We start from the raw sequence: 1126618 nt of genomic DNA on the forward strand, positions 1-1126618 counted from the left end.
ATGTAAGGGGCCAGTGATTCTCCATCATCACATCCTTGTACAGATCCCTGTGTCGCTCTACATACTCCCACTCCTCCATGGAGAGATAGACAGTGATATCCTGACACCTTATAGGAACCTGACACAGACAGTGATACAGTCATCACCCAGACACATCCCCCGTGTTACTGTATAAATGTCTCATTCCCAGCAGTCACCTCTCCGATCACATCCCCCGGTGTTACTGTATAATGTCCCATTCCCAGCAGTCAACTCTCCGGTCACATCCCCCGGTGTTACTGTATAATGTCCCATTCCCAGCAGTCACCTCTCCGGTCACATCCCGCGGTGTTACTGTATAATGCCCCATTCCCAGCAGTCACCTCTCCGGTCACATCCCCTGGTGTTACTGTATAATGCCCCATTCCCAGAAGTCACCTCTCCGGTCACATCCCCCCGGTGTTACTGTATAATGTCCTATTCCCAGCAGACACCTCTTCGGTCACATCCCCCGGTGTTAATGTATAATGTCCCATTCCCAGCAGTCACCTCTCAGGTCACATCCCCCAGTGTTACTGTATAATGTCCCATTCCCAGCAGTCACCTCTCCGGTCACATCCCCCAGTGTTACTGTATAATGCCCCATTCCCAGCAGTCACCTCTCCGGTCACATCCCCTGGTGTTACTGTATAATGTCCCATTCCCAGCAGACACCTCTCCGGTCACCTCCCCCGGTGTTACTGTATAATGCCCTATTCCCAGCAGTCACCTCTCCGGTCACATCCCCCCCCGGTGTTACTGTATAATGTCTCATTCCCAGCAGTCACCTCTCCGATCACATCCCCCGGTGTTACTGTATAATGTCCCATTCCCAGCAGTCACCTCTCCGGTCACATCCCCCGGTGTTACTGTATAATGTCCCATTCCCAGCAGTCACCTCTCCGGTCACATCCCCCGGTGTTACTGTATAATGTCCCATTCCCAGCAGTCACCTCTCCGGTCACATCCCGCGGTGTTACTGTATAATGCCCCATTCCCAGCAGTCACCTCTCCGGTCACATCCCCTGGTGTTACTGTATAATGCCCCATTCCCAGAAGTCACCTCTCCGGTCACATCCCCCCGGTGTTACTGTATAATGTCCTATTCCCAGCAGACACCTCTTCGGTCACATCCCCCGGTGTTAATGTATAATGTCCCATTCCCAGCAGTCACCTCTCAGGTCACATCCCCCAGTGTTACTGTATAATGTCCCATTCCCAGCAGTCACCTCTCCGGTCACATCCCCCAGTGTTACTGTATAATGCCCCATTCCCAGCAGTCACCTCTCCGGTCACATCCCCTGGTGTTACTGTATAATGTCCCATTCCCAGCAGACACCTCTCCGGTCACCTCCCCCGGTGTTACTGTATAATGCCCTATTCCCAGCAGTCACCTCTCCGATCACATCCCCCGGTGTTACTTTATAATGCCCCATTCCCAGCAGTCACCTCTCCGGTCACATCCCCCCCCGGTGTTACTGTATAATGTCCCATTCCCAGCAGTCACCTCTCCGGTCACCTCCCCCGGTGTTACTGTATAATGCCCCATTCCCAGCAGTCACCTCTCCGGTCACATCCCCTGGTATTACTGTATAATGTCCCATTCCCAGCAGTCACCTTTCCGGTCACATCCCCCCGGTGTTACTGTATAATGTCCCATTCCCAGCAGACACCTCTCCGATTACATCCCCCGGTGTTACTTTATAATATCCCATTCCCAGCAGTTACATTCCTCGGTCACATCCCCCAGTGTTTCTGTATAATGTCCCATTCCCAGCAGTCACCTCTCCGGTCACATCCCCCGGTGTTACTGTATAATGCCCCATTCCCAGCAGTCACCTCTCCGGTCACATCCCCTGGTATTACTGTATAATGTCCCATTCCCAGCAGTCACCTTTCCGGTCACATCCCCCCGGTGTTACTGTATAATGTCCCATTCCCAGCAGACACCTCTCCGATTACATCCCCCGGTGTTACTTTATAATATCCCATTCCCAGCAGTTACATTCCTCGGTCACATCCCCCAGTGTTTCTGTATAATGTCCCATTCCCAGCAGTCACCTCTCCGGTCACATCCCCCAGTGTTACTGTATAATGCCCCATTCCCAGCAGTCACCTCTCCTGTCAGCAGCTGGATGATCTTGTTGGCGAGTTCTCGGATCTTCTGCTCATTGTCTCTCCCATGTTTCTGTGAGTGAGGTGGAGGCACTGTGATGGGGCTCTGGGTCCAGCTCAGTCTTTCTAACCCAAGGAGACAGCAATTGGGTGTCTCATGCTCTCTGGATTTCTTCATTACTGTATAATCCTGTGTATTGGAAAACACACTTGCTATGCAAATACTATCAGATCCCCTCACCTCCCCAGTCATGTCCCTGTATTATTACTATAGATATAAGTGATGTCACAGTGACACTCCCAGATCCCCTCACCTCCCCAGTCACGTCCCTGTATTATTACTATAGATATAAGTGATGTCACAGTGACGCTCCCAGATCCCCTCACCTCCCCAGTCACGTCTCTGTATTATTACTATAGATATAAGTGGTCACAGTGACGCTCCCAGATCCCCTCACCTCCCCAGTCACGTCCCTGTATTATTACTATAGATATAAGTGACATCACAGTGACGCTCCCAGATCCCCTCACCTCCCCAGTCACGTCCCTGTATTATTACTATAGATATAAGTGACATCACAGTGACGCTCCCAGATCCCCTCACCTCCCCAGTCATGTCCCTGTATTATTACTATAGATATAAGTGATGTCACAGTGACGCTCCCAGATCCCCTCACCTCCCCAGTCATGTCCCTGTATTATTACTATAGATATAAGTGATGTCACAGTGATGCTCCCAGATCCCCTCCCCAGTCACGTCCCTGTATTATTACTATAGATATATGTGATGTCACAGTGACACTCCCAGATCCCCTCACCTCCCCAGTCAGCAGGTAGATGATCTCCAGGGTGAGATTTAGTATCCTCTCAGTCATGTGACTCTGGTCCTTGTCCAACCTCAGGGAATCAGTGACGCATCTCATCCTCACGTGATGTCTGGTAAACACTCTGTTTTACTCACTGCTCTGTAGTCTAGGAGTAAATATAATAATTACAATAAACACCACAGGCCGCTCCCCCTGTAGAATACTGATAAGTTATAACAGGACACCACAGGCCGCTCTCACTGTAGAATACTAATAACAGGATACCACAAGCCACTCCTCCTGTAGAATACTACTAATAGGACACAACAGGCTGCTCCCCCTGTATAAAACTCATAACCTGACACCACAGGCCACTCCCCCTGTATAATACTGATAACGGGACACTACAGGCTGCTCCCCCTGTGTATAATAGATAGTAGGACACCTCAGGCTGCTCCCCCTGTATAATACTTTTAATAGGACACCACAGGCCACTCCACCTCTGATAACAGGACACCACAGGCCGCTCCCCCTGTTTAATATTGATAACAGTACATCACAGGCTGCTCCCCCTGTAGAATACTGATAACAGGACACCACAACCTGCTCCCCATGTAGAATACTAATAATAAGACACCACAGGCTGCTCCTCCTGTAGAATACGAATCACAGGGCACCACAGGGTGCTACTTTCTCCCTGTGAGCTGCTGCCGCGTGACCTGTGGACTCACCTCGGGCAGTTACTTACAGCCTGCTCTCTGTCGACGGAGGACATTTACAGTGCACAACCAGCTTCCGGTCTGCATGGTAAAGCTCTACGTTTCCTGTATGGTCTTCCGATGTGTGCGTTCCAGGCGCGGTCCATATGCCGGAAGTTGTATGTGTAACTGTGTAGAATTCCAAATTTTTATGGGTTATTTATATACTGGGGTGAGGTCGGTGCCTACGACGCTGCTAGGCAGCAGCAAGTAATGCTGCTTTCAGACCGCATAACTGGCTTTGACCCTGTATTTGGAAACGTTTCCAAAAATGGGTCTGCCAGATAAAACCCCTTTCACACCGCAGCACTTAAACGGTATATTACCGTTTAAGTGCCGATTTTTGCGCTAAAATACCGGTTCAGAAACGGGTAGGACCCTGCATTTTAACCGGTTAGAAAAAACGGCATTTTCTAACCGGTTAAGTGGGACTGGACCTTTCAGACCGCACACATTACCGTTTTAAAAGGGTAAAAAAACGGCAATTTACCGTTTTAAAAGTGCGGTCTGAAAGGGGCATAAGATATACTGTTGGTTTTATTGTCACTGGGCGGTGGAGCACGCTTCGGGAAAAAAAAAATCCTGTTGTTTTTATTATTATTATTATACAGGGGAGCAGAATGTAGTGTCCTATCATTATTATGCAGGGAGAGCAGACTTTGGTGTCTTATTATTATGCAGGGGAGCAGACTGATGTCTAACTATTATACAGGGGGAGCAGACTGTGGTGTCTTATCATTATTATATACGGGGAGCAGACTGGTGTCTAACTATTATACAGGGGGAGCAGACAGTGGTGTCTTATCATTGTTATACAGGGGGAGCAGACTGTGGTGTCCTATCATTATTATACAAGGGGAGCAGACTGGTGTCTTATTATTATAGAGGTAGATGAGACTGTGGTGTCTTATTATTATTATATGAGGGAGCAGAATGTGGTGTCCTGTTAATATTATTATACAGGGGGAGCAGCCTGTGATGTCCTGTTATTAGTATACAGGGGGAGCAGCCTGTGGTGTCCTATTATTAGTATACAGGAGGAACAGCCTGTGGTGTCTTGTTATTATTATTATTATTATTATTATACGGGGGAGCAGAATGTGGTGTCCTGATATTATTATTATTATTATACAGGGGGAGCAGCCTGTGATGTCCTGTTATTAGTATACAGGGGGAGCAGCCTGTAGTGTCCTATTATTAGTATACAGGAGGAACAGCCTGTGGTGTCTTGTTATTATTATTATAGTGGGGGAGCAGACTGTGGTGTCCTGTTATTAGTATACAGGGGGAGCAGCCTGTGGTGTCCTGTTATTAGTATACAGGGGGAGCAGCCTGTGGTGTCCTGTTATTATTATACAGGGGGAGCAGACTGTGGTGTCCTATTATTAGTATACAGGAGGAACAGCCTGTGGTGTCTTGTTATTATTATTATAGTGGGGGAGCAGACTATGGTGTCATGTTATTAGTATACAGGGGGAGCAGCCTGTGGTGTCCTGTTATTAGTATACAGGGGGAGCAGACTGTGGTGTCCTATTATTAGTATACAGGAGGAACAGCCTGTGGTGTCTTGTTATTATTATTATTATTATAGTGGGGGAGCAGACTGTGGTGTCCTGTTATTAGTATACAGGGGGAGCAGCCTGTGGTGTCCTGTTATTAGTATACAGATGGAGCAGCCTGTGGTGTCATATTATTAGTATACAGGAGGAACAGCCTGTGGTGTCTTGTTATTATTATTATTATTATACGGGGGAGCAGAATGTGGTGTCCTGTTATTATTATTATACAGGGGGAGCAGACTGTGGTGTCCTGTTATTAGTATACAGGGGGAGCAGCCTGTGATGTCCTGTTATTAGTATACAGGGGGAGCAGCCTGTGGTGTCCTATTATTAGTATACAGGAGGAACAGCCTGTGGTGTCTTGTTATTATTATTATTATTATTATTATACGGGGGAGCAGAATGTGGTGTCCTGTTATTATTATTATACAGGGGGAGCAGCCTGTGATGTCCTGTTATTAGTATACAGGGGGAGCAGCCTGTAGTGTCCTATTATTAGTATACAGGAGGAACAGCCTGTGGTGTCTTGTTATTATTATTATAGTGGGGGAGCAGACTGTGGTGTCCTGTTATTAGTATACAGGGGGAGCAGCCTGTGGTGTCCTGTTATTAGTATACAGGGGGAGCAGCCTGTGGTGTCCTGTTATTATTATACAGGGGGAGCAGACTGTGGTGTCCTATTATTAGTATACAGGAGGAACAGCCTGTGGTGTCTTGTTATTATTATTATAGTGGGGGAGCAGACTATGGTGTCATGTTATTAGTATACAGGGGGAGCAGCCTGTGGTGTCCTGTTATTAGTATACAGGGGGAGCAGACTGTGGTGTCCTATTATTAGTATACAGGAGGAACAGCCTGTGGTGTCTTGTTATTATTATTATTATTATTATAGTGGGGGAGCAGACTGTGGTGTCCTGTTATTAGTATACAGGGGGAGCAGCCTGTGGTGTCCTGTTATTAGTATACAGATGGAGCAGCCTGTGGTGTCATATTATTAGTATACAGGAGGAACAGCCTGTGGTGTCTTGTTATTATTATTATAGTGGGGGAGCAGACTGTGGTGTCCTATTATTATTATTATTATTATACAGGAGGAACAGCCTGTGGTGTCTTGTTATTATTATTATAGTGGGGGAGCAGACTGTGGTGTCCTGTTATTAGTATACAGGGGGAGCAGCCTGTGGTGTCCTGTTATTAGTATACAGGGGGAGCAGCCTGTGGTGTCCTGTTATTATTATACAGGGGGAGCAGACTGTGGTGTCCTATTATTAGTATACAGGAGGAACATTATACGGGGGAGCAGAATGTGGTGTCCTGTTATTATTATTATACAGGGGGAGCAGCCTGTGATGTCCTGTTATTAGTATACAGGGGGAGCAGCCTGTAGTGTCCTATTATTAGTATACAGGAGGAACAGCCTGTGGTGTCTTGTTGTTATTATTATTATAGTGGGGGAGCAGACTGTGGTGTCCTGTTATTAGTATACAGGGGGAGCAGCCTGTGGTGTCCTGTTATTAGTATACAGGGGGAGCAGCCTGTGGTGTCCTGTTATTATTATACAGGGGGAGCAGGCTGTGGTGTCCTATTATTAGTATACAGGAGGAACAGCCTGTGGTGTCTTGTTATTATTATTATAGTGGGGGAGCAGACTATGGTGTCATGTTATTAGTATACAGGGGGAGCAGCCTGTGGTGTCCTGTTATTAGTATACAGGGGGAGCAGACTGTGGTGTTCTATTATTAGTATACAGGAGGAACAGACTGTGGTGTCCTGTTATTAGTATACAGGGGGAGCAGCCTGTGGTGTCCTGTTATTAGTATACAGATGGAGCAGCCTGTGGTGTCATATTATTAGTATACAGGAGGAACAGCCTGTGGTGTCTTGTTATTATTATTATAGTGGGGGAGCAGACTGTGGTGTCCTATTATTATTATTATTATTATACAGGAGGAACAGCCTGTGGTGTCTTGTTATTATTATTATTATTATAGTGGGGGAGCAGACTGTGGTGTCCTGTTATTAGTATACAGGGGGAGCAGCCTGTGGTGTCCTGTTATTAGTATACAGGGGGAGCAGCCTGTGGTGTCCTGTTATTATTATACAGGGGGAGCAGACTGTGGTGTCCTATTATTAGTATACAGGAGGAACAGCCTGTGGTGTCTTGTTATTATTATTATAGTGGGGGAGCAGACTGTGGTGTCCTGTTATTAGTATACAGGGGGAGCAGCCTGTGGTGTCCTGTTATTAGTATACAGGGGGAGCAGCCTGTGGTGTCATATTATTAGTATACAGGAGGAGCAGAATGTGGTGTCCTGTTATTATTATTATACAGGGGGAGCAGCCTGTGATGTCCTGTTATTAGTATACAGGGGGAGCAGCCTGTAGTGTCCTATTATTAGTATACAGGAGGAACAGCCTGTGGTGTCTTGTTATTATTATTATAGTGGGGGAGCAGACTGTGGTGTCCTGTTATTAGTATACAGGGGGAGCAGCCTGTGGTGTCCTGTTATTAGTATACAGGGGGAGCAGCCTGTGGTGTCCTGTTATTATTATACAGGGGGAGCAGACTGTGGTGTCCTATTATTAGTATACAGGAGGAACAGCCTGTGGTGTCTTGTTATTATTATTATAGTGGGGGAGCAGACTATGGTGTCATGTTATTAGTATACAGGGGGAGCAGCCTGTGGTGTCCTGTTATTAGTATTGAAAGATTCCGGAATGTGACCTTTCTCTAGAGCACGCAGTTATCTCAGAGCCTTGGAAATGACTGTCCGACAGGGTCTCTTTCAAACAGGTTTATTCACACAAACTCCTTAGCTCGTTGGTCATATACTTATACCATGAAACACAAATGATTCCTCCCCCTTATGGGAGGGGATATTACCAAATACATACATGTTCACATGCTACACTCCCCTAGTGTGGAGTTACAAAGTCTATAACTGGTTTGAGTAATTTTACTATGCCATCTCCGATGACATGGAAGAGTGTATTTCCCCATATGGGTATCATTAGCAACTTTGACTTATTTACAGAACCTGAAACTCAGAAGGAATATATTTTAACCCATTCAGCTTCCTGTACACAAGATAATTATAATGCTAGTACATATGGGTCTTTATAATACTCTGTACTGACAAGACTTATGCTATGGTATAAGTAATATAATGTTGAGTAAGATAAACTCTATCATTTACTCCCTCCTTTTTATAATAATTAAACATTACAATTGAGGTTACATTGTTTACATACAGTAGTAAACAAAGTCAAAAATACAAAAATTATTATAAATATAAGAAAACTCATAGTGGTCGGACATCTTACAATTCAAACTGCCTAACTATGCAAAGTATTAGTCACATCAGATGGTTCTAGTGGGTTATGGCCCTGAGAACAAGGTAGCTTCTCCCCGTCGTCAGAGAGCAATTGGCTGTTCGCTCACATCCATCGGAATAGACTGATTCTCTGCTTTCTGTGTCCTTCCAGATATGAGTTTTTTGAACTTGGTTGTAGTTGCAGCGGACTGACACTGTTTCATACAAATAGAGAAAACACACATCAATACCTTGAAAGCAATATAAGCAAGTATACATAGTCCTATAATTTTTAGGCCAAACATGAGAATTCCCATAACCCATCCACCGATTCCTGAAAACCATGTAGATGGATTTAGAAAAGACAGCCAGCCCCAATCACCTCCTAGAGTGTCAGGTGTATTATGCTTAGTGGCATAGATCTTTTTTTCTTCTTCTATCTCTCGTACATGTTTTTCTATTGTCTCTTGTGCATTGTCAGTCTCATTAGTAATGAATGTACAACACAATATTCCTGTCTGAGTATATAATGTCATACAATAACCTCCTGTCTGTGCCGTTAAGTGATCCAGAACTAATCTGTGTTGTAACTGTTCTTTTTTTACCTCTTGAATTTCTCTACCTACATATCTAAAGGTGTTATCATATATCTCAGTAATGTTATCTAATAACATTGCAAGTGATTCAACTCTATAATATGATTTTGAACCAAATAAATCTAAAAATCCCATTCTCTCATGCCAGGGTGTGTAGATTAGCTTTCTTGCCTTTTTTCCTGCTTCCTTTATTTCCCTTCTGTCCCTGTGTATGGGATTATACTTCCTTACTTGGCCTTCTTGGCCTTTTATTATATTTTTTAGATCTTCATGATTTATCACTTGTGCTGCAGGTACTATGCGTCCTAGGGTGCAATTCCCATAGTCGCCATAAACAAGCCACTTGTAGGCGTATTTCCCACATAAATAATATAGATTCTTTGGGAGAATTGGAGGTATGTTGTCCCACATTCTCCTTAAGGTATCCAATCCTCTTTCTGTTGTTAGACTATCAATTACAAACTCGTTGGAATTGCTTCCTGTATCATTCAAAAAGTCAGGGAATCCTGGCCCTGGCCATACTCCAACATTTATCATTTTCCTTTGCACAGGGTCCCTCTGAGTTGGTGCTGAAAATACTTGAAATGGAGGTACTCCTGGTGTGGGATTATAAGGGATAGAACCAACTCGGAAAGGAGCCTTTGTGCAAGGGTAAAATGATCCCAGGTAGGTGTTTGATGGGAGATATGTTTCACCATGATCAGTTATGGTTTCACTTTTTCTTTTCTTAAAATCAATGCAAAAAGATACATTTGGGGTAACTAGGTGTGCTAGCAACTTAGGTGGTGTCTTGCGTAAGTATTGGTTTACTGATGCTTTGAATGGGACATCATCTGTACGGTTATCATAAAATTCTGTCCATTCATCAAATGTGATGGGGACGAATGTCCACTCTCCTCCCCCTCCTGAAGTAGGACCATGTGAACAGATCCAACAATTCGTAGTATTAAGGGCATTCCCTACCAAATTATGCAATTGCAACAACATGTTTTGGTTTTCTCCAGTAGGGGCCTTTCATCATTCTATGCATGTTTCCTCAGGTGGCTGTCCACAATACTCACAAATACACCTTGTGATGAGTGGTGAATTCCTACATTCATGGTTAGGGTTTACTACTTCCCTTTTTCTCACATAATGTGGTTTGGGATAGACTATAGAGGTAACTTGTACTGTACTGTTGTTATTAACATAATCTGGTGCCTCTAGTATTGTACATAACCATATTATTGCAACTATTGTGGTTGCCAAACACAGAATGCATCCCCATAAACTTTTATCGGGTTTGGGCCCCAATAACATCTCAGCAAACTGCATCTTCAAACTTAACTTGTAATCGTTTACAATGGGAGGCATGAATCCATGTGTCCCTCCCCTGTAGCTTTACTGATGTTGGTGTAGTCAGTAGGACCTGAAATGGACCATCATATCTGGGCTCAAGCGATTTTCGTACGTGTCTTTTGAGATACACCCAATCTCCTGGCTGGAGATGATGCGGATTGTTTTCTGCTGTAGAATCTGGAAGTGAAGCATAAGCTGCAACATGAAGTTCAGTTAGTCTTTTAGTTAGTTCTTTTACATAACAGGTTAGATCTGCATGTTTATGCACAAGTTCTTGTGGGTAGTAACATCCTATCCTAGGTATGCTACCAAATAGGACCTCATATGGAGAGTATCCTGACTTTTTATGAGGAATGGTCCTCATACTAAAAAGTGCTAGAGGTAAACATTCTACCCATGTTTTACCTGTGTCCTTCATTGCCTTCATAATCTTGGACTTCAAAGTATAATTCGTTCTCTCCACCAAGCCAGAGGCCTCAGGCCTGTGAGCCGAGTGGAAAGCCTGTTGTATACCCAAATCCTGCATTATGTGTCTCATTACTTCACCTGTAAAGTGTGTCCCCCTATCTGACTCAATGACATCTGGGACACCATATCTACAGACAATTTCTGAGAGGATTTTCTTAGCTGTATTCCTTGCTGTGGCCTTTGCTACAGCGAAAGCCTCAACCCATTTTGATAGAATGTCCACTATTACAAGTGCATATTCATACACTCCACACTTGGGCATCTGAATGTAGTCAATCTGCAGTCTCTGAAAAGGAGCTGTTGCTTTTGGTATTGCCCCTTGTGGAGTTTTTACTCTTATCCCTGGATTGCTTGTTCCACAGATCCAGCATGCTTGTGTATGAAGTGTTGCTGCTGATTGGAATCCTGGAGCAATCCATCTCTCTTTAGTAATGGCAGTCATTTGATCTTTCCCAAGGTGGGTCTGTCCATGAGTGACTTGGCACATGGCTGGGTATAGTACTCTGGGTAGACATAACAGTTCATCTTTTTTCCAGAGCTCTGTTTCTTCATCTTTTGCTGCACCTTTCCTTTGCCATTCTGCTTTTTCCACTGGACCTGCTTGGTCTTGGAACTTCTTTAATTGCTGCATATCTGCCATGTGTTGTGGTTCTTCCGTTTCCGTCACGACCATGTAGTGTCTTCCTTCTACTGGCTGGGCTTTTGCTGCTCTCTTAGCTTCTGCATCTGCAAGATTGTTTCCTCTTGTTTCTTTTGTTTGATTCTTTGTGTGTGCTTGAATCTTGATGATGGCAACTTTGTGTGGCTTCATTAATGCTTGAAAAAGTTTTTTAATGAGGTCAGCGTGCTGTATCTGTTTACCTGTAACTGTTTTAAAGTCTCTGTTTTTTTTTTCAGATCAAACCATAGTCCATTGTCACTCCCCAGCTGTATCTGGAATCTGTATAAATGTTCGCTGTTGTATGCTCTGCGTGCTCCAATGCTTTAGTAAGGGCCACAAGTTCAGCTGCTTGTGCTGATAAGTGTGCTGGTAGGGCTCCAGAAGTTACTACTTCAGTGTCAGTAGTGACGGCATATCCAGTGTAGGGCTTGCCATCTTCATAGTATCTGGACCCATCAACATATAGTTCATAATGAGCATTGGGTATGGGCATATCTTGGACGTGTGGCAATGTCTGGGTTTCTTGTTCCATCAAAGCAAGACAGTCATGGGAAAATTTTTAAGTATTAGTATTTTCCTTTTTTTTTTGTCCTCACTTTCAGCTTTTGTATCGACTTCCATTCTCTGGGCTGTGTTAGATGATACTGTGCTGACAGAAGGCGCTTGTCCCCCTCATTCTCCCTCCTTTTGAACATTGATGTTCATACTCCTTTTGTTCCGGCAACAGAGCTGGTAAGAGTGTCAGGACTGAGGGTAGTGCACCTCTTGATTGTCACGTTGGTTGCACACAATAGGGACACTTCGTACTTGGTGAGTCTAGCCGCTGAAAGTTGTTTGGTTCTTGCTTGTCGTAGGATTTCTGTAACAGCTTGTGGTACTTGTATAGTTAGTTCATGATTACGAACAATGTCTATGCACTTGTACTTCAATACAGCAGCCGCTGCTACAGCTTTAATACATGTAGGTGATCCTTGGCTGATATTGTCAAGCCTGCTGGAATAGTAAGCAAGAGGTCTTTGTCTTGTTCCGTGGATCTGTGTTAACACTCCCAAAGCATGTCCTCTTTCCTCATGACAATATAAGGTGAAAAGTTTAGAATAGTCTGGCAGGCCTAAGGCAGGTGAAGAAGCACTGGCCAACTTTAGTTGCTGAATTGCTTGAGCGATGTCTTCATCTGTTGGATGTGGACCCTCTGTTTTGATGGCCTTGCATAATGTTTGCATGTAAACTGATGCAAGAGGTATACAGTCTCTGCAATAGCCCACCAGGCTCAGGAATGACCTGACTTGTTACACAGTCTTTGGTACTTTGGCTTGCAGTATTAGCTGCTTTCTGTCTTCTGTCAGGTGTTTGATGCCTTGAGAGATACAATGTCCAAGATAGATGATTTTTTGCTTACAGAGCTGTAGTTTTTCTTTTGAAGCTCTGCAGTCTTGTTCTTCCACGAACTTGAGTAGAGACACTGTTTCCTGTTGGCATTTGGCTTGAGTTGTAGTAGTTAACAAGAGGTCATCGACATACTGGATAAGCTGAGTTTCTTCTGAGAAAAAAAAGGGTCTCCAAGCCTGGAGAACCAGTGACATGGCTTCAGAGTAGTTATTGGGACTATTAGCAGCCCCCTGGGGTAATCGTGTCCAGCAATATTGTTTGCCATCATGTGTAAAAGATAACAGTTCTTGAGAGTCTTTAGTGATGGGCACATCATTTGCCAGATCGATCACCGTAAACCAGGCCCCTGATGGTGGGATCTGATTCAGCAAGGTGTGTGGATTAGGCACAATGGGACAATTAATTAACAGTCTCTTGTTGACCTCTCTAAGGTCATGAATCATTCATGAAACAAAGACGTCGACCATGGAGATCTACTTTGAACAAGGATGCCGGACTGTAGATAAGCTTGTAGTTGCTTGGTGATGGCGACTCTTTGATCAGGATTCAGTGGATATTGCTTTACGGATACTGGCACTGCTCCTGGCTTTAGTTGCAGTTGGACAGGTTGTACGTTCAGCTTGCCAGTGTCCATCTTCCCCTTAGACCACAGCTTGTCTGGTACTTGGGATGTGATCCAATCTGGGAGGATAACTTCAGCAAAATCTGTAATAGATGACGGGGAGAGAAACTGCCTATACCCACAAATGACACAAAACAGACTATAAAATCCACTAATGAGCACACATGCTACACCTGTGCAGCCTAACAGAACACTCAAGCTATAGATCCATAGGAGTAGCTGTGCCCACAAATACAAGAACAAGTGAATAAGGCAAAACCCCAAAAGCTAATGCAAAACCTGGAAAACTAATCCAGAGAGACCATACAAACTAAACACAAAACAGAAAATTTCTAACGAAATACCCAAAACAGGAATGAGCCACTCTGTGGCTTGTAACAATGTTTCAGTAAAGTATCATTTTTCATATTAGGCTATGAAAGATAACATAGTCACATATGAACAACAATAGGAACTGTGTTTATTTTAGCACTGCATTTTTAACGTAAAACTAAATTTCCAAATAATTTCATAGTAAAGAAGTATAACGTTCCCTTCAAATACTAAGTTCTTATTAAATGCACACATATGTGTTTGAGTATGTGTGTATATATCCACATATTTTCTTACTTTAAGGAAAAATTCAAGTAGTAATACCCAATGAAAATTAAGAAATATCTGATATGCAAAAAATACACTTCATTGTACTGAAAAGTTTGCTATGATTCTATAAAAAGAGAACAGAAAATAGCAGTCAGCTCGTATCTTTAACTAAGGAGACAAAAAAACAAATGTTACTGTCACATAATTGTTTTAAAAAAAACAACAAATTAAACATACAACTTAAATACTGATCAAATTTCTAAAAGAAAAATAAAAAAACAATTTTAAAGTCAGCGCTATAATCCTAAAAGAATGATTCTTGTAGCTAGCTTACTGCAATAGCAGATGTTGTGACGTCACATGCATTGAACATAAAGAGACATTCACTGTTACACACACTGTGTTAAGCATAGAGCAGCTACGTGATCTTTCGTGACCTTTAGCTGTCATGCAGTCAGTTAAAATCCTTAACATGCTCAAATGTTAAATACTGAATGTTTAAATACACTTTAGTATTAAAATTCACCAAATGCAAAGATCATAATTGCATACATATGAATTAGACATGCACATTAAACATTACAAATGATTACACACATGTAATGACACAAATTTGATGATTTTAGTTCATTACTTTGAACACAAAACTGTACATTTGATTCTGCGCATTGGTAATATGAGGAAAATTAAGATATTAATTTACAGTATTTTCCTGGCCAGGATACATTTTCCAAAATCACCAATTTGCAGACTTTCAAACAAAGTTTTTTTTATTTTCTCAGATCAGTTGTTTGATCTGGGCACATATTTTTTTATTCCTATGATTTTTAAATAAAAACAAAACTTTAATTTCTTTTTATAGTTACTTTGGATGTCATTATTTTTATCTGGATTTTTATACTGTCTGTCTTTGTTTAAGATACTCATTTTTATTCTTAATTGCTTGCGTGTCCTAGCCTCAGATAACCCATCTTTGGGTGGACTTTCAAATGGCACCTCTTTTTCCCCGTATTTTTTATCTTGTAATTCCTGTAACACTGTAAGCCATATATTAACTGTATCTATATAACCTTTTTTCCTGTAGCCAATGTGCGTTCGTCACTTGGAATTGCTTCCATGCGACAGGATCTAAACTTCTATCCTTATGAAAATTAGCCCTTCTTAAAATCGAAACGATCGATTTGATCGATTTCTAACCTTCCCTTTCTGCTACAACCTCTAGGGGGGGGGGAGGAGCGCTCCATTAACCTTCCACTGTTCACTCCCATAGGATTAATTACTTCCTGTGGGTGTGGCCATTATCCACGTGCGTAAAGCAGCGTGTAACGTTGTGCAAAAAGGTAAAACAACTGTGCTTCTATTGGCTAAAGTTTAATATAGATGCTGCTTTCAGTTCCTTGTTTTCAATCTAAGTCAAAATATCATAACCACTTATCAGGACAATAATATGATACCACTTTTATAACCTGGGCAGACATCCTGTTCTGAGCACTTTAAAAATGTATTACTGCAAGCAATTCTGTTATATGCACCTTACGCTTGTTGCTGTTTAAATGACAATTAGACAGACAATCCGTCACTCACACCCCAACATGTACGTAAACACTTCTAGTTTTATAAGGGCTGTATCCTAATTGGTTCAAAATGGCTTCCAGGGGCATTCTTTGAAATAAGGCAGGTCCAGCCTATCACAGCATATTCCAATGAAAGTCTTAGAAGCTTTTTTGAACTTTATTCACACCTTATAACTTATTTGTGTTTACAAGACAAACAACAAAAACGCTTTTAGAGCACTTTGTCCGGCGTTAACCAGAAGTAATACCGGACTCAGATCGCTCCACTTACAAGCCTCGTTAAGATGGCCAATTCATACAACATGAAACATGTGCAATACAAAATTCTGACAAACAAACAAAAACTCCAAAAAAATAAAAATAAAAATAAATAAATAAATAAAAATAAATAAAAAAATAAATAAATAAAAAAAAAATAATAATAAATAAATAAAAAACAAACACAACTTATGCAGTCATATCCAAAGCTGTGCGATATCCAAATGCTCTATATATGGGTTTTTTATATGAAGTTTGCAAGAGAAACGTAAGTGTACATTTATGCTCTGCCTTTTAAAACAGGGATTCTGAGAGAGTAAAATATATACATATATTTATATATATATATTTTTTTAAAGAGATTCCACTCACCTCAGATCCCTCTGTAAATAGCAGACACAAATGTACGCATTCTTTCTTGCTTCTTGTCATCCGAGGACGGGCCACCACTGAAAGCTTTCGGAATGTGACCTTTCTCTAGAGCACGCAGTTATCTCAGAGCCTTGGAAATGACTGTCCGACAGGGTCTCTTTCAAACAGGTTTATTCACACAAACTCCTTAGCTCGTTGGTCATGTACTTATACTATGTAACACAAATGATTCCTCCCTCTTATGGGAGGGGATATTACCAAATACATACATGTTTACATGCGACACTCCCCTAGTGTGGAGTTACAAAGTCTATAACTGGTTTGACGTAATTTTACTATGCCATCTCCGATGACATGGAAGAGTGTATTTCCCCATATGGGTATCATTAGCAACTTTGACTTATTTACAGAACCTGAAACTCAGAAGGAATATATTTTAACCCATTCAGCTTCCTGTACACAAGATAATTATAATGCTAGTACATATGGGTCTTTATAATACTCTGTACTGACAAGACTTATGCTATGGTATAAGTAATATAATGTTGAGTAAGATAAACTCTATCAGTATACAGGGGGAGCAGACTGTGGTGTCCTATTATTAGTATACAGGAGGAACAGCCTGTGGTGTCTTGTTATTATTATTATTATTATTATAGTGGGGGAGCAGACTGTGGTGTCCTGTTATTAGTATACAGGGGGAGCAGCCTGTGGTGTCCTGTTATTAGTATACAGATGGAGCAGCCTGTGGTGTCATATTATTAGTATACAGGAGGAACAGCCTGTGGTGTCTTGTTATTATTATTATTATAGTGGGGGAGCAGACTGTGGTGTCCTATTATTATTATTATTATACAGGAGGAACAGCCTGTGGTGTCTTGTTATTATTATTATAGTGGGGGAGCAGACTGTGGTGTCCTGTTATTAGTATACAGGGGGAGCAGCCTGTGGTGTCCTGTTATTAGTATACAGGGGGAGCAGCCTGTGGTGTCCTGTTATTATTATACAGATGGAGCAGCCTGTGGTGTCATATTATTAGTATACAGGAGGAACAGCCTGTGGTGTCCTGTTATTATTAATATAGTGGGGGAGCAGACTGTGGTGTCCTATTATTATTAGTATACAGGAGGAACAGCCTGTGGTGTCTTGTTATTATTATAATAGTGGGGGAGCAGACTGTGGTGTCCTGTTATTAGTATACAGGGGGAGCAGCCTGTGGTGTCCTGTTATTAGTATACAGGGGGAGCAGCCTGTGGTGTCCTGTTATTATTATACAGGGGGAGCAGACTGTGGTGTCCTATTATTAGTATACAGGAGGAACAGCCTGTGGTGTCTTGTTATTATTATTATAGTGGGGGAGCAGACTGTGGTGTCCTGTTATTAGTATACAGGGGGAGCAGCCTGTGGTGTCCTGTTATTAGTATACAGGGGGAGCAGCCTGTGATGTCCTGTTATTATTATACAGGGGGAGCAGACTGTGGAGTCCTATTATTAGTATACAGGAGGAACAGCCTGTGGTGTCTTGTTATTATTATTATAGTGGGGGAGCAGACTGTGGTGTCCTGTTATTAGTATACAGGGGGAGCAGCCTGTGGTGTCCTGTTATTAGTATACAGGGGGAGCAGCCTGTGGTGTCCTGTTATTATTATACAGGGGGAGCAGACTGTGGTGTCCTATTATTAGTATACAGGAGGAACAGCCTGTGGTGTCTTGTTATTATTATTATACTGGGGGTAGCAGACTGTGGTGTCCTGTTATTATTATACAATGGTAGCAGACTGTGGTGTCCTGTTATTAGTATACAGGGGGAGCAGCCTGTGGTGTCATATTATTAGTATACAGGAGGAACAGCCTGTGGTGTCCTGTTATTATTATTATACTGGGGGTAGCAGACCGTGGTGTCCTGTTATTAGTATACAGGGGGAGCAGCCTGTGGTGTCCTATTATTAGTATACAGGAGGAACAGCCTGTGGTGTCCTGTTATTATTATTATACTGGGGGTAGCAGACCGTGGTGTCCTGTTATTAGTATACAGGAGGAACAGCCTGTGGTGTCCTGTTATTATTATTATACTGGGGGTAGCAGACCGTGGTGTCCTGTTATTAGTATACAGGGGGAGCAGCCTGTGGTGTCATATTATTAGTATACAGGAGGAACAGACTGTGGTGTCCTATTATTATTATACTGGGGGTAGAAGACCGTGGTGTCCTGTTATTATTATTATACAATGGTAGCAGACTGTAGTGTCCTGTTATTAGTATACAGGGGGAGCAGCCTGTGGTGTCCTGTTATTAGTATACAGGGGGAGCAGCCTGTGGTGTCCTGTTATTATTATTATACTGGGGGTAGCAGACCGTGGTGTCCTGTTATTATTATTATACAATGGTAGCAGACTGTGGTGTCCTGTTATTAGTATACAGGGGGAGCAGCCTGTGGTGTCCTGTTATTAGTATACAGGGGGAGCAGCCTGTGGTGTCCTGTTATTATTATTATACTGGGGGTAGCAGACCGTGGTGTCCTGTTATTATTATTATACAATGGTAGCAGACTGTGGTGTCCTGTTATTAGTATACAGGGGGAGCAGCCTGTGGTGTCCTCTTATTAAGCTTGCAAGCAGGACCCTCATACCTTTTATCATACCAGTTTGTTTTATCAGTTTTTCCTACTGTAAAGCACAATGGAATATGCTGCACTATATATAAGGAACTGTTAATAAATAAATATTAGTTTACAGGGGGAGCAGCCTGTGGTGTCCTGTTGTTTCTATTATTATACAAGACCCATTCCAGCAGGGACACAATGCTCGGCTCCTGGGCTTTCCTGTCTGTTTATGAGTGCCATCACCTGTGTTACGTCAGTAGTTCCCAAACTGTGGGGGTTATTCTGGTTGATTTAGAAGACTGCAAATTCGCAGCCTTTCGATTCTACCAGACGCTGCCCACCCCTCCTCCCCTCGCATGCCATGTATGCTCATCCAGTCGCAGGCTGTGGGGTTACACTCTGTGTTGGGTGCATGAGCCCGGAGAACACTCTGTTCTCCGTAGGCGCACGCACCCTGCACCTGCTCATGACCAGACGTACGCCACTGGTCTGAATGGGGGATGCGAACGGACCTGAATACCTGTGTGGCGGAGATCTTGCTGGTAATACCAGCAGATGATTGGCTTTCCCAGCAATGATGCGGGAGCGTGCAGTAGCTCATCACCAGGGCATACTGTATACTCTTGGTCTCTCGACTACGTGTAATCTTCTTTGATGTGAATTTGAGTGTGTTGCTCCCCACCAGCCACTAGATGGCATCTGACAGATCAAGTGAAGTGTTTGCTAGTTACTTACAGAATGGAACACTTCCGGTGTACCGCCAGCCTCTACCATTACAGGATGAGATGTTTTCTTGTAATATGTAAAGTTCCATTCGGGCCTAGATCCATTAATAGAAAGGCCATTCTTGGGTCTGACCCCTATTTTGGTCCTGGTCGCTTAGTCTGAGCAGTTTTCCACCAAGACGTTGGTGGCTTCTGTCATGTGTGTTGTCTAAATAAACGTGAGCACTGGGGCAACCTTAAAGCTGTGGTTAGCAGGGCCTTATTCTGCTTGGGGCCAGGCTAAAGCATAGCTATTTGCAGACCCAGGTGGACCTGGAAGCTGAATTAGCCCTTCTAGAATGACAGATTAAATCCCGCCTGTCCCGATCCCTTACCCAGGGGCTTAATGAGGTGCGCCACCATTTGCAATATTTTTTTCATACCCAAATGTAGTCTGCTTTACCTGACCATAGGTTTTATGAATCTGGTAACAGGGCTGATAGATTACTTGTTCTCATGTTTCATGGCCGACAGGCGAGAAATAGGATTCAATGTTTGTATGGTAAAGAACTGGTCATCCCTCCTGATAATGTATTGGCCAGCAGCCTTCTTAGCTGTACTCTATGACCTCCTGGAGGACCCCTCTCATCTTATACCTCTAGTCATGTAACTTACGGCTCAGATGCAGTTCTTCATTCCGCTTATACTTTCACCTTTAATTATTTGTATTTTACAATTAAAAAATTATCAAACATATTTAATTAGCTTGTAGTTAAATAAAAATTCCAGTCATTTATTTCATTTCTGACCGATGGAAGCACAAGCAAGAATACCACTGAGGGAGATGTGATTTTTGGGCTTGATTCTGGTTCACTTGCAAAAGCAAATTTTCCCTCTAATGGACAAAACCATGTGCACTGCAGGTGGGGCAGATGTTACTTTTGCAAGAGATTTAGATTTGGGTGGGGTTTTACTTCAAACTGATATCTATATTGCAGTGTAAAAATAAAGCAGTCAGTATTTACCCTGCACAGAAACAAAATAACTCACCCAAATCTAACACTCTCTGCACATGTTACATCAGCCCCACCTGCTGTGCACATGGTTTTTGAACATTAGAGAGTGAATTTGCAGCTTCCGGTGTCGATGGGGACGGCAGGCTCACAGACTACTGCACAGGACACGCTCCCAGCATCTGTGTGACGGACATGCCGCAATCCCCCCTCACGCAGCCAGAACATTCCGTGTGCCATGCTGTTCCCATATAGGCTGCGTGTGGTCATTGATGGTGAAAACAAGGTTTTTTTTCTACTCCCAGGCAGTTGACCACATGGCTGGACACTCACAGGCTGACGGGCCAAATTGGTCGACCCCGACGAGTAACCCTATTTGTTTTTCTATGCCTTGTTACTGTTCTACACCTCTTCCCTCGAGCTGGGACTAATTGTTGGGTTGATGAGTGGCTCAGTTACTTCTGTCCGTTCTCACAGCCGCAATGGACTTGGTTATCGTATTAGCATTGTTTGGGTCGTGCAGTGCTTGATTGGGCGGAGAGTCTGCTCTTCTGTCCTGTTGCCGGGAGCTAGTATGTAGTCAGCTCAGGGGAGTCTGTGTTCTAACTGCAAAACAATCAGGCGCGATATCAATCTCAAGGCTCCACTTTTCCATACGCACACTGTAAGAGCGTGCGTTGAATAGACACAATGGGCCTTATTCTAGTTCACTCTTTCTGACAATATCCTTCTTAGATGGACAAAACCATGTGCACTGCAGGGGGGCAGATGTAAAATGTGCAGAGAGAATTAGATTTGAGTGAGTTATTTTGTTTCTGTGCAGGGTAAATACCGGCTGCTTTATTTTTACACTGCAATATAGATCTCACTTTGAAGTAAAACCCCACCCAAATCTAACTCTCTCTGCACAAGTAACATCTGCCCCACCTGCAGTGCACATGGTTTTGTCCATCTAAGAAGGATTTTGTCAGAAAGAGTGAACTAGAATAAGACCCAACGGGTGGGCTTCTCCCAACAGGAATTCTGGAAAAATTGCTGTTTAGGACAGAAATGGAATTCACATTAAACGACTAAACAATAAAATTTATACACGTATACCAATAACTGCATGTAGGTGTAAAAGAGAGCGCCACACATCTGGAGAATTTATGAATAAAAATAAATAGATATATTTATTAGTTCGCTACAATTCAGTCTAAAAAAAAAAAACAATATACATAAAAACTGAATAGTAAGATAAAATTAGTTGGGCAACATATCAGTTCCTTAATAAATTGATAGGAATTGATATTCTTATGCTGCATTAGCTCCGGAGTGGTACCACCTTTTTAATTAATGAGTGAATAAAGTCTCTGAATACTCAAAGGGAATAGTGTTATGTGGGGTACACACCAGGACAATATGGCCCAAAACGAGCCAATTTAGATACAATCTCGACCAATTGTATGTAAATCGGCCATGTTTTGGGCCATTTCGCTGTACTTTTGATGCAATCAAATAGGGAATAGGGAGATAAATGAACAGCGGTAATACCTCTAAAGGGCCCCACACACAGCACAATATTCAGGCATTTTCTGAGCGATTTTAACAAATCGCTCAGAAAATGCCTGAAAATGCATGTAAATCGCTGTGTATATAGCCCACACAGCGATTTACATGCGCGCCCCCGCCGTTCTGAATCTGCACAAGATTCAGAACGGACCTGTCTGTCAATTCAGAGCAGTCGCTGAGATGCTCCTGCTCATCTCCCGCATGTGTGGCGCGGGGATGAGCAGGGCCATCTGAGCGACCGTCACTGAAGACGCCGCCAACAAGAAGCCCCGCTGTCACTCACCGCCCCACTGAAGCCGCTGCCGCTCGGAAGCATTCCTGCGTCAGTCCAAGCAAGTATTGGCTTCTCTCACTGCACTCACAGCTCCCTGCAACGCACCCCCGGGTCTGACACCCAGCACACAGCAGTGTCATATAGCTTACTCCCGCTATAGGCTGTCCTTGTATCTATTACTTCCGCTGACGCTGCCGCAGCACTAATGACAGGCACCCCTGCTGCCGAGGTGATTACAGGGTCCACTGTCACTGACATTAATGTAGGGAGTCGGGACCCGCGGCAGCCGGCGCTAATGGCTGGACCCGCTGCCATCGCCATTTGTGACAGGCACCCACTTCAGCCGGTGCTTATTACAGGTATCCTAATGGCGGGACCTGGTGGCTTGGGGGAGCTGGCAGTGTCTGCGGGGAGCACCGCCGCCGGGAAGCTGCTGCTATGATAGACGGGAGCAGCCTGCCCTGCCCCATCACAGACATAAGCCAGCATAGCCACAGGGCTCCTTCCCTGGGTCAGTAGAGTGCCCTGGAGATTCAGCCCGGCCCCTACCTACAGCACCTCACATGGCAACACAGCAAGAGGGCTCAGCCAATCCCTGCTCAGCTCAGAGGGGCATACAGGGCTGCCGTGCATGAGAGAAGTTCTGTTATTGGCTGCCATTGCAAGCCTTGTTGGTTTGTTGGCTTGTAAATACCAGGGAGTAAATACTCCTCCACAGGATAACTGGGGGCCACATCCAAGGCATCATGGAAGAGATGGAGAGAAGGTCTAGACGCCTACCGGGGTCTAGACGCCTATGTTTAGGGATGGGGACCCCTATACCACATTATATATATATATATATATATATATATACATATATATATATATACACACACATACATACATACACAGTGCAGTTTGATGGCATGTACGGCTGTGACAGTCGTGACAGATTTGAAATCTCCCGTGCTGAATCTCCCAATTTGAATCTCTGACACAAATCTCTCTGTATGTGGCTCATTGTCTGAAATGAGCCACAAGAGTGAAATCTCTTGTGCTGAATCTCCCGTTATGTATCTCTGGCACACATCTCTGCGTATGTAGGGCCCTTTACTGAATGAATCCAATCCTCATGGCAGCCAAGAGATGGTAAACACGAGGGTCAGGTGCTGCTCAAGCTATACCCGCACAGCGGTCGGCATAAAGCCGCCTGGCCGCTGTAGATGTTTGAGCAGGAAGCGAGCGGCACGAACCTGTGATGGAATGCAGGGACACTGAACGGCTCCAGAGGTTGTTGGAATGGATAGTAGGTAACGGCAGAGTTCGGCAGTTGGGAAGAGGTACCGGCTGTTGTTTAGAAGGGACAGGCAGTCCGGGTAGGAGATATACAGGAGATATGTGCTGGAAAACAGTCCTTGACGCGTTTCTCTGCTGTAGAGGGATAGCGGTTTCTTCAGAAGGCAGTATCTGTTCTAGTCTGTAAAACGACCCCGCTTAGGGCAGGCCAGGTACAAATTGACCCGTGGAGGGGTATGGATTTTTGCTATGTACTAGTCACTCTGTCTTTGTTGATTCTTGCTGTATTTATACCTCCACCATACTCCAACGATATTCCTAAAAATTGGCAGGCTTCCTTGCCCTTTTTCCAGGTACCCCTGCCCTGTGCCTGAACTAGACAGGTTGAATAGTTCATTTGTGGGCCATAGACGTACTGTGGGCCACTTCTCTGCCTTAATGGAGGAGATGGGCCTGGTTGATGTGTGGAGACTGAAAAACCCTCACACCAAACAATATTCGTGTTTCCTCTGCTTTCTCTAGGATAGACTCTGCCCTCATTTCCTGTGGATGGATTCCGAGAACTCGGTCTGTAGCATAGGAGACTATAGGCAATTTCAGACCAGTCCCCACCATCGCTGCAGCTAGCCATAGGGGGATCAGAGAGGCCAACCCTTCTGGAAATGGAATCCTTTCTGGCTCAGGGTTCGGGCTGGAATGTGCTCACTATAGGACATTTATATCAGGATGGGCTCTCGAAGACACATTTTTGCTCGGCTCAATTTAGCACTGACCCTCCAGGACTCCCCTCTTGAAAAGCTCCTGCTCTCCCTGACCCCTAGACACTCAATATCAGTGGTGTACTCATCGCTACTCCGTTCGTTCCATGATAATACCATATATCTTAAGTCACAATGGGAAATGGATACGGACCCTCTTTCAGAGGAGATATGGGAAGATTTGGGGTCTCTACGACCACTATGCCTTATCCATAGATTCAGCTGTACTACAAAGGGTGTACATTACCCCTATCCGTCAGATGAGAAGGGGGGGAAGTGGAGTAAAAGTGACCGAAGTGTTGTTCTACGGATGGCACATTCTGGCACTTACTGTGGTCTTGCCCTGTACTTGCCTCATTCTGGACTGACATTATACATGGAATAATTTCCACCAGAGTCCTGATGCAGGCATTTACCACCAGGTGTGTTTAATATGTTGTCTTCAAAAGCAGCCAATAGACAACTGTGCACAGAGATATAGGGTTGTGGTTTGTGGTGTTGTGTACACTCCTTACATCTAATGCCTGCATTCCTAGTTCTATTTGTGTACTTTGTTTTAGGTGCAATGTTAATTTTACTGTATTCTTGTATATTGATTTGACGATGTGTGAGCAGCAGGCAAGACTCAGGACACAGGCACGCGGATAGGATCTTATTCCCTGTATTAGTGTATAAGCTACACTTACACTTTTCTAGGTAGACAGTAATAATATAGCGAACAGGTTACGTTTTGTATTGTTTTCGGTTTTTATATGCATTAAATCCAATCACAACTATTGAATTAAAAAAAATAAAATAAAAAATAAAAAAGGAAGTAAGCAATCCGAATTAATGGCAACATTTGGAACATCTCAGTAACTTACTGCCTACATACATTATCAGTACTTACGGTACTTGTGAATTATCCGGGGGCCCGATGTTGAATTTGTATTACAGTACATTAAGAATACGATGCGACGCAATTTCCCTTGAAATTTCCTTGAAGACAAAATCGCGTCGCATTGTATGGTATACAATGCGACGCACCGCGATTTTAACCCATCCCGCCCAATTGTAATCCCGCCCTCTGCCACATCTGGCAGAATTTCACTCCGAGGAAGTTTTGTCAGGAGATAACAAGTGGTTTGCTGTGGTGCTGTGTATGAGACTTTTCCTGAGGTGATTTTTCAGGAATTTTCATTCAATTTCTTTGGATATTGGCCCATTTTGCCCCTTTCATCCTATTTGACGGTATGGCTTTGCCGGGCAGTATCTTCAGCCTCCCCAAGACGGAAGAGGATACTGTGAAGTTCATGCAGGACAATGGGCTTCTTCCAGCGACAGCTACCTGTCCAAACGGACACCCAATGCGCCTGTCCGTGAAGGAGCGGAAATGGCGCTGCTATATAAAATGCTGTGGCAAAAAGCAAAGTCTGCGGGCCTCACTATTTTACCCTGGATGCAGACTTCCATTTATGACAATCCTCAGATTTATTTTCTGCTGGTGTCCATAGACTTCTGTGACAAACATTTGAATATCTGCAATAAGACGGCTATCTTCTACAACGCCTTGATGCGGGAGGCGTGTCAATGCGACCTCATGTCCCAGCCTCAACGCCGGATTGGTGGAGCAGGCAAAATTGTGGAGATAGATGAGTCGCTGTTCGCAAAGAGACAAGCGAATGTCGGCAGAGTTCTCCCACAGCAGTGGGTCTTTGGAGGAGTGTGTCGCGAAACAGGGGAATGTTTCATGTTGCCTGTGGAAAAGAGAGATGCGACGACCCTGATGACCGCAATTGCAGAGCACATCGAGGCTGGCACTACAATTGTAAGTGATTGCTGGCGTGCCTACAATACCGCAGAACTTGAGCGTGCTGGATACAATCATTTGAGGGTGAATCATAAATATAACTTTGTGGACCCGGACACTGGAGCACACACACAAAATATAGAAAGACTATGGGGGTGTGCAAAGTGGCGTAACAAACGCCAGCGGGGCACAGCCTGCCATCACCTTGACTCTTACATGCAAGAATTTGTGTGGCGAAAGTGCCTGGCGAGTGACAGCCCATTTACACGCATTCTACATGCACTAAGTTTGTTAGTGAAGTAATTACGCCTATTAATGATTGTATGCTATGTGTTCTTGTTGTTCTAATTTATTGCTGATATATGATAATTACAGTTATTCCTTAAATTCTGTTGTCCTTAATGTGTCAGATATGAATGATATTGATGAATGATATTGGATGTTCACAACCAGGCCACTATCAACGCAAACCCGAAGCGTGGCGAGCCCCGCGAGGGGACGCGAACACCTGTGAAGCCCGTGAGGGGACGCGGATAGCTGTGAAGGTGTCGGCGTGCGCTCGCCACGCTTCGGGCTCGGTGGCTCGCTGCGCTCGCCACACTTTATATTCTCGACTCCACGCCGACGTGGACAGTGGGGGTATGAAAAGGTCGGAGGACGCGTACCGCCGCCGCTCGCCACGCTTCGGGTTGGCGTCATTAGTGAGGTGGCGTTAACAATGGGGGTGGGATTTCACTTTTTTGGGGGTTTTGGGCATTTTTACATTGAAATAAATGTAAAATTGGGTCTCAGGGACCATTTTACACTGATTCCAATGTTAAAATCGGGTCCACTGCTAAAACCGGGTCCTTCTCTCGTCGCATCGCATGTCATTTGGTTAACACACGATGCGATTTTTCGGACCCGATCGGGCGCCCGGATAATTCACAAGTACCGTACATACAGAGCAGTATCACACTCATTCCTATATCAGATTGCTGGGACTAAGGGGACCAAGAGTTATAACCTGGTACCAGCTCCCAAAGTGCTGTATATATATATATATATATATGCATGGGACCGCGCATCAGACCCAACTGCATGTCAGGGAGAGGCGTATTAGTCCGATTTAACAGGCCGATTGGTCGCAATCGGCCCAAATCGCCTCAGTGTATGGGCACCTTGACACATCATACAATAGGGCCCAGAGTATAAAAGAGAAACAATGTAATTGTTAGGGGCCACACTCATTGTTGTATAAAGATGGTTATATTATAGGTTCTCATTAAGTACAATCTCTTGTGCAAAACAGATTAAAGCAGATGCTAAAAAGGACGGTTCTAGTACAACATGTATATTACAGAGTAATAATAAGGAATAGGCAATATAACAGCTCATACCTAGAAGACTGCATACACATGGTTCTACCCCTATCTCTGCTCTGTATCATGGTCTGTAGGAGAGGTCCACAAATGACAATGGCCGTACGTAAGTTGATTGACAGGCGCCGGGCATCTGGGAAAACGCTGGTGGCTCCCAGCCGTTGGGAGGGAGGGATGCTGACCATTGATCATCAGTGGTCCCGATCTCCCCACAGCCATCGCACTGCCGACAAAGTCTCATTATGCGGCGCGGCACATGGGGGATTAATTCCATGGTCTAGCTCATTTTCTCTTTATACAGCTGCGATCACATTTGCAGCCGTGCACATAGGCAAGCTCTTACTTGTGCAGGGCGGCACTTACCTGATCACTGGGCTCAGACAACTCACAGCAAATCAATTAGGTCTGAATTGGGCCCCAAGTACATGGAAATGGTTGCTCACCTGTGTGAATTCTCACATGTCTAATGAGATTTGATTTGCGGGTAAAGCATTTCCCACACTCAGAACATGGATACGGCTTCTCACCTGTGTGAGTTTTCTCATGTATAGCAAGATTTGATTTTTGAGTAAAACATTTCCCACACTCAGAACATGGAAACGGCTTCTCGGCAGTGTGAGTTCTCTTATGTGAAGCAAGAGCTGATTGGTTAGTAAAGCATTTCCCACACCCAGAACATGGAAATGGTTTCTCACCTGTGTGAATTCTCACATGTTTAATGAGATTCGATTTGTGGGTAAAACATTTCCCACACTCAGAACATGGAAACGGCTTCTCACCTGTGTGAGTTCTTTCATGCATAACAAGATCTGATTTCTGAATAAAACATTTCCCACACTCAGAACATGGAAACAACTTCTCACCTGTGTGATTTCTCAAATGTTTAACGAGACTTGATTTCTCGGTAAAAGATTTCCCACATTCTGTACAAGGAAATGGTTTCTCACCTGTGTGAATTCTCTGATGATTAATAAGATCTGATCTCTGGGTAAAATATTTTCCACATTCTGTACATGGAAACTGCTTCTCTCCTGTGTGAGTAATCTCATGTGTAACAAGATGTGATTTCTGAGTAAAACATTTCCCACACTGAGAACATAGAAATGGCTTCTCACCTGTGTGAGTTCTCTTATGTGAAGCAAGAGCTGATTGGTTAGTAAAACATTTCCCACACCAGGAACATGGAAATGGTTTCTCACCTGTGTGAATTCTGATATGGTTAACAAGATCTGATTTATAGGTAAAACATTTCCCACACTCAAAACATGGAAATGGCTTTGTAACCGAGTGAGTTCTCTGATGTCTAATAAAAACCGACTGATTTATAAAACATTTATCACATTCAGAACAGGTAAATAGGTCAGCACCTGTATGAGCTGTTCTATGTGTAGCAGTATCTGAGTTACCAGGATAACAGTCCTCAGGATTAGAGGTATCAGGTGATGTATCTGCACTGTGAGGCACTGGCTGTATATTTAGGGTAATGGAGGCGTCTTCTGGAGAATCCTGTGTGATGTTATCTTCTGTTTTATAATCTGGAGACAGAATAAGACGTCCCTCCGAGGTATTCCTGCTTCTGTGTCCATTTGCTGGAAATAACATACAGATATAGAGATATCGCTCTTCCCCTTTCCCCTCACCCATTTCATACTATTAGTGAGAACAAGTTATTCCGTTATAAATACTTTCCTACAGTTCTAAATATCATGCAGCAAATAATGGGATTTATGTAGATGAGGTAACCCTGATTATATTAGTGCATTGGGAGACACTGAGGTATTGGCAGCCGGGCATTTTGAGAACATATTTGTACTGCGATCAGATCTGAATGAGGGCCATTATGCGAGTCCCTGGTAGCCCATTAGCCTACATAGTAGCCAACCCTGTTGCCCAGCCAGCATTACAGGACTGGAAGCCTCTCTCTTGTCTGTTTCATTGTTACACTGCAAATCTGTATTCACGGATCTACCAAATTATGGTTATATTTATACATACTGTAACCGGGGATATTATATTTGTATGATGACCGCCCAGCAGCACAGAATCTGTGGCACCCTATACATACTGTAACCATGGATATTATATCTGTATGATGACCGCCCAGCGGCACAGAATCTGTGGCACCCTATACATACTGTAACTAGGGATATTATATCTGTATGATGACCGCCCAGCAGCACAGAATCTGTGGTACCCTATACATACTGTAACCGGGGATATTATATCTGTATGATGACCGCCCAGGAGCACAGAATCTGTGGCACCCTATACATACTGTAACCAGGGATATTATAACTGTATGATGACCGCCCAGGAGCACAGAATCTGTGGCACCCTATACATACTGTAACCAGGGATATTATATCTGTATGATGCCCGCCCAGCAGCACAGGATCTGTGTCCACCTTTACATACTGTAACCAGGGATATTATATCTGTATGATGACCGCCCAGCGGCACAGAATCTGTGGCACCCTATACATACTGTCACCGGGGATATTATATCTATATGATGACTGCCCAGCAGCACAGAATCTGTGTCCACCTATACATACTGTAACCGGGGATATTATATCTGTATGATGACCGCCCGGCAGCACAGAATCTGTGGCACCCTATACATACTGTAACCAGGGATATTATATCTGTATGATGACTGCCCAGCAGCACAGGATCTGTGGCACCCTATACATACTGTAACCAGGGATATTATATCTGTATGATGACCGCCCAGCAGCACAGGATCTGTGGCACCCTATACATACTGTAACCAGGGATATTATATCTCTATGATGACCGCCCAGCAGCACAGAATCTGTGGCACCCTATACATACTGTAACCAGGGATATTATATCTGTATGATGACCGCCCAGCAGCACAGAATCTGTGGCACCCTATACATACTGTAACCAGGGATATTATATCTGTATGATGACCGCCCAGCAGCACAGAATCTGTGGCACCATATACATACTGTAACCAGGGATATTATATCTGTATGATGACCGCCCGGCAGCACAGAATCTGTGGCACCCTATACATACTGTAACCAGGGATATTATATCTGTATGATGACCGCCCAGAAGCACAGAATCTGTGGCCCCCTATACATACTGTAACCAGGGATATTATATCTGTATGATGACTGCACAGCAGCACAGAATCTGTGGCACCATATACATACTGTAACCAGGGATATTATATCTGTATGATGACCGCCCAGAAGCACAGAATCTGTGGCCCCTATACATACTGTAACCAGGGATATTATATCTGTATGATGACTGCACAGCAGCACAGAATCTGTGGCACCCTATACATACTGTAACCAGGGATATTATACCTGTATGATGACCGCCCAGCAGCACAGAATCTGTGGCACCCTATACATACTGTAACCAGGGATATTATACCTGTTTGATGACCGCCCAGCAGCACAGAATCTGTGGCACCCTATACATACTGTAACCAGGGATATTATATCTGTATGATGACCGCCCAGCAGCACAGAATCTGCGGCACCCTATACATACTGTAACCAGGGATATTATATCTGTATGATGACCGCCCAGCAGCACAGAATCTGTGGCCCCCTATACATACTGTAACCAGGGATATTATATCTGTAGGATGACCGCCCAGCAGCACAGAATCTGTGGCCCCCTATACATACTGTAACCAGGGATATTATATCTGTATGATGACCTCCCAGCAGCACAGAATCTGTGGCACCCTATACATACTGTAACCAGGGATATTATATCTATAGGATGACCGCCCAGCAGCACAGAATCTGTGGCCCCCTATACATACTGTAACCAGGGATATTATATCTGTATGATGACCGCCCAGCAGCACAGAATCTGTGGCCCCCTATACATACTGTAACCAGGGATATTATACCTGTATGATGACTGCCCGGCAGCACAGAATCTGTGGCTCCCTATACATACTGTAACCAGGGATATTATATCTGTATGATGACCGCCCAGCAGCACAGAATCTGTGGCACCCTATACATAGACAATGATGATTATGGTAAGAGGACAGAGATTGGAGGGAGCTATTGTGTAACGCAGATCTCTGGGCTGGTAGCAGACAATGAACTAATGTGCGGAAGAGAAGGACAATAACAGGGGCTGATGGCTCACTCCCCCACTGGGCAGATACATTCCCCTCATTAGTCTGTACTGACAGAGGAGGGTCTGTGACTCTCTAATCAGTGATTATTCCTCACCTGTGCTGATATCTGTAGGGATTTCCTCTTCCTTACACTGCTGGTCACCCCACACATCCATCTCTTCTTCTCCTTCTGCATCTTCTACCTTAACTGCAGTCACATCCGTCTCTTCTCCTTCTGTATCTTCTGCCTTAATTTCAGTCACAATCGTCTCTTCTCCCTCTGTATCTTCTATCTTAATATCAGTCAGGCCTCCACCCTAAATAAGAACAGTAATATATTAGTGTATGAGACACACACAGCTTCTCTACAGATAATGTAGTGAGAACTCACTATGGTATATACCACTTACCTGATCCTCCTGTGGGGTCCTGGGAGTCTCCTCTGTACAGTGCTGGGAATACAGAGGATGGGGACATCTCTCTGGGGTATCTCTGTTAATGGGCCCATCTGTAGGAGACACGCAGTGACTGAGGACATGGTATATATGTGATTATCCTGGGAATACAGAGGACGGGGACATCTCTCTGGGGTATCTCTGTTACTGGGCCCATGTGTAGGAGACACGCAGTGACTGAGGACACGGTATATATGTGATTATCCTGGGAATACAGAGGACGGGGACATCTCTCTGGGGTATCTCTGTTACTGGGCCCATCTGTAGGAGACACACAGTGACTGAGGACATGGTATATATGTGATTATCCTGGGAATACAGAGGACGGGGACATCTCTCTGGGGTATCTCTGTTACTGGGCCCATCTGTAGGAGACACGCAGTGACTGAGGACATTGTATATATGTGATTATCCTGGGAATACAGAGGACGGGGACATCTCTCTGGGGTATCTGTTACTGGCCCCATCTGTAGGAGACATGCAGTGACTGAGGACATGGTATATATGTGATTATCCTGGGAATACAGAGGACGGAGACAACTATCTGGGGGATGTCTGTTACTGAGCCCATCTGTAGGAGACACACAGTGACTGAGGACATGGTATATATGTGATTATCCTGGGAATACAGAGGACGGGGACATCTCTCTGGGGTATCTCTGTTACTGGGCCCATGTGTAGGAGACACGCAGTGACTGAGGACACGGTATATATGTGATTATCCTGGGAATACAGAGGACGGGGACATCTCTCTGGGGTATCTCTGTTACTGGGCCCATCTGTAGGAGACACACAGTGACTGAGGACATGGTATATATGTGATTATCCTGGGAATACAGAGGACGGGGACATCTCTCTGGGGTATCTCTGTTACTGGGCCCATCTGTAGGAGACACGCAGTGACTGAGGACATTGTATATATGTGATTATCCTGGGAATACAGAGGACGGGGACATCTCTCTGGGGTATCTGTTACTGGCCCCATCTGTAGGAGACATGCAGTGACTGAGGACATGGTATATATGTGATTATCCTGGGAATACAGAGGACGGAGACAACTATCTGGGGGATGTCTGTTACTGAGCCCATCTGTAGGAGACACACAGTGACTGAGGACATTGTATATATGTGATTATCCTGGGAATACAGAGGACGGGGACATCTCTCTGGGGTATCCCTGTTACTGAGCCCATCTGTAGGAGACACGCAGTGACTGAGGACATGGTATATATGTGATTATCCTGGGAATACAGAGGACAGGGACATCTCTCTGGGGTATCTCTGTTACTGGGCCCATCTATAGGAGACACACAGTGACTGAGGACATGGTATATATGTGATTATCCTGGGAATACAGAGGACGGGGACATCTCTCTGGGGTATCTCTGTTACTGGGCCCATCTGTAGGAGACACACAGTGACTGAGGACATGGTATATATGTTATTATCCTGGGAATACAGAGGACGGGGACATCTCTCTGGGGTATCTCTGTTACTGGGCCCATCTGTAGGAGACACACAGTGACTGAGGACATTGTATATATGTGATTATCCTGGGAATACAGAGGACGGGGACATCTCTCTGGGGTATCTCTGTTGCTGGGCCCATCTGTAGGAGACACACAGTGACTGAGGACATGGTATATATGTGATTATCCTGGAAATACAGAGGACGGGGACATCTCTCTGGGGTATCTCTGTTACTGGGCCCATCTGTAGGAGACACACAGTGACTGAGGACATGGTATATATGTTATTATCCTGGGAATACAGAGGACGGGGACATCTCTCTGGGGTATCTCTGTTGCTGGGCCCATCTGTAGGAGACACGCAGTGACTGAGGACATGGTATATATGTGATTATCCTGGGAATACAGAGGACGGGGACATCTCTCTGGGGTATCTCTGTTACTGGGCCCATCTGTAGGAGACACGCAGTGACTGAGGACATGGTATATATGTTATTATCCTGGGAATACAGAGGACGGGGACATCTCTCTGGGGTATCTCTGTTGCTGGGCCCATCTGTAGGAGACACAGAGTGTCTAAATATGCGCTACATGTGTACATATCAGATTATCTCCAGTAAAATGGTCATGAATCCCGTAGTCTACAAGGTGACATTACCAACATTTCTATGTATCTCTTTCCATATATCTTGCTGAGACCACTGATCCTGAATGGTTTCCAATCAACTCTTTCCAGAGATCCCAAAGTTCAAACGCAAAAAAAAAAAAAAGCCTTGGCCTACGGGAATAATTATACTACATACTAGTAGCTAGTTAATTAGGACAATGAACACATAGAAGCCAATTTTACACAATGATTTAGATGTGCCAATAACAAGAAATGTGCCTATAGGAGCAGCAGGAACACAAGGGATATGGTAATGTAAACAGACATCTCTAGGTTGTGCAGACCCGAATATATATATATATATATATATATATATATATATATATATATGTGTAAGTGATTATTACTCACCTGTGCTGGTGTCTATAGGGATTTCCTCCTCCTTACACTGCTGATCCATCTCTTCTTCTCCCTCTATATTCTCTACCGTAATATCACACAGATCTTCCCCCTAATAAAACAATAAATAAAATCACACACATCTTAATATTACTTTTTCTAAAATGTAATCTCTCACCTTCGGCTTCTATTCCTTGGTGTTTTTTCTCAAATATAAATCACATCGACCTTCTCCTAGAAATTTACAAACCCTTTAATTGTGCAGTGTGGAATGCAGACCCTGTAACAAACCAGCCTCCGTCTAGGTTTTCTTTCTCTTAAACAACCTCACCCCTCTGGCTATAGCAGAAACATGGCTCACACTAACTTCCGCTCTTGGACAGTCCCTATGGACTGACTATTAAAGGGATTTTTGTAAGAACTTACCGTTCGAATCCCTTTCTCTGATATGGTCCTGGTGACACAGCTCAACACTGGGATGTAGGAGGGTCCGAAGGAGCCAGGCACCTATCCTAAAGCTTTAGAGGGTAGGCTCCTCCCCTACTGCATCCCGGACTCTTCAGTTCAATCATTCAAAGCCACTGGAATACATTAACTCAGTACAAACGCCTGCACATATTATATGCACATTTTATAACAGTAACTGTTAACTTTTAACCATTTTAACATGAACATCATGAAACTTCTGGCATACTTACTGAGCGTAAGGGAGGGATCGCTGTGTCACCAGGACCATATCAGAGAAAGGGATTCGAACAGTAAGTTCTTACAAAAATCCCTTTTTCTCTTTCAATGGTCCTGGTGACACAGCTCAACACTGGGACGTTCCAGAGCCGGTCCTTTGGGTGGGTACGCTCAGGTCTGCAGCTCTCAGCACTTCTCGCCCAAATGATGCGTCGTCCGACGCGAACTCGTGGAATCTATAGAATTTGGCAAAGGTATGAACAGATGACCAAGTGGCAGCCCTGCAAACCTGCTCAGCTGTGGCCCCATGTCAAACCGCCCAAGAGGTGGCAACTGTCCTGGTGGTATGCGCATTTATTCTGGCCGGTACAGGCCTTCCCACTTTGGTGTATGCAAAAGCTATCACAGATCGCAACCACCTAGCAATAGTCTGCTTAGATGCAGGCCAACCAATTTTGTGTATGTCATACAACACCAACAAGGTGTCAGTCATTCTGACCCCCTTAACTCTGTCCACATAAATGCGTAAAGCACGCACAACATCCAAATTCCTCAACTTATCCCTTTTCTTAGAACCCTCTGGGGGTTGAAACACAGGTAGAATTATCTCCTGATTTAGATGGAAGGCAGAGACTACCTTCGGCAAAAACTGAGGCACTGTCCGAAGAACTGCCCTGTCGTCATGAAAAATTAAGAAAGGAGATTTGCATGACAAAGCTCCTAACTCTGACACCCTCTTAGCTGATGCCACTGCCAACAAGAACACCAGCTTCCATGTGAGAAACTTAAGGTCCTCAAAGGTTCAAAGGGTGCCTTCTGAAGGCATTCCAAGACCAGTGACAAATCCCAAGGCGCCACTGGTTGTTTGTATGGAGGTTTCAACCTAGATACCCCCTGTAAAAAAGTCTGAATTTCTGGTAAAATAGCTATCCTTTTCTGGAAATAGATGGACAAGGCCGAAATCTGCACCTTCAATGACTGAAGGCTTAGGCCCGATGAAAAACCATCCTGTAAGAATTCCATCATTCTTGATAGCTTAAAATGAGATGTGTGAGCCTTTCTTCTCTCACACCATCGAATGTAAGTCTTCCAGACTCTATAATAATTTGCCGAAGATACAGCTTTTCTGGCTTTTATCATAGTCTGTACTACTGCCTCAGAAAACCCTTTCCTTTTCAAAATGGCGGTTTCAATAGCCAGGCCGTCAAAATCAATCGATCGGAATCCAGGTGATTGAATGGGCCCTGTCTTAGAAGGTCTGGCCTCAGAGGTAGACGCCATGAGTCCACAGACAACCTCTGAAGCCTCGAGTACCAAGACCTCCTTGGCCAATCTGGGGCCACTAAGATCACCGGAACCTTCTGCCCCTGTATTTTCTTCAAAAGTCTCGCTAACATTGGTACTGGTGGAAATGCATAGAGGAAATCTCCCTGCCAGTGAATAGTCATGGCATCCACTGCCTCCGCTAGTGGATCCCTCGTTCTGGCATAGAACCTGGGCACCTGATGGTTGAACCTGGATGCCATCAGGTCCACATCCGGAGTTCCCCACATCAAAGTGATCTGGTGAAACACCTGAGGGTGTAAGCTCCATTCCCCTTCCTTGAGCTCCTCCCTGCTCAGGAAGTCGGCTTCTATATTCTCTACTCCTGGAATGAATATAGCCGATACAGCTGGAACATTCTGTTCCGCCCATAGGAAGATTCTGGACACCTCCCACATGGCTAATTTGCTGCGTGTACCTCCCTGGTGATTCAGATACGCCACAGCTGTGGCATTGTCGGTCTGAATCCTCAAAGGGAGGTTCAGTAACCTGTCTCCCGCCAAGGAAATCACTTTCCAGACAGCTCTCAGCTCCAAGATGTTGTTTGGCAACACTGATTCCTCCGCCGTCCACAGGCCCTGCAGCCTGAGATCCAGGACTACTGCACCCCAGCCCCTGAGGCTGGCGTCGGTAGTTACTACCAACCAGTCCCAGGTCTGTAATGACGACCCCACTGAAGGGAATCTACTTCTGTTTCAAGGAGTCTCGAGTGTCCGAAGACAGCACTATCATCTCCGACTTTATGGTCAGAGTGTTTCCTGACCAGGCTGACAAAATGTTCCATTGGAACACCCGAGAGTGGAACCTGGCAAATTGAAGCGTCTCGAATGACGCCACCATTTTCCCCAGGAGCTTGAGGCACCTCCATACTGAAATGCTCCGAGCTCTGAGAATCTCCTGGACTAAGGTGAACAGATCCCTGGCCTTTGCCTCCGGGAGAAATACCCGATGGAGATGGGTATCCAGTATGACTCCCAAGAATTGGAGCCTCTGTGATGGTACCAACTGAGATTTTTGTAAATTTAAAATCCAGCCGTGAGCCTGCAAAAAACTGATGGCCTCTGCCAAGTGACTCTGAAGCATGGCTGCTGACTCTGCTTTGAACAGGAGATCGTTCAAATAGGGTATTACTGTGATTCCCCTGAGCCTCAGCACCGCCGCCATCACTGACATTATCTTTGTGAATACCCTTGGCGCGGTTGCTAGCCCAAAGGGTAACGCCCGGAATTGTAAATGCAGGTCTCCTATAGCAAACCTCAACAAGGTCTGATGCTCCGGGTGTATAGGGACGTGCAGATATGCGTCCTGGACATCCATGGACGCCAAAAATTCTCCCTGGTCCAGACTCAAGAGTACTGACCGTAGGGACTCCATTTTGAAATGGTCTACCCATAAGTGAACATTTAGGGTCTTCAAATTTAGTATTGGTCTGAAGGATCCGTCTGGTTTGGGCACCAGAAACAGAGTGGAGTAAAAGCCTTTCTTCCACTCTGTCCTGGGAACCGGGGTAACCACCCCTTTCTCCAAAAGTGAGTGAGCTGCTCTCACAAGAGCTGTACGCAGCAGCGCTTCCTTTGGTAAGGATGTGGGGATGAACCTTTTCGGAGGTGGACCTCTGAAAGGGATTTTGTAGCCCTGGGTTATAATATCTAACACCCAGGAATCCTGGTCTAGAGAAGCCCATGCGTCCCTGAAGTGTGTGAGACGCCCCCCCACCTTTATCACTGTCGGGCAAAACCCCTGACAGTCATGCGGAGGGTTTGTCCTCTCCTTTGGAGGCAGGCTTCTTGTTAAAGGAACCAAACTTGGATTTTTGTGTCTTGCCCCTAGAGGACTGAAACTTTCCCCTGAAAGACTGTCCTTGAAAGGACGCACCACCTCTAGGGGAGGGCCGAAAGGACGGCCTAAAAGCAGAAAATCTGGATGTCTGCTTAGCCGAGGGGGCCGGCAGAAATGTACTTTTGCCGCCCGTGGCCTGTTTAATAATTTCCTCTAGTTCAGTTCCAAATAGTAACTTCCCCTTGAAAGCTAAAGTTTCTAGGGCCTTTTTGGACTCATTGTCCGCTTCCCAGGCCTTAAGCCAGAGCACTCTCCTGGCATTAATAGAGACTGTGGACACTCTGGTCGCCATTTTAAGAGCTTCCTCCTCTGCTTCCACCACATACTCTGCAGCTGCCTTAATTTTCTCTGCCAGCAGCAATGCACCAGGGTCAGCCTGCAGCATGGTGCATAATTCACCAGCCCACTCAATCATGGCCTTAGAGACCCAGGCTGAAGCAATAAGGGGGCGTAGGGTGAATCCCACCCCTTCAAACATAGCCTTGAGGTTACCCTCCAGCTTTTTATCCACAGAATCTTTAAAAGCTGCACCGCCCTGTACTGGCAATACAGTAGCTTTGGACAAACGTGCCACTGAAGCATCCACAACTGGGACCTTTTCCCAGAGCTCCGCATGAGACTCTGGCATGGGGTACAGACTAAGGAATCTCTTAGGCATCTGTAGCCTCTTATCAGGAGTTTTCCAAGCCCCTTCCAACAATTCCTGTAACCCCTCATCTGAAGGAAAAGTAACAGCCTCCTTCCGCTGTCGCTTAAAAACACCTTTAACAGGAGTCTTATCCTCCACAGACAGTTTTAAAGCCTGTTTCACAGCTACAATAAGATCCTCTATACCAGCAGAAGAGGTCTCTTCAAAATCATCACCCTGATCCCAGGGGATGTCAGTATACGCTCCCTCCTCCTCATCTGCCAAAGTAGGCATAGCATAAGACCTTTTAGGGGTCCCTGCAACATCAACATCCATTTTGTCTAGTATTTCACTAAACCTGTTGATCCCCTTAGCAGTATCCTGCATCACCTGAATAAGAGCAGGATCTGCCTGGGTAAGAGGCAACGAGCCAGAAGACTGCTGAGATGATGGCATAGGTCTCTGTGATTCTACCAACACATCACTCTGCCTGTCCAAAAGCTGCACCAAAGCGTTCACAGACCTGCCTAGGGCACTGGCCCACGCGGGTTCAATCTGCTCTGCCCTATGGGGTTCACTCCCCATGGGTCTCACAGCAGCGCAAGTAATACATAAGCCCCCCTTGGCCATCTGCTCTGGGACAAATTTCTGTGTGCATGCATTGCACGCGCTCAGTGCAATAAGGGCTCCCTCCCCCAAAACCACAGCCTGATGCTCAGACATGATGCAAGTGAAAATATATATATATATATATATACAGTGCAAACAATGTACCAGCGTTTATACAGAGTCAATGCACCCAGTCACTTAGCTGTCTGTTGGTTTCAGATGCGGGGAAACGATGCCCAGGAAATCCAAATCACTCTGCCAGGATCAGTAAGCCAGCTCAGCTCCGCTGCAAGCGTTCTGAAAGGCGCCAAACACAGAGTGAGGGAAGAGACCAAAAGTCCCTGCTGCTGCGGGGTCCGTGACTTTTGGCGCCAACCACCCCCAGTCAGCTGCTCCCTAGGTAGGATTTCCTAGTTCCAGTATCTCCCCCTCGACTGGGGACCACTTGGAACATGCCTGTCACAACGCTGCTGTCCTCTCATATAGGAGCTCAGCGTGTAAGCTCCGCATAAAATGGCCGCCGCCATCACGGAGCGCCTGTCCCCCATGATCCCCACCTAAACGTGGAGCCGGTTTCAGGGTACTCCGGAGCCCAGGCAGCTTCTTAATAGAAGCTGTAAGCACTGCACAGGGAGGCCAGACAGCGTCTCCCCTGTGCACAGTGAGCTGACAGGACGCGATTCTGTCAGCTCCTGCTGCGCTAGCAGTGTGAGGATTCACTATGAGAATCCTCACACTGTGCCTACCTAGCTAGGGTGAAAGTTAATAAAACAATAAAATTCCCTAACTACTCTAATTCTTCGGCTGCTCCTGCAGCCCTTTAGAATAGCACCCACTCCAGTGGGCACCTAACACGAACTGAAGAGTCCGGGATGCAGTAGGGGAGGAGCCTACCCTCTAAAGCTTTAGGATAGGTGCCTGGCTCCTTCGGACCGTCCTACATCCCAGTGTTGAGCTGTGTCACCAGGACCATTGAAAGAGAAATAGACATTGGGGTGGTCACTGCCTGTTTCTTTAGACTAGGGCTTATTTCTGATCTCTAGAACAGACTTGTCTCACTTGCAGATCAGCACCTTATCACCTGCCAGGTCTCCTCCATTACTAGAACCTCTCTGCTGAAGAACCCTCATATCAGCAGAATTCTGTGCGATTACACAACAACGTTCCCACCTCTCTGCCAAAGCTTCCCGGGTGATTGTGCACATCCTGCTCTTGTGATATATCAGTGCCGCAGCTTCACCAAACCCCAGCAACAGCCTCTCATCATGTGGTTCCCATTATTCTCCCCACTACTCACTGGTGTTAGTATAATAAGCCATGGCTGCCCATTAAAGCAGCACAATGCCTCATAGAAACATAGAATTTGACGGCAGATAAGAACCACTTGGCCCATCTAGTCTGCCCCTTTTTTAAACATGTTACCTCAAACCATATTTGATCCTTATTTTTTTGTAAGGATATCAATATGCCTATCCCAAGCATGTTTAAATTGTACTACTGTATTTGCCTCTACCACCTCTGATGGGAGGCTATTCCACTTATCTACTACTCTTTCTGTGAAGTAATTCTTCCTCAAATTTCCCCTGAATCTTCCTCCCTCTAGTTTCAGTGCATGTCCTCGGGTTCTGCTGCTCCTCTTCCTGTGAAGAATGTCTCCCACCTGTACCTTGTTAAAACCCTTGATATATTTGAAAGTTTCTATCATGTCCCCCCTTTCCCTTCTCTGCTCTAAAGTATACATATTAAGATCTTTTAGTCTTTCCTGGTACGTTTTGTGATGTAGGCCATGCACCATTTTAGTTGCCCTTCTTTGTACAGTCTCTAATGTATTTATATCCTTCTGGAGATATGGCCTCCAGAACTGAACACAGTACTCTAGATGAGGTCGTACCAATGACCTATACAGTGGCATTATTACTTTTTTATTTCTACTGCTGATACCTCTCCCTATGCAACCAAGCATCTGACGTGCCTTCTTCATTGCTTTGTTACATTGCCTACCTGCCTTTAAGTCCCCTGACTAGATCCCTCTCTTCCTCAGTAGTTTCCATTATAGTGCCATTTATACTATATTTAGTCTTTGGATTTTTGCAACCCAAGTGCATGATTTTGCATTTTTTGGCATTAAACTGTAGTTGCCATGCTCTTGACCATTCCTCTAATCTACCTAGATCATCAATCATTTGTTTTACCCCTCCTGGTGTGTCTACCCTGTTGCATACCTTTGTGTCATCTGCAAAAAGGCACATTTTACCCTCAATTCCATTTGCAATATCACCAATAAAGATATTAAAAAGCACTGGTCCAAGTACAGATCCCTGGGGTACTCCACTTGTAACCTTTCCCTCCTTTGACTGTACTCCGTTTACTACAACTCTGTTTTCTGTCCTGCAACCACGCTCTTATCCATTCAACTATCTTAGAATCCAATCCCAAGCTTTCAAGTTTATTTAACAGTCTGCGATGTGGGACAGTGTCAAAAGCCTTACTAAAGTCTAGATAAGCTACATCTACAGCCCCACCTTGATCTATTACTTTAGTCACCCAGTCAAAAAAGTCAATAAGATTTGGGTACTCTTTACCTAGAACGGCGCCCGTCGTGCTGATCGCGGGTACATTTATGTGCGTCCGCGACGCGACCGACGCGATGCCCGCGATTTCCCATTGAAACCAATGTTAAACTTTGAAATCGTGTCGGTCGCGTCGCGGCCGCACATAAATGTACCCGCGATGCCCGCGACGCGATGCTCACGATTTCCCATAGGAATCAATGTTAAAAGGCGCGATGGACCCGATTTTACTGTTAAATGGCTCAATCCACCCGATTTGGCCATAGGAATCAATGTTAAATGGGCCACAGAGCCCATTAACCCTTAAATGCCCCCCCCAATTTTTAACGCCACCCCACGATCCACGCCAACCCGAAGCGTGGCGAGGGGCGGCGGTACGCGTCCTCCGACCTTTTCATGCCCTACTATCCACTAGGGCGTGGTGTGAGAATATAATAGTGTGGCGAGCGCAGCGAGCCACCGAGCCCGAAGCGTGGCGAGCGCAGCGAGCCCCGCGAGGGGACGCGGATACCTTCACAGTTATGCGCGTCCCCTCGCGGGCTTCACAGGTGTCCGTGGAGACGCGGACACCTGTGAAGCCCACGAGGGGACGCGTCTACCTGTGAAGGTATCCGGCTGCGCTCGCCACGCTTCGGGCTCGGTGGCTCGCTGCGCTCGCCACACTATTATATTCTCACACCACGCCCTAGTGGATAGTAGGGCATGAAAAGGTCGGAGGACGCGTACCGCCGCCGCTCGCCACGCTTCGGGTTGGCGTGGATCGTGGGGTGGCGTTAAAAATTGGGGGGGACATTTAACGGTTAATTGGCCCTATTTGGGCTGTGTGGCCCATTTTACATTGATTTCTATGCCCAAATCGGGTCCATTGAGGCATTTAAGTGTAAAATCGCGGTCAATCAGGCTTTTTAACATTGTTCCCTATGGGAAAATCGCGGTAATCGCGGTCATCGCGGCCATCCCGATTTACCCGCGATTACCGCGATTTTTACCCATGACGACCGCGATTTCAATCGCTGGCGCCGTTCTAGGTAAAGAGTACCAAGATTTGTTTGACATGATCTTCCCCCAGTAAACCCATGCTGTTTTGGATCCTGTAAATTGCTGCCTCCTTAGGTGTACGCAAGATAGACCATCATTGGCGGCCATCTTGTACTCCTGACTTCCTTACATACACTGCCATTTACCACTGCTACCGATAAGCCCCTGACACCACAAAGTAACACACTTCCATCTCTCAGCCCTCCCACATCACCCCCCTACTAACATCAGTGCCTACTTCCTACTGTGCTACCTGTCCTCTCCATCCTGCACCCTCACATATCAGTCCATCCCTGTCTCCTGTGCACATCCCAGCCTTACCTATGGCCTCTCTATGCTGCAATAATCCCATCACTATGGGAGCGCGCAGTGATTACTCCTATACTGAGAACACACAAATCTGGTCCCAGCGCTCACAAGTTACTGCCCCATCTCTCACCTGATTTGCCCCCAGTGGTCTACACGTGGGCCATATGCAAGTAACCCCCTCTCTGTTGATTTTAGGCATGAAAGCTGTTGCACGAGACTCGTTAACCCTTGTAAAACTGAATGTCCTGAATAAGAAGCTGGAGCTTGAATAAGAAGCCTTGATATATAAGAGGAATAATACTGTGCCATAGGGGCCACACACTGCTGGTAACAAGCCTATGGCAGAGGGTGGGACCGGTACCCCAGTCACTGTATCGGGATATACAGCTACTAGATCCCCCCCTCAGCCCACGGGAGTCACATAAATACTGACTGACTGTGTATCCCGCTCCACCCCATCTCTTCTCCCACCACCGTCAGCCGGCACCTGCTCTCACCCGGACACAACAGTTACAGCAGGTTACACACGCCGCATTTCCGGGTAACGGGCTCCTCCATACGGCCGGAGTAAGCGTCCCCACGAGCTTCCGGGCTCAGCATTGCACGCTGCTTCCAGTATCCGCGTCTGGGCTCTGTGCCCCACTGTACTTCACGGCTCTGCGTTCCACCTTCTTCCGGGTTATGCGGTCCACTCTACTTCCGGATTGTGCGTTCCACATTCTTAGGAGGCCGCAGGGAGGACCCAGTGTTGTGTCCGGCAGCGTCAGGTAATTGTATCTAGTATTATTATTACATTATATTCTACTACTGTTATATAGGTGGCGCAGACTGTGGTGCTCCGTGGTTGTGATGCAGGCGGATCAGACTCTGGTGTCCTGAGTGTTATATAATATATATATGTACATCAGACTCTTGTGCCCTGTGACTGTAATACCAGACCCACATACAGGACCCTTCCCACAGGGACAGAAAAAAATACATACACAACATAAAAACGTACAACATACAACAGAATAATGCAAAGTGCATAATATATACGTACGTTCAGAACCGTGTGTATATTATGCACTTTGCATTATTCTGTTGTATGTTGTACGTTTTTCTGTTGTATATGTATTTTTTCCTGTGAGAGCCTGAAGGGGGACTGGTGGGCGCACCAGTGCATGCAGTGAGCCTGCATGGTAGCACCATAACTGTCCCTGGGCTTACGTTTTTCTTATCTGTTTTTTTTCATGTTTATATATCTTTTTGCATGTATTATGTTTTTACAGGCAAACCCATCCGCCAGCCAGCAGGGGCTGCTGTTCTGCTGAGGAGGTCAGACCAGCAGGACAGGTAGAACGCAGGAAGAACCAGCCGGAACGCACCAGCGTAGTTTCTGGCTTAGGTGAGCCGCGTACCCGGAAGTGCGGATGATAAGCGTGAACCCGCGACGGTGGGGGAGCCTGGAGGGACCCACTGGGGGTATTTAGTTGGGTAAGTGACTGTGATCTGTGCTTTTCTCTTGTGTGATTTGTGCCCTGAGGACGGGGTGACTCCCGAAAGCGCTTGGTGCGCAATACACAGTCTATTTTTTACCACAGTGGCTTCTTGGTTTATTTGAGTGCCTCCCACCTATTGGATTTGATATATATATCGCAGTCCAGCAATGCTTTAAGGTTCTTTAGTGAGCAATACAGTGTAACAGGAACAGCAATGTTTAAACACCGTAGTGTCGTCATCAGGCTTAACAAACAAGTGTGACAGAAACCCCTTTTGTCCCCCCCACACGCTTACCAGCCAGCGAAAAAGCCTCCCGCCGCGGCCGGTATTCTGATCCCGGTGACGTCATCATTCAGTGACATGTAATCGTCACTGTGTAAACAAGCGGGTTGCCGAAGGAACGCCGCACGCCAGCTCCCAGCCACTCGCCGTGCGCACGCTAGCTGTGTAACCACGGCAACCCAGCCATCAGCAAACAAACATTGAAAGTATCAAAACTTAAGAAGGTGCATCTCAACATTATTACAGTATGACAAAAAGTGTTGTAATCAAATATAGGTCACTACATCAGCCACCGTTATGCTAGTTACATGTACGCTATATTAACACAAATAAGCAGCAGCATGGTGACTCGTAGCTCCCGGTGATCCAGACGGTTTAATGTTCTCAGATGAGTAAATCTACTCCGATCATACTAATGTGGGGTACACACCAGGACGACATGGCCCAAAACTAGCCGATTTAGATACAATCTCGACCGATTCTATGGCCATGTTTTGGGCCATTTCGCTGTCCTTTTGATGCGATCCCGATCCGATGCGCGGTGGGTCTTTTCTGAGATCTGTGGTGTTTCTAGCACATGTCTGGTTTTCTTATCAGTGCTGATATACAGACCACATTGCTAGAAGCACTACTGCAGACAGCGACACCCCAGGCAGGGAAGAGGAACTGCATGGGTCTTCAAAGTTAGCGAGTGCTAGAATGAACACTAATACATAAAGGGGGGGGGGGGGTTCTCACATGTAATAGTCACACAAAGGGAAAGAATAAAAAGTCAAACATGGCACAAGTCAGTAACGTTCAGTAGCACACGCAGGGGGGGTTTCTGAGTACCCAGAACCCCCCCCAGGAATCTAACGGTGCTAGTCTGAAAGCTGAGGGTCCCCTCTTTCCATGGGTACACGAATTTTAAAAATCGGCCCTGGGGAACCGGAGATATCTGACTTCAAAGGAGTGGTCCCCATCCTAGCCTGTTAATTGCTCTTCCCAGTCAGATATTCAGGTATATTCCAAAAGCTGGGACTTTGAGGGACAATAGTAGCTTGTCTCTACTGTGCCCAGAACCAGAGATATCAGCCTTCCAGCAGCTGTTTACTGCTCCAGCTCCACACACCTGGTATGTAGTATTATATACTCGTTGGCAGATTGCTCTGCCTCCTGAACTCTCATCCCCTAGTCCCCAGTACCGTTTGGTAGGTGGGATTCTCTAGTTTTTAATTCCATTAACAGCTAAGAAATCTAGTTACAGGAACTGGAAATATCTGCAGTCAAGCAAGCTGTCCTCCCACCAGAAAATTCTGAATAATAAGCACACTCCACTATACACCCCTCCTCTGCATATTAAATATCCTCTACCACCCTGGAAGTTATGTATCAGGGCCCCTTCATTCAGCCCAATGCCCCCTTCTCCCACCCCATCTCCCACCATCTGTGCAGTAAAGGGGTAATTAGTGGAAATTACTGATCCAGGCCCTACATGCTGAGCGGTTGATATAATACCCCCTACCACCTGCGGGACATTAAAGCTTCCGCTCATAGCACCCCCTACCCCTACCACTGAAGGATCGGTTGGGGCCCCAATACATTGCTATGCCCAGGGGTCTACACTGCTGTTAAATATAAATATATATATATATATATTATTTATATACATTTGGTCTATCTATAATACTTTAACTGACTCGGCATATATAAGTGTCCATCTCTGTGCTTTGCTCCGCCCCTCTCTGGAAACCCCCTTCTGAAAATCCTGCGTTTGCCCCTGACGTTATGTAAACAGTAACTAACACTATACAGAGGATGGCACAGAATAAATAAAGGATCACAAATCAATATTTTTTCTTCATCCACCAGGTGTCACTGGAGTTACACTGGGGAATAGAAGGCGACCACAGGGAGCTTGGGCACTTTAAATAAAAGATTAGAGTGGCTGGCTCCTCCCCTTCTACTTCCCCTCTCAGGCCAGTCTTAGTTGTGCCCGCAAGGGAGCGGACACACTTTTGCTCACTCTGAGCAATACATTTATTTTTAAACAAGAAAACTTTTTTCTGCGCAGATGGACAGGCAGATAGTTGCTGCTCTTATCTGCCTGCTACATGGGAGCCTGGCGGAGGGAGCTGGCTGCTGCTGCTATGGTTTGCGCCCGGCTCCCTGGCTGAAGAGACCACCATCTCTGGAGCTGCAACGGGCGCCGCTCAACTGTCTTTTTTCTTCCAGAGGTACAGACCTTTTTCCAGGGGGTGTTATGGTTACAACCGCCCATACGTCCTCCTACGGCTTCCTGGGACCTGGATGTGGTCCTCCAGTATTTGCAAACCTCAGTGTTTGAGCCCTTGGAGGAGGTGGACCTTCGTTACCTCACGTGGTCGGTCGTACTTTTACTGACATTGGCATCTGCCAGGCGGGTATTAGAACTGGGGGCTCTTTCTTGTCGCTCCCCTTTTCTTCAGCTCCATGTTGACAGAGCAGAGCTCCGTACTACTCTGTCCTTTCTTCCAAAGGTGGTGTCTGCCTTCCACTTGAACCAGCCTATCGTGGTTCCAGCTTTTGCGGAGGACTCGCCAGAAGCAAGATCTCTGGATGTAGTTCGGGCTTTGTGAATCTATGTATCTCGCACAGCCTCCATTAGGAAGTCTGACTCTCTTTTTGTCACCTACGACCCTTCAAAGCAAACTCTTTCCAGGTGGATTCGGCTGACCATCCGTCAGGCCTACGTCACCTCTTCTCGGACTCCTCCTGCTTGTATCATGGCACACTCAACCAGATCGGTGGGTCCTTCTTGGGCGGCTGCTCGAGGAGTCTCCCTCCAGCAACTCTGCCGAGCTGCTACCTGGTTGGGCAGTAGAACCTTTGTGAGGTTCTACAGGTTTGATACCTTTGCGGCTCCAGCTTCAGTGTTCGGCCGCAGGGTATTAAGGGGATCTCAGTGCTCACCCACCCGGGTAGAAATCTCTGGGACGTCCCCAGTGTAACTCCAGTGACACCTGGTGGATAAGGGAGAAAGCGGGATTTTGCACTTACCGTAAATCCTTTTCTCCGAGTCCACAGGTGTCACTGGACGCCCGCCTCAGCGCTGTTCCTTTCTGTTGCCTTAGGGCATGTTCCTGCAGTGATCGTTCCCTTGGAGTTTCCCTGTTAGGGTTGCAACTGTTAAGTTATAATATTACGTTGTCTGTTGACTCTGTATGTTTGGATTTTCATTGTTTTTTACTCACTGTTTCTTCTTTACTTCTTGTATTGAATGATGTATGTGGTGTTAACCTACTCTTCGGAAGTGTGTTTTTATCTTCCCGCTCCCTTCCGGGCACAACCTTTACGACTGGCCTGAGAGGGGAAGTAGAAGGGGAGGAGTTAGCCACTCTAATCTTTTATTTAAAGTGCCCAAGCTCCCTGTGGTCGCCTTCTATTCCCCAGTGTAACTCCAGTGACACCTGTGGACTCGGAGAAAAGGATTTACGGTAAGTACAAAATCCCTCTATCTCCTATATATTTGGCTACATCTGTCACTCAAAGTGGGTGTCTGTGTCTATAACGCTCTGTTCCTGGACTTTCCTCTTAATGTGTGATTGCCTTCATCTGTGCTGAACACCTTTCTGAGAAATTAACCTGTTTAAAACAGGTGATGGCAATCATACATTAAGGGGAAGTCTAGAAACAGAGCATTGTGTCCCTCCTGGAGAGGGTCATGTTGGGAGGTATGTGACAGAGAACCAGCCCAGTGAGCCCACAGACAGTGCCAGACACCCACTGCCTTCCCATGTTGCCCAGCACTGCTACTCCACAGCCACCAGGTGAGCGCCCCCCCTCCCGCGATTTGCGGCAAAACCTCCCCCCCCGCGCGCCCCCCCCCTCCCGCGATTCGCGGCAAAAACACCCGCGACCCCCCCTACCGCGATTCGCTGCAAAAAGACCCCCCCCCCACGACCCCTCCTGCAATTCGCGGCATAACCACCACCCCGCGACCCCCCCCTCCCGCGAATCGCGGCAAACCCTCCCCCGTGACACACACCCCCCCCCCCCCCCCCCGATTCGCGTAAAAAACACCCCCCCGCGACCTCCCTCCCGCGATTCGCGGCAAAAAGAACCCCCCCGCGACCCCCCCTTGCACGATTGGTGGCACCCCCCCTGCGACCCCCCTCCCGCGATTCGCGGCACCCCCCCCCCGCAATTCGCAGCAGCCCCAGGATTAAATGGCACATGCAAAACACTGACATGGCTATGGTCGACAATGAAAAAGGTTGACATGAGTTTTTGAAGATTTATTTTTAATTTTTTCATATTCATTGTCATGTGTCGACATGGACACCAATGAAGTGGCACACTTATGTCAACATTTACATGTGTTGACCTTTCTGTGTTGATTTTTTCTTGTGGCGATTCGCGTCACACCCCCCCGCAACCCCCCCTCCCGCGATTCGCGGCACCCCCCGTGACCCCCCACCTCCCGCAATTCGCGGCAACCCCCCACCGGAACCCCTGTGAACCCCGCCCTCCCGCGATTCGCGGCACCCACCCCCGCGACCCCCCCTCCCGCAATTCGCGGCACCCCCCAGTGAATTCGCGGCAGCTCCAGAATTAAATTGCACATGGAAAACACTGACATGGCTATGGTCGACAATGAAAAAGGTTGACATGAGTTTTTGAAGTTTTTTTTTTCATTTTTTGAATATTTTCAATATGTGTCGACATGGACACCAATGAAGTGCCACACTTATGTCAACATTTATATGTGTTGACCTTTCTGTGTTGATTTTTTTCTTGTGGCGATTCGCGTCACACCCCCCGCAACCCCCCCTCCGGCGATTCGCGGCACCCCGGCACCCCCCCGCGACCCCCCCCCTCCCGCAATTTGCGGCAACCCCCCACCGGAACCCCCATGAACCCCGCTCTCCCGCGATTCGCGGCACCCACCCCCCGCAACCCCCCCTTCCGCAAATCGCGGCACCCCCCGCAATTCGCGGCATAACCACCACCCCGCGACCCCCCCCTCCCGCGAATCACGGCAAACCCTCCCCCGTGACCCCCCCGATTCGCGGAAAAAACACCCCCCGCGACCTCCCTCCCGCGATTCGCGGCACACCCCCCCCCCCCCCCGCAATTCGCAGCAGCCCCAGGATTAAATGGCACATGCAAAACACTGACATGGCTATGGTCGACAATGAAAAAGGTTGACATGAGTTTTTGAAGATTTATTTTTAATTTTTTAATTTTTTCATATTCATTGTCATGTGTCGACATGGACACCAATGAAGTGGCACACTTATGTCAACATTTACATGTGTTGACCTTTCTGTGTTGATTTTTTCTTGTGGCGATTCGCGTCACACCCCCCCGCAACCCCCCCTCCCGCGATTCGCGGCACCCCCCGTGACCCCCCACCTCCCGCAATTCGCGGCAACCCCCCACCGGAACCCCTGTGAACCCCGCCCTCCCGCGATTCGCGGCACCCACCCCCGCGACCCCCCTCCCGCAATTCGCGGCACCCCCCAGTGAATTCGCGGCAGCTCCAGAATTAAATTGCACATGTAAAACACTGACATGGCTATGGTCGACAATGAAAAAGGTTGACATGAGTTTTTGAAGATTTATTTTTAATTTTTTAAATTTTTTCATTGTCATGTGTCGACATGGACACCAATGAAGTGGCACACTTATGTCAACATTTACATGTGTTGACCTTTCTGTGTTGATTTTTTCTTGTGGCGATTCGCGTCACACCCCCCCGCAACCCCCCCTCCCGCGATTCGCGGCACCCCCCGTGACCCCCCACCTCCCGCAATTCGCGGCAACCCCCCACCGGAACCCCCATGAACCCCGCTCTCCCGCGATTCGCGGCACCCACCCCCTGCAACCCCCCCCCCCTCCCGCAAATCGCGGCACCCCCCGCGATTCGCGGCAGCCCCAGGATTAAATGGCACATGCAAAACACTGGCACGGCTATGGTCGACAATGAAAAAGGTTGACATGAGTTTTTGAAGATTTATTTCATTTTTTTAATGTTTTCATATTCATTGTCATGTGTCAACATGGACACCGATGAAGTGGCACACTTATGTCAACATTTACATGTGTTGACCTTTCTGTGTTGATTTTTTCTTGTGGCGATTTGCGTCACACCCCCCCCCCCACTCCCGCGATTCACGGCACACACACACACACCTCCCCCGCGATTCTCGGGCACCCCACCCCGTGACCCCCCCTCCCGTGATTCACGGCACACCCCCGCGACCCCCCCCTCCCATGATTCGCCGCAACCCCCGCCCCGTAACCCCCCCTCCCGCGATTCGCGGCACCCACCCCCGCGACCCCCCCTCCCGCAATTCGCGGCACCCCCCGCGATTCGCGGCAGCTCCAGAATTAAATTGCACATGAAAAACACTGACATGGCTATGGTCGACAATGAAAAAGGTTGACATGAGTTTTTGAAGTTTTTTTTTTCATTTTTTGAATGTTTTCATATTCATTCTCATGTGTCGACATGGACACCAATGAAGTGCCACACTTATGTCAACATTTACATGTGTTGACCTTTCTGTGTTGATTTTTTCTTGTGGCGATTCGCGTCACACCCCCCTCACCCCCCCCCCCGCAACCCCCACTCCCGCGATTCACGGCACACACACCCCCCCCCCCCCGCGATTCTCGGCACCCCACCCCGTGGCCCCCTCCTCCCGTGATTCACGGCACACCCCCCGTGACCCCCCCTACCATGATTCGCCGCAACCCCCGCCCCCGTAACCCCCCTCCCGCGATTTGCGGCAACCCACCCCGCGACCCCCCTCCCGCGATTCTCTGCAATCCCTCCCCTCCCGCGATTCGCAGCATCCACCCCCCCACAACCCCCCCTCCTGCAATTCGCGGCGACCCCCCCTCCTGCAATTCGCGGCACCCTCCGCGACCCCCCCTCCCGCGATTCGCGGACACCTAAGTTGCAATACAGGGCATCTTTCATACAATTCTAACCATATTTCTCATATACAAACGTTCACAAATTACGACGGTGTGAAGAGCGCCCGTAGGGCGCGATGAATCACCTAGTATAGCTATATAATATCAAGAAAACAAAATCAATAAAGCTGCATGAGGTATTTGGGGCAAAATTTCAATAACGCTATATAAAGAGGATTTACACAAAGCAGTTGGTCCAAAATCAATAAATCTAGTTATATATATATATATATGTCGCAGAAAGGTCAACACATGTAAATGTTGACATAAGTGTGGCACTTCATTGGTGTCCATGTCGACACATGAGAATGAATATGAAAACATTCTTAAAATGAAAAATAAATCTTCAAAAACTCATGTCAACCTTTTTCATCGTCGACCATAGCCGTGTCAGTGTTTTGCATGTGCCATTTGATCCTGGGGTTGTGCCATGAATTGGGGGAGGGGGGGGTCGCGGGGGTGGGTGCTGCGAATTGCGGGAGGGGTGGGCGCGGGGTTGCAGCGAATCGCGGGAGGGGGGGGGGGTCACGGGGCCGGGGGGTTTGCCGCGAATCACAGGAGGGGGAGGTCAGGGGGGTTGCCGCGAATCACGGGAGGGTCGCAGGGGGTGCAGGGCGCGGGGGGGTTGCAGTGAATCGCAGAAGGGGGGGTCGTGGGGGCTGGGGTTGCCGCAAATCGCGGGGGGGGGCTCGAATTGCGGTAGGGGGGGTTCGCGGGAGCACGCGAATCGTGGGAGGGGCCCCGCGAATCGCGGGAGGGGGGGGGGGGCGGGGGGCGCTCACCTGGTGTGTCTGGTGAGTAGCTGTGTCTTTGCTGGGTAACATGGGGAGGCAGAGGGTGTCTGGCACTGTGCATACCTCCCAACATGACCTATGCCAGGAGGGACACAATGCTCTGCCGCTGGACTTTCTTCCTAATGTATGATTACCTCCATCTGTGTTGAACAGGTTAATTGATAGGAAAGGTGCTTCAACACAGGTGATGGCAATCATACATTAAAAGGAAAGTGCAGGAGCAGAGCAATGTGTCCCTCCTATGACTGTGGGCTCACTGGGCTGGTTCTCTGTCATGTGAGTCAGAGGCTCCACCCAGCGTTAGAGGGTCAGACACACTTTGAGTGACAGATGTAGCCAAATATATAAGAGATATATATATATATATATATATATATGGGTTCCTTAGGTAGCACTCCTGGATAATGTGCTGTACTGGGCTGTGAGTAGAGCCCCGAACAATGGCTGGTGCCTTCCAGATAGGGGGTGCAGATGCGTCTCCTATATAGATATGGGGACGGGGGGCGGCGGCACTCGGCGAATGAAGACACAGCAAGACAGGGTTTTGAAAACCGACGTTTCAAGGTCCTTAGACCTTTTTATCAAGGTGCTGGTGAGATCTCACCAGCACCTTGATAAAAAGGTCTAAGGACCTTGAAACGTTGGTTTTCAAAACCCTGTCTTGCTGTCTCATCATTCGCCGAGTGCCGCCGCCCCCCGTCCCCATATCTATATATATATTATATTTTGTAGTGTTCATTCTATAACTCTGCACCTTTTCAAAACCCGTGCAGTTCCTCTTTCCTGCCTGGGGGTCGCTGTGTTGTTTTTATCACAGCAGACAGGGACAAAAGAATTACAATTTCATGTAGGGTGGGGGGGGGGGGGGGTTGGAGGAGTGGGCTGGACTTGGAAACAAATCACCATCTAATAGACGACGATGCAAGACATTTACATTTGAAAAATAAAGTGGTTGTAAGGTATGTGTCATTTCATTTTTTTTGTTAGGGGGAAGATCTGTGTGATATTATGTGGGAAGATACAGAGGGGGAAGAGTCGGATATCAGGAGTGACCAGCAGTGTAAGGAGGAGGAAATCCCTACAGATATCAGCGCAGGTGAGTAATAATCACTTATTACAGAGTCACATTCTCCTTGTTCTGTCCCTACAGCAGCCTCTTATCCTGCACCCTCCTCTGTCACTACAGCAGCCTCTTATCCCGCACCCTCCTCTGTCACTACAGCGGCCTCTTATCCCGCACCCTCCTCTGTCACTACAGCAGCCTCTTATCCTGCACCCTCCTCTGTCACTTCAGCGGCCTCTTATCCCTCACCCTCCTCTGTCACTACAGCGGCCTCTTATCCCGCACCCTCCTCTGTCACTACAGAAGCCTCTTATCCTGCACCCTCCTCTGTCACTTCAGCGGCCTCTTATCCCTCACCCTCCTCTGTCACTACAGCGGCCTCTTATCCCGCACCCTCCTCTGTCACTACAGCAGCCTCTTATCCTGCACCCTCCTCTGTCACTACAGCAGCCTCTTATCCCGCACCCTCCTCTGTCACTACAGCGGCCTCTTATCCCGCACCCCCCTCTGTCACTACAGCGGCCTCTTATCCCGCACCCTCCTCTGTCACTACAGCGGCCTCTTATCCTGCACCCTCCTCTGTCACTACAGCGGCCTCTTATCCTGCACCCTCCTCTGTCACTACAGCAGCCTCTTATCCTGCACCCTCCTCTGTCACTACAGCGGCCTCTTATCCCGCACCCCCCTCTGTCACTACAGCGGCCTCTTATCCCGCACCCTCCTCTGTCACTACAGCGGCCTCTTATCCTGCACCCTCCTCTGTCACTACAGCGGCCTCTTATCCTGCACCCTCCTCTGTCCATACAGCAGCCTCTTATCCCGCACCCTCCTCTGTCACTACAGCAGCCTCTTATCCCGCACCCTCCTCTGTCACTACAGCAGCATCTTATCCCGCACCCTCCTCTGTCACTACAGCGGCCTCTTATCCCGCACCCTCCTCTGTCACTACAGCGGCCTCTTATCCCGCACCCTCCTCTGTCACTACAGCGGCCTCTTATCCTGCACCCTCCTCTGTCACTACAGCGGCCTCTCATCCCGCACCCTCCTCTGTCACTACAGCGGCCTCTTATCCCGCGCCCTCCTCTGTCACTACAGCGGCCTCTTATCCCGCACCCTCCTCTGTCACTACAGCGGCCTCTCATCCCGCACCCTCCTCTGTCACTACAGCGGCCTCTTATCCCGCGCCCTCCTCTGTCACTACAGCGGCCTCTTATCCCGCACCCTCCTCTGTCACTACAGCGGCCTCTTATCCCGCACCCTCCTCTGTCACTACAGCGGCCTCTTATCCTGCACCCTCTGTCACTACAGCGGCCTCTTATCCCGCACCCTCCTCTGTCACTACAGCGGCCTCTTATCCTGCACCCTCCTCTGTCACTACAGCAGCCTCTTATCCTGCACCCTCCTCTGTCACTACAGCAGCCTCTTATCCCGCACCCTCCTCTGTCACTACAGCGGCCTCTTATCCCGCACCCTCCTCTGTCACTACAGCGGCCTCTTATCCTGCACCCTCCTCTGTCACTACAGCAGCCTCTTATCCCGCACCCTCCTCTGTCACTACAGCAGCCTATTATCCTGCACCCTCCTCTGTCACTTCAGCGGCCTCTTATCCTGCACCCTCCTCTGTCACTACAGCAGCCTCTTATCCCGCACCCTCCTCTGTCACTACAGCGGCCTCTTATCCCGCACCCTCCTCTGTCACTACAGCAGCCTCTTATCCCGCACCCTCCTCTGTCACTACAGCAGCCTCTTATCCCGCACCCTCCTCTGTCACTACAGCAGCCTCTTATCCTGCACCCTCCTCTGTCACCACAGCAGCCTCTTATCCCGCACCCTCCTCTGTCACTACAGCAGCCTATTATCCTGCACCCTCCTCTGTCACTACAGCGGCCTCTTATCCTGCACCCTCCTCTGTCCATACAGCAGCCTCTTATCCCGCACCCTCCTCTGTCACTACAGCAGCCTCTTATCCCGCACCCTCCTCTGTCACTACAGCAGCCTCTTATCCCGCACCCTCCTCTGTCACTACAGCGGCCTCTTATCCCGCACCCTCCTCTATCACTACAGCGGCCTCTTATCCCGCACCCTCCTCTGTCAGTACAGCGGCCTCTTATCCCGCACCCTCCTCTGTCACTACAGCGGCCTCTTATCCCGCACCTTCCTCTGTCACTACAGCAGCCTCTTATCCCGCACCTTCCTCTGTCACTACAGCAGCCTCTTATCCCGCACCCTCCTCTGTCACTACAGCGGCCTCTTATCCTGCACCCTCCTCTGTCACTACAGCGGCCTCTTATCCTGCACCCTCCTCTGTCACTACAGCGGCCTCTTATCCCGCACCCTCCTCTGTCACTACAGCGGCCTCTTACCCCGCACCCTCCTCTGTCACTACAGCGGCCTCTTATCCCGCACCCTCCTCTGTCATTACAGCGGCCTCTTATCCTGCACCCTCCTCTGTCACTACAGCGGCCTCTTATCCCGCACCCTCCTCTGTCACTACAGCGGCCTCTTATCCCGCACCCTCCTCTGTCACTACAGCGGCCTCTTATCCTGCACCCTCCTCTGTCACTACAGCGGCCTCTTATCCCGCACCCCCCTCTGTCACTACAGCGGCCTCTTATCCCGCACCCTCCTCTGTCACTACAGCGGCCTCTTATCCCGCACCCTCCTCTGTCACTACAGCGGCCTCTTATCCCGCACCCTCCTCTGTCACTACAGCGGCCTCTTATCCCGCACCCTCCTCTGTCACTACAGCGGCCTCTTATCCCGCACCCTCCTCTGTCACTACAGCGGCCTCTTATCCCGCACCCTCCTCTGTCACTACAGCGGCCTCTTATCCCGCACCCTCCTCTGTCACTACAGCGGCCTCTTATCCCGCACCCTCCTCTGTCACTACAGCGGCCTCTTATCCCGCACCCTCCTCTGTCACTACAGCGGCCTCTTACCCCGCACCCTCCTCTGTCACTACAGCGGCCTCTTATCCCGCACCCTCCTCTGTCACTACAGTGGCCTCTTATCCTGCACCCTCCTCTGTCACTACAGCGGCCTCTTATCCCGCACCCTCCTCTGTCACTACAGCGGCCTCTTATCCTGCACCCTCCTCTGTCACTACAGCGGCCTCTTATCCCGCACCCTCCTCTGTCACTACAGCGGCCTCTTATCCTGCACCCTCCTCTGTCACTACAGCGGCCTCTTATCCCGCACCCTCCTCTGTCACTACAGCGGCCTCTTATCCCGCACCCTCCTCTGTCACTACAGCGGCCTCTTATCCTGCACCCTCCTCTGTCACTACAGCGGCTTCTTATCCTGCACCCTCCTCTGTCACTACAGCGGCCTCTTATCCCGCACCCTCCTCTGTCACTACAGCGGCCTCTTATCCCGCACCCTCCTCTGTCACTACAGCGGCCTCTTATCCCGCACCCTCCTCTGTCACTACAGCGGCCTCTTATCCCGCACCCTCCTCTGTCACTACAGCGGCCTCTAATCCTGCACCCTCCTCTGTCACTACAGCGGCCTCTTATCCTGCACCCTCCTCTGTCACTACAGCGGCCTCTTATCCCGCACCCTCCTCTGTCACTACAGCGGCCTCTTATCCTGCACCCTCCTCTGTCACTACAGCGGCCTCTTATCCCGCACCCTCCTCTGTCACTACAGCGGCCTCTAATCCTGCACCCTCCTCTGTCACTACAGCGGCCTCTTATCCCGCACCCTCCTCTGTCACTACAGCGGCCTCTAATCCTGCACCCTCCTCTGTCACTACAGCGGCCTCTTATCCCGCACCCTCCTCTGTCACTACAGCGGCCTCTTATCCTGCACCCACCTCTGTCACCTGGGAACATGCTGGCGTCCCAGCGATAATCGCCAGCCTTTATAGTAGGTCTCCTCAGTGGCAGTGTGGGAATAATGCTAGCAGGAATGCAGGTACAGTATGCTCCGCGGGTCAGTATGTCACAGATGGAGCAGTCATTACTGTGCTAATACAGAGCTAGTTACCTGGGAGTGTAATCACATTGGTCACCAATGTACCAGGCGGCTCGTCAGCAAGTTTTGCAGGGAAGACGGTTAATTTGTAGCCTGCCGTCCTCTAAGCCAATCACACGATTCCCAGTAAGCTATCAAACCGGGAGAGTGTGATGATTGGTTGCAGTGGTGAGTGGACAGGATATCCCAAGTGGCTGCACCCTTCAGGTTGTCCCGGGCCTGCAGGGAGAGGATGACCATAGGAGACCGCACTGCGGAAGTAACATTGACACGTTTCATCTCCTAGACAACTGGAGACTTTATCATGACGGACAGCCTGGCCAATCAGTGCCGTATTTATTGTCCTGCATAGTCCCGCCTATTTATGTTGCAGTCATGTGTAACAGACTAAGGGGGTATGTTTGGGGTGTGTCAGGGAAACCTGGGACAGGCGTGCCCAGGTGTTGCTGGGGAAGTTGTCAGCTCAATCCATATATATCACTATATGGGCCAATGTGAGCACATCAGGTGAAATCCGAGCTTCTACACACACATAGGCATAGGTGTGCATATATATCTAGATATACATACATGCCCCCATGGCTAAGCCAATCAGGGGAGCACTGCATAGGAGTTATTCCCTGATTGGGTCCGGTGACAGTAGTCACATGGGGACCCAAGAGTCGGGGGAAGGGAGCCCATGTGAATACATGGGTTCCCTTCAGTTCATGTAGACCATTTTGTTTTTATTTAACCCCTGTATATCTACATGGACCAAAGAGGACCGGTCTACACTGAATTTGGGGGAGTTTTTTAACACATCTCCTAATGGATTCTACTGCACAATGGATCGAATGGGCTTGTTTTAACATAGGTGTGTGTGTGTATATATATATATGTTTATTAAAGTTATACTTTCACAGCATGTTTTGTTTGTATCTTTATTTTAATAGTTGTTTGGCTGTGGTGCTACTTATATGCCCATAGTAGTGCAAATTAAAGCCAGCAGTAATGCCAATTACAGATAATGCGCACAGAAGCAGTAACAGAAGAGAGAGAAATAAAAAGTGAAGTGGAAGAAGGGCGAAGGTTCAGAGAACTTTCTATGGGGGATCCTATGGTAACAGAGGAACGAAGACTTTTTATTTTAAAGTCAATTCAGTTTAGTCTTCAACATTATTATTTTATTTTTGATACACAACATTTTTTACATGCACGAGGGACCGCCATGGGGACCAGGTTCGCCCCGAGTTTTGCTGACCTCTTCAGGGGCCGCTTTGAGGAGCAGTATGCCAGGTGTCACGATCTCAGGGACAGCCTGGTCCTCTATGGCAGGTATAACGACTATTTAATTTTGTCACTGTGTGTCTCCTACAGATGGGCCCAGTAACAGAGATACCCCAGAGAGATGTCCCCGTCCTCTGTATTCCCAGGATAATCACATATATACAATGTCCTCAGTCACTGCGTGTCTCCTACAGATGGGCCCAGTAACAGAGATACCCCAGAGAGATGTCCCCGTCCTCTGTATTCCCAGGATAATCACATATATACAATGTCCTCAGTCACTGCGTGTCTCCTACAGATGGGCCCAGTAACAGAGATACCCCAGAGAGATGTCCCCGTCCTCTGTATTCCCAGCACTGTAAAGAGGAGAATCACAGGACCCCAAAGGAGGATCAGGTAGGTGGGATGTACCATAGTGAGTTCTCACTACATAATCTGTAGAGAAGCTGTGTGTGTCTCCTATACTAATATATTATTGTTCTTATTTAGGGTGGAGGCCTGACTGATATTAAGGTAGAAGATACAGAAGGAGGAGAAGAGACGGATGTGACTGATATTAAGGTAGAATATACAGAGGGAGAAGAGATGTATATGAGGAGTGACCAGCAGTTCAAGGAGGAGATAATCCCCACAGATACCAGCACAGGTCAGTAAATACCACTTATTACAGAGAGTCACATATTCTCCTTGTTCTGTCACTTCAGCAGCCGCTTATCCTGCACCCTCCTCTGTCACTACAGCAGCCTCTTATCCTGCACCCTCCTCTGTCACTACAGCAGCCTCTTATCCTGCACCCTCCTCTGTCACTACAGCAGCCTCTTATCCTGCACCCTCCTCTGTCACTACAGCGGCCTCTTATCCTGCACCCTCCTCTGTCACTACAGCAGCCTCTTATCCCGCACCCTCCTCTGTCACTACAGCGGCCTCTTATCCCGCACCCTCCTCTTTCAGACTAATGAGGGGAATGTATCTGCCCAGTGGTGGAGTCCAGGGGTATCAGCCCCTATTATTGTCCTCGTCTCCTCCACACATTAGATCATTGTCTGCTTCCAGCCCAGAGATCTGACTAATCTCCCCATTTTCCCCAGTGACTCCCCTACATCATCAGTAGAAGGGATAGGAATAATAGCAGCGTACAGGATACAATGGTATGGAAGGTCATGTGGCATTACCCATGGTTCTCTCTCATAAAGATATAATATCCCTGGTTACAGTATGTATAGGTTGCCACAGATTCTGTGCTGCCGGTCGGTCATCATACAGAAATAATATCCCTGGTTACAGTATGTATAGGGTGCCACAGACTCTGTGCTGCTGGGCGGTAATCATACAGATATAATATCCCTGGTTAAAGTATGTATAGGGTGCCACAGATTCTGTGCTGCTGGGCGGTCATCATACAGATATAATATCCCAGGTTACAGTATGTATAGGGTGCCACAGATTCTGTGCTGCTGGGAGGTCATCATACAGATATAATATCCCTGGTTACAGTATGTATAGGGTGCCACAGATCCTGTGCTGCTGGGCGGTCATCATACAGATATAATATCCCCGGTTACAGTATGTATAGGGTGCCACAGATTCTGTGCTGCTGGGCTGTCATCATACAGATATAATATCCCTGGTTACAGTATGTATAGGGTGTCACAGATTCTGTGCTGCTGGGCTGTCATCATACAGATATAATATCCCTGGTTACAGTATGTATAGGGGGCCACAGAGTCTGTGCTGCTGGGCGGTCATCATACAGGTATAATAGCCCTGGTTACAGTATGTATAGGGTGCCACAGATTCTGTGCTGCCGGGCGGTCATCATACAGATATAATATCCCTGGTTATAGTATGTATAGGGTGCCACAGATTCTGTGCTGCTGGGCGGTCATCATACAGATATAATATCCCCGGTTACAGTATGTATAGGATGCCACAGATTCTGTGCTGCCGGGCGGTCATCATACAGATATAATATCCCTGGTTACAGTATGTATAGGGAGCCACAGATCCTGTGCTGCTGGGCGGTCATCATACAGATATAATATCCCCGGTTACAGTATGTATAGGATGCCACAGATTCTGTGCTGCCGGGCGGTCATCATACAGATATAATATCCCTGGTTACAGTATGTATAGGGGGCCGCAGATCATGTGCTGCTGGGCGGTCATCATACAGATATAATATCCCCGGTTACAGTATGTATAGGGTGCCACAGATCCTGTGCCGCTGGGCGGTCATCATACAGATATAATATCCCCGGTTACAGTATGTATAGGGTGCCGCTGGGCGGTCATCATACAGATATAATATCCCCGGTTACAGTATGTATAGGGTGCCACAGATTCTGTGCTGCTGGGCGGTCATCATACAGATATAATATCCCTGGTTACAGTATGTATAGGGGGACACAGATTCTGTGCCGCTGGGCGGTCACCATACAGATATAATATCCCCGGTTACAGTATGTATAGGGTGCCACAGATTCTGTGCTGCTGGGCGGTCATCATACAGATATAATATACCTGGTTACAGTATGTATAGGGTGCCACAGATCCTGTGCTGCTGGGCGGTCATCATACAGATACAATATCCCTGGTTACAGTATGTATAGGGTGCCACAGATTCTGTGCTGCTGGGCAGTCCTCATACAGATGTAATATCCCTGGTTACAGTATGTATAGGGTGCCACAGATTCTGTGCCGCTGGGCGGTCACCATACAGATATAATATCCCTGGTTACAGTATGTATAGGGTGCCACAGATTCTGTGCTGCTGGGCGGTCATCATACAGATATAATATCCCTGGTTACAGTATGTATAGGGTGCCGCAGATTCTGTGCTGCTGGGCGGTCATCATACAGATATAATATCCCTGGGTACAGTATGTATAGGGTGCCACAGATCCTGTGCTGCCGGGCGGTCATCATACAGATATAATATTCCTGGTTACAGTGTATATATAGGGTGCCACAGATCCTGTGCTGCCGGGCGGTCATCATACAGATGTAATATCCCTGGTTACAGTATGTATAGGGGGCCACAGATCCTGTGCTGCTGGGCGGTCATCATACAGATATAATATCCCCGGTTACAGTATGTATAGGGTGCCACAGATTCTGTGCTGCTGGGCGGTCATCATACAGATATAATATCCCTGGTTATAGTATGTATAGGGTGCCACAGATTCTGTGCTGCTGGGCGGTCATCATACAGATATAATATCCCTGGTTACAGTGTGTATAGGGTGCCACAGATTCTGTGCTGCTGGGCGGTCATCATACAGATGTAATATCCCTGGTTACAGTATGTATAGGGTGCCACAGATTCTGTGCTGCTGGGCGGTCATCATACAGATATATAATATCCCTGGTTACAGTATGTATAGGGTGCCACAGATTCTGTGCTGCTGGGCGGTCATCATACAGATATAATATCCCTGGTTACAGTATGTATAGGGTGCCACAGATTCTGTGGTAGCACAGATCCTGTGCTGCTGGGTGGTCATCATACAGATATAATATCCCAGGTTACAGTATGTATAGGGGGCCACAGATTCTGTGCTGCCGGGCGGTCATCATACAGATATAATATCCCTGGTTACAGTATGTATAGGGTGCCACAGATTCTGTGCCGCTGGGTGGTCATCATACAGATATAATATCCCTGGTTACAGTATGTATAGGGTACCACAGATTCTGTGCTGCCGGGCGGTCATCATACAGATATAATATCCCCGGTTACAGTATGTATAGGGTGACACAGATTCTGTGCTGCTGGGCGGTCATCATACAGATATAATATCCCTGGTTACAGTATGTATAGGGGGCCACAGATTCTGTGCTGCTGGGCGGTCATCATACAGATATAATATCCCTGGTTACAGTATGTATAGGGGGACACAGATCCTGTGCCGCTGGGCGGTCATCATACAGATATAATATCCCTGGTTACAGTATGTATAGGGTGCCGCAGATTCTGTGCTGCTGGGCGGTCATCATACAGATATAATATCCCTGGTTACAGTATGTATAGGGTGCCACAGATTCTGTGCTGCTGGGCGGTCATCATACAGATATAATATCCCTGGTTACAGTATGTATAGGGGGCCACAGATTCTGTGCTGCCGGGCGGTCATCATACAGATATAATATCCCCGGGTTACAGTATGTATAGGGTGCCACAGATTCTGTGCTGCTGGGCGGTCATACAGATATAATATCCCCGGTTACAGTATGTATAGGGGGCCACAGATTCTGTGCTGCTGGGCGGTCATCATACAGATATAATATCCCTGGATACAATAAGTATAAATATAACTATAATTTAGCAGATACGTGAGTACAGATTTGCAGTGTAACAATGTAACAGATAAGAGAGAGGCTTCCAGTCCTGTGATGCTGGCAGGACAATGTGGTTTGGCTACTATGTAGGCTAATGGACTGTTGGTCTTTACCAGGGACTCACACAACGGGGGGTATGGGCTTCTAACAACCCAATGTGGAAGACACAGATCTCTGACTGTGGTCCAAGGTACGGGTACAAGGATATGAAGGAATTGTGGGCACACAGAGACTGGTTGTGGGGCATATTATAGTGTAGGTAATGGGATTGGGTCAGAACCAGACAGTATAATACTGGGGACAGACAGAATCAGGTCAGAGAAAAGCCAGCCACCTATACTGGCACCAGGATGGGGAAGCACTGGTCATCACCATGGGCACTGGGCACATGGGAGACAGAAGGATGAGATGGTTGCCATGCTCAGACTGGCACCTGTCATATACAGTACCGCAGGCGCCCAGGGAGAACCAGCACCACCAGGCCCAGTAACAAGGAGTTGGGCCTCAGCTTGCTGACTTAGTAACCAGAAGTGGTCAGGGCTTTGTGGATCTATGTACAGAAGACCCAGGATTTGCACTGGATGGATGACCTGCTGGGTCTGCATGATAACAGCAGGAGAGGCTGGTTAGCCTGTGATCAGCATTATCAGGTGGATCACTGTTAAGGGGTGTACACACGGAGCAAATTTGTGCTATTTTCTAAGCAATCTAACTAGATTGCTTAGAAAGTAAGCACATATCTCTCTGTGTGTATGCTTCGAGAGATTAAATATCTCTTGCTAACTAAGTCAGTGCATGCAGTCCCAATCTAGTTAGATTGCTTAGCACATGACTGCAAATCTCTCTGTGTGTACAGAATGAGAGATACTGATCGCAATCTCTCATTCTGAACAACTACCCGGCCTTTTTTTGCTTAAGCAAAATTGCTAAGAAAAATTGATTAGCAAAATTGTTTAGCACAAATCAATGCGTGTGTATGTGCTCTGCATGGGAGATCTTGACACCAGCTATATTGTTTAGCAAAATTGCTTAGCACAGATCTCTACGTGTGTATGCCCTTTTACCAGGATTACCTTGTAGCAAGTCTGCCTGTTCCTGATCCTGTTGGGGCAGCAAGAGACTGGTGTGTGCAGCTAGGATGGTGTGGCACGGAGCCTCTGCTAAGCTGGGGTGCTGGGCTGTCACCTGCTCCTCAGTGCAGCTCTTACCCAATGTTACCAGTCTGGGTACCCCAGAGATGCCAGCTTGCCCTTAGGACCAGCTTTGGGGCATCCCTTATGCCTTCCCTTTATGCTCTTTGTTTCTGTTCTGTTATGTTACTGTTCTCCTTGTTAGGATTGTTGTTCTCATTCCTGAATAGTGTTTATCCCCTCTCCCCTGTTCTTTACTCCTATTCTGTCTTTAGGGGCTTTGTTAGGCAGAATAGTGACACCCAGTCTTGAAGTTCCCTTACACTGCCGGCTCCCAATACCTCAGTGTCTCCCAATGCACTAATATAATAAGGGTTACCTTATCTACATAAATCCCATTATTAGCTGCATGATATTTTTTTTAAACTGTAAATTTTTTATTAGAATTTTTTCTTTTACATAGAAAAATAATGTAAAATAAAAGAGAGAACATATACACATTTCAGCAAGTTGTTCCATTACAGATACTTGTAACATCAGATACAATTTATATAAAAAACATTTGAAGGAAGAAATACAGATAATTAACGATAGCATAGAATATATTTACCAGAGTCCAGGGATGGGGGAGGAGTTGAGGGAATACCAGGGGGACCATATCTTGTGGAAGGTAGAGACAGAATCATTTTGTAGACAGGTGATGTATTCCATTGAGGCTACAAAATTGACACGGGAATGGAGAGCTGTTTTAGACGGCATCACAGCACATTTCCAATGTCTGGCAATCAAAGTTTTAGCGGCATTACAAATGTGGACAATGAGCCTGTCCTGAAATTTATTGACATTTGGGGATGGGGCGTTCAGTAATGCAACTGTGGCTGATGGTGAGAGGGGCGTGCCGATTAGTTGCGCTATCAGTGACCATACTGTCGTCCAGAAGGTCTTGATTATTGGGCAGTCCCACCAAATGTGAGGGAATGTGCCCACTTGGCCACAGTTCCTCCAGCATAAATCAGATGTCGAGGGAAAAATTGCATGCAAACAAGACGGGACCAGGTACCATCGTGTGAAGACCTTGTAGCATGTCTCTTTAATAGCTACACTAATGGAGGCCTTAGCGGTTCTAGTTCGGATGACAGGCCAGTCGTCTTCAGCTATTGAGTTTGGAAAGTCCCTTTCCCATGCTATTTCGTGTGGTTCTCGGTTTTTTTTTTTTGTTGTACAAAAAAGAGATGTTGCCCCGTCGGCCCACGGAGTTAGAGCAAAGGAGTTCAAACGAAGTCAGTGTGCGCTTTCTGCTAGATGGATATTGAGAGTTAACAAAGCTTAGAATCTGTGCACTCTGGAAGTGTGTCCTAGCGGGGGCCGAAGTTGAGGATCGTAATTGAGTAAAAGGTGGAAGTGGGCGACTCATTGTTGACATGTTTAAATCTAGTGATCTGCAATTCACGCCAGGGCGTGGCTGTCATTTCTTCACATCCCGGAGGAAAAAGGGGGTGGTTCCATATAGCGGACATAGGTGAGGGGTGTGGGGCTAGTTTTGTCTGAGATTGTATTTTGTCCCACAGTGTCAGCGTAAATCGGATGGTTGTGGCCTCGTAGGCCGAGTCTGGTCTCAGTGATCTTGGGAGCCATACTATCTCATCAACCCGTCCGCCCTGGAGCAGGGCGTTCTCAAGGTCAACCCATTTTCTATATCCGGGTTCAGAGTGCCATAAAATTATCTGGTTTATTTGGGCCGCATGGTAATACATTCGGAAATTTGGAAGGCCAAGACCGCCATCTGAGGCGGGTCTTGCTAGAGTGGTTTTGCGAATACAGGGTTTGCCATTTGCCCAGATGAATTGGTTACATAAGGTTTGTAAGGAGTTTAAGGCTGCGTATGGCACAGATATTGGCAGGGTCTGAAAGAGGTAGAGTAGACTTGGAAGGACGTTCATTTTAATCATATTGATCCTTTCGATCCAAGAGATATAAAGTGGTTGCCAACGAGCAATGTCCGCGGTCAGAGTGCGGATTATGGGGGAATAGTTAGCCTGATATAGAAGGGAATAGGATTTAGTAATGTGTATGCCTAAATATTTGATCGCCTGGGGGCGCCATGTAAAGGGAAAGGATGATTTTAGTGTAGATAAAAGTTGGGGATGGACACATAGAGCCATTGCCTCAGATTTTGTGCTATTATTTTTATATCCCGAGAGGGAACCGTAAGCGTTGAGCTCTGACTGCAGGCTAGGGAGGGAGACCAGGGGGTTAGACAGAGTGAGGCGTATATCGTCAGCAAAAAGTGACAGTTTGTACTGATGTCCCCCGACCTCAACGCCCCGTATATCAGGGTTGGCTCTGATTCTAGCCGCCAATGGTTCTATACATAAGGCAAAGAGGAGAGGGGACAGGGGGCAGCCCTGTCTCGTCCCATTTCCGAGAGCAAATCTTGGAGATTGGAGGCCATTGGTCATGACGGTAGATGTCGGGCATGAATATAGGGATTTTATTGCCTGAAGAAAGTTTCCAGTAATGCCTGCAAATTTCAAAGTCGTGAACATAAAAGGCCATAAGATGCGATCAAATGCCTTTTCGGCATCAAGCGCTAATACAATCGATGGGATCTTATGTGTATTGGAATGGTGGATCAGGTTAATGGTGCGTCTAGTGTTATCGGAGGCCTGTCGGTGAGGGATGAAGCCTACTTGGTCTGGATGTATTAATGAGGGTAGAAGTCCATTCAGTCGGGTAGCTAAAATCTTTGCGAATAGTTTAAGATCGGTATTAATCAAGGAAATGGGGCGGTAACTGGCGCAGAGGGAGGGGTCTTTACCTGGCTTGGGAATTACAATTATTTTGGATGTAGCGGAATCAGGGTGGAATGGGGCACCATGCAGGATTGCGTTAAATATTCTGATCAGCTGGGGGGAAAGGTGCTGTGCAAATGTTTTATAATAAGCCATTGTGAAGCCGTCAGGGCCAGGGGCCTTCGACGACTTTTGTGATTTGAGGGCCACAGCAAGTTCCTCCTCAGTGATGTCCACCCCCAATGACCGTGCCGCGGATTCGGAGATAGTAGGGAGGCTACAGAAGTCTAAATATTTTTGAGTGTCAAGGGTGTGAGAGGAGACGTCAGACGGAGCGTCCAGGTTATATAGGGCTCTATAGTAATTAGCAAATACCTCGTTGATGTCTTTGGGGTTATATAGTGTGGTGCCCGACGGGTCCTTAATTGAGGCGATGGTCTGAGATGCCTGTTTGGACCGCAGTCGACGGGCTAGGAGAGATTGGGCCTTATTACTCTTGTCGTAGAATTTTTGGTTCGACCATCTAAGGCTTCTCTCAACCCTCTCAGCTAGTAGGACTTGCAGTTCGGCTCGTTTTTTGGAAAGTCGGGATAGTGTGTGTCTAGACAGTGTTCTCTTATGTTCCCTGTCTAGTGCTGCAATTTCAATGTTCAATGAAGCAATCAAAGCTTCCTGGGATTTTTTACGACGGGAGGCGAATTGGATCATGTGTCCTCTAACTACCGATTTGTGTGCCTCCCACATTGTGGGGACTGGCACATCGTCAGTAGAATTGAGACGGAAGTATTCTTGGAGGTGGCCAGCAATCGTTTCGCGAAATTGGGGAAGCTTCAAGAGCATTTCGTTCAGTCTCCAGGAGGGTCTGCCTGAGGTGGCCTCCAAGAGACCAAAGGATGCTTCAAGGATAGAGTGATCTGACCAAGAGTTGAGTGAGTTGCTACTTGGGATAGGGAGGCGCATCCTAGAAACATGTCGATGCGTGAGTAGGAAGCATGAGGGTTGGAATAAAAAGTATAATCCCTGGTTGTAGGGTTAAGGGATCTCCATATATCGAAAAGACCAGCCTCGGCCATATGTTTTCGATGGGCTGTTGAGCCTGGGATTTGTGTGGAGTCATTTAATTGACCTGATTTGTCTAGGGATGGATGTATGACTGTGTTAAAGTCTCCGCCTACCAATGTTTTACCTGACCGAAAGTCAGAGAGGATTCTAAAGAATTTATTATAAAACCTTGCTTGGCCTGTGTTAGGGGCATAAATATTTGCCATGGTGACCATCTCGTGGCCTAGTTTTCCCTTCAGAATCAGGTATCGCCCCTCAGGGTCAATTTTACATTCTGATAATATAAATGGGAAGGATGAGTGGAGCAGTATGGCCACTCCATTACGCTTAGAGGGATTATTCGAGTAGTATACATTCGGGTATCTTTTAGTAGCTAGGGAGGGATGGTGGTCTGTCCAGAGGTGAGTTTCCTGTAAGAATATGCAATCCCCATGAAGGCTCCGGAGAGATTGAAACAGATGGGTGCGTTTCTGAGGGGTGTTCAGGCCTTTGGCATTAATAGAGAGACACTTAAAAGGCATGGCACCTTTCGGTGTTGGTGGTAGAGGGTGGGGGAAATAGGGATTGGACTCTGCAACAAACACGAAAAAGCTAACAATAACAAGACAAATTGACATGTGGGGAAAGTAGCAGGAGGCGCCACTAGGGATGGCGAACTGCTACTATACCTGAGCTCCAACTAGGATAGGGAGCTCTAAGTTGGGATACACCAGTCGGGTAAATAAACCCAAGGTACAGAGTTAATTATGCAATATTAGAGGCAATAATCCCTGGAGGTGGGGGTAGTGAGGCCTGGCAAGGGGCCAGCAATCTCCACCCAGAACATAAATGTAACATAACATAAATAGCAAGTGGATAAAAATATTTCTAAAATATAATTCTAAAGTCCTTGCCCTAATAGCCAAGCAGAGATATGGAGAAGTGTCATTATGACAGAGCTACAATTAGGGCTAAGGTTAAACAAGTTAGAGTAAGTAACGACTAGACATAGTACTATAAAACAAGAAAAAAACATTAGTAAGAGGTTATATACGACCAATCAGAGGATTTTTCAGGGAGGAGAGTCTCGTAGATCAGGTCCGGATGGATCAGCGGCAGATTGTAATTTAAGTGTGCGAAGAAGTTCCTTTCCCTCTTCAATCGATCGTATCGAGTAGGGTTTGCCCCTGACATCTACCGTGAGGCGAAAGGGGAATCCCCATTTATATTTGTAGCCCTGGTCTCTCAGGAGCGTCGTCACGGGGCGAAGGTCCCTTCGTTTGGCAATAGTTGACGGAGCTAAGTCCTGAAAGATCTGAAGCTTTGATCCCTCAAATAGTATAAAAGAGGAGGATCTGCTGGCCGTTGTGATCATGTTTTTTGTCTTGAAGGAAAGGGTTTGGTGATAATGTCCCTAGGAGGTTCAGCATCCTTTGGTTTAGGCCGTAGGGCTCAGTGAGCCCTCTCAATTTGGAACATGGAGGGGGCTTCCGAGGGGAGAAGGTGGGCAAAAAGGACGTTCCGAATACGTAGGTTGTTTCTTCTTTCCCTGTTCTCCAGATCTTCATTCTTTTCCCGCAGAAGGTCGAGTTCGTTGTAGAAGTAATTTAGGTCTTTAGATAAATTTTCTTGTTCTGCCTGTACTTTAGCTACGTTGGTTTCTAGCGAGGTGGTGCGAGAGGACAGGTCGGTCAGGTCGGCCTTGAGCTCGCCAACGGCCTTCTGGAGAGCAGTGGTGAATGAGTCCTTGAAGTCTACAATGAGGTCCTGCAAGTTCTTTATATCTCCCCTAGTAGCAGGTGATGAGGCTTGATCCATCTTGGGGGAGCAAGAAGATCCTTTAGGGAGTGGGGGTGAGGAATGATTTTCCTGATGGAGGAAGTGATGAGATATTTCTTGCAGGACTTTCTTTTTTGGTTTTCGATGTAGATCGGCTCATAGTATCATAGATCAAGGGATATAGTCAGTCGTTACAGGCAGTAAAGGATATTTATACAGGCATCCACTGCTCTGATTGTAGGTTCTTGGGCGGAAAACGCTGTGTTTAGTGAAGCATGTATGGGTAGGGGACGATGGAGTAGGGAATTAGTTTTGGTATGGGCACTTTATGTGATAGTAATGTGCACCAGAGGGAGATTCAAGCACTCAGTCAGCAGACCTGGTGCTAAGAGGGTCCCCTGTTGTTGGTATACTATCTTGCAGGAGCTAGGTCCATAGGATGTCCCTGCTTGGAGTCCACCACGGGGTCACAGCGGGTCCAGGGGGACCAATTGGGGAACAATAGGGCTTGGGGGTCAGGGCACCAGTGAAGTAATGGTGTCAGAGAGTTTTGCCCTCTGTGGCCACAATATTCTGTAGGTATCCTGCTCAGGTGACCCCAGTAGACAGCAGTAGAGGTATTTACAGCAGGTTGGCAGTTCGCCCACAACCAAGATGGCCGCCGGAGGGAGGCTGGTATTCCTGGGGATCTTTCAAAGGCCCTGCTGTTTGCCTGTGCGTGTCAGGGAGGACACATAGGGCGGGTGTGCGTCCCGGGGAAGCGTCAGGGAGGACACACAGGGGCGGAGGACACACAGGGCGGGCGTCCCGGGGAAGTGCCGGGGGAGGTGCCGTTTGCGGCCGAGATCGACGGGTGTCCGCCACGGCCGGGCTCCAAAATCGAGGTCCCGGCTTCAGCCGGCGAGTAGGCCCCGATCCGTGGTGATCGCTGGGAGCAGCTCCGGCGCGGTTACAGGTACTCCTGGCTGATCGGTGGTAAGCGGAGGAGAGGGGAGACAGTGAGATCTCCCCCACTGTGGAGAAATTGGGCCCTAGAACCCCTGGAGGTTTCGGAGCTCACCAAGGTGCGTCTGGCACGGATGACTGCCAGGCTGCGCCCCCCTATGGAGGTCTTTTTAATATGGCCGCTGCTGTAGTGTATGGGCTGTATATAACGCCGGCGGGCTCCTCTCGCCCAGGGGCCACAGGGAGTCACCAGCGCCTCTTCCTGTTGGTAAGGACTTCCTCTGCTCCCCCCGCTCCCCTCCGGTGTGATTTGTAGGGCCGTGTGGCGTGTAGGAGCCCGGCGTCTGCTGGATGCCCAGAACAAAGATGGCGGCAGCGGCGTCTATGCACAGGGGGATCGCTCGCTCCCCGCTCAATTCCTGCACCTCTCACCTTGCTCCAGGGCGCCCGGGGAGGTAGGGGGATGCTACCCGCTCGTCTGGCTACTGGTGGGGTGCCACTGGGAGGTTCAGGTGTCCGCCGTCCGCACCGTCTCGGTCCCGGAGACCAGCCGCCGGGTGTAGCAGGCTACCACAGTCCGCAGCTTCAGGAGAGGTGAGGGCCGCAACCTGCAAGTTGGGATTACTCCCTCCTCCGGCTCCGCGGGAGCCTCAGTGTGTGAGGTGTCAGCAAGGTACGGGGAGCCTGTCGCAGGCTATTGCCGGGCAGGTAGGTGCTATTTAAGGGGTTTTGTGAAGAAAGCAGTGGGAGCTCAAGAAAAACGTGTCCTGCTCCTTTCCCGGCCAGGCCACGCTCCCCTAGCTGCATGATATTTAGTGCTGTAGGAAAGTATTTATAACGGAATAACTTGTACTCAGTAATAGTATGAAATGGGTGAGGGGAAAGGGGAAGAGCGATATCTCTATATATGTATGTTATTTCCAGCAGATGGACACAGAAGCAGGAATACCTCGGAGGGACGTCTTATTCTGTCTCCAGACTATAAAACAGAAGAGAACATCACACAGGATTCTCCAGAAGAAACCTCCATTACCCTAAATATACAGCCAGTGCTTCACAGTGCAGATAAATCACCTGATACCTCTAATCCTGAGGACTGTTCTCCTGGTAACTCAGATACCGCTACACATAGAACAGCTCATACAGGTGCTGACATATTTACCTGTTCTGAGTGTGATACATGTTTTATTAGACATCAGAAAACTCACACAGGTGAGAAGCCATTTCCATGTTCTGAGTGTGGAAAATCTTATACCCAGAAATCAGCTCTTGCTACACATGTAAGAATTCACACAGGTGAGAATCTGTTTCCATGTACAGAATGTGGGAAATATTTTCCCTACAAATCAGATCTTGTTAGACATGAGAGAACTCACACAGGTGAGAAGCCATTTCCATGTTCTGAGTGTGGGAAATCTTTTAACCGGAAATCAGCTCTTGTTATACATGAGAGAAGTCACACAGGTGAGAAGCCATTTTCATGTTCTGAGTGTGGGAAATGTTTTAACCAGAACTCAGATCTTGTTAGACATGAGAGAAGTCACACAGGTGAGAAGCCATTTCCATGTTCTGAGTGTGGGACATCTTTTAACCAGAAATCAGCTCTTGTTAGACATGTGCGAATTCACACAGGGGAGAGGCCATTTCCGTGTTCTGAGTGTGGGAAATGTTTTATCAAGAAATCAGCTCTTGTTAGACATGAGAGAAGTCACACAGGTGAGAAGCCATTTCCATGTTCTGACTGTGGGAAATGTTTTACTAGCAAATCAAATCTTGTCCGACATGAGAGAACTCACACAGGTGAGAAGCTATTTCCATGCATTTAGTTTGAAAAATGTTTTTATTTTATCAAAATAAAGGCCCTTTTTCTGGACTGAAATCTTTGCAAGGGCTTTGATGGTGGGCATATGCGCAGGGTCATATCTGTGCATGTGCCTACGCCGGGTGTTTGCCGGGCACACACACCCAAGTGTGCGGGTGGGGGGTGGAGAGGGGCGGCAGGCTGGCTCATTTGCATATGGGAATGCCCAGCGGTTTTTGGGGTTTCCTATGAGAATGCTGGACATTATCATGCTGATGGGACGGGCAGCTGACATCACCGGATGTCAGCTGGCCGCCCACTTCCTCCTGAGTATCCACACATATATAAGTGACTTGAGGGTAACTTTAATTTGCGTGTGCCTTTGCCCTCATTCGATGCTCGTCGACCATCGAATGATGTGGGAGGGTACCATCCATTCACAGGCCCCGCAAGCTAATCGCCCTCACAAATTGGTGGTAGCCGGGCCACCAGTCACAAGGCGGGGTTTGGTGGACTCTCAAGGCTGCAAATTCGCAGCCTTGCTAATCATCCAGAATAACCATCGTAGTCTTGTTAGAGATCAGAGGACTCACAAAGGTGAAACCATAATAATTTGCACGTTCTGAGTGTGTGGAATGGTTATTACACAAATGAGCTTCTTTTACAAGGAAATCTCTCTCTGTATGCGCACAACCCTGAATAGCCCCAATTCATCCTGCCCTCCCACAGTACTTTACACCCGCTCTGCAGCAAGAGGAGATCTGTCCGGCTGCTAACAGCATATAACAGCTCAGCGTTGTGTATACCGACACATGCACAGCTGCCGAGCATCATGGGATATGTGCGACTCTGAAGCAGGGCCAGAGTGTACAACAAGGATTGTTAGCGTCACTGATGTCACTGAGTCATTGGAAGCACCAGTAACACAGTGTAGTAACATGTTATACTGTCATTTCCCACCGCAGACATAGGTGTAATGTGCGTTATTACCATAGGACTGGATCATGTCTGTCATTTGTGGAACTCTCCTACAGGCCGTGATATAGAGCAGAGGAAGAAAGCACATGCAGGGAATCCAATGTGCCAAGTGCAATTCTCCTATTCATATATTGTTGCTCAGCGTCTTCAATTCAATAAACGGATTTTATTATTTGCCTTGTGTTTATTCATTGAAATATAAAAAGTCCTATCTCCCTCCTTTATTATTGCAATTCAGTGGCCAATGTAGGAAACACAAGAAGATATGGGTTCTCTAATGAAGATCATCATTCAAACTCTCTGTTAATAATGTATTTATTTACAGTTCCTTATATAGCGCAGCATATTCCATTGCGCTTTGCAATGGGAGACAACAGTGATTAAACAAACTGGGTAGAAACAAACAGACATGGAGGTAGGAGGGCCCTGCTCGCAAGCTTACAATCTATAGGGATAATAGGAGGGATATATAGGGATAGAATTCCATACATAGCATGGCAGTCCTGATGTGATGTAATTAGATATGATTGCTACGGGAGGTTGTGTGGGGGTTCCGGAATATGATAAGTTTGGCTGAAGAGGTGAGTTTTCAGGGAACACTTGAAAGTTAGGAGGCTAGTAGTGTGCGTGGTAGGGCATTCCATATGGTGGGTGCTGCCTGACAATCCTGCAAGTGTAAGTGGGAGCGAGTACTGAGTGTGGATGAGAGACGCAGAGCGGAGAGGTCGGGTGGGGGATACATTTTGAGATAAGTGAAGAGATATAAGTCGCTGTCGTCAGAGTAATGGCTTTGTATGTAAGTAGAAGTATTTTTTATTGAATGCAGTAATATACAGTCAACCAATGGAGGGACTGACAGAGCGGATCAGCAGACGGCTAGCCAGGAAGATCAGCAGCGCTGCAGCATTCAAAATGGATTGTAGTGGCGAGAGTCTGATCTTGGGAAGACCGGTAAGGAGACTATCCCAATAATCAATGCGTGATATAATGAGTGCATGAATTAGTTTTTGAAGTGTCTTGTGTAAGGTACGGACTAATTTTGGATATGTTTTTTTTAGATGCATGTAACATGATTTAGAGAGATTGATTGTGAGGAATGGAGGACAGTTCAGAGGCGAGGATGGCCCCCTAGGCAGCGAGCTTGTGGAGTAGGATTGATTGTTGTGTTCTCAACAGTGATAGAGATATCAGGTTGGTGACTACTCTTGGTTGGTGGGAATATAATTCTGTTTTGGAAATGTTGAGTGAGATGACATGCAAGATGAAATGTCAGAAAGACATTCAGAGACACGAAGCAAGACAGTTCCATGGAGGAAAAATAGAATTGAGTATCATCAGCATACAGATGAGTCTCTCGATCATTGCCAAATTCCTGTTTTTTTTCATCTTCAAACTTTTGGACTGATCCGAAATAGCCCTAGTTCCTCTACCCTTCATCCACCCAGCACAGGAGTCTTGTTCAACAAGCCCTAACACCGCCAGCTATCCTCCATTGGTGGACTGGACCCCTCCTGCACCAGCAAAACCACCTGCCCATTAGGCTAACATCAATGCGGGACTGTGCAACTATCCATGGTGGACGGTAACCAATAACCATCTTAATTTATTTGGAAAATCTCAAAGGGCAAACTAGGAACGGACAGTAAACCTCTGTATACCAGGAATGATGCATATTGTTTTATATTAGTCTAGTGCACTAGCATACGTTCACTTTTAACTTTTTTTCGAGAAACAATTCTTATGTTTATGTATATTTTATTCACTTATAATTATATATAATGCACATAAATTTCCCTTAACGTTGGTCACACCTATGTCTCATAAATTGATTTCATTTGTAAAATCGTTCCAGTTGGGTTTTAGACTTATCCACACGTCCACCTTCCTTTCACATCACACACGGGGCGTTCTACTTGGTCACAAGGGTTACTCATCTGGTACCTTACATTGTACTTGTCTAGAACATCTTCTCCCCTTGGCCTCTTTTTGAGAGCTATTCGATTAATGCTTCTGTTATCACTCCATTGTGCATGAGTGGATAGCATTTCTCTTGAGTTTCAAAGCTGCTCCAAGAATTCAGTTCTAAGCATTAGCTTCAAAAGATGAATGTCCTTGTGTATAAGGGTTTTCTTTTACCGGGCCTTTTGGCCCAAATGTCTTCTCTTCCAAGAGCATTAGTTGGCCTTTAAAAGGGTTCCAACATCACTATGAGATATCATTTTCACATAAACCGGATCCCTCATCTACAAGCTGGTCCTAAAGATGGAGGACTTCTCATTCAATGCTGGTGCTCGCCAGAATGTCCCAGTTGGCTGAGAGGGACTCGATTAGATTGGGATGCATGTCCCAGTCATTCGGCGGCGAGACCCTGCCCGTCTCTGCTTTAGGGAGATCGGTCTGGTTAGGGGGGGGGGGGGAGACAGCGGGGGGTCGACAGGGAGCTCTGTCAGAATGGGATGCACGAGCGTCTCGTGCGTGTGTGTCCCCTTCCGACCCGCAATCAAGAGGCCGGTTCCATCTGTATATCCTCAAGGATTTACCTCCTGTGCTGGTTGTAGAACACAATCTGTCAACTCTGGTCCAAACAAGAAAACTCAGGATTCTGGTCTGATCACCAATGTCCTGGACCTAGGAGTAATTAAATACATTGGGTCAGGCCACTTCTCTTTTTTACATAAGGCCAGCTAAAGAAAGAAAAAAGTGGAACTTCGTACAATAGGGCGCAATATATACTTATAATCGACACGTGGATATAGTCCTTTATGGTGACGTGGTCTCTCCTGGTGATGTTAGTGTCCAATTGTGATCCTCAGTTTCACGTGAAGGTAGTTTAATCATGTGGAGGAAACAATAATAATAAAATCATTAGAACCTGTTGAGTGTTTTCTTTGAACAAAGTTCTCTTTTAAGTTATGAGAAGAATATCGATCTAGCGTACCCAACTCACGTCAAGTTGATACAAATCCTATAATGGTATCTTTGTGATTTCTGATCTAAATTTTTAGGATGTGGTCGAATCCATCCTTCATGAGCTAAGAAATACATATCGTGTGTAGATTCAGTGATGTGAGATGTGTTATTGGTGTGTGAGGTGCTGAAAAAGATTTTAAACAGCGTACCTCACCAAGAACGCAAGGTGAAATAAGTATATAAAGGTATCTTTATAATGTGGGCGTACCCCTACTCACGATGTTTTTGTGATGTTCAAACCAATAAAGGTTTCTTTTTTATTCTTGTTCTCTTTTAAGGTACCACAACCTTTTTCCACTCTGTCGTATGTGCTCAAATATGTAAAAGGAAAAAATATATATAATGTGTAAAACAATAAAACTTGATTATAGGGGGGGAGGTGTCTACCAAATTATGTGGCACACCTCACTCACCCTCAATAGTGAATAAACTTTAAGGTGCAAAAGTTGAAAAGGGCGTACCCCAACTCACACTTGAGTGTTTGGTAGTCCACGTATCTGGGTTTCTTTTACCGGGTGTGGCGTCATAGGACCATATACCACAATTCGATCATTCGTAGTACATGAAAAGAAAGATAAGCCCAATGTGTAGATCTTTCCAAGGTGAATTTCTGTTTTTCTGGAAAACTAGTAAGCCAGAATGAAGGGCATACCTTACTCACCCTTGTGGTGATAGAGTGAAAACTCTTAATGGTTTCTTCGGTTTCTCAATGTTGTTTCTACCCGTGGTTTCCCCGAAAAATTATTTTGTTGCCAATGGTTAAAAAGTTTCAGTTTTTAATCCAGACAGATAAAAAAAAGTACAGGGGTCCCACTGGGGAAAAACCTCAAAGCAATTTGAAGTCCAACAAAAAATAAAAATATATAAAAATTTAAAAAGAAGTCCCATACATACATCCAAGAATAAATGGCTGCTCACACTCCTCTGGCATTATCAACGCGTTTCGGTCATTGGACCTTTATCAAGATGTGCCGGAGTAGTGTGGGAAGCCGATATTTAACTGGTGAACAGCCAATCAACCGTTTACAGGAAGTGAAGTCAATTCATTACATATGCAAATTTTGGTTTCATACTCATATTCTGTATGAATTATCCACTTAACAGAGATTTATAATGATAATAAAAAATGTCCGCAAAGAACCATTATTCTAAAACCATGAAAATCCAGTTATCACAGCAGTTATATCAATTGTGTGTTATCCATTGTTATGGGAACGCTCTCTACTTCCGGTTTTCGGATGTTAGAAGCAGCGATATAGGTCCAAATTTGTAGATCAAAAGTAAAAGGAAGATTTGTAAATGTCCCCATAGGTGTAGATGCTTTTGTGGGGACATAAGGAGTATGTTTGTTATAACCCCGAATCACATGGCGTGGGTAAACGGATATTTCCGGGAAGGGGCTTAGTTGCACTCACCATGCTGTCTGGTTCTGGCCAGTTGGGATCCCGACGTCGGGATAATGACTGTCGGGATCCCGACTGTCGGACCCCTATACAACACCCCTTAAATGGCAATCATGTTCCTGATTTAGTTGTTTAGGAATCATGCAGCATGAAAAAAAGGGGAAAAAATATTCACTGAGATTCTGAGGAAGCCGCTGACCCTTCGTAAGGAGAGGCGGGGAAACGCGTCAATCATTTCCGAACATCGGCCAGTTACACACCCTGCTGCCCATGGTTCTACACCAGAAAAGGCTGCATCTCTGGAAAGCACCAGTGGCCGGGAGGGAACCCATGGACGCTGATCACAGTGACGGACATCCTCCTCTAAAAAGTGGAGCTCCACTCACAAGTATTTTAAAACTCTTATTTTGTCCCCTTCTTTTCATGTTGCATGATTTCTAAACAACTAAATCAGGAACATGATTGCCATTTAAGAATATTGGGAGACCTGTTGATATCATTAATTAATATATATATATATATATATATATATATATATATATATATATATATATATATATATATATATATATATATATATATATATATATATATATATATATATATATATATATATGTGTCCATATAAAAATATGGAAAACTAACATCCAGAACGGTGAGAGAGTTCATTAAAGGGAATATATCATCCATTTCTGTTGCCCACCAAGGCTACAGATATATCCAAGACTCTGAAATTATGCCATGTTTTGTATTCTAATTCATTACTAACCATTATTAATCTGATTACATATTATTTCAAGCTGTGAGAGGGCTCGTTACTATACTATGTTATATTATATGTTGTGGTTTTAAAATTATACTAACACCGGCCGGTATTATGAATTTATTGCCTAAAACTGTTTAAAATTGTTATTTTAATAAATTGCACACAATTATTTTTATAATCTTCATTTTTCAAATAAATAGTTACTTTCAAAAGCACTGCTTTCCTTTGGTTTTTTGATTACCGTTACATATAGGGGCTGAGTTCCCCTAATTTAGCAGCTGCATGTTTGGAAGCAACAGTGAATCTGCGCTTTGTCTATTTCTTCGTTTTTTTTCTTCTCAGAACAGCCCTATCGTCATGAAAAACCTGAAATGGGGACTTGCAAGACAAGGCCCCCAATTACGAATCCCGCCTAGCCGAGGCTATAGCTAATAGAAAGGTAAGTTTCCAAGAAAGATATTTAAGATCAGCCAAACTTAAAGGCTCAAATGGAGGTTTTTGTAGAACCCACAACACCAGAGACAGGCCCCAAGGTTCCACCGGCTGTCTATATGGAGGTACTTCAACAGAGCCACTCTTTTCTGAAAGAATATGGACAAAGCGGACAACTGCATTTTTAAAAACAGCAAGCTCATCCCTGCCGAAAAACCATCCTGAAGAAACTCCTAGGGTCTAGTAACCTTAAACCTAGAGGTGTGTACCTTCTGACGTTCACATCACCGGATATATATTTTCCAAACCCTATGATAATTTGCTGCTGATACAGGCTTCCGAGCCCTGAGCATGGTTTGGCTAACAGCATCTGAGAAACCTTTATTCTTCAATAAGGAGGTTTCAAAAGCCAGGCTGTCAAATTGAGACAAGCTAGGTCCTGGTGTAGGAAGGGTCCTTGCCTGAGTAGATCTGGCCGAAGAGGAAGACACCATGATTCCGTCGATAACCTCAGTATGTCTGAATATCAAGACCTCCTGGGCCAATCCAGAGCAAACAAGATCATTTGCACCCCCTGTGTCCTCACTCTCTTGAGGACTTGAGCAATCATGGGAAATGGAGGAAATATATCCGCGAGGCTGAAGCACCAAGGAACAGTCATGGCATCCACTGCCCATGCCATAGGATCCCTGGTCCATGAGCAGAACTTGGGAACCTCACAATTGTGTCTGGACGCCATCAGGTCCACCTCTGGGAGCCCCCAAAGTGCTACTATGTCCTGAAAAACTTTCTGATGCAATGCCCAGTCTCCTTCCTCAAAATCTGCTCTGCTGAGGAAGTCCGCCTCCACATTCCGGATCCCCGGAATGAACACCACTGATAGAGCTGGAATGTTCACTTCTGCCCACTGAAAAATCAAGAGACTTCTTGCATGGCCATCTTGCTGCGAGTACCCCCCTGATGGTTGAGGTAAGCCACAACCATGGCATTGCCCAATTGTATGTAGATGGGCGACCCCTTCAGAAGTTCTTCCGCCTGTAGAAGTGTCATCCAAACTGCCCGGAGCTCCAGGATGTTGATTAGCAGTTTTGATTCCGATCTGGACCACAGACCTTGCAATCTGAGGTGTAGGGCCACTGCCCCCCAGCCCCTGAGACTGGCGTCTGTTGTGACAACCAACCAATCCCACAAACGAAGGAAATGGCCCAATTGAAGAGACTCCAAATCTGTCCACCAGATCAACGAGTCCCTTGTCTCCTGAAACAGTAGCAGTGTTTCCTGTTTCATTGATTTCGGGTTCCCGGACCAACTGGACAGAATGTTCCATCGGAAAGGCCTTGAGTGAAACCCCGCATACTGCAGGGTCTCAAATGTTGCCACCATTTTGCCCAACAGCTTCAAACTGCCATATAGAGGGATTTGGCGACTGGAGAATTGCCATCACCAACCAGCAAATGTCCACTGCCTTGGACTCTGGAAGGAAAACACGATGTTGATGTGTGTCCAAAATCACACCCAAAAACTGGAGTTTCTGAGCGGGCGTTAAATGAGACTTTGGCAGATTTAACATCCACCCGTGGTCTCGAAGAAACTGCGTTGCAATCGTCAGATGTTCCTGCAACTTCTCTGCCGTTTCCGCCCTTAACAAGAGGTCATCCAAGTACGGAATAATCACAATCCCTTTTAACCTGAGAGCCGCTGCCATGACAGCTATCACCTTTGTGAAAACTCTCTGCGCTGTGGCCAGTCGGAAGGGTAGAGGCGTTTTGCAATAGGAACAACTCATCTGCAGTTTCAGGCTGAAACGGCAGATGAGTTGTTCCTATTGCAAAACACAGCAAAGATTGATGTTCCCTGCATATCGGCACGTGTAGATAAGCATCCTGGATGTCCACTGAGGCTAAAAATTCTCCAGGTTCTATGCTTAAAAGCACTGACCGAAGAGATTCCATCCTGAAGTGATCCACCCACAGATGTAGGTTTAAAGACTTCAGGTTTAGAATGGGTCAGAAGGAACCGTCCGGTTTGGGGACTAAGAAAAGAATGGAATAAAATCCCATCTTTCTTTCCTCCTGAGGTACCGGGATCACAACTCCGTTGCCACCCCCAAGAGGGCTTTCCGCAAGCGAGCTTCTCGTGGCAAGGGTGTTGGGAGAAAACTCTTTGGAGGGACTCCCCTGAGATTGATCCTGTAACCCAGCAAAATTAAACCCAAAGGTCCGGGGTGGAGAGAGACCACACATCCCGATGCTGCAGGAGGCAACCCCCCCCCCACACACACTCCGATCCCAGAACAGGGAGTCTCCGCCTTGTCATGCTGAGGACTTATCCTCACTTTATGAAGAATGTTTCTTTGCAAAGGCCCCAAAGTGGGATCTGGGCAACCTTCCTTTGCCACAGGGAAACTTTCCTCTGCCTGGTTGTCCTCTACGGGACACACCACCTCGAAAGGAAGACCTGAATGCCCCAAACCTTGATACTGAGTGCTTCGTAGATGTGGTGGGGAGGAAAGTGCTCTTAAACCCCCCCCCCCCCGTGGCTTGTTTAATAAGTGAATCCAGTTGAGCCCCGAAAAGAAATCTCCTTTGAAAGCCAATGCCTCTAGAGACTTCTTAGACTCGCTATCAGCTTACCAAGCCTTAAGCCAGAGAACTCTCCTAACTGTCACAGAAATGGCTGACACCTTTGACTCCATCTTGGCGCTTTCTTCACCAGCCTCACTAACATATTCCACTGCACACTTTAGCTTTTCTGCCAAAGCAAAAGCTTCTGTGTCTGGCTGAAGCTGAGCACGCCAAGCATCAGCCCACTTCATCATGGCCTTGGATACCCAAGCTGATGCAATGACCGGACGTAAAGTAAAGCCATCCCCTTCAAACACAGCTTTCAGACAGCCTTCGATCTTTTTATCCACGGGGTCTTTGAAGGCAGGACCCCCTTGTACAGGCAAAGCAGTGGTCTTAGACAACCTAGCAACAGCTGCATCCACCAGAGGGACCTTTTCCCACACTTTCACATGCTTCTCCGGCATGGGGTACATGTTGGCAAATCTCTTAAGCATGAGAAGCCTTTTATGAGGTGTCTTCCATGCATCCCCAAGTAGTGCTTTCATGCCCTCATCCGAAGGGAAGGTAACTGCATCCCTGCACTGTTTCTAAAATACACCCTGAACTGGCACTTTATCCTCCATCTGAGAGGTTTAAGGTTTGTTTAACTGCCAATATTAAATCTTCAATACCAGGGACAGAAGACTCAAACTCTTCCCTCTGGTCCCAAAACATATCTTCAGTACATTCACCTTCATCTTCGGACTCTAAATTAAGAAGGGGAGGTGTGGATAAAGGGTGCCTGGGTGAAGTTACCTCAGGAGCCTTGGAAAGCTGCTCCATAAAAGTATTCATTTTATGGACAATCTGTGCTGTGTCCTGCATTACTTGCAGTAGAGCAGAGTCCCCCTGAGATGGGGTAATAGAGCCGACAGACGGTTGAGAGGAGGATAAAGGCCTAGGAGATTTAACAAGCTCATCTCTCTGCCTATTTAAAGCCTGTACTAAGGCATTCATAGATCTCCCTAATGCAGCCACCCACGCAGGTTCAGGCTGCTCAGACCTCTGGGCTTGAGCCCCATTGGGCACAGACTGACATGCAGGGCACAAGTCCCCCTGATCCATCTGTTCAATAGTTAATTTAATTCCACAAAACCTGCAGTTAATTAACATGGCAGACGCTCCCTCCCCAAGAGCAGCAGCACTACACCTTTCTGTCATGATAACACACACACAGTGCACAATATTAGGCTTTTGTACAGAATAATAGGTACTTGTTTCCTAGCACGGCCACAATCGGGGACATCGTGTACCTTAAAGTTAAGATACACGATGCCCGCGATGGACCCGATTTCCTTTGAAATCAGGTCCATTTTGCCGGCAAAGACAAAATCGCGGGCATCGCGTCAGTCGCGGCAATTAACATTGCCCCCGACGCGACCGACGCGATGCCCGCGATTTTGCCATAGGCTTCAATGTTAAAATATTTTTTAACATTGAAATCGGGAGCATCGCGTCGGTCTTGTGCCATTATAATGGCACAAGATGAGATGGACTTGATTAAGTCCATCTCACATAGGAAACAATGTGAAATGGGCCAATATGACCCATTTCACATTGTATATGGCCCCGTCGTCACCCCACGATTGACGCTAACCCAAAGCATGGCGAGCGCAGCGAGCCCGCGTCCTCCGATCTTTTCATACCCCTACTATCCACGTCGGCGTGGAATTGAGAATATAAAGTGTGGCGAGCCCGAAGCGTGGCGAGGGGACGCGTATACCTGTGAAGATATACGCGTGCGCTCGCCACGCTTCGGGCTCGGTGGCCGGCTGCTCTCGCCACACTTTATATTCTCAAGGCCACACTTTATATTCTCAACTCCACGCCGACGTGGATAGTAGGGGTATGAAAAGGTCGGAGGACGCGCACCGCCGCCGCTCGCCACGCTTCGGGTTGACGTCAATCGTGGGGTGGCGTTGAGGGGGTCAAATTGGGGGTCTGGGGAATATTTTACATTGAAGGCAATGTAAAATAGGGTCCCAGGGACCCTATTCACATTTGATTCAATGTAAAAATCGCGTCGACGCGATTTTTCCGACGTGACCACCCCAATGCAAATCGGTGTGGCCGTGCTAGGAAACAAGTACCGAATAATATACCCAAGTACTTCTGTCTGCGCTGCTGCAATGGACCCTCAGCGGTCACCAGGGAAAGCGCTGCCCAGGAGAAACTTTCCACTCAGTTCTGTAGTGTAAAATCCTCCTCCAGCTCCGCACAGTGTGGAGAGAAATGGCGCCAGAACAGAGTGTAGGAAGATACCAAGTCTCTGCTTCAGTGGGGAGGGAAGCTTTTTGGCACCCTCCCCCTATCAGCCGCTCCTACCAAGTGTTTCTCCTTACTTCCAGTATCTCCCCTCAGGCTGGGACAACTTGGAAGCATCCAGCTCATGATGTGAGGGGAGAGCAGGAGTATAATAGGGACTGATGGCACCTGATATATGAGATACACCAGAGAGTGTGGGGAGGAGACTGGTCAGATCTCTGGGCTGGTAAAGGCCCCCATACATTATGCGATTTTGGGCCGATTTTACCCGATTTTGGCACTTTGGGCCGATAAATCGGGTGAAATCGGTCCAAAATCGCATGTTTGTGACATCTGATCCAATCTGATGCGCGTTCCCGTGCTCATCAGATTGGATCAGGTGGTCGGACCTGCAGAACATAAGATATATCGGGATCTGACCCATCACAGGCACATCGTGGGTGCTTTTTAGCACCCACGATGTTTCAGATCCGATATATCTATATGAAGAACTCCGGGTACCTTCTTCAAGTGCGCGGACATCCTCCAACCCCCGGTCAGTGTATCAGCAGCAGCCGGAGCACGTCACCGGCGTGACGGGAGGGAGAGGATTACAGAGGGCAGAGGGCGGCAGTGATAAAACTGTTCCGTGCTGCTGAATGTGAGCGTGGCCAGCAGAGCAGAGCCCGGACCCCCTCTTCCCTGCTGAATGTGAGTGCGGGCAGCAGAGCACGGACCCCCACCTGCTGAATGTCAAAACTGGCAGCAGAGCCCGGACGTATGCAAGAAGCTCGTGTGTCACAGCAAGGACACATATTTCATGTGTCCAACATTTGTATGCATTACGGGGAATGAAACCTGGAAATTTAATTTTAAAGCTCTATGTACAGTATTAGGAATCTATACATATTTTCTGTAATCTGCAAATGTGCGCATGTAGCAGCGCATATGCGCATCCCCTTAAACCAGGGGTGGGGAACCTTTAGCACTCCAGCTGTTGTTGAACTACACATCCCAGCATGCCCTGCAACAGTTTTAGCATAGTTCAATGGCTAAACTGTAGCAGGGCATGCTGGGATGTGTAGTTTAGCAACAGCTGGAGGACTGAAGGTTCCCCATCCCTGCCTTAAACTGAGGTCACATTCATAAAAATGTGATTGCAGCCTAAGGGTCGTTGATCGCATCGCGATCGCATCTTGAGAAGAGACCCGGCGTGCAGGACGGTCTTGCCCTGTGCTGGGCAGCCCTCCGCCTGCTACTGCTGGAAGTTGTCATTTTGCGATTACTTGCAAAACTACAACTCAAGCTGAAATAGGCCCAGAGTGAGGCACAAGGCCAATGAGGATAACAGGGATGGGATCGTCGCTATGCTCATTGCATATGTAATGAGCAACGTAAAGGGTAGCTCTCCCAATTAGAGCTACCCGTCCCTTTGTGATTCCCATCGCTGCATGGACTTCTGGAAGCTAGAAAACGGTTATTAAAACCGATACGTTGCCCCCTGACCACTGTGTCTGTGCATTAATTGGTACATGTCCCGTCACTAATCCACTGCTAGCTATATATATATCCCTATATATCCATCCATCCATGGTGCTTCACTCCGATAAAGGGAGCAAAATGTTAGTAACAAAAAAAAACAGTTCCCTCCAGAACTATGTCACTATGTATAGTTTGAGGGGGTAGTGGCGGCACTGTACAAAAAGACACCAGGCATGGAGTATAAGCCAACGTTTCGGAGTCAAGTGGACCCTTTTTCAAGGTGCAGAGAGAATCAAACCTCTCTTATATAAATACCAGAGTGACTTGTTTGTGTCGTGCTGCGGCACCATGCCTGGTGTCTTTTTGTACGAATGACGACCCCCCCAGCTATATATACATATAGCGCCATTCTCCTTTTCTCAGAACAGTAATACCTGCAAGGTATAGCACTGTTCAGGCCACTCCCTAGGGCCATCCCATCAGATAAATCTCATGGCACATCCAATTTGTGTCAGATAAATCACGTGATTAATCACACGTGATTAATCACATGTGATTTATCTGACGCAAATAGGATGTTAAAAATGGCACGTCAAGTGTCAAATTGTATTTAGGCCCCCAGGGAAGCTGCCAGGGAAGTTCAAGGGAAATCAGATGCAATTTTACAGGTCAGATAAATCTCATAGTGTATGGGGGCCTTAACACACAGTGACATGATGTGAGGGGGAGAGCAGGAGTATAATAGGGACTGATGGCTCCTGATATATGAGATACACCAGAGAGTGTGGGGAGGAGACTGGTCAGATCTCTGGGCTGGTAACACACAGTGACATGATGTGAGGGGGAGCAGGAATATAATAGGGGCTGATGGCTCCTGATGTATGAGATACACCAGAGAGTGTGGGGAGGAGACTGGTCAGATCTCTGGGCTGGTAACACACAGTGACATGATGTGAGGGGGAGAGCAGGAGTATAATAGGGGCTAATGGCTCCTGATGTATGATATACACCAGAGTGTGTGGGGAGGAGACTGGTCAGATCTCTGGGCTGGTAACACACAGTGACATGATGTGAGGGGGAGAGCAGGAGTATAATAGGGGCTGATGGCTGCTGATGTATGAGATACACCAGAGAGTGCGGGGAGGAGACTGGTCAGATCTCTGGGCTGGTAACACACAGTGACATGATGTGAGGAGGAGAGCAGGAGTATAATGGGGGCTGATGGCTCGGTGGTCCACCATTGATCCTGCTATTATTGGTGTTCCAACATCGATCCTGCCTCCATATATGTTCTGCCATAAATCCTGCTAACCATCAGTGTCTCACCACCGATCCTGCTCATCAGTTACCCATCATTGCACCATCTGGTCAGTAACATCTAGCCACCTTATGAGTCTTCATGCTGGCTTCTATCTGCATCCTTGGGACTTCATCACTGTTCTAACCCTGCACCATCTGTGAGAGTTTAGCATTGATACTATTATCATCAGCATTCATACTGACTCCCTGTGCCATTGAGGACTGTTACTACTTACCAGTGTGCTTTCATTGGGTGCACCAGACTCCTGCATTAAGTCTTATTACCATCTGCCGCTGTGTGTTGTCATATCTATTGCGTGCTTTAATAAAAAAGACTTATTTTATTCATACCTAAAGACTTCATTTTTGGTCATGCCTTCAGGCGGCCAATGCTCAGAAGCCCTCACTAAGTCTAGTCCTCCCAGGTTTATACACACACGTCAGCCCCTATGCCTGAGTCCTCACCAGGTCAGCTCCAGACCTCAGGCATGACAGGTATTCTGTAGTGACAGAGGAGGGTGCAGGATAAGAGGCCGCTGTAGTGACAGAGGAGGGTGCAGGATAAGAGGCCGCTGTAGTGACTGAGGAGGGTGCGGGATAAGAGGCTGCTGTAGTGACAGAGGAGGGTGCGGGATAAGAGGCCGCTGTAGTGACAGAGGAGGGTGCGGGATAAGAGGCCGCTGTAGTGACAGAGGAGGGTGCGGGATAAGAGGCCGCTGTAGTGACAGAGGAGGGTGCGGGATAAGAGGCTGCTGTAGTGACAAAGGAGGGTGTGGGATAAGTGTCTTCTGTAGTGACAGAGGAGGGTGCAGGATAAGAGGCCGCTGTAGTGACAGAGGAGGGTGCGGGATAAGAGGCCGCTGTAGTGACAGAGGAGGGTGCGGGATAAGAGGCCGCTGTAGTGACAGAGGAGGGTGCTGGATAAGAGGCCGCTGTAGTGACAGAGGAGGGTGCAGGATAAGAGGCCGCTGTAGTGACTGAGGAGGGTGCGGGATAAGAGGCCGCTGTAGTGACAGAGGAGGGTGCGGGATAAGAGGCCGCTGTAGTGACAGAGGAGGGTGCGGGATAAGAGGCCGCTGTAGTGACAGAGGAGGGTGAGGGATAAGAGGCTGCAGTAGTGACAAAGGAGGGTGTGGGATAAGTGTCTTCTGTAGTGACAGAGGAGGGTGTGGGATAAGAGGCCGCTGTAGTGACAGAGGAGGGTGCAGGATAAGAGGCTGCTGTAGTGACAGAGGAGGGTGCGGGATAAGAGGCCGCTGTAGTGACAGAGGAGGGTGCAGGATAAGAGGCCGCTGTAGTGACTGAGGAGGGTGCGGGATAAGAGGCCGCTGTAGTGACAGAGGAGGGTGCAGGATAAGAGGCCGTTGTAGTGACAGAGGAGGGTGCGGGATAAGAGGCCGCTGTAGTGACAGAGGAGGGTGCAGGATAAGAGGCCGCTGTAGTGACTGAGGAGGGTGCGGGATAAGAGGCCGCTGTAGTGACAGAGGAGGGTGCAGGATAAGAGGCCGTTGTAGTGACAGAGGAGGGTGCAGGATAAGAGGCCGTTGTAGTGACAGAGGAGGGTGCGGGATAAGAGGCCGCTGTAGTGACAGAGGAGGGTGCGGGATAAGGGGCCGCTGTAGTGACAGAGGAGGGTGCGGGATAAGAGGCCGCTGTAGTGACTGAGGAGGGTGCGGGATAAGAGGCCGCTGTAGTGACAGAGGAAGGTGCGGGATAAGAGGCTGCTGTAGTGACAGAGGAGGGTGCGGGATAAGAGGCCGCTGTAGTGACAGAGGAGGGTGCGGGATATGAGGCCGCTGTAGTGACAGAGGAGGGTGTAGGATAAGAGGCCGCTGAAGTGACAGAGGAGGGTGCGGGATAAGAGGCCGCTGTAGTGACAGAGGGGGGTGCGGGATAAGAGGCCGCTGTACTGACAGAGGAGGGTGTAGGATAAGAGGCCGCTGTAGTGACAGAGGAGGGTGTAGGATAAGAGGCCGCTGTAGTGACAGAGGAGGGTGTAGGATAAGAGGCCGCTGTAGGGACAGAGGAGGGTGCAGGATAAGAGGCCGCTGTAGTGACAGAGGAGGGTGCGGGATAAGAGGCTACTGTATTGACAGAGGAGGGTGCAGGATAAGAGGCTGCTGTAGTGACAGAGGAGGGTGCGGGATAAGAGGCCGCTGTAGTGACAGAGGAGGGTGCGGGATAAGAGGCCGCTGTAGTGACAGAGGAGGGTGCGGGATAAGAGGCTGCTGTAGTGACAGAGGAGGGTGCAGGATAAGAGGCTGCTGTAGTGACAGAGGAGGGTGCAGGATAAGAGGCTGCTGTAGTGACAGAGGAGGGTGCGGGATAAGAGGCTGCTGTAATGACAGAACAAGGAGAATATGTGACTCTCTGTAATAAGTGATTATTCCTCACCTGTGCTGGTATCTGTAGGGATTTCTTCCTCCTTACACTGCTGGTCACCCCTCATATCCATCTCTTCCCCCTCTGTATCTTCCCCCATAATATCACACAGATCTTCTCCCTAATTGATAAAATATATAAAATCACAGATATCTTACAATCACATTATTTTTTATTTAAATTAATTGCGTCTTTGGCATCTATTAGTTGATTTACCTCTAAGTTGTTCCCCCCCCCCCTTCAATGAAAAACTAATTCAGAATACTACAGGAATCCAGAAAACATAAAACACATCACCCTTCTCTAATAGCGTTAAAGATAGTGTTACAGATCCTTTCATTGTGCAGGATGGAATGCAGACAAACTGGCCTCATCTATGTTTTCTTTCTTTTAAACAACCTCACCCCTCTGGCAATAACAGAAACATGGTGCACACTAGACAGTCACTGCCTCATCTGAGGCCCTCTCACACAGTGCACTCCACATCACTGAGCATTTGTTGGTGTGGTCGCCCCAGTTTCATCACCTTTCAAATAGCTACGATATATATTAGGTTTTTAGACATCATATGGACTGAGTTTGTAAACAGTAAAGTGCTGAGTGATCCAGTAGCGGAGTCACATGACCAGAAGGATGGGGAGGGAAGTGTTACACTAAGGGGGTGTCACGTGCGCAAGTGTCAACATTCACACAAAAAATCATGAAAAACTCATTCCGCCTTTTAATGTGTCAACTTTTTACATGTTGATCCTTTGCTTGTGTTGACCTTTCTGGGCCAGATTAGACACTGTTGGCCCCATGATACACATCCTTATTAACACAAGTGCACGACTACAACCCTACATTACCATACGTTACCAAAAATGACCATACATTACTGTGGAGCCCAGGAGTTGGGAACTGTGTCTGATATCCATATATAATACACCAGTCTGCTCCACCTGCATTATCATCACGGAGCACCACAGTCTGCGCCACCTATTTAACATTATATTAGAATGTAACAATAATACTAGATGCAATTACCTGCCGCTGCTGCCGGACTCAACACTGGGTCCTCCCTGCTGCCTCCTCCGCAACCCGCAACTTGTCTTGTTATGGACAATTGAAACATTCCTGGACCCTGGAACTCAGAGCGAGGGCGGAGTACGGTGGAACGCACAATCCGGAAGTACAGTGGTACGCACAATCCGGAAGTGCGGCGTGTGTAACCTGCTGTTGTGTCTGGGAGAGAGCAGTCCTCGGGTGAGTGTCCCCATAAACAGGGGTGAGAGGGTATGGGTAGCGGGTGACCCCCGGGAGCTGCTGCTGGGGAGACGGCGCCTTCCGGCCTTACACGTGTGCTGTGGGGCTGTGGCTGAGGGGGGATATAATAGCTGTATATCCCGATACAGTGACTGGGGCCCTGTCCCACCCTCTGCCATAGGCTTGTTACCAGCAGTGTGTGGCCCCTGTGGCACAGTATTATTCCTTTTATATAGCAGGTATTATGGTGTAGATGGGCATCATCACTAGCCTATTGTGCTGATAAATATGTGTATAATCAGCCTTGTATATAATTGGTGATATGTGTACTACACCAGTGTGAGAATATAAGAGGGATATACCCACAGTAGTGTACATATGGCTGTATACAGTGTATGTGGTGCTCCGTAATAGAGAGATCCTGATTGCTAGGAGTCCGTGGGCTGAACAAGCTGCAGCCGTGTACAGGGAAATCCCCCTCTGTATATGTGACACCGCCGTACATGTATTTGTGTGCAGCAATTCCACATAAGGCACATTGTGTGATATTTACTATCAGTAATCCTGAGATAGGCAGGTGCTACTGTCATACCATTATCCTCAGTCTGTGTAACACTTGGGGATACTAAGTAGTACGGGACATACTAAAAGGAATGACAGTGGAATGACAGTCTGGTCTGCTGATAAGGAATGCCAATTCAGTATAATGGGAGACAATGTCATTTATATGTATATTGTATCTAATATATGAGAAGCCTAATTACTATATATTGCAGCAAATTGTTACTATGGGGCTGATTCAGATCTGATCGCAGGGTTGTGAATTTGCAGCGGCCACAGTTCAGGTAAGACTCCGGCCCGCTAGAGTGATATCCCGCCTTGTGCATAAATGTGTGCGGTGTGTGAAGCTATGCGCAGGTGTGCAAATATGTCCAAATCCCGTCGTAAGCCGTTCACCATCGGATTATTGTTACACTGGTCCAGTCATATCCAGCCCAGTGCTTATATCACCCACCCTCCCCTAATACAGGCATATCCGGCCTGCTGCTGACATCACACACCCTCCCCTAATACAGGCGTATCCGGCCTGGTGCTGACGTCACACACCCTCCCCTAATACAGGCGTATCCGGCCTGGTGCTGACGTCACACACCCTCCCCTAATACAGGCGTATCCGGCCTGGTGCTCACATCACACACCCTCCCCTAATACAGGCGTATCTGGCCTGGTGCTGACGTCACACACCCTCCCCTAATACAGGCGTATCCGGCCTGGTGCTGACGTCACACACCCTCCCCTAATACAGGCGTATCCGGCCTGGTGCTGACGTCACACACCCTCCCCTAACACGCTCAGGTACACCTAGCTTATTTCCAGGCACCCATGTGTTTTTCATAGCACTCCCTTAGTTTCAAACCTCAATGTCTACTTCCTGTCAATCGCCTTGCGAACGTACTCATGCTCAGTTCATCGATATTCAGCTGAATGCAAATTGGTGGTTGTGCGATCAGGTCTGAATGAACCCTTATGTGCAGAGGGTAATATCGCTCACATAGAATATAACAGCAGCATAATAAGTATATAGTACACTGATTTACAGATAGTACACAGTTATACGGCACATCATCTCTTACACAGATACACAGACTTACAGATAGTACACAGTAATACGGCACATCATCTCTTACACAGATACACCGACTTACAGATGGTACGCAGTAATACGGCACATCATCTCTTACACAGATACACCGACTTACAGATAGTACGCAGTAATACGGCACATCATCTCTTACACAGATACACCGACTTACAGATAGTACGCAGTAATACGGCACATCATCTCTAAAGGTGGGCATACATCTAGCCGATTTGGTCCGATTTCGGCCGATTGCGATCAATCGGCTCGTTAAGTCGGACCAAATAGTTTCTTCATGACATGGTGTCGGGTCCGATGCGCGGTCCCGTGCGTATCGGACCCGACCCCAGGGGTCGGACCGGTGGGACATAAGATCCATTGCAATCGGTGGGGCGGGCGGTGGTGGCCAGAATGATCATTAGTGTCCGCTGTGTCCAGCGCCGTAGCGGGCGGGCAGCAGCCGCAGCAATTACAACTTTAAAATAACATGTCAAATGACTATCCGGCTTTTGATTGGCTGAGAGCACTTTCAGCCAATCTCAGCCAATCAAAAGCCGGAGAGTCATTTGACACATTATTTTAAAGATGTAATAGCCGCCGCTGCCTGCCCGCTACGGCGCTGGACAGTGGAGACTGCTGGTCACCGCCCCCCGACTGATCTGATAATGCTGCTGCCCCACTGCTACCTCCCCAGCCGGCCACTCATTTCAGAGCCGCCGCTACCCGTCCCCACTGCTCCTCACCGCCCTGCAGCTCCCTGTTATTTTTTTTACATGTGATAAATCGCATGCGATTTATCACATGTAAAAAATGGCACATCTAGTCCTAAATCGTATGTGAGCCTCCCGGGGAGCTGCCGGGCGGCTCGGAGGAGAATTGGGTCCGACTTGTCCTAAGGACAAGTCGGCTCTATGTATGGGGGCCTTTACACAGATACACTGACTTACAGATGGTACACAGTAATACGGCACATCATCTCTTACACAGATACACTGACTTACAGATGGTACACAGTAATACGGCACATCATCTCTTACACAGATACACCGACTTACAGATGGTACGCAGTAATACGGCACATCATCTCTTACACAGATACACTGACTTACAGATGGTACACAGTAATACGGCACATCATCTCTTACACAGATACACTGACTTACAGATGGTACACAGTAATACGGCACATCATCTCTTACACAGATACACTGACTTACAGATGGTACACAGTAATACGGCACATCATCTCTTACACAGATACACTGACTTACAGATAGTACACAGTAATACGGCACATCATCTCTTACACAGATACACTGACTTACAGATGGTACGCAGTAATATGGCAGATCCTCTCTTACACAGATACACTGACTTGCAGATGGTACGCAGTAATACGGCACATCATCTCTTACACAGATACACCGACTTACAGATAGTACACAGTAATACGGCACATCATCTCTTACACAGATACACTGACTTGCAGATGGTACGCAGTAATACGGCACATCATCTCTTACACAGATACACTGACTTACAGATGGTACGCAGTAATACTGCACATCATCTCTTACACAGATGCACTGACTTACAGATGGTACGCAGTAACACGGCACATCATCTCTTACACAGATACACCGACTTACAGATGGTACGCAGTAATACTGCACATCATCTCTTACACAGATGCACTGACTTACAGATGGTACGCAGTAATACGGCACATCATCTCTTACACAGATGCACTGACTTACAGATGGTACGCAGTAATACGGCACATCATCTCTTACACAGATGCACTGACTTACAGATGGTACGCAGTAACACGGCACATCATCTCTAAAGGCCCCCATACACTATGTGATTTTGAGCCGATTTCACCCGATTTCGGCTCTTTGGGCAGATAAATCTGGTGAAATCGGCCCAAAATCAGAAGTTTGTGACATCTGATCTGATGCGCGTTCCCGCGCGCATCGAATCGGATCAGGGTGTCGGACCTGCTGAACATAAGATATATCGGAATCTGACCCATCTTGGGCACATCGTGGGTACCTTGTGTGGCCGTGGGCGCTAGCCTGACCCCCCACCCCCCTCTCGGGGACCAGTCCGGGGGAGCGGCAGGAGCAGGCTGGGAGCGGCAGGAGATGTAACGGCAGACGGGGACCGCAGATGCAGAGCAGAGACCGGGGGCGCGGCGGGAGAATAGGAAGAAATCCTATTCAAAAGACTGGGCGGCCGCTGATTGGCTGAGCTCTCAGCCATTCAGCGGCCGCCCAGTCTTTTAAATAGGATTTCTTCCTATTCTCCCCCCTCGCCCCCGGTCTCTGATTTGCGTCTGTGGTCCCCCCCTGAAGCTCCCCCGGACCGGACCCCTCTCTCAGCCTGTCGCTGCCAATCCCTCGGACCGGACCCTGCTCTCCGATCCCCGCCTGCCTGTACAACTCTCCTGGACCCTCCTCTGCTGTCGCTTCCCCAGGTTTTTTTTTTGCATGTGATAAATCGCATCCGATTTATCACATGTAATAATGGCACATCAAGTGCCAAATCTGATCAAGCTCCCCTGGGGAGCTCAGGGGGAAATCGGGGGCGACTTGTCCTTAGGACAAGTCGGCATAATGTATGGGGGCCTTTACATAGATACACTGACTTACAGATGGTACACAGTAATACGGCACATCATCTCTTACACAGATACACTGACTTACAGATAGTACACAGTAAGGTACTTGTGGAGTATCACGGCTCCCACGACCTTGATCGTGTGTAAGGTGTGATTGCGACCAGCGATTCAGGAACAAATATGCTGATCGTATGCTAAAAAATCGCATCGCATACGATCAAATCGCATGCGATGCGATCGCACCTGATTTTGCACTGAAATGCATCAAAATGCATTGAAATGTGTAGTGAACTTGTGAAATGCCCCCAAATGCCATTTTTCATAGTGTACCACCCCCACTATCAACGTCAACCCGAAGCGTGGCGAGCGCAGCGGTACGCGTCCTACGACCTTTTCATACCCCCACTATCCACGTCGGCATGGAGTTGAGAATAGAAAGTGTGGCGAGCCACCGAGCCCGAAGCGTGGCGAGCGCAGTGAGGGGACGCGGATACCTTCACAGCTATACGCGTCCCCTCGCGGGCTTCACAGGTATCCGGCTGCGCTCGCCACGCTTCGGGCTCGCTGCGCTCGCCACACTTTCTATTCTCAACTCCACGCCGACGTGGATAGTGGGGGTATGAAAAGGTCGTAGGACGCGTACCGCCGCCCCTCGCCACGCTTCGGGTTGGCGTTGATATTGGGGGTGGTACACAGTGAAAAATGACATTTGGGGGCCAATTAACATGTTTCATAATAATTTAAATGCATTTGGATGCATTTAAGATTAAAAACGTATGCCATCGCATCGTATGGCATCCGATGCGATCGCATACGATTTTTGACCAAAAATGCTCAAAAATCAGTGAAAATCGCATCGCATCGTATGCCACTACATATGGCATACGATGGGAGCCGTGATACTCCACAAGTACCCACAGTAATACGGCACATCATCTCTTACACAGATACACTGACTTACAGATGGTACGCAGTAATACGGCACATCATCTCTTACACAGATACACTGACTTACAGATGGTACGCAGTAATACGGCACATCATCTCTTACACAGATACACTGACTTACAGATGGTACGCAGTGATACGGCACATCATCTCTTACACAGATACACTGACTTACAGATGGTACGCAGTAATACGGCACATCATCTCTTACACAGATACACTGACTTACAGATGGTACGCAGTAATACGGCACATCATCTCTTACACAGATACACTGACTTACAGATGGTACGCAGTAATACGGCACATCATCTCTTACACAGATACACTGACTTACAGATAGTACGCAGTAATACGGCACATCATCTCTTACACAGATACACCGACTTACAGATGGTACGCAGTAATACGGCACATCATCTCTTACACAGATACACCGACTTACAGATGGTACGCAGTAATACGGCACATCATCTCTTACACAGATACACCGACTTACAGATGGTACGCAGTAATACGGCACATCATCTCTTACACAGATACACCGACTTACAGATGGTACGCAGTAATACGGCACATCATCTCTTACACAGATACACAGACTTACAGATAGTGCGCAGTAATACGGCACATCATCTCTTACACAGATAAACCGACTTACAGATAGTACGCAGTAATACGGCACATCATCTCTTACACAGATACACCGACTTACAGATGGTATGCAGTAATACGGCTCATCATCTCTTACACAGATACACCGACTTACAGATGGTACGCAGTAATACGGCAGATCATCTCTTACACAGATACACTGACTTACAGATGGTACACAGTAATACGGCACATCATCTCTTACACAGATACACTGACTTACAGATGGTACACAGTAATACGGCACATCATCTCTTACACAGATACACTGACTTACAGATGGTACGCAGTAATACGGCACATCATCTCTTACACAGATACACCGACTTACAGATAGTACGCAGTAATATGGGACTAATACGGCACATCATCTCTTACACAGATACACCGACTTACAGATAGTACGCAGTAATACGGCACATCATCTCTTACACAGATACACTGACTTACAGATGGTACGCAGTAATACGGCACATCATCTCTTACACAGATACACTGACTTACTGATGGTACGCAGTAATACGGCACATCATCTCTTACACAGATACACTGACTTACAGATGGTACGCAGTAATACGGCACATCATCTCTTACACAGATACACTGACTTACAGATGGTACGCAGTAATACGGCACATCATCTCTTACACAGATACACCGACTTACAGATGGTACGCAGTAATACGGCGCATCATCTCTTACACAGATACACCGACTTACAGATGGTACGCAGTAATACGGCAGATCATCTCTTACACAGATACACTGACTTACAGATAGTACACAGTAATACGGCACATCATCTCTTACACAGATACACTGACTTACAGATAGTACGCAGTAATATGGGACTAATATGGCACATCATCTCTTACACAGATACACTGACTTACAGATGGTACGCAGTAATACGGCACATCATCTCTTACACAGATACACCGACTTACAGATAGTACGCAGTAATACGGCAGATCATCTCTTACACAGATACACTGATTTACAGATGGTACGCCGTAATACGGCACATAATCTCTTACACAGATACACTGATTTACAGTTGGTACGCAGTAATACGGCACAACATCTCTTACACAGATACACTGACTTACAGATGGTACGCAGTAATACGGCACATCATCTCTTGCACAGATACACTGACTTACAGATGGTACGCAGTAATACGGCACATCATCTCTTACACAGATACACTGACTTACAGATAGTACGCAGTAATATGGGACTAATATGGCACATCATCTCTTACACAGATACACTGACTTACAGATGGTACGCAGTAATACGGCACATCATCTCTTACACAAATACACCGACTTACAGATAGTACGCAGTAATACGGCAGATCATCTCTTACACAGATACACTGATTTACAGATGGTACGCCGTAATACGGCACATCATCTCTTACACAGATACACTGATTTACAGTTGGTACGCAGTAATACGGCACATCATCTCTTACACAGATACACTGACATACAGTTGGTACGCAGTAATACGGCACATCATCTCTTACACAGATACACTGACTTACAGATAGTACACAGTAATACGACACATCATCTCTTACACAGATACACCGACTTACAGATGGTACGCAGTAATACGGCACATCATCTCTTACACAGATACACTGACTTACAGATGGTATGCAGTAATACGGCACATCATCTCTTACACAGATACACCGACTTACAGATGGTACGCAGTAATACGGCACATCATCTCTTACACAGATACACTGACTTACAGATGGTACGCAGTAATACGGCACATCATCTCTTACACAGATACACTGACTTACAGATGGTACGCAGTAATACGGCACATCATCTCTTACACAGATACACTGACTTACAGATGGTACGCAGTAATACGGCACATCATCTCTTACACAGATACACTGACTTACAGATGGTACGCAGTAATACGGCACATCATCTCTTACACAGATACACTGACTTACAGATAGTACGCAGTAATACGGCACATCATCTCTTACACAGATACACCGACTTACAGATGGTACGCAGTAATACGGCACATCATCTCTTACACAGATACACCGACTTACAGATGGTACGCAGTAATACGGCACATCATCTCTTACACAGATACACCGACTTACAGATGGTACGCAGTAATACGGCACATCATCTCTTACACAGATACACCGACTTACAGATGGTACGCAGTAATACGGCACATCATCTCTTACACAGATACACCGACTTACAGATAGTGCGCAGTAATACGGCACATCATCTCTTACACAGATAAACCGACTTACAGATAGTACGCAGTAATACGGCACATCATCTCTTACACAGATACACCGACTTACAGATGGTATGCAGTAATACGGCTCATCATCTCTTACACAGATACACCGACTTACAGATGGTACGCAGTAATACGGCAGATCATCTCTTACACAGATACACTGACTTACAGATGGTACACAGTAATACGGCACATCATCTCTTACACAGATACACTGACTTACAGATGGTACACAGTAATACGGCACATCATCTTACACAGATACACTGACTTACAGATGGTACGCAGTAATACGGCACATCATCTCTTACACAGATACACCGACTTACAGATAGTACGCAGTAATATGGGACTAATACGGCACATCATCTCTTACACAGATACACCGACTTACAGATAGTACGCAGTAATACGGCACATCATCTCTTACACAGATACACTGACTTACAGATGGTACGCAGTAATACGGCACATCATCTCTTACACAGATACACTGACTTACTGATGGTACGCAGTAATACGGCACATCATCTCTTACACAGATACACTGACTTACAGATGGTACGCAGTAATACGGCACATCATCTCTTACACAGATACACTGACTTACAGATGGTACGCAGTAATACGGCACATCATCTCTTACACAGATACACCGACTTACAGATGGTACGCAGTAATACGGCGCATCATCTCTTACACAGATACACCGACTTACAGATGGTACGCAGTAATACGGCAGATCATCTCTTACACAGATACACTGACTTACAGATAGTACACAGTAATACGGCACATCATCTCTTACACAGATACACTGACTTACAGATAGTACGCAGTAATATGGGACTAATATGGCACATCATCTCTTACACAGATACACTGACTTACAGATGGTACGCAGTAATACGGCACATCATCTCTTACACAGATACACCGACTTACAGATAGTACGCAGTAATACGGCAGATCATCTCTTACACAGATACACTGATTTACAGATGGTACGCCGTAATACGGCACATCATCTCTTACACAGATACACTGATTTACAGTTGGTACGCAGTAATACGGCACAACATCTCTTACACAGATACACTGACTTACAGATGGTACGCAGTAATACGGCACATCATCTCTTGCACAGATACACTGACTTACAGATGGTACGCAGTAATACGGCACATCATCTCTTACACAGATACACTGACTTACAGATAGTACGCAGTAATATGGGACTAATATGGCACATCATCTCTTACACAGATACACTGACTTACAGATGGTACGCAGTAATACGGCACATCATCTCTTACACAAATACACCGACTTACAGATAGTACGCAGTAATACGGCAGATCATCTCTTACACAGATACACTGATTTACAGATGGTACGCCGTAATACGGCACATCATCTCTTACACAGATACACTGATTTACAGTTGGTACGCAGTAATACGGCACATCATCTCTTACACAGATACACTGACATACAGTTGGTACGCAGTAATACGGCACATCATCTCTTACACAGATACACTGACTTACAGATAGTACACAGTAATACGACACATCATCTCTTACACAGATACACCGACTTACAGATGGTACGCAGTAATACGGCACATCATCTCTTACACAGATACACTGACTTACAGATGGTACGCAGTAATACGGCACATCATCTCTTACACAGATACACTGACTTACAGATGGTACGCAGTAATACGGCACATCATCTCTTACACAGATACACTGACGTACAGATGGTACGCAGTAATACGGCACATCATCTCTTACACAGATACACTGACTTACAGATGGTACGCAGTAATACGGCACATCATCTCTTACACAGATACACTGACGTACAGATGGTACGCAGTAATACGGCACATCATCTCTTACACAGATACACTGACGTACAGATGGTACGCAGTAATACGGCACATCATCTCTTACACAGATACACTGACTTACAGATGGTACGCAGTAATACGGCACATCATCTCTTACACAGATACACTGACGTACAGATGGTACGCAGTAATACGGCACATCATCTCTTACACAGATACACTGACTTACAGGTGGTACGCAGTAATACGGCACATCATCTCTTACACAGATACACTGACTTACAGATGGTACGCAGTAATACGGCACATCATCTCTTACACAGATACACCGACTTACAGATGGTACGCAGTAATACGGCACATCATCTCTTACACAGATACACCGACTTACAGATGGTACGCAGTAATACGGCATATCATCTCTTACACAGATACACTGACTTACAGATAGTACGCAGTAATACGACACATCATCTCTTACACAGATACACCGACTTACAGATAGTACGCAGTCATACGGCACATCATCTCTTACACAGATACACCGACTTACAGATGGTATGCAGTAATACGGCTCATCATCTCTTACACAGATACACTGACTTACAGATAGTACGCAGTAATACGGCACATCATCTCTTACACAGATACACTGACTTACAGATGGTACGCAGTAATACGGCACATCATCTCTTACACAGATACACTGACTTAAGGCCCCCATACACTATGAGGTTTATCTGACCTCTAAAATTGCATCTTATTTCACTTCAACTTCCCCAGGAGGCCTACATACAATTTGACACTTGATGTGCCATTTTTTACATCCAATTTGCGTCACAGATAAATCACGTGATTTATCTGATGCAGACTGAATGTAATAAATATATATATATATCAGAAAGAAACGGTGTCACTCTAGGGGGCTTGGTAGAAATAGTAGACTTTTATATACGAAATATCATATGAGTAACATGTCAATTCAGTGGTCGACGTTTCAATGCTATGGCAGCATTTTCATCAAGACATGACATGCGATACAACAAGAAACGAGTGAAAACAGCAAAGATATAAATACACTTACCAGGCTGGTCCGTCCGGTGGCCGGGTGCACGCCGTCCCTCCCCTATGACAGGGCCGTAACAGAGTAGCCTGGGAGACCTGTGTAGTTGACGCCCCCAGCCACCGGACGTCATCCTGTGTAACCAAGCAACCAATATAAACAACAACGTGCGTATAGAAAAAACAGACCGCTCAATGGGCCTTATTTTGGTTCACTCTTTCTGACAAAATACTTCTTAGATGGACAAAACCATGTGCACTGCAGGGGGGCAGATGTAACATGTACAGAGAGAATTAGATTTGGGTGAGTAATTTTGTTTCTGTGCAGGGAAAATACTGACTGCTTTATTTTTACACTTCAATATAGATCTCACTTTGAAGTAAAACCCCACCCAAATCTAATTCTCTCTGTACAAGTTACATCTGCCCCCCTGCAGTGCACATAGTATTGTCCATCTAAGAAGGATTTTGTCAGAAAGAGTGAACCAAAATAAGGCCCAATGGGAGCTGTGCTGAACACACTGAGAGTAATAACATGCTAAGCGAAGCGGTGTCAGCAGAACGCTGCTGCAGGGATATAACACATAACAAGACCTGTGCAGACTGATAATGTCAATAAAGGACACTCCAATTGAAGCGTTCATTCAAACCATTAGGTTTGCTGGTTTGTAACCTATGGATCCATCTGGATTCCAATTTGAGGAGGGCTCCATCTCTATCGCCTCCACGGCGAAAAGGGGGAACATGATCTATTAAAATGAATTTTAAATCGGTGATCCGATGACCCGCCTCCAAGAAATGACGGGCCACAGGTTGGTCGGCCGATTTACTCTGGATAGCGTTCTTGATTGCCGATCGGTGCAGGGCCATTCTGTCACGGATTGTACGGATGGTCTTACCAACATAATGTAATTGGCATGGACAGAATAATAAGTACACGACATGTGTCGTTAAACACGTGAGGATGTGTTTGATGGGAAGGCTCTTTGGCCGATAATCAAAACGGACAGCTCTCTACCTGGATTACAAAACAAAAGGCCTATGGCTTGTTATACCAGGGGCCGCAACATTAAAGATCGTGTTGTACATGCAGATATCACTGGCTTTGATATACCACCACCACCACCATCCAATTTTCTCACTAAATTGCCGGGTTGTTACAAATGCCTCAGTTGCACTACCTGCAAAAATTTAATAGCATGTAAGACATTTAAACATCCGATCAATCAATCCATCATTCCCACCACCCCTCCAGCGATTCACTGGGCCCCTCCCACGATTCGCGCGCTCCCCCGTCCCCGTTACCCCCCTGCTCCCGCGTCCCCCCTTCTGCGATTCGCTGCAACCCCCCGCGCCATCCCCCCTGCACCCCCCACGTCCCCCCTGCAATTCCCGGCACCCCCCCCCCCTCCCGTGATTCGCGGCAAAACTCCGGCCCCGTTCCCCCCCTCCCGCGATTCGCTGCAACCCCCGCACCCCCCCTCCCGCAATTCGCAGCACCCACCCCCCTCCCGCAATTCATGGCACACCCCCCCAGCCGCCGCGATTCACAGCAACCCCAGGATCAAATGGCACATGTAAAACACTGACACGGCTATGGTCGACGATGAAAAAGGTTGACATAAGTTTTTGAAGATTTATTTTTCATTTTAAGATTGTTTTTATATTCATTCTCATGTGTCGACATGGTCACCAATGGAGTGCCACACTTATGTCAACATTAAATGTGTTGACCTTTCTGTGTTGATTTTTTCTTGTGGCGATTCCCGGCACCCCCCGCAATTCGCAGAACACTCCAAGCAATTTGCGTCACCGCCCGCAACTCCCACGATTCGTGGCCCCACCCCGTGACACCCCCCTCCTGCGATTCGCGGCACCCCCTCCCACGATTCGCGCCAGCCCCCCCTCCCACGATTCGCGCCAGCCCCCCCTCCCGTGGTTTGCGGTGCCCCCCACCCCCCGCAACCCACCCTCCCACGATTCACTGCAACCCCCCGCGCTCCCACGATTCGCGGCACCCACACCCCCTCGCGACCCCATCCTGCAATTCACGGCATCCACCCACGACCCCTCCTCCCATGATTCGTGGACACCCCTAACCTCCTCCCTCACCCCCCCGCGCGATTCACGGCAACCCCAGGATTAAATGGCACATGCAAAACACTGACACGGCTATGGTCGACAATGAAAAAGGTTGAGATGAGTTTTTAAAGATTTATTATTCTTTTTTTGAATGTTTTCATATTCATTCTCATGTGTCGACATGGACACCAATGAGGTGCCACACTTATGTCAACATTTACATGTGTAAAAAATTTTCCAGTGACAACTATGTGCACGTCAACCTAGACATCATCAACCAATTCTTTGTATTATATATAACACCTGTTCTGTTTTACTGTAGGTGCTTTAAGTCAGATCTTTTACTGCTACTATTACTGTTTATGTAAATGCATTCTGAATGACAGCAACATCCTACCATTCTGCTACAAGAATATATAACCAACTAGGTGATTCATCGCGCCCCGTGCCCCCCCTCCCGCAATTCGCTGACCCCCCGTGCACCCCCCCTTCTGCAATTCACGCCCCCCTCCCACGATTCACGTCACCCCCCCGCGCACCCCCCCTCCCGCAATTCGCAACCCCCTCGTGCGATTCACGCACCCTCCCACGCTTTGCGGACCCCCGCCCTCTCCTACGATTCGTGGACACCTGTGCCCCCTCCCTCCCTTGATTCGCGGCACCCCCCGCGCACCTCCCGCAATTCACGGCACCCCTAAGCCCCTCTTTAGTCCCCCGTATACTCTCACACCCCTATCACTACCCAGCTTCCTGCTCTCCTGAACCGTAACTTCCACCACTGGGGTGTCGCTGACGCTGTTTTGCCCACATGCCCCTATCATGCCTCATAGCCCAGCCTCCTGCTCTCATGCACCCTAACTCCCACCCAGTAGGAGAAGACACTGGCTCAGGGCCACCATCCTGTACTCCTGTACTGCCACGCTGGACCCTCACCCACTGGCAGAAGCTGCACAGTGTCTCCCACCCTCCTCTTTAGTCCCCCTTATGCCCACACACCCCTATCACTACCCAGCCTCTTGTTTTCCTGTGTCGTGACCTCCGCCAGTGGGGAGACGCTGACTCAAAAACACCCTACTATACTATTGCCCTGATTGGCTGAGCTATGCGTCTCCATGGAGACACATAAGCCGGAGACGCTCTCAGCCAGTGTCGCGCTGGGACAGCGCGACAGAAGCTGTTAGCTGCATCGGAGAAAGCCGGTCAGCCCGCTGTCAGTGCGGGCTGTCCGGCTCTGCTGCAGAGAGACCAGCGCTGGATCCTGGATCGGTATGTATAGCGGTGTAAAAGTGAGGTGTGTGTGTAATAAAGTTTTACTTCTCTGTGTGTGTGTTTTATTTTAACATTCTTTTTACAGGTGGACTACAAGTCCCAGCGGGCCCATTAATGCCCTGCATGCTGGGACTTGTGGTTCTCCAAGTCCCAGCATGCGGGGGAGGTCTGCTGGCACTTGTAGTTCTCCTGTATTAAGCAATGTTAGGAATGTGAATTTAACCATATCAGGCCGGCGTCCAATGGCCAGGGACGCCGGTGACAGCCCCGGGCTTCAGCCCTGGACGGGTGAAGCCTGGGGGGGGGGCCTTTATTGGGGGGGTCCCCACTCCTCCAGGTACCCCGTCCAAGGCTGACCAGCCATGGTGCTCATGGTACGGCCGGGGGACCTTGTGTAAAAAGTGTCCCCCGGCTGTGGCATGACACTGCGGGCTGTTGGAGCCCGGTGCTGGTTTCAAAATACGGGGGACCCCCAGATTTTTTGTCCCCCGTATTTTTGGAACTAGGACCGGTCCAAGAGCCCGGGGCTGGTTATGTACAGGAGGGGGGACATCACGCCAATTTTTATTTCTTTTTTATCACAAAATCGCACATTTTAAAAAAATCGCCCTTTTCATCCCGAAAATCGCCCTACATCGCACTTTCTCGCACTTTTCATGCCGGAATACACACCTCATTAAATATTCGATTTCTGGAAAAAAAAGCGATTTTACAAAACGGCGATACAGGGCGATTTGAGCAAAAATCGCATTTTCGGAAAAACGGTCAACACAATAAATCTCGCCCACTGTCTGGTTTTTATCACCGGCCAATCATTAGGAGCTGATTGGCCAGTGATAAAAACCAGACACTTTGGGGGGAATTTACTAAAGGAAATTTGTAAAAAATAGGTGTAAAAATAGGTGTATTTGTATCCAGAAATACACTTATTTTTGACATTTACTATCCCGAAAATACGGCAATTCGTATTGATGTTCTGTCAATACGAATAGCCGTATTTTCGGGATAGTAAATGTCAAAAATAAGTGTATTTCTGGATACAAATACACCTATTTTTTTTACAAATTTCCTTTAGTAAATTTCCCCCTTTATCACTTCACCGAGCTTAATAAATCTACCCCTCAGTGAGAATTCAAATGGAGAATGCTGAACCACTGCTAGTAGGGAGCTAAAGGGGTTACAGCAGTCTCTCAGGTGTCTAATTAGGGAGAGCTGACCATAATTTCACACACACAATGATTGCAGGCTGAATAAATCCAGGCAGAACACACTGAAGGACCATGCAGAATCAGGGGAACAGAAGAACAAACTCCCAGCTTCCTGACCATGGCATTCATATGTAATTGCATCCCATCAGAACTGTCTTGTAACCTGGTGGGACTGCCATGCTATGGAATCCTATTGTTATGTATCCCTCCTATTATCCCGAAAGATTGTAAGCTTGTGAGCAGGGCCCTCCTACCTCCATGTCCGTTTGTTTCTACCCAGCTTTTTTTATCACAGTTTTTTTCAATTGTAAAGCGCAACAGAATATGCTGCGCTTTATAAGACACTGCAAATAAATAATAATAAAATATCTACAATAATATCAACAATCTACATTACTTACTGGGATCCATTGAGATTTAGAACTTCCTGTTCCTGTTGGCTGAGATCCTGATCCCATATGATTTGTCACTTATTTGTACTGCATAATGTTGTGTCGCTGTGTGACCTGATATTAGCCGTACAGGAGTCTTAGTGCTGTACAACCTGCACTGTATAGTATAAGGGTTAGTTATATATATTTATACTAATGGGCATTAATTAGGCTGTTTTGATGGGGTTTTTTTTCACATCCAGTCACAGTTAAAACACACACAATACATTACAGCACACTTAGTAGATTAATTTAAATATCACTCCTTTAATTGTGTGTAAGTTATCAAAGTGTGATAAAGCTGAGCGAAACGCGCGTCTGCAACTACAGTGCAGACCGCCATCCCCTCCATTACAGTGCTCAGTAGGCAGCATCTGTAAGTGTTGTATACTCCAGATTGAGCACATGGCTAAGGATGTCCCATACTCTACATTGGTCTACAGTGAATGTTGAACAATGTTAATGTTCTTATTTTAAAAGTGTCTCATCATTGGATCTACCAGCGCTAGGGCTGTTGAGCCTGACTAGATGTTGGACTTGAAAGGGTTAAAATAACCTTATGTAATAAACTCATGAGATTGATGGTTCTATGCAGTCCATTTCTATTTGGTGCTGAGCAAGTATTTTGATCAACTTCCAACCTCCAGTTATACAGGATCCATCAGTTGACACTTAAATACATGGGTAATTTATGCCATTTTATGGGATCCCAGTGGTCAGAATCCCAGCGGTCACCATTGTGATGGTCACGTTACCGGCTCATTAGCGTTATGTGGGAAGGGATGGATGGAGTTAGGCTACCAAAAGGGATGGCTTGGGTTAAGCTGTAGAAGGGGTTTTTGGGATTTTGAATGGTGGTATTGTCACCATCTCTTTATCATACCTGCCCATCGTTACTAATGTCCTGGTCTCCCGCCTGTTGCTGCTCCTCTCTTGTCCTCCCCCGCCTGTCGCTGCTCCTCTCCTGTCCTCCCCCGCCTGTCGCTGCTCCTCTCCTACCCTCCCCCCGCCTGTCGCTGCTCCTCTCCTGCCCTCCCCCCGCCTGTCGCTGCTGCTCTCCTGTCCTCCCCCGCCTGTCGCTGCTCCTCCTGCCCTCCCCCCGCCTGTCGCTGCGCCTCTCCTGCCCTCCCCCGCCTGTCGCTGCTCCTCTCCTGCCCTCCCCCGCCTGTCGCTGCTCCTCTCCTGCCCTCCCTCTGCCTGTCGCTGCTCCTCTCCTGCCCTCCCCCGCCTGTCGCTGCTCCTCCTGCCCTCCCCCCACCTGTCGCTGCTCCTCTCCTGCCCTCCTCCCGCCCATCGCTGCTCCTCTCCTGCCCTCCCTCTGCCTGTCGCTGCTCCTCTCCTGCCCTCCCCCGCCTGTCGCTGCTCCTCCTGCCCTCCCCCACCTGTCGCTGCTCCTCTCCTGCCCTCCCCCCGCCCATCGCTGCTCCTCTCCTGCCCTCCCTCTGCCTGTCGCTGCTCCTCTCCTGCCCTCCCCCGCCTGTCGCTGCTCCTCTCCTGCCCTCCCCCGCCTGTCGCTGCACCTCTTCTGCCCTCCCCTCGACCTGTCGCTGCGTTTCTTCTGCCCTCCCCCAGACCTGTTGCTGCTCTTCTTCTGCCCTCCCCCCGCCTGTCGCTGCTCTTCTTCTGCCCTCCCCCCGCCTGTCGCTTCTCTTCTCCTGCCCTCCCCCCCACCTGTCGCTGATCTTCTCCTGCCCCCCCCCCCTGCCGTCGCTGCTTCTCGTCTGAACCCCCCCGGCCCATCGCTGCTCCTCTTACCTGAGTAAGTGCAGTCTCTGTGGAGTGTTGGGCAGGAAAGCCAGGATGATGAGGATCCAGGACGATGTGTGAGTGTTAAAGAAATGGAGATAACGATGGGGCAGTAACTTGTGAGAGCTTGGATCAGATTTGTGTTTCTCAGTATAGGAGTAATCACTGCGCGCTCCCATAGTGATGGGATTATAGCAGCATAGAGAGACCATAGGTAAGGCTGGGATGTGCACAGGAGACAGGGATGGACTGATATGTGAGGGTACAGGATGGAGAGGACAGGGAGCACAGTAGGAAGTAGGCACTGATGTTAGTAGGGGGATTGTGGGAGGGCTGAGAGATGCCTGAGCTGAGAGATGGCAGTGTGTTACTTTGTGGTGTCCGGGGCTTATCGGTAGCAGTGGTGGATGGCAGTGTATGTAAGGAGGTCAGGAGTACAAGATGGCTGCCAATTATTGTCTATATTGCGTACACCTAAGGAGGCATTGTGCTGCTTTAGTGGGCAGTCATGGCTTATACTCACATCAGTGAGGAGTGGGAAGAATAATGGGAACCACATGATGAGAGGCTGTTGCTGGGGTTTGGTGAAGCTGCGGCACTGATATATCAGCTTAGCGGGATGTGCACATTCACCGGAGGCAGAAGGATGAGACTGTTGCCATACTAGAAGACTGGCACCTGTCATTCACAGTACCGCAGGCACCCAGGGAGAACCAGCACCACCAGACCCGATAACAAGGAGTTGGCCTTCATTTTGCTTTGTGGATCTCTGCACGTAAGACCCAGGATTTGCACTGGATGGATGACCTGCTGGTTCTGCATGATAATAGCAGGAGAGCCTGGTTAGCTTTGGCAGAGAGGTGGGAACGTTGTTGCGTAATCACACAGAATTCTGCTGATATGAGGGTTCTTCAGCAGAGAGGTTCTAGTAATGGAGGAGACCTTGCAGGTGATAAGGTGCTGATCTGGGGGTGAGAAAAGTCTGTTCTAGAGATCAGAAATAAGTCATAGTCTAAAGAAACAGCCAGTGGCCACCCCAATGTCTAGAAGAGTCAGTCCATAGGGACTGTCCAAGAGCAGAGGTTATGTGCAATCACCCATTGTAAAGAACTATTCCAACCCCACCTCCTTGTCTGCTTCCAAACCTGGAGGTGTGAGTGAGGTGGAGAGAACTGTGTGAGTGGGCTTCAGATGAGGCAGTGTCTGATTAGTTTGAGCCACGTTTTTGCTATTGCCAGAGGGGTGAGGTCGTTTAAGAGAAAGAAAACCTAGATGGAGGCTGGTTTGTTACAGGGTCTGCATTCCACCCTGCACAACTAAAGATTTTTTAAAGTTATAGGAGAAGGGTGATGTGATATTTGTTTGCTGGGTTCCTGTAGTATTCTGAATTAGATTTTCATCTAAGGAGAGGAGGAGGGGAACCTGGACTTGGAGATAAATTCCCAACCAATAGAAGCTGAAGGTGAGAGAGATTTACATGTAAAAATAAAGTGATAGTAAGATGTGTGATTTATTTAATTAGGGTGAAGATCTGTGTGATATGACAGTGGAGGATATAGAGGGAGAAGAAGAGATGGATCAGCAGTGTAAGGAGGAGGAAATCCCTACAGACACCAGCACAGGTGAGTTATAATCACATACACATTTATATATACACACCTGGTGACCCCTCGGGTCTGCACAACCTAGAGATGTCTGTGTACATTACCATATCCCTCATGTTCCTGCCTCTCCTATAGCACAGAAGCAATGGCACATTTATCAATGATGACAATGATGGTTCATTTTGTAGAATTGGACGGTATCTTTACGTGTTCTAATTAACTAGCTACTAGATGTAGTATAATCATTCCCGTAGGCCAAGGCTTTTTTATTTTTTTGCGTTTGAACTATTGGAGCTCTGGAAAGAGTTGATTGGAAGCCATTCAGGATCAGTGGTCTCAGCAAGATATATGGAAAGAGATACATAGAAATGTTAGTAATGTCACCTTGTAGGCTACGGGATTCATGACTATTTTACTGGAGATAATCTGATATGTACATATGTAGCGTGTATTTAACCACTCTGTATCCCCTACAGATAGAGCCAGTAACAGAGATACCCCAGAGAGATGTCCCCGTCCTTCGTATTCCCAGCACTTTACAGAGGAGACTCACAGGACCCCACTGGAGGATCAAGTGAGTTTTCACTACATGATCTGTAGAGAAGCTGTGTGTGTCTCATACACTAATATTTTACTGTTCTTATTTAGGGTGGAGGCCTGATTGATATTAAGGTAGAAGATACAGAAGGAGAAGAAGATACGTATGTGATTGATATTAAGGCGGAAGATACAGAGGGAGAAGAAGATACGTATGTGACTGACATTAAGGTAGAAGATACAGAAGGAGAAGTTTCATATGTGACTGATATTAAGGTAGAAGATACAGAAGGAGAAGAAGAGACGGATGTGACTGACATTAAGGTTGAAGATACAGAAGGAGAAGAAGAGACGGATGTGACTGATATGAAGGTAGAAGATACAGAAGGAGAAGAGACGGATGTGACTGATATTAAGGCAGAAGATACAGACAGAGAAGAGACGGATGTGACTGACATTAAGGGAGAAGATACAGAAGGAAAAGAGATGGATGTGAGGGGTGATCAGCAGTGTAAGGAGGAGGAAATCCCCACAGATACCAGCACAGGTGAGGAATAATTGCTTATTACAGAGAGTCACATATTCTCCTTGTTCTGTCACTACAGCAGCCTCCTATCCTACACCAGACATGTCCAAACTATGGCCCTCTAGCTGTTGTGAAAATACACAATCCAGCATGCCTTGCAATAGTTTTAGCATTCCCTAAAAAGCAAAACTGTGGCAAGGCATGATGGGATTTGTAGTTTTGTAACGGCTAGAGGGCCATGGTTTGGACATGTCACTCCTGCACCCTCCTCTGTCAGTACAGACTAATGAGGGGAATGTATCTGCCCAGTGGGAGAGGGGGATGGCAGGGGAGGGAGACACGAGCCGTCAGCCCCTATTATTATCCTCTTCTTTTCCTGCGCATTCGATCATTGTCTGTTACCAGAACAGAGATCTGACCAATCCCCCCCCCCCCCCATGTTCTCCAGTGACTCGCCTACATCATCAGTAGAAGGGACGGGAATAATAGCAGTATACAGGGTACAATGGTATGGAAGGTCATGTGGCATTACCTATAGTTCTCTCTGTTGTGTTACCCATGACCCTCTCTGTGCACCACTACATGGGGTATTACCCTACTATGTAGCCTAATGGGCTCACACAACAGGGTTTTGATGTGCAAGTCACGGATCTCTGACTGTGATCCAAGGTACGGGTAAGTGGGTATGAAGGAATTGTGGGCAGAGACTGGTTGTGGGGCATTTTATAGCGTAGGTAATGGGATTAGGTCAGAACCAGATGGGCCGTACAATACTAGGGGACAGCCAGAATCAGGTCAGAGAACAGCCAGAGGTCACACCGAGAAGTCACTGAGAGTAGTATCATAGGAGTAAGCAAAGACTTGTCAGATGGACCAGAGCAGAACACAGGGACTAACAGCGGGACTATTACAGAATGGATGCCGTAGTACAGGAGGTAAGCCTAAACCTCTGCCACTGGCTAGTGCCTACAGATGTCCTACTGTGGAAGAGGTACTAATGTGGCACCAACATGAAGATACATGTTTGGCACCTGTCCCTATAAATCTTTCACAGAGCACCACACACCTCCCTGCTGCCACCAGGGAAGGAGCCAGAGCCGCCTATACTGGCACCAGAAAGGGGAGGCACTGGGCAGATGGGAGACAGAAGGATGAAATGGTCATCCACAGTACCGCAATTTCCCTGGGAGAACCTGCACCACCAGACCCTGTATCAGGGAGTTGGGCTTCAGCTTGCTGGCTTAGACCACTTTTGGTTGCTATGTACATAAGACCCAGGATTTGCACTGGATGGATGACCTGCTGGTTCTGCATGATAACAGCAGGAGAGGCTGGTTAGCCTGTGATCAGCATTATCAAGTGGATAACTGTTACCAGGATTACCTTGTATCAAGCCTACCTGTTCCTAATCCTGTTGGGGCACCAAGAGACAGGTGTGTGCAGCTAGGATGGTGTGGTACGGAACCTCTGCTAAGCTGGGGTGCTGGGCTGTCACCTGCTCTTCAGTGCAGCTCTTACCAAATGTTACCAGTTTGGCTAAACCAGAGATGCCAGCTTGCCGTTAGGATCAGTTTTGGGGCATCCCTTATGCCTTTCCTTTAAGCACTGTTGTTCTCATTCCTGAATATTGTTTTATTCCCTCTCCCCTGTTCTTTATGTAACGTGCGTAGGTGAATGCAATCAGCGGTGGTGGGCAGAGCCCTCAGCCGGAAACGCTGTTTCGGACGGCCACGGCAGAACCCTACACTCACTCAGTTGGCCTTCTCGGGCAGGTGACCGTAGATTGCAATGTGCTAGGCTTCTCCTTTAGTCGCCGCGTTCTAAGGAGTGAGTGATGCCCGCTCCGACCCCGATGTAACCAGGTTTTAGGATGGTACAAATCTATGGCGACCGTCAAAGACAGGACCAAGAGGATGATCTAACTAACAGGGCCTAGTTGAACTGAACACCCTGGCTAACGGCACCAGGCCAAGGACGGGGAGTGTGACCAAGTCACATGCACCGGACCAACTAATAACGGGGTGCCACCACCCGTAGAAGTAAAGCGATAAGGAACCAGGCTCCACTGGAGCACTTACGTGACCTGGACCGAACCCTCCCGCAGCACAGGATGGTAATGTGCACACCGGGAGAGACTTGGCAGGACTGGATGGAAATACACTGACCAAGACGGAACCGGATAAAGACTGGACCAGGACAGGACCAAGACTGGACTGAGACCGGACAGGACTGGACGCAGGCAGCAGCAAGATGACGGCTGGACAAATGACTGGACCACGGCTGGACAGGACTTCACAGCACCAGGACACTGCAGGACCGGGACAACAGTGTGCTGCAGACACACTGTAATGAACAATATCACCAGTGGGGCTGAGCTAGGCCTGATCCCTTAAAATTGCTAATTCGTATCAGGAGGCCGAGCGCGCGCCGCCCGGCACCCCCTGGTTGCTATGCAACCTCCGGGCGACGCAGCCTGATGTTTGACAGCGTCCCCCGGCCGGGCGGAGATAATGCGGCCGGGTGGACATGGTGCTGCCTGCCCGGACACCGCCCGGTGGAAGTGCACGGGCCACCCTTCTAAGGGTGCCAGGACTCTGCTGCGTGGCTGACAGTACCCCCCCCCCCCCCTTGAGGAGAGGTTTGGAAACCTCTACCCCCAGGCTTATGAGGGAATTCCTGAAAGAACCTTTTCTTGAGGCTGTGAGCATGAACATCTCTGTTCGGAGCCCACGATCTCTCTTTTGGCCCGAACCCCTTCCTATGGACCAAAAACTGAAGGGAACCACAAACAAATTTGGAGTCCAGAATTTTCTCCACAAGAAACTCCTGTTGTCCCTGCACATCCACAGAAGGGATTCCTCTGATAACCTTAGGAGGGAACTTGTGGGAGAAGAAGACTGGCTTCAAAAGAGAAGCATGAAAGGTGTTTGCAATCCTGAGGGACTTGGGGAGCAACAGAATGCAACTGGAATAACCCTCTTAATGATCTTCTACGGGCCTATAAACCTTGGCCCAAACCTTTCCGATGGTTGATGCAATTTGATATTCCGGGTCGATAACCAGACCAAATCACCAACCTTGAATGGACAAGGACGTCTAGACTTATCCGCAAACACCTTTTCTTTGAAGGCTGTCTCCTTCAGAGCATCATGTATCTTTCTCCATGTAGCCTTAAAACAAAAGGCCCTAGATGGAGCAGAGGAAGAAGCTTATAGAAAAGAATTAGCCTGGGGATGGTAACCATAAACTGCGAAAAAGGGTGACACTTTGGAGGCCGAATGCACCGCATTGTTATATGCAAATTCCGCCATGGGAAGACAATCCACCCAATCGTTCTGCAACGTGGAGATATTGCTTCAGAGACTGATTCAGCTGCTCAGTTTGCCCATTAGACTTGAGGGTGAAAGGCTGAAGTCAGACTCAGTTTGATTTTAAGCGAAGCACAGAACGATCTCCAAAATTGTGGACCCCTGTCAGAGGGCAATCCATGCAACCTAAAGACATGCCGCAGAAACAAATAGGCCAATTCTTTGGCTGAAGGCAATTGCTTCAGTGCCACAAAAGGCGCCATTTTGGAAAACCTTTCAACGATCACCCAAATGGTTTGACAGCCGGCTGAAACTGGAAAACCTACCACAAAGTCCATGGCAATGTGTGACCATGGCCTTGACAGGATGGCCAAGGGCATCAGTTCTACAAAAGGCCTAGACCGAGGAACCTTATGCTTGGGACAAGCAGGGCATGATTGAACAAAATATTTGATGTCCTGGACATTCCTGGCCACCACACAACCCGGGCTAACAAGTCCATGGTCTTATGGACTCCAGGATGCCTTGCTGTCAAGGAACTCCATAAGGACTTTCCGCCTAAGCGTCTTTGGCACAAATAAACTACCATTATGGGTCTGGGCTGGAGCCTGGCGAATGAGCCCCTCCAGGGTCAAACTGAGACCAGCCTGTATACAAGAGGCAGGAATGATAGGGGCAGCAGTTTCCTGACCTGCATGCTGTGGAATAAAGCATTGGGACAGAGCATCTGCTCAAACATTCTTGGGACCAGGCCTGTATGTAATCACAAAATTGAAGCAAGTAAAGAACAAAGGCCAGCGGGCATACTGGGCATTGTGCCTTTTAGCAGCTTCAATATATTGCAGGTTCTTGTGGTCGGTAAGAACCAACAGCTGATGATTGGCTCCTTCTAGACAATGCCTCCATTCATCGAAGGCCCATTTGATTGCTAATAATTATCTGTCACCAACATCATAGATGGTTTGAGCCTCAGAGAATTTCCTCGACATATATGCGCAAGGATGAAGGACCTGGGTTTTGGGGTTGCTTTGCGACAGCACTGCTCCTGCTCCCACTTCGGAAGAGTCCATCCCCACCACAAAAGGACGATCCACGTCAGGATGCCTGAGGATGCCCCCCTTCCCCTCAAATCAATTTTAGAAAACACGGCGGACCTCAACTGATCGAAATGGACAGAGATCAGAGGGAGAGTGTACGCATTCTTCACCGTAATCTTGTTTAAAGCCCGAAAGTCAATACATGGGCGCATGGACCCATCCTACTTGACCACAGAGAAGAACCCTACACTAAGTGGCGACTTTGACGGGCGAATGAACCCCTTCTTCAAACTTTCTTGGATGTACTCATTTATGGCCTTAGTCTCAGGAATAGACAGAGTAAAGCCTACCCTTAGGTGATGGAGCATCGGGGTTAAGCTGGATAGCACAATTGTATGGACGATGGGGCGGGAGCTTGTCTGATTTACCTTTGGAAAACACATCTGCATATTCCGAGTAGGTTGCTGGGATAGCAGACAATGAGACCGAGGCCTGGAGGAAGGAGGTATCAATACAAGAACCAAAACAACTGGATTTCCACTGAACGATATCCCCAGCTTTCCAATTAATCTGTGGGTTATGTTGGACCAACCAGGGATGGCCCAAGACCAGCGGGAAAAAAGAAAATAAATCTCTTCCTTGTGAAGAGAACCAACAGTAAGCCGCAAGTTAGGGGTTGGAAAAGAAATCTCCCCATTGGGCAATGAGCTACCATCTAATCCTCTCATGATGATACATTGCCTTAAAGGAATAGCGGGGATGCCGAGTCTCTCGGCTAAAGCGGCGTCCAAAATATTGCAGGCTGGGCCGCTATCGACAAGAGCGGCACAATCAAAACTAACCTCCCCATAAGTGAGGGTAGTAGGAATCAGTAGAGAGTTATGGGAGGAGAATAATTTCAGGCCCAAGTGAATCTCCTCCTCACCCACTTGGCCTGATCTTTTACTGATTTGCTAGGGCAAGAACGGTATTGATGACCCTTACGGCCACAATACAGGCAAAGACCAGCGCTGTTCCTCCGAGCCCTTTCCTCTGGCGTGATCCGAATGGACCCCAAGTTCATGCGCTCTTCGCTATCATCCGAGGTATTCATAACAAATGGTATGGGGCGAGAGAGTGACGGAGCCGATGGTCTATTTTAATAGACAACTCCATAAGTTTATCTAATGAGCCAGGCACCAGATGTTGGATTAAACAGTCTGTGATGGTAATAGACAACCCATACCGGAACTGGCTACGCAAAGCCGGATCGTTCCAACCACAGTCATTCGCCCACCGGCGAAACTCCGTACAGTACACTTCTACTGGATCCCTTCCCTGTCTCAGGGCCTGTAAATGGGACTCCGCAGAAGCTTCCCTATCAGGGTCATCATAAAGCAAACCCAAAGACTTAAAGAAGTTATCCACTGAGGCTAACACAGGGCTATCAGAGGGCAAGCCAAAAGCCCACGTCTGTGGGTCCCCCTGTAACCACGAAATCACCAAACTCACTCTTTGCGCCTCTGACCCTGAGGACTTAGGTCGCAGATGAAAGTGTAATTTACAACTCTCCCTAAAATTGTAAAAATCTTTTCTACTACCCGAAAACTGGTTGGGCAGATTCATCTTTGGTTCAGGTGCCACTACCGAAGGAGCTCTCTCCTCGTTGGTATCCCAGAGGGACAAATCCTGAACCATTTGTGTTAGACCCATAACCTGGGCGTCTAACGTAGGGGCAGTGGGATTCATGATGAGGATATCCCACGACCACCAGGACCCGCGGACTAAACAGGTATATTATATATAATCTGTTTGGGCCGGTGATAATGTAACGTGCGCTGGTGCGTGCAAGCAGTGGTGGTGGGCAGAGCCCTCAGCCGGGACCGCTGTTTAGGATGGCCATTGCTAAACCCTACACTCACTCTATTGGCCTTCTCAAGCATGTGACCGTAGATTGAGATTTAGTCGCTGTGTTCGAAGGAGCGAGTTAGGACCGCTCCGACCTCGATGCAACCAGGTTTAATGATGGTACAAATCTACGGCAGCCGTCAGAGACAGGACCAAGAGGATGATCTTACTAACAGGGCCTATCTGAACTGAACACCCTGGCTAATGGCACCAGGCCAAGGACGGGGAGTGTGACCAAGTCACAGGCACCGGACCAACTAATAACGGGGTGCTACCAAACGAGACGCACGCCAACATAAAACTGTACACTTAAAGTAACGGTACCCCTAAACAGGCATAAACCCACAGCTGTGGGCCTCTCCGAATCACGGAGAGCTGGACTAGGACAATAATAAAAATAATTGAGGATAAAGGGCAGCTTGCCCGTAGAAATAAAAAGAGAAGGAACCAGGGTCCACTTGAGCACTTACGTGACCGGGACCGAACCCTCCGGCAGCTCAGGATGGTAATGTGCACACCGGTAGAGACTTGGCAGGACTGGATGGAAATATGCTGACCAAGACGGAACCGGATAAAGACTGGACCAGGACGGAATATACTGGACCAGGACAAGACCGTGACTGGACGCAGACAGCATTAAGATGACGGCTGGACAAATGACTGGGCCACGGCTGCATAGGATTACACAGCATTACACAGCACCAAGACACTGCAGGACCGGGACAACAGCGTGCTGCAGACACACTGTAATGAACAATATCACCGGCGGGGCTGAGCTGGGCCAGATCCCTTAAAAAGGATCTTGCAGCCAATCAGCCGCCGCCAGACCAGCCACCAATAATTGCTATTTTGTTTCAGGAGGCTGAGCGCGCGCCGCCCGGAATCCCCTGGTTGCTATACAACCTCCAGGCGATGCGGGCTGATGTTTGACAGCGTCCTTGGCCGGGTGGAAGTGATGTGCCTCAGGAGGACGTGACGCTGCCTGCCCGGGCCACCCTTCTAAGGCCGCCGGGACTCTGTTGTGGTGGTGCCGCAGCAGCACAACAGTCAGCGCGGCTGACACTTTACTCCTATTCTGTCTTTAGGGGCTTTGTTAGGCAGAATAGTGACACCCAGTCTTACAGTTCCCTTACACTGCCGGCTCCCAATACCTCAGTGTCTCCCAATGCACTAATATAATAAGGGTTACCTCGTCTACATAAATCCCATTATTTGCTGCATGATATTTAGTACTGTAGGAAAGTATTTATAATGGAATAACTTGTACTCACTAATAGTATGAAATGGGTGAGGGGAAAGGGGAAGAGCGATATCTCTATATCTGTATGTTATTTCCAGCAGATGGACACAGAAGCAGGAATACCTCGGAGGGACGTCTTATTCTGTCTCCAGATTATAAAACAGAAGATAACAACACACAGGATTCTCCAGAAGACACCTCCATTACCCTAAATATACAGCCAGTGCCTCACAGTGCAGATACATCACCTGATACTTCTGATTCTGAGGACTATTCTCCTGGTAACTCAGATACTGCTACACATAGAGCAGCTCATACAGGTGCTGACATATTTACCTGTTCTGAGTGTGATACATGTTTTATAAATCAGTCTGTTTTTATTAGACATCAGAAAACTCACAATTGTGAGAAACTATTTCCATGTTCTTATACCGAGAAATCAGCTCTTGCTACACATGTAAGAATTCACACAGGTGAGAATCTGTTTCCATGTTCTGAGTGTTGGAAATCTTTTAACCAGAAATCAGATCTTGTTAGACATCAGAGAACTCACACAAGGGAGAAGCCATTTCCATGTTCTGAGTGTTGGAAATCTTTTACCTTTAAATCAGCTCTTGTTATACATGAGAGAACTCACACAGGGGAGAAGCCATTTCCATGTTCTGAGTGTGGGAAATCTTTTAACCAGAAATCAGATCTTGTTAGACATCAGAGAACTCACACAAGGGAGAAGCCATTTCCATGTTCTGAGTGTGGGAAATCTTTTACCTTTAAATCAGCTCTTGGTAGACATCAGAGAACTCACACAGGTGAGAAGCCATTTCCATGTTCTGAATGTGGGAAATCTTTTACCTTTAAATCAGCTCTTGTTATACATGAGAGAACTCACACAGGGGAGAAGCTATTTCCATGTTCTGAGTGTGGGAAATCTTTTTCTCGGAAGTCAAATTTTGTCCAACATGAGAGAATTCACACAGGAGAAAAACCATTTACATGTTCTGAGTGTGGGAAATCATTTACCTTTAAATCAGCTCTTGTTATACATGAGCGAAGTCACACAGGTGAGAAGCCATTTCCGTGTTCTGAGTGTGGGAAATCTTTTACCTTTAAATCAGCTCTTGTTATACATGAGCGAAGTCACACAGGTGAGAAGCCATTTCCGTTTTCTGAGTGTGAGAAATCTTTTAACCGGAAATCAGCTCTTGTTATATATGAGCGAACTCACACATGTTCTGATTGTGGGAAATCATTTACCCATAAGTCAAATCTTGTCCGACATGAGAGAACTCACACAGGGGAGAAGCCATTTCCATGCATTTAGTTTGAAAAATGTATTTTTTATCAAAACAAAGGCTTTTGATCTGGACCGAAATCTTTGCAAGGGCTTTGATGGTGGGTGTATACGCAGGGTCATATCTGTGCATGTGCCTAAGCCGGGTGTTAGCCGGTCACACACACCCAAGTGTGCGGGTGGGGGGTGGAGAGGGGCGGCAGGCTGGCTCATTTGCATATGGGAATGCCCATATGCATGATCATGTCCAGAATGCTGGACATTATCATGCTGATGGGACGGGCAGCTGACATCACCGGTTGTCAGCTGGCCGCCCACTTTCTCCTGAGTGTCCACGCATATATAAGTGACTTGAGGGTAACTTTAATTTGCGTGTGCCTTTGCCCTCATTCGAGGCTCGTCGACCATCGAATGATGTGGGAGGGTCCCCCGAGGTCGCGAATGAATGTTACTGTGTACCATCCATTCGCAGGCCCCGCGAGCGAATCGCCCTCACAAATGGGTGGTAGCCGGGCCACCAGTCACAAGGCGGGGGTTTGGTGGACTCTCAAGGCTGCAAATTCGCAGCCTTGCTAATCATCCAGAATAACCCTCGTAGTCTTGTTAGAGATCAGAGGACTCACAAAGGTGAAACCATAATAATTTGCACATTCTGAGTGTGTGGAACGTTTATTACACTAATGAGCTTCTTTTACAAGGAAATCTCTCTCTGTATGCGCACAACCCTGAATAGCCCCAATTCATCCTGCCCTCCCACAGTACTTTACACCCGCTCTGCAGCAAGAGGAGATCTGTCCGGCTGCTAACAGCATATAACAGCTCAGCGTTGTGTATACCGACACATGCACAGCTGCCGAGCATCATGGGATCTGTGCAATTCCGAAGCAGGGCCAGAGTGTACAACAAGGATTGTTAGCGTCACTGATGGTAGGGAGAGTCATTGGAAGCACCAGTCACACAGTGTAGTAACATGTTCTGTCATTTCCCACCGCAGACATAGGTGTAATGTGCGCCATTGCCATAGGACGGGATCATGTCTGTCATTTGTGGAACTCTCCTACAGGCCGTGATATTGCGCATAGGAAGAAAGCACATGCAGGGAATCCAATGTGCCAAGTGCAATTCTCCTATTCATATATTGTTGCTCAGCGTCTTCAATTCAATAAACGGATTTTATTATTTGCCTTGTGTTTATTCATTGAAATATAAAAAGTCCTATCTCCCTCCTTTATTATTGCAATTCAGTGGCCAATGTAGGAAACGAGAAGATATGGGTTCTCTAATGAAGATCATCATTCAAACTCTCTGTTAATAATGTATTTTGTTTATTTGCAGTGTCTTATATAGCGCAGCATATTCCATTGAGCTTTGCAATTGGAGACAACAGTGATTAAACAAACTGGGTAGAAACAAACAGACATGGAGGCAGGAGAGCCCTGCTCGCAAGCTTACAATCTATAGGGATAATAGGAGGGATACATAAGGCTGGGATTCCATAGCATGGCAGTCTCACCAGATTACAGGACAGTCCTGATGGGATGTAATTAGATATGATTGCTACGGGAGGTTGTGTGGGGGTTCCGGAATATGATAAGCTTGGCTGAAGAGGGGAGTTTTCATGGAACACTAGAAAGTTAGGAGGCTAGTGGAGAGTTTTAATGTGCGTGGTAGGGCATTCCATAGGGTGGGTGCTGCCTGACAAACATCCGGCAAGTGTAAGTGGGAGCAAGTACTGAGTGTGGATGAGAGACGCAGATCTTGTGCAGAGCGGAGAGGTCGGGTGGGGGATATATTTTGAGATAAGTGAAGAGATATAGGTCGATGTCGTCAGAGTAATGGCTTTGTATGTAAGTAGAAGTATTTTATATTGAATGCAGTAATATACAGGCAACCAATGGAGGGACTGACAGAGCGGATCAGCAGACGGCTAGCCAGGAAGATCAGTCTCGCAGCAGCATTCAAAATGGATTGTAGCGGTGTGAGTCTGTTCTTGGGAAGACCGGTAAGGAGGCTATCCCAATAATGAATGCGTGATATAATGAGTGCATGAATTAGTTTTTGAAGTGTCTTGTGTAAGGTACGGACTAATTTTGGATGTTTTTTTTAGATGCATGTAACATGATTTAGAGAGATTGATTGTGAGGAATGGAGGACAGTTCAGAGGCGAGGATGGCCCCCTAGGCAGCGAGCTTGTGGAGTAGGATTGATTGTTGTGTTCTCAACAGTGATAGAGATATCAGGTTGGTAACTACTCTTGGTTGGTGGGAATATAATTCTGTTTTGGAAATGTTGAGTGAGATGACATGCAAGATGAAATGTCAGATAGACATTCAGAGACATGAAGCAATACTGATGGTGACAGTTCCGTGGAGGAAAAATAGAATTGAGTATCAACAGCATACAGATGAGTCTCTCGATCATTGCCAAATTCCTGTTTTTTTCATCTTCAAAATTTTGGACTGATCCGAACTAGCCCTAGTTCCTCTACCCTTCATCCACCCAGCACAGGAGTCTTGTTCAACAAGCCCTAACACCGCCAGCTATCCTCCATTGGTGGACTGGACCCCTCCTGCACCAGCAAAACCACCTGCCCAGTAGGCAAACATCAATGCGGGACTGTGCAACTATCCATGGTGGACGGTAACTAATAACCATCTTAATTTATTTGGAAAATCTCAAAGGGTAAAATAGGAACGGACAGTAAACCTCTGTATACCAGGAATGATGCATTATTGTTTTATATTAGTCTAGTGCACTAGCATACGTTCACTTTTAACTTTTTTTCGAGAAACAATTCTTATGTTTATGTATATTTTATTCACTTATAATTAGATATAATGCACATAAATTTCCCTTAACGTTGGTCACACCTATGTCTCATAAATTGATTTCATTTGTAAAATCGTTCCAGTTGGGTTTTAGACTTATCCACACGTCCACCTTCCTTTCACATCACACACGGGGCGTTCTACTTGGTCACAAGGGTTACTCATCTGGTACCTTACATTGTACTTGTCTAGAACATCTTCTCCCCTTGGCCTCTTTTTGAGAGCTATTCGATTAATGCTTCTGTTATCACACCATTGTGCATGAGTGGATAGCATTTCTCTTGAGTTTCAAAGCTGCTCCAAGAATTCAGTTCTAAGCATTAGCTTCAAAAGATGAATGTCCTTGTGTATAAGGGTTTTCTTTTACCGGGCCTTTTGGCCCAAATGTCTTCTCTTCCAAGAGCATTAGTTGGCCTTTAAAAGGGTTTCAACATCACTATGAGATATTATTTTCACATAAACCGGATCCCTCAACTACAAGCTGGTCCTAAAGATGGAGGACTTCTCATTCAATGCTGGTGCTCGCCAGAATGTCCCAGTTGGCTGAGAGGGACTCGATTAGATTGAGATGCATGTCCCAGTCATTCGGCGGCGAGACCCTGCCCGTCTCTGCTTTAGGGAGATCGGTCTGGTTAGGGGGGGGGGGGGAGACAGCGGGGGGTCGACAGGGAGCTCTGTCAGAATGGGATGCACGAGCGTCTCGTGCGTGTGTGTCCCCTTCCGACCCGCAATCAAGAGGCCGGTTCCATCTGTATATCCTCAAGGATTTACCTCCTGTGCTGGTTGTAGAACACAATCTGTCAACTCTGGTCCAAACAAGAAAACTCAGGATTCTGGTCTGATCACCAATGTCCTGGACCTAGGAGTAATTAAATACATTGGGTCAGGCCACTTCTCTTTTTTACATAAGGCCAGCTAAAGAAAGAAAAAAGTGGAACTTCGTACAATAGGGCGCAATATATACTTATAATCGACACGTGGATATAGTCCTTTATGGTGACGTGGTCTCTCCTGGTGATGTTAGTGTCCAATTGTGATCCTCAGTTTCACGTGAAGGTAGTTTAATCATGTGGAGGAAACAATAATAATAAAATCATTAGAACCTGTTGAGTGTTTTCTTTGAACAAAGTTCTCTTTTAAGTTATGAGAAGAATATCGATCTAGCGTACCCAACTCACGTCAAGTTGATACAAATCCTATAATGGTATCTTTGTGATTTCTGATCTAAATTTTTAGGATGTGGTCGAATCCATCCTTCATGAGCTAAGAAATACATATCGTGTGTAGATTCAGTGATGTGAGATGTGTTATTGGTGTGTGAGGTGCTGAAAAAGATTTTAAACAGCGTACCTCACCAAGAACGCAAGGTGAAATAAGTATATAAAGGTATCTTTATAATGTGGGCGTACCCCTACTCACGATGTTTTTGTGATGTTCAAACCAATAAAGGTTTCTTTTTTATTCTTGTTCTCTTTTAAGGTACCACAACCTTTTTCCACTCTGTCGTATGTGCTCAAATATGTAAAAGGAAAAAATATATATAATGTGTAAAACAATAAAACTTGATTATAGGGGGGGAGGTGTCTACCAAATTATGTGGCACACCTCACTCACCCTCAATAGTGAATAAACTTTAAGGTGCAAAAGTTGAAAAGGGCGTACCCTAACTCACACTTGAGTGTTTGGTAGTCCACGTATCTGGGTTTCTTTTACCGGGTGTGGCGTCATAGGACCATATACCACAATTCGATCATTCGTAGTACATGAAAAGAAAGATAAGCCCAATGTGTAGATCTTTCCAAGGTGAATTTCTGTTTTTCTGGAAAACTAGTAAGCCAGAATGAAGGGCATACCTTACTCACCCTTGTGGTGATAGAGTGAAAACTCTTAATGGTTTCTTCGGTTTCTCAATGTTGTTTCTACCCGTGGTTTCCCCGAAAAATTATTTTGTTGCCAATGGTTAAAAAGTTTCAGTTTTTAATCCAGACAGATAAAAAAAAGTACAGGGGTCCCACTGGGGAAAAACCTCAAAGCAATTTGAAGTCCAACAAAAAATAAAAATATATAAAAATTTAAAAAGAAGTCCCATACATACATCCAAGAATAAATGGCTGCTCACACTCCTCTGGCATTATCAACGCGTTTCGGTCATTGGACCTTTATCAAGATGTGCCGGAGTAGTGTGGGAAGCCGATATTTAACTGGTGAACAGCCAATCAACCGTTTACAGGAAGTGAAGTCAATTCATTACATATGCAAATTTTGGTTTCATACTCATATTCTGTATGAATTATCCACTTAACAGAGATTTATAATGATAATAAAAAATGTCCGCAAAGAACCATTATTCTAAAACCATGAAAATCCAGTTATCACAGCAGTTATATCAATTGTGTGTTATCCATTGTTATGGGAACGCTCTCTACTTCCGGTTTTCGGATGTTAGAAGCAGCGATATAGGTCCAAATTTGTAGATCAAAAGTAAAAGGAAGATTTGTAAATGTCCCCATAGGTGTAGATGCTTTTGTGGGGACATAAGGAGTATGTTTGTTATAACCCCGAATCACATGGCGTGGGTAAACGGATATTTCCGGGAAGGGGCTTAGTTGCACTCACCATGCTGTCTGGTTCTGGCCAGTTGGGATCCCGACGTCGGGATAATGACTGTCGGGATCCCGACTGTCGGACCCCTATACAACACCCCTTAAATGGCAATCATGTTCCTGATTTAGTTGTTTAGGAATCATGCAGCATGAAAAAAAGGGGAAAAAATATTCACTGAGATTCTGAGGAAGCCGCTGACCCTTCGTAAGGAGAGGCGGGGAAACGCGTCAATCATTTCCGAACATCGGCCAGTTACACACCCTGCTGCCCATGGTTCTACACCAGAAAAGGCTGCATCTCTGGAAAGCACCAGTGGCCGGGAGGGAACCCATGGACGCTGATCACAGTGACGGACATCCTCCTCTAAAAAGTGGAGCTCCACTCACAAGTATTTTAAAACTCTTATTTTGTCCCCTTCTTTTCATGTTGCATGATTTCTAAACAACTAAATCAGGAACATGATTGCCATTTAAGAACTATTGGGAGACCTGTTGATATCATTAATATATATATATATATATATATATATATATATATATATATATATATATATATATATATATATATATATATATATATATATATATATATATGTGTCCATATAAAAATATGGAAAACTAACATCCAGAACGGTGAGAGAGTTCATTAAAGGGAATATATCATCCATTTCTGTTGCCCACCAAGCCTACAGATATATCCAAGACTCTGAAATTATGCCATGTTTTGTATTCTAATTCATTACTAACCATTATTAATCTGATTACATATTATTTCAAGCTGTGAGAGGGCTCGTTACTATACTATGTTATATTATATGTTGTGGTTTTAAAATTATACTAACACCGGCCGGTATTATGAATTTATTGCCTAAAACTGTTTAAAATTGTTATTTTAATAAATTGCACACAATTATTTTTATAATCTTCATTTTTCAAATAAATAGTTACTTTCAAAAGCACTGCTTTCCTTTGGTTTTTTGATTACCGTTACATATAGGGGCTGAGTTCCCCTAATTTAGCAGCTGCATGTTTGGAAGCAACAGTGAATCTGCGCTTTGTCTATTTCTTCGTTTTTTTTCTTCTCAGAACAGCCCTATCGTCATGAAAAACCTGAAATGGGGACTTGCAAGACAAGGCCCCCAATTACGAATCCCGCCTAGCCGAGGCTATAGCTAATAGAAAGGTAAGTTTCCAAGAAAGATATTTAAGATCAGCCAAACTTAAAGGCTCAAATGGAGGTTTTTGTAGAACCCACAACACCAGAGACAGGCCCCAAGGTTCCACCGGCTGTCTATATGGAGGTACTTCAACAGAGCCACTCTTTTCTGAAAGAATATGGACAAAGCGGACAACTGCATTTTTAAAAACAGCAAGCTCATCCCTGCCGAAAAACCATCCTGAAGAAACTCCTAGGGTCTAGTAACCTTAAACCTAGAGGTGTGTACCTTCTGACGTTCACATCACCGGATATATATTTTCCAAACCCTATGATAATTTGCTGCTGATACAGGCTTCCGAGCCCTGAGCATGGTTTGGCTAACAGCATCTGAGAAACCTTTATTCTTCAATAAGGAGGTTTCAAAAGCCAGGCTGTCAAATTGAGACAAGCTAGGTCCTGGTGTAGGAAGGGTCCTTGCCTGAGTAGATCTGGCCGAAGAGGAAGACACCATGATTCCGTCGATAACCTCAGTATGTCTGAATATCAAGACCTCCTGGGCCAATCCAGAGCAAACAAGATGATTTGCACCCCCTGTGTCCTCACTCTCTTGAGGACTTGAGCAATCATGGGAAATGGAGGAAATATATCCGCGAGGCTGAAGCACCAAGGAACAGTCATGGCATCCACTGCCCATGCCATAGGATCCCTGGTCCATGAGCAGAACTTGGGAACCTCACAATTGTGTCTGGACGCCATCAGGTCCACCTCTGGGAGCCCCCAAAGTGCTACTATGTCCTGAAAAACTTTCTGATGCAATGCCCAGTCTCCTTCCTCAAAATCTGCTCTGCTGAGGAAGTCCGCCTCCACATTCCGGATCCCCGGAATGAACACCACTGATAGAGCTGGAATGTTCACTTCTGCCCACTGAAAAATCAAGAGACTTCTTGCATGGCCATCTTGCTGCGAGTACCCCCCTGATGGTTGAGGTAAGCCACAACCATGGCATTGCCCAATTGTATGTAGATGGGCGACCCCTTCAGAAGTTCTTCCGCCTGTAGAAGTGTCATCCAAACTGCCCGGAGCTCCAGGATGTTGATTAGCAGTTTTGATTCCGATCTGGACCACAGACCTTGCAATCTGAGGTGTAGGGCCACTGCCCCCCAGCCCCTGAGACTGGCGTCTGTTGTGACAACCAACCAATCCCACAAACGAAGGAAATGGCCCAATTGAAGAGACTCCAAATCTGTCCACCAGATCAACGAGTCCCTTGTCTCCTGAAACAGTAGCAGTGTTTCCTGTTTCATTGATTTCGGGTTCCCGGACCAACTGGACAGAATGTTCCATCGGAAAGGCCTTGAGTGAAACCCCGCATACTGCAGGGTCTCAAATGTTGCCACCATTTTGCCCAACAGCTTCAAACTGCCATATAGAGGGATTTGGCGACTGGAGAATTGCCATCACCAACCAGCAAATGTCCACTGCCTTGGACTCTGGAAGGAAAACACGATGTTGATGTGTGTCCAAAATCACACCCAAAAACTGGAGTTTCTGAGCGGGCGTTAAATGAGACTTTGGCAGATTTAACATCCACCCGTGGTCTCGAAGAAACTGCGTTGCAATCGTCAGATGTTCCTGCAACTTCTCTGCCGTTTCCGCCCTTAACAAGAGGTCATCCAAGTACGGAATAATCACAATCCCTTTTAACCTAAGAGCCGCTGCCATGACAGCTATCACCTTTGTGAAAACTCTCGGCGCTGTGGCCAGTCGGAAGGGTAGAGGCGTTTTGCAATAGGAACAACTCATCTGCAGTTTCAGGCTGAAACGGCAGATGAGTTGTTCCTATTGCAAAACACAGCAAAGATTGATGTTCCCTGCATATCGGCACGTGTAGATAAGCATCCTGGATGTCCACTGAGGCTAAAAATTCTCCAGGTTCTATGCTTAAAAGCACTGACCGAAGAGATTCCATCCTGAAGTGATCCACCCACAGATGTAGGTTTAAAGACTTCAGGTTTAGAATGGGTCAGAAGGAACCGTCCGGTTTGGGGACTAAGAAAAGAATGGAATAAAATCCCATCTTTCTTTCCTCCTGAGGTACCGGGATCACAACTCCGTTGCCACCCCCAAGAGGGCTTTCCGCAAGCGAGCTTCTCGTGGCAAGGGTGTTGGGAGAAAACTCTTTGGAGGGACTCCCCTGAGATTGATCCTGTAACCCAGCAAAATTATAGAGTGAACCCAAAGGTCCGGGGTGGAGAGAGACCACACATCCCGATGCTGCAGGAGGCAACCCCCCCCCCACACACACTCCGATCCCAGAACAGGGAGTCTCCGCCTTGTCATGCTGAGGACTTATCCTCACTTTATGAAGAATGTTTCTTTGCAAAGGCCCCAAAGTGGGATCTGGGCAACCTTCCTTTGCCACAGGGAAACTTTCCTCTGCCTGGTTGTCCTCTACGGGACACACCACCTCGAAAGGAAGACCTGAATGCCCCAAACCTTGATACTGAGTGCTTCGTAGATGTGGTGGGGAGGAAAGTGCTCTTAACCCCCCCCCCCCCCCCCGTGGCTTGTTTAATAAGTGAATCCAGTTGAGCCCCGAAAAGAAATCTCCTTTGAAAGCCAATGCCTCTAGAGACTTTTTAGACTCGCTATCAGCTTACCAAGCCTTAAGCCAGAGAACTCTCCTAACTGTCACAGAAATGGCTGACACCTTTGACTCCATCTTGGCGCTTTCTTCACCAGCCTCACTAACATATTCCACTGCACACTTTAGCTTTTCTGCCAAAGCAAAAGCTTCTGTGTCTGGCTGAAGCTGAGCACGCCAAGCATCAGCCCACTTCATCATGGCCTTGGATACCCAAGCTGATGCAATGACCGGACGTAAAGTAAAGCCATCCCCTTCAAACACAGCTTTCAGACAGCCTTCGATCTTTTTATCCACGGGGTCTTTGAAGGCAGGACCCCCTTGTACAGGCAAAGCAGTGGTCTTAGACAACCTAGCAACAGCTGCATCCACCAGAGGGACCTTTTCCCACACTTTCACATGCTTCTCCGGCATGGGGTACATGTTGGCAAATCTCTTAAGCATGAGAAGCCTTTTATGAGGTGTCTTCCATGCATCCCCAAGTAGTGCTTTCATGCCCTCATCCGAAGGGAAGGTAACTGCATCCCTGCACTGTTTCTAAAATACACCCTGAACTGGCACTTTATCCTCCATCTGAGAGGTTTAAGGTTTGTTTAACTGCCAATATTAAATCTTCAATACCAGGGACAGAAGACTCAAACTCTTCCCTCTGGTCCCAAAACATATCTTCAGTACATTCACCTTCATCTTCGGACTCTAAATTAAGAAGGGGAGGTGTGGATAAAGGGTGCCTGGGTGAAGTTACCTCAGGAGCCTTGGAAAGCTGCTCCATAAAAGTATTCATTTTATGGACAATCTGTGCTGTGTCCTGCATTACTTGCAGTAGAGCAGAGTCCCCCTGAGATGGGGTAATAGAGCCGACAGACGGTTGAGAGGAGGATAAAGGCCTAGGAGATTTAACAAGCTCATCTCTCTGCCTATTTAAAGCCTGTACTAAGGCATTCATAGATCTCCCTAATGCAGCCACCCACGCAGGTTCAGGCTGCTCAGACCTCTGGGCTTGAGCCCCATTGGGCACAGACTGACATGCAGGGCACAAGTCCCCCTGATCCATCTGTTCAATAGTTAATTTAATTCCACAAAACCTGCAGTTAATTAACATGGCAGACGCTCCCTCCCCAAGAGCAGCAGCACTACACCTTTCTGTCATGATAACACACACACAGTGCACAATATTAGGCTTTTGTACAGAATAATAGGTACTTGTTTCCTAGCACGGCCACAATCGGGGACATCGTGTACCTTAAAGTTAAGATACACGATGCCCGCGATGGACCCGATTTCCTTTGAAATCAGGTCCATTTTGCCGGCAAAGACAAAATCGCGGGCATCGCGTCAGTCGCGGCAATTAACATTGCCCCCGACGCGACCGACGCGATGCCCGCGATTTTGCCATAGGCTTCAATGTTAAAATATTTTTTAACATTGAAATCGGGAGCATCGCGTCGGTCTTGTGCCATTATAATGGCACAAGATGAGATGGACTTGATTAAGTCCATCTCACATAGGAAACAATGTGAAATGGGCCAATATGACCCATTTCACATTGTATATGGCCCCGTCGTCACCACACGATTGACGCTAACCCAAAGCATGGCGAGCGCAGCGAGCCCGCGTCCTCCGATCTTTTCATACCCCTACTATCCACGTCGGCGTGGAATTGAGAATATAAAGTGTGGCGAGCCCGAAGCGTGGCGAGGGGACGCGTATACCTGTGAAGATATACGCGTGCGCTCGCCACGCTTCGGGCTCGGTGGCCGGCTGCTCTCGCCACACTTTATATTCTCAAGGCCACACTTTATATTCTCAACTCCACGCCGACGTGGATAGTAGGGGTATGAAAAGGTCGGAGGACGCGCACCGCCGCCGCTCGCCACGCTTCGGGTTGACGTCAATCGTGGGGTGGCGTTGAGGGGGTCAAATTGGGGGTCTGGGGAATATTTTACATTGAAGGCAATGTAAAATAGGGTCCCAGGGACCCTATTCACATTTGATTCAATGTAAAAATCGCGTCGACGCGATTTTTCCGACGTGACCACCCCAATGCAAATCGGTGTGGCCGTGCTAGGAAACAAGTACCGAATAATATACCCAAGTACTTCTGTCTGCGCTGCTGCAATGGACCCTCAGCGGTCACCAGGGAAAGCGCTGCCCAGGAGAAACTTTCCACTCAGTTCTGTAGTGTAAAATCCTCCTCCAGCTCCGCACAGTGTGGAGAGAAATGGCGCCAGAACAGAGTGTAGGAAGATACCAAGTCTCTGCTTCAGTGGGGAGGGAAGCTTTTTGGCACCCTCCCCCTATCAGCCGCTCCTACCAAGTGTTTCTCCTTACTTCCAGTATCTCCCCTCAGGCTGGGACAACTTGGAAGCATCCAGCTCATGATGTGAGGGGAGAGCAGGAGTATAATAGGGACTGATGGCACCTGATATATGAGATACACCAGAGAGTGTGGGGAGGAGACTGGTCAGATCTCTGGGCTGGTAAAGGCCCCCATACATTATGCGATTTTGGGCCGATTTTACCCGATTTTGGCACTTTGGGCCGATAAATCGGGTGAAATCGGTCCAAAATCGCATGTTTGTGACATCTGATCCAATCTGATGCGCGTTCCCGTGCTCATCAGATTGGATCAGGTGGTCGGACCTGCAGAACATAAGATATATCGGGATCTGACCCATCACAGGCACATCGTGGGTGCTTTTTAGCACCCACGATGTTTCAGATCCGATATATCTATATGAAGAACTCCGGGTACCTTCTTCAAGTGCGCGGACATCCTCCAACCCCCGGTCAGTGTATCAGCAGCAGCCGGAGCACGTCACAGGCGTGACGGGAGGGAGAGGATTACAGAGGGCAGAGGGCGGCAGTGATAAAACTGTTCCGTGCTGCTGAATGTGAGCGTGGCCAGCAGAGCAGAGCCCGGACCCCCTCTTCCCTGCTGAATGTGAGTGCGGGCAGCAGAGCACGGACCCCCACCTGCTGAATGTCAAAACTGGCAGCAGAGCCCGGACGTATGCAAGAAGCTCGTGTGTCACAGCAAGGACACATATTTCATGTGTCCAACATTTGTATGCATTACGGGGAATGAAACCTGGAAATTTAATTTTAAAGCTCTATGTACAGTATTAGGAATCTATACATATTTTCTGTAATCTGCAAATGTGCGCATGTAGCAGCGCATATGCGCATCCCCTTAAACCAGGGGTGGGGAACCTTTAGCACTCCAGCTGTTGTTGAACTACACATCCCAGCATGCCCTGCAACAGTTTTAGCATAGTTCAATGGCTAAACTGTAGCAGGGCATGCTGGGATGTGTAGTTTAGCAACAGCTGGAGGACTGAAGGTTCCCCATCCCTGCCTTAAACTGAGGTCACATTCATAAAAATGTGATTGCAGCCTAAGGGTCATTGATCGCATCGCGATCGCATCTTGAGAAGAGACCCGGCGTGCAGGACGGTCTTGCCCTGTGCTGGGCAGCCCTCCGCCTGCTACTGCTGGAAGTTGTCATTTTGCGATTACTTGCAAAACTACAACTCAAGCTGAAATAGGCCCAGAGTGAGGCACAAGGCCAATGAGGATAACAGGGATGGGATCGTCGCTATGCTCATTGCATATGTAATGAGCAACGTAAAGGGTAGCTCTCCCAATTAGAGCTACCCGTCCCTTTGTGATTCCCATCGCTGCATGGACTTCTGGAAGCTAGAAAACGGTTATTAAAACCGATACGTTGCCCCCTGACCACTGTGTCTGTGCATTAATTGGTACATGTCCCGTCACTAATCCACTGCTAGCTATATATATATCCCTATATATCCATCCATCCATGGTGCTTCACTCCGATAAAGGGAGCAAAATGTTAGTAACAAAAAAAAACAGTTCCCTCCAGAACTATGTCACTATGTATAGTTTGAGGGGGTAGTGGCGGCACTGTACAAAAAGACACCAGGCATGGAGTATAAGCCAACGTTTCGGAGTCAAGTGGACCCTTTTTCAAGGTGCAGAGAGAATCAAACCTCTCTTATATAAATACCAGAGTGACTTGTTTGTGTCGTGCTGCGGCACCATGCCTGGTGTCTTTTTGTACGAATGACGACCCCCCCAGCTATATATACATATAGCGCCATTCTCCTTTTCTCAGAACAGTAATACCTGCAAGGTATAGCACTGTTCAGGCCACTCCCTAGGGCCATCCCATCAGATAAATCTCATGGCACATCCAATTTGTGTCAGATAAATCACGTGATTAATCACACGTGATTAATCACATGTGATTTATCTGACGCAAATAGGATGTTAAAAATGGCACGTCAAGTGTCAAATTGTATTTAGGCCCCCAGGGAAGCTGCCAGGGAAGTTCAAGGGAAATCAGATGCAATTTTACAGGTCAGATAAATCTCATAGTGTATGGGGGCCTTAACACACAGTGACATGATGTGAGGGGGAGAGCAGGAGTATAATAGGGACTGATGGCTCCTGATATATGAGATACACCAGAGAGTGTGGGGAGGAGACTGGTCAGATCTCTGGGCTGGTAACACACAGTGACATGATGTGAGGGGGAGCAGGAATATAATAGGGGCTGATGGCTCCTGATGTATGAGATACACCAGAGAGTGTGGGGAGGAGACTGGTCAGATCTCTGGGCTGGTAACACACAGTGACATGATGTGAGGGGGAGAGCAGGAGTATAATAGGGGCTAATGGCTCCTGATGTATGATATACACCAGAGTGTGTGGGGAGGAGACTGGTCAGATCTCTGGGCTGGTAACACACAGTGACATGATGTGAGGGGGAGAGCAGGAGTATAATAGGGGCTGATGGCTGCTGATGTATGAGATACACCAGAGAGTGCGGGGAGGAGACTGGTCAGATCTCTGGGCTGGTAACACACAGTGACATGATGTGAGGAGGAGAGCAGGAGTATAATAGGTGCTGATGGCTCCTGATGTACGAGATACACCAGAGAGTGTGGGGAGGAGACTGGTCAGATCTCTGGGCTGGTAACACACAGTGACATGATGTGAGGAGGAGAGCAGGAGTATAATGGGGGCTGATGGCTCGGTGGTCCACCATTGATCCTGCTATTATTGATGTTCCAACATCGATCCTGCCTCCATATATGTTCTGCCATCAATCCTGCTAACCATCAGTGTCTCACCACCGATCCTGCTCATCAGTTACCCATCATTGCACCATCTGGTCAGTAACATCTAGCCACCTTATGAGTCTTCATGCTGGCTTCTATCTGCATCCTTGGGACTTCATCACTGTTCTAACCCTGCACCATCTGTGAGAGTTTAGCATTGATACTATTATCATCAGCATTCATACTGACTCCCTGTGCCATTGAGGACTGTTACTACTTACCAGTGTGCTTTCATTGGGTGCACCCGACTCCTGCATTAAGTCTTATTACCATCTGCCGCTGTGTGTTGTCATATCTATTGCGTGCTTTAATAAAAAAGACTTATTTTATTCATACCTAAAGACTTCATTTTTGGTCATGCCTTCAGGCGGCCAATGCTCAGAAGCCCTCACTAAGTCTAGTCCTCCCAGGTTTATACACACACGTCAGCCCCTATGCCTGAGTCCTCACCAGGTCAGCTCCAGACCTCAGGCATGACAGGTATTCTGTAGTGACAGAGGAGGGTGCAGGATAAGAGGCCGCTGTAGTGACAGAGGAGGGTGCAGGATAAGAGGCCGCTGTAGTGACTGAGGAGGGTGTGGGATAAGAGGCTGCTGTAGTGACAGAGGAGGGTGTAGGATAAGAGGCCGCTGTAGTGACAGAGGAGGGTGCGGGATAAGAGGCCGCTGTAGTGACTGAGGAGGGTGCGGGATAAGAGGCCGCTGTAGTGACAGAGGAGGGTGCGGGATAAGAGGCCGCTGTAGTGACAGAGGAGGGTGCGGGATAAGAGGCTGCTGTAGTGACAAAGGAGGGTGTGGGATAAGTGTCTTCTGTAGTGACAGAGGAGGGTGCAGGATAAGAGGCCGCTGTAGTGACAGAGGAGGGTGCAGGATAAGAGGCCGCTGTAGTGACTGAGGAGGGTGCGGGATAAGAGGCCGCTGTAGTGACAGAGGAGGGTGCGGGATAAGAGGCCGCTGTAGTGACAGAGGAGGGTGCGGGATAAGAGGCTGCTGTAGTGACAAAGGAGGGTGTGGGATAAGTGTCTTCTGTAGTGACAGAGGAGGCCGCTGTAGTGACAGAGGAGGGTGCAGGATAAGAGGCTGCTGTAGTGACAGAGGAGGGTGCGGGATAAGAGGCCGCTGTAGTGACAGAGGAGGGTGCAGGATAAGAGGCCGCTGTAGTGACTGAGGAGGGTGCGGGATAAGAGGCCGCTGTAGTGACAGAGGAGGGTGCAGGATAAGAGGCCGTTGTAGTGACAGAGGAGGGTGCGGGATAAGAGGCCGCTGTAGTGACAGAGGAGGGTGCAGGATAAGAGGCCGCTGTAGTGACTGAGGAGGGTGCGGGATAAGAGGCCGCTGTAGTGACAGAGGAGGGTGCAGGATAAGAGGCCGTTGTAGTGACAGAGGAGGGTGCAGGATAAGAGGCCGTTGTAGTGACAGAGGAGGGTGCGGGATAAGAGGCTGCTGTAGTGACAGAGGAGGGTGCGGGATAAGGGGCCGCTGTAGTGACAGAGGAGGGTGCGGGATAAGAGGCCGCTGTAGTGACTGAGGAGGGTGCGGGATAAGAGGCCGCTGTAGTGACAGAGGAAGGTGCGGGATAAGAGGCTGCTGTAGTGACAGAGGAGGGTGCGGGATAAGAGGCCGCTGTAGTGACAGAGGAGGGTGCGGGATATGAGGCCGCTGTAGTGACAGAGGAGGGTGTAGGATAAGAGGCCGCTGAAGTGACAGAGGAGGGTGCGGGATAAGAGGCCGCTGTAGTGACAGAGGGGGGTGCGGGATAAGAGGCCGCTGTACTGACAGAGGAGGGTGTAGGATAAGAGGCCGCTGTAGTGACAGAGGAGGGTGTAGGATAAGAGGCCGCTGTAGTGACAGAGGAGGGTGTAGGATAAGAGGCCGCTGTAGGGACAGAGGAGGGTGCAGGATAAGAGGCCGCTGTAGTGACAGAGGAGGGTGCGGGATAAGAGGCTACTGTATTGACAGAGGAGGGTGCAGGATAAGAGGCTGCTGTAGTGACAGAGGAGGGTGCGGGATAAGAGGCCGCTGTAGTGACAGAGGAGGGTGCGGGATAAGAGGCCGCTGTAGTGACAGAGGAGGGTGCGGGATAAGAGGCTGCTGTAGTGACAGAGGAGGGTGCAGGATAAGAGGCTGCTGTAGTGACAGAGGAGGGTGCAGGATAAGAGGCTGCTGTAGTGACAGAGGAGGGTGCGGGATAAGAGGCTGCTGTAATGACAGAACAAGGAGAATATGTGACTCTCTGTAATAAGTGATTATTCCTCACCTGTGCTGGTATCTGTAGGGATTTCTTCCTCCTTACACTGCTGGTCACCCCTCATATCCATCTCTTCCCCCTCTGTATCTTCCCCCATAATATCACACAGATCTTCTCCCTAATTGATAAAATATATAAAATCACAGATATCTTACAATCACATTATTTTTTATTTAAATTAATTGCGTCTTTGGCATCTATTAGTTGATTTACCTCTAAGTTGTTCCCCCCCCCCCTTCAATGAAAAACTAATTCAGAATACTACAGGAATCCAGAAAACATAACACACATCACCCTTCTCTAATAGCGTTAAAGATAGTGTTACAGATCCTTTCATTGTGCAGGATGGAATGCAGACAAACTGGCCTCATCTATGTTTTCTTTCTTTTAAACAACCTCACCCCTCTGGCAATAACAGAAACATGGTGCACACTAGACAGTCACTGCCTCATCTGAGGCCCTCTCACACAGTGCACTCCACATCACTGAGCATTTGTTGGTGTGGTCGCCCCAGTTTCATCACCTTTCAAATAGCTACGATATATATTAGGTTTTTAGACATCATATGGACTGAGTTTGTAAACAGTAAAGTGCTGAGTGATCCAGTAGCGGAGTCACATGACCAGAAGGATGGGGAGGGAAGTGTTACACTAAGGGGGTGTCACGTGCGCAAGTGTCAACATTCACACAAAAAATCATGAAAAACTCATTCCGCCTTTTAATGTGTCAACTTTTTACATGTTGATCCTTTGCTTGTGTTGACCTTTCTGGGCCAGATTAGACACTGTTGGCCCCATGATACACATCCTTATTAACACAAGTGCACGACTGCAACCCTACATTACCATACGTTACCAAAAATGACCATACATTACTGTGGAGCCCAGGAGTTGGGAACTGTGTCTGATATCCATATATAATACACCAGTCTGCTCCACCTGCATTATCATCACGGAGCACCACAGTCTGCGCCACCTATTTAACATTATATTAGAATGTAACAATAATACTAGATGCAATTACCTGCCGCTGCTGCCGGACTCAACACTGGGTCCTCCCTGCTGCCTCCTCCGCAACCCGCAACTTGTCTTGTTATGGACAATTGAAACATTCCTGGACCCTGGAACTCAGAGCGAGGGCGGAGTACGGTGGAACGCACAATCCGGAAGTACAGTGGTACGCACAATCCGGAAGTGCGGCGTGTGTAACCTGCTGTTGTGTCTGGGAGAGAGCAGTCCTCGGGTGAGTGTCCCCATAAACAGGGGTGAGAGGGTATGGGTAGCGGGTGACCCCCGGGAGCTGCTGCTGGGGAGACGGCGCCTTCCGGCCTTACACGTGTGCTGTGGGGCTGTGGCTGAGGGGGGATATAATAGCTGTATATACCGATACAGTGACTGGGGCCCTGTCCCACCCTCTGCCATAGGCTTGTTACCAGCAGTGTGTGGCCCCTGTGGCACAGTATTATTCCTTTTATATAGCAGGTATTATGGTGTAGATGGGCATCATCACTAGCCTATTGTGCTGATAAATATGTGTATAATCAGCCTTGTATATAATTGGTGATATGTGTACTACACCAGTGTGAGAATATAAGAGGGATATACCCACAGTAGTGTACATATGGCTGTATACAGTGTATGTGGTGCTCCGTAATAGAGAGATCCTGATTGCTAGGAGTCCGTGGGCTGAACAAGCTGCAGCCGTGTACAGGGAAATCCCCCTCTGTATATGTGACACCGCCGTACATGTATTTGTGTGCAGCAATTCCACATAAGGCACATTGTGTGATATTTACTATCAGTAATCCTGAGATAGGCAGGTGCTACTGTCATACCATTATCCTCAGTCTGTGTAACACTTGGGGATACTAAGTAGTACGGGACATACTAAAAGGAATGACAGTGGAATGACAGTCTGGTCTGCTGATAAGGAATGCCAATTCAGTATAATGGGAGACAATGTCATTTATATGTATATTGTATCTAATATATGAGAAGCCTAATTACTATATATTGCAGCAAATTGTTACTATGGGGCTGATTCAGATCTGATCGCAGGGTTGTGAATTTGCAGCGGCCACAGTTCAGGTAAGACTCCGGCCCGCTAGAGTGATATCCCGCCTTGTGCATAAATGTGTGCGGTGTGTGAAGCTATGCGCAGGTGTGCAAATATGTCCAAATCCCGTCGTAAGCCGTTCACCATCGGATTATTGTTACACTGGTCCAGTCATATCCAGCCCAGTGCTTATATCACCCACCCTCCCCTAATACAGGCATATCCGGCCTGCTGCTGACATCACACACCCTCCCCTAATACAGGCGTATCCGGCCTGGTGCTGACGTCACACACCCTCCCCTAATACAGGCGTATCCGGCCTGGTGCTCACATCACACACCCTCCCCTAATACAGGTGTATCTGGCCTGGTGCTGACGTCACACACCCTCCCCTAATACAGGCGTATCCGGCCTGGTGCTGACGTCACACACCCTCCCCTAATACAGGCGTATCCGGCCTGGTGCTGACGTCACACACCCTCCCCTAATACAGGCGTATCCGGCCTGGTGCTGACGTCACACACCCTCCCCTAACACGCTCAGGTACACCTAGCTTATTTCCAGGCACCCATGTGTTTTTCATAGCACTCCCTTAGTTTCAAACCTCAATGTCTACTTCCTGTCAATCGCCTTGCGAACGTACTCATGCTCAGTTCATCGATATTCAGCTGAATGCAAATTGGTGGTTGTGCGATCAGGTCTGAATGAACCCTTATGTGCAGAGGGTAATATCGTTCACATAGAATATAACAGCAGCATAATAAGTATATAGTACACTGATTTACAGATAGTACACAGTTATACGGCACATCATCTCTTACACAGATACACAGACTTACAGATAGTACACAGTAATACGGCACATCATCTCTTACACAGATACACCGACTTACAGATGGTACGCAGTAATACGGCACATCATCTCTTACACAGATACACCGACTTACAGATAGTACGCAGTAATACGGCACATCATCTCTTACACAGATACACCGACTTACAGATAGTACGCAGTAATACGGCACATCATCTCTAAAGGTGGGCATACATCTAGCCGATTTGGTCCGATTTCGGCCGATTGCGATCAATCGGCTCGTTAAGTCGGACCAAATAGTTTCTTCATGACATGGTGTCGGGTCCGATGCGCGGTCCCGTGCGTATCGGACCCGACCCCAGGGGTCGGACCGGTGGGACATAAGATCCATTGCAATCGGTGGGGCGGGCGGTGGTGGCCAGAATGATCATTAGTGTCCGCTGTGTCCAGCGCCGTAGCGGGCGGGCAGCAGCCGCAGCAATTACAACTTTAAAATAACATGTCAAATGACTATCCGGCTTTTGATTGGCTGAGAGCACTTTCAGCCAATCTCAGCCAATCAAAAGCCGGAGAGTCATTTGACACATTATTTTAAAGATGTAATAGCCGCCGCTGCCTGCCCGCTACGGCGCTGGACAGTGGAGACTGCTGGTCACCGCCCCCCGACTGATCTGATAATGCTGCTGCCCCACTGCTACCTCCCCAGCCGGCCACTCATTTCAGAGCCGCCGCTACCCGCCCCCACTGCTCCTCACCGCCCTGCAGCTCCCTGTTATTTTTTTTACATGTGATAAATCGCATGCGATTTATCACATGTAAAAAATGGCACATCTAGTCCTAAATCGTATGTGAGCCTCCCGGGGAGCTGCCGGGCGGCTCGGAGGAGAATTGGGTCCGACTTGTCCTAAGGACAAGTCGGCTCTATGTATGGGGGCCTTTACACAGATACACTGACTTACAGATGGTACACAGTAATACGGCACATCATCTCTTACACAGATACACTGACTTACAGATGGTACACAGTAATACGGCACATCATCTCTTACACAGATACACCGACTTACAGATGGTACGCAGTAATACGGCACATCATCTCTTACACAGATACACTGACTTACAGATGGTACACAGTAATACGGCACATCATCTCTTACACAGATACACTGACTTACAGATGGTACACAGTAATACGGCACATCATCTCTTACACAGATACACTGACTTACAGATGGTACACAGTAATACGGCACATCATCTCTTACACAGATACACTGACTTACAGATAGTACACAGTAATACGGCACATCATCTCTTACACAGATACACTGACTTACAGATGGTACGCAGTAATATGGCAGATCCTCTCTTACACAGATACACTGACTTGCAGATGGTACGCAGTAATACGGCACATCATCTCTTACACAGATACACCGACTTACAGATAGTACACAGTAATACGGCACATCATCTCTTACACAGATACACTGACTTGCAGATGGTACGCAGTAATACGGCACATCATCTCTTACACAGATACACTGACTTACAGATGGTACGCAGTAATACTGCACATCATCTCTTACACAGATGCACTGACTTACAGATGGTACGCAGTAACACGGCACATCATCTCTTACACAGATACACCGACTTACAGATGGTACGCAGTAATACTGCACATCATCTCTTACACAGATGCACTGACTTACAGATGGTACGCAGTAATACTGCACATCATCTCTTACACAGATACACTGACTTACAGATGGTACGCAGTAATACGGCACATCATCTCTTACACAGATGCACTGACTTACAGATGGTACGCAGTAACACGGCACATCATCTCTAAAGGCCCCCATACACTATGTGATTTTGAGCCGATTTCACCCGATTTCGGCTCTTTGGGCAGATAAATCTGGTGAAATCGGCCCAAAATCAGAAGTTTGTGACATCTGATCTGATGCGCGTTCCCGCGCGCATCGAATCGGATCAGGGTGTCGGACCTGCTAAACATAAGATATATCGGAATCTGACCCATCTTGGGCACATCGTGGGTCCCCACGATGTTTCAGATCCGATATATCTATGGGTACCTTGTGTGGCCGTGGGCGCTAGCCTGACCCCCCACCCCCCTCTCGGGGACCAGTCCGGGGGAGCGGCAGGAGCAGGCTGGGAGCGGCAGGAGATGTAACGGCAGACGGGGACCGCAGATGCAGAGCAGAGACCGGGGGCGCGGCGGGAGAATAGGAAGAAATCCTATTCAAAAGACTGGGCGGCCGCTGATTGGCTGAGCTCTCAGCCAATCAGCGGCCGCCCAGTCTTTTAAATAGGATTTCTTCCTATTCTCCCCCCTCGCCCCCGGTCTCTGATTTGCGTCTGTGGTCCCCCCCTGAAGCTCCCCCGGACCGGACCCCTCTCTCAGCCTGTCGCTGCCAATCCCTCGGACCGGACCCTGCTCTCCGATCCCCGCCTGCCTGTACAACTCTCCTGGACCCTCCTCTGCTGTCGCTTCCCCAGGTTTTTTTTTTGCATGTGATAAATCGCATCCGATTTATCACATGTAATAATGGCACATCAAGTGCCAAATCTGATCAAGCTCCCCTGGGGAGCTCAGGGGGAAATCGGGGGCGACTTGTCCTTAGGACAAGTCGGCATAATGTATGGGGGCCTTTACATAGATACACTGACTTACAGATGGTACACAGTAATACGGCACATCATCTCTTACACAGATACACTGACTTACAGAGAGTACACAGTAAGGTACTTGTGGAGTATCACGGCTCCCACGACCTTGATCGTGTGTAAGGTGTGATTGCGACCAGCGATTCAGGAACAAATATGCTGATCGTATGCTAAAAAATCGCATCGCATACGATCAAATCGCATGCGATGCGATCGCACCTGATTTTGCACTGAAATGCATCAAAATGCATTGAAATGTGTAGTGAACTTGTGAAATGCCCCCAAATGCCATTTTTCATAGTGTACCACCCCCACTATCAACGTCAACCCGAAGCGTGGCGAGCGCAGCGGTACGCGTCCTACGACCTTTTCATACCCCCACTATCCACGTCGGCATGGAGTTGAGAATAGAAAGTGTGGCGAGCCACCGAGCCCGAAGCGTGGCGAGCGCAGTGAGGGGACGCGGATACCTTCACAGCTATACGCGTCCCCTCGCGGGCTTCACAGGTATCCGGCTGCGCTCGCCACGCTTCGGGCTCGCTGCGCTCGCCACACTTTCTATTCTCAACTCCACGCCGACGTGGATAGTGGGGGTATGAAAAGGTCGTAGGACGCGTACCGCCGCCCCTCGCCACGCTTCGGGTTGGCGTTGATATTGGGGGTGGTACACAGTGAAAAATGACATTTGGGGGCCAATTAACATGTTTCATAATAATTTAAATGCATTTGGATGCATTTAAGATTAAAAACGTATGCCATCGCATCGTATGGCATCCGATGCGATCGCATACGATTTTTGACCAAAAATGCTCAAAAATCAGTGAAAATCGCATCGCATCGTATGCCACTACATATGGCATACGATGGGAGCCGTGATACTCCACAAGTACCCACAGTAATACGGCACATCATCTCTTACACAGATACACTGACTTACAGATAGTACACAGTAATACAGCACATCATCTCTTACACAGATACACTGACTAACAGATAGTACGCAGTAATACGGCACATCATCTCTTACACAGATACACTGACTTACAGATGGTACGCAGTAATACGGCACATCATCTCTTACACAGATACACTGACTTACAGATGGTACGCAGTAATACGGCACATCATCTCTTACACAGATACACTGACTTACAGATAGTACGCAGTAATACGGCACATCATCTCTTACACAGATACACTGACTTACAGATGGTACGCAGTAATACGGCACATCATCTCTTACACAGATACACTGACTTACAGATGGTACGCAGTAATACGGCACATCATCTCTTACACAGATACACTGACTTACAGATGGTACGCAGTAATACGGCACATCATCTCTTACACAGATACACTGACTTACAGATAGTACGCAGTAATACGGCACATCATCTCTTACACAGATACACCGACTTACAGATGGTACGCAGTAATACGGCACATCATCTCTTACACAGATACACCGACTTACAGATGGTACGCAGTAATACGGCACATCATCTCTTACACAGATACACCGACTTACAGATGGTACGCAGTAATACGGCACATCATCTCTTACACAGATACACCGACTTACAGATAGTGCGCAGTAATACGGCACATCATCTCTTACACAGATAAACCGACTTACAGATAGTACGCAGTAATACGGCACATCATCTCTTACACAGATACACCGACTTACAGATGGTATGCAGTAATACGGCTCATCATCTCTTACACAGATACACCGACTTACAGATGGTACGCAGTAATACGGCAGATCATCTCTTACACAGATACACTGACTTACAGATGGTACACAGTAATACGGCACATCATCTCTTACACAGATACACTGACTTACAGATGGTACACAGTAATACGGCACATCATCTCTTACACAGATACACTGACTTACAGATGGTACGCAGTAATACGGCACATCATCTCTTACACAGATACACCGACTTACAGATAGTACGCAGTAATATGGGACTAATACGGCACATCATCTCTTACACAGATACACCGACTTACAGATAGTACGCAGTAATACGGCACATCATCTCTTACACAGATACACTGACTTACAGATGGTACGCAGTAATACGGCACATCATCTCTTACACAGATACACTGACTTACAGATGTTACGCAGTAATACGGCACATCATCTCTTACACAGATACACTGACTTACTGATGGTACGCAGTAATACGGCACATCATCTCTTACACAGATACACTGACTTACAGATGGTACGCAGTAATACGGCACATCATCTGTTACACAGATACACTGACTTACAGATGGTACGCAGTAATACGGCACATCATCTCTTACACAGATACACCGACTTACAGATGGTACGCAGTAATACGGCGCATCATCTCTTACACAGATACACCGACTTACAGATGGTACGCAGTAATACGGCAGATCATCTCTTACACAGATACACTGACTTACAGATAGTACACAGTAATACGGCACATCATCTCTTACACAGATACACTGACTTACAGATAGTACGCAGTAATATGGGACTAATATGGCACATCATCTCTTACACAGATACACTGACTTACAGATGGTACGCAGTAATACGGCACATCATCTCTTACACAGATACACCGACTTACAGATAGTACGCAGTAATACGGCAGATCATCTCTTACACAGATACACTGATTTACAGATGGTACGCCGTAATACGGCACATAATCTCTTACACAGATACACCGACTTACAGATGGTACGCAGTAATACGGCACAACATCTCTTACACAGATACACTGACTTACAGATGGTACGCAGTAATACGGCACATCATCTCTTACACAGATACACTGACTTACAGATGGTACGCAGTAATACGGCACATCATCTCTTACATAGATACACTGACTTACAGATAGTACGCAGTAATATGGGACTAATATGGCACATCATCTCTTACACAGATACACTGACTTACAGATGGTACGCAGTAATACGGCACATCATCTCTTACACAAATACACCGACTTACAGATAGTACGCAGTAATACGGCAGATCATCTCTTACACAGATACACTTATTTACAGATGGTACGCAGTAATACGGCACATCATCTCTTACACAGATACACTGACATACAGTTGGTACGCAGTAATACGGCACATCATCTCTTACACAGATACACTGACTTACAGATAGTACACAGTAATACGACACATCATCTCTTACACAGATACACCGACTTACAGATGGTACGCAGTAATACGGCACATCATCTCTTACACAGATACACTGACTTACAGATGGTACGCAGTAATACGGCACATCATCTCTTACACAGATACACCGACTTACAGATAGTACGCAGTAATACGGCACATCATCTCTTACACAGATACACTGACGTACAGATGGTACGCAGTAATACGGCACATCATCTCTTACACAGATACACTGACTTACAGATGGTACGCAGTAATACGGCACATCATCTCTTACACAGATACACCGACTTACAGATAGTACACAGTAATACGGCACATCATCTCTTACACAGATACACTGACGTACAGATGGTACGCAGTAATACGGCACATCATCTCTTACACAGATACACTGACTTACAGATGGTACGCAGTAATACGGCACATCATCTCTTACACAGATACACCGACTTACAGATAGTACGCAGTAATACGGCACATCATCTATTACACAGATACACCGACTTACAGATAGTACACAGTAATACGGCACATCATCTCTTACACAGATACACTGACTTACAGATGGTACGCAGTAATACGGCACATCATCTCTTACACAGATACACTGACTTACAGATGGTACGCAGTAATACGGCACATCATCTCTTACACAGATACACTGACTTACAGATGGTACGCAGTAATACTGCACATCATCTCTTACACAGATACACCGACTTACAGATGGTACGCAGTAATACTGCACATCATCTCTTACACAGATACACCGACTTACAGATGGTACGCAGTAATACGGCACATCATCTCTTACACAGATACACTGACTTAAGGCCCCCATACACTATGAGGTTTATCTGACCTCTAAAATTGCATCTTATTTCACTTCAACTTCCCCAGGAGGCCTACATACAATTTGACACTTGATGTGCCATTTTTTACATCCAATTTGCGTCACAGATAAATCACGTGATTTATCTGATGCAGACTGAATGTAATAAATATATATATATATATCAGAAAGAAACGGTGTCACTCCAGGGGGCTTGGTAGAAATAGTAGACTTTTATATACAAAATATCATATGAGTAACATGTCAATTCAGTGGTCGACGTTTCAATGCTATGGCAGCATTTTCATCAAGACATGACATGCGATACAACAAGAAACGAGTGAAAACAGCAAAGATATAAATACACTTACCAGGCTGGTCCGTCCGGTGGCCGGGTGCACGCCGTCCCTCCCCTATGACAGGGCCGTAACAGAGTAGCCTGGGAGACCTGTGTAGTTGACGCCCCCAGCCACCGGACGTCATCCTGTGTAACCAAGCAACCAATATAAACAACAACGTGCGTATAGAAAAAACAGACCGCTCAATAGGAGCTGTGCTGAACACACTGAGAGTAATAACATGCTAAGCGAAGCGGTGTCAGCAGAACGCTGCTGCAGGGATATAACACATAACAAGACCTGTGCAGACTGATAATGTCAATAAAGGACACTCCAATTGAAGCATTCATTCAAACCATTAGGTTTGCTGGTTTGTAACCTATGGATCCATCTGGATTCCAATTTGAGGAGGGCTCCATCTCTATCGCCTCCACGGCGAAAAGGGGAAACATCTATTAAAATGAATTTTAAATCGGTGATCCGATGACCCGCCTCCAAGAAATGACGGGCCACAGGTTGGTCGGCCAATTTACTCTGGATAGTGTTCTTGATTGCCGATCGGTGCAGGGCCATTCTGTCACGGATTGTACGGATGGTCTTACCAACATAATGTAATTGGCATGGACAGAATAATAAGTACACGACATGTGTCGTTAAACACGTGAGGATGTGTTTGATGGGAAGGCTCTTTGGCCGATAATCAAAACGGACAGCTCTCTACCTGGATTACAAAACAAAAGGCCTATGGCTTGTTATACCAGGGGCCGCAACATTAAAGATCGTGTTGTACATGCAGATATCACTGGCTTTGATATACCACCACCACCACCATCCAATTTTCTCACTAAATTGCCGGGTTGTTACAAATGCCTCAGTTGCACTACCTGCAAAAATTTAATAGCATGTAAGACATTTAAACATCCGATCAATCAATCCATCATTCCCATCAAACACATCCTCACGTGTTTAACGACACATGTCGTGTACTTATTATTCTGTCCATGCCAATTACATTATGTTGGTAAGACCATCCGTACAATCCGTGACAGAATGGCCCTGCACCGATCGGCAATCAAGAACACTATCCAGAGTAAATCGGCCGACCAACCTGTGGCCCGTCATTTCTTGGAGGCGGGTCATCGGATCACCGATTTAAAATTAATTTTAATAGATGTTTCCCCTTTTCGCCGTGGAGGCGATAGAGATGGAGCCCTCCTCAAATTGGAATCCAGATGGATCCATAGGTTACAAACCAGCAAACCTAATGGTTTGAATGAATGCTTCAATTGGAGTGTCCTTTATTGACATTATCAGTCTGCACAGGTCTTGTTATGTGTTATATCCCTGCAGCAGCGTTCTGCTGACACCGCTTCGCTTAGCATGTTATTATTCTCAGTGTGTTCAGCACAGCTCCTATTGAGCGGTCTGTTTTTTCTATACGCACGTTGTTGTTTATATTGGTTGCTTGGTTACACAGGATGACGTCCGGTGGCTGGGGGCGTCAACTACACAGGTCTCCCAGGCTACTCTGTTACGGCCCTGTCATAGGGGAGGGACGGCGTGCACCCGGCCACCGGACGGACCAGCCTGGTAAGTGTATTTATATCTTTGCTGTTTTCACTCGTTTCTTGTTGTATCGCATGTCATGTCTTGATGAAAATGCTGCCATAGCATTGAAACGTCGACTACTGAATTGACATGTTACTCATATGATATTTTGTATATAAAAGTCTACTATTTCTACCAAGCCCCCTAGAGTGACACCATTTCTTTCTGCTTTACTAATACGTTGGAAGGCACCCGGGGCACTTATCCCTTTATTCTGGGAGTGCCGGCTCGCACAGCTACATATATATATATATATATATGAAAGAGTTCAGTGTGAACGGCGCTGACTAGTAATATAATCCAATTTTGCTCCAGTACAAACACCCTTGATCAGGGGGATATTACCAAAGTCCAATATAAGACTGCAGCTCCCTTTTCCAACAATACACGGCATCCAGGGTCAAGGATGATCAAATCTGAGAAAAACAGAAGAAAAGAGGGGCGCTCCATGGTGCACATAAACGACAGTTTTATTTTAGGAGACAAGTAAGTCCAATTAAAAGTATAAGCGAATGCTCGTACCATTAAAACAAACTCTGTGGACTGGCTACCACATGACCTAAAACAATACCCGGGGCACACTGCTCCAAATGTGCTCCACCAGAAGCTGATTAGGGGAAGACCTCAGGCGCTGGATTGCGCTCGGGGAAACTCCAACCTCGGAAGCCGTGGAGGACACCGGTCAACACAAATTTAATAATAATTCAGATAATCCATTGGTTCAATATAATAATGCTTTGTTCACCGTTGTAAGATGTCGAAAACACATGTGGCCCAACGCGTTTCGTCACACACGTGACTTCATAAGGGGCAATATGGTCAGTAGACCCCTTTCATTTTCTCAAAAATGTTAATATTCCATGGGGTCCTTAGACCGACTTCAGAATCTAGGAATGGTCTGAATTTGAAAAAGTCGCCACCAATGTATAAGATCCTCTATTTCTGATTTATTAAGTATGAGTCACAACACAGACTCTAGCCTTAGTAGGGTGAAGTGTGCTGTGTGAGATCCAAATCAGGAAACTCACACAGCACAAGGTTGGGAAGATTATCCTTTATTTTTCTTGTTTTAACACACACCCACACACTATCTCCTATATATTTGGCTACATCTGTCACTCAAAGTGGGTGTCTGTGTCTATAACGCTCTGTTCCTGGACTTTCCTCTTAATGTGTGATTGCCTTCATCTGTGCTGAACACCTTTCTGAGAAATTAACCTGTTTAAAACAGGTGATGGCAATCATACATTAAGGGGAAGTCTAGAAACAGAGCATTGTGTCCCTCCTGGAGAGGGTCATGTTGGGAGGTATGTGACAGAGAACCAGCCCAGTGAGCCCACAGACAGTGCCAGACACCCACTGCCTTCCCATGTTGCCCAGCACTGCTACTCAGCCACCAGGTGAGCGCCCCCCCTCCCGCGATTTGCGGCAAACCCCCCCCCCCTCCCGCTATTCGCGGCAAAAACACCCGCTTCCCCGCGACCCCCCCTCCCACGATTCGCTGCAAAAAGAACCCCCCCACGACCCCTCCCGCAATTCGCGGCATAACCACCACCCCGCGACCCCCCCTCCCGCGAATCGCGGCAAACCCTCCCCCGTGACCCCCCCCCCCCCCCGATTCGCGGAAAAAACACACCCCCCCGCGACCTCCCTCCCGCGATTCGCGGCAAAAAGAAACCCCCCCCCCGCGACCCCCCCCTTGCACGATTGGCGGCACCCCCCCTGCGAACCCCCTCCCGCGATTCGCGGCACACCCCCCCCCACCCGCAATTCGCAGCAGCCCCAGGATTAAATGGCACATGCAAAACACTGACATGGCTATGGTCGACAATGAAAAAGGTTGACATGAGTTTTTGAAGATTTATTTTTAATTTTTTTAATTTTTTCATATTCATTGTCATGTGTCGACATGGACACCAATGAAGTGGCACACTTATGTCAACATTTACATGTGTTGACCTTTCTGTGTTGATTTTTTCTTGTGGCGATTCGCGGCACCCCCCGTGACCCCCCACCTCCCGCAATTCGCGGCAACCCCCCACCGGAACCCCTGTGAACCCCGCCCTCCCGCGATTCGCGGCACCCACCCCCGCGACCCCCCCTCCCGCAATTCGCGGCACCCCCCCGTGATTCGCGGCAGCTCCAGAATTAAATTGCATATGGAAAACACTGACATGGCTATGGTCGACAATGAAAAAGGTTGACATGAGTTTTTGAAGTTTTTTTGTCATTTTTTGAATATTTTCATATTCATTCTCATGTGTCGACATGGACACCAATGAAGTGCCACACTTATGTCAACATTTACATGTGTTGACCTTTCTGTGTTGATTTTTTTCTTGTGGCGATTCGCGTCACACCCCCCGCAACCCCCCCTTAGTCGATTCGCGGCACCCCCCCGTGACCGCCCCCCCCCCCCCCCCGCAATTCGCGGCAACCCCCCGCCGGAACCCCCATGAACCCCGCTCTCCCGCGATTCGTGGCACCCATCCCCCGCAACCCCCCCCTCCCGCAAATCGCGGCACCCCCCGTGATTCGCGGCAGCCCCAGGATTAAATGGCACATGCAAAACACTGGCACGGCTATGGTCGACAATGAAAAAGGTTGACATGAGTTTTTGAAGTTTTTTTTTTCATTTTTTGAATATTTTCATATTCATTCTCATGTGTCGACATGGACACCAATGAAGTGCCACACTTATGTCAACATTTACATGTGTTGACCTTTCTGTGTTGATTTTTTCTTGTGGCGATTTGGGGCCCCCCCCCCCCCCACAACCCCCACTCCCGCGATTCACGGCACACACACCTCCCCCGCGATTCTCGGCACCCCACCCCGTGACCCCCCCCTCCCGTGATTCACGGCACACCCCCGCGACCCCCCCTCCCATGATTCGCCGCAACCCCCGCCCCGTAACCCCCCCTCCCGCGATTCGCGGCAGCTCCAGAATTAAATTGCACATGGAAAACACTGACAATGAAAAAGGTTGACATGAGTTTTTGAATTTTTTTTTTTCATTTTTTTAATGTTTTCATATTCATTCTCATGTGTCGACATGGACACCAATGAAGTGCCACACTTATGTCAACATTTACATGTGTTGACCTTTCTGTGTTGATTTTTTCTTGTGGCGATTCGCGTCACACCCCCCCACCCCCCCCCGCAACCCCCACTCCCGCGATTCACGGCACCCCACCCCGTGACCCCCCCTCCCGTGATTCACGGCACACCCCCTGCGACCCCCCCTACCATGATTCGCCGCAACCCCCGCCCCCGTAACCCCCTCCTGCGATTTGCGGCAACCCACCCCGCGACCCCCCTCCCGCGATTCTCTGCAATCCCTCCCCTCCCGCGATTCGCAGCATTCACCCCCCCACAACCCCCCCCTCCTGCAATTCGCGGCACCCCCCGCGACCCCCCCTCCTGCAATTCGCGGCACCCTCCGCGACCCCCCCTCCCGCGATTCGCGGACACCTAAGGGCATCTTTCATACAATTCTAACCATATTTCTCATATACAAACGTTCACAAATTAAGGGGGCGCAGCCCCTTACGACGGTGTGAAGAGCGCCCGTAGGGCGCGATGAATCCCCTAGTATATATATATATATATATATATATATATATATATATATATATATATATATATATCTCATATATTTGGCTACATCTGTCACTCAAAGTGTGTCTGACTCTCTAACACTGGGTGGAGCCTCTGACTCACATGACAGACTCACATGACAGAGAACCAGCCCAGTGAGACACCCTCTGCCTCCCCATGTTACCCAACAAAGACACAGCTACTCACCAGACACACCAGGTGAGTGCCCCCCGCCGCCCCCCTCCCGCGATTCGCAGGACCCCGCGATCGCGGCAAAAAACCCTCCCCCCGCAATTCACGCCCCCCCCCCCCCCGCGACCACCCCTCCAGCGATTCACTGGGCCCCTCCCACGATTCGCGCGCTCCCCCGTCCCCGTTACCCCCCTGCTCCCGTGTCCCCCCTTCTGCGATTCGCTGCAACCCCCCGCGCCGTCCCCCCTGCACCCCCCACGTCCCCCCTGCAATTCCCGGCACCCCCACCCCCCTCCCGTGATTCGCGGCAAAACTCCGGCCCCGTTCCCACCCCCTCCCGCGATTCGCTGCAACACCCGCACCCCCCCTCCCGCAATTCGCAGCACCCACCCCCCTCCCGCAATTCATGGCACACCCCCCCAGCCGCCGCGATTCACAGCAACCCCAGGATCAAATGGCACATGTAAAACACTGACACGGCTATGGTCGACGATGAAAAAGGTTGACATAAGTTTTTGAAGATTTATTTTTCATTTTAAGATTGTTTTTATATTCATTCTCATGTGTCGACATGGTCACCAATGGAGTGCCACACTTATGTCAACATTAAATGTGTTGACCTTTCTGTGTTGATTTTTTCTTGTGGCGATTCCCGGCACCCCCCGCAATTCGCAGAACACTCCACGCAATTTGCGTCACCGCCCGCAACTCCCACGATTCGTGGCCCCACCCCGTGACACCCCCCTCCTGCGATTCGCGGCACCCCCTCCCACGATTCGCGCCAGCCCCCCTCCCACGATTCGCGCCAGCCCCCCCTCCCGTTGTTTGCGTTGCCCCCCACCCCCGTGACCCCCCCTACCGCGATTTCCCGCCCTGACCCCCCCTCCTGTCATTGCGGCAACCCCCCGCCCCCTCAACCCACCCTCCCACGATTCACTGCAACCCCCCGCGCTCCCACGATTCGCGGCACCCACACCCCCTCGCGACCCCATCCTGCAATTCACGGCATCCACCCACGACCCCTCCTCCCATGATTCGTGGACACCCCTAACCTCCTCCCTCACCCCCCCGCGCGATTCACGGCAACCCCAGGATTAAATGGCACATGCAAAACACTGACACGGCTATGGTCGACAATGAAAAAGGTTGAGATGAGTTTTTAAAGATTTATTATTCTTTTTTTGAATGTTTTCATATTCATTCTCATGTGTCGACATGGACACCAATGAGGTGCCACACTTATGTCAACATTTACATGTGTAAATTTTTTTCCAGTGACAACTATGTGCACGTCAACCTAGACATCATCAACCAATTCTTTGTATAATATATAACACCTGTTCTGTTTTACTGTAGGTGCTTTAAGTCAGATCTTTTACTGCTACTATTATTGTTTATGTAAATGCATTCTGAATGACAGCAACATCCTACCATTCTGCTACAAGAATATATAACCAACTAGGTGATTCATCGCGCCCCGTGCCCCCCCTCCCGCAATTCGCTGACCCCCCGTGCACCCCCCCTTCTGCAATTCACGCCCCCCTCCCACGATTCACGTCACCCCCCCCGCGCACCCCCCCTCCCGCAATTCGCAACCCCCTCGCGCGATTCACGCACCCTCCCACGCTTTGCGGACCCCCGCCCTCTCCCACGATTCGTGGACACCTGTGCCCCCTCCCTCCCTTGATTTGCGGCACCCCCCGCGCACCTCCCGCAATTCACGGCACCCCTAAGCCCCTCTTTAGTCCCCCGTATACTCACACACCCCTATCACTACCCAGCTTCCTGCTCTCCTGAACCGTAACTTCCACCACTGGGGTGTCGCTGACGCTGTTTTGCCCACATGCCCCTATCATGCCTCATAGCCCAGCCTCCTGCTCTCATGCACCCTAACTCCCACCCAGTAGGAGAAGACACTGGCTCAGGGCCACCATCCTGTACTCCTGTACTGCCACGCTGGACCCTCACCCACTGGCAGAAGCTGCACAGTGTCTCCCACCCTCCTCTTTAGTCCCCCTTATGCCCACACACCCCTATCACTACCCAGCCTCTTGTTTTCCTGTGTCGTGACCTCCGCCAGTGGGGAGACGCTGACTCAAAAACACCCTACTATACTATTGCCCTGATTGGCTGAGCTATGCGTCTCCATGGAGACACATAAGCCGGAGACGCTCTCAGCCAGTGTCGCGCTGGGACAGCGCGACAGAAGCTGTTAGCTGCATCGGAGAAAGCCGGTCAGCCCGCTGTCAGTGCGGGCTGTCCGGCTCTGCTGCAGAGAGACCAGCGCTGGATCCTGGATCGGTATGTATAGCGGTGTAAAAGTGAGGTGTGTGTGTAATAAAGTTTTACTTCTCTGTGTGTGTGTTTTATTTTAACATTCTTTTTACAGGTGGACTACAAGTCCCAGCGGGCCCATTAATGCCCCGCATGCTGGGACTTGTGGTTCTCCAAGTCCCAGCATGCGGGGGAGGTCTGCTGGCACTTGTAGTTCTCCTGTATTAAGCAATGTTAGGAATGTGAATTTAACCATATCAGGCCGGCGTCCAATGGCCAGGGACGCCGGTGACAGCCCCGGGCTTCAGCCCTGGACGGGTGAAGCCTGGGGGGGACCCCTTTATTGGGGGGGTCCCCACTCCTCCAGGTACCCCGTCCAAGGCTGACCAGCCATGGTGCTCATGGTACGGCCGGGGGACCTTGTGTAAAAAGTGTCCCCCGGCTGTGGCATGACACTGCGGGCTGTTGGAGCCCGGTGCTGGTTTCAAATTACGGGGACCCCCAGATTTTTTGTTCCCCGTATTTTTGGAACCAGGACCGGTCCAAGAGCCCGGGGCTGGTTATGTACAGGAGGGGGGACATCACGCCAATTTTTATTTTATTTTTTATCACAAAATCGCACATTTTAAAAAAATCGCACTTTTCATCCCGAAAATCGCCCTACATCGCACTTTCTCGCACTTTTCATGCCGGAATACACACCTCATTAAATATTCGATTTCTGGAAAAAAAAGCGATTTTACAAAACGGCGATACAGGGCGATTTGAGCAAAAATCGCATTTTCGGAAAAACGGTCAACACAATAAATCTCGCCCACTGTCTGGTTTTTATCACCGGCCAATCATTAGGAGCTGATTGGCCAGTGATAAAAACCAGACACTTTGGGGGGAATTTACTAAAGGAAATTTGTAAAAAATAGGTGTAAAAATAGGTGTATTTGTATCCAGAAATACACTTATTTTTGACATTTTCTATCCCAAAAATACGGCAATTCGTATTGATGTGCTATCAATACGAATTGACGTATTTTCGGGATAAAAAATGTCAAAAATAAGTGTATTTCTGGATACAAATACACCTATTTTTACACCTATTTTTTACACATTTCCTTTAGTAAATTTCCCCCTTACTATCCCGAAAATACGGCAATTCGTATTGATGTTCTGTCAATACGAATAGCCGTATTTTCGGGATAGTAAATGTCAAAAATAAGTGTATTTCTGGATACAAATACACCTATTTTTTTTACAAATTTCCTTTAGTAAATTTCCCCCTTTATCACTTCACCGAGCTTAATAAATCTACCCCTCAGTGAGAATTCAAATGGAGAATGCTGAACCACTGCTAGTAGGGAGCTAAAGGGGTTACAGCAGTCTCTCAGGTGTCTAATTAGGGAGAGCTGACCATAATTTCACACACACAATGATTGCAGGCAGAACACACTGAAGGACCATGCAGAATCAGGGGAACAGAAGAACAAACTCCCAGGTTCCTGACCATGGCATTCATATGTAATTGCATCCCATCAGAACTGTCTTGTAACCTGGTGGGACCGCCATGCTATGAAATCCTATTGTTATGTATCCCTCCTATTATCCCGGAAGATTGTAAGCTTGTGAGCAGGGCCCCCCTACCTCCATGTCCGTTTGTTTCTACCCAGTTTTTTTATCACTGTTTTTTCCAATTGTAAAGCGCAACAGAATATGCTGCGATATATAAGACACTGCAAATAAATAATAATAAAATATCTACAATAATGACTAAGATTCACAGTTGCACCATAAGGTGGGTTCCATCATACATCTATACAGCCATCCTTATACAGAGGCTTAGAGGGTGGGGTAGGGTTACTTACTGGGATCCATTGAGATTTAGAACTTCCTGTTCCTGTTGGCTGAGATCCTGATCCCATATGATTTGTCACTTATTTGTACTGCATAATGTTGTGTCGCTGTGTGACCTGATATTAGCCGTACAGGAGACTTAGTGCTGTACAACCTGCACTGTATAGTATAAGGGTAAGTTATATATATTTATACTAATGGGCATTAATTAGGCTGTTTTGATGGGGGTTTTTTCACATCCAGTCACAGTTAAAACACACACAATACATTACAGCACACTTAGTAGATTAATTTAAATATCACTCCTTGAATTGTGTGTAAGTTATCAATGTGTGATGAAGCTGAGCGAAACGCGCGTCTGCAACTACAGTGCAGACCGCCATCCCCTCCATTACAGTGCTCAGTAGGCAGCATCTGTAAGTGTTGTATACTCCAGATTGAGCACAGGGCTAAGGATGTCCCATACTCTACATTGGTCTACAGTGAATGTTGAACAATGTTAATGTTCTTATTTTAAAAGTGTCTCATCATTGGATCTACCAGCGCTAGGGCTGTTGAGCCTGACTAGATGTTGGACTTGAAAGGGTTAAAATAACCTTATGTAATGAACTCATGAGATTGATGGTTCTATGCCGTCCATTTCTATTTGGTGCTGACCAAGTATTTTGATCAACTTCCAACCTCCAGTTATACAGGATCCATCAGTTGACAATTAAATACATGGGTAATTTATGCCATTTTATAGGATCCCAGTGGTCAGAATCCCAGCGGTCACCATTGTGATGGTCACGTTACCGGCTCATTAGCGTTATGTGGGAAGGGATGGATGGAGTTAGGCTACCAAAAGGGATGGCTTGGGTTAAGCTGTAGAAGGGGTTTTTGGGATTTTGAATGGTGGTATTGTCACCATCTCTTTATCATACCTGCCCATCGTTACTAATGTCCTGGTCTCCCGCCTGTTGCTGCTCCTCTCTTGTCCTCCCCCACCTGTCGCTGCTCCTCTCCTGTCCTCCCCCGCCTGTCGCTGCTCCTCCTGCCCTCCCCCCGCCTGTCGCTGCGCCTCTCCTGCCCTCCCCCGCCTGTCGCTGCTCCTCTCCTGCCCTCCCCCGCCTGTCGCTGCTCCTCTCCTGCCCTCCCTCTGCCTGTCGCTGCTCCTCTCCTGCCCTCCCCCGCCTGTCACTGCTCCTCCTGCCCTCCCCCCACCTGTCGCTGCTCCTCTCCTGCCCTCCTCCCGCCCATCGCTGCTCCTCTCCTGCCCTCCCTCTGCCTGTCGCTGCTCCTCTCCTGCCCTCCCCCGCCTGTCGCTGCTCCTCCTGCCCTCCCCCCGCCTGTCGCTGCTCCTCTCCTGCCCTCCCCCCGCCCATCGCTGCTCCTCTCCTGCCCTCCCTCTGCCTGTCGCTGCTCCTCTCCTGCCCTCCCCCGCCTGTCGCTGCACCTCTTCTGCCCTCCCCCGCCTGTCGCTGCACCTCTTCTGCCCTCCCCTCGACCTGTCGCTGCCTTTCTTCTGCCCTCCCCCTGACCTGTCGTTGCCCTTCTTCTGCCCTCCCCCAGACCTGTTGCTGCTCTTCTTCTGCCCTCCCCCGCCTGTCGCTGCTCTTCTTCTGCCCTCCCCCGCCTGTCGCTTCTCTTCTCCTGCCCTCCCCCCCACCTGTCGCTGATCTTCTCCTGCGCCCCCCCCCGGCCCATCGCTGCTCCTCTTACCTGAGTAAGTGCAGTCTCTGTGGAGTGTTGGGCAGGAAAGCCAGGATGATGAGGATCCAGGACGATGTGTGAGTGTTAAAGAAATGGAGATAACGATGGGGCAAATCAGGTGAGAGATGGGGCAGTAACTTGTGAGAGCTTGGATCAGATTTGTGTGTTCTCAGTATAGGAGTAATCACTGCGCGCTCCCATAGTGATGGGATTATAGCAGCATAGAGAGACCATATGTGAGGCTGGGATGTGCACAGGAGACAGGGATGGACTCATATGTGAGGGTACAGGATGGAGAGGACAGGGAGCACAGTAGGAAGTAGGCACTGATGTTAGTAGGGGGATTGTGGGAGGGCTGAGAGATGCCTGAGCTGAGAGATGGCAGTGTGTTACTTTGTGGTGTCCGGGGCTTATCGGTAGCAGTGGTAGATGGCAGTTTATGTAAGGAGTACAAGATGGCCGCTAATGATTGTCTATCTTGCGTACACCTAAGGAGGCGTTGTGCTGCTTTAGTGGGCAGCCATGGCTTATACTCACACCAGTGAGGAGTGGGAAGAATAATGGGAACCACATGATGAGAGGCTGTTGCTGGGGTTTGGTGAAGCTGCGGCACTGATATATCAGCTTAGCGGGATGTGCACATTCAGCGGAGGCAGAAGGATGAGACTGTTGCCATACTAGAAGACTGGCACCTGTCATTCACAGTACCGCAGGCACCCAGGGAGAACCAGCACCACCAGACCCGATAACAAGGAGTTGGGCTTCAGTTTGCTTTGTGGATCTCTGCACGTAAGACCCAGGATTTGCACTGGATGGATGACCTGCTGGTTCTGCATGATAATAGCAGGAGAGCCTGGTTAGCTTTGGCAGAGAGGTGGGAACGTTGTTGCGTAATCACACAGAATTCTGCTGATATGAGGGTTCTTCAGCAGAGAGGTTCTAGTAATGGAGGAGACCTGGCAGGTGATAAGGTGCTGATCTGGGGGTGAGAAAAGTCTGTTCTAGAGATCAGAAAAGTCCTAGTCTACAGAAACAGCCAGTGGCCACCCCAATGTCTATAAGAGTCAGTCCATAGGGACTGTCCAAGAGCAGAGGTTATGTGCAATCACCCATTGTGAAGAACTATTCCAACCCCACCTCCTTGTCTGCTTCCAAACCTGGAGGTGTGAGTGAGGTGGAGAGAACTGTGTGAGTGGGCTTCAGATGAGGCAGTGTCTGATTAGTTTGAGCCACGTTTTTGCTATTGCCAGAGGGGTGAGGTTGTTTAAGAGAAAGAAAACCTAGATGGAGGCTGATTTGTTACAGGGTCTGCATTCCACCCTGCACAACTAAAGAGTTTTTAAAGTTATATTAGACGGGTGATGTGATATTTGTTTGCTGGGTTCCTGTAGTATTCTGAATTAGATTTTCATCTAAGGAGAGGAGGAGGGGAACCTGGACTTGGAGATAAATTCCCAACCAATAGAAGCTGAAGGTGAGAGAGATTTACATGTAAAAATAAAGTGATAGTAAGATGTGTGATTTATTTAATTAGGGGGAAGATCTGTGTGATATTACAGTGGAGGATATAGAGGGAGAAGAAGAGATGGATCAGCAGTGTAAGGAGGAGGAAATCCCTACAGACACCAGCACAGGTGAGTAATAATCACTTACATATATATATATATATATATATATATATATATATATACACACACCAGGTGATCCCTCGGGTCTGCACAACCTAGAGATGTCTGTGTACATTACCATATCCCTCATGTTCCTGCCTCTCCTATAGCACAGAAGCAATGGCACATTTATCAATGATGACAATGATGGTTCATTTTGTAGAATTGGACGGTATCTTTACGTGTTCTAATTAACTAGCTACTAGATGTAGTATAATTATTCCCGTAGGCCAAGGCTTTTTTATTTTTTTGCGTTTGAACTATTGGAGCTCTGGAAAGAGTTGATTGGAAGCCATTCAGGATCAGTGGTCTCAGCAAGATATATGGAAAGAGATACATAGAAATGTTAGTAATGTCACCTTGTAGGCTACGGGATTCATGACTATTTTACTGGAGATAATCTGATATGTACATATGTAGCGTGTATTTAACCACTCTGTATCCCCTGCAGATAGAGCCAGTAACAGAGATACCCCAGAGAGATGTCCCCGTCCTTCGTATTCCCAGCACTTTACAGAGGAGACTCACAGGACCCCACAGGAGGATCAGGTAGGTGGGATACACCAAAGTGAGTTTTCACTACATGATCTGTAGAGAAGCTGTGTGTGTGTCTCATACACTAATATTTTACTGTTCTTATTTAGGGTGGAGGCCTGATTGATATTAAGGTAGAAGATACAGAAGGAGAAGAAGATACGTATGTGATTGATATTAAGGCGGAAGATACAGAGGGAGAAGAAGATACGTATGTGACTGACATTAAGGTAGAAGATACAGAAGGAGAAGTTTCATATGTGACTGATATTAAGGTAGAAGATACAGAGGGAGAAGAAGATACGTATGTGACTGACATTAAGGTAGAAGATACAGAAGGAGAAGTTTCATATGTGACTGATATTAAGGTAGAAGATACAGAAGGAGAAGAAGAGACGGATGTGACTGACGTTAAGGGAGAAGATACAGTGGGAGAAGAGATGGATGTGAGGGGTGATCAGCAGTGTAAGGAGGAGGAAATCCCCACAGATACCAGCACAGGTGAGGAATAATTGCTTATTACAGAGAGTCACATATTCTCATTGTTTTATCACTACAGCAGCCTCCTATCCTACACCAGACATGTCCAAACTATGGCCCTCCAGCTGTTGTGAAAATACACAATCCAGCATGCCTTGCAATAGTTTTAGCATTCCCTAAAAAGCAAAACTGTGGCAAGGCATGATGGGATTTGTAGTTTTGTAACGGCTAGAGGGCCATGGTTTGGACATGCCACTCCTGCACCCTCCTCTGTCAGTACAGACTAATGAGGGGAATGTATCTGCCCAGTGGGAGAGGGGGATGGCAGGGGAGGGAGACACGAGCCATCAGCCCCTATTATTATCCTCTTCTTTTCCTGCGCATTCGATCATTGTCTGTTACCAGAACAGAGATCTGACCAATCCCCCCCCATGTTCTCCAGTGACTCGCCTACATCATCAGTAGAAGGGACGGGAATAATAGCAGTATACAGGGTACAATGGTATGGAAGGTCATGTGGCATTACCTATAGTTCTCTCTGTTGTGTTACCCATGACCCTCTCTGTGCATCACTACATGGGGTATTACCCTACTATGTAGCCTAATGGGCTCACACAACAGGGTTTTGGCTTTAGGTAACCCGATGTGCAAGTCACGGATCTCTGACTGTGGTCCAAGGTACGGGTAAGTGGGTATGAAGGAATTGTGGGCAGAGACTGGTTGTGGGGCATTTTATAGCATAGGTAATGGGATTAGGTCAGAACCAGATGGGCAGTGCAATACTAGGGGACAGCCAGAATCGGGTCAGAGAACAGCCAGAGGTCACACCGAGAAGTCACTGAGAGTAGTATCATAGGAGTAAGCAAAGACTTGTCGGATGGACCAGAGCAGAACACAGGGACTAACAGCGGGACTATTACAGAATGGACGTCGTAGTACAGGAGGCAAGCCTAAACCTCTGCCACTGGGTAGTGCCTACAGATGTCCTACTGTGGAAGAGGTACTAATGTGGCACCAACATGAAGATACATGTTTGGCACCTGTCCCTATAAATCTTTCACGGAGCACCACACACCTCCCTGCTGCCACCAGGGAAGGAGCCAGAGCCGCCTATACTGGCACCAGAAAGGGGAGGCACTGGGCAGATGGGAGACAGAAGGATGAAATGGTTGCCATACTCGGACTGGCACCTGTCATCCACAGTACCGCAATTTCCCTGGGAGAACCAGCACCACCAGACCCTGTATCAGGGAGTTGGGCTTCAGCTTGCTGGCTTAGACCACTTTTGGTTGCTATGTACATAAGACCCAGGATTTGCACTGGATGGATGACCTGCTGGTTCTGCATGATAACAGCAGGAGAGGCTGGTTAGCCTGTGATCAGCATTATCAAGTGGATAACTGTTACCAGGATTACCTTGTATCAAGCCTACCTGTTCCTAATCCTGTTGGGGCACCAAGAGACTGGTGTGTGCAGCTAGGATGGTGTGGTACGGAACCTCTGCTAAGCTGGGGTGCTGGGCTGTCACCTGCTCTTCAGTGCAGCTCTTACCAAATGTTACCAGTTTGGCTAAACCAGAGATGCCAGCTTGCCGTTAGGATCAGTTTTGGGGCATCCCTTATGCCTTTCCTTTAAGCACTGTTGTTCTCATTCCTGAATATTGTTTTATTCCCTCTCCCCTGTTCTTTATGTAACGTGCGTAGGTGAATGCAATCAGCGGTGGTGGGCAGAGCCCTCAGCCGGAACCGCTGTTTCGGACGGCCACGGCAGAACCCTACACTCACTCAATTGGCCTTCTCGGGCAGGTGACCGTAGATTGCAATGTGCTAGGCTTCTCCTTTAGTCGCCGCGTTCGAAGGAGTGAGTGATGCCCGCTCCGACCCCGATGTAACCAGGTTTTAGGATGGTACAAATCTATGGCGACCGTCAAAGACAGAACCAAGAGGATGATCTAACTAACAGGGCCTAGTTGAACTGAACACCCTGGCTAACGGCACCAGGCCAAGGACGGGGAGTGTGACCAAGTCACATGCACCGGACCAACTAATAACGGGGTGCCACCACCCGTAGAAGTAAAGCGATAAGGAACCAGGCTCCACTGGAGCACTTACGTGACTTGGACCGAACCCTCCCGCAGCACAGGATGGTAATGTGCACACCGGGAGAGACTTGGCAGGACTGGATGGAAATACACTGACCAAGACGGAACCGGATAAAGACTGGACCAGGACAGGACCAAGACTGGACTGAGACCGGACAGGACTGGACGCAGGCAGCAGCAAGATGACGGCTGGACAAATGACTGGACCACGGCTGGACAGGACTTCACAGCACCAGGACACTGCAGGACCGGGACAACAGTGTGCTGCAGACACACTGTAATGAACAATATCACCAGTGGGGCTGAGCTGGGCCTGATCCCTTAAAATTGCTAATTCGTATCAGGAGGCCGAGCGCGCGCCGCCCGGCACCCCCTGGTTGCTATGCAACCTCCGGGCGACGCAGCCTGATGTTTGACAGCGTCCCCCGACCGGGCGGAGATAATGCGGCCGGGTGGACGTGGTGCTGCCTGCCCGGACACCGCCCGGTGGAAGTGCCCGGGCCACCCTTCTAAGGGTGCCAGGACTCTGCTGCGTGGCTGACAGTACCCCCCCCTTGAGGAGAGGTTTGGAAACCTCTACCCCAGGCTTATGAGGGAATTCCTGAAAGAACCTTTTTTTGAGGCTGTGAGCATGAACATCTCTGTCCGGAGCCCACGATCTCTCTTTTGGCCCGAACCCCTTCCTATGGACCAAAAACTGAAGGGAACCACAAACAAATTTGGAGTCCAGAATTTTCTCCACAAGAAACTCCTGTTCTCCCTGCACATCCACAGAAGGGATTCCTCTGATAACCTTAGGAGGGAACTTGTGGGAGAAGAAGACTGGCTTCAAAAGAGAAGCATGAAAGGTGTTTGCAATCCTGAGGGACTTGGGGAGCAACAGACAGAATGCAACTGCAACAGAATGCAACTGGATTAACCCTCTTAATGATCTTCTACGGGCCTATAAACCTTGGCCCAAACCTTTCCGATGGTTGATGCAATTTGATATTCCGGGACGATAACCAGACCAAATCACCAACCTTGAATGGACAAGGACGTCTAGACTTATCTGCAAACACCTTTTCTTTGAAGGCTGCCTCCTTTAGAGCATCATGTATCTTTCTCCATGTAGCCTTAAAACAAAAGGCCCTAGACGGAGCAGAGGAAGAAGCTTATAGAAAAGAATTAGCCTGGGGATGGTAACCATAAACTGCGAAAAAGGGTGACACTTTGGAGGCCGAATGCACCGCATTGTTATATGCAAATTCCGCCATGGGAAGACAATCCACCCAATCATTCTGCAACGTGGAGATATTGCTTCAGAGACTGATTCAGCTGCTCAGTTTGCCCATTAGACTTGAGGGTGAAAGGCTGAAATCAGACTCAGTTTGATTTTAAGCGAAGCACAGAACGATCTCCAAAATTGTGGACCCCTGTCAGAGGGCAATCCATGCAACCTAAAGGCATGCCGCAGAAACAAATAGGCCAATTCTTTGGCTGAAGGCAATTGCTTCAGTGCCACAAAAGGCGCCATTTTGGAAAACCTTTCAACGATCACCCAAATGGTTTGACAGCCGGCTGAAACTGGAAAACCTACCACAAAGTCCATGGCAATGTGCGACCATGGCCTTGACAGGATGGCCAAGGGCATTAGTTCTACAAAAGGCCTAGACCGAGGAACCTTTTGCTTGGGACAAGCAGGACATGATTGAACAAAATATTTGATGTCCTGGACATTCCTGGCCACCACACAACCCGGGCTAACAAGTCCATGGTCTTATGGACTCCAGGATGCCTTGCTGTCAAGGAACTCAATAAGGACTTTCCGCCTAAGCGTCTTTGGCACAAATAAACTACCATTATGGGTCTGGGCTGGAGCCTGGCGAATGAGCCCCTCCAGGGTCAAACTGAGACCAGCCTGTATACAAGAGGCAGGAATGATAGGGGCAGCAGTTTCCTGACCTGCATGCTGTGGAATAAAGCATTGGGACAGAGCATCTGCTCAAACATTCTTGGGACCAGGCCTGTATGTAATCACAAAATTGAAGCAAGTAAAGAACAAAGGCCAGCGGGCATACTGGGCATTGTGCCTTTTAGCAGCTTCAATATATTGCAGGTTCTTGTGGTCGGTAAGAACCAACACCTGATGATTGGCTCCTTCTAGACAATGCCTCCATTCATCGAAGGCCCATTTGATTGCTAATAATTCTCTGTCACCAACATCATAGATGGTTTGAGCCTCAGAGAATTTCCTCGACATATATGCGCAAGGATGAAGGACCTGGGTTTTGGGGTTGCTTTGCGACAGCACTGCTCCTGCTCCCACTTCGGAAGAGTCCATCCCCACCACAAAAGGACGATCCACGTCAGGATGCCTGAGGATGCCCCCTCCCCCTCAAATCAATTTTAGAAAACACGGCGGACCTCAACTGATCGAAATGGACAGAGATCAGAGGGAGAGTGTACGCATTCTTCACCGTAATCTTGTGTAAAGCCCGAAAGTCAATACATGGGCGCAGGGACCCATCCTACTTGACCACAAAGAAGAACCCTACACTAAGTGGCGACTTTGACTGGCGAATGAACCCCTTCTTCAAACTTTCTTGGATGTACTCATTTATGGCCTTAGTCTCAGGAATAGACAGAGTAAAGCCTACCCTTAGGTGATGGAGCATCGGGATTAAGCTGGATAGCACAATTGTATGGACGATGGGGCGGGAGCTTATCTGATTTACCTTTGGAAAACACATCTGCATATTCCGAGTAGGTTGCTGGGATAGCAGACAATGAGACCGAGGCCTGGAGGAAGGAGGTATCAATACAAGAACCAAAACAACTGGATTTCCACTGAACGATATCCCCAGCTTTCCAATTAATCTGTGGGTTATGTTGGACCAACCAGGGATGGCCCAAGACCAGCGGGAAAAAAATAAATAAATCTCTTCCTTGTGAAGAGAACCAACAGTAAGCCGCAAGTTAGGGGTTTGAAAAGAAATCTTCCCATTGGGCAATGAGCTACCATCTAATCCTCTCATGATGATACATTGCCTTAAAGGAATAGCGGGGATGCCGAGTCTCTCGGCTAAAGCGGCGTCCAAAATATTGCCGGCTGGGCCGCTATCGACAAGAGTGGCACAATCAAAACTAACCTCCCCATAAGTGAGGGTAGTAGGAATCAGTAGAGTGTTATGGGAGAAGAATAATTTAAGGCCCAAGTGAATCTCCTCCTCACCCACTTGGCCTGATCTTTTACTGATTTGCTAGGGCAAGAACGGTATTGATGACCCTTACGGCCACAATACAGGCAAAGACCAGCGCTGTTCCTCCGAGCCCTTTCCTCTGGCGTGATCCGAATGGACCCCAAGTTCATGCGCTCTTCGGTATCATCCGAGGTATTCATAACAAATGGTATGGGGCGAGAGAGTGACGGAGCCGATGGTCTATTTTAATAGACAACTCCATAAGTTTATCTAATGAGCCAGGCACCAGATGTTGGATTAAACAGTCTGTGATGGTAATAGACAACCCATACCGGAACTGGCTACGCAGAGCCGGATCGTTCCAACCACAGTCATTCGCCCACCGGCGAAACTCCGTACAGTACACTTCTACTGGATCCCTTCCCTGTCTCAGGGCCTGTAAATGGGACTCCGCAGAAGCTTCCCTATCAGGGTCATCATAAAGCAAACCCAAAGACTTAAAGAAGTTATCCACTGAGGCTAACACAGGGCTATCAGAGGGCAAGCCAAAAGCCCACGTCTGTGGGTCCCCCTGTAACCACGAAATCACCAAACTCACTCTTTGCGCCTCTGACCCTGAGGACTTAGGTCGCAGATGAAAGTATAATTTACAACTCTCCCTAAAATTGTAAAAATCTTTTCTACTACCCGAAAACTGGTTGGGCAGATTCATCTTTGGTTCAGGTGCCACTACCGAAGGAGCTCTCTCCTCAGAGGGACAAATCCTGAACCATTTGTGTTAGACCCATAACCTGGGCGTCTAACGTAGGGGCAGTGGGATTCATGATGAGGATATCCCACGACCACCAGCACCAGCGGACTAAACAGGTATATTATATATAATCTGTTTGGGCCGGTGATAATGTAACGTGCGCTGGTGCGTGCAAGCAGTGGTGGTGGGCAGAGCCCTCAGCCGGGACCGCTGTTTAGAACGGCCATGGCAAAACCCTACACTCACTCTATTGGCCTTCTCAGGCAGGTGACCGTAGATTGAGATTTAGTCGCTGTGTTCGACCTCGATGCAACCAGGTTTAATGATGGTACAAATCTACGGCAGCCGTCAGAGACAGGACCAAGAGGATGATCTTACTAACAGGGCCTATCTGAACTGAACACCCTGGCTAATGGCACCAGGCCAAGGACGGGGAGTGTGACCACGTCACAGGCACCGGACCAACTAATAACGGGGTGCTACCAAACGAGACGCACGCCAACATAAAACTGTACACTTAAAGTAACGGTACCCCTAAACAGGCATAAACCCACAGCCGTGGGTCTCTCCGAATCACGGAGAGCTGGACTAGGACAATAATAAAAATAATTGAGGATAAAGGGCAGCTTGCCCGTAGAAATAAAGAGAGAAGGAACCAGGCTCCACTGGAGCACTTACGTGACCTGGACCGAACCCTCCGGCAGCTCAGGATGGTAATGTGCACACCGGTAGAGACTTGGCAGGACTGGATGGAAATACGCTGACCAAGACGGAACCGGATAAAGACTGGACCAGGACGGAATATACTGGACAAGGACAAGACCGTGACTGGACTGAGACTGGACCAGGACTGGACGCAGACAGCATTAAGATGACGGCTGGACAAATGACTGGACCACGGCTGGATAGGATTACACAGCACCAAGACACTGCAGGACCGGGACAACAGCGTGCTGCAGACACACTGTAATGAACAATATCACCGGCGGGGCTGAGCTGGGCCAGATCTCTTAAAAAGGATCTTGCAGCCAATCAGCCGCCGCCAGACCAGCCACCAATAATTGCTATTTTGTTTCAGGAGGCTGAGCGCGCGCCGCCCGGCGTCCCCTGGTTGCTATACAACCTCCAGGCGATGCAGGCTGATGTTTGACAGCGTCCTTGGCCGGGCGGAAGTGATGTGCCTCAGGAGGACGTGACGCTGCCTGCCCGGACACCACCAGGCGGAAGTGCCCGGGCCACCCTTCTAAGGCCGCCGGGACTCTGTTGTGGCGGTGCCGCAGCAGCACAAGTCAGCGCAGCTGACACTTTACTCCTATTCTGTCTTTAGGGGCTTTGTTAGGCAGAATAGTGACACCCAGTCTTACAGTTCCCTTACACTGCCCGGCTCCCAATACCTCAGTGTCTCCCAATGCACTAATATAATAAGGGTTACCTTATCTACATAAATCCCATTATTAGCTGCATGATATTTAGAACTGTAGGAAAGTATTTATAACGGAATAACTTGTACTCACTAATAGTATGAAATGGGTGAGGGGAAAGGGGAAGAGCGATATATCTATATCTGTATGTTATTTCCAGCAGATGGACACAGAAGCAGGAATACCTCGGAGGGACATCTTCTTCTGTCTCCAGATTATAAAACAGAAGATAACATCACACAGGATTCTCCAGAAGACACCTCCATTACCCTAAATATACAGCCAGTGCCTCACAGTGCAGATACATCACCTGATACCTCTAATCCTGAGGACTGTTCTCCTGGTAACTCAGATACTGCTACACATAGAACAGCTCATACAGGGGCTGACATATTTACCTGTTCCGAATGTGATATGTTTTTTATTAATCTGTCAGTTTTTACTAAACATCAGAGAACTCACTCAGTTAAGCAGCCATTTCCATGTTCTGAGTGTGAGAAATCTTTTATCAAGAAATCATATCTCATTAGACATCAGAGAATTCACACAGGTGAGAAGCCATTTCCATGTTCTGAGTGTAGGAAATCTTTTTCTCGGAAATTAAGGCTTGTTTCACATCAGAGAACTCACACAGGTGAGAAGCCATTTCCATGTTCTGAGTGTGGGAAATCATTTCCCCACAAATCAACGCTTACTTCACATCAGAGAACTCACACAGGTGAGAAGCTATTTCCATGTTCTGAGTGTGGGAAATCATTTTCTCGGAAGTCAAATTTTGTCCAACATGAGAGAATTCACACAGGAGAAAAACCATTTACATGTTCTGAGTGTGGGAAATCATTTACCCAGAAGTTCTATCTTGTCCAACATGAGAGAACTCACACAGGTGAGAAGCCATTTCCATGTTCTGAGTGTGGGAAATCTTTTCAGCAGAGATCATCTCTTTCTATACATCAGAGAACTCACACAGTTGAGAAGCCATTTCCATGTTCTGAGTGTGGGAAACCTTTTACCCGGAAATCAACGCTTGCTTCACATCAGAGAACTCACACAGGTGAGAAGCCATTTCCATGTTCTGAATGTGGGAAATCATTTACCCAGAAGTTATATCTTGTCCAGCATGAGAGAACTCACACAGGTGAGAAATTTCCATGTTCTGAGTGTGGGAAAACTTTTATCCGGAAATCAACGCTTGCTTCACATCAGAGAACTCACACAGGTGAGAATCCATTTCCATGTTCTGAGTGTGGGAAATCATTTACCTATAAATCAACGCTTGCTTCACATCAGAGAACTCACACAGGTGAGAAGCTATTTCCATGTTCTGAGTGCGGTATATCTTTTACCCATAGATCATCTCTTGCTATACATCAGAGACGTCACACAGGTGATAAGCCATTTCAATGTTCTGAATGTGGGAAATCTTTTATCCAGAAGTGTCATCTTGTCCTACATCAGAGAACTCACACAGGTGAGAAGCCATTTCCATGTTCTGAGTGTGGGAAACCTTTTAGGAGGAAAGCAGATCTTGTTAAACATGAGAGAACTCACACAGGTGAGAAGCCATTTCCATGTTCATAGTGAATGCTTCAGACCTGATCTCTGGGCTGTGAGTTTGGAGCCCAGCGATTTAGGTAAATGTCACCCTGCTCACATACAATCCCACCCATGTGTATGGCTGTAAATGCAATCGCAGCTGTGCGAAGAGGGGAGAGTTAACTCAACCATCAAATGAATCCCCCCCACCACCCCATGTGTAGCTCTGCATAAACTGAGACATACTCGGCAGTGCAATGGTTGTGAGGAGATCGGGACCACTGATGTCAGCTTCCCTCCCAATGGCCAGGAGCCGCCTGTGTTTTCTGGAGCGCTCCCGTAAAATGCTGACATTACGCCCCCAAACGCCCGGCGCCTGTCAATCAACTTGCATACATTTCTCTTTAGTCCATCCTGGTGACACAGCTTGACCTAGGGATGTAGGAGGGTCCGCAGGAGCAAGGCACCTATGCTGACTTTTTGAGAGTAGGCTCCTCCCTTCTGCATCCCATAGTTCCCCAGTAAGTTTTAGGTGCCCATTACAGTGGGTGCTGTGCTGATAGGCTGCTGTCCGCAACCATTTTTGTAGAGATAGCTAGGTTTTTTTTATTATATTAATTTTAGGTACTTATATGTTATCTGTGCTCCCATGTTAAATGCACCCCATTTTTTCATACCCCTACTATCCAACTACGCATGGAGTTGATTTTATATAGTGTGCCGAGCGCAGCGAGCCACCGTGCCCGAAGCGTGGTAAGCGCAGCGAGCCCCGCGAGGGGACGCGGTCTCATAAGAAAAACGGGAGCCCAGATAATACATAGGTACCTAATTTTACACTAGTTAGATAGGCTTTGCCAGTGTGTTACTTCTAGCAGAAGTTCACACACACTGAGAGCGCAGGCTGATAGAAGCGCATCCTGTCCGCTCTCTGTGTACAGATTGTGTGGAGTTTGTTCCCTCTGCAGAGCGCTTAACCTCTTGCTTACAGAAGAGGTGTCCTGAACCGGCTTCCTGCTAGAGGGGGATCGTGGGGGAGGGACCCCACACAATGGCGGCCGCCATCTTGCAGGGGCTTCGGGGCGGAAATCCATGATGGAGGTGCAGCCCAGCACAGGACGCTTCCAAGTGATCCCAGAAGGAGGGCAGGCACTGGAGGTGAGGAGAAACACACATGGGAGCAGCTGAAGGGGGAAAAGGTGCCAATAGGCTTCCTTCCCCGCTGAAGCAGAGACTTGGTCTCTTCCTGCTCTGTGTACTGGCGCCCTTTTCTCTCCATGCTGGAGCTGAAACAAGGATCCTTTTACAGTGCAGAGTGAAAAGTTTTTCTCCTGGGCAGCGATTTCCCCGCGGATCGCTGAGGATCATTGAGCAGCAGACAGACCGCTAAGTACACTGCTACATTGCTTTGTGCATTTGCCTGACATTGTGCACTGTGGTTATTTCATGACTGAAGGGTGTAGTGTTGCTGCTCCGGGGGAGGGAGCGCAGGCCATGTTAACTAACTGCAGATTTTGTGGTGAAAAATTATCTAGTGAACAGATGGATCAGGGGGATTTGTGCCCCTCATGTGAATTTGTGCCCAGTGGGGCTCAAGCCCAGAGGTCAGAGCAGCCTGAACCTGCGTGGGTGGCTGCTCTGGGGAGGTCTATGAATGCTTTGATTAAGGCTTGAAAAAGACAGACCATGTCATCTACATGGTCAAATCTCCTGGTCTCTTTTCCCCCTCTCAACCATCTCTGGGCTCCATTACCCCATCTCAGGGGGACCCAGCATTGTTGCAGGTCATGCAGGACACTGCTCGAGGTGTTCATGAAATTAATGTGTTTATGGAACAGCTTATTGAAGTTTCTTCTACTAGACATCCCTTATCTACACCTCCCCTGTTGAATGTAGATTCTGATGAGGTGATGAAGAGGGTGTATGTGCAGAAGATGTCTTTTGGGACCAAAAAGAGGATGTTGGATCCTCTGTCCCAGGTGTTGAAGATTTAATTGTTGCAGTTAAGCAGACTTTAAACCTGTCTGAGGAAGATAAAGTACCTGCGCATTGTGTTTTTAAGAAGGTTCGCAGAGATGCGGTGACCTTTCCCTCAGACGAGGGTTTGGTTTTTCTTCTAGGAGAGGCATGGAAAGCACCTGACCAGAAGCTTCTCATGCCAAAGAGGTTTGCAAACAGTAAACCAATGCCAGAGGAACATGTACAGATTTGGGAAAGAATCCCTTTAGTGGACGTACCAGTGGCCAGGTTTTCTAAAGCCACGGCCTTACCGATTCAGGGGGGTGCGGCATTTAAAGACTCATTAGATAAGAAACTTGAAGGATGTCTTAAGGAGGTTATTGAAGCGGTGGGCTATATATACCCTACGCCCTATTATTGCCTCGGCTTTGGTCTCCAAGGCTAGGTTTAAGTGGGCTGAGGCTTTCAGAAACCAGCTACAGCCTGATTCTGAGGCCTTCACACTGGCCGAAAAGCTTAGGTGTGCGGCGGAGTATGTATGTGAGGCTAGGGAAGAAGGCGCAAAGATGGCGTCAAAAGTGTCAGCCATATCTGTGACTGCAAGGAGAGCTCTCTGGCTTAAAGCCTGGGAAGCGGACAGTGAATCTAAAGAGTCTCTTAGCTTTTAAAGGTGAGCAGCTTTTTGGGACAGAATTGGAGTCCATTATAAAGCAAGCCATGGGGGGGGGGGGGGGGGGAGAGCACTTTCCTCCCTACCACATCCAAACATTCTGTATCCAAATTCGGAGCTTTTAAGCCATCATTTCGCTCCTCCTTTCAAGGGGTTGTGTCTAACAGAGGACAGGCAGGAAAAGGAAAGTGTCCAGCCGGTAAGGGAAAGGCACCCAGATCTCGTTTTGGGGCCTTTCTGAAAAAGCACACGTCCAAGAGCGAGGATAAATCCTCCACATGACGGGGCGGAGACCCCCCATTCTGTGTCCAGAGTGGGGGGTCACCTCCTGAAGTTTCAAGACCAGTGAAACATGTCCACCACGGGCCCTTGGGTTCTGTCCATTCACAAAAGTGATGTCTGTCATGGCAGCAGCCCTAAGGAAAAAAGGGATAGTAATTATCCTGTACCTGGACGATCTCCTTTTCAAGCCAGAGTTGGCGGAGAAGTTACAGGAAGATCTGGCCATTGCAACACGTTTCTTCCAAGACCCTGGGTGGTTGTTAAATCTCCCAAAGTCTCATCTGACACCGACACAGAGACTTCAGTTTCTGGGGCTGATTTTGAACATGCACCTACATTCGGGGATTCTGCCGGAATCCAAAGCAGCAGATATTCGTCAATTGGTCCTGATGATACTGCAATCTCCAAAGCCAACAGTTTGGCAGGAAGTGAAACTGTTAGGCAAGATGGTGGCAACCTTCGAGACCCTGCAGTTTGCAAGGTTTCACTCCAGAACTTTTCAGTGGAACATTCTCTCTTGTTGGTCGGGAAATCCAAAGACCATGTAAAAGAAAAGTCTGTCATTGTCTCTAGAGACGAGGGAGTTCTTGGCTTGGTGGACAGATCTGGAGTTGCTGCAGCTGGGACGTTCACTCAGCTCCCAGGAATGGTTGGTTGTCACAATCGAAGCCAGCCTCAGGGGCTGGGGGTAGTAGTTCAGCACCAAAGGTTGCAGGGCCTGTGGTCCCAGGAAGAATCAGGGTTACCGATCAATATCGTGAAGCTCCAGGCAGTTTGGAACACCCTTCGGAAGGCGGAGGATCTCCTGTTCGCAGTTCTTCTTCAGGTTGCCCTGAACCTTTGCAATACACACCAGGCGATATCTGCCGGCTACCACAGTGACAAATACACCCACCAATCACTGTGTGGGTCTGTCATTAAAACCTATACGCTACACAGTGAGATCACTAGGATTGCAACCTATATTGCAACAATGTATGATACTAGCCTCTCTCTCTTGCACTAAATGACACAACGTGACACAGTTTCATGAGGAGTAAAGAATTTATTTAAGCCTGTTGTTTGTACGGACATGAGACAGGAAATATATGAACATTACTGAGAACTGGGATATATTTGACAGGTTGTTAGTGAACACAAGCCACCATAACAGACAAGAAAATATTGAATGAATAAATTTATTCATAAAAATTGTGTCTATAGCGTCCCCCAAGTAAAAGCACAGGCCAAACCGCCGGCACTGTGGGAGAGAGACGCAGAAATCACAATTGAATTAACCAATTAGGAAGTAAAGCTAAGGGACGCCGCATAAGCCCTAATTTTAATTTGCACTTGTTTCACTGTCCATGTTACATGTGTGATGTAGTTTGTCATATCTCGCAGAGCCTTTTTTAATTAACCTAATACAAGGTATATGTTAAGTCTCCAAATTATTTCTTGGTGCACCACTACAGAGACAGATCTTTCTTTCTCTGTAACTCTTAAAAAAAGGACCATTCTGCACCTGGACCTAGCTCGTCTAAATTTGACTGCTTGGCTTTTGAAACCTCCATACTAAGGAAGAAGGGGTTTTCGGAAGCAGTTATCCAGACCATGCTCAGAGCTTGCAAGCCTGTTTCAGCTGCAAATTATCATCGTGTCTGGAAAATCTATACCGGGTGGTGTGAGCGTCAAAGGGTACACACCTCTAGGTGCAAGGTGTCTAGGCTGTTAGAATTTCTCCAGGATGGATTTTCTGCAGGGCTTAGTGTGCAGTCTTTAAGAAAAGGTTACCCCTGTTACCGGAAGTTGAGACCTTTTTACAGGGAGTCATGAGACTAAAACCCCATATAGCAGCCGGTGGCGCCTTGGGACCTGTCGTTGGTTTTGTCAGTGTTACAAAAGCCTTCTTTTGAGCCTTTAAGGTCGGCTGATCTTATATTTCTATCTTGGAAGCTTACCTTTTTGTTGGCTATAGCTTCGGCTAGGCGAGTTTCAGAATTTGGGGCCTTATCGTGCAAGTCTCCATTCTTGATTTTTCATGAAGACAGGGCTGTGCTTCGAACAGTACCTAAGTTCCTACCAAAAGTAGTGTCTTCTTTTCATTTAAACCAGGAGAATTGTGCTCCCGGTGTTTTCCCCTCCTGAAGGGACAAAAAATAGGGACAAGTTAAAAAAAAATTGGACGTTGTTCGCGCCTTGCGAATATACATGGAAAGAGTAAAGGATATCCGCAAAACTGATATGCTTTTGGTTCTATATGATGTGCAAATGAGATGGTGGCCTGCTTCTAAGCAGACCACTGACAGATGGTTTAGATCAGTGATTGCCTTTGCCTACACCAGGGTTGGTAGACCTGTTCCTTCAAGGATAAATGCCCGTACCACCAGGTCGGTTGCTTCCTCTTGGGCTGTTCATCATGGGGCTACAGCGGAACAGTTGTGCAGGGCCGCCACCTGGTCCTCTGTTCACACCTTCACCAAATTTTATAGGTTCCATGAGTTCGCGTCAGTGGACGCTTCATTTGGGCAAGCAGTGATGAGAACTGTAAGCCTGAGCGTACCCTCCCAAAGGACCGGCTCTTGAACGTCCCAAGGTCAAACTGTGTCACCAGGATGGACAAAAGATAAAAATGGATGTCTCTCAGTCCATCCTGGTGACACAGCGATCCCTCCCTTACGCGCAGTAAGTTATACCATTCATGTATTGTCATGTTTTTGGTTATGTTGATTGTGCATATTAAGTGTGCATTAGACGTTGAACTGAGGAACTACGGGATGCAGAAGGGAGGAGCCTACTCTCAAAAGAAGTCAGCATAGGTGCCTTGCTCCTGCGTAATCTCCTCCATCCCAAGGTCAAGCTGTGTCACCAGGATGGACGAAAGAGAAAAGGGGAAAAGAGAAAGGGATTCGAACGGTTCTTACAAAAATCCCTTTGTTGTACTAGAACCATCCTTTAATAGGTTTTGCACAATATATTGTACTTCATTAAATCCTAAAATATAACCATCTGTATTCAGTAATGAGTAAAGAATTGCATAGTTTCCCTTTTATACTCTGGGCCCTATTGTATGATGTGTGAGAGTGATTGTGGTTACCTGGAGATACTATATACAGCAGGTCATTGCCCTTTGGGACCTGGTACCAAATTATAATACTTGGTCCCCTTAGTCCCAGCAATCTGATATGTAGGAATTAATGTGATACTGCTCTGTATGTACTGATAATGTATGTAGTGTTAAAACAGAAATCAACGCATCAGTATTCCTATGCTTTTATTACACTATGTTTTTCTTAAATACTGTTGTTATTGCTGCAGATGGCCTTAGCTTGTTGCACAAGGTACTAGCCACGGGGTATGAGGCCTACCTAAAGCCAATACTACACCGATTTATATCTCTTCGCTTATCTCAAAATATATCCCCACCCGACCTCTCCGCTCTGCACAAGATCTGCGTCTCTCATCCACACTCAGTACTCGCTCCCACTTACACTTGCAGGATTTTTGTCAGCCAGCACCCACCATATGGAATGCCCTTCCACACACGTTAAGACTCTCCACTAGCCTCCGATCTTTCAAGCGTTCCCTGAAAACTCCCCTCTTCAGGCAAGCCTATCATATTCCGGAACCCCCACACAACCTCCCGTAGCAATCATATCTAATTACATCACATCAGGACTGTCCTGTAATCTGGTGGGACTGCCATGCTATGGAATTCTGTCCATATATATTCCTCCTATTATCCCTATAGATTGTAATCTAGCAAGTAGGGCCCTCCTATCATTGTTGGTTTTGTTTCTACCCAGCTTGTGTAATCACTGTTGTTTCCAATTGTAAAGCGCAACGTAATATGCTGCGCTATATAAGAAACTATAAATAAATACCCTTTGCGCTAAGCAGCAGGTGTTTGCCAGAAGCAGCAACCATTTTTGTCAACTATGACTTGCATAAAAACATTACAAAATGGCTGAAGATTTAGGACAGTGCTGGAAAAGTGATTTCTTGTAGAAAATTGTTTTGATTTTATAAGTTTAAGAATGCAATGTTGACAGTACAGAGAGTGAGGACAGACAGCTAGTCTTCACGTTCTTGTCACCAACATGGGAACTACCCGATAACAGGGCCACAAATCCACCGAATCTTTCCCTAGTAACAAAGAAGATGGGTGATGGGTGAATTATGACAGTATGATTGAAAGCAAAGCTGGCCAATAAGACTCAAGGCTTATGAATAATTAATTAAAGTAAGTAAAGTATAAATATCAGAGTTAGAGAAGGAAGGAGCAGGCAGTTGAGGAAGAACAGGCCAGCACGGGGGCTGGAGGTAACTATGAATGAGGTTTAATGGCTGATCACTGCCCTTGATAGGTTTCCATCTTGATTTGATCTAGAATTATTGTATAAGTATAAGCCAATCAATTATATGTTTATTGTGTTAATCTGCATTTGCAAATACCTGTAATCAAGATACCTTCCAAGTAAAGCATTGTCATTCATTTTTTTACAAGTTTGTGTTGGTGTGGAATTATTTCAGCATTTGCCTTTTTTTTTATGCAATCAATTTTTATTGAGTATAAAGCAGAGTTACAGAAGGTAGTCAATGTAAGACCAAATAATGCACTTACAACAAGATAGGAAGCCTCGGACTTCCGGTTGCGGCATGGAGGAGTGAGCAGCATCTCCTCAGCACTCCGCCGTCAACCAAGCCCAGACCCGATTCAACCCTGATGACCAAGCCCAGAACTCGCTCCCGTTCTCCACGGGGACCGGAGGCAACTATGGACCGCTTCTTAGAGCCGCAGACCCCCGCTCCACAGCCACAACGCCAGGATAAAAGACGCGTTGAGCAGAATATGGCGGCGGCTGGAGACAACGCCCAGGGGACTCCTGTATCGAAAAGGCCTATAACGGAGACTTCAATCAAACACCCAGGTACCCCAGACATTGCGGGCATAACGGGGACCAGTGCTTTTAGCCAAGGGGACTTAGTCTCTGTAATACAGGCGTCCATGGCTCCGCTATTACAACAAGCCGTGTCAGATATATCAGAGCAGATTAACCGCTTATCTGCCACGCTGACTGAAGCTGAGGAGCAAATAGGGGTAAATATGGACGATATTCAAGGGCTAAAGAATTCTGTAAAGACACTCACATCAGAAAATAAACAGATGGGGGAAAGATTGGAGTCGTTAGAAAACAGAACAAGACGGAATAACATCCGTATCACTGGTATTCCTGAAAGTGTAAAAGGCCCGCAGCTAGAAGCCTTCTTCCGCACTACTATATTAAAGCTACTCCAACTTGAGGCAATTACAGCCGAAGTGATAGTGGAAAGGATCCATAGAATGGGAGCAATTAGTACGTTAACACCTGCGAGACCGAGAGTGGTAATTTTAAGGATCCTAAACTATGTGCATAAGCAAACAATATGGGCTGCCTCCAGAAAGATAAATCCTGTGAACTGGGAGGGCCATGTTATCAGGATCTTTCAAGACTTTACTAGTGATGTGACCAAAGCCAGGAGAGCATTTACTCCGCTATGCTCAGCTATGATAAAGTCTAACTGTCGCTAACATGCTCTTCCCAGCGAAACTTAGGATCATGACTGATAATGGGCACCAAGATTTTACTGATGCAGATTCTGCTAAATTATTCCTTTTGAAACATCGTTTAATTGATCGCCAAGAGGACATCTCGGATCCACCTACAAAGAAACCAGGTTGAGCAGTTACTTTTGAAAGGAGCAATGAGGACTAAGTTGGACTGTTCAGCGGGATCATCTTAGGGTATTTAATAGTAGAATACCAATTTCATCTGAGTTTTTTGCCTTGCACTAGATGGATGGTGTGAGCTAGGTTATTTAGAGCGGTGGTAAATTAGGAAATATGTCGTCAGAGGTTTTGATGATAATCTTAAAGTAATTGTAACCCAGGGCTGGGAGGCGGCTAGGCCTAGCCGTTAATTCTTTTGTTTTTTCTTCTTATTTTTTCTATTTCTTTTCATTTTTATTTTTATTTGTATTTCTTCGCGTATACTTTAGTAATATATATATCTTTTTACTTCCCCTTTGAGGAAGAAAAGGATATATATATATATATATATAATCTTGTTTACTCATTTGTACTTTTGTGGAGCAACTGGTAGATTGCATCATAAAAGTAAACGGAAGTCCTAGCTGAGGTTTAGGTCACAGGTTGGCTGCATTTAGTTTATTTAGGATGTTTAGATGTGTAGATGTATTTGTCCGTGTCTTTTCATGTTGTAAGTTTTCCCTAATGTGTCTTTCCCTCTTACCTCTTGCTTGCAAGACAGTGACATACTTTGTATTGGGGCCAAATGTCAGTTAACATTGGATGGTTGAATATTCGAGGCATACATACACCAGTAAAAAGATGTAAGTTACTGACTTACTTAAATAAACAAGGTGTGGATATAATATGTTTGCAGGAGACGCATTTGTTAGCAGATGAAGTTAAAAAACTCCAGATGTTGAATTGGGTAGTTCTAGGGTTATATTATAATACGAAATCTAGAGGAGTTGTTACATTAGCAAAGCGAACTTTAGGGGTGCAAGTAGAAACGTCTATTCCAGACAAAGATGGACGCTTTATAATAAATAAAATAGAACTGGAAGGAAATATATTTCATATATGTAATATTTATGCCCCCGCCCAGTACAACAAAAAAATTTTCATGGACCTATTAGCTATCCTACACACAATTGACCCAACTACTTTAATTATATGTGGAGATTTCAACCAGCTAGCTTCTCCACTTTTGGATAGGACGCCTCCACCTAAAAAGCTGATAAATCTCCCAAAAATTGGTATACCATATTTTGTAAAATCTTTGAATGTAGTAGATACATGGCGCTCATTGCATCCAACTGAGAGGGAATATTCGTGTATGTCGCTTACTCATAAAACCTGGTCTAGAATAGACTTTATATTTGTAGCGGAACCCCTTTTTCCATACGTAAAAATGGCAAAAATTCTCACACCGGTCCTATCTGACCATGGACTGGTTTTAATTAGTTTTGAACCCCCTAAATTTAGACGTACTAATCAGAATTGGAGGTTCCCTTCGCATATGGCACAGAATGAAGGGTTGAGAGAGAAGCTGAAGACTGCATGGCGTAGGTTTGAATCTGAAAATAATATTGAGGGAACAATACCCCCTAATCCGGATATAATATGGCAATCAGCTAAAGTGGTGATGAGGGGAGAGTTGATAGTGTATGTGGCGGGGATTAGAAGACAGCAGAAGTCTAAATATTTAGTTACAGGGCAAACTGACGGACACTTTTCAGGAGTTCAAGTTACTACCCAATGGGGAAAATAGACAGAAATTTCAGATGGCTAAATCCCAATTTGAAGATTATTTGAAGATTCAGGGTGATAGGTATCTTTTCAATGTACAATCCAAATTTTATAGATATGGGAATAAGGTGGGCTCAATGTTAACCAATTTGCTTCAGGGATCTAGGCAGAAAACAACGGTTCGACCGTTGGTAGGGGAGGGCGGTGCACTGTCCACAACAGATGAGCAAACGGCGGAGATTCTAAAAACTTTTTATAGTCAACTGTACTCAGTCCCGATGGGTCCCTTGGGTGAGCCGGTAGGGGCAGCACAGGGAGTTACATCCAACACCACAAGAAGGGAATTCTGGGATTCTCTTCCATATCCAAAAGTCTCAGTAAGGGCTGGATCTATACTAGAAGCACCAATTAGCACAGAGGAGGTCTCATCGGTTATTAAGAAACTAAAGTTAGCTAAGGCCCCCGGGCCCGATGGCTATGCTAATGAGTTTTATAAAATAATGGAACCGTTTATTGAAAAACCGTTAACAGACTGTTTTAACCATTTGTGGACCCAGAAGGTCTTACCATTATATTTCTCTGACGCGATCATCAAAGTTCTACCTAAAGCAGACAGGGATCTAAGTTTAGCAGGTTAATACCGCCCAATCTCTCTGCTAAATGCGGATTATAAAATCTTCACGAAAGTTTTAGCAGAGAGATTGAAGCTGGTTATCCCTTCTGTGATACATAAAGATCAGACGGGGTTCATAACGGGCCGTCATTCTAATACGAATGTTAGACGTGTCCTAGCAGCTATTCAACACGCCAATAGACGGGTGGACCGGTCTGGAACGCCGCAAATGGTTTTAACAGTTGATGCGGAAAAGGCCTTTGATTTGGTCTTATGGCCACACCTGTTTGCCACTATGGCACATATGGGCTTTCCAACTAAATTTATATCAATAATTGAAACAATATACATGGCCCCCAAATCTGCAATTTTTTGTAATGGTCTACTATCAAAGTATTTCCAACTGGGACGCGGCACACGACAGGGGTGTCCGCTATCGCCGTTACTTTTTGCCATTGCAATAGAGCCAATGGCAATTGCTATCAGATTATCCCCCCTTATACATGGTATAAGGATAAATTCTGAAGAATTAAAAGTGGCATTGTTCGCTGATGACACCCTGATCTTTATTTCAAAACCATCTCAATCCATACCGGCTTTGCTGCACCTGATTGGCTCGTTTGGGGAGACCTCGGGGTACAAAATTAATCTGACTAAACCGGAGATAATGCTGTTGGGAGGCTGTGCTCCGTCCTCTCTCCAAGGGTTGAATATTCCCTTTACTTTCACTGAATCCCATTTTAAGTATTTGGGTATTCAAATAAGTGCAGATTTGTCTAAACTTTATAAATTAAATTTTTCACAGGTTATTAATACTATTGAAACGAAGCTAACTGCTTGGCGTGAACTGCCTATTTCCCTTATTGGTATTTTGGCAGTTGTTAAATCAGTAGTTTTCCCCAAAATACTATACCCTATGCAATTGCTTCCTATTAAATTGTCATTGGGAGATATTACTCGACTTGAATCTATATTTTTAAAATTTGTATGGCAGGGGAAGCGCCCTAGAATTGCTAAGAATTGCAATCTCCCAAAGAAGAGGGAGGATTTGGACTTCCCAACCTAAAGGCCTACTCAATGTCCATCTTTTTTCGTTATGTGTCCGATTGGTTGCTCAACAAAGCCACATATACAGACCCTGACTTGGATTCTGCTGTCTTCTGTCCCTTCGCCCCAGGTGCATTAATTCAATCAAAACCCTCGTTGATCCCACAGCACATTAAAACTAATATTCTTTTTCAAGATACTTACGCCCATGTGGTTGACAGCAAATAAGAGGTGCTCTAGAAACCCATATACCTCACGATTCTTGCCGTTGTGGGGGAACCCCTCTTTTGTGCCCTCTATAACAAGTAATGTGGGAAATATATGGAAAAGTAGGGGTTTAGATTCATCATCTAAAGTCTTTGACCCTGGCGGACAAATGTACACTTTTACATATTTATCACAGGAATATAATCTTCCTCGCTCACATTTATTTTTCTACCTACAAGTGCGCCATTTTCTCAAGTCAACAAAGGCTCCTAACTTAAAACCGTCGACCCCAGTGCCTTTGTCGCAAGTTACCTCTATAGATTTATTATTAGAATATACAATAAAGAAGGATTTTAAACTCAAAAATCTGTATGGAATATTGACTAAAGGCAAGAATGTCCACATGACACAATGGCAGGGGCTACTAAATAAATGGGAACGAGATATCCCATGTATTACTCAATTAGAAGATATTACAGGTTTACAGATACAGTCACTTAAGGCCTTAAAATCAGCTTATCTACAGGAGGTATACATGCGAACGGTTTACAGGGCTTACATAACCCCACACCGACGTAAGTTTATGGTAAAGGAAGAGCTAGGAAATTGTATCAAGTGTGGAGTAGGTAATCCAACTTTGAACATTGGGTACTTGTGTATTTTGGCGGCGCCCACGATGAGGATCGCGTCCATCGTGTGTGAAAAATCGGGTCCATCGCGTCCATCGCGTCGCGTCGTGTGCATTAACATGGCACACGACGTGATCGACGCGATGGACCCGATTATTCCATAGGCTTCAATGTTAAAATATTTTAACATTGAAATCGTGTCGGTCGCGTCGGTCTTGTGCCATTATAATGGCACAAGATAAGATGGACTTGATAAAGTCCATTTTACATGGAATAAAATCGGAAATGGGCCAATATGGCCCATTTTTCATTGTATATGTCCCCGTCATGTCCAAATATAACTGCCCCCCCATTGTGAGCGGCACCCCAGTATTGACGTCAACCCGAAGCGTGGCGAGCGCAGCGAGCCCACGAGGGGCGGCGGTGCGCGTCCTCCGACCTTTTCATACCCCTACTATCCACGTCGGCGTGGAGTTGAGAATAGAATAGTGTGGCGAGCGCAGCGAGCCACCGAGCCCGAAGCGTGGCGAGCGGACGCGGATACCTTCACAGGTAAACGCGTCCCTTCGCGGACTTCACAGGTGTCCGCGTGGCCACGGACACCTGTGAAGCCCGCGTGGGGATGCGGATACCTGTGAAGGTATCCGCATCCGCTCGCCACGCTTCGGGCTCGGTGGCTCGCTGCGCTCGCCACACTATTCTATTCTCAACTCCACGCCGACGTGGATAGTAGGGGTATGAAAAGGTCGTAGGACGCGTACCGCCGCCCCTCGCGGGCTCGCTACGCTTCGGGTTGGCGTCAATACTGGGGTGCCGCTGACAATGGGGGGCATTTATATTTGGACATGACGGGGCCATATACAATGAGAAATGGGCCATATTGGCCCGTTCCCATTGTTTTCTATGTTAGATGGATTTTAACAACTACATTTGATCTTGTGCCATTATAATGGCACAAGTCCGACGCGACCGACAGTATTTCAATGTTAAAAATATTTTAACATTGAAGCCTATGGAGAAATCGTGTCGGTCGCGTCGTGTGCCTTAACTTTAAGGCACAGGACGCGACGCGATGGACCCGATTTCTCCATCGGGTTCAATGTTAAAAATATTTTAACATTGAAGCCTATGGAGAAATCGGGTCCATCGCGTCGCGTCCTGTGCCTTAAAGTTAAGGCACACGATGCCCACGACGGGCGCCGCCAAAATACACAAGTACCGAACATTGTATGTGGTCATGCGGTAAAGTTAAAATTTTTTGGTGGAAAGTGCTAAATTTTTTATTTGAAATTAAAGTTAAATTCACTATGGATCCTCTGGCTTGGATGGGCCTTTCATTTAAAAATTGGTCAATTGCCAATCTAGATAAATATAAATTGTCACTGCTAATTGTTATTTTGGCAACTGCAAAAAAATGTATATTAATCTGTTGGACTAAAAAGGGGGCCCCACGCTTGGAATCCCTGAAATTGAAACTCACGCAAATCCTATATTCTGAAAAAAGATTTGCCAAATTAGACTCACCTAATGGTTATGTTAATTTTTTGAAAAAATGGTCAACATACATCAATTCCATGGAAGTGGATAACAGAACGCATGTTATGTCAATGTTTGAAATGGGATGAGTAAAGAGTTCGGGTAATGATTGGATATAATAATGGATTGTAAACATATATATAATTAAAAAAAAAAAAGGAAGCCCCATATTTGCTCTAGAGAGTGAAACAGACCCCCTCTTAAAATTTGTGGATGGTACTAAAAAGTTGATTGAGACTTTGAGAATGGTCGTACATTATATCATGTGGTATGAAACAGTCGTCTTAATACTATGCTAATTAATTAATGTGGATTGTAAAGCAAGAAATGTAAGAGATACTATTCCCTTCCCCCCCTTTCTCTTTCCCTCCCCTTCTTACCGTGTCCTCCCCATTTGTCTTTGTCTTAGTCTGATGTTTAGGTAGATGTGTGTTGATGTTTAAGTTTTTGTCTTTATTAAACAATGAGTATTCTCGGGAATATTATTATAAGCGGATGAGTTCTCCTAAAGGTTTCCCGTCAAGGATTATTAACCATATTCCAACGACAATTAATCTATTGTTTGACACAATGGAGAAAGGACAGAAGACTACGAAGTATTTAAACAAATGATTGTATTACATGTCTTTATTCATCTTGCGACGGAATGTGGTTGTTATATTACTTGGGAACACTCTTAAATATGTAATACTTGAATGCTCATTTCCTGATATACTATTGTAAAATATTATTTGTATAACTTTTTGTTCTGCATTTGAAAGAAAAATGTTTGAATAAAAAAGATTTAAAAAAAAAAAAAAAGATAGGAAGCCTCATAGGCGAAACACGTGTCCAGCTCAAGCCCAGCCTCACTCCTCTGGCTCCCAAGCAATACGTGAACGGCGACCAGCGGGTTCTACACGCTGCCACCAACACGCTTACCAGCAAGCTCCGGCAACGGTACTAAGCGGGTCTGACCTCCCGCCCCCCGTACACCACGTCTGTCAGCTCAAAGCACTTGGCGGGTCCAGCTCTCCCTTCCCACAGCGGCGACCAAGCCCCACTACGGAACGGTACTGTCAACTGGACCATCCACGTCAGCCGCTAACTTAGGCAGCGGCAGAAGGTAGACCAGCGCTCCCTCACTGCTAGCTGCAGCTGGGAGACGCTCCACTATTCACTGTTTGCTCTTGTCCTTCAGCCCCTCTGTTATTTCTGCGGCACGATACATTGTATAACAAATGATATCAGGGTCTCAATACAAAATTACTTTTGGCAAATTGGCAAATAAGAATATGTGCAACTGTGTGTGTGATATATGCTAATGTTTGGAACATTAAGAATCACTATTTCTATAAACCCCTAACAACTGGGATGATTCCTTTTGGGGCATCAGATACATAGCAAACAGGACACTATATATAGTTACCTCGGTCAGAGGAACATTAATCTCAGTGTGTCTGCAACATGGGACAGCATTATAGCAATTAACACCTCATAAAAATTGTAACCAACTATGATGTGACATCAATATATTTATTTATATATTATTACTGCTATATATATATATATATATTTTTTTGATATTTTTTTGAAAAACTTGTCTTGCCTGATTATCAGACCTCACCGTTGAGGATCAGAGAACCACAAAACATCCTCATTTGTTGTTTGTTTTGTGTGCACTATACCACTCTGACTGCCTGGTACCAGAGACTGGGAAACCAGCAAGTATCGCCTGTGTCCCCATTCCCATTTAAAAGCCCAATATTCCATCCACTAAACCGTGAGACCCACCCGCTGCGCCATTTCTACTTGCAGCCCAACAGATTAATTGTTTGAGATACTAAACCCTGACATATTGCCACCATACCCCGCTGGTTTGCCCAAACCCTCTCCGAACTTGGAAGCCTTCTATCTTGTTATACACTGGGGATTTTTCTGTCAGAAAAGAGGCTGACAGAGAAAGAAAAAAACGCTTTTTGGGCGCACTCTTTTGTTGATGAATTTATTAAATAATTTAAGACATAACTTTTATTAAGGACTTTTTGCTAAAAAAAAGTTGCCACATTTGGATATTTCCCATGGCATGGCATCGCACTCTATAAAATCACATGCGATTTTGTGGTAGATACAATGCAATGCAATCCTAGTCTAGGGCCAACAGAGCAGAGAATAATGTACATAAAAAAATCGCATTGCATGGCACTATAATGGCCCATGAGATGCAATGCGATTTTGCTACAGTAGCGTTCGTAAAGGTGCCCATACACGTTACAATTATTGTATACAATATTGTGTACAATATCGCATCTTGGTTTTGCGATGAGATCTAGTACAAAAAGAATGTGCAGCACATACTTTTTGTACTAGATCTCATCTCATCGCAAAACTGAGATGCGATGAGATGCGATATTGTATACAATAATTGTAATGTGTATGGGCACCTTAAGAAAACTGGGCGCCCTGCTAGGAAACAAGTACTGATAAATAACTGGGTTTATTTTTTTTCAAGGTTATTGATGTCACAAAGATCTGATGGTTCCACTTGCTCGGGAAATATGAAAGATAAAAAATGGCCCCAATGTGTAGTTCTGTACATTCAACAATTGAGGAAATGGTAAGCCATCTAATGTTGGTGTACCTTACTCACCCCTCATAGTGGCGGACATAAGCCTGTAGCAGTTTCTTTATCTCTTTGACATGAGGTTAAACTTTAAAATGGAGTTCCACAACCAAAGGACTTTTTCAAGGGCCCAATTTAGTTGAAACGGTTTTTAATCCACAAGATAAAAAATGACACGTGTTCCACAAAAGACAAAAAGGGACTTCTAACGTCTAAAAAGAGATACAATCTGGACAAGAACAAAACAAACAAAAATTAATTGAAAAAATGATATAAAAACAAAGTTCAACATTACACGCGTCCGGAATGGTGTGGCTGTTCACTCTCCTCTGACAGGATCTACGCGTTTCGGTCAGGTAGACCTTTATCAAGATGTGTCAGAGTGGAGTGAGAAGCCAGTTTTATATGATGAACAGCCAATAATCAGTGACAGGAAGTGAGGTCACATCCTTCTGCATGTAAATTAATAGTAAAAATATAGTTTTAGTGTCCAAAACATTAATATATAGGATTAGTATTTTTTGTTTTAAACAGTCCATTATAATGTCCTAGCAAAACATACAGATTTTACAAAGAATCATATATTAATTAAAGAGTCCGACATTTGTGTATCAGTTGTTGCCATGGGAACCCTTTGTCACTTCCGGGTTTCGATTTATTTAGTGAATAAATCACTAATCTAATAAATAGTCCTGGATTATAAACTCAATCTGTGGGGCAGTGCCGAACGGACCCTCGGATCCATATGATGCACCCACACTGATGGTCTCCGGTTCCGCTTGGCGGCGACGGTGGAGTGCATACCTCTGACGTTCCATGGGTAGCGCTCATGTGACCTCCAGCTAGGCGGAAGTTTTCAATGTTCCATTGCGTAGACGCAAGGAAGTGGAGCAGAAGTTTGCTTCTGGCATTCTGATAGGGCGCCTGTGAGGTGCATTTCTTTAGAGGTGATTGGGGATATTTCCCATGGCAACCGGATATGTAATCTAAAAAAATGAATTCAAAACCACATGATTAGACTCCAATTAGACCTTTTGTGTTCTTTAGGGTTTAACAATGCTGGTTTTGTTCAAATAAAATGTTACAATACGTGTAAAGTGAATAAATATAATGCTGCAAGCAACGATCACAAAAACAGGAGGTACTTTCGCTTCACGGCTGGATGCTCAACCTACAGAAGTCACGACTCCATCCCTCACAGTATCTGCTGTTTTAGGGAATGGTTCTGGACACTGTCCAGCTAAAGGTCTTCCTGCTAGCAGACATGGCGGCTTCGCTTCAGGACTTGGTTCAAGCAGTGCTCCAACACCGCCGGGTCTCGGTACACCTTTGCACATGCCTTCTGGGATAAATGGTGGCAGCATTTTAAGCGATCCAATATGGTCGATTTTGCTCCAGACCATTCCAGCTATGCCTTCTTAATCAGTGGTCGGGCTCATACCTCACCCTCCATCACCAGATTTGTCTCTCACCGCGGGCCTGGGTTTCCCTCTCTTGGTGGCTCAACACCTCAAACCTCCCAAAGGGCAAGAGGTTCATCGTCTGGTCCTGGACTCTGCTCACGACGGACGCCAGCTTCACAGGTTTGGGTGCGGTCATGAGGGGTCACCATTTCCAGGGTCTTTGGACACCGTAAGAGGTGCTGCTTCCCATCAACATTCTAGAACTACGGGCAATATACAACGGTGAACCTTCTTTGGGGCCATCCCGTCAGAGTGCAATCCAACAACGCTTGACCGCGGCGTACATCAACAAACAGGGAAGAACTCGAAGCCGGGCCGCAATGAGAGAGGTCAGTCGGATTCTCCTCTGGGTGCAAGACCACCTCCAGGTAATCTCAGCTGTCTTCATACCGGGGGTAGAAAATTGGGAAGCCGACCACCTTAGTCATCACAAGATGCATTAGGGGGAATGGATGCTTCATCCTCAAGTCTTTCAGAGTCTGATCTGTTGGTGGGGGTTGCCCTCAGATAGACTTGATGGTGTCTCAACTCAACCACCAGTTACCTCTGTACTGTGCTTGGACTCGGGACCTGGCAGCATTCGGAGGGGATGCGCTCACTCTCCCCTGGTGTTATCAATTAGTTTACCTCTTCCCTCCCCTTCTGCTGTTACCTCGGATCCTTCAGAAAATTTGCAGGAAGAATCGCACCAGACTGGCCATTCAGGTCCTGGTACACCAGCCTACCCTCTCTACTCATGGATAAACTATGGCCCCTGCCATTACGAGAAGATGGTCTTGGGGTCCCTTCCTCCATCTGGACTTAAATCAACTCCATTTAATGGCTTGGCTACTTATAGGGCCATCTTAAGGAGGGCGGGCATTCCCTCAGCAGTCATCCCCACCATGCTATGGGCCAGGAAGGAGGTCACTTGGGTACATTACTACCGCATTTGGCGAGCATATGTCTCCCTAGGATTAAGTTAGCATGCATGTTGCTTTTTCTTCGGGCGGGTCTTTCTGCAGGGTTGTGATTGGGCTCCTTGAAGGTCGAAGTCTCCGCTCTTTCTATTTTCTTCCAGAAGAAATTGGCCTTGTTGCTGCAGATACAGATAGTCTTATGCCTCCAACCTCTTTTCTACAATCTCCGTTGTTTGAACCTTTGGAGTCCGTAGATGTAAAATACCTTATCTGAAAAACAGTGCTTCTTTTGGCATTGGCTTCAGCCAGAAGGGTATCTGAGTTGAGCGCATTGTCTTGTCACCCTCCATTTCTAATTTTTCACGAGGATAGGGAAAAATAACGTACCAGCGCATCTTTTCTTCTAAAGGTGGTATCCTCCTTTCACATCAATCAATCGATTGTTGTGCCAGCCTTCACAGATGATTCTGCACGGTCTCAATCACTGTACGTCATTCATGCCCTTAGGATCTATGTCTCCAGAAAATTGGATGCCCTTTTTGTTTTACACGATTCTGCTAAAACGGGTTGGCCAACATCCAAACAAACTTTTGCATGATGGTTACGGCTAATCATTCGTCAGGCCTATGTAGCTGCTTCACAGCCTCCTCCTGCTGCTTTTCTTACAGCTCACTCTACGAGATCGGTGGGCTGTTGCCCGGAGAGTTTCTATACAGCAGCTTTGTCGGGCTGCTACCTGGTCTGAACAGAGGACTTTTTTTTGCAAATAAGATTTTATTGAGTTTTCAAAAGATACGTAGCAGATCATAGACAATATGTGCAGAACAAGCATTTTAATATAACTTCACATAGTCTGATATACATCAAATCTCTCAGATATTTCAGGCAATTACATAAAGGCAAACTGTTACCTGAGAGTCTGGAGCAGATACAGATCTTTTTTTTTTGATCAGATAAGGAAAATAAAGAAAGATGAGAAAAAAACAGAGAAAATACAAAGGAAAGGGGGGAGAAGAGGGTGCTGCGAGCCCCAAGCCATCAATCACACTCATGAAAATTCTGTCTATAAAAAGAAATTATTATTATAATTTTATTTATAAGGCGCCACAAGTGTTTCGCAGCGCCGTACACTGGAACAGTACAGGGAGACAAAACAGTATTACATTGAATACATAACAAAAATAGAGTACAAATAAAGAGCGCCACAGTTCAATACACATTACAGCTTAAATGTAAGTAGTGAGGACTCAATCAACATACAACTAGAGGCCAATGATGGAGATGAGTATGCAGACGAAGATGGTCACTGAGTGTTGGAGTATAGGAGAGCTGTGAGTGAAATGTGAAGAGAAGTGGGCTTTGACAACAGGAGGGAAGAGGGCCCTGCTCGGAGGAGCAGGGCAAGGGGTCGGAGAACCAGCTGGTGTATGAAGGGTACGCTTTGATGAATAGGTGAGTTTTCAGTGCCCGTTTGAAGCTTTGTAAGGTCGGGGAGAGTCTAATGGAGCGAGGGAGTGCGTTCCACTGAAGGGGTGCAGCACGGGCAAAGTCCTGTACTCTAGCATGGGAAGCAGTGATCAGGGAGGAGGAGAGATTCTGGGTATAATTCTAGCACAGGACTTGGCTGCAAACTGTTCGTTACAGACAATAGTAAGTTACAGATCTCCTTATCACATTAGGGGGAGATTACCACCAATGTTATATGAGCTTCATACCCCCCGGCGCTACACTCACCAACCCAACGGACTTGGTCGGCTGTTCTGTTCTGGCTGAATAAGAAGAATCCAGGCATCTAGCCCAAATATCAAAATACTATATTTCCGCTTTTCTAGCTAAATAGACAAATCTCTCATGTGCATTTACTAGAGGAGTCCAAGCCTTTGTGGATGGCTGTAGAAGCCCCGGTATTAATCAGGCAATAAAACCTTAGCTAGTCCATGCATGCTAATAACATAATGCCTAGTAGATACTAGAGATGGCTAGTGAATAGTTGTCTTGACTCAGTGACTCGAATCATTAAGCTGAAAGCGTGATTCCATTCACTCACTGTTGCAAGAGCCAAGACAGCAGCAGCATTATAGCATAGCAGGCTCAGCCCCTCCTCTCTGAGTCGTCAGGCTCAGCAGGAGGAGAGTGCAGTAACAGCTGAGTCAAGTCTGTGCTGCGAGCCATGCACTGTCTCTCTGTGCCTGCAATTCCATATGAGTCATGAGCCAAGACAATGTCTTACTTCCTGGTCTGCCAGCAAACACCGAGGGACTGAGACTCTGCAACTCCCTAAGTGTGCTGTGAGCCGTGTCCCTCTCTGCCTGCAATTCCAAATGAGTAGTGGCTCATGAGCCAAGACACTGACTCGACACACTTCATTTCACTGAGCCTTGTGTCTCATCTCAATTCAATGAATCGCTTTGCCCATGACTATTAGATACATCTAGGACCTATTTTTTTGTGTATAACAACTTTAGGGGAAAAGGAGGGGGGATGCGGGAGACAAGACAATGATCACCGACAAGGGGAGGTCTGAATGAGTCGAGTGAACTGTATTGGGGGTTGTAATTGAACAAGTAGGCATAACAGGTGACCATTGGAAGGCTGGTACATGTCATATATTGCAGAGATCAAGGTGAGCCAGCTGCAAGGGAAATCTGATGTAATAAGAACCATGTTGTGTTTTCAAATATCTTTTTGTATTGATGTTTGTATAGAAAGGTCTAGGGATTGTATATATAAATCCCACTTGGCACAGCAATGGGCTACCCCTTTTTCTATGTCGTTCAAAGCAGCTTGGTGTTCAAAGAATAATATATATTGAAGACTGAGCTTTTCAGTTCCATCAACGGAGGGGGTGTATTGATTATCCAAAGGGTTAGGATAAGTTTCTTGGCTAGAAGGAAAATCAATGTAAGTAGTGGTATAATCTGTAATTTATTGGGGTGTAATTCCCAATCACAAAAGTAAAGAAACAAACAGGGCAGAGGGCTGTATGACAATTGGAGGGAGAATAAGGTGTTTAAAAAAAACCAAGCAATTTCCTCCAGAAGGTTTTTATCCACCGATAGTCGCAGAAGTTATGGTGTAGGGTAGCACGTCTTATCTGGCATTTAGGGCAGAGGCCTAGGTCTTCTTAGATAAAGTGGCTTCTCTGTTGTTAGGACACATACACTCTATTGAAAAACTTGAGGTGGGTTTCCTGAAGTGAAGAAGACTGTAAATATTTTAACATGGATGGAAGTTTATTTAGTAGTGTGTGTATTGAGGGGAAAGTCGGGATATCAGATTTCCATGTAAACTCTAATATAATTTGTCTCTTGGCATCACCACCAGTTGTTGGTGTAGGTTTTTAATTCTATATCCTAGAACAGGGGTTCCCAAAGTTTTTGAATCAAGGCACCCCAAAGCGCCAGAAATGTTTTCGCGGCACCTCTAGGCTAAAGTTTTCTCATTGAGAAAGTCAGAAACAAATATAAGTTAAATAAATTGTGCTTATATCTCATCCTTAGGATCAGTTATGTGGTAACAGGATTCGGTACAGTCTGTCCCCAATTTGACTATTATAATGGACATAAATAATTTGAATTGGTCCTGGACCATCAACCCAGGGCACCCCTGCATATCCCACAAGGCACCCCAGGGTGCCACGGCACACCGTTTGGGAACCACTGTCCTAGAATGTTATGCGTAGCCAGTGCACCTCAGTGTTGAGGTGTGAAATGGGTGATATGGGCGAGGGGTCATGTGGTTGGACTTGCCTCCAAATCTATGGTATTTACTTGGTGTATGGAAATATATGTGTTTCTCTATTGGTTAGCAGGTTGTCAAACAGAGTTTTGCATTGGTTAAAAGCACGTTTATGTGTTGTGGTGGGAGGAGTTTTATATCTCTGGTATGCTGCCGTGAGGTTAGAATGGGCTTCTAGGTATAATTTCGATCATTCCTTATGAATGTGTGATAATTGCATGCCATGTTTTGGAGTAGCTCTTGTAGATCACAATGATGTCTCCAGCTAGAATAATCATAGTGTCTAAATACAGGGTAAGTAGGGTAACAATGGTTCAGAAAAAAACAGTTAAAAAAAACATTAGGTGCGTATACAATGCAAAGAGTATACCTGGATGAATGTATGGTGGCATCTATGTGGCAATATCTGCCTTCAGGGTCAGATATGGACGTGTGTACAGTAACAGGATTTATTTCCTGGCTAGTATAACAACCCCTCTGGATTTTGAATGATAGGGGACCGATGCCAGCACCGTCCACCCTAAGGTGTTTAATTAAAGGATTTCAGGGGGTTTGAGGTGTGATTCCTGCCATTAGGGTCATCTCGGGCTGGGCCCAGCCTGTGGGCTCTTTCTATGATCATACCGTGTATAGGGTGATATTTTTAACTATTTTTTGGACGCCATTTTGTCATGTATAACCTCCATTTTGTATCTGTATAACTTCATTGCTATATAAATGTACTTTTCATTAGGATTAGTGTTTTTACAGACATATACGCACCAGTTAGAAATATAGTTCCATTCTAAATGCCAGCTGTTTTTTATCCTTGACCTGGTGTGGAAGATATAGTGTGTGGGAAGGGTAGCCAGTGTTTAGGCAAACTGATTATAATAAATATATGTTCCTGCTATCAGTATGTCTGATGGAAGCTGTCTAGTAAGCTGTATGGGCTATTGTGTCCATAACTATGTGAACGGGAAACTTGTCATTTTGGATAATTTATATCATGTGCACAGACTGCTACATCCAGCTTCACAGAATGGGTATAAAGTCTAGAGACTTTTTTTTGGTACTCTTTACTTATCACGGCGCCCACGATTCTGATCGCGGTCATCGCGGGTAAAAAATCGCGGGCATCGCATGCACTAAAAAAACGGGTGCGATGCGACCGACGCGATGCCCGCGATTTGCCATAGGGAACAATGTTAAAAGTCTCAATTGACCCGTTTTTACTGTTCACTGCCTCAATGGTCCCGATTTTTGCATTGGAAACAATGTTAAATGGGCCACAGAGCCCAAATAGGCACCCTGAAGTGTGAAATGGCCCCCACAATTGTTAACGCCACCCCACGATCAACGTGAACCCGAAGCGTGGCGAGCGCAGCGAGCCCGCGAGGGGCGGTGGTACGCATCCTCCGACCTTTTCATACCCCCACTATCCACGTCGGCTTGGAGTTGAGAATAGAATAGTGTGGCGAGCGCAGCGAGCCCGAAGCGTGGCGAGGGGACGCGGATACCTGTGAAGCCCGCAAAGGGACGCGTTTACCTGTGAAGGTATCCGCGTCCCCTCGCGGGGCTCGCTGCGCTCGCCACGCTTCGGGCTCGGTGGCTCGCTGCGCTCGCCACACTATTCTATTCTCAACTCCACGCCGACGTGGATAGTGGGGGTATGAAAAGGTCGGAGGATGCGTACCACTGCCCCTCACGGGCTCGCTGTGCTCGCCACGCTTCGGGTTGACGTTGATCGTGGGGTGGCGTTAACAATTCGGGTGGCCATTATACACTTCAGGGTGCCTATTTGGCCTCTGTGGGCCATTTAACATTGTTTCCTATGGCAAAATCGCGTCCATTGAGGCATTGAACAGGAAAATCGGGTCAATTGAGACATTTAACATTGTTCCCTATGGGAAATCGCGGGCATCGCGTCGGTCGCATCGCACCCGTTTTTTTAGTGCATGCGATGGGCGCCGTGATAAGTAAAGAGTACCCTTTTTTTTTTTTTACTTATGTAGTATTTATTGTTATTTTATTTTTTTTATAAACAGAAAACATTTACACATCAACAAAATACACATTGAAAAATACATATAATATCCATCATAACTATAATGGCCCGGCTTGGTATCTTATCCGATTAAAATAGAGGGATCGTCCCTATCTCTTATTATTTACACCATTTTACTACTGTTTACCTTACTCTCTCCTCCCTCCCTTCTCCCCTCTCCCCCTGTGCTTTTAGGTGATTTGTTATGTGGGCATTCTTATGTGAGTCTATTTTCGTATTGCTTGTACTACTTCTATGTGAATCTGTTTGTGTACTTCTTGTGAGGTATGAAAAAGAGAAAAAAAAATAAAATAAAATGTGTATATCGTGTCCAGTGTATGAGGTTTCTAAACTAACCTTTCTATGTGTTTATTATGTAAATAAGTGTCGTTAATTTAGTGATCTACTATCGTGCTTTTATCTAAGAATTATTTGTAAAAAATCTATATATAGAGTTACTCTAGTTCAAGTGATGAGTGTATTGTGCTTGTATGTGAGAAAGGGAAAAAAAATAATTTGTTTTACATACACACACACATATATATATATATATATATATATATATATATATATATATATATATATATATATAAATTCAAGAGTGGGGGGGGGTATGAGGAGATAGGGAGGATTCTACCTTGGTTGGGTAACCAGAAAATTCTTATGTAAATCGGGATGATAGTTAGTTATTTTCTTTTTCATTCCCCTCTTCCTCTTAGTCCTATATCCCTCTATTTGTCTCGGACAACCAATACCATCCCCGCACATTATTACAACCTAAAAAAATAGAAAACGAAACAAAACAGAAAAATAGGTACAATAATTATTAGAAACATTATGCTGTCTATATACATCTGTAGTCACCTATATCTTTAATTATTCTCTTTTTTCAGAGATATGTCATTTTACTGTCTGAATATATATTTACACATTCCTTCAATCAGTTTTTCAAAATCATATATTCATAACCACTTATATATCATAATACTTTTCATATATTATCCGAAATAAGAGGGCAAAATAAGCAGTAGAGGTTAAAAAAATATATATATATATATATATATATATATATTGTAAAGGGCATGGACCTGTGCGCCAAGTGTGATCTCAGAATAGTCCACCAGTAAACAATACCCCTGTATAACAACAAGGGGAGGGGGCACCAAAGTCACTTATGGACCTGCAGCTGCTTCACTCTCAGGGAGGGACTCTGGAATCCACAGAGTAAGGCAAATCTAGAAAAGGGCAGAGAGAAGGCGCTTCATGGTGCAGTATAGCTTTAAAAACATTTATTGGACAAGTAACAAATCCAGGCACAGGCAAATGGAGACTCGTACCACAAATAAAAGCACTGTGGACTGGGTACCACACGGTTTAAAACAATAGCCACAGGCTAAGCTGCTCACACGTCTGCGCAGGACCAGGATCCACCATAAACACCGCTAAGCTGGCTTGCAGGGAGGTATGCAGGGGGTATCCAAGGACCAAGACAGCTGATGTGAGGACAAAGGAGCGTCGTAGGCCACGCCCTGACGCGTTTCGTCACATAGACTTCGTCAGAGGGCGTGGCTACTACGAACGCTCATCAGGTTTAAATAGGGATGAAGTAATTAATCAATAAACCCATCCATTAGCGGCATTGGATGCCGTTCTATGATGGGCGCGCACACGCAATGCGTAGTGCACGTCCCTCCAATGACGGGGAACCAGGTGTAAAGCCAATGGGAGGGGAGACGCGTCATATGACGCGCCCGGCCGTGAATGGACGGCTATGGTGTAATCCGGAAGACGTGCATGTACCGCGTCAGATGACGCGCACTGCACGCGAACGCCGGAGGGACCTCCCGACGTCACGTCAGGTGACGCGCATCGCGTCAAATGACGTGAAAAACATCAGGTGCCGTCTACCAGGGCGCATGGGATGTGAGCGTCACATGACTAGGAGGGAGGCCGGGACGGACATGCGTATGAAGCGTCAAATGACGCGCACTACACACTGCCATCGGATAAACATATAAGGCGTCAGGTGACGCGCATCACGTCAAATGACGTGAGAAAACGTAAGGTGCCGCATCAAAGGGCATAACCCGTATCCCAGGACGCCTGTATACCTAGGTGACCGGAATTAAAGGGGAACAACATTTTTAGAAAAATATATAAATAAATATAAATTTATGGGGCCGAAATATGTATGGGCATCTAAGCCTACATAACACGTGGCCTGAAGGGGCCAAGATTTTATAAAATGAAAAAGAATTCAACACAATAATAACCTACATAGGGGAAAAAAAACATGTGTAGTTTAAAACATATGAAAATGGAAATACTTTAAGGGATTAAACCACCTGATAGTGTGGATGGCTGAAACAGAGAAAAATGTTATATTATATTTTATCTCAGACTAGCAAGCAGCTGAAAAAACCTATGTAAAAAACGCTGCATGTGAGCAATTTAGCCCGGACTTTACAAATAGAACATGAATGATAGATATACTAAAACATGCACAAAAATAAACTAAGAGACATTATATAAAATCAACTAGTCAAAATACTCTAACAAAAAGATCAATGATGAATAAAATATGCTTACTTAAAAGAAGACAATAAAGTAAGCCCTATCTAAAAAGTGACATTAAGGGTACGACCGGCAAAATTTGGGGTTCTCTATTAGTTAATAAAGGGAATTATCTCATAACCCTCGTTAAGACCCATAGGTGCCAAGGTGTTTAATTTGAGAATCCATGTGGTTTCACGTTTTAGCAGCAATTTCTCATGATCACCTCCTCTCTTACTAATATGAACCAATTCAATACCTTTGAACTTAAGAGACCTTGGATCACAATTGTGGGCTTCCTTAAAGTGCCTCGGAACGCTATGATTAAGCACTCCGTGCTTGATGTTACGGAGGTGCTCAAGAATTCTAATCTTGAGACACCTCTTGGTCTTGCCCACATATTTTAAGCCGCAGCCACAAGTTAAAAGATAAATTACAGATGTTGAATTACAATTAATAAATTCATTAACTTTAAGGTCTGTGCCATCAATAAGAGGGCCCTTCTTCATGTATTGACAAACCTTACAATGAGCACATGGAAAGCAACCCTTGATAGTAAGAAATGTGTCAGAAGGGGCTCTTTCATCAATTTTCTCTAGCTGACTCTTAGAAACAAGTGTTTTGATGGTATTGGCTCTACGGAAGACCATCTTTGGTGCATCAGAGATGTGGCCTTTGAGAATGGGATCCAATTGGAGTACACCCCAATGTTTCCTAAAAATACCCCTAAGTTCTTTCTCATGGGTGTTAAATTTGGTGATAAACATAGCATCATTAGTATTATTAGAAGAAGATGCTGGTTCACCACTTTTTGGCTGGAAAAGCTGTTCTCTATTGAGGTTACGTGCCCTCTGAAGTGCACCATGAATAATCCTAAGAGGATACCCTTTCTCCGTGAACCTCTTTACATAAATGAGTGCTTGTTCCTCAAAAACTGTGGCATTAGAACAATTCCTGCGCAACCGCAGGAATTGAGAATAAGGAATATTATCCTTCCAGGCTCCCAAGTGGCAACTGGAATATTCCAAATAGCTGTTAGCATCCACAGCCTTAAAAAATGTGGAGGTCTGGATTTTCCTCTCACGAGGGAAATCATTTACATCCAGTATTATATCTAGAAATTCAATTTTGGTTTTATTGAAGGATGAAGTGAACTTAAGGTTGTAATTATTCACATTCAATTCAGCAACAAATGTCTCAAAACGGGCCTGGTCACCATTCCAAATGATGACAATGTCATCAATATATCTTTTTATTAGAATGACATTGTCCATCAGGGTACCTGTAAGGGTGTTGGTCTCCCATTCTGCCATGTAAAGATTGACTAGGCTAGGCGCACATATAGTGCCCATAGCCGTGCCACACGTTTGCAGGAACCAATCACCAAGGAATTCAAAATAATTAAATTGTAACACAAACCTCAGACATTCGCAAATGAAGTCCCTTCTAACCTTAGTGATGTTAGGGTCAAGACTTAGACGCTTCTCCACAGCTGCAATGCCCTTATCATGGGGAATGCTGGTATAAAGGGCCTGTACATAAATAGTTGCTAGACCAAAACCCTCTTTCCATTCCACACCATCAAGAAGTTGTAGAAGATGAGATGAGTCACGTACATAGGTACCTATACATGGCACATATTTTTTAATAAAGGTATCAACATATTCAGAGATACGACAGGTGAGTGAGCCCACCCCGGCGACAATGGAACGTCCAGGGGGGGGCACCACCCCTTTGTGTATCTTTGGAAGGTGGTAAAACGTTGCCAGATTTGGGGTGGTGTTTAGCAGATATTTAAATTCACTATTACAGATAACTTTTTCGTTAAATCCCTTTCTTAGGAGAACCTCTAATTTTACCAGAAACTCTGCAGTGGGATCACCGGCCAGTTTTGTATAAGATTCAACATCTAAGAGTAATTTATAGGCTTCTGCAATATACACATCCCTATCCAACAGCACCACACCACCGCCTTTATCGGCGTTCTTTATAACGATGGTTTTATCCATCTGTAAGTTTTTTAAGGCAACACTTTCATTATGGCTCATGTTAGATTTCACAGTACCCCTTTCATTTAGTTTTGAAAAGTCCTTTTTCACCAATTCTGTAAATAGATCAATGTACGGTCCCCGTGACTCCACTGGATAAAATGTACTTTTTAGTTTAAGATTGGAGTTTAAAGGATTAGTCTCTTGGGTGACCCCTTGATCTACCACAGGTCTGCGTAAAAAGTGACGCTTAAGGGTAAGTTTACGTGCAAACAAATTTAAGTCAATTTGGAGGTCGACTTTATTAGCGCCTCGGGTGGGTGCAAAAGATAACCCTTTCTGTAACACAGCTATTTCATGTGTATTAAGGGGCCGTTTGGAAAAGTTGAATATACCCCTATTTTGAACTGAATGAGAGTCTAGGGACGGTTCCCCATTATTTGTATTGTGGGGGGTACCTATTGAACCATCCTCTGTTTCGGCTCTCTTCTTGGATACTCCTTTTCCTCGGTGTCCACGAGTCGTCTTTTTACGCGAAGGGGCGTTCTGTTTGGAGTCGACATTATGAGATTGTCGCTCTGGCCTACCCCTAAAAAATCAACATTATTAGGACGGATGACATCAAATCTGTTTTTATGGGACCATCTATCAGACTGATTGTTGGTAAACACTGGTTCACCCCAACGACGTTTAGGGTCATGGTTTCTGTAGTTAGATTTCTTATTTCTATAGGGCACCTGTTGCCACTCCTCATTGTTCCTTACCTGTGGTCTTGAGCCACGTCTATCCCGGAACTGAGGTTGAGTATGGGTCACAGGTGTTACAACTCTTGTAAAACCATGACTCTGATTACGTCTTTGTTTTTTGTGGGAATATTGGGGATCAGGCCTCCGAGGGGCCACTGGATCCCTCACTTGAAAAGTTTGCCAGGATCTAACTTTGTCATTTACATAATCTGTACGATCACGGGCAAACTTTTTTTGTTTATTTTCAATAATTTTTGTTTCTATGGTAGAAACTTTTTTGTCTATCTCCAATTTTGCCGATGCAAGTGCTTCTTTGGAGCAGGCAGATTCTAACGTAGGAACCAGTACCGAAATTTGTTGTTCAATCTCTTTAAGCGTTTTCTTTTTCTCCACAATGAGTAATCATATGAGAGATAAGGAACATTGATCGAGAATGAGATTCCATTCTTTCATAAACGCTTCATTATCTTTACTCACAGTGGGATTTTTTAACAATCTCAAACCCCTGGGTATTCTACCACATTTCTCATAACTATCGAGACTTTTAATGTCCCACCATGCTTTGGCCTCTTTTATGAGAAGGTGTTCGAGGTCATTCAAACTTCCACCATTGGTATTAACAACAGTATTATTTTCAGATACAAGTACATTGTCATCAAAAATCCTATTACACTCTTGTGAGCGTTTAAGATTAAGCTCACTGCCTCTAAACATCTTTATACAGAGTGCAGTAACAATACACTTAATGACAGTAGGCCAGAGAGACACACAAGGCAGCAACAGGACACAATAGGATTCAAGAAGACACACAACAAATTGTAAAGGGCATGGACCTGTGCGCCAAGTGTGATCTCAGAATAGTCCACCAGTAAACAATACCCCTGTATAACAACAAGGGGAGGGGGCACCAAAGTCACTTATGGACCTGCAGCTGCTTCACTCTCAGGGAGGGACTCTGGAATCCACAGAGTAAGGCAAATCTAGAAAAGGGCAGAGAGAAGGCGCTTCATGGTGCAGTATAGCTTTAAAAACATTTATTGGACAAGTAACAAATCCAGGCACAGGCAAATGGAGACTCGTACCACAAATAAAAGCACTGTGGACTGGGTACCACACGGTTTAAAACAATAGCCACAGGCTAAGCTGCTCACACGTCTGCGCAGGACCAGGATCCACCATAAACACCGCTAAGCTGGCTTGCAGGGAGGTATGCAGGGGGTATCCAAGGACCAAGACAGCTGATGTGAGGACAAAGGAGCGTCGTAGGCCACGCGTTTCGTCACATAGACTTCGTCAGAGGGCGTGGCTACTACGAACGCTCATCAGGTTTAAATAGGGATGAAGTAATTAATCAATAAACCCATCCATTAGCGGCATTGGATGCCGTTCTATGATGGGCGCGCACACGCAATGCGTAGTGCACGTCCCTCCAATGACGGGGAACCAGGTGTAAAGCCAATGGGAGGGGAGACGCGTCATATGACGCGCCCGGCCGTGAATGGACGGCTATGGTGTAATCCGGACGACGTGCATGTACCGCGTCAGATGACGCGCACTGCACGCGAACGCCGGAGGGACCTCCCGACGTCACGTCAGGTGACGCGCATCGCGTCAAATGACGTGAAAAACATCAGGTGCCGTCTACCAGGGCGCATGGGATGTGAGCGTCACATGACTAGGAGGGATTACACCATAGCCGTCCATTCACGGCCGGGCGCGTCATATGACGCGTCTCCCCTCCCATTGGCTTTACACCTGGTTCCCCGTCATTGGAGGGACGTGCACTACGCATTGCGTGTGCGCGCCCATCATAGAACGGCATCCAATGCCGCTAATGGATGGGTTTATTGATTAATTACTTCATCCCTATTTAAACCTGATGAGCGTTCGTAGTAGCCACGCCCTCTGACGAAGTCTATGTGACGAAACGCGTCAGGGCGTGGCCTACGACGCTCCTTTGTCCTCACATCAGCTGTCTTGGTCCTTGGATACCCCCTGCATACCTCCCTGCAAGCCAGCTTAGCGGTGTTTATGGTGGATCCTGGTCCTGCGCAGACGTGTGAGCAGCTTAGCCTGTGGCTATTGTTTTAAACCGTGTGGTACCCAGTCCACAGTGCTTTTATTTGTGGTACGAGTCTCCATTTGCCTGTGCCTGGATTTGTTACTTGTCCAATAAATGTTTTTAAAGCTATACTGCACCATGAAGCGCCTTCTCTCTGCCCTTTTCTAGATTTGCCTTACTCTGTGGATTCCAGAGTCCCTCCCTGAGAGTGAAGCAGCTGCAGGTCCATAAGTGACTTTGGTGCCCCCTCCCCTTGTTGTTATACAGGGGTATTGTTTACTGGTGGACTATTCTGAGATCACACTTGGCGCACAGGTCCATGCCCTTTACAATTTGTTGTGTGTCTTCTTGAATCCTATTGTGTCCTGTTGCTGCCTTGTGTGTCTCTCTGGCCTACTGTCATTAAGTGTATTGTTACTGCACTCTGTATAAAGATGTTTAGAGGCAGTGAGCTTAATCTTAAACGCTCACAAGAGTGTAATAGGATTTTTGATGACAATGTACTTGTATCTGAAAATAATACTGTTGTTAATACCAATGGTGGAAGTTTGAATGACCTCGAACACCTTCTCATAAAAGAGGCCAAAGCATGGTGGGACATTAAAAGTCTCGATAGTTATGAGAAATGTGGTAGAATACCCAGGGGTTTGAGATTGTTAAAAAATCCCACTGTGAGTAAAGATAATGAAGCGTTTATGAAAGAATGGAATCTCATTCTCGATCAATGTTCCTTATCTCTCATATGATTACTCATTGTGGAGAAAAAGAAAACGCTTAAAGAGATTGAACAACAAATTTCGGTACTGGTTCCTACGTTAGAATCTGCCTGCTCCAAAGAAGCCCTTGCATCGGCAAAATTGGAGATAGACAAAAAAGTTTCTACCATAGAAACAAAAATTATTGAAAATAAACAAAAAAAGTTTGCCCGTGATCGTACAGATTATGTAAATGACAAAGTTAGATCCTGGCAAACTTTTCAAGTGAGGGATCCAGTGGCCCCTCGGAGGCCTGATCCCCAATATTCCCACAAAAAACAAAGACGTAATCAGAGTCATGGTTTTACAAGAGTTGTAACACCTGTGACCCATACTCAACCTCAGTTCCGGGATAGACGTGGCTCAAGACCACAGGTAAGGAACAATGAGGAGTGGCAACAGGTGCCCTATAGAAATAAGAAATCTAACTACAGAAACCATGACCCTAAACGTCGTTGGGGTGAACCAGTGTTTACCAACAATCAGTCTGATAGATGGTCCCATAAAAACAGATTTGATGTCATCCGTCCTAATAATGTTGATTTTTTAGGGGTAGGCCAGAGCGACAATCTCATAATGTCGACTCCAAACAGAACGCCCCTTCGCGTAAAAAGACGACTCGTGGACACCGAGGAAAAGGAGTATCCAAGAAGAGAGCCGAAACAGAGGATGGTTCAATAGGTACCCCCCACAATACAAATAATGGGGAACCGTCCCTAGACTCTCATTCAGTTCAAAATAGGGGTATATTCAACTTTTCCAAACGGCCCCTTAATACACATGAAATAGCTGTGTTACAGAAAGGGTTATCTTTTGCACCCACCCGAGGCGCTAATAAAGTCGACCTCCAAATTGACTTAAATTTGTTTGCACGTAAACTTACCCTTAAGCGTCACTTTTTACGCAGACCTGTGGTAGATCAAGGGGTCACCCAAGAGACTAATCCTTTAAACTCCAATCTTAAACTAAAAAGTACATTTTATCCAGTGGAGTCACGGGGACCGTACATTGATCTATTTACAGAATTGGTGAAAAAGGACTTTTCAAAACTAAATGAAAGGGGTACTGTGAAATCTAACATGAGCCATAATGAAAGTGTTGCCTTAAAAAACTTACAGATGGATAAAACCATCGTTATAAAGAACGCCGATAAAGGCGGTGGTGTGGTGCTGTTGGATAGGGATGTGTATATTGCAGAAGCCTATAAATTACTCTTAGATGTTGAATCTTATACAAAACTGGCCGGTGATCCCACTGCAGAGTTTCTGGTAAAATTAGAGGTTCTCCTAAGAAAGGGATTTAACGAAAAAGTTATCTGTAATAGTGAATTTAAATATCTGCTAAACACCACCCCAAATCTGGCAACGTTTTACCACCTTCCAAAGATACACAAAGGGGTGGTGCCCCCCCCTGGACGTCCCATTGTCGCCGGGGTGGGCTCACTCACCTGTCGTATCTCTGAATATGTTGATACCTTTATTAAAAAATATGTGCCATGTATAGGTACCTATGTACGTGACTCATCTCATCTTCTACAACTTCTTGATGGTGTGGAATGGAAAGAGGGTTTTGGTCTAGCAACTATTGATGTACAGGCCCTTTATACCAGCATTCCCCATGATAAGGGCATTGCAGCTGTGGAGAAGCGTCTAAGTCTTGACCCTAACATCACTAAGGTTAGAAGGGACTTCATTTGCGAATGTCTGAGGTTTGTGTTACAATTTAATTATTTTGAATTCCTTGGTGATTGGTTCCTGCAAACGTGTGGCACGGCTATGGGCACTATATGTGCGCCTAGCCTAGCCAATCTTTACATGGCAGAATGGGAGACCAACACCCTTACAGGTACCCTGATGGACAATGTCATTCTAATAAAAAGATATATTGATGACATTGTCATCATTTGGAATGGTGACCAGGCCCGTTTTGAGACATTTGTTGCTGAATTGAATGTGAATAATTACAACCTTAAGTTCACTTCATCCTTCAATAAAACCAAAATTGAATTTCTAGATATAATACTGGATGTAAATGATTTCCCTCGTGAGAGGAAAATCCAGACCTCCACATTTTTTAAGGCTGTGGATGCTAACAGCTATTTGGAATATTCCAGTTGCCACTTGGGAGCCTGGAAGGATAATATTCCTTATTCTCAATTCCTGCGGTTGCGCAGGAATTGTTCTAATGCCACAGTTTTTGAGGAACAAGCACTCATTTATGTAAAGAGGTTCACGGAGAAAGGGTATCCTCTTAGGATTATTCATGGTGCACTTCAGAGGGCACGTAACCTCAATAGAGAACAGCTTTTCCAGCCAAAAAGTGGTGAACCAGCATCTTCTTCTAATAATCCTAATGATGCTATGTTTATCACCAAATTTAACACCCATGAGAAAGAACTTAGGGGTATTTTTAGGAAACATTGGGGTGTACTCCAATTGGATCCCATTCTCAAAGGCCACATCTCTGATGCACCAAAGATGGTCTTCCGTAGAGCCAATACCATCAAAACACTTGTTTCTAAGAGTCAGCTAGAGAAAATTGATGAAAGAGCCCCTTCTGACACATTTCTTACTATCAAGGGTTGCTTTCCATGTGCTCATTGTAAGGTTTGTCAATACATGAAGAAGGGCCCTCTTATTGATGGCACAGACCTTAAAGTTAATGAATTTATTAATTGTAATTCAACATCTGTAATTTATCTTTTAACTTGTGGCTGCGGCTTAAAATATGTGGGCAAGACCAAGAGGTGTCTCAAGATTAGAATTCTTGAGCACCTCCGTAACATCAAGCACGGAGTGCTTAATCATAGCGTTCCGAGGCACTTTAAGGAAGCCCACAATTGTGATCCAAGGTCTCTTAAGTTCAAAGGTATTGAATTGGTTCATATTAGTAAGAGAGGAGGTGATCATGAGAAATTGCTGCTAAAACGTGAAACCACATGGATTCTCAAATTAAACACCTTGGCACCTATGGGTCTTAACGAGGGTTATGAGATAATTCCCTTTATTAACTAATAGAGAACCCCAAATTTTGCCGGTCGTACCCTTAATGTCACTTTTTAGATAGGGCTTACTTTATTGTCTTCTTTTAAGTAAGCATATTTTATTCATCATTGATCTTTTTGTTAGAGTATTTTGACTAGTTGATTTTATATAATGTCTCTTAGTTTATTTTTGTGCATGTTTTAGTATATCTATCATTCATGTTCTATTTGTAAAGTCCGGGCTAAATTGCTCACATGCAGCGTTTTTTACATAGGTTTTTTCAGCTGCTTGCTAGTCTGAGATAAAATATAATATAACATTTTTCTCTGTTTCAGCCATCCACACTATCAGGTGGTTTAATCCCTTAAAGTATTTCCATTTTCATATGTTTTAAACTACACATGTTTTTTTTCCCCTATGTAGGTTATTATTGTGTTGAATTCTTTTTCATTTTATAAAATCTTGGCCCCTTCAGGCCACGTGTTATGTAGGCTTAGATGCCCATACATATTTCGGCCCCATAAATTTATATTTATTTATATATTTTTCTAAAAATGTTGTTCCCCTTTAATTCCGGTCACCTAGGTATACAGGCGTCCTGGGATACGGGTTATGCCCTTTGATGCGGCACCTTACGTTTTCTCACGTCATTTGACGTGATGCGCGTCACCTGACGCCTTATATGTTTATCCGATGGCAGTGTGTAGTGCGCGTCATTTGACGCTTCATACGCATGTCCGTCCCGGCCTCCCTCCTAGTCATGTGACGCTCACATCCCATGCGCCCTGGTAGACGGCACCTGATGTTTTTCACGTCATTTGACGCGATGCGCGTCACCTGGCGTGACGTCGGGAGGTCCCTCCGGCGTTCGCGTGCAGTGCGCGTCATCTGACGCGGTACATGCACGTCGTCCGGATTACACCATAGCCGTCCATTCACGGCCGGGCGCGTCATATGACGCGTCTCCCCTCCCATTGGCTTTACACCTGGTTCCCCGTCATTGGAGGGACGTGCACTACGCATTGCGTGTGCGCGCCCATCATAGAACGGCATCCAATGCCGCTAATGGATGGGTTTATTGATTAATTACTTCATCCCTATTTAAACCTGATGAGCGTTCGTAGTAGCCACGCCCTCTGACGAAGTCTATGTGACGAAACGCGTCAGGGCGTGGCCTACGACGCTCTTTTGTCCTCACATCAGCTGTCTTGGTCCTTGGATACCCCCTGCATACCTCCCTGCAAGCCAGCTTAGCGGTGTTTATGGTGGATCCTGGTCCTGCGCAGACGTGTGAGCAGCTTAGCCTGTGGCTATTGTTTTAAACCGTGTGGTACCCAGTCCACAGTGCTTTTATTTGTGGTACGAGTCTCCATTTGCCTGTGCCTGGATTTGTTACTTGTCCAATAAATGTTTTTAAAGCTATACTGCACCATGAAGCGCCTTCTCTCTGCCCTTTTCTATATATATATATATATATATATATATATATATATATATATATATATACCCAAACTATTTGACATCAGATTCCAGGGTACATCGGACTATAGATACCAAAGTCTTTACCTATACTATCTCATTCTCTCTGCACAATCTAGAGGTACACCACCTATCCCATTTTTCTGAGAATTTGAGAATGGCCCCTCTAGTTTTAAACATATGTCTTTCATAACGTATCACCTCATTTACCCACGCCCTCCACTTATATATATTTGGGGTGTCCGATGATAGCCACACCCCCTGCTATAATTACCTTAGCCAATGTACTAAGGCATAGAACGTATCTATACATGCTTTTCGAATATACTTCTTCCAGATCGATACAAAATAGACACGTCATTGGATTAATCTCAGGGAGTGTTGGAGCAGTCAACCGTACATCCCTCCAAACAGCCCCCCAGAAACGATAAATAATAGGGCATTCCCATAACATATGCCAAAATCCGGCATTGTCCCCTTGACACCTTGGACATTTAGAATCTCCTCTAAGACCTGCCTTCTGGATCGTTGCCAGTGTCCAATACACCCTATGCAGGATATAAAATATTATTTGTCGAAATCTTATACATGGGGTGGTGTATTTCAGTGATCTCAGGATCTGATTCCACCATTCATCCCTAAGTATCCCCATATCTGCTTCCCATTTTAACCTAAGATTGACAATTTGAACTGGTACGCATTTATCATTCATAACTGCATATATTACAGACATTTTCTTTTTCTGCCCTAGATTAAGTAACATTTTCTTTACTGGGGAATCTGAGATTACTGGGGAATCTGAGATTACCGGTGGGCCCAGAGGGAACTGGGCTGCTACTGCATGACGTAGCTGAAAATAGCGAAATAGGGCAGTGTTTGAAACTCCAAAATTATCTTTCAATTATTGAAAGGATCTAACTGCTCCCTCACTATATATCTGGCCTATTTCCAATAGGCCCTGCGTAATCCAAATATTATCCTCTGATAATTTCCATATTTCTGGATACAGTCTATTAAACCAAAGTGGAGTGTTTTTATCCTGATCAGGCCAGTCATATTGTGTATGAGCAAACCGCCAGACCATTAAAGCTTACTGAAATATATGCGGCAGCTTACTAGTTGATAGACCTGAAAGCAAAAAGTGGAGAAAGAAAATATTGAGGAGCATTCCACCTGCTCACCTAGAAAATTAACTATTGTTAAATCAGCCATGCCCTTTACCCATTCGGACAAATGCGCCAATTGTGAAGCAACATAGTACAGTCGCAAATTGGGTAGTCCCAGACCACCTGATGACCGCTCCTTGTATAAGGTTTTTATTGAGACTCTAGCTACACCATTATTCCAAATAAAAGACAAGAATACATTTTCAAATTTAAATTTTTATTGAATGTCACAAATTCAAATATACAATAAAACATTTCAAGCGTGTCTCATGACATTGAATTTTTCTATTTTTTGGGGATGTGGTACAGAACAAAGATAGGGGGGGGGAGGGGCAGGGGGGGGTACGGTTACAATTCCATAGTGTAATAATATAGTGCAGAAGTACAGTGATACAGCATATTAGAATGGTCGGAGTTAATAGGTACATACATTGTTCAATCTTTAATTGCTAGTTCTAATTTATATTCCACCCAGGTCTGCCATAGCCTAGTTGCAGAAGTTGCTGGCGTTGAGTTATAGGATGTGCCAGCTGTTTCAAATTCAAAGTGTGATTGTACTGCCTCTTCTATCTCTTTAAGGCTAGGTATGTTAGTTGTCCTCCAGTTGCGGGCTAGGAGACGTTTGGTTGAGGCCAATATATGGCCGACGACGTATTTATCAGAGTGTGAGGCTATGTCTGGGAGGATATGAAACAGTGCAACTTTCGGCTGTGGGTCGATAGTATGATGCAGTATATTAGAGGTTAATCTGAATATTCTCCTCCAGAGGTCAGCCACTAGGGGACAAGCCCAAAATATGTGGTATATTGATCCCACCCCGCCACAGTTGCGCCAGCAGGATCTTGGGTTTGTAGTGCTTATTTTGTGGAGGAGGGCGGGGGTCATATACAGCCTATGTAAGAGTTTAAAAAATTGTTCTATATGGGATATGCACTTAGACATTTTAAAGCACATCTGAAACACGGATTGCCATTCCTCTTCTGACATAGGCAGGCCCATATCTGTTTCCCATTTGACTTGAGAGGGAAGTTTTGAGTATTGTTGAGGTGTGACTAGAGTATTGTACCACCTAGATATTGCCCCTTTATTGTTTGTCTTTTGGAGTAATGCCAATAGTGTATTGGGTATTGGCTTCAGGGCCCGGGGGGGGGGGGGGGGGAAACAGTTTGTAGCCAGTGTCGCACCTGTAAATATTTATAGAACTCATTCCAGGGTATGGAGTACTTTTCTTGGATTTGGGTGAAGGAAAATATTGTTCCTGATTCTGTCAAATCTTTCAATGTGATAATATTGTTTGCTATCCATAGGTCGAGGGACAGGTCTGGGATCAGGCGTGCTAGTCCCCTCAATGATAATTCTAGTGTGGGTTGTGGCCCTCCCAGCATACGGGTCCTTAGTATGTTCCATGTTTTACATACCGCCTGAAACACTATAGAGGGATGGACAATTTGTTTTACCTCCGATGGAGGTAGCCATAGTAGGTCCACGAGGGGAAATTGAGATACTAGACCTCTTTCCACTATGACCCATGGTTTGGGTTCATCCGTGTTCATCCATGCCCCTATAGAGGCTAGCAACGAGGCCCTTTGGTACGCTCGGAGGTCTGGATACGCCAGGCCTCCATAGGCTTTGGGTTGAGCCATAATCTTTTTTGCCAGCCTTGGCTTTTTGCCTTTCCATAGTATGCTATAAATAATTTGTCGAATTTTGCGAGTAGGGAGTCCGGTAGCAATATGGGTATTGTTCTAAATAAATACAACAGTTTTGGAAGCAGCACCATTTTTAGAGCCGCTATTCGACCCATCCATGACACGTGTTGCATCATCCATTCCTGTGTTAATTTTTTAAGATTAGCTAATAGTGGGAGGTAGTTATATGAAAGAATATTTTGGGTCTTTGCCGGGACATGTATGCCCAGGTATTTGATGCTATTATCCTGCCATGCGTATGAGTATTTAGATTTAAGTTGATCTAGCAGGGTGGGGGTGAAGTGAATCGGGAGGGCTTCCGTTTTGGAGCAATTTAATTTATAAAAGGATACTGATGAATATACCTGTAGAATCTTGTGTAGGCTCCGCAAGGAGGTGTTGGGGTTTGTAATAGCCAACAACACATCATCCGCAAATAAGCATATTTTCTGCGAGTGATCAAACAGTGAGGGGCCTGTTATTGTAGTTGTAGTCCTGATAGTTTCGGCCAGTGGCTCAATTGCTAGGACGAACATCAGGGGGGATAGGGGGCAGCCCTGGCGCGTGCCATTGGATATAGCAAAGGCAACTGATAGCATTCCATTTATGAAGACTTTTGCCGATGAGTTTGAGTATAGGGCTAATATTGATGATAGGGCCCTATCTTTAATACCAAATTTAATCAGCACTTCCCGCAAATACCCCCAGTGCAGGCGATCAAACGCCTTCTCCGCATCCAGCGAGAGCAGAAGCAGCGGCTCAGGGGACACGGAGAAGGCATCCAAGACATCAACCAGTCTCCTAGTGTTATCCGATGCTTGGCGGCCGCTCACAAACCCCACCTGGTCGTGACAGATGAGGGATGGGAGCAGCGGCGCAAGTCTATTGGCAATGAGCTTTGCGTAAATTTTCACATCAGTGTTTAGAAGTGCAATGGGACGAAAATTGGCAAGACTAGAGGGATTCTTCCCCGGTTTGGGGAATGCGACTATTCGTGCTTCTAACATTTCTGTTGGAAAGGACCCTTTTTGCGGAAGCCTCCTCATATACTTGTTGCATTGGGCGGGATAGTGAGTTTTTGAAGGTTTTGTAAAATTTATTAGTGTAGCCGTCGGGGCCTGGTGCTTTTTCTAGTGGCAGGTCAGATATGGCCTTCTCAATCTCATCAATCGACCAAGGGCTCTCCAAAGTAGCAAGAGCGGTCGGGTCCAGGGAGGGTAGAGAGATATTTTCTAAAAATGAGGTTATGCCTTCTGTAGTGGGTTGGGGGGTCTCAGGGTCGTCTTTTAAATTATACAGTGAGGAATAATATTCGGCGAAGGCATTCGCAATCTCGGACGGATCCGTAACTTTCGTGCCTTTCAGATTTACCACCCCCTTTACGCTCTCCTGTGCCACTTTGCCCCTAAGTTTCCGTGCTAATAGCTTACCGGCTTTATCACCATGGACATAAAATTTTTGTTTCAATTTAGACAAGAATACATTTTCAATCCTATTAAATACTTGCTTTGGTACATATATTGGAGAGTTCTGCAACACATATATAAATTGAGGCTGTATCGCCATTTTAAATAAATTAATACGTCCCAGAACTGATAATGGCAATTTTCTCCAGGCATGAGCCCTCTCGCTAAACTTTAAAATAATAGGTTCTATATTTTGAGCCACATACTCAATAGCCTTAGGTGTAATCCAAACCCCAAGGTATTTGAACTGTGTTGTCCATTTTGGTTGGGTTGATATATGCATTCTTCTTCTGGGATCTGACCTGATCTAGGCATTATATGCGATTTTCTCCCAGTTAATTTCTAGTCCACAGAATATGCCAAATCTTTCTATTATCTGAGATGCTGTTCTAAGGGAGCTTTCCGCATCATGTAAAAAGAGAAGCGCATCATGTAAAAAGAGAAGCGCATCATCTGCATACAGAGCCACTACATCCACTATTTTTCCAATTCTAATCCCTGTGTGTCGTAATAAACATGCCAGGGGTTCAATAGCGATTGCAAACAATGTAGGAGAAAGGGGACATCCCTGCCTGGTCCCCCTTTCTAGACGAAATGCATCTGACGTATGACCATTTATCGTCACTCTCGCCCTTGGGGTAGAATATAATAACTGTACTAGCCGGATAAATTGTGGACCAAAGGCAAACTTACGAAGAACCCCCCAAAGGTATTTCCATTCGACAGAGTCAAAGGCCTTGGCGGCATCAAGTGACACCACCACTGCCCCCGACTCTGCCGAATCCCCTCTTTGAAGGTGACAGAACAGCCTCTGTAAATTATGGGTGGTAGATTTACCCGGCATAAAGCCGGTTTGGTCCGGGTGAATTATCGATCTGGTGACTGCATTCAATCTAACTGCTAGTACCTTTGCTAATGTTTTTATATCTGTAGATAACAAAGAAATAGGACGGTAAGATTCAGGAAGAATGGGGTCCTTCCCTGGCTTTAACAATGCAATAATATTTGCTTCAGCCATAGATGGTGGAAGAGACCCCCACTCACAAAGAGATTTAAATAAACTTAGTAAATATGGAGCAAAAAACGTCCTAAATTTTTTATAAACCTCCGCTGGGAGCCCATCGCACCCCAGAAATTTTGAGACAGGAAGTGATATTATAGCCGCCTCTATTTCCTTTATCGTAAATGGAGCATCCAGAGCCTCAGCCTCCGTGCTAGACAACTGCGGAAGTTCCACTGTTTCCAAATACCTCTCCAGTTGCTCATCCGAGTATGTAACTCTAGATGAGTACAAGGAGGAATAGAAATCACAAAATACTCCTGTCATCTCTACCCCCGAGTAGCATATTTCTCCGTCAGGCTTTCTTATGCCTTGAATTATATTGCTATTAGCTAGATCAGCCCGAGCCAAATAGCTACCATTCATTTCAGCATGCAGGTATTTCTCATGCCCGGAGAAAAGAAGCCGTCACCTAGACTTTTCATACAGATAATCTACCCATTCCCGCTGTTTATCCTGCCATAATATCTTGTCTACCTCTAATTGTGAAGCAACATATTGAGACTCAAGCGGTCTGCACCCAGCTTCTAGCCTCTCCTCTTCTTTCCTAAAATTTGTGATATGCGTTTGATAAATGAACCCCTTATGTATGCCTTAAAGGCATCATGGCGAATGGTGGGATCTGTACAGGTTGAATTATCTATTTGAAAGCCCTCCCAGGATGAGACCAGATCCAGGCCCTCCCCCATAAGAGTCAACTAAAAAGGATTCAATTTCCATAGTTTCATACCTTGGTCTGGTCTTGCTCTCATAACAAGGGAGACCGGGTAATGATCTGAGATTCCTCTTGCTAAATAATCTACCGCAAATACATCCGGCATTAGATCTGGGGTGAGTAGAGCCAGATCTATACGGGACAGTGTATGAAACGTTGCGGAATAGCAGGAGAATTTACTAACATCTACATTTCGCTGTCTCCATACATCAACCAGACCCATTTCTGTAACAAGCCGCGCAAATGGAGCGGGAGAGGACATCTGTACATTATTTAATGTTGTTGCTCGGCATCTATCCATTCCTACATCCATAATATTATTAAAATCGCCCATACATATTATAGGGGTCGTAGGTGAATTAGCAACAAATTTCATTGCTTGCCGTAGGACTTCGTTAGTATATGGGGGGGGGGGGAACATACACAGCCAGAATATGTATTAATTTATGGTTAATAAATGCACGTAGAAAAACATATCTCCAATAATCCGGGGGGAACCAAAAACTGCAGGCCAAAGAAACAAATAAATAAATAAATAATAATAAAAACAAATATATACATAGTCATCAATGACCTTCTTTATAGTGCAATAATCCCATAATTCATTATTAATGTTTATATACAATTGTGGTTTACGTAAACTTTGATAACAGTTTCTCATCTGATCTCTTACTTCTAAATACTTTTCTCTCAAAAAGAGACTTTTAGACACACATATCCAAAAAAAAATAATTATACCATATATAGAAAAATAAATAAAAAACAACCCTACCCTTACCCTCCCTGTATAACCTTGAAATCTTAAGGTATACCCATATCCTGTACCACAAAAAAAAAAAGAAGAAATACAATACATACACAATACCAATAATAAAAAAAATCCAAGAAACACATTCTGGATTGGCGGATAGGGGTATATTAATATAACCCCTACGCTATCTTCGGTAGGATCTCCTCTACTTTACCATCAGTATGTTGAACCCTGACTCTCACTACAACGAAAAATACCAAAAAAAAAAAAGAAGGTGGGCAGATGTATATAAGAGGGGAAAGACAGGGACCTCCACCCCAACCCTCTCTCCAAGCCCACCCACACAAGAAAAAAGATACATTTTTAATTAGAATGCGGCCTCATATCTCCTCAGCATTCAGTTAATATTACGTCCTTCAAGTTATTCAATGATTAGCCCTTGGCTAACCAGTTCTCGGCTTCTTTAGGAGAGGTAAAGAAATATGTAGCTTTTTCTTTACTTGTATGAATTGTGAACGATTCTTCTGCACTTCTTGAGCATAGTCCGGGAACACCAGAACATTTTGTCCTTCCAACTGTAATGGACCTTTTGTGCGTGCCAACTGAAGAATAGTGTCCCGATCTTTATAATGTAGGCAACGTGCAATAATAGTCCTAGCAGGTGCCCCTGGTGGTGAAGGACGAGTTGGGAGTCTGTGGGCTCTTTCTATAGAGAATTGGGGAGTGAATGCTGCCTTTCCAAAGAACTGTATGAGACAATTTTCCAGAAAGGTTTCAGGGGTAACACCCTCTGCCTTTTCAGGAAGCCCAATAAATCGAATATTGTTGCGTCTCAAACGCCCCTCGATATCGGCCATTTTGGTTTGCATATTATTTATCTGGGTGGACATTTCTGTCATTTTTTTTGCATAGGAGATGTAGTATCTTCAAGCGTTGATATACGATGCTCAGTCTCTCTTACCCTGTCTCTTATTTTTTGCAAGTCCTGTCTCAGCAGGGAAACATCCGCCTGCACCTGCCCAATTTTTTCTGTAACTCTTTGTTCAGAGGTAGATATGGCCTGCAAAATCTGTTGTGTAGACTGTTCTGTATCCTTGGTTTTAGAGGTATCCCCCTCCAGGTTGATAAACTGGTATCGCCATGTTTTACAGAGCGGGTATAGTTCTCTAGTTTTGCTGCTGCTGCTGCACCTTTCACCATTATTAAATTATCAAGAAAAGAGGGGCGTGGCCAGCGACTGGACTGAGCAGACGCCATTGAACAGAGCTCCGGGACAAAAGCCAAGAAAAAGCCCGATTAACACCGGGGAAAGTCCCACAGAAGGAGCACCTGTAGCCAGTCCAGCAGAGGAGAGACGGAGAAGCAGTCCGTCACCCGTCACAGCCGCGCCGGAGCTCCGTGACGCGAGCGCAGGACCGCGGCCTACGCAGAAGACGGAGCCGCGGCCTCGAGTACAGAGGCATCGGAGACGCCGCCCGTCACGACGTGCGCCCCGGACAGGAGGGGGACACACAGACACCTCCCCAGCCCCCCGAGAGGGGAGCAGACAGGAGGGGGGACCCAGGCACAGCCGCGCCAGAGCCCAGAAAAGTGAGCGCCGAGCCGCGGCCTACACACAGGCCAAGACCGCGGCCTCAAGTTTGGTGGTGGCCGGAGACGCTGGTGACGTCACAGGCCACACAGTACAAGACAGAAAGAAACCAGGGCACCCTGATACCGCCGCAATACCCCCCATAACAAGGTGAGCAGCCAGGGAGGAGAGGCTGCAGAAGCTAGCCCTAGAGCCAGAGACCAAGCAGCAGCCAGGGCACGGGGAAGAGGGCAGGGACTGTGCCCCAACCCAGAAGAAACCTGCACAATACACAGGGCAAAGATCTGGAAAGTGCGCATTAGGGGCTATATATGTACAAAGAAGGGACAAAACCCTCCTGCTGAAACACAGATAGAGGGGCCTGATTCAGCTCACCATAATAAAAGGCTACAAGACCATCCACAGCAGCTGTAATACTCCCTTTCTTTGCCCCCCTCCATCCCATTTCACTCCATTTCACCCTACCTCATCTCATCTTGTCCAAAAGCATACCAGTTGGACCCATCCCACTCCAACTTGACTTCTGAACTCTAAACTCTGAACTCTAAACTCTGAATCCTGAACCCTGAATTCTAAACCCTGAACTCCAAAGCTCGAACCTAGAACTCAGATCTGAATTAGTGCTGACATAATACAAAACTCTGCTACTATAGTGCAGTGTAAAGGATCACCCACATTGCTTACTGCCGCTGGCCGGAGGAGCTGCAGGGAACCCTAACACCTAGCACCAAGATATAGCCAGCACACACGCATTGTCGATGCTCACCACCATGGATAAATTTGTGGCCAAGCCACAAAGGGCGCAAAAGAGCAGCCAACAGAGTAAGGGACGAGGAAAGGTGGCAGCCCCTAGATCCACCCCAAACTCCCCTATGTCAACACAAGAGGAAGACCCAGATACAGACCATGACCCAGCCTTGCCGAAGCAAATGTCGACTCAAGACATCACAACCATTCTGGCAACACTCTTAGACCAAAAACTGGCCCCAATCAAAGAATCGATTGACTCCACCCTAACCCAGCTGACGCAACATACCCAGAGGCTGTCAGAAGCAGAGCAGAGAATCTCGGACCTAGAGGATGAGCTAGAGAAATCGAAAGCAACGATAACCCAACAGGAGAAGCTAGTAACCACCATCCACGACAAACTCGAAGATCTGGAGAACAGAAACAGAAGAAACAACGTGCGCATCATAGGTCTGCCAGAATCGGTAAAGAATTCAGAACTTATGCAGCTGGTGGCAGAGTGGCTACCCAGCGAACTGGGCCTCACCACACAGGGAGTCCCCCTAATGATAGAGAGAGTCCATCGTATAGGGCCAGACAGACAGACCAATAGAGACAGACCAAGACCGGTCATAATGCGCATACTCAATTATGCAGACAAAGTCCGACTCCTAGACGCATACAGGAAATGCAAGGGTTTGCAATATCAAGGAGCCAAATTGCTGTTGTTCCAGGACTTTTCTTTTCTAGTTGCAGCACAAAGAAGAGAATTTGCACCGGCTTGCAAGCAGCTGTTCGAAATGGGCTGCAAATTCGCGCTACTCTACCCGGCAAGGCTCCGAGTAACACATGAGGGTCGCTCCTACTTTCTAGACACTCCACAGGCAGCGAAAAATTTCATAGATTCTCTCAAAGACGAATCTGCCTCCCACATGTCAGACGCAGACTGACACTCTAAAATAGAAAAGGACTGTCGGCACCATATCCTTTTATGTGTTACGTATGTTCAGGTTATTATCTAGAATAAGTCATCATATGTTTCAATTACTTTTATATTACAGTTTTTTGTTATGTAGCAATATGCTATACGCGGTAGGCCTGGCACAATCATGTGCGGGCACGCGATTGCAGAGTTCAGAGTTATGTTACTATAAGTGGCGACATATAGGGTCGCAGTATAGGTTCCGAAAAATACTTAAAAAAGTTTGTTCACTATTTCATTGTATTGTATATGAGAACTATTATAACCCCATAGGCACAATAGGTCATTGTACAATTATCATCAGGTCCTCCAGTCCGCTCGCTGGGACGGATGGGACGGCCAAAAATAGAAATAGCTACAGAATGGTTAAACCTAAAACAGGTATAGGATAGAAACAAATGCTACAACAGATAGTATCACTAGAGTGCAGAGATCACTAAAGTTTGTATCGTGGAACGTAGAAGGGCTTAACACCCCAATCAAAAGGCGTAAGATTATGACCCACTTGAAGAGACTTAAGCCAGACATAGTGTTTCTTCAAGAGACCCACTGGAAAATAGAAGATGCTAATGTTTTGAGAGACAACTGGGTGGGGGAATTCAAAGCCGCATCATACACCTCGAAGCGTAGAGGGGTGGTTACATTGTTCCGTAAACACCTACCCTACACCATAAAAGATGTGTGGGCAGACCCAGAAGGGCACTTTATCTTCATAAAGATAACAATGTTTGGCTTGATATACACTCTAATTAATGTATATGCCCCTGTCAGTCAACACAAATTATTTTACACCTCGATCTACTCCAAGCTAGTACAGTGGGCTGAGGGAGAACTGATTATGGGAGGAGATTTTAATTGTGTACAGTCCCTGGGCCTAGATAGGTCCACGGGAATGGGAGGGGATGAGGGGAGAGATGAAGCCGCCCATACCAATATACTAACCAATAATCTCAACCTATGTGACCCGTGGAGATGTCGATACCCAGTGTCTAGAGAATATTCATTCTACTCACACCCACATCACTCCTCATCCAGAATAGACTACTGGCTATTGTCTAAACCATTACTACATAGGGTTGTTGATGCTGGGATCAATCTTATAACGCTGTCTGATCATGCCCCAGTGTGGTTCACAATGTCCCTCACAGATCCGATAACAACCACATATAACTGGAGGTTCCCCTCCTACCTGGTTAATTCCTCCGATTTCCACACACACCTGAAACATGCAATCACCATGTATCAGAAAGACAATACGGAGCATGAAAAAGATATCAACTTGTTTTGGGCAGCAGCCAAGCCGGTGATCAGGGGCCAAATTATAGAATATGTGGCCAGGAAGCGTAAAAAACTGAGAAGCGCCATAGAAGTATGTAGTACCAAGCTGTCGGAAACCTATAATGCTATGCTACTAAGTGACATAGAAGAGAATCAGGTATCATATCGAACGGCCAAACAAGCTTACGATGCCCTATGTACCGAAAGAGCACAGTTTACACATAATGCACAACGAAATAGATATTTCCGAGGCTGCAACAAGGCAGGGAAACTATTAGCAAACCTAATCCGCACACATACAACCCCATCCCAGATTTTACAAATACAGTCCTCCAGGGGACCCCTCGTAGACAACCCACAGGAAATACTAGGCACTTTCCAGGACTACTATAAACAGCTGTACTCTGCACCACCTGACAACCACACAGAAGGACTGGACTTCCTTAGATTGGCCGAATCACCTACACTCACCCCAGAGGAAAGGGAATCCTTGATGTCCCCTGTCACAGAATTAGAAATGTCACCCCTTATCAAATCCTTGACAAAAGGCAAATCCCCAGGTCCCGATGGATTAGGGGCTGAGTTCTACCAAATGGCCCACGATCAGATACTAACACACATCACCTCCCTTTTTAACTCCATGCTATTAGGCAACCCTCCACCAGACAGATTCACAGAAGCTAGAATTGTAGTATTCCCCAAACCGGGGAAAGACCCCCTAAAGGTGCAATCATACAGACCCATATCCCTGCTTAATCAAGACCTCAAACTTTTCACCAAGCTGCTAGCCCAGAGATTACAACCTATACTGTCAAGGATTCTCCACCCGGCCCAAAACGGGTTTGTGAGAGGGCGAACTTCCGTACATAATGTAAGAACACTAATTGCCGCCATGCATAAGTCGAACCAACTCTCCTCCAAAGACACTATTATAGTCAGCTGTGATGCCGACAAGGCGTTCGATAGGGTTTCCTGGCCGCATATTCTAAGAGTCCTACAAGCTCAACAGTTTGGGGAGGGATTCATGAACGTATTCCGTATGCTATACGCAGGCCCCACAGCACACATAATGGTAAATGGCCTCAATTCTACAAACTTTACACTATCAAGGGGAACACGCCAAGGCTGCCCGCTCTCACCGTTATTTTTCAACTTAGCCCTAGACCCACTAATTAGGGTCTTCATGAAAGACGAGACCTGGAAGGGGATCCAAATCGGGGGGTTGGACATAAAGGTGTCAGCATTTGCTGATGACTTACTACTGTACATAAGTAATCCAAAAGAGGCCATACCGAACTTACAACAGATCATGACAGACTTCCACAGGGTGTCTGGATTCCTAGTCAATTTTGACAAAACAGAGGCCCTAGCATTGTGTCCTGAAGCTATGCAGGGATGGCCATACGAATTCCCATTTCGATGGGCGCGGGAATGTTTGACATACTTAGGTCTGAAATTCCCCAGACAGGTATCGGACATATACTCCACCAACTACTCACACTCCATCGCCCAATTAAAAACAGATTTTGCAAGGTGGCAACACCTACCCCTCTCGTACCTGGGACGATGCCAACTATACAGAATGGTTTCGTTTCCTCGCCTCCTGTACCCGGTCCAGATGCTGCCTTACCTTATAAATAAACATGATACCATGCAAATCAACAGAGCACTCACTAAATTTATATGGGCAGGCAAACGCCCGAGAATTGCGCTATTCAAACTACAGCAACCCCTGTCTCTTGGAGGTATTAACCTCCCTAATATTCAGGACTATGCACTAGCATCCAACGTGAGATATGCTCTGGACTGGATACAGGGGACCAACCACTTTGTGGATTGGACGACAGACCAAGCATCCCTACCTAACTCCACACTAGTGGCGCACCTACACTCCCCAATAGGAACTGTAGATACGATCACAAAAACTAACCCCTTACTATATACGCCATACATAGCTTGGCGATCATGGAGACAACGATCTAAACTATGCGCCACTCGGACTCTGTTCTCAACCCTAACTGATAATAAAGATTTTCAAGAGGGCACCCCAGATCAGATATATGAAAGATGGCGCAATCAGGGCCTCCACATGGTATACCAATTTCTCAGCTCAGATCATACCACCATACTTACGCTATCAAATTTAAAAGAAAAGTTCCCAAACATACACATCCCAATATTCGCATACTTCCAAGTCAGAAGTTATATCACCAAATTACTACCCACCCTACCAAAGGCCGAATTCACTAACACCCTCAACAACTTAATAATTACAAGCGAGGGAAGGTCAATTTCGACATCAATACTATATGAATTCATCAGGAAGAAAATAGACCTAACCACTAATACTACGGGCCTCTCCAAATGGCAGGACACATCGGCAGGACTGAATACCCTAGATGTAATAAGACTCACGGTCAAACTAAACAAGCAAATGGTGTCGGCATCGTACGCAGAAATGCAATACAAAATTCTACACAGGGCCTATTTCACCCCAAAGCTCAGACACATTACAGGAGTAGCAGATAATTCAAATTGCTTTAAATGCTCCTCACCGGATGCAGAAATCACACACTGCCTTTGGTCCTGCACAGTAGTACAGACCTTTTGGGCCAAGATACAGGAATACATTACTGACACACTGCACATCACATTCACGATAAGTATGAACTGGGCGCTATGGAACTACTATCCTCCCTCACTAAACCCAAAACTTGCACAGGGCACAAAATTGTTGCTAGCTAGAATAGCGACTGCGGCAAAAAAAACCATACTCTCCAAGTGGATACATCCAGAAGACATACCTTTATCGCTATGTATGCCTAGATTGATTTATATGTACCAGATGGACTGGGTTGAATGTATGGGAGATGTAGAGACCAGATCGGAAAAATTTTTTGATATATGGCTACCTTATGTGGTAACACTATCAGCAAGCGAAAGGGACACTATAAGGAAAATTGTCCATCTATCCACTTGGTACAACATGGCTGCCTTAGCGGCGGGCAAACCACCCTTCTAGGATAGGTCTTGGCTAAACGAGTATGCCCACAACGCACTCAAGAAGATGCACTCTAGAGAATCCTATATCTGTGCTCACTCATGATACGCTACTGTACAATGTACCTATGCCGATGAAAATGTATGCACAACTACAATGCAATGTATGTTATTTATTTCTGTTCAATTGTGAATAAAAATATTTAAAAAAAAAAAAATTATCAAGAAAAAGAGTAGCTCTTATCTCGGCGCCAAAGACAGACCCTGTTTTATATATTTTTAAGGGAATATTCAGCATGTGCAGAGTATTCAGAGCCTTTTATTTAAGGATGTAAGGGGAGGAAATCAATCCCCAAGGAGAGAAAAAATAAATAAGTACAAATTAAGGAAACAGTCTCACCTCCTGGATTTTCCGGCAGGCAGGCAGGCAGGCTTGGATATCTCTTAACTATTTGGCTACATCTGTCACTCATAGTGTGTCTGACCCTCTAACGCTGGGTGGAGCCTCTGACTCACATGACAGAGAACCAGCCCAGTGAGCCCACAGTCATAGGAGGGACACATTGCTCTGCTCCTGCACTTTTCTTTTAATGTATGATTGCCATCACCTGTGTTGAAGCACCTTTCCTATCAATTAACCTGTTCAACACAGATGGAGGTAATCATACATTATGAAGAAAGTCCAGCGGCAGAGCATTGTGTCCCTCCTGGCAGGGGTCATGTTGGGAGGTATGCACAGTGCCAGACACCCTCTGCCTCCCCATGTTACCCAGCAAAGACACAGCTACTCACCAGACACACCAGGTGAGCGCCCCCCGCCGCCCCCCCTCCCGCGATTCGCGGGGCCCCTCCCACAATTTGCGCGCGCCCCTGCGAACCCCCCCCATGATTTGCAGCAACCCCAGCCCCCACGACCCCCCCTCCGGCGATTCGGGGCCCCCCGCATCCCCCCCTTCTGAGATTCACTGCAACCCCCCGCACCCATACCCCCCTGCACCCCCCGTGATCCTCCCGTGATTTGCGGCACCCCCCCGACCCCCCCCCTCCCGTGATTCGCGGCAAACCCCCAGGCCCCGTGACCCCCCCTCCCGTGATTCATTGCAACCCCCGTGCCCACCCCTCCCGCAATTCGCAGCACCCACCACCACGACCCCCCCTCCCCCAATTCATGGCACACCCCCGCCACCCCCCTCCCGTGGACACCCCCCACCACCCCCCCCCCAGCCGACGCGATTCACAGCAACCCCAGGATCAAATGGCACATGCAAAACACTGACATGGCTATGGTCGACGATGAAAAAGGTTGACATGAGTTTTTGAAGATTTATTTTTTATTTTAAGAATGTTTTCATATTAATTCTCATGTGTCGACATGGTCACCAATGAAGTGCCACACTTATGTCAACATTTAATGTGTTGACCTTTCTGTGTTGATTTTTTCTTGTGGCGATTTGCGGCACCCCAGCGACCCCCTCCCGTGATTCGTGGTACCCCCCCACGCGACCCCCCTCCCGCGATTCGCGGCACCCAGCCCCCACGACCCCCCTTCCCGCAATTCTCGGCACCCCCCGCGACCCCCCCGTGCAATTCGCGTTGACATGAGTTTTTGAAGATTTATTTTTCTTTTTTTGAATGTTTTCATATTCATTCTCATGTGTCGACATGGACACCAATGAGGTGTCACACTTATGTCAACATTTACATGTGTTGACCTTTCTGTGTTAATTTTTTCTTGTGCCAATTTTTTTCCAGTGACAACTATGTGCACGTCAACCTAGACATCATCAACCAATTCTTTGTATAATACATACCCTTCCACTACATAAACCAGATGGTTCTCTGACCCCTTGCCTGTTTACATCCTGCTATCTAACCACCACCCACTTGCTTGCACCTCTTGTAATCTGTCTGTCTCCCCTTCCTACTAGATTGTAAGCTCCTCCGAGTAGGGCCCTCTTCCCTCCTGTTGTCAAAGCCCTCTTCTCTGTTAAAACAGAAATAACGCATCAATAATTCTATACTTTTGTTATACTCTGTATTCTCAAATATTGTTATTTATTGCTGCAGGTGGCGTTAGCTTGTTGCACAAGGTACTAGCCACGGCGTATGAGGCCTACCCTTTGCGCTAAGCAGCAGGCGTTTGTTAGAAGCAGCAGCCATTTTGTTAGGCATGACTTGCATAATAACATTATAAAATGGCTGATCATTCAGAACAGTGCTGTAAAAGTGATTTCTTATAGAGAATTGTTTTTGGTTGTAGAAGCTTAAGAATGTGATGTTGCCAGTATAATGGAGCAAGGACAGACACCTAGACTCCACAAACATCAACTATATGGGAACAAGGCCACACATGCGTAGACCCACAAGGCCACTGAAGTTGGGTGTTGGGTTAATTATGACATCATGATTGAAAGCAGAGCTTGCCAATAAGACTCAATGCTTATGAGTAATTAATTAATTAATGTGATTAAGGTTTAAATATCAGAGTTAGAGAAGGAGGAGGAAGGCAGTTGAGGAAGAACCAGCAAGCACGGGGGGCTGGAGGTAACTATGAAGGAGGTTTAATCATGGCTGATCACTGTCCTTGAAAGGTGTCCATTTTGATTTGATTTAGAATTACTGTTTAAGTATTAGCTAATCAATTTTATGTTTCTTGTGTTAGTCTGCAATTGCAAATACCTGTAATGAAGCTATTCTTTAAGTAAAGCATTGTCATACATTTTATAACAAGGTTGTGTGGGTGTGCAATCATTTCAGCGTTGCCGTTATATTTAAAGATAATAAAGTAAATATATACAGGTTTGGGTTATCAATCATATCTAATCTTAGCAATCAAATCTCTGCGTTATCAGTTGGAGGCCCCAGCGAGATTCACTGATGTTGGTGTCCACATTTTATCAGTAATTGAGAAAATCAAAGTTTGAAAGAAAAAAAAATTAGCTATTTAAAAAAAAAAAAAAAATAATGTGTAGAAAAATTGTAAAGTCGGTGAGTTTTTACCTCTTATCTATTTAACAATGTCTGTTAAAGTGTGGTAATCCATATTACTTGAAACAACTTCGCTCTTTAATTATAAAACAAATAGATCGTAATTTAACATATGGAAAGACAACGCTGCATTTTGCAGACTGTCAGCTTGCTAAACCCCCCTGCATCGCCCATTTCTTCTCTGTGTCAGAGAAAAGATAAGGAGCGCTAGAAACTTGGCAAGAAGTTTTAAACAACCTTGTTTGAATTAGGAAGAATGTTTCTTTCGTTTATTTGCAAAGCGTGCAGACTATAGCAAGCATATTGATTTAAAGGTTATGCTGGCAATGATTTTCTACTTTTTTTAAAAAAAAGAAAAAAATCTTTAAATAACAGTATTTTTTGTTTGTTTTTATTTTTTGACCGCGGTTGGATTGTTTGGTGTATATTGTCTGCTGAGGATATTGCTGAAGTAACTAATCTGTAGCGGTTGTTTTGATAATTAGAGTTCTTTGTTTGTCCAATCTATAAATTTTAAAGAAGTTGCATATATTTATTGTAGGTTTTCCCGTGCTTATAATTTGGTGATTAGAGATAGGAGGTTGTGCGTTTACATTTCTTCCTGGTTGACTGGCCAGCAACATGTGGAAGAAATGGAATGCATGATTTATCCATAATCTGTATTGTTTGGAAACCCCTGGATTGTCTACTGTATATGGTTTATATAAGAAAATGTTAATAAATAATTAAATATACGTTGCATTGTTAGAGCTAGCAAGCAGTCTGATTTCAATAACAGTTTGAGCTAATTTCTTTATATCCATAGACAGAGGTCCGTTAAAATACAGAGTTTAAAGGAGTAGACGCTAATATTGTAAGCCAAGTAACAGTTCATTTTTACCACCAGAATAAATAAAGTTAATTGGAATATTGTTTATAACAAAGAAAATAAGATCGAGTTTATCTCATTGTAAAGTTTTTTTGGTCTCCTGTCTTGCGGAGATGAAGTCCGTAATGTAGGACTGATGTTTTTCTGCTATGGGTTTTTGATTTAATTTTTTTTGGTTTATTAAACAAAGCAGCTGTGAGTTGGAAACTCTAAAGTGATGGATTCAGTTGATGTAATGCGAGATAAGGAGTTGTCCATGTTAGGTGAAGAAACAGGAAATGATCATGTGAATTCAATGTTTTTTTCAGTTAATGAGTAATACATTTTGAATAAGAAAAGTGATATATATATCGATGAGATATAAGTCCAATATAACATCTATTCTTAAAGGTTCATATTGATATATTAGACCATGTTTTCTGTTGGCAATTTCTGTTGCCTATTTGCTTAATCTGGATACATATATTGAATCAGATATACCTTGAGTAATGCGCAGATAAATCCTGGGTTTATTTTTATTCTTATGAATGGAAGGTAATCAGTGATAACTGACTCAAGGCTGTGGGGTTTTCTTTAAGCCAATTTTTGTTTTGTTTTTGATTTGTGTTAATTTAATTTTGTTTGTTTTGAAAGGGGGAGGGTACTAAATTGATAGAGTATCTTAAGGGGTTAATACTGTGGCCACAGTTAGCTAGATAACCAGGGGAGATAGTGATCTAATCGTGTAATGATCACTTAGACAATGTGCAGATATGGTAACAAAGAATGACATATTGCATATAATTTTTTTCTGATTTGATGAGTTGATTTTTTCCTGTGAAGAGTGCTGAGATTCACAGGGGGTATCTGCCACCTACGTACAAGGTAGAATATATGGGGAAAAATAATAAAAGAAGACAGGGTGGGGGTGGGACACGTGGGATGCGTAGGTATGATAACATTTGGGTGACATATAACGCAGCGTAGGTATGATAACATTTGGGTGACATATAACGCAAGGTTCGGTTTTTTGGGGACATTTTTCATTTATTTTATTTACATTTTTGTCTTTGAAAGAGGTAACACCGTTTTAAGCATTTGTATGGGATCACAGAAAGTACTCTGAGTATGTGACTAGTGTGAGCAAGTGAGAAGGTATAGAAAATACTATGCTGGTCATAGTTAGTTGGAATTGGCGATGATGATGCACCTGTGAGATAATGATTATTTGATGAGTGAACGCGCAATGGTCTGGTGACAGGTGGTGAAAGCTTCAAGAATTGAGATAGTGTATCCCACTAACCCACATATGTTTGGAAAGATTGTACTGTCCCACTGAGGGGTTAATTCTGTTCAGTGAGAAGTGAGGAGAGGTGATATGTCTTTTAGAGCCTTAGGGAGAAAAAGAAAAAATGGGGGAAAAAAAGAATAACTTTGAAATTTTTTGTTTATTTTTGAAAAAGCAGAAGGGAATAAGTTTTTTTCAGTGATGAGGTGAGAGTAACATCAGAAATAACTCTGTAGGAGATTAAAGGCAGGAAATGGTTAATGATATTGATAAGAGAGTAAAGTTTTATTCCTAAATGATGTGAAATATCCAAGGAGTGTTACAGAACTGTTTTCCATAACAAGGACATGAAAGATTTTAGAATTGAAGATATTGTTTACCCTTTTGAAAAAGCACAATGAATAGATTAAAGTTATTGCAATGTTCTGTATGGGACAGTGATCAGCCATACCCAAGGATGACCTCCAGCCCCCTCCCCATTGCTTCCCTCAAGTGATAATGTTGTTTTGTCAACATCTGTTTAAAAACTGCCATTTTTTTTTCCAAATGACAAATGCTAATATGATGTCTGAGCTTAATAATGCTATTGCTTTTGCTTGTTTTATTTAAATAAAAATCCCAGCCAATAGAGGTGTGACTATTCCAGAGAAAAGATTAATTTACAAATTGATGCATTTCATTTTGCACAGAAAAAGCAAGTGTTTTAAAAAAATTATTATTATTATTATTACTATCAGATATATCAGATTTATCAAAGCCCTTATTGAAAAATACAGATTTATCACAGATAAATACAGATTTTATAGGGATTATTATAAGATGCATATTGAGTTGCATTTTTATGCTTACTGATTTATCTGATTGCATGTTGCCACTTTACTAGATCCATTGGTCATGCATATGAGCCCACAAATAAGGAATGGAGGTCACAATTAGGTGCAGCACTACTGGGTTCTGCTACTAGTAAATCGCATTTGCTGCACGACTAATCATGATATTCTCTCAAATATTTGTAATGATTTAATGATTATTTTTTTCTCAGAGTGGTTTGGAAGAAATTGTGTATTATTAACAGGAATCCATGAGAGACTGCTGTCAGAAGGCACTAACCGATATGAGGACCCTCACGGGGTTAGAGTATTTTGATGAGTTTTTCATTACTAATCATGTCACAAGTTTCTAAACATCTATGGACCACAAGAAATAGTTTTTTTTCCAGATTTTACAACAACGCATACTATTTAATACCCATAGTATTTGCAACACTCTGTTATTGCAGGTTATCTGCCCACTGTGATTATTACAGTCATCTAATCATTGATTTATGATCTGCACAGTTCTTAAAGCAGATAGTCAGGACTTACTACATTTATTTACAGCACAGTCCAATATACGTGGACTTAATTAAGCCAAAGTTTTATGGACAGCCCCACTATGTCCCACAATGAGTTGCATGATTGCTACCACAATGCTGATTCAATATGTTTATGATATAATGATGTGTTTAAATTCTTTACAGGATTCTCTTACTGACACCTTTTCTATTACTACTACTAAATCTAACTGACACAGAGCTGACAAAGTACAATATACTGACATCATTGCTTCATTTGAGGCTCTGATACACGCACTGACAGAAACCACAGCACTGGATATATCAGATTTATCATATACCTGTCTTTACTGTAATGAACAACAAGCAGCGGCCTTGGGAGTTTGAACACATATACATGGGGGTTCACATAGACCCATCAGGTGCTACAGTTGCACATTTGACCGAGTGGCATCTGCTTTACCAACATGTTTAAGGACTGTGGCGGCTGCTGCAGCCTTTGTATAGAAATTACAGAACACCGCACACTATGTGTCTCTAATGCTACATCTTTTCTAATGAACTCTTCACGGACAAGACACATTTCCAATGCATGGTTCTCTCGTTGGGAACTTTTCTCCCAGCGCCACATGACCTGACTATTGTCAGGTGTGGTACGCTAAATCCTGCTACTCTGCTACCTGGTGGGACCCGGGAGTCCCAGAGGATGGATGAGAGGCAGGATTTAGAACATGATTGTGAGGAATATTTAAAGCAAAATTTCTCCAATTAGACCTGATATCTCTGACACGCCACTACCATCTACAAAGATTGTAGTTGTCACCAACAAGGAGACACAGGATGGCCATATACGGGATATGCGGTAGTATTGGATTTAGAGATCCTCATTTTCCATCGTGAATTTGCTATGATATAATATGCTAATATCACAGCAAGTAAAGGAGCTCATTGAGGCTGTGCAACTCCCTGCAAAGGCAGTAGTTGTTAAGTGTCAAGCTCACATGTTATAAAGTGATCTTGTTGCACTTGGTAACAAAAATAAGATGGCCACTGTTGTGAATCACACCACTATACAATTTAATGTTTTTACAATTGACCAGCAGAATCTTATAAAACATCAAGAGTTGTGTATTTAAAAGGAATGTGCCAATGGATGATGAATGGATGCAGTTAAAAGGCTAATGGCCTATGTAAAGATGGTGGGGGCAGACCAGTAGCTCTCAAAACCCCTCCTCCTGGCATATGCGGAAGCTGCCCATGGGATGACCCATGTAAGGAGAGAGAGGGCATGTATGTTGATTTCATCTTATGCAGAGGCCCAAACTCATCTGCAGAAGAATGAACTCAGGAAAATTATTCCTATAGAACCATCAAACATTTCTCCTACCACTGGTCCATTCCTAAGGTTAAAATTATTTTTTTGGGAATTTACATGCATTTAAAATTGTCATTATATTTAAATGGTATCTGATATGTTATCTTGATTATAAGGAACATCCCAGCTGTCCCATGTACAGCATCCTTTACAGCAAAGAAATGTTTTGAGAAATTTGTGTTCAGATATGTTATCCCATGAGGTATATGGTATTAAAAAAAAAAACTATAGAGGTATTTGACAGGAAAGGTATTCTAAGGAATAAATCAATGTATGGTTATTGAAGGTTGGTTGCACTCACCATTCACTAAAAGGTTTTAGTCAAAATTGAACATGTTAACAAATGCATATTGAGAACACATAATTTAGGGTGGGTGTGGAAATTACCATGAGTTGACTTGAAGTTTTGTCTTCGGTTTTGTATGACATTCACACTACTCCTCAGCAGCCACTGAACCTGTCCCCTTATAAGATCATTATTTTAATTGATATATACATTTTTTTGGGAGACCATCAATCCCTATTCAACATCCAGCAGCAGACTTGTCACTCTAATTCTCACATCATCTAAATACTTTACCAGAAAAGCAAACAAGCTTATGAAGGGATGTTGTTATAAGGTCCAGCCTGGAGACTATGCAATGGTGAGAAAATTCTTACAATTAAATGTCTCGTAGATCAAAGGCAAGACCCATCCCTGTGAAACAAACCAATTGAATTAATGCGTCTCACTGCAAGAAGGTTTCCGACCTGGTGGTGATATCAGTTGAAGGAAAAAGATACTGATGCAGATAAATATTGTGACTTTGATTCTAATTTAATAAACTTATTTGATGATAGGCCTGTCCAGGGCCCCCCAAAGACCAAGACAAGGTCCACGGAATCGGGGGATACCCTTAGTGGTGTCCCTGCGGGTTGTGGACAAGGTGTAAAACAATGATCCCCATGAGTGACCAAGTTTCCCATACACTCACTAACTGAAGAAGTCATTTTTTTTTTTTTTTTTTTTAAGTTTTCATCTTTTTATAGTGAATGAGGGTTACCAGGGATTGGTTGCTGGCAAGGACAGTGTGTATAGTTATCAAAGAGGTATTACTAGAGTCATGGTGGTGTATTCTACTTCTGCTTTTAATTTTAATCCCACAAGTATAGTAATAATCATAACAAACACACATATACATCATACTACTGATGCTCCCAGGTTTCGGTATGCATCAGAGGATGGTAATAAAAAACTGATAGCCAATATGTTAAACTAATTAGAAGGTGTAAAATAAATATATGAGTAATAACATAAAAGTAACTAAGAACATCCACACCAGAACCATTGATAGAATACATCTAGTAAGGTATCAGTAAAGAAGAGGCATTCTAAGTAAGGATGGTAACAATGGTGCAAACATAATATCTATATGCAAACTGACATTTCTTCTTTAAGACGCTCATCATGAGCTGATAAAAAGAACAATAAGGTAAACTGATTGTTGGTTAGATTGTCATCTACGGTATCACTCCGGTAATGTTGGGTTAATGGCTACTTATATTTGCAGTCAAATCAAACAACACTTCATTTTCTATGTAGGATTTACACAAGTGAATCTTATAAGGTTACTGACTCTCCCTAGGTTTAAAATTGGTAAAGAGTGTAATAACAGGAGATATTTTGGAGTACAACAAAACATGTAGTTATGTGACAGAGTTGGGTGAGCTAGTGGAAAATCTTGATAAAAAAAGGGTACTCATTGAATTGTTTCTTATGATGTTTTCTCAAACATACTGTCTCTTAAGATATGGACATTACCACAAGGATTATATTATATTTACAAACTTAAGGTTTCTAAATGGTTACAAACAAGATCTATTGTAATAAATTGTACTTTTACTAATTAATACAGTGGTGATTCAACATGAAGATTTGAAAGTAACACATGGTATATTAAAGAAACACACTTATTTACATTATCCCAAGTTTATAAAATTGTATTTGAATTTGTGAATATAATTAAAATATGGTACAAGCATCACAAATACTAAACTGATGGTGACGTTAAAAGGAAAATTGAATTAAATTATTTGGGTTGAAAAAATTTCTTTAGTTTATTGAACAGGTGTGAGTGATGTGATTCCCTACAGTTGGTTTATTTGGTTGAACCACAATAACAGGTTCGCATAAGTCAATGTTATATATGCTTTAAGAAGTTTAATGTTTTTGCCAAGATAATATTATTGATTTTTCTGTATACTAGTGAAATGCTTCAAGAAGGTTTTCCGATGTATTAAGAGAAAAACAAATGATGCGTTTTGCAAGAGATATGAACTTTCTTTGGAGATTTCAAAGTTCAGAGGATGGACTGTTAAAACAGAAATAACGCATCAATAATTCTATACTTTTGTTATACTCTGTATTCTCAAATATTGTTATTTATTGCTGCAGGTGGCGTTAGCTTGTTGCACAAGGTACTAGCCACGGCGTATGAGGCCTACCCTTTGCGCTAAGCAGCAGGCGTTTGTTAGAAGCAGCAGCCATTTTGTTAGGCATGACTTGCATAATAACATTATAAAATGGCTGATCATTCAGAACAGTGCTGTAAAAGTGATTTCTTATAGAGAATTGTTTTTGGTTGTAGAAGCTTAAGAATGTGATGTTGCCAGTATAATGGAGCAAGGACAGACACCTAGACTCCACAAACATCAACTATATGGGAACAAGGCCACACATGCGTAGACCCACAAGGCCACTGAAGTTGGGTGTTGGGTTAATTATGACATCATGATTGAAAGCAGAGCTTGCCAATAAGACTCAATGCTTATGAGTAATTAATTAATTAATGTGATTAAGGTTTAAATATCAGAGTTAGAGAAGGAGGAGGAAGGCAGTTGAGGAAGAACCAGCAAGCACGGGGGGCTGGAGGTAACTATGAATGAGGTTTAATCATGGCTGATCACTGTCCTTGAAAGGTGTCCATTTTGATTTGATTTAGAATTACTGTTTAAGTATTAGCTAATCAATTTTATGTTTCTTGTGTTAGTCTGCATTTGCAAATACCTGTAATGAAGCTATTCTTTAAGTAAAGCATTGTCATACATTTTATAACAAGGTTGTGTGGGTGTGTAATCATTTCAGCGTTGCCGTTATATTTAAAGATAATAAAGTAAATATATACAGGTTTGGGTTATCAATCATATCTAATCTTATCAATCAAATCTCTGCATTATCAACATGTCACTCACAGCTCTCCTATACTCCAACACTCAGTGACCATCTTCGTCCGCATACTCATCTCCATCATTGGCATCTAGCCTCTAGTTGTATGTTGATTGAGTCCTCACTACTTATATCCAAGCTGTAATGTGTATTATTTATTTATTTATTAACAGTTTCTTATATAGCGCATACAAATTCCGCAGCGCTGTACAGAGCATAGTTATGAGCAAACACAAAACAAAATTACATTACAAGACAGTTTAGGACAAGTACATGGTTAATACAGATAGTTACATATGGGGACAGGACACTGAAGCAATTATCAGGGTGGCAGTGGTTTATATATTCTAAGAAAGGCACATGAGGAGAGAGGGCCCTGCCCGTGAGAGCTTACATTCTAAAGGGGAGGCTTAGACAGACAGGTATAACACAGAAGGGGGAGAGGTGGGCATAAACAGGTTAGGATGAGAGATGGTCAGGTTTTATGCAGGAGGGTCGGAAGAGGTCAGCTTAGTGTTTGATATTTTAGGTCTAAAAAAGCGATGGGTCATCCAAGAGTAGACAGCAGAGAGACAGTTGGAGATATGAGTTAGGATGGAAGGAGAGCGATCAGGAAACGAGGGGTAGATTTTAGTATTTTCGGCATAGTGGAAGTCGAGTGAACAAATAAGTTCACCCAGAGAGGACATGTAGAGATAGAGAAGAGGGCCAAGAATAAAATAATCAGGGACACCTACTCTCAATGGAACAGCAAGAGAGGTAAAGTCATAAGAGGTACAGCTGGGCATTTTCAAAACTGACAGTGCAAGTCCAAGCATAAAGAGTGATATTCAAAAAGTTTTAGCAGATGGAGAAATGGTGATATCACAGCTGAATAGGCAGATTAAGCAGCCAGGAGTAGTGTGATGTGAGAATGAAGTGAGCTCACTCAAAGCAGTCTTGGTTTTCTGGGTTGCTGGTGTCTTTCTGATTCACTTTGATACGAAGATGTTAAGTTGGTTGGCAGTTTCTGTCCAGTTTAAGTCCAGAATAAGTCCAAGCTTTAATCTATGTAACTGTTTTCGCCCTACTTAAAAATATTCCTACTTTAAAATATGACAAACTAACAATAGTCAGCTTGCAATGGTCAGCAAGGCTGTGGTCAGCCTTGTGCTCACAATATATACTAAAAGCTGTTTCTAAGTTAATTGATTGAGACCCCACCCAGCCAGAGCCCCTCTTCCACTAGCAATAAAACTAAGATAACAAATGGTAAGAGGTTACATACCATCCCAGCCACTAATAAATTCTCACTCACTTTCAAATCTTATAAAAATATTTGCACAATTACCTAAATATAGCAGTTTGCAAGCAGATACTACAATACTGGTGTAACAGATGATATGAGTTACCTAAATATAGCAGTTTGCAAGCAGATACTACAATACTGGTGTAACAGATGATATGAGTTACCTAAATATAGCAGTTTGCAAGCAGATACTACAATACTGGTGTAACAGATGATATGAGTTACCTAAATATAGCAGTTTGCAAGCAGATACTACAATACTGGTGTAACAGATGATATGAGTTACCTAAATATAGCAGTTTGCAAGCAGATACTACAATACTGGTGTAACAGATGATATGAGTTACCTAAATATAGCAGTTTGCAAGCAGATACTACAATACTGGTGTAACAGATGATATGAGTTACCTAAATATAGCAGTTTGCAAGCAGATACTACAATACTGGTGTAACAGATGATATGAGTTACCTAAATATAGCAGTTTGCAAGCAGATACTACAATACTGGTGTAACAGATGATATGAGTTACCTAAATATAGCAGTTTGCAAGCAGATACTACAATACTGGTGTAACAGATGATATGAGTTACCTAAATATAGCAGTTTGCAAGCAGATACTACAATACTGGTGTAACAGATGATATGAGTTACCTAAATATAGCAGTTTGCAAGCAGATACTACAATACTGGTGTAACAGATGATATGAGTTACCTAAATATAGCAGTTTGCAAGCAGATACTACAATACTGGTGTAACAGATGATATGAGTTACCTAAATATAGCAGTTTGCAAGCAGATACTACAATACTGGTGTAACAGATGATATGAGTTACCTAAATATAGCAGTTTGCAAGCAGATACTACAATACTGGTGTAACAGATGATATGAGTTACCTAAATATAGCAGTTTGCAAGCAGATACTACAATACTGGTGTAACAGATGATATGAGTTACCTAAATATAGCAGTTTGCAAGCAGATACTACAATACTGGTGTAACAGATGATATGAGTTACCTAAATATAGCAGTTTGCAAGCAGATACTACAATACTGGTGTAACAGATGATATGAGTTACCTGTAATGAGAAGGAGACAGGAGTTACATCACAGTTGGTCCAGAATAAGTCCAAGCTTTAATCTATGTAACTGTTTTCGCCCTACTTAAAAATATTCCTACTTTAAAATATGACAAACTAACAATAGTCAGCTTGCAATGGTCAGCAAGGCTGTGGTCAGCCTTGTGCTCACAATATATACTAAAAGCTGTTTCTAAGTTAATTGATTGAGACCCCACCCAGCCAGAGCCCCTCTTCCACTAGCAATAAAACTAAGATAACAAATGGTAAGAGGTTACATACCATCCCAGCCACTAATAAATTCTCACTCACTTTCAAATCTCATAAAAATATTTGCACAATTACCTAAATATAGCAGTTTGCAAGCAGATACTACAATACTGGTGTAACAGATGATATGAGTTACCTAAATATAGCAGTTTGCAAGCAGATACTACAATACTGGTGTAACAGATGATATGAGTTACCTAAATATAGCAGTTTGCAAGCAGATACTACAATACTGGTGTAACAGATGATATGAGTTACCTGTAATGAGAAGGAGACAGGAGTTACATCACAGTTGGTCCAGAATAAGTCCAAGCTTTAATCTATGTAACTGTTTTCGCCCTACTTAAAAATATTCCTACTTTAAAATATGACAAACTAACAATAGTCAGCTTGCAATGGTCAGCAAGGCTGTGGTCAGCCTTGTGCTCACAATATATACTAAAAGCTGTTTCTAAGTTAATTGATTGAGACCCCACCCAGCCAGAGCCCCTCTTCCACTAGCAATAAAACTAAGATAACAAATGGTAAGAGGTTACATACCATCCCAGCCACTAATAAATTCTCACTCACTTTCAAATCTTATAAAAATATTTGCACAATTACCTAAATATAGCAGTTTGCAAGCAGATACTACAATACTGGTGTAACAGATGATATGAGTTACCTAAATATAGCAGTTTGCAAGCAGATACTACAATACTGGTGTAACAGATGATATGAGTTACCTAAATATAGCAGTTTGCAAGCAGATACTACAATACTGGTGTAACAGATGATATGAGTTACCTAAATATAGCAGTTTGCAAGCAGATACTACAATACTGGTGTAACAGATGATATGAGTTACCTAAATATAGCAGTTTGCAAGCAGATACTACAATACTGGTGTAACAGATGATATGAGTTACCTAAATATAGCAGTTTGCAAGCAGATACTACAATACTGGTGTAACAGATGATATGAGTTACCTAAATATAGCAGTTTGCAAGCAGATACTACAATACTGGTGTAACAGATGATATGAGTTACCTAAATATAGCAGTTTGCAAGCAGATACTACAATACTGGTGTAACAGATGATATGAGTTACCTAAATATAGCAGTTTGCAAGCAGATACTACAATACTGGTGTAACAGATGATATGAGTTACCTAAATATAGCAGTTTGCAAGCAGATACTACAATACTGGTGTAACAGATGATATGAGTTACCTAAATATAGCAGTTTGCAAGCAGATACTACAATACTGGTGTAACAGATGATATGAGTTACCTAAATATAGCAGTTTGCAAGCAGATACTACAATACTGGTGTAACAGATGATATGAGTTACCTAAATATAGCAGTTTGCAAGCAGATACTACAATACTGGTGTAACAGATGATATGAGTTACCTAAATATAGCAGTTTGCAAGCAGATACTACAATACTGGTGTAACAGATGATATGAGTTACCTAAATATAGCAGTTTGCAAGCAGATACTACAATACTGGTGTAACAGATGATATGAGTTACCTAAATATAGCAGTTTGCAAGCAGATACTACAATACTGGTGTAACAGATGATATGAGTTACCTAAATATAGCAGTTTGCAAGCAGATACTACAATACTGGTGTAACAGATGATATGAGTTACCTAAATATAGCAGTTTGCAAGCAGATACTACAATACTGGTGTAACAGATGATATGAGTTACCTGTAATGAGAAGGAGACAGGAGTTACATCACAGTTGGTCCAGAATAAGTCCAAGCTTTAATCTATGTAACTGTTTTCGCCCTACTTAAAAATATTCCTACTTTAAAATATGACAAACTAACAATAGTCAGCTTGCAATGGTCAGCAAGGCTGTGGTCAGCCTTGTGCTCACAATATATACTAAAAGCTGTTTCTAAGTTAATTGATTGAGACCCCACCCAGCCAGAGCCCCTCTTCCACTAGCAATAAAACTAAGATAACAAATGGTAAGAGGTTACATACCATCCCAGCCACTAATAAATTCTCACTCACTTTCAAATCTTATAAAAATATTTGCACAATTACCTAAATATAGCAGTTTGCAAGCAGATACTACAATACTGGTGTAACAGATGATATGAGTTACCTAAATATAGCAGTTTGCAAGCAGATACTACAATACTGGTGTAACAGATGATATGAGTTACCTAAATATAGCAGTTTGCAAGCAGATACTACAATACTGGTGTAACAGATGATATGAGTTACCTGTAATGAGAAGGAGACAGGAGTTACATCACAGTTGGTCCAGAATAAGTCCAAGCTTTAATCTATGTAACTGTTTTCGCCCTACTTAAAAATATTCCTACTTTAAAATATGACAAACTAACAATAGTCAGCTTGCAATGGTCAGCAAGGCTGTGGTCAGCCTTGTGCTCACAATATATACTAAAAGCTGTTTCTAAGTTAATTGATTGAGACCCCACCCAGCCAGAGCCCCTCTTCCACTAGCAATAAAACTAAGATAACAAATGGTAAGAGGTTACATACCATCCCAGCCACTAATAAATTCTCACTCACTTTCAAATCTTATAAAAATATTTGCACAATTACCTAAATATAGCAGTTTGCAAGCAGATACTACAATACTGGTGTAACAGATGATATGAGTTACCTAAATATAGCAGTTTGCAAGCAGATACTACAATACTGGTGTAACAGATGATATGAGTTACCTAAATATAGCAGTTTGCAAGCAGATACTACAATACTGGTGTAACAGATGATATGAGTTACCTGTAATGAGAAGGAGACAGGAGTTACATCACAGTTGGTCCAGAATAAGTCCAAGCTTTAATCTATGTAACTGTTTTCGCCCTACTTAAAAATATTCCTATTTTAAAATATGACAAACTAACAATAGTCAGCTTGCAATGGTCAGCAAGGCTGTGGTCAGCCTTGTGCTCACAATATATACTAAAAGCTGTTTCTAAGTTAATTGATTGAGACCCCACCCAGCCAGAGCCCCTCTTCCACTAGCAATAAAACTAAGATAACAAATGGTAAGAGGTTACATACCATCCCAGCCACTAATAAATTCTCACTCACTTTCAAATCTTATAAAAATATTTGCACAATTACCTAAATATAGCAGTTTGCAAGCAGATACTACAATACTGGTGTAACAGATGATATGAGTTACCTAAATATAGCAGTTTGCAAGCAGATACTACAATACTGGTGTAACAGATGATATGAGTTACCTAAATATAGCAGTTTGCAAGCAGATACTACAATACTGGTGTAACAGATGATATGAGTTACCTAAATATAGCAGTTTGCAAGCCGATACTACAATACTGGTGTAACAGATGATATGAGTTACCTAAATATAGCAGTTTGCAAGCAGATACTACAATACTGGTGTAACAGATGATATGAGTTACCTAAATATAGCAGTTTGCAAGCAGATACTACAATACTGGTGTAACAGATGATATGAGTTACCTAAATATAGCAGTTTGCAAGCAGATACTACAATACTGGTGTAACAGATGATATGAGTTACCTAAATATAGCAGTTTGCAAGCAGATACTACAATACTGGTGTAACAGATGATATGAGTTACCTGTAATGAGAAGGAGACAGGAGTTACATCACAGTTGGTCCAGAATAAGTCCAAGCTTTAATCTATGTAACTGTTTTCGCCCTACTTAAAAATATTCCTACTTTAAAATATGACAAACTAACAATAGTCAGCTTGCAATGGTCAGCAAGGCTGTGGTCAGCCTTGTGCTCACAATATATACTAAAAGCTGTTTCTAAGTTAATTGATTGAGACCCCACCCAGCCAGAGCCCCTCTTCCACTAGCAATAAAACTAAGATAACAAATGGTAAGAGGTTACATACCATCCCAGCCACTAATAAATTCTCACTCACTTTCAAATCTTATAAAAATATTTGCACAATTACCTAAATATAGCAGTTTGCAAGCAGATACTACAATACTGGTGTAACAGATGATATGAGTTACCTAAATATAGCAGTTTGCAAGCAGATACTACAATACTGGTGTAACAGATGATATGAGTTACCTAAATATAGCAGTTTGCAAGCAGATACTACAATACTGGTGTAACAGATGATATGAGTTACCTGTAATGAGAAGGAGACAGGAGTTACATCACAGTTGGTCCAGAATAAGTCCAAGCTTTAATCTATGTAACTGTTTTCGCCCTACTTAAAAATATTCCTACTTTAAAATATGACAAACTAACAATAGTCAGCTTGCAATGGTCAGCAAGGCTGTGGTCAGCCTTGTGCTCACAATATATACTAAAAGCTGTTTCTAAGTTAATTGATTGAGACCCCACCCAGCCAGAGCCCCTCTTCCACTAGCAATAAAACTAAGATAACAAATGGTAAGAGGTTACATACCATCCCAGCCACTAATAAATTCTCACTCACTTTCAAATCTTATAAAAATATTTGCACAATTACCTAAATATAGCAGTTTGCAAGCAGATACTACAATACTGGTGTAACAGATGATATGAGTTACCTAAATATAGCAGTTTGCAAGCAGATACTACAATACTGGTGTAACAGATGATATGAGTTACCTAAATATAGCCGTTTGCAAGCAGATACTACAATACTGGTGTAACAGATGATATGAGTTACCTGTAATGAGAAGGAGACAGGAGTTACATCACAGTTGGTCCAGAATAAGTCCAAGCTTTAATCTATGTAACTGTTTTCGCCCTACTTAAAAATATTCCTACTTTAAAATATGACAAACTAACAATAGTCAGCTTGCAATGGTCAGCAAGGCTGTGGTCAGCCTTGTGCTCACAATATATACTAAAAGCTGTTTCTAAGTTAATTGATTGAGACCCCACCCAGCCAGAGCCCCTCTTCCACTAGCAATAAAACTAAGATAACAAATGGTAAGAGGTTACATACCATCCCAGCCACTAATAAATTCTCACTCACTTTCAAATCTTATAAAAATATTTGCACAATTACCTAAATATAGCAGTTTGCAAGCAGATACTACAATACTGGTGTAACAGATGATATGAGTTACCTAAATATAGCAGTTTGCAAGCAGATACTACAATACTGGTGTAACAGATGATATGAGTTACCTAAATATAGCAGTTTGCAAGCAGATACTACAATACTGGTGTAACAGATGATATGAGTTACCTAAATATAGCAGTTTGCAAGCAGATACTACAATACTGGTGTAACAGATGATATGAGTTACCTAAATATAGCAGTTTGCAAGCAGATACTACAATACTGGTGTAACAGATGATATGAGTTACCTAAGTATAGCAGTTTGCAAGCAGATACTACAATACTGGTGTAACAGATGATATGAGTTACCTGTAATGAGAAGGAGACAGGAGTTACATCACAGTTGGTCCAGAATAAGTCCAAGCTTTAATCTATGTAACTGTTTTCGCCCTACTTAAAAATATTCCTACTTTAAAATATGACAAACTAACAATAGTCAGCTTGCAATGGTCAGCAAGGCTGTGGTCAGCCTTGTGCTCACAATATATACTAAAAGCTGTTTCTAAGTTAATTGATTGAGACCCCACCCAGCCAGAGCCCCTCTTCCACTAGCAATAAAACTAAGATAACAAATGGTAAGAGGTTACATACCATCCCAGCCACTAATAAATTCTCACTCACTTTCAAATCTTATAAAAATATTTGCACAATTACCTAAATATAGCAGTTTGCAAGCCGATACTACAATACTGGTGTAACAGATGATATGAGTTACCTAAATATAGCAGTTTGCAAGCCGATACTACAATACTGGTGTAACAGATGATATGAGTTACCTAAATATAGCAGTTTGCAAGCAGATACTACAATACTGGTGTAACAGATGATATGAGTTACCTAAATATAGCAGTTTGCAAGCAGATACTACAATACTGGTGTAACAGATGATATGAGTTACCTAAATATAGCAGTTTGCAAGCAGATACTACAATACTGGTGTAACAGATGATATGAGTTACCTAAATATAGCAGTTTGCAAGCAGATACTACAATACTGGTGTAACAGATGATATGAGTTACCTAAATATAGCAGTTTGCAAGCCGATACTACAATACTGGTGTAACAGATGATATGAGTTACCTAAATATAGCAGTTTGCAAGCCGATACTACAATACTGGTGTAACAGATGATATGAGTTACCTAAATATAGCAGTTTGCAAGCAGATACTACAATACTGGTGTAACAGATGATATGAGTTACCTAAATATAGCAGTTTGCAAGCAGATACTACAATACTGGTGTAACAGATGATATGAGTTACCTAAATATAGCAGTTTGCAAGCAGATACTACAATACTGGTGTAACAGATGATATGAGTTACCTAAATATAGCAGTTTGCAAGCAGATACTACAATACTGGTGTAACAGATGATATGAGTTACCTAAATATAGCAGTTTGCAAGCAGATACTACAATACTGGTGTAACAGATGATATGAGTTACCTAAATATAGCAGTTTGCAAGCAGATACTACAATACTGGTGTAACAGATGATATGAGTTACCTAAATATAGCAGTTTGCAAGCAGATACTACAATACTGGTGTAACAGATGATATGAGTTACCTAAATATAGCAGTTTGCAAGCAGATACTACAATACTGGTGTAACAGATGATATGAGTTACCTAAATATAGCAGTTTGCAAGCAGATACTACAATACTGGTGTAACAGATGATATGAGTTACCTAAATATAGCAGTTTGCAAGCAGATACTACAATACTGGTGTAACAGATGATATGAGTTACCTAAATATAGCAGTTTGCAAGCAGATACTACAATACTGGTGTAACAGATGATATGAGTTACCTAAATATAGCAGTTTGCAAGCAGATACTACAATACTGGTGTAACAGATGATATGAGTTACCTAAATATAGCAGTTTGCAAGCAGATACTACAATACTGGTGTAACAGATGATATGAGTTACCTAAATATAGCAGTTTGCAAGCAGATACTACAATACTGGTGTAACAGATGATATGAGTTACCTAAATATAGCAGTTTGCAAGCAGATACTACAATACTGGTGTAACAGATGATATGAGTTACCTAAATATAGCAGTTTGCAAGCCGATACTACAATACTGGTGTAACAGATGATATGAGTTACCTAAATATAGCAGTTTGCAAGCAGATACTACAATACTGGTGTAACAGATGATATGAGTTACCTAAATATAGCAGTTTGCAAGCAGATACTACAATACTGGTGTAACAGATGATATGAGTTACCTAAATATAGCAGTTTGCAAGCAGATACTACAATACTGGTGTAACAGATGATATGAGTTACCTAAATATAGCAGTTTGCAAGCAGATACTACAATACTGGTGTAACAGATGATATGAGTTACCTAAATATAGCAGTTTGCAAGCAGATACTACAATACTGGTGTAACAGATGATATGAGTTACCTAAATATAGCAGTTTGCAAGCAGATACTACAATACTGGTGTAACAGATGATATGAGTTACCTAAATATAGCAGTTTGCAAGCAGATACTACAATACTGGTGTAACAGATGATATGAGTTACCTAAATATAGCAGTTTGCAAGCCGATACTACAATACTGGTGTAACAGATGATATGAGTTACCTAAATATAGCAGTTTGCAAGCCGATACTACAATACTGGTGTAACAGATGATATGAGTTACCTAAATATAGCAGTTTGCAAGCCGATACTACAATACTGGTGTAACAGATGATATGAGTTACCTAAATATAGCAGTTTGCAAGCCGATACTACAATACTGGTGTAACAGATGATATGAGTTACCTAAATATAGCAGTTTGCAAGCCGATACTACAATACTGGTGTAACAGATGATATGAGTTACCTAAATATAGCAGTTTGCAAGCCGATACTACAATACTGGTGTAACAGATGATATGAGTTACCTAAATATAGCAGTTTGCAAGCAGATACTACAATACTGGTGTAACAGATGATATGAGTTACCTAAATATAGCAGTTTGCAAGCAGATACTACAATACTGGTGTAACAGATGATATGAGTTACCTAAATATAGCAGTTTGCAAGCAGATACTACAATACTGGTGTAACAGATGATATGAGTTACCTAAATATAGCAGTTTGCAAGCAGATACTACAATACTGGTGTAACAGATGATATGAGTTACCTAAGTATAGCAGTTTGCAAGCAGATACTACAATACTGGTGTAACAGATGATATGAGTTACCTGTAATGAGAAGGAGACAGGAGTTACATCACAGTTGGTCCAGAATAAGTCCAAGCTTTAATCTATGTAACTGTTTTCGCCCTACTTAAAAATATTCCTACTTTAAAATATGACAAACTAACAATAGTCAGCTTGCAATGGTCAGCAAGGCTGTGGTCAGCCTTGTGCTCACAATATATACTAAAAGCTGTTTCTAAGTTAATTGATTGAGACCCCACCCAGCCAGAGCCCCTCTTCCACTAGCAATAAAACTAAGATAACAAATGGTAAGAGGTTACATACCATCCCAGCCACTAATAAATTCTCACTCACTTTCAAATCTTATAAAAATATTTGCACAATTACCTAAATATAGCAGTTTGCAAGCAGATACTACAATACTGGTGTAACAGATGATATGAGTTACCTAAATATAGCAGTTTGCAAGCAGATACTACAATACTGGTGTAACAGATCATATGAGTTACCTAAATATAGCAGTTTGCAAGCAGATACTACAATACTGGTGTAACAGATGATATGAGTTACCTAAATATAGCAGTTTGCAAGCAGATACTACAATACTGGTGTAACAGATGATATGAGTTACCTAAATATAGCAGTTTGCAAGCCGATACTACAATACTGGTGTAACAGATGATATGAGTTACCTAAATATAGCAGTTTGCAAGCAGATACTACAATACTGGTGTAACAGATGATATGAGTTACCTAAATATAGCAGTTTGCAAGCAGATACTACAATACTGGTGTAACAGATGATATGAGTTACCTAAATATAGCAGTTTGCAAGCAGATACTACAATACTGGTGTAACAGATGATATGAGTTACCTAAATATAGCAGTTTGCAAGCAGATACTACAATACTGGTGTAACAGATGATATGAGTTACCTAAATATAGCAGTTTGCAAGCAGATACTACAATACTGGTGTAACAGATGATATGAGTTACCTAAATATAGCAGTTTGCAAGCAGATACTACAATACTGGTGTAACAGATGATATGAGTTACCTAAATATAGCAGTTTGCAAGCCGATACTACAATACTGGTGTAACAGATGATATGAGTTACCTAAATATAGCAGTTTGCAAGCCGATACTACAATACTGGTGTAACAGATGATATGAGTTACCTAAATATAGCAGTTTGCAAGCCGATACTACAATACTGGTGTAACAGATGATATGAGTTACCTAAATATAGCAGTTTGCAAGCCGATACTACAATACTGGTGTAACAGATGATATGAGTTACCTAAATATAGCAGTTTGCAAGCCGATACTACAATACTGGTGTAACAGATGATATGAGTTACCTAAATATAGCAGTTTGCAAGCCGATACTACAATACTGGTGTAACAGATGATATGAGTTACCTAAATATAGCAGTTTGCAAGCCGATACTACAATACTGGTGTAACAGATGATATGAGTTACCTAAATATAGCAGTTTGCAAGCCGATACTACAATACTGGTGTAACAGATGATATGAGTTACCTAAATATAGCAGTTTGCAAGCCGATACTACAATACTGGTGTAACAGATGATATGAGTTACCTAAATATAGCAGTTTGCAAGCAGATACTACAATACTGGTGTAACAGATGATATGAGTTACCTAAATATAGCAGTTTGCAAGCAGATACTACAATACTGGTGTAACAGATGATATGAGTTACCTAAATATAGCAGTTTGCAAGCAGATACTACAATACTGGTGTAACAGATGATATGAGTTACCTAAATATAGCAGTTTGCAAGCAGATACTACAATACTGGTGTAACAGATGATATGAGTTACCTAAATATAGCAGTTTGCAAGCAGATACTACAATACTGGTGTAACAGATGATATGAGTTACCTAAATATAGCAGTTTGCAAGCAGATACTACAATACTGGTGTAACAGATGATATGAGTTACCTAAATATAGCAGTTTGCAAGCAGATACTACAATACTGGTGTAACAGATGATATGAGTTACCTAAATATAGCAGTTTGCAAGCAGATACTACAATACTGGTGTAACAGATGATATGAGTTACCTAAATATAGCAGTTTGCAAGCAGATACTACAATACTGGTGTAACAGATGATATGAGTTACCTAAATATAGCAGTTTGCAAGCAGATACTACAATACTGGTGTAACAGATGATATGAGTTACCTAAATATAGCAGTTTGCAAGCAGATACTACAATACTGGTGTAACAGATGATATGAGTTACCTAAATATAGCAGTTTGCAAGCAGATACTACAATACTGGTGTAACAGATGATATGAGTTACCTAAATATAGCAGTTTGCAAGCAGATACTACAATACTGGTGTAACAGATGATATGAGTTACCTAAATATAGCAGTTTGCAAGCAGATACTACAATACTGGTGTAACAGATGATATGAGTTACCTAAATATAGCAGTTTGCAAGCCGATACTACAATACTGGTGTAACAGATGATATGAGTTACCTAAATATAGCAGTTTGCAAGCCGATACTACAATACTGGTGTAACAGATGATATGAGTTACCTAAATATAGCAGTTTGCAAGCCGATACTACAATACTGGTGTAACAGATGATATGAGTTACCTAAATATAGCAGTTTGCAAGCCGATACTACAATACTGGTGTAACAGATGATATGAGTTACCTAAATATAGCAGTTTGCAAGCCGATACTACAATACTGGTGTAACAGATGATATGAGTTACCTAAATATAGCAGTTTGCAAGCCGATACTACAATACTGGTGTAACAGATGATATGAGTTACCTAAATATAGCAGTTTGCAAGCAGATACTACAATACTGGTGTAACAGATGATATGAGTTACCTAAATATAGCAGTTTGCAAGCAGATACTACAATACTGGTGTAACAGATGATATGAGTTACCTAAATATAGCAGTTTGCAAGCAGATACTACAATACTGGTGTAACAGATGATATGAGTTACCTAAATATAGCAGTTTGCAAGCAGATACTACAATACTGGTGTAACAGATGATATGAGTTACCTAAATATAGCAGTTTGCAAGCAGATACTACAATACTGGTGTAACAGATGATATGAGTTACCTAAATATAGCAGTTTGCAAGCAGATACTACAATACTGGTGTAACAGATGATATGAGTTACCTAAATATAGCAGTTTGCAAGCAGATACTACAATACTGGTGTAACAGATGATATGAGTTACCTAAGTATAGCAGTTTGCAAGCAGATACTACAATACTGGTGTAACAGATGATATGAGTTACCTGTAATGAGAAGGAGACAGGAGTTACATCACAGTTGGTCCAGAATAAGTCCAAGCTTTAATCTATGTAACTGTTTTCGCCCTACTTAAAAATATTCCTACTTTAAAATATGACAAACTAACAATAGTCAGCTTGCAATGGTCAGCAAGGCTGTGGTCAGCCTTGTGCTCACAATATATGTGTATTGAACTGTGGTGCTCTTTATTTGTACTGTATTCTTGTTATTTATTCAATGTTATGCCAAGCTTTGTCTCCCTGTATTGTACGGCGCTGCGAAACACTTGTGGCGCCTTATAAATAAAATTATAATAATAATAATAATAATATAACACCTGTTCTGTTTTACTGTAGGTGCTTTAAGTCAGATCTTTTACTGCTACTATTACTGTTTATGTAAATGCATTCTGAATAACCGCAACATCCTACCATCCTTCTACAAGAATATATAACCAACTAGGTTGATTCATCGCGCCCCGTGCCCCCCCTCCCGCAAATCGCAGACCCCCCGCGCACCCCCCCTCCCGCGATTCACTCCCCCCTCCCACGATGCACGTCACCCCTGTGCACCCCCCATCCCGCAATTCGCAGAACCCACCCCGCGACCCCCCCTCCCCCAATTCATGGCACACCCCCCCGCCAACCTCCCTCCCGTAGACACCCCCCACCACCCCCCCCAGCCGCCGAGATTCACAGCAACCCCAGGATCAAATGGCACATGCAAAACACTGACACGGCTATGGTCGACGATGAAAACGGTTAACAAGTTTTTGAAGATTTATTTTTCATTTAAGAATGTTTTCATATTCATTCTCATGTGTCGACATGGTCACCAATGAAGTGCCACACTTATGTCAACATTTAATGTGTTGACCTTTCTGTGTTGATTTTTTCTTGTGGCAATTTGCAGCACCCCAGCGACCCCCTCCCGTGATTCGCGGTACCCCCCCCCCCACGTGACCCCCCTCTCGCGATTCGCGGAACCCACCCCCACGACCCCCCCTCCCGCAATTTGCGGCACCCCCCGCGACCCCCCCCCCGCAATTCGCAGACACCCCCCACCTCCCTCCCCCCCATTCACGGCAACCCCACGATTAAATGGCACATGCAAAACACTGACATGGCTATGGTCGACATTGAAAAAGGTTGACATGAGCTTTTGAAGATTTATTTTTCACTTTTTGAATGTTTTCCTATTCATTCTCATGTGTCGACATGAACACCAATGAAGTGCCACACATGTCAACATTTACATGTGTTGACCTTTCTGTGTTGATTTTTTCTTGTGGTGATTTGCGGCACCCTCCCGCGATTCGCAGCACACCCCCCCACAATTCGCGGCACCCCCAGCGACTCCCGCAAATCGTGGCCCCACCCCGTGACACCCCCCTCCTGCGATTCGCGCCACCCTGCGACCCCCCCTCCCACGATTCGCGCCAACCCCCCGGGCCCCCCCTCCCGCGATTCCCCCCCCTGACCCCCCTCCTGTCATTGCGGCAACACCCCGCCCCCGCGACCCACCCTCCCACGATTCACTGCAACCCCCCGCACACACGATTCGCAGCACCCACACCCCCCCGCCTCCCGCAATTCACGGCATCCACCCACGACCCCTCCTCCCGTGATTCGCAGACACCCCTTACCTCCTCCCCCCCCCGCGCGTGATTCACGGCAACCCCAGGATTAAATGGCACATGCAAAACACTGACACGGCTATGGTCGACAATGAAAAAGGTTGACATGAGTTTTTGAAGATTTATTTTTCTTTTTTTGAATGTTTTCATATTCATTCTCATGTGTCGACATGGACACATGGACACAGCAATTCGCAACCCCCCCTCGCGCAATTCACGCCCCTCCCACGCTTTGCGGACCCCCGCCCTCTCCCGCGATTCGCGGACACCTGCGCCCCCTCCCTCCCTTGATTCACGGCACCCCCCGCGCCCCTCCCGCAATTCACGGCACCCCTAAGCCCCTCTTTAGTCCCCCGTATACTCACACACCCCTATCACTACCCAGCTTCCTGCTCTCCTGAACCGTAACTTCCATCACTGGGGAGTCGCTGACGCTGTTTTGCCCACATGCCCCTATCATGCCTCATAGTCCAGCCTCCTGCTCTCATGCACCCTAACTCCCACCCAGTAGGAGGAGACACTGACTCAGGGCCACCATCCTGTACTGCCACACTGGACCCTCACCCACTGGCAGAAGCTGCACAGTATCTCCCACCCTCCTCTTTAGTCCCCCTTATTCCCACATGCCCCTATCTCTACCCAGCCTCCTGTTTTCCTGTGTCGTGACCTCCGCCAGTGGGGAGCCGCTGACTCAAAAACACCCTACTATACTATTGCACACACACACCTAAACAACATGCACACACAGCCCCCCCACACCCACAAATGTCACTGTACCATCCACACTATCAATGTACATCTTTCTCTGTAACCGCTTTTTAATTAAACAAAACAATACACACCCCCTTCCACATCATATGCTCTCTATTTAACACATTTCACCTATAACTAAAGTTGCAATACAGGCCATCTTTCATACAATTCTAACCATATTTCTCACAATACAAACGTTCACAAATTAAGGGGGCGCAGCCCCTTACGACGGTGTGAAGAGCGCCCGTAGGGCGCGATGAATCACTTAGTTATTAATATTCTCCTCCCAGCTCTTAGAGTCCACCAGCCGATAGGTTTCCCTGCGGCACAGTCCAATCCTTCCCGAGGTCTCTCGAGCCTCCTATCCCATCATCTGCACCCCGCAGATTAAAAGTATAGAGCAGGGTTCCGAGCAGTAGTACTTGGATATGGTGCAGTGCAGGTCGACGGTGCCGACAATAATGCAGGGCAGCAGTGTGGTTCAGTAGGTCCGTGGTGTATAGCGCCGACCCAGGGCTCTTTTTACTCCCACCATGCGCCGCACAGACAGCCCGGCCGCTGAGTAATCACTGCCGGGAATGACCCGGTGTAGCAGATCAGCTGATGCTGCTGTAAATCCCGGCGTCTATCTCCCTCTTCAGCACGCAGCCGCCCAACTAACTCCAGGCTCCCTCCACATCCACGAATCCTCAACACAGTCCCCAGGCTCCCAAATAATGCCCCCGACAATCGTCCATGCTTAATAATTGGGGGGAAAAAAGGGGGATGGGGAAGTAGGCCTGGGGCACAGGATTAATTTGTCGTGGATGGTGAAGGCATGCTCCATACAACACAATAAATGAATAATTCAGTGTATGGTTGAGGAGGTGCTCCCTGGGAGTAAGGTAAGTCGATTCAAACAAAAATATCCAAGATAGGATATGAAGAAATCTCCCGGGTGGGGCACAGCCTTCTAGTACTAGAAGGCTGTGCCCCACCCGGGAGATTTCTTCATATCCTATCTTGGATATTTTTGTTTGAATCGTCCACGCTTCACAGTTTGTCAGGGTTCAGGATTTTGGTAAGGATTTTTGCGAGAGGAGACGCAGCTCGTGCGGCTACTCCATACTGATCCTAGCCACTCCCCCCAAAGGCTAGAGACTTTTACATAGCGGGAGAAGTTCCTGAAGCTAGGTCTGCCTGCAGCGGACACAGACTTCTAATTCAGCTCAGTGTAATGACTCAGTAGAGTTACTAAGAGGGACCCTGAGTACGACTGGACTTTTATTCTTTAAACTACTGATGACAACCATCCGGGACAGATCTTAAAACATCTGAGATAAAAGCTGAGTATTAACTTGTTACCTATTTGCATGTTTTTATTATTGTAGCTTAAATAAATGTTTATCTTTGTTCTGAAATGTCCTGTGTCAGTCTCCATATTTAACACATTGTATCCTAGAACCTGGTCGCTTGAGTTATTACTTTCAACATGCCGGAACAGACGTCTTCGATGTGGAGTAATGCAGGGAGTGGGGAGTGTAGTAGTTAGAAAGGTGAAGACGGCAGGTTCCTTGAGAGACTCTGGGATGCCTAGAAACCGCAGGCTGTTCCTTCTCAAACGATTTTTCAAATCATCCATTTTATTTGCATTTCATATGTAGTTTTCTGAAGTAATTCAAAAGTGGATTTTAATGTGTGTGAATCATGGAGGGCTTCACCCAGGCGTGCCTCATTGGAAGTAACCTTTTTAGTAATCTGATTTAATTGAGATTTAATGTACTGCACAGCTTGTTGCAGTTTAACTGCATGGGCATCCAATATGGGGTTAATGGTATCCTGGATAGCTCTGGCCATATCTGTGTAGGTCAGTGAGGCAGCTGGGGTTTGCAGAGGGAGAGGGGAGAAGAGTTCTGGCTTAGTTTGGGATAGTTGTGGTGTGTCAGCAACACTTACAGTGGCCTGAAGTGGCTCCTGTACATCAGAGGCTGTGTGGTGGCCACTATGTTGGGCTCCCCCCTCTGATGGTATGTGGGCTGGTGCTGTGGCTTCCCTGTTGGTGGATTTGCCAGGAATTTGTCTATTGGTGTCAACGGAGCATTCCCGATTGCCTATGGGAGTCAGCTGTGTGGCGGGTGAGCGGCGTGCAGCGTTGTGCTGGCTGGAGCGGTAGCGGAGCTCAGCACTGTGCTGCCGATCCCATCAATGCCGGAACCAGAAGTCTTCATCTAGGACCTCTTAATCAAATGCAGATAATGTACATACTAAAGGTGTTAGAACATGACACAGGATTCCTATAGTTACCAATGTACTAATGCCACCATTCCAAAACAAAGTTATCTAAGGGCAGGACCAAATCATGTGCCAGAAAGTGCCAGTGACTTACCCATAAGCAGAGTAATAGGAGATTTGTCCCAGTTAATTAGAAGTCTAGAATAATGACCAAATGTATTAATGAACTCAAGGACCTTGGGCATAGATTTAACAAAGTCTCTCATGCCGACTCAAAGCACTTGACTATCAGTACTAGCCTGTATTAGGCATGCCAGGGGTCCAATGGCAAGAGAGACAAGATAGGAGAAAGAGGACAACCCTGCCGTGTTCCTCTAGAGCAGGAGTGGGGAACCTCAGTCCCGGGGGCTGTATGCGGCCCCTGTAGCCAATCTGAGTGGCCCTCCCACCCGCCTGGTGGCTTTGCCGGGAGTCAAATACAGTGGAATTCTCGCGAGAGTTCGGTAGCTCTTGGGAGAATTCGTCTTAATCAACAGCAGCCGGAGACTGTAAGTCTTATTCAGAGGCAGCCACCGGAGCGTGGGGCGGCTGCAGCAGGAAAATTTGTAAGATACATTTTTACATATGGCCCCCGAAGGATTTTTTTCCCCCATACAAACGGCCCTTGGCACAAATAAGGTTCCCAACCCCTGCTCTAGAGAGGGGAAAAGATGGAGATACGTAGTTATTCATTGAAACCATTGCAACTGGGGTAAATAACTAAATAAATTGGGGGGGGGGGGGGGGGGGGGGAATTTGGACCAAAAATGTTCATTGCGTCCCACAAAAATGCCAACTCCACAGAATTAAGGGCCTGATTCTGGTTCACTCGCAAAAGCAAATTCTTCAATGTTTAAATGTTTCTGAACAGTAGACATTCCATACAGTCACAGTTCAATAGGCAACAACAAACCTCTGAGGGGCACTTTTTCATGCTATGGAGGTTGGGTGGCAGTCATTTTAAGATCTGACATGTGGGATGATGCTATGTGGAAGGGGTCTAGCATCCATTGTAATTCACCCTTTTCACATAATTGTACAAGGAGAGGAAAAAGGAAATCGGTTTGACTAGGATGCACTCCTCATCCACATTGTCCCATGGGACATAAAAGTTAATTACGTTTTTTCAATATCTTTATTAATATGCAATTAAAGGTAAAAGGCCATCATTTGTTATTTTTATTGGTCAATTGTATTAATTGTCTATGACCTGGTATACTGGGTCCCAGTATCAGGGATATTGATGGCGAAATATTAAAAACAAAGTAGTGAGTATAGAGTAGAAAAGAAAATAAGAAGATTAAAATCTGTAAACTGTTGTTTTAATCAGGTTTACTCTGATACTTCTTTGATAAGTATCAGTGGTTTGGTACCAGTGAATGCTTTGATAGTCAGTGGTATAGAGCCGCTGAGTGTGTTATATTGTATGCAACTTCAACCATTCATTTTGCTGGTATAGCTTGTTTAGATGTTGCAATTTTTCAATATTGATTCACATACACTGTTGCAGTCAGAACAGGCACTGTTCTCTAATTCAGGTAACAGTTGGTGTATTATCCTGAGTACAGCTCAGTTCGAGTATTTATTCAGGCAGTATTGTCTCCAATCCCGTCAGGGGTATTACTGATACAGGAATGGGCTGAGATTGATATGTGCCAACTTTATTTGTATGTTTCACCGCTGTGACGGGTAATATTGTCACTGAGATTGGCAGATGGACCTCCGCTGCTGATACTTCAGACAGTATCCTCACTACACATGCAACAGATATAAGTCGAGCTGCTGAGTGTGCTATATTATATGCAACTTCAAACATTGATTATTCTGGTATGGCTTGTTTAAATGTTGCAGTTATATAATTTTAATTCACATATACTGTTGCAGTCAGAACAGGCACTGTTTTATATTCAGGCAATGGTAGGTGTATTGTTCTGAGTACCACTCAGTCTGAGTATTTATTAGGGCAGTATTGTCTCATGTCCCGTCAGGGGTATTATTGGTCCAAGAAGGGGCTGTGATTAGTGTGTGCAAACTTTGTTTGTACATATGTTAAACCACCTTGACGGGTAGTATTGTCGCTCAAATTGGCCGAAGGACCTCCGCTGCTTAATACTTCAGATAGTGTCCCAATACATATACAACAGATATGAGTGCTGTAATTGGGGTGCATCAATGTGCACCTTAACAACAGGTCATGAATCACATATGCACATTCGAGCTGGCTAAGAAGGCAGATGGGGTAGCGGGCTTAGGACAACACCGTCGCAGCCTGGGAATGCTCCCGTTGTATTGGCTGCATGTACCGGCATATATGCGCAGTTGGCTGCCGGAGACTTCTGTAATAGTTCTCCGTTGTGCACAGCACCTTCGCAGTTTAGGGGTATATTCCCATTAATACACTGCGTGTGCTAGCATGTTAATCACGCTACCTGCAGCCAGCACTTGCTCTATTGCCCTGCTTTTTCCCACCGCAATCTATTATAGTACAATTTACATGCAAACACTAATAACAACAAACAAACAGTTTACAGCGATATGCCAATGCGCATTTCGCTCTCTTTAAGCTTTGTCAAGGCTTAATCTAAGTGTCCAGCGCGCCCATGATTTGCTATATTTAAGGGGTAAGTCCTCACTTGGGAGTGGTTAACTGGAACCAATCCCATTCCTCAGTTCGGGATTTCAAAAGTCAATAGTCACTGTAATAGGTTAACTAGTTAACCCTTGCTCTGATGTGGCCTGTGATGCTTTTCTATTGCCCAATTATAGGGGTAATTGATCAATTGGGATAAAAAAAATCTATACACCTCCTGAGGAAGCCGCTGAGATTCGTTTAGGCGGAGAAAGGCGTAGAGAGAGCGGGGACTTTGTTTGGCAGCCATTTATACAGATCCGGTGAAAAACCTTTATGACCAAAATCATCTGGAAAATACCAATGGTCGGAGTGTGACACCGAGGTCTAGGAGCCACTTACCCTATCCAGCAGCTGGAAAACTATAAGTATACAAAAACCTCTAAAATACCTTGTGCACATAGGTGGGACTGGACTGAGATATAATTAACATACTAACCCCTATAAAGTGATCACAGAAGAAGCTAACCTCTTAAAATCTGTGCATGCATGCAATTAACCATTTGCCTACTAAACCCTAATATATGGGGGATTTCTGTATATTATGCTGTAGGAAGTATTTTGGCTAAATATAATATAAAATCGTTTATATATAGTTATTTAACTATTTTAAAGTGTTATTATTTATCTCTTTTTAATAAATAAGTGTATTTTGATTTTGCACAGCGCTGCCTCCATTGTCTTTTTTTCTTTGCTTGTCCATACGTAAGGGGTCTGGTATCCCCCTTAATTGAGATAATAATCTTACAATCTGCGCTCAGAAATCCCTTTGTTTTTCCTTATTATGTTGGTCCTAATGTTAATTTTCTGCTGTTATTGATGGAAATAGTTTTAACAAAGAATTATTTTTTGTTTGAAAATTCTTTTTTTCTGCAATTACAGGGCAAGGCTATGGGGTCGAACATGGCCCCAGCCTATGCCAATCTATATATGCAGTTTTATTTTACTATTTTTAATACTGTGGAACTACAAGTGCCAGCGGGGCCCTTTAATGCCCCGCAGGCTGGGACTTGTGGTTCTCCAAGTCCCAGCTTGCGGGGGAGGCTTGCTGTGACTCATAGTTCCCCAGTATTAGACAATAGTTTATTCTTTTTTTTACACTTTAATCAGCCCGGTGATCACCGCTCCAGGGTCACCGGGGACAGCACCAGGCTTCAGCCTGGTCAGGTAAGTCCTGGAGGGGGACCCCTTCATTGGGGGGGTCCCCACTCCACCAGGGCCCCTGGACAGGCTGACCAGTCAGGGGGTTAATGTTTTGGCCGCGGGACCTTATATCATAAGTGTCCCCCGGCTGTGACATTACCCTGCTGGCTGGTTTGGCCTGGGGCTGGTTCTTAAAATACGGGGGACCCCTAGTCATTTTGTCCCCCGTATTTTGGGAACCAGCCCCGGACCTGGAGCCTGGTTGTTAAAAATCGGGGAACCCCTATTTGTCGGGTTTCCTGATTTTTAATTACCGGCCCCGGCTCTTTCAGCCTGGTGCTGGTTACAGCTGTGGGGGGGACCCCACACTGTTTTTTTATTTAATTTTCTATTTTTTTTTTACACCTTGCAGCCTGCACGGATCTGACTGATCCGTGCAGACTGGCTCCACTAATTCGTATTAGCGGCCGTATATCCGGCCAGCTAATACGAATGGTTACACCATCGGAGGGTTACAAAGCAGTCGTATCTGACTGCTTTGTACATTCCCATCCGGAACACGACTTTGCATACGACTGAAACAGTCGTAGGGGAAATACTAATACGAAAAACTAGGTTTTTCATATTGGTAAATTTCCCCCATATTCACTGCTCTGTTGGCCCTAGGCCAGTGGTTCTCAAACTGTGCGCCTAGGCTCCCTGGGGTGCCTTGGGACACTTGCAGGGGTGCCTCGGGTTGGTTGTCCAGGACCAATTAAAATGATTTATGATCATTTATTTCTGGACAAAACCAGTGCTGGTGGCTGCCAATCATAAAATATGTACAATCAGAACCAATTCCTGCCGTTTACCACATAACTGAACCTAAGAAACACATATAAACACAATCTACTTAATTTGATATATATTTTTTGGGGCCTGGGGGTGCCGTGGAAAGATTCTGATACTCTAGGGTGCCGTGATTAGAAAAATATTGGGAACCCCTGCACTAGAGGATTGCATTGCATTGTATCTACCACAAAATCGCATGTGATTTTATAGAGTGCGATGCCATGCCATTAGCTATACACTTGTATGACATACAATGAGGTTTCACTGACCCCCCCCCCAGTATCCACGCCACCCCAAAGCATGGCGAGAGCAGCGGAACGCTTCCTCCCGACCTTTTCATACCCCCACTATCCACGCTGGCGTGGAGTTTATTTGATATAGTGTGGCGAGCGCAATGAGCCACCGAGCCCGAAGCGTGGCAAGCGCAGCGGAATACATGTAAAGTAATCCACGTCCGCTCGCCACACTATATAAAATTAAATCCACGCCGATGTGGATAGTGGGGGTATGAAAAGGTCGGGTGGACGCATTCTGCTGTGCTCGCCACGCTTTGGGGTGGCGTGGAAATTGGGGGGGGGGGGGGGTCAGTGAAACCTCATTGTATGTCATACAAGTGTATAGCTAATGGCATGGCACCCTATAAAATCTCATGCAATTTTTTGGGAGATGCAATGCAATCCTCTAGGGCAGTGGTTCCCAACCCTGGTCCTCAATTACCCCCAACAGTGCATGTTTTGCAGGTCTCTACACAGAATCACAAGTGCTATAATTAGTTCCACCTGTGGATCTTTTCAAATGTGCCTGAATAATGAGTGCACCTGCCGGGTGACCTGGAAAACGTGCACTGTTGGGGGTACTTGAGGTCTGCTTTAAGGGAAAAGGGGATATGGGGATAGACCAGTGCACAAGTGTGAATTAGGACAGTAAGGTTGAATATGTTCAAGTCCACAATACAGTAGATACAGACACAAGTACGAAAGCTTGTTACAATTTAAAGATGTGGAGGTGCTTCCTAGAGAGTAAACATAGGTTATTTGGAAAAAAGAGGGGAAAGACTCTCTTTTTGTCGGGGCACTCTTTATAAAGTAATTTGTACAATGAGAAGAAAAGGTTTTTGGATAATTTGTTTCAGGGGGACTCAGTAGGTTCCTCAATTATACATGATCTATATTGAATTAGTAGTGCATTTTTGACATGTTCAGGGAATTCACCCTGATGTGAGTAATGTTTTGGCTAAATTTAACTCTTTATTATTATTCCTTGAGGGCCAGGGTTGGGAACCACTGCTCTAGGGCCAGAGCAGTGAATAAATTACATTAAAAAATAGCATTGCATGACTATAATGGCCCATGGGATGCAATGCAATGTGATTTTGCTACGGAGAATAGCCCTGTACGCTTACATCATACTGGGCGCCCTGCTAGGAAACGAGTACCGATTTATCACTCAGAGACCCAGTGTGAGTTGGGGTACGCCCTCCTTTCTTGCATCTGTAAATAGATCTGTTATTTTTGTTGGTGAGTGAGGCAAGCTGCAAGCTCTAGCTAAACCTCCTCTAAGACATAACTCATTGTGGATAATTGTACACATTATAGATATGTTTTTTCCTTATGTAACTGGACACACATATGATTGAGACCATGTTGGGACACCCTTGGATCACTAATAAAGAAACCTTTATATGTTGAAAATCACAGCCATCACCGTGAGTGGGGGTACGCCTATTATCTAAAAGAAACCTTTATATATTTAGCACTCTTGTTAAGTGGGTAAATGAGGTACGCTGGCAAAAATACAACCTTTGTCCCAGCTCTTCACATACTTACCACACAACTTTTCCAACACTGTTCTACACATGAATTGTTTCTTTCTCTTTTTTCCTGAACACTTGAGGTCACCTGTTTGCACTTTGAATATATGTGAGATCATCTCGTCTCACACCTTGGAGAGGAATACTTCAGGACCATACCAAAAAAAACATTATAAGTCTGACATCAATCTTTCCAACGTGAGTCTTGGTACGCAACATTGAAATATTCTACCCCACTTCCAAATAATTATTTCATATTTTGAAAAAAAGATATACCCAACAGATTTAATTTATTGTTGTTTATCACCAATTATTTGCATATTTGGTGAATACCACCTGAGATCTTCCATCACGAATGAACATCACCAGAACTTGGGAGAAGTTGTACTTAACAGAAAGGACACTATCTCAAAGTTACAAGTATCCATTGCGCCTTTTTGTCTATGTTCCAATTTTTTTGGCTAGCGAAAGTACCTCCTGCGTCCGTTGAATATTGCAGAGTAGAACCTCTCTGGAAGATGCTTTTAACAAAAGGTCATCCAGTTAATGGGGCCCATACACCTGCGATAAATTGTAACAATCCTCCGTTCTGGAGATGATTGTCACAATTAATTGTTAATGTGTGGGCTCCCCCTTCTGGCGATCCAGATGTGGTGCTCCTGTCCCCATGGGCGACTGCGGCAGCAGCAGGAGGGGCTCCTCCTTGGTGGGGGTGGGTGGCGGCGATCCACCTTCACCCCGGCTGCTGTGCTCATATCCCCTCTTGCAGCCACGGCTGGAGGGGCTCCTTCTCCATGGCAGGGGTTGGGCAGCTGAGATCCGCCTACCTCCCCCACTGCAGTGCTTCTGTCCCCCTTCATGGTTGCTGCTGGAGGGCTCTCACTGCAAGGCGGTGGGTGGGTGTTGGAGATCTGCCTTCCCCTGGCTACTGTGCTCCGTCCTGTCCCTCTTCGTGGCTGCGGCTGGCAGGGCAGGAAGGGAGGATCTGCCTTACTCTGTCTGCTGTGCCCCTGTCAACCCATCACAGCTGTGGCTCCTTCTCCATGGCAGGAGTGGGCTATGGAGATCCGCCTTCCCCTGGCTGCTGTGCCCCCCCTTTGTGGCTGTGGCTTGAGGGTCTCCCCCTCTCCGTAGCGGGGGGATGGGTGGCTGAGATCCGCCATTAGTTGAGGCAGCGCAACTGAAAAAAATAAAATGTATATTTAAAAAAAAAAAATAGCCTATCCAATAGGGGCTCGCCTGCATCATTACCCCGCCCCCTTGAGCAGGCTATATAAGTTGCACGAGACAGGGGGCAGGTACTCAGTCTGACAGCACAGGAGGAGCTAGGAAGAACTCTGAAGACTCCGAGGTCCCGGGTGAAGCACACAGAAGATGATGTTGGAGGAAGCCCTGGGGAGATGGCCATGCAAAAGAGCTTATCCCCTTGGATGGTATGCCCAGACATTTTTTTGCGCACCAGTGGTGTCCAGGCGTGCACCTCTGGGGCAGCACCTCTAAACCCCCCCCCCCCATAACCTTTGCTCCGGCGATCGTACGCCGGAGCTCCCCTGACCCCCGCTTCCCCAGCCGCCATGCAGTTTACAGCAGTGACGTAGGCAATAGGTTTACGGGTGTTCGGGGGGACTTGGGAGCGCTAAGGAGTTCAGGGGCCCGAGTTCTCCCATGCCACCGCAAACATACCCGAGCCTGCCGCCTGAGGTCACTGCTGTCCCTCGCTCCATTAGACTCTCTCCGACCTTGCAAAGCTTCAAACGGGCACTGAAAACTCACCTATTCATCAAAGCGTACCCTTCCACTGCATAAACTAGCTGGTTCTCCGACCCCTTGCCCTGCTCCTCCGAGCAGGGCCCTCTTCCCTCCTGTTGTCAAAGCCCACTTCTCTTCACATTTCACTCACAGCTCTCCTATACTCAAACACTCAGTGACCATCTTTGTCTGCATACCCATCTCCATCATTGGCCTCAAGCCTCTAGTTGTATGTTGATTAAGTCCTCACTACTTATATTTCAGCTGTAATGTGTATTGAACTGTGGTCCTCTTTATTTGTACTCTACTTTTGTTATTTATTAAATGTTATGCCAAGTTTTGTCTCCCTGTACTGTTCCATTGTACGGCGCTGCGAAACACTTGTGGCGCCTTATAAATAAAATTATAATAAAAATTATAATAACATATTACAAGCAAAGCAAAGACATTGAAGAAGGGGGGTTGGTTTCGGAAAAAATGGCGCTGAAAGAAGAGTATGTCTGTACTTATCTTTTCATGAAGATCCTTTTAATTGATGGTACACTTTGCTTGATTGTTCGTCTCAAGAAAGGCAGGTACATGAAAAGATAAGATGTGGAAAATAGCACTATATAATGGTCTATTTCTTCGCAAAATGATTATAAGAAAATCCAGTTTCAGCAAGGGGGGCGTACCTTACTTACAATAGAATGTCATAAAGGACACATATAATGGTATCTTTTAGATGATGTGTGCGTACCCGTACTCACGGCGTATTAGATGGTGAAACTCCTCAAAAGGTTTCTTTCAAATATCCTCCTTTGGTGAATAAAAATACACCGATCCACGGTGTAATACCGGTATACACCAAGATGTCAGAAGTGGGATCTTACCTTCTCTCCAACCATCAACTCATAAACACTTTCAGATGGAAAGGCACCTTCCTCCTGCCAACTCTTCTAGAAAAAAGGAAAGACATTGCCAGGTACGCCGCCATGGGGGGAAAATGGAGGGCCCAGGAGCAGCGCCCATGGAGCCCAGATGCCAGAAACCACCAACACTGACACAGTGGAAATGGGGCAAACAAGTATTCTCCACTGTTATAATTAAACTAGTAAAAATTCTTACATGCTTACAATGCAGAGGATGGAGAGCCAGGAAGTCACGTTTCCGGTAGCACCGGAAACAGTGAAACGGAGGCTAGGTGCTTTGATATATGGCTTTTGCATAGACGACAGAAGGGAGAATGGCAATTGGATAAAAGAAAAAAAAATGTTTTAATAAAGATACGATGGTACAGAAGATGGGGAATGGCACAAGGATAATACTGTAGATAATGAGTAAACAAAGTCAATGATATGCAATACTTATTGTAGAGCTTGCAGGTGATTGGATGATTGGATTGCCGAATTGGATGATTGAATGAAAGATTGGATAGTTGGATGATTGGATAATTGGATGAATCCAGGAAGGGTGTGCTGACAACCCTAATAGCTGTAACCAGGAGGGATCGCGGAGTAATAACCGTCAGGCTGGAGAAAGGATGACCCCTTTGGGGGGCTAACCTTGTCCGGTCCGTTAAGGCGGCAGCAGGGGTCTGCGATGTGGTGGTTGAAGACAGCGGGTGTAGCAGGATACCGGATAGAGTCTCTGGAACAAGAAGTAGCAGCGCTACCAGCAGCAAGGAGAGTCAGATGCCTAGCATAAGGACATCATTGTACTGACTTCTGGTTTGGCCCAGCAAGTCAGTATTTGAAGGGAGAGCTGCACTGTGATTGGTTGAATGGAAATTGGCAGTGCAGCCTGATAGGAGAAACCAACAAGATGGCCACCGCCAGGGGGGGCGACAAGTTTCAGAAGCAGGAAGTGTATGCAGCATGCACCAGCCAGCGTGTCCAGCCAGGACACAGAACACTATGGCAACTCAGGCCCCACGCCGTCCAGGTCCCGCATGTCACCGGCGCGCACGCTACCACTGTCACCATGAGATGACAGCGCGACATCACGCAACCCAGGAACAAGGGAACTGACAGCGGAGGTGAGTGCCAGGGTCTGAATTACCCTGTTAGGAACCCCAGGGGCAGCCATGGCATGGGAGGCATGAGTGGCAGATATGGTGGTCGTGACACAGGATAAGCAGTGTCCACGCAACAAGAAATGCCTTTCTCCTCCCTCCTGCCCAAATATAGGTATCTCCCATCGGCGGAACGAGAAGGGGACGCCCACACATATAAAAAAAAAACGCAGCTAAAACCAGATTATTAAACATGTTTAAAAATCTGATTCAGCGATCTCGAATAGTTTTGGATTGGAATTGCCAGTAGGGGGAGCCCCACATTAAAAATTAATTGTGACAATCCTCTTCAGAACGGAGGATTGTTACAATTCATTGCAGATGTATGGGGCCCATTACAGTCTGCAAAATGCAGTGTTGCCTTTCCATGTGTTAAATTAAGATCTATTTGTTTCACAATTAAAAGGGGAGAACTTTTTCCAAGTAACTTGGCTTACCACCCTCCAGAAATTTGGAGATAGAACTGCACGGTCCTTACAATTTTTATATATATATTTTTAAAACATTTTTAAAACAGCAAATCACTTGTGCAAACTCTAATTCTCTCAATCACTGATAATTGTGGGCACCAATATTACTGAAACTTGCTTCAGGGGCCTCCATCCTGATCAAACATTCTTAGGTTTAATTACTATATAACCCTTAACTATAAAACAGCAAATGCTGAAATAATTCCACGCCAACACAAACTTGTAAAAAAATGAATGACAATGCTTTACTTGGAAGGTATCTTGATTACAGGTATTTGCAAATGCAGATTAACACAAGAAACATATAATTGATTGGCTTATACTTAAACAATAATTCTAGATCAAATCAAGATGGAAACCTATCAAGGACAGTGATCAGCCATTAAACCTCATTCATAGTTACCTCCAGTCCCCGTGCTGGCCTGTTCTTCCTCAACTACCTTCCCCTTCCTTCTCTAGCTCTGATATTTATACTTTACTTACTTACTTTATTTAATTATTCATAAGCCTTGAGTCTTATTCGCCAGCTTTGTTTTCAATCATACTGTCATAATTCACCCATCACCCAACTTCTTTGTTACTAGGGAAAGATTCGGTGGATTTGTGGCCCTGTTATCGGGTAGTTCCCATGTTGTTGACAAGAATGTGGAGACTAGCTGTCTGTCCTCACTCTCTGTACTGTCAACATTGCATTCTTAAACTTATAAAATCAAAACAATTTTCTACAAGAAATCACTTTTCCTGCACTGTCCTAAATCTTCAGCCATTTTGTAATGTTATTATGCAAGTCATAGTTGACAAAATGGTTGCTGCTTCTGGCAAACACCTGCTGCTTAGCGCAAAGGGTATTTATTTGTAGTTTCTTATATAGCGCAGCATATTCCGTTGCGCTTTACAATTGGAAACAACAGTGATTACACAAGCTGGGTAGAAACAAAACCAACAATGATAGGAGGGCCCTACTTGCTAGATTACAATCTATCGGGATAATAGGAGGGATACATATGGATAGAATTCCATAGCATGGCAGTCCCACCAGATTACAGGACAGTCCTGATGTGATGTAATTAGATATGATTGCTACGGGAGGTTGTGTGGGGGTTCCGGAATATGATAAGCTTGCCTGAAGAGGTGAGTTTTCAGGGAATGCTTGAAAGTTTGGAGGCTAGTTGAGAGTCTTAACGTGTGTGGTAGGGCATTCCATATGGTGGGTGCTGGCTGACAAACATCCTGCAAGTGTAAGTGGGAGCAAGTACTGAGTGTGGATGAGAGACGCAGATCTTGTGCAGAGCAGAGAGGTCGGGTGGGGATATATTTTGAGATAAGCGAAGAGATATAAATCGGTGTAGTAATGGCTTTAGGTAGGCCTCATACCCCGTGGCTAGTACCTTGTGCAACAAGCTAAGGCCATCTGCAGCAATAACAACAGTATTTAAGAAAAACATAGTGTAATAAAAGCATAGGAATACTGATGCGTTGATTTCTGTTTTAACACTACATACATTATCAGTACATACAGAGCAGTATCACATTAATGCCTATATCAGATTGCTGGGACTAAGGGGACCAAGTATTATAATTTGGTACCAGGTCCCAAAGTGCAATGACCTGCTGTATATAGTATCTCCAGGTAACCACAATCACTCTCACACATCATACAATAGGGCCCAGAGTATAAAAGGGAAACTATGCAATTCTTTACTCATTACTGAATACAGATGGTTATATTTTAGGATTTAATGAAGTACAATATATTGTGCAAAACCTATTAAAGGATGGTTCTAGTACAACAAAGGGATTTTTGTAAGAACCGTTCGAATCCCTTTCTCTTTTCCCCTTTTCTCTTTCGTCCATCCTGGTGACACAGCTTGACCTTGGGATGTAGGAGATTACGCAGGAGCAAGGCACCTATGCTGACTTCTTTTGAGAGTAGGCTCCTCCCTTCTGCATCCCGTAGTTCCTCAGTTCAACGTCTAATGCACACTTAATATGCACAATCAACATAACCAAAAACATGACAATACATGAATGGTATAACTTACTGCGCGTAAGGGAGGGATCGCTGTGTCACCAGGATGGACTGAGAGACATCCCTTTTTATCTTTTGTCCATCCTGGTGACACAGTTTGACCTTGGGACGTTCAAGAGCCGGTCCTTTGGGAGGGTACGCTCAGGCTTACAGTTCTCATCACTGCTTGCGCAAATGAAGCGTCCTCCGAGGCGAACTCATGGAACCTATAAAATTTGGTAAAGGTGTGAACTGAGGACCAGGTGGCGGTCCTGCACAACTGTTCCGCTGTAGCCCCATGATGAACAGCCCAAGAGGAAGCAACCGACCTGGTGGTATGGGCATTTATCCTTGAAGGAATAGGTCTACCTACCTTGGTGTAGGCAAAGGCAATGACTGACCTTAACCATCTGTCAGTGGTCTGCTTAGAAGCAGGCCACCATCTCATTTGCACGTCATATAGAACCAAAAGCATATCGGTTTTGTGGATATCCTTTACTCTTTCCATGTATATTCACATGAGGGGAAAACACCGGGAGCACAATTCTCCTGGTTCAAATGAAAAGAAGACACTACTTTTGGTAGGAACTTAGGTACTGTTCGAAGCACAGCCCTGTCTTCATGAAAAATCAAGAATGGAGACTTGCACGGTAAGGCCCCAAATTCTGAAACTTGCCTAGCCGAAGCTATAGCCAACAAAAAGGTAAGCTTCCAAGATAGAAATATAAGATCAGCCGACCTTAAAGGCTCAAAAGAAGGCTTTTGTAACACTGACAAAACCAACGACAGGTCCCAAGGCGCCACCGGCTGCTATATGGGGTTTTAGTCTCATGACTCCCTGTAAAAAGGTCTGAACTTCCGGTAACAGGAGTAACCTTTTCTTAAAGACTGCACACTAAGCCCTGCAGAAAATCCATCCTGGAGAAATTCTAACAGCCTAGACACCTTGCACCTAGAGGTGTGTACCGTTTGATGCTCACACCACCCGGTATAGATTTTCCAGACACGATGATAATTTGCAGCTGAAACAGGCTTGCAAGCTCTGAGCATGGTCTGAATAACTGCTTCCGAAAACCCCTTCTTCCTTAGTATGGAGGTTTCAAAAGCCAAGTAGTCAAATTTAGATGAGCTAGGTCCAGGTGCAGAATGGTCCTTTTTTTAAGAGTTACAGAGAAAGAAAGATCTGTCTCTGTAGTGGTGCACCAATAAATAATTCGGAGACTTAAAATATACCTTTTATTAGGTTAATTAAAAAAGGCTCTGCGAGATATGACAAACTACATCACACATGTAACATGGACAGTGAAACAAGTGCAAATTAAAATTAGGGCTTATGCGGCGTCCCTTAGCTTTACTTCCTAATTGGTTAATTCAATTGTGATTTCTGCGTCTCTCTCCCACAGTGCCGGCGGTTTGGCCTGTGCTTTTACTTGGGGGACGCTATAGACACAATTTTTATGAATACATTTATTCATTCAATTTTTTCTTGTCTGTTATGGTGGCTTGTGTTCACTAACAACCTGTCATATATCCCAGTTCTCAGTAATGTTCATATATTTCCTGTCTCATGTCCGTACAAACAACAGGCTTAAATAAATTCTTTACTCCTCATGAAACTGTGTCACGTTGTGTCATTTATTGCAACAGAGAGTCTAGTATCATACTAGTGATCTCACTGTGTAGCGTATAGGTCTTAATGACAGACCCACACAGTGATTGGTGGGTGTATTAGTCACTGTGGTAGCCGGCAGATATCGCCTGGTGTGTATTGCAAAGGTTGTTCGATCTGTGGGAAACACCTTGCACCAGTTTACACCCTGGTTACGGCCTCTAATCTCTTTCCTGAAGTATATATCAAGGTATCAATGAGTTACTATTATAAGTATTAAGGCAATATGAACACAGTTTTTACTTAAAACATGGGGGGAATGGATACAGCGGTACTGGCGGACATGTGCAGACAGTAAGTGAGCGGGTGAGCCACACGGGTCTGGAGGCCGTTGTGCCCGTACGCTGGGATATGCACGGTGACCTCGGTCAGGTCGCTGTGTCTACATGCCAATGTGGACAGTGAAAGGCAGTCAAACACATGCACACATTAACAAAAACATTAGAGTCCTTAAAAGAACTGGAAATCAGACAGTCAGACAAGATCTAGGAAGGCTAAGCGAACGGCCGCACGGCTAGTGGAGGCCGGTGTACGCTTCGCAGTTCTTCTTCAGGTTGCCCTGAACCTTTGCAATACACACCAGGCGATATCTGCCGGCTACCACAGTGACAAATACACCCACCAATCACTGTGTGGGTCTGTCATTAAGACCTATACGCTACACAGTGAGATCACTAGGATTGCAACCTATATTGCAACAATGTATGATACTAGCCTCTCTCTCTTGCAATAAATGACACAACGTGACACAGTTTCATGAGGAGTAAAGAATTTATTTAAGCCTGTTGTTTGTACGGACATGAGACAGGAAATATATGAACATTACTGAGAACTGGGATATATTTGACAAGTTATAAGTGAACACAAGCCACCATAACAGACAAGAAAATATTGAATGAATAAATGTATTCATAAAAATTGTGTCTATAGCGTCCCCCGAGTAAAAGCACAGGCCAAACCGCCGGCACTGTGGGAGAGAGACGCAGAAATCACAATTGAATTAACCAATTAGGAAGTAAAGCTAAGGGACGCCGCATGAGCCCTCATTTTAATTTGCACTTGTTTCACTGTCCATGTTACATGTGTGATGTAGTTTGTCATATCTCGCAGAGCCTTTTTTAATTAACCTAATAAAAGGTATATTTTAAGTCTCCAAATTATTTCTTGGTGCACCACTACAGAGACAGATCTTTCTTTCTCTGTACCTCTTGCATATTAGCTTGTCCTGTGGTAGCACACCCCCAGGGATCTAAGAGGAATAATCAATATTATATCCGGAAGGGGGGCCTCACCTCTGAATAAACCATAACCACACTGTGATCCTGTGCGATTGACCTCCCAAAACCCCACGTGGCCCTTTTTTTAGCAAGTCCGGCCGAAGAGGTAGACGCCAGGGGTGAAATGTAATAGGATGAGAGATTCAGAAAGTGAGACATTTGGTAAGAAATCTCCAGTTTTTTTAAAGCAGCAATCATTTACACTGCAAATGCAGTTTGATTGTAAAGTGTAAATGATTGCCGCTTTAAAAAACCTGGAGATTTCTTACCAAATCGCTCACTTTCTGAATCTCTCATCCTATTACAGTCCACCAAGCCAAGGACTCCCTCGTCTCTAGAGACAATGACAGACTTTCCTTTTTCATGGTCTTTGGATTTCCCGACCAACAAGAGAGAATGTTTCACTGAAAAGTTCTGGAATGAAACCTTGCAAACTGCAGGGTCTCGAAGGTTGCCACCATCTTGCCTAACAGATTCACTTCCTGCCAAACTGTTGGCTTTGGAGATTGCAGTATCATCAGGACCAATTGACGAATATCTGCTGCTTTGGATTCCGGCAGAATCACCGAATGTAGGTGCATGTTCAAAATCAGCCCCAGAAACTGAAGTCTCTGTGTCGGTGTCAGATGAGACTTTGGGAGATTTAACAACCACCCAGGGTCTTGGAAGAAACGTGTTGCAATGGCCAGATCTTCCTGTAACTTCTCCGCCAACTCTGGCTTGAAAAGGAGATCGTCCAGGTACAGGATAATTACTATCCTTTTTTCCTTAGGGCTGCTGCCATGACAGACATCACTTTTTTGAATGGACAGAACCCAAGGGTCCGTGGTGGACATGTTCCACTGGTCTTGAAACTTCAGGAGGTGACCCCCCACTCTGGACACAGAATGGGGGGTCTCCGCCCCGTCATGTGGAGGATTTATCCTCGCTCTTGGACGTGTGCTTTTTCAGAAAGGCCCCAAAACGAGATCTGGGTGCCTTTCCCTTACCGGCTGGACACTTTCCTTTTCCTGCCTGTCCTCTGTTAGACACAACCCCTTGAAAGGAGGAGCGAAAGGATGGCTTAAAAGCTCCGAATTTGGATACAGAATGTTTGGATGTGGTAGGGAGGAAAGTGCTCTCCCCCCCCCATGGCTTGCTTTATAATGGACTCCAATTCTGTCCCAAAAAGCTGCTCACCTTTAAAAGCTAATGCCTCAAGAGACTCTTTAGATTCACTGTCCGCTTCCCAGGCTTTAAGCCAGAGAGCTCTCCTTGCAGTCACAGATATGGCTGACACTTGACGCCATCTTTGCGCCTTCTTCCCTAGCCTCACATACATACTCCGCCGCACACCTAAGCTTTTCGGCCAGTGTGAAGGCCTCAGAATCAGGCTGTAGCTGGTTTCCGAAAGCCTCAGCCCACTTAAACCTAGCCTTGGAGACCAAAGCCGAGGCAATAATAGGGCGTAGGGTATTTATAGCCCACCGCTTCAAAAACCTCCTTAAGACATCCTTCAATTTTCTTATCTAATGAGTCTTTAAATGCCGCACCCCCCTGAATCGGTAAGGCCGTGGCTTTAGAAAACCTGGCCACTGGTACGTCCACTAAAGGGATTCTTTCCCAAATCTGTACATGTTCCTCTGGCATTGGTTAACTGTTTGCAAACCTCTTTGGCATGAGAAGCTTCTGGTCAGGTGCTTTCCATGCCTCTCCTAGAAGAAAAACCAAACCCTCGTCTGAGGGAAAGGTCACCGCATCTCTGCGAACCTTCTTAAAAACACAATGCGCAGGTACTTTATCTTCCTCAGACAGGTTTAAAGTCTGCTTAACTGCAAGAATTAAATCTTCAACACCTGGGACAGAGGATTCAACATCCTCTTTTTGGTCCTAAAAGACATCTTCTGCACATACACCCTCTTCATCACCTCATCAGAATCTACATTCAACAGGGGAGGTGTAGATAAGGGATGTCTAGTAGAAGAAACTTCAATAAGCTGTTCCATAAACACATTCATTTCATGAACACCTCGAGCAGTGTCCTGCATGACCTGCAACAATGCTGGGTCCCCCTGAGATGGGGTAATGGAGCCCAGAGATGGTTGAGAGGGGAAAAGAGACCAGGAGATTTGACCATGTAGATGACATGGTCTGTCTTTTTCAAGCCTTAATCAAAGCATTCATAGACCTCCCCAGGGCAGCCACCCACGCAGGTTCAGGCTGCTCTGACCTCTGGGCTTGAGCCCCACTGGGCACAAATTCACATGAGGGGCACAAATCCCCCTGATCCATCTGTTCACTAGATAATTTTTCACCACAAAATCTGCAGTTAGTTAACATGGCCTGCGCTCCCTCCCCCGGAGCAGCAACACTACACCCTTCAGTCATGAAATAACCACAGTGCACAATGTGAGGCAAATGCACAAAGCAATGTAGCAGTGTACTTAGCGGTCTGTCTGCTGCTCAATGATCCTCAGCGATCCGCGGGGAAATCGCTGCCCAGGAGAAAAACTTTTCACTCTGCACTGTAAAAGGATCCTTGTTTCAGCTCCTCAGCATGGAGAGAAAAGGGCGCCAGTACACAGAGCAGGAAGAGACCAAGTCTCTGCATCAGGGGGGAAGGAAGCCTATTGGCACCTTTTCCCCCTTCAGTCTCTCCCATGTGTGTTTCTCCTCACCTCTAGTGCCTCCCCTTCTTCTGGGATCACTTGGAAGCGTCCTGTGCTGGGCTTCACCTCCATCATGGATTTACGCCCCGAAGCCCCTGCAAGATGGCGGCCGCCATTGCGTGGGGTCCCTCCGCCACGATCCCCCTCTAGCAGGAAGCCAGTTCAGGACACCTCTTCTGTAAGCAAGAGGTTAAGCGCTGTGCAGAGGGAACAGACTCCACACAGAGAGGGGACAGGATGCGCTTCTATCAGCCTGTGCTCTCAGTGTGTGTGAACTTCTGCTAGAAGTAACACACTGGCAAAGCCTATCTAACTAGTGTAAAATTAATATAATAAAAAAAACCTAGCTATCTCTACAAAAATGGTTGCGGACAGCAGCCTGTCAGCACAGCACCCACTCCAGTGGGCACCTAAAACTAACTGGGGAACTATGGGATGCAGAAGGGAGGAGCCTACTCTCAAAAAGTCAGCATAGGTGCCTTGCTCCTGCGGACCCTCTTACATCCCTAGGTCAAGCTGTGTCACCAGGATGGACGAAAGAGAAATGTATATTACAGAGTAATAATAAGGGATAGGCAATATAACAGCTCATACCTAGAAAACTGCATACACATGGTTCTACCTCTATCTCTGCTCTGTATCATGGCCTGTAGGAGAGTTCCACAAATGACAATGGCCGTATGCAAGTTGATTGACAGGCGCCGGGCGTTTGGGGGCGTAATGTCAGCATTTTACGGGAGCGCTCCAGAAAACACAGGCGGCTCCTGGCCATTGGGAGGGAAGCTGACATCAGTGGTCCCGATCTCCTCCCAGCCATCACACTGCAGAGTATGTCTCAGTTTATGCGGAGCTACACACGGGGGGGGGGGGATTAATTTGATGGTTGAGTTAACTCTCCCCTCTTCGCATAGCTGCGATTGCATTTACAGCCATACACATGGGTGGGATTGTATGTGAGCAGGGTGACATTTACCTAAATGGCTGGGCTCCAAACTCACAGCCCAGAGATCAGGTCTGAAGCATTCACTAAGAATATGGAAATTGATCTCACCTGTGTGAGTTCTCTCATGCCGTACAAGATCTGGTTTCCTCATAAAAGATTTCCGACACTCAGAACATGGAAATGGCTTCTCACCTGTGTGAGTTCTTTGATGAAAAACAAGATCTGATTTCCTCACAAAAGATTTCCCACACTCAGAACATGGAAATGGCTTCTCACCTGTGTGAGTTCTCTGATGTAGGACAAGATCTGACTTCTGGATAAAAGATTTCCCACATTCAGAACATTGAAATGGCTTCTCACCTGTGTGACGTCTCTGATGTATAACAAGAGATGATCTCTGGGTAAAAGATATCCCGCACTTAGAACATGGAAATAGCTTCTCACCTGTGTGAGTTCTCTGATGTGAAGCAAGCGTTGATTTCTGGGTAAAAGATTTCCCACACTCAGAACATGGAAATGGCTTCTCGCCTGTGTGAGTTCTCTGATGTGAAGCAAGCGATGATTTCCGGGTAAAAGATTTCCCACACTCAGAACATGGAAATTTCTCACCTGTGTGAGTTCTCTCATGTTGGACAAGATATAACTTCTGGGTAAAAGATTTCCCACATTCAGAACATGGAAATGGCTTCTCACCTGTGTGAGTTCTCTGATGTGAAGCAAGCGTTGATTTGTCCGTAAAAGATTTCCCACACTCAGAACATGGAAATTTCTCACCTGTGTGAGTTCTCTCATGTTGGACAAGATAGAACTTCTGGGTAAATGATTTACCGCACTCAGAACATGTAAATGGTTTTTCTCCTGTGTGAATTCTCTCATGTTGGACAAAATGTGACTTCCGAGAAAAAGATTTCCCACACTCAGAACATGGAAATGGCTTCTCACCTGTGTGAGTTCTCTGATGTGAAGCAAGCGTTGATTTCTGGGTAAAAGATTTCCCACACTCAGAACATGGAAATGGCTTCTCACCTGTGTGAGTTCTCTGATGTGAAGCAAGAGATGATCTCTGGGTAAAAGATATCCCGCACTTAGAACATGGAAATGGCTTCTCACCTGTGTGAGTTCTCTGATGTGAAGCAAGCGTTGATTTGTGGGTAAAAGATTTCCCACACTCAGAACATGGAAATTTCTCACCTGTGTGAGTTCTCTCATGTTGGACAAGATATAACTTCTGGGTAAATGATTTCCCACATTCAGAACATGGAAATGGCTTCTCACCTGTGTGAGTTCTCTGATGTGAAACAAGCCTTGATTTCTGGGTAAAAGATTTCCCACACTCAGAACATGGAAATAGATCACGTGTGTGATATGTTTGATGAAAATTAAGAGCTGATTTCTGAGTAAAAGATTTCCCACACTCAGAACATGGAAATGGCTTCTCAACTGTGTGAGTTCGCTCATGTCTAATGAGAGATGATTTCTTCATAAAAGATTTCCCACACTCAGAACATGGAAATGGCTTCTCACCTGTGTGAGTTCTCTGATGTCTAATGAGATATGAATTCTTGATAAAAGATTTCTCACACTCAGAACATGGAAATGGCTGCTTAACTGAGTGAGTTCTCTGATGTTTAGTAAAAACTGACAGATTAATAAAAAACATATTACATTCGGAACAGGTAAATATGTCAGCCCCTGTATGAGCTGCTCTATGTGTAGCAGTATCTGAGTTACCAGGAGAACAGTCCTCAGGATTAGAGGTATCAGGTGATGTATCTGCACTGTGAGGCACTGGCTGTATATTTAGGGTAATGGAGGTTTCTTCTGGAGAATCCTGTGTGATGTTATCTTCTGTTTTATAATCTGGAGACAGAATAAGACGTCCCTCCGAGGTATTCCTGCTTCTGTGTCCATCTGCTGGAAATAACATACAGATATAGAAATATCGCTCTTCCCCTTTCCCCTCGCCCATTTCATACTATTACTGAGTACAAGTTATTCCGTTATAAATACTTTCCTACAGTTCTAAATATCATGCAGCTAATAATGGGATTTATGTAGATAAGGTAACCCTTATTATATTAGTGCATTGGGAGACACTGAGGTATTGGGAGCCGGCAGTGTAAGGGAACTGTAAGACTTGGTGTCACTATTCTGCCTAACAAAGCCCCTAAAGACAGAATAGGAGTAAAGTGTCAGCTGCGCTGACTTGTGCTGCTGCGGCACCGCCACAACAGAGTCCCGGCGGCCTTAGAAGGGTGGCCCGGGCACTTCCGCCTGGTGGTGTCCGGGCAGGCAGCGTCACGTCCGCCCGGAAGAGGTGCATCACTTCCGGCTGGCCGGGGGACGCTGTCAAACATCAGCCCGCATCGCCTGGAGGTTGTATAGCAACCAGGGGAAGTCGGGCGGCGCGCGCTCAGCCTCCTGAAACAAAATAGCAATTATTGGTGGCTGGTCTGGCGGCGGCTGATTGGCTGTTGTCCCGGTCCTGCAGTGTCTTGGTGCTGTGTAATGCTGTGTAATCCTATCCAGCCGTGGTCCAGTCATTTGTCCAGCCGTCATCTTAATGCTGTCTGCGTCCAGTCCTGGTCCAGTCTCAGTCCAGTCACGGTCTTGTCCTTGTCCAGTATATTCCGTCCTGGTCCAGTCTTTATCCGGTTCCGTCTTGGTCAGCGTATTTCTATCCAGTCCTGCCAAGTCTCTACCGGTGTGCACATTATCATCCTGAGCTGCCGGAGGGTTCGGTCCAGGTCACGTAAGTGCTCCAGTGGAGCCTGGTTCCTTCTCTCTTTATTTCTACGGGCAAGCTGCCCTTTATCCTCAATTATTTTTATTATTGTCCTAGTCCAGCTCTCCGTGATTCGGAGAGACCCACGGCTGTGAGTTTATGCCTGTTTAGGGGTACCGTTACTTTAAGTGTACAGTTTTATGTTGGCGTGCGTCTCGTTTGGTAGCACCCCGTTATTAGTTGGTCCGGTGCCTGTGACTTGGTCACACTCCCCGTCCTTGGCCTGGTGCCATTAGCCAGGGTGTTCAGTTCAGATAGGCCCTGTTAGTAAGATCATCCTCTTGGTCCTGTCTCTGACGGCTGCCGTAGATTTGTACCATCATTAAACCTGGTTGCATCGAGGTCGGAGCGGTCCTAACTCGCTCCTTCGAACACAGCGACTAAATCTCAATCTACGGTCACCTGCCTGAGAAGGCCAATAGAGTGAGTGTAGGGTTTTGCCATGGCCGTCCTAAACAGCGGTCCCGGCTGAGGGCTCTGCCCACCACCACTGCTTGCACGCACCAGCGCACGTTACATTATCACCGGCCCAAACAGATTATATATAATATACCTGTTTAGTCCGCGGGTGCTGGTGGTCGTGGGATATCCTCATCATGAATCCCACTGCCCCTACGTTAGACGCCCAGGTTATGGGTCTAACACAAATGGTTCAGGATTTGTCCCTCTGAGGAGAGAGCTCCTTCGGTAGTGGCACCTGAACCAAAGATGAATCTGCCCAACCAGTTTTCGGGTAGTAGAAAAGATTTTTACAATTTTAGGGAGAGTTGTAAATTATACTTTCATCTGCGACCTAAGTCCTCAGGGTCAGAGGCGCAAAGAGTGAGTTTGGTGATTTCGTGGTTACAGGGGGACCCACAGACGTGGGCTTTTGGCTTGCCCTCTGATAGCCCTGTGTTAGCCTCAGTGGATAACTTCTTTAAGTCTTTGGGTTTGCTTTATGATGACCCTGATAGGGAAGCTTCTGCGGAGTCCCATTTACAGGCCCTGATACAGTTCCGGTATGGGTTGTCTATTACCATCACAGACTGTTTAATCCAACATCTGGTGCCTGGCTCATTAGATAAACTTATGGAGTTGTCTATTAAAATAGACCGTCGGCTCCGTCACTCTCTCACCCCATACCATTTGTTATGAATACCTCGGATGATACCGAAGAGCGCATGAAATTGGGGTCCATTCAGATCACGCCAGAGGAAAGGGCTCGGAGGAACAGCGCTGGTCTTTGCCTGTATTGTGGCCGAAAGGGTCATCAATACCGTTCTTGCCCTAGCAAATCAGTAAAAGATCAGGCCAAGTGGGTGAGGAGGAGATTCACTTGGGCCTGAAATTATTCTCCTCCCATAACTCTCTACTGATTCCTACTACCCTCGCTTATGGGAAGGTCAGTTTTGATTGTGCCGCTCTTGTCGATAGCGGCGCAGCCAGCAATTTTTTGGACGCCGCTTTAGCCGAGACACTCGGCATCCCCGCTATTCCTTTAAGGCAATGTATCATCATGAGAGGATTAGATGGTAGCTCATTGCCCAATGGGGAGATTTCTTTTCAAACCCCTAACTTGCAGCTTACTGTTGGTTCTCTTCACAAGGAAGAGATTTATTTTCTTTTGGTTACTTGTCCTGCCGTCCCATTGGTCTTGGGCCATCCCTAGTTGGTCCAACATAACCCACAGATTAATTGGAAAGCTGGGGATATCGTTCAGTGGAAATCCAGTTGTTTTGGTTCTTGTATTGATACCTCCTTCCTCCAGGCCTCGGTCTCATTGTCTGCTATCCCAGCAACCTACTCGGAATATGCAGATGTGTTTTCCAAAGGTAAATCAGATAAGCTCCCGGCCCCATCGTCCATTCGATTGTGCTATCCAGCTTAATCCCGATGCTCCATCACCTAAGGGTAGGCTTTACTCTGTCTATTCCTGAGACTAAGGCCATAAATAAGTACATCCAAGAAAGTTTGAAGAAGGGGTTCATTCGCTCGTCAAAGTCGCCACTTAGTGCAGGGTTCTTCTTTGTGGTCAAGAAGGACGGGTCCCTGCGCCCATGTATTGACTTTCGGGCTTTAAACAAGATTACGGTGAAGAATGCGTACACTCTCCCTCTGATCTCTGTCCATTTCGATCAGTTGAGGTCCGCCGTGTTTTCTAAAATTGATTTGAGGGGGAGGGGGGCATCCTCAGGCATCCTGACGTGGATTGTCCTTTTGTGGTGGGGATGGACTCTTCTGAAGTGGGAGCAGGAGCAGTGCTGTCGCAAAGCAACCCCAAAACCCAGGTCCTTCATCCTTGCGCATATATGTCGAGGAAATTCTCTGAGGCTCAAACCATCTATGATGTTGGTGACAGAGAATTATTAGCAATCAAATGGGCCTTCGATGAATGGAGGCATTGTCTAGAAGGAGCCAATCATCAGGTGTTGGTTCTTACCGACCACAAGAACCTGCAATATATTGAAGCTGCTAAAAGGCACAATGCCCAATATGCCCGCTGGCCTTTGTTCTTTACTTGCTTCAATTTTGTGATTACATACAGGCCTGGTCCCAAGAATGTTTGAGCAGATGCTCTGTCCCAATGCTTTATTCCACAGCATGCAGGCCAGGAAACTGCTGCCCAGGAAACTGCTGCCCCTATCATTCCTGCCTCTTGTATACAGGCTGGTCTCAGTTTGACCCTGGAGGGGCTCATTCGCCAGGCTCCAGCCCAGACCCATAATGGTAGTTTATTTGTGCCAGAGACGCTTAGGCGGAAAGTCCTTATTGAGTTCCTTGACAGCAAGGCATCCTGGAGTCCATAAGACATTGGACTTGTTAGCCTGGGTTGTGTGGTGGCCAGGAATGTCCAGGACATCAAATATTTTGTTCAATCATGCCCTGCTTGTCCCAAGCATAAGGTTCCTCGGTCTAGGCCTTTTGTAGAACTGATGCCCTTGTCCATCCTGTCAAGGCCATGGTCGCACATTGCCATGGACTTTGTGGTAGGTTTGCCAGTTTCAGCCGGCTGTCAAACCATTTGGGTGATCGTTGAAAGGTTTTCCAAAATGGCGCCTTTTGTGGCACTGAAGCAATTGCCTTCAGCCAAAGAATTGGCCTATTTGTTTCTGCGGCATGTCTTTAGGTTGCATGGATTGCCCTCTGACAGGGGTCCACAATTTTGGAGATCGTTCTGTGCTTCGCTTAAAATCAAACTGAGTCTGACTTCAGCCTTTCACCCTCAAGTCTAATGGGCAAACTGAGCAGCTGAATCAGTCTCTGAAGCAATATCTCCACGTTGCAGAACGATTGGGTGGATTGTCTTCCCATGGCGGAATTTGCATATAACAATGCGGTGCATTCGGCCTCCAAAGTGTCACCCTTTTTCGCAGTTCATGGTTACCATCCCCAGGCTAATTCTTTTCTTCAAGCTTCTTCCTCTGCTCCGTCTAGGGCCTTTCGTTTTAAGGCTACATGGAGAAAGATACATGATGCTCTGAAGGAGACAGCCTTCAAAGAAAAGGTGTTTGCGGATAAGTCTAGACGTCCTTGTCCATTCAAGGTTGGTGATTTGGTCTGGTTATTAACCCGGAATATCAAATTGCATCAACCATCGGAAAGGTTTGGGCCAAGGTTTATAGGCCCGTAGAAGATCATTAAGAGGGTTAATCCAGTTGCATTCTGTTGCAGTTGCATTCTGTCTGTTACTCCCCAAGTCCCTCAGGATTGCAAACACCTTTCATGCTTCTCTTTTGAAGCCAGTCTTCTTCTCCCACAAGTTCCCTCCTAAGGTTATCAGAGGAATCCCTTCTGTGGATGTGCAGGGACAACAGGAGTTTCTTGTGGAGAAAATTCTGGACTCCAAATTTGTTTATGGTTCCCTTCAGTTTTTGGTCCATAGGAAGGGGTTCGGGCCAAAAGAGAGATCGTGGGCTCCAGACAAAGATGTTCATGCTCACAGCCTCAAGAAAAGGTTCTTTCAGGAATTCCCTCATAAGCCTGGGGGTAGAGGTTTCCAAACCTCTCAAGGGGGGGGGGTACTGTCAGCCACGCAGCAGAGTCCTGGCACCCTTAGAAGGGTGGCCCGGGCACTTCCACCGGGCGGTGTCCGGGCAGGCAGCGCCACGTCCACCCGGCCGAGGCACATTATTTCCGCCCGGCCGGGGGACGCTGTCAAACATCAGGCTGCGTCCAGGGGGTGCCGGGCGGCGCGCGCTCGGCCTATTGATACGAATTAGCAATTTTAAGGGATCTGGCCCAGCTCAGCCCCACTGGTGATATTGTTCATTACAGTGTGTCTGCAGCACACTGTTGTCCCGGTCCTGCAGTGTCCTGGTGCTGTAAAGTCCTGTCCAGCCGTAATCCAGTCATTTGTCCAGCCGTCATCTTGCTGCTGCCTGCGTCCAGTCCTGTCCGGTCTCAGTCCAGTCTTGGTCCTGTCCTGGTCCAGTCTTTATCCGGTTCCGTCTTGGTCAGTGTATTTCCATCCAGTCCTGCCAAGTCTCTCCCGGTGTGCACATTACCATCCTGTGCTGCGGGAGGGTTCGGTCCAGGTCACGCAAGTGCTCCAGTGGAGCCTAGTTCCTTATCGCTTTACTTCTACGGGTGGTGGCACCCCGTTATTAGTTGGTCCGATGCATGTGACTTGGTCACACTCCCCGTCCTTGGCCTGGTGCCGTTAGCCAGGGTGTTCAGTTGAACTAGGCCCTGTTAGTTAGATCATCCTCTTGGTCCTGTCTTTGATGGTCGCCATAGATTTGTACCATCCTAAAACCTGGTTACATCGGGGTCAGAGCGGGCATCACTCACTCCTTCGAACGCGGCGGCTAAAGGAGAAGCCTAGCACATTGCAATCTATGGTCACCTGCCCGAGAAGGCCAATGGAGTGAGTGTAGGGTTCTGCCGTGGCCGTCCGAAACAGCGGTTCCGGCTGAGGGCTCTGCCCACCACTGCTGATTGCATTCACCCACGCACGTTACATAAAGAACAGGGGAGAGGGAATAAAACAATATTCAGGAATGAGAACAACAGTGCTTAAAGGAAAGGCATAAGGGATGCCCCAAAACTGATCCTAAGGGCAAGCTGGCATCTCTGGTTTAGCCAAACTGGTAACATTTGGTAAGAGCTGCACTGAAGAGTAGGTGACAGCCCAGCACCCCAGCTTAGCAGAGGTTCCGTACCACACCATCCTAGCTGCACACACCAGTCTCTTGGTGCCCCAACAGGATTAGGAACAGGTAGGCTTGATACAAGGTAATCCTGGTAACAGTTATCCACTTGATAATGCTGATCACAGGCTAACCAGCCTCTCCTGCTGTTATCATGCAGAACCAGCAGGTCATCCATCCAGTGCAAATCCTGGGTCTTATGTACATAGCAACCAAAAGTGGTCAGGGCTTTGTGGCTCTAAGCCAGCAAGCTGAAGCCCAACTCCCCGATACAGAGTCTGGTGGTGCTGGTTCTCCCAGGGCAATTGCAGTACTGTGGATGACAGGTGCCAGTCCAAGTATGGCAACCATTTCATCCTTCTGTCTCCCATCTGCCCAGTGCCTTTCCCTTTCTGGTGCCAGTATAGGCGGCTCTGCCTCCTTCCCTGGTGGCAGCAGGGAGGTGTGTGGTGCTCCGTGAAAGATTTATAGGGACAGGTGCCAAACATGTATCTTAATGTTGGTGCCACATTAGTACCTCTCCCACAGTAGGACATCTGTAGGCACTACCCAGTGGCAGAGGTTTAGGCTTACCTCCTGTACTACGGCGTCCATTCTGTAATAGTCCCGCTGTTAGTCCCTGTGTTCTGCTCTGGTCCATCTGACAAGTCTTTGCTTACTCCTATGATACTACTCTCAGTGACTTCCCAGTGTGACCTCTGGCTGTTCTCTGACCTGATTCTGGCTGTCCCCTAGTATTGTACAGCCCATCTGGTTCTGACCTAATCCCATTACCTACGCTATAATATGCCCCACAACCAGTCTCTGCCCACAATCCCTTCATACCCACTTACCCGTACCTTGGACCACAGTCAGAGATCCGTGACTTGCACATCGGGCTACCTAAAGCCAAAACCCCGTTGTGAGAGCCCATTAGGCTACATAGTATGGTAATACCCCATGTAGTGGTGCACAGAGAGGGTCATGGGTAACACAACAGAGAGAACTATAGGTAATGCCACATGACCTTCCATACCATTGTACCCTGTATACTGCTATTATTCCCGTCCCTTCTACTGATGATGTAGGCGAGTCACTGGAGAACATGGGGGGGGATTGGACAGATCTCTGTTCTGGTAGCAGACAATGATCGAATGCGCAGGAAAAGAAGAGGATAATAATAGGGGCTGACGGCTCGTGTCTCCCTCCCCTGCCAACCCCCTCTCCCACTGGGCAGATACATTCCCCTCATTAGTCTGTACTGACAGAGGAGGGTGCAGGACTGGCATATCCAAACTATGGCCCTCCCGTCATTACAAAACTACAAATCCCATCATTTGCTTTTAGGAAATGCTAAAACTATTGCAAGGCATGCTGGATTGTGTATTTTCACAACAGCTGGAGGGCCATAGTTTGGACATGTCTGGTGTAGGATAGGAGGCTGCTGTAGTGATAGAACAAGGAGAATATGTGACTCTCTGTAATAAGCGATTATTCCTCACCTGTGCTGGTATCTGTGGGGATTTCCTCCTCCTTACACTGCTGATCACTCCTCACATCCATCTCTTCTCCTTCTGTATCTTCTGCCTTAATGTCAGTCACATCCATCTCTTCTCTGTCTGTATCTTCTGCCTTAATATCAGTCACATATGTATCTTCTCCTTCTGTATCTTCTGCCTTAATATCAGTCACATCCGTCTCTTCTCCCTCTGTATCTTCTGCCTTAATTTCGGTCACATCCGTCTCTTCTCCCTCTGTATCTTCAGCCTTAATATCAGTCACATCCGTCTCTTCTCCCTCTGTATCTTCTACCTTCATATCAGTCACATCCGTCTCTTCTTCTCTTTCTGTATCTTCTACCTTAATGTCAGTCACATCCGTCTCTTCTTCTCCATCTTCTACCTTAATATCAGTCACATACGTAACTTCTCCTTCTGTATCTTCTACCTTAATGTCAGTCACATACGTATCTTCTTCTCCTTCTGTATCTTCTACCTTAATGTCAGTCACATATGTCTCTTCTTCTCCCTCTGTATCTTCAGTCTTAATGTCAGTCACATACGTCTCTTCTTCTCCTTCTGTATCTTCTACCTTAATATCAATCAGGCCTCCACCCTAAATAAGAACAGTAAAATATTAGTGTATGAGACACACACACAGCTTCTCTACAGATCATGTAGTGAAAACTCACTTTGGTGTATCCCACCTACCTGATCCTCCTGTGGGGTCCTGTGAGTCTCCTCTGTACAGTGCTGGGAATACGGAGGACGGGGACATCTCTCTGGGGTATCTCTGTTACTGGGCCCATCTGTAGGAGACACACAGTGACTGAGGACATGGTATATATGTGATTATCCTGGGAATACAGAGGACGGGGACATCTCTCTGGGGTATCTCTGTTACTTGGCCCATCTGTAGGAGACACACAGTGACTGAGGACATTGTATATATGTGATTATCCTGGGAATACAGAGGACGGGGACATCTCTCTGGGGTATCTCTGTTACTGGCTCCATCTGTAGGAGACACACAGTGACTGAGGACATGGTATATATGTGATTATCCTGGGAATACAGAGGACGGGGACATCTCTCTGGGGTATCTCTGTTACTGGGCCCATCTGTAGGAGACACACAGTGACTGAGGACATGGTATATATGTGACTATCCTGGGAATACAGAGGACGGGGACATCTCTCTGGGGTATCTCTGTTACTGGCTTTATCTGCAGGGGATACAGAGTGGTTAAATACACGCTACATATGTACATATCAGATTATCTCCAGTAAAATGGTCATGAATCCCGTAGTCTACAAGGTGACATTACCAACATTTCTATGTATCGCTTTCCATATATCTTGCTGAGACCCCTGATCCTGAATGGCTTCCAATCAACTCTTTCCAGAGCTCCAATAGTTCAAACGCAAAAAAATAAAAAAGCCTTGGCCTACGGGACTAATTACACTACATCTAGTAGCTAGTTAATTAGAACACGTAAAAGATACCGTGCAATTCTACTAAATGAACCATCATTGCCATCATTGATAAATGTGCCATTGCTTCTGTGCTATAGGAGAGGCAGGAACATGAGGGATATGGTAATGTACACAGACATCTCTAGGTTGTGCAGACCCGAGGGATCACCAGGTGTGTATATATGTGTATGTGATTATAACTCACCTGTGCTGGTGTCTGTAGGGATTTCCTCCTCCTTACACTGCTGATCCATCTCTTCTTCTCCCTCTATATCCACTGTAATATCACACAGATCTTCCCCCTAATTAAATAAATCACACATCTTACTATCACTTTATTTTTACATGTAAATCTCTCTCACCTTCAGCTTCTATTGGTTGGGAATTTATCTCCAAGTCCAGGTTCCCCTCCTCCTCTCCTTAGATGAAAATCTAATTCAGAATACTACAGGAACCCAGCAAACAAATATCACATCACCCGTCTAATATAACTTTAAAAACTCTTTAGTTGTGCAGGGTGGAATGCAGACCCTGTAACAAACCAGCCTCCATCTAGGTTTTCTTTCTCTTAAACAACCTCACCCCTCTGGCAATAGCAAAAACGTGGCTCAAACTAATCAGACACTGCCTCATCTGAAGCCCACTCACACAGTTCTCTCCACCTCACTCACACCTCCAGATTTGGAAGCAGACAAGGAGGTGGGGTTGGAATAGTTCTTCACAATGGGTGATTGCACATAACCTCTGCTCTTGGACAGTCCCTATGGACTGACTCTTATAGACATTGGGGTGGCCACTGGCTGTTTCTGTAGACTATGACTTATTTCTGATATCTAGAACAGACTTTTCTCACCCCCAGATCAGCACCTTATCACCTGCAAGGTCTCCTCCATTACTAGAACCTCTCTGCTGAAGAACCCTCATATCAGCAGAATTCTGTGTCATTACACAACAACGTTCCCACCTCTCTGCCAAAGCTAACCAGGCTCTCCTGCTATTATCATGCAGAACCAGCAGGTCATCCATCCAGTGCAAATCCTGGGTCTTACGTGCAGAGATCCACAAAGCAAACTGAAGCCCAACTCCTTGTTATCGGGTCTGGTGGTGCTGGTTCTCCCTGGGTGCCTGCGGCACTGTGAATGACAGGTGCCAGTCTTCTAGTATGGCAACAGTCTCATCCTTCTGCCTCCGCTGAATGTGCACATCCCGCTAAGCTGATATATCAGTGCCGCAGCTTAACCAAACCCCAGCAACAGCCTCTCATCATGTGGTTCCCATTATTCTTCTCACTCCTCACTGATGTGAGTATAAGCCATGGCTGCCCACTAAAGCAGCACTATGCCTCCTTAGGTGTACGCAAGATAGACAATAATTGGCAGCCATCTTGTACTCCTGACCTCCTTACATACACTGCCATCCACCACTGCTACCGATAAGCCCCAGACACCACAAAGTAACACACTGCCATCTCTCACCTCAGGCATCTCTCAGCCCTCCCACATCCCCCTACTAACATCAGTGCCTACTTCCTACTGTGCTACCTGTCCTCTCCGTCCTGCACCCTCACATATCAGTGCATCCCTGTCTCCTGTGCACATCCCAGCCTCACCTATGGTCTCTCTATGCTGCTATAACACCATCACTATGGGAGCGCGCAGTGATTACTCCTATACTGAGAACACACAAATCTGATCCAAGCTCTCACAAGTTACTGCCCCATCTCTCACCTGATTTGCCCCCTCGTTATCTCCATTTCTTTAACACTCACACATCGTCCTGGATCCTCATCAGCCTGGCTTTCCTGCCCAACACTCCACAGAGACTGCACTTACTCAGGTAAGAGGAGCAGCGATGGGCCGGGGGGGTTCAGGCGAGAAGCAGCGACGGCAGGGGGGGGGGGGGCAGGAGAAGAGCAGCGAAAGGTGGGGGGGAGGGCAGGAGAAGAGCAGCGACAGGCGGGGGGAGGGCAGAAGAAGAGCAGCGACAGGTCTGGGGGAGGGCAGAAGAAGCGCAACGACAGGTCGGGGGGAGGGCAGAAGAAGGGCAGCGACAGGTCGAGGGGGGGGCAGAAGAGGTGCAGCAACAGGCGGGGGGAGGGCAGGAGAGGAGCAACGACAGGCGGGGGAGGGCAGGAGAGGAGCAACGACAGGCGGATCAGGGCAGGAGAGGAGCAGCGACAGGCGGGGGGAGGGCAGGAGAGGAGCAGCGACAGGCGGGGGGAGGGCAGGAGAGGAGCAGCGACAGGCGGGGGGAGGGCAGGAGAGGAGCAGCGACAGGCGGGGGGAGGGCAGGAGAGGAGCAGCGACAGGCGGGGGGAGGGCAGGAGAGGAGCAGCGACAGGCGGGGGGAGGCCAGGAGAGGAGCAGCGACAGGCGGGGGGAGGGTAGGAGGAGCAGCGACAGGCGGGGGGAGGGCAGGAGAGGAGCAGCGACAGGCGGGGGGAGGGCAGGAGAGGAGCAGCGACAGGCAGGGGGGAGGGCAGGAGAGGAGCAGCGACAGGCGGGGGGAGGGTAGGAGGAGCAGCGACAGGCGGGGGAGGACAGGAGAGGAGCAGCGACAGGCGGGAGACCAGGACATTAGTAACGATGGGCAGGTATGATAAAGAGATGGTGACAATACCACCATTCAAAATCCCCAAAACCCCTTCTACAGCTTAACCCAAGCCATCCCTTTTGGTAGCCTAACTCCATCCATCCCTTCCCACATAACGCTAATGAGCCGGTAACGTGACCATCACAATGGTGACCGCTGGGATTCTGACCACTGGGATCCCATAAAATGGCATAAATTACCCATGTATTTAAGTGTCAACTGATGGATCCTGTATAACTGGAGGTTGGAAGTTGATCAAAATACTTGCTCAGCACCAAATAGAAATGGACGGCATAGAACCATCAATCTCATGAGTTTATTACATAAGGTTATTTTAACCCTTTCAAGTCCAACATCTAGTCAGGCTCAACAGCCCTAACGCTGGTAGATCCAATGATGAGACACTTTTAAAATAAGAACATTAACATTGTTCAACATTCACTGTAGACCAATGTAGAGTATGGGACATCCTTAGCCATGTGCTCAATCTGGAGTATACAACACTTACAGATGCTGCCTACTGAGCACTGTAACGGAGGGGATGGCGGTCTGCACTGTAGTTGTAGACTCACGTTTCGCTCAGCTTCATCACACATTGATAACTTGCACACAGTAGATTAATATAAGTATCAGTCCTTGAACTAAGTGTGCTGTAATGTATTGTGTGTTTTAACTGTGACTGGATGTGAAAAAAACCCCATCAAAACAGCCTAATTAAAGCCCATTAGTATAAATATATATAACTTACCCTTATACTATACAGTGCAGGTTGTACAGCACTAAGTCTCCTGTACGGCTAATATCAGGTCACACAGCGACACAACATTATGCAGTACAAATAAGTGACAAATCATATGGGATCAGGATCTCAGCCAAAAGGAACAGGAAGTTCTAAATCTCAATGGATCCCAGTAAGTAACCCTACCCCACTCCTCTAAGCCTCTGTATAAAGATGGCTGTATAGATGTATTATGGAACCCACCTTATGGTGCAACTATGTATCTTATAGTCATTATTGTAGATATTTTATTATTATTTATTTGCAGTGTCGGTACTCTTTACCTAGCACGGCGCCCATCGTGGTCATCGCGGGCATTGAATGCACTAAAAAATCGGGTGCGACGCGACCGACGCGATGCCCGCGATTTCCCATAGGGAACAATGTTAAATTTCTCAATTGACCCGATTTTACTGTTCAATGCCTCAATTGACACGATTTTTCCATAGGAAACAATGTTAAATGGCCCACAGAGGCCAAATACCCACCCTGAAGTGTGAAATGGCCCCCACAATTGTTAACGCCACCCCACGATCAACGTGAACCCGAAGCGTGGCGAGAGCAGCGAGCCCGCGAGGGGCAGCGGTACGCGTCCTACGACCTTTTCATACCCCCACTATCCACGTCGGCGTGGAGTTGAGAATAGAATAGTGTGGCGAGCACAGCGAGCCACCGAGCCCGAAGCGTGGCGAGCGCACGCGGATACCTGTGAAGCCCGCGAAGAGACGCGTTTACCTGTGAAGGTATCCGCGTCCGCTCGCCACGCTTCGGGCTCGGTGGCTCGCTACGTTCGCCACACTATTCTATTCTCAACTCCACGCCGACGTGGATAGTGGGGGTATGAAAAGGTCGTAGGACGCGTACCGCCGCCGCTCGCCACGCTTCGGGTTGACGTTGATCGTGGGGTGGCGTTACCAATTGTGGGGGCCATTTCACACTTCAGGGTGGCTATTTGGCCTCTGTGGGCCATTTAACATTGTTTCCTATGGAATAATCGTGTCAATTGAGGCATTGAACAGTAAAATCGGGTCAATTAAGAAATTTAACATTGTTCCCTATGGGAAATCGCGGGCATCGCGTCGTACCCGATTTTTAGTGCATTCAATGGCCGCGATGCCCGAGATTTTTTTACCTGCGATGCCCACGATCAAAATCGTGGGCGCCGTGCTAGGTAAAGAGTACCCCAGTGTCTTATATAGCACAGCATATTCTGTTGCGCTTTAGAATTGGAAAAAACAGTGATAAAAAAAATTGGGTAGAAACAAACGGACATGGAGGTAGGAGGGCCCTGCTCACAAGCTTACAATCTTTCGGGATAATAGGAGGGATACATAACAATAGGATTCCATAGCATGGCGGTCCCACCAGGTTACAAGACAGTTCTGATGGGATGCAATTACATATGAATGCCATGGTCAGGAAGCTGGGAGTTTGTTCTTCTGTTCCCCTGATTCTGCATGGTCCTTCAGTGTGTTCTGCCTGGATTTATTCAGCCTGCAATCATTGTGTGTGTGAAATTATGGTCAGCTCTCCCTAATTAGACACCTGAGAGACTGCTGTAACCCCTTTAGCTCCCTACTAGCAGTGGTTCAGCATTCTCCATTTGAATTCTCACTGAGGGGTAGATTTATTAAGCTCGGTGAAGTGATAAAGTGTCTGGTTTTTATCACTGGCCAATCAGCTCCTACCTGTCATTTTTCAAACCAGGCCTGTAACTTCACAGGTAGGAGCTGATTGGCCGGTGATAAAAACCAGACAGTATATCACTTCACCGAGGTTAACAAATCTGCCCCTGAATTCCTCTGTGAGTAATTAGCAAAAACCTTGGTGTAAACTGTTGGTAGCTCTCGAGGACTAGAGTTGGCTACCACTGGTATACAGTATCCGGTCCAGTACTATTCATATCCAGCCCAGTTGTATCCAGGGCTGTGGAGTCGGTAGATAAATGTCCCGACTCCGACACCGACTTCTCGTACCTCTGACCCTGACTCCCCTGTATTAATATGCGAATGTATTTGATACATTCCTTGCACCACACTTAAAAACCTAGGATAGACAGTTTCTTCCAGAAACATGTACAAATGTCTACCCTCATACAGACAAGCAGGCATGCAGGTTTTAAAATAAATATAAACACTAACAGTTGAATCCAAGAAGCTGTTCCATCAAGTCCTTCTAAGCTCTTCTAGCTATAGAGAAGAATCTTCACTCAATAGGAAAGGTTCAGAAGTGTGGAGCATGAGTTCCGCATGCTTTGTGACGACAACAAAAATCAACGAGCCACAATCTCCGCTGGTTTGCTTGCTCGTCACCGTTCAATTCATGTACACAAGGAACGATTTCTTTACCGAATCGTTTCTGGCGACGAAAAATGGTGCCTGTACATCAATATGAACCAGCGTAAGGAATGGCTTAGCCAAGGTAAACAAATGACCCCGCGCATGAAACAAGATCTTCATCCGCGTAAAAAGATGTTGTGCGTATGGTGGGAGAGCTTGGTTGAATGAATTTTTCGAGTCTACACCAGGTGATTTCTACCAACGAGGTATTGAAAACCTTATTGAAAGTTGGAAATAAGTTGTAAACTACAAGGGAGAATACATTTATAAGTATTGGTGCTCCGAATTGTGCGTTGCGTGCCATATAGTGAAGCACATGAAAAGCATGCTTTTTCACGGTCACTTAACGTGTTCGTTTTGCGGTTACGTGAGGCACTGCATGCATTGGTCTTTATTCTTACAGTAGAGAAGTCATTAATTATAATTTTCGGAGTCGGAGTCGGTGCATTGTTTGCCGACTCCGAGCCAGACTCCAGGTACGTGAAATTTCGGTACTCTTTACTTAGTAGGGCGCCCGTCGCGGTCATCGCGGGTACATTTATGTCTGGCCGCGACGCGACCGACGCGATGCCCGCGATTTCCCATTGAAACCCATGTTAAACATGGAAATCGTGTCGGTCGCGTCGCGGCCGGCCATAAATGTACCCGCGATGCCCGCGACGCGATGCTCCCGATTTACCATAGGAATCAATGTTAAAAGGCGCGATGGACCCGATTTTACTGTTAAATGGCTCAATGGACCCGATTTGGCCATAGAAATCAATGTTAAATGGGCCACAGAGCCCATTAACCCTTAAATGTCCCCCCAAATTTTTAACGCCACCCCACGATCCACGGCAACCCGAAGCGTGGCGAGCGCAGCGAGCCCGCGAGGGGCGGCGGTACGCGTCCTCCGACCTTTTCATGCCCTACTATCCACTAGGGCGTGGAGTGAGAATATAATAGTGTGGCGAGCGTAGCGAGCCACCGAGCCCGAAGCGTGGCGAGCGCAGCGAGGGGACGCGGATACCTTCACAGTTATACGCGTCCCCTCGCGGGCTTCACAGGTGTCCGTGGCTATGCCGACACCTGTGAAGCCCGCGAGGGGACGCGTCTACCTGTGAAGGTATCCGCTGCGCTCGCCACGCTTCGGGCTCGGTGGCTCGCTGCGCTCGCCACACTATTATATTCTCACTCCACGCCCTAGTGGATAGTAGGGCATGAAAAGGTCGGAGGACGCGTACCGCCGCCGCTCGCCACGCTTCGGGTTGGCGTGGATCGTGGGGTGGCGTTAAAAATTGGGGGGGACATTTAAGGGTTAATTGTGCCTATTTGGGCTCTGTGGCCCATTTAACATTGATTCCTATGGCCAAATCGGGTCCATTGAGGCATTTAACAGTAAAATCGCGGTCAATCAGCCTTTTTAACATTGTTCCCTATGGAAAAATCGCGGTCATCGCGATTTTTACCCCCGACGCCCGCGATTTCAATCGCTGGCGCCCTTCTAGGTAAAGAGTACCGAAATTTCCTCCGACTCTTCGACTCCGACTCCACAGCCCTGGTGTATCTAGTCCAGTCCTCTTCATATCCAGAATTCAGTCCGGTCCAGTTGTATCCAGTCCGGTCCAGTTCTATTCAATATATAGTCTTGTCCATAGAGCACTGACAACCTGTACAGTTCAGTCATACAGCTATACATTCATTATTCTGCTTTTAAAACCAACCTTATCCTGGTGATCCAGGATAAGGATCTCTCTCTGCTGAAGCCCAAATTCGATTCCCAGTCAGGGATTGCTCTCTTTCTCTTCACCTCCCTGTTTCCACCTACTTGCACAAACCTCACACATACGCCGGTTGGCCGGACGCCTGCCCTTACGCTCTGGCTACACCTTTCGGGTCCACAGATAACGGTTCCTGGTCTCACGGGACCTGGCCAATAGGGGATTCCCTGTTACCGTCAGTAACCGCCTGTTACTGACTCCACCCACTATGCAGTGGGTGGGGTTATCACTGCCACCACCAGACTCCTCCTACGTGGCGCCTTGTACCACAGATACTTCCTCAGGCCCAAACGCTGGCACCTGAAAACTACCTGCTGGAGTTTGTGCGTCGACACGCTGCTGGCACCATCCCCCCGACTGGCGTCTGTTGGTTCCCCACTGGTCCCGGACCAGACCTCTGCGTTGGTAGCTGGCAGAGCGGAACTCAGAGATGCTGGATGCTTGTAACCAGAATGGCTGGAGAACGGAATTATTGCGGTAATTCTGTTGGTCGCAAGATGAAAGTGGACCTCTTAAGGCAGAAAGGTGTTTATTTGCCAATAGATCTGAAAATATCTCTTCTCCTATCATAGGATGCACAGCAGACAGATGTTTACAGCATTCAAGTCAGGTAGATGTACAGTACATTTTTACACAGGGCAGAGCCCTTCTTTTATGCTACTCCTATACACATTACCACAGGGGGTAAGCCCACCCTGTGGTCTTCAACCAATCAACTTAAGTGCATGAGACGTGCATGCACTCGGCACATGTACAGTCAGCATTGTCCCTATGGACAGAGGGGAGTGGTTACTCCTCTGAGCTACAGCCCACCTGGGTGGCCAGGTACCACCCAGGTGCTGGTCTGTCTGGCTAGGGGTGAGGTTTCCCTCCAAAACATACTTCCAGGAGCCTGCCGGGGGACCAGCTGAACACCTCTAGCCCAGACGTGAGCTCCAGAGATGGGCAGCCCTGATCCCCTGCCCGCTGACGGAGAGCCCCATGGAGCTCCAAGGAACCACTCAGCTTGTTAGAAAGCTGAGGTTCCCTGCTAACTTTCTCTGCAGCTCCAAGCCTGTAGGCTGTCTGGGAAAGCATTCCGTTTTTAGGATAAAGTTTGGAAAAGACCCAGCAGCCCACACAGGACTCTGGATTCACCTGGGACACAGCAGTTACAGTAAGTGCACTTTTCCTTTAAAATACATTCAAAGCACACGTGTTACATTGTACACACTGAGCCTGTGCATAGCACAGGCTCCAAAAGCCACACACCTTTTAAATACATTTGCAATATATTTCTTTTACAATGTACCTACTTAACCCTGCAGCCCAGGAAAGCCATCCTGTCTGCAGGGGCGCCTTTCCCTGGCTGTGCTGGGAGCTGGTTAGTCCATTCACCTCGCCGCAGCCTCTGACTGGGGCTGCGGCACACCCCAGTCCCTGTGGGCGGCTTCCCCTCTCCTCCTCCCCCCCCATACCCGGGGCAGCACGGCTTAGTCACTGTGTTCTGCGCCAGGGGTTAACGGCGTCACTTCGCTGCAGCCGCCGGAGCTGACCTGGGGCTGCATTGTGAGTGAGTCCCATCTCCCCCTGGCTAGCGCCGCACGCAGGGGACCAGGGTGTCCGGCCTCCCAGTGGCAGCGCCAGTCCTCTAACCTGGGGGGCACACATAGGGCGTCCGCGGCTGCCGGAGAGGGATCGGTGCCGCGGCACCCACCACTAAACTGCAGGAACATTTGAATTCGGCCCCAGGCCCCCCTGCTGTTGGAGGTCGGCGGGCAGCAGAGTCTGACACCCCCCTCTCCCCTGCTGCTGGAGGTCGAGGTCGGTATGGACAGCAGAGCCCGACCCCGTCCCCCCCCCTGCTGCTGGAGGTCAGGGGGAGCTTCTCATTGGCTGATCTGCCTACCTCTTGACGTCACTGGGAGTGTCCTCCTCCCCTCTATCTCTAACTTTTATTATGTAAGTCGCTGTGGGATCTGGAAATAGTGTTTGTGGGGAAGCTCTGTGTGTTAACTGTAAAGGTGCCCACAGACGCATCGATCCCGGCGTGCGTTCTGTGCTTAACTAGCACACATAGCATCACATCGTATGCCTTGTGCATGCGATGCGATGCTATGCTATAAAAAGCTAGTACAAAAAGTATGTGCAGAACATACTTTTTGTACTGTGCGATGAGGTGCCGCGGGATCGGTGCGTGTGTGGGCACCTTAACTCTGTCTTCTTTGCACCATTAACCCCTTCCATAATGGAGGAGCATAGAGGCAAGGAAATCCTGGCAGGCAGGGGTTTAATTACACAAATAAAAAATGAATTCAAATTTAAGAAATTCTTCATGGGACCCCTTCCAAATCAATAGTATGACCTACTATTGATTTGGAAGGGGTCCCATGAAGAATTTCGTACATTTGTTGAGTATATACATGATAATCAGTATAACCTGGGATTCACATATAACTTCAATAGTAGAAGTTTGGAATTTCTTGACCTTACCCTCACTGCTAGGGAGGAACAACCTATGAATATCGAAACTTGTACCTTCTTTAAGTAGGTTGATAGCAACAATTACTTGCAATATAACAGCTACCATTACAAGAAATGGAAGAGCAATCTCCCACACTCACAATTGTTGAGGCTGCGACGGAATTGCAGCAATATGGATATATTTGAACAACAAGCTCTGGTTTATGTTGCTAGATTCCAGGAAAAAGATTATCCTCAAACTCTTATTGACTGCTTTGGTAAGGTCGAGAAATTTAGATAGAAAATAATTGTTACAATATAAAGAAAAGGAGAAGAACCCATCCAGTTTTTGTCCGTTTGTAACCCAATTTAATGCGCAGAATTTCCAAATACGCAAAACTCTGAATAAACATTGGTCTGTCCTTAAGTTGGACCCACTTTTGAAGGATTATCTGGGTTCTGGTCCCGATATAGTATTTAAAAGAGCTAGTACCCTAAAAACCAGACTTGCACCAAGTCTACTCCCGGGTAAGGTGACAAACTGCACAGGATTTATGCCCAATCAAATGTCCCCAGCAACTGTTTTTTTTTTGCTGTGGGAAATGCAAAATGTGCTCACACAGTTTAAGGGGTTCAAAAGAAATTGTTGGTAAAGGGGGCAAGAAATGGAAAATAAAAACTGCAATCAATTGCAACTCAACACACGTGGTGTATCTCCTTGTCTGCCCATGTGGCATGAGATACGTGGGACAGACAAAACGGGCTTTGAAGATAAGAATTCTAGAGCACTACAGGAATATTATAAAATCGAGGAACGAACCATAGTGTGCCTAGGCACTTTGCCCGTTGTCAAAAAAGTGACCCACAAGGTATGAAATTTGTGGGAATTGAGATTGTCACCACAGACATTAGGGGGGGGGGGGGGGAGTAGAGAACAAAATGTTACTTAGGAGGGAATCCTTCTAGATGTATCATCTAGGAACCCTAAGTCCAAAGGGATTGAACGACGGATTGGAAATCACAGCCTTTATTGGCTAATGTGGGCCGAATTGCACTCTCTTTTGATTGCAGTTTATTTTTTTTCATTATTTTTCATTTTTTATTTTCTCCTGTTACAATATGTCCATATTTTGTATATTCTGCCTGGAAAAATTGTATATATGTATTCCGATATTCTGTATTTGTCTCGAAATGCATGTATTGAGCCTTAAAGTGATTGGCTATTAAGCCGCATATTCTTTTTATACTAATTCTGTCTAGTAGTGTATAAATTGTGCCATTCCTTTTGTATATATATTTTTTTATATAATTGTAGTGAAAAATTTTGTATGTAAATGTGTTTATATACTTTTTATGATGTAACAATCGTGGTGGCTGTAATTGTTTTAGAGAAAGTGGCCTCTGGAATTCTATCTGGCTGATAAAATGGGCCGGAGACTGACGCTAGGCCAGCCCTCTGACGAAGTCAATGACGAAACGCGTTGGAGTGTGGCCTAACGTCATCTCTGACCGGAGTTAAACCTGTGGAGAACAGACCACCGCTGCCGTCTGCTGCCCGCCGCTTGTTGAAAACCATCTGAGTTTAACCACTCCAACAACCTGCTGCGGAGTCAGCACTTCATGTGAATATACAGCGGTGTTTGTACCGCCTCATTCGGTACGTGATCTCTGCTCTGTAGCACCAGTGTTTTACCTTGTATTAAATAAATATTTAAACTGATTCACGCACTATGGAGCGCTTGCTCTCATCATTTTCTTCTAGATAAAACGCCTGTGGATTCAGGATTACCTCTGTGAGGTGGAGAGTTAAAGCTGCCGGGGACATACTCAATTAAAAAGACATTCATACGGAGGAAATTCTCTGATGGTAATATTGTCTAAATTGGACACTGGCTTTTTACTGATTTGCGCACTGTTTTTTCTTGATATATAAATATTATTATAATTTTATCATAATTTTATTTATAAGGCGCCACAAGTGTTTCGCAGCGCCGTACAAGGAACAATACAGGGAGACAAAGCTTGGCATAACATTGAATAAATAACAAGAATACAGTACAAATAAAGAGCGCCACAGTTCAATACACATTACAGCTTGGATATAAGTAGTGAGGACTCAATCAACATACAACTAGAGGCTAGATGCCAATGATGGAGATGAGTATGCGGACAAAGATGGTCACTGAGTGTTGGAGTATAGGAGAGCTGTGAGTGACATGTGAAGAGAAGGGGGCTTTGACAACAGGAGGGAAGAGGGCCCTACTCGGAGGAGCTTACAATCTAGTAGGAAGGGGAGACAGACAGATTACAAGAGGTGCAAGCAAGTGGGTGGTGGTTAGATAGCAGGATGTAAACAGGCAAGGGGTCGGAGAACCATCTGGTTTATGCAGTGGAAGGGTATGCTTTGATGAATAGGTGAGTTTTCAGTGCCCGTTTGAAGCTTTGCAAGGTCGGGGAGAGTCTAATGGAGCGAGGGAGTGCGTTCCACTGAAGGGGTGCAGCACGGGCAAAGTCCTGTACTCTAGCATGAAAAGCAGTGATCAGGGTGGAGGAGAGACGACAGTCGTCAGCCGACCGTAGTGGGCGGGAGGGTGTATGAATGGAGATGAGGTTAGAGATATATGGAGCAATGGAATTAAAGATGACCCTGTATGTGAGTGTGAGGTGTTTGAAGAGGATTCTGTATGGGAATGGAAGCCAGTGCAGATTTTGTTGAAGGGGAGTGGCAGAATTAGAGCGGCGGGAGAGGAAGATAAGCCTGGCTGCAGCATTGAGGACAGATTGGAGAGGAGCCAGTTGGGATTGAGCGAGGCCGGTGAGGAGAACATTGCAGTAGTCGAGCCGTGAGATGACCAATGAGTGGATGATCAGCTTAGTTGCACTCTGTGAGAGAAAGGGCCTGATGCGAGCAATGTTGCGTAACTGGAACCGGCAAGAATGGGCCAGGGCTTGGATGTGGGGTGCAAAGGAGAGGGAGGAGTCAAGAGTGACACCCAGTCAGCGGAGTTGGGGAACGGGGGAGATGATGGTGTTGTTAACAGTGATAGAGATATTAGTAGGGGGCATAGCTCTGGGTGGGGGAAAGATAATGAGTTCGGTTTTGTCCATATTGAGCTTCAGAAATCGCTCAGACATCCAGGTGGAGATGGCAGAGAGGCAGTTGGAAACCTGAGAGAAAACAGTGGGGGACAGATCAGGAGAGGAGAGGTAGATTTGGGTGTCATCCGCATAGAGGTGATATTGGAGGCCAAAGGAGTTAATGAGTGCACCCAGAGAGGAGGTGTACAGAGAGAACAGAAGAGGGCCAAGGACGGAACCCTGAGGGACCCCGACAGGAAGGATAGAAGGTGGTGAGGTAGAGCCAGAGGCAGAGACTGAGAAGGAACGGTTGGAGAGGTAAGAGGAAAACCAGTTGAAGACTGTGCCAGAGAGGCCACTGTTTTGAAGTGTGTGGAGGAGGAGAGGGTGATCCACAGTGTCAAAGGCAGCAGATAGGTCCAAAAGGATAAGCAGGGAGAAGTGACCCTTGGATTTGGCTGACAGCAGGTCATTGGTGACTTTCACTAGGGCAGTCTCAGTGGAGTGAAGTGGGCGAAAGCCAGATTGAAGGGGATCAAGGATGGAGTGGTCAGACAAGTAGCTGGTGAGACGCCTGTAAACCAGCCGTTCTAGTATTTTAGAGGCAAATGGGAGAAGAGAGATAGGGCGGTAGCTTGTGGGAGATAAAGGGTCCAGGTTTGGTTTTTTAAGAATAGGTGAGACCAGAGCATGTTTGAAGGGTGAGGGAAAAATGCCAGTAGAAAGAGATAGGTTAAAGATATGAGCAAGGTGGGAGCAGCCAGTGGGGGGAGAGGGAACTGAGGAGACGGAAGGGGAGAGGGTCCAAGGGACAGGTAGAGGGGGGAGAGGATGAGATGAGGGAGCGGACTTCCTCAGCTGTAATAGGGCAGAAGGATGACAGAGTGGGGTAGTTGGGAGGGGAGGATAATTGGGGTGGGTAGGCAGCAGAGGGGGTATGGGAGGAGATATCATGTCGGATTATCTCAATTTTAGAGAGGAAGAAGGAGGCAAAGTCAGTGGCATTGAGGGATGAAGGGAGGAGGGTGGTGCAGGGCAAAGTAGAGTGTTGAAAGTTTCAAAGAGACGTCGGGGATTGGAGGAATGGGAAGAGATGAGAGATTTGAAGAAAGATTGTTTGGTATAGGAGAGAGCAGCGCTGTAGGAGGAGAGAATAAACTTGAAATGGAGGAAGTCTGCCAGAGAGTGAGATTTCCTCCAGAGGCGTTCAGCAGAGCGAGCACATATATGGATTGCATTCAATTTGCATCAGATAAATCACGTGATTTATCTGACACAAATTGGATGTAAAAAATGGCACATCAAGTGTCAAATTGTATGTAGGTCTCCTGCAATTTTACAGGTCAGATAAATCTCATAGTGTATGGGGGCCTTAAGTCAGTGTATCTGTGTAAGAGATGATGTGCAGTATTACTGTGTACTATCTGTAAGTCGGTGTATCTGTGTAAGAGATGATGTGCCGTATTACTGTGTACTATCTGTAAGTCAGTGTATCTGTGTAAGAGACGATGTGCCGTATTACTGTGTACCATCTGTAAATCAGTGTATCTGTGTAAGAGATGATGTGCCGTATTACTGTGTACCATCTGTAAGTCAGTGTATCTGTGTAAGAGATGATGTGCCGTATTACTGTGTACCATCTGTAAGTCAGTGTATCTATGTAAGAGATGATGTGCCGTATTACTGTGTACCATCTGAAAGTCAGTGTATCTGTGTAAGAGATGATGTGCCGTATTACTGTGTACCATCTGTAAGTCAGTGTATCTGTGTAAGAGATGATCTGCCGTATTACTGTGTACCATCTGTAAGTCAGTGTATCTGTGTAAGAGATGATGTGCCGTATTACCGTGTACCATCTGTAAGTCAGTGTATCTGTGTAAGAGATGATGTGCCGTATTACCGTGTACTATCTGTAAGTCAGTGTATCTGTGTAAGAGATGATGTGCCGTATTACTGCGTACCAACTGTAAGTCAGTGTATCTGTGTAAGAGATGATGTGCCGTATTACTGCGTACTATCTGTAAGTCAGTGTATATGTGTAAGAGACGATGTGCCGTATTACTGTGTACTATCTGTAAGTCAGTGTATCTGTGTAAGAGATGATCTGCCGTATTACTGTGTACTATCTGTAAGTCGGTGTATCTGTGTAAAAGATGAGCTGCCGTATTACTGCGTACCATCTGTAAGTCGGTGTATCTGTGTAAGAGATGATGTGCCGTATTACTGCGTACCATCTGTAAGTCAGTGTATCTGTGTAAGAGATGATGTGCCGTATTACTGCGTACCATCTGTAAGTCAGTGTATCTGTGTAAGAGATGATGTGCCGTATTACTGCGTACCATCTGTAAGTCAGTGTATCTGTGTAAGAGATGATCTGCCGTATTACTGCGTACCATCTGTAAGTCGGTGTATCTGTGTAAGAGATGAGCTGCCGTATTACTGCGTACCATCTGTAAGTCGGTGTATCTGTGTAAGAGATGAGCTGCCGTATTACTGCGTACCATCTGTAAGTCGGTGTATTTGTGTAAGAGATGATGTGTCGTATTACTGCGTACCATCTGTAAGTCAGTGTATCTGTGTAAGAGATGATCTGCCGTATTACTGCGTACCATCTGTAAGTCAGTGTATCTGTGTAAGAGATGATCTGCCGTATTACTGCGTACCATCTGTAAGTCGGTGTATCTGTGTAAAAGATGAGCTGCCGTATTACTGCGTACCATCTGTAAGTCGGTGTACCTGTGTAAGAGATGATGTGACGTATTACTGTGTACTATCTGTAAGTCGGTGTATCTGTGTAAGAGATGATGTGCCGTATTACTGCGTACCATCTGTAAGTCGGTGTATTTGTGTAAGAGATGATGTGCCGTATTACTGCGTACCATCTGTAAGTCGGTGTATTTGTGTAAGAGATGATGTGTCGTATTACTGCGTACCATCTGTAAGTCAGTGTATCTGTGTAAGAGATGATCTGCCGTATTACTGCGTACCATCTGTAAGTCAGTGTATCTGTGTAAGAGATGATCTGCCGTATTACTGCGTACCATCTGTAAGTCAGTGTATCTGTGTAAGAGATGATCTGCCGTATTACTGCGTACCATCTGTAAGTCGGTGTACCTGTGTAAGAGATGATGTGACGTATTACTGCGTACTATCTGTAAGTCAGTGTATCTGTGTAAGAGATAATGTGCCGTATTACTGCGTACCATCTGTAAGTCGGTGTATTTGTGTAAGAGATGATGTGTCGTATTACTGCGTACCATCTGTAAGTCAGTGTATCTGTGTAAGAGATGATCTGCCGTATTACTGCGTACCATCTGTAAGTCAGTGTATCTGTGTAAGAGATGATCTGCCGTATTACTGCGTACCATCTGTAAGTCAGTGTATCTGTGTAAGAGATGATGTGCCGTATTACTGCGTACCATCTGTAAGTCAGTGTATCTGTGTAAGAGATGATCTGCCGTATTACTGCGTACCATCTGTAAGTCAGTGTATCTGTGTAAGAGATGATCTGCCGTATTACTGCGTACCATCTGTAAGTCAGTGTATCTGTGTAAGAGATGATGTGCCGTATTACTGTGTACTATCTGTAAGTCAGTGTATCTGTGTAAGAGATGATGTGCCGTATTACTGTGTACCATCTGTAAGTCGGTGTATCTGTGTAAGAGATGAGCTGCCGTATTACTGCGTACCATCTGTAAGTCAGTGTATCTGTGTAAGAGATGATGTGCCGTATTACTGTGTACTATCTGTAAGTCAGTGTATCTGTGTAAGAGATGATCTGCCGTATTACTGCGTACCATCTGTAAGTCAGTGTATCTGTGTAAGAGATGATCTGCCGTATTACTGCGTACCATCTGTAAGTCGGTGTATCTGTGTAAAAGATGAGCTGCCGTATTACTGCGTACCATCTGTAAGTCAGTGTATCTGTGTAAGAGATGATGTGCCGTATTACTGCGTACCATCTGTAAGTCAGTGTATCTGTGTAAGAGATGATGTGCCGTATTACTGCGTACCATCTGTAAGTCAGTGTATCTGTGTAAGAGATGATCTGCCGTATTACTGCGTACTATCTGTAAGTCGGTGTATCTGTGTAAGAGATGATGTGCCGTATTACTGTGTACCATCTGTAAGTCGGTGTATCTGTGTAAGAGATGATGTGCCGTATTACGGCTTACCATCTGTAAGTCAGTGTATCTGTGTAAGAGATGATGTGCCGTATTACTGCGAACCATCTGTAAGTCAGTGTATCTGTGTAAGAGATGATGAGCCGTATTACTGTGTACTATCTGTAAGTCAGTGTATCTGTGTAAGAGATGATGTGCCGTATTACTGTGTACTATCTGTAAGTCGGTGTATCTGTGTAAGAGATGATGTGCCGTATTACTGCGTACTATCTGTAAGTCAGTGTATCTGTGTAAGAGATGATGTGCCGTATTACTGTGTACTATCTGTAAGTCAGTGTATCTGTGTAAGAGATGATGTGCCGTATTACTGCGTACTATCTGTAAGTCAGTGTATCTGTGTAAGAGATGATGTGCCGTATTACTGTGTACTATCTGTAAGTCAGTGTATCTGTGTAAGAGATGATGTGCAGTATTACTGTGTACTATCTGTAAGTCAGTGTATCTGTGTAAGAGATTATCTGCTGTATTACTGTGTACCATCTGTAAGTCAGTGTATCTGTGTAAGAGATGATCTGCTGTATTACAGTGTACTATCTGTAAGTCAGTGTATTGTACACTTATTATGCTGCTGTTATAGTCTATGTGAGCGATATTACCCTCTGCACATAAGGGCTAATTCAGACCTGATCACACAACCACAAATTTGCATTCGGCTGATGATCGATGAACTGCGCATGAGTACATTCACAAGGCGATTGACAGGAAGTAGACATCGAGAGTTGAAAATAAGGGAGTGCTAAGAAAACCGCATGGGTGCGTGGAAATACGCTAGGTGTACCTGAGCGTGTTAGGGGAGGGTGTGTGATGTCAGCACCAGGCCGGATATGCCTGTATTACGGAAGGGTGGGTGATGTCAGCACCAGGCCGGATACGCCTGTATTAGGGGAGGGTGGGTGATGTCAGCACCAGGCTGGGTTTGCCTGTATTACGGGAGGGTGTGTGACGTCAGCACCAGGCCCGATATACCTGTATTAGGGGAGGGTGTGTGACGTCAGCACCGGGCCGGATACACCTGTATTAGGGGAGGGTATGTGACATCAGCACCAGGCCGGATACGCCTGTATTAGGGGAGGGTGTGTGATGTCAGCACTGGGCTGGATACGCCTGTATTAGGGGAGGGTGTGTGATGTCAGCACCAGGCCGGATATGCCTGTATTAGGGGAGGGTGTGTGACGTCAGCACTGGGCTGGATATGCCTGTATTAGGGGAGGGTGGGTGACGTCAGCACTGGGCTGGATATGACGGGACCAGTGTAACAATCATCCGACGGTGAACGGCTTGCGACAGGATTTGGACATATTTGCACGGCTGCGCATTGCTTCACAAGGCGGGATATCACTCTAGCGGGCCGGAGTCTTGGCTGAACTGTGGCCGCTGCAAATTCACAACCCTGCGATCAGGTCTGAATCAGCCCCATACTTAGTGTGCTGCAATATATAGTATTTAGGCTTCACATATATTAGATACAATGCTGTACTTAGTATCCCCAAGTGTTACACAGACTGAGGATAATGGTATGACAGCAGCACCTGCCTATCTCAGGCTTACGGATAGTAAATATCACACAATGCGCCTTATGTGGAATTGCTGCACACAAATACATGCACGGCGTTGTCACATATACAGAGGGGGATTTCCCTGTACACGGCTACAGCTTGTTCAGCCCACGGACTCCTAGCAATCACGATCTCTCTAGAAGTACATGCAGCACTATGTATATAATAGGGGTATATTATGCAGCACATACACTGTATACAGCCATATGTACACTACTGTGGGTATATCCCTCTTACACAGTGGTGTAGTACACATATCACCAATTGTATACAAGGCTGATTATACACATATTTATCAGCACAATAGCCCAGTGATGATGCTATATAAAGAGGACTAATACTGTGTCAGAGGGGCCACACACTGCTGGTAACCAGCCTATGGCAGAGGGTGGGACAGGGCCCCAGTCACTGTATCGGGATATACAGCTATTATGTCCCCCCTCAGCCACAGCCCCACAGCACACGTGTAAGGCCGGGAGGCGCCGTATCCCAGCAGCAGCTCCCACGGGTCCCCCGCTACCCATACCCTCTCACCCCTGTTTATGGGGACACTCACCCGAGGACTGCTCTCTCCCAGACACAATAGCAGGTTACACACGCCGCACTTCCGGGTACTTTTGGGCTGTGCGTCCCACTGAACTTCCGGATTGTGCGTTCCACCGTACTCCGCCCTCGCTCTGAGTTCCAGGGTCCAGGAATGTTTCAATTGTCCATAACAGACAAGTTGCGGGTTGCGGAGGAGGCAGCAGGGAGGACCCAGTGTTGAGTCCGGCAGCGTCAGGAAATTGCATCTAGTATTATTGTTACATTCTAATTTAATGTTAAATAGGTGGCGCAGACTGTGGTGCTCCGTGATGATAATGCAGGTGGAGCAGACTGGTGTATTATATATGGAGATCAGACACAGTTCCCAACTCCTGGGCTCCACAGTAATGTATGGTCATTTTTGGTAACGTATGGTAATGTAGGGTTGCAGTCACTTGTGTTAATAAGGATGTGTATCATGGGGCCAACAGTGTCTAATCTGGCCCAGAAAGGTCAACACAAGCAAAGGATCAACATGTAAAAAGTTGACACATTAAAAGGGCGGAACGAGTTTTTCATGATTTTTTTGGTGTCAATGTTGACACTTGCGCACGTGACACCCCCTTAGTGTAACACTTCCCTCCCCATCCTTCTGGTCATGTGACTCCGCTACCGGATCACTCAGAACTTTACTATTTACAAACTCAGTCCATATGTCTAAAAAAAACTAATATATATCGTAGCTATTTGAAAGGTGATGAAACTGGGGCGACCACACCAACAAATGATTAGTGATGTGGAGTTCACTGTGTTAGAGGGCCTCAGATGAAGCAGTTACTGTCTAGTGTGCACCATGTTTCTGTTATTGCCAGAGGGGTGAGGTTGTTTAATAGAAAGAAAACATAGATGAGGCCAGTTTGTCTGCATTCCATCCTGCACAATGAAAGGATCTGTAACACTATCTTTAACGCTATTAGAGAAGGGTGATGTGTTTTTATGTTTTCTGGATTCCTGTAGTATTCTGAATTAGTTTTTCATTGAAGGGGGGGGGGGACTTAGAGATAAATCAACAAATAGATGCCAAAGACGCAATTAATTTAAATGAAAAATAATGTGATTGTAAGATATCTGTGATTTTATATAGATCTGTGTGATATTATGTGGGAAGATACAGAGGGGGAAGAGAAGGATATGAGGGGTGACCAGCAGTGTAAGGAGGAAGAAATCCCTACAGATACCAGCACAGGTGAGGAATAATCACTTATTACAGAGTCACATATTACCCTTGTTCTGTCACTACAGCAGCCTCTTATCCCGCACCCTCCTCTGTCACTACAGCGGCCTCTTATTCTGCACCCTCCTCTGTCACTACAGCGGCTTCTTATCCTGCACCCTCCTCTGTCACTACAGCAGCCTCTTATCCTGCACCCTCCTCTGTCACTACAGCGGCCTCTTATCCTGCACCCTCCTCTGTCACTACAGCAGCCTCTTATCCTGCACCCTCCTCTGTCACTACAGCGGCCTCTTATCATGCACCCTCCTCTGTCACTACAGCAGCCTCTTATCCTGCACCCTCCTCTGTCACTACAGCAGCCTCTTATCCTGCACCCTCCTCTGTCACTACAGCGGCCTCTTATCCCGCACCCTCCTCTGTCACTACAGCGGCCTCTTATCCCGCACCCTCCTCCGTCTCTACACCGGCCTCTTATCCCGCACCCTCCTCTGTCACTACAGCGGCTTCTTATCCCGCACCCTCCTCTGTCACTACAGCGGCCTCTTATCCCGCACCCTCCTCTGTCACTACAGCAGCCTCTTATCCCGCACCCTCCTCTGTCACTAGAGCAGCCTCTTATCCTACACCCTCCTCTGTCACTACAGCAGCCTCTTATCCCGCACCCTCCTCTGTCACTACAGCAGCCTCTTATCCCGCACCCTCCTCTGTCACTACAGCAGCCTCTTATCCCGCACCCTTCTCCGTCACTACAGCGGCCTTTTATCCTGCACCCTCCTCTGTCACTACAGCAGCCTCTTATCCCGCACCCTCCTCTGTCACTACAGCAGCCTCTTATCCCGCACCCTCCTCTGTCACTACAGCGGCCTCTTATCCCGCACCCTCCTCTGTCACTACAGCGGCCTCTTATCCCGCACCCTCCTCTGTCACTACAGCGGCCTCTTATCCCGCACCCTCCTCTGTCACTACAGCGGCCTCTTATCCCGCACCCTCCTCTGTCACTACAGCGGCCTCTTATCCCGCACCCTCCTCTGTCACTACAGCGGCCTCTTATCCCGCACCCTCCTCTGTCACTACAGCGGCCTCTTATCCCGCACCCTCCTCTGTCACTACAGCGGCCTCTTATCCCGCACCCTCCTCTGTCACTACAGCGGCCTCTTATCCCGCACCCTCCTCTGTCACTACAGCAGCCTCTTATCCCGCACCCTCCTCTGTCACTACAGCGGCCTCTTATCCTACACCCTCCTCTGTCACTACAGCAGCCTCTTATCCCGCACCCTCCTCTGTCACTACAGCAGCCTCTTGTCCTACACCCTCTTCGGTCAGTACAGAATAACTGTCATGCCTGAGGTCTGGAGCTGACCTGGTGAGGACTCAGGCATAGGGGCTGACGCTTTTTGGCATAGGGTGCCAAAAAGCTTCCCTCCCCACTGAAGCAGAGACTTGGTCTCTTCCTACACGCTGTTCTGGCGCCATTTCTCTCCACACTGTGCGGAGCTGGAGGAGGATTTTACACTACAGAACTGAGTGGAAAGTTTCTCCTGGGCAGCGCTTTCCCTGGAGGCCGCTGAGGGTCCATTGCAGCAGAGCAGACAGATAAGTACTTGGGTATATTATTCTGTACAAACGCCTAATATTGTGCACTGTGTGTGTGTTATCATGACAGAAAGGTGTAGTGCTGCTGCTCTTGGGGAGGGAGCGTCTGCCATGTTAAATAACTACAGGTTTTGTGGAATTAAATTAACTATTGAACAGATGGATCAGGGAGACTTGTGCCCTGCATGTGAGTCTGTGCCCAGTGGGGCTCAAGCCCAGAGGTCTGAGCAGCCTGAACCTGCGTGGGTGGCTGCATTAGGGAGATCTATGAATGCCTTAGTACAGGCTTTGAGTAGGCAGAGAGATGAGCTTGTTAAATCTCCTAGGCCTTTATCCTCCTCTCAACCGTCTGTGGGCTCTATTACCCCATCTCAGGGGGACTCTGCTCTACTGCAAGTAATGCAGGACACAGCACAGATTGTCCATAAAATGAATACTTTTATGGAGCAGCTTTCCAAGGCTCCTGAGGTAACTTCACCCAGGCACCCTTTATCCACACCTCCCCTTCTTAATTTAGAGTCCGAAGATGAAGGTGAATGTACTGAAGATATGTTTTGGGACCAGAGGGACGAGTTTGAGTCTTCTGTCCCTGGTATTGAAGATTTAATATTGGCAGTTAAACAAACATTAAACCTCTCAGATGAGGATAAAGTGCCAGTTCAGGGTGTATTTAGGAAACAGTGCAGGGATGCAGTTACCTTCCCTTCGGATGAGGGCATGAAGGCACTACTTGGGGAAGCATGGAAGACACCTCATAAAAGGCTTCTCATGCTCAAGAGATTTGCCAACAAGACCATGTTGACAGCATACCAGACCTTAAACAAGAGCCTAGTATCTATATCCTATATGGAGATGCATCAAAAGTTATTATATAGATCAAATTTTACTCCAAAACTTAAATATCTTACGGGGGAGCTCCCAACGCCAATTGTTACAAGTGCGGTAACCCAGATGCGCACTTGATGCACTGCATGTGGTCCTGTGATGTTGTGCAGTCTATTTGGATAGAGTTTCAGAACTATGTCAAAACAAAACTAGATATAGATTATAATATCTCAAAAGCTTGGGTCTTTTGGGGGAAGTATTCATCGGCAGATTGCAAACGCCGATCATCAGGCACTCGACTGTTACTTGTTAAAATGGCAGCGACTGTTAAAAAAAACGATACTGTCAGAATGGATCTTGACAACCCCACCCTCATTATCCTTAGCCTTCCCCAGAATAACATATCTGTTTATGATGGATTGGACAGAAACCTCTGTTCAAAAAGAAAAATTGGCAAACAAATTCTTTGATACCTGGTTGCCCTACATACATACCCTCTCCCCCCCTTTAAAACCCGCCCTAAGAAACTCTTTCTCGGACACCACCTGGTACTTAACTGAAACCTTAACTAACGACCCTCCCTTCTGAATTAATATATAAATGTATATTTGTGAATTAATGTGGTGCTATAATCATCCTACAGATCGCGTGAATGTACCATCAACCAATGTTACTATTGTTAGTTACCGACCAGACAACTTTATTTTGTTCTCTGTAACTGTATTCTGTATAAGTTTGTCTTTTTCTGTCAATAAAATATAAAAAAAAAAAAGAGAGATTTGCCAACATGTACCCCATGCCGGTGGAGCATGTGAAAGTGTGGGAAAAGGTCCCTCTGGTGGATGCAGCTGTTTCTAGGTTGTCTAAGACCACTGCTTTGCCTGTAAAAGGGGGTCCTGCCTTCAAAGACCCCGTGGATAAAAAGATTGAAGGCTGTCTGAAAGCTGTGTTTGAAGGGGATGGCTTTACTTTACGTCCGGTCATTGCATCAGCTTGGGTATCCAAGGCCATGATGAAGTGGGCTGATGCTTGGCGTGCTCAGCTTCAACCAGACACAGAAGCTTTTGCTTTGGCAGAAAAGCTAAAGTGTGCAGCGGAATATGTTTGTGAGGCTGGTGGAGAAGGCGCCAAGATGGAGTCAAAGGTGTCAGCCACTCTGGCTTAAGGCTTGGGAAGCTGATAGCGAGTCTAAAAAGTCTCTAGAGGCATTGGCTTTCAAAGGAGAACTTCTTTTTGGGGCTCAACTGGATTCACTTATTAACCCCTTGAGTGGTGGGTTTTGCTGGAGCAGGACAAACCTACCAGGGCAGGTTTATCCTGCCCCAGCAAAACCCACCACAGAAAGCTGGAAGCAGCCCCCCCCCCCTCACCTCCGCTCCGGCGTTAGTACGCCGGAGCTTCCTTGCTGCCTCTCTCCCCCAGCCTATGCCGCCTGTCACATTTAGCAGTGACGTCGGCGGCAGGCAGGGTGATGTTCGCGGCTCGGGAGGACTCGGGTGCCTGAGCGCTTCCGAGTCCCCCCCAAGCCTGGCCAACCATACCCGAGCCTGCCGCCGACGTCACCGTAACATGAGTGATGGGCTGGCTGGCGGGTCAGGGAAGCTCCGGCTTACCGATCGCCAGAGCAAAGGAACAGGGGGGGACTGGAGCTGGTCACGGGATGTGCTGTAGAGGCGCTGCACCAGTGGTGCGCACCTATTGTATAATAGGGGTATGCCCAGATATTTTCCGGGACAGCCCGCTGCGGCAGCGCAGCTGAGCCCGGAAAATCTCTGGGCATACCACTCAAGTGGTTAAATAAGGGGGGGGGGAGCACTTTCCTCCCCACCACATCTACTAAGCACTCAGTGTCAATGTTTGGGGCATTCAGGTCTTCCTTTCGTTCCTCCTTTCGAGGGGGTGTGTCCAGTAGAGGACAACCAGGCAGAACAAAGTTTCCTTGTGGCAAAGGAAGGTCGCCCAGATCCCACTTTGGGGCCTTTGCAGAGAAACATTCTTCAAAAAGTGAGGATAAGTCCTCAGCATGACGAGGCGGAGACTCCCCGTTCTGGGATCAGAGGGGGGGGGGGGGGGTTTGCCTCCTGCAGTATAGGGATGTGTGGTGTCTCTCCACCCCGTACCCTTGGGTTCACTCTATAATTTTGCTGGGTTACAGGATCAATCTCAGGGGAGTCCCTCCAAAATAGATTTCTCCCAACACCCTTGCCACGAGAAGCTCGCTTGCGGAAAGCCCTCTTGGGGGCGGCAACGGAGTTGTGATCCCGGTACCTCAGGAGGAAAGAAAGATGGGATTTTATTCCATTCTTTTCTTAGTCCCCAAACCGGATGGTTCCTTCTGACCCATTCTAAACCTGAAGTCTTTAAACCTACATCTGTGGGTGGATCACTTCAGTATGGAATCTCTTCGGTCAGTGCTTTTAAGCATAGAACCTGGAGAATTTTTAGCCTCAGTGGACATCCAGGATGCTTATCTACACGTGCCGATATGCAGGGAACATCAATCTTTGCTGCGTTTTGCAATAGGAACAACTCATCTGCAGTTTCAGCCTGAAACTGCAGATGAGTTGTTCCTATTGCAAAACGCCTCTACCCTTCCAACTGGCCACAGCGCCGAGAGTTTTCACAAAGGTGATAGCTGTCATGGCAGCGGCTCTCAGGTTAAAAGGGATTGTGATTATTCCATACTTGGATGACCTCTTGTTAAGGGCGGAAACGGCAGAGAAGTTGCAGGAACATCTGACGATTGCAATGCAGTTTCTTCGAGACCACGGGTGGATGTTAAATCTGCCAAAGTCTCATTTAACGCCCGCTCAGAAACTTCAGTTTTTGGGTGTGATTTTGGACACACATCTACATCGTGTTTTCCTTCCAGAGTCCAAGGCAGTGGACATTCGCCGGTTGGTGATGGCAATTATCCAGTCGCCAAATCCCTCTATATGGCAGTTTGAAGCTGTTGGGCAAAATGGTGGCAACATTTGAGACCCTGCAGTATGCAGGGTTTCACTCAAGGCCTTTCCGATGGAACATTCTGTCCAGTTGGTCCGGGAACCCAAAATCAATGAAACAGGAAACACTGCTACTGTTTCAGGAGACAAGGGACTCGTTGATCTGCTGGACAGATTTGGAGTCTCTTCAATTGGGGAATTTCCTTCGCTCATGGGATTGAAACATAGAATTTGACGGCAAATAAGAACCACTTGGCCCATCTAGTCTGCCCCTTTTTTAAACATGTTACCTCAAACCATATTTGATCCTTATTTTTTTGTAAGGATATCAATATGCTTATCCCAAGCATGTTTAAATTGTACTACTGTATTTGCGTCTACCACCTCTGATGGTAGGCTATTCCACTTATCTACTACTCTTTTTCTGTGAAGTAATTCTTCCTCACATTTCCCCTGAATCTTCCTCCCTCTAGTGTCAGTGCATGTCCTCGTGTTCTGTTGCTCCTCTTCCTGTGAAGAATGTCTCCCACCTGTACCTTCCTCCCCCTAGTTTCAGTGCATGTCCTCGTGTTCTGTTGCTCCTCTTCCTGTGAAGAATGTCTCCCACCTGTACCTTGTTAAAACCCTTGATATATTTGAAAGTTTCTATCATGTCCCCCCTTTCCCTTCTCTGCTCTAAAGTATACATATTAGTTGCCCTTCTTTGTACAGTCTCTAATGTATTTATATCCTTCTGGAGATATGGCCTCCAGAACTGAACACAATACTCTAGGTGAGGTCGTACCAATGACCTATACAGTGGCATTATTACTTCTTTCTTTCTACTGCTGATACCTCTCCCTATGCAACCAAGCATCTGACTTGCCTTCTTCATTGCTTTGTTACATTGCCTACCTGCTTTTAAGTCCCCTGAAATAGTGACACCTAGATCCCTCTCTTCCTCAGTAGTTTCCATTATAGTGCCATTTATATTATATTTAGTCTTTGGATTTCTGAGACCCAAGTGCATGATTTAGCATTTTTTTGGCATTAAACTGTAGTTGCCATGCTCTTGACCATTCCTCTAATCTACCTAGATCCTCAATCATTTGTTTTACCTCTCCTGGTGTGTCTACCCTGTTGCATACCTTTGTGTCATCTGCAAAAAGGCACATTTTACCTTCAATCCCATTTGCAATATCACCAATAAAGATATTAAAAAGCACTGGTCCAAGTACAGATCCCTGGGGTACTCCACTTGTAACCTTTCCCTCCTTTGACTGTACTCCGTTTACTACAACTCTCTGTTTTCTGTCCTGCAACCACGCTCTTATCCATTCAACTATCTTAGAATCCAATCCCAAACTTTCAAGTTTATTTAACAGTCTGCGATGTGGGACAGTATCAAAAGCTTTACTAAAGTCTAGATAAGCTACATCTACAGCCCCACCTTGATCTATTACTTTAGTCACCCAGTCAAAAAAGTCAATAAGATTTGTTTGACATGATCTTCCCCCAGTAAACCCATGCTGTTTTGGATCCTGTAAATTGCTGGTTTTGAGATATTCTACAACTCTTTGTTTTAAGAGCGTTTCCATCAATTTCCCTACTACTGATGTAAGGCTCACTGGTCGATAGTTGCTTACCTCTTCCTTGCTTCCACTTTTGTGCAGTGGGACTACATTCGCTGTTTTCCAGTCCTCTGGGATTACTCCAGTAGCTAGTGACTGGTTGAATAATTCTGTTATTGGTTTTACCAGCTCCCCTAGGAACTTTTGGCATCAGGGCGCTAAGCAGCAGACTGAGAGGTTTAAAACCCTTCTCAGTCTGCTGCTTAGCGCCCTGATGCCAAAAGTTCCTAGGCCCCAGGGATTGTAGTGCTGGGGTGCCTGGAAGCACTGAGACACCATTCATACGGAGTGCAAAACGGAAAATGTATGTGTTTAGTGTGATTCTTTTTGCTTGGTTATTTGTGCCATCCTGGGCCACTCCTGCCCCACAGCGACACCACTGTGGTTCTCCCCCTGGACCAGTACCTGGGAAATAAGCTTTTCCCCTTGGACATTTTATATCCGGGACTGTCCATCACCCCAGAGCTCCATGGTTGGTTTCTATTATACCAAAACACAAACCGGAAGAATTTGGTTCTTATTCAGACTTTTTTGTATCTGACTGTGATTCTCGATTTCATGACCCAGATGGGTTTAAAATCTATTTATAAGATCATGAACCCCTGATGAAGTGTCTATTGGAGACGAAACGCGTTGGGTACTGATCGCGGTTCTGAAAAATAAAAGAAATCTTCAAATGAAATAACCAAGAGTTATTTTATCATATGGACATTACTATTTGAGGGCGCTGAAGGCACTATTGTTGGGGTATATATATATTATCAACAGGTCTCTCAATAGTTCTTAAATGGCAATCATGTTCCTGATTTAGTGGTTTAGAAATCATGCAGCATGAAAAAAAGGGGAAAAAAAATAAGTATTTTAAAATACTTGTGAGTGGAGCTCCACTTTTTAGAGGAGGATGTCCGTCCCTGTGATCAGCGTCCACGGGTTCCCTCCCGGCCGCTGGTGCTTTCCAGAGATGCAGCCTTTTCTGGTGTAGAACCATGGGCAGCAGGGTGTGTAACTGGCCGATGTTCGGAAATGATTGACGCGTTTCCCCGCCTCTGCCCCGTTTCCCCGCCTCAGCGGCTTCCTCAGAATCTCAGTGAATATTTTTTCCCCTTTTTTTTTCATGCTGCATAATTCCTAAACAACTAAATCAGGAACATGATTGCCATTTAAGGGGTGTTGTATAGGGGTCCGACAGTCGGGATCCCGACAGTCATTATCCCGACATCGGGATCCCGACTGGCCGGACCCAGACAGCATGGTGAGTGCAACTAAGCCCCTTCCCGGAAATATCCGTTTACCCACGCCATGTGATTCGGGGAGTATAACAAACATACTCCTTATGTTCCCACAAAAGCATCTACACCTATGGGGACATTTACAAACCTTCCTTTTACTTTTGATCTACAAATTTGGACCTATATCGCTGCTTCTAACATCCGAAAACCGGAAGTAGAGAGCGTTCCCATGACAACGGATAACACACAATTGATATAACTGCTGTGAGAACTGGATTTTCATGGTTTTAGAATAATGGTTCTTTGCAGACATTTTTTATTATCATTATAAATCTCTGTTAAGTGGATAATTCATACAGAATATGAGTATGAAACCAAAATTTGCATATGTAATGAATTGACTTCACTTCCTGTAAACGGTTGATTGGCTGTTCACCAGTTAAATATCGGCTTCCCACACTACTCCGGCACATCTTGATAAAGGTCCAATGACCGAAACACGTTGATCCTGCCAGAGAAGTGTGAGCAGCCATTTATTCTTGGATGTATGTATTGGACTTCTTTTGAAATTTTTATTTTCTTGTCATTGTTGGACTTCAAATTGCTTTGAGGTTTTTCCCCAGTGGGACCCCTGTACTTTTTTTATCTGTCTGGATTAAAAACTGAAACTTTTTAACCATTAACCAATACAAAATAATTTTCCGGGGAAACCACGGGTAGAAACAACATTGAGAAACCGAAGAAACCATTAAGAGTTTTCACTCTATCACCACAAGGGTGAGTAAGGTATGCCCTTCATTCTGGCTGACTGGTTTTCCAGAAAAACAGAAATTTAACTTGGAAAGATCTACACATTGGGCTTATCTTTCTTTTCTTGTACTACGAATGATTGAATTTTGGTATATGGTCCTATGACGCCACACCCGGTAAAAGAAACCCAGATACGTGGACTACCCAACACTCAAGTGTGAGTTAGGGTACGCCCTTTTCAACTTTTGCACCTTAAAGTTTATTCACTATTGAGGGTGAGTGAGGTGTGCCACATAATTTGGTAGACACCTCCCCCCTATAATCAAGTTTTATTGTTTTACACATTATATATATTTTTTCCTTTTACATATTTGAGCACATATGACAGAGTGGAAAAGGGTTGTGGTACCTTAAAAGAGAACAAGAATAAAATAAACCTTTATTGGTTTGAACATCACAAAAACATCGTGAGTAGGGGTACGCCCACATTATAAAGATACCTTTATATACTTACTTCACCTTGCGTTCTTGGTGAGGTACGCTGTTTAAAATAATCTTTTTCAGCACCTCACACACCAATAACACATCTCACATCACTGAATCTACACACGATATGTATTTGTTAGCTCATGAAGGATGGATTGGACCACATCCTAAAAATTTAGATCAGAAATCACAAAGATACCATAATAGGATTTGTATCAACTTGACGTGAGTTGGGTACGCTAGATCGATATTCTTCACAGGTACTTGTTTCCTATCTGGGCACCCAGGTTTTCTACGTACGGCACTGTAATGAAATCGGATCGCATCGGATTCGGTACTCGATGATGTACGATGGTATACGATGCGATCCGATTTCCCATAGGAAACAATGTGAAATGGCTCAATTTAGCCAAATTATCATAGGAACAATAATAAATGGGCCAAAAACACCCCTGAACATTGAAATGTCCCCCCAAAAGTAGTTGATGCCACCCCGCCATCAACGGTACGCGTCCTCCGACCTTTTCATGTCCTACTATCCACTAGGGCGTGGAGCGAGAATAGAATAGTGTGGCGAGCGCAGCGAGCCACCGAGCCCGAAGCGTGGCGAGCCCCGCGAGGGGACGCGGATACTTTCACAGTTATACGCGTCCCCTCGCGGGCTTCCCAGGTGTCCATGGCGACGCGGACACCTGGGAAGCCCGCGAAGGGACACGTTTACCTGTGAAGGTATCCGCGTCCCCTCGCGGGGCTCGCTGCGCTCGCCACACTATTCTATTCTCACTCCACGCCCTAGTGGATAGTAGGGCATGAAAAGGTCGGAGGACGCGTACCGCCACCCCTCGCGGGCTCGCTGCGCTCGCCACGCTTCGGGTTCACGTTGATGGCGGGGTGGCGTCAACTACTTTTGGGGGGACATTCCACTGCTCTGTGTTTTTTTGGGGGGTTTCTGGCCCATTTACCATTCTTCCCTATGCTGATTTGGGTAAATTGATCCATTTAACATTGTTTCCTATGGGAAATCGAATCGGATCGCATCGCTCAATATCGTGTATGTGTATTTGTGGTATCCGATGCGATCCGATTTTTATACGGAGAATAGCATGGTGCGCAATTAACTTAGCGGGCGCCCAGATAGGAAACAAGTACCTCTTCACATAACTTGAAAGAGCACTTTGTTCAAAGAAAACACTCAACTGGTTCTAATGATTTTATCATTATTGTTTCCGCCACATGATTAAACTACCTTCACGTGAAACTGAGGATCACAATTGGACACTAACACCACCAGGAGAGACCACGTCACCATAAAGGACTATATCCACGTGTCGATTATAAGTATATATTGCGCCCTATTGTACGAAGTTCCACTTTTTTCTTTCTTTAGCTGGCCTTATGTAAAAAAGAGAAGTGGCCTGACCCAATGTATTTAATTACTCCTAGGTCCAGGACATTGGTGATCAGACCAGAATCCTGAGTTTTCTTGTTTGGACCAGAGTTGACAGATTGTGTTCTACAACCAGCACAGGAGGTAAATCCTTGAGGATATACAGATGGAACCGGCCTCTTGCTTGCGGGTCGGAAGGGGACACACACGCACGAGACGCTCGTGCATCCCATTCTGACAGAGCTCCCTGTCGACCCCCCGCTGTCTCCCCCCCTAACCCCGCCGATCTCCCTGAAGCAGAGACGGGCAGGGTCTCGCCGCCGAATGACTGGGACATGCATCCCAATCTAATGGAGTCCCTCTCAGCCAACTGGGACATTCCGGCGAGCACCAGCATGGAATGAGAAGTGCTCCATCTTTAGGACCAGCTTGTAGATGAGGGATCCGGTTTATGTGAAAATTATATCTCATAGGAGGTTATTCTGGTCGGTGCGTACATTTCCGAAATCTTTCGGAGCATGTCGCACGCCACGCTGTGCGGACATCGTCCGTAGAAACGCCCACCGAGCCTCCGCATTCGGACGGACTCACTCTTTAAGAGGAGGGCGTGTTTACGGACGACATCCAAACCTTGCGTGTGCGGTGTACACACACATATTCTGCACGGTCTTACCGCGTCAGAACGGACGGGAGCCCGTACGCACCGATGCAGTGTATTTACGCACAAATCACCACTATTATCAGAACACTCAAATCTGTAACATGACCCACTTATGCAATTAGGCAACCTCATTAAAAAGGGATTGTTTTTAATGGTCATCAATTATTTAACTAATTGATAATTAAACACTTTACTACCACTTTAGATTAACCCTTACATCATGCTAAGTTCAAAACATTCTTTCTTGCCCCTTCACGCCCATGTGTTATGTATGCATATGACATCATAAATTATTCTTCACATGCAAACACACACATACACATCAACACACTATGTACATCTTTACCCTTCACTTTCAAACACTTGTATGCAATAAACCCATCTATATACTGTATATACCTTTTGCACCTTACATAAATAAACAGCACTATTTATACTTATATACTTATATTTATACTGTAAAATAATATAATAACACACAGACCACTTCTAACTTTTATCACAAAAATTTATTAACATTTAAACATAAACTTAAAAAAAAAAGCTCCACAGCAGGAGGTCGCACAGGTCCTGCACCTCTGCAGCCATGACGACCAGGTACTTGCGCAGCCTGAGGAGGGCCCCTCTCTTTCCCTCGCCTTGTTCCCTCTGGTCATCTGTGGGCATGTTAAAGGGGGTTCAACATTAATTATGCTATTCAGGTAGACCTTGTACAGTCAATCCTAAGTACCTACAGCATGATAAATCATACATACAAAAAATTACATAGGCAATACTGTTTGTAATGGGAAAAAAAAGATGGATGGATGGATACATAGATAGATAGATACCACATAAAAAGGCTAGCCTAGTCCCTCTACCCCTTACTTCATGAATCATTGTCACATTGCCAGATAGGTGAAAGTGCAGCACTAATCCGCTTTCATACACCAAACAATTTCTAAGGTCAATCCATCCTACATAATAGCTTTCAAAAATACATGGCAACAACACGGGCCAACTGGCTAGAGGGGGGCCCAGGGGAACTGCCCACTTGTGACTCCATTATAAATCAGGCCTGACCATACTCCATTGATGTTTTATTTGTGCTTGTATAGAAAGACCCTCCATAAATAAACACTCATCACCTACGTGAGCCTCCAGATTCCACGTTTGCAGTTTGGGCCTATAAACCCCTAAGTGTGTCTGTTGTAACCCACTTTAGTTTATTAATTAATAATAGAGTAAAACACACTAGATTCAGCAGTGGTACATAACAAATAGTAGTACCACCAATTATTAATGATGCCTTATGTTTACCTACCACTTTCTTCAAGCTCCACCACCTCGCAGGCCTCCTCCTCGGCCTCCACCTCCTTGGCCAGCTCCTCCTGGGCCGCCAGCTCCTCCTGGCCCTGCTCACGGGCCTGTCTTGCACGTTCACGTGCTGTAAGAAAAATCAAAATGCAGAGTGTTAAATAAGGCACATGATTTGTTCATTCATCATTCACCAAAAACAATGACATATTGGACCCACATTACAGCATGTCAAACAGGAAGTACCACACATATAGTGTATGCCATGTTTAACTCGTCATCAGCCAGGTTACCTTATTGCCTTAAAAAAGGTCATGGAAGCAATAATGTACAATTGGCCATTTAATGTGTAAACACTCACATCGTGCAATGCTGGCCCTGATTTGCTGGAGCAAATCCGGCTGTCTCCGCCTCAGATCTGACCATCGCCGCTCCAGCTGAGCGATGGTCCTGCGCACCTGGGTGCACGCGAATATGCGCCTGCGGGCAGCGGCATACGCCTGCCGCTTCTGGCGGTTTGTAATGAAGGGCCCCGCACGCCCCAGCCTGGTCTCCATAACGGAGACCAGTGCCCTCAGCTCCGCGGCCGAGAATGGGGCTGCTCTGCCATAGGCCGCCATCTTAGCAATGGCACAATTCAAGCAATCATGTCCTGTAATTGGTTGTTCAGAGTGATATTTGGTATTAACTTTATTGTTCATTTTGTCATTAGCAGCGTGTATGCGCCACATCAGACGGCTAACCCATTGCATCGCAAAACAACACTTGCTGTAGCTTTGCATAGCTGAGCAGACCATGCCATTACTTAGTATCTCCAAAACAGACAGGGTGAAAGAAGTTTGCAATCCATTATATATAATATATTATATTCACCAAACATGGGTGAAAACAACAGGTGAAATAGTCTGTATCACTAGCCAGTTACACCTAACTCTACAAGGTACTAAACTAGACAGCTTTATTATAGTGAAAGCTATACACCAGAAACATAGCAAATAGTGCAAGCCCTTTTCCCAATATTAGGCCATGGTGCCATGTGAACACTTACCTTCTACCGGCCCACACTAGAGATGTGGAATGAAATGTACCTAGCATCAAGGCAGTATTTGGAGACCTTTCACATGTGATTTGGATGCAAGCACTGATTACTATTGCCTGAGTGGTGGACTGGATTAACATATGGAATGGGTTAGTGTCATTTGTTGTACATACCAAACAAGTGCACAGTAAAAATGTACATTCACATATACATTTCATGTGTGGCCACAGTTTTAGGTGTTTATTGGTGTTCAAATCTGCCATTAACTACTGAATCAGACTTAACAAGTATGCCTGTTTTTTTTTTGTTTTTTTTCCGCTGGTATGGGCGTGGCCTATGCGCCGCACGGTCTACGCTGCCGTACGGAATGCTGCCGCACGGAACGCAGGGTGTCGCTGATGTACGCCAATGAAATTATATAAAGGTGTGCTAGAAAGGCAAAAAGTTGTTGCAAACATGGCTGGATCTCAATCTGAGGGAGACCATGAGTGCCAGGAACTCTTTGAAAGAGTAGCCTGGCCAGCACTTCAAGTACAGCGACAGGTGGCCGTGGCCGAAAGAGGCCAACAGAGGAACCAAGCAGCAGGAACATGGCATTCGAACCGCAGGAGCTTGACATACTGGTACCCCACGCACGGGATTGGATCGAGTGTCCACAGGACAGGTTGACACACACAAGGAGATGGAAGATTTGGGAGGACATAACTGCGGAGATTAATGCGGTAGCTCCACAAGTTTGTGAGGCGGAGCACGTTAAGAAGAGGCAAGTTCATGTGTGTTACATTTGAGCAGTACAAGACCAGTAATGTTTAAATTAGATGTTAGATGGAGTTGGTAAATGGTCGGTCACGTTGCTTGGAGCCACAGATATGATTGCCATGTCATTTAGTCGATAGTTATTGTAGGGTGAGTGTGAATGTATCTTCTAAGGGTTGGTTTTATAGTTTAATATAATGTAAGTTTGGTGTAATGAAGCACATGTTGTAATCTGTTGCAGATTGCAATGGCTGCTAGAGCAAACATGAGGAGTGACATGTAGTAATATGTAAACTTTGGTTTTGAAGTCGTGCCACCTGCAATCAACCTCAAGAAGAAACTGACCAAACGGTGGGAACACAGCCACACCTCTGGGGCTGGCCCCATGCCAGGCCGCCTGAAGCTCACCCCCCTGGAGGAGATGGCCGAGTGCTGCATTGCAGTAGAGGGGGTCCGGGGGGTGAGCAACATGGATAGCGAGGCCCCAGCGGAAGTCTTTGCTGCTTTTCTTGAAGGTAATTATTTGCCATGGCATAAGTAGTTGGTAGTAATTTTCTTGGAATGTGTTGTAATTGTAATTTTCTCTTTCACCAGCATCCCCACCGCTTGGTCAAGAATCTCTTGAGGAGGTTGAGGAGTCTGTGCCTCCTGCCGAACCGGAGTACCAGAGGTGGGTGCAGGTGCTTGGGCAGATTCACCAGCAGGGAGAGTTGGCATCAGAGCGGATGCGTAGGACCGAGGAGGTCATGCAGGATTTGGTCAGCACCCAGCAGGCAATAGCTGGGAGCCTGCAGGCTATGGCTGGGAGCCAGCAGGCCATGGCTGGCACCCAGCAGTCAATAGCTGCAAGCCTGCAGGTGCTGGCAGATCAAGCCCTGTGGCAAAATGACCTCCTCCTCCACCATAATGAGCTTATGGTGGAGCTAATTTCCAGCAATAGGGCCCTATTGTCATCCGTTTCTGGTGCATTTCCACCAGCAGCACTCCCTGCTGGCAGAGGGGGAACACCATCCCCCCCTTCACCAGCATCTGCTCCACCTGGGCCACCATCAGAACATGGCTGTGGCCGAAGAGCTGCTGCACGTGGCAAGGAGCCTACCAGGGCCAAACGTGCCCGCAAATGAACTTGTGTCCGCATTAATCTCCACCCTTATGTCTTCCCAAATCTTTCATTGAGCTGTGTGTGTCAGCTTCCTGTGTCCAATCCCGTGCAGAGGGTACCCACATTTGCCCTCAGTTCGAATGTCTTGTTTGGTTCCCCTGTTGCCCTCTTTCGGCTACCATTACTGTCTGCTGTACTTGAAGTGTTGGTGCTATACTTTTGTTGTGAAGCCACCTGATGTGTTCCTAATGATTCTGCTGTCGCTATGTATGTCAAAAATACATTTTGTAAGTTTGTTTTATTTGTGTACATTTCTGGCATGGTACCTTTTAATTTATTACATGTTTAGAAAAACATGCTTTTCCCATTTTCTGTTTTAAGTTCTTGTAATAAATTTTTATCCCCAAATGTGTGGTTTAATTGTTAATTGTAGAAGTGACATGTCTATTTATATTAGTGATAGTAAGTTGTGTCCATTGGTTGCAGTGTATTTAAGCTGCAATGGTTCCAATTGAAGCACTGACAAGCGTGTAATTAATGAGTAATGAGTAAAGGAGTGGATTGTATTGTGTTCAGCTGACATTGGTTGAGGTGCGCCCTTACTGATTGGGCGTTCCGAATGCCTAGCGTATGACCGAGTGGTGTCCGCAAAGAAATACTTGCTTATGAACCCCGCATATTTCTAGCCTTTTTGTTCTTGTGCATTCTGTGTGCTGTCCGAATGCACGCCTACCAGAATGAGTGTACTCCCTCGTGCACGCCCATGTTTACGCCCAGTTTAGCCCACTTTGAAACTACGCCCCTGTGTAGTTCCGAATGCCGCCCATAATACGCCCATATTTCCCAAATGATTGCGGTGCACATTTCCGTACGGTATTAGTGAGTACAAGTACGGAGACCATGCGTGGCACATGCGCATAGCGTTCCCCACGCATGCGCAGACGGCTAAAAAACGCCATCCGTAAGAATTCGGAAATTAACGCATCGACCAGAATAAGGCCCATAGTGATGTTGGAACCCTTTTAAAGGCCAACTAATGCTCTTGGAAGAGAAGACATTTGTGCCAAAAGGCCCGGTAAAAGAAAACCCTTATACACAAGGACATTCATCTTTTGAAGCTAATGCTTAGAACTGAATTCTTGGAGCAGCTTTGAAACTCAAGAGAAATGCTATCCACTCATGCACAATGGTGTGATAACAGAAGCATTAATCGAATAGCTCTCAAAAAGAGGCCAAGGGGAGATGTTCTAGACAAGTACAATGTAAGGTACCAGATGAGTAACCCTTGTGACCAAGTAGAACGCCCCGTGTGTGATGTGAAAGGAAGGTGGACGTGTGGATAAGTCTAAAACCCAACTGGAACGATTTTACAAATGAAATCAATTTATGAGACATAGGTGTGACCAACGTTAAGGGAAATTTATGTGCATTATATATAATTATAAGTGAATAAAATATACATAAACATAAGAATTGTTTCCCGAAAAAAAGTTAAAAGTGAACGTATGCTAGTGCACTAGACTAATATAAAACAATATGCATCATTCCTGGTATACAGAGGTTTACTGTCGGTTCCTATTTTGCCCTCTGAGATTTTCCAAATAAATTAAGATGGTTATTGGTTACCGTCCACCATGGATAGTTGCACAGTCCCGCATTGATGTTTGCCTAATGGGCAGGTGGTTTTGCTGGTGCAGGAGGGGTCCAGTCCACCAATGGAGGATAGCTGGCGGTGTTAGGGCTTGTTGAACAAGAGCTGTGCTGGGTGGATGAAGGGTAGAGGAACTAAGGCTAGTTCGGATCAGTCCAAAAGTTTGAAGATGAAAAAAACAGGAATTTGGCAATGATCGAGAGACTCATCTGTATGCTGATGATACTCAATTCTATTTTTCCTCCCCGGAACTGTCACCATCAGTATTGCTTCGTGTCTCTGAATGTCTTTCTGACATTTCATCTTGCATGTCATCTCACTCAACATTTCCAAAACAGAATTATATTCCCACCAACCAAGAGTAGTTATCAACCTGATATCTCTATCACTGTTGAGAACACAACAATCAATCCTACTCCACAAGCTCGCTGCCTAGGGGGCCATCCTCGCCTCTGAACTGTCCTCCATTCCTCACAATCAATCTCTCTAAATCATGTTACATGCATCTAAAAAAAACATCCAAAATTAGTCCGTACCTTACACAAGACACTTCAAAAACTAATTCATGCACTCATTATATCACGCATTCATTATTGGGATAGTCTCCTTACCAGTCTTCCCGAGAACAGTCTCTCGCTACTACAATCCATTTTGAATGCTGCTCCGCTGCTGATCTTCCTGGCTAGCCGTCTGCTGATCCGCTCTGTCAGTCCCTCCATTGGTTGCCTGTATATTACTGCATTCAACATAAAATACTTCTACTTACATAAAAAGTCATTACTCTGATGACAGCGACTTATATCTCTTCACTTATCTCAAAATATATCCCCCACCCGACCTCTCCGCTCTGCGTCTCTCATCCACACTCAGTACTCGCTCCCACTAACACTTGCAGGATTGTCAGGCAGCACCCACCATATGGAATGCCCTACCACGCACACTACTAGCCTCCTAACTTTCAAGTGTTCCCTGAAAACTCCCCTCTTCAGCCAAGCTTATCATATTCCAGAACCCCCACACAACCTCCCGTAGCAATCATATCTAATTACATCACATCAGGACTGCCATGCTATGGAATTCTATCCCTATATATCCCTCCTATTATCCCTATAGATTGTAAGCTTGCGAGCAGGGCCCTCCTACCTCCATGTCTGTTTGTTTCTACCCAGGTTGTTTAATCACTGTTGACTCCCATTGCAAAGCGCAATGGAATATGCTGCGCTATATAAGGAACTGTAAATAAATACATTATTAACAGAGAGTTTGAATGATGATCTTCATTAGAGAACCCATATCTTCTCGTTTCCTACATTGGCCACTGAATTGCAATAATAAAGGAGGGAGATAGGACTTTTTATATTTCAATGAATAAACACAAGGCAAATAATATAATCCGTTTATTGAATTGAAGACGCTGAGCAACAATATATGAATAGGAGAATTGCACTTGGCACATTGGATTCCCTGCATGTGCTTTCTTCCTCTGCTCTATATCACGGCCTGTAGGAGAGTTCCACAAGTGACAGACATGATCCAGTCCTATGGCAATGACGCACATTACACCTATGTCTGCGGTGGGAAATGACAGTATAACATGTTACTACACTGTGTTACTGGTGCTTCCAATGACTCTCCCTACCATCAGTGACGCTAACAATCCTTGTTGTACACTCTGGCCCTGCTTCGGAATTGCACAGATCCCATGATGCTCGGCAGCTGTGCATGTGTCGGTATACACAACGCTGAGCTGTTATATGCTGTTAGCAGCCGGACAGATCTCCTCTTGCTGCAGAGCGGGTGTAAAGTACTGTGGGAGGGCAGGATGAATTGGGGCTATTCAGGGTTGTGCGCATACAGAGAGAGATTTCCTTGTAAAAGAAGCTCATTTGTGTAATAAACATTCCACACACTCAGAATCTGCAAATTATTATGGTTTCACCTTTGTGAGTCCTCTGATCTCTAACAAGACTACGATGGTTATTCTGGATGATTAGCAAGGCTGCGAATTTGCAGCCTTGAGAGTCCACCAAACCCCCGCCTTGTGACTGGTGGCCCTGCTACCACCAATTTGTGAGGGCGATTCGCTCGCGGGGCCTGCGAATGGATGGTACGCAGTAACATTCAGTCGCGACCTCGGGGGACCCTCCCACATCATTCGATGGTCGACGAGCATCGAATGAGGGCAAAGGCACACGCAAATTAAAGTTACCCTCAAGTCACTTATATATGTGTGGACACTCAGGAGGAAGTGGGCGGCCAGCTGACAACCGGTGATGTCAGCTGCCCGTCCCATCAGCATGATAATGTCCAGCATTCTGGACATGATCATGCATATGGGCATTCCCATATGCAAATGAGCCAGCCTGCCGCCCCTCTCCACCCCCCACCCGCACACTTGGGTGTGTGTGACCGGCTAACACCCGGCATAGGCACATGCACAGATATGACCCTGCGCATACACCCACCATCCAAGCCCTTGCAAAGATTTCGGTCCAGATCAAAAGCCTTTGTTTTGATAAAAAGTACAGATTATTACCTGTTAATAGGCTTTCCTCTACTCCACCATGGCAGCATACTTCTGGGTTTCCGCCCCCTTGGGTAGATATCTGAAAGGAACAAAAAAGACACTGCCCCCTATATAAGGTACCGCCCACCTAGGCTCTGTGTCTTTCAGTTTACAAGCTTAACTCATATAATTATTCATATTAAATAACGCACTCAACCCTTTAATTCAGGGCTGGGAAAACGGCTGCCATGGTGGAGTAGAGGAAAGCCTATTAACAGGTAATAATCTGTACTTTCCTCTACCTCCCCATGGCAGCATACTTCTGGGTCTACCCTAGCAGTTTTCTTCACTGGGAGGGCATAAATAATACAATGTAAAAAGAAAAAGGATACTGGTTTCTTTCACCGTATCTATAGTGATACTCCAAGTCTTTCTTATGACTAGTACATATCTTCTCTTCCACCTTTTTTTTTTTTTTTTTAAATTACTGCACTAAGAATTCTTCTTCCTAGTTTCGTGTCTTCAGTAGCCGCCACGTCCACCCTATAGTGCTTGGTGAACGTGTGTGACGAGGACCAGCATGCTGCCTTACACACTTCCTCCAGTGACGCTGCCCCTTTTTCTGCCCACGATGCTGCTAGCGCTCTTGTTGAGTGGGCTTTTATCCCCACCGGAGGATCTAAATTCCTAATCTTGTAGGCTTCACATATGCATGTCCTTATCCACCTGGATATCGTCATTTTTGATGCTCCTAAACCCTTTTTTATTCCTTCTGTAAGTACAAACAGCCTCTTCGACTTCCTCCAGGACTCTGATCTTTTTATATATATCTTTAGTGCCCTACTTACATCCAAATTATGCAGCCTTGCTTCTTTGGAGTTTGCCGGGTTCTTACAGAAGGACGGTAGTATTATTTCCTGATTCATATGGAAATTTGAAACGACTTTCGGTAGGAAATGAGGGTTTGTCCTTAATACCGCCTTGTCTTCAAAAAAGTTGAGGAAAGGTTCCTCCGCCCATAGTGCCTGTAATTCCGAGACCCTCCTAGCCGAGGTGATTGCGACTAGGAAGACTACCTTGATAGTGAGCATCTTCAAGGACACCTCTTCTAAGGGCTCAAAGGGTGCCTCAGTCAGCACGTTCAGGACCATATTGAGGTCCCAGGGCGCCAGCGGGTTATGGAACACTGGTCGGATCCTTTTTATTGCTTGCACGAATCTTTGGATATATCTGTTGTCTGCAATTTTCAAATCCAGGATAGCACTTAGGGCCGATATCTGTACTCTCAGAGAGCTCGCTGACAGGTTCTTTTCCAATCCTGCTTGTAGGAACTCAAAAATTGTATTTATTTTCCTCTCGTCTTTGCTCCCTGATTTGCAGAAGTATACATACTTCCTCCATGTCCTGTAATATACACTGGATGTTGAATACTTTCTTGCTTTCAAAAGTGTATTTACCACTTTTTCCGAAAATCCTTTTCTTCTCAATGTCCTGGTTTCAACAACCAGGCCGTTAGCCTCCAGTTTTCTGGTTGCCTTTGATAATACCGGCCCTGCTGAATTAGGTCCTTGTAATCTGGCAGTATCCATGGTTCGTCTATTGCCATTTGAGTTAGTCTCGCAAACCACGACCTCCTCGGCCAGTATGGCAGGATCGCGATCACCCTGGATTTTTCTCTGCTTATCTTGCTGATTAGTCTGTGAATGACCGGAAATGGTGGGAAGACATATGCCAGCTCCACCTCCCACCTTTCCGTCAGGGCATCTACCTTCCATGATCCTGGTTCCCAGTGCCTGGAAAGGTAACAAGGCACCTTCGCATTCTTTTCTGTCGCCATAAGATCTACTTGTGGTAGGCCCCATTTCCTCACAATTGCAGCAAACACCTCTGGTGACAGCTCCCATTCTCCTGGGGCTATCCTGCTTCTGCTTAGAGTATCGGCTAACCGATTTTCCTTCCCTGCAATAAATACAGCCTTGAGGTTTACCACATGACTCTCTGCCCATTGTAGTACCTTCGCTGCCTCCATCATCAGGGCTTTGCTCCTCGTTTTCCCCTGTCTGTTCAAGTATGTCACTACAGACTGATTGTCCGATCTTATCACAACCTCTCTGTTTATCAGTAAATCTTGAAATTTTCTGCATGCCATCAGCACCGCCATCATCTCTCTTATATTGGAGTGGTTCCGGCTTGCTTCCATATTCCACTCTCCCTGTGCCATCTGTTGTTCGCACACGGCCCCCCAGCCTCTCTTGCTGGCATCCGTGGTTACTATAATCTGTGTCTGAGTTGCAAACGACTTCCCTTGGCTTAGTCTCTCCATGTTGTTCCACCATCTGAGGTCTGTTTTTGCCCCTTTTGACAGGAGGATTTTTTGTCCCTTGTCTTTTTCGTTTCCATTCCATTGTTCTAGGAAGCATCCTTGTAATGCCCGCATGTGGAACCTTGCCCATGGTATAGCCTCTATTGCTGCCGACATAAGTCCTAGCACTCGCATACACTCCTCTGTATGGCTTACGTTCTTTTTTAACATTTTTCTTACTTCCTTGATCAGTTTTTGACGTCTGTCTTCTGTCAGCTTCACACGCATGGATTGCGTATCTAAGACCATTCCTAAATATATTACTTTCTGTGAGGGTTCGAGGTGGCTTTTTTGATAATTTATCAACCAGCCGTGTTCTTTGAGATATTCCAGCACTAATTTTGTGTGCTGAGCTGACAGAACCTCTGATCTTGCCATAATGAGGAGATCGTCCAGGTATGGCCATATCGACACCCCCTGAATTCTTAAGTTGGCTACCAGCACCACTAACACCTTTGTGAAGGTTCTGGGTGACGTTGATAGGCCGAATGGCAGAGACATGAACTGATAAGTTCTTCCTTTTAGTCTGAATCTCAGGTATTTTTGGTGTCCCAAAAAAATCGGAATATGCAGGTAGGCATCCTTTAAGTCTATCGTTGTTAGATAGGCTCCTTTTTCTATATCTGGAAGGATGTTTCTGATCGATTCCATTTTGAATTTTCGGTACTTGTGAGTTATCTGGGCGCCCGATTTTTTGATTGTATGCCTTAAGTTAAGGCATACAATCAGATGCGATGCGATGCGATATCGCATCGCATCGCATGCGACCATCGGATGCGATGACCCGATTTTTCCATAGGAATCAATGTTAAAATGATTCCTATAGAAAAAGGGGTCCTTTTCATACCCCTACTATCCAAGTGGGCATGGAGTTGGATATAAACCTGTGGCGAGCGTAGCGAGCCACCGAGCCCGAAGCGTGGCGAGCGTAGCGAGCCCCGCGAGGGGACGGTATTCTGTGTCCCCTCGCGGGGCTCGCTACGCTTCGGGCTCGGTGGCTCGCTACGCTCGCCACAGGTTTATATCCAACTCCATGCCCACTTGGATAGTAGGGGTATGAAAAGAACCCCTTTTTCCCATTGAATTCCATGTTAAAATGGACTCAGTCCATTTTAACATTGATTCCTATGGAAAAATCGGGTCATCGCATCGCATCCGATGGTCGCATGCGATGCGATGCGATGTGCCCGATCCGACCCGATTTAGAAATCGGGCGCCCAGATAACTCACAAGTACCGAATTTTCTTGTGTGGACAAAAGTGCTCAACCTTCTCAGGTCCAGTATAGTCCTGAACCCCCCTGACGCTTTCTTCACCACAAAAAACCTTGAGTGCCATCCCTGGTTTTCTTGATGTTTTGGTACTCTTTTTACCACACCTTGGTCCATCATGACCTGTAGACTGCTTAATAACGCTGATCTTTCTTCCCAGTTGCTTGGGACAGGTGATTCTTCCATCCAGTCTCCCGGCAGTTTGATAAATTCTATTTTGTAGCCTGAAGAAATGACTTCTAATACCCACCTGTCCTGGGTTGATTGGCACCAGACTTGTTTGTAGTGTATAAGTCTGCCGCCCACCCTTTCTCTGGCGTCATTGTGTCTGACGAAAGGCAAAGCGGCCTTCTCTGCCCCTTTGGCCACGAAAAGTACTCCTATTTCCGAACCAGGGCCTTCTGAAACTACGACCTGGTCTATATGTCCTGGCTTCCTTATAATCTGTTGTAGAATACCGGAAGTTTTTATTAAACTGCCCTCTTCTCGCCGCCTTATCTTGGGGTAGCCATACGGACTTACCGCCAGATATTTTTGTGATTATTTCGTCTAATTGCTGTCCGAATAGGTATTTGCCTTGGAAGGGAATAGATAACAGCTTATTTTTTGATTGATTATCTGCTGCCCATGGCTTCAGCCAGAGCGCTCTCCTTGTCACTGTGTTGTTTGCACTGGACCTAGCCGCCAGCCGTACCCCATCTAGGGAGGCATCGCAGAGGAACTCTACTGCCATCTGAATGTTCTGCACCATTTTCATCAGTTCCGTCCTTTTAATTCCATCTAGCATATCCGACTCAAGGTCCTGCACCCATGACCTTAGGACCCTAGATGTAATGGCCATGGCTGAGGATGCTTTGATTGCCGCACCAGTCGTCACGTGCTGTTTTCTCAGGTTCATTTCTATTTTACGTTCCATAGAATCCTTAAATACGTTAGCGTCCTCTAACGGAAGTGTTGTCTTCCTTGATATGCGAGCAATCGCTGCATCCACCTTTGGTGGCTCCTCCCATGTCTTAACCTCCTCAGGGTTAAACGGGTACATTTTTTGTACTCTTATAGGTACAGGTACTTTCTTGTCCGGGTGAAGCCATTCTTCCTCCACTATCTCTTTCAGAGTTATTGATAAAGGAAACTGCTTCCCCTTTTTATTTTTATCTTTAAACAATAAATCTTGAAGTTTTCCTTCTTCCTGCGTATCCTCAATATTGAGGGATTTATTAATGAGACAACAGATTTTCTAACAGATCTGGGTTGAAGTCAATTTCTTCCTTTTCTTGAAATACTTCCCCCTCTTCTGCTTCCTCCTCTGGTCTGGCTGCAGGCCCTGCTTCTGAGTCATCTGAATCAGAGAGTACTACTCTTCTCCTTTTCGTAGAAGCCTTAGTGCATTCCTTTTTTGCCATAAAAGTATCAGCTAGTGCTGTTTTTAACAGTGAGACCAGTTCCGTCATTTGAGGTAATCCCATCTGTTGTGTCCCTTCACATTTGTTACATGTAGAACCTGAATATTTCTCTGGCAGAATCCTTTTGCACAGCACACACTTCGCTGTATGTAATTTCTTATACTTGGCTTTCCCTTCTGCTTTCTCTTTACTGGGTCCTGCCCTGTATAAGTAAACGCCAAGTCACTAACCATATGGCCCAACAAAAAAGAACCAACGCTCCATGTAATGCCTGGCTTACCCTGCATCCGCAGGCTGCTTCCTGTCTTCCTCCATATTAAACTGTCACAATACGCTGTGCTCTAATAGAGAAATGGATACACTCCATCTTAATAACAGTTCCGTCATAATCAGCCATTGCCCCAGCAGCGCTGCTGCTTCCACAGGGCCTTACCTCGTCTGCTGATGTCAGAGTGCGTCTGCGACAACCTCCTGGGCTTGCAGACTGGTTTTTCAAACCCCGTGCCCGGCGCGTGCGCCTCTCTGTGACGTCAGACGCCACCTCCGTTTCCGGGCGCCGCCTGATGACGCGCTCCGTATACACGCTGCGCTTACCGGCTTCAGCCTGCGGCGTCAGACGCCGAACACCTCGCCGGGCACCTTCCACTCTGGACGCACTGGGCGGCAGAGTCCTACAGCAGACGGACGTCCCAATCCACACTCGGTGGCGGGGGTCCCACCGTCGACACGCTAAGTTCACAACTGCACTGGGCAGAGGAACCAGCTCTTTTGATCCCCGCAGGGTAAGCCATCCATCTACCCTGAAAGGAAAAAAAAAGACACAGAGCCTAGGTGGGCGGTACCTCATATAGGGGGCAGTGTCTTTTTTGTTCCTTTCAGATATCTACCCAAGGGGGCGGAAACCCAGAAGTATGCTGCCATGGGGAGGTAGAGGAAAATACATTTTTCAAACTAAATGCATGGAAATGGCTTCTCCCCTGTGTGAGTTCTCTCATGTCGGACAAGATTTGACTTATGGGTAAATGATTTCCCACAATCAGAACATGTGTGAGTTCTCTCATGTCTAACTAGATCTGATTTGTGGGGAAAAGATTTCTCACACTCAGAACATGGAAATGGCTTCTCACCTGTGTGAGTTCTCTAATGTCTAACTAGATCTGATTTGTGGGAAAAACATTTCCCACATTCTGTACATGGAAACAGATTGTCACCTGTGTGAATTCTTACATGTGTAGCAAGAGCTGATTTCCGGTTAAAAGATTTCCCACACTCAGAACACGGAAATGGCTTTTCACCTGTGAGTTTTCTCATGTATAACAAGAGCTGATTTCCGGTTAAAAGATTTCTCACACTCAGAACATGAAAATGGCTTCTCACCTGTGTGAGTTCTCTCATGTCTAACAAGATCTGATTTGTGGGGAAAAGATTTCTCACACTCAGAACATGGAAATGGCTTCTCACCTGTGTGAGTTCTCTCATGTCTAACTAGATCTGATTTGTGGGGAAAACATTTCCCACATTCTGTACATGGAAACAGATTGTCACCTGTGTGAATTCTTACATGTGTAGCAAGAGCTGATTTCCGGTTAAAAGATTTCCCACACTCAGAACACGGAAATGGCTTTTCACCTGCGTGAGTTTTCTCATGTATAACAAGAGCTGATTTCCGGTTAAAAGATTTCTCACACTCAGAACATGGAAATGGCTTCTCACCTGTGTGAGTTCTCTCATGTCTAACAAGATCTGATTTGTGGGGAAAACATTTCCCACATTCTGTACATGGAAACAGATTCTCACCTGTGTGAATTCTTACATGTGTAGCAAGAGCTGATTTCCGGTAAAAAGATTTCCCACACTCAGAACACGGAAATGGCTTCTCACCTGTGTGACTTCGCTCATGTATAACAAGAGCTGATTTCCAGTTAAAAGATTTCTCACACTCAGAACATGGAAATGGCTTCTCACCTGTGTGAGTTCTCTCATGTCTAACAAGAGATGATTTAAAGGTAAAAGATTTCCCACACTCAGAACATGGAAAAGGTCTCTCACCTGTGTGAATTTGCTCATGTCTAACAAGAGCTGATTTAAAGGTAAAAGATTTCCCACACTCAGAACACGGAAATGGCTTCTCACCTGTGTGAGTTCTCTCATGTCTAACTAGATCTGTTTTCTTGATAAAAGTTTTTCCACACTCAGAACATGGAAAAGGTCTCTCACCTGTGTGAATTCGCTCATGTCTAACAAGAGCTGATTTTTGGTTAAAAGATTTCCCACACTCAGAACATTGAAATGGCTTCTCCCCTGTGTGAGTTCTCTCATGTGTAACAAGATCTGATTTCTGGTTAAAACATTTCCCACACTCAGAACATGGAAATGGCTTCTCACCTGTGTGAATTCTTACATGTGTAACAAGAGCTGATTTCTCGGTATAAGAACATGGAAATAGTTTCTCACAATTGTGAGTTTTCTGATGTCTAATAAAAACAGACTGATTTATAAAACATGTACCACATTCAGAACAGGTAAATATGTCAGCACCTGTATGAGCTGCTCTATGTGTAGCAGTATCTGAGTTACCAGGAGACCAGTCCTCAGAATCAGAGGTATCAGGTGATGTATCTGCACTGTGAGGCACTGGCTGTATATTTAGGGTAATGGAGGTGTCTTCTGGAGAATCCTGTGTGATGTTATCTTCTGGTTTATAATCTGGAGACAGAATAAGACGTCCCTCCGAGGTATTCCTGCTTCTGTGTCCATCTGCTGGAAATAACATACAGATATAGAAATATCGCTCTTCCCCTTTCCCCTCACCCATTTCATACTATTAGTGAGAACAAGTTATTCCGTTATAAATACTTTCCTACAGTTCTAAATATCATGCAGCTAATAATGGGATTTATGTAGATGAGGTAACCCTGATTATATTAGTGCATTGGGAGACACTGAAGTATTGGGAGCCGGCAGTGTAAGGGAACTGTAAGACTGGGTGTCACTATTCTGCCTAACAAAGCCCCTAAAGACAGAATAGGAGTAAAGACCCGAAACAAAGAGCATAAAGGGAAGGCATAAGGGATGCCCCAAAGCTGGTCCTAAGGGCAAGCTGGCATCTCTGGGTTACCCAGACTGGTAACATTGGGTAAGAGCTGCACTGTGGAGCAGGTGACAGCCCAGCACCCCAGCTTAGCAGAGGTTCCGTGCCACACCATCCTAGCTGCACACACCAGTCTCTTGGTGCCCCAACAGGATCAGGAACAGGCAGACTTGCTACAAGGTAATCCTGGTAACAGTGATCCACCTGATAATGCTGATCACAGGCTAACCAGCCTCTCCTGCTGTTATCCTGCAGACCCAGCAGGTCATCCATCCAGTGCAAATCCTGGGTCTTACGTACATAGATCCACAAAGCCCTGACCACTTCTGGTTACTAAGTCAGCGAGCTGAGGCCCAACTCCTTGTTACTGGGCCTGGTGGTGCTGGTTCTCCCTGGGCGCCTGCGGTACTGTGTATGACAGGAGCCAGTCCTCTACTCTGGCAACCATCTCATCCTTCTGTCTCCCATCTGCCCAGTGCCCATGGTGATGACCAGTACTTCCCCTTCCTGGTGCCAGTATAGGTGGCTGGCTTTTCTCTGACATGATTCTGACTGTCCCCAGTATTATACTGTCTGGTTCTGACCCAATCCCATTACCTACACTATAATATGCCCCACAACCAGTCTCTGTGTGCCCACAATTCCTTCATATCCTTGTACCCGTACCTTGGACCACAGCCAGAGATCTGTGACTTCCACATTGGGTTGTTAGAAGCCCATACCCCCCGTTGTGTGAGTCCCTGGTAAAGGCCAACAGTCCATTAGCCTACATAGTAGCCAACCACATTGTCCTGCCAGAATCATAGGACTGGAAGCCTCTCTCTTGTCTGTTACATTGTTACACTGCAAATCTGTACTCACGTATCTGCTAAATTATGGTTATATTTATACTTATTGTATCCAGGGATATTATATCTGTATGATGACCGCCCAGCAGCACAGAATCTGTGGCACCCTATATATACTGTATCCAGGGATATTATATCTGTATGACCGCCCAGCAGCACAGAATCTGTGGCCCCCTATACATACTGTAACCAGGGATATTATATCTGTATGATGACCACCCAGCAGCACAGAATCTGTGGCTCCCTATACATACTGTAACCAGGGATATTATATCTGTATGATGACCGCCCAGCAGCACAGAATCTGTGGCTCCCTATACATACTGTAACCAGGGATATTATATCTGTATGATGACCGCCCAGCAGCACAGAATCTGTGGCTCCCTATACATACTGTAACCAGGGATATTATTTCTGTATGATGACCGCCCAGCAGCACAGAATCTGTGGCACCCTATACATACTGTAACCGGGGATATTATATCTGTATGATGACCGCCCAGCAGCACAGAATCTGTGGCCCCCTATACATACTGTAACCAGGGATATTATATCTGTATGATGACCTCCCAGCAGCACAGAATCTGTGGCACCCTATACATACTGTAACCGGGGATATTATATCTGTATGATGACCGGCCAGCCGCACAGAATCTGTGGCAAACTATACATACTGTAACCAGGGATATTATATCTGTATGATGACCGCACAGCAGCACAGAATCTGTGGCACCCTATACATACTGTAACCAGGCATATTATATCTGTATGATGACCGCTCAGCAGCACAGAATCTGTGGCACCCTATACATACTGTAACCAGGGATATTATATCTGTATGATGACCGACCGGCAGCACAGAATCTGTGGCACCCTATACATACTGTAACCAGGGATATTATATCTGTATGATGACCGACCGGCAGCACAGAATCTGCGGCACCCTATACATACTGTAACCAGGGATACTATATCTGTATGATGACCAGCAGCACAGAATCTGTGGCACCCTATACCTACTGTAACCAGGGATATTATATCTGTATGATGACCGCCCAGCAGCACAGAATCTGTGGTACCCTATACATACTGTAACCAGGGATATTATATCTGTATGATGACCACCCAGCAGCACAGAATCTGTGGCCCCCTATACATACTGTAACCAGGGATATTATATCTGTATGATGACCGCCCGGCAGCACAGAATCTGTGGCCCCCTATACATACTGTAACCAGGGATATTATATCTGTATGATGACCGCCCAGCAGCACAGAATCTGTGGCACCCTATACATACTGTAACCAGGGATATTATATCTGTATGATGACCACCCAGCAGCACAGAATCTGCGGCATCCTATACATACTGTAACCAGGGATATTATATCTGTATGATGACCACACAGCAGCACAGGATCTGTGTCCCCCTATACATACTGTAACCAGGGATATTATATCTGTATGATGACCGCCCAGCAGCACAGAATCTGTGTCCCCCTATACATACTGTAACCAGGGATATTATATCTGTATGATGACCTCCCAGCAGCACAGAATCTGTGGCACCCTATACATACTGTAACCGGGGATATTATATCTGTATGATGACCGCCCAGCAGCACAGAATCTGTGGCACCCTATACATACTGTAACCAGGGATATTATATCTGTATGATGACCGCCCAGCAGCACAGAATCTGTGGCACCCTATACATACTATAACCAGGGATATTATATCTGTATGATGACCGCCCAGCAGCACAGAATCTGTGGCACCCTATACATACTGTAACCAGGGATATTATATCTGTATGATGACCGCCCAGCGGCACAGAATCTGTGGCACCCTATACATACTGTAACCAGGGATATTATATCTGTATGATGACCGCCCAGCAGCACAGGATCTGTGGCACCCTATACATACTGTAACCAGGAATATATATCTGTATGATGACCGCCCAGCAGCACAGAATCTGTGGCACCCTATAATACTGTAACCAGGGATATTATATCTGTATGATGACCGCCCAGCAGCACAGGATCTGTGGCACCCTATACATACTGTAACCAGGGATATTATATCTGTATGATAAGCGCCCAGCAGCACAGAATCTGTGGCACCCTATACATACTGTAACCAGGGATATTATATCTGTATGATGACCGACCGGCAGCACAGAATCTGCGGCACCCTATACATACTGTAACCAGGGATACTATATCTGTATGATGACCAGCAGCACAGAATCTGTGGCACCCTATACATACTGTAACCAGGGATATTATATCTGTATGATGACCGCCCAGCAGCACAGAATCTGTGGCACCCTATACATACTGTAACCAGGGATATTATATCTGTATGATGACCACCCAGCGGCACACTATACATACTGCAACCAGTGATATTATATCTGTATGATGACCGCCCAGCGGCACAGAATCTGTGGCACCCTATACATACTGTAACCAGGGATGTTATATCTGTATGATGACCGCCCAGCAGCACAGAATCTGTGGCACCCTATACATACTGTAACCAGGGATATTATATCTGTATGATGACCGCCCAGTAGCACAGAATCTGTGGCCCCCTATACATACTGTATCCAGGGATATTATATCTGTATGATGACCTCCCGGCAGCACAGAATCTGCGGCACCCTATACATACTGTAACCAGGGATATTATATCTGTATGATGACCGCCCAGCAGCACAGGATCTGTGGCACCCTATACACACTGTAACCAGGGATATTATATCTGTATGATGACCGCCCAGCAGCACAGAATCTGTGGCCCCCTATACATACTGTAACCAGGGATATTATATCTGTATGATGACCGCCCAGCAGCACAGGATCTGTGGCACCCTATACATACTGTAACCAGGGATATTATATCTGTATGATGACCGCCCAGCAGCACAGAATCTGTGGCACCCTATACATACTGTAACCAGGGATATTATATCTGTATGATGACCTCCCAGCAGCACAGACTCTGTGGCACCCTATACATACTGTAACCAGGGATATTATATCTGTAGGATGACCGCCCAGCAGCACAGAATCTGTGGCACCCTATACATACTGTAACCAGGGATATTATATCTGTATGATGACCTCCCAGCAGCACAGACTCTGTGGCACCCTATACATACTGTAACCAGGGATATTATATCTGTAGGATGACCGCCCAGCAGCACAGAATCTGTGGCACCCTATACATACTGTAACCGGGGATATTATATCTGTATGATGACCGCCCGGCAGCACAGAATCTGTGGCACCCTATACATACTGTAACCGGGGATATTATATCTGTATGATGACCGCCCGGCAGCACAGAATCTGTGGCCCCCTATACATACTGTAACCAGGGATATTATATCTGTATAATGACCTCCCAGTAGCACAGAATCTGTGGCACCCTGTACATACTGTAACCAGGGATATTATATCTGTATGATGACGGCCCAGCAGCACAGAATCTGTGGCACCCTATACATACTGTAACCAGGGATATTATATCTGTATGATGACCGCCCGGCAGCACAGAATCTGTGGCACCCTATACATACTGTAACCAGGGATAGAATATCTGTATGATGACCGCCCAGCAGCACAGAATCTGTGGCCCCTATACATACTGTAACCAGGGATATTATATCTGTATGATGACCGACCGGCAGCACAGAATCTGCGGCACCCTATACATACTGTAACCAGGGATACTATATCTGTATGATGACCAGCAGCACAGAATCTGTGGCACCCTATACATACTGTAACCAGGGATATTATATCTGTATGATGACCACCCAGCGGCACCCTATACATACTGCAACCAGTGATATTATATCTGTATGATGACCGCCCAGCGGCACAGAATCTGTGGCACCCTATACATACTGTAACCAGGGATATTATATCTGTATGATGACCGCCCAGCAACACAGAATCTGTGGCACCCTATACATACTGTAACCAGGGATAATATATCTGTATGATGACCGCCCAGCAGCACAGAATCTGTGGCACCCTATACATACTGTAACCAGGGATATTATATCTGGATGATGACCGCCCAGCAGCACAGAATCTGTGGCACCCTATACATACTGTAACCAGGGATATTATATCTGGATGATGACCGCCCAGCGGCACAGAATCTGTGGCACCCTATACATACTGTAACCAGGGATATTATATCTGTATGATGACCGCCCAGCGGCACAGGATCTGTGTCCCCCTATACATACTGTAACCAGGGATCTTATATCTGTATGATGACCGCCCAGCAGCACAGAATCTGTGGTACCCTATACATACTGTAACCAGGGATATATATATATATATATCTGTATGATGACCGCCCAGCAGCACAGAATCTGTGGCACCCTATACATACTGTAACCAGGGATATTATATCTGTATGATGACCGCCCAGCAGCACAGAATCTGTGGCCCCCTATACATACTGTATCCAGGGATATTATATCTGTATGATGACCTCCCGGCAGCACAGAATCTGCGGCACCCTATACATACTGTAACCAGGGATATTATATCTGTATGATGACCGCCCAGCAGCACAGGATCTGTGGCACCCTATACATACTGTAACCAGGGATATTATATCTGTATGATGACCTCCCAGCAGCACAGACTCTGTGGCACCCTATACATACTGTAACCAGGGATATTATATCTGTAGGATGACCGCCCAGCAGCACAGAATCTGTGGCACCCTATACATACTGTAACCAGGGATATTATATCTGTATGATGACCTCCCAGCAGCACAGACTCTGTGGCACCCTATACATACTGTAACCAGGGATATTATATCTGTAGGATGACCGCCCAGCAGCACAGAATCTGTGGCACCCTATACATACTGTAACCGGGGATATTATATCTGTATGATGACCGCCCGGCAGCACAGAATCTGTGGCACCCTATACATACTGTAACCGGGGATATTATATCTGTATGATGACCGCCCGGCAGCACAGAATCTGTGGCCCCCTATACATACTGTAACCAGGGATATTATATCTGTACAATGACCTCCCAGTAGCACAGAATCTGTGGCACCCTGTACATACTGTAACCAGGGATATTATATCTGTATGATGACGGCCCAGCAGCACAGAATCTGTGGCACCCTATACATACTGTAACCAGGGATATTATATCTGTATGATGACCGCCCGGCAGCACAGAATCTGTGGCACCCTATACATACTGTAACCAGGGATAGAATATCTGTATGATGACCGCCCAGCAGCACAGAATCTGTGGCCCCTATACATACTGTAACCAGGGATATTATATCTGTATGGTGACCGACCGGCAGCACAGAATCTGCGGCACCCTATACATACTGTAACCAGGGATACTATATCTGTATGATGACCAGCAGCACAGAATCTGTGGCACCCTATACATACTGTAACCAGGGATATTATATCTGTATGATGACCGCCCAGCAGCACAGAATCTGTGGCACCCTATAAATACTGTAACCAGGGATATTATATCTGTATGATGACCGCCCAGCAGCACAGAATCTGTGGCACCCTATACATACTGTAACCAGGGCTATTACATCTGTATGATGACCGCCCAGCAGCACGGAATCTGTGGCCCCTATACATACTGTAACCAGGGCTATTATATCTGTATGATGACCGCCCAGCAGCACGGAATCTGTGGCCCCCTATACATACTGTAACCAGGGATATTATATCTGTATGATGACCTCCCAGCGGCACAGAATCTGTGGCACCCTATACATACTGTAACCGGGGATATTATATCTGTATGATTACCGCCCAGCAGCACAGAATCTGTGGCACCCTATACATACTGTAACCGGGGATATTATATCTGTATGATGACCGCCCAGCAGCACAGAATCTGTGTCCCCCTATACATACTGTAACCAGGGATATTATATCTGTATGATGACCTCCCAGCAGCACAGAATCTGTGGCACCCTATACATACTGTAACCGGGGATATTATATCTGTATGATGACCGCCCAGCGGCACAGAATCTGTGGCACCCTATACATACTGTAACCGGGGATATTATATCTGTATGATGACCGCCCAGCAGCACAGAATCTGTGTCCCCCTATACATACTGTAACCAGGGATATTATATCTGTATGATGACCTCCCAGCAGCACAGAATCTGTGGCACCCTATACATACTGTAACCGGGGATATTATATCTGTATGATGACCGCCCAGCAGCACAGAATCTGTGGCACCCTATACATACTGTAACCGGGGATATTATATCTGTATGATGACCTCCAGCGGCACAGAATCTGTGGCACCCTATACATACTGTAAACGGGGATATTATATCTGTATGATGACCGCCCGGCAGCACAGAATCTGTTGCCCCCTATACATACTGTAACCAGGGCTATTATATCTGTATGATGACCAGCAGCAGAGGATCTGTGGCACCCTATACATACTGTAACCAGGGATATTATATCTGTATGATGACCGCCCGGCAGCACAGAATCTGTGGCACCCTATACATACTGTAACCAGGGATATTATATCTGTATGATGACCGCCCAGCAGCACATAATCTGTGGCACCCTATACATACTGTAACCAGGGATATTATATCTGTATGATGACCGCTCAGCAGCACAGAATCTGTGGCTCCCTATACATACTGTAACCAGGGATATTATATCTGTATGATGACCGCCCAGCGGCACAGAATCTGTGGCACCCTATACATACTGTAACTTGGGATATTATATCTGTATGATGACCGCCCAGCAGCACAGGATCTGTGGCACCCTATACATACTGTAACCAGGGATATATATCTGTATGATGACCGCCCAGCAGCACAGAATCTGTGGCACCCTATAATACTGTAACCAGGGATATTATATCTGTATGATGACCGCCCAGCAGCACAGGATCTGTGGCACCCTATACATACTGTAACCAGGGATATATATCTGTATGATAACCGCCCAGCAGCACAGAATCTGTGGCACCCTATACATACTGTAACCAGGGATATTATATCTGTATGATGACCGACCGGCAGCACAGAATCTGCGGCACCCTATACATACTGTAACCAGGGATACTATATCTGTATGATGACCAGCAGCACAGAATCTGTGGCACCCTATACCTACTGTAACCAGGGATATTATATATGTATGATGACCGCCCAGCAGCACAGAATCTGTGGCACCCTATACATACTGTAACCAGGGATATTATATCTGTATGATGACCGCCCAGCAGCACAGAATCTGTGGCACCCTATACATACTGTAACCAGGGATATTATATCTGTATGATGACCGCCCAGCAGCACAGAATCTGTGGCACCCTATACATACTGTAACCAGGGATATTATATCTGGATGATGACCGCCCAGCAGCACAGAATCTGTGGCACCCTATACATACTGTAACCAGGGATATTATATCTGGATCTGTAACCAGGGATATTATATCTGGATGATGACCGCCCAGCGGCACAGAATCTGTGTCCCCCTATACATACTGTAACCAGGGATATTATATCTGTATGATGACCGCCCAGCAGCACAGAATCTGTGGCACCCTATACATACTGTAACCAGGGATATTATATCTGTATGATGACCGCCCAGCAGCACAGAATCTGTGGCCCCCTATACATACTGTATCCAGGGATATTATATCTGTATGATGACCTCCCGGCAGCACAGAATCTGCGGCACCCTATACATACTGTAACCAGGGATATTATATCTGTATGATGACCGCCCAGCAGCACAGAATCTGTGGCACCCTATAAATACTGTAACCAGGGATATTATATCTGTAGGATGACCGCCCAGCAGCACAGAATCTGTGGCACCCTATACATACTGTAACCAGGGATATTATATCTGTATGATGACCTCCCAGCAGCACAGACTCTGTGGCACCCTATACATACTGTAACCAGGGATATTATATCTGTAGGATGACCGCCCAGCAGCACAGAATCTGTGGCACCCTATACATACTGTAACCGGGGATATTATATCTGTATGATGACCGCCCGGCAGCACAGAATCTGTGGCACCCTATACATACTGTAACCGGGGATATTATATCTGTATGATGACCGCCCGGCAGCACAGAATCTGTGGCCCCCTATACATACTGTAACCAGGGATATTATATCTGTATAGTGACCTCCCAGTAGCACAGAATCTGTGGCACCCTGTACATACTGTAACCAGGGATATTATATCTGTATGATGACGGCCCAGCAGCACAGAATCTGTGGCACCCTATACATACTGTAACCAGGGATATTATATCTGTATGATGACCGCCCGGCAGCACAGAATCTGTGGCACCCTATACATACTGTAACCAGGGATAGAATATCTGTATGATGACCGCCCAGCAGCACAGAATCTGTGGCCCCCTATACATACTGTAACCGGGGCTATTATATCTGTATGATGCCCGCCCAGCAGCACAGAATCTGTGGCCCCCTATACATACTGTAACCGGGGATATTATATCTTTATGATGACCAGCAGCACAGAATCTGTGGCACCCTATACATACTGTAACCAGGGATATTATATCTGTATGATGACCGACCGGCAGCACAGAATCTGCGGCCCCCTATACATACTGTAACCAGGGATACTATATCTGTATGATGACCAGCAGCACAGAATCTGTGTCCCCCTATACATACTGTAACCAGGGATATTATATCTGTATGATGACCTCCCAGCAGCACAGAATCTGTGGCACCCTATACATACTGTAACCAGGGATATTATATCTGTATGATGACCGCCCAGCAGCACAGAATCTGTGGCACCCTATACATACTGTAACCGGGGATATTATATCTGTATGATGACCTCCAGCGGCACAGAATCTGCGGCACCCTATACATACTGTAACCAGGGATATTATATCTGTATGATGACCGCCCGGCAGCACAGAATCTGTGGCACCCTATACATAGACAATGATGATTATGGTAAGAGGACAGAGATTGGAGGGAGCTATTGTGTAACGCAGGGGGTGCGCTATTGATGATGTAGGGGAATCACTGGGGAACATGGGGGGGATTGGTCAGATCTCTGGGCTGGTAGCAGACAATGAACTAATGTGCGGAAGAGAAGGACAATAACAGGGGCTGATGGCTACTCACTCCCCCACTGGGCAGATACATTCCCCTCATTAGTCTGTACTGACAGAGGAGGGTCTGTGACTAATCAGTGATTATTCCTCACCTGTGCTGGTATCTGTAGGGATTTCCTCTTCCTTACACTGCTGGTCACCCCACACATCCATCTCTTCTTCTCCTTCTGTACCTTCTACCTTAACTGCAGCCACATCCGTCTCTTCTCCTTCTGTATCTTCTGCCTTAATATCAGTCACATTCGTCTCTTCTCCCTCTGTATCTTCTACCTTAATATCAGTCAGGCCTCCACCCTAAATAAGAACAGTAATATATTAGTGTATGAGACACACACAGCTTCTCTACAGATAATGTAGTGAGAACTCACTATGGTATATACCACTTACCTGATCCTCCTGTGGGGTCCTGGGAGTCTCCTCTGTACAGTGCTGGGAATACAGAGGACGGGGACATCTCTCTGGGGTATCTCTGTTACTGGGCCCATCTGTAGGAGACACACAGTGACTGAGGACATTGTATATATGTGATTATCCTGGGAATACAGAGGGCGGGGACATCTCTCTGGGGTATCTCTGTTACTGGCCCCATCTGTAGGAGACACGCAGTGACTGAGGACATGGTATATATGTGATTATCCTGGGAATACAGAGGACGGGGACATCTCTCTGGGGTATCTCTGTTACTGGGCCCATCTGTAGGAGACACACAGTGACTGAGGACATGGTATATATGTGATTATCCTGGGAATACAGAGGACGGGGACATCTCTCTGGGGTATCTCTATTACTGGGCCCATCTGTAGGAGACACAGTGACTGAGGACATGGTATATATGTGATTATCCTGGGAATACAGAGGACGAGGACATCTCTCTGGGGTATCTCTGTTACTGGGCCCATCTGTAGGAGACACACAGTGACTGAGGACATTGTATATATGTGATTATCCTGGGAATACACAGGACGGGGACATCTCTCTGGGGTATCTCTGTTACTGGGCCCATCTGTAGGAGACACGCAGTGACTGAGGACATGGTATATATGTGATTATCCTGGGAATACAGAGGACAGGGACAGCTCTCTGGGGTATCTCTGTTACTGGGCCCATCTGTAGGAGAGACGCAGTGACTGAGGACATGGTATATATGTGATTATCCTGGGAATACAGAGGACGGGGACATCTCTCTGGGGTATCTCTGTTACTGGGCCCATCTGTAGGAGACACGCAGTGACTGAGGACATGGTATATATGTGACTATCCTGGGAATACAGAGGACGGGGACATCTCTCTGGGGTATCTCTGTTACTGGCCCCATCTGTAGGAGACACGCAGTGACTGAGGACATGGTATATATGTGATTATCCTGGGAATACAGAGGACGGGGACATCTCTCTGGGGTATCTCTGTTACTGGGCCCATCTGTAGGAAACACGCAGTGACTGAGGACATGGTATATATGTGATTATCCTGGGAATACAGAGGACAGGGACATCTCTCTGGGGTATCTCTGTTACTAGGCCCATCTGTAGGAGACACACAGTGACTGAGGACATTGTATATATGTGATTATACTGGGAATACAGAGGACGGGGACATCTCTCTGGGGTATCTCTGTTACTGGGCCCATCTGTAGGAAACACGCAGTGACTGAGGACATGGTATATATGTGATTATCCTGGGAATACAGAGGACGGGGACATCTCTCTGGGGGATCTCTGTTACTGGGCCCATCTGTAGGAGACACGCAGTGACTGAGGACATGGTATATATGTGATTATCCTGGGAATACAGAGGACGGGGACATCTCTCTGGGTTATCTCTGTTACTGGGCCCATCTGTAGGAGACACGCAGTGACTGAGGACATGGTATATATGTGATTATCCTGGGAATACAGAGGACGGGGACATCTCTCTGGGGTATTACTGTTACTGGGCCCATCTGTAGGAGACACGCAGTGACTGAGGACATGGTATATATGTGATTATCCTGGGAATACAGAGGACGGGGACATCTCTCTGGGGTATCTCTGTTGCTGGGCCCATCTGTAGGAGACACACAGTGGCTAAATACACGCTACATATGTACATATCAGATTATCTCCAGTAGGACAGGTCATGAATCCCGTAGCCTACAAGGTGACATTACCAACATTTCTATGTATCTCTTTCCATATATGTTGCTGAGACCACTGATCCTGAATGGTTTCCAATCAACTCTTTCCAGAGATCCCAAAGTTCAAACGCAAAAAAAAAAAAAGCCTTGGCCTACGGGAATAATTATACTACATCTAGTAGCTAGTTAATTAGGACAATGAACAGATAGAAGCCAATTTTACACAATGATTTAGATTTGCCAAAAACAAGAAATGTGCCTTTGCTATAGGAGCGGCAGGAACATGAGGGATATGGTAATGTACACAGACATAGACTAGGTGGTGCAGACCCGAGGGATCACCAGGTGTATATATAAATGTGCATGTGATTATTACTCACCTGTGCTGGTAGGGATTTCCTCCTCCTTACACTGCTGATCCATCTCTTCTTCCTCTATATCCTCTATCGTAATATCACACAGATCTTCCCCCTAATAAAACAAAAAATAAAATCACACACATCTTACTATTACTTTTTCTAAAATGTAATCTCTCACCTTCGGCTTCTATTAGTTGGTGGTTTCTCTCAAATATAAATCACATCGACCTTCTCCTAGAAATTTACAAACCCTTTAATTGTGCAGGGTGGAACGACCCTGTACAGACCCTGTAACACCCTACTAACACCCTGGTTTGTTACAGACCCTGTAACAAACCAGCCTCCATCTAGGTTTTCTTTCTCTTAAACAACCTCACCCCTCTGGCTATAGCAGAAACATGGCTCACACTAACTTCCGCTCTTGGACAGTCCCTATGGACTGACTATTACAGACATTGGGGTGGTCACTGCCTGTTTCTTTAGACTAGGGCTTATTTCTGATCTCTAGAACAGACTTGTCTCACTTGCAGATCAGCACCTTATCACCTACCAGGTCTCCTCCATTACCTCTCTGCTGAAGAACTCTCATGTCAGCAGAAACAACAACGTTCCCACCTCACGGCCAAAGCTTCCCGGGTGAATGTGCACATCCTGCTCTACTGATATATCAGTGCCGCAGCTTCACCAAACCCCAGCAACAGCCTCTCATCATGTGGTTCCCATTATTCTTCTCACTCCTCACTGGTGTGAGTATAAGCCATGGCTGCCCATTCAAGCAGCACAATGCCTCCTTAGGTGTACGCAAGATAGACCATCATTGGCGGCCATCTTGTACTCCTGACCTCCTTACATACACTGCCATCCACCACTCCTACCGATAAGCCCCGGATACCACAAAGTAACACACTTCCATCTCTCAGCCCTCCCACATCACCCCACTACTAACATCAGTGCCTACTTCCTACTGTGCTACCTGTCCTCTCCATCCTGCACCCTCACATATCAGTCCATCCCTGTCTCCTGTGCACATCCCAGCCTTACCTATGGTCTCTCTATGCTGCTATAATCCCATCACTATGGGAGCGCGCAGTGATTACTCCTATACTGAGAACACACAAATCTGATCCAATCTCTCACCTGATTTGCCCCCTAGTGGTCTACATTTCCTGAACACTTTCTTTACTCACACATCATAGCGTAGTGTTCACATGTAGCTGCAGTTTTGCCCAAAACAGTGTTGCACAAGGCAATATACATGTGGGCCATATGCAAGTAACCCAGGGCTGGGCAATTGCGGCCCTCCAGATGTTGAGGAACTACACATCCCAGCATGCCTTGCATCAATTTCAGCATGGCCACATAGCAAAACTAATGCAAAGCATCCTGGGATGTGTAGTTCCTCAACATCTGGAGGGCCGCAATTGCCCAGCCCTGAGTAACCCCTCTCTGTTGATTTTAGGCATGAAAGTTGTTGCACGAGACTCGTTAACCCTTGTAAAACTGAATGTCCTGAATAAGAAGCTGGAGCTTGAATAAGAAGCACTGATATATAAGAGGAATAATACTGTGGCATAGGGGCCACACACTGCTGGTAACAAGCCCATGGCAGAGGGTGGGACAGGGCCCCAGTCACTGTATCGGGATATACAGCTACTAGGTCCCCCCTCAGACACAGCCCCACACCACACGGGAGTCACATAAATACTGACTGACTGTGTATCCCGCTCCACCCCATCTCCCACCGCCGTCAGCCGGCACCTGCTCTCACCCGGACACAACAGCGGGTTACACACGCCGCATTTCCGGGTAACGGGCTCCTCCATACAGCCGGTGTAAGCGATCCCACGAGCTTCCGGGCTCAGCATTGCACGCTGCTTCCAGTATCCGCGTCTGAGCTCTGTGCCCCACTGTACTTCACGGCTCTGCGTTCCACCTTCTTCCGGGTTATGCGGTCCACTCTACTTCCGGATTGTGCGTTCCACATTCTTAGGAGGCCGCAGGGAGGACCCAGTGTTGTGTCCGGCAGCGTCAGGTAATTGTATCTGGTATTATATTCTACTACTGTTATATAGGTGGCGCAGACTGTGGTGCTCCGTGTTTGTGATGCAGGTGGATCAGACTCTGGTGTCCTGAGTGTTATATAATATATGTATGTACATCAGACTCTTGTGCCCTGTGACTGTAATACCAGACCCACATACAGGACCCTTCCCACAGGGACAGAAAAAAATACATATACAACATAAAAACGTACATCATACAACAGAATAATGCAAAGTGCATAATATATACATACGTTCAGAACCGTGTGTATATTATGCACTTTGCATTATTCTGTTGTATGTTGTACGTTTCTATGTTGTATATGTATTTTTTTCTGTGAGAGCCTGAAGGGGGACTGGTGGGCGCACCAGTGCATGCAGTGAGCCTGCATGGTAGCACCATAACTGTCCCTGGGCTTACGTTTTTCTTATATGTTTTTTTCATGTTTATATATCTTTTTGCATGTATTATGTCTCTACAGGCAAACCCATCCGCCAGCCAGCAGGGGCTGCTGTTATGCCGAGGAGGTCAGACCAGCAGGACAGGTGGAACGCAGGAAGAACCAGCCGGAACGCACCGGCGTCGTTTCTGGCTTAGGTGAGCCGCGTACCCGGAAGTGCGGATGATAAGCGTGAACCAGCGACGGCGGGGGAGCCTGGAGGGACCCACTGGGGGTATTTAGTTGGGTAAGTGACTGTGATCTGTGCTTTTCTCTTGTGTGGTTTGTGCCCTGAGTACGGGGTGACTCCCGAAAGCGCTTGGCGCGCAATACACAGTCTATTTTTTACCACAGTGGCTTCTTGGTGTATTTGAGTGCCTCCCACCTATTGGATTTGGGGGGTGTGTGTGTGTGTGTTTGTGTGTGTGTGTGTATATGTATGTATATATATATATATATATGTAGAAAAAAACCAGAGAGCGCACGTATGAGCTAGTATGAAAGTAACAAGTTTACTATAATAAAAAGCTCACATACATGAAAGTTAAGATATGCAGGCATGCAATCATAAAAACCAGCAAGGCAGTAGTCCACGGTCAGAGACTCAGCGGCTCCGGCAGACGTCACAACGTCAGAAAGTGATCAGCGTCGACCCAGGACTGCCCCAACGCGTTTCGTCAGCTTGTGACTTCGTCAGGAGGCGTGTCATGCATCTCAAATGGAGGAGTTTATATACCCAAATGGTGCACAGATCTTATACATCTTCATTGATTGCTTAAAGGTATATTACCGGCAAATATGTAAACGGAATAGATACAATGGCAAATAACAGACAGAAAGAATGCATAATATATTTCAAAAAAGTATACAATAAAAGTACATTTATATCAGTATAACAATCACAATATAATAAAAATACAGTAAAAATACAGAGAGAAATTCATATAAAAGGCAGAATGAGTGAAATCGACACAGCATTGCACGACACAGACATCACAACAGGACTAAACATGGACTAAGGGGTGTACGCCCAACTACAAAGCCCAGCATATCCAAGGAGTGATATCAGATGCCATTAGTGCAAAAAAGGTACTATGTCAATGCCCTCGTTAATACCTATAGGAGACATGGTATTGAGGGTAAAAATCCAATATGATTCTCTGCGACTCAATTTGGTTAAAATGTCACCACCCCTTTCATCAAGGGTGACATGCTCCAATGCTTTAAAAGAAAAGAAATCAAGATTAGAATTACAACATAAAGCAAAATGACGATTTATACGATCTGTGCACCATTTGGGTATATAAACTCCTCCATTTGAGATGCATGACACGCCTCCTGATGAAGTCACAAGCTGACGAAACGCGTTGGGGCGGTCCTGGGTCGACGCTGATCACTTTCTGACGTTGTGACGTCTGCCGGATCCTCCGATTTCCAGCTGCTGTAGTTTGGCCGCCGTGCCGCTGAGTCTCTGACCGTGGACTACTGCCTTGCTGGTTTTTATGATTGCATGCCTGCATATCTTAACTTTCATGTATGTGAGCTTTTTATTATAGTAAACTTGTTACTTTCATACTAGCTCATACGTGCGCTCTCTGGTTTTTTTCTACATGTTTACCCCCTGTGGTGTTTTGTGAAACACCAAACGGAGTACAGCTGCACTGCATGGTGATCCTGATACACGGACGGATCCTCCTTATTCCTGGACTCTTTAGTGCTTTCATGGACTCTTTGTATGTATAAATATATATATATATATATATATATATATATATATACCGCAGTCCAGCAATGCTTTAAGGTCCTTTAGTGAGCAATACAGTGTAACAGGAACAGTAACGTTTAAACACCGTAGTGTCGTCATCAGGCTTAACAAACAAGTGTGACAGAAACCCCTTTTGACCCCACACACACACACACGCTTACCAGCCCGCGAAAAAGCCTCCTGCCGCGGCCGGTATTCTGATCCCGGTGACATCATCATTCAGTGACATGTAAGCGTCACTGTGTAAACAAGCGGGTTGCCGACGGAACGCCGCAACGTCAGCTCCTGGCCAGTCGCCATGCGCACGCTAGCTGCGTAACCACGGCAACCCAGCCATCAGCAAACAAACATTGAAAGTATCAAAACTTAAGAAGGTGCATCTCAACATTATTACAGTATGACAAAAAGTGTTGTAATCAAATATAGGTCACTACATCAGCCACCGTTATGCTAGTTACATGTACGCTATATTAACACAAATAAGCAGCAGCATGGTGACTCGTAGCTCCCGGTGATCCAGACGTTTTAATGTTCTCAGATGAGTAAATCTACTCCGATCATACTAATGTGGGGTACACACCAGGACGATATGGCCCAAAACTAGCCGATTTAGATACAATCTCGACCGATTCTATGTAAATTGGCCATGTTTTGGGCCATTTCGCTGTCCTTTTGATGCCATCCCGATCCGATGCGCGGCCCTGCAGGTCGGTCGGTCTTTTCTGAGATCTGTGGTGTTTCTAGAACAGGTCTGGTTTTCTTATCAGTGCTGATATACAGACCACATTGCTAGAAGCACTACTGCAGACAGCGACACCCCAGGCAGGGAAGAGGAACTGCATGGGTCTTCAAAGTTAGCGGGTGCTAGAATGAACACTAATACATAAGGGGGGGTCTCACATGTCATAGTCACACAAAGGGAAAAAATAAAAAGTCAAACATGGCACAAGTCAGTAACGTTATGTAAACAGTAACTAACACTATACAGAGGATGGTACAGAATAAATAAAGGAGCACGAATCAATATTTTTCCTTCATCCACCAGGTGTCACTGGAGTTACACTGGGGAATAGAAGGCGACCACAGGGAGCTTGGGCACTTTAAATAAAAGATTAGAGTGGCTGGCTCCTCCCCTTCTACTTCCCCTCTCAGGCCAGTCTTAGTTGTGCCCGCAAGGGAGCGGACACACTTTTGCTCACTCTGAGCAATACATTTATTTTTAAACAAGAAAACTTTTTTTCTGCGCAGATGGACAGGCAGATAGTTGCTGCTCTTATCTGCCTGCTACATGGGAGCCTGGCTGAGGGAGCCGGCTGCTGCTGCTATGGTTTGCACCCGGCTCCCTGGCTGAAGAGACCACCATCTCTGGAGCTGCAACGGGCGCCGCTCAACTGTCTTTTCTTCCAGTGGTACAGACCTTTTTCCAATGGGTGTTATGGTTACAACCGCCCATACGTCCTCCTACGGCTCCCTGGGACCTGGATGTGGTCCTCCAGTATTTGCAAACCTCAGTGTTTGAGCCCTTGGAGGAGGTGGACCTTCGTTACCTCACGTGGTCGGTCGTACTTTTACTGACATTGGCATCTGCCAGGCGGGTATTAGAACTGGGGGCTCTTTCTCGTCGCTCCCCTTTTCTTCAGCTCCATGTTGACAGAGCAGAGCTCCGTACTACTCTGTCCTTTTTTCCAAAGGTGGTGTCTGCCTTCCACTTTAACCAGCCTATCGTGGTTTCAGCTTTTGAGGAGGACTCGCCAGAAGCAGGATATCTGGATGTAGTTCGGGCTTTGTGAATCTATGTATCTCACACAGCCTCCATTAGGAAGTCTGACTCTCTTTTTGTCACCTACGACCCTTCAGAGCAAACTCTTTCCAGGTGGATTCGGCTGACCATCCGTCAGGCCTACGTCACCTCTTCTCGGACTCCTCCTGCTTGTATCACGGCGCACTCAACCAGATCGGTGGGTCCTTCTTGCGCGGCTGCCCGAGGAGTCTCCCTCCAGCAACTCTGCCGAGCTGCTACCTGGTCGGACAGCAGAACCTTTGTGAGGTTCTACAGGTTTGATACCTTTGCGGCTCCGGCTTCAGTGTTCGGCCGCAGGGTATTAAGGGGCTCTCAGTGCTCACTCACCTGGGTAGAAAGCTCTGGGACGTCCCCAGTGTAACTCCAGTGACACCTGGTGGATAAGGGAGAAAGCGGGATTTTGTACTTACCGTAAATCCTTTTCTCCGAGTCCACAGGTGTCACTGGACGCCCGCCTCAGCGCTGTTCCTTTCTTTTGCCTTAGGGCATGTTCCTGCAGTGATCGTTCCCTTGGAGTTTCCCTGTTAGGGTTGCAACTGTTAAGTTATAATATTACGTTGTCTGTTGACTCTATATGTTTGGATTTTCATTGTTTTTTACTCATTGTTTCTTCTTTACTTCTTTTATTGAATGATGTATGTGGTGTTAACCGCCTCTTCGGAAGTGTGTTTTATCTTCCCGCTCCCTTCCGGGCACAACCTTTACGACTGGCCGGAGAGGGGAAGTAGAAGGGGAGGAGTTAGCCACTCTAATCTTTTATTTAAAGTGCCCAAGCTCCCTGTGGTCGCCTTCTATTCCCCAGTGTAACTCCAGTGACACCTGTGGACTCGGAGAAAAGGATTTACGGTAAGTACAAAATCCCTCTAAATAGCTATTTAATATTAAGAAAACAAAATAAAAAAAGCTGCATGAGGTATTTGAGGCACAATTTCAATAACACTATATAAAGAGGATTTACACAAAGGAGTTGGTCCAAAATCAATAAATCTAGTTATATATATATATACTAGGTGATTCATCGCGCCCTACGGGCGCTCTTCACACCGTCGTAAGGGGCTGCGCCCCCATAATTTGTAACCGTTTGTATTGTGAGAAATATGGTTAGAATTGTATGAAAGATGCCTGTATTGCAACTTCAGTTATAGGTGAAATGTGTTAAATAGAGAGCATACTGTATGATTCGGAAGGGGGTGTGTATCGTTTTGTTTAATTAAAAAGCGGTTACAGAGAAAGATGTACATTGATAGTGTGGATGGTACAGTGACATTTGTGGGTGTGGGGGGGGGGGGCTGTGTGTGCATGTTGTTTAGGTGTGTGTGTGTGTGCAATAGTATAGTAGGGTGTTTTTGAGTCAGCGGCTCCCCACTGGCGGAGGTCACAACACAGGAAAACAGGAGGCTGGGTAGTGATAGGGGTGTGTGGGAATAAGGGGGACTAAAGTGGAGGGTGGGAGATACTGTGCAGCTTCTGCCAGTGGGTGAGGGTCCAGCGTGGCAGTACGGGAGGGAGGGCGGCGGAGAGCGCTCACCTGGTGTGTCTGGTGAGTAGCTGTGTCTTTGCTGGGTAACATGGGGAGGCAGAGGGTGTCTGGCACTGTGCATACCTCCCAACATAACCCATGCCAGGTGGGACACAATGCTCTGCCGCTGGACTTTCTTCCTAATGTATGATTACCTCCATCTGTGTTGAACAGGTTAATTGATAGGAAAGGTGCTTCAACACAGGTGATGGCAATCATACATTAAAAGGAAAGTGCAGGAGCAGAGCAATGTGTCCCTCCTATGACTGTGGGCTCACTGGGCTGGTTCTCTGTCATGTGAGTCAGAGGCTCCACCCAGCGTTAGAGGGTCAGACACACTTTGAGTGACAGATGTAGCCAAATATATAAGAGATATATATTATAGTTTGTAGTGTTCATTCTATAACTCTGCACCTTTTCAAAACCTGTGCAGTTTCTCTTTCCTGCCTGGGGGGTCGCTGTGTTGTTTTTATCACAGCAGACAGGGACAAAAGAATTACAATTTCATGTAGGGTGGGGGGGGGGGGGTGGAGGAGTGGGATGGACATGGAAACAAATCACCATCTACGACGATGCAAGACATTTACATTTAAAAAATAAAGTGGTTGTAAGGTATGTGTCATTTCATTTTTTTTGTTAGGGGGAAGATCTGTGTGATATTATGTGGGAAGATACAGAGGGGGAAGAGACGAATATCAGGAGTGACCAGCAGTGTAAGGAGGAGGAAATCCCTACAGATATCAGCGCAGGTGAGTAATAATCACTTATTACAGAAAGTCACATTCTCCTTGTTCTGTCACTACAGCAGCCTCTTATCCTGCACCCTCCTCTGTCACTACAGCAGCCTCTTATCCCGCACCCTCCTCTGTCACTACAGCGGCCTCTTATCCTGCACCCTCCTCTGTCACTACAGCGGCCTCTTATCCTGCACCCTCCTCTGTCACCACAGCGGCCTCTTATCCCGCACCCTCCTCTTTCAGACTAATGAGGGGAATGTATCTGTCCAGTGGTGGAGTCCAGGGCTATCAGCCCCTATGGTACTCTTTACCTAGAAGGGCGCCAGCGATTGGAATCGCGGGCGTCGGGGGTAAAAATCGCGGTCATCGCGGGTAAATCGCGGGTACATAAAAATCTGCTACCCGCGATGACCGCGATTTTCTCATAGGGAACAATGTTAAAAAGGCTGATTGAGCGCGATTTTCATGTAAAATGCCTCAATGCCCGCGATTTGGCCATAGGAATCAATGTTAAATGGGCTACAGAGCCCAAATAGGCACAATTAACCCTTAAATGTCCCCCCAAATTTTTAACGCCACCCCACGATCCACGCCAACCCGAAGCGTGGCGAGCGCAGCGAGCCCACGAGGGGCGGCGGTACGCGTCCTCCGACCTTTTCATGCCCTACTATCCACGTCGGCGTGGAGTTGAGAATAGAATCGCGGGTACATTTATGGACGGCCGCGACGCAACCGACGCGATTTCCATGTTTAACATGGGTTTCAAAGGGAAATCGCGGGCATCGCGTCGGTCGCGTCGCGGCCAGACATAAATGTACCCGCGATCACCACGACGGGCGCCCTTCTAGGTAAAGAGTACCGCCCCTATTATTGTCCTCTCCTCCACACATTAGATCATTGTCTGCTACCAGCCCAGAGATCTGACTAATCTCCTCATTTTCCCCAGTGACTCCCCTACTCCTCTGTCACTACAGCAGCCTCTTATCCTACAACCTCCTCTGTCACTACAGCAGCCTCTTATCCTGCACCCTCCTCTGTCATTACAGTGGCCTCTTATCCTACACCATCCACTGTCACTACAGCAGCCTCTTATCCTACACCATCCACTGTCACTACAGCAGCCTCTTATCCTGCACCCTCCTCTGTCACTACAGCGGCCTCTTATCCTGCACCCTCCTCTGTCACTACAGCAGCCTCTTATCCTGCACCCTCCTCTGTCACTACAATCCGTATATATCACTATATGGGCCAATGTTAGCACATCTGGTCAAATCCGAGCTTCTACACACACATAGGCATAGGCACATATATCTAGATATACATACATGCCCCCATGGCTAAGCCAATCAGGGGGAGCACTGCATAGGAGTTATTCCCTGATTGGGTCCGGTGACAGTAGTCACATGGGGACCCAAGAGTCGGGGGAAGGGAGCCCATGTGAATACATGGGTTCCCTTCAGTTCATGTAGACCATTTTGTTTTTATTTAACCCCTGTATATCTACATGGACCAAAGACACTGAATTTGGGGGAGTTCTTTTTAACACATCTCCTAATGGATTCTACTGCACAATGGATCACATGGGCTTGTTTTAACATTGGTGTTTGTGTGTGTGTGTATATATGTTTATTAAAGTTATACTTTCACAGCATGTTTTATTTTAATATTTGTTTGGCTGTGGTGCTACTTATATGCCCATTGTAGTGCAAATTAAAGCCAGCAGTAATGCCAATTACAGATAATGCGCACAGACGCAGTAACGGAAGAGAAAGAAAACAAAGGGGAAGTGGAAGAAGAGCAAAGGTTCAGAGTGCTTTCTATGGGGGGATCCTATGGTAACAGAGGAACGAAGACTTTTTATTTTAAAGTCAGTTCAGTTTATTCTTCAACATTATTATTTTATTTTTGATACACAACATTTTTTACATGCACGAGGGACCGCCATGGGGACCAGGTTCACCCCGAGTTTTGCTGACCTCTTCAAGGGCCGCTTTGAGGAGCAGTATTCCTGAGGGCATCATCTCAGGGACAGCCTGGTCCTCTATGGCAGGTATAACGACTATTTAATTTTGTCACTGTGTGTCTCCTACAGATGGGCCCAGTAACAGAGATACCCCAGAGAGATGTCCCCGTCCTCTGTATTCCCAGCACTGTAAAGAGGAGAATCACAGGACCCCACAGGAGGATCAGGTAGGTGGTATATACCATAGTGAGTTCTCACTACATGATCTGTAGAGAAGCTGTGTGTGTCTCATATACTAATATATTATTGTTCTTTTTTAGGGTGGAGACCTGACTGATATTAAGGTAGAAGATACAGAAGGAGGAGAAGAGACGAATGTGACTGATATTAAGGTAGAATATACAGAGGGAGAAGAGATGTATTTGAGGAGTGACCAGCAGTTTAAGGAGGAGATAATCCCCACAGATACCAGCACAGGTCAGTAAATACCACATATTACAGAGAGTCACATATTCTCCTTGTTCTGTCACTACAGCGGCCTCTTATCATGCACCCTCCTCTGTCACTACAGCGTCCTCTTATTCCGCACCCTCCTTGGTCACTACAGCGTCCTCTTATTCCGCACCCTCCTTGGTCACTACAGCGGCCTCTTATCCCGCACCCTCCTCGGTCACTACAGCGGCCTCTTATCCCGCACCCTCCTCGGTCACTACAGCGGCCTCTTATCCAGCACCCTCCTCTGTCACTACAGTTGCCTCTTACCCCGCACCCTCCTCTGTCACTACAGCAGCCTCTTATCCCGCACCCTCTTCTGTCACTACAGCGGCCTCTTATCCCGCACCCTCCTCGGTCACTACAGTGGCCTCTTATCCCGCATCCTCCTCTGTCACTACAGCAGCCTCTTATCCTGCACCCTCCTCTGTCACTACCGCAGCCCCTTATCCTGCACCCTCCTCTGTCACTACAGCGGACTCTTATCCCGCACAATCCTCCGTCACTAAAGCGACCTCTTATCCCGCACCCTCCTCGGTCACTACAGCGGCCTCTTATCCCGCACCCTCCTCTGTCACTACTGCGGCCTCTTATCCCGCACCCTCCTCTGTCACTACAGCGGCCTCTTATCCCGCACCCTCCTCTTTCAGACTAATGAGGGGAATGTATCTGTCCAGTGGTGGAGTCCAGGGCTATCAGCCCCTATTATTGTCCTCTCCTCCACACATTAGATCATTGTCTGCTACCAGCCCAGAGATCTGACTAATCTCCTCATTTTCCCTAGTGACTCCCCTACATCATCAGTAGAAGGGACAGGAATAATAGCAGTGTACAGGGTACAATGGTATGGAAGGTCATATGGCATTACCCATGGTTCTCTCTCATAAAGATATAATATGAGGAATATATATCTAGAGAGCGCAAGAAACACTGCAAGATTTAGCCGTATAAAAATACAAATTTATTTAAACATGATTGTCACACATTTTACATTTAATAAAAAATACACAATTGTACATTGATCCCTTGAATGAATTAATAAACATAAAAATATGTAAAAAAGATATTTGTATAGGGGGCCACAGATCCTGTGCTGCCGGGCGGTCATCATACAGATATAATGGGGGAAATTTACTAAAGGAAATTTGTAAAAAAATAGGTGTATTTGTATCCAGAAATACACTTTTTTTTTACATTTACTATCCCTAAAATACGGCAATTCGTATTCGTATTGATAGCACATCAATACGAATACGAATTGCTGTATTTTCGGGATAGTAAATGTCAAAAATAAGTGTATTTCTGGATACAAATACACCTATTTTTTTTACAAATTTCCTTTAGTAAATTTCCCCCAATATCCCTGGTTACAGTATGTATAGGGTGCCACAGATTCTGTGCTGCTGGGCGGTCATCATACAGATATAATATCCCTGGTTACAGTATGTATAGGGTGCCACAGATTCTGTGCTGCTGGGCGGTCATCATACAGATATAATATCCCTGGTTACAGTATGTATAGGGTGCCACAGATTCTGTGCTGCTGGGCAGTCATCATACAGATATAATATCCCTGGTTACAGTATGTATAGGGTGCCACAGATTCTGTGCTGCTGGGCGGTCATCATACAGATATAATATCCCTGATTACAGTATGTATAGGGTGCCACAGATTCTGTGCTGCTGGGCAGTCATCATACAGATATAATATCCCTGGTTACAGTATGTATAGGGTGCCGCAGATTCTGTGCTGCTGGGTGGTCATCATACAGATATAATATCCCCGGTTACAGTATGTATAGGGGGCCACAGATTCTGTGCTGCTGGGCAGTCATCATACAGATATAATATCCCTGGTTACAGTATGTATAGGGTGCCACAGATTCTGTGCTGCTGGGCGGTCATCATACAGATATATTATCCCCGGTTACAGTATGTATAGGGTGCCACAGATTCTGTGCTGCCGGGCGGTCATCATACAGATATAATATCCCCGGTTACAGTATGTATAGGGGGACACAGATTCTGTGCTGCTGGGCGGTCATCATACAGATATAATATCCCCGGTTACAGTATGTATAGGGGGCCACAGATTCTGTGCTGCTGGGCGGTCATCATACAGATATAATATCCCTGGTTACAGTATGTATAGGGTGCCACAGATTCTGTGCTGCTGGTCATCATACAGATATAATATCCCTGTTTACAGTGTGTATAGGGTGCCGCAGATTCTGTGCTGCTGGGCGGTCATCATACAGATATAATATCCCTGGTTACATTATGTATAGGGTGCCACAGATTCTGTGCTGCTGGGCGGTCATCATACAGATATAATATCCCTGGTTACAGTATGTATAGGGTGCCACAGATTCTGTGCTGCCGGGCGGTCATCATACAGATATAATATCCCTGGTTACAGTATGTATAGGGTGCCACAGATTCTGTGCTGCTGGGCGGTCATCATACAGATATAATATCCCCGGTTACAGTATGTATAGGGTGCCACAGATCCTGTGCCGCTGGGCGGTCATCATACAGATATAATATCCCTGGTTACATTATGTATAGGGTGCCGCAGGTCCTGTGCTGCTGGGCGGTCATCATACAGATATAATATCCCTGGTTACAGTATGTATAGGGTGCCACAGATTCTGTGCTGCCGGGCGGTCATCATACAGATATAATATCCCTGGTTACAGTATGTATAGGGTGCCACAGATTCTGTGCTGCTTGGCGGTCATCATACAGATATAATATCCCTGGTTACAGTATGTATAGGGTGCCACAGATTCTGTGCTGCTGGGCGGTCATCATACAGATATAATATCCCTGGTTACAGTATGTATAGGGGGCCACAGATTCTGTGCTGCCGGGCGGTCATAATACAGATATAATATCCCTGGTTACAGTATGTATAGGGTGCCGCAGATTCTGTGCTGCTGGGTGGTCATCATACAGATATAATATCCCCGGTTACAGTATGTATAGGGGGCCACAGATTCTGTGCTGCTGGGCAGTCATCATACAGATATAATATCCCTGGTTACAGTATGTATAGGGTGCCACAGATTCTGTGCTGCTGGGCGGTCATCATACAGATATATTATCCCCGGTTACAGTATGTATAGGGTGCCACAGATTCTGTGCTGCCGGGCGGTCATCATACAGATATAATATCCCCGGTTACAGTATGTATAGGGGGACACAGATTCTGTGCTGCTGGGCGGTCATCATACAGATATAATATCCCCGGTTACAGTATGTATAGGGGGCCACAGATTCTGTGCTGCTGGGCGGTCATCATACAGATATAATATCCCTGGTTACAGTATGTATAGGGTGCCACAGATTCTGTGCTGCTGGTCATCATACAGATATAATATCCCTGTTTACAGTGTGTATAGGGTGCCGCAGATTCTGTGCTGCTGGGCGGTCATCATACAGATATAATATCCCTGGTTACATTATGTATAGGGTGCCACAGATTCTGTGCTGCTGGGCGGTCATCATACAGATATAATATCCCTGGTTACAGTATGTATAGGGTGCCACAGATTCTGTGCTGCCGGGCGGTCATCATACAGATATAATATCCCTGGTTACAGTATGTATAGGGTGCCACAGATTCTGTGCTGCTGGGCGGTCATCATACAGATATAATATCCCCGGTTACAGTATGTATAGGGTGCCACAGATCCTGTGCCGCTGGGCGGTCATCATACAGATATAATATCCCTGGTTACATTATGTATAGGGTGCCGCAGGTCCTGTGCTGCTGGGCGGTCATCATACAGATATAATATCCCTGGTTACAGTATGTATAGGGTGCCACAGATTCTGTGCTGCCGGGCGGTCATCATACAGATATAATATCCCTGGTTACAGTATGTATAGGGTGCCACAGATTCTGTGCTGCTTGGCGGTCATCATACAGATATAATATCCCTGGTTACAGTATGTATAGGGTGCCACAGATTCTGTGCTGCTGGGCGGTCATCATACAGATATAATATCCCTGGTTACAGTATGTATAGGGGGCCACAGATTCTGTGCTGCCGGGCGGTCATAATACAGATATAATATCCCTGGTTACAGTATGTATAGGGTGCCACAGATTCTGTGCTGCTGGGCGGTCATCATACAGATATAATATCCCTGGTTACAGTATGTATAGGGTGCCACAGATTCTGTGCTGCTGGGCGGTCATCATACAGATATAATATCCCTGGTTACAGTATGTATAGGGTGCCACAGATTCTGTGCTGCCGGGCGGTCATCATACAGATATAATATCCCTGGTTACAGTATGTATAGGGGGCCACAGATTCTGTGCCGCTGGGCGGTCATCATACAGATATAATATCCCCGGTTACAGTATGTATAGGGTGCCACAGGTTCTGTGCTGCTGGGTGGTCATCATACAGATATAATATCCCCGGTTACAGTATGTATAGGGGGCCACAGATTCTGTGCTGCTGGGCGGTCATCATACAGATATAATATCCCTGGTTACAGTATGTATAGGGTGACACAGATTCTGTGCTGCCGGGCGGTCATCATACAGATATAATATCCCTGGTTACAGTATGTATAGGGGGCCACAGATTCTGTGCTGCTGGGCGGTCATCATACAGATATAATATCCCCGGTTACAGTATGTATAGGGGGCCACAGATTCTGTGCTGCTGGGCGGTCATCATACAGATATAATATCCCTGGTTACAGTATGTATAGGGTGCCGCAGATTCTGTGCTGCTGGGCGGTCATCATACAGATATAATATCGATGGATACAATAAGTATAAATATAACTATGATGTAGCAGATACGTGACTACAGATTTGCAGTGTAACAATGTAACAGACAAGAGAGAGGCTTCCAGTCCTGTGACGCTGGCTGGGCAATGTGGTTGGCTACTATGTAGGCTAATGGACTGTTGGTCTTTACCAGGGACTCACACAACGGGGGTATGGGCTTCTAACAACCCAATGTTGAAGTCACAGATCTTTGGCTGTGGTCCAAGGTACGGGTACAAGGATATGAAGGAATTGTGGGCACACAGAGACTGGTTGTGGAGCATATTATAGTGTAGGTAATGGGATTGGGTCAGAACCAGACAGTATAATACTGGGGACAGTCAGAATCATGTCAGAGAAAAGCCAGCCACCTATACTGGCACCAGGAAGGGGAAGTACTGGTCATCACCATGGGCACTGGGCAGATGGGAGACAGAAGGATGAGATGGTTGCCAGAGTAGAGGACTGGCACCTGTCATACACAGTACCGCAGGCGCCCAGGGAGAACCAGCACCACCAGGCCCAGTAACAAGGAGTTGGGCCTCAGCTCGCTGACTTAGTAACCAGCCAGTGGTCTGGGCTTTGTGGATCTATGTACGTAAGACCCAGGATTTGCACTGGATGGATGACCTGCTGGTTCTGCATGATAACAGCAGGAGAGGCTGGTCAGCCTGTGATCAGCATTATCAGGTGGATCACTGTTACCAGGATTACCTTGTAGCAAGTCTGCCTGTTCCTGATCCTGTTGGGGCACCAAGAGACTGGTGTGTGCAGCTAGGATGGTGTGGCACGGAGCCTCTGCTAAGCTGGGGTGCTGGGCTGTCACCTGCTCCTCAGTGCAGCTCTTACCCAATGTTACCAGTCTGGGTAACCCAGAGATGCCAGCTTGCCCTTAGGACCAGCTTTGGGGCATCCCTTATGCCTTCCCTTTATGCTCTTTGTTTCTGTTCTTTACTCCTATTCTGTCTTTAGGGGCTTTGTTAGGCAGAATAGTGACACCCAGTCTTACAGTTCCCTTACACTGCCGGCTCCCAATACTTCAGTGTCTCCCAATGCACTAATATAATGAGGGTTACCTTGTCTACATAAATCCCATTTTCTCTTACATTCTTATGGGATACAGGGAAGTCGTTCATAACGATGGGGGAAAAGAGTATATCCGAAGGAGACAGGCACATATAAAACTTTATACTGGGTGTACGGGCTCCTCCCCTCTGCTCCCCTCCCTCTAGCCAGTTTGAGAACTGTGCCTCAGGAGAAGCACGCATCAGGAAGAGCTCCAGAGAGTTTTATCTTCTGTTTCATTTCTTTATTATTTTGGGGCTGCTGTTTGGACTTAACAGCAGTCCTGCGTCGTGGGAGACTAGGGGAAGGGTTCAGCTGCAGGCCACTTCATGGTACCGAGCTGTCCCTGCCACAGGACCACCGTCCTGAGTGGGTGATGTTACCGCGGGCATTGCGCTGCAGCGCGCACACTCCTGGCATGCCGCACACCCCTAGTCCAGTCTGAAAACGTCAGTGGTGAGTATTACCCCGGGGTCCCCCGCCGTAACGTTGCGGCAAGATGGCGGCGGCGGTATCGGCGGTGCCCTGCACAGGGACCGCGCAACCCCCTGCCTACACTGGGACAGGGTACTGCCTCCTGTATTGTTCAGGGCAGTTACCAGAGCGGTTTGGACATTTTTCAATGTCAGTCTCAGTATAAAACGCAGGTAACCTCCGGCGCCATTACGCTGGGCGGAGCTTACCCAGAGTGGGACCATAGCTCTGTGAGGGCGCCAAAACCTGCTTCCTGCTTCTTCCCTGGCTGCTGGAAATGCCATCGTTCTGCTCCAGACACTCCTCAGCGGTGTGGAACAGAGGGAATCTGCTTGCAGAGACAGCATCAGGTTTTCTGCGCTTGTGTACTTGTACACTTGCCTGCATACACTGTAAAGTACTGTTAAGATTACTGTACTGTTTACCAGCTCTTGAAATTTGAGAGCTAAGGTTGTTTGGTGTATTTGTCCCCTCCATTACCCTCTGTACACCACCCCACTAGCTTGTTAAGCTATACAAAATCAGATAGTAACTATACATAGTAATTATCTGTATAAATCACACTGCATATCCACTGTGTTTGCTCTGTGTGTGAGGGGAGACTGTTGTTTGTCACAATGGTGAGGAAACTTACATCTTCATCACAAGTTACTTGTGGGCCATGTATGTCCCCACAAAGTAGAGGGGGATACGGTCGTTTTATCGAATGACATTAGGTCGAATGTCATTTGGTCGACCCCACTAGGTCGAATGTGTAAAAAGGTCGACATGGGTTTATGTCGACCTTCCGACTATGTCGACTACCATTAGGTCGACTGGGGTTAGGTCGAATTGCTCTTTTTGTTTTTTTTTGGTGCCGACATGTGCCGACAGGCGGTGGTTCATGCCCTACCATCCACTAGGGCGTGGTGGGAGAATAAAATAGTGTGCCGAGCGCAGCGAGGCACCGTGCCCGAAGCATAGCGAGCGATGCGAGGGTCCGATTCACTATGTCAACAGTGTCCATGTCGACACTGTTGACATTTCGGCCAAAAAACCCCAAAAAAGAGCAATTCGACCTAACCCCAGTCGACCTAATGGCAGTCGACATAGTCGGAAGGTCGACTATGTACCACTATATGTGATCCACATAAGCACCAACAAGTTGTTGGTGCTTATGTGGATCACATATAGTGGTACACACACGGGAATTATTGCACCAATTTTTGATCCAGCCCCATCATCATTATAATGGTGGTGCTGGGATGAATCAGATATAGTGGTACACATAGGATAATTTATTATACCAATTATTGATACCAGCCCTATCATTATTGTTTAAAAATCATTCGCAAACAAAGGCATATAATTTGTATGTATATAAAATATTTATATAAAATAGTCTAAAAATTTAATACAAATCACTCTGATATAAAACTCTTGCGCAGCATCAGATTTTATTAATGCAATTAAAACACATTTAAATGTAAATAGTTTTTGAAAAAAACTTTTTCTAAATAACTTCTTTTTCATTTTCTCACTTTTTCACTTGGCATTAAAAAAAAAAAAAAAAAAAAATATGTTAAACTTTTTTCGACCAGCTGAGCTACTTAGATTGGGGATTAAGAGTGCACCCCACCCGAGTTTCTTTTCTTTCCTTGTTTACAATTAGCGTCCTGTCTTAGCAAGTTGTTATATGGCTAAGTCTATATACACGTGGGCCTCCCAGATCCAGGAAGGTCTTCTGGGTGACATGACAGTAGCGCAGGTGTCTGAAAAATTACACCATATTCAGGACACAGCTAAAGTCCTGTGTGACGCGCAGAAGGAGTTAGGAGCCATTAACGGCCGTAACTCAGCCATGGCGGTGTCAGGGCGCAGATCCCTCTGGCTGCGGCAGTGGGTAGCTGACGCTGACTCCAAACGGAGTGTAGAAAACCTCCCCTTCACAGGCGGCAGGTTGTTTGGGAGTGATTTAGATGAGTTAATCTCTAAAGCCACGGCAGGGAAGTCCACATTCCTGCCATCAACCCCACAGGCGCCCAAGCGTCCTTTCCAATCTCACTCCCAGCAGTCCTTTCGGGCAAGTAAATTCCGTACAAAGGCCAGGGGTGGCTCTAATGCTGCCAGAGGCTCCCGAGCTAAATTCAGGAAGCCTTCTGCTTCAGCCACCACAGAGCGGCCATCCGGGGCAGCTGCAGGTAAACCCGCAGCATGACGGTGGGGCTCTACCAATAGCTCCCGCCGAGGTGGGAGCCAGACTGGCGTTCTTCGGCCATGTTTGGGAAGCCTCGTGCCTAAATTCTTGGGTACAGGCTCTTATTACGCAAGGCTACAAGCTGGAGTTTGCAGTTCAGCCACCTCAGAGGTTTTTCAAATCAGGCCTTCCAGCGTCCCCAGAGGACCAAATGGTTTTGCAGCAAGCAATCCAAAAGCTGGTACAAGCCAGGGTAATAGCCCCGGTCCCTCCCCTGGAGAGGGGGCAGGGCTATTACTCAAATTTATTTGTAGTCCCAAAACCGGAAGGGTCAGTACGCCCAATACTGAACCTAAAATCCCTGAACCCTTTCTTGACTGTAACCAAGTTCAAGATGGAGTCATTGCAGGCCGTCCTAGCGGCACTGGAGGAGGGGGAGTTCTTGGACGTGAAGGACGCCTACCTTCACATCCCAATATGGGCCCCTCATCAAAAATATCTGAGGTTTGCGCTGCTGAACGATCACTATCAGTTCCGCGCACTGCCATTCGGCCTGTCCTCAGCCCCGCGCATATTCACCAAGGTGATGGCGGAGATGATGGTGGTTCTCAGGAAACGAGGGATTTGTGTGATACCATACTTGGACGACCTGCTGGTAAAGGCGCGGTCACCAGAGGAATTGCAGGCAGCCTTACAGATTACCTGTCGGGTCATGGTTGGCTCCTGAACATAGCAAAGTCCTCTCTGATCCCTTCACAGAGACTCCAGTTCCTGGGGATGGTGCTGGACATGGCTCTCATGAGAGTGTCCCTGCCACAGGAAAGATTGTAGACATTCAACAGCTGGTCACAGACTTGTTGAAGCCCTTCCAGGTGACAGTGCACCAGTGCATTGTCCTATTAGGAAAGATGGTGGCCTCATTCGAGGCTCTCCAATTCGGGAGGTTTCACAGCAGGGTTTTTCAGCTCGACCTCCTGAGCAAGTGGTCCGGTTCACATCGCCAGATGCATCGGCGGATTGTATTGTAATCTCGTACCAGACTGTCACTACAGTGGTGGCTCCACACGCCCAACCTATTAGCAGGGCGTCGGATTGGCATCCAGGATTGGGTCTTAGTCACCACGGATGCGAGCCTCCTGGGATGGGGTGCAGTGACCATGAGCCAGTTCTTTCAGGGCAAATGGACCCTATGGGAAACACGCCTCCACATCAACAACTTGTAACTACGTGCTGTGTATTATGCACTTCTGAAGGCGGCCCTTATCATCAGTGTACAGGCGGTCCGCATCCAATCAGACAATGCCACTACTGTGGCGTTTCTGAACAGGCAGGGCGGGACCAAGAGCAGACCCTGCATGCGGGAAGCAACAAAGATCCTGTCCTGGGCAGAGAGTCACTGTCAGGCTCTTTCTGCCATATTCATACCCGGGGTGGACAACTGGGAAGCAGACTTCCTCAGTCGCCACAAGCTCCATCCTGGGGAATGGAGTCTACACCACCAGGTGTTCAGTGCCCTAGTGGCTCGGTGAGGGACCCCACTAGTAGACTTGATGGCATCAAGACACAATTGGAAAGTATCCAGATACTTCTCCAGGGCGAGAGACCCTCAGGCAGAAGGAGTGGAAGCCATACCGTGGACGTTCTACAGCCTGATTTATGTCTTCCCACCGATTCCCCTAGTGGCTCGGGTGTTAAGGAAGATAAGAAGAGACGGAGCCGAGGTGATTCTTGTGGCTCCGGACTGGCCACGAAGAGCGTGGTACCCAGATCTTCTAAGTCTTCAAAGGAACTCGTGGCGCCTACCTCTGCAAAGAGACCTGCTCATGCAAGGCCCGTGCGTCTTCCAGGCCTTGGAACAGCTGCGTTTGACGGCCTGGAAGTTGAGCGGCAGATCCTGACACAGAAGGGATTTCACACTTCAGTCATCAGAACTATGACAAGTGCAAGAAAACCGGTAACGGCTGCACATTACCACCATATTTGGAAGAGATATGTGGGTTGGTGTGAACAGGAAAAGTTTACTCCATCAGAGTTTAAACTTGAAAGATTTCTCAGATTTCTTCAATCAGGTCTGGACCTGGGCCTACGTTTAGGCTCCTTGAAGGTGCAGGTATCTGCACTATCTGTCTTTTTCCAAAAGAAGCTGGCTAATATACCTGAAGTGCAGACATTTCTTCAAGGAGTATTGCATATACAGCCTCCTTTTGTGGCCCCTACTCCACCATGGGACTTGGATGTCGTTCTGACATTTCTAAAATCCTCCTGGTTTGAGCCATTGGAGGAAATTGAATTGAAATATCTGACATGGAAGACGGTGGTCTTACTAGCACTAGCTTCGGCTAGGAGGGTCTCTGAGCTAGGGGCATTAACTTGCAAGAGCCCATATTTGATCTTCTATGAAGACAGGGCAGAATTACGCACTAACCCGCGTTTTTTTCCTAAAGTGGTGTCTGCGTTCCATGTGAACCAGCCAATTGTGGTTCCTGCTAGTGGGCCTCATTCTGAGGTGCCAACATCTTTGGATGTGGTAAGGATTCTCCGGGTCTACATCAGGAGAACAGCGAGAATTCGCAAGACTGATGGACTTTTTGTCCTTTATGATGCCCAAAAGATCGGGCGTCCTGCTTCTAAGCAGTCTATTGCACGTTGGATCTGTGCAACCATTAAACAGGCTTATGTGGTAGCAAAGCTTCCTATGCCTGCTGGGGTGAAAGCCCACTCAACTCGTTCAGTGGGGACTTCCTGGGCGGCTGCCCGAGGAGTGTCAGCCTTACAATTGTGTAGAACCGCCACATGGTCAGGCCAACACACTTTTGTCAAGTTTTACAAATTTGATGCTTTGGCCATTGAAGATACTCAGTTTGGGCAAGCGGTGCTGCGGCAATCTCCGCACAATCCCGCCCGTTCTGATGTCTTTGGTATAAACTCATCGTTATGAACGACTCCCCTGTATCCCATAAGAATGTAAGAGAAAATAGGATTTTAATACCTACCGGTAAATCCTCTTCTCAAAGTTCTTATGGGATACAGGGCACCCGCCTCTGTGCGGAGTTTTGCCTTACTCACTTTGGTGAGATGTGGACCAATACTGGGTCCTTCTGTTACCTTTTGTTCCTTGCGGGCATAAGGGTGTAGGTTACCAAGGTAACCTTACTGTTTACATCGTGTACCTTAGCTGTTCACGAGTGTCTGTTGTCACTTAGGTGATAGTTCTTATTAAGATGTTCAAGTTGGAACACAGTTCTAAAAGTTGTCAATGATTGACATGTTCTAAGGCCCTGAGACTTCCCATGTTCTGTGGTCGCTACAGGGGTCTATGTATGTTGAATGTATGTTGGGTGTGCTGGATGAATCTCACCACGGTAAATATTACACATATTCCTCTCATATTGTTCTTCTCCTTCGGCACAGTTTCTCTTAACTGGCTAGAGGGAGGGGAGCAGAGGGGAGGAGCCAGTACACCCAGTATAAAGTTTTATATGTGCCTGTCTCCTTCGGATATGGTCTTTTCCCCATTGTTATGAACGACTTCCCTGTATCCCATAAGAACTTCAAGAAAAGGATTTACCGGTAGGTATTAAAATCCTATTATTTGCTGCATGATATTTAGAGCTGTAGGAAAGTATTTATAACGGAATAACTTGTACTCACCTCTCAGCCTCATGCACCTTACAGTGTCATTCACCCTGAACCCTCTCTCCTTTTCTCCTCCTTTGAGTCTCACTCTATCCGTCTATACTACCCCTACCACCTCCGTGTCGCTGCAATCTACCGCCCCCATGGCCCTATCTCCCAATTTCTTGACAACTTCGCCGCCTGGCTTCCACACTTCCTCTCCTCTGACCTGCCATCTATCATTATTGGTGACTTTAACATCCCCTTGGATAACCCCGCTGATCCTGGCACCTCCAAACTCCTCTCTCTCTGCTCCTCTCTTGGCCTATCTCAGTGGACTACCTCTCCCACCCACATCCAAGGACACTCCCTCGATCTCGTCTTCTCTCGCTCTTGTTCCCTTACTGACTACACTATCTCGGCTTTTCCTCTTTCTGACCATCACCTCATCTCCTTCTCCCTCACTGCTTCCCCCTCTCCCACCCCCCCTCCCAAGCGCATTGTCTCACGGCATAACGTCAACACACTTGATCTTGCTGCCTTCTCAAACACGCTGTTTCTTCTCGCCCCAATCGCCCTCATGTCCTGCCCGAACCTCGCCACCTCCCTCTATAATGACACCCTATCTTCGGCATTGGACTCTGCCTGCCCTCCCTCCTCTGTCCCCCTTCGATGCTCCAACCCCCAACCGTGGCACTCGCCTATCACCCGATTCCTTAAAAAGTGCTCTCGCACTGCTGAGCGCTTCTGGAAGAAATCACGCTCCCTTGCGGATTATCTCCATTTCAAATTCATTCTTTCCTCCTTCAGCTCTGCCCTTGCTCTGGCCAAGGAATCCTACTTTAAGTCCCTCATCCTTTCCCAATCATCCAATCCCCGCAGGCTCTTCGCCACCTTCAATTCCTTGCTCTCCCCCCCTCCTCCAGCTCTTCCGTCCTCCATCGTAGCCGCTGATTTTGCTACCTACTTTTCAACCAAAATCTCCTCTCTCAGGACTGCCATCACTGCTGCCATGACCTCACCCTCTCCCTCCTCCCCTCCTACATCTCCACTCCCCTCCTTCCAACCCCTGTCCCACCACTGCTGCTGAAGTCCACTCTATCCTTCAATCCGCTTCTCCCTCCACCTGCCCGCTCGATCCTATCCCCTCCAATATTATCCGTCGTCTCAGTCCGTCAGTCTGCTCTCACCTGGCTCACCTCTTTAATCTTTCCCTATCCTCTGGGATCTTCCCTTCCTCCTTCAAACACGCTCTTGTCTCCCCAATTCTCAAAAAAACAAATCTGGACTCCAACTCTCCATCCAACTACAGGCCCATCTCCCTCCTCCCTTTTGCCTCCAAGCTCCTAGAATGTCTGACCTATAATCATCTCCTAAGCCACCTTCCTGCTAACTCCATTCTAGACCTCCTCCAATCCGGGTTCCGCCCTTTACATTCCACTGAAACTGCCCTGACCAAAGTCACTAACGATTTACTATCGGCTAAATCCAAAGGCCTCTTCTCTATCCTCATCCAGCTTGATCTGTCGGCAGCCTTTGACACTGTTGACCACCCTCTCCTGCTCAACACCCTCCGCTCCTTTGGCATCACTGGCACGGTCTTCTCCTGGTTCACCTCATACCTCTCCGATCGCTCCTTCTCTGTCTCCACTCCGAGCTCCTCCTCTCCTACTACCCCGCAGCCAGTCGGTGTTCCCCAAGGGTCAGTCCTTGGCCCTCTCCTGTTCTCCCTCTACACCACCTCTCTGGGCACCCTCATCAGCTCCTATGGTTTTCATTACCACCTTTATGCTGATGATACCCTAATCTATCTCTCCTCCCCCGACCTATCCCCATCACTCCTGTCCAAGGTCTCCGAATGCCTCACTGCCATCTCAGCTTGGATGACCCAACGCTTCCTGAAACTAAACATGGCTAAAACTGAACTTCTAATCTTCCATCCCCCGAACATCCCCTCTTCTCCCACTATCTCCATCAGCATTGGTGAAACCGAGATCACCTCCACCGACCAAACGCGCTGCCTCTGTGTCATCATTGACTCCTCCCTCTCTTTCACCCCCCCACATTCGTGCTCTCTCACAGTCTTGCCGCTTTCACCTACGCAACATCTCACGCATCAGACCTTTCCTCTCCACTGACGCGACCAAAATTCTCATTCACTCTCTTGTCATCTCCCGCCTTGACTACTGCAACATCCTTCTCTCTATGCTACCTCTCACCCGCCTCGCACCTCTCCAAACCATTCTTAACGCTGCTGCTAGGCTCATCTTCCTCTCCCGCCACTCTACCTCAGCCTCCCCCCTTCTGTCTATATCTTCACTGGCTCCCCATTCCTTTCGGAGTTCTCTTTAAACTCCTCACCACCACCTACACGGCTCTCTCCTCCTCCACCGCTCCTTACCTCTCTTCACTGATCTCTATCCACACTCCCTCCCGTCCTCTTAGCTCCATCGCTGACCGCCGACTGACCTCTCACCTAATCACCTCCTCTCACTCCCGTGTCCAAGACTTCTCTCGCGCTGCCCCCCTGCACTGGAACAACCTCCCGCCACCCATCAGGCTTTCTGATTCCCTTAACTCCTTCAAGCGCTCCCTCAAAACCCACTTTTTTCGACTAGCCTATCCCTCCTCCTAACCTTTTTGATCCTCCTATCCTGCCTCGGTTCCTACTTATCCTGTTGTTTTTCGTTCGTCCACCCACCTATTTTTAGTATGTTAACTCTTATGAGTAGGGTCCTCCTACCTCACGTACTCACCCTACCTCTTTACCTCACCTGTGCTCCTGTCCTGTTCTTCCCTTCCTCTACTTCATCTTCAGTCTCCTCGACAATTTTGACACCTACTTCTGAACTGATGCTGATTTTATTTCTACCAGCTATACCCCTATTTATACTGTATTTTTCAACACACCCTGTACGTTACCTTGTAATTTGTTTTTTGTTTGCTATGTACGGCGCTGCGGACACTTTGCGGCGCCTTATAAATAAACGTACTACTACTAGTATGAAATGGGTGAGGGGAAAGGGGAAGAGCGATATTTCTATATCTGTATGTTATTTCCAGCAGATGGACACAGAAGCAGGAATACCACGGAGGGACGTCTTCTCCTGTCTCCAGATTATAAAACAGAAGATAACATCACACAGGATTCTCCAGAAGACACCTCCATTACCCTAAATATACAGCCAGTGCTTCACAGTGCAGATAAATCACCTGATACCTCTGATCCCGAGTACTGTTCTCCTGGTAACTCAGATACTGCTACACATAGAACAGCTCATACAGGTGCTGACATATTTACCTGTTCTGAGTGTGATACATGTTTTATTAGACATCAGAAAACTCACACAGGTGAGAAGCCATTTCCATGTTCTGAGTGTGGAAAATCTTATACCCAGAAATCAGCTCTTGCTACACATGTAAGAATTCACACAGGTGAGAATCTGTTTCCATGTACAGAATGTGGGAAATATTTTCCCCACAAATCAGATCTTGTTAGACATGAGAGAACTCACACAGGTGAGAAGCCATTTCCATGTTCTGAGTGTGGGATATCTTTTAACCGGAAATCAGCTCTTGTTATACATGAGAGAAGTCACACAGGTGAGAAGCCATTTTTATGTTCTGAGTGTGGAAAATCTTTTAACCAGAAATCAGATCTTGTTAGACATGAGAGAAGTCACACAGGTGAGAAGCCATTTCCATGTTCTGAGTGTGGGATATCTTTTAACCGGAAATCAGCTCTTGTTATACATGAGAGAAGTCACACAGGTGAGAAGCCATTTTCATGTTCTGAGTGTGGAAAATCTTTTAACCAGAAATCAGATCTTGTTAGACATGAGAGAAGTCACACAGGTGAGAAGCCATTTCCATGTTCTGACTGTGGGATATCTTTTAACCGGAAATCAGCTCTTGTTACACATGAGAGAAGTCACACAGGTGAGAAGCCATTTTCATGTTCTGAGTGTGGAAAATCTTTTAACCAGAAATCAGATCTTGTTAGACATGAGAGAAGTCACACAGGTGAGAAGCCATTTCCATGTTCTGAGTGTGGGATATCTTTTAACCGGAAATCAGCTCTTGTTATACATGAGAGAAGTCACACAGGTGAGAAGCCATTTTCATGTTCTGAGTGTGGAAAATCTTTTAACCAGAAATCAGATCTTGTTAGACATGAGAGAAGTCACACAGGTGAGAAGCCATTTCCATGTTCTGAGTGTGGGAAATCTTTTAACCAGAAATCAGATCTTGTTAGACATGAGAGAAGTCACACAGGTGAGAGGCCATTTCCGTGTTCTGAGTGTGGGAAATGTTTTATCAAGAAAACAAATCTTGTTAGACATGAGAGAAGTCACACAGGTGAGAAGCCATTTCCATGTTCTGAGTGTGGGAAATGTTTTACTAGCAAATCAAATCTTGTCCGACATGAGAATACTCACACAGGTGAGAAGCTATTTCCATGCATTTAGTTTGAAAAATGTTTTTCTTTTATCAAAATAAACATGTTATACTGTCATTTCCCACCGCAGACATAGGTGTAATGTGCGTTATTACCATAGGATTGGATCATGTCTGTCATTTGTGGAACTCTCCTACAGGCCGTGATATTGCGCATAGGAAGAAAGCACATGCAGGGAATCCAATGTGCCAAGTGCAATTCTCCTATTCATATATTGTTGCTCAGCGTTTTATTCAATAAACGGATTTTATTATTTGCCTTGTGTTTATTCATTTAAATATAAAAAGTCCTATCTCCCTCCTTTATTATTGCAATTCAGTGGCCAATCTAGGAAACAAGAGAAGATATGGGTTCTCTAATGAAGATCATCATTCAAACTCTCTGTTAATAATGTATTTATTTACAGTTCATTATATAGCGCAGCATATTCCATTGCGCTTTGCAATTGGAGACAACAGTGATTAAACAAACTGGGTAGAAACAAACAGACATAGAGGTAGGAGGGCCCTGCTCGCAAGCTTACAATCTATAGGGATAATAGGAGGGATACATAAAGCTGGGATTTCATAGCATGGCAGTCCCAACAGATTACAGGACAGTCCTGATGTGATGTAATTAGATATGATTGCTACGGGAGGTTCTGTGGGGGTTCCGGAATATGATAAGCTTGGCTGAAGAGGTGTGTTTTCAGGGAACACTTGAAAGTTAGGAGGCTAGTAGTGTGCGTGGTAGGGCATTCCATATGGTGGGTGCTGCCTGACAATCCTGCAAGTGTAAGTGGGAGCGAGTACTGAGTGTGGATGGACGCAGAGTGGAGAGGTCGGGTGGGGGATATATTTTGAGATAAGTGAAGAGATATAAGTCGCTGTCATCAGAGTAATGACTTTTTATGTAAGTAGAAGTATTTTATGTTGAATGCAGTAATATACAGGCAACCAATGGAGGGACTGACAGAGCGGATCAGCAGACGGCTAGCCAGGAAGATCAGCAGAGCAGCAGCATTCAAAATGGATTGTAGTAGCGAGAGACTGTTCTCGGGAAGACTGGTAAGGAGACTATCCCAATAATGAATGCATGATATAATGAGTGCATGAATTAGATTTTGAAGTGTCTTGTGTAAGGTACGGACGGATTTTGGATGTTTTTTTTAGATGCATGTAACATGATTTAGAGAGATTGATTGTGAGGAATGGAGGACAGTTCAGAGGCGAGGATGACCCCTAGGCAGCGAGCTTGTGGAGTAGGATTGATTGTTGTGTTCTCAACAGTGATAGAGATATCAGGTTGGTGACTACTCTTGGTTGGTGGGAATATAATTCTGTTTTGGAAATGTTGAGTGAGATGACATGCAAGATGAAATGTCAGAAAGACATTCAGAGACATGAAGCAATACTGATGGTGACAGTTCCGTGGAGGAAAAATAGAATTGATTATCATCAGCATACAGATGAGTCTCTCGATCATTGCCAAATTCCTGTTTTTTTCATCTTCAAACTTTTGGACTGATCCGAACTAGCCCTAGTTCCTCTACCCTTCATCCACCCAGCACAGGAGTCTTGTTCAACAAGCCCTAACACCACCAGCTATCCTCCATTGGTGGACTGGACCCCTCCTGCACCAGCAAAACCACCTGCCCATTAGGCAAACATCAATGCGGGACTGTGCAACTATCCATGGTGGACGGTAACCAATAACCACCTTAATTTATTTGGAAAATCTCAGAGGGCAAACTAGGAACGGACAGTAAACATCTGTATACCAGGAATGATGCATATTGTTTTATATTAGTCTAGTGCACTAGCATACGTTCACTTTTAACTTTTTTCGAGAAACAATTCTTATGTTTATGTATATTTTATTCACTTATAATTATATATAATGCACATAAATTTCCCTTAACGTTGGTCACACCTATGTCTCATAAATTGATTTAATTTGTAAAATCGTTCCAGTTGGGTTTTAGACTTATCCACATGTCCACCTTCCTTTCACATCACTCACGGGGCGTTCTACTTGGTCACAAGGGTTACTCATCTGGTACCTTACATTGTACTTGTCTAGAACATCTTCTCCCCTTGGCCTCTTTTTGAGAGCTATTCGATTAATGCTTCTGTTATCACACCATTGTGCATGAGTGGATAGCATTTCTCTTGAGTTTCAAAGCTGCTCCAAGAATTCAGTTCTAAGCATTAGCTTCAAAAGATGAATGTCCTTGTGTATAAGGGTTTTCTTTTACCGGGCCTTTTGGCCCAAATGTCTTCTCTTCCAAGAGCATTAGTTGGCCTCTAAAAGGGTTCCAACATCACTATGAGATATCATTTTCACATAAACCGGATCCCTCATCTACCATCTGGTCCTCAAGATGGAGGACTTCTCATTCAATGCTGGTGCTCGCCGGAATGTCCCAGTTGGCTGAGAGGGACTCCATTAGATTGGGATGCATGTCCCAGTCATTCGGCGGCGAGACCCTGCCCGTCTCTGCTTCAGGGAGATCGGTGGGGTTAGGGGAGGAGACAGCGGGGGGTCGACAGGGAGCTCTGTCAGAATGGGATGCATGAGCGTCTCCTTCCGACCCGCAAGCAAGAGGCCGGTTCCATCTGTATATCCTCAAGGATTTACCTCCTGTGCTGGTTGTAGAACACAATCTGTCAACTCTGGTCCAAACAAGAAAACTCAGGATTCTGGTCTGATCACCAATGTCCTGGACCTAGGAGTAATTAAATACATTGGGTCAGGCCACTTCTCTTTTTTACATAAGGCCAGCTAAAGAAAGAAAAAAGTGGAACTTCGTACAATAGGGCGCAATATATACTTATAATCGACCAGTGGATATAGTCCTTTATGGTGACGTGGTCTCTCCTGGAGGTGTTAGTGTCCAATTGTGATCCTCAGTTTCACGTGAAGGTAGTTTAATCATGTGGAGGAAACAATAATAATAAAATCATTAGAACCTGTTAAGTGTTTTCTTTGAACAAAGTGCTCTTTAAAGTTATGTGAAGAATATCGATCTAGCGTACCCAACTCACGTCTGTGTAAGTTGATACAAAGTCTATAATGGTATCTTTGTGATTTCTGATCCAAATTTTTAGGATGTGGTCGAATTCATCCTTCACGAGCTCAGAAAAAAAGAAGAAATACATATCGTGTGTAGATTCAGTGATGGGCTGTGGCCGAATAGGCTGTGTGCATGGTTTAGCTGTGTGCATAATAGTTTTGAAGTGCATCATTTTTAAAGTGCGGCATAATTTAAATATAACTGTGGCGTTATACTGGCGTTCAGCTTATCCTGAATGAACTGACTTCTCTTCTCATCTCTTTTCATCAAGGTAACCAGCTTTCTACATACTTGGTCTGGCTGGGCTGCAGATGATTCTACCCTCTGTCCTAGATTGATTGATATTGTCATAGGTAACCAGCTTTCTACATACTTGGTCTGGCTGGGCTGCAGATGATTCTACCCTCTGTCCTAGATTGATTGATATTGTCATAGGTAACCAGCTTTCTACATACTTGGTCTGGCTGGGCTGCAGATGATTCTACCCTCTGTCCTAGATTGATTGATATTGTCATAGGTAACCAGCTTTCTACATACTTGGTCTGGCTGGGCTGCAGATGATTCTACCCTCTGTCCTAGATTGATTGATATTGTCATAGGTAACCAGCTTTCTACATACTTGGTCTGGCTGGGCTGCAGATGATTCTACCCTCTGTCCTAGATTGATTGATATTGTCATAGGTAACCAGCTTTCTACATACTTGGTCTGGCTGGGCTGCAGATGATTCTACCCTCTGTCCTAGATTGATTGATATTGTCATAGGTAACCAGCTTTCTACATACTTGGTCTGGCTGGGCTGCAGATGATTCTACCCTCTGTCCTAGATTGATTGATATTGTCATAGGTAACCAGCTTTCTACATACTTGGTCTGGCTGGGCTGCAGATGATTACACCTCAGGTGCTGGATGTATTTAAATGCTTTGGTAATTGATCATTCTGCACACTGCTTTAGATATCAGAAATGTGTTTTTGACAAACTTAATTTTGCAAGTTAAAAAGCAAATCTCTGTTACCTATGTGAAGGGAGGTATATCTTATAACTCTTAATGACACATGCTATCTTGGAATGCATGGATGTTTATGTAAGCCCCTTTTATTACCATTCATTGTAGTAGGGGGGTTGGGATTGGGTGGGGAAAGTCCAATTAATGAGTGCAGATGCATTTAATGGTCATTACATAGGCTGTGGCCGAATAGGCTGTGTGCATGGTTTAGCTGAGTGCATAATAGTTTTGAAGTGCATCATTTTTAAAGTGCGGCATAATTTAAATATAACTGTGGCGTTATACTGGCGTTACACTGAAGTGAAACAGAAGGACAGAAGCAACAAGTGAGAAAACCAAAGACAGCTTTGAGTGAGTTTAATTTCTTCGCACAACATACTACCTGTGGCTGCTTAATCTGGCGATTCAACCATAATATCATCATTTTTACATCTGCAAACAACTTTTACTATCACTGTTAATGCTTGTATTTGCACTGTCAGTTTTGAAAATGCCAAGCTGTACCTCTAAAGCGCTCACCTCTCCTGCTCTTCCATTGATTTTAGGTGTCCCCCAAAATTTTATTCTTGGCCCTCTTCTTCTCTATCTCTATACGTCCTCTCTGGGTGAGCTTATTTGCTCACTCGACTTCCACTATCACATCTATGCTGATAACACTGAAATCTACCGCTCCTTTCCTGACCGCTCTCCCTCTATCCTCACTCATATCTCCAACTGTCTCTCTGCTATCTACTCTTGGATGACCCAGCTCTTTTTTAGACTTAAAATATCAAGGACTAAGCTGACCTCTTCCCACCCTCCTGCATAAAACCTGACCATCTTTCATCCTAACCTGTTTATGCTCACCTCTTTCCCTTCTGTGTCACCCCTGTCTGTCTAACCCTCCCTTTTTAGAATGTAAGCTCTCACGAGCAGGGCCCTCTCTCCTCATGTGCCTTTCTTAGAATATATAAACCTCTGCCACCCTGATGCTTGCTTCAGTGTCCTGTCCCCTGGTGCAACTATCCATATTAACCATGTACTTGTCCTAAACTGTCTTGTACTGTAATTTGTTATGTGTTTTTGCTAATAACTATGCTCTGTAAAGCGCTGCGGAATCTGTATGCGCTATATAAGAAACTGTTAATAAATAAATAATAAATGTGAGATGTGTTATTGGTGTGTGAGGTGCTGAAAAAGATTATTTTAAACAGCGTACCTTACTTACCAAGAACGCAAGGTGAAGTATATAAAGGTATCTTTATAATGTGGGCGTACCCCTACTCACGATGTTTTTGTGATGTTCAAACCAATAAAGGTTTCTTTTATTCTTGTTCTCTTTTAAGGTACCACAACCTTTTTCCACTCTGTCGTATGTGCTCAAATATGTAAAAGGAAAAAATATATATAATGTGTACAACAATAAAACTTGATTATAGGGGGGAGGTGTCTACCAAATTATGTGGTACACCTCACTCACCCTCAATAGTGAATAAACTTTAAGGTGCAAAAGTTGAAAAGGGCGTACCCTAACTCACACTTGAGTGTTGGGTAGTCCACGTATCTGGGTTTCTTTTACCGGGTGTGGCGTCATAGGACCATATACCACAATTCAATCATTCGTAGTACATGAAAAGAAAGATAAGCCCAATGTGTAGATCTTTCCAAGTTAAATTTCTGTTTTTCTGGAAAACCAGTAAGCCAGAATGAAGGGCATACCTTACTCACCCTTGTGGTGATAGAGTGAAAACTCTTAACGGTTTCTTTTTGTTTCTCAATGATGTTTCTACCCGTGGTTTCCCCGAAAAATTATTTTGTAGCCAATAGTTAAAAAGTTTCAGTTTTTAATCCAGACCGATAAAAAAGTACAGGGGTCCCACTGGGGAAAAACCTCAAAGCAATTTGAAGTCCAACAATGACAAGAAAATAAATATATATAAAAATTTAAAAAGAAGTCCAATACATACATCCAAGAAGAAATGGCTGCTCACACTCCTCTGGCAGGATCAACGCGTTTCGGTCATTGGACCTTTATCAAGATGTGCCGGAGTAGTGTGGGAAGCCGATATTTAACTGGTGAACAGCCAATCAACAGTTTACAGGAAGTGAAGTCAATTCATTACATATGCAAATTTTGGTTTCATACTCATATTCTGTATGAATTATCCACTTAACAGATTTATAATGATAATAAATAATGTCCGCAAAGAACCATTATTCTAAAACCATGAAAATCCAGTTATCACAGCAGTTATATCAATTGTGTGTTATCCGTTGTCATGGGAACACTCTCTACTTCCGGTTTTCGGATGTTAGAAGCAGCGATATAGGTCCAAATTTGTAGATCAAAAGTAAAAGGAAGGTTTGTAAATGTCCCCATAGGTGTAGATGCTTTTGTGGGGACATAAGGAGTATGTTTGTTATACTCCCCGAATCACATGGCGTGGGTAAACGGATATTTCCGGAAAAGGGCTTAGTTGCACTCACCATGCTATCTGGGTCCGGCCAGTCGGGATCCCGATGTCGGGATAATGACTGTTGGGATCCCGACTGTCGGACCCCTATACAACACCCCTTAAATGGCAATCATGTTCCTGATTTAGTTGTTTAGGAATCATGCAGCATGAAAAAAAAGGGGAAAAAATATTCACTGAGATTCTGAGGAAGCCGCTGACCCTTCGTAAGGAGAGGCGGGGAAACGCGTCAATCATTTCCGAACACCGGCCAGTTACACACCCTGCTGCCCATGGTTCTACACCAGAAAAGGCCGCATCTCTGGAAAGCACCAGTGGCCGGGAGGGAACCCGTGGACGCTGATCACAGTGACGGACATCCTCCTCTAAAAAGTGGAGCTCCACTCACAAGTATTTTAAAACACTTATTTTTTCCCCTTCTTTTCATGCTGCATGATATCTAAACAACTAAATCAGGAACATGATTGCCATTTAAGAACTATTGAGGGACCTGTTGATATATATATATATATATATATATATATATATATATATGTACTCACCAAACTTTTAAAGAACAAACAGTGCACCCATGTGAGCTGCTGTGCGGTGTCCCTCCCCCATTGGGTTGCGGTGGAATGCCGTGTGCAAACGCATCAGCGTCATACTGTACAGGGAGGAGAGTAGGCTCAAACCTCACGGGGAAATGCGCTCTACTGCGCATGTTCCCACTGGCATCCGTGGAATGTCCAGTTGTCCCGTGACTGACGGGACTACCCCAGTGCGGCTGGTGCTTCTGCGCAACTGTAGCCTATCTGGGTCCGGCCAGTCGGGATCCCGATGTCGGGATAATGACTGTTGGGATCCCGACTGTCGGACCCCTATACAACACCCCTTAAATGGCAATCATGTTCCTGATTTAGTTGTTTAGGAATCATGCAGCATGAAAAAAAAGGGGAAAAAATATTCACTGAGATTCTGAGGAAGCCGCTGACCCTTCGTAAGGAGAGGCGGGGAAACGCGTCAATCATTTCCGAACACCGGCCAGTTACACACCCTGCTGCCCATGGTTCTACACCAGAAAAGGCCGCATCTCTGGAAAGCACCAGTGGCCGGGAGGGAACCCGTGGACGCTGATCACAGTGACGGACATCCTCCTCTAAAAAGTGGAGCTCCACTCACAAGTATTTTAAAACACTTATTTTTTCCCCTTCTTTTCATGCTGCATGATATCTAAACAACTAAATCAGGAACATGATTGCCATTTAAGAACTATTGAGGGACCTGTTGATATATATATATATATATATATATATATATATGTACTCACCAAACTTTTAAAGAACAAACAGTGCACCCATGTGAGCTGCTGTGCGGTGTCCCTCCCCCATTGGGTTGCGGTGGAATGCCGTGTGCAAACGCATCAGCGTCATACTGTACCGGGAGGAGAGTAGGCTCAAACCTCACGGGGAAATGCGCTCTACTGCGCATGTTCCCACTGGCATCCGTGGAATGTCCAGTTGTCCCGTGACTGACGGGACTACCCCAGTGCGGCTGGTGCTTCTGCGCAACTGTAGCCGGGGGATGGTAGCAGGCGCTGTCAAAATAAGACCGCGTCACTGCTGCTGAATCTGCTGGTGTGTATGGAAATGAACTAGGCAGACCGGTGCAACTTGAGGGGTAATTTCAGGGCACTGGTACAGTGAATAAATACAGTATAATTAAGGAAGACAAAAGAAAAAAAGGATGTCTCTGAAGCGCAGTGTCAATAACATAAGAACCGCACCATTTACGTGTCAAGTAAAAGTGAAATCAATAACCGATATGTGACAATATGGAAAAAAAAATTAAAACAATGACACATGAAGCACGTGTGTACATTTTGCTACGTGCTGTTGCATGAGACAGAATTGCAGGTTGGATGAACCCTAAACAAAAGAGTAAGCCGAAGTATATCATAATGGATAAGAATACAGTGACATAGTGTATAAATATGTGACTGTCATGCAAACAAAGAAAGACACATTTAACGGCAATACAAAACTGGCAATAAAAACCATGTGAATAAGTTTGCCGTGTGTCCACTATGTGTGTCGACATGGCAATACACAAAAAGAGTTACATACATCCAGGTTCTATGCTTAAAAGCACTGACTGAAGAGATTCCATCCTGGAGTGATCCACCCACAGATGTAGGTTTAAAGACTTCAGGTTTAGAATGGGTCAGAAGGAACCATCCGGTTTGGGGACTAAGAAAAGAATGGAATAAAATCCCATCTTTCTTTCCTCCTGAGGTACCGGGATCACAACTCCGTTGCCGACCCCAAGAGGGCTTTCCGCAAGCGAGCTTCTCGCGGCAAGGGTGTTGGGAGAAAACTCTTTGGAGGGACTCCCCTGAGATTGATCCTGTAACCCAGCAAAATTATAGAGTGAACCCAAAGGTCCGTGGTGGAGAGAGACCACACATCCCGATACTGCAGGAGGCAACCCCCCCCCCCCCCACACTCTGATCCCAGAACGGGGAGTCTCCGCCCCATCATGCTGAGGACTTATCCTCACTTTATGAAGAATGTTTCTTTGCAAAGGCCCCAAAGAGGGATCTGGACAACCTTCCTTTGCCACAGGGAAACTTTCCTCTGCCTGGTTGTCCTCTACTGGACACACCACCTCGAAAGGAAGACCTGAATGCCCCAAACCTTGATACTGAGTGCTTCGTAGATGTGGTGGGGAGGAAAGTGCTCTTAACCCACCCCCCCACCCCCGTGGCTTGTTTAATAAGTGAATCCAGTTGAGCCCCGAAAAGAAATCTCCTTTGAAAGCCAATGCCTCTAGAGACTTCTTAGACTTGCTATCAGCTTCCCAAGCCTTAAGCCAGAGAACTCTCCTAACTGTCACAGAAGGGGCTGACACCTTTGACTCCATCTTGGCGCCTTCTTCACCAGCCTCACTAACATATTCCGCTGCACACTTTAGCTTTTCTGCCAGAGCAAAAGCTTCTGTGTCTGGCTGAAGCTGACCACGCAAAGCATCAGCCCACTTCATCATGGCCTTGGATACCCAAGCTGATGCAATGACCGGACGTAAAGTAAAGCCATCCCCTTCAAACACAGCTGTCAGACAGCCTTCAATCTTTTTATCCACAGGGTCTTTGAAGGCAGGACCCCCTTGTACCGACAAAGCAGTGGTCTTAGACAACCTAGCAACAGGTGCATCCACCAGACGGACCTTTTCCCACACTTTCACATGCTTCTCCGGTATGGGGTACATGTCGGCAAATCTCTTGAGCATGAGAAGCCTTTTATGAGGTGTCTTCCATGCTTCCCCAAGTAGTGCCTTCATGCCCTCATCCGAAGGGAAGGTAACTGCATCCCTGCACTGTTTCTTAAATACACCCTGAACTGGCTCTTTATCCTCCATCTGAGAGGTTTAATGTTTGTTTAACTGCCAATATTAAATCTTCAATACCAGGGACAGAAGACTCAAACTCTTCCCTCTGGTCCCAAAACATATCTTCAGTACATTCACCTTCATCTTCGGACTCTAAATTAAGAAGGGGAGGTGTGGATAAAGGGTGCCTGGGTGAAGTTACCTCAGGAGCCTTGGAAAGCTGCTTCATAAAAGTATTCATTTTATGGACAATCTGTGCTGTGTCCTGCATTACTTGCAGTAGAGCAGAGTCCCCCTGAGATGGGGTAATAGAGCCGACATACGGTTGAGAGGAGGATAAAGACCAAGGAGATTTAACAAGCTCATCTCTCTGCCTACTCAAAGCCTGTACTAAGGCATTCATAGATCTCCCCAAGGCAGCCGCCCACGCAGGTTCAGGCTGCTCAGACCTCTGGGCTTGAGCCCCACTGGGCACAGACTCACAAGCAGGGCACAAGTCCCCCTGATCCATCTGTTCAATAGTTAATTTAATTACGCAAAACCTGCAGTTAATTAACATGGCAGACGCTCCCTCCGCAAGAGCAGCAGCACTACACCTTTCTGTCATGATATATCACACGCAGTGCAAGATGTCAGGCATCTGTACAGAATAATATACCCAAGTACTTCTGTCTGCGCTGCTGCAATGGACCCTCAGCGGTCACCAGGGAAAGCGCTGCCCAGGAGAAACTTTCCACTCAGTTCTGTAGTGTAAAATCCTCCTCCAGCTCTGCACAGTGTGGAGAGAAATGGCGCCAGAACAGAGTGTAGGAAGAGACCAAGTCTCTGCTTCAGTGGGGAGGGAAGCTTTTTGGCACCCTCCCCCTATCAGCCGCTCCTACCAAGTGTTTCTCCTTACTTCCAGTGTCTCCCCTCAGGCTGGGACAACTTGGAAGCATCCAGCTCATGATGTGAGGGGAGAGCAGGAGTATAATAGGGGCTGATGGCTCCTGATGTATGAGATACACCAGAGAGTGTGGGGAGGAGACTGGTCAGATAACTGGGCTGGTAACACACAGTGACATGATGTGAGGGGGAGAGCAGGAGTATAATAGGGGCTGATGGATCCTGATGTATGAGATACACCAGAGAGTGTGGGGAGGAGACTGGTCAGATCTCTGGGCTGGTAACACACAGTGACACAATGTGAGGGGGAGAGCAGGAGTATAATAGGGGCTGATGGCTCCTGATGTATGAGATACACCAGAGAGTGTGGGGAGGAGACTGGTCAGATCTCTGGGCTGGTAACACACAGTGACATGATGTGAGGGGAGAGCAGGAGTATAATAGGGGCTGATGGCTCCTGATGTATGAGATACACCAGAGAGTGTGGGGAGGAGACTGGTCAGATCTCTGGGCTGGTAACACACAGTGACATGATGTGAGGGTGAGAGCAGGAGTATAATAGGGGCTGATGTCTCCTGATGTATGAGATACACCAGAGAGTGTGGGGAGGAGACTGGTCAGATCTCTGGGCTGGTAACACACAGTGACATGATGTGAGGGGAGAGCAGGAGTATAATAGGGGCTGATGGCTCCTGATGTATGAGATACACTAGAGAGTGTGGTGAGGAGACCGGTCAGATCTCTGGGCTGGTAACACACAGTGACAGGATGTGAGGGGAGAGCAGGAGTATAATAGGGGCTGATGGCTCCTGATGTATGAGATACACCAGAGAGTGCGGGGAGGAGAGAGTGCGGGGAGGAGACTGGTCAGATGTCTGGGCTGGTAACATATAGTGACATGATGTGAGGGGGAGAGCAGGAGTATAATAGGGGCTGATGGCTCCAGATGTATGAGATACACCAGAGAGTGTGGGGAGGAGACTGGTCAGATCTCTGGGCTGATAGCACACAGTGACATGATGTGAGGGGAGAGCAGGAGTATAATAGGGGCTGATGGCTCCTGATGTATGAGATACACCAGAGAGTGTGGTGAGGAGACCGGTCAGATCTCTGGGCTGGTAACACACAGTGACAGGATGTGAGGGGAGAGCAGGAGTATAATAGGGGCTGATGGCTCCTGATGTATGAGATACACCAGAGAGTGCGGGGAGGAGAGAGTGCGGGGAGGAGACTGGTCAGATGTCTGGGCTGGTAACATATAGTGACATGATGTGAGGGGGAGAGCAGGAGTATAATAGGGGCTGATGGCTCCAGATGTATGAGATACACCAGAGAGTGTGGGGAGGAGGCTGGTCAGATCTCTGGGCTGGTAACACACAGTGACATGATGTGAGGGGAGAGCAGGAGTATAATAGGGACTGATGGCTCCTGATGTATGAGATACACCAGAGATAAGAGGCCGCTGTACTGACCGAGGAGGGTGCGTGATAAGAGGCCGCTGTAGTGACAGAGGAGGGTGCGTGATAAGAGGCCGCTGTAGTGACAGAGGAGGGTGCGGGATAAGAGGCCGCTGTAGTAACAGAGGAGGGTGCGGGATAAGAGGCCGCTGTAGTAACAGAGGAGGGTGCGGGATAAGAGGCCGCTGTAGTGACAGAGGAGGGTGCAGGATAAGAGGCCGCTGTAGTGACAGAGGAGGGTGCGGGATAAAAGGCTGCTGTAGTGACAAAGGAGGGTGCGGGATAAGAGGCCGCTGTAGTGACAGAGGAGGGTGCGGGATAAGAGGCCGCTGTAGTGACAGAGGAGGGTGCGGGATAAGAGGCCGCTGTAGTGACAGAGGAGGGTGCGGGATAAGAGGCCGCTGTAGTGACAGAGAAGGGTGCGGGACAAGAGGCTGCTGTAGTGACAGAGGTGGGTGTAGGATAAAAGGCTGCTGTAGTGACAGAGGAGGGTGCTGTAGTAACAGAGGAGGGTGCGGGATAAGAGGCCGCTGTAGTGACAGAGGAGGGTGCGGGATAAGAGGCCGCTGTAGTGACAGAGGAGGGTGCGGGATAAGAGGCCGCTGTAGTGACAGAGGAGGGTGCGGGATAAGAGGCCGCTGTAGTGACAGAGAAGGGTGCGGGACAAGAGGCTGCTGTAGTGACAGAGGTGGGTGTAGGATAAAAGGCTGCTGTAGTGACAGAGGAGGGTGCTGTAGTAACAGAGGAGGGTGCGGGATAAGAGGCCGCTGTAGTGACAGAGGTGGGTGCGGGATAAGAGGCCGCTGTACTGACAGAGGAGGGTGCGGGATAAGAGGCCGCTGTAGTGACAGAGGTGGGTGCGGGATAAGAGGCCGCTGTACTGACAGAGGAGGGTGTAGGATAAGAGGCCGCTGTAGTGACAGAGGAGGGTGCGGGATAAAAGGCTGCTGACAGAGGAGGGTGTAGGATAAGAGGCCGCTGTAGTGACAGAGGAGGGTGCGGGATAAAAGGCTGCTGTAGTGACAGAGGAGGGTGCAGGATAAGAGACTGCTGTAGTGACAGAGGAGGGTGCGGGATAAGAGGCTGCTGTAGTGACAGAGGAGGGTGCGGGATAAGAGGCCGCTGTAGTGACAGAGGAGGGTGTAGGATAAGAGGCTGCTGTAGTGACAGAGGAGGGTGTAGGATAAGTGTCTTATGTAGTGACAGAGGAGGGTGTGGGATAAGAGGCCGCTGTAGTGACAGAGGAGGGTGCGGGATAAGAGGCTGCTATAGTGACAGAGGAGGGTGCGGGACAAGAGGCTGCTGTAGTGACAGAGGAGGGTGGGGGACAAAAGGCTGCTGTAGTGACAGAGGAGGGTGTAGGATAAGAGTCCGCTGTAGTGACAGAGGAGGGTGCGGGATAAGAGGCCGCTGTAGTGACAGAGGAGGGTGCGGGATAAGAGGCCGCTGAAGTGACAGAGGAGGGTGCGGGATAAGAGGCCGCTGTAGTGACAGAGGAGGGTGCGGGATAAGAGGCCGCTGTAGTGACAGAGGAGGGTGCGGGATAAGAGGCCGCTGTAGTGAAAGAGGAGGGTGCGGGATAAGAGGCCGCTGTAGTGACAGAGGACTGTGCAGGAAAAGAGGCTGCTGTAGTGACAGAGGAGGGTGCGGGATAAGAGGCCGGTGTAGTGACAGAGAAGGGTGCGGGATAAGAGGCCGCTGTAGTGACAGAGGAGGGTGCGGGATAAGAGGCCGCTGTAGTGACAGAGGAGGGTGCGGAATAAGAGTCTGCTGTACTGACAGAGAAGGGTGCGGGATAAGAGGCCGCTGTAGTGAAAGAGGAGGGTGCGGGATAAGAGGCCGCTGTAGTGACAGAGGACTGTGCAGGAAAAGAGGCTGCTGTAGTGACAGAGGAGGGTGCGGGATAAGAGGCCGGTGTAGTGACAGAGAAGGGTGCGGGATAAGAGGCCGCTGTAGTGACAGAGGAGGGTGCGGGATAAGAGGCCGCTGTAGTGACAGAGGAGGGTGCGGGATAAGAGTCTGCTGTACTGACAGAGAAGGGTGCGGGATAAGAGGCTGCTGTAGTGACAGAGGAAGTTGCGGGATAAGAGGCTGCTGTAGTGACCGAGGAAGTTGCGGGATAAGAGGCCGCTGTAGTGACAGAGGTGGGTGTAGGATAAGAAGCCGCTGTAGTGACAGAGGAGGGTGCGGGATAAGAGGCCGCTGTAGTGACAGAGGAGGGTGCAGGATAAGAGGCTGCTGTAGTGACAGAGGAGGGTGCAGGATAAGAGGCTGCTGTAGTGACGGAGGAGGGTGCGGGATAAGAGGCTGCTGTACTGACAGAGGAGGGTGCGGGATAAGAGGCTGCTGTAGTGACAGAGGAGGGTGCGGGATAAGAGGCTGCTGTAGTGACAGAGGAGGGTGCAGGATAAGAGGCTGCTGTAGTGACGGAGGAGGGTGTGGGATAGGAGGCAGCTGTAGTGACAGAGGAGGGTGCGGGATAAGAGGCTGCTGTAGTGACAGAGGAGGGTGTAGGATAAGAGGCTGGTGTAGTGACGGAGGAGGGTGCGGGATAAGAGGCTGCTGTAGTGACAGAGGAGGGTGCAGGATAAGAGGCCACTGTAGTGACAGAACAAGGGTAATATGTGACTCTCTGTAATAAGTGATTATTCCTCACCTGTGCTGGTATCTGTAGGGATTTCTTCCTCCTTACACTGCTGGTCACCCCTCATATCCTTCTCTTCCCCTTCTGTATCTTCCCACATAATATCACACAGATCTTCTCCCTAATTGCTAAAATATATAAAATCACAGATATCTTACTAATTGCGTCTTTGGCATCTATTAGTTGATTTATCTCTAAGTCCCCCCCCCCCCCCCCCCCTTCAATGAAAAACTAATTCAGAATACTACAGGAATCCAGAAAACATAAAACACATCACCCTTCTCTAATAGCGTTAAAGATAGTGTTACAGATCCTTTCATTGTGCAGGATGGAATGCAGACAAACTGGCCTCATCTATGTTTTCTTTCTATTAAACAACCTCACCCCTCTGGCAATAACAGAAACATGGTGCACACTAGACAGTCACTGCTTCATCTGAGGCCCTCTAACACAGTGAACTCCACATCACTGAGCATTTGTTGGTGTGGTCGCCCCAGTTTCATCACCTTTCAAATAGCTACGATATATATTAGTTTTTTTTAGACATATGGACTGAGTTTGTAAACAGTAAAGTGCTGAGTGATCCGGTAGCGGAGTCACATGACCAGAAGGATGGGGAGGGAAGTGTTACACTAAGGGGGTGTCACGTGCGCAAGTGTCAACATTGACACAAAAAAAATCATCAAAAACTCGTTCCGCCCTTTTAATGTGTCAACTTTTTACATGTTGATCCTTTGCTTGTGTTGACCTTTCTGGGCCAGATTAGACACTGTTGGCCCCATGATACACATCCTTATTAACACAAGTGCACGACTGCAACCCTACATTACCATACGTTACCAAAAATGACCATACATTACTGTGGAGCCCAGGAGTTGGGAACTGTGTCTGATCTCCATATATAATACACCAGTCTGCTCCACCTGCATTATCATCACGGAGCACCACAGTCTGCGCCACCTATTTAACATTAAATTAGAATGTAACAATAATACTAGATGCAATTTCCTGATGCTGCCGGACTCAACACTGGGTCCTCCCAGCGGCCTCCTCCGCAACCCGCAACTTGTCTTGTTATGGACAATTGAAACATTCCTGGACCCTGGAACTCAGAGCGATAGCGGAGTACAGTGGAACGCACGATCCGGAAGTACAGTGGAACGCACAATCCGGAAGTACCCGGAAGTGCGGCGTGTGTAACCTGCTATTGTGTCTGGGAGAGAGCAGTCCTCGGGTGAGTGTCCCCATAAACAGGGGTGAGAGGGTATGGGTAGCGGGTGACCCCCGGGAGCTGCTGCTGGGGAGACGGCGCCTCCCGGCCTTACTGCTGTGGGGCTGTGGCTGAGGGGGGATATAATAGCTGTATATCCCGATACAGTGACTGGGGCCCTGTCCCACCCTCTGCCATAGGCTGGTTACCAGCAGTGTGTGGCCCCTATAGCACAGTATTATTCTTCTTATATAGCAGGTATTATGGTGTAAATGGGCATCATCACTGGGCTATTGTGCTGATAAATATGTGTATAATCAGCCTTGTATACAATTGGTGATATGTGTACTACACCACTGTGAGACTAAGAGGGATATACCCACAGTAGTGTACATATGGCTGTATACAGTGTATGTGCTGCATAATATACCCCTATTATATACATAGTGCTGCATGTACTACTAGAGAGATCCTGATTGCTAGGAGTCCGTGGGCTGAACAAGCTGTAGCCGTGTACAGGGAAATCCCCCTCTGTATATGTGACACCGCCATACATGTATTTGTGTGCAGCAATTCCACATAAGGCACATTGTGTGATATTTACTATCCGTAAGCCTGAGATAGGCAAGTGCTGCTGTCATACCATTATCCTCAGTGTGTGTAACACTTGGGGATACTAAGTACAGCATTGTATCTAATATATGAGAAGCCTAAATACTATATATTGCAGCACACTAAGTATGGGGCTGATTCAGACCTGATCGCAGGGTTGTGAATTTGCAGCGGCCACAGTTCAGCCAAGACTCCGGCCCGCTAGAGTGATGTCCCGCCTTGTGAAGCAATGCGCAGCCCTGCAAATATGTCCAAATCCTGTCGCAAGCCGTTCACCGTCGGATGATTGTTACACTGGTCCCGTCATATCCAGCCCAGTGCTGACGTCACCCACCCTCCCCTAATACAGGTATATCCGGCCTGGTGCTGATGTCACACACCCTCCCCTAATACAGGCGTATCCGGCCTGGTGCTGATGTCACACACCCTCCCCTAATACAGGTGTATCCAGCCCAGTGCTGATGTCACACACCCTCCCCTAATACAGGTGTATCCAGCCCAGTGCTGACATCACACACCCTCCCCTAATACAGGCGTATCCAGCCCAGTGCTGACGTCACACACCCTCCCCTAATACAGGTGTATCCAGCCCAGTGCTGACATCACACACCCTCCCCTAATACAGGCGTATCCGGCCTGGTGCTGATGTCACACACCCTCCCCTAATACAGGTGTATCCAGCCCAGTGCTGACATCACACACCCTCCCCTAATACAGGTGTATCCGGCCCAGTGCTGACGTCACACACCCTCCCCTAATACAGGCGTATCCGGCCTGGTGCTGACGTCACACACCCTCCCCTAATACAGGCGTATCCGGCCTGGTGCTGACCTCACACACCCTCCCATAATACAGGCAAACCCGGCCTGGTGCTGACATCACACACCCTCCCCTAATACAGGCGTATCCGGCCTGGTGCTGACGTCACACACTCTCCCCCAATACAGGCGTATCCGGCCTGGTGCTGATATCACACACCCTCCCCTAATACAGGCGTATCCAGCCTGGTGCTGACGTCACACACCCTCCTCTAATACAGGCGTATCCGGCCTGGTGCTGACGTCACGCACCCTCCCCTAATACAGGCGTATCCGGCCTGGTGCTGACGTCACGCACCCTCCTCTAATACAGGTGTATCCGGCCCGGTGCTGACGTCAGCCACCCTCCCCTAATATAGGCGTATCCGGCCTGGTGCTGACATCACACTCCCTCCCCTAATACAGGCATATCCGGCCTGGTGCTGACATCACACACCCTCCCCTAATATAGGCGTATCCGGCCTGGTGCTGACATCACACACCCTCCCCTAATACAGGCGTGTCCTGCCTGGTGCTGACGTCACACACCCTCCCCTAATACAGGCAAACCCGGCCTGGTACTGATGTCACCCACCCTCCCCTAATATAACATGTATTCGCCATCTGGTCATCGAATAGGGTGATTCACCGTTTTAGTCATAAATTTGCCTTACAGCACAAAATCGCCATAAAAACCTGGCGAATCAGCCTCATTGAATACCGCCCATAGTCTACTTCCTATCAATCGCCTTGAGGATGTACTCATGTACAGTTCATCGATAATCAGCCGAATGTAAATTGGTGCTTTTGTGATCAGGTCTGAATTAGCCCTTATATGCAGAGGGTAATATCGCTCACATAGACTATAACAGCAGCATAATAAGTGTACAATACACTGACTTACAGATAGTACACAGTAATACGGCACATCATCTCTTACACAGATACACTGACTTACAGATGGTACGCAGTAATACAGCACATCATCTCTTACACAGATACACCGACTTACAGATGGTACGCAGTAATACGGCACATCATCTCTTACACAGATACACTGACTTACAGATGGTAAGCAGTAATACAGCACATCATCTCTTACACAGATACACTGACTTACAGATGGTACGCAGTAATACGGCACATCATCTCTTACACAGATACACCGACTTACAGATGGTACGCAGTAATACGGCACATCATCTCTTACACAGATACACTGACTTACAGATAGTACGCAGTAATACGGCACATCATCTCTTATACAGGTACACTGACTTACAGATAGTACACAGTAATACGGCACATCATCTCTTACACAGATACACTGACTTACAGATGGTAAGCAGTAATACAGCACATCATCTCTTACACAGATACACCGACTTACAGATGGTACGCAGTAATACGGCACATCATCTCTTACACAGATACACCGACTTACAGATGGTACGCAGTAATACGGCACATCATCTCTTACACAGATACACTGACTTACAGATAGTACGCAGTAATACGGCACATCATCTCTTATACAGGTACACTGACTTACAGATGGTACGCAGTAATACGGCACATCATCTCTTACACAGATACACGACTTACAGATGGTACACAGTAATACGGCAGATCATCTCTTACACAGATACACCGACTTACAGATAGTACGCAGTAATACAGCACATCATCTCTTACACAGATACACTGACTTACAGATAGTACACAGTAATAAAGCACATCATCTCTTACACAGATACACTGACTTACAGATGGTAAGCAGTAATACGGCACATCATCTCTTACACAGATACACCGACTCACAGATGGCACGCAATAATACGGCACATCATCTCTTACACAGATACACTGACTTACAGATAGTACACAGTAATAAAGCACATCATCTCTTACACAGATACACTGACTTACAGATAGTACACAGTAATACGGCACATCATCTCTTACACAGATACACCGACTCACAGATGGCACGCAATAATACGGCACATCATCTCTTACACAGATACACTGACTTACAGATAGTACGCAGTAATACGGCAGATCATGGACCAGATTCTATAGGCTTCAAAAGTGATAAAATGGAGAGTGATAAACAGCCAGCCAATCAGCTCTTACCTGCCATGCCACAGACTGTTTGAAAAATGTCAGGCAGAAGCTGATTGGCTGGCTGTTTATCACTCTCCATTTTATCACTTTTGAAGCTTATAGAATCTGGCCCCATCTCTTACACAGATACACTGACTTACAGATAGTACACAGTAATACGGCAGGTCATCTCTGACATAGATACACTGACTTACAGTTAGTACGCAGTAATACGGCACATCATCTGGTACTTGTTTCCTAGCACGGCCACAACGATTGAGATCGTTGTGGTCGTAAGATAAAAAATCGGATCGATCGCATCGCATGCGATTTGGTCGCATGCGATGCGACCGATCCGACCGACCGATTTTTCACCCGATTTTTTTTTTTTTTTCACCTGATTATTTTCAATTGCCCCCCCAAATGTTACTAAGTGGGCTAGACCCCACGATAGACGTCAACCCGAAGCGTGGCGAGCGCAGCGAGCCCGCGAGGGGCGGCGGTGCGCGTCCTCCGACCTTTTCATTCCCCTACTATCCACTAGGGCGTGGAGTGAGAATAGAATAGTGTGGCGAGCGCAGCGAGCCACCGAGCCCGAAGCGTGGCGAGCGCAGCGAGCCCCGCGAGGGGACGCGTATAACTTCACAGGTATACGCGTCCCCTCGCGGGGCTCGCTGCGCTCGCCACGCTTCGGGCTCGGTGGCTCGCTGCGCTCGCCACACTATTCTATTCTCACTCCACGCCCTAGTGGATAGTAGGGGAATGAAAAGGTCGGAGGACGCGCACCGCCGCCCCTCGCGGGCTCGCTGCGCTCGCCACGCTTCGGGTTGACGTCTATCGTGGGGTCATGGCGGGCACATAAAAAATGTGAAATGGGTCATATTGGCCCATTTCACCTTTTTTATCATTTTTCCCTATGTGAGATGGACTTAATCAAGTCCATCTCATCTTGTGCCATTATAATGGCACAAGACCGACAAGATCCTCCCGATTTCAATGTTAAAAGATTTTTTAACATTGAAGTCTATGGAAAAATCGGGTCAATCGGTCGGTCGCATCGCGGCCGATTTTAATTGGTCGCGACCGACCGATTGACCCGATTTCTGTCAATCAAAGGGAAAAAATTGTAAAAAATCGGCCACATCGTGAGGATCGTGTCCCTTAATTAAGAGCCACGATCACTCACGATTGTGGCCGTTCTAGGAAACAAGTACCCATCATCTCTTACACAGATACACCGACTTACAGATAGTACACAGTAATACGACAGATCATCTCTTACACAGATACACTGACTTACAGATAGTACACAGTAATACGGCATATCATCTCTTACACAGATACACCGACTTACAGATAGTACACAGTAATACGGCACATCATCTCTTACATAGATACACCGACTTACAGATAGTACGCAGTAATACGGCAGATCATCTCTTACACAGATACACTGACTTACTGATTGTACGCAGTAATACTGCACATCATCTCTTACACAGATACACTGACTTACAGATAGTATGCAGTAATACGGCACATCATCTCTTACACAGATACACTGACTTACTGATTGTACGCAGTAATACTGCACATCATCTCTTACACAGATACACTGACTTACAGATAGTACGCAGTAATACGGCACATCATCTCTTACACAGATACACTGACTTACAGATAGTACATAGTAATACAGCAGATCATCTCTTACACAGATACACTGACTTACAGATGGTACGCAGTAATACAGCACATCATCTCTTACACAGATACACCGACTTACAGATGGTACGCAGTAATACGGCACATCATCTCTTACACAGATACACTGACTTACAGATGGTAAGCAGTAATACAGCACATCATCTCTTACACAGATACACCGACTTACAGATGGTACGCAGTAATACGGCACATCATCTCTTACACAGATACACCGACTTACAGATGGTACGCAGTAATACGGCACATCATCTCTTACACAGATACACTGACTTACAGATAGTACGCAGTAATACAGCACATCATCTCTTATACAGGTACACTGACTTACAGATGGTACGCAGTAATACGGCACATCATCTCTTACACAGATACACGACTTACAGATGGTACGCAGTAATACGGCAGATCATCTCTTACACAGATACACCGACTTACAGATAGTACGCAGTAATACAGCACATCATCTCTTACACAGATACACTGACTTACAGATAGTACACAGTAATAAAGCACATCATCTCTTACACAGATACACTGACTTACAGATGGTAAGCAGTAATACGGCACATCATCTCTTACACAGATACACGACTTACATATAGTACACAGTAATACGGCACATCATCTCTTACACAGATACACTGACTTACAGATAGTACACAGTAATAAAGCACATCATCTCTTACACAGCTACACTGACTTACAGATAGTACACAGTAATACGGCACATCATCTCTTACACAGATACACCGACTCACAGATGGCACGCAATAATACGGCACATCATCTCTTACACAGATACACTGACTTACAGATAGTACGCAGTAATACGGCAGATCATGGACCAGATTCTATAGGCTTCAAAAGTGATAAAATGGAGAGTGATAAACAGCCAGCCAATCAGCTCTTACCTGCCATGCCACAGACTGTTTGAAAAATGTCAGGCAGAAGCTGATTGGCTGGCTGTTTATCACTCTCCATTTTATCACTTTTGAAGCTTATAGAATCTGGCCCCATCTCTTACACAGATACACTGACTTACAGATAGTACACAGTAATACGGCAGGTCATCTCTGACATAGATACACTGACTTACAGATAGTACGCAGTAATACGGCACATCATCTCTTACACAGATACACCGACTTACAGATAGTACACAGTAATACGACAGATCATCTCTTACACAGATACACTGACTTACAGATAGTACACAGTAATACGGCATATCATCTCTTACACAGATACACCGACTTACAGATAGTACACAGTAATACGGCACATCATCTCTTACATAGATACACCGACTTACAGATAGTACGCAGTAATACGGCAGATCATCTCTTACACAGATACACTGACTTACTGATTGTACGCAGTAATACTGCACATCATCTCTTACACAGATACACTGACTTACAGATAGTACGCAGTAATACGGCACATCATCTCTTACACAGATACACTGACTTACAGATAGCACGCAGTAATACGGCACATCATCTCTTACACAGATACACTGACTTACAGATAGCACGCAGTAATACGGCACATCATCTCTTACACAGATACACTGACTTACAGATGGTACGCAGTAATACGGCACATCATCTCTTACACAGATACACGACTTACATATAGTACACAGTAATACGGCACATCATCTCTTACACAGATACACGACTTACAGATAGTACGCAGTAATACGGCACATCATCTCTTACACAGATACACTGACTAACAGATAGCACGCAGTAATACGGCACATCATCTCTTACACAGATACACTGACTTACAGATAGCACGCAGTAATACGGCACATCATCTCTTACACAGATAAACTGACTTAAGGCCCCCATACACTATGAGATTTATCTGACCTGTAAAATTGCAGGAGACCTACATACAATTTGACACTTGATGTGCCATTTTTTACATCCAATTTGTGCCAGATAAATCACGTGATTTATCTGATGCAAATTGAATGCAATCCATATATATATATATATATATATATATATATATATATATATATATATATATATATATATATATATATATATATATATATATATATATATATATATATATATATATATATATATATATAGACATTGGATGGGCTCTGCACACACTAAATTAACTGACAATAAATAGTGGAGATTTGGTTCATGAATTGATCAATGCATTTAAGCCTGCAGCCCCCGTCAAGGGACCCCACTGTTCTGCAGGTCCTACCACTATCGCTGAAAATGGCTGCAATACACATAGCTATCACATCAATGTTTGATACCAGGCATGCTATCAGGTCTGAAGCTCACAGCAGACTTTGCTTTTATAGGTGAGCAGCTACCAACACACCTGTCACTAATCATCTAGGGAAATGGCTAACACAAGCTATGGAATCTTAGTTAAAAACAGGGTGCATGAGAGAATGTGACCACAATAAGACTAATTAAAAAAATTAATCTAATAAACAATATATACACTTAACATCGGCACTCACCTTTCCTAGTTTTGGGGTGCCCTATGGCTTGTGACCACATTGTTTAAACAGACATTGGATGGGCTCTGCACACACTAAATTAACTGACAATAAATAGTGGAGATTTGGTTCATGAATTGATCAATGCATTTAAGCCTGCAGCCCCCGTCAAGGGACCCCACTGTTCTGCAGGTCCTACCACTATCGCTGAAAATGGCTGCAATACACATAGCTATCACATCAATGTTTGATACCAGGCATGCTATCAGGTCTGAAGCTCACAGCAGACTTTGCTTTTATAGGTGAGCAGCTACCAACACACCTGTCACTAATCATCTAGGGAAATGGCTAACACAAGCTATGGAATCTTAGTTAAAAACAGGGTGCATGAGAGAATGTGACACAAGCCATAGGGCACCCCAAAACTGAATGTGGTCACAAGCCATAGGGCACCCCAAAACTAGGAAAGGTGAGTGCCGATGTTAAGTGTATATATTGTATATATATATATATATATATATATATATATGAGTCCATGGTACTGGCACTCACATCAACATGAATATCTTGCTGGGGTGACAATCCAGGGTAGGGAACTTGCTAGCAGGTCACTACTTTGTATAGAAATACAGAATGGAGTCACTCACCAGTCTCAGGCAAATCAAAGTTGATTTATTCAGGCAGCATGGCAATGTTAGTGGGCATCGACGTTTCGGTCCGCCTCTGGGACCTTTTTCAAGCATTGATTTGATTTGCCTGAGACTGGTGAGTGACTCCATTCTGTATTTCTATATATATATCAAGAAAAAACAGTGCGCAAATCAGTAAAAAGCCAGTGTCCTATTTAGACAATAGTACCATCAGAGAATTTCCTCCGTATGAATGTCTTTTTAATTGAGTATGTCCCCGGCAGCTTTAACTCTCCACCTCACAGAGGTAATCCTGAATCCACAGGCGTTTTATCTAGAAGAAAATGATGAGAGCAAGCGCTCCATAGTGCGTGAATCAGTTTAAATATTTATCTTATACAAGGTAAAACACTGGTGATACAGAGAGCAGAGATCACATACCGAATGAGGCGGTACAAACACTGCTTTCCTCTACCTCCCCCATGGCAGCCATCACATATGGGTTTTTCCCTGATTGGGTAGCTTTGGAAAGGAAAAAAAGACTTCTCCTGTATAAAAGGCTCCTCCTCCTTCCTGCTTGTGTCTTTTTTTCCTTTCCCTAAAAGAATGGGTAGCAGAGAGGTGGTGGCTTACCCTGTGAAGTCTGGCTGGTCTCCCCCCATGCCTTCCGGGGTTACAAGGGGGAGACAAGGGGCAAGAGAGTGCCTAGTCTCACGAGCCGCATGCCGTCCTCAGGTGTGGGCGGCTACAGGCGGTGGCGTCCTAGGTGGCCGGAGGGAGCGGTCATCTGTCCGGGTCCATCAGTGGTGAAGCCGGGCGGGCGTCTAGGACACTCGCGGCAGACGCCGGAAGATGATGTCGGGCGCAGCAGCGTCAGCTGCGTGATGCGCATGGCCGGGTACGCCAGGCGCGTGCACGGAGTGCGCGGCTGGATGACGCGGCCGGCCCCGATTGGACAGTGGCCGGCGCGCGGGTATATGAAGTCAGCTGCGTGTTGCACTGTGTCACCAACGGAGGCTCCCAGTTTGAAGTGTACTAGCGGCGGCAGACGAAGCAGAGTCGGTGTCACTGTCGGCTGAAAGTTACCACGGTGTGGTAAGTGTGTACTCACGATGTGGGTTGCAATGTCTGTATTTGCTTGGCACTAAGGTATCATGTCTTTTTAGACTGTATTGCCTAAAATGGAGGAAGAGAAGAGACAGGCCATGCAAAAGTCGGGGTAAGCCACCATGAAGATAAGGTGTGGTGTTAGATGGTGTATAGATGGATGGTAACTAGGTGTATGTGTCACACAGGTCTGACAGCAGTAAAGATAAAGGCGAAGGAAAAGCCAGGCATAAGAAACAGCATGTTGACAGATGCTTGATGTGTAACAAAACCTTGCCAGACAAACATGTGGGCAGCGTCTGTGAGGCGTGTAAAGTCCCAAGGATACCGTTGTCGCAAATGTCCGGATTGGTGGACATGATCAAAACGGCTCTGACTGGCACCTTTGTGACACAGGAAGATCTAGTAAAGGCAACAGGAAAAAGGGGGCGCTCCCGTATGAGTGAGGGAGAGTCTGGTGAAGAAGCTGGAGTCTCCACGGCAGAGGCCTTAGAGGAACCAGATGATACACCTGTAGATAAAACGGATAGTGACTTCAGTGTGGATATGGTGGAAAACTTGTTGGCTTTGATAAACAAAGCGCTTAACATAGAGGAGGCCCCAGAGGAACTTAAGCTACAGGAATTATTGTTCAGAGACAAGAAAAAGAGGAGTAAAACATTTCCATTGTCACAACCGTTAAAGGATATAGTCCTAGATGAATGGAAGCATCCTGATAAAAGGACAGTGGTCCCTGTAAAAATGGGGAAGATGTATCCATTCCAGGCAGATCTCACTTCTACGTGGGATGAGCTGCCGAAAGTAGACGCAGCAATTGCGAGACTTTTAAAAAAGACGACCCTCCCATTGGAGGACGCAAATAATTTCAAAGACCCTATGGAACGCCGAATGGAGCTGGGGCTAAGGAAACAGCACTTGATGGCAGGGGCAGCGCTGAGACCGGCGGCAGCCATGGCCATCACTTCTAGAGTGACGAAAGAGTGGTGTAACCAGCTGGAGGCAGATATGCTGGACGGTATAAGGAGGTCGGAGCTGCTCAAGACTGTGCAGAATGTGCAGTTAGCAATCAAATTTATGTGTGAAGCATCACTTGATGCAATGAGGCTAGCGGCTAGAGCCGGGGCGGCAGCAGCAGTGACCAGGCGGGCCTTATGGCTCAAACCATGGGCGGCTGATGTACAATCAAAGAACAAGCTATTGACTCTACCTTTTCAAGGAGATTACTTGTTCGGCACCCAGCTGGACCAGATCATTACGAAAATTTCTGGAGGCAAATCGGTGTGGTTGCCTCAAGAAAAACAAAACCGGAAAACGCCTGGAAATAGAAACTTCAAGTTTCAGTCTCAAGAGTACAGAGAGGCTAGAAGTTATAGGCCAGGTAGAGGATACAGAAGAGGTACCTGGTTGTCAAGGGCGAATTTTCGGGCCCAAAGAGGCAGGGACAGTAAATTCGCCACAAAGCAAAATACACAATGACGCCGAACCCCAGGCGGTTGGGGCCAGGCTGCTCAAATTTCGAAGCGCCTGGGAGGTATCCACCTCAGACAGGTGGGTGCTAGAGATTATACGTCAAGGCTACAAAATAGAATTCACCAATACCAAAGGACCCTGTGGAGAAGGAAGCTTTACTGTCCAGCCTGAAGGAAATGATACAACAAAAGGTGGTGGTAAAAACACCACAGTCGCAAATAGGAGAAGGATGGTATTCACGATTCTTCGTGGTCCAAAAACCATCGGGGGGATTCAGAACGATACTGGATCTAAGAAAATTAAATCGGTTGGTCGAAGTAAAAACGTTCAGGATGGAGTCGGTAAGAAGTATATTACCAGATCTCAGGAAGAACGCTTACATGACCTCTATAGACCTCAAAGATGCGTATCTTCACGTACCCATATGTGTCAGTCATCAAAAATATTTAAGGTTTTCTATCCAGGGTGTAAGCTATCAATTCACGGCGCTGCCGTTTGGCCTGGCAACGTCGCCAAGGACTTTTACCAAAATACTGGTGGTGTTAGTTGCAAGGCTAAGACAAAAGGGCATAGTGATATGGCCGTACTTAGACGACTTACTAATTATGGCGGAGACAAGAGAACTAGCAGTGAAACACACCGAGGAGGTCTTACAGTTTTTAATGATGCACGGTTGGCTGATAAACAAAAAGAAGAGTCAATTAGAGCCCTCGAACAAAATAAAATACCTGGGGGTGGTCTTGGACACTCGGTCTCTCCGGATCGCCTTGACACCAGAAAGACAAGCGAAGATAATTCAATCAATAAAACCCTTAATAGGGAAGTCAGTGACGTCAGCAGAAGCATGCATGAGAGTGTTGGGGCTAATGGCCTCGGCATTAGAAACATTACAGTGGGCGAGATTTCATACAAGGAAACTACAGAGGTGCTTCTTGACGCAGTGGAATGGCAACAACAACGATCTGACTCAGAGGATTCTGCTAACACAGAGAGCCAAGGAAGACCTGAGGTGGTGGTCAGACAGAGGCCGGTTGCAGGCAGGAAGGTTATTCAATCTGTCAGAGCAGATAGTGGTCTCGACAGATGCCAGTGGAACCGGTTGGGGGGCGGTCTGCGAGGACCAGTCATCCCAAGGAGTCTGGTCAATACAGGAGAAAAAAATGCATTCGAACCTCAAGGAAATGAGGGCGGTAGTGTGTGCATGCAGAGTCTTCCAAGAAAGTGTAAAAAACAAGGAGCTGGTGGTCAGATCAGACAATCAGGTGGTCGTCTCATACATAAACAGACAAGGAGGAACACGGAGCTTAAGCATGATGCAGGAAGCCGAGAGACTGCTGGCCTGGGCAGAGGAACAAGTCCAAAGCCTGAAGGCAGTATATCTGGCAGGCAAGGAGAATCGGGTGGCAGACGGCCTAAGCAGGACCCTGTGTCTGCCAGGCGAATGGGGACTGAACAGAGAAGTGTTCACAATGTTGACAGAAAAATGGGGCAACCCATGTGTGGATCTCATGGCATCAAGACAAAACAGGAAAGTAGGGAGGTACTTTTCAAGGTTCCAGGACCCACAGGCCGAGCAGTGGGACGCGTTAACAGCAGTTTGGCCAAAGCAACTACTTTACGCTTTTCCACCGTTTCCAATAATTCCGCGCTTCCTAAGGAAGGTACAAAGGGAAAAGGCGGCGGTGATCGCGATTCTGCCAAGGTGGCCGAGGAGGCCTTGGTTTCCCCAGCTACTTCACATGACCGTAGAGGGGCCGATACAACTCCCAGAGAGGCCGGATCTGCTGATACAGGGCAAAGTACAGCGGCCTCAGCCGTTAGCCTGGAATCTGATGGCGTGGTTATTGAAACCAGGACACTTCTGAAGAAAGGGTTTTCTAGTCAAGTGGTGGAGACACTACTCAAAGCTAGGAAGCTAAATACATCAAAAACGTATTACAAGGTCTGGTTAAAATACACATCATGGTGCAGAGAGAAGAACAGAAGTCCGGAGCAAATATCAGTCATATTGGACTTCTTGCAAGAGGGCCTGGATAGAAGGCTAGCAGTTAGCACCTTGAAGGTGCAGGTGTCGGCGCTAGCAGCTATGCTGGACAAGAATATAGCGGATGATCGATATATCCAAAGGTTTTTTCAGGCGGCGAAAAAGATAAGGCCCAGGTTCCACCAACCGTTAGCGCCTTGGGACTTGAATTTAGTACTCAATGCTCTTACTGAGGAGCCTTTTGAACCTTTGCAGGAAGTCTCGCTTAAAACGCTTACCTGGAAAGTAGCATTTCTGGTGGCTATAACGTCGGCCCGAAGGGTATCAGAAATGCAAGCACTATGGTCGGAGGAGCCCTTCATGAATACGTTTGAGGATAAAGTAGTGCTACGGACAAATCCGCAGTTCTTGCCCAAAGTTGTATCGAACTTTCATTTGAATCAGGAGATTGTCCTCCCGTCATTCCGCGGGGATCCCAAAAATGATAAGGAAATCCGTCTGAATACGCTGGACATAGTTAGGGCTCTGACCATATATAAGCAGAGAACTGTAGAATTCAGAAAAGATAAAAATCTATTTATACTTACTGAGGGTAAGAACAAGGGTCAGAAAGCATCAAAGATGACGATTGCCCGGTGGATTCGGTGTTGTATCTTGGAGGCATATAAAGCAGCTAAGGAAGAACCGCCAAAAGGGCTGAAGGCGCATTCGACCCGGACAATGGCAACTTCTTGGGCAGAAAAGGGCGAAGCATCTATATTGGAGTTGTGCAAAGCCGCTGGATGGGCTTCGGTGCACACCTTTGCCAGACATTACAGGTTGGATGTGATGGCGTCAGCAGACGCTAAGTTTGGACGTAAGGTATTGTCTGCAGTAATATATATAAAAAAAAAAATGAATTGTAAAAAAAAAAAAAAAAAACATATATATATATGATAAGATGTACTTAAAAAAAAAAAAAAAAAAAGTTATTTTGGTTGTTTTCGAATTATGATTTGCCCAGCCCAGTGACATTGAACTGCTTGGGTATTACCCATATGTGATGGTTGCCATGGGGGAGGTAGAGGAAATATCAGATTCTTACCTGATAATATGCTTTCCTCTACTCCACCATGGCAGCATAGTTCCCTACCCTGTATTTGTGTGCAATTAACTGTTTGTGTTTGAGAGCTAGGAACAAAGACACAAGCAGGAAGGAGGAGGAGCCTTTTATACAGGAGAAGTCTTTTTTTCCTTTCCAAAGCTACCCAATCAGGGAAAAACCCATATGTGATGGCTGCCATGGTGGAGTAGAGGAAAGCATATTATCAGGTAAGAATCTGATATGTATATTCACATGAATTGCTGACTCCGCAGCAGGTTGTTGGAGTGGTTAAACTCAGATGGTTTTCAACAAGCGGCGGGCAGCAGGCGGCAGACGGCAGCGGTGGTCTGTTCTCCACAGGTTTAACTCCGGTCAGAGATGACGTTAGGCCACACTCCAACACGTTTCGTCATTGACTTCGTCAGAGGGCTGGCCTAGCGTCAGTCTCCGGCCCATTTTATCAGCCAGATAGAATTCCAGAGGCCACTTTCTCTAAAACAATTACAGCCACCACGATTGTTACATCATAAAAAGAATATAAACACATTTACATACAAAAATTTTCAGTACAATTATATAAAAAAAATATATACAAAAGGAATGGCACAATTTATACACTACTAGACAGAATTAGTATAAAAAGAATATGCGGCTTAATAGCCAATCACTTTAAGTCTCAATACATGCATTTCGAGACAAATACAGAATATCGGAATACATATACACAATTTTTCCAGGCAGAATATACAAGATATGGACAGGAGAAAATAAATAATGAAAAATAATAAACTGCAATCAAACAATTTCTTTTGAACCCCTTAAACTGTGTGAGCACATTTTGCATTTCCCACAGCAGAAAAAAACAGTTGCTGGGGACATTTGATTGGGCATAAATACTGTGTCGTTTGTCACCTTAACCGGGAGTAGACTTGGTGCAAGTCTGGTTTTTAGGGTACTAGCTCTTTTAAATACTATATCGGGACCAGAACCCAGATAATCCTTCAAAAGTGGGTCCAACTTAAGGACAGACCAATGTTTTTTCAGAGTTTTGCGTATTTGGATATTCTGCGCATTAAATTGGGTTACAAACGGACAAAAACTGGATGGGTTCTTCTCCTTTTCTTTATATTGTTTTCTATCCTTACCAAAGCAGTCAATAAGAGTTTGAGGATAATCTTTTTCCTGGAATCTAGCAACATCTTTTTACGCGGATGAAGATCTTGTTTCATGCGCGGGGTCGTTGTTTACCTTGGCTAAGCCATTCCTTACGCTGGTTCATATTGATGTACAGGCGCCATTTTTCGTCGCCAGAAACGATTCGGTAAAGAAATCGTTCCTTGTGTACATGAATTGAACGGTGACGAGCAAGGAAACCAGCGGAGATTGTGGCTCGTTGATTTTTGTTGCCGTCACAATGCATGCGGAACTCATGCTCCACACTTCTGAACCTTTCCTATTGAGTGAAGATTCTTCTCTATAGCTAGAAGAGCTTAGAAGGACTTGATGGAACAGCTTCTTGGATTCAACTGTTAGTGTTTATATTTATTTTAAAACCTGCATGCCTGCTTGTCTGTATGAGGGTAGACATGTGTACATGTTTCTGGAAGAAACTGTCTTTCCTAGGTTTTTAAGTGTGGTGCAAGGAATGTATCAAATACATTCGCATATTAATACAGGGGAGTCGGGGTCAGAGGTACAAGAAGTCGGTGTCGGAGTCGGGATATTTATCTACCGACTCCACAGCCCTGGATACAACTGGGCTGGATATGAATAGGACTGGACCGGTCTGGATACTGTATACCAGTGGTAGCCAACTCTAGTCCTCGAGAGCTACCAACAGTTTACACCAAGGTTTTTGCTAATTACTCACAGAGGAATTCAGGGGCAGATTTCTTAACCTCGGTAAAGTGATATACTGTCTGGTTTTTATCACCGGCCAATCAGCTCCTACTTGTGAAGTTACAGGCCTGGTTTGAAAAATGACAGGTAGGAGCTGATTGGCCAGTGATAAAATCCAGACACTTTATCACTTCACCGAGCTTAATAAATCTACCCCTCAGTGAGAATTCAAATGGAGAATGCTGAACCACTGCTAGTAGGGAGCTAAAGGGGTTACAGCAGTCTCTCAGGTGTCTAATTAGGGAGAGCTGACCATAATTTCACACACACAATGATTGCAGGCTGAATAAATCCAGGCAGAACACACTGAAGGACCATGCAGAATCAGGGGAACAGAAGAACAAACTCCCAGCTTCCTGACCATGGCATTCATATGTAATTGCATCCCATCAGAACTGTCTTGTAACCTGGTGGGACTGCCATGCTGTGGAATCCTATTGTTATGTATCCCTCCTATTATCCCGAAAGATTGTAAGCTTGTGAGCAGGGCCCCCCTACCTCCATGTCCGTTTGTTTCTACCCAGTTTTTTTTATCACTGTTTTTTCCAATTGTAAAGCGCAACAGAATATGCTGCGCTATATAAGACACTGCAAATAAATAATAATAAAATATCTACAATAATGACTATAAGATACACAGTTGCACCATAAGGTGGGTTCTATCATACATCTATACAGCCATCCTTATACAGAGGCTTAAGGCCCATACACACTTGAAGATTTTCATTTCAAAAGACTTTGCCAAAATCTTTGATAGCTATATCTTTCACCAAAGTAGTGCGTACACACTGAGCTATTTTCCCCAAAGAGCAAGAGATTTTCAGGAGGCGAAAGACTTTGCTGAAAATCTATCATTATAAATGGGCTGGGTTTGAATTCCAAGGGTTCCATATATACAGTACATTGGTGGCAGTGGGCATATAAATATATAAACATTGGTGGGCAGTGTTGATGCTAATTTATGATTTATGCATTGCTGGCACAGACCAGCAATGTATACGTTACTGCCAACACTGCCCACCAATGTTTATATATTTATATGCCCACTGCCACAAATGTATATTTATTTAAATGCAACCCCCCCCCCCATGTGCCCCTGGAGCGACTCGGCGGCCGTCACCGCATCCCCCTCCAGCCCCTTCCCTCCGTCGGTGAGATGTGGCCGCATAGTTCCCCTGTGGAGCAAAGCGGGTAAGCGCCAAAGCGCCCTCCCTCCCCGCCTTATATTGGTGCATTTAATGAATACATTGGTGGCAGTGGGCAGAATAATATAACCATTGGTGCCCAACTGGGTGTTAGCAGGGAGCAGTGCTGTCTGCTCCGTGTGTTTAGCAAGGCTGGGGGCGGGGCTAGCCTGGCCGGGGAGCAGGTCTCTGCAGCAGCAGAATCCAGCCGGCCGGCCAGACGGAGCACAGGGTGAGTATGACGGGTGGTGGGGCGGTCCGCCGGTCTGAAAGTGGTTAATCTTTCAGCCCAGCAGGCGTACACACACAGCGATGATGGATGGAAAACCATCCATCATCGCCACATCTGCTGGTAATACCAGCAGATGACCCACTTTCCTAGCGATGATGCGGGAGCGCGCATCATCGCTAGTCTGCAATCTCCGGTGCATACACACTGGGCGATTTTCGGCCGAAAATCGCTCAAAACAACTGTTTTGACCGATTTTCAGCTGAAAATCGTTAAGTGTGTATGGGCCTTTAGAGGGGTGGGGTAGGGTTACTTACTGGGATCCATTGAGATTTAGAACTTCCTGTTCCTGTTGGCTGAGATCCTGATCCCATATAATTTGTCACTTATTTGTACTGCATAATGTTGTGTCGCTGTGTGACCTGATATTAGCCGTACAGGAGACTTAGTGCTGTATAACCTGCACTGTGTAGTATAAGGGTTAGTTATATATATTTATACTAATGGGCATTAATTAGGCTGTTTTGATGGGTTTTTTTTCACATCCAGTCACATTTAAAACACACACAATACATTACAGCACACTTAGTAGATTAATTTAAATATCACTCCTTGAATTGTGTGTAAGTTATCAATGTGTGATGAAGCTGAGCGAAACGCGCGTCTGCAACTACAGTGCAGACCGCCATCCCCTCCATTACAGTGCTCAGTAGGCAGCATCTGTAAGTGTTGTATACTCCAGATTCAGCACAGGGCTAAGGATGTCCCATACTCTACATTGGTCTACAGTGAATGTTGAACAATGTTAATGTTCTTATTTTAAAAGTGTCTCATCATTGGATCTACCAGCGCTAGGGCTGTTGAGCCTGACTAGATGTTGGACTTGAAAGGGTTAAAATAACCTTATGTAATAAACTCATGAGATTGATGGTTATATGCCGTCCATTTCTATTTGGTGCTGAGCAAGTATTTTGATCAACTTCCAACCTCCAGTTATACAGGATCCATCAGTTGACAATTAAATACATGGGTAATTTATGCCATTTTATGGGATCCCAGCGGTCACCATTGTGATGGTCACGTTACCGGCTCATTAGGGTTATGTGGGAAGGGATGGATGGAGTTAGGCTACCAAAAGGGATGGCTTGGGTTTAGCTGTAGAAGGGGTTTTTGGGATTTTGAATGATTTTGAATGCTCCTCTCCTGCCCTCCCCCCGCCTGTCGCTGCTCCTCCTGCCCTCCCCCGCCTGTCGCTGCTGCTCTCCTGCCCTCCCCCCGCCTGTCGCTGCTCCTCTCCTGCCCTCCCCCCGCCTGTCGCTGCTCCTCTCCTGCCCTCCCCCCGCCTGTCGCTGCTCCTCTCCTGCCCTCCCCCTGCCTATAGCTGCTCCTCTCCTGCCCTCCCCCCGCCTGTCGCTGCTCCTCTCCTGCCCTCCCCCCGCCTGTCGCTGCTCCTCTCCTGGCCTCCCCCCGCCTGTCGCTGCTCCTCTCCTGGCCTCCCCCCGCCTGTCGCTGCTCCTCTCCTGCCCTCCCCCCGCCTGTCGCTGCTCCTCTCCTGCCCTCCCCCGCCTGTCGCTGCTCCTCTCCTGCCCTCCCCCCGCCTGTCGCTGCTCCTCTCCTGCCCTCCCCGCCTGTCGCTGCTCCTCTCCTGCCCTCCCCCGCCTGTCGCTGCTCCTCTCCTGCGCTCCCCCGCCTGTCGCTGCTCCTCTCCTGCCCTACCCCCACCTGTCGCTGCTCCTCTCCTGCCCTCCCCCCGCCTGTCGCTGCTCCTCTCCTGCCCTCCCACCGCCTGTCGCTGCTCCTCTCCTGCCCTCCCCCCGCCTGTCGCTGCTCCTCTCCTGCCCTCCCCCCGCCTGTCGCTGCTCCTGCCCTCCCCCCGCCTGTCGCTGCTCCTCTCCTGCCCTCCCCCGCCTGTCGCTGCTCCTCTCCTGTCCTCCCCCGGCCTGTCGCTGCTCCTCTCCTGCCCTCCCCCCGCCTGTCGCTGCTCCTCTCCTGCCCTCCCCCCGCCTGTCGCTGCTCCTCTCCTGTCCTCCCCCGGCCTGTCGCTGCCCCTCTCCTGCCCTCCCCCCGCCTTTCGCTGCTCCTCTCCTGCCCTCCCCCGGCCTGTCGCTGCTCCTCTCCTGCCCTCCCCCGGCCTGTCGCTGCTCCTCTCCTGCCCTCCCCCGGCCTGTCGCTGCTCCTCTCCTGCCCTCCCCCGGCCTGTCGCTGCTCCTCTCCTGCCCTTCCCCTGCCTTTCGCTGCTCCTCTCCTGTCCTCCACCGCCTGTCGCTGCTCCTCTCCTGCCCTCCCCCCGCCTGTCGCTGCTCCTCTCCTGCCCTCCCCGCTTGTCGCTGCTCCTCTCCTACCCTCCCCTGCCTGTCGCTGCTCCTCTCCTGCCCTCCCCCCCCGCCTGTCGCTGCTCCTCTCCTGCCCTCCCCCGCCTGTCGCTGTACCTCTTCGGCCCTCCACTCGACCTGTCGCTGCCCTTCTTCTGCCCTCCCCCTGACCTGTCGCTGCTCTTCTTCTGCCCTCCCCCAGACCTGTTGGTTCTCTTCTTCTGCCCTCCCCCCGCCTGTTGCTTCTCTTCTCCTGCCCTCCCCCCCACCTGTCGCTGATCTTCTCCTGCCCACCCCTGCCGTCGCTGCTTCTCGTCTGAACCCCCGCCCGGCCCATCGCTGCTCCTCTTACCCGAGTAAGTGCAGTCTCTGTGGAGTGTTGGGCAGGAAAGCCAGGATGATGAGGATCCAGTACGATGTGTGAGTGTTAAAGAAATGGAGATAACGAGGGGGCAAATCAGGTGAGAGATGGGGCAGTAACTTGTGAGAGCTGGGATCAGATTTGTGTGTTCTCAGTATAGGAGTAATCACTGCGCGCTCCCATAGTGATGGTATTATAGCAGCATAGAGAGACCATATGTAAGGCTGGGATGTGCACAGGAGACAGGGATGGACTGATATGTGAGGGTGCAGGATGGAGAGGACAGGGAGCACAGTAGGAAGTAGGCACTGATAGTAGGGGGATGTGGGAGGGCTGAGAGATGCCTGAGCTGAGAGATGGCAGTGTGTTACTTTGTGGTGTCCAGAGCTTATCGGTAGCAGTGGTGGATGGCAGTGTATGTAGGGAGGTCAGGAGTACAAGATGGCCGCTAATGATTGTCTATCTTGCGTACACCTAAGGAGGCATTGTGCTGCTTTAGTGGGCAGCCATGGCTTATACTCACACCAGTGAGGAGTGGGAAGAATAATGGGAACCACATGATGAGAGGCTGTTGCTGGGGTTTGGTGAAGCTGCGGCACTGATATATCAGCTTAGCGGGATGTGCACATTCAGCGGAGGCAGAAGGATGAGACTGTTGCCATACTAGAAGACTGGCACCTGTCATTCACAGTACCGCAGGCACCCAGGGAGAACCAGCACCACCAGACCCGATAACAAGGAGTTGGGCTTCAGTTTGCTTTGTGGATCTCTGCACGTAAGACCCAGGATTTGCACTGGATGGATGACCTTCTGGTTCTGCATGATAATAGCAGGAGAGCCTGGTTAGCTTTGGCAGAGAGGTGGGAACGTTGTTGTGTAATCACACAGAGTTCTGCTGATATGAGGGTTCTTCAGCAGAGAGGTTCTAGTAATGGAAGAGACCTTGCAGGTGATAAGGTGCTGATCTGGGGGTGAGAAAAGTCTGTTCTAGAGATCAGAAATAAGTCATAGTCTACAGAAACAGCCAGTAGCCACCCCAATGTCTATAAGAGTCAGTCCATAGGGACTGTCCAAGAGCAGAGGTTATGTGCAATCACCCATTGTGAAGAACTATTCCAACCCCACCTCCTTGTCTGCTTCCAAACCTGGAGGTGTGAGTGAGGTGGAGAGAACTGTGTGAGTGAGCTTCAGATGAGGCAGTGTCTGATTAGTTTGAGTCACGTTTTTTGCTATTGCCAGAGGGGTGAGGTTGTTTAAGAGAAAGAAAACCTAGATGGAGGCTGGTTTGTTACAGGGTCTGCATTCCACCCTGCACAACTAAAGAGTTTTTAAAGTTATATTAGACGGGTGATGTGATATTTGTTTGCTGGGTTCCTGTAGTATTCTGAATTAGATTTTCATCTAAGGAGAGGAGGAGGGGAACCTGGACTTGGAGATAAATTCCCAACCAATAGAAGCTGAAGGTGAGAGAGATTTACATGTAAAAATAAAGTGATAGTAAGATGTGTGATTTATTTAATTAGGGGGAAGATCTGTGTGATATTACAGTGGAGGATATAGAGGGAGAAGAAGAGATGGATCAGCAGTGTAAGGAGGAGGAAATCCCTACAGACACCAGCACAGGTGAGTTATAATCACATACACATTTATATATACACACCTGGTGATCCCTCGGGTCTGCACAACCTAGAGATGTCTGTGTACATTACCATAACCCTCGTGTTCCTGCCTCTCCTATAGCACAGAAGCAATGGCACACTTATCAATGATGACAATGATGGTTCATTTTGTAGAATTGGACGGTATCTTTTACGTGTTCTAATTAACTAGCTACTAGATGTAGTATAATTATTCCCGTAGGCCAAGGCTTTTTTATTTTTTTGCGTTTGAACTATTGGAGCTCTGGAAAGAGTTGATTGGAAGCCATTCAGGATCAGTGGTCTCAGCAAGATATATGGAAAGAGATACATAGAAATGTTGGTAATGTCACCTTGTAGACTACGGGATTCATGACCATTTTACTGGAGATAATCTGATATGTACACATGTAGTGTGTATTTAACCACTCTGTATCCCCTGCAGATAGAGCCGGTAACAGAGATACCCCAGAGAGATGTCCCCGTCCTCCGTATTCCCAGCACTGTACAGAGGAGACTCACAGGACCCCACAGGAGGATCAGGTAGGTGGGATACACCAAAGTGAGTTTTCACTACATGATCTGTAGAGAAGCCGTGTGTGTCTCATACACTAATATTTTACTGTTATTATTTAGGGTGGAGGCCTGACTGATATTAAGGTAGAAGATACAGAAGGAGAAGAAGAGACGGATGTGACTGACATTAAGGTAGAAGATACAGAAGGAGAAGAAGAGACGGATGTGACTGATATGAAGGTAGAAGATACAGAGGGAGAAGAGACATATGTGACTGATATTAAGGCTGAAGATACAGAGGGAGAAGAGACGGATGTGACCGATATTAAGGCTGAAGATACAGAGGGAGAAGAGATGGATGTGAGGGGTGATCAGCAGTGTAAGGAGGAGGAAATCCCCACAGATACCAGCACAGGTGAGGAATAATCGCTTATTACAGAGAGTCACATATTCTCCTTGTTCTATCACTACAGCAGCCTCCTATCCTACACCAGACATGTCCAAACTATGGCCCTCCAGCTGTTGTGAAAATACACAATCCAGCATGCCTTGCAATAGTTTTAGCATTCCCTAAAAAGCAAAACTGTGGCAAGGCATGATGGGATTTGTAGTTTTGTAACGGCTAGAGGGCCATGGTTTGGACATGCCAGTCCTGCACCCTCCTCTGTCAGTACAGACTAATGAGGGGAATGTATCTGCCCAGTGGGAGAGGGGGATGGCAGGGGAGGGAGACACGAGCCGTCAGCCCCTATTATTATCCTCTTCTTTTCCTGCGCATTCGATCATTGTCTGTTACCAGAACAGAGATCTGACCAATCCCCCCCCCCCCCCATGTTCTCCAGTGACTTGCCTACATCATCAGTAGAAGGGACGGGAATGATAGCAGTATACAGGGTACAATGGTATGGAAGGTCATGTGGCATTACCTATAGTTCTCTCTGTTGTGTTACCCATGACCCTCTCTGTGCACCACTACATGGGGTATTACCCTACTATGTAGCCTAATGGGCTCACACAACAGGGTTTTGGCTTTAGGTAACCCGATGTGCAAGTCACGGATCTCTGACTGTGGTCCAAGGTACGGGTAAGTGGGTATGAAGGAATTGTGGGCAGAGACTGGTTGTGGGGCATATTATAGCGTAGGTAATGGGATTAGGTCAGAACCAGATGGGCAGTGCAATACTAGGGGACAGCCAGAATCAGGTCAGAGAACAGCCAGAGGTCACACCGAGAAGTCACTGAGAGTAGTATCATAGGAGTAAGCAAAGACTTGTCGGATGGACCAGAGCAGAACACAGGGACTAACAGCGGGACTATTACAGAATGGACGCCGTAGTACAGGAGGTAAGCCTAAACCTCTGCCACTGGGTAGTGCCTACAGATGTCCTACTGTGGAAGAGGTACTAATGTGGCACCAACATGAAGATACATGTTTGGCACCTGTCCCTATAAATCTTTCACGGAGCACCACACACCTCCCTGCTGCCACCAGGGAAGATGCCAGAGCCGCCTATACTGGCACCAGAAAGGGGAGGCACTGGGCAGATGGGAGACAGAAGGATGAAATGGTTGCCATACTCGGACTGGCACCTGTCATCCACAGTACCGCAATTTCCCTGGGAGAACCAGCACCACCAGACCCTGTATCAGGGAGTTGGGCTTCAGCTTGCTGGCTTAGACCACTTTTGGTTGCTATGTACATAAGACCCAGGATTTGCACTGGATGGATGACCTGCTGGTTCTGCATGATAACAGCAGGAGAGGCTGGTTAGCCTGTGATCAGCATTATCAAGTGGATAACTGTTACCAGGATTACCTTGTATCAAGCCTACCTGTTCCTAATCCTGTTGGGGCACCAAGAGACTGGTGTGTGCAGCTAGGATGGTGTGGTACGGAACCTCTGCTAAGCTGGGGTGCTGGGCTGTCACCTGCTCTTCAGTGCAGCTCTTACCAAATGTTACCAGTTTGGCTAAACCAGAGATGCCAGCTTGCCGTTAGGATCAGTTTTGGGGCATCCCTTATGCCTTTCCTTTAAGCACTGTTGTTCTCATTCCTGAATATTGTTTTATTCCCTCTCCCCTGTTCTTTATGTAACGTGCGTAGGTGAATGCAATCAGCGGTGGTGGGCAGAGCCCTCAGCCGGAACCGCTGTTTCGGACGGCCACGGCAGAACCCTACACTCACTCAATTGGCCTTCTCGGGCAGGTGACCGTAGATTGCAATGTGCTAGGCTTCTCCTTTAGTCGCCGCGTTCGAAGGAGTGAGTGATGCCCGCTCCGACCCCGATGTAACCAGGTTTTAGGATGGTACAAATCTATGGCGACCGTCAAAGACAGAACCAAGAGGATGATCTAACTAACAGGGCCTAGTTGAACTGAACACCCTGGCTAAAGGCACCAGGCCAAGGACGGGAAGTGTGACCAAGTCACATGCACCGGACCAACTAATAACGGGGTGCCACCACCCGTAGAAGTAAAGCGATAAGGAACCAGGCTCCACTGGAGCACTTACGTGACCTGGACCGAACCCTCCCGCAGCACAGGATGGTAATGTGCACACCGGGAGAGACTTGGCAGGACTGGATGGAAATACACTGACCAAGACGGAACTGGATAAAGACTGGACCAGGACAGGACCAAGACTGGACTGAGACCGGACAGGACTGGACGCAGGCAGCAGCAAGATGACGGCTGGACAAATGACTGGACCACGGCTGGACAGGACTTCACTGCACCAGGACACTGCAGGACCGGGACAACAGTGTGCTGCAGACACACTGTAATGAACAATATCACCAGTGGGGCTGAGCTGGGCCTGATCCCTTAAAATTGCTAATTCGTATCAGGAGGCCGAGCGCGCGCCGCCCGGCACCCCCTGGTTGCTATGCAACCTCCGGGCGACGCAGCCTGATGTTTGACAGCGTCCCCCGACCGGGCGGAGATAATGCGGCCGGGTGGACGTGGTGCTGCCTGCCCGGACACCGCCCGGTGGAAGTGCCCGGGCCACCCTTCTAAGGGTGCCAGGACTCTGCTGCGTGGCTGACAGTACCCCCCCCTTGAGGAGAGGTTTGGAAACCTCTACCCCAGGCTTATGAGGGAATTCCTGAAAGAACCTTTTTTTGAGGCTGTGAGCATGAACATCTCTGTCCGGAGCCCACGATCTCTCTTTTGGCCCGAACCCCTTCCTATGGACCAAAAACTGAAGGGAACCACAAACAAATTTGGAGTCCAGAATTTTCTCCACAAGAAACTCCTGTTCTCCCTGCACATCCACAGAAGGGATTCCTCTGATAACCTTAGGAGGGAACTTGTGGGAGAAGAAGACTGGCTTCAAAAGAGAAGCATGAAAGGTGTTTGCAATCCTGAGGGACTTGGGGAGCAACAGACAGAATGCAACTGCAACAGAATGCAACTGGATTAACCCTCTTAATGATCTTCTACGGGCCTATAAACCTTGGCCCAAACCTTTCCGATGGTTGATGCAATTTGATATTCCGGGTCGATAACCAGACCAAATCACCAACCTTGAATGGACAAGGACGTCTAGACTTATCTGCAAACACCTTTTCTTTGAAGGCTGCCTCCTTTAGAGCATCATGTATCTTTCTCCATGTAGCCTTAAAACAAAAGGCCCTAGACGGAGCAGAGGAAGAAGCTTATAGAAAAGAATTAGCCTGGGGATGGTAACCATAAACTGCGAAAAAGGGTGACACTTTGGAGGCCGAATGCACCGCATTGTTATATGCAAATTCCGCCATGGGAAGACAATCCACCCAATCATTCTGCAACGTGGAGATATTGCTTCAGAGACTGATTCAGCTGCTCAGTTTGCCCATTAGACTTGAGGGTGAAAGGCTGAAGTCAGACTCAGTTTGATTTTAAGCGAAGCACAGAACAATCTCCAAAATTGTGGACCCCTGTCAGAGGGCAATCCATGCAACCTAAAGGCATGCCGCAGAAACAAATAGGCCAATTCTTTGGCTGAAGGCAATTGCTTCAGTGCCACAAAAGGCGCCATTTTGGAAAACCTTTCAACGATCACCCAAATGGTTTGACAGCCGGCTGAAACTGGAAAACCTACCACAAAGTCCATGGCAATGTGCGACCATGGCCTTGACAGGATGGCCAAGGGCATTAGTTCTACAAAAGGCCTAGACCGAGGAACCTTATGCTTGGGACAAGCAGGACATGATTGAACAAAATATTTGATGTCCTGGACATTCCTGGCCACCACACAACCCGGGCTAACAAGTCCATGGTCTTATGGACTCCAGGATGCCTTGCTGTCAAGGAACTCAATAAGGACTTTCCGCCTAAGCGTCTTTGGCACAAATAAACTACCATTATGGGTCTGGGCTGGAGCCTGGCGAATGAGCCCCTCCAGGGTCAAACTGAGACCAGCCTGTATACAAGAGGCAGGAATGATAGGGGCAGCAGTTTCCTGACCTGCATGCTGTGGAATAAAGCATTGGGACAGAGCATCTGCTCAAACATTCTTGGGACCAGGCCTGTATGTAATCACAAAATTGAAGCAAGTAAAGAACAAAGGCCAGCGGGCATACTGGGCATTGTGCCTTTTAGCAGCTTCAATATATTGCAGGTTCTTGTGGTCGGTAAGAACCAACACCTGATGATTGGCTCCTTCTAGACAATGCCTCCATTCATCGAAGGCCCATTTGATTGCTAATAATTCTCTGTCACCAACATCATAGATGGTTTGAGCCTCCGAGAATTTCCTCGACATATATGCGCAAGGATGAAGGACCTGGGTTTTGGGGTTGCTTTGCGACAGCACTGCTCCTGCTCCCACTTCGGAAGAGTCCATCCCCACCACAAAAGGACGATCCACGTCAGGATGCCTGAGGATGCCCCCTCCCCCTCAAATCAATTTTAGAAAACACGGCGGACCTCAACTGATCGAAATGGACAGAGATCAGAGGGAGAGTGTACGCATTCTTCACCGTAATCTTGTGTAAAGCCCGAAAGTCAATACATGGGCGCAGGGACCCATCCTACTTGACCACAAAGAAGAACCCTACACTAAGTGGCGACTTTGACTGGCGAATGAACCCCTTCTTCAAACTTTCTTGGATGTACTCATTTATGGCCTTAGTCTCAGGAATAGACAGAGTAAAGCCTACCCTTAGGTGATGGAGCATCGGGATTAAGCTGGATAGCACAATTGTATGGACGATGGGGCGGGAGCTTATCTGATTTACCTTTGGAAAACACATCTGCATATTCCGAGTAGGTTGCTGGGATAGCAGACAATGAGACCGAGGCCTGGAGGAAGGAGGTATCAATACAAGAACCAAAACAACTGGATTTCCACTGAACGATATCCCCAGCTTTCCAATTAATCTGTGGGTTATGTTGGACCAACCAGGGATGGCCCAAGACCAGCGGGAAAAAAGAAAATAAATCTCTTCCTTGTGAAGAGAACCAACAGTAAGCCGCAAGTTAGGGGTTTGAAAAGAAATCTCCCCATTGGGCAATGAGCTACCATCTAATCCTCTCATGATGATACATTGCCTTAAAGGAATAGCGGGGATGCCGAGTCTCTCGGCTAAAGCGGCGTCCAAAATATTGCCGGCTGGGCCGCTATCGACAAGAGTGGCACAATCAAAACTAACCTCCCCATAAGTGAGGGTAGTAGGAATCAGTAGAGTGTTATGGGAGGAGAATAATTTAAGGCCCAAGTGAATCTCCTCCTCACCCACTTGGCCTGATCTTTTACTGATTTGCTAGGGCAAGAACGGTATTGATGACCCTTACGGCCACAATACAGGCAAAGACCAGCGCTGTTCCTCCGAGCCCTTTCCTCTGGCGTGATCCGAATGGACCCCAAGTTCATGCGCTCTTCGGTATCATCCGAGGTATTCATAACAAATGGTATGGGGCGAGAGAGTGACGGAGCCGATGGTCTATTTTAATAGACAACTCCATAAGTTTATCTAATGAGCCAGGCACCAGATGTTGGATTAAACAGTCTGTGATGGTAATAGACAACCCATACCGGAACTGGCTACGCAGAGCCGGATCGTTCCAACCACAGTCATTCGCCCACCGGCGAAACTCCGTACAGTACACTTCTACTGGATCCCTTCCCTGTCTCAGGGCCTGTAAATGGGACTCCGCAGAAGCTTCCCTATCAGGGTCATCATAAAGCAAACCCAAAGACTTAAAGAAGTTATCCACTGAGGCTAACACAGGGCTATCAGAGGGCAAGCCAAAAGCCCACGTCTGTGGGTCCCCCTGTAACCACGAAATCACCAAACTCACTCTTTGCGCCTCTGACCCTGAGGACTTAGGTCGCAGATGAAAGTATAATTTACAACTCTCCCTAAAATTGTAAAAATCTTTTCTACTACCCGAAAACTGGTTGGGCAGATTCATCTTTGGTTCAGGTGCCACTACCGAAGGAGCTCTCTCCTCAGAGGGACAAATCCTGAACCATTTGTGTTAGACCCATAACCTGGGCGTCTAACGTAGGGGCAGTGGGATTCATGATGAGGATATCCCACGACCACCAGCACCAGCGGACTAAACAGGTATATTATATATAATCTGTTTGGGCCGGTGATAATGTAACGTGCGCTGGTGCGTGCAAGCAGTGGTGGTGGGCAGAGCCCTCAGCCGGGACCGCTGTTTAGAACGGCCATGGCAAAACCCTACACTCACTCTATTGGCCTTCTCAGGCAGGTGACCGTAGATTGAGATTTAGTCGCTGTGTTCGACCTCGATGCAACCAGGTTTAATGATGGTACAAATCTACGGCAGCCGTCAGAGACAGGACCAAGAGGATGATCTTACTAACAGGGCCTATCTGAACTGAACACCCTGGCTAATGGCACCAGGCCAAGGACGGGGAGTGTGACCACGTCACAGGCACCGGACCAACTAATAACGGGGTGCTACCAAACGAGACGCACGCCAACATAAAACTGTACACTTAAAGTAACGGTACCCCTAAACAGGCATAAACCCACAGCCGTGGGTCTCTCCGAATCACGGAGAGCTGGACTAGGACAATAATAAAAATAATTGAGGATAAAGGGCAGCTTGCCCGTAGAAATAAAGAGAGAAGGAACCAGGCTCCACTGGAGCACTTACGTGACCTGGACCGAACCCTTCGGCAGCTCAGGATGGTAATGTGCACACCGGTAGAGACTTGGCAGGACTGGATGGAAATACGCTGACCAAGACGGAACCGGATAAAGACTGGACCAGGACGGAATATACTGGACAAGGACAAGACCGTGACTGGACTGAGACTGGACCAGGACTGGACGCAGACAGCATTAAGATGACGGCTGGACAAATGACTGGACCACGGCTGGATAGGATTACACAGCACCAAGACACTGCAGGACCGGGACAACAGCGTGCTGCAGACACACTGTAATGAACAATATCACCGGCGGGGCTGAGCTGGGCCAGATCTCTTAAAAAGGATCTTGCAGCCAATCAGCCGCCGCCAGACCAGCCACCAATAATTGCTATTTTGTTTCAGGAGGCTGAGCGCGCGCCGCCCGGCGTCCCCTGGTTGCTATACAACCTCCAGGCGATGCAGGCTGATGTTTGACAGCGTCCTTGGCCGGGCGGAAGTGATGTGCCTCAGGAGGACGTGACGCTGCCTGCCCGGACACCACCAGGCGGAAGTGCCCGGGCCACCCTTCTAAGGCCGCCGGGACTCTGTTGTGGCGGTGCCGCAGCAGCACAAGTCAGCGCAGCTGACACTTTACTCCTATTCTGTCTTTAGGGGCTTTGTTAGGCAGAATAGTGACACCCAGTCTTACAGTTCCCTTACACTGCCGGCTCCCAATACCTCAGTGTCTCCCAATGCACTAATATAATAAGGGTTACCTCATCTACATAAATCCCATTATTAGCTGCATGATATTTAGAACTGTAGGAAAGTATTTATAACGGAATAACTTGTACTCACTAATAGTATGAAATGGGTGAGGGGAAAGGGGAAGAGCGATATATCTATATCTGTATGTTATTTCCAGCAGATGGACACAGAAGCAGGAATACCTCGGAGGGACATCTTCTTCTGTCTCCAGATTATAAAACAGAAGATAACATCACACAGGATTCTCCAGAAGACACCTCCATTACCCTAAATATACAGCCAGTGCCTCACAGTGCAGATACATCACCTGATACCTCTAATCCTGAGGACTGTTCTCCTGGTAACTCAGATACTGCTACACATAGAACAGCTCATACAGGGGCTGACATATTTACCTGTTCCGAATGTGATATGTTTTTTATTAATCTGTCAGTTTTTACTAAACATCAGAGAACTCACTCAGTTAAGCAGCCATTTCCATGTTCTGAGTGTGAGAAATCTTTTATCAAGAAATCATATCTCATTAGACATCAGAGAATTCACACAGGTGAGAAGCCATTTCCATGTTCTGAGTGTAGGAAATCTTTTTCTCGGAAATTAAGGCTTGTTTCACATCAGAGAACTCACACAGGTGAGAAGCCATTTCCATGTTCTGAGTGTGGGAAATCATTTCCCCACAAATCAACGCTTACTTCACATCAGAGAACTCACACAGGTGAGCAGCTATTTCCATGTTCTGAGTGTGGGAAATCATTTTCTCGGAAGTCAAATTTTGTCCAACATGAGAGAATTCACACAGGAGAAAAACCATTTACATGTTCTGAGTGTGGGAAATCATTTACCCAGAAGTTCTATCTTGTCCAACATGAGAGAACTCATACAGGTGAGAAGCCATTTCCATGTTCTGAGTGTGGGAAATCTTTTCAGCAGAGATCATCTCTTTCTATACATCAGAGAACTCACACAGTTGAGAAGCCATTTCCATGTTCTGAGTGTGGGAAACCTTTTACCCGGAAATCAACGCTTGCTTCACATCAGAGAACTCACACAGGTGAGAAGCCATTTCCATGTTCTGAATGTGGGAAATCATTTACCCAGAAGTTATATCTTGTCCAGCATGAGAGAACTCACACAGGTGAGAAATTTCCATGTTCTGAGTGTGGGAAAACTTTTACCCGGAAATCAACGCTTGCTTCACATCAGAGAACTCACACAGGTGAGAATCCATTTCCATGTTCTGAGTGTGGGAAATCATTTACCTACAAATCAACGCTTGCTTCACATCAGAGAACTCACACAGGTGAGAAGCTATTTCCATGTTCTGAGTGCGGTATATCTTTTACCCATAGATCATCTCTTGCTATACATCAGAGACGTCACACAGGTGAGAAGCCATTTCAATGTTCTGAATGTGGGAAATCTTTTATCCAGAAGTGTCATCTTGTCCTACATCAGAGAACTCACACAGGTGAGAAGCCATTTCCATGTTCTGAGTGTGGGAAACCTTTTAGGAGGAAAGCAGATCTTGTTAAACATGAGAGAACTCACACAGGTGAGAAGCCATTTCCATGTTCATAGTGAATGCTTCAGACCTGATCTCTGGGCTGTGAGTTTGGAGCCCAGCGATTTAGGTAAATGTCACCCTGCTCACATACAATCCCACCCATGTGTATGGCTGTAAATGCAATCGCAGCTGTGCGAAGAGGGGAGAGTTAACTCAACCATCAAATGAATCCCCCCCACCACCCCATGTGTAGCTCTGCATAAACTGAGACATACTCGGCAGTGCAATGGTTGTGAGGAGATCGGGACCACTGATGTCAGCTTCCCTCCCAATGGCCAGGAGCCGCCTGTGTTTTCTGGAGCGCTCCCGTAAAATGCTGACATTACGCCCCCAAACGCCCGGCGCCTGTCAATCAACTTGCATACATTTCTCTTTAGTCCATCCTGGTGACACAGCTTGACCTAGGGATGTAGGAGGGTCCGCAGGAGCAAGGCACCTATGCTGACTTTTTGAGAGTAGGCTCCTCCCTTCTGCATCCCATAGTTCCCCAGTAAGTTTTAGGTGCCCATTACAGTGGGTGCTGTGCTGATAGGCTGCTGTCCGCAACCATTTTTGTAGAGATAGCTAGGTTTTTTTTATTATATTAATTTTAGGTACTTATATGTTATCTGTGCTCCCATGTTAAATGCACCCCATTTTTTCATACCCCTACTATCCAACTACGCATGGAGTTGATTTTATATAGTGTGCCGAGCGCAGCGAGCCACCGTGCCCGAAGCGTGGTAAGCGCAGCGAGCCCCGCGAGGGGACGCGGTCTCATAAGAAAAACGGGAGCCCAGATAATACATAGGTACCTAATTTTACACTAGTTAGATAGGCTTTGCCAGTGTGTTACTTCTAGCAGAAGTTCACACACACTGAGAGCGCAGGCTGATAGAAGCGCATCCTGTCCGCTCTCTGTGTACAGATTGTGTGGAGTCTGTTCCCTCTGCAGAGCGCTTAACCTCTTGCTTACAGAAGAGGTGTCCTGAACCGGCTTCCTGCTAGAGGGGGATCGTGGGGGAGGGACCCCACACAATGGCGGCCGCCATCTTGCAGGGGCTTCGGGGCGGAAATCCATGATGGAGGTGAAGCCCAGCACAGGACGCTTCCAAGTGATCCCAGAAGGAGGGCAGGCACTGGAGGTGAGGAGAAACACACATGGGAGCGGCTGAAGGGGGAAAAGGTGCCAATAGGCTTCCTTCCCCGCTGAAGCAGAGACTTGGTCTCTTCCTGCTCTGTGTACTGGCGCCCTTTTCTCTCCATGCTGGAGCTGAAACAAGGATCCTTTTACAGTGCAGAGTGAAAAGTTTTTCTCCTGGGCAGCGATTTCCCCGCGGATCGCTGAGGATCATTGAGCAGCAGACAGACCGCTAAGTACACTGCTACATTGCTTTGTGCATTTGCCTGACATTGTGCACTGTGGTTATTTCATGACGGAAGGGTGTAGTGTTGCTGCTCCGTGGGAGGGAGCGCAGGCCATGTTAACTAACTGCAGATTTTGTGGTGAAAAATTATCTAGTGAACAGATGGATCAGGGGGATTTGTGCCCCTCATGTGAATTTGTGCCCAGTGGGGCTCAAGCCCAGAGGTCAGAGCAGCCTGAACCTGCGTGGGTGGCTGCTCTGGGGAGGTCTATGAATGCTTTGATTAAGGCTTGAAAAAGACAGACCATGTCATCTACATGGTCAAATCTCCTGGTCTCTTTTCCCCCTCTCAACCATCTCTGGGCTCCATTACCCCATCTCAGGGGGACCCAGCATTGTTGCAGGTCATGCAGGACACTGCTCGAGGTGTTCATGAAATTAATGTGTTTATGGAACAGCTTATTGAAGTTTCTTCTACTAGACATCCCTTATCTACACCTCCCCTGTTGAATGTAGATTCTGATGAGGTGATGAAGAGGGTGTATGTGCAGAAGATGTCTTTTGGGACCAAAAAGAGGATGTTGGATCCTCTGTCCCAGGTGTTGAAGATTTAATTCTTGCAGTTAAGCAGACTTTAAACCTGTCTGAGGAAGATAAAGTACCTGCGCATTGTGTTTTTAAGAAGGTCCGCAGAGATGCGGTGACCTTTCCCTCAGACGAGGGTTTGGTTTTTCTTCTAGGAGAGGCATGGAAAGCACCTGACCAGAAGCTTCTCATGCCAAAGAGGTTTGCAAACAGTAAACCAATGCCAGAGGAACATGTACAGATTTGGGAAAGAATCCCTTTAGTGGACGTACCAGTGGCCAGGTTTTCTAAAGCCACGGCCTTACCGATTCAGGGGGGTGCGGCATTTAAAGACTCATTAGATAAGAAACTTGAAGGATGTCTTAAGGAGGTTATTTAAGCGGTGGGCTATATATACCCTACGCCCTATTATTGCCTCGGCTTTGGTCTCCAAGGCTAGGTTTAAGTGGGCTGAGGCTTTCAGAAACCAGCTACAGCCTGATTCTGAGGCCTTCACACTGGCCGAAAAGCTTAGGTGTGCGGCGGAGTATGTATGTGAGGCTAGGGAAGAAGGCGCAAAGATGGCGTCAAAAGTGTCAGCCATATCTGTGACTGCAAGGAGAGCTCTCTGGCTTAAAGCCTGGGAAGCGGACAGTGAATCTAAAGAGTCTCTTAGCTTTTAAAGGTGAGCAGCTTTTTGGGACAGAATTGGAGTCCATTATAAAGCAAGCCATGGGGGGGGGGGGGGGGGGGAGAGCACTTTCCTCCCTACCACATCCAAACATTCTGTATCCAAATTCGGAGCTTTTAAGCCATCCTTTCGCTCCTCCTTTCAAGGGGTTGTGTCTAACAGAGTACAGGCAGGAAAAGGAAAGTGTCCAGCCGGTAAGGGAAAGGCACCCAGATCTCGTTTTGGGGCCTTTCTGAAAAAGCACACGTCCAAGAGCGAGGATAAATCCTCCACATGACGGGGCGGAGACCCCCTATTCTGTGTCCAGAGTGGGGGGTCACCTCCTGAAGTTTCAAGACCATTGGAACATGTCCACCACGGACCCTTGGGTTCTGTCCATTCACAAAAGTGATGTCTGTCATGGCAGCAGCCCTAAGGAAAAAAGGGATAGTAATTATCCTGTACCTGGACGATCTCCTTTTCAAGCCAGAGTTGGCGGAGAAGTTACAGGAAGATCTTTCCATTGCAACACGTTTCTTCCAAGACCCTGGGTGGTTGTTAAATCTCCCAAAGTCTCATCTGACACCGACACAGAGACTTCAGTTTCTGGGGCTGATTTTGAACATGCACCTACATTCGGGGATTCTGCCGGAATCCAAAGCAGCAGATATTCGTCAATTGGTCCTGATGATACTGCAATCTCCAAAGCCAACAGTTTGGCAGGAAGTGAAACTGTTAGGCAAGATGGTGGAAACCTTCGAGACCCTGCAGTTTGCAAGGTTTCACTCCAGAACTTTTCAGTGGAACATTCTCTCTTGTTGGTCGGGAAATCCAAAGACCATGTAAAAGAAAAGTCTGTCATTGTCTCTAGAGACGAGGGAGTTCTTGGCTTGGTGGACAGATCTGGAGTTGCTGCAGCTGGGACGTACACTCAGCTCCCAGGAATGGTTGGTTGTCACAATCGAAGCCAGCCTCAGGGGCTGGGGGGTAGTAGTTCAGCACCAAAGGTTGCAGGGCCTGTGGTCCCAGGAAGAATCAGGGTTACCGATCAATATCTTGAAGCTCCAGGCAGTTTGGAACACCCTTCGGAAGGCGGAGGATCTCCTGTTCGCAGTTCTTCTTCAGGTTGCCCTGAACCTTTGCAATACACACCAGGCGATATCTGCCGGCTACCACAGTGACAAATACACCCACCAATCACTGAGTGGGTCTGTCATTAAGACCTATACGCTACACAGTGAGATCACTAGGATTGCAACCTATATTGCAACAATGTATGATACTAGCCTCTCTCTCTTGCAATAAATGACACAACGTGACACAGTTTCATGAGGAGTAAAGAATTTATTTAAGCCTGTTGTTTGTACGGACATGAGACAGGAAATATATGAACATTACTGAGAACTGGGATATATTTGACAGGTTGTTAGTGAACACAAGCCACCATAACAGACAAGAAAATATTGAATGAATAAATTTATTCATAAAAATTGTGTCTATAGCGTCCCCCAAGTAAGAGCACAGGCCAAACCGCCGGCACTGTGGGAGAGAGATGCAGAAATCACAATTGAATTAACCAATTAGGAAGTAAAGCTAAGGGACGCCGCATGAGCCCTAATTTGCACTTGTTTCACTGTCCATGTTACATGTGTGATGTAGTTTGTCATATCTCGCAGAGCCTTTTTTAATTAACCTAATACAAGGTATATGTTAAGTCTCCAAATTATTTCTTGGTGCACCACTACAGAGACAGATCTTTCTTTCTCTGTAACTCTTAAAAAAAGGACCATTCTGCACCTGGACCTAGCTCGTCTAAATTTGACTGCTTGGCTTTTGAAACCTCCATACTAAGGAAGAAGGGGTTTTCGGAAGCAGTTATTCAGACCATGCTCAGAGCTTGCAAGCCTGTTTCAGCTGCAAATTATCATCGTGTCTGGAAAATCTATAACGGGAGGTGAGAGCGTCAAAGGGTACACACCTCTAGGTGCAAGGTGTCTAGGCTGTTAGAATTTCTCCAGGATGGATTTTCTGCAGGGCTTAGTGTGCAGTCTTTAAGAAAAGGTTACACCTGTTACCGGAAGTTGAGACCTTTTTACAGGGAGTCATGAGACTAAAACCCCATATAGCAGCCGGTGGCGCCTTGGGACCTGTCGTTGGTTTTGTCAGTGTTACAAAAGCCTTCTTTTGAGCCTTTAAGGTCGGCTGATCTTATATTTATATCTTGGAAGCTTACCTTTTTGTTGGCTATAGCTTCGGCTAGGCGAGTTTCAGAATTTGGGGCCTTATCGTGCAAGTCTCCATTCTTGATTTTTCATGAAGACAGGGCTGTGCTTCGAACAGTACCTAAGTTCCTACCAAAAGTAGTGTCTTCTTTTCATTTAAACCAGGAGAATTGTGCTCCCGGTGTTTTCCCTTCCTGAAGGGACAAAAAATAGGGACAAGTTAAAAAAAAATTGGACGTTGTTCGCGCCTTGCGAATATACATGGAAAGAGTAAGGATATCCGCAAAACTGATATGCTTTTGGTTCTATATGATGTGCAAATGAGATGGTGGCCTGCTTCTACGCAGATCACTGACAGATGGTTAAGGTCAGTCATTGCCTTTGCCTACACCAAGGTAGGTAGACCTATTCCTTCAAGGATAAATGCCCATACCACCAGGTCGGTTGCTTCATCTTGGGCTGTTCCTCATGGGGCTACGGCGGAACAGTTGTGCAGGGCTGTCACCTGGTCCTCAGTTCACACCTTTACCAAATTTTATAGGTTCCATGAGTTCGCGTCAGTGGATGCTTCATTTGGGCAAGCAGTGATGAGAACTGTAAGCCTGAGCGTACCCTCCCAAAGGACCGGCTCTTGAACGTCCCAAGGTCAAGCTGTGTCACCAGGATGGACGAAAGATAAAAAGGGATGTCTCTCAGTCCATCCTGGTGACACAGCGATCCCTCCCTTACGCTCAGTAAGTTATACCATTCATGTATTGTCATGTTTTTGGTTATGTTGATTGTGCATATTAAGTGTGCATTAGACATTGAACTGAGGAACTATGGGATGCAGAAGGGAGGAGCCTTCTCTTAAAAGAAGTGAGCATAGGTGCCTTGCTCCTGCGTAATCTTCTACATCCCAAGGTCAAGCTGTGTCACCAGGATGGACGAAAGAGAAAAGGGGAAAAGAGAAAGGGATTCGAACGGTTCTTACAAAAGTCCCTTTGTTGTACTAGAACCATCCTTTAATAGGTTTTGCACAATATATTGTACTTCATTAAATCCTAAAATATAACCATCTGTATTCAGTAATTAGTAAAGAATTGCATAGTTTCCCTTTTTATACTCCGGGCCCTATTGTATGATGTGTCAGAGTGATTGTGGTTACCCGGAGATACTATATACAGCAGATCATTGCCCTTTGGGAGCTGGTACTAAATTATAATACTTGGTCCCCTTAGTCCCAGCAATCTGATATACAGTGGGAGCCACTGCCATCTTTCTCTATAATAGGATTAAGTGAGAAATTGGATTACTCCGCTAATCTTCTACTCTATTCTATGTATTGTATTGCAGCTGAGAACAATAGGATAGCCATGGCTAGCCATCCTGAGCCATGGCCTAAGCAAGATAGATGAGATGTGCTCCTACTGTAGGAATTAATGTGATACTGCTATGTATGTACTGATAATGTATGTAGTGTTAAAACAGAAATCAACGCATCAGTATTCCTATGCTTTTATTACACTATGTTTTTCTTAAATACTGTTGTTATTGCTGCAGATGGCCTTAGCTTGTTGCACAAGGTACTAGCCACGGGGTATGAGGCCTACCTAAAGCCAATACTACACCGATTTATATCTCTTCGCTTATCTCAAAATATATCCCCACCCGACCTCTCCGCTCTGCACAAGATCTGCGTCTCTCATCCACACTCAGTACTCGCTCCCACTTACACTTGCAGGATTTTTGTCAGCCAGCACCCACCATATGGAATGCCCTTCCACACACGTTAAGACTCTCCACTAGCCTCCGATCTTTCAAGCGTTCCCTGAAAACTCCCCTCTTCAGGCAAGCCTATCATATTCCGGAACCCCCACACAACCTCCCGTAGCAATCATATCTAATTACATCACATCAGGACTGTCCTGTAATCTGGTGGGACTGCCATGCTATGGAATTCTGTCCATATGTATTCCTCCTATTATCCCTATAGATTGTAATCTAGCAAGTAGGGCCCTCCTATCATTGTTGGTTTTGTTTCTACCCAGCTTGTGTAATCACTGTTGTTTCCAATTGTAAAGCGCAACGTAATATGCTGCGCTATATAAGAAACTATAAATAAATACCCTTTGCGCTAAGCAGCAGGTGTTTGCCAGAAGCAGCAACCATTTTTGTCAACTATGACTTGCATAAAAACATTACAAAATGGCTGAAGATTTAGGACAGTGCTGGAAAAGTGATTTCTTGTAGAAAATTGTTTTGATTTTATAAGTTTAAGAATGCAATGTTGACAGTACAGAGAGTGAGGACAGACAGCTAGTCTTCACGTTCTTGTCACCAACATGGGAACTACCCGATAACAGGGCCACAAATCCACCGAATCTTTCCCTAGTAACAAAGAAGATGGGTGATGGGTGAATTATGACAGTATGATTGAAAGCAAAGCTGGCCAATAAGACTCAAGGCTTATGAATAATTAATTAAGTAAGTAAAGTATAAATATCAGAGTTAGAGAAGGAAGGAGCAGGCAGTTGAGGAAGAACAGGCCAGCACGGGGGCTGGAGGTAACTATGATTGAGGTTTAATGGCTGATCACTGCCCTTGATAGGTTTCCATCTTGATTTGATCTAGAATTATTGTATAAGTATAAGCCAATCAATTATATGTTTATTGTGTTAATCTGCATTTGCAAATACCTGTAATCAAGATACCTTCCAAGTAAAGCATTGTCATTCATTTTTTTACAAGTTTGTGTTGGTGTGGAATTATTTCAGCATTTGCCTTTTTTTTATGCAATCAATTTTTATTGAGTATAAAGCAGAGTTACAGAAGGTAGTCAATGTAAGACCAAATAATGCACTTACAACAAGATAGGAAGCCTCGGACTTCCGGTTGCGGCATGGAGGAGTGAGCAGCATCTCCTCAGCGCTCCGCCGTCAACCAAGCCCAGACCCGATTCAACCCTGACGACCAAGCCCAGAACTCGCTCCCGTTCTCCACGGGGACCGGAGGCAACTATGGACCGCTTCTTAGAGCCGCAGAACCCAGGGAAGCAGACCCCCGCTCCACAGCCACAACGCCAGGATAAAAGACGCGTTGAGCAGAATATGGCGGCGGCTGGAGACAACGCCCAGGGGACTCCTGTATCGAAAAAGCCTATAACGGAGACTTCAATCAAACACCCAGGTACCCCAGACATTGCGGGCATTACGGGGACCAGTGCTTTTAGCCAAGGGGACTTAGTCTCTGTAATACAGGCGTCCATGGCTCCGCTATTACAACAAGCCGTGTCAGATATATCAGAGCAGATTAACCGCTTATCTGCCACGCTGACTGAAGCTGAGGAGCAAATAGGGGTAAATATGGACGATATTCAAGGGCTAAAGAATTCTGTAAAGACACTCACATCAGAAAATAAACAGATGGGGGAAAGATTGGAGTCGTTAGAAAACAGAACAAGACGGAATAACATCCGTATCACTGGTATTCCTGAAAGTGTAAAAGGCCCGCAGCTAGAAGCCTTCTTCCGCACTACTATATTAAAGCTACTCCAACTTGAGGCAATTACAGCCGAAGTGATAGTGGAAAGGATCCATAGAATGGGAGCAATTAGTACGTTAACACCTGCGAGACCGAGAGTGGTAATTTTAAGGATCCTAAACTATGTGCATAAGCAAACAATATGGGCTGCCTCCAGAAAGATAAATCCTGTGAACTGGGAGGGCCATGTTATCAGGATCTTTCAAGACTTTACTAGTGATGTGACCAAAGCCAGGAGAGCATTTACTCCGCTATGCTCAGCTATGATAAAGTCTAACTGTCACTTTTACATGCTCTTCCCAGCAAAACTTAGGATCATGACTGATAATGGGCACCAAGATTTTACTGATGCAGATTCTGCTAAATTATTCCTTGTGAAACATCGTTTAATTGATCGCCAAGAGGACATCTCGGATCCACCTACAAAGAAACCAGGTTGAGCAGTTACTTTTGAAAGGAGCAATGAGGACTAAGTTGGACTGTTCAGCGGGATCATCTTAGGGTATTTAATAGTAGAATACCAATTTCATCTGAGTTTTTTGCCTTGCACTAGATGGATGGTGTGAGCTAGGTTATTTAGAGCGGTGGTAAATTAGGAAATATGTCGTCAGAGGTTTTGATGATAATCTTAAGTAATTGTAACCCAGGGCTGGGAGGCGGCTAGGCCTAGCCGTTAATTCTTTTGTTTTTTCTTCTTATTTTTTCTATTTCTTTTCATTTTTATTTTTATTTGTATTTCTTCGCGTATACTTAGTAATATATATATCTTTTTACTTCCCCTTTGAGGAAGAAAAGGATATATATATATATATATATATATATAATCTTGTTTACTCATTTGTACTTTTGTGGGGCAACTGGTAGATTGCATCATAAAAATAAACGGAAGTCCTAGCTGAGGTTTAGGTCACAGGTTGGCTGCATTTAGTTTATTTAGGATGTTTAGATGTGTAGATGTATTTGTCCGTGTCTTTTCATGTTGTAAGTTTTCCCTAATGTGTCTTTCCCTCTTACCTCTTGCTTGCAAGACAGTGACATACTTTGTATTGGGGCCAAATGTCAGTTAACATTGGATGGTTGAATATTCGAGGCATACATACACCAGTAAAAAGACGTAAGTTACTGACTTACTTAAATAAACAAGGTGTGGATATAATATGTTTGCAGGAGACGCATTTGTTAGCAGATGAAGTTAAAAAACTCCAGATGTTGAATTGGGTAGTTCTAGGGTTATATTATAATACGAAATCTAGAGGAGTTGTTACATAAGCAAAGCGAACTTTAGGGGTGCAAGTAGAAACGTCTATTCCAGACAAAGATGGACGCTTTATAATAAATAAAATAGAACTGGAAGGAAATATATTTCATATATGTAATATTTATGCCCCCGCCCAGTACAACAAAAAAATTTTCATGGACCTATTAGCTATCCTACACACAATGGACCCAACTACTTTAATTATATGTGGAGATTTCAACCAGCTAGCTTCTCCACTTTTGGATAGGACGCCTCCACCTAAAAAGCTGATAAATCTCCCAAAAATTGGTATACCATATTTTGTAAAATCTTTGAATGTAGTAGATACATGGCGCTCATTGCATCCAACTGAGAGGGAATATTCGTGTATGTCACTTACTCATAAAACCTGGTCTAGAATAGACTTTATATTTGTAGCGGAACCCCTTTTTCCATACGTAAAAATGGCAAAAATTCTCACACCGGTCCTATCTGACCATGGACTGGTTTTAATTAGTTTTGAACCCCCTAAATTTAGACGTACTAATCAGAATTGGAGGTTCCCTTCGCATTGTTAAAACTGAAATAACGCATCAATAATTATATACTTTTGTTATACTCTGTTTTCTCAAATATTGTTATTATTGCTGCAGATGACTTTAGCTTGTTGCACAATGTACTATTCACTGCGTATGAGGCCTTCCCTTTGCGCTAAACAGTTATAATATGTTAGAAGCAGCAGCCATTTTGTTGAACCATGACTTGCATAAATATTATAAAATGGCTGATCATTCAGAACAGAGCTGTAAAAGTGATTTCTTATAGAATATTGTTTTTGGTTTTAGAAGCTTAAGAATGTGATGTTGACAGTATAATGTAGCAAGGACAGGAAGCTAGTCTCCACAAACTGAATAAGATGGGAACAAGGCCACACATGCGTAGACCCACAAGGCCACTGAAGTTGGGTGTTGGGTTAATTATGACATCATGATTGAAAGCAGAGCTTGCCAATAAGACTCAATGCTTATGAGTAATTAATTAATGTGATAAAGGTTTAAATATCAGAGTGATAGAGGGAGGAAAAAAGGCAGTTGAGGAAGAACCAGCAAGCACGGGGGGGCTGGAGGTAATTATGAAGGAGGTTTAATCATGGCTGATCACTGTCCTTGAAAGGTGTCCATTTTGATTTGATTTAGAATTACTGTTTAAGTATTAGCTAGTCAGTTTTATGTTTCTTGTGTTAGTCTGCATTTGCAAATACCTGTAATGAAGCTATTCTTTAAGTAAAGCATTGTCTTACCTTTTATAACAAGGTTGTGTGGGTGTGCAATCATTTCAGCGTTGCCGTTATATTTAAAGGTAATAAAGTAAATAAATTTGGTTTGGGTTATTTATCATATCTAAGCTTATCAGATAAATATCTGGTTTATCAGTTGGAGGCCCCAGCGAGATTCAATGATGTTGGTTTTCACATTTTATCAGTTGAGAAAATCAAAGTTTGAAAAAAAAAAAAAAATTAGCTATTTAAAAAAAAAAAAAAAAAAAAATGTGTAGAAAAAAATTGTAAAGTCGGTGCATTTTTTTGTACCCTTATCTTTCTCAACATCTGTTAGTGTGTGTAATCCATATTACTTGGCAAATTCAGCAAATTCGCTCTTTAATTATAAGACAAATAGATCGTAATTTAAGGCATGGAAAGACAACGCTGCATTTTGCAGACTGTCAGCTTACTAGACCCCCCCGCATTGCCCATTTCTTCTCTGTGTCAGAGAATAGATAAGGAGAGCTGCGAGAAACTTGGCAAGAAGTTGTAAACAACATTGCTTGGGTCAGGAGGAGTATTTCTTTAGTTTATTTGCAAAGCATGCAGACTATAGCAAGCATATTGGTATAAAGGTTATGCTGGCAATACATTTTCTACTTTTTAAAAAAAAAAAATATTCTTTAAATGACAGTATTTTTTTTGTTTGTTTTTATTTTTTGACCGCGGTTGGATTGTTTGGTGTATATTGTCTGCTGAGGATATTGCTGAAGTAACTAATCTGTAGCGGTTGTTTTGATAATTAGAGTTTCTTTGTTTGTCCAATCTATAAATTTTAAAGAAGTTGCATATATTTGTTGTAGGTTTTCCCGTGCTTATAATTTGGTGATTAGAAATAGGAGATTGTGCATTTACATTTCTTTCTGGTTGTCTGGCCAGCAACATGTGGAAGAAATGGAATGCATGATTTATCCATAATCTGTATTGTTTGGAAACCCCCGGATTGTCTACTGTATATGGTTTATATAAGAAAATGTTAATAAATAATTAAATATACGTTGCATTGTTAGAGCTAGCAAGCAGTCGGATTACAATAACAATTTGAGATAGTTTCTTTATATCCATAGACAGAGGTCAGTTAAAATACAGAGTTTAAAGGAGTAGACGCTAATATTGTAAGCCAAGTAACAGTTCATTTTTACCACCAGAATAAATAAAGTTAATTGGAATATTGTTTATAACAAAGAAAGATTGAGTTTATCTCATTGTAAAGTTTTTTTGGTCTCCTGTCTTGCGGAGATGAAGTCCGTAATGTAGGACTGATGTTTTTCTGCTATGGGTTTTTGATTTAATTTTTTTTGGTTTATTAAACAAAGCAGCTGTGAGTTGGAAACTCTAAAGTGATGGATTCAGTTGATGTAATGCGAGATAAGGAGTTGTCCATGTTAGGTGAAGAAACAGGAAATGATCATGTGAATTCAATGTTTTTTTCAGTTAATGAGTAATACATTTTGAATAAGAAAAGTGATATATATATATCGATGAGATATAAGTCCAATATAACATCTATTCTTAAAGGTTCATATTGATATATTAGACCATGTTTTCTGTGTGCAATTTCTGTTGCCTATTTGCTTAATCTGGATACATATATTGAATCAGATATACCTTGAGTAATGCGCAGATAAATCCTGGGTTTATTTTTATTCTTATGAATGGAAGGTAATCAATGATAACTGACTCAAGGCTGTGGGGTTTTCTTTAAGCCAATTTTTGTTTTGTTTTTGATTTGTGTTAATTTAATTTTGTTTGTTTTGAAAGGGGGAGGGTACTAAATTGATAGAGTATCTTAAGGGGTTAATACTGTGGCCACAGTTAGCTAGATAACCAGGGGAGATAGTGATCTAATCGTGTAATGATCACTTAGACAATGTGCAGATATGGTAACAAAGAATGACATATTGCATATAATTTTTTTCTGATTTGATGAGTTGATTTTTTCCTGTGAAGAGTGCTGACCGGTAGCGAGATTCACAGGGGGTATCTGCCACCTACGTACAAGGTAGAATATATGGGGAAAAATAATAAAAGAAGACAGGGTGGGGGTGGGACACGTGGGATGCGTAGGTATGATAACATTTGGGTGACATATAACGCAGCGTAGGTATGATAACATTTGGGTGACATATAACGCAAGGTTCGGTTTTTTGGGGACATTTTTCATTTATTTTATTTACATTTTTGTCTTTGAAAGAGGTAACACCGTTTTAAGCATTTGTATGGGATCACAGAAAGTACTCTGAGTATGTGACTAGTGTGAGCAAGTGAGAAGGTATAGAAAATACTATGCTGGTCATAGTTAGTTGGAATTGGCGATGATGATGCACCTGTGAGATAATGATTATTTGATGAGTGAACGCGCAATGGTCTGGTGACAGGTGGTGAAAGCTTCAAGAATTGAGATAGTATATCCCACTAACCCACATATGTTTGGAAAGATTGTACTGTCCCACTGAGGGGTTAATTCTGTTCAGTGAGAAGTGAGGAGAGGTGATATGTCTTTTAGAGCCTTAGGGAGAAAAAGAAAAAATGGGGAAAAAAAAGAATAACTTTGAAATTTTTTGTTTATTTTTGAAAAAGCAGAAGGGAATAAGTTTTTTTCAGTGATGAGGTGAGAGTAACATCAGAAATAACTCTGTAGGAGATTAAAGGCAGGAAATGGTTAATGAGATTGATAAGAGAGTAAAGTTTTATTCCTAAATAATGTGAAATATCCAAGGAGTGTCACAGAACTGTTTTCCATAACAAGGACATGAAAGATTTTAGAATTGAAGATATTGTTTACCCTTTTGAAAAAGCACAATGAATAGATTAAAGTTATTGCAATGTTCTGTATGGGACAGTGATCAGCCATACCCAAGGATGACCTCCAGCCCCCTCCCCTCTGCTTCCCTCATGTGATAATGTTGTTTTGTCAACATCTGTTTAAAAACTGCCATTTTTTTTTTCCAAATGACAAATGCTAATATGATGTCTGAGCTTAATAATGCTATTGCTTTTGCTTGTTTTATTTAAATAAAAATCCCAGCCAATAGAGGTGTGACTATTCCAGAGAAAAGATTAATTTACAAATTGATGCATTTCATTTTGCACAGAAAAAGCAAGTGTTTTAAAAAAAATTATTATTATTATTACTATCAGATTTATCAAAGCCCTTATTGAAAAATACAGATTTATCACAGATAAATACAGATTTTATAGGGATTATTATAAGATGCATATTGAGTTGCATTTTTATGCTTACTGATTTATCTGATTGCATGTTGCCACTTTACTAGATCCATTGGTCATGCATATGAGCCCACAAATAAGGAATGGAGGTCACAATTAGGTGCAGCACTACTGGGTTCTGCTACTAGTAAATCGCATTTGCTGCACGACTAATCATGATATTCTCTCAAATATTTGTAATGATTTAATGATTATTTTTTTCTCAGAGTGGTTTGGAAGAAATTGTGTATTATTAACAGGAATCCATGAGAGACTGCTGTCAGAAGGCACTAACCGATATGAGGACCCTCACGGGGTTAGAGTATTTTGATGAGTTTTTCATTACTAATCATGTCACAAGTTTCTAAACATCTATGGACCACAAGAAATAGTTTTTTTTCCAGATTTTACAACAACGCATACTATTTAATACCCATAGTATTTGCAACACTCTGTTATTGCAGGTTATCTGCCCACTGTGATTATTACAGTCATCTAATCATTGATTTATGATCTGCATAGTTCTTAAAGCAGATAGTCAGGACTTACTACATTTATTTACAGCACAGTCCAATATACGTGGACTTAATTAAGCCAAAGTTTTATGGACAGCCCCACTATGTCCCACAATGAGTTGCATGATTGCTACCACAATGCTGATTCAATATGTTTATGATATAATGATGTGTTTAAATTCTTTACAGGATTCTCTTACTGACACCTTTTCTATTACTACTACTAAATCTAACTGACACAGAGCTGACAAAGTACAATATACTGACATCATTGCTTCATTTGAGGCTCTGATACACGCACTGACAGAAACCACAGCACTGGATATATCAGATTTATCATATACCTGTCTTTACTGTAATGAACAACAAGCAGCGGCCTTGGGAGTTTGAACACATATACATGGGGGTTCACATAGACCCATCAGGTGCTACAGTTGCACATTTGACCGAGTGGCATCTGCTTTACCAACATGTTTAAGGACTGTGGCGGCTGCTGCAGCCTTTGTATAGAAATTACAGAACACCGCACACTATGTGTCTCTAATGCTACATCTTTTCTACTGAACTCTTCACGGACAAGACACATTTCCAGTGCATGGTTCTCTCGTTGGGAACTTTTCTCCCAGCTCCACATGACCTTACTATTGTCAGGTGTGGTACGCTAAATCCTGCTACTCTGCTACCTGGTGGGACCCGGGAGTCCCAGAGGATGGATGAGAGGCAGGATTTAGAACATGATTGTGAGGAATATTTAAAGCAAAATTTCTCCAATTAGACCTGATATCTCTGACACGCCACTACCATCTACAAAGATTGTAGTTGTCACCAACAAGGAGACACAGGATGGCCATATACGGGATATGCGGTAGTATTGGATTTAGAGATCCTCATTTTCCATCGTGAATTTGCTATGATATAATACGCTAATATCACAGCAAGTAAAGGAGCTCATTGAGGCTGTGCAACTCCCTGCAAAGGCAGTAGTTGTTAAGTGTCAAGCTCACATGTTATAAAGTGATCTTGTTGCACTTGGTAACAAAAATAAGATGGCCACTGTTGTGAATCACACCACTATACAATTTAATGTTTTTACAATTGACCAGCAGAATCTTATAAAACATCAAGAGTTGTGTATTTAAAAGGAATGTGCCAATGGATGATGAATGGATGCAGTTAAAAGGCTAATGGCCTATGTAAAGATGGTGGGGGCAGACCAGTAGCTCTCAAAACCCCTCCTCCTGGCATATGCGGAAGCTGCCCATGGGATGACCCATGTAAGGAGAGAGAGGGCATGTATGTTGATTTCATCTTATGCAGAGGCCCAAACGCATCTGCAGAAGAATGAACTCAGGAAAATTATTCCTATAGAACCATCAAACATTTCTCCTACCACTGGTCCATTCCTAAGGTTAAAATTATTTTTTTGGGAATTTACATGCATTTAAAATTGTCATTATATTTAAATGGTATCTGATATGTTATCTTGATTATAAGGAACATCCCAGCTGTCCCATGTACAGCATCCTTTACAGCAAAGAAATGTTTTGAGAAATTTGTGTTCAGATATGTTATCCCATAAGGTATATGGTATTAAAAAAAAAACTATAGAGGTATTTGACAGGAAAGGTATTCTAAGGAATAAATCAATGTATGGTTATTGAAGGTTGGTTGCACTCACCATTCACTAAAAGGTTTTAGTCAAAATTGAACATGTTAACAAATGCATATTGAGAACACATAATTTAGGGTGGGTGTGGAAATTACCATGAGTTGACTTGAAGTTTTGTCTTCGGTTTTGTATGACATTCACACTACTCCTCAGCAGCCACTGAACCTGTCCCCTTATAAGATCATTATTTTAATTGATATATACATTTTTTTGGGAGACCATCAATCCCTATTCAACATCCAGCAGCAGACTTGTCACTCTAATTCTCACATCATCTAAATACTTTACCAGAAAAGCAAACAAGCTTATGAAGGGATGTTGTTATAAGGTCCAGCCTGGAGACTATGCAATGGTGAGAAAATTCTTACAATTAAATGTCTCGTAGATCAAAGGCAAGACCCATCCCTGTGAAACAAACCAATTGAATTAATGCGTCTCACTGCAAGAAGGTTTCCGACCTGGTGGTGATATCAGTTGAAGGAAAAAGATACTGATGCAGATAAATATTGTGACTTTGATTCTAATTTAATAAACTTATTTGATGATAGGCCTGTCCAGGGCCCCCCAAAGACCAAGACAAGGTCCACGGAATCGGGGGGTATCCTTAGTGGTGTCCCTGCGGGTTGTGGGCAAGAAGAGGTCCACGGAATCGGGGGATACCCTTAGTGGTGTCCCTGCGGGTTGTGGACAAGGTGTAAAACAATGATCCCCATGAGTGACCAAGTTTCCCATACACTCACTAACTGAAGAAGTCATTTTTTTTTTTTAAGTTTTCATCTTTTTATAGTGAATGAGGGTTACCAGGGATTGGTTGCTGGCAAGGACAGTGTGTATAGTTATCAAAGAGGTATTACTAGAGTCATGGTGGTGTATTCTACTTCTGCTTTTAATTTTAATCCCACAAGTATAGTAATAATCATAACAGACACACATATACATCATACTACTGATGCTCCCAGGTTTCGGTATGCATCAGAGGATGGTAATAAAAAACTGATAGCCAATATGTTAAACTAATTAGAAGGTGTAAAATAAATATATGAGTAATAACATAAAAGTAACTAAGAACATCCACACCAGAACCATTGATAGAATACATCTAGTAAGGTATCAGTAAAGAAGAGGCATTCTAAGTAAGGATGGTAACAATGGTGCAAACATAATATCTATATGCAAACTGACATTTCTTCTTTAAGACGCTCATCATGAGCTGATAAAAAGAACAATAAGGTAAACTGATTGTTGGTTAGATTGTCATCTACGGTATCACTCCGGTAATGTTGGGTTAATGGCTACTTATATTTGCAGTCAAATCAAACAACACTTCATTTTCTATGTAGGATTTACACAAGTGAATCTTATAAGGTTACTGACTCTCCCTAGGTTTAAAATTGGTAAAGAGTGTAATAACAGGAGATATTTTGGAGTACAACAAAACATGAAGTTATGTGACAGAGTTGGGTGAGCTAGTGGAAAATCTTGATAAAAAAAGGGTACTCATTGAATTGTTTCTTATGATGTTTTCTCAAACATACTGTCTCTTAAGATATGGACATTACCACAAGGATTATATTATATTTACAAACTTAAGGTTTCTAAATGGTTACAAACAAGATCTATTGTAATAAATTGTACTTTTACTAATTAATACAGTGGTGATTCAACATGAAGATTTGAAAGTAACACATGGTATATTAAAGAAACACACTTATTTACATTATCCCAAGTTTATAAAATTGTATTTGAATTTGTGAATATAATTAAAATATGGTACAAGCATCACAAATACTAAACTGATGGTGACGTTAAAAGGAAAATTGAATTAAATTATTTGGGTTGAAAAAATTTCTTTAGTTTATTGAACAGGTGTGAGTGATGTGATTCCCTACAGTTGGTTTATTTGGTTGAACCACAATAACAGGTTCGCATAAGTCAATGTTATATATGCTTTAAGAAGTTTAATGTTTTTGCCAAGATAATATTATTGATTTTTCTGTATACTAGTGAAATGCTTCAAGAAGGTTTTCCGATGTATTAAGAGAAAAACAAATGATGCGTTTTGCAAGAGATATGAACTTTCTTTGGAGATTTCAAAGTTCAGAGGATGGACTGTTAAAACAGAAATAACGCATCAATAATTCTAAACTTTTGTTATACTCTGTATTCTCAAATATTGTTATTTATTGCTGCAGGTGGCGTTAGCTTGTTGCACAAGGTACTAGCCACGGCGTATGAGGCCTACCCTTTGCGCTAAGCAGCAGGCGTTTGTTAGAAGCAGCAGCCATTTTGTTAGGCATGACTTAGCAGACAACAGGATTGTGAATGGGAAAGTACAGCGCTCAGTGTAAACCATGCAAAGCAAGGTGTAGATAAACCTTGTACATAAACAATTTGATATACAACCAAGTCGATTTTTAGCAGGGTCGACAGGTATGCAGTGTTCCAAAGGTATTCCAAGTTCTCCCCTATTTACATATACAGGGGAGACATGATAGAGAACGACATGGTGCAGGTCAATATGATAAAAAGAATTTAATAAAGCAAATGCACTTACAATAAAGTGACTTGTTTAAGAGCATAAACACAGTGTCCCAGGCAAAAGCAGCAAGCATGTGATGTCATCGGGGGGCGTCCTTCAGTCTGGGTCCCTTGATCCGGGGGCAAGGGGGGCTCAGTCCAGGATACTCCTCTGCTCAGCCGCTGCTTCCACAGGTCGACACACACAGTTTAAAAATACACGCTTAAACGCGTTTTCGGAAAAGTTCTTCCTTCTTCAGAAGCGTGACTAAACAGTCTACAATGGGGCGTATATATACCCCTATCAATCAAATTAACATGCACACTATTGGCCGCTAATCGGCCTCCAGCATCCGGCCTCCGTGCCCAGCAGTATGGCGATGCGGTTCATTTAACAGGAAATGCAAGGTGACGTGCGTTCCACGTGCCAGAAGCGCTTCTCCCGCTGTGTGACACTACAGGTCATCCGCCGGAAGTATATAGAGCCACTTGCGTTCCAACGACGGGAAGCGCGTCAGCGCTTCTCCCAGACACGGGGATATCCTAGATAAAAACAAAGATGGCCGTGCGTTTCAGCGTTATATCGCTTCTGTTCCACTGCAAATATGGTATAAGCCATATATTAGCTGCTCAGCAGGGAAGGCGGAGGCTGTTTACATAGAAACAACGTAGGTCAACACTAAAATGAAAAAATATATAGTAATTAAAATCTCATAATAAAAATAATTAACCACCACCACAGTCCTCAATTTAAGGGTGACCACTAGAGGCGTATAGAAATGGAGAACCAAGAAATGAGTATACAGCCTATAAGATCGTTTTAACTCAGAAAGGGCTTTAACTCAAATTCTGTGTTAAGTCCCTTAGGGACCAAAGTCCCCAAACGATGTATCCAGCGCATCTCAGTTCTAGAGAGGCGTCTGGCAACATCGCTGGTACGACTCTTTGGAAGAATCTGCTCAATGGCACAAAAAGTCGTGACTTGACATTCATCTGCGTTGTGAAACACACGGAAATGTTCTGATACCGTGTGAGTTTGTAACTTTTTACGAATATTGTAAATATGTTCGGCAGTGCGAGCCTTCAGCTGTCTGGAGGTCTTCCCTACATATGATAGGCATGACTTGCATAATAACATTATAAAATGGCTGATCATTCAGAACAGTGCTGTAAAAGTGATTTCTTATAGAGAATTGTTTTTGGTTGTAGAAGCTTAAGAATGTGATGTTGTCAGTATAATGGAGCAAGGACAGACACCTAGACTCCACAAACATCAACTATATGGGAACAAGGCCACACATGCGTAGACCCACAAGGCCACTGAAGTTGGGTGTTGGGTTAATTATGACATCATGATTGAAAGCAGAGCTTGCCAATAAGACTCAATGCTTATGAGTAATTAATTAATTAATGTGATTAAGGTTTAAATATCAGAGTTAGAGAAGGAGGAGGAAGGCAGTTGAGGAAGAACCAGCAAGCACGGGGGGCTGGAGGTAACTATGAATGAGGTTTAATCATGGCTGATCACTGTCCTTGAAAGGTGTCCATTTTGATTTGATTTAGAATTACTGTTTAAGTATTAGCTAATCAATTTTATGTTTCTTGTGTTAGTCTGCATTTGCAAATACCTGTAATGAAGCTATTCTTTAAGTAAAGCATTGTCATACATTTTATAACAAGGTTGTGTGGGTGTGTAATCATTTCAGCGTTGCCGTTATATTTAAAGATAATAAAGTAAATATATACAGGTTTGGGTTATCAATCATATCTAATCTTATCAATCAAATCTCTGCATTATCAACATGTCACTCACAGCTCTCCTATACTCCAACACTCAGTGACCATCTTCGTCCGCATACTCATCTCCATCATTGGCATCTAGCCTCTAGTTGTATGTTGATTGAGTCCTCACTACTTATATCCAAGCTGTAATGTGTATTGAACTGTGGTGCTCTTTATTTGTACTGTATTCTTGTTATTTATTCAATGTTATGCCAAGCTTTGTCTCCCTGTATTGTACGGCGCTGCGAAACACTTGTGGCGCCTTATAAATAAAATTATAATAATAATAATAATATAACACCTGTTCTGTTTTACTGTAGGTGCTTTAAGTCAGATCTTTTACTGCTACTATTACTGTTTATGTAAATGCATTCTGAATGACCGCAACATCCTACCATCCTTCTACAGGAATATATAACCAACTAGGTTGATTCATAGCGCCCCGTGCCCCCCCTCCCCCAAATCGCGGACCCCCCGCGCACCCCCCCTCCCGCGATTCACGCCCCCCTCCCACGATGCACGTCACCCCTGTGCACCCCCCATCCCGCAATTCGCAGAACCCACCCCGCGACCCCCCCTCCCCCAATTCATGGCGCACCCCCCCCCCGCCAACCTCCCTCCCGTGGACACCCCCCACCACCCCCCCCAGCCGCCGAGATTCACAGCAACCCCAGGATCAAATGGCACATGCAAAACACTGACACGGCTATGGTCGACGATGAAAACGGTTAACAAGTTTTTGAAGATTTATTTTTCATTTAAGAATGTTTTCATATTCATTCTCATGTGTCGACATGGTCACCAATGAAGTGCCACACTTATGTCAACATTTAATGTGTTGACCTTTCTGTGTTGATTTTTTCTTGTGGCAATTTGCAGCACCCCAGCGACCCCCTCCCGTGATTCGCGGTACCCCCCCCACGTGACCCCCCTCTCGCGATTCGCGGAACCCACCCCCACAACCCCCCCCTCCCGCAATTCGCGGCACCCCCCGCGACCCCCCCCCCGCAATTCGCAGACACCCCCCACCTCCCTCCCCCCCATTCACGGCAACCCCACGATTAAATGGCACATGCAAAACACTGACATGGCTATGGTCGACATTGAAAAAGGTTGACATGAGCTTTTGAAGATTTATTTTTCACTTTTTGAATGTTTTCCTATTCATTCTCATGTGTCGACATGAACACCAATGAAGTGCCACACATGTCAACATTTACATGTGTTGACCTTTCTGTGTTGATTTTTTCTTGTGGTGATTTGCGGCACCCTCCCGCGATTCGCAGCACACCCCCCCACAATTCGCGGCACCCCCAGCGACTCCCGCGATTCGTGGCCCCACCCCGTGACACCCCCCTCCTGCGATTCGCGCCACCCTGCGACCCCCCCTCCCACGATTCGCGCCAACCCCCCGGGCCCCCCCTCCCGCGATTCCCCCCCCTGACCCCCCTCCTGTCATTGCGGCAACACCCCGCCCCCGCGACCCACCCTCCCACGATTCACTGCAACCCCCCGCACACACGATTCGCAGCACCCACACCCCCCCGCCTCCCGCAATTCACGGCATCCACCCACGACCCCTCCTCCCGTGATTCGCAGACACCCCTTACCTCCTCCCCCCCCCCGCGCGTGATTCACGGCAACCCCAGGATTAAATGGCACATGCAAAACACTGACACGGCTATGGTCGACAATGAAAAAGGTTGACATGAGTTTTTGAAGATTTCTTTTTCTTTTTTTGAATGTTTTCATATTCATTCTCATGTGTCGACATGGACACATGGACACAGCAATTCGCAACCCCCCCTCGCGCAATTCACGCCCCTCCCGCGCTTTGCGGACCCCCGCCCTCTCCCGCGATTCGCGGACACCTGCGCCCCCTCCCTCCCTTGATTCACGGCACCCCCGCGCCCCTCCCGCAATTCACGGCACCCCTAAGCCCCTCTTTAGTCCCCCGTATACTCACACACCCCTATCACTACCCAGCTTCCTGCTCTCCTGAACCGTAACTTCCATCACTGGGGAGTCGCTGACGCTGTTTTGCCCACATGCCCCTATCATGCCTCATAGCCCAGCCTCCTGCTCTCATGCACCCTAACTCCCACCCAGTAGGAGGAGACACTGACTCAGGGCCACCATCCTGTACTGCCACACTGGACCCTCACCCACTGGCAGAAGCTGCACAGTATCTCCCACCCTCCTCATTAGTCCCCCTTATTCCCACATGCCCCTATCTCTACCCAGCCTCCTGTTTTCCTGTGTCGTGACCTCCGCCAGTGGGGAGCCGCTGACTCAAAAACACCCTACTATACTATTGCACACACACACCTAAACAACATGCACACACAGCCCCCCCACACCCACAAATGTCACTGTACCATCCACACTATCAATGTACATCTTTCTCTGTAACCGCTTTTTAATTAAACAAAACAATACACACCCCCTTCCACATCATATGCTCTCTATTTAACACATTTCACCTATAACTGAAGTTGCAATACAGGCCATCTTTCATACAATTCTAACCATATTTCTCACAATACAAACGTTCACAAATTAAGGGGGCGCAGCCCCTTACGACGGTGTGAAGAGCGCCCGTAGGGCGCGATGAATCACTTAGTTATTAATATTCTCCTCCCAGCTCTTAGAGTCCACCAGCCGATAGGTTTCCCTGCGGCACAGTCCAATCCTTCCCGAGGTCTCTCGAGCCTCCTATCCCATCATCTGCACCCCGAAGATTAAAAGTATAGAGCAGGGTTCCGAGCAGTAGTACTTGGATATGGTGCAGTGCAGGTCGACGGTGCCGACAATGATGCAGGGCAGCAGTGTGGGTCAGTAGGTCCGTGGTGTATAGCGCCGACCCAGGGCTCTTTTTACTCCCACCATGCGCCGCACAGACAGCCCGGCCGCTGAGTAATCACTGCCGGGAATGACCCGGTGTAGCAGATCAGCTGATGCTGCTGTAAATCCCGGCGTCTATCTCCCTCTTCAGCACGCAGCCGCCCAACTAACTCCAGGCTCCCTCCACATCCACGAATCCTCAACACAGTCCCCAGGCTCCCAAATAATGCCCCCGACAATCGTCCATGCTTAATAATTGGGGGGAAAAAAGGGGGATGGGGAAGTAGGCCTGGGGCACAGGATTAATTTGTCATGGATGGTGAAGGCATGCTCCATACAACACAATAAATGAATAATTCGGTGTATGGTTGAGGAGGTGCTCCCTGGGAGTAAGGTAAGTCGATTCAAACAAAAATATCCAAGATAGGATATGAAGAAATCTCCCGGGTGGGGCACAGCCTTCTAGAACTAGAAGGCTGTGCCCCACCCGGGAGATTTCTTCATATCCTATCTTGGATATTTTTGTTTGAATCGTCCACGCTTCACAGTTTGTCAGGGTTCAGGATTTTGGTAAGGATTTTTGCGAGAGGAGACGCAGCTCGTGCGGCTACTCCATACTGATCCTAGCCACTCCCCCCAAAGGCTAGAGACTTTTACATAGCAGGAGAAGTTCCTGAAGCTAGGTCTGCCTGCAGCGGACACAGACTTCTAATTTAGCTCAGTGTAATGACTCAGTAGAGTTACTAAGAGGGACCCTGAGTACGACTGGACTTTTATTCTTTAAACTACTAATGACAACCATCCGGGACAGATCTTAAAACATCTGAGATAAAAGCTGAGTATTAACTTGTTACTTATTTGCATGTTTTTATTATTGTAGCTTAAATAAATGTTTATCTTTGTTCTGAAATGTCCTGTGTCAGTCTCCATATTTAACACATTGTATCCTAGAACCTGGTCGCTTGAGTTATTACTTTCAACATGCCGGAACAGACGTCTTCGATGTGGAGTAATGCAGGGAGTGGGGAGTGTAGTAGTTAGAAAGGTGAAGACGGCAGGTCCCTTGAGAGACTCTGGGATGCCTAGAAACCGCAGGCTGTTCCTTCTCAAACGATTTTTCAAATCATCCATTTTATTTGCATTTCATATGTAGTTTTCTGAAGTAATTCAAAAGTGGATTTTAATGTGTGTGAATCATGGAGGGCTTCACCTAGGCGTGCCTCATTGGAAGTAACCTTTTTAGTAATCTGATTTAATTGAGATTTAATGTACTGCACAGCTTGTTGCAGTTTAACTGCATGGGCATCCAATATGGGGTTAATGGTATCCTGGATAGCTCTGGCCATATCTGTGTAGGTCAGTGAGGCAGCTGGGGTTTGCAGAGGGAGAGGGGAGAAGAGTTCTGGCTTAGTTTGGGATAGTTGTGGTGTGTCAGCAACACTTACAGTGGCCTGAAGTGGCTCCTGTACATCAGAGGCTGTGTGGTGGCCACTATGTTGGGCTCCCCCCTCTGATGGTATGTGGGCTGGTGCTGTGGCTTCCCTGTTGGTGGATTTGCCAGGAATTTGTCTATTGGTGTCAACGGAGCATTCCCGATTGCCTATGGGAGTCAGCTGTGTGGCGGGTGAGCGGCGTGCAGCGTTGTGCTGGCTGGAGCGGTAACGGAGCTCAGCACTGTGCTGCCGTTCCCATCAATGCCGGAACCAGAAGTCTTCATCTAGGACCTCTTAATCAAATGCAGATAATGTACATACTAAAGGTGTTAGAACATGACACAGGATTCCTATAGTTACCAATGTACTAATGCCACCATTCCAAAACAAAGTTATCTAAGGGCAGGACCAAATCATGTGCCAGAAAGTGCCAGTGACTTACCCATAAGCAGAGTAATAGGAGATTTGTCCCAGTTAATTAGAAGTCTAGAATAATGACCAAATGTATTAATGAACTCAAGGACCTTGGGCATAGATTTAACAAAGTCTCTCATGCCGACTCAAAGCACTTGACTATCAGTACTAGCCTGTATTAGGCATGCCAGGGGTCCAATGGCAAGAGAGACAAGATAGGAGAAAGAGGACAACCCTGCCGTGTTCCTCTAGAGCAGAGGTGGGGAACCTCAGTCCCGGGGGCTGTATGCGGCCCCTGTAGCCAATCTGAGTGGCCCTCCCACCCGCCTGGTGGCTTTGCCGGGAGTCAAACACAGTGGAATTCTCGCGAGAGTTTGGTAGCTCTTGGGAGAATTCCTCTTAATCAACAGCAGCCGGAGACTGTAAGTCTTATTCAGCGGCAGCCACCGGAGCGTGGGGCGGCTGCAGCAGGAAAATTTGTAAGATACATTTTTACATATGGCCCCCGAAGAATTTTTTTCCCCCATACAAACGGCCCTTGGCACAAATAAGGTTCCCAACCCCTGCTCTAGAGAGGGGAAAAGATGGAGATACGTAGTTATTCATTGAAACCATTGCAACTGGGGTAAATAACTAAATAAATTGGGGGGGGGGGGGGGATTTGGACCAAAAATGTTCATTGCGTCCCACAAAAATGCCAACTCCACAGAATTAAGGGCCTGATTCTGGTTCACTCGCAAAAGCAAATTCTTCAATGTTTAAATGTTTCTGAACAGTAGACATTCCATACAGTCACAGTTCAATAGGCAACAACAAACCTCTGAGGGGCACTTTTTCATGCTATGGAGGTTGGGTGGCAGCCATTTTAAGATCTGACATGTGGGATGATGCTATGTGGAAGGGGTCTAGCATCCATTGTAATTCATTGTAATTTTCACATAATTGTACAAGGAGAGGAAAAAGGAAATCAGTTTGACTAGGATGCACTCCTCGTCCACATTGTCCCATGGGACATAAAAGTTAATTAAGTTTTTTCAATATCTTTATTAATATGCAATTAAAGGTAAAAGGCCATCATTTGTTATTTTTATTGGTCAATTGTATTAATTGTCTATGACCTGGTATACTGGGTCCCAGTATCAGGGATATTGATGGCGAAATATTAAAAACAAAGTAGTGAGTATAGAGTAGAAAAGAAAATAAGATTAAAATCTGTAAACTGTTGTTTTAATCAGGTTTACTCTGATACTTCTTTGATAAGTATCAGTGGTTTGGTACCAGTGAATGCTTTGATAGTCAGTGGTATAGAGCCGCTGAGTGTGTTATATTGTATGCAACTTCAACCATTCATTTTGCTGGTATAGCTTGTTTAGATGTTGCAATTTTTCAATATTGATTCACATACACTGTTGCAGTCAGAACAGGCACTGTTCTCTAATTCAGGTAACAGTTGGTGTATTATCCTGAGTACAGCTCAGTTCGAGTATTTATTCAGGCAGTATTGTCTCCAATCCCGTCAGGGGTATTACTGATACAGGAATGGGCTGAGATTGATATGTGCCAACTTTATTTGTATGTTTCACCGCTGTGACGGGTAATATTGTCACTGAGATTGGCAGATGGACCTCCGCTGCTGATACTTCAGACAGTATCCTCACTACACATGCAACAGATATAAGTCGAGCTGCTGAGTGTGCTATATTTTATGCAACTTCAAACATTGATTATTCTGGTATGGCTTGTTTAAATGTTGCAGTTATATAATTTTAATTCACATATACTGTTGCAGTATACTGTTGCAGTCAGAACAGGCACTGTTTTATATTCAGGCAATGGTAGGTGTATTGTTCTGAGTACCACTCAGTCTGAGTATTTATTAGGACAACCCCGTCGCAGCCTGGGAATGCTCCCGTTGTATTGGCTGCGTGTACCGGCGTATATGCGCAGTTGGCTGCCGGAGACTTCTGTAATAGTTCTCCGTTGTGCACAGCACCTTCGCAGTTTAGGGGTATATTCCCATTAATACACTGCGTGTGCTAGCATGTTAATCACGCTACCTGCAGCCAGCACTTGCTCTATTGCCCTGCTTTTTCCCACCGCAATCTATTATAGTACAATTTACATGCAAACACTAATAACAACAAACAAACAGTTTACAGCGATATGCCAATGCGCATTTCGCTGTCTTTAAGCTTTGTCAAGGCTTAATCTAAGTGTCCAGCGCGCCCATGATTTGCTATATTTAAGGGGTAAGTCCTCACTTGGGAGTGGTTAACTGGAACCAATCCCATTCCTCAGTTCGGGATTTCAAAAGTCAATAGTCACTGTAATAGGTTAACTAGTTAACCCTTGCTCTGATGTGATCACAGAAGAAGCTAACCTCTTAAAATCTGTGCATGCATGCAATTAACCATTTGCCTACTAAACCCTAATATATGGGGGATTTCTGTATATTATGCTGTGGGAAGTGATTTGGCTAAATATAATATAAAATCGTTTATATATAGTTATTTAACTATTTTAAAGTGTTATTATTTATCTCTTTTTAATAAATAAGTGTATTTTGATTTTGCACAGCGCTGCCTCCATTGTCTTTTTTTCTTTGCTTGTCCATACGTAAGGGGTCTGGTATCCCCCTTAATTGAGATAATAATCTTACAATCTGCGCTCAGAAATCCCTTTGTTTTTCCTTATTATGTTGGTCCTAATGTTAATTTTCTGCTGTTATTGATGGAAATAGTTTTAACAAAGAATTATTTTTTGTTTGAAAATTCTTTTTTTCTGCAATTACAGGGCACGGCTATGGGGTCGAACATGGCCCCAGCCTATGCCAATCTATATATGCAGTTTTATTTTACTATTTTTAATACTGTGGAACTACAAGTGCCAGCGGGGCCCTTTAATGCCCCGCAGGCTGGGACTTGTGGTTCTCCAAGTCCCAGCTTGCGGGGGAGGCTTGCTGTGACTCATAGTTCCCCAGTATTAGACAATAATTTATTCTTTTTTTTACACTTTAATCAGCCCGGTGATCACCGCTCCAGGGTCACCGGGGACAGCACCAGGCTTCAGTTGCCTGGTCAGGTAAGTCCTGGAAGGGGACCCCTTCATTGGGGGGGTCCCCACTCCACCAGGGCCCCTGGACAGGCTGACCAGTCAGGGGGTTAATGTTTTGGCCGCGGGACCTTATATCATAAGTGTCCCCCGGCTGTGACATTACCCTGCTGGCTGGTTTGGCCTGGGGCTGGTTCTTAAAATACGGGGGACCCCTAGTCATTTTGTCCCCCGTATTTTGGGAACCAGCCCCGGACCTGGAGCCTGGTTGTTAAAAATCGGGGAACCCCTATTTGTCGGGTTTCCTGATTTTTAATTACCGGCCCCGGCTCTTTCAGCCTGGTGCTGGTTACAGCTGTGGGGGGGACCCCACACTGTTTTTTTATTTAATTTTCTATTTTTTTTTACACCTTGCAGCCTGCACGGATCTGACTGATCCGTGCAGACTGGCTCCACTAATTCATATTAGCGGCCGTATATCCGGCCAGCTAATACGAATGGTTACACCATCGGAGGGTTACAAAGCAGTCGTATCTGACTGCTTTGTACATTCCCATCCGGAACACGACTTTGCATACGACTGAAACAGTCGTAGGGGAAATACTAATACGAAAAACTAGGTTTTTCATATTGGTAAATTTCCCCCATATTCACTGCTCTGTTGGCCCTAGGCCAGTGGTTCCCAAACTGTGTGCCGTGGCTCCCTGGGGTGCCTTGGGACACTTGCAGAGGTGCCTCGGGTTGGTTGTCCAGGACCAATTAAAATGATTTATGATCATTTATTTCTGGACAAAACCAGTGCTGGTGGCTGCCAATCATAAAATATGTACAATCAGAACCAAATCCTGCCGTTTACCACATAACTGAACCTAAGAAACACATATAAACACAATCTACTTAATTTGATATATATTTTTTGGGGCCTGGGGGTGCCGTGGAAAGATTCTGATACTCTAGGGTGCCGTGATTAGAAAAATATTGGGAACCCCTGCCCTAGAGGATTGCATTGTATCTACCACAAAATCGCATGTGATTTTATAGAGTGCGATGCCATTAGCTACACACTTGTATGACATACAATGAGGTTTCCCTCCCCCCCCCCCCCCCCCCCAGTATCCACACCACCCCAAAGCATGGCGAGAGCAGCGGAACGCATCCTCCCAACCTTTTCATACCCCCACTATCCACGGTGGTGTGGAGTTTATTTGATATAGTGTGGCGAGCGCAATGAGCCACCGAGCCCGAAGCGTGGCGAGCGCAGCGGAATACATGTAAAGTAATCTACGTCCGCTCGCCACACTATATAAAATTAACTCCACGCCGATGTGGATAGTGGGGATATGAAAAGGTCGGGTGGACGCATTCTGCTGTGCTCGCCACGCTTTGGGGTGGCGTGGAAATTGGGGGGGGGTCAGTGAAACCTCATTGTATGTCATACAAGTGTATAGCTAATGGCATGGCACCCTATAAAATCTCATGCAATTTTTTGGGAGGTGCAATGCAATGCAATCCTCTAGGGCAGTGGTTCCCAACCCTGGTCCTCAATTACCCCCAACAGTGCATGTTTTGCAGGTCTCTACACAGAATCACAAGTGCTATAATTAGTTCCACCTGTGGATCTTTTCAAATGTGCCTGAATAATGAGTGCACCTGCCGGGTGACCTGGAAAACGTGCACTGTTGGGGGTACTTGAGGTCTGCTTTAAGGGAAAAGGGGATATGGGGATAGACCAGTGCACAAGTGTGAATTAGGACAGTAAGGTTGAATATGTTCAAGTCCACAATACAGTAGATACAGACACAAGTAAGAAAGCTTGTTACAATTTAAAGATGTGGAGGTGCTTCCTAGAGAGTAAACATAGGTTATTTGGAAAAAAGAGGGGAAAGACTCTCTTTTTGTCGGGGCACTCTTTATAAAGTAATTTGTACAATGATAAGAAAAGGTTTTTGGATAATTTGTTTCAGGGGGACTCAGTAGGTTCCTCAATTATACATGATCTATATTGAATTAGTAGTGCATTTTTGACATATTCAGGGAATTCACCCTGATGTGAGTAATGTTTTGGCTAAAATTAACTCTTTATTATTATTCCTTGAGGGCCAGGGTTGGGAACCACTGCTCTAGGGCCAGAGCAGTGAATAAATTACATTAAAAAATAGCATTGCATGACTATAAAGGCCCATGGGATGCAATGCAATGTGATTTTGCTACGGAGAATAGCCCTGTACGCTTACATCATACTGGGCGCCCTGCTAGGAAACGAGTACCGATTTATCACTCAGAGACCCAGTGTGAGTTGGGGTACGCCCTCCTTTCTTGCATCTGTAAATAGATCTGTTATTTTTGTTGGTGAGTGAGGCAAGTGGCAAGCTCCAGCTAAACCTCCTCTAAGACATAACTCATTGTGGATAATTGTACACATTATAGATATGTTTTTTCCTTATGTAACTGGACACACATATGATTGAGACCATGTTGGGACACCCTTGGATCACTAATAAAGAAACCTTTATATGTTGAAAATCACAGCCATCACCGTGAGTGGGGGTACGCCTATTATCTAAAAGAAACCTTTATATATTTATCACTCTTGTTAAGTGGGTAAATGACACTGTTCTACACATGAATTGTTTCTTTCTCTTTTTTCCTGAACACTTGAGGTCACCTGTTTGCACTTTGAATATATGTGAGATCATCTCGTCTCACACCTTGGAGAGGAATACTTCAGGACCATACCAAAGAAACCATTATAAGTCTGACATCAATCTTTCCAACGTGAGTCTTGGTACGCAACATTGAAATATTCTACCCCACTTCCAAATAATTATTTCATATTTAGAAAAAAAGATATACACAACAGATTTAATTTATTGTTGTTTATCACCAATTATTTGCATATTTGGTGAATACCACCTGAGATCTTCCATCACGAATGAACATCACCAGAACTTGGGAGAAGTTGTACTTAACAGAAAGGACACTATCTCAAAGTTACAAGTATCCATTGCGCCTTTTTGTCTATGTTCCAATTTTTTTGGCTAGCGAAAGTACCTCCTGCGTCCGTTGAATATTGCAGAGTAGAACCTCTCTGGAAGATGCTTTTAGCAAAAGGTCATCCAGTTAATGGGGCCCATACACCTGCGATAAATTGTGACAATCCTCCGTTCTGGAGATGATTGTCACAATTAATTGTTAATGTGTGGGCTCCCCATTCTGGCGATCCAGATGTGGTGCTCCTGTCCCCATGGGCGACTGCGGCAGCAGCAGGAGGGGCTCCTCTTTGGTGGGGGTGGGTGGCGGCGATCCACCTTCACCCCGGCTGCTGTGCTCATATCCCCTCTTGCAGCCACGGCTGGAGGGGCTCCTTCTCCATGGCAGGGGTTGGGCAGCTGAGATCCGCCTACCTCCCCCACTGCAGTGCTTCTGCCCCCCTTCATGGTTGCTGCTGGAGGGCTCTCACTGCAAGGCGGTGGGTGGGTGTTGGAGATCTGCCTTCCCCTGGCTACTGTGCTCCATCCTGTCCCTCTTCGTGGCTGCGGCTGGCAGGGCAGGAAGGGAGGATCTGCCTTACTCTGTCTGCTGTGCCCCTGTCAACCCATCGCAGCTGTGGCTCCTTCTCCATGGCAGGAGTGGGCTATGGAGATCCGCCTTCCCCTGGCTGCTGTGCCGCCCCCCATTGTGGCTGTGGCTTGAGGGTCTCCCCCTCTCCGTGGCGGGGGGATGGGTGGCTGAGATCCGCCATTAGTTGAGGCAGCGCAACTGAAAAAAATAAAATGTATATTTAAAAAAAAAAATAGCCTATCCAATAGGGGCTCGCCTGCATCATTACCCCGCCCCCTTGAGCAGGCTATATAAGTTGCACGAGACAGGGGGCAGGTACTCAGTCTGACAGCACAGGAGGAGCTAGGAAGAACTCTGAAGACTCCGAGGTCCCGGGTGAAGCACACAGAAGATGATGTTGGAGGAAGCCCTGGGGAGATGGCCATGCAAAAGAGCTTATCCCCTTGGATGGTATGCCCAGACATTTTTTTGCGCACCAGTGGTGTCCAGGCGTGCACCTCTGGGGCAGCACCTCTAAACCCCCCCCCCCCCCCATAACCTTTGCTCCGGCGATCTTACGCCGGAGCTCCCCTGACCCCCGCTTCCCCAGCCGCCATGCAGTTTACAGCAGTGACGTAGGCAATAGGTTTACGGGTGTTCGGGGGGACTTGGGAGCGCTAAGGAGTTCAGGGGCCCGAGTTCTCCCATGCCACCGCAAACATACCCGAGCCTGCCGCCTGAGGTCACTGCTGTCCCTCGCTCCATTAGACTCTCTCCGACCTTGCAAAGCTTCAAATGGGCACTGAAAACTCACCTATTCATCAAAGCGTACCCTTCCACTGCATAAACTAGCTGGTTCTCCGACCCCTTGCCCTGCTCCTCCGAGCAGGGCCCTCTTCCCTCCTGTTGTCAAAGCCCACTTCTCTTCACATTTCACTCACAGCTCTCCTATACTCAAACACTCAGTGACCATCTTTGTCCGCATACTCATCTCCATCATTGGCCTCAAGCCTCTAGTTGTATGTTGATTGAGTCCTCACTACTTATATTTCAGCTGTAATGTGTATTGAACTGTGGTCCTCTTTATTTGTACTCTACTTTTGTTATTTATTAAATGTTATGCCAAGTTTTGTCTCCCTGTACTGTTCCATTGTACGGCGCTGCAAAACACTTGTGGCGCCTTATAAATAAAATTATAATAAAAATTATAATAACATATTACAAGCAAAGCAAAGACATTGAAGAAGGGGGGTTGGTTTCGGAAAAAATGGCGCTGAAAGAAGAGTATGTCTGTACTTATCTTTTCATGAAGATCCTTTTAGTTGATGGTACACTTTGCTTGATTGTTCGTCTCAAGAAAGGCAGGTACATGAAAAGATAAGATGTGGAAAATAGCACGATATAATGGTCTATTTCTTCGCAAAATGATTATAAGAAAATCCAGTGTCAGCAAGGGGGGCGTACCTTACTTACAATAGAATGTCATAAAGGACACATATAATGATAACTTTTAGATGATGTGTGCGTACCCGTACTCACGGCGTATTAGATGGTGACACTCCTCAAAAGGTTTCTTTCAAATATCCTCCTTTGGTGAATAAAAATACACCGATCCACGGTGTAATACCGGTATACACCAAGATGTCAGAAGTGGGATCTTACCTTCTCTCCAACCATCAACTCATAAACACTTTTAGATGGAAAGGCACCTTCCTCCTGCCAACTCTTCTAGAAAAAAGGAAAGACATTGCCAGGTACGCCGCCATGGGGGGAAAATGGAGGGCCATGGAGCAGCGCCCATGGAGCCCAGATGCCAGAAACCACCAACACTGACACAGTGGAAATGGGGCAAACGAGTATTCTCCACTGTTATAATTAAACTAGTAAAAATTCTTACATGCTTACAATGCAGAGGCTGGAGAGACAGGATGTCACGTTTCCGGTAGCACCGGCTGGAGTGAAACTGAGGCTAGGTGCTTTGATATATGGTTTTTGCATAGACGACAGAAGGGAGAACGGCAATTGGATAAAAGAAAAATCAGTTTCAATAAAGATACGATGGTACAGAAGATGGGGAATGGCACAAGGATAATACTGTAGATAATGAGTAAACAAAGTCAATGATATGCAATACTTATTGTAGAGCTTCAAAAAGGATAATTGAATGAATGAAAGATTGGATAGTTGGATGATTGGATGAATCCGGGAAGGGTGTGCTGACAACTCTAATAGCTGTAACCAGGAGGGATAGCAGAGTAATAACCTTAAGACTGGAGAAAGGATGACCCCTTTGGGGGGCTAACCTTGTCCGGTCCGTTAAGGCGGCAGCAGGGGTCTGCGATGTGATGGTTGAAGACAGCGGGTGTAGCAGGATACCGGATAGAGTCTCTGGAACAAGAAGTAGCAGCGCTACCAGCAGCAAAGAGAGTCAGATGCCTAGCATAAGGATATCATTGTACTGACTTCTGGTTTGGCCCAGCAAGTCAGTATTTGAAGGGAGAGCTGCACTGTGACTGGTTGAATGGAAATTGGCAGTGCAGCCTGATAGGAGAAACCAACAAGATGGCCACCGCCAGGGGGGGCGACAAGTTTCAGAAGCAGGAAGTGTATGCAGCATGCACCAGCCAGCGTGTCCAGCCAGGACACAGAACACTATGGCAACTCAGGCCCCACGCCGTCCAGGTCCCGCATGTCACCGGCGCGCACGCTACCACTGTCACCATGAGATGACAGCGCGACATCACGCAACCCAGGAACAAGGGAACTGACAGCGGAGGTGAGTGCCAGGGTCTGAATTACCCTGTTAGGAACCCCTGGGGCAGCCATGGCATGGGAGGCATGAGTGGCAGATATGGTGGTCGTGACACAGGATAAGCAGTGTCCACGCAACAAGAAATGCCTTTCTCCTCCCTCCTGCCCAAATATAGGTATCTCCCATCGGCGGAACGAGAAGGGGACGCCCACACATATAAAAAAAAAAAACGCAGCTAAAACCAGATTATTAAACATGTTTAAAAATCTGATTCAGCGATCTCGAATAGTTTTGGATTGGAATTGCCAGTAGGGGGAGCCCCACATTAAAAATTAATTGTGACAATCCTCTTCAGAACGGAGGATTGTTACAATTCATTGCAGATGTATGGGGCCCATTACAGTCTGCAAAATGCAGTGTTGCCTTTCCATGTGTTAAATTAAGATCTATTTGTTTCACAATTAAAAGGGGAGAACTTTTTCCAAGTAACTTGGCTTACCACCCTCCAGAAATTTGGAGATAGAACTGCACGGTCCTTACAATTTTTATATATATATTTTTAAAACATTTTTAAAACAGCAAATCACTTGTGCAAACTCTAATTCTCTCAATCACTGATAATTGTGGGCACCAATATTACTGAAACTTGCTTCAGGGGCCTCCATCCTGATCAAACATTCTTAGGTTTAATTACTATATAACCCTTAACTATAAAACAGCAAATGCTGAAATAATTCCACGCCAACACAAACTTGTAAAAAAATGAATGACAATGCTTTACTTGGAAGGTATCTTGATTACAGGTATTTGCAAATGCAGATTAACACAAGAAACATATAATTGATTGGCTTATACTTAAACAATAATTCTAGATCAAATCAAGATGGAAACCTATCAAGGACAGTGATCAGCCATTAAACCTCATTCATAGTTACCTCCAGTCCCCGTGCTGGCCTGTTCTTCCTCAACTGCCTGCCCCTTCCTTCTCTAGCTCTGATATTTATACTTTACTTACTTACTTTATTTAATTATTCATAAGCCTTGAGTCTTATTGGCCAGCTTTGCTTTCAATCATACTGTCATAATTCACCCATCACCCAACTGCTTTGTTACAAGGGAAAGATTCGGTGGATTTGTGGCCCTGTTATCGGGTAGTTCCCATGTTGTTGACAAGAATGTGGAGACTAGCTGTCTGTCCTCACTCTCTGTACTGTCAACATTGCATTCTTAAACTTATAAAATCAAAACAATTTTCTACAAGAAATCACTTTTCCTGCACTGTCCTAAATCTTCAGCCATTTTGTAATGTTATTATGCAAGTCATAGTTGACAAAATGGTTGCTGCTTCTGGCAAACACCTGCTGCTTAGCGCAAAGGGTATTTATTTGTAGTTTCTTATATAGCGCAGCATATTCCGTTGCGCTTTACAATTGGAAACAACAGTGATTACACAAGCTGGGTAGAAACAAAACCAACAATGATAGGAGGGCCCTACTTGCTAGATTACAATCTATCGGGATAATAGGAGGGATACATATGGATAGAATTCCATAGCATGGCAGTCCCACCAGATTACAGGACAGTCCTGATGTGATGTAATTAGATATGATTGCTACGGGAGGTTGTGTGGGGGTTCCGGAATATGATAAGCTTGCCTGAAGAGGTGAGTTTTCAGGGAATGCTTGAAAGTTTGGAGGCTAGTTGAGAGTCTTAACGTGTGTGGTAGGGCATTCCATATGGTGGGTGCTGGCTGACAAACATCCTGCAAGTGTAAGTGGGAGCAAGTACTGAGTGTGGATGAGAGACGCAGATCTTGTGCAGAGCAGAGAGGTCGGGTGGGGATATATTTTGAGATAAGCGAAGAGATATAAATCGGTGTAGTAATGGCTTTAGGTAGGCCTCATACCCCGTGGCTAGTACCTTGTGCAACAAGCTAAGGCCATCTGCAGCAATAACAACAGTATTTAAGAAAAACATAGTGTAATAAAAGCATAGGAATACTGATGCGTTGATTTCTGTTTTAACACTACATACATTATCAGTACATACAGAGCAGTATCACATTAATGCCTATATCAGATTGCTGGGACTAAGGGGACCAAGTATTATAATTTGGTACCAGGTCCCAAAGTGCAATGACCTGCTGTATATAGTATCTCCAGGTAACCACAATCACTCTCACACATCATACAATAGGGCCCAGAGTATAAAAGGGAAACTATGCAATTCTTTACTCATTACTGAATACAGATGGTTATATTTTAGGATTTAATGAAGTACAATATATTGTGCAAAACCTATTAAAGGATGGTTCTAGTACAACAAAGGGATTTTTGTAAGAACCGTTCGAATCCCTTTCTCTTTTCCCCTTTTCTCTTTCGTCCATCCTGGTGACACAGCTTGACCTTGGGATGTAGGAGATTACGCAGGAGCAAGGCACCTATGCTGACTTCTTTTGAGAGTAGGCTCCTCCCTTCTGCATCCCGTAGTTCCTCAGTTCAACGTCTAATGCACACTTAATATGCACAATCAACATAACCAAAAACATGACAATACATGAATGGTATAACTTACTGCGCGTAAGGGAGGGATCGCTGTGTCACCAGGATGGACTGAGAGACATCCCTTTTTATCTTTTGTCCATCCTGGTGACACAGTTTGACCTTGGGACGTTCAAGAGCCGGTCCTTTGGGAGGGTACGCTCAGGCTTACAGTTCTCATCACTGCTTGCGCAAATGAAGCGTCCTCCGAGGCGAACTCATGGAACCTATAAAATTTGGTAAAGGTGTGAACTGAGGACCAGGTGGCGGTCCTGCACAACTGTTCCGCTGTAGCCCCATGATGAACAGCCCAAGAGGAAGCAACCGACCTGGTGGTATGGGCATTTATCCTTGAAGGAATAGGTCTACCTACCTTGGTGTAGGCAAAGGCAATGACTGACCTTAACCATCTGTCAGTGGTCTGCTTAGAAGCAGGCCACCATCTCATTTGCACGTCATATAGAACCAAAAGCATATCGGTTTTGTGGATATCCTTTACTCTTTCCATGTATATTCACATGAGGGGAAAACACCGGGAGCACAATTCTCCTGGTTCAAATGAAAAGAAGACACTACTTTTGGTAGGAACTTAGGTACTGTTCGAAGCACAGCCCTGTCTTCATGAAAAATCAAGAATGGAGACTTGCACGGTAAGGCCCCAAATTCTGAAACTTGCCTAGCCGAAGCTATAGCCAACAAAAAGGTAAGCTTCCAAGATAGAAATATAAGATCAGCCGACCTTAAAGGCTCAAAAGAAGGCTTTTGTAACACTGACAAAACCAACGACAGGTCCCAAGGCGCCACCGGCTGCTATATGGGGTTTTAGTCTCATGACTCCCTGTAAAAAGGTCTGAACTTCCGGTAACAGGAGTAACCTTTTCTTAAAGACTGCACACTAAGCCCTGCAGAAAATCCATCCTGGAGAAATTCTAACAGCCTAGACACCTTGCACCTAGAGGTGTGTACCCTTTGACGCTCACACCACCCGGTATAGATTTTCCAGACACGATGATAATTTGCAGCTGAAACAGGCTTGCAAGCTCTGAGCATGGTCTGAATAACTGCTTCCGAAAACCCCTTCTTCCTTAGTATGGAGGTTTCAAAAGCCAAGTAGTCAAATTTAGACGAGCTAGGTCCAGGTGCAGAATGGTCCTTTTTTTAAGAGTTACAGAGAAAGAAAGATCTGTCTCTGTAGTGGTGCACCAATAAATAATTCGGAGACTTAAAATATACCTTTTATTAGGTTAATTAAAAAAGGCTCTGCGAGATATGACAAACTACATCACACATGTAACATGGACAGTGAAACAAGTGCAAATTAAAATTAGGGCTTATGCGGCGTCCCTTAGCTTTACTTCCTAATTGGTTAATTCAATTGTGATTTCTGCGTCTCTCTCCCAAAGTGCCGGCTGTTTGGCCTGTGCTTTTACTTGGGGGACGCTATAGACAAAATTTTTATGAATACATTTATTCATTCAATTTTTTCTTGTCTGTTATGGTGGCTTGTGTTCACTAACAACCTGTCAAATATATCCCAGTTCTCAGTAATGTTCATATATTTCCTGTCTCATGTCCGTACAAACAACAGGCTTGAATAAATTCTTTACTCCTCATGAAACTGTGTCACGTTGTGTCATTTATTGCAACAGAGAGTCTAGTATCATACATTGTTGCAATATAGGTTGCAATCCTAGTGATCTCACTGTGTAGCGTATAGGTCTTAATGACAGACCCACACAGTGATTGGTGGGTGTATTAGTCACTGTGGTAGCCGGCAGATATCGCCTGGTGTGTATTGCAAAGGTTGTTCGATCCGTGGGAAACACCTTGCACCAGTTTACACCCTGGTTACGGCCTCTAATCTCTTTCCTGAAGTATATATCAAGGTATCAATGAGTTACTATTATAAGTATTAAGGCAATATGAACACAGTTTTTACTTAAAACATGGGGGGAATGGATACAGCGGTACTGACGGACATGTGCAGACAGTAAGTGAGCGGGTGAGCCACACGGTCTGGAGGCCGTTGTGCCCGTACGCTGGGATATGCACGGTGACCTCGGTCAGGTCGCCGTGTCTACATGCCAATGTGGACAGTGAAAGGCATTCGAACACATGCACACATTAACAAAAACATTAGAGTCCTTAAAAGAACTGGAAATCAGACAAGATCTAGGAAGGCTAAGCGAACGGCCGCACGGCTAGTGGGGGCCGGCGTACGCTTCGCAGTTCTTCTTCAGGTTGCCCTGAACCTTTGCAATACACACCAGGCGATATCTGCCGGCTACCACAGTGACAAATACACCCACCAATCACTGTGTGGGTCTGTCATTAAGACCTGCCTGTTGTTTGTACAGACATGAGACAGGAAATATATGAACATTACTGAGAACTGGGATATATTTGACAGGTTGTTAGTGAACACAAGCCACCATAACAGACAAGAAAATATTGAATGAATAAATGTATTCATAAAAATTTTGTCTATAGCGTCCCCCAAGTAAGAGCACAGGCCAAACCGCCAGCACTGTGGGAGAGAGACGCAGAAATCACAATTGAATTAACCAATTAGGAAGTAAAGCTAAGGGACGCCGCATGAGCCCTCATTTTAATTTGCACTTGTTTCACTGTCCATGTTACATGTGTGATGTAGTTTGTCATATCTCGCAGAGCCTTTTTTAATTAACCTAATAAAAGGTATATTTTAAGTCTCCAAATTATTTCTTGGTGCACCACTACAGAGACAAATCTTTCTTTCTCTGTACCTCTTGCATATTAGCTTGTCCTGTGGTAGCACACCCCCAGGGATCTAATAGGAATAATCAATATTATATCCGGAAGGGGAGCCTCACCTCTGAATAAACGGTACTTGTGACTTATCTGGGCGCCCGATTTTCTTCATCGCACCAAAAAATCGCGTCAAATTGCATTGCATACAATCAGATTGCATGCGATGCGATTTGACGCTGATAAAATGGATTTCGATTATATTAATTGTTGCATCAATGTACAAACATTTCGTGTGAAAAACCAGCAAAGACATTTTAATGCAAGCTACTATCACCTGTTCCTGTCAATCAAAGACCAATCAACAAGCTATTATGAGGATCACCAGTTGTTCCTGTCAATAGAACTTTATGTAAAGGGTTTAGAATATATACATTACAAAATGTCTTACGTCAGAGAGCCGACTAGAACTGCTGACCAGTACTAAATATGTTCTTCCATATATGTAATGATTTAAATAGTTAGCATTATCACCATATATGAAAGCACCCCCATACTATTTGTGGCCATATATAGATAGGTTTAAATTGGATGATGTGACGACAGCAGGGTGGGAAGTGCTGGGGCCCTGCCCCTCCTCCTCCACACTCCATGCTCCTGGATGCTGTGCTGTTCTGTTCTGTCTGTCTGGAATTAAGCAATATTGTATAATATATTATTTTGGATAAATATGTAATTACGTGTCATTTATTTATCCTCAAACTTAACAGTGGATTTATTCCCAACTTATCAATGGTGACTCCGACGTTCCTGCCTAAATCACATCAAGCTACCTGCTGCATTCTACGCAACTTCTACAGACACAAGGGGCCTTATTCTAATCCACTCTTTCTGACAAAATCCTTCTTAGATGGGCAAAACCATGTGCACTGCAGGTGGGGCAGATGTTACTTGTGCAGAGATAATTAGATTTGGGTGGGGTTTTACTTCAAAGTGAGATCTATATTGCAGTGTAAAAATAAAACAGTCAGTAGTTACCCTGCACAGAAACAAAATAACTCACCCAAATCTAATTCTCTCTGCACATGTTACATCTGCCCCCCCTGCAGTGCACATGGTTTTGTCCGTCTAAGAAGGATTTTGTCAGAAAGAGTGGATTAGAATAACCCCCAAGGTGAGAAAAGCCTTTTTTTTTACTATAATATGATTACAAAGTTGCGTTATGAATGGCAGGTGGACTGATGTGGACGGTAGGTGACACAATATATCTTATGTGATATTGCTTATTCTTAGTCTAAATTGGAAAACCTATTATAAAAACTGTAGTTATTTTCAAAATACAAAAAATTATAGGCTGATAAGAAAATAGATGTCATTTAATCGCAGTGAGTGACGTTAAGTCAGCTCTAGTATGTGATAGGTACAATGACTATTGTGTCATAAAACGCGATTTGCCGCGATTTTAATATGTGAAGGCACAGATGCCTGTTTCATCTGTGAAATGGCCCCCCAAAGCGTGGCGAGCCCCGCGAGGGGACCCGGATACCTGTGAAGCACGCGAGGGGACGCGTATAGCTGTGAAGGTATCCACGTCCGCTCGCCACACTATATAAAATCAACTCCACGCCGACGTGGATTGTGGGGGTATGAAAAGGTCGGAGGACGCGTACCGCCGCCCCTCGCGGGCTCGCTGCGCTCGCCACGCTTTGGGTTGGCGTTGATAGTGGGGTGGCTTTAACAATGGGGGTCATTTAGCCATCAGGGTGAGTATACAATTAAAAATGGGGTCTGGGGGGCCATTTCACATATGAAACAGGCATCTGGGTGCCTGTACATATTAAAATCGCATCAAATCGCATCGCATGCAATACAATAGCATACAATGCAACAGCGATTTCTCTTCAAGGGAATTTCAAGGGAAATCGCATCAAATCGCATGCTTAGGGTACTGGCATACAATTTCAACATCGGACGCCCAGATAAGTCACAAGTACCGAAAAAACCATAACCACACTGTGATCCTGTGCGATTGACCTCCCAAAACCCCACGTGGCCCTTTTTTTAGCAAGTCCGGCCGAAGAGGTAGACGCCAGGGGTGAAATGTAATAGGATGAGAGATTCAGAATCTCTCATCCTATTACATTTCACCCCAGGAGTCCGTCGAAAACTTCAGTATGTCCTGGGCCAATCCGGTGCAATCAGAATGACTTGCACCTCCTGTGTCCTCACTCTACTCAGGACCCGCGGAATCATCGGGAACGGAGGAAACGCGTAGGATAGATTGAAACACCATGGAACCGTCATGGCATCCACTGCCCACGCCATCAGATCCCTTGACCGAGACCTGAACGTTGCTTCTGGACGCCATCAAGTCAATCGCAGAGCCACTATCTCCTGAAAGACTTCCTGGTGAAGCGCTAACTCTCCTTCCAGCAACTGTTCCCGGCTGAGGAAATCCGCCTCTACATTCCGGATCCCCGGAATAAACACTACCGACAGGGCAGGGATGTTTACCTCTGCCCACTGGAAAATCTTCGAGACTTCCAGCATTGCCATCCTGCTGCGAGTCCCGCCCTGATGATTCAGGTAAGCCACTCCCTTCAGGAGATCCTCCGCCTTCCGAAGGGTGTTCCAAACTGCCTGGAGCTTCAAGATATTGATCGGTAGCCCTGATTCTTCCATTGACCACAGGCCCTGCAACCTTTGGTGCTGAACTACTACCCCCCAGCCCCTGAGGCTGGCTTCGATTGTGACAGGCAACCATTCCCGGGAGCTGAGTTAACGTCCCAGCTGCAGCAACTCCAGATCTGTCCACCAAGCCAAGGACTCCCTCGTCTCTAGAGACAATGACAGACTTTCCTTTTTCATGGTCTTTGGATTTCCCGACCAACAAGAGAGAATGTTCCACTGAAAAGTTCTGGAGTGAAACCTTGCAAACTGCAGGGTCTCGAAGGTTGCCACCATCTTGCCTAACAGTTTCACTTCCTGCCAAACTGTTGGCTTTGGAGATTGCAGTATCATCAGGACCAATTGACGAATATCTGCTGCTTTGGATTCCGGCAGAATCACCGGATGTAGGTGCATGTTCAAAATCAGCCCCAGAAACTGAAGTCTCTGTGTCGGTGTCAGATGAGACTTTGGGAGATTTAACAACCACCCAGGGTCTTGGAAGAAACGTGTTGCAATGGCCAGATCTTCCTGTAACTTCTCCGCCAACTCTGGCTTGAAAAGGAGATCGTCCAGGTACAGGATAATTACTATCCCTTTTTGCCTTAGGGCTGCTGCCATGACAGACATCACTTTTGTGACACAGAATGGGGGGTCTCCGCCCCGTCATGTGGAGGATTTATCCTCGCTCTTGGACGTGTGCTTTTTCAGAAAGGCCCCAAAACGAGATCTGGGTGCCTTTCCCTTACCGGCTGGACACTTTCCTTTTCCTGCCTGCCCTCTGTTAGACACAACCCCTTGAAAGGAGGAGCGAAAGGATGGCTTAAAAGCTCAGAATTTGGATACAGAATGTTTGGATGTGGTAGGGAGGAAAGTGCTCTCCCCCCCCCCCCCCCCCCCATGGCTTGCTTTATAATGGACTCCAATTCTGTCACAAAAAGCTGTTCACCTTTAAAAGCTAATGCCTCAAGAGACTCTTTAGATTCACTGTCCGCTTCCCAGGCTTTAAGCCAGAGAGCTCTCCTTGCAGTCACAGATATGGCTGACACTTTTGACGCCATCTTTGCGCCTTCTTCCCTAGCCTCACATACATACTCCGCCGCACACCTAAGCTTTTCGGCCAGTGTGAAGGCCTCAGAATCAGGCTGTAGCTGGTTTCCGAAAGCCTCAGCCCACTTAAACCTAGCCTTGGAGACCAAAGCTGAGACAATAATAGGGCGTAGGGTATATATAGCCCAACGCTTCAAATACCTCCTTAAGACATCCTTCAATTTTCTTATCTAATGAGTCTTTAAATGCCGCACCCCCCTGAATCTGTAAGGCCGTGGCTTTAGAAAACCTGGCCACTGGTATGTCCACTAAAGGGATTCTTTCCCAAATCTTTACATGTTCCTCTGGCATTGGTTAACTGTTTGCAAACCTCTTTGGCATGAGAAGCTTCTGGTCAGGTGCTTTCCATGCCTCTCCTAGAAGAAAAACCAAACCCTCATCTGAGGGAAAGGTCACCGCATCTCTGCGAACCTTCTTAAAAACACAATGCGCAGGTACTTTATCTTCCTCAGACAGGTTTAAAGTCTGCTTAACTGCAAGAATTAATCTTCAACACCTGGGACAGAGGATTCAACATCCTCTTTTTGGTCCCAAAAGACATCTTCTGCACATACACCCTCTTCATCACCTCATCAGAATCTACATTCAACAGGGGAGGTGTAGATAAGGGATGTCTAGTAGAAGAAACTTCAGGAGTTTTAATAAGCTGTTCCATAAACACATTAATTTCATGAACACCTCGAGCAGTGTCCTGCATGACCTGCAACAATGCTGGGTCCCCCTGAGATGGGGTAATGGAGCCCAGAGATGGTTGAGAGGGGGAAAAGAGACCAGGAGATTTGACCATGTAGATGACATGGTCTGTCTTTTTCAAGCCTTAATCAAAGCATTCATAGACCTCCCCAGGGCAGCCACCCACGCAGGTTCAGGCTGCTCTGACCTCTGGGCTTGAGCCCCACTGGGCACAAATTCACATGAGGGGCACAAATCCCCCTGATCCATCTGTTCACTAGATAACTTTTCACCACAAAATCTGCAGTTAGTTAACATGGCCTGCGCTCCCTCCCCCGGAGCAGCAACACTACACCCTTCAGTCATGAAATAACCACAGTGCACAATGTCAGGCAAATGCACAAAGCAATGTAGCAGTGTACTTAGCGGTCTGTCTGCTGCTCAATGATCCTCAGCGATCCGCGGGGAAATCGCTGGCCAGGAGAAAAACTTTTCACTCTGCACTGTAAAAGGATCCTTGTTTCAGCTCAGCAGCATGGAGAGAAAAGGGCGCCAGTACACAGAGCAGGAAGAGACCAAGTCTCTGCTTCAGCGGGGAAGGAAGCCGTTCCCATGTGTGTTTCTCCTCACCTCCAGTGCCTCCCCTCCTTCTGGGATCACTTGGAAGCGTCCTGTGCTGGGCTTCACCTCCATCATGGATTTCCGCCCCGAAGCCCCTGCAAGATGGCGGCCGCCATTGCGTGGGGTCCCTCCCCCACGATCCCCCTCTAGCAGGGAGCCGGTTCCCACCTCTTCTGTAAGCAAGAGGTTAAGCGCTGTGCAGAGGGAACAGACTCCACACAATCTGTACACAGGGAGCGGACAGAATACGCTTCTATCGGCCTGCGCTCTCAGTGTGTGTGAAGTTCTGCTAGAAGTAACACACTGACAAAGCCTATCTAACTAGTGTAAAATTAATATAATAAAAAAAACCTAGCTATCTCTACAAAAATGGTTGCGGACAGCAGCCTGTCAGCACAGCACCCACTCTAATGGGCACCTAAAACTAACTGGGGAACTATGGGATGCAGAAGGGAGGAGCCTACTCTCAAAAAGTCAGCATAGGTGCCTTGCTCCTGCGGACCCTCCTACATCCCTAGGTCAAGCTGTGTCACCAGGATGGACGAAAGAGAAATGTATATTACAGAGTAATAATAAGGGATAGGCAATATAACAGCTCATACCTAGAAGACTGAATACACATGGTTCTACCTCTATCTCTGCTCTGTATCATGGCCTGTAGGAGAGTTCCACAAATGACAATGGCCGTATGCAAGTTGATTGACAGGCGCCGGGCGTTTGGGGGCGTAATGTCAGCATTTTACGGGAGCGCTCCAGGAAACACAGGCGGCTCCTGGCCATTGGGAGGGAAGCTGACATCAGTGGTCCCGATCTCCTCACAGCCATCACATTGCAGAGTATGTCTCAGTTTATGCAGAGCTACACATGGGGGGTGGGGATTAATTTGATGGTTGAGTTAACTCACCCCTCTTCGCATAGCTGCGATTGCATTTACAGCCATACACATGGGTGGGATTGTATGTGAGCAGGGTGACATTTACCTAAATCGCTGGGCTCCAAACTCACAGCCCAGAGATCAGGTCTGAAGCATTCACTAAGAATATGGAAATTGATCTCACCTGTGTGAGTTCTCTCATGTCTAACAAGAGCTGATTTCCTCATAAAAGATTTCCGACACTCAGAACATGGAAATGGTTTCCCACCTGTGTGAGATCTTTGATGAAAAACAAGATCTGGTTTCCTCACAAAAGATTTCCCACACTCAGAACATGGAAATGGCTTCTCACCTGTGTGAGTTCTCTGATGTAGGACAAGATCTGACTTCTGGATAAAAGATTTCCCACATTCAGAACATGAAAATGGCTTCTCACCTGTGTGACGTCTCTGATGTATAGCAAGAGATGATCTCTGGGTAAAAGATATCCCGCACTTAGAACATGGATATAGCTTCTCACCTGTGTGAGTTCTCTGATGTGAAGCAAGCGTTGATTTCTGGGTAAAAGATTTCCCACACTCAGAACATGGAAATGGCTTCTCACCTGTGTGAGTTCTCTGATGTGAAGCAAGCGTTGATTTCCGGGTAAAAGATTTCCCACACTCAGAACATGGAAATTTCTCACCTGTGTGAGTTCTCTCATGTTGGACAAGATATAACTTCTGGGTAAATGATTTCCCACATTCAGAACATGGAAATGGCTTCTCACCTGTGTGAGTTCTCTGATGTGAAGCAAGCGTTGATTTGTCTGTAAAAGATTTCCCACACTCAGAACATGGAAATTTCTCACCTGTGTGAGTTCTCTCATGTTGGACAAGATAGAACTTCTGGGTAAATGATTTACCACACTCAGAACATGTAAATGGTTTTTCTCCTGTGTGAATTCTCTCATGTTGGACAAAATGTGACTTCCGAGAAAAAGATTTCCCACACTCAGAACATGGAAATGGCTTCTCACCTGTGTGAGTTCTCTGATGTGAAGCAAGCGTTGATTTCTGGGTAAAAGATTTCCCACACTCAGAACATGAAAATGGCTTCTCACCTGTGTGAGTTCTCTGATGTGAAGCAAGCGTTGGTTTCCGGGTAAAAGATTTCCCACACTCAGAACATGGAAATTTCTCACCTGTGTGAGTTCTCTCATGCTGGACAAGATATAACTTCTGGGTAAATGATTTCCCACATTCAGAACATGGAAATGGCTTCTCACCTGTGTGAGTTCTCTGATGTTTAGTAAAAACTGACAGATTAATAAAAAACATATCACATTCAGAACAGGTAAATATGTCAGCCCCTGTATGAGCTGTTCTATGTGTAGCGGTATCTGAGTTACCAGGAGAACAGTCCTCAGGATTAGAGGTATCAGGTGATGTATCTGCACTGTGAGGCACCGGCTGTATATTTAGGGTAATGGAGGTTTCTTCTGGAGAATCCTGTGTGATGTTATCTTCTGTTTTATAATCTGGAGACAGAATAAGACGTCCCTCCGAGGTATTCCTGCTTCTGTGTTTATCTGCTGGAAATAACATACATATATAGAAATATCGCTCTTCCCCTTTCCCCTCACCCATTTCATACTATTAGTGAGTACAAGTTATTCCGTTATAAATACTTTCCTACAGTTCTAAATATCATGCAGCTAATAATGGGATTTATGTAGATGAGGTAACCCTGATTATATTAGTGCATTGGGAGACACTGAGGTATTGGGAGCCGGCAGTGTAAGGGAACTTCAAGACTGGGTGTCACTATTCTGCCTAACAAAGCCCCTAAAGAGAATAGGAGTAAAGTGTCAGCTGCGCTGACTTGTGCTGCTGCGGCACTGCCACAACAGAGTCCCGGCGGCCTTAGAAGGGTGGCCCGGGCACTTCCGCCCGGCGGTGTCCGGGCAGGCAGCGTCACGTCCTCCTGATGCACATCACTTCCGCCCGGCCGAGGACGCTGTCAAACATCAGCCCGCATCGCCTGGAGGTTGTATAGCAACCAGGGGATGCCAGCCTCCTGAAACAAAATAGCAATTATTGGTGGCTGGTCTGGCGGCGGCTGATTGGCTGCAAGATCCTTTTTAAGGGATCTGGCCCAGCTCAGCCCCGCCGGTGATATTGTTCATTACAGTGTGTCTGCAGCACGCTGTTGTCCCGGTCCTGCAGTGTCTTGGTGCTGTGTAATGCTGTGTAATCCTATCCAGCCGTGGTCCAGTCATTTGTCCAGCCGTCATCTTAATGCTGTCTGCGTCCAGTCCTGGTCCAGTCTCTGGTCCAGTATATTCCGTCCTGGTCCAGTCTTTATCCGGTTCCGTCTTGGTCAGCGTATTTCCATCCAGTCCTGCCAAGTCTCTACCGGTGTGCACATTATCATCCTGAGCTGCCGGAGGGTTCGGTCCAGGTCACGTAAGTGTTCCAGTAGAGCCTGGTTCCTTCTCTCTTTATTTCTACGGGCAAGCTGCCCTTTATCCTCAATTATTTTTATTATTGTCCTAGTCCAGCTCTCCGTGATTCGGAGAGGCCCACGGCTGTGGGTTTATGCCTGTTTAGGGGTACCGTTACTTTAAGTGTACAGTTTTATGTTGGCGTGCGTCTCGTTTGGTAGCACCCCGTTATTAGTTGGTCCGGTGCCTGTGACGTGGTCACACTCCCCGTCCTTGGCCTGGTGCCATTAGCCAGGGTGTTCAGTTCAGATAGGCCCTGTTAGTAAGATCATCCTCTTGGTCCTGTCTCTGACGGCTGCCGTAGATTTGTACCATCATTAAACCTGGTTGCATCGAGGTCGGAGCGGTCCTAACTTGTCCTTCGAACACAGCGACTAAATCTCAATCTACGGTCACCTGCCTGAGAAGGCCAATAGAGTGAGTGTAGGGTTTTGCCATGGCCGTCCTAAACAGCGGTCCCGGCTGAGGGCTCTGCCCACCACCACTGCTTGCACGCACCAGCGCACCTTACATTATCACCGGCCCAAACAGATTATATATAATATACCTGTTTAGTCCGCGGGTGCTGGTGGTCGTGGGATATCCTCATCATGAATCTTACTGCCCCTACGTTAGACGCCCAGGTTATGGGTCTAACAAAAATGGTTCAGGATTTGTCCCTCTGGGATACCAACGAGGAGAGAGCTCCTTCGGTAGTGGCACCTGAACCAAAGATGAATCTGCCCAACCAGTTTTCGGGTAGTAGAAAAGATTTTTACAATTTTAGGGAGAGTTGTAAACTATACTTTCATCTGCGACATAAGTCCTCAGGGTCAGAGGCGCAAAGAGTGAGTTTGGTGATTTCGTGGTTACAGGGGAACCCATAGACATGGGCTTTTGGCTTGCCCTCTGATAGCCCTGTGTTAGCCTCATTGGATAACTTCTTTAAGTCTTTGGGTTTGCTTTATGATGACCCTGATAGGGAAGCTTCTGCGGAGTCCCATTTACAGGCCCTGATACAGGGTAGGGATCCAGTAGAAGTGTACTGTACGGAGTTTCGCCGGTGGCGAATGACTGTGGTTGGAACGATCCGGCTCTGCGTAGCCAGTTCCGGTATGGGTTGTCTATTACCATCACAGACTGTTTAATCCAACATCTGGTGCCTGGCTCATTAGATAAACTTATGGAGTTGTCTATTAAAATAGACCGTCGGCTCCGTCACTCTCTCGCCCCATACCGTTTGTTATGAATACCTCGGATGATACCGAAGAGCGCATGAAATTGGGGTCCATTCGGATCACGCCAGAGGAAAGGGCTCGGAGGAACAGCGCTGGTCTTTGCCTGTATTGTGGCCGTAAGGGTCATCAATACCGTTCTTGCCCTAGCAAATCAGTAAAAGATCAGGCCAAGTGGGTGAGGAGGAGATTCACTTGGGCCTGAAATTATTCTCCTCCCATAACTCTCTACTGATTCCTACTACCCTCACTTATGGGGAGGTTAGTTTTGATTGTGCCGCTCTTGTCGATAGCGGCGCAGCCGGCAATTTTTTGGACGCCGCTTTAGCCGAGAGACTCGGCATCCCCGCTATTCCTTTAAGGCAATGTATCATCATGAGAGGATTAGATGGTAGTTCATTGCCCAATGGGGAGATGTCTTTTCAAACCCCTAACTTGCGACTTACTGTTGGTTCTCTTCACAAGGAAGAGATTTATTTTCTTTTGTCCCGCTGGTCTTGGGCCATCCCTGGTTGATCCAACATAACCCACAGATTAATTGGAAAGCTGGGGATATCGTTCAGTGGAAATCCAGTTGTTTTGGTTCTTGTATTGATACCTCCTTCCTCCAGGCCTCGGTCTCATTGTCTGCTATCCCAGCAACCTACTCGGAATATGCAGATGTGTTTTCCAAAGGTAAATCAGATAAACTCCCGCCCCATCGTCCATACGATTGTGCTATCCAGCTTAATCCCGATGCTCCATCACCTAAGGGTAGGCTTTACTCTGTCTATTCCTGAGACTAAGGCCATAAATGAGTACATCCAAGAAAGTTTGAAGAAGGGGTTCATTCGCCCGTCAAAGTCGCCACTTAGCGCAGGGTTCTTCTATGTGGTCAAGAAGGACGGGTCCCTGCGCCCATGTATTGACTTTCGGGCTTTAAACAAGATTACGGTGAAGAATGCGTACACTCTCCCTCTGATCTCTGTCCATTTCGATCAGTTGAGGTCCGCCGTGTTTTCTAAAATTGATTTGAGGGGGAGGGGGGGGGGCATCCTCAGGCATCCTGACGTGGATCGTCCGGTTGTGGTGGGAATGGACTCTTCCGAAGTGGGAGCAGGAGCAGTGCTGTCGCAAAGCAACCCCAAAACCCAGGTCCTTCATCCTTGCACATATATGTCGAGGAAATTCTCTGAGGCTCAAACCATCTATGATGTTGGTGACAGAGAATTATTAGCAATCAAATGGGCCTTCGATGAATGGAGGCATTGTCTAGAAGGAGCCAATCATCAGGTGTTGGTTCTTACCGACCACAAGAACCTGCAATATATTGAAGCTGCTAAAAGGCACAATGCCCAGTATGCCCGCTGGCCTTTGTTCTTTACTTGCTTCAATTTTGTGATTACATACAGGCCTGGTCCCAAGAATGTTTGAGCAGATGCTCTGTCCCAATGCTTTATTCCACAGCATGCAGGCCAGGAAACTGCTGCCCCTATCATTCCTGCCTCTTGTATACAGGCTGGTCTCAGTTTGACCCTGGAGGGGCTCATTCGCCAGGCTCCAGCCCAGACCCATAATGGTCGTTTATTTGTGCCAGAGACGCTTAGGCGGAAAGTCCTTATTGAGTTCCTTGACCATGGACTTGTTAGCCCGGGTTGTGTGGTGGCCAGGAACGTCCAGGACATCAAATATTTTGTTCAATCATGCCCTGCTTGTCCCAAGCATAAGGTTCCTCGGTCTAGGCCTTTTGTAGAACTGATGCCCTTGTCCATCCTGTCAAGGCCATGGTCGCACATTGCCATGGACTTTGTGGTAGGTTTGCCAGTTTCAGCCGGCTGTCAAACCATTTGGGTGATCGTTGAAAGGTTTTCCAAAATGGCGCCTTTTGTGGCACTGAAGCAATTGCCTTCAGCCAAAGAATTGGCCTATTTGTTTCTGCGGCATTTCTTTAGGTTGCATGGATTGCCCTCTGACAGGGGTCCACAATTTTGGACATCGTTCTGTGTTTCGTTTAAAATCAAACTGAGTCTGACTTCAGCCTTTCACCCTCAAGTCTAATGGGCAAACTGAGCAGCTGAATCAGTCTCTGAAGCAATATCTCCACGTTGCAGAACGATTGGGTGGATTGTCTTCCCATGGCGGAATTTGCATATAACAATGCGGTGCATTCGGCCTCCAAAGTGTCACCCTTTTTCGCAGTTTATGGTTACCATCCCCAGGCTAATTCTTTTCTTCAAGCTTCTTCCTCTGCTCCGTTTAGGGCCTTTTGTTTTAAGGCTACATGGAGAAAGATACATGATGCTTTGAAGGAGACAGCCTTCAAAGAAAAGGTGTTTGCGGATAAGTCTAGACGTCCTTGTCCATTCAAGGTTGGTGATTTGGTCTGGTTATCGACCCGGAATATCAAATTGCATCAACCATCGGAAAGGTTTGGGCCAAGGTTTATAGGCCCGTAGAAGATCATTAAGAGGGTTAATCCAGTTGCATTCTGTCTGTTGCTCCCCAAGTCCCTCAGGATTGCAAACACCTTTCATGCTTCTCTTTTGAAGCCAGTCTTCTTCTCCCACGAGTTTCCTAAGGGCCCTTATTCTGATCGGTGCGGCCCGATCAGAATATGCGGCCGCAACCGTGCAGGCGAATCCCCGCCTTCCATACGGATCGCCACCTGCCGTCCGTACGCGGATATGTGGCGATCCGCATGAAATTGGACGGGGATACGCCTCCTCCGTCTTGGGAGCTGCCCCTGCATTCGATGGTCGTCGAACATCGAATGCAGGGCCGCACGCTCCAATAGGTCCCGCAACACAAGACCACACGGACACTTGTCCGTGTGAAATCATGTATGGGGGCGGGCAGCTGACATCCGGCGATGTCAGATGCCCGCCCCGTACCCACGCGTCACGGCCTCATTACCATGCATACGCCCCGCGTTTGCATGGGAACGCCCATGAAACGGGGGGCGTATGCATAGGGTAATGAGGCTAAGTAGCCCCTCACGCCCCTCTACGCCCCCTGTGCGGCGTATAAAGAATCCATGCGGCGAAATCGCCTGCACATGCGCAGAGTGACCTCTGCACATGCGCAGACGATAAACATCGGCGGGCCGTACGCAAGCGGGAATATCCGCACCGATCAGAATAAGGGCCAAGGTTATCAGAGGAATCCCTTCTGTGGATGTGCAGGGACAACAGGAGTTTCTTGTGGAGAAAATTCTGGACTCCAAATTTGTTCGTGGTTCCCTTCAGTTTTTGGTCCATAGGAAGGGGTTCGGGCCAAAAGAGAGATCGTGGGCTCCGGACAGAGATGTTCATGCTCACAGCCTCAAGAAAAGGTTCTTTCAGGAATTCCCTCATAAGCCTGGGGGTAGAGGTTTCCAAACCTCTCCTCAAGGGGGGAAGGGGGTACTGTCAGCCACGCAGCAGAGTCCTGGCACCCTTAGAAGGGTGGCCCGGGCACTTCCACCGGGCGGTGTCCGGGCAGGCAGCGCCACGTCCACCCGGCCGAGGCGCATTATTTCCGCCCGGCCGGGGGACGCTGTCAAACATCAGGCTGCGTCGCCCAGAGGTTGCATAGCAACCAGGGGGTGCCAGGCGGCACGCGCTCGGCCTCCTAATACGAATTAGCAATTTAAAGGGATCAGGCCCAGCTCAGCCCCACTGGTGATATTGTTCATTACAGTGTGTCTGCAGCACACTGTTGTCCCGGTCCTGCAGTGTGCTGGTGCTGTGAAGTCCTGTCCAGCCGTGGTCCAGTCATTTGTCCAGCCGTCATCTTGCTGCTGCCTGCGTCTAGTCCTGTCCGGTCTCAGTCCAGTCTTGGTCCTGTCCTGGTCCAGTCTTTATCCGGTTCCGTCTTGGTCAGTGTATTTCCATCCAGTCCTGCCAAGTCTCTTCCGGTGTGCACATTACCATCCTGTGCTGCGGGAGGTTTCGGTCCAGGTCACGTAAGTGCTCCAGTGGAGCCTGGTACCTTATCACTTTACTTCTACGGGTGGTGGCACCCCGTTATTAGTTGGTCCGGTGCATGTGACTTGACACTCCCCGTCCTTGGCCTGGTGCCGTTAGCCAGGGTGTTCAGTTCAACTAGGCCCTGTTAGTTAGATCATCCTCTTGGTCCTGTCTTTGATGGTCGCCGTAGATTTGTACCATCCTAAAACCTGGTTACATCGGGGTCGGAGCGGGCATCACTCACTCCTTCGAACGCGGCGGCTAAAGGAGAAGCCTAGCACATTGCAATCTACGGTCACCTGCCCGAGAAGGCCAATGGAGTGAGTGTAGGTTCTGCCGTGGCCGTCTGAAACAGCGGTTCCGGCTGAGGGCTCTGCCCACCACCGCTGATTGCATTCACCCACGCACGTTACATAAAGAACAGGGGAGAGGGAATAAAACAATATTCAGGAATGAGAACAACAGTGCTTAAAGGAAAGGCATAAGGGATGCCCCAAAACTGATCCTAAGGGCAAGCTGGCATCTCTGGTTTAGCCAAACTGGTAACATTTGGTAAGAGCTGCACTGAAGAGAAGGTGACAGCCCAGCACCCCAGCTTAGCAGAGGTTCCGTACCACACCATCCTAGCTGCACACACCAGTCTCTTGGTGCCCCAACAGGATTAGGAACAGGCAGACTTGCTACAAGGTAATCCTGGTAACAGTGATCCACCTGATAATGCTGATCACAGGCTAACCAGCCTCTCCTGCTGTTATCATGCAGAACCAGCAGGTCATCCATCCAGTGCAAATCCTGGGTCTTATGTACATAGCAACCAAAAGTGGTCTAAGCCAGCAAGCTGAAGCCCAACTCCCTGATACAGGGTCTGGTGGTGCTGGTTCTCCTAGGGAAATTGCGGTACTGTGGATGACAGGTGCCAGTCCGAGTATGGCAACCATCTCATCCTTCTGTCTCCCATCTGCCTAGTGCCTCCCCTTTCTGGTGCCAGTATAGGCGGCTCTGGCTCCTTCCCTGGTGGCAGCAGGGAGGTGTGTGGTGCTCCGTGAAAGATTTATAGGGACAGGTGCCAAACATGTATCTTCATGTTGGTGCCACATTAGTACCTCTCCCACAGTAGGACATCTGTAGGCACTAGCCAGTGGCAGAGGTTTAGGCTTACCTCCTGTACTACGGCGTCCATTCTGTAATAGTCCCGCTGTTAGTCCCTGTGTTCTGCTCTGGTCCATCTGACAAGTCTTTGCTTACTCCTATGATACTACTCTCAGTTACTTCCCAGTGTGACCTCTGGCTGTTCTCTGACCCGATTCTGGCTGTCCCCTAGTATTGTACGGCCCATCTGGTTCTGACCTAATCCCATTACCTACACTATAATATGCCCCACAACCAGTCTCTGCCCACAATTCCTTCATACCCACTTACCCGTACCTTGGACCACAGTCAGAGATCCGTGACTTGCACATCGGGTTACCTAAAGCCAAAACCCTGTTGTGAGCCCATTAGGCTACATAGTAGGGTAATACCCCATGTAGTGGTGCACAGAGAGGGTCATGGGTAACACAACAGGGAGAACTATAGGTAATGCCACATGACCTTCCATACCATTGTACCCTGTATACTGCTATTATTCCCGTCCCTTCTACTGATGATGTAGGCGAGTCACTGGAGAACATGGGGGGGGGATTGGTCAGATCTGGTAGCAGACAATGATCTAATGTGCACAGGAAGAGAAGAGGACAATAATAGGGGCTGATGGCTCGTGTCTCCCTCCCCTGCCATCCCCCTCTCCCACTGGGCAGATACATTCCCCTCATTAGTCTGTACTGACAGAGGAGGGTGCAGGAGTGGCATGTCCAAACCATGGCCCTCTAGCCGTTACAAAACTACAAATCCCATCATGCCTTGCCACAGTTTTGCTTTTTAGGGAATGCTAAAACTATTGCAAGGCATGCTGGATTGTGTATTTTCACAACAGCTGGAGGGCCATAGTTTGGACATGTCTGGTGTAGGATAGGAGGCTGCTGTAGTGATAGAACAAGGAGAATATGTGACTCTATGTAATAAGCGATTATTCCTCACCTGTGCTGGTATCTGTGGGGATTTCCTCCTCCTTACACTGCTGATCACCCCTCACATCCATCTCTTCTCCTTTTGCATCTTCTACCTTAATGTCAGTCACATCCGTCTCTTCTCCGTCTGTATCTTCTGCCTTAATATCAATCACATACTTATCTTCTTCTCCTTCTGTATCTTCTACCTTAATATCAGTCACATACGTATCTTCTTCTCCCTCTGTATCTTCAGCCTTAATATCAATCACATACGTATCTTCTTCTCCTTCTGTATCTTCTACCTTAATGTCAGTCACATATGTCTCTTCTTCTCCCTCTGTATCTTCAGTCTTAATGTCAGTCACATACGTATCTTCTTCTCCTTCTGTATCTTCTACCTTAATATCAATCAGGCCTCCACCCTAAATAAGAACAGTAAAATATTAGTGTATGAGACACACACACAGCTTCTCTACAGATCATGTAGTGAAAACTCACTTTGGTGTATCCCACCTACCTGATCCTCCTGTGGGGTCCTGTGAGTCTCCTCTGTACAGTGCTGGGAATACGGAGGACGGGGACATCTCTCTGGGGTATCTCTGTTACCGGCTCTCTCTGCAGGGGATACAGAGTGGTTAAATACACGCTACATATGTACATATCAGATTATCTCCAGTAAAATGGTCATGAATCCCGTAGCCTACAAGGTGACATTACCAACATTTCTATGTATCTCTTTCCATATATCTTGCTGAGACCACTGATCCTGAATGGCTTCCAATCAACTCTTTCCAGAGCTCCAATAGTTCAAACGCAAAAAAAAATTAAAAAGCCTTGTTATACGGGAATAATTACACTACATACTAGTAGCTAGTTAATTAGAACACGTAAAAGATACCGTCCAATTCTACTAAATGAACCATCATTGTCATCATTGATAAATGTGCCATTGCTTCTGTGCTATAGGAGAGGCAGGAACATGAGGGATATGGTAATGTACACAGACATCTCTAGGTTGTGCAGACCCGAGGGATCACCAGGTGTGTATATATATATATATATATATATATATATATATATATATATATATATATATATGTGTGTGTAAGTGATTATTACTCACCTGTGCTGGTGTCTGTAGGGATTTCCTCCTCCTTACACTGCTGATCCATCTCTTCTTCTCCCTCTATATCCTCCACTGTCATATCACACAGATCTTCCCCCTAATTAAATAAATCACACATCTTACTATCACTTTATTTTTACATGTAAATCTCTCTCACCTTCAGCTTCTATTGGTTGGGAATTTATCTCCAAGTCCAGGTTCCCCATCTCCTCTCCTTAGATGAAAATCTAATTCAGAATACTACAGGAACCCAGCAAACAAATATCACATCACCGGTCTAATATAACTTTAAAAACTCTTTAGTTGTGCAGGGTGGAATGCAGACCCTGTAACAAACCAGCCTCCATCTAGGTTTTCTTTCTCTTAAACAACCTCACCCCTCTGGCAATAGCAAAAACGTGGCTCAAACTAATCAGACACTGCCTCATCTGAAGCCCACTCACACAGTTCTCTCCACCTCACTCATACCTCCAGGTTTGGAAGCAGACAAGGAGGTGGGGTTGGAATAGTTCTTCACAATGGGTGATTGCACATAACCTCTGCTCTTGGACAGTCCCTATGGACTGACTCTTATAGACATTGGGGTGGCCACTGGCTGTTTCTGTAGACTAGGACTTATTTCTGATCTCTAGAACAGACTTTTCTCACCCCCAGATCAGCACCTTATCACCTGCAAGGTCTCCTCCATTACTAGAACCTCTCTGCTGAAGAACCCTCATATCAGCAGAATTCTGTGTGATTACGCAACAACGTTCCCACCTCTCTGCCAAAGCTAACCAGGCTCTCCTGCTATTATCATGCAGAACCAGCAGGTCATCCATCCAGTGCAAATCCTGGGTCTTACGTGCAGAGATCCACAAAGCAAACTGAAGCCCAACTCCTTGTTATCGGGTCTGGTGGTGCTGGTTCTCCCTGGGTGCCTGCGGTACTGTGAATGACAGGTGCCAGTCTTCTAGTACGGAAACAGTCTCATCCTTCTGCCTCCGCTGAATGTGCACATCCCGCTAAGCTGATATATCAGTGCCGCAGCTTCACCAAACCCCAGCAACAGCCTCTCATCATGTGGTTCCCATTATTCTTCCCACTCCTCACTGATGTGAGTATAAGCCATGGCTGGCCACTAAAGCAGCACAACGCCTCCTTAGGTGTACGCAAGATAGACAATAATTGGCAGCCATCTTGTACTCCTGACCTCCTTACATACACTGCCATCCACCACTGCTACCGATAAGCCCTGGACACCACAAAGTAACACACTGCCATCTCTCAGCTCAGGCATCGCTCAGCCCTCCCACATCCCCCTACTAACATCAGTGCCTACTTCCTACTGTGCTACCTGTCCTCTCCATCCTGTACCCTCACATATGAGTCCATCCCGGTCTCCTGTGCACATCCCAGCCTTACCTATGGTCTCTCTATGCTGCTATAATCCCATCACTATGGGAGCACGCAGTGATTACTCCTATACTGAGAAACACAAATCTGATCCAAGCTCTCACAAGTTACTGCCCCATCTCTCACCTTATTTGCCCCCTCGTTATCTCCATTTCTTTAACACTCACACATCGTACTGGATCCTCATCATCCTGGCTTTCCTGCCCAACACTCCACAGAGACTGCACTTACTCAGGTAAGAGGAGCAGCGATGGGCCAGGGGGGTTCAGGCGAGAAGCAGCGACGGCAGGGGGGGGGGCAGGAGATCAGCGACAGGTGGGGGGGAGGGCAGGAGAAGAGCAGCGACAGGCAGGGGGAGGGCAGAAGAAGAGCAGCAACAGGTCTGGGGGAGGGCAGAAGAGGAGCAACGACAGGTCGGGGGGAGGGCAGAAGAAGGGCAGCGACAGGTCGAGGGGAGGGCAGAAGAGGTGCAGCGACAGGCGGGGGGAGGGCAGGAGAGCAGCAGTGACAGGCGGGGGAGGGCAGGAGAGGATCAGTGACAGGCGGGGGAGGGCAGGAGAGGAGCAACGACAGGCGGGGGGGAGGGCAGGAGAGGAGCAGCGACGGCAGGGGGAGGGTAGGAGAGGAGCAGCGACAGGCGGGGGGAGGGCAGGAGGAGCAGCGACAGGCTGGGGAGGGCAGGAGAGGAGCAGCGACAGGCAGAGGGAGGGCAGGAGAGGAGCAGCGACGGCAGGGGGAGGGTAGGAGAGGAGCAGCGACAGGCGGGGGGAGGGCAGGAGGAGCAGCGACAGGCGGGGGAGGACAGGAGAGGAACAGCGACAGGTAAGGAGGGCAGGAGAGGAGCAGCAACAGGCAGAGGGAGGGCAGGAGAGGAGCAGCGACAGGCGGGGGGAGGGCAGGAGAGGAGCAGCGACAGGCGGGGGAAGGGCAGGAGGAACAGCGACAGGCGGGGGAGGACAGGAGAGGAGCAGCGACAGGCGGGGGAGGGCAGGAGGAGCAGCAACAGGCGGGGGAGGGCAGGAGAGGAGCAGCGGGGGGAGGGCAGGAGAGGAGCAGCGACGGGCGGGGGGAGGGCAGGAGGAGCAGCGACAGGCGGGGGAGGGCAGGAGAGGAGCAGCGACAGGCAGAGGGAGGGCAGGAGAGGAGCAGCGACAGGCGGAGGGAGGGCAGGAGGAGCAGCGACAGGCGGGGGAGGACAGGAGAGGAGCAGCGACAGGCGGGGGAGGGCAGGAGAGGAACAGCAACAGGCAGAGGGAGGGCAGGAGAGGAGCAGCGACAGGCGGGGGGAGGGTAGGAGAGGAGCAGCGACAGGCGGGGGGAGGGCAGGAGGAGCAGCGACAGGCGGGGGAGGACAGGAGAGGAGCAGCGACAGGCGGGAGACCAGGACATTAGTAACGATGGGCAGGTATGATAAAGAGATGGTGACAATACCACCATTCAAAATCCCCAAAACCCCTTCTACAGCTTAACCCAAGCCATCCCTTTTGGTAGCCTAACTCCATCCATCCCTTCCCACATAACGCTAATGAGCCGGTAACGTGACCATCACAATGGTGACCGCTGGGATTCTGACCACTGGGATCCCATAAAATGGCATAAATTACCCATGTATTTAAGTGTCAACTGATGGATCCTGTATAACTGGAGGTTGGAAGTTGATCAAAATACTTGCTCAGCACCAAATAGAAATGGACTGCCTAGAACCATCAATCTCATGAGTTTATTACATAAGGTTATTTTAACCCTTTCAAGTCCAACATCTAGTCAGGCTCAACAGCCCTAGCGCTGGTAGTAGATCCAATGATGAGACACTTTTAAAATAAGAACATTAACATTGTTCAACATTCACTGTAGACCAATGTAGAGTATGGGACATCCTTAGCCATGTGCTCAATCTGGAGTATACAACACTTACAGATGCTGCCTACTGAGCACTGTAACGGAGGGGATGGCGGTCTGCACTGTAGTTGTAGACTCACGTTTCGCTCAGCTTCATCGCACATTGATAACTTGCACACAGTAGATTAATATAAGTATCAGTCCTTGAACTAAGTGTGCTGTAATGTATTGTGTGTGTTTTAACTGTGACTGGATGTGAAAAAAAACCCCATCAAAACAGCCTAATTAATGCCCATTAGTATAAATATATATAACTTACCCTTATACTATACAGTGCAGGTTGTACAGCACTAAGTCTCCTGTACGGCTAATATCAGGTCACACAGCGACACAACATTATGCAGTACAAATAAGTGACAAATCATATGGGATCAGGATCTCAGCCAACAGGAACAGGAAGTTCTAAATCTCAATGGATCCCAGTAAGTAACCCTACCCCACCCCTCTAAGCCTCTGTATAAGGATGGCTGTATAGATGTATTATGGAACCCACCTTATGCTGCAACTATGTATCTTATAGTCATTATTGTAGATATTTTATTATTATTTATTTGCAGTGTCGGTACTCTTTACCTAGCACGGCGCCCATCGTGGTCATCGCGGGCATTGAATGCACTAAAAAATCGGGTGCGACGCGACCGACGCGATTTCCCATAGGGAACAATGTTAAATTTCTCAATTGACCCGATTTTACTGTTAAATGGCTCAATTGACACGATTTTTCCATAGGAAACAATGTTAAATGGCCCACAGAGGCCAAATACCCACCCTGAAGTGTGAAATGGCCCCCACAATTGTTAACGCCACCCCACGATCAACGTGAACCCGAAGCGTGGCGAGAGCAGCGAGCCCGCGAGGGGCAGCGGTACGCGTCCTACGACCTTTTCATACCCCCACTATCCACGTCGGCGTGGAGTTGAGAATAGAATAGTGTGGCGAGCGCAGCGAGCCACCGAGCCCGAAGCGTGGCGAGCGCACGCGGATACCTGTGAAGCCCGCGAAGGGACGCGTTTACCTGTGAAGGTATCCGCATCCGCTCGCCACGCTTCGGGCTCGGTGGCTCGCTACGTTCGCCACACTATTCTATTCTCAACTCCACGCCGACGTGGATAGTGGGGGTATGAAAAGGTCGTAGGACGCGTACCGCCGCCGCTCGCCACGCTTCGGGTTGACGTTGATCGTGGGGTGGCGTTACCAATTGTGGGGGCCATTTCACACTTCAGGGTGGCTATTTGGCCTCTGTGGGCCATTTAACATTGTTTCCTATGGAAAAATCGTGTCAATTGAGGCATTGAACAGTAAAATCGGGTCAATTAAGAAATTTAACATTGTTCCCTATGGGAAATCGCGGGCATCGCGTCGTACCCGATTTTTAGTGCATTCAATGGCCGGGGTGCCCGAGATTTTTTTACCTGCGATGCCCACGATCAAAATCGTGGGTGCCGTGCTAGGTAAAGAGTACCCCAGTGTCTTATATAGCACAGCATATTCTGTTGCGCTTTACAATTGGAAAAAACAGTGATAAAAAAACTGGGTAGAAACAAACGGACATGGAGGTAGGAGGGCCCTGCTCACAAGCTTACAATCTTTCGGGATAATAGGAGGGATACATAACAATAGGATTCCATAGCATGGCGGTCCCACCAGGTTACAAGACAGTTCTGATGGGATGCAATTACATATGAATGCCATGGTCAGGAAGCTGGGAGTTTGTTCTTCTGTTCCCCTGATTCTGCATGGTCCTTCAGTGTGTTCTGCCTGGATTTATTCAGCCTGCAATCATTGTGTGTGTGAAATTATGGTCAGCTCTCCCTAATTAGACACCTGAGAGACTGCTGTAACCCCTTTAGCTCCCTACTAGCAGTGGTTCAGCATTCTCCATTTGAATTCTCACTGAGGGGTAGATTTATTAAGCTCGGTGAAGTGATAAAGTGTCTGGTTTTTATCACTGGCCAATCAGCTCCTACCTGTCATTTTTCAAACCAGGCCTGTAACTTCACAGGTAGGAGCTGATTGGCCGGTGATAAAAACCAGACAGTATATCACTTCACCGAGGTTAACAAATCTGCCCCTGAATTCCTCTGTGAGTAATTAGCAAAAACCTTGGTGTAAACTGTTGGTAGCTCTCGAGGACTAGAGTTGGCTACCACTGGTATACAGTATCCAGACCGGTCCAGTCCTATTCATATCCAGCCCAGTTGTATCCAGGGCTGTGGAGTCGGTAGATAAATGTCCCGACTCCGACACCGACTTCTCGTACCTCTGACCCTGACTCCCCTGTATTAATATGCGAATGTATTTGATACATTCCTTGCACCACACTTAAAAGCCTAGGATAGACAGTTTCTTCCAGAAACATGTACAAATGTCTACCCTCATACAGACAAGCAGGCATGCAGGTTTTAAAATAAATATAAACACTAACAGTTGAATCCAAGAAGCTGTTCCATCAAGTCCTTCTAAGCTCTTCTAGCTATAGAGAAGAATCTTCACTCAATAGGAAAGGTTCAGAAGTGTGGAGCATGAGTTCCGCATGCTTTGTGACGACAACAAAAATCAACGAGCCACAATCTCCGCTGGTTTGCTTGCTCGTCACCGTTCAATTCATGTACACAAGGAACGATTTCTTTACCGAATCGTTTCTGGCGACGAAAAATGGTGCCTGTACATCAATATGAACCAGCGTAAGGAATGGCTTAGCCAAGGTAAACAAATGACCCCGCGCATGAAACAAGATCTTCATCCGCGTAAAAAGATGTTGTGCGTATGGTGGGAGAGCTTGGTTGAATGAATTTTTCGAGTCTACACCAGGTGATTTCTACCAACGAGGTATTGAAAACCTTATTGAAAGTTGGAAATAAGTTGTAAACTACAAGGGAGAATACATTTATAAGTATTGGTGCTCCGAATTGTGCGTTGCGTGCCATATAGTGAAGCACATGAAAAGCATGCTTTTTCACGGTCACTTAACGTGTTCGTTTTGCGGTTACGTGAGGCACTGCATGCATTGGTCTTTATTCTTACAGTAGAGAAGTCATTAATTATAATTTTCGGAGTCGGAGCATTGTTTGCCGACTCCGAGCCCGACTCCAGGTACGTGAAATTTCCTCCGACTCTTCGACTCCGACTCCACAGCCCTGGTGTATCTAGTCCAGTCCTCTTCATATCCAGAATTCAGTCCGGTCCAGTTGTATCCAGTCCGGTCCAGTTCTATTCAATATATAGTCTTGTCCATAGAGCACTGACAACCTGTACAGTTCAGTCATACAGCTATACATTCATTATTCTGCTTTTAAAACCAACCTTATCCTGGTGATCCAGGATAAGGATCTCTCTCTGCTGAAGCCCAAATTCGATTCCCAGTCAGGGATTGCTCTCTTTCTCTTCACCTCCCTGTTTCCACCTACTTGCACAAACCTCACACATACGCCGGTTGGCCGGACGCCTGCCCTTACGCTCTGGCTACACCTTTCGGGTCCACAGATAACGGTTCCTGGTCTCACGGGACCTGGCCAATAGAGGATTCCCTGTTACCGTCAGTAACCGCCTGTTACTGACTCCACCCACTATGCAGTGGGCGGGGTTATCACTGCCACCACCAGACTCCTCCTACGTGGCGCCTTGTACCACAGATACTTCCTGAGGCCCAAACGCTGGCACCTGAAAACTACCTGCTGGAGTTTGTGCGTCGACACACTGCTGGCACCATCCCCCCGACTGGCGTCTGTTGGTTCCCCACTGGTCCCGGACCAGACCTCTGCGTTGGTAGCTGGCAGAGCGGAACTCGGAGATGCTGGATGCTTGTAACCAGAATGGCTGGAGAACGGAATTATTGCGGTAATTCTGTTGGTCGCAAGATGAAAGTGGACCTCTTAAGGCAGAACGGTGTTTATTTGCCAATAGATCTGAAAAGATCTCTTCTCCTATCATAGAATGCACAGCAGACAGATGTTTACAGCATTCAAGTCAGGTAGATGTACATTTTTACACAGGGCAGAACCCTCTTTTTATGCTACTCCTATACACATTACCACAGGGGGTAAGCCCACCCTGTGGTCTTCAACCAATCAACTTAAGTGCATGAGACGTGCATGCACTCGGCACATGTACAGTCAGCATTGTCCCTATGGACAGAGGGGAGTGGTTACTCCTCTGAGCTACAGCCCACCTGGGGGGCCAGGTACCACCCAGGTGCTGGTCTGTCTGGCTAGGGGTTAGGTTTCCCTCCATAACATACTTCCAGGAGCCTGCCGGGGGACCAGCTGAACACCTCTAGCCCAGACGTGAGCTCCAGAGATGGGCAGCCCTGATCCCCTGCCTGCTGACGGAGAGCCCCATGGAGCTCCAAGGAACCACTCGGCTTGTTAGAAAGCTGAGGTTCCCTGCTAACTTTCTCTGCAGCTCCAAGCCTGGAGGCTGTCTGGGAAAGCATTCCGTTTTTAGGATAAAGTTTGGAAAAGACCCAGCAGCCCACACAGGACTCTGGATTCACCTGGGACACAGCAGTTACAGTAAGTGCACTTTTCCTTTAAAATACATTCAAAGCACACGTGTTACATTGTACACACTGAGCCTGTGCATAGCACAGGCTCCAAAAGCCACACACCTTTTAAATACATTTGCAATATATTTATTTTACAATGTACCTACTTAACCCTGCAGCCCAGGAAAGCCATCCTGGCTGCAGGGGCTCCTTTCCCTGGCTGTGCTGAGAGCTGGTTAGTCCATTCCACCTCGCCGCAGCCTCTGACTGGGGCTGCGGCACACCCCAGTCCCTGTAGGCGGCTTCCCCTCTCCTCCTCCCCCCCTGTACCCGGGGCAGCACGGCTTAGTCACTGTGTTCTGCGCCAGGGGTTAACGGCGTCACTTCGCTGCAGCCGCCGGAGCTGACCTGGGGCTGCATCGTGAGTGAGTCCCATCTCCCCCTGGCTGGCGCCGCACGCAGGGGACCAGGGTGTCCGGCCTCCCAGTGGCAGCGCCAGTCCTCTAACCTGGGGGGCACACATAGGGCGTCCGCGGCTGCCGGAGAGGGATCGGTGCCACGGCACCCACCACTAAACTGCAGGAACATTTGAATTCGGCCCCAGGCCCCCCTGCTGCTGGAGGTCGGCGGGCAGCAGAGTCCGACACCCCCCTCTCCCCTGCTGCTGGAGGTCGAGGTCGGTATGGACAGCAGAGCCCAACCCCGTCCCCCCCCCTGCTGCTGGAGGTCAGGGGGAGCTTCTCATTGGCTGATCTGCCTCCCTCTTGACGTCACTGGGAGTGTCCTCCTGCCCTCTATCTCTAACTTTTATTATGTAAGTCGCTGTGGGATCTGGAAATAGTGTTTGGGGGGAAGCTCTGTGTGTTAACTGTAAAGGTGCCTACAGACGCATCGATCCCGGCGTGCGTTCTTTGCTTAACTAGCACACATAGCATCGCATCGTATGCCTTGTGCATGCGATGCGATGCTATGCTATAAAAAGCTAGTACAAAAAGTATGTGCAGAACATACTTTTTGTACTGTGCGATGAGGTGCCGCGGGAGCGCGCACCCCATCGCGAAGCATCGCACCGCCGGGATCGGTGCGTGTGTGGGCACCTTAACTCTGTCTTCTTTGCACCATTAACCCCTTCCATAATGGAGGAGCATAGAGGCATTCTTCATGGGACCCCTTCCAAATCAATAGTATGACCTACTATTGATTTGGAAGGGGTCCCATGAAGAATTTCGTACATTTGTTGAGTATATACATGATAATCAGTATAACCTGGGATTCACATATAACTTCAATAGTAGAAGTTTGGAATTTCTTGACCTTACCCTCACTGCTAGGTAGGAACAACCTATGAATATCGAAACTTGTACCTTCTTTAAGTAGGTTGATAGCAACAATTACTTGCAATATAACAGCTGCCATTATCTCCCACACTCACAATTGTTGAGGCTGCGACGGAATTGCAGCAATATGGGTATATTTGAACAAGCTCTGGTTTATGTCCTAGATTCCAGGAAAAAGGTTATCCTCAAACTCTTATTGACTGCTTTGGTAAGGTCTAGAAATTTAGATAGAAAACAATTGTCCCCAGCAACTGTTTTTTTTTTTTGCTGTGGCTCACACAGTTTAAGGGGTTCAAAAGAAATTGTTGGTAAAGGGGGCAAGAAATGGAAAATAAAAACTGCAATCAATTGCAACTCAACACACGTGGTGTATCTCCTTGTCTGCCCATGTGGCATGAGATACGTGGGACAGACAAAACGGGCTTTGAAGATAAGAATTCTAGAGCACTACAGCAATATTCCAAAATCGAGGAACGAACCATAGTGTGCCTAGGCACTTTGCCCGTTGTCAAAAAAGTGACCCACAAGGTATGAAATTTGTGGGAATTGAGATTGTCACCACAGACATTAGGGGGGGGGGGGATAGAGAAAAAATGTTACTTAGGAGGGAATCCTTCTAGATGTATCATCTAGGAACCCTAAGTCCAAAGGGATTGAACGACGGATTGGAAATCACAGCCTTTATTGGCTAATGTGGGCCGAATTGCACTCTCTTTTGATTGCAGTTTATTTTTTTTCATTATTTTTCATTTTTTATTATCTCCTGTTACAATATGTCCATATTTTGTATATTCTGCCTGGAAAAATTGTATATATGTATTCTGATATTCTTTCTTTGTCTCGAAATGCATGTATTGAGACTTAAAGTGATTGGCTATTAAGCCGCATATTCTTTTTATACTAATTCTGTCTAGTAGTGTATAAATTGTGCCATTCCTTTTGTATATTTTTTTTATATATCATTAAATGTGTCTATATTCTTTTTATGATGTAACAATCGTGGTGGCTGTAATTGTTTTAGAGAAAGTGGCCTCTGGAATTCTATCTGGCTGATAAAATGGGCCGGAGACTGACGCTAGGCCAGCTCTCTGACGAAGTCAATGACGAAACGCGTTGGGGTGTGGCCTAACGTCATCTCTGACCGGAGTAAAACCTGTGGAGAACAGACCACCGCTGCCGTCTGCTGCCTGCTGCCCGCCGCTTGTTGAAAACCATCTGAGTTTAACCACTCCAACAACCTGCTGCGGAGTCAGCACTTCATGTGAATATACAGCAGTGTTTGTACCGCCTCATTTGGTACGTGATCTCTGCTCTCTGTTTTTTCTTGATATATATATATTATTATAATTTTATTATAATTTTATTTATAAGGCGCCACAAGTGTTTCGCAGCGCCGTACAAAGGAACAATACAGGGAGACAAAGCTTGGCATAACATTGAATAAATAACAAGAATACAGTACAAATAAAGAGCGCCACAGTTCAATACACATTACAGCTTGGATATAAGTAGTGAGGACTCAATCAACATACAACTAGAGGCTAGATGCCAATGATGGAGATGAGTATGCGGACAAAGATGGTCACTGAGTGTTGGAGTATAGGAGAGCTGTGAGTGACATGTGAAGAGAAGAGGGCTTTGACAACAGGAGGGAAGAGGGCCCTACTCGGATGAGCTTACAATCTAGTAGGAAGGGGAGACAGACAGATTACAAGAGGTGCAAGCAAGTGGGTGGTGGTTAGTTAGCAGGATGTAAACAGGCAAGGGGTCGGAGAACCATCTGGTTTATGCAGTGGAAGGGTATGCTTTGATGAATAGGTGAGTTTTCAGTGCCCGTTTGAAGCTTTGCAAGGTCGGGGAGAGTCTAATGGAGCGAGGGAGTGCGTTCCACTGAAGGGTGCAGCACGGGCAAAGTCCTGTACTCTAGCATGGGAAGCAGTGATCAGGGTGGAGGAGAGACGACAGTCGTCAGCCGACCGTAGAGGGCGGGAGGGTGTATGAATGGAGATGAGGTTAGAGATATATGGAGCAATGGAATTAGAGATGGCCCTGTATGTGAGTGTGAGGTGTTTGAAGACGATTCTGTAGGGGAATGGAAGCCAGTGCAGATTTTGTTGAAGGGGAGTGGCAGAATTAGAGCGGTGGGAGAGGAAGATAAGCCTGGCTGCAGCATTGAGGACAGATTGGAGAGGAGCCAGTTGGGATTGAGCGAGGCCGGTGAGGAGAACATTGCAGTAGTCGAGCCGTGAGATGACCAATGAGTGGATGATTAGCTTAGTTGCACTCTGTGAGAGAAAGGGCCTGATGCGAGCAATGTTGCGTAACTGGAACCGGCAAGAATGGGCCAGGGCTTGGATGTTGGGTGCAAAGGAGAGGGAGGAGTCAAGAGTGACACCCAGGCAGCGGAGTTGGGGAACGGGGGAGATGATGGTGTTGTTAACAGTGATAGAGATATTAGTAGGGGGCATAGCTCTGGGTGGGGGAAAGATAATGAGTTTGGTTTTGTCCATATTCAGCTTCAGAAATCGCTCAGACATCCAGGTGGAGATGGCAGAGAGGCAGTTGGAAACCTGAGAGAAAACAGTGGGGGACAGATCAGGAGAGGAGAGGTAGATTTGGGTGTCATCCGCATAGAGGTGATATTGGAGGCCAAAGGAGTTAATGAGTGCACCCAGAGAGGAGGTGTACAGAGAGAACAGAAGGGGGCCAAGGACGGAACCCTGGGGGACCCCGACAGAAAGGATAGAAGGTGGTGAGGTAGAGCCAGAGGCAGAGACTGAGAAGGAACGGTTGGAGAGGTAAGAGGAAAACCAGTTGAAGACTGTGCCGGAGAGGCCACTGTTTTGGAGTGTGTGGAGGAAGAGAGGGTGATCCACAGTGTCAAAGGCAGCAGATAGGTCCAAAAGGATAAGCAGGGAGAAGTGACCCTTGGATTTGGCTGACAGCAGGTCATTGGTGACTTTCACTAGGGCAGTCTCAGTGGAATGAAGTGGGCGAAAGCCAGATTGAAGGGGATCAAGGATGGAGTGGTCAGACAAGTAGCTGGTGAGACGCCTGTAAACCAGCCGTTCTAGTATTTTAGAGGCAAATGGGAGAAGAGAGATAGGGCGGTAGCTTGTGGGAGATAAAGGGTCCAGGTTTGGTTTTTTAAGAATAGGTGAGACCAGAGCATGTTTGAAGGGTGAGGGAAAAATGCCAGTAGAAAAAGATAGGTTAAAGAGGTGAGCAAGGTGGGAGCAGCCAGTGGGGGAGAGGGAACTGAGGAGACGGGAGGGGAGAGGGTCCAAGGGACAGGTAGAGGGGGGAGAGGATGAGATGAGGGAGCGGACTTCCTCAGCTGTAATAGGGCAGAAGGATGACAGAGTGGGGTAGTTGGGAGGGGAGGATAATTGGGGTGGGTGGGCAGCAGAGGGGGTATGGGAGGAGATATCATGTCGGATTATCTCAATTTTAGAGAGGAAGAAGGAGGCAAAGTCAGTGGCAGTGAGGGATGAAGGGAGGAGGGTGGTGCAGGGCGAAGTAGAGTGTTGAAAGTTTCAAAGAGACGTCGGGGATTGGAGGAATGGGAAGAGATGAGAGATTTGAAGAAAGATTGTTTGGCAGAGGAGAGAGCAGCGCTGTAGGAGGAGAGAATAAACTTGAAATGGAGGAAGTCTGCCAGAGAGTGAGATTTCCTCCAGAGGCGTTCAGCAGAGCGTGCACATATATGGATTGCATTCAATTTGCATCAGATAAATCACGTGATTTATCTGACACAAATTGGATGTAAAAAATAGCACATCAAGTGTCAAATTGTATGTAGGTCTCCTGCAATTTTACAGGTCAGATAAATCTCATAGTGTATGGGGGCCTTAAGTCAGTGTATCTGTGTAAGAGATGATGTGCCATATTACTGCGTACCAACTGTAAGTCAGTGTATCTGTGTAAGAGATGATGTGCCGTATTACTGTGTACCATCTGTAAGTCAGTGTATCTGTGTAAGAGATGATGTGCTGTATTACTGCGTACCATCTGTAAGTCAGTGTATCTGTGTAAGAGATGATCTGCCGTATTACTGTGTACCATCTGTAAATCAGTGTATCTGTGTAAGAGATGATGTGCCGTATTACTGTGTACCATCTGTAAATCAGTGTATCTGTGTAAGAGATGATGTGCCATATTACTGCGTACCATCTGAAATCAGTGTATCTGTGTAAGAGATGATCTGCCGTATTACTGCGTACCATCTGTAAGTCAGTGTATCTGTGTAAGAGATGATGTGCCGTATTACTGTGTACCATCTGTAAATCAGTGTATCTGTGTAAGAGATGATGTGCCGTATTACTGCGTACCATCTGTAAGTCCGTGTATCTGTGTAAGAGATGATCTGCCGTATTACTGCGTACCATCTGTAAGTCAGTGTATCTGTGTAAGAGATGATGTGCTTTATTACTGTGTACTATCTGTAAGTCAGTGTATCTGTGTAAGAGATGATGTGCCGTATTACTGTGTACTATCTGTAAGTCGTGTATCTGTGTAAGAGATGATGTGCCGTATTACTGCGTACTATCTGTAAGTCAGTGTATCTGTGTAAGAGATGATGTGCTGTATTACTGCGTACCATCTGTAAGTTAGTGTATCTGTGTAAGAGATGATCTGCCGTATTACTGTGTACCATCTGTAAATCAGTGTATCTGTGTAAGAGATGATGTGCCGTATTACTGTGTACCATCTGTAAATCAGTGTATCTGTGTAAGAGATGATGTGCCATATTACTGCGTACCATCTGAAATCAGTGTATCTGTGTAAGAGATGATCTGCCGTATTACTGCGTACCATCTGTAAGTCAGTGTATCTGTGTAAGAGATGATGTGCCGTATTACTGTGTACCATCTGTAAATCAGTGTATCTGTGTAAGAGATGATGTGCCGTATTACTGCGTACCATCTGTAAGTCCGTGTATCTGTGTAAGAGATGATCTGCCGTATTACTGCGTACCATCTGTAAGTCAGTGTATCTGTGTAAGAGATGATGTGCTTTATTACTGTGTACTATCTGTAAGTCAGTGTATCTGTGTAAGAGATGATGTGCCGTATTACTGTGTACTATCTGTAAGTCGTGTATCTGTGTAAGAGATGATGTGCCGTATTACTGCGTACTATCTGTAAGTCAGTGTATCTGTGTAAGAGATGATGTGCCGTATTACTGCGTACTATCTGTAAGTCGGTGTATCTGTGTAAGAGATGATGTGCCGTATTACTGCGTACTATCTGTAAGTCAGTGTATCTGTGTAAGAGATGATGTGCCGTATAACTGTGTACCATCTGTAAGTCAGTGTATCTGTGTAAGAGATGATGTGCCATATTACTGTGTACTATCTGTAAGTCAGTGTATCTGTGTAAGAGATGATGTGCCATATTACTGTGTACTATCTTTAAGTCGGTGTATCTGTGTAAGAGATGATGTGCCGTATTACTGCGTACCATCTGTAAGTCGGTGTATCTGTGTAAGAGATGATGTGCCGTATTACTGCGTACTATCTTAAGAGATGATGTGCCGTATTACTGCATACTATCTGTAAGTCAGTGTATCTGTGTAAGAGATGATGTGCCGTATTACTGTGTACCATCTGTAAGTCGGTGTATCTGTGTAAGAGATGATGTGCCGTATTACTGCGTACCATCTGTAAGTCAGTGTATCTGTGTAAGAGATGATCTGCCGTATTACTGCGTACTATCTGTAAGTCAGTGTATCTGTGTAAGAGATGATGTGCCGTATTACTGCTTACTATCTGTAAGTCAGTGTATCTGTGTAAGAGATGATGTGCCGTATTACTGCTTACTATCTGTAAGTCAGTGTATCTGTGTAAGAGATGATGTGCCGTATTACTGCGTACAATCTGTAAGTCAGTGTATCTGTGTAAGAGATGATCTGCCGTATTACTGCGTACTATCTGTAAGTCAGTGTATCTGTGTAAGAGATGATGTGCCGTATTACTGTGTACTATCTGTAAGTCAGTGTATCTGTGTAAGAGATGATCTGCTGTATTACTGCGTACCATCTGTAAGTCGGTGTATCTGTGTAAGAGATGATGTGCCGTATTACTGTGTACTATCTGTAAGTCAGTGTATCTGTGTAAGAGATGATGTGCCTTATTACTGTGTACTATCTGTAAGTCGGTGTATCTGTGTAAGAGATGATGTGCCGTATTACTGTGTACTATCTGTAAGTCGTGTATCTGTGTAAGAGATGATGTGCCGTATTACTGCGTACTATCTGTAAGTCGGTGTATCTGTGTAAGAGATGATGTGCCGTATTACTGCGTACTATCTGTAAGTCAGTGTATCTGTGTAAGAGATGATGTGCCGTATAACTGTGTACTATCTGTAAGTCAGTGTATCTGTGTAAGAGATGATGTGCCATATTACTGTGTACTATCTGTAAGTCAGTGTATCTGTGTAAGAGATGATGTGCCATATTACTGTGTACTATCTGTAAGTCGGTGTATCTGTGTAAGAGATGATGTGCCGTATTACTGCGTACCATCTGTAAGTCGGTGTATCTGTGTAAGAGATGATGTGCCGTATTACTGCGTACTATCTTAAGAGATGATGTGCCGTATTACTGCATACTATCTGTAAGTCAGTGTATCTGTGTAAGAGATGATGTGCCGTATTACTGTGTACCATCTGTAAGTCGGTGTATCTGTGTAAGAGATGATGTGCCGTATTACTGCATACCATCTGTAAGTCAGTGTATCTGTGTAAGAGATGATCTGCCGTATTACTGCGTACTATCTGTAAGTCAGTGTATCTGTGTAAGAGATGATGTGCCGTATTACTGCTTACTATCTGTAAGTCAGTGTATCTGTGTAAGAGATGATGTGCCGTATTACTGCTTACTATCTGTAAGTCAGTGTATCTGTGTAAGAGATGATGTGCCGTATTACTGCGTACAATCTGTAAGTCAGTGTATCTGTGTAAGAGATGATCTGCCGTATTACTGCGTACTATCTGTAAGTCAGTGTATCTGTGTAAGAGATGATGTGCCGTATTACTGTGTACTATCTGTAAGTCAGTGTATCTGTGTAAGAGATGATGTGCCTTATTACTGTGTACTATCTGTAAGTCGGTGTATCTGTGTAAGAGATGATGTGCCGTATTACTGCGTACTATCTGTAAGTCGGTGTATCTGTGTAAGAGATGATCTGCCGTATTACTGTGTACTATCTGTAAGTCAGTGTATCTGTGTACGAGATGATGTGCCGTATTACTGTGTACCATCTGTAAGTCAGTGTATCTGTGTAAGAGATGATGTGCTGTATTACTGTGTACTATCTGTAAGTCAGTGTATCTGTGTAAGAGATGATCTGCCGTATTACTATGTACTATCTGTAAGTCAGTGTATTGTACACTTATTATGCTGCTGTTATAGTCTATGTGAGCGATATTACCCTCTGGACATAAGGGCTAATTCAGACCTGATCACACAACCACCAATTTGCATTCGGCTGATTATCGATGAACTGTGCATGAGTACGTTCACAAGGCGATTGACAGGAAGTAGACATTGAGAGTTGAAAATAAGGGAGTGCTAAGAAAACCGCATGGGTGCGTGGAAATACGCTAGGTGTACCTGATCGTGTTAGGGGAGGGTGGGTGACGTCAGCACCAGGCCGGATACGCCTGTATTAGGGGAGGGTGTCAGACATCGGCACCAGGCCGGGTTTGCCTGTATTACGGGAGGGTGTGTGACAGCACCAGGCCGGGTTTGCCTGTATTAGGGGAGGGTGTGTGACGTCAGCACCAGGCCGGATATGCCTGTATTAGGGGAGGGTGTGTGATGTCAGCACCAGGCCGGGTTTGCCTGTATTTGGGTAGGGTGTGTGACGTCAGCACCAGGCCGGATACGCCTGTATTAGGGGAGGGTGTGTGATGTCAGCACTAGGCCGGATATGCCTTTATTAGGGGAGGGTGTGTGACGTCAGCACTAGGCCGGATATGCCTGTATTAGAGGAGGATGTGTGATGTCCGCACCAGGCAGGATACGCCTGTATTAGGGGAGGGTGTGTGACGTCAGCACCAGGACGGATACGCCTGTATTATGGGAGGGTGTGTGACGTAAGCACCAGGCTGGATACGCCTGTATTAAGGGAGGGTGTGTGACATCAGCACCGGGCCGGATACACCTGTATTAGGGGAGGGTATGTGACGTCAGCACCGGGCCGGATACACCTGTATTAGGGGAGGGTGTGTGACGTCAGCACCAGGCCGGATACGCCTGTATTAGGGGAGGGTGTGTGATGTCAGCACTGGACTGGATATGCCTGTATTAGGGGAGGGTGTGTGACATCAGCACCAGGCCGGATATACCTGTATTAGGGGAGGGTGTGTGACGTCAGCACCGGGCTGGATATGCCTGTATTAGGGGAGGGTGTGTGACGTCAGCACTGGGCTGGATATGCCTGTATTAGAGGAGGGTGTGTGATGTCAGCACTGGGCTGGATATGCCTGTATTACGGGAGGGTGTGTGACGTCAGCACTGGGCTGGATATGATGGGACCAGTGTAACAATCATCCGACGGTGAACGGCTTGCGACAGGATTTGGACATATTTGCACGGCTGCGCATTGCTTCACAAGGCGGGATATCACTCTAGCGGGCCGGAGTCTTGGCTGAACTGTGGCCGCTGCAAATTCACAACCCTGCGATCAGGTCTGAATCAGCCCCATACTTAGTGTGCTGCAATATATAGTATTTAGGCTTCTCATATATTAGATACAATGCTGTACTTAGTATCCCCAAGTGTTACACAGACTGAGGATAATGGTATGACAGCAGCACCTGCCTATCTCAGGCTTACTGATAGTAAATGTCACACAATGCGCCTTATGTGGAATTGCTGCACACAAATACATGTACGACGGTGTCACATATACAGAGGGGGATTTCCCTGTACACGGCTACAGCTTGCTCAGGCCACGGACTCCTAGCAATCAGGATCTCTCTAGTAGTACATGCAGCACTATGTATATAATAGGGGTATATGATAGCACATACACTGTATACAGCCATATGTACACTACTGTGGGTATATCCCTCTTATAGTCTCACAGTGGTGTAGTACACATATCACCAATTGTATACAAGGCTGATTTATACACATATTAATCAGCACAATAGCCCAGTGATGATGCCCATCTACACCATAATACCTGCTATATAAGAGGAATAATACTGTGCCATAGGAGCCACACGCTGCTGGTAACAAGCCTATGGCAGAGGGTGGCACAAGGCCCCAGTCACTGTATCGGGATATACAGCTATTATATCCCCCCTCAGCCACAGCCCCACAGCACACGTGTAAGGCCGGGAGGCGCCGTCTCCCCAGCAGCAGCTCCCGGGGGTCACCCGCTACCCATACCCTCTCACCCCTGTTTATGGGGACACTCACCTGACGACTGCTCTCTCCCAGACACAACAGCAGGTTACACACGCCGCACTTCCGGGTACTTCCGGGCTGTGCGTTCCACTGTACTTCCGGATTGTGCGTTCCACCGTACTCCGCCCTCGCTCTGAGTTCCAGGGTCCAGGAATGTTTCAATTGTCCATAACAAGACAAGTTGCGGATGCGGAGGAGGCAGCACTGCAGGGAGGACCCAGTGTTGAGTCCGGCAGCGTCAGGAAATTGCATCTAGTATTATTGTTACATTCTAATTTAATGTTAAATAGGTGGCGCAGACTGTGGTGCTCCGTGATGATAATGCAGGTGGAGCAGACTGGTGTATTATATATGGAGATCAGACACAGTTCCCCACTCCTGGGCTCCACAGTAATGTATGGTCATTTTTGGTAACGTATGGTAATGTAGGGTTGCAGTCGTGCACTTGTGTTAATAAGGATGTGTATCATGGGGCCAACAGTGTCTAATCTGGCCCAGAAAGGTCAACACAAGCAAAGGATCAACATGGAAAAAGTTGACACATTAAAAGGGCGGAACGAGTTTTTGATGATTTTTTTGGTGTCAATGTTGACACTTGCGCACGTGACACCCCCTTAGTGTAACACTTCCCTCCCCATCCTTCTGGTCATGTGACTCCGCTACCGGATCACTCAGCACTTTACTGTTTACAAACTCAGTCCATATGATGTCTAAAAAAAACTAATATATATCGTAGCTATTTGAAAGGTGATGAAACTGGGGCGACCACACCAACAAATGCTCAGTGATGTGGAGTGCACTGTGTGAGAGGGCCTCAGATGAAGCAGTGACTGTCTAGTGTGCACCATGTTTCTGTTATTGCCAGAGGGGTGAGGTTGTTTAATAGAAAGAAAACATAGATGAGGCCAGTTTGTCTGCATTTCATCCTGCGCAATGAAAGGATCTGTAACACTATGGGAGAAGGGTGATGTGTTTTATGTTTTCTGGATTCCTGTAGTATTCTGAATTAGTTTTTCATTGAAGGTGGGGGGCTTATAGATAAATCAACTAATAGATGCCAAAGACGCAATTAGTAAGATATCTGTGATTTTATATATATTAGCAATTAGGGAGAAGATCTGTGTGATATTATGTGGGAAGATACAGAGGGGGAAGAGAAGGATATGAGGGGTGACCAGCAGTGTAAGGAGGAAGAAATCCCTACAAATACCAGCACAGGTGAGGAATAATCACTTATTACAGAGAGACACATATTACCCTTGTTCTGTCACTACAGTGGCCTCTTATCCTGCACCCTCCTCCGTCACTACACCAGCCTCTTATCCTACACCCTCCTCTGTCACTACAGCAGCCTCTTATCCCGCACCCTCCTCTGTCACTACAGCGGCCTCTTATCCCACACCCTCCTCCGTCACTACAGCAGCCTCTTATCCCGCACCCTCCTCTGTCACTACAGCAGCCTCTTATCCCACACCCTCCTCTGTCAGTACAGCAGCCTCTTATCCCGCACCCTCCTCTGTCACTACAGCAGCCTCTTATCCCGCACCCTCCTCCATCACTACACCAGCCTCTTATCCTACACCCTCCTCTGTCACTACAGCAGCCTCTTATCCCGCACCCTCCTCTGTCACTACAGCGGCCTCTTATCCCACACCCTCCTCCGTCACTACAGCAGCCTCTTATCCCGCACCCTCCTCTGTCACTACAGCAGCCTCTTATCCTGCACCCTCCTCTGTCAGTACAGCAGCCTCTTATCCCGCACCCTCCTCTGTCACTACAGCAGCCTCTTATCCCGCACCCTCCTCCGTCACTACACCAGCCTCTTATCCTACACCCTCCTCTGTCACTACAGCAGCCTCTTATCCCGCATCCTCCTCTGTCACTACAGCGGCCTCTTATCCCGCACCCTCCTCTGTCACTACAGCGGCCTCTTATCCCACACCCTCCTCCGTCACTACAGCGGCCTCTTATCCTGCACCCTCCTCTGTCACTACAGCAGCCTCTTATCCCACACCCTCCTCTGTCACTACAGCAGCCTCTTATCCTGCACCCTCCTCTGTCACTACAGCGGCCTCTTATCCCGCACCCTCCTCTGTCACTACAGCGGCTTCTTATCCTACACCCACCTCTGTCACTACAGCAGCCTCTTATCCCGCACCCTCCTCTGTCACTACAGCAGCCTCTTATCCCGCACCTTCCTCTGTCACTAGCGGCCTCTTTTCCTGCACCCTCCTCTGTCACTACAGCAGCATCTTATCCTGCACCCTCCTCTGTCACTACAGCGGCCTCTTATCCCGCACCCTTCTCTGTCACTACACCGGCCTCTTATCCCGCACCCTCCTCTGTCACTACAGCAGCCTCTTTTCCTGCACAGTCCTCTGTCACTACAGCGGCCTCTTATCCCGCACCTTCCTCTGTCACTACAGCGGCCTCTTATCCCGCACCCTCCTCTGTCACTACAGCGGCCTCTTATCCCACACCCTCCTCTGTCACTACAGCGGCCTCTTATCCCGCACCCTCCTCTGTCACTACAGCGGCCTCTTATCCCGCACCCTCCTCTGTCACTACAGCGGCCTCTTATCCCGCACCCTCCTCTGTCACTACAGCGGCCTCTTATCCCGCACCCTCCTCTGTCACTACAGCGGCCTCTTATCCCGCACCCTCCTCTGTCACTACAGCGGCCTCTTATCCCGCACCCTCCTCTGTCACTACAGAGGCCTCTTATCCCGCACCCTCCTCTGTCACTACAGCGGCCTCTTATCCCGCACCCTCCTCTGTCACTACAGCGGCCTCTTATCCCGCACCCTCCTCTGTCACTACAGCGGCCTCTTATCCTACACCCTCCTCTGTCACTACATAAGACACTTATCCTGCACCCTCCTCTGTCACTACAGCGGCCTCTTATCTCGCACCCTCCTCTGTCACTACAGCGGCCTCTTATCCTGCACCCTCCTCTGTCACTACAGCGGCCTCTTATCCTACACCCTCCTCTGTCACTACAGCAGCCTCTTATCCTACACCCTCCTCTGTCACTACAGCAGCCTCTTATCCTGCACCCTCCTCTGTCACTACAGCAGCCTCTTATCCCGCACCCTCCTCTGTCACTACAGCGGTTTCTTATCCCGCACCCTCCTCTGTCACTACAGCGGCCTCTTATCCTGCACCCTCCTCGGTCAGTACAGAATAACTGTCATGCCTGAGGTCTGGAGCTGACCTGGTGAGGACGCAGGCATAGGGGCTGACGTGTGTATAAACCTGGGAGGACTAGACATAGTGAGGGCTTCTGAGCATTGGCCGCCCGAAGGCATGACCAAAAATGAAGTCTTTAGGTATGAATAAAATAAGTATTTTTTATTAAAGCACGCAGTAGATATGACAACACACAGTGGCAGATGGTGATAAGACTTAATGCAGGAGTCGGGTGTACCCAATGAAAGCACACTGGTAAGTAGTAACAGTCCTCAATGGCACAGGGAGTCAGTATGAATGCTGATGATAATAGTATCAATGGTAAACTCTCACAGATGGTGCAGGGTTAGAACAGTGATGAAGTCCCAAGGATGTAGATACAAGCCAGCATGAAGACTCATAAGGTGGCTAGATGTTACTGACCAGATGGTGCAATGATGGGTAATTGATGAGCAGGATCGGTGGTGAGACACTGATGGTTAGCAGGATTGATGGCAGAACATATATGGAGGCAGGATCGATGTTGGAACATCAATAATAGCAGGATCAATGGTGGACCACCGAGCCATCAGCCCCCATTATACTCCTGCTCTCCCCCTAACTTAGTGTCACTGTGTGTTACCAGTCCAGAGATCTGACCAGTCTCCTCCCCACACTCTCTGGTGTATATCATACATCAGGAGCCATCAGCACCTATTATACTCCTGCTCTCCCTCTCACATCATGTCACTGTGTGTTACCAGCCCAGAGATCTGACCAGTCTCCTCCCCACACTCTCTGGTGTATCTCATACATCAGCAGCCATCAGCCCCTATTATACTCCTGCTCTCCCCTCACATCATGTCACTGTGTGTTACCAGTCCAGAGATCTGACCAGTCTCCTCCCCACACTCTCTGGTGTATCTCATACATCAGGAGCCATCAGCCCCTGTTCTACTCCTGCTCTCCCCCTCACATCATGTCACTGTGTGTTACCAGAGATCTGACCAGTCTCCTCCCCACACTCTCTGGTGTATCTCATACATCAGGAGCTATCAGCCCCTATTATACTCCTGCTCTCCCCCTCACATCATGTCACTGTGTGTTACCTGCCCAGAGATCTGACCAGTCTCCTCCCCACACTCTCTGGTGGATCTCATACATCAGGAGCCATCAGCCCCTATTATACTCCTGCTCTCCCCCTCACATCATGTCACTGTGTGTTACCTGCCCAGAGATCTGACCAGTCTCCTCCCCACACTCTCTCGTGTATCTCATACATCAGGAGCCATCAGCCCCTATTATACTCCTGCTCTCTCCCTCACATCATGTCACTGTGTGTTACCAGCCCAGAGATCTGACCAGTCTCCTCCCCACACTCTCTGGTGTATCGCATACATCAGGAGCTATCAGTCCCTATTATACTCCTGCTCTCCCCTCACATCATGAGCTGGATGTTCCAAGTTGTCCCAGCCTGAGGGGAGACACTGGAAGTAAGGAGAAACACTTGGTAGGAGCGGCTGATAGGGGGAGGGTGCCAAAAAGCTTCCCTCCCCACTGAAGCAGAGACTTGGTCTCTTCCTACACTCTGTTCTGGCGCCATTTCTCTCCACACTGTGCGGAGCTGGAGGAGGATTTTACACTACAGAACTGAGTGGAAAGTTTCTCCTGGGCAGCGCTTTCCCTGGTGGCCGCTGAGGGTCCATTGCAGCAGAGCAGACAGATAAGTACTTGGGTATATTATTCTGTACAAACGCCTAATATTGTGCACTGTGTGTGTGTTATCATGACAGAAAGGTGTAGTGCTGCTGCTCTTGGGGAGGGAGCGTCTGCCATGTTAAATAACTGCAGGTTTTGTGGAATTAAATTAACTATTGAACAGATGGATCAGGGGGACTTGTGCCCTGCATGTAAGTCTGTGCCCAATGGGGCTCAAGCCCAGAGGTCTGAGCAGCCTGAACCTGCGTGGGTGGCTGCATTAGGGAGATCTATGAATGCCTTAGTACAGGCTTTGAGTAGGCAGAGAGATGAGCTTGTTAAATCTCCTAGGCCTTTATCCTCCTCTCAACCGTCTGTGGGCTCTATTACCCCATCTCAGGGGGACTCTGCTCTACTGCAAGTAATGCAGGACACAGCACAGATTGTCCATAAAATGAATACTTTTATAGAGCAGCTTTCCAAGGCTCCTGAGGTAACTTCACCCAGGCACCCTTTATCCACACCTCCCCTTCTTAATTTAGAGTCCGAAGATGAAGGTGAATGTACTGAAGATATGTTTTGGGACCAGAGGGACGAGTTTGAGTCTTCTGTCCCTGGTATTGAAGATTTAATATTGGCAGTTAAACAAACATTAAACCTCTCAGATGGAGGATAAAGAGCCAGTTCAGGGTGTATTTAAGAAACAGTGCAGGGATGCAGTTACCTTCCCTTCGGATGAGGGCATGAAGGCACTACTTGGGGAAGCATGGAAGACACCTCATAAAAGGCTTCTCATGCTCAAGAGATTTGCCAACAAGACAATGTTGACAGCATACCAGACCTTAAACAAGAGCCTAGTATCTATATCCTATATGGAGATGCATCACAAGTTATTACATAGATCATATTTTACTCCGAAACTTAAATATCTTACGGGGGGGAGCTCCCAACGCCAATTGTTACAAGTGCGGTAACCCAGATGCGGTCCTGTGATGTTGTGCAGTCTGTTTGGATAGAGTTTCAGAACTATGTCAAAACAAAACTAGATATAGATTATAATATCTCAAAAGCTTGGGTCTTTTGGGGAAACTATTCATTGGCAGATTGCAAACGCCGATCATCAGGAACTCGACTGTTACTTGTTAAAATGGCAGCGACTGTTAAAAAAAACGATACTGTCAGAATGGATCTGGACAACCCCACCCTCATTATCCTTAGCCTTCCCCAGAATAACGTATCTGTTTATGATGGATTGGACAGAAACCTCTGTTCAAAAAGAAAAATTGGCAAACAAATTCTTTGATACCTGGTTGCCCTACATACGTAACCGCTCCCCCCCTTTAAAAACCGCCCTAAGAAACTCTTTCTCGGACACCACCTGGTACTTAACTGAAACCTTAACTAACGACCCTCCCTTCTGAATTAATATATAAAGGTATATTTGTGAATTAATGTGGTGCTATAATCATCCTACAGATCGCGTGAATGTACCATCAACAAATGTTACTATTGTTAGTTACCGACCAGACAACTTTATTTTGTTCTCTGTAACTGTATTCTGTATAAGTTTGTCTTTTTCTGTCAATAAAAGATAAAATAAAAAAAAGAGAGATTTGCCAACATGTACCCCATGCCGGTGGAGCATGTGAAGGTGTGGGAACAGGTCCCTCTGGTGGATGCAGCTGTTTCTAGGTTGTCTAAGACCACTGCTTTGCCTGTACAAGGGGGTCCTGCCTTCAAAGACCCCGTGGGTAAAAAGATTGAAGGCTGTCTGAAAGCTGTGTTTGAAGGGGATGGCTTTACTTTACGTCCGGTCATTGCATCAGCTTGGGTATCCCAAGGCCATGATGAAGTGGGCCTGATGCTTTGCGTGCTCAGCTTCAGCCAGACACAGAAGCTTTTGCTTTGGCAGAAAAGCTAAAGTGTGCAGTGGAATATGTTTGTGAGGCTGGTGGAGAAGGCGCCAAGATGGAGTCAAAGGTGTCAGCCACTTCTGTGACAGTTAGGAGAGTTCTCTGGCTTAAGGCTTGGGAAGCTGATAGCGAGTCTAAAAAGTCTCTAGAGGCATTGGCTTTCAAAGGAGAACTTCTTTTTGGGGCTCAACTGGATTCACTTATTAACCCCTTGAGTGGTGGGTTTTGCTGGAGCAGGACAAACCTACCAGGGCAGGTTTATCCTGCCCCAGCAAAACCCACCACAGAAAGCTGGAAGCAGCCCCCCCACCTCACCTCCGGCGTTAGTACGCCGGAGCTTCCTTGCTGCCTCTCTCCCCCAGCCTATGCCGCCTGTCACATTTAGCAGTGACGTCGGCGGCAGGCTGGGTGATGTTCGCGGCTCGGGAGGACTCGGGTGCCTGAGCGCTTCCGAGTCCCCCCAAGCCTGGCCAACCATACCCGAGCCTGCCGCCGACGTCACCGTAACATGAGTGACGGGCTGGCTGGCGGGTCAGGGAAGCTCCGGCTTACCGATCACCAGAGCAAAGGAACAGGGGGGGACTGGAGCTGGTCACGGGATGTGCTGTAGAGGTGCTGCGCCAGTGGTGCGCACCTATTGTATAATAGGGGTATGCCCAGATATTTTCCGGGACAGCCCGCTGCGGCAGCGCAGCTGAGCCCGGAAAATCTCTGGGCATACCACTCAAGTGGTTAAATAAGGGGGGGGGGAGCACTTTCCTCCCCACCACATCTACTAAGCACTCAGTGTCAATGTTTGGGGCATTCAGGTCTTCCTTTCGTTCCTCCTTTCGAGGGGGTGTGTCCAGTAGAGGACAACCAGGCAGAACAAAGTTTCCCTGTGGCAAAGGAAGGTCGCCCAGATCCCACTTTGGGGCCTTTGCAAAGAAACATTCTTCAAAAAGTGAGGATAAGTCCTCAGCATGACGAGGTGGAGACTCCCCCTTCTGGGATCAGAGGGGGGGGGGGTTTGCCTCCTGCAGTATCGGGATGTGTGGTGTCTCTCCACCCCGGACCCTTGGGTTCACTCTATAATTTTGCTGGGTTACAGGATCAATCTCAGGGGAGTCCCTCCAAAAGAGATTTCTCCCAACACCCTTGCCACGAGAAGCTCGCTTGCGGAAAGCCCTCTTGGGGGCGGCAACGGAGTTGTGATCCCGGTACCTCAGGAGGAAAGAAAGATGGGATTTTATTCCATTCTTTTCTTAGTCCCCAAACCGGATGGTTCCTTCTGACCCATTCTAAACCTGAAGTCTTTAAACCTACATCTGTGGGTGGATCACTTCAGTATGGAATCTCTTCGGTCAGTGCTTTTAAGCATAGAACCTGGAGAATGTTTAGCCTCAGTGGACATCCAGGATGCTTATCTACACGTGCCGATATGCAGGGAACATCAATCTTTGCTGCGTTTTGCAATAGAAACAACTCATCTGCAGTTTCATCCTGAAACTGCAGATGAGTTGTTCCTATTGCAAAACGCCTCTACCCTTCCGACTGGCCACAGCGCCGAGAGTTTTCACAAAGGTGATGGCTGTCATGGCAGCGAGCCATGTTTAAAGGGATTGTGATTATTCCGTACTTGGATGACCTCTTGTTAAGGGCGGAAACGGCAGAGAAGTTGCAGGAACATCTGACGATTGCAACGCAGTTTCTTCGAGACCACGGGTGGATGTTAAATCTGCCAAAGTCTCATTTAACACCCGCTCAGAAACTCCAGTTTTTGGGTGTGATTTAGGACACACATCTACATCGTGTTTTCCTTCCAGAGTCCAAGGCAGTGGACATTCGCCGGTTGGTGATGGCAATTCTCCAGTCGCCAAATCCCTCTATATGGCAGTTTGAAGCTGTTGGGCAAAATGGTGGCAACATTTGAGACCCTGCAGTATGCGGGGTTTCACTCAAGGCCTTTCCGATGGAACATTCTGTCCAGTCCGTCCGGGAACCCGAAATCAATGAAACAGGAAACACTGCTACTGTTTCAGGAGACAAGGGACTCGTTGATCTGCTGGAGTCTCTTCAATTGGGGCATTTCCTTCGCTCGTGGGATTGAAACATAGAATTTGAAGGCACATAAGAACCACTTGGCCCATCTAGTCTGCCCCTTTTTTAAACATGTTACCTCAAACCATATTTGATCCTTATTTTTTTGTAAGGATATCAATATGCTTATCCCAAGCATGATTACATTGTACTACTGTATTTGCCTCTACCACCTCTGATGGGAGGCTATTCCACTTATCTACTACTCTTTCTGTGAAGTAATTCTTCCTCACATTTCCCCTGAATCTTCCTCCCTCTAGTGTCAGTGCATGTCCTCGTGTTCTGTTGCTCCTCTTCCTGTGAAGAATGTCTCCCACCTGTACCTTGTTAAAACCCTTGATATATTTGAAAGTTTCTATCATGTCCCCCCTTTCCCTTCTCTGCTCTAAAGTATACATATTAGTTGCCCTTCTTTGTACAGTCTCTAATGTATTTATATCCTTCTGGAGATATGGCCTCCAGAACTGAACACAATACTCTAGGTGAGGTTGTACCAATGACCTATACAGTGGCATTATTACTTCTTTCTTTCTACTGCTGATACCTCTCCCTATGCAACCAAGCATCTGACTTGCCTTCTTCATTGCTTTGTTACATTGCCTACCTGCTTTTAAGTCCCCTGAAATAGTGAAACATAGATCCCTCTCTTCCTCAGTAGTTTCCATTATAGTGCCATTTATATTATATTTAGTCTTTGGATTTCTGAGTCCCAAGTGCATGATTTTGCATTTTTTTGGCATTAAACTGTAGTTGCCATGCTCTTGACCATTCCTCTAATCTAATGGGTTACACAGAGAGAGAGGGTGCAAATGCACTATGCTATCATTACATAATATATAATAAGAGGTTGTTGGTATATCATTGGCCAGTGATATTGGCCTACCCACCAATCGTCCAGGTCACCTCTTGTCGAGCAGGTCCCTAACACTCTGGGGTCACCACCTGGGACGCAGGGAACAATTTAGAGCCAATTCCCCCCCTACCATATATCTGTCTACCTTCAAACATATAGTAGGGACCTCCATACTTATAATTTCACCACTTTACTACCCCTATTCTTTATTGTGATGCCCTGGGGGGGTCCTTAGCTGGATCGTGTTTTGGGGTTCCCTGCGTCCCAGGTGGTGACCCCAGAGTGTTAGGGACCTGCTCGACAAGAGGTGACCTGGACGATTGGTGGGCAGGCCAATATCACTGGCCAATGATATACCAACAACCTCTTATTATATATTATGTAATGATAGCATAGTGCATTTGCACCCTCTCTCTCTGTGTAACCCATTTTATTCTCAGCAGATGGCACCTTTCATTACTGAGGGTGTGCAATTTAGAGCCAATTCCCCCCCTACCATATATCTGTGTAGCAATACATACCTGAGGTTTGAGAATGCCTCACTCTGGATTAGCACCCCTCCCCCACCCCCTCTATGTTTTTAAGCAGGGAACCAGCATGGACTGCACTGAGACAGAGGCATAATACCAAGTAAGTCCTATTTATTTGTGCATAGTGTCAGAAAATGTGGGGTTGGCATCTGGGCGTGGGGGCCCCGGGCTGCTCTGGCTGGACTGTCTCAGGGCATCACAACTTAAATACACAGTCACTTTTTATATCCTGTATGTCTATTATTTATGTATGCACTTTTTATTTCACATACCCTCTACCTTCAAACATATAGTAGGGACCTCCATACTTATAATTTCACCACTTTACTACCCCTATTCTTTATTGTGATGCCCTGGGGGGGTCCTTAGCTGGATCGTGTTTCGGGGTTCCCTGCGTCCCAGGTGGTGACCCCAGAGTGTTAGGGACCTGCTCGACAAGAGGTGACCTGGACGATTGGTGGGCAGGCCAATATGGAGGCTCACTCAGTTTCTTTGAATGAGAGGTTTTGTCCTATCTTCTTATTATCTTATTAAGATGGGACAAAACCTCTCATTCAAAGAAAGAAAAGGCTTAAAATCTCTGATAGATCATATAAACCTTATTATAAAACCTACTGATAAGGGGGGTGGAATAGTCCTCTTAAATAAGAAGGACTTTGAAGGAGAAATCCTTAAACAACTTTCTGATCAAGAAACATATAGAAAAATGAGGGGTAACCCAACTCAAAAAATTGTCAATCTTTTAAAATCCTTAACTGACAAATATAATAAATCAGGGACCATAACAGAGGAAGAGAATACATTTTTAAACATAGATTGTCCAATAATACCTACCATCTATGTTCTTCCAAAGGTCCACAAAGACCCGGTCCATCCCCCCGGGAGACCAATTATCTTGGGGGTCAATTCGGTAACCTCGAATTTATCAATGTTTATTGATGTCCATCTACAGCCCCTGGTAATTAAGAACCGGTCCCATCTAAAAGATACGACCGAGGTTTTGAAATTTATTGAAACTTTAGATTGGGAGGAGGATCTTTTTCTTGTTACGGCGGATGTAACATCCCTCTACACCATTATAAGTCATACACAAGGTGTAGAGGCAGTGAAAAGAGCCCTCACAAATTATGAAATGAACCAGAAACTTAAAAATTTCCTGGTAGAAGGAATTGAGTTCATTTTACAGAACAATTACTTCATATTTAAGGAGGACTTTTACATTCAGAAGAGGGGAACCGCCATGGGCACCAGGTTTGCCCCAAGCTATGCCAACATCTTTATGGGTGAGTGGGAGACCGATACCATCTGGTCCCACCACCCATATGGGGCAAACCTGGTGTCATGGCGACGTTACATTGACGATATCCTCTTCGTTTGGCGAGGGGACAAAGAAAGCCTGGATAATTTTTGTAATTACCTGAATCAGAATAATAAGGGAATCAATTTAACCTTTAATATCAGTAAAGAACAGGTTAATTTTTTGGACATTGTTATTTATGTGGAAAACGATATGTTCAAAACAAAAAATTATACAAAACCCACGGATTCGCAGGCTTATATCAACCGTAACAGCTGTCACCAAGATAGATGGCTAGATTCTATTCCGATTGGACAGTTCAAAAGATTAAGGAGAAATTGCACGGACCACTCAGTTTTTCAGGATCAGGCTCATAAAATGAAAGACCGGTTCCTGGAAAGTGGTTATGATACTGAGAAGATCAGCAATTCCCTTTTACAAGTACAAGAACTAGAAAGAAATGTACTTTTCACCCCAAAAGAAAAACGTACAAACCAGTCGGATAAATTCAAGTGGTCCTTCACCACTAATTATACCTCTCAACATCAGGAAATAAGAAAAATCATACAGAGGCATTGGGACCTTCTTAAAAAAGATCCAGTTATAGGTGGAGAGATCCCATCGAAACCTGTTTGTATATTTAGGAGAGCACCTAATTTAAAATCAAAGCTCGTGAAAAGCCTATGCCCCACATCTCCTAAAAAAAACCACGATAACATCAGTGGGTTTCTACAGATGTGGTTCTTGCATAGGTTGCAAAACAGTGAAAAACAACTTTGGGTCTAAAATAACTGAACTATGCCTTAATGGGAAGAAATTTGTTATTAAAGAGTTTGTAACATGTCACTCTGTTAACGTAGTTTATGCCATAGAATGTACCTGTGGCAAATTTTATATTGGCAGGACAAGCAGGCCCTTTAAAACAAGGATGAGCGAGCATGTGCGCAACATAAAAAAGGGTTTTGAGACACATGCCCTGCCGATGCATTTTAAAACTCATCATCAGTGTAATCCCGATTTTATAAAGAATTTTTATATTTTAAAAAAAGTAGAAGGGAACATCAGAGGGGGTGATATTGCTTCCGCCCTTGCAAAGAGTGAGATGACCCTGATATTCAACCACCAAACCCTCATTCCAGGGGGTTTGAATAAAGATTTTGAATTAAAGTGGTTTATGTAATTTTTTTTAAAAATTTATCTTTTTATCTGTGGTTCTTTTAACAATCCTTTGCTGTATTTTGCACAAAATAATCTTAGGCCATGTCATGCACTTTATTATGTCACCTTTCCTTGCACTATGTCACTTTATGACATTTATGGTTTTGCACAAAGAATGAGCTACGGCACTTTATGCACGTTTAAAGAAAAATGGCACTTGTCACTTTAAATGGTATCTGTCACTTTAACAGAACCTAATCCTTGTTTTTTATGTATTACATAAAAAAAAAAAAACTCTCTGGAGAAATTGCACGGGATATTTAAGAGGTTCGAGCAAAGCGGCAGCCTAAAGTGAACAAAAACGAAGCGTAGACTATACAAGAAAAGAGAGCGCAAGTTGGAACGCATAACAAATGCCGAGACTTCCGGGAATGACGTCGTTTGGAACGCACAACGTCACTTGAACTTCCGGCGGAACCCAGAAGTATCACGGAGAAACCAGAGAATGCGCCGCAATCACTGTCAGCTGTAACGGCTGACAGAATGTAAAACATGGACGCAATGCCGGAAGGGCATTCAGGGAAAGGTGGGAATTAGACATTAGGAACGATCTATGTCTGGAATTAGGCCGCCCCACATAGGGGTATAAATATAGCATCTATGCATTCACTCCATATGCCTTGACAAAGAGACCATTGTGGTCTGGAAACGCGTTGGCGGTGGAGTAAGGGGAAAGGACTTTGGACTGTGCACCGGGAGAGGCTGCAGGGACGCCTGGTTTACATCAATTGCCTTATTGTCTGCATTTTCATTGTGGACAATACTACTCGGTGAGAGTCTGGAGTTTAATACCCTGTTGTATGTGTTTTTAAATGTTTGTGAATAAAGCGGTATTACACCATACCAGCTTTCTTTTATTTTCATGAGCTACAAGCAGAGTGAATAAGTGAAGTGTTCCAATGGTGATTTGACCGCTCCCTATAAGTGATTTATGTCTACCCTCAAAAAGTAGACCAACTTAAACGGTACGGGTCCCCTCACTAAGGATGAATATGTACGGAATCTTGATCACTTTACCATAACAGTGTTACACTATTGTGGTTTTACTCTCTTTTCCCTTGAGGATTCAAGTGGAGTATTGTTTTAAAGGGGTGAAATCTTACGGCAATCAGGCCGCTCCTTCACAAGCGACTTATGTCTACCTTAAAACAGTAGACCAACGCGAAGGGTACGAGTCCACCTATCAAGAATTAACTTTTATTGAATTTCTGTCCATATTCATCTTTCAAAAATTGTATTACACTATTGTGGTGCTTTGTCTTTTATTTTTTGGGTATTGTCGTCCAAAAATTTGAAAGAGAATCGTTCCCAGATAGCGCCTAAAGGACTGTATCGGTAATATAAAACAATATGCATCATTCCTGGTATACAGATGTTTACTGTCGGTTCCTATTTTGCCCTCTGAGATTTTCCAAATAAATTAAGATGGTTATTAGTTACCGTCCACCATGGATAGTTGCACAGTCCCGCATTGATGTTTGCCTACTGGGCAGGTGGTTTTGCTGGTGCAATGGAGGATAGCTGGCGGTGTTAGGGCTTGTTGAACAAGACTCCTGTGCTGGGTGGATGAAGGGTAGAGGAACTAGGGCTAGTTCGAATCAGTCCAAAAGTTTGAAGATGAAAAAAACAGGAATTTGGCAATGATCGAGAGACTCATCTGTATGCTGATGATACTCAATTCTATTTTTCCTCCACGGAACTGTCACCATCAGTATTGCTTCGTGTCTCTGAATGTCTTTCTGACATTTCATCTTGCATGTCATCTCACTCAACATTTCCAAAACAGAATTATATTCCCACCAACCAAGAGTAGTTATCAACCTGATATCTCTATCACTGTTGAACACAACAATCAATCCTACTCCACAAGCTCGCTGCCTAGGGGGCCATCCTCGCCTCTGAACTGTCCTCCATTCCTCACAATCAATCTCTCTAAATCATGTTACATGCATCTAAAAAAAACATCCAAAATTAGTCCGTACCTTACACAAGACACTTCAAAAACTAATTCATGCACTCATTATATCATGCATTCATTATTGGGATAGTCTCCTTACCGGTCTTCCCGAGAACAGTCTCTCGCTACTACAATCCATTTTGAATGCTGCTCCGCTGCTGATCTTCCTGGCTAGCAGTCTGCTGATCCGCTCTGTCAGTCCCTCCATTGGTTGCCTGTATATTACTGCATTCAACATAAAATACTTCTACTTACATAAAAAGTCATTACTCTGATGACAGCGACTTATATCTCTTCACTTATCTCAAAATATATCCCCCACCCGACCTCTCCGCTCTGCGTCTCTCATCCACACTCAGTACTCGCTCCCACTAACACTTGCAGGATTGTCAGGCAGCACCCACCATATGGAATGCCCTACCACGCACACTAAGACTCTCCACTAGCCTCCTAACTTTCAAGTGTTCCCTGAAAACTCACCTCTTCAGCCAAGCTTATCATATTCCGGAACCCCCACACAACCTCCCGTAGCAATCATATCCAATTACATCCCATCAGGACTGTCCTGTAATCTGGTGAGACTGCCATGCTATGGAATTCTATCCATATGTATCCCTCCTATTATCCCTATAGATTGTAAGCTTGCGAGCAGGGCCCTCCTACCTCTATGTCTGTTTGTTTCTACCCAGTTTGTTTAATCACTGTTGTCTCCAATTGCAAAGTGCAATGGAATATGCTGCGCTATAAAAGGAACTGTAAATAAATACATTATTAACAGAGAGTTTGAATGATGATCTTCATTAGAGAACCCATATCTTCTCTTGTTTCCTACATTGGCCACTGAATTGCAATAATAAAGGAGGGAGATAGGACTTTTTATATTTCAATGAATAAACACAAGGCAAATAATAAAATCCGTTTATTGAATTGAAGACGCTGAGCAACAATATATGAATAGGAGAATTGCACTTGGCACATTGGATTCCCTGCATGTGCTTTCTTCCTCTGCTCTATATCACGGCCTGTAGGAGAGTTCCACAAATGACAGACATGATCCAGTCCTATGGCATTGGCGCACATTACACCTATGTCTGCGGTGGGAAATGACAGTATAACATGTTACTACACTGTGTTACTGGTGCTTCCAATGACTCTCCATACCATCAGTGACGCTAACAATCCTTGTTGTACACTCTGGCCCTGCTTCGGAATTGCACAGATCCCATGATGCTCGGCAGCTGTGCATTTGTCGGTATACACAACCCTGAGCTGTTATATGCTGTTAGCAGCCGGACAGATCTCCTCTTGCTGCAGAGCGGGTGTAAAGTACTGTGGGAGGGCAGGATGAATTGCGGCTATTCAGGGTTGTGCGCATACAGAGAAAGATTTCCTTGTAAAAGAAGCTCATTAGTGTAATAAACGTTCCACACACTCAGAACGTGCAAATTATTATGGTTTCACCTTTGTGAGTCCTCTGATCTCTAACAAGACTACGAGGGTTATTCTGGATGATTAGCAAGGCTGCGAATTTGCAGCCTTGAGAGTCCACCAAACCCCGCCTTGTGACTGGTGGCCCTGCTACCACCAATTTGTGAGGGCGATTAGCTCCCGGGGCCTGCGAATGGATGGTACGCAGTAACATTCATTCGCGACCTCGGGGGACCCTCCCACATCATTCGATGGTCGACGAGCATCGAATGAGGGCAAAGGCACACGCAAATTAAAGTTACCCTCAAGTCACTTATATATGCGTGGACACTCAGGAGGAAGTGGGCGGCCAGCTGACAACCGGTGATGTCAGCTGCCCGTCCCATCAGCATGATAATGTCCAGCATTCTGGACATGATCATGCATATGGGCATTCCCATATGCAAATGAGCCAGCTTGCCGCCCCTCTCCACCCCCCACTCGCACACTTGGGTGTGTGTGACCGGCTAACACCCGGCTTAGGCACATGCACAGATATGACCCTGCGTATACACCCACCATCAAAGCCCTTGCAAAGATTTCGGTCCAGATCAAAAGCCTTTGTTTTGATAAAAAATACATTTTTCAAACTAAATGCATGGAAATGGCTTCTCCCCTGTGTGAGTTCTCTCATGTCGGACAAGATTTGACTTATGGGTAAATGATTTCCCACAATCAGAACATGTGTGAGTTCGCTCATATATAACAAGAGCTGATTTCCGGTTAAAAGATTTCTCACACTCAGAACACGGAAATGGCTTCTCCCCTGTGTGACTTCGCTCATGTATAACAAGAGCTGATTTAAAGGTAAAAGATTTCCCACACTCAGAACATGGAAATGGCTTCTCACCTGTGTGACTTCGCTCATGTATAACAAGAGCTGATTTAAAGGTAAATGATTTACCACACTCAGAACATGTAAATGGTTTTTCTCCTGTGTGAATTCTCTCATGATGGACAAAATTTGACTTCCGAGAAAAAGATTTCCCACACTCAGAACATGGAAATAGCTTCTCCCCTGTGTGAGTTCTCTCATGTATAACAAGAGCTGATTTAAAGGTAAAAGATTTCCCACACTCAGAACATGGAAATGGCTTCTCCCCTGTGTGAGTTCTCTCATGTATAACAAGAGCTGATTTAAAGGTAAAAGATTTCCCACACTCAAAACATGGAAATGGCTTCTCCCTTGTGTGAGTTCTCTGATGTCTAACAAGATCTGATTTCTGGTTAAAAGATTTCCAACACTCAGAACATGGAAATGGCTGCTTAACTGAGTGAATTCTTACATGTGTAGCAAGAGCTGATTTCTCGGTATAAGAACATGGAAATAGTTTCTCACAATTGTGAGTTTTCTGATGTCTAATAAAAACTGACTGATTTATAAAACATGTACCACACTCAGAACAGGTAAATATGTCAGCACCTGTATGAGCTGCTCTATGTGCAGCAGTATCTGAGTTACCAGGAGAACAGTCCTCAGGATTAGAGGTATCAGGTGATGTATCTGCACTGTGAGGCACTGGCTGTATATTTAGGGTAATGGAGGTTTCTTCTGGAGAATCCTGTGTGATGTTATCTTCTGTTTTATAATCTGGTGACAGAATAAGACGTCCCTCGGAGGTATTCCTGCTTCTGTGTCCATCTGCTGGAAATAACATACATATATAGAAATATCGCTCTTCCCCTTTCCCCTCACCCATTTCATACTATTAGTGAGTACAAGTTATTCCGTTATAAATACTTTCCTACAGTTCTAAATATCATGCAGCAAATAATGGGATTTATGTAGATAAGGTAACCCTTATTATATTAGTGCATTGGGAGACACTGAGGTATTGGGAGCCGGCAGTGTAAGGGAACTGTAAGACTGGGTGTCACTATTCTGCCTAACAAAGCCCCTAAAGACAGAATAGGAGTAAAGTATCAGCTGCGCTGACTTGTGCTGCTGCGGCACCGCCACAACAGAGTCCCAGCGCCCTTAGAAGGGTGGCCCGGGCACTTCCGCCCGGCGGTGTCCGGGCAGGCAGCGCCACGTCCTGCTGATGCACATCACTTCCGCCCGGCCGAGGACGCTGTCAAACATCAGCCCGCATCGCCTGGAGGTTGTATAGCAACCAGGGGATGCCGGGCGGCGCGCGCTCAGCCTCCTGAAACAAAATAGCAATTATTGGTGGCTGGTCTGGCGGCGGCTGATTGGCTGCAAGATCCTTTTTAAGGGATCTGGCCCAGCTCAGCCCCGCCGGTGATATTGTTCATTACAGTGTGTCTGCAGCACGCTGTTGTCCCGGTCCTGCAGTGTCTTGGTGCTGTGTAATCCTATCCAGCCGTGGTCCAGTCATTTGTCCAGCCGTCATCTTAATGCTGTCTGCGTCCAGTCCTGGTCCAGTCTCAGTCCAGTCACGGTCTTGTCCTGGTCCAGTATATTCCGTCCTGGTCCAGTCTTTATCCGGTTCCGTCTTGGTCAGCGTATTTCCATCCAGTCCTGCCAAGTCTCTACCGGTGTGCACATTACCATCCTGAGCTGCCGGAGGGTTCGGTCCAGGTCACGTAAGTGCTCCAGTGGAGCCTGGTTCCTTCTCTCTTTATTTCTACGGGCAAGCTGCCCTTTATCCTCAATTATTTTTATTATTGTCCTAGTCCAGCTCTCCGTGATTCGGAGAGGCCCACGGCTGTGGGTTTATGCCTGTTTAGGGGTACCGTTACTTTAAGTGTACAGTTTTATGTTGGCGTGCGTCTCGTTTGGTAGCACCCCGTTATTAGTTGGTCCGGTGCCTGTGACTTGGTCACACTCCCCGTCCTTGGCCTGGTGCCATTAGCCAGGGTGTTCAGTTCAGATAGGCCCTGTTAGTAAGATCATCCTCTTGGTCCTGTCTCTGACGGCTGCCGTAGATTTGTACCATCATTAAACCTGGTTGCATCGAGGTCGGAGCGGTCCTAACTCGCTCCTTCTAACACAGCGACTAAATCTCAATCTACGGTCACCTGCCTGAGAAGGCCAATAGAGTGAGTGTAGGGTTTTGCCATGTCCGTCCTAAACAGCGGTCCCGGCTGAGGGCTCTGCCCACCACCACTGCTTGCACGCACCAGCGCACGTTACATTATCACCGGCCCAAACAGATTATATATAATATACCTGTTTAGTCCGCGGGTGCTGGTGGTCGTGGGATATCCTCATCATGAATCCCACTGCCCCTACGTTAGACGCCCAGGTTATGGGTCTAACACAAATGGTTCAGGATTTGTCCCTCTGAGGAGAGAGCTCCTTCGGTAGTGGCACCTGAACCAAAGATGAATCTGCCCAACCAGTTTTCGGGTAGTAGAAAAGATTTTTTTCAATTTTAGGGAGAGTTGTAAATTATACTTTCATCTGCGACCTAAGTCCTCAGGGTCAGAGGCGCAAAGAGTGAGTTTGGTGATTTCGTGGTTACAGGGGGACCCACAGACGTGGGCTTTTGGCTTGCCCTCTGATAGCCCTGTGTTAGCCTCAGTGGATAACTTCTTTAAGTCTTTGGGTTTGCTTTATGATGACCCTGATAGGGAAGCTTCTGCGGAGTCCCATTTACAGGCCCTGAGACAGGGTAGGGATCCAGTAGAAGTGTACTGTACGGAGTTTCGCCGGTGGGTGAATGACTGTGGTTGGAACGATCCGGCTCTGCGTAGCAAGTTCCGGTATGGGTTGTCTATTACCATCACAGACTGTTTAATCCAACATCTGGTGCCTGGCTCATTAGATAAACTTATGGAGTTGTCTATTAAAATAGACCGTCGGCTCCGTCACTCTCTCGCCCCATACCATTTGTTATGAATACCTCGGATGATACCGAAGAGCGCATGAAATTGGGGTCCATTCGGATCATGCCAGAGGAAAGGGCTCGGAGGAACAGCGCTGGTCTTTGCCTGTATTGTGGCCGTAAGGGTCATCAATACCGTTCTTGCCCTAGCAAATCAGTAAAAGATCAGGCCAAGTGGGTGAGGAGGAGATTCACTTGGGCCTGAAATTATTCTCCTCCCATAACTCTCTACTGATTCCTACTACCCTCACTTATGGGGAGGTTAGTTTTGATTGTGCCGCTCTTGTCGATAGCGGCGCAGCCGGCAATTTTTTGGACGCCGCTTTAGCCGAGACACTCGGCATCCCCGCTATTCCTTTAAGGCAATGTATCATCATGAGAGGATTAGATGGTAGCTCATTGCCCAATGGGGAGATTTCTTTTCAAACCCCTAACTTGCAGCTTACTGTTGGTTCTCTTCACAAGGAAGAGATTTATTTTCTTTTGGTTACTTGTCCTGCCGTCCCATTGGTTTTGGGCCATCCCTAGTTGGTCCAACATAACCCACAGATTAATTGGAAAGCTGGGGATATCGTTCAGTGGAAATCCAGTTGTTTTGGTTCTTGTATTGATACCTCCTTCCTCCAGGCCTCGGTCTCATTGTCTGCTATCCCAGCAACCTACTCGGAATATGCAGATGTGTTTTCCAAAGGTAAATCAGATAAGCTCCCGCCCCATCGTCCATACGATTGTGCTATCCAGCTTAATCCCGATGCTCCATCACCTAAGGGTAGGCTTTACTCTGTCTATTCCTGAGACTAAGGCCATAAATAAGTACATCCAAGAAAGTTTGAAGAAGGGGTTCATTCGCTCGTCAAAGTCGCCACTTAGCACAGGGTTCTTCTTTGTGGTCAAGAAGGACGGGTCCCTGCGCCCATGTATTGACTTTCGGGCTTTAAACAAGATTACGGTGAAGAATGCGTACACTCTCCCTCTGATCTCTGTCCATTTCGATCAGTTGAGGTCCGCCGTGTTCTTTAAAATTGATTTGAGGGGGAGGGGGGCATCCTCAGGCATCCTGACGTGGATCGTCCTTTTGTGGTGGGGATGGACTCTTCCGAAGTGGGAGCCGGAGCAGTGCTGTCGCAAAGCAACCCCAAAACCCAGGTCCTTCATCTGAGGCTCAAACCATCTATGATGTTGGTGACAGAGAATTATTAGCAATCAAATGGGCCTTCGATGAATGGAGGCATTGTCTAGAAGGAGCCAATCATCAGGTGTTGGTTCTTACCGACCACAAGAACCTGCAATATATTGAAGCTGCTAAAAGGCACAATGCCCAGTATGCCCGCTGGCCTTTGTTCTTTACTTGCTTCAATTTTGTGATTACATACAGGCCTGGTCCCAAGAATGTTTGAGCAGATGCTCTGTCCCAATGCTTTATTCCACAGCATGCAGGCCAGGAAACTGCTGCCCAGGAAACTGCTGCCCCTATCATTCCTGCCTCTTGTATACAGGCTGGTCTCAGTTTGACCCTGGAGGGGCTCATTCGCCAGGCTCCAGCCCAGACCCATAATGGTAGTTTATTTGTGCCAGAGACGCTTAGGCGGAAAGTCCTTATTGAGTTCCTTGACAGCAAGGCATCCTGGAGTCCATAAGACCATGGACTTGTTAGCCTGGGTTGTGTGGTGGCCAGGAATGTCCAGGACATCAAATATTTTGTTCAATCATGCCCTGCTTGTCCCAAGCATAAGGTTCCTCGGTCTAGGCCTTTTGTAGAACTGATGCCCTTGTCCATCCTGTCAAGGCCATGGTCGCACATTGCCATGGACTTTGTGGTAGGTTTGCCAGTTTCAGCCGGCTGTCAAACCATTTGGGTGATCGTTGAAAGGTTTTCCAAAATGGTGCCTTTTGTGGCACTGAAGCAATTGCCTTCAGCCAAAGACTTGGCCTATTTGTTTCTGCGACATGTCTTTAGGTTGCATGGATTGCCCTCTGACAGGGGTCCACAATTTTGGAGATCGTTCTGTGCTTCGCTTAAAATCAAACTGAGTCTGACTTCAGCCTTTCACCCTCAAGTCTAATGGGCAAACTGAGCAGCTGAATCAGTCTCTGAAGCAATATCTCCACGTTGCAGAACGATTGGGTGGATTGTCTTCCCATGGCGGAATTTGCATATAACAATGCGGTGCATTCGGCCTCCAAAGTGTCACCCTTTTTCGCAGTTTATGGTTACCATCCCCAGGCTAATTCTTTTCTTCAAGCTTCTTCCTCTGCTCCGTCTAGGGCCTTTCATTTTAAGGCTACATGGAGAAAGATACATGATGCTCTGAAGGAGACAGCCTTCAAAGAAAAGGTGTTTGCGGATAAGTCTAGACGTCCTTGTCCATTCAAGGTTGGTGATTTGGTCTGGTTATTAACCCGGAATATCAAATTGCATCAACCATCGGAAAGGTTTGGGCCAAGGTTTATAGGCCCGTAGAAGATCATTAAGAGGGTTAATCCAGTTGCATTCTGTTGCAGTTGCATTCTGTCTGTTACTCCCCAAGTCCCTCAGGATTGCAAACACCTTTCATGCTTCTCTTTTGAAGCCAGTCTTCTTCTCCCATAAGTTCCCTCCTAAGGTTATCAGAGGAATCCCTTCTGTGGATGTGCAGGGACAACAGGAGTTTCTTGTGGAGAAAATTCTGTACTCCAAATTTGTTTGTGGTTCCCTTCAGTTTTTGGTCCATAGGAAGGGGTTCGGGCCAAAAGAGAGATCGTGGGCTCCAGACAGAGATGTTCATGCTCACAGCCTCAAGAAAAGGTTCTTTCAGGAATTCCCTCATAAGCCTGGGGGTAGAGGTTTCCAAAACTCTCAAGGGGGGGGGGGGTACTGTCAGCCACGCAGCAGAGTCCTGGCACCCTTAGAAGGGTGGCCCGGGCACTTCCACCGGGAGGTGTCTGGGCAGGCAGCGCCATGTCCACCCGGCCGAGGCGCATTATTTCCGCCCGGCGGGGGGACGCTGTCAAACATCAGGCTGCGTCCAGGGGGTGCCGGGCGGCGCGCGCTCGGCCTATTGATACGAATTAGCAATTTTAAGGGATCAGGCCCAGCTCAGCCCCACTGGTGATATTGTTCATTACAGTGTGTCTGCAGCACACTGTTGTCCCGATCCTGCAGTGTCCTGGTGCTGTAAAGTCCTGTCCAGCCGTGGTCCAGTCATTTGTCCAGCCGTCATCTTGCTGCTGCCTGCGTCCAGTCCTGTCCGGTAGCAGTCCAGTCTTGGTCCTGAATTCAGAGAAAGAGAACGTGTGTCCTGTTGTGGTGCACCATAAAGAATTAATTAGAGCCAATAAAAAGTAACTTTTAATTGATTTGTTTAAAACTGCGAAATATAAAACCAAAACACCAAGATTGACAAACAAAGTGAAAAATAGTGCGTGTTTAAAAACAGCACATGTGGGGACTTGTGTGTCTTCAATCAGTCTTTTAATTAATGTATTCTTGTTGTGTTGCGTCTTATTTGAAACAATATCTGTTCCAAGTGTGGGACAATTCCTCTTATAACACTTGTTGCTGTTTCGAGAAACACTGTTGTTACTTAATTAGGTGACAATTGTCTCAATGATTTGCATACTCCTACTACCTGTTTGTGCAATGATTTATATGGTTGACAGTGTGTCGACACTTCTGTGTAGTGGTCAAAACAGAGGGTCTGTATATAACCTTACAGTAGTACAATCCCTGGGTAATAAGATGCTATATGCTAGGGGACTAACTGTGTCCGTTGGTACCGTTATGCTGTGTCGACACTTCCGTGTCGATGGTGCTTGTTGATCGGTCACTGAGCTGGTGCAGACACTCAAACATAAAGGGATATTTAATTTGTATATATTATGCTGCCATATTGATATAAATGAACAGACAATTTACTATATCCCAATAAGAAGATTTATTCTATGCGTGTCGATCTGTCTGCAAGTTTATCACATACATGAGATTAGTGATTGTGTTAATATGTCAACGGTAGAATAGAAATAATGATTCTACTTTTACAGGGTAGCGGAGTTTTCAATCATGTAATGGTACTGTGGCTTAATAGAAAAAATGAGTAATAATAACGGCAAATGGTATTATTACTATCGGACTATTGGTTTGGCTCTTGCTGCACTGTTATGTATGTGCAGACCTTTATCAAAGCCGCAATATCAAAGATCTGTAAGCTGCAGATTTATAGTGGGTAAATCAGCGCTAATGTCTGCTGCGCTATAATGTATGTGCAGACATTCACCAAAGCCGCAGTGTCACAGATCTATAAGCTACAGAATTACAGTGGGTGACATTCACCAAAGCCGCACTTTTACTGATCTGTAAGCCACAGAATTGCAATGGGTAAGACTGTGCTAATATCTAGCGTGTCTGCCCATAGTATCAATGACTCTGGTAATACAGCGTATATGCGCTGCTATCAAGGCGTGCTGATAGACGCAATATAGACTGCCAGGTTTGTAGACATTTACAGCCCTAAGAAGGGCTAGCATAGATAGACGCAAATACAATTGTAAATTCTGAGACTGTGCACACAAGTGAACCCACACGGCCGTGCTGCCGGCGCGCGCGTTTCGCTCCCCGCTTTTTCAAGGCAAGCCGCTCTGCTGCCTTGATGGGGTTTAAATGCTGTATTCAAATGTATAGCCGTCCAATGGCTTTGGCTGGTGTGCGGGAGTCTCCTCCCATTGGTTACTGGTGGGCATGTTTCTCCATTGCGTCTGCTGCGCACACACCGGGAGATTTATCAGATTGTACCACTCGTAGGTAAGTTATACTGATTGCGTTACTGCTAATCCCCTGTTGATTGGGGATATATCATATTGGTTGATGTAGTCATTCTGCCGATATTTGTGGATAAGAAGATTTTCAGTTTTGAATTGACATAAGCAGGTATTTGGAATGTCGGGAAGATTCCTATTTGCAATCTACTCCCGTTAATTCCGATTGTTATCAATCTCGTGGCCTCATACACATTAGGCAATTTCTAAGTGCTAATGTGACCTCATAAAATAAATTTGTGTTTTTTATATCATTTTGTTTTATTTGATTCTTCAAGTTTGTGCTTATTTGGACATGCCTCCTGGAGCCAGTGTTCCAGGTTATGCAAAACTGGTTATAGTGGGAAAAATTACACATCCTAATTGTTGAGACATCGGAGGGCTGATTGGTGGTTTGTACAAGTATTGAACATGTTATAATTGTTTAGTATTAGTGCTCAACGTGACCAAAATACTTCTTTACATGTTGTCCGGTGTGGTTCCCCATTGACAATTATGTCTGAAGAGAGTTTCCCTTGATGAATTATATAACAAGGGATAGGAAATGAACAAATTAAATGACATAAAAAAAATATATAATAAATATTAAATATATATATAATAAAATGAAATGAGGTGTAGACATGATAAAAATGTGAAAAAAATGAAAAAAAAGAAAAAAATACATATCACCGGGAGATTTTAAGGTGCAAACTATTGCAAATGTGAGAATCCCTGTGTTTATTGAGAAGATTTGTGTCATATTTATGTGTGTTTCTCCACATGGAGGTGTGGGTCATGATTAAGGTGTTCATAACTCCTAAAGGGTGACAGGAGAAAATTAATTAAGATATGTCAATACCTTATTATAGCGGTTACTATACCGTCCAAGTGCTTTTGGCAAGTGCATAGCTCCTAGTTTTAGAAGCTTCATAAAATATGGTGCCTGCTAAATTAAATTGATGTGGAGGAATAGAAAAAGTGATGGGAAGTGAAATAATATGTGAAGACAAAGACGTGAGTGACACACTCAAAAAGAAAAACAATGAAAAGTGAGAAAACGTGCAAGAAAAGGGATGTGGTGAGCATCTCTACTTTTTATGTTTAGTTGCTGTATTAGTATATTGTAGTATTGGTGGCGGACACGTTGATTCCAGTCAGGTGGTCTATGCCACCCTAATGTGGATACATGGTATTCCTTCTCTACGAGTGTATACTAGCATGGTATACGCTGTTCCTTAATGATCTGTTTCACCCATACTACTCTTAGTCATGTGGTGACATCTATCTTTCTACAGGAAAGGACTGCATCCTTCCTGTAGAAAGATAGATGTCACCACATGATGCAGTCCTGCATCCTTCCTGTAGAAAGATAGATGTCACCACATGACTAAGAGTAGTATGGGTGAAACAGATCATTAAGGAACAGCGTATACCATGCTAGTATACACTCGTAGAGAAGGAATACCATGTATCCACATTAGGGTGGCATAGACCACCTGACTGGAATCAACGTGTCCGCCACCAATACTACAATATACTAATACAGCAACTAAACATAAAAAGTAGAGATGCTCACCACATCCCTTTTCTTGCACGTTTTCTCACTTTTCATTGTTTTTCTTTTTGAGTGTGTCACTCACGTCTTTGTCTTCACATATTATTTCACTTTCCATCACTTTTTCTATTCCTCCACATCAATTTAATTTAGCAGGCACCATATTTTATGAAGCTTCTAAAACTAGGAGCTATGCACTTGCCAAAAGCACTTGGACGGTATAGTAACCGCTATAATAAGGTATTGACATATCTTAATTAATTTTCTCCTGTCACTCTTTAGGAGTTATGAACACCTTAATCATGACCCACACCTCCATGTGGAGAAACACACATAAATATGACACAAATCTTCTCAATAAACACAGGGATTCTCACATTTGCAATAGTTTGCACCTTAAAATCTCCCGGTGATATGTATTTTTTTCTTTTTTCATTTTTTTCACATTTTTATCATGTCTACACCTCATTTCATTTTATTATATATATATTTAATATTTATTATATATTTTTTTTTATGTCATTTAATTTGTTCATTTCCTATCCCTTGTTATATAATTCATCAAGGGAAACTCTCTTCAGACATAATTGTCAATGGGGAACCACACCGGACAACATGTAAAGAAGTATTTTGGTCACGTTGAGCACTAATACTAAACAATTATAACATGTTCAATACTTGTACAAACCACCAATCAGCCCTCCGATGTCTCAACAATTAGGATGTGTAATTTTTTCCCACTATAACCAGTTTTGCATAACCTGGAACACTGGCTCCAGGAGGCATGTCCAAATAAGCACAAACTTGAAGAATCAAATAAAACAAAATGATATAAAAAACACAAATTTATTTTATGAGGTCACATTAGCACTTAGAAATTGCCTAATGTGTATGAGGCCACGAGATTGATAACAATCGGAATTAACGGGAGTAGATTGCAAATAGGAATCTTCCCGACATTCCAAATACCTGCTTATGTCAATTCAAAACTGAAAATCTTCTTATCCACAAATATCGGCAGAATGACTACATCAACCAATATGATATATCCACAATCAACAGGGGATTAGCAGTAACGCAATCAGTGTAACTTACCTACGAGTGGTACAATCTGATAAATCTCCCGGTGTGTGCGCAGTAGACGCAATGGAGAAACATGCCCACCAGTAACCAATGGGAGGAGACTCCCGCACACCAGCCAAAGCCATTGGACGGCTATACATTTGAATACAGCATTTAAACCCCATCAAGGCAGCAGAGCGGCTTGCCTTGAAAAAGCGGGGAGCGAAACGCGCGCGCCGGCAGCACGGCCGTGTGGGTTCACTTGTGTGCACAGTCTCAGAATTTACAATTGTAATTGCGTCTGTGAGGGTACGAGTTCCTCAATCACTCAGACACCGAGCAGATGAAACCAGAAGAATGGTTTATTTTCCACAGCACGCACAAATAGACAATAAACAGTGGCAAAGGTAAATTGCAGAGTAGAAAGATATTCAGGTAGCAGGCCCAAACAGACAGTCCTTGTATAGTCACAGTCCCAGATCAGTTCCACAGGGCAAACTATCACTTGTCCACACAGCTGTGATAGCAGAAAACTGTATAAGTCCACAAAACACTGGCAACTCCACAGAAGCGAGGATGAGGCGTTCCACAAGACACAGGTAGAGCATACCTCTGAACCTTAAGACTGCGACTAACCTCCTTCCTCCTCTCTTCTCCTTCAGCTCTCATTCACATCTCTCCCCTCTCTTCCTGCAAACACCAACTTACATCCCAAAGGCACCCCTCTCCCCCTCCCTCAGGAATTCTTAACCCTTCCTATGCTGGGTGCAGTTGTATGAATATAACAGGGTCTCCTATTACCTGTCCAGGGGCTGATTAACTCACTCCCTTCATCTGGCTTTGAAGCTTGTGTATGTGAGGGATTTCACACCTTCATGTAAACAGATCTCTTCTCTGGAGACTGACCCTGGTGTTATCCATCCTTAGCCTCTTGTTATTTGGGGGGGAAGTGTATGTCTCTGCCACTATCTGTCTCTGTTACTAAACAGCCTATAAAGAGGTCCTTTGATCCCTGAACCAAAAACTATACACAAACTGAACAGATTCTAATCTAAGCATTTGGTCGCTTCTAGCCGGACCATTTGTCTCCACATACACAGTTACAATATTTAAGTAATACGCAATTGGGGCTTACATGAATAAAGTCCTGGGAAATACAGACATACATAGGGAACAATAGGGCTAAAATGTACATTAATTACTGTGGAGTAGAGGATGTCACAATTCACTTATCGCCAATGCAATTCCTTCACATTTCCTCCCCCACATTTTAGTCCATGTTCCTGGTGTCCTGGGTAATGGCAAGGGCTGGTCTCCTGGTGTTAGGTGGCACTGGGTCTGGTTCCTGCTGACGGGATAGGCCATCCGCGTTTCCATGATCTTTACCCTTTTTGTGAGAAATAGAGAAGTTGTACAGTTGTAGGGCTAAGCTCCACCTCAGTAACCGTCCATTGTCTCCAGCTGTACGTTGTAGAAAACTAAGGGGGTTATGATCTGTTACCACTGAAAACTCACGCCCATACACATAGGGCTGCAACTTCTTTAGTGCCCAGACGATGGCTAGGCACTCCTTTTCAATGGTGGCGTAGGCTATCTCGCGGGCAACTAGTTTTCGGGAAATAAAGGCAACTGGGTGCTCACACCCATCCTCCCCTATTTGACTTAGCACAGCTCCTATTCCACAAGCTGAAGCATCTGTTTGCACAATGAACCGCCGGCGGAAGTCAGGGGCGGCTAACACTGGGGACCGGGACAAGATGTCCTTAAGCTGGGAGAAAGCCTGCTCGCAGTCAGGGGTCCAGTCAATGTTTCGGGTGTACTTTTTGGTCGTTAGGTCAGTCAGTGGTTTGGCAATGGTGCTGTACTGAGGAACAAATTTACGATAGTACCCCGCTGTGCCCAGGAAGGCACGTACCTGTTTTTGGTTAGTGGGGTGAGGCCACTTCAGAATGGCCTCAATTTTTGCTGGTTCTGGACGAATACGGCCTCCCCCAACCCTGTGGCCAAGGTACAGCACCTCTGCCATCCCCATCTGACACTTATCCGGTCTGATTGTCAACCCTGCCTGGCTAATCTCTGCTAAAACCTGGGCTACATGCTGCAGATGATCCTCCCAGGTCTCACTAAAAATTGCTATATCATCCAGGTAGGCCTGGGCAAACTCCTGACACCCTGTCAGTATGCGATCTACTGTACGCTGGAAGGTGGCAGGGGCATTCTTCATCCCGAAGGGCATGTCAGTAAATTCAAAAAGCCCAAATGGGGTATTGAACGCTGACCTCTCCTGTGCCTCTCTGGTAAGGGGTATCTGCCAGTACCCCTTGCTAAGGTCCAGGGTGGACACATAGCGAGCCATCCCCAACCTGTCTAACAGCTCATCTACCCGGGGCATGGGGTATGCGTCTGTCACTGTCACCTCATTCAGCTTCCTATAGTCCACGCAGAAGCGTGTACTCCCATCCTTCTTGGGCACTAAGACCACGCTGGAGGCCCAGGGACTATTTGATGGCACAATGACCCCAAGCGCCAGCATTTCGTCTACCTCTTTTTTCATCATATTGAGCACCTCGGGATTCAGCCGATATGCTGGTTGCCTAATGGGCCGAGTTGCTCCGGTGTCGACATGATGGGCTGCTACATGAGTGCGTCCTGGCCTGCTAGTGAACTGAGGCCCCACTAGCTCCAAAACCTCCCTCATTTGTCGGGTCTGGGTTTCAGTTAACTGTGTGCCTATGGGCACGGCCTCCACCCCCACATCCTTCTTGGTTGCTGCCAGAATGTCAGGGATGGGGTCAGTCTCTGGGTCATCCATTGGTGGGCAGCAGATTGCCACAGCCCCTATTTCCCTGGTGACATATTTTTTTAATCTATTTATGTGGTAGGTGCCCACCCGCTTCCCGGTTTGATCTAGGGCAATGATATAATCTACCTGCCCCTGTCGGTCCACTACAGTATATGGCCCTGCCCAGGTCGCCTGTAACTTGTGCTTTCGTACAGGTACCAGTACCATCACTTTCTGACCCACTTCCAACTCCCGTTCACGTGCATGCTGGTTGTAATACTTGCACTGCCTTCCCTGTGCCTCCAGCATATGGTCATGCGCAAGCTGCATTAGCCTTTGCAGTCTCTCCCTCATTTGGGCCACATATTCTAAGACCGGAACCTCCGGTTCCTGGAATGATCCTTCCCAGCTTTCCCTGACTAAGTCAAGAGGACCCCGGACCCTTCTGGCATATAGTAACTCAAAAGGGGAGAACCCGGTAGAATCTTGCCTTACTTCGCGGTATGCGAATAGAAGCTGTTGCAAGGATTTCTCCCAGTCTCCCCCCTCTGATTCAGCATATGCCCGTAGCAACTGCTTAAGGGTCGCATTAAATCGCTCACACAATCCGTTTGTTTGGGGGTGATAGGCAGTAGTGCGAAAGGGATGGACCCCAAATTTGGCCCATATGGTCTGCAGTAAGTCCCCTTGAAATTGCGCACCTTGGTCGGTGACCACTTCTTCGGGAAATCCCACACGACTAAAGATATCCATGAGAGCCTGGGCAATATGCTCAGCATCTATGGATGCCAGCGCCACCGCCTCTGGGTACCTAGTCGCATAGTCAACCACAGTCAGTATGTATTTCTTTCCTGTTCTGCTCGGTTTCTTAAAAGGCCCAACAATGTCCATGGCCACTCTCCTGAATGGCTCACTGATCACAGGCATGGGTTGTAGGGGGACACGACGTGGGGGTCCCCCGAGGCGTTGACAGACCCCACATGACTCTCTATACTGTCTTACCTCCTGGTTTATTCCTGGCCAGAAGAAGTGCCGCAGCAGTCGGGCCCGGGTTTTACGAATCCCTAAATGGCCTGCTGAGGGGATGTCATGGGCAAGTGCTAGCAATCGCGCACGGTACTGCTGGGGAACAATTAACTGTTTCCTAGGGACTTCGGGCTCTAATGGGTCTGCTTTTGCTGGCACCCTGTACAGTCTCCCCTCCTCCCACTGAATGCGATCCTCCTGAGTTCCCCAATCACTCCGTCCTGCTGCCCTGCGGAGGCTAGCTAGGGACGGATCTGTTTGTTGGGCTTCCCTAAATTCCACTCTATCTACCTCCCCCAGATTCACGTCACAGTCAAGCAAGTCTGGTACCATGTTACTCACCGGCGGTGGCTCAGGGGCTGTAGCAGTAATTCCTGGTGCTGGCGGGAGAGGGCCCTCAGGTGCTATCTCTCCAGCCTGTGACTGGCTCCGGGTGATAGCTCCCACGAAACAACTGGCCAATCCACCACCCAAATCATTTCCTAGAATAACATGGGTGGGGAGCCCTTCCAGAAGTCCCACGTTCACTTCCCCAGAGTCCTGACCCCAATCCAAGTGTACCCGGGCCATGGGGATGACAGTGATCTGCCCCCCTGCCATGGAGATCTTAATTTTCCGTTGCTTCAGTAGTTGGCAGGGGGGGATTAATTCTGGGCGGATAAGGGTGATGGAGGCACCCGAATCTCTTAACCCCTGCAGTTCCTTCCCATTAACTTTTACAGGCTGTAGATGTGGCTTCATGTTATCCGGGGTGGCTTTTCCAATAGCTGCTACCACCTCCACCTGGTATACTACTTCCTCCGCCTCTGGCGCATCAGGACAGTACTCCCCTCCCCCTCCCCCAAATGATGGTTCCTGGCACACAGCTACTCGAGGCAAGGCATGTCGGGCACCTGGAAATGGTCCTCTTCCCCGGGGGCAATCTCGGCGGACATGACCCACCTTGTCACAGTTGTAGCAGCGACGGGCTCCTGGTAGCTCGGGTCCCCAAGGCCGGGGGTTGGGGGGCTGTGGAGCTGGGCGTTGGGGGGCCGCCGGTAGATCCCGATCTGGCTGGGCCCGTCGGAGATTAGTCTTTTCCTCGATGTTGGCCCCTCTCCACCGAGGCCTGTTAGCTGTGAACTCGTCCGCTAGTTGTGCCGCTTTCTCGGGGGTGGTAGGGGTCCGATCTGCTACCCATTCTCTGATCTCAAGAGGCATCTTGTTCAGCAGCTGCTCCAAGATAAAAGCATTTTTAATATCTTTTACAGTAAGGGCCTGCTTCACGGACAGCCACTTATCACAGTTCCTCCGCAACAGGTTATTAAACTCTGTAAATGAAGAATCGCCTTTTCGGGTTATGGTGCGAAACTTCACACGGTATGATTCAGCAGTCACCGCATATCTAGCAAGCAGGACACTTCGTACCTCCTCATATACCAGCACCTGCTCTGGGCTCAGGGCATGGAATGCTTCCAGAGCCCTTCCTCTCAGACTGGGGAACAGAAATCGAGGCCACTCTGCTGCCTCAATTCCATGCAAAGTCATAACAGATTCAAACATCTGCAAATGGGTATCAATATCCGAACCGGCATCATCAAAAGGTGGGATGTCATTATATCTCAGCCTGGCCACCTGGCTTACTGATGCTGCCGTAGTGGGTATAGAGGACTGCAACCCCAATGCAGCTCCCAAAACTGAGGCTCCTTGTCCCAGAGCTGCCAGCAAGTCCTGCAACTGATCTGCATTTCCAACAGGCAGCGCAGCCCCTGAAGCATTTGTCCTGTTGGCCCCCTGCACCTCGTTCCGCTCTAGGACGGGGTCCTCATCGTCCTCCTGTCCAGGGTGTTCTTGGTCCCATTGTGCCAGCTTTGCCATTAATGCTGCTCTGGTGTCCAATGCCTCAAACTCAATCTGCCTCGTACGGCACAGATCCTGCAGTTGATCCTTTTTGCTGTATCGGTAGCATAGTGGTGCTGGATCCATTCCCTGAGGTGTTTATGACTCGTTGCTCGAAGGTTGGTGTCTGAGTGGTCCCGCCGCTGCCGCCAAATGTGAGGGTACGAGTTCCTCAATCACTCAGACACCGAGCAGATGAAACCAGAAGAATGGTTTATTTTCCACAGCACGCACAAATAGACAATAAACAGTGGCAAAGGTAAATTGCAGAGTAGAAAGATATTCAGGTAGCAGGCCCAAACAGACAGTCCTTGTATAGTCACAGTCCCAGATCAGTTCCACAGGGCAAACTATCACTTGTCCACACAGCTGTGATAGCAGAAAACTGTATAAGTCCACAAAACACTGGCAACTCCACAGAAGCGAGGATGAGGCGTTCCACAAGACACAGGTAGAGCATACCTCTGAACCTTAAGACTGCGACTAACCTCCTTCCTCCTCTCTTCTCCTTCAGCTCTCATTCACATCTCTCCCCTCTCTTCCTGCAAACACCAACTTACATCCCAAAGGCACCCCTCTCCCCCTCCCTCAGGAATTCTTAACCCTTCCTATGCTGGGTGCAGTTGTATGAATATAACAGGGTCTCCTATTACCTGTCCAGGGGCTGATTAACTCACTCCCTTCATCTGGCTTTGAAGCTTGTGTATGTGAGGGATTTCACACCTTCATGTAAACAGATCTCTTCTCTGGAGACTGACCCTGGTGTTATCCATCCTTAGCCTCTTGTTATTTGGGGGGGAAGTGTATGTCTCTGCCACTATCTGTCTCTGTTACTAAACAGCCTATAAAGAGGTCCTTTGATCCCTGAACCAAAAACTATACACAAACTGAACAGATTCTAATCTAAGCATTTGGTCGCTTCTAGCCGGACCATTTGTCTCCACATACACAGTTACAATATTTAAGTAATACGCAATTGGGGCTTACATGAATAAAGTCCTGGGAAATACAGACATACATAGGGAACAATAGGGCTAAAATGTACATTAATTACTGTGGAGTAGAGGATGTCACAATTCACTTATCGCCAATGCAATTCCTTCACAGCGTCTATCTATGCTAGCCCTTCTTAGGGCTGTAAATGTCTACAAACCTGGCAGTCTATATTGCGTCTATCAGCACGCCTTGATAGCAGCGCATATACGCTGTATTACCAGAGTCATTGATACTATGGGCAGACACGCTAGATATTAGCACAGTCTTACCCATTGCAATTCTGTGGCTTACAGATCAGTAAAAGTGCGGCTTTGGTGAATGTCACCCACTGTAATTCTGTAGCTTATAGATCTGTGACACTGCGGCTTTGGTGAATGTCTGCACATACATTATAGCGCAGCAGACATTAGCGCTGATTTACCCACTATAAATCTGCAGCTTACAGATCTTTGATATTGCGGCTTTGATGAAGGTCTGCACATACATAACAGTGCAGCAAGAGCCAAACCAATAGTCCGATAGTAATAATACCACTTGCCATTATTATTACTCATTTTTTCTATTAAGCCACAGTACCATTACATGATTGAAAACTCCGCTACCCTGTAAAAGTAGAATCATTATTTCTATTCTACCGTTGACATATTAACACAATCACTAATCTCATGTATGTGATAAACTTGCAGACAGATCGACATGCATAGAATAAATCTTCTTATTGGGATATAGTAAATTGTCTGTTCATTTATATCTATATGGCAGCATAATATATACAAATTAAATATCCCTTTATGTTTGAGTGTCTGCACCAGCTCAGTGACCGATCAACAAGCACCATCGACACGGAAGTGTCGACACAGCATAACGGTACCAACGGACACAGTTAGTCCCCTAGCATATAGCATCTTATTACCCAGGGAATGTACTACTGTAAGGTTATATACAGACCCTCTGTTTTGACCACTACACAGAAGTGTCGACACACTGTCAACCATATAAATCATTGCACAAACAGGTAGTAGGAGTATGCAAATCATTGAGACAATGTCACCTAATTAAGTAACAACAGTGTTTCTCGAAACAGCAACAAGTGTTATAAGAGGAATTGTCCCACACTTGGAACAGATATGGTTTCAAATAAGACGCAACACAACAAGAATACATTAATTAAAAGACTGATTGAAGACACACAAGCCCCCACATGTGCTGTTTTTAAACACGCACTATTTTTCACTTTGTTTGTCAATCTTGGTGTTTTGGTTTTATATTTCGCAGTTTTAAACAAATCAATTAAAAGTTACTTTTTATTGGCTCTAATTAATTCTTTATGGTGCACCACAACAGGACACACGTTCTCTTTCTCTGAATTCTGATACATCTTTCCGTGTCAGTGGTAGCACACCCCTGAATGAAATAAGGTATCATCCAATCATTTCGATAATAGGGGGTCTCTATTCATATAAGTACAATAACGATTGATCCTGTGCGGAAGATTACCCAACTCTGTCTTTTGCAGTCTTGGTCCTGTCCTGGTCCAGTCTTTATCCGGTTCCGTCTTGGTCAGTGTATTTCCATCCAGTCCTGCCAAGTCTCTCCCGGTGTGCACATTACCATCCTGTGCTGCGGGAGGGTTCGGTCCAGGTCACGTAAGTGCTCCAGTGGAGCCTAGTTCCTTATCGCTTTACTTCTACGGGTGGTGGCACCCCGTTATTAGTTGGTCCGGTGCATGTGACTTGGTCACACTCCCCGTCCTTGGCCTGGTGCCGTTAGCCAGGGTGTTCAGTTGAACTAGGCCCTGTTAGTTAGATCATCCTCTTGGTCCTGTCTTTGATGGTCGCCATAGATTTGTACCATCCTAAAACCTGGTTACATCGGGGTCAGAGCGGGCATCACTCACTCCTTCGAACGCGGCGACTAAAGGAGAAGCCTAACACATTGCAATCTATGGTCACCTGCCCGAGAAGGCCAATGGAGTGAGTGTAGGGTTCTGCCGTGGCCGTCCGAAACAGCGGTTCCGGCTGAGGGCTCTGCCCACCACTGCTGATTGCATTCACCCACGCACGTTACATAAAGAACAGGGGAGAGGGAATAAAACAATATTCAGGAATGAGAACAACAGTGCTTAAAGGAAAGGCATAAGGGATGCCCCAAAACTGATCCTAAGGGCAAGCTGGCATCTCTGGTTTAGCCAAACTGGTAACATTTGGTAAGAGCTGCACTGAAGAGCAGGTGACAGCCCAGCACCCCAGCTTAGCAGAGGTTCCGTACCACACCATCCTAGCTGCACACACCAGTCTCTTGGTGCCCCAACAGGATTAGGAACAGGTAGGCTTGATACAAGGTAATCCTGGTAACAGTTATCCACTTGATAATGCTGATCACAGGCTAACCAGCCTCTCCTGCTGTTATCATGCAGAACCAGCAGGTCATCCATCCAGTGCAAATCCTGGGTCTTATGTACATAGCAACCAAAAGTGGTCAGGGCTTTGTGGCTCTAAGCCAGCAAACTGAAGCCCAACTCCCCGATACAGGGTCTGGTGGTGCTGGTTCTCCCAGGGCAATTGCGGTACTGTGGATGACAGGTGCCAGTCCAAGTATGGCAACCATTTCATCCTTCTGTCTCCCATCTGCCCAGTGCCTCCCCTTTCTGGTGCCAGTATAGGCAGCTCTGCCTCCTTCCCTGGTGGCAGCAGAGAGGTGTGTGGTGCTCCGTGAAAGAGTTATAGGGACAGGTGCCAAACATGTATCTTCATGTTGGTGCCACATTAGTACCTCTCCCACAGTAGGACATCTGTAGGCACTAGCCAGTGGCAGAGGTTTAGGCTTACCTCCTGTACTACGGAGTCCATTCTGTAATAGTCCCGCTGTTAGTCCCTGTGTTCTGCTCTGGTCCATCTGACAAGTCTTTGCTTACTCCTATGATACTACTCTCAGTGACTTCCCAGTGTGACCTCTTGCTGTTCTCTGACCTGATTCTGGCTGTCCCCTAGTATTGTACGGCCCATCTGGTTCTGACCTAATCCCATTACCTACGCTATAATATGCCCCACAACCAGTCTCTGCCCACAATCCCTTCATACCCACTTACCCATACCTTGGACCACAGTCAGAGATCCGTGACTTGCACATCGGGCTACCTAAAGCCAAAACCCCGTTGTGTGAGCCCATTAGGCTACATAGTAGGGTAATACCCCATGTAGTGGTGCACAGAGAGGGTCATGGGTAACACAACAGAGAGAACTATAGGTAATGCCACATGACCTTCCATACCATTGTAACCTGTATACTGCTATTATTCCCGTCCCTTCTACTGATGATGTAGGCGAGTCACTGGAGAACATGGGGGGGGATTGGTCAGATCTCTGTTCTGGTAGCAGACAATGATTGAATGCGCAGGAAAAGAAGAGGATAATAATAGGGGCTGATGGCTCGTGTCTCCCTCCCCTGCCAACCCCCTCTCCCACTGGGCAGATACATTCCCCTCATTAGTCTGTACTGACAGAGGAGGGTGCAGGAGTGGCATGTCCAAACCATGGCCCTCTAGCCATTACAAAACTACAAATACCATCATGCCTTGCCACAGTTTTGCTTTTTAGGGAATGCTAAAACTATTGCAAGGCATGCTGGATTGTGTATTTTCACAACAGCTGGAGGGCCATAGTTTGGACATGTCTGGTGTAGGATAGGAGGCTGCTGTAGTGATAGAACAAGGAGAATATGTGACTCTCTGTAATAAGCGATTATTCCTCACCTGTGCTGGTATCTGTGGGGATTTCCTCCTCCTTACACTGCTGATCACTCCTCACATCCATCTCTTCTCCTTCTGTATCTTCTGCCTTAATATCAGTCACATCCGTCTCTTCTCCGTCTGTATCTTCTGCCTTAATATCAGTCACATATGTATCTTCTCCTTCTGTATCTTCTGCCTTAATATCAGTCACATCCGTCTCTTCTCCCTCTGTATCTTCTGCCTTAATTTCGGTCACATCCGTCTCTTCTCCCTCTGTATCTTCAGCCTTAATATCAGTCACATCCGTCTCTTCTCCCTCTGTATCTTCTACCTTCATATCAGTCACATCCGTCTCTTCTTCTCTTTCTGTATCTTCTACCTTAATGTCAGTCACATCCGTCTCTTCTTCTCCATCTTCTACCTTAATATCAGTCACATACGTAACTTCTCCTTCTGTATCTTCTACCTTAATGTCAGTCACATACGTATCTTCTTCTCCCACTGTATCTTCTACCTTAATATCAATCACATACGTATCTTCTTCTCCTTCTGTATCTTCTACCTTAATGTCAGTCACATATGTCTCTTCTTCTCCCTCTGTATCTTCAGTCTTAATGTCAGTCACATCCGTCTCTTCTTCTCCTTCTGTATCTTCTACCTTAATATCAATCAGGCCTCCACCCTAAATAAGAACAGTAAAATATTAGTGTATGAGACACACACACAGCTTCTCTACAGATCATGTAGTGAAAACTCACTTTGGTGTATCCCACCTACCTGATCCTCCTGTGGGGTCCTGTAAGTCTCCTCTGTAAAGTGCTGGCAATACGGAGGACGGGGACATCTCTCTGGGGCATCTCCGTTACTGGGCCCATCTGTAGGAGACACACAGTGACTGAGGACATGGTATATATGTGATTATCCTGGGAATACAGAGGACGGGGACATCTCTCTGGGATATCTCGGTTACTGGGCCCATCTGTAGGAGACACGCAGTGACTGAGGACATTGTATATATGTGATTATCCTGGGAATACAGAGGACGGGGACATCTCTCTGGGGTATCTCTGTTACTGGCTCTATCTGCAGGGGATACAGAGTGGTTAAATACACACTACATGTGTACATATCAGATTATCTCCAGTAAAATGGTCATGAATCCCGTAGTCTACAAGGTGACATTACCAACATTTCTATGTATCTCTTTCCATATATCTTGCTGAGACCCCTGATCCTGAATGGCTTCCAATCAACTCTTTCCAGAGCTCCAATAGTTCAAACGCAAAAAAATAAAAAAGCCTTGTTATACAGGAATAATTACACTACATACTAGTAGCTAGTTAATTAGAACACGTAAAAGATACCGTCCAATTCTACTAAATGAACCATCATTGTCATCATTGATAAATGTGCCATTGCTTCTGTGCTATAGGAGAGGCAGGAACATGAGGGATATGGTAATGTACACAGACATCTCTAGGTTGTGCAGACCCGAGGGATCACCAGGTGTGTATATATATATATGTGATTATAACTCACCTGTGCTGGTGTCTGTAGGGATTTCCTCCTCCTTACACTGCTGATCCATCTCTTCTTCTCCCTCTATATCCTCCACTGTAATATCACACAGATCTTCCCCCTAATTAAATAAATCACACATCTTACTATCACTTTATTTTTACATGTAAATCTCTCTCACCTTCAGCTTCTATTGGTTGGGAATTTATCTCCAAGTCCAGGTTCCCCTCCTCCTCTCCTTAGATGAAAATCTAATTCAGAATACTACAGGAACCCAGCAAACAAATATCACATCACCCTTCTCCTATAACTTTAAAAACTCTTTAGTTGTGCAGGGTGGAATGCAGACCCTGTAACAAACCAGCCTCCATCTAGGTTTTCTTTCTCTTAAACAACCTCACCCCTCTGGCAATAGCAAAAACGTGGCTCAAACTAATCAGACACTGCCTCATCTGAAGCCCACTCACACAGTTCTCTCCACCTCATTCACACCTCCAGGTTTGGAAGCAGACAAGGAGGTGGGGTTGGAATAGTTCTTCACAATGGGTGATTGCACATAACCTCTGCTCTTGGACAGTCCCTATGGACTGACTCTTATAGACATTGGGGTGGCCACTGGCTGTTTCTGTAGACTATGACTTATTTCTGATCTCTAGAACAGACTTTTATCACCCCCAGATCAGCACCTTATCACCTGCAAGGTCTCTTCCATTACTAGAACCTCTCTGCTGAAGAACCCTCATATCAGCAGAATTCTGTGTGATTATGCAACAACGATCCCACCTCTCTGCCAAAGCTAACCAGGCTCTCCTGCTATTATCATGCAGAACCAGCAGGTCATCCATCCAGTGCAAATCCTGGGTCTTACGTGCGGAGTTCCACAAAGCAAACTGAAGCCCAACTCCTTGTTATCGGGTCTGGTGGTGCTGGTTCTCCCTGGGTGCCTGCGGTACTGTGAATGACAGGTGCCAGTCTTCTAGTATGGCAACAGTCTCATCCTTCTGCCTCCACTGAATGTGCACATCCCGCTAAGCTGATATATCAGTGCCGCAGCTTCACCAAACCCCATATCAGTGCCGCAGCTTCACCAAACCCCAGCCTCTCATCATGTGGTTCCCAATATTCTTCCCACTCCTCACTGATGTGAGTATAATAAGCCATGGCTGGCCACTAAAGCAGCACAATGCCTCCTTAGGTGTACGCAAGATAGACAATAGTTGGCAGCCATCTTGTACTCCTGACCTCCTTACATACACTGCCATCCACCACTGCTACCGATAAGCCCCCGAACACCACAAAGTAACACACTGCCATCTCTCAGCTCAGGCATCTCTCAGCCCTCCCACATCCCCCTACTAACATCAGTGCCTACTTCCTACTGTGCTAACTGTCCTCTCCATCCTGTACCCTCACATATGAGTCCATCCCTGTCTCCTGTGCACATCCCAGCCTTACCTATGGTCTCTCTATGCTGCTATAATCCCATCACTATGGGAGCACGCAGTGATTACTCCTATACTGAGAACACACAAATCTGATCCAAGCTCTCACAAGTTACTGCCCCATGTCTCACCTGATTTGCCCCCTCGTGGTCTACATTTCCTACACATCGTACTGGATCCTCATCATCCTGGCTTTCCTGCCCAACACTCCACAGAGACTGCACTTACTCAGGTAAGAGGAGCAGCGATGGGCCAGGGGGGTTCAGGCGAGAAGCAGCGACGGCAGGGGGGGGGGGGCAGGAGAAGATCAGCGACAGGTGGGGGGGAGGGCAGGAGAAGAGCAGCGACAGGTCGGGGGGAGGGCAGGAGAAGAGCAGCGACAGGCGGGGGGAGGGCAGAAGAGGTGCAGCGACAGGCGGGGGGAGGGCAGGAGAGGAGCAGTGACAGGCGGGGGAGGGCAGGAGAGGAGCAGTGACAGGCGGGGGGAGCGCCGGAGAGGAGCAGTGACAGGCGGGGGGAGGGCCGGAGAGGAGCAACGACAGACGGGGGAGGGCAGGAGAGGAGCAGCGACAGGCGGGGGAGGGCAGGAGAGGAGCAGCGACAGGCAGATGGAAGGCAGGAGAGGAGCAGCGATGGGCGAGGGGAGGGCAGGAGAGGAGCAGCGACAGGCGGGGGGAGGGCAGGAGGAGCAGCGACAGGCGGGGGAGGGCAGGAGAGGAGCAGCGACAGGCAGAGGGAGGGCAGGAGAGGAGCAGCGACAGGCAGAGGGAGGGCAGGAGAGGAGCAGCGACAGGCGGGGAGAGGGTAGGAGAGGAGCAGCGACAGGCGGGAGGAGGGCAGGAGGAGCAGCGACAGGCGGGGGAGGACAGGAGAGGAGCAGCGACAGGCGGGGGGAGGGCAGGAGAGGAGCAGTGACAGGCGGGGGGAGGGCAGGAGAGGAGCAGCGACAGGCGGGGGGAGGGCAGGAGAGGAGCAGCGACAGGCGGGGGGAGAGCAGGAGAGGAGCAGCGACAGGCGGGGGGAGGGCAGGAGGAGCAGCGACAGGCGGGGGGAGGGCAGGAGAGGAGCAGCGACAGGCGGGGGGAGGGCAGGAGAGGAGCAGCGACAGGCGGGGGGAGGGCAGGAGAGGAGCAGCGACAGGTGGGAGACCAGGACATTAGTAACGATGGGCAGGTATGATAAAGAGATGGTGACAATACCACCATTTAAAATCCCAAAAACCCCTTCTACAGCTTAATCCAAGCCATCCCTTTTGGTAACCTAACTCTATCCATCCCTTCCCACATAACCCTAATGAGCCGGTAATGTGACCATCACAATGGTGACCGCTGGGATTCTGACCACTGGGATCCCATAAAATGGCATAAATTACCCATGTATTTAATTGTCAACTGATGGATCCTGTATAACTGGAGGTTGGAAGTTGATCAAAATACTTGCTCAGCACCAAATAGAAATGGACTGCATATAACCATCAATCTCATGAGTTTATTACATAAGGTTATTTTAATCCATTTCAAGTCCAACATCTAGGCCCTTATTCTGATTGACGCGTACCTTACCGCATACTTTCGGATGGCGTCTTTACGCCGTCTGCGCATGCGTGGAGAACGCAACGCGCATGTGCCAGGCCATGACTCCGTACCAGTTCGGCCAAATCCCGTCCCAAACTGTTCCCCGCAATCAGTCGGGAAATATGGGCGTATTATGGGCGTCATGCGGAATGACACATGGGCGTAGTTTCAAAGTGGGCAAAACGGGGCGGAAACATGGGCGGACACGGGGGAGTACACTTATGTTGGGGGGCGTACATTCGGATAGCACTCCGAATGCACGCGATCAAAAAGGGAAGAAATGTGCGGTGTCCACAAGTGTACTATTGCTTTGCGGACACCACTCGTTCATGCGGTAGGCGAACGTACGCCTAATGACTACAAGCATTAACACCTGAACCCAATAGAATCGACTCCTTTACTCATTACTCACTAATAGGACGCTTGTCAGTGCTTTAATTGAAACCATTGCACTTCAATTGCTGTAAGGGTTAATGTGTGCAATGCATGTGTTAGGCATGCTTGTAAGGATATATTGGCATCTAATTGATTCCAATTCAAAATAAGAAGTTTTTTATGAGGATAGGTAATTGAATAAGTGGGTCATGTGATGTATTGCAGAATATACATCATAGTGGGTTGTTTGGCGTAAATACTCCGCTTACGTGCGGTAGCACCGCTTGGCTCCCGTTCGGATGCGGTTTTCCCGAGCATACTCTGTAATACTCTGTAATACCGTGCAGAATCGGAGTGTTTCTCCCGCACACGCATGGTTTGTATGTCGTCCGTAAACACGCCCTGTTCTTAAAGAGTGAGTCCGTCCGAATGCGGAGGACCCGTGGGCGTTTCTACGGACGATGGCCGCACGCGGCAGAACACCGTGGCGTGCGGACCGCTCTGTAAGAATGCGGGAATATCCGCACCGATCAGAATAAGGGCCCTAGTCAGGCTCAACAGCCCTAGCGCTGGTAGTAGATCCAATGGTGAGCCACTTTTAAAATAAGAACATTAACATTGTTCAACATTCACTGTAGACCAATGTAGAGTATGGGACATCCTTAGCCATGTGCTCAATCTGGAGTATACAACACTTACAGATGCTGCCTACTGAGCACTGTAATGGAGGGGATGGCGGTCTGCACTGTAGTTGCAGACGCGCGTTTCGCTCAGCTTTATCACACTTTGATAACTTACACACAATTCAAGGAGTGATATTTAAATTAATCTACTAAGTGTGCTGTAATGTATTGTGTGTGTTTTAACTGTGACTGGATGTGAAAAAAAACCCCATCAAAACAGCCTAATTAATGCCCATTAGTATAAATATATATAACTTACCCTTATACTATACAGTGCAGGTGGTGCCGCACTACATCTCCTGTACGGCTAATATCAGGTCACACAGCGACACAACATTATGCAGTACAAATAAGTGACAAATCATATGGGATCAGGATCTCAGCCAACAGGAACAGGAAGTTCTAAATCTCAATGGATCCCAGTAAGTAACCCTACCCCACCCCTCTAAGCCTCTGTATAAGGATGGCTGTATAGATGTATTATGGAACCCACCTTATGGTGCAACTATGTATCTTATAGTCATTATTGTAGATATTTTATTATTATTTATTTGCAGTGTCTTATATAGCGCAGCATATTCTGTTGTGCTTTACAATTGGAAAAAACAGTGATAAAAAAAACTGGGTAGAAACAAACGGACATGGAGGTAGGAGGGCCCTGCTCACAAGCTTACAATCTTTCGGGATAATAGGAGGGATACATAACAATAGGATTCCATAGCATGGCAGTCCCACCAGGTTACAAGACAGTTCTGATGGGATGCAATTACATATGAATGCCATGGTCAGGAAGCTGGGAGTTTGTTCTTCTGTTCCCCTGATTCTGCATGGTCCTTCAGTGTGTTCTGCCTGGATTTATTCAGCCTGCAATCATTGTGTGTGTGAAATTATGGTCAGCTCTCCCTAATTAGACACCTGAGAGACTGCTGTAACCCCTTTAGCTCCCTACTAGCATTGGTTCAGCATTCTCCATTTGAATTCTCACTGAGGGGTAGATTTATTAAGCTCGGTGAAGTGATAAAGTGTCTGGTTTTTATCACTGGCCAATCAGCTCCTACCTGTCATTTTTCAAACCAGGCCTGTAACTTCACAGGTAGGAGCTGATTGGCCGGTGATAAAAACCAGACAGTATATCACCTCACCGAGGTTAACAAATCTGCCCCTGAATTCCTCTGTGAGTAATTAGCAAAAACCTTGGTGTAAACTGTTGGTAGCTCTCGAGGACTAGAGTTGGCTACCACTGGTATACAGTATCCAGACCGGTCCAGTGCTATTCATATCCAGCCCAGTTGTATCCAGGGCTGTGGAGTCGGTAGATAAATGTCCCGACTCCGACACCGACTTCTGGTACCTCTGACCCCGACTCCCCTGTATTAATATGCGAATGTTATTGATACATTCCTTGCACCACACTTAAAAACCTAGGATAGACAGTTTCTTCCAGAAACATGTACAAATGTCTACCCTCATACAGACAAGCAGGTTTTAAAATAAATATAAACACTAACAGTTGAATCCAAGAAGCTGTTCCATCAAGTCCTTCTAAGCTCTTCTAGCTATAGAGAAGAATCTTCACTCAATAGGAAAGGTTCAGAAGTGTGGAGCATGAGTTCCGCATGCTTTGTGACAACAACAAAAATCAATGAGCCACAATCTCCACTGGTTTGCTTGCTCGTCACCGTTCAATTCATGTACACAAGGAAGGATTTCTTTACCGAATCATTTCTGGCGACGAAAAATGGCGCCTGTACATCAATATGAACCAGCGTAAAGAATGGCTTAGCCAAGGTAAACAAATGACCCCGCGCATGAAACAAGATCTTCATCCGCGTAAAAAGATGTTGTGCGTATGGTGGGAGAGCTTGGTTGAATGAATTTTTCGAGTCTACACCAGGTGATTTCTACCAACGACGTATTGAAAACCTTATTGACCGTTGGAAATAAGTTGTAAACTACAAGGGAGAATACATTTATAAGTATTGGTGCTCCGAATTGTGCGTTGCGTGCCATATAGTGAAATCACATGAAAAGCATGCTTTTTCACAGTCACTTAACGTGTTCGTTTTGCGGTTACGTGAGGCACTGCATGCATTGGTCTTTATTCTTACAGTAGAGAAGTCATTAATTATAATTTTCGGAGTCGGTGCATTGTTTGCCGACTCCGAGCCCGACTCCAGGTACGTGAAATTTCCTCTGACTCTTCGACTCCGACTCCACAGCACTGGTGTATCTAGTCCAGTCCTCTTCATATCCAGAATTCAGTCCGGTCCAGTTGTATCCAGTCCGGTCCAGTTCTATTCAATATATAGTCTTGTCCATAGAGCACTGACAACCTGTACAGTTCAGTCATACAGCTATACATTCATTATTCTGCTTTTAAAACCAACACCCTGGTGATCCAGGATAAAGATCTCTCTCTGCTGAAGCCCAAATTTGATTCCCAGTCAGGGATTGCTCTCTTTCTCTTCACCTCCCTGTTTCCACCTACTTGCACAAACCTCACACATACGCCGGTGTGGCCGGACGCCTGCCCTTACGCTCTGGCTACGCCTTTCGGATCCACAGATAACGGTTCCTGGTCTCACGGGACCTGGCCAATAGGGGATTCCCTGTTACCGTCAGTAACCGCCTGTTACTGACTCCACCCACTATGCAGTGGGCGAGGTTATCACTGCCACCACCAGACTCCTCCTACGTGGCGCCTGGTACCACAGATACTTCCTCAGGCCCAAACGCTGGCACCTGAAAACTACCTGCTGGAGTGTGTGCGTCGACACGCTGCTGACACCATCCCTCCGACTGGCGTCTGTTGGTTCCCCACTGGTCCCGGACCAGACCTCTGCGTTGGTAGCTGGCAGAGCGGAACTCGGAGATGCTGGATGCTTGTAACCAGAATGGCTGGAGAACGGAATTATTGCGGTAATTCTGTTGGTCGCAAGATGAAAGTGGACCTTTTAAGGCAGAAAGGTGTTTATTTGCCAATAGATCTGAAAAGATCTCTTCTCCTATCATAGGATGCACAGCAGACAGATGTTTACAGCATTCAAGTCAGGTAGATGTACATTTTTACACAGGGCAGAGCCCTCCTTTTATGCTACTCCTATACACATTACCACAGGGGGTAAGCCCACCCTGTGGTCTTCAACCAATCAACTTAAGTGCATGAGACGTGCATGCAATCGGCACATGTACAGTCAGCATTGTCCCTATGGACAGAGGGGAGTGGTTACTCCTCTGAGCTACAGCCCACCTGGGGGGCCAGGTACCACCCAGGTGCTGGTCTGTCTGGCTAGGGGTGAGGTTTCCCTCCAAAACAAACTTCCAGGAGCCTGCCGGGGGACCAGCTGAACACCTCTAGCCCAGACGTGAGCTCCAGAGATGTGCAGCCCTGATCCCCTGCCTGCTGACGGAGAGCCCCATGGAGCTCCAAGGAACCTTTTGGCTTGTTAGAAAGCTAAGGTTCCCTGCTAACTTTCTCTGCAGCTCCAAGCCTGGAGGCTGTCTGGGAAAGCATTCCATTTTTAGGATAAAGTTTGGGGGAGACCCAGCAGCCCACACAGGACTCTGGATTCACCTGGGACACAGCAGTTACAGTAAGTGCACTTTTCCTTTAAAATACATTCAAAGCACACGTGTTACATTGAACACACTGAGCCTGTGCATAGCACAGGCTCCAAAAGCCACACAAATTTTAAATACATCTCCTATATATTTGGCTACATCTGTCACTCAAAGTGGGTCTCTGTGTCTATAACGCTCTGTTCCTGGACTTTCCTCTTAATGTGTGATTGCCTTCATCTGTGCTGAACACCTTTCTGAGAAATTAACCTGTTTAAAACAGGTGATGGCAATCATACATTAAAGGGAAGTCTAGAAACAGAGCATTGTGTCCCTCCTGGAGAGGGTCATGTTGGGAGGTATGTGATAGAGAACCAGCCCAGTGAGCCCACAGACAGTGCCAGACACCCACTGACTTCCCATGTTGCCCAGCACTGCTACTCCACAGCCACCAGGTGAGCGCCCCCCTCCCGCGATTTGCGGCAAAAAAAACCCCCCACGCGCCCCCCCTCCCGCGATTCGCGGCAAAAACACCCGCGACCCCCCCTACCGCGATTCGCTGCAAAAAGAACCCCCCCACGACCCCTCCTGCAATTCGCGGCATAACCACCACCCCGCGACCCCCCCTCCCGCGAATCGCGGCAAACCCTCCCCCGTGACCCCCCCGATTCGCGGAAAAAACACACCCCCCCCGCGACCTCCCTCCCGCGATTCGCGGCAAAAAGAACCCCCCGCGACCCCCCCTTGCACGATTGGCGGCACCCCCCTCCCGCGATTCGCGGCACACCCCCCCCGCGCAATTCGCAGCAGCCCCAGGATTAAATGGCACATGCAAAACACTGACATGGCTATGGTCGACAATGAAAAAGGTTGACATGAGTTTTTGAAGATTTATTTTTAATTTTTTCATATTCATTGTCATGTGTCGACATGGACACCAATGAAGTGGCACACTTATGTCAACATTTACATGTGTTGACCTTTCTGTGTTGATTTTTTCTTGTGGCGATTCGCGTCACACCCCCCCGCAACCCCCCCTCCCGCGATTCGCGGCACCCCCGTGACCCCCCACCTCCCGCAATTCGCGGCAACCCCCCCACCGGAACCCCTGTGAACCCCGCCCTCCCGCGATTCGCGGCACCCACCCCCGCGACCCCCCCTCCCGCAATTCGCGGCACCCCCCCGTGATTCGCGGCAGCTCCAGAATTAAATTGCACATGGAAAACACTGACATGGCTATGGTCGACAATAAAAAAGGTTGACATGAGTTTTTGAAGTTTTTTTGTCATTTTTTGAATATTTTCATATTCATTCTCATGTGTCGACATGGACACCAATGAAGTGCCACACTTATGTCAACATTTACATGTGTTGACCTTTCTGTGTTGATTTTTTTCTTGTGGCGATTCGCGTCACACCCCCCGCAACCCCCCCTCCGGCGATTCGCGGCACCCCGGGACCCCCCCCTCCCGCAATTCGCGGCAACCCCCCACCGGAACCCCGCTCTCCCGCGATTCGCGGCACCCACCCCCCGCAACCCCCCCCCCCTCCCGCAAATCGCGGCACCCCCCGCAATTCGCGGCATAACCACCACCCCGCGACCCCCCCTCCCGCGAATCGCGGCAAACCCTCTCCCGTGACCCCCCGATTCGCGGAAAAAACACCCCCCTGCGACCTCCCTCCCGCGATTCACGGCAAAAAAAAACCCCTGCGACCCCCCCTTGCACGATTGGCGGCACCCCCCCTGCGACCCCCCTCCCGCGATTCGCGGCACCCCCCCCCCCCCCCCCGCAATTCGCAGCAGCCCCAGGATTAAATGGCACATGCAAAACACTGACATGGCTATGGTCGACAATGAAAAAGGTTGACATGAGTTTTTGAAGATTTATTTTTAATTTTTTGAATATTTTCATATTCATTGTCATGTGTCGACATGGACACCAATGAAGTGGCACACTTATGTCAACATTTACATGTGTTGACCTTTCTGTGTTGATTTTTTTCTTGTGGCGATTCGCGTCACACCCCCCGCGACCCCCCCCCTCCCGCAATTCGCGGCAACCCCCCACCGGAACCCCCATGAACCCCGCTCTCCCGCGATTCGCGGCACCCCCTCCCCTCCCGCAAATCGCGGCACCCCCCGCGATTCGCGGCAGCCCCAGGATTAAATGGCACATGCAAAACACTGGCACGGCTATGGTCGACAATGAAAAAGGTTGACATGAGTTTTTGAAGATTTATTTCATTTTTTGAATATTTTCATATTCATTGTCATGTGTCAACATGGACACCGATGAAGTGGCACACTTATGTCAACATTTACATGTGTTGACCTTTCTGTGTTGATTTTTTCTTGTGGCGATTCGCGTCACACCCCCCCGCAACCCCCCCTCCCGCGATTCGCGGCACCCACCGTGACCCCCCACCTCCCGCAATTCGCGGCAACCCCCCACCGGAACCCCTGTGAACCCCGCCCTCCCACGATTCGCGGCACCCAACCCCGCGACCCCCCACCTCCCGCAATTCGCGGCACCCCCCGTGATTCGCGGCAGTTCCAGAATTAAATTGCACATGGAAAACACTGACATGGCTATGGTCGACAATGAAAAAGGTTGACATGAGTTTTTGAAGTTTTTTTTTTTCATTTTTTGAATATTTTCATATTCATTCTCATGTGTCGACATGGACACCAATGAAGTGCCACACTTATGTCAACATTTACATGTGTTGACCTTTCTGTGTTGATTTTTTCTTGTGGCGATTCGCGTCACACCACCCCCCACCCCCCCCCCCGCAACCCCCACTCCCGCGATTCACGGCACACACACCCCCCCGCGATTCTCGGCACCCCACCCCGTGACCCCCCCTCCCGTGATTCACGGCACACCCCCCGCGACCCCCCCTACCATGATTCGCCGCAACCCCCGCCCCCGTAACCCCCCTCCCGCGATTTGCGGCAACCCACCCCGCGACCCCCCTCCCGCGATTCTCTGCAATCCCTCCCCTCCCGCGATTCGCAGCATCCACCCCCCCACAACCCCCCCTCCTGCAATTCGCGGCACCCCCCGCGACACCCCCTCCTGTAATTCGCGGCACCCTCCGCGACCCCCCCTCCCGCGATTCGCGGACACCTAAGTTGCAATACAGGGCATCTTTCATACAATTCTAACCATATTTCTCATATACAAACGTTCACAAATTAAGGGGGCGCAGCCCCTTACGACGGTGTGAAGAGCGCCCGTAGGGCGCGATGAATCACCTAGTTTGCAATATATTTCTTTTACAATGTACCTACTTAACCCTGCAGCCCAGGAAAGCCATCCTGGCTGCAGGGGCTCCTTTCCCTGGCTGTGCTGGGAGCTGGTTAGTCCATTCCACCTCGCCGCAGCCTCTGACTGGGGCTGCAGCACACCCCAGTCCCTGTTGGCGGCTTCCCCTCTCCTCCTCCCCCCCCGTACCCGGGGCAGCACGGCTTAGTCACTGTGTTCTGCGCCAGGGGTTAACGGCGTCACTTCGCTGCAGCCGCCGGAGCTGACCCGGGGCTGCATCGTGAGTGAGTCCCATCTCCCCCTGGCTAGCGCCGCACGCAGGGGACCAGGGTGTCCGGCCTCCCAGTGGCAGCGCCAGTCCTCTAACCTGGGGGGCACACATAGGGTGTCCGCGGCTGCCGGAGAGGGATCGGTGCCGCGGCACCCACCACTAAACTGCAGGAACATTTGAATTGGGCCCCAGGCCCCCCTGCTGCTGGAGGTCGGCGGGCAGCAGAGTCCGACACCCCCCTCTCCCCTGCTGCTGAAGGTCGAGGTCGGTATGGACAGCAGAGCCCGACACCCCCCCCCCCCCTTGCTGCTGGATGTCAGGGGGAGCTTCTCACTGGCTGATCTGCCTCCCTCTTGACGTCACTGGGAGTGTCCTCCTCCCCTCTATCTCTAACTTTTATTATGTAAGTCGCTGTGGGATCTGGAAATAGTGTTTGGGGGGAAGCTCTGTGTGTTAACTGTAAAGGTGCCCACAGACGCATCGATCCCGGCGTGCGTTCTGTGCTTAACTAGCACACATAGCATCACATCGTATGCCTTGTGCATGCGATGTGCATGCGATGCTATGCTATAAAAAGCTAGTACAAAAAGTATGTGCAGCACATACTTTTTGTACTGTGCGATGAGGTGCCGCGGGAGTGCGCACCCCATCGCACCGCCGGGATCGGTGCGTGTGTGGGCACCTTAACGCTGTCTTCTTTGCACCATTAACCCCTTCCATAATGGAGGAGCATAGAGGCAAGGAAATCCTGGCAGGCAGGGGTTTAATTACACAAATAAAAAATGAATTCAAATTTAAGAAATTCTTCATGGGACCCCTTCCAAATCAATAGTATGACCTACTTTTGATTTGGAAGGGGTCCCATGAAGAATTTCGTACATTTGTTGAGTATATACATGATAATCAGTATAACCTGGGATTCACATATAACTTCAATAGTAGAAGTTTGGAAATTCTTGACCTTACCCTCACTGCTAGGGAGGAACAACCTATGAATATCGAAACTTGTACCTTCTTTAAGTAGGTTGATAGCAACAATTACTTGCCATATAACAGCTGCCATTACAAGAAATGGAAGAGCAATCTCCCATACTCACAATTGTTGAGGCTGCGACGGAATTGCAGCAATATGGATATATTTGAACAACAAGCTCTGGTTTATCCTAGATTCCAGGAAAAAGGTTATCCTCAAACTCTTATTGACTGCTTTGGTAAGGTCTAGAAATTTAGATAGAAAACAATTGTTACAATATAAAGAAAGGGAGAAGAACCCATCCAGTTTTTGTCCGTTTGTAACCCAATTTAATGCGCAGAATATCCAAATACGCAAAACTCTGAATTAACATTGGTCTGTCCTTAAGTTGGACCCACTTTTGAAGGATTATCTGGGTTCTGGTCCCGATATAGTATTTAAAAGAGCTAGTACCCTAAAAACCAGACTTGCACCAAGTCTACTCCCGGTTAAGGTGACAAACGCCACAGGATTTATGCCCAATCAAATGTCCCCAGCAACTGTTTTTTTTTCTGCTGTGGGAAATGCAAAATGTGCACACACAGTTTAAGGGGTTCAAAAGAAATTGTTGGTAAAGGGGGCAAGAAATGGAAAATAAAAACTGCAATCAATTGCAACTCAACACACGTGGTGTATCTCCTTGTCTGCCCATGTGGCATGAGATACGTGGGGCAGACAAAACGGGCTTTGAAGATAAGAATTCTAGAGCACTACAGCAATATTAAAAAAATCGAGGAACGATCCATAGTGTGCCTAGGCACTTTGCCCGTTGTCAAAAAAGTGACCCACAAGGTATGAAATTTGTGGGAATTGAGATTGTCACCACAGACATTGGGGGGGGGGAGGGGAAATAGAGAAAAAAATGTTACTTAGGAGGGAATCCTTCTAGATGTATCATCTAGGAACCCTAAGTCCAAAGGGATTGAACGACGGATAGGAAATCACAGCCTTTATTGGCTAATGTGGACCGAATTGCACTCTCTTGTGATTGCAGTTTATTTTTTTTCATTATTTTTCATTTTTTATTTTCTCCTGTTACAATATGTCCATATTTTGTATATTCTGCCTGGAAAAATTGTATATATGTATTCCGATATTCTGTATTTGTCTCGAAATGCATGTATTGAGACTTAAAGTGATTGGCTATTAAGCCGCAAATTCTTTTTATACTAATTCTGTCTAGTAGTGTATAAATTGTGCCATTCCTTTTGTATATATATTTTTTTATATAATTGTAGTGAAAAATTTTGTATGTAAATGTGTTTATATTCTTTTTATGATGTAACAATCGTGGGGCCTGTAATTGTTTTAGAGAAAGTGGCCTCTGGAATTCTATCTGGCTGATAAAATGGGCCGGAGACTGACGCTAGCCCTCTGACGAAGTCAATGACGAAACGCGTTGGAGTTCTAATGTCTTCTCTGACCGGAGTAAAACCTGTGGAGAACAGACCACCGCTGCCGTCTGCCGTCTGCTGCCCGCCGCTTGTTGAAAACCATCTGAGTTTAACCACTCCAACAACCTGCTGCGGAGTCAGCACTTCATGTGAATATACAGCGGTGTTTGTGCCGCCTCATTCGGTATGTGATCTCTGCTCTCTGTAGCACCAGTGTTTTACCTTGTATTAAATAAATATTTAAACTGATTCACGCACTATGGAGCGCTTGCTCTCATCATTTTCTTCTAGATAAAATGCCTGTGGATTCAGGATTACCTCTGTGAGGTGGAGAGTTAAAGCTGCCGGGGACATACTCAATTAAAAAGACATTCATACGGAGGAAATTCTCTGATGGTACTATTGTCTAAATTGGACACTGGCTTTTTACTGATTTAAGCACTGTTTTTTCTTGATATATATATATTATAATTTTATTATAATTTTATTTATAAGGCGCCACAAGTGTTTCGCAGCGCCGTACAAAGGAACAATACAGGGAGACACAGCTTGGCAGAACATTGAATAAATAACAAGAATACAGTACAAATAAAGAGCGCCACAGTTCAATACACATTACAGCTTGGATATAAGTAGTGAGGACTCAATCAACATACAACTAGAGGCTAGATGCCAATGATGGAGATGAGTATGCGGACAAAGATGGTCACTGAGTGTTGAAGTATAGGAGACCTGTGAGTGACATGTGAAGAGAAGAGGGCTTTGACAACAGGAGGGAAGAGGGCCCTACTCGGAGGAGCTTACAATCTAGTAGGAAGGGGAGACAGATTACAAGAGGTGCAAGCAAGTGGGTGGTGGTTAGATAGCAGGATGTAAACAGGCAAGGGGTCGGAGAACCATCTGTTTTATGCAGTGGAAGGGTATGCTTTGATGAATAGGTGAGTTTTCAGTGTCCGTTTGAAGCTTTGCAAGGTCGGGGAGAGTCTAATGGAGCGAGGGAGTGCGTTCCACTGAAGGGGTGCAGCACGGGCAAAGTCCTGTACTCTAGCATGGGAAGCAGTGATCAGGGTGGAGGAGAGACGACAGTCGTCAGCCGACCGTAGAGGGCGGGAGGGTGTATGAATGGAGATGAGGTTAGAGATATATGGAGCAATGGAATTAGAGATGGCCCTGTATGTGAGTGTGAGGTGTTTGAAGAGGATTCTGTAGGGGAATGGAAGCCAGTGCAGATTTTGTTGAAGGGGAGTGGCAGAATTAAAGCGGCGGGAGAGGAAGATAAACCTGGCTGCAGCATTGAGGACAGATTGGAGAGGAGCCAGTTGGGATTGAGCGAGGCCGGTGAGGAGAACATTGCAGTAGTCGAGCCGTGAGATGACCAATGAGTGGATGATCAGCTTAGTTGCACTCTGTGAGAGAAAGGGCCTGATGCAAGCAATGTTGCGTAACTGGAACCGGCAAGAATGGGCCAGGGCTTGGATGTGGGGTGCAAAGGAGAGGGAGGAGTCAAGAGTGACACCCAGGCAGCGGAGTTGGGGAACGGGGGAGATGATGGTGTTGTTAACAGTGATAGAGATATTAGTAGGGGGCATAGCTCTGGGTGGGGGAAAGATAATGAGTTCGGTTTTGTCCATATTCAGCTTCAGAAATCGCTCAGACATCCAGGTGGAGATGGCAGAGAGGCAGTTGGAAATCTGAGAGAAAACAGTGGGGGACAGATCAGGAGAGGAGAGGTAGATTTGGGTGTCATCCGCATAGAGGTGATATTGGAGGCCAAAGGAGTTAATGAGTGCACCCAGAGAGGAGGTGTACAGAGAGAACAGAAGGAGGCCAAGGACGGAACCCTGAGGGACCCCGACAGGAAGGATAGAAGATGGTGAGGTAGAGCCAGAGGCAGAGACTGAGAAGGAACGGTTGGAGAGGTAAGAGGAAAACCAGTTGAAGACTGTGCCAGAGAGGCCACTGTTTTGGAGTGTGTGGAGGAGGAGAGGGTGATCCACAGTGTCAAAGGCAGCAGATAGGTCCAAAAGGATAAGCAGGGAGAAGTGACCCTTGGATTTGGCTGACAGCAGGTCATTGGTGACTTTCACTAGGGCAGTCTCAGTGGAATGAAGTGGGCGAAAGCCAGATTGAAGGGGATCAAGGATGGAGTGGTCAGACAAGTAGCTGGTGAGACGCCTGTAAACCAGCCGTTCTAGTATTTTAGAGGCAAATGGGAGAAGAGAGATAGGGCGGTAGCTTGTGGGAGATAAAGGATCCAGGTTTGTTTTTTTTAAGAATAGGTGAGACCAGAGCATGTTTGAAGGGTGAGGGAAAGATGCCAGTAGAAAGAGATAGGTTAAAGAGGTGAGCAAGGTGGGCGCAGCCAGTGGGGGAGAGGGAACTGAGGAGACGGGAGGGGAGAGGGTCCAAGGGACAGGTAGAGGGGGGGAGAGGATGAGATGAGGGAGTGGACTTCCTCAGCTGTAGTAGGGCAGAAGGATGACAGAGTGGGGTAGTTGGTAGGGGAGGATGTTTGGGGTGGGTGGGCAGCAGAGGGGGTATGGAAGGAGATATCATGTCGGATTATCTCAATTTTAGAGAGGAAGAAGGAGGCAAAGTCAGTGGCAGTGAGGAATGAAGGGAGGAGGGGTGGTGCAGGGCGAAGTAGAGTGTTGAAAGTATCAAAGAGACGTCAGGGATTGGAGGAATGGGAAGAGATGAGAGATTTGAAGAAAGATTGTTTGGCAGAGGAGAGAGAAGCGCTGTAGGAGGAGAGAATAAACTTGAAATGGAGGAAGTCTGCCAGAGAGTGAGATTTCCTCCAGAGGCGTTCAGCAGAGCGAGCACATATATGGATTGCATTCAATTTGCATCAGATAAATCACGTGATTTATCTGACACAAATTGGATGTAAAAAATGGCACATCAAGTGTCAAATTGTATGTAGGTCTCCTGCAATTTTACAGGTCAGATAAATCTCATAGTGTATGGGGGCCTTAAGACAGTGTATCTGTGTAAGAGATGATGTGCAGTATTACTGCGTACTATCTGTAAGTCAGTGTATCTGTGTAAGAGATGATGTGCCGTATTACTGTGTACTATCTGTAAGTCAGTGTATCTGTGTAAGAGATGATGTGCCGTATTACTGTGTACTATCTGTAAGTCAGTGTATCTGTGTAAGAGATGATGTGCCGTATTACTGCGTACCATCTGTAAGTCAGTGTATCTGTGTAAGAGATGATGTGCCGTATTACTGTGTACTATCTGTAAGTCAGTGTATCTGTGTAAGAGATGATGTGCCGTATTACTGCGTACCATCTGTAAGTCAGTGTATCTGTGTAAGAGATGATGTGCCGTATTACTGTGTACTATCTGTAAGTCAGTGTATCTGTGTAAGAGATGATGTGCCGTATTACTGTGTACTATCTGTAAGTCAGTGTATCTGTGTAAGAGATAATCTGCCGTATTACTGTGTACTATCTGTACGTCAGTGTATCTGTGTAAGAGATGATCTGCTGAATTACTGTGTACTATCTGTAAGTCAGTGTATCTGTGTAAGAGATGATGTGCCGTATTACTGTGTACTATCTGTAAGTCAGTGTATCTGTGTAAGAGATGATGTGCCGTATTACTGCGTACCAACTGTAAGTCAGTGTATCTGTGTAAGAGATGATCTGCCGTATTACTGTGTACTATCTGTACGTCAGTGTATCTGTGTAAGAGATGATCTGCTGAATTACTGTGTACTATCTGTAAGTCAGTGTATCTGTGTAAGAGATGATGTGCCGTATTACTGCGTACCATCAGTAAGTCAGTGTATATGTGTAAGAGATGATGTGCCGTGTTACTGTGTACTATCTGTAAGTCAGTGTATCTGTGTAAGAGATGATGTGCCGTATTACTGCGTACCATCTGTAAGTCAGGGTATCTGTGTAAGAGATGATGTGCCATATTACTGCGTACCAACTGTAAGTCAGTGTATCTGTGTAAGAGATGATGTGCCGTATTACTGCGTACCATCTGTAAGTCGGTGTATCTGTGTAAGAGATGATGTGCCGTATTACTGCGTGCTATCTGTAAGTCAGTGTATCTGTGTAAGAGATGATGTGCCGTATTACTGCGTACCATCTGTAAGTCAGTGTATCTGTGTAAGAGATGATGTGCCGTATTACTGTGTACCATCTGTAAATCAGTGTATCTGTGTAAGAGATGATGTGCCGTATTACTGCGTACCAACTGTAAGTCAGTGTATCTGTGTAAGAGATGATCTGCCGTATTACTGCGTACCATCTGTTAGTCAGTGTATCTGTGTAAGAGATGGGGCCAGATTCTAAAAGCTTCAAAAGTGATAAAATTGAGAGTGATAAAAAGCCAGCCAATCAGCTCCTGCCTGACATTTTTCAAACACAGTCTGTGGCATGGCAGGTAAGAGCTGATTGGCTGGCTGTTTATCACTCTCCATTTTATCACTTTTGAAGCTTTTAGAATCTGGTCCATGATCTGCTGTATTACTGTGTACTATCTGTATGTCAGTGTATCTGTGTAAGAGATGATGTGCTGTATTACTGTGTACTATCTGTAAGTCAGTGTATCTGTGTAAGAGATGATGTGCCGTATTACGGTGTACTATCTGTAAGTCGGTGTATCTGTGTAAGAAAAGATACGCCTGTATTAGGGGAGGGTGTGTGACGTCAGCACCAGGCCGGATATGCCTGTATTAGGGGAGGGTGTGTGACATCAGCACCAGGCCGGATATGGCTGTATTAGGGGAGGGTGGGTGACGTCAGCACTGGGCTGGATATGCCTGTATTAGGGGAGGGTATGTGACATCAGCACCAGGCCGGATACGCCTGTATTAGGGGAGGGTGGGTGACGTCAGCACTGGGCTGGATATGCCTGTATTAGGGGAGGGTGTGTGATGTCAGCACTGGGCTGGATATGCCTGTATTAGGGGAGGGTGTGTGACGTCAGCACCAGGCCGGATATGGCTGTATTAGGGGAGGGTGTGTGACGTCAGCACCAGGCCGGATATGCCTGTATTAGGGGAGGGTGTGTGATGTCAGCACTGGGCTGGATATGCCTGTATTAGGGGAGGGTGTGTGACGTCAGCACTGGGCTGGATATGATGGGACCAGTGTAACAATCATCCGACGGTGAACGGCTTGCGACAGGATTTGGACATATTTGCACGGCTGCGCATTGCTTCACAAGGCGGGATATCAATCTAGCGGGCCGGAGTCTTACCTAAACTGTGGCCTCTGCTAATTCTCAGCCCTGCGATCAGGTCTGAATCAGCCCCATACTTAGTGTGCTGCAATATATAGTATTTAGGCTTCTCATATATTAGATACAATGCTGTACTTAGTATCCCCAAGTGTTACACAGACTGAGGATAATGGTATGACAGCAGCACTTGCCTATCTCAGGCTTACTGATAGTAAATGTCACATAATGTGCCTTATGTGGAATTGCTGCACACAAATACATGTACAGCGGTGTCACATATACAGAGGGGGATTTCCCTGTACACGGCTACAGCTTGTTCAGGCCACGGACTCCTAGCAATCAGGATCTCTCTAGAAGTACATGCAGCACTATGTATATAATAGGGGTATATTATAGCACATACACTGTATACAGCCATATGTACACTACTGTGGGTATATCCCTCTTACACAGTGGTGTAGTACACATATCACCAATTGTATACAAGGCTGATTATACACATATTTATCAGCACAATAGCCTAGTGATGATGCCCATCTACACAATAATAACTGCAATATAAGAGGACTAATACTGTGTCAGAGGGGCCACACACTGCTGGTAACCAGCCTATGGCAGAGGGTGGGACAGGGCCCCAGTCACTGTATCGGGATATACAGCTATTATATCCCATCTCAGCCACAGCACACGTGTAAGGCCGGGAGGCGCCGTCTCCCCAGCAGCAGCTCCCGGGCGTCACCCGCTACCCATACCCTCTCACCCCTGTTTATGGGGACACTCACCCGAGGACTGCTCTCTCCCAGACACAACAGCAGGTTACACACGCAGCACTTCCGGGTACTTCCGGATTGTGCGTTCCACTGTACTTCCGCATTGTGCGTTCCACCGTACTCCGCCCTCGCTCTGAGTTCCAGGGTCCAGGAATGTTTCAATTGTCCATAACAAGACAAGTTGCGGGTTGCGGAGGAGGCCGCTGGGAGGACCCAGTGTTGAGTCCGGCAGCGTCAGGAAATTGCATCTAGTATTATTGTTACATTCTAATTTAATGTTAAATAGGTGGCGCAGACTGTGGTGCTCCGTGATGATAATGCAGGTGGAGCAGACTGGTGTATTATATATGTAGATCAGACACAGTTCCCAACTCCTGGGCTCCACAGTAATGTATGGTCATTTTTGGTAACGTATGGTAATGTAGGGTTGCAGTCGTGCACTTGTGTTAATAAGGATGTGTATCATGGGGCCAACAGTGTCTAATCTGGCCCAGAAAGGTCAACACACGCAAAGGATCAACATGTAAAAAGTTGACACATTAAAAGGGCGGAACGAGTTTTTCATGATTTTTTTTGTGTCAATGTTGACACTTGCGCACGTGACACCCCCTTAGTGTAACACTTCCCTCCCCATCCTTCTGGTCATGTGACTCCGCTACCGGATCACTCAGCACTTTACTGTTTACAAACTCAGTCCATATGTCTAAAAAAAACTAATATATATCGTAGCTATTTGAAAGGTGATGAAACTGGGGCGACCACACCAACAAATGATTAGTGATGTGGAGTGCACTGTGTTAGAGGGCCTCAGATGAAGCAGTGACTGTCTAGTGTGCACCATGTTTCTGTTATTGCCAGAGGGGTGAGGTTGTTTAATAGAAAGAAAACATAGATGAGGCCAGTTTGTCTGCATTCCATCCTGCACAATGAAAGGATCTGTAACACTATCTTTAACGCTATTAGAGAAGGGTGATGTGTTTTATGTTTTCTGGATTCCTGTAGTATTCTGAATTCGTTTTTCATTGAAGAGGGGGGGGGGGGGGGGGGCTTAGAGATAAATCAACTAATAGATGCCAAAGACACAATTAATTTAAATAAATGTGATTGTAAGATATCTGTGATTTTATATATTTTATCAATTAGGGAGAAGATCTGTGTGATATTATGTGGGAAGATACAGAGGGGGAAGAGAAGGATATGAGGGGTGACCAGCAGTGTAAGGAGGAAGAAATCCCTACAGATACCAGCACAGGTGAGGAATAATCACTTATTACAGAGAGTCACATATTACCCTTGTTCTGTCACTACAGTGGCCTCTTATCCTGCACCCTCCTCTGTCACTACAGCGGCCTCTTATCCTGCACCCTCCTCTGTCACTACAGCGGCCTCTTATCCTGCACCCTACTCTGTCACTACAGCGGCCTCTTATCCCGCACCCTCCTCTGTCACTACAGCGGCAACTTATCCTACACCCTCCTCTGTCACTACAGCAGCCTCTTATCCCGCACCCTCCTCTGTCACTACAGCAGCCTCTTATCCCGCACCCTCCTCTGTCACTACAGCGGCCTCTTATCCTGCACCCTACTCTGTCACTACAGCGGCCTCTTATCCTGCACCCTCCTCTGTCACTACAGCGGCCTCTTATCCTACACCCTCCTCTGTCACTACAGCGGCCTCTTATCCCGCACCCTCCTCGGTCAGTACAGCGGCCTCTTATCCCGCACCCTCCTCTGTCACTACAGCCGCCTCTTATCCCGCACCCTCCTCTGTCACTACAGCAGCCTCTTATCCCGCACCCTCCTCGGTCAGTACAGCGGCCTCTTATCCCGCACCCTCCTCGGTCAGTACAGCGGCCTCTTATCCCGCACCCTCCTCTGTCACTACAGCAGCCTCTTATCCCGCACCCTCTTCGGTCAGTACAGAATAACTGTCATGCCTGAGGTCTGGAGCTGACCTGGTGAGGACTCAGGCATAGGGGCTGACGTGTGTATAAACCTGGGAGGACTAGACATAGTGAGGGCTTCTGAGCATTGGCCCGAAGGCATGACCAAAAATGAAGTCTTTAGGTATGAATAAAATAAGTATTTTTTATTAAAGCTCGCAATAGATATGACAACACACAGCGGCAGATGGTAATAAGACTTAATGCAGGAGTCGGGTGCACCCAATGAAAGCACACTGGTAAGTAGTAACAGTCCTCAATGGCATAGGGAGTCTGTATGAATGCTGATGATAATAGTATCAATGCTAAACTCTCACAGATGGTGCAGGGTTAGAACAGGGATGAAGTCCCAAGGATGCAGATAGAAGCCAGCATGAAGACTCATAAGGTGGCTAGATGTTACTGACCAGATGGTGCAATGATGGGTAACTGATGAGCAGGATCGGTGGTGAGACACTGATGGTTAGCAGGATTGATGGCAGAACATATATGGAGGCAGGATCGATGTTGGAACATCAATAATAGCAGGATCAATGGTGGACCCCCAAGCCATCAGCCCCCATTATACTCCTGCTCTCCCCCTAACTTTTTGTCACTTGTGTTACCAGCCCAGAGATCTGACCAGTCTCCTCCCCACACTCTCTGGTGTTTATTATACATCAGGAGCCATCAGCCCCTATTATACTCGTGCTCTCCCCCTCACATCATGTCACTGTGTGTTACCAGCCCAGAGATCTGACCAGTCTCCTCCGCCCACACTCTCTGGTGTATCTCATACATCAGGAGCCATCAGCCCCTATTATACTCCTGCTCTCCTCCTCACATCATGTCACTGTGTGTTACCAGCCCATAGATCTAACCAGTCTCCTCCCCACACTCTCTGGTGTATCTCATACATCAGAAGTCATCAGTCCCTATTATACTCCTGCTCTCCCCCTCACATCATGTCACTGTGTGTTACCAGCCCAGAGATCTGACCAGTCTCCTCCCCACACTCTCTGGTGTATCTCATACATCAGGAGACATCAGCCCCTATTATACTCCTGCTCTCCCCTCACATCATGTCACTGTGTGTTACCAGCCCAGAGATCTGACCAGTCTCCTCCCCGCACTCTCTGGTGTATCTCATACATCAGGAGCCATCAGCCCCTATTATACTCCTGCTCTCCCCTCACATCATGTCACTGTGTGTTACCAGCCCAGAGATCTGACCAGTCTCCTCCCCGCACTCTCTGGTGTATCTCATACATCAGGAGCCATCAGCCCCTATTATACTCCTGCTCTCTCCCTCACATCATGTCACTGTGTGTTACCAGCCCAGAGATCTGACCAGTCTCCTCCCCACACTCTCTGGTGTATCTCATACATCAGGAGCCATCAGCCCCTATTATACTCCTGCTCTCCCCTCACATCATGAGCTGGATGCTTCCAAGTTGTCCCAGCCTGAGGGGAGACACTGGAAGTAAGGAGAAACACTTGGTAGGAGTGGCTGATAGGGGGAGGGTGCCAAAAAGCTTCCCTCCCCACTGAAGCAGAGACTTGGTATCTTCCTACAATCTGTTCTGGCGCCATTTCTCTCCACACTTTGCGGAGCTGGAGGAGGATTTTACACTACAGAACTGAGTGGAAAGTTTCTCCTGGGCAGCGCTTTCCCTGGTGGCCGCTGAGGGTTCATTGCAGCAGAGCAGACAGATAAGTACTTGGGTATATTATTCTGTACAAACGCCTAATATTGTGCACTGTGTGTGTGTTATCATGACAGAAAGGTGTAGTGCTGCTGCTCTTGGGGAGGGAGCGTCTGCCATGTTAATTGACTGCAGGTTTTGTGGAATTAAATTAACTATTGAACAGATGGATCAGGGAGACTTGTGCCCTGCTTGTGAGTCTGTGCCCAATGGGGCTCAAGCCCAGAGGTCTGAGCAGCCTGAACCTGCGTGGGCGGCTCTATTGGGGAGATCTATGAATGCCTTAGTACAGGCTTTGAGTAGGCAGAGAGATGAGCTTGTTAAATCTCCTAGGCTTTTATCCTCCTCTCAACCGTCTGTGGGCTCTATTACCCCATCTCAGGGGGACTCTGCTCTACTGCAAGTAATGCAGGACACAGCACAGATTGTCCATAAAATGAATACTTTTATGGAGCAGCTTTCCAAGGCTCCTGAGGTAACTTCACCCAGGCACCCTTTATCCACACCTCCCCTTCTTAATTTAGAGTCCGAAGATGAATGTGCTGAAGATATGTTTTGGGACCAGAGGGAAGAGTTTGAGTCTTCTGTCCCTGGTATTGAAGATTTAATATTGGCAGTTAAACAAACATTAAACCTGTCAGATGGAGGATAAAGTGCCAGTTCAGGGTGTATTTAAGAAACAGTGCAGGGATGCAGTTACCTTCCCTTCGGATGAGGGCATGAAAGCACTACTTGGGGAAGCATGGAAGACACCTCATAAAAGGCTTCTCATGCTTAAGAGATTTGCCAACAAGACAATGTTGACAGCATACCAGACCTTAAACAAGAGCCTAGTATCTATATCCTATATGGAGATGCATCAAAAGTTATTATATAGATCATATTTACTCCAAAACTTAAATATCTTACGGGGGGAGCTCCCAACGCCAATTGTTACAAGTGCGGTAACCCAGATGCGGACTTGATGCGCTGCATGTGGTCCTGTGATGTTGTGCAGTCTGTTTGGATAGAGTTTCAGAACTATGTCAAAACAAAACTAGATATAGATTATAATATCTCAAAAGCTTTGGTCTTTTGGGGACAGTACTCATAGGCAGATTGCAAACGCCGATCATCAGGCACTCGACTGTTACTTGTTAAAATGGCAGCGACTGTTAAAAAAATGATACTGTCAGAATGGATCTGGACAACCCCACCCTCATTATCCTTAGCCTTCCCCAGAATAACATATCTGTTTATGAACCGATAAATTTCTGTTTATGTTTAGGGCTCGGTTGAACCCCTTGGAGACTGTAGCTCCACATTCACCTGGGTACCTTTTGTACGCGGCACCGGTCACAATCTCTATTCAGTACTACTGTGAAAATGACTATGCCTAATCACTGTAATTGATATATGCCAACCTGTTTCCAACCTGGAATAATGTACCACACAAGTAATGTTCAAACTGTATGTCTTTATTATTTTCTTTTTTTTATCTTAGTTAAATTAGATATGTTATTACATGTAATCTGAAAAAAAAAAACAATAAAAACACACTTGATTCAAAAAAAAAAAAAACATATCTGTTTATGATGGACTGGACAGAAACCTCTGTTCAAAAAGAAAAATTGGCAAACAAATTCTTTGATACCTGGTTGCCCTACATACGTACCCTCTCCCCCCCCCCTTTAAAAACCGCCCTAAGAAACTCTTTCTCGGACACCACCTGGTACTTAACTGAAACCTTAACTAACGACCCTCCCTTCTGAAATAATATATAAATGTATATTTGTGAATTAATGTGGTGCAATAATCATCCTACAGATCGCGTGAATGTACCATCAACCAATGTTACTATTGTTAGTTACCGACCAGACAACTTTATTTTGTTCTCTGTAACTGTATTCTGTATAAGTTTGTCTTTTTCTGTCAATAAAAGATAAAAAAAAAAAGAGAGATTTGCCAACATGTACCCCATGCCGGAGGAGCATGTGAAAGTGTGGGAAAAGGTCCCTCTGGTGGATGCAGCTGTTTCTAGGTTGTCTAAGACCACTGCTTTGCCTGTACAAGGGGGTCCTGCCTTCAAAGACCCCGTGGATAAAAAGATTGAAGGCTGTCTGACAGCTGTGTTTGAAGGGGATGGCTTTACTTTACGTCCGGTCATTGCGTCAGCTTGGGTATCCAAGGCCATGATGAAGTGGGCCTGATGCTTTGCGTGCTTAGCTTCAGCCAGACACAGAAGCTTTAGCTTTGGCAGAAAAGCTAAAGTGTGCAGCGGAATATGTTTGTGAGGCTGGTGGAGAAGGCGCCAAGATGGAGTCAAAGGTGTCAGCCACTTCTGTGACAGTTAGGAGAGTTCTCTGGCTTAAGGCTTGGGAAGCTGATAGCGAGTCTAAAAAGTCTCTAGAGGCATTGGCTTTCAAAGGAGAACTTCTTTTTGGGGCTCAACTGGATTCACTTATTAACCCCTTGAGCGGTGGGTTTTGCTGGAGCAGGACAAACCTACCAGGGCAGGTTTATCCTGCCCCAGCAAAACCCACCACAGAAAGCTGGAAGCAGCCCCCCCCCCTCACCTCCGCTCCGGCGTTAGTACGCCGGAGCTTCCTTGCTGCCTCTCTCCCCCAGCCTATGCCGCCTGTCACATTTAGCAGTGACGTCGGCGGCAGGCTGGGTGATGTTCGCGGCTCGGGAGGACTCGGGTGCCTGAGCGCTTCCGAGTCCCTCCAACCTGGCCAACCATACCCGAGCCTGCCGCCGACGTCACCGTAACATGAGTGACAGGCTGGCTGGCGGGTCAGGGAAGCTCCGGCTTACCGATCGCCAGAGCAAAGGAACAGGGGGGGACTGGAGCTGGTCACAGGATGTGCTGTAGAGGTGCTGCGCCAGTGGTGCGCACCTATTGTATAATAGGGGTATGCCCAGATATTTTCCGGGACAGCCCGCTGCGGCAGCGCAGCTGAGCCCGGAAAATCTCTGGGCATACCACTCAAGTGGTTAAATAAGGGGGGGGAGCACTTTCCTCCCCACCACATCTACTAAGCACTCAGTGTCAATGTTTGGGGCATTCAGGTCTTCCTTTCGTTCCTCCTTTCGAGGGGGTGTGTCCAGTAGAGGACAACCAGGCAGAACAAAGTTTCCCTGTGGCAAAGGAAGGTCGCCCAGATCCCACTTTGGGGCCTTTGCAAAGAAACATTCTTCAAAAAGTGAGGAAAAGTCCTCAGCATGACGAGGCGGAGACTCCCCGTTCTGGGATCAGAGGGGGGGGGGGGGGTTTGCCTCCTGCAGTATCGGGATGTGTGGTGTCTCTCCACCCCGGACCCTTGGGTTCACTCTATAATTTTGCTGGGTTACAGGATCAATCTCAGGGGAGTCCCTCCAAAATAGATTTCTCCCAACACCCTTGCCACGAGAAGCTCCCTTGCGGAAAGCCCTCTTGGGGGCGGCAACGGAGTTGTGATCCCGGTACCTCAGGAGGAAAGAAAGATGGGATTTTATTCCATTCTTTTCTTAGTCCCCAAACCGGATGGTTCCTTCTGACCCATTCTAAACCTGAAATCTTTAAACCTACATCTGTGGGTGGATCACTTCAGTATGGAATCTCTTCGGTCAGTGCTTTTAAGCATAGAACCAGGAGAATTTTTAGCCTCAGTGGACATCCAGGATGCTTATCTACACGTGCCGATATGCAGGGAACATCAATCTTTGCTGCGTTTTGCAATAGGAACAACTCATCTGCAGTTTCAGCCTGAAACTGCAGATGAGTTCCTATTGCAAAACGCCTCTACCCTTCCGACTGGCCACAGCGCCGAGAGTTTTCACAAAGGTGATAGCTGTCATGGCAGCGGCTCTCAGGTTAAAAGGGATTGTGATTATTCCGTACTTGGATGACCTCTTGTTAAGGGCGGAAATGGCAGAGAAGTTGCAGGAACATCTGACGATTGCAACGCAGTTTCTTCGAGACCACGGGTGGATGTTAAATCTGCCAAAGTCTCATTGAACACCCGCTCAGAAACTCCAGTTTTTGGGTGTGATTTTGGACACACATCTACATCGTGTTTTCCTTCCAGAGTCCAAGGCAGTGGACATTCGCCGGTTGGTGATGGCAATTCTCCAGTCGCCAAATCCCTCTATATGGCAGTTTGAAGCTGTTGGGCAAAATGGTGGCAACATTTGAGACCCTGCAGTATGCGGGGTTTCACTCAAGGCCTTTCCGATGGAACATTCTGTCAAGTCCGTCCGGGAACCCGAAATCAATGAAACAGGAAACACTGCTACTGTTTCAGGAGACAAGGGACTCGTTGATCCGGTGGACAGATTTGGAGTCTCTTCAATTGGGGCATTTCCTTCGCTCGTGGGATTGAAACATAGAATTTGACGGCAGATAAGAACCACTTGGCCCATCTAGTCTGCCCCTTTTTTTAAACATGTTACCTCAAACCATATTTGATCCTTATTTTTTTGTAAGGATATCAATATGCTTATCCCAAGCATGATTACATTGTACTACTGTATTTGCCTCTGCCACCTCTGATGGGAGGCTATTCCACTTATCTACTACTCTTTCTGTGAAGTAATTCTTCCTCACATTTCCCCTGAATCTTCCTCCCTCTAGTGTCAGTGCATGTCCTCGTGTTCTGTTGCTCCTCTTCCTGTGAAGAATGTCTCCCACCTGTACCTTGTTAAAACCCTTGATATATTTGAAAGTTTCTATCATGTCCCCCCTTTCCCTTCTCTGCTCTAAAGTATACATATTAGTTGCCCTTCTTTGTACAGCCTCTAATGTATTTATATCCTTCTGGAGATATGGCCTCCAGAACTGAACACAATACTCTAGGTGAGGTTGTACCAATGACCTATACAGTGGCATTATTACTTCTTTCTTTCTACTGCTGATACCTCTCCCTATGCAACCAAGCATCTGACTTGCCTTCTTCATTGCTTTGTTACATTGCCTACCTGCTTTTAAGTCCCCTGAAATAGTGACACCTAGATCCCTCTCTTCCTCAGTAGTTTCCATTATAGTGCCATTTATATTATATTTAGTCTTTGGATTTCTGAGTCCCAAGTGCATGATTTTGCATTTTTTTGGCATTAAACTGTAGTTGCCATGCTCTTGACCATTCCTCTAATCTAATGGGTTACACAGAGAGAGAGGGTGCAAATGCACTATGCTATCATTACATAATATATAATAAGAGGTTGTTGGTATATCATTGGCCAGTGATATTGGCCTGCCCACCAATCGTCCAGGTCACCTCTTGTCGAGCAGGTCCCTAACACTCTGCGGTCACCACCTGGGACGCAGGGAACAATTTAGAGCCAATTCCCCCCCTACCATATATCTGTGTAGCAATACACACCTGAGGTTTGAGAATGCCTCACTCTGGATTAGCACCCCTCCCCCACCCCCCTCTATGTTTTTAAGCAGGGAACCAGCATGGACTGCACTGAGACAGAGGCATAATACCAAGTAAGTCCTATTTATTTGTGCATAGTGTCAGAAAATTTGGGGTTGGCATCTGGGCGTGGGGGCCCCGGGCTGCTCTGGCTGGACTGTCTCAGGGCATCACAACTTAAATACACAGTCACTTTTTATATCCTGTATGTCTATTATTTATGTATGCACTTTTTATTTCACATACTCTCTACCTTCAAACATATAGTAGGGACCTCCATACTTATAATTTCACCACTTTACTACCCCTATTCTTTATTGTGATGCCCTGGGGGGGTCCTTAGCTGGATCGTGTTTCGGGGTTCCCTGCGTCCCAGGTGGTGACCCCAGAGTGTTAGGGACCTGCTCGACAAGAGGTGACCTGGACGATTGGTGGGCAGGCCAATATCACTGGCCAATGATATACCAACAACCTCTTATTATATATTATGTAATGATAGCATAGTGCATTTGCACCCTCTCTCTCTGTGTAACCCATTTTATTCTCAGCAGATGGCACCTTTCATTACTGAGGGTGTGCAATTTAGAGCCAATTCCCCCCTACCATATATCTGTGTAGCAATACACACCTGAGGTTTGAGAATGCCTCACTCTGGATTAGCACCCCTCCCCCACCCCCCTCTATGTTTTTAAGCAGGGAACCAGCATGGACTGCACTGAGACAGAGGCATAATACCAAGTAAGTCCTATTTATTTGTGCATAGTGTCAGAAAATTTGGGGATGGCATCTGGGCGTGGGGGCCCCGGGCTGCTCTGGCTGGACTGTCTCAGGGCATCACAACTTAAATACACAGTCACTTTTTATATCCTGTATGTCTATTATTTATGTATGCACTTTTTATTTCACATACTCTCTACCTTCAAACATATAGTAGGGACCTCCATACTTATAATTTCACCACTTTACTACCCCTATTCTTTATTGTGATGCCCTGGGGGGGTCCTTAGCTGGATCGTGTTTCGGGGTTCCCTGCGTCCCAGGTGGTGACCCCAGAGTGTTAGGGACCTGCTCGACAAGAGGTGACCTGGACGATTGGTGGGCAGGCCAATATGGAGGCTCACTCAGTTTCTTAAAATGAGCGGTTTTGTCCTATCTTCTTATTATCTTATTAAGATGGGACAAAACCTCTCATTCAAAGAAAGAAAAGGCTTAAAATCTCTGATAGATCATATAAACCTTATTATAAAACCTACTGATAAGGGGGGTGGAATAGTCCTCTTAAATAAGAAGGACTTTGAAGGAGAAATCCTTAAACAACTTTCTGATCAAGAAACATATAGAAAAATGAGGGGTAACCCAACTCAAAAAATTGTCAATCTTTTAAAATCCTTAACTGACAAATATAATAATAAATCAGGGACCATAACAGAGGAAGAGAATACATTTTTAAACATAGATTGTCCAATAATACCTACCATCTATGTTCTTCCAAAGGTCCACAAAGACCCGGTCCTTCCCCCCGGGAGACCAATTATCTCGGGGGTCAATTCGGTAACCTCGAATTTATCAATGTTTATTGATGTCCATCTACAGCCCCTGGTAATTAAGAACCGGTCCCATCTAAAAGATACGACCGAGGTTTTGAAATTTATTGAAACTTTAGATTGGGAGGAGGATCTTTTTCTTGTTACGGCGGATGTAACATCCCTCTACACCATTATAAGTCATACACAAGGTGTAGAGGCAGTGAAAAGAGCCCTCACAAATTATGAAATGAACCAGAAACTTAAAAATTTCCTGGTAGAAGGAATTGAGTTCATTTTACAGAACAATTACTTCATATTTAAGGAGGACTTTTACATTCAGAAGAGGGGAACCGCCATGGGCACCAGGTTTGCCCCAAGCTATGCCAACATCTTTATGGGTGAGTGGGAGACCGATACCATCTGGTCCCACCACCCATATGGGGCAAACCTGGTGTCATGGCGACATTACATTGACGATATCCTCTTCGTTTGGCGAGGGGACAAAGAAAGCCTGGATAATTTTTGTAATTACCTGAATCAGAATAATAAGGGAATCAATTTAACCTTTAATATCAGTAAAGAACAGGTTAATTTTTTGGACATTGTTATTTATGTGGAAAACGATATGTTCACAACAAAAAATTATACAAAACCCACGGATTCGCAGGCTTATATCAACCGTAACAGCTGTCACCAAGATAGATGGCTAGATTCTATTCCGATTGGACAGTTCAAAAGATTAAGGAGAAATTGCACGGACCACTCAGTTTTTCAGGATCAGGCTCATGAAATGAAAGACCGGTTCCTGGAAAGTGGTTATGATACTGAGAAGGTCAGCAATTCCCTTTTACAAGTACAAGAACTAGAAAGATATGTACTTTTCACCCCAAAAGAAAAACGTACAAACCAGTCGGATAGATTCAAGTGGTCCTTCACCACTAATTATACCTCTCAACATCAAGAAATAAGAAAAATCATACAGAGGCACTGGGACCTTCTTAAAAAAGATCCAGTTATAGGTGGAGAGATCCCATCGAAACCTCTTTGTATATTTAGGAGAGCACCTAATTTAAAATCAAAGCTCGTGAAAAGCCTATGCCCCACATCTCCTAAAAAAAACACGATAACATCGGTGGGTTTCTACAGATGTGGTTCTTGCATAGGTTGCAAAACAGTGAAAAACAACTTTGGGTCTAAAATAACTTAACTATGCCTTAATGGGAAGAAATTTGTTATTAAAGAGTTTGTAACATGTCACTCTGTTAACGTAGTTTATGCCATAGAATGTACCTATTTTATATTGGCAGGACAAGCAGGCCCTTTAAAACAAGGATGAGCGAGCATGTGCGCAACATAAAAAAGGGACTTGAGACACATGCCCTGCCGATGCATTTTAAAACTCATCATCAGTGTAATCCCGATTTTATAAAGAATTTTTATATTTTAAAAAAAGTAGAAGGGAACATCAGAGGGGGTGATATTGCTACCTCCCTTGCAAAGAGTGAGATGACCCTGATATTCAACCACCAAACCCTCATTCCAGGGGGTTTGAATAAAGATTTTGAATTAAAGTGGTTTATGTAATTTTTAAATTTTTTTTATCTTTTTATCTGTGGTTCTTTTAACAATCCTTTGCTGTATTTTGCACAAAATAATCTTAGGCCATGTCATGCACTTTCCTTGCACTATGTCACTTTATGACATTTATGGTTTTGCACAAAGAATGGGCTATGGCACTTTATGCACGTTTAAAGAAAAATGGCACTTGTCACTTTAAATGGTATCTGTCACTTTAACAGAACCTAATCCTTGTTTTTTATGTATTACATAAAAAAATAAAACTCTCTGGAGAAATTGCACGGGATATTTAAGAGGTTCGAGCAAAGCGGCAGCCTAAAGTGAACAAAAACGAAGCGCAGACTATACAAGAAAAGAGAGCGCAAGTTGGAACGCATAACAAATGCCGAGACTTCCGGGAATGACGTCGTTTGGAACGCACAACGTCACTTGAACTTCCGGCGGAACCCGGAAGTATCACGGAGAAACCAGAGAATGCGACGCAATCACTGTCAGCTGTAACGGCTGACAGAATGTAAAACATGGACGCAATGCCGGAAGGGCATTCAGGGAAAGGTGGGAATTAGACATTAGGAACGATCTATGTCTGGAATTAGGCCGCCCCACATAGGGGTATAAATATAGCATCTATGCATTCACTCCATATGCCTTGACAAAGAGACCATTGTGGTCTGGAAACGCGTTGGCGGTGGAGTAAGGGGAAAGGACTTTGGACTGTGCACCGGGGGAGGCTGCAGGGACGCCTGGTTTACATCAATTGCCTTATTGTCTGCATTTTCATTGTGGACAATACTACTCGGTGAGAGTCTGGAGTTTAATACCCTGTTGTATGTGTTTTTAAATGTTTGTGAATAAAGCGGTATTATACCATACCAGCTTTCTTTTATTTTCATGAGCTACAAGCAGAGTGAATAAGTGAAGTGTTCCAATGGTGATTTGACCGCTCCCTATAAGTGATTTATGTCTACCCTCAAAAAGTAGACCAACTTAAACGGTACGGGTCCCCTCACTAAGGATGAATATGTACTGAATCTTGATCACTTTACCATAACAGTGTTACACTATTGTGGTTTTACTCTCTTTTCCCTTGAGGATTCAAGTGGAGTATTGTTTTAAAGGGGTGAAATCGTACGGCAATAAGGCCGCTCCTTCACAAGCGACTTATGTCTACCTTAAAACAATAGACCAACGCGAAGGGTACGAGTCCACCTATCAAGAATTAACTTTTATTGAATTTCTGTCCATATTCATCTTTCCAAAATTGTATTACTCTATTGTGGTGCTTTGTCTTATTTTTTGGGTATTGTCGTCCAAAAATTTGAAAGAGAATCGTTCCCAGATAGCGCCTAAAGGACTGTATCGGTAATATAAAACAATATGCATCATTCCTGGTATACAGATGTTTACTGTCGGTTCCTATTTTGCCCTCTGAGATTTTCCAAATAAATTAAGATGGTTATTAGTTACCGTCCACCATGGATAGTTGCACAGTCCCGCATTGATGTTTGCCTACTGGGCAGGTGGTTTTGCTGGTGCAATGGAGGATAGCTGGCGGTGTTAGGGCTTGTTGAACAAGACTCCTGTGCTGGGTGGATGAAGAGTGGAGGAACTAGGGCTAGTTCGGATCAGTCCAAAAGTTTGAAGATGAAAAAAACAGGAATTTGGCAATGATCGAGAGACTCATCTGTATGCTGATTATACTCAATTCTATTTTTCCTCCACGGAACTGTCACCATCAGTATTGCTTCGTGTCTCTGAATGTCTTTCTGACATTTCATCTTGCATGTCATCTCACTCAACATTTCCAAAACAGAATTATATTCCCACCAACCAAGAGTAGTCACCAACCTGATATCTCTATCACTGTTGAGAACACAACAATCAATCCTACTCCACAAGCTCGCTGCCTAGGGGGCCATCCTCGCCTCTGAACTGTCCTCCATTCCTCACAATCAATCTCTCTAAATCATGTTACATGCATCTAAAAAAAACATCCAAAATTAGTCCGTACCTTACACAAGACACTTCAAAAACTAATTCATGCACTCATTATATCACGCATCCATTATTGGGATAGTCTCCTTACCAGTCTTCCCGAGAACAGTCTCTCGCTACTACAATCCATTTTGAATGCTGCTCCGCTGCTGATCTTCCTGGCTAGCTGTCTGCTGATCCGCTCTGTCAGTCCCTCCATTGGTTGCCTGTATATTACTGCATTCAACATAAAATACTTCTACTTACATACAAAGTCATTACTCTGACGACAGCGACTTATATCTCTTCCTTTATCTCAAAATATATCCCCCACCCGACCTCTCCGCTCTGCGTCTCTCATCCACACTCAGTACTCGCTCCCACTAACACTTGCAGGATTGTCAGGCAGCACCCACCATATGGAATGCCCTACCACGCACACTACTAGCCTCCTAACTTTCAAGTGTTCCCTGAAAACTCACCTCTTCAGCCAAGCCTATCATATTCCGGAACCCCCACACAACCTCCCGTAGCAATCATATCTAATTACATCACATCAGGACTGCCATGCTATGGAATTCTTTCCCTATATATCCCTCCTATTATCCCTATAGATTGTAAGCTTGCGAGCAGGGCCCTCCTACCTCCATGTCTGTTTGTTTCTACCCAGTTTGTTTAATCACTGTTGTCTCCAATTGCAAAGTGCAATGGAATATGCTGCGCTATATAAGGAACTGTAAATAAATACATTATTAACAGAGAGTTTGAATGATGATCTTCATTAGAGAACCCATATCTTCTTGTGTTTCCTACATTGGCCACTGAATTGCAATAATAAAGGAGGGAGATAGGACTTTTTATATTTCAATGAATAAACACAAGGCAAATAATAAAATCCGTTTATTGAATTGAAGACGCTGAGCAACAATATATGAATAGGAGAATTGCACTTGGCACATTGGATTCCCTGCATGTGCTTTCTTCCTCTGCTCTATATCACGGCCTGTAGGAGAGTTCCACAAATGACAGACATGATCCAGTCCTATGGCAATGGCGCACATTACACCTATGTCTGCGGTGGGAAATGACAGTATAACATGTTACTACACTGTGTTACTGGTGCTTCCAATGACTCTCCCTACCATCAGTGACGCTAACAATCCTTGTTGTACACTCTGGCCCTGCTTCAGAGTCGCACAGATCCCATGATGCTCAGCAGCTGTGCATGTGTCGGTATACACAGCGCTGAGCTGTTATATGCTGTTAGCAGCCGGACAGATCTCCTCTTGCTGCAGAGCGGGTGTAAAGTACTGTGGGAGGGCAGGATGAATTGGGGCTATTCAGGGTTGTGCGCATACAGAGAGAGATTTCCTTGTAAAAGAAGCTCATTTGTGTAATAAACGTTCCACACACTCAGAATGTGCAAATTATTATGGTTTCACCTTTGAGTCCTCTGATCTCTAACAAGACTACGATGGTTATTCTGGATGATTAGCAAGGCTGCGAATTTGCAGCCTTGAGAGTCCACCAAACCCCGCCTTGTGACTGGTGGCCCTGCTACCACCAATTTGTGAGGGCGATTAGCTCCCGGGGCCTGCGAATGGATGGTACGCAGTAACATTCAGTCGCGACCTCGGGGGACCCTCCCACATCATTCGATGGTCGACGAGCATCGAATGAGGGCAAAGGCACACGCAAATTAAAGTTACCCTCAAGTCACTTATATATGCGTGGACACTCAGGAGGAAGTGGGCGGCCAGCTGACAACCGGTGATGTCAGCTGCCCATCCCATCAGCATGATAATGTCCAGCATTCTGGACATGATCATGCATATGGGCATTCCCATATGCAAATGAGCCAGCCTGCCGCCCCTCTCCACCCCCCACCCGCACACTTGGGTGTGTGTGACCGGCTAACACCCGGCTTAGGCACATGCACAGATATGACCCTGCGCATACACCCACCATCAAAGCCCTTGCAAAGATTTCAATCCAGATCAAAAGCCTTTGTTTTGATAAAAAATACATTTTTCAAACTAAATGCATGGAAATGGCTTCTCCCCTGTGTGAGTTCTCTCATGTCGGACAAGATTTGACTTATGGGTAAATGATTTCCCACAATCAGAACATGTGTGAGTTCGCTCATATATAACAAGAGCTGATTTCCGGTTAAAAGATTTCTCACACTCAGAACACGGAAATGGCTTCTCACCTGTGTGACTTCTCTCATGTATAACAAGAGCTGATTTTTGGTTAAAAGATTTCTCACACTCAGAACATGGAAATGGCTTCTCCCCTGTGTGAGTTCTCTCATGTATAACAAGAGCTGATTTCCTGTTAAAAGATTTCTCACACTCAGAACATGGAAATGGCTTCTCACCTGTGTGAGTTCTCTCATGTCTAACTAGATCTGATTTGTGGGGAAAACATTTCCCACATTCTGTACATGGAAACAGATTGTCACCTGTGTGAATTCTTACATGTGTAGCAAGAGCTGATTTCCGGTTAAAAGATTTCCCACACTCAGAACACGGAAATGGCTTTTCACCTGTGTGAGTTTTCTCATGTATAACAAGAGCTGATTTCCGGTTAAAAGATTTCTCACACTCAGAACATGGAAATGGCTTCTCACCTGTGTGAGTTCTCTCATGTCTAACAAGATCTGATTTGTGGGGAAAACATTTCCCACATTCTGTACATGGAAACAGATTCTCACCTGTGTGAATTCTTACATGTGTAGCAAGAGCTGATTTCCGGTAAAAAGATTTCCCACACTCAGAACACGGAAATGGCTTCTCACCTGTGTGACTTCGCTCATGTATAACAAGAGCTGATTTCCGGTTAAAAGATTTCTCACACTCAGAACATGGAAATGGCTTCTCACCTGTGTGAGTTATCTCATGTCTAACAAGAGATGATTTAAAGGTAAAAGATTTCCCACACTCAGAACATGGAAAAGGTCTCTCACCTGTGTGAATTTGCTCATGTCTAACAAGAGCTGATTTAAAGGTAAAAGATTTCCCACACTCAGAACACGGAAATGGCTTCTCCCCTGTGTGAGTTCTCTCATGTATAACAAGAGCTGATTTAGAGGTAAAAGATTTCCCACATTTAGAACATGGAAATGGCTTCTCACCTATGTGACTTCTCTCATGTATAACAAGAGCGGATTTCCGGTTAAAAGATTTCTCACACTCAGAACATGGAAATGGCTTCTCACCTGTGTGAGTTCTCTCATGTATAACAAGAGCTGATTTAAAGGTAAAAGATTTCCCACACTCAGAACATGGAAATGGCTTCTCCACTGTGTGAGTTCTCTCATGTGTAACAAGATCTGATTTCTGGTTAAAAGATTTCCAACACTCAGAACATGGAAATGGCTTCTCCCCTGTGTGCCTTCTCTCATGTATAACAAGAACTGATTTCCGGTTAAAAGATTTATCACACTCAGAACATGGAAATGGCTTCTCACCTGTGTGAGTTCTCTCATGTCTAACTAGATCTGTTTTCTTGATAAAAGATTTCCCACACTCAGAACATGGAAATGGCTTCTCACCTGTGTGAATTCGCTCATGTCTAACAAGAGCTGATTTTAGGTTAAAAGATTTCCCACACTCAGAACATGGAAATGGCTTCTCCCCTGTGTGAGTTTTCTCATGTGTAACAAGATCTGATTTCTGGTTAAAAGATTTCCAACACTCAGAACATGGAAATGGCTTCTCACCTGTGTGCCTTCTCTCATGTATAACAAGAACTGATTTCCGGTTAAAAGATTTCCCACACTCAGAACATGTAAATGGCTTCTCTCCTGTGTGAGTTCTCTCATGTCTAACTAGATCTGTTTTCTTGATAAAAGATTTCCCACACTCAGAACATGGAAAAGGTCTCTCACCTGTGTGAATTCGCTCATGTCTAACAAGAGCTGATTTTTGGTTAAAAGATTTCCCACACTCAGAACATTGAAATGGCTTCTCCCCTGTGTGAGTTCTCTCATGTGTAACAAGATCTGATTTCTGGTTAAAACATTTCCCACACTCAGAACATGGAAATGGCTTCTCACCTGTGTGAATTCTTACATGTGTAACAAGAGCTGATTTCTCGGTATAAGAACATGGAAATAGTTTCTCACAATTGTGAGTTTTCTGATGTCTAATAAAAACAGACTGATTTATAAAACATGTACCACATTCAGTACAGGTAAATATGTCAGCACCTGTATGAGCTGTTCTATGTGTAGCAGTATCTGAGTTACCAGGAGACCAGTCCTCAGAATCAGAGGTATCAGGTGATGTATCTGCACTGTGAAGCACTGGCTGTATATTTAGGGTAATGGAGGCGTCTTCTGGAGAATCCTGTGTGATGTTATCTTCTGTTTTATAGTCTGAAGACAGAATAAGACGTCCCTCCGAGGTATTCCTGCTTCTGTGTCCATCTGCTGGAAATAACATACAGATATAGATATATCGCTCTTCCCCTTTCCCCTCACCCATTTCATACTATCAGTGAGTACAAGTTATTCAGTTATAAATACTTTCCTACAGCTCTAAATATTAGTGATGGGAAATCTAGTTCGTTTTGGTGACTAGTTCATTATGATCTAGTTCACCCAAAAGATTAGATCAGAAGATTAGTTCATCTAGTTCATTTAGTTCATTATTCCAGCACTGACTCAGAGACTGAGAGGAGTGCATGGATCTAGATGAACTAGACTAGATTATGACACACAGAGCAGGCATTGTAATACCAGCTCATTGTAGGAGTTTAGTCTTGTTAGAATGATCATATACTGTAGGTTTAATAAATCAGATTATTTTAGAAAAGCAATAAATTATACAGCACACTTATAGTGACATGTTTATTGTTTAGCTCTGCAATATTAATCCCATTGTGGTGGTTATTTTACCTTCCATAATATGCAAGTAAAATACCCAAATTCAGAGTAATTTAAAAAGTCAATTTTTTTCTGCTTTTAAAATACAGTAATTAGAAAAAAACATGTCCCCTTGCCCCAATTTAGCTGACCTTAGAGAGAGATAAAGTAGAGACTTTGCAAAGTAACCAGTTGCTGATTGGTTGCTAGGGGCAACTGCTCCACTGTATGTATCATGAAGGTTCATACATATCCATCTCTGACTGTAATGTGGAGTAAACAGAGCTACTACAGTATACTGTATAACATGCAGCAGCCAGCACTGTGTCTGTGGCTGCATACACACAATACATGTGCCTGAGCACAGCAGTGCCACACATGGTAGCTCACAGGTACTGCACAGTCTCATTATGGTGTATAGTCAGAGATTAGTTCAGGGATCTGTATGATCAGTGAACTAATTGGACTACTGAACTATTTGCAGGACTCATGAGTCATCAGGACAATGTAGTTCATTTGGATCCGCAGAGTCCAGACCATGTGTGAGCTCAGCACTGCCATCTTTGGCAGCTAACATGTACTGCCTCCTGTGTATTGCATGAGAGCTGATAACATGGCTGCTGCAGAAGCTCCTACACAGATCCCAGCAGAAGATTTAGCACAGCAGTATGCTCAGGACCCAGTACCAGAAGCAGCAGCAGTAAGTGTTTGGACATCTGAACTAATCATATAATGATAGTATCACATAAAGGTGAGCAGCATGAGCACACATGCTCACTCACAGACACACCACACATAGACTTTGGCTAGGCAGTGCATATTTATATTTTATTAGATTTGTATTTGCTGGGCTTTATTGTACTTTTAACTTTAGATTCAGAAAGTAAAGATCCAGTAAATGAGCCTTATGGAGCTGCTGGGCTCTGTCTGTCTGTGTTAAGGCCCCCATACACTATGAGATTTATCTGACCTGTAAAATTGCATCTGATTTCCCCTGAACTTCCCTGGCAACTTCCCAGGAGGCCTACATACAATTTGACACTTGATGTGCCATTTTTTACATCCAATTTGCGTCAGATAAATCACATGTGATTAATCACGCAATTTATCTGACGCAAATTGGATGTGCCATGAGATTTATCTGATGGGATGGCTCTAGGGAGTGGCCTGAACAGTGCTATACCTTGCAGGTATTACTGTTCTGAGAAAATGAGAATGGTGGTATATTTATTTATTTATTTGCAGTTTCTTATATAGCGCAGCAGATTCCTGTATATATAGTTCGGGGGGTGTTGGCACTCGTACAAAAAGACACCAGACATGGTGCTGCAGCAGAAGACACGAACAAACCACTGGGGTATTTATATCAGAGAGGTTCGATTCTCTCTGCACCTTGATAAAGGGGCCACTTGGCTCTGAAATGTTGGCTTATACTCCATGTCTGGTGTCTTTTTGTACATTGATGCCCACTCTACATAGCGACAGCGCTGCTGTCTGGAGGGAACTGTTTTGTTTCTTAAAATTTTTTCCCAGGTAGTCAGCTCCCCGCAGTGTGTCCAAGTCCAATGACGTCACCGTCCAGCGACGCATACCGGCCGGTATGGATGGTGAGGTCATTGGACTTCGACACGCAGCGGGGAGCTGACGACCTGGGCGTGGTGTTGGTGGAGATTATTTAGGTATGTACTATTTACTATTTGTATGAGCTTGAAAACGGTCATTAAATAAAACGAAACATTGCTTTCAGACCCCTGTGTCTGTGTTGTTTGTGCGATACAGACCTAGGAGTGCCTCTACCGTATAAATATATATAAGGGACAATAAAGAAGTCCCGAAACGTCGCTTTAAAGGCATAGTCCTGGTGATCTTTATTCATATATAAAAAGACTGATGGGTGCGATATTGATTGGACATACATTATATATATTCCCCCCTCAAACCCCCCCCCCCCCCCCCTTCAAACAAAACTAGAAATATAAGCCCTGCTGTGATCATCACCACTAGTTGCATAGTGGTCTGATCCAATATATGCATCTTGTATTTATTATTTGATTGGCCTTTAACAGCACGTTTGAATAATAAAGCTGATTACCAACACAACTAGGGTGGCCAATCCCGGGATCGGGATCCCGGGATTTGGCCCCCAAAACACCGGGATTTCAATCCCGGGATTGGAGTTTCCAATCCCGGGATTTCGGGATTAGACTGCGCATGCGCAGTCTAATGCCGGGCAGCGTCTGAGCGGGTGCTCAGCAGCTGCCCGGCTTCTCCCGTCCCGGGCAGTGCGGCTCTGCGCAGCGTGACGACGTCAGAGGTCACGCTGCTCAGGCCGCACAGGCTGTCTGCCTCCATTCTGTCCCCGGACCAGCCCGCCCGCCCGCCCAGCAGCGGACCTGCCGGCACACTGGGGCACCAGCGGACCAGCCCGGGCTGTCCCCGGATCAGCCTGCCCAGCCATCCTGTCCCTGGACCAGCCCGCCCGCCCAGCAGTGGACCTGCCGGCACACCGGGCCACCTGCAGACCAGCCCGGGGCTCCATCACCCCATCTCGCCCACCCACCCGGCCGCACCACGCATCTGTAAGTAAATATGCGGGGCGGCCGAGGTGGGTTTTTAATAGTAGGGAAGCCGATCCCGGGGATCCCGGGATTGGGCATTTTTCAATCCCGAATTCCGGGATTGAAAAAATGCCCCGGGATTGGCTTCCCTAAACACAACCCCCTCTGTCATCCATTAGCTGACCATTCTGTGTGCTCTACCCCTATTATGTGTGACTGGATGTAACAACACAGGTGTGGATTACACTTGAGTTGTTACATCCAGTCACACATAATAGGGGTAGAGCACACACAGAATTCCCACTGTAGTGTCTGGGCTCTGCTGACCAAGCTGAAAATCAGCAGCAGGGGAGAGGGCTCTGCTGCCTGTGCTATCATCTAGGAGCAGAGGAGAGGGTCCGGGGGCTCTGCTGACCGTACTGTCATTAGCAGAGGAGAGGGGGGAGGGTCCGGGCTCTGCTGCCCGTACTGTCTTAGCAGAGGAGAGGGGGGGGGGGTCCGGGCTTTTCTGCCTGTGCTTTCATCTGCTGCCCGTGCTGTCTTCTAGCAGCAGCGCATGCTGAGCTCAGTGAGCTGTCATCTAGCAGCAGCCAGCAGAGAAGACTCTGCCGCGCCGCCCTCTGCACTCTTCTCTGCCGTGGTGCCTGACTGCCTGTCACTTTCTGTGACATAAGTTCCGGCTGCTGCTGCTTCTACACTGGGGGCAGGAGGAGGTCCACAGCGCCGGAAGGAGGTACACGGAGATATATCGGATCTGAAACATCGTGGGTGCTATAAAGCACCCATGATGGGTCAGATTCCGATATATCTGATGTTCAGCAGGTCCGACGCCCTGATCCGATCTGATGCGCACGGGAACGCGCATCAGATCAGATCAGATGTCAAACACATGCGATTTTCGGCCGATTTCATCCGATTTATCGGCCCAAGGGGCCGAAATCGGATGAAATCGGCCGAAAATCGCATAGTGTATGGGGGCCTTTACACTGGGCTCTGCCTGTGTGTGTGTTACACTGGGCTCTGTCTGTCTGTGTGTTACACTTCCCACTTGCTTTACTTCCTGGTGAACTAAATGAACTAATCTTTGCCAGAGCAGTGATCTGAACGATTTAGTTCACTTTGAAGATTAGTTCATTTTGAACTAATCATTCACGAACTACCCATCACTACTAAATATCATGCAGCAAATAATGGGATTTATGTAGATGAGGTAACCCTTATTATATTAGTGCATTGGGAGACACTGAGGTATTGGGAGCCGGCAGTGTAAGAGAACTGTAAGACTGGGTGTCACTATTCTGCCTAACAAAGGCCCTAAAGACAGAATAGGAGTAAAGAACAGAAACAAAGAGCATAAAGGGAAGGCATAAGGGATGCCCCAAAGCTGGTCCTAAGGGCAAGCTGGCATCTCTGGGGTACCCAGACTGGTAACATTGGGTAAGAGCTGCACTGAGGAGCAGGTGACAGCCCAGCACCCCAGCTTAGCAGAGGCTCCGTGCCACACCATCCTAGCTGCACACACCAGTCTCTTGCTGCCCAACAGGATCAGGAACAGGCAGACTTGCTACAAGGTAATCCTGGTAACAGTGATCCCCCTGATAATGCTGATCACAGGCTAACCAGCCTCTCCTGCTGTTATCATGCAGACCCAGCAGGTCATCCATCCAGTGCAAATCCTGGGTCTTACGTACATAGATCCACAAAGCCCTGACCACTTCTGGTTACTAAGTCAGCGAGCTGAGGCCCAACTCCTTGTTACTGGGCCTGGTGGTGCTGGTTCTCCCTGGGCGCCTGCGGTACTGTGTATGACAGGAGCCAGTCCTCTACTCTGGCAACCATCTCATCCTTCTGTCTCCCATCTGCCCAGTGCCCATAGTGATGACCAGTACTTCCCCTTCCTGGTGCCAGTATAGGTGGCTGGCTTTTCTCTGACATGATTCTGGCTGTCCCCAATATGATACTGTCTGGTTCTGACCCAATCCCATTACCTACACTATAATATGCCCCACAACCAGTCTCTGTGTGCCCACAATTCCTTCATATCCTTGTACCCGTACCTTGGACCACAGCCAGAGATCTGTGACTTCCACATTGGGTTGTTAGAAGCCCGTACCCCCGTTGTGTGAGTCCCTGGTAAAGACCAACAGTCCATTAGCCTACATAGTAGCCAACCACATTGTCCTGCCAGCATCACAGGACTGGAAGCCTCTCTCTTGTCTGTTACATTGTTACACTGCAAATCTGTAGTCACGTATCTGCTAAATCCTGGTTATATTTATACTTATTGTATCCAGGGATATTATATCTGTATGATGACCGCCCAGCAGCACAGAATCTGTGGCACCCTATACATACTGTAACCGGGGATATTATATCTGTATGATGACCGCCCAGCAGCACAGGATCTGTGGCTCCCTATACATACTGTAACCAGGGATATTATATCTGTATGATGACCGCCCAGCAGCACAGAATCTGTGGCATCCTATACATACAGTAACCAGGGATATTATATCTGTATGATGACCGCCCAGCAGCACAGAATCTGTGGCTCCCTATACATACTGTAACCAGGGATATTATATCTGTATGATGACCGCCCAGCAGCACAGAATCTGTGGCTCCCTATACATACTGTAACCAGGGATATTATTTCTGTATGATGACCGCCCAGCAGCACAGAATCTGTGTCACCCTATACATACTGTAACCAGGGATATTATATCTGTATGATGACCGCCCGGCAGCACAGAATCTGTGGCACCCTATACATACTGTAACCAGGGATATTATATCTGTATGATGACCGCCCAGCAGCACAGAATCTGTGGCTCCCTATACATACTGTAACCAGGGATATTATATCTGTATGATGACCGCCCAGCAGCACAGAATCTGTGGCTCCCTATACATACTGTAACCAGGGATATTATTTCTGTATGATGACCGCCCAGCAGCACAGAATCTGTGTCACCCTATACATACTGTAACCAGGGATATTATATCTGTATGATGACCGCCCGGCAGCACAGAATCTGTGGCACCCTATACATACTGTAACCAGGGATATTATATCTGTATGATGACCGCCCAGCAGCACAGAATCTGCGGCACCCTATACATACTGTAACCAGGGATATTATATCTGTATGATGACCGCCCGGCAGCACAGAATCTGTGGCACCCTATACATACTGTAACCGGGGATATTATATCTGTATGATGACCGCCCCGCAGCACAGAATCTGCGGCCCCCTATACATACTGTAACCAGGGATATTATATCTGTATGATGACCGCCCGGCAGCACAGAATCTGTGTCACCCTATACATACTGTAACCAGGGATATTATATCTGTATGATGACCACCCAGCGGCACGGAATCTGCGGCACCCTATACATACTGTAACCAGGGATATTATATCTGTATGATGACCGCCCAGCAGCACAGAATCTGCGGCACCCTATACATACTGTAACCGGGGATATTATATCTGTATGATGACCTCCCGGCAGCACAGAATCTGTAGCTCCCTATACATACTGTAACCAGGGATATTATATCTGTATGATGACCGCCCAGCGGCACAGGATCTGTAGCACCCTATACATACTGTAACCAGGGATATTATATCTGTATGATGACCGCCCAGCGGCACGGAATCTGCGGCACCCTATACATACTGTAAACTGGGATATTATATCTGTATGATGACCGCCCGGCAGCACAGAATCTGCGGCACCCTATACATACTGTAACCAGGGATATTATATCTGTATGATGACCGCCCGGCAGCACAGAATCTGTGGCACCCTATACATACTGTAACCGGGGATATTATATATGTATGATGACCGCCCAGCAGCACAGAATCTGCGGCCCCCTATACATACTGTAACCAGGGATAATATATCTGTATGATGACCGCCCGGCAGCACAGAATCTGTGTCACCCTATACATACTGTAACCAAGGATATTATATCTGTATGATGACCGCCCAGCAGCACAGAATCTGCAGCACCCTATACATACTGTAACCAGGGATATTATATCTGTATGATGACCGCCCGGCAGCACAGAATCTGTGGCACCCTATACATAATGTAACCAGGGATATTATATCTGTATGATGACCGCCCAGCGGCACAGGATCTGTGGCACCCTATACATACTGTAACCAGGGATATTATATCTGTATGATGACCGCCCAGCGGAACGGAATCTGCGGCACCCTATACATACTGTAAACTGGGATATTATATCTGTATGATGACCGCCCAGCGGAACGGAATCTGCGGCACCCTATACATACTGTAAACTGGGATATTATATCTGTATGATGACCGCCCAGCAGCACAGAATCTGTGGCCCCCTATACATACTGTAACCAGGGATATTATATCTGTATGATGACCGCCCAGCGGCACGGAATCTGCGGCACCCTATACATACTGTAAACTGGGATATTATATCTGTATGATGACCGCCCAGCAGCACAGAATCTGTGGCACCCTATATATACTGTAACCGGGGATATTATATCTGTATGATGACCGCCCAGCAGCACAGAATCTGTGGCCCCTATACATACTGTAACCGGGGATATTATATCTGTATGATGACCGCCCAGCAGCACAGAATCTGTGGCACCCTATACATACTGTAACCAGGGATAGTATATCTGTATGATGACCGCCCAGCAGCACAGAATCTGTGGCACCCTATACATACTGTAACCAGGGATATTATATCTGTATGATGATCGCCCAGCAGCACAGAATCTGTGGCACCCTATACATACTGTAACCGGGGATATTATATCTGTATGATGACCGCCCAGCAGCACAGAATCTGTGGCCCCTATACATACTGTAACCGGGGATATTATATCTGTATGATGACCGCCCAGCAGCACAGAATCTGTGGCACCCTATACATACTGTAACCAGGGATATTATATCTGTATGATGACCGCCCAGCAGCACAGAATCTGTGGCACCCTATACATACTGTAACCGAGGATATTATATCTGTATGACGACCGCCCAGCAGCACAGAATCTGTGGCACCCTATACATACTGTAACCGGGGATATTATATCTGTATGATGACCGCCCAGCAGCACAGAATCTGTGGCACCCTATACATACTGTAACCGGGGATATTATATCTGTATGATGACCACCCAGCAGCACAGAATCTGTGGCCCCTATACATACTGTAACCGGGGATATTAGATCTGTATGATGACCGCCCAGCAGCACAGAATCTGCGGCACCCTATACATACTGTAACCAGGGATATTATATCTGTATGATGACCACCCAGCAGCACAGAATCTGCGGCACCCTATACATACTGTAACCAGGGATATTATATCTGTATGACGACCGCACAGCAGCACAGAATCAGTGGCACCCTATACATACTGTAACCTGGGATATTATATCTGTATGATGACCGCCCAGCAGCACAGAATCTGCGGCACCCTATACATAATGTAACCAGGGATATTATATCTGTATGATGACCGCCCAGCAGCACAGAATCTGTGGCACCCTATACATAATGTAACCAGGGATATTATATCTGTATGATGACCGCCCAGCAGCACAGAATCTGTGGCACCCTATACATAATGTAACCAGGGATATTATATCTGTATGATGACCGCCCGGCAGCACAGAATCTGTGACACCCTATACATACTGTAACCAGGGATATTATATCTGTATGATGACCGCCCGGCAGCACAGAATCTGTGGCACCCTATACATACTGTAACCGAGGATATTATATCTGTATGATGACCGCCCGGCAGCACAGAATCTGTGGCACCCTATACATACTGTAACCGGGGATATTATATCTGTATGATGACCGCCCGGCAGCACAGAATCTGCGGCACCCTATACATACTGTAAACTGGGATATTATATCTGTATGATGACCGCCCAGCAGCACAGAATCTGCGCCACCCTATACATACTGTAACCGAGGATATTATATCTGTATGATGACCGCCCAGCAGCACAGAATCTGTGGCCCCTATACATACTGTAACCGGGGATATTATATCTGTATGATGACCGCCCAGCAGCACAGAATCTGTGGCCCCTATACATACTGTAACCGGGGATATTAGATCTGTATGATGACCGCCCAGCAGCACAGAATCTGTGGCACCCTATACATACTGTAAACAGGGATATTGTATCTGTATGATGACCGCCCAGCAGCACAGAATCTGTGGCACCCTATACATACTGTAACCAGGGATATTATATCTGTATGATGACCGCCCGGCAGCACAGAATCTGTGGCACCCTATACATAATGTAACCAGGGATATTATATCTGTATGATGACCGCCCAGCAGCACAGAATCTGTGGCACCCTATACATAATGTAACCAGGGATATTATATCTGTATGATGACCGCCCAGCAGCACAGAATCTGTGACACCCTATACATACTGTAACCAAGGATATTATATCTGTATGATGACCGCCCAGCAGCACAGAATCTGTGGCACCCTATACATACTGTAACCGAGGATATTATATCTGTATGATGACCGCCCAGCAGCACAGAATCTGTGGCACCCTATACATACTGTAACCGGGGATATTATATCTGTATGATGACCGCCCGGCAGCACAGAATCTGTGGCACCCTATACATACTGTAAACTGGGATATTATATCTGTATGATGACCGCCCAGCAGCACAGAATCTGCGGCACCCTATACATACTGTAACCGAGGATATTATATCTGTATGATGACCGCCCAGCAGCACAGAATCTGTGGCACCCTATACATACTGTAACCGGGGATATTATATCTGTATGATGACCACCCAGCAGCACAGAATCTGTGGCCCCTATACATACTGTAACCGGGGATATTAGATCTGTATGATGACCGCCCAGCAGCACAGAATCTGTGGCACCCTATACATACTGTAACCAGGGATATTATATCTGTATGATGACCACCCAGCAGCACAGAATCTGCGGCACCCTATACATACTGTAACCAGGGATATTATATCTGTATGATGACCGCCCAGCAGCACAGAATCTGTGGCACCCTATACATACTGTAACCAGGGATATTGTATCTGTATGATGACCGCCCAGCAGCACAGAATCTGTGGCACCCTATACATACTGTAACCGGGGATATTATATCTGTATGATGACCGCCCGGCAGCACAGAATCTGTGGCACCCTATACATACTGTAACCAGGGATATATCTGTATGATGACCGCCCAGCAGCACAGAATCTGTGGCACCCTATACATAATGTAACCAGGGATATTATATCTGTATGATGACCGCCCAGCAGCACAGAATCTGTGACACCCTATACATACTGTAACCAGGGATATTATATCTGTATGATGACCGCCCAGCAGCACAGAATCTGTGGCTCCCTATACATACTGTAACCGGGGATATTATATCTGTATGATGACCGCCCGGCAGCACAGAATCTGTGGCACCCTATACATACTGTAACCAGGGATATTATATCTGTATGATGACCGCCCAGCAGCACAGAATCTGCGGCACACTATACATACAGTAACCAGGGATATTATATCTGTATGATGACCGCCCAGCAGCACAGAATCTGTGGCACCCTATACATACTGTAACCAGGGATATTGTATCTGTATGATGACCGCCCGGCAGCACAGAATCTGTGGCACCCTATACATACTGTAACCAGGGATATTATATCTGTATGATGACCGCCCGGCAGCACAGAATCTGTGGCACCCTATACATACTGTAACCAGGGATATTATATCTGTATGATGACCGCCCAGCAGCACAGAATCTGTGGCACCCTATACATAATGTAACCAGGGATATTATATCTGTATGATGACCGCACAGCAGCACAGAATCTGTGACACCCTATACATACTGTAACCAGGGATATTATATCTGTATGATGACCGCCCGGCAGCACAGAATCTGTGACACCCTATACATACTGTAACCAGGGATATTATATCTGTATGATGACCGCCCGGCAGCACAGAATCTGCGGCACCCTATACATACCGTAACCAGGGATATTATATCTGTATGATGACCGCCCAGAAGCACAGAATCTGTGGTACCCTATACATACCGTAACCAGGGATATTATATCTGTATGATGACCGCCCAGCGGCACGGAATCTGCGGCACCCTATACATACTGTAAACTGGGATATTATATCTGTATGATGACCGCCCGGCAGCACAGAATCTGTGGCACTCTATACATATTGTAACCAGGGATATTATATCTGTATGATGACCGCCCGGCAGCACAGAATCTGTGGCACCCTATACATACTGTAACCAGGGATATTATATCTGTATGATGACCGCCCAGCAGCACAGAATCTGTGGCATCCTATACATACTGTAACCGGGGATATTATATCTGTATGATGACCGCCCAGCAGCACAGAATCTGTGGCCCCCTATACATACTGTAACCAGGGATATTATATCTGTATGATGACCGCCCAGCAGCACAGGATCTGTGGCCCCCTATACATACTGTAACCAGGGATATTATATCTACTGTATATGATGACCGCCCAGCGGCACAGGATCTGTGGCACCCTATACATACTGTAACCGGGGATATTATATCTGTATGATGACCGCCCAGCAGCACAGGATCTGTGGCACCCTATACATACTGTAACCAGGGATATTATATCTGTATGATGACCGCCCAGCAGCACAGAATCTGTGGCACCCTATACATACTGTAACCAGGGATATTATATCTGTAGGATGACTGCCCAGCAGCACAGAATCTGTGGCACCCTATATATACTGTAACCAGGGATATTATATCTGTATGATGACCCCCCCAGCAGCACAGGATCTGTGGCACCCTATACATACTGTAACCAGGGATATTATATCTGTATGATGACTGCCCAGCAGCACAGAATCTGTGGCACCCTATATATACTGTAACCAGGGATATTATATCTTTATGAGAGAGAACCATGGGTAATGCCATATGACCTTCCATACCATTGTACCCTGTACGCTGCTATTATTCCTGTCCCTTCTACTGATGATGTAGGGGAGTCACTGGGGAAAATGGGGAGATTGGTCAGATCTCTGGGCTGGTAGCAGACAATGATCTAATGTGTGGAGGAGATGAGGACAATAATAGGGGCTGATAGCCCTGGACTCCACCACTGGACAGATACATCCCCCTCAGTCTGAAAGAGGAGGGTGCGGGGTAAGAGGCCGCTGTAGTGACAGAGGAGGGTGCGGGGTAAGAGGCAGCTGTAGTGACAGAGGAGGGTGCGGGATAAGAGGCAGCTGCAGTGACCGAGGAGGGTGTGGGATAAGAGGCAGCTGCAGTGACCGAGGAGGGTGTGGGATAAGAGGCAGCTGCAGTGATCGAGGAGAGTGCGGGATAAGAGGCAGCTGCAGTGACAGAGGAGGGTGCGGGATAAGAGGCAGCTGCAGTGATCGAGAAGAGTGCGGGAGAAGAGGCCGCTGTAGTGACGGAGGAGGGTGCGGGGTAAGAGGCCGCTGTAGTGACGGAGGAGGGTGCGGGGTAAGAGGCCGCTGTAGTGACGGAGGAGGGTGCGGGGTAAGAGGCCGCTATAGTGACAGAGGAGGGTGCGGGGTAAGAGGCCGCTTTAGTGACAGAGGAGGGTGCGGGATAAGAGGCCGCTGTAGTGACAGAGGAGGGTGCGGGGTAAGAGGCCGCTGTAGTGACAGAGGAGGGTGCAGGATAAGAGGCTGCTGTAGTGACAGAGGAGGGTGTAAGATAAAAGGCTGATGTAGTGACCGAGGAGGGTGCGGGATAAGAGGCTGCTGTAGTGACAGAGGAGGGTGTGGGATAAGAGCCCGCTGTACTGACAGAGGAGGGTGCGGGATAAGAGGCTGCTGTAGTGACAGAGGAGGGTGTAGGATAAGAGGCCGCTGTACTGACAGAGGAGGGTGTAGGATAAGAGGCTGCTGTAGTGACAGAGGAGGGTGTAGGATAAGAGGCTGCTGTAGTGACAGAGGAGGGTGTAGGATAAGAGGCCGCTGTAGTGACAGAGGAGGGTGTAGGATAAGAGGCCGCTGAAGTGACAAAGGAGGGTGCAGGATAAGAGGCCGCTGTAGTGACAGAGGAGGGTGTAGGATAAGAGGCCGCTGTAGTGACAGAGGAGGGTGCAGGATAAGAGGCCGCTGTACTGACAGAGGAGGGTGCGGGATAAGAGGCCGCTGTAGTGACAGAGGAGGGTGCGGGATAAGAGGCCGCTGTAGTGACAGAGGAGGGTGCAGGATAAGAAGCCACTGTAGTGACAGAGGAGGGTGTAGGATAAGAGGCCGCTGTAGTGACAGAGGAGGGTGTAGGATAAGAGGCCGCTGTAGTGACAGAGGAGGGTGTAGGATAAGAGGCCGCTGTAGTGACAGAGGAGGGTGCGGGATAAGAGGCCGCTGTAGTGACAGAGGAGGGTGCGGGATAAGAGGCCGCTGTAGTGACAGAGGAGGGTGCGGGATAAGAGGCCGCTGTACTGACAGAGGAGGGTGCAGGATATGAGGCTGCTGTAGTAACAGAACAAGGAGAATATGTGACTCTCTGTAATAAGTGGTATTTACTGACCTGTGCTGGTATCTGTGGGGATTATCTCCTCCTTAAACGGCTGGTCACTCCTCATATACATTTCTTCTCCTTCTGTATCTTCTACCTTAATATCAGTCAGGCCTCCACCCTAAATAAGAACAATAATATATGAGTATATGAGACACACACAGCTTCTCTACAGATCATGTAGTGAGAACTCAATATGGTATATACCACCTACCTGATCCTCCTGTGGGGTCCTGTGATTCTCCTCTTTACAGTGCTGGGAATACAGAGGACGGGGACATCTCTCTGGGGTATCGCTGTTACTGGGCCCATCTGTAGGAGACACGCAGTGACTGAGGACATGGTATATATGTGATTATCCTGGGAATACAGAGGGCGGGGACATCTCTCTGGGGTATCTGTATGATGACCGCCCAGCAGCACAGAATCTGTGGCACCCTATACATACTGTAACCAGGGATATTATATCTGTATGATGACCGCCCGGCAGCACAGAATCTGTGGCACCCTATACATACTGTAACCAGGGATATTATATCTGTATGATGACCGCCCCGCAGCACAGAATCTGTTGCACCCTATACATACTGTAACCAGGGATATTATATCTGTATGATGACAGCCCAGCAGCACAGAATCTGTGGCCCCCTATACATACTGTAACCGGGGATATTATATCTGTATGATGACCGCCCAGCAGCACAGAATCTGCGGCACCCTATACATACTGTAACCAAGGATATTATATCTGTATGATGACCGCCCAGCAGCACAGAATCTGCGGCACCCTATACATACTGTAACCAGGGATATTATATCTGTATGATGACCGCCCGGCAGCATAGAATCTGCGGCACCCTATACATACTGTAACCAGGGATATTATATCTGTATGATGACCGCCCAGCAGCACAGAATCTGTGGCACCCTATACATACTGTAACCAGGGATATTATATCTGTATGATGACCGCCCAGCGGCACAGAATCTGCGGCACCCTATACATACTGTAAACTGGGATATTATATCTGTATGATGACCGCCCAGCAGCACAGAATCTGTGGCACCCTATACATACTGTAACCGGGGATATTATATCTGTATGATGACCACCCAGCAGCACAGAACCTGTGGCACCCTATACATACTGTAACCGGGGATATTATATCTGTATGATGACCGCCCAGCAGCACAGAATCTGAGGCACCCTATACATACTGTAACCAAGGATATTATATCTGTATGATGACCGCCCAGCAGCACAGAATCTGTGGCACCCTATACATACTGTAACCAAGGATATTATATCTGTATGATGACCGCCAAGCAGCACAGAATCTGTGGCCCCTATACATACTGTAACCGGGGATATTATATCTGTATGATGACCGCCCAGCAGCACAGAATCTGTGGCACCCTATACATACTGTAACCGGGGATATTATATCTGTATGATGACCGCCCAGCGGCACAGAATCTGCGGCACCCTATACATACTGTAAACTGGGATATTATATCTGTATGATGACCGCCCAGCAGCACAGAATCTGTGGCACCCTATACATACTGTAACCGGGGATATTATATCTGTATGATGACCACCCAGCAGCACAGAACCTGTGGCACCCTATACATACTGTAACCGGGGATATTATATCTGTATGATGACCGCCCAGCAGCACAGAATCTGAGGCACCCTATACATACTGTAACCAAGGATATTATATCTGTATGATGACCGCCCAGCAGCACAGAATCTGTGGCACCCTATACATACTGTAACCAAGGATATTATATCTGTATGATGACCGCCAAGCAGCACAGAATCTGTGGCCCCTATACATACTGTAACCGGGGATATTATATCTGTATGATGACCGCCCAGCAGCACAGAATCTGTGGCACCCTATACATACTGTAACCAGGGATATTATATCTGTATGATGACCACCCAGCAGCACAGAATCTGCGGCACCCTATACATACTGTAACCGGGGATATTATATCTGTATGATGACCGCCCGGCAGCACAGAATCTGTGGCACCCTATACATACTGTAAACAGGGATATTATATCTGTATGATGACCGCCCAGCAGCACAGAATCTGTTGCACCCTATACATACTGTAACCGGGGGTATTATATCTGTATGATGACCGCCCAGCAGCACAGAATCTGTGGCACCCTATACATACTGTAACCAGGGATATTGTATCTGTATGATGACCGCCCGGCAGCACAGAATCTGTGGCACCCTATACATACTGTAACCAGGGATATTATATCTGTATGATGACCGCCAAGCAGCACAGAATCTGTGGCACCCTATACATACTGTAACCAGGGATATTATATCTGTATGATGACCGCCCAGCAGCACAGAATCTGCGGCACCCTATACATACTGTAACCAGGGGTATTATATCTGTATGATGACCGCCCAGCAGCACAGAATCTGTGGCACCCTATACATACTGTAACCGAGGATATTATATCTGTATGATGACCGCCCAGCAGCACAGAATCTGTGGCCCCCTATACATACGGTAACCAGGGATATTATATCTGTATGATGACCACCCAGCAGCACAGAATATGTGGCACCCTATACATACTGTAACCAGGGATATTATATCTGTATGATGACCGCCCAGCAGCACAGAATCTGTGACACCCTATACATACTGTAACCAGGGATATTATATCTGTATGATGACCACCCAGCAGCACAGAATCTGTGGCTCCCTATACATACTGTAACCAGGGATATTATATCTGTATGATGACCGCCCAGCAGCACAGAATCTGTGTCACCCTATACATACTGTAACCAGGGATATTATATCTGTATGATGACCGCCCGGCAGCACAGAATCTGCGGCACCCTATACATACTGTAACCAGGGATATTATATCTGTATGATGACCGCCCAGCAGCACGGAATCTGCGGCACCCTATACATACTGTAAACTGGGATATTATATCTGTATGATGACCGCCCGGCAGCACAGAATCTGTGGCACCCTATACATACTGTAACCAGGGATATTATATCTGTATGATAACCGCCCAGCAGCACAGAATATGTGGCACCCTATACATACTGTAACCAAGGATATTATATCTGTATGATGACCGCCCAGCAGCACAGAATCTGTGGCACCCTATACATACTGTAACCAGGGATATTATATCTGTATGATGACCGCCCGGCAGCACAGAATCTGTGGCACCCTATACATACTGTAACCAGGGATATTATATCTGTATGATGACCGCCCAGCACCACAGAATCTGTAGCATCCTATACATACTGTAACCGGGGATATTATATCTGTATGATGACCGTCCAGCAGCACAGAATCTGTGGCCCCCTATACATACTGTAACCAGGGATATTATATCTGTATGATGACCGCCCAGCAGCACAGGATCTGTGGCCCCCTATACATACTGTAACCAGGGATATTATATCTGTATGATGACCGCCCAGCGGCACAGGATCTGTGGCACCCTATACATACTGTAACCGGGGATATTATATCTGTATGATGACCGCCCAGCAGCACAGAATCTGTGGCACCCTATACATACTGTAACCGGGGATATTATATCTGTATGATGACCGCCCAGCGGCACAGAATCTGTGGCACCCTATACATACTGTAACCGAGGATATTATATCTGTATGATGACCGCCCAGCGGCACAGGATCTGTGGCACCCTATACATACTGTAACCGGGGATATTATATCTGTATGATGACCGCCCAGCGGCACAGGATCTGTGGCACCCTATACATACTGTAACCGGGGATATTATATCTGTATAATGACCGCCTAGCGGCACAGAATCTGTGGCACACTATACATACTGTAACAGGGGATATTATATCCGTATGATGACCGCCCAGCAGCATGGAATCTGTGGCACCCTATACATACTGTAACCAGGGATAGTATATCTGCATGATGACCGCCCAGCGGCACAGAATCTGTGGCACCCTATACATACTGTAACCGGGGCTATTATATCTGTAGGATGAGCGCCCAATGGCACAGGATCTGTGGCACCCTATACATACTGTAACCGGGGATATTATATCTGTATGATGACCGCCCAGCAGCACAGAATCTGTGGCACCCTATACATACTGTAACCAGGGATATTATATCTGTAGGATGACTGCCCAGCAGCACAGAATCTGTGGCACCCTATATATACTGTAACCAGGGATTTTATATCTTTATGAGAGAGAACCATGGGTAATGCCATATGACCTTCCATACCATTGTACCCTGTACGCTGCTATTATTCCTGTCCCTTCTACTGATGATGTAGGGGAGTCACTGGGGAAAATGGGGAGATTGGTCAGATCTCTGGGCTGGTAGCAGACAATGATCTAATGTGTGGAGGAGATGAGGACAATAATAGGGGCTGATAGCCCTGGACTCCACCACTGGACAGATACATCCCCCTCAGTCTGAAAGAGGAGGGTGCCGGATAAGAGGCCGCTGTAGTGACAGAGGAGGGTGCGGGGTAAGAGGCCGCTGTAGTGACAGAGGAGGGTGCGGGATAAGAGGCCGCTGCAGTGACCGAGGAGGGTGCGGGATAAGAGGCAGCTGCAGTGACCGAGGAGGGTGCGGGATAAGAGGCAGCTGCAGTGATCGAGAAGAGTGCGGGAGAAGAGGCCGCTGTAGTGACGGAGGAGGGTGCGGGGTAAGAGGCCGCTGTAGTGACGGAGGAGGGTGCGGGGTAAGAGGCCGCTGTAGTGACGGAGGAGGGTGCGGGGTAAGAGGCCGCTGTAGTGACAGAGGAGGGTGCGGGGTAAGAGGCCGCTGTAGTGACAGAGGAGGGTGCAGGATAAGAGGCTGCTGTAGTGACAGAGGAGGGTGTAAGATAAAAGGCTGATGTAGTGACAGAGGAGGGTGCGGGATAAGAGGCTGCTGTAGTGACAGAGGAGGGTGCGGGATAAGAGCCCGCTGTACTGACAGAGGAGGGTGTAGGATAAGAGGCCGCTGTACTGACAGAGGAGGGTGTAGGATAAGAGGCCGCTGTAGTGACAGAGGAGGGTGTAGGATAAGAGGCCGCTGTAGTGACAGAGGAGGGTGTAGGATAAGAGGCCGCTGTAGTGACAGAGGAGGGTGTAGGATAAGAGGCCGCTGAAGTGACAGAGGAGGGTGTAGGATAAGAGGCCGCTGTAGTGACAGAGGAGGGTGTAGGATAAGAGGCCGCTGTAGTGACAGAGGAGGGTGCAGGATAAGAGGCCGCTGTAGTGACAGAGGAGGGTGCAGGATAAGAGGCCGCTGTAGTGACAGAGGAGGGTGTAGGATAAGAGGCTGCTGTAGTGACAGAGGAGGGTGCGGGATAAGAGGCCGCTGTACTGACAGAGGAGGGTGCAGGATATGAGGCTGCTGTAGTGACAGAACAAGGAGAATATGTGACTCTCTGTAATAAGTGGTATTTACTGACCTGTGCTGGTATCTGTGGGGATTATCTCCTCCTTAAAGGGCTGGTCACTCCTCATATACATTTCTTCTCCCTCTGTATATTCTACCTTAATATCAGTCACATCCGTCTCTTCTCCTCCTTCTGTATCTTCTACCTTAATATCAGTCAGGCCTCCACCCTAAATAAGAACAATAATATATTAGTATATGAGACACACACAGCTTCTCTACAGATCATGTAGTGAGAACTCAATATGGTATATACCACCTACCTGATCCTCCTGTGGGGTCCTGTGATTCTCCTCTTTACAGTGCTGGGAATACAGAGGACGGGGACATCTCTCTGGGGTATCGCTGTTACTGGGCCCATCTGTAGGAGACACGCAGTGACTGAGGACATGGTATATATGTGATTTTCCTGGGAATACAGAGGGCGGGGACATCTCTCTGGGGTATCTCTGTTACTGGGCCCATCTGTAGGAGACACGCAGTGATTGAGGACATGGTATATATGTGATTATCCTGGGAATACAGAGGACGGAGACATCTCTCTGGGGTATCTCTGTTATTGGGCCCATCTGTAGGAGACACACAGTGACAAAATTAAATAGTCATTATACCGGCCATAGAGGACCAGGCTGTCCCTGAGATCGTGCCCCCAGGCATACTGCTCCTCAAAGCGGCCCTTGAAGAGGTCAGCAAAACTCGGGGCGAACCTGGTCCCCATGGCGGTCCCTCGTGCATGTAAAAAAATGGTGTCTATCAAAAATAAAATAATAATGTTGAAGACTAAACTGAATTGACTTTAAAATAAAAAGTCTTCATTCCTCTGTTACCATAGGATCCCCCATAGAAAGTTCTCTGAACCTTTGCTCTTCTTCCACTTCCCCCTTTTTTTTCTCTCTCTTCCGTTACTGCTTCTGTGCGCATTATCTGTAATTGGCATTACTGCTGGCTTTAATTTGCACTACTATGGGCATATAAGTAGCACCACAGCCAAACAACTATTAAAATAAAGATACAAACAAAACATGCTGTGAAAGTATAACTTTAATAGATATATAGATATATATATATACACACACACACACACACACACCTATGTTAAAACAAGCCCATTCGATCCATTGTGCAGTAGAATCCATTAGGAGATGTGTTAAAAAACTCCCCCAAATTCAGTGTAGACCGGTCCTCTTTGGTCCATGTAGATATACAGGGGTTAAATAAAAACAATATGGTCTACATGAACTGAAGGGAACCCATGTATTCACATGGGCTCCCTTCCCCCGACTCTTGGGCCCCCATGTGACTACTGTCACCGGACCCAATCAGGGAATAACTCCTATGCAGTGCTCCCCTGATTGGCTTAGCCATGGGGGCATGTATGTATATCTAGATATATATGCACACCTATGCCTATGTGTGTGTAGAAGCTCGGATTTCACCAGACGTGCTCACATTGGCCCATATAGTGATATATATGGATGTGTGGGATTAAGGTTCATTTTTTTATGTTAAATGAATGATTTTATTGAATATTGGGGGCAATTCCAACCTGCTCGCTGTGAATCCATTTTCAAGCCGCTCACCATTGAAGGATTCCCCCAGTGTGTGCAGTCTGCATGTAGCCCAGGACTTACTCGTGGCTGCGAAAGAATCAGGCTGATTGGGGGCGGAGCTGACACCTTCCCCACCAACACCTGGGCAACCCCTGTGGTTTCCCCGACACTCCCCAAACACAGCCGGTTACCACACGCAAATGCTGGATTTCTGTCCCTCAGCCTGTGACTGGCCAGCGATCAGATTAGACGTTGGGTTTTGCTGCTGTTTGGCCTCAAGCATCCGCTCTACGATCTGTACACATGCGCAGTCATTCGCTATTCAGCCACCTTGAGAACTGACACAGCAGCGATCCGGTCTGAATAACCCCCTTAGTCTGTAACACATGACTGGGTACTTGTTTCCTAGCACGGCCACAATCGTGGGCATCGCGGGTAATTTTTTAATGGTCTGTGATGCGACCGACGCGATGCCCGCGATTTCCCATTGAAATGCATTGAAAAAGTCAAAATCACGTCGGTCGCATCGTATGCGGCCAAAAAAAGCATGCGATGGTACCGACGCGATGCCCGCGATTTCCCATAGGGAACAATGTAAAATGCATTAATTTACCCAAATCAACATAGGGAACAATGTTAAATGGGCCAGAGACTCCAAAAAACACCCCAGACCAGTGAAATGGCCCCCCAAAAATAGATAACGCCACCCCACGATCAACGTCAACCCGAAGCGTGGCGAGCGCAGCGAGCCCGCGAGGGGCGGCAGTACGCATCCTCCGACCTTTTCATACCCCCACTATCCACGTCGGCGTGGAGTTGAGAATAGATAGTGTGGGGAGCGCAGCGAGCCCGAAGCGTGGCGAGCCCCGCGAGGGGACGCGGATACCTGTGAAGCCCGCGAAGGGACGCATTTACCGGTGAAGGTATCCGCATGCCACACTATCTATTCTCAACTCCACGCCGACGTGGATAGTGGGGGTATGAAAAGGTCGGAGGACGCGTACTGCTGCGCTCGCCACGCTTCGGGTTGACGTTGATCGCGGGGTGGCGTTAAATATTTTTGGGGGGCCATTTCACTGGTCAGGGTTTTTTTGGGGGGTCTATGGCCCATTTAACATTGTTCCCTATGTTGATTTGGTTAAATTGAGGCATTTTACATTGTTCCCTATGGGAAATCGCGGGCATCGCGTCGGTCGCATCGCATGCGACTTTTTAGCCCGCATGCGATGCGACCAACGCAATTTTTTTTTCCTGCGATGCCCCAGATCAAGATCGTTGTGGCCGTGCTAGGAAACAAGTACCCATGACTGCAGCATAAGTAGGCGGGACTATGCAGGACAATAAATACGGCCCTGATTGGCCAGGCTGTCCGTCATGATAAAGTCTCCAGTTGTCTAGAAGATGAAACGTGTCTATGTTACTTCCGCAGTGCGGTCTCCTATGGTCATCCTTTCCCTGCGGGCCCGGGACAACCTGAAGGGTGCAGCCAATTGGGATATCCTGTCCACTCACCACTGCAACCAATCATCACACTCTCCCGGTTTGATAGCTTACTGGGAATCGTGTGATTGGCTTAGAGGACGGCAGGCTACAAATGAACCGTCTTCCCTGCAAAACTTGCTGACAAGAGCCGCCTGGTACATTGGTGACCAATGTGATTACGCTCCCAGGTAACTAGCTCTGTATTAGCACAGTAATGACTGCTTCATCTATGACATTGTTAGGAGTCATCACCTATGACTCCTATCTTTCTGCCTGGCATGGGATCATTTCAGCTTGTGTTGTGTTTGCTCGCTGGTGGCCTCCACTGGTCAGCCTGTGCCATTGCAGCTCTCTCAATAATGTGTCAGTTAGGCACAGGTGTGTAATTATCAGGCTGCTAGCTTGGAGTGCACAGCTGCGCTAATTTCCAGAAGCCTTGATAAAGGATCTGGACCTGTGTAGCCCTGCCAGTTATACTGTCTTGTCAGCCCTGAGTCAGCCGGGTGCAAGCCTGTGGTTCAAAGCTCCCAGCCAGAGTCCTGTGTGCTACTTGTGCTGTTCCAGCTTTGTGGACCCTGCTTAGCAATCCCTTGGTGTTTCTGATTCCGGAGTCTTCCAGAGTCTCGCAGTGTTGGTTCCTGCATCCTGCCCTGCTGCAGCTAAGTGTCCATTGGACTTTTGCCTTGTATTCCTCCTGTCTCCTGGTTTCCCTAATACCAGCCTGGGTGTCTGCATTGTGGGGCTTTTCCCTCACAGCGCAGGATAGTACAGTTGAGGATTATTATTATTGCACACCATCTTCTGAGCATTGTTGCCATTGTTTATTCATACCATCTTCTGAGCATTGTTGCCATTGTGTATATATACCACCGTCACGCATTGTTGCGTCCAGCCATAGATTATCTTGACTCATCACCTGTGGGAGTATTCCCAATCTCCCTGTGTAGTCACCCCCTTGGGGGTCCGGGGGCCCCTTGCCTCGTGTGGGCATTAGGTAGTTGGTCCCCTTGCTCTCTCCTGGCCTTGGTGGGCGCGTTGTCACTCTTAAGACCAGGTGGCATCGGGGTTGGAGCTAGACTAACTGGCTCCTTCAAACGCGGCTATTATTGGCGAAGCCTTGTTCTGCACGCGCCCGCCAACCCTAGTCTGAGGCAACGGAGGTAGGGCAGGCGAGGTTGCCCCTGGATCCTAACAGACACACTGACCTGCGGAGCGTACTGTACCTACATTCCTTCTAGCATTATTCCCACACTGCCACTGAGGAGACCTACTATAAAGGCTGGCGATTATCGCTGGGACGCCGCCAGCATGTTCTTATTCTAACCTCACCTATAGGACGCTGCTCTTATTAACATTACAGTTGTTGTTAATACTGATCACACACATTTCCCCCCTCCCATCCGGCGGAACCATGTCAGCTTAACCTAAATGAAACCCCAGAGAGCTCAGAATAACCTAACCTGCTTGGCTAATTTACCCTACCAGTTATTATCCCCCCCACAGGAAATGTGATATGACCGGAGTTTTGATACCAGATAGCTAAATGCTCTGTTTTTATCTGATATTGTTACTAGAAGATACTATTGTCTGCTTGTTCTCCCCTGTTTATGTACTATTTAGGCTTTACATATATAATTCGCTCTGCGTAGCGAAACACACTGTATAATGAATATGCTTGTTACCCGATCCCCCCCCTCCCCCCCCCTAAATGTCCCCTTTTTCTTTTCTGTTCCCCATATTAAAAACCTGTTACAATAAAAATTTATTGATGGAAAATACTGATCACACACATGCTTGGTTACATTTGGCTTTTTATTTATTGTGAGATTTATATGTTTCTATATTATATATAAATAAATACTTTAGAATCTTGGGTCAGCCCTTATTAACCGGTAAAGATTAATTGGTCAGATCTCTGGGCTGGTAACACACAGTGACATGATGTGAGGGGAGAGCAGGAATAAAATAGGGGCTGATGGTTCCTGATGTATGAGATACACCAGAGAGTGTGAGGAGGAGACTGGTCAGATCTCTGTCCTGGTAACACACAGTGACATGATGTGAGGGGAGAGCAGGCGTATAACAGGATGGCTCCTGATATATGAAATACACCAGAGAGTGTGGGGAGGAGACTGGTCAGATCTCTGGGCTGGTAACACACAGTGACATGATGTGAGGGGAGAGCAGGAGTATAATAGGGGCTGACGGCTCCTGATATATGAGATACACCAGAGAGTGTGGGCAGGAGACTGGTCAGATCTCTGGGCTGGTAACACACAAGGACATGATGTGAAGAGGAGAGCAGGAGTATAATAGGATCTGGGGGGGGGGGGGGGGGGGGGGGAGAGACTGGTCAGATCTCTGGACTGGTAACACACAAGGACATGATGTGAAGAGGAGAGCAGGAGTATAATAGGATCTAATGGCTCCTGACTTCCCCACTGGGCAGATACTTTCCCCTCATTAGTCTGTACTGACAGAGGAGGGTGCAGTATAAGAGGCTGCTGTAGGGACAGAACAATGAGAATATGTGACTCTCTGTAATAAGTGATTATTACTCACCTGCGCTGATATCTGTAGGGATTTCTTCCTCCTTACACTGCTGGTTACTCCTGATATCCGTCTCTTCCCCCTCTGTATCTTCCCACATAATATCACACAGATCTTCCCCCTAACAAAAAAAAAAAATCAAATGACACATACCTTACAACCACTTTATTTTTCAAATGTAAATGTCTTGCATCGTCGTCTATTAGATGGTGATGTGTTTCCAAGTCCAGCCCACTCCTCCACCCCCCCCCCCCCCACCCTACATGAAAATGTAATTCTTTTGTCACTGTCTGCTGTGATAAAAACAACACAGCGACCCCCCAGGCAGGAAAGAGGAACTGCACAGGTGTTGAAAAGGTGCAGAGTTATAGAATGAACACTACAAACTATATTATATATAGTTTGTAGTGTTCATTCCTGCAGTTGGTTGTCATTTGTCTGCTGAGACTCTATCCTTTGAGGAATTCATTTAGGGAAAAAATCCAGTACTTGTTTCCTAGCACGGCGCCCATCGTATACCATCGCATACCACTAATTAGGGTATGCGATGGGACCCAATTTTTAGGTCGAAAGACCCGCACTGTACAATAAAATATCGCATCGCATGCCATTAGAATGGCATGCGATGCGATTTTTAATTGTACAAGCACCCTGATGGGTGATTACTATGTTAGATGCACCCCCATTGTTAACGCCACCCCTACTATCAACGCCAACCCGAAGCATGGCGAGCGCAGCGAGCCCGCGAGGGGCGGCGGTACGCATCCTCCGACCTTTTCATACCCCCACTATCCACGTCGGCGTGGAGTTGATTTTAGATAGTGTGGCGAGCGCAGCGAGGATAGGACCTCCGTTCTAGATACACCTAGAGACGGAGCTTCCGGTATCCTACAGTGATTTTAACTAATTAATATTCAATTAACACGGTCAGGTGTATGTGATGATATTCATTACAATACATACATGTGAAGTAATCTGCGCCACGCTTCGCATGCGATGCGATCCGACCGATACGATGCCCTACGAAAGAAATCTTGGGCGCCGTACTAGGAAAAAAGTACCAAAAATCCTCTCAGGACCTGCTTTTAAAAGGGAAACATAAGGAAATTGATGCGGTTATGCATCAGTTTTAGGATCTTCAAGGGATCCATTTATACATCTTTTATATCCGGTCGGAAAGATTCTTATCTGGAGCTAATATGCATTGTTGAATTACCTATGGAAAATTACCCCTGAAGAAATCGCTTTGACGAAACGCGTTGGGTGTTTTCCTTGCTATATTGAACTGAATTACTGGCTACAAATGGCTGAAAATGTTTTTATTGTAAAAAAAAATTTAAAAAATTGTATTAAACTGTTGTACAGTGATTGGTCTGTAATTACTGCAGCAGGTAGGATCTCAGAAAAGACCGACCGACCCGCAGGGCCACGCATCGGATCGGGATCGCATCAAAAGTACCGCGAAATGGCCCAAAACATGGCCGATTTACATAGAATCGGTCGAGATTGTATCTAAATCGGCTAGTTTTGGGCCATGTCGTCCTGGTGTGTACCCCACATTAGTATGATCGGAGTAGATTTACTCATCTGAGAACATTAAACCGTCTGGATCACCGGGAGCTACGAGTCACCATGCTGCTGCTTATATAGCGTACATGTAACTAGCATAACGGTGGCTGATGTAGTGACCTATATTTGATTACAACACTTTTTGTCATACTGTAATAATGTTGAGATGCACCTTCTTAAGTTTTGATACTTTCAATGTTTGTTTGCCGACGGCTGGGTTGCCGTGGTTACGCAGCTAGCGTGCGCACGGCGAGTGTCCAGGAGCTGGCGTGCGGCGTTCCTTCGGCAACCCGCTTGTTTACACAGTGACGATTACATGTCACTGAATGATGACGTCACCGGGATCAGAATACCGGCCGCGGCGGGAGGCTTTTCTGCTGGCTGGTAAAGTGTGCGGGGGGACGGACAAAAGGGGTTTCTGTCACACTTGGGTACTTATGTAGTATCTGGGCGTCCGATTTTGTGATTGTATGCCTTACCTTTAAGGCCCCCATACACTAGGGCGACTTGTCCTTAGGACAAGTCGCCCCCGACTTCCCCCTGAGCTTCCCCGGCTGCTCCCCGGGGGAGCTTGATTAGATTGGCACTTGATGTGCCATTTTTTACATGTGATAAATCGTCTCGATTTATCACATGTAAAAAACCCGGGGAGCAGGGGGGGGGCTACAGAGCAGGGCTGCTGGTGGGAGCAGGGGGGCTCGGGACGCTGCGGGGACACAGACGCTGCGGAGGACACAGGCGCTGCGGGGGACACAGGCAGCATAGAGCCGGGCAGAGGGAGCCGGGAGCTGTCAGTGCAAAAAAAAAAAAAGCCTATACAATGAATGGGCAGCCTGTGATTGGCTGAGCGCTCTCTCAGCCAATTGCTGACTGGCTGAGAGAGCGCTCAGCCAATCACAGGCCGCCCATTCATTGTATGGGCTTTTCTTTTTTATTCAATACTGACAGCTCCCGCCGGCTCCCCCTGCCCGGCTCTATGCCGCCTGTGTCCCCCGCAGCGTCCCCAGCCCCCCCTGCTCCCTCTACCGCCTCGCCGCCCCACTAGGTCCCAAGTCGGGTGGTCGGACGTGCAGCAGGTCCGACCACCCGACGCAGATCCGATGCGCACGGGACCGCGCATCGGGTCTGAGGGGACATCAAAACTAGCCGATTTTGGTCCGATTTCGGCCAGATCCGACTGATCTGGCTGAAATCTGACCAAAATCGGCTAGTGTATGGGGGCCTTAAGGCATACAATCAGATGCGATGCGATTTTGCATAGGATTCAATGTTAAGAAGGTCCTGTTCATTTCCCCACTATCCAAGTGGGCACAGAGTTAATTTTATATAGCGTGGCGAGCGCAGCGAGCCACCGAGCCCGAAGCGTGGCGAGGGGACGCATATTTCTTAAAAAGTATTCTGTGTCCGCTCGCCACGCTTCGGGCTCGGTGGCTCGCTACGCTCGCCACAGGTTTATATCCAACTCCATGCCCACTTGGATAGTAGGGGTATGAAAAGGACCCCTTTTCCCATTGAATTCCATGTTAAAATGGACTCAGACCATTTTAACATTGAATCCTATGGAAAAATCTTGACCATCGCATCGCATACGATTTGGTCGCATGCGATGCGATGCGATTTCTACACACACACACATATATATATATATATATATATATATATATATATATATATATATATATATATATATATATATATATATATATATATATATATATATATATATATATATATATATAGATGCGATGTGTGGGCAGCACTCAAACAGACTTTCCAAGGTAACTTTAAAATAGCCTTTATTCTCCAACGGCGTATATATATATATATATATATACACATACACACATATACATATAGCAGGTACTTTGATCGGCACTCCAGTATCAGCAAAGAATAGACCGTGGTGCAGCACTAAGGGGTTCAATGTAGCAGGGTGGGCAAGTGGCACTCGGCGGGTTAGTAAAGAGAGAGTCAGACAGCAAGGTGAACCGACGTTTCGGAGTTTAATCCGTTTTCAAGGTGAGAACAAATAAACAACCTGTCTTCTCCCCCGGCCCTTCTATGTGCTATGTCCTATTATCTCTCCCCCAGATGATTTTTTAACTGTGTTGGCTCATTCACTTGTAGGTGTGACTGATCAGCGACCACCAAGCAGCTTGCGGTAATCCAGCAACACTGTTTCCTAGCAACAGAAGCTTCCAAGGGAATCCCGGATGACGTCAGTCTAATACGTCTGAGTCACGTGAGTAACCAGGAAGTGGAGGCTTTGAACTGTGTTTGACGGTTAGCCCAGCGCCAGGTCGGTTCCGGTCAGCGGTGATAAATGTAAGTGTCTGTGTTCATTTATTTGTTCTCACCTTGAAAACGGATTAAACTCCGAAACGTCGGTTCACCTTGCTGTCTGACTCTCTCTTTTCTAACCCGCCGAGTGCCACTTGCCCACCCTGCTACATATACATATATATATATATATATATATATATATATATATATATATATATATATATATATAGTATAGCAAGGGAGTGCGGCACTCGCAGTATAATGAAATACACAGAAACAGCATATAAGTTCAGCAACGTTTCAACGTCCTTTTATTAGGACATTTTCATCAGGCTCGAAAAATGAACAAACATTACATACCTTTATACACCTCTGTGACAGCTGACTTCTGTCCACGCTGGCCCGCTTCCGGGTCCCACACGTATGACATCATCAGTGAATCGACCAGTGCACCCATCACCAAGACAACAGAACAAAACAAAAAGCATATACATGGACACTGTGCGTGTGGTTATCTTTCGCCCGGCCGACAAGGGTGGTGCCTTGTTGGTTATGAACTTCACCGTGTACAAATCCGAATTAGACTCACAACTCGCTGACAAAAAAACATATAAATTATTACATTGCGATCCGTCGCATGAATACTGCAAATTGTTGTGTGCTCTTTTGAAGAGAGCAGTGGATAATGGGTTAATTACTCAAGATCTGATGGATGCTTTAATTCCGGACTTCCCAGTGGTTCCAGTTATTTACAGCATCCCCAAAATCCATAAACACCTGACCCACCCACCTGGCCGCCCCATCATTGCGGCTAGGCACTCATTATCCCAGCGCATATCTGTATTCATTGATGCCATTCTGCAACCTTACATTGTGAGACAGCCGTTTTACTTACTGGACACTACATCATTATTGCATGCTTTAAAGGCTCTACCTACCCTCACTGGTGAAACCTGGCTGGTAACACTGGACGTAAAAAGTCTTTATACCATCATTCCCCACAGTGCTGGCATGCGCGCGGTTGAACATTTCATCAATCAACAACTTGACTATTGTGGCCCTGATCCACAGTTTATCTTGTCTATCTTGGACTTTGTTCTCACCAGGAACTTTTTTGTGCCTGATGGTAAATTTTGGTTGCAGACCAATGGCTGCTCGATGGGATCTAACGCCGCTCCGGCTTATGCTAACATCTACATGTTTACCATCGAGCAGTCATTGTTTTTCAGTAATCCGCTTGTTTCTGCTAAAATTGTATGTTACCGTAGGTTTATTGATGACTTGCTGTTGATTTGGTCCGGCCCCATCTCTGAACTCACTGCACTGGTGAATGCACATAATGAGTCCCCGAGCCCTGTTAAATTGACCATGACCAGTGACCAAAACAGCATCAATTTTCTTGATGTAACCATCTCTGTTACTGACGGTAAGATTTCCACCAACTTATTTCAAAAGGAAACTGACTGTAACAACCTACTGCATGGTACGAGCTGCCACCCACGTAGCTTAGTTAAAGGTCTCCCTTACTCGCAAATGGTGCGTATCAAACGCATCGTATCAGATCCTGCAGACTCTGATGCACAAATTGAGGCCCTTATCCAGCGTTTCCTTGTTAGGGGATATAAACACCGTGACCTGTTGGATGCCAAACACCGGGCATCTTTGGTCACTCGCGAAGAACTCTTGGCCCCCAAACCAGTGTCTGAGGCAGCTATCACCATCCCCTGGGTTACCAAGTACACCCTTGAAAGTACTACGGTAAACACCATCTCCTAAAAATTGTGGCCAATTGTTACTAGTGACAAGGACATTAATATCCCGACCGCCAGGCTCATGTCATGCTACCAACGCGGCCCTAACTTAAGGGATATGCTAGTCAAAACCGATATCACAGATTTTAATAAACCTTGCCAGCCCCAACCCCGTGGTTGCATTTGTTGTACATGCACCGTGTGTGCCAATATGGTTCCGGGTAATGCCTTCTACCACCCTCAGAAAGGCACCAAATTCACGATAAGACATACCCTCAATTGCCAAACTCGATTTGTCATGTACCATTTAATCTGCCCGTGTGGCTTATCTTATATTGGCAAGACGGAGCAGACTTTTAAGGAACGCATTACAACGCACCGCTCCACTATCAGAGCGGCATTATCGGGTGGCAAGTGTGATCTCCCTGTACCCAAACACTTTGTCACCATGAAACATACCCTCCCTCAGTTGAAATATCGTATGATTGATCACATTCCGCAGAGTCTCCGTGGTGGCAATAGGGGTTTAAAGCTCCTAAAATGTGAGACCAGGTGGATCCACCGTTTGGGGACCATTGCGCCTAAAGGCCTCAACGAACACCTGGGAATCAGTTGCATGTCTAGGAAGTAATATGTACATATGCATTGCTAGTCATGATCTGTTGGTTTCCGTGCCTTGTTGCAATCTCCCTGTCACCATTCACATTACTAGCACATAACTGCCCCCAGTAGTTATGCGGTACCGCTCTAGATGTGTTCGCTATTTGCATTAGCGTATTTTACGCTTAGCGGTTGTACTAATGTTTGACAACTGTTTGTGTTTTTGTGTATTGTCTCTTACCATTGCTATTAATGCACAGTATTGCTAAGTTTGCATATGTTTAAATTTAAACTGGAATGCCAAGTTTTGTGCTCCCTGTTTACCACAGGCACAGTGTCCATGTATATGCTTTTTGTTTTGTTCTGTTGTCTTGGTGATGGGTGCACTGGTCGATTCACTGATGATGTCATATGTGTGGGACCCGGAAGCGGGCCAGCGTGGACAGAAGTCAGCTGTCACAGAGGTGTATAAAGGTATGTAATGTTTGTTCATTTTTCGAGCCTGATGAAAATGTCCTAATAAAAGGACGTTGAAACGTTGCTGAACTTACCTGCTGTTTCTGTGTACTTCATTATACTGCGAGTGCCGCACTCCCTTGCTATACTACATTATTCATGGTGAAGGCACCCAGTGCATTGCTTTAAGCCTTGGAGCCGTGGATGTGCCGGCCACCTGTCCAGAGATATAGATATATATATATATATATATATATATATATATATATATATATATATATATATATATATATATTTATTACACACACACACACACACACACACACTTGTAAAGGAAAAAAGCGTCAATCCAGGTACTTTAAAAAGATCCTGTCTTTGCAGTAAAGTACTTTTGAAAGTACCTGGAGTGACGCTTTTTCCTTTACAAGTATTTATTTACCAGAGTGACCCTCTGGATAAGCTGGGCACCCATGTCAAGTAATAAACAGCGGAGCTGGAGGCGGTGAAAAGTGTCGGACCCTATAGTGGTATATATATATATATATATTATTATATATATATATAATAATATATATATATATATATATATATATATATATATATATATATATATATATATATATATATATATATATATATATATATATATATATATATATATATATATATATATACCCCAATACTTCTCTCGCGCTTATATGCACAATACAAATTGGAACAACTTTAAATGACTTTAAATTCCAATTGCGGCTGCTTAACCACCAGGTTTCCTGAGGGCTAGGAAACAATACCCACAATATACTTCCCAGATGGTGGTATAGCGCCTAGATCAAATGTCCATGTGTCACATCAGTGTTCATAAAACCATAATAGTTGGATTTCCAAGAGGTTCTTTATTGAACTCTTATAAAGTTCAAACAATGTCCCCAATTGTTTGAACTTTATAAGAGTTAAATAAAGAACCTCTTGGAAATCCAACTATTATGGTTTTATGAACACTGATGTGACACATGGACATTTGATCTAGGCGCTATACCACCATCTGGGAAGTATATATATATATATATATATATATATATATATATATATATATATATATATATATATATATATATATATATATATATATATATATATATATATATATATATACATACACACACATACATACAGCGGATTGGATAGAGGTCTAAGCGACTACAAAATACCTGTATAGGAAACGTATTTCTTTAAAAAAATATAGAAATTTATTTTATACATATAAAAATGCACAATAGCATTAAATATAAGAACAAACAGTACAAGAGATTTAATATAGAAAAAACAGCGATGTAAAAAATGCGTAGCTTGTTTAAAAAAGGCCTACACGTGTTAACGCTAAAAGGGGGGAGATAAACTAGGAATTTATAAAAATTTGTAAAAAGGTTATAAAAGAGAACTTATCTATTTGTGGAGGAGTCAGCAGGCTGTACCCAACGCGTTTCGTCGATTAAGACTTCATCAAGGGGTGAGAGGGAGATGTGCCTGGTGCTCTATTTATACTGTGAGAGTCTACTGCTCATAATTATGGTGTCACATCCCGTGGGTGTGGCTACCGTTTCTAAAAAACATAGGGCTTAACTAAATCCTTTATACACTTTTATTAGTGTAAGGATCGGGGTAATATATAGCTTATGCTGTAGTGCAATGGTTAAAAAACAAAGTCAGGATAACAGAAAATGCTTTTTTATATTTGCGGGGATGCGCATCCCCATTTCCGGCGGGCGGACGTCACTTCCGCCCCGCTTCCTGTGTCCGTTATTGCAGTATAGTTCTGTGTCTTCCGCCTCTCTCGGGCGGACGTGCGGGTGCGCCCCACTTCCGGTTATTGCGGAGCTCCGTCTCATTGGTTACAGTGGTCGTCAATCATTGCGGAGTGTTGCTTAATGGAGTCACTTGCGGTATTTGTCTCCAGTCGGCGGCCATTTTGTTAGGGACTTTTCATATCTTTAGTATAGGGAATCGGCCATCTTTTTGGATACTGGTCAGTTTAAAGTTTATATTTTCGTATGTGCCACTCTCTCAGTGGTGATTCCACATAGGACATAGGGATAGAGAATACAGTGTGTTAATATTCTGTTTTAACATAGGACATAGGACATAGCGATGAAGGATACAGTATGTTAATAATCTGTATATAGATGTTCATTCCATTATAGCTGGGAACATTCTTTAGCACATATTAAATATATAATATTCAGGGGAATAATTATCAATAAATATATATATATATATATATATATATATATATATATATATATATATATATATATATATATATATATATATATATATATATATATATATATATATATATATATATATATATATATATATATATATATATGAAAAAAGTAAATAAATATATAGTATAAAAAAATGGGTAACAAATTGGTAATAAAAGTAACCATAACAATGTTCTTAATGCTGGCAGCAGATTAGTTCTGGAAGGAATCATCTTAGTGTTATATTAGTGAGTCTTTTGTGAAAAGACCGAGATCTAGAAGAAGTGATCCAAGACAATTTTTATCGTTCATGTGAACCAGTGTGGTGTTTTAGCAGTAAAGTGCAAGGTGCTTAGCTAATAAATATACTATAAATAATTAGAGTGATTTTAGGTGGTATTTATTAATTCATTTATCCATATAAATTACAGTGATTGTCTCTATAAAAAGGAGAAAAGATGAAAAGGGGAAAAAAGAAGAAGAAAAAGGGACATTTGTACAATAGTGAGTCAAGTGATTATTGGTAAAGGAAGAAAGGTGTGAGAATAATGAGCATTGGTGCTTCTGATTTGTCCTTATCACGAGGTATTCTTTATGTTTTCTGTACATTACAGAACCCGTTCTTCTCAGGTAGTCCCCTGTCCTGATACTGGACGGGCCCAAAAACACTGCTTGGCTACCAAGATCGGACGGGGTTGGGCATTGCCAGTGTGGTATGACTGTAATGTCTGTTTCCATGTTCCGAGACCTCTCGGACTGAGATACCTTACTGCTCATATTGTGGGACCAAAGTAAAGATTTAAAAGAAAAAGAATAGAAAGTGTGATCAAGTGTGTGAAAGTACAGTGGAGTTCGTTTAGGGAGTTTTTACAGAACCTTCACAGGAACGGTGTGATTTCATATCCTTCGTTTAAGCCGTTCGGGTACAGTGTCTGTAGCTGGAAAATCCAGTACATCTCCCTTTGCGACAATTTCTTTGCCAAGTCACCTCCTCTCTCCCCCAGCTGAACATGTTCGATGGCTTTGAAAGTCATTTCTTCAGGGTCCGATGCGTGAGTAGTTGTAAAATGTCTGGGGATAGCATGATTGTCCATTTTGTTCTTTATGCTTCTTACATGTTCTTGGATTCTAATTTTCAAGGGGCGCTTTGTCTTGCCTACGTATTTTTTCCCGCAGGTACATTCTAGCAGGTAGATAACTGAGGTGGAGTTGCAGTTGGTAAAGTCCTTGATTTTGAATTCATTGTTGTTCCCTGTGTCAGTGAAGCTTTTCCTATTTGGGTGGAGGTACTTACTGTACATATAACACATTTGCCACACTTGTATGATCCTTTACATTTTGGTAGTTTGGTTGGTGGTTGAAGTGTTTTCAGCATACTAGGTGCCAGGATGTCCTTCAGACTTTTTGATTTTCTGTACACAATGTCTGGTTTTGGGGGGAGGATCCCTTTTAGTACTGGATCCATGAGGAGAATCTCCCAATGATTTGTTAGGGATTTCTTAATGGTGTCTTCGTGCCTATTATAGGTGGTGATAAATGCTACTGATTCCTTTTTTTCTTCCTTTTTCTTTTTATATGCGAGTAGTGATGTTCGATCTGTGTTCCGTATTTTTTCTGCTGCTTTTTGCATTAAGCCCCTTGGGTATTCCTTTTCTGTGAATCTTTGTCCATACAGAGTCAATTGTTCCTCCATGTCTTCAGGTTTGCTACAATTCCGCTTAATCCTGTGGAATTGGGAGAACGGTATATTGTCTTTCCATCGTTTTAAATGATTGCTTTTATGATGTAAATAGCTGTTCTTGTCCACACTCTTTACATCATTTTTGGTCACTACTTTGTTGTTTTCATGTGTCAAGACAAGGTCAAGAAATTCGATGGATCCTTTCTGTATATTTGATGTAAATTTAAGATTCATATCATTGTTATCCAAGTTTTTAAAAAATTCTTGAAAGTTTGAGTTTGTCCCGTCCCATACAATTAAAATGTCATCTATGTAACGTTTGTATAAAATTATTTCTCTTTTAAAATTTTCTCTTTTAAAATTTTGGTTGTTATAGATATACAAGTTATACAATGCGGAACAGCAATGGGGACTATCTTCGCGTCAAGTTTCGCGAATCTTTTTATGAGCCACTGGGAAAACTTGTATATCTATAACAACCAAAATTTTAAAAGAGAAATAATTTTATACAAACGTTACATAGATGACATTTTAATTGTATGGGACGGGACAAACTCAAACTTTCAAGAATTTTTTAAAAACTTGGATAACAATGATATGAATCTTAAATTTACATCAAATATACAGAAAGGATCCATCGAATTTCTTGACCTTGTCTTGACACATGAAAACAACAAAGAAGTGACCAAAAATGATGTAAAGAGTGTGGACAAGAACAGCTATTTACATCATAAAAGCAATCATTTAAAACGATGGAAAGACAATATACCGTTCTCCCAATTCCACAGGATTAAGCGGAATTGTAGCAAACCTGAAGACATGGAGGAACAATTGACTCTGTATGGACAAAGATTCACAGAAAAGGAATACCCAAGGGGCTTAATGGAAAAAGCAGCAGAAAAAACACGGAACACAGATCGAACATCACTACTCGCATATAAAAAGAAAAAGGAAGAAAAAAAGGAATCAGTAGCATTTATCACCACCTATAATAGGCACGAAGACACCATTAAGAAATCCCTAACAAATCATTGGGAGATTCTCCTCATGGATCCAGTACTAAAAGGGATCCTCCCCCCAAAACCAGACATTGTGTACAGAAAATCAAAAAGTCTGAAGGACATCCTGGCACCTAGTATGCTGAAAACACTTCAACCACCAACCAAACTACCAAAATGTAAAGGATCATACAAGTGTGGCAAATGTGTTATATGTAAGTACCTCCACCCAAATAGGAAAAGCTTCACTGACACAGGGAACAACAATGAATTCAAAATCAAGGACTTTACCAACTGCAACTCCACCTCAGTTATCTACCTGCTAGAATGTACCTGCGGGAAAAAATACGTAGGCAAGACAAAGCGCCCCTTGAAAATTAGAATCCAAGAACATGTAAGAAGCATAAAGAACAAAATGGACAATCATGCTATCCCCAGACATTTTACAACTACTCACGCATCGGACCCTGAAGAAATGACTTTCAAAGCCATCGAACATGTTCAGCTGGGGGAGAGAGAGGAGGTGACTTGGCAAAGAAATTGTCGCAAAGGGAGATGTACTGGATTTTCCAGCTACAGACACTGCACCCGAACGGCTTAAACGAAGGATATGAAATCGCACCGTTCCTGTGAAGGTTCTGTAAAAACTCCCTAAACGAACTCCACTGTACTTTCACACACTTGATCACACTTTCTATTCTTTTTCTTTTAAATCTTTACTTTGGTCCCACAATATGAGCAGTAAGGTATCTCAGTCCGAGAGGTCTCGGAACATGGAAACAGACATTACAGTCATACCACACTGGCAATGCCCAACCCCGTCCGATCTTGGTAGCCAAGCAGTGTTTTTGGGCCCGTCCAGTATCAGGACAGGGGACTACCTGAGAAGAACGGGTTCTGTAATGTACAGAAAACATAAAGAATACCTCGTGATAAGGACAAATCAGAAGCACCAATGCTCATTATTCTCACACCTTTCTTCCTTTACCAATAATCACTTGACTCACTATTGTACAAATGTCCCTTTTTCTTCTTTTTTCCCCTTTTCATCTTTTCTCCTTTTTATAGAGACAATCACTGTAATTTATATGAATAAATGAATTAATAAATACCACCTAAAATCACTCTAATTATTTATAGTATATTTATTAGCTAAGCACCTTGCACTTTACTGCTAAAACACCACACTGGTTCACATGAACGATAAAAATTGTCTTGGATCACTTCTTCTAGATCTCGGTCTTTTCACAAAAGACTCACTAATATAACACTAAGATGATTCCTTCCAGAACTAATCTGCTGCCAGCATTAAGAACATTGTTATGGTTACTTTTATTACCAATTTGTTACCCATTTTTTTATACTATATATTTATTTACTTTTTTCGGTACTCTTTACCTAGAACGGCGCCCACGATTGAAATCGCGGGCATCGCGGGTAAAATCGCGGTAATCGCGGGCATTGCGGGTAAATCGCGGGTAAATCAAAATCGGGTACCCGCGATTACCGCGATTTTCCCATAGAGAACAATGTTAAAAAGCCTGATTGACCGCGATTTTAGCGTTAAATGCCTCAATGCCCGCGATTTTCCCATAGGAATCAATGTTAAATGGGCTACAGAGCCCAAATAGCCCCAATTAACCCTTAAATGTCCCCCCAAATTTTTAACGCCACCCCACGATCAACGCCAACCCGAAGCGTGGCGAGCGCAGCGAGCCCGCGAGGGGCCGCGGTACGCGTCCTACGACCTTTTCATGCCCTACTATCCACGTCGGCGTGGAGTTGAGAATAGAATAGTGTGGCGAGCGCAGCGAGCCACCGAGCCCGAAGCGTGGCGAGCGCAGCGAGCCACCGAGCCCGAAGCGTGGCGAGCGCAGCGAGCCCCGCGAGGGGACGCGGATACCTTCACAGTTATATGCGTCCCCTCGCGGGCTTCACAGGTGTCCGCGTGGCCACGGACACCTGTGAAGCCCGCGAGGGGACGCGCTTACCTGTGAAGGTATCCGCGTCCCCTCGCGGGGCTCGCTGCGCTCGCCACGCTTCGGGCTCGGTGGCTCGCTGCGCTCGCCACACTATTCTATTCTCACACCACGCCGACGTGGATAGTAGGGCATGAAAAGGTCGGAGGACGCGTACCGCCGCCCCTCGCGGGCTCGCTGCGCTCGCCACGCTTCGGGTTGGCGTTGATCGTGGGGTGGCGTTAAAAATTTGGGGGGACATTTAAGGGTTAATGGGCTCTGTAGCCCATTTAACATTGATTCCTATGGCCAAATCGGGTGGATTGAGGCATTTAACACTAAAATCGGGTCCATCGCGGCTTTTAACATTGCTTCCTATGGGAAATCGGGAGCATCGCGTCGCGGGCATCGCGGGTACGTTTATGGCCGGCCGCGACGCGACCGACGCGATTTTTCAGGTTTAACATGGTTTTCAATGGGAAAATCGCGGGCATCGCGTCGGTCGCGTCGCGGGCAGGCATAAATGTACCCGCGATGCCCGCGACGGGCGCCGTTCTAGGTAAAGAGTACCCTTTTTTCTTTTATATATATATATATATATATATATATATATATATATGTGTATGTATATATGTATATTTATTGATAATTATTCCCCTGAATATTATATATTTATATATTTAATATGTGCTAAAGAACGTTCCCAGCTATAATGGAATAAACATCTATATACAGATTATTAACATACTGTATCCTTCATCGCTATGTCCTATGTTAAAACAGAATATTAACACACTGTATTCTCTATCCCTATGTCCTATGTGGAATCACCACTGAGAGAGTGGCACATACAAAAATATGAACTTTAAACTGACCAGTATCCAAAAAGATGGCCGATTCCCTATACTAAAGATATGAAAAGTCCCTAACAAAATGGCCGCCGACTGGAGACAAATACCGCAAGTGACTCCATTAAGCAACACTCCGCAATGATTGACGACCACTGTAACCAATGAGACGGAGCTCCGCAATAACCGGAAGTGGGGCGCACCCGCACGTCCGCCCGAGAGAGGCGGAAGACACAGAACTATACTGCAATAACGGACACAGGAAGCGGGGCGGAAGTGACGTCCGCCCGCCGGAAATGGGGATGCGCATCCCCGCAAATATAAAAAAGCATTTTCTGTTATCCTGACTTTGTTTTTTAACCATTGCACTACAGCATAAGCTATATATTACCCCGATCCTTACACTAATAAAAGTGTATAAAGAATTTAGTTAAGCCCTTCGTTTTTTAGAAACGGTAGCCACACCCACAGGATGTGACACCATAATTATGAGCAGTAGACTCTCACAGTATAAATAGAGCACCAGGCACATCTCCCTCTCACCCCTTGATGAAGTCTTAATCGACGAAACGCGTTGGGTACAGCCTGCTGACTCCTCCACAAATAGATAAGTTCTCTTTTATAACCTTTTTACAAATTTTTATAAATTCCTAGTTTATCTCCCCCCTTTTAGCGTTAACACGTGTAGGCCTTTTTTAAACAAGCTACGCATTTTTTACATCGCTGTTTTTTCTATATTAAATCTCTTGTACTGTTTGTTCTTATATTTAATGCTATTGTATATTTTTATATGTATAAAATAAATTTCTATATTTTTTTAAAGAAATACGTTTCTTATACAGGTATTTTGTAGTCGCTTAGACCTCTATCCAATCCGCTGTATCTTTTACATTACACCCCTTACCAAGGTGTTTATTACTTAGAGGTCAGCTGACACCCTTTTTTCCTAAAGGTATACCTGTGCTTACCATATACATTAGTATTGAGTTGTTCAGGACACAAGTGGCGCCTTGCATCCCCCTCTTTTTCTATATATATATATATATATATATATATATATATATATATGGATGCGGGGTCCGGCACTCCACTGGTTACAATACTGGTTTCTTGCTCCGGTGCCCTCCTCAGACAACGAGGTCCAAATATATGCAAAAAAGCAAGGCGTCACTCGGAGACAGGTGAATTCAAATCTTCACTGCTTTATTAAGCACAAGGTAATAACCAACACCAGCGTTTCGAGCCGCAGGCTCGTCCTCAGGGTACAACCCATCACTGCACACACACCATGTTATATACCCCAAAAGGTCACTCCCCCCGTTGTAATTAGCAGGGTTACTCACCTGGTACAGGTATCAGCGTGGCGCCTCCAGCGTCTCATCCTACCGTCTCCTATCACCCGCTGCACTTCCTGGATGCGTCATCAGTGACGCGCCCGGTCTGTGACACGCAGGGAAACTTCAGAGACTAGGTGATTTCCGCCTCGTGACCCGCACTGCCAATCTATACCAGGGAGATACCTGTGTATACGATACATGCATAAAAATTAGCATATAATTAAACATATGATACAAAAAAATTACAGAATCAATAATACAATACAATAAGTGAATAAATATGTGAAATTATAACAAAGGAAAAATATAAAAAAATATATTTAAAAAGAGGGATACCAGATGTGTCAAAAGACTAGCGCATTATTATCATTTAGATATAGATAAATTATTTAATTTTAGCAATAAGTCATGATTTTATATATATATATAGAAAAACTGCGCTAACCATCCACTACTTAACAACAAACCTCCCTTGTGAGCAGTACATTGCTAGTCCTGGTTTTAAGTATTTTGCGTACCAATATGTATGTCTGTGATACAGACCTATATGTGCTACAAAAAACTTTGTAAACCATGCTGCTCATTAAGCCCTCTAGGGGCAATGGTGTCCAATACATGGATCCACCTTGCCTCTGCCTGTAACAATAATTTACCCCTGTTCCCTCCCCTTGAAGGGGGGGGGCACATGGTGTACAATTTTTGAACGTAGACTCGCTACACTATGACCAAAGGTGACACAGTGCCGAGCCACCGGCTGATCACTAGTTCCACTAGAGATAGCCTGCCGTATTGCATGGCGGTGGTTGGCCATTCTTTCTTTGAATTGACATTCTGTCTTGCCCACGTAGTAAAGACCACAAGGGCAAGACAGAACATAGACAACGAAGCGGGTTGAGCAGGTGACCACTGACCTAATGGGTACTCTGCGACCTGTGTGGGGATGTGATATATAACTACCCGTAAGTAAAGATCCACAGGTAGTACAACCCACACATCTATAGCAGCCCATAGGTCGTGTCATAAAATGAGTAGGGACAGATTTTTTAGTTAGATTACTAATGTCTAATTTGACTAGTAAGTCACTTAAGTTACTTCCCCTTTTATAAGCTGGCATGATGCGCAGCTTATTTAGACCAGGTAGATCTTTATCGGTGGTAATAAGGGGCCAATGATTTTTAACCTTTTTAGTAACTATTTGACTGTCACTAGCAAATTGATTAACCCAAGGGATCCTCTGATTGGCTTGATCCAATCTGTCAGGTGGATTTAAGGTGACTTCCCTGGGTATCTGTAACACTTTCTCTTTGATTTTAATAAGATCCCTGCGTCTGTATCCTCTTTCTTCGAATTTGGCTTGCATAATATCTAGTTGTTTTATGGTCTCCTGTGGATCACTAGTGATACGTCGCACCCGGAGCATCTGCGAATAGGGCAAGCCCTTACGCAGGGGCAATGGGTGACAGCTCTCATGGCGAAGCAATGTGTTCCTATCTGTGCTTTTTACATAAATAGTAGTAGACAATCTTCTGTTTTGCTGTGTAATCAGGACGTCCAAAAAATTAATGGAGGTGTCACTGATGGAGAATGTAAATTTCACGGGACTGGATGATTGATTGTGTATTGTGAACATGTCCTCCAATGATTGTTTGGACCCTTGCCAAAAGATTAACAGGTCATCTATGTACCTTAAATACAAGACCACATTAGAACTATGCGGTCCCTGATGGAACAGTAATTTATCGATGGTGCACATGAAAGCATTGGCGTACGATGGGGCCACTGGGGACCCCATCGCACAGCCAAGTTTCTGCCTATACATACCGCCATCAAAAGTAAAAAAAATTCCTATTAAGCACTAATGACAATAATTGCATAAAGAGCTGGGCGGGGGGGCCCTTGTAGATCACATTGTCACTGATTAGTTCACTCACTGCATCCAACCCTAATTGATGGGGGATGCAGGTGTACAAACCAGTGACATCTGCACTACATAGTAACATATTTTCTGGCCATATGTCAATCTCCTGCAATTTATTTATTAACATATTAGTGTCTTTTAAATATGATTTGGTATTTTGTATGCAGGGATTGAGATACGCATCCAGAAAAGTGGAAACTTTGTGATACAAAGAACCCCTGGCTGAAATTATCGGCCTTCCTGGGGGGTCAATTAAGCTCTTATGCACCTTCGGCAAGGTATAAAAAAGGGGGACAATGGGGAACTCAGTGCGTAAGGCTGCACTGATCTCTTCTGTTATGTAATCACCATTGACCGCTGTTAACAATAAACTGTCCAATTCCTTCTTGTATTCACACAAATTCAAACTACACACGGTGTTGTCTGCAGATGCTCAAATTGATTGGTGTGCTAAACTCAACCAACAAATCGAACAGTATCGACGTGAGCTCATAAGATTCAAGCGTGAGAAGAAACGCAAGGTAGAACTGGATTATGAGCAAAACAGAGTGTACTTATGGCTGAGCACCGACAGACCTAAAGGGGGCAAGAAACCATTTGAAAGACGCTACAGAAATCGCAATTATGCTGATTATGATGGAACTAGCACGTCTGCTAGTGATATGGATGTACAAACACCTTCAACGTCCACAACCATCAATACCCACCCTTTAGGTGCCACCACACGCGCTTCCCTCAAGCCACCAGCAGGTCGAGGCGCAGGACGAGGCGCGGACAACAAACCGAAAGGCAGAAGAGGTCGCAAAACCACTCGATAGGTAAGGACCTTGTATTTAATCTGTCTAGTGTCCCTTTAAATGAGAGTGAGGTGGCAGTACTATCTAAAGGACTATCTTTCGTCCCCACCTCTAAAAGAGATAAATTCCAGTGGAAAGTGGACACGTTTAGATTTGGACGTTCCTTGAGGCTCCGAGAGCATTTTTCCAATAATCCTGATATTACTAGTGACATTTTGACACCCCTGATGCCTGTACAGCTGAAAAAGTTACAAGAAAAATCCACCTATGACCCACAGTCCCACAACCCCTCCATTCGGTCCTTTACTAGAATGATGGACAATGCCATAGATTCTGTTGAATATGAGACACTTTCCTCGAATAATTTGACACGCATGGAACAACAGGCTTTGCGTGACTTACAACAGAGGTCTGATGTAGTCATAAGAAGAGCCGACAAAGGAGGTTCGGTTGTGGTACAGGACTTAAGTAAATATCTTCTTGAATGTCAGAGACAGCTAACTGATTTAGATGTATATGAACACCTAACCAAAGATCCTTCCTGTGAATACAAGAAGGAATTGGACAGTTTATTGTTAACAGCGGTCAATGGTGATTACATAACAGAAGAGATCAGTGCAGCCTTACGCACTGAGTTCCCCATTGTCCCCCTTTTTTATACCTTGCCGAAGGTGCATAAGAGCTTAATTGACCCCCCAGGAAGGCCGATAATTTCAGCCAGGGGTTCTTTGTATCACAAAGTTTCCACTTTTCTGGATGCGTATCTCAATCCCTGCATACAAAATACCAAATCATATTTAAAAGACACTAATATGTTAATAAATAAATTGCAGGAGATTGACATATGGCCAGAAAATATGTTACTATGTAGTGCAGATGTCACTGGTTTGTACACCTGCATCCCCCATCAATTAGGGTTGGATGCAGTGAGTGAACTAATCAGTGACAATGTGATCTACAAGGGCCCCCCCGCCCAGCTCTTTATGCAATTATTGTCATTAGTGCTTAATAGGAATTTTTTTACTTTTGATGGCGGTATGTATAGGCAGAAACTTGGCTGTGCGATGGGGTCCCCAGTGGCCCCATCGTACGCCAATGCTTTCATGTGCACCATCGATAAATTACTGTTCCATCAGGGACCGCATAGTTCTAATGTGGTCTTGTATTTAAGGTACATAGATGACCTGTTAATCTTTTGGCAAGGGTCCAAACAATCATTGGAGGACATGTTCACAATACACAATCAATCATCCAGTCCCGTGAAATTTACATTCTCCATCAGTGACACCTCCATTAATTTTTTGGACGTCCTGATTACACAGCAAAACAGAAGATTGTCTACTACTATTTATGTAAAAAGCACAGATAGGAACACATTGCTTCGCCATGAGAGCTGTCACCCATTGCCCCTGCGTAAGGGCTTGCCCTATTCGCAGATGCTCCGGGTGCGACGTATCACTAGTGATCCACAGGAGACCATAAAACAACTAGATATTATGCAAGCCAAATTCGAAGAAAGAGGATACAGACGCAGGGATCTTATTAAAATCAAAGAGAAAGTGTTACAGATACCCAGGGAAGTCACCTTAAATCCACCTGACAGATTGGATCAAGCCAATCAGAGGATCCCTTGGGTTAATCAATTTGCTAGTGACAGTCAAATAGTTACTAAAAAGGTTAAAAATCATTGGCCCCTTATTACCACCGATAAAGATCTACCTGGTCTAAATAAGCTGCGCATCATGCCAGCTTATAAAAGGGGAAGTAACTTAAGTGACTTACTAGTCAAATTAGACATTAGTAATCTAACTAAAAAATCTGTCCCTACTCATTTTATGACACGACCTATGGGCTGCTATAGATGTGTGGGTTGTACTACCTGTGGATCTTTACTTACGGGTAGTTATATATCACATCCCCACACAGGTCGCAGAGTACCCATTAGGTCAGTGGTCACCTGCTCAACCCGCTTCGTTGTCTATGTTCTGTCTTGCCCTTGTGGTCTTTACTACGTGGGCAAGACAGAATGTCAATTCAAAGAAAGAATGGCCAACCACCGCCATGCAATACGGCAGGCTATCTCTAGTGGAACTAGTGATCAGCCGGTGGCTCGGCACTGTGTCACCTTTGGTCATAGTGTAGCGAGTCTACGTTCAAAAATTGTACACCATGTGCCCCCCCCTTCAAGGGGAGGGAACAGGGGTAAATTATTGTTACAGGCAGAGGCAAGGTGGATCCATGTATTGGACACCATTGCCCCTAGAGGGCTTAATGAGCAGCATGGTTTACAAAGTTTTTTGTAGCACATATAGGTCTGTATCACAGACATACATATTGGTACGCTAAATACTTAAAACCAGGACTAGCAATGTACTGCTCACAAGGGAGGTTTGTTGTTAAGTAGTGGATGGTTAGCGCAGTTTTTCTATATATATATATAAAATCATGACTTATTGCTAAAATTAAATAATTTATCTATATCTAAATGATAATAATGCGCTAGTCTTTTGACACATCTGGTATCCCTCTTTTTAAATATATTTTTTTATATTTTTCCTTTGTTATAATTTCACATATTTATTCACTTATTGTATTGTATTATTGATTCTGTAATTTTTTTGTATCATATGTTTAATTATATGCTAATTTTTATGCATGTATCGTATACACAGGTATCTCCCTGGTATAGATTGGCTGTGCGGGTCACGAGGCGGAAATCACCTAGTCTCTGAAGTTTCCCTGCGTGTCACAGACCGGGCGCGTCACTGATGACGCATCCAGGAAGTGCAGCGGGTGATAGGAGACGGTAGGATGAGACGCTGGAGGCGCCACGCTGATACCTGTACCAGGTGAGTAACCCTGCTAATTACAACGGGGGGAGTGACCTTTTGGGGTATATAACATGGTGTGTGTGCAGTGATGGGTTGTACCCTGAGGACGAGCCTGCGGCTCGAAACGCTGGTGTTGGTTATTACCTTGTGCTTAATAAAGCAGTGAAGATTTGAATTCACCTGTCTCCGAGTGACGCCTTGCTTTTTTGCATATATTTGGACCTCGTTGTCTGAGGAGGGCACCGGAGCAAGAAACCAGTATTGTAACCAGTGGAGTGCCGGACCCCGCATCCCTCTATTGTGAGCTGGATCTTTCCGTGGCTGGACGGTCTAAGTCTCTGTCAAGGCACCCACGCCATTTCAATTGTCGTTTTCCCAGAAGGGATTCCCCAGAGAGATACCAGCTGGACATTTACCTCTACAAGCGACCCTCCCTGATTGGTGAGCAGCACTATTATTTATAACCATGGATGCTGAGCTTGGTGTCAACTTTTCACAAGTCGACACAGGGGATTATTTCAGTTACTCCGATGCAGATGTAGATCAGATATTACAAGCAGCGAAATCTTCAGCCCACACAGCTACTGTGGAGAATGAGGACTTATATAAAGATTGGTTTGCGCTGAAAAAACGTGAAATAGACTACATGCTGCATGCCTCAACTTTGGCGGAGTATTATACTGAAAAACACATCCCACGTGGCTTTAGAGTCACTAATATGCCAACTATAGGGCGACAGAACACGATGTTCTGTAAAAAATGGGTTGGCATACTCAATAAATGCTCAATGGACTTACTCCTGCTAGTAGTGGACGAATCCACTAAGGAACTAGGACTAGTAAGGAGCAAATTAGCCTCATTTGAAACTACACACAAACCGGTGTTGTCTGCAGATGCTCAAATTGATTGGTGTGCTAAACTCAACCAACAAATCGAACAGTATCGACGTGAGCTCATAAGATTCAAGCGTGAGAAGAAACGCAAGGTAGAACTGGATTATGAGCAAAACAGAGTGTACTTATGGCTGAGCACCGACAGACCTAAAGGGGGCAAGAAACCATTTGAAAGACGCTACAGAAATCGCAATTATGCTGATTATGATGGAACTAGCACGTCTGCTAGTGATATGGATGTACAAACACCTTCAACGTCCACAACCATCAATACCCACCCTTTAGGTGCCACCACACGCGCTTCCCTCAAGCCACCAGCAGGTCGAGGCGCAGGACGAGGCGCGGACAACAAACCGAAAGGCAGAAGAGGTCGCAAAACCACTCGATAGGTAAGGACCTTGTATTTAATCTGTCTAGTGTCCCTTTAAATGAGAGTGAGGTGGCAGTACTATCTAAAGGACTATCTTTCGTCCCCACCTCTAAAAGAGATAAATTCCAGTGGAAAGTGGACACGTTTAGATTTGGACGTTCCTTGAGGCTCCGAGAGCATTTTTCCAATAATCCTGATATTACTAGTGACATTTTGACACCCCTGATGCCTGTACAGCTGAAAAAGTTACAAGAAAAATCCACCTATGACCCACAGTCCCACAACCCCTCCATTCGGTCCTTTACTAGAATGATGGACAATGCCATAGATTCTGTTGAATATGAGACACTTTCCTCGAATAATTTGACACGCATGGAACAACAGGCTTTGCGTGACTTACAACAGAGGTCTGATGTAGTCATAAGAAGAGCCGACAAAGGAGGTTCGGTTGTGGTACAGGACTTAAGTAAATATCTTCTTGAATGTCAGAGACAGCTAACTGATTTAGATGTATATGAACACCTAACCAAAGATCCTTCCTGTGAATACAAGAAGGAATTGGACAGTTTATTGTTAACAGCGGTCAATGGTGATTACATAACAGAAGAGATCAGTGCAGCCTTACGCACTGAGTTCCCCATTGTCCCCCTTTTTTATACCTTGCCGAAGGTGCATAAGAGCTTAATTGACCCCCCAGGAAGGCCGATAATTTCAGCCAGGGGTTCTTTGTATCACAAAGTTTCCACTTTTCTGGATGCGTATCTCAATCCCTGCATACAAAATACCAAATCATATTTAAAAGACACTAATATGTTAATAAATAAATTGCAGGAGATTGACATATGGCCAGAAAATATGTTACTATGTAGTGCAGATGTCACTGGTTTGTACACCTGCATCCCCCATCAATTAGGGTTGGATGCAGTGAGTGAACTAATCAGTGACAATGTGATCTACAAGGGCCCCCCCGCCCAGCTCTTTATGCAATTATTGTCATTAGTGCTTAATAGGAATTTTTTTACTTTTGATGGCGGTATGTATAGGCAGAAACTTGGCTGTGCGATGGGGTCCCCAGTGGCCCCATCGTACGCCAATGCTTTCATGTGCACCATCGATAAATTACTGTTCCATCAGGGACCGCATAGTTCTAATGTGGTCTTGTATTTAAGGTACATAGATGACCTGTTAATCTTTTGGCAAGGGTCCAAACAATCATTGGAGGACATGTTCACAATACACAATCAATCATCCAGTCCCGTGAAATTTACATTCTCCATCAGTGACACCTCCATTAATTTTTTGGACGTCCTGATTACACAGCAAAACAGAAGATTGTCTACTACTATTTATGTAAAAAGCACAGATAGGAACACATTGCTTCGCCATGAGAGCTGTCACCCATTGCCCCTGCGTAAGGGCTTGCCCTATTCGCAGATGCTCCGGGTGCGACGTATCACTAGTGATCCACAGGAGACCATAAAACAACTAGATATTATGCAAGCCAAATTCGAAGAAAGAGGATACAGACGCAGGGATCTTATTAAAATCAAAGAGAAAGTGTTACAGATACCCAGGGAAGTCACCTTAAATCCACCTGACAGATTGGATCAAGCCAATCAGAGGATCCCTTGGGTTAATCAATTTGCTAGTGACAGTCAAATAGTTACTAAAAAGGTTAAAAATCATTGGCCCCTTATTACCACCGATAAAGATCTACCTGGTCTAAATAAGCTGCGCATCATGCCAGCTTATAAAAGGGGAAGTAACTTAAGTGACTTACTAGTCAAATTAGACATTAGTAATCTAACTAAAAAATCTGTCCCTACTCATTTTATGACACGACCTATGGGCTGCTATAGATGTGTGGGTTGTACTACCTGTGGATCTTTACTTACGGGTAGTTATATATCACATCCCCACACAGGTCGCAGAGTACCCATTAGGTCAGTGGTCACCTGCTCAACCCGCTTCGTTGTCTATGTTCTGTCTTGCCCTTGTGGTCTTTACTACGTGGGCAAGACAGAATGTCAATTCAAAGAAAGAATGGCCAACCACCGCCATGCAATACGGCAGGCTATCTCTAGTGGAACTAGTGATCAGCCGGTGGCTCGGCACTGTGTCACCTTTGGTCATAGTGTAGCGAGTCTACGTTCAAAAATTGTACACCATGTGCCCCCCCCTTCAAGGGGAGGGAACAGGGGTAAATTATTGTTACAGGCAGAGGCAAGGTGGATCCATGTATTGGACACCATTGCCCCTAGAGGGCTTAATGAGCAGCATGGTTTACAAAGTTTTTTGTAGCACATATAGGTCTGTATCACAGACATACATATTGGTACGCTAAATACTTAAAACCAGGACTAGCAATGTACTGCTCACAAGGGAGGTTTGTTGTTAAGTAGTGGATGGTTAGCGCAGTTTTTCTATATATATATATAAAATCATGACTTATTGCTAAAATTAAATAATTTATCTATATCTAAATGATAATAATGCGCTAGTCTTTTGACACATCTGGTATCCCTCTTTTTAAATATATTTTTTTATATTTTTCCTTTGTTATAATTTCACATATTTATTCACTTATTGTATTGTATTATTGATTCTGTAATTTTTTTGTATCATATGTTTAATTATATGCTAATTTTTATGCATGTATCGTATACACAGGTATCTCCCTGGTATAGATTGGCTGTGCGGGTCACGAGGCGGAAATCACCTAGTCTCTGAAGTTTCCCTGCGTGTCACAGACCGGGCGCGTCACTGATGACGCATCCAGGAAGTGCAGCGGGTGATAGGAGACGGTAGGATGAGACGCTGGAGGCGCCACGCTGATACCTGTACCAGGTGAGTAACCCTGCTAATTACAACGGGGGGAGTGACCTTTTGGGGTATATAACATGGTGTGTGTGCAGTGATGGGTTGTACCCTGAGGACGAGCCTGCGGCTCGAAACGCTGGTGTTGGTTATTACCTTGTGCTTAATAAAGCAGTGAAGATTTGAATTCACCTGTCTCCGAGTGACGCCTTGCTTTTTTGCATATATATATATATATATATATATATATATATATATATATATATATATAGAGTACACAGTGTGCGGCACTCGGTGCGAAATGAAGAAACTTTCAATCAGGGAGGCTTAGGTTTAGCAACGTTTCATTCAGTGTTGAATTTCGTCAGGTTATATCCTGACGAAATTCAACACTGAATGAAACGTTGCTAAACCTAAGCCTCCCTGATTGAAAGTTTCTTCATTTCGCACCGAGTGCCGCACACTGTGTACTCTATTTCCCTTCATCCGTGAAGGCACCGGGCGCAGTAAGGATCGTAGGAGAGAGTGCCGGACCTGCCGCCTATCTATATATATATATATATATATAATATTTTTTATCCATGCAGAGTCTTAGAATTCACTCCTATTTCATACGTGGATACAAGTAAATGTTACTATACTGTATATAAAGAGACTCTTATTTACTCCTCAGTAGCGCAGTGATACACCTTTGTTAACCTACATTACCATATACATCACCAGACATTACTATACACATTACAGTACCATACACATTACTATAAATTACTAGACATGACAGTACCATACACATTACTATACATTACAGTACCAGACATTAGGTATGGAGTCCAGGAGCTGAGACCTCTGTCCCTGTGGGAAGGGTCCTGTATGTGGGTCTGGGATTACAGTCACAGGGCACAAGCGTCTGATGTACATACCCTATATTATATAACACTCTGGACACCAGTCTGCTCCACCTGCATCACAACCACGGAGCACCACAGTCTGCGTCACCTATATATAATGTAATAATAATACCAGATACAATTACCTGACGCTGCCGGACACAACACTGGGTCCTCCCTGCTGCTGCCTCCTCCGCAACCCGCAACTTGTTGTGGATTGGACAATAGACACTTCCTCCCGCCCCTGGAACTCAGAGCGAGGGCTGAGTACGGTGGAACGCACAATCCGGAAGTAGAGTAGTACGCATGACCTGTAAGAACTGTGGAACGCAGAGCCCGGAACTTCGTGGCAGCGGCGGGTGAGAGTGTCCCCGTAGACAGGGGTGAGAGTATGGGAGTATAGGGTGACATAGATACACAGTCAGTGTCTACTATGTGACGCCCGAGAGCTGCTGCTGAGGAGACGGCTCCTCCCGGCCTTACACGTGTGCTGTGGGGCTGTGGCTGGGACCTAGTAGCTGTATATCCCTATACAGTGACTGGGGCCCTGTCCCACCCTCTGCCATGGGCTTGTTACCAGCAGTGTGTGGCACAGTATTATTCCTCTTATATAGCAGTTATTATGGTGTAGATGGGCATCAGAACTGGGCTCTCTGATGAAGAACCAGCGGCTGTTCTGTCAGTATTATGTCTGATCTCTCCTTATTTCTTTACGGTCTGTGTTTCCGTTTACAGAATGTGATACTATATCTCAGCTGACATGTCTGCCGCATGGTGGTGTGTGCAGATGTACTGTAATATACAAACACGTGGGCTTCAAACAGTGTGCATAAATATATATAATGCAGGGGTGGGGAGTGTATAGGATAGGCTGTGGGGGTGTATAATTAGGCTGTGAGAGTTGCGGAGTGTATTGTTAGGCTGCGGGGGTGGGGGTGTATAGTTAGGTTGCTGGGGGGGGGGTGTATAGTTAGGCTGCAGGGGTGGAGAGTGTATAACATAGGCTGTGGGGTGTATAATTAGGTCGCGGGGTTTATAGTTAGGTTGCAGGGGGCGGTGTATATTTAGGTTGCAGGGGTGGGGGGTGTATAGCATACAGATGCAGCGCCGCTCATTCATTCCCGGTGCCCGCCAGATCCCTTTCACCGGCGAGCACAGGCCTGGCTGACAGAAACTGTGGTGCAGGTGGCAGGGATTGCGAGCCCAGGAGCTTACAGCAGCAATAGTTCCACCCCTGGCCCTTGTCCATCACAGAAGAGTCCCGAGGTGTGCAGACGGGCAGGAGTCTGCGGCACGCTAAGTAACCACCGCGCTGCACCATGGATGGGATGGGGGGGGGGGATAGACACAGCGCCGCGAATCCACCGGGCCCAGGAAACTCTGCATCCGTCTGCCACAGGGTTACGCTGGCTACTACAGGTTCCGGAACGCCGTTCCTGTCTAAGTCAATTTTTATCTGAACTTCAGGAACGGCGTTCCGGACCGTTCCGCCAGATAAATACCCCTGCATACAGCCATCCTTATATAGAGGCTTAGAGGGGTGGGGTAGGTTTACATACTGGGAACCGATGGGATTGTGAATTTCTGGATCCTGGTGAGCCATGTCACCGGATCCTCGCACAGGACGACTGCAGTTTAGAGTCACTATATAGGTGTCTCTGAACTGCGAGCTCTGGAGATATCATATCGTGTGTCACAGCCAAAAGTTCCCCCGGCTATGGTATTACAACCCCAGCAGGCAACCCCAAGCCAGGGCTGAAGCTGGGGGCTGTCCCCAGCACCCCTGTGTTCTGATGTTAAATGTCTACAAAATAGAATAAAAATAAAGTATTGGGTTTTGTTGTAAAACATCAAGTCCCAGCAAGCCTTGGACAACCAAGTATTAATGGGCATGTTGGGACTTGTAGTCCCACAAAAGAATCAAACCCAAATAAATAGACACAAACACAGAATAAAGTAGAGTTTTATGACACACACCATACACGCCTATCTTGAGCCCATAGGTTTGGTATCCTTTTCCAGTAGACATCCCATGGGTACCTGTAAAGAAAAATTATACTCGCCACCTCCTGTGTAGATCACATCCTCTTCAGTTCATGTAGGCATCCATGGGGTTAAAAAAAACCTGCAAAAATACCTGAAACCAGCGGACTGTAGAGCTGCTTGGTTACACAAGCAGCTCCTTCCTGATTCTGAGGGAAATCCCAGTGATGACAGTCATTAGGAATTCCCTCTACCTTTCGGGAGCGATCTCCAGGGGAGCACCACACCTGATAGGCTGTTCTGCTTCTCCATAGATGTGCATGTTAAGAATGTAACGTGTGTCTATGGCTGGTTCCCACCATAAGAATGTAACATTTGTGTCAATGGCCGGTTCCCACCATAGATGCCTATGTTAAAGTGTTAACATAGGCGTTTATAGTGGGAACCGGCAATTCAGGCTGACCACAAAATCAATTGGGGTCAATTTGTGTAAAACGTTTTTCCCCTGGCTGTGGCATTACACCTGTGGCTGTCAGAGCCCGGTGCCAGTTATAAAAATACCCCTATTATTTTTGTCACTCATATTTTTTTTAACCAGAAGCAGCTCAAGAGCCTGGTTCATACAGGGGATCAGCCTGATCTGCCTTAGTAAATTTGCCCCATAGTCTTACGAAAAAGGCAGTGGTCACCCCAATGACCATAAGAGTCAGTCCATAGGGACTGTCCAAGAGCGGTGGTTACAGAGAGTGGTTTGCAGACACAAGGAGAATATCGGGATCTTGAAATCGCCCATTGTAAAGAACTATTCTAACCCACCTCCTTGTCTGCTTCCAAACCTGGAGGTGTGCGTGAGATGGAGAGAACTGTGGGCCTTATTCTAGTTCACTCTTAGAGGCAAATTCCTTCTTAGCTGGACAAAACCATGTGCACTGCAGGGGGGCAGATGTAACATGTACAGAGAGATTTAGTTATTTTGTTTCTGTGCAGGGAAAATACTGACTGCTTTATTTTTACACTGCAATATAGATCTCACTTTGAAGAAAAACCCCACCCAAATCTAATTCTCTCTACACATGTTACATCTGCCACACCTGCAGTGCACATGGTTTTGTCCAGCTAAGAAGGAATTTGCCTCTAAGAGTGAACTAGAATAAGGCCCTGTGTGAGAGGGCTTCAGATGAGGCCATGTCTGATTAGTGTGCGCCATGTTTCTGCTATTGCCAGAGGGGTGAGGTTGTTTAAGAGAACGAAAACATAGATGGAGTCTAGATTGTTACAGGGTCTACATTCCAAAATATACAATTATTGACCTGTAACGCTATGGGAGAAGGGTGATGTGTTTTATGTTTGCTGGATTCCTGTAGTATTAGATTTTCAACTAATGGGGGGGGGGCGCCTGGACTGGGAGATAAATCCCCAACTAATAGAAGCCGAAGGTGAGAGATTACATTTAAAAAAAAGTGATAGTAAGATGTATGTGATTTTATATATTTTTTTATTAGGGGGAAGATCTGTGTGATATTACAGTAGAGGATATAAAGGGAGAAGAAGAGATGGATCAGCAGTGTAAGGAGGAGGAAATCCCTACAGACACCAGCACAGGTGAGTAATAATCACATGCACATTTATATATACACCTGGTGATCCCTCGGGTCTGCACAACCTAGAGATGTCTGTGTACATTACCATTTCCCTCATGTTCCTGCCTCTCCTATAGCACAGAAGCAAAGGCACATTTCTTATTATTGGCAAATCTGGATCATTTTGTATCATAGACAGGTATATTTTAATTGTTCTAATTAGCTACTAGATGAAGTATAGATAGAAAGAGATACATAGAAATAGTGGTAATGGTAGGCTACGGGACTCATGACCTGTCCTACTGGAGATAATCTGATATGTACATATGTAGTGTGTATTTAGCCACTCTCTGTCTCCTACAGTTATGGGCCCACTAACAGATACCCCAGAGAGATGTCCCCGTCCTCTGTATTCCCAGGATAATGACATATATACAATGTCCTCAGTCACTGTGTGTCTCCTACAGATGGGGCCAGTAACAGAGATACCCCAGAGAGATGTCCCCGTCCTCTGTATTCCCAGGATAATCACATATATACCATGTCCTCAGTCACTGTGTGTCTCCTACAGATGGGCCCAGTAACAGGAATACCCCAGAGAGATGTCCCCGTCCTCTGTATTACCAGGATAATCACATATATACCATGTCCTCAGTCACTGCACGTCTCCTACAGATGGGCCCAGTAACAGAGATACCCCAGAGAGCTGTCCCAGTTCTCTGTATTCCCAGGAAAATCACATATATACCATGTCCTCAGTCACTGTGTGTCTCCTATAGATGGGCCCAGTAACAGAGATACCCCAGAGAGATGTCCCCGTCCTCTGTATTCCCAGGATAATGACATATATACCATGTCCTCAGTCACTGTGTGTCTCCTACAGATGGGCCCAGTAACAGAGATACCCCAGAGAGATGTCACCGTCCTCTGTATTCCCAGGATAATCACATATATACCATGTCCTCAGTCACTGCGTGTCTCCTACAGATGGGCCCAGTAACAGAGATACCCCAGAGAGATGTCCCCGTCCTCTGTATTCCCAGGATAATCACATATATACCATGTCCTCAGTCACTGTGTGTCTCCTACAGATGTGCCAGTAACAGAGATACCCCAGAGAGATGTCCCCGTCCTCTGTATTCCCAGGATAATCACATATATACCATGTCCTCAGTCACTGTGTGTCTTCTACAGATGGGCCCAGTAACAGAGATACCCCAGAGAGATGTCCCCGTCCTCTGTATTCCCAGGATAATCACATATATACCATGTCCTCAGTCACTGTGTGTCTTCTACAGATGGGCCCAGTAACAGAGATACCCCAGAGAGATGTCCCCGTCCTCTGTATTCCCAGGATAATCACATATATACCCATGTCCTCAGTCACTGTGTGTCTCCTACAGATGGGCCCAGTAACAGAGATACTCCAGAGAGATGTCCCCGTCCTCTGTATTCCCAGGATAATCACATATATACAATGTCCTCAGTCACTGCGTGTCTCCTACAGATGGGCCCAGTAACAGAGATACCCCAGAGAGATGTCCCCGTCCTCTGTATTCCCAGGATAATCACATATATACAATGTCCTCAGTCACTGCGTGTCTCCTACAGATGGGCCCAGTAACAGAGATACCCCAGAGAGATGTCCCCGTCCTCTGTATTCCCAGGATAATCACATATATACAATGTCCTAAGTCACTGTGTGTCTCCTACAGATGGGCCCAGTAACAGAGATACCCCAGAGAGATGTCCCCGTCCTCTGTATTCCCAGGATAATCACATATATACCGTGTCCTCAGTCACTGCGTGTCTCCTACAGATGGGCCCAGTAACAGAGATCCCCCAGAGAGATGTCCCCGTCCTCTGTATTCCCAGGATAATCACATATATACATGTCCTCAGTCACTGCGTGTCTCCTACAGATGGGCCCAGTAACCGAGATACCCCAGAGAGATGTCCCCGTCCTCTGTATTCCCAGGATAATCACATATATACCATGTCCTCAGTCACTGTGTGTCTCCTACAGATGGGCCCAGTAACAGAGATACCCCAGAGAGATGTCCCCGTCCTCTGTATTCCCAGGATAATCACATATATACAATGTCCTCAGTCACTGCGTGTCTCCTACAGATGGGCCCAGTAACAGAGATACCCCAGAGAGATGTCCCCGTCCTCTGTATTCCCAGGATAATCACATATATACCGTGTCCTCAGTCACTGCGTGTCTCCTACAGATGGGCCCAGTAACAGAGATACCCCAGAGAGATGTCCCCGTCCTCTGTATTCCCAGGATAATCACATATATACCATGTCCTCAGTCACTGCGTGTCTCCTACAGATGGACCCAGTAACAGAGATACCCCAGAGAGATGTCCCCGTCCTCTGTATTCCCAGGATAATCACATATATACCATGTCCTCAGTCACTGCGTGTCTCCTACAGATGGGCCCAGTAACCGAGATACCCCAGAGAGATGTCCCCGTCCTCTGTATTCCCAGGATAATCACATATATACCATGTCCTCAGTCACTGTGTGTCTCCTACAGATGGGCCCAGTAACAGAGATACCCCAGAGAGATGTCCCCGTCCTCTGTATTCCCAGGATAATCACATATATACCATGTCCTCAGTCACTGTGTGTCTCCTACAGATGGGCCCAGTAACAGAGAGACCCCAGAGAGTTGTCCCCGTCCTCTGTATTCCCAGGATAATCACATATATACCATGTCCTCAGTCACTGTGTGTCTTCTACAGATGGGCCCAGTAACAGAGATACCCCAGAGAGATGTCCCTGTCCTCTGTATTCCCAGGATAATCACATATACACAATGTCCTCAGTCACTGCGTGTCTCATACAGATGGGCCAGTAACAGAGATACCCCAGAGAGATGACCCCATCCTCTGTATTCCCAGGATAATCACATATATACCATGTCCTCAGTCACTGCGTGTTTCCTACAGATGGGCCCAGTAACAGAGATACCCCAGAGAGATGTCCCCGTCTTCTGTATTCCCAGGATAATCACATATATACCCATGTCCTCAGTCACTGTGTGTCTCCTACAGATGGGCCCAGTAACAGAGATACTCCAGAGAGATGTCCCCGTCCTCTGTATTCCCAGGATAATCACATATATACCATGTCCTCAGTCACTGCGTGTCTCCTACAGATGGGCCCAGTAACAGAGATACCCCAGAGAGATGTCCCCGTCCTCTGTATTTCCAGGATAATCACATATATCCCATGTCCTCAGTCACTGTGTGTCTCCTACAGATGGGCCCAGTAACAGATATACCCCAGAGAGATGTCCCCGTCCTCTGTATTCCCAGGATAATCACATATATACCATGTCCTCAGTCACTGCTTGTCTCCTACAGATGGGCCCAGTAACAGAGATACCCCAGAGAGATGTCCCCGTCCTCTGTATTCCCAGGATAATCACATATACACAATGTCCTCAGTCACTGCGTGTCTCCTACAGATGGGCCCAGTAACAGAGATACCCCAGAGAGATGTCCCCGTCTTCTGTATTCCCAGGATAATCACATATATACCCATGTCCTCAGTCACTGTGTGTCTCCTACAGATGGGCCCAGTAACAGAGATACTCCAGAGAGATGTCCCCATCCTCTGTATTCCCAGGATAATCACATATATACCATGTCCTCAGTCACTGCGTGTCTCCTACAGATGGGCCCAGTAACAGGGATACCCCAGAGAGATGTCCCCGTCCTCTGTATTCCCAGGATAATCACATATATACAATGTCCTAAGTCACTGTGTGTCTCCTACAGATGGGCCCAGTAACAGAGATACCCCAGAGAGATGTCCCCGTCCTCTGTATTCCCAGGATAATCACATATATACCGTGTCCTCAGTCACTGTGTGTCTCCTACAGATGGGCCAGTAACAGAGATCCCCCAGAGAGATGTCCCCGTCCTCTGTATTCCCAGGATAATCACATATATACAATGTCCTCAGTCGCTGCGTGTCTCCTACAGATGGGCCCAGTAACAGAGATACCCCAGAGAGATGTCCCCGTCCTCTGTATTCCCAGGATAATCACATATATACCATGTCCTCAGTCACTGTGTGTCTCCTACAGATGGACCCAGTAACAGAGATACCCCAGAGAGATGTCCCTGTCCTCTGTATTCCCAGGATAATCACATATATACCATGTCCTCAGTCACTGTGTGTCTCCTACAGATGGGCCCAGTAACCGAGATACCCCAGAGAGATGTCCCCGTCCTCTGTATTCCCAGGATAATCACATATATACCATGTCCTCAGTCACTGTGTGTCTCCTACAGATGGGCCCAGTAACAGAGATACCCCAGAGAGATGTCCCCGTCCTCTGTATTCCCAGGATAATCACATATATACCATGTCCTCAGTCACTGTGTGTCTCCTACAGATGGGCCCAGTAACAGAGAGACCCCAGAGAGATGTCCCCGTCCTCTGTATTCCCAGGATAATCACATATATACAATGTCCTCAGTCACTGCGTGTCTTCTACAGATGGGCCCAGTAACAGAGATACCCCAGAGAGATGTCCCCGTCCTCTGTATTCCCAGGATAATCACATATATACCATGTCCTCAGTCACTATGTGTCTCCTACAGATGGGCCCAGTAACAGAGATACCCCAGAGAGATGTCCCCGTCCTCTGTATTCCCAGGATAATCACATATATACCATGTCCTCAGTCACTGCGTGTCTCCTACAGATGGGCCCAGTAACAGATATACCCCAGAGAGATGTCCCCGTCCTCTGTATTCCCAGGATAATCACATATATACCATGTCCTCAGTCACTGCGTGTCTCCTACAGATGGGCCCAGTAACAGGGATACCCCAGAGAGATGTCCTCGTCCTCTGTATTCCCAGTATAATCACATATATACCATGTCCTCAGTCACTGTGTGTCTCCTACAGATGGGCCCTGTAACAGAGATACCCCAGAGAGATGTGTCCGTCCTCTGTATTCCCAGGATAATCACATATATACTATGTCCTCAGTCACTGTGTGTCTCCTACAGATGGGCCCAGTAACAGATATCCCAGAGAGATGTCCCCGGCCTCTGTATTCCCAGGATAATCACATATATACAATGTCCTCAGTCACTGCCTGTCTCATACAGATGGGCCCAGTAACAGAGATACCCCAGAGAGATGTCCTCTGTATTCCCAGGATAATCACATATATACCATGTCCTCAGTCACTGTGTGTCTCCTACAGATGGGCCCTGTAACAGAGATACCCCAGAGAGATGTCCCCGTCCTCTGTATTCCCAGGATAATCACATATATACCATGTCCTCAGTCACTGCGTGTCTCCTACAGATGGGCCCAGTAACAGAGATACCCCAGAGAGATGTCCCCATCCTCTGTATTCCCAGGATAATCACATATATACCATGTCCTCAGTCACTGCCTGTCTCATACAGATGGGCCCAGTAACAGAGATACCCCAGAGAGATGTCCTCTGTATTCCCAGGATAATCACATATATACCATGTCCTCAGTCACTGTGTGTCTCCTACAGATGGGCCCTGTAACAGAGATACCCCAGAGAGATGTCTCCGTCCTCTGTATTCCCAGGATAATCGCATATATACCATGTCCTCAGTCACTGCATGTCTCCTACAGATGGGCCCAGTAACAGGAATACCCCAGAGAGATGTCCCCGTCCTCTGTATTCCCAGGATAATCACATATATACCATGTCCTCAGTCACTGCATGTCTCCTACAGATGGGGCCAGTAACAGAGATACCCCAGAGAGATGTCCCCGTCCTCTGTATTCCCAGGATAATCACATATATACAATGTCCTCAGTCACTGTGTGTCTCCTACAGATGGGCCCAGTAACAGAGATACCCCAGAGAGATGTCCCCGTCCTCTGTATTCCCAGGATAATCTCATATATACAATGTCCTCAGTCACTGCGTGTCTCCTACAGATGGGCCCAGTAAGAGATATACCCCAGAGAGATGTCCCCGTCCTCTGTATTCCCAGGATAATCACATATATATACCATGTACTCAGTCACTGTGTGTCTCCTACAGATGGGCCCAGTAACAGAGATACCCCAGAGAGATGTCCCCGTCCTCTGTATTCCCAGGATAGTCACATATATACCATGTCCTCAGTCACTGTGTGTCTCCTACAGATGGGCCCAGTAACAGAGATACCCCAGAGAGATGTCGCCGTCCTCTGTATTCACAGGATAATCACATATATACCATGTCCTCAGTCACTGTGTGTCTCCTACAGATGGAGACAGTAACAGAGATACCCCAGAGAGATGTCCCTGTCCTCTGTATTCCCAGGATAATCACATATATACCATGTCCTCAGTCACTGCGTGTCTCCTTCAGATGGGCCCAGTAACAGAGATACCCCAGAGAGATGTCCCCGTCCTCTGTATTCCCAGGATAATCACATATATACCATGTCCTCAGTCACTGTGTGTCTCCTACAGATGGGCCCAGTAACAGAGATACCACAGAGAGATGTCCCCGTCCTCTGTATTCCCAGGATAATCACATATATACCATGTCCTCAGTCACTGTGTGTCTCCTACAGATGGGCCCAGTAACAGAGATACCACAGAGAGATGTCCCCGTCCTCTGTATTCCCAGGATAATCACATATATACCATGTCCTCAGTCACTGTGTGTCTCCTACAGATGGGACCAGTAACAGAGATACCCCAGAGAGATGTCCCCGTCCTCTGTATTCCCAGGATAATCACATATATACCATATCCTCAGTCACTGCGTGTCTCTTACAGATGGGCCCAGTAACAGAGATACCCCAGAGAGATGTCCCCGTCCTCTGTAGTCCCAGGATAATCACATATATACCATGTCCTCAGTCACTGTGTGTCTCCTACAGATGGGCCCAGTAACAGAGATACCCCAGAGAGATGTCGCCGTCCTCTGTATTCCCAGGATAATCACATATATACCATGTCCTCAGTCACTGTGTGTCTCCTACAGATGGAGACAGTAACAGAGATACCCCAGAGAGATGTCCCCGTCCTCTGTATTCCCAGGATAATCACATATATACCATGTCCTCAGTCACTGCGTGTCTCCTTCAGATGGGCCCAGTAACAGAGATACCCCAGAGAGATGTCCCCGTCCTCTGTATTCCCAGGATAATCACATATATACCATGTCCTCAGTCACTGTGTGTCTCTTACAGATGGGCCCAGTAACAGAGATACCACAGAGATGTCCCCGTCCTCTGTATTCCCAGGATAATCACATATATACCATGTCCTCAGTCACTGTGTGTCTCCTTCAGATGGGACCAGTAACAGAGATACCCCAGAGAGATGTCCCCGTCCTCTGTATTCCCAGGATAATCACATATATACCATATCCTCAGTCACTGCGTGTCTCCTACAGATGGGCCCAGTAACAGAGATACCCCAGAGAGATGTCCCCGTCCTCTGTATTCCCAGGATAATCACATATATACCATGTCCTCAGTCACTGTGTGTCTCCTACAGATGGGCCCAGTAACAGAGATACCCCAGAGAGATATCCCCGTCCTCTGTATTCCCAGGATAATCTCATATATACAATGTCCTCAGTCACTGTGTGTCTCCTACAGATGGGCCCAGTAACAGAGATACCCCAGAGAGATGTCCCCGTCCTCTGTATTCCCAGGATAATCACATATATACCGTGTCCTCGGTCACTGTGTGTCTCCTACAGATGGGCCCAGTAACAGAGATACCCCAGAGAGATGTCCCCATCCTCTGTATTCCCAGGATAATCACATATATACCATGTCCTCGGTCACTGCGTGTCTCCTACAGATGGGCCCAGTAACAGAGATACCCCAGAGAGATGTCTCCGTCCTCTGTATTCCCAGGATAATCACATATATACCATGTCCTCAGTCACTGCGTGTCTCCTACAGATGGGCCCAGTAACAGAGATACCCCAGAGAGATGTCTCCGTCCTCTGTATTCCCAGGATAATCACATATATACCATGTCCTCAGTCACTGCGTGTCTCCTACAGATGGGCCCAGTAACAGAGATACCCCAGAGAGATGTCCCCGTCCTCTGTATTCCCAGCACTGTACAGAGGAGAATCACAGGACCCCACAGGAGGATCAGGTAGGTGGTATCTGTCAGGATATCAGACTTAGAGTAAAACAAATCATGGTATTTTATTATGTGTAGTGATTAATGTACTTTTTAGTCCATCTGTACCCTATGTCCAACTTCTGTATGTCTCTATTCCCCATGTGTGTCTGTAAAGGGTATTATATGGTCACACAGGAAGTAGCCAGGGGGAAAGTGTATCATTTCACCAAAAGGCAATCTCCACAGGGGGTAATCAGGACATAACCCAACTACCCTGTTATTGTTCCTTCTATTTACCCTTCCTTGTGCCTTCCTGAACTCTAGCAGACCTTGTGGAGCCTGACAAAGCAGGTGGGCAGCAGGAGAGTGACAGCTGTAGATTGAAGGAGGGATAGACCTAATGCTTGAACCCACCAATCAGGAAACTGGACGACCCCACGGATGGTGCAAGCACCGTGGGAATTTGGAAGCTCTTAAAATCTACTTTTACAGCCCAGCTCCTCATGTTGGTCACTGTCCTGGGCCAAGAGGTCATACTCTGCCTAGGTATCTGGTGGAACGCATCATCTGCCCTGGGTGGCCCAACTATACTCCTGTGTGGAGTGTTCAGTGCTGTGTGGACTTTATACAGGTTTCCTGCACTATCACGGCTGTGTGGATCCCTGTGGAATTGAGGGAGGACTAATCTGCTATCACTGCTGTGTGGATAAGTGATGGTTTTGTGATGTGGAACTGTGACGCTACAAGCACTGCCTGTTTGGACTGCTACCTGGATATCGTTCTATGCTACATTTGCCTCTTGTTCCTGTTTTTATCTATTTGTGTGCGCTGTGGAAAAGAAACCGTTATTTTGGTTTCATCTGCTCGGTGTCTGAATGATTGGGGAACCCCGTATCCTCACAGTATATACCATAGTGAGTTATCACTACATGATCTGTAGAGAAGCTGTGTGTGTCTCATACATTAATAATTACTGTTGTTATTTAGGGTGGAGGCCTGGCTGATATTAAGGTAGAAGATACAGAAGGAGAAGAGACGGATGTGACTGATATTAAGGTAGAAGAGACGGAAGTGAGTGATATTAAGGTAGAAGATACAGAAGGAGAAGAGATGGATGTGACTGATATTAAGGCAGAAGATACAGAAGGAGAAGAGACAGATGTGACTGATATTAAGGCAGAAGATACAGAAGGAGAAGAGACATATGTGACTGAGATTAAGGTAGAAGATACAGAGGGGGAAGAAGAGACGGATGTGAGGTGTGACCAGCAGTGTAAGGAGGAGGAAATCCCTACAGATACCAGCACAGGTGAGGAATAATCGCTTATTAGAGAGTCACATATTCTCCTTGTTCTGTCACTACAGCAGCCTCTTATCCTGCACCCTCCTCTGTCACTACAGCAGCCTCTTACCCTACACCCTCCTCTGTCACTACAGCGGCCTCTTATCCTGCACCCTCCTCTGTCACTACAGCGACCTCTTATCCCGCACCCTCCTCTGTCACTACAGCGGCCTCTTGTCCTGCACCCTCCTCTGTCACTACAGCGACCTCTTGTCCTGCACCCTCCTCTGTCACTACAGCGGCCTCTTATCCTGCACCCTCCTCTGTCACTACAGCGGCCTCTTATCCTTCACCCTCCTCTGTCACTACAGCGGCCTCTTATCCTGCACCCTCCTCTGTCACTACAGCGGCCTCTTATCCTGCACCCTCCTCTGTCACTACAGCGGCCTCTTATCCTTCACCCTCCTCTGTCACTACAGCGGCCTCTTATCCTGCACCCTCCTCTGTCACTACAGCGGCCTCTTATCCTGCACCCTCCTCTGTCACTACAGCAGCCTCTTATCCCGCACCCTCCTCTGTCACTACAGCCGCCTCTTGTCCCGCACCCTCCTCTGTCACTACAGCGGCCTCTTATCCCGCACCCTCCTCTGTCACTACAGCGGCCTCTTATCCCGCACCCTCCTCTGTCACTACAGCGGCCTCTTATCCTGCACCCTCCTCTGTCACTACAGCGGCCTCTTGTCCCGCACCCTCCTCTGTCACTACAGCGGCCTCTTGTCCCGCACCCTCCTCTGTCACTACAGCGGCCTCTTATCCCGCACCCTCCTCTGTCACTACAGCGGCCTCTTATCCCGCACCCTCCTCTGTCACTACAGCGGCCTCTTATCCCGCACCCTCCTCTGTCACTACAGCGGCCTCTTATCCCGCACCCTCCTCTGTCACTACAGCGGCCTCTTATCCCGCACCCTCCTCTGTCACTACAGCGGCCTCTTATCCCGCACCCTCCTCTGTCACTACAGCGGCCTCTTATCCCGCACCCTCCTCTGTAACTACAGCGGCCTCTTATCCCGCACTCTCCTCTGTCACTACAGCGGCCTCTTACCCCGCACCCTCCTCTGTCACTACAGCGGCCTCTTACCCCGCACCCTCCTCTGTCACTACAGCGGCCTCTTATCCCGCACCCTCCTCTGTCACCACAGCGGCCTCTTATCCCGCACCCTCCTCTGTCACTACAGCCGCCTCTTATCCCGCACCCTCCTCTGTCCCTACAGCCGCCTCTTATCCCGCACCCTCCTCTGTCACTACAGCGGCCTCTTATCCCGCACCCTCCTCTGTCACTACAGCGGCCTCTTATCCCGCACCCTCCTCTGTCACTACAGCGGCCTCTTATCCCGCACCCTCCTCTGTCACTACAGCAGCCTCTTATCCTGCACCCTCCTCTGTCACTACAGCGGCCTCTTATCCCGCACCCTCCTCTGTCACTACAGCGGCCTCTTATCCCGCACCCTCCTCTGTCACTACAGCGGCCTCTTATCCCGCACCCTCCTCTGTCACTACAGCGGCCTCTTATCCCGCACCCTCCTCTGTCACTACAGCGGCCTCTTATCCCACACCCTCCTCTGTCACTACAGCGGCCTCTTATCCCACACCCTCCTCTGTCACTACAGCGGCCTCTTATCCCACACCCTCCTCTGTTACTATGTAGGCTAATGGACTGTTGGCCTTACCAGGGACTCACACAACAGGGTTTGGGCTTCTATTTGCCCGATGTACAAGTCACAGATCTCTGACTGTGGTCCAAGGTACGGGCAAGTGGGTATGAAGGAAGGAGCCAGAGCCGCCTATACTGGCTCCAAAAAGGGGAGGCACTGGTCATCACCATGGGCACTGGGCAGATGGGAGACAGAAGGATGAGATGGTTGCCAGAGTAGAGGACTGGCACCTGTCATACACAGTACCGCAGGCGCCCAGGGAGAACCAGCACCACCAGACCCAGTAACAAGGAGTTGGGCCTCAGCTCCCTGACTTAGTAACCAGAAGTGGTCAGGTCTTTGTGGCTCTATGTACGTAAGACCCAGGATTTGCACTGGATGGATGACCTGCTGGGTCTGCATGATAACAGCAGGAGAGGCTGGTTAGCCTGTGATCAGCATTATCAGGTGGATCACTGTTACCAGGATTACCTTGTAGCAAGTCTGCCTGTTCCTGATCCTGTTGGGGCACCAAGAGACTGGTGTGTGCAGCTAGGATGGTGTGGCACGGAGCCTCTGCTAAGCTGGGGTGCTGGGCTGTCACCTGCTCCTCAGTGCAGCTCTTACCCAATGTGACCAGTCTGGGTACCCCAGAGATGCCAGCTTGCCTTTAGGACCAGCTTTGGGGCATCCCTTATGCCTTCCCTTTATGCTCTTTGTTTCTGTTCTGTTATATTACTGTTCTCCTTGTTAGGATTGTTGTTCTCATTCCTGAATAGTGTTTATCCCCTCTCCCCTGTTCTTTACTCCTATTCTGTATTTAGGGGCTTTGTTAGGCAGAATAGTGACACCCAGTCTTACAGTTCCCTTACACTCCCCGGCTCCCAATACTTCAGTGTCTCCCAATGCACTAATATAATGAGGGTTACCTTACCTACATAAATCCCATTTTCTCCTTCGGGAGACATCAGGGGCCACAGGCTTTACAATGGTTAGTGGGAGTGGGAGAGAGCACCAGCACCCTAGAGGTTAAGTTTAACAGGCAGCCAGGCTCCTCCCCTCCTCTACCCTGCCTCCAGGCCAAGGACCTCAGTTTTTCAGGGTGCTGGCAGGAGCCAGATGCACCCACTAGAGGGGCTGCTATATTAGCAGCCTTCATTTTTTTATTTTTATTTTACACTGACCCTGTCAGTGACAGAGCAGCAGCGCTGGGAGTCTGAGCAGACCCCTGCGCTGCCGGCTCCAGCGCTGCAGCATCTCACGGGCACTTGGGAGCAGAAGCCGCCACCGGGGGCCTTCACTATAAAGTAACACACTCCCTGCCGGGAGCATGTGCGATCGCACTGGCGAGGCACATTGCGGCTGTGGGGTGACCGCCGGCTGAGCTAACAAGCGGTCGGCCGGCCCGCGGGACGCTGGACCAACAGGGATCATAGTTTGTGGGCAGCAGCGCCGGTATGCAAGGACACTTTCCTAAGGGACCATTTGTTAACAGGGGGAGGTGGCTCCCCCCACATCAGCCCCTCCCCGGGACAGTAGGCAGGGAACTGTGCTCAGCAGAGAGTTCCCGCCACTGACATCTCTTCCTGTCTGCCTGGCTGCACGTGAGGAGGGACACGGAGAAGCTCCAGTGCCACCCGGGGTTCCACTCCTTCACTGCCTGGAGGCTTCGGCATGTCCCCCCTGTACCTTCTCCTGCAGGACACAGGTTACAGTTTTTTATGCTCCAGCCATAGCTGCTGCAGGAGCTCAGTGCCATTGCTTTTCATTGCATTGTATGCCTTTGTATGCTTGCTGTATTCTGTGTACCTTATTAACCCCTTAACTGCTTACAGTGTATTGGTGTTTGATTGTACCTTTATAGCCCTCCTGTATTTCTATAATTATGTCCAACAAGGGCAAGAGGGAGGAGGCCCCAGCATTGCTGTCGTGCACAGCCTGTATTGCGGGCCTATCACCCCAGGACTATGTACAGGACAGCCTATGCGCAAGCTGCTACAATGCGCAGGCACCGCCCAAGCCTACGGCCTCCTCTCAGGAGCCTGCTTGGACCTCATCCCTTGTGCAGATGATGGCACAGCTAGTGGATAAAGTCTCAGCTGCGCTGCCCCCGTGGCCCGTGCCGTCCTCTTCCGCAGTGGGTGTAGCCCCCCCAACTTCGGATACCCATGGGGAGGGTTCTTTGCCTGCAGATAGACGCAGGGCTTTAGTAAAAAAAAACAAAAAACACGGTGACGAGGCCCCTCCTTCTGCGTGCCTCTGACACTGAGGAGGACGATGAGGATTATGTAGAGGAGGCCGTCGATGACGCACTTGACGAAGGGGACACCTGCGATAGAGAGGACCCCCGTCTCCTCTCGATGTGCCGGCCCTGGTTACAGCAGTAAAGGAGGTCATTCAATTAGATTACCATGCTGATCCGCCTACTGATTCCGGCCCTATATTTAAACGCCCTAAGCATACTTTGGTCTTTCTTCTAAATCCGATAACCTTAACAAGGCCATTAGGGAGGCTTGGGAGGTTCCTAATAGGAGGTTTGTCATTCACAAATGCTTTTCCTCCCTTTACCCTCTCCCCCAGGAGGATAGGGCCCCCTGGGAAACGGCCCCCAGGGTAGACGTTCATGTGGCAAAACTGGTAAAATCCTCTCTGTTGCCCATTCCTACAGCGTCCCTTAAGTTGGAAAACTTCCTAAAGCTTATTTACACCACGGCTGGGGCAGCAGGCAGGCCTGCCCTGGCATCAGCCTGGGTGGCTATGGCCCTAATTAAATGTATATCTTGGCGGCGGGGGTGACTTTATGGGGCGCCAGCAGACACTCTGCTGCCTACTATAGAGTTGATGCATCAAGCTGCTCTCTACTTAGGCAAGGCAGCTCTTGATTCCACCACTTTCTCCTCCAGGGTGTCTGCTTCTGCAGTGGCCGCTTGCAGATCCCTATGGCTGCGTTCCTGGAAGGCTGACACAGACTCTAAAAAGGCTTTGGAGGCTTTTCCCTTCGAGGGTTCCCTCTTATTCGGTCCACAACTGGATAAAATGGTTGCAACGGTGGCAGCTTAGAAAACTGCTTTCTTACCATCCACACCTGCTCCACGGCCCTGGGTTGCTCTCCAGTCCTCTCGTTTCCAGGGCCGCGGCAGGGGACAGTCCTTCTCCTCCAGATCTTCCCAGGGGGGCAGATCCTCCCGTTCTAGAGGCTGGTGTCCCTGGGCCACCAGATGCCCTGACCCCAAGCCTGCGGACAAGCCCTCCGCATGACGGGATGGACTCCCACCTGGGAGATCCCAAGGTGGACCGTCGTCTGTTAGGGTTTTCGGCCGTCTGGCGGGAATCCACCACAGACGTTTGGGTTCAGGAGGTGGTCTCTTGAGGCTACTCCTTAACTTTTTGGCATCGCCCACCAAAATCATTCTTTTCCACGAGTCTCCCATCGGACCCGGAAAAGCGCAGAGCGTTAGAACAGTCCGTTCAACGTTTACTCCAAGCAGGAGTCATCGTACCCGTCCGTCTGTGATGGACAGCAGTGTGCGCAGCCAGGGTATCCGTATACTCCCATATTTGGACGACCTGTTGATTCTGGCGCACTCTGTAGAACTTCACCGGGAGCACCTGACTATAGTGCATGGGTCCTCAAACTGCGGCCCTCCAGATGTTGTAAAACTACAAATCCCAGCATGCCTTGCCACAGTTTTGCTATAAGGGAGTGTTAAAACTGTGGCAAGGCATGCTGGGATTTGTAGTTTCACAACATCTGGAGGGCCGCAGTTTGAGGACCCATGCTATAGTGGTTCGGCTCCTGGAACATCACGGCTGGATCATCAATTGGGACAAATCTTCACTGCTTCCGGCCCAGTCGATGGTCCATCTGGGGGCCAGATTGGACACTATCCATCAGAGGATCTACCTACCGGAGGACCGCCGTTGGACTATGCAGTCCCGAATTCGACAGCTCCTCTCTCCTCGAGGGGTGTCCTTGCATGCCTGCATAAAGGTACTGGGCTCCATGGTGTCTGCTTTCGACATGGCAGAATATGCCCAGTTCCACTCTCGACCCCTTCAGAAGGAGATCCTCTGCAAGTTGTTGGGATCCTTTTTCTCCGGTCTCAGGTGATAACCTTATCGCCGACAGTCCGTCTCTCTCTCATGGTGGCTCTTGGATCAGAACCTCATTGTGTGAAGGCCATTCTGGATCCACCAGTGGACCCTCCTCACCACGGATGCCAGTCTCTGCGGTTGGGGAGCGGTCACTTGCCAGAGGTCATTCCAGGGCCTTTGGTCTGCCTCAGAGGCCCAGCTTCAAATCAATGTCCTCGAACTGAGGGCGGTCTTCCGAGCTCTTTGCTTGGCGGAACCCTGGCTGAGAGGTCGCCCAGAGCAGGTCCAGTCGGACAATATGACAACAGTGGCTTATATCAACCACCAGGGCGGCACTCGCAGTCGGGCCGCAATGGTGGAAGCATCCTACATCTTTCAGTGGGCGGAGAAGAAGATTCCAGCTCTCTCGGCGGTCTTTATCCCGGGAGTCCAGAATTGGGAAGCAGACTTCCTCAGCCATCAGGCTTTGAATGCCGGCGAATGGTCCCTCAATCCGGAGGTGTTCCAGATGCTAGTGTGATGGTGGGGTTTACCCCAGGTGGACTTGATGGCCTCTCAACACAACCACAAGGTCTCTCTGTACGGAGCCAGGTCTCGGGCCCCGGCGCCATCTTGGTGGACGCCCTGTCCGCCCCGTGGCCGTAGAGGCTGAAGTATGCTTACCCGCCATTCTCCCTCCTCCTGCGTGTGGTTCGCAAGCTGAAGGCGAAGGGGGGCACGTTGATCCTGGTGGCTCCGCATTGGCCCAGACGACCTTGATAAAGCTGATAGGTGTTCAGCAAAATGAGTAGGTACTTTTGGATTCCCCCTTTGCTACACTGTGGTTTGGACTTGCCTGCTTATTGATCTGGACTTGAGCCCCATCACCTTGGAGAACTTTTGCCACCATATTGGACCAACACCGCATACATCGTTCAGGTTTTCCAGTGTTGGTTATACCTTGTCCTAATTCCATCAGGATCAAAACACCTCCAGCGGCATTCAAACAAATTGGTCCTCCCAAGGACTTCCAACAAGGGACTTATGCCCGGTCCAGTGCAGGTTATACCATTTAATAAGGTCTAAACCCACACCAGCTATCATTGTTTTGATATTTTATTCACTCATATTAATTGTGTTTTTATACAGTATTGTGCCATTAAATTTGTTATATATATATATATATATATATATATATATATATATATATATATATATATATATATATACTAGGTGATTCATCGCGCCCTACGGGCGCTCTTCACACCGTCGTAAGGGGCTGCGCCCCCTTAATTTGTGAACGTTTGTATATGAGAAATATGGTTAGAATTGTATGAAAGATGCCCTGTATTGCAACTTAGGTGTCCGCGAATCGCGGGAGGGGGGGTCGCGGAGGGTGCCGCGAATTGCAGGAGGGGGGGTTGTGGGGGGGTGGATGCTGCGAATCGTGGGAGGGGAGGGATTGCAGAGAATCGCCGGAGGGGGGTCGCGGGGTGGGTTGCCGCAAATCGCGGGAGGGGGGTTACGGGGTCGGGGGTTGCTGCGAATCATGGTAGGGGGGGTGTGCCGTGAATCACGGGAGGGGGGGTCACGGGGTGGGGTGCCGAGAATCGCGGGGGGGTGTGTGTGTGCCGTGAATCGCGGGAGTGGGGGTTGCGGGGGGGAGGTGGGGGGGGGGTGTGTGACGCGAATCGCCACAAGAAAAAATCAACACAGAAAGGTCAACACATGTAAATGTTGACATAAGTGTGGCACTTCATTGGTGTCCATGTCGACACATGAGAATGAATATGAAAATATTCAAAAAATGAAAAAAAAAACTTCAAAAACTCATGTCAACCTTTTTCATTGTCGACCATAGCCATGTCAGTGTTTTCCATGTGCAATTTAATTCTGGAGCTGCCGCAAATCACGAGGGGTGCCGCGAATTGCGGGAGGGGGGGGTCGCGGGGTTGGGTGCCGCGAATCGGGGGAGGGCGGGGTTCACAGGGGTTCCGGTGGGGGGTTGCCGCGAATTGCGGGAGGTGGGGGGTCACGGGGGTGCCGCGAATCGCGGGAGGGGGGGTTGCGGGGGGGTGTGACGCGAATCGCCACAAGAAAAAATCAACACAGAAAGGTCAACACATGTAAATGTTGACATAAGTGTGCCACTTCATTGGTGTCCATGTTGACACATGACAATGAATATGAAAACATTCAAAAAATGAAATAAATCTTCAAAAACTCATGTCAACCTTTTTCATTGTCGACCATAGCCGTGCCAGTGTTTTGCATGTGCCATTTAATCCTGGGGCTGCCGCGAATCACGGGGGGGGTGCCGCGATTTGCGGGAGGGGGGGGTTGCGGGGGGTGGGTGCCGCGAATCGCGGGAGAGCGGGGTTCATGGGGGTTCCGGTGGGGGGTTGCCGCGAATTGCGGGAGGGGGGGGGTCGCGGGGGGGTGCCGCGAATCGCCGGAGGGGGGGTTGCGGGGGGTGTGACGCGAATCGCCACAAGAAAAAAATCAACACAGAAAGGTCAACACATGTAAATGTTGACATAAGTGTGGCACTTCATTGGTGTCCATGTCGACACATGAGAATGAATATGAAAATATTCAAAAAATGACAAAAAAACTTCAAAAATTTATGTCAACCTTTTTCATTGTCGACCATAGCCATGTCAGTGTTTTCCATGTGCAATTTAATTCTGGAGCTGCCGCGAATTGCGGGAGGGGGGGTCGCGGGGGTGGGTGCCGCGAATCGCGGGAGGGTGGGGTTCACAGGGGTTCCGGTGGGGGGTTGCCGCGAATTGCGGGAGGTGGGGGGTCACGGGGGTGCCGCGAATCGTGGGAGGGGGGGTTGCAGGGGGGTGTGACGCGAATCGCCACAAGAAAAAATCAACACAGAAAGGTCAACACATGTAAATGTTGACATAAGTGTGCCACTTCATTGGTGTCCATGTCGACAATGAATATGAAAAAATTAAAAAAATTAAAAATAAATCTTCAAAAACTCATGTCAACCTTTTTCATTGTTGACCATAGCCATGTCAGTGTTTTGCATGTGCCATTTAATCCTGGGGCTGCTGCGAATTGCGCGGGGGGGGTGCCGCGAATCGCGGGAGGGGGGGTGCCGCCAATCGTGCAAGGGGGGGTCGCGGGGGGGTTCTTTTTGCCGCGAATCGCGGGAGGGAGGTCGCGGGGGGGGGGTGTTTTTTCCGCGAATCGGGGGGGGTCACGGGGGAGGGTTTGCCGCGATTCGCGGGAGGTGGGGGTCGCGGGGTGGTGGTTATGCCGCGAATTGTGGGAGGGGTCGTGGGGGGGTTCTTTTTGCAGCGAATCGGGGGGGGGTCGCGGGGTTGTTTTTGCTGCGAATCGCGGTAGGGGGGGTCGCGGGGGAGCGGGTGTTTTTGCCGCGAATCGCGGGGCGTGCGGGGGGGGAGGTTTTGCCGCAAATCGCGGGAGGGGGGCGCTCACCTGGTGGCTGTGGAGTAGCAGTGCTGGGCAACATGGGAAGGCAGTGGGTGTCTGGCACTGTCTGTGGGCTCACTGGGCTGGTTCTCTGTCACATACCTCCCAACATGACCCTCTCCAGGAGGGACACAATGCTCTGTTTCTACACTTCCCCTTAATGTATGATTGCCATCACCTGTTTTAAACAGGTTAATTTCTCAGAAAGGTGTTCAGCACAGATGAAGGCAATCACACATTAAGAGGAAAGTCCAGGAACAGAGCGTTATAGACACAGACACCCACTTTGAGTGACAGATGTAACCAAATATATAGGAGACTAGGTGATTCATCGCGCCCTACGGGCGCTCTTCACACCTCGTAAGAGGCTGCGCCCCCTTAATTTGTGAACGTTTGTATATGAGAAATATGGTTAGAATTGTATGAAAGATGCCCTGTATTGCAACTTAGGTGTCCGCGAATCGCGGGAGGGGGGGTCGTGGAGGGTGCCGCGAATTGCAGGAGGGGGGGTCGCGGGGGGTGCCGCAAATTGCAGGAGGGGGGTTGTGGGGGGTGGATGCTGCGAATCGCGGGAGGGGAGGGATTGCAGAGAATCGCGGGAGGGGGTCGCGGGGTGGGTTGCCGCAAATCGCGGGAGGGGGGTTACGGGGGCGGGGGTTGCGGCGAATCATGGTAGGGGGGGTCGCGGGGGGTGTGCCGTGAATCACGGGAGGGGGGGTCACGGGGTGGGGTGCCGAGAATCGCGGGGGGGTGTGTGTGTGCCGTGAATCGCGGGAGTGGGGGTTGCGGGGGGGTGGGAGGGGTGTGACGCGAATCGCCACAAGAAAAAATCAACACAGAAAGGTCAACACATGTAAATGTTGACATAAGTGTGGCACTTCATTGGTGTCCATGTCGACACATGAGAATGAATATGAAAACATTAAAAAAATGAAAAAAAAACTTCAAAAACTCATGTCAACCTTTTTCATTGTCGACCATAGCCATGTCAGTGTTTTCCATGTGCAATTTAATTCTGGAGCTGCCGCGAATCGCGGGGGGGTGCCGCGAATTGCGGGAGGGGGGGTCGCGGGGGTGGGTGCCGCAAATCGCGGGAGGGGGGGTTACGGGGCGGGGGTTGCAGCGAATCATGGGAGGGGGGGTCGCGGGGGTGTGCCGTGAATCACAGGAGGGGGGGTCGCGGGGGTGTGCCGTGAATCACGGGGTGGGGTGCCGAGAATCGCGGGGGAGGTGTGTGTGTGTGTGCCGTGAATCGCGGGAGTGGGGGTTGTGGTGGGGGGGTGGGGGAAGTTGTGACGCAAATCGCCACAAGAAAAAAATCAACACAGAAAGGTCAACACATGTAAATGTTGACATAAGTGTGGCACTTCATTGGTGTCCATGTCGACACATGAGAATGAATATGAAAACATAAAAAAATGGGAAAAAAATGGAAAAAACTCATGTCAACCTTTTTCATTGTCGACCATAGCCATGTCAGTGTTTTCCATGTGCAATTTAATTCTGGAGCTGCCGCGAATCACGGGGGGTGCCGCGAATTGCGGGAGGGGGGGGTCGCGGGGTTGGGTGCCGCGAATCGCGGGAGGGCAGGGTTCACAGGGGTTCCGGTGGGGGGTTGCCGCGAATTGCGGGAGGTGGGGGGTCACGGGGGGTGCCGCGAATCGCGGGAGGGGGGGTTGCGGGGGGGTGTGACGCGAATCGCCACAAGAAAAAATCAACACAGAAAGGTCAACACATGTAAATGTTGACATAAGTGTGCCACTTCATTGGTGTCCATGTCGACACATGACAATGAATATGAAAAAATTAAAAAAATTAAAAATAAATCTTCAAAAACTCATGTCAACCTTTTTCATTGTCGACCATAGCCATGTCAGTGTTTTGCATGTGCCATTTAATCCTGGGGCTGCTGCGAATTGCAGGGGGGGTGCCGCGAATCGCGGGAGGGGGGTCGCAGGGGGGGTGCCGCCAATCGTGCAAGGGGGGGTTGCGGGGGGTTCTTTTTGCCGCGAATCGCGGGAGGGAGGTCGCGGGGGGGTGTTTTTCCCGCGAATCGGGGGGGGGGTCACGGGGGAGGGTTTGCTGCGATTCGCGGGAGGGGGGGGGTCGCGGGGTGGTGGTTATGCCGCGAATTGCAGGAGGGGTCGTGGGGGGGTTCTTTTTGCAGCGAATCGCGGGAGGGGGGGTCGCGGGGGTGTTTTTGCTGCGAATCGCGGTAGGGGGGGTCGCGGGGGAGCGGGTGTTTTTGCCGCGAATCGCGGGAGAGGGGGGGCGCGCGGGGGGGAGGTTTTGCCGCAAATTGCGGGAGGGGGGCGCTCACCTGGTGGCTGTGGAGTAGCAGTGCTGGGCAACATGGGAAGGCAGTGGGTGTCTGGCACTGTCTGTGGGCTCACTGGGCTGGTTCTCGGTCACATACCTCCCAACATGACCCTCTCCAGGAGGGACACAATGCTCTGTTTCTAGACTTCCCCTTAATGTATGATTGCCATCACCTGTTTTAAACAGGTTAATTTCTCAGAAAGGTGTTCAGCACAGATGAAGGCAATCACACATTAAGAGGAAAGTCCAGGAACAGAGCGTTATAGACACAGACACCCACTTTGAGTGACAGATGTAGCCAAATATATAGGAGATATATATATATATATATATATATATATATATATACATACTTTGATTCATTTTTAGCGCTGCTCCCACCTCCTTTCTTTGTATTCCTTATAGGGAGCTGACTACTCCCTTTTCTAGCAGCTGCTTTATATATTGGGGTGACAGCACAGGACAAGCGCTCCACGCGACCTAGGTTGATCTCTTTTTCTTCTGTTTTGCTGTTTCTCCTCCCTTTGTCCCCCCGGTTGCTCCTTGGGACCTTTCCCTTGTACTATTCGCTCTTCGGAAACCACTGTTTGAGCCTTTGTGGTCGGTGGACCTGTGTTGGCTCACCTGGAAAACGGTTTTCTTATTGGCCATAGCATCGGCACGGAGGGTGTCGGATCTGTCTGCTCTGTCTTGTAAGTCACCTTTCCTGGTCTTCCATTCTGACCGGGCGGTTCTTTGAACCGTACCTTCTCACTTACCAAAGGTGGTGTCCAGTTTCCACATCAACCAGGAGATTGTGGTTCCGGCCTTTTGTGAGTCTGATGCTTCTCTTGATCAGTCCTCATTGGATGTGGTTCGGGCATTGCACATCTATGTGCGCCGCTCTCGGTCCTTTTGCAAGTCTGACTCTCTCTTTACGCTATATGGCTTTCAGAAGAGAGGGTGGCCGACCACTATGCAGACTATTGCCCGCTGGATTCGTTCTGTTATCCGGCAGGCATACTTGGGCACCTCCCTTCCGGTTCCGGCTGGTATCCAGGCACATTCCATTAGGTCTGTGGGGGTGCAACAGCTGAGCAAATTTGCAGGGCTGCGACTTGGTCGTCAGCCAATTCTTTCTTGCGCTTTTACACTTTTGATACGTTTTCCTCCCAGGACTCGGCCTTCGGCCAGAGTGTGTTGGCTGCGGCACAGGCGCGTCCCCACCCATAGGTGGCTGCTTTAGGACGTCCCATTGTAAAGCCTGTGGCCCCTGACGTCTCCCGAAGGAGAAAACAAGATTTATGTCTTACCTGGTAAATCTCTTTCTTCGAGGCCGTCAGGGGCCACAGGGATCCCTCCCTGCCGCGCCTGCTTCAGTTACGTTAAAGTTACGTTTCACTGGTTATATTACTCCTCGGTTGAGGGTACTAACATTTGTTCAGAATGTGTTTCTGTGTGGTGCTTCTCTTCCTTCTCTCTTGTCACCTGCCATGGCTTGTTAAAAAAACTGAGGTCCTTGGCCTGGAGGCGGGGAAGATAAGGGAGGAGCCTGGCTGCCTGGGAGGCAGTTGAAGTTAACCTCTAGGGTGCTGAAGCGCTCTCCCACTCCCCATTGTAAAGCCTGTGGCCCCTGACATCCTCGAAGAAAGAGATTTACCAGGTAAGACATAAATCTCGTTATTTGCTGCATGATATTTAGTACTGTAGGAAAGTATTTATAACGGAATAACTTGTACTCACTGATAGTATGAAATGGGTGAGGGGAAAGGGGAAGAGCGATATTTCTATATCTGTATGTTATTTCCAGCAGATGGACACAGAAGCAGGAATACCTCGGAGGGACGTCTTCTTCTGTCTTCAGATTGTAAAACAGAAGATAACATCACACAGGATTCTCCAGAAGACACCTCCATTACCCTAAATATACAGCCGGTGCCTCACAGTGCGGATACATCACCTGATACCTCTAATCCTGAGGACTGTTCTCCTGGTAACTCAGATACCGCTACACATAGAACAGCTCATACAGGTGCTAACATGTTTACATGTTCCGAATGTTATATGTTTTTTATTAATCGTTCAGATTTTTCTAAACATCAGAGAACTCACTCAATTAAGCAACCATTTCCATGTTCTGAGTGTGGGAAATCTTTTATCAAGAAATCATATCTCATTAGACATGGGAAAACTCACACAGGCGAGAAGCCATTTCCATGTTCTGAGTGTGGGAAATGTTTTACCTACAAATCAGATCTCTTTAAACATGTGAGAACTCACACAGGTGAGAAGCCATTTTCATGTTCTGAGTGTGGGAAATCTTTTACCCAGAAATCAACACTTGCTTTACATCAGAGAACTCGCACAGGTGAGAAGCCATTTCCATGTTCTACATGTGGGAAATATTTTACACACAAATCAGATCTCTTTAAACATGTTAGAATTCACACAGGTGAGAGACCATTTTCATGTTTTGAGTGTGGGAAGTCTTTTAACCGGAAATCAGTTTTAGTTTCACATGAGAGAACTCACACAGGTGGGAAGCCATTTCAATGTTCTGAGTGTGGGAAATCTTTTACCCAGAAATCAACGCTTGCTTCACATCAGAGAACTCACACAGGTGAGAAGCCATTTCCATGTTCTGAGTGTGGGAAATATTTTACCGACAAATCAACGCTTGCTTCACATCAGAGAACTCACACAGGTGAGAAGCCATTTCCATGTTCTGAGTGTGGGAAATCTTTTACTCAGAAATCAACGCTTGCTTCACATCAGAGAACTCACACAGGTGAGAAGCCATTTCCATGTTCTGAGTGTGGGAAATCTTTTACCCGGAAATCAGTTCTAGTTTCACATCAGAGAACTCACACAGGTGAGAAGCCATTTCCATGTTCTGAGTGTGGGAAATATTTTACCGACAAATCAACTCTTGCTTCACATCAGAGAACTCACACAGGTGAGAAGCCATTTCCATGTTCTGAGTGTGGGAAATCCTTTACTCAGAAATCAGCTCTTACCATTCATCAAAGATATCACACACGTGATCTATTTCCATGTTCTGAGAGTGGGAAATGTTTTACACAGAAATCAAATCTTGTTATACATGAGAGAAGTCACACAGGTGAGAAGCCATTTCCATGTTCTTAGTGAATGCCTCAGACCTGATATCTGGGCTGTGAGTTTGGAGCCCAGCGTTAGGTAAATGTCGATCTGCTCACGTAAAATCCCGCCCATGTGCATGGCTGTAAATGCAATCGCAGCTGTGCGAAGAGGGGAGAGTTAATTCAACCATCAAATTAATCCCCCCCCCCCACCCCATGTGTAGCTCCGCATAAACGGAGACATACTCGGCAGTGCGATGGCTGTGAGGAGATCGGGACCACTGATGATGTCAGCATCCCTCCCTCCCAATGGTCTGGAGCCGCCTGTGTTTTCTGGTGCACTCACATAAAATGCTGGCATTACGCCCCCAAACGCCCGGTGCCTGTCACCTTGCATATGGCCATGGTCATTTGTGGTCATTGGTGAAAGTGTTTAACTCAATTTTGTCAGGATCACAATTACCGCTTTACTTCAATTCGGCCACTCTCAGGGTCCTACCAAAGCCAGGCAGGGACTTAGAACAACCAGGGTCGTACAGACCAATATCACTCCTGAATTCAGATTACAAAATGCTGACAAAAATACTATCTGATAGACTTAAATAAGTTCTGCCCTCTGTTATGCACCAGGATCAGACAAGTTTTGTGTGGGGACGTCAGTCTGTGGTAAATATCAGAAAGGTGCTTTCAGTCATGGAATGGATAAATAGACATCCCACGAATGACACCAATGCAGTCCTCACATTAGAAAAAGCATTTGACATGGTAAGCTGGGAAAGGGTTTTTTTTTTGGGGGGGGGGGGGGAGGCGCTATAATCACTCTGGGTGAGGGATCTGCTAAACTCGAGTGGTCTAGGCTCATCAGGTACAATGCAAAAAATAGATAGTAAAGCGCTCACCTGGTGTATATTCAAGGTATATATATGTATATGTTGCAGAAACAGTATGTGGGGAAAAAAATATGTTTATTAAATAACAGTGGTATATACAGTAGATGGGGGTAAGAACAAGGGGTGTGGATGCTCTGGGTGGGGGTGATGATCTGTACGGGTTGGGAGGTACAGTCAGTGGTGACAACAATGAGCCCTGGTAGGGAATGAGGGTGTCAACAGACCCCTTTTTACCATAAACCTCCTGCAGTTTATGTCTCAAAGTGAATGTGATGGTGTGCTGGGCCCTGGTGGGGAATGAGGGAGTCAACGGATCCCTTTGTGACCATAAACCTCCCAGGTTTATGTCCCATGCACTTATCGGTGGTAATGGGGGTATCCGGGAGCTGGATAGGTACAACGTAGGAGTTGAGGATTCAAGTTTCAAGTAACAAGTTAAAGGTTGGTGCCGTGAAGGGGTGTGATGGCAGTGAGCGGCGTCCCACTCACTAACCACTTACCCTGTCAGCCGGCGGCGGGGGTGCGTCTCGGAGCTTGGTATGTAGCTCCGTGTAATTGTAGTCCTGTGCGAGGAGGAACCAGCCTGTTGGTAACTGGGAACGCAGACGATGCGGCTCGGGGATGGACACGCTGTCCGCCGCTGCCCGTCTGCCCGGCTGGATGGACTGGGCGCGTCACTTCCAGGTAGCGGTGATTGGCTGGGTCCCGCCTGTGCCGGAGTGACGATGCGGGGTGTCCGTTCTCTCGACTCACAGGGGAGGAGACTTTGACGTGTGCTGTCAATGTGATGTTGCTGTGCCAACGCGTTTCGGCCTCTCAGGGCCTTTGTCAAGGATGCACTGTGCTGTTGAAAGCAGTGTATTTATAGGCATGGGGCGGGTCTTAGTAAAATGTTGATGGGTGTCTGTTTGCTGATTAGTGGGATGTTGCGCACACCTGTTGTACCAGGTGAGATAGCTAATGTGGTCATCTCATGTTGCGCTGCTGGTGAATGGTGAAAGGTAATTGAGGAGCATGATGATGTGAGCCAGGGGAAAGAGGGGGGGGGGTCAAAGAGGGGGTCAAAGAGGGGACAGCTGATATATGTGGGACAGGGACATGTATTAACACAAAGTAATTGCTATGGGATGAGGAAAAGTGTCATGATAAAAAAATTTTAGAAGGCGGAGGTATGATCTGTAAAAATGAAATACATATAGGGATATGTGTATGACAATAAGCATGAGATTCATGCTAGGGCTTGGGAAAAGTAAATGAATGAGAGGGAAATGTAGAATAATAATAATGGTGGTTGTGGTATGTACAGTGTGTTTTAAAATGTGTTTTAAAATTGGAAAAATGAAATATGAAAAATGAAAAGAGGACATGAATGTACGAATGCAGGATGGTTATAATGTGGAAATGGTATACCATTATCCTAGATGGCTATTATAGAAATCAATGTTTAAACCCCTTGGTGTCATTGACTTGAGAGTGAAAATCCAAAAAAGTTCTCTCCTGTTAAGGGTCTCTGTGTAATCCCCCCCTCTCCAATTCCTTTTTGGTGACTCAATGGCCATAAAAAATAGATCTTGGGGGTTGCTGTTGTGTTTTTGTTTGTAGTGCAGTGACACGCTGTGGTTTTCGTACCCTATCCGTATGTTTCTTATGTGCTCGTATATCCTCTTCTTTAGTGGTCGTATAGTCCTGCCTACATACTCAAGTCCGCAGGGACATCTCAAGATGTTTATGATGCCTGCGTGTTCACAGGATGTAGATTGTGTCAAGTTAAAGGTCTGTCCAGTGGTGGTTGATGTCAAGGTTTGGATATTTTTGGTGGTAGTTTTGGTCATGTTTGTATACCCTGTGCATTTCCCACAGTAGTGGAAGCCTGTACGTGAGTGTAGTGTACTTTGAACTAGGATTTTAGGCTTGATGTGATTGTGTACCAGTTTCTGTCTGGTGCTTTGCGGTATATGATTCTGGGTTTGTCTGTGAGTATAGTCTTGAGGTCTTGGTCCTGTTGAAGAATGTGCCAGTGTTTATGTAATATGTTGTTGAATTTTTTGGCCGATCTGTTGTATGTGGTGATGAAGGTGGTTTCTTTGTTTTCGGTGGTTTTGGGTTTGTGTTTGGTTTGAAGTATTGTGGTCCTGTCCAGTGTTATTATATCTTCGAAGGCTGATTTGACTATGTGGCTGTTATATTGTTTATTCTGGAACTGTTGTGCCTTGTGTTTTGAAATCCTCCAGTTTGGAGCAGTTCCTTCTGATGCGACGGAACTGCCCCTTTGGTATGTTTTGTAACCATGGTTTGTGATGTGCACTTGTGTACAAGATATAGCTGTTAACGTCTACATTTTTCCTGAAGGTCTTAGTGTGGATTGTGTTGTTGTCAATGTAGATCTCAAGATCTAGAAACTGTACTGTGGTTTGGCTTATATTGGTTGTGAAGGTGAGGTTCATGTTATTGTCGTTTAGGTAGTGTGTAAAAGCTGTGAGTGATTCCAGTGGGCCCTTCCAGATGAATATTATGTCGTCAATGTAACGCCGCCATAGGATCAAATTAGAAGCCCAGTCATGCCCACTCTGTATATGGTCCTCCTCCCACTTACCCATGAACAGGTTGGCATAACTGGGCGCCACCTTCGATCCCATGGCGGTCCCAGTTGTCTGTAGATAAAAGATGTCATTGAACCAGGTGTAGTTGGGATGCAGGATATAGTCTATGGTGTGGAGAATGAATTCTGTTTGTTCAGGTGGAAGATCTGTGTTTTTGTCTAAAAAATGTTTTGTGCTGTCCATGCCTTGGGAGTGTCTTATGATGGTGTATAAAGAGGTGACATCGCTGGTGGCCAACCAGTAGTCGGATTGCCAGTCGATGGTTTGCAGAGTGTTAATGATGTCAGTACTGTCCCTAATGTATGAAGGTAGTGATTTGACCAGATTTTGTAAAAAGCTGTCTGCATATTGTGATAAGTTGGAGGTGAGTGAATTAATGCCAGAAATGATGGGTCTGCCTGGGGGTTGTGTTTGGTTTTTATGAATTTTCGGTAAGTAGTAAAAGACAGGTATGATGGGGTGATTTTGTTGGAGAAATTGAAATTCATGTTTGTTGATGATACCTTGTTCCTTTCCTGATTTGAGCAGGGTGTCTAGTTCGATCTTGAATTTGGTTGTTGGATCACATTTAAGTGGTGTGTATGTAGTGGTGTCTCCCAGTAAGCGTAAGGCTTCTTGTTTGTTTAGAATCACAATGCCTCCCCCCTTATCCGCCGGTTTGATAATGAGTTGTTCATTTTTTTCTAGCTCTCTCAGAGCTTTGATCTCCCTTTGTGTCATGTTGTTTGTTTGTTTATGAAGGTGTGTATGGGTGTCTTTCATGTCCTCAAGATCTCTGGCAACCAGTGTCTCAAAGGTTTTGATGTGGTGTGATTTGACATGTACCTCCCAACCCGTACAGATCATCACCCCCACCCAGAGCATCCACACCCCTTGCTCTTACCCCCATCTACTGTATATACCACTGTTATTTAATAAACATAATTTTTTCCCCACATACTGTTTCTGCATCATATACATATATATAATATCTTGAATATACACCTGGTGAGCGCTTTACTATCTATTTTTTGCATGGTAAGCTGGGAACACCTGTTTGGGACTTTGGGCAGATTTGGGTTGCCGGACAGTTTCATTCAATGCATAAGGAATCTTTATACTAATCCCTCTACTCAGGTGCTGGATAATGGATATCTTTCTCCTCCGTTCTATATACAGAGAGGCACGAGGCAGGGATGCCCGTTGTCCCCCTTGTTATTTGATCTGGCGCTAGAACCCCTAGCTATAGCCTTGAGGGGATCCACTCTATATAAAGGAATTAAAGTGGGAACGGTGGAGACAAAGTTAGCGATGTTTGCAGACGATATGCTGCTTTTCGTGTCGGATCCTTTGATCTCTGTCCCTACCATCGTCCGATTGATAAATGATTTTAGCTCATTCGCAGGTTATAAGGTAAACTATACCAAATCAGAGTTGATGGTGCTGTCCGGTGACCCGGAGCTCCTCAGGCACCACCCAGATATTGCCCATTTTCCGCTGGTGACGTCCTCATTCAAATACCTTGGTGTCCATATCCCTAAATGTATTGATAAACTATATGACTTAAACTTTAAACCCACCCTCGCGAAGATTTCAAACCAGCTCACAGGCTGGACCAACCTACCTCTTTCGTTGATGGCAAGAGCGGCTGTAATCAAAAGTGTGGCCTTCCCCAAGATCACTTACGTTCTTCAGATGTTGCCTATAACACTCTCAAATTCGGATAGCAGACTCCTCCAATCCACGTTTTCCTCCTTGTGGGCAGGTAAAAAAGCTAGAATTTCATTCGCTAAACTACAATTACCTAGAGAAGAGGGGGGTATGAACTTGCCCAATGTAGACATGTTCAGCAAAGCAGTGGGATTCAGATATATAAACGACTGGCTTTGGAGGCGATCTGTGTTTACTAACTATGACTTAGAGGTGGCTCTCATGCACCCGTATTCCCCAGGAGCTCTTCTACACTCCGCTAAAATCAAGATTCCAACAACCATTCTGGAAAACATTTTATTTAAAGACACATATAAGACATGGGTGCATACGAACAAAAAGATATCTAGATGTCCACAGGTGTCAAAATATACAACATTCTGGGGTAATCCGCTTTTTTTCTCCAGGATTAGATAATTCCATGTATCGAAACTGGCGGGAGAAGGGTGAAGGGTATCCCAGCTGTTAAAGATATCTATGACCCAGGGGGCAAGCTATATGACTTTTCAGATCCGAAAGAAAAGTACAATTTATCACACTCACAGTTCTATATGTACCTACAAGTGAGGCATTTTGTGCAGACAGACCCGATAAACCTCTACCTATAGGCTTAAGCTATACTATTGTCACCTAATAAATACCGAAAGGGACAAGATATGGAGGAGATCTCTATCTAATTGGAAGGTGGACATTCCCTGTATTCAAGAGGACACAAGGTACCGGATGCTTCGGATAGGTGCATGAAGTGCAACAGAACCAAGGCAACTCTGTTCCATAATCTGTGGGAATGTGGTAGGGTGGCAGTTTTCTGGAATAAGGTGGTTAACTTTATTAACTCTGTATTTAGCATTAAGGTCTCCAAGTCACCACTGGCCTGCCTACTGCTGAATTTTGGGGGATGGGATTTGGGAACCAAAAATAAATTGATCATCCCTACATTATCTGTTGTGCTATGCTCGGCTAGTAGGCTGATACTTAATCATTGGATAAAAAGATCTGCACCTTGCATTACAGAACTTAAGAGTGTCATTCTAAAAACAATCTACATGGAAAGAAGAGCAACGCTTCCAGATGTGGAGAGCGGCGTTGTTCTCTTTTACAAGAAATGGGGCATTTATATCGAACAACTGAATGAGTGTACTAAGGAACATACATTCAAACTATTCGATAATACAGTTGTTGTGTTTATTTTATGTTTAACGGACAGACCCAACATGCCCCCCCCCCTTTTTTTTCTTCCCCCCGCCCCCCCCCCACCTGTACGACGTGCGATTGGGTGAGTGAATGTATGCTTAAATAAAAATACTTTGTTTAGTTATATAGGTTATTAGTTATGTACAAATTGTCCATAGGGATGGTTGAGGTGGGGATGTTCTGCCTGCCTGCACTGGATGCAGCAAAGTGAACTCGCCATCCCTAGAAGACAGGGTGGTCTTTCATTTATTGCAAGGCTTTGTTTGCAGTGTTGCCTTTGATGCCTATGTCACATGCTGTTCGCAGTTCTCTCCTTGTAATGCTTGATATTAATGTTTACAGATGTTTCTTATCTGAACAAAGCTCAATAAAATACTTTTGAAAAAAAAAAAACTGAAAAGAAGTGGAGTACAAAATCCCATTTTCTCCTTTATCCACCAGGTGGCACTGGAGTTCACAGTGGGGACATCCCAGAGCTCCCATCACGGGCGGGACGGTCTGAGATTCCCTTAATATCGAAGAGCCAAACTGAGTTGCATGGGCCGCAAAGGGGTAAAAACTGTAGAACCGGATAAAAGTCCTCTGTTCAGACCAGGTAGCAGTCCGACAAAGCTGCTGTATAGAAACTCCCCGGGCAACAGCCCACTGATCTCGTAGAGTGAGCTGTAAGAGAAGCAGGAGAGGAGGCTGTGAAGCTGTTACATAGGCCTGACGAATGATTAGCCGTAACCATCTTACCAAAGTTTGTTTAGACGGCGGCCAACCCGGTTTAGCAGAATCGTGTAAGACAAAAAGGGCATCCAATTTTCTAGAGACATAGATCCTAAGGGCATGACGTACAGTGATTGAGACCATGCAGAATCATCTGTGAAGGCTGGCACAACAATCGGTTGATTGATGTGAAAGGAGGATACCACCTTTAGAAGAAAAGACGCGTGACAAGGGTGGCAAGACAATGCGCTCAACTCAGATACCCTTCTGGCTGAGGCCAATGACAAAAGAAGGACTGTTTTTAAGATAAGGTATTTTACATCTACGGACTCCAAAGGTTCATACAACGGAGATTGTAGGAAACTAAGAACGAGATTCAAATCCCACGGTGTGGTGGGAGGCCTGAAAGGAGGATGGAGGCATAAGACAGGAGGAAAGGATGCGCTTGATTAAATAAACAAATGTATTAATATAAATGAATGAGAATATATTCATACGTACTGCAAATAAACAGTATAAAAGCAATGCAAAAACAAGACTGGGACCTAATTAAGGAGGCATAAGATCTGTATCTGTGGCAACAAGGCCAATTTCTTTGGGAAGAAAATAGAAAGAGCAGAGACTTGGACCTTCAAGGAGCCCAGTCACAACCCAGCAGAAAGACCCGCCAATCCTTAGAGAGAGCTGACACCCCTCACACCAGGAGACATATGCTCGCCAAATGCAGTAGTAATGTACCCAAGTGACCTCATTCCTGGCCCGTAGCATGGTGGGGATGACTGCCCTCCTTAAGATGGCCCTTTAACTAGCCAAGCCGTCAAATGGGACCCTGAGACCATCTTCTCATAACGGCAGAGGCCATGGTTTATCCACGAGTAGAGAGGGTAGGTGTACCAGGACCTGAATGGCCAGTCTGGTGCGATTCTCCCTGCAAATTCTCTGAAGGATCCGAGGTAACAGCAGAAGGAGGGAAGAGGTAAACAAATTGGTAACACCAGGGGAGAGTGAGTGCGTCCCCTCCGAATGCTGCCGGGACCCGAGTCCGAGCACAGTACAGAGGTAACTGGTGGTTGAGTCGAGACACCATCAAGTCTATCTGAGGGAAACCCCACCAACAGATCAGAATCTGAAAGACTTGAGGATGAAGCATCCATTCCCCTTGATGCATCTTGTGATGACTAAGGTAGTCGGCTTCCCAATTTTCTACCCCCGGTATGAAGACCGCTAAGATTACCTGGAGGTTGTCTTGCACCCAGAGGAGAATCCAACTGACCTTTCTCATTGCGGCCCGGCTTCGAGATTTGCCCTGTTTGTTGATGTACGCTGCAGTCGTGGCGTTGTTGGATTGCACTCTGACGGGATGGCCCCCAAAGAAGGTCCACCGTTGTATATTGCCCATAGTTCTAGAATGTTGATGGGAAGCAGCACCTCTTGCGGTGTCCAAAGACCCTGGAAATGGTACCCCTCATGACCTCACCCAAACCTGTGAGGCTAGCGTCCGTGAGCTGAGTCCAGGACCAGACAATGAACCTCTTGCCCTGTGGGAGGTTTGAGGTGTTGAGCCACCAAGAGAGGGATACCCAGGCCCACGGCGAGAGACAAATCTGGTGATGGAGGGTGAGGTATGAGCCCGACCACTGATGAAGAAGGCATAGCTGGAATGGTCTGGAGCAAAATCTACCATATTGGATCGCTTCACATGCTGCCACCATTTATCCCAGAAGGCATGTGCAAAGGTGTACCGAGACCCGGCGGTGTTGGAGCACTGCTCGAACCAAGTCCATGTCTGCTAGCAGGAAGACCTTTAGCTGGATAGTGTCCAGAACCATTCCCAAAAACAGCAGATGCTGTGAGGGATGGAGTAATGACTTCTGCAGGTTGAGCATCCAGCCGTGAAACAAATGTACCTCCTGTTTTTTAGTATAGTTCACCCTGCAAGCATTATATTTATTCACTTTACAAGTATTTTATTTGAACAAAACCAGCATTGTTAAACCCTAAAGAACACAAAAGGTCTAATTGGAGTCAGATTGAGTTTATAATCCAGGACTTTTTATTAGATTAGTGATTTATTCACTAAATAAATTGAAACCCGGAAGTGACGAAGGGTTCCTATGGCAACAACTGATCCACAAATGTCGGACTCTTTAATAAATATATGATTCTTTATAAAATCTATATGTTTTGCTAGGACATTATAATGGACTGTTTAAAAGGGGATTTTTGTAAGAATTTACCGTTCGAACCCCTTTCTCAGAGTCCATCTTGGTGACACAGCTAACCTTGGGATGTAGGAGGGTACGCAGGAGCCAAGGCACCTATGCTGAAATTTCTTCTGGACGCAGGCTCCTCCCTTCTGCATCCCACAATGCTTCAGTTCAACTTCTAAAGCACACTAGGATACATAACTCAGTACAATGCCCGACATCTTATATGCACAATCATATAACCATAACCTGACAACACATGAATGGTATGACTTACTGAGCGTAGGGGAGGGATCGCTGTGTCACCGGAATGGACTCAGAGAAAGGGGTTAGAACGGTAAGTTCTTACAAAAATCCCCTTTTCTCTTTCGTCCAGTCCGGTGACACAGCTAACCTTGGGACGTTCACGAGCCGGTACTATGGGAGGGTACGCTCAGACTGCCAGTTCTCATCACTGCCCATCCAAATGAAGCGTCCTCCGACGCAAACTCATGGAACCTGTAAAATTTGGTAAAGGTATGAACAGAGGACCAAGTGGCAGCCCTGCACAACTGCTCCGCTGTAGCCCCATGACGCACAGCCCAAGAGGAAGCAACCGACCTGGTGGTATGTGCATTAATTTGAGAAGGAACAGGTCAACCTACCTTGGTGTAAGCAAAGGCAATCACTGACCTTAACTCCCTGGCAATAGTCTGCTTAGCAGGTCACCCTCTCTTCGGCACTGTTCGAAGCACAGCCCTATCTTCATGAAAAATTAAATGTGGAGCTTTACAGGACAAAGCTCCTATCTCCGAAACACGTCTAGCCAAAGCAATGGCTAACAAAAAAGTCAATTTTCAAGAAACATATTTAAAGGTCAGCCAACCTTAATGGTTCAAAAGGGGGGTTCTGTAAAACCGACAGAATCCCAAGGCGCCACCGGCTGCCTATATGGGGGTTTTAACCTGGTAACACCCTGCAAAAAGGTTTGAACCTCAGGTAAAAAAAACTATCTTTTTCTGGAAGAAAATGGATAGAGCAGAAAGCTGTACCTTAAGGACTGTAATCCCAAACCTGTTGAGAAACCGTCCTGAAGGAAATCCAACAATCTGGACACCTTGAACCTGGAGGTGTGTACTTTCTGACACACACCACCTGATGTAAATTTTCCATACTCGATAATTTGCAGCAGACACCGGCTTACGAGCCCTTAGCATAGTTTGAATACCTGCATCAGACAATCCTTTTGTCCTCAGTATGGAGGTCTCATAAGCCAGGCCGTCAAAATGAGCCGAGCTAGGTCCAGGTGCAGAAATGGCCCTGGTCTTAGAAGGTACTGTCGAAGAGGAAGGGTCCAAGAGTCCGTTGATTATCTCGGAATGTCCGAATACCACAACCTCTTGGGCCAGTTTGGTGTAATTAGAATGGCTTGCACTTATTGAGACTTCACCCTTCTCAGCACCCGCGGCATCATTGGGAAAGGAGGAAAAATGTAGACCAGGTGAAATTGCCACAAAACCGTCATGGCATCCACCGCCCAAGTGGCTGGGTCCCTGGTCCTGGAACAAAATTTCGGAACCTGACAATTGTTCCTGGATGCCATTAGATCCACTTCTGGGAGCCCCCAGCGACTCACAATCTCCTGGAATACCTCCAGATGTAAAGACCATTCCCCCTCCAGCAGGCCCTCTCTGTTAAGGAAATCCGCCTCTATATTCCGGATCCCCTGAATGAACACAGCAGACAGAACAGGAATGTTGCTTTCTGCCCAGCTGAAAATCCGCGAGACTTCCTGCATCGTCATCCTGCTGCGAGTCCCACCCTGATGATTCAGGTAAGCCACCACCGTGGCGTTGTCCAACTGTACCCTGATCGGGAGGCCCTTCAGACAATCTTCCGCCTGCTGAAGAGTCTTCCAAACTGCTCAAAGTTCCAATGTATTTATTGGCAGTCTGGATTCCTGTACAGACCACAGGTCCTGCAACCGAAGGTGAAGGGCAACTGCCCCCCAACCGCTGAGACTGGCGTTGGTCGTTATCACCACCCAGTCCCAAGAGCGAAGTGACCGCCCTAGTTGCAACATCTCTATGTCCATCCACCAGACTAAGGACTCCTTTGTCTCCTGGGATAGAATTAATCTCCCTTGTTTCATAGTCTTCGCATTCCCTGACTAACAGGAAAGGATGTTCCATTGAAATGCTCTGGAATGAAACCTAGCAAACTGAAGCGTCTCGAAAGTTGCCACCATTTTGCCTAGAAGCTTCACCCCATGCCAAAGCGTAGGATTTGCTGCCTGCAGAATCATCAATACCAACTGACGGATGTCCCTGGCTTTGGACTCTGGTAGGAATACCAGGTGTAAGTGGGTGTCCAGAATTACCCAAAAGTAATCTCTGCATGGGAATCAAATGGGACTTGGGAAGATACTCATCCCAATGTTAAATGTTCCTGTAGTTTTTCCTCTGATTCTACCCAAGGGTCTGAGGTTGGAATATTCCACCTGTCCCGAAACTGCAGGATGCGACCCCCCACTGAGACCAGAACAGGAAGCCTCCACCCCGTAATGCAGAGGATTTATCCTCTCCTTTTTGACACCTTCTTCTTATCAAAGGCCCCAAATCTAGATTTGGAAGCTTTTCCTTTCCTGGCTGGGAATCTACCTCTTCCTGCCTGTCCTTTACTGGATGCTCCCCCCATCCTTTTGCCTATTAAGAGCCTCAGCCAAGGCAGTCATAGACCTCCCCAATGCAGCAGCCCACGCAGGTTCTTGTTGCTCAGACCTCAGCACCACTGGGCACAGATTCACAAGCATGGCACAAATCCACTTGATCCGTCTGTTCACATGTTAATTTAACCCCGCAAACACTGCAGTCTAATAACATGCCCCGTGCTCCCCCCCCGCCACAGCAGCATCATCATCACACGTGTCAGTCATATTTAACCCACGTGCACAATGTCAGACAAAGCAATCTATACAGTTGACTTATCTGTCTGCTTGCTGTCAGCGACCTCAGCGTCAGCGGGGGTAGCACTTTCCAGGAGAAACTGTACCCTCCTGTACTGTGAAGAAAACAGCCAGTCTTCAGCTCCGCAGTATGGAGAGAAATGGCTCCAGCACACAGAGCAGGTAAGAAGCCAGAATTGGCGCCTTTAGCCGCTCCTACAAGTGTTTCTCCTCACCTCCAGTGCCTCCACTTCTCTCTGGGATCACTTGGAGCCATCCAGCTGCATTGGACACCTGTAATAGATTTCACCTCCCTGGTGGGATTTCCGTCTATAAACCCTTCCAAGATGGCGCCAGCCATCGCGAGAGGTCCTTCCCCCACGATCCCCTTCTAAGCAAGGAGCCGGTTCCAGAAGCTCCCAGGGCCCAGGCAAACCTCATCAGATCAGAGGCTAAGCGCTGTGCAGTGGGTGCAGACAGCGTACCCCTGCACACAGAGCGATGACAGGACATGCTTCTGTCAGCCTCTGCTGCGCTCAGTGTGCAGCGCTTCTAACAGAAGCAGCACACTGGTGAAAAAACCTGCACTAAACACTAAGTTAATAAAATAATAAAAACCTAGCTATTCTAATAAAAATCCAAGAAAAAACAGCGGCGGCTGCAGCAGCCGATCAGCATACCAACCGCTCCTGTGGGCACCTAAAATGAACTGAAGCATGATGAGAATGCAGAAGGGAGGAGCTAGCAAAAATACAACCTTTGTCCCAGCTCTTCACATACTTACCACACAACTTTTCCAGCACTGTTCTACACATGAATTGTTTCTTTCTCTTTTTTCCTGAACACGTGAGGTCACCTGTTTGCACTTTGAATATATGTGAGATCATCTCGTCTCACACCTCAGAGAGGAATACTTCAGGACCATACCAAAGAAGCCATTATAAGTCTGACATCAATCTTTCCAACGTGAGTCTTGGTACGCTCCATTGAAATATCCTACCCCACTTCCAAATAATTATTTGATATTTAAAAAAAAAGATATACACAACAGATTTAATTTATTGTTGTTTATCACCAATTTTTTGCATATTTGGTGAATACCACCTGAGATCTTCCAGTACGACTGAATATCACCAGATCTTGGGAGAAGTTGTACTTCACAGAAAGGACACTATCTCAAAGTTACAAGTATCCATTGCGCCTTTTTGGCTATGTTCCAATTTTTTGTCTACCAAAAGTACCTCCTGCATATGTTGAATATTGCCGAGTAGAACCTCTCTGGAAGATGCTTTTATCAAAATGTCATCCAGTTAATGGGGCCCATAAACCTGCAATAAATTGTGACAATCCTCCGTTCTGGAGATGATGGTCACAATTAATCGTTACAATCCTCCGTTCTGAAGATGATTGTAACAATTAATCTTTAATGTGTGGACTCCCCCTTCTGGCAATCCAGCTGTGGTGCACCTGTCCCCATGGGCGGCTGGGGCAGGAGGGGCTCCTTTTCCGTGGTGGGGGTGTGCGGCGGTGATCCACCTTCCCCCGGCTGCTGTGCTCCTGTCCCCCCTTGCTACTACGGCTGGAGGGGCTCCTTCTCCATGGCAGGGGCAGCTGAGATCCGCCTCCCTCCCCCACTGCAGTGCTTCGGTCCCCCTTCATGCTTGCTGCTGGAGGGCTCCCACTGCATGCCGGGGGTGGGCGGTGGAGATCTGCCTTCCCCTGGCTACTGTGCTCCATCCTGTCCCCCTTTGTGATCTGCCTTCCTGTCTGCTGTGCCCCTGTCAACCTGTCGCGGCTGTGGCTCCTTCTCCATGGCAGGAGCGGGCTACGGAGATCTGCCTTCCCCTGGCTGCTGTGCCCCCCCCCCCTTTGAGGCTGTGGCTTGAGGGGGGATGGCCTCCCTCTCCATGGCGGGGGGATGGGTGGCTGAGATCCGCCATTAGTTGATGCAGCGGCAGAGCAACTGAAAAAAATAAAAGATATTTAAAAAAAATAGCCTATCCAATAGCATCATTACCTCTCCCCCTTGAGCAGGCTATATAAGCCATCATGAGACAGGAGCAGGCACTCAGTCTGACAGCACAGGAGGAGCTAGGAAGAGCTATGATGTTGGAGGAAGCCATGGGGAGATGGCGGCCATGCAAAATAGCTTAACCCCTTGGGTGGTATGCCCGGAAAATTTTTTGCGCACCAGTGTTGTCCAGGTGTGCATCACCTCTAGAGCACCCATCACCTTTGCTCCAGCAATCATACGCCGGAGCTCCCCTGACCCCCGCTTTCCCAGCCATCCTGCAGTTTACAGCAGTGACGTAGGCAGCAGGTTTGGGGGTGTTCGGCGGAACTTGGGGGCGCTAAGGAGTTCACGCGCCTGAGTTCTCCTAAGCCACCGCAAACATCCCCGAGCCTGGGGGTGAGCTCAGCCTGCCGGAACGAAGGTTAGGTGGGGCTGGGGGGGCTCCTATGATCTGTGGTGGGTTTTGCTGGTTCAGGACAAACCTGCCCTGGTAGGTTTGTCCTGCCCCAGCAAAACCCACCACGCAAGGGTATAAAGGCCGCCGCCCCCAGGTGAAGGTCCAGGAAAATATAATATTAAAATAGTGTTTTGTGGTTATTTTAATATTGCCTTTGCAGGGTGACTACAGGTACCAGCAGGCCTTGTAGTCCATCTGTAAAGGCCAATATTACTTTTGGGAAAGCTATCAACCATGCACCCACTGCCCAGGGGTGCAAGGGGATAGCCCCGGGATTCAGCACATGCCTGGGGTACACTGGAGGGGGGACCCCTCTATTTAAGGGAGTCCCCACCTCCCCAGGAATCCCCGGCATTGGATGACTAGCTAGGGTGGCTGAATGCTTCAGTCACCGGGACCAATGACTTATCCCCTGAATGTGGCATTACCTCCCTGACTAATGGAGCCCGATGCTGGTTTCTAAAATACAGGGGGGACCCATAGTCATTTTGTTCCTCTGCCGTTGAACTGTTTGCCTGCCCCGTCTCCTGCTGGCTTATATAGCCAGCTCAAGGGGGCGGATGCAGGCTACCTCATATTGGCTAGGCTATTTAAAAAAAATATATAGATTTTTTTTGTACTTGTGTATTATCACGGCGCCCACTTTAACTAGGTACATTAACGTAGTGAAATCACATCGCATCGCATAACGTTCTATTACCATGCGATGCTAAATCAACTCCACTCGGACGTGAATAGTGGGGGTATGAAAAGGTTGGGGGGAAGCGTTCCGCCGCGCTCGCCACGCTTCGGGATGACGTGGATAATGGGGGGTTGGGGGTGGCCAAAAAAATTACATTATCTGTCATTTAATGGTATATCACATTAAATGAGATGATTGTATGTTCAATCAGCCTTAAAAATATAGGATGCGATAAACAATCGCATCCCATCGCATCGCATGCCATATAATAATGGCATGCAATGCGATTTTTTATCGCACCCTATCTTTTTAATGTATTGACTGACATAGAGCTGTGAATACATTACATACAATAATTGCATCGCATGCCATACAATAATGACATGTGATGCGATTTCACTACCCTGAATAGCCAGCTACACAAATAACGTAGTGGACGCCGTAATAATACACAAGTGCAATTTTTTGTTTAAATTGCGCCGCCGCATCAACTAGTAGCGCTTCTACATCTAGGTCACTACAGTGCACCATTAACACCCCCCCCCCAGAGAAGCAGCCCCTTCCGCCACAGCCATGAAGGACGGAAGGGAGCACAGCAGCCGGGGGAGGGTGGATCTCCGCCACCCCCACCACGGAGAAGCAGCCCCTCCTGTCACAGCCATAAAGGGTAGACTCACCCCCACCATGGAGAAGTAGCCACTCCTCCTGCTGCGGCAGCTGGGGGAGGGCAGATCTCTGTTTGCCCAGCTGCTGCACATCCTCCCACCCCACACACACAGTCCGCAGGCCACCCTGAGCCATGCGTCAGCCATTGGTAGGGAAGGAGGAGCCGCATACCTGCTCCAAAAATAAATGTCCCGGGGGCCCAGCCGCCGCCCCACCACTGCCCTCCCCCCTCACCGACCCCAGGTCACCCTGAACCATGGGGGGAAAGGAGGAGCTGCCCACTCCAAAATAATAAAATACAGGGTCCCGGAGCACCGTGGCCGCCGATGATGGGGAAATAGAAGAGGAAACACACCGCATGTCCTGTGCTCCTCTGTCCTGGCGCCGCCCCCCACCTCACGGACGTAGCGGATCACAGGCGACCCAGAGCCTCGCCACTGCACATTTCTTCCACTCCAAAAATAAAAGCAGGAGCCCTGCCACTGCCTATGGAGGAACATATTACAATCAAAGGAGAGACATTGCCAGGTACGCCACCATTGGGGGGAAATGAAGGGCCCAGGAGCAGCGGCCATGGGGCCCAAATGCCAGAAACCAACAACAATGACACAGTGGAAATGGGGCAACAGAGTATTCTCCACTGCCCCACTGAACAGTTATAATTAAACTAGTAAAAATCCTTACATGCCTACAATGCAGAGAATGGAGAGCCAGGATAAGCAGTGTCCACGCAACAACAAATGCCTTTCTCCTCCCTCTAGAACAGGCCCTGCCCATATATAAGTATCTCCCATCGGCGGAACGAGAAGGGGACGCCCACACATATAAAAAAACGCAGATAAAACCAGATTATTAAACATGTTTAAAAATCTGATTCAGCGATCCCGATCGCCAGTAAGGGGAGCCCCACATTAAAAATTAATTGTTTGAATAATAGTATACAAATGCCCACTCCATTTGCACGATTTGTGGCAGAAATGGGACTAGTTGATGTGTGGAGGCAACAGAATGTGGCTATTAGGCAGTTCTCCTGCTACTCCGCAAACTTCCATACATTATCATGTATAGATTTGATTCTATTGTCCCCGGAATTAATGCCAGATGTAGTCATGGTAGATTAACCCTCAAGAGGCATTTCAGACCACTCTCCAATTTCTATTGTTATTAGGGTAAGTCCAGATCAGGGTATGAAATTCTGGAGGCCTAATCCATGTTGGTTGACATTAATGGAAGAGGACTTAAGGCCCCCATACACTAGGGCGACTTGTCCTTAGGACAAGTCGCCCCCGACTTCCCCCTGAGCTTCCCTGGCTGCTCCCCGGGGGAGCTTGATTAGATTGGCACTTGATGTGCCATTTTTTACATGTGATAAATCGTCTGATAAAAAAAAAAAGCCTATACAATGAATGGGCAGCCTGTGATTGGCTGAGCGCTCTCTCAGCCAATTGCTGACTGGCTGAGAGAGCGCTCAGCCAATCACAGGCCGCCCATGCATTGTATAGGCTTTTTTTTTTTATTCAATACTGACAGCTCCCGCCGGCTCCCCCTGCCCGGCTCTATGCCGCCTGTGTCTCCCGCAGCGTCCCCAGCCCCCCTGCTCCCTCTACCGCCGCGCCGCCCCACTAGGTCCCAAGTCGGGTGGTCGGACGTGCAGCAGGTCCGACCACCCGACGCAGATCCGATGCGCACGGGACCGCGCATCGGATCTGAGGGGACATCAAAACTTGCCGATTTTGGTCCGATTTCGGCCAGATCCGACTGACCCGGCTGAAATCTGACCAAAATCGGCTAGTGTATGGGGGCCTTAAGAAATGGTTTCATCCTTGGAGGAATTCCAAAAACATAATGTAATGCATACTGATCCTACAATAAGGCATTTATGTGTGGTCTATTTATTAAGCGTATATCTAAAATTAAAATGGACAATAGAAGGTAAGAAGAAAGGTTATAAAATATGAGTCAGCAACTGGAATCTCAATATCTTGCGTCCAAATTACAGGCTGACAGGATATTATGGCAGGACATGCAACGAAAATGGGTGGATTACCTGTATGAAAAATGTAGGCACCGGCGTCTTTTCTCTGGGCATGAGAAATACCTGCAGGCTGAAATAAACGGTAGCTATTTGGCATATCTGGCCAAAGCTGATCTAGCTAAGAGTAATATAATTCAAGGTATACAGAGTTCCAATGGACAGATATGTCACTCGGGGCCAGAGGTGGCGGAAGTCTTTCGTGATTTTTATTCCTCTCTATACGCATCTAGGGCCACATACTCCGAGATACAATTAGAGGAATACTTGGGAGTCAATAAAACTCCCACAATTATCCAGTATGGAGTCTGAGGCCCTGGATGCTCCATTTACAGTGGAAGAAATTGAAGAGGCTATATTATCACTTCCCACATCGAGGGCTCCTCAATGTGACGGGCTACCAGTAGAGATGTATAAAATATTTTAAAAAATTCTTTATCCCATACTTACTAGACCTATTTAACTCTCTCAGGGAATGGGGGTCTCTTTCAAAATCCATGGCTTAAGCTAATATTGTTGTATTAATAAAGCCGGATAAATTCCTGAATCCATTTCCTTATTAACAACGGATGTCAAAATTTTGGCAAAAATACTCTCGGCTAGATTTAATACAGTAATTATGTCCCTATTTCATCCTGATCAAACAGGCTTTATGCCGGGAAAATCTACTACTCAGAACCTGCGAAGACTATTTTGCCATCTCCAGAGGGGGGGCATGGTGAAGTCGGAGGCAGTGGTGGTATAGATGCTGCCAAGGCCTTTGACTCAGTAGAGTGGAGAGATCTTTGGGCAGTCCTTCGAAGGTTTGCCTTTGGGCCAAGATTTATCAGTCTTGTACAGTTACTATATTCCAATCCCAGAGCTAGAGTTACAGTAAATGGATATACATCTGATATATTCTAGCTGGAGAGGGGGACTAGGCAGGGATGTTCCCTATCCCCGGCACTATTTGCAATTTCTATCGAGCCCCTAGCAAGTTTATTACGTAGAGCAGAGGAGGTTCGAGGGATTTAAATAGGGGAAGTGGTGGATGTAGTGGCTCTGTATGCAGACGATGCACTTCTCTTCTTACAAGACTTGGAAGGCTCTCTAAGAGCTGCATTCCAGATAATAGAGAAATTTGGTATATTCTCGGGATTATTAATGAACTGGGATAAGACATATTTTTCCTATATCTGGTCAGATACCCGATCATGAATGCGGGGGCTATCCTATAAAATGGACATCCCGGTTTAATTATCTTGGGATATGGATAACACCAAAGGCCACTGAGTATGTATCATAAAATATTGATCCTATATATAACTTTAGTGGCAGGGCTCATGCCTGGAGAAAATTGCCTTTGTCTGTTCTGGGCCGCATTAATTTATTCAAAATGGCTGTCCAACCCAAATTTTTGTATGTTCTGCAAAATTCTCCAATGTATATACCAAAGAAGGTATTTAGCAGGATTTATTTGGAATAAGGTTACAGCCAGAATTGCTATCAAAACTCTATACAAAGCCCAGTCTTCAGGAGGACTGGGACTTTCGAACTTGAGATTGTACTATATAGCCTCACAATTGGTGCATTTGCCTGAATGGGTGAAGGGAACGGTGGATACAACAATGGCAAGTTTTCTAGCTGAGCAGGTGGAGTGCTCCACCACTTTCTCCTTTTCTCCCCTTATATTTTTATTGTCAGGTTTACCAACGGCTAAGCTTCCACATATGCTGCGTCAAGCTTTAATGGTTTGGAGATTTGATCAAACACTTTATGATTGGGCAGATCAAGATGAAGATACCCTGCTATGGTTCAATAATGCGTACCCAGAAATTACCAAGTTATCCAAGGACAATTTTTGGATTATACAGGGATTATTAACAGTAGGCCAGATCTATTGTGAAGATGGGTTTAGGACCTTCCAACAATTAAAAGATATGTTTGGGGTCCCTAATACGGCTTTATATATCGGTACTTTCAGCTGCATCATGCTGTGGCAGCTGTTTCCCCCGATAATCTCAGATTCGCCTATAAAAAAAATTGTTATTAAATTTAGGACAGCGGGGAAAAATATATACGCAGCTATAAATGAAAAAACTATACCGGACCAAATTGTTAAAACTTAGACTGAAGTGGGAAACAGATCTAGGGCCCCTCTCTGATGAACGGTGGAATCAGATTCTGGGGTAATTGGAATATACTACTCCAGGGTTGCCGACTTTAAGATTCTCCTCTCCGGGAGAAGCCTGGAGAGGAGAGATTCAGCAGCCACTCAGGGGGTGGGGCTTGTGAGTGACATCACTAAGCCCCGCCCCATGCTGTTAAAGCAGCTAATTCACGGATCTCCGTGGAGGGGGTGGGGCTAAAATGACGCGTTTGTGTCGTTTTAGCTCCGCCCCCTCCTCTGAGACCCTAAGATTGCGGCATTTTAATGCTGCGATCCGGGGGTCAGCGGGGGTCCCCCCTGAATCCGGGAGGGTTGCCCACCCTTCCGGGGGGCCGGAAGGGGGACCCGATTTTCGGGAGACTCCCGGAAATTCTGGGAGCGTCGGCAACCCTGTACTACTCCTTGCATTAGATTTAGACAAATAGCCTTTTACATACTCCATAGAGTCTATTGGACCCCGCTATCTTTGCAGAGGGCTGGACTTAGAGATAATTCTCAATGTCCTAGGTGCCAAAAGGACATTGGGGGAGTTGAAGTGAATTGCGCTGCTGGTATGAACAATAATTATTTATTTAGAACACACTGATATGGCTGATTAAAAATGAATGCTGGACACACTGTTTCTTTTGTAAATTTTATAGAAAGAAAATATAAAAAACAATAATACATACATATACACTTATTCTATTATATAAAAAAATATATAAAAAATTGTATCATGAATTGGGGATCCCAATAATGAAAGCTGTAATAGCTTTTCTAAGGTTCAGCAATATAGAGTGGTTCAGCAGGATTATGCAAAGATATGCTTTGATAGAAATTTGCAATACCAGATAGGACCGGGGTAGAGAGTTCGATTCAAGCACTATGTGCGTGTTGGTTTGCCGGTAAAAAGAATTTGCAAGAGGAATTTAATAATCACAGATTTTGTATATGCTCACCCTATTGTGGGGGTCTCTCCAGCGAGTGGTCCCAATAGTTTTGGGGTAGAGCTCCTTCCAGATGTAGCTGGTACTCCTCTCGGCAGCGCGCCGGTGTTGCCTGCTAGTAGTCAGGAACGGATACACTGTCCTGGCTACGGCGGTGAAGGAGTAACTTCAGCAATGGATGGATTGCTCCGCTGTGTTGAGCCAAAGGATTGTCCCTCACTGTAGCGTGGAGAGCGGCTTGCGCAGACATCTGATTGCCGGCAGCGGGGGGGGGGGGAAGCTGCACTTCAGCTGATAGTAGATGCGGGGTCTGCGACGAGCCCGGGGGTGAGCCTGTGATGTAATTCTCCCGGTCAGCGTGGAGAGCGGCTTGTGCAGACAGCTGATTGCCGGCAGCGGGGGGGGGGGGGGGGGGGGAGCTGCACTTCAGCTAATAGTAGATGCGGGGTCTGCGACGAGCCCGGGGGTGAGCCTGTGATGTGATTCTCCCGGTCAGCGTGGAGCGGCTTGATGCCGGCAGCGTGGAAACAAGCTGCACTTCAGCTGAGGATCAGGCTGAAAGTTGGCTGAGTGGGTCTCCAATACAGGTGTAGTGATGACGTCAACGCGTTTCGTTCCCGTAGTCGGATGGGAACTTTTTTAAGACGAGTGACTTTGCTCATGTAGAGATTCTATTTATAGGCATGAAATTGCTTTATTATCCAATTAATCAAGTAATAAATTGGACCCATTTGTATTTCTTTTCAGCAGAAACAGTATGGTACTAAAATAAAAATCAATAATAAATATGGCCATTTAAATTGTAAACAGTGTGTCCAATGAACATATGTCTTACATATAGAATCAATATACATACATATATGGTTTAATTAGGGTAATAATATATAATTAAGGTAAAAAGTGGTTGCTTATTAGTGGAACATACAATAGACATTCAACACGGTATATAGTCATGTGTCACATCATGATTTTATTCTAGGTCTATATTAATAGTTGTAATATTATTCCATATATACAACTAATAATGAATTAATTCAGCATCAATTTCGTGAAGAGATTGAGACTGTTTATATTTGTTTATAGGTATAGCTTATACAGAGAGTAAAATTTCCAGGAACATTTCTAAAGTTTATAATATTTATCTTATTCATAGTATGGTTATAGACAAATAAAACATTAAATATAGACTACATATATAGATATCCACAAATATAAAGATAATGCATATTTTTTACATATTTTTAAAGATAGTACATATTTATTTCCTCTTTATTAGGCATTTGATTGAAATCTATATGTATTTACAATAACGGAACTATACAAAAATTAATTCAGGTATCTTTCTTTATTTCTATTACATTTGTGGTGGAGGGAACCCTCATTAGAAAATCATGGTATAAATGTTTATATCTTTATATGCTTGGTAGTATAATTTATTTTATTTGGAGAAGAGAGAGAGAGAGAGAGAGAGAGAGAGAGAGAGAGAGAGAGAGAGAGAGAGAGAATATGAAGGAAGAAAACGTATAGAAGGGGAACATCTGTTTTATTCTTTCACCCTTTTTCAAGAGACATAGTGGATGGAGATTCTATTCCCATATGTATGATTTACTCATCAAATTATGTAGTATATTTATTTATTCGACACTTAAAGAAGCGAGTGAATGTATAAGGTGCGCACTAGCTGCAAGGGTGGTTATATCCCTAGGGTGTTTCTCTAGCACCCAGAAGACAATAGTGTAAGACAGAGGCGTAACTACTACCTTCTGGGCCCCATAGCAAAATTTTGAAAGGGCCCCCCACCACAGGAGGAGAAGGTGACAGGTGTGTGTGTGTGTGTGTGTGTGTGGGGGGGGGGGGGGGGGGAGATAGAGAGAGATTATATGGAAGGGGCCGAGGTGTAAAGAGGAGGTTGTAGCAGAGGAGAGGGAGAAAAAGAGGAGAGTAAATGAGAGGAGATGGAGAGAGAGAGAGAGACATACAGAGAGAAAGACATACACAGAGAGAGAGATAGATAGACAAACAGAGAGACATATAGAGAGAGACATAGAGAGAGACAGAGAGAGACAGACAGAGAGATCTACAGAGAGAGAGACATACAGAGAGAGAGACATACAGACAGAGAGAGACAGACAGAGAGAGACAGACATACAGGGAGAGACATACAGAGAGAGACATACAGAGAGAGAGAGAGACATTCAGAGAGAGACATACAGGTGGAGACACAGAGAGAGAGAGAGACAGACATACAGAGTGAGAGACATACAGAGAGAGACAGAGAAAGAGAGAGACATACAGACAAAGAAACAGACAGAGACATACAGACAGACAGAGACATACAGAGAGAAAGAGAGAGAGACATACAGACATACAGAGAGAGAGAGAGAGAGAGAGAGAGAGAGACATACAGATAGAGACATATAGAGAGAGACACACACAGACAGAGAGACATACAGACAGTTAACTCCCCTCCGACCCAGAGTTAACCCTGTCCCCCCCTTACCAGTATAATTCATGCTCTTAGTGCAGCGTCTTCCTGCACTGACAGCTCCGTGTCTCCTGTTTCCCAGGGTCAGGCAAGCAGCACAGCGTGTTTCACGCCGGGGCTGGTCACTAGATAGTGACGTCAGTCCCCGGCAGCATCAAAGAAGGGAGAGGGGGGAAGGCTGCAACAGCCGTAGTCGGACCACCACATTGCCCTTCATTATGTAGCGCATCGTCGCTAGCGGGGGAGGGGGCAGAGGCACCACCGACACTGCCAAGGGAGCGAGCGGCACTAATAAGGAAAAAGGGTGCAGGGGATGCCTGCTGTGCTATGGGGCCCCCCAAGGGCCCGGGCCCCATAGCAGCTGCATCCCCTGCACCCTCCATAGTTACGCCACTGGTGTAAGAAAGGAAATGGCATCAACCTCCACCAGCGCTAGAGAAATAGAGAATTTACTTCCCTTGTTGTGTGTCAGATTCCTCCTTGCGGGGTACCGGTAACACCGCTGTATCCTTCAGCTCTCAATCAAATATACATGTGGAGAGAATACATAATCCACATAGTGTATACCAGTATTTAATCACACAACATAAAAGTACATCAACACGAAAAATACAATAAAATCAATGTATGCACACAATGTAAAATCCAAAGTGCAAGTGCAGAATGGCAAAATACATGAAGGGAATTACCAGATGTAATGTGAACCATATAAAATATAGTTCAATCTGCGCATGTGTATAGTCACCAGATGGCCCGGGCACCAACAGGATCAGAACACAGCAGTAGGTAAGCGTCCTCCACGATCTGTCCAGTTCCCCTTGCTTGTCCGACGCGTTTCGGACCCTGTCTGGGTCCTTTTTCAAGGCATGTTGAGTGTGCATATGCAGAGTCTTTTTATAGCGGTCCCGCGACGTCACGCGCTGCCGCTATTCCGCCCGGCACTTCCGGGTTTGTCGCTGCAGTCGCGTCATTCACGCGATGACGCGCACGCTCCTTGCGTCATCGCGTTATCCGGAGCAGGTGCTATGGGCGTCTCTTTGAGCTCCGTCATGTGACCGCACGCGAGTCACATGATCGGGAGTAAATGCCACTGTCCATAGGAAATAGCAGGTAAACCCCACGTGGGGTCACCTGATCACCAGATATGTAATCCTGATAGGTTGATTTTTTGGGGGCACTTCCGCCCTCGCCTCGTAGCAATACATACCCTAATGACCTTTAAGGGAAAAGGAAAATATAATAAAATGAGTTCATAAATATGCTAAAAATAACGCATCATTTTGCTAAAATCCATAAAAGGCAGAAAACTTATAAAACTTTAGAGAAACCACTTCAATTCAAAATCGGAGTTAATACCATGAGGTTTTAAAGTATTGAAATTATAGATCATCTGCATTTCTAATTTGGCTAACTGCACATCCATGTCTCTCCTGCGGCAGTGTCTCTCAACATATTTGATCCCTAAAAATATTCTTATATGTGTAGGGGAGCTGCCATGATGTGTTTTGAAATGCTGGGACAGTGAATGGGTCTCAACCCCCTTTTTTATATTCCTAATATGTTCACTTAATCTTATTTTTAGGGGGCGAGAGGTTCTTCCTATATAAAATAGGTTACAGGTACAACCCACCAAATATACCACATTTTTCACATTACATGTGATAAACTCTTTTATATGGTGTTCGATTCCATTGATAAGGACTTTTTCTTCCTTCCTCTCTCCCTTAATATTTATGCAGGCACTGCAGGTCCCACACCTGTGGAACCCCTTTTGTTCTTATTTCTCTCCTCCCAATATTTGAGGGATGCATACTTTTGGTTAGGTGGTTCCCCAAATTAGCAGCCCTCCTATAGATAAAGGAGGGTTTTACAGGTAGGTCCCATCCCTATAATTGGATCTTTTCTTAGTAAGTTCCAATTTTTTCTAATGGAGGTTTCTAATTTCTTATGTTGGCAACTATAATCCGTAATGAAGGCATATTTTTTCAAATCACCCTGTACTGGTTGTTTTTTATCCTGTAAAAGGATGTTTCGATCAATCAGATCCACTTTTTCTCTGTCCCTTTCTATGGTGGCAGTACTGTATCCACTTTCTTTGAATTTGGTCATCATAGTAAGGGATTGTTCTTTATATACTGCATCCTCAGTGCAGTTCCTCTTGATCCTTTTAAGCTGCCCCTGAGGTATGCAGTCTAGCCAATTTTTATGATGGCAGCTGTCTATACTGATGTAGCTCTGAGAGTCAGTTGGTTTGGTGAATGTCTTTGTTTTTAATTGGCCATCTTCGACATAAATAGTTAAATCCAAAAAGTTAACTGTAACCTCACTGATGGCAAATGTAAACTCAATATTTAAATTATTAGAATTTAAATAAGTACAAAATTGGTCCAATAAAATCCGTCCTCCCCTCCATAAAAACAGCACGTCGTCTATGTAGTGGGTCCAGGACACCAGGTTCGCCCCAAATGGATTGTTATTCCATATAAAGTCACGCTCCCATCCACCCATGAATAGGTTAGCGTAACTTGGGGCGAACCTGGTGCCCATAGCCGTCCCGACCCGCTGTACATAGAAATCTCCCTTAAACATAAAATAGTTATTGTTCAGGATAAAAGTCACTGTTTGTATTAAAAATTCCTGGAGATTAATATCTAAAGTGCTGTTGCATAAGGTGCTTTTTATGGCTTCAATCCCATGTTGATGGTTAATAATAGTGTACAAGGACTTTACATTATACATTATATTTTCCTTTTCCCTTAAAGGTCATTAGGGTATGTATTGCTACGAGGTGAGGGCGGAAGTGCCCCAAAAAAATCAACCTATCAGGATTACATATCTGGTGATCAGGTGACCCCACGTGGGGTTTACCTGCTATTTCCTATGGACATGGACAGTGGCATTTACTCCCGATCATGTGACTCGCGTGCGGTCACATGACGGAGCTCAAAGAGACGCCCATAGCACCTGCTCCGGATAACGCGATGACGCAAGGAGCGTGCGCGTCATCGCGTGAATGACGTGACTGCAGCGACAAACCCGAAAGTGCCTGGCGGAATAGCGGCAGCGCGTGACGTCGCGGGACCGCTATAAAAAGACTCTGCATATGCACACTCAACATGCCTTGAAAAAGGACCCAGACAGGGTCCGAAACGCGTCGGCCAAGCAAGGGGAACTGGACAGATCGTGGAGGACGCTTACCTACTGCTGTGTTCTGATCCTGTTGGTGCCCGGGCCATCTGGTGACTATACACATGCGCAGATTGAACTATATTTTATATGGTTCACATTACATCTGGTAATTCCCTTCATGTATTTTGCCATTCTGCACTTGCACTTTGGATTTTACATTGTGTGCATACATTGATTTTATTGTATTTTTCGTGTTGATGTACTTTTATGTTGTGTGATTAAATACTGGTATACACTATGTGGATTATGTATTCTCTCCACATGTATATTTGATTGAGAGCTGAAGGATACAGCTGTGTTACCGGTACCCTGCAAGGAGGAATCTGACATATTTATTTATTCAATTGTGGAGTGAGAGTCCATATTCCTTAAAGATGGTTGTCCTAAGGAAGTTCAATACCAAAATTTCGTTCCATCAGATATATTAGCAGTATATAACAGAGGTATATTTTCTATATTTAAAGTTTTTTCCGGTGAACGCCATTCTTTTTAACTTCAAGATTAACTGCCTCTACTTTTAGATCAACACAATTATTGTATATTTTACTTTAAGTCTCATGCTGATAGAGGAGTCCTACATTACCTAAGAATACATCTCTCAGGGGGTGGTGGGAGGGGGGTCTGCAAACCCGGGACGTCACAATAGTATGCGCATGCCGGGTAGATCCCCGTCATTCCAACCCGTGAGAAATATATTGGTCTATAATACAATTCTAATTATCTCATACTATTAGGGGTTCAGGAAATATGGACTTTAGTCTAGACATTGTAAAATCTAGGGCTTCATTTAATCTCTGAGGACTCAGGGTATCAAGTTTGAAGATCCATGCTGATTCTGCTAAACATAGGTTCCTGAAGCGGTCACCTCCTCTTTTTGTATTCATAATTTGTTCAATTCCCATGACTACCAGTCCACTTGGGTCCCCCTCATGTTTTTCAGAAAAATGGCGTGGTATACTGTGGTTATGTGCTCTCTTGGGTATGTTATTTCTGTGCTCCCTGAATCTAGTTTTCAAGCTCCTGGTCGTTCGACCCACATATTGGAGCTTGCATGGGCACTCCAGCACATACACACAGTAAGTTGTTTCGCAGTTAATAAACTGTTTTAATTAAAAAACTTGTTTATTATGGGTGGATGTTATTACTTTTTATTAGACATGTATTGACACGTCAGACATATATTTTTATTACATTTATAATTGCCAATTGGTTTAGGGGGGAATCCAAGTAGACGTTGTGTTCTGGTTCAATGAGGGTAATAAGCTTGGGGATATATAATCTTTAAGATCTTTGTTTCTCCTAAAAGTAATCCTGGGTTTAGTCAGGATTCCCTGTAGGATCTTGTCATGGAACAGTATTTTGAAATTTTCTAGTACAATTTTCTTAATTTGTTGGGATTTATTATTAAATTTTGAGATAAAGGCCATTGTATTATTAGTTTGAGGATCTTTAATTTCTTGTTCTTTAGGTTTCAGGAGATTTTTTCTTTTAATTCTATCTACATGAACTAACGCTTCCTGTAGGATTCCGTCTGGGTAACCTCTTCTCTTAAAATTATTAATCATTATTTCTGATTGTGTTTTGTAATCGGAGTCTAATGTGCAATTTAGACGGATTCTTAGCAATTGGTTCTTGGGGATGTTATTTATCCAAGGTTTATAATGTCCACTATTGTAGTGGAGATAATTATTGGTTCCAACCGGTTTTATATAGTTAGCAGAGATCAGAGTGCCATTCATGGTGGAGAATGCGACATCCAGGAAATTAACAGAAGTATATTTGAAAGTGTGGGTGAATTTAAGATTAAATGTGTTGAGGTTAAGAAAATTAACAAATTCAAGTGCTAAATCGTGTCCACCGTCCCAAATAATAAACAGGTCATCAATGAAACGGCCATAGAGGACCAGATTCTCTCTATATGGACCGCCCCATATAAGTTGTTCTTCTAGGCGGCCCATATAGAGGTTGGCGAAACTAGGCGCAAATCTGGTCCCCATGGCCGTCCCAAGGCGCTGCAAATAATAGTGATCTCCAAAAATAAAATAATTGTGAGTGAGGATGTATAGAATTGAGTCCAAAATTATTTTTTTTCTAGAGAGTGAGATTTCCATGTCTAGATCCAAATAGTGACTGATTGCACCCACACCCTTATCGTGTGGTATATTGGTATATAGTGCCTGGACATCAAGGGTTAGGAAACCCCAACCCTCGTTTTAAGACAGATCAAGAGTTTTGTTCAAAATGTGCGTTGTGTCTTTAATATGTGAGGGGAGTGAAAAAACAAATTTTTGGAGGTGTGAATCTACAAAATGTGATAAATTAGAAGTAAGTGAACCAACACCCGAAATAATGGGTCTCCCTGGGGGTGAAGTGAGGTCTTTGTGAATTTTGAATAAAAAGTGGGGGTTACGGGGTGATAGGGAAACAGAAATTGCGATTCTTCCCTGGATATCGCACCCTCCACCACTGCGTGGTCAAGTAGGTCTCTATATTGAGTATGGAATGATGGGGTGGGGTTAGATGGTAGTTTGATGTAATAATTGTCGTCATTGAGTTGTCTGAAGGCTTCACTAAGGTATGCCTCTCTCTCCATCAAGACCACCCCACCCCCTTTGTCCGCCTGCTTGACCACTATAGCAAGATCTTTCTTCAAAATGTTTAGTTCAGCACGTAACTCACCCCCTGTGCCAAAAGGACATTGCTGGATTCTGGCACATGATTTGGGAATGTCCTACCATTCATGATTTTTGGGGGCCATCTGGATGGATGTAAAGGCTTACCGTACCATCACTTCCTACAGCTAATCCATGGATTTGTTTATTTGGCATAGACTTGGAGGAAATACATTCAAATAATATGTATAGATATGCTCTATGCCTTATTACATTGGCTAAGGTAGTTATAGCAAGAATCTGGTTCTCATCAGAAAATCCAAATGTACACAAGTGGAGAGCATTGGTTAATGAGGTGGTACGCCATAAAAGACATGTGTTTAAAACAAGAGCAGCTACTGGTAAATTTGTAGAAAAATGGGGTAGATGGTATACATGTAGAGATGAGGAAAACCTTGTGGCCGACTAGACAAAGTAGGATGAGGATCTATATATAGTATAGTAGAAATGACGACATACTGTCGGTCTGGGTTATTACCTTGCTGAGGTATTCTTCATGACTATAGTGAGTGAGTGTGTGTGTATGTATGTATGTATACTTGTATGTATGTATGTATGTATACTGTATATATACGTTAAGTGGTTGCATCCGAAGGGGAAAAAATAAATAGGTAGAAAGGAATGTGTTTAAATATGCATTTAGACTAGCACAAAATAAATGTTTTTTTCTTTTGTTTTTTAGTGGTACTTTTTTTCTTTTTTTTCTTTTCTTTTTCAAAAGGGATATAAGTATGATTGGTGTTCTATGGAGACCAGCGGGAAGCTGTATGGCCGGGAGAAAGAAGGGAAGGGGAAAGAAAATGGAACTATGGGTAGAGATTTGAGTAATAAACCTATAGCTTGGTTTTCTTCTAGCAACTTAAATAATTCTCCTTGTGGGAATGAATATAATATCTCCCCATTAAATTATGTCTATCGATAGATATTAGATACAATAATTGGTACTTGTTTCCTAGCATGGCACCCATCGTGGGCCATTGCATACCTTAAGTTAAGGTATGCGATGGACGCGACCGACGTGATTTTTGGGCTATTTTTCCCGACAATTAGAAAATCTGGTCCATCGCATGCCATTATAATGGCATGCGATGTGACAGACTCGATTTAACATTGAATGCATTGTATTCAATGTTAAATTCCTATGTAAAATCGGGTCCATTGTATGCCATTATAATGGCATACAATGCGACCAATGCGATGGACCTGATTTTACATAGGGAACATGTTAAATGGGCCAATGTACCCGATTTTTTATTGTATACCCACCCTGATGGGTAATTTGTATGTCAAATGCCCCCCCAACGCCACCCCACGATGAACGCCAACCCGAAGCGTGGCGAGCCCGCGAGGGGCGGCGGTACGCATCCTCCGCCCTTTTTCTACCCCCACTATCCACGTCAGCGTGGAATTGATTTTATATAGTGTGGCGAGCCACAAGCGCGGCGAGCGCAGCGAGCCCCGCAATACCTGTGAAGTAATGCGCGGGGCTCGCTGCGCTCGCCACGCTTCGGGCTCCGTGGCTCGCTACACTATATAAATTCAACTCTACACCGACGTGGATAGTGGGGGTATGAAAAGGTCGGAGAACGCGTACCGCCGACACTCGCCACGCTTCGGGTTGGCGTTCATCGTGGGGTGGCGTTAACAATGGGGGGGCATTTGACCCATCAGGGTGGGGATACAATGAAAATTGGGGTCTAATAGGCATTTTACATTGGGCCCAATGTGAAATCGGGTCTCAGGGACCATTTTACAATGGTTCCAATGTACAAATCGCGTTGATCACATCGCATGCGATTTGGTTGCATGCGATGGACGTGATTTTTTAGGACCTGATGGATACAATTTTAATCGCTGGCGCCGTGCTAGGAAACAAGAACCCAATAATAGTGTTCATTCTAGCACCGGCTATCTTTGAAAATACATGCAGTTCCTCTTCCCTGCCTGGGGTGTCGCTGTCTGCTGAAGTGCTTCTAGCATAGTGTTGTCTGTATATCAGCACTGATATGCAAACCAGACTTGTGCTAGAAACACCACAGCAGACAGCGACACCCCAGAGGAACTGCATGGATTTTCAAAGATAGCAGGTGCTAGAATGAACACTACAATAATTATATTAAACCCCACTAGAGTAATTTTATATGTAGCCGTCCCCCCTCATTCCGATGATAGATGGCCTTAAGAAATTTTACAATCCTTAATTTATTTTTATTTTTTCTCTCTTACACAACCTTTCCCTTCACTCGTGTTTCCCCTCCCCCCCTTTTTTTTTTTTCTTAGAAACTATACACAACCATTTCCATTGGAAATTTATGCAGTAAACTACACATAAGTTTAAAAAATTAAACGTCTATTAACCCACAAAGAATATACACATATTATACACATAGACCACTTCGCAGTAGATATACACACTGTAGCATGTAGTATATTATCAAATTATGTATGCGTTAAGTTCACAAGCTCACACGTTCACCAGACACTAAGAGCTTCACCCCTCCTATCTTTTTTTTTCTTTATAAATACAGGCCTATACAGTAACCCCATACATTGGTCCTATATACAAAAGCAAAGTCAGTAAAGGAGATCTCGATTGTGACTGAGAGATTGGTTATTGCCATCAGACGCTCATCTCCATAGAATTACAACCAATGGTGGAAGTAACGTCCAACATCATGTAAATGAATTATACCATGCACCTTGTTGATTGTAATTTAAATGTATTGTTTTATTTCTTTCTATTTTGTTTTGTAAAAGTGAAAATATAATAAAAAAATGATGAAATTAAAAAATAATAATTGTGACAATCATCTCCAGAACGGAGGATTGTTACAATGTATTGCAGATGTATGGGGACCGTTACAGTCTGCACAATGCAGCGTTGCCTTTCCATGTGTTAAATTAAGATCTATTTGTTTCACAATTAAAAGGGGAGAACTTTTTCCAAGTAACTTGGCTTACCACCCTCCAGACATTCGGAGATAGATAGAAAAAACTATATATATATATATATATATACAGGTCGAGTATCCCGTATCCGAATATCCGTTATCCGAATTATTCCGAAATACGGACATTCCAGAAAGTGAAAAAAATTTTTTTTTTTGCTAAAAACTCACTGGGGACATTTGTAACAGCATCACTGGGGACATGATATGTAACTGGCACTATATATGTGCAAGACAATGATTGCTTGGCATTCAAATTCAGTGCTGAGATAGTACACACATTTTGTTTCACGTTTTGAAACCTTGTTTTTTGAACAATTAAAATATATTTGTGTGTATTTTATGTGGTAATAAAATATATTTGTGTGTATATTATGTGTTTATACAGCATAAATGCAAGATACTTCAAAATACATCATTGAAATATTAAAATATTCCGAAATACGGAATAATCCGTTATCCAAAATTCTCCTGGTCCCGAGCATTTTGGATAAGGGATACTCAACCTGTATATATATATATATATATATATATATATATATATATATATATATATATATATAAACACAGGGAAATAAGTGCGCAAATTTTGAAGGAACCTTAGGTGGATAATCTGCGTTTATCCACACATATAGGAGGGATTTAATAGTCCCGTGTCCACTGTTTAAACAAAAACACCCTGGGAATTTAGTGTTGTCCCGGCAGCTCTCGTTTCACCTGAATCTCACAGGTGTAGAAATACTAGAAAGAAAGAAGAAGAGAGCGCTCCATGGTGCAATATCAAAAAACAATCTGTGTTTTCAGAATGGAGTTTCTCCAGCAGAGTCAGGTGTAAAATAACGTACCACAAAGGGCGGTATAATTACCGCAAGAAACTCGCATCAAATGGTGTCTTGAACACATATAGTGTAGGGGTGATTGATACTCAAACTTTTCAAATTGAATCCCATAGGTAAGCTGACACTATGAGGAAAGATGAAAGCACTCCATAGTGCGGTATCAAAAAGACAATTTTTATTTTTAAGACAAAGTTTCTTCAATAAAATCAGGTTTAAAATAACGTACCGCAATAAGCGGTATAACCACCGCACAGTATTCGCATATGTGGAAGACACGCGAGGTGTAGGAGCAGCTGTCTTAGGATCTCCTGTGTCTTAACACGTCTGGTCAGTGAAGTGCCGCGCCAGGCCACGCCCCAACGCGTTTCGTAACCACGTACTTCGTCAGAGGGCTGGCCTGGCGCTGGTCAGATTCCTCTTTTAGGGGGAAAGGGTTCCGTTCTTCAAAAGACGCACCCTCAATTAGAGAAACCGGTTACCAAGGGGATTTTTAACCTGTCCTCGGTTGAACTAACAAGTGATCAAACCTCCCTTTTACAAAAAGGCCTCTCATTTTCACCAGCAATGGGTTTAAATAAATTTTCACTCTATATGGATTTGAATATCTATATACGTAAAATGACTCTAAAGAGGCACTTTATGAGAAATGAAATTAAATCTGGGGCCACAATAAAAAATTGGGATCAAAAAATGGTGGAGATCAATTCAACAGGTTTAAAAAAACCTAGTACATATTACCCTATCGAATCCAAAGGTCCCAATTTGGAGATGTTTGCACAGCTCACTAAAAAGGAATTGGATAAATTAGAGGAACACATCCCTTTTTCTCAAAAAAATCTTAATATAAAAGAGATGCGGGCTCTTAAAGAGCTAACAGAAGATTCTAGATTAGTCATTAAACAGGCTGACAAGGGGGGTGGTTTGGTTATTCTAAATAGAGTGGATTATGTCAATGAAATGCTAAGACTACTGGGAGACTCTGTTTCCTACAAAAAACTATCTAAAGATCCAACAGAGGTTTTTCTCGATGTGCTTAAAAAGCTCCTTGAAGACGGCTTCAATAATAACATTTTATGTAAGTCAGAATTAGACTACCTATGGAATGAACATCCCAGGGTAGCTCTGATTTACCAGCTACCCAAAATCCATAAAAACCAAACCACCCCCCCTGGACGCCCAATAGTGTCCGGGATTGATTCCCTGACAGCTCGGGTGTCAGAATATATTGACTGCAATATTAAAAATTATGTGCCCGATTTAGATTCATATGTTAAAGATTCCACTGCTGTATTACAGCTAGTTGAAAACATCCAATGGGAGTCTAATTTTAAGTGGGGTACAATCGATATAAATTCTCTATATACCTCCATTCCACATCAAAAAGGATTGGAATCCATAGAGGCTGTGTTACAGAGTGATCCAAAAATGAAACCAGCTAAAATTAAATTTATCATTGACTGTCTCAAATTTGTTTTGTCCCATAATTATTTTTCATTTCTTGACGAATTTTATATCCAGACCCACGGGACGGCGATGGGCACCATTTGCGCACCGGGGTATGCAAATTTGTTTTTGGGGGAGTGGGAGAAGAAATTTATCTATACCAACAACCCTTTTATTAACTATATAGCGCTGTACAAGCGCTATATAGACGATATTCTGGTGATTTGGAGGGGTACTGAAGATCAGTTTAAGGAGTTTGTAAAATATATACATAACCCTGAATTCAATCTAAGTTTTACATATAAATTTGACCCGATATCTATAGAGTTTCTTGATCTAACGTTGTCGGCAAAATGTGCGAACAACAGCTTGAGCATAGAGACTTGTACGTTTTTCAAACCAGTTGACAGCAACAACTATCTCGAGTATTCAAGCTGTCACTATAAAAACTGGAAGACAAACTTGCCCTACTCACAGCTTCTAAGGTTAAGGCGGAACTGCAGTTCATTGGACAAGTTCAATGAACAGGCAGAAGTATACATTGAAAGATTTAAGGAGAAGGGATATCCGTCAGATTTGATCAACAGAGCCGTGAATAGGGCAAAGTCCTTAGACAGAAGTGAACTTATTAAATACAAGGTCCCAGACCAGGAATCAACTTCTCAAAGTAAAACCTTTTTTTGCCCATTTGTAACACAATACAATGTGCACAATGGGCTAATAAGAAAGGCACTTCATAAGAATTGGCATATCATAAAGGCCGATTCGATCTTGGGGGAAAAACTACCATCTGCTCCAGAATTGGTTTTTCGCAAAGCCACCACACTAAAAAACAGGTTATCACCTAGCCTTCTCCCTAAAATCACTAATGATAGTGTAAAAACAAACTTCCTTAGTATGAGCACTAAAACAAAGGGGTTCTATATCTGTGGTAAGTGCAAAATGTGTGCACATGGCAAAAAAGGTACTAAAAGTATAACAGGGGGGGATGGAAAGTCAAAGGAGATAAAAAGTTTTATTAACTGCAACAGTATATATGTGGTATATTTACTTATTTGCAAATGCGGAAAGTCCTATATAGGGAAGACAAAAAGACAATTGAAAATACGCATACTAGAACATTATAGGAACATAAAGAATAATGTAGAAAATCATAGCGTGCCCAGACATTTCAAGGAATGTCAAGGCGGCGATCCTAAGGATATGCGCTTCCTAGGTATAGAACAAGTCAATTTAGATATAAGAGGTGGTGATAGGGATGTACAATTGCTCAGACGAGAGTCATATTGGATATATACAATGAAAACCCTCTACCCCGATGGACTAAATGAAGGAATTGAAATCACACCGTTCCTATCTTAATATCTTAATATCCTATTGAATCATAGCTCATCGTGCGAACTTTCTCCTTTTCCTTCCTCTTATAACTCATCCGCTCCCATCCTTTTCATCCGCTTTTTGTTATCCGCCAATATGTATGCCCACTTAGTGAGTTTATAGTCATTATTATCTGTTGTGGGACTATTGCGGTCCATAATGAATGATTTCGCTATATGATTTCGCTATATGGTTCCTTAGTTTGGGCCGTGTCATCCAAGTATACATTCTTTCAATAGCTATGTTACCATTGTAAAGTGCTCTTTCCTCTTCCCATGTTTTTGTATACTCATCGAGGTATACCGGTTTTTATATATATTTTTATTTCACCCATATGTGTGATGTACATGTTTAATGAATTCATTTTTTCATTTGTTTATTTATTTATTTATTATTATTTTCTCCCTGAACTCGGTTTCGAGAAAAGTCTATAGAATATCTCCGATCACTGTCTAACGAAAAATAACGAAAGACAACTCAAATGAACATGACCCGCCTACTGAGTGAGAAAAAACTACCTCAACCAATAAAAAATTTTATATCCCGAAATTGCAAGATCTGCTAGTCAATGTCGGGCGGTGTATCGCCGTCAAAAACAACAATTGTTAATCAATCTTGTCAGTCTGAATATATATAAAAAAAAATTTTTTTTTTTTTTTTTTTTTTCTTATGTATATTTGTATGTAAAAAATTTGTATGTAAAATACTGATATTTTTCAAGTGTTACAAATGTGTTTATAAGAAATTGTCAGTTATTTAATGCTGCTAACATCCTTTCTTAATTATGTCTCAAAAATGTTTTATGTCAAAAAATCCCTTTTTTTTTTTAGATATTAATCGTTTTTTCTGGATATTAATTATTTTATATAGTTTCAATTAATTGAATCATAGTATTGTTTATTGTATTAAATGTCGCACTGCACTGTTGCGAATGTATATTGCTATTATAAGGTTTTTTGAAGTCCGCTGCTACTCAAGAAAATTACCATATAATTGGCTGTAATCATCTGATGGATTTCAGATGCGAGTCAACAGCGGGCTTTAAAAGAGGAATCTGACCAGCGCCAGGCCAGCCCTCTGACGAAGTACGTGGTTACGAAACGCGTTGGGGCGTGGTCTGGCGCGGCACTTCACTGACCAGACGTGTTAAGACACAGGAGATCCTAAGACAGCTGCTCTTACACCTCGCGTGTCTTCCACATATGCGAATACTGTGCGGTGGTTATACCGCTTATTGCGGTACGTTATTTTAAACCTGATTTTATTGAAGAAACTTTGTCTTAAAAATAAAAATTGTCTTTTTGATACCGCACTATGGAGTGCTTTCATCTTTCCTCATAGTGTCAGCTTACCTATGGGATTCAATTTGAAAAGTTTGAGTATCAATCACCCCTACACTATATGTGTTCAAGACACCATTTGATGCGAGTTTCTTGCGGTAATTATACCGCCCTTTGTGGTACGTTATTTTACACCTGACTCTGCTGGAGAAACTCCATTCTGAAAACACAGATTGTTTTTTGATATTGCACCATGGAGCGCTCTCTTCTTCTTTCTTTCTAGTGTATATATATATATATATATATATATATATATATAAAAAATGGGGTGCCCCTTCAATGCCCTAATACCTATATGATAAGGCAGCAACTCTATTTGTCCTCCCTGTTAGTGGAGGAAAGGAAGAGAAATGGAAAAAGCAGAAAAAGAGTGCGCCACAGATGTAAGTTTACACCACCACAATCACTGCAATATTACAGAGTCATGTTGTAAAACGATAGTTTTAATACAAAGTTACATAAAAACAATAGATAAAAGACTTTGTCTTGCAATTCATTGATTTCGTATGACAGAAGTATCTTGTATTGATTTTCACAAAGGACAAAAAACACCCAACGCGTTTCGTCAACAAGTGACTTCCTCAGGGGTAATAGTTCTAGGTGGTGAGAGCAGAAATGGAGGAGATCATGTTAGCTACTGTATTGGTGGCCATCAGTGGATCAAAAGAAATAATTTCTAATGTACATACCACAATGTAGATCAAAATACTGGATGCGTGATTCGCGTATACTAGTGTCTTTTTCAAAAGCAATAAGTAGAGGGATCTCCGTTGGATCCTATTGAGATGTGCTTGATAGGCAGCATCTGAAAAGATGGTATATACCAATATAAAGAGGAGGATATAATGTGGCAAGGAGGAGGAGGGCAAACGTGCATATAAATATATGACGGTACATACCACTATGTGGATCAGAACACTGGATGCCCAGTTGGCATATACTAGTGTCTTTACCAAAATCAACAAGTAGGGGGGGGGGATCTCCGTTGGATCCTGTTTAGATGTGCTGTATAGACAGCATCTGAAAAAGTGGTATACACTGACATCAGAAGGAGGGTATAATATTACGGGGAAAAGGACGTGCAAGTGTATGGCAATATCATATAATATGAACAGATTTTACATACCCAATTTGATATAAAAATTTCTAAAAGTCAGATTCTCCGGCAGAAACAAACAGAAAGCGATATCCTCCCAAACACCTACAAATATGGAGGGTGTGAGGGAGTATCAGTATCGTAACATAATGTGTACAATCAAGGTTAGGAAAATAATACATTGTACAGTTTGTGATATCAGGCAGACACCATAAGTGCACACAGACTGATAATCATTACAGACTGATTGTTATTACACCCTCAATTAAGTGTGTCACCGGGTGGCATGTGCATACACCATGATTATCAATGCACCATCACTTAAGGCCCCCATACATTAGGCCGACTTGTCCTAGGGACAAGTCGGACCCAATTTACCTGCGAGCCGCCCGGCAGCTCCCCAGGAGGCTCACATACAATTTGGCACTTGATGTGCCATTTTTTTACATGGGATAAATCGCATGCGATTTATCCCATGTTAAAAAAAAACCGGGGAGCTGCAGGGCGGTGAGGAGTAGTGGGGGCGGGCAGCGGCAGTAGTGGGGGCGGGCAGCGGCGGCGGGCAGCGGCGGCGGGCAGCGGCGGCTGCGGTGGTGGGGGCGGCCAGCGGTGGTGGTGGGGGCGGCCAGCGGTGGTGGGGGCGGGCGGCGGGTGCGGTGAGCGCTGCTGACCTGGCCGGGCAGTGTACTTACTTACATAGCAGCAGCGGGGATGGGCAGCGCAGTGGCGGCTATTATATTTTGAAAATACTTGTCAAATGACCGGCCGCTCTCTGATTGGCCGGAGAGCTCTCAGCCAATCAGAGAGCGGCCGGTCATTTGACAAGTATTTTAAAAATATAATAGCCGCCACTGCGGCGCTGCCCGTCCCCGCTGCTGCTATGTGTAAGTACACTGCCCGGCCAGGTCAGCAGCGCTCACCGCACCCGCCGCCAGCCCCCACCACCGCTGGCCGCTGCCCGCACGCACCACCACCCGGCCAGGTCAGTCAGCCGGTGCTCAGGGACCCGCTGCCCGCCCGGTGTCTGCATGCATATGCCTGTCAGGTGGCAGGCATATGCATACAGGGAGGTCGGACGTGATCGTATGTACAGACCGTCCGACCTCCCTGATCCGGTCCGATGCGCACGGGACCGCGCATCGGATCGGATCAGATATCACACACATACGATTTTGGGCCGATTTCATCCGATTATCGGCACCAAGTGCCGAAATCGGATGAAATCGGACCAAAATCGCATAGTGTATGGGGGCCTTTAGATGTATCACTAGGTGGTAACAATCCAACATATATTAAAACGTCTGTGTAAAGACATAATGCAACAGCTTACAACCAAACTTCAACATAAACATCTTTACTTTAGTTCCAAGGCTTGGCTGCCAATAGAACCATTCATTACAAGCCATATTTAATATGGAGAGAGTACAAAGAGAGATCAAATACCTTTTGTAATAAAACGAAGGAGCGCCTGTCTGTCATCCACTGCCGATAGCAGCCATGACAGACTGGCTCAGTTTATATAGGGGAGACCCGCGGTCGTCACTTCCTGTGGGCGTGTTTAGTAAGTTGCCTGAAAATACTAATTAAATGTGTGTTTAATACACTATAGATGTACTCCAGATAGATGTACAAAGGGCGCACTTATGTAGGTCTAAGTGTGGCTGTACTGGGTGCCGCCAGTGGGGTAGCAAATCTAATTTAAAGACATGCGGAACCGAGTGCGTTCCACACTGCGGTTCATCACCGTCACTTCCGGTTCCGGGGGTCAGTGAATGGGGGTCTGAAGAAACTGAAGTTGGAACGCTGTTTGCGTTCCACCTCTAAAATATGCGGCTTCCACCGTCACTTCCGGTTTCGGAAAAATATATATATATATTTTTTTTTTTAAACAGCTAATCACTTGTGCAAACTCTAATTCTCTCACTGATAATTGTGGGCACCAATATTACTGAAACTTGCTTCAGGGGCCTCCATCCTGATCAAACATTCTTAGGTTTATTTACTTTACAACCCTTAACTATAAAATGGCAAATGCTGAAATAATTCCAAGCCAACACAAACTTGTAAAAAAATGAATGACAATGCTTTACTTAAAATGTATCTTAATTACAGGTATTTGCAAATGCAGATTAACACAAGAAACATAATTGATTGGCAATAATTCTAGATCAAATCAAGATGGAAACCTATCAAGGACAGTGATCAGCCATTAAACCTTATTCATAGTTACCTCCAGTCCCCGTGTTTGCCTGTTCTTCCTCAACTGCCTGCCCCTTCCTTCTCTAGCTCTGATATTTATACTTTACTTACTTTAATTATGCATAAGCCTTGAGTCTTATTGGCCAGCTTTGCTTTCAATCATACTGTCATAATTCACCCATCACCCAACTTTGTTACTAGGGAAAGAATTGGTGGATTTGTGGCCCTGTTATCGGGTAGTTCCCATGTTGGTGACAAGAACGTGGAGACTAGCTGTCTGTCCTCACTCTCTGTACTGTCAACATTGCATTCTTAAACTTATAAAATCAAACAATTTTCTACAAGAAATCACTTTTCCAGCACTGTCCTAAATCTTCAGCCATTTTGTAATGTTTTTATGCAAGTCATAGTTGACAAAATGGTTGCTGCTTCTGGCAAACACCTGCTGCTTAGCGCAAAGGGTATTTATTTATTTATAGTTTCTTATATAGCGCAGCATATTCCGTTGCGCTTTACAATTGGAAACAACAGTGATTACACAAGCTGGGTAGAAACATAACTGACACACTGGCAAAGCCTATCTAACTAGTGTAAAATTAATAAAATAAAAACCTAGCTATCTCTCCAAAAACGGTTGCAGACAGCAGCCTGTCAGCACAGCACCCACTCCAGTGGGCACCTAAAACTAACTGGGGAACTATGGGATGCAGAAGGGAGGAGCCTAATCTCAAAAGAAGTCAGCACAGTTGCCTTACTCCTGCGGACCCTCCCACATCCCAAGGTCAGGCCAGGATGGACGAAAGAGAAAATGTATATTACAGAGTAATAATAAGGGATAGGCAATATAACAGCTCATACCTAGAAGACTGCATATACATGGTTCTACCCCTATCTCTGCTCTGTATCATGGCCTGTAGGAGAGTTCCACAAATGACAATGGCCGTACGTTAGTTGATTGAATGGCGCAGGGCGTAATGCCAGTGTTTTACGGGAGCGCTCCAGAAAACACAGGCGGCTCCTGGCCATTGGGAGGGATGCTAACATCATCAGTGGTCCCGATCTCCTCACAGCCATCACACTGCAGAGTATGTCTCCGTTTATGCGGAGCTACACACGGGGGGGAATTAATTTGATGGTTGAATTAACTCTCCCCACTTCGCACAGCTGCGATTGCATTTACAGCCATACACATGGGCGGGATTTTACGTGAGCGGGGTGACATTTACCTAAATCGCTGGGCTCCAAACTCACAGCCCAGAGATCAGGTCTGAATAGGGTTACCACCTAGGACCTTTAATTCCGGACACATGTTAATTACACAGGTTCTGTGGCAGTTTAAAATCAGGTGAAGTGGAGTCTTGAAGTCAGCCAGCAACAGAACCTGTGTAATTAATATGTGTCCGGAATTAAAGGGACTAGGTGGTAACCCTAGGTCTGAAGCATTCACTAAGAACATGGAAATGGCTTCTCACCTGTGTGAGTTCTCTGATGCCGTACAAGATATAACTTCTGGGTAAATGATTTCCCACACTCAGAACATGGAAATGGCTTCTCACCTGTGTGAGTTCTCTGATGTTTAACAAGATCTGATTTCCTTATAAAAGGTTTCCCACACTCAGAACATGGAAATGGCTTCTCACCTGTGTGAGTTCTCTGATGCCGTACAAGATATAACTTCTGGGTAAATGATTTCCCACACTCAGAACATGGAAATGGCTTCTCACCTGTGTGAGTTCTCTGATGTTTAACAAGATCTGATTTCCTTATAAAAGATTTCCCACACTCAGAACATGCAAATGGCTTCTCACCTGTGTGAGTTCTCTGATGTCGGACAAGATATGACTTCTGGGAAAATGATCTACCACACTCAGTACATGTAAATGGTTTTTCTCCCGTGTGAATGCTCTCATGTTGGACAAGATGTGATTTCAGGGTAAATGATTTCCCACAGTCAGAGCATGGAAATGGCTTCTCACCTGTGTGAGTTCTCTGATGTAGGACAAGATGACACTTCTGGGTAAATGATTTCCCACATTCAGAACACACAAATGGCTTCTCACCTGTGTGAAGTCTCTGATGTATAGCAAGAGATGATCTCTGGGTAAAAGATATCCCGCACTTAGAACATGGAAATAGCTTCTCACCTGTGTGAGTTCTGATATGTTGGACAAGATCTGACTTCTGGGTAAATGATTTCCCACACTCAGGACATGAAAATGGCTTCTCACCTGTGTGAGTTCTCTGATGTGAAGTAAGCGTTGATTTGAGGGTAAATGATTTCCCACACTCAGAACATTGAAATGGCTTCTCACCTGTGTGAGTTCTCTGATGTGATGCAAGCATTGATTTGAGGGTAAATGATTTCCCACACTCAGAACATGGAAATGGCTTCTCACCTGTGTGAGTTCTCTGATGTGAAGTAAGCGTTGATTTGTGGGGAAATGATTTCCCACACTCAGAACATGGAAATGGCTTCTCACCTGTGTGAGTTCTCTGATGTGAAGCAAGCATTGATTTGCGGGTAAATGATTTCCCACACTCAGAACATGGAAATGGCTTCTCACCTGTGTGACGTCTCTGATGTATAGCAAGCGTTGATTTCTTGATAAAAGATTTCTCACACTCAGAACATGGAAATGGTTGCTTAACTGAGTGAGTTCTCTGATGTTTAGTAAAAACTGACAGATTAATAAAAAACATATTACATTCGGAACAGGTAAATATGTCAGCCCCTGTATGAGCTGCTCTATGTGTAGCAGTATCTGAGTTACCAGGAGAACAGTCCTCAGGATTAGAGGTATCAGGTGATGTATCTGCACTGTGAGGCACTGGCTGTATATTTAGGGTAATGGAGGTGTCTTCTGGAGAATCCTGTGTGATGTTATCGTCTGTTTTATAATCTGGAGACAGAATAAGACGTCCCTCCGAGGTATTCCTGCTTCTGTGTCCATCTGCTGGAAATAACATACAGATATAGATATATCGCTCTTCCCCTTTCCCCTCACCCATTTCATACTATTAGTGAGTACAAGTTATTCCGTTATAAATACTTTCCTACAGTTCTAAATATCATGCAGCAAATAATGGGATTTATGTAGATGAGGTTACCCTGATTATATTAGTGCATTGGGAGACACTGAGGTATTGGGAGCCGGCAGTGTAAGAGAAGTGTAAGACTGGGTGTCACTATTCTGCCTAACAAAGCCCCTAAAGACAGAATAGGAGTAAAGTGTCAGCCGCGCTGACTGTTGTGCTGCTGCGGCACCGCCGCAACAGAGTCCCGGCGGCCTTAGAAGGGTGGCCCGGGCACTTCCGCCTGGTGGTGTCCGGGCAGGCAGCGTCACGTCCGCCCGGCAGAGGTGCATCACTTCCGGCTGGCCGGGAGACGCTGTCAAACATCAGCCCGTGTCGTCCGGTGGTTGCATAGCAACCAGGGGACGCCGGGCGGCGCGCACTTGGCCTCCTGATACGAAATAGTAATTATTGGGGGCTGGGTTGGCGGCGGCGGCAGCTGATTGGATGGAAGATCTCTTTTAAGGGATCTGGCCCAGCTCAGCCCCGCCAGTGATATTGTTCATTACAGTGTGTCTGCAGCACGCTGTTGTCCCGGTCCTGCAGTGTCCTGGTGCTGTGAAGTCCTGTCCTGGAGTGTGTCTCGTTTGGTGTCACCCCGTTATTAGTTGGTCCGGTGCCTGTGACTTGGTCACTCTCCCTGTCCTTGGCCTGGTGCCGTTAGCCAGGGTGTTCAGTTCAGATAGGCCCTGTTAGTGAGATCATCCTCTTGGTCCTGTCTCTGATGGTCGCCATAGATTTGTACCGTACTAAGACCTGGTTGCATCGGGGTTGGAGCGGGCCTAACTCGCTCCTTCGAACACGGCTCTGCCCACCACCACTGCTTGCAAGCACCCGCGCACATTAAATAAAGAACAGGGGAGAGGGGATAAAACACTATTCAGGAATGAGAACAACAGTGCTAACAAGGAGAACAGTAATATAACAGAGCAGAAACAAAGAGCATAACAGAAAGGCAAAGGGATGCCCCAAAGCTGGTCCCAAGGGCAAGCTGGCATCTCTGGGTTACCCAGACTGGTAACATTGGGTAAGAGCTGCACTGAGGAGCAGGTGACAGCCCAGCACCCCAGCTTAGCAGAGGCTCTGCGCCACACCATCCTAGCTGCACACACCAGTCTCTTGCTACCCAACAGGATCAGGAACAGGCAGACTTGCTACAAGGTAATCCTGGTAACAGTGATCCAGTGCCTCCCCTTTCTGGTGCCAGTATAGGCGGCTCTGGCTCCTTCCCTGGTGGCAGCAGGGAGGTGTGTGGTGCTCCGTGAAAGATTTATAGGGACATGGTGCCACATTAGTACCTCTCCCACAGTAGGACATCTGTAGGCACTACCCAGTGGCAGAGTTTTAGGCTTACCTCCTGTACTACGGCGTCCATTCTGTAATAGTCCCGCTGTTAGTCCCTGTGTTCTGCTCTGGTCCATCTGACAAGTCTTTGCTTACTCCTATGATACTACTCTCAGTGACTTCCCAGTGTGACCTCTGGCTGTTCTCTGACCTGATTCTGGCTGTCCCCTAGTATTGTACAGCCCATCTGGTTCTGACCTAATCCCATTACCTACGCTATAATATGCCCCACAACCAGTCTCTGCCCACAATTCCTTCATACCCACTTACCCGTACCTTGGACCACAGTCAGAGATCCGTGACTTGCACATCGGGTTACCTAAAGCCAAAACCCTGTTGTGTGAGCCCATTAGGCTACATAGTAGGGTAATACCCCATGTAGTGGTGCACAGAGAGGGTCATGGGTAACACAACAGAGAGAACTATAGGTAATGCCACATGACCTTCCATACCATTGTACCCTGTATACTGCTATTATTCCCGTCCCTTCTACTGATGATGTAGGCGAGTCACTGGAGAACATGGGGGGGTTGGTCAGATCTCTGTTCTGGTAGCAGACAATGATCGAATGCGCAGGAAGAAAAGAGGACAATAATAGGGGCTGAGCGCTGATGGCTCCTGTCTCCCTCCCATCCCCCCCTCCAACTGGGAAAATACATTCCCCTCATTAGTCTGTACTGACAGAGAAGGGTGCAGGAGTGGCATGTCCAAACCATGGCCCTCTAGCCGTTACAAAACTACAAATCCCATCATGCCTTGCCACAGTTTTGCTTTTAGGAAATGCTAAAACTATTGCAAGGCATGCTGGATTGTGTATTTTCACAACAGCTGGAGGGCCATAGTTTGGACATGTCTGGTGTAGGATAGGAGGCTGCTGTAGTGATAGAACAAGGAGAATATGTGACTCTCTGTAATAAGCGATTATTCCTCACCTGTGCTGGTATCTGTGGGGATTTCCTCCTCCTTACACTGCTGATCATCCCTCACATCCATCTCTTCTCCCACTGTATCTTCTGCCTTATTATCAGTCACATCTGTCTCTTCTCCTTCTGTATCTTCTGCCTTAATATCAGTCACATCCATCTCTTCTCCCTCTGTATCTTCTACCTTAATATCACTCACATCCATCTCTTCTCCCTCTGTATCTTCTGCCTTAATATCAGTCACATATGTCTCTTCTCCCTCTGTATCTTCTAGCTTAATATCAGTCACATCCGTCTCTTCTTCTCCCTCTGTAGCTACTGCCTTAATATCAGTCAAATCCGTCTCTTCTCCCTCTGTATCTTCTGCCTTAATATCAGTCACATCCGTCTCTTCTCTTTCTGTATCTTCTGCCTTAATATCAGTCACATCCGTCTCTTCTCCCTCTGTATCTTCTACCTTAATATCAGTCACATCCGTCTCTTCTCCCTCTGTATCTTCTGCCTTAATATCAGTCACATCCGTCTCTTCTCCCTCTGCATCTTCTGCCTTAATATCAGTCACAGCTGTCTCTTCTTCTCCTTCTGTATCTTCTGCTTTGATGTCAGTCACATCCGTCTCTTCTCCCTCTGTATCTTCTACCTTAACATCAGTAACATCCGTCTCTTCTCCCACTGTATCTTCTACCTTAACATCAGTAACATCCGTCTCTTCTTCTCCTTCTGTATCTTCTACCTTAATATCAGTCAGGCCTCCACCCTAAATAATAACAGTAAAATATTAGTGTATGAGACACACACAGCTTCTCTACAGATCAGTGAAAACTCACTTTGGTGTATCCCACCTACCTGATCCTCCTGTGGGGTCCTGTGAGTCTCCTCTGTACAGTGCTGGGAATACAGAGGACGGGGACATCTCTCTGGGGTATCTCTGTTACTGGGCCCATCTGTAGGAGATACACAGTGACTGAGGACATGGTATATATGTGATTATCCTGGGAATACAGAGGACGGGGACATCTCTCTGGGGTATCTCTGTTACTGGGCCCATCTGTAGGAGATACACAGTGACTGAGGACATGGTATATATGTGATTATCCTGGGAATACAGAGGACGGGGACATCTCTCTGGGGTATCTCTGTTACTGGGCCCATCTGTAGGAGACACACAGTGACTGAGGACATGGTATATATGTGATTATCCTGGGAATACAGAGGACGGGGACATCTCTCTGGGGTATCTCTGTTACTGGGCCCATCTGTAGGAGACACACAGTGACTGAGGACATTGTATATATGTGATTATCCTGGAATACAGAGGACGGGGACATCTCTCTGGGGTATCTCTGTTACTGGGCCCATCTGTAGGAGACACACAGTGACTGAGGACATGGTATATATGTGATTATCCTGGGAATACAGAGGACGAGGACATCTCTCTGGGGTATCTCTGTTACTGGGCCCATCTGTAGGAGACACACAGTGACTGAGGACATGGTATATATGCGATTATCCTGGGAATACAGAGGACAGGGACATCTCTCTGGAGTATCTCTGTTACTGGGCCCATCTGTAGGAGACACACAGTGACTGAGGACATGGTATATATGCGATTATCCTGGGAATACAGAGGACAGGGACATCTCTCTGGAGTATCTCTGTTACTGGGCCCATCTGTAGGAGACACACAGTGACTGAGGACATGGTATATATGTGATTATCCTGGGAATACAGAGGACGGGGACATCTCTCTGGGGTATCTCTGTTACTGGGCCCATCTGTAGGAGATACACAGTGACTGAGGACATGGTATATATGTGATTATCCTGGGAATACAGAGGACGGGGACATCTCTCTGGGGTATCTCTGTTACTGGGCCCATCTGTAGGAGACACACAGTGACTGAGGACATGGTATATATGTGATTATCCTGGGAATACAGAGGACGGGGACATCTCTCTGGGGTATCTGTGTTACTGGGCCCATCTGTAGGAGACACACAGTGACTGAGGACATGGTATATATGTGATTATCCTGGGAATACAGAGGACGGGGACATCTCTCTGGGGTATCTCTGTTACTGGGCCCATCTGTAGGAGACACGCAGTGACTGAGGACATGGTATACATGTGATTATCCTGGGAATACAGAGGACAGGGACATCTCTCTGGGGTATCTCTGTTACTGGGCCCATCTGTAGGAGACACGCAGTGACTGAGGACATTGTATATATGTGATTATCCTGGGAATACAGAGGACGGGGACATCTCTCTGGGGTATCTCTGTTACTGGGCCCATCTGTAGGAGACACACAGTGACTGAGGACATGGTATATATGTGATTATCCTGGGAATACAGAGGACGGGGACATCTCTCTGGGGTATCTCTGTTACTGGCTTTATCTGCAGGGGATACAGATTGGTTAAATACACGCTACATATGTACATATCAGATTATCTCCAGTAAAATGGTCATGAATCCCGTAGCCTACAAGGTGACATTACCAACATTTCTATGTATCTCTTTCCATATATCTTCCTGAGACCACTGATCCTGAATGTCTTCCAATCATTTTTTTCCAGAGCTCCAATAGTTCAAACGCAAAAAAAAAAAGCCTTGGTATAGGGTAGGGGCGGGGAACCTCAGGCCGTGGGCCGTAAACGGCCCCCATAGCCAGATTGACTGGCCCACCCACCCGCCTGATGTCTTGCCCGGGAGTCAAGGAAAGGGGAGTTCTCACGAGTGGCCTCTTATTCAGCGGCAGCCGCCGGAGCGTGGGACAGATGAAGCAGGAACATTTGTAAGTGGCTAATTTATATATGGCCCCGAAGGATTTTTTTAACAGTACAAATGGCCCTTGGCAGAAAAAAGGTTCCCCACCCCTGGTATAGGGGAATCATTATACTACATATTAGTAGCTAGTTAATTAGAACTCGTAAAAGATACCGTCCAATTCTACAAAATGAACCATCATTGTCATCATTGATAAATGTGCCATTGCTTCTGTGCTATAGGAGAGGCAGGAACATGAGGGATATGGTAATGTACACAGACATCTCTAGGTTGTGCAGACCCGAGGGATCACCAGGTGTGTATATATATATGTGTATGTGATTATAACTCACCTGTGCTGGTGTCTGTAGGGATTTCCTCCTCCTTACACTGCTGATCCATCTCTTCTTCTCCCGCTATATCCTCTACCGTAATATCACACAGATCTTCCCCCTAATTAAATAAATCACACATCTTACTATCACTTTATTACATGTACAAAAGTCAACCATTATCCAGCCGTGTTTGATGAAATACACAGTGCATGGACATATAATGCTGTTGTGTTGCATGTACATGTAAAATAAAATAACGTTCTATTTATTAAAGAGTAGTGGTGTCCACGCTCTGTTCAAACTGGGTATCAATATTTCAATTTTCTAATTATAACTTGGAATACAAAAGAGAAAGAAAGGAAAGGAAAGAAAAAGAGAGTAAGAATGTTGGTCATGCGTTGAATGTGCATAGGAATGGTTCCATCCCGTATAGGGTGACATATTCCTAGTATTGCATACAGTAAACAGTGCTTGTAAGTTCATTGTGGCTCTCAACACTCGTGATTGACATCATCGCCCAGGATGACAGAATCAGGGGTGTGAGGAGTGTGGAGACTCCAACCGCCTATTCCAAATCTTTTCCAATTTAGGTAAGGTACCTCGCGACATATAGGCATATCTTTCATGCAGTACAGTGGTATTGACCAGAGCCCTCCATTCTACCAGTGTAGGGCCCGAGCTAGCCACCCAATATCTAGCTATTACAACTAATCGATTGGACAGCAACCCAAAATGAATTGACCAGGGGGCAGTCCCAGAGTAAATGCCACAGGCGGCCCTGTGGGAAACGACACCTTGGACAGTCCGGGGAGGCTCGTCCACCGAACTTAACCAAGGTGCTCGGTGTTAGGTATGTTCTATGTACAATGAATAACTGGACTTGCTGGAATCTTGCGGAAACCGTGGTGTGTCGGGGCAACGCCAGTGCCTCCTCCCGTTCCTCCTCTTCAAAACTACCAACATCAGCCTCCCACTTGGTTTTTAGAGCGGATAGTGAGTCCTTATGTAAGTAAGATAACATAAATGAGTAGGCTAGAGAGATGGTTTTATCCTGCCCCAGATTAGTCAGAAATATTGTGGCTGGGGAGGATAACAGCACAGGGGGACCATTGTTAAACTGGGTGTTTAGAGCGTGCCGCAACTGCAAATACCTGAAGAAATACACCTGGGACAACCTATATTCCTCCATTAGCTGCTGAAAAGATTATTTTATGGAATGCCAGAGGGGAGCCTCAGGGTCTACAGCTGTGTATCCCATTTTACTCACAATAAAACTCTTATTTCTTTATTACAGTGTATATAAAACCATTTGGCAAGTACAGTATCACATACATTCTATATTCTGAATGGGCTATGTATGTGTGTATGTATACCAAACCAGATGCCCCATAAACGGGCTAATCCAAAGCCAAGTATATAACACAGTATAACAGAATGTGCTGTAAAGAAAGGAAATTTGTGATAATAAAGATATCAAATCATTCTCTGTCTGCTGTTATTTCTATTACTTAGCCCCTGTTAGGGGGTTCAACTTCCCAGAATTAGGGATGGTTATGCCCAGAAGAGTCCCTACTATCTATCCAACGGAAATGATGGGCAGTTTATATCCGCCATTAGAGGGGGGGGGTTATGCTGTTATAAGATACAGGGTATTTCCCCTATAAGTGGAGACTATGTATAGTCACAGGGGTGTATTGTAATGTAACGTATGCATTGTGTGTATTGGTATATACTATATATACACTTACAGACATCCCTTTAGATGCTCACATGTAATGTAGCATATAGATCAGCAGTGTTACCCAGAGCTGCTTGGTGTAGTTATACTTTGATAGACATGTAGCCATTTCTTATTCACCAGATACAAGTCATTTCCAGATAGTTACTTGCTATATAATGTCATTCCACAGGGTATCTGTGTAAGAGGTGATGTATTACTGCGTACTATCTGTATGTCAGTGTATCTGTGTAAGAGATGATGTGCCGTATTACTGCGAACCATCTGTGAGTCGGTGTATCTGTGTAAGAGATGATGTGCCGTATTACTGCGTACCATCTGTAAGTCAGTGTATCTGTGTAAGAGATGATGTGCCGTATTACTGCGTACCATCTGTAAGTCAGTGTATCTGTGTAAGAGATGATGTGCCGTATTACTGCGTACCATCTGTAAGTCAGTGTATCTGTGTAAGAGATGATGTGCCGTATTACTGCGTACCATCTGTAAGTCAGTGTATCTGTGTAAGAGATGATGTGCCGTATTACTGCGTACCATCTGTAAGTCAGTGTATCTGTGTAAGAGATGATGTGCCGTATTACTGCGTACCATCTGTAAGTCAGTGTATCTGTGTAAGAGATGATGTGTCGTATTACTGCGTACCATCTGTAAGTCAGTGTATCTGTGTAAGAGATGATGTGCCGTATTACTGCGTACCATCTGTAAGTCAGTATCTGTGTAAGAGATGATGTGCCATATTACTTTGTACCATCTGTAAGTCAGTGTATCTGTGTAAGAGATGATGTGCCGTATTACTTTGTACCATCTGTAAGTCAGTGTATCTGTGTAAGAGATGATGTGCCGTATTACTTTGTACCATCTGTAAGTCAGTGTATCTGTGTAAGAGATGATGTGCCGTATTACTGTTTACTATCTGTAAGTCAGTGTATCTGTGTAAGAGATGATGTGCCGTATTACTGTGTACTATCTGTAAGTCAGTGTATCTGTGTAAGAGATGATGTGCCGTATTACTGTGTACTATCTGTAAGTCAGTGTATCTGTGTAAGAGATGATGTGCCGTATTACTGTTTACTATCTGTAAGTCAGTGTATCTGTGTAAGAGATGATCTGCCGTATTACCGTGTACTATCTGTAAGTCAGTGTATCTGTGTAAGAGATGATCTGCCGTATTACCGTGTACTATCTGTAAGTCAGTGTATTGTACACTTATTATGCTGCTGTTATAGTCTATGTGAGCGATATTCCCCTCTGCACATAAGGGCTAATTCAGACCTGATCACACAACCACCAATTTGCATTCGGCTGATTATCGATGAACTGCGCATGAGTACATTCGCAAGGCGATTGACAGGAAGTAGACATTGAGGGTTGAAACTAAGTGAGTGCTAAGAAAACCGCATGGGTGCCTGGAAATACGCTAGGTGTACCTGAGCGTGTTAGGGGAGGGTGTGTGACGTCAGCACCAGGCCGGATATGCCTGTATTAGGGGAGGGTGTGTGACGTCAGCACCAGGCCGGATACGCCTGTATTAGGGGAGGGTGTGTGACGTCAGCACGAGGCCGGATACGCCTGTATTAGGGGAGGGTGTGTGACGTCAGCACCAGGCCGGATATGCCTGTATTAGGGGAGGGTGTGTGACGTCAGCACCAGGCCAGATACTCCTGTATTACGGGAGGGTGGGTGATGTCAGCAACAGGCCGGATATGCCTGTATTAGGGGAGGGTGTGTGACATCAGCACCAGGCCGGATACGCCTGTATTAGGGGAGGGTGTGTGACGTCAGCACCAGGCCGGATACACCTGTATTAGGGGAGGGTGTGTGAGGTCGGCTCAAGGCCGGATACGCCTGTATTAGGGGAGGGTGTGTGACGTCAGCACCAGCCCGGATACGCCTGTGTTAGGGGAGGGTGTGTGACGTCAGCACCAGGCCGAATACGCCTGTATTAGAGGAGGGTGTGTGATGTCAGCACCAGGCCGAATACGCCTGTATTAGGGGAGGGTGTGTGACGTCAGCACCAGGCCGGATACGCCTGTATTAGTGGAGGGAGTGTGACGTCAGCGCCAGGCCGGATACGCCTGTATTAGGGGGAGGGTGTGTGACGTCAGCACCAGGCCGGATACGCCTGTATTAGGGGAGGGTGTGTGACGTCAGCACCGGGCCGGATACGCCTGTGTTAGGGGAGGGTGTGTGACGTCAGCACCGGGCCGGATACGCCTGTATTAGTGGAGGGAGTGTGACGTCAGCGAGCACATTTATGCACAAGGTGGGATATCACTAGTGCGGCAGCGTCTTAGCTGAACTGTGGCCACTGCAAATTTGTGACCCTACGATCAGATTTGAATCAGCCCCATAGTTACAATGTGCTGCAATATATAGTAATTAGGCTTCTCATAGATTAGCTGTAATGCTGTACTTAGTATCCCCAAGTATTACACAGACTGAGGATAATGGTATGACAGCAGCACCTGCCGATCTCAGGCTTACGGATACTAAATGTCACACTTAGGGTGAGATGTACTAAGCCTTAAAAAGTGATAAAATGGAGAGTGAAAAGCCACCAACCAATCAGCTTCTACCTATCATTTTTCAAACACAGCCTGTAGTAAAGCATGTTAGGAGCTGATTGGCTGGTGGTTTATCACTTTCCATTTGATCACTTTTGAAGCTTAGTACAACTGGCCCAATGCGCCTTATGTGGAATTGCTGCACACAAATACATGTACGGCGGTGTCACATATACAGAGGGGGATTTCCCTGTACACGGCTACAGCTTGTTCAGGCCACGGACTCCTAGCAATCAGGATCTCTCTATTACGGAGCACCACATACACTGTATACAGCCATATGTACACTACTGTGGGTATATCCCTCTTATATTCTCACACTGGTGTAGTACACATATCACCAATTGTACGCGCCGTCTCCTCAGCAGCTCCCGGGCGTCACATAGACACTGACTATCTCTGACCCCTGTCTATGGGCACACTTACCTGCCGATAGCCGCCACCTGCTCTCACCCGGACACAAGAGCAGGTTACACACGCTGCACTTCCGGGTAATGGACCCTTCCATACGGGCGCATTGCAAGCTCCTATCCGTATCTGCGTTGCACTCAGCTTCTGGGCTCTGAGCCCCACTGTACTTCCGGGCTCTACTTTCCACCTTCTTCCTGGTTATGCGGTCCACTCTACTTCCGTATTGTGCGTTCCACCGCACTCTGCCCTCGGGCCCAGGAATGTGTCTATTGTCCATAACTAAACAATTTGTGGGTTGCGGACAAGGCAGCAGGGAGGACCCAGTGTTGTGTCCGACAGCGTCTTGTAATAACATCCAGTATTATTGTTACATTATAATTTAATGTGGTGCTCTGTGATTATAATGCAGGTGGAGCAGACTGGTGTATTATATAATATATGTAGATCAGACACAGTTCCCCACTTCTGGGCTCCACAGTAATGTAATGTCATTTTTGGTACTTTATGGTAATGTATAATAATGTAGGGTTGCAGTCACTTGTGTTAATAAGGATGTGTATCATGTGGTCAACTGTCCAATCTGACCCAAAAAAGGTCAACACAAGCAAAAGATCAACATGTAAAAAGTTGACACATTAAAAGGGCGGAATGAGTTTTTCATGATTTTTTTGTGTGTCAATGTTGACACTGGCACACGTGACGCCCCCTTAGTGTAACACTTCCCTCCCCATCCTTCTGGTCATGTGACTCCGCACTTTACTGTTTACAGTCTCAGTCCTCAGTAGCTATTTGAAAGGCGATGAAACTGGGGCGACCGCACCAACAAATGATTAGTGATGTGAAGTGAACTGTGTGAGTACTTTTATTAAAGCACGTGGTAGATATGCCAATACACAGCGGCAGATGGTGATAAGACAATACAGGAGTCGGGTGCACCCAATGAAAGCACACTGGTAAGTAGTAACAGTCCTCAATGGCACAGGGAGTCAGTATGAATGAGTATCGATTGTAAACTCTCACCGATGGTGCAGTGTTAGAACAGTGATGAAGTCCCAAGGATGCAGACAGAAGACAGCCTTAAGACTCAGAGAAGGTGGCCTAGACGCTATTGACCCGATGGTGCAATGATGGGTAACTGATGAGCAGGATCGGTGGGGAGACACTGATGGTTAGCATGAATGATGGCAGAACATAGAGGGAAGCAGGATCGATGTTGGACCATCGATGGAGCCAGGGGGTACTGCAAGCTGGAATGTTCCTGGTCTGTAATAGGAGCGACATCCTCAGGGGCTGAGCCAACTGGATGCTTCTAGGAGGAGACAACCATAGCACTGGTTTGGGAGTTTATTCCCGGGATTCTTATAGTAGCCAGTGAGCGATGACTGGCTAAGGCAGTCAGTTGGAGCACAGGTCACAGAGAATTGACTGTGGAGGCCTCAAGTGATCATACCAAACATGGGTACATAGGGATACACAGATATACCTGCGGCTTGTGATAATGGCGTCGGTGTGGGAGCTTTTTCTGCCGCAGCATCAGCGGTGCCGGGGTGATATCTACAAATACTGCAGAAGCGTGGTGCTGCATTTAGAATGCACAAAATCGCATTGCATCTTATGGGCCATTATAGTGGCATGCGATGCATTCACTGCTCTGTTGGCCCTAGGGGATTGCATTGCATTGTATCTCCCGCAAAATCGCATGCAATTTTATAGAGTGCAATGCCATGCCATAAGCTATACACTTGTATGACATACAATGAGGTTTCACTAACCCCCCCACTATCCACTCCGAAGCGTGGCGAGCGCAGCGGAACGCATCCTCCAGACCTTTTCATACCCCCACTATCCACGTAGGCGTGGAGTTGATTTTATATAGTGTGGCGAGCACAGTGAGCCACCGAGCCCGAAGCGCGGCGAGCACAGCGGAATACATGTAAAGTAATCCGCGTCCGCTCGCCACACTATATAAAATCAACTCCACGCCGACGTGGATAGTGGGGGTATGAAAAGGTCTGGAGGATGCGTTCCGCTGCGCTCGCCACGGTTTGGGATGGCGTGTATAAGGGGGGGGGGTCAGTGAAACCTCATTGTATGTCATACAAGTGTATAGCTAATGGTATGGCATGGCATCGCACCCGGTGCTTATGTAATATCTGGGCTCCCGTTTTTCTTATGAGACCGCGTCCGCTCGCCACGCTTCGGGCACGGTGGCTCGCTGCGCTCGCCGCACTATATAAAATCAACTCCATGCGTAGTTGGATAGTAGGGGTATGGAAAAATGGGGTGCATTTAACATGGGAGCTCAGATAATACATAAGTACCTCGCACCCTATAAAATCTCATGCAATTTTTTGGGAGATGCAATGCAATCCCCTAGGGCCAACAGAGCAGTGAATAAATTACATAAAAAATTAGCATCGCATGGCACTATAATGGCCCATGAGATGCAATGCCATGCGATTTTGCTACGGATAATAGGCCTGTACGCTTACATCATACTGGGCGCCCTGCTAGGAAACGAGTACCGATTTATCACTCATAGACCCAGTGTGAGTAGGGGTACGCCCTCCTTTCTTGCATCTGTAAATAGATCTGTTATTTTTGTTGGTGAGTGAGGCATGCTGCAAGCTCCAGCTAAACCTCCTCTAAGACATATAACTCATTGTGGATAATTCTACACATTATAGATATGTTTTTTCGGTACTTGTGAGTTATCCGGGCGCCCGATGTGGAAATCGGATGTCAGTACAATAAGCATACGATGCGACGCGATTTGCCATCGCGTCGCATCGTATGCTATTGTATGGTATACAATGGCATGCGATGCGACGCGATTTTTACACTTCCCGCCCATTTTTAAACCCGCCCTCTGCCACATCTGGCACAAAATCACTGTGAGTGAGTTTTGACAGGAGAAAACAAGTGATTTGCAGTGTTGCTGTGTCTCAGAGTATTTGTGAGGTGAAATTTCTGACATTTGCCCCATATTGCCCCATTTTGCCCCTTACACCCTATTTCCCAGTATGGCTTTGGTGGACAGTATCTTCAGCCTCCCCAAAACTGAAGAGGATACAGTTCAATTCATGCAGGACAATGGGCTGCTTCCATCCACAGCTACCTGTCCAAATGGACACCCAATGCGCCTGTCTGTAAAAGAGCGGAAATGGCGCTGCTACATCAAAAGTTGTGGGAAAAAGCAGAGTCTGCGGGCCTCGCTATTTTACCCCGGATGCAGGCTGCCATTTATGACCATACTGCGCTTTATTTTCTGTTGGTGTGACGAACTCACATCGATAGAGTTTTGCACCAAGAATTTAAAGATATGTAATAAAAGCACTATCTTTTACAATGCATTGATGCGGGAGGCATGTCAATGCGACCTGATGTCCCAGCCTCGACGCCAGATTGGTGGACCAGGAAAAATAGTGGAAGTTGATGAGACACTCTTCGCAAAGAGACAAGCCAATGTCGGCAGAGTTCTCCCACAGCAGTGGGTGTTTGGAGGAGTGTGTCGTGAAACAGGGGACTGTTTTATGCTACCAGTGGAGAAGCGAGATGCGACAACTCTGATTAATGCAATTGTGGAGCACATCGAGCCTGGCAGTACAATTGTCAGCGATTGCTGGCGGGCGTACAAAACCGCAGAACTGGAGCGGGCTGGATACAGTCACTTGAGAGTGAACCACAGATACAATTTTGTGGACCCGGACACTGGAGCACACACCCAAAACATCGAAAGACTATGGGGATGTGCAAAATGGCGGAACAAACGCCAGCGGGGCACAGCCCGCCATCACCTGGACTCTTATATGCAGGAGTTTGTGTGGCGAAAGTGCCTTGCGGGGGACAGCCCATTTAACCGCATTCTACATGCACTCAGTTTGTTGGAAAAATAATTACGGTGATTAATTATTGTATGCTATGTGTTGCTGTTGTTATAATTTATTTGGCTACATAATTACGGTGAGTAATTATTGTATGCTATGTGTTGTTGTTATTATTTCTGATATATGCTAATTACAGTTCTTCCTTAAATTCTGTTGTCCTTAATGTGTCAGAAATGAATGATATTGATGAATGATATTGGATGTTCACAACCAAGCCACTATCAACATGAACCCGAAGCGTGGCGAGCGGCGGTGGTACGCGTCCTCCGACCTTTTCATGCCCTACTATCCACTAGGGCGTGGAGTGAGAATAGAATAGTGTGGCGAGCGCAGCGAGCCCCCGAGGCCCGAAGCGTGGCGAGCGCAGCGAGCCCCGCGAGGGGACGCAGATACCTTCACAGGTGAGCACATACCTTCGTGGGCTTCACAGGTATCCGTGTCCGCTCGCCACGCTTCGGGCCTCAGTGGCTCGCTGCGCTCGCCACACTATTCTATTCTCACTCCACGCCCTAGTGGATAGTAGGGCATGAAAAGGTCGGAGGACACGTACCGCCGCCCCTCGCGGGCTCGCTGCGCTCGCCACGCTTCGGGTTGGCGTCAATAGTGGAGTGGCGTTAACAATGGGGATGGGATTTACGTTTTGTCACCTTTTGGGGGTTTTGCCCTGCTAAAATCGGGTGCTGATCTCGTCGCGTCGCATCGCATGCCATTTGGTTAACACACGATGCGACGCGATCCGATCCGATGGTATACGATCAAAAATCGGGCGCCCAGATAACTCACAAGTACGGTTTTTTCATTATGTAACTGGACACACTTATGATTGAGACCACGTTGGGACACCCTTGGATCACTAATAAAGAAACCTTTATATGTTGAAAATCACAGCCATCACCGTGAGTGGGGGTACGCCTATTATCTAAAAGAAACCTTTATATATTTATCACTCTTGTTAAGTGGGTAAATGAGGTACGTTGGCAAAAATACAACCTTTGTCCCAGCTCTTCACATACTTACCACACAACTTTTCCAGCACTGTTCTACACATGAATTGTTTCTTTCTCTTTTTTCCTGAACACTTGAGGTCACCTGTTTGCACTTTGAATATATGTGAGATCATCTCGTCTCACACCTCAGAGAGGAATACTTCAGGACCATACCAAAGAAACCATTATAAGTCTTACATCAATCTTTCCAACATGAGTCTTGGTACGCTCCATTGAAATATCCTACCCCACTTCCAAATAATTATTTCTTATTTTGAAAAAAAGATATACACAACAGATTTAATTTATTGTTGTTTATCACCAATTTATATTTGGTGAATACCACCTGAGATCTTCCATCACGACTGAACATCACCAGATCTTGGGAGAAGTTGTACTTCACAGAAAGGACACTATCTCAAAGTTACCAGTATCCATTGCGCCTTTTTGTCTATGTTCCAATTTTTTGTCTAGCGAAAGTACCTCCTGTGTCCGTTGAATATTGCCGAGTAGAACCTCTCTGGAAGATGCTTTTAGCAAAAGGTCATCCAGTTAATGGGGCCCATACACCTGCGATAAATTGTGACAATCCTCCGTTCTGGAGATGATTGTCACAATTAATTGTTAATGTGTGGGCTCCCCCTTCTGGCGATCCAGCTGTGGTGCTCCTGTCCCCATGGGCGGCTGCGGCAGGAGGGGCTCCTTTTCCGTGGTGGGGGTGTGCGGCGGTGATCCACCTTCCCCCGGCTGCTGTGCTCCTGTCCACTTTTGAGGCTACGGCTGCTGGGACTCTTTCTCCATCGCAGGGGGTGGGTGCATGAGATCTGCCTCCCCCCCCCCTTGCAGCTACGGCTGGGGGGGCTCCTTCTCCAAGGCAGGGGTTGGGCAGCTGAGATCCGCCTCCCTCCCCCACTGAAGTGCTTCTGTCCCCCTTCGCGGTTGCGGTTGGAGGGCTCCCACTGCATGCCGGGGTCGGGCGGTGAAGATCTGCCTTCCCCCGGCTACTGTGCTCCGTCCTGTCCTCCTTTGTTGCTGCGGCTGGCAATGCTCCCTCTGCGCGGCGGGTTAGGCAGGGAAGATCTGCCTTCCTCTGTTTGCTGTGCCCCTGTCAACCCGTCACGGCTGCTTCTCTATGGCAGGAGTGGGCTACGGAGATCCGCCTTCCCCTGGCTGCTGTGCTTCTGGTACTTGTTTATTTTCACGGCGGCAGAAATATCAGCAATATCGCATCCAATTTAATGCGATTTTTGACCTGTTCATTACCCTACTATCCACTACACATGGAGTTGAATTTATATAGTGTGGCAGTGAGCAGTGAGCCGTGAGCCACCGAGCCCGAAACGAGGCATGCACAGCAATCCCCGCAAGGGGACACTGAATACATGTAAAGTAATCTGTGGGGCTTGCGATGCTTCGGGCTTGGTGACTCGCTGCGCTTACCACAATATATAGAATCAAATCCATGCATAGTGGATAGTGGGGTAATGAACAGGTCAAAAATCGCATCAAATCGTGAAATTAAACAAGTACCTGCTTCTGTGCCCCCCCTACGCGGGTGTGGCTTGAGGGTCTCCCTCTCCATGGCGGGGGGGGGATGGGTAGCTAAGATCCGCCATTATTTGAGGCAGCGGCAGCGCAACTGAAAAAAATTAAATGTATATTTAAAAACAATAGCCTATCCAATAGGGGCTCGTCTGCATCAATACCCCACCCCCTTGAGCAGGCTATATAAGCCAGCACGAGACAGGGGGCAGGCACTCAGTCAGACGGCACAGGAGGAGCTAGGAAGAGCTCTGAAGACTCCGAAGTCCTGGGTGAAGCACACAGAAGATGATGTTGGAGGAAGCCCTGAGGAGATGGCGGCCATGCAAAAGAGCTACGATCTGTGGTGGGTTTTGCTGGGGCAGGACAAATTTGCCCTGGTAGGTTTGTCCTGCCCCAGCAAATCCCACCCACTCAAGGGGATAAAGGCCGCTGCCCCCAGGTGAAGGTCCAAGAGAATAAAATATTAAAACAGTGTTTTCTGGTTATTTTAATATTGCCTTTGCAGGGGGACTACAGGTACCAGCAGGCCTTGTAGTCCAACTGTAAAGGCCAATATTACTTTTGAGAAAGCTATCAACCCTGCACCCACTGCCCAGGGGTGCAAGGGGATAGCCCCAGGATTCAGCACATTCCTGGGGTACACTGGAGAGGGGGGACCCCTCTATTTGAGGGAGTCCCCACCTCTCCATTAATGGACTGGCTAGCTAGGGTGGCTGAATGCTTCGGTCACGGGACCCAGAGCCTCACCACCGCACATTTCTTCTGCTCCAAAAATAAACACAGGAGCCCTGCCACTGCCTATGGGGGAACATAATACAAGCAGAGGAGAGACATTGCCAGATACGCCGCCATTGGGGGGAAATGGAGCAGCACCCATGGAGCCCAGATGCCAGAAACCACCGACACAGTGGGGCAACAGAGTATTCTCCACTGAACAGTTATAATTAAACTAGTAAAAATCCTTACATGACTACAATGCAGAGGATGGAGAACCAGGATAAGCAGTGTCCACGCAACAACATATGCCTTTCTCCTCCCTCTAGAACAGGCCCTGCCCAAATATAAATATCTCCCATCGGCGGAACGAAAAGGGGACGCCCACACATAAAAAAGAACCGCAGATAAAACCAGATTATTAGACATGTTTAAAAATCTGATTCAGCGATCCCAAACAGTTTTTGATCGGGATCGCCAGTAGGGGGAGCCCCACATTAAAAATTAATTGTGACAATCATCTCCAGAACGGAGGATTGTTACAATTTATTGCAGATGTATGGGGACCATTACAGTCGTCAAAATGCAACATTGCCTTTCTATGTGTTAAATTAAGATCTATTTGTTTCACAATTAAAAGGGGAGAACTTTTTCCAAGTAACTTGGCTTACCACCCTCCAGAAATTCGGAGATAGAACTGCACGGTCCTTACAGTTTTTAAATATATATTTTTTTAAACAGCAAATCACTTGTGCAAACTCTAATTCTCTCAATCACTGATAAGTGCGGGCACCAATATTACTGAAACTTGCTTCAGGGGCCTCCATCCTGATGAAACATTCTTTTTTTTTTTTTGAATTCAATATTCTTTATTTTTCCATATACATTTAAATACATACATTTAAAAATAGCAATACCCTGTTACACATTCAGATATACATTACGTACCTACAAACAACATACAACACAGGTCATCTTATAACTTTTCAACATTTCAAAGGTTTACAGTGCATTAGTTATTATTGATTAAACTGCCCCTTTTTTTTTTTTTTTATATTAAGTGTCGTTATTTTTATTTTTAATTTATATAATGTATATTTACCCCCTTTGTCTATTTTTTTTCTAGTATCTCAGTGCTACATTGTGTTTTCCCAGTGCATTATATTGTTATCATTCATGTGCCTTATTTTATTGCTACATATTTATGGGTCTTATTGTTGGGAAAAAAAGGGAAAAAGGAGAAGCATAATTTTATTATCTCTGCCCTTCTCTATCAAGTGCTTGTGCATATGTGTATGATATATATATATATATTTTATTTGGTTACAAACCTCCCCTGCCTACCCTTTCCCTCCGCTCATTCCCTTTCACTTACAATTTTTTTTTTTTTTTTTTGTATTTCCTTAATAATTTAAGTTGATTTCAGTGCCCAAACATGTGAACAGTTATCAATAAACACGTGTTTTCCTAATACACATTTATTTTCTTATTTCTTGTGTCGTGAGTAATACGTGTATATATTTCTATATTATTTCTGTATCTAGAAATCATACAATAGGGGTATTATACCATCTGTCCCACTTAATGTGGAATTTATTTACCATATTTCTTGTACTGTACATAAAACGCTCATGTTTAATCAATTCCTCCACAAGTGCCCTCCATTTAACAATTTCAGGTGAACTGGGGGAAAACCACATTCGTGCTATTACCACCTTTGCCATGGTCATTAAGTTTAAAACATACTGATGTAACAGTGGTGTATGGTCTCCTCCTATGTCTATGCCCAGTATGCATGCCCTGGGACCGAATTGGGCTAAGGAGGGGACTGTAGTTTTAAGATCATCCCACACTGCCTGCCAGAACCCATGCACCCCTGGGCATTCCCATAAGAGATGCATAAACCCTGCTTCTTCCACCGCACATCTTGGGCATTTTGTGTCTACCCTTAGACCGGCTCGATACATCCCGCTTGGAGTACGTAACGTACTCTATGGAGTATAAAATAGTGAATTTGCTGATATCTAATGCTAGAGGTAGCATGTTTAATGGAACCTAATATTCCCTCCCAGGTCTCCCTTGTTAATGGGCCCACATCTAGCTCCCACTTCATTCTTAATTGTTCCAGTGGAGTGAAGCATTGGGTTTGACTAATTGCTGTGTATATTCTGGAGACTTTTCCTTTATTACCTAATTTTTGTAACATTGTTCTAACAGGTGATGGAGTAGTTACAAGTGTGAGTCCTTTAAATTGACTTTGAATGGCGTGCCTTAGTTGTAAATATCTGAAAAAATCTACGTTTGCAATATTAAATTCTAGTTGCAGTAGGCTAAATGATTTAAAGATTCCATTAGTGTATAGCTGCCCTATACTAACTATATTTTTACGCTGCCATAGGTTATCTTCCGAGAGTTTCTGCAGTTCTAGATATTTTTTATTGTTCCATAAAGGTGATTCTGGCTCTATCTCTGCCCATTTCCATATTGTATGGGCCAGTCTCCATACCATCAATGCCTGTCTAAGGATATGTGGCAAATTAGTTGAGGAGATACCTGATAAAAGAAATAGCAAAGGAGAGCACCAGTTACCCATTTGTTCCTCGAAGTACGCTTTTAGTGTTATATCCATTGTATTTTTTATCCAGGATTCCAGATGGGTCAATTGAGACGCAATATAATAATTTCTTAAATTAGGGAGAGCAAGTCCACCTGATGTCTTTTTATTATATAAAGTTTTCATTGCTATTCGAGGCGCTCTATCTCTCCATATGAAGGATGATAATATTTTTTCTATAGCAGTGAAAACGGATTTTGGAATATACACTGGAGAATTTTGCCAAATGTATAAATATTTAGGTTGAACTATCATTTTGAAAATATTTATCCGCCCCGTGACTGTTATTGGTAGTTTCTTCCACACATGCAGTCGTTTCTTAAAATTTGTTGTAACGGGGTCTACATTCAATTCTACATAGTTCTGTACCACCGGGGTTATCCATATACCCAAATATTTAAACTTGAGGGTCCATTTTAAGGGAGACTCTATTTGTTTTATTGGGGGGATTTTACCCGAAATTGGGAGTATGCTGGACTTATCCCAGTTTATATGGAGTCCGGAATAGTTTCCGAACCCTTTTACTATGTTCAGCATAGTTTGTAGCGAGTTTCCCGAGTCTCTCAGGAACAGAAGCAGGTCGTCTGCATATAATGCGACGACATCCTCTGTTTCCCCTATTTGTATTCCCTTAATATTAGGATGCATACGAATCATGCAGGCCAAAGGTTCAATTGCCATAGAAAATAACATGGGGGACAGGGGGCATCCCTGTCTAGTGCCTCTATTTAGTTTAATTGGAGTTGATGTATACCCATTTGCTGTTATCACTGCAATAGGTTGTGCATAAAGTAGTTTGACCCATTTGATAAATTGATGACCGAATGCGCATTTTCGGAGCACTGCCCATAGGTATTCCCACTCTACAGTATCAAAGGCCTTGGCCGCATCTAATGATACAACCAAGGCCTCTGTCTGCGGGCCCTGTTGCCTCTGTAGATGGCAGTACAGTCGTTTCAGATTTTGCGTTGTAGATCTGTCCGGCATAAAACCGGTCTGATCTGGATGGATTACAGATGTAATTATACGACTCATCCTATTTGCCATCACTCTGGCCAAGATTTTTGCGTCAGTGTTTAACAGGGAGATAGGCCTGTAGGAGTCCGGAGAGAGTGGATCCTTATCTTTTTTAAGGATCAATACAATAGCTGCCTCTGACATAGTTGGCGGCAGTGAGCCCCACTCTGACAGTGTATTATATAAGTCAGTTAAGTAGGGAATAAAAAAATCATTACATTTTTTATACACCTCGGTAGGAATACCGTCTCTTCCTGGTGCTTTAGAGGCCGGGAGCGAAGATATTGCTTTTCCCACCTCTTCAGCTGTGAATGAAGCATCAAGCATTTGTGCGTTCTCTTCTGTAAGAGATGGCATCACAATTTGATTCAGATATTTCTCCAACTCCGCCGTTGTGGCCATCCCTCCGGACTCATACAGGCCCTGATAGTACTCCCTAAACACCTCCGTTATATCCCTTGAAGAGTACTTTATTTCTCCTGTCTTATTCCTAATACATGGTATTAGGCTACTACTTTTTTCGTCTTTAGCCAGAAATGCCAACTGACTGCCACCCATGTCAGACTGAAAGTACGGTTTGTGCTTGGCGAATTGTAGCCTTCTTTTTGATTTGTTATATAAATATGCGGCCCACTCCCTTCTAACATCAGTCAGGTGTACTCCTGACTGATGTTATCTTTGTTATCTATCTTTTACTGTTCCGGATGCTATATAATTAGATTCGGCCTGGCGATAGTTATTTTCTAAATCCTGTTCCTCTTTTTTGCCATTTCTTTTTATCTCAGTTATTCTTTTAATAAATGTACCCCTTATTACTGCCTTAATTGCATCATGCTTTATAGCCGGGTTTTCATACGCAATATTATCAATAACACACATCCCCCAGTTAGTAGCCAGCTCCTCTCCAGTGCCCATTAGATCCAGCCAGAAAGGATTCAATTTCCATGCCACTCCACCCCTGTCTAAGCCCATATCAATTTTCAAGAGTACAGGAGAGTGATCCGATATACCCTGTGCAAGATATTTTGTTTCTGTTACAATCGGTGCCAGCATAGGAGATATCAACGCCAGGTCTATTCTGGAGAGCGTATTATGTGTGGCGGAGTAGCATGAAAACTGCATTTCCTGCCGGTTTCTACTTCGCCAGATATCTATCCAACCCAATTCATCTATCAATTTAGAGAATGGGGTGGGTTGCACATCTTCCGGTATCACCGGGTGCTGACCACTCTCCTTCCATCTGTCAAAGTTCTTACACATGACATTGTTGAAATCGCCTATGCAAATCACTGGTGTATCAGGAGATTCGGATATAAATTGAGCAGCCTGTCTAAGAACTTCATTATTATATGGGGGTGGAATATATATTGCCAGTATATACAGTAGTTTGAAATTTACAATAGCTTTAAGAAACACAAAACGCCCATGTGGGTCCATCCTACTATTCTCTACCTTAAAAGCTAAGGTCTTCTTAACAAGTATCGTAACCCCTCTGGAATTTTGGGTGAATGTTGAATTAAACATATGGCCAATCCATGGCCTTTTCAGGGCGGAGACCCTATCACCACATAAATGTGTCTCCAACAGACAGATTATGTCCGTACCATATTTTTTGGCCTGGGTCATGACAAGGGACCTTTTAATTTTATTGTTCAAACCTCTCACGTTCCAACTTAAAATCGAGTAGCCCACCATCTATCTACACTTGTATTTTCCCTCCCCCTCCTGCCCCCAGAGAGGTTCCTGAATTAGACACTGATTAATCGCACTACGTATCCTTGTTAGTTTTTGATTGACCTGACACAAAGCACAACATTTCATACATACAGTTACTTTACAACATATACATACCCCCCTGTCCTCCCTTCCCTCCCTGTATAACCTCCCCATCGCAAGGTATACCTAAATCCCATCTTTTTCTACACTTACCCACCCTCGAGGATAAGGAAGAGAAATCCTCCCTCAGCTATATTTAGTATTTAGAGTATACTCCCCATTTTTTTTTTTTTTTGTTCCCAGTGAGCAAGAAAGGGGGATAACAAAGGAGGGATTGATTAAGAACCAAAACAGGGAAAGAAAAGGATAACATTTCATCCCTCCCCCCCCCCCCCCCCACCATAGAAGACTTCACAAAAATAGAGAAGAAAACAGAAAAGGAAAAAAAAAAATATAAAAAGTCCTCTTCATCTTGAGGCCCCCGCAAGGCTTTCTACCCACTTTTCTGCTTTGCCCGGATTTGTGAAAAAATGGGTTAGATCTCTGTGTACTATTCTCAGTCGGGCAGGGTATATCATTGAATATTTTATGTCCCGGTTCTTAGTTGTTTCTTGACTTGCATAAAACCTGCCCTCTCTTTTTGTACCTCCAATGCAAGGTCCGGATACAGAGAGATTTGATGGTTGTCATATTGTATTGGTCCCTTAATCCGAGCTGACTGTATTGCAGTATCTCGATCTTTATAATGAAGCAGTCTGGCGATTAGGGTCCTCGGAGGTGCCCCAGGATTTGGAGGCCTCCCCGGCACTCTATGCGCCCTTTCTATAGAGAATTGTTTAGAGAATACTTTTCTGGTAAATTGTTGTATCAACCATTCTTCCACAAATTTCTCTGGGTCCCTACCCTCACTGCGCTCTGGAAATCCCACTAGGCGAATGTTATTCCGTCGTAATCTTCCTTCTGTATCTGTCATTTTAAGTTGAGCATGTTTCATTTGTTTTGTTAGCTCTTCCACCTTTTGTTTAAGTGGTAGGATGTCATCTTCCAGCTGGGATACACGCTTTTCTGTCTCCTCTACCCTCTCACGTATCTTCTGCAGATCATGCCTTATTAGGGAAACATCAATTTGAACTTGACCGATCTTTTCCATTACTTTTTGTTCAGATGTAGAAATGGCCTGGAGGATCTGTTGTAGAGATATTGCTGGTTCATTAATAGAGCTGTCTGCGCGTGAAGATGGAGAGCTGGGTGCACTCTGTTCTGCTGATCTAGTCGATTGTAATGGTCTCGCAAATTTTTCTAATTTTGCAGCTGCTGCTGCTGCAGCCGCACCTCCTTTGACCATGCTCCTTTATAATAATTCAGCTATCAAATATCTAGAAGCGGGTGAATTAAATCTCTGGAGCTTATCAATTAGAGTGCCCCTATTTGTAATATAGACCTCTTGCCGTGAGCCCCTCTGTTTCAAGCCAGCAGTATGTTTTTATATAGAACCAGGCACCATCCACCTGGACAATTCTATATAAAGTAGTGTAAGTCTCTATAGAATAGGTTTAACTGTCTGCTTTAAATATCAGAAGGGAGTGGGAGCAGGATGAATCACAGTATAATTCTGGGTTGGTCTTACCCTATTTCCACTTCTGCGATTCAGACCGTCGTAGGTGCAGGAGCGGGAGAAATCTGTGCTTACAGGCTTCTTTATTGAGGTCTCCTTTTAGCCAGAGTCTGGATGCCTCAGGCCTATTTCAGCCTGTACCGTTCAATATATCTATCCAGGTGTCTTTTTCTCTGGTCCCGCTGCACACTGCTGTATGGCGCAGTTGGCCAAATCTCCAGGGAAAAGTCCACACGGGCAAATTAATTCCAAGGAAGGGGGCCGCCGACCACAACCTGCAGGAGGATTCTATCCCTCCCCGGCTCCGCAACCGACAGCACACACCTAACTCGGGAAAGTTCTTATCTGGGGAGAGGGTTGCCGCTTGATTACAACCTGCAAGAGAGCCTCAAGGACTCTCTCCGGCTCCGTGACCGAGCGGCTTGTTCCCCCCAGTTGCCAGAGGATTATGCACAGACCTGGCTTCAGCTGCTATTCGCAGGTCTAGCGTCTAGCGGCTTAGCTCTCTTTCTCAGCCAGCGTCGTTTCAGCACCTCGAGGAGTATACAGGCGCCGTCGCTGTTGCTGCGTCTGTCCGGCGTCTCCTCACAACTTCTGTCGAGAGCAGACCTTTTGCTTCCGGAGCGCCGGGTTCACCGCTGCGTCACTGCACCGTCACTTTCACTTCTCCGCCTTCAGGCAGCTCGTAGGGACCGGGAGTCGCAAGTCCACGGTATTATTTTGGTTTTTACCCGGCTTTGGGTTCCTTCAGGTGGGGGGGGGGGGGGGGCTCACTGGGAGCACGGATTTTTCAGGAGCTTACATCGGGAGCTGCAGCGTCCTGCTGCTACTCTATACTACTCCAAGCCACGCCTCCCCGTTTACAGTATCTTGTCTTGTGATGAAACATTCTTAGGTTTATTTACTATATAACCCTTAACTATAAAATGGCAAATGCTGAAATAATTCCACGCCAACACAAACTTAAAAAAATGAATGACAATGCTTTACTTGGAAGGTATCTTGATTACAGGTATTTGCGAATGCAGATTAACACAAGAAACATAATTGATTGGCAATAATTCTAGATCAAATCAAGATGGAAACCTATCAAGGACAGTGATCAGCCATTAAACCTCATTCATAGTTACCTCCAGTCCCCGTGCTGGCCTGTTCTTCCTCAACTGCCTGCCCCTTCTTTCTCTAGCTCTGATATTTATACTTTACTTACTTTAATTATGCATAAGCCTTAAGTCTTATTGGCCAGCTTTGCTTTCAATCATACTGTCATAATTCGCACATCTTCTTTGTTACTAGGGAAAGATTCGGTGGATTTGAGGTCTACCTATGTGTGGCCCTGTTATCGTGTAGTTCCCATGTTGGTGACAAGAACGTGGAGACTAGCTGTCTGTCCTCACTCTCTGTACTGTCAACATTGCATTCTTAAACTGATAAAATCAAAACAATTTTCTACAAGAAATCACTTTTCCCGCACTGTCCTAAATCTTCAGCCATTTTGTAATGTTTTTATGCAAGTCATAGTTGACAAAATGGTTGCTGCTTCTGGCAAACACCTGCTGCTTAGCGCAAAGGGTATTTATTTGTAGTTTCTTATATAGCGCAGCATATTCCGTTGCGCTTTACAATTGGAAACAACAGTGATTACACAAGCTGGGTAGAAACATAACTGACACACTGGCAAAGCCTATCTAACTAGTGTAAAATTAATAAAATAAAAACCTAGCTATCTCTCCAAAACCGGTTGCAGACAGCAGCCTGTCAGCACAGCACCCACTCCAGTGGGCACCTAAAACTAACTGGGGAACTATGGGATGCAGAAGGGAGGAGCCTAATCTCAAAAGAAGTCAGCACAGTTGCCTTGCTCCTGCGGACCCTCCCACATCCCAAGGTCAGGCCAGGATGGACGAAAGAGAAAATGTATATTACAGAGTAATAATAAGGGATAGGCAATATAACAGCTCATACCTAGAAGACTGCATATACATGGTTCTACCCCTATCTCTGCTCTGTATCATGGCCTGTAGGAGAGTTCCACCAATGTCAATGGCCGTACGTTAGTTGATTGAATGGCGCAGGGCGTAATGCCAGTGTTTTACGGGAGCGTTCCAGAAAACACAGGTGGCTCCTGGCCATTGGGAGGGATGCTAACATCATCAGTGGTCCCGATCTCCTCACAGCCATCACACTGCAGAGTATGTCTCCGTTTATGCGGAGCTACACATGGGGGGGGATTAATTTGATGGTTGAATTAACTCTCCCCTCTTCGCACAGCTGCAATTGCATTTACAGCCATGCACATGGGCGGGATTTTACGTGAGCAGGGTGACATTTACCTAAATCGCTGGGCTCCAAACTCACAGCCCAGAGATCAGGTCCGAAGCATTCACTAAGAACATGGAAATGGCTTCTCACCTGTGTGAGTTCTCTGATGTCGGACAAGATAGAACTTCTGGGAAAATGATTTCCCACACTCAGAACATGGAAATGGCTTCTCACCTGTGTGAGTTCTCTGATGTCGGACAAGATAGAACTTCTGGGAAAATGATCTACCACACTCAGTACATGTAAATGGTTTTTCTCCCGTGTGAATGCTCTCATGTTGGACAAGATGTGATTTCAGGGTAAATGATTTCCCACAGTCAGAACATGGAAATGGCTTCTCACCTGTGTGAGTTCTCTGATGTAGGACAAGATGACACTTCTGGGTAAATGATTTCCCACATTCAGAACACACAAATGGCTTCTCACCTGTGTGAAGTCTCTGATGTATAGCAAGAGATGATCTCTGGGTAAAAGATATCCCGCACTTAGAACATGGAAATAGCTTCTCACCTGTGTGAGTTCTGATATGTTGGACAAGATCTGACTTCTGGGTAAATGATTTACCACACTCAGGACATGAAAATGGCTTCTCACCTGTGTGAGTTCTCTGATGTGAAGTAAGCGTTGATTTGAGGGTAAATGATTTCCCACACTCAGAACATTGAAATGGCTTCTCACCTGTGTGAGTTCTCTGATGTAAAGCAAGCATTGATTTGAGGGTAAATGATTTCCCACACTCAGAACATGGAAATGGCTTCTCACCTGTGTGAGTTCTCTGATGTGAAGTAAGCGTTGATTTGTGGGGAAATGATTTCCCACACTCAGAACATGGAAATGGCTTCTCACCTGTGTGAGTTCTCTGATGTGAAGCAAGCATTGATTTGCGGGCAAATGATTTCCCACATTCAGAACATGGAAATGGCTTCTCACCTGTGTGACGTCTCTGATGTATAGCAAGCGTTGATTTCTTGATAAAAGATTTCTCACACTCAGAACATGGAAATGGCTGCTTAACTGAGTGAGTTCTCTGATGTTTAGTAAAAACTGACAGATTATTAAAAAACATATCACACTCAGAACAGGTAAATATGTCAGCCCCTGTATGAGCTGCTCTATGTGTAGCAGTATCTGAGTTACCAGGAGAACAGTCCTCAGGATTAGAGGTATCAGGTGATGTATCTGCACTGTGAGGCACTGGCTGTATATTTAGGGTAATGGAGGTGTCTTCTGGAGAATCCTGTGTGATGTTATCTTCTGTTTTATAATCTGGAGACAGAATAAGACGTCCCTCCGAGGTATTCCTGCTTCTGTGTCCATCTGCTGGAAATAACATACAGATATAGAAATATCGCTCTTCCCCTTTCCCCTCACCCATTTCATACTATTAGTGAGTACAAGTTATTCAGTTATAAATACTTTCCTACAGTTCTAAATATCATGCAGCTAATAATGGGATTTATGTAGATGAGGTAACCCTTATTATATTAGTGCATTGGGAGACACTGAGGTATTGGGAGCCGGCAGTGTAAGGGAACTGTAAGACTGGGTGTCACTATTCTGCCTAACAAAGCCCCTAAAGACAGAATAGGAGTAAAGTGTCAGCTGCGCTGACTGTTGTGCTGCTGCGGCACCGCCGCAACAGAGTCCCGGCGGCCTTAGAAGGGTGGCCCGGGCACTTCCGCCTGCTGGTGTCCGGGCAGGCAGCGTCACGTCCGCCCGGCAGAGGTGCATCACTTCCGGCTGGCCGGGGGACGCTGTCAAACATCAGCCCGTGTCGCCCGGTGGTTGCATAGTAACCAGGGGACGCCGGGCGGCGCGCACTTGGCCTCCTGATACGAAATAGTAATTATTGGGGGCTGGGTTGGCGGCGGCGGCAGCTGATTGGATGGAAGATCTCTTTTAAGGGATCTGGCCCAGCTCAGCCCCGCCAGTGATATTGTTCATTACAGTGTGTCTGCAGCACGCTGTTGTCCCGGTCCTGCAGTGTCCTGGTGCTGTGAAGTCCTGTCCTGGCGTGTGTCTCGTTTGGTGTCACCCCGTTATTAGTTGGTCCGGTGCCTGTGACTTGGTCACTCTCCCTGTCCTTGGCCTGGTGTCGTTAGCCAGGGTGTTCAGTTCAGATAGGCCCTGTTAGTGAGATCATCCTCTTGGTCCTGTCTCTGATGGTCGCCATAGATTTGTACCGTACTAAGACCTGGTTGCATCGGGGTTGGAGCGGGCCTAACTTGCTCCTTCGAACACGGCTCTGCCCACCACCACTGCTTGCAAGCACCCGCGCACATTAAATAAAGAACAGGGGAGAGGGGATAAAACACTATTCAGGAATGAGAACAACAGTGCTAACAAGGAGAACAGTAATATAACAGAGCAGAAACAAAGAGCATAACGGAAAGGCAAAGGGATGCCCCAAAGCTGGTCCCAAGGGCAAGCTGGCATCTCTGGGTTACCCTTACTGGTAACATTGGGTAAGAGCTGCACTGAGGAGCAGGTGACAGCCCAGCACCCCAGCTTAGCAGAGGCTCCGTGCCACACCATCCTAGCTGCACACACCAGTCTCTTGCTGCCCAACAGGATCAGGAACAGGCAGACTTGCTACAAGGTAATCCTGGTAACAGTGATCCACCTGATAATGCTGATCACAGGCTAACCAGCCTCTCCTGCTGTTATCATGCAGACCCAGCAGGTCATCCATCCAGTGCAAATCCTGGGTCTTATGTACATAGCAACCAAAAGTGGTCAGGGCTTGGTGGCTCTAAGCCAGCAAGCTGAAGCCCAACTCCCCGATACAGGGTCTGGTGGTGCTGGCTCTCCCAGGGAAATTGCGGTACTGTGGATGACAGGTGCCAGTCCGAGTATGGCAACCATCTCATCCTTCTGTCTCCCATCTGCCCAGTGCCTCCCCTTTCTGGTGCCAGTATAGGCGGCTCTGCCTCCTTCCCTGGTGGCAGCAGGGAGGTGTGTGGTGCTCCGTGAAAGATTTATAGGGACAGGTGCCAAACATGTATCTTCATGTTGGTGCCACATTAGTACCTCTCCCACAGTAGGACATCTGTAGGCACTAGCCAGTGGCAGAGTTTTAGGCTTACCTCCTGTACTACGGCGTCCATTCTGTAATAGTCCCGCTGTTAGTCCCTGTGTTCTGCTCTGGTCCATCTGACAAGTCTTTGCTTACTCCTATGATACTACTCTCAGTGACTTCCCAGTGTGACATCTGGCTGTTCTCTGACCTGATTCTGGCTGTCCCCTAGTATTGTACGGCCCATCTGGTTCTGACCTAATCCCATTACCTACGCTATAATATGCCCCACAACCAGTCTCTGCCCACAATTCCTTCGTACCCACTTACCCGTACCTTGGACCACAGTCAGAGATCCGTGACTTGCACATCGGGTTACCCAAAGCCAAAACCCTGTTGTGTGAGCCCATTAGGCTACATAGTAGGGTAATACCCAATGTAGTGGTGCACAGAGAGGGTCATGGGTAACACAACAGGGAGAACTATAGGTAATGTCACATGACCTTCCATACCATTGTACCCTGTATACTGCTATTATTCCCGTCCCTTCTACTGATGATGTAGGCGAGTCACTGGAGAACATGGGGGGGATTGGTCAGATCTCTGTTCTGGTAGCAGACAATGATCAAATGCGCAGGAAGAAAAGAGGACAATAATAGGGGCTGATGGCTCGTGTCTCCCTCCCCTGCCATCCCCCCTCCCACTGGGCAGATACATTCCCCTCATTAGTCTGTACTGACAGAGGAGGGTGCAAGAATGGCATATCCAAACTATGGCCCTACAGTCATTACAAAACTACAAATCCCATCATGCCTTGCCACAGTTTTGATTTTAGGAAATGCTAAAACTATTGCAAGGCATGCTGGGATCTGTAGTTTCATAACAGCTGGAGGGCCATAGTTTGGACATGTCTGGTGTAGGATAGGAGGCTGCTGTAGTGACAGAACAAGGAGAATATGTGACTCTCTGTAATAAGCAATTATTCCTCACCTGTGCTGGTATCTGTGGGGATTTCCTCCTCCTTACACTGCTGATCATCCCTCACATCCATCTCTCCTCCTTCTGTATCTTCTGCCTTAATGTCAGTCACATCCGTCTCTTCTCCTTCTGTATCTTCTGCCTTAATATCAGTCACATCCATCTCTTCTTCTCCTACTGTATCTTCTACCTTAATATCAGTCACATCCGTCTCTTCTTCTCCTTCTGCATCTTCTACCTTAATATCAGTCACATCCGTCTCTTCTCCCTCTGTATCTTCTACCTTAATATCAGTCACATCTGTCTCTTCTACCTTAATATCAGTCACATACGTCTCTTCTCCCTCTGTATCTTCTGCCTTAAGATCAGTCACATCAGTCTCCTCTTCTCCCTCTGTATCTTCTGCCTTAATATCGGTCACATCAGTCTCCTCTTCTCCTTCTGTAGCTTCTGCCTTAATATCAGTCACATACGTCTCTTCTCCCTTAATATCAGTCACATCAGTCTCCTCTTCTCCTTCTGTATCTTCTGCCTTAATATCAGTCACATCAGTCTCTTCTTCTCCTTCTGCATCTTCTACCTTAATATCAGTCACATACGTCTCTTCTTCTCCCTCTGTATCTTCTACCTTAATATCAATCAGGCCTCCACCCTAAATAAGAACAGTAAAATATTAGTGTAGGAGACACACACAGCTTCTCTACAGATCATGTAGTGAAAACTCACTTTGGTGTATCCCACCTACCTGATCCTCCTGTGGGGTCCTGTGAGTCTCCTCTGTACAGTGCTGGGAATACAGAGGACGGGGACATCTCTCTGGGGTATCTCTGTTACTGGATCTATCTGCAGGGGATACAGAGTGGTTAAATACACACTACATATGTAAATATCAGATTATCTCCAGTAAAATGGTCATGAATCCCGTAGCCTACAAGGTGACATTACCAACATTTCTATGTATCTCTTTCCATATATCTTGCTGAGACCACTGATCCTGAATGGCTTCCAATCAACTCTTTCCAGTGCTCCAATAGTTCAAACGCAAAAAAATAAAAAAGCCTTGGCCTACGGGAATAATTACACTACATCTAGTAGCTACTTAATTAGAACACGTAAAAGATACCGTCCAATTCTACTAAATGAACCATCATTGTCATCATTGATAAGTGTGCCATTGCTTCTGTGCTATAGGAGAGGCAGGAACATGAGGGATATGGTAATGTACACAGACATCTCTAGGTTGTGCAGACCCGAGGGATCACCAGGTGTATATATAAATGTGAATGTGATTATTACTCACCTGTGCTGGTGTCTGTAGGGATTTCCTCCTCCTTACACTGCTGATCCATCTCTTCTTCTCCCTCTATATCCTCCACTGTCATATCACACAGATCTTCCCCCTAATTAATTAAATCACACATCTTACTATCACTTTATTTTTGAATAAAGTATTTTTATTTCACAGATCGTAAGTACAGAGCAGAGCATCATCTCAAATTGTGTACATGTACAAAAGTCAACCAACATCCAGCCGTGTTTGATGAAATACACAGTGCATGGACATATAATGCTGTCGTGTTGCATGTACATGTAAATTAAAATAACGTTCTATTTATTAAAGATTAGTGGTGTCCACGCTCTGTTCAAACTGGGTATCAATATTTCAATTTTCTAATTATAACTTGGAATACAAAAGAGAAAGAAAGGAAAGAAAAAGAGAGTAAGAATGTTGGTCATGCGTTGAATGTGCATAGGAATGGTTCCATCCCGTATAGGGTGACATATTCCTAGTATTGCATACAGTAAACAGTGCTTGTAAGTTCATTGTGGCTCTCAACACTCGTGATTGACATCATCGCCCAGGATGACAGAATCAGGGGTGTGGAGACTCCAACCGCCTATTCCAAATCTTTTCCAATTTAGGTAAGGTACCTCGCGACATATAGACATATCTTTCATGCAGTACAGTGGTATTGACCAGAGCCCTCCATTCTACCAGTGTAGGGCCCGAGCTAGCCACCCAATATCTAGCTATTACAACTAATCGATTGGACAGCAACCCAAAATGAATTGACCAGGGGGCAGTCCCAGAGTAAATGCCACAGGCTGCCCTGTGGGAAACGACACCTTGGACAGTCCGGGGAGGCTCGTCCACCGGACTTAACCAAGGTGCACGGTGTTAGGTATGTTCTATGTACAATGAATAACTGGACTTGCTGGAATCTTGCGGAAACCGTGGTGTGTCGGGGAAACGCCAGAGCCTCCTCCCGTTCCTCCTCTTCAAAACTACCAACATCAGCCTCCCACTTGGTTTTTAGAGCAGATAGTGAGTCCTTATGTAAGTAAGATAACATAAATGAGTAGGCTAGAGAGATGGTTTTATCCTGCCCCAGATTAGTCAGAAATATTTTGGCTGGAGAGGGCAACAGCACAGTGGGGCCATTGTTAAACTGGGTGTTTAGAGCGTGCCACAACTGCAAATACCTGAAGAAATACACCTGGGACAACCTATATTCCTCCATTAGCTGCTGAAAAGATTTTAGTACACTAACCTCATATAGCTGCTCAATTGTCACCACTCCCCCAGACGACCACAGTCTCCTGCCCGACAAACAGGCCAGCTCAGGTAATTTTATGGAATGCCAGAGGGGAGCCTCAGGGTCCACAGCTGTGTATCCCATTTTACTCACATTAAAACTCTTATTTCTTTATTACAGTGTATATAAAACCATTTGGCAAGTACAGTATCACATACATTCTATATTCTGAATGGGCTATGTATGTATGTATACCAAACCAGATGCCCCATAAAGGGGCTAATCCAAAGCCAAGTATATAACACAGTATAACAGAATGTGCTGTAAAGAAAGGGAATTTGTGATAATAAAGGTATCAAATCATTCTCTGTCTGCTGTTCTATTGGGATGCAGTTAAAATCCCGGCGGTCGGTATCCCGGCGTTCAGAATCCCGACCGCCAAAATGCCTACACATTCTCCCTCCTGGGGTGTCCACGACACCCCTGGAGGGAGAATAAATGAGTGTGCCGAGCGTAGCGAGGCACCGGGCCCGCTGCGTGGCGAGCGCAGCGAGCCCGCAAGGGGGGGCGATCCACGTCCTCCCCTTGTCGGCATTTCGGCTGTCGGGATTCCAGCGTCGGGATTCTGAACGCCGGGATTCAATACTGAATCCGTTCTGTTACTTAAGCCCCTGTTAGGGGGTTCAATTTCCCAGAATTAGGGATGGTTATGCCCAGAAGAGTCCCTACTATCTATCCAACGGAAATGATGGGCAGTTTATATCCGCCATTAGAGGGGGGGGGGGGGGTTATGCTGTTATAAGATACAGGGTATCTCCCCTATAAGTGGAGACTATGTATAGTCACCGGGGTGTATTATAATGTAACGTATGCATTGTGTGTATTGGTATATACAGGTTGAGTATCCCCTATCCGAAATGCTCGAGACCATGAGCATTCCGGATAGGGGAATTTTTCGGTTTTTGGAATAATTTTTTTTTGCCATACTTACCTGTCCCCTGATGGTGTCCGGTGGTCCCTCGGCATCCACGCAGTCCCCGGGCGTCCACAGCAGGCCTCCGGCATCTTCTCTGGGTCTCCAGCGGTCCCAGGAATGCATTGCGCGTGTGTGCGCGCGCGCACCGGTGACGTCACCGGCGCGCGCGCACACACGCGCAATGCATTCCTGAGACCGCTGGAGACCCAAGAGAAGATGCCGGAGGCCTGCTGTGGACGCCCGGGGACTTGGTAAGTATGAAAAGAGGGTTAGGGGGGGGGGGGGGTAAAAAAAACAAAAAAAAACCGAATGATTCCAAAAACCACGGTTTTTGGAATAATTCAGATAATGGATGCACGGATACAGGATACAGGATACTCAACCTGTACTATATATACACTTACAGACATCCCTTTAGATGCTCACAGTGTTACCCAGAGCTGCTTGGTGTAGTTATACTTTGATACACATGTAGCCATTTCTTATTCACCAGATACAAGTAATTTCCAGATAGTTACTTGTTATATAATGTGGTTCCACAGTGTACCTGTGTAAGAGATTATCTGCCGTATTACTGTGTACTATCTGTAAGTAAGTGTATCTGTGTAAGAGATGATGTGCCGTATTACTGCGTACCATCTGTAAGTCGGTGTATCTGTGTAAGAGATGATGTGCCGTATTACTGCGTACCATCTGTAAGTCGGTGTATCTGTGTAAGAGATGATGTGCCGTATTACTGCGTACCATCTGTAAGTCAGTGTATCTATGTAAGAGATGATGTGCCGTATTACTGCGTACCATCTGTAAGTCAGTGTATCTGTGTAAGAGATGATGTGCCGTATTACTGCGTACTATCTGTAAGTCAGTGTATCTGTGTAAGAGATGATGTGCCGTATTACTGCATACCATCTGTAAGTCAGTGTATCTGTGTAAGAGATGATGTGCCGTATTACTGCATACCATCTGTAAGTCGGTGTATCTGTGTAAGAGATGATGTGCCGTATTACTGCGTACTATTTGTAAGTCGGTGTATCTGTGTAAGAGATGATGTGCCGTATTACTGCTTACCATCTGTAAATACGGTGTATCTGTGTAAGAGATGATTTGCCGTATTACTGCGTACCATCTGTAAGTCAGTGTATCTGTGTAAGAGATGATCTGCTGTATTACTGTGTACCATCTGTAAGTCAGTGTATCTGTGTAAGAGATTATCTGCTGTATTACTGTGTACTATCTGTAAGTCGGTGTATCTGTGTAAGAGATGATCTGCCGTATTACTGCGTACTATCTGTAAGTCAGTGTATCTGTGTAAGAGATGATGTGCCGTATTACTGCTTACCATCTGTAAATACGGTGTATCTGTGTAAGAGATGATTTGCCGTATTACTGCGTACCATCTGTAAGTCAGTGTATCTGTGTAAGAGGTGATCTGCTGTATTACTGCGTACCATCTGTAAGTCGGTGTATCTGTGTAAGAGATTATCTGCTGTATTACTGTGTACTATCTGTAAGTCGGTGTATCTGTGTAAGAGATGATTTGCCGTATTACTGCGTACTATCTGTAAGTCAGTGTATCTGTGTAAGAGATGATCTGCCGTATTACTGTGTACTATCTGTAAGTCAGTGTATTGTACACTTATGCTGCTGTTATAGTCTATGTGAGCGATATTCCCCTCTGCACATAAGGGCTAATTCAGACCTGATCACACAACCACCAATTTACATTCGGCTGATTATCGATTAACTGCGCATGAGTACGTTCGCAAGGCGATTGACAGGAAGTAGACATTGAGGGTTGAAACTAAGGGAGTGCTAAGAAAACCGCATGGGTGCCTGGAAATACGCTAGGTGTACCTGAGCGTGTTAGGAGAGGGTGTGTGACGTCAGCACCAGGCCGGATATGCCTGTATTAGGGGAGGGTGTGTGACGTCAGCACCAGGCCGGATAGGCCTGTATTAGGGGAGGGTGTGTGACATCAGCACCAGGCCGGATATGCCTGTATTACGGGAGGGTGGGTGATGTCAGCACCAGGCCGGATACGCCTGTATTAGGGGAGGGTGTGTGATGTCAGCACCAGGCCGGATACACCTGTATTAGGGGAGGGTGTGTGACATCAGCACCAGGCCGGATATGCCTGTATTACGGGAGGGTGGGTGATGTCAGCACCATGCCGGATATGCCTGTATTAGGGGAGGGTGTGTGACGTCAGCACCAGGCCGGATACGCCTGTATTAGGGGAGGGTGTGGGACGTCAGCACCAGGCCGGATACGCCTGTATTACGGGAGGGTGGGTGATGTCAGCACCAGGCCGGATATGCCTGTATTAGGGGAGGGTGTGTGACGTCAGCACCAGGCCGGATACGCCTGTATTACGGGAGGGTGGGTGATGTCAGCACCAGGCCGGATACGCCTGTATTAGGGGAGGGTGTGTGACGTCAGCACCAGGCCGGATATGCCTGTATTAGGGGAGGGTGTGTGACGTCAGCACCAGGCCGGATACGCCTGTATTAGGGGAGGGTGTGTGATGTCAGCACCAGGCCGGATACGCCTGTATTAGGGGAGGGTGTGTGATGTCAGCACCAGGCCGGATACGCCTGTATTAGGGGAGGGTGTGTGAGGTCGGCTCCAGGCCGGATACACCTGTATGAGGGGAGGGTGTGTGAAGTCAGCACCAGGTTGGATACGCCTGTATTAGGGGAGGGTGTGTGACGTCAGCACCAGGCCGGATACGCCTGTATTAGGGGAGGGTGGCTGACATCAGCGCCAGGCCGGATACACCTGTATTAGGGGAGGGTGTGTGACGTCAGCACCAGGCCGGATACGCCTGTATTAGGGGGAGGGTGTGTGACGTCAGCACCAGGCCGGATACCTGTATTAGGGGGAGGGTGTGTGACGTCAGCACCAGGCCGGATACGCCTGTATTAGTGGAGGGTGTGATGTCAGCGCCAGGCCGGATACACCTGTATTAGGGGAGGGTGTGTGACATCAGCACCAGGCCGGATACGCCTGTATTAGGGGAGGGTGTGTGACGTCAGCACCAGGCCGGATACACCTGTATTAGGGGAGGGTGTGTGACGTCAGCACCGGGCCGGATACGCCTGTATTAGGGGAGGGTGTGTGACGTCAGCACCAGGCCGGATACACCTGTATTAGGGGAGGGTGTGTGACGTCAGCACCAGGCCGGATACGCCTGTATTAGTGGAGGGAGTGTGACGTCAGCGAGCACATTTATGCACAAGGTCGGATATCACTAGTGGGGCAGCGTCTTAGCTGAACTGTGGCCACTGCAAATTTGTGGCCCTACGATCAGATTTGAATCAGCCCCATAGTTACAATGTGCTGCAATATATAGTAATTAGGCTTCTCATAGATTAGCTGTAATGCTGTACTTAGTATCCCCAAGTGTTACACAGACTGAGGATAATGGTATGACAGCAGCACCTGCCGATCTCAGGCTTACGGATACTAAATGTCACACTTAGGGTGAGATGTACTAAGCCTTAAAAAGTTATAAAATGGAGAGTGAAAAGCCACCAACCAATCAGCTTCTACCTATCATTTTTCAAACACAGCCTGTAGTAAAGCATGTTAGGAGCTGATTGGCTGGTGGTTTATCACTTTCCATTTGATCACTTTTGAAGCTTAGTACAACTGGCCCAATGCGCCTTATGTGGAATTGCTGCACACAAATACATGTATGGCGGTGTCACATATACAGAGGGGGATTTCCCTGTACACGGCTACAGCTTGTTCAGGCCACGGACTCCTAGCAATCAGGATCTCTCTATTACGGAGCAGCACATACACTGTATACAGCCATATGTACACTACTGTGGGTATATCCCTCTTATATTCTCACACTGGTGTAATACACATATCACCAATTGTACGCGCCGTCTCCTCAGCAGCTCCCGGGCGTCACATAGACACTGACTGTGTATCTATGTCACCCGCTCCTACTCATCTCTGACCCCTGTCTATGGGCACACTTACCTGCCGATAGCCGCCACCTGCTCTCACCCGGACACAAGAGCAGGTTACACACGCTGCACTTCCGGGTAATGGACCCTTCCATACGGGCGCATTGCAAGCTCCTATCCGTATCTGCGTTGCACTCAGCTTCTGGGCTCTGAGCCTCACTGTACTTCCGGGCTCTACTTTCCACCTTCTTCCTGGTTATGCGGTCCACTCTACTTCCGTATTGTGCGTTCCACCGCACTCTGCCCTCGGGGCGGGCCCAGGAATGTGTCTATTGTCCATAACTAAACAATTTGTGGGTTGCGAAGAAGGCAGCAGGGAGGACCCAGTGTTGTGTCCGACAGCGTCTTGTAATAACATCCAGTATTATTGTTACATTATAATTTAATGTGGTGCTCTGTGATTATAATGCAGGTGGAGCAGACTGGTGTATTATATAATATATGTAGATCAGACACAGTTCCCCACTTCTGGGCTCCACAGTAATGTAATGTCATTTTTGGTAATTTATGGTAATGTATAATAATGTAGGGTTGCAGTCACTTTATTTATAAATTATGTGTATCATTAATAAGGATGTGTATCATGGGGTCAACAGTGTCTAATCTGACCCAAAAAAGGTCAACACAAGCAAATGATCAACATGTAAAAAGTTGACACATTAAAAGGGCGGAATGAGTTTTTCGTGATTGTTTTGTGTGTGAATGTTGACACTTGCGCACGTGACGCCCCCTTAGTGTAACACTTCCCTCCCCATCCTTCTGGTCATGTGACTCCGCACTTTACTGTTTACAGTCTCAGTCCTCAGCAGCTATTTGAAAGGCGATGAAACTGGGGCGACCGCACCAACAAATGATTAGTGATGTGAAGTGAACTGTGTGAGTATTTTTATTAAAGCACGTGGTAGATATGCCAATACACAGCGGCAGATGGTGATAAGACAATACAGGAGTCGGATGCACCCAATGAAAGCACACTGGTATGTAGTAACAGTCCTCAATGGCACAGGGAGTCAGTATGAATGAGTATCGATTGTAAACTCTCACAGATGGTGCAGTGTTAGAACAGGGATGAAGTCCCAAGGATGCAGACAGAAGACAGCCTTAAGACTCAGAGAAGGTGGCCTAGACGCTATTGACCCGATGGTGCAATGATGGGTAACTGATGAGCAGGATCATTGGGGAGACACTGATGGTTAGCATGATTGATGGCAGAACATAGAGGGAAGCAGGATCGATGTTGGACCATCGATGGAGCCAGGGGGTACTGCAAGCTGGAATGTTCCTGGTCTGTAATAGGAGAGATATCCTCAGGGGCTGAGCCAACTGGATGCTTCTAGGAGGAGACAACCATAGCACTGGTTTGGGAGTTTATTCCCGGGATTCTTATAGTAGCCAGTGAGCGATGACTGGCTAAGGCAGTCAGTTGGAGCACAGGTCACAGAGAATTGACTGTGGAGGCCTCAAGTGATCATACCAAACATGGCTGCACATGTACCATAGGGATACACAGATATACCTGCGGCTTGTGATAATGGCGTCGGTGTGGGAGCTTTTTCTGCCGCAGCATCAGTGGTGCCGGGGTGATATCTACAAATACTGCAGAAGCGTGGTGCTGCATTTAGAATGCACAAAATCACATTGCATCTTATGGGCCATTATAGTGCCATGCGATGCATTCACTGCTCTGTTGGCCCTGGGGGATTGCATTTCATTGTATCTCCAGCAACATCGCATGCGATTTTATAGAGTGCAATGCCATGCCATGAGCTATACACTTGTATGACATACAATGAGGTTTCACTGACCCCCCACTATCCACTCCGAAGCGTGGCGAGCGCAGCGGAACGCATCCTCCAGACCTTTTCATACCCCCACTATCCACGTAGGCGTGGAGTTGATTTTATATAGTGTGGCGAGCACAGTGAGCCACCGAGCCCGAAGCGCGGCGAGCACAGCGGAATACATCTAAAGTAATCCGCGTCCGCTCGCCACACTATATAAAATCAACTCCACGCCGACGTGGATAGTGGGGGTATGAAAAGGTCTGGAGGATGCGTTCCGCTGCGCTCGCCACAGTTTGGGATGGCGTGTATAGGGGGGGGGGGGGCAGTGAAACCTCATTGTATGTCATACAAGTGTATAGCTAATGGTATGGCATCGCACCCGGTACTTATGTAATATCTGGGCTCCCGTTTTTCTTATGAGACCGCGTCCGCTCGCCACGCTTCGGGCACGGTGGCTCGCTGCGCTCACCACACTATATAAAATCAACTCCATGCATAGTTGGATAGTAGGGGTATGGAAAAATAGGGTGCATTTAACATGGGAGCCCAGATAATACATAAGTACCTCGCACCCTATAAAATCTCATGCAATTTTTGGGGAGATGCAATGCAATCCCCTAGGGCCAACAGAGCAGTGAATAAATTACATAAAAAATTAGCATCGCATGGCACTATAATGGCCCATGAGATGCAATGCCATGCGATTTTGCTACGGATAATAGCCCTGTACGCTTACATCATACTGGGCGCCCTGCTAGGAAACGAGTACCGATTTATCACACAGAGACCCAGTGTGAGTTGGGGTACGCCCTCCTTTCTTGCATCTGTAAATAGATCTGTTATTTTTGTTGGTGAGTGAGGCACGCTGCAAGCTCCAGCTAAACCTCCTCTAAGACATATAACTCATTGTGGATAATTGTACACATTATAGATATGTTTTTTTCCTTATGTAACTGGACACACATATAATTGAGACCACGTTGGGACACCCTTGGATCACTAATAAAGAAACCTTTATATGTTGAAAATCACAGCCATCACCGTGAGTGGGGGTACGCCTATTATCTAAAAGAAACCTTTATATATTTATCACTCTTGTTAAGTGGGTAAATGAGGTACGTTGGCAAAAATACAACCTTTGTCCTAGCTCTTCACATACTTACCACACAACTTTTCCAGCACTGTTCTACACATGAATTGTTTCTTTCTCTTTTTTCCTGAACACATGTGAGGTCACCTGTTTGCACTTTGAATATATGTGAGATCATCTTGTCTCACACCTTGGAGAGGAATACTTCAGAACCATACCAAAGAAGCCATTATAAGTCTGACATCAATCTTTCCAACATGAGTCTTGGTACGCTCCATTGAAATATCCTACCCCACTTCCAAATAATTATTTGATATTTTGAAAAAAAGATATACACAACAGATTTAATTTATTGTTGTTTATCACCAATTTTTTGCATATTTGGTGAATACCACCTGAGATCTTCCATCACGAATGAACATCACCAGATCTTGGGAGACGTTGTACTTCACAGAAAGGACACTATCTCAAAGTTACCAGTATCCATTGCGCCTTTTTGTCTAGCGAAAGTACCTCCTGCGTCCGTTGAATATTGCCGAGTAGAACCTCTCTGGAAGATGCTTTTAGCAAAAGGTCATCCAGTTAATGGGGCCCATACACCTGCGATAAATTGTGACAATCCTCCGTTCTGGAGATGATTGTAACAATTAATCTTTAATGTGTGGACTCCCCCTTCTGGCAATCCAGCTGTGGTGCTCCTGTCCCCATGGGCCGCTGTGGCAGGAGGGGCTCCTTTTCCGTGGTGGGGGTGTGCGGCAGAGATTCACCTTCCCCCGGCTGCTGTGCTCCTGTCCCCTTTTGAGGCTACGGCTGCTGGGACTCTTTCTCCATCGCAGGGGGTGGGTGGCTGAGATCTGCCTCCCCCCCTTGCAGCTACGGCTGGGGGGGCTCCTTCTCCATGGCAGGGGTTGGGCAGCTAAGATCCGCCTCCCTCCCCCACTGAAGTGCTTCTGTCCCCCTTCGCGGTTGCTGTTGGAGGGCTCCCACTGCATGCCGGGGGTGGGCGGTGAAGATCTGCCTTCCCCCGGCTACTGTGCTCCGTCCTGTCCTCCTTTGTTGCTGCGGCTGGCAATGCTCCCTCTGCGCGGCGGGTTAGGCAGGGAAGATCTGCCTTCCTCTGTTTGCTGTGCCCCTGTCAACCCGTCACGGCTGCTCCTCTATGGCAGGAGTGGGCTACGGAGATCCGCCTTCCCCTGGCTGCTGTGCTTCTGGTACTTGTTTATATTCACGGCGGCAGAAATATCAGCGATATCGCATCCGATTTAATGCGATTTTTGAGCTGTTCATTACCCTACTATCCACTACACATGGAGTTGAATTTATATAGTGTGGCAGTGAGCAGTGAGCCACCGAGCCCGAAACACGGCGAGCGTAGCAAGCCCCGCGAGGGGATGCAGATTCCTTTACATGTATTCCGTGGTGGGCGCAGCAATCCCCGCAAGGGGACACTGAATACATGTAAAGTAATCCGCGGGGCTTGCCATGCTTCGGGCTTGGTGACTCGCTGCGCTTACCACAATATATAGAATCAACATGCATAGTGGATAGTGGGGTAATGAACAGGTCAAAAATCGCATCAAATTAAATTAAACAAGTACCTGCTTCTGTGCCCCCCCCCTACGTGGGTGTGGCTTGAGGGTCTCCCTCTCCATGGCGGGGGGGATGGGTAGCTGAGATCCGCCATTATTTGAGGCAGCGCAACTGAAAAAAAATAAAATGTATATTTAAATACAATAGCCTATCCAATAGGGGCTCGTCTGCATCAATACCCCACCCCCTTGAGCAGGCTATATAAGCCAGCACGAGACAGGGGGCAGGCACTCAGTCAGACGGCACAGGAGGAGCTAGGAAGAGCTCTGAAGACTCCGAAGTCCTGGGTCAAGCACACAGAAGATGATGTTGGAGGAAGCCCTGAGGAGATGGCGGCCATGCAAAAGAGCTACGATCTGTGGTGGGTTTTGCTGGGGCAGGACAAACCTGCCCTGGTAGGTTTGTCCTGCCCCAGCAAATCCCACCACTCAAGGGGATAAAGGCCGCTGCCCCCAGGTGAAGGTCCAAGAGAATAAAATATTAAAACAGTGTTTTCTGGTTATTTTAATATTGCCTTTGCAGGGGGACTACAGGTACCAGCAGGCCTTGTAGTCCAACTGTAAAGGCCAATATTACTTTTGAGAAAGCTAGCAACCCTGCACCCACTGCCCAGGGGTGCAAGGGGATAGCCCCAGGATTCAGCACATTCCTGGGGTACACTGGAGAGGGGGGACCCCTCTATTTGAGGGAGTCCCCACCTCTCCATTAATGGACTGGCTAGCTAGGGTGGCTGAATGCTTCGGTCACGGGACCCAGAGCCTCACCACCGCACATTTCTTCTGCTCCAAAAATAAACACAGGAGCCCTGCCACTGCCTATGGGGGAACATAATACAAGCAGAGGAGAGACATTGCCAGATACGCCGCCATTGGGGGGAAATGGAGCAGCACCCATGGAGCCCAGATGCCAGAAACCACCGACACAGTGGGGCAACAGAGTATTCTCCACTGCTCCACTGAACAGTTATAATTAAACTAGTAAAAATCCTTACATGCCTACAATGCAGAGGATGGAGAACCAGGATAAGCAGTGTCAGTGCAACAACATATGCCTTTCTGCTCCCTCTAGAACAGGCCCTGGCCAAATATAAGTATCTCCCATCGGCGGAACGAAAAGGGAACGCCCACACATAAAAAAGAACCGCAGATAAAACCAAATTATTAGACATTTTGAAAAATCTGATTCAGCAATCCCAAACAGTTTTTGATCGGGATCGCCAGTAGGGGGAGCCCCACATTAAAAATTAATTGTGACAATCATCTCCAGAACGGAGGATTGTTACAATGTATTGCAGATGTATGGGGACCATTACAGTCGTCAAAATGCAGCATTGCCTTTCTATGTGTTAAATTAAGATCTATTTGTTTCACAATTAAAAGGGGAGAACTTTTTCCAAGTAACTTGGCTTACCACCCTCCAGACATTCGGAGATAGATAGAAAAAACTGCACGGTCCTTACAATTTTTAAATATTTTTTTTTTAAACAGCAAATCACTTGTGCAAACTCTAATTCTATCAATCACTGATAAGTGCGGGCACCAATATTACTGAAACTTGCTTCAGGGGCCTCCATCCTGATCAAACATTCTTAGGTTTAAATACTATATAACCCTTAACTATAAAACAGCAAATGCTGAAATAATTCCACGCCAACACAAACTTGTAAAAAAATGAATGACAATGCTTTACTTGGAAGGTATCTTGGTTACAGGTATTTGCAAATGCAGATTAACACAAGAAACATATAATTGATTGGCTTATACTTAAACAATAATTCTAGATCAAATCAAGATGGAAACCTATCAAGGACAGTGATCAGCCATTAAATCTCATTCATAGTTACCTCCAGTCCCCGTGCTGGCCTGTTCTTCCTCAACTGCCTGCCCCTTCCTTCTCTAGCTCTGATATTTATACTTTACTTACTTTAATTATTTATAAGCCTCGAGTCTTATTGGCCAGCTTTGCTTTCAATCATACTGTCATAATTCACCCATCTTCTTTGTTACTAGGGAACTTGTGGATTTGAGGTCTACGCATGTGTGGCCCTGTTATCGGGTAGTTCCCATGTTGTTGACAAGAACGTGGAGACTAGATGTCTGTCCTCACTCTCTGTACTGTCAACATTGCATTCTTTTTTTTTTAATTGAGTCTTTATTTATATAATTTTAAAATTTACACCACACACAAAACACAGACCATTGCACAATTTCCATTACACATTATTTTCCTACGATATAATTACCAACACGTACCCGCCCACCACCCCCCCCCCCCCTACCCACACATAACCCTGGCCTGGTCCACCGCCCACTTCTTGCTAACCTTTACTGCGGTACTACTCCTTCTAAGTTACTACTGCTTCTTAACGTCATTGACTACCTTGGTGCTTCCCCTACCCAGGTTTATCTACACAGATATTTATTTTTAATACTATTAGTATAGCTCAGAACCCACTAAGACGTTTCATTGGATGCGTGGGACTATTAAAGCCCTTTATGAGGTCCTCAATTAATAGGGACAAATACATGAGGTGGAGGGGACAAGTGAAACGCATTTAGTAATAAATACCTAAGTTTTCCCACATACATTATATAGTATAGTCGCAATATATATTTGTATATATCTACTCATGCTCCGTGCTATTACTTCAAACAAATATTTTTTCCATTTGTGTACCATACAATATACAATAAACATTTTATCAGTGTTAATGGTGGATATCAAACCGACTTTAATAGTAGTGTTATTCAAAAAAAAAAAACCCTCCTGTGCGGACCTGTTGCAACAGACCAAATACATTTAAGTGTATACTAAGCTTTTAAATTAAACTTTCACATCTACCCTCCCCATTGTGTATTTCATCCAACGTGACTTATTGACCGTAAATTACTCAATTCGCAACCTGAGCCTCACTTGTCCACTCCTCACCCTCACTCCCCTTCATTCCGGACTACCACTTTATAGAACCTTGTTTCCAATGTCCCCAGATTTTCACAAATTTACTCTCTGGCCCTCTTGAGGCATATACATATCTCTCATGCTCACATGTATTATTAACTAGGTTCTCCCATTCGATAACTTTAGGGCCCGAGGCGGCCATCCAATGTCTTGCTATAATAACCTTAGCTATAGCTGAAACATTCATCACAAGATCCTTCCATTCATATGCAGAGTCCTCCTCCTCCCAGACTCCCATTACCATATTAAGCACAGTAAGGGACCCCCGCGGCACTCCTACAATCACCAATATATCCATGATCTTGTCCCAAAACTCTTTAATCGCCTCGCAATCCCATAAGAGATGCCAGAATGTCCCCACTTCTGCCCTGCACTTTGGGCAACGATCAGATTGTGTTCCTGCAATTTTCCTTAATCTAACTGGGGTTAAATAGCTCCTGTGCAAGATGTTGAATTGTACTTGCTGAATACGGGCTGAAGTGGTGGCCTTGCTCGGGGCTGCCAGTGCCTTCCCCCAATCTATATCCGCCATCTGCGGGATGTCGACCGCCCACTTACCCAATAGTTCCTGCAATTCCTCACTCTGAGTGTACATATTCAGATAACCATAAAATTTGGACAATCTCTTCCCATTACCACTCAGTTGCTTTATAAATCTTTTACAAGGCGATTCAATAATATTGTGCACCATCCCCCCTTCCTCCTGCTGCAAGGCACTTCTAACTTGAAGATATCTAAAAAACATATGCCTAGGCAGACCAAATTCCTCCTGTAATTCATCAAAAGATTTGATATTGCCATTCCCATAGAATTGCCCGATTAGCGTCACCTCATATTTACCCCAGACCATCATAACCTGTTGCTCTTTTATTTCCCTCAGGGCACCCAAGGAGAAGATGGAAGTTTCGGGGTCCAGCCCCTCGTAATTGATTATCTTGTGCACCCATCTCCATATTTTTACTGCTTGGATTATAATTGGTGGTAACTGTCCCCGCATGTCCATTGACAACAGTCGCTGGAGTGGAGGTAGACCGGGCTCAACGCAGCTCATCAGTCCGGCCAGTTCTTCAGTGGCTTCGCCGTTCCGAACCCAGGCACATATATGCACCAATTGGGCAGCGATGTAGTATATCTTAAAGTTCGGAACGGCTAAGCCACCTTTATCCCTATCTCTATACAACACCTCCATCCTTATCCTTGGGCGCTTGTCCCGCCACACAAATGAGGAGATAATACTATTAATTTTCTTAAAATAGTCGTCCTTTATAAATACCGGTGACTGTTGAAATACGTATACCAGCCTAGGCAGTACGGACATCTTTAATAGATTTACCCTTCCAATCTGGGACAAGGGAAGTTTTTTCCAGCATCGACACTTAACTTTAATGTCCTGTATTAACGGAGTTAAGTTATCATGGATATAATCTGTTGTCGTTTTTGAAACCCACACCCCTAGGTATCTAAACTTTTCTGTGGGCTGTAGAGGGAACCCGGCTATCCCACTTAATGTGTTATCACCCACATACAACAGGTGTGATTTTTCCCAATTCATTTTGAGACCTGAGTATTCCCCAAATTCCTTCATATACTCCATAATTCTAGGGATATCTTCCTGCGGATTAGCCACTCCCACTAACAGGTCGTCTGCATACAGGGATATTAGGTTCAGGCCACGACCCACTCCCTGCACCCCTCTATCTAATAGTTGTCTTAATATGCAGGCCAATGGTTCGACCGCTACTGCAAAAAGCAGAGGGGAAAGGGGACACCCCTGTCTGGTCCCCCTAAAAAGTGGGAACAGCGGAGACGTAAATCCGTTTATCGACATTCTGGCTTTGGGGTTTTTATAAAGTAGAGAAACCCACCCCAGGAATCTGTCCTCAAACCCAAACGCCTTAAGGACAGCCCACAAATACTCCCACTCGATGGAGTCAAACGCTTTATTGGCGTCAAAAGACGCCACCGCTACATTAGCTTCCCTACCCTCCGCCATTTGACTATAAGAAAAGACCCTTCTCAGATTGATCAATGTTGACTTACCGGCCATAAAGCCCGTTTGATCGGGTGGTACTATTTTATTAACCCCTTCCTGACACAGCATGTTTTTGCCTTCCTGACAGAGCCCTTTTTTTCAAATCTGACATGTATCACTTAAGTGGGGATAATTTTTTTTGCTTTTACTTATCCCAGTGATTTTGAGATTGTTTTTTCGTGACACATTGTACTTCAAGTTAGTGGTAAATTTTCGTCGATACAGTCTGTGTTTTTTTGTGAAAAATACCAAAATGTCGGGAAAAAATGGAAAATTTAGCAATTTGCAAAATTTTCTGCTTGTGAGACAAATAATCATACCACTCAAAATAGTTAATAACTAACATAGACCATATGTCTACTTTATGTTTCCATCATTATTTCAACTTCCTTTTAATTTTTTTGGACACTAGGAGGCTTACAATATGAATAGCAAATTTTCAAATTTTCAAGAAAATTTCAAACACTGATTTTTTTAGGGACCAGTTCAGTTCTGATGTGACTTTGAGGGACTTGTATGTGAGACACCCCCATAAATGATGCCATTTCAAAAACTGCACCCCTCACAGTATTCAAAACAGCATTTTGGAAGTTTGTTAACCCTTTAGGTGTTTCACAGGAATTAAAACAAAGTGTAGGTGAAATTTCAAAATTTCATTTTTTTTGCAGATTTGCAATTTTAATACATTTTTCTAAGGAACACAGTACATTTTACTAGAGAAATGTGACTAAAAATTGATTCCCCCAATTCTTTTGTTTTCATAAATATCCTATATGTGGCCCTAGTGTGCACGTTGACCAAACCACAGGCTTCATAATAGAAGGAGCACCTACTTGATTTTGGAGCCTCCTTTTTATGAGATTATTTTTTAGGCACCATGTAGGTTTCTAGGCACCATAAGATGCTAAAAGTTAGGAACCCCCCCACAAGTGACCCCATTTTGCAAACTACACCCCTCAGGGAATTCATCTAGGGGTATAGTGTACATTTCAAACCCCCAGGGGTTTCACCAATTTTGATACAACTGGGCAGTGAAACTGAAAAATTACATTTTTTTACAAAAAAATGCAGTTCTGGCTCCAAATTTGTCATTTTCACAAGGAATGAAGGAGACAAAGCACCCCAAAATCTGTGCCCCAATTTCTCCCGAGTATGGCAATGCCTCACATGTGACCAAAAAATACCAGTTGGGTGCATGGCAGGACTCAGAAGGGAAGGAGTGATTTTTGGATTTTGCAGCTCAGATTCTGGTGGAATGTTGGTGGGTGCTATGTCGCATTAGCAAGACCCCCGAAGCACCAATACAGTGGAACCCCCCCACAAGTGACCCCATTTTGCAAACTACACCCCTCAGGGAATTCATCTAGGGGTATAGTGTACATTTCAAACCCCCAGGGGTTTCACCAATTTTGATACAACTGGGCTGTGCAACTGAAAAATTACATTTTTTACACAAAAATGCAGTTCTGGCTCAAAATTTTTCATTTTCACAAGGAATGAAGGAGACAAAGCACCCCAAAATCTGTGCCCCAATTTCTCCCGAGTATGGCAATGCCTCACATGTGACCAAAAAATACCAGTTGGGTGCATGGCAGGACTCAGAAGGGAAGGAGTGATTTTTGGATTTTGCAGCTCAGATTCTGGTGGAATGTTGGTGGGTGCTATGTCGCATTAGCAAGACCCCCGAAGCACCAATACAGTGGAAGCCCCCCACAAGTGACCCCATTTTGCAAACTACACCCCTCTGGGAATTCATCTAGGGGTATAGTGTACATTTCAAACACCCAGGGGTTTCACCAATTTTGATACAACTGGGCAGTGAAAATGAAAAGTTACATTTTTTTACACAAAAATGCAGTTCTGGCTCAAAATTTTTCATTTTCATAAGGTATGAAGGAGAAAAAGCACCCCAAAATCTGTGCCCCAATTTCTCCCGAGTACGGCAACTCTTCATGTGTGACCAAAAAATGGCAGGACTCAGAAGGGAAGGAGTGATATTTGGATTTTGCAGCTCAGATTCTGGTGGAATGTTGGTGGGTGCTATGTCGCATTAGCAAGACCCCCGAAGCACCAATACAGTGGAACCCCCCCACAAGTGACCCCATTTTGCAAACTACACCCCTCAGGGAATTCATCTAGGGGTATAGTGTACATTTCAAACCCCCAGGGGTTTCACCAATTTTGATACAACTGGGCAGTGAAAATGAAAAATTACATTTTTTTACAAAAAAATGCAGTTCTGGCTCCAAATTTGTCATTTTCACAAGGAATGAAGGAGACAAAGCACCCCAAAATCTGTGCCCCAATTTCTCCCGAGTATGGCAATGCCTCACATGTGACCAAAAAATACCAGTTGGGTGCATGGCAGGACTCAGAAGGGAAGGAGTGATTTTTGGATTTTGCAGCTCAGATTCTGGTGGAATGTTGGTGGGTGCTATGTCGCATTAGCAAGACCCCCGAAGCACCAATACAGTGGAACCCCCCCACAAGTGACCCCATTTTGCAAACTACACCCCTCAGGGAATTCATCTAGGGGTATAGTGTACATTTCAAACCCCCAGGGGTTTCACCAATTTTGATACAACTGGGCTGTGCAACTGAAAAATTACATTTTTTACACAAAAATGCAGTTCTGGCTCAAAATTTTTCATTTTCACAAGGAATGAAGGAGACAAAGCACCCCAAAATCTGTGCCCCAATTTCTCCCGAGTATGGCAATGCCTCACATGTGACCAAAAAATACCAGTTGGGTGCATGGCAGGACTCAGAAGGGAAGGAGTGATTTTTGGATTTTGCAGCTCAGATTCTGGTGGAATGTTGGTGGGTGCTATGTCGCATTAGCAAGACCCCCGAAGCACCAATACAGTGGAAGCCCCCCACAAGTGACCCCATTTTGCAAACTACACCCCTCTGGGAATTCATCTAGGGGTATAGTGTACATTTCAAACACCCAGGGGTTTCACCAATTTTGATACAACTGGGCAGTGAAAATGAAAAGTTACATTTTTTTACACAAAAATGCAGTTCTGGCTCAAAATTTTTCATTTTCATAAGGTATGAAGGAGAAAAAGCACCCCAAAATCTGTGCCCCAATTTCTCCCGAGTACGGCAACTCTTCATGTGTGACCAAAAAATGGCAGGACTCAGAAGGGAAGGAGTGATATTTGGATTTTGCAGCTCAGATTCTGGTGGAATGTTGGTGGGTGCTATGTCGCATTAGCAAGACCCCCGAAGCACCAATACAGTGGAACCCCCCCACAAGTGACCCCATTTTGCAAACTACACCCCTCAGGGAATTCATCTAGGGGTATAGTGTACATTTCAAACCCCCAGGGGTTTCACCAATTTTGATACAACTGGGCAGTGAAAATGAAAAATTACATTTTTTTACACAAAAATGCAGTTCTGGCTCAAAATTTTTCATTTTCATAAGGTATGAAGGAGAAAAAGCACCCCAAAATCTGTGCCCCAATTTCTCCCGAGTACGGCAATGCCTCACATGTGACCAAAAAATACCAGTTGGGTGCATGGCAGGACTCAGAAGGGAAGGAGTGATTTTTGGATTTTGCGGCTCAGATTCTGGTGGAATGAATGGTGGGTGCTATGTGGCATTAGCAAGACCCCCGAAGCACGGTGAAATGATGAACCTAATAATCCATAGATGTGTGGTATATTTTAAAACACTCCTTTATACATAGGCCGGGTTTGTCGGGGCAAGTGTCACACTGGAAAATAGTTTGCTTTCTTATTCCCTTTTTATAGCAAACTTTGCACCTTTTTTGTGTCCTGCCCTTTTTTCCAGTGGAGGGGATTTCATCAGGAAAATGCTGCCCTGGTACAATACGGGGGCCAGTACTAGAAGTACTGGGGCCCTCTGCCTGCTGGATCCCAAATATTAGGCCCTTTATGACTTCCTCTTGAAAGTGCATAAATGTCCCCCTCTGGCTGGTAGAACGGAATAGCACGTAAGCGTTATACAGTGCCATCTGGATGATATACACGGCCAGCTTCTTGTACCAGATTTTTGTTTTCCGCAGGGCACTGTACGGCTTCAGTACCTGATCTGAAAGATCCACTCCGCCCATGTACCTATTGTAATCCAGGATACAATTAGGTTTTGAGGTGTGGGTACTGGTACCTCGTACAGGGACGGAGGTGGTACTGTCTCCGTGAATTGTTGTCAGTATAAGGACATCCCTCTTTTCCTTATATTTGACCAACAACATATTTTCGGTGCATATTCCCCTGCTTTCACCCCTTCTCATTACTTGGGCAATGTGCGTTTTTGGGAGGCCTCTTTGGTTCTTGCGCACAGTACCGCAAGCTGCTGTACCTCTTGAACCAAGGGCCTTAAACAGGGGGATGCTGGTGTAAAAGTTATCCACATAGAGGTGATAACCTTTATCCAGGAAGGGGTGCACTAAATCCCAGACAATTTTTCCACTAACACCTACGAGGGAGGGGGGGGCATTCTGGCGGTTCAATTCTTGAATCCTTCCCTTCATATACCCTAAACCTGTGGGTGTACCCTGAGGTGCTTTCACACAGCTTATACATTTTTATGCCATACCTTGCCCTCTTACTGGGAAGGTACTGGCGGAATTTAACCCTTCCTTTAAAATGTATAAGGGACTCGTCTATGCAAATGAATTTATCTGGGATGTACATCTCTTCAAATTTGGTACTGAAGTGATCAATGACCGGCCTGACTTTGAATAGCCGGTCAAAGGTGGGATCATCTCTGGGTGGGCACTGTGCATTATCGTTGTAATGCAAAAATTTAAGGATTAACGCAAAACGATTCCGGGTCATGGCCATACGGTAAAGTGGGGTGCTGTACAGAACATCTGTACTCCAATATTGCCTAATTTCTGGCTTTTTTACTATGCCCATATGAAACACCAGACCCCAAAACGTCATCATCTCTACTGCATCTACAGGGGTCCACCTAGCAAATGATGACGTGGGGTTTTGAGCAATAAACTGCTGGGCATATAAATTAGTTTGGTCCACCATTAAATTTATAAAATCATCAGAGAAAAATAATTTGAAAAAGTCAATTTCTCTGAGACCTGTTGAATCAAATTGGATTCCTGGGATGGCCAAAAACTCAGGAACCTGGGGCTCAAAATTGTCTGGTGGTGGGGTCCATACAAGATCAATTATTGGGGGGGGGGTCTCAGCTGCTCTACGGGGGCATCTTTGAGGGGGTCCCTCATCACTAGAGGAGGAAGAGGAGCTTAAGATGAATCCTTCAAATTCCCCGCTTGCCTCACTGGCTGTGTCAGAGTCAGAGGCAAGCATGGCATATGCCTCCTCCGCTGAATACATTCTTCTGGATGACTGGGATGACATTTGGGATGACATTTGGGATGCCATTTTTATTTTTGTGTTTCTGGTAGTGAAATGTTTCAACACGTGTATAGTGTAGGGGGGGTACAAACTTTATTTCAATGTAGTATGTAGTGTGTAGTGTGTATGTAGTGCAGAAAAAAAAAAAAGGTCCTGCGCCAAAAATTGAGCACAGATGTTGGTCAGTAACGTCCGTCACTGAACAGCGCTCAAAGGCAACAGGAATTTGATCAAAAAAATTTGATCAAATTTTTTTTAAAAAAGACCCCACAGCACCCTCAAAAAAAAAAAAAAAAAAAAGGTGATCAGTGATGCGACACTGATTACCAGTGAGGGGCAGCAGGTGCACAACCTTTGGTGCAACTGACAGTGCAACTGGCAGGTATATATAAAAAAAAACCCCTGCACCCCCAAAAAGTTGCTGATCAGCACAGATATACTGATCAGCACAAAAGGGGGGTAGCAGACACAAAATATAGCACTCTCTGTCACTATCTCTCTCTATCTATCTATCTCTCTATCTCTCACTATCTATCACTCTATGACACTGCAGCAGCAGCACTGACAGTTATATATATAAAAAAAACCCTGCAGCCCCAAAAAAAGGGGGTAGCAGACACAAAATATAGCACTCTCTATCACTATCTCTCTATCTCTCACTATCTATCACTCTATGACACTGCAGCAGCAGCACTGACAGTTATATATATAAAAAAAAACCCTGCAGCCCCAAAAAGGGGGGGTAGCAGACACAAAATATAGCACTCTCTATCACTATCTCTCTATCTCTCTCTATCTCTCTATCACACTGCAGCAGCAGCAGGAAGTCACAAGAAGTCAGATCCAGGAAGCATCCAGCACGCTACAAGCAGTGATCAGGTGATCAGGTAAGGTATTTGCAAGGATCAGGTAAGTATTTGCAAGGATCAGGTCAGTATCACGGCAGATAGGCACGGTGACCGCTCTGCACGCAATTCCAGACCGGAATGGCGTCTGCAGCGCAGTCACCGTTAGTTTAAATGTCGCGCCTTGGCTGTGATTGGTCCGTGGGTCCCACGGACCAATCACAGCCTTGGGGGCAGGTGGGGTGAGGTGTCGTCGTCACCGATGACCCCCTCATGCCCCCTGACGCCCGGCGGTGATTGACACCTGTGTTACCGAGCGTCTGATTCGCTGGTAACACAGGAAAACGCTGTGAATGGCTGTTCACACTGAACAGCCAATCACAGCGATCGCCGACGGGGGGGCGGCATCGCAGCCCCCCCTGGGCATGCAGGGACATGTCTGCTGTCAGGGACAGCAGACATCGTCCCTCTGTCACTGCATCTCTAGACGCAGTGACAGTTTAAAGTCATGACGTACATTTATGCCATGTGTCGGGAAGTACATCCCAACCATGACGTAAATGTACGTCAAATGTCGGGAAGGGGTTAATCACCCTATTCAGTCGATTCCCCAAAACCTTAGCAAATATCTTTGCATCTGAGGAAACCAACGAAATCGGTCGATAAGAGTCTATCCGAGAAGGGTCCTTACCACTTTTGGGGATCATTATAATCGATGCCTCTGACAACATTGCATTCTTAAACTTATAAAATCAAAACAATTTCCTACAAGAAATTACTTTTCCAGCACTGTCCTAAATCTTCAGCCATTTTGTAATGTTTTTATGCAAGTCATAGTTGACAAAATGGTTGCTGCTTCTGGCAAACACCTGCTGCTTAGCCCAAAGGGTATTTATTTGTAGTTTCTTATATAGCGCAGCATATTCCATTGCGCTTTACAATTGGAAACAACAGTGATTACACAAGCTGGGTAGAAACATAACCGACACACTGGCAAAGCCTATCTAACTAGTGTAAAATTAATAAAATAAAAACCTAGCTATCTCTCCAAAAACGGTTGCAGACAGCAGCCTGTCAGCACAGCACCCACTCCGGTGGGCACCTAAAACTAACTGGGGAACTATGGGATGCAGAAGGGAGGAGCCTAATCTCAAAAGAAGCCAGCACAGTTGCCTTGCTCCTGCGGACCCTCCCACATCCCAAGGTCAAGCCAGGATGGACGAAAGAGAAAATGTATATTACAGAGTAATAATAAGGGATAGGCAATATAACAGCTCATACCTAGAAGACTGCATATACATGGTTCTACCTCTATCTCTGCTCTGTATCATGGCCTGTAGGAGAGTTCCACCAATGTCAATGGCCGTACGTTAGTTGATTGAATGGCGCAGGGCGTAATGCCAGTGTTTTCGGGAGCTTTCCAGAAAACACAGGCGGCTCCTGGCCATTGGGAGGGATGCTGACATCAGTGGTCCCGATCTCCTCACAGCCATCGCACTGCCGAGTATGTCTCCGTTTATGCGGAGCTACACACGGGGGGGGGATTAATTTGATGGTTGAATTAACTTTCCCCTCTTCGCACAGCTGCGATTGCATTTACAGCCATGCACATGGGCAGGATTTTACGTGAGCGTGGTGACATTTACCTAAATCGCTGGGCTCCAAACTCACAGCCCAGAGATCAGGTCTGAAGCATTCACTAAGAATATGGAAATGGCTTCTCACCTGTGTGAGTTCTCTCATGTCTAACAAGATATAACTTCTGGGTAAATGATTTCCCACACTCAGTACAAGTAAATGGCTTCTCACCTGTGTGAGTTCTCTCATGTCTAACAAGATCTGGTTTCCTTATAAAAGATTTCCCACACTCAGAACATGGAAATGGCTTCTCACCTGTGTGAGTTCTCTGATGTTGGACAAGATAGAACTTCTGGGAAAATGATCTACCACACTCAGTACATGTAAATGGTTTTTCTCCCGTGTGAATGCTCTCATGTTGGACAAGATGTGATTTCAGGGTAAATGATTTCCCACAGTCAGAACATGGAAATGGCTTCTCACCTGTGTGAGTTCTCTGATGTAGGACAAGATGACACTTCTGGGTAAATGATTTCCCACATTCAGAACACACAAATGGCTTCTCACCTGTGTGAAGTCTCTGATGTATAGCAAGAGATGATCTCTGGGTAAAAGATATCCCGCACTTAGAACATGGAAATGGCTTCTCACCTGTGTGAGTTCTGATATGTTGGACAAGATCTGACTTCTGGGTAAATGATTTCCCACACTCAGAACATTGAAATGGCTTCTCACCTGTGTGAGTTCTCTGATGTGAAGCAAGCATTGATTTGTAGGTAAAAGATTTCCCACATTCAGAACATGGAAATGGCTTCTCACCTGTGTGAGTTCTCTGATGTGAAGTAAGCCTTGATTTGAGGGTAAATGATTTCCCACACTCAGAACATTGAAATGGCTTCTCACCTGTGTGAGTTCTCTGATGTGAAGTAAGCCTTGATTTGAGGGTAAATGATTTCCCACACTCAGAACATGGAAATGGCTTCTCACCTGTGTGAGTTCTCTGATGTGAAGTAAGCGTTGATTTGTGGGGAAATGATTTCCCACACTCAGAACATGGAAATGGCTTCTCACCTGTGTGAGTTCTCTGATGTGAAGCAAGCATTGATTTGCGGGCAAATGATTTCCCACATTCAGAACATGGAAATGGCTTCTCACCTGTGTGACGTCTCTGATGTATAGCAAGCGTTGATTTCTTGATAAAAGATTTCTCACACTCAGAACATGGAAATGGCTGCTTAACTGAGTGAGTTCTCTGATGTTTAGTAAAAACTGACAGATTAATAAAAAACATATTACATTCGGAACAGGTAAATATGTCAGCCCCTGTATGAGCTGTTCTATGTGTAGCAGTATCTGAGTTACCAGGAGAACAGTCCTCAGGATTAGAGGTATCAGGTGATGTATCTGCACTGTGAGGCACTGGCTGTATATTTAGGGTAATGGAGGCGTCTTCTGGAGAATCCTGTGTGATGTTATCTTCTGTTTTATAATCTGGAGACAGAATAAGACGTCCCTCCGAGGTATTCCTGCTTCTGTGTCCATCTGCTGGAAATAACATACAGATATAGATATATCGCTCTTCCCCTTTCCGTTATAAATACTTTCCTACAGTTCTAAATATCATGCAGCAAATAATGGGATTTATGTAGACAAGGTAACCCTTATTATATTAGTGCATTGGGAGACACTGAGGTATTGGGAGCCGGCAGTGTAAGGGAACTTCAAGACTGGGTGTCACTATTCTGCCTAACAAAGCCCCTAAAGACAGAATAGGAGTAAAGTGTCAGCCGCGCTGACTGTTGTGCTGCTGCGGCACCGCCGCAACAGAGTCCCGGCGGCCTTAGAAGGGTGGCCCGGGCACTTCCGCCTGGTGGTGTCCGGGCAGGCAGCGTCACGTCCGCCCGGCAGAGGTGCATCACTTCCGGCTGGCCGCCGGGACGCTGTCAAACATCAGCCCGTGTCGCCCGGTGGTTGCATAGCAACCAGGGGACGCCGGGCGGCGCGCACTTGGCCTCCTGATACGAAATAGTAATTATTGGGGGCTGGGTTGGCGGCGGTGGCAGCTGATTGGATGGAAGATCTCTTTTAAGGGATCTGGCCCAGCTCAGCCCCGCCAGTGATATTGTTCATTACAGTGTGTCTGCAGCACGCTGTTGTCCCGGTCCTGCAGTGTCCTGGTGCTGTGAAGTCCTGTCCTGGCGTGTGTCTCGTTTGGTGTCACCCCGTTATTAGTTGGTCCGGTGCCTGTGACTTGGTCACTCTCCCTGTCCTTGGCCTGGTGCCGTTAGCCAGGGTGTTCAGTTCAGATAGGCCCTGTTAGTGAGATCATCCTCTTGGTCCTGTCTCTGATGGTCGCCATAGATTTGTACCGTACTAAGACCTGGTTGCATCGGGGTTGGAGCGGGCCTAACTCGCTCCTTCGAACATGGCTCTGCCCACCACCACTGCTTGCAAGCACCCGCGCACATTAAATAAAGAACAGGGGAGAGGGGATAAAACACTATTCAGGAATGAGAACAACAGTGCTAACAAGGAGAACAGTAATATAACAGAGCAGAAACAAAGAGCATAACGGAAAGGCAAAGGGATGCCCCAAAGCTGGTCCTAAGGGCAAGCTGGCATCTCTGGGTTACCCAGACTGGTAACATTTGGTAAGAGCTGCACTGAGGAGCAGGTGACAGCCCAGCACCCCAGCTTAGCAGAGGCTCCGTGCCACACCATCCTAGCTGCACACACCAGTCTCTTGCTGCCCAACAGGATCAGGAACAGGCAGACTTGCTACAAGGTAATCCTGGTAACAGTGATCCACCTGATAATGCTGATCACAGGCTAACCAGCCTCTCCTGCTGTTATCATGCAGACCCAGCAGGTCATCCATCCAGTGCAAATCCTGGGTCTTATGTACATAGCAACCAAAAGTGGTCAGGGCTTGGTGGCTCTAAGCCAGCAAGCTGAAGCCCAACTCCCCGATACAGGGTCTGGTGGTGCTGGCTCTCCCAGGGAAATTGCGGTACTGTGGATGACAGGTGCCAGTCCGAGTATGGCAACCATCTCATCCTTCTGTCTCCCATCTGCCCAGTGCCTCCCCTTTCTGGTGCCAGTATAGGCGGCTCTGCCTCCTTCCCTGGTGGCAGCAGGGAGGTGTGTGGTGCTCCGTGAAAGATTTATAGGGACAGGTGCCAAACATGTATCTTCATGTTGGTGCCACATTAGTACCTCTCCCACAGTAGGACATCTGTAGGCACTAGCCAGTGGCAGAGGTTTAGGCTTACCTCCTGTACTACGGCATCCATTCTGTAATAGTCCCTCTGTTAGTCCCTGTGTTCTGCTCTGGTCCATCTGACAAGTCTTTGCTTACTGCTATGATACTACTCTCAGTTACTTCCCAGTGTGATCTCTGGCTGTTCTCTGACCTGATTCTGGCTGTCCCCTAGTATTGTACGGCCCATCTGGTTCTGACCTAATCCCATTACCTACGCTATAATATGCCCCACAACCAGTCTCTGCCCACAATTCCTTCGTACCCACTTACCCGTACCTTGGACCACAGTCAGAGATCCGTGACTTGCACATCGGGTTACCCAAAGCCAAAACCCTGTTGTGTGAGCCCATTAGGCTACATAGTAGGGTAATACCCCATGTAGTGGTGCACAGAGAGGGTCATGGGTAACACAACAGAGAGAACTATAGGTAATGCCACATGACCTTCCATACCATTGTACCCTGTATACTGCTATTATTCCCGTCCCTTCTACTGATGATGTAGGCGAGTCACTGGAGAACATGGGGGGGATTGGTCAGATCTCTGTTCTGGTAGCAGACAATGATCAAATGCGCAGGAAGAAAAGAGGACAATAATAGGGGCTGATGGCTCGTGTCTCCCTCCCCTCCCATCCCCCCCTCCCACTGGGCAGATACATTCCCCTCATTAGTCTGTACTGACAGAGGAGGGTGCAGGAGTGGCATGTCCAAACTATGGCCCTACAGTCATTACAAAACTACAAATCCCATCATGCCTTGCCATAGTTTTGATTTTAGGAAATGCTAAAACTATTGCAAGGCATGCTGGGATCTGTAGTTTCATAACAGCTGGAGGGCCATAGTTTGGACATGTCTGGTGTAGGATAGGAGGCTGCTGTAGTGATAGAACAAGGAGAATATGTGACTCTCTGTAATAAGCGATTATTCCTCACCTGTGCTGGTATCTGTGGGGATTTCCTCCTCCTTACACTGCTGATCATCCCTCACATCCATCTCTTCTCCCACTGTATCTTCTGCCTTATTATCAGTCACATCCGTCTCTTCTCCTTCTGTATCTTCTGCCTTAATATCAGTCACATCCATCTCTTCTTCTCCTACTGTATCTTCTACCTTAATATCAGTCACATCCGTCTCTTCTTCTCCTACTGTATCTTCTACCTTATTATCAGTCACATCCGTCTCTTCTCCCTCTGTATCTTCTACCTTAATATCAGTCACATACGTCTCTTCTCCCTCTGTATCTTCTGCCTTAAGATCAGTCACATCAGTCTCTTCTCCTTCTGTATCTTCTGCCTTAATATCAGTCACATATGTATCTTCTCCTTCTGTATCTTCTGCCTTAATATCAGTCACATCCGTCTCTTCTTCTCCTTCTGCATCTTCTACCTTAATATCAGTCACATCTGTCTCTTCTACCTTAATATCAGTCACATACGTCTCTTCTCCCTCTGTATCTTCTGCCTTAATATCGGTCACATCAGTCTCCTCTTCTCCTTCTGTAGCTTCTGCCTTAATATCAGTCACATCAGTCTCTTCTTCTCCTTCTGCATCTTCTAGCTTAATATCAGTCACATACGTCTCTTCTTCTCCCTCTGTATCTTCTACCTTAATATCAGTCAGGCCTCCACCCTAAATAAGAACAGTAAAATATTAGTGTATGAGACACACACGGCTTCTCTACAGATCATGTAGTGAAAACTCACTTTGGTGTATCCCACCTACCTGATCCTCCTGTGGGGTCCTGTGAGTCTCCTCTGTACAGTGCTGGGAATACGGAGGACGGGGACATCTCTCTGGGGTATCTCTGTTACCGTCTCTCTCTGCAGGGGATACAGAGTGTTTAAATACACACTACATGTGTACATATCAGATTATTTCCAGTAAAATGGTCATGAATCCCGTAGCCTACAAGGTGACATTACCAACATTTCTATGTATCTCTTTCCATATATCTTGCTGAGACCACTGATCCTGAATGGCTTCCAATCAACTTTTTCCAGAGCTCCAATAGTTCAAACGCCAAAAAAAAAAAGCCTTGGTATAGGGTAGGGGTGGGGAACCTCAGGCCCGTGGGGGCCTCCATAGCCATATTGACTGGCCCGCCCACCCGCCTGATGTCTTGCCCGGGAGTCAAGGAAAGGGGAGTTCTCACGAGTGGCCTCTTATTCAGCGGCAGCCGCCGGAGCGTGGGACAGATGAAGCAGGAACATTTTTAAGTGGCTAATTTATATATGGCCCGAAGGATTTTTTTAACAGTACAAATGCCTGGTCTCGAGAAATTTTTCAGGATCGCTGCCCTCTACCCTTTCATCAAAGCCAATAAATCTTACATTATTGAGACGAAGCCTCCCCTCAAAGTCCGACATTTTAAGTCGCATATCTGACAACTGGCCAGACATTGATTTAACTTGCTTTTGGAGAGGGGCCATAGCGTCCTCGAGTGATGAGACTCGATTCTCCACCCCTGTGACTCTTTCCCTGATAATTTGTGCGTCCTGCCGTAACAGGGAGATGTCGGCTTGAACTTTATTGATCTGCACCATCAAGTTAGATTCACATGAGTTAACTGCGTCAAGCACTTGCTGGAGTGAGACCTCCGTGGGTCGAGGTTCCGACGACCCTTTAGACGGGGTGGTCTGTGGGGTATTGACCTGAGAGTTGTTTGCTGCCTGAGTCTGCGACCGTGCATATTTTTCTAAGCGGGTTGCAGCCGCGGTCTGGCCTGTCTTCCCCATTTTGTCACGTGCTTTAACTCTTCCTTGCTGCTGTTTTTTCCCACTTTTACTTTTCTTTCACCTTCCCTCTGCTTTATAGCGCGACCCCCCAGCTGTAAATATAGTGTATTGATGTAGCTGAACTTCAAGTGTCCGAGTAACCTCTTGATCTCAAAGTTTTAGCTTTCAAGAAAAAAAAGGATCAAATGAGACGCTTGCAGGGACCCTTGGCACAGTATGAAATATTTACGACCCTGAGGGCAGCTGTGTACTGGTAGCAACCAAGTCAATACAGAACAAGTCCTGATACTTTATCCACCATATAGCACAGAAAAAAGGGGGATATATAGAAACAAAAAAAAATACCTTTGTCCAGGGGATGACGACTCTGAGGGGTCAGGTCAGCAGCGGGTGATGTAAGCACCAGCACACCAAGTTTTTTTTTGAAGCAGAATAAGCAGCCTTGATGGGGTATTAGCAGCCAAGGGCTGAAGGGACACTTTCAAGTGAGCCCCGGCCCTGCAGTTTAAGAGAGTATACACGCAATCTTGCTGGGATGCTCGCTGGGCCTCACGTTGCTGTATATTGCGCTGTACCTTCCGTCAGCCAGTACTCACTAGGGTTGGCGAATGACTTGCTGCCAATTCCCCTACTGGCGCTGTAACAGGCTGAAGTCAGCTGGAGTCCCCTGGCAGCGATGAGACAGCAGGCCGCCGTGGAGGAGTTTACCAGAGATACCGCAGAGAGTTCTGCCTGCGTCTGCGTGTGCCGACGTCTCTCACCCGGCAGCAGTGCGCGCGACTTGGGGGTCAGGCCGGATACAGAGAGGACACTTCCTCCCGACCGCACACCGCTCCAATGACGCGCCAGCCGCCAGGACCACGGAAGAGAACAGAGAAGACGCGAGTCAGGACTTCACTGGGGTGAAACGGTCTTTCAGCTGTTGCGGAGGCCGGGCATGTGAGCACTTTTACTGGGTCACCAGCATGTGTATGAGGCGGGAGGGGGACGGGGGACTAGGAGAGCCGGCATCAACCTCCCTCACGCAAACGCCTCCGTGGCCACGCCCCCCCCCCCCCCCCCGGAATTTGGGAGAGAGGTATTCTCTGCGCAATTTGTGATCGAAAGAGCTCACCGGGTGCCATCCCGTCCTGCTCCCCCTGGGGGTCCACCGCGCACAATAATAGCTAGAATCCTCAATTTCAGAGATCGGGACTGTATCCTGCGATCTGCCAGGAATAAGGCGGACTTCGGCTACATGGGCAAGAAAATATCGGCTTTTCCGGACTTTCCCATTGACATTCAACGGGAGCGCGCAAAATTCAGGGATATTAAAGCAAGGCTCAGACAACTCGATTTAAAATATTCGATGCTCTATCCCTCGAAATTAAGAGTTGAAGTCAATGGAACAACCAAGTTCTTTTTTACTCCTGCTGATGCCGCTGGCTGGTTGGACGGCTCCTACCCTGGTGTGGGCCCTCTCGCCAACTAGCAGAGTTACATGATCGTTTGTGCCTTTTGCTGTTTTTTCTCTTTTTTCGCTGGAATTTGTATTCTCTAGATGCTATTGTTGATTTCTCTTGCATGTGTGGGAGGGGAGGGGAGGGGGGATAGTGGGGAAAAGTTTAAAAATAAAAGGGAAAAATCCTTACTGATAAAAAAGGGGAGAGCCGGTCACGCTATGGGTGGCCATTTATTGATTAGCCCCTAGAGATACTAGCTCGGGTAGATCATAGAAGGGACGAATAGGGATCCAGGTACGCCAGGGGTGCTAGGTTGTACAGGGTGGGGGGGTCGGGGTTTTTGTATTGTTTTTTCATTGTCGTTTCTTTTTTTTTTTCTTAATGTTATGTGTTATGTGTCAAGGCAGCCTATTTGGATGGAGGAAGGAAAGTTGGGAGGGTGAGTGGGAGGAGAGTTCCCATTGCCAATATATAGGTAATAAGGATAATGTGCGGTGGGGATGACTAAATTTTTAACATGGAACGTCAGAGGTTTAAATGACAAAGTGAAACGCTCACTAGTCCTAAATTATTGTAAATCTCTGAACGCCGATATCATCTGCCTCCAGGAAACTTATTTGTGTGGGGATAAATTGCTTTCGTTAAAACGTCCGTGGGTGGGTTCAGTTTTCCATGCCCCATGCTCAACAGCCTCCAGAGGGGTTTCCATATTGGTTAAGAAATCAGTGATCTTTGTAACCCGCACAGTGAAGATTGACCCTGGGGGAAGATATATCTTCCTGGACGCAAGTATTAACCACGTAGACGTGAGCCTCTTGGTAGTGTACATCCCTCCCCCGTTCTCGTATGATGTTATGAGGGCCGCAGTGGAGTTCGCCACCTCTTTCCCTTCTAACCATTTGATATGCTTGGGAGACTTTAATAACATAATGTCGCCCCAAATGGATAGATGGGGAGGATCTAGTCAAGCTGTCAGTAAAGGGGGGAGTAGGTTCGCGGAATTCATCGAGGGGATTGGGTGGAGCGACCCATGGAGACTGCGGTATCCGGCAACTAGTCAGTTTTCGTGTTATTCTCCCACTCACGGCGTATTCTCTAGGATCGATCTGATCTTTGTATCAGACACTTTGTTAAACAGGATTACCCACATTGAATATAAGGCCCGCGGGATTTCGGACCATTCTCCCCTGGTCATGCAGCTTGATCTGGCGGAGCCAGCTGGGTTCAGGTATTGGAAGCTTCAGCCCTACTGGCTCTCCCAGATTAACCAGGCAGAGATCGAGGCGGAGATTGTGTCCTATTTCCAGTGTAATGACGGTTCATCGTCCAGTATTATGGTTTGGGACGCCTTTAAGGCCTATCTACGGGGGGTGTTCATTAAAAAAATTTCGTATCTGAAGGGACTCCATCGCAGGAAGGCAGGCAACCTAGAGGCAAGAACACTGGATTTAGAAAGAGTCTATCAAGTTAGTAATTTAGAAATTGACAGGGTGGAATGGCAAAGGACGCAGATAGAATGGTTAGAATATCTACAGGAAGTCAACCTCCGTAGGCTCAAAGTGGGCTCTCACCAATGGTACACTGGTTCCGACAAAGCGGGTAAATTTATGGCTCTTTTGCTTAAAATGGACAAACCTTTCAACATTATCCCTAGTATTAGAACCGAACAAGGCCAGATATTGTCATCAACCCCGGAAATAGTGGAGGAATTTGTCAGCCATTTTGGCAAAGTTTACCAATCAGCCCAAAATTCTAGCGAGGAGGATCTGACGCAGTTCTTTGCGGGCCTACAGCTCCCCGTACTAACGCAGGACGCCCAGACCCTGTTAGACGCCCCCATTACTAGCGAAGAAGTGGAGGGGGTAATTAACTCCCTTCCCCTAGGAAAGGCCCCCGGATTGGATGGCTTACCTGGTGAGATGTTTTAAAAATTTGACAAGGCCCTGACTCCTCGCCTGGTAGGTCTCTGCAATGCCATGATAAGTGAAGATGATCTTCCTCCTTCTATGGCTGAATCCTCTATAGTGTTTATTTTAAAGAAGGATAAAGATCCCATGAGCGTGGACTCATACAGGCCTATTTCGCTTATGCCCACCGATGCGAAAATAATTGAAAAGGTATTGGCTAATCGTCTGGGCAAGGTGATTCAGGATATAGTACATCCCCACCAATCCGGGTTTATGCGTGGAAAATCCACCGCGATCAATGTTAGGAGGGTCTTTTCTTATATTCAACACATTAAGGTAAAGGGGTTGAACGCCGCGGTGGCCTCATTCGACGCGAACAAGGCGTTCGATTCCGTCGAATGGGGCTACCTATGGGGCGCCCTGAAGGCTTTTGGGTTCGGGTCGGGCTTCGTCAGATGGTTGAGGCTTATGTACAAGAATCCGAGGGCCAGAGTCTCAATCAATGGGTACACATCCCAGCCATTCCCCCTGTATAGAGGGACTCGGCAGGGTTGTCCCCTCTCCCCATTGATCTTCGCCGTAGCAGTGGAACCCTTGGCTTGCTTGTTAAGAGCTAAGCTACACTGCGAGGACATGGGGAGAGATATGAAATACAATCTCGTATCCCTGTATGCTGATGATCTTTTGGTAGGTATGGCCAACCCAAATAGAGATCTCCCAATCGTGATAGAGCAACTCGGTCAGTTCGGTGAACTCTCGGGGCTCACAGTGAACTGGAGCAAATCACATTTGTTGGTGATGGGAGAGGACAATCTCGATGACGGCGGGCCTGGTGTATCATTGGTGAAGACCACGTGTTTTAAATATTTGGGGGTCAGGGTGTCGGCCGAAACAGAGGACTTCATAAAAGATAATATTACTCCAGTGTTACAGGCGGTAAGGGTTAAGTTTAAATGCTGGGCCAAGCTCCCCTTAACGGTGCAGGGTCGGGTGAATCTAATCAAAATGGTAATATTGCCAAAAATACTTTACCTACTCCAACAATCCCCAATATATATTAAGGATGAATACTTCAGAAGCCTGGATAGCATTGTGTCCTCGTTTATTTGGGGCGGCAGACGCCCGAGAGTCAAACTTGCTACAATATGTAGAGATCGAGATGATGGGGGTATGGCCCTTCCAAGTTTTAGGAGATATTATTTCGCTGCTCAGTTACTACATCTCAGGTCGTGGGTAAGACCGGAAGAACAGCCCAGTGAATTAACTAGGCTTATGAGGTGCCTGGTTCCAAGTGTTACCCCGATGCAGATTTTACTGGCAGGCTCACTCAATAGATCCTATCCCCCCATAGTCTCCCAAGCCGTTAGGATCTGGAGAATGGTGTGCGCCTCAAAGAATTTTACGGGTCCGGATCCAGAATCATCGTTCCTTCTATTACCCATAGCCTCGGAGATTACTAGACAGCAGGGGGGGAGGCTATATTCACAATATGGAATTGGTTCACTGGCTCAGTTGTTCCAGGACAATAATTTTAAATCTTTTGCCCAGCTCCAGGCAGAGCATGCTCTCCCAATGTCAATGTTTTATAGATTCCTGCAGCTAAGGAGTGCGATCTCTGGGTATGGAGGGGATAGGGAACGATGGCTTATGGAAACCCCTATCAAGGTCTTTTTGTGAAAACTTACTCCGCGTAAAGGTGTCTCAAAATTATATAAATACCTAACAGCCTCCGCCCCAGATGAAGGATTAAATCAACTTATGCAGAAGTGGGCAGTGGATATCCCTGGAGTTAATGAGAGTAACTGGCAGGCGGCCCTAGCAATTCCAAAAAAGGCAACAAATTCTATACGCGTACAGCAAGTCCAGTTCAATATCTTACACCGTACATATTTGACCCCAGTACGATTAAGGAAAATGAGGGGATCAGGGGATGATAATTGTCCAAAGTGCAGCCAAAATGGGGCAACATTTTGGCACTTAATGAGGACTTGTGGCAAAGTTGACCAATATTGGAATAGGACAATATACAAAAACAGGTATAGGATGTGATCTTTCTTTGGCGCAATGCAGCCTCTAGTCCGTACTTATCCTCAGTTATCACCCAATAACCAAAACAATAGTGAGAAAATACAAGGAATGGATTTTCCAAACTTTTAAGGCGCAATCAGTCCAGATATTCTCCGACCGTCAGAAAGCTTTGTTCAGTCTCTCTTGTCTGATTGATCCAATGTTTCTCAGAAAAAATAAGAAGCGGTAAAAAAACCATCAATTAAATATGAACCCAGCAAAGGACGATTTCAACTGTTAGTGAAGAAACAAGAGGATGTAAGTGGGCGTACCCTACTCACAGTGTAGCAGGTGGTGTAAATACACGTAGCGGGTACTTGTCCTGCCGGTAAGCCGTCTATAACCTCTTTTAATGGGAAAGGCAATATATATACACGTGGCGGGTACTCGTCCTGCTGGAGGATTCTCTATGACTTCCGTTTTAACTCTCAATGACGTATATACCGTGAGAAATAAAATAAAAATAGACAACAATGTGTGACTATTTTCTAGTGCTCCAATTTTGGAGTGTATTTTAGCACAAGAGTGTCTCCATAGGCGCACCTCACTCACTTGAGATCAGGGTGAGGTACACGTATAAAGGTTTCTTTATACTTAAAAGGGTGTTTAGTGCAATAAAGATGATAGGCGTACCCCACTCACGGTTATTGTGAAGATTTCTAAACCCGTAGCGGTTTCTTTGCCTTTAAGTGTATTTTATCAGTTCTTTCTGGTGATTTTCGGGATTTTCTCCATCCAAAGTGTGTATATAAAAGTGAAAAAAGGGAACAATGTGTAGTCCTATAACAGGCTCCCCATATATCTGCTATAGTTAAAAATTAATAAATCTACCCAAGTGGGGATGTGGAAATCTCAAAAGTACTTTCGTACCAGAACTCACACTGGATAGTGTTCTTTACAGGTGCATAAAGGTATCTTTTTTTTAAGGTGCTTACGGCTCCGTGAATTTTTATCCTCCACCAAGAAGAAAAATATATATATATAGTACCCCATAGTGATGGGATGATCTGAGATTATGATGATGGCGTACCCGGACTTACAGTTAGGCAAGTCTCTGGAATCCTATAATGGTTTCTTTGACTCTGTATCTGCTGGTCATCTATTTAGGGATTATTCTTCCAGATGTGTGGCCGGCATGTACAGAGTAAGAAAAAAATGCGTTTCAAAGACTTATCCCACCACATGGGATTTTTCCAACACTGTGACAATAGACTCTTTCTTCCTCCATAAAAAATTGTTTTATTATCACTCTAAAAGATCCTCCATCCCCATGATGGTCAGATCACACAGTCCAAAAAACAGCTCACAAGACCCACAATGGTCAAACATAGAATATAAAACACATCAAAAATTGAAAAAAGTTTTAAAAAGTTAAAAAATGAGAAATCCGATACATACATTCAATGTTGGGCATAAAGAAGTGATGGCTGCTCACTCTCCACACTGGTTGTCGACGCGTTTCGGTGTTACCACCTTTCTCAAGACATGCCAGAGGAGAGTGAGGGGCCATTCCTTTATACCATGAGCAGCCAATAGATTTCAAACAGGAAGTGATGTAATCGACTTCCCTGAAATACTAACACAGATTAAAAAATGTATTTAAACTTCTAAATCTTTTACACATAACATATCCTTAAATGGAAAGAGAGAACATACATCTACAAGATGTTATAGTTCGTTTTTTATAGTCCGTTTACATTTATGGAAACAGTGGTTGCCATGACAACCGTGCGTATACATCCGGTTTTCCTATGTTGTGCTGGTGTCTGGGCACGTATATAGTTGAAATAAAGTAGGTAGGCATTGGAGGCCCGCTCACGAGATGGTGCGCCGCGCTCCCCAGCCTATACTGGCTGCCGCCGCCATCCGATCGCCGTATGTGCCGGTGTATGGGATGACGCTACCCGGCCCACCGTCATATCCGGTTGCTGGACCGCAACTTTGCGAAAGTTAAAACGGAAGTCATAGAGAATCCACCAGCAGGACGAGTACCCGCCACGTGTATATATATTGCCTTTCCCATTAAAAGAGGTTATAGACGGCTTACCGGCAGGACAAGTACCCGCTACGTGTATTTACACCACCTGCTACACTGTGAGTAGGGTACGCCCACTTACATCCTCTTGTTTCTTCACTAACAGTTGAAATCGTCCTTTGCTGGGTTCATATTTAATTGATGGTTTTTTTACCGCTTCTTATTTTTTCTGAGAAACATTGGATCAATCAGACAAGAGAGACTGAACAAAGCTTTCTGACGGTCGGAGAATATCTGGACTGATTGCGCCTTAAAAGTTTGGAAAATCCATTCCTTGTATTTTCTCAATATTGGAATAGGGTCTGCCAGGTACTCTCAGGGCTGGGAGCGATACAGGTCAACTTAACCGATAGTAATCTGGTAATGGGGATATGGGAGGGGGTGGGAATGACTGGTGAGTTGAGACTTCTCTTGCTACAGCTCACATCTATTGCCAAAGTAGTTATTGCCCGCTATTGGATGGCAAAAAATGGGCCGCCATTCAATGAATGGCTCAATCTGGTGAATATGACATTTGAACATGAGAAATTTCATTACGCTTCTACAGGGCGCAGTACAAAATTCTTCTCGATTTGGCACCCCTGGTATAGTTCTACCTACTACCAGTTCAAGGGATAGATTGGGGTAAATGAATGTTGGCGAGTTTCCTAATGCCCTAAATGTTCCTTCTTCGGATATATGTGCTAAGGTTTCACGTTCCTTATTGCTCACTAGTAATCTCTCAAACATATTACGCTTTGAATATTTTTGAATGGACTCACTCAAATGAAATACTAATGATCACACTCACATTTAAATGTATGGACTAATAGGATTAATCGGGTTAAGGTTTTTCTCTTGGATCTTTTCGACCCTCTCAATTTAGGACAGGTCGCACTAAATAGGTCCCAAACGGATTTCGGACCTTGACCACCGCGCACTTTAAATTATAACACAATTTCATCCTCTCAGGTACTTCCTTTTTTGTTCACACTAACCCTGGCCGATCTATAAGATATTTGATAGCCGGGTCGGAATTCTAGGTATAACTGCACATTGCACTTTTGGCACAATTGCACTTTTTTTTTTATATATTCGCCATTCTGCTGCACAGAAATCCCAATAGTCCCTCGGACTTGTGTCGTTTTTAATTCTCCTACTCTGCCACCTACCCTCACTATAATCCCTGTCCTCTCGAAACTTCATGGTAATTCTTTCAATTGCCCGCATTCTTCACCATAGCCCTAGTCTAAGCCCAACAGTTGGGCCATCGGGCAACTCAGCAACACTCATGTCGTTAGTGATCCGCCCCTAAAAATTTCTAGATATCCCTTCAATACTAGGGCCCGCCCTCAGTATTGGTATAGGTACATATTATCTGGTGTCCCCAGCCCTGTACCCGTCGCAACCATCTCTTCAGATTCGCTTCCTCTGTATAATGTATGTATATTGACTGCCGTGTCTTGTATTGTATTGTATTGTTTTGTTGTATTTTTTAAGTATGTCGAGAAATGAAAAATAAAGACTCAATTAAAAAAAAAAAAAAAAAAACAGTACAAATGGCCCTTGGAAGAAAAAAGGTTCCCCACCCCTGGTATAGGGGAATCATTATACTACATATTAGTAGCTAGTTAATTAGAACTCGTAAAAGATACCGTCCAATTCTACTAAATGAACCATCATTGTCATCATTGATAAGTGTGCCATTGCTTCTGTGCTATAGGAGAGGCAGGAACATGAGGGATATGGTAATGTACACAGACATCTCTAGGTTGTGCAGACCCGAGGGATCACCAGGTGTGTGTATATGTGTATGTGATTATAACTCACCTGTGCTGGTGTCTGTAGGGATTTCCTCCTCCTTACACTGCTGATCCATCTCTTCTTCCCCCTCTATATCCTCTACTGTAATATCACACAGATCTTCCCCCTAATTAAATAAATCCCACATCTTACTATTACTTTATTTTTGAATAAAGTATTTTTATTTCACAGATCGTAAGTACAGAGCAGATCATCATCTCAAATTGTGTACATGTACAAAAGTCAACCAATATCCAGCCGTGTTTGATGAAATACACAGTGCAAGGACATATAATGCTGTTGTGTTGCATGTACATGTAAAATAAAATAACGTTCTATTTATTAAAGATTAGTGGTGTCCACGCTCTGTTCAAACTGGGTATCAATATTTCAATTTTCTAATTAAAACTTGGAATACAAAAGAGAAAGAAAGGAAAGGAAAGAAAAAGAGAGTAAGAATGTTGGTCATGCGTTGAATGTGCATAGGAATGGTTCCATCCCGTATAGGGTGACATATTCCTAGTATTGCATACAGTGAACAGTGATTGTAAGTTCATTGTGGCTCTCAACACTCGTGATTGACATCATCGCCCAGGATGACAGAATCAGGGGTGTGAGGAGTGTGGAGACTCCAACCGCCTATTCCAAATCTTTTCCAATTTAGGTAAGGTACCTCGCGACATACAGACATATCTTTCATGCAGTACAGTGGTATTGACCAGAGCCCTCCATTCTACCAGTGTAGGGCCCGAGCTAGCCACCCAATATCTAGCTATTACAACTAATCGATTGGACAGCAACCCAAAATGAATTGACCAGGGGGCAGTCCCAGAGTAAATGCCACAGGCGGCCCTGTGGGAAACGACACCTTGGGCAGTCCGGGGAGGCTCGTCCACCGAACTTAACCGAGGTGCACGGTATGTTCTATGTAGAATGAATAACTGGACTTGCTGGAATCTTGCGGAAACCGTGGTGTGTCGGGGCAACGCCAGTGCCTCCTCCCGTTCCTCCTCTTCAAAACTACCAACATCAGCCTCCCACTTGGTTTTTAGAGCGGATAGTGAGTCCTTATGTAAGTAAGATAACATAAATGAGTAGGCTAGAGAGATGGTTTTATCCTGCCCCAGATTAGTCAGAATTATTTGGGCTGGGGAGGATAACAGCACAGGGGGGCCATTGTTAAACTGGGTGTTTAGAGCGTGCCGCAACTGCAAATACCTGAAGAAATACACCTGGGGCAACCTATATTCCTCCATTAGCTGCTGAAAAGATTATTTTATGGAATGCCAGAGGGGAGCCTCAGGGTCCACAGCTGTGTATCCCATTTTACTCACAATAAAACTCTTATTTCTTTATTACAGTGTATATAAAACCATTTGGCAAGTACAGTATCACATACATTCTATATTCTGAATGGGCTATGTATGTATGTATACCAAACCAGATGCCCCATAAACGGGCTAATCCAAAGCCAAGTATATAACACAGTATAACAGAATGGCCCTTATTCTGATCGGTGCGGCCGGAGCCGATTATGCGGCCAGGACCGTGCGTGCGAAACCCCGCCTTCCATACGGATCGCCAACTCCGTCCGTATGCGGTAAGAAGCTGTCCGAACGGACCGCACGTGTATTTTTCACGGAATACGCCTCCTCCATCTAAGGGAACCTCCCCCATCATTCGATGGTCGCAGACCATCGAATGCAGGACCGAGTGCTCCACCAGCACCCGCAACGGATTCAGTATAGAATCCCGGCGGTCGGGATCCCGGCGTTCAGAATCCCGACGCCGGAATCCCAACAGCCGAAATGCCGACAAGGGGGGGGACGTGGATCGCCCCCCCTTGCGGGCTCGCTGCGCTCGCCACGCAGCGGGCCCGGTGCCTCGCTACGCTCGGCACACTAATTTATTCTCCCTCCAGGGGTGTCGTGGACACCCCAGGAGGGAGAATGTGTCGGCATTTCGGCGGTCGGGATTCCGGCGTCGGGATTCTGAACGCCGGGATTTTAACTGCATCCCCCCGCAACCTCAGACCACACGGACATTTTTCCATGCAAAAGCAGGGATCTGGGCGGGCAGCTGACATCCGGCGATGTCATATATCCGCCCCCTACACGTGCGTCACGGCCGCATTACCATACGTACGCCCAACATTTTCATGGGAACGCCCATGAAACGCGGGGCGTATGCATATGGTAATGAGCCCAAATAGCCCTTCACGCCCCTCTCCACCCCCTGTTCGGAGTGTTCACATACCATGCGGGATTTGGCCGTACGCCCCGCTCGCACATGCGCAGAGACGCCTCTGCACATGCGCAGACACCAAACATCGGCGGCCCGAACGCACGCGGATATATCCGCACCGATCAGAATAAGGGCCAATGTGCTGTAAAGAAAGGAAATTTGTGATAATAAAGATATCAAATCATTCTCTGTCTGCTGTTATTTCTATTACTTAGCCCCTGTTAGGGGGTTCAATTTCCCAGAATTAGGGATGGTTATGCCCAGAAGAGTCCCTACTATCTATCCAACGCAAATGATGGGCAGTTTATATCCGCCATTAGAAGGGGGGGGGGGGTTATGCTGTTATAAGATACAGGGTATCTCCCCTCTAAGTGGAGACTATGTATAGTCACCGGGGTGTATTATAATGTAACGTATGCATTGTGTGTATTGGTATATACTATATATACAATTACAGACATCCCTTTAGATGCTCACATGTAATATAGCATAAAAGATCAGCAGTGTTACCCAGAGCTGCTTGGTGTAGTTATACTTTGATACACATGTAGCCATTTCTTATTCACCAGATACAAGTCATTTCCAGATAGTTACTTGTTATATAATGTCATTCCACAGTGTATCTGTGTAAGAGATTATGTGCCGTATTACTGTGTACTATCGGTAAGTCAGTGTATCTGTGTAAGAGATGATGTGCCGTATTACTGTGTACTATCTGTAAGTCAGTGTATCTGTGTAAGAGATGATGTGCCGTATTACTTTGTACTATCTGTAAGTCAGTGTACCTGTGTAAGAGATGATGTGCCGTATTACTGCGTACCATCTGTAAGTCGGTGTATCTGTGTAAGAGATGATGTGCCATATTACTGTATACTATCTGTATGTCAGTGTACCTGTGTAAGAGATGATGTGCCGTATTAATGTGTACTATCTGTAAGTCGGTGTATCTGTGTAAGAGATGATGTGCCGTATTACTGCGTACCATCTGTAAGTCGGTGTATCTGTGTAAGATGATGTGCCGTATTTCTGCGTACCATCTGTAAGTCGGTGTATCTGCGTAAGAGATGATGTGCCGCATTACTGCGTACTATCTCTAAGTCAGGGTATCTGTGTAAAAGATGATGTGCCGTAGGTATCTGTGTAAGAGATGATGTGCCGTATTACTGCGTACCATCTGTAAGTCAGGGTATCTGTGTAAGAGATGATGTGCCGTATTACTGCGTACTATCTGTAAGTCAGTGTCTCTGTGTAAGAGATGATGTGCCGTATTACTGTGTACTATCTGTAAGTCAGTGTATCTGTGTAAGAGATGATGTGCCGTATTACTGCGTACCATCTGTAAGTCGGTGTATCTGTGTAAGAGATGATGTGCCGTATTACTGTGTACTATCTGTAAGTCGGTGTATCTGTGTAAGATATGATGTGCCGTATTACTGCGTACTATCTGTAAGTCAGTTTATCTGTGTAAGAGATGATGTGCCGTATTACTGTGTACTATCTGTAAGTCGGTGTATCTGTGTAAGAGATAATGTGCCGTATTACTGCGTGCTATCTGTAAGTCGTGTATCTGTATAAGAGATGATGTGCCGTATTACTGCGTACTATCTGTAAGTCAGTGTATTGTACACTTATTATGCTGCTGTTATAGTCTATGTGAGCGATATTACCCTATGCACATAAGGGCTAATTCAGACCTGATCACACAACCACCAATTTGCATTCGGCTGATTATCGATGAACTGCGCATGAGTACGTTCGCAAGGCGATTGACAGGAAGTAGACATTGAGGGTTGAAACTAAGGGAGTGCTAAGAAAACCGCATGGGTGCGTGGAAATACGCTAGGTGTACCTGAGAGTGTTAGGGGAGGGTGTGTGACGTCAGCACCAGGCCGGATATGCCTGTATTAGGGGAGGGTGTGTGACGTCAGCACCAGGCCGGATATGCCTGTATTAGGGGAGGGTGTGTGACGTCAGCACCAGGCCGGGTTTGCCTGTATTAGGGGAGGGGTGTGTGACGTCAGCACCAGGCCGGATACGCCTGTATTAGGGGAGGGTGTGTGACGTCAGCACCAGGCCGGATACGCCTGTATTAGGGGAGGGTGGCTGACGTCAGCGCCAGGCCGGATACGCCTGTATTAGGGGAGGGTGTGTGACGTCAGCACCAGGCCGGATACGCCTGTATTAGGGTAGGGTGTGTGATGTCAGCACCAGGCCGGATACGCCTGTATTACGGTTGGGTGGGTGATGTCAGCACCAGGCCGGATACGCCTGTATTAGGGGAGGGTGTGTGACGTCAGCACCAGGCTGGATATGCCTGTATTAGGGGAGGGTGTGTGACGTCAGCACCAGGCCGGGTTTGCCTGTATTAGGGGAGGGTGTGTGAGGTCAGCACCAGGCCGGATATGCCTGTATTAGGGGAGGGTGTGTGCCGTCAGCACCAGGCCGGATACGCCTGTATTACGGGAGGGTGGGTGATGTCAGCACCAGGCCGGATATACCTGTATTAGGGGAGGGTGTGTGACGTCAGCACCAGGCCGGATACGCCTGTATTAGGGGAGGGTGTGTGACGTCAGCACCAGGCTGGATACGCCTGTATTAGGGGAGGGTGTGTAACATCAGCACCAGGGCGGATACGCTTGTATTACGGGAGGGTGGGTGATGTCAGCACCAGGCCGGATATGGCTGTATTAGGGGAGGGTGTGTGAGGTCGGCTCCAGGCCGGATACACCTGTATTAGGGGCAGGTGTATGACGTCAGCACCAGGCCGGATACGCCTGTATTAAGGGAGGGTGGCTGACATCAGCACCAGGCCGGATACGCCTGTATTAGGGGAGGGGGTGTGACGTCAGCACCGGGCCGGATATGCCTGTATTAGGGGAGGGTGTGTGATGTCAGCACCAGGCCGGATACGCCTGTATTAGGGGGAGGGTGTGTGACGTCAGCACCAGGCCGGATACGCCTGTATTAGTGGAGGGAGTGTGACGTCAGCACCAGGCCGGATACGCCTGTATTAGTGGAGGGTGTGTGACGTCAGCACCAGGCAGGATACGCCTGTATTAGGGGAGAATGTGTGACGTCAGCACCGGGCCGGATACGCCTGTATTAGGGGAGGGTGTGTGATGTCAGCACCAGGCCGGATACGCCTGTATTAGGGGGAGGGTGTGTGACGTCAGCACCAGGCCGGATACACCTGTATTAGGGGGAGGGTGTGTGACGTCAGCACCAGGCCGGATACGCCTGTATTAGGGGAGGGTGTGTGACGTCAGCACCAGGCCGGATACGCCTGTATTAGGGGAGGGTGTGTGACGTCAGCACCAGGCCGGATACGCCTGTATTAGGGGAGGGTGTGTGACGTCAGCACCAGGACGGATACGCCTGTATTAGGGGAGGGTGTGTGATGTCAGCACCAGGCCGGATACGCCTGTATTAGGGGAGGGTGTGTGATGTCAGCACCAGGCCGGATACGCCTGTATTAGTGGAGGGTGTGTGATGTCAGTACGAGACCGGATACGCCTGTATTAGGGGAGGGTGTGTGACGTCAGCACCAGGCCGGATACGCCTGTATTAGTGGAGGGTGTGTGACGTCAGCACCAGGCCGGATACGCCTGTATTAGGGGGAGGGTGTGTGACGTCAGCGCCATGCCGGATACGCCTGTATTAGGGGAGGGTGTGTGATGTCAGCACCAGGCCGGATACGCCTGTATTAGTGGAGGGTGTGTGACGTCAGCGAGCACATTTATGCGCAAGGTGGGATATCACTAGTGGGGCAGCGTCTTAGCTGAACTGTGGCCACTGCAAATTTGTGGCCCTACGATCAGATTTGAATCAGCCCCATAGTTACAATGTGCTGCAATATATAGTAATTAGGCTTCTCATAGATTAGCTGTAATGCTGTACTTAGTATTATCCCCAAGTGTTACACAGACTGAGGATAATGGTATGACAGCAGCACCTGCCTATCTCAGGCTTACTGATAGTAAATGTCACACTTAGGGTGAGATGTACTAAGCCTTAAAAAGTGATAAAATGGAGAGTGAAAAGCCACCAACCAATCAGCTTCTACCTATCATTTTTCAAACACAGCCTGTAGTAAAGCATGTTAGGAGCTGATTGGCTGGTGGTTTATCACTTTTGAAGCTTAGTACAACTGGCCCAATGCGCCTTATGTGGAATTGCTGCACACAAATACACGTACGGCGGTGTCACATATACAGAGGGGGATTTCCCTGTACACGGCTACAGCTTGTTCAGCCCACGGACTCCTAGCAATCAGGATCTCTCTATTACGGAGCAGCACATACACTGTATACAGCCATATGTACACTACTGTGGGTATATCCCTCTTATATTCTCACACTGGTGTAGTACACATATCACCAATTGTACGCGCCGTCTCCTCAGCAGCTCCCGGGCGTCACATAGACACTGACTGTGTATGTCACCCGCTCCTACTCATCTCTGACCCCTGTCTATGGGCACACTTACCTGCCGATAGCCGCCACCTGCTCTCACCCGGACACAAGAGCAGGTTACACACGCTGCACTTCCGGGTAATGGACCCTTCCATACGGGCGCATTGCAAGCTCCTATCCGTATCTGCGTTGCACTCAGCTTCTGGGCTCTGAGCCCCACTGTACTTCCGGGCTCTACTTTCCACCTTCTTCCTGGTTATGCGGTCCACTTTACTTCCGTATTGTGCGTTCCACCGCACTCTGCCCTCGGGCCCAGGAATGTGACCATTGTCCATAACTAAACAATTTGTGGGTTGCGAAGAAGGCAGCAGGGAGGACCCAGTGTTGTGTCCGACAGCGTCTTGTGATAACATCCAGTATTATTGTTACATTATAATTTAATGTGGTGCTCTGTGATTATAATGCAGGTGGAGCAGACTGGTGTATTATATAATATATGTAGATCAGACACAGTTCCCCACTTCTGGGCTCCAAAGTAATGTAATGTCATTTTTGGTAACGTATGGTAATGTATAATAATGCAGGGTTGCAGTCACTTGTGTTAATAAGGATGTGTATCATGTGGTCAACTGTCCAATCTGACCCAAAAAGGTCAACACAAGCAAAAGATCAACATGTAAAAAGTTGACACATTAAAAGGGCGGAATAAGTTTTTTTTTATTTTTTTGTGTGTCAATGTTGACACTAGCACACGTGACGCCCCCTTAGTGTAACACTTCCCTCCCCATCCTTCTGGTCATGTGACTCCGCACTTTACTGTTTACAATCTCAGTCCTCAGTAGCTATTTGAAAGGCGATGAAACTGGGGCGACCGCACCAACAAATGATTAGTGATGTGAAGTGAACTGTGTGAGTATTTTTATTAAAGCACGTGGTAGATATGCCAATACACAGCGGCAGATGGTGATAAGACAATACAGGAGTCGGGTGCACCCAATGAAAGCACACTGGTAAGTAGTAACAGTCCTCAATGGCACAGGGAGTCAGTATGAATGAGTATCGATTGTAAACTCTCACCGATGGTGCAGTGTTAGAACAGGGATGAAGTCCCAAGGATGCAGACAGAAGACAGCCTTAAGACTCAGAGAAGGTGGCCTAGACGCTATTGACCCGATGGTGCAATGATGGGTAACTGATGAGCAGGATCGTTGGGGAGACACTGATGGTTAGCATGATTGATGGCAGAACATAGAGGGAAGCAGGATCGATGTTGGACCATCGATGGAGCCAGGGGGTATTGCAAGCTGGAATGTTCCTGGTCTGTAATAGGAGCGATATCCTCAGTAGCTGAGCCAACTGGATGCTTCTAGGAGGAGACAACCATAGCACTGGTTTGGGAGTTTATTCCCAGGATCCTTATAGTAACCAGTGTGCGATGACTGGCTGAGACAGTCAGCTGGAGCACAGGTCACAGAGAATTGACTGTGGAGGCCTCAAGTGATCATACCAAACATGGCGGCACATGGGTACATAGGGATACACAGATATACCTGCGGCTTGTGATAATGGCGTCGGTGTGGGAGCTTTTTCTGCCGCAGCATCAGCGGTGTCGGGGTGATATCTACAAATACTGCAGAAGCGTGGTGCTGCATTTAGAATGCACAAAATCGCATTGCATCTCATAGGCCATTATAGTGCCATGCGATGCATTCACTGCTCTGTTGGCCCTAGGGGATTGCATTGCATTGTATCTCCCGCACAATCGCATGCGATTTTATAGAGTGCAATGCCATGCCATTAGCTATACACTTGTATGACATACAATGAGGTTTCACTGACCCCCCACTATCCTCTTCGAAGCGTGGCGAGCGCAGCGGAACGCATCCTCCAGACCTTTTCATACCCCCACTATCCACGTAGGCGTGGAGTTGATTTTATATAGTGTGGCGAGCACAGTGAGCCACCGAGCCCGAAGCGCGGCGAGCACAGCGGAATACATGTAAAGTAATCCGCGTCCGCTCGCCACATTATATAAAATCAACTCCACGCCGACGTTGATAGTGGGGGTATGAAAAGGTCTGGAGGATGCGTTCCGCTGCGCTCGCCACGGTTTGGGATGGCGTTTATAGTGGGGGGGGGGGGGGTCAGTGAAACCTCATTGTATGTCATACAAGTGTATAGCTAATGGTATGGCATCGCACCCGGTACTTATGTAATATCTAGGCTCCCGTTTTTCTTATGAGACCGCGTCCGCTCGCCACGCTTCGGGCACAGTGGCTCGCTGCGCTCGCCACACTATATAAAATCAACTCCATGCGTAGTTGGATAGTAGGGGTATGGAAAAATGGGGTGCATTTAACATGGGAGCCCAGATAATACATAAGTACCTCGCACCCTATAAAATCTCATGCAATTTTTTGGGAGATGCAATGCAATCCCCTAGGACCAACAGAGCAGTGAATAAATTACATAAAAAATTAGCATCGCATGGCACTATAATGGCCCATGAGATGCAATGCCATGCGATTTTGCTACGGATAATAGCCCTGTACGCTTACATCATTACTGAGCGCCCTGCTAGGAAACGAGTACCGATTTATCACTCAGAGACCCAGTGTGAGTTGGGGTACGCCCTCCTTTCTTGCATCTGTAAATAGATCTGTTCTTTTTGTTGGTGAGTGAGGCACGCTGCAAGCTCCAGCTAAACCTCCTCTAAGACATATAACTCATTGTGGATAATTGTACACATTATAGATATGTTTTTTCCTTGTAACTGGACACACATATGATTGAGACCACGTTGGGACACCCTTGGATCCCTAATAAAGAAACCTTTATATGTTGAAAATCACAGCCATCACCGTGAGTGGGGGTACGCCTATTATCTAAAAGAAACCTTTATATATTTATCACTCTTGTTAAGTGGGTAAATGAGGTACGTTGGCAAAAATACAACCTTTGTCCCAGCTCTTCACATACTTAGCACACAACTTTTCCAGCACTGTTCTACACATGAATTGTTTCTTTCTCTTTTTTCCTGAACACGTGAGGTCACCTGTTTGCACTTTGAATATATGTGAGATCATCTCGTCTCACACCTCAGAGAGGAATACTTCAGAACCATTCCAAAGAAGCCATTATAAGTCTGACATCAATCTTTCCAACATGAGTCTTTGTACGCTCCATTGAAATATCCTACCCCACTTCCAAATAATTGTTTCATATTTTGAAAAAAAGATATTACACAACAGATTTAATTTATTTTTGTTTATCACCAATTTATATTTGGTGAATACCACCTGAGATCTTCCATCACGACTGAACATCACCAGATCTTGGGAGAAGTTATACTTCACAGAAAGGACACTATCTCAAAGTTACCAGTATCCATTGCTCCTTTTTGTCTATGTTCCAATTTTTTGTCTAGCGAAAGTACCTCCTGCGTCCGTTGAATATTGCCGAGTAGAACCTCTCTGGAAGATGCTTTTAGCAAAAGGTCATCCAGTTAATGGGGCCCATACACCTGCGATAAATTGTGACAATCCTCCGTTCTGGAGATGATTGTCACAATTAATCATTAATGTGTGGGCTCCCCCTTCTGGCAATCCAGCTGTGGTGCTCCTGTCCCCATGGGCGGCTGTGGCAGGAGGGGCTCCTTCTCTGGGGTGGGCAGCAGAGATTCACCTTCCCCGGCTGCTGTGCTCCTGTCCCCTTTTGAGGCTACGGCTGCTGGGACTCTTTCTCCATCGCAGGGGGTGGGTGGCTGAGATCTGCCTCCCCCCCTTGCAGCTACGGCTGGAGGGGCTCCTTCTCCATGGCAGGGGTTGGGCAGCTGAGATCCGCCTCCCTCCCCCACTGAAGTGCTTCTGTCCCCCTTCGCGGTTGCTGTTGGAGGGCTCCCACTGCATGCCGGGGGTGGGCGGTGAGGATCTGCCTTCCCCCGGCTACTGTGCTCCGTCCTGTCCTCCTTTGTTGCTGCGGCTGGCAATGCTCCCTCTGCGCGGCGGGTTAGGCAGGGAAGATCTGCCTTCCTCTGTTTGCTGTGCCCCTGTCAACCCGTCACGGCTGCTTCTCTATGGCAGGAGTGGGCTACGGAGATCCGCCTTCCCCTGGCTGCTGTGCTTCTGGTACTTGTTTATTTTCACGGCGGCAGAAATATCAGCAATATCGCATCCAATTTAATGCAATTTTTTACCCTACTATCCACTACATATGGAGTTGAATTTATATGGTGTGGCAGTGAGCAGTGAGCGCAGCGAGCCCGAAACGCGGCGAGCGTAGCAAGCCCCGCGAGGGGATGCAGATTACTTTACATGTATTCCGTGGTGGGCGCCGCAATCCCCGCAAGGGGACACTGAATACATGTAAAGTAATCCGCGGGGCTTGCCATGCTTCGGGCTTGGGCCCTTATTCTGATCGGTGCGGTAATATCCGCGTGCATTCGTGCCGCCGCTGTTTTGTGTCTGCGCATGTGCAGAGGCGTCTCTGCGCATGTGCGAGCGGGGCGTACGGCCAAATCCCGCATGAAATGTGAAGACTCCGAACAGGGGGTGGAGAGGGGCGTGAAGGGCTATTTGGGCTCATTACCATATGCATACGCCCCGCGTTTCATGGGCGTTCCCATGCAAACGCTGGGCGTACGTATGGTAATGCGGCCGTGACGCACGTGTAGAGGGCGGACATATGACATCGCCGGATGTCAGCTGCTTGCCCAGATCCCTGCTTTTGCACGGAAAAATGTCTGTGTGGTCTGAGGTTGCGGGAGCTGGTGGACCACTCGGTCCTGCATTCGATGGTCTGCGACCATCGAATGATGGGGGAGGTTCCCTGAGATGGAGGAGGCGTATTCCGTGAAAAATACACGTGCGGTCCGTTCGGACAGCTTCTTACCGCGTACGGACGGAGTTGGCGATCCGTATGGAAGGCGGAGTTTCGCACGCACGGTCCTGGCCGCATATTCGGATCCGGACGCACCGATCAGAATAAGGGCCTTGGTGACACGCTGCGCTTACCACAATATATAGAATCAACTCCATGCGTAGTGGATAGTGGGGTAATGAACAGGTCAAAAATCGCATCAAATCGTGAAATTAAACAAGTACCTGCTTCTGTGCCCGCCCCCCCCTACGCGGGTGTGGCTTGAGGGTCTCCCTCTCCATGGCGGGGGGGATGGGTAGCTGAGATCCGCCATTATTTGAGGCAGCGCAACTGAAAAAAATTAAATGTATATTTAAAAACAATAGCCTATCCAATAGGGGCTCGTCTGCATCAATACCCCACCCCCTTGAGCAGGCTATATAAGCCAGCACGAGACAGGGGGCAGGCACTCAGTCAGACGGCACAGGAGGAGCTAGGAAGAGCTCTGAAGACTCCGAAGTCCTGGGTGAAGCACACAGAAGATGATGTTGGAGGAAGCCCTGAGGAGATGGCGGCCATGCAAAAGAGCTACGATCTGTGGTGGGTTTTGCTGGGGCAGGACAACCCTGCCCTGGTAGGTTTGTCCTGCCCCAGCAAATCCCACCACTCAAGGGGATAAAGGCCGCTGCCCCCAGGTGAAGGTCCAAGAGATACAAGAAAAAGGATGGTAGACTGCGCTCATTGATGACAGAGTGAGGAATTAAAAATAGTAGTATTTTAATTATACAATTAGCATGCTATAATAAACACATAAAATACAGTGTACACAATAATAAAAAAAGGGGAAGGGGAAGGGCTGGAAGATTGAAAAAAGCTGCATCCACTGTAAGTGTGATATCACCTTGTTTTAGAGTCCACAGTCAAATGGATAACCGATGGGATGGATAAATAAATCGGAGCCTGGCCGCAGCGGTACTCAAATGAAGCTTTCTCCCGATTGTAGTAGGGGGTAGCGACCCTCCCGACTTGGGATGAGAAATGATGGTATGGATGTCCGCTGTAAGACTCTGGGTGGGTATTAGATAGGCGGCTTGCCTTCAAGAGGTGAGTGCCTCACTCCAGGTCGATGGGGCCGATGGTGATAGGCAGATGTGGATCTCCAAAACGATTTTCAGTGGAAAAGGTGATGGTGGAAGGCAGCGTTTTGTGGTGGGCAGTTAGGAGCCTGGGCCAACGCGTTTCACTGCACAGAGCAGCTTTTTCAAGGTGGTTTGAAACAGGCTGGGGAGGGGGTATATATACCTGAGGTACTCAGGTGAATCATGTGCACCTGTGTGCAGAGCAATCAGTTTTGCATATCATAAAAACAATTGAGAGACTACCTCACAAAGAGCAGGAGACATAATTAGAAAGATATGTAGTACACAAGATCAAAAACGAGCGTTATTTCATATAAAATAGACACAATTTAGATCACAGTACCTCAGCCGGAGTTCCAGTACTTCCGGTCAGGTACTTCCTGTTGATGGAACGCATGTGGAACGCATAGCGCTGACAATACAGCGCTATGCGGATGTTATAAGGAGTATATTGCAGAGTGTAAATAGTAAAACACTAGTCTCCAGTGGCACATATAATAAGGAAAATGCGCTGACAATAGGCGCATACAGTAAGGAAATGCGCTGATATGGGGAAACTGGTAAACAAATGGAGTGCAACCCGCAATAGGTTCCCCAATACAGGGAAAAACGGAGCCAGTTTTATATAGCCCTTGTAATATTAGTGAGTGGGGAAGCTAATGCACTTCTAATCTTATACATGCGGACCATCTAAAACAGGGACATAACCCATAATATAAATACAGTGCATCAATTATGCATTCAAGAGTATGAACTTTAATAAGAAAGGCAGTGTTAATTTGTGAAAAGATATAAAGCAATAATTCTAATAAGCCCAAAAAGGTAAACCAGTTGAGGCAAATAAATTTTTACATACAATTTAAGAGAAATAGTTTTATGAAGAAATTATATGATAATATTAACAATAGATACTAAATGAAATAAAATAAAAAATAAAAATGAGTATATTATATAAATATGAGTAAACTGAGGTAAATACAGCGCACATGAACATTCGTGCTTAAATACATTAGAACCCAGGAGAGAGAGAGAGGAAGATTCATAAATCATAGTAATGAAGCACATTACATAATGGGTACTATATAGTTAGTTTTAGACATTCAATTAACTATTTATTCATATACGGTACTATTGATAATAAAGATAGGGATATTTAGAGGAGGGGATATTGTAATGGTACAGATATGGAGGGGGCACGCAGGGAACAAAGCAAGGGGTTATCACGTTTTTTTATATATAGTTTTTAATTTTTAAATAATGATACAAAGGGCATTAACAATATCAATGTAAAAAGGACCAAGCGAGGGCTAAGTGCTTAGAATGGATGTTACAATACAGCGTTCAGCTCCACTGCCTCATTGAGGCCCTCTGGATGAATTGTATGGAGCTGAAACATCCAAAACACCTCTTGCCTACTGAGCCTTTTGAATCGGTCCCCGCCTCAATGTGTCTTAGGTATCGTCTCAAGGCCTATTATGCTGAGTCCCTTGGGGTCTCCTGAATAAGCTTCGGAGAAGTGTCTGGACACGCTATGTATGAGTATCTGTTTCTTGACGTTTCTCCGATGCTCAAGAAAACGTATTTTTAAGGGGCGGGTGGTACGGCCTACATACCCTAAGCCGCAGGGACACTGCAGGAGGTAAATTACATATTTTGTGTTGCAATTTATAAATGTGTCAATTTTATATGATTTCCCCTCTTTATTTATAACTTCAAAATTAGATTTTTTAGAGATATGGTTGCATGTAATGCACCTACTAGCTCCACATTTAAAAAAGCCATTTTGTTTATGTCCTAACCAGGTGGGAATTGGTAGGTCGGTAGGGTTATCTCTAGAGGGTTTTATGAAGCTGGGTGCTAACATATTCTTGAGTGAACGGTTCTTTTTGAACACGAAACGGGGTTTTTTTGGTAGTAAGTCTGTCAGTAGGGGGTCTTGTTTAAGTATGTTATAGTTTTTATCGATGATTTTACGGATCAAATTGGAGTGGGTGTTGAAAGTGGAAATAAACATAATTTGATTCTGGATGTGGTTAGGATTATCATCTTTTTGATTTTTGCTATTTTTATTTTGATATTTTAGGAGGTCCTCCCTCTTCATAGATCTTACTTCGGAGAGAGCTTGGTCAATGAGGGCTTTGGGATAGCCCCTCTGCAAAAAGGACATTTTCATGTCCTCTGCTTGGTGGCTGAAGGCGTCCATGTCAGAGCAGTTCCTATACAGCCTGATAAACTGCCCCTTAGGAATGCCCTTTTTCCAAGGGGGGTAATGGGCACTGCTGTAATGCAGATACACATTAGCCCCAACTTCCTTGGTAAAGTTAGAAGTGGTGATTTTGTCACCGTCTGCTTGGAGGGTCACATCCAGAAACGAAGTCCGCTTAGAATCAAGGTGGTGAGTGAAGGTTAAATTATATGGGTTGGAATTAAGGTGGTCAACAAAGGTGAGTGCCAAAGTGGGGGACCCATCCCAGATAATAAACAAATCATCAATATAACGGCCATAGAGGACCAGGTTCGCCCCGAATGGGCTGCCCCATATGAGATGTTGTTCCACCTCCCCCATATAGAGGTTGGCGTAGCTCGGAGCGAACCTAGTCCCCATGGCCGTCCCCATCACTTGTAAATAAAAAGTGTCTTGAAACAAAAAATAATTGTGCTCCAAAATATAACTAATTGAATCAGTGATAAAGCGTTGGTGTCTCTCCCCCAGGTCCCCATCAGACACAAGCCTTCTAGTTATGACTTCTCTACCGAGTTTGTGAGGGATGTTCGAGTATAAACTCGCAACATCAAGAGTGAGGAATGAGTATGAACTCTTCCATTCAATATTCTGGATTAATTGTAAAAAATGAATGGTGTCTTTGATGTGGGACCTGAGGGTAGAGACCCTAGGCTGCAGGAAAGAATCAACATAAAAGGAAAGGTTGGAGGAAAGTGAATTGATGCCAGAAATGATAGGACGACCCGGGGGTGTAGTGAGGGATTTGTGTATTTTGGGGAGGTGATAATAGATGGGAGTTAGAGGATGTTCGCAAAAGAGAAAGCGGAGTTCGTCTCTGGAGATGACCCCTTCGCTGAAGGCATTTTTAAGTAATTCAAAGAGTGCAGCACTGAACTCCTTGGTGGGGTCCTTATCAAGAACTGCATAGAAATTGACGTCATTGAGCTGCCTATTTGCCTCCATAATGTAATCCTTACGATCCTGGATGATGATGCCACCTCCTTTGTCGGCCTCTCTTATTATTAGTGTGGTGTCCTTCATAAGTTTTTTAAGGGCCTGATGTTCATTTCTTTTTAGATTAGATTTTTTTAATTCTATTTTGGAGTTAATATTTTGACACATGTTCTTAAAATCATCCAGGGTCGTTTTGTAAAATGATTCGACATTTGATCCTTTGGATTTTAGTGGGAAGAAATCGGATTTAAGTTTAAATTTATCCTTGCAAATGTCATAAGAGACACCAACGCTTTATCACTGATTCAATTAGTTATATTTTGGAGCACAATTATTTTTTGTTTCAAGACACTTTTTATTTACAGATGATGGGGACGGCCATGGGGACTAGGTTCGCTCCGAGCTACGCCAACCTCTATATGGGGGAGGTGGAACAACATCTCATATGGGGCAGCCCATTCGGGGCGAACCTGGTCCTCTATGGCCGTTATATTGATGATTTGTTTATTATCTGGGATGGGTCCCCCACTTTGGCACTCACCTTTGTTGACCACCTTAATTCCAACCCATATAATTTAACCTTCACTCACCACCTTGATTCTAAGCGGACTTCGTTTCTGGATGTGACCCTCCAAGCAGACGGTGACAAAATCACCACTTCTAACTTTACCAAGGAAGTTGGGGCTAATGCATATCTGCATTACAGCAGTGCCCATTACCCCCCTTGGAAAAAGGGCATTCCTAAGGGGCAGTTTATCAGGCTGTATAGGAACTGCTCTGACATGGACGCCCTCAGCCACCAAGCAGAGGACATGAAAATGTCCTTTTTGCAGAGGGGCTATCCCAAAGCCCTCATTGACCAAGCTCTCTCCGAAGTAAGATCTATGAAGAGGGAGGACCTCCTAAAATATCAAAATAAAAATAGCAAAAATCAAAAAGATGATAATCCTAACCACATCCAGAATCAAATTATGTTTATTTCCACTTTCAACACCCACTCCAATTTGATCCGTAAAATACTCGATAAAAACTATAACATACTTAAACAAGACCCCCTACTGACAGACTTACTACCAAAAAACCCCCGTTTCGTGTTCAAAAAGAACCGTTCACTCAAGAATATGTTAGCACCCAGCTTCATAAAACCCTCTAGAGATAACCCTACCGACCTACCAATTCCCACCTGGTTAGGACATAAACAAAATGGCTTTTTTAAATGTGGAGCTAGTAGGTGCATTACATGCAACCATATCTCTAAAAAATCTAATTTTGAAGTTATAAATAAAGAGGGGAAATCATATAAAATTGACACATTTATAAATTGCAACACAAAATATGTAATTTACCTCCTGCAGTGTCCCTGCGGCTTAGGGTATGTAGGCCGTACCACCCGCCCCTTAAAAATACGTTTTCTTGAGCATCGGAGAAACGTCAAGAAACAGATACTCATACATAGCGTGTCCAGACACTTCTCCGAAGCTCATTCAGGAGACCCCAAGGGACTCAGCATAATAGGCCTTGAGACGATACCTAAGACACATCGAGGCGGGGACCGATTCAAAAGGCTCAGTAGGCAAGAGGTGTTTTGGATGTTTCAGCTCCATACAATTCATCCAGAGGGCCTCAATGAGGCAGTGGAGCTGAACGCTGTATTGTAACATCCATTCTAAGCACTTAGCCCTCGCTTGGTCCTTTTTACATTGATATTGTTAATGCCCTTTGTATCATTATTTAAAAATTAAAAACTATATATAAAAAAACGTGATAACCCCTTGCTTTGTTCCCTGCGTGCCCCCTCCATATCTGTACCATTACAATATCCCCTCCTCTAAATATCCCTATCTTTATTATCAATAGTACCGTATATGAATAAATAGTTAATTGAATGTCTAAAACTAACTATATAGTACCCATTATGTAATGTGCTTCATTACTATGATTTATGAATCTTCCTCTCTCTCTCTCCTGGGTTCTAATGTATTTAAGCACGAATGTTCATGTGCGCTGTATTAACCTCAGTTTACTCATATTTATATAATATACTCATTTTTATTTTTTATTTTATTTCATTTAGTATCTATTGTTAATATTATCATATAATTTCTTCATAAAACTATTTCTCTTAAATTGTATGTAAAAATCCATTTGCCTCAACTGGTTTACCTTTTTGGGCTTATCAGAATTATTGCTTTATATCTTTTCACAAATTAACACTGCCTTTCTTATTAAAGTTCATACTCTTGAATGCATAATTGATGCACTGTATTTATATTATGGGTTATGTCCCTGTTTTAGATGGTCCGCATGTACAGTATAAGATTAGAAGTGCATTAGCTTCCCCACTCACTAATATTACAAGGGCTATATAAAACTGGCTCCGTTTTCCCCTGTATTGGGGAACCTATTGCGGGTTGCACTCCATTTGTTTACCAGTTTCCCCATATCAGCGCATTTCCTTACTGTATGCGCCTATTGTCAGCGCATTTTCCTTATTATATGTGCCACTGGAGACTAGTGTTTTACTATTTACACTCTGCAATATACTCCTTATAACAGGGGTGGCCACACTTTCGGACTTGGGGATCTACTGTAAATGTAAAAAATCTTTTGGGATCTACCATAGTAAACAATCATAATGCGATACATAAACAAACAAAACATTCATTTTAGGCTCTAATGAAAGGGTGTTTTACACATAAAATTATTGGCAATGTGAAGTTGTTGCATGAGGCTGCATGTCTTGTGTTAACTCCCTAAACGACGGTTCCAAGCTAGTTAGGCACATATGAAGGCAGTATTTTAAATGCTCATCAGTCATACGACTTCTATATCTTGATTTAATTATTTTCATTTGTGAAAAAGCAGATTCACAAAGGTAGGTTGACCCAAAAAATGCCGTCAAATGAAGAGCTACTGATCTCAAGCATGGATACAGTTCTGCACTGAGTAGTTTCCAAAAATTATTATCAGAAGCTCTTGCTTTCAAAGGGATATCAGATTGCAGTTTTAATATTTCTTCCTCTACATTTGATGTATTCAGATTGAACATAGAGGAGATATTACCAGAAATGTCAGCAATGTCAACATCAGCAAATGGAAATGACATGAAGGCTAGGATAGGTTCAAGCTGCTTAATGTCCTGAAATCGCCTCTCTAGTTCTTCCCAAAGATTTTGGATCTCAGCACAGAATGTATCATATGTGCTGCTGCTCTTGGGATTCTTGTCTATCATTTTCTCAAAACTGGGAAAATTCCTCAAAATTCCCTTTGAAAGCTGTGACTTTAAAAACTGCAATTTTGATTTAAAAGCATTTATTGAACTTATTAATTGGATAATATTTTTATCCTTGCCCTGAAGTTCAAGGTTAAATGCATTGCAGTGACTGGTTAAATCGGTTAGAAAAGCTAGCTGTAGCAACCATGATGAATCATGCAGCTGAGATGGTGTTTCTCCAAGTGATTCCAAGAACTCCGTTATTTCAGGCAACAAGGACTGGAATCGTTCTAAGAACTGCCCCCGACTAAGCCATCTTACATCATTATACAACAGCAGGTCTTCATATTCAGCCTCACTTTCCTCCAGTAGAGTACGGAAAAGTCGTCTTCGTAAACTCCTTGCCCGAACTTAGTTTACGATTTTCATTGCAATGTCCATAACATCATCCATGTTTAAAACTTTAGCACACAGTGCATTCTGATGTATAACACAATGGATTCTTGTAAAATCAGGAAAATCCTCATTTTTTTTACATAGTCCAAGAAACCCATTATTCTTGCCAACCATGGCTGGGGCTCCATCTGTGGCAATGCACACTAGTTTGCTAAGAGGAAGATTATTTTCCTTGGCAAAATTCAGAAAGCCTTGGTAAATGTCTTCACCTCTAGTTTTTCCCTTCATAGGGATGAGAGTTAAAAACTCCTCCATACTACTCATATCAGGAAAAACCATTCTTATAAACACAATTAATTGTGAAGTATCCACTATATCCGTGGATTCATCAAACTGCAAGGAAAAGTAACAACAGTTACTGATGTGTTTTCTCAATTGCCTCTGTAAGTCATTGCCAATTCCCTCTACTCGTCTCACTGTAGTTTGACGAGATAGTGGCATATCTCTAATTGCTTTCAAGATGTCATCTTTATTTTTAAATGTTTCAAATAAAACACTTCCAGCACTAAGGAAAGCTTCCTTCAACATTTCACTGTCCTGAAAAGGTTTCTTGTGTTTCACTAAAATATTTGTTATACGGAAAGATGCTTCAGCTGCAGCCTGGGACTGCACAATAGGTTTTGTGAATGTGAGCTGTTGTGCTCCTAAATGAGTTTTCAGGGATTTCACTTTAATCTTCCTTAGTTCACTGTTAGGCAGAAAGTCTTCATCATATTTTTGATGCAGACTTGAGTAATGTCTCTGTAAATTCCCCTTCTTCGCCAAAGCAACCTTAGCATGGCATATTAAACATATGCATTTGTCTTTAAACATTGTAAAAAAAAAATCATGTTCCCATTCTTCATGAAAATGGTACGTTTTAGAAACACTCATGCTCAGCAAGTATGCTAAAACACAAATTAAATATAAAAATGTATTTTAGAATGAACCCAACAGGGTACACCTGTGTTTTTAGAGAAATAAAAGCCAGCAGGACCAGAACGATTTTAGAGCATCCAGATCCCTGGATTTTTTAGATAATACTAGCCAGGAGGCTCAGAGAAATTAGGATGCACCCAGATCCCTGGATGGATTTTTCAGATAACGCCAGCTAACAGGCCCAGAATACTTAGGATGCACCCAGATCCCTGGATGGATTTTTCAGATAACGCCAGCTAGCAGGCCCAGAATACTTAGGACGCACCCAGATCCCTGGATGGATTTTTCAGATAATGCAAGCTAGCAGGCTCAGAATAATTGGGACGCACCCAGATCCCTGGATGGATTTTTCAGATAACGCCAGCTAACAGGCTCAGAATACTTAGGACGCACCCAGATCCCTGGATGGATTTTTCAGATAATGCCAGCTAACAGGCCCAGAATACTTAGGACGCACCCAGATCCCTGGATGGATTTTTCAGATAATGAAAGCGAACAGGCTCAGAATACTTAGGACGCACCCAGATCCCTGGATGGATTTTTCAGATAATGAAAGCGAACAGGCCCAGAATACTTAGGACGCACCCAGATCCCTGGATGGATTTTTCAGATAACGCCAGCTAACAGGCCCAGAATACTTAGGACGCACCCAGATCCCTGGATGGATTTTTCAGATAATGAAAGCGAACAGGCTCAGAATACTTAGGACGCACCCAGATCCCTGGATGGATTTTTCAGATAATGAAAGCGAACAGGCCTAGAATACTTAGGACGCACCCAGATCCCTGGATGGATTTTTCAGATAACGCCAGCTAACAGGCCCAGAATACTTAGGACGCACCCAGATCCCTGGATGGATTTTTCAGATAATGAAAGCGAACAGGCTCAGAATACTTAGGACGCACCCAGATCCCTGGATGGATTTTTCAGATAATGAAAGCGAACAGGCTCAGAATACTTAGGACACACCCAGATCCCTGGATGGATTTTTCAGATAATGAAAGCGAACAGGCTCAGAATACTTAGGACGCCCAGATTTTCTCACTATTTTAGATATATTCCTACACTGCACAGAGAGCTCACTTAACACGACTGCTGTGTGTCAGTGTTCACAGCAAATGGCGGGCAGTAAGGGTGACGGAGGTACAGTTGCTTCCTAGCCCAACCAATAGAATGTCTCCCTCCCTTACAGGCAGGCTGTGAACCAATCACAGCCCGTTTAGTGCAGAGTGGAACTGAATGGCCCCTCCCCATTTCCCCAGAACAAAGCTTTTACAGGGCAGGAGAGACCACAGCGTCTGATTGGTTCTTGTATCCCGACACTGTTAACCCCTCTCCTGCCAGTGCTGTCAAAGACACAGTTAACCCCTTTAATCCTAATCCTGTCGCCAACATAGCTGACCCCTCCACTATTAAAAGGTACTTTATTTTTTTGGGAGAGTAGGCAATTTTGGGTTGGGGCGCAGGTGTCCTTCCCCTGTTAGTGATGAGCTAAGCGCCGCTGAAGCACAGAAACCGCACATGTAGGAGGATCCATACTATAATAAATACACTGACACTGGCAGGATCGAGTGCCAAATCATCACAGAACTACTGAATACTATCTATTTTCACCTGTTCATGTTGGTGCTCGTCCTCCCGGTGAGTGTGACTGGTGCTCTCTGCTCTCACAGGCTCTCTGCAGCACGTACGGAGAGATGAAGCCGGCACAGGAGACACACTGCACCGGAGCTGAAGCGCAGGTGTCAGACCCCTTTTGGCTGTGTGTCCCCGGTGCAGTGTGTCTCCTGTGCCGGCCTCGTCCCTCTGTACGTTCAGCAAGCCGCAGCATCTGACACAGGGGTCTGACACCTGCGCTTCAGCTCCGATGCAGTGTGTCTCCTGTGCCGGCTTCATCTCTCCGTACGTGCAGCAAGCCGCAGCATCTGACACAGGGGTCTGACACCTGCGCTTCAGCTCCGGTGCAGTGTGTCAGACCCCTTTTGGCTGTGTGTCCCCGGTGCAGTGTGTCTCCTGTGCCTCGTCCCTCTGTATTTGCAGCAAGCCGCAGCATCTGACACAGGGGTCTGACACCTGCGCTTCAGCTCCGGTGCAGTGTGTCTCCTGTGCCAGCTTCATCTCTCCGTACGTGCTGCAGAGAGCCTGTGAGAGCAGAGAGCACCAGTCACACTCACCGGGAGGACGAGCACCAACATGAACAGGTTAAAATAGATAGTATTCAGTAGTTCTTTGATGATTTGGCACTCGATCCTGCCAGTGTCAGTGTATTTATTATAGTATGGATCCTCCTACATGACATGGGGAAGGACACCTGCGCTTCAGCCGCCCGACAGCTGCCTGCTCGGCATCGCGATCGACTGGGGACAGGCCTGCGGTCCACCAGTCGATCGCGATCGACGCTTTGGCCACCCCTGCCTTATAACATCCGCATAGCGCTGTATTGTCAGCGCTATGCGTTCCACATGCGTTCCATCAACAGGAAGTACCTGACCGGAAGTACTGGAACTCCGGCTGAGGTACTGTGATCTAAATTGTGTCTATTTTATATGAAATAACGCTCGTTTTTGATCTTGTGTACTACATATCTTTCTAATTATGTCTCCTGCTCTTTGTGAGGTAGTCTCTCAATTGTTTTTATGATATGCAAAACTGATTGCTCTGCACACAGGTGCACATGATTCACCTGAGTACCTCAGGTATATATACCCCCTCCCCAGCCTGTTTCAAACCACCTTGAAAAAGCTGCTCTGTGCAGTGAAACGCGTTGGCCCAGGCTCCTAACTGCCCACCACAAAACGCTGCCTTCCACCATCACCTTTTCCACTGAAAATCGTTTTGGAGATCCACATCTGCCTATCACCATCGGCCCCATCGACCTGGAGTGAGGCACTCACCTCTTGAAGGCAAGCCGCCTATCTAATACCCACCCAGAGTCTTACAGCGGACATCCATACCATCATTTCTCATCCCAAGTCGGGAGGGTTGCTACCCCCTACTACAATCGGGAGAAAGCTTCATTTGAGTACCGCTGCGGCCAGGCTCCGATTTATTTATCCATCCCATCGGTTATCCATTTGACTGTGGACTCTAAAACAAGGTGATATCACACTTACAGTGGATGCAGCTTTTTTCAATCTTCCAGCCCTTCCCCTTCCCCTTTTTTTATTATTGTGTACACTGTATTTTATGTGTTTATTATAGCATGCTAATTGTATAATTAAAATACTACTATTTTTAATTCCTCACTCTGTCATCAATGAGCGCAGTCTACCATCCTTTTTCTTGTATATTTTCTATAGGGATTGACACCCCCTTTTTTTGACAGCCGCTAGCGGAAGCCACTCATACAGGCGCCCCTACAGTTACCTAGGTAACTGACCCCCCATTTCTTTTGAAGGTCCAAGAGAATAAAATATTAAAACAGTGTTTTCTGGTTATTTTAATATTGCCTTTGCAGGGGGACTACAGGTACCAGCAGGCCTTGTAGTCCAACTGTAAAGGCCAATATTACTTTTGAGAAAGCTATCAACCCTGCATCCACTGCCCAGGGGTGCAAGGGGATAGCCCCAGGATTCAGCACATGCCTGGGGTACACTGGAGAGGGGGGACCCCTCTATTTGAGGGAGTCCCCACCTCCCCATTAATGGACTGGCTAGCTAGGGTGGCTGAGGCTAGGGACCCAGAGCCTCACCACCGCACATTTCTTCTGCTCCAAAAATAAACACAGGAGCCCTGCCACTGCCTATGGGGGAACATAATACAAGCAGAGGAGAGACATTGGGCGGTATTCAATGAGCCTGATTCGCCATGTTTTTATGGCGAATTTGTGCTGTTTGGCGAATTTTTGACTAAAACGGTGAATCACCCTATTCAATGACCAGATGGCGAATACATTTGAAGGTTTTTTTTCGCCATGATTCACCGAGTAGCAATCGCTATCTTTTTATGGTGAAGTGGAATGTAAACTTTTAAAATAAAGTGTTTTGTTTTTTACATTTGGTGTAAAAAAATCAGGAATTTTATTCTGAGGAGGGGCATGCTATTTTTATTCATGTGCTGTAAGCACATGAATATATATTTAATTTAAAAAAAAAAATATATATATATATATTTTTTTTTTACACAGCAGCCAGCAGGGGGCGCCAGAGCCGAGCCGCTCATTAGATATTCATATATTCACTGCACCCGATCGTTACGATCGGGTGTAGTGAATATACGCGGTCCCCTGCTGGCACCTCGGGGGGGGCAGCCTGTGCTGCCTGGCACCCGGGAAGCCCACCTCCCCCCCACATACGCTCTGGGGCAGGCAGAGAGACTTCCATTTCCCTGCCTGCCACCGCCCTCAGGCTCCCTGCGGCGTTAGCCGCAGGAGCTCATATTCGCCGGTCAGGGGCAGCGAGCCCCTGACTCGTTGAATACCGGAGCCGGCGAGGCTCCAGAACGTGGCGAATGTGCAGCGAATCCTAAACAGGATTCGCTGCACCTTGCCGGTATTCACATTGAATACCGCCCATTGCCAGATACGCCGCCATTGGGGGGAAATGGAGCAGCACCCATGGAGCCCAGATGCCAGAAACCACCGACACAGTGGAAATGGGGCAACAGAGTATTCTCCACTGCTCCACTGAACAGTTATAATTAAACTAGTAAAAATCCTTACATGCCTACAATGCAGAGGATGGAGAACCAGGATAAGCAGTGCCCACGCAACAACAAATGCCTTTCTGCTCCCTCTAGAACAGGCCCTGCCCAAATAGAAGTATCTCCCAACGGCGGAACGAAAAGGGAACGCCCACCCATAAAAAAGAACCGCAGATAAAACCAGATTATTAGACATGTTTAAAAATCGGATTCAGCAATCCCAAACAGTTTTTGATCGGGATCGTCAGTAGGGGGAGCCCCACATTAAAAATTAATTGTGACAATCATCTCCATAACGGAGGATTGTTACAATTTACTTCAGATGTATGGGGACCATTACAGTCGTCAAAATGCAGCGTTGCCTTTCTATGTGTTAAATTAAGATCTATTTGTTTCACAAATTAAAAGGGGAGAACTTTTTCCAAGTAACTTGGCGTACCACCCTCCAGTAATTTAGAGATAGAACTGCACGGTCCTTACAATTTTTAAATATATATTTTTTTAAACAGCAAATCACTTGTGCAAACTCTAATTCTCTCAATCACTGATAAGTGCGGGCACCAATATTACTGAAACTTGCTTCAGGGGCCTCCATCCTGATAAAACATTCTTAGGTTTAATTACTATATAACCCTTAACTATAAAACAGCAAATGCTGAAATAATTCCACGCCAACACAAACTTGTAAAAAAATGAATGACAATGCTTTACTTGGAAGGTATCTTGATTACAGGTATTTGCAAATGCAGATTAACACAAGAAACATAATTGATTGGCAATAATTCTAGATCAAATCAAGATGGAAACCTATCAAGGACAGTGATCAGCCATTAAACCTCATTCATAGTTACCTCCAGTCCCCGTGCTGGCCTGTTCTTCCTCAACTGCCTGCCCCTTCCTTCTCTATCTCTGATATTTATACTTTACTTACTTTAATTATTTATAAGCCTCGAGTCTTATTGGCCAGCTTTGCTTTCAATCATACTGTCATAATTCACCCATCACCCAACTTCTTTGTACTAGGGAAAGATTCGGTGGATTTGTGGCCCTGTTATCGGGTAGTTCCCATGTTGGTGACAAGAACGTGGAGACTAGCTGTCTGTCCTCACTCTCTGTACTGTCAACATTGCATTCTTAAACTTACAAAATCAAAACAATTTTCTACAAGAAATCACTTTTCCTGCACTGTCCTAAATCTTCAGCCATTTTGTAATGTTTTTATGCAAGTCATAGTTGACAAAATGGTTGCTGCTTCTGGCAAACACCTGCTGCTTAGCGCAAAGGTATTTATTTGTAGTTTCTTATATAGCGCAGCATATTACGTTGCGCTTTACAATTGGAAACAACAGTGATTACACAAGCTGGGTAGAAACAAAACCGACACACTGGCAAAGCCTATCTAACTAGTGTAAAATTAATAAAATAAAAACCTAGCTATCTCTCCAAAACCGGTTGCAGACAGCAGCCTGTCAGCACAGCACCCACTCCAGTGGGCACCTAAAACTAACTGAGGAACTATGGGATGCAGAAGGGAGGAGCCTAATCTCAAAAGAAGTCAGCACAGTTGCCTTGCTCCTGCGGACCCTCCCACATCCCAAGGTCAAGCCAGGATGGACGAAAGAGAAAATGTATATTACAGAGTAATAATAAGGGATAGGCAATATAACAGCTCATACCTAGAAGACTGCATACACATGGTTCTACCTCTATCTCTGCTCTGTATCATGGCCTGTAGGAGAGTTCCACCAATGTCAATGGCCGTACGTTAGTTGATTGAATGGCGCAGGGCGTAATGCCAGTGTTTTACGGGAGCGCTCCAGAAAACACAGGCGGCTCCTGGCCAATGGGAGGGATACTAACACCATCAGTGGTCCCGATCTCCTCACAGCCATCGCACTGCCGAGTATGTCTCCGTTTATGCGGAGCTACACATGGGGGGGGATTAATTTGATGGTTGAATTAACTCTCCCCTCTTCGCACAGCTGCAATTGCATTTACAGCCATGCACATGGGCGGGATTTTACGTGAGCAGGGTGACATTTACCTAAATCGCTGGGCTCCAAACTCACAGCCCAGAGATCAGGTCTGAAGCATTCACTAAGAACATGGAAATGGCTTCTCACCTGTGTGAGTTCTCTGATGTCGGACAAGATAGAACTTCTGGGAAAATGATCTACCACACTCAGTACATGTAAATGGCTTCTCACCTGTGTGAGTTCTCTGATGTCGGACAAGATATAACTTCTGGGAAAATGATCTACCACACTCAGTACATGTAAATGTTTTTTCTCCCGTGTGAATGCTCTCATGTTGGACAAGATGTGATTTCAGGGTAAATGATTTCCCACAGTCAGAACATGGAAATGGCTTCTCACCTGTGTGAGTTCTCTGATGTAGGACAAGATGACACTTCTGGGTAAATGATTTCCCACATTCAGAACACACAAATGGCTTCTCACCTGTGTGAAGTCTCTGATGTATAGCAAGAGATGATCTCTGGGTAAAAGATATCCCGCACTTAGAACATGGAAATAGCTTCTCACCTGTGTGAGTTCTGATATGTTGGACAAGATCTGACTTCTGGGTAAATGATTTACCACACTCAGGACATGGAAATGGCTTCTCACCTGTGTGAGTTCTCTGATGTGAAGCAAGCGTTGATTTGTAGGTAAAACATTTCCCACACTCAGAACATGGAAATGGATTCTCACCTGTGTGAGTTCTCTGATGTGAAGTAAGCGTTGATTTGAGGGTAAATGATTTCCCACACTCAGAACATTGAAATGGCTTCTCACCTGTGTGAGTTCTCTGATGTGAAGCAAGCATTGATTTGAGGGTAAATGATTTCCCACACTCAGAACATGGAAATGGCTTCTCACCTGTGTGAGTTCTCTTATGTGAAGTAAGCGTTGATTTGTGGGGAAATGATTTCCCACACTCAGAACATGGAAATGGCTTCTCACCTGTGTGAGTTCTCTGATGTGAAGCAAGCATTGATTTGCGGGTAAATGATTTCCCACATTCAGAACATGGAAATGGCTTCTCACCTGTGTGAGTTCTCTGATGTATAGCAAGAGCTGATTTCTTGATAAAAGATTTCCCACACTCAGAACATGGAAATGGCTGCTTAACTGAGTGAGTTCTCTGATGTTTAGTAAAAACTGACAGATTAATAAAAAACATATTACATTCGGAACAGGTAAATATGTCAGCCCCTGTATGAGCTGTTCTATGTGTAGCAGTATCTGAGTTACCAGGAGAACAGTCCTCAGGATTAGAGGTATCAGGTGATGTATCTGCACTGTGAGGCACTGGCTGTATATTTAGGGTAATGGAGGTTTCTTCTGGAGAATCCTGTGTGATGTTATCTTCTGTTTTATAATCTGGAGACAGAATAAGACGTCCCTCCGAGGTATTCCTGCTTCTGTGTCCATCTGCTGGAAATAACATACAGATATAGATATATCGCTCTTCCCCTTTCCCCTCACCCATTTCATACTATTAGTGAGTACAAGTTATTCCGTTATAAATACTTTCCTACAGTTCTAAATATCATGCAGCTAATAATGGGATTTATGTAGATGAGGTAACCCTGATTATATTAGTGCATTGGGAGACACTGAGGTATTGGGAGCCGGCAGTGTAAGGGAACTTCAAGACTGGGTGTCACTATTCTGCCTAACAAAGCCCCTAAAGACAGAATAGGAGTAAAGTGTCAGCCGCGCTGACTGTTGTGCTGCTGCGGCACCGCCGCAACAGAGTCCCGGCGGCCTTAGAAGGGTGGCCCGGGCACTTCCGCCTGGTGGTGTCCGGGCAGGCAGTGTCACGTCCGCCCGGCAGAGGTGCATCACTTCCGGCTGGCCGGGGGACGCTGTCAAACATCAGCCCGTGTCGCCCGGTGGTTGCATAGCAACCAGGGGACGCCGGGCGGCGCGCACTTGGCCTCCTGATACGAAATAGTAATTATTGGGGGCTGGGTTGGCGGCGGCGGCAGCTGATTGGATGGAAGATCTCTTTTAAGGGATCTGGCCCAGCTCAGCCCCGCCAGTGATATTGTTCATTACAGTGTGTCTGCAGCACGCTGTTGTCCCGGTCCTGCAGTGTCCTGGTGCTGTGAAGTCCTGTCCTGGCGTGTGTCTCGTTTGGTGTCACCCCGTTATTAGTTGGTCCGGTGCCTGTGACTTGGTCACTCTCCCTGTCCTTGGCCTGGTGCCGTTAGCCAGGGTGTTCAGTTCAGATAGGCCCTGTTAGTGAGATCATCCTCTTGGTCCTGTCTCTGATGGTCGCCATAGATTTGTACCGTACTAAGACCTGGTTGCATCGGGGTTGGAGCGGGCCTAACTCGCTCCTTCGAACACGGCTCTGCCCACCACCACTGCTTGCAAGCACCCGCGCACATTAAATAAAGAACAGGGGAGAGGGGATAAAACACTATTCAGGAATGAGAACAACAGTGCTAACAAGGAGAACAGTAATATAACAGAGCAGAAACAAAGAGCATAACGGAAAGGCAAAGGGATGCCCCAAAGCTGGTCCTAAGGGCAAGCTGGCATCTCTGGGTTACCCAAGCTGGTAACATTGGGTAAGAGCTGCACTGAGGAGCAGGTGACAGCCCAGCACCCCAGCTTAGCAGAGGCTCCGTGCCACACCATCCTAGCTGCACACACCAGTCTCTTGCTGCCCAACAGGATCAGGAACAGGCAGACTTGCTACAAGGTAATCCTGGTAACAGTGATCCACCTGATAATGCTGATCACAGGCTAACCAGCCTCTCCTGCTGTTATCATGCAGACCCAGCAGGTCATCCATCCAGTGCAAATCCTGGGTCTTATGCACATAGCAACCAAAAGTGGTCAGGGCTTGGTGGCTCTAAGCCAGCAAGCTGAAGCCCAACTCCCCGATACAGGGTCTGGTGGTGCTGGCTCTCCCAGGGAAATTGCGGTACTGTGGATGACAGGTGCCAGTCCGAGTATGGCAACCATCTCATCCTTCTGTCTCCCATCTGCCCAGTGCCTCCCCTTTCTGGTGCCAGTATAGGCGGCTCTGCCTCCTTCCCTGGTGGCAGCAGGGAGGTGTGTGGTGCTCCGTGAAAGATTTATAGGGACAGGTGCCAAACATGTATCTTCATGTTGGTGCCACATTAGTACCTCTCCCACAGTAGGACATCTGTAGGCACTACCCAGTGGCAGAGGTTTAGGCTTACCTCCTGTACTACGGCATCCATTCTGTAATAGTCCCGCTGTTAATCCCTGTGTTCTGCTCTGGTCCATCTGACAAGTCTTTGCTTACTGCTATGATACTACTCTCAGTGACTTCCCAGTGTGATCTCTGGCTGTTCTCTGACCTGATTCTGGCTGTCCCCTAGTATTGTACGGCCCATCTGGTTCTGACCTAATCCCATTACCTACGCTATAATATGCCCCACAACCAGTCTCTGCCCACAATTCCTTCGTACCCACTTACCCGTACCTTGGACCACAGTCAGAGATCCGTGACTTGCACATCGGGTTACCCAAAGCCAAAACCCTGTTGTGTGAGCCCATTAGGCTACATAGTAGGGTAATACCCCATGTAGTGGTGCACAGAGAGGGTCATGGGTAACACAACAGGGAGAACTATAGGTAATGTCACATGACCTTCCATACCATTGTACCCTGTATACTGCTATTATTCCCGTCCCTTCTACTGATGATGTAGGCGAGTCACTGGAGAACATGGGGGGGATTGGTCAGATCTCTGTTCTGGTAGCAGACAATGATCGAATGCGCAGGAAGAAAAGAGGACAATAATAGGGGCTGATGGCTCGTGTCTCCCTCCCCTGCCATCCCCCCTCCCACCGGGCAGATACATTCCCCTCATTAGTCTGTACTGACAGAGGAGGGTGCAAGAATGGCATATCCAAACTATGGCCCTACAGTCATTACAAAACTACAAATCCCATCATGCCTTGCCACAGTTTTGATTTTAGGAAATGCTAAAACTATTGCAAGGCATGCTGGGATCTGTAGTTTCATAACAGCTGGAGGGCCATAGTTTGGACATGTCTGGTGTAGGATAGGAGGCTGCTGTAGTGACAGAACAAGGAGAATATGTGACTCTCTGTAATAAGCGATTATTCCTCACCTGTGCTGGTATCTGTGGGGATTTCCTCCTCCTTACACTGCTGATCATCCCTCACATCCATCTCTTCTCCCACTGTATCTTCTGCCTTATTATCAGTCACATCCGTCTCTTCTCCTTCTGTATCTTCTGCCTTAATATCAGTCACATCCATCTCTTCTCCTACTGTATCTTCTACCTTAATATCAGTCACATCCGTCTCTTCTTCTCCTTCTGCATCTTCTACCTTAATATCAGTCACATCCGTCTCTTCTCCCTCTGTATCTTCTACCTTAATATCAGTCACATCTGTCTCTTCTCCTTCTGCATCTTCTACCTTAATATCAGTCACATCCGTCTCTTCTTCTCCCTCTGTATCTTCTACCTTAATATCAGTCACATCCGTCTCTTCTCCCTCTGTATCTTCTACCTTAATATCAGTCACATACGTCTCTTCTCCCTCTGTATCTTCTGCCTTAAGATCAGTCACATCAGTCTCCTCTTCTCCCTCTGTATCTTCTGCCTTAATATCGGTCACATCAGTCTCCTCTTCTCCTTCTGTAGCTTCTGCCTTAATATCAGTCACATACGTCTCTTCTCCCTTAATATCAGTCACATCAGTCTCCTCTTCTCCTTCTGTATCTTCTGCCTTAATATCAGTCACATCAGTCTCTTCTTCTCCTTCTGCATCTTCTACCTTAATATCAGTCACATACGTCTCTTCTTCTCCCTCTGTATCTTCTACCTTAATATCAATCAGGCCTCCACCCTAAATAAGAACAGTAAAATATTAGTGTATGAGACACACACGGCTTCTCTACAGATCATGTAGTGAAAACTCACTTTGGTGTATCCCACCTACCTGATCCTCCTGTGGGGTCCTGTGAGTCTCCTCTGTACAGTGCAGGGAATACGGAGGACGGGGACATCTCTCTGGGGTATCTCTGTTACTGGCTTTATCTGCAGGGGATACAGATTGGTTAAATACACACTACATGTGTACATATCAGATTATCTCCAGTAAAATGGTCATGAATCCCGTAGCCTACAAGGTGACATTACCAACATTTCTATGTATCTCTTTCCATATATCTTGCTGAAGGTGCCCACAGACGCTACAATTGTACTGTGCTATGCGTTTTTGTCTGTACAATGGTTCTATACAATTTTTCTTCCAGCTTGCTATGAGATGTGCACTTGGATGCATGTGATGAACCCATGTTTGTAATGTTAAATTTCAGATGTAGTCTAAAAAGTACGTGCAGCACGTACTTTTTTAGACATACAATATCGGGCTCCAGGGAACATAAACACCATCCAATAATTGTACATAAGATGCAATTTGTGCTTAAAAAGTACAAAACGCATTCGATAATTGTAGCGTCTGTGGGCACCTTTAGACCACTGATCCTGAATGGCTTCCAATCAACTTTTTCCAGAGCTCCAATAGTTCAAACGCAAAAAAAAAAAAGCCTTGGTATAGGGTAGGGGTGGGGAACCTCAGGCCCGTGGGGGCCTCCATAGCCATATTGACTGGCCCGCCCACCCGCCTGATGTCTTGCCCGGGAGTCAAGGAAAGGGGAGTTCTCACGAGTGGCCTCTTATTCAGCGGCAGCCGCCGGAGCGTGGGACAGATGAAGCAGGAACATTTGTAAGTGGCTAATTTATATATGGCCCCGAAGGATTTTTTTAACAGTACAAATGGCCCTTGGAAGAAAAAAGGTTCCCCACCCCTGGTATAGGGGAATCATTATACTACATATTAGTAGCTAGTTAATTAGAACTCGTAAAATATACCGTCCAATTCTACTAAATGAACCATCATTGTCATCATTGATAACTGTGCCATTGCTTCTGTGCTATAGGAGAGGCAGGAACATGAGGGATATGGTAATGTACACAGACATCTCTAGGTTGTGCAGACCCGAGGGATCACCAGGTGTGTGTATATGTGTATGTGATTATAACTCACCTGTGCTGGTGTCTGTAGGGATTTCCTCCTCCTTACACTGCTGATCCATCTCTTCTTCCCCCTCTATATCCTCCACTGTAATATCACACAGATCTTCCCCCTAATTAAATAAATCCCACATCTTACTATTACTTTATTTTTGAATAAAGTATTTTTATTTCACAGATCATAAGTACAAAGCAGAGCATCATCTCAAATTGTGCACATGTACAAAAGTCAACCAATATCCAGCCGTGTTTGATGAAATACACAGTGCATGGACATATAATGCTGTCGTGTTGCATGTACATGTAAAATAAAATAACGTTCTATTTATTAAAGAGTAGTGGTGTCCACGCTCTGTTCAAACTGGGTATCAATAATGAGATTTATGTCTTACCTGGTAAATCTCTTTCTTCGAGGACATCAGTGGCCACAGCGTTACAGTGGGTAGTAAGGAGATGGGAGAGCACCAGCACCCTAGAGGTTAAACTTGAACTGCCTCCCAGGCAGCCGGGCTCCTCCCCTCCTCTACCCCGCCTCCAGGCCAGGAAGCTCAGTTTTTTTTAACAAGCCAAGGCAGGAGACAAGATAGAAGGAAGAGAAGCACCGCACAGAAACACATTCTGAACATGTTAGTACCCTCAACCGAGGGATAATATAACATAATCATAACTTAACCGTAACGGAGGTAAAGCAGGCGCGGCAGGGAGGGATCCCTGTGGCCCCTGATGTCCTCGAAGAAAGAGATTTACCAGGTAAGACATAAATCTCATTTTCTCCTTCGGGAGACATCAGGGGCCACAGCGTTACAGTGGGACGTCCTAAAGCAGCCACCTATGGGTGGGGACGCGCCTGTGCCGCAGCCAACACACTCTGACCGAAGGCCGAGTCCTGGGTGGCAAAGGTGTCAAAAGCGCAAAAACGCAAGACAGTAATGGCGGACGACCAAGTCGCCGCCCTGCAAATTTGCTCAACTTTAGCATCGCCTCTTACAGCCCAAGACACCTCCACAGACCTAACGGAATGTGCCCGAATCCCCACCGGAACCGGGAGGGAGGTGTCCAAATATGCCTGCCAGAGCGACTCCAACGGGCAGTAGTTTGCGTAGAGGCGGGCCACCCTCTCATCCGAACACCATATAGTACAAAGAGAGAGAGAGAGTCTGACTAGTGCAACAGCCTAGAACGGTGAACATAGATGCGCCCCGGCCAGACATTGTCCAAGGAAGACCAAGCCGTAGTAACAACAGACTGTCTAAATGCCGGAACAATAATGTCCTGGTTGACCTGAAAGCCGGACACCACCTAAGGTAGGGGAGAAGGGACGGTAAGAAAAACCGCCCGGTTATAATCAAGAACAAAGAACTTACAGGATAGAGCTGACAGGTCAGAGACTCCCCTGGCGAAAGCTATCGCCAACAAGGAAACGATCTTCCAGGCGAGTCAACACAGGTCCATCAACCGCAAGGGCACAAAAGGTGGGCCCTGAAGAAGTCAGGATTAGATAGATCCCAGGGGGCAACTGGGGTAACTAAGGGAGGCTGGATATGCAAGACATCCTGCAGGAATGTACAGACATCCGTCGACAGGGCCACCCGTCGACAGAACAAGATGTGCAAGGCTGAAATCCGAACCTTTAAAGATGATCAACGCAACCCAGCCTCCAGACCCTTCTACAAGAAGGACAAAACCCTAGCCAGGTAGTAAGTCCCGGAATTTGAAGCGTAGAGTTCGCAGCAGGAAAAGTAAACCCTCCATATGCGATGGTACACCCCCATCTAGGAAGGTTTCCTCGCCCTGAGCATGGTGGAGCGAAACCCACTGGGTCTTACCCGGGAGGTCTCAACAGCCACCCCGTCAAAGCCAAGTGCCTCAAAGCCGAGAGAGAGAGGCGGACCATGAGAGCATGCCTGTGCCCAGGGGTAAGCGAATAGGAGGGGCTACTGACTGCAGATCCGAAAACCAGATCCGTCTGGGCCAAGGTGGAGCAACCAGAATCAATGTGCCGCCCTCCGGCATCAGCTTGCGAGACATTCGCAAAAGGAGGAAAGTGGTGGAAAGGCGCCATCAGTGTGGACGGCCACGGAGCGGACAGGGCGTCTACCAGGCAAGCCCCCCCCCCCCCTCCAGGTCGCAAGACCAGGACCCGCACAGTGGTGGTTTGAGGGTATGGCGAGAGGCCGTCAAGGCCACCTCGGTTGGGCCCCACCGTTGTACCAGCATCTGAAATATCACTCTAAGGAGGGTCAAGTCATCGGCATCACGGGTCTGACGGCCGAGGAAGACCGCCACCCAATTCTGGACTACCAGGATAAAAATTTCTGAAAAAGCAGGGACCATCTCTGAAAGACGCCGGATGCTTCTGTCATAGTGGGCTGACAACTAGTGCCACCCTGGTGGTTAACATATGCCACCCTTGTCGCAATGTCCGACTGGACTTGCACCGGCCAACCCCTAAGTTAGGGTTCCGCCAAGCGGACTGCCCGGAAGATTGACTTTAGTTTGAGGACGATGATGGAGGGCTGGGCCACTAGAGTGGTCCAGATACCCTGGAACGACCTTTGAGAAGTGACCACCCCCCAAACATGGGAGGCTAGCATGCATGGCTAGGATTGTCTACTAGTGGATCCAATAGCGAGGTCCCGTCCAGAAGCCCCCAGGAAAGGGGGGCCCTGCTGGAGACCAGGCGAACTTCTGGGCATGGATATTGTGGGAGGAAACCGGAGTACCAGGAGTAAACCCATGCAAGTCTGGGGAGAATATACAAACTCCGCACAGTTAGGGCCATGGTGGGAATCGAACCCATGACCTCAGCGCAGTGAAGCAGTAATGTTAACCACTACACTATCCGTGCTGCTCCTTGGACAGTATTGTAGAGGGTTGGCATGGAACTGAGCCTATTCTGCCAATGCGAAGGCCGATCCACCAACCCCAGGGATCCCACGCAGGCATGCACAGACACCTGCCAGGGGGACAAGATATGTCTGATCCTGGACTGTAGAGCCAGATGGCAATCCCCCCGAAGGGATATCCTTTGCCGAATGGTATCTAAACCGGCCCCCATATCTGGCACTGGCCCAAATAAAAAGGAACCTTCAAAAGGGACTTTGAGTTCAGGCCTTCCAAGAGCACAGACACCGGTATGTGTGTGCAGCTATGGCCGAAGGTGACCCTCTGGAGGCGATTGGTGTAATTTCTAGAGCCGTCACCCCCAGGTAAGGTGTCACGTGATGCTCAATAGAAGGCAGCAGGGTTTCCTCCGACACCCCTTATGCAGCGTCCGCTGTGAGAGAAGTTGCTCACGCAACTAAGGCCTTAGCCACCCAAGCAGATGCCTGGGGCAGGAGTGCGTCCACTTTAGGGACAGTCTCCCAGGGGACTATGTCCTCCTGTGGAAGGGGGTAAAAGGAAGGGAAACCGCTGATGGCAAGCTAAACTTCCTGTTAGGAATCTCCCAACTGATGACCTTAGTCAAGTTCACTGATTTATGGAATAAACCCAGAAAACACCTAGGGAGACACCCAAAGGTGTAGGCGGCTCAGCGGGGTCGTTTAAGGTAAGGACCTATTTGACAGCTGAGACCAAGGTCGGCACCTCAAGACGAGGTGGGGGGGATTCACCTTATCACAGGCCCCCCCATCTTCCATACCGTCGTCGACGGTCCCCTCTAGACAATGCTAATCCCAGGTGTCCTCCTCTCTGGGCAGTATTCAATGAGAAAAGTTCTCCGTGTTTTGTGGAGAACTTGTGCTTTGTTCGCCTTGGACGGAGCATTTTGCTCTCCAAAAGCGAGCAACCCTATTCAATGTGAAATTCTCTCCGTCTTTCTAAGTGATGTTCTCCGTGTCTCTCCGTGTAGCAATTCTCCATCTTTTGATGGAGAGCTGGAATGTGAACTTTTAAACTAAAAGGTTTTTTTCTTAAATTTTGGTGTCAAAAAATCAGGTTTTTTTTTCTGTGAAGGGGCATGTTATTTTTATTCATGTGCTTATAGCACATGAATATATATTTAATAAAAAAAAAAAAAATTTTTTTACACAGTGCAGCCAGCAGGGGGCCGGAGCGCTCGAGCCGCTCATTACATATTCATATATTCACTGCACCCGATCGATAGTATGCACGAACGGGTGCAGTGAATACTGGGTCCCCCGCTGGCTATAGGGGGGGGGCAGCCTGTGCTGCCTGGGTCCCGGAGAGCCCCCCTCCTCTCCACATTCCTCTGGAGCAGCCAGGGAGACTTTAATCTCTCTGGCTGCTTCCGGCTCCCTGAAAGCTCCCTGCTCCCTGCAGGGGTTAAGACTCTCCGCGAGTGGCGGAGAGTCTTAACCACATTGAATAGAGGGAGCAGGAGTGGCAGAGAGCCCTCCGGAACACGGAGAGTGCATGGAGAGCGAAATAAAAAGCTCTCCATGCACTGAGAACTTTGACATTGAATACTGCCCTCTGTGTCTGCTGACGGAGGAGTCTGGATGACGGGGTATCTGCGTCTACCAGCAGGTACAGAGCGCTTCCACTGTGCGGGGAGCTACACCCACCAAGGATGGGGACGGCATTTCTGGGGACCTTGTCCGGAGGCAGATAAGCACTCACCCCAGGGATGATGCCAATCCAATTCTGCTACTAGCTGCACCGGCAACGGAGTAAAGAACGTGGCCCAAGCAGGCTCCTGAGAGGAGGCTGTACCTGTGGGCATCGCCCAGGCATTGTAGCAGCCTGCCTATAAGCCATCCTGTACTAGTAATGGGGGCATAAGCCAGCATTACAGGATGTACAAGACATCCGCGCCGGAGCCCAAGAGTCACTGGGACTGGTACCCCTGGAAGACGTTGCAGTATTATAGCACTGTGAACCGGCTGCTAAAGCACAGGTCAGACAATATACTACAATTATACCAGGCATACAATGGCATAAAAATAAGCAGGTAGCCTATACGGTACCACTACACAGTATTCTCCTGACCAGCAGAGATAGTGTTCAAGCCATACACCGTAAGCTGGTACTACGTATACCTTGCGGTGGCGTAGACATTTAGCCCATATGTACGGCTAACACAGCATACTTCTGTTTTATATTTTGCATTGTGGGAAGAAACCAGAGTGCCCGGAGTAACCCCACTAAAACACGGAGAGAACGTACAAACTCCGCACAGTTAAGGTCATAGTGGGAATTGAACCCACGACCCGAGTTGTGAAGAAGTAATGCCAACCATCACCCACAGTACGCAGTAAGCTAGTACTAGGCACATATAGCAATCATTGGCAGGCAGCCTTTCTGACAGGCAGTGATAATGTTACACAGTGCACAGCCAGCCTGTGATATACATACAATGCAGTGATCTAGACAGTGCAGTGATATACATACAATTGACAGCTGCAGTGATATAGACCGGCAGTCTATTCGGTACAGACAATGCAGTATGCATCTGAGCCAGCTTGTAATAGACATACAAAGCAGTGATATAGACATACAGTGCAGTTATATATACAGGTGCAGTGGATATACTGGCAGTCTATATGGTACAGACAACGCAGTCTGCATCTGACAGCCAGATAAACTCTGCACAGTCTGGGTCATGTTAGGAATCAAACCCATGACCTCTGCACTGTGATGCAGCAATGCTAACCATTACACCATCCGCTCTGTCCTTTATGCTTTCGACAGGCAGTGATGGTGTTAATTCACAGGATACAATGTTGCACTTGGCTCTGCTGTGAACAGAGTTTGAACTCTGTCTGTTCTGTAACCTGACTCCTGTTTTTGAGGAGATTATTACAGACTCCATAACTAAACAATTTGTGGGTTGCGAAGAAGGCAGCAGGGAGGACCCAGTGTTGTGTCCGACAGCGTCTTGTAATAACATCCAGTATTATTGTTACATTATAATTTAATGTGGTGCTCTGTGATTATAATGCAGGTGGAGCAGACTGGTGTATTATATAATATATGTAGATCAGACACAGTTCCCCACTTCTGGGCTCCACAGTAATGTAATGTCATTTTTGGTAATTTATGGTAATGTATAATAATGTAGGGTTGCAGTCACTTGTGTTAATAAGGATGTGTATCATCATGGTCAACTGTCTAATCTGACCCAAATAGGTCAACACAAGCAAAAGATCAACATGTAAAAAGTTGACACATTAAAAGGGCGGAATGAGTTTTTCGTGATTGTTTTGTGTGTGAATGTTGACACTTGCGCACGTGACGCCCCCTTAGTGTAACACTTCCCTCCCCATCCTTCTGGTCATGTGACTCCGCTACCGGATCACTCCGCACTTTACTGTTTACAGTCTCAGTCCTCAGTAGCTATTTGAAAGGCGATGAAACTGGGGCGACCGCACCAACAAATGATTAGTGATGTGAAGTGAACTGTGTGAGTATTTTTATTAAAGCACGTGGTAGATATGCCAATACACAGCGGCAGATGGTGATAAGACAATACAGGAGTCGGGTGCACCCAATGAAAGCACACTGGTAAGTAGTAACAGTCCTCAATGGCACAGGGAGTCAGTATGAATGAGTATCGATTGTAAACTCTCACCGATGGTGCAGTGTTAGAACAGGGATGAAGTCCCAAGGATGCAGACAGAAGACAGCCTTAAGACTCAGAGAAGGTGGCCTAGACGCTATTGACCCGATGGTGCAATGATGGGTAACTGATGAGCAGGATCATTGGGGAGACACTGATGGTTAGCATGATTGATGGCAGAACATAGAGGGAAGCAGGATCGATGTTGGACCATCGATGGAGCCAGGGGGTACTGCAAGCTGGAATGTTCCTGGTCTGTAATAGGAGCGATATCCTCAGGAGCTGAGCCAACTGGATGCTTCTAGGAGGAGACAACCATAGCACTGGTTTGGGAGTTTATTCCCGGGATCCTTATAGTAGCCAGTGTGCGATGACTGGCTGAGGCAGTCAGTTGGAGCACAGGTCACAGAGAATTGACTGTGGAGGCCTCAAGTGATCATACCAAACATGGCTGCACATGTACCATAGGGATACACAGATATACCTGCGGCTTGTGATAATGGCGTCGGTGTGGGAGCTTTTTCTGCCGCAGCAGCAGCGGTGCCGGGGTGATATCTACAAATACTGCAGAAGCGTGGTGCTGCATTTAGAATGCACAAAATCGCATTGCATCTTATGGGCCATTATAGTGGCATGCGATGCATTCACTGCTCTGTTGGCCCTGGGGGATTGCATTGCATTGTATCTCCCGCAAAATCTCATGCGATTTTATAGAGTGCAATGCCATGCCATTAGCTATACACTTGTATGACATACAATGAGGTTTCACTGACCCCCCCACTATCCACTCCGAAGCGTGGCGAGCGCAGCGGAATGCGTCCACCGGACCTTTTCATACCCCCACTATCCACGTAGGCGTGGAGTTGATTATATATAGTGTGGCGAGCACAGTGAGCCACCGAGCCCGAAGCGCGGCGAGCACAGCGGAATATATGTAAAGTAATCCGCGTCCGCTCGCCACACTATATAAAATCAACTCCACGCCGACGTGGATGTTGGGGGTATGAAAAGGTCTGGAGGATGCGTTCCGCTGCGCTCGCCACGGTTTGGGATGGCGTTTATAGTGGGGGGGGGGGTCAGTGAAACCTCATTGTATGTTATACAAGTGTATAGCTAATGGCATGGCATCGCACCCTATAAAATCTCATGCAATTTTTTTGGAGATGCAATGCAATCCCCTAGGACCAACAGAGCAGTAAATAAATTACATAAAAAATTTGCATCGCATGGCACTATAATGGCCCATGAGATGCAATGCCATGCAATTTTGCTACGGATAATAGCCCTGTACGCTTACATCATTACTGGGCGCCCTGCTAGGAAACGAGTACCGATTTATCACTCAGAGACCCAGTGTGAGTTGGGGTACGCCCTCCTTTCTTGCATCTGTAAATAGATCTGTTATTTTTGTTGGTGAGTGAGGCACGCTGCAAGCTCCAGCTAAACCTCCTCTAAGACATATAACTCATTGTGGATAATTCTACACATTATAGATATGTTTTTTCCTTATGTAACTGGACACACATATGATTGAGACCACGTTGGGACGCCCTTGGATCACTAATAAAGAAACCTTTATATGTTGAAAATCACAGCCATCACCGTGAGTGGGGGTACGCCTATTATCTAAAAGAAACCTTTATATATTTATCACTCTTGTTAAGTGGGTAAATGAGGTACGTTGGCAAAAATACAACCTTTGTCCCAGCTCCTCACATACTTACCACACAACTTTTCCAGCACTGTTCTACACATGAATTGTTTCTTTCTCTTTTTTCCTGAACAAGTGAGGTCACCTGTTTGCACTTTGAATATATGTGAGATCATCTCGTCTCACACCTCAGAGAGGAATACTTCAGAACCATACCAAAGAAGCCATTATAAGTCTGACATCAATCTTTCCAACATGAGTCTTGGTACGCTCCATTGAAATATCCTACCCCACTTCCAAATAATTATTTGATATTTTGAAAAAAAGATATACACAACAGATTTAATTTATTATTGTTTATCACCAATTTTTTGCATATTTGGTGAATACCACCTGAGATCTTCCATCACGCCTTTTTGTCTATGTTCCAATTTTTTGTCTAGCGAAAGTACCTCCTGCGTCCGTTGAATATTGCCGAGTAGAACCTCTCTGGAAGATGCTTTTAGCAAAAGGTCATCCAGTTAATGGGGCCCATACACCTGCGATAAATTGTGACAATCCTCCGTTCTGGAGATGATTGTCACAATTAATCATTAATGTGTGGGCTCCCCCTTCTGGCAATCCACCTGTGGTGCTCCTGGGCGGCTGTGGCAGGAGGGGCTCCTTTTCCGTGGTGGGGGTGTGCGGCGGTGATCCACCTTCCCCCGGCTGCTGTGCTCCTGTCCCCTTTTGAGGCTACGGCTGCTGGGACTCTTTCTCCATCGCAGGGGGTGGGTGGCTGAGATCTGCCTCCCCCCCTTGCAGCTACGGCTGGAGGGGCTTCTTCTCCATGGCAGGGGTTGGGCAGCTGAGATCCGCCTCCCTCCCCCACTGAAGTGCTTCTGTCCCCCTTCGCGGTTGCTGTTGGAGGGCTCCCACTGCATGCCGGGGGTGGGCGGTGAAGATCTGCCTTCCCCCGGCTACTGTGCTCCGTCCTGTCCTCCTTTGTTGCTGCGGCTGGCAATGCTCCCTCTGCGCGGTGGGGTAGGCAGGGAAGATCTGCCTTCCTCTGTTTGCTGTGCCCCTGTCTACCAGTCACGGCTGCTTCTCTATGGCAGGAGTGGGCTACAGAGATCCGCCTTCCCCTGGCTGCTGTGCTTCTGGTACTTGTTTATTTTCACGGCGGCAGATATTGCATGCGATGCGATATCGCAACCGATTTAATGCGATTTTTGACCTGTTCATTACCCTACTATCCACTACGCATGGAGTTGAATTTATATGGTGTGGCAGTGAGCCCGAAATGCGGCGAGCGTAGCAAGCCCCGCGAGGGGATGCAGATTACTTTACACGTATTCCGTGGTGGGCGCAGCAATCCCCGCAAGGGGACACTGAATACATGGAAAGTAATCCGCGGGGCTTGCCATGCTTCGGGCTTGGTGATTCGCTGCGCTTACCACAATATATAGAATCAACATGCGTAGTGGATAGTGGGGTAATGAACAGGTCAAAAATCGCATCAAATCGTGAAATTAAACAAGTACCTGCTTCTGTGCCCCCCCTACGCGGGTGTGGCTTGAGGGTCTCCCTCTCCATGGCGGGGGGGATGGGTAGCTAAGATCCGCCATTATTTGAGGCAGCGGCAGCGCAACTGAAAAAAATTAAATGTATATTTAAAAACAATAGCCTATCCAATAGGGGCTCGTCTGCATCAATACTCCACCCCCTTGAGCAGGCTATATAAGCCAGCACGAGACAGTGGGCAGGCACTCAGTCAGACGGCACAGGAGGAGCTAGGAAGAGCTCTGAAGACTCCGAAGTCCTGGGGGAAGCACACAGAAGTTGATGTTGGAGGAAGCCCTGAGGAGATGGCAGCCATGCAAAAGAGCTACGATCTGTGGTGGGTTTTGCTGGAGCAGGACAAAAGGCCGCTGCCCCCAGGTGAAGGTCCAAGAGAATAAAATATTAAAACAGTGTTTTCTGGTTATTTTAATATTGCCTTTGCAGGGGGACTACAGGTACCAGCAGGCCTTGTAGTCCAACTGTAAAGGCCAATATTACTTTTGAGAAAGCTATCAACCCTGCACCCACTGCCCAGGGGTGCAAGGGGATAGCCCCAGGATTCAGCACATGCCTGGGGTACACTGGAGAGGGGGGACCCCTCTATTTGAGGGAGTCCCCACCTCCCCATTAATGGACTGGCTAGCTAGGGTGGCTGAATGCTTCGGTCACGGGACCCAGAGCCTCACCACCGCACATTTCTTCTGCTCCAAAAATAAACACAGGAGCCCTGCCACTGCCTATGGGGGAACATAATACAAGCAGAGGAGAGACATTGCCAGATACGCCGCCATTGGGGGGAAATGGAGCAGCAACCATGGAGCCCAGATGCCAGAAACCACCGACACAGTGGAAATGGGGCAACAGAGTATTCTCCACTGCTCCACTGAACAGTTATAATTAAACTAGTAAAAATCCTTACATGCCTACAATGCAGAAGATGGAGAGCCAGGATAAGCAGTGTCCACGCAACAACAAATGCCTTTCTCCTCCCTCTAGAACAGGCCCTGCCCAAATATAAATATCTCCCATCGGCGGAACGAAAAGGGAACGCCCACACATAAAAAAGAACCGCAGATAAAACCAGATTATTAGATCGGGATCGCCAGTAGGGGGAGCCCCACATTAAAAATTAATTGTGACAATCATCTCCAGAACGGAGGATTGTTACAATTTATTGCAGATGTATGGGGACCATTACAGTCGTCAAAATGCAGCATTGCCTTTCTATGTGTTAAATGAAGATCTATTTGTTTCACAATTAAAAGGGGAGAACTTTTTTCAAGTAACTTGGCTTACCACCCTCCAGACATTCGGAGATAGAACTGCACGGTCCTTACAGTTTTTATATATATATTTTTTTAAACAGCAAATCACTTGTGCAAACTCTAATTCTCTCAATCACTGATAAGTGCGGGCACCAATATTACTGAAACTTGCTTCAGGGGCCTCCATCCTGATAAAACATTCTTAGGTTTATTTACTTTACAACCCTTAACTATAAAACGGCAAATGCTGAAATAATTCCACGCCAACACAAACTTGTAAAAAAATGAATGACAATGCTTTACTTGGAAGGTATCTTGATTACAGGTATTTGCAAATGCAGATTAACACAAAAAAACATATAATTGATTGGCTTATACTTAAACAATAATTCTAGATCAAATCAAGATGGAAACCTATCAAGGACAGTGATCAGCCCTTAAACCTCATTCATAGTTACCTCCAGTCCCCGTGCTGGCCTGTTCTTCCTCAACTGCCTGCCCCTTCCTTCTCTAGCTCTGATATTTATACTTTACTTACTTTAATTATTTATAAGCCTCGAGTCTTATTGGCCAGCTTTGCTTTCAATCATACTGTCATAATTCACCCATCTTCTTTGTTACTAGGGAAAGATTCGGTGGATTTGAGGTCTACGAATGTGTGGCCCTGTTATCGTGTAGTTCCCATGTTGGTGACAAGAACGTGGAGACCAGCTGTCTGTCCTCACTCTCTGTACTGTCAACATTGCATTCCTAAACTTATAAAATCAAAACAATTTTCTACAAGAAATCACTTTTCCAGCACTGTCCTAAATCTTCAGCCATTTTGTAATGTTTTTATGCAAGTCATAGTTGACAAAATGGTTGCTGCTTCTGGCAAACACGTGCTGCTTAGCGCAAAGGGTATTTATGTATAGTTTCTTATATAGCGCAGCATATTCCGTTGTGCTTTACAATTGGAAACAACAGTGATTACACAAGCTGGGTAGAAACAAAACAGACACACTGGCAAAGCCTATCTAACTAGTGTAAAATTAATAAAATAAAAACCTAGCTATCTCTCCAAAACCGGTTGCAGACAGCAGCCTGTCAGCACAGCACCCACTCCAGTGGGCACCTAAAACTAACTGGGGAACTATGGGATGCAGAAGGGAGGAGCCTAATCTCAAAAGAAGCCAGCACAGTTGCCTTGCTCCTGCGAACCCTCTTACATCCCAAGGTCAAGCCAGGATGGACGAAAGAGAAAATGTATATTACAGAGTAATAATAAGGGATAGGCAATATAACAGCTCATACCTAGAAGACTGCATACACATGGTTCTACCTCTATCTCTGCTCTGTATCATGGCCTGTAGGAGAGTTCCACAAATCACAATGGCCGTACGTAAGTTGATTGAATAGCGCCAGGCGTAATGCCAGTGTTTTTCGGGAGTGCTCCAGAAAACACAGGCGGCTCCTGGCCATTGGGAGGGATGCTGACATCAGTGGTCCCGATCGCCTCACAGCCATTGCACTGCCGAGTATGTCTTGGTTGAATTAACTCTCCCCTCTTCGCACAGCTGCGATTGCATTTACAGTCATACACATGGGCGGGATTTTACGTGAGCAGGGTGACATTTGCCTAAATCGCTGGGCTCCAAACTCACAGCCCAGAGATCAGGTCTGAAGCATTCACTATGAACATGGAAATGGCTTCTCACCTGTGTGAAGTCTCTGATGTATAGCAAGAGATGATCTCTGGGTAAAAGATATCCCGCACTTAGAACATGGAAATGGCTTCTCACCTGTGTGAGTTCTGATATGTAGGACAAGATCTGACTTCTGGGTAAATGATTTACCACACTCAGGACATGAAAATGGTTTTTCTCCTGTGTGAATTCTCTCATGCTGTACAAGATGTGATTCCTGAATAAAAGATTTCCCACACTTAGAACATGGAAATAGATCACGTGTGTGATATCTTTGGTGAAACTTAAGAGATGATCTCTGGGGGGGCGTGGCCTAGCGGCAGATGGAGTAGGACGCGTGCCTGCTGAGCTCCTGACCATATAATCCTGAAAATACCCTCTGTCGACAGGGAGAACCTCTATTTTGCTGGGGACAAGAGACCTCCATACCCCTGATCACCTTGGTCCTGAGGTGGGGTGCCTGCGCTGACTAGATTGACCTGTACCTGATCTGGAAGGGACATCTCCCCGCTGAGCGCGCTGCCCGGCGCCATCTTGGGACTGGGAGTGGAGACGGCTGCTGCAGAGACCCGCCGCGCAGGGCTACACGGACGACGATCTCCGTGCCCTGTGGTATTTGTGGTGCTCCCCGGCTGATAAAGGATATAGCATCTCTGCCCTCCTGAGGTGTGCGGAGGGGAGCTCGCTGTTGCAGGCGTGCAGCCTCCCGCCGCGTGGGAGAAGCGGTGGTGACAGAGGACCCTCCTGCCTAAAGTCTCTCCCCTGTGACGGCAACGGCGCCGGAGGAGGAGTGGGAGAAGAGACGACCGCTGACAACTATAATACTGGGCGGGTGTGACCCCTTGCCTGACGACCGGCTCCTGGAGAACTCCTCGCCCAGGCCCTGCATAATAGTGAGTAACCCCGCCGCCATCTTGAGGAGGGAAAGCTAGGAGGCCTAAACGCCCCGTGCATCCTACTGGGACCCTGCGACCCATCGGGGACACCCCCCCCCCCTACCTCTGGGCAATAAAGAAGGATATAGCTACAGTGGGAGCTTCCTATACGTATATATTCCCTGCCTGACAGCCTACACGTAAAGGGATAGAACTGCTGCCAAATAGTGAGCGTCTTCCGCCATTTTGTGAGCAAGTAAGCTGTAAAATACCCTGTGGTGATGGGACTATCTGCTGGTGAGTGGTGCCTATTTGATTCCTTATATATATATCTTTGAAACCTGCTGGACTGTGATTGAGGGTGGAGTGTCCTGACTTGCTCCTGAGAGCAGCTTGCTTTTTTTTTTTGAGACCCTGCCTCATTGCTGGCATCCTCCACTATACAGGTTGGTGGCTGAGGTCACTACGGGACACGTGCTGTACTCCTCAGACCCTCCATAAGGAATTCATACTTGTGGCCCCCCAAGTGTGCCTCTGACTACGGGTTGCCGTTGTTAACTCAAACACCTGCTGCAGGGGACTAGTGAGCACTCTCCTACCTTATAGGGAGATTTCATCCTGCTCTATTTCCCGCAGAAATACACCAGCTGCTGCGGCTAAACTGGCAAAATTTGCTAGGCAAGACCCCGCACCACCCCCTGCTGAGGCCCAATCCCCCGAATCCGACATGGCGGAATCACCAGAGGTTACGCTGGCACAGCTTCTGCAGGCCATTACTGATTCAGAGAAGAGGCTTGCTGGTAAGGTTGCGGAGGTAAAAATTGATATATCCTTTATAAGACAGGACATGAAGAAACTGAGAGACAGGGTCGAAGAAACTGAGACCAGAATTTCTATGCTGGAAGACACCACAGCGCCTATCCCCAACCACCTCTCCACGCTAGAATCCCAAATGTCAACTTGCCAGCAGAAGCTGATAGATATGGAGGGGAGGCTGAGGAGGACTGTGGAAGTCGAGTTGCACACACGCCATTTTAGGATAGTATGGTCGCCATTTTGGTTCGCAGAGTTGCGCAAATAAAGTTTCCATACCCGAGTCTGTGTGACAAAGTGGACCAGAAGCGCAGCCATACTATTACACATAAATTCATAATAACATACTTACACTAAATAAAATGTAGTTAAAGGTTTAGAACGCCACACATAGCTTAGTTAGCATTGCATACATCTGTCTGTATAGTGTTTAGTACCGTTCCGTTCCGTTTCTTATGCGCAGTATTCCGGTCATTGCGAATATTTCGCAATACACACGGCCCGATAGTTATGGACATAATCCATATTCCTAAGACAGTTTCTGTTGAAAGTATATAACAAAGGAATCTAGATGTAACCGGTTCTTACAGCTTTTTACAACCCCTGATGACGAAACCAACAAACAGAGAACTCCAAAGTTCACTCCCCTGCACCAGGTGCATCATTATTGCCCCAATCACAGAGGACTGGACATACGATCTCTGACCAATAGGAATGGCCTTTGACCTCCCCCTTCTGACCCTATAAGATAGGTGACCCAGGGCGGCCTTGGTCACTTTGGCACATCTCCCTTTCCCTGACCTTTCTACCGGGCTATAGTTCAACCCTGAACGATAGCGAGCTCCGACCGGACTGCGCTGCGCATATTTGATGAGACGGTAAACGGTTGCATTCACGGTACTTATTCTTATTGTATTGTTGGCTGATTGTATCCTGTATCTGTTTTTCTTCCCCTAGTAGAGCCTGTTTATTATACTCATTGTTAGACTATTGTATCACTTGTTATACCTGTATTTTCTATTTCTGTAACCCCTTTTGTCCATTAGGGACTTAAATACATCTTTTTTACGGAGTTCTTATCTCCTTACTTTAATACTGTGGTTGTGTCTGTTTATTCGCATATAGCGATAAGGTATATTACGGACACTGTCCGATAAGGTATATTCGCAGATTAGAGTCAGATTACTGCGAAAGGATCTCTTATTAAGGTATTAGTTCTCTGGTGTACAATACACAATAAAGGTACGCTACGCTGCACTACGTTTTGTTCGCACGTAGCTAGGTATAAAGGGTACGCAGGTTACGGACATATTACGTAAACTGCGCTTTTCACTTATTGTTTCTTTGGTCATATTTAATCGCCATTAACAATTGGGGGCATCGTCCGGCCGTTTCACATTCTGGAGCTCAGTACCAGGCGCGCGGCTTGACCTATACCAGCAAAAGGGTGGAAGTATTTATTATCCATTGCTGGATAGGCCAGGTCCGCGGCGGTGCGGGGTTCAAGAAGTGCTAGCGTTGAACCCGAAGTACAATAAGTGAAACATTAAGCCACGTGTTTTAAAGCATATCATATCCAAGTGTTTAGTAAACTGTACTTCTGCCTGCCACAAGTAGTTTAACGGGGTATAGTGTCTTGAGTTGCTTGTTTATTACAGTATATGTGCCACGTGCGATAAAGTTCGCACACGTGGAAACAAAGGCCTGTGTTTTATTATAGTACATAGAGGATCCCTTCTGTGCAAAACTATAACTTTTATTGTTAGTTACTGCAGGGCCAGGGACTCCGACACGTGGCGATAAGTTTTGGGCCTTTTACAGTAACGTAAAGCGTCTATTGTGTATTACGCAAGGTGCGCGCGCACGTGCCCATATCGGGAAATTTTCGCATCTTTGTACGAGATTTACGGATTAAGTGCAGGATTTATTTCGCATCTTGATACGTAACTTTCGGACGAAGTTAAGGGATTTATTCCACATTTAGGCGCAATTACTGCGTATAGCGAAACTCGAGCGCAACCTTGCAAATACACTATAGAACACGTGGGTGGCCGATTCATCGGCTGCCTGTGAACAACGCACGTACACACGTGGCTGTTCATTGGCACTGCACATGCAGCACACATAGGAATTCAAAGGTGAACAGTATTAAACCACTAGCTTTATTTAAACAGTATAGTAATATACTGTGGATGAGGCGGTGATTAATAAGAGAAAATAAGTTTTTTTTCTTTTTGTTCATTTTCCAAAAACAAGCAACTCAAGCATTATTTTAATAGATTCCTATAGCCTTTTATAAGGGATTTATACCTGCATAAGTATCTAGTGAAAAGCTACCAGCCTGGGAAGATTTTCTGTACAGAAATATTTCAAAAATAAGCATAAGACCAAGGTGTAACTAGCGCCCAGTGTGAAACATAACTGAGGCGAACGGGTGTGTGACGGCACGACTCAAGCGCAGTGTAGTCCAGTGTAGGACAGTCCAGTTAGGACAGGGTGCACGTGACGACGTGCCCATAGGAACTGCCCCTTCAGTGGAACTACCTATTTTGATCCACTAGGAGGGTACAAGAAGCTACATCGGAACCCAGTGATCCGATTAGCTGATTTAGGAAAACCAGTTTTTGGGGGTACAGGAAAACAAGTTTGTTGTGCCCTGGAAAAATTAGGCCGCACCTTGCAAGTTGACTAGAAGTTCGCTGCTAGTTGAAAGACTTGGTGATTGAGTATCATACCTCGTAGCCTTCGCAACCGCTTGATTGTGGGACTGTTCTAGGACGCTGAGAAGTGAGTGTTTTGGGGAGCTCTCAACTTAAACAACCCACCGGTATCTACTAGCTGTGAACGTTTATTCCTGTAATTATGGGTAATAACGGGTCACGCTGTGATAACGTGTCAGTTAGGGAGGAAGCAAGCCGACCAAAAGGATCGGCGGCTTTTATTATGTGCTGTAAGCACGGTGAACGAGCAGTTGTTTACCAAAAGAAATGGAGAAAAATGACACAAGGCAGCAAGTTAGAATTTCCCAGTGTTGGTAGCTTTGATCCAGAAATCTTATCGGCAGTAAAAGATGAAATATGTCTACTCTCCAGTCGTAAGAAGAGAGTGAAGCACATAGAAATTCTTAAATTGTGGCAGAAGGAAGGACAGGAACAATGGGGAATCAGATGTCTGGCAGTGCCAGATACAATCAGCCACAATAAAAATGCAACCGTAGCCGCAACAGCTCCCCCACCTCCATATGTGCCGAAGGGGTTAATGACTAATAAGCAAGACATGAGTAGTAATAATGTAACCGTTGCTAACTTGTACCCTGTCTTATCCCCTTATAAGGAAACCCGAGAGGAAAACGAGCAGCTGTTGGCACTGGCCGTCTCTCATGCAATTAACATGCTTGAGGGAAACCCCGGTAGCATGTTATGGTCAGCGAAATGATTGTGACACAAAGTTCTTTTTTACATATAATTGTTATGCTTTATTTTGTAATATTCTGAGTTGTTCTGTGAAACAAACATTGCAATGTACAGAAAATGTTTTACTTTGAAATGTTTTACATTGAAAAACTTAATAAAAACGTTGAAAAAAAAAAAAAAACATGCTTGAGGGAAAAGCTGAACCGGCTAAACCTGCTGCTGGGGCTCCAGCACAGGAAGAGGAGACGGCTGATGCCAACAGCATAGTATTGGACCCAGGTAAGAAAGCACTACACAGCACAGACACAGACGACTCCCAAGCAGGTCCCAGTAATGCGGATGTGGTACAAACATACCCTGTTCGCACTCTGGAGGTTCCCTATGGTAAGGCAGACAGAGAGGGTGTGATACCTACCAGGAAGATGACCATGCTAAACCCATGGACACGGTTAGAGCTGCGGTCCATCATTACAGATTTCCCTGATCCTAGGAAAGATCTGGCATTGTGCCGGAAATTTGTAAGGGATCTGGGAAACTCTGATGAGCCCACCAACAAGGATTGGAGAATCATGTTGAGGGCCTGTCTCCCTACCCACATAGACATCCCGAAATTCATTCAGGATAGTAGATTGAAAATGGACAAGGAGATAAATGATGAGATCAACCAGGAAAATATACGTCTGGTCAACTTACAATTGGGAGTATATTTTCCTGCGGCAGTGGAATATAGCAAAATTTTCACCATCAAACAAAAGGATGGTGAATCTGCTGCTGATTATTTCGCAAAAGCCTTACTGGCGGTATCAAAATACACTGGTGTCTCCGAGCCTAAGGACGACCCCCACCTGAGGGAGATGATCGTCTCTGTGCTGGTGGAAGGGCTTAAAGACAACCTGAGAGCCAGAGTCCAAACCTCTTTCCCAAATTGGCGTGGAATGACAGTGGATGCCCTACGGGAATCTGCTGTGGACCACGACCGTAACATTAAGAAGCACAGGGAACTGCAAACTGATAAACTGATGATGGTTAGCATCCAAGCTCTTACAAATGCCCCAAATAAAGCTGCATACCAACGAAACACCAGGGACACAGGTAGAAAGCAAATTATCTGTTACAACTGCAATAAGGAAGGACACTACTCAGCACAATGTAAGTCAGGAAACCCCAGGAGTTACAAAACACATAGGCGAGAATGGGAATCTCACCAGGGTGAGACACGGAGATACCCAGCCCCTAGACAATGGGAGGAGACAGACAGGTCACGCAACATGCCTCCTCCCCATCTGATGGCTGACACTGTACTAAGGGCAACCCAGGTAAGACAATAGGAAACAGGTCATACCTGTATCCTACAGCCAGTTAGACTAACACAACACCTTAGAGAGGAACCTCAGGTGAAAGTTGATATAGCTGGAGTAAGGCAAACCTTCTTGGTTGATACAGGGGCGGCCAGATCTGTTCTCAACACTCCTCTTCACTTGGGTTTCACTGACCAATCAGTAGCAGCAATTGGGGTAACAGGAAAAATACAACATTACCCAATGACGAAACCAGCGGAGGTTACAATCGGGCCTCTGCATACCAAACATTCTTTCCTGTTGGCTGCATCGGCCCCGACTAACCTCCTAGGTAGAGATTTACTATGTAAAATGGGATGTGTCATCTATTGCACCCCCGATGGGGTATTTCTGGACACTCCTAGAAATCTTACACAAGAAGTGCAAGATATGCTGGACAGTCCTCAGAGGCTAATGTTGTATTCCACTGTTGTAGAATCAAATCCATCTAGGGTAGCTGAAATTACAGCACAAATACCGAGTTCCCTTTGGACTAAAGATGGACAGGATGCTGGGCTGATGGCAAATGTAGCTCCAGTAGAGATCCGCTTAAAAGAAGGCAGGATAGCCCCAAAAATACTGCAATATCCTTTAAAACCTGAAGTTGAGCTAGGAGTATACCCAGTGATCCAACGATTGCTTCAACAGGAAATCCTAGTTAGAACTTCCAGCACGGCCAATAGTCCCATCTTTCCTGTGAAAAAGAGCGGGGGGAGGGGCTACAGACTAGTGCAGGATTTAAGAGGGGTAAACAAAGTAGTTGAGAGCCAATTCCCCGTAGTGCCAAACCCAGCTGTCATCCTAATGCAAATCCCACCTCACTGTACTCATTTCACAGTCATTGATTTGTGTTCAGCGTTCTTCTCTGTCCCTTTACACCCAGACAGCCAGTATCTGTTCGCCTTTACCTACAGAGGAGTACAGTATACCTGGACACGACTCCCCCAGCATCTTCTCCCAGGCCTTGCATGATTGTTTACAATCCTTTCAACCCATGAGTGGTTCGATACTAATACAATATGTCGACGACTTATTGTTGTGTTCTGAGTCACTAGAGTCATCAGTGGATGACACTAGACAGCTGCTGATGCATCTCTCTGAGACAGGACATAAAGTATCAAAGGATAAGCTACAATTATGCCAGACCAGGGTTAAGTATCTGGGCCACTGCCTTACCCAAGGGCTGAGACACCTCACCGATGACCGAATCCAAGCGATTCAGAACATGGTACTGCCACAGACCCAGCACCAGATCCGTACGTTCCTAGGCATGTGTGGATACTGTCGCAATTGGATCCCAGGATTCTCTATTCTGGCATTACCACTACAAGAGATGGTTTCCTCAACTAAGCCAGACCGGGTCTCTCATACTGAGGAATCTGAGCTGGCTTTCGAGGAACTAAAGGTGAGCCTAACAAAGGCCCCAGCACTGGGAATGCCAGATTATGGGAGACCCTTTGAACTGTACGGAACTGAATCAGCTGGATGTGCGGCAGGAGTACTTGTACAAAAACATGGTGATGCCAACCGACCAGTAGCGTATTACAGTGGCCAACTGGACACAGTAGCACGCTCACTCCCAACTTGCTTACGAAGTGTGGCCGCAATAGCACAACTAGTAAGCAAGAGTGAGGACGTGGTGTTGGGACACGATTTAACTGTTCATGCTCCCCATGCTGTCTCTGCCCTCCTAAATTCTGCCCAAACCCGTCATGTGTCCTCAGCACGGTTCACCAAGTGGGAACTGGCGCTGATGGCCCCAGTAAATATTACCATCAAAAGATGCAACACACTAAACCCAGCCACATTCCTTCCTCATGTGCCCTCCAAGGCACAAAGGGTGGAGGGTGATAGGAATGTTGCTGAAAATGGTAAAGCAGAGTTTAGTGATGGTGAGGACAAGCATGATTGCATGACCTACCTGAATCAGACCTTTACAGCACGTCCTGACATAAGCGACAGCCCATTAAGTGAGGTAGACATAACCTTATTCACTGATGGTAGCTGTCATAGACAGACGGAGACGGGAGAGCTGTGCACAGGCTACGCGGTAGTAGATGGAGAAGGTATTGTGGAAGCTGAACCCTTGGGACCACCTCACTCAGCACAAGTAGCGGAACTGGTGGCATTGACCAGAGCATGTGAACTGGCCAAAGGAAAATCAGTTAACATATATACCGACTCCAGATATGCTTTCGGAGTAGTGCATGATTTTGGAGCCCTATGGCGCCTCCGAAATTTCATGACGGCGGCTGGCACACCAGTGGCGCATGCGACATACATTAGGAGACTTCTGGGAGCTATCCAGCTTCCAGACAGAGTGGCTGTTATCAAGTGCAAAGCTCATACATCAGAGAAGGACCCGGTATCACTTGGTAACAGCCGCGCTGATGAGGCAGCGAAAAGGGACGCATGCCCTGTAAATATTCTCACCCATCCTACAAACCTTTGTACACTGAACATGGTATCCATATCCAAACTGATAGACATGCAGAATTTGTGTTCCCCACAGGAAAGAGCAGTATGGAAGTCGAAGGGATGTGGCCAAGAGTCCACCGGACTTTGGAGAGATGGACACGGGAAACCTGTGGCCCCCAGGGCATACCTTCCTAGTCTAGCCGAGGCGGCCCATGGGCTGACACATCTGGGGAAGGAAGGTATGTGCAAGCTGGTAAAGGCCTACTGGTGTGCACCAGGGTTCGCTTCTCAAGCAGGTAGAGTGGCAATGTCATGCCTCACCTGTTTGAGGAAGAACGTTGGAAAAGCCATCCCAACAGAGCCATCCCACATCCCTCCTACAGAAGGCCCTTTCCAGGTAATACAAATCGACTTCATACAGTTACCACCCTGTAGAAATTTGAAATATGTATTAGTATGTGTTGACATGTTTTCCAGCTGGGTGGAGGCTTTCCCCGCTGCCTCCAACACTGCTACCTTTACAGCAAAGAAAATATGTCAGGAGTTTGTCTGTAGATATGGTATCCCAAAGGTCATTGAGAGTGACAGAGGCACTCATTTCACAGGAGAGGTCTTCCAAATCATGTGTAAACTCCTGGGGATTAATAGTAAACGTCATACTCCATATCGTCCCCAAGCGAGCGCCAAAGTTGAGAGAATGAATGGTACTATTAAGAACAAATTGGGTAAAGTTATGGCTGAAACAGGGTTGTTATGGCCAGAGGCTCTGCCTATTGTGCTGTATAGCATTAGGACCACTCCCAGGGCTCCGCTCAACTTGTCCCCCTTCGAGATATTGTTTGGTCGGCAGCCACACATCATGATAGACCCACAGGATGATCTCAAATGTCACAATGAGCTAACTGTACAATATATCCTAAAGCTAAACAAACAGCTAAGGAAACAACAAAAGGAACTGAATTTACTGAACCCTGATATGCCTACCGAGAATTGTCATAATCTTAAACCAGGAGACTTTGTTATGATCCGAAATTTTTTACGCTCAGGTTGTTTGATAGACCGTTGGAAAGGACCGTACCAAGTTTTGTTGACCAGCACTACATCAATTAAAGTCGCAGAGAGAAAAACTTGGATACATTCGTCCCACTGCAAGAAAGCCAGTAACCCAGAGTCCCAGTGTGCAGAGAGCGAAAGAGAAGAAGTGTCTCTAGAAGCATTGTTCCGGGAAGACTGAAAGGCAGCCAAGGTCGAGCAACCTGAGCGAGCAAAGGTCCAAGAACAGAGCAAATAAAGGTCCCCTGGTAGAGATGATGGAAGGACTCCAAGCAACAGGTTCACAGTTATGCATCTATGTCTTTGTTTTCTTTCTGTTTCCTCTTCTTCATCCAAGGATACTCGGTGGCTGCCACATTCTAGAGCGATCGGAGCGGAGTTCTGACAGTGTAATAATGGACCCAGATATGGGTGAGGTAGAATCCCTAAACCAGCTTGATACTTTGCCCATAACAGGAGAAGGTAAAAGGTATGAGGAAAACGTAGTTCAAGGGCTATGTGATGAGTTATTGTCTGGTGAGTACTGTGTCTGTAGATATTGTCAACCGAAAATGGAAGAAGAATGCATCCAGCGATGTCAGTCAACAAGTAAGGCAACTACAGGCCGACATCCCTTGAGTGATTACCACTCATTAGTGGGTAAGGTCTTAAACCAAACAGAATGCTGGGTGTGTTCACAAGTGCTACATAAAAGGAGTAGTGTAGGCCTAGTCCCATACCCGCTTAATATTTCTGAGATAAGTGTATTAAATAAAGGGAGGCCACTGGATAAGAGATACCTGTATACCAGGTCCCCTAGTCTTAGATTACACCCATACCAAGTGGACAAGTCCCTGGTATGTATGAACTTCTCTAGTTCCAGAACGATTGGTACTTGGGAAGTGACATGGCACAACCAGACAATAACTTACTCCCAGCGTCCAGATGGAGAGCCTATTGATAAGGAATTATTGTTAAAGATCCGAACCAGTGGGAGACACTATAAATATGTTTACACGGTGAAGAAAAGTAAAATGATGGCCGGCAGAGTATCAGCCGGCTACTGTAATATGACCCTACAGCCAGAGATCTGTGAGGAACAAGTCAGGGAACAGGGGACGGGGATGTTCTTATGGATAATGTGTGACAAGATCATGAAATACTATGTCCCTTATTTTCTCCCTGACAATGTTTATTATATTTGTGGTAGAAGGGCGTACAAATGGCTCTCCATGAACTACGTTGGAATTTGTTATTTAGGTAGGGTGTTACCTGAAGTGATGACCCTCACACATGATGAGATGGTGAGCATACACAGAGGTATACCTCCTCCTTACACTCATACCCATTATGATCAAATCCATAAAAGGGATTTAACAATCAAGAAAGAACCCCTAGCTTCTGAAATGATACACGAGTCGTTCGGTATCCAACTCCTCATTGCATTAGATATCACCCATACCGCCAGAGGAGTCATAAATTTTAAGTATATACAAGCATTAGCCAGCTTGGTAGATAACATCACTGAGATTTATGATGACACCTTTAGATACACTGGGAAGGAGTTACAAGCGTATAAAAGAGAGCTAGTCCAACATCGGATGGTGTTGAACTATCTGACAGCTATGACAGGAGGATATTGTGTCACCCTCTCTACACAGTTTGGGGTGAAATGTTGTACATATATCACCAACAATACTGAAGACCCAGAAGAAATCATCAATCATCGGATGGATGAGATTCTTCAGCTTAAATGGGAATTTAGAAGGGAACACAATATCAGCCTGGTAGAAATAGGTAACAAAGTTAGCGAATGGACCTCCTGGTTGAATCCAATGCACTGGTTCTCCGGTTTAGGAGAATGGGCGCAAGGAATCATCGCTAACATAGGGAAACTCCTTCTCTGTATCGGTGGTGCCATCATAGTCTTTGTGCTATTGTTCAAATGTTTAAAGGTGGTGACCCGGGGAAAGGCAAAAAGTACTGAAATCATGAGTGTAAGAACGAGAGATGCAGAGGAAGACCAGGGTTTGGTATATGACCCTAGAATCGAAACCACCTCCCTTTAAAGAAACCATATTTGTGAACGTGTATATGTTGTAACCTCCCTTGTTTTTATTTTTATCCCAAAAATTGTACATTATCCTTCGTGACCCTGAGTAGATTGTTCGATAAATGCGGCCCATCGTTTATCCATGATCCTGGATCGGCCAAAGAGCAGATGGTTTACTCCCCTTATATGTTTAATTCATGGATCCCAATTTCTCTGTTAGGATTATGAATTTTTGTATTGCTGTGTAAAATGTTTTGTATTGTAACAGTTTTATATTTACTGTTAAAGGGTGGACTGTGGAAGTCGAGTTGCACACACGCCATTTTAGGATAGTATGGCCGCCATTTTGGTTCGCAGAGTTGCGCAAATAAAGTTTCCATACCCGAGTCTGTGTGACAAAGTGGACCAGAAGCGCAGCCATACTATCACACATAAATTCATAATAACATACTTACACTAAATAAAATATAATTAAAGGTTTAGAACGCCACACATAGCTTAGTTAGCATTTGCATACATCTGTCTGTATAGTGTTTAGTACCGTTCCGTTTCTTATGCGCAGTATTCCGGTCATTGCGAATATTTCGCAATACACACGGCCCGATAGTTATGGACATAATCCATATTCCTAAGACAGTTTCTGTTGAAAGTATATAACAAAGGAATCTAGATGTAACCGGTTCTTACAGCTTTTTACAACCCCTGACGACGAAACCAACAAACAAAGAACTCCAAAGTTCACTCCCCTGCACCAGGTGCATCATTATTGCCCCAATCACAGAGGACTGGACATACGATCTCTGACCAATAGGAATGGCCTTTGACCTCCCCCTTCTGACCCTATAACATAGGTGACCCAGGGCGGCCTTGGTCACTTCGGCACATCTCCCTTTCCCTGACCTTCGACCGGGCTATAGTTCAACCCTGAACGATAGCGAGCTCCGACCGGACTGCGCTGCGCATATTTGATGAGACGGTAAACGGTTGCATTCACGGTACTTATTCTTATTGTATTGTTGGCTGATTGTATCCTGTATCTGTTTTTCTTCCCCTAGTAGAGCCTGTTTATTATACTCATTGTTAGACTATTGTATCACTTGTTATACCTGTATTTTCTATTTCTGTAACCCCCTTTTGTCCATTAGGGACTTAAATACATCTTTTTTACGGAGTTCTTATCTCCTTACTTTAATACTGTGGTTGTGTCTGTTTATTCGCATATAGCGATAAGGTATATTACGGACACTGTCCGATAAGGTATAGTCGCAGATTAGAATCAGATTACTGCGAAAGGATCTCTTATTAAGGTATTAGTTCTCTGGTGTACAATACACAATAAAGGTACGCTATGCTGCACTACGTTTTGTTCGCACGTAGCTAGGTATAAAGGGTACGCAGGTTACGGACATATTACGTAAACTGCGCTTTTCACTTATTGTTTCTTTGGTCATATTTAATCGCCATTAACAGAATAATGTGCGATTTGTAGGTCTCCCTGAGAAGGCGGAGGGTACGAATCCTGAACCTTTCCTTGAGTCTTGGCTGATATCCCTGTTTGGAAAGGATGCCTTCACCCCACAGTTCGCAGTGGAGAGGGCACATAGAGTACACACACGTCCGCTGCCTCCTGGTGCTCCGCCACGTACATTCATTGCAAAATTTCTGCATTACAAGGACCGTGATGCTGTTCTCCGACTGGCAAGAGTGAAAGGTCCCCTTGAATACGAGGGACAGCGGGTGGCAGCCTTCCAAGACTTTTCTGTTGAAGTCCAGGTCACAATTCACTGGGGTTAAACAACGCCTACGCACCCTCCAACTGAAATAATCAATGCTTTATCCGGCACGACTGAGGGTGGTTGCTGGCACCCGTACCCATTTCTTTGACACACCCCAGGCTGCTTCGACGTGGATGGACACACAACCGGCCCCACGGGAGCTACCTCCCTGAGCTGGTCCCCCCCTGATATGTCTACTGAAGTTTGTCCAATATGCTTATAACCCTCTCTTTACACTTCCACAGGCACCCCGCATTGGTAATGTTTGAAATATAAGGTCATATTATCTAGAAATGATTATTAAGAGGTATTCTCTCCTGCCTGACTAAATGATTATGTACCATGGTCAGGAGTAACATGTTCTATAGGTCATAAATAGTAGCTGCCCCCTAAGGGTCTGGTTCTTTTTCTTTCTTGATTTAACTTAGTTGAAACGTCTCCTTAGAGGAGTCGATTCAGGGTTTGATGTTAGGGGAACAAAGTATACCTATGTTTGGGTGGGTATGCCGGGTGGGTTGGGATTTTCTTGTATATGTTAGTTTTTTTATTTTTCTTGCAGTGTGTACATTATTCTTATATATTTGCTCCTGGTTACTGGATGGAATGGGAAGGTACGATACGATACTCTCACTGTGTATTGTCTCCTTATACCCGATATTTTTCCCGCTGTTGTACAATGGTGAACGTTATAGGATGGAATGTCAGAGGTCTTAATGACCGAGTGAAGCGTACTCTGGTGATGAATCAACTTAGAGCTCGCTCCCCAGGAATTGCATGCCTTTTTGAGACCCATCTTGTGGGCAGCCGAGTACTAGCACTTAGAAAACCTTGGGTGGGGTGGTCTTTCCACTCAGTTTTTCACCCTAAAGGCCCCCTTACACTTGTCAACTTATTGTCTCAACAAGTTGAACCTGATTGACTCAAGATTTATCCTATGTGCAGGAGGTTCAATCTCTTCCAATCTCTTGGTTATAGTCAATGGCACAGGATTGTGGATTGTGTCCTACACATCAGGCACATAAGATTTTGTCAGGCGGCACATCAAATCTTGTCAGATAAATTGACTCAAATTGGATGAAATCTCACAAAATCTCACAAGTGTAAGGGGCCCTTAACTCTAGGGGAGTCTCGGTATTGATAAATAAATGCATGGGCTTCAGATGTCAAAAAGTGCAAACGGACCCTAGAGGATGTTATGTGTTTCTGGCAGGCACTCTATATGACTCCCCCCTTGTACTGCTGGCCATTTATAACCCACCTCCATATCAACCCACTATAATCAATAAGGCATGTACCTTTATGCAGGACTTTCCCACATACCCAGTCATTTGTGTTGGGGAATTTAATGCTGTAATGGACGAGTCACTAGACAGGTGGAGACCTGTTCCTGGCGGAGGGAGGAGTGGGACTACGTCATTTGCTCGACTTGTCAGAGAGGTGGGCTTAGTAGATGTATGGAGACTGAGGTATCCGACGGCTAGCTGTTTTTCATGTTTCTCAGGTACTCATGGGGTTTTCTCACGTATTGATATGGCCCTGATCTCTAGGCGGCTGGTCCTCTCTGTGACTGCCATTGAATACTTGCCCCGAGGTGTCTCTGATCACTCCCCGGTATGTCTTGAGGTGGAGCTGGAGGGCACCAAAGGCGCAAAGTTCTGGCGTTTCAACCCTTTCTGGCTGACGCAGATGGGGGCAGCCTCTGAACTATTGGCTTTATGGGAGGAATTTTTTGTAAATAATCCTGTGGAGGGGGATGCCTCACTGGTCTGGGATACATTCAAGGCGGTATTGTGAGGCTCACTAATTTCCCGGGTTGCGCAACTTAAGGTCTTTAGCCGCAGGGCAGAGACCGAGCTGGAGAGGCAGAGTACAGAGCTTGAGCAGAAATATCTGATGTCAGGGCTTACAGCTGACCGTGTGGAGTGGCTTATTGTCCACAAACAATGGTGCGAGATGCTGTTGGATAAATCCAAGGGACGTCTCTTGTTCCAGTCACATGACTTCTACACACAGGGTGACAGATCGGGCAAATTCCTGGCTTACTTGGCTAGAGAAAACCTCCCCCCTACAGTTGTACACAGTATACGACAGGAAGACGGTACGATATGTACAGGGACTCTCCCAGTGGCGACTTCATTTTGTAATCATTTCGAAAAAGTGTATGAATCCCGAGTAACCTACAGCCCAATAGAACTGACTGACTACCTTGATGGGATCACGACTCCCAACCTGAGCACTGACTCCAGGGAATTTTTAGACACCCCCCTCACATTAGAGGAGGTTGAGGCAGCAATTAAGGCCTTCCCCAATTCTAAGTTCCCAGGGGTGGATGGGCTCCCCATTGAATTATACAAAACCCACAAAACATTCTTCGCCCCTAGACTACTAGCCCTCTATAATCACCTGCTGCGACAAGGCTCTCTCCTTGCGTCTATGGCAGAGGCGCTGATAGCCCTTATCCCAAAACCTGGTAAAGACCCATTGTCACCTGACTCTTACCGGCCCATTTCTCTACTATCTACTGATGTCAAAATACTGGCTAAACTGCTGGCAATATGTTTAAATGTGGTCGTGCTCCAAGTGGTGCATGCTGATCAGACTGGCTTTATGCCTGGCAGATCAACAACCCTTAATCTACGCCGCCTTTTTACCTATTTACAGTGGGCCCGGGAGGGAATGGATGACGCGGTAGTGGTCTCCTTGGACGCAGCCCGCGCTTTTGATTCAGTTGAATGGGGCTACTTGTGGGAGGTGCTAAGCAGATTTGGAATAGGCCCAAATTTCCTCTCGTGGGTTAAGTTGTTGTACTCTGGACCGACTGCCCGAGTGATGGTTAATGGCTTCACCACATCCTCCTTCAGTCTGGGCAGGGGAACCAGACAGGGGTGCCCCCTGTCACCCCTGCTCTTCGCACTTGCGGTGGAGCCACTGGCCTGCTATATCAGGGCATCCCCCCTAATTAAAGGATTTCAAATAGAAGATACTGAGGAAAAAATTGGGTTATATGCAGACGATATGATCTTGTACCTGTCCGACATGACCTCTTTCCTTCCAGCATTACTTGCCCTGATGACGGAATATGCCAGATTTTCAGGGATAGGAATAAATTGGGATAAGTCAGTGGTATTTCCTCTACTCCCTACTACACAACAGCCCCTGTCTTATAGTTGCCCCCTACGGTGGTGCACGCAATTTAAATACTTGGGTATCCAAATCTCCCATTCCCCCGCTGAATTTATATCCCTGAACCTGACTCCGCAGATTGACCATTTACGACAGAGAGCCCGCACCTGGCAGACGCTTCCTCTATCAGTGACGGGCAGGGTGAATCTCGTTAAAATGACAGTCCAGCCCAAATTTTTGTACATTCTCCAGAATTCGCCTGCTTATATACCTGTCTCCTACTTCCAACTTATAACTAGACATATAGTCTCTTTTATATGGGGGGGCAAACGTTCCCGGGTGGCGGCTAGAACTTTATGTCGATCTAGATATGATGGAGGCCTGGCAGTCCCAGACCTACGGCTGTATTACTTGGCAGCGCAACTAGCCCAACTAGCTGAATGGGTCACACCAATGCACCACGGGAATTTACCCACAGCCTTACTACGCAGGGCAAATTTGTCTTTTACACCCCTGCAATTTCTTCTGGCTAAAACCACATTGCAAGCACTTCCCCACCTTCTACAACAGGCCCATAGGGTGTCTGTGGCAGTGGGGACCATACGGGGAGACCCGGTTGTGGACTCCTGCTCCCCCATATGGAGGAACAGGGAGTTTCCTGAACTTTATAAATTAAGGACGGGCTCAGACTGGACTTCATTTGGGGTCTCTGAGATGGGCCACCTTTTTCAGGACGGAACGTTGCACTCTTTTGAACAAATGGTAACCAAATACGCGATACCAAGACAGTACTTCTATAAGTACCTCCAGCTTAGACACGCAGTAAATGCACAGTGGAGGGGGAATGTGCCTGCACTTGCTGCATCCCCAGTTCGTACATTGGTCAATAAGCTACCAGACCGGGGGAGGGTCTCTGCTCTGTACTCTCCTCTTCTTACCTTTTCGGGGGTGGACCAGCTGGAAGGCCTGCGGGCTAGATGGGTGGTGGATCTAGGGCCCATTGAGGACGAGGAATGGTCTCATATGTTGAGCTCACCCAGGGAGGCCACGGCGTTTGCACGGTTTCAGCAGATCCAGCTATATATCCTACATCGGGTCTACTGGACCCCACATAGATTGATGAGGATGGGGGGCATCGGATCCGATACGTGTCCCAAGTGCGGGAGCCCAGATGCGGATTTCTGGCACTTATTATGGCAATGCCCACAGGTACACTCCTTCTGGGAGGCTGTCTTGGCTAGTGCACGGGACACAGGTGTGCAGGTTCCGCTTGCTGGCCCCCGTATTTGTGTCTTTGGACTGGAATTGGAGGAGCTGCTCCCTAGATGTCATAGAACTTATGTAAATACCCTGTTTACTCTGGCCCGTGTGTGTATTGCTAGGACTTGGATGGGTGCTTCCCCCCCGTCACATGCTATGTGGGTGGCCCTGGTCAACACTACCATATCTCATGAACGTTTTATGTATACCAAGAGGAATTGTCTGGGGAAATACGATAAGATCTGGAGCCTGTGGCAGTCATCTGCCCTGTATCTGCAAGACCCATGTCAGTGATTCCCTGAGACCCTCCGCACTTACAGAATTGATAAACCTTTGTTTGTGTTTAGAGCTCGGTTGGGACCTTCTGGGACCCTGCCTCCTCCTTTCCTTGGATACCATTGTACGCATCACCTGTCATACTCTTTGTTCAATACCACAGTGCAAATGTCTGTATTTGAACACAGTAACGAATATGTATCAACCTGTTCTCAACCTGGAATAATGTAACACACAAGTAAAGTTTAAGTTGTATATCTTTATTATTTTCTTTTTAGTTAAATTAGATATGTAAATGTATTACATGTAATCGGAAAAAGTTAATAAAAAAATACCTGATTCAAAAAAAAAGAGATGATCTCTGGGTAAAACATTTCCCACACGTAGAACATGGAAATGGCTTCTCACCTGTGTGAGTTCTCTCATGTAAGACAAGTGTTGATTTCTGGTAAAAAAATTTCCCACACTCAGAACATGGAAATGGCTTCTCACCTGTGTGACGTCTCTGATGTAAGACAAGCTGTGATTTTGTAGGAAAGGCTTTACCACACTCAGAACAAGGAAATGGCTTCTCACCTGTGTGAGTTCTCTGATTTATAACGAGATCTGATTTCTTGATAAAAGATTTTCCACACTCAGAACATGAAAATTTTCACTCACCTGTGTGAATTCTCAGATGTTTAAAGAGATCTGATTTCTGGGTAAATGATTTCCCACACTCAGAACATAGAAATGGCTTCTCTCCTTTGTGAGTTCTCTGATGATAAGCAAGCTTTGATTTGTGGGTAAACCATTTCCCACACTCAGAACATGGAAATGGCTTCTCCTTCTCACCTGTGTGAGTTCTCTGATGTGAAGCAAGTGTTGATTTGAGGGTAAAAGATTTCCAACACTCAGAACATGGAAATGGCTTCTCGCCTGTGTGAGTTCTCTGATGTGAAGCAAGCATTGATTTGTCGGTAAAACATTTCCCACACTCAGAACATGGAAATAGCTTCTCACCTGTGTGAGTTTGCTCATGTCTAATGAGAGATGATTTCTTCATAAAAGATTTCCCACACTCAGAACATGGAAATGGCTTCTCACCTGTGTGAGTTCTCTGATGTATGACAAGATCTGACTTCTGGATAAAAGATTTCCCACATTCAGAACATGGAAATGGCTTCTCACCTGTGTGACGTCTCTGATGTATAGCAAGAGATGATCTCTGGGTAAAACATTTCCCACACTCAGAACATGGAAATAGCTTCTCACCTGTGTGAGTTTGCTCATGTCTAATGAGAGATGATTTCTTCATAAAAGATTTCCCACACTCAGAACATGGAAATGGCTTCTCACCTGTGTGAGTTCTCTGATGTAGGACAAGATCTGACTTCTGGAAAAAAGATTTCCCACATTCAGAACATGGAAATGGCTTCTCACCTGTGTGACGTCTCTGATGTTTAGCAAGAGATGATCTCTGGGTAAAAGATATCCCGCACTTAGAACATGGAAATAGCAGCTTCTCAACTGTGTGAGTTCTCTGATGTGAAGCAAGCGTTGATTTCCGGGTAAAAGATTTCCCACACTCGGAACATGGAAATTTCTCACCTGTGTGAGTTCTCTCATGTTGGACAAGATATAACTTCTGGGTATATGATTTCCCACATTCAGAACATGAAAATTTCTCACCTGTGTGAGTTCTCTGATGTATGACAAGATCTGACTTCCGGGTAAATGATTTCCCACACTCAGAACATGGAAATGGCTTCTCACCTGTGTGAGTTCTCTGATGTGAAGCAAGCGTTGATTTCTGGGTAAAAGATTTCCCACACTCAGAACATGGAAATGGCTTCTCACCTGTGTGAGTTCTCTCATGTATAACAAGATTTGATTTGTGGGGAAAATATTTCCCACATTCTGTACATGGAAACAGATTCTCACCTGTGTGAATTCTTACATGTGTAGCAAGAGCTGATTTCTCGGTATAAGAACATGGAAATAGTTTCTCACAATTGTGAGTTTTCTGATGTCTAATAAAAACTGACTGATTTATAAAACATTTACCACATTCAGAACAGGTAAATATGTCCGCACCTGTATGAGCTGCTCTATGTGTAGCAGTATCTGAGTTACCAGGAGAACAGTCCTCAGGATTAGAGGTATCAGGTGATGTATCTGCACTGTGAGGCACCGGCTGTATATTTAGGGTAATGGAGGTTTCTTCTGGAGAATCCTGTGTGATGTTCTCTTCTGTTTTATAATCTGGAGACAGAAGAAGACGTCCCTCCGAGGTATTCCTGCTTCTGTGTCCATCTGCTGGAAGTAAAATACATATATAGAATTATCCCTCTTCTCCTTTCCCCTCACCCATTTCATACTATTAGTGAGTACAAGTTATTCCGTTATAAATACTTTCCTACAGTACTAAATATCATGCAGCAAATAATGGGATTTATGTAGATGAGGTAACCCTTATTATATTAGTGCAGGGGTGGCCAACCAATGAGAGACAAAGAGCCAAAAAATATGTTTTGTTAACACAAAGTGCCGATACCATTAAAAAATGGGCATGACCTATCTCCCAGGACATGTCCCATGTTTAAATGGGTTGTGGGTTAGCTGGCACAAGGCCCTGCCCCATTAGTATATGTAATGTTTCCAAAACTGTAAAAAAGATATCGCACACCTCCTAATAAATATTAAAAAATGTTTTATAAATTGCATAAAAGCAAAAAAAAAAAAAAAGGTTATCAAGCACATGGCAGCATATTGCTAAGCACAATAGGTACAGGTGTACTTATCAGTCATCACTCAATCAAGGTAGGAGGAGGAGCCTGTAGCCGGCCATATAGGCCAAAAGCTTAGCAATATGCTGCCATGTGCTTGATAACCGGTTTTTTTTTGCAATTTATAAAACATTTTTTTTATATTTATCAGGAGGTGTGCCCGGGGAGGGAGGGAGGGAGAGAGAGAATCCGTTTGAATTACATACGTTTAAATTAGCCCAGGAGGGCTCAGGATGCCAGGCGGACCACGAGGCTGAGGCGGTGAAGGCGCCACACGGAGCAGGAGGATGACAGCTCAAAGCGGCATAGGCACTCCACTCGCAGTCACTACAATGGCGCCGGGAACGCTGCCTCCTAGCGCTACTGTCCATGCGCGGTCGCGGTCCGTCGCGCTGTGCAAGCAGGAAGCACCCATGAAAGGGAGGGACTGCTGAGCCGTCTAGCTGGCGCTGCTAAGCGGCACATCAAAGGGAGGTAGCCACCGAGCCGCACATGTGAAAGAGAAGAGCCGCATGCGGCTCGCGAGCCGCGGGTTGGCCACCCCTGTATTAGTGCATTGGGAGACACTGAGGTATTGGGAGCCGGCAGTGTAAGGGAACTATATACAAAAACTGGATCTCCTAATTCCACTCACTGAAGTTTCAAAGTGATGACGTGTGATAATTTACACACACGCCCACTTATCACACCCAATGAGTAAGTCCTGGAGAACCAGAATCGGGCGCACAGAATATACCACAAAAATTATTTTGTATATTTTTTAAATATAAATAGAGATTTGAAACAAGTGTGACACCTGCTGCTCTCAAATGGGGAGTTTTCTGCAATCCCCCCAACAAGGAGAAAAGAACTTAAATAAATATCAAGAAATATTTAGAGAGCGCATGTGTGACACTAATACCCCTCACTCGACAATTTATTGAGCTAAGCACACCTTTCAATAAGCGCACATGTGAAGTATTTAATTGGTAAAAACCAATAATGATTTATTAATAAATTTTCATAAAAAATTATACATATAATAACACAATAAAATAATTAATAATAATATCTAAAAGACATTGAGGTGGTGGGAAGGGGTGGCCACCCTTTAATTTGTAATTCAGCTGATAAGGAATAACTTCCTTTGTATAGGACTCCTTTAGAGATTAATGCAACAGCTTCTATTTCTCAGCGACAGTTAATCCGGGTATTACAGTCACAATGGATAAGGTAAATTCATTTGAGCAAATACTTTGTTTGAATATTGTATAATACCTTTTAACTTGCGGTACACAGGGTCCGTATCAATCTCACTGGTGCAGATGTCGGCACAGTCTCGCTGCGTGTTATGAGGGAACAGTGTGTAATGAAGACAGCGGCTGCTGATTAGGTAGACAGACCGCAGTGTGAGACCAGCTCACTTGCACTGCGTCTGTAGGTAGTCCGCTCACTCACAGCTGGGGGCGGACACCCGTTTAGGCAGTCTTGATGCCGCTGTCTGTATTCCCCTCCTCACGACAGACGGAATGGATAAAAAACTGCAGTGCTGTATGTCGGAGATCTGTCAATGGAGTTGACGGTTTGGAGGGTTAGGGGACCCGGTGATCTGCCGCTGTGGGGCTCCTTGCTCACCACCATTCAATATGTCGATTAGAGAGATATCAAGGAGGTCTCTTGACGCGTTTCTCCGGCTTTAGAACCTGCCGGTTTCCTCAGAAGATACCCTCCCTCTCTCTAGGAGTCATTTTTATAAGACAAATGTCCAATCAGAAATAGGTGTTCATTAGAAAGACACTTAGGTTTCACATGTGCGCTAATGATTAGTTAGGTAGTCAATCAATTTATATAGAGAACCTGTTAGAAGATGCGGCAATGGCAAGATTTAACTTAGAAAATTCAACCTTTGACAGATTACTAAAAAGCCATCAGGATAAATACGGACATAACCGACCAAAGACAGATATATACCCCTTTACATTTATTTTATATGATGTCTATTCAGGTTACCCTCCCCCACCAGGAGAGGTCATGTAATTAAATAATTAAATAGCGGCTCTTCATGTTCTATGTCTGAGATAGCTCAGCACAAGAAGCGAAGGCACTATGGCGCTGGGATCCCAGGTTCAACACCCACACAAACCAGCCAACACAGTTGTCGTTTTTCATAAAAAATATATTTTAGTATAATATTTGTTATTTAGATGTCAATACATTCCTATCATGATATATAGTTCTCTCCTTTAAATTAAAGGAAAATAAACGGAGTATATCAATCTTTTAACCCCTTCCTGACAGAGCCAGTTTTTGCGTTCCTGACAGAGCCCTTTTTTTCAAATCTGACATGTCTCACTTAAGTGGGGATAACTTTTTTTTGCTTTTACTTATCCCAGTGATTTTGAGATTGTTTTTTCGTGACACATTGTACTTCAAATTAGTGGTAAATTTGGGTCGATACAGTCTGTGTTTTTCTGTGAAAAATACCAAAATGTCGTGAAAAAATGGAAAATTTAGCGATTTGCAAAATGTTAAATTTTCTGCTTGTGAGACAAATAAACATACCACTCAAAATAGTTAATAACTAACATAGACCATATGTCTACTTTATGTTTCCATCATTATTTCAACTTCCTTTTAATTTTTTTGGACACTAGGAGGCTTACAATATGAATAGCAAATTCTCAAATTTTCAAGAAAATTTCAAACACTGATTTTTTTAGGGACCAGTTCAGTTCTGATGTGACTTTGAGGGACTTGTATGTGAGACACCCCCATAAATGATGCCATTTCAAAAACTGCACCCCTCACAGTATTCAAAACAGCATTTTGGAAGTTTGTTAACCCTTTAGGTGTTTCACAGGAATTAAAACAAAGTGTAGGTGAAATTTCAAAATTTCATTTTTTTTGCAGATTTGCAATTTTAATACATTTTTCTAAGGAACACAGTACATTTTACTAGAGAAATGTGACTAAAAATTGATTCCCCCAATTCTTTTGTTTTCATAAATATCCTATATGTGGCCCTAGTGTGCACGTTGACCAAACCACAGGCTTCATAATAGAAGGAGCACCTACTTGATTTTGGAGCCTCCTTTTTATGAGATTATTTTTTAGGCACCATGTAGGTTTCTAGGCACCATAAGATGCTAAAATTTAGGAACCCCCCCACAAGTGACCCCATTTTGCAAACTACACCCCTCAGGGAATTCATCTAGGTGTATAGTGTACATTTCAAACCCCCAGGGGTTTCACCAATTGTGGTACAACTGGGCAGTGAAAATGAAAAATTAAATTTTTTACACAAAAATGCAGTTCTGGCTCAAAATTTTTCGTTTTCTCAAGGAATGAAGGAGACAAAGCACCCCAAAATCTGTGCCCCAATTTCTCCCGAGTACGGCAATGCCTCACATGTGACCAAAAAATACCAGTTGGGTGCATGGCAGGACTCAGAAGGGAAGGAGTGATTTTTGGATTTTGCGGCTCAGATTCTGGTGGAATGAATGGTGGGTGCTATGTCGCATTAGCAAGACCCCCCAAGCACCAATACAGTGGAACCCCCCCACAAGTGACCCCATTTTGCAAAATACACCCCTCAGGGAATTCATCTAGGGGTATAGTGTACATTTCAAACCCCCAGGGGTTTCACCAATTTTGATACAAGTGGGCAGTGAAAATGAAAAATTACATTTTTTTACACAAAAATGCAGTTCTGGCTAAAAAATTTGGTACTTATGTAGTATCTGGGCTGCCGATTTTTTGATTGTATGCCTTAAGTTAAGGCATACAATCAGATGCGATGCGATATCGCATCGCATCGCATACGACCATGCGATGCGATGCGATGACCCGATTTTTCCATAGGATTCAATGTTAAAATGGACTGAGTCCATTTTAACATGGAATTCAATGGGAAAAAGGGGTCCTTTTCATACCCCTACTATCCAAGTGGGCATGGAGTTGGATATAAACCTGTGGCGAGCGTAGCGAGCCACCGAGCCCGAAGCGTGGCGAGCGAAGCGAGCCCCGCGAGGGGACGGTATTCTGTGTCCCCTCGCGGGGCTCGCTACGCTCGCCACGCTTCGGGCTCGGTGGCTCGCTACGCTCGCCACAGGTTTATATCCAACTCCATGCCCACTTGGATAGTAGGGGTATGAAAAGGACCCCTTTTCCCATTGAATTCCATGTTAAAATGGACTCAGTCCATTTTAACATTGAATCCTATGGAAAAATCGGGTCCATCGCATCGCATCGCATGCGATATGGTCGGGTGCGATGCGATGCGATGGACCCGATTTCAAAATCGGCAGCCCAGTTACTACATAAGTACCAAAAATTTTCATTTTCAGAAGGTATGAAGGAGAAAAAGCACCCCAAAATCTGTGCCCCAATTTCTCCCGAGTACGGCAATGCCTCACATGTGACCAAAAAATACCAGTTGGGTGCATGGCAGGACTCAGAAGGGAAGGAGTGATTTTTGGATTTTGCAGCACAGATTTTGGTGGAATGAATGGTGGGTGCTATGTTGCACCAATACAGTGGAACCCCCCCACAAGTGACCCCATTTTGCAAACTACACCCCTCAGGGAATTCATCTAGGGGTATAGTGTACATTTCAAACCCCCAGGGGTTTCACCAATTTTGATACAAGTGGGCAGTGAAAATGAAAAATTACATTTTTTTACACAAAAATGCAGTTCTGGCTCAAAATTTTTCGATTTCAGAAGGTATGAAGGAGACAAAGCACCCCAAAATCTGTGCCCCAATTTCTCCCGAGTACGGCAATGCCTCACATGTGACCAAAAAATACCATTTGGGTGCATGGCAGGACTCAGAAGGGAAGGAGTGATTTTTGGATTTTGCAGCTCAGATTCTGGTGGAATTTTGGTGGGTGCTATGTCGCATTAGCAAGACCCCCCAAGCACCAATACAGTGGAACCCCCCCACAAGTGACCCCATTTTGCAAACTACACCCCTCAGGGAATTCATCTAGGGGTATAGTGTACATTTCAAACCCCCAGGGGTTTCACCAATTTTGATACAAGTGGGCAGTGAACATGAAAAATTACATTTTTTTTTACACAAAAATGCAGTTCTGGCTCAAAATTTTTCATTTTCAGAAGGTATGAAGGAGACAAAGCACCCCAAAATCTGTGCCCCAATTTCTCCCGAGTACGGCAATGCCTCACATGTGACCAAAAAATACCATTTGGGTGCATGGCAGGACTCAGAAGGGAAGGAGTGATTTTTGGATTTTGCAGCTCAGATTCTGGTGGAATTTTGGTGGGTGCTATGTCGCATTAGCAAGACCCCCCAAGCACCAATACAGTGGAACCCCCCCACAAGTGACCCCATTTTGCAAACTACACCCCTCAGGGAATTCATCTAGGGGTATAGTGTACATTTCAAACCCCCAGGGGTTTCACCAATTTTGATACAAGTGGGCAGTGAACATGAAAAATTACATTTTTTTACACAAAAATGCAGTTCTGGCTCAAAATTTTTCATTTTCAGAAGGTATGAAGGAGAAAAAGCACCCCAAAATCTGTGCCCCAATTTCTCCCGAGTACGGCAATGCCTCACATGTGACCAAAAAATACCAGTTGGGTGCATGGCAGGACTCAGAAGGGAAGGAGTGATTTTTGGATTTTGCAGCTCAGATTCTGGTGGAATTTTGGTGGGTGCTATGTCGCATTAGCAAGACCCCCCAAGCACCAAGACAGTGGAACCCCCCCACAAGTGACCCCATTTTGCAAACTACACCCCTCAGGGAATTCATCTAGGGGTATAGTGTACATTTCAAACCCCCAGGGGTTTCACCAATTTTGATACAAGTGGGCAGTGAACATGAAAAATTACATTTTTTTACACAAAAATGCAGTTTTGGCTCAAATTTTTTCATTTTCAGAAGGTATGAAGGAGAAAAAGCACCCCAAAATCTGTGCCCCAATTTCTCCCGAGTACGGCAATGCCTCACATGTGAACAAAAAATACCAGTTGGGTGCATGGCAGGACTCAGAAGGGAAGGAGTGATTTTTGGATTTTGCAGCACAGATTTTGGTGGAATGAATGGTGGGTGCTATGTTGCACCAATACAGTGGAACCCCCCCACAAGTCACCCCATTTTGCAAAGTACACCCCTCAGGGAATTCATCTAGGGGTATAGTGTACATTTCAAACCCCCAGGGGTTTCACCAATTTTGATACAAGTGGGCAGTGAAAATGAAAAATTAAATTTTTTTACACAAAAATGCAGTTCTGGCTCAAAATTTTTCATTTTCAGAAGGAATGAAGGAGACAAAGCACCCCAAAATCTGTGCCCCAATTTCTCCCGAGTACGGCAATGCCTCATGTGTGACCAAAAAGTGGCAGGACTCAGAAGGGAAGGAGTGATATTTGGATTTTGCAGCACAAATTCTGGTGGAATGATGGTGGGTGCTATGTCGCATTAGCAAGACCCCCAAAGCACCAATACAGTGGAACCCCCCCACAAGTGACCCCATTTTGCAAACTACACCCCTCAGGGAATTCATCTAGGGGTATAGTGTACATTTCAAACCCCCAGGGGTTTCACCAATTTTGATACAAGTGGGCAGTGAAAATGAAAAATTACATTTTTTTACACAAAAATGCAGTTCTGGCTCAAAATTTTTCATTTTCAGAAGGTATGAAGGAGACAAAGCACCCCAAAATCTGTGCCCCAATTTCTCCCAAGTACGGCAATGCCTCACATGTGACCAAAAAATACCAGTTGGGTGCATGGCAGGACTCAGAAGGGAAGGAGTGATTTTTGGATTTTGCGGCTCAGATTCTGGTGGAATGAATGGTGGGTGCTATGTGGCATTAGCAAGACCCCCGAAGCACGGTGAAATTATGAACCTAGTATTCCATAGATGTGTGGTATATTTTAAAACACTCCTTTATACATAGGCCGGGTTTGTCGGGGCAAGTGTCACACTGGAAAATAGTTTGCTTTCTTATTCCCTTTTTATAGCAAACTTTGCACCTTTTTTGTGTCCTGCCCTTTTTTCCAGTGGAGGGGATTTCATCAGGAAAATGCTGCCCTGGTACAATACGGGGGCCAGTACTAGAAGTACTGGGGCCCTCTGCCTGCTGGTTCCCAAATATTAGGCCCTTTATGACTTCCTCTTGAAAGTGCATAAATGTCCCCCTCTGGCCGGTAGAACGGAATAGCACGTAAGCGTTATACAGTGCCATCTGGATGATATACACGGCCACCTTCTTGTACCAGATTTTTGTTTTCCGCAGGGCACTGTACGGCTTCAGTACCTGATCTGAAAGATCCACTCCGCCCATGTACCTATTGTAATCCAGGATACAATTAGGTTTGGAGGTGTGGGTACTGGTACCTCGTACAGGGACGGAGGTGGTACTGTCTCCGTGAATTGTTGTCAGTATAAGGACATCCCTCTTGTCCTTATATTTGACCAACAACATATTTTCGTTGCATATTCCCCTGCTTTCACCCCTTCTCATTACTTGGGCAATGTGCGTTTTTGGGAGGCCTCTTTGGTTCTTGCGCACAGTACCGCAAGCTGCTGTACCTCTTGAACCAAGGGCCTTAAACAGGGGGATGCTGGTGTAAAAGTTATCCACATAGAGGTGATAACCTTTATCCAGGAAGGGGTGCACTAAATCCCAGACAATTTTCCCACTAACACCTACGAGGGAGGGGGGGCATTCTGGCGGTTCAATTCTTGAATCCTTCCCTTCATAAACCCTAAACCTGTGGGTGTACCCTGAGGTGCTTTCACACAGTTTATACATTTTTATGCCATACCTTGCCCTCTTACTGGGAAGGTACTGGCGGAATTTAACCCTTCCTTTAAAATGTATAAGGGACTCGTCGATACAAATAAATTTTTCAGGGATGTACACCTCTTCAAATTTGGCACTGAAATGATCAATGACCGGCCTGACTTTGAATAGCCGGTCAAAGGTGGGATCATCTCTGGGTGGGCACTGTGCATTATCGGTGTAATGTATAAATTTAAGAATCGTCTCAAATCGAGCCCGGGGCATGGCCATACGGTAAAATGGGGTGCTGTACAGAACATCTGTACTCCAATATTGCCTAATTTCTGGCTTTTTTACTATGCCCATATGAAACACCAGACCCCAAAACGTCATCATCTCTACTGCATCTACAGGGGTCCACCTAGCAAATGATGACGTGGGGTTTTGAGCAATAAACTGCTGGGCATATAAATTAGTTTGGTCCACCATTAAATTTATAAAATCATCAGAGAAAAATAATTTGAAAAAGTCAATTTCTCTGAGACCTGTGGAATCAAATTGGATTCCTGGCATGGCCAAAAACTCAGGAACCTGGGGCTCAAAATTGTCTGGTGGTGGGGTCCATACGAGATCAATTATTGGGGGGGGGTCTCAGCTGCTCTACGGGGGCGTCTTTGAGGGGGTCCCTCATCATCAGAGGAGGAAGAGGAGCTTAAGATGAATCCTTCAAATTCCCCGCTTGCCTCACTGGCTGTGTCAGAGTCAGAGGCAAGCATGGCATATGCCTCCTCCGCTGAATACATTCTCCTGGATGACTGGGATGACATTTGGGATGACATTTGGGATGACATTTGGGATGACATTTTTATTTTTGTGTTACTGGTAGTGAAATGTTTCAACACGTGTATAGTGTAGGGGGGGGGGTACAAACTTTATTTCAACCCGGGGGGTATGTAGTGTGTAGTGTGTATGTAGTGCAGAAAAAAAAAATACTTTATACAAAAAAAAAAAAAAAATTGAAGGGGTTAAAAAAAAAAAATGGAAGGGGTTAAAAAAACAAAAAAATGGAAGGGGTTAAACAAAAAAAAAAAAAAAAAGGTCCTGCGCCAAAAATTGAGCACAGATGTTGGTCAGTAACGTCCGTCACTGAACAGCGCTCAAAGGCAACAGGAATTTGATCAAAAAAAAAAAAAATAGATCAACCCTGTGCCGAAAAAGCTGATCAGTGATGTACGTCACTGATCAGCGCACAGTGGCCACAGGACACCCACAAAATCACAGTGTGTGTAAAAAAAAAATTAAAAAAAGACCCCACAGCACTCACAAAAAATAAAAAAAGGTGATCAGTGATGCGACACTGATTACCAGTGAGGGGCAGCAGGTGCACAACCTTTGGTGCAACTGACAGTGCAATATATAAAAAAAAAAACCTCTGTACCCCCAAAAAGTTGCTGATCACCTCAGATATAGTGATCAGCACAAAAGGCGGGGGCAGCAGACACAAAATTTAGCACTCTCTATCACTCTCTGTCACTATCTCTCTATCTCTCACTATCTATCACTCTATGACACTGCAGCAGCAGCACTGACAGGTATATATATATATATATATATATAAAAAAAAAAACCTGCGCCCCCAAAAAGTTGCTGATCAGTTAATTTATACTGATCAGCACAAAAGGGGGGGCAGCAGTCAGTTATATAAAAAATATATAATCTGTCACTATCTCTCTCTCTCTATCTCTCTCTATCTCTCTATCTATAACTATCACACTGCAGCAGCACAAAATATAGCACTCTGTCACTAGGCCTCTCTATCTATCTCTCTCTCTCTATCTCTCTCTATCTCTCTCTCTCTATCTCTCTATCTATAACTATATCACACTGCAGCAGCACAAAATATAGCACTCTCTGACACTATCTCTCTCTATCTCTCTCTCTATCTCTCTCTATCTAACGCTATTACACTGCAGCAGCACAAGTTCTCAGCACAGGAAGTCACAAGTAGCAACAGGATCCAGGAAGCATCCAGCACACTACAAGCACACTACAAGCAGTGATGAAGCAGTGATCAGGTAAGTATTTTGCTCAGTTCAGGTCAGTAAATGGCGGAAGGTGGGCACGGTGACCGCACTGCACGCTATTCCAGACCGGAATGGCGTCTGCAGTGCAGTCACCGTTAGTTTAAACCCCCCACCATGGCTGTGATTGGTCCGTCGGTCCGACGAACCAATCACGGCCTTTGGGGGCGGGCGGGAGGAGGTCTATAGACGCGGTGACAGTTTAAAGCCATGACGTACATTTACGCCATGTGTCGGGAAGTACTTCCCGACCATGACGTAAATGTACGTCAATTGTCGGGAAGGGGTTAATCATGTCCGCATCCACCCGTCAGCCTACTCTTATAATCTCATACAAATAATTCATAGACAGTAAATAAATAAAAAGAGAGAAGCTCATATAGAGCACACGTTATTGCTACTTTTAGGATCCATAAAGCATATGTATATAAGAGTGCTTTCCACTTGTGCTGCTATTGACCATCCATTTGATTATCTAGCCGTATTTATTTATACAGACAGTTTATTATCTCCAAAAAACAAGTAACGTTCATAGCTAAAACAGTAAATATTGTTTAACATAACCATAAATATATTTATCACCACAATTCTACTATTATTATTCAACCGCAAAGATCACAGCGATTCCATTATAACATACTCATAGCTCAACCCGTAGGGTCATAGACAACCAGGCTCAACCCAACAAGTTCAAATCCCAACCAAATCTCCACACACATTTATTTTTTATTTTTTATTATTTTTTATTGTTTTTTATTTTTTATTTTTAATGTTATCTCTATAAAAAATTATGCATATATGGATTCAGTTCCCTATACCATTGAGCTCAATAGATTCATTTAAACCCCATGAAGAGCCGCTATTTAATTATTTAATTACATGACCTCTCCTGGTGGGGGAGGGTAACCTGAATAGACATCATATAAAATATATAAAATAAATGTAAAGGGGTATATATCTGTCTTTGGTCGGTTATGTCCGTATTTATCCTGATGGCTTTTTAGTAATCTGTCAAAGGTTGAATTTTCTAAGTTAAATCTTGCCATTGCCGCATCTTCTAACAGGTTATCTATATAAATTGATTGACTACCTAACTAATCATTAGCGCACATGTGAAACCTAAGTGTCTTTCTAATGAACACCTATTTCTGATTGGACATTTGTCTTATAAAAATGACTCCTAGAGAGAGGGAGGGTATCTTCTGAGGAAACCGGCAGGTTCTAAAGCCGGAGAAACGCGTCAAGAGACCTCCTTAATATCTCTCTAATCGACATATTGAATGGTGGTGAGCAAGGAGCCCCACAGCGGCAGATCACCGGGTCCCCTAACCCTCCAAACCGTCAACTCCATTGACAGATCTCCGACATACAGCACTGCAGTTTTTTATCCATTCCGTCTGTCGTGAGGAGGGGAATACAGACAGCGGCATCAAGACTGCCTAAACGGGTGTCCGCCCCCAGCTGTGAGTGAGCGGACTACCTACAGACGCAGTGCAAGTGAGCTGGTCTCACACTGCGGTCTGTCTACCTAATCAGCAGCCGCTGTCTTCATTACACGCTGTTCCCTCATAACACGCAGCGAGACTGTGCCGACATCTGCACCAGTGAGATTGATACGGACCTGTGTACCGCAAGTTAAAAGGTATTATACAATATTCAAAGTATTTGCTCAAATGAATTTACCTTATCCATTGTGACTGTAATACCCGGATTAACTGTCGCTGAGAAATAGAAGCTGTTGCATTAATCTCTAAAGGAGTCCTATACAAAGGAAGTTATTCCTTATCAGCTGAATTACAAATTAAAGGGTGGCCACCCCTTCCCACCAAATCATTATTGGTTTTTACCAATTAAAATACTTCACATGTGCGCTTATTGAAAGGTGTGCTTAGCTCAATAAATTGTCGAGTGAGGGGTATTAGTGTCACACATGCGCTCTCTAAATATTTCTTGATATTTATTTAAGTGTAAGGGAACTGTAAGACTGGGTGTCACTATTCTGCCTAACAAAGCCCCTAAAGACAGAATAGGAGTAAAGTGTCAGCCGCGCTGACTGTTGTGCTGCTGCGGCACCGCCGCAACAGAGTCCCGGCGCCCTCAGAAGGGTGGCCCGGGCACTTCCGCCTGGTGGTGTCCGGGCAGGCAGCGTCACGTCCGCCCGGCAGAGGTGCATCACTTCCGGCTGGCCGGGGGACGCTGTCAAACATCAGCCCGTGTCGCCCGGCGGTTGCATAGCAACCAAGGGACGCCGGGCGGCGCGCACTTGGCCTCCTGATACGAAAAAGGGATTTTTGTAAGAACTTACCGTTCGAATCCCTTTCTCTGATATGGTCCTGGTGACACAGCTCAACACTGGGATGTAGGAGGGTCCGAAGGAGCCAGGCACCTATCCTAAAGCTTTTAGAGGGTAGGCTCCTCCCCTACTGCATCCCGGACTCTTCAGTTCAATCTTTCAAAGCCACTGGAATACATTAACTCAGTACAAACGCCTGCACATATTATATGCACATTTTTCAACAATAACTTTTAACCATATAACATGAAACATCATGAACCTGGCATACTTACTGAGCGTAAGGGAGGGATCGCTGTGTCACCAGGACCATATCAGAGAAAGGGATTCGAACGGTAAGTTCTTACAAAAATCCCTTTTTCTCTTTCAATGGTCCCGGTGACACAGCTCAACACTGGGACGTTCCAGAGCCGGTCCTTTGAGTGGGTACGCTCAGGTCTGCAGCTCTCATTACTGCTCGCCCGAATGATGCGTCCTCCGACGCGAACTCATGGAACCTATAGAATTTGGCAAATGTATGAACAGATGACCAAGTGGCAGCTCTGCAAACCTGCTCAGCTGTTGCCCCATGTCGAACCGCCCAAGAGGTGGCAACCGACCTGGTGGTATGCGCATTAATCCTGGCCGGAACAGGCCTACCAACTTTAGTGTATGCAAACGCTATAGCAGAGCGCAACCACCTCGCAATGGTCTGCTTAGATGCAGGCCAACCAATTTTGTGTATGTCATACAACACTAGCAAGGTATCAGTCTTTCTGACACTCTTAACTCTGTCCACATAAATGCGTAAGGCACGCACAACATCCAAATTCCTCAATTTGTCCCTTTTTCTCGAACCCTCTGGGGGTTGAAACACAGGCAGAACTATCTCCTGATTTAGATGGAAAGCAGAGACTACTTTAGGTAAAAACTGGGGTACCGTCCGAAGAACCGCCCTATCATCGTGAAATATCAGGAAGGGAGACTTGCATGACAATGCTCCCAACTCTGACACCCTCTTTGCTGATGCCACTGCCAACAAAAATACCAATTTCCATGTAAGAAACTTAAGGTCAGCCGACCTTAATGGCTCAAAAGGTGCCTTCTGAAGGGATTCCAAAACCAGTGATAAGTCCCAAGGTGCTACTGGTTGTTTGTAGGGAGGTTTCAACCAAGACACCCCCTGTACGAAGGTCTGTACTTCCGGCAATAATGCAATCCTTTTCTGGAAGTAAATGCACAAGGCCGAGATCTGCACCTTTAGAGATTGAAGGCTTAACCCAGAGGAAAAACCATCCTGCAAAAATTCCATCATTTTTGTCAATTTAAAACGTGATGTATGTGACTTCCGTCCCTCACACCATCGAATATAGGTCTTCCAGACCCTATAATAATTTGCCGAAGACACTGACTTTCTGGCTTTTATCATGGTGTTAACCACCGCCTCTGAGAATCCTTTATTCCTTAGAATGGCGGTTTCAACAGCCAGGCCGTCAAAATTAATCGAGCTGAATCCAGATGATTGAACGGTCCTTGTCTTAAAAGGTCTGACCTCAGAGGTAGACGCCACGAGTCCACAGACAATCTCTGAAGCCTCGAGTACCAGGACCTCCTTGGCCAATCTGGGGCCACTAAGATCACTGGGATTGCCTGGGCCTGTATCCTTTTCAACACTCTCGCCAGCATTGGAACTGGCGGAAAAACATAAAGAAGATTCCCCTTCCAGGGGATAGTCATGGCATCCACTGCTTCTGCCAGTGGATCCCTCGTCCTGGCATAAAACCTGGGCACCTGATGGTTGAACATGGATGCCATCAGGTCCACATCCAGAGTTCCCCACTTCAAGGTAATCTGATTAAATATTTGAGGATCTAGGCTCCATTCCCCTTCCTTCAGCTCCTCCCTGCTCAGGAAGTCGGCCTCTATATTCTCCACTCCTGGTATGAATATAGCCGATACTGCTGGAACATTCTGTTCCGCCCACAGGAGGATTCTGGACACCTCCCACATGGCCAGTTTGCTGCGTGTGCCTCCCTGGTGATTCAGATACGCCACAGCTGTGGCGTTGTCGGTCTGAATCCTTAAAGGGAGCCTCTGTAATCTCTCTCCCGCCAGAGAAATCACCTTCCAGACAGCTCTCAGTTCCAAGATGTTGATCGGTAGAGCAGACTCCTCTGGAGTCCACAAGCCCTGCAGACGCAGGTCCAAGACTACTGCCCCCCAGCCCCTGAGACTGGCGTCGGTAGTGACTACCAGCCAGCTCCAGGACTGCAGCGACCGACCCCACTGAAGGGAATCCACGTCTGTCCACCATTTCAGGGAGGCTCGAGTTTCCGAAGACAGCACTGTGATTCCCCTCAGCCGGAGCACAGCCACCATTACAGACATTATTTTGGTGAATACCCTTGGTGCTGTGGCCAGACCAAAGGGCAACGCCTGGAACTGTAAGTGCAGGTCTCCTATCGCAAACCTCAACAGGGCCTGATGTTCTGGGTGTATAGGGACATGAAGGTACGCGTCCAGGACATCCATGGACGCCAAAAATTCTCCCTGGTCCAGGCTTAGCAGCACTGACCGTAGAGACTCCATTTTGAAATGGTCTACCCACAAATGGACATTCAGTGACTTTAAATTCAGTATTGGTCTGAAAGACCCGTCTGGTTTGGGTACCAGAAACAGGGTGGAATAAAAGCCTTTCTTCCACTCTGCCCTGGGAACCGGGATTACCACCCCCTTCTCTAACAGAGTGAGCTGCTCTTAAGAGAGCTGTACGAAGCCGAGCTTCCTTTGGTAAAGCTGTGGGAATGAATCTTCTCGGAGGAAGACCTTTGAAGGGAATTCTGTAGCCCTGGGCTATAATGTCTAACACCCAGGAATCCTGGTCTAGTGAAGCCCATGCTTCCTTGAACTGCGATAGACGACCCCCCACCTTTACCACTGCCGGGCAAATCCCCTGACAGTCATGCGGAGGGTTTGTCCTCTCCCTTGGTGATAGGTTTCTTGTGAAAGGAACCACATTTTGACTTTGGGGCCTTACCCCTGGAGGACTGAAACTTTCCCCTAAATGACTGTCCTCGAAAGGACGCACCACCTCTAGGGGAGGGCCTAAAAGCAGAAAATCTTGATGTCTGCTTGGCTGCGGGGGCAGGCAGGAAGGTACTCTTGCCACCCGTGGCCTGCTTAATAATCTCTTCTAATTCAGATCCAAATAATAGCTTTCCTTTAAAAGCTAATGTTTCTAAGGCCTTCTTCGACTCATTATCTGCCTCCCAAGCCTTAAGCCAGAGTACTCTCCTGGCATTGATAGACACTGTGGAAACTCTGGTCGCCATTTTGAGAGCTTCCTCTTCAGCTTCCAACACATATTCTGCAGCTGCCTTAAGCTTCTCCGCAAGTAACAACACACAAGGATCAGCATGTAAAATGGTGCATAAATCATTGGCCCACTCAATCATGGCCTTAGAGACCCAGGCTGAAGCAATAAGTGGACGTAGGGTGAATCCCCCCCCTTCAAATATAGCTTTGAGGTTACCCTCCAGCTTTTTGTCCACAGGATCCTTAAAAGCTGCGCCCCCTTGCACTGGTAATACAGTAGCTTTTGACAGACGCGCCACAGAAGCATCAACTACTGACACTTTTTCCCAGAGCTCCGCATGAGACTCCGGCATGGGGTACAGACTTAAGAATCTCTTTGGCATCTGCAGCCTTTTATCGGGCGTTTTCCAAGCCCCTTCCAATAATTCTTGTAAACCTTCATCAGAAGGAAATGTAACAGCTTCCTTACGCTGCCGTTTAAATACACCTTTAGCAGGAGTTTTATCCTCCACTGAAAGTTTTAAAGCCTGTTTAACAGCTGTAATCAAATCCTCCACCCCTGCGGCTGAGGAATCCTCAGAATCATCACCCTGCTCCCAGGGAATGTCTGCATATGCTCCCTCCTCTTCATCTACCAATAAAGGCACAGAGTAAGACCTTTTAGGGGTCCCTACAGCATCAACATCAATTTTGTTTAGCAAGTCACTAAACCTGTTGATCTCCTTTTGCAGTATCCTGCATCACCTGTATGAAGGCAGGATCTGCCTGGGTAAGAGGCAAGGAGCCGGAGGACTGCTGAGATGATGACATAGGTCTCTGAGATTCTACCAAGGCATCACCCTGTCTGTCCAGCAATTGCACTAAAGCATTAACCGACCTGCCCAGGGCACTAGCCCACGCGGGTTCAATCTGCTCTGCCCTCTGGGGTTCACTCCCCATGGGTCTCACAGCAGCGCAAGCAATACACAAACCCCCCTTGGCCATCTGTTCAGGTACAAATTTTTGTGTACAAACATTACAAGCGCTCAGTGTATTAAGGGCTCCCTCCCCCAAAACCACAGCTTGTTGCTCAGACATGATGTAAAGTAACCACACAGTACATACAATGTACAACAGCGCTTATACAGAGTCAATGCACCCAGCCACTTATCTGTCTGTCGGTTTCAGATGCGGGGAAACGATGCCCAGGAAATCCAAACACTGTCAGGATCTGTAAGCCAGCTCAGCTCCGCTGCAAGCGTTCCGAATGGCGCCAAAACAGAGTGAGGGAAGGGACCAAGTCCCTGCTGCTGCGGGGTCCGTGACTTTTGGCGCCAACCACCCCCAGACAGCCGCTCCCTTAGTAGGATCTCCTAGTTCCAGTATCTCCCCCTCGGCTGGGGACCACTTGGAACATGCCTGTAACACACTGCTGTCCTCTCATAACAGGAGCTCAGTGTGTAAGCTCCACAGAAAATGGCCGCCGCCATCACAAAGCGCCTGTCCCCCATGATCCCCACCTAGCGTGAAGCCGGTTTCAGAGCGCTCCGGAGCCCAGGCAGCTTCTTAAAAGAAGCTGTAAGCGCTGCACAGGGAGGCCAGACAGCGTCTCCCTTGTGCACAGTGAGCTGACAGGACGCGCTTCTGTCAGCTCCTGCTCCGCTAGCAGTGTGAGGATTCACTATGAGAATCCTCACACTGTGCCTACCTAGCTAGAGTAAAATTAATAAAATAATAAAAATCCCCTAACTACTCTAATTCTTCAGCTGCTCCGGCAGCCCTTTAGAATTGCACCCACTCCAGTGGGCACCTAACACGAACTGGAGAGTCCTGGATGCAGAAGGGGAGGAGCCTACCCTCTGAAAACTTTAGGATAGGTGCCTGGCTCCTTCGGACCCTCCAACATCCCAGTGTTGAGCTGTGTCACCAGGACCATTGAAAGAGAAATAGCAATTATTGGGGGCTGGGCCGGCGGCGGCAGCTGATTGGATGGAAGATCTCTTTTAAGGGATCTGGCCCAGCTCAGCCCCGCCAGTGATATTGTTCATTCCAGTGTGTCTGCAGCACGCTGTTGTCCCGGTCCTGCAGTGTCCTGGTACTGTGAAGTCCTGTCCTGGCGTGTGTCTCATTTAGTGGCACCCCGTTATTAGTTGGTCCGGTGCCTGTGACTTGGTCACTCTCCCTGTCCTTGGCCTGGTGCCGTTAGCCAGGGGGTTCAGTTCAGATAGGCCCTGTTAGTGAGATCATCCTCTTGGTCCTGTCTCTGATGGTCACCATAGATTTGCACCGTACTAAGACCTGGTTGCATCGGGGTCGGAGCGGGCCTAACTCGCTCCTTCGAACACGGCTCTGCCCACCACCACTGCTTGCAAGCACCCGCGCACATTAAATAAAGAACAGGGGAGAGGGGATAAAACACTATTCAGGAATGAGAACAACAGTGCTAACAAGGAGAACAGTAATATAACAGAGCAGAAACAAATAGCATAACGGAAAGGCAAAGGGATGCCCCAAAGCTGGTCCTAAGGGCAAGCTGGCATCTCTGGGTTACCCTTACTGGTAACATTGGGTAAGAGCTGCACTGAGGAGCGGGTGACAGCCCAGCACCCCAGCTTAGCAGAGGCTCCGTGCCACACCATCCTAGCTGCACACACCAGTCTCTTGCTGCCCAACAGGATCAGGAACAGGCAGACTTGCTACAAGGTAATCCTGGTAACAGTGATCCACCTGATAATGCTGATCACAGGCTAACCAGCCTCTCCTGCTGTTATCATGCTGACCCAGCAGGTCATCCATCCAGTGCAAATCCTGGGTCTTACGTACATGGCAACCAAAAGTGGTCTAAGCCAGCAAGCTGAAGCCCAACTCCCTGATACAGGGTCTGGTGGTGCTGGTTCTCCCAGGGCAACTGCGGTACTGTGGATGACAGGTGCCAGTCCGAGTATGGCAACCATCTCATCCTTCTGTCTCCCATCTGCCCAGTGCCTCCCCTTTCTGGTGCCAGTATAGGCGGCTCTGGCTCCTTCCCTGGTGGCAGCAGGGAGGTGTGTGGTGCTCCGTGAAAGATTTATAGGGACAGGTGCCAAACATGTATCTTCATGTTGGTGCCACATTAGTACCTCTCCCACAGTAGGACATCTGTAGGCACTACCCAGTGGCAGAGGTTTAGGCTTACCTCCTGTACTACGGCGTCCATTCTGTAATAGTCCCGCTGTTAGTCCCTGTGTTCTGCTCTGGTCCATCTGACAAGTCTTTGCTTATTCCTATGATACTACTCTCAGTGACTTCCCAGTGTGACCTCTGGCTGTTCTCTGACCTGATTCTGGCTGTCCCCTAGTATTGCACTGCCCATCTGGTTCTGACCTAATCCCATTACCTATGCTATAATATGCCCCACAACCAGTCTCTGCCCACAATTCCTTCATACCCACTTACCCGTACCTTGGACCACAGTCAGAGATCCGTGACTTGCACATCGGGTTACCTAAAGCCAAAACCCTGTTGTGTGAGCCCAATAGGCTACATAGTTGGGTAATACCCCATGTAGTGGTGCACAGAGAGGGTCATGGGTAACACAACAGGGAGAACTATAGGTAATGCCACATGACCTTCCATACCATTGTACCCTGTATACTGCTATTATTCCCGTCCCTTCTACTGATGATGTAGGCGAGTCACTGGAGAACATGGGGGGGATTGGTCAGATCTCTGTTCTGGTAGCAGACAATGATCGAATGCGCAGGAAAAGAAGAGGATAATAATAGGGGCTGAGGGCTGATGGCTCCTGTCTCCCTCCCCTCCCATCCCCCCCTCCCACTGGGAAAATACATTCCCCTCATTAGTCTGTACTGACAGAGGAGGGTGCAGGAGTGGCATGTCCAAACTATGGCCCTACAGTCATTACAAAACTACAAATCCCATCATGCCTTGCCACAGTTTTGCTTTTAGGAAATGCTAAAACTATTGCAAGGCATGCTGGAATGTGTATTTTCACAACAGCTGGAGGGCCATAGTTTGGACATGTCTGGTGTAGGATAGGAGGCTGCTGTAGTGATAGAACAAGGAGAATATGTGACTCTCTGTAATAAGCGATTATTCCTCACCTGTGCTGGTATCTGTGGGGATTTCCTCCTCCTTACACTGCTGATCACCCCTCACATCCATCTCTTCTCCCACTGTATCTTCTGCCTTAATATCAGTCACATCCGTCTCCTCTCCCTCTGTATCTTCTGCCTTAATATCAGTCACATCTGTCTCTTCTCTTTCTGTATCTTCTGCCTTAATATCAGTCACATCCGTCTCTTCTTCTCCTTCTGTATCTTCTGCTTTGATGTCAGTCACATTCGTTTCTTCTCCCACTGTATCTTCTACCTTAACATCAGTAACATCCATCTCTTCTTCTCCTTCTGTATCTTCTACCTTAATATCAAAAAGGCCTCCACCCTAAATAATAACAGTAAAATATTAGTGTATGAGACACACACACAGCTTCTCTACAGATCAGTGAAAACTCACTTTGGTATAGACCACCTACCTGATCCTCCTGTGGGGTCCTGTGAGTCTCCTCTGTACAGTGCTGGGAATACGGAGGACGGGGACATCTCTCTGGGGTATCTCTGTTACTGGGCCCATCTGTAGGAGACACACAGTGACTGAAGACATTGTATATATGAGATTATCCTGGGAATACAGAGGACGGGGACATCTCTCTGGGGTATCTCTGTTACTGGGCCGATCTGCAGGAGACACGCAGTGACTGAGGACATGGTATATATGTGATTATCCTGGGAATACAGAGGACGGGGACATCTCTCTGGGGTATCTCTGTTACTGTCTCCATCTGTAGGAGACAAGCAGTGACTGAGGACATTGTATATATGTGATTATCCTGGGAATACAGAGGACGGGGACATCTCTCTGGGGTATCTCTGTTACTGGCTCCATCTGTAGGAGACACGCAGTGACTGAGGACATTGTATATATGTGATTATCCTGGGAATACAGAGGACGGGGACATCTCTCTGGGGTATCTCTGTTACTGGCCCCATCTGTAGGAGACACGCAGTGACTGAGGACATGGTATATATGTGATTATCCTGGGAATACAGAGGACGGGGACATCTCTCTGGGGTATCTCTGTTACTGGGCCCATCTGTAGGAGACACACAGTGACTGAGGACATTGTATATATGTGATTATCCTGGGAATACAGAGGACGGGGACATCTCTCTGGGGTATCTCTGTTACTGGCCACATCTGTAGGAGACACGCAGTGACTGAGGACATGGTATATATGTGATTATCCTGGGAATACAGAGGACGGGGACATCTCTCTGGGGTATCTCTGTTACTGGGCCATCTGTAGGAGACATGCAGTGACTGAGGACATGGTATATATGTGATTATCCTGGGAATACACAGGACGGGGACATCTCTCTGGGGTATCTCTGTTACTGGGCCTATCTGTAGGAGACACACAGTGACTGAGGACATGGTATATATGTGATTATCCTGGGAATACAGAGGACGGGGACATCTCTCTGGGGTATCTCTGTTACTGGGCCTATCTGTAGGAGACACACAGTGACTGAGGACATGGTATATATGTGATTATCCTGGGAATACACAGGACGGGGACATCTCTCTGGGGTATCTCTGTTACTGGGCCTATCTGTAGGAGACACGCAGTGACTTTGGACATGGTATATATGTGATTATCCTGGGAATACAGAGTACGGGGACATCTCTCTGGGGTATCTCTGTTACTGGCCCATCTGTAGGAGACACACAGTGACTGAGGACATGGTATATATGTGATTATCCTGGGAATACAGAGGATGGGGACATCTCTCTGGGGTATCTCTGTTACTGGGCCCATCTGTAGGAGACACGCAGTGACTGAGGACATGGTATATATGTGATTATCCTGGGAATACACAGGACGGGGACATCTCTCTGGGGTATCTCTGTTACTGGGCCTATCTGTAGGAGACACGCAGTGACTGAGGACATGGTATATATGTGATTATCCTGGGAATACAGAGTACGGGGACATCTCTCTGGGGTATCTCTGTTACTGGCCCATCTGTAGGAGACACACAGTGACTGAGGACATGGTATATATGTGATTATCCTGGGAATACAGAGGATGGGGACATCTCTCTGGGGTATCTCTGTTACTGGGCCCATCTGTAGGAGACACGCAGTGACTGAGGACATGATATACATGTGATTATCCTGGGAATACAGAGGACGGGGACATCTCTCTGGGGTATATCTGTTACTGGACCCATCTGTAGGAGACACACAGTGACTGAGGACATGGTATATATGTGATTATCCTGGGAATACAGAGGACGGGGACATCTCTCTGGGGTATCTCTGTTACTGGCTCTATCTGCAGGGGATACAGAGTGGTTAAATACACACTACATATGTACATATCAGATTATCTCCAGTAGGATAGGTCATGAATCCCGTAGGCTACAAGGTGACATTACCAACATTTCTATGTATCTCTTTCCATATATCTTGAATTGATAAATGTGCCATTGCTTCTGTGCTACAGACATCTCTAGGTTGAATGTGTATGTGATTATTACTCACCTGTGCTGGTGTCTGTAGGGATTTCCTCCTCCTTACACTGCTGATCCATCTCTTCTTCCCCCTCTATATCCTCTACTGTAATATCACACAGATCTTCCCCCTAATTAAATAAATCACACATCTTACTATCACTTTATTTTTTAATAAAGTATTTTGGTACTTGTTTCCTAACACGGCCACACCGATTCTAATCTGGGGCATCGCAGGTAAAAAAATCGGATCGGTCGCATCGCATGCGTGCTAAAAAATCGCATGCGATGGTCCCGACGCGATGCCCCCGATTTCCCATAGGGAACAATGTTAAATGCCTCAATTTACCCAAATAAACAGGGAACAATGTTAAATGGTCCAGAAACCCCCCAAAACACCCCTGAACAGTGAAATGGCCCCCCCAAAAGTAGTTAACGCCACCCCACGATCAACGTGAACCCGAAGTGTGGCGAGCGCAGCGAGCCCGCGAGGGGCGGCGGTACGCGTCCTACGACCTTTTCATACCCCCACTATCCACGTCGGCGTGGAGTTGAGAATAGAATAGTGTGGCGAGCGCAGCGAGCCACTGAGCCCGAAGCGTGGCGAGCGCAGCGAGCCCTGCGAGGGGACGCGGATACCTTCACAGTTATACGCGTCCCCTCGCGTGCTTCACAGGTGTCCGTGGCGTTTACCTGTGAAGGTATCTGCGTCCGCTCGCCACGCTTCGGGCTCGGTGGCTCGCCACACTATTCTATTCTCAACTCCACGCCGACGTGGATAGTGGGGGTATGAAAAGGTCGTAGGACGCGTTCCGCTGCGCTCGCAACGCTTCAGGTTCACATTGATCGTGGGGTGGCGTTAACTAATTTTGGGGGGCCATTTCACTGTTCAGGGGTGTTTTGGGGGCTTTCTGGACCATTTAACATTGTTCCCTGTTGATTTGGTTAAATTGAGGCATTTAACATTGTTCCCTATGGGAAATCGGGGGCATCGCGTCGGGACCATTTAATGCTTATTTAGCCGCATGCGACGCGACCGACCCGATGTTTTAACTTTTCAATGCATTTCAATGGGAAATCGGGTCCATCGCATACCACTATTAAGGGCACAAGATCAATGCGATTGTGGCCGTGCTAGGAAACAAGTACCGTATTTTTATTTCACAGATCAGTACATAAGTACAGAGCATCATCTTAAATTGTGTACATGTACAAAAGTCAACCAATATCCAGCCGCGTTTATTATTATTATAATTTTATTTATAAGGCGCCACAAGTGTTTCGCAGCGCCGTACAAAGGAACAATACAGGGAGACAAAACTTGGCATGACATTGAATAAATAACAAAAATACAGTACAAATAAAGAGCACCACAGTTCAATACACATTACAGCTTAAATGTAAGTAGTGAGGACCCAATCAACATACAACTAGAGGCTTGAGGCCAATGATGGAGATGAGTATGAAGATGGTCACTGAGTGTTGGATTTAGGGAGAGCTGTGAGTGAAATGTGAAGAGAAGTGGGCTTTGACAACAGGAGGGAAGAGGGCCCTACTCGGAGGAGCTTACAATCTAGTAGGAAGGGGAGACAGACAGATTACAAGAGGTGCAAGCGAGGGGGTGGTGGTTAGATAGCAGGATGTAAGCAGGCAAGGGGTCGGAGAACCAGCTGGTTTATGCAGTGGAAGGGTACGCTTTGATGAATAGGTGAGTTTTCAGTGCACGTTTGAAGCTTTGCAAGGTCGGGGAGAGTCTAATGGAGCGAGGGAGTGCGTTCCACTGAAGGGGTGCAGCACGGGCAAAGTCCTGGACTCTAGCATGGGAAGCAGTGATCAGGGTGGAGGAGAGACGACAGTCGTCAGCTGACCGTAGAGGGCGGGAGGGTGTATGAATGGAGATGCGTTTGATGAAATACACAGTGCATGGACATATAATGCTGTCGTGTTGCATGTACATGTAAAATAAAATAACGTTCTATTTAGAGAAGGGGTGTCCACACTCTGTTCAGACTGGGTATCAATATTTCAATTTTCTAATTATAACTTGGAATACAAAAGAGAAAGAAAGGAAAGGAAAGAAAAAGAGAGTAAGAATGTTTTTCATGCGTTGAATGTGCATAGGAATGGTTCCATCCCGTATAGGGTGACATATTCCTAGTATTGCATACAGTAAACAGTGCTTGTAAGTTCATTGTGGCTCTCAACACTCGTGATTGACATCATCGCCCAGGATGACAGAATCAGGGGTGTGAGGAGTGTGGAGACTCCAACCGCCTATTCCAAATCTTTTCCAATTTAGGTAAGGAACCTCGCGACATATAGACAGATCTTTCATGCAGTACAGTGGTATTGACCAGAGCCCTCCATTCTACCAGTTTAGGGCACGAGCTAGCCACCCAATATCTAGCTATTACAACTAATCGATTGGACAGCAACCCAAAATGAATTGACCAGGGGGCAGTCCCAGAGTAAATGCCACAGGCTGCCCTGTGGGAAACGACACCTTGGACAGTCCGGGGAGGCTCGTTCACCGAACTTAACCGAGGTGCACGGTGTTAGGTATGTTCTATGTACAATGAATAACTGGACTTGTTGGAATCTTGCGGAAACCGTGGTGTGTCGGGGCAACGCCAGTGCCTCCTCCCATTCCTCCTCTTCAAAACTACCAACATCAGCCTCCCACTTGGTTTTTAGAGCGGATAGTGAGTCCTTATGTAAGTAAGATAACATAAATGAGTAGGCTAGAGAGATGGTTTTATCCTGCCCCAGATTAGTCAGAAATATTTTGGCTGGAGAGGATAACAGCACAGGGGGACCATTGTTAAACTGGGTGTTTAGAGCGTGCGGCAACTGCAAATACCTGAAGAAATACACCTGGGACAACCTATATTCCTCCATTAGCTGCTGAAAAGATTTTAGTACACTCGCCTCATATAGCTGCGCAATTGTCACCACTCCCCCAGACGACCACATTCTCCTGCCCGACAAACAGGCGACCTCAGGTCATTTTATGGAATGCCAGAGGGCCTCAGGGTCCACAGCTGTGTATCCCATTTTACTCACAATAAAACTCTTATTTCTTTATTACAGTGTATATAAAACCATTTGGCAAGTACAGTATCACATACATTCTATATTCTGAATGGGCTATGTATGTATGTATACCAAACCAGATGCCCCATAAAGGGGCTAATCCAAAGCCAAGTATATAACACAGTATAACAGAATGTGCTGTAAAGAAAGGAAATTTGTGATAATAAAGATATCAAATCATTCTCTGTCTGCTGTTATTTCTATTACTTAGCCCCTGTTAGGGGGTTCAATTTCCCAGAATTAGGGATGGTTATGCCCAGAAGAGTCCCTACTATCTATCCAACGCAAATGATGGGCAGTTTATATCCGCCATTAGAAAAGGGGGGGGGGGGGGGTTATGCTGTTATAAGATACAGGGTATTTCCCGTCTAAGTGGAGACTATGTATAGTCACCGGGGTGTATTATAATGTTACGTATGCATTGTGTGTATTGGTATATACTATATATACACTTACAGACATCCCTTTAGATGCTCACATGTAATATAGCATATAGATCAGCAGTGTTACCCAGAGCTGCTTGGTGTAGTTATACTTTGATACACATGTAGCCATTTCTTATTCACCAGATACAAGTCATTTCCAGATAGTTACTTGTTACATAATGCCATTCCACAGTGTATCTGTGTAAGAGATGATGTGCCGTATTACTGTGTACCATCTGTAAATCAGTGTATCTGTGTAAGAGATGATGTGCCGTATTACTGCGTACCATCTGTAAGTCGGTGTATCTGTGTAAGAGATGATGTGTCGTATTACTGCGTACCATCTGTAAGTCGGTGTATCTGTGTAAGAGATGATGTGCCGTATTACTGCGTACCATCTGTAAGTCAGTGTATCTGTGTAAGAGATGATGTGCCGTATTACTGCGTACCATCTGTAAGTCGGTGTATCTGTGTAAGATGATGTGCCGTATTACTGTGTACCATCTGTAAGTCGGTGTATCTGTGTAAGAGATGATGTGCCGTATTACTGCGTACCATCTGTAAGTCGGTGTATCTGTGTAAGAGATGATCTGCCGTATTACTGCGTACCATCTGTAAGTCGATGTATCTGTGTAAGAGATGATCTGCCGTATTACTGCGTACCATCTGTAAGTCGGTATTACTGTGTACTATCTGTAAGTCAGTGTATCTGTGTAAGAGATGATGTGCCGTATTACTGCGTATCATCTGTAAGTCGGTGTATCTGTGTAAGAGATGATGTGCCGTATTACTGCGTACCATCTGTAAGTCAGTGTATCTGTGTAAGAGATGATGTGCCGTATTACTGTGTACCATCTGTAAGTCAGTGTATCTGTGTAAGAGATGATGTGCCGTATTACCGTGTACCATCTGTAAGTCAGTGTATCTGTGTAAGAGATGATGTGCCGTATTACCGTGTACCATCTGTAAGTCAGTGTATCTGTGTAAGAGATGATGTGCTGTATTACTGTGTACTATCTGTAAGTCGGTGTATCTGTGTAAGAGATGATGTGCCGTATTACTGCGTACCATCTGTAAGTCAGTGTATCTGTGTAAGAGATGATGTGCCGTATTACTGTGTACCATCTGTAAGTCAGTGTATCTGTGTAAGAGATGATGTGCCGTATTACTGTGTACCATCTGTAAGTCAGTGTATCTGTGTAAGAGATGATGTGCCGTATTACTGTGTACTATCTGTAAGTCAGTGTATCTGTGTAAGAGATGATGTGCCGTATTACTATGTACTATCTGTAAGTCAGTGTATTGTACACTTATTATGCTGCTGTTATAGTCTATGTGAGCGATATTCCCCTCTGCACATAAGGGCTAATTCAGACCTGATCACACAACCACCAATTTGCATTCGGCTGATTATCGATGAACTGTGCATGAGTACGTTCGCAAGGCGATTGACAGGAAGTAGACATTGAGGGTTGAAACTAAGGGAGTGCTAAGAAAACCGCATGGGTGCCTGGAAATACGCTAGGTGTACCTGATGGTGTTAGGGGAGGGTGGGTGACGTCAGCACCAGGCCCGATATGCCTGTATTAGGGGAGGGTGTGTGACGTCAGCACCAGGCCGGATACGCCTGTATTAGGGGAGGGTGTGTGACGTCAGCACCAGGCCGGATACGCCTGTATTAGGGGAGGGTGTGTGACGTCAGCACCAGGCCGGATACGCCTGTATTAGGGGAGGGTGTGTGACGTCAGCACCAGGCCGGATACGCCTGTATTAGGGGAGGGTGTGTGACGTCAGCACCAGGCCGGATACGCCTGTATTAGGGGAGGGTGTGTGACGTCAGCACCAGGCCGGATACGCCTGTATTAGGGGAGGGTGTGTGACGTCAGCACCGGGCCGGATACGCCTGTATTAGGGGAGGGTGTGTGACGTCAGCACCAGGCCGGATACGCCTGTATTAGTGGAGGGTGTGTGATGTCAGCACCAGGCAGGATACACCTGTATTAGGGGGAGGGTGTGTGACGTCAGCACCAGGCCGGATACGCCTGTATTATGGGAGGGTGTGTGACGTCAGCACCAGGCCGGATACGCCTGTATTAGGGGAGGGTGTGTGACGTCAGCACCAGGCCAGATACGCCTGTATTAGGGGAGGGTGTGTGACGTCAGCACCAGGCCGGATACGCCTGTATTAGGGGGAGGGTGTGTGACGTCAGCACCAGGCCGGATACGCCTGTATTAGTGGAGGGTGTGTGACGTCAGCACCAGGCCGGATACACCTGTATTAAGGTGGGATATCACTAGTGGGGCAGCGTCTTAGCTGAACTGTGGCCACTGCAAATTTGTGGCCCTACGATCAGATTTGAATCAGCCCCATAGTTACAATGTGCTGCAATATATAGTAATTAGGCTTCTCATAGATTAGCTGTAATGCTGTACTTAGTATCCCCAAGTGTTACACAGACTGAGGATAATGGTATGACAGCAGCACCTGCCGATCTCAGGCTTACGGATACTAAATGTCACACTTAGGGTGAGATGTAATAAGCCTTAAAAAGTGATAAAATGGAGAGTGAAAAGCCACCAACCAATCAGCTTCTACCTATCATTTTTCAAACACAGCCTGTAGTAAAGCATGTTAGGAGCTGATTGGCTGGTGGTTTATCACTTTCCATTTGATCACTTTTGAAGCTTAGTACAACTGGCCCAATGCGCCTTATGTGGAATTGCTGCACACAAATACACGTACGGCGGTGTCACATATACAGAGGGGGATTTCCCTGTACACGGCTACAGCTTGTTCAGCCCACGGACTAGGGATGGGACATCGAAAGAAAACATCGGTCAAATGATGTTTTTCAACATTGGTTGCAAAACATCATTTAGACCTAAACATTGGTACTGTGAACCCGATGTTAACCGATGTCAACCGATGTTTCGATATTTTTTAAAATAAACTGGTTACCAAAGCATAGAATACACTAATAAGCTTCTGAAATGATAAATAATCCCTCTATTAAGTTTATCTTGTTGGGCTGGGTGCAGTTGCACTCTCAAATCCACCACTTAAGTATAAAAGATGCAACATTGCCAACATCAAACATATGAGCAACCCTATTGTTGCTTAGAATAACCATCAGAACAAAAATGCTGGAGCCAGTGCAACTGCAAATTAATGTTTGAAACACATCTGCGTTTGACAAACCAGCCCCCATCCCCTCCCTCAAATAGAAACTACTGTACCTGTCGCTCAGTATCTGCGTCCGCTGTTACTAATAAATCACTGCACAGAAATAAACTGTGCAAATTCTGCATCCACAACTGAATCAGGCCCTTTGTAAGGTGCTGTGATATGCTTGCTGCATAATAATAAATCAATTGATAGATTGTAAGCTTGTGAGCAGGGCCCTCATACCTTTGTCTGACTGTAAATACCCAGTTTGTTGTATCACTGTCTCCTATTGTAAAGCGCAAATGAATATGCTGTGCTATATAAGAAACTATTAATAAATAAATAAATATGAAGGGAGTTCACCACAATGTCACTACTAGTGACTATTGTATTATACTGTTCATTCTAGCATCCGCTATCTCTGAAAACCCATGCAGTTCCTCTTCCCTGCCTGGAGTGTCGCTGTCTGCTGTAGTGCTTCTAGCACAGTGTGGTCTGTATATCAGCACTGATATGCAAACCAGACCTGTGCTAGAAACACCACAGCAGACAGCGACAGTGACTCACTAACAGCACCAGTTGCAGTGAGGCAGGGGTGGGGCTGTCCTGTGTGCTGCTGCTGAATGGCTGGCCAGACTGTCTTTCACTGTCAGCTACCACCCACAGCAGCAGCACACAGCCACACACACATATGAAAGCCCAGCCAGCAGTGATACTGTCATGTTTGTTAATGTTTTTTTATCAGTCTCTTAAGTTTTTAATGAATATAAATCAAGGAGAGAGTGAGCTGGCTGCAAAGCATTGAAAGCAGCACACATTGACACACAAAAGAAAAAACATTGGAAGATTGAGAAAAACATCGGGAGAGAAATCTAGCGATGTTGATGAAACATTGGATCTTCAACATTGCAGGGTTAAACATCGAACATTGGAACCATAAATCCGATGTTACCGATGAAACATCATATGATTACCCATCCCTACCACGGACTCCTAGCAATCAGGATCTCTCTATTACGGAGCAGCACGTACACTGTATACAGCCATATGTACACTACTGTGGGTATATCCCTCTTATATTCTCACACTGGTGTAGTACACATATCACCAATTGTACGCGCCGTCTCCTCAGCAGCTCCCGGGCGTCACATAGACACTGACTGTATATGTCACCCGCTCCTACTCATCTCTGACCCCTGTCTATGGGCACACTTACCTGCCGATAGCCGCCACCTGCTCTCACCCGGACACAAGAGCAGGTTACACACGCTGCACTTCCGGGTAATGGACCCTTCCATACGGGCGCATTGCAAGCTCCTCTCCGTATCTGCGTTGCACTCAGCTTCTGGGCTCTGAGCCTCACTGTACTTCCTGGATCTACTTTCCACCTTCTTCCTGGTTATGCGGTCCACTCTACCTCCGTATTGTGCGTTCCACCGCACTCTGGCCTCGGGCCCAGGAATGTGACCATTGTCCATAACTAAACAATTTGTGGGTTGCGAAGAAGGCAGCAGGGAGGACCCAGTGTTGTGTCCGACAGCGTCTTGTAATAACATCCAGTATTATTGTTACATTATAATTTAATGTGGTGCTCTGTGATTATAATGCAGGTGGAGCAGACTGGTGTATTATATAATATATGTAGATCAGACACAGTTCCCCACTTCTGGGCTCCACAGTAATGTAATGTCATTTTTGGTAATTTATGGTAATGTATAATAATGCAGGGTTGCAGTCACTTGTGTTAATAAGGATGTGTATCATGTGGTCAACTGTCCAATCTGACCCAAAAAAGGTCAACACAAGCAAAAGATCAACATGTAAAAAGTTGACACATTAAAAGGGCGGAATGAGTTTTTCATGATTGTTTTGTGTGTGAATGTTGACACTAGCGCACGTGATGCCCCCTTAGTGTAACACTTCCCTCCCCATCCTTCTGGTCATGTGACTACGCTACCAGATCAGTCATCAGTCAGCACTTTACTGTTTACAATCTCATTCCATATGATGTCTAAAAAAAATATATATCGTAGCTACAGTATTTGAAAGGTGATGAAACTGGGGCGACCACACCAACAAATGCTCAGTGATGTGGAGTGCACTGTGTGAGAGGGCCTCAGATGAGGCAGTGCCTATCTAGTGTGCGCCATGTTTCTGTTATTGTTTCTGAGGTTGTTTAAAAGAAAGAAAACATAAATGGAGGCCAGTTTGTCTGTCTATCTATCTATCTATCTACTATCTGTAACGCTATGGGAGAAGGGTGATGTGTTTTATGTTTGCTGGATTCCTGTAGTATTATGAATTAGATTTTCATTTGGGGGGGGGGGGGGGGGGGCACCAATAGATGCCAAAGCCACAATTAATTGAAATAAAAAAAATAATGTGATTGTAAAATATCTGTGATTTTATATATTTTATCAATTAGGGAGAAGATCTGTGTGATATTATGTGGGAAGATACAGAGGGGGAAGAGACGGATTTGAGGGGTGACCAGCAGTGTAAGGAGGAGGAAATCCCTACAGATACCAGCACACATAGGCGCCAAAACTGTGGCAGGGGGGTCCCAGCAGCGGATATGCCGTCAGCAGCAGGGTCCCTGTGGCGGATGGGACCTTGCTGCTGAAGGCATATCCGCTGCTGGGACCCTGCTGTTGCTAGAATCCCGGATCCCAACAGTGAGCAGCGGGTGAGTTCACTTGGGGGGGGGGGGGGTACGGGGGCTGGCCTGTGGGAGCACCCACCAGAAAAAAATGGAAATCGGCGCCCCTGCCAGCACAGGTGAGTAATAATCACTTATTACAGAGAGTCGCATATTTCCCTTGTTCTGTCACTACAGCGGCCTCTTATCCTGCACCCTCCTCTGTCACTACAGCGGCCTCTTATCCTGCACCCTCCTCTGTCACTACAGTGGCCTCTTATCCAGCACCCTCCTCTGTCACTACAGCGGCCTCTTATCCTGCACCCTCCTCTGTCACTACAGCAGCCTCTTATCCTGCACCCTCCTCTGTCACTACAGCGGCCTCTTATCCCGCACCCTCCTCTGTCACTACAGCAGCCTCTTATCCCGCACCCTCCTCTGTCACTACAGCGGCCTCTTATCCCGCACCCTCCTCTGTCACTACAGCGGCCTCTTATCCTGCACCCTCCTCTGTCACTACAGCGGCCTCTTCTCCTACACCCTCCTCTGTCACTGCAGCAGCCTCTTATCCCGCACCCTCCTCTGTCACTACAGCGGCCTCTTATCCTACCAGTGGCGTAACTAATAATTGTGCGCCCCCCTGCCGAAAATGCAGGGGGGCGCCCCCCCTAAAAAAAAAAAAAAAAAAACAAGCAGCGTGGAGCCGTGGCGCGGGGGGGGGGGGGGGGGGAGGGGAGGGAGGGAAGGGGATTGAGGGGAGAGAGCGTGTGTGTGTGTATGTGTGTGTTTGTGTGCGTGTGTGTTTTACCTTGGGCCGCATCCGTCCGTGCCGGGTCCCGGCTCTCCCGGCTACTGCTGCTAACGAAAGTGACACTTGGAAAATGGCTGCCCCCATACAGCAGACGAAAAACTGTCTGCGGTATGGGGGCAGCCATTTTCCAAGTGTCACTTTTTGTATCAGTGAGAGAGCAGCGCTGCGGCAATAGCCGGGAGAGCTGGGACCCGGACGGTGCGCACACACACAGACAGGCAGGCAGACAGTGACTGTCGTCCCGCAGCCCCCCGGCGCCCACATACCCTCAGCGCCTCCCCGCCACGGCGGGGGCTGCGGGACGGTAGTTACGCCAGTGTATCCTACACCCTCCTCTGTCACTACAGCGGCCTCTTATCCTGCACCCTCCTCTGTCACTACAGCGGCCTCTTATCCTGCACCCTCCTCTGTCACTACAGCGGCCTCTTATCCTGCACCCTCCTCTGTCACTACAGCGGCCTCTTATCCCGCACCCTCCTCTGTCACTACAGCGGCCTCTTCTCCTGCACCCTCCTCTGTCACTACAGCAGCCTCTTATCCTACACCCTCCTCTGTCACTACAGCGGCCTCTTATCCTACACCCTCCTCTGTCACTACAGCGGCCTCTTATCCCGCACCCTCCTCTGTCACTACAGCAGCCTCTTATCCCGCACCCTCCTCTGTCACTACAGCAGCCTCTTATCCCGCACCCTCCTCTGTCACTACAGCGGCCTCTTATCCCGCACCCTCCTCTGTCACTACAGCGGCCTCTTATCCCGCACCCTCCTCTGTCACTACAGCAGCCTCTTATCCCGCACCCTCCTCTGTCACTACAGCAGCCTCTTATCCCGCACCCTCCTCTGTCACTACAGCGGCCTCTTATCCCGCACCCTCCTCTGTCACTACAGCGGCCTCTTATCCTGCACCCTCCTCTGTCACTACAGCGGCCTCTTATCCTACACCCTCCTCTGTCACTACAGCGGCCTCTTATCCCGCACCCTCCTCTGTCACTACAGCGGCCTCTTATCCTACACCCTCCTCTGTCACTACAGCGGCCTCTTATCCCGCACCCTCCTCTCACTACAGCGGCCTCTTATCCCGCACCCTCCTCTGTCACTACAGCGGCCTCTTATCCTACACCCTCCTCTGTCAGTACAGCAGCCTCTTATCCTACACCCTCCTCTGTCACTACAGCAGCCTCTTATCCCGCACCCTCCTCTGTCACTACAGCGGCCTCTTTTCCTGCACCCTCCTCTGTCACTACAGCGGCCTCTTATCCCGCACCCTCCTCTGTCACTACAGCGGCCTCTTATCCTGCACCCTCCTCTGTCACTACAGCAGCCTCTTATCCTGCACCCTCCTCTGTCACTACAGCGGCCTCTTATCCCGCACCCTCCTCTGTCACTACAGCGGCCTCTTCTCCTGCACCCTCCTCTGTCACTACAGCGGCCTCTTATCCCGCACCCTCCTCTGTCACTACAGCGGCCTCTTATCCTGCACCCTCCTCTGTCACTACAGCAGCCTCTTATCCTGCACCCTCCTCTGTCACTACAGCGGCCTCTTATCCCGCACCCTCCTCTGTCACTACAGCGGCCTCTTATCCCGCACCCTCCTCTGTCACTACAGCGGCCTCTTATCCCGCACCCTCCTCTGTCACTACAGCGCCTCTTATCCCGCACCCTCCTCTGTCACTACAGCGGCCTCTAATCCCGCACCCTCCTCTGTCACTACAGCGGCCTCTTATCCTGCACCCTCCTCTGTCACTACAGCGGCCTCTTATCCCGCACCCTCCTCTGTCACTACAGCGGCCTCTTATCCCGCACCCTCCTCTGTCACTACAGCGGCCTCTTATCCCGCACCCTCCTCTGTCACTACAGCGGCCTCTTATCCCGCACCCTCCTCTGTCACTACAGCGGCCTCTTATCCCGCACCCTCCTCTGTCAGTACAGTGACCTCTTATCCCGCACCCTCCTCTGTCCCTACAGCGGCCTCTTATCCCGCACCCTCCTCTGTCACTACAGCAGCCTCTTATCCTGCACCCTCCTCGGTCAGTACAGAATAACTGTCATGCCTGAGGTCTGGAGCTGACCTGGTGAGGACTCAGGCATAGGGGCTGACGTGTGTATAAACCTGGGAGGTCTAATAAAGTTCCTAGACATAGTGAGGGCTTCTGAGCATTGGCCCGAAGGCATGACCAAGAATGAAGACTTTAGGTATGAATAAAATAAGTCCTTTTATTAAAGCATGTGGTAGATATGCCAACACACAGTGGCAGATGGTGATAAGACTTAATGCAGGGGGGGGCGTGGCTTCGGCGGCCATCTAGAAGCAGCTACTTGTACCAACTCTCCGCTTATAATATCCTGCTTTAATATCCTGAGGGTACTCACTTGCCTTATAATCCCCCCTGGAGTGGGGGAAGCTGCCAGGCACATTTCTGTCTGCCCGCGGGAGCTCCGACATTAGGGGACACGGAGGAGAAGCTCTGTTGTTGCGCTGGTCACAGGCGGAAGCCCTGGACTGCACACGCGCCATCTTGTGGCCTAAGGAATCCGGCAAAGATACGAGCCGGGTTGCTGCGCTCCGGCTTTGATGCGCTCAGTGCGGCGCCTTGCTCCTGAGTGGCAGGTGAGCTGGGGTGGTACACGCTGGTGGCCTCTCCGGAGTGAGTAGCAGGGAAGCGGAAAGCGGTCTCCGCTGAGACACGCTGCCGCTGTCTGCACGGAGGGGGCCTGCGCCATCTTGCCCCGCTCGCCCATTCACTGGACTGGGGCGCTTTGAAACTTCTGACGGCTGGCTGGGGCCGGAGTGAATTGGAGCTCCTGTTTGATTTATAACACTTCTCAGTGAGGCTGTCTGACGATTCTGCATCAGTGAGTGGTGTCTGATGTGGTACACTTGGTGGACCAGTAACGCTGTTCCTGCTTGGATACTTGGTCAAGACTCTGCTGACAGAGGTCTGCTTTTGGACTCCCTGAATTACAAACATCCTGAATCTATACTGGCACTGTCCTTCACGGTCTTTGGTCTCCTGTATGCACTTGGTGGTGTGCTAGCCGCCATCAGTGTATTTTGTGCTTATCCTATTGCTGCCAGTCTGCTTTTTGCATAGTCCCATAAATCCTGTTACGCGTGCCTTCTATACGCAACCATGGAACCGTCTCTACACCAAATACTAGGAGCAATCTATGGAACAACTATTAGACTTCTTCGCCAGCTAGATGATATACGGGGGAATGTCCCAGTCTCTACCTATAGCATTGAACAGTGCAATCCAGATCTACCTGTGCATATTGATCCTTTGACCTTGCCTGCTCCTGCACTGGACATTACTTTGGCCATACACGTCTCCGTTGCAGAGGGCAGTGTGCCTGTATCTTCTACACCTGTGGCACCTATCACCCCTATGCTAGTTCCCACTTCTGCCATATATTTATCTATGAATCTGCATGCAGCACAGTTTAATTGCTGTCCCGATCCTGAAGATTGCCAATATGATGCTATGATCCATTCGCAACTTTCCCATGCCTTCCGAATTGGAGACTATGGGACTATCCAACATCCATGTGTTACTAGCACCTGCTCAGGATTGCCCCACTTCCATATGCTATACTCTGCATTGGGCTGGATATGGTCGTATTACTACTGTGGAACTTATCCTGATATCCCTCTTGCTGTTGGCGAGAAACCTGTTCCAATGACTTCTTTTTTCTTTTCCTGATTTTGAAGAATGGCCGGACTAACACTGTGTACTAAATTATAATTTGTGTTATCCTTTCCTATTTTCCTTTTTTCCTTAAGTATGTCCTGACTCTCTTGTTGCCTGTCTATATGAGACCAATTCTTATATATGCTCTTCAACCTATAATTCTGTGGGAGGCAATTTGGCCTCACCTATATGGTCCCACATCCGTTACTATATATTTACATTAACTTGTACAGTATAATACTCATGCCATTGCCCCAACATATCTGTGTTCCAATATCCTGCTATCTGGGGGGGGGGGGGGAGTTTACTTAGGGAAGGTGAAGGGGGTAGTTAATGGGATCCAGGTACGCCTTAGTTGGGGGTGGGTTGTACAGGGTGGGGGGTTATTTGGGAGGCTTGCTTTGGGTTTTTGGGTGGTTTATTTTATTATAGGTAGAGTGTTTAGGATGGTTAGTGGGTTTGTTTTCCCTTTTTGAGATTTAAGAAGGCTAGAAGTAGATTTTCTTATTCTGTTCAGTGGTGCTCTCAATTGAAAACTGTCTTTAAAACTGCAACTCTTTGGTGCTTAATAGTTATTGAGAGAAGCGTTGATATATTTGTACCTCCTTTCACATAGCGGTCCACGAAGCCCCGGATGGCGCCTCCGGGTATTTGTGTGTCTATCGACGTTTCGGAGGGTTGATACTCGCCTATACCTACTATATCCTTATACTATATGCGAGATTACATATAAATACTTTTCTGTAACTGTTGTAGGTATATGACTATGGTTATTCCATTCATGCAATGTGCACCCTTTGTAGCCCCACTGCTTGCATTATAGTGTGATGTTTTGTTTATTTTCTCATACAAAACCAATAAAAATTACTCAATTAAAAAAAAAAAGACTTAATGCAGGAGTCGGGTGCACCCAATGAAAGCACACTGGTAAGTAGTAACAGTCCTCAATGGCATTATGAGTCTGTATGAATGCTGATGATAATAGTATCAATGGTAAACTCTCACAGATGGTGCAGGATTAGAACAGTGACGAAGTCCCAAGGATGCAGATAGAAGCCAGCATGAAGACTCAGAGAAGGTGGCCTAGACGCTATTGACCAGATGGTGCAATGATGGGTAACTGATAAGCAGGATCGGTGGGGAGACACTGATGGTTAGCAGGATTGATGGCAGAACATTGCAGGAAGCAGGATCGATGTTGGAACACCAATGATAGCAGAATCAATGGTGGAGCCAGGGGGTACTGCAAGCTGGAATGTTCCTGGTCTGTAATAGGAGCGATATCCTCAGGAGCTGAGCCAACTGGATGCTTCTAGGAGGAGACAACCATAGCACTGGTTTGGGAGTCTTTTTCTGGGATATTTATAGTAGCCAGTGTGCGATGACTGGCTAAGGCAGTCAGCTGGAGCACAGGTCACAGAGAATTGACTGTGGAGGCCTCAAGTGATCATACCAAACATGGCTGCACATGGGTACATAGGGAAAACTAGTTTGTAGCAGATATACCTGCGGCTTGTGATAATGGCGTCGGTGTTGGAGCCCGCGGGGAGCTTTTTCTGCTGCAGCATCAGTGGTGCCGGGGTAATATATACACTAAGACTGTGGAAGTGTTGTGCTGCATTTAGAATGCACACAGCGCAGATTATATGCGGACTTGAAGTGCAGAGACATTCTGAAGAGACACTTTAAGTGTAAGAATGGATGGCTTATTACCCAGATCATGGCAGTAATGTATCTGCCCAGTGGGGGAGTCAGGAGCCATCAGCCCCTATTATACTCCTGCCCTCTCCTCACATCATGTCACTGTGTGTTACCAGCCCAGAGATCTGACCAGTCTCCTCCCCACACTCTCTGGTATATCTCATACATCATGAGCCATCAGCCCCTATTATACTCCTGCTCTCCCCTCACATCATGTCACTGTGTGTTACCAGCCCAGAGATCTGACCAGTCTCCTCCTCACACTCTCAGGTGTATCTCATACATCAGGAGCCATCAGCCCCTATTATACTCCTGCTCTCCCCCTCACATCATGTCACTGTGTGTTACCAGCCCAGAGATCTGACCAGTGTCCTCCCCGCCCTCTCTGGTGTATGTCATACATCAGGATCCATCATCCCCTATTATACTCCTGCTCTCCCCCTCACATCATGTCACTGTGTGTTACCAGGCCAGAGATCTGACCAGTCTCCTCCCCACACTATCTGGTGTATCTCATACATCAGGATCCATCAGCCCCTATTATACTCCTGCTCTCCCCTCACATCATGTCACTGTGTGTTACCAGCCCAGAGATCTGACCAGTCTCCTCCCCACACTCTCTGGTGTATCTCATACATCAGGAGCCATCAGCCCCTATTATACTCCTGCTCTCCCCCTCACATCATGTCACTGTGTGTTACCAGCCCAGTGAACTGACCAGTCTCCTCCCCACACTCTCTGGTGTATCTCATACATCAGGAGCCATCAGCCCCTATTATACTCCTGCTCTCCCCTCACATCATGTCACTGTGTGTTACCAGCCCAGAGATCTGACCAGTCTCCTCCCCGCACTCTCTGGTGTATCTCATACATCAGGAGACATCAGCCCCTATTATACTCCTGCTCTCCCCTCACATCATGTCACTGTGTGTTACCAGCCCAGAGATCTGACCAGTCTCCTCCTCACACTCTCTGGTGTATCTCATACATCAGGAGCCATCAGCCCCTATTATACTCCTGCTCTCCCCTCACATCATGTCACTGTGTGTTACCAGCCCAGAGATCTGACCAGTCTCCTCCCCACACTCTCTGGTGTATCTCATACATCAGGAGCCATCAGCCCCTATTATACTCCTGCTCTCCCCTCACATCATGTCACTGTGTGTTACCAGCCCAGAGATCTGACCAGTCTCCTCCCCACTCTCTGATATATTATCTATATCACTGCACTGAAATGTTCCAATAAATTATAAATGATTCAATTAATCTTGAACGGTTAAGGGCTGACACAAGATTCAAAAGTATTTTAAAAAACCTTTATTTTGCACCAATTTGGTTTTGTCCTGAAGCACCTCATATGGAAAAAATATGAGGTCCTCGGACAGTTCATGGAGTGGTTTCCACTCTCTTGGATTCTCTTACAACAAACAAAGAAACACTGATTACTTTTATACACAAGGATGAGTCTATTTGTTTTCTCATACAGTATCTTCTGTTCTTTGATGATTGTGGTAATGCTCATGTTTGTGTCTCAGGGCTTCCTCATAACCTAAGAATGTTCAACGAATTGAAATCCCTAACAAATGTTGGTATTTGTGTAATAACTGGGCGCCCGATTTTGAGATCGGGTCGGAAAATCGCATTGCAACCAAATCGCATGCGATTCGATGCGATTGACGCAATTTTCCATAGGATTCAATGTTAAAATAGTCCTGTTCATTTCCCCACTATCCAAGGCATAGAGTTGATTTTATATAGCGAGGCGAGCGCAGCGAGGCACCGAGCCCGAAGCATGTGGAGCCCCGCGAGGGGACGCAGAATACATTTTAAGTAATCCACGTCCGCTAGCCACGATTCGGGCTGGGTGGCTCGCTGCGCTATCCACGCAATATAAAATCAACTCCATGCCCACTTGGATAGTGGGGAAATGAACAGGACCATTTTAACATTGAATCCTATGGAAAATTGCGTCGTTTTTGCAGAAAAATCGCGTCAAATCGAATCTGGATTGTATGCCTTAAGTTAAGGCATACAATCACAAAATCGGGCGCCCAGATATTACACAAGTACCGCAATGTTTTTCTAATTAGTCCAGGGCCAACTCCTAACAGCTTCGATCCATGTCTGCAGGGCTAAATAATCCTACACCGTGGCGGGACCTCCCGCACCTACAACTCTTATCATTGAAAAAGGGCCCAAGGAGAGGCTCGAAACGCGTTGGTAAGGAGGAATTGAATCCAGGCTTCTTGGGGATCCAGTGTCGCTTTTTTGCCATCAGAAAGACACCCACTCTTTGCTCTAACCCGGGATTTTTTCAAACCATCCCCGATTACCATCTGACTGGGATATCGATTTATTACTGGATGTGGAAAGAAACCTTTTGACGATCATAGGGCAGTGATATAAGGTGAGCTCTGATCCAATTGGAATAAAAGGCCGAATCAACTTCTATTCAAAGATACCTTTATATGCCTATAGGGCACGACAGAAAGGTCAGTTTCAGGGGTACACTCCCCGTTTGGTTATATACCTCAAAGTGGTACTGACCATTTCTGTCTTGTCTCTACTCTCTTATATTGGTGGAGTTACGCATACAGAGGGTCGTCTGGGACAGACAGATCAGTGTGTATTCAGAACAGCGCAAGTGTATTCACCATTCTTTTGCATTTGGATTGTACTCTCTGGGACCGGTAATCCCTCGGTGTCTACAGTGCTGCAGTTCTGTGGCGCGGACTACTTCAACTATCTTTTTGTGTCTTATCATGGAATGTCAATGGCCTGAATACCCCCATAAAGCGTAAAGAGGTAATTACTCACTTAAAAAAAACATAGACCCGACATTAATATGCTGCAGGAGACTCATTGGTTGAGAGACAGTGATTCCTCACTAAAGGCACGCTGAAGCGGGGAATGCTTCTCGGGCCTCGTATAGAACAAAAAGCAGGGGGGGGGGGTGGCCATCCTATTCAATAGAGGCCTCAGATATCAAGTCCTCGACACAGTGGAGGATGTGGAGGGTCGCTTCCTGATCCTGGAGGTGGAGCGAATGAGATTCACCCTATTAAATTTATATGCCCCCAACGTTTCACCTGATAGATTTCTGTCCAGGGTCTCCCAGATTCTGGTGGGCCGTACGGTCTACAAGTTAATTATAGGAGGGGATTTTAATTCAGTGGATAGTCCCACAATGGACAAATCCTCACCTTTGTTGGGTTCATTGCCCCCCTCCTGGTATCACATACATGCATTAAAAACCAACCTACAGCTGAGTGATCCTTGGCGTTTGACACACGGTACAGAGAAATCGTACACGCATTTATCGAGGGCACACCGAACATTGTCTAGGATAGATTACTTCTTAATATCTAACCAGTTAATGTCCACAGAACGCCAGGCTGATATACACGATATTGTCATATCGGACCATGCCCCAGTGTCCTTCATAACAGCCATAAAGGACCCAACCTCCAATAGAACCTTATTTTAAACAAAGGACATATTGTCTCAATCCGAGGAGTATTATAAAACTTTATACAAAGAAGTCCCTATTAATAGAGAAAAACAAGAATCATTGCTAACGACTGCTAACCTTCCCCCATTGTCCCAAAGTCAGAAAGAAGTCCTTATGAAGGCTATAACGTCAGAGGAATTACATGAAGTTTTGGTTACTCTTCAACCCCACAAACCCTCAGGCCCAGACGGCTTTTCGGGAAGTTATTACAAACTGCTGGAAACAGAACTGACCCCGTCTCTATTGGAATTATAGGTACTTGTTTCCTAGCACGGCGCCCCCGATTTTGATCGTAGTGCATCTTATGCAATCGCATCGCATGCAATATAGCAGCATGCGATGCGATTTTTAATTGTACAAGCACCCAAATGGGTGCCTACAATGTTAAATGCACCCCCCATTGTCAACGCCACCCCCACTATCAACGCCAACCTGAAGCGTGAAGAGCGCAGCGAGCCCGCTAGGGGCGGCGGTACGTGCCCTCTGTCCTTTTCATACCCCCACTATCCACGCCGGCGTAAAGTTGATTTTAGATAGTGTGGCGAGCCACCGAGCCCTAAGTGTGGCGAGCGGACACTGATTACTTTACATTTATTCCGCGTCCGCTCGCCACGCTTCGGGCTCATATTCCGTGTGCGCTCACCACACTTCGGGCATGCCACACTATCTAAAATCAACTCCGTGCCGACGTGGATAGTGGGGGTATGAAAAGGTCGGAGGACGCGTACCGTTGCGCTCGCCACGCTGTGGGTAGATGTTGATAGTGGGGGTGTCGTTGATAATGGGGGTGCATTTAACATTGTAAGAACCCATCAGGGTGCTTGTACAATTAAAAACCCTTTGCTGGCATGCTATGCGGTATTTCATTGTACAAGCACTCCTGTTAATTTAACGGGAATATCGCAGCGCATCGCATACCACTAAATACGGTATGCGATGGGCGCCGTGCTAGGAAACAAGTACCGAATTATATAATAACATCTTAAAATTTAAACCCCTATTCCCGACTTTCACGGAAGCATACACCACTCTTTCCCCCAAGCCTGGAAAAGACCCGCAGCCGGCAGACTCGTACTGCACAATCTCTCTATTAAATGTTGATTACAAAATCTTGACTAAGATAATAGCCAATAGCTTACAAACGATGGCCCATGACCTATTCACTACACACCAAACAGGCTTCATCCGTGGTAGGCACTCGGTAAAAGCTATTCGTATGGCCATAGCGGTGGTTATGGCAGAGTCAGGGAAATCCCATTCTGGGGGCATGTTGCTGAGTTTGGACACTAATAAAGCTTTCGACTCGGTAGCATGGCCTCATCTATACTCTATATTAGAGAGAAGGGAGTTTAAATCAACTTTCGTTGAATTAAATACTTTTACGCTCAACCGACCACTTCATTACTGATCAATGGATGTAAGGGTGTGACTATCCAGATGTTCAGAGGGACGCGTCAAGGCTGCCCGTTATCCCCATTATTGTTTGATTTATGGATAGATCCATTATTCCGCATTCTACAAACCAGGTCAGAGTTCAAAGGGGTACAGATAGGCAACTTTGAACTAAAATCGTCAGCTTTTGCAGACGATGTTCCCCTATGTATAGGTAATCCAGAAAATGCTCTGGGAAAGATCATGGACAGACTAAATGATTATGGGGAAATCTCAGGTTACACGGTGAACGTGTCCAAGTCTTTGGGCTTATATCTCCACACCATCCTGGGGCGGGAGCTTCCCAATAAAATGGGAAAGGGCTTCTATCGATTATTTGGGCATACGCCTTCCAAAAAATGGCTCAGCTCTATATAAAATGAACATATCAGATGCTATCCAGGCCACTGCTAGAGAGTTAGAAGGATGGAAACATTTAAAACTTTTATATGTTGGCAGAGCCAACCTTATCAAAATGGTAACCTTCTCTAGATTGTTTACTAGGCCTTACCACTATTTCTAACACAGCGAGACCTACGATTACTACGTAGATTCCTATTTTAGGAAATTCATTTGGGGCTCAAAACGCCCTGGAATTGGGCTGCACAAATAACAACAACCTCTGTTTAATGGAGGCATACATTTCCCCAATATCTTGCACTATAACCATGCATCAATCGTCTGTTTCATCAGAGACTGGCTGCATGGTTGTGACACTTAAACTAACCCACAGGTGGAGGGGGCATTCCTGGAGAACTGTGGTCTGGTGAGCTTCCTCCACTTGCATGACGGAGAGGTGGATGACCAGATTCAGCTGAATCCCTTGATATGGTCTACGCGTAGGGTATGGCATATCCTTAGACATTGGCTCAAACTAAATGCCCACAAATCTCTATTCTTGCCCTTTTTGGGGAACCCAGAATTTCAGGGTGGTTTGGCAGGCCAACCCTTTAGGGGTATAGCACGCGAGGGTTTGTCTACAGTCAGATCTCCGATAGATATGGACACAAAAAAAACATTGACTTATGACAAAGCCTCGGAGGCTTTCCCATCTTTTGGGAGACATCCCATGGCTTATATGCAGGCTAAACATTACGTAAACAAGGTAATTCGCCATTTCTCGGAGGCTGACTGGACAAATACCTTGGACACGGTGCTCAGGTTTGGGGTTGCTGAAAGAAAGGCTATATCAATACATTTTAATTTTCTCAGACAGATCCTCGATCATGACACTATTAACTCGGGGATGAAGGCGTGGACTCTGGCGATGCCCTCATTGATGTGACAAGCTGTCCAAGGTTTTTCTACAGTCCAGGAGACTACTGCCCGCAGTTCAATACCAAAAAATGTTTTTAAACATTTTTCACAAAGCGTACTTCTCCCCTCGCAGGCAGTTTCTCGCGGGAATGTCCCCTACGGTGGTCTGTCCGAGATGTCACACTAGTGAGGCAAATTTATATCATTACTTTTGGAGCTGCCATATGCTTAAATCATTCTGGTTCCGGGTTAGGAAATTTACTCTAGACCACTTAGTGAATTATATGCCCCTCACTGATCATTGGGCCATATTCGGCATACTGCCTGAAGACCAGAGAGTAACTAGAGGAGGCCAACGACTCTTGCTGATAGTTAGCGGGGTGGCGCGCAAAGCCATTCTGCTGACATGGATCGAGGCCACTCCCCCTACCTTGCAGTTATTTAGGTCCAAGTTATCCCATGTTTTTAACATGGACTGGTTTGAATGCCTTTTGAATAAAGATATCCAAACTAATATTTTTTTTTAAACGTGGGAGAGTTATATAACACTATTGCCACTGGAGATGAGAAGCAAGCTTTATAAATCGTTTAGACATACCCAATGGTACATGACGAGGACCCTTTTGGGGGATCCCCCGATTGAGTTGAACAGTTAATGGCGATGGGATCTTTCTTTGATGCTTCGAGGTGGGGTGGCCCTGAGACTTAATGAACGTATAAATATTCTGCCAACTTTAAGAGACATATAAGTCACTTTTTGTATCGCTGTCATCATTTATTTGCATTGTCATATAATGTTACCGTTAACACAAGGAAAAGAAAATAATGTGAGACTTTTCTCTTTGTATTTTATTTTTTTTTTGCCAATGTCAATGTACAAGTTATACATTGTTGAATGTACTTCTATGGTGTTTCAATAAAACATAAAAAAAAAAAAAAAAAACACAATGTACCTGAACCCTGTCTTCTTCAGACAGGTCCAAAACCTGTTTCACAGAAAGGATTAAATCCTCAATGCCCGGGACAGAAGCACCAGCCTCTTCCCTTTGCTCCCAATGTGAATCATCTTCACAAACACCATCATCATCAGAATCCACAGATAACAGAGGAGGCGTAGCTGAAGGCCTTCTGGAAGAAGGGCCATTAGAAGGTGTTGCCTATTGAGGGCCTCATAGACCTCCCCAACACCGCAGCCCACGCAGGTTCTTGTTGCTCAGACCTCAGGGCTTGCGCGCTAGTGGGCACAGCTTCACAAGCAGGGCACAAACCCCCTTGATCCATCTGTTCACATGTTAAATTTACTCTGCAGGATCTGCAGTCTAATAACATGGCCCGCACCTTTCCCCTCTCCGAAGCAGTATTATCACATGTGTCAGTCATATTTAACCCACGGTGCACAATGTCAGGCAAGGTACCAAGCAATGTAAACAGTATACTTATCTGACTGCTTGCGGTTGGTGACTTCAGCGTCAGCGGGGTTGGCGCTTTCCAGGAGAAACTGTAATCTTTGTACCTTGAAGGATTCAGCCAGGCTTCAGCTCCGCAGTGGAGAGAAAATGGCGCCAGTACACAGAGTAGGAAGAGACCAAGTCTCTGCTTCAGCAGGGTAGGATAGCCAATTGGCGCCCATTCCCCCTTTAGCCGCTCCCACAAATGTTTATCCTCACCTCCAGTGCCTCCCCTTCTTCCTGGGATCACTTGGAGTTGTCCAGCTGTGCTGGACACCTGTAATAGACTTCACTTCCCCAGAGGGATTTCAGTCTATAAGCCCTCCAAGATGGTGTCCGCCATTGCAGGATGTCTGTCTCCCATGATCCCCTTCTAAGTAAGGAGCCGGTTTCAGACGCTCCCCGGGCCCAGGCAAACCTCTCTTCAAAGAGGTTAAGTGCGGTGCAGGAGACGCCGCTGCATCTCTTTATACGAGACACAGTCACATCCCGCCGCACACAGAGCGCTGACAGGACACGTTTCTGTCAGCCTCTGCTGCGCTCTCAGTGTTCGGCGCTTCTTAGAAGCAGCACACTGGAAAATAAAAACCTGCACTAGGTTAAGTTAATAAAATAATAAAAATTCCTAACTATTTAGTAAAAATCAGACCAGAGGAAAGATTTCAGAATAGGTGCCTGGCTCCTGCGGACCCTCCTACATCCCAAGGTGAAGCTGTGTCACCGGACTGGACGAAAGAGAAACAGGTATTTCTTAACCAATGGCCTACCCTTATTTAAAGCACTCACCTCCGATAGCTTTAGTGGATATGGAACTAGATCTACATTACTCTTTGTGTAGTACTTGTGAACACGCCCAGCATTCAGTTTGGTTTAAGACCTTACCCAATAATGAGTGATAATCACTCAAAGGATGTCGGCTCGTTGTAGTCTTACCTATTGACTGACATCTCTGGTTGCATTCCTCCTCCATTTTTGGTTGACAATATCTACAAATTCAGTGTTCACCAGACGATAACTCATCACATTGCCCTTGAACTACATATTCCTCATACCTCTTACCAACTTCTGTTCTGGGTAACATATCAGGCTTACTTAGGGATTCTATCTCAACCTGATCTGGGTCAGGTAACACACTTCCAGAATTCCACTCCATTCTTTTTAGGATTTGGCCATCACAGAATGTCCTTGAGTAGAGAAAAAATACAAGAAAACAAAAATAGAACCAAGAACCTGTTGATAGTGGTCCTTCCATCATTTTATCAGGGGTGTTTGTTACACTGTCCTTTCTGTAGCTTGTACAGGTTGCTTGACCTTGGCTGCTTTTCAGTCCTCCTGGAATAATGCCTCTAGCGATATTTCCTCTCCTTCGCTCTCAGTACAAGGAACTTCCGGGTTTCTGACGAATGTACCCAAGTCTCTCTCTCTGCTACTTTTATTGATGTAGTGCTGGCCAACAAGACTTGGTATGGTACTTCCCAACGGTCTATCAAGCAACCTGAGCGTAAAAAATTTCGGATCATAACAAAATCTCCTGTTTAAGATTATGACAGTTATCAACAGGCATGTCAGGTGTCAACAAGTTCAATTCCTTTTGCTGCTTTCTCAGCTGCCGGTTCATCTTTAGTATATATTGCACAGTTAGTTCGTTGTTACATTTAAGATCATCCTGTGGGTCTATCATGACATGGGGCTGCCATCCAAACAATATTTCGAAGGGGGACAAGTTAAGTGGAGCTCTGGCAGTGGTTCTTTTTTTTTTTTTTCCAACACATTTTTATTGAGATGGTCACATAGTACATTTCTTAACATCAAGGCGACAATTCTTTCCTTGTTTGACAGAGTTACACCGCGCAGGGTGACCATATTTTCATTTTTTCAAAAAGAATTACAAACAAACATAGATACAAAGAGAAATAAAAATAAAAAGAAAAATAGAGAAGAAAGAAAGAGAAAAAAAAAAAAAACATGCGAGTATATTGAATTATTAGTCATATATAATACAGCCATATGGTGGCGATATCTCAGTTGATGCAGATGCGCAAGTGTCGATCAACTGTAGACCACTGCAGGGAGTGACTCCCAGCCGTTAAGTCAAGGAGTAAAAATAAAGATCCACCATTGTGCTGCATCACTATCCAATCATTCCACTAATAACTAAAAGAAAAAAGGACTAACCAGGTCAGACAAGACAAAGGGAAGGTATGGGGAGGGATAGGTAGTGGGATATCTATGTCAAGCTTTCAAAATAAGGTCCAGTGATGATGTTAATCATTTCATGTTGGTTATGGGCTTCTTCTCCAATCAGTCACCTCCAGGTTAAACTTTCATGTAGAACTCAATTGTCGTATCATATACCATGAGGTATTTTCATAGAGGCGTAAGATATGCGTTTGTGTGGTGCTAGGCAGGGTCTCAATATAGGGGCCCCATTTCTTATAGAACCGCATTACACCTGTCTCAATGTCGGGTATAGTGGCCTGTCTTTCCATATACAAGGTGGCTAGGATTGCGTTTTTTGTTTCCATTATTGAAGGGGCTGATTTTTTTATCCAGTGTGTCATAATCAATCTCTTTGCTATGCCCAGAATTGCTGTCATGACCGGTAACAGGGCTTTTTTCCTACCCCCCCAATCCCATTCTTCCATTACCAGCAACAGACATGCCGTAGGGTTTTTTATTACCTTTAAGTGGAAGGTGTTATTTATGAATGCTATTAGCCTATTCCAATATGTAGCTATCCTGCCGCACTGCCAAAGATTGTGAAAAAAAGTAGCTCGTCTCTGCCCGCACTTAACGCATGAGTCTGGTTCCCCAGCTATCATATGAGCCCTCTGTATTGGGGCTATGTAAGCCCTGTGTATCACTTTCCAGTGTACTTCCTGGAGGGATGCCGAGTGGAGATGTTTCATGGTCTGTTGGCAGTGCTTCAGGACTACCTTGTATTCTGGTATTGATGGTATGTCTGATTTCCAGGCCGTTAATGTTCGATTCCATTTCTTTTCTCCCCCTGTAACCCCTGCCTCCGCGTAGTAATACCTCAGCCTATATAACCCTGTGTGAGCCAGCGTCATGATGGTGTTAATTGAATCAGTTTCCGCTCCCTCCGGTCCAGCCGGGGGCAGGGACTGAATCATGTGTCTTGTTTGTAGAAACATATAGAAATGGCTGTGTGGTAACTGATATTTTTCTCTTAGAGCTGCAAAAGACCGGAGGTGACCTCCCGGGTCGTATACATCCCTGATTGCCGCCAAGCCAGCTTTCCTCCAAGCCAAGAACTGGGGGTTATCCAATCCGGGCGTAAACCTGGGATTAAAGCGAGAGACCTGGGGGGATCTTTTCAGTGTTTTATTTGTGTATATCCATGCTTTGTATGTGTCTTTAAATAAAATATTGTTAAGTATATCCTGCTTGATCATTCCTCTAGGGGTGTGTACAAGTGCTGTTGGCGAGTATGGGGCAAACAATGCTTCCTCAATAGTGCGATTAGTGAATATAGAGTGTTGCCAGAACCAATCCGTTATATAGCGGAAACAAACTGCTCTGCTGAATAGTGCAGGGTCAGGGATATTAAGCCCACCTTCAGCTCTGGGGAGTTGTAATTTCGCATATGCTACCTTCGGCTTTTTACCAGCCCATAGGAATTTAGAGAAGACAGTGTTAACAATGGAGCAGTCATGTCTGGAGAGGGACATCGGTATCATTTGAAGTAGATAAGCTAGTTTAGGGAATGCAATGCTTTTGATGACCGCCGCCCTCCCCATCGTCGAGAGTGGAAGGGTGGTCCATCTATGGAGGAGTGCGGAAATCTCCGCTATCACAGGTCGGAAGTTAACCGAGTATATTTCGGATATGGCGTGGGGTATACGAATGCCTAGGTATTTCATTGTATGTTTTACAATTGAGAACAGGGCTAGTGGGGAATCCGGAGCGGATGAGTCATTGGGGCCTGTGAGGAGCATCAGTTCAGACTTGGTATAGTTCACTTTAAACCCGGAGAACGAGCCAAATCGCTCAATCAGTGATATTATCTCCGGCATAGCCACCTTAGGGTTTGACGCAAATATTAACATGTCGTCAGCGAATAGAGCCAACTTGACCTCCTCCCTTCCTACTCTAATTCCGGTATATATGGGGGATGCTCTTAGAGCTATGGCTAGGGGCTCCAGGGCAAGAGCAAATAACAATGGAGACAGCGGGCATCCCTGTCGGGTGCCCCTTCGTGTGTAAAATGGTTGTGAGAGGAATCCGTTGTTAAGAATTTGGGTGGCCGGATCTGTGTATAGGGTCTTAAGCAATGCAATAAATCGCGGGGGGGTTCCAAATCTATGTAGTGTTTCGAATACATGGTCCCACGTGATTAGGTCGAAAGCTTTCTCCGCGTCCAGGGAGAGAACCACATTCTGCTCCCCGGACGGGTGAACCCGGAGCCATTCCATTACAGCCAGCAGCTTACGGATGTTAACCACAGACTGCCGTCCCCATATGAATCCAGACTGGTCAGGGTGGACCAAGTGTGGAAGTATCAACTTGAGCCTGTCCGAAAGGATTTTTGTAAATAGCTTATAGTCTGTGTTTAACAGTGATATTGGTCTATATGACCCAGGGTCCCCACCATCCCTGCCTGGTTTGGGGAGAAGACGTATTATTGCTGAGTTAAAATATGTAGGAAGGGCCTCTCCAGACATGATCGCATTAAACACCGTTGCCAAGGGGGGGGCCAATTTAGGCGACAGGATTTTAAAATACTCATTGGCAAATCCATCTGGGCCCGGGGATTTTCCAGTTTTGAGTCCAGTTATTGTGGACTGAATTTCTTCAGGGCTTATTGGGGCGATCAGGGATTCCTTTTGGGCATCTGTGAGATTAGGTATTTTGAGATTGGCCCAGTAGAAATTGAAGAATACTTCTGCTATCTCTACGTTAGATTTTTTTACATACCCATTAGGGTCTCTAATAGATCTTACTATATTAGGAGGACGCCTGCCCGCTAGCAAGTGTGATAACAGTCTCCCCGCCTTATTACCAAAACGATGGAATTTGCTACTTTGGTGGAAGCTGAATTTCTTCTCCATGCCTGTCAGGATGTTATCAAAGGTTGTTTTGTTTTTGTAGTAATCAGCTTTGTTGGGCCCCGTCGGGTTATTTTTAAAAATAGTGTATGACCTGGTTAGATTGGCCTGTGCTTCTAAGTAATGTTTGTCTAGATCTTTATCTCTTTTTTTGCAGTAGGACATAATATTCCCCCTTAATACGGCCTTGGAGGTTTGCCAAAATAGCAAAGGGTCTGTTGTTTCCAGGCCCGCATGATTGTGTTTAAAGTCCATCCACGCCGCCTCCAGCATGGCTCTGAATTGAATGGAGTTTGCCAGGTAGGCCGGGAAGCGCCATTGGCGGACCGGGCCTTTGTCTACCTGTGCAGCGAGCTGGACCCAACACAATGCATGATCGGAAATACTTATTGTCTCTATCCTGGCATCGGTCACTCTGGGGAATATGTGGCGGGGGATTAATATGTAATCTATTCTGGAGAGGGTACCGTGTGCTGCCGACAGGCACGTGTAGTCTCTTTCTACCGGGTAACAAGATCTCCAGGCGTCTATCAGTTGGAATCGGTCACAAAGGGATACAATAGTATCATCTGGGTGGCGATTCTGTTTAGATGCGGGCTTGTTTCTATCTAGTGTGGGTGATGCTACTACGTTGAAGTCTCCCCCCAGTATTAAGGAGTGGGTCTGCATTGATTCAAGTTTGGCAATCAGGGATGTATAGAACTCTCGGGGGCTGGCATTGGGAGCATATATATTGCATAGTGTGTATGGAATATCATGAATGGTTACATTAACAATCACATATCGGCCTTTTTCATCTACTTCAGTTAATGTAACGTTATAGTCTATAGCATTTCTGATAAGGATAACCACCCCCCTTGACTTAGAATTAAACGATGCCGATGCCATCACCGACCATCTCAGCATATTGAGCTTTAGAACTTCACTGGGGATAAGGTGGGATTCCTGGAGAAATGCTATATCAAGAGTCATTTTATTTAAATATGTTAATATTTTCCTGCGTTTTGCAGGAGTGTTGAAACCGCCCACATTCAATGAACCTATCTTAAGCATCAGCATTTTAGAATTTTGCATATGTTTTTGAATGATGTCTCATACCTTAAATTCTGCAGGGAAGGACACATGAGGGAAAAAAGGACAGACTGGGGGGGAACAACAGACAAACATGAAACATACATCATAACCTCCCACCGCTGGGCAATAGCCAGTGTGGGGGTCAAAAATACTCTATTCAGGACTTCCATATAAAACTCCCTCCTACCCAACGATTCCTCCTAGTGAAACCCCCTCCCTCCCCCCCCCCATAACCCCCTAACTTCACATATAACTCCTCAAGGATACCATAACATTCCAAAAAATGGTGCCTACTGTGATCCCACACGCAAATAAGCGTACTAGAGTCCTGGGAAAGAAAAGTTGTTGGTCCTAAACATATCCGTTATCTGGACATTGTAAGTAAATACCTTATCTTCTCTAAGTGACCCACAATAGGTACCGGCTTAAACAACTATCATCTAACAAACTGTGAACAACCACTATAACGATAGCTGCGAGATGTGAGTGGTGTGCAAAAGTTATTTCAATGGCTGCCAGTCCTCACGGGCTCCCAAGCTTAAAAAACAAAAAAAAAGAGAACAAACAAAATCTATAACTAGCATTTGAAGTATAAAACGATGCTACGGAATACTATAACTCCCATATGTATATTTTTCACCCTCCCCCCGCGGCCTGCAACAGTGCAATATTACTCATCCTCTTCATCGTGTGGGATCAAGTGCCTCCTGTGGGTCAAGGCTAGCCCCGGCAGGTTCGGCTTGCTCAGCAAGGTAGCAGTCCGCGTCAGCAACAGATGTGAAGTCCTTGACCGTTTCTCCCTCAAACACTCTTAATCTGGCAGGGTAGAGCAATGCAAACTTTTTCTTGGCGTTGAACAACTTGGTGCAGATCGGGGCAAACTCCTTGCGTGCCCTGGTGACTTCAGCGGAGTAATCCTGGAAAATGAATATTTTGGCGTCGTTCCATGTCAGGTCGCGGTGTCTTCTAGATGCTGACCATATAGCTTCTTTATGTAGATAGTTCAAACACCGAAATATCACGACTCTCGGCCTGTTCCCTCTTGTAGCGTGGGTCGGGCCCAATCGGTGTGCTCTCTCGACCCCCATGTCGCTGCATTGATCCGAGATCTGGAGCATTTCAGGTAGGGAGATCTGTAGGAACTTGTATAAATCGGGGCCCTTAATGGCTTCGTCTAGGCCCACAATCCTTAAGTTATTTCTTCGTGATCTGTTTTCAAGATCATCGATCTTGTTTTGCAGGTCGTAACAGGTTTGCTGGAGGCTGGAAGAGGAGCCCTTAAGGCCGGCCACATCGTGAAAAAGTTCTCCCACTCTGCATTCAGTGGTGTGTTGCATTTGCGCAACCTGCTTCAACTGGGTTGTAACATCTTTTATAGCAATGTTAAATTTGGCGGCCTGTGCCTCCATGAGGGGTCCCATAGTCTCTTGTATGGCCTTAACAACTTCAGAGTATGTGACGGGTGGACTTTCAGTAGTATCAGAGGATTGGGAGAACAGTACCTGAGATGCCGCGTTTCCCTGCTTGTCATGTGCGGCGGCCATCTTGGATCCAGTCTGTGACTGTGATCTGGTGCTGGACTTAGCCCTTTGTTCCCCTTGTTTGTTTGATCCCCTCGGCATCTGTGGAGAGAGAAATCTCTCCATCCACCGCCGGTGCTGGAGTTAGGGGTCTGGTGGGGTGATGCTATGTGCACCGCTGTTGTTTGTGAATCAGGCGCTGTTACACGCTGTTAGAAGTTTCTGTTGGGGTTCTCAGGTCTCCCTGTCCTCACTGTGGGTATTTGTATGTCTGTATCAGCTCCCGCCGCAGGGTCACGGCTTGAGGTGTGCTGGGGCGTTATAGCGGGGATCAGGTGAGTCAGACAAGGTGACTGGTGTTCTCTAGGACAGCCAGATTTTATCCCTTTGTGCTGGGGCAGAGAGTCTGAATGGCGTCTTGTGCCTTGCAGTTGAACTCACCAGGGAGTACTTAGGCGCTGTGCGCCTGCTTGTGTGGCCGCGATCCTGGTGCCTCCATCAGGCATCTCCGTGGGGACGGCAGGTGATTTGGCTTGCTTTTATTGTTACAGCCTCCGTGTGCCGGAGTATCCCCCAGCGTCACGCGGCCGGCGTCTGGCGTGGTGTGGCGGGGCTCGCGGAGCTCGCCGGTAACTGTGCGGGAGCCGCGCTTGTGCGGCGTCCGTGTCAGCGGGGTTGTCTCCCCATGTTGGCGGGGCTAGGTGAGTCACTCCAAGGCTTCCCGGGGGTGTTAGAGGGGGGTCAGCGTCGGAGGTGCAGCGGAGGACTCGCTGGCTGCGTCCTCTCACATCCGAGCCGGAACCGGAAACCTCTGGCAGTGGTTCTTATACTATACAGCACAATGGGCAGTGCCTCTGGCCATAGTAACGCTGTTTCAGCCATAACTTTACCCAGGTTGTTCTTAATAGTACCATTCATTCTCTCAACCTTTGCACTTGCCTGGGGTGGATAGGGAGTATAAAGTTTACTATTAATTCCCAGGAGTTTACACATGACTTGGAAGACTTCTGTAAAATGTCACTCTCGATAACCTTTGGGATACCATACCTACAAACAAATTCTTGAGATATTTTCTTTGCGGTGAAAGTAGCATTGTTGGAGGCAGCAGGAAATGCCTCCACCCAATTGGAAAACATGTCAACACAAACGAATACATACTTTAAATTCCGACAGGGTGGTAACTGTATGAAGTCGATTTGTATCACCTGGAAAGGGCCTTCCGTAGAAGGGATGTGGGATGGCTCTGTTGGAATGTTTTTCCCAATGTGGTGTGGCATGACATTTCCACTCTACCTGCTTGTGAAGCGTACCCTGCAGCACACCGGTAGACTTTGACCAATTTGCACATACCTTCCTTACCGAGATGTGTCAGCCCATGAGCTGCCTCGGCCAGGCCGGGAAGGTATGCCCTGGGGGCCACTGGTTTTCCTTGTCCATCTATCCAGATTCCGTTGGACTCTTGACCACATCCCTTCGACTTCCAAACTGCCCTCTCCTGTGGGGAACACAAATTCTGCATCTCTGTGAGTTTTGATCTGGATATCGTGTTAAAAGTACAGATGATTACAGGGGAAGAAGAAATATTTACAGGGCATTCGGCCCTTTTCACTGCTTCATCAGCATGGCTGTTACCAAGGGACACTGGCTCCTTATCCGATGTATGGGCCTTGCATATGATAACAGCCACCCTGTCTGGCAGCTAGATAGCCACCTGAAGTCTCCTAATGTATGACGCATGTGCCACTGGTGTGCCAGCTGCCGTCATGAAATTTCTGAGGCGCCATAGGGCCTGAAATCATGCACTTCTCCAAAAGCATATCTAGAGTCGGTATATATGTTGACTGATCTCCCTTTTGCCAGTTCACATGCCCTGGTTAATGCCACCAGTTCAGCTACTTGTGCAGAGTGAGGTGGTCCAAGGGGTTCAGCCTCCACAATACCTTCCCCATCTACCACCGCGTAGCCTGTGCACAGCTCTCCCATTTCCGTTTGTCTATGACAACTGCCATCGGTGAACAATGTTATGTCTACCTCACCTAATGGGCTGTCGCTTATGTCAGGACGTGCTGCAAAGGTCTGATTCAAGTAGGTCATGCAATCATGTTTGTCTTCACTTTCGCCAAATTCTGCCTTGACATTTTCAGCAACATTCCCATCAACCCGCACCCTTTGTGCCTTGGAGGGCACATGAGGAAGGAATGTGGCTGGGTTTAATGTGTTGCACCTTTTTATGGTAATGTTTACTGGGGCCATCAGTGCCAGTTCCCACTTGGTGAACCACGCTGATGACACGTGTCGAGTCTGGGCAGACCCCCCCTCCCGCGATTCACGGACTCCCGCGATTCACGGCACACCCGAGCCCACCCTCTCGCAATTCGCCAAGCCCCCTCCCACGATTCGCCACGCCCCCTCCCGCAATTTGCGAACCCCAGCCTCCCTCACGCGATTCACAGCACCCCCCCTCCTGCGATTTGCACCACCCGTGATTTGCAGACCCCCGCCCCCTCCCGCGATTAGCGGCACCCACACGCCCCCCCTCCCGTGATTCACGGCACCACCGCGCACTCCCACCCCTCCCGCGATTCGCTGCCCCCCCTGCGTCCCCTCCCGCGATTCGCTGGGCCCCCTGCGCCCCTCCCGCGATTCACGGCGACCCCCCGCCCGCTATTCACGTCACCCCCCCGCGGACCCCCTCCCGCGATTTGCGATCCCGCCTCCCGCGATTCGCGGACCCCGCGATTCACGGCGCTCCCGCAATTCGCCACTCCCCCCTCCCACGATTCGCGAACCCCAGCCTCCCTCACGCGATTCACAACACCCCCCCCCCCTCCTGCGATTTGCGCCCCCCGCGATTTGCGGACCCCAACCCTCTCCCGCGATTCGCGGCACCCCCTGCGCCCCCCTCCCGAGGTTTGCGGACCCCCTCCCGCGATTCACGGACCCCCACCCTCCTCTTTAGTCCCCCGTATGCCCACACACCCCTATCACTACCCAGTGTCCTGCTCTCCTGAACTGTAACTTCCACCACTGGGGAGTCGCTGACGCTGTGTTGCCCACATGCCCCTATCACGCCTCATAGCCCAGCCTCCTGCTCTCATGCACCCTAACTCCCACCCAGTAGGAGGGCCACCGTCCTGTACTCCTGTGCTGCCGCGCTGGACCCTCACCCACTGGCAGAAGCTGCACAGTGTCCCCCACCCTCCTCTTTAGTCCCCCTTATGCCCACACACCCCTATCACTACCCAGCCTCCTGTTTTCCTGTGTCGAGACCTCCGCCGCTGACCCAAAAACACCCTATTATACTATTGCACACACACACCTAAACACCAGCTTTTTAATTAAACAAAACAATACACACCCCCTTCCAAATCATATGCTCTCTATTTCTCACAAAACAAACGGTCACAAATTAAGGGGTGCAGCCCCTTACGATGGTGTGAAGAGCGCCCGTAGGGCGCGATGTATCACCTAGTAAATACAATAAAAAGTACAGTTACCGTCTCTCAACACAGTGCGCTACTCGGTCTGAGTATCTGTATGCTATCCAGAGCACAGTCCAATATAGAAGATAAGAGAGAGAGTCCTTACGCTTTGCTCAACATTATATAGGGTCCAAACAAAAGGGGACAGTAAAGTTCTCCATTGGCCAGGAGGTCAGGTTTAGCTTCTCCTTGATTGGTACAGTAGAATGCACTGCTGTGTCTTTGTCCACAGGCTTCGTCATAGGTCTAGGGGTCATGCTGTGCGACCTGTTTTATCCCAGTTATACCATCCCCATGGCAATGTAAAACATTAGATGTATTTGGTCCATAACTTTTGACTGGTAAATGTTGCGCACTTTAACAAGAACCGGAGCGCTGCGCATGAGAGACGGAACACACAGAGGCGAAATATGTCCAGGGGAGATCGTGTTTTACCATTATTACTATGTGTGGTGATTTTAAACCATATAACTATATTTTATTATTTGTGAGTATGGAAAATGAGTCTGTGTGTATTAGTATGGCTGCGCACAGGGTTTGCACAATTATTTTTCAGCCATGCAACCGGATGCGAGGGAATGTGCTAGTGTACACATCCCATCTCATGCTAGTGAGGCGATTTGGCTGGGCAGCATTTACCTGTTCACTAGGATGTGATTATATGCAGCTTAGCAAACAAGTCTGAATTAGGCCCAATGTGTGTTACTCTCTGGGGGTAGCATAGCATAGATGTCTTGTTTGGCGCAATATACAGTTGGTGGTTTGTTGTATCGTCAGTGGTTGCGGATTCGAGACTTGCCTCGCCCTGCGCCCCAAACAAAAGAGGCGGGACTGTGATTGCCAGGTGTGGGACCTTGACGTAGGGTGCGAAGCAGAGCGCAGTGACACCACTGCCATTATTAACTCAGGTCAAAGTGCACTGGTAATGGGGTCTGAATCCAGATTCAACCAGCGATGGTTCTGTGTTCAAAATTCCACATCCAACACAGTAGTTCCGGTTGATAGGGGTGGCCAACCTGTGGCTCTATTCTGAAGGAGATATGGCTCCTGCACTGACGCTTGCCTCCTTTGACTGTGCACTACTCCGGCTCCCGCACCCACGGCACTGCCGCTTGTCTCCTCTGGCTGTGCACTACTCCGGCTCCCGCACCCACGGCACTGCCGCTTGTCTCCTCTGGCTGTGCACTACTCCGGCTCCCGCACCCACGGCACTGCCGCTAGCCTCCTCTGACTGTGCAGTACTCTGGCTCCCGCACCCACGGCACTGCCGCTTGCCTCCTCTGACTGTGCACTGCTCTGGCTCCCGCACCCACGGCACTGCCGCTTGCCTCCTCTGACTGTGCACTACTCCAGCTCCCGCATCCACGGCACTGCCGCTTGCCTCCTCTGACTGTGTGCTACTTTGCTGTGTCCTCAACACAATGTCATGAATATCACATTGTGGAAAGAGCATGCTGTACCCAGCGCCAGGAAGCGGAAACAGAAACCGCAAGGGGTTGAGAAGCTGGGTGCATCAGCCAGACGGCAGAGCGGGTGCGGCGTGCGGACATCAGAACAGGTCTGCAGCAGTTTTTTATATTGTGAAGATTTTCCATGTGCTTTTCTCACCCCCAGCCTAAATAAGGGGGTTATTCTGGTTCACTCCTTCTGGCAAATTCCTTCTTAGATGGATAAAACCATGTGCGCTGCAGGTGAGGTAGATGTTACTTGTGCAGAGAGAATTCGATTTGGGTGGGGTTTTACTTCAAAGTGAAATCTATATTGCAGTGTAAAAATAAAGCAGTATTTACCCTGCACAGAAACAAAATAATTTACCCAAATCTAATTATCTCTGCACATTTTACATCTGCCCCCCCTGCAGTGCAGCATGGTTTAGTCCATTTAAGAAGGAATTTGCCAGAAGGAGTGAACCAAAATAAGGCCCTAAACACTGACGGTCACAAGGTCATGCTCCAACAAATATCATTCCACAGGCGTGAACACAAAAATGGGGCATGGCTCTGTGGGAGCCCATTTTCTGCATGGGATTTTTTGGCTTATTGCCTCTGACCAACAGGGTGAAAAGGTGGGCAGCGTCAAAAAGTTTTCTTGTGCCTACCTTTTTAATGTTGACCTTTTTTTTACCCTGTCGACCTATTGCATGCAGACCTTTGGGGTAGACCTACTGACTGCCTATATCCCTGATGGCTAACCTATGACACGCGTGTCACTCGTGACACGCCAAGGCACTTTGAGTAACACGCATGCCGGTGTGCGGAGATATGCTTGGCGTTTGATTGGTATGCCTGGGCAGGAAGCTTCACTCTTCCCAGGAGACGTGGGCTTTCGTGAATACAGCCGCCTGCTGGTTCAGTGGATTTGTAGATCAGCGCGTGCCCATCTGTCTTATCTCCTCCTCTCCTGCCCAGGAACCTCACCAAGACAGTGAGTGACCTATTAAAACTTTGCAGGGGTGGCACGTGCTGGCCGGTGATGGGGTGGGGGCAGTGGCATAACTACTGTACAAGGCCGCACGCCCGCCAAAGTTTCACCACCGCTCAGTGCTGGGATGCTTGTGTGGTTGGAGTGCCAGGGGTACACCGCGTGGCACATCTGCACCTCACCCTGCTCATAGCCAAAGCATGTGCCCTCCCTCCAGGCACCTCCAGCACAGCCTGCTCCATCAGCTGGGTCTCCGGACAGCAGCATGCGCTTCACAAACTTCTGCAGGAGCTGCCTTGGGGCCGGGAGCAGAGTCCTGGACCTGGAGGCAGCAACCGCATGAAATGCAGAGTGCTCAGTGTGTGCGGGGCAGGAAGATCACACTGTGTGTGTGTGTGACCTGCTGCAGCTCTGAGTGGACGTGCAGCCTGGAGTATGGCAGTGCCGGCAGTGTATTCAGGAAGGCCGATACACATAATGGGCATCACGGTGTGTGGCATAGGTATAATGGGCATCACGGTGTGTGGCATATGTATAATGGGCATCACGGTGTGTGGCATATGTATAATGGGCATCACGGTGTGTGGCATATGTATAATGGGCATCACGGTGTGGGGCATAGGTATAATGGGCATCACGGTATGTGGCATAGGTATAATGGGCATCACGGTGTGTGGCATATGTATAATGGGCATCACGGTGTGTGGCATATGTATAATGGGCATCACGGTGTGTGGCATATGTATAATGGGCATCATCTTTATTACGGCTGCAACTATCACCAAATTATTGATATTTCTTGAAGTGACATGCGACTCGAGGAAGGCTGCACCTTTTCACGAATTTCGACACACCAAGCATACAAGGTCAGCCATCACTGGCCTGTATAGACACGGCCTATCCAATAATCCACACCCATACATGGGATTTTGACATAAAAGCAGTATTAGTGATTAACCTAGTTAATGTTAGGGATGGCCATCGTTACCATTGCCATCGATGGCAATAGTGCAACTGGCCATCGATAGTGTGAAATTATCCATTGGCTGACCATCGATATTTTTACCTATCCATAGTCATCCATTTTGTTTGACGGATTGGCCAGTGGGCAAATAAAAACATGGGGCGGGGCTTCGTTTGGGCGGAGCTATGCTTGGTGTCTCTGCGCTTAGAAAAAAAAACAACAGCAAAACATTGGTTTTGCTGTGCCATCGATGTAGGGAAACCATCTGGTTCTCCCCCTTCGATGGCAAAAGCATTCGACATCGGCCATAAACCATCAATGATTTTGAATGATCGATGGTCATCCCAAGTTGTGTAGGGGTTTTTTGTTTTTTACAGCTCTGCCAGGCCCCTGGTTATGAGAGGGGAGTGGCCAATACAGCAGGGTGTGGCCACTCTCTCATGTGAAAATAGTAACAACCAGGGCCGTCGCTACCCGCTCAGCACAGTCTGCAAAGCAGGTAGGCGCCGGCCCTTAGAGGCGCTTCCTCCCCTCCTATGACACCGTAGCTCCTGTCAAAGTATATGGCAGGCAGCGGCGCCAGCACCAGGCTAAGCCTATCACACAGGTAGCCGGGTGCTGGACTTGGGGAGCATTTAAATCAATTTGGTTGCCCGCCACCCAACTCCGATTCCTGCGCTGCCCAATACCCGACTCCTGCCCGGGTCACGGTGTGGGGGTGGGGGGCAGGGGGAGCTTGCAGGAGAGGTCATGACACTGTTGCAGCACGCACATGTGTGCATTGGGGGGGGGGGGGGGGGGGGGAGAGCCGGCAGGTGGTTTTGGCTGGAGTAGGTACTGTAATTTAGAGAGGTATGGTGGACCCACTCCGGGAGCCACCTGGGACACAGTCAGGGAGGCCACACTGGGAGGCACTGTCAGGGAGGCACAGTCAGAGAGGCCACGGTGGGAGGCACAGTCAGAGAGGCCACAGCGGGAGGCACAGTCAGAGAGGCCACGGTGGGAGGCAGTCAGGGAGGCCGTGGTGGGAGGCACAGTCAGGGAGGCCACGGTGGGGGGCACAGTCAGGGAGGCCGTGGTGGGAGGCACAGTCAGGGAGGCCGTGGTGGGAGGCACAGTCAGGGAGGCACAGTCAGGGAGGCTGTGGTGGGAGGCACAGTCAGGGAGGCCACTGTTATGTGTAAGCAAGCACTGCTACTAGCCTGGATATTATAGACCTTATTCTGATTGATTTGGGGACCAATGGTGCAGACGCGGTGCACGCATCCTACACAGGGGGCGGAGCAGGGGGGGCGCCGGGCAGAGCTATTAGCATATGGGAACACCCAGCGTTTCATGGGCGTTCTCTTGCTAATGAACTTGGGTGCAGGGGGCGGGCAGCTGACGTCAGCGGGAGTTAGATGCCCGCCCTGTCCTCGCACAGGGCGCCCGCAGTTTAGAGACACCATATAGGGGTAATATGTAAATCATCCATTCGCAGGCGTGCAGGGGGTCGTGCATGCGAGGGGGGGGGGCAGCTGGCAGCTCCGCGAGCCAATCAGAATAAGGTCCTATGTGTAAGCTGCATTATGTGTATGGGGCACCACTCTGGGCATTATGTGTAAGCAGCATTCCTCTAGTCTGGGCATTATGTGTAAGCAACTGTGCTGTGGGCATTATGTGTACTTCATTGCTCCGGGCATTATGTGTATGCGACGCGTTCCCATGGTCTAGCCCCGTTTCTCCTCCCATCCGCCCCTCCCTCCCTGCAATGAACACAACTCCTTTTTTGTGGCATTAGCCCCTAGCGTGTGCTCTTTATAAGGGGTGGGAGGGAGGGCTCAAATTTACAGTTTGCAGGGAGGCGCCGAATACCCTAGCACCGGCCATGGTAAGAACCGTACTCTCTGCATGGGGTGGGGCACCAGTGACCACTACAAGGGGGCCGGGGCACACATCATGTTGAGAGAGAGGACTGACTGCCTCTCTCCCCACTCAGCACACAACAGTGTCTCATTAACCCTTGCATAACTGAATGTTTTAAATAAGAAGCTGGAGCTCAAATTAGAAGGTAACTTCACCCTCGTACCTGACACCTGGTATTATACTGCAGCCTGTGTGAGTAGAACAGCAGCTCCCCTGTAAGTGCCCTTATGGCTCACAGCCAGCAATCACTACTATGCTGTTACTAGCAGTATAATACCTGGGGTCACCTGGTGCCAGCTGCAGCACTCTCCCTCCTGCCTGCCATGCACACCAGGAAGGGACGTTTCCCTGGTAACACAGCTCCTCCCACTCTGCCCCACACAGGAAATACACATTGGCTACAGCCGCGGGGGAGTCTGGGAGCTGAGTAAAAACCATAACAAAATGGCCGCCGCTCTATGAGGACACACAATGAAACATACCTGATGGACTATTAGAAACAGTAATTGCCACTGGTAAAATGTTTACAAAGAATTACGCGATGTGCGGTCACCGGTAGCTGATAGATTCCGTACTGTAACTACGACGCCTAGTAAGGCTCCATAAAGAATAATGTCCCCTGTGTGAGGGAGCAGCGGCCATTTTTCAGAAGACCATTGCCCGCGTTAAGTGGCGGCAGCGTCTCGGCTCTTTCTTGGGCAGCGCTGCTAATCTTACCGGAGGCCTCTCACTTCCAGCAGCCACGGTGATTAAGTTACGGGGGACGGAGAGAAGACATTGCTGTATCGGGCAGCAGGTGATGGTATTGTGCTGCCCTGGTGTTATTATACAGGGGGAGCAGCCTGTGGTGTCCTGTTATACAGGGGGAGCGGCCTGCGTCGTCCTGTTATACAGGGGGTGCGTCCTGCGGTGTTTTGTTATACAGGGGGAGCGGCCTGCGTCGTCCTGTTATACAGGGGGTGCGTCCTGCGGTGTTTTGTTATACATGGGGAGCGGCCTGCGGTGTCCTATTATACAGGGGGAGCGGCCTGCGGTGTCCTGTTATACAGGGGGAGCGGCCTGCGGTGTCCTGTTATACAGGGGGAGCGGCCTGCGGTGTCCTGTTATACAGGGGGAGCGGCCTGCGGTGTCCTGTTATACAGGGGGAGCGGCCTGCGGTGTCCTGTTATACAGGGGGAGCGGCCTGCGGTGTCCTGTTATACAGGGGGAGCGGCCTGCGGTGTCCTGTTATACAGGGGGAGCGGCCTGCGGTGTCCTGTTATACAGGGGGAGCGGCCTGCGGTGTCCTGTTATACAGGGGGAGCGGCCTGCGGTGTCCTGTTATACAGGGGGAGCGGCCTGCGGTTTCTTGTTATACATGGGGAAGGGGCCTGCGGTGTCTTGTTATACAGGGGGAGCGGCCTGCAGTGTCTTGTTATACAGGGGGAGCGGCCTGTCGTCTCCTGTTATACAGGGGGAGCGGCCTGCCGTCTCCTGTTATACAGGGGGAGCGGCCTGCCGTCTCCTGTTATACAGGGGGAGCGGCCTGCCGTCTCCTGTTATACAGGGGGAGCGGTCTGCCGTCTCCTGTTATACAGGGGGAGCGGCCTGTGGCGTCTTGTTGTACAGGGGAGCAGCCTGTGGTGTCTTGTTGTACAGGAGGCGCATCCTGTCATGCAGGGGGAGTGGCCAGTGGTTAGGTCCTGTTTATACAGTTGGGGCGGCCCATGATGTCCTGTTTATACAGGGGGAGCACCCTGTTGAGGCGTCCTATTTATACATTGGGGGGGGTTGTGGGGTTGCGTCCTGAGGTTTTTGTTAGTATTCCATAGTTGAGCAGCCTCTGCGTTGTTGTTTTTTTATTTTCTTAGTCCTGGGTTACGTCTCTGATGTCTTAATATTGTTAGTATTATGATGATTATACAGAGCGAGCAGCCTTTGGTGCCCTAATATTATATTTTATTTTAAGACAATTCACTACAATAGATGTTGTAGCACTAATATATTCTATAGCGCTTATACTATACACACACTACTGTTGTGCCTCTGTGTGGATCTCTCTTACCTTTACCTAATATGTTACATGTGTACTGTGTGGTGTTTATTGTAATGTTATATTCACTCCAGGACAACGGAGCGGTGAGGAAACAGAGTGTTAACTAGACATCACGTGTGGATGAGACACGTCACTGATTCCCCGAGGATGGACAAGGACCAGAGTCACATGACTGAGAGGATACTAAATCTCACCCTGGAGATCATCTACCTGCTGACTGGGGAGGTGAGGGGATCTGGGAGCGTCACTGTGACATCACTTATATCTATAGTAATAATACAGGGACGTGACTGGGGAGGTGAGGGGATCTGGGAGTGTCACTGTGACATCACTTATATCTATAGTAATAATACAGGGACATGACTGGGGAGGTGAGGGGATCTGGGAGCGTCACTATGACATCACTTATATCTATAGTAGTAATACAGGGACGTGACTTGGGAGGTGAGGGGATCTGGGAGTCACTGTGACATCACTTATATCTATAGTAATAATACAGGGACGTGACTGGGGAGGTGAGGGGATCTGGGAGTGTCACAGTGACATCACTTATATCTATAGTAATAATACAGGGACGTGACTGAGGAGGTGAGGGGATCTGGGAGTGTCAATGTGACATCACTTATATCTATAGTAATACAGGGACGTGACTGGGGAGGTGAGGGGATCTGGGAGCGTCACAGTGACATCACTTATATCTATAGTAATAATACAGGGACGTGACTGGGAAGGTGAGGGGATCTGGGAGTGTCACTGTGACATCACTTATATCTATAGTAATAATACAGGGACGTGACTGGGGAGGTGAGGGGATCTGGGAGTGTCACTGTGACATTACATATATCTATAGTAATAATACAGGGACGTGACTGGGGAGGTGAGGGGATCTGGGAGTGTCACTGTGACATTACATATATCTATAGTAATAATACAGGGACGTGACTGGGGAGGTGAGGGGATCTGGGAGTGTCACTGTGACATTACATATATCTATAGTAATAATACAGGGACATGACTGGGGAGGTGAGGGGATTTGGGAGTGTCACTGTGACATCGCCTATATCTATAGTAATAATACAGGGACGTGACTGGGGAGGTGAGGGGATCTGGGAGTGTCACTGTGACATCGCCTATATCTATAGTAATAATACAGGGACGTGACTGGGGAGGTGAGGGGATCTGACAGTGTCACTGTGACATCACTTATATCTATAGTAATAATACAGGGACGTGACTGGGGAGGTGAGGGGATCTGGGAGCGTCACTGTGACATCGCTTATATCTAAAGTAATAATACAGGGACGTGACTGGGGAGGTGAGGGGATCTGGGAGTGTCACAGTGACGTCACTTATATGTATAGTAATAATACAGGGACGTGACTGAGGAGGTGAGGGGATCTGGGAGTGTCGCTGTGACGTCACTTATATCTATAGTAATAATACAGGGACGTGACTGGGGAGGTGAGGGGATTTGGGAGTGTCACTGTGACGTCACTTATATCTATAGTAATAATACAGGGACGTGACTAGGGAGGTGAGGGGATTTGGGAGCGTCACTGTGACATCACTTATATCTATAGTAATAATACAGTGACGTGACTGGGGAGGTGAGGGGAACTGGGAGTGTCACTGTGACGTCACTTATATCTATAGTAATAATACAGGGACGTGACTGGGGAGGTGAGGGGATCTGGGAGTGTCACTGTGACATCACTTTTATCTATAGTAATAATACAGGGACGTGACTGGGGAGGTGAGGGGATCTGGGAGTGTCACTGTGACATCACTTATATCTATAGTAATAATACAGGGACGTGACTGGGGAGGGGAGGGGAGGGGATCTGGGAGCGTCACTGTGATGTCACTTATATCTATAGTAATAATACAGGGACGTGACTGGGAAGGTGAGGGGATCTGGGAGCGTCACTGTGACATCACTTATATCGGTACTTGTGAGTTATCTGGGCGTCCGATTTTGGTACTAGATCGCATACGATATCGCATGCGATATCGCATGCGATTTGCGATTTGCATGCGATTTAGCATGCGATTTGCATAAGATTTGCTATTCATTTCATTAACCCACTATCCCCAAAGTGTGTCTATCAACGTGAACCCGAAGCGTGGCGAGCGCAGCGAGCCCGCGAGGGGCGGCGGTACGCGTCCTCCGACCTTTTCATGCCCTACTATCCACTAGGGCGTGGAGTGAGAATAGAATAGTGTGGCGAGCGCAGCGAGCCACCGAGCCCGAAGCGTGGCGAGCGCAGCGAGCCCCGCGAGGGGACGCGGACACCTTCACAGGTATCCGCGTGCCCTTGCGGGCTTCACAGGTGTCCGCGTCCCCTCGCGGGGCTCGCTGCGCTCGCCACGCTTCGGGCTCGGTGGCTCGCTGCGCTCGCCACACTATTCTATTCTCACTCCACGCCCTAGTGGATAGTAGGGCATGAAAAGGTCGGAGGACGCGTACCGCCGCCCCTCGCGGGCTCGCTGCGCTCGCCACGCTTCGGGTTCACGTTGATAGACACACTTTGGGGATAGTGGGGTAATGAAATGAATAGCAAATCTTATGCAAATCGCATGTTAAATCGCATGCAAATCGCATGCGATATCGTATGCGATATCGTATGCGATATCGCATGCAAATCGCATGCAAATCGTAAGTACCCAAATCGGACGCCCAGATAACTCACAAGTACCCTTATATCTATAGTAATAATACAGGGACGTGACTGGGGAGGGGATCTGGGAGTGTCACTGTGACATCACTTATATCTATAGTAATAATACAGGGACGTGACTGGGGAGGTGAGGGGATCTGGGAGTGTCACTGTGACGTCACTTATATCTATAGTAATAATACAGGGACGTGACTGGGGAGGTGAGGGGATTTGGGAGCGTCACTGTGACATCACTTATATCTATAGTAATAATACAGTGACGTGACTGGGGAGGTGAGGGGAACTGGGAGTGTCACTGTGACGTCACTTATATCTATAGTAATAATACAGGGACGTGACTGGGGAGGTGAGGGGATCTGGGAGTGTCACTGTGACATTACATATATCTATAGTAATAATACAGGGACGTGACTGGGGAGGTGAGGGGATCTGGGAGTGTCACTGTGACATTACATATATCTATAGTAATAATACAGGGACGTGACTGGGGAGGTGAGGGGATTTGGGAGTGTCACTGTGACATCGCCTATATCTATAGTAATAATACAGGGACGTGACTGGGGAGGTGAGGGGATCTGGGAGTGTCACTGTGACATCGCCTATATCTATAGTAATAATACAGGGACGTGACTGGGGAGGTGAGGGGATCTGACAGTGTCACTGTGACATCACTTATATCTATAGTAATAATACAGGGACGTGACTGGGGAGGTGAGGGGATCTGGGAGCGTCACTGTGACATCGCTTATATCTAAAGTAATAATACAGGGACGTGACTGGGGAGGTGAGGGGATCTGGGAGTGTCACAGTGACGTCACTTATATGTATAGTAATAATACAGGGACGTGACTGAGGAGGTGAGGGGATCTGGGAGTGTCGCTGTGACGTCACTTATATCTATAGTAATAATACAGGGACGTGACTGGGGAGGTGAGGGGATTTGGGAGTGTCACTGTGACGTCACTTATATCTATAGTAATAATACAGGGACGTGACTGGGGAGGTGAGGGGATTTGGGAGCGTCACTGTGACATCACTTATATCTATAGTAATAATACAGTGACGTGACTGGGGAGGTGAGGGGAACTGGGAGTGTCACTGTGACGTCACTTATATCTATAGTAATAATACAGGGACGTGACTGGGGAGGTGAGGGGATCTGGGAGTGTCACTGTGACATCACTTTTATCTATAGTAATAATACAGGGACGTGACTGGGGAGGTGAGGGGATCTGGGAGTGTCACTGTGACATCACTTATATCTATAGTAATAATACAGGGACGTGACTGGGGAGGGGAGGGGATCTGGGAGCGTCACTGTGATGTCACTTATATCTATAGTAATAATACAGGGACGTGACTGGGAAGGTGAGGGGATCTGGGAGCGTCACTGTGACATCACTTATATCTATAGTAATAATACAGGGACGTGACTGGGGAGGGGATCTGGGAGTGTCACTGTGACATCACTTATATCTATAGTAATAATACAGGGACGTGACTGGGGAGGTGAGGGGATCTGGGAGTGTCACTGTGACGTCACTTATATCTATAGTAATAATACAGGGACGTGACTGGGGAGGTGAGGGGATCTGGGAGTGTCACTGTGACATCACTTTTATCTATAGTAATAATACAGGGACGTGACTGGGGAGGGGAGGGGATCTGGGAGCGTCACTGTGACGTCACTTATATCTATAGTAATAATACAGGGACGTGACTGGGGAGGTGAGGGGATCTGGGAGTGTCACTGTGACATCACTTATATCTATAGTAATAATACAGTGACGTGACTGGGGAGGTGAGGGGAACTGGGAGTGTCACTGTGACGTCACTTATATCTATAGTAATAATACAGGGACGTGACTGGGGAGGTGAGGGGATCTGGGAGTGTCACTGTGACATCACTTTTATCTATAGTAATAATACAGGGAAGTGACTGGGGAGGGGAGGGGATCTGGGAGCGTCACTGTGACGTCACTTATATCTATAGTAATAATACAGGGACGTGACTGGGGAGGTGAGGGGATCTGGGAGTGTCACTGTGACATCACTTATATCTATAGTAATAATACAGGGACGTGACTGGGGAGGGGAGGGGAGGGGATCTGGGAGCGTCACTGTGATGTCACTTATATCTATAGTAATAATACAGGGACGTGACTGGGGAGGTGAGGGGATCTGGGAGCGTCACTGTGACATCACTTATATCTATAGTAATAATACAGGGACGTGATTGGGTAGGTGCGGGGATCTGGGAGCGTCACTGTGACATCACTTACATCTATAGTAATAATACAGGGACGTGACTGGGGAGGTGAGGGGATCTGGGAGTGTCACTGTGACATCACTTATATCTATAGTAATAATACAGGGACATTACTGGGGGGATCTGAGTGATATCACTGATCTATTAAAACTACAGTGACCTCATTGTAGGATCTTTGGAGTGACATCACATAGCAATAATAGAGGGCCATTACTGGGAGTGTATGCAGTGATATATTTTCTAATTCACAGGGATACATTGTAGTGAAGAAGACGTCTGATAAGCATGAGATTCCAAGTAGCCATCCCTGTGTGTCAGGAGGACTGAGCAGGACCCAGAGTTCCATCACAGTGCCTCCACCTCATTCACTGATACATGGGAGAGACAAGGAGCAGAAGATCCTGAAACTCACCAACCAGATCATTCAGCTGCTGACAAAAGAGGTGACTGCTGGGAATGGGGCATTATACAGTAACACCGTTGGATGTGACCGGAGAGGTGACTGCTGGGAATGGGACATTATACAGTAACACAGGGGGAGGTGACTGCTGGGAATGGGGCATTATACAGTAACACCGGGGGATGTGACCGGAGAGGTGACTGCTGGGAATGGGACATTATACAGTAACACCGTTGGATGTGACCGGAGAGGTGACTGCTGGGAATGGGACATTATACAGTAACACAGGGGGAGGTGACTGCTGGGAATGGGGCATTATACAGTAACACCGGGGGATGTGACAGAGTCCTTTTTACTATATGATTGGCAGCAGGTGTGTGTGTGTGTGTGTGTGTCTCATACACTGATATTCTGCTGTGTAATCTCAGTAGTGTCAGACATTACTAATGTGATAATTTTTTGCAGGTTCGATGTTTATCTGATATTAAGATTGAAGAAGTAAAGGTAGAAGAAGATGCGTATATGACTGACAATGAGGCAGAAGATAAAGAGGGAGAAGTTATGTATGTGACTGATATTAAGATAAAAGAAGAGCCTGATGTGACCGATAATGAACAAGATACATACATGAAGGGTGACCAGCAGTGTAAGGAGGAGGAAATCCCTACATACATTGGCGCAGGTGAGGAATAATCACTTATTGTATATGTTCCTTTTTCTGCTAATACAGGTTGAGTATCCTGTATCCGGACATCCCTTATCCGAATTATTCCAAAAACCGTGGTTTTTGGAATCATTCGAATTTTTATTTTATTTTTTTTAACCCCCCCCCCCCTAACCCTCTTTTCATACTTACCAAGTCCCCGGGCGTCCACAGCAGGCCTCCGGCATCTTCTCCAGGGTCTCCAGCGGTCCCAGGAATGCATTGCGTGAGTGTGCGCGTGCGCCGGTGACGTCACCGGTGCGCGCGCACACTCGCGCAATGCATTCCTGGGACCGCTGGAGACCCGGAGAAGATGCCGGAGGCCTGCTGTGGACGCCGAGGGACCACCGGACACCATCAGGGGACAGGTAAGTATGCTTTAAAAAAAAAAAGATTCCAAAAACCGCAAAATTCCCCTATCCGGAATGCTCGTGGTCCCGAGCATTTCGGATAGGGGATACTCAACCTGTACAGCTTTCTCTTATCCTTCACCCTCCTCTGTCAGACCAAACTAATGACAATGCATCTGCCTAGTGGGGGAGTCAGGAGCCATCAGTCCCTATTAGACTCCTGCTCCCCCCTCACATCATGTCACTGTGTGTTACCAGCCCAGAGATCTGACCAGTCTCCTCCCCACACTCTCTGGTGTATCTCATACATCAGGAGCCATCAGCCCCTATTATACTCCTGCTCTCCCCCTCACATCATGTCGCTGTGTGTTACCAGCCCAGAGATCTGACCAGTCTCCTCCCCACACTCTCTGGTGTATCTCATACATCAGGATCCATAGCCCCTATTATACTCCTGCTCTCCCCCTCACCTCATGTCACTGTGTGTTACCAGCCCAGAGATCTGACCAGTCTCCTCCCCGCACTCTCTGGTGTATCTCATACATCAGGAGCCATCAGCCCCTATTATACTCCTGCTCTCCCCCTCACATCATGTCACTGTGTGTTACCAGCCCAGAGATCTGACCAGTCTCCTCCCCGCACTCTCTGGTGTATCTCATACATCAGGAGCCATCAGCCCCTATTATACTCCTGCTCTCCCCCTCACATCATGTCACTGTGTGTTACCAGCCCAGAGGTCTGAACAGTCTCCTCCCCGCACTCTCTGGTGTATCTCATACATCAGGAGCCATCAGCCCCTATTATACTCCTGCTCTCCCCCTCACATCATGTCACTGTGTGTTACCAGCCCAGAGGTCTGAACAGTCTCCTCCCCACACTCTCTGGTGTATCTCATACATCAGGAGCCATCAGCCCCTATTATACTCCTGCTCTCCCCCTCACATCATGTCACTGTGTGTTACCAGCCCAGAGGTCTGAACAGTCTCCTCCCCGCACTCTCTGGTGTATCTCATACATCAGGAGCCATCAGCCCCTATTATACTCCTGCTCTCCCCCTCACATCATGTCACTGTGTGTTACCAGCCCAGAGGTCTGAACAGTCTCCTCCCCACACTCTCTGGTGTATCTCATACATCAGGAGCCATCAGCCCCTATTATACTCCTGCTCTCCCCCTCACATCATGTCACTGTGTGTTACCAGCCCAGAGATCTGACCAGTCTCCTCCCCACACTCTCTGGTGTATCTCATACATCAGGATCCTCAGCCCCTATTATACTCCTGCTCTCCCCCTCACATCATGTCACTGTGTGTTACCAGCCCAGAGATCTGACCAGTCTCCTCCCCACACTCTCTGGTGTATCTCATACATCAGGAACCATCAGCCCCTATTATACTCCTGCTCTCCCCCTCACATCATGTCACTGTGTGTTACCAGCCCAGAGGTCTGACCAGTCTCCTCCCCACACTCTCTGGTGTATCTCATACATCAGCAGCCATCAGCCCCTATTATACTCCTGCTCTCCTCCTCACATCATGTCACTGTGTGTTACCAGCCCAGAGATCTGACCAGTCTCCTCCCCACACTCTCTGGTGCATCTCATACATCAGCAGCCATCAGCCCCTATTATACTCCTGCTCCCCCCTCACATCATGTCACTGTGTGTTACCAGAGATCTGACCAGTCTCCTCCCCGCACTCTCTGGTGTATCTCATACATCAGGAGCCATCAGCCCCTATTATACTCCTGCTCTCCCCTCACATCATGTCACTGTGTGTTACCAGAGATCTGACCAGTCTCCTCCCCACACTCTCTGGTGTATCTCATACATCAGCAGCCATCAGCCCCTATTATACTCCTGCTCTCCCCTCACATCATGTGTGTTACCAGCCCTGTCTTATACGTCTAGAGAGAGGTCAAGAGTCTGAGCGGGGAAGTTCTCATGGTGGAGTGGCAGCCAAGTCCTGTAGGCCTGAGTGGGAGGAGGTAATTTGGTGGGTGGTAAGGCGCTGTCATTGGCAGAACAAGGTGGCTGGGAATTTGGAGGGAGATGTAGGTGGATGAGTGCGTTACTGGGGAGGATTAGGGTCTGGAAGGAATGGGAGCCAGTGTAGGGCCTGTAGGAGAGGGGGGGCAGAAGCAGTCAGGTTGGAGATGAGCTGTGGACAGAGATGGAAGCAGGAGCACATAGGAGCAGGTTACAGTAATCCAGTGAGTGGATAAGGGTCTTGGTTGTCTCCATGGTGAGAGAGGATCTGATCCTGGAAGCTGCCGATACTGGGACAGGGACTGAATGTGGGGACTGTAAGAAAGGGTGGAGGAAAGGATGACGCTAAGACAGCGGCCTTACAGCATCGATGGTGAGGTGCCAGTGAATAGTAACGTCATGGTAGGTGAGGGGACCCCGGGTGGTGGGGAGACAACCAGCTCTTAGGGGTATATTTACGAATATTGGGCTTCCAGGGATAAAACTCCCATTTACTGACAGTTGGATTTTTATATTGGTTCTTGTTAGTGAATGTGTTCTAGCCCAGGATGTCCAGCATCGATTAAGAGTGATATTAAATTGATCACATTGACACAAAATGGACCGATCGTAAATATGTTCCGGGTACGAGAAAAATAGAATTGTTTTCCCCTAGCACACTGACTGATATCAGTAACCAGATTTATTCTCCCCTCCTTAGGAGACCCAGAGTAGACGCTGGGTATAGGGTTGGTGGGTTGGACCTGGCACCAGACGGGATAAATGTTTGCCTGTGGGCAGCCCAGGCTCCTCCTCCCTCCATGCCCCGCCTCCTGCCCAGGCAGCCAGTTGTAGTGTGGTGCTGGCCGGAGCTGGCGCACCCCTGCGATGGGAGGATGCTTTATGCAGCCGGATGCCTATGCTGCTACTCCTACACCCCAGCGCCAGTGGCTGCAGCACCACAACTGTGTGTGTGACTTCAGACGGTCTCCACGCACATGGGGGACCGCAGCCAGATGCTGGGGAGCAGGTAAGTGGCTCCCTGTGTGCAGGGATGCAGGCGGCAGGTAGCACGGTGTTAGCAGCGGGGCTGACAGGCAGCTACCTGGATTCCCGTCACAGTGTTAACACCGCACAGTGGCCATTTCTCTGGAGCTTCCATGTTTGTAGCGGCAGTGCAGCTTCACCCCATGGCTCCTCCCTCGGGCCTTTGGTGCGTCTCCTCTGACAGGATTCCCGCCTCTGGCCTTTTTCCACCTTTCTCTCACATCCACCGGACAGATGCAGACTGAATCCAGAACTGGCCGCTCTGCGTCTTTGCTCCCGCTGAAGAGTTTTGGCTGCTGTCCCCTGGGTTGCCTCTCCTCCTCAAGCAGGTCTGGTCATTCCAGTTAGCTCCTACCAGCATAGCGATGAGGTAGTTGAGCGCTGGCAGCCATTTATTTTGCATTGTGTGCTCTGTGCAGTAGCGCACGCAGGGGGGGTTTCTGAGTACCAAGAAACCCCCCCAGGAGTCTAAGGGCCCTAGGCTGAAAGCTGTGGGTCTCCTCTTTCCATGGGTACAAGAATTTTAAAAATCGGCCCTTGGGAACCGGAGATATCTGACTTCAAAGCAGTGGTCCCCCATCCAAGCCTGTTAATTGCTCTTCCCAGTCAGATATTTCAGGTTCTGTCTAACATAGAGTTTTTCTGAGGGTATATTCCAAAAGCTGTGACTCTCCCCCTTTGATGGACACTAGAAGCTTGTCTCTACTGTTCCCAGAACCAGAGATATCAGCCTTCCAGTAGCTGGTTACTGCTCCAGCTCCACACACCTGGTATGTAGTTTTATATTCTCGTTGGCAGATTGCTCTGCCTCCTGAACTCTGATCCCCTAGTCCCCAATACCATTTGGTAGGTGGGATTCTCTAGTTTTTAATTCCTTTAAAATCTAAGAAATCTATTTCTGGGAACTGGAGATATCTGCAGTCAAGCAAGCTGTCCTCCCACCAGAAAAGTATGAATACTAAGCCCATTCCACTATACACCCCTCCTCTGCATATTAAACATCCTCTACCACCCTGGAAGTTATGTATCAGGGCCACTTCATTCAGCCCAATGCCCCCTTCTCCCACCTCATCTCCCTCTATCTGTGCAGTAAAGGGGTAATTAGTGGAAATTACTGATCCAGGCCCTACATGCTAAGCGGTTGATATAATACCCCCTACCACCCACGGGACATCAAAGCTTCCCCCACCCCTACCGCTGGAGGATCGGTAGGGGCCCCAATACATTGCTATGCCCAGGGGTCTACACTGCTGTTATGTTTATATATATGTGTGTGTGTGTGTGTGTATATTATATTATTATATATATATATATATATATACATTTGGTTTATCTGTACTACTTTAACTGACCCGGCATATACTGGGTCACCTAAGTGTCCATCTCTGTGCTTTGCTCCGCCCCTCTGGAAACCCCCTTCTGAAAATCCTGCGTTTGCCACTGCTGTGTGTGCCTGACTGGGAGCAGCAAGAAGTTTAACCTTTCTGGTGCTGGATTGGTCACTCTCCCGCTCACTTCCCACTGTTAGCTCTGTGGCCCCTGACGTCCTCGAAGAAAGAGATTTAACATGCAATACCTAAATCTCGTTGTCTGCCCTTTGCTGTATTGCAGAGCTGCTGCGGTATGTCTGTAAATGATGTACTGTACAGACCTGTGCTTGCTACCCACTGCACGACAGACCAGCGAAACATCGGCCAGTGTGTGCGCAGCACTAGACATGTTCAGTTTAAGAAAGAGCTAAAACCTCCATGAACATTTGCTTCTCAATGTCAACAATTCTGTCTGTTTTTATTCACCTGTTTCCTGTAGATGGGCGCACAAGCAGGAATACCTCGGCGAGAAATCCCATGGTGTCTCCATATTTTATAATAGAAGAAGATTCTGCAGTAAAACCCATTATCCTAAATATACACCAAGCATTCCACCGTGCAGATAATTCGTCCGGTCCCTCTAGTCACGAGGAACCTTCTCCTGACCAATCAGGTCATAATGATTTTGGTAAGAGTTCTAGACCTCAGTCAGGTTTTGTTGCACAACAAAGACCGCACTCGGTTGACAAACCATTTTCATGCTCTGACTGTGGGAAATGTTTTACAGACAAAGCACATCTTGTTATCCATACGAGAGTTCACACGGCCGAGAAACCATTTTCATGCACTCACTGTGGGAAATGTTTTATGCAGAAATCGGCTCTGATTACACATGAGAGAGTTCACACAGGCGAGAAACCATTTTCCTGTTCTCACTGTGGGAAATGTTTTAGCAATAAATCCAATCTCGTTGCGCACGAGAAAAGCCACGCAGGCGTGAAGCCGTTTTCATGCCCCGAATGTGGGAAATGTTTTCCCAAGAAATCACATCTTGTTGTACACGAGAGAAGTCACACAGGTGAGAAACCGTTTTCGTGCACGGAGTGCGGGAAATGTTTCAGCGACCGATCCAATCTCGTTACGCACGAGAGATGTCACACAGGTGAAAAACCATTTTCGTGCTCTGAGTGTGGGAAATGTTTTACACTGAAATCAACTCTTGTCACACATGAGAGAAGTCACAGAGGTGAGAGGCCGTTTCCATGCTTGGAGTGTGGGAAATTTTTTATAGATAAATCAACTGTTCGTAGACACGAGAGGACTCACATGAAAAAAATATATAATAATAATGAGCTGATCTGCAGGAAACAAGAGCATTGATACTAAATATTCTCAAAGCTGTGCATATTATTAATGTAAATACCAAGCAGGCATTAATTTAGTTACGGATAGTATATGCCAAGCTATATTAACATTACTGAGCATTGGGGGATGTTAAAAGCCCCAGGGCTAGATTTCTTTATACTTAATGTAGAACCCATATGGTTTTGAATTTTATATTTATTGCAGTTTGGAATTTTGGAGAAAACTGTAGGAGTATCACAATAGCATGTGATAATGTTATTACCCCCACAGACATACATGTAATGTGAGCACTCCTAAGTATTAATGGAACAGATCACTGAGGTGCGGAACATATTGCAGCCATTATATTATTAGATATTGGTATCACTGAAATAGCAGACCACATGTGTGTTATATAGCTTCCAAAGCAATATATAATCCCTTTACAATGAGAACATCCTCATGTAAATTACAAGTAGCATAAACACATCAAGGTTTCTTTGGTACTGAAAGTGGCGCATCGGTAATTGCTGTTGAAAAGATGTTTATCCTCATGTAGAGGTTTCTTTTGCTCAATATAATCTGATCTGTATTTATTGGGTAAAAAGGTTCACTGGGTAGAAGTAACTACTAAATGGTAAAAAAATGTATTTTTACTGTCCTCCATTTAATAGTTATTGGTATCCAAAGACTCTGTACAGAATACAGAAACATATTTTTACTTTCTTATTGTATTTTTTCTTTTTTTGTTTATCTGATTGGCCGAATGCATCCAACTCATTTATGCTAATGTCAAAGTTCTATTTCTGGTTTGATTTATTTGCATGATTAGTGACATGAGCGATCATTGTCCAAAAAGTCTCCCATGTTTTGTCTAGTCTGACTGTATATGGGAAAGCAGCTGGTGTATGTATTACTGAGTCATTATATAACCGCATTGTTGTACCTGTGCTTTATGTATAACAGCCTCTCTGTAATATATATGTAATAAATACACAGTGTGACCCTGTACTGTAATGTGTGTGGTGTATACTGATATTTGGGCCATCACTATGACTCTGCGCCTCTTGTCATACCCCCGGCACCTATGTAGGAGGTGCATATGCTGGGATTGCCGAGCCGGCCACGTTCTGTGGTGTCTGGCAGTAGTCATGGACATATTTGTCATGCCACATAGCAGGAGTGTATTGCTAAGGTGCACACATTACTCATTGACACATTTCCCAGGTCACCCAGCAGGTGCACAAGGGTACTCCTTACTTACTGACACCTTCCCCAGGTCACCCAGCAGGTGCACAAGGGTACTCCTTACTTGCTGACACATTTCTTAGGTCACCTACAGGTTCACAAGTGCACTCATTACTCACTGACACATTTCCCAGGTCACAGCAGGTGCACTCATTACTCACTGACACATTTCCCAGGTCACAGCAGGTGCACTCATTACTCACTGACATATGTCCCAGGTCACACAGCAGGTGGACAGGTGTGCTCATTAGTCACTGACACATTTCCCAGGTCACCCAGCAGGTGCACAGGTGTACTCATTACTCACTGACACATTTCCCAGGTCACCCAGTAGGTGCACAGGTGTACTCATTACACACTGACACATGTCCCAGGTCACCCAGCAGGTGCACAGGTGTACTCATTACTCACTGACACATTTCCCAGGTCACCCAGCAGGTGCACAGGTGTACTCATTACACACTGACACATGTCCCAGGTCACCCGGCAGGTGCACAGGTGTACTCATTACTAACTGACACATTTCCCAGGTCACAGCAGGTGCACTCATTACTCACTGACACATGTCCCAGGTCACCCAGCAGGTGCACAGGTGCACTCATTACTCACTGACACATTTCCCAGGTCACAGCAGGTGCACTCATTACTCACTGACACATGTCCCAGGTCACCCAGCAGGTGCACAGGTGCACTCATTACTCACTGACACATTTCCCAGGTCACAGCAGGTGCACTCATTACTCACTGACACATGTCCCAGGTCACACAGCAGGTGCACTCATTACTCACTGACACATGTCCCAGGTCACACAGCAGGTGCACAGGTGTACTCATTACTCACTGACACATTTCCCAGGTCTCCCAGCACGTGCACAGGTGTACTCATTACACACTGACACATGTCCCAGGTCACCCAGCAGGTGCACAGGTGTACTCATTACTCTGTGACACATTTCCCAGGTCACCCAGCAGGTGCACAAGGGTACTCCTTACTTACTGACACATTTCTTAGGTCACCTACAGGTTCACAAGTGCACTCATTACTCACTGACACATTTCCCAGGTCACAGCAGGTGCACTCATTACTCACTGACACATGTCCCAGGTCACCCAGCAGGTGCACAGGTGCACTCATTACTCACTGACACATTTCCCAGGTCACAGCAGGTGCACTCATTACTCACTGACACATGTCCCAGGTCACACAGCAGGTGGTCAGGTGTGCTCATTACTCACTGACACATTTCCCAGGTCACCCAGCAGGTGCACAGGTGTACTCATTACTCACTGACACATTTCCCAGGTCACCCAGCAGGTGCACAGGTGTACTCATTACTCACTGACACATGTCCCAGGTCACCCAGCAGGTGTACACATTACTCACTAACACATGTCCCAGGTCACCCAGCAGGTGTACACATTACTCACTAACACATGTCCCAGGTCACACAGCAGGTGCACAGGTGTACTCATTACTCACTGACATATGTCCCAGGTCACCCAGCAGGTTCACAAGTGCACTCATTACTCACTGACACATTTCCCAGGTCATCCAGCAGGTGCACAAGTGCACTCATTACTCACTGACACAATTCCCAGGTCACACAGCAGGTGTACACATTACTCACTGACACATTTCCCAGGTCACCCATTAGGTGCACAGGTGTACTCATTACTCACTGACACATTTCCCAGGTCATCCAGCAGGTGCACAGGTGTACTCATTACTCACTGACACATGTCCCAGGTCACCCAGCAGGTGCACAGGTGTTCTCATTACTCACTGACACATTTCCCAGGTCATCCAGCAGGTGCACAGGTGTACACATTACTCACTGACACATGTCTCGGGTCACCCAGCAGGTGTACAGGTGCACTCATTACTCACGGATACATCTAGTGCATTGCAGGGCTTGGAAGTGGTGTGTGGAGGGGACCGTGCACAGGAGAAAGACGTGGGGAGTGGGGCACAGGAGCTAGACCCGGGGAGGAGAGAACAGCAGTGGAAGTGTATCGGATGCAGAATCAATACGGGGTACACAGGTGTGAGAGGAGAGTGTAGGAGCAAGATGTGGGGAGTGTGTAACCAGGGATGGGAGGGGAGAGTACATAGGAACAATACATCAGGGAAGGTGATCAGCGGGCACAGGGAACACCTGCTCCATCAGTATAACTGCACCAGAGCCTGCCCCAACAGCGCTGCAAACCATCGCAGCTGTTTACTTTACAAAGCTGTTCTTGCTGGAGGGGCAGGTTTGCTGGGTGGAGCAGTAATCCGAATGGACAAGTGTTGCTGTAGCCTTATTTATCCGGCGTAGCTCAATAGCAGACAAACAACAAAACCGACATTACTACGGAAGGACTGCATCACAGCCACAAACCTCCGGATCACCTCTGCCAATGCGGACACCAGTGCCAGGCCCACCTCCTCTATGACTGGTAATATCAGGACTGCCCTCGGGCTTACCCCTCCTGGTGATCAGCAACATGGCCAGCCTTGGTGGAAACGGACTCCCTTCAAAGGTGTTTTATGTGCTGTGTGATGACCGCTATCATTCACATGGCACAGACCAGCAATGTATATATTATTGGCACCAGGTGGGAAACCCGGCTGTCTCAGAGCAGGTCCATCCATCTGCACCAGCTTGCAACTCGCAAGCCAATCAGGGCTCACGGCCTGGCAGCTAATCAGGAGCCACTGCTGCCTGATTTCACAACAAAAATGTATACCGGACAATGACCGCGCTAATGGATACTACAGCCTACGACTTCCAATTGCCTGATTGGCTGCCGGACCTTAGCTCGCGAGCCGACACGTCATTTAAAATAGCCAGGCTGTGGACAGATGGGCCTGCTCTGAGACAGCTAGGTTTTCCACCGCTCTTCCCAGCTGTCTCCTTTACTACACAGTGCACACAGTAACTTCCCCCCTGGCACTGTGCATGTAACCCCTTGCAAAAAGCATTTAACCCCTGGCATTGAGCAAGAAAACTCTAGCAATGAGCATGTAGGTAAGCAGCACATATGTGGCATTATATGTATGGGAATTACAGTGTGTGGTATAATGTGTAATGGGCATTACAGTGTGCATAATCCCCTGTCCCACATAGCCATGCCTTAAACTGTTCCATTTTTATTATGTGTTGGGCAGGGCCGTCTTTTTGTATGGGCTTAATGGGCACTTGCCCAGGGGCCCCAGGTGTATAATGGCCCTATGCTGATAGCTGAGGATCCCCTTTTTCCGAGGATACCAGAATTTTGAAAATCGGCCCTGGTCTGGTGTACAGTTTTATATTTTTGTCAATGGATTGCTCTGGCTCCTGATCTCTGATCCCCAAGTTCCCAGCACCTCCTGAAAGTTGGGACTCTAGGTTTTTATACTATTGAAGGCTAAGAAATCTATTTCCAGATAATGGCGATATCTGCAGTCAAACAAGCTGCCCTTCCACCGGAAAATGACGAATATTAAGCCCACTCCATTATCCAACCCTCCCCTGGGTATAAAACACCCCCTACTGTACCTCCCTGGAAGTCTTTTACGAGGGACGGTACTTGTGAATTATCAGGGCCCCCAGATTTTCTACGTACGCAAGCGTAGTGTAATTGCATCACAGTGTATCGCATGTATGGCATACAATGCGATGGGATGCGATTTTATAGTGTGGCGATTACTTCACAGGTATACCGCGTCCGCTTGCCACGCTTCGGGATTGCGTGGATAGTGGGGGGCCACCCTAAATGGCATTTTTATGTCATTTAGTGGTATAGAATGTGATGGGTGCTTGTACAATTTTTAATCGCATTGCATGCTGTATACAAATCGCGTCGCAAAGCATTGTACACTGCATGCGATGCAATGCGACGCGATTTCCCTACGCAGAATAGCCCTGTACGCTAATAGAGTAGTGGGCGCCGTGATAATACACAAGTACCCAAGGGACCCTTCATTCAGCTCAGTGCCCCCTTCCACACGTTGGTGTTCTCCCTCCCACCACCTGTGCAGTAAAGGAGTAATTAGCAGAAGTTACTGCTCCAGGTCCTACATGTTGAGTGGAAGATAGAGCACCCCCTGCCACCCGTGGGACATCAAAGCTGCTGCTGATAGCACCCCCCACCCCAAGGAGGGGAGAATGGGTAAGGGCCCCAGTGCATTGCTTTGCCCAGGGGCCCACACTGCTGTTAAGACGGCCCTGGTGTTGGGTTGTTTTGCACTGTGGGGCATAATTTGAGTTAGGGGTGGTATTATGTAGCCCACATTATTCTTTTCATGGGTGCGTGGGATAGGCCATACATTGAAAGCATGCAGGGGAGCACCGAACACACTAGCACCCACCCTGGCTGTGACATACGGGGGGGGGGGGGGGGGACTTCTGTCCACTAATGTATATTAATAATAGGCATTGACGTATACACTGCCGGCGCAGGCCAGCAATGTATATGTTACGGCCCCCACTAACCCCATTGTATATTTTGTTATGGCGGTAAGGCATACATTGCTGGCGCAGCTGAATGGACTTCTCCCTGTGTGCACGGGTGCTAATAGAATCATAGTCGTGCACTTGGGTGGGATTTTACCCAGTTGGGGCGGCATTTACCTGATCGCTGGACTCTGAATATACGCAAACCAGCGATCAGTTCTAAATCAGGGCCCAAGCACGGGAATGCACTAAATAAAATGGCCGCTGAGTCCCCACCAGTGTTCCCTCTAAGCTGTGCGTACGTGCGCACGCACACAACTCGACGAGCATGCGCACAGACATTACAACAGAGCGCACAAAGGCAGGTCACCACAGGCTGCTCCCCCTGTATAATTATACCAAGACTGTCCTGGTATAATTATACAGGGGGAGCAGCCTGTGGTGTCCTGGCAGGACACCACAGGCTGCTCCCCCTGTATAATTACACCAGGACACCACAGGCTGCTCACCCTGTATAATTATACGAGGACACCACAGGCTGCTCCCCCTGTATAATTATACCAACTGCCCTAATATAATTATACAGGGGGAGCAGCCTGTGGTGTCCTGGCAGGACACCACAGGCTGCTTCCCCTGTATAATTACACCAGGACACCACAGGCTGCTCCCTCTGTATAATTATGGCAGGTCACCACAGGCTGCTCCCCCTGTATAATTATACCAAGACTGTCCTGGTATAATTATACAGGGGGAACGGCCTGTGGGGTCTTGGCAGGACACCACAGGCTGCTCCCCCTGTATAATTATACGAGGACACCACAGGCAGCTCCCCGGCCTCCATTATAATGCTCAATACATAGTTACAGGACACCTGCCTTTCATAGGCCCGGGTCCGTGTGCTCTACTGCTGCGGCTCCCTCTGCCCTCTTTGCCTTTACTCTCCGGCGCCGCCTCTCCATCCTCCGAGTATCTGTCTGTCGTACGAGTGGGGCGGCAGTGACGGCGTCATGACGTCACACGGCGTCCGCCGCGGCCACACTGTATCCAATGCCAGGAATCCGTCCGGAACTTGTACATGTCCTCATGCAGGAGGCGGCCATGTTCCTGTAGCCGCGGTGCTGCTTATAGGAGGACATCAGGTAAAATAGGAGGCAGCCCGCGGCCCGCAACAGTGCCTGTTAGAGCGGCCCGGGGGGCACAAGACACCCTGCCCCCCGGCCCAGAACGCCCCTGCCTATTAACTACATTGTGTGCTGTGTTTTGAATGTTTAAATGTTTAATACCATTTTGAAGTAAAGTTAACACAAATGCTGAACGTCATTTTCCAGTTATATATAAGTGACGCACAAAAATGTAAATTTCTCTTTCAATGGTCCTGGTGACACAGCTCAACACTGGGATGTAGGAGGGTCCGAAGGAGCCAGGCACCTATCCTAAAGCTTTAGAGGGTAGGCTCCTCCCCTACTGCATCCCTGGACTCTTCAGTTCGTGTTAGGTGCCCACTGGAGTGGGTGCTATTCTAAAGGGCTGCAGGAGCAGCCGAAGAATTAGAGTAGTTAGGGGATTTTTATTATTTTATTAACTTTTACCCTAGCTAGGTAGGCACAGTGTGAGGATTCTCATAGTGAATCCTCACACTGCTTGCGCAGCAGGAGCTGACAGAAGCGCGTCCTGTCAGCTCACTGTGCACAAGGGAGACACTGTCTGGTCCCCCTGTGCAGCGCTTATAGCCTTTTCTAAAAGGCTGCCTGGGCTCCGGAGTACCCTGAAACCGGCTCCACGTTTAGGTGGGGATCATGGGGGACAGGCGCTCCGTGATGGCGGCGGCCATTTTATGCGGAGCTTACACGCTGAGCTCCTAGATGAGAGGACAGCAGCGTTGTGACAGGCATGTTCCAAGTGATCCCCATTTGAGGGGGAGACACTGGAACTAGGAAATCCTACCTAAGGAGCGGCTTGCTGGGGGTGGTTGGCGCCAAAAGGTCACGGACCCCGCAGCAGCAGGGACCTGTGGTCTCTTCCTTCACTCTGACTTTGGCGCCTTTCAGAACGCTTGCAGCGGAGCTGAGCTGGCTTACTGATCCTGGCAGAGTGACTTGGATTTCCTGGGCATCGCTTCCCCGCAGTTGAAACCAACAGACAGATAAGTGATTGGGTGCATTGCCTCTGTATAAACGCTTGTACATTGTTTGCACTGTGTATACTGATAGATATACATTTATCACTTGCATCATGTCTGAGCATCAGGCTGTGGTTTTGGGGGAGGGAGCCCTTAATGCACTGAGCGCGTGCAATGTTTGCACACAAAAGTTTGTCCCTGAGCAGATGGCCAAGGGGGGCTTATGTATTACTTGCGCTGATGTGAGACCCATGGGCAGTGATCCCCATAGGGCAGAGCATATGGAACCTGCGTGGGCCAGGGCCCTAGGCAGGTCAGTAAACGCTTTGGTGCAGCTTTTGGACAGGCAGAGTGATGGGCTGGTAGAATCACAGAGACCTATGCCATCATCTCAGCAGTCGTCTGGCTCCTTGCCTCTTACCCAGGCAGATCCTGCACTTATCCAGGTGATGCAGGATACTGCAAAAGGGATTAACAGGTTCAGTGAAATGCTGGACAAAATGGATGAAAATGTGGCAGGGACCCCTAGAAGGTCTTATGCTTTAACTACTGTGGTAGATGAAGAGGAAGGAGAGTATAATGACATCCCCTGGGATCAGGGTGATGATTTGGAAGAGAACTCTGCTGCTGGTATAGAGGATCTCATTGTAGCTGTGAAGCAGGCTTTAAAGCTGACTGTGGAGGATAAGACTCCTGTTAAAGGTGTTTTTAAGCGACAGCGGAAGGAGGCTGTTACTTTTCCTTCAGATGAGGGGTTACAGGAATTGTTAGAAGGGGCTTGGAAAACTCCTGATAAGAGGCTTCAGATGCCAAAACGATTCCTAAATCTGTACCCCATGCCAGAGTCTCATGCGGAGCTCTGGGAAAGGGTCCCAGTTGTGGACGCTTCAGTGGCACGTTTGTCCAAGGCTACTGTATTACCAGTACAGGGCGGTGCAGCTTTTAAAGATTCTGTGGATAAAAAGCTGGAGGGAAACCTCAAGGCTATCTTTGAAGGGGTGGGGTTTACCTTACGACCCCTTATTGCTTCAGCCTGGGTTTCTAAGGCCATGATAGAGTGGGCTGGTGAATTATGCACCATGCTGCAGGCTGACCCGGGTGCATTACTGCTTGCAGAAAAGATTAAGGCAGCAGCAGAATATGCAGTTGAAGCAGAGGAGGAAGCTATTAAAATGGCAACCCGAGTGTCCACAGTCTCCATTAATGCCAGGAGAGTGCTTTGGCTTAAAGCCTGGGAAGCAGACAATGAGTCCAAGAAGGCTCTGGAAACATTAGCCTTCAAAGGAAAGGTACTCTTTGGTACCGAATTAGAGGAGATTATAAAACAGGCCACAGGCGGCAAAAGTACATTCCTGCCGGCCTCCTCAGCAAAGCAGACGTCCAGATTTTCTGCTTTTAAGCCGTCCTTTCGGCCCTCCCCTAGAGGTGGTGCGTCCTTTCGAGGACAGTCTTTCAGGGGAAGGTTTCAGCCCTCTAGAGGCAAGACACAAAAGTCAAAATTTGGCTCTTTTCACAAGAAGCCTGCCAATAAAGGAGAGGATAAACCCTCTGCATGACTGTCAGGGGCTTTGCCCGACAGTGACAAAAGTGGGCGGGCGTCTCACACTCTTCAGGGACGCTTGGGCTTCTCTAGACCAGGATGCCTGGGTGCTAGACATCATAACACAGGGTTACAAAATCCCTTTCAGAGGGCCACCTCCGAAGAGGTTCATTCCCACATCCTTACCAAAGGAGGCACGGCTGCGTACAGCTCTTGTGAGAGCAGCGCACTCCCTTTTGGAAAAAGGGGTGGTTACACTAGTCCCCAAGACAGAGTGGAAGAAAGGCTTTTACTCCACGCTGTTCCTGGTGCCCAAACCAGACGGGTCTTTCAGACCAATACTAAATTTGAAGTCTCTAAATGTTCATTTATGGGTAGACCATTTCAAAATGGAGTCTCTACGGTCAGTACTCCTGAGTCTGGACCAGGGAGAATTTTTGGCGTCCATGGATGTCCAGGACGCATATTTGCACGTTCCTATACACCCGGAGCATCAGACCTTGTTGAGGTTTGCCATAGGAGACCTGCATTTACAATTCCGGGCGTTACCCTTTGGGCTAGCAACCGCGCCAAGGGTATTCACAAAGATAATGTCAGTAATGGCGGCGGTGCTGAGGCTCAGGGGAATCACAGTAATACCCTATTTGGACGATCTCCTGTTCAAAGCAGAGTCAGCAGCCATGCTGCAGAGTCACTTGGCAGAGGCCATCAGTTTTTTGCAGGCTCACGGCTGGATTTTAAATTTGCAAAAATCTCAGTTGGTACCGTCACAAAGGCTCCAATTCTTGGGAGTCATACTGGACACCCATCTTCATCGGGTATTCCTCCCGGAGGTAAAGGCCAGGGATCTGGTCACCCTAGTCCAGGAGATTCTCAGGGCTCAGAGCATTTCAGTATGGAGGTGCCTCAAGCTCCTGGGGAAGATGGTGGCGTCATTCGAGACGCTTCAATTTGCCAGGTTCCACTCTCGGAGGTTCCAATGGAACATTTTGTCAGCTTGGTCAGGAGACACTTTGACCATGAAATCCGAGATGATAGTGCTGTCTTCGGACACCCGAGAATCCTTGAAATGGTGGACAGAAGTAGATTCCCTTCAGTGGGGTCGGTCATTACAGACCTGGGACTGGTTGATAGTAACTACCGACGCCAGTCTCAGGGGCTGGGGGGCAATAGTCCTGGATCTCAGGCTTCAGGGCCTGTGGACGGCAGAGGAATCAGCGTTACCAATCAACATCTTGGAGCTGAGAGCTGTCTGGAAAGTCATTTCCTTGGCGGGAGACAGGTTACAGAACCTCCCTTTGAGGATTCAGACCGACAATGCCACAGCTGTGGCGTATCTGAATCACCAGGGAGGTACACGCAGCAAATTGGCCATGTGGGAGGTGTCCAGAATTTTCCTATGGGCGGAACAGAATGTTCCAGCTGTATCGGCTATATTCATCCCAGGAATAGAGAATATAGAAGCCGACTTCCTGAGCAGGGAGGAGCTCAAGGAAGGGGAATGGAGCTTACACCCTCAGGTGTTTCACCAAATCACTTCGATGTGGGGAACTCCGGATGTGGACCTGATGGCATCCAGGATCAACCGTCAAGTGCCCAGGTTCTATGCCAGAACAAGGGATCCACTAGCGGAGGCAGTGGATGCCATGACTATTCACTGGCAGGGAGATCTCCTTTATGCATTCCCACCAGTACCAATGTTACCGAGACTTCTGAAGAAAATACAGGGGCAGAAGGTTCCAGTGATCTTAGTGGCCCCGGATTGGCCAAGGAGATCCTGGTACTCGAGGCTTCAGAGGTTGTCTGTGGACTCATGGCGTCTACCTCTGAGACCAGACCTTCTAAGACAAGGCCCATTCAATCACCTGGATTCAGATCGATTGATTTTGACGGCCTGGCTATTGAAACCACCATTTTGAAAAGAAAAGGGTTTTCTGAGGCAGTAGTACAGACTATGATAAAAGCCAGAAAAGCTGTATCTTCGGCAAATTATTATAGAGTCTGGAAGACTTACATTCGATGGTGTGAGAGAAGAAAGGCTCATACATCTCATTTTAAGCTATCAAGAATGATGGAATTCTTACAAGATGGTTTTTCATCGGGCCTAAGCCTTCAGTCACTGAAGGTGCAGATTTCGGCCTTGTCCATCTATTTCCAGAAAAAGATAGCCATTTTGCCGGAAATTCAAACCTTTTTACAAGGAGTATCCAGGTTGAAACCTCCATACAAGCAACCAGTAGCACCTTGGGATCTATCACTGGTTTTGGAATGCCTTCAAAAGGCACCTTTTGAACCTTTAAGGTCGGCTGACTTTAAGTTTCTCACGTGGAAGCTAGTGTTTTTGTTAGCAGTAGCATCTGCTAAAAGAGTTTCAGAATTGGGAGCTTTATCATGTAAATCTCCCTTCTTAATTTTTCATGATGACAGGGCTGTTTTAAGAACAGTGCCTCAGTTTTTACCGAAGGTGGTATCTACCTTCCATTTAAATCAGGAGATAGTTCTACCTGTGTTTCAACCCCCAGAGGGTTCTAAGAAAAGGGACAAGTTGAGAACTTTGGATGTTGTGCGTGCCTTACGCATATATGTGGACAGAGTGAAGAGTGTCAGGAAGACTGACACATTGTTGGTATTGTATGACGTACACAAGATTGGTTGGCCTGCATCTAAGCAGACTATTGCTAGGTGGTTGCGGTCTGTGATAGCCTTTGCATACACCAAAGTGGGTAGACCAGTACCGGCCAAAATAAATGCGCATACCACCAGGTCAGTTGCCACCTCTTGGGCGGTTCGACATGGGGCCACAGCTGAGCAGGTTTGCAGAGCTGCCACTTGGTCATCTGTTCACACATTTGCCAAATTCTATAGATTCCATGAGTTCGCGTCGGAGGACGCATCATTCGGGCGAGCAGTGCTGAGAGCTGCAGACCTGAGCGTACCCTCCCAAAGGACCGGCTCTGGAACGTCCCAGTGTTGAGCTGTGTCACCAGGACCATTGAAAGAGAAAAAGGGATTTTTGTAAGAACTTACCGTTCGAATCCCTTTCTCTGATATGGTCCTGGTGACACAGCGATCCCTCCCTTACGCTCAGTAAGTATGCCAGAAGTTTCATGATGTTCATGTTAAAATGGTTAAAAGTTAACAGTTTTCTGTTATAAAATGTGCATATAATATGTGCAGGCGTTTGTACTGAGTTAATGTATTCCAGTGGCTTTGAAAGATGAACTGAAGAGTCCAGGGATGCAGTAGGGGAGGAGCCTACCCTCTAAAGCTTTAGGATAGGTGCCTGGCTCCTTCGGACCCTCCTACATCCCAGTGTTGAGCTGTGTCACCAGGACCATATCAGAGAAAGGGATTCGAACGGTAAGTTCTTACAAAAATCCCTTTTTCCTTCCAAAGTTGCACAGCCAAAATCTTTTGCCGCACACAGCCTTCGTAATATTAGAGGGAACATTGGTCCCCACCCTTGGGAATTAAACCCCGCCCATTATGTAAATAGCCTTATAATGAAAGATTTTCAACAAAGCCTTTAGGCCCATACACACTGGGCAACTTTGAGCTGAAAGCCGCTCAAAACAGTGTGTATGCCCCGGCGATGGGCGGTGAGCGCTGCTGGACACACCCGCATCCTCGCCGGGAAAGCCGTTCGTCTGCTGGTATTACCAGCAGATGAGCGGCTTTGAGGACGGCTTTGCATAGTGCTGCTCTATGCAAAGCCGTCCTCCCCCCTCTGACAGCGTCGGGCAGGGGGAAAGCCGTCTAGTGTGTATGCACTGAGCGGCTTCCCCCCCCCAGCGATGAACGCTATCTTCACTGTCCATACACGCTGGGCATAGTCAGACTGATGTTCAGATCAGTTCCGTGAAGCTGGTTGATGGGCCAATATTTATTGGCCAATCAATATACCAAGAACCTCAAATTTTCATGAATAATGTGGAGTGTGCATCTGCACCATGGCCCTTATTCTGGTTCGCTCGCAAAAGCAAAATCCTCCCGCAGTGCACATGGTTTTGTCCATTTCAGAAGGAATTTGCCTTTGTGAGTGAACCAGAATAAGGGCCCATGTGTCTTTTCTTAACAGAACTTCAAGTCCCAGTATGATAGCACCTCATATAGATAGGGTGTCCATTCTAATGGTGTGTATACACTTGTACAATGTGCATGAGATTTTGACTATATAGTCAAAATCTCATCTGGATCTCATGCAGATCACACAGGTTTTAACCCTTGTGATCCCGATGCGCGCTCCCGTATCGCAGCCAGAAAGTCTTGGCTGCATAGACTGGATAGTGTATGCAGATAGTCTAAATTGTAATATAGTCTAAATTGTACCAGTGTGTACACACCATAAGACACCCCCCCTCTCCCCCATGGTTTAAAATTGTGTACACAGTACATCTAAACTAAAGGTTGGGACTCCTTCAACTTAGAGTAGCACCCTGCCCACCTGATCTGAACATTTTTACCAGTTTAATCCCTGGTAGCCACAGACTGCAGACACAATGAAGGTAAGACCTAAACCAGAGTTGCCGACCCTCCCGGAATTTCCAGGAGTCTCCCGAAAATCGGGTCCCCCTCCCGGCCCCCCGGAAGGGTGGGCAACCCTCCTGGATTCAGGGGGGAACCCCCGCTGTCCCCCGGATCGTGGCATTAAAATGCCGCAATCCTCGGGTCTCAGAGGAGGGGGCGGAGCTAAAATGACACAATCGCATCATTTTAGCCCCGCCCCCTCCACGGAGATCCCTGAATTAGCTGGTTTAACATCATGGGGGCGGGGCTTAGTGACGACACACTTAAGCACCGCCCCCTGAGCTGCTGCTGAAACTCTCCTCTCCGGGCTTCTCCCGGAGAGGAGAATAATAAAGTCGGCAACCCTGACCTAAACATTTACACAATTTGCTGGTCTTATGGATGGATTTGGGGTGCGGCTCCCCTTGGGTTGGTGTGGCTGGGTTACCTTGGGGTGGCGCACCTAACATTTATTTAGCACTATTTATTTTTCACTTTTAGTTTGATAACACTTTTTAACCCCTTGCTTCTGCTTCCTTCTTACTCTTCTTTAGGTGGCCATACAGGGTGCAACAGGGCAGTGTGATGAGATGCACGCTCCTGTGCACATCCCACAGCATATAAAGTCTGTGCAGCCCGTGCTTTTAGTACTAGATTGCATCGTATCTAGTACAAAAAGTACGATGCTGTAGCACATTGTATGCTTTTTGTACTAGATGCTATGCAATCTAGTACTAAACGCACAGAGTTCATCGCACCGTGCATGGGAACCTTTACACACTTTAACACTTTAGATTTTCACCTGTGTGCCGCCCTGGGGTGACTGCCTTTTACCGGCTTTTTTGGAGTCTCGCTCCCCTGATCCGAACTTACTATTAGGGACCCACCCGAAATAAGAGGTCACCATGAAGCTGGTTGGTGGGCAAATATTTATTGGCCAAATAATTTACCAAGAACCTCAAATTTTCACGAATAATGTGGACTGTGCATCCGCACCATGTGTTTTTTATTTTCTTTGCAAAACATTACAGGTCATTATGATGAATACAGATGATTGCTAGGCAATTTTCAAGGCAACTTTTGACAAATTCACTTGGCATTCAAAGGGTTAATAAATATGAATGCAGACAGTTAACAGTCGTGCAGAAGAGGGAACAAAAGCGGTAAAAAGCTGAAGAACAATTGAATATAGTTGTTATAAGTATTTGGCATTTTACTTTAATTTGCAGATAATTCTGGATGGACATGACCGGAGAACCACACACAATCACTTTCCGGAATCAGCTAATAGATCAATCTGAATTTCTAGAAACAATTTAAGTCTTGTACCATTGCATTGAGATAAAACATTTATAAAAAGATTTCCTTTTTAAATCAACAAACAATAAAATATTGAACAGCGAGCCCCGGCAAAGAGAGAGAGTCTTCTTCCCTGGTCTTGATACTACTTATCGATGACTCTTGGGAGCACCACCAAGTAGAGATATAGGACATGGGGGGAAATTTCATAGGATGAGAGTAGGGTGGCCAATCCCGGGATCGGCGGGATCCCGGGATTTGGCCCTAAAAACACAGGGATTTCAACCCCGGGATTGGACTCTCCAATCCCGGGATTTTGGTATTAGACTGCGCATGCGCAGTCTAATGCTGGGCAGCGTCTGAGACCCTGCTCAGACGCTGCCCGGCTTCTCCCGTGCCCGGCAGAGCGTCTCTACGCAGCGTGACTATGTCAGAGGTCACGCTGCGCAGGTCGCACAGCCCACCACGCTGATCGCACGGTTGCCCAGCTCCCGGAGGAGCAGCCCACCCTACCCGCCGCCTGCCCAGCTCAGCTCCCGGAGGAGCAGCCCACCCTACCTGCCACCTGCCCAGCTCCCGGAGAAGCAGCCCACCCTACCCGCCGCCTGCCCAGCTCAGCTCCCGGAGGAGCAGCCCACCCTACCCGCCACCTGCCCAGCTCCCGGAGAAGCAGCCCACCCTACCCGCCGCCTGCCCAGCTCAGCTCCCGGAGGAGCAGCCCACCCTACCCGCCACCTGCCCAGCTCCCGGAGAAGCAGCCCATCCTACCCGCCGCCTGCCCAGCTCAGCTCCCGGAGGAGCAGCCCACCCTACCCGCCACCTGCCCAGCTCCCGGAGAAGCAGCCCATCCTACCCGTCGCCTGCCCAGCTCCCGGAGGAGCAGCCCACCCTACCCGGCTTCACCCGCCACACATGTAAGTGAATATGCGGGGCGGCCGGGGCATTTTTTTTAATCAGGGAAGCCAATCCCGGGATTGAGCATTTTTCAATCCCGATACCCGGGATTGAAAAAGTGCCCCGGGATTGGCTTCCCTAGATGAGAGATTCAGAAAGTGAGAGATTTGGTAAGAAATCTCCAGGTTTTTTTTTTTTTAAAGCGGCAATCCTTTACATTGCAAAACCAGTTCAATTTATACGTGTACATGATTGCCGCTTTAAAAAAAAAACCTGGAGATTTGTTCTTAAAGCTCTCTTTCTTAATCTCTCATCCTATTAAATTTGGGATGCGGTAATTTGGTCTACAGCATGATGGCCGACATGGTTCTAGGTTGACATGGTTCTAGGTCGAAAGGTCATTAGTTCGACAGGTCATTAGTTCGAAAGTGTCTAGGTTGACAGTCAAAAGGTCGACATGGGGTTTTTCACTGTTTTAAGCCGACATGTGCCGACAGGCGGTATTTCGTGCCCTACCATCCACTAGGGCGTGGTGGGAGAATAGTGTGTCAAGCGTAGCGAGGCGAGGGGATGCGGTGCACTTTAACCTGTGTCCATGTTGACTGTGAAAAACAGTGATAAACCCCATGTCGACCTTTTGACTGTCGACCTAGACATTGTCGAACTTATGATATGAAAATGTGCACCCTAGGGTGCCACCCTGCGCTCGGTTATGCTTGCCTCTTAATCTGAGTGTGTTAGAATGTCAAATATATTGCATAAAACACATACACTTTCTTAAGTTGAATAAATGGTATGATTTTTTATTGATAAAAATGATATAAGAATAAATTCATCAATTTGTACATAAGTTATGTGTGCATAAATAAGTATAAAATACAAGTAGAAGTCAAAAAATAAAGATTACATATAAAAGTACAAATATGTATGAATAAAAAAAAAAAAAGGAAGGATGAATTCACAAAACATCCTGACGAAGCCTATCTAAGGTGAAACTAGTTGATGTGAACTATTTCTGGACTCGCTCAGCGAGAGTCTGCCGGCAGACACTCACCCAAGCTTGACCTTCAAAGGTAAAGAGACACTCTTCCACCTTATTGAATTACAATCCCACGGACTTCAGCTCATCTCAAGCCTGAGGAGCATACACACTGGCAGACGGCCATTGAAAAATACACACATATCGGTACCAAAAGAACTGTGTTAGTCTCTGTTTGTTATCCACTTCCCCCACCTTCCCCAATGTGGTATGTGTACCGGTACTAGCTAGTGTTAAAAATTGCCATATCAGCCTAAAACGTACTATTATTGTCTTATACAGGAGTTGAAATTTCTCTCCCAACTGACTTATTTGGTGAAATGTAATAGGATGAGAGATTCAGAAAGTGAGAGATTTGGTAAGAAATCTCCAGGTGTTTTTTAAAGCGGCAATCATTTACACTGCAAAACCAGTTTGATTTTGAAGTGTAAATGATTACACTTCAAAATCAAACTGTCTGTGTAGAGTAACTGATTGCCGCTTTAAAAAAACCTGGAGATTTCTTACCAAATCTCTCACTTTCTGAATCTCTCATCCTATTACATTTCACCCCAAGTGTCCATTTTTATATATATATTTTTTTATTTTATTTTTTCTTTCCTTTTTTTTTTTTATTCATACATATTTGTACTTTTATATGTAATCTTTATTTTTTGACTTCTACTTGTATTTTATACTTATTTATGCACACATAACTTATGTACAAATTGATGAATTTATTCTTATATAATTTTTATCAATAAAAAACCATACCAGTTATTCAACTTAAGTGTATGTGTTTTATGCAATATATTTGACATTCTAACACACTCAGATTAAGAGGCAAGCATAACCGAGCGCAGGGTGGCACCCTAGGGTGCACATTTTCATATAATTTATACCCCCAAGAGGTACCCTGTAGTATACCTCCAACACCCCGCAGCCAACCTACTTGCACCCAGTCTACAGCGCGACCTTCCCAGAAAACCTACCAACCAACAGATTGTCGAACTTATGACCTTTCGACTTATAACCATGTTGACTTTTTCCCATGTCCACCATCATGCTGTAGACCAAATGATCCCAACCCATTAAATTTCACACATGATTCTGACCCAATTGTCACCCGCCAGAGTCCCAATGACCGTCATCAGCGTCCTTCCCTCCCCATGTTCTGGCAAAGCCTGCATGTTTATTCAGAACTCCCAGAAAACACTGGGGTGCCGTCTAAAAATGGTTTTACAAGGTGCAAGGTTCCATCCAAGTAGGTGGATTTTAAAGATTTTATGTACAAAGCTGGTCACTCCAAGAAACATCCACCTGGCTGAATAAAATCGCTATGGGGTAACTAATAAGGGCGACTCGAGCCTCTTGGGGAATAGGTGTGTAATCAGTGTGTGTTACATGTCACTTTCTGCAGTGCGTTGTCCAAATCATAGTAGTGCTGGCCGCTATATAAATGTCAAGAGGCGCTGTCTCAGATAATGCCGCTATTTTCATTCATCAGACTCAGTGTTTATAAAATACTTTTTTGAAAAATATCACCAGCCTTCAGCGTCTATTTCAATTTTTAAGATGCGACTTCTCTGGGTTTTGTTTAAAAGGGGGGTAATTGTGTATTATCATGGTGCCCAAGTTTCTTACGTACGGCACCGTAGGAAAATCGCATTGATTTTCCTATGTAATTTATTCACTGCTCTCTTAGCCCCGGGGGATCGCATCGCACCACCCGCATATATAGGGTGTACGATGCCATTACATTACCTATACAATTAGATCATTGTATGACATACAATGAGGTTTTAGGCACCTCCCCACTATCCAAGCCACCCCGGAGCGTAGCGAGCGCAGCGGAACGCGTCCTCCGACCTTTTCATACCCCTACTATCCACGTCGGCATGGAGATGATTTTATATAGTGTGGCAAGCCCGAAGCGTGGCGAGCCCCGCGAGGTGACGCGGATTACTTGTATTCTGCATCTGCTCGCCACGCTTCGGGCTCGGTGCGCTCGCCACACTATATAAAATCTACTCCACACCAACGTGGCTAGTAGGGGTATGATTTTCCTATGCAGAATAGCCGTTATAATACACAAGTACCAAAAGGGGTATACACCAAGTTGGAAATGCTGTAGAGCGCTTCTGGATTTTTTTTTTTAGCCAACCCTTTCCTTGTTTATATTAAACCCGAACCATCTGGTTTCGCTTGATTTGCCACAATGGCCGTGGTGGCTTGTCCGATTACATATTTTTCAATATTATGCGCTGTGCTCTTAATGTGCGGTTTACCTACCTCGAGACCTCTTTGGAAAACAGGCACCACTTTTCTGAACAAATTTCGAAAAACGCCACCTGAACCACAACCGTACATGCAAGTACCCCCGTAAAAACCTGGGGAACCATTACCACCTTGCACTTTATAATAAAAATGGTGACCATTTTACATTCTAATTCTGTTCGTCCTTTATCTCGATGGCGATCATCTCAAAATACATAGTCAGACTTCTTGTATCGAATTGTTTTGGTTCTTAATTTCAACAGTCCACGGCAGCAGTACATAACTGTGCCCCAACCCTCTCGTGTGCTTTATGATATCTCTGTACAGGTAAAATTTATATTGACCACCATTGATGTCAGCGCACAGTTTTAAAAACGTAGTTTTAGGGCGGTAGTCACTACGGGATTCCAACTGTTGGAATGCCCCGACAGTCAGAATCCCAGGCCGTTTTCACCCTACGTACATAGACTGTCGAGATCCGCTTGTGAATTCAACAATCCGACTGGTTTTAAAGTTGGATCTGTTTTGTTGAATTCCGCTGTCAAGAACAGCAGTATTGAATAGGCAGCTGCCTATATTTCCCATCGGAAATAGCGGCGGGAAATTAATACCTCCCTTAGGCTGTAAACCCTGTATTCTTGTCAGTTTAGCATTGGCGCTGAGTTGTTACAAAGGCTTACTGTTGAATGATATGCGATGTTCAAGCAGTTTGTTAGTAATGTTCTTTTAGGTACTGCATCGTAGGAAAATCGCATCGGCCATTATAGCGGCATGCGATGCGATTTTTTCATGTAATTTTTTCTATGCTCATTGTACCCCACTATATCACATTGCATGTCCCGCAAAATTGTATGCAATTTAATAGGGTGTGCAATGCCATGACATTAGGTATACAATAATATGATTGTATGTCCCAAAAATAGGTTTTACGCACCCCCCACTATCCACGCCAGCCCGAAGTGTGGCGAGTCCCGCGAGGGGTGGCGGAACGCGTCCTCCGACCTTTTCATTCCCCCACTATCCACGTCGGCATGGAGTTGATTTCATATAGTGTGGCGAACCATGAGGGGACGCGGATTACTTTACATGTATTCCGCGTCCCCTCGCCACGCTTCGGGCTCGGTGGCTCGCCACACTATATGAAATCAACTCGAAGCCGACGTGGATAGCGGGGGGAATGAAAAAGTTGGAGGACACGTTCCGCCGCCGCTTGCCACGCTTCGGGGTAGTGCGTTAAACCTATTTTTGGGACATACATATTATATGTCATGGCATCGCACACCATATTAAATCGCATGCGATTTTGCGGCAGATGCGATGGCCCGGGGCTAAGAGAGCAGTTAATAAATTACATAGGAAAATCGCATCGCATTGCACTAAAATGGCCCGTGCGATGCGATTTCCCTACGCAGAATAGCCCACTAAGCAAATTGCTTAGTGGGTGCCATTCTAGGAAACAAGTACCTTCTTTTATAGTCCCCTTTATAATATTTATTGGTGACGCAATAACCGATGGGGTTTCGTACAGGCCTCTCATGACCAGCGGCACTGTGTCGCAATCTAGTAAATCACTTAGGTCACGGCTGTATTACATGAAGTAGCGGCTTCCACAGCATTGCCTCACAGACTGCGGCAGGAAAGATTCCTGTCCAATTCTTAATGGGAAAACATTTTGTTGCTTTATTGTAATTTCGTTTGGCCTACTGTGAGCGGTGGGACTGCGCAGGGGTGAACCTAAGTAACAAGCCAATCTAAGAGGAGGACAGGACTGAGTGGGAGAGGTCAACCAGGCACTGGGGGCGGAGCCAAGCTCCATGACCCAACTCTGAGGGGACAAAAATACAAAGTGGGTCTCTCTTCCTTCAGTGAGAGCCATTGATGGGCGATGGCCATCCTTAACCAGAATTATGGAAATATAGTTTAGGCGAGATGAAAGATCCCATTAGGAACACAAGTATTCCTTTATAATAGAGAAATAGATTCCAGTGTACGGAGGAAGTGACTGCTGGGGGACGGTATCCCATTCAGGGGTAGATGTATGAAGCAGTAATAAGGGAGAAGTGGGCCAATCAGCACTGAAGTAACATCTGTATTTTGCATAATATAAAACTATACAGAGCAGCTGATTGGTTGCCAATGCCATGGGCCACTTCTCCCTTATCACTGCTTCATACATCTAGCCCTCATTTCTGAACAGGAGTCAGACTGGAACGGGGGGGGGTGATAGATGGTCTTGGTGATACATCTCGGACTCCCAGAGGATGCCACCAATATGCAGTTATAGACTAGCGTAATCATATGGTTTCCATAGTTCGGAAAACTAATATGAGAAATATTATTTTGCTTTATTTCACAAACATATATATATATAAAATACAATAAGAAAGATGACATCATCACACCAAAATGTAAACACTACTTATATATAGAATAAAACGCTACTCCTCACCCCCATGGTGTGTCAGTGGCAACCAGATGCTGCCCAATAGATCTCCGTTCGGGTGTACACAACACACACACACACACACCCTACACACCTCAGCTTGATAGCGCCCCAGGTTCCAGCAGCTCCGACATTTTCAAGGACTGGTGAGTAGTATTAAAACAACTAATAGTAATGATAAAAAAAAAAACGAAACGAACAGAAGACAACTATAGCCGCGGAGTATAGAATTAAAAAGCAGAATGATCTCCAGGCTTATAAAGTAGGAAAATAACAGTTCCGCAGTCACATCGGTATTAAACTGTTTATCGCTCCCAATCTCCAGTTTAATGTGATGGAAGTGTGTGTGTGTGTGTGGGTGTGGGTGTGTGTGTGTGTGTGGGGGGGGGGTGATATTCAATTAGGCCGTGCAAAGCTATGTAATGGTACCATTTGGGCACCCAATTTTTGCACATTTAAGCTCGCCACCCTCTGTGGGTGTGAGCTGAAGCACAAGCAGCTGCTCACATCCAAAGCAAGCAACAACTGAATGGCACTGTTGGACACCATCTGCTGACAAGCAAACAATTGAATTCCGCCCTAAAGGGGGAATCTCATTGTTTCCTCGCCAGTACTCAGTAGATGGCACTGAAGAGAGCTATTCAATTGTAGCTCGGATCGTGCGCGATGGTCCCGACCGAGCGAGATCAGTGCGATAAAAATTTGTATATCATCTTGCAACTCCCATCACTTTAGACGGGAGATCGGGAGGGAGATAAACAATTGAATTACACCCTAAGAAACCAATTAGAATCTACTTCTGATTTATTTAGCACCTTCTAGAAGATATTAGATAGAGTCTGATTGGTCTGCTCACCCAGTGGTCCATAGATTCCAACATGCAGAGCCTGAACCTGCAGCCAATCAGCCACAGCTTCCAAGTGAAGCCTGAACATACAGTTAAGATATAAGATATAGGGGGTTATTCTGGTTCACTCGCAAAGGCACAAACACTCTCTAATGGATAAAACCATATGCACTGCAAGTGGGGCAGATGTAACATTTGCAGAGAGAATACGGTTTGGGTGGGGTTTGTATTTTAAACTGATATATCTATATTGCAGTGTAAAAATAAAGCAGCCAGTATTTACCCTGCACAGAAGCAATAAAACACCCAAATCTATCTCTCTCTACACATGTTACATCTGCCCCACCTACAGTGGAGCATGGTTTGGACAATTAGAAAGTGACTGTGCCTTTGTGAGTAAACTAGAATAACCCCCAAACTGGTTAAGCCTAAACCAACAGCCAATCATCTACCCCTAAAACACATTGCACTCTCAATATTGGCTTACCAGTTGTCGGAATTCTACAACATAGAACAGGTTTTAATTAAATGTAAAACATTTCCCGGTACTTGTTTCCTAGCACGGCCACAATCGCGGGCATCGTGTGCCTTAACTTTAAGGCACACGATGCCCGCGATTTCCCTTGAAAAAAGCACAACTGTGGTACATCGCGTCGGTCGTGTGCCTTAAGAAGGCACATGACGCGACTGACGCGATGCCCACGATTTCCCCGTAGGCTTCAATGTTAAAATAATTAACATTGAAACTGAGTCCATTTAACATAGGAAAAAATGGGAAAAGGCCCAATATGGGCCATTTCTCACTGGGTATGGCCCCGTCACGATTGACGCGAACCCGAAGCGTGGCGAGCGCAGCGAGCCCGCGAGGGGCGGCGGTGCGCGTCCTCCGACCTTTTCATTCCCCTACTATCCACGTCGGCGTGGAGTTGAGAATAGATTAGTGTGGCGAGCGCAGCGAGCCACTGAGCCCGAAGCGCTCGCCACGCTTCGGGCTCGGTGGATAGTAGGGGAATGAAAAGGTCGGAGGACGCGCAACGCCGCCGCTCGCCACGCTTCGGGTTCGCGTCAATCGTGGGGGGTGGCAGCCATTATTTTTTACACACTTGACGGGGCCATACCCAATGAGAAATGGCCCATATTGGCCCTTTACCCATTTTTTACTATGTTAAATGGACTCAGTTTCAATGTTAAAATAATTTAACATTGAAGCCTATGGACACGATGGACCCGATTTCTCCATAGGCTTCAATGTTAAATTATTTTAACATTGAAGCCTATGGAGAAATCGGGTACATCGCGTCGGTCGCGTCGGGTGCGTTTTGGTATGCACCCGACGCGACCGACACGATTTTTTCCGACACGACCACCACGATAGAAATCGTTGTGGCCGTGCTAGGAAACAAGTACCCATTTCCCTCATCAGAACATGGACACAAGTAATTTATCTAATGTGTAACTAAAAAAACCCCACAAGGTAGACCATTTCTAATGCTACCCATACACTTATGCGATCAGATTCGATGCGACATCGAAGTGCAATGTCCATCGACCCCGATCACATCTTGTGGCGGCAGCGGTAGAAGTGTTTAAAACAATGGGCAGCCCTCTGATTGGCTCAGCCAATGAGACGTGAGATTCGACTGGCGTGCCCACGCATCGAGTCGAATGGTACACATTTTGTGCATACAATCATTCGATTTATCGTCCAGATGTGGTTGAAATCTAATGATCGCGTGCTATATCTCACAAGTGTATGGGCAGCATAAAATGTAACATATGGAAACAACATAGCCCCACGGCAATGAAACGGATTCCAAAGGATTTAACCCAAAGCCTGAGATCTGAGGAAAACATTTCTCAGATTCGTAGCATGAAAACTACTTTTCACCAGTGTGAATTTTGTGATGGTTAAGCAGGTATGATTTGTGTGTGAAACTCTTATCACACTCAGTACACTGGAACGGCTTTTTCCCGGCGTGCCTCCTCTTATGTTCAACGAGACCAGAAAAATTAGAAAAACATTTGTCACACTCGGTACAGGAATAGGGTTTCTCACCGGTGTGAGTCCTCTTATGTGTGGCAAAGACGGATGGCTGTCTAAAACTTTTCCCACACTCGGTACACAGGTACGGCCTGGCGCCAGTGTGAATTCTCACGTGGGTATCAAGAGATGTTTTCCGTAGAAAACATTTCCCACACTCAGAGCAGGAAAATGGTTTATCCTCGGTGTGAATTTTCTGATGAGAACTCAGACGTGTTTTAGATCCAAAACCTTTATCACATTGGGGACACGGAAACGGTTTAACGGCTTTGTGTGTTATCTGGTGCTTCGCAAGTGATCCCTTACAAACAAAACCTTTCCCGCATTCCGTGCACACAAAAGGACGCTCCCCGGTGTGAATCCTCTGATGTATAACCATATTTGCTTTAAAGGGAAAACATTTCCCACATTCTGAACAGGGAAATTGCCTTTGCGGACCAATGATGGATTTGTTTTTTAGAAATTTTCCATATTGCGAACGGGCGATTTCATTTATAATTATATCTAAGTTATCGCGAAAACCTCTCCCGTATCCAAAGTCTTCCGATGAGCTTGCTGTGGTGGGAATTATTGGACGGATATCAGGGGTATCTGAGATTTCCTTTTCGCAATCTCCTGATGGAATGATATGTCCCGCTGAGGTATTCCTGCTGTGCTGGCCATCTGATGGGTATAAAAAGAGATTAACCAACGAAAATGAAATATAAATCCTATTCTTAGAGGTACTTCATGAGAGTGCACGTGTCAGGGAGATAATGATCTCATTAGAACACCAGAGAGTGTGGGGAGGAGACTGGTCAGATCTCTGGGCTGGTAACACAGTGACATGATGTGAGGGGGGGAGCAGGAGAATAATAGGGGCTGATGGCTCCTGATGTATGAGATACACCAGAGAGTGTGGGGAGGAGACTGGTCAGATCTCTGGGCTGGTAACACACAGTGACATGATGTAAGGGGGAGAGCAGGAGTATAATAGGGGCTGATGGCTCCTGATGTATGAGATACACCAGAGAGTGCGGGGAGGAGACTGGTCAGATCTCTGGGCTGGTAACACGGTGACATGATGTGAGGAGGAGAGCAGGAGTATAATAGGGGCTGATGGCTCCTAATGTATGAGATACACCAGAGAGTGTGGGGAGGAGACTGGTCAGATCTCATGGCTGGTAACACACAGTGACATGATGTGAGGGGGAGAGCAGGAGTATAATAGGGGCTGATGGCTCCTGATGTATGAGATACACCAGAGAGTGTGGGGAGGAGACTGGTCAGATCTCTGGGCTGGTAACACACAGTAACATGATGTGAGGGGGAGAGCAGGAGTATAATAGGGGCTGATGGCTCCTGATGTATGAGATACACCAGAGAGTGTGGGGAGGAGACTGGTCAGATCTCTGGGCTGGTAACACACAGTGACATGATGTGAGGGGAGAGCAGGAGTATAATAGGGGCTGATGGCTCCTGATGTATGAGATACACCAGAGAGTGCGGGGAGGAGACTGGTCAGATCTCTGGGCTGGTAACACGGTGACATGATGTGAGGAGGAGAGCAGGAGTATAATAGGGGCTGATGGCTCCTAATGTATGAGATACACCAGAGAGTGCGGGGAGGAGACTGGTCAGATATCTGGGCTGGTAACACGGTGACATGATGTGAGGGGGAGAGCAGGAGTATAATAGGGGCTGATGGCTCCTGATGTATGAGATACACCAGAGAGTGTGGGGAGGAGACTGGTCAGATCTCTGGGCTGGTAACACACAGTGACATGATGTGAGCGGAGAGCAGGAGTATAATAGGGGCTGATGGCTCCTGATGTATGAGATACACCAGAGAGTGTGGGGAGGAGACTGGTCAGATATCTGGGCTGGTAACACACAGTGACATGATGTGAGGGGAGAGCAGGAGTATAATAGGGGCTGATGGTTCCTGATGTAGGAGATACACCAGAGATTGTGGGGACGAGACTGGTCAGATCTCTGGGCTGGTAACACACAGTGACATGATGTGACAGAGGAGGGTGTAGTATAAGAAGCCGCTGTAGTGACAGAGGAAGGTGTAGGATAAGAAGCCGCTGTAGTGACAGAGGAGGGTGTAGGACAGAGGAGGGTGTAGGATAAGAAGCCGCTGTAGTGACAGAGGAGGGTGTAGGATAAGAAGCCGCTGTAGTGACAGAGGAGGGTGTAGGATAAGAAGCCGCTGTAGTGACCGAGGAGGGTGCGGGATAAGAGGCCGCTGTAGTGACAGAGGAGGGTGCAGGATAAGAGGCTGCTGTAGTGACAGAGGAGGGTGCGGGATAAGAGGTTGCTGTAGTGACAGAGGAGGGTGCGGGATAAGAGCCCGCTGTAGTGACAGAGGAGGGTGTAGGATAAGAGGCCGCTGTAGTGACAGAGGAGGGTGCGGGATAAGAGGCCGCTGTAGTGACAGAGGAGGGTGCAGGATAAGAGGCTGCTGTAGTGACAGAGCAGGGTTCGGGATAAGAGGCTGCTGTAGGGACAGAGGAGGGTGCAGGATAAGAGGCCGCTGTAGTGACAGAGGAGGGTGCGGGATAAGAGGCCGCTGTAGTGACAGAGGAGGGTGCAGGATAAGAAGTCCCTGTAGTGACAGAGGAGGGTGCGGGATAAGAGGCTGCTGTAGTGACAGAGGAGGGTGCGGGATAAGAGGCTGCTGTAGGGACAGAGGAGGGTGTAGGATAAGAGGCCGCTGTAGTGACAGAGGAGAGTGCGGGATAAGAGGCCGCTGTAGTGACAGAGGAGGGGGCGGGATAAGAGGCCGCTGTAGTGACAGAGGAGGGTGTAGGATAAGAGGCCGCTGTAGTGACAGAGGAGGGTGTAGGATAAGAGGCCGCTGTAGTGACAGAGGAGGGTGCAGGATAAGAAGCCCCTGTAGTGACAGAGGAGGGTGCGGGATAAGAGGCCGCTGTAGTGACAGAGGAGGGTGTAGGATAAGAGGCCGCTGTAGTGACAGAGGAGGGTGTAGGATAAAAAGCCGCTGTAGTGACAGAGGAGAGTGCGGGATAAGAGGCCGCTGTAGGGACAGAGGAGGGTGCAGGGTAAGAGGCCGCTGTAGTGACAGAGGAGGGTGCAGGATAAGAAGCCCCTGTAGTGACAGAGGAGGGTGCGGGATAAGAGGCTGCTGTAGTGACAGAGGAGGGTGCGGGATAAGAGGCCGCTGTAGTGACAGAGGAGGGTGCGGGATAAAAAGCCGCTGTAGTGACAGAGGAGAGTGCGGGATAAGAGGCCGCTGTAGGGACAGAGGAGGGTGCAGGGTAAGAGGCCGCTGTAGTGACAGAGGAGGGTGCGGGATAAGAGGCCGCTGTAGTGACAGAGGAGGGTGCGGGATAAGAGGCTGCTGTAGTGACAGAGGAGGGTGTAGGATAAGAGGCCGCTGTAGTGACAGAGGAGGGTGTAGGATAAGAGGCCGCTGTAGTGACAGAGGAGGGTGCGGGATAAGAAGTCCCTGTAGTGACAGAGGAGGGTGCGGGATAAGAGGCTGCTGTAGTGACAGAGGAGGGTGCGGGATAAGAGGCTGCTGTAGGGACAGAGGAGGGTGTGGGATAAGAGGCCGCTGTAGTGACAGAGGAGAGTGCGGGATAAGAGGCCGCTGTAGTGACAGAGGAGGGTGTAGGATAAGAGGCCGCTGTAGTGACAGAGGAGGGTGTAGGATAAGAGGCCGCTGTAGTGACAGAGGAGGGTGCGGGATAAGAGGCCGCTGTAGTGACAGAGGAGGGTGCGGGATAAGAGGCCGCTGTAGTGACAGAGGAGGGTGCGGGATAAGAGGCTGCTGTAGTGACAGAGGAGGGTGCGGGATAAGAGGCCGCTGTAGTGACAGAGGAGGGTGCGGGATAAGAGGCCGCTGTAGTGACAGAGGAGGGTGCAGGATAAGAAGCCCCTGTAGTGACAGAGGAGGGTGCGGGATAAGAGGCCGCTGTAGTGACAGAGGAGGGTGTAGGATAAGAGGCCGCTGTAGTGACAGAGGAGGGTGTAGGATAAAAAGCCGCTGTAGTGACAGAGGAGAGTGCGGGATAAGAGGCCGCTGTAGGGACAGAGGAGGGTGCAGGGTAAGAGGCCGCTGTAGTGACAGAGGAGAGTGCGGGATAAGAGGCCGCTGTAGTGACAGAGGAGGGGGCGGGATAAGAGGCCGCTGTAGTGACAGAGGAGGGTGTAGGATAAGAGGCCGCTGTAGTGACAGAGGAGGGTGTAGGATAAGAGGCCGCTGTAGTGACAGAGGAGGGTGCAGGATAAGAAGCCCCTGTAGTGACAGAGGAGGGTGCGGGATAAGAGGCCGCTGTAGTGACAGAGGAGGGTGTAGGATAAGAGGCCGCTGTAGTGACAGAGGAGGGTGTAGGATAAAAAGCCGCTGCAGTGACAGAGGAGGGTGTAGGATAAAAAGCCGCTGTAGTGACAGAGGAGAGTGCGGGATAAGAGGCCGCTGTAGGGACAGAGGAGGGTGCAGGGTAAGAGGCCGCTGTAGTGACAGAGGAGGGTGCAGGATAAGAAGCCCCTGTAGTGACAGAGGAGGGTGCGGGATAAGAGGCTGCTGTAGTGACAGAGGAGGGTGCGGGATAAGAGGCCGCTGTAGTGACAGAGGAGGGTGTAGGATAAAAAGCCGCTGTAGTGACAGAGGAGAGTGCGGGATAAGAGGCCGCTGTAGGGACAGAGGAGGGTGCAGGGTAAGAGGCCGCTGTAGTGACAGAGGAGGGTGCGGGATAAGAGGCTGCTGTAGTGACAGAGGAGGGTGCAGGATAAGAGGCCGCTGTAGTGACAGAGGAGGGTGCAGGATAAGAAGCCGCTGTAGTGACAGAGGAGGGTGCGGGATAAGAGGCCGCTGTAGTGACAGAGGAGGGTGCGGGATAAGAGGCCGCTGTAGTGACAGGAGGGTGTGAGGCTGCTGTAGTGACAGAGGAGGGTGCAGGATAAGAGGCCGCTGTAGTGACAGAGGAGGGTGCAGGATAAGAAGCCGCTGTAGTGACAGAGGAGGGTGCGGGATAAGAGGCCGCTGTAGTGACAGAGGAGGGTGCGGGATAAGAGGCTGCTGTAGGGACAGAGGAGGGTGCAGGATAAGAGGCTGCTGTAGTGACAGAGGAGGGTGCAGGATAAGAAGCCGCTGTAGTGACAGAACAAGGGGACTCTCTGTAATAAGTGATTATTACTCGCCTGTGCTGGTATCTGTAGGGACTGGATCCTCCATATACTGCTGAATAAACAATATGACATAAGTATATAAGCAGAACACATTATACTTCAGATTTGCGGTAGTATTTCCTATTCAGTAAGAACCAGCTGTCCATCTACCTGATCCTCCTGCGGGATACAGGGACCTTCCTCTGTACCATCCTGTGAGTGACGGACACAGATCTCTGGGCTACTCCTCTGATTAGACCCATCTGTAGGACAAGCACACGGTTGGTGAATAACATTGGGAGCAGTGAGGCAGAAGTGCAGTTATGCTCAGTACCCATAATGCATTGTAGTACTATCAGTGCCACCTGCACAATATAGCATAAGCCAGTCTGGAGGGCCCACACCAGGATGTAACCAGCAAACTGTACCCAGGAATCCCCATAGAGGGAGAATAGCCGGTGGCCGTCGGGACCCCGACATCGTGGTAATGACTGTCGGAATCCTTACTGCCTGTCAGTCATCCAGCACCCGTAGGACCCACAATCAGCTTATAGCAATGTTATTCTTGTTTTGTTTTAGTACATTTGAGGACAGTATATTATATATAGATCTGGTTGGACCTTTATTGCAATACACAAAAACATCCTCTTACCTTCTAATGGAAGAGGCCAATGATTCTCCATAGTGACATCTGTGTACAGATCCCTGTGTCCCTCTGCATACTCCCACTCCTCCATGGTAAGATAGACAGTGACATCCTGACACCTTATAGGAACCTGATACACACAATGATACAGTCATCACCCAGTCACATCCCCCCAGTGTTACTGTATAACGTCCCATTCCCAGCAGTCACCTCTCCGGTCACATCCCCCAGGTGTTACTGTATTATGTCCTATTCCCAGCAGCCACCTCTCCGGTCACATCCCCCAGTGTTACTGTATAATGTCCCATTCCCAGCAGTCACCTCTCCGGTCACATCCCCCGGTGTTACTGTATAATGCCCCATTCCCAGCAGTCACCTCTCCGGTCACATCCCCCGGTGTTACTGTATAATGTCCCATTCCCAGCAGTCACCTCTCCGGTCACATCCCCCGGTGTTACTGTATAATGTCCCATTCCCAGCAGTCACCTCTCCGGTCACATCCCCCGGTGTTACTGTATAATGTCCCATTCCCAGCAGTCACCTCTCCGGTCACATCCCCCGGTGTTACTGTATAATGTCCCATTCCCAGCAGTCACCTCTCCGGTCACATCCCCGGTGTTACTGTATAATGCCCCATTCCCAGCAGTCACCTCTCCGGTCACATCCCCCGGTGTTACTGTTTAATGTCCCATTCCCAGCAGTCACCTCTCCGGTCACATCCCCGGTGTTACTGTATAATGTCCCATTCCCATCAGTCACCTCTCCGGTCACATCCCCGGTGTTACTGTATAATGTCCCATTCCCATCAGTCACCTCTCCGGTCACATCCCCGGTGTTACTGTATAATGTCCCATTCCCAGCAGTCACCTCTCCGGTCACATCCCCCGGTGTTACTGTATAATGTCCCATTCCCAGCAGTCACCTCTCCGGTCACATCCCCCGGTGTTACTGTATAATGTCCCATTCCCAGCAGTCACCTCTCTGGTCACATCCCCCGATGTTACTGTATAATGTCCCCATTCCCAGCACTCACCTCTCCGGTCACCCCCCCCAGTGTTACTGTATAATGCCCCATTCCCAGCAGTCACCTCTCCGGTCACATCCCCCGGTGTTACTGTATAATGTCCCATTCCCAGCAGTCTCCTCTCCGGTCACATCCCCCGGTGTTACTGTATAATGCCCCATTCCCAGCACTCACCTCTCCGGTCACCTCCCCCCAGTGTTACTGTATAACGTCCCATTCCCAGCAGTCACCTCTCCGGTCACACCCCCCGGTGTTACTGTATAATGTCCCATTCCCAGCAGTCACCTCTCCGGTCACCTCCCCGGTGTTACTGTATAACGCCCCATTCCCAGCAGTCACCTCTCCGGTCACATCCCCCGGTCTTACTGTATAATGTCCCATTCCCATCAGTCACTTCTCCGGTCACATCCCCGGTGTTACTGTATAATGTCCCATTCCCAGCAGTCACCTCTCCGGTCACATCCCCCGGTGTTACTGTATAATGTCCCATTCCCAGCAGTCACCTCTCCGGTCACATCCCCCGGTGTTACTGTATAATGCCCCATTCCCAGCAGTCACCTCACTGGTCACATCCCCCGATGTTACTGTATAATGCCCCATTCCCAGCAGTCACCTCTCTGGTCACATCCCCCGATGTTACTGTATAATGTCCCCATTCCCAGCACTCACCTCTCCGGTCACCCCCCCCCCAGTGTTACTGTATAATGCCCCATTCCCAGCAGTCACCTCCCCGGTCACATCCCCCGGTGTTACTGTATAATGCCCAATTTTCAGCAGTCACCTCTCCGGTCACATCCCCCGGTGTTACTGTATAATGTCCCATTCCCAGCAGTCACCTCTCCGGTCACATCCCCGGTGTTACTGTATAATGCCCCATTCCCAGCAATCACCTCTCCGGTCACATCCCCCGGTGTTACTGTATAATGTCCCATTCCCAGCAGTCACCTCTCCGGTCACATCCCCCAGTGTTACTGTATAATGTCCCATTCCCAGCAATCACCTCTCCGGTCACATCCCCCGGTGTTACTGTATAATGTCCCATTCCCAGCAATCACCTCTCTGGTAACATCCCCCAGTGTTACTGTATAATGTCACATTCCCAGCAGTCACCTCTCCGGTCACATCCCCCGGTGTTACTGTATAATGCCCCATTCCCAGCAATCACATCTCTGGTAACATCCCCCAGTGTTACTGTATAATGTCCCATTCCCAGCAGTCACCTCTCCGGTCACATCCCCCGGTGTTACTGTATAATGTCCCATTCCCAGCAGTCACCTCTCCGGTCACATCCCCGGTGTTACTGTATAATGCCCCATTCCCAGCAGTCACCTCTCCGGTCACATCCCCCGGTGTTACTGTATAATGTCCCATTCCCAGCAGTCACCTCTCTGGTCACATCCCCCGATGTTACTGTATTATGTCCCCATTCCCAGCAGTCACCTCTCCGGTCACATCCCCCAGTGTTACTGTATAACGTCCCATTCCCAGCAGTCACCTCTCCGGTCAGCAGCTGGATGATCTTGTTGGTGAGTTCCAGGATCTTCTGCGCATTGTGTGGGTTCTCTATGATGGCTCTCTGGGTGCTGCCCTGTCCTCCTCTCACATAAGGACGGTTGCTGGGGTTCATACTCTCATGTGACTTCTTCATTACTGTACAATGCTACATATTAACAAGCATTTATTATGCAAGCCTACTCATATACAACATAAATCTTTTCCCCTTCACTAATGTGTAATATACAGGATCACCTTCAACATCCCAATCAAAGGCTATCTCCTACAGCAAGAGTTCTCAAACTCAGTCCTCGGGACCCCAAACAGTTCAGGGTTTCCAGGTGCACAGGTGCATTCATTACTCATTGACTCATTGTAAAAGATCCACAGGTGGAGTGGAGCTAAATATTTTACTTGTGATTCTGTGAGGAGTCCTGCAAAAACTGGATTTTTGTCTTTCCTGTTAAATCCGTTTTTCTGAAGCCATGACGGAAACTGGAACATTGGGATATCCTCCGGTCCAGACCAGGCAGCAAGGAGTTAACTTCTTGAGTGCAGAGGGAGAGAATGAAATCCAATTTATCTTCCAGCAGGCTGGAGCGGTAGTGGTGGGCGCCCGGTGTTCCACTATGGCTTCAGAAAAACCGATCCTGTTTTTTTCCCCTTCAGCCAATGCTGGAACACTGGGACGTCCCAAAGCTGTCCTCTTACAGGCAGGAACGCTCCCCAGCTGCACTAAGGACACTACGCCCAAAAGCCGCATCGGCATAGGCGAAAGTGTTAAAACAGTAAAAGTTTACAAAAGTATGGGCAGAGGACCCTGTAGCTGCCCGACAAAGCTGATCTGCAGAAACTCCCCGGCGCCTAAGAAGGACCAATGGACTAAGTGGAGTAAGAATCAGACCTCCGAAAAGGCTGAGTGCGCTTTACATAAGGCCCGTACCACATCTAGAAACACCATGTCTTTGCCCTCCGCAAATATATAAATAAGGTATCAGTGGGAGCAAAGGCCCCATAAAGGCAGGAACCACAATCGGTTGGTTAATATGAAAAGTGGAGACAACTTTTGGGAGGAAGGAAAGACTCGTCACAGTTTGGCCCTGTGCGCATGGAAGGCCAAAAAAGGGGGAACGGCATGAAAGAGCCCCCAATTCGGACACACGCCTGGCAGAGGCCAAGGCCAATAGGAAAACAGTCTTCCAGGTTAAGTAACGCAAGTCTACCTCTTCCAAAGAGCAGAGGAAATCCAAAACTAAATCCATATCCCACAGGGCCATGGGTGGAATAATGGGAGGTTGCAGCCGCAAAACTCCCTGAAAGAATGTTTGGACCTCAGGTAAAAGGGCCAAGCATTTCTGGAAAAAAATAGGTAACGCGGACACCTGAACCTTAAGAGAGCCCAAACGCAATCCGGAGGTCAGACCAGCCTGAAGGAACAAAAGAAGCCTAGCCTTCTTGAAAGTTGTGTTGGAAAACCCCCAGGGTCTCGCACCAGGAGACATAGGACCTCCAGATACGATGGTAGTGCTTGGAAGTCACCTCCTTTCTGGCACCCATCATGGTGGGAATGACAGCCCTTGGTATGCCTGCGTGTCTCAGTATGGCCCTGTCAGCAACCACGCGGTCAAACAAAGACGCCTTAAACCTGGGAAGACAAAGGGCCCCTGACTGAGTAGGTCATCTTGCAATGGTAGTGGCCACGGTTCGTCCACCAGGAGAGACGTTAGGGTGGTGTACCACGACCGGCGCAGCCAGTCTGGAGCTATCAGGAGTGCCAACAAGTTCTCCCTCCGGAGATGTTGAAGCACCTACTCCCGCTGCCGCAGGGTCTCGAGTTCTTGTGAAGTATAGGGGAAGCGGATGGTTGAGACAGGATGCCATCAGGTCCACCTGAGGACAACCCCACCTCCGGATCAGACGTTGGAAAATCTGGGGGTTTAAGGACCACTCCCCTGTATGGACGTATTTCCGACTGAGGTAGTCGACCTCCCAGTTCTCTACGCCTGGAATGAAAATTGGCAAGATTGCCAGGATGTGAGACTGAGTCCACAACAAGATCCTGCTCACCTCCCTCATGGCCACGTGACTTCTGGTGCCGCCCTGCTTGTTGATATAGGCAACAGCGGTGGCGTTGTCGGATTGAATCCGTATCGGTCGACCTTGAAGAAGTGCATAGTATACCGCCCTGAGCTCCCGGATGTTTATGGGTAGTAGAGACTCCAGCTTGGTCCACTGACCCTGAAACTGCTGATCGAGAGTGACTGCTCCCAAACCCCAGAGGCTGGCATCCGTGGTGAGAAGAGTCCAGTCCCAGATGGCAAATCTTTTACCCTCTCTGAGGTTGGCCGTGTTGAGCCACCATGATAGGGAGTGGCGGGCAACACGACGATGTAGATGAAGATGTGACTCTGACCACTGGTGGAGAAGGTGTAGTTGAAAGGGGCATGAATGAAAATGACCATTCTGAAGTGCTTCGAAGGACGCTGTCATCTTGCCCAGAAGACGGGTGCAAAGAAGAACAGAGACCCTCCTGTGCTGAAGTACAAGTCTGACCAGCTCTTGGAGAGATGTGATCTTGTCCTCCGGAAGGAAAACCTTCAGCTGGATCGTGTCCAGGATCCGGGAGCGCCAGGTTTGAGCTGGCCTGGAGCAGGCTGGGTATAGGGAAGGGAAGGTCTCTCCCTCTGCACTCAAGAAGTTAACTCCTTGGTGCCCGGTCTGGACTGAAGGAAACACATGCACGGTGTGGGGGCCCCGAGGACCAAGTTTGAGAACCTGTTTCCTACAGGCATTAGAGTAATATGTAATTGTCCCTGTTTCACTAATCAAGAGAAGAATGAGAATGCAGACTACGGAGTTCTCTTTTATAAAGAAATGTGTCATGAGAACATCTCACCTCTCCAGTGAGCAGATAGATCATATCCATGGTGCAAAGTAATATCTTCCGAGTCATGTGATGTACGTCCTCCCTCTTCACACGAATAACAGTTTGGTGATTCAACACAACATTCTCATACAGATCCCTGTGTTCCTCTATATACTCCCACTCCTCCATGGAGAGATAGACAGTGACATCCTGACACCTTATAGGAACCTAACAAACACAGTGATACAGTCATCACCCAGACACATCCCGCGGTGTTACTGTATAATGTCCCATTCCCAGCAGTCACCTCTCCGGTCACATCCCCCGGTGTTACTGTATAATGCCCCATTCCCAGCAGTCACCTCTCCGGTCACATCCCCCGGTGTTACTGTATAATGTCCCATTCCCAGCAGTCACCTCTCCGGTCACATCCCCCGGTGTTACTGTATAATGCCCCATTCCCAGCAGTCACCTCTCCGGTCACATCCCCCGGTGTTACTGTATAATGCCCCATTCCCAGCAGTCACCTCTCTGGTCACATCTCCTGGTGTTACTGTATAATGTCCCATTCCCAGCAGTCACCTCTCTGGTCACATCCCCCGGTGTTACTGTATAATGCCCCATTCCCAGCAGTCACCTCTCTGGTCACATCCCCCGGTGTTACTGTATAATGTCCCATTCCCGGCAGTCACCTCTCCGGTCACATCCCCCGGTGTTACTGTATAATGTCCCATTCCCAGCAGTCACCTCTCCAGTCACATCCCCCGGTGTTACTGTATAATGTCCCATTCCCAGCAGTCACCTCTCCAGTCACATCCCCCGGTGTTACTGTATAATGTCCCATTCCCAGCAGTCACCTCTCCAGTCACATCCCCCGGTGTTACTGTATAATGTCCCATTCCCAGCAGTCACCTCTCTGGTCACATCCCCCGGTGTTACTGTATAATGCCCCATTCCCAGCAGTCACCTCTACGGTCAAATCCCTCTTTGTTACTGTATAATGCCCCATTCCCAGCAGTCACCTCTCTGGTCACATCTCCTGGTGTTACTGTATAATGTCCCATTCCCAGCAGTCACCTCTCTGGTCACATCCCCCGGTGTTACTGTATAATGCCCCATTCCCAGCAGTCACCTCTCTGGTCACATCCCCCGGTGTTACTGTATAATGCCCCATTCCCAGTAGTCACCTCTCTGGACACATCCCCCGGTGTTACTGTATAATGCCCCATTACCAGCAGTCACCTCTCTGGTCACATCTCCTGGTGTTACTGTATAATGTCCCATTCCCAGCAGTCACCTCTCTGGTCACATCCCCCGGTGTTACTGTATAATGTCCCATTCCCAGCAGTCACCTCTCTGATCACATCCCCCGGTGTTACTGTATAATGCCCCATTCCCAGCAGTCACCTCTCCGGTCAGCAGCTGCATGATCTTGTTGGTAAGTTCTAGGATCTTTTGCTCATTGTGTCTTTCGTGTATCAATGAGGAAGACAGAAGTTCCAAAGGCTCTTGGGTCCTTCCCTTTCCAGACAAATGGACACTGCTGTTGAGTATGTCAGGATCTCCTGGGAAAGTCTTCATAATAGTATAATCCTAGGTAATGAAAGGGGACAAATAGTTATGTCACTGACGCTCGCAGACTCCCCTCACCTCCCCAGTCAGGTCCCTTTGTTAGAAATAGAGATGAAGCTGCCCATACACGGTCCGTTTAACGGATCCGTTTGGGACTTAGAACGCATTGCATCGGATCGCATGCCTTGTGCATGTAGTGTGCATGCAATGCGATCCGATGCGATGTGTAGCTAGTACAAAAAGTATGTGCAGCACATACTTTTTGTACCGTACTATGTGATGCGCGGGAGCGTGCATCGCATAGTACAGAACGGAGCCGGTCCACAACGGACCGTGTATGGGCTCCTTAAGAGTGACGTCACTGTGATGCTCCCAGATCCCCTCACCTCCCCAGTCACGTCCCTGTATTATTACTATAGATATAAGTGATGTCACAGTGACACTGCCAGATCCCCTCACCTCCCCAGTCATGTCCCTGTATTATTACTATAGCTATAAGTGATGTCACAGTGACACTCCCAGATCCCCTCACCTCCCCAGTCACGTCCCTGTATTATTACTATAGATATAAGTGATGTCACAGTGACACTCCCAGATCCCCTCACCTCCCCAGTCACATCCTTGTATTATTACTATAGGTATAAGTGATGTCACAGTGATGCTCCCAGATCCCCTCACCTCCCCAGTCACGTCCCTGTATTATTACTATAGATATAAGTGATGTCACAGTGACACTGCCAGATCCCCTCACCTCCCCAGTCATGTCCCTGTATTATTACTATAGCTATAAGTGATGTCACAGTGACACTCCCAGATCCCCTCACCTCCCCAGTCACGTCCCTGTATTAATACTATAGGTATAAGTCTGGGGTAGCCAACCCTAGTCCTCGAGAGCTACCAACAGTGCATGTTTTGCAGGTCTCCTCACAGAATCACAAGTGAGCTAATTAGCTCCATCTGTGTATCTTTTAAAATGTGTCAGTGATTAATGAGTGCAGCTGTGCAGCAGCTAGGTTGTCTGGAAAATGTGCACTGTTGGTAGCTCTCGAGGGCTAGGGTTGGCTACCACTGGTATAAGTGATGTCACAGTGATGCTCCCAGATCCCCTCACCTCCCCAGTCACGTCCCTGTATTATTACTATAGATATAAGTGATGTCACAGTGACACTGCCAGATCCCCTCACCTCCCCAGTCACATCCCTGTATTATTACTATAGATATAGGTGATGTCACAGTGACACTCCCAGATCCCCTCACCTCCCCAGTCACGTCCCTGTATTATTACTATAGATATAAGTGATGTCACAGTGACGCTCCCAGATCCCCTCACCTCCCCAGTCATGTCCCTGTATTATTACTATAGATAATGAGATTTATGTCTTACCTGGTAAATCTCTTTCTTCGAGGACATCAGGGGCCACAGCGTTACAGTGGGTAGTAAGGAGATGGGAGAGCACCAGCACCCTAGAGGTTAAACTTGAACTGCCTCCCAGGCAGCCGGGCTCCTCCCCTCCTCTACCCCGCCTCCAGGCCAGGAAGCTCAGTTTTTTTAACAAGCCAAGGCAGGAGACAAGATAGAAGGAAGAGAAGCACCGCACAGAAACACATTCTGAACATGTTAGTACCCTCAACCGAGGGATAATATAACATAATCATAACTTAACCATAACGGAAGTAAAGCAGGCGCGGCAGGGAGGGATCCCTGTGGCCCCTGATGTCCTCGAAGAAAGAGATTTACCAGGTAAGACATAAATCTCATTTTCTCCTTCGGGAGACATCAGGGGCCACAGCGTTACAGTGGGACGTCCTAAAGCAGCCACCTATGGGTGGGGACGCGCCTGTGCCGCAGCCAACACACTCTGGCCAAAGGCCGAGTCCTGGGAGGCAAACGTGTCAAAAGCGTAAAAACGCAAGACAGTAATGGCGGACGACCAAGTCGCCGCCCTGCAAATTTGCTCAACTTTAGCACCGCCTCTTACAGCCCAGGACACCTCCACAGACCTAACGGAATGTGCCTGAATCCCTGCCGGAACCGGGAGGGAGGTGTCCAAATATGCCTGCCAGAGCGACTCTAGCGGGCAGTAGTTTGCGTAGAGGCGGGCCACCCTCTCATCCGAACACCATATAGTACAAAGAGAGAGAGAGAGAGTCTGACTAGTGCAACAGCCTAGAACGGTGCACATAGCACATAAATACGCCCCGGCCGGACAACGTCCAAGGAGGACCAAGCCGTAGTAACAACAGACTGTCTAAATGCCGGAACAATAATGTCCTGGTTGACCTGAAAGCCGGACACCACTTAAGGTAGTTGAGAAGGGACGGTAGGAAAAACCGCCCGGTTATAACCAAGGACTTACAGGACAGAGCTGACAGGTCAGAGACTCCCCTGGCCAAAGCTATCGCCAACAAGGAAACAATCTTCCAGGCGAGTCAACACAGGTCCACCGACCGCAAGGGCACAAAAGGTGGGCCCTGAAGAAGTCAGGATTAGAGAGATCCCAGGGGGCAACTGGGGTAACTAAGGGAGGCTGGATATGCAAGACATCCTGCAGGAATGTACAGACATCCGTCGACAGGGCCACCCGTCGACAGAACAAGATGTGCAAGGCTTAAATCCGAACCTTTAAAGATGATCAACGCAACCCAGCCTCCAGACCCTTCTGCAAGTAGAACAGAACCCTAGCCAGGTAGTAAGTCCCGGAATCTGAAGCGTAGGGTTCGCAGCAGGAAAAGTAAGCCCTCCATATGCGATGGTACACCCCATCTAGGGAGGTTTCCTCGCCCTGAGCATGGTGGAGTGAAACCCGCTGGGTCTTACCCGGGAGGTCTCAACAGCCACCCCGTCAAAGCCAAGTGCCTCAAAGCCGAAAGAGAGAGAGGCGGACCATGAGAGCCTGCCTGTGTCCAGGGGTAAGCGAATAGGAGGGGCTACTGACTGCAGATCCGAAAACCAGATCCGTCTGGGCCAAGGTGGAGCAACCAGAATCAATGTGCCGCCCTCCGGCTTCAGCTTGCGAGACATTCGCAAAAGGAGGAAAGTGGTGGAAAGGCGCCATCAGTGTGGACGGCCACGGAGCGGACAGGGCGTCTACCAGGCAAGCCCCCCCCTCCGGGTCGCAAGACCAGGACCCGCACAGTGGTGGTTTGAGGGTATGGCGAGAGGCTGTCAAGGCCACCTCGGTTGGGCCCCACCGTTGTACCAGCATCTGAAACATCACTCTAAGGGTGGTCAAGTCGTCGGCATCACAGGTCTGACGGCCGAGGAAGACCGCCACCCAATTCTGGACTACCAGGATAAAAATTTCTGAAAAAGCAGGGATCATCTCTGAAAGATGCCGGATGCTTCTGTCATAGTGGGCTGACAACTAGTGCCACCCTGGTGGTTAACATATGCCACCCTTGTCGCAATGTCCGACTGGACTTGCACCGGCCAACCCCTAAGTTAGGGTTCCGCCAAGCGGACTGCCCGGAAGATTGTCTTTAGTTCGAGGACGATGATGGAGGGCTGGGCCACTAGAGTGGTCCAGAGACCCTGGAACGACCTTTGAGAAGTGACCACCCCCCAAACACGGGAGGCTAGCATGCATGGCTCCAGTAGCGAGGTCCCGTCCAGAAGCCCCCAGGAAAGGGGGGCCCTGCTGGAGACCAGGCGAACTTCTGGGCATGGATATTGTGGGAGGAAACCGGAGTACCAGGAGTAAACCCATGCAAGTCTGGGGAGAATATACAAACTCCGCACAGTTAGGGCCATGGTGGGAATCGAACCCATGACCTCAGCGCAGTGAAGCAGTAATGTTAACCACTACACTATCCGTGCTGCTCCTTGGACAGTATTGTAGAGGGTTGGTATGGAACTGAGCCTATTCTGCCAATTCGAAGGCCGATCCACCAACCCCAGGGACCCCACGCAGGCATGCACAGACACCTGCCAGGGGGACAAGAGATGTCTGATCCTGGACTGTAGAGCCAGATGGCAATCCCCCAGAAGGGATATCCTCTGCCGAATGGTATCTAAACCGGCCCCCATATTTGGCACTGGCCCAAATAAAAAGGAACCCTCAAAAGGGACTTTGAGTTCAGGCCTTCCAAGAGCACAGACACTGGTATGTGTGTGCATCTATGGCCGAGGGTGACCCTCTGGAGGCGATTGGTGTAATTTCCAGAGCCGTCACCCCCAGGTAAAGTGTCACCTGATACTCAATAGAAGGCAGCAGGGTTTCCTCCGACACCCCTTATGCAGCGTCCGCTGTGAGAGAAGTTGCTCACGCAACTAAGGCCTTAGCCACCCAAGCAGATGCCTGGGGCAGGAGTGCGTCCACTTTAGGGACAGTCTCCCAGGGGACTATGTCCTCCTGTGGAAGGGGGTAAAAGGAAGGGAAACCGCCGATGGCAAGCTAAACTTCCTGTTAGGAATCTCCCAACTGATGACCTTAGTCGAGTTCACAGATTTACGGAATAAACCCAGAAAACACCTAGGGAGACACCCAAAGGTGTAGGCGGCTCAGCGGGGTCGTTTAAGGTAAGGACCTATTTGACAGCTGAGACCAAGGTCGGCACCTCAAGACGAGGTGGGGGGGATTCACCTTATCACAGGCCCCCCATCTTCCATACCGTCGTCGACGGTCCCCTCTAGACAATGCTAATCCCAGGTGTCCTCCTCTCTGTGTCTGCTGACGGAGGAGTCTGGATGACGGGGGTATCTGCGTCTACCTGCAGGTACAGAGCGCTTCCACTGTGCGGGGAGCTACACCCGCCAAGGATGGGGACGGCATTTCTGGGGACCTTGTCTGGAGGCAGATAAGCACTCAGCCAAGGGATGAGGCTGCTACTGCTACTAGCTGCACCGGCTACGGAGTAAAGAACGTGGCCCAAGCAGGCTCCTGGTTTTCTAGAGGAGGCTGTACCTGTGGGCATCGCCCAGGCATTGTAGCAGCCTGCGTATAAGCCGTACTGTACTAGTAATGGGGGCATAGGCCAACATTACAGGATGTACAAGACATCCGCGCCGGAGCCCCAGAGTCACTGGGACTGGTACTCCCGGAAGACGTTGCAGTATTATAGCACTGTGAACCGGCTGCTAAAGCACAGGTAAGACAATGTACTACAAGTATAGAAGGCATACAATGCCATAGAATAGGCGGGTAGCCTATATGGTACCGCTAACACAGTATTCTCTGACCAACAGAGATAGTGTTCAAGCCATACACCGTAAGCTGGTACTACGTATACCTTGCGGTGGCGTAGACATTTGGCCCATATGTACGGCTAACACAGCATACTTCTGTTTTAAATTTTGCAATGTGGGAAGAAACCGGAGTACACGGAGTAACCCCACTAAAACACGGAGAGAACGTACAAACTCTGCACAGTTAGGGTCATAGTGGGAATTGAACCCACGACCCGAGCTGTGCTGCCCCCACAGTACGCAGTAAGCTAGTACTAGGCACATATAGCAATCATTGGCAGGCAGCCTTTCTGACAGGCAGTGATAGTGTTACACAGTGCACAGCCAGCCTGTGATATACATACAATGCAGTGATATAGACAGTGCAGTGATATACATACAATAGACAGCTGCCGTGATATAGACCGGCAGTCTATACGGTACAGACAATGCAGTATGCATCTGAGCCAGCTTGTAATAGACATACAAAGCAGTGATATAGACATACAGTGAAGTTATATATATACACAGGTGCAGTGGATATACTGGCAGTCTATATGATACAGACAACGCAGTCTGCATCTGACAGCCAGCTTGTATCTGACAGGCAGATAACTGCAGAGTTTGGGTCATGTTGGGAATCGAACCCATGACCTCTGCACTGTGATGCAGCAATGCTAACCATTACGCCATCCGCTCTGTCCTTTATGCTTCCGACAGGCAGTGATGGTGTTAATTCACAGGATACAATGTTGCACTTGGCTCTGCTGTGCCCAGAGTTTGAACTCTGTCTGCTCTGTAACCTGACTCCTGGAGGAGATTATTACAGGGGAGCCCAGGCAGTGAAGGAGTGGAACCCCAGACTGGCTTGATAAGCTCTCTGTGTCCCTCCACACATGTTAAGTCAGCATGACCTAACCAGCAATACATGGCCATATAGTACAGTGTAACACAGATTAAACTGACAGGCAGCTAAACTGTTAACAAACAATGCAGCATACAAGGGCAATGCAATTAATGGCACAAGGCTCCTTTCAGAGCACAGTACTGTACAGTTTCCCGAAGGAGGGGTACAGGGGGGACATGCCCAAATGACCTGGCAGTGAAGGAGTGGAACTCCGGGTGGCTATGAGCTCCTCCGTGTCCCTCCTCACATGTTGCAGGCAGGCAGGAAGGGATCTCAGTGGCGGGAACTCTCTGTGTGATAAACACAGTTCCCTGCCTACTGTCCCCGGGTGGAGAGGCTGATGTGGGGGGAGCCTTCTCCCCCTGCTGACAAATGGCCCCCAGGGAGGTGTCCACATGCGGCGCAGGTAAAAATGGCAGGGGTCCGGCGCTACCGGGCGGCCCCGCATACCTGGCGCCGCTGCCCACAAACCGTTTCCCTGGTGGTCCAGCGGGAGCGGGTGGCGAACCAGCCGTCCGCTTGTCAGCGCAGTCGGCGGTCCCCCCGCCGAACTGCTGCAGCCGCAATGCCCAGCAAGCGCAATCGCGCGCGCTCCCAGCGGGGAGCGCGTTACCTTTGTCAGGTCCCCGGCGTCCGGTGGCGGCTGTGGCTCCCCAGTGCCCGGGGGCCGCTGCAGGTCCCCACCCTCGAGTGGCGATGCAGCTCCGGACCCGGGTGATGGAGCAGCAGCGCAGGTGTCTGTGCAGACCCCCAGTGCTGCTGCTCTGTCACTGACACAAGTCAGTGTAAAAGAAAAATGAAAAATAAAATATAAAAATCAAGTTAGGCTGCTAAATAGCAGCCCCTCTATTAGGTGCATCTGGCTCCTGCCAGCACCCAAAAAAACTGGGCTTCCTGGCCTGGAGGCGGGGTAGAGGAGGGGAGGAGCCCGGCTGCCTGGGAGGCAGTTCAAGTTTAACCTCTAGGGTGCTGGTGCTCTCCCATCTCCTTACTACCCACTGTAACGCTGTGGCCCCTGATGTCTCCCGAAGGAGAAATAAGTGATGTCACAGTGACGCTCCCAGATCCCCTCACCTCCCCAGTCACGTCCCTGTATTATTACTATAGATATAAGTGATGTCACAGTGACGCTCCCAGATCCCCTCACCTCCCCAGTCATGTCCCTGTATTATTACTATAGATATAAGTGATGTCACAGTGACGCTCCCAGATCCCCTCACCTCTCCAGTCACATCCCTGTATTATTACTATAGATATAGGTGATGTCACAGTGACACTCCCAGATCCCCTCACCTCCCCAGTCACATCCCTGTATTATTACTATAGATATAGGTGATGTCACAGTGACACTCCCAGATCCCCTCACCTCCCCAGTCACATCCCTGTATTATTACTAGAGATATAAGTGACATCACAGTGACGCTCCCAGATCCCCTCACCTCCCCAGTCATGTCCCTGTATTATTACTATAGATATAAGTGATGTCACAGTGACGCTCCCAGATCCCCTCACCTCCCCAGTCATGTCCCTGTATTATTACTATAGATATAAGTGATGTCACAGTGACGCTCCCAGATCCCCTCACCTCCCCAGTCACGTCCCTGTATTATTACTATAGATATAAGTGATGTCACAGTGACACTCCCAGATCCCCTCACCTCCCCAGTCAAGTCCCTGTATTATTATTATAGATATAAGTGATGTCACAGTGACGCTCCCAGACCCCCTCACCTCCCCAGTCATGTCCCTGTATTATTACTATAGATATAAGTGATGTCACAGTGACACTGCCAGATCCCCTCACCTCCCCAGTCACGTCCCTGTATTATTACTATAGCTATAAGTGATGTCACAGTGACACTCCCAGATCCCCTCACCTCCCCAGTCACATCCTTGTATTATTACTATAGGTATAAGTGATGTCACAGTGATGCTCCCAGATCCCCTCACCTCCCCAGTCACGTCCCTGTATTATTACTATAGATATAGGTGATGTCACAGTGACGCTCCCAGATCCCCTCACCTCCCCAGTCACGTCCCTGTATTATTACTATAGATATAAGTGATGTCACAGTGACACTCCCAGATCCCCTCACCTCCCCAGTCACGTCCCTGTATTATTACTATAGATATAGGTGATGTCACAGTGACATCTCCCAGATCCCCTCACCTCCCCAGTCATGTCCCTGTATTATTACTATAGATATAAGTGATGTCACAGTGACACTGCCAGATCCCCTCACCTCTCCAGTCACATCCCTGTATTATTACTATAGATATAGGTGATGTCACAGTGACACTCCCAGATCCCCTTACCTCCCCAGTCACATCCCTGTATTATTACTATAGATATAAGTGACGTCACAGTGACGCTCCCAGATCCCCTCACCTCCCCAGTCATGTCCCTGTATTATTACTATAGATATAACTGATGTCACAGTGACGCTCCCAGATCCCCTCACCTCCCCAGTCACATCCCTGTATTATTACTATAGATATAGGTGATGTCACAGTGACGCTCCCAGATCCCCTCACCTCCCCAGTCACGTCCCTGTATTATTACTATAGATATAAGTGATGTCACAGTGACACTCCCAGATCCCCTCACCTCCCCAGTCAAGTCCCTGTATTATTATTATTATAGATATAAGTGATGTCACAGTGACGCTCCCAGACCCCCTCACCTCCCCAGTCACGTCCCTGTATTATTACTATAGATATAAGTGATGTCACAGTGACACTGCCAGATCCCCTCACCTCCCCAGTCACGTCCCTGTATTATTACTATAGCTATAAGTGATGTCACAGTGACACTCCCAGATCCCCTCACCTCCCCAGTCACATCCTTGTATTATTACTATAGGTATAAGTGATGTCACAGTGATGCTCCCAGATCCCCTCACCTCCCCAGTCATGTCCCTGTATTATTACTATAGATATAAGTGATGTCACAGTGACACTGCCAGATCCCCTCACCTCTCCAGTCACATCCCTGTATTATTACTATAGATATAGGTGATGTCACAGTGACACTCCCAGATCCCCTCACCTCCCCAGTCACATCCCTGTATTATTACTATAGATATAAGTGATGTCACAGTGACGCTCCCAGATCCCCTCACCTCCCCAGTCATGTCCCTGTATTATTACTATAGATATAAGTGATGTCACAGTGACGCTCCCAGATCCCCTCACCTCCCCAGTCACGTCCCTGTATTATTACTATAGATATAAGTGATGTCACAGTGACACTCCCAGATCCCCTCACCTCCCCAGTCAAGTCCCTGTATTATTACTATAGATATAAGTGACGTCACAGTGACGCTCCCAGACCCCCTCACCTCCCCAGTCACGTCCCTGTATTATTACTATAGATATAAGTGATGTCACAGTGACACTGCCAGATCCCCTCAACTCCCCAGTAACGTCCCTGTATTATTACTATAGATATAAGTGATGTCACAGTGACGCTCCCAGATCCCCTCACCTACCCAGTCACGTCCCTGTATTATTACTATAGATATAAGTGATGTCACAGTGACGCTCCCAGATCCCCTCACCTCCCCAGTCACGTCCCTGTATTATTACTATAGCTATAAGTGATGTCACAGTGACACTCCCAGATCCCCTCACCTCCCCAGTCAAATCCTTGTATTATTACTATAGGTATAAGTGATGTCACAGTGATGCTCCCAGATCCCCTCACCTCCCCAGTCATGTCCCTGTATTATTACTATAGATATAAGTGATGTCACAGTGACACTGCCAGATCCCCTCACCTCTCCAGTCACATCCCTGTATTATTACTATAGATATAGGTGATGTCACAGTGACACTCCCAGATCCCCTCACCTCCCCAGTCATGTCCCTGTATTATTACTATAGATATAAGTGATGTCACAGTGACGCTCCCAGATCCCCTCACCTACCCAGTCACGTCCCTGTATTATTACTATAGATATAAGTGATGTCACAGTGACGCTCCCAGATCCCCTCACCTCCCCAGTCATGTCCCTGTATTATTACTATAGATATAAGTGATGTCACAGTGACGCTCCCAGATCCCCTCACCTCCCCAGTCACGTCCCTGTATTATTACTATAGATATAAGTGATGTCACAGTGACACTCCCAGATCCCCTCACCTCCCCAGTCAAGTCCCTGTATTATTACTATAGATATAAGTGACGTCACAGTGACGCTCCCAAACCCCCTCACCTCCCCAGTCACGTCCCTGTATTATTACTATAGATATAAGTGATGTCACAGTGACACTGCCAGATCCCCTCAACTCCCCAGTCACGTCCCTGTATTATTACTATAGATATAAGTGATGTCACAGTGACGCTCCCAGATCCCCTCACCTCTCCAGTCACGTCCCTGTATTATTACTATAGATATAAGTGATGTCACAGTGACACTCCCAGATCCCCTCACCTCCCCAGTCATGTCCCTGTATTATTACTATAGATATAAGTGATGTCACAGTGACGCTCCCAGATCCCCTCACCTCCCCAGTCACGTCCTTGTATTATTACTATAGATATAAGTGACGTCACAGTGACGCTCCCAGATCCCCTAATCTCCCCAGTCACGTCCCTGTATTATTACTATAGATATAAGTGATGTCACAGTGACACTCCCAGATTCCCTCACCTCCCCAGTCACGTCCCTGTATTATTACTATAGATATAAGTGATGTCACAGTGACGCTCCCAGATCCCCTCACCTCCCCAGTCACGTCCCTGTATTATTACTATAGATATAAGTGATGTCACAGTGACGCTCCCAGATCCCCTCACCTCCCCAGTCACGTCCCTGTATTATTACTATAGATATAAGTGACGTCACAGTGACGCTCCCAGATCCCCTCACCTCCCCAGTCATGTCCCTGTAGTATTACTATAGATATAAGTGATGTCATAGAGACGCTCCCAGATCCCCTCACCTCCCCAGTCACGTCCCTGTATTATTACTATAGATATAAGTGATGTCACAGTGACACTCCCAGATCCCCTCACCTCCCCAGTCACGTCCCTGTATTATTTCTATAGATATAAGTGATGTCACAGTGACACTCCCAGATCCCCTCACCTCCCCAGTCACGTCCCTGTATTATTACTATAGATATAGGTGATGTCACAGTGACACTCCCAGATCCCCTCACCTCCCCAGTCACGTCCCTGTATTATTACTATAGATATAAGTGACGTCACAGTGACACTCCCAGATCCCCTCACCTCCCCAGTCATGTCCCTGTATTATTACTATAGATATAAGTGATGCCACAGTGACGCTCCCAGATCCCCTCACCTCCCCAGTCACATCCCTGTATTATTACTATAGATATAGGTGATGTCACAGTGACGCTCCCAGATCCCCTCACCTCCCCAGTCACATTCCTGTATTATTACTATAGATATAAGTGATGTCACAGTGACACTCCCAGATCACCTCACCTCCCCAGTCATGTCCCTGTATTATTACTATAGATATAAGTGACGTCACAGTGACGCTCCCAGATCCCCTCACCTCCCCAGTCACGTCCCTGTATTATTACTATAGATATAAGTGATGTCACAGTGACGCTCCCAGATCCCCTCACCTCCCCAGTCATGTCCCTGTATTATTACTATAGATATAAGTGACGTCACAGTGACACTCCCAGATCCCGTCACCTCCCCAGTCATGTCCCTGTATTATTACTATAGATATAAGTGACGTCACAGTGACACTCCCAGATCCCGTCACCTCCCCAGTCATGTCCCTGTATTATTACTATAGATATATGTGATGTCACAGTGACACTCCCAGATCCCCTCACCTCCCCAGTCACGTCCCTGTATTATTACTATAGATATAAGTGATGTGACAGTGACACTCCCAGATCCCCTCACCTCCCCAGTCAGCAGGTAGATCATCTCCAGGGTGAGATCTAGTATTCTCTCAGTTCCGTGACTCTGGTCCATCTTCATGTTTAATCTCTTCTAGGCAGCTTAGCCCTTTACTCTTTCTGGCAAGAGAGAATAACACAATAAATGAAATGCATAGATTACTAAATAATTACTCTGTCATGACAAATCTTTTAGTGCCAATTTGAGCAACTATACGTACAGCATTTATATTGCACTAGAAATTCTTATTGGAAAACCAGATTGCATATTAATGTCACTGTAACTGTGCAGCACCTGTGCCTCAGAGATAGTCTTTGGGTACAGCTGTGACTACTCCATTTTAGCTGATGGACAGAGTCATCACTGTGACGACGCTGCAAGGTGTACACCTTGTGCCGTATATAGGGTGGCAATTTATCTTAGATCGCCCAATACAAAAGCTCAGTGTAAAATTGGGAATGAACCGCAATCCAGTCGCATATCGAAGAATATCAATGAGACTTTACTACTCTGTGCGGATCTGAGTAAGTCAGAAGCTTTCACTAATCTGCGGCACAGACAGGCTCCAAGTGATCGTCACTGACGTCAGAGATCCACCCCTAAAAACACCAGGGTACACCGGCATTTTTTTGCAACTGCTTCCAGAATACGGAAGGTCTCCGCCAACAACACCGGCTTCCTGTCAGCCAAACTGAGACTTGGATGTGAATTGTTCGCGTTTTCTTTAGCAATTTAAGGCCACTAACATGTGATGCGAATGCTGTGGCGATAATTGCTCAATTTGCTCATTTATTTAGTGATTTGTATGGCTTTGATTTAATAAAGTATACATTCAATAATCAGTGCGTGTATGTTTATAAGGGTTTGTGTTGTCGACGTGAAACATCTTTCTGATGATGCCCTGTTGGATTAGGCGGGAAGCGGCCTGAGGCTCCGCGAGGATCTTTTCACACAAGCAGATAAAGGGATGTCACACTGCTTTTTTAAATTATTAGGGACGCTGCGAGGCGGCAAGTAGGGCAGGGAGGCTTTTTCAGACACCCGGATTCCGGGATATTGAAAAAGCCTCCTGGAAGTTTGCCACCAAAATCGGGAGATTCCCAGAAATCCGGGAGGGGTGGCAACTAGGGTTACCACCCGTCCGGGATTACTCCGGACAGTCCGGTAATTAGCCCGGGTGTCCGGAGTCCGGGCGGGTGGTGTTCCCGGACTATACAATGTCCGGGAACTGGAGACCTGAGGGAGATCCTGCGCAGCGCTGCCGGGGACAGCCAGATAGAGACCGGCAGCGCTGTGACTGCGTGTCAGTGTGTGAGGCTGAGGAGGACGAGCAGGACCGCCTGCGGCTATTTCAATATCGCACCTGCCCTGCTCGCGGTCAGCCAGCCAATCAGGTGCGGTGGCTCCTGATTGACAGCTGGACCGCGAGCAGGGCAGGCGCGATATTTGAAATTCCGATTGAGATGAGAAAGCCATACGTGATTGTGAAACGTGTCTCGGAAGCAGGTCCCCGCGCTGTGCACAAGCGGGGGCCTATAACCTCTAAGCTGTCCCATCATCAATTCAGTTGCTGTCGCACCACTGTGTCACCGCAGACCCTCAAGCTACCCTGTACACACCAAGCTCCGGTCTGTGAGTAGGCAGCTTCATCTCCTTTCCCAGACCAGCAGACTAGCGGCGGCCCCTCTCTGACAGTTACCCGGCGTGTTCAGAGGTTATGTGAGTGGTGCTCCCTCCAGCTGCCGGATTCACATCACATCCCCTGACATCTGACAACTTGGTATGTTCATTTGTTTGGTTTGTAGGCAATCTCCCTGTGTAATAATCTTTTTGTGTATACAATCCATGGCTAATTATAAATTGATCTCAAGGTAGCCCTTAGCCGTCTGATTAACTCCCCTCATACCGGGGCCGCAGCGCTGATAATCCTGAGCTGACAATTTCTTTGTGTGATATCTTTTTTTGTGTACAATCCACTTCAAGTTAGCTAATTATTAACTGACTCCAATGTAATGAGAGAGGTACTCCTGCTAGCCGCCTGATTTAACTCCCCTGATGCCTGGGTTGCAGGCAGCGCTGATCACATTTGAGCTAAACAATCTGATACATTTATTTGTATTTATTATGATTTGATTGCATATAATTTCTCTGTGTAATAATCTGTATTAATAATCTGTGTAATAATCTCCCTACTATTGAGGAAAAACCTAGCACCATTCACCCCTGCTTCGTTTAGAGATAATTTAATAGCAGGCTATCCTTTATCTTTTTAAACTCCTGCTTGGCACCCAAGTGGTGAATAAATGTACTATACAGTATGTGTCTATTCCCTGCAATGCCATTTGACAATCGGGTTACACTAAAATACATTTAAGGGGCCATGTGCCTGAGCATCTAGCACTATTCTCCATTGGTCCATACACACTGGGCAACTATGCCCAGCGTGTTTGGACAGTGATAATGGCATTCATCGCTGGGGGGGAAAGCTAGTCAGTGCATACACACTGAGCAGTTTTCCCCCTGCCCAGCGCCGATGGAGGGGGGAGGACGGCGTTGCATAGTAGAGCACTATGCAAAGCTGTCCGCAAAGCCACTCATCTGCTGGTATAACCAACAGATGAGCGGCTTTCCTGGCGATGTTGCGGGAGCGCACAGCAGAGCTCATCCCTGGGCCATACACACTGGGCGGCTTTGAGCTGAAAGCCGCTAAAACCTCCTGTTTTGAGCGACTTTCAGCTCAAAGTTGCCAAGTGTGTATGGGCCTTATACATCATCACCCACGTGCTATCGCTCAGCCACTGTTCACTACAGATATTTTCTGTACACAGTGGGAAGCAGCATGCACATGGGATCAGGGTGAGCGGTATTCTAAACTTCTGTTCTTTTCAGGTTCTCTCATTTCTAAGGGCCCTTACGTTGACTCTGCACTGTATTAAAACACCAGAGCCAAGTAGGTTACCCTTGGCAACAGCTGAAACAGTCTTTCCCTTTAATTTTCTATACTTGTGACACTCCTGGAGTCCGCTCAACTACGCATGCACTGACATGTGGTATAATATGGGTGTGTGATGTGTAATCGGCATTATGGTGTAATTTTTTTGTGCGCGTCCATTGTGTACTTCCTTTTAACAAGTTGTTGAGCTCTGGCATAACTCCTAATGGGCATTATGGCGTGTGGTATAATATGGATGTGTGACATGTAATAGGCATCATGGTGTCAAATTTTGGTGCGCACCTTCCAAGCACACTGTCCATTTTTTTAAATTTTTTCCAGTCATGACATAATGTGTAATGGTCATCACGGTGTTTTGCATAACGTGTAATGGGCATTACAGCGTGTGACGTGATGTAACATGTATGTGGCATTGCCATGTGCAAAATCAAGAATAGATTTTAAGCAAATGTAAAAATAAACCCCCATAAGGCGTGTCAAAGGGTGGGCTGTGGGTGGGTCAAGGGGCGGGCTGTGGGCGGGTCACTGTCCGGGAATCTCTCAACACAAAGGTGGTAACCCTAGTGGCAACCCGTCCCTAGGTGTCGCTCACTGCTCTAGTGCTTCTAGCACAGGCATGGTCTGCATATCAGTGCTGAAATACAGATTTAAATGTGCTAGAAGCACTGCAGCAAAGAGAGACACCCCAAGCAGTAAAGAGGAACTACTGCAACGGTAATACATATCAGCCTCCTGCATGGATTATGCAGATCACATGTTACAGTCACATGACCCCCAACCTAATTCTACCCTCATCATACTGACGACTGACGTCGTGCATTCACTCAGTGAGGGGACATATTATCCAATACCCTTCATGGTGCAGGAAGAAATAGGTCCCCACACACACACAGACATAACAACAGCCCCATGCTACACGGTATAAAGCTACTACACTGTTATAATATACCACAGGGATACTCACGTCACGTGGCGCCTTCCCGCCGGCCGCTTTTGTAGGTCACATGACCGCCACAGGAAGCGGAGGCCACCGGCGGGAAGGAAACACAGGGGCACTTGTTTCTGCTGTGTAGGGGGGGGGGGGTCCCATTACCCGGAAGTGCGGGGTGTGCTGCTGATGTGTCCGTGTGAGAGCACTGCAGGTGACGGCTGTCGGCGGGTGAGTGTCCCCATAGACAGGGGTGAGAGGCGGGGAGGAGCGGGTGACATAGATACACAGTCAGTGTCTATGTGACGCCCGGGAGCTGCTGCTGAGGAGACGGCGCCTCCCGGGGGACTATGTAAAAACCGGACCAGAGCTTGTAGTGACTCGTCCGGGGGTTTTCTTGCCCGTAAGGGGTTAATTGTGACGGGACTATGTAAAAACCGGACCGGACTAAACCCCGGACTGCCGGACAGGACATCACAATCTGCAGTCCGGAGCTTGTAGGGTCCGGTCCGGGGGGTGTCTTGTCCGGGGGGTCCCTGTGATAGCGATCACCAGGGACATGGGGGAGGGGAGATTACAGCCTCCCCGTGTGGTCCGGACCGTCCGGTTTTTGCTACATGCCCGGACCATACAGGGAGGCTTTATTCTACCTCCTCCTCCTCTCCCTGGTGACAGGTGTCACAGGCAGCCCCCCCCCCCACAGGACACCCCCCGGACCGGAGGCTACAAGCCCCAAAATGCAGAGTTTGTTGTCCGGTCCGGGGGTTTTGTCCTGGTCCGGTTTTCACCCATACCCGGTATTATGGTGTAGATGGGCATTCTGGGTTCTTATGCTGATAAATATGTGTATAATCAGCCTTGTATACAATTGGTGATATGTGTACGACACCACTGTGAGACTAAGAGGGATATACCCACAGTAGTGTACATATGGCTGTATACAGTGTATGTGCTGCATAATATACCCCTATTATAGATAGAAGTGCATGTACTTGTAGCCGTGTACAGGTATTTGTGTGCAGCAATTCCATGTTATGTGACATTTACTATCAGTATGCATGAGATAGGCAAGTGCTGCTGTATAACATATCCGACCTGGTGCTGACATCACTCACCCAGCCCTAAGGCTGGTTTCACACACTCCGGCTCCTGCCAGACGGTGAAATCCCGCACGGCCAGGGAGCCATGCCGCGCACACTAGCTTATCATAGAGGGGATGGCCACAGCCCGGCAGCCGTCCATTCCAGGTTGCAGCCGGGTCGTGGCCGTCCCGTGTGAATGGACACAATAGTGTCCATTCACAAATAATGTGTGCGGCACGGCTCCCTGGCCGTGCGGGATTTCACCGTCCAGCAGGAGCCGGAGTGTGTGAAACCAGCCTCATACAGGCATATCCGTCCTGCCGCTGATGTCACACACCCTGCCCTAATACAGGCATATCCGTCCTGCCACTGATGTCACACACCCTGCCCTAATACAGGCATATCCGGCCTGGTGCTGACCTCTCACACCCTCCCCTAATACAGGCGTATCCATCCTGGTGCTGACATCACACACCCTCCCCTAATACAGGCGCATCCGGCCTGGTGCTGACATCACACACCCTCCCTTAATACAGGCGTATCCGGCCTGGAGGTGACGTCACACACCCTCCCCTAATACAGGTGTATCCGGCCTGGTGCTGTCATCACACAGCCTCCCCTAATACAGGTGTATCCGGCCTGGTGCTGACATCACACACCCTCCCCTAATACAGACGTTGATGGCCTGGTGCTGACATCACACACCCTCCCCTAATAAAGACGTTGCTGGCCTGGTGATGACGTCACACACCCTCCCCTAATACAGGCGTATCCGTCCTGGTGCTGACGTCACACACCCTCCCCTAATACAGGCGTATCCGGCCTGGTGCTGACGTCACACACCCTCACCTAATACAGGCGTATCCGGCCTGGTGCTGACATCACACACCCTCACCTAATACAGGCGTTGCCGGCCTGGTGCTGACATCACACACCCTCCCCTAATACAGGCATATCCGGCCTGGTGCTGACGTCACACACCCTCCCCTAATACAGGCATATCCGTCCTGCCACTGATGTCACACACCCTGCCCTAATACAGGCATATCCGGCCTGGTGCTGACCTCTCACACCCTCCCCTAATACAGGCGTATCCATCCTGGTGCTGACATCACATACCCTCCCCTAATACAGGCGTATCCATCCTGGTGCTGACATCACACACCCTCCCCTAATACAGGCATATCCGGCCTGGAGCTGACGTCACACACCCTCCCCTAATAAAGGTATATCCGGCCTGGTGCTGACATCACACACCCTCCCCTAATACAGACGTTGCTGGCCTGGTGCTGACATCACACACCCTCCACTAATACAGGCATATCCGGCCTGGTGCTGACATCACACACCCTCCCCTAATACAGGCGTATCCGGCCTGGTGCTGACATCACACACCCTCCCCTAATACAGGCGTATCCATCCTGGTGCTGACGTCACACACCCTCCCCTAATACAGGCGTATGCATCCTGACGCTGACATCACACACCCTCCCCTAATACAGGCGTATGCATCCTGACGCTGACATCACACACCCTCCCCTAATACAGGCGTATCCATCCTGGTGCTGACATCACACACCCTCCCCTAATACAGGCATATCCGGCCTGGAGCTGACGTCACACACCCTCCCCTAATAAAGGTATATCCGGCCTGGTGCTGACATCACACACCCTCCCCTAATACAGACGTTGCTGGCCTGGTGCTGACATCACATACCCTCTCCTAATACAGGCGTATCCGGCCTGGTGCAGACATCACACACCCTCCCCTAATACAGGTGTATTCGGCCTGGAGCTGACGTCACACACCCTCCCCTAATAAAGGTATATCCGGCCTGGTGCTGACATCATACACCCTCCCATAATACAGGCATATCCGGCCTGGTGCTGACATCACACACCCTCCCCTAATACAGGTGTATCCATCCTGGTGCAGACATCACACACCCTCCCCTAATACAGGTGTATTCGGCCTGGAGCTGACGTCACACACCCTCCCCTAATAAAGGTATATCCGGCCTGGAGGTGACGTCACACACCCTCCCCTAATACAGGTGTATCCGGCCTGGTGCTGACATCACACACCCTCCCCTAATACAGGTGTATCCGGCCTGGTGCTGACATCACACACCCTCCCCAAATACAGACATACAGGCGTTGCCGGCCTGGTGCTGACGTAACACACCCTCCCCTAATACAGGCGTATCCGTCCTGGTGCTGACGTCACACACCCTCCCCTAATACAGGCGTATCCGTCCTGGTGCTGACGTCACACACCCTCACCTAATACAGGCGTATCCGGCCTGGTGCTGACATCACACACCCTCCCCTAATACAGGCGTATCCGTCCTGGTGCTGACATCACACACCCTCCCCTAATACAGGCGTATCCGTCCTGGTGCTGAAGTCACACACCCTCCCCTAATACAGGCGTATCCGTCCTGGTGCTGACATCACACACCCTCCCCTAATACAGGCGTATCCGTCCTGGTGCTGAAGTCACACACCCTCCCCTAATACAGGCGTATCCGTCTTAGTGCTGATGTCACACCCTCCCCTAATACAGGCGTATCCGTCCTGGTGCTGACATCACACACCCTCCTCTAATACAGGCGTATCCGTCCTGGTGCTGAAGTCACACACCCTCCCCTAATACAGGCGTATCCGTCCTGGTGCTGACATCACACACCCTCCCCTAATACAGGCGTATCCGTCCTGGTGCTGAAGTCACACACCCTCCCCTAATACAGGCGTATCCGTCTTAGTGCTGATGTCACACCCTCCCCTAATACAGGCGTATCTGGCCTTGTGCTGACATCACACACCGTCCCCTAATACAGGCGTATCCGGCCTGGTGCTGACGTCACACACCCTCCCCTAATACAGGCGTATCCGGCCTTGTGCTGACGTCACACACCGTCCCCTAATACAGGCATATCCGTCCTGGTGCTGAAGTCACACACCCTCCCCTAATACAGGCGTATCCGTCTTGGTGCTGATGTCACACCCTCCCCTAATACAGGCGTATCCGGCCTTGTACTGACATCACACACCGTCCCCTAATACAGGTGTATCCGGCCTTGTGCTGACATCACACACCGTCACCTAATACAGCCGTATCCAGCCTTGTGCTGAGCTCTCACACCCTCCCCTAATACAGGCGTTGCCGGCCTGGTGCTGACATCACACACCCTCCCCTAATACAGGCGTATCCGGCCTGGTGCTGACATCACACACCCTCCCCTAATACAGGCGTATCCGGCCTGGTGCTGACATCACACACCCTCCCCTAATACAGGCGTATCCGCCCTGGTGCTGACATCACACACCCTCCCCTAATACAGGCGTATCCGGCCGGGTGCTGACCTCTCACACCCTTCCCTAACACGCTCAGGGACACCTAGCATTTTCCTAGGCATTCCTGTGTTTTTCTTAGCACTCCTACACCATGGCCGGTTTCTACTCCCAGACGTCTGGTTCCTGTCAATCGCCTTGTGAACGTACTCATGCGCAGTTCATCGATAATCGGCCCCGTTCAAATTCGCGGTTGTGAGATAATATAAACTGCCCATCATTTCTGTTGGATAGATAGTAGGGACTCTTCAGGGAATAACCACCCCTACTTCTGAGGAATTGAACCCCCTAATAGGGGCTAAGTAATAGAAATAACATCAGACAGAGAATGATTTTATATCTATATTATCAACAATTTCTTTTCTTTACAACACATGCTATTAAACTTTTTTTAATATACTTCGCTTTGGATTAGCCCAACTATGGGGAATTGGTACACATACATAAGCCATTCAGAATATAAAATATGTGATACTGTACTCGTCAAATGGTTTTATATAAATAAATAAGAGTTTATTGTAAGTAAAATGATTCTGTGGAAAGAGCACACTGGCGTAACCTGGTTCTCCTTTACTCTTTATATACGAGTCAGTGGGTAGCACCTAGTATTGCTGACAGGATATTAGTGTTCATTCTAGCACCTGCTATCTTAGAAAACCCGTGCATTTCCTGTTCCCTGCCTGGGGTGTCGCTGTCTGCTGTGGTTTTTCTATCACAGGTCTGGTTTGCATATCAGTGCTGATATACAGACCACACTGTGCTAGAAGCACTACAGCAGACAGTGACACCCCAGGCAGGGAAGAGGAACTGCACGGCTTTTCAAAGATAGCAGGTGCTAGATTGAACACTAGATATATATGACATAACTTTCCCCCAACACCACTATAATTATCTACTATTTATTTATCTAAAATTACTATCTACAATAATGACTATAAGATACAGTTACAACATAAGACAGGTGAGTTCCATCATACATTTATACAGCCATCCTTATACAGAGGCTTAGAGGGGTGCGGTAGGGTTACTTACTGGGATCCAATGAGATTTAGATTTACTGGATCCTGTTGGGTGAGACGCTGATTTGTCACTTTTTTATACTGCATAATGTTTTGTCGCTGTGTGACCTGATATTAGCTGTACAGGAGATGTAGTGCGGCACCACCTGCACTGTATAGTATAAGGCAGGAAGGCCAAACTTTTTGCGACGAGGGCCAGATTTGGTGAAGTGTAAATGTGTGGGGGCCGACCATTCAGCCTGACATTAATCACATCAGAATGGTCCCCCAGCCTGCCCCCATTCACTCTATGTCCGTCAGCCTGCCCCCATTCACTGTATGTCCCCCAGCCTGCCCCCATTCACTGTATGTCCCCCAGCCTGCCCCCATTCACTGTATGTTCCCCACTCTGCCCCCAGCCTGCCCCCCTTCTCTTAATGTCCATCAGTGCCTCCATTCATTGTATGTTCCCAAGCCTGACCCCTCCTTCACTGTATGACTCCCATTCACTATATACCCCACTCTGCCCCCATTCACTGTATGTCCCCCAGCCTGCCCCTGCTCCCCTTCTCTGAATGGCCATCACTGCCTCCATTCACTGTATGTCCCCCAGCCTGACCCTCCTTCACTGTATGTCCCCCACTCTGCCCCCTCCCTTCTCTGTATGTTTCCCAGCCCCTTGTGTGAGCCAGAGGAAGGAGAGGCAAAGCAGGCACTGCAAGGACAGGAGATGCTTGGGCTACCGCTGCTGCCCTCCTCCGCACTGCATGTTACAGGAGCAAGCTTCCCCCTTGCTGGCCCCCTCCCCAAACACTGCTGTCAGTGTGATTGTGGAGTAGGGTGATATACGATTGCAGCAGCAGGGGTAGGACGCCAAACACATCTGACTGAGGCGGCCGGCACCTCCTCACTGCAGCAGACAGCAAGGTAAAGGCGCGCTCGGCGGGGCCCCACCTTTAGTGTCCTGTGCTTCCCACATCTGATGCTCTGCCCGCTTCCAGCTGGAGGCTGCGGGCCGCATGAAATGACAGCATGGGCCGCAATTGGCCCCCGGGCCTGACTTTGGACATGCCTGGTATAAGGGTTATATATATATATATATATATATATATATATAAACTCACCTTAACATTCAAATAATCAATTAAATAAATAATGGGGTTTTAGTTCATGAATTGATCAATGCATTTAAGCTTGCAGCCCATCGCCAAGGGACCCCATTTCACTGCAAGTCCTACACTAACAACTGCTTTTCTTGGGAACCTGGCACCTGCTTACACATCATAGCTAAAATGAACATGTGTTTTTTTTTTTCCTGGGTTAATGCTCAACTGCCAAGTAACTTATGGCTTTTATAAGGTGAGACAATCCCAAACACAGCACCTGAATTAGAATTAAAGGGGCAGCTGTCACAGGTTTCAGGTAAATGAGCTTCTCAATGGTGCATGAGAAAGCTATGATCACAGTAACAGACCAAGCTTAAATACATTGATCAATTCATGAACTAAAACCCCATTATTTATTTAATTGATTATTTGAATGTTAAGGTGAGTTAGTTTGTTGTAGTGAGTGCTGGGCCCCCTGTGTTTGTATTTACTAGAGTGTGTGGTCGCAGGCCACCGCACCCCACCCTGGGATGTGGGTGCTGTTTGCACCCCATTCCTAGGAATGGCGAGTGTGTTGGTACTTCTGTGTGTATATATATATATATATATATATATATATATATATATATATATATATATACATATATATATATATATGTGTTGTGTTGCTGTGTGACCTGATATTAGCCGTACAGGAGATGTAGTGCAGCACCACCTGCACTGTATAGTATAAGGGTAAGTTATATATATTCATACTTTACTGTGTAATAATCTGGCAGCGAGGAAGAGAGGGATCTAGGTGTCACCATTTCAGGGGACTTAAAGGCAGGTAGGCAATGAAGAAGGCAAGTCAGATGCTTGGTTGCATAGGGAGAGGTATCAGCAGTAGAAAGAAAGAAGTAATAATGCCAATGTATAGAGTAGGGGTGGGGAACCTTTTTTGTGCCAAGGGCCGTTTGTATGCAGAAAAAATCCTTTGGGGGCCATATGTAAAAATGTATTTTTACAAATTGTCCTGCTGCAGCTGTTCCACGCTCCGGCGGCTGCCGCTGAATAGGACTGACAGTCTCCGGCTGCTGTTGATTAATAGGAATCTCGCGAGAACTACTGACCTCTCATGAGAATTCCCCTGTACTTGACTCCCGGCAAAGCCGCCGGGTGGGTGGACCAGTCAGACCGGCTACCCCTGGTATAGATCATTGGTACGACCTCACCTAGAGTATTGTGTTCAGTTCTGGAGGCCACATCTCCAGAAAGATATAAATACATTAGAGACCGTTCAAAGAAGGGCAACTAAAATGGTGCATGGCCTACATCACAAAACGTACCAGGAAAGACTAAAAGATCTTAATATGTATAGCTTAGAGAAGAGAAGGGAAAGGGGGGACATGATAGAAACTTTCAAATATATCAAGGGTTTTAACAAGGTCCAGGTGGGAGACATTCTTCACAGGAAGAGGAGCAACAGAACACGAGGACATGCACTGACACTAGAGGGAGGAAGATTCAGGGGAAATGTGAGGAAGAATTACTTCACAGAAAGATTATTAGATAAGTGGAATAGCCTCCCAACAGAGGGGGTAGAGCAATGTAAACATGCTTGGGATAGGCATATAGATATCCTTACAAAAAAGGGGCAGACTAGATGGGCCAAGTGGTTCTTATCTGCCGTCACATTCTATGTTTCTATGAGATCTCCACCTAATAGCAGAATAATGGCCTACATATCATTGTAGCAACTTCGATCATTATAGTGCACACTGCTGATTAGTTATGTGTGTGTATTAGTGTTCCTTCTAGAAATTTTCTCGGGCAGGGCAAGGGGGGCGGGCTGCAGCGTCATGAAAAGGGGCAGACCCGGCCGCCGCCGTCACTAAAGGAGGCGGGCCCGGCCCCGGCGAAGTTGCAATAATGCCAGGGAAGCGAAGGGCATCGCCGTCTAAGGCGGCGCTGGGCTTCCCCGTGCACACAGTCGGGGCAGGAACCAGGCTGTTCTAGCAGGGCATTTTGCCCTTTAAAAATTGGGCAGTTTCTAAAACAGCCTAGCGGGAACACTACGTATTATGTGGCTAATTAATGTACTAATCTTTGTAGTAGACAAACATTTGTATCTGAGACTCTCCCACTATTGCAGCAATAATATAATCTGCTTTATACGGTGCAGCAATAATATAATCTGCCTCATACGGTGCAGAAACCGTAATCGAACCTGTTGTGATAAACTCATGAGATTGATGGTTATATGCCGCCCATTTCTATTTGGTGCAGAGCTACTGTTTTGATCAACTTCCAGTTATACAGGATCCATCATGTGACACTTATATACATGGGTCATATATATATATATTTATATGTCATTATATGGGCTGTTGTCAGAATCCCAGGGGTCACCATTGTGATGTCACGTTACCGGCTGACGAAATCCTGATGGTGGGTATTGGGGTTATGAGGGAGAGGATGGATAGGGTTAAGCTGTACAAGGGTCAGAATACTCCCAAAATTCATTGGGATTTTGAATGGCGGTGTTGTGACCATCTCTTTATCATTCCTTGCATAAATAATGTGTTTTTAGATAGCGCCCATTATAGTACAGTGATAGTACGCTATAGCTCAGGAGTGGAGTATGAATGGGCTGGGGACAAGGATAGGGGAAACAACCAGTGGGGGGGGGACCAGGAGTGGAGCAGTGATGGGGGTGGGGGCAGGAGAGGAGCAGTGATGGGTGGGGGCAGGAGAGGAGCGGTGATGGGGGGGGGGGCAGGAGAGGAGCGGTGATGGGGGGGGGGGGCAGAAAAGGAGCAGTGATGAGCAGGGGGGCCAAGACGGGAGCAGTGACAGGCGGGGGGGGGGGGCAGGAGAGAAGCAGCGACAGGCTGGGGACCAGGGCACTAGTAGCGATGGGCAAGTATGATGAAGATAGACCATCTACCATTATGGCGATATGCGATTTTTAAATGTTTTCTTGTGAGTGCATTTATTAAATAAATATCTTTTATTTGTGTAACTGCACTATGTCTTCGCTTGGTTCCTTTCCGTGCCCTTTTATGAGATGTACTGCGAAGGGAAGACGCCATATCCACATAAAGTGGACTTAGATGCGATTTCTCATATGTTAACATGTGAGTGGAAATTTCTGCTAATCAAGAAAATACGTTGTATTAGCAATATTGCACTATCTTTCTCTTCTTAAGGCCCCCATACATTAGGCCGACTTTTCCGAAGTCAGACCTAATCTACTGACAACTCCATTGGGGGGGTCACATACGATTTGGCACTTGATGTGCCAGGTTTTGCATGTGATAAATCGCATGTGGTCCCCCCGGGGGAGCTGCTGTCAGCGGGAGCTGAGCAGGGCATGGGGGCTGCAAGCAGGCAGCGGACGCAGCCTGTAGTACCTGCGGTGGAGGGAGCCAGATGCCGAGCGGGGGAGGCAGTGGGCGCACTGGTCCAGGCGGTGAACTCTGCGAGGGGACCAGAGAGCAGAGACCGGGTAGCGTAGGGGAAGCCGGGCAGCAGCGGGCGGACATAGAAATGAATTTACAGTCAGTGATTGGCTGAGAGCTCTCTCTGTCAGAGAGCTCTCAGCCAATTACTGGCTGTCCATTAATTTCTATGTGCCCGGCTTCCCCTACGCTACCCGGTCTCTGTCTCTGATCCCCTTGCGGCATTCACCGCCTGGAAGTATCTATTTGCGGCATTCACCTCCCCCCCGCCCAGGATAGTGCGCCCACTGCCTCTCTAGCCCGGCTCCCTGCTTACAGTCCCCCGCTCGGCTACCTCCACCGCATGTACTATACGCTGCGTCCCCTGCCCGCCTTGGGCTGCACATAAGATTTAACAAATCTTATGTGCAGCCCGTCCGACCTCCCGAATCCGACCCGATGCGCACGGGACCGCGCATCGGGTCGGATGGGATGTCTGCACATGCGATTTGGCCAGATTTCACGACCCGATTCCTCCAAATCGGGCCCAAATCGCATAGTGTATGGCGGCCTTTGGCGTTTTTGTAGAACGTGAGGATAAGCAAGATAAAGAAGGACTTGACTTATTTACCATTTAAAGAGTAAAGTCTTTATTACTGGTGTTGTTTTTGGTGGATGGTAACCACTGCTGGAGCTATCTGAAAACACATTATTTATGCATGGTTTTTGATCTTTTGTGGAGTTATGTGGTGAAGGCTCCAAGTGTTTATTACCGCAGCCCCCGTTATTGATATTTGCATGCAGGAAAACAATATTTTGATCTATCTTTATCATACCTGCCCAGCACTACTAGTGCTCTGGTGCCCAGCCTGTCGCTGCTTCTCTCCTGGCCCCCTGCCTATCGCTGCTCCTGTCCTGGCCCCCCTGCCCATCACTGCTCCTTTCCCCCCTCCTTGTCCCCTGCCTGTTGATACTCCTCTCCTGCTCTATGGCGATCAATGTAGTGTATGTATGAGAAGAGAGAGGTCACCAGCATCCGCTGCAGCAGCGAGGTCCTGGGGAGTATAAGGGAGCAATGGCCTTACCATCACAGTCCTCATCACCTGAGTAAAGCTGTGTACATACGGTGCAATATATTGCTGAGTCTCCTTTTCATCAGCTACCAGAGATGGTCGCTAATGTACAGGAGACTCTGCGGGGGGAGCCGCAGAGGGAAACGGCTGATCGCTGTCTCATTATGTCCTAGATGGAGATCGGTATCAATTAAATCCTCTTAGTTACTTATTACTATTAATCCTTAACGACTCCACATGAGAACAATTGTCTTACAAACAAAAAAATGACGATACTGAAAAACTACATATGGCCACCTTGGTACAGGATGCATCTAATAACTGGTTGGACAAAATACGTGTCCAGATGGACAATTACAAATGTGATGTATTGGCCTTCAGCAAGGAGAAGTTAAGGAAGGTCCAGTTGGACCCCGAGCTGAGAAGGGTGCATCACTGGTGGAACGCCAACCGCCCGGATGGACGTATTAGCGTTAACAATTACCTTAAATTTATTCAGTCACCTTTTGGAACACCTTACCTTTACTGATCTGATCAGGAGAATGCAAGAATAAGATACCACACAAGTTGGATCATAATTGCAAGTATTCTAAAGTGTATTTGCACGGACACAAATATTTGTACTAAAGTAATACAGGCATGCCCCTCCCCTCAGGGCAATGAGGTGGGATTATAACTAAAGATAACGCAGATAACAAGTATAGGCGTCTAACTTTGCACTTTATATGTCACGCATTTGAGTCCTGAAGAAAAGGCATGAAAGCCTTGAAACGTCCTATTGACTATATGCAGCCGACATCTGTGATGTAAATTGTATTGGACAAGTCGATGGTGTGACGCCCGTTTTCTTTTTGTGTTCCGGATTGAAGGTCCGTTCCCTATGCTAATTTGTGGGAAGGCAACCCGGCAATTACCCATCGTCCAGAGTGCCAAACAATACATCTACTATTCCAGGGGTTCCCAAACTGTGTGCCGTGGCTCCCAGGGGTGCTGCGGGGCACTTCCGGGGGTGCCCTGGGTTCGTGGTCCAGGACAAATTCAAATTATTTATGGTCAATATATAGTGTTCATTCTAGCACTCGCCATCTTTGAAAACACAAGCAGTTCCTCTTCCCAGCCTGGGGTGTCGCTGTCTGCTGTAATACTCCTAGAACAGTGTGGTCTGTATATATTAGCACTTATATGCAAAGCAGACCTGTGCTAGAAACACCACAGCAAACAGTGACACCCCAGGCAAGGAAGAAGAACTGCATGTGTTTTCAAAGTTGGCGGGTGCTAGAATGAACACTACAATATACTAAGGAAAATGAGTGCTTGTAACTTCCAATTATAACATATGTGGATAAATAGAAGTGAATCGTTCCTGCTCACATAACTAGACCTAAGGATGACCTGTAAGCCAGCGACCATTAGGAGGCTGAACACGGGAGCGTGCACCCAACGATTTATCGTTGCAGCACAAACAAATCACTGGCAATATGGCCGCTCAGCGACCATATTGCCAGCGATATTGCACCGTGTGTACACAGCTTTAGTGCAGTCTCTGCGGAGTGTTGGGCAGGAAAACCAAGCTGATGAGGATCCAGTACGATGTGTGAGTGTTAGGGAAATGTAGATCACTAGGGGGCAGATCAGGTGAGAGATGGGGCAGTAACCTGTGAGAGCTGGGATCAGATTTGTGTGTTCTCAGTATAGGAGTAATCACTGCGCGCTCCCATAGTGATGGGATTATAGCAGCATAGAGAGACCATATGTGAGGCTGGGGTGTGCACAGGAGACAGGGATGCACTGATATGTGAGGGTGCAGGATGGAGAGGACAGGTAGCACAGTAGGAACTTGGAAGTAGGCACTGATGTTAGTAGGGGGATGTGGGAGGGCTGAGAGATGGCAGTGTGTTACTTTGTGGTGTCGGGGGTGTATCTGTAGCAGTGGTGGATGGCAGTGTATGTAAGGAGGTCAGGAGTACAAGATGGCCGCTAATGATGGTCTATCTTGCGTACACCTAAGGAGACATTGTGCTGCTTTATTGGGCCAGCCATGGCTTATACTCACATCAGTGAGGAGTGAGAAGAATAATGGGAACCACATGATGAGAGGCTGTTGCTGGGGTTTGGTGAAGCTGCGGCACTGATATATCAGTAGAGCAGGATGTGCACAATCACCCGGGAAGCTTTTGCCGGGAGGTGGGAACGTTGTTGTGTAATCACACAGAATTCTGCTGATATGAGGGTTCTTCAGCAGAGAGGTTCTAGTAATGGAGGAGACCTTGCAGGTGATAAGGTGCTGATCTGGGGGTGAGAAAAGTCTGTTCTTGAGATCAGAAATAAGTCCTAGTCTACAGAAACAGGCAGTGACCACCCCAATGTCTATAAGAGTCAGTCCATAGGGACTGTCCAAGATTGGTCGTTTGAGAGAGTAAAGTTTGAAGGCACAAGGAGAATATCAGGATCTTGTGAAGAACTTTTATAACCCCGCCTCCTTGTCTGCTTCCACACCTGGAGTGAGGTGGAGAGCACTGTGTGAGAGGGCTTCAGATGAGGCAGTGTCTGATTAGTGTGAGCCATGTTTCAGCTATAGCCAGAGGAGTAAGGTTGTTTAAGAGGAAGAAAACATAGATGGAGGCTGGTTTGTTACAGAGTCTGCATTCCATCATACACAATGAATAATCTGTAACACTATAGGAGACGGGTGATTTGTTTTATGTTTGCTGGATTCCTGTAGTATTCTGAATAAGATTTTAATGTAAGGAGAGGAGGAGGGGAACCTGGATTTGAAGATAAATCCGCAACTAATCAAACCAGAAGATAAGAGATTTCATTAGAAAAAGTAATTGTAAGATGTGTGTGTGATTTTATATATTTAATTAGGGGGAAGATCTGTGTGATATTACAGTAGAGGATATAGAGGGAGAAGAAGAGATGGCTCGGCAGTGTAAGAAGGAGGAAATCCCTACAGATATCAGCACAGGTGAGTAATAATCACACACATTTAATACACCTGGTTAATCCCTTTGGTCTGCACAACCTAGCACAGAAACACATTTCGGTACTTGTGAGTTATCTGGGCTGCCGATTTTTTGATTGTATGCCTTAAGTTAAGGCATACAATCAGATGCGATGCGATGCGATATCGCATCGCATGCGACCATCGGATGCGATGACCCGATTTTTCCATAGGAATCAATGTTAAAATGGACTGAGTCCATTTTAACATGGAATTCAATGGGAAAAAGGGGTCCTTTTCATACCCCTACTATCCAAGTGGGCATGGAGTTGGATATAAACCTGTGGCGAGCGTAGCGAGCCACCGAGCCCGAAGCGTGGCGAGCGAACGGTATTCCGTGTCCCCTCGCGGGGCTCGGTGGCTCGCTACGCTCGCCACAGGTTTATATCCAACTCCATGCCCACTTGGATAGTAGGGGTATGAAAAGGACCCCTTTTTCCCATTGAATTCCATGTTAAAATGGACTCAGTCCATTTTAACATTGATTCCTATGGAAAAATCGGGTCATCGCATCGCATCCGATGGTCGCATGCGATGCGATGCGATGTGCCCGATCCGAACTAACTCATAAGTACCCACATTTCTATTTGTTGGCAAATCTGGATCATTCTGTATATGTGGCTGGTATCTTTTAATTGTGCTAATTAACTAGCTACTCCAGGGCTTGACAAAACCCGGGGGCCAGGTCGCCATGGCGACCAGATTCTGCTTCCTGGCGACCAGATTTGCCAGGAAGCAGAACCCCCGGGCAGAGTGGTTCCCGGACGGGTCCCGGCTGCCGGGAGAGGCAGGGAGCTGGCAGCAGCGTCTCTGTAAGCAGCGGGTCCCCGTGGCTTGCTATTCTATCAGCACTCACAGCAGCCTCGGGTGCCCGTTTCAGACCCGTAAAAAGATGGTGCCACAGTGGGTTAATGTTCAATATAACAGCCAGCACGGCTGCAGCCCGGCAGAGCGGTGCAGAACTCTCCCGGCTGCCAGTGAATCAGAACAGGTCAGCAGCGCGCCTATTACACGAGCTAATCGGGAGCTTTGAAATAGGCGGGCTGCTGACCTGCTCTGATACAGCGGCAGGCAGGAGAGTTCTGCGCTGCTCTGCCGGGCTGCCGCCGTGCTGGCTGTTATATTGAACATTAACCCACTGTGGCACCATCTTTTTACGGGTCTGAAACGGGCACCCGAGGCTGCTGTGAGTGCTGATAGAATAGGATAGCAAGCCACGGGGACCCGCTGCTTACAGAGGTGCTGCTGCCAGCTCCCTGCCTCTCAAGTCCATCTCCCGTGTTTTACCGGACTGCCACTATGCTGGCTGTTGCATTGAACATTATAACCCACCACGGGGACCCGCTGCTTATGCAGAGGCTCCAGTGGCACCATAGAACAGAGGGTTTTTTTTCTCAGTCTGCCCCTGCCTGGCATCAAGCCACAAACCCATAGCAATGAACATGTAGGTAAGCAGCATTGGCATAATATGCCATGGGCATTATGGCGTGTGGTAATATATGTAATGGGCATTACGGTGTGTGGGGTATATGTAATGGGCATTATTGTGTGTGTGGTATAGTATGCAAAAGGTTTTTCAGTGTGTGGCGTGATGGGCATTGTGTAATAGGTATGTGACATGTGTAATGGGCATAATGGTGTTACTTTTTGGCGCACACTGTCACTATTTTTTTTTTCTGGCTCCTACATTTTCATCCTGGCTCCTAGATTTTCAAAAAATTTGTCAAGCCCTGAGCTACTAGATAAAGTATAATTATTCCCCTATACCTTTTACAAGCCATTGTGTAAATGCAGCCTGACGCTTGTATTTGTTCTGTGTGCAGTTCACCTGTCACATAAATAGGAAATTAGCACCCTGCCTTGAGTGTCAGGCTGCTCACCTGCAGTGACTTTCCTCATTTAGGGGGATTGACCATTCCAGCTGTTGGATATTGCTCCCTATATTACCCAGCCTGCCCTAAGCTCTGTGCTGGTTATACTGCTTGTTTCTAGCTAGTGCAGGAGATTACTCGGTCCTTCCTGACTAAAACTGTGTAAACACGGTGCAATATATTGCTCAGTGTCCAGTTCTCATCAGCGACCAGAGATGGTCGCTGATGAACAGGAGACTGCCGGGGAGCTGCAGAGGTAAACAGCTGATCAGCCACCATGAGGAGGCTGAACACGGGAGCGCGCACCTCGGCGGTTTATCGCTGCAGCACAAACAAATCACTGGCAATATGGTCGCTCAGCGACCATATTGCCAGCGGTATTGCACCATGTGTACACCGCTTTACCCTGATTCTGATCTTATCCTGACTAGCCTGTGTTACCCTGAGATATGCTAGCTTGCTATTTCCCTGCAAGTGTCTAATCCTGGGTGTTCCAGCCTATACTGGCTCTGTCAAGAGCTTCTGTTTATGTACCTGTGTTTTCACCCATTTGTCTGTAATCACATCTCTGGGGTATCTCTGTTACTGGGCCCATCTGTAGGAGATACGCAGTGACTGAGAACATGGTATATATGTGATTATCCTGGGAATACAGAGGACGGGGACATCTCTCTGGGGTATCTCTGTTACTGGGCCCATCTGTAGGAGACACGCAGTGACTGAGGACATTGTATATATGTGATTATCCTGGGAATACAGAGGACGGGGACATCTCTCTGGGGTATCTCTGTTACTGGGCCCATCTGTAGGAGACACGCAGTGACTGAGGACATGGTATATATGTGATTATCCTGGGAATACAATGTCCTCAGTCACTGCGTGTCTCCTACAGATGGGCCCAGTAACAGAGATACCGCAGAGAGATGTCCCCGTCCTCTGTATTCCCAGGATAATCACATATATACAATGTCCTCAGTCACTGCTTGTCTCCTACAGATGGGCCCAGTAACAGATACCCCAGAGAGATGTCCCCGTCCTCTGTATTCCCAGGATAATCACATATATACAATGTCCTCAGTCACTGCTTGTCTCCTACAGATGGGCCCAGTAACAGATACCCCAGAGAGATGTCCCCGTCCTCTGTATTCCCAGGATAATCACATATATACAATGTCCTCAGTCACTGCGTGTCTCCTACAGATGGGCCCAGTAACAGAGATACCCCAGAGAGATGTCCCCGTCCTCTGTATTCCCAGGATAATCACATATATACAATGTCCTCAGTCACTGCTTGTCTCCTACAGATGGGCCCAGTAACAGATACCCCAGAGAGATGTCCCCGTCCTCTGTATTCCCAGGATAATCACATATATACAATGTCCTCAGTCACTGCGTGTCTCCTACAGATGGGCCCAGTAACAGGAATACCCCAGAGAGATGTCCCCGTCCTCTGTATTCCCAGGATAATCACATATATACCATGTCCTCAGTCACTGCGTGTCTCCTACAGATGGGCCCAGTAACAGAGATACCCCAGAGAGATGTCCCCGTCCTCTGTATTCCCAGGATAATCACATATATACCATGTCCTCAGTCACTGCGTGTCTCCTACAGATGGGCCCAGTAACAGAGATACCCCAGAGAGATGTCCCCGTCCTCTGTATTCCCAGGATAATCACATATATACCATGTCCTCAGTCACTGCGTGTCTCCTACAGATGGGCCCAGTAACAGAGATACCCCAGAGAGATGTCCCCGTCCTCTGGATTCCCAGGATAATCACATATATATACCATGTCCTCAGTCACTGCGTGTCTCCTACAGATGGGCCCAGTAACAGAGATACCCCAGAGAGATGTCCCCGTCCTCTGTATTCCCAGGATAATCACATATATACCATGTCCTCAGTCACTGTGTGTCTCCTACAGATGGGCCCAGTAACAGAGATACCGCAGAGAGATGTCCCTGTCCTCTGTATTCCCAGGATAATCACATATATACCATGTCCTCAGTCACTGCGTGTCTCCTACAGATGGGCCCAGTAACAGAGATACCGCAGAGAGATGTCCCCGTCCTCTGTATTCCCAGGATAATCACATATATACAATGTCCTCAGTCACTGCTTGTCTCCTACAGATGGGCCCAGTAACAGATACCCCAGAGAGATGTCCCCGTCTTCTGTATTCCCAGGATAATCACATATATACAATGTCCTCAGTCACTGCGTGTCTCCTACAGATGGGCCCAGTAACAGAGATACCCCAGAGAGATGTCCCCGTCCTCTGTATTCCCAGGATAATCCCATATATACCATGTCCTCAGTCACTGCGTGTCTCCTACAGATGGGCCCAGTAACAGGAATACACCAGAGAGATGTCCCCGTCCTCTGTATTCCCAGGATAATCACATATATACCATGTCCTCAGTCACTGCGTGTCTCCTACAGATGGGGCCAGTAACAGAGATACCCCAGAGAGATGTCCCCGTCCTCTGTATTCCCAGGATAATCACATATATACCATGTCCTCAGTCACTGTGTGTCTCCTACAGATGGGCCCAGTAACAGAGATCCCCAGAGAGATGTCCCCGTCCTCTGTATTCCCAGGATAATCACATATATACAATGTCCTCAGTCACTGCTTGTCTCCTACAGATGGGCCCAGTAACAGATACCCCAGAGAGATGTCCCCGTCCTCTGTATTCCCAGGATAATCACATATATACAACTAGGTGATTCATCGCGCCCTACGGGCGCTCTTCACACCGTCGTAAGGGGCTGCGCCCCCTTAATTTGTGAACGTTTGTATTTGAGAAATATGGTTAGAATTGTATGAAAGATGCCCTGTATTGCAACTTAGGTGTCCGCGAATCGCGGGAGGGGGGGTCGCGGAGGGTGCCGCGAATTGCAGGAGGGGGGGTCGCGAATTGCAGGAGGGGGGGTTGTGGGGGGGTGGATGCTGCGAATCGCGGGAGGGGAGGGATTGCAGAGAATCGCGGGAGGGGGGTCGCGGGGTGGGTTGCCGAAAATCGCGGGAGGGGGGTTACGGGGGCGGGGTTGCGGCGAATCATGGTAGGGGGGGTCGCGGGGGGTGTGCCGTGAATCACGGGAGGGGGGGTCACGGGGTGGGGTGTCGAGAATCGCGGGGGGGTGTGTGTGTGCCGTGAATCGCGGGAGTGGGGGGTGGGGGGGGTGTGACGCGAATCGCCACAAGAAAAAATCAACACAGAAAGGTCAACACATGTAAATGTTGACATAAGTGTGGCACTTCATTGGTGTCCATGTTGACACATGAGAATGAATATGAAAACATTCAAAAAATGTAAAAAAACTTCAAAAACTCATGTCAACCTTTTTCATTGTCGACCATAGCCATGTCAGTGTTTTCCATGTGCAATTTAATTCTGGAGCTGCCGCGAATCACGGGGGGTGCCGCGATTTGCGGGAGGGGGGGGGGTTGCGGGGGGTGGGTGCCGCGAATCGCGGGAGAGCGGGGGTTCATGGGGGTTCCGGTGGGGGGTTGCCGCGAATTGCGGGAGGGGGGGGGGGTCGCAGGGGGGTGCCGCGAATCGCCGGAGGGGGGGTTGCGGGGGGTGTGACGCGAATCGCCACAAGAAAAAAATCAACACAGAAAGGTCAACACATGTAAATGTTGACATAAGTGTGGCACTTCATTGGTGTCCATGTCGACACATGAGAATGAAAATATTCAAAAAATGAAAAAAAAAACTTCAAAAACTCATGTCAACCTTTTTCATTGTCGACCATAGCCATGTCAGTGTTTTCCATGTGCAATTTAATTCTGGAGCTGCCGCGAATCGCGGGGGGGTGCCGCGAATTGCGGGAGGGGGGGTCGCGGGGGTGGGTGCCGCAAATCGCGGGAGGGGGGGTTACGGGGCGGGGTTGCGGCGAATCATGGGAGGGGGGGTCGCGGGGGTGTGCCGTGAATCACGGGAGGGGGGGTCACGGGGTGGGGTGCCGAGAATCGCGGGGGAGGTGTGTGTGTGTGTGCCGTGAATCGCGGGGAGTGGGGGTGGGGGGTGTGACGCAAATCGCCACAAGAAAAAAATCAACACAGAAAGGTCAACACATGTAAATGTTGACATAGGTGTGGCACTTCATTGGTGTCCATGTCGACACATGAGAATGAATATGAAAATATTCAAAAAATGAAAAAAAAAAAACTTCAAAAACTCATGTCAACCTTTTTCATTGTCGACCATAGCCATGTCAGTGTTTTGCATGTGCAATTTAATTCTGGAGCTGCCGCGAATCACGGGGGGTGCCGCGAATTGCGGGAGGGGGGGGTCACGGGGTTGGGTGCCGCGAATCGCGGGTGGGCGGGGTTCACAGGGGTTCCGGTGGAGGTTGCCACGAATTGCGGGAGGTGGGGGGTCACGGGGGGTGCCGCGAATCGCGGGAGGGGGGGTTGCGGGGGGGTGTGACGCGAATCGCCACAAGAAAAAATCAACACAGAAAGGTCAACACATGTAAATGTTGACATAAGTGTGCCACTTCATTGGTGTCCATGTTGACACATGACAATGAATATGAAAACATTCAAAAAATGAAATAAATCTTCAAAAACTCATGTCAACCTTTTTCATTGTCGACCATAGCCATGTCAGTGTTTTCCATGTGCAATTTAATTCTGGAGCTGCCGCGAATCACGGGGGGGGTGCCGCGAATTGCGGGAGGGGGGGTCGCGGGGGTGGGTGCCGCGAATCGCGGGAGGGTGGGGTTCACAGGGGTTCCGTGGGGGGTTGCCGCGAATTGCGGGAGGTGGGGGTCACGGGGGGTGCCGTGAATCACGGGAGGGGGGGTCACGGGGTGGGGTGCCGAGAATCGCGGGGGAGGTGTGTGTGTGTGCCGTGAATCGCGGGAGTGGGGGGGGTGTGACGCGAATCGCCACAAGAAAAAATCAACACAGAAAGGTCAACACATGTAAATGTTGACATAAGTGTGCCACTTCATTGGTGTCCATGTCGACAATGAATATGAAAAAATTAAAAAAAATTAAAAATAAATCTTCAAAAACTCATGTCAACCTTTTTCATTGTCGACCATAACCATGTCAGTGTTTTGCATGTGCCATTTTAATCCTGGGGCTGCTGCAAATTGCGGGGGGGGTGCCGCGAATCGCGGGAGGGGGGGTCGCAGGGGGGGTGCCGCCAATCGTGCAAGGGGGGTCGCGGGGGGTTCTTTTTGCCGCGAATCGCGGGAGGGAGGACGCGGGGGGGGGGGTTCCGCAAATCGGGGGGGGGGTCACGGGGGAGGGTTTGCCGCGATTCGCGGGAGGGGGGGGGGGTCGCGGGGTGGTGGTTATGCCGCGAATTGGAGGAGGGGTCGTGGGGGGGTTCTTTTTGCAGCGAATCGCGGGAGGGGGGGTCGCGGGGGTGTTTTTGCCGCGAATCACGGGAGGGGGGGGCGGGGGGGGGTTTTGTCGCAAATCGCGGGAGGGGGGCGCTCACCTGGTGGCTGTGGAGTAGCAGTGCTGGGCAACATGGGAAGTCAGTGGGTGTCTGGCACTGTCTGTGGGCTCACTGGGCTGGTTCTCTGTCACATACCTCCCAACATGACCCTCTCCAGGAGGGACACAATGCTCTGTTTCTAGACTTCCCCTTAATGTATGATTGCCATCACCTGTTTTAAACAGGTTAATTTCTCAGAAAGGTGTTCAGCACAGATGAAGGCAATCACACATTAAGAGGAAAGTCCAGGAACAGAGCGTTATAGACACAGACACCCACTTTGAGTGACAGATGTAGCCAAATATATAGGAGATGTCCTCAGTCACTGCGTGTCTCCTACAGATGGGCCCACAGGAACAGAGCGTTATAGACACAGACACCCACTTTGAGTGACAGATGTAGCCAAATATATAGGAGATGTCCTCAGTCACTGCGTGTCTCCTACAGATGGGCCCAGTAACAGAGATACCCCAGAGAGATGTCCCCGTCCTCTGTATTCCCAGGATAATCACATATATACAATGTCCTCAGTCACTGCGTGTCTCCTACAGATGGGCCCAGTAACAGAGATACCCCAGAGAGATGTCCCCGTCCTCCGTATTCCCAGGATAATCACATATATACCATGTCCTCAGTCACTGTGTGTCTCCTACAGATGGGGCCAGTAACAGAGATCCCCAGAGAGATGCCCACGTCCTCTGTATTCCCAGGATAATCACGTATATATAATGTCCTCAGTCACTGCGTGTCTCCTACAGATGGGCCCAGTAACAGAGATACCCCAGAGAGATGTCCCCGTCCTCTGTATTCCCAGGATAATCACATATATACAATGTCCTCAGTCACTGTGTGTCTCCTACAGATGGGCCCAGTAACAGAGATACCCCAGAGAGATGTCCCCGTCCTCTGTATTCCCAGGATAATCACATATATACCATGTCCTCAGTCTCTGTGTCTCCTACAGATGGGCCCAGTAACAGAGATACCCCAGAGAGATATCCCCGTCCTCCGTATTCCCAGGATAATCACATATATACCATGTCCTCAGTCACTGTGTGTCTCCTACAGATGGGCCCAGTAACAGAGATACCCCAGAGAGATGTCCCCGTCCTCTGTATTCCCAGCACTGTACAGAGGAGACTCGCATGACCCCACAGGAGGATCAGGTAGGTGGGATATACCATAGTGAGTTTTCACTACATGATCTGTAGAGAAGCTGTGTGTGTCTCATATACTAATATATTATTGTTCTTATTTAGGGTGGAGGCCTGACTGATATTAAGGTAGAAAATACAGAGGGAGAAGAAGAGATGGATGTGATTGATATTAAGGTGGAAGATATATATTGGGAAATAGAGACGGATGTGAGGGGGGATCAGCAGTGTAAGAAGGAGGAAATCCCTACAGATTACAACACAGGTGAGTAATAATGACTTTTTAGAGATTCTCCTTGTTCTGTCACTACAGCAGCCTCTTATCCTGCACCCTCCTCTGTAACTACAGCGGCCTCTTATCCCGCACCCTCCTCTGTCACTGCATCGGCCTCTTATCCCGCATCCTCCTCTGTCACTGCATCGGCCTCTTATCCCGCACCCTCCTCTGTCACTGCTGCCGCCTCTTATCCCGCACCCTCCAATGTCACTGCAGCCGCCTCTTATCCCGCACCCTCCTCTGTCACTGCAGCCGCCTCTTATCCCGCACCCTCCTCTGTCACTGCAGCCGCCTCTTATCCCGCACCCTCCTCTGTCACTGCAGCCGCCTCTTATCCCGCACCCTCCTCTGTCACTGCAGCCGCCTCTTATCCCGCACCCTCCTCTGTCACTACAGCCGCCTCTTATCCCGCACCCTCCTCTGTCACTGCAGCCGCCTCTTATCCCGCACCCTCCTCTGTCACTGCAGTAGACTCTTATCCCGCACCCTCCTCTGTCACTGCAGCCGCCTCTTATCCCGCACCCTCCTCTGTCACTACAGCATAATAAGGGGAATGTATCTGTACACTGGGGGAGTGAGGAACCATCAGCCCCTATTATTGTCCTTCTCCTCCGCACATTAGTTCATTGTCTGATACCAGCTTAGAGGTCTGACCAATCCCCCCATTTTATCCAGTAACTCCCCATCGTCATCGATAGAGCACCCCCTGCGTTACAAAATAGCTCCCCCCAATCTCTGTCCTCTTACCATAATCATCATTGTCTATTTATAGGGTGCCACAGATCCTGTGCTGCCGGGCGGTCATCATACAGATATAATATCCCTGGTTACAGTATGTATAGGGTGCCACTGATTCTGTGCTGCTGGGCGGTCATCGTACAGATATAATATCCCTGGTTACAGTATGTATAGGGTGCCACAGATTCTGTGTTGCCGGGAGGTTATCATACAGATATAATATCCCTGGTTACAGTATGTATAGGGTGCCACAGGTTCTGTGCTGCCGGGCGGTCATCATACAGATATAATATCCCTGGTTACTGTATGTATAGGGGGCCACAGATTCTGTGCTGCTGGGCGGTCATCATACAGATATAGTATCCCTGGTTACAGTATGTATAGGGGGCCACAGATCCTGTGCTGCTGGGCGGTCATCATACAGATATAATATCCCTGGTTACAGTATGTATAGGGAGCCACAGATTCTGTGCTGCTGTGCGGTCATCATACAGATATAATATCCCTGGTTACAGTATGTATAGGGTGCCACAGATTCTGTGCTGCTGGGCTGTCATCATACAGATATAATATCCCTGGTTACAGTATGTATAGGGAGCCACAGATTCTGTGCTGCCGGGCGGTCATCATACAGATATAATATCCCTGGTTACAGTATGTATAGGGTGCCACAGATTCTGTGCCGCTGGGCAGTCATCATAAAGATATAATATCCCAGGTTACAGTATGTATAGGGTGCCACAGATTCTGTGCTGCCGGGCGGTCATCATACAGATATAATATCCCTGGTTACAGTATGTATAGGGTGACACAGATTCTGTGCTGCTGGGCGGTCATCATACAGATATAATATCCCTGGTTACAGTATGTATAGGGTGCCACAGATTCTGTGCTGCCGGGCGGTCATCATACAGATATAATATCCCTGGTTACAGTATGTATAGGGTGCCACAGATTCTGTGCTGCTGGGCGGTCATCATACAGATATAATAGCCCTGGTTACAGTATGTATAGGGTGCCACATATTCTGTGCTGCTGGGCGGTCATCATACAGATATAATATCCCCGGTTACAGTATGTATAGGGTGCCACAGATTCTGTGCTGCTGGGCGGTCATCATACAGATATAATATCCCCGGTTACAGTATGTATAGGGTGCCACAGATTCTGTGCTGCTGGGCGGTCATCATACAGATATAATATCCCTGGTTACAGTATGTATAGGGTGCCACAGATTCTGTGCTTACTGGGCGGTCATCATACAGATATAATATCCCCAGTTACAGTATGTATAGGGTGCCACAGATTCCGTGCTGCTGGGCGGTCATCATACAGATATATTATCCATGGTTACAGTATGTATAGGGTGCCGCAGATTCTGTGCTGCTGGGCGGTCATCATACAGATATAATATCCCTGGTTACAGTATGTATAGGGTGCCGCAGATTCTGTGCTGCTGGGCGGTCATCATACAGATATAATATCCCCGGTTACAGTATGTATAGGGTGCCACAGATTCTGTGCTGCTGGGCGGTCATCATACAGATATAATATCCCTGGTTACAGTATGTATAGGGGGCCACAGATTCTGTGCTGCTGGGCGGTCATTATACAGATATAATATCCCCGGTTACAGTATGAATAGGGAGCCACAGATTCTGTGCTGCTGGGTGGTCATCATACAGATATAATATCCCTGGTTACAGTATGTATAGGGTGCCACAGATTCTGTGCTGCCGGGCGGTCATCATACAGATATAATATCCCTCATTACAGTATGTATAGGGTGCCACAGATTCTGTGCTGCCGGGCGGTCATCATACAGATATAATATCCATGGTTACAGTATGTATAGGGTGCCACAGATTCTGTGCTGCTGGGCGGTCATTATACAGATATAATATCTCTGGTTACAGTATGTATAGGGTGCCGCAGATTCTGTGCCGCTGGGCGGTCATCATACAGATATAATATCCCTGGTTACAGTATGTATAGGGTGCCGCAGATTCTGTGCCGCTGGGCGGTCATCATACAGATATAATATCCCTGGTTACAGTATGTATAGGGGGCCACAGATGCTGTGCTGCCGGGCGGTCATCATACAGATATAATATCCCTGGTTACTGTATGTATAGGGTGCCACAGATTCTGTGCTGCCGGGCGGTCATCATACAGATATAATATCCCCGGTTACAGTGTGTATAGGGTGCCACAGAATCTGTGCTGCTGGGCGGTCATCATACAGATATAATATCCCTGGTTACAGTGTGTATAGGGTGCCACAGAATCTGTGCTGCTGGGCGGTCATCATACAGATATAATATCCCTGGTTACAGTATGTATAGGGTGCCACAGATTCTGTGCTGCCGGGCGGTCATCATACAGATATAATATCCCTGGTTACAGTATGTATAGGGGGCCACAGATGCTGTGCTGCCGGGCGGTCATCATACAGATATAATATCCCTGGTTACAGTATGTATAGGGTGCCACAGATTGTGCTGCTGGGCGGTCATCATACAGATATAATATCCCTGGTTACAGTATGTATAGGGTGCCACAGGTTCTGTGCTGCCGGGCGGTCATCATACAGATATAATATCCCTGATTACAGTATGTATAGGGTGCCACAGATCCTGTGCTGCTGGGCGGTCATCATACAGATATATCCCTGGTTACAGTATGTATAGGGGGCCACAGATTCTGTGCGGCTGGGCGGTCATCATACAGATATAATATCCCTGGTTACAGTATGTATAGGGTACCACAGATTCTGTGCCGCTGGGCGGTCATCATACAGATATAATATCCCTGGTTACAGTATGTATAGGGTGCCACAGATTCTGTGCTGCCGGGCGGTCATCATACAGATATAATATCCCTGGTTACAGTATGTATAGGGGGCCACAGATCCTGTGCTGCTGGGCGGTCATCATACAGATATAATATCCCTGGTTACAGTATGTATAGGGTACCACAGATTCTGTGCCGCTGGGCGGTCATCATACAGATATAATATCCCTGGTTACAGTATGTATAGGGGGCCACAGATTCTGTGCTGCTGGGTGGTCATCATACAGATATAATATCCCCGGTTACAGTATGTATAGGGTGCCACAGATTCTGTGCTGCCGGGCGGTCATCATACAGATATAATATCCCTGGTTACAGTATGTTTAGGGGGCCACAGATTCTGTGCTGCTGGGCGGTTATCATACAGATATAATATCCCTGGTTACAGTATGTATAGGGTACCACAGATTCTGTGCCGCTGGGCGGTCATCATACAGATATAATATCCCTGGTTACAGTATGTATAGGGGGCCACAGATTCTGTGCTGCTGGGTGGTCATCATACAGATATAATATCCCCGGTTACAGTATGTATAGGGTGCCACAGATTCTGTGCTGCCGGGCGGTCATCATACAGATATAATATCCCTGGATACAATAAGTATAAATATAACCATAATTTAGCATATACGTGAATACAGATTTGCAGTGTAACAATGTAACAGACAAGAGAGAGGCAATGTGGTTGGCTACTATGTAGGCTAATGGACTGTTGGCCTTACCAGGGACTCGCACAACGGGAAAAATGAAGCATGGGGCGCTCAAAGGTACACAGGAGATAAAAATGTAACACATACATAGTGTTCACTCTAGGATGGAGACTGGGCAGGGGGGCGGACCGGGCCACAGCTGGGGGCGGTCCCGGGCCGCCGGCGTCATGAAATGGGCGTGCCCGGGCCGCCGGCGTCATGAAATGGGCGTGCCCGGGCTGCCGGGCGTCATGAAATGGGCGTTCCCGGGCCGCCGACGTCATCAAAGTGGCGTGCCCGGGCCGCCGGCGTCATCAAAGGGGGTGGGACTGGCCCCTCCGAAGCCACTATGCTGCCGCGGAAGCGCCGGGCATTGCCGTCTACGGCGACGCTGGGCTTCCCCGTGAGGCTGTTTTAGCGGGGCGCTGCGAGAGGGACAGGGTGCATTTTGCCCTTTAAAATCGGGCAGGGCGCAGCGCCCCGCTAAAACAGCCTAGCGGGAACACTACATACACATAATACAATACGTATAATAAAAACACACAAAGTTGATACATAAATCACCTTAAATTTCTTATAATCAAAGAATAGATTTCTTGATCCTTTTGAATAGGTTAGTCCAGGGCTGGGCAATTGCGGCCCTCCAGATGTTGAGGAACTACACATCCCAGGATGCTTTGCATTAGTTTTGCTATGTGGCCATGCTGAAACATGCTGGGATGTGTAGTTGCTCAACATCTGGAGGGCCGCAATTGCCCAGCCCTGGGTTAGTCAGTACGAGGGCTGGTTTTTGTGTGCGCAACCCAACCTCAGCTGTAATCACTGGCACGTTACTTCAATCCATCCAATAGGTGCATATAGGTATTTTTACGGCCAGACTGGTATAAGGCAACAATGTCTCTGTTCATAGTTCTTAAATAGACAGTTCTGTTACCTCAAAATGATCTGGATACCTGCTCCGATATCAGCAACCGTGTCCTTGCTTGTAGGAGAATGAGCAACTCCTGCAGCATTAGACGATCACACAGAGTCAGTGCAGCGAGCAGGCTGTATATTGGAGTGCCGGCACTTGCTCCGGGAAGGCGCCCATCTCTCCCGGCTGTGTCTGTATTGCAGTGCGCCCACTCTCCCCGGATCTCCAGTCTCCTGCGCGCAGCTGTTACAAGCGTGCCTCGGCGCCCTGGCGCTCTGCCACCGCGCCAGCAGCGCTGCTGTGGTTAGGCGCTGGGAGGAGAACGTACACTCGGGTGGGGGAGAGCACAGATTGACAGGTGACACTTGGAGACTGGGGCGTGTTATACTGTAGGTAATGGGATTAGGTCAGAACCAGATGGGCCGTACAATACTAGGGGAGAGCTAGAATCAGGTCAGAGAACAGCCAGAGGTCACACCGGGAAGTCACTGAGAGTAGTATAATAGCAGTAAGCAAAGACTTGTCAGATAGAGCAGAACACAGGGACTAACAGCGGGACTATTACAGAATGGACGCCGTAGTACAGGAGGTAAGCCTAAACCTCTGCCACTGGGTAGTGCCTAGAGAGGACCTATTATAGGGAGTGAATCTAATGTGTCACCACAGAGCACCGCACATCTCCCTGCTGCCACCAGGGAAGGAGCCATAGCCGCCTATACTGGCACTAGGAGGAGGAGGCACTGGTCATCACCATGGTCACTAGGCAGATGGAAGACAGAAGGATGAGATGGTTGCCAGAGTAGAGGACTGGCACCTGTCATACACAGTAACGCAGGCGCCCAGGGAGAGCCAGCACCACCAGACCCAGTAACAAGGAGTTGGGCCTCAGCTTGCTGACTTAGTAACCAGAAGTGGTCAGGGCTTTGTGGATCTATGTACGTAAGACCCAGGATTTGCACTGGATGGATGACCTGCTGGGTCTGCAGGATAACAGCAGGAGAGGCTGGTTAGCCTTTGATCAGCATTATCAGGTGGATCACTGTTACCAGGATTACCTTGTAGCAAGTCTGCCTGTTCCTGATCCTGTTGGGGCACCAAGAGACTGGTGTGTGCAGCTAGGATGGTGTGGCACGGAGCCTCTGCTAAGCTGGGGTGCTGGGCTGTCACCTGCTCCTCAGTGCAGCTCTTACCCAATGTTACCAGTCTGGGTACCCCAGAGATGCCAGCTTGCCCTTAGGACCAGCTTTGGGCATCCCTTATGCCTTCCCTTTATGCTCTTTGTTTCTGTTCTGTGATATTACTGTTCTCCTTGTTAGCACTGTTGTTCTCATTCCTGAATAGTGTTTAATCCCCTCTCCACTTACCGACATAAATCCCATTTCTCCTTCGTCCACTAGGTGTCACTGGAGTTACACTGGGGAATAGAAGGCGACCACAGGGAGCATGGGCACTTTAAATCTACACCCCTACTTTCCCTTTAGTATGTGGTAGTGTGTAGACCTCTCTGTGTGTCTTATAATTGTCTATTATGGCAGGGGGAAGCTCCAAGGGAATTGCTTGCAAAACGCGGAATTCCAAATTTACACCTTCCTCTGCAGGGATGTTATACTGTGATAAATGCACTGTAAATGCCCCTGTGTCACAAGCCCCAGCAGACCCTCATTTCTGGGCCACACAGCTTACAGACGTCATGTCACGCTTACAGATGGGGCAAGCCTTATGCTTGCTGGCGAATCGCCAGCAGCATGCCGCTGGCGATCCGCCAGCAACACGGCGCGCCATCTGACTGAGACGCGCGTGCGTCCCCCACGCACGTGCGTCTCAGTATCCGGGCGGCCGGCGGGCGAGGCGGACGCAATACTGTCCGCCTCCCGCTCGAGGGGGGCTGGGGGGACCCGAGGCGGCTGTGGGGGGGTGCGGGCGCCCGGTGTGGGCACCGGGCGCCCGTCGGAAGGGGACGGCAGCACCGTCGGAAGGGGACGCGCGCGCACCTCGTGCGCGCGCGTCCCCTTCCGACACACAGATGGCGCCGGAACAGGGAATGGCGAATGGCGTCGCCATCGCCATCCCCTGGAAAGATGAGCCCGGCCCCATCTGTATCTTCTGAGCTCTCAGTCTCCGAAAGATAGAGACCTCTAGAAACCAGCAGAGTGATTTAGCCTCTGCGGTACAATCTGAGACTCGCCTTTCCTCCTCATGGCTCCTTTTGCAAAGGAAGAGGGCCTCTCCACTACACACGGACTCCCCTGACTCTGACGACATGCCAGAATTAGAAAAAGGGTGAATTTGCACCCCCGGAGGAAGTGCAGGATGGGCAAGATGTTGAAGATGTGATTGCCCAACCCTCTCAGGGGATTGAGGACCTAATTGACATGGTCAAAGTCCCCTGTAATGTGACAGAGGGAGTAGACACTCCTAGCCGACCATCCCTTTTCGTCAAAAAGCAAAAACAGTCATCCAACTTCCCCACTGCGGAGGAATTAGATGACCATGTAAACGAGGCCTGGAAACATCCAGACAAACGTTTTCAAACCCCTCACAGGTTTTTCCAAAATTATCCCTTACTGCCTGAAGGCAGAAAGAAAGTAGAAATACCCCCTGCGGTGGATTCATGTTGTGGCTGTCAAAAAAGACAGTCCTTCCAGTTCCTGGTGCCACCACCCTCAAGGACTTCTCTGACTGCAAGTTGGAGTTAACCTTGAAAAATATTTATTCAGCTGCTGGGGTATTACAGCGTCCGGCGCAAGTCGGATGCTGGGTTAATAAGGCCATAGGTGTGTGGGCCTCACAAATCTCATCTGAGATACGTGAGGGCTCAGACCCTGCTACTGTCATGCAGCTGTCAGAACAGATTCAAGAGGCCTCCACTTTTCTGATGGAGGCTTCCTCTGTCATTTGTATTGTTGCAGCTAGAGTTTCTGCACTATCTATTGCGGCTCGAAGAGCCCTCTGGCTACGCCAGTGGCAGGCGGACGCTGAATCAAAGCATGCAGTGGAGTCCTTGGCCTTCAATGGGGAGCTCCTGTTCGGCCCAGAGCTGGATAAATGGATATCCCAGGCGACAGGAGGCAAGTCTCACTTCCTCCCCTCTGCAGCGCCGCCGCCTTCTCGCAGGACCGCTCAGGTGCCATCCTTTCGGTCCTTTCGTCCCTCAAACAGATTTAGAGGTCGATCCAGAAGGGGTGCTCCTTCACACCGAGGTTCCAGAGGTCGCGGCAGAGGTGCCTCTGCAATTACACTGGACCCCAAGACCACCAAGCCTACAGCATAACGGTGCTCGACTGCACAACTTGATTCACGTATGGCTCCAGTCCTGTCGGGATGCCTGGGTAAGAGAAATTGTGGCCCAAGGCTACAAGATTCGTTTCAGTCTGTCTCCCCCAAACAGGTTTTTTAAGACAGGGCTACCAGTTCCTCCAGAGAAGGGGCAACCTTTATTGGCAGCCATTGCCAAACTACGAGACGCAGGAGTGGTGGTTCCGGTTCCTATAGAACAGCGTACCCAGGGCTACTACTCCAGTCTTTTTCTCATGCCAAAGCCAGATGGCTCGGTACGACCCATCCTCAATTTAAAGGATCTAAACCCGTATTTGCTTGTGTTCAGATTCAAGATGGAATCCCTGCAGTCGGTGATTCAGGAGTTGGAACAGAGAGAGTTCCTGGTATCTATCGATATCAAGGACGCGTACCTACACATCCCCATCTGGCCCCCTCACCAAGCATTCCTTTGGTTTGTGGTGCGATACAGTATGGCCGGTTCCACTCTCAGCTGTTTCAGCTGTCGCTTCTTCCTCAGTGGTGACTCTTTCCCCTCGAGCTCGTCTGTCCTTGCTTTGGTGGTCAACACCACCAACCTCCAGCAAGGAAAGAGATTTGCAATCTGAGATTGGACTCCTCACCATGGATGCCAGCCTCCGGGGTTGGGGAGCAGTCACCTTGGAACACCAGTTCCAGGGGTTATTTACACGACAGGAGAGTCTCCTCTCGATCAACGTTCTGGAGCTAAGAGCTGTCTATTACGCTCTTCTCCAGGCAAAATGACTCCTTCAAGGCAAGGCCATTTGCGTCCAGTCCGACAACTCCACGGCCGTGGCGTATATCAACAAGCAGTACGGCACCCGCAGTTGCGCAGCCATGAAGGAGTTCAGCAGGATCCTGCTCTGGGCACAGACTCACGCTCTGGCCCTGTCGGCCATTTTCATACCAGGAGTAAAAAACTGGGAGGCTGACTTTCTCAGTCGGCAGGAAGTACATCAGGGAGAAGGGTGCTTACACCCTCAGATTTTTCAGAGGTTGATCCATCGGTGGGGCTGCCCTCAGGTGGACCTTTCAACTCTCCAGGTTCTTCGCTCGAATGAGAGACCCACAAGCAGAAGGGTTGGATGTGCTGGTCGCTCCGTGGCCCTTCCAGTATGTATACCTCTTTCCACCTTCCCGTTGATACCTCGAGTTCTTCAACGCATCCGGAGAAAAGATGTCACGGCTCTATTGATAGCACCAGACTGGCCACGTCGGTCTTGGTACACCAATCTCACAGCACTGCTGATAGACGAGTCGTGGCCCCTGCCTCTTCAGGTCGACCACCTCAGCCAGGGACCCTTCCCTGATTTAGGTCATCTTCATTTGACGGCGTGGCTGCTGAAAAGTCCATCCTGAGGCATCTGGTATCCCTAGAGCAGTGATACCTACTATGCTATGTGCTACAAAAAGGTCACCTCAGCACACTATCACCGCATTTGGTGTTCTTATGTGGTTTGGTGTGAGAGGCGTGGAGTTTCCACATCCTTTTTCAAAAAGGCGAGACTCCTCCTTTTTCTTCAGGAAGGTTTGAATTCGGGGCTGAGGCTGAATACCCTGAAGGTACAGGTCTTGGATCTCTCCATCTTTTTCCAAAGAAAACTGGCCTTCCTTCCTGAGGTGCAGACCCTTTTCCAGGGGTTGGTACGTTTACAACCACCCATTCGCCCTCCAACGTCTCCCTGGGATCTTGACTTGGTCCTCCAGTACTTACAAACATCAGTGTTTGAGCCCTTGGAGGAAGTGGACCTTCGCTATCTCATGTAGAAGGTGGCCCTTTTACTGGCATCTGCCAGACGGGTCTTGGAACTGGGGGCTCTTTCTTGTCGTTCCCCATTCCTTCAGTTTCATTTTGACAGAGCTGAGCTCCGTACTAGTCTGGCTTTCCTACAAAAGTTAGTATCTGCCTTTCACTCGAACCAGCCCATTGTAGTTCCAGCATTCACAGAAGACTCGCCAGAGGCAAGATCACTGGATGTTGTTGGGGCTCTGCGCATCTATGTATCTCGCACAGTCCCCATTAGGAAGTCTGACTCTCTATTTGTCATCTACAACCCATTATGTCGACCCATATTTGTCACCTACGACCCATTATTATCTTTGAAGCAAATGCTTTCTAGGTGGATTCGGCTGACCATCCGTCAGGCCTATGTCACCTCTTCTCGGACTCCTCCTGCTTGCATCACGGCGCATTCAACCAGATCGGTGGGTCTCTCTTGGACGGCTGCCCGAGGGGTCTCCCTCCAGCAACTCTGCCAAGCTGCTACCTGGTCGGGCAGTAGAACCATTGTTAGGTTCTACAGGTTTGATACCTTTGCGGCTCCTGCTTCAGTGTTTGGCCGCATGGTATTACGGGGTTCTCGGCGCTCACCCACTCGGGTTGCCAGCTCTGGCACATCCCCAGTGTAACTCCAGGGGATTTTGTACTTACCGTAAATCCTTTTCTCCGAGTCCGCAGGTGTCACTGGACGCCCACCTCAGCGCTGTTCTCTACCTGGCCCTAGGGCAGGTTTATTTCAGGTTTCTTCCTTGGAGTTTTCCCTGTTACGGTTTATTACTGTTTGTTTTCATGTTACATGGTCTGTTGCCTCTGTATGTGTTTGGTTGCAGTGTGTTTCTCACTGTTTCTTGTCTATCTTACATTTCTTCTTTACTTATGTATTGAATGATGTCTATGTGGTGTTTAACCTCCCCTTCGGAAGTGTGTTTTATCTTCCTGCTCCCTTCTGGGCACAATCTTTAGGACTGCCTGGGAGGGGAAGTAGAAGGGGAGGAGTTGGCCACACTAAGTTTATATTTAAAGTGCCCATGCTCCCTGTGGGCACCTTCTATTCCCCAGTGTAACTCCAGGGACACCTGTGGACTTGGAGAAATGGATTTACAGTAAGTACAAAATGCCTCTTTTTTAATACATGCTATTTAGAACTGTAGGAAAGTATTTATAACGGAATAACTTGTACTCACTGATAGTATGAAATGGGTGAGGGGAAAGGGGAAGAGCGATATCTCTATATCTGTATGTTATTTCCAGCAGATGGACACAGAAGCAGGAATACCTCGGAGGGACGTCTTATTCTGTCTCCAGATTATAAAACAGAAAATAACATCACACAGGATTCTCCAGAAGACGCCTCCATTACCCTAAATATACAGCCAGTGCTTCACAGTGCAGATACATCACCTGATACTTCTAATCCTGAGGACTGTTCTCCTGGTAACTCAGATACTGCTACACATAGAGCAGCTCATACAGGGGCTGACATATTTACCGGTTCTGAATTTGGTAAATGTTTTATAAATCAGTCCTTTTTTATTAGACGTCGGAGAACTCACTCAGTTAAGCAGCCATTTCCATGTTCTGAGTGTGAGAAATCTTTTATAAGTAAATCAGATCTCTTTAAACATGTGAGAACTCACACAGGTGAGAAGCCATTTCCGTGTTCTGAGTGTGGGAAATGTTTTAACCAGAAGTCACATCTTGTCCTACATGAGAGAACTCACACAGGTGTAAAGCCATTTCCGTGTTCTGAGTGTGGGAAATCTTTTACTCAGAAATCAACGCTTGCTACACATGAGAGAACTCACACAGGTGAGAAGCCATTTACATGTTCTGAGTGTGGCAAATCTTTTAACCAGAAGTCGCATCTTGTCATTCATGAGACAACTCACACAGGTGAGAAGTTTCCATGTTCTGAGTGTGGGAAATCTTTTAACCAGAAGTCATATCTTGTCCTTCATAAGAGAACGCACACAGGTGAGAAGCCATTTCCATGTTCTGAGTGAGGGAAATGTTTTACTAGCAAATCAACTCTTGCTTCACATCCGAGAACTCACACAGGTGAGAAGCCATTTACATGTTCTGAGTGAGGGAAATGTTTTACTAGCAAATCAGCTCTTGCTTCATATGAGCGGACTCACACAGAAATCCGCTCAGTCCAGACCAAATAGGATTTATTTATAGCAGGCATTTGGTTATTAATGTCAGGAAGGTCCTGGCATCGGTACAACATCTTGAGTGAATGGGTGGCCCCGGTGACCATGTAGTGGTTTCGATGGACCCTGAGAAGGCATTTGACCTGGTCACCTGGGACCACCTGTTCGACACTCCCCCTCGATTAGGTTTCCGAGGCCTTTGTCCTATTCATATGGAATCTATATGAAGAACCATTGACCCAAGTATCGTGTAATGGCCATAATTCTTCTCCCTTTGCGATCCAGAAAGGCATCAGATAGGGGTGTCCCTTATCCCCTCTGCTCTTTGCCTTAGCCTTAGAACCCCTTGCCATCACCTTACGAGATAGATGCCTGTTTACCAGTATCATAATAGGATCCACTAGTTGCATACGACACAATATGGGCTATGGTTGCCTCCAATTGGGCAACGGACATCCCTCAGGTTGATTCTTCACAAGTTCTCACACGAAAGCTGTAAAAAAACTTTAAAACCTTGGGTACTCTTTACCTAGATGGGCGCCAGCGATTGAAATCGCGGGCGTCGGGGGTAAAAATCGCGGGTAAATCGCGGGTACATAAAAATCTGCTACCTGCGATGACCGTGATTTTCCCATAGGGAACAATGTTAAAAAGGCTGATTGAGCGCGATTTTCATGTAAAATGCCTCAATGCCCGCGATTTGGCCATAGGAATCAATGTTAAATGGGCCACAGAGCCCAAATAGGCACTATTAACCCTTAAAATGTCCCCCCAAATTTTTAACGCCACCCCACAATCCACGCCAACCCGAAGCGTGGCGAGCGTAGCGGTACGCGTCCTCCGACCTTTTCATGCCCTACTATCCACTAGGGCGTGGAGTGAGAATAGAATAGTGTGGCGAGCGCAGCGGATACCTTCACAGGTAAACGCGTCCCCTTGCGGGTTTCACAGGTGTCCGCGTCGCCACGGACACCTGTGAAGCCCGCGAGGGGACGCGTATAACTGTGAAGGTATCCGCGTCCCCTCGCGGGGCTCGCCGCGCTTCGGGCTCGGTGGCTCGCTGCGCTCGCCACACTATTCTATTCTCACTCCACGCCCTAGTGGATAGTAGGGCATGAAAAGGTCGGAGGACGCGTACCGCCGCCCCTTGCGGGCTCGCTGCGCTCGCCACGCTTCGGGTTGCTGTGGATCGTGGGGTGGCGTTAAAAATTTGGGGGGACATTTAAGGGTTAATTGTGCCTATTTGGGCTCTGTGGCCCATTTAACATTGATTCCTATGGCCAAATCGGGTCCATTGAGGCATTGAACAGTAAAATCGTGTCCATCGGGCCTTTTAACATTGATTCCTATGGCAAATCGGGAGCATCGCGTCGCGGGTACATTTATGGCCGGCCGCGACGCGACCGACGCGATTTCCATGTTTAACATGGGTTTCAATGGGAAATCGCGGGCATCGCGTCGCGGCCAGACATAAATGTACCCGCGATCACCACGACGGGCGCCCATCTAGGTAGAGTACCAAACCTTGCATTCAGCTGTGCTCCAGAAGGTACACTTGAAAACATTACATCAGGCTTATATCTCGCAGTCACAGAGAAAGTATTTTGTGCCTGGCTATCTGGGATTATGTTCAAAATGTAAAAGTGTGTTTTCCTCATTTTATCACAATATGTGTGATTGAGGGAGACTCCACAAATTTTGGGACAAGGTTATGGTACTTGTCAATAATATGTCTTTTTAAAGTTACACAACATTGGCGATGCTCCTGTCAAACTTCTCTGAGATTTGCAGGGCCATAAGACGGTATTCCCATCCGTTCCTATTTATCCTATTGTTTTTCGTTCGTCCACCCACCTCCTTTTAGTCTGTTAACTCCTATGAGTAGGGTCCTCCTGCCTCACGTACTCACCCTACCTCTTTACCTCCTCAGTGCTCCTGCCCTGTTCTTCCCTTCCTCTAATTCATCTTCAGTCTCCTCGACAATTTAGACACCTACTTCAGAACTTATGCTGATTTTAGTTCTACCAGCTATACCCCTATTTATACTGTATTTTATCAACACACCCTGTACGTTACCTTGTAATTTTTGTTTGCTATGTACGGTGCTGCAGACACTTTGTGGTGCCTTATAAATAAACAAACTACTACTACTATTGACCCCCTTTCTAACCATAGTGGTTTCGGTCGCAAATAATTTTTTTTTTTTACGATGTTGGATGTCTTCGGCTCCGCCTTTCTTGTCAGCCATGAAGACCACCTTGCTACATCATATGGATCGGAGGGCTGCTCTCCCTGACATCGAGGGCGGAGTTTTGAAGTTCCATAATAAATGGGGGATCTACATTAACTGATTACCTTGATCCTGCGGTACAGACCCACATTTATACAGTGTTTGAGGGTACAACTTGTACATGCACCGATCATTGTTGACATAGATTACCACACCGGGCTGTCTTGAGTTTGGGGTGGTGGGAGGACTCCGTTAAGTTGATATAATTCAATTTGAATTCCCTTATTTACTATTTTATTATGTCGTATTACCGAAACTAGAGTGCAGTTTTCTGTCAGGCAGAATATTGTCATATTTTATATCCCTCTTCTTATTTTATTGTATTAACACTATTTGCCTTTATATTCTATTCTGTACTGCAATTCTGTCTGACAACTATTACAAAATTAAAAAATGTTTGCTTAAAAAATAAAAAATGTGAAAACTCATACCGCTGAGAAGTTCTGAGTGTGCGAAATGTTTTATCAATAAATCAAATCTTGTTACACATGTGAAAACTCACGCCGTTGAGAAGCTATATCCGTGTTATGAGTGTTGGAGATGTTTTACCCAGAAATCGCATCTTGTCCTACATGAGAGAACTCGCACAGGGGGAGAAGCCTCTGAGTGTGGGAAATGGTTTTCATCAAAAGAGAGTTTTGTGAAATGTAACAGAACTCACAAAGGTGTGAATCCATAGTAATTTGCACTTGCTGGGGGGGGTGAAATATTTAGCAAATACAGTAGCTGGTCTTACAAGAAACCATTCAATAAGCTGACCGTTATGAATCATTGTTGCTACTATCTAATTATTATTAGGGTTGTCCTTAGTAATAATAACTAGTCAGAAATACAGAGGGCCTGATTCAGAGTTTCATGTAAAGCCGTCACAATTGCAGCCACTTTCTCTGCTTGGAAATAAATATCATTCACCATTATACAGAATTTTCTTTGTGATAAGTCATCACTATCTCCATATGTTTGCACGAGCGATATCTTTGTACCTGATCACACAGCAGCGTGGAAAAAGTAGCTGGATTGGGGATTCGCTTTCCTCTCCACGTTGAATGATTTTCACGGTGTCTGTGCAATCACTGCATAGCCCAGGACTTACACGGCGGCTGCGACGGAAACTGCCCCCCCCCCCCGTTAAACACCTAGGCACGCCTCTGGTTTTTCTGTCGCTCCAATAAAACGCCCAGGTAACACCCACAGAAGATAACAACACAATAATGGAATACACAGTGAATACTGCTGTATTGTTTAGGGTCTGTATTACCCCTACCAGCAACCACGCAAAAATAAAATAGACAATAAATAATGTTGCTATATCCTGCTTAAATCAACAATCATCCATCCGGCCTCCTTTATAACCGAACAGACCTGGTGGAAATGTCCTATATAGAGGTTTCTTTCATTTGGAGGTCAGCATTCACTACTCTTAAACATCCTGACGGTGATATGCAGACATACTTCTGAGCACCACAATATATTGTTGGATACTGACCTTTGTTACAGGCCATGTTATGTGCACATAAGGGTTTCTTTTCTGGACATGGATGGAGAACTGGTAAGTCACAGGTTTTCTAGCATGCACTGAAAATACAGATGTCCCCTCAATTGGGCCTGTACTGACTTTGAAAACAAAGTGGCTGTTGCCACATCTGACTGCTCACATAAAAGGTTCTTTTTCTGTCAAACACGTCTTTTCAGTCTCTCAACCATTCTGCTACTATGTTTCAAAATGTCAGTCTGCTGCACCCTATAGTAGGTGGGGAGTGAGATTTTAAAGGCCTCTCCGCTCTTTTTAAGAACAGGACTACTCAATGGACCTAGTTTTTTTTTTTAGGTACTCAGACGTGTGTCAAATTACGCCTATTATTCCAGCTGCAGTGGGTCCCACCTTACCCTTATATTGCCTCATGTACCATCTCCAGCCCCTTTTACCCACTACCTTGTATCCTGCTTTGAGGTACATCCAGGAGGCGAGTGCCTGGTGGGGGGTCGCCGTTTTGGGACAGTTAGTGGGACCCGGGGCTCATCGAGTTCTCCATCGTTCTCTGTACTATTTACATACAATTCATACAATCGGCATTAGATTTGCACTATATAGTCATTGCTGCCCTGTCTATCTGGGTTTTGATTTGTGCTGTCACAGGAACACGCATCGGGATCACAAGGTAAAAAAAAAACCTGTGCAATCTGTATGCGAATTTGACTATGTAGTCAAAATCTAATGTCAAATCTCCCCATCTGTACACAGCACAACTCTGAACTCAGAAAATGTGTCTATTATCAAAAATAATATAAAACAATATTTTAGAAATGAATATGTGCTATCAAACAAATAAAAAAAGGTGATTATTAGCAATACTTAAAAAAGGAATAAGTGAAATAATAATTAAATAATCAAGTGATGATGACATAATTTTTTAATTTATATATATATATTAGGTGATTCATCGCGCCCTACGGGCGCTCTTCACACCGTCGTAAGGGGCTGCGCCCCCTTAATTTGTGAACGTTTGTATTGTGAGAAATATGGTTAGAATTGTATGAAAGATGCCTGTATTGCAACTTAAGTTATAGGTGAAATGTGTTAAATAGAGAGCATATGATGTGGAAGGGGGTGTGTATTGTTTTGTTTAATTAAAAAGCGGTTACAGAGAAAGATGGTACAGTGACATTTGTGGGGGGGGGGGGCTGTGTGTGCATGTTGTTTAGGTGTGTGTGTGTGCAATAGTATAGTAGGGTGTTTTTGAGTCAGCGGCTCCCCACTGGTGGAGGTCACGACACAGGAAAACAGGAGGCTGGGTAGTGATAGGGGTGTGTGGGAATAAGGGGGACTAAAGAGGAGGGTGGGAGATACTGTGCAGCTTCTGCCAGTGGGTGAGGGTCCAGCGTGGCAGTACAGGATGGTGGCCCTGAGTCAGTGTCTCCTCCTACTGGGTGGGAGTTTGGGTGCATGAGAGCAGGAGGCTGGGCTATGAGGCATGATAGGGGCATGTGGGCAAAACAGCGTCAGCGACTCCCCAGTGGTGGAAGTTACGGTTCAGGAGAGCAGGTAGCTGGGTAGTGATAGGGGTGTGTGAGTATACGGGGGACTAAAGAGGGGCTTAGGGGTGCCGTGAATTGCGGGGGGTGCCGTGAATCAAGGGAGGGAGGGGGCGCAGGTGTCCGCGAATTGCGGGAGAGGGCGGGGGTCTGCAAAGCGCGGGAGAGGGCGTGAATCACGCGAGGGGGGTTGCGAATTGCGGGAGGGGGGATGCGCTGGGGCGTAAATCGCGGGGGGTCCGCGATTTGCGGGAGGGGGGGCACGGGGCGCGATGAATCAACCTAGTTGGTTATATATTCTTGTAGAAGGATAGTAGGATGTTGCGGTCATTCAGAATGCATTTACATAAACATTAATAGTAGCAGTAAAAGATCTGACTTAAAGCACCTACAGTAAAACAGAACAGGTGTTATATATTATACAAAGAATTGGTTGATGATGTCTAGGTTGACGTGCACATAGTTGTCACTGGAAAAAAATTGCCACAAGAAAAAATCAACACAGAAAGGTCAACACATGTAAATGTTGTACAGAAATAGTAAATGGTATAGAATAAGACCCCTATTTGGCGCTTTGCTGCCCCCAATTCGTACTAGCTCGTGGTCATCACCCAACAACCAAACAAAATACAATGGAATACAAAATTGAGATTTCCAAACTGTCTGGGGCGCAAAAGATCCTGATGATGTTCGGACCGACAAGATTTTCAACCAGTTTCTCCGTATGTGTGAATCCCCTCCGTATATATTTTTGAAAACATAAACCAGAGAAACCAACAATTAGGCTGGGTTCAAACACATAGGTAAATTTTCACAGGTGGAGCGAACAGAAAGAACTGAGGGTGAGCGTACCCCTACTCACTCTGTGAGTGGCACTGTACGTGCACGTAGCGTGTACTTTCTCCTGTTGGAATCAGTCTTCTCTATTCTCTCTCCTCGCTCCAAATAATGTATAAATCATAAAAAAGAAACAAATAATATTGTGTAAACCCGTTTCCTTCTGGGTGTGTGTAGATTTTTCAATAGAAATGTGATTACAAGGCGCACCGCACCTCACTCACCCGATCTCAGGGGGAGGCACACATATAAAGGTATCTTTAAATACAGTGGACTCGTGATACAATTCAATGGTGAAAAAATGGGCGTACCCCACTCACGGTGGATGTAGATGGTGTAAATGCCCGTAGCAAGTTCTTTTACGTTTTTTTCTCTCCCTTATCCGACGAGATACTCTTAGATTTTCTCCATAGTGTGAACATGAAACATAAATGAAAAAACAAAATGTGTGGTTTCGTCCTGACTGATCAGTATTTAACCAAGGAACCACAAAAGTGGTGTGTGCTGAATCGTACCAGGACTCACTCGTTAGAGGTTTTTATAAAGTGTATAAAGGTATCTTTGTGGGGTGTGAATTTTATAGAAGATTCCTCCACCAAGACCAAAGTGTAGAAAAAATTTTTCTTTACCCAGGGATAACGGGATTAGGATGAAGAGTGATGGCGTACCAGACTTACGGATTAGTAAGACTTTATACTCTCATAGCGTTTTCTTTGTTGGGCTTATATTTTTGGACCACACTGAGCGATGCTTCATCCGGCCATGTACACCAATTTGGTGCAGGATAAGACAGACAAAGAAAATATTTGTGTCTCAGTGTTTTATGTTCAAAAATAGAGAAGGGGTCATCTGTTCATTTCTTATTGACCATAAATAAAAAAATAGTTTCCTTTGTCTCTTTAAAAATTTATTTAAACAGGTAGGATAAAAAAAGGTTCAATCACCCTTTGATGGTCACACACCATACAACAGGGGGAACACAATACAAAAAAGACCCACACGGTCATATAGAAAAGACAAGACTATTTAAAACCACAACAATAGGCATCAAAAAAATAAAAAAATGTAATAGAAAAATACATACATCCAATGGCGATTCGTGATAAAAAAAGGGGGGGTGATGGCTGCTCACACTCCACACCAACTGCCGACGCGTTTCGGTGTACAAACACCTTTTTCAAGTCTTGAAAAAGGTGTTTGTACACCGAAACGCGTCGGCAGTTGGTGTGGAGTGTGAGCAGCCATCACCCCCCCTTTTTTTATCACGAATCGCCATTGGATGTATGTATTTTTCTATTACATTTTTTTATTTTTTTGATGCCTATTGTTGTGGTTTTAAATAGTCTTGTCTTTTCTATATGACCGTGTGGGTCTTTTTTGTATTGTGTTCCCCCTGTTGTATGGTGTGTGACCATCAAAGGGTGATTGAACCTTTTTTTATCCTACCTGTTTAAATAAATTTTTAAAGAGACAAAGGAAACTATTTTTTTATTTATGGTCAATAAGAAATGAACAGATGACCCCTTCTCTATTTTTGAACATAAAACACTGAGACACAAATATTTTCTTTGTCTGTCTTATCCTGCACCAAATTGGTGTACATGGCCGGATGAAGCATCGCTCAGTGTGGTCCAAAAATATAAGCCCAACAAAGAAAACGCTATGAGAGTATAAAGTCTTACTAATCCGTAAGTCTGGTACGCCATCACTCTTCATCCTAATCCCGTTATCCCTGGGTAAAGAAAAAATTTTTCTACACTTTGGTCTTGGTGGAGGAATCTTCTATAAAATTCACACCCCACAAAGATACCTTTATACACTTTATAAAAACCTCTAACGAGTGAGTCCTGGTACGATTCAGCACACACCACTTTTGTGGTTCCTTGGTTAAATACTGATCAGTCAGGACGAAACCACACATTTTGTTTTTTCATTTATGTTTCATGTTCACACTATGGAGAAAATCTAAGAGTATCTCGTCGGATAAGGGAGAGAAAAAAACGTAAAAGAACTTGCTACGGGCATTTACACCATCTACATCCACCGTGAGTGGGGTACGCCCATTTTTTCACCATTGAATTGTATCACGAGTCCACTGTATTTAAAGATACCTTTATATGTGTGCCTCCCCCTGAGATCGGGTGAGTGAGGTGCGCCTTGTAATCACATTTCTATTGAAAAATCTACACACACCCAGAAGGAAACGGGTTTACACAATATTATTTGTTTCTTTTTTATGATTTATACATTATTTGGAGCGAGGAGAGAGAATAGAGAAGACTGATTCCAACAGGAGAAAGTACACGCTACGTGCACGTACAGTGCCACTCACAGAGTGAGTAGGGGTACGCTCACCCTCAGTTCTTTCTGTTCGCTCCACCTGTGAAAATTTACCTATGTGTTTGAACCCAGCCTAATTGTTGGTTTCTCTGGTTTATGTTTTCAAAAATATATACGGAGGGGATTCACACACATGTAAATGTTGACATAAGTGTGAAACCTCATTGGTGTCCATGTCGACACATGAGAATGAATATGAAAACATTCAAAAAAATAAATCTTCAAAAACTCATGTCAACCTTTTTCATTGTCGACCATAGCCGTGTCAGTGTTTTGCATGTGCCATTTAATCCTGGGGTTGCCGTGAATTACGCGCGGGGGGGAGGGAGGAGGTGAGGGGTGTCCGCGAATCACGGGAGGAGGGGTCGTGGGTGGAGGCCGTGAATTGCGGGAGGGGGGGTGTGGGCGCCGCGAATCGAGGGTGGGGGGGGCGCGGGGGGTTGCAGTGAATCGTGGGAGGGTGGGTTGCGGGGGCAGGGGGTTGCCGCAATGACAGGAGGGGGGGTCGGGGGGGATCGAAATTGCGGTAGGGGGGTACCGCGAACCGTGGGAGGGGGGGTCGCAGGGTGCCGCAAATTGCAGGAGGGGGGTGTCACTGGGTGGGGCCGCGAATCGCGGGAGTCGCTGGGGGTGCCGCGAATTGTGGGGGGTGTGCTGCGAATCGCGGGAGGGTGCCGCAAATCGCCACAATAAAAAATCAACACAGAAAGGTCAACACATTAAATGTTGACATAAGTGTGGCACTTCATTGGTGACCATGTCGACACATGAGAACGAATATGAACGAATTAAAATGAAAAATAAATCTTCAAAAACTCATGTCAACCTTTTTCATCGTCGACCATAGCCGTGTCAGTGTTTTGCATGTGCCATTTGATCGCGGGGGGTGGTGGGGGGTGTCCACGGGAGGGGGGGTGCTGCGAATTGCGGGAGGGGTGGGCGCGGGCGTTGCAGCGAATCGCGGGGCCGGGGGGTTTGCCGCAAATCACGTCAGGGGGGGTGCCGCGAATCACGGGGGGGGTGCAGGGGGGATGGGCGCTGGGGTTGCAGTGAATCGCAGAAGGGGGGACGCGGGGGATGGGGTGCCCCGAATCGTCGGAGGGGGGGTCGTGGGGGCTGGGGTTGCGTGCCGCAAATTGTGGTAGGGGGGTTCGCGGGGGCGGGCGCGAATAGTGGGAGGGGCCCCGTGAATCGCGGGAGGGGGGGGGGGGCGCTCACCTGGTGTGTCTGGTGAGTAGCTGTGTCTGCTGGGTAACATGGGGAGGCAGAGGGTGTCTGACACTGTGCATACCTCCCAACATGACCCATGCCAGGAGGGACACAATGCTCTGCTGCTGGACTTTCTTCCTAATGTATGATTACCTCCATCTGTGTTGAACAGGTTAATTGATTTCACGAAGAGATACACGTGTTAGTGTTACAAGCAGCATAATAAATCAATATAGAAAAAGGTGTTGGACGCTATACCGGTGTGCTTGATCAAATACCAGTCTTGTTAATTCTAAATCACCAAATGATTGAAATACACCTAAATTAATTAGAAGCTCTGCTCCCAATAGTACCTTTTTGGAGTTGGTTACTTGCAAACTATGTTTTTAATATAAGAGAGCGCAAAAACAATTATATTAGAATATAGATAATTTTTTTTTTTTTATTAACCATAAATAATTTATGCTTATTTTTTTTATTACTGTAATATAAAATACATCTATACTCTGAAAGCCACATTTATACATTTGTCCATACAATTAAGTATAATACTTTGCTCAAAGTTCTTTGAAATTAGTGATGTTAATTTTATATTCTCAATTTATTGCAATAGGTACCATCCGTTACATAGGTTAGAGGTCAGTCCTGCTCCTCATTTAAATGAATCGGTCCAGGTAGAATTGCAAGTTCCATATATTTAGTAAAATACCCCCCACTGCACCTCCGTCCGGAGGGAGCACTGATGTTTATTAGTCAAGGGTAATGTGCTGGGTAGATAGATTTCAGTGGGTAATCTTACTCACTTTGCTGCAGCGTCCTTTTGTGCACAAACGTGTGGGGACTTGCGGTCTGCTGCTAGTCGCATGGATAACTTCTGTGCGGCAGCCGCCGCTCTCACTAATGTCAGCTGGATTGCTTGCTCGTCCTAGCAACTGCTGTTCTGGTAGTCGCCCCAATTTGTGTGATCAGCTGTAGACAAGATCCGGATGGACACAAATGTTTCCCAAGGTGGGTAGTTGGCAAAAGCTGAGGATTTTAACCCCTTCTTAACGCGTTTCTCCGTTGGGTCAAATGCTGCGGTTTCATCACAAGAAGCGTGATAAATCATTGTGCTCCCTCAAGCATTTAAGTTGCCATCAAATGATTATATTTTGATATTACTCTATTAGTTCTTAATGTTGATGATGATTTTTTTTTTAAATAATTCACCTTAACACCATGCAGTGCGAGAGTAATATTCTCCTATACTTCCTTGATCATAACAATTACAATCAAAACTAATATATTGGATATTTGTATTATGGGATGGAATGGATGGGAGGTTTGATATACTTGAATGTTGTATGTTATAACTGGCTGTAGCTTTCCTGTAAATGTCAGATGTTACGATAGCTTCTTCATCAATCTCTATTATTAGATCTAGGAAAGTAACCTTCCCTTGAGTCGCTTCCATAGTCAATTTCAGATTGAAATTGTTATTTAGTTTGTTGATCAATTCTTTTAGGAGCTCACGGTCCTTCAGATATTATCAACACATCGTCAATGTATCTAAGCCAACTGTTGAAATGGCTAGTATATCAATTATTAGCTGATGAAAAAAAAACATTTATTTCTCCCACCACCCGAGGTACAGATTGACATACGTTGGGGCACATGTACTGCCCATTGCTGTACCCCAGGACTGGAGGTAGAATCTCTCATCAAATATTAAGTCGTTTTTTTGTCAAGATGAACTAATGGCAAAACCACAAAGTTAACAAACTTACTCCTGTCTCTTAAATTAAGGAAATAGTTCACTGCTTGTAGTCCGTGTACATCACACGTACACACTCAGGTATCTGTGGTGACTGTTAGATTTTCTATTTTCTTAAGAATGTCCATTGTGTCCCTTTATGTATGAGGGGAGTTCGAGCACAAAATTCCTGGGACATTTATCAACAAAAGTGCTAGCTTTCTCTGTCAATCCTCCAATACTTGACACAATGGGTCTTCGCGGGGGTTTAATCTGATTCTTGTGGATTTTTGGGAGGGCGTAGAAGGTTACGTATTTTATGTGCATACATCAGGCAATCTAAATCCTCACAGCAAAGGGAATACACATACAGATAACCAGCGGTTGAGATGTCGGCATTGAGAATACTGATGCTGGTATCCTGAAGGAGGGAATCTGACAGGGGTCAGGTAAGTATACTTAATCTCTGCTGCAGAAAGGAAGCATGAGACTTTGGGTTAGGCTGATGGGAGGGAGGGTTACAGTTAGGCACTCAGAAGGTGGACTTAGGGTAAGGCTGTTGGGAGGATGGGTTACAGTTAGGCACCCAGAAGGGGGGTCAGGCTGTGGGGAGGTAGGGTTATGGTTAGGCAATTGAAGCGGGACTTATGATAAGGCTGTGGGGTGGGGGGGTTACAGCCAGGCACTCAGAAGGATTAAGGGTTAGGCTGTGGTGTCTGATGTTATGGTTAGATACTCAGAAGGGGATCTGGGGTAAGGCTGTGGGAAGGGAGGATTATGGTTAGGTATTCAGAAGGGGGAATTAGCCAGACCAAAGGGTAGAGCCTGGAACTGCAAGTGAGTCTCCCCTATAGCAAAGCAAGGATTGATGCTCTGTGCATATGGGTATGCGAAGATATGCATCCTGAATATCTACCAATGCCAAAAATTCCCCTAGCTCTATACTGCCAAGCACTGAGCGCAGAGACTCCATGCGGAAGTGATTCACCCAAAGGTGTTGGCTTAAGGACTTCAAATTTAGTATAGGTCTGAGTGACCCGTCTGGTTTGGGCACCAAGAAAAGGATTGAGTAAAAACCTTCTTGCGTTCCTCCTGATTATATGTTTTTTAAGGCAAGGAGAAAAAAGGGGCTGTCTGGGGGAACGCACTGAAAATTTTTAAAATATAACCTTTAATTGTTTTACTTTAATGTTCCCTATATCGAAGATTTGAAGGAAACATACATAAACAGCTGAAATTTTGAGGAGTTAAAATGATGTACAATACATACACAGATACATAATACATATAGTGTGTTAGAAGAAAGAAATGTTTGTGTTTAAAATTCACACAGATGACTGTCCCAGAAAAATGTCTGTTTTGTATAGCCCTGAGAAAAAATGATTATGCTATTAGAAATGTTTCACATTAAAGACTGTTTGTGCAACCTGGTGTCACTATATAGCAGTTTTTAAATATATTACTGTTTGGACACGGCACAGTGGTAAGAGTTTTAACAGTATTATACAGTATGATTGAAGGCTAAACTAGTCCTATCTCACGGATCTGTGCAGTCTATTGCTAAATTCTAATATATACCAATATTCCCAATTGTTATGGGGCACATTTACATTCCGTGGATAGAGATATATGGTCTCTATAGAGGCCTTCTCTTAGTCTGGATATACAATCTCACTGCAATGTGCTATCGCATATGGGGCACATTGCCTGTCCTAGAAATGTCTGTTAGCCTAAATTGTATGTAGTTAAAATGTTTTGCTAGAAAGTGGTAAATATCATTTAAAGGGGTAGCATTAGACTACACCCAATCAGACTCTGGTAGCAAGTTGTGCAGAATATGAGATAGCACATTGCAGTGAGATAGTATATCCAGACTAAAGGCCGCCATACACTGTGCGATTTGGCCCCGATTTCACCCGATCCAGATGGATCGGGCAGTGAAATCGGACCAAATCGCAGGTTTTGACACCCGGTCCGACCCGATGCGCGGTCCCGTGCGCATCGGGTCAGAGTCGGGACGTCGGACCGGCTGCACATAAGATAAATCGGTACTTATGTAATATCTGGGCTCCCGTTTTTCTTATGAGACCGCGTCCGCTCGCCACACTATATAAAATCAACTCCATGCGTACTTGGATAGTAGGGGTATGAAAAAATGGGGTGCATTTAACATGGGAGCCCAGATAATACATAAGTACCGATAAATCTTATGTGCAGCCGTGGGGACTCTGAGGACGCCGGCGAGGGAGGGGGGCGGGAAACGCTGGCGAGGGAGGGGGGGGGGGGCGGCAGGGGGTGCCGGAGCAGGGAGCGGTCATGCTCCGTCCGGGTAGGGGACACGCCGCTAGTAGTGCGGACGCTGCGGGGACACAGGCGGCAGTGACATAGAGCCGGGAGCTGTCAGCACTGAAAAAAAAAAAAGCCCATACAATGAATGGGCAGCCTGTGATTGGCTGAGCGCTCTCTCAGCCTGTCAGCAATTGGCTGAGAGAGCGCTCAGCCAATCACAGGCTGCCCATTCATTGTATGGGCTTTTTTTTTTTTTCAGTACTGACAGCTCTCGGCTCCCCCCGCCCGGCTCTATGTCACTGCCGCCTGTGTCCCCCGCAGCGTCCGCACTACTAGCAGCGTGCATCCGTCCCCCCAGCCGCCTTGCAGCATCCCCCGCCCGCCACCTCGATGTCCCCGGCCCCCTTTCTCCCTCCACATTGCAGCTCCCTGGGAGTTGCAAATGATACATCGCAAGCAATGTATCATTTGCAAAACTTGGCACATCAAGTGCCAAATCGTGTGTCCCCCTCCCGGGGAGCTGCAGCGGGAAATCAGGTCCGACTTGTCCTTAGGACAAGTCGGACTAATGTATGGGGGCCTTAAGAGAAGGCCTCTATAGAGACCATATATCTCTATCCACGGAATGTAAATGTGCCCCATAACAATTGAGAATATTGGCATATATTAGAATTTGACCACAAGAGGGCGCCAATAGACTGCACAGATCCGTGAGATAGGACTAGTTTAACCTTCAATCATACTGTATAATACTGTTAAAACTCTTACCACTGTGCCGTGTCCAAACAGTAATATATTTAAAAACTGCTATATAGTGACACCAGGTTGCACAAACAGTCTTTAATGTGAAACATTTCTAATAGCATAATCATTTTTCTCAGGGCTATACAAATCAGACATTTTTCTGGGACAGTCATCTGTGTGATTTTTAAACACATTTCTTTCTTCTAACACACTATATGTATCTGTGTATGTATTGTACGTAATTTTAACCCCTCAAAATTTCAGCTGTTTATGTATGTTTCCCTCAAATCTTCGATATAGGGAATATTAAAGTAAAACAATTAAAGGTTATATTTTAAAAAATTTCAGTGCATTCCCCTAGACAGCCCCTTTTTTCTCCTTGCCTTAAAAAACATATACTCTAATGCTGTAGGGAACAGCACCCCCGTACCTGAAAAAAGTAATTTTGGGGTCCACTTACCCTGTACAAACAAAGGAATAAATTAAGCCATTAGGTTGTGCGAGCATCCATCAACTCCATACGGAGTAAACCCCCTTTTCCGTTAATCCTGATTAACCAGGACCACCACTCCCTTTTCCCTGAGAGCCAACGCCGCCCCCAAAAGGGCCATGCGCAAACTGGCTTCTCTTGGCAAAGGGGTTGGAAGAAATTTCCATGGAGGATTTCCCGAGATTTATCTGATAACCTCTTGAGACAATTGAAAGGACACAAGGGTCAGAGGTTGGAATATTCCATTTGTCCCGAAACTGCAGGAGGCGGCCCCCCACTCTGAGGGCAGAACAGAGAGCCTCCACCCCTTTTCATGCAGAGGATTTGTCCTCTCCTTTTGACGACTGCTTCTTTCCAAAGGCTTCAAATCTGGATTTGGAAGCTTTTACTTTAGCGGCCGGGAATCTACCTTTTCCCGCCTGTCCTGTGTTAGGTGCTCTGCCTCAAAAGGATGAGCGAAAAGCAGGTTTGAAAACTCCAAACTTTGAACCTGAAGCTTCAGTAGTGGTAGGAAGGGAGGTACTCTCTCCCCCCTGTGGCCTGCTTTATGATTGACTCTAGGTCAGAACCAAAAAGCAGTTCCCCTTTAAATGCCAAGGATTCAAGGGATTTCTTTGATTCGCTATCTACATCCCAGGCCTTAAGCCAGAGGGCTCGCCTTGCAGATACCTTAGACGCCATCTTAGCGCCTTCTTCACCTGCCTCAGAGATGTTCTCTGCTGCACATCTGAGCTTCTCAGTTAAGAGAAAAGCCTCGGAATCAGGCAGCAACTGATCTCCCAAAGCCTCAGCCCACTTAATCATTGCTTTGGCTACCCAGGCTGAGGCAATAATGGGACGGAGTGTATAGCCCACTCCTTCAAAGACTGCCTTACGACATCCTTCCACTTTTTTTTATCTTCCGGGTCCCTGAAGGCCACACCACCCTGGATCGGTAAGGCTGTGGCTTTCGACAATCTAGCCACTGGAGCGTCCACGAAGGGAACTTCGTCCCACAACTTTACATGCTCCTCCGGCATGGGGTACATGTTTTCAAACCTTTTAGACAGTCACTTTTTTATCTGGAGACTTCCAGGCTTCTCCCATCAGGGAGACCATACTTTCATCAGAAGGGCCTGAACCCTGTCTTCTTCAGACAGGTCCAAAGCCTGTTTCACAAGGATTAAATCCTCAATGCCCGGGACAGAAGCATCAGCCTCTTCCCTTTGCTCCCAACGTGAATCATCTTCACAAACACCATCCTCATTAGAATCTACAGACAACAGAGGATTTGTAGCTGAAGGCCTTCTGGAAGAAGGGCTATCAGAAGGTGCTGCAAACTTTTCCATAAGAGAATTAGTCTTAAGCAGTATCCTGTATGACCTGCAGTAACATGGAGTCCCCTTGCAAATCAGCAATGGATCCCATAGAAGTCTGGGAGGATGAACTAGGGCCTGGAGACTTAATAAGGCTATCCTTTTGCCTATTGAGGGCCTCAGCCAAGGCATTCATAGACCTCCCCGACACCGCAGCCCATGCAGGTTCTTGTTGCTCAGACCTCAGGGCTTGTGCACTAGTGGGCACAGATTCACAAGCAGGGCACAAATCCCCTTGATCCATCTGTTCACGTTACATTTTTACCGCAGGATTTGCAGTCTAATAACATGGCCCGCACCTCCCCCCTCTCCGCAGCAGTATTATCACACGTGTCAGTCATATTTAACCCACGGTGCACAATGTCAGGCAAAGCACCAAGCAATGTATACAGTGTACTTATCAGACTGCTTGCGGTCGGTGACTTCAGCGTCAGCGGGGTTGGCGCTTTCCAGGAGAACCTGTAATCTCTGTACCTTGAAGGATTCAGCCAGGCTTCAGCCAGGCTTCAGCTCCGCCGTGGAGAGAAAATGGCGCCAGTACACAGAGTAGGAAGAGACCAAGTCTCTGCTTCAGCAGGGTAGGATAGCCAATGTGGCACTCTTTCCCCCCTTTAGCCGCTCCCACAAGTGTTTCTCCTCACCTCCAGTGCCTCCCCTTCTTCCTGGGATCACTTTGAGTCGTCCAGCAGCACTGGACACCTGTAACAGACTTCACTTCCCCAGAGGAATTCCAGTCTATAAGCCCTCCAAGATGGCGTCCGCCATCGCGGGATGTCTGTCCTCCACAATCCCCCTTCTAAGTAAGGAGCCAGTTTCAGACACTCCCCGGGCCCAGGCAAACCTCTCTTCAAGGAGGTTAAGCGCGGTGCAGGAGACGCCACTGTTTCTCCTTATGAGAAGCAGCTGCGTCCTACCGCACACAGAGCGCTGACAGGACACATTTCTGTCAGCCTCTGCTGCGCTCTCAGTGTGCGGCGCTTCCTAGAAGCAGCACACTGGAAAATAAAAACCTGCACTAGGTTAATAAAATTCTTAACTATCTAGTAAAAATCCAAAGGAAAAAAAGTAGGCGACTGCAGGAGCAGCCGAGCATAGCACACACTCCTGTGGGCACCTAAAACTAACTGAAGCATGATGGGATGCGGAAGGGGAGGAGCCTGCAACCAGAGGAAAGATTTCAGCATAGGTGCCTGGCTCCTGCGGACCCTCCTACACCCCAAGGAGAAGCCGTGTCACTGGACGAAAGAGAAAATGGTGTGCCGAGCGTGAAGCATAAAGAGCCATGCCAGGGAATGCGGTACACTTAGATGTGTCCATGTCAGACAACAAAAAAATAATAATTATGTTGACCTTTGGACCCAGTCAACTATATGATTGTAGACCTAGACACTGTAGATTTAATATACTGTAACCAGGGCTATTTTCAGCAGGAACTGAGGCCCTTATTCTAGTTCACTCTGACAAAATATTTCTTAGATGGACAAAACCATGTGCACTGCAGGTGATACTTGTGCAGAGATAATTAGATTTGGGTGGGGTTTTACACCTGCCGTGCACATGGTTTTGTCCATCTAAGAAATATTTTGTCAGAAAGAGTGAACTAGAATAAGGGCCTCAGTTCCTGCTGAAAAATAGCCCTGACTGTAACCATGTTCCACACACTCTGGGAACTATTGTGGGCTGCTCACTAACGATTACATGGTGGAGGGGGGTAGAATTATTCAGACCAATTCGCAAAGCACATTTTCTTCTTTACTGGACAAAACCATGTGCACTGCAGGTGGGGCAGATGTGACATGTGCAGAGAGAGAATTAGATTTGGGTGGGGTTTTACATCAAAGTGAGATCTATATTGCAGTGTAAAAATAAAGCAGTCAGTATTTTCCCTGCACAGAAGCAAAATAACTCACCCAAATCTAATTCTCCCTGCACATGTTACATCTGCACATGTTTTTGCAAGTGAACCAGAATAAGGGCAAATATTCCTAGAGGGTGCCACTTCCACAGCTGTCCCAAATCCAATCTTATTGCCTGGCCACCCCTCTAACCTATCAGTTGTGCACAACATATCCGCGTTTGCATGTACTAAAAGAATGATGTGTAACATTCTGTTGGGTAGGTTTTTATTTCACATAAAGGTAAGCACCAGCATTTCCCCACCTTCTTGGAAGATAAGAGTATTACATACTACAGCAGAATGCGGAGATCCGGTATGTGAATACTGTGACAGGAGCACATGGAACCACACACGTTGGTGCTGTGATCCGGCCCATATAGGAGGTAGAGAGTGGCAGCTGTAATCCACCGCAGTGGGAAGCAGCATACTGTGATCACTCACGTGGATAATACATTTGTTTCACAATTAGCCTAGAAACAGTCAGTTCATAAAAATATAAAGTTTTCTTTGTGTGTTGCAAAAAAAAAACAAAAAAAAAAAAGGCGTAAAATCATCGCAAATATATACAAAGCTAAAATCACTTCAAGTCAGCTATAAATAAAAGATTAGTATAAACAATGAAAACAGCACTGATGGCACTTTTAGTGCAGTGCTGCATAGGGAGTGTATAGATCTGTGCACAGACACTCACACACGACCATTATAAAACATATACTGGAAGTTTATACAGGGAGTAGAATTGGGTTTGATCTTGCAGCAAGTCCATTGGTGGAGTGTTTTACATAGGAAATAAGAGTTCTCGGTCAGCCAGCGGCTACAGCGACATGAGAAAGTCCTTCACCTGATGCAATGCAAGAGGGAAAAAAATACAAAAGTATTGAAACATCACTTTTAGAATCTCGGCATAATGACAAGTAAATGTGAACAGTGATATAAAGGCCAAGCAGTGCTAAGACACCCACCTATTATACAGGCAGTCATGTGAGGAGAGGAGGGTCGCAAAACATCAATTTGCAATGCGCCAGAAATGTACATGATTTTTTTTGCTGCTTAGAGAGCCAACCAGAATTACCCACTAAGCCCGGGATTCCAACTGCCTGACAATCCCGACAGTCGGAACCCTGGCCTGTCTTTGCTTCTCTCAACTGCAACCAGACTGTTGGTATCCAAAGTACAGACAGACGGGTGTCGGAAAGTCTGAGGATTGTCGAAACACAGTCGACAATCCGCGGCAGTTGCCGACAAAATAGATAAGACTTTTTTTAAAGTCAGATCGGTTTTGTTGGAAACTGCCTTCAATGCTGTCGAAAACGGCAGCACTGGATAGGGTGATGGCCGTTCTTTCCCCGGCGGACATAGCGGCCAGGATGGAATACCGCACTAACAGTTCAGGCTCTAAGAATATCCATGTTTAATCACAGATGGTTAAATCAAACATGATTTACTAATTAATGTCACCTGCGCTTAACGCATGGATATCTGTACACGTGAACGGTTATTGTACCTTGAGGACTCATTTTTGGACCACCAGTGTAGGCATTTATCCAATCAGGAGATGAGAAAATGCAGGGGAGGCCCTTGTGTGTGTGCTGCAATCATGGAGCAAGCTAAAATTCAGCAACTCCCCAGTATATTTTTACTATTGCAGTAACAACCGCCGGCCACTAGGTGCTCTCCCAACCCCATATGGGATCCCACTGGTTCTTTATACACGTTGCACCTGCTTATGCATCACTACCCAAGTATTCCTCAAACAGCATGTAACATTATAGCCCTGCACACAGCTCAAAAGCTATACATTCACATTCCAGTGCAACAACATAACACATTATTCCAATCACTACGCCACCTACCCCCGAGCACATGCCCCTATAATTCACGCACGCTTACCTTGTCAATCAGTGCCTCCTGCCTGATCTGGTCATGTTTGAAGTCTTCATTTACATCCAGAACCAGAATTGGAGTTTGTTTAAGGGATTCAAAATCCAGTCTATTACGGGGGGTGAAAATACATTAAAATGAATTAATTGATAAAACATAAGTACATTCACATTAAGCAGAAACCTAGTTTGTGACGTCTGGACAGACAGATCGGAGCAGCCGGTTAGCAAGTGTGTACAGCTCACCAATAATCGTCCAGCCAAGTGTGTACTCAGCATGAGATACTGGGGTCATTCAGACTGCTCTTACCCAACACTTTGGTTAGAGACACACACACAGCGTCCCGTTCATTGGGGACTCTTTACACATGAGAAGAGCCTGACCATGTGTTCTATGTGGCCGTCTGCATATCCCCTGCCTAACTGCAGCCACCGGTTCAGCAGGTTGACAGGACGATGGGACAAGTACAACACATGTGTGTACACAGTGTGGATGTAGCGCAATCCCAGCTACTGTGCCCTTAATGACAGGCGTATCACATCACGTTTTAGCAGGATGCAGCTGAAACGCAATGTGCGAACCCAAATAGGTGTATCCTGCTAAACAGGTCCGGTTCGACTGCACCCTGCTAAAACAAGGGATGTGCACATCCAGACTAACCCGGATCTCAATTTGGAATCTTATCAGTTGTCTCACGTTTTGGCGCCCAAAACATGTGACCACCAGTTAGACACCGTTCTGAGATCAGGATCTGCACACACCTAGAAAAGCAGTGTGTGACCCAAGCCTAACACATCACTTGCTCCACTTGTGTGATGCGTTGGTGGTGTGGCCGGACTGGTCTATAGTGTCCTGCCCAGACTTGAATCCTTACAATGTTAGGGACATACCGGGTGAGGTTACCTGATCGTGGTGACTTGAGCAAGCCCAGAACCCTGACCAAGATTATGCGGAAAACCGCTTTAGTGCACAATGTGTTACAATACTAACTAGTAATGCTGGAACAGTGCGTCTGTGTTCCCTTTGTTTGGCACTGTAAACCCCAGCAAGATAGCATCTCACTACATCGGTGCGCAGACTACGGCCCCTCTCTATGCAACCAGCTTAAAGAGGGCCTGGGAGGACACTTGTCGAATCAGGTTTTCAGGAATAGCTCTGGCACTACACTAAATGTTTTTGGTCCAGCTCCTACACCACCACCGCATATACTTCCATTGGATTAAGGATAAAAACACCCATGCTAAAATCATAGTCTGGACCATTAATGGAATCTCTCTGGAAAACACCATACGTTCGGCTTTGCGTGCACATACGTACGATACAACTGCGCGCATATTACGTACTTGGTCGTCCTGTCGTACAGCCATTGCTCGTGTTTGTAATGCAAGCTTTCTAGGTACTCCAGTTCAATTCCTTGTTCCTCTTCTCGACCGCGAGAATGTAACCTCCCCATGCATTTCTAGATTAGAGAAAGGAAACCGGAAATTGTAATTGATCCTCTGTAGTCCTTCCCAAATAATACAGTATTAATGTTATGTGCTGAAATATAATGCAGCGGTTATAGGACTCATTTGAGGTTGGCAGATGCGTGTACCCAGGGTAGCGCCCTCTGTACCTCCTGGCTTCCCGCCGAGGAGGAGAGGCTGAACATATTGCTGACATCACTGCTTTCCCTACAACCCAATTTTTAGATTATGACCGTAGTAAGGATTTTACTTCATAGAACTTATCGGATAATGGCAAAAAGCTTCAGTCTAATGCTGAAGTTACAAAACAGGATCTTCACGGCACCTAACAGGGCAGGTTTTAAGGATATTCATGCTTAGGCCCAGCTGACTTAATGAGTAACCGAATCCGTTCGATTATACCATCTGTGCTCAAGCAGGGATAGCCCTAAAAATTGGTCCGTTAAGCCACATACACATTATCAGATCCCCGCCAACATCCGCGGGTACCTGGCATTGGCCAAATGAATACAACACCCTCCCTCGTTCAATTTAACTTTCAAAGAACCTTCTAGTGTACCCTATGGTAGTGCCCATTCTAACTCCCTGCATCTTTAAAAATGTGTGTAGTTCCTCTTCCTGCCTGAGGCATCGCTCTCTGCTGTGGCGCCTCTAGCACAGTGTGGTCTGCATATCAGTGCTGAAATACAGACCACACTGTGCTAGAAGCCTCACATCAGAGGAGTGACACACCAGGAAGGGAAGAGGAACCACAGGGAACACAACTAGCTCATATTTATTCTCGGTGCCCCCTCTATACTTACCCCGCAGTCTCCCTCCATTATGTGCATCCATATCCCCAATACAGCCTGCACACATGTAGGAGCAGGGCCCTCAGTCTTCTGTCCTCCCTACATAATGCTGCTGGACTGCTCATCTACATACATGTATGGGCTATATTGATAGGTCCGCAGGTACCCGGCACGCTTACCTCTGGTGTTGCCCGGAGATAAATAATGCCATCCAGCTCTATATCGCTCTCAAATTGGTTCAGGAGCCAGGTATGCCAGTCCTGGTATATAGCCCACTCCGTTTCGTTGATGCTCTCCGATTCAAACAAGCTTGAGGCAAACACGTATCTGGGCAACGAGGAGAAGATGGCGTTTAGGGGGTGGGGCTTTGGGAGGGAGATGCCTGACGCTAGACATTAATATCCATCACTACCTGTCGCTGTAAACAGATCGCTCGAAGAACTGCACGGGGTGTTCCGCTTCCCTTAGCTTCGGAGAGGCGGGCTTCAGCTGCGCCTTGACACGGCTCAAGCAAGCGTAAGTCTGGAAGGTGTACGCCCATCTTTTAGGGTTGTCGTAGAGCATCTGGAGGAGGTTCCCCCCGCTCTTCTGCGAGGTGGACAGTTCCTGCAGAAAACAAAATAGAAGCGTTTCATAATGTGACATGGTTGATTCAATAGAAAACGCTAAATTTCATTTTTAAAATAATCTAGACAATATTTACCTCATGTTCATCTTCCGTGGTCTGGACATTACACCATTTTGCGATAGGTTCGGGGACAACCTCCCATTCATTACTGGCTTTTTCCAAAAGCCGAACAAAAGTTGACTTCCCGGCAGCTGCATAAGACGTAATGAGATCAAATAAATGCAAAACATACTCTACCAACCGGCCACAAAAAAAACACCCATAAAGGTTACCTCAAATGACAAAGTCCTATATTCTAGTACACAGGATCTTAAACTCGGTCCTAAGGACCCTACACAGTGCATGTTTTCCAGGTCTCCTCACAGAACCACAAGGGATAGAATTAGCTCCACCTGTGGATCTTTTAAAATGTGTCAGTGAGTAATGAACGCACCTGCTGGGTGACCTGGAAATCGGGAACTGTGTGGGGTCCTGGGGACAGAGTTTGAGAACCACTGTATCACGGCGTGTTTATTTTTTTATGTAAATTGTATTAAAATGAACTGGTAAGGACAACGGTGGTGAGAACTGGTGTCCCTGCAGGTTGCACCCAGGCCTGATCAGAGTTTGGCACACTTTGCAGATTTCTGGCCAATATTCTGCAGTAAGCTGTTGGTACATAGCAACTTTCCATAGCCTTATGTAGAGACTGCAGCTTGCCTTATACATCATTACATATATAAGAACTATACTGGAGCAAAATCCACTTTTATATGTGATGAGCATTATACCATGCAAGACTCCATCTATTATACACACAGCATGCCCACCACTGCCCAAGTACAGGGGGAGTATAGTCATTAATCTGATACCACTACAATATTCGATTTATACAGTGACAACAGTGAACGCCTGCAGGCTGCTATATCGCCGCTCGCCAGCAGGTGGCGCCGCCCGCTATAAAGCTGTACAATGCAGGACACTAGACCAGGACGCGGCAGCCTATCACAGGGCAGGGAAGGAGCGGGACTTTTAATTTAGCTTTATAACGCCTGAATATATTGCAGCGCCAGGTGCCGGCGTTACAATGATAAGTGCACAGTGCACACCGCAAAGGGGCACATGCACAATACTAAACATATCCGCAATGCACGCACATGAGTAGGACAGACTACTATGGCCCCGACACTCACCGATGTTCCCCTCTATGGACAGCTTCTTGGACCTCTTCTCAAAGCTGTCGTCGAACACGGGGCTGTAGCACATCCTCTTCGGCGGAGACTGAGAGTCGTCCTCCATAGCGGCAAATCGCAGTGTTGTCGTCTCTGACTCTGATTGCGCTGCTGCTGCGGCTGCTACAAAAACTGACTGACAGTCACACACTGACACACTCGTTCTACCGGGTGCCGGACCAGCGACCAATCAGCTCACAGGGCGCTCCCGCACTCCCAGACACTCCAGCCAATGGCGTTTGAGGGAATGGGTCCCCGCCTCCTCCTCCTCCAGCTGCTGCTGAGCGCGCGGGAAAATTCTCTTGTACTTATGTCGATTTAAATTGAAAAACTGGCGCGTTTTTTTGCGCCATTATTTCTGCTCACAGGTTTCCCAGCTGCTGCTGACTGCGCTCTGCAACGTGCTATTAGCAGCTGTGCTGCGGTCATGATCCCTGCAGTTATACACATCTGACACTGGTGCACTGTAGTAGTAATTACATCTATATTAGCTTTTATTAAATGGCTTCCAAAAAAAAAAGGTTCTGCTGTGCTGTGAAGTTTCCACTGCGGCAGTTATATCCTTTATATGGTGCCACAAGGGATCCGCAGCGCCATTTTGCTGACATCTGGGTGTTCATTATGTGCTTCAAAGGAGCGTGCAGCTGCATAACAGTTCATTTAATTCAATGTAACATCCATGGGTCTTCAACCTATGGCATACCCTCCAACATTTGAAGATAAGAAATCGGTACACATTCAGGAAGGGGGCGTGGCCATAAACAAAGGGCGTGGTCATGGGCAAAAAGGGGTGTAACCACGTCCCCTTTCCGAATGTGTACTCTGCACCAACTACTGCACGTATCATGCAGCTCATGTCACATGATTGCTTGGTGGGCTGCTGGCATATTAAATAAGTATATTTAATATACTTATTTAATAAATAAGTACATTAAATATACTTATTTAATATGCCAGCAGCCCACCAAGCCACCATGTGACATGAGCTGCAGGCCTGGCAGTAGGTCACACGATGAAGACTGGGCAAGTGAGGGGATAATACATTTTATTTAACTGCAGCCTGAGCCACCTACTTGCTGCACTGACTTGCTCCGATTGGCAAAGATAATCATCCCCCTTCTCATGCGCCTGCCGCCGGGGCTGGCCACCGCATCCTAGCCCTCATGTAGCGCAAAAGCGTGTCCACTGTCCACAGTTACAATGTCCTTTCCCATGAGCAGGGTGCCGGTCCGTGACGTCATGACGCACGGGACCGGACCCGCAATGCACTCTTGGGAACGGGGGAGAGGGGAGAGCCGGCGCAGCACTACCAGGCAACTCAGACAGAGCCTCCAATCAGGGTCGCTGGAGGATTTTGATTAGGAGTGAGTAGTAACTGACCGCTGCGGGGAAAAGAGGTACATTCGGTACAATTATAATTTGCCGGTACAGACTGTTAAAAAACGGTACTGTACCGGCAAATTCGGTACAGTTGGAGGGTATGCTATGGCCCTCCAGATGTTGTGAAACTACATGTTCCAGCATGCATTGCCACATTTTTTCCTATAAGAGCATGCCAAAACTATCAGGGCATGCTGGGAAATGTAGTTCCACAACATCTGGAGGGCCACAGGTTGAAGACCTGTGTAAGATCTATATATATATGTCTAATGTCCATTTGTGTGTCTCTGAAACACTGCCATCTTATGGCAGTGAGTGAAAATACATCTCTTTCTCAGACATGTACAAACACAGAGGCAATCACAAGGTAGCAGACTAGCTTTCGAAGCATTTGCTTCGAGCAGACTTAAAACTGCATAAAGGCCATTTCACGTTATTTGAGCTATTACGCGAGAGCGGTTAATAAAGGCGATATCAGCGTCACGTCCCAACATAGGCTAACGTTACAGGGCATGGTCATAGCCAGGATACAGTCACTAGGTTCAACCTATAAAGGATGACATACATTGGGTCAACACCTGAAATAGATCGACGTGGCTAGGATTGGAAGGTCGACATTCGTGACAAAAAAAAGTGAACAACTGATATCAACCTTTTGACCTCCCCATTGTCGACACAATGCTTGTGTTGACCTTAGCCATGTCAGCCTATTTCAAGTGTGGACCTTAGCCCTGTCGACTGAAGGTATGTCGACCTTCATTGACTTGACCGTATGCAGTGTTGCAAGTAAGGTGGTACGGGGTGGTACGGAGTACCTGTAAGAAATATGTTGCAGGTACGCAGTACCACTTACCCCCTGACCCACTGTCAATTCTATTTTTATTTTAAGTTTAAATATAATGCATCCGCAGCCCACCCACCAAGCGTTATGAGTGGTGCTGTCTGCAGCTATCGGCTACTGTTGATTTAGCCTGTCACACCAACAGGCATCAGCGGCGCCAACAGCGTGAAGAGCAGGCTCCACAATTGTAAGCACAAGCTGCCCGTCACTCCCCCAAGCAAGAGCCAACCCACCCCCTGACATTCCCTGTTTCTCATTCCTTGTCTCCTGATGCCAAGCCACTATTGTCATTTAGTCACTCCTCTAGCTTTGTGTGACCACGCCCCCTCATGACACATGGCCACGCCCATTTTTGGTGGAGGCTATTAGTACCACCAAGAAAAAAATTCTACTTGCACCACTGACCGTATGACCCATACACATCACAGGCTCCATTATCCTTCATGGGGACTAAAGGCCCCCATACACTTGTCCGATTTGGGTCGATTTCGCCAGATCCAGACGGATCCGGCCAAGAAATCGGGTCAAATCAGATAGGTAGGTGTATGCCAGCGGTGAAGCACCGCTGTCACACAACTATGTGCAGCAGCGGGGTTGGGGCGGCGGCCAGGCAGCGGGGTCTCTGCGGCGGCTGTAAACTAAGTAGCACTATCTGCCGGGTGGCGGGGGGACAGCGCTGCTAAATTTGAAAACAGTTTGAAAAGACTGGCCGGACACTGATTGGCTGAGAGCAAATACAACTACTTAGTTCCCAGACACCGCACGGACCCCGCTGACTGACTGCCCTGCACCGCAGGACATTCTGAAAAGAAACCTTTAACCATACTTGACGACTTTTCGGATAGCCTCTCCGGGAGAAGCCCGGAGAGGACAGCCGGATCTTCAGGTCAGGGGTGGGGACGGGGCTGATGACTGAATGCCCCGCCCCCAATCCAGTCAAAAGCCGCGATTCACGGGTACGCCAGTAGGGGGCGGGCTAAAATGACACGGAATGGCGCGATTTGCATCATTTTAGTCCCGCCCCTTGCCGTGGACCCGTGAAAAAACGGTAATTAGCGCGGTAAGGAAGGGGGGTGCGGGGGCTGCCAGGCAAAAGCGGGAGGATTGCCGACCTTCCCGGGGGGGGGGGGCACACGATTTTCGGGAGCCTCCCGGCAATTCCGGGAGGGTAGGCAAGCCTGCCTTTAACACAGGAAAGGGATCATCCTAATCCCTTTCCCGCAGCCTTGGGACCACTAAGACGGCCATTTTGCAAGGGAGTGTGTGTGACTTTATTTAGTAAGAACAATCTGAAGATGGCGTGTATCACAGTGATTTGTGCTATTCAACTGGAGACATAGATAATGGTTATCCCTAGGGTCAGACAACTCAGGGGTTAACATCGATGGTGACATCGGTTCTTGACCCCTAGGGTTCTATATGGGACCGGTCAGTGCTGATCCCTCTCAGCAGAACCCCACACTGGTATGACCCATCTCCCGCTCTCCTGTCTCGCGCCCACAGGCCCAGCTGGGCTTATCAGTGCGACCAGCCCTGTCAGAGAGCAGGCGTCTCCTTGATTACAGCCTCTGTGACGATGGCTGAGTGAGGCTTTGAGCGCAGAGATCAGGACTGTCTCAGAATGGGAGCGGGTGCTTACATGAGGAAAATCTCCACTCAAATCTCCACTCAAAGGGCCTTATTCGAGTTCACTCTTTCTGACAAAATCCTTCTTAGATGGACAAAACCATGTGCACTGCAGGGGGGCAGATGTAACATGTGCAGATAGAAATAGATTTGGTGATTTTTTGGTGATTCTTTGCAGGGTGAATACTGGCTGCTTTATTTTAACACTGCAATATAGTTCTCACTTTGAAGTAAAACCCCACCCAAATCTAATTAGATCTGCACAAGTTACATCTGCCCCCCTGCAGTGCACATGGTTTTGTCCATCTAAGAAGGATTTTGTCTGAAAGAGTGAACTCGAATAAGGCCCAAAGTGAAAGGATGGTCCAGGTATCAGCTGGATGATCCCTCCCCTTCTGGAAATAGGGCCTGATTCAGGGCCAGATGTATCAAGCTCATCGATGGCCTGTGATGGAAGGCCGCGTGCTGTCAGATAGACAACCGTCCCGTGTTTATGGGGCGGAGCTCCAGCTATATCAGGGAGTGCCCCTGAAAAAACGCAGGTAAGTCCGGTCATTGGGAGGGAGGGACGCTGATCTCTCCACAGCCATCGCAGCGCCGGGTAAGTCTCGACTGCACTGCACTCAGGTAATGGTGAGTAGATTTCTAATGGATTTCACCCTCTTTAAATGTCTGCGAAGCCACTCACAGCCGCGCACAGAGGGCGGGATCTCACTCTGGCAGGGCGGAGCTTAAGTGATCACAGGGCTGCAAAAAGTTGCAGCTGTGTGATCAGGTCTAAATGGGCCCATAATGTATACTGGCAGCACTACACTGAGGCAATGTGTGGTATAATGTGAAGGGTGTGGATCGTATTGTCGACCCAACTTAGGTCGAAAGTGGTCGACACCGTTGAGTCGACAGGCAACTAGGTCGACAGGGTTCTAGGTCAATATGGGTGAAGGTCGACAGGTGTCTAGGTCGACATGAGAACCCTGTCGACCCTGTTGCCTGTCGACCCAACGGTGTCAACCTAAGTCGGGTCGACAATACGACCGTATAACGAAAGTGGAAAGTGTCTAGGTAGATAGGTCGACACAGACAAAAAGTTGGACATGGTCAAAAGATCAGAATATTGGAAAATGTGTATAAAGCACATTCAATTTGAAGTATTCCCTCCTGCGAGCCACTAATATTATAAAGCGGAAAGGGACGTTCCTTCCTTACTCGGGACGGTCCTCTTCTCCGCTATATGGGATAGTGTAATAGTTGTCCAAAAACGTCTCACACCTTCCCTTCACCGAAATTCTTTTTATAAGAAAAAAGGTACCATACATCCCTTATAGGGAATGGCGTCTCCTCTTCTCCGAAAATGTAAATCTCTTATAACACATCCAGGGTACCAGTACACTCCTTTCCTCCAGACAACTCCAGCGGGTCTCAGAGGTATATATGGAGACACAATGGAACCGCATATGGTGTAACACAGTTTTTATTTACAGAAACAACATATGGGTAAAAACAGGGTAGGGAGATATAGCACATACATGAAGTTTAAAAAATGATCTGCCGCACCGTAGCGTCACAGGAGGCGTGGTATAGCGCCTGGCCCTGTTCGGAAGGACATTGTGGGGAACGTCGCTGGCTTCCGCCGCATCTGCTAAACCGGAAGCGGGGCATTCACGTAATGTCCTCGCTGCCGGAAGTGGGGCGCGGTAGCTTAGTGAGACGCAATACAGCGTCATAGGGGGCGCGATACAACGCCCAAATTTGATTGGATCTTAGTTCTTTAAATATTTGTCTGCAATGGGGTAATTTATCCTTGAAAAAGACCGTAAGTAACGGTCGAAACGCGTTGGACCACTGCAGACATCCACAGGAGCTAGGAGCTTTTGCCGGGGATCGCTGTCTGGAGCTTTCTGGGGAATGGTTTCCGGGACCTTATTCCCATAAGCGCTTTATGAGAACTTAGTCCATCTAGTTCTCCACCGGCTCTGGTAATTGCTCTGATTTTTACTCCTATGTGGCAGATCATTTTTTAAACTTCATGTATGTGCTATATCTCCCTACCCTGTTTTTACCCATATGTTGTTTCTGTAAATAAAAACTGTGTTACACCATATGCGGTTCCATTGTGTCTCCATATATACCTCTGAGACCCGCTGGAGTTGTCTGGAGGAAAGGAGTGTACTGGTACCCTGGATGTGTTATAAGAGATTTACATTTTCGGAGAAGAGGAGACGCCATTCCCTATAAGGGATGTATGGTACCTTTTTTCTTATAAAAAGAATTTCGGTGAAGGGAAGGTGTGAGACGTTTTTGGACAACTATTACACTATCCCATATAGCGGAGAAGAGGACCGTCCCGAGTAAGGAAGGAACGTCCCTTTCCGCTTTATAATATTAGTGGCTCGCAGGAGGGAATACTTCAAATTGAATGTGCTTTATACACATTTTCCAATATTCTGTTATTTCTTGTGGTGAGGGGTCACCACTTGTCGTTTATTCCCACTTTGCTGACCATCAGCGCTGAGACTCTTTCTGTTTCACCACTTCCTTTTTGCATGGTCAAAAGATCGACACAAGAAACAGATCGACATGGAAAAGGCCGACATAGGGTGTGTTTTTTTTTTGCGGTGACAATGTCGACAACTGTCAACATGGATCCCCAATTAGTGTAGTGCTTGTATGTAAACCAAAATGAGCAAGTCAATTTACTAACGCTACTAAAAATGAGAAGAGAGGATGTTGCCCACAGCAACCAATAAGGTTCTGTCTATTATTTCCCTATTGCATCCTAGAAAATTATGCACAGATTCTGGACAATGGTTTGACCCCATCTATGGTTTTATACCAATGTCTACAGTCAATTATATGATAGCTACAGAGCTGACCAGCATGGCTGCCACCAGCAACGCTAGAGGTAAGAGTGACCGTCTTCAGGCAGAGCATTCAATGTGCAGCAACTGATGGAAAAATCAGGGTATCCAGAATTTTGTGGCCCCTATTGCGATATTTTGTGGAGCCCAATACTTCTAGAAAGACACTACTCTCCACAGCCTTTGTTCAGTTTACGCTCCCACTAGAAGTGCCCTAGTTCACATCGGGATACGGTTATCGACCCGACTTAGGTCGACAGTCATTAGGTCGACACCGTTGGGTCAACAGGGTTCTAGGTTGACATGGATGAAGGTCAACAGGTGTCTAGGTCGACATGGGACAATGTCGACATGGTTTTAGGTTGACAAATGCGTTAGGTCGACATGGGTTAGGTCGACAGGTCACGAGGTCGACATGTTTGTTTTCACAGGTTTTTTTTTGAGCTGACATGTGCCGACAGGCGGTATTTCATGCCCTATCATCCACTAGGGCGTGGTGGGAGGATAATATAGTGTTCCGAGCGCAGCGAGGCATCGTGCCCCAAGCATCGCGAGCAATTAGAGGGGCTGCGGTTGATTTCCAACTGTGTCCATGTCGACTGTGTCGACATTCGGGTAAAAAAAAAAGTGAAAAAACCCATGTCAACCTCGCGACCTGTCGACCTAACCCATGCTGACCTAATGCATTTGTCGACCTAAACCCATGTCGACCTTGTCCCATATCAACCTAGACACCTGACGACCTTCACTCATGTCGACCTAGAACCCTGTCAACCTAGTTGCTTGTCGACCCAACGATGTCGACCTAATGAATGTCGACCTAAGTTGGGTCGACAATACGATCCACACCCCTCCCTGTACCCTTGAGGTCACTAATTGGTATATCTGCCGGCGCAGTGCCTGTCCCCATGGCAACCACTAATGCATGTACCCACAACAAGTGCCAGAATGAACCCCCTTTATAACAGCGTACTCTGGGTCTGATTCAGACCTGCTCGCTGGGCTGCGTACATCCAGAGTCAGCAACCAGGTGAACACTGGTGGCTGGAGACCGACCAGCGTTTCCATGGGCGCGACTATTGTTTCTGTGGCCACGCCCATGAAACACCTGGTGCCCACCCAGAAACGCCCCATGCCTGTCAATCACACCTGCCGGGCCGTTTGAGCGGGGAGGAAGGGAAGACAGAGGTACAGAGCAGGTGAACGCCGAGCCTTTTATGGCTGTCCTCACAGGAAGTCAGCCACACGCCCCGTCCTCGTCATAGCGCTCGTATGTAAAAGGGCTAGATGTGTTCTTGTGCACATCTCCTCACATGGTTCCAAGGGGATTCGGCGGTGGGTGGGGCGCCGGGCGTTTGGCTGGGCAGCGTTAAGCCCCTCGCTAAGCAGCCAATGACTGGACACCATGTTGCCATGGACACCGTATAATTGTACCGCATCCGTTTGCCATGCAATATTCTAATCTCACTCTGTGCCCACTTGGATGGTAAAGAATGAACAAGATCTAAACCCCGCCAAAACATGAAAAACTGTGTGTCGACATTTTCAGTGTCGACTATGTCTATGTTGACCTTTACTTGTGTCGACATTCTGTCAACATCGGCCTTGAGTATGTCGGCCATTTAAAAGTGTCGACCCACCCACTGTTGACCATTAGCGGTAGACCTAGTGGTATGTCCATGACCCAAGGATAATCTGTAGGTCCAAGGCCATGGGCGATGGTATCACCCAGCAATGGCCATCCGCGCTGTGTTTCTCACCAGGCCAATCAGAGGTGGAGATGTCGCACTTTATTCCCCCGCGTCACCCATTTACACTGCCATGTCACCCGCTCCATGTAGTGTCCAAGGGCCGCATTTATCAATATTTGCAGCTAAATCCAGGAAAACACCCGTTTTCGGGGGTTGGCCGCAAATATTAAGTATCCCTCGAATGTATGTAGGAGGGACTGCAGCAGGAATCTTTGACCCCTGCTGCGATCCCCCCTGAACTGCCGACGGCCATAGTTTCCATGGGGGATGGGAAAGGTCCCGATGTATCCACATCGAGCAGCCCGGCTTCGTATCCCCGGGTTACCGCCATTCTGCTCCTCGCTGCCCTGGGTTACTGCAGCAGTGTTAAAGGGGTATTCATTACTAAAAACCTAAATGACATGTATACCCTAACGGTAATGCCTCAGGGGATACGGTCACTAGGTCCGCAAGCATCAGGTCGACACTACTAGGTCGACATGACTGAAGGTCAACATGGGTTAGGTCGACACAAGATTTAGGTAAACGTGAGGAAGGTTGACGGTCATAAGGTAGTATTTCATGCCCTACCATCCACTAGGGTATAGAGGGAGAATAAAATAGTGTGCCCGAAGCATGGCGAGCGCAGCGAACCATGCGAGGGGTTGCGGTGCCACGATTCAGTGTCCAAGTCAACTGTGTCGAAATTCGGGACAAAAAAAAGTGAATAATTCCATGTTGACCTTTTGACTGTCGAATTTCCCCATGTCGACCTTCAGTCACATCGACCTTTCTGCATGTCGACCTTCAGTCATGTCAACCTTCATGCATGTCGACCTAGTTCATGTCTATCCAATGATCCATACCCAAGATCAGTAATAAACCTTGCAAAACATTTTTATGAGGTCAGGTTTTTGAATGAACATAAATATAAATTTATGTACCACCTTCAGAACATTGTATTGATACATTACACTTACAGGCTCCGATATCCACTACTAAGGAACTACTGGCACATGAATCGTGAATCAATCCATTAAGACAACAAACAAGTATGGGAACATTAAATATAAAATAATTAAATATTAAATCTCTCTCCTGGATCTACTGAAGACACGCAGAAAGGGTTAACATAACAGCAATGCCACATTGCAGTTCAATTACCACCCACTCAACCCACCAATTTACTGTACGTGGAACGCACCCAGCCCTCCCATTTCCTGTATGTGGAACGCATCCAGCCCTCCCATTTCCTGTATATGGAACGCATTCAGCCCTCCCATTTCCTGTATGTGTAGTGTGGTTTTAGCGTCTATCCATCAGCTTTCCTGTGTTCAGACAGCAGTAATAGAGACCAGAGCAGAGGGAGGAGACTCAAGATTTGATGCTGCTGGAAGTAAAAGCTGGTAATTGCATTAATTATTAACTGTTCTATGTGTGTGTCCTAGGGAAATAAGCTATTTACATTATATTTGTGTTTTGCTTCCTCGGACAGAGTGCAGATCAAACCAATTCCTTGTAACTTAATGACAGTTTTTTAGTGTCACCATATACAGTATATGTCACCTACTAGCCCTGTCCTATAGATATATTGTATTATTACCTGTAACTTTATCCCATGCCCTATGTCACTCGGTATCACCATCTGTGTCACCTACTACTCCTGTCCTATAGATATATTGTATTTCAACCTATAACTATATCCCACACCCTGTATCACCTAGTGTCACCCAGTGTCACCATCCACATGGACAAGGACAGGAGCCAGCGGACTGAGAGGCTGTTAGACCTCACCCTGGAGATCATCTATCTACTCACAGGAGAGGTGAGGGGGTCTCTGAGCGCCACTGTTATCACTTAAAAAGAACAGGAATGTTATTGGATAGACAATGGATCCTGGAATAGCTTATAACATACTTTCCCAAAGTCTTCTTGTACCCCTTTCACACACTCAGAGCCGGGTCATACCCGGGAATGTGTTCCCGGATGCTTCCCGGGACACTACCTGGGAATGTACCCTTTCACACTGCACTCAGACCTGGGATCGACCCGGGACAGCCCTATTCACACTGATCCCAGGAAATCCCTGCAAATACATATGCATATCATTAGAAATGGACTCCAGGGCTCTGAAACATGACATCAGCATTTGTGAGCCCAAGTAATCTCCATTCATCAGCTTTTTTTAAATCCCGTGTACCCAATCCCGGGTACGGGACCATTCACACTGACTGCATCCCGCGTTGATTCCGGAATCTACCCAGGTCAGGACCTGGGTAGAAATCCCGGGATGTTCATCCCGGGATATTCTTTCAAGACCCTTTCACACTGAGCTAAATCCCGTTTTGATGCGCATTCATGTGTAAAAACCCGGGATATTTTTGCAAGTGTGAAAGGGGTATTGGTCTACTGGGTTTCCTACTTTCCTCTCCCAAGTCTTAATATTACAGTAGCATCTGGTATAGGGGATCTGAGTGATGCTGAGTAGGGATGGACATCCTTGCCATTGCCAACGATGGTTGCCATTGATGGCAATAGCGCAGCTGGCCATCTATGGTCTATCGATGGTCATCCATTGTGTTTGACTCATTGGCCTGTGGACCAATCAAAACAAAAGGGCGGGGCTCTGTTCCTTCTCCCGGCACTTTGGGGGAAAAAAAAAAAGCAAAACATTGTTTTGCTGTTCCATCGATGGATGGAAACCATCTGTTCTCCCCCACTAATGGCAAAAGTATTTGACTTCGGTTATAAACCATTGTTGATTTTGAATCATCGATGGTTGATGGTTATCCCTAATTCTGAGAACGACATTCTGTATCCCAGCATGCCCAGTGTTAGTGTGCCCTAATTGCAGAACTGTGGCAAGGCATTCTGGGAAGTGTCGTTCCACAATAGATGGAGGGACACATGTTGAATCCCAGTGTTGTAGACTTTTCCTCTCAGGCACGGGCAACATAAGGTAGTGCTGATATAAGCTCTGCCATTGGCCAGATCTCTGCACGCAGTCCTTGTATGCTCATATGATGTAATGTACATACACTCCACCCCAAATGTATACATACCATATAATGTGTGAGGTGTTACTTGTATGTGGTTCACCTGGTCCCAAGGCTCATTAGATGATTGTTTGCTAACTATACCAGTGAGGGCGTTGCACGGTATTGGGGAAAATTCTTGCTATGATTTTATTTCCTCTTGTATTACCCAGGATTACACAGTAGTAAGGAAGACATCCGGTGAGCGTGGGACACTCAGTAGCCGTCCCCGTGTGTCAGGAGGACTGAGCAAGACCCAGAGCCTCATCACAGTGCCAACACCTCACTCACTGATACATGGGAGAGACAATGACCAGAAGATCCTGGATCTCACCAACAAGATCATCCAGCTGCTGACTGGAGAGGTGACTGCTGGGAATGGGGCATTATACAGTAACACCGGGGGGATGTGACCGGAGAGGAGACTGCCGGGAATGGGGCATTATACAGTAACACCGGGGGATGTGACCGGAGAGGTGACTGCTGGGAATGGGACATTATACAGTAACACCGGGGGATGTGACCGGAGAGGTGACTGCTGGGAATGGGACATTATACAGTAACACCGGGGGATGTGACCGGAGAGGTGACTGCTGGGAATGGGACATTATACAGTAACACCGGGGGATGTGACCGGAGAGGTGACTGCTGGGAATGTGGCATTATACAGTAACACCGGGGATGTGACCGGAGAGGTGACTGCTGGGAATGGGACATTATACAGTAACACCGGGGGATGTGACCGGAGAGGTGACTGATGGGAATGGGGCATTATACAGTAACACCGGGGGATGTGACCGGAGAGGTGACTGCTGGGAATGGGACATTATACAGTAACACCGGGGGATGTGACCGGAGAGGTGACTGCTGGGAATGGGGCATTATACAGTAACACCGGGGGATGTGACCAGAGAGGTGACTGCTGGGAATGGGATATTATTCAGTAACACCGGGGGATGTGACAGGAGAGGTGACTGCTGGGAATGGGACATTATACAGTAACACCGGGGGATGTGACCGGAGAGGTGACTGCTGGGAATGGGACATTATACAGTAACACTGGGGGATGTGACCGGAGAGGTGACTGCTGGGAATGGGGCATTATACAGTAACACCGGGGATGTGACCGGAGAGGTGACTGCTGGGAATGGGGCATTATACAGTAACACCGGGGGATGTGACCGGAGAGGTGACTGCTGGGAATGGGATATTATACAGTAACACCGGGGGATGTGACAGGAGAGGTGACTGCTGGGAATGGGGCATTATACAGTAACACCGGGGGATGTGACCGGAGAGGTGACTGCTGGGAATGGGACATTATACAGTAACACCGGGGGGATGTGACCGGAGAGGAGACTGCCGGGAATGGGGCATTATACAGTAACACCGGGGGATGTGATCGGAGAGGTGACTGCTGGGAATGGGACATTATACAGTAACACCGGGGGGATGTGACCGGAGAGGAGACTGCCGGGAATGGGACATTATACAGTAACACCGGGGGGATGTGACCGGAGAGGTGACTGCCGGGAATGGGACATTATACAGTAACACCGGGGGGATGTGACCGGAGAGGAGACTGCTGGGAATGGGACATTATACAGTAACACCGGGGGGATGTGACCGGAGAGGAGACTGCTGGGAATGGGGCATTATACAGTAACACCGGGGGGATGTGACCGGAGAGGAGACTGCTGGGAATGGGGCATTATACAGTAACACCGGGGGATGTGACAGGAGAGGTGACTGCTGGGAATGGGACATTATACAGTAACACAGGGGGGATGTGACCGGAGAGGAGACTGCTGGGAATGGGGCATTATACAGTAACACCAGGGTATGTGACCAGAGAGGTGACTGCTGGGAATGGGACATTGTACAGTAGCACCGTGGGATGTGACTGTGGAGGTGACTGCTGGGAATGGGACATTATACAGTAACACCGGGAATTTTACCAGAGAGGTGACTGCTGGGAATGGGGCATTATACAGTAACACCAGGGGATGTGACCGGAGAGGTGACTGCTGGGAATGGGACATTATATAGTAACACTGGGGGATGTGACCGGAGAGGTGACTGCTGGGAATGGGACATTATACAGTAACACCGGGGATGTGACCGGAGAGGTGACTGCTGGGAATGGGGCATTATACAGTAACACCTGGGGATTTGACCGGGGAGGTGACTGCTGGGAATGGGACATTATACAGTAACACTGGGGGATGTGACCGGAGAGGTGACTGCTGGGAATGGGGCATTATACAGTAACACAGGGGATGTGACCGGTGTTGAGTTTTAGGAATCATATATCTCTCTTATCCCAATAATAATTATTGAGAGTGAAATATTATATAAAATATATTTATTATATCTTGTATTGATCTAACATATATATTTGACATCTGCAATTATGTTCTAATATACTTTACAATACAATATGCAGAGTACTAATTAATCTAATTCCCAAAATATAAGAGTTCTAGACTTGTAATTTTAGCTCAGAAAGTCTGATATTTATTTACAGGCAAAACAAACCATTACAGAATACATTAACACAGTAATTGATGTATATGCTATTATATATATATTTATATACGCCTCCTTGCTTACATTACATAAAATGACATTAAAACAATTGACAGACTTAGACTGCTACGATACTGACATAAATTATATACTTACAAGTTACATGGTCATAGTGACCAGTGAATATCAATAGCTACCTGTAACCAACACTCCAGCCCATTCCTTCTCAGCCGTCCCTCTGATCTGAACTCACTACTAACTATCCATACCTCCCTTATATTACAGATTCACCCATTGAGTTTGCCTGTTCTCGGGGCATTATTGATATTCCCAGATGTCAAGTTTTATGGTTTTCCTGTTTGTTCAGATGTTCTAGGATGTGGGCATGGTGGGACCTTGTGTTTGATGGCATTTTGACATTGTTTGTTCTCTTTGAAGCTCGCCTGGTTTATTCCACCTCTAGGGTGTGACTATAAACAGTTGTATCTTGTCCTGTAATATAACTAGACAATAGCAGGACATATACAGTCTGTGCTAAATAGTATATCCTTAAATACCCGTTTGTCTTATTGTTCTGTTATTTGCATCCTGGGGTTTGAAGTACATTACTTTGTTTATACTTGGTTAATAAGTATTATGTAACTGGGGGAATCCACATATCTCTGTCTGCTAATTAGCATGCCTTAGACATTTTGTCTCCTAAATAAATTCAGTTGCATTTGATATGTTGCAAAGTGGTCCTTCATATTCTTTAGTAAAACAAAAAGCTATACTACGATGTCTAAACATTAAACTCTGATATCCTAATTATTAAGCTATTCCTATTTTTATATACACATACATAATATATACTATGGTTAATAATCACATTACATTAATGGTGGTATAAAACAATATCTATATGCCTATATGGTAACAGTCCCCCGCTTGTGACCATGAGAAATTATTTTGATTGGTCACACAGTAAATTACCATACTTGCTTCATATATATTTCCAAACTTTCTTTTTCAAACTATCCTAAACATAAATTAACCATTGGTATGAAATATCCTTCATTTAATTAACCTATTTTACCCTATAATAACTAAATTTGACCAGGGACAGAGGTTATTTATATTCAGTATTCATGAGGAAAATATTTTCATTGCTACAGACAGTTATATGCCACGCCACAGCTTGCCTTGTAGCTGTTGTTTGGTCGATGTGTGAGGACACTTTCCTTGTTGCTCACAGTGATTTCCTGGCTGAGTGCTGTCACCTGTGTGGGTTGCAGTTCTTGGAGACACTTTATATTTGCAGTATGGTGGACGTAGAAGTAGAATTCTTCATAGAGGCTGTTGACTTGCTTGCAATGTTGCTTTACGTGTATAGAGGGAATGTTTGGCCCTTGAAGTGCTGTGGTCTTGATAAATTTCTTCACCACAGTTTTGCAAAAACACAGGCCTTTGATAAGCCTCATTAATGCAGTCCTTAGCGAGTTTGCTTTGTATGTCCTTTACGATTATCGCTGTGATCGTGACAAGTGTCCTTGTGCGTCCTTTACGATTATAGCGCTGCAATCATGATAAGTGTCCATGTCTCTCTTTAACCCCAACCTCATTGTGTTGAACAAAACAGTTTGTGACGTTGAATACAGCAGTTGAAACTTTAACCAAGTATTTTTGCTTTACTTGTTGATAAGAACATTTATCTTCAGGCATTGGCAGGTAAGTGTCTGGGGTAGATTCTAAAGGATCCACTCCGTTTATACCAAATTTTTCCTCACTGAATAATTTCACCATTCAGTCTCTGATCTCTTACCTATCCTGTCCTATATACTATGTTATCTTAAACTAAAATAACCATACACCAGCTAAATCCAATAACTAACAATAATATTTTGGTTTGACATATCTATGAAAACATCCTATCAAAACAACAAATGACTATGATTTTGCTTCAAACAAATATTAAATATCTGTTAAGAATGGGTTTGGCATCCAGTGTTGTGTGATATGCAGCCATGTGCATATACAATAACTACAATATTCCATCTATGCTATTATTCATTCTCTTAGACTTGGTTAAGTCTGTAGTAAGAGAATGATCCATCCCAACGACTAACAAGACATTTTTTCCTTTTCCAATTTGATGTAAGGCATACCATTCTTTGTCTGATATTTAAATGAGTTTGAAGCTTTTTAAGAAGGAAGCGTGTATATATATAATCAGCATATACTCATAAGAAGAAGAAGAAAAAATATTTACAAGGTATATACAATGACATAAAACAAATGAAGATCATATGTGTGGGTTGATTGGCGATTAAAATGTATGTACAAAAGGATTCTGCATGCTTGCAGTGGGATGCACATGATAAGAGGGGTGTGCATGTGTCCAGTGTCCTGACAAACAAACAAACAAACAAACAATGATTGCTGTAGTGAGGGGGTTAATGAACTTCTCCTGAAGAAGAGAAAAGGGGATTTTGTCCATGTGTCCAGAAAACAAATAATAGTTGCTGTAGTTAAACTTTTCCTTCTCTGAAGGACTGAAGAAAGAAAAAGAAACTAATAAAAAGAAAAAGTCCTTTGATTTTTTTTCCATGTGACAGTTTTTGGATTCTCCTTAGGCCACAGATACTGACTGTGAAGGAGACTGGCTGTTTGCATAATTGCAGCAATAAAAGGGTTAGTAGAACTTGTTCTTTGGTGTGAATTGGAGCTTTGTTGCTGCTGTGTAGAATTTGTAACCTAAAATTGAAACAAAAAGAAATACAATTACTATTATTGCTATTTACAAACTGGTGTGACCATGCTGCTATATCTTTTGTGCTATCTACTGGTCCAACATTGCTGGCCATGTTTTCTGGTTTGTACCATTTCTCTCCTCTATGTAATAGGAGGTGTTACTGACAACATAAACTTTGCTGCTGATGTGATGAGGTTACATTTAATTTGGATCTTGTATCCATTTAAACATGTGGCAGTTTCTTACACCACCCAAGGACTAGATTTAATCTAAAAAGTAAAAGAACGATACTCCCTGTTGTCATTGCCAGGATGCATCTTTTCTCGATTTGCTTTTGGTGGTCCTGCGAGTTTCTTCAGTCTGGAAACTTGGAGCTTCTGAAAAATATACTTATGGGGCGAAAAACTTGTTAGGCTGTGCCAAATATGCTTGGTATGACTCGGAGCTTCATGTTTGTCCAAACCTAAAATAAAATGGTTAGGACTCCAGGACATATAAACATTTTCATCCTGGTGATGCTTTTTAGCATTCCTGTACTTCTGTGTGGTGTTCACAGATTGCCACTCTGCATGTGGTCTCTCTGAGAGATTGTGGACATCACTAGATGTCGCTGGGTGCAGTGTGGGGGAGGCAAAGGTATTGTTACTTTGGGAATTAACATGCACTCCTAAATTCATGCTATTGCTCAGCTCAAACATATTTGTGGCTGAATACATTTGCTCTTTTAACTCTGTGACAACTTTACCTACGATTGGAGTGTGTGTATACAAGGCTGTTGTCTGTTCCCCTTTCCCTGAGGGCAACACAAGTTTCTTTGTCACAATGGGGGCTGTGAGAGTGGATTCTGCAGAATCACCCTCCTTCTCAATGTACTGATCTCCCCCCTTAATCAAAACAGTGCAGGGGATATCTCTCATTGCTCCTGCCTTATTTGCAGTAATGTGTGCTTTGAGTATAGGTACATCATGCACAGTATTACATTCTCTCTCTATTACAGAGCCCTGATTAGCATCTGTGACCATTTCAGACTTTGTAGTCTGTTTGTGAATGAGCCCCTCTGTGGTCTCATCCCTGCTCCTAACACCTTTGCTGGGTGCTTCTGTGATCCCTTCATGAAAGATCTGGGCAGTTTGTTCACAATCTGCCAGAAAATTTACTTTTGTCTCAGAATTCTTCTGAGTACACTTCTTAACCTTTAGGGATTTTAAGAAGGAATGCACCTTTGCATTCATTTTCAGGCATGCCCTCTTGAGGCATGAACCTGATTTCTCTCTAGATCCTAAAGTAACAGTTTTGGGCATTTTCCTGAATGCCACTGCAACTTTATGTGAATTCAGCATTGCACACGTTTTGCAATGCTATATTTATATTTTGTACACAAGATATCCTCCCAATGAGAGTGTCCGGATTCTCAAAGTTAACTCTAATATCTGGTACTAATTATCATTTATTTGGAAATGCTCATTTCCATTCTATTTTATTCTAGGCCTTACAATTATCATGTGCCTATTTAGTAACATACCCCACTGTGATCTTGCAATGTGTCAGCAGGCTAACCAACCCTTGTGCTGAGCCTAGTAAATGTAGTATTAGTTAAAAATATTGCTGAATGATGCCATATATCAATATCTAAGCGTGCACTCCCAGATAATTGTAACAATGGAATATCAGTTCTGTTCTACCAATACGTTATTCTAGGTCTACAAACAATGCAAGATAAAAATACACAATAGTATTACGTTTTCCTAGATACATCCTCACTGTGATTCTGTAGGTTAGGTAGCCAGCTTCACGCATTTGCTACTCCTTATAAATATTATAATCATACAATCAGATACCAAAATGTACAAGTCCCGTCCGTGGTCGCCATTGTTGAGTTTTAGGAATCATATATCTCTCTTATCCCAATAATAATTATTGAGAGTGAAATATTATATAAAATATATTTATTATATCTTGTATTGATCTAACATATATATTTGACATCTGCAATTATGTTCTAATATACTTTACAATACAATATGCAGAGTACTAATTAATCTAATTCCCAAAATATAAGAGTTCTAGACTTGTAATTTTAGCTCAGAAAGTCTGATATTTATTTACAGGCAAAACAAACCATTACAGAATACATTAACACAGTAATTGATGTATATGCTATTATATATATATTTATATACGCCTCCTTGCTTACATTACATAAAATGACATTAAAACAATTGACAGACTTAGACTGCTACGATACTGACATAAATTATATACTTACAAGTTACATGGTCATAGTGACCAGTGAATATCAATAGCTACCTGTAACCAACACTCCAGCCCATTCCTTCTCAGCCGTCCCTCTGATCTGAACTCACTACTAACTATCCATACCTCCCTTATATTACAGATTCACCCATTGAGTTTGCCTGTTCTCGGGGCATTATTGATATTCCCAGATGTCAAGTTTTATGGTTTTCCTGTTTGTTCAGATGTTCTAGGATGTGGGCATGGTGGGACCTTGTGTTTGATGGCATTTTGACATTGTTTGTTCTCTTTGAAGCTCGCCTGGTTTATTCCACCTCTAGGGTGTGACTATAAACAGTTGTATCTTGTCCTGTAATATAACTAGACAATAGCAGGACATATACAGTCTGTGCTAAATAGTATATCCTTAAATACCCGTTTGTCTTATTGTTCTGTTATTTGCATCCTGGGGTTTGAAGTACATTACTTTGTTTATACTTGGTTAATAAGTATTATGTAACTGGGGGAATCCACATATCTCTGTCTGCTAATTAGCATGCCTTAGACATTTTGTCTCCTAAATAAATTCAGTTGCATTTGATATGTTGCAAAGTGGTCCTTCATATTCTTTAGTAAAACAAAAAGCTATACTACGATGTCTAAACATTAAACTCTGATATCCTAATTATTAAGCTATTCCTATTTTTATATACACATACATAATATATACTATGGTTAATAATCACATTACATTAATGGTGGTATAAAACAATATCTATATGCCTATATGGTAACACCGGAGAGGTGTCTGCTGGGAATGGGACATTATACAGTAACACCAGGGGATGTGTCTGGGTGATGACTGTATCATTGTATTGTCAGGTTCCTATAAGATGTCACTGTCTATCTCTCCATGCAGGAGGGGAAGTATATAGAGGAGCACAAGGGTCTGTACAAGGACGCCATGATGGAGAATCACAAGACCCTCACATCACTAGGTAAGAGATCAAAGTTATAGCCCCAGTTTCTATTCTTTGGATTCAATTTCTCTTGATATGCTGTTAAGAAACTTTGTAATTACTTATTATAAAATGTATTATAAAACATAAGTGTTATGCAGCCTGGTGACCACTGCTACACTCTGATGTCAGGATGATAATTGTTGGATCCACTAGAACTGGGGTAGCCAACCCTAGTCCTCGAGCGCTACCAACAGTGCATGTTTTGCAGGTCTCCTCGCAGAATCACAAGTGAGCTAATTAGCTCCATCTGTGTATCTTTTAAAATGTGTCAGTGATTAATGAGTGCAGCTGTGCAGCAGCTAGGTTGTCTGGAAAATGTGAACTGTTGGTAGCTCTGGAGGGCTAGGGTTGGCTACCACTGCACTATGACGATGACTTCAGTTCCCATGTGATTTCTGGAGTCCGGACGATAATCGGGTGTAATAAGGGATTCTGAAATAAGTATAACTAGGACCAAATTTAGTGAAAAGAAATGATGGTTTCTAACTTGCCTCACTGCTACTGAATCGGTGACGGCATCTGTTGGTTAATTTTCTGATGCCACTGGTGATTTACATCGACCGCTGAAAACCGTAGATGGATTGCTATCAGGAAACATCGATGGCGGGGAAACATTAAATTATCCACCAGCAACATTTTAAACATCCACCAACAGTGGTAAACCAATAATCGTTGTTATCCGCTGGCGGCCCTCCCTTTGCCGAATTACATCACTCCCACTCAGCACTTTGTGCCTGGGGACCACGATAAAAACCTTAAGGACATCGCAGATTTGGGATATTTGTAGCAGATTGGTTGGTACTTTATCTCTCTCTCCAAGTTTTGATACATCTCACCCCGCATGTGTGTCGTGATAGCCCAAACTGTGGATTACACCTTATCGACATCTCCCAGTGCTGACAACCCCGCACCTATTTTCATGCTCCATTTTTTTCAATTCAGTCATTTTTATTGAGTTTTTCAAAATATAATTTAAACATAACACCCAAATGAGCGGACATGTCAATGGGTACATGGTATGAAACCAAATTACACACAGTTATTAAAATCATGTAAACAGTATTAATCACAGTTCCTGGAATATTTCTGGCACGGAGTTGCCCGAAGGCGCCATTCGGGCAACTGCCAAACGTATAAAAGCAGGAATATCTAAGTGACAATCTTAGCATAGTGTACTATACAAAATCGCGTAGTATAAATAGTTATCCGAATGAGCATATACCAAGCAGACTGTGGTACCACAATGAGCTATGAACAGTGACATGTCTATCTTAAACGCAAAACAAAATACCCATAATCCCAAAGCAACCCTACCACAAAATCCCCCACCCTGTACAACCCACCCCAACTTAGGCGTACCTGGATCCCTGAAAATTAACTACCCCTCTACAACTAAAAACTATAAATTATAGGGGAAAGCAAGTTAGCGGCTCTTAGCTATATAGCTAACCTAGCCAAAACAAAAACTAACCTACCTCTCCCATTTTACCCACCTCCCACCCCACTAACCCACTATGGTCCCTACTAACTAATACCCCTTTTAGACCAAAACGCTGGGTCGCACCCGGCTTTTTGGACCCTGGTTGAAGCCGGGTGCGACCCGGCTTTTAGGGGCATTTACACCGGACAGGCTTTAACGCCCGCACCCCCCTCCCGCCCCTTCCTGGCGCTTTAAGATGACAGCGCGATGTCATCTTCAAGCGCAGATCGACGCCGCCGTACCCGGAACGCTGCAGGGGGCAGCCCAGCACTAAGGTAAGCTGCTGGGCTGCCCCCAGTCCCCGCACCCCCCCTTGCTATTGGACAGGAGGTGAATGGATGCCGCACACAGGCATCTGTTCACCTCCCTCCCCCGCCGACGCTGCTGTCTGCAGAGTATAGCAGACAGCAGCGCCGGCTGTCAGTGTCAGACTGACAATCCGTCCAACCTGCGGACGCTGCGGTCCGCAGGTTGGACGTTCCCCATTCATGTAAATGGGAGCCGGGTCATCCGACCCGGTGTTCCCATTTACACCGCCCTCTACCTAGCCGTGTTCTACCCAGGTCAGGACCTGGGTAGAAGTCCCGTGTAAAGGGACACGGCGTTAGGGATTTACACCGCCGAAGATCCGGGTCTGACTCGCCGCTGACCCGGATTTTTCGGCGGTGTAAAAGGGGTATTATTCAACTAACCCCCCCCCCCCCCCACCCACCCCCCAACAAACACAGGATACTGACAGAATAACTGGCAGGGGCAAAGAAAATAGGATACTTTTGTGATCCAGTTACAAAATGGGTAGAACCCCGGGTCAGGATGTGCAAATAGGAGGGGCAATACCATAACCTTTTATGTAGAACAATGGCATATATATAGCATACCACACATCAGAGAAAAGCAATAACTATAGACTAAAATATGAATCAAAACATTAGTCTGGCCCTCTCTCAATCAAACTGTAGAATAAAATCAGCATCTCAAGCAATTTCCAAGGTGTTGGAGAAGGATAAGGACTTCCAAAACGATAGGACAGCACAGTCCAGGATCGCAGCGTCTCCACAAGAAGGAACAGAGAGGACTTCACAGGAATCCCATCATCATCATCAAAGGATTGAAGAATGACATTGTGAATCAGTTAAAATGTATATGTGTTTCAAAACAACAGGATATCCTAGCAAAACCAAAATAAAATAGAAAGAATATAGAAAACCCAGTAACATGAGGGTTAGTCAAAGTGTCCAAATACAGTATTCAAACCCTATTTTGGCATTAACTTTTAGTCCGGCCAAGTGTCAACATGTTTCAGATAGGTAGGTATAGCGACCGTCCCACTCCAAAGATCAGTAGGATAATGAAAACATGATGTAAATGACACAGATAGATGGTGGATAGACCCATATCCAGGAGAGTCAAACCACGAAATCCAGAATCGTTCCGCTGAGATTAAAGGTGCCCATACACTAGTAAAATTTATCTTCAGATCTGGCTGGTTGGAACAAAAACATGGTTATGGATGAGTGACAGTTTGTCAGTTTTCCAGCATTTTCAAGCAAATGGTCAACTGTCATTTGCTCTCATCCATTACATGTTTTTGTTCCAACCAGACAGATCTGCAGATAAATCTGCGTGTGTATGGCCACCTTAAGAGAAATTGAAGGATTTTTGGGTGGACTACAGCCCCATCTAAGCACGCAGGTATAGAGTACCAAGGATCCCCATAACAGGATAGATCAATCCAGAGTATTACCAAATGTAGGTGCTGCAGAGGTGGCAGGATCATGGCGTCGAGGTGATTTCTTCCCATCATCAGGATCACACTTATCAGGAGCGACATAGGTTGATAGGGGATCCCCCTGCACATCAGACAATTTGGCAATAAGCCTGTCAGCAGAAGCGTATATAGCAGGGCTGGGCAACACCGGCCCTCCAGATGGTAATGAACTACACATCCCAGGATGCTTTGCATTCGTTTTGCTATGTGGCCATGCTGAAACATGCAAGGCATGCTGGGATGTGTAGTTCATTAACATCTGGAGGGCCGGTGTTGCCCAGCCCTGGTATATAGCCTGCAGTAGTTGGTGAAAAGAGACCTCCATAATCATGGGAATGTTATGTGCAGCCAGGGTGCCAAATTTGAAGGGGAGCAAGCTGACTGCCGTAATGGAGCCCTGATAGACAATGGTGGTGGCTAGCACACCACCAGATATACTGAGGATAGTGGCAGCAGGGGCACAATCAGCAGTGAGCACATTCACCTGTAGCCAGAAGAAGGTCCATCTAGAGGAGCAAGTGTCAGCCTGGGTGGTCGCAGGAAGCACTCACAGCGCGGGCACCAACATGTAGACAAGCAGGCAGAGGATCGCAGGGGAAAACAGCTGCCTCTCCTCGGCAAGATAGTGCCAGGGTCCCTCGTGTGATGGGCTGTATGTGAGGCTGTAGCAGGGATGGAGGTCTCTCAGCAGTCGCACTCACCACCTGATGCCAGAAGCAAAGTGCAGCAGGGGGAAGATGTCAGCGTTGCTGGTGCGGTGGCAGGGTCAGGACCAGACTGGAGTTGCAGAGCGGGGAGAAGCGGGTCCAAAATGGCGCCCGTGTCCGGAAGAAAGGGAGCACGGAGTGCAGCAGGCACTAGCAGCCGTCAAGGCCCCCACAGGCCATCCCGGAGACCTGCGTGCGGCACAGTAGGTGCAGGAGAGGCTCCGGTGAGCAGAAAAGTAAAGGTGGTTTGCCAGCGGACCCTGGGGCAGGATAGTGTATCAGGATGTTTAGCGGAGCTCTCCCCACCAGCGTCCGCTCGCGTCCCAGGCCAAGCCACGCCCCCTTTCATGCTCCATTTACTCTTGTTGGTCCTAACTGTATGTTATTGCCCCACACGTTGCTCATATGTTATGTCTGTATTACCCACATGTATTTAGCGCCTACACATGTTATTGCACTACTGTTACTATGCAGGCATAATGTGTAAGGGGCATTACTACTTTGGGGATAATATTTAAGGGGAACTACTACTGTGAGCCAAATGTGTATTGGGCATCACTTCTGTATGGTGTAATGTGTAAAGGGCAATATTGCTGTGTGGCATAATGTGAAAGGGGCACAAACAGGGTCTGATTAAGGTTTGAAGGGGCTCCCAGCAATAACATTGCTCCCCCCCCCCCCCCCCAAAAAAAAATATGTCTTAATACCTGCCTCTACAACATCTGCCCTCTTACCCTCCTGCCACTGCCATTCCATATAGTTGTTCTCTTGCCCAGAGGCTTGTGATGACTAGAGACAGGATTATATGCATTTGCATATTTTGCCCATTCTCACTGGTTATTGCATATTTTACCTAAAATCTAGTATTGGTGCATATTTTAGGCCCCGTCCTCTTACCACCCGCAAGTTACAGCACTGCTCTGCCCTGCTGCTGCTGGCCAGGTAGTGGTAGAGTGTGCAGGCTGGGGCAATATGTGCGCAGTGTGGGGAACCTTGGATGTACGCTATGTCTGACACTGCTCTAGGCTGCCAATCCATGTTGATAAAAGTCAGTCGGGCGGATGCCATTACGAAGCTCCTGAACCTTTGCCTGCCCCTGGCCTGGGACTGTACACCAAGAGACAGACTTCTGCAGCAGAGGAGGTGGGCAGAAGAGTTGTGACATCACGCGGCGCGGAGGAAATGCCGTGTCACAGTGAGTATGCGGCGCAGGGAGGAAGCCGCCCTCACACGCTATGCTGACATTTGATCCATTGACGCTGGAGATGAGGGTCCGTGTAGTTGATGCAAGAAGAGCTTTGGACGCTGCAGTCTGCTGTATCAGCCAGGAAGAAAAAAAATCCTGTGTACAGCACTAGACATCTGCAGGTGCTGTGGGCCTGTTTTTGAGGTTTATTTGCAACTAATTGTGTGCAGATTTTTAAATTAATAAGTGAAAAATTACTTTTTTTATTATTTAATGTAGCATATTTTAACACTTTTTAATGCATATTTTAAGTATTTTTCATGCATATTTGCATGCATATTTCAAGCTTTTTATGTTGCATATAATCCTGTCTCTAGTGATGACCTTACCTTAGATCACTATGTGCTCCTCCTGTCTCTGTCTCTGTCAGGTGTTCAATCCTCCTCCAGTCTCCTCACTGATTGGTTGTGTTGCAGCATAATCACATCTAGTGGGAAATTCTGCCAGGTGCCAACACAACACTCAGCAATAGTGTCATTGGACTGGGAGGTCTGGTAGTGAAGCACCGATGGGGAGAATGGTTGTAGCTTAACCATGGGCATTACTGTGACTGTGTGGCATAATGTGTAAGGGGCACTACTACTGTGTGGCATAATGTATAATTGGCACTACTGCTGTGTGGCTTAATTTCCAATGAGACCACACCCACTTTTTTGGTGCAGTCTCTATATAAATGATGGCAGATGGCACCAAAATGTCTAATTACGGCACTAGTAAGAATAGTTCTGGCTGGTCAGAACTGTCCATCCTCCCCACCAAATTGTAGCAGGACTTCTCAAATCTGCAAGTATCTCCACCTGATTATGTTTTGACATTGGGCACTGGGGAATCCATCCATTTCACTGGCACCGTAATGTTGCTACAGAGAGAAATCCTTAATATATGGCATGCTGATCTACCTGAGGCCATTGGTGAGAAGCCCTAGCCTATAACATTGGCAGCTATTACAGCCAAAGGAGCCTTTTTCTCCTCTTTAATATCCCAAAATGTACAGCCCCTAACCACAATGTATTTTCTCTCCAGCAGGTCCCGCTGAGGAGACAAAGATATCAGGTGCATCTCACATCCCGATGGCTCCACAAGACTTTATTATTGGGGGTGGCAGTACTGGGATATATGCCAAGTCTACTACATACTCCTCGTCTGATGAACAGAACAAAACCCGTTGTCGGGTGAATATTACGGAGAAGCCAACTTCGTTTGAAGACGAAAATACGCCGCATACAGCTACTCCTAGTAAGGAGGAACCAGTCTCGTGTGATGAAGAAGACTTCACACAGACTGATAATTATACACCCACAGGTCATACACCGTTTACAGCTACTCCTAGTAAGGAGGAACCTGTCTCGTGTGATGAAGAAGACTTCACACAGACTGATAATTATACACCCACAGGTCATACACCGTATACAGCTACTCCTAGTAAGGAGGAACCAGTCTCGTGTGATGAAGAAGACTTCACACACACTGATAATTATACACCCACAGGTCATACACCGTATACAGTTACTCCTAGTAAGGAGGAACCAGTCTCGTGTGATGAAGAAGACTTCACACACACTGATAATTATACACCCACAGGTCATACACCGTATACAGTTACACATATTAAGGAGGAATCCATCTCCTGTGATGAAGAAGACTTCACAGACACTGACATATATACTCCCACAGGTCACACACAGTATACAGCTACTCATAGTAAGGAGGAACCAGCCTCATGTGATGAAGAAGACTCCACACACACTGATCATTATACTTCCACATGTGATACACCATATATAGCTACACACATTAAGGTGGAACCAGTCTCCTGTGATGAAGAAGACATCACTGATGACATATATAGTCCCACAGGTCATACACAGTATACAGCTACTCATATTAAGGAGGAATCAGTCTCGTGTGATGAAGAAGACTACACACACGCTGATAATTATACACCCACAGGTCATACACAAGATAATGAATTTGCAGACACTGATACTTACACACCCCAAGATCAGACGCAATATGCAACATCTGTCTCAGAACTTAACATCCAGCAGAGGTCGCACACGGGAGGGAGATCGTACTTATGCACTGAATGTGGCAAATGTTTTAGCAGTAGCTCAGATCGTATCAAACATTACAGAATTCACTCCGGAGTGAAGCCGTACTCTTGCTCTGAATGTGGGAAATGTTTTACCTCTAACTCGGCCATCGCTAAGCATCAGAGAATTCACTCCGGAGTGAAGCCGTTTTCCTGTCAGGAATGTGGGAAATGTTTTACCCAGAAGGGTGGACTGGTGAGGCATGAGAAGACTCACACCGGGGAGAGGGCGTTTTCCTGCAGTGATTGTGGGAGGTGCTTCATCAGTAACTCTTCCCTGATTATGCACCAGAGGACTCACAGTGGTGAAAAACCCTACTCTTGCTCGGAATGCGGAAAAGGCTTTTATCTGACGTCGGATCTGGTCATCCATTATAGGATACACACCGGGGAGAAACCCTATGCTTGCCCGACGTGCGGGAAATGTTTTACTTCTAACTCCAATCTTTCCAAACATCAGAGAATTCACACGGGAGAGCGGCCCTATACTTGCACTGTGTGTGGAAAATGTTTTGTTACCAACTCAAATCTTTCCAAACATCAGAAGACTCACATGAAAGAGAAGTCGGGTTCTTGAAGGAAACGTCATGTCCAAAACTCTGTTTCTTCATCAGGCTATTCACAAAGGAGGGGGTTTACACTGTATGTATTTTATTATAAGGCAGTGATGCTGTCCCTACATATATATATTAAAATTACCTTTCAGTATTAAAAACGGATCAGGCTCTTGTAATATGTGTGACACTACCACCAACAGGAGTATACACCTTATACAGTACTATGCCAGGATTTTGTACACAAGCGCATCCTGGCTGCAAACCTGTCGAGAATCCTTTCAGACTAGCAGCCCGACCTGGCTTTTTGCCAGATTGGTGATGTCACCGCTGGCCTGTCCCAAGCCGGCATTCGGAGATGAGGGGTGATGTACATTGAGTAAGAGACCATGGTATACCTATTCAATACTGTAGCTCAAGTTAGAAATCCTGGCGTAGAAGTCTGTTAGTTGGGCACGAGCATTTACCCCACCCCCCACCTGGCAACAAGCATGTAAACCCCCCCCCCCCCCCCCCCACACACACACACACACACACACACACACACACACATTATATGTGTAAGCAGCAGTAGTTGGGGGGGGGGTTATGTGTGTAAGCGGCACTAGAGGGGGTATTGAGGTGTGTAACGGGCTGTTGTTTGGCATAAAGCAAATTAAGCATTATGGTGTGTTTCAAGTGCAATGGGCATTCTGGTGTGTGGCGTAAAGTGAAATAAGCAGTATGGTGTGCGGCATAATGTGTAACAGGCATTGTGGATTATTACATAGTGTGTAACAGGCATTATGGTGTGTGGCATAAGGTGTAATGGGCATTACTATAATAAGGAAAAATTACGGGGAAGCAAAAAAAAATACCCTTGGCACCGTATCGCCTATCTACTTCACTGAGCAGAAACTGCTCTAACATTACATGTAGAACTCCTCTGCTATCAGTGTGTATTAGCTGACACTGTAACCACATCACTACCCTGGGACAGCCCAGCAGTGATGAACACATGGGTTCGGGCCCCTAGGCCACACCCCCTACCTGGCAAGGTCCCGCCCCTAGCCTGCGTGGACAAATTGTAGTTCAGAGTGTGCTGCAACAGGTGTCTCTAAAGGTGAGTGCGCCACTGCCCAACCAGGGCATATAACTTATCAAGTTCAGAGGAAGTTTGTGCTGAGCATTTGGGTCCGGAATAAAGTGTGTAGTAGATGGTATAATGGTAAGGGGGCACTGGCATAATACAAACTGGACATTGTAAATGTTACAGACTATGGGGTTATTCTGGTTAATGACATTATACGAATTTGCAAGCGAGCGCAATGTTTTTCAGCTACGCATGTGCCGGGTGCAAGTCGCCATGGTGAACAGAGTGTTCGCTGGGTGCTCGCACCCACCAGTGCTGGCGTAGGGAGGCGGTGGGTAATCATGTCCATTGGAACGCCCAGAGTTTCATGGGTATTCCCATACCAACGCTGGGCGTTCCCATGCTAATGCGGCTGCATTGGGGGCTGGGCAGTTGACATCACTGGATGCCCTCGCGCAGGGCACACGGAAACAAGACACCTGGGAGTGGGCTGAGAATGGATGTTTATGCAAAATGGGGGCGGGCGGCAATGCGAGCGGATTATATATCACAGCGCTGCATATGAACCAGAATAAGGTCGTATGACCTGCAGACTCTGTAATGCTACACAGTATGAACTGTGAGCACTCTAGCGTAGCATAATATGAACTGGTTGCACTAGAATGGGGCATAATATGACCTAGGGGCAATGTAATGGAATGAAATGTAGAGGCACTACAATGTTGCATAACATGAACTGGGAACACTATGGGAGAAATGTGCTAAGAATACAACTGAGTCGTATTCTTAATACGAATGAATACGACTGGTAATGGCCATATTTTTTTCTGAAATACCATTCGTAAGTAATGCAGATTTACTAATCTGACATATTTACGGATTCGTATTTGGCCGATGGCGTAGCCAGTCGTATTTTGCCTGATACGTATGTAGCGCCCGAATATACGACCACTAAATTCAACTACGAGTCGGCAGCCTGCACGGATCACTCAGATCCGTGCAGGCTGCAGTGTAAAAAAAAAAAAAAACCAGAATTTTTTTTATATATTTTTTAAACCGGCGTGGGGTTCCTCCTCCATGGCCATAACCAGCCCCAGGCTCCAAAAGCCGATACTAGCGGCCAATCAGGAGTCGCTAGATGGCCAATATCACTATTCGGGGGTGGAGCTGTAGAAAGTAAACAAAGGGATCGCGACCTGACATTTTTTTATTTTGCAAAGTCCCCTCGATGCCTACTTGGACCCAAAAGGACGTGAGCTACGCTGGAGGACCCTGGTGAGTATGGTTCCCTTCCACAGGTACCCATATGGGGTTTCTTCAGGATACCTACCTATGTGTCAAGGTAATTAAGAATAGGTATGTAGGGGCTATGTATGTCATAAAGTTTTATTTTCATTGTGTGTGTGTGTGTGTTTGTGTATTTATTTAACTATTTGTACTGTTGTGGTTCTCCAAGTGCCTGCATGTGGTGCAGGCTTGCTGGGACTCAGCAATACACAATAGTTTGATCAATTTTTTTACACTACCATCAGCCCCATGCCCACCACCCAGGGGCACCGGGGACAGCCCCAGGCTTCAGCCTGGGCAGGTAAATTCTGGAGGGGGGAACCCCTTAATTGGGCAGTCACCACTTCCCCAGGATCCCTGCCCAGGCTGACCGGTCAGGGGGTAAATGCTTTGGCCGGGGGAACTTATATAAAAAGTGTCCCCCATCTGTGGCATTACCCTGCTGGCTGTTTGAATTTTCATTAGTAAATTTCCCCCAACTTCTCAAATATCAGCTGCAGTGGGGTGAAGGATTGAAGTGTTAGAGGGGACCCACAATTTCTGTAAGCATAGCTGCTTGGGAGCGGTGGGCACTTCCTGAAAATGGGGTTTAGGCTATGCCCCTTGGACAGATCTGCACATTAGCCCAGCCTCTTTTTTGGTCCCAAATGTTGGGAGGTATCTGCGTGCACATGTGGTAGGGAATATAGATTGTATGCTGCACTGGGGCAGGGACTGAATGTTCCAGTATTGGGGCAGATGTATCAAGCTTGGAGAAGAGATAAACTGGAGATTAAGTGGAGAGAAGGTAATGGGGGAGACTTTCTAACTATCGCGGCCCGGCTCCGCCGCCCATCGCCTACATAATTATCGCATATGTTCTAACATATGCGGCGGGTCCCGGCGGCTCCCCCCTCCCACCGGGCTCTCATCCTCCCTACACCCAGAAGAGGATCATAGTGCAGGGAGGAGGAGGTCACAGGTCTGGGCAGCACAGCTCTGTGACGCCCGGACACAGGTGAGGGGGGTTTCTGTGCGGGGCTGCGGTAGAAGCCCATAGGCTTCTATGGGGCATCACCAGATTTTGCCCCCCCCCCCCCCCCCCCCGCCGCGGTACCCCGGCAGGGATGCTTAGAGCATCCCAAAATGTGGTAAAAACCCGATAATGGGGTTTTTACCGCATTTTTAGTTCAGAGAATCTTCCCCCAAAATGAGATGAAGCTGCAGCCAATTAACTCCCAACTATCACTTTCAAACACCTTTTACCTTATCTCCAGATTATCTCTTCTCCAGGTTTAATACATCTGCCCCATTATCTGTAAAGCGCTGCGGAATATGTGTATGCTATAACTGGTAACAGTAATAGAGGGGCCACCTATTGCCCACCCCTAGCCTGTAACATCTCCTGAGTCCTCAAAATACAATTTTTCATTATGACCTGATCTGGTTTTTCATCACAATTTTTTTTACAATTTAAGTTAAAGCGGGGAAATATTTGCTATTTAATGAAAATGCATTATTATTATTATTATTATTATTAATAATACATTTCTGCGAAAGGGCTATAAAAAAAAAAAAAAAAAAAACATCAATTTTTAATTAGTCATCAATACTACTCAGCCATACTCCCTAGGACCAACAAAACAGTGTAGAAAATGTTGCCCTCATCAATCATGGCCGCCGAGCGCTGCCGCGTCCTTCAGTCACCATGGAAGCGGACCTGGACGCTCCCACCCCGCATGCGCGCTTCAGTTCTGGAAACTGGAAGACCCCATTTGTGCGCATGCGCCGTGCTCTGGCCAGGAGAAGCCTAGTAGTGCGGGTCCCGTGACCCGGCCAGGCCTCTGGATGTGACGTCACGGACGGGTCGCCCCCCTGCTGCAGGAGAAGTAGTAGTAGTGGATACAATGCTGTGGATCCAGGCGGGTGAGGTGGGTGTGGCGGAGAGAGGGGGAGACTGTGCATTTTGTGGTGGCTACTAGCCTGCAGACCTGTACTCCTGCTAACTTATATATCATTATGTTAATGAACTTTTAGGCATGTCCCAGGGCATTCTGGGAGTATCTGTTGTGGGTGCAATGATTCTATACTGCTCAGTACCACTTCTGATGTATGTAGGGTATTCCATTGCTGCATGATAACCCTTAACCTCTCCCTAAGCATACACAGCGGTATAGCACAGCTTCTCTAATGCGCAATGCTGAGCAGCATTATTCTCATGCCAAGTGCAATTCTCACATGATAACGTAACCACGGGCAACAACGCAGTCACCAGTTGACCCTATTTTCCAGGGAGGTTCTCTGGTTTTAAAGACGGCCCCCCGCAGGTGTTCTTATTTCTCTATGTTGGTTTATGTCAACCACCGACACGCCATAAAGCGTTTTAACCTCGCCAACTTGACAACTCTGAACATGAAGGTATCATGGTTACAGTACTAAAGCCTATACAGTCTCAATGTGTTACGTCGCGTTACAGCTGTGTCAGCATGCCGGGGTAAAATGTTTTACATTTTTAACTTCATTTAGAATTTCCCTTTATTTAGGGGATACAGACGCAGACGGCACCAGCAGCGGCATTTCGCTAGAAGCAAAGGTAGCAGAGGCGGTCCTCTGGTCACCTTGCGGGTGAAGATGGACAAGGAGCGGGGTCACATGACTGAGAGGATATTTAATCTCACCCTGGAGATCATCTACCTGCTCACTGGGGAGGTGAGGGCTTCTGGGAAATGGCAGACGTGTAAACATTGGTTAATTGAAGGACATGCTCCTGCTTTTCAGGAAATTTTTTATTTTATTATTATTAAATTCCATTGCTTTCTATGTATTGGTGTTAATTAGTATCTGTCCCAACATGTAGGATTATATTGTTTTAAAGAAGTCGGTTGAGCGTTTTATGACCAGAGCCAGGCCACATGTATCAAGAGACAATGAGGAAAAGATCCTGGAAATCACAAACAAGATCACCCAGCTGCTGACTGAAAAGGTGACTGCTGGGAATGGGACATTATACAGTAACACCGGGGGATGTGACCAGAGAGGTGACTGCTGGGAATGGGACATTATACAGTAACACTGAGGGATGTGACCGGAGAGGTGACTGATAGGAATGGGGCATCATACAGTAACACTGGGGGATGTGACCAGAGAGGTGACTGCTGGGAATGGGACATTATACAGTTACACCGGGGGATGTGACCGGAGAGGTGACTGCTGGGAATGGGACATTATACAGTAACACCAGGGGAAGTGACCGGAGAGGTGACTGATAGGAATGGGGCATCATACAGTAACACTGGGGGATGTGACCGGAGAGGTGACTGCTGGGAATGGGACATTATACAGTACCACCGGGGATGTGACCAGAGAGGTGACTGCTGGAAATGGGGCATTATACAGTAACACCGGGGGATGTGACCGGAGAGGTGACTGCTGGGAATAGGGCATTATACAGTAACACCAGAGGAAGTGACCGGAGAGGTGACTGATAGGAATGGGGCATTATACAGTAACACCGGGGGATGTGACCGGAGAGGTGACTGCTGGGAATGGGGCATTATACAGTAACACCGGGGGATGTGACCGGAGAGGTGACTGCTGGGAATGGGACATTATACAGTAACACCAGGGGGATGTGACCAGAGAGGTGACTGCTGGGAATGGGACATTACACAGTAACACAGGGGGATGTGACCGGAGAGGTGACTGCTGGGAATGAGACATTATACAGTAACACCGGGGGGATGTGACCAGAGAGGTGACTGCTGGGAATGGGACATTACACAGTAACACAGGGGGATGTGACCGGAGAGGTGACTGCTGGGAATGGGACATTATACAGTAACACCGGGGTGATGTGACCGGAGAGGTGACTGCTGGGAATGAGACGTTATACAGTAACACCGGGGGATGTGACCGGAGAGGTGACTGCTGGGAATGGGGCATTATACAGTAACACCGGGGGATGTGACCGGAGAGGTGACTGCTGGGAATGAGACGTTATACAGTAACACCAGGGGATGTGACCGGAGAGGTGACTGCTGGGAATGGGACGTTATACAGTAACACCGGGGGAAGTGACCGGAGAGGTGACTGCTGGAAATAGGGCATTATACAGTAACACCAGGGGAAGTGACCGGAGAGGTGACTGATAGGAATGGGGCATCATACAGTAACATTGGGGAATGTGACCGGAGAGGTGACTGCTAGGACTGGGACATTATACAGTAACACCGGGTGATGTGACCAGAGAGGTGACTGCTGGGAATGGGGCGTTATACAGTAACACCGGGGGAAGTGACCGGAGAGGTGACTGCTGGAAATAGGGCATTATACAGTAACACCAGGGGAAGTGACCGGAGAGGTGACTGATAGGAATGGGGCATCATACAGTAACATTGGGGGATGTGACCGGAAAGGTGACTGCTAGGACTGGGACATTATACAGTAACACCGGGTGATGTGACCAGAGAGGTGACTGCTGGGAATGGGATATTATACAGTAACACTGGGGATGTGACCGGAATGGTGATTGCTGGGAATGGGACATTATACAGTAACACCAGGGGATGTGACTGCTGGGAATGGGACATTATACAGTAACATCGGGGGATGTGACCAGAGAGGTGACTGCTGGGAATGGGACATTATACAGTAACACCGGGGGATGTGACCGGAGAGGTGACTGCTGGGAATGGGACATTATACAGTAACACCGGGGGATGTGACCGGAGAGGTGACTGCTGGGAATGGGACATTATACAGTAACACCGGGGGATGTGACCAGAGAGGTGACTGCTGGGAATGGGACATTATACAGTAACACCGGGGGATGTGACCGGAGAGGTGACTGCTGGGAATGGGACATTATACAGTAACACCGGGGGATGTGACCGGAGAGGTGACTGCTGGGAATGGGACATTATACAGTAACACCGGGGGATGTGACCAGAGAGGTGACTGCTGGGAATGGGACATTATATAGTAATACCGGGGAATGTGACCAGAGAGGTGACTGCTGGGAATGGGACATTATACAGTAACACCGGGGGATGTGACCGGAGAGGTGACTGCTGGGAATGGGACATTATACAGTAACACTGAGGGATGTGACCGGAGAGGTGACTGCTGGGAATGGGACATTATACAGTAACACCAGGGGATGTGACTGCTGGGAATGGGACATTATACAGTAACATCGGGGGATGTGACCAGAGAGGTGACTGCTGGGAATGGGACATTATACAGTAACACCGGGGGATGTGACCGGAGAGGTGACTGCTGGGAATGGGACATTATACAGTAACATCGGGGGATGTGACCAAAGAGGTGACTGCTGGGAATGGGGCATTATACAGTAACAACGGGGAATGTGACCGTAGAGGTGACTGCTGGGAATGGGACATGATACAGTAACACCAGGGATGTGACCAGAGAGGTGACTGCTGGGAATGGGGCATTACTGGTGATAACTGTGTCATTGTGTGTGCCATGTTTCTATAAAGTTTGAGGCTGCCTTTGTTTTCTGTTTAGGAGTACTTGGACGGATCTAAGAATTCTAACAAGGATGTCAAGATGGGGAATGACCACAACCTTGGATCACTGGGTAGACTTTACATTATTGACTGAGGGAGAAGGTCCCCAGGTTATAGATGAGGAACTGAGGGAGAAGGTCCCCAGGTTATAGATGAGAAACTGAGGGAGAAGGTCCCCAGGTTATAGATGAGAAACTGAGGGAGAAGGTCCCCAGGTTATAGATGAGAAATTGAGGGAGAAGGTCCCCAGGTTATAGATGAGGAACTGAGGGAGAAGGTCCCCAGGTTATAGATGAGGAACTGAGGGAGAAGGTCCCCAGGTTATAGATGAGAAACTGAGGGAGAAGGTCCCCAGGTTATAGATGAGGAACTGAGGGAGAAGGTCCCCAGGTTATAGATGAGGAACTGAGGGAGAAGGTCCCCAGGTTATAGATGAGGAACTGAGGGAGAAGGTCCCCAGGTTATAGATGAGAAACTGAGGGAGAAGGTCCCCAGGTTATAGATGAGAAACTGAGGGAGAAGGTCCCCAGGTTATAGATGAGGAACTGAGGGAGAAGGTCCCCAGGTTATAGATGAGGAACTGAGGGAGAAGGTCCCCAGGTTATAGATGAGGAACTGAGGGAGATGGTCCCCAGGTGATAGACGAGGAACTGAGGGAGAAGGTACCCAAGTGGTAGATGAGGTACTGAGGGAGAAGGTCCTCAGGTGATATATGGGGGACGAGGAACTGACAGAGAAGGTCCTGAGGTAATAGATGAGGGAGGAGGAACTGATGCAGAAGGTTCTCAGGTAATAGATGAGGGAGAAGGTTTTTAGTTGATAGATAAGGGACAAGGATCTGAAAGAAAAGGGCCTCTGGTTGTAGATGAGGTGCGAGGAACCGAAAGAGAAAGTCCTCAGGTGAAAGAAGAGGGACGAGGACCTGACAGAGGTTCTCAGTTTACAGATAAGGGAGGTATAATGTAAAGAAAAGGTTTTGTGTGGGAAAGGTGAGGGAGATGTTCTGTGGAGATTGCTGAGCAAGAATATTTGTGGAGAAAGTTACAGTAAGGGGAAACAGATCTCCTGAGGAAAATGTGGTTGGTAAAAGGAAGAAAGAATATAGAGACTAGAGGGCGTATTTAACAATGAGTAATATTCTTGTTATCACTCATTACCAATCTTAAATGGTGCTCCTAACTGTCATTTGTTGACAGGAGCTGATTGGTTGAAGCACCATTTAAGATTAGTTAGGATTGATAACAAGAATATTACTCATTATTTAGTATGTGCAGACAGAAGCTAGAGTCTGCAAATCATGGTTATGGACCTCTAGTATCACTTACATAATACATTTCCTGTACAGCCGAGGAAAAGGTTATTTTTGAGATGACCCTGAGAAAGCAGAGAGGTCGAAGGCAGACCATCGGCAGCAATGAAGACAACAAGGAGAGGGTGCATGGCACAGGTACGTAATGTCCTCCAAGAAGTTGTAACTTGATGTTGAAGCATACTAGGGAGAAGTAAGCGCACACCGTTACCTGTGCAAGTCACCTATAGGCACTTGATTGTGTGTTCCTACAGGTGGACCGTTTGGCAATTGCCAATCAGAAAAGTTTGGCAGCCCTACGTATTCTCAAGATTGCCAAGAAGAAAATGGCAATATATTGCAAGAACACAAGGTAGAAACTGGCAGAATTCTGGTAAAACACAGAGATCGGCAACTTAACAAACTTTGTATTCTCCTACCTTTCTGAACTATCATTCATTGTTGTGTTTACTGAGCTGCATCGGGCCTGCGAGCCTTAAGGTACTGCTGCTGCTTTTTCATTGGACTCTGCTATTAATTGTATCTTACATGTCACATAGGAGAGAGACTGTAGTGGGTCAGAGACTGGGAAAGCCAAGGAACTTTGCATGTTGAAGATTGAGGAGGCTATTCCAACCGGTACATACACAGGTAATACATACATACATACATACAGAGTCCCATGTTGTCCTTGTGCTAAACAAATCTCTTATTCTGCACCAGTGTTTCCCAACTCGGCACACTGACTGACCTGTGCTCACATATGGGTGTTCTTAAAACCTGGGCGGTTGGTGTCCATTGAGGACCAAGGTTGAGAAACACTGCTCTGCACAGTCTTTTCACCGTACAAATGACTAGGAAAAATGATGTAGTTGCTTCGGAATTCAGGAAGAAAGTTCTTTGGTGAAAGATGAGGGAGAAGGTCCTAAGGTGAAAGTTATTAAGAAATTAATGTGGGAGGAAGGATGAACTGAGGGGAAAAAATGTCATGGAGGAAGATGTAAGCGAAGGTTCTAATGTGAAAGATGAGGGAGAAGGTCCTCAGATGGTAGATGAGGGAGGAGAAACTGAGGGAGAAGGTCCTTAAGGTGATCGATGAGGGGCGAGGAACTGACAGAGAATGTCCTTTTGGTGATAAATGAAGGAGAAGGAACTGACGCAGAAGGTCTTCAGGTGTTAGATGAGGGAGGAGAAACGGAGGGAGAAGATCCTCGGGGGAATGAGGAGGGAGGAGGAACTGATGAAGAAATTCCTCAGGTGTTAGATGAGGGAGGAGAAACTGAGGGAGAAGATCCTCGGGTGAATGAGGAGGGAGGAGGAACTGATGGAGAAGTTCCTCAGGTGTTAGATGAGGGAGGAGAAACGGAGGGAGAAGATCCTCGGGGGAATGAGGAGGGAGGAGGAACTGATGGAGAAGTTCCTCAGGTTATAGATGATGAAGGAACTGAGGGATGTTTTCAATTAATAGTGTAAGTAGAAGGAACTGAGGGAGAATGTTCTCTAGTGGAACATAAGGGAGGAAGAATGGAAAGAGAAGGTTTTGTGTAGAAATGTTAGGGAGAGGTTTCTATAGACATTGATGAGCGAGAATATTTTAGAAGAAAGTTACAGTGTAAGAAGCTTCTGTGGTTATGAGGTTGGCTGAAGGGAGGAGAAATAGAGAGACATTTCTTGGAGAAAGATGGTGGGATATTTATCAATGAGGAATATTCTCACTTACTAATCTAAAATGGTGCTCCAACCAATCACCTGATTGGAACGTACATTCATCTTCCAGCCACTTTTCCTTGGCATTTCTGTCGTGAGACGAGAAAGTGTAGATCACTGCTAGCTCTGTTATGTATAGGAATTGGTTTATTCCAATATAATTATTCCAGGTCTTTTGTTTATTTTTCAGATAGTGAATCAGATACCACCACCCGCATGTCTGCAAGATCACATGCATTGTCTGAAGATGAGAAAGTTCCTCTGTGGGACACGAAAAACTCGGTAGGACACAAATCTGTACTAGTACGTCTGGGCGGGGCTAGGATGTCTGGGAGGGGCTAGGATGTCTGGGAGGGGCTAGTACATCTGGAATAACCTCCAGATTACTGAGCATGACCACCGCAACTCCTCTATGGCCTCTGCAGTCCCATCATCGTCCCTTTCCAACCCAAAATGGCTGTAGACTGTCACTCTCCTGTTCCACCCCCTCACCAGCCGCGGCGACCCGCATTGAATTACCTGCCTAAGAATACTACCCGTGTATAGAAACGATGCCGACGTTACTCTCAGTACTTCACCGCGTCCCGAGTATATTTTATGTTTGATTCCCCGAGGTTCTGTTGTGCCTCATTCATTATTTTCTGTTTGTTAAGATCGGAGAGGACATAAACACTGTGAAGCCGGAATTCCCTGCAAAAGACCCAGAAGACGACGATGAGATGTTTCTGGTGAGAATCAAGGAGGAAGAAATTCCCACAGAAATTGACTCTGGTGAGTAATGGAAAATTTTTGGGGGGTTTTGTCAGCGCTCAAGGTACTGCTGTGTGAAGGGGCTGCAGTGTATTGAGCTGTCCTAGCTCACAGGGTATCTTTAGTAGGATATGGTTAACACTGCGCTCTCCTTCCGAACCAACTTGAGTAGCAACCCAGTGATTCGTTTGTGTGCTATATAATGTGAGAAAAGGTATTAAGACAATGCAATGTGTGCAAGAAAACTTCAGTGCGTTTATTGTTACACTGTACAAATGATGGCAACTGTGACACAATGTACCAATATGTACAAGTGTAACAGACGGGGAGGGTGTTGGGGGAAGATCGGGGTACCAGGCTTGCCCGGGGCAGTGTGGGCAGCTGGGTGAATCAAGTCTTATAATTCCTTATAGCGTGTCCAATCCTGAGTAGAGATCAAAGATCAACAGTACATTGGGACGTCTGTAAGGAGAAAAATACACAGGGAGGTGGTGCAAGGGGCTGGCGTCCCGTCCCCCCGCAGTACACCGCTCACCTGTGTCCGATGTCTGTGTGAGATCGGTCCCACGTAGTCTGTGTGCCTCTTTTTCTCCCGCCCTGACTCAGGCTGCAGGACACAGCGGCACAGCAGCCTGAGTCAGGGCGGGAGAAAAAGAGGCACACAGACTACGTGGGACCGATCTCACACAGACATCGGACACAGGTGAGCGGTGCACTGCGGGGGGACGGGACGCCAGCCCCTTGCACCACCTCCCTGTGTATTTTTCTCCTTACAGACGTCCCAATGTACTGTTGATCTTTGATCTCTACTCAGGATTGGACACGCTATAAGGAATTATAAGACTTGATTCACCCAGCTGCCCACACTGCCCCGGGCAAGCCTGGTACCCCGATCTTCCCCCAACACCCTCCCCGTCTGTTACACTTGTACATATTGGTACATTGTGTCACAGTTGCCATCATTTGTACAGTGTAACAATAAACGCACTGAAGTTTTCTTGCACACATTGCATTGTCTTAATACCTTTTCTCACATTATATAGCACACAAACGAATCACTGGGTTGCTACTCAAGTTGGTTCGGAAGGAGAGCGCAGTGTTAACCATATCCTACTAGAGTAATGGAAAATGTTTGGAATCCAGGCATCCCGCTGTACCTGGACTGTCGGACAGTCTGAAATCCAGGGTAGGTGGCCCAGTTGGCCAATATTACAGCAGCATACGTACGGCCGCTCCGTCATCATCATGTTGACGCTATTGCCAGTAATATCTTTACACTGCGATGTAGCGGACATATTTGTGTGAGAGGCAACTGACAATGTGCGTTGGTTGCCCCACAGATTTGGGCAGGAAACTAATTCACTGGCAATTGAATCCCCCTCTAAATATTCATTTCTTCTGTTTGTTTTTCAGCCACTGAAGCAAAAGAACCAAAGATTCACCCACGTCTTCAAGTGTCTACCAAACTGGACCAGATTAAAATTGTGGTCGATCCAAATCATTTGTCGCTCAGGAATAAAAACTCTTCCACTAAAGACGCAGAACACAGTACTGGGAAAATCACCCATGTGCAGGACACGCCTTTTTCATGTCCAGTTTGTGGGAAATGTTTTACCAAGAAATCCAGCTTAGTGTCCCACCAGAAAAACCACTCCGCGGATAAGCCATTTGCCTGCTCTGTGTGCGGTAAAGCGTTTTCCTGTAATTCCCACCTTGTCCGACACCAGCGGCTCCACACGGGCGAAAAACCGTTTGCCTGCTCCGAGTGTGGGAAATGTTTTACCCAGAGTTCCAATCTCGCCCTGCACCAGCGGATCCACACCGGGGATAGGCCGTTCGCCTGTTCCATGTGCGAGAAGCGCTTTGTGTGCAACTCGCACCTGGTTATCCATCAGAGGGTCCACACCGGAGAGAAGCCGTTCGCCTGCTCCGACTGCGGGAAGTGCTTCATCAGCAACACCATCCTTGTCGCCCATCGGCGGATCCACAAAGGGGAGAAGCCATTCGCCTGCTCCGTGTGTGGGAGGTGCTTCACCCGCAAATCTGACCTGGTCACCCATGAGCGGATCCACACCGGGGAGAAACCGTTCTCCTGCCGAGAGTGCGGGAAGTGCTTCACGCAGAGCTCCTGCCTGGTGTCCCACAAGAGGGTGCACATCGCAGAGAAACCGTTTGTGTGTCCCGAGTGCGGGGAACGCTATGCGCAGAGGACGGAACTGGAAGCCCACCAGAAGAGGCACACGGGGGAGAATTTCTTTATATGTTCCGTGTGCGGCAAATACTTCACTCAATATAATGATCTGGTGGCCCACCAAGAGGTTCACACCGAGACACAAGATCACTATGGACCCATATCGAATAAGGTTTAGGTTGTATTGCCAGAGCAGGCGTTGTGGTCTGAGTGGCCTGTATTCCTATTGGTTGGCTGGCAGGGAGTGGCTGCCATCAAAGACTTTGTGCACCGAAACTATAACCAGCATGATGGAAAAGCAAAAATAAAACAGAATAAATTCTTCTCCCGCTGTTGCTTCCAAATAATGCCTTTAGGGACTCATTCAGACCGGCTGTCTCAGCTGCGTATATTCAATGCTTAGCGCGCATGTAAAATCCGGACGCCCTGTGGGAGGGGGCGTGGCCAAACCGAAGTCTTTATTACAGAGTTCTAAGCTGCCCAGCATTTGTTGGGTTCATTCAAAAGCAGCCAGTATTTACTCGCATGCAAAATACGTAGAGGCAATGTTGGTTCCCCTTTGATTTTAACTACATCCATCCTCCTGTGCGGTTCCATTAATGGATTGAAATCATCTGGTTCTTACAAATTGACGGCAAAAGTATTGTACATCGGCCATACACCATCGATGATTATGAAACATTGATAGTCATCCCTAATATCGATAAAACATTGCTGGTCGTCCCTAGTAAGGGCTGAATTAGATGAAATAATGGGGGTTTATAATAAATATGTCCGTCATTCTCTAGATCACGCCCCTGCATCACATCCCAGTAGTACATTGCTGTAAAGATAAGGGCTGAAGGTCCGCTGCCCCTGTTGGCGCAGGCAGGTACTGCGATGCTATGTAACAGCAGCCGCTGATTACCGCATTGCTGTTCAACAATGTATTTCCCATGGTCCGCGGTCATTTCCTAACAACACCTAGAGCTGCTGTTACAGGAAGCAGGAAGACAGAGCGAATGTTACTGATAGTTATGTACAACTGTCTCAGACAGTAACAGTTGTGTGGAGCTTCCTGCATTACTGTACAGGCTGAGCTGGTGTCTGCAACTGCCCTGGTTCTTTTACTGGGGGTGGAGATCCAAGATCCACAGTCCATGAGTACACAAACATAACTAATCATCACTTCCACACATAGGGTCTGATTCTGCGTATACTTGTAGCCTAGCCAACAGGTCAACGCCGCCCCATACGAAGGGGTCTGAATCGGCCCATAGAGCAATCTGGGTGGTATCGGAGCAACTTCAATATAACTATACAGTTCGTATCGGTAGCAGATACACCTGGAGGTAAAAGGGGCGGATATCGGACCGTGTGTGATCTGCCTGAGATGGTTTATCTCATCTGTAATCCCCAAAGCTCCCAAATCTAATGCAGGGGGTGGGGCCCAGCAGGTACAGCTGCAGTCAGTCAATTGGACTGCAACTTCCCCCGCCACTGGGACCAGAGCTGCGGCTACATGCGCACTACACCCAACGCTGACTCTGGCCAACTCACCCTAGACGTAGCCTCGGTGCTGAAGGTGACATTTAGGATATATAAAATGTATTCTCTCTGGATGTTTTTTTTTTTTTTTTAAATAGGTCGGTTTTACACGTCCTACACCTCTAGGGGAGGAATAATTGCACTGATATATATTTTTTATATTTTTGGGTTATTTTCCCCATGCTTACAGTAATAAAATATTGACATAAATATACCGTAAAATGCATTGTGTGAGTGTGGTTGAATTAAGGGATGTACTATACAGAATAATTCTCCAACTATAATGGACAATGCCTAAACAAGTCCCAGGGTATTATTATTATTAGTATGTTTTTGTATTGCTTTTTAATTATTTATTATTATTAGTAGTAGTAGTAGTTTCCTTTATTTTTAGTATTTTTAATTATTATTATTGTTTACTTTTTATTTAGTATTTTTTTTTATTTTTTATTATTATTATAGTTTATTTTTTTGTATTTTTTTATTTGTTTTATTTTTTTTTAATTATTATTATAGTTTCCTTTTTATTTAGTATTTTTTTATTTGTTTTATTTTTTATTATTATAGTTTCCTTTTTATTTAGTATTTTTTTATTTGTTTTATTTTTTATTATTATAGTTTCCTTTTTATTTTTACTATTTTCTTTCTATAATTATTATTATTATTATTACTTCATTATTTTATTTGTAGTATTTTATTTTTGTCTATTACTACTATTATTATTATTTAGATATGTATGTATGTATATATGTATATATATATATATATATATATATATATATATATATATATATATATATATATATATATATATATATATATGGGGTCATTAATAGCGGATTCAGTGAAGCACATTTTCCGCCTGGTTGATGTAACTGATTTCTGCTCTCACCTCTCATAGGGGTAAATTAACTAAGAGGAGAGGTTTTTTTTTACTATGAGATGTTGCCCATAGCAACCAATTGGATTCTATCTATTATCTTCTAGAAAGTGCTCAATAGATAAGAAGTTGATCTGGTTAATTGCAACATCCCATCGTTAGTAGAATTCCCATCTTAGTAATCTTAGATCCCATGAGCTGCCAATCAGAAATCTTCTGCTGTGTTACCGCACGTTGCAGCCACCGCCCTTAATTTATTCTGCCCCCTAAGTGTCACTAGCGCCGCACAAGGAAAAACATGACACGGAAACACAACCAACTCACTATATAGAGTACAAACAGACCATAACATGATATAAACAGGAACATAATGAAACAGCAGTGATCGATATGAAGACAGGAAAACGACGACAGGGGCGGATTATGGTCTGTTGGGGCCCTGGACAACAAAATTGTGGGAGCCCCCACAGACCGCGTTTGAGAAGTCAGCGGCGGGGTCCCTAAGCAGATGGGAACTAGCAGCGGTATTGGCTACTAGTTCCCATCCGCCACAGGGACCCTGCCGCTGACTGCCCAGCCTGCTGCAGGGACCCCGGCGCTGACTGCCCAGCCTGCTGCAGGGACCCCGGCGCTGACTGCCCAGCCTGCTGCAGGGACCCCGGCGCTGACTGCCCAGCCTGCTGCAGGGACCCCTTGCCTGCCTGCCCTCCTGTGCTGCTGGAGACAGGGTTAGTGCAGGGAGGGAACAGGGGGTGCAAAGCTCTGATGCTTACAGAATAGAGCCGGGTGCACACATAGGTGACCCAGCGATCATGTGACTGGTTCATCGATGCATCGTGCCCACGTACACACTCCGCAGTCCGCTGTGCAATGGTTTCATATATCGATGCATGAGCAAAGGGGCCTGCCAGCACATGGCGGCTAAAAAAAATGGTGATAAAAACTTATGTCAACCTTTTGCCTATCCACCTTGCCATTGTCGACCTATTGACCTTATCCCCTTTGACAGGCAGCATCCTAAACGCCACGTTATGGTATGTATCGCGGTAGGCGGGCGTGCACTTGGCTGGGCGCGCTAGGAACCTCCGTTAACTCCTTTTCTAAATATTCTTAGGGCTAAATCTACTAAAGGTTTTTAAAAATAAAAAGAGGTGTTGTTGTCTATAGCAACCATATGTCTATTACTTTGTAGGATGCAATAAAGAAATGATCTAACCATCTAACTATGGACAACATCACCTCATCCTTTTTTAAGCTTTAGTAAATCGTAGGTAATGTTACATCACGCCCCCAGACCATCAGCTTTGCATTTATACCCTCATTACTAGTCCTAGTATCTGAACACAGCTTGGTAAAGACTACACTTCCCATGAGCCTCGAGTCCCCGGCCCCGCCTCCTCCAGTCGCTTCCACAGCACAGCAGCACTAGAGTCCAGTCCAGAATCCTCTATCTATGATGGGACATCGATGTTGTGGTAACCCCACAATGTGTGCCAGGTGTAGTTCCAGCAGCCGCCACTAGGTGGCGATAGTGCAGCACAGCGTGAATGACGTCACTGCATTGTAGCTACGAATGACACCGAGATCCCCTATATTATTGGCTGGTGCAGTGGCGTGTACCGTTAGTTCAGCGAGTAGGACAGCCGCTCAGTCTGAGCCACCACGGGTTCGAATCCTCCCTCAGGGACCCCACAGATCAAATGCGCTACAAAGCGTAGAGCGCCGGGGATTAATCAGCGACGCTGTCTGCTGTGACAGACATTGGGGGACATGGGGTGCAGCGCCTCCGGATCCGGGAGCAGCTGAGTTTTTGCCTTTTCTACTGATACTATATTTCAACAGGGAGGAGGAATAAGTGGGGGCAGGACGGAGTCTGCTAGGGGCGCACTGTCCAATTCTAAAAAATATTTTATTCATTCTCACAAAATTAATTGTCACTTGACTATTACAACAGTGGTGCAGCAATCAGGGTCACATAGGGTTAAACCAATTAACACCAAAATAACTTGTGTCGGCATTTAGCTGGTGTCAACCTTTTCCACGGCACCTAATGACCATGACAACTAGTGACTGTTGACATACTCATGGTCGACTGAGCCACACCCCCTGCCTGTGCACAGTACACAGTATTTGTATTATAATCACATAGATAGTAACACCACTAGCAACAATATAGGACCATTAACCTGAGACCCAGGGTGACACTGTGGATACACCCCCTCCCCAGCTCTGTAATATAGTCTGTATGCCCATCACCAATGTCTCCCGGCCTGGTGCTGCTACAGCCGCCCCCATATCTCACCCTGTGTGCTGCCTCTGGTGAGAGCTCTATAGGACCACACATATAGACAGGTAATATACCCGGACGCTGTGCTCCCCATCACGGCAGCAGCAGCCCCGCACATGCGCAGTAGGGGGCCGCTTGCAGCAGGCTCTCTCTGTCAGTACTTCTATGAATAAGCAGGACTGTCCCTGAAGTGTAATACAATGTCCATACACCCGGTGACATTCCCTTTAACATTTCAGCAGGCAGCTAGAATCATAGGTCTTCAACAAAATGACCGCTTGCTTTTTCCTTGCTTTGAAACGCTATTTGCAGGTGCAGCCCTAGTGTCTGTCTCGGAGAACTACATTTCCCTTGTTCTTAGGCCCTGGCCACTGTTAATGACGTAACTACCAAGCCTGCTGCAGCTGCAGGCATTATATAGAAGCCAGAGAGGTACGTACGGTACTACGGTAAGGCAGGCAGAGGGGAGTCAGGGGAGAGGGAAGGGAAGGAGTAGTGGGGGCAGTGCTGGGAGAGCAGGCAGAGGGCAGGGAAGGAGTAGTGGGGGCAGTGCTGGGAGTGCAGGCAGAGGGGAGTCAGGGGAGGGGGCAGGGAAGGAGTAGTGGGGGCAGTGCTGGGAGAGCAGGCAGAGGGCAGGGAAGGAGTAGTGGGGGCAGTGCTGGGAGTGCAGGCAGAGGGGAGTCAGGGGAGAGGGCAGGGAAGGAGTAGTGGGTGCAGTGCTGGGAGAGCAGGCAGAGGGCAGGGAAGGAGTAGTGGGGACAGTGCTGGGAGTGCAGGCAGAGGGGAGACAGGGGAGAGGGCAGGGAAGGAGTAGTGGGGGCAGTGCTGGGAGAGCAGGCAGAGGGGAGAGGGCAGGGAAGGAGTAGTGGGGGCAGTGCTGGGAGAGCAGGCAGAGGGGAGTCAGGGGAGAGGGCAGGGAAGGAGTAGTGGGTGCAGTGCTGGGAGAGCAGGCAGAGGGCAGGGAAGGAGTAGTGGGGGCAGTGCTGGGAGTGCAGGCAGAGGGGAGACAGGGGAGAGGGCAGGGAAGGAGTAGTGGGGGCAGTGCTGGGAGAGCAGGCAGAGGGCAGGGAAGGAGTAGTGGGGGCAGTGCTGGGAGTGCTGGCAGAGGGGAGACAGGGGAGAGGGCAGGGAAGGAGTAGTGGGTGCAGTGCTGGGAGAGCAGGCAGAGGGCAGGGAAGGAGTAGTGGGGGCAGTGCTGGGAGTGCAGGCAGAGGGGAGACAGGGGAGAAGGCAGGGAAGGAGTAGTGGGGGCAGTGCTGGGAGAGCAGGCAGAGGGGAGTCAGGGGAGAGGGCAGGGAAGGAGTAGTGGGGGCAGTGCTGGGAGAGCAGGCAGAGGGGAGTCAGGGGAGAGGGCAGGGAAGGAGTAATGGGGGCAGTGCTGGGAGAGCAGGCAGAGGGGAGTCAGGGGAGAGGGCAGGGAAGGAGTAGTGGGGGCAGTGCTGGGAGAGCAGGCAGAGGGGAGTCAGGGGAGAGGGCAGGGAAGGAGTAATGGGGGCAGTGCTGGGAGAGCAGGCAGAGGGGAGTCAGGGGAAAGGGCAGGGAAGGAGTAGTGGGGGCAGTGCTGGGAGAGCAGGCAGAGGGGAGTCAGGGGAGAGGGCAGGGAAGGAGTAGTGGGGGCAGTGCTGGGAGAGCAGGCAGAGGGGAGTCAGGGGAGAGGGCAGGGAAGGAGTAATGGGGGCAGTGCTGGGAGAGCAGGCAGAGTGTAGGGAAGGAGTAATGGGGGCAGTGCTGGGAGAGCAGGCAGAGGGGAGTCAGGGGAGAGGGCAGGGAAGGAGTAGTGGGGACAGTGCTGGGAGAGCAGGCAGAGGGGAGTCAGGGGAGAGGGCAGGGAAGGAGTAGTGGGGACAGTGCTGGGAGAGCAGGCAGAGGGGAGTCAGGTGAGGGGGCAGGGAAGGAGTAGTGGGGACAGTGCTGGGAGAGCAGGCAGAGGGGAGTCAGGGGAGAGGGCAGGGAAGGAGTAGTGGGGGCAGTGCTTGGAGAGCAGGCAGAGGAGAGACAGGGGAGAGGGCAGGGAAGGAGTAGTGGGGGCAGTGCTGGGAGAGCAGGCAGAGGGGAGTCAGGGGAGAGGGCAGGGAAGGAGTAGTGGGGGCACTGCTGGGAGAGCAGGCAGAGGAGAGTCAGGGGAGAGGGCAGGGAAGGAGTAGTGGGGACAGTGCTGGTAGAGCAGGCAGAGGGGAGTCATGGGAGAGGGCAGGGAAGGAGTAGTGGGGGCAGTGCTGGGAAAGCAGGCAGAGGAGAGTCAGGGGAAGGGGAAGGAAAGTAGTAGTGGGTGCAGTGCTGGGAGAGCAGGCAGAGGGGAGTCAGGGGAGAGGACAGGGAAGGAGTAGCGGGGGCATTGCTGGGAGAGCAGGCAGAGGGGAGTCAGGGGAGGGGGCAGGGAAGGAGTAGTGGGTGCAGTGCTGGGAGAGCAGGCAGAGGGGAGTCAGGGGAGAGGACAGGGAAGGAGTAGCGGGGGCATTGCTGGGAGAGCAGGCAGAGGGGAGTCAGGGGAGAGGGCAGGGAAGGAGTAGTGGGGGCAGTGCTGGGATAGCAGGCAGAGGGGAGTCAGGGGAGAGGGCAGGGAAGGAGCAGTGGGGGCAGTGCTGGGAGAGCAGGCAGAGGGGATGCAGGGGAGAGGGCAGGGAAGGAGTAGTGGGGACAGGGCTGGGAGAGCAGGCAGAGGGGAGTCATGGGAGAGGGCAGGGAAGGAGTAGTGGGGGCAGTGCTGGGAGAGCAGGCAGAGGGGATGCAGGGGAGAGGGCAGGGAAGGAGTAGTGGGGACAGTGCCGGGAGAGCAGGCAGAGGGGAGTCAGGGGAGAGGGCAGGGAAGGAGCAGTGGGGGCAGTGCTGGGAGAGCAGGCAGAGGGGATGCAGGGGAGAGGGTAGGGAAGGAGTAGTGGGGACAGTGCTGGTAGAGCAGGCAGAGGGGAGTCAGGTGAAAGGAAAGATTAGTGAAATAGTCCTGAATACTAGGTTTTTGCAGGGAGTCCTCAATAACCCATTACCTTATAAAGCTGTTATTCTAGAGATCGCAGGCATGTTAAGAAGAAGAGAACACAATCTTCCTTCGCTCCCTCCTGGACCTTATTAAGTTAGCTTATTTTTTGACTATTTTGGACAATGTAAACATTTACAACAGTTTAATTCCTTTTTGTCATAGATTACTGTTACATTTACCTAATATTTTCCTAAGCAATGCTGACTAGAATTGTGATAACTGCATTACAATCAGTCCAGTGGTTCCTGAGATTAACCTAAACAGACTTTGTTATATTATGTAGTTCTGTACATGGAAGCATGTGTTTATATGTTGTACGCAGGTCGCCGATAAGACAGTGCCTTCTGTTTGGACCATAGCAAGTTGTCCGTCATCAGAATGGAGAACGCCAACATGACTAAAACAATATTCGGTCTCACCCTAGAGATTATCTACCTGCTGACTGGAGAGGTGAGGGATTCTGGGAGTGTTGCGGTGACATCACTTGACATCACTCTTATCTTTTTTTTAATAAAACCCAGTGACATCACACTTCTCTCTTAAACAGTGACCAGTCTGTAGAGATGAGGGATACAGTCATTGTCCAGGTGACATCACTCCTATCTGTGCTAGTAAAGCTAGCACCTAGCTGGAGAAGTGAGGGATTCTGGGAATGTTACCAAATCATCACTAATTACTGTACAAGCAATGCTATAGCTGCAGCGTTGTCGAATTCAGTGATTTTTTTTGAGGGTCATATCTGTTTGAATGCTGCATAACAAAATGTATCATTGTCCTGCAGGATCTCGTAGTTGTGAAAAAATCCGGGGAACCGGTTGCTCGCAGGATCAGTCCCACTGTACTGGAAGGAAGCAGGCAGAGCCGTGACACCAGTGTGATTCCTGTGTGTGGCCCTGTGGCGCAGGAAAACAGAGACCAAAAGATTCTAAAGCTTAGTAATAAAGTCATCCACCTGCTGACCGGAGAGGTGACTGCCGGGAATGGGGCATTATACAGTAACACCAGGGGATGTGATCGGAGAGGTGACTGCTGGGAATGGGACATTATACAGTAACACCGGGGATGTGACCGGAGAGGTGACTGCTGGGAATGGGGCATTATACAGTAACACCGGGGGGGATGTGACCGGAGAGGTGACTTCTGGGAATGGGACATTATACAGTAACACCGGGGGGGATGTGACCGGAGAGGTGACTTCTGGGAATGGGACATTATACAGTAACACCGGGGGATGTGACCGGAGAGGTGACTGCTGGGAATGGGGCATTATACAGTAACACCGGGGGATGTGACCGGAGAGGTGACTGCTGGGAATGGGACATTATACAGTAACACCGGGGTATGTGACCGGAGAGGTGACTGCTGGGAATGGGGCATTATACAGTAACACCGGGGTATGTGACCGGAGAGGTGACTGCTGGGAATGGGACATTATACAGTAACACCGGGGGATGTGACCGGAGAGGTGACTGCTGGGAATGGGAAATTATACAGTAACACTGGGGGATGTAACCAGAGAGGTGACTGCTGGGAATGGGACATTATACAGTAACACCGGGGGAGGTGACCGGAGAGGTGACTGATGGGAATGGGACATTATACAGTAACACCGGGGGATGTGACCGGAGAGGTGACTGCTGGGAATGGGACATTATGCAGTAACACCGGGGGATGTGACCGGAGAGGTGACTGCTGGGAATGGGGCATTATACAGTAACACCGGGGGATGTGACCGGAGAGGTGACTGCTGGGAATGGGGCATTATACAGTAACACCGGGGGATGTGACCGGAGAGGTGACTGCTGGGAATGGGACATTATACAGTAACACCGGGGTATGTGACCGGAGAGGTGACTGCTGGGAATGGGGCATTATACAGTAACACCGGGGTATGTGACCGGAGAGGTGACTGCTGGGAATGGGACATTATATAGTAACACCGGTGGATGTGACCAGAGAGGTGACTGCTGGGAATGGGAAATTATACAGTAACACCGGGGGATGTAACCAGAGAGGTGACTGCTGGGAATGGGACATTATACAGTAACACCGGGGGAGGTGACCGGAGAGGTGACTGATGGGAATGGGACATTATACAGTAACACCGGGGGATGTGACCGGAGAGGTGACTGCTGGGAATGGGACATTATGCAGTAACACCGGGGGATGTGACCGGAGAGGTGACTGCTGGGAATGGGGCATTATACAGTAACACCGGGGGATGTGACCGGAGAGGTGACTGCTGGGAATGGGGCATTATACAGTAACACCGGGAATGTGACCGTAGAGGTGACTGCTCGGAATGGGACATTATACAGTAACACCGGAGGATGTGACCTGAGAGGTGACTGCTGGGAATGGGACATTATACAGTAACAGCGGGGGATGTAACTGGAGAGGTGACTGCTGGGAATGGGACATTATACAGTAACACCGAGGGATGTGACCGGAGAGGTGACTGCTGGGAATGGGGCATTATACAGTAACACCGGGGGATGTGACCGGAGAGGTGACTGCTGGGAATGGGCCATTATACAGTAACACCGGAGGATGTGACCGGAGAGGTGACTGCTGGGAATGGGACATTATAGAGTAACATCGGGGGATGTGACCAGAGAGGTGACTGCTGGGAATGGGACATTATACAGTAACACCGGGGGATGTGACCGGAGAGGTGACTGCTGGGAATGTGACATTATACAGTAACACCGGGGTATGTGACCGGAGAGGTGACTGCTGGGAATGGGACATTATATAGTAACACCGGTGGATGTGACCAGAGAGGTGACTGCTGGGAATGGGAAATTATACAGTAACACCGGGGGATGTAACCAGAGAGGTGACTGCTGGGAATGGGACATTATACAGTAACACTGGGGGGATGTAACCAGAGAGGTGACTGCTGGGAATGGGACATTATACAGTAACACTGGGGGGATGTGACCGGAGAGGTGACTGCTATGAATGGGACATTATACAGTAACACCGGGGGATGTGATCGGAGAGGTGACTGCTATGAATGAGACATTATACAGTAACACCGGGGGATGTGACTGGAGAGTTGACTGCTGGGAATTGGACATTATACAGTAACACCGGGGGAGGTGACCGGAGAGATGACTGCTGGGAATGGGACATCATATATTAACACTGGGGGATGTGATCGGAGAGGTGACTGCTGGGAATGGGACATCATATATTAACACTGGGGGATGTGATCGGAGAGGTGAATGCTAGGAATGGGACATTATACAGTAACACTGGGGGATGTGACTGCTGGGAATGGGACATTATACAGTAACACTGGGGGATGTGATCGGAGAGGTGACTGCTAGGAATGGGACATTATACAGTAACACCGGGGGAGGTGATTGCTGGGAATGGGACATTATACAGTAACATTGGGGGATGTCACCGGAGAGGTGACGAATGGGACATCATATATTAACACTGGGGGATGTGATCGGAGAGGTGACTGCTGGGAATGGGACATTATATAGTAACACCAGGGGATGTGACCGGAGAGGTGACTGCTGGGAATGGGGCATTATACAGTAACACCGGGGGAGGTGACCGGAGAGGTGACTGCTGGGAATGGGACATTGTACAGTAACATTGGGGTATGTGATCGGAGAGGTGACTGTTGGGAATGATTTCTATAAAGCCTCATAATGTCACTGTCTATCTCTCCTTGCAGGTTTGGAAGTTTGTAAAACACAAAGATGCTACTGAAGACGCGCTAATCAAGAATGAACAACAGGGTACGTGCACAGTAATCAGTGATATGAGGGGGAGTCGGGGGAGAAGCAATTATCTACATGCTCTCTGATCCTCTTTTCATCCAATCATTGTGTGTTTCCTGCAGTTGGATCCTCTAAGAGAAATACAACGGAGGTCTGTCCCAGTCCTCGTTATTCCCTGAATTCTACAGAGGAGGATAAGAGGACCACAGAGAATTGCCAGGTATGTGACCGGGGGATGTAACTGCTGGGAATGTGACATTATACATTAACACCGGGGGATGTGACCGGAGAGGTGACTGCTGGGAATGGGACATTATACAGTAACACGTGGGGGATGTGGCCGGAGAAGTGACTGCTGGGAATGGGACATTATACAGTAACACCGGGGGACGTGACCGGAGAGGTGACTGCTGGGAATGGGACATTATACAGTAACACGGGGGATGTGACAGGAGAGGTGACTGCTGGGAACGGTGCATTATACAGTAACACCGGGGGATGTGACCGGAGAGGTGACTGCTGGGAATGGGACATTATACAGTAACACCGGGGGATGTGACAGGAGAGGTGACTGCTGGGAATGGGACGTTATACAGTAACACCGGGGGATGTGACCGGAGAGGTGACTGCTGGGAATGGGGCATTATACAGTAACACCGGGGGATGTGACCAGAGAGGTGACTGCTGGGAATGGGACATTATACAGTAACATTGGGGTATGTGATCGGAGAGGCGACTGTTGGGAATGGGGCATTATACAGTAACACTGGGGGGGATGTGACCGGAGCGGTGACTGCTGGGAATGGGATATTATACAGTAACACCGGGGGATGTGACAGGAGAGGTGACTGCTGGGAATGGGACATTATACAGTAACACCAGGTGATATGACTGTAGAGGTGACTGCTGGGAATGATTCCTATAAAGCCTCATAATGTCACTGTCTATCTCTCCTTGCAGGTTTGGAAGTTTGTAAAACACAAAGATGCTACTGAAGACGCGCTATTCAAGAATGAACAACAGGGTACGTGCACAGTAATCAGTGATATGAGGGGGAGCCGGGGGAGAAGCAATTATCTACATCAGTGGTTCCCAACCCATGGTCCTCAAGTACCCCCAACAGTACATGTTTTCCAGGTCACCCAGCAGGTGCACTCATTATTCAGACACATTTGAAAAGATCCACAGGTGGAGCTAATTATAGCACTTGTGATTCTGTGTGGAGACCTGCAAAACATGCACTGTTGGGGGTCCCTGAGAACCAGGGTTGGGAACAACTGATCTACATGCTCTCTGATCCTCTTTTCATCCAATCATTGTGTGTTTCCTGCAGTTGGATCCTCTAAGAGAAATACAACGGAGGTCTGTCCCAGTCCTCGTTATTCCCTGGATTCTACAGAGGAGGATCAGGGGACCACAGAGAATTGCCAGGTATGTGTAGATAGGGTTGTTGTTGTTATTATTATTTATTTATTAACCATTTTTTATATATAGCGCAGCATATTCCGTGATACAACAAACTGGGTATTTACAGACAGTCAAAGGTATGAGGGCCCTGCTCGTAAGCTTACAATCTATAGGGAAGTAGGAATTAATTCCTCCAGAATGCAAAGGTTCCTGGTGTGCTGTATGCTATGGTGACCCAGCAGTTTGGCCAGGGGTCAGGAGGATGGAAAATGTGAAAAGGAAAGAGAGTGGATATGTGTGGCCTGTACAATGGGGATGTGATAGGATAGGAACAGTATAGGAAGGCTAAGTGGCTGGTTCTGGAATTTGATAAGCTTGCCTGAAGAAGTGCGTTTTCAGGGAACGCTTATAGGTTTGGAGACTGGAGGAGAGTCTTATTGTGTGTGGGAGAGCATTCCACAGAGTGGGTGCAACCCAAAGAAAGTCCTGTAATCGGGAATGGGAGTTATCCATACTGTCTGTACACATAAAGGATAATTACTCCTCACCTCTATGAGGTTACTGACAATTACCACTAGAGGCCACTCGGTAGTCCAAATGACTCCTTTGCGTGCTAAAATATGTCCTAATAGAAAGAGAAAGTAATTTTTGCAGGGACACCTCTGTTTTTAAAATTGCTAGCTATGGAGGGAGGAAACTGTGAAGACAGAGATTGGAGGTAGGAGTAGATAGGGACTGGGGGCGGGATGGAGAGTTTGGGCTACAAATGGTCACAGCTCAAAGTGAAAGTACATTGCAGAAGCTGCCATTTTGACAGGCTGTAACTGGTAGTAATGTAATGGCCAATCAGGGAAGTAGTCACTGCTTATTCTTTTCCTGTTTATCTTTTAGGCTGAATACTTACGGGATGTGAAAGTTATTGTTTTACCACCGACAAAGGATGAAGCCGACTTATATGTCAACATTAAGGAGGAGGAAATCCCTGTAGACATCAGCCCAGGTGAGTGATAATCACTGGATATAGAGGAGTAGCATGTTCCCAGTCATTACAGCACTCTGCACCCTCCTCTGTTACTACAGGTAACTGTACATTCCCAGTGCTGGGACCGATCACCTGTCCTCCTCTGTTACTACAGGTAACTGTACATTCCCAGTGCTGGGGCCAATCACCTGTGCTCCGGTTCTCCTCTGTTACTACAGGTAACTGTACATTCCCAGTGCTGGGGCCAATCACCTGTCCTCCTCTGTTACTACAGGTAACTGTACATTCCCAGTGCTGGGGCCAATCACCTGTCCTCCTCTGTTACTACAGGTAACTGTACATTCCCAGTGCTGGGACCAATCACCTGCCCTCCTCTGTTACTACAGGTAACTGTACATTCCCAGTGCTGGGGCCAATCACCTGTGCTCCTGTCCTCCTCTGTTACTACAGGTAACTGTACATTCCCAGTGCTGGGGCCAATCACCTGTCCTCCTCTGTTACTACAGGTAACTGTACATTCCCAGTGCTGGGGCCAATCACCTGTCCTCCTCTGTTACTACAGGTAACTGTACATTCCCAGTGCTGGGGCCAATCACCTGTGCTCCTGTCCTCCTCTGTTACTACAGGTAACTGTACATTCCCAGTGCTGGGACCAATCACCTGTCCTCCTCTGTTACTACAGGTAACTGTACATTCCCAGTGCTGGGGCCAATCACCTGTGCTCCTGTCCTCCTCTGTTACTACAGGTAACTGTACATTCCTAGTGCTGGGGCCAATCACCTGTGCTCCTGTTCTCCTCTGTTACTACAGGTAACTGTACATTCCCAGTGCTGGGGCCGATCACCTGTGCTCCTGTCCTCCTCTGTTACTACAGGTAACTGTACATTCCTAGTGCTGGGGCCAATCACCTGTGCTCCTGTTCTCCCCTGTTACTACAGGTAACTGTACATTCCTAGTGCTGGGGCCAATCACCTGTGCTCCTGTCCTCCTCTGTTACTACAGGTAACTGTACATTCCCAGTGCTGGGACCAATCACCTGTCCTCCTCTGTTACTACAGGTAACTGTACATTCCCAGTGCTGGGGCCAATCACCTGTGCTCCTGTCCTCCTCTGTTACTACAGGTAACTGTACATTCCTAGTGCTGGGGCCAATCACCTGTGCTCCTGTTCTCCTCTGTTACTACAGGTAACTGTACATTCCCAGTGCTGGGGCCGATCACCTGTGCTCCTGTCCTCCTCTGTTACTACAGGTAACTGTACATTCCTAGTGCTGGGGCCAATCACCTGTGCTCCTGTTCTCCTCTGTTACTACAGGTAACTGTACATTCCCAGTGCTGGGGCCGATCACCTGCGCTCCTGTTCTCCTCTGTTACTACAGGTAACTGTACATTCCCAGTGCTGGGGCCAATCACCTGTGCTCCTGTTCTCCTCTGTTACTACAGGTAACTGGCCCCAGCACTGGGAATGTACAGTTACCTGTAGTAACAGAGGAGGACAGGTGATTGGTCCCAGCACTGGGAATGTACAATCACCTGTCCTCCTCTGTTACTACAGGTAACTGTACATTCCCAGTGCTGGGGCCGATTACCTGCGCTCCTGTTCTCCTCTGTTACTACAGGTAACTGTACATTCCTAGTGCTGGGGCCAATCACCTGTGCTCCTGTCCTCCTCTGTTACTACAGGTAACTGTACATTCCCAGTGCTGGGACCAATCACCTGTCCTCCTCTGTTACTACAGGTAACTGTACATTCCCAGTGCTGGGGCCAATCACCTGTGCTCCTGTCCTCCTCTGTTACTACAGGTAACTGTACATTCCTAGTGCTGGGGCCAATCACCTGTGCTCCTGTTCTCCTCTGTTACTACAGGGAACTGTACATTCCCAGTGCTGGGGCCGATCACCTGTGCTCCTGTCCTCCTCTGTTACTACAGGTAACTGTACATTCCTAGTGCTGGGGCCAATCACCTGTGCTCCTGTTCTCCTCTGTTACTACAGGGAACTGTACATTCCCAGTGCTGGGGCCGATCACCTGTGCTCCTGTCCTCCTCTGTTACTACAGGTAACTGTACATTCCTAGTGCTGGGGCCAATCACCTGTGCTCCTGTTCTCCTCTGTTACTACAGGTAACTGTACATTCCCAGTGCTGGGGCCGATTACCTGCGCTCCTGTTCTCCTCTGTTACTACAGGTAACTAACTGTACATTCCCAGTGCTGGGACCGATCACCTGTGCTCCTGTTCTCCTCTGTTACTACAGGTAACTGTACATTCCCAGTGCTGGGGCCGATCACCTGTCCTCCTCTGTTACTACAGGTAACTGTACATTCCCAGTGCTGGGGCCGATCACCTGTGCTCCTGTCCTCCTCTGTTACTACAGGTAACTGTAAATTCCCAGTGCTGGGGCCAATCACCTGCGCTCCTGTCCTCCTCTGTTACTACAGGTAACTGTAAATTCCCAGTGCTGGGGCCAATCACCTGTGCTCCTGTCCTCCTCTGTTACTACAGGTAACTGTAAATTCCCAGTGCTGGGGTCGATCACCTGCACTCCTGTTCTCCTCTGCTGCTGGTATACTCTCTGGTTAGTAACTGTACATTCACTTGTGCTCCTGTTCTCCTCTGCTGGTGGTATACTGTACTCTCTGGTTGGTGTGTTAGGGACACCTGTTCTCTGCTGGTGGTATACTCTCTGGTTGGTGTGTTAGGGACACCTGTTCTCTGCTGGTGGTATACTCTCTGGTTGGTGTGTTAGGGACACCTGTTCTCCTCTGCTAGTGGTATACTGTACTCTGGTTGGTGTGTTAGGGACACCTGTTCTCCTCTGCTAGTGGTATACTGTACTCTCTGGTTAGTATGTTAGGGACACCTGTTCTCCCCCTTTGTAGTGATAGGGATATCATCCAGTGTCAATAGCGAGTGGTCTGTTATACAGATGCTGTTTCTGTGTAGATCAGATGGGCTGGGTTACCATCACTGTGTCATGTTAACATGGTTGGACTGGAGAAAGAACATGCAGGTTTGCTGTGACTTCCATGTATGGCGGTGGTAACCTAGAAACATAGAATGTGACGGCAGATAAGAACCTTTTGGCCCATCTAGTCTGCCCCTTTTTTTTTAAACATGTTACCTCAAACCATATTTGATCCTTATTTCTTTGTAAGGATATCAATATGCCTATCCCAAGCATGTTTAAATTGCTCCCTCCTCTCACTGCTCCCTACTCCCACCCTCCCTACTTCCTACTCCCACCCTCCCTACTTCCTACTCCCACCCTCCCTACTTCCTACTCCCTCCCTACTCCCTACTCCCTACTTCCTACTTTCTTCCTACTTCCTACTCCCACCCTCCCTCCCTACTTCCTACTCCCACCCTCCCTCCCTACTTCCTACTCCCACCCTCCCTCCCTACTTCCTACTCCCACCCTCCCTCCCTACTTCCTACTCCCTCCCTCCCTCCCTCCCTCCCTCCCTCCCTCCCTCCTTCCTACTCCCTCCTTCCTACTCCCACCCTCCCTCCCTCCCTACTTCCTACTCCCACCCTCCCTCCCTACTTCCTACTCCCACCCTCCCTCCCTCCCTACTTCCTACTCCCACCCTCCCTCCCTCCCTACTTCCTACTCCCACCCTCCCTCCCTCCCTACTTCCTACTCCCACCCTCCCTACGTCCTACTTCCACCCACCCTCCCTCCCTCCCTACGTCCTACTTCCACCCTCCCTCCCTCCCTCCCTACTTCCTACTCCCACCCTCCCTCCCTTCCTACTCCCACCCTCCCTCCCTCACTACTTCCTGATGGAAGTGCCTGATACCCACATCACACAGGAACGCCTGGACAACCCTCCCGACCACCCCAGGTGCAAGCAGCATAACATTCTCTTACACCATAAGGGCAAGTCTATTTCCAGGGGTTTGCTCCCTGCTACGGATCACAGCCATTGGACAAACAATTACTAATTTACCTTATTGGAATGGGACAGTACCTATTTGAGGTCTGTGCCTAACCTTCTACCTTCCTAGGCTGAGACCAGGTGCCTAGCTGTGCACATGACGTGGTCAGCAGCAGTATAAAAGTCAGTGTTTGGATTCTGTTGTTAAAATACCACACTAGTAGTTGAACTATTTAATGTACAAACAAGCGGATTGTTTTTCTGTGGGTTTTTTTCTTTTGCGTTCGACGTCCACATTGATGTCGGGATGCTGGCGTCAGTATTGTGAATGGTGGCATTCCAACCGCCGGCACGCTTAACGCCTCCCGTCCTCTACAAGCACCTTCCAGGGATCCCTACTGCACTTTGATATTCAGGCAGTGGGATATGGACACTAGTTTTAGGTCGACCACTTAAGGGTTGGAAGAGCGACACAAGCTCGACAATGGCAAAGTTGATAGTCCAAAAAGTTGACATGAGTTTTTCACTTTTTTTTTTATTTTTTATACGACATGTGCCGACAGTCGGTATTTCATGCCTGCCATCCACTATGGCGTGATGGGAGAATATAATAGTGTACCAAGCACAGCAAGGCACTGCGCCCGAAGCATGGCGAGCACACCTAAATTTGGTCCAAACTATGGCCCACCAGTTGTTGTGAAACCACACATCCCATCATGCCTTGCCATACTTTTAGCATTCCCTAATAGCAAAACTCTAGCAAGGCATGATGGGACTTGCAGTTTCACAACAGCTGGAGGGCCATAGTTTGGACATGCCTGATCGAAGCGATGACCCATACCAGAGTTGCTGGGCTCAACCAGCCGGCGTTGTCAGTCTGTGCATGTGTCTGGAGAATTACCGCACAATAAGCGGATCAAATTGCACCTAGAAAGTTGCCATTGCGATGGGTGTTTTTTTGGTGGTAACTGGGGCAGGTGGTTAGCCAGACGTGGGCATTTAGCGGTCAGCAACTGCATATGGAGAACCGGTGGCGTTTGAAGCCGGCGTCCAAGTTCAGATGGAAGGTGCGGTCTCTGATGAAGCGTCTTAATAAGCAAAGAGATGGATTAGCACCACGGCTGATGGGAGGTGTCTTTAATAGGAAGACCATCAGCCAAAGTATTTGCTTAAAGACGGTCAGGCCCTGCTACTTTCATCGTCATTTAGCTCAGGGCCTATTGGGGTAACTCTAACGTACATCCGCATTCTCTCTCCTCTCCAGATTATGAAGAAGACGGTCCAAATGATTGTGAGAGCCCAGAGCCAACGTCTGGTCCCTCTGATCAGGCTTCCTTCAGTGACCGGGCCAACGGTGCTCCCCAGCAGGGTGTGGCGGAGGTGAAGAAGCACTTGTGCTCCATGTGCGGCGCAGGCTTCAGTGACGGCGCCGGCCTTGACATCACTCGGCAGACAGACGGAGAAGAGAACACATACCTGTGCTCCCACTGCGAACAGTACTTTGTGCCTAAGACCCAGCTTTCCCCACTGCAGGAGGCGCACGGCGACAAGCCGTTCTCCTGCTCCAAATGTTCCAAGTGCTTCGCCAGCATAACAGTCTTCTTGGCCCACCAGCGCATCCACACAGGGAAGAAGTCCTTCCCTTGCCTACAGTGCGGCTTGTCCTTCTCCAACAAGTCCATCCTGGAAACGCACCAGAGCATCCACACGGGGGACAGACCCTTCCCCTGCTCCGAGTGCGGGAAGTGCTTCGCCGTGAAGGCCAACCTGGTCAAGCACGTGAAGATCCACAAAGGCGAGAAGCCCTTCTCCTGCCTACAATGCGGCAAGAGTTTCGGGATTAAGTCCAACCTGGTCAAGCACCAGAGGATCCACACGGGGGAGAAGCCGTACTCCTGCGCCGACTGCGGGAAATGTTTCAGCATGAAGTCCAACCTGGTCAAGCATCAGAGGATCCACACCGGGGAGAAGCCGTTCTCCTGCCTCGAATGCGGGAGGTGCTTTGCCAGCCGGTCCAACCTGGTGACTCACGAGAGAATCCATACCGGGGAGAAACCGTTTTCCTGTTCTTACTGCGACAAGGGATTCATCACCAGCTCTGACCTTCTCCGCCACCAGAAGACTCACACGGGAGATAAGCCGTTCATCTGCTTGGAATGCGGCAAGGGTTTTATCAGTAAGTCCGTACTCGCTACGCACATGAAGACCCATGCAGGAGCTACTGTCCTCTAACTGCTCAAACATTGTGCGTGTCCTTAGCCGGTTCCTTATTCAGAGGAGGGGCGACCGCTCTTGGCCCAGGCAACAGTCCTCCTACATGTGGGGTCTTATCGGAAGGCGAGATGGCAAGTCATAATGCTTCATATTGCTCGCTCCGGTATGAGCGAGTTCTGCTACATAACTGGTCAAATGGGCCACTGCGATAGGTCAAATGGGCCTCCATGACTTTTCAAATGAACCAATCAACAGTTTACAGTAGCTCACCCGCCTGTGTATAAAAAAAAAAAAAAACTTTATTGTCCTACAATACATTAGGGTAGATTTTATAAAGGTCCTAAACTTTTTTAAGAAGTGGTGTTGCTCCTAGCAACAAATTAACTGTAGCTATCATTCCTCTATTGCATTTGACAGTATCTGATGGTTGCTACCATCCCTTTTCCATTTGTAGTCAAGCTACCCCATATAATCAATAGAAAAGAGGCTAAACTGTGTGACAGCTGTGTTCTATTCAGACCTGGAGCAAAAGTAAATTCCGCGTACAAAGAAAATGGCTGTATGAGATTGGAAGCGGGGAGTTACAGCACCTTATTTCCGGTGCAGAAGACATTCTGTTCCAAATCCTAGGGAAATGTTGGGTCCTAGTTGTCCTCTACTGTAATGAGCTGTCTAAACTGTTCTTCTAGACCACAGGTTCTTAAACTCGGTCCTCGGGACCCTACACAGTCAGGGCCGGATTAAAGCTGGGGCAAAAGGGGTCAGTACCCCTGGGCCCCCCTCTAGCTAGGGCCCCCTGTGTTTTTTTTTTTTGTTGTTGTTGTTTTTTTTTATCTAAAGGTTTTGTGCATGGGAGTGGGGTAGTGCTGCAGCTTCACCTATCTGCCAATGTGACAATGATTAATGGTGCTGAGCATCGGGTGCCAAGGCACACTGACTGCACAAGTGTGCAGTGCATTACTGGGAGTTGACTAAACCCCATGACACTTTGCACAAGAGGGCAGAGGCTGAGAGGTTTGTGCTGAGCTCTGATTGGTGGAGTTCAATACATGCTTCTCAGGCCCATGGAGGACAGCAGCAGCCTAATCATGGGAGGGTTTTTAATCAGAGGTAGCACTGTAACTGTGAGGTCTCCTAAAGTCCTACACAGTAAGGTGCAGAGGGATAAACACAGGCTTTTTATGTGGTGTGTGTGTGTGTGTGTGTGTGTGTGTGTGTGTGTGTGTGTGTGTGTGTGTGTGTGTGTGTATATATATATATTTATACACACATCTCCCCCCTGCAGTTACCCATTGACCAAGTTTATACTGCCTACTACCTGTTTTGACAGTGTAATATTAAGCCATGCAGTAATGAGAAGTGCAATGGGGGGGCCCTGTCTAAGGTGCCCCGGGCCCCCCGAAGGCTTAATCTGGAACTGCACACAGTGCATGTGTTCCAGGTCTCCTCACGGAATTACAAGTTAAATAATTAGCTCCACCTGTGGATCCTTTAAAATGTGTCAGTGAGTAATGAGTGCACCTTCCGGGTGGCTTGGAAAAAGTGAACTGTGTGGGATCCTGAGGACCGAGTTTGAGAACCCCTGGCTATACACCCTGGGTCTTGCCAAGTTTAATTTTTTTTTTTTTTCCTTTATAAAACTTTTTTTTTTTTTTTTTGTATTTTATAAGCTGTGAATGTTTTGTACAGTATTAATAATGAAACGTTGCATTTGTACAGTATTAGCGGTTGTGCGTATGGTGGACCTGTCCAGCACTATTATTTTTATATAACCGCTATAAAGGATTGCAATGTGTCATTACAATGCTCCCTCCTTATGTCCAGAGACTGGAAGAGAGACCGTGTAGTGACAGCCCGGGGGGAACTAGCGAGTAATGGGCCCAGGTACATAATATGATTACCGTGTCCCCCACCACCACCTCTACGCAAAAGAGGGCCCTCACTATACTATGCACACTGCCCACACTTAACATTATGTGCCACCCTGTGCCCCCTAAACACATAAAACACTCCCCAGTGTGCCCTGCTCAAATGTAACCCCCACTATGACCCCAGATCCAATAGAAGACCCCACTGTGCCCCTAGATCACCTAATATAATAATGGTGCCTGTCCTTGTGTTTCCCTCCTATTATCCCTATAGACTATAAGCTTGCAGCAGGGCCCTCCTACCTCCAAGTCTGTCTGTTGTTACCCAGTTTGTTTTATCACTGTCTACTATTGTAAAGAGCAATAGAATCTGCTGCGCTATATAAGACACTGTAAATAAATAAATAATATGCCCCAGTGTGGCCCCATATCACATAACATGCCCCAGTGTGGCCCCATATCACATAACATGCCCCAGTGTGGCCCCATATCACATAACATGCCCCAGTGTGGCCCCTAAATCACGTAATATGCCCCAGTGTGGCCCCTAAATCACGTAATATTCACCAGTGTGGCCCCTAAATCACGTAATATGCCCCAGTGTGGCCCCTACATCACGTAATATGCCCCAGTGTGGCCCCTACATCACGTAATATGCCCCAGTGTGGCCCCTACATCACGTAATATGCCCCAGTGTGGCCCCTACATCACGTAATATGCCCCAGTGTGGCCCCTACATCACGTAATATGCCCCAGTGTGGCCCCTACATCACGTAATATGCCCCAGTGTGGCCCCTACATCACGTAATATGCCCCAGTGTGGCCCCTACATCACGTAATATGCCCCGGTGTGGCCCCTACATCACATAATATGCCCCAGTGTGGCCCCTACATCACATAATATGCCCCAGTGTGGCCCCAGATCATATAATACATTTGGTAGCAACTAGGATTCTGCTGCTTAGTATGACCAGATTTTCCTACGAGCCCTTCTGACATTTTTAATTGTTGTTTATTAACACATTTACATTGAAATGATAGTTGTTTATAATCAGATATATATGTCTAGTGTCCGTGAGTCTCCAAAACACTGCCATCTGCTGGCAGAGTGTGCAAGTGTGAGAAAGAGGTGTCGTTTCACAAACGCAGAAGGTAGCAGACTAGATTTCGAAGCTTTTGCTTCAAGCGGGCGTAATAGTATATTAATAAAGTGACTGGTCACCACTGCTCCATCTTGTCCACCCTCCCTGGCACATCCCCCACCCCTGGCAATTTGGAAACCGTGTGCAATCTCGGCCCCCAGTTTCAGAGTGAGTTAATGCAGGGGCGGGGCAGGGGCGGGGCAGCGGAGGTTGTGTGATTGCTGAGGTAAATTAGTCCTCACATACAGAATGCAGATCATATCTGGTGTAATAGTGAGGGGGTGTTGTATAGCCCTTAATGGAGTCCATGCATGTTACTGTAGATTTGGGCAGGAGGTATGTCCCATATATAATAATGGTGACAAAATATCAACATGCTCTAGGTCGATTTTGACAGAATGTCTACACAATAGGTTGACATGGCAATGATCGACACATGTTGACAAGAGATTTTTCCTTTTTTTCTTTTTTTTCACTTTAACATACTTATTATCCATGTTTCGGCAGGCCCGGAGCATGGCTATGCGCTACATTCATTGGGGTCCATGTTGACCGGTGTTGACTGTTTATCACTCTCCATTTTATCACTTTTTGAAGCTTGATACATTTGGCTCTAAGGAGCAGATGTACTAAGCTCTATGGGTTTATTTACTAAAATGAGTTCTGTTGCAGATGGGATTGTTGCCTGTAGCAACCAATAAGATTCTACTTACTTATTTAGCACCTTCTAGGACAGGGATGTGGAACCTTCGGCCCTCCAGCTGTTGTTGAACTACAAATTCCAGCATGCCCCGCAACAGTTTTAGCATGGACAAATAGCAAACCCGTAGAAGGGCATGCTGGGATGTGTAGTTCAACAACGGACAGAGGGCCGAAGGTTCCTCATCCCTGGTCTAAAAGGTAATCGATACAATCCGACTGGTTGCCCACAGCAACAGATAGAAAGTACCAACCAATTAGCTACAAACTGTCATTTTTCCAACACAGCCTGTTATACGACAGGAGCTGATTGGCTGGTACATTGGGGTCTACTGACTAAGGGCCAGATGCACTAAGCTTCAAAAGTGATAAAATGGAGAGTGATACACAGCCAGCCAATCAGCTCCTGCCTGCCATGTTACAGGCTGTGTTTGAAAAATGTCAGGTAGGAGCTGATTGGTTGGCTGTTTATCACTCTCCATTTTATCACTTTTGAAGCTTAGTGCATCTGGCCCCCTAAAAGTCTTAGCTCAGTACATCCCCTTAAACCATGCTTGGCCAAACTGTGGCCCTCCAGCTGTTTTGAAACTACATATCCCAGCATGCTTTGCCACAGTTTTAGCATTCCCTAATAGCAAAACTGTGGCAAGGCATGATGGGACTTGTAGTTTCACAACAGCTGGAGGGCCATAGTTTGGACATGACTGGATCTTTTAACACTGACGACGGGTCCATTTATAAGTTTTGTATTTATAACGCACATTGTTCACTTTCAGCATTGTGAGTGTGATGTGCAGACAGCTTAATAAATGCAGCTGGATTTTCTGTAGTTGTGTTGTTATATTGTCTCCTCCGGTAACACGCTGGTAGAGTAATTACAGTGCAGCGGTGATGTCACCAGTGACACTCTGTACGTGGCATCTCCAAGTGCGAGAGATAATGCACAGGGCTGGTGTAGGACGACAAGTCTCAGCATGTAGCTACGAAGGCCTGCCAAGGCTTGTCCGCTGCCGGAGAGCCTGTGTGTCATGTAACTACACGTCCATTACAGCGAGATCAGCATCACAGACACAGGAATCCAATGCATACAACTCCCTGAGGGCCCCGTTGTAAGGGGATGCACGGCGACTGGCGAATCTTCTTTGGGTTTTTCAGCAATGAAAATGTATATCAAAGTGAATACCGAATCACTGGGTGACCTTGTAACCTTCAAAAAAATATATTTAATCAATAAAGAAGGCACCGTTCTGCAATAGCACATCGGCAGGGCCTGTGAACTAGGTGCAGGGTTGGTGCAAGGTTTGTTTGTTTTTCAGCACCTGAGGCAAAACATCAGCTTACTGCTTCCCCCGCCACCCACACCCCAGTACCGACTGTCCAGGTGGTTGCAGTTGATGGATCTACTACAGTGTCTAGATTAGGCATGTCCAAACTGTGGCCCTCCAGCTGTTGTCAAACTACACATCCCAGCATGCCTTGCCATAGTTTTAGCATTCCCTAATAGTAAAACTGTGGCAAGGCATGATGGGACTTCCTGGTCTAGATAGACCATCAATAAGTCATGCCGTCCCGCCAGAGTTGTCTCCCCATCGCCCTGTGAATACATCAGTAGCTGTGGGGAAACCCATTACACTTGTGAAGCAAGTGTAAAACCCCAAGGTGCGGCCTACAAACGCCCCTGGCCCCCAGCTGTCAATCACTTTGCAAACAACCAGCAATGGCTAGTCATCGCTGGCTTTGTTCGCAAGGAGACCCCGCACATGCGAACGCGGGGGCATTTGATAAGCGCCAGGAACGCAAATTCCTGGGCGTCCGTTCCATAAACCTGACCCGGAGCAGAGTCTTGGACCCAGGAATCCAATCTGGATTATTCTAGTTTACTCTTAGAGGCAAATTCCTTCTTAGCTGGACAAAACCATGTGCACTGCAGGGGGGCAGATGTAACGTTAGAATTAGATTTGGGTGAGTTATTTTGTTTCTGTGCAGGGTAAATACTGACTGCTTTATTTTTACACTGCAATATAGATCTCACTTTGAAGTAAAACCCCACCCAAATCTAATTCTCTCTGCACATGTTACATCTGCCCCATCTGCAGTGCACATGGTTTTGTCCAGCTAAGAAGGAATTTGCCTCTAAGAGCGAACTAGAATAAGGCCCTGTGTAACACCGACTACTATTTAACTCTTGCTAGAGCCTGTATCTGGATGGTATTTATCATAGTTCCTTCGAGCTTCCTGAGCTCCTCCTCCTCCCGCTGTTCCCATCTGAGTGAGCTTTATAGCACACTGCTGAGTGTAGCTGTCCCTACTTGCCTGGGACCTGGATTCCAGGAGCTTCCTCTCCAGGGTTTCTCCGTCCTCTGAGCCGGTGAGTGCACCACTTGTCCCAGCTTGCCCTGCCTACATTGCTTTGTGTACTGTGCTGTTACTACGCCTGCCGCTGACTGACCTTATCCAAGTTTTGGAGGAGAAATGTTTTACATGTTCTCTGAAATAATGACACTTTCTGGAAACCTGAATTAAATACGATTTTGCTACAATCTATACTGGTTGGAAAAAAAAAAGTCCTGATGCTACACTGCTTATAATATAGTGTATCATTAATAAAATGTCACCTGGTATTTATGTTCTTAGAACACACACACACACGATTGTAATTAACCTTTGAGTAGAGGTAAAACAAGAACAATGAACACTCACTCTAGTACCAGCTGGCAGTAGTGCATAGCAACAGTCAGGGCTGCCAGGAAAAGGAAACTTCTACAACAGTGGTGTCAAACTTATGGTCCTCCAGCTGTTGTGGAACTACACATCCCAACATGCTCTGTCATAGATTTTATATGACGGATTGCTAAAACTGTGACAGGGCAGGCTGGGACATGTAGTTCCACAACAGCTGGAGGGCTATGAGTTTCACACCACTGTTCTACAACAACTAATAGTATCACAGATCATACACACTGAAACTTAGGGGGTCATTCAGACATGGTCGCTACTGTGTGAATTAGCAAGCCGGTTGGTTACAGAATGAATGGCGCATAGGTACGGTTCGTAGCGCGCATGTGGGAGGCCGTCTAGCGATAAAATCCAGCGTGTTTTCTGATCGCTGGTTGTTCGCAAGCTGATTGGCAGGAAGCTGGCATTTGTGGGTGTCACCCAGACGTTTTCTGGGAGTGTCAGGGAAAACGCAGGAGTGTCCAGGATGGGCCAGTGACATCAGCTCTGGCCCCGTTCCGACTGATTCTATCGCACTGGCATATGGGCCCAATTCAAACCTGATTGCTGGGCAGCGATCAATTAAACACCGCACCGCGCTGCACGCGTGTATTCCCTCCCATGTGCACTGCTGTGAATTCGAATGGTTTTTTCCTCTGTTTGCAGAATCATCCCCAGGACTGCTCAACCGATGTTAGGAAATCGGTGTCTTAAGACGTGGCCGGTGGCTTTGCCTGCTCCCTGCCCTGGCAGCCAGTCAATCAGGCAGTGGCTTAAGGGGCTACCGTGTGCAAATGCACAAGACCCGTCGCACACATGTGCAGAACGTCCCTGCGCAGGAGCAATCCGCTCACCATCGTCCCGTAGACACAAAACAGTCAATTTTTTTTTTAAATGCAAAACAAACGTTGCGGTTAAATGACAGAAATCTCTGCACTTGCTGACTCGCAACTTTGATTCAATTACATTTGATCCTACCACCAGGTATCCTCATCAGTGGCGGCTCTTACCTGGGTGGAGGAGGGGACTGCTGCCTTGTCTCCTGGCACCTGTACACTGCAGCTGACAGATGCTAGACCCAGTGCATGCGCAAAATAATGCCAGCCTTCGGGTTAGTCTTACAGGAAAGGTTACCCTAATATAGGGGGATTGCATGCATGCTGACACTGCCTGTCATGGGGAAGATTTTGCATAATAGCACAGAAGCCAAACCTCTACTACTGTAACAATGGCATAGCTGAGGCAGCCAGCAAAAAGCACACAGCATGGTGATTGGACGGAAAGCAGTGCTATTAAACAATGACATCATTAGGTGCTTCCTGTATACCTCCCAACTGTCCTGATTTTTTTGTGACTGTCCCGCATCCCACCAGAGGGACAGGGGGCATGTCAGAAGCTCATAGAGCCATAGATCGCCATGCCATCACAGCGGCTAAACCGGGGAGTGGCCTCGTGGGTAATGGCGCAATAATAGGCCACACCCCCTAACCATGAAAGCACGCCCACAGCTTTCGGGACCCTCTGGCCTTACTGCACTTGTCTAACACCCAATCACGAATTACAGTATATTTATTATTTTTTATTTATTAACAGTTTCTTATATAGCGCACACATATTCTGCAGCGCTGTACAGAGACTAGTTGAACATTCACATCAGTCCCTGCCCCAGTGGAGCTTACAATCTATATTCCCTACCACATGTACACGCACGCACAGACATTCTAGGGTTAATTTGTTGGGAGCAAATTGACCTACCAGTTTTTTTGGGGATTGTGGGAGGAAACCGGAGTACCCAGAGGAAACCCACGCAAGTACTGGGAGAATATACAAACTCCACACAGTATAAAAGGTAGACAGTCAATAGGTTGACATAGGGAGAAAGAAAAAGGTTGACACAAGCAAAAATGGAAATGGCTGACCCATGACAAGATCCACTGGGGGGAGGGGAGCATCTGAGTAAACCCAAAGGTAATCAGGCTATCCATCCAATTCCAAATCGCACTGCCAGGGCTCTGGGGAAGCAGCCACTGTCTTCGGCACGACCAGAAAACATGGCTTTTAATAGGAAACTGAGGGAAATAGTAACATACATAAGGCATAATTAAGGCATACTTGCCTACTTTGAATTTAACCTCTCCGGGAGAGGCAACATGTCAGGGGGGCGGGAGAAAGGCTGACATCACTTGGCTCCACCCCCCACGTCAGAAAACTCTGTGAATCGTGGGCCGGGGAGAGGGGTGCAGGGCTTAAATGCAGCGAAATGCAGATATCGTGTCATTTTCGTCCCTCCCCCTCTCCGCGGACCCGCGATTTGCGGCAATGAAACCAGCGGGGGAGGGGGGGTTGGGAGGCGGAGCCGATTTTCGTGAGGCTTCTGACCAGTCCTGGAGGGTAGGCAAGCCTGAATTAAGGCTGAAAAAAAGACGTTAGTCCATCGAGTTCACCCTATCTGACTTGTAACTACCGACTTGAGTGAGTCATATCTATAGAGTTCCCTTCATGGACAAAAATGTAGCAAATATGAGGGGTAGAAACAGCAGGACAAAAACCTTCCCACCCCCCACCAGCCTCAACCCCACAACAAATTCCAGCAGACATGCAGAAGCGAGGAATTCATAGAGACCGCAGGCTGAACGTCAGCTGGCAGCAGCAGCAGCTGTGGAAGGACTGTATTGTCAGTGTCTGGTGTTAGGCCCTGGGGCATGGTGATTCCCTGCAGATGGATTATTCTGTATGGTATCAGTAGGCCTAGAACCTATTACATATAATATCGTGATCTATTGTTGGGAGGCAACAACGCTGCTGGGGTCAGTCTTTTGACCGCCACAGGACATCAGCGGACACCAAAGGAAATAAAAATCAGTTCTGACTTTTATTTTCGAAGGGGAGAGAAATAATTTGATGGTCGAGTGTGTGTGCGTTCATCCAGTTCGTCTGGATGGTGTTTCAGGGCTTGCTAAGCAGCAAATGCTGCCTAGCATGCCTTGCTGAATCAGGCCCTCTGTGCCGGTCCTGCGCTCTATCATGTTGTCAGGGGGATTGTGCAGCAGGACTCCGGAGCTTGGTATATCTGACAGATTTGCACCCCCCCCCCCCCCCCCCCCCACTCCTAGGAAAGTTATGGGGGTTGCTACTGCACTTGGGAATGGAGGGATCACAGCAAAGAGCGGTCGTATAGTTATGGCCATCATTAATCGGTATCTAAAAATGCATTGATGGTCAATGCCCGATGTCAAATGCTTTTACCATCATACGGGGTGACCCAGATGGTTTTCCAACATCGATGGTAGAGAACAGATCAGATGACCCCCCCCCTTCATTATGACAGACTGTAGTTATTAAATCTCCAAATGGCTGCAATATGTGAATGATGAGGAGTGTTTGGCTATGCTCTGTGCCAGCAGTGTGTGCAATATATATATATATATATATATATATATATATATATATATATATATATATATATATTACATAAAATACACAAATACACACACACACACACACACACAATTTTGCTAGTTACATCTTTATAGTCCAAGCTATATCAACTGCCAAATACTTTTTGTTTTGTCCTACATTGAATAACATAACATTTGTTGCTGTTGCTTGACAACCAGAGAAGCCTCAGCCCTGGTTAAACTGTCTCCATTTCCGCGGCCATTTTGTGTGTCTTGTTTACTGTCGCTAATAGGCTTTGCTGCAGACTTTGGTCTTCTAGAACATGGCCGCCACATTAGGAAAATAGTAAAGTGTCACACCATCCGATGCCTGCAACCACACTATACAAGGCTACGGCAGTAGGGACTACGTTTCCCATGATCTATACTGCGATGGGAAGTGACATCTGATGTAACCGAGTCTTTCCTCCCCGTCCCCTGGCTTTCTTGACGCACTGCTGGCAGAGGGGGGCACTGCTCAGAGCAAGCGGTGCCGGGGGAAGCGGTGACTGCGGGAGGCAGCCAGATAGGTGTGTACAGGGGAGGACAGTGCTGGGGGTGCGGGCAGACAGGAGTCACGGGAGGGGGCAGGGAAGGAGTAGTGGGGGCAGTGCTGGGAGAGCAGGCAGAGGGCAGTCAGGGGAGAGGGCAGGGAAGGAGTAGTGGGGGCAGTGCTGGGAGAGGGCAGGGAAGCAGTAGCGGGGGCAGTGCTGGGAGCAGCAGACAGAGGGGAGTCAGGGGAGAGGGCAGGGAAGTAGTAGTGGGGGCAGTGCTGGGAGAGGGCAGTCAGGGGAGAGGGCAGTGAAGGAGTAGTGGGGACAGTGCTGGGAGAGAAAGACAGAGGGCAGTCAGGGGAGAGGGCAGGGAAGGAGTAGTGGGGGCAGTGCTGGGAGAGCAGGCAGAGGGCAGTCAGGGGAGAGGGCAGGGAAGGAGTAGTGGGGGCAGTGCTGGGAGAGCAGGCAGGGGAGAGGGCAGGGAAGGAGTAGTGGGGGCAGTGCTGGGAGAGCAGGCAGGGGAGAGGGCAGGAAAGCAGTAGTGGGGGCAGTGCTAGGAGAGCAGGCAGAGGGGAGTCAGGGGAGAGGGCAGGGAAGTAGTAGTGGGGGCAGTGCTGGGAGAGCAGGCAGAGGGCAGTCAGGGGAGAGGGCAGGGAAGGAGTAGTGGGGGCAGTGCTGGGAGAGCAGGCAGGGGAGAGGGCAGGGAAGCAGTAGCGGGGGCAGTGCTGGGAGCAGCAGACAGGGGAGTCAGGGGAGAGGGCAGGGAAGGAGTAGTGGGGGCAGTGCTGGGAGAGCAGGCAGAGGGGAGTCAGGGGAGAGGGCAGGGAAGGAGTAGTGGGGGCAATGCTGGGAGAGCAGGCAGAGGGGAGTCAGGGGAGAGGGCAGGGAAGGAGTAGTGTTGGCAGTGCTGGGAGAGCAGGCAGAGGGGAGTCAGGGGAGAGGGCAGGGAAGGAGTAGTGGGGGCAATGCTGGGAGAGCAGGCAGAGGGGAGTCAGGGGAGAGGGCAGGGAAGGAGTAGTGTTGGCAGTGCTGGGAGAGCAGGCAGAGGGGAGTCAGGGGAGAGGGCAGGGAAGGAGTAGTGGGGGCAGTGCCAGGAGAGCAGGCAGAGGGGAGTCAGGGGAGAGGGCAGGGAAGGAGTAGTGGGGGCAGTGCCAGGAGAGCAGGCAGAGGGGAGTCAGGGGAGAGGGCAGGGAAGGAGTAGTGGGGGCAGTGCTGGCAGAGCAGGCAGGGGGGAGTCAGGGGAGAGGGACTGGAAGGAGTAGTGGGGGCAGTGCCAGGAGAGCAGGCAGAGGGGAGAGTAATAGGGCAGAGGGCAATGCTCCAAGTCAGTTATATTTTCCCAGAGATGCAGACAATGGTATCCGGTTGATGGGTCGACAGGTAACAACAGATCAACACAAACAAAATGTCGTCAACACATAAAAAAGTTGTCACAAATTTTCAGGATTTTTCAATTTTTTTTAAAACCAACCTGTCCTTACCTCACGCTCCAACCAGGCATGGCGAGCGCTGCGGTACTTATACGGTGTCCATGATTTCTACATACGCCCAAAAAAGTGAAAAACTCATGTAGATTGTTTTCCTGTGTTGACCTATTGCTTGTTTTGACCTATTTACTGTCGACCAAATAACCGTTGACCCGTTTATGTTCTGCTCGCTGCATTTGTTTTATATCTGCCGTTAGCTTCTATTTCTTTTTTGTTTTTCGCATTATCTTTTGTCACCGTCTAGGGGCTCAATGTTCTTCTCTTTACTGTCCGCAGGGGCCGCGTAAGGTCGGACACTCCCAGCAGATGAGGATGGACGGTCACAAGGAATCATCTGGTAAGAGATTATCATCACCATCATCATGACGTACTAAGAGGCTCATTCAAACCTGATTGCAAGGCTACAACTTTTTGCAGCCCTGCAATCAGATAGCCCCCTCCTCATTTGAAAATGTGATTTAAAAAAAAGCTGACTGAAAATGTAGCCTTAAATGAGGTTACAATTGTAGCTGTACAGCCCGGGAGGGTCAGTCTTAAGGCCCCCATACTCTAGTGAGATTTGGTCCGATTTGACCAGATTCCGATGGATCGGGCCGATTAATCGGACCAAATCTCATTTTTTGAAATCCCTTCTGACCCGATCGGAGATAAATCTTATGTGCAGCCCGAAGCTGGGCGGGGGGATCCTGGGAGCCAGCAGGGGGGATGAAAAGTGGCAGACGGGGGACTTACCGAGTTGGTGAGGGGACGCAGGTGGGGGAAGCCAGAGTGCGGTGTTCTCAGAGAGCCAGACAGTGTAGTTGGGAGCTGGGAGGTAAAGTTTAAAAAAACACATACAAATGAATGGGAGACTACTGATTGGCTGAGATCAGCCAATCGGTGGCCTCCCATTCATTTGTATGGGTATTTTTTTTCTGCAGCTCTCCTGCCTGGCGTTCTGAGAACACCGCCGTCCGGCTCCCCGAGTATGCTCACTTCTTCTGTGAGTTTTGCATGTGATAAATCGCATACGATTTATCACATGCAAAACTTGGCACATCAAGTGCCAAATCCTGTCAGAGCCCTCACGGGAAGCTGCCGTGGAAATAAGGTCTAATGTATGGGGATTTCTTTGGAATTTGGGGAGAGAAAGATGGGGCGCTCCTTGGTCTCAGCTGCCTTTCTTATGCCCCGGGATCAATCCCTTTGGTCCCAAAAAGAAACAATGGATAGTTTGGAAGAGGGGTATATACTATATAGACAGTCCACTGAGGAGGTGGGTGAGATGTATACTTATCTTTCGGAAAGACCTTTCTATATACCCCTCTAGCTTTATTTAATGGCCCCCATGAAGCTTAACTGCGAAGCACGTGCCGTCTAGAATTCTAATGATAATGTGATTTTGAAGGTGTTAATTTACACCCCTGTGCACCTCCAGTCTGCTCCTTGCACCCGGCATTCACACACGGCAGCCAGACCCCACCCGGGGCTGTGAGTGAGCAGATGGGGACTCAGACTGACACGCTGAGTTGTTGCAGCATTGGAACCTCTGTGCTGCTCAGTACATGTGGGGAAAGGACATCTGTATACCCTCACTGTCCGCTCGGCATACACAGGACGTTACAGCATTACATCACCTAACGGCATTAAACTAAACTCCGGCATCCCTGTACCAGCAGTGCATGAGGGATGTCTGTCCACCCACAGTGTCTGCTCGGGTGTGGTATAGAGGTCCAACAGTCGGGATACCAACAGTCACTGAGGACAAGTCGGCCTAATGTATGGGGGCCTTAACATCTGTAGGCTACCTGCAAAAGCAGTCAGTATTTGCCCTGCACGGAAACAATTTGCTTCCTGGCCGCATTTCTCCTATACTTTTATGCTGCACGTCTTATTTGCGCACCCATTGAATCGATCGCTTTACATGTATTTTCTACAGATGAATCTAGCAATAGAATAACACCAGAGGGCTGTCCCAAACCACCTCGGCTCTATTACCCGCAGAACTCTACAGGGGATGACCACAGTCCCCTCCAGGAGTATCAGGTAGGGCAGATACTGTTTCTGCATAATTGGGGATGTGGCATGTGTTATATGGGGCAGGGGGGGGGGGCAAAGGACCAATGCGTATAGTCCCTTGTTTCTCAGTAATTCAGTTTTTCCCATCTGCAGAGACTACTTCAGATCAGATACTCCCAGCAGGAAATCAAGGTGGAGGATAACCAGGAATCATCACTGGGTAAGACGTTATTATGCTCCTAATGTACCGGGTAGTGTTCTAGAGCATTTTCTATCAAAATAGTCTTCAAGATCTACCAACGGGCCATGTTTTCCAGGTTGACTGTCGGTCTGTAAAATGTGCCGGTTAGGAATGAATGCAGCATGTTTGAAAATGTGACAATTGTAATGACTGCACCTGTGCACCAGCTAGGTCAGGCCTGGGCAACACCGGCCCTCCAGATATTGATGAATTACACATCCCAGCATGCCTTGCATCAGTTTCAGCATGGCCACATAGCAAAACTAATGCAAAGCATCCTGGGATGTGTAGTTCACTAACTTCTGGAGGGCCGGTGTTGCCCAGCCCTGAGCTAGGTGGTCTGGGGAATGTGACAGGATAGTAATGATTGCACCTGTGCACCAGCTAGGGGGTCTGGGAAATGTGACAGTTAGTAATGACTGCACCTGTGCACTAGCTAGCTGGTCTGAGAAATGTGACAGTTAGTAATGACTGCACCTGTGCACCAGCTAGGTGGTCTGAGAAATGTGATAGTAATGACTGCACCTGTGCACCAGCTAGGTGGTCTGAGAAATGTGACAGTTAGTAATGACTGCACCTGTGCACCAGCTAGGGGGTCTGGGAAATGTGATAGTAATGACTGCACCTGTGCACTAGCTAGCTGGTCTGAGAAATGTGACAGGCTAGTAATGATTTCACCTGTGCACCAGCTAGGGGGTCTGGGATATGTAACAGTTAGTAATGACTGCACCTGTGCACCAGCTAGGGGGTCTGGGACACGTGACTGTTAGTAATTATTGCACCTGTGCACCAGCTAGGTGGTCTGGGAAATGAGACAGTTAGTAATGACTGCACCTGTGCACCAGCTAGGGGGTCTGGGATATGTAACAGTTAGTAATGACGGCACCTGTGCCCCAGCTAGGTGATCTGGGAAATGTAACAGTTAGTAATGACGGCACCTGTGCCCCAGCTAGGGGGTCTGGGATATGTAACAGTTAGTAATGACGGCACCTGTGCCCCAGCTAGGTGGTCTGGGAAATGTAACAGTTAGTAATGACGGCACCTGTGCCCCAGCTAGGGGGTCTGGGATATGTAACAGTTAGTAATGACGGCACCTGTGCACCAGCTAGGGGGTCTGGGATATGTAACAGTTAGTAATGACTGCACCTGTGCACCAGCTAGGGGGTCTGGGACACGTGACTGTTAGTAATGATTGCACCTGTGCACCAGCTAGGTGGTCTGGGAAATGAGACAGTTAGTAATGACTGCACCTGTGCACCAGCTAGGGGGTCTGGGATATGTAACAGTTAGTAATGGCTGCACCTGTGCACCAGCTAGGGGGTCTGGGATATGTAACAGTTCGTAATGACGGCACCTGTGCCCCAGCTAGGTGATCTGGGAAATGTAACAGTTAGTAATGACGGCACCTGTGCCCCAGCTAGGGGGTCTGGGATATGTAACAGTTAGTAATGACGGCACCTGTGCCCCAGCTAGGTGGTATGGGAAATGTAACAGTTAGTAATGACGGCACCTGTGCCCCAGCTAGGGGGTCTGGGATATGTAACAGTTAGTAATGACGGCACCTGTGCCCCAGCTAGGTGGTATGGGATATGTAACAGTTAGTAATGACTGCACCTGTGCCCCAGCTAGGGGGTCTGGGATATGTAACAGTTAGTAATGACGGCACCTGTGCCCCAGCTAGGTGGTATGGGATATGTAACAGTTAGTAATGACTGCACCTGTGCCCCAGCTAGGGGGTCTGGGATATGTAACAGTTAGTAATGACGGCACCTGTGCCCCAGCTAGGTGGTATGGGAAATGTAACAGTTAGTAATGACTGCACCTGTGCCCCAGCTAGGGGGTCTGGGATATGTAACAGTTAGTAATGACGGCACCTGTGCCCCAGCTAGGTGGTATGGGATATGTAACAGTTAGTAATGACTGCACCTGTGCCCCAGCTAGGGGGTCTGGGATATGTAACAGTTAGTAATGACGGCACCTGTGCCCCAGCTAGGTGGTATGGGAAATGTAACAGTTAGTAATGACGGCACCTGTGCCCCAGCTAGGTGGTCTGGGACACGTGACTGTTAGTAATGACTGCACCTGTGCCCCAGCTAGGGGGTCTGGGATATGTAACAGTTAGTAATGACGGCACCTGTGCCCCAGCTAGGTGGTATGGGAAATGTAACAGTTAGTAATGACGGCACCTGTGCCCCAGCTAGGTGGTCTGGGACACGTGACTGTTAGTAATGACTGCACCTGTGCCCCAGCTAGGGGGTCTGGGATATGTAACAGTTAGTAATGACGGCACCTGTGCCCCAGCTAGGTGATCTGGGAAATGTAACAGTTAGTAATGACGGCACCTGTGCCCCAGCTAGGTGGTCTAGGAAACATGGACCATTGGTAGATCTCGAGGACCAACCCTGTTCTAGAATGACTGCTAAGCATACTTGAAGTCATCTAGACACAGCCCGAGCTGCGCTGTAGAAGGAGCAGAAGCCACAGGTGACGCGGGTAAATCTTGGCGCCAGGTCACCTCTCCCTGATTTTTCAGCATGTCTTTATTTATTTTGTGATTTACTTCTTTAAAACTCAAGCTGACAAAAGCCGGCACACAGCATGTAAAGATCCTTTGATGACCCATATAACTATAGTGCACTAGTCTGATGGACGGGAGAAAGTTTATGCTTATGCAATTCTCAAAAGTTTTATATAGGGACAGTGTTTTTCATTGAATGGACCCGTATAGGCCTTTAACCTCTCCGGTGGTATGGCTGGAAATTTCTCGGGCTGTGCTGCGCGGCAGGAGCGGGCATGCCACTAAAGAAAGGATGCGCCAGTGGTTCCTCCAGTAGTTAAAGCGTTCAAGAGTTATCATGGAACATCCAAACACACACAAGACCCACCGCAGGGAATTGCAGTAAATGTATGAATATGCCCGGACAGTGGGTGGCAGGATGGGAGAACACGGAGCATCAGCATTTGTCTTATGGTGCTCGGCGTGAGGCAAATGCACTAACCTGGGTATTATATATTAGGCTGCTTAATACATGTGTACCTGTAGTGTTCCTTCATTCTAGGCCCCTGCACCCTTTAAAACCAATGTAATTCCTCCTCCCTGCCTGGGGTGTCACTCTCTCTCTGATGTGGTGATTCTAGCACACTCTGGTCTGTATTTCGAGGCTAAGATACAGACCACACTGTGCTAGAAGCATCAAAGCAAAGAGTGAAACCCCCCCCCCCTAGGCAAGAAAGAGGAACTACATGGGTTTTGGAATGTGGTTCAGTGCTAGTAGCTATAATATTCTCATGTATCTAAAAAAAACAATAGGCCGCTCCTTAAACCACCTTGTGGGTCTGTTATAATGTACAGTGGACATAGGCTTTGTACTAACTGATGTTATCCCTGAACTGGACGTACTGATAGAAGCCTAGGATGTGGCGGCAAATTAGAACCACGCGGCCTGTCTAGTCGGACCCCATAGATAATTCTGTTATCGCTCAGACTTTGGGGGCGTGTCTGAACCTGTGGCTGTGATTTGCAGCACCTCCTGCGTCTTCCTGCAGCCATGGGGCCTATAGAGCAGCCAATGGCTTAACGCCTTACCTTACAGCATTGATTGGTGGATGGTGCTGATCTTCACCAGCCAGACCGCAGGAGGGGGGTGGGATAAATCACCCCCCTGCTGCACCCTATGGATTAGTTATTGGTTCATGCACAAGTAATTGAAAGCTTTTTGTTAATTGCTCCATGTGGTGTATTTTCGACAGATGCATCCAGCAACATCAGTACACCGGGGAGATCTCCCCAACCGGCCAGTCCCCATTATTCAGAGGACGTGACCGCGGAAAATACGAGCAACCCGCAGGATGATCACGTAGGTCATATTCGGCTATGGTATCGTGAAGAACTGCTGTGGTAGACAGAGGGCATAAACCCGACCTCCAGGGTGAAGGGGGAAGCTAGAGATACACAGTCCTTATCCCACAGTCCTTACCCCACGGCAGGATTCCTTAGTATAATTATACTGTGACTCTAGGCCAAGGCTTGGGAGCAGTCATTTTTGAGCAGCCTTACCCTATACTTACCTTCCCTGTCCCATGCTGTGTTTCAGCTATGTGAAGGTGACTTAATGCTGCCATATATAAGGCAGATGTTCCAGGCTCTAACCAGAATGGGGTTCAGGGAAGGAGTAGTGGGGGCAGTGCTGGGAGAGCAGGCAGAGAGGAGTCAGGGGAGAGGGCAGGGAAGGAGTAGTGGGGGCAGTGCTGGGAGAGCAGGAGGAGAGGAGTCAGGGGAGGGCAGGGAAGGAGTAGTGGGGGCAGTGCTGGGAGAGCAGGAGGAGAGGAGTCAGGGGAGGGCAGGGAAGGAGTAGTGGGGGCAGTGCTGGGAGAGCAGGCAGAGGGGAGTCAGGGGAGAGGGCAGGGAAGAAGGAGTAGTGGGGACAGTGCTGGGAGAGCAGGCAGAGGGGAGTCAGGGGAGAGGGCAGGGAAGGAGTAGTGGGGGGCAGTTGTGGGAGAGCAGGCAGAGGTGAGGGGGCAGGGAAGGAGTAGTGGAGGCAGTTCTGGGAGAGCAGGGAGAGGTGAGGGGCAGGGAAGGAGTAGTGGAGGCAGTGCTGGGAGAGCAGGGAGAGGTGAGGGGCAGGGAAGGAGTAGTGGGGGCAGTGCTGGGAGAGCAGGGAGAGGTGAGGGGGCAGGGAAGGAGTAGTGGGGGCAGTGCTGGGAGAGCAGGGAGAGGTGAGGGGCAGGGAAGGAGTAGTGGGGGCAGTGCTGGGAGAGCAGCGAGAGGTGAGGGGCAGGGAAGGAGTAGTGGGGGCAGTGCTGGGAGAGCAGGGAGAGGTGAGGGGGCAGGGAAGGAGTAGTGGGGGCAGTGCTCTGGGAGAGGTGAGGGGCAGGGAAGGAGTAGTGAAGGCAGTGCTGGGAGAGCAGGGAGAGGTGAGGGGCAGGGAAGGAGTAGTGGGGGCAGTGCTGGGAGAGCAGGGAGAGGTGAGGGGCAGGGAAGGAGTAGTTTGGGGCAGTGCTGGGAGAGCAGGGAGAGGTGAGGGGCAGGGAAGGAGTAGTGGGGGCAGTGCTGAGAGAGCAGCGAGAGGTGAGGGGCAGGGAAGGAGTAGTTTGGGGCAGTGCTGGGAGAGCAGGGAGAGGTGAGGGGCAGGGAAGGAGTAGTGGGGGCAGTGCTGGGAGAGCAGCGAGAGGTGAGGGGCAGGGAAGGAGTAGTGGGGGCAGTGCTGGGAGAGCAGGGAGAGGTGAGGGGGCAGGGAAGGAGTAGTGGGGGCAGTGCTGGGAGAGGTGAGGGGGCAGGGAAGGAGTAGTGGGGGCAGTGCTCTGGGAGAGGTGAGGGGCAGGGAAGGAGTAGTGAAGGCAGTGCTGGGAGAGGTGAGGGGCAGGGAAGGAGTAGTGGGGGCAGTGCTGGGAGAGCAGGGAGAGGTGAGGGGCAGGGAAGGAGTAGTGAAGGCAGTGCTGGGAGAGGTGAGGGGCAGGGAAGGAGTAGTGGGGGCAGTGCTGAGAGAGCAGCGAGAGGTGAGGGGCAGGGAAGGAGTAGTTTGGGGCAGTGCTGGGAGAGCAGGGAGAGGTGAGGGGCAGGGAAGGAGTAGTGGGGGCAGTGCTGGGAGAGCAGCGAGAGGTGAGGGGCAGGGAAGGAGTAGTGGGGGCAGTGCTGGGAGAGCAGGGAGAGGTGAGGGGGCAGGGAAGGAGTAGTGGGGGCAGTGCTGGGAGAGGTGAGGGGGCAGGGAAGGAGTAGTGGGGGCAGTGCTCTGGGAGAGGTGAGGGGCAGGGAAGGAGTAGTGAAGGCAGTGCTGGGAGAGGTGAGGGGCAGGGAAGGAGTAGTGGGGGCAGTGCTGGGAGAGCAGGGAGAGGTGAGGGGCAGGGAAGGAGTAGTGAAGGCAGTGCTGGGAGAGGTGAGGGGCAGGGAAGGAGTAGTTTGGGGCAGTGCTGGGAGAGCAGGGAGAGGTGAGGGGCAGGGAAGGAGTAGTTTGGGGCAGTGCTGGGAGAGCAGGGAGAGGTGAGAGGGCAGGGAAGGAGTAGTGGGGACAGTGCTGAGAGAGCAGGCAGAGGGGAGTCAGGGGAGGGGGCAGGGAAGGAGTAGTGGGGGCAGTGCTGGGAGAGGTGAGGGGGCAGGAAAGGAGTAGTGGAGGCAGTGCTGGGAGAGCAGGGAGAGGTGAGGGGCAGGGAAGGAGTAGTGGAGGCAGTGCTAGGAGAGGTGAGGGGCAGGGAAGGAGTAGTGGGGGCAGTGCTGGGAGAGCAGGGAGAGGTGAGGGGCAGGGAAGGAGTAGTGGAGGCAGTGCTAGGAGAGGTGAGGGGCAGGGAAGGAGTAGTGGAGGCAGTGCTGGGAGAGGTGAGGGGCAGGGAAGGAGTAGTGGGGGCAGTGCTGGGAGAGCAGGGAGAGGTGAGAGGCAGGGAAGGAGTAGTGGGGGCAGTGTATTTGTGTACAGACAGTAGCTGCACCTCTATACTATTGTGTCTGTTGCCCTTACTTTGCGTTACCCCGCTTGCTGTGTGCTGCCACTTTCCTCATTATAGTGTATGTTACTCCTAGCAGGAGCCGCTCAGGGTGAGTCTCCCTCATGTGAAGCAGGAGATAAAGGAGGAGGAGTCATCAGGTAAGACATCGCTCTCCCCACACACTGCCCCACAGTGTACACTGAGCTAGGAGTGTGCCAGGCATCACACAGTGCCAGTCGTGTTCTAGAAAGGGCAGAGCTGCCTTGGCACCAGGTCCCCTAGCCATTAGCTGCCAGCTCCTGAGTATGAGGTGATTATATCTGTACACCTCACTGATTGCATTAATTTGCTGGTAAAGACACAGAAACACCTCTTGGGTACACAGTGAGCAATAGCATGGGGCATCACAGAAGTAGGCACCAGCTGCTGTGGAACTACATATCCCAGCATGCCCTGACACAGTTTTTGTATGTATGAGCGTGGCAATGCATGCTGGGATGTGCAGTCCCACAGCAGCTGGAATGTATGTAGTGTATGTAGAGAAGTGGTATCTATCCCCATAAAGAAAGTTATGTGCAAGGTGATAATGCTCCAGCCAATCAGCGCCAATATGTAAATTGCCAGGTAGGAGCTGATTGGCTGGTGCGTTATCTCCTTCTATTTGTATTGTGGCTGTGCAGCCTTATTTGTTAATTGGTCTGTGTGTGTTCTACAGATGGATCCAGCAACAGTCCCCATTACTCACAGGACTATACAGAGGAAGGTCAGAGTACCCCACCGGAGGATCAGGTAGATCATGGGGTTGGAATGTGGTTGGATGTGCCTGGGACGCAGATAGGTTCCTGTGAAGTAGAACCCCAACTTTATAAAGTGAGGTGTCCCCAGGACCCACATATTTGTCTACTGACTGCGATCACTGCTATTAATCATCTCGCTATCATGTTGATTGGCTAATTAGCAAACAAAACAAAAAAAATGGTGTAAGGCCATCTTGTGGACAAAAAGTAGAATGCAGTTTTGGAGTAACGGGCTAATAATCATCTTGCTATCCTGTTTATTGGTTACACACAAATGCCACATATACATATATACATACACCACCCACTCATATGAATAATACATCCACACACACATCATTGCTCCACCCACTCACACCTATCTATATATGACTAATAATACAATTATTTGTGCGTGTGTTGGTGATAAGCTTGATAACTACTGATTTTTATTTTGACTGAGTGTTTTCTGAAACAAAATTGTCTAATTAGCAAACAATCATCAACGCATTGAAATGTTTCTGTGCCACGGAGCAGGTATAGCCACACATGGGCAGAGGCACACATGGAATATAATGGAATGACCCCCTGTCATTTAGGGCATTTTATTTTGTTCAAGTGCAGCAACACAGTGTGCAAAGGTGCTCCATCTCCTGACAGGACTCCTGAGCAGGGAGCTAAAAGCCACCAGATGGCGCCAGCCGCCTCAGTCTGCAGCAGCATTGCAGTCAGTTATACAGCATTATAGAACATGGTGGCAGTAGTAGGACGCGTAATGTGGTCTACAAGGTATTTCCAGACTGCCACAAGCTCGCATTTCGGTTGTTTTTATTCGGCTCCTAGACATTTATCTGCTGTTTCTTTATGTGTTTAAAAACCAATAAACCTATATTGGGAATTTTTTTTTTACAACCAATAGCATTGACGACATTCCCTTGTATGCGCCTTTTAGGCAGAAGCTTCGAACTACGGGACGGGGGATGCTATGACACAGACGGAAGGAATGCAGGTGATCTATGTAAACGCTGACCAGCATATAAAGGAGGAGGAAGTTCCTGTAGAGATAGACCCAGGTGGGTACACAGAGCAGGTTATTTCGGCTTTGTTCCAGGGGTTGCTAGAATGCATGACCGTATTTCCAAAGATAGACCTTTCGGGAAGTCTTATCTTTATCACATGTATCATTTTTACAGAAGGGTTGGGTAAATCTCTCCTATTGGAAGAAAAACTTGAGCTTCCAATAAGCCGCTTGCAAGATACGGTGTTGAATGTGGTTAGCCCGTCAACTTGTAGATTAAAACTGGGAAAACTTTATTTAACATGTGGTAGAATTGGCATAATTTTAGACAAATCCTATTAGCACTGAACATTTAAACTGATCATTTCTCACTAGTGTGATGCCTTGAGGTGGTTTGGTTGTGCTGGCCTGGAGGAGGGGGGGGGGTACATTGCTAAATGTATTAGAATTGTTGTGATTAATGGCATTATTATTATAATTTTATTTATAAGGCGCCACAAGTGTTTTGCAGCGCCGTACAAAGGCGTTATTAGTGTTTAGAGCAAATGGCCTTCCAGCTGTTGTGAAACTACACCTCCCAGCATGCCTTGTAATAGTTTAAGCTAATAGCAAAACTGTGGAAAAGCATGATGGGACTTGTAGTTTCACAGCAGCTGGAGGGCCATCGTTTGGACATGCCTGGTTTAGAGCATGCGCCCGCGTATTGCTCATGCCTGAGAATCAGGACTGCCGTCTTATATTTCCTTGTTCTTTCCACAGGTTACCAAGTACAGAATCATTACCACCAGGACGCTTTCATCCCGGCAACGGCGTCCACAGCCCGCGGCTGCAAGATTGACGAATACGGGCAGCTCGTGACCACGGGGAAACAGTTCATCTGCTCGGAGTGCGGGAAAGGCTTCAGCCTCTACTCCTATCTCACAAAGCACCAACGCTCCCACTCGGGGGAGAAGCCGTTTACTTGCACGATATGCGGCAAGTGTTTCGCCTACAAGCCGAGTCTCGTTACTCATCAGAGGGTCCATACCGGGGAAAAGCCCTTCTCCTGCCCCCAGTGCGGGAAGCTGTTTGTCAGCAAATTCAATCTGAAAGTCCACGAGAAAGTCCACACGGGAGAGAAGCCGGTAGAATGCCCGGCCTGCGGGAGGTGCTTCAGCAACAACCCGGCTCTCGTCAAGCATCTGAGGATTCACACCGGGGAGAAACCGTTCTCGTGTACCGACTGCGGCAAAGTCTTTTCTAGTAGGTCCTGCCTTAACGCACACGTGGTGCTGCACACGGGAGAGCGGCCGTACATGTGCGCCGAGTGCGGCAAGTCCTTCGCCAACCAATCCAATCTCATCTCGCACCGGATCATCCACACCGGAGAGAAGCCCTACGTCTGCCCCGAATGCGGCAAGGGTTTCGCCAACCAGTCCAATCTCGCCAAACACAAGTTAACGCACACGGAGTACAAGCCCTTCGTCTGCATCGAGTGCGGGAACGTTTTCTCCCGGAAGGACGGCCTGGCAAAGCATTATGAAAGAATTCATAAAAAGAAATTGGAATTTTGAAAACCCGTTCTGTACTGACGTTGACTTGCCGCATCCAGAGCGACTCTGGTCTATGTGAAACATCAGCTGCTTGGCGCACACTTGAGAACGTATCGGCCGGTACATCGTTCTGGCCATATTGATCAGAACGATACGTCGGCCATATTGTTTAGTGTGGTCATGCTGCTGGCTCGGTCTAATGTGTACCCAGCCTTTGTGCGACTATATGCCGGAATTACGGTACCTCCGTATGTACGTCCACAGGTCGTACAAGCCGACACAGGGCCACGGGCTGCCATTGGCGGGGGTTCCCGCCACATTACGGGCAGCTCACCCCCTCGTGGCCAATTGATTTGACATCCGTTGCTATTCATGTGGGAAACAAAATGACGCTGGTGTTAGTTTGTGGCATTTTAGATTTTGTATACCGACAGAAGGCTGAAATCACACTACAGTAGGGATTGGTAAGGATTTCCTCCATATTGAAGGCTATAAATGCATGTTTATCACTATAAAGTATAGTTTGGGAAAGCATTATTTTTGCGTTATGAATTTTACAAACTCTGTGCATCAATTTACGGCCGAATATAAATCTCCCAGTACCCACCGGACTGTGAACGCATTTAGTGGGCTGCTCAATTCAGATATGTACGTAGGAGACTTAAGCGAAGCAATACCAGCGATACAGCAATATTTTTCATTGTTATCCAATGTTAATTATGGTACAAAATGAAACGAAGTTATCCGTAAACATGGAGTCCGGCGCTGATCATCACACCTAGATAATGTATCCAGCCCTGAAAAATAATGTTTTCATCCTTTGTGCTTCTATTTGTATTATGCGAAGTGTGTATCCGTGATTAAATGCAAACCAATTCCAAGCCCGGAGCATTCTCTATGGTCTTAGTCACTTATTGAAGTCATTTACGAAAGCGGAAACCAATGGTTTAATGCCATCCATGCAGTTTGTTGCAACATGTGACATTCTAATTCTAAATGTAATAAGAGCTGAGACTTGTAGTACCCCCACAGAGAAAATGCAGCTACACTTTATAGTACTAAGGACTGCAAATCAGAATAATTATAACTTTGCAAATTTAACATACGTGATGGATGGACAGGAAGTTTTAGAACAAAGGACAGGCTGTAGTTCAGTGTAAGCTGGGGAGTGAGAATGGCAGATACAGGCTAGTGTCCAGGGATAGGCAGAGGCTGGAACAGGTGAACATCCAACGTTTAATGGGCGTCCCCACGAAAATGCTGGGAGTACCCCAGGAATCGCGTCGGGCCGATGCCTGCCAGGGGTGGTTGGCTGACGTCACTGCCAGCCCCAGAAGCTGATCCTCACCAAGGGAAGAGGCATAGAGGGGAAGAGGGGCCCAATGACAGGTCCAGGGAGAAAGGATGGGAAGTTTGGGGAAGATGCAAATATGGTGACAGTCTCACTATTTGGCCATGCTAAATCTGATGCAGGGCATGCTGGGATGTGTAGTTCAACAACAGCTGGAGTGTTAAGGTTAGACATCACTGCACTAGAAGATTATCTTTCCAATCTGGCTGGTTGGAATGAAAATCTGGAAATTTTTGGGAACAAATTACAATCAACCATTTGCTCCCAAAAGTTGGAAAATGGACGAAAGCCGTCATCTTCATAAATAAATTTAACCAATTTGTCTGAATTACCATTTTCACCTATTTTCCATGTTTAGAAGCAAATGGTAAATTGTCATTTGCTCCCAAAAATTTCCAGATTTTTATTCCAACCGGCCGGATTGGAAAGTTAATCTTCTAGTGTGTATATGCCTTTAAGGAAGTTGCAACTCGTCCCTCCCTACCGGTCCAAAGACTGTCACCATATTCCCCAAACTTCCCATCCTTTCTCCCTGGACCTGTCATTGGGCCCCTTTTCCCCTCTATGCCTCTTCCCTTGGTGAGGATCAGCTTCTTCACCCTGGAACCGCATCTATTATCTGAGGACACAACAATGTATCTCTCTTCTGCTGGCTGCTTTCATCCTGTCCTCTATTGACTCACTCGCTCCTCTTGGATGTCCCACCACTTTCTATAACACAACCACTTCCTTTTCTACGTTCCTCATGTCTGATACCGAGGTCTTGCCTCCACCTTCTATTTCTCTCCACACAGTGAGTCCCTCTCCCAATCCTTGTGTAGTGTGTACAGACCACATATAATATCGTCCAGCCGCATCTGCTGACGCTGGTTACACAGGTTGTCTGGTGTGTACCCTGCTTTACACTTTACCAGACACTCGTCTAGCCTTCCAATCTTCTACAAACGTGCCCCTCAAAACTCATCTCTTCACCCAAGCCTACCCTCAACCTACATCCTCTGCATCAGATCTCATCATATGTCTCACCCTTAACCTCCCATCTCCCCATACGTGTCCAACCGTTGCCCCTTGACAATGTAAGCTCATGCGAGCAGGGCCCTCCCTCTCTATGTGGTTTCAAAGTAATTAGGTTTATAAAGTTGGCAACTGGTCTATAACTGTCATGTCTGATCGCCCATCTACTATGTCATGAAGTGGTCAATTCCATCCACTAGGACGAGCACTACGGAAGCCATGTTGTGACATATTTAATTCCAAATGATAAATTACTTGTCTGCTGCAAAGTCCGTAGACTGTGGATCCAGTAGACTATGGGACTATTCAATGAATGGCCAAAATACCCAATAGCCCTTAGCAAGGCTTGAGTTCTTCTGGGCACCAGATGTGATGACCTTCATCTCCAGAACGTTGCCTCCAGACTGAAGACTTGGAGGATCCATGCTTTTCTGCTGATGGCTACATATCCCCACCCTACCAGCCCACATTACCGGTTTCAAGTGGAGTAACTAGGGCGGGGAACATGGCAAACCTATCATAAAGAGATGTGCTGGGTAAGAGTAATCTATCCACCCACCGTGGCCGCTCCAAGTGTAGTGTTCTCCGCCTTCGCGTCAGACCGCCCCGCCTACTGAAGCCTTCTCTGCAATAAGGAGACATCCCAGTGGTGGGCAGGACCGTTGATGGTAACTACAACATCATGGGGAGGGGGGATGTAGCCACCGCCAGACTCATTACCTTGGGGGTCAAGTATGGGATTGGGAAGTGACTGGAAGTATGGGATTGTTTGAGGAATGAAGACGACCGTAAAATAATATAAAAACACTAGAGGCAGGATTGCAAAATATATATTTCTGGACGAAGAATTTGTCTTTCGAGATGATAATGCACCATGACATATGGCATTGGATCCCAAACTTGGTCCTCTGTGCACCCTAAGGGGTACATTTACTAAGATAGGAGTTCTATTGAAGATGAAATGCAACATAACAATCAAACTCTGTCTTATTTATTTAGCACCTTCTAGAACAGTGGTCTCCAACCTTTTTTGGGGTGTAAGTTACTCGCGGCAAAATAAATCACCCAAAGAGCTACTAAAATTTAAAAGAAAAAAAAATCTGCCTAATAACCAAATAATGCCCTTTACACATTATACCACACACTGTAATGCCCGTGAAACATTACGCCACATACCGTACTGTGTGCAAAAAATTGGTGTAGCCCAATGAAAATGGGGGTGTGATACACATATGCCCCCAATTGTGCCATATACACATATGCCCCCAATAGTGCCAGATACACATATGCCCCCAATAGTGCCAGATACACATATGCTCCCACGGTGCCAGGTATGCCCCCACAGAGCCAGAAACAGGAATACCCCCACGGTGCCAGGTATGACCCCCATGGTGCTAGGCATGCCCCCACAGTGCCAGAAACAGGTATGCCCCCACAGTGCTGGGTATGCCCCCACAGTGCCAGCAATGCCCACAATAGTACCAGATATGCCCACAATAGTGCCATACACAGTGTCTTTATGAGCCCTGCTGGGGTTTCAGGTGAGGCACCTCTAAGTGCTAGGAGTCAGTGATCGGTAAGCGGTGGTAGGTAAGGGACGAATGGGTAGATGGGATGACCAGGGGATGGGACATCAGAACTGCCCCAGATGCAGGCTCCGGCCCGTCACTCTCTTCCGTTGTGGCCTCCTCCTTTGATCTGCCGCCGGAGCACCCGGCGTGTAGATATGCATGGGCGCCCTCTCATCACCTGGCTCCCTGTCCGCCCCGATGCTGGATCACACACTTGGGTCTCGCCGCTGCATCTCCCCTTCTTAGGCACATTGCGCATCTCTCACTTGTCACTTACCTGTGACTGGGTCTGGGCCATCAGCAAATCAAAGCTCGCGGGCCGGCTCCTGATTGGCTGCAGGCCCACGAGCTCTGATTGGCTGATGGCGGCCCAGTCACAGGGATACACACTGAGCGGAAGGAGAGACACGCAATGCGCTCTCCTCCCCTCGGAACTAGTGCCGGGGATCGAGGGAGGGAGAGACGGGCAGGCGGGCGGCAGTGGTCGAGCCACCCGAATCGCTGCCGCGAGCTACCGGTAGCTTGCGAGCGACGGGTTGGCGACCACTGTTCTAGAAGATAACAGATCGAATCTTATTGGTTGCTATTGGCAACATCCCATAAATTCAATAAAACTCATGTCTTAGAAAAAGTCCAAGGCCTGGCCAATCCTATACCAATCACGGCTAGAGAGCGTTAAAGGGTGTGACGGAAAAAGGACAGCTGGAAGCGGATTGGTACTTTATCTCTCACTGGGCCAGATGTACTAAGCTTGAAAAGTGATAAAATGGAGAGTGATAAACCGCCAGCCAATCAGCTCGTAACTGCCATGTTACAGGCTGTGTTTAAAAAATGACAGGTAGGAGCTGATTGGTTGTTGGTTTATCACTTTCCATTTTTCACTTTTCATGGCTTAGTACAGCGTTGCCGACTTTCAAAAAATCCTCTCCGGGAGAAGCCCGGAGAGGAATCTTGCATTACGAGGGGGGCGAGGCTTAAAGGTGACGTCATTAAGCCCCGCCCCCATTACGGCAAATAGCCGAAATACCTGATATCCATGGAGGGGGCAGGGCTAAAATGACACGATTGTGCCGTTTTAGCTCCGCCCCCTCCCCTGAGACCCACGGATTGCCCACCCTTCCGTGGGCCGGGAGGAAGGACCCGATTTTCGGGAGACTCCCGCAAATTCCGGGAGGTTCGGCAACCCTGGCTTAGTACATCTCGCCCTCTAAGATTTTATAACTCTCCACATGCTCATATGCTAAATTATCACCTAGTATGCTATAAGGATACAAATGATATCCCGGAGGTCAGGTTCCTTGCGGTCAAAAGACTGACCCCGGCACCCTGATATCATACCTCCCAACTGTCACGATTACAGCGGGACAGTCCCGATTTTCGGGTCCTGTCCCACCCGCGGCAGGCATTGTCCCGCTGCGGGGGGTGGCAGTTGGGAGACCCCCCAATCTAATAGAATAGATGCTGTGCTCGTATGTAAATGAGGTTGCGGCTAATTAGCCTAAGCCGCGCCCTCATTTGCATACGCCCCACCCCCTTTTCGGGCGCCACGCGAGTGTCCCTATTTCCCCAACACAGAAGTTGGGAGGGAGAATCCCGACAAGGGCTCCAATGGGATTCAGTACTAAATCCCGTCGGTCGGAATCCCGGTGGTTGAAATACCGAACTCGGAATCCCGACCGCCGAAATCCAGACAAGGGGGGCCGTAGATCGTCCCCCCTTGCGGGCTCGCTGCGCTTGCCAAGCAGCGGGCCCAGTGCCTCGCTAAGCTCGGCATACTATTTTATTCTCCCTCTATGGGTGTCGTGGACACCCATAGAGGGAGCAATTGTCGGAATTTTGGCGGTCAGGATTCCAGCGTCGGTATTTCGACTGCTGGGATTTTGACACCATCCGCTCCAATGTACCCTAACCCTCCCCCCACAGCCTGAACCTAACCCTTTCTGCCAGTCAGGGGCATGAGTCAGGGCACCGCAGCCCTAGTGGTGGCTGGGTAGGGGGCAGCCGGGGTGCAGGGTTGCAGCAGATTCAATGTGGTCTGGGAAACCATATAAAATTTGCCAAAACGGCCCTTCGAAAATGGCCGCCGCCTACTGCACCTTTAGTGTCTGCTAGGGGAGTGCAGTGCTTAAAACGCTACCTGGAAGTGCTGGATCCTGGGAACGCTGGCGTGCTGTGAGCCTGCAACCCCTGGCAACGAGCAGGAACACCTGACAATGAGCATGTAGATAAAAAATGAGGTACTTTCTCATCTTTGCGGCCACCACTTTTGCTACGGAATATAAGTAGCGCACGGCGAACCACGAGGGTTGTTTTTGTGGTCCACACCAACCTCCTGTGTCCATGCCACATCTATTACCTTTAGTAAAGTTGTGGCAAGCGGAGAGGAGCGAGCCACCGAGCCCAAAGCATGGCGTGGCGAACGTAACTGGCGTAAGCGGTGGCCGCAAGGATGAGGAAGTACCAAAAATGATAATGAATGTATGGGGGGAGGGGAAGCAAAATGTCTGTTGAAACCACTACCGCTAGGACCTAACTCCTGTACCCTGCCATTTAAATCTATGTACTAAGCCTTTGTGAGAGATAAAGTGGATGTATAATAAAGTACAAACTTCTGTCATTTTAAAACACAGCCTGTAATAAGTCAGTCCCTCAGTCTCTATCTATCTATCTATCTATCTATCTATCTATCTATCTATCTATCTATCTATCTATCTATCTATCTATCTATCTATCTATCTAATCTATCTCAAGTGACTTGAAAATATCTTGAGTCAGTATGACAGGCATGCCCAGTGGTTGGGTAGAATGGGCAGATGCACACACACACACTTGCTGCCCTGTTATTATATGTCCTTTATTGTCCTTTAATAAAATGTCTACGGCCTATAGACACATCTGGATACAAAATGTCCTCCCAGTATTCCTCTAGTGCCCACACTAGTCTGTAACATAGGGAAACACAGGGAACTACATCTCCCATGAGCCTTTACTGCAGGGAACATGTTAATGACGTCGGGAAACAGCGACTATCTGAAGAATCGGAGACTAGTGCTCTATCCCGGCATAGTACTACGGTGAGAGCCCATTATATCCTCACGCTGAGTGAATTTGGGAGGGAGTAGTGGGGGCAGTGCTGGGAGAGCAGGCAGAGGGTAGTCAGGGGAGAGGGCAGGGAAGGAGTAGTGGGGGCAGAGCAGGCAGAAGGGAGTCAGGGGAGAGGGCAGGGAAGGAGTAGTGGGGGCAGAGCAGGCAGGGGGGAGTCAGGGGAGAGGGCAGGGAAGGAGTAGTGGGGGCAGTGCTGGGAGTGCAGGCAGAGGGGAGACAGGGGAGAGGGCAGGGAAGGAGTAGTGGGGCTAGTGCTGGGAGAGCAGGCAGAGGGGAGTCAGGGGAGAGGGCAGGGAAGGAGTAGTAGGTGCAGTGCTGGGAGAGCAGGCAGAGGGCAGGGAAGGAGTAGTACGGGCAGAGGGGAGACAGGGGAGAGGGCAGGGAAGGAGTAGCAGGGGGGGCATTGCTGGGAGAGCAGGCAGAGGGGAGTCAGGGGAGAGGGCAGGGAAGGAGTAGTGGGGACAGTGCTGGGAGAGCAGGCAGAGGGGAGTCAGGGGAGAGGGCAGGGAAGGAGTAGTGGGTGCAGTGCTGGGAGAGCAGGCAGAGGGGAGTCAGGGGAGAGGGCAGGGAAGGAGTAGTGGGGACAGTGCTGGGAGAGCAGGCAGAGGGGAGTCAGGGGAAAGGACAGGGAAGGAGTAGTGGGGGCAGTGCTGGCAGAGCAGGCAGAGGGGAGTCAGGGGAGAGGGCAGGGAAGGAGTAGTGGGGACAGTGCTGGGAGAGCAGGCAGAAGGGAGTCAGGGGAGAGGGCAGGGAAGGAGTAGTGGGGGCAGAGCAGGCAGGGGGGAGTCAGGGGAGAGGGCAGGGAAGGAGTAGTGGGGACAGTGCTGGGAGAGCAGGCAGAGGGGAGTCAGGGGAGAGGGCAGGGAAGGAGTAGTGGGGACAGTGCTGGGAGAGCAGGCAGAGGGGAGTCAGGGGAAAGGACAGGGAAGGAGTAGTGGGGGCAGTGCTGGCAGAGCAGGCAGGGGGGAGTCAGGGGAGAGGGCAGGGAAGGAGTAGTGGAGGCAGTGCTGGGAGAGCAGGCAGAGGGGAGTCAGGGGAGAGGGCAGGGAAGGAGTAGTGGGGGCAGTGCTGGCAGAGCAGGCAGGGGGGAGTCAGGGGAGAGGGCAGGGAAGGAGTAGTGGGGGCAGTGCTGGGAGAGCAGGCAGAGGGGAGTCAGGGGAGAGGGCAGGGAAGGAGTAGTGGGGGCAGTGCTGGGAGAGTAGTCAGAGGGGAGTCAAGAAAGGAGTAGTGGGGGCAGTGCTGGGAGAGCAGGCAGAGGGCAGGGAAGGAGTAGTGGGGGCAGTGCTGGGAGACCTTTTGGTGATTGTATGTGGAACATCAATGCATAGAAACTATTAGCAACACTAACTGTTGCCGAATAGAAAACGAATTCCCCGTCCCACTGCCCTTAAATTCCCATGATTTTGCGCATGAATAAGCATCAACCTGGAATTTTCGGCAGCGGAATAGAGTCTGATTCGTGTCCCCCAACCCTGCTCTATACCTCCAAGACAAACTCCATGTTACGAAGGCTCACTCAATGCCTGAAAACAAACAAACAAATATATATATATAGATAGATATAATTTAATATGCAGTGAGATTAGCACAGCTATAGCACCGTATGCCCCAATAAAATAAATGTATGTATACACGTGTGTATAATGTACAGGACACAGCTAACTGGTGACTGACAGGCTGGCACCAATCAGAGCATCCGGTTCCCGGCACTCCTCATCTCCGTGTTTTCCTTTTGTTCCCGCTATGTGCAGGTATTACTCAAGGGGTGAAATTATGATGACTGGAGACCAGCCAGAGTCACTGGGTAAGTGGTACATTAAAGTATGGAGTGGAGTAAGGAAGCACCGCTCTCGGTGGCGCTTTACTCTCCCGCAGTAGGGATTTTGCCCTTGGGGGGAGGGGGGCATCAGAAAGGTAGTACAGCTGTATTCAGCTTCTGGGTGCTTAAGTCAACAAGGAGTTGTGAATCCTGCTTGTGACATGGGGATCAGGAATGGGTGACCATATCACTGACTTGTCTACACAAGGCCTCGGTCTGCAGATATAAGGGGCCTTGCTTATTGGGGTGGTGGCTGAGGGGATTCTGTGCAGTGGTCGGTGGAGCGCAGAGTCCACCTTGGCGGATGGGTATATAAGGTCTGAAGTCAGTCACAACTGACACTTTGCCAACAGTTTCTTCTACTCCCAACTATTTCTGACTATCCCTAGCTGTCACACCAAACCTGTTTCCGTGAGATGACGCTAACACTGTACACCCCCGACTAGTTGGGGATGAAGGTCAACTGCCCCTAAGATGCATGAAATCAGCCATCCATATACCAGTCTCGAAACCAAAACTCCTGAAGCATTTTTGTTACATTTATTTATTTACTAGTTAAAAGCCGGTCACAATGACGGCTTAGTCCCTATCTGCTCCTGCCTTCAATCTTTGTCCTCACAGCTCCTCCCTCTGTACATATCCAGGAAGTTTGGTGTGTGATCAAGGATCGCAAGGCACCCCATTGGTAGCGGTCACTGAAGAACATTAATATAAGCACCCAATGAGAGGACAGAGGCTGACTGTGTAAATCCCGAGGCACTAGGAATAAGAGGCGGTCAGATGGGGGCGTGGGAGTGGTCATGTGGTCACTGAGGTTCTTGTGTATCCTGTATAATATGCACCGTGTGCTATGTTCTGTACCTGTAATGTACCAATGTGTATCTCCCATAGATGGATCTTGTACACCGCGTCAAAGCCTTTATTCGCCAGACTGTATACAGAAGGCTAAACATCTGCATAGGAAACATAAAAAGGTGTGACATTATATTTTATTAAGAATGACTGGTTTTGTGTTGTTGTGGTAAAGTACACACTTGCTTTGTGTCGTTAAGAAAGCCATGCCGCTTGATGTAAGGCATTGTTAATAGGGGACTAGCTGTAGAGTTTGGGGGTGGCGGGAGAGTCCCTTAACTTGGAATCCATGGAACCAAAGTCTTCAGCCCCAGAATGACACCCACCTCACTTAGATTTAGCGGTGGCCGTTGACCATCAATGGTCAGACACCAAATGACGACGGGTTCTCTGACATCCATGGCACAGAGCCGCATTGCTCCGCCCCCTACATGACCCGTTAGGTCTGTCCACCAATGCTGATTGGCCTGCTACCGATTAAGGAATAGAGCAAGGTGGTTCCTTCTGATGGTTTCATATAGGTACATAGGCATTAGGTGGTCCTTTTCAACATCATATTTTAGTGACCATTCTGCAGAATGTTCAATGTTCACTCCCTTAAACCCATTGTAGCCATTAAAGTAAGCCGCTGTGTTTATTCACAACGTTTATGTTTAGGTGGACGATCTGAGATACGTGGAGGTTGAAGTAAAATCTGAGATTATGGAGGAAGGCGCCGGTTCTGGAGAAATAATGCAATGTAATGAGGGGAAAGTATCACCGGACACTGACACAGGTGAGTGGTCTTTTCTTCTTCCTCCAGCACGAAAAGGTGTCGGTCCAGTGGGCAGTCTGTCAGCAGATGAATGTCCTGGATTTCTCTTAACTCTCATTCTTTTTATGTATCCATCTCCACTAAAGACTATGGGCCGGATTCTGGTTACATCGCTCTCCCACGTGTTCGCACCCTTAAGCATGCTACGGTTGGGCAGAATGGCGGGATGACTGGATCTTAAGGCGAACACATGCATTTGAATGTGTTTACACAGTGAGGCTGTGGCACACTGTGTTCCCCTTGAAATCTGTTCTGCATGATCCAGCCAAAACACTGGTCTACCTAACCAGACCTCCAAGCCTTACCCTCTACCTAACTAGACTTTCAAGCCTTTCCCTCTACCTAACTAGACTTTCAAGCCTTTCCCTCTGCCTAACTAGACCTCCAAGCCTTACCCTCTGCCTAACTAGACCTCCAAGCCTTACCCTCTGCCTAACCAAACCTCCAAGCCTTACCCTTTGCCTAACCAGACCTCCAAGCCTTACCCTCTGCCTAACCAGACCTCCAAGCCTTACCCTCTACCCAACCAGACCTCCAAGCCTTACCCTCTACCCAACCAGACCTCCCAAGCCTTACCCTCTACCCAACCTGGCCTCCAAGCCTTACCCTCTACCCAACCTGGCCTCCAAGCCTTACCCTCTACCCAACCTGGCCTCCAAGCCTTACCCTCTACCCAACCTGGCCTCCAAGCCTTACCCTCTACCCAACCTGGCCTCCAAGCCTTACCCTCTACCCAACCTGGCCTCCAAGCCTTACCCTCTACCCAACCTGGCCTCCTAGCCTTACCCTCTACCCAACCTGGCCTCCATGCCTTACCCTCTACCCAACCTGGCCTCCAAGCCTTACCCTCTACCCAACCTGGCCTCCATGCCTTACCCTCTACCCAACCTGGCCTCCTAGCCTTACCCTCTACCCAACTTGGCCTCCTAGCCTTACCCTCTACCCAACCTGGCCTCTAAGCCTTACCCTCTACCCAACCTGGCCTCTAAGCCTTACCCTCTACCCAACCTGGCCTCTAAGCCTTACCCTCTACCCAACCTGGCCACCAAGCCTTACCCTCTACCCAACTTGGCCTCCAAGCCTTACCCTCTACCCAACCTGGCCACCAATCCTAAGCTTTCTATTCAAAAACCACCGTAGATTTGTGCCATGTAACACTGAGGCTCAGGGCAAAAGGACATGGATTGACAAAGGGTTGGAGAGCGGTTGGGTGCAGTGGTTTTCCCAGCAGCTTCTGGAGGCATACAAAGCTTTGTACGGTATCTCTGACTGATGACCTTAGTACATTTTGGGTGAGATTTAATAGGATGAGAGATCATGTGGCCACTTGGCAGAAGTGAGTCCATCTTCAAACCTATATACAATGTACCCAGTCATTGTGTGTCTCCCACAGATGGGTCCAGCAACAGAGATACCCCAGAGAGATGTCCCCGTCCTCGCTACTCCCAGGATGGCTCAGGGGATGGTCACCACGTCCAACAGGACCATCAGGTAGATAGAATCGAGTCTTACCCTCCATTTTACAATTCCAGTGGGACTCTACACTATAAGAGTGTGGTTCATGAAAACAAAATCTGTCCTCATTGTTGTTGCTAATACTTTTTCCTTGGTTCTTTGCTTATAAGGTGGAGAACCGGATCAACATCAAAGTTGAATATATGGAGGGAAAAGAGGACAAGTGTAAGTTGAAACCGGGTGAAAACCTGCATAGGAAGGAGGACATCCCTACAGATACCAGCATTGGTGAGTAAAGCAGCACATGTTCTTCCTGTCCATACACTGGGGGAGATGTAGCTGACCATTTCAACCCATTTGAAATGACAGAAGCTAATTGTTGCTTTGGGCCACGTCTCCGCTTGATCTTTCCCCAAGGGTTGATAGCTGTTTCTGTATCATGATTTACATTCATAGAAGATGATAAAATGAGGGGTAACGATGGGTTGGAGCAGAGTGTGGTGTCCTTGCAGATACCTGGTTAGGGCTTAGACACCTCTGCTGATATCCTGTCCTCAGTCACCCCAGAGAGATGTCCCCGTCCTCTGTATTCCCAGGATAATCACATATATACCATGTCCTCAGTCACTGTGTGTCTCCTACAGATGGGCCCAGTAACAGCGATACCCCAGAGAGATGTCCCCGTCCTCTGTATTCCCAGGATAATCACATATATACCATGTCCTCAGTCACTGTGTGTCTCCTACAGATGGGCCCAGTAACAGAGATACCCCAGAGAGATGTCCCCGACCTCTGTATTCCCAGGATAATCACATATATACAATGTCCTCAGTCACTGCGTATCTCCTACAGATGGGCCCAGTAACAGGAATACCCCAGAGAGATGTCCCCGTCCTCTGTATTCCCAGGATAATCACATATATACCATGTCCTCAGTCACTGTGTGTCTCCTACAGATGGGCCCAGTAAGAGAGATGTCCCCGTCCTCTGTATTCCCAGGATAATCACATATATACCATGTCCTCAGTCACTGTGTGTCTCCTACAGATGGGCCCAGTAACAGAGATACCCCAGAGAGATGTCCCCGTCCTCTGTATTCCCAGGTTAATCACATATATACAATGTCCTCAGTCACTGCGTGTCACCTACAGATGGGCCTAGTAACAGAGATACCCCAGAGAGATGTCCCCGTCCTCTGTATTCCCAGGATAATCACATATATACCATGTCCTCAGTCACTGTGTGTCTCCTACAGATGGGCCCAGTAAGAGAGATGTCCCCGTCCTCTGTATTCCCAGGATAATCACATATATACCATGTCCTCAGTCACTGCGTGTCTCCTACAGATGGGCCCAGTAACAGAGATACCCCAGAGAGATGTCCCTGTCCTCTGTATTCCCAGGATAATCACATATATACCATGTCCTCAGTCACTGTGTGTCTCCTACAGATGGGCCCAGTAACAGAGATACCCCAGAGAGATGTCCCCGTCCTCTGTATTCCCCGGTTAATCACATATATACAATGTCCTCAGTCACTGTGTGTCTCCTACAGATGGGCCCAGTAACAGAGATCCCCCAGAAATATGTCCCCGTCCTCTGTATTCCCAGGATAATCACATATATACCATGTCCTCAGTCACTGCGTGTCTCCTACAGATGGGCCCAGTAACAGAGATACCCCAGAGAGATGTCCCCAGCCTCTGTATTCCCAGGATAATCACATATATACCATGTCCTCAATCACTGCGTGTCTCCTACAGATGGGGCCAGTAACAGAGATACCCCAGAGAGATGTCACTGTCCTCTGTATTCCCAGGATAATCACATATATACCATGTCCTCAGTCACTGTGTGTCTCCTACAAATGGGCCCAGTAACAGAGATACCCCAGAGAGATGTCCCCGTCCTCTGTATTCCCAGGATAATCACATATATACCATGTCCTCAGTCACTGCGTGTCTCCTACAGATGGGCCCAGTAACAGAGATACCCCAGAGAGATGTCCCCGTCCTCTGTATTCCCAGGATAATCACATATATACCATGTCCTCAGTCACTGTGTGTCTCCTATAGATGGGCCAGTAACAGAGATACCCCAGAGAGATGTCCCTGTCCTCTGTATTCCCAGGATAATCACATATATACCATGTCCTCAGTCACTGTGTGTCTCCTACAGATGGGCCCAGTAACAGAGATACCCCAGAGAGATGTCCCCGTCCTCTGTATTCCCAAGATAATCACATATATACCATGTCCTCAGTCACTGCGTGTCTCCTACAGATGGGCCCAGTAACAGAGATACCCCAGAGAGATGTCCCAGTCCTCTGTATTCCCAGGATAATCACATATATACCATGTCCTCAGTCACTGTGTGTCTCCTACAGATGGGCCCAGTAACAGAGATACCCCAGAGAGATGTCCCCGTCCTCTGTATTCCCAGGATAATCACATATATACCATGTCCTCAGTCACTGTGTGTCTCCTACAAATGGGCCCAGTAACAGAGATACCCCAGAGAGATGTCCCCGTCCTCTGTATTCCCAGGATAATCACATATATACCATGTCCTCAGCCCATCTGTGTGTCTCCTACAGATGGGCCCAGTAACAGAGATACCCCAGAGAGATGTCCCGTCCTCTGTATTCCCAGGATAATCACATATATACCATGTCCTCAGTCACTGCGTGTCTCCTACAGATGGGCCCAGTAACAGAGATACCCCAGAGAGATGTCCCCGTCCTCTGTATTCCCAGGATAATGACATATATACCATGTCCTCAGTCACTGTGTGTCTCCTACAGATGGGCCCAGTAACAGAGATACCCCAGAGAGATGTCCCCGTCCTCTGTATTCCCAGGATAATCACATATATACCATGTCCTCAGTCACTGTGTGTCTCCTATAGATGGGCCAGTAACAGAGATACCCCAGAGAGATGTCCCTGTCCTCTGTATTCCCAGGATAATCACATATATACCATGTCCTCAGTCACTGTGTGTCTCCTACAGATGGGCCCAGTAACAGAGATACCCCAGAGAGATGTCCCCGTCCTCTGTATTCCCAAGATAATCACATATATACCATGTCCTCAGTCACTGCGTGTCTCCTACAGATGGGCCCAGTAACAGAGATACCCCAGAGAGATGTCCCAGTCCTCTGTATTCCCAGGATAATCACATATATACCATGTCCTCAGTCACTGCGTGTCTCCTACAGATGGGCCCAGTAACAGAGATACCCCAGAGAGATGTCCCCGTCCTCTGTATTCCCAGGATAATCACATATGTACAATGTCCTCGGTCACTGCGTGTCTCCTACAGATGGACCCAGTAACAGAGATACCCCAGAGATGTCCCCGTCCTCTATATTCCCAGGATAATCACATATATACCATGTCCTCGGTCACTGCGTGTCTCCTACAGATGGACCCAGTAACAGAGATACCCCAGAGAGATGTCCCCGTCCTCTGTATTCCCAGGATAATCACATATATACCATGTCCTCAATCACTGCGTGTCTCCTACAGATGGAGACCGTAACAGAGATACCCCAGAGAGATGTCCCCGTCCTCTGTATTCCCAGGATAATCACATATATACCATGTCCTCAGTCACTGCGTGTCTCCTACAGATGGAGACAGTAACAGAGATACCCCAGAGAGATGTCCCCGTCCTCTGTATTCCCAGGATTATCACATATATACCATGTCCTCAGTCACTGCGTGTCTCCTACAGATGGGCCCAGTAACAGAGATACCCCAGAGAGATGTCCCCGTCCTCTGTATTCCCAGGATAATCACATATATACCATGTCCTCAGTCACTGCGTGTCTCCTACAGATGGGCCCAGTAACAGAGATACCCCTGAGAGATGTCCCCGTCCTCTGTATTCCCAGGATAATCACATATATACCATGTCCTCAGTCACTGTGTGTCTCCTACAGATGGGTCCTGTAACAGAGATCCCCCAGAGAGATGTCCCAGTCCCTGTTGTTCAGACTACTCTGAAGAAGATAACAGTTCCGGGCACATTGACCAGGTAGATGGATGTATTTACTAGACGGAGGATATGTTGCTGGAGGGTTTGGGGGTGGAGCCAGGCTAACACACTATAAGGCCCCACCCCCAACCATAGTAAACCGCTGCAGGTTGGGGGCGGGGCTAACTACTTCTATCACTTAGCCCTGTCCTCTGCCCGGCTCCGCAATACCAGGGAGGCTTATGACTTGTTTCTCTGCGGGTGGCATGTGGGAGATTTGCCTACTCTTACGCAGGTGTAGTGGACTACCCAAAAAAAATTGTGAGTCCGGCACCGGCAGAGTAGGCAAGCACTGACTTTACATACATGGTGCTGTACACCACTGGGACGTATTCCTGATCTTATTCTGTGTGACGTTCAGGCTGAATGGCTGGGGGCTGAGACGGATGACGCCTCATCACAGACGGAGGGGGAGGAAGAGGTGTACATGTCTGCTGACCAGCAGGTTAAGGAGGAGACCGATCCTGTACATACCCACCCTGGTGAGAACACTCCATGTAGCCTGGCATGTAGGTATGGGCAAAAATAGATATATCCCCGCATGGTAGAATAATGGTGGCGATACACTACTGCGATGTATCACCGCAGTGTATGGCCACCCGGCCCACACTGAGCCGCCTCGGAGTATCGCATGAGACCCCCGCTCCCCGCCACCATGAGTCATAGGTCAGTCAGGCAGCAACTCTGACCTCCGAGGGGGACATCAAACACATCCAATTTGGGACGGATTCTCCGCCTGATCCGATTGGTCGAAATTGGCCCAAAACGGACAATTGTATGGGCACCTTAAGCTTGTATTGTATTATTTCAGTGGGGAGGGGGAAATCGAGATGGGCTTATAAGCTTGGCACCCAGCTAGGAAAGCCATGCAATTAGGGTGGCCGATCCCAGGATTTGGCCCCTAAAACTACAGGATTTCAATCCCGGGATTGGAAACTCCAATCCCGGGATTTTGGGATTAGACTGTGCAGGCGCAGTCTAATGCCGGCCAGCGTCTAAGCAGGTGCTCAGGCGCTGTCCCGGCTTCTCCCATCCCCGGCAGTGCGGCTCTGCCCACCGTGAGGAGGTCAGAGGTCACGCTGCGCAGGCCACACAGCCGCCTCATCCTGGGTGCCCTGCCCTCCTGCCTCCATGAGACCGTCCACCCAGGCTGCATGTGCCTGTGCCCGGCTCCATTCGCCCGCCTGGTTCCATCGGCCCACCCGTGGGTGGGTTTTTGTATTAGGGAAGACGATCCCGGGAATTCTGGGATTGGGCATTTTTCAATTGCGATTTCTGGGATTCAAAAAATGCCCCGGGATTGCCATCCCTACTTGCAATCATGCCAGGAGTTTGAGCCTACTAACCAGTGTGAGATCATGAGGTCATAGGTTTTGGGAAAGGGGCTGCCGCATAGAGCCTTGTTGAGGATGAAGGCCTTACACTTCAGAATCGGGTCAGCGACTTGCTACAGTTAATACTTTATTCTCTCTCCAGGCCATGAAATCCATTGTAAGAGAAGGAAAAAATTCTATCGTTCAGCCGCAACATCCAGGGCCTTCAGTCAAGAAACCGATCGCAACGGCATCTCCGAGGACTGCGATCAGGCGGAGGGGGAAAAGCAGTTCATCTGCACAGAGTGCGGCAAGGGCTTTAGCCTTTACTCCTACCTCACGAAGCACCAACGCTCCCACTCGGGGGATAAGCCGTACTCCTGCGCCACGTGCGGCAAGTGTTTCGCTTACAAGCCGAGTCTGGTCAGTCACCAGCGGGTCCACACGGGGGAGAAGCCGTTTCCCTGCTCCGAGTGCGGCAAACTGTTCGCCAGCAAATTCAACCTGAAGACTCACGAGAAGATTCACACGGGCGACAAACCGGTGGTGTGCCCTGCCTGCGGGAAATGCTTCAGCAACAACCCGGCTCTGGTCAAGCACGTGAGGATTCACACTGGTGAGAAACCGTTCTCGTGTACCGACTGCGGGAAGTTCTTCTCCAGCAAGTCAGGCCTCAACGCCCATTTGATTCTACACACCGGGGAGAAACCGTACATGTGCGCCGAGTGTGGGAAGTCCTTCGCCAACCAATCCAATCTCATCTCGCACCGGATCATCCACACTGGGGCTAAGCCCTACATCTGTCCTGAATGCGGCAAGGGTTTTGCCAACCAGTCCAACCTGGCCAAGCACAAAGTCATTCACACGGAAGAGAAGCCCTTCCTGTGTATGGAGTGCGGGAAGTTCTTCACCAGGAAAGGAAGTCTCATGAAACATAGAGAAAGGATCCACGAAAGGGGGAAAATGTTTCTATAGCCCTACTCTGCTATGGCGTACTGCTCAGACTGATCTGATCTATAGAACGTTATACAATCATTTTGACTCGAGGCATGTCAGTGTACCATAGTTCCGGAGCCTATGGCCCAGCGGCTTACAGTGCAAAGCGGTAGATATATCAAGCGGTAAAAAGACTGAAAAGATGCACCAGTGGTTGCCCTAGCAACCAATCAGTTTTGAGGTGGCGTTTGCCAAGAACATTCTATGAAATGGTATATGGACTTTACGTTCGACATTGAGTCAATTGGTCATTTTGGTCAAAAAGTTGACGTGATAATGATCGACATTAGTTTTTTAGATATGTATTCCATATTTTAAAAACTTTTTCTAATTTTACTGGAACGTGAACCATTAATTGGGGGGCCTATGTGTTAAAAGATAATAAAAAAAACTGACACCCCAAAAACCGGTAAAAAAATAAATAAATAAAAAAATGTCGCCCTAATGAGCCCAACTCCTATAAAATGATAGGTAGAATCTGTTGGTTGCTAAGGACAACTTCTCCATTCTTTTCAATGCTTAAAAAGTGACAGTTGGGCGAACCCCAAAACCAGTTTATTGGACCGCATGTGTACTGTGATTTGGATGTATATAGAAGACTTGTCATTTTAATTATCTGTTCTGTATGAAGTGAAACTGGTAGGGTAGCAGAGTTGGTGCTAGTTTTCATACCTAGACTAACGTATACAATGATGTAAAATATAAATGTACTTTTTTAACAAAAATCGAATACAGATTTGCTTTCTATTTATTGTATTTCACCAGGATTACCTTTGGGGCATGCTGGGATAGTGCAGCCAGATGTTCCAATGGGAGTTATGGGCGTGAAATATGCGGAAGACCCCACCCACTCCCTGGATTGCTGGCGTACGGTCGTAAACTTGCGCTCATTAATTAATCTCAACTTGCAGCTTCCACCTGCACCCATGTTTCTAACAATTTTATTTGCAACAAAGCAATATTATACCTAAATAATAATGCAAAAATAATGGGGGGGGGGGGGGGAACAGTTTTTATTTAATACCCCCCGGGCACAGAATCTATCACCAGTGGGTCTCAGTGGTAGATTATTAGAAAGCCAAACCCTACACAAACTGTGCGTCAGCCCACGTATTAGAGGGAAATCCTGTAAGGCTGCGGTTTCAAACTCATGGCCCTCCAGCTTTTGTGGAACTACACGTCCCAGCATGCCCTGCCACAGGTTTAACAATCCATCTTATAAAATCTATTGTAGGGTATGCTGAGATGTGTAGTTCCACAACAGCTGGAGGGCCATGAGTTTGACAGCACTGCTGTAAGGTGACGTTGTGATGTCATCAGGTACTGATGACATCACAGTCCTGGCAGGCTGCAGAGATGCAGTGGAGACCTGAATCCGGTCTCCGATGCCGACTTGCCTTAGGAGATAACGAGCCCACTGTTTAGTATTCTTGCTTGTTGCTATTGGATACAGTTGAATTGGTTAGTATCTGCTACGGCCAACACTAACTGGGGCAGGCATGTCCAAACTATGGCCCGCCAGCTGTTGTGAAACTACACATCCCAGCATGCCTTGCCATAGTTCTAGCATTACCTAAAAGCAAAACTGTGGCAAGGCATGATGGGACTTGTAGTTTTGCAACAGCTGGAGGGCCATCGTTTGGACATGCCTAAACTAGGGTCTCTTAAATCTTGACCATGAAACATTGATAAAAAAACCCCACAATGTTCTGTATTTTTTCTTTTGTCTGATGTAAATATGTAAAATATTTTCTTAAAAATAAACCCACCTGGTATCTTTGGCTTTTATGTTCCTCCAGGGGTAGAGATGTTATTCCCTGTGATACAATACCATGATTTGAGCCCACCTTCCCCAATGCCCGCTTACCATGAGTAGGGATCAGGAGGTTGAGCTCATCTGACCCTACAGGGGCTACAGGCAAAAGGACAAAAAGTTCAACCCTGCACTTTAAGTGTCGAACTTTGGTACCGGTGTCAAGAGTTGACCCTTACATCATAGATTATTGACCTATCGAATACCACCAGGAATATACCCGCAGCTTATTGGTAGAGTGATTACTGACAAACAGCGTCTAGTTAACCGTAGTCAGAAGTTGCGTCCCAGTCAGAAACAGCATCTAAGTTAGTTAGATTGAGCGTTACGCTGTTAGCTGTAGGATTGTAACGTAGTCAGTCAGTAGTAGGATTGTGTGAGAGACGGACATGTATGATGGCAAACCTGACTATTTTCTCTGCCCCAGACGGAGGAGGAGGAGGAGGAGGTGGCATTCCTGCAGGGCCACCAATTCCTGCCACACACCCAGACCTGCCCCAATGGGCACCCCATGAGGCTGAGTGAGGGAGCGGATGTGGCGCTGTCATATCCGCAGCTGCTGCAAAACAATCAGCGTCAGGTCCGCTAAATGGCTCAGTGGGTGTCATCTCAGCTTTGTCACCCTGATCCGCTTTGTCTACTGCTGAAGAGCTGACCAGCATCAAGTACTGTGACCGTCACCTCAATATCACAGAAGACAACTGTGATGTACGGTAACTTGATGAGGGAGGCCTGCACAGTGGATCTACTATCGCAGTTTCAACAGCGCATTGGTGGGCCAGGTACCATCGTGAAGGTGGACGAGAGCCTCTACGTCCAGCGAAAGAGCCATGTTGGCCGCATGTTGCCCCAGCAGTGGGTGTTTGGGGGCATCTCGAGGGAGACAGGCCAGTTCTTCATCACTGCAGTGGAGCGGCGGGATGCCAGCACTCTAATGGTTGCCATTGAGGCCCACGTGGAACCGGGTACCACTATCTACAGCGACTGCTGCGAGGGCGTATAACACGCAGCACTTGGAGCAGGCTGGGTACCACCACGCCAAGGTCAACCATAGGTACCACTTTGCGGATCCTGACACCTGGGTTCACACCCAGAACATAGAACGGTTGTGGGGTGCTTGCTAGTGGCGCAATGACCGCACATCATCACCTATACTCGTACCTCCAGGAGTTTATCTGGAGGATGAGTGTAGGTGCAGAGGACCCATTCAAGCGCATCCTGCAAGCGCTGACCCGGCTCCCCCAACTTGACAAAGATGACGACGCAGAGCCGACAGCATCCACGTCAGCAGCTGCTTCCTGTTCAAGTGGTGGTGATGATGGCACTGCACTTCATTAAGAATGACTTCTCTCTAGATTTTATTGTTCCTTCAATTAATTATCTTGTTATTGAATCATTTTTTCTTCCTTAGTCTTCATTATCTTTTACTAAAAAACAGTTAACAGTTAAAACATGTCGTCCTTACTGTCTCAGGTGTATGATTTTGCAGGTGTGAATGTGTTCCTGAACCAGCTCCACCATCGACGCCACCCCGAAGCGTGGCGAGCCCCGTGGTACACGTAATACCGACCTTTTCATACCCCTACTATCCACGCCGGTGCGGAGTTGACTTTATATAGTGTGGCGAGCCACCGAGCCCGAAGCGTGGCGAGCGGACGCGGATTACTTCACATGTATTCCGCGTGCGCTCGCCACGCTTCGGGCTCGCCAAACTATATAAAATCAACTCCACGTCGACGTGGATAGTGGGGGTACGAAAAAAATCGGTAGGACGTGTATCGCGTGCGCTCGCCACGCTTCGGGGTGGCGTTGATAGTGGAATAAACAAGGTCCACAGCTGTTACGTCGACAGGTGTCATTATTAACAGGTTGACAACCCCTTTCTTAATGGTGTGCCGAGCCGTCTATTTCTCTGTGGAACTACAAGTACCACAAGGAACTGTCAGTGCAGTTGATGCTGGGCCGTCAGTTCATTGAGGTACTTGTAGTTCCACAGAGAAATAATCAGTGAAGTTCACGCTGGAGCCATGAAACTACACAAGTAACGTAGCAACCTGTAAAGCGCTGAGCTATGCTGACAGGTCATTATGGCACCTGTAGTTCCACTATTTGAAGCTGGCACAGTTCAACCTGGCACCGTGAAACTACACAACTAAGCTAGCTGACTATAGCCGCTGTTTCTGACTGTGGCCAACTAGACTGTTTGTGACTGGGACGCTACGGCGAACTAGACGCTGTTTATGACTACAGACGCTGTTTGTGACTGGGATGCTACTTCTGACTACGGCCAACTAGACGCTATTTCTGACTACGCAAAAATGTAGGCGCTATTTCGTAGATAACGTAGCTTTGTACAGTAACACAGAGTGCACACAGAGTGAGCGCGCGCTAGCTTAGTACAGTAAGGCAGTCTGGCAAGCTGCCAAGTTTCAAAGAAAGAGTAAACACAGAGTGTGGGCGTGGTGGCGCTGTGAAACTACACAAGTAGCGCAAAACTGGGTGGATTATCACGGCTCCCATCGCATGCCATATATAGTGGCATGCGATTTTTGCTGGTTTTTGATAAAATTGCATGCGATTTGATCGCATGCGTTTTTTAACAGAAAAGCATCCAAATGCATTGAAATTAGTATGATACATGTTCAATGGCCCCAAAATGTCATTTTTGAGGCTGTACCACCCCCGATATCAACGCGAACCCGAAGCGTGGCGAGCGGCGGCGGTACGCGTCCTACGACCTTTTCATACCCCCACTATCCACGTCGGCGTGGAGTTGAGAATAGAAAGTGTGGCGAGCGCAG

General features: G+C 46.7%; 17 protein-coding genes, 2 long non-coding RNA genes and 4 pseudogenes across 53 annotated transcripts in view; 10 read left to right on the top strand and 13 right to left on the bottom strand.

Annotated features, from left to right (window-relative positions):
* The window catches only part of LOC146010134 (uncharacterized), a 53645-nt gene extending 49912 nt beyond the window's left edge, over window positions 1–3733 (bottom strand). The window contains exons 1-2 of the mRNA XM_083151072.1: window positions 3671–3733; window positions 2952–3105 (exon numbers count right to left, since the gene is read on the bottom strand). Of these exons, the coding sequence (XP_083007198.1) occupies window positions 2952–3056 (105 nt within the window). The 5' untranslated portion in view covers window positions 3057–3105; window positions 3671–3733. The remainder of the gene's footprint in view (window positions 1–2951; window positions 3106–3670) is intronic.
* LOC146009552 (uncharacterized) overlaps window positions 1–170011 on the top strand; it is a 485071-nt gene extending 315060 nt beyond the window's left edge. Inside the window, exons 6-18 of the mRNA XM_083149997.1 lie at window positions 60109–60265; window positions 72569–73469; window positions 90976–91252; window positions 110599–110698; window positions 111157–111254; window positions 111329–111764; window positions 119314–120533; window positions 123010–123146; window positions 138148–138376; window positions 159829–159928; window positions 160413–160510; window positions 160606–160996; window positions 168591–170011. Of these exons, the coding sequence (XP_083006123.1) occupies window positions 60109–60265; window positions 72569–73469; window positions 90976–91252; window positions 110599–110698; window positions 111157–111254; window positions 111329–111764; window positions 119314–120533; window positions 123010–123146; window positions 138148–138376; window positions 159829–159928; window positions 160413–160510; window positions 160606–160996; window positions 168591–170011 (5565 nt within the window). The remainder of the gene's footprint in view (window positions 1–60108; window positions 60266–72568; window positions 73470–90975; window positions 91253–110598; window positions 110699–111156; window positions 111255–111328; window positions 111765–119313; window positions 120534–123009; window positions 123147–138147; window positions 138377–159828; window positions 159929–160412; window positions 160511–160605; window positions 160997–168590) is intronic.
* On the bottom strand, window positions 27070–44561 carry LOC146010180 (uncharacterized). Of its 2 annotated transcripts, none has more exons than XM_083151167.1 (5): window positions 44310–44561; window positions 34825–34924; window positions 32293–32390; window positions 31998–32199; window positions 27070–29348 (listed from the first exon to the last, which is right to left on the bottom strand). In XM_083151167.1, the coding sequence occupies exons 2-5, from the start codon at window positions 34871–34873 to the stop codon at window positions 28159–28161; spliced, it is 1539 nt and encodes a 512-aa protein (XP_083007293.1). In that variant the 5' UTR covers window positions 34874–34924; window positions 44310–44561; the 3' UTR covers window positions 27070–28158. The 2 variants fall into 2 exon arrangements, with proteins under 2 accessions (XP_083007293.1, XP_083007292.1); XM_083151166.1 differs by having other exon boundaries at window positions 44341–44427.
* Window positions 74721–79277, bottom strand: LOC146010229 (uncharacterized). The gene is made up of 2 exons (XR_014444741.1): window positions 77138–79277; window positions 74721–77051 (listed from the first exon to the last, which is right to left on the bottom strand). It is a non-coding gene; the product is annotated as an uncharacterized LOC146010229 (long non-coding RNA).
* Window positions 170012–270920: 100909 nt separating the features above from the next.
* On the bottom strand, window positions 270921–695208 carry LOC146010130 (uncharacterized). Of its 19 annotated transcripts, none has more exons than XM_083151055.1 (7): window positions 694928–695208; window positions 589701–589798; window positions 589451–589607; window positions 584191–584288; window positions 584074–584097; window positions 340475–340607; window positions 270921–272906 (listed from the first exon to the last, which is right to left on the bottom strand). In XM_083151055.1, the coding sequence occupies exons 1-7, from the start codon at window positions 695121–695123 to the stop codon at window positions 270976–270978; spliced, it is 2637 nt and encodes an 878-aa protein (XP_083007181.1). In that variant the 5' UTR covers window positions 695124–695208; the 3' UTR covers window positions 270921–270975. The 19 variants fall into 19 exon arrangements, with proteins under 19 accessions (XP_083007181.1, XP_083007188.1, XP_083007182.1 ...); XM_083151051.1 differs by lacking the exons at window positions 270921–272906; window positions 340475–340607 and adding exons at window positions 566800–568714; window positions 568883–570349 and having other exon boundaries at window positions 583989–584097; XM_083151050.1 differs by lacking the exons at window positions 270921–272906; window positions 340475–340607; window positions 694928–695208 and adding exons at window positions 566800–570349; window positions 595032–595140; window positions 621424–621527 and having other exon boundaries at window positions 583989–584097.
* On the top strand, window positions 302322–313755 carry LOC146010235 (uncharacterized). Its single transcript, XR_014444751.1, has 3 exons — window positions 302322–302365; window positions 313083–313148; window positions 313235–313755. It is a non-coding gene; the product is annotated as an uncharacterized LOC146010235 (long non-coding RNA).
* Window positions 325663–385143, bottom strand: LOC146010166 (uncharacterized; annotated as a pseudogene). Its single transcript, XR_014444734.1, has 2 exons — window positions 385076–385143; window positions 325663–329984 (listed from the first exon to the last, which is right to left on the bottom strand). The product of XR_014444734.1 is annotated as an uncharacterized LOC146010166 (transcript).
* Window positions 344761–417848, top strand: LOC146010174 (uncharacterized). The gene is made up of 6 exons (XM_083151151.1): window positions 344761–344886; window positions 345379–345583; window positions 351062–351170; window positions 353251–353348; window positions 353442–353598; window positions 416428–417848. The coding sequence occupies exons 3-6, from the start codon at window positions 351083–351085 to the stop codon at window positions 417846–417848; spliced, it is 1764 nt and encodes a 587-aa protein (XP_083007277.1). The 5' UTR covers window positions 344761–344886; window positions 345379–345583; window positions 351062–351082.
* Window positions 386122–649666, top strand: LOC146010169 (uncharacterized). Of its 4 annotated transcripts, none has more exons than XM_083151138.1 (5): window positions 386122–386297; window positions 407784–407883; window positions 408343–408440; window positions 633940–634261; window positions 647558–649666. In XM_083151138.1, exons 2-5 carry the CDS (start codon window positions 407835–407837, stop codon window positions 648892–648894), a joined length of 1806 nt encoding a protein of 601 aa, XP_083007264.1. In that variant the 5' UTR covers window positions 386122–386297; window positions 407784–407834; the 3' UTR covers window positions 648895–649666. The 4 variants fall into 4 exon arrangements, with proteins under 4 accessions (XP_083007264.1, XP_083007267.1, XP_083007265.1 ...); XM_083151141.1 differs by having other exon boundaries at window positions 647561–649666; XM_083151139.1 differs by lacking the exons at window positions 386122–386297; window positions 407784–407883; window positions 408343–408440 and adding exons at window positions 621461–621660; window positions 624763–624862; window positions 632885–632982.
* LOC146010153 (uncharacterized) lies at window positions 409854–769965 on the bottom strand. 3 transcript variants are annotated; one of them, XM_083151111.1, is made up of 6 exons: window positions 769823–769965; window positions 763121–763220; window positions 752848–752945; window positions 723155–723794; window positions 719274–720468; window positions 409854–410003 (listed from the first exon to the last, which is right to left on the bottom strand). In XM_083151111.1, the coding sequence occupies exons 2-6, from the start codon at window positions 763167–763169 to the stop codon at window positions 409871–409873; spliced, it is 2115 nt and encodes a 704-aa protein (XP_083007237.1). In that variant the 5' UTR covers window positions 763170–763220; window positions 769823–769965; the 3' UTR covers window positions 409854–409870. The 3 variants fall into 3 exon arrangements, with proteins under 3 accessions (XP_083007237.1, XP_083007238.1, XP_083007239.1); XM_083151112.1 differs by lacking the exon at window positions 769823–769965 and adding an exon at window positions 769693–769792; XM_083151113.1 differs by lacking the exons at window positions 409854–410003; window positions 752848–752945; window positions 763121–763220; window positions 769823–769965 and adding exons at window positions 723888–723985; window positions 724443–724542; window positions 730649–730812 and having other exon boundaries at window positions 717791–720468.
* LOC146010228 (uncharacterized) lies at window positions 463710–702875 on the bottom strand. The gene is made up of 7 exons (XM_083151264.1): window positions 702748–702875; window positions 532300–532399; window positions 531538–531635; window positions 531323–531442; window positions 530782–531274; window positions 509802–510812; window positions 463710–464939 (listed from the first exon to the last, which is right to left on the bottom strand). The coding sequence occupies exons 2-7, from the start codon at window positions 532346–532348 to the stop codon at window positions 463711–463713; spliced, it is 3000 nt and encodes a 999-aa protein (XP_083007390.1). The 5' UTR covers window positions 532349–532399; window positions 702748–702875; the 3' UTR covers window position 463710.
* On the bottom strand, window positions 604548–604669 carry LOC146011736 (5S ribosomal RNA; annotated as a pseudogene).
* On the top strand, window positions 607406–607527 carry LOC146011737 (5S ribosomal RNA; annotated as a pseudogene).
* LOC146010215 (uncharacterized) lies at window positions 746638–748683 on the bottom strand. The gene has a single exon (XM_083151248.1). It carries the CDS (start codon window positions 748628–748630, stop codon window positions 747986–747988), a length of 645 nt encoding a protein of 214 aa, XP_083007374.1. The 5' UTR covers window positions 748631–748683; the 3' UTR covers window positions 746638–747985.
* LOC146007377 (uncharacterized) lies at window positions 748643–795208 on the bottom strand (the record flags this gene model as incomplete). The annotated part of the gene is made up of 5 exons (XM_083145726.1): window positions 795114–795208; window positions 794949–795020; window positions 794451–794681; window positions 752058–752511; window positions 748643–749409 (listed from the first exon to the last, which is right to left on the bottom strand). Coding segments are annotated over exons 4-5 (918 nt in total), but the record flags the coding sequence as incomplete, so codon positions are not given.
* Window positions 788626–860040, bottom strand: LOC146010137 (uncharacterized). Of its 2 annotated transcripts, XM_083151078.1 has the most exons (8): window positions 859876–860040; window positions 852007–852106; window positions 849935–850032; window positions 849504–849843; window positions 828086–829549; window positions 827660–827827; window positions 808889–809056; window positions 788626–791199 (listed from the first exon to the last, which is right to left on the bottom strand). In XM_083151078.1, exons 2-8 carry the CDS (start codon window positions 852053–852055, stop codon window positions 790250–790252), a joined length of 3237 nt encoding a protein of 1078 aa, XP_083007204.1. In that variant the 5' UTR covers window positions 852056–852106; window positions 859876–860040; the 3' UTR covers window positions 788626–790249. The 2 variants fall into 2 exon arrangements, with proteins under 2 accessions (XP_083007204.1, XP_083007202.1); XM_083151076.1 differs by lacking the exons at window positions 808889–809056; window positions 827660–827827 and having other exon boundaries at window positions 828338–829549.
* Window positions 860041–891490: 31450 nt separating this feature from the next.
* On the top strand, window positions 891491–906689 carry LOC146010193 (uncharacterized). Of its 5 annotated transcripts, none has more exons than XM_083151201.1 (5): window positions 891491–891544; window positions 893686–893839; window positions 898813–899004; window positions 899427–899643; window positions 904836–906689. In XM_083151201.1, the coding sequence occupies exons 2-5, from the start codon at window positions 893735–893737 to the stop codon at window positions 905714–905716; spliced, it is 1395 nt and encodes a 464-aa protein (XP_083007327.1). In that variant the 5' UTR covers window positions 891491–891544; window positions 893686–893734; the 3' UTR covers window positions 905717–906689. The 5 variants fall into 5 exon arrangements, with proteins under 5 accessions (XP_083007327.1, XP_083007326.1, XP_083007324.1 ...); XM_083151200.1 differs by lacking the exon at window positions 891491–891544 and adding an exon at window positions 892009–892094; XM_083151198.1 differs by lacking the exon at window positions 891491–891544 and adding an exon at window positions 892168–892324.
* Window positions 906690–929649: 22960 nt separating this feature from the next.
* On the bottom strand, window positions 929650–959179 carry LOC146010177 (uncharacterized). 2 transcript variants are annotated; one of them, XM_083151161.1, is made up of 9 exons: window positions 958932–959179; window positions 955018–955133; window positions 942886–943071; window positions 941509–941706; window positions 938614–938778; window positions 936101–936224; window positions 935620–935711; window positions 935482–935518; window positions 929650–930993 (listed from the first exon to the last, which is right to left on the bottom strand). In XM_083151161.1, the coding sequence occupies exons 2-9, from the start codon at window positions 955093–955095 to the stop codon at window positions 930167–930169; spliced, it is 1707 nt and encodes a 568-aa protein (XP_083007287.1). In that variant the 5' UTR covers window positions 955096–955133; window positions 958932–959179; the 3' UTR covers window positions 929650–930166. The 2 variants fall into 2 exon arrangements, with proteins under 2 accessions (XP_083007287.1, XP_083007286.1); XM_083151160.1 differs by having other exon boundaries at window positions 929652–930993; window positions 935482–935521.
* LOC146010195 (uncharacterized) lies at window positions 958865–994833 on the top strand (annotated as a pseudogene). The gene is made up of 5 exons (XR_014444737.1): window positions 958865–959126; window positions 972799–972898; window positions 981343–981440; window positions 981534–981693; window positions 993227–994833. The product of XR_014444737.1 is annotated as an uncharacterized LOC146010195 (transcript).
* A 17720-nt stretch (window positions 994834–1012553) lies between these two features.
* Window positions 1012554–1018494, bottom strand: LOC146010208 (deoxycytidine kinase 2). The gene is made up of 7 exons (XM_083151235.1): window positions 1018283–1018494; window positions 1017186–1017301; window positions 1016895–1017088; window positions 1016662–1016809; window positions 1015569–1015684; window positions 1014235–1014334; window positions 1012554–1013185 (listed from the first exon to the last, which is right to left on the bottom strand). The coding sequence occupies exons 1-7, from the start codon at window positions 1018386–1018388 to the stop codon at window positions 1013159–1013161; spliced, it is 807 nt and encodes a 268-aa protein (XP_083007361.1). The 5' UTR covers window positions 1018389–1018494; the 3' UTR covers window positions 1012554–1013158.
* Window positions 1018495–1028052: 9558 nt separating this feature from the next.
* On the top strand, window positions 1028053–1046575 carry LOC146010161 (uncharacterized). 2 transcript variants are annotated; one of them, XM_083151123.1, is made up of 5 exons: window positions 1028053–1028162; window positions 1028481–1028581; window positions 1029965–1030156; window positions 1038203–1038281; window positions 1044533–1046575. In XM_083151123.1, the coding sequence occupies exons 1-5, from the start codon at window positions 1028141–1028143 to the stop codon at window positions 1046173–1046175; spliced, it is 2037 nt and encodes a 678-aa protein (XP_083007249.1). In that variant the 5' UTR covers window positions 1028053–1028140; the 3' UTR covers window positions 1046176–1046575. The 2 variants fall into 2 exon arrangements, with proteins under 2 accessions (XP_083007249.1, XP_083007248.1); XM_083151122.1 differs by having other exon boundaries at window positions 1044530–1046574.
* A 3685-nt stretch (window positions 1046576–1050260) lies between these two features.
* LOC146010175 (uncharacterized) lies at window positions 1050261–1060281 on the top strand. 2 transcript variants are annotated; one of them, XM_083151152.1, is made up of 10 exons: window positions 1050261–1050421; window positions 1051034–1051199; window positions 1051348–1051473; window positions 1054020–1054092; window positions 1055367–1055468; window positions 1055585–1055682; window positions 1055870–1055960; window positions 1057207–1057298; window positions 1057670–1057787; window positions 1059180–1060281. In XM_083151152.1, the coding sequence occupies exons 2-10, from the start codon at window positions 1051122–1051124 to the stop codon at window positions 1060133–1060135; spliced, it is 1734 nt and encodes a 577-aa protein (XP_083007278.1). In that variant the 5' UTR covers window positions 1050261–1050421; window positions 1051034–1051121; the 3' UTR covers window positions 1060136–1060281. The 2 variants fall into 2 exon arrangements, with proteins under 2 accessions (XP_083007278.1, XP_083007279.1); XM_083151153.1 differs by having other exon boundaries at window positions 1050261–1050416.
* Window positions 1060282–1067728: 7447 nt separating this feature from the next.
* Window positions 1067729–1123787, top strand: LOC146009553 (uncharacterized). The gene is made up of 26 exons (XM_083149998.1): window positions 1067729–1068078; window positions 1068410–1068595; window positions 1071326–1071389; window positions 1071494–1071591; window positions 1072332–1072395; window positions 1072705–1072802; window positions 1073670–1073778; window positions 1078903–1079867; window positions 1091438–1091587; window positions 1091971–1092031; window positions 1093613–1093719; window positions 1093846–1093912; window positions 1097684–1097790; window positions 1100445–1100508; window positions 1101066–1101139; window positions 1102079–1102199; window positions 1102904–1103692; window positions 1110608–1110686; window positions 1112469–1112521; window positions 1113428–1113510; window positions 1114046–1114163; window positions 1115596–1115693; window positions 1115828–1115945; window positions 1119601–1119695; window positions 1120057–1120177; window positions 1121172–1123787. The coding sequence occupies exons 1-26, from the start codon at window positions 1068007–1068009 to the stop codon at window positions 1121981–1121983; spliced, it is 4773 nt and encodes a 1590-aa protein (XP_083006124.1). The 5' UTR covers window positions 1067729–1068006; the 3' UTR covers window positions 1121984–1123787.
* Window positions 1123788–1126618: the final 2831 nt, after the last annotated feature.

The sequence above is a fragment of the Crinia signifera genome, chromosome 6 (genome assembly GCF_055691185.1).
Source record: "Crinia signifera chromosome 6, ASM5569118v1, whole genome shotgun sequence".
In the NCBI taxonomy this organism is placed as follows: domain Eukaryota; kingdom Metazoa; phylum Chordata; class Amphibia; order Anura; family Myobatrachidae; genus Crinia; species Crinia signifera.

Bases quoted from the DNA above. Each gene is read 5' to 3' on its own strand.
- LOC146010180 (XM_083151166.1), bottom strand. From the start codon at position 44,412: ATGCTGAGCCCGGAAGCTCGTGGGGACGCTTACTCCGGCCGTATGGAG. The intron at 34,925-44,340 runs GTGTGTAACCTG...TTGTTTTATTAG, and splicing joins CCGTTACCCGGAAATGCGGC to GGGGAAGATCTGTGTGATAT. The intron at 32,391-34,824 runs GTGAGTAATAAT...TGTCTCCTACAG, and splicing joins CCCTATAGACACCAGCACAG to ATGGGCCCATTAACAGAGAT.
- LOC146010175 (XM_083151152.1), top strand. From the start codon at position 1,051,122: ATGGACAAGGAGCGGGGTCACATGACTGAGAGGATATTTAATCTCACC. The intron at 1,051,474-1,054,019 runs GTGACTGCTGGG...TTTTCTGTTTAG, and splicing joins CCCAGCTGCTGACTGAAAAG to GAGTACTTGGACGGATCTAA. The intron at 1,055,469-1,055,584 runs GTACGTAATGTC...GTGTTCCTACAG, and splicing joins GGAGAGGGTGCATGGCACAG to GTGGACCGTTTGGCAATTGC.
- LOC146010153 (XM_083151111.1), bottom strand. From the start codon at position 763,169: ATGGATCAGCAGTGTAAGGAGGAGGAAATCCCTACAGACACCAGCACA. The intron at 752,946-763,120 runs GTGAGTTATAAT...TATCCCCTGCAG, and splicing joins CCCTACAGACACCAGCACAG to AGAGAGACGGTAACAGAGAT. The intron at 723,795-752,847 runs GTAGGTGGGATA...GTTCTTATTTAG, and splicing joins GGACCCCACAGGAGGATCAG to GGTGGAGGCCTGATTGATAT.
- LOC146010193 (XM_083151201.1), top strand. From the start codon at position 893,735: ATGAGACACGTCACTGATTCCCCGAGGATGGACAAGGACCAGAGTCAC. The intron at 893,840-898,812 runs GTGAGGGGATCT...TCTAATTCACAG, and splicing joins TCTACCTGCTGACTGGGGAG to GGATACATTGTAGTGAAGAA. The intron at 899,005-899,426 runs GTGACTGCTGGG...AATTTTTTGCAG, and splicing joins TTCAGCTGCTGACAAAAGAG to GTTCGATGTTTATCTGATAT.
- LOC146010174 (XM_083151151.1), top strand. From the start codon at position 351,083: ATGTGGGAAGATACAGAGGGGGAAGAGACGAATATCAGGAGTGACCAG. The intron at 351,171-353,250 runs GTGAGTAATAAT...TGTCTCCTACAG, and splicing joins CCCTACAGATATCAGCGCAG to ATGGGCCCAGTAACAGAGAT. The intron at 353,349-353,441 runs GTAGGTGGTATA...GTTCTTTTTTAG, and splicing joins GGACCCCACAGGAGGATCAG to GGTGGAGACCTGACTGATAT.
- LOC146010215 (XM_083151248.1), bottom strand. From the start codon at position 748,630: ATGCTTGCTTCACATCAGAGAACTCACACAGGTGAGAAGCCATTTCAA.
- LOC146010169 (XM_083151138.1), top strand. From the start codon at position 407,835: ATGGATCAGCAGTGTAAGGAGGAGGAAATCCCTACAGACACCAGCACA. The intron at 407,884-408,342 runs GTGAGTTATAAT...TATCCCCTGCAG, and splicing joins CCCTACAGACACCAGCACAG to ATAGAGCCGGTAACAGAGAT. The intron at 408,441-633,939 runs GTAGGTGGGATA...GTTGTTATTTAG, and splicing joins GGACCCCACAGGAGGATCAG to GGTGGAGGCCTGGCTGATAT.
- LOC146010130 (XM_083151046.1), bottom strand. From the start codon at position 695,123: ATGGATGTGAGTGATATTAAGGTAGAAGATACAGAGGGAGAAGAGATG. The intron at 589,608-589,700 runs GTAGGTGGTATA...GTTCTTATTTAG, and splicing joins GGACCCCACAGGAGGATCAG to GGTGGAGGCCTGACTGATAT. The intron at 584,098-584,190 runs GTAGGTGGTATA...GTTCTTATTTAG, and splicing joins GGACCCCACAGGAGGATCAG to GGTGGAGGCCTGACTGATAT.
- LOC146010161 (XM_083151122.1), top strand. From the start codon at position 1,028,141: ATGCTGCTGGAAGTAAAAGCTG. The intron at 1,028,582-1,029,964 runs GTGAGGGGGTCT...TGTATTACCCAG, and splicing joins TCTATCTACTCACAGGAGAG to GATTACACAGTAGTAAGGAA. The intron at 1,030,157-1,038,202 runs GTGACTGCTGGG...CTCTCCATGCAG, and splicing joins TCCAGCTGCTGACTGGAGAG to GAGGGGAAGTATATAGAGGA.
- LOC146010177 (XM_083151160.1), bottom strand. From the start codon at position 955,095: ATGAAGATGGACCAGAGTCACGGAACTGAGAGAATACTAGATCTCACC. The intron at 938,779-941,508 runs GTGAGATGTTCT...GTTAATATGTAG, and splicing joins TCTATCTGCTCACTGGAGAG to CATTGTACAGTAATGAAGAA. The intron at 936,225-938,613 runs GTGACTGCTGGG...TGTGTGTATCAG, and splicing joins TCCAGCTGCTGACCGGAGAG to GTTCCTATAAGGTGTCAGGA.
- LOC146010228 (XM_083151264.1), bottom strand. From the start codon at position 532,348: ATGGATCAGCAGTGTAAGGAGGAGGAAATCCCTACAGACACCAGCACA. The intron at 531,443-531,537 runs GTAGGTGGGATA...GTTCTTATTTAG, and splicing joins GGACCCCACAGGAGGATCAG to GGTGGAGGCCTGATTGATAT. The intron at 464,940-509,801 runs ATGAGAGAACTC...TTTTTACTAAAC, and splicing joins TAAGTCAAATCTTGTCCGAC to ATCAGAGAACTCACACAGGT.
- LOC146010208 (XM_083151235.1), bottom strand. From the start codon at position 1,018,388: ATGGAGGACGACTCTCAGTCTCCGCCGAAGAGGATGTGCTACAGCCCC. The intron at 1,016,810-1,016,894 runs GTAGTGATGGAT...CTCGTTGCCCAG, and splicing joins CGATCTGTTTACAGCGACAG to ATACGTGTTTGCCTCAAGCT. The intron at 1,013,186-1,014,234 runs GTAAGCGTGCGT...GCATTGCATCAG, and splicing joins AGGAGGCACTGATTGACAAG to GTGAAGGACTTTCTCATGTC.
- LOC146010137 (XM_083151078.1), bottom strand. From the start codon at position 852,055: ATGGATCAGCAGTGTAAGGAGGAGGAAATCCCTACAGACACCAGCACA. The intron at 849,844-849,934 runs GTAGGTGGTCTA...GTTATTATTTAG, and splicing joins GGACCCCACAGGAGGATCAG to GGTGGAGGCCTTTTTGATAT. The intron at 827,828-828,085 runs GTGAGAAGGAGA...GAACTCACACAG, and splicing joins ACATCAGAGAACTCACACAG to GTGAGAAGCCATTTCCTTGT.
- LOC146009553 (XM_083149998.1), top strand. From the start codon at position 1,068,007: ATGGAGAACGCCAACATGACTAAAACAATATTCGGTCTCACCCTAGAG. The intron at 1,071,592-1,072,331 runs GTATGTGACCGG...CTCTCCTTGCAG, and splicing joins GGACCACAGAGAATTGCCAG to GTTTGGAAGTTTGTAAAACA. The intron at 1,072,396-1,072,704 runs GTACGTGCACAG...TGTTTCCTGCAG, and splicing joins ATTCAAGAATGAACAACAGG to TTGGATCCTCTAAGAGAAAT.